This window comes from Vanellus vanellus (genome assembly GCF_965231255.1).
Source record: "Vanellus vanellus genome assembly, chromosome: 1".
NCBI classification, from domain to species: Eukaryota; Metazoa; Chordata; class Aves; order Charadriiformes; family Charadriidae; genus Vanellus; species Vanellus vanellus.
The window spans coordinates 108166202-109200399 of NC_138905.1; the positions used below are offsets into that span (position 1 = coordinate 108166202).

General features: G+C 38.5%; 1 protein-coding gene across 1 annotated transcript; it reads left to right on the forward strand.

Annotated features, from left to right (window-relative positions):
• Positions 1 to 178518: 178518 nt before the first annotated feature.
• On the forward strand, positions 178519 to 722753 carry ROBO1 (roundabout guidance receptor 1; the record flags this gene model as incomplete). The annotated part of the gene is made up of 30 exons (XM_082491545.1): positions 178519 to 178627; positions 334961 to 335044; positions 446322 to 446648; positions 605857 to 606014; positions 634726 to 634846; positions 640483 to 640621; positions 641898 to 642025; positions 659995 to 660119; positions 662080 to 662251; positions 664722 to 664927; positions 666351 to 666432; positions 666600 to 666768; positions 666870 to 667036; positions 670673 to 670794; positions 673214 to 673445; positions 674728 to 674849; positions 678291 to 678462; positions 685637 to 685834; positions 689217 to 689243; positions 691930 to 691972; positions 695676 to 695830; positions 699164 to 699499; positions 701960 to 702067; positions 704325 to 704469; positions 704778 to 705029; positions 708864 to 709273; positions 711015 to 711167; positions 718963 to 719271; positions 721838 to 722037; positions 722637 to 722753. 30 exons carry the CDS (start codon positions 178519 to 178521, stop codon positions 722649 to 722651), a joined length of 4986 nt encoding a protein of 1661 aa, XP_082347671.1. The 3' UTR covers positions 722652 to 722753.
• Positions 722754 to 1034198: the final 311445 nt, after the last annotated feature.

Genomic DNA, 1034198 nt, shown 5'->3' on the forward strand with positions numbered 1-1034198 from the left:
TCTTTAGAGACCATAGAAGCAACGTTGAGCAGAGTAACTGACATATAGCTACAATACTTGTGATTATAACATCTGTGCCACGGACTAGCTTCCATAGACAACCTGGATCATGGCAGCAGTGTGGTTAACTGGGCTTCAACGTGAGCTTCTTACCCAGAGTCCTCATGACTTTGTACTGGGTCTCCAGTCAGCGTTACAGCCCACACCTTATATGAGCAGCTCTGTTGTTAGCCCTGTGAGCTAGATCAAGCCGGATGGATAAGATAGCACATGCAGGACCCTATCTTCTGATGGCTGGATAGCTATATTTTAAATTTTGTGCTGGCCTTGCAGTTCCCTATCCAACCCCCCCTCCCCCCTTTTCCTTTTGCAGTTATAGATAAGATGATACAGGAATACTGCATTCAAAGTTTCTGCACAAACAGCTGTCCGTCACTAGGCATGTCCCCCTGATGAACGCCTTCTGTGGTGGAAGCTACTGCATATGAAGGGTTATCAATGTGGAATCATTAGGAAATGAAAAAAAAATATTTTCATCCTTTTTTCTACATAATTTTATATCTTTTGCCGATATATCTGAATGCAGTATCAAGCCCTCAGCCCTATCAACTTTCAATAATTTTAATCATAGCTGATATGCTTGATAATAGGATAAATAGAATAAAAATTTCTAGATGAGAATCTAGACATATAGGAATATATTTTTAAGCTCTGTTATACCACAAATGCCATAGCACAAGTAATTGAAAGTGACTTAGTGGCCAACATTAAATGATTACCAAGTAGATTGATGTTGTAAAATGCATTATCAGTATGAGTAACAGGTAACTCAATCAAACGCAGAGCACAGGCAGATTTGTTCACCAAAAATATGATACGAAGGTATATATCTCTGTGAAATATGGTGCAGATTTTTACAGTCAAACTAACTCTGTGAAGCAGCTTTAGAAGAGTGGATTTGCTTTGAAGCATTAAAATCGTTAGAGTAAGTCATGAAACTAGTGAAGACTTTTTGTGGTGTTTTCTCTAGAGTAATTCTGAGAAAATTGTTTTCATAAATTATTTCTTTTCCAAAGCTAAAACTGTAACTGTAGGAAATTTAACAAAGCACAGGCTATGAGAAAATTGACCAGGCTCCACTAGGTGAAAAACTAAAAGCTTCTGGTTTACAGGTAACAATTTATGGTAACAACGTCAAGCTCTTTAAAATATTCTGGTTATAATTCATATTTTATGTGCATGGCATAAATACAGTTTTTTAAAAAGATCTGACCCTCAGTGAAATGTAATCAGTCTGACTGGATGCTTGTGGATCTTTGTTTTACCTGTCCCCTGTCAAACCTCTGGAGGTGGTAACGGAGAAGCATTTTTGCCAGTGACTTAAGGTATTTTCAGGGAAGAGCAGCAAAAGCGGGGAAAGGAATTGTGTACCTTTCCACGAACAGTCCTCCAGCTGTTTCTTTGCTGTTCGTGACACTGCATTTTCTTTTACTATGTTGTGTTAAGACTTTTGCTTGAAGAGGAACATTTTCATAATATGAAGTGCTTCCAGTCCCAGCTTTCAGTGGTATACCACATACCATATTAAATCATTTGGGGAGCTACATTCTTCAGAAGATGCCCTGCGGGGGACCGGGGAGTTGCAGGGAGTAGCTGAATGCAACATGAATCCTCGTCTGCAGCAGGAAGAGACTTGGGGAACAGATCAATAAAAGATCCGGCTCCGGATGGGAAGCATGTCCAGGAGAGGGCAGCTGTGGATGCCAGGAGCCAATCCACTATGTCAGGACAGACTGGGAGACAAGCATTTTGGTCAGAAGCTGAGAAGTTGTGGCACAGCTCCTTCTGGTCCCATTTGCTGCACCAGGAAACTTTTCGATGTAGCCCCATGGTGGTATCGGTCTTACTGCACTAGGAGCAGTCTCTTACTCTCCTTCCAGCAGCTCTTCAACACTGTCCTGTCTGACCCCATCTGAAAGATCCCCTGCTAAGAGGTGAGGGGCTGTGCCCTTGGCTTTGGTAACCAATGCCACGTACCAAAGGTGGAAATAACACCTTACAGGCGTGGTGCTCCTGTACGCGCCTGAACCTCCCTGCTAGTGACTTTACAGCATTCAAACCACCAGGAAATAAAGGTGCAAGTGGATACATTTAAGTGGTGTGCTGTGAAAGGCATCATGAACCGTTACACCGTGTCTTGTACTACACTCCTGCATGGATTTTATGCCTAGGTCTTAAAGCAGATTTTGACCAAATGAAATGTCAGAGACTAGATCTAGCTTCAGAACAAGCATTTAATCCATCTGCCTGGTCTTTTACTCCGTAGAAGGTGTCACCTTTGAATTACCAACGCCACCTTCAGAGCTCTTGTGCAAGACAGTTGTTTATGGTTGGCGGTATGTTACTACATCTGCTGCCTGGTTAATGTTAGTACTGCTCAAGATGAGTATGTTTTACTTTTCATGTCTCTAATATTTTTATAGATTATATTAGTGGATAGAGACTGCAGTTTCTGGTAATAAGTCCTATAATTCCACTTTGTAACTCTTCTTCCTCCAACTCCTTTTGTGAACCTGCTGTCAGAAGCTTGGAAGAAAAGCTGAACTGCATTTATTTATCCTCTGTAGGCCAAAGCATGTGGGCTCTACAGCAAATAATCACTGTCTGGCTGACTTTATTGAGGATCCACGTCAATTCATTCTACAAAATATTCTTTTCATGTACTACAAAGTCTTTTCTAGGCATCTGGGACCTAAGTATGGGTGTACTAACACCAGCACTTGAGATAAACCATTAAGAGCTCATCCTGACACGAGAAAATAAACCGCTTGATAGATTCCATATAAAAGCCTCTTGAATCATTGGGAAGTAAGCTCCCAAAAGGGAGGAGAGAATCAAGAAGATCCTACAGTCAAATCTAGAAAATACTGCCTCCACCCAATAAAATCCTTTGCAATAGTCAGATTTATTTGAAAATTAGTCACTTGTATTTACCAACATAATAAACCCCAATAAACCCAACTCCCGTATTTAAAGTAAAGGGAAATGTTTTACATCTTACATGTCCACTTTGGTTATTTTTAGGAAGTTTCTAGAAAACATTGTCTTGCTAAAATAATCACCTATAGGAGTCATAGCTTGGATCTTTTTGCTAATACTCATTAGAATCAGACCCCATAGGGGTATACAGGTAACGCTTGAATACAAAGAGAAGTTGCTATCGTTCCATACCCCAGGACATCGGTTTGCTGTCATCTTTTCATGTACCATACTTCTGTTGCACGGCAAAATGGTTAAATGTCTGTGTTATCTGTAATACAGGATGAATGCAACTCTTCCACAGAAATATGCGACAAGAACTCTGTGTACTGGCATTTGCCAGTGCCTCCAGAACACGATTTCTGTGGGTTTCAGCTGCATACTCTTTTCCTTGCCCCTGCTTATGTGCAGCTGAAGAGGCTGCACTTGAACGTTTAGGCGTTGCCTTTTCTGAGAACCATTCATAACGATTATATGTTCTGCTTGACTGACAGTTTGCGGTAGGGCAATTCATTAAGGTTAATTGAATTCTGAAAGGAGGAAAAAATATATCTTTGGACATGAGTGTGAATTATTGAGAAACAGTGTAATGTACACGCTTATAATTTTCAGAGTGTATAATAAAGAACATACTGATTTTTAAAACAACAAAGATAATTTCACATTTGAAATAACAGAGTTAAAAATCAGTGTGGAATTAAAAATAGCACCTTTTGCTTCCTCATTAGCAATCATGATTGTTTAATCGATAGCGGGCGGGAGAAGTGACACAAAAACCTGCATTGCTGCTGAAGCAGACAGGATATTGACATTTAAACAAATGCTTTAAACATACTGTGCTTACTCTTCTAGTTTTAATATTAAAAGCTGGTGGGGGAGCTTGTCTTATTTTATCATTCATATTAATCTTTCTCACACAGCTAACTTCGGGTGGTTCATTTTTGTTATTTTCTACATGAAAGAGAATCACAGACCTATCAAATCCCCCTTTTCTTTCAAGAGATTGATTGAACCCTCTGCAACATTTGGGACTTGGGAGACATTTCCATTGATCTCGCTTGCTATAAGCATGGGTAATAGCCAGAATAACCCAAAACAAGCAACCTGCCAGGATTTCTTCATCCTAATGATTCATATCTGAAACTTTTCAGCAGCACTGTTGATAGAATTTGTGTCTGCACTGATTTTTGGGGGCGAGAGAGCATCACATTGCACAAAAAGATGAAAACGTAGGTAGTTGAGATATGCCATCTAGCTTTCAGCTGGGTGGTTTGAGCTGTGTTATCGCTGCAGCTCTGGCAGCGTGGAGGTCACCATGGGCTAGCTGTATGGCAGTGGCTTCCCTGGTGGGTTTCTGCTGTGGCTGGGAGCTCGGGCACAGCCTCACCCATGGAAGCTGCTCCGTTTAGCTGAGGATGCTTCAGCAGATGAGGAGGAGCAGCGGGTGGCTGAGTTTCTCTCTACTGGTTCAGATACTTAGTAACAGGCAGCTGGGGGAAACAGCTCTTGCTCATAGAGGTGTTTCACAGTCCGCTCTCTATTCCAGAACGAGCACCTGTATAGCCGGGTACAGGGGTCTGTCCTATCTCTCACCTTCCCTTTCTGCTTGTTCTTCTGCTGCTGCTGCGGAGGTGTACACTGAACTCCTTCACCTGATGAGACTGTGAGTGTCCTTATGGCAAACCATCCTGTCGCAAACCAGGTCCACGAGAGATGTGCTAATTCCTTCAAAAAGTGAAAAAGAAACTGTTGTCAATGGTCCTATCTGTCTCCAACAAGGAGCTACCAGCTGCAAAACCAGAAGCACTTCTGCCAGAACCTCAACAGCAGACGCGGGCAACTTCTTTTTGTATGTGAACACCTGTCCTGTAAATTTGCTTTCAGGTGAGCTCCTTGGGGTAAGCACCTGGGGTAACTTGTGTGCTGAAGCATCTCCTCTCTGAGTCCTGAGTTACTGCAGGTGGGATAGGTAGTAAGCTGCCGAGTTTTGATGCTGCTGAGCATTCTCAAATATCAACATTTGGTACCTTGAGGATATTAATATCAAAAACTCAAGTGTCAATGGACAAGAGACATACAGATTTAGTTGTGCTGATGTTTCAGGAATCTGTTTTTTGATGAAGTACCTTAAGTCCTTTCATGGATTAACCACACTTGGTTTTCCTACACACCGGTGTGATTTTTCATTTGGCTCTAACTTCCTGTTTGTGCTTTTTGACAGAACTTGTGCAAGAACCTGACTTGAAAGTACACGAGTTATCCTGTTGATCAGCGTAGGGCTAATGAGATGTGAAAATTATATAATGTGTAGTTAAGAACATAAAATATTTGCAGGGTAGTCAACTTTCAATGGGATTTGGGAATTACCAGTTTTGTATTTTGGGATTCTCTGTGACTTAATGAAATACTAAGGATGGTGAGATTAACATGTTAGTTCTTACTCCTTTCTTATTTCACAAGAATTATGACTCTTTGACTAATTTTTGTGCTACATTAAGATCCTTGAAAGTTCTAATGGCCTTAGTGAAGGACACACTGACAAAAAGTTATGTTCTGGCTATACAATCTCTGCTAAAGGTATTTGAAGAGGTATCGTTTGTTACAGGGCGCTTTTGGGGTTTAGTGCTTTGGAACCATGTGATTAGTTGAGCATTTTGTCTTTTGTGAAGATGTTGGGGGTATTTTGTCTTTAACATCAATTGAACTAAATATGGCCTTAACCAACTTGACAGAGCCACTAGAATTGGAAGAGCACTTCCTGTTAATTTACGTGAGTAAACAGAGTGTAAACACTTTTGAGTCCCTACTTATAAAATTGCCGTGTTCAACAGAACCCGGACTTTAGCTGAGCACTGGGAAAATAATTAAACAGAAGGAAAACAAAATTAAAGACTTGTAGAATCAGTTTTGTCTTTTTCTTTTAGTCATTTACCTTTTTAAATTTTTCTATGCTACCATTTTTATCATTCTTAATTCTTCAGCTCCTGTGAGGGCAAATTGCTTACTCCGTTCCCTGGGAGATGAACTGAGGGAGGGGGCCTGACCGGTATGCTTGGTGTGAATGCGGACAGTTATTCTTTGCAGTTTCTGTATGCTTTTGTTGTAAAATTTGCTGAAAGGTACCAATGCTCAGATTATAATTCACTCATCTTCCTACGTTATTGGCTGCGAACTGGGCCAACAATAACAAGCTGAAGTCTAGAACGGAGGAGTCTTTTGTGACACGGTTCCCTCCTTCAGCGATGAATTCCAAACTGGCTATAAAAGTATCTCTCCAACCCATTGGCGCCGGCAAAACGGTCTCAGCTCTGGGATATTTTACTTAATTTGTTGCCAATTAACACAAACTTCTAATGACCGAGTTGGGCATTGAGGAGAAAAAGCGAGCATAAACGATTAAGCACTGAAGCAACCGCCTCTCCCCTCACTTCCCCTTTCTCTCCCCCGGCCGGAGCCGGGGCCGGAGCCGGAGCCGGACCCCCCTCCCCTCCTCCCCTCTCCCGGCCCCGCCCGCCGCGGGTCCCGCCCGCTCTCCCGCCCCGGGACCCGGGTGTCCCCGCACCGCCCTCCCCGCGGGCTCCCGGCACCTCTGTGGGAGCAGAGTGCGGACGGAGACTTCTCTCCACCTCCCCCCGCCGCGGGCTGGTGAGCGTGAGTAGCTTTGCTTGGTCTCCTCTCCAGTCGTGGGTTGAGGTGAGCGCCATGGAGTTGTCTCGCTAGGGAGAAGCGTTCCTTGCAGGTGTTCTCGATAGGGGGGGATCGTGATACAAACCCACGACGCCCCATCCGAGCGAGCAAGGAGAAAGACCACCCTCAGAGTCCTCTCAAAACCGCGCTGGCGGGGGCTGAGGTGGCCAAGCCCCCGGGGTTTTCAAGCCTACCAGGACGCGAAGGGGCTAAGTCGTCCCAGCGCGCAGTTAGTCACAGAAATCTCTGTGGTTGCCAACTAATAAATATTTATGGGCGTGTGCTTCTGCCATCCTTACATTTGTTTTAAAACAAAGATCTCCGTGTGAAATTGAAACCTAATGTTTCATCCAGCTTGTTTGCAGTGCGGGAAAAAACCCTGAGATGTGACCTATTAAAATGATGGATTGTATCTACTTAAAGGATGATTATAATTAGCTGAATAAACATCCAGAAAGTAATGAGCTGTAAAGATACTACCATCCAGCTTTTGCATATAGTAACGAAGGTAATGGAAATTATCGGTATGCTGAGTTACCAACCAAAATTATGGCCGTACAGGGTATCCTTAGTGATATAAAATGCAATAAAACACTTGTGATTTGAAGATGCTTCTGTGTAAGTTTGTGATAAGTTAGTCCAACCAATTATGAGTTAAAAATTAGTTATTTTTAAGTTCTTTGTAAGTGTTGTCTACCTTTTACTATGAGTAGTTTGAACTCCATTTCTGACTGCATCAGACATCAAGGTAATCAAATTGAAATTTTCTCATCACAGCGTAATTGAGAAGCAATGCTTACCTTCAATAGAAATAATTTTATTTTGTCTGTAAGTGGTGTTCTTGGATTTAAGGATAACACAGGAGAGAGAAAGATTTAGACTTGTTTTCTGTAAGCCTATGGGGTTTGGTTGTTGTGGTGTAGTCGGTGCAGTAAACAGTACTGCATCCTTCTACAAATGTTGCCCTGTGGATTACCTGTATAGCATGATGACTATGACACTATATTAAATGTAAAAACTATTTACACGTTACTATGAGTGAATAAGTGTATTTGTTATAAGATCTGATTGTTAGGTAGACAAGGCAAGTTTTACACTGTTATTTCTCCCCCTAGTTTTTACTTTGTGGAGTACTTTTTCTTGCATGTTTGTTTTGTTCAGTGGAGTTGTTCAGACATTAAAAATGATACTGTTCAGAATTTACTATCCTTGTATCTCAAAAGAGTTTACAAGTTCACACATGGCATGTGATATGTTTATATTCCTTAGGGAGGAATACATAAAACGGTATTGTATAAGAAATGAAAAGATAAAAAGGGAATCAAGGGCAGACAAATGGGTTTCAAGAAAAAAACTGATTCTGGCATAAATATAACAATTCCTTTTGTTTCAAATCAGGAATCTGGTTTGTCTAAAAACATAAGTTTTACCAATTGACCTAAAAGGGATTTAAATACTGGGCGAGTTGAATAACTAACATGTCGGGGTTTGAATGGTTGTAGCTTGCGACTGTCAATTTATCAATAAAAGATAAATCAATATGACCTTCATCTGGATGAAATTAAGGGTATCACCTAGAGGCTTGCAGATAAGCTGGTGAAATTTAGGTAGACTAGACCCTTTCTGGTTTGGGTCTGAACACGACTAGCAATGGGTGGTAAGGAAAAAAAGTATAGGCGTTGATTTGGAGTTTACTTTTAAACTACCCAAAAGGCAGTGCTTGTACTTGATTCTAGTTGTGTTTATGTGGTGTCAGGCATGACTACCCAAGCTGTGCTTGAATGAGAGACAAATGTCAGGGGCAATACAAGTTAAGGAGTTACCCTCTACCTGCCCACTGTGTCCTGCCGACATGACCATTTCTCAGGCTATGAAGATAATGAAAACTTTTAAAAGAAGTGTCTTTCTAAAGCGGTTTTGAAAAACGGGAAATTCTCCATTTCCAGAACTGCCTCTAGCTTTACAGGTAATCAATATCAGTAACCAATCCCAACTTTTGTCATTCTTAAAACCTAATGTTTTTTAATGCTCTGCCTATCTGTGCCTCTCTCCAGTAGTCCAGTTCTTATCTCCTCTGGGCCAAGAGGCCATCCAGCTCTGGGATCAATTAAGGTCTTTCCTGAATCGCAGCCGTGTATCTCCAGAATAGCGCAGGAAGGTCTGCGGGCTGGACTCCAAAGGGGGAATTTTTTTAGCCCCTGGTTAACCCGGTTCCCCTTCAGCGTACGAGTGGACCCTGGCACTGCAGCGTGCCTTCCTTTTGAACTATCTGTTTAAATTTTAAATTGCTTTCTGGAGCGATCCCCCGGGTGTTGTAGAGAAAACTTTAATCTCATGGCTGTGCTGAGAGGCATGAAGGAGGTCCCGCGGTAGTTCCTTCTGACAGGGAAATAGATGCTGCCTCACAAAACAAGTTTGAATTTTACTCCCAAAGTCTCCAGGCAGTTCCCTCGTAGCTTAGCTAACTGGCACAGACAACGCATTAAAAAGCAACAGAAAACAAATAAACAAATATAAAAAGAACTTGGTAGGAACTGGATTTCTGTTGCTGGCAACAAACTTGTCAGAATCTTAATTTTAAAGCTGCCTAATTATTTCAGACACTAATTTTTAAATCCAAGCTTGAAGGACGTTCACAAAGTGATTTAGTCTTCTCATTGAAAATTTACTGGGATGCCCAGGTTGTCCTGGCTTTCAATCAATAACCGCTCCTTTAATAACATAGTAACCTGTTGACAAGAAACATAGTGGAAATGTCTTTCTCTAAATCAGTCAAAGGGGATAAGCCCAGAGAAGGAACGGAAGCTAAATTCCCCGGATCAATAGCTACTGCGGTGTATCTGTCACCTTCGCCGCGGGCCAGGAAATGCGGTTGAAACAGAAATAGTTATTGACGCATTTCAAATGTTCAGTTACTTGAAGATACTTAGTAAGAGTTTTTAGAGCACCAGATTAGTGGTCCTGGCTTTAATGATGCACTTTGAAACCCGCAATAGATTTTGGATTTTCTCCACCCTCCCCGTGTATATCTATGGACTGATTGCTCCAAAGGAACTAACCGCCTTGCGTAAGACAGCACAGAAAGTCACGGGTGCAGGAGTTTCTCGAGCTGCAAGCAAGTACCCTGAGCACCAGTTTACCCTTCCTCTCTTCTGAGGGAAGAGCCCCGTCCGTCTGAAGCGGCTGAGCACAGGCAGGGTTGTGCTGACTCGGAAATGCAGCAGGGCAGGGGCAGAGACCAGGGGAGAGGACGAAAGAACCTTTTGTTATTGAAGTTACTGTGGTTTAGCTAACTGGGCCGGATTCTCTTTTAACCAGACCTGGGATTTGTGCTGCTCTCGCGCATCGCTGTACGCCCCTCTAACAGCTTTTGACTGGTACAATACTTAAACCAATTAAAATCCATTGGGAGAGGGGTGCTGGGGGGGGAAGACAATAAAAAGTAAAATTGGAAGGTCTGGAAAACTGTAGGTCTTTTCTGTAGAGTAAGAACAATTTTCTCATCTAAAGTAAACAGATCCCACTCACTGTATTTCACGGTGTTACATGAGTAACGCAAACTGAGGATGTCTCTGTGGTATTTGCTGCCTCTCCCCACTCAATGGGAGTGTTTGGAAGAGGTGTTCCACTAGGAAAGGTAGGAAGACAGCAATAGAGTATATTAAAGGTGACCTGCAAATCAATTTGATGTTATTTGACGATACACGCTTAGTGCCCCCAGTAATAACCGTGCTTTCAGCATGTTATTAACCAGCCTCGCCTGGATCACTGCCCTTTATTCACAGATTGACGTCACGTCAACTCTGCCGGACGATGAGGCAAGCTCATAGGTCAGTGTCTCTCATTGAACTGCATAGTTTGGTATAGCATTCGCTTCTAACGGCGTTAAATATCTCTAAAAAGCTTTTTGGAGACAACTGTGCTTCATGGGAAAGAAACTCGGATTTTTATTTTTTTTTCCTGTTTCCGTCTTGAAAAAGATAAATACATGCTCTCTCATGTTTATGGCCTGCTTGACAAGGAGGAGATTAGTAGGAACTTCACTATAGTCATACAAGTGGCAGCCAGGAAGTTATCTTCTTGGGGACTTGCCTGATATTGGGTTGCTTTAGAAAAGAAAGGGGAGAGAGAGCTTTGTGGGAGAAGGGTGAGGCTTTTCAGCACATTAGGATCAAATTAAACTATTCAGAGTGAGCCTGAGAATCTGCTGGGCCAGATACATATGAAAATACATTTCCAAGGAAGAGGGATTATGCAGAGGAAAGCGACAAGATGATCACAGGAACAGGATTTTGAAGCAAAGAAGGAGGTAACCGGACTGTTAACTCCAGAGGGGAGAAAACTCAGAGTCAGCTTTTCACTGAAAGGGTTCTTAAACATTGGAATAGGCTGCCCAGAGAGGTGGTGGATTCACCATCCCTGGAGGTGTTTAAGAAAAGGGTAGATGAGGTGCTTAGGGACAGGGTTTAGAAGTGGTGGTGTTTTTATCAGGGTAGGTTAACGGTTGGACTTGATGATCTTAAAGGTCCCTTCCAACCTCACTAATTCTATGATTCTTGTCATCAGTCTTTGCATTTGTCTACATATGCGAATAAACTCTTCTCCACAGCAACATGGAAGACTCCTCCATCTGCCTAGCGAGTCCTTCCAATGACAGAGTTGGCAAAGCAATAAAATAGATTAGCTGGGGAAACTGTGGGATATCCATGGTACGATGGCCTCAAGAATAGGTTGGGAACACATCTGTCTGGAATGCCATGACGTATATTTGATCAGAGGGCTATACTGGATCATTTCTCAGTGTCTCATCCACTACTTTTTTTTGTGTGTGACTGTGAAGGCTAAAGGAAGGTTGAAGCAGAGGGGGTGCGGGAAAGATTTGGGAAAAAGAACGTCAGAGACAAAAGCATTTTAATTGAAAATGCCACTTTAGATAAAGGTTCTATGGAGAACAGAGAAATGATAGGTTCACAAATGTATCTGCAGTGACTGTAAAATGCCTATACCTAACTGTAAAAACGGTCAATTCAAAGTGTAGATAAATCTATTCACATGCAAGCATAATTGATCCTATAAGATAAAGTACGTAATACGTTAAATTTAGATTTAACCTTGAGAGAAACAAGAATTCTGAGATGCCACTCAAATTATTTTTTGCTTAAATATTTAGAGCCTTCATGTTTCTTTTTTCTGCTGTAAGATGAAAGTGTTGTATTGTTTTAGAAATCTCTGGGACAGTATATCTAGCAAGCGTATTTTTTTTTTTTAAAAGATGGAGTTCCAAAATTTTACTTACAATTTTGCTGTAATTTTTCCATAAGTAAAAATGGTGGTCTTCTGGTTACATCATATAGCTTTCGTAGAAATGAAATTCAGCATCCAAGTGTGACTGCATGTGAGCCCAAACCTATTCTTCTTTCTCCATTTCAGTCTCAAATTCACCCTTCACGAACTGCAATCAGGTGCAATACAGAATCTGTTTGATTATAAAATAGCAGTACTATTTCATAATAGTACTTTAACTTTTACTTTGAAGTCTAAAACAAACAATTACTTGAATTTCCCATTTCCCATCTCAGGGATAGGTCTATTAAATCATTACAACTGGAAATTTAGGCAACCCATGATCTACCTATGGATAGAAAAGAACAAAAAAGCAAACGGAGAAATTTTGCTTAAGATTTCTGAGACAACCTAGTACAGGAATCCATTATTAATCCTTATCATATATCACCTTATGTATTAACAGAGAAAGTGAACTGTATTGGAATTTGCTGTGCCTCGAGCAAAGATTACTTCCACCTTCTTTGAAGGTGAATTGTCTCTCTCTAATCCATCAGAATACGATGCTCTGCGTATCGTATTAGCAAACGTTCTGTCAAAATTGAAGTCTTTATTTGCAAAAGTAATCTTTTAAATCCTAATGCTGGTAAGAACTATAATTTCATGCTTGTATCAGGGTTTTACATCTACATACGCTCCCCCCAAAAATAATAGTCACACTTTTAATAAAATATACACTAGTCCAATAGACACTGATGAGGTGGGCATGGGCAATAGGATCAGCTCTTTATGGAGAAGCAATACATTATTCAGTATAGAAAAATGTTAATACTAATTTGGGTTTTTCAGTTCGGTTGTAAAGTTATATTCAAACCCTTTGTATGGGTATTGAGGTCGAGAAATGCCCATTATGTGTCCTTAAATAGCAATTTTTTACATTTACATGTGCAGGGAATGATTCTTTTGTACAAATTCTGAGTTCCATACATAAAATATGAAACTATTACGAAGATATAGTGGCCAGCTTTACGGAGTTGAATTGCCTTATAATTCTGAAATACAACAAAATGACCTGGGGCATGCTATAAAAACCTTAATTTAGGAAAATGTGTATGTGAAAGTGATTTGATAGCAAATGGTAATTATTTTCTTCCATATTGCTATAGCCAAATTTGTAGGAGATGGATTTTGTTTTTATTTTCAGTACAAAGAGTTTAAAAAAAAATAAAAAGTCAGCTGAAACCTCATCTGCAGAGTCCCAGCCTAAAGCAAGATTTTTACAGTCAAGTTTTAAATCCTTTGATGTATCTGTGTTTGTAATGGAAATGCTAACATAACCTTAGCTGTTACAGGGCAAACAATATTGCAATAATAAATAATGAACAAAGTGGTTTAATAATTTGAAGCAAATCATGTCATGGGCCTGGCAAGATTTTATGACTAAATTATATGGGCAGGAACCTATCAACGGACATGCTGCATAAATACCATAAATAGATGGACTAAGGATGTGTGTTCACGAAGCTGAAACTACGGTTTTCATGATCTAGGAGATAAAATGCTGTAGGAGACAGTAAGAAATTGGGTGGAAGCCTTAGGCAAATCAAAAGACAGAACAAATGATCAATGTCTCAGTTTTTAATCAATGGCTATTATCTCTAGTGCTAATGATCTGTATGGGGCCTCACTAAATCTGCTGGGCTTCTGAATATGGATGTTTTGGTTAATGATCCATTATGTGGCCTGTTGGTAAAACGGCTTTCCTTCTAATTGCAAAACATTATATTTTTTCCCCCTTTTTTTCTTTTCAGTACCGTGTGTAACCTGACTGAATGTTTTCCTCTTTATAGCTTAAGGAACAATGGGAGTTTCCCTGGCACGGTTTGGATCTGGTTCAGTCAGGCTAGCGTCTTCTTTCTGGCAGTCGCTCACGCTCGCTGTGTTCTTCTACAGTGATGCAGCCACTCACAAAGTAGGAAACGGCTGATTAATTTACTCCTCCCTCATCTCTGATAACCAAGAACGAGTTTCTGGAGTTAGAGCTTGAAGGGCATCTGTGTTCCTTCAAAAGATGAAGTGCTTGATCCTTGGTTAACTCTTTTCTTTGGCTTAGTTCAACAACAGCAGAGGATGAGGGCGATGACCGCGGGCGTGCCCTGAGCTACTTGGGTTTTAGAGCTGAGAAGAAGAGTGCCTGCGGTTCGGAGTTGGAGAGCAGGTAGGTTTGGGGAAATAGCCCCAGTTCGGTACAGCTCCTTCTGCCCAGAGCAGGGGAGGGGAGCAAAAGAACCGTGAACCCGTTGCACCAGCCCCGTCTTAGTCAGGAAGGGTCTCTGCTTAGGCAGTTTTCTCAAAAGGGATCGTTAAATGGCAGAAAAAAGACTCTACAGGTGGCAGTTCAGTACTAGGGAGGCTTTGTATAAATAGAAGTCCTGTCTTCATGCTACAGTGGCTGTGTAGCGGGGGTCACAAGAAGTGGTGATAAGGCTGAGATTTTGGAAAGATTGTACTTCTTTCAGGTTTCTCTGAGCTAACACAGTATTTTAGAAGGTGAAGGTTTAAGCAGTCCAAAACTGTGTTTATTTTTGTCTGTGCCGGAATTGGGTTTAAGGTCTTGCGTTGCAGCTGGTGTTCAGAAACACCCCGAAGAAAGAAGCACAGCAGCTTCTTTGCAGATTTTCTTCTGCTTTTGACATACAGGCACAAGCAGGTCATTATGCTAGCGTTAACGCATTCGTTTGGTAGCTAGTTGACACTTCTGCACACCATAGCGACGGCGACAGCGTTGTCAGGCTGCTGCGCAGCCAGAAAGGAGGACGGCAAGAGAGTGATCCAGCTTAGCCTACAAAGCTAGGGGTGAGGTTATGGGGTTGGACTACCTGAAGTCACTTTGTGAAACACACTTCATTGAGGAGTCTTACATCCAGAAAGATCATGAAATTTGTGGCACAATCCACGGATTTGTTTATTGCTTCAATAACGTCTCTCTCCGACTGTAGCCCTTCGGGTAACAAAGCTCTGTTTTAGTGCAAACATTGAGATAGGAAACTGGTTTGTGATCATCTCAATACATGTAGTTTTCTGGCCAAATTAGGTTTTAGAGATCCTAGTTTACTCATTTGTGACAAAAAGAGGCTGTATCGCCTTAATACATAAAAAGAATCATATTATTATTATTAACCTGTCTCCATATTGTTATTATCTCCGTGTTTTAGATATTCTTTGAGAGACTGCCCTTTGTTTTCAAGGCAGTCAAATTAGGACACTCTGATTTGACACCATTTAATATTCCCCTCTTAATTCATCTACTTAGGGAAAAAGCATGGCAGATGTGCTTTGAACTCTGGGGAAGGCTCTGTGAGCCTTTACCGGGGAATTTGCACTCACGCCCTGGCACACGGCAGGAAAGGGGTCTTTTTGCCGGAGCTCTCCTAAAGCCAGTGTACACAAAGCTAAGGGTTCTTCATATAAGAAAATAGACTTTCCCACAATTTCAGGTCTTCATTTGGGGGGGGGGAGAGGGGAAGGGATATAAACATGTGAACGCCAGAACTTATGTATCTTCTCCAAACTTGTCACTCACGTTTAGGCAAGGTAAAGACAGAAATTTATCCTCTAATAAGATTCTGTACACTGCACTGTATATTAACAGTCTGGATTCAACTAAAATTTTCTGTCATTATAGTTTAACTAGCTTTAATGATTTAGGACCCTATTAAATCGGAATACAGTTTTTCTCCTGTCTCAGGTCATAGCAGTTTAAATGTACTAAGTCACGTCCGTTATATATTACAAGGAATGCAAGGATAGCCCCACTTGCAAGGTAATTTCAATAATGGGCTGTTGGTTTTACAATTCATTGCTGAATTTGAAGACATACACCCTCTAGGCCACACTGAAGGACTGCATTGTATCTTTACAGTTCTTTGTTACTAACTGGTTGCTGTTTCTGGTACCCATCATTGGTTTGTACAGCAGTGTTTGACAGCTTCTCTTCTTGTTTCTCTTTTGTGAAGCTCTTGTGTGGTCTAGACCGTGATTAACTTTTTTCTGTGCTCAAAATTACTTGGAATATTACCTTAGGTTATGTATTGTTGTTAGAGATATCTCATTCTGTGCTTTTCAGCGATTAATTCAGGTGAAGTGATTTTACCAAGATCTTTTGCAGGAATTGGCAATCAGATTGCAATTCCTCCACCCCTAAACCTTTCAGAAGCTCCTCTCCCCCAAATTATTTTCAGTAAATGAGATTGTATTATATAGCATATAGAAAATGTGCCACAGTTAACATTTTTCAGAGTGGGAAGAAGGATAAGGTTGTTCTAGGAGAGAAAGAAAAAGGAAAATAAATGCAGAGTTATTAAATTGTCCTTTATATATATATGAAATTTAAGCTTCAAGGCTTCTCCAAGAGAAGATTTAAATAGAAAAAGCACCCCAATCCAAGTTTGCACCTACAGACACTATGTATTACAAGCAATTGATGTCAAGGATTCTGGAAAATCCTTCTTGTGTCTTTTTCTAACACAGGGCAGATGCTTACACTCTTGTCAAGTTTAGTTCCTTAGACCACAGACACTAGACACAGCTCCAGCATGAATTAATGAAAATTAATGTTGAGCATTTTATCCAATGTGCTAGGAAGACATCATATAAACTATTTTTATTTTGATTGGGTTTTTTTCTACTTATTTTCTGTCTCTGAATAACAACTCTACTCCCACCTCCTTAAAAAAAAAAAAAAAAAAAAAAAAAAAAAAGGAAAAAAAATCCTTTTCAGGGATAGAAATCTGCCTGATAGCTGAATTTGACACTTTGAAATGCTGTAATTTCGACAGACGAACAAAGACGGGCATTGGAAATGAGGTGATATTTCCCTGCTCAGACACAGCTTTAAGTAAAGCTTTGGAAGGGGAAGGTTGTTTGTGTGACATACCTCACTGAAACAAGCGATAAGCACTATATTAATACCGAGATGTTTGACTCCCATACTGTAACAGCGTGTCTGTGCAACATATTTCCATTTGAAGTGGCAGGATCTGTTTACGTGTCGCATAAAACACAGTAATATCTCTTTCAAACTTTCAGAATAGCTTATCTGTACATTCTGCAGCATTTGTAAACACCCGAGGATGACAGCCCTGGATCAGGTGCGCAGGGTGTTAGGTATGAGGCTGTAAGTGGGGGAAAAAGAAAAAGGAAGAGTGAGGAAGAGCTGGTTGCATTTGGAGGGGTCGCCGTGTCTCTGAAAGCCTGGCGTGATATTGTTCACCTTCCCGGGAAGGAGAAACCCCGTTAGGTGCTCCATCTGCTTCTCTTCCAACTCTGGCTTTGCAGAGCTCCGAAAGCTCGGCTGAAGGCAGGCGCTGTACAGCACAACAGTCCGTAACTCTCACGATCTGTAACTGCTCTGGTTTTGACCTATCTGCCCCATTGCTCTCTCTGTTCTTCCCACACTCAGCAGTTTCCAATAGTATTTAATTGGGATTTCACACCAGTGAGGTCTGACCTGTTTGATATCAGCTGGTCCTCTGCTGCTGCCCGTCTTTCTTCTGCCTTTGCAGCTCTTCCCTTCTCACCTCTTGCAGTTCACAGAAATCATTGGGGTTTATGTTGTGCTTTTTTCTGTCTTCCTTTGTCTTGGTAAATTCCGGTCTGTAGGAAGGAAAGCGTCCTGAAAGGCTGGAAGGTAGGCTGCAGGCGTTGGAAGGTAGGTAGTGGAACGAAGGACAAAGGAAATTTGAGACTCCTTTTCATCAATAAACAATAATGCCCTTACACTTTTTTTTTTTTATTATTCCTTGAACACTACTCTCTGAAGAATAAATGCAAATTTCCAGATTTGGTTTACCTCAGTAATACATTTATTTCAGAAATAATTTGGGAGGTAGATGGAATGAATATTATTTAATTGCAACCTGTTTGCCACAAGGGAGGAGGAATAGAGAGTTATGACTCGCCAAGATTTTTTTTGGTGTGTTTTGTGTTTTTTTTTTTTTAAGGGTAAGCACTGCAGTCTTTCTTTTTACCTTGTCAATCACATGTAATTAGTACTTTCTGTGCACAGACAGTTTTCACTGTCATGTAGATTGATTGGAAAAAGGCATGTTCTCTAAGGCCTCAGCTCTTCTGATGAATTAAATAGTCTGGCTATTCAAGTTAGTAAGAGCAGGCTTTGACACATGTTACATATGTATACTTTCTGCAGTGTTTGGAAGGCTACTTTGACTTTCATGGGATTTAGTTCCGACTCATAATGCCTGCTATCATAAACATAAGTGATCCCTTATAATAAAACATTTGGCAGTATTTACCATCAGAAATGCCTCTTCGCAGAATATATGCTATTTTCTGCCTCCTGCAGGCTATCACTCTAAATTTGTATTTAATTGGCACCTACCCCTATTGAAACTGGCGTTCCACCTTGTGTGTGGGCTAAGTGCCATGCTGACAGATGGACATCAGTGCTGGTATGCTAGAGCCAGTTTTCACATTGCATATGAGTCTGAGTGGCTCCATTTTCCTTTGCAGATAGTGAATTTGAAAATCTTAAAAGGGCTTTCGTGTTTAAGGTGAAAAGGATGCACCAGTGCTTTCCAACTCCAAGGCTGGAGAGTGGGAAAAAATATTGCAGCAGTATGAAACAGATGTTTAGCTCCGGTTAACCGGGGCTGCTGTTCAGAGGGAGGATTATCTTCCTCTCCATCCTCGATTAGCTCTCCACAGGGCACACTCTGACTTTTTAGTGACATTATTTGCCTGGCTAAGCCAAGTTTCTTGAGGAATACCTCTGCTGAATACCGAAATCTGATCTGTCCTGCATCCCGTATAGGAGTCTGTCTATAACTTCTGCTCAATGGCAGCTTTATAAAGACAGCTTTGGCGAAAGAGCGTCATTCAAATGGCTATTTAACTCCTCAGGGAAGCAGCTATGATGTTAAGAAAAAGAAAAGAAATCGGTAAATATACTGCCTTATTATTCTGCAGCATTTAATGCTCGTTTCAATACTTCCTGTTCAGCGTTTCTTTTCCTTTCTTCAGGCAATTAGCTGCTAAGATATAAACATAATAAAAGCTAAACTATACAAGAGAGGGGTTTTCATCGGTTTTCATCCTTTCGCTAATGCGAGTACAGACTTTAAATCTCAACCTGAATGCTCCTTACAGATTGACAAGGGGTGCATTATTCCAAGTCACTCCGTATTATGTGTGAAGAGTGCCCCAGCTGTGTCACCGCCGAGGTTAAAAGGTGTTAGTGCTTGCATCTTTTAAATGAGCATAGTAAATGAAAGTGAACAATTAAGTAAGAAATTTGGCTTGCTATCTCTGCATGCTGTGTTTTATTGTGGTGTTGCCAGCTTCTCTGAATGAAAATACAAGAGCAAATTAAACAGCTTTATGAACTCGCAGGAGGAGCAGTTGTTCTAGTGGCTTTCATACAAATGTCTAATTAATTCCTGAAGTAACCCAAATTGTTCTTTTGTGATCTGTGAATGGGAATTTGTGAGGAACCTGTGCAGATGAAACTAAGTGAAAGGAGAGCTGGGATTTAATGATTAGCTGGCAGTTTGCGGTTGCTGGGTCCAGAAAATTTTAGTTATCTTTCTCATTAATATTACATTACGAAGTTAATGAAACATTTGGATGAATATGTTATAAGTAATAAGGCATTAATGTTATTTTTCGAGCAGTCAGTTATGCTAATGGGCATCTGTCATTTTTTCGCCAGTGTTTGAGTTATTTGTGAAGATCCTAAAATGAAGGTATGTTGCAAATAATAAAAAAAATTGTCAAAAATCTACATTTGGCTAGTAGCAGTGGACTTAAACTATTTCGTTAACAAAAAGACAATGTTGCTTTAGGAGGAAAGTTCACCACTGTATAACTTTTGCTTCCTTCCTTTAAACGTTTTAGAAAGACTCAGTTTAAAATTCTTGAAAGATGTGTTCTTTTTGTTTCACGCCACACCTGTATGAAATAAAAAATTCCTTCAAAAATGAATATAAAATATTCATTATTCATAGTCAAACACATACCAACTTCAAAGCATGTATTGAAATTACTGAATTATCAAAAAATATTTTTATGGAAATAGCATTCCTATTCACTCTCCTGATGCTACTTTCTTACGCCTCATTAATATCATGGTGTCAAACCAACAACACCTTCACAGCTAATATTAATCCAAACTCTTTTTTTTTTTTTTTTTGTAAGGAAATTTGATACGTATAGTATCAAGCATCTGTATCACAGAAGTGCTGTTCTGTTACACATTGAAACAGCCAAAGTTAACTGATTTAGGTAACAGTTGACAAGGTTGTTCTCTACTACATCGTTTGGAACACAGCACTCCATGAATTATAAGCGTATAGGTCTTTTTGTAGAGAAGGATGGAGTCAAACAATACCAAATACAAATATCAAAGCTTGGCCAGGATATAGCAAAGTGTCTTTTAATGTGCAGGCAGCTATAGGTGTGAAATAACACCTGTTCCTCTCCAGTAAGGACACTGAAAGGAACTGTGTGTTTTCTTGGAGAAGGGAAGAGCTTGCTTTCTTCATCCTCCATTAAATATGTAATACCTTATGATTTCTGCTCTACTGTATTTTTATTTAAACTTGGGAATTCCTTTTTAACTGAGAATTTGCTGAAGGTCCCTTCCAACCCCTATCGTTCTGTGATTCTGCCACTGTCTTCGTTTGGACCGGGCTCCACTGATTAAGCATAACTTATATGTGTGATTTTGTTTACTTAGCGATACCTTTTCCTTTAAAACGTCCGCGTATGCTTGTCCTTACAATAATTTAGCTGAAGATCAAATTAGCTTATCATAGTTTTAAGTCAGTCTGATTTTAACTTGCTGTTTTCATAGTGGACATGTTATTTAACTCACATGTTTCTCAGCTATCCAGTCACACAACATGAACTGGGCTACGTTTCCCTTGATCTGCAAAGCTTTATCCAGCTGACCCATAATATGGAAGCGATTTCTTGTAAAAGCAAATCTCCCCACTTTACTGAAGTTTAAAATACGCCCCTCAACTCTTCGATTCTTGTCAAAAGCTGTAGCAAGGAATTGCTTTTCATTTTCAAAAAGTGCACTCTGGACTAATGACATAAAATAATTACCAGCCATAATGAAAGTAAACAAGAAGTCTTTTTTAAAAAAAGAAAAGGTCTTGGGATCTTTGGGAGATAAAAACTCTTACTTCCGCTGCACGTGTTGAAGTGGAAAAGGTCTTGATCCAGGAGAAACGCCTGAATATTACCAGAATACAATAAAATCCTTAACGGATAAGCTGATTTTATACTGTAATGTGATCTATAGTAGTAATCATTAGTGAACTGATACAGACTGTTGCTGTCAGAAATGACAGGAGCTGGGCAGTACCTTGGTCTGATCAGAAGCAGTGTGCAGGAAGGTGTGTGTTTTCCACTGTACCAGATTATCGCTAGTCAGTTGAATTCATACCTGATACAACTCTGCATCTAATATGTTAAGTAAAGGTAAGCTGTACTACAGCTGTACTTGTAAGTCAAAAATTGCTCATTCTCTGACCTTAAGGTGTTTATAGTCACAGCATGTCATATGAAGGTCAGGATTTCACGTGTGTATGTGTACGATGTATATTAACTTGCATCCCAGTGGAGCATTCAATTTGGTGACAGACTTGCAAACTTACGTGAAAAGAATATGAGAGCTTAACTGGAAGGAGTTACGCCAAGTCTGTAAATTATATTTTAGTACAAGAGCAGACTTCACTTTTGTATACCAAGCAACAACTGAAAGATATTGTATGGCCACCTGCCTGTTGATACAGTGTTCCTCTGAAAAACCTGGAGGAGAAAAAACAGTCTGTGTTTCCCGACTCATGTAAATCTGCTGTTAAACATATGTATGAGTAAGCATATTTTATATTGAGTCATTCCAAGAACTGAAGTTGTTGACAGTATCGGGGACACTTGATGGATTATGATGATGCCTAACTTATTGTATCTGACAGTATGGAAATCTTTCCCAGTTGTAGAAGTGAGTGTCAGAAATATAAAATAATGAAGAGCACTACTTAGCCTACGCTTGTAGGGCATAAGTTCTGCTGTTGCCATATGCCTTCATAAGTCATAGGGCAGCAAATAAGATTGGCATGTGTAAGTCTAAAAAGAGAGTTTGAATCAACTCCCATGTAGATAAAGTAAATAGACATACGCATACAAGTCTATTTTACACATGCAGATAGTGTCTAATAAATGTATATATTTAATAGAGGTAAGAGCTCCTTGTCAGATTGTCACTCTAGCAGCACGTTAAAGTTTCCGAAAGGCCAGAGCAGAGTCGTATGCTTTAATACAGTCAATATTAGTTCAGTCATCCTTTGCCAAGTACAACCATATGTGGTATAACTAATTCCGTGTAACCCCTTCAGCTTTCTGTCACAGTTATTGCTAATGCACTATATTATTTTCCCAGACCCGTGACTTGCCTCTGAGCTCCCACAGGGCTGTAAATGACAGCTCGGTAAAGACGCTTAATGCCTTCCATAGCTGCGTGTCAGCTGTAATGCACTGTTTTGCACCTTTATTCAGTAATGGTGGTGGTGCTCCATAGCAACGTCAGCCTCCCAGCTGTGCGGAGGTCTGCCGTGGGGAGGCCTACTGGGAGCTATTAGGGCCTGTGGAAAATCTCCAGGAAAGATGCAAGGTGCGGCGGGCACAAAGCACGGGCGAGAGGAGCTCTGCTGCTGCGTGTGCCTGAGCACCGTAATCACCGCTAAGCCCTCATGAATATGCTCGAGTGCTGCCGACGGCGTGCCTTTTGACAAACCACTCTTTCCTATTGATTGGAAGCCGAGGACAAATATTAATTTAGAATCTAATCAGAGGTATAGCCCGGAGTCGCTACTGTGCATGACAACTGTGAGATTTGAGGGAAAGATTTCCTTATGCAAATGAAAGTGATAATCTGCATACAAAGGGATTTTGGAGCGAATTTGGACCAACTGTTTCGGAAAACCCCTGCGAGAGGAGAGGCAGCCTACCCCCTTCCACTGCCTTTGAAATCTGCCTTGTCTCATGTACAAATACAGTACTTCTCAAACAAAAAAAAAGGCAAAATTAAGTGAAAATCTCAAATTGGAGTTCTGATTACTCCATAATGACAGGTTGTATAAGATTTTTGAATTAAAGAAACTAACTTCTGTGAATCAAGTCTTAAGACACAGTCAGGCTTGTTGTTCATGACTTGCTGTTCATGAAGCTCAATAGGCTCCTTTGCAAATCTGTGCTTACCATTTCTGAAGATTTTTAAACCTGAACTTAAGTGTAATAGCATGCTTCATAGTAGTTTAAGACTTCAACGTCTGTCACTCAGTTTAAGTATTAACACCAAGAACAGCTTTTAGGCTTTTTTCTTTCCAAATTCAGATTAGCACTGATTAGATGAAAGCAAACTTTTCACAAACAATGTTATGTGGCATTTTGTGACTACACAACTCCGCAACCTGTTGGCTTGTGCTATCCATGGGATTTCTTTTTTTTCCCCCTCAAGTTTTTGTTTTGTACTAGCCAGCCCTGATGTTTGAAATCATATAAAAACCAGGCAAGTGAAAACCCTGCCATAGAAATACTAGGAAAGACATCCACTGTAGAGCAGCCTATAGCCAGCTTTTCGGTGATTGTTGGACTCTGCAGATGAAGACCTGAAAGTGGCTTCTTAATTGTAAATTTGCATTTGTGGTTTTAATTTCTTTCCTTTTCTGTACTTTTTTTTTTCATTTCTTTATGCTAAACTTATTTAATATAGAGGAGTTTGGGGATTTTTCCTCTTCTCCAATTTTATGGTCATTTTAGGTTGTCTCTTATTGCGGCTAAACTGCAACTTACAAGGGATACTGTGAAGAAACAGATGGAAGGCAAAATTACAAATTACTTTTTTTTTTTTAATCTCTAGAATCTCATCTATCTAGAGGGCTATAGCTTGTGATAACAAACACAAGCCAAGTATTTTTGGGAAGAAGTCGTTTCCCATGGGGAAAACCAAAAATAATGTAATCAATATGAGTGCTTTCTTGCTTCCTAGTCTGCAGCTGTGGAGACAGAGTGGCGCAGGGACACCTGCTTTACCATCTCCATTTATAGATCCGAGGCGACATCAATGTAAAGTGCTTCAGCCTTCCTTTTACATTGAAAGCAGCAGGAGGCTGATTAACAAAAACGGACCGTACTGTCCTTTAGAACCACCTGCTAAGGGAATAGACTTCAGATTTGTGTTAGAAGTGGATGAACAATGCGTTTGAAAAGATCCGAAGCGTAGACGTTTCATGCTTCTCATGTGAAGCTTTACAAACTGCCCAGAACGGCATCGTAATGCTTCTGGTTGCACCGAGCAGTACCCCGACGTGCCCATGCTAGCGTGCCAGCTCCTCCCTGCACAACCCATACCATCCTTCAGGCATCAGGAGTCAGCAACTAAAGGTAACTTTTCTGTCTATGAGGAGCACCAAAACAATCCAATTCAATTCGTGGAATCTGACATTTCAAGTACTACGTTCATGAAATGCAAAGGAATTGCTTCTTGTAGTATGCAAACGCCGCAATGGCTAAAATGGATTAAAACATCAAGTAAACAAATTCAGGAAAAGAAAAATCTATACCGAAAATAAGACTAAAGATGCAGGTTTGACCTCAGACTTAGGAACCTCCTGAGCCAGGAACTGCTAGGAGCTGGGCAATCACGCTAGAGAAGCAGCTCTGTGTAGCTGGACTGTTGTTGTCCCTCCTTGTCCTCATTGCCTGATGTGCTGAGGGAGGGTGCTCAGCTGGAGAAACCACTGGTTTGACGCATTCTAGCTGTCTTATGTTTTTCATATAAATTTTTTACTTTAGCTGTTTCTCCCCTCTTATTTTGCAATTACATAGCTGTTGATTGACTACGTGGGCCAATACAGCTTCGAGTATTACCGTTCGTTTGTACGGGAATCGAAACAATCCCCCTGAGCTTGTCATTTCAGCATCTGGTGGCTTTCGCCGTTGCTGTTTATTACCTAGAGGATTTAAAGTTTTAATCTGAGGCAAAGTTTGCTGAGCTGAATTAGTTGTAGAGCACAAGGTTAAATGCTTTGCTGAACTGGTATTCCACTGTCTATATACACATGCAGTTCTTCCTAGCTTGTTAGAGGAATAACTAACAGATTTTAGTATGTAAGCCAATTTTAAAATTCCGGAGCACTGGTAAATTTGCAGGATAATACTCCCTGTTCATGCAAAAGGCCCCGAACAAGGGTTTATCCTCGCTTTTCAGGTATTCTGACTGTTCTCCATTGACTTTGTGTTGTCAAGGGAAAGTTTGCAGGATCAGGGCCGTAGTTCAGCATTTGGCCTGAAGTGTTTAGTGACCTTCTGCACCAGTAGTTTTGTTTGGCAAGGGCTGACATGAATTTTCCTTATCTTGACATGTGCAGATTAAGGTGTTCTTTGCTTCATCACCCATGAGAAGTAGCATCCTGAGCGAAGGATATTGACTCAGCAATTTTAAGGGCATTGGAGGTCTTAGTAGCAACATAAATTTTGCCACCATTTTGTTGGGTAATTTAGCATGCCAGGGTAGGAGAGACAGTAACACGAGACAGATCGAGAGAAGCCTTTTGTTGTGAAATAGTTTACTTCAGCCACTTTGCGGGTTTCTTTGTCTGGATTTGGCTACTATAAAGAATACCGTATAGCATATTACTTCTTTGTATAGGAGTACATGATGAGCAGAAAAGGTTCTTCATCAGATTTGACAAAAACGCCCTAAACCAATCCAAAGTCTTGAAGTTTGAGAACCAAGGGCTTGGAAGCAAGCAGAGTTTGTATGTAACACTGCTTTTATACCCATGGACTTGTAGAGTGGTTATGTTTTTATTTGGGGGGTGGGATAGGGCTAGGAGACTTTTTTTATACTGCTGTTAAATCTTAGCTCTTTTGCCTAAGCTGCTACATAAGAGGTTTTTTTTAAATTATGGGTAGGATTTTGATATGACCTTATCACTCAGCATACGGCAATACAGATGGAGAGTGAAGTCGCAGATGAGTGACAATGAGGAAAAGACTGGGAATGAGCAAAGCCTTCGATATGCAGAGAAAGGAGAAGAAAACAGTCTGGTTTAACAGTTTTCTAATGGACTCCCTTGCAGGCTGCATATCAGAAACGGCTTTCTAGAAGTGCTGAGAAGAACCGTTTTATTTCCTTCCAGTTTCTAATGATACTAAAATGTTAACCAGGTGTCCATAGTGGGAAGGATTCTGCCATTGGGAATTAGTCATCTTCAGGTTAGACTTGCACTGTAGGCTCTAACAGCTTGATCAAATAGCCAGTGGGGAGCAATGACCATCTCCATAAGGTGACCTCCTAAAGAAGATATTTAAGGTGAATTGTGTACCTGAAGGTACACAATTTCTTTATTGGTTAGAGACACTTAACATTAAGGTTAGTTAAAAGCCACTCTTACTTGTGCTCAAAAAAAAAGGAGAAAATGGGGTTTCAAGCTCTGTAACCTTATCTGAAAACTTCATGCCTGTGAAATTATTTTTCCAAGATGCAGGCACTGATACACATTTACATTGTTTTTCTTGTGGGTTTCTTTTTGTTGCTATTTGGTTTTTGTAGGCAGAAAACAACATTTTCAAGAATGAGTAAATGCAGTTGTGAACTTAAATGAATTAATGCTTTTAGGAAGAGGAATCTGGTTCAACAAAAATACTTGTACAAGAAGCATGATGTTTTATTGAAATTAAAGTTTTTACTGAGGATATGCATAGACTGAATTTGAAGTACAAGTTTTTAATATCTCAGCAATCTGAAAAGTTGTTGCTCGAGCTCAGAGATTGGGACTGGGATGTGAAAGATGCAAGAAGTTGTATTTTATTTTCTTATATCCCAAGAACACTTTTTGCGTGCTGTTGAGGGCAGAGAAGATAAACTTTGTCAAAAAGTGGGGTTGATTTATCTCTAACAGACGTTGGAAGTCCAAGAGCTATATGGGGAAAATAAGATTGGTTTTATACCCTGATCAGCTTCGCTTACTAGCCAAGACATGAGAATCCATTCTCAACAATCAGTCAGATACTTTGTATTATTTGTTACTGCCTCCCAAGTGCTATCTGCAAACTCCTTCCTTCACAGCTGCCGGAATGTCCTACTTGCCTCCACCACATTCTGCAATATTTTCAAAGTACAGGATTCTGCAGCTTTGAGTGCATCTCAAATGTAGATGCACTGCCAAATTAACCACATGTAGTCATCTCTAGTGGCACCTACCTGTTCGTTTACTCCAGTTTGTTAGTAAGAATGCTTTCAATGTCAAGCATCTCTCCAAGACATCAGCTTCAGCTTCCCAGTATGCAGCACTGTAATGCTGCAAACCATGTGCTGCCCAATCAGTTTAGGCTGAACTTTTTGTAGAATAAATGAGTACTGGTTGTACCCGTTGCAGAAGATGGCTGTTTCTCTTACTGTGTTAATTCTGTTCCTCATCAGCAGTTCCCATTTTATTTTCTTATTCTGTGTTCTTTCCCTTGTTAGTCTCTTCTTTCCATACTGCTGTATTCCCCGTATGAGATCTCTCTGCATATGAGAGAGTCATCTCATTATTTACCCCAAATAAAAGGCAGTATCTGCATTACTCCTGGGAGATAAAAGTGAGAACTAAACACAGTTCATTTCCTGCTTGTCTTTTGCTTTTTCAAGGGAGTACAAGCTCTGTATCAACCTGACTGCATGAGTAGGACTGCTGCAGGAAGGAGCCAAGTCTCCCACCACCTGTGCAAAGGATGGACCTCAGCTGGGAACTGGCCTTGCAGTGGATCTCGCTGCCTCTGCTCCGATGTGTAGGGCAGGTCAGGCTTCTATCATCTGGAATGAGATTACTGAAGCAACCTATTAGAAGCAGTTTCATTGCAATACAAATCAATTTCTATTCACCGCTTTAGATCATCTTCAATTTATCCTTAATCCCTAACTTACTTTCTGCGCTCTCCACTTTAGTTTGCAGATTGTTTAGTGTACTGAAAAAAGATAAGGTAGCCTGAATGGTGCCAAGAAGAAGCATTACCAAGTTCTGAAAGAGAATCATGAATTGTACAGGAAGGAGGAAAAAAGGGAAGAAAGAGCGGAACTTTATCTTTTTTATTTTTAATGTCATCACGCTGACTCTTGAATACAGCAGCTAATAGCTGTAGTTCACATTGGTTCATACAATATATAGAAAACTGGCAATGAATGTGAAATAAATAAAAGATTGATGGGAAATGTCACCTTAGATTCAATAGGTCAGATTCTCAGCTGGTGTAAAAGGAAGCATTGTAGATTTCTACCTGTTTAAGGTCAGGCCTAATATATTTGCAAACGGCTATTCTATATCGCTGTTTTATACAGCCATATAACTTTCTGTCTGCTTTTTAATCCATTCCAAATTCTTCCTCAATTGATGCACACCTAAAAATCTATTAAAGATCAGCAGTGGAACAATATAAAACCGCCACTGTAACATTATAGATTTAAATTAATTCTTCATATCTAGTTTAAAAAAAAAAGTCAAAAAAAGTATTCCCTTCAGAGCTGTGATTCTACCTTAACTTCGTTTACTCAGGGAAAGTTTGCACAGCACCTTCGTGTTGTCATTCTAGCTAGAAGGCCGCAGGCAGGCCGTGCGATCCATAGGTTTTTGGGGATGGCTCCTTCCATGTTCATTTTAAACAAACGTATGCACCAAGCTGTTAATATTGTTGAAATCAAAATTCCTTTTTTTTTCCTCTGCGCAGCATTATAAGAATAGGAAACTTGTGGATTTTCTACATTCAGATGTGCATGAATCACAAAATACAGGAAGCAGGTAATTGGCCACTTTTCATTAAAAAAATAATAATAAAAAAAAAGAACTTGTGAATTACAGGGCTAAATCTGTCTCCAAGCGACTACGGGTGGAAATAAGACTGCCCCTTATTTTGCTGAATAAACTAAAGACTGTTGTTTAAACGATCTTTAATGCCCTTCTAAATCTTTCCTTTAGTAGCCTTCTGCTATGAATAACGACTCTGACCTTCCTGACTTTTCTCATGGTATGAGGTACTATCCAATATGCACAGAACCAGCAGGAGACTATCCTTAAAGGAGCCCCAGTGAGATGCTTTATTTCCCCCCCCACCCTTTCTTTTTCTTCTCTAGTTTAACGTGGTAACAAGCTCTTTTCTGAAGCATCATTGCTTGTGCCGGTGTAGGATATTCCCCAACTGGAATGCTGGAAATCCTAGAGCAGCGTAATACCCCAAATTACCCGAAGTTTTAAACTGAGTCTCTCTATAATATGTGGTGCACTGCCATTAAAAATGGTTGTTTAAAATCAGTTTGGTTGTCTTACCACATGCAGGTTGCTATTAAGTTTTCAGAAGTGAGTTCTGTGAGTTGTAGCCAGTAATGTAGTAATCAGTACAAACCTCTTATATTTTAGGTTACATTTTGTTAGTGTTAAGTTTTATGTCCTCTGAAGCTAAAAACGTCTCTTGTATTTCATTGCTTTTGAAATGGAATAATAAAATTTTAATCTAAATTTTATATCAGAAATCTCAGCCATTGCTCCAGGGGGTTGAGGGGGATGTGCAGGAGGAGTCTTCACAAGGGCCCTTTCAGAGAAACATTCTTAAGAAAGTGTTTATCAGGGTGCTAAACTGTTAGGATTTCCTTGCTTTGGGTTTTTTTTTTTTGGTTGGTTTGTTTGTTTTGATTTTTTTTTTTTTTTATAAAGGTGACAGTATCTGCGTTCCCATTAGCAAATTCTTTGTGTTGCTGAGATCAGTCTCTGAGACTTTCATTCAGAAGCCAACAGTAGGTCTTCCTTTGTGTAATGTGTCTGTAGCGGGGCAGCTCAAGGCATATCCCAAGCAAAGAGGTTGTTCAGTAATGTCAAATGAATCCCTGGAGCCCTGCTCTCTGTCATATTATTTTCTGCAAATGCTGACACAAATGAAGTGAAGCGTTTATTTATATTCATATACCTATTATTATGGTAATAGAATTGCTATTGTAGTATCAATATGAGAATGTAAATATATGGAGTGTAACTTTATGGTGCTTTTCTATGATTACTTCACCATTTTTTCCCAAAATTGAAATGGAAACTCAGATGGACTTAAGAAATAGTATAACTTGGTTTCTGCACCGGTAAGGAAGGTAACAGTTCAAGAGATTAAAGTAGTTATACCCTAGGTGAGGGGCTGTGCTTAACTGCTTCCTGCATCTATATAAGTGAAATATATCCAGCAATATACGACAAGCTGTGTGACTACAAAGGGATACCTTAGACTGCCAATGTGTTGTGAGGCCGAAAGAGAATACAAGTTTTCTTCATTCCCCAGAGAAAAGTGAGTATCCATTGTGAGCTCCATTTATTGAAGTGCACTATTGCACTCATAAAATGCTTTTTGGTTATGGTTCAAATAGCGCAGAGAGTAATTTAACCCCTAGCTTGCAGAAATATCCAAGCATTTAGAATTCCTGTTTAAATTAAACATTAAAATGTGTAAGGTAGCACCTTCGCTTATAGGGGAAATCAAATTTAATTTGAATCGCCTAGTTGACGGAAAAACATGTCTTGTTTGTGTCTCTCAACTCAGACCCTCTACGGAGCACATATGTATGTATTTATAGATGTAGCTGTGATATGTTGGTTGTGAACTTCTTTTTAATCTTCTTTTAAGAAGTCTGATTATAAAAATAAGAGGCCCCTAACTGGTTCTTCATTTCAGTTGTTGTTTTTGTAAACAACTTTGAGAAAAGTATGTTTGAGAACTTATAACTTACTCTGGTGCTACGATTCTACTGCGAACTGCTGACTCCTATTTTGCTTATCGTGGAGTTAGTTAAGCCAAGTCTTTTCAATATAGCTAACTGCTGTGAATTTTATTTCCCTTTTTACCTTTCCACTTGCCTACTTGTCCATTATGTTAAGAAGGGTGGCATGAAAACAGCTCCGTTTTAGGGCTGCTAAATGCTTGTTATCTTTTCTGTCCTTTCTTAATGATAGTTTATTTTTATGTTTCTTGCTCCTGGATGTTTGGCTGTCATCCACCCTTCATTGCATTGAGGATTAAGTGCTTGCTACCTATTCCTCTTTTATGTTGTTTCTAGTTTTCTGCATCTCTAGTGTATAAATATACGGTCACTTTGACAGTTATCTGTCTTTTGATGGTGCTTGGATTTTGGTTTGGGGTTTTTTTTTTGGTTTTCTTTTTTTTTTTTTTCATTCTCCAGTATATCCTTCTGTGATTTTTATAGTTCTACAGCATTCATTGCCTCAGGGTATGTTCAGTAAAATCCTGCAGGAGTTTAAGTCTTTAAGAGGTATCAGTTTGTTAATAACGTTACAGGACTTGGAAAGCAAGATAAAAAAATATGATATTTATAGGAGGAGGAGTTCATTCACTGTGGCATTTTGGCAGATAGATTGATATACGGTTTCTTTGAACTTAGTGCTTTTCCATCAGGGTGAACTCTATACTTTTTCAATCTCGGCACGAGCAATCTGGGTGCCTGTGGTTCAAGTGTATGTATATATGTACACTTATAAAAACTATAGCATTATGCTTTACATTCTTGTCTGAATTTTGACTTTTAGCCTTCAAATTATTTACAGTCTGTATCTTAGCTGTGTGGTAGAATGTATGTCCTCTTTATTGCCTTTTACATTTTCCATGTTGTAATTAAGTCTCTAGGCAGCCAGCAATTGTTCTGTCCTTGATCATGGGTGTCTGAAAGAGATGCACCAGTCAGGGCTATCTTACTGGATAATCAAGAAAACACATGCTTTTGACCTACAAAAAAGAAAAAAAAAAAAAAAAAGTAGATCTATTTGGTGGGAAGCGAAAGGCTCAGGGGTCTTGTTAATGAGAGAATGAAAGATCATGAGAGAGAGAATATTTCACTCCTAGGTCACCAGTTCAAATGCAGGCTAGCTTAATAGTTAGTGTAAGTTGTTACCATCTGACAGCTGTTCCATAATCCATGAGAAATGGAAAAATCGTCACAATCTAGTGTCTCTGGGATCTAGATCTCTACATGTCGACATCCTACAGACAATCATAATTTACACAGTGATATTAATCACTTCTTTTACCCTTACAGACATTGAAGTGGAATATTACGATACCGAATGTAAAGAACGCTTGAACTTTCCCATTCTTAAAATATTGCCCTGTGGGACAAAGTTGAAGGATATTTGAAAGCCATTGTGAGAAAGGGAGAGGTACCACCTACCTCTGCCATTTGCAGTGCCGAGTTTCATGCATAATTGGTTGAGGACAACAAAGATTCTCAGCATCGGACAACACAGACCTTTTCTTTAAATGAGCTTTACTGGAAGTTTTTAATGAGTAAATAGAGAGTAGTAATTCCAGGCTGTTATTGAAAAACATTTTAAAATTTAAAAATTTGAAAAACAAACGGCATTAATGTGTTTCCTGTGAATTCATAACCCTGAGGTGATGGTACCTATTCCAAGCTGTAGATTCTAAAATTCTTCGGTTACACCGTTGCGTGTACTAATGAAAGTCAAGAAAAACACCTTTAATAGGTGTAGTATTTAAATAAGTGCAGTGATCATAATAACAAATTACTGCTTTTTTACTTTGTAATGCCTAAAATACTAAAATAAATGTGTGCCTATATAATATATATGTATAAATTGAACACAGAAGAATAATTGCGTTGGGATTTATAGGCTTAGATTTTAATAAGCAGAAAATTTTAATACTTATTTGAAGGCACCAAAATTCTTAGGACTTGATTCTGGAAGATTTAAAACAGAAACTGGGAAGATATGTCTAGGATGTAAGTAAGAAAACACTAGTATGCTGCATAATTTATTTTTTTTAATTACTATTTTTATTTTTTCCATCCAATGAAGTACTGCCTAATTATCAAAGTCAAATATTACAGCAAATGGGAAAAGCAAACCAGGGAACGAAATACACGTGTGTCAGAGATGTTACAGTTCTGGTCTATTTTGTCATCTTTGATTTGAAAATATAACATTAAAACTTATTTGGGCAGGATTAGTTTTTAAAATACAAAGTGCAAAATACCCTCATCTGTTCATGTCATCTCTGTCGTTATTTTGCTTACTTGAAGGATTTGGGAACACGAGTGTCTCTGTTCCATTCCTCAAACCACAGCAACCATAGATCTTAAATGGGTTAAGATTTATTTTCAGGCTTCAGATTTGTTTCAAATTAGTCTACTTTTCAGTTTCTTAATGACCCGAGGCCACAAAGCCTCATAATTAGCACTGCCGAGCATCTGTACACCCTTTTGGCTTCAACAGGCCTTGTAAACATCCAGTGCTTGTTAGGTTCAGACTGGCACTCCAGGAGGAGTTTCATTTCCGTCCACATAGATTCATTTTGCTCTTTGGTGCATCTTGTAAAGGCTCATCAGGTTAATGCAAACCCAACCCAGCTGCTAGGAAGAGAGAAACATAATTTTGAAGAGGTTTTGGCTGTCATAAAACATAAATGATGCATAGTGCTGATATATTTGTAAGGGAAGAGAACATCTCCTGTCTCAAATGGTAGAGCACATCTGAGCAGCTGCTCTTTATGTGTAATTAGAAGCCAGATGTGGTAGAAAGCTGGTCATTTAACAGTAGCTAACAACAGACATTAAAAACTTACTTCATTAAAATAAAAAATGCAGCCAGTATATTAACAGAACATGGAAATAAGTGAGCATAAACCAGATTTGATTTGACTGCATTGCCTTTCATTAACCACATTTATAAATTAGCAACTACATTTATATAAGTGTAAACAGCTAAGTCCATTTTGGCATTTTTGTGAACTACTGTCATGAAATATTCATTTCAAAGCAGCATATTTTTCTGAATATAGTAAGAATTTTAGACTCTCTCTGCTCCCCAAAGACCTTTTCTCTGGATTTAAAATGTTTGTTGTTTAGTTAGCTGCTTTTTTTTAGGGACACATGCTTGGAAGATGCTCCCTGTTACTGTCTCTGGATCAGAAGACCAGAGAATTACTTTCCTTAAAAATTTTTGCAGCTTTCAAGGTGAATATACTCAACAAATGTTCAGTGCAGGGGTATATAAGAATTGGTTTCTTACAACTTGTTAGTGTCCCAAGGCTTAGTTGCAAACAGGACCCAAAATTAAAATAGCTGCTGATCAGTAAGTAGAAGAGTCTCCTTTCCACAGACCTTTCTATCTGAAGCCAAGAGACAAAGCTGTCAAACAAAACCCAACATTGAAATTGCTTATATAAAGTGGGTCTTTGTTTTTGCTGCTGCTGAAATTATCAAGATGCAAGCTCAATTCTTTCTGGCGTGATCATATAGTCTGTGAGATACAGCAAACTGATGGAGTTTTACTTATTGTTTACTGTAACTTGAAAACAGCACAAGGTACTGCATGCACGTATAAGTATATAATTTTAAATTTATTCTTTTTTTTTTCCATTTTTATTGCCAGTGCAGCTTTTCTTTTTAGCTCGAACTTGTCAGAGAAAGAAAATAGCTAAAGAATTAATTTCAACCCTTTACTTGCAAAGTGAAGCAGTGTACAGGTACATCAATTCATTTTCAATAGCTACCTGTTTGGGGGTTGGAGAGGTTGTTTCAGGTGTGCTATGTTCCAGTTGGTTTTGCCAAAGAGAAAAATTTTTTGCATGGTTCAAAGTTTTCAGAACTCACACGTGATATACTGAAGACAATAATGTTCCCTTAAGTGATTTCTTCTCTTTATCAGTTGTAAGTCTGATGTAATTTTATACTTCATTCTTACATTTTGCTTAAAAACATTAGTAAGGGATTTATATGGTTCAGCATCATTTGATATATACACAGCCTTGTGTGTATATATATTTATGTACTCACATATAGGAAAAGTTTTGGGTAGAGGCATTAGTTAAACATTCCGGAGATGATAATTATGTGTCATTGACATAATGCAAAGTTGAAGCAGGTGATGACTTTAAAATACTTGTGCATTGAGGATACTAAATAAATCTGATTTTAAATTTTAAGTAACTTTCACTGGAATTATCTACTCTCTTTCTTACTGTTTTCTGGACCATTTTTTCCTTACATTAGAAAACCCTAGAAACTAAGGGCAAGTCTCTTGTTTATTCTCTTTCTGAAAATGTATATCCAAAATGTATGGATATAAGCAGAAATTACATGCTCCCACAAAAGATACATTTTGAGTCCTTTATTTTTAATTAAGTAAGCAAAGCTTCAAATGTAACTTGTTTCCCCACATTGTTATTTTTTTAATATAGACACTCATAAAAGGAGTAGCACAAGGTAGGAAGAGAAAACACTCATGTAAGATTCATGCAAGTCGGTGATTTGCACGGCAAATAGAACAATGGGGTTCCAAAATTTTTTGAAGATGAATAAGAGCTTGGAAAAAATACTGGTTCAATGATAGGCAGCGCGTGCTTTTTGGAATAATATCTGTTTTAATAAAACCAACAGCTGGCATCCACTGTGTACCTAAGATTTCTTGAAGTTTTCATTGTGAAAGACTTAATTACTGTAGTGGTAGATGGTTACAGATTTTGATTTGTGTCTCATTGCAGGTTCTTTGCAGAGTTAAGGATGGTGGGAAAGGTGAATTGGTGGCTGTCACCAGTATAATAATGTTCCTTTGAGAACATTACTTGTCTTTTTCGCTTGGCAAACATGTTCTTTAGAGGTTTTGTTGGGAAATCAAGCATGTTCTTTCAGTTTTTTATTTCTCCTGTTGCAGCTCAGTCATGCTGGCTCCAACTCCAAATTTAACCTCATCACTGCCAAGTACACTTGATTACCCAACAGGTGCCTAGTCCGGCATTCCCTACCTGCAGTTTTGACAGCACAAGTGAGTTGTGGGTTGCCCTGAGCTCCGATGTGTTAATTAACTGGCTGGCTCATGTAGGTGGGATGTTTGGCAGGGAGAACTCCTGCTGCTGGCTGCCCTTCAGTGAGAGCACTAATGGACATCTCTGTTCAGGTGCCCATTTCCACCACGTGGAAATGTAGAAGTTTATCGCTGAGACCCCACCTCTTAAATTTGGTTACAGTTTACAAACACTTTCAACACCTGTTATGGTCTTGGATGCAGAGTGTATGGCATGTGATTGCATAAATCTTGTTTTGAAGGAAACCGGGGAAAAAAAAGGAGTCAGATTTATTCATCTAGGTTTAGGCAACTATTACTGGGGAAAAAAAAAAGTTTCTATTATATATAGATTATATTCACATATTAAGATATATTTTTACTGCCATTTCTGTGTCAGTTAGCGTTTGGTTTAAACAAAAGTGAAAACTACATTCAGATGTATCTGCTTCCATGGGATTTGAGGAGAATTCTGGTTACTTGAAGAAAGATAGGAGAGATACCAGGAAGTTAATCCACATGTACGTGTACGGAATGCCAGCTGCAGAGCCAGGATAGAGAGTTCTTTTGACAAATGCTATGTCTTGTTTTAGAAATATGGAATCCCTTCTTTTTATTTTGCATGTGAAGGTATCGGCACGCAGTTTGAGAAGTGTGTCTAGTACTTTGCAATCAAGTCCAAATGAGCAAAGCAGGCACAGCAGGACAGACTGGAAATTCAGTATTGTGTTATGCCCTCTATATAAACATGTAAGAAAAGTGGACTCTGTACTTTTAAAAATGCCCTTTTCTTTAAGAAATTGCTTGAGACCAAACATGCCTGAGGTGCAGTATGGGACATAGATTTGAACACGTGTATCATAGGTGCGGCATTGCAACGGGTGCTCACCGGTTCAGCCTTGTGTAGTCCCAAACAGAAGCCTGCAAAGATGACGTTATGCAAAATAGTAATGCAGTCTGTGGCTTATAAAGGCTTAGATGGCAAGAACAATGTGAACAGAAGGGAAAATCTGACAACTTTCATGCAAAGAAATGAATGTGGTACTTCTGGTTATCAATGCCATTTGGATTGCCAAAGCTCCTTTTAACAGTACAGAAAAGCCCAAGTGCTGTGGAGTTCATTGGGGTAACACAGCACACAAAGTATTTAAAACAAAATATTACGGCGGAAACTGTGAATAATGAAAGCATATTTGAGAAGAATGTGTATCTATTATGTTGCATTCGAAACTGAATGGGCAAAGGCAGAGACTGCAGTATGCGGTTAAAGCTACCGTCTTGGATATACTGGAAATTGAAAAGCATTTTGTACCTTGAATGGTTGAAGGAAAGGTTTCTAAAAGAGCAGAAATGGCAGTCTGAAAAGAAAAGCTGAAAACAGGAAAAAAAAAATGGTACCGTTTTCACCTGCCTCAATTAAAGCATACAATGAATATTGCATTTCCTGATTGAAATTCAGGCTATTCTTTTTAATAGTTTGAGGCTTAATTTAATGGAGGCATTGGATGGTGTAGATTGGATAGTGCTTCTCTCAATCTCTTTCCCTGCATTCAACTTTTCTTTTGTAATTTATGTACTTACAGATAAAACAAAGATGGGAGTTTATAGCTTGCTATTGATTAAACTCCTTTTCCAGTTGATTTAATTAGGTCCTTTGCTCCTTGAAAATCTGATCTGAAGCTTAGATACGGATACATTGCTTCAGGCATTCAGGCTAAGGTGATGGAAGGAAGCAATGAGCCCGTATGAACGGCTTGGAATGGGGAGCGGTGGGGGAAGCCAGGCAGCAATCAATCAGTGTTGCTTGCCCTTAATAAAAAACGCTCTAGTGCCAAAGTTACTACTGGGAGCAGCGAGATGCAAATGGAGGCATAGATAGCTGTATATATGCAGGCTGATACAGAGGGAGGTTTGGCAAATTCTGTATATATTTCTACTTAGTCCATAAATGTTGAGGGTTGTGGTGTTTTTTTGTTTTTTTTTTTTTTTTTTTTGTGGTGGTGATTTTGGGGTTTTGGTGGTGTTTTGCTGGTTTTTTTGGGTGGGTTTTTTTTGTGTGTGTGTGTTTTGTTTTGTTGGGGTTTTTTGGTTAGGTTTTGGGGTTTTTTTTAGTTAAAAAGGGAAATAAGAGCAGGATGGAAAACCTGCTTTTTACCAAGGCATGATAAATGAGTTTTATGCACAGTTATTCTAAATGGATGCAAGGATATTCCTAGATGTGTGTGACCTATTGACCATCTAGCAAGGGAGCAGTGCTATAAATCAAGATATAGAGGGGAGGGATGCCATCCAGAGGGACTTAGACAGGCTGGAGAGGTGGGCCCAAGCCAACCTCATGCAGTTCAACAAGGCCAAGTGCAAGGTCCTACATCTGGGTCGGGGCAATCCCAAGCACAAGTACAGGCTCGGCGGGGAATGGCTGGAGAGCAGCCCTGAGGAGAAGGACCTGGGGGTGCTGGTTGATGAGAAGCTCAACATGAGCCAGCAGTGTGTGATCGCAGCCCAGAAGGCCAACTGTATCCTGGGCTGCATGAAAAGAAGTGTGGCCAGCAGGTCAAAGGAGGTGACCTCTACTGCCCCTCTACTCTGCTCTCGTGAGACCCCACCTCGAGTACTGCATCCAGCTCTGGAGTCCCCAGCATACGAAGGGGCTCTTCAGCCTGGAGAAGAGAAGGCTCCGGGGAGATCTTATTGCGGCCTTCCAGTACCTAAAGGGGGCCTACAGGAGAGATGGGGAAGGACTTTTTACTAGGGCATGTAGCGACAGGATGAGAGGGAATGGCTTTAAACTGGAAGAGGGCAGGTTCAGATTAAACATTAGGAAGTCTTTCACTTTGAGGGTGGTAAAAGGCACTGGAACAGGTTGCCCAGGGAGGTTGTTGAGGCCCCATCCCTGGAGGTGTTCAAGGCCAGGCTGGACGTGGCCTTGGGCAACCTGGTCTAGTGGGAGGTGTCCCTGCCTATGACAGGGGGGTTGGAACTCGATGATCTTCAAGGTCCTTTCCAACCGAAACAATTCTATGATTCTAAGATCCACTGATATTACAGTAAAAAGAATTAATTTCTATCTGACATAGTTATTTTTAGAAAAGTGACAAGTGATGAGACTGCAGTTAATCTGACTACTGCTTTCTAGCATCTCAGACCCTTTGTGGAGGCTGTCTCTCTCCTGTACTTAAGATATTTGTTTTTCAACTCATTATATTCTAATTCTTTCAGGAGCAAATATGAAACAATATTTATACTTCCTAGCTATTTTCCCATAAGCTAAGTAGCCACAACTCTGTGTATATACAGGCTATAATTCCTAGCTCTAGAATAGGAACTTATTACTGCATATTTAAATGAAGCCAAAATAAGGAAGGCCAAAGTAAAGTTACCATATTTCCTAAAAGCATTCCAAGACGTTTCTTAGCTCAATAGGCTGTGTACTTTCAAATTAACTGTAAGCTATTTCAAATTCCAACTATCCCTATTAAAATGCTGAAATTTATATGATAGGGTATAAATCTAAGCTCCCGTAAGAATTGCATGTACAGTACCAGAACTTCAGGCAGGCTCAGGTGGAGCATTATGAAGTGGTAAAAATGGTCTCAGCAGAATTATGTTTACTAATGCTATAGTGTAGAATGCCTATCGAGGAAAATGATCTTCCTTGATTCAAACGTGGTAAAGTATATGGATATGGTCTTTTTTTTTCTCAGACACTAGAGCTTGAAAGGTGAAAAGTAGCGAATATCTCCTTTTTGGTCAGGTGACAATCAGAGAAGTGGGATTAATAAGATGCAACTTTGGGGAAAAGGGAGATTGTTTTCCCATGTTTTTGTAGTTGCAACATATGCATATAAGATGAAGTATGTATTTGGCAGCTAGTTCAACCTCCTGCTGAAGGCAGGGCTAACTTCAAAGTTCACATTCTTGATGTTTTGTTCTATTTCGTGGATATGAAAATAAAGATCTTGGGTTAATCCTGAGGAAAGTTTTCAGAATTCAGTAGGCAGGAGAGAAAGGTTTGCTTCTTTCTGCTGCCCAGTACTGTATTAGCAAGACTCTACCCATTTTGCCAAAATATGCCATACCCACACAATAAACTGGGGGAGGGCAGAGGAAGGGAGAATAGAGAAGGTCCATCTGCCTCAAACTCTTTCAAGAAAAACATGAGAGGGATGGTTCCAACACTTGTGGATGGGGCAAGTCTTTCTGCGGGGACAGTCAGGTCCATCATGTGGAAAGCATTTAAAATCCTCTCAGAAGATAAATGTTGCATGTAGGTCTTCATTGTATTGCCAAAATACTCCTGTTAAAACAAACCTCAACACCTTCTTTGTTTCCTTTTCAATTCAGGATGTCTAGAACAAGAATAATGTATTTTAGAAGTTGATTCAGTATTTGGCATAGCTTTTGGAAAACACATAGATCTTGTAAGATGCGACCACGTATGTAAATCACCTTTCACTGTTACTGTAGTTTGTATTACAGATCTGTACAGGTCTGATACATGGATCCAGTACACTCCTGACTTCTCTTACTGCCTCTGTGGTTCAGGCTGCATCAATCCCCTTTTGTTCTGGGCATCTGTGCCCTGGATCATCTTCACTCCATGGTACCATATCATGCCCTGGCCCCTGTGTGATATGGCACAAGCATCCCTAGACAAAAACCAATGGTTGTTGAGCAGTTATAGATGTGCAAATGTACTAAAGATGCCTATAGGTGAGTATCTGTGGTATAGGTACCAAGCCACGGATTAATTTGAATGCCACGTGGTGCGAGTGTGACCAGGCAAGCCTAAGCAGAGGTTGCAAAGAACAGTATGCATGTGAGCCACTCTGAGCCAACCGGCATAGGAAATGGGGATTGATCTGAAGCAGCTCAAAAAGACAGTATGGAGATACATACAGCCCATGAAAAATTTGGGAAGACTGCTACAGTTGCAAATCGTCCTGTAACACCAAACTAGGTATCACAGAAACTGAACGCTGCCATGACTTTCCCATAAGAAGATTACCATAAGAAGATGCTTCTTGGAGGCAGTGTTTTGTAGTATCACTTTGGGCTGTATTTCTCCACTTCTAATATGACTGGCTCTTTCCCAGCCCTTATCTCCAGGCAATCATACCCTTTTAGAGGTAGAGTTTCTTTGTATGTCTCCAGGGGTTGCAGTTAGGTTGTTTCCTCCATCATCATCTTTTAAATATGTAAGCAATTAATTGGCTCTAGTTGGGAGTTTCTTGCATTTTCACAAATTTGTTAGCACAGCATCTCTTTGCATGCAAGAGGATAAATGCATTTAATTATGTTGTTTTGACTTGTCTAGAGATACAGCCTTAAACATTCCTTTTCCCTGGTTTTAACCCCTTCTCTGTCTTCAATAACATATGTTTTGAATGTGAAGGCATATTGCATGTCTCCATTTTAAGTCTGACAGCTAGAGATAATGAAATTTAACCAAAATACACATCCAAGAAACGTGCAGAAAAGTCCACACTATTACTCCCACAGACTAGCAGCTGAAGTTTGAGACCCAGTGGAAATAAGCTAGAGTTGTTACTGGCAGTATTTATAGCGTTCTTTGTTATGATACGGTACAAAGTGACTAAGTCATACCCAGGGCTGGGTATCCAGCAGCATTTGTGGGAACGACATTCACTGAAACAAAGGGAGGAATGTGAAGAAAGCCATCTCCAAACTTCTGGACAGACGTAAGAAAGTATGAAGTCTAGAACAAGGAACCATCTCTATGAGTGGGTTCTCAGTAGTGATACTCCCATGTGGAAAAGTGCATTGTCCTCATGGTTACTCCTTCTGCCACGAGACACAAGGAAAACGCATTTTATTGGTCACAAATGCTCTTTCATGAGAAACTAGGACATGACTCTTAGAGTGTTGGTAGTTTCAGTATCCTTTACTGTCTGGGTCTCTTGGTGGCAACTTTTAACAGAAGTGGAGCCTTGAGAGTCGTGGCCAAGATATACTCACCAGAAGACCTGGCAAAGCAGTTCAGGTTGTATGTTGTTACGACCTTAATCCTCAAGTCTCTACTCAGCTCAAATGCTATTTCAGCTAGCAACAATTAAAGGGAGAGGAGTACATGCCGTTATACAAAAGATAATATCAGATGATTAATACATGTGCTGGCCATTTTATTCCATCATTGAAAATGTGCTGAGTTAACACATCTGCCAGAAATTTCTTAGTGCTTCATCCCTAAACATATCTCATGTGACTAATTTTTGGCTCCAGTACTAGAGTTTTTTGTACAGGATGCTTAATAATACATATTGAAAAGGGCAATTCATATTTCTTTGATAACTAGAGCTTTGGATTCAGTGGTTTGTTTTTCTTTAACTACAGGCTGTAGGTAATGCATGATTCAATAAAATTACTTGAGCATTCCCTTCTGAGCACTGATCATGATAGAATAATACAAATGATTGATGTTCACTTCCTTTATGGTAAGCCAAAAAACCTGATCATGGTATCATAAAAAAGAAATAGCATTTTATAGCAGCAATCAAAGTTGAATGAAAGCTAATGAATTAAAGGGGGAAGTTTTAGTACCTCTTTTAAGGAAAAATTCCAAGTATTTTACGGGATGCATTTATATAGGCTTTAATGTAGCGTTCTTTTTATGGAATAGATATGATAGTTTTTGCTGTCACATTTAGTGTTTACCAAAAACATTCTAACAGCAAAAAAAAACACCAAAGCAACAGTGTTTACTAAATAACAGGCTCTGATGTTTTGATTAGAATAATTAAATATTGCTTTATTTTATAGCTGTGAAATGAATATGTAAATGAAAGAACATATGTATTTTCTATTGTCGATAGAAAAGAACTCTGCAATTTTTCTTAAGCAATTCCATTATGTATAAAGCTTACCTGAGAAGGCTGTTGAATAACTCCCCCCTGGGGTTTTGTGTTGTTGTGCTGGGGTCCTTCGCATACGTATACCTTAAAAATCCATCCAGAAAGTAGAGATTTATTATTAAGAACCTCTGACAAGCTAGAGTTGTGATTTAGTCATGATCTAAAGCCATGGTCATATAGGCATTTAGTTTGGCACAAGTGCCAGCAGAGGCAATTCTTCTCTTCCTCTTCCATAGTCATTGCTGCCTACTCTTACTATGTCCTTCATGCTCCCTGTAGCATTTATGAAGCTAAACCGTAAACTGAGTGAAAAACTCATCTGATAAAGTGGCTAACTTGCTGGGTGCCTACAAGAACTATAAACTCACCAGAATTGAGCAAATAGCTAGGTGGATGGTATTTTTTACAGGGAGAGAAACTTTGACGCGTTGAAGACAAAACCTAGTAGTGGTGCTAATTAGGGGCATAGGGAACAGGACAGTTCAGTCCACTGAACAGAGGAGAAATTGCTGTTGTCATTTTGATGTCATGGGTAGTTTGTGTTAATTTGGACTCCAAGGGCAAACATTCCAATTTAAGAAAGCCTCTACACCGCACATTTCCTAGGGAGGCAATTGTCTTGCCCTTCCACTTGCCCTGGGTTGGAAGTGGATGTGCGGTGGCTGAGGGCCGTAGCCCGCTGACCGCTCTTCCCATCACCAGTTGCCGTTTCAGAACGACACAGGCCCAGGTGTTTTTCCCAGTCCATAAATATCCATCTGTTGACATTAAGCACATTAAGTTTAGTTCAGACCAGACTGATGAAGGATCAATAGTTAGTTCACTTTGTTCTTTGAGTCAGTTGTGAACCGCTGTTAGTTCTCTGCTGCCTCAGGGTACACTACATGGTCCACATGCTTTGTCCCTGGCTAGCAATCCAAAAATATTTTTCTCTAGTTCAGCACTTCTCTTTTTGTTCATTTACTCTTGAAAACTTAGATTTCCAATAGTTAATTCAGCAAAATTATACTGTGATATATGAGAGAGGGGCATCCTAGGCAGAAAAAATCAGCAAAGAATGAAACATTATTTATTTATATTTGTGTTGTTGGCTTTAAAATTGTGGTGTCAAGTGTTTGATAATTTTCTACATAGTCTCTGTATGCTGTGCATGAATTATTAGAAGTTATGGTTTTAATACTTAAATTGATAGATGATTTATTGTTCCCAGTGAAGACTTAATCTTATTGTAAGAGACACAAATGACAAAAATTACAATGTAAAATAATTGTAAGAGTGACAATATGAAATCAGATATATTGTTTATCTACACATACATATATATGCTTTATACGAATAGTTACTGGCTTTGTTACTATTGTAGCACTACGCATCTTAAACTTCGCTGGCATTAGTGAACTGCTTCTTCGAGTTAGGTGTACTGTTAAAGAGAAAGTTCACAGAGGGCGTTTTATGCCAAAAGCACGAAATGAAATGAAACTTTAGACATTTATGGGAGAAAGTGGCAAAGTTGTACATAAAATAGATGGTAGCAGAAGAAGTAAAATTTAAAATGCCAAGAGAGAAGAGGAGGCAAGAAAGGACAAAGTTAAGGGATATGAAAAAATTGCTGCATGAAACACAAGAAGGCGGCAGAAGGATTACAAGAGTGGATGAGTGTTCAAAATTGTCCAATTTCCAAGATACTTAGGGGCTGATGTGCCATTGTCAGAGAGAGAAGCTTTTGTAGATGTTCATGTGCCTAATAATAATCTGCATCTTTAGCTGCATGAGTGCTTACAAAAATGACCCATATCCATTTAGAATCCTAAATGGATTCAAGGATCTTTGGTTTTTAGGCTATTTTATGCTTTTGGAATTTTTACCCATTGTGATGAAACCTAAATGGAGATAAAACTAAAAACTGCATTTAGAATGGGCTGAAAGGGAATGGTTGATACGATGTAATGGAGCTTGAGAATAAATGAATCAAAATGAGAACCAAGAGCTTAAGTGAGCGTTTAGCTGTGCAGGCAAAAAGGAACAAAATTATCTTTAATGTGTAGAAGAAGCAGCAGAAAGATTTATTTATGATCTGGATTTGGAAGGCTAAGGAAAGGTGAAACAAAAGTGACATTTTTCTTACAGGATTGAGTGACGGGGGGCTACTGGTGGTGCAGTGCTTGGGTGGGAAGACAAAGAGGTCGATTTTGGCCATGTTAAGCAGATGGCATGCCAGCTAGGTGAGGTATCAGTGAGACAGCTGAGGCAGAAGATTAGGTAGAAGAAGAAAGGTCAGGAGTAGAGAGGTAAATCTGCGATTTGTCAATAAAGCTGCTTATATATTCTGTTTAGTAAATATCTATCAGAATCACAAAACAAAAAAAACCCCAAACCAACCAAACCCCCAAACCAAAAGCCGTTGACAGTGACTAGATATTTTTAATAAAGGGTGAATTTATTGCAGGTTTCATGACTTGAAAACAGATCTGCTACCAGAAGTTCTTCTCATATCTTCTATTATTATAATACGTGGTTTGATTTATGTTTGAATGGAGACAGTGATCCATTAAAATAAATTGCCTGAATGTTTGCCTGATTTTGTATGTGAAAGTTAGTGGTTTAAACTTACAGTTAGAGTGACAGGTTGCACTAAATGGAAGAGCAGGAAAACCATATTGTGTCATTTCTCCTGCACTGTTTTCTTACTTCCCTACTTGTAACACCGTGTTCTGAATCTGCCGTGTCACACTGAGCATACAAGTCAGTTTATTCCATTTCAGATGTTCGGAGAAGACGTATATTTTCTATATGATATACTCTGTATTACGGAAAATTAAAACAGTAAAGCCAAGTATAGAGTAAATAAACTGCTTAAAGAATGTGATGGTGTAGTTGGCTTAATTTATATGTAAATATGAGCAATGTTATTTTAGATTAGTGCAGCAAATTGCTAAAAGAGCAGTCTCATAAATATTGGCTTTTGAAGATCGGCGTTTGAATATTTAAACAGGAAAAGTTTTTTGCAGGGAAATGTGACTTTCTGAATATCACTTGAAAAACAGGGTTGGTTGCTGTTTATTTGTATGTTTGTTTCCTTACCAGGGACTGCTGGTTTTCAAACTGCTTTTCAGGAGCATTGGATTTTCTTATTTTTCACTGTAATCAAACCTGCTGTAACTTCTGTTCATGCACTACATTTTTATTTGTCTTGGTTTTCCTTGCCTGCAGTGGTAGAGCAGCATCTATTACTTTGGAGAATGTCAACAACTTGTCCATCATTAATTATTTTGTATTTGGCTGTGTTTTATCTGTGAGAGTATTTTAAAGCTGATTTTACTGGGGGAGGGGAGCAGAGAGTTATTTTCTGCAGGCATCCGTACGGATGAAATTTTTCCCAGTGTACTGATGAAGATGCTGCCTTCAAAACATATTTTAGAGTGTGTCCCAATGTGTATCTTTGTTGGTCCACTGCTGAGCATATCAGTGTACTTTAGCATGCTCTTTCTCCCTAACTTCAATTTAACTCTCTTGTTTTACCAAAGGCAATTTCAGACAAGAACTTTGTGTGCCAGGAGAGGTAGCGTTCAATTTATGAAAATGAGATTTTGATTTGTCATCTGCTGGTACTTTGGTTCATGGCTCTCAAACTATTTAGTGCTCTGCATAAGCAGAGTCTTTGCGGAACTAGGAGACACATTGAGGAACTGAGAAACCATTTCTCAGGGCAGCATCGCCACAACAAAGAAGGAAAATGTTATTGTAATTGTTACACATGTACTTGGAAGGAACTATTTATAAACAAATGGTATAAACTATTGTGCAAACCCCAGGATAGCTGTAGATTTTGTGCTTACAAACAAATCATCCCATGGTAAGGACTTTAGTAAAGGCTCAGTTACCAAAGTTTGACCAAGTGTTCAGATGCTGGTATCTAAACCGGTATCTGTGAAAGATATTAGTAAAAGTATGCACATGGGGTGACTTAAAAGAAATGGCAAGAGTACCAGGGAATAATTAAAATATTTTGTTTCAGATACCGAAAATCTTGGATTGCTTTGTGGTTATGCAAAGTAAGCTTTATTGGTATTAATTATTAATTTATTAATTACAAACATATATTGTTAGAGGTTTCCATTTTAGTGCTTGCTGTGCAAGGTACAGTCATATGCTGTAAGCACATAAAAGTATGCTAGTGCATACTCATTTCCCTGGGAAAATATTATTAGCTGTTACTCTTTTCCAGTTAAAAAGTTTAGGGGTACATTGTACTCTATAGAGCATGCTCTTTGTTGTACTCAATAAATTTACTTTTTGTCTGCCAATACATACTGGAGATCTCCAAGGTAGATTGAAAACAAATTAAGTATCCATTTTTCGGGAAATGGAGGGAAAGTGGGTTGTGATATGCGTTGGCGCAGATGAGAGCAAGGATTTAAAATAAATTTATTTCCCTCTCACTAACAGGAAAAGAATGGGAGGAGAGTAGCTCTGAATCACTTTAATGCGTGCAAGGAATGTGACTTTGACATGTGTTATGAACCTCTTCATTAATGCTGATTAGTTCATCTGATTATATGATAAATCACACGCTCAAAATGCGAGTAAATTTACTATGCAGCCATATGAGCACCAAATCCACTGCTTTCTTCTTACTGGTTGTAGCACGAGAGTGCTGTGAAGAGCCATCTATGTGAATCCAGGTCTCCTGACTTATCTGGAAGGGAAAGAAGGGAAAGAGGGGGGCCAGAAAGGCAAGGTAATGGAAATATTAGAACAAAACTATTATTTTAAAAAGAGGTAAATGGTGTAAAAGTAGCTTGAAGTCAGTTTTTTACAGTTTTCCTTTCACTAATTTAAGTCAATGTTGCCTTTTTTTGAGTACTAGAAAAGCAATACTGCCTTCCAAAAGTGCCAGTAGCACAAGCCAACACATGCATAATTTTCTCTAAAATATAATTACCATTCTTCATTTCAGTTTCCAGTTCAGAGAGAAAGTATATGATAGTGTTGTCTTGCTCCATTGGCATCTTATTTCTGAGGGTGTAGGGCTTGTTAGAAAATGAATGCTGCTTTATTTCAGGTGTTTCCAAAGAGACAGCTGCTTCAATGAAAGAAAATAAAAACTTTAGACAAAGTCAAAGACAGAAATGTTTCTCTTGAAGCAGTCTTAGCCTTTTTAAAATTATACTGTCACAATGCCGTGCATGGTAGTCACTCCTCTAATACTCCCGGATTGAGAGAACTGTTTAAATGAAATATGCATAAATACAGCTGATTATTAAGTCATGAATACACAATTCCTGTGGATTCAGCCTCTTTTTCTACCCCTACCTAATTATTCATCCATTACAAGTTACTTTGCTCATTAAGATTTACTGCTAGGAAATCAGTTGTCCACATCTATAAATTTCCAACTGTCTGTTTCTGTCCAGCTCAGGAATATTTAAGCTTTAGTCTCTGAAGGTTTAGGAGCTAGCAGTTTAGTTATTTGGTCCACGTTTTCAAATTCCTGCTGATGTGACTGAATTCAGTGATTCAAGATGTTTTATTTTCTTGCCCACCTGAGAGTGATTATACAGCAGTTCCTCTATTAGGAAAGGTCACACCAGTTATGTCAGACACATCCATAACTTCTAAAATATGTTTATAGCTGGTGTCTGTTTTAGCTACAGGGAGCATGATACATGGGTGAGCATCTGATTGTGCATCTGACATGCAGAAAATGCGTGAGGATCCATGCTAGAAACTGGGGAGCTGTCAAAATACCACCAGTTAATCTGAACTTTTAGTGTATTAGATATTCTGACAAAATGAAATCCCGTTTGTTTGAACTGAATGTTTTCTCTCAGGAAAGTTCATTGCATTGATAGGAGAAAATAGGAGTGAAAATTATTGCCAGACTTCGGTCTGCTGTGCTGTTTGGGTAGCTGAAACTCCAGAATTTGTTACTGAGAGACATGTGGGGTTTTTTCTCTTTGCTCTTGTATGTAAATGGTATTTCAAGTTTTGCATCAGAATTTGGATAGCCTTTCTGAGACATAAACCCTTTATTCTCTTTTCCATAACTGTTGTGCTTTCCTGGTCAGGACATTTTTAGGAGCTTTATCCTTTTTATTATTTTTTTTCTACAATAATATTTAGAAACAAAACTTCTTTTTCTAAGAGATGGGATTAATGGTCTGGGAGCATCATCACAAGGGAAGTTTTCCAGCCTCAAATATTCAATCTGTCAATTTAAGTCCTCTGCTACTGTTAGCTCTGTAATGGATAACTTCAGACCTTAAATTATATTCCAGAACTGATGAGATTATTAAATATGTGCTGTAAAGGATTTTCTTAAAAGGAGAAACCAAGGGGGAAGGAGGAGAAAAAAGGGGATGATACTCTTTTTGGGAGTGATCTGCATTTTCAAATTTAAGTTCAGGTTATGAGAGAAACTTCTTTTGCATATTTAGTGATGTTTTTAAATACATTTTGTTTTAGACTTCAATTCCACAGAAATATTAAAAATGAGATTTGCCTCAGATTCTCTTTTCCCTCCTACCTGTAGGAACAAGGAGCCCATCATGCTTCGGGAGGAGCTTGCTGGCGATACCTTAATTTTTCATAGGTTGTTGACAGCACATAGACTAAAAAAATCCCTTTAATAAAGCACACTCGAGAGATTATCAGGGTTTACAGAATAGCACTTTCTTGCATGTAGTCTGTGGTCCCCCCACCCCTATTGGCTATTCTCCTCCTAGGAGGCTGAAACAGAAATAGCAGGGCAAGAAGGACTTGGGTTCTGAAAGATTCATTTCCTGCATCCATTAAACTTTCTCTCTGAAATAAACCCAGATCTCCTTTTTCATTCCCTCCCACGTACTTTAAGGCCCACCACGGCGCTGCCCCGTCTCTCGCTCCCCTGGAGCTGGTGAGGAGTTGTGCCTGGGCCCGTTAGCCAGGCAGGAGAGGTGAGGGCCACGTCCTCCCTGCATTGCCCTTGGGGCTGGGAGCGGAGACATTATGATTTTGTTTTTCCTTTGACCCAAAGATTGACAGCCTCAGGAGCTGTAGAAATGCAATTGCTTAAAATCTTTTGCGTTTCTCTTCACGCTGGACTACTGGCTTACAAGTACTGGCTTACAAGCCAGTGGGAGCAAAATCGACAGGAGACGGCAAAGTTTGCTTTAAGTGCGAAACGTAGCAGAAAGCTACAAACTTTGGTTGCAGCAAGGCTAGGCGGCAATGGTACTCCTCTCACAGGGAGAAACACTTACGCCTGCTGGGATAAGGACAGGACTGGGCTTTCCAGGGGCACAGCCAGTCCCCAATGGCCTCCTGCAATGACTGCCCGGAACTGCAGCTAAATGCCACCGCCTGGTCCAAGGAAGCGGAGGAAAGGGTTGCTATTAACAACCATTACGACCTTATCAGATCAGTCTCAGTTTCAAAGGGATTCTGCCACTCTTCCAGTATCTTCGTGAAAGCTGGCAGCTTCTTCCTTCCCCCCAAGGAGTTAGCATTTCACACAAGTCCATTTAACCAAGAAGCGGACAAGGTTGAAAGTCTTTATATTGTTTAAGCTTCACCTTTACTGGCGACCCTAGAAGGATGAATGAGCTCCAGGGGAGAGCTGAATATTCTTTGAATCCTGATGTAAATTTCTGTCTCTGAGAAGGCTTGTTGGTGGGGCAGGATCAGCAAATCCTTCCTAATTGCTCTCGTTAGCCACACTAATTTTCTTTCCCTCAAAGTTGAATTTCATGAGGAAAAGCATTCTGGCAAGCCTTTTTGCCTCCCGAGGCTGCAGTCCACAGTCCCAAAATGCTTATTGTTTCATAGCTTTGCTGTGGAAAGCATCCCTTGTTTTGCTTTGTGTGCTGAGACTTTGGTTAGTATTCCTTTTTTTAATTTCATGGGGTTTTAAATTTATGAGGGGGCATTTACTGCCTCTGTCTGTCATGATAGACAGAAGCCTAAGAAGCACGGTGGCTAGAGGAACACAGAGCTTTCACCATGCCCTGAAGTCTGGGCTTTTCTTTGCGTTGAGTGACTAGCTCTCAGATCTATTTTTTGCTAAATTGTAGCTGGGGAGAGAATTGATCTGGGAATTTTACTTCCATATTTAAGCATGCTTTCATGACACTGGTTACGCCAAAGCTGTGATCTGAGGTCAAATCTTAATTTTCAGGTGAGCAAAACCCCAGGACTTTTTCCTGCTTTCCTCACCAAATATGCGTGTCTGACTGCTGAAACCTAAGTGCTAGCAGAGCGTCAGCTCTTCTCAGCCAGCTTTAATTCATGCTTATGTGCAAGGTGAATAATGAGGCATGCAGAAATGCTGTCCCTTACTTGCTGAGAATCTGAAAGGAACAGGTTTTAAAACTGTTCTTGACTGTGTTCCACTGCTGTTCCACTCCAGAGTAAAGGCAACCAGCTTAGTTTAAATCTTTGTCCCCACACTGCAGACTCAACAGCCATTGACTCACCTCTCTGCTACGTATATGTAACATTTTTTGTGTCCTTATTTTTAAATTATGTGAGTGGGATTTACAGAAGTGCATATATCCATCCCTATTTCATTGCATTTGCAAAATTCCAATCAATTTGCTCCAATCTGGGAGCAGAGTTAGGTCAGAAATGTGTACTTTTGAGATTACCACCCCAGATCTGTTGCATTTTTCACAAAGCAAACACGTATTTCATAAAGCCTGAGGAATATATAACTTGGTCAATTTAATATTGTTGAAGCATTATCAGTAATCTTCTGCTTCCCATCTGTGATTCTGAACTCTGCATCATTATGTTGATATTTCATGCTCTCCACTCCATTAACATTTAGGGTGTGTCGTAGGGGCCAACACTTCTCCAAGCACAAGGAATTCAGCAAGATTACAGGATTGGCTTTTACAATGAACAATCTAAAAAGACTCGCTGAAATCTGAGATGCTGAATATACCTGTGGGGTTTTTTTGATTGGTGAAGATAAATTAAAAGTGAAGCTACTCTGCATTTTTAGAAAGGATTGCTGGATTACCATTTTTTTCAAGAAGCATGAGATAGAATTTATAAATTATCACCGATATTAAAGGACTTTCTAGTTTGACAGTTAAGGCTATAATTGTCTAAGATCAGGATGCTTTTTTAAGTTTGCAACAAGATTGCAATATAAATTACTGTAAAGCAAATTTATTATTATACAGGATTATATATCAACACGAGACAAGGTTAGACTGAGTAGTGTACAAATGCTTTCTGGAAAAAATTAGTGGGCTTAAGGATTCAAATATTTACCCTTGTGGATTTTGGAATGTAATTGTTCTGTAGTTCCTAGTCCTGTTGTATTTGAAAATTAATATTTTACTTCTCTGGTTAAATATTGGTTCTGTCAACTATTTCAACATTTTATGAATATTTTGTTTTCTCTGGGGAATTTCTGTACATTTTTTTTTTGGCTGAATAAATGAAGTAATTCACAAACCAACTGCTTCTTGCTCTCTATGGCTTTAGGGGACCTTGTCATTCCCTGTAGCCTTTTCTCAGGCCCAGCTGTGTGGCTCTGAAATCACTTGGCTGGTAATTAGGTATTTATCAGATTGTTTCTGAAAAGGGATGAGACAGTTATCTGACACAATTATCTTTGAAAATTGAATCCCTCTTTTCTGGTCCTGCTGAGGACATTCAAAGGTACCGTGAATGTTTAAAGCTAAATGCCTTTGAAAAACCCTTGCTTTTTTAGATCAGGTATAACAGAGGATTCAAAATGCCGTCAAAGGAATGGGTTTTTTTAACCTTACAGGCACTGGATTTTCTTTCTGTCAAATGCTGTTTCTTTTCCATGTGACTCTGTTTGGAAATACTTTTGACAACCACCTCTTTACTTCTTTAAACATCCACTACTTGATAGTGTTTGGACATTGACAGTATTTCTTATGAATCAAGAAATTACTGATTACATGAAGGCATTACTAATGGTATTTTTTTGCCTGTTCAAAAAGTGACGAGTATGCAGTTGTAGAAAAGCAATTTGGAAACATGGTATTTCATATTGGGAAATCTGTAACAGATACAGTACCCAGTTGTATCCAAACACTCCCTTGAAAATCTTGGTACTTGAGATGCGAGTTGTCATATGTTGTTAATATGCCAAAGGGCAAAAAGAGGTAATATATCGGTATTATAAGATACAAGAGAGTTCTTGCTTTATTTAGATCATTCCTTGGTTGTATTTTCAAAAAGCGCAGACTTTTTAACATTTAGCGAGCTTTTAAGATTTGTCTGTTGGAAAACACAGCACTCATTCCACTGTTATTGAATTTGTCATAAAGTTAGATTAGAGTGCAGGCACATCCTTATTATTTTGAAGAGATACCATTGCTTTTAACTAGTTCAAACCTCTTTGAAAGGAACCTATTTGTTTGATCTGAAGATACTTGATTCTTGCGTCACTTACGTGCAAAAGGAGTTTATAGAAATGAAAGGGGAAAGTATCTGATATAATAGGAATAGGGTAACACTTCATTTCTTCTTTCCTGACATTCACAAGTAGGAGTATCCCTAAAAGGAACTTTACTTTTTACTTTTGTAACACTGTGTGCCAGACTTGAGAAACAATGAGAAAATTATTTTATATCATACACGTTGCTTTCTTCTGAGTAGGTAGAGACTAGTATCTGAAGCTTGTCAGTCTTGTAATTTGGGGTCAGAATCATGTTAAAGTTTTGTTTCCTGATTGTTGAATCACAGTCAGAAAAAATAATAAATCTCACTGAAACAAGGCAAAGCATTTAAAAGCAGCCTCATAGATAATCCATTAATTTTGTTATAATTTTTATTCTCATGACTACGTGCAACTTCTTCACGGACACCCTGCCTCAGTCAGTGATCTAGCTACTAACCAAGAATTGCGGGTTTTATCTTCCCCTCCCTGCTTTATACCTAGTTTTGTATGTGGTACCGCATCCAAATCCAGCTCTGAATTAAATTAATTTTCCCATAGAGTTTTCTATAGTGCTGTTACTACAGGATTTGCTTCACACTTGTTTGCTTGCCCTTATTAAGAGATGGTCCCTTATTATGCAAAACAGGAGGCCCAGGTTGATTACAGGGGATGCAATTTTGAAAAATACGAAATTGCATTTTTTTAAGAAAAATACCAAACAACCCCAAACAGCTGTTTCAAAAGTCTTGTGTTTTAGAGTTGCGTGGAGTCACTTGAAGCTCCCGGAAACTATAGTTCTGATCCTTTGGCAGGCTTCTTTAATTGTAGAGAAATTTGGAGTTCTGCGAGTGAGAATTATGCCAGGCAGCCTGGGAAGAATGGGAAGAACAACCCAAAGTGTCATTTTCTTCTAGGTTTGAAGCACAAGTGAATTTTAGTAGATTAGAGATGTCTCTGAAGTTACATTGCCTCTTCTCACACAAGAGCTTGTGCGTGTGCACATGCAGAGAGAGTATCCTCCACTGTAAAGCTTTCAGCTAAGACCTTGAAATCTTTCCATGTCACTCTCTTATATGGCTTCTTGAGAGTGATGATACAAATATCTTCACTTCTCCCCTCTCTTCCCACAGCTTTTAGCTATATCAGCAGTTTCAACAAAAAAGGCTAATTAACAGAATGAAATCACCTTCTGGATTTGAGGAAAGTTTTGTCCAATGAATTCACTGGTGACTATTACCAATTATCTTTGGCCTCTGATTGCTCCCCTGAGAGTGACTGAATATAAAATAGAGAACAAAACCTGCAATACTGCAGGTCTGTGCAAAATAATAGTTTGCAAGTTAGAATTGATTTTTTGCATTCCAAGGGAATAATCAGCCTGAACACAACAAGCACTGTGATGACAGGCAATGGCTTACAACGCTGCATAGCATATTTAAGTGTTAGTCTATCTGTACGTTCTGCTTACCTGTGGGATCATAAGGTTATTCCTAAAAAAAGTCATCACAAACCTCCTCAACTTTCTGTTTTTGACCACGCATTGAGTACTTTTCACAGGATAAGTGATTTTTCTAGTATTCGTATCTTCTTTTTCTTTTTAAATCCATTTTCTTTTAAGCCCTAAAAGATATGCCCAGTGTACTACCTCGATGTGGTCGGCTTCTGCTCCAGGACCATTTGATGCTGCTAGCTCGTCTGGTCACTCTACACTACAGCTCCTGAGCATTTGGTGACTAGTTTGCTGTGAGAGGTAGCCTTCCCTCATTCTGTGCTAGACACTTCATAATACTGCATTTCCTGTAACAGTATATGGATTACTGGTTTTGGTGCTGTGGTTCCCAAACAGTGAAGCAGGATAATCACAGCTCAGGCAGGGAGGAGATCATTTAGTCCAATGCCCTGGGTCAGCCAGGGCAGGTGTCCAGGACTGTCTTATCAGGATTTACATGTAAGGATGCAATCTCCTCATTTATCTGGGCTACCTATTCCACTGTTCAATCACCTTCACAGATGAAAAGAGGGTTTTTTTTATGTTTAAGTGGAATTTCCTGGGCTTCAATTTGTGCCTTTTGCCCTGTCACTGGGCACCATTGACACAAGCCTGGGTCCCTCTTTTTCATTCCCTCCCAGCAGGTGTTTACCCACATGGATCAGATCTCCCAGAGTATTTTCTTCTCCTGACTGAGCAGTCCCAGCCTCTTCCATATGACAGATGCTCCCACCCCTTAATCACCTTTGTGCTCCTTTGCTGAATTCCTCCACTGTCGGTCTTGTTCTGGGGAGCCCAAAACTGGACCCAGTGCTCCAGATGTGGCCTCACCAGTGTTGAGGAGAGGGGAAGGATCACCTCCCTTGACCTGCTGTCGACATTCTTCCCAGAGTAGCCTAGGATACCTTTGGCCTCCTTTGCTGAACGAACACATTAATGACTCAACTTCTTGTCCAGCAGAAGCCACAGGTTCTTCTTGGCAGAGCTGCCTTCCAGCCAGTCGACCTCTTGTGTGTACTGGTGCCTTAGGTTATTCGTCCTCAGTTGCAGGACTTCTGATGTCCTTTTGTTGGAGTTCATGAGATTGTCCAGCCTGAAGAGGTCCTTCTGGATAGTGGCAAAACTGTCTGGTGTCTCAGTCACTTCTCACGGTTTTATGTCATCTGCAGACTGGCTGAGGGTGTACTCAGTCACAATGTCCAGGTCACTAGTAAAGATGTTAAACAGTATTGGACCCAGTAGCAACCCATGGGCTGTATCCCAAAGGACTGGTCTCCAGCTGGACTTTTAACTCTAATAACAATACTTTAAGCCTTGCAGTTCAGCCAGTTTTCAGTCCACTTCACCCTCTGCTTATCTAGCTTGTACTTCATCAGCTTCTTTATGAGGATCTTATGGAAGACAGTGTCAAAGGCCTTCTTAAAGTTGAGATAAACTTCTGGTCTCCCCTTAACTACCAAGCTAGTCATCTCATCATAGAAAGATTTTTGGTTGGTTAAACATGATTTCCTCTTCACAAAACTGTGTTGACTACTCCTGATCGCCTTCTTGTCCTTCAATGCATATGGAGATGGTCTCCAGAATAGGTTCATCCATCACTTTCTCAGGGATCGAGATGAGGCTCACAGGCCTGCTCTTCCCTGGATCCTTCATCCTGAAGATAGGGGTGACATTTGCTTTCTTCTCAGGAACCTCTCCTGATCATCACAACCTTTCAAAGCTAATCAAGAGTGGCCTTGCAGTGATGTTGGCCAGCTCATTCAGTTCTCATGGGTGCATCCTGTCAGGTCCCAGGTCCAGGTAGTTTAAGTACTCCCTCACCTGATCCTCCTCCACTGAGAGCAAGTCTTCCTCAGTCCAGACTTCCCCTCTGGTTTCAGGGGCCTGGGATTCCTGAAGTCTGGTCTTTCCAACAAATACTGAGATAAAAGAAGGCATCAAATACCTCAGCCTTTTCTATGTCTTTTGCCCCCCCAGGTCCCCCACCTCGTTGTCCCTGGTCTTCCTTTTGCTGCTTAGGTACTTGAAGAAGTCCCTCATGTTGCCCTTCACATGCCTTGCCAGAGCGATGTCCAGGAGGACTTTGATTGTCTTAACCCCAGCCCCGCACGCTCGGACGGTGTCTCTATATAGCTCCTGGCACAGCAGGCAGAAAAGGCAGAGAGCAGTAAGCGTTCAGTAACCTACTTTGACTCCTTGAAAGAGACCAAGTCTGGGTGTCAGGCACAGGCAGGAGCCTGCAGAGCACTGTCAGTTTTCTCGAGGGGCCCCAATTCACAGAACAATTGGAAATCACGTTTTACGGTTTATGGGATTGTGTTTGTTGGTTGGTTGGGTTGGTTGTTTTTTTTTGGGGGGGGGGGTTGTTGCTTTCTCTTTATGCTCCTTAACATTCCATTTCATGCTTCATACCTTGCATTGCACATTTATTGAATTATAAATGTATTGCTTCCTTACACGGAAATCATATTCTGTTTCTTACCATCTCACTTATGTACTCCTTCCTGAGGAAAACTTCTTTGTTAAAGTTGTCACTTACTCAAAATTAATCTCAGTTTATATAGCCAGACATATGAAGGAAACATTAGAGATTAGCAGAGCTTCTGGTATAGAGATTGTTTATGAGACTGAGACTGGTGGGAGAAAAGATGTTTCCTTTGCCATAAGTTTGGCTCCTCGCACTGAGCTTTCACGTGTAGGCAGTGTAGTAGAGGTTATTGAGGGTTTGGGCTACAGCTTATGTCACATACCACAGTTTGTCAGGCTGATACTGCTGTTTGGGGTTCTGCCACAGTCTTTCAGTATGAGTGGATGAACATGGACACAGCTCTTTTTTTTTTTTCCTCCTTTGAATTAGACTAGTTGAACTATTGCTACGGTACTGCTTAGGCAGTAAATATACCCTACAGAGAATCAAGTCAGTTAAAATCTAGGTGGGCCTGTTTTACATATGTTTGTTACCTGCCAGCTTAGAAATGTAAATTGGGCACATTCAATCAATTACTATTATTAATTATTTTACTCTTGGTTTTCTCACTGCATTTAAAAAAAAAAAAAAAAAACCAAACCCACAGCTTAAAATAAGTAAAGTATCAAACTTGCATCATAGATGTTAAAACTGACCTAAGAATTGATTCTAATAAAGCACATGTTTTGGAATACTAAAAGTTTAAATAAGGTGAGCTTCATGAATGTCTGCTGAAACTGTCACTGAGAGGACCACAGTCCAGATCCATAGATGCTTTGGTTTAAATAGATTCTATTTTTTTAGCTGCTTTGATCTTAGTAAAGTTGATTTATTTTTGAACAGAAAAGGATCTGGCCAGACTTTTTTCCCCTAGTTCATCAACCCTCTGTCATTCTTGCTCCTAAATGGAAACAGTTGAGACGATGTATGGCAGTGCTTCCTTCTCATCCTCCTGGAACTCCAAATAAATTTAGTTTAACAAAGACAGGATGTTTAAAATAGTAAAGGGAAGTTCTTAATTTCAGTGATATATAACTTTACTGATGATAATGCACAGGAGGAGTAAGTTCAGCAGTAGTCTCAGTCTAAACAGAGATGACCAGATAACTGTGTGCCCTACTAATAAACGTTAGGACTTTATAACAAAAGGATTGAAAGTACAGGAACGTCCATCCAATACCGGGAGGCCTAATAATGCATGACAGGCTTTAAAAATTTTCTGCATTCAAAATGAGTTAACATTTCTTCAAAAGGAAGATTTTGTATTTTTTCTGCTTTCAGTGATATTTTGCCAGTCCACTCCAAAATGGCCTTGACAGCAAATTAAAACTGCCTCATCCTGTAGATAGACAATCTTCTTTAGCATAATATTTAACTAAATGCATAGATTTTACAAAGGGAAGTTATTTTTGCAAGTTAGGATCTTAATTACCTGACCTTTGTGTCCTTTTTTTCTATTCAGCATACTGTCAAAATCTAGTCTTACCAAGATAGTTACTATTTCTGAGAGAAGCAACAATACTAATCAAATATAGGAGGGAAAAAAGAAAAAAGGAAAAGAAATTAAAAGAAAAGAAAACCAGCATTGGTTTTGGTGTTGTCTCAGTGTCTTTGCTTCTGCTACTGAATGGTACACTGGCCATAGTGATAAATAGCACTATACTTGAGAAGTGGAAGAAAATAATTGATTAGACCCTTTCCCTGCATTTACCATAGTGCTTCTTTCCCCTCTGGGTTTGTGCAGTTTAATTTGCCATTGATTCCTTAATGATTATAATGTCATAGAGGAGCCAGTGTTTATCTTCATTGTGCACTCTGGACAACGCATTGGACCTGATTTTTTTTTCTTGCACATTCTGGTGTAGATCTGCAGTCATTTGACACAGAGTTAAGTGAGGTCTCAGGCCACCTGAAGTTTATATGGTGAGTGCATCCTTCTTCTGTCACTGGCAACATCTAATTAGTGCCAGTCCTTATTCTGCAAGATTAGTTTTGTATTTCAGGCACTGAAAGACTCATTGCAGAGAAGGACCAAACACAGAAACGTTTTGTTTGGTTACTATAATCAAGAAATTAAATGCTATAACACTGAGAAATTTGTATATGAACAGAAGTTCTAAATGCATGTGGCAGACACTTCATGGGCTTTTAGTGTGTACTAAGGGAAGCAGTGTTTTAAATTGCCAGCTGAATCCCATTGGTTGTGACACACTTCTGTGGGTTTCTTCCCCTATAGTGTAGTACTTGAATTGCGGACTGTGGCAGTAGACTATGATAAGAAAGATCTTGTTTCTCTTCTGCCGAACTCAACTTCTATCTGAATACCATTTTCCATTCTGATGACATCTCTTTCTACTTTATCTTTGCTGTGATCAGGGCTACTATTTCAGAAGAAAGCACTATGCTCCACATACAGAGAATTTAGCCTGCTATTCAGGTTTATTTTCAAGGAATATCTACAAGAATTGTTCTTAAACTGTAGACTAAAAAGCTTTGCTTTCATATTAAAATTATTTGGTTTCATTAAAACTATTTTCACTGAAAATTTCTGTAAGAATGTTTTTAGTAATACTGAAATAATTTCAGCTTTTAGAATTAAATATTATATTTCAGACAGAAACCACAAGCAGAATTAGAGGGTAGAAAAAGTTTTAACAAACAAGGCAGGCAGTTAACGTGTGAGCTCCCGGTGGAGCTCTGTCACATACAAAGAGGTTAAAAAGAAGTCATAGCCTATCAGTTAAGTAAATGGAAGAGGGGGACATGGAAAAGACAAAACTTTGGATTCATGCATGGGATGCCTTCACAGATAGGCCAAGTGCCACAAAGTATGTTGCTGGGATTCATCTCCCCTCCTGAGCGTTATGGTTGTGGTGGGTTAACTACTGTGGTAGGTTTTGCTAAAGAACAAAATTTGTTGCTGATTAAAGTAGAGTTGAATGGTGAGAAAGAAAGACAAAAACTAAAACATACCTCCACACCCCAATTTTTCCTAGGCTTAACTTCACCCCTTCATCCCCAACTCTGTGCCTCCCCCCCTCCCCCTTTTTTCCCTGGAGTGGTGCAGGGGGTCGGGGAATGGGAGGTTGTGGTCAGTCCATAACAGCTCCCCTCTGCCTCTCCTTCCTCCTCACACTTTTACATTTTCCCCCTGCTCCAGTGTGGTTACTTCCCCCCGGGCTGCAGTCCTTCAGGATATACGTGCTCCTGCTTGGGCTCTCCACAAGCTGTAGCTTCCTTCAGGGCATGTCCACCTGCTGCAGACTGGAGTCCTCCATGGGCTGCAGCATGGATATCTGGGCCAGCGTGGTCCTCTCTGTGGGCTGCAGAGGAATCCTCTCTGGTGCCTGGAGTGCCTCCTCCCCCTCCTCCTGCTCTCACCTTGGTGTTCCCTTTCCTGTTTCTAACCCTTTTTTTCCCCCTTATTCCTCTGCCTATCTGGCATTTTGCCCTTTCTTATACAGACTTTCCCAGAGGCACCATCAGCTTGGCTGACAGGCTCAGCTGTGCCCAGCGGTGGGTCTGCTGGAACCAGCTGTGCCTGGCACCGGGCAGCCCTTGGCTTCTCCTTAGGGAGGTCACCCCGCAGCATCCCCTCTACCAGCAACTTGCCGCATAAACCCAAAACAACTTGGTTCACAAATCAAATTCTGCCGCCAGAAGGATCTTAACTCCTACTGAGATCAGTAGCGGTTGTATCCTGCCTTTGGGTGGGAACACAGACTTATTAAATCTCTGAGTCCTTGAATGTTTTGCCACACGTATTAATGAAATGATTCTTTCACATTGACGTATATTGTATGAGCACCTCACATTGTAACAACAAAGTAAATCCTTAACTGAAAGTGTTAGGTTTTTTTTGGTTTGGTCAACCAAATTGAATGGGCTGCCTCATCAGCTTTGAGTTAGAAACAACATTCAATCCTGTATTTGCAGGCAGAAAGTACAGATGAGGAAACTGTGGGAATCTGAAGCCGATGTGGTAAACAGTTTTATAAAGCAAGCCTGTATTACTGGATGGAGAAAGAGATCGATATTCCAAAGGCCTGAAGTTGCAAATCCTCATTTCACTCTTGGAGTCATATCAAGAATAACATTTAGAGCAGCACGTAGCACATTGGCCATTAATTGCTGTTAACTCTGCCATTAAGAGCTGTCAAGCTGTTTGCAACAGAAGAGCAGTCAAACAAGTGATAGGGGAAATTAAAAGAATGGGAATGGAAAGAACTGGGGTTTTTTTTGTGTGCATTGCAGATGAAGTGAAGAAAATGAAGAAGAGCAGTAGTAGGAAATGGAGTAATTTTATTTCTTGTCGCTAAGATAATAGAAGCGCAGGTATAACGCAACAAGCAAATGTAAAATGCAGCGTATGATTTGAGTCTATTCATATTTAACTTATTCGTGCATTTTTGAACATCCAAAAGTATCAGATGACACTGAATATTCCCACTAACAATGCAACTCTTCTATCTGCAGTCATTAAATATACATTAGGTGTACAGTGGAAAAGTCTCTGGCCCGGCAGACTGAAGAAACCACTGACTGCACCATAGGTTTTTTCACTGTGATGATTCTGTCTGCTGGCATTTAGGTGATGTAGGAGTCATAATCCGAAAAGTACACTTTCTTAACTACAAAGGGAACAAGTACAAGGAGAGAGAGAAATGAGAAGTGCAGTCGTAACTTTATCAAGGTCTAACATAGTTATTTATTTTTGGAATAGAGCTTCATGCGTCAGCCCACTTCATGTTTACAGTTATGTTCAGTGATCTCTAATTGTTGGTTAGGGTCAGGCAATTGTGAGCATCTAGTAACTTGACAGACACTTAAAATAGTGTCTATTTTGTTGTCAAGAACTTGACATGAACCCCAGGTACTATGCAATATATGGAACATTGCAGTCACGCTCATTTCAGTTTGTATTGAGATAAAGGCCCTTATTAAAAAAACAAAACAAAACCAAAAAACCCCGACAAATAAACAAACCAACAAACCCCCCACCCCCGAACACTAAACCCATTTATTTACAGATTGTGTGTATTTAATTAAAGAGATTGTCTAAAAAACGTCTTAGTGTTTTTAGAAACCTATGATCATCTAAAAAGCACAATATGTTTTTTAGAAACCTACAGAGGAAAGGCATTTTGAACAGGTTAGTATGCTGTAAACAAGGCCTGAGGAGTTCTGGCAAAGTCCGTACTAAGCATTAATGTGGTTGAAATGTAAGAAATGAGTGGGATGAGCAGAGATTATTTTTTCAACAGAGGTGATGTTGTGAATACTTTTGAACCTACAGTCGTGGTGGTCAGAAAAATGAGTGTAAAAGTCACACTTTGATCCAAAAGGTTTTCTTCCTTCATAAGATTCCATTTTCCTGCCAGTCAGAAGAAAATTTTCCACCCTTAACACAGGACTCACCAGAAAGTTACCTTAACTGTTCAAGTTATTACTGGGTAAAAATGTCCCTCCCTAATCCTCATTCAGCAAAATACCATGTCACGTGAAGAGGACTAGTGTAAAGTTTTTACCTTGCTTGTATAGAAAGGTGAATAGTGTTCTAGCGTTATTAACTTAGGTGAGTGTTTAAGTATTTCCTTGAACTGGGATGGATTAATCCTACACTGAATTATCTTGCTGAACTGAGAAATTTCTTTAATGACTTGACTTACATGACCAAATAACATGCAGCATTTTAAAATATAGGTGTGCACTGTGAGGCTCCTCATGTTTGCCTTTAAAAAATCTGGTTTGGGGTTGTCTGCTCTGCAAGGATAGTTAATATTCTAGCTGTGGTGCATAACTTCCTAATTGTTAGAAGATTTAACATTACTTTAATAGCTAAAACTGTATTGAAATCAGCATACTTCATAGAGTTACACCGGGAAAAAATATTTCAAAGTGCCTTACATTTATCGCTAATTTGCCTGTTCTTATTTCCATTGTGTATTGCAGGTAACGTTTACCTTAGCGCTGCTGAGCTGGTGTAATGCAAGGAAGGACACATCATGAAATGGAAACACTATCCTTTTTTGGTCATAGTAGCTGTATTCAGCCTTTCAAGATGCCATCAGTTACTGGGTCAGCTCGTTCCAGGTAGGTACCTTTTATATAAACATAAATGTTCGTGGTTTTATGAATCATATTTATGCTGCCCGTGTTGAATATGTGCATGTATATACCTGAAGTTTGCTCTCCATGTATTAATGTGTGTGTGTGTGTGTGTGAAGACATTTATGAGCATACCTGCGTATTTAAAACACAGAATTTAATAAGTGCTCTATTGTCTATGCTGCAATGAGTTGCTTTTTTTGATTGCAAAGGAAAATATAGAAAACGAATGGCCTGAAAATACGAGGAGGTTAAGGTGGCTGTTAAAGTATTCCTTTGATTAGCGGTGTTGGTGGAGGGAAGAAATAGAGAGTGCAGAAAGAGACTTGAATATCAAAGAGAATAGGAAATCTATAGAGAACCTTCCTGAAGAAGAAGGAAAAGAGCAGCAACTGTGAAATAGCTGAAACGCAGTGTTTGCAGTGAAGCCCTAGAGATCAGAGATCGTACTGGTGCTTGTGTATGGCAAGTCTTACTGGTGCAGAGAGGAGTAGTAAGCGTGTCTAAAAATCGCAAGATACCATCTAACATGAAAGAGAAGGTAGTGCTAAAATAGGTAACCTGTATCACTTCAGTGAACAGTGGATTTTTATTGAAGTAAGATACAGGAAACAAAATCTATTTTGCTGTGTTGGGTTTTCTTTTTAGAATAAATCTATGAAAAGAGCTTCTGAGTAATTTTGAATTGTCTTCAATATTTGTTGGGGAAAACCCAAACAAACTTTGTTCAGTACTGCTAATAATGTACAACTTTTCAGTAAAATGTAGGAAAACATAATAGACTTTTTAAAAAGAAAGTGACATGCTGATTTTCAGTGGTTCTTTTTTCTGCTTTGCATTGAAATAATAACGTAGAAGTCTCTACTGGATGGATTTCTAAGTTGAATACATTGAGCATGTAGAATTTTGTGGCTATACAGTTCTTCTCCATATATCTGCAGGTAACTAGTTCAAATACAGACTACTGAATGAAAAGAGAAAGGAAGAGGTTTGTTCCTTCAAGGGTTTGTTCACCTATAATGAATGGTGGTTCATGGAAAGTAAATTAAGGAAATGAATTTATTTTTTATTATTTTTTCTGCCTGGTTTTGTTGGTTTCAAATGTGTTACGCAGAAGATGCAAAAAGACTCCCGAATAAGGGAATATGTAAGTTAAATTATCATTTAAAAAGTTTGACCTCGGACTTCAAACATAATTTCAAAGCAATTTACCTGTCACGAAGACATCTACCACTCTTTTTAAAAGGAATGCCTGCAGATCCAAATGTATTTGCATGATAGCTACCTCCATCCATTTGCGTTGGTTTCAATTTAGTCATAGTTTTGTAGACTCTACTAAAAAGGCTGTTTGCATTGTATTACTTTTCCATCAAATTAGTTTCAGAATAAAATCACAGGTGGCATTTTGATTCTGTCCCTGCTTTGTAATTTTCATCACAGATCTCAGACTTGAACCAAGAGATTACTCTACTTGGCCAGACATCAGCATGCTCAGCCTCGCTGGCAGGGTGCCAGGAGTGTGATTATCACAAAAGATCAAATAAAGCAGGATTATTTTTTTTTTCCTTTAAGCAATTCATCCCATTCATTTTGCTCTTTTCATGTCTTTTCCTTACAAAGGCAGGCCTCTCTTTTAATTTATTTTTTTTTTAATGTACAAAAAGAGAAACCTGTGCAAAATCTCAAACTTCTTCCTTTATTTAATGGGGGGAAAAAAAGAAATAATGCTTCTGTGGCATTCTACTGTATCCATAAAAAATATCACTAAAGCAAAAGGTAACGGCTTTTTCTGAGGATTGCTAAAAGCACTAAGCAGCTAAAACATCTGTGATCACAGTACTACTAAATTATGTTATTTTATTTTATTTTATTTCAATAAACACCATGCTTTCAAAATAAGAGATTCAATTAAATTATTTTAAAATAATGTTATTAGAAACATTTAAAAAATGAAATTGTATGGTTTCAAACTCTCCAATTCCGTCTTATTTAAAAATTGAAAGTTGTTCCACCTTATTGATGACATAGCTTTAATTTTATACAACAAACTATCAGAAAAGTATTAAAGCTTAGTCTCAGAACTGGAATTCTCAACTTCAGTAAAATGTGATGAATTTTAATGGTGGTCTTATAACTTTGAAACATTTATTGTAGTTTTTGCTGAATCTTTTAATATATTCTTATTGAGTCTCACTCTTTTGCATATGGGGTCCACAGGGAAGTACTGTCTCCCCCCTTTATTAAAATCACGGCTGAGCCTTTCATCTCATGTCATTACATCTTACCTCTAATTCACATATAAAATACACTTGCAATTCCACTATGGCTGTCTCCTGAGGCATAAAGTAGCTCTGCCTTGGCACATCTTTATTTAATCAGGGGTTGAACATTATCTGGGAAAGATGTGATTTTTCTTTCCAGTTGCTCTGCATATTTAAAAGCTGGAAAACTTGGTAGTTGATTTTAAAGTGCACTGATCTACGAAAACATGGCATTAACTAATGCTATATTATGTTTAGATGCATACTTTAAGCTATATGTTCTCAGTTAAGCCATTGAAGTCTTTTAAAGTTACTAGTTACTACGTTGTCAAAAAACCATGGAACTATAAATTCCACATGCAGCAACAGACTTTAATAATTTAAACTGAGAAATTTTTTTTTTTTTTTACATCAATAGAAGTGAGTGCAAGCTTTCAGATTTGTGGTCTGTTAATAAAGATAGTAGGAGAATTCCTCATGGCTTTGGTTGGGCTTGGGATCAGGTCCTTTAGCAGCCAGTGTTGTGGAAGTGCCCTCTCTTTGAACTGGAACAGATACCATATATGTGGGATCTTGTCAATCTTTGAGCTTTACAGAGATATCGGGACAAAGAAAGCCTTGTAAAACTATGGAATGACAAATTTTGAATGCTCCCGATAGATTATTAAGAGATTTTTGTAACAGAATTTCCTGTAGATCTTGGGGAGGGAAGGATTAGGAGAAAACCCCTTTTGAATCCAGATTTTTGAGAAATTTTGATAGAACCTTGTAGAACTCTGTGGCCTACAAGGACTGTCTCTCAGTACTTGAGCAAAGGCTGATGTTACACTAGAAAGCCTGATCTATTTCCATCATTTTCAAGTAAAAAAAAGTTTGCTTTTCTGATACCTTTTTTTTTTTATTCTTAAATCTCTGAAGTGCATTGTTTCTCCAGGAAAAAGATTTCTTTTAGGAGATGTAGATATATAACAAAGCATAAGCTATAGAACACATGCATGGTAAAATGTAAATTTGAGAAATATGTTTTGCTAGTGTAAGTATAAAAAAACAACCACAAAAAAAAACCAAAAACAACCACAAAAAAAACCCTCTACGATAATCACAGAAGCTTACTGAAATCCTGAAGAGAACCAGCCCAGGATTTGACCTCTGCTGGGGTAGACAAGAATATTTTAAATTTCCTCTTCCCTAATACTTCTTGGCTAATGAAACACTACAGGAAATACATTCACTATCCTCGCTTGTTTGCCTCTTTCAACAGGAGACAGTTATTATTCATAATGAAACTTTCATAAATCCAAATTGTATTTTTTCACTGCCTCTAACATGCTAAGGTGTAAGCAAGCATTCTTGGAACCTGAAAACTCTTACAGCAGAGCTTTTGTCAAGTTCAGTAACAGAAGTAACTACATTGCTCGGTGTGATATTTAAAAATCACTGTTAAATTTTCAGTACTCAAGACACTGTGATCTGGCTAGCGAAAACAAGATTTGTAGTTTTCCCCTGTCATCTGCTTGTCAAAATACCAAAGTCATTGTCTGAATATGATACTTCGGGTTCATATGTGTGATTGTTAGATTTTGATAAGAAATTCTGTATTCCTCTGGTTTCCCTGCAACCTGTACCTGTACCAAGGTACCTTGAAAAAATCGTTCCTAACACTGAAAGATTTTCATTTGCTGCTTCATAAAGAAGATCAGTGTCTTGTATAATGTAATGTGTACTCATTCATTCTTCAGTACTTTTTAAGTGCCTGCATGAATTTTCAATCAAATATCCAAAATAAATCTCTCAATTATCTGAATAAGGCGTTGAATAGTTCAGGTGAAGAATTTAGCTAGTTTTATGGTTGTGCAGGTTTTTCTGAGAATAATGTTTAAAAAGGCAATGTTCAGCCAAACCCAACAGAACCCATAATTTAGCTGTTGACCGTCTTTTGGCACAGGCTCAGAGGCAAAGATGGTGGGATGCTCAAATTCCATATAAGCGCATGATTGTGAAGCTGTAAAGGAAGACTGAAGCCTCATTGAGCTAAGGAAATTAAGTGGCAGTACTCCCTTAACACATGTCAAGGAGTAGGGAATATGGATTTAAATTCCTTCAATTGGGAGGTATTTGAGGATAGTTTTCACCCTTTCTGAGCAAGTGATCCAACAGCTGAGCTCATATTTAAAAAAGATGGCACTTGTGTGATTATAATTTTGTATTGTTTTAAAGTGAAGTGATGTTCATAACTATTTTCTGATGAGATAGTAAACATTTCAAAGCACCTGAACAGGAAAGCCTAGCTTGTAGGTCACAGGGGAAATAAGGCAAAGGAAAGAAGCCAAAAACCTCAAAACTTAAATAAAGCTCTGCCTTCTCAGGAACAGAGCTTTAAGTCCCAGAGGAATGTTAACTCTAACGATGGGAGGACATGATTTGACAGGGTCAAATTTTTAAATATAGGTCCCCAAATTCCATAAAGTTTCCACTTATTCTTTCGTTGAATCTGAGCCCAACTGAAGATAACCATTAGCTATTTTTGATTAAAGACATACGTATAAACATAAGACTGGAAGTGTTTAGCTCTGATGTAGGAACACTCACAGTATCATGGAAAAAATAGGTTAGAAAGCACATGGAGGTCATTTAGTCTGGTTTGTGCTTTTTTTTTTTTTCCTCAAAAAAGTGCCATCTTCAGAGTTAAATCAGGTTGCACAGAGCTGCGTCCAGCTGCATTCTGAGCGCACCTCCAGTGATGGAAATTTCATAAGCTCTTTGGACCACTCTCAAGGTGAATCTTTACTTCCAATTAGAGCCAGCTGGAACTTTTTGTCTTGCAACTTGTGAGCCTTCCATCTTGTCCTTTCACTATGCATTCCCAAGGAGAGTCTGGCTCTCACTTCTGCAAAACTTTCTTAAGGTAGTTGAAGACTGTAATTAGACCACTACATTAGAATTCTGTATGCTAAACCAAACCATCTTCTTTAGCCACTCGGAGCACCTCGTATGCTCCAGCCCCCTGACTATCTTAGAGGCTCTTCTCTGGACTGTCTCCCATTTTTCTGTTTCTCTCTTGGAGTGAGTGGCCCAAAACTAGATACACTCTTCCATATGCAGACTCATGAATGACAACTGGAGGGAACTAACAACCCCTTGACCTGCTGGTTATGCTCTCACCAAAGCATCACAGTGTGTTGGTATCCTTGCCTGTGTCGAGGGCACACTGCCAGCTCAAATTCCACTTACCAACCAGGACCACAGATTCATCTCTATCATGTTCTTCACTTTCCATCATGTAACTTCTACCATAGAAAGGATCATCTTGGAGGAACTCTTCTGTCGACAAACTGTAGTGGCAAGAAATACCATGTTTTGGTGCATGTTCTCCAATAATTTTGTTTTCACAGGTTTTATGAAGTGTCACTCTTGGCCATAAATTACACTGTGACAAATGCATCTGTAAGTAATGTGTAGCAAGGGATGATGATTTAATATATTGTTTCCAGTTGTAAGTGCTACCAAGTTTGTAGATTGTGGTATTTGAGGTCAAATTCAGAGAGAGTAGACAGACAGTTTAGGCCTTGCTGGGGTCGAGGAATATCTGGAAAGATGTGCTTCTGTCATCCACATCCAATTAACTTGAAGCAGACAGGAAAATAGTCTTCAATTCAGATCTGAAAAAAAAAAACACCCAAGAACCCGAAACCAAACACCACTCACAACTTGGCTAGCCCCTACAAAGAAAAGGCTTTATTTAGACAGCCTAAACAAAATAAAAATAAGAAAAACTGGCATCTGTGCTCTTGTAAAGAGCATGTTTGTGTCCATGTCTAACTGTTCCTTCTCTCCTGTCCCTGCAATGTGCGTAGGCCATGCTGTAACCTCTTGTAGATAGGAAGCAGTACCAACTCAGATAACATACTTTGGCCACTGACTATATTTATGCATGTGTATATGCATTTGTAAGTATGCATAACGACATGCAATTACTGGTTAGTAACTCTTAAGAGTGAAAAGTCATCTTGCCTCATGGAGTATTCAGCTTGCTTTGAAGTGCAGGGTGATATGTCATCCTTGCAAAATATTTAAAAAATATTTTGCACTGACTGGTATTCCTATATCCCAATATTAATGAATTAATGCTAGAACACATTATTGTATGATGCAATATATTTTTTATCAAGGAAATATTATGATGTTTCCATGGTATGAAATTACCATATATAATTTCCATTATGACTGTACAAACCAGATTACTTAATAACACAAGATATAATAATTTCTTGTTATCAGAAAATGGAAACTGCGTAGTAAATCTTGTGTACTCTTTTCAGTTAATTTACTTACTTAATGGTCATGTAATTTATCTAGTCATCCGTCCCTGCCGATAGAAGTAAAAATATATAGCTGTTTTTTTCTTAAGTTGGAATGTTGTGACTAAATTTGTTTTGATTCTATCAGATATACATTGGTTGATTTTTACAGTTTTGTCATTTACCCATCTTTTTTATTTTGAGTGACATGAACGCATTTTCAAAGTACGCAGATTGTTTCAGATTTGTTGGCTTTATGGTGTGACCTTAGGTTTCCCCTGTTGGGCTTTTTTGTGTTTTCTTTTTTTTTCTTCCAACTCCTCTGCCTGCTTGGGAGCATGACAAAGGTTTGTAATTCCTATTAGTAGAACTGTTGTGCCTGGAAAGAGGACATATATGAAAAGAGGAAAAAAAAAAAATCCCGGCACGTGCCTTGCCTTGCAGAGATTGTCACTGTGTACGCTGAGGTCTTAATAAATAAAAAGATTGCCAGCTGTACTTCAATTCACAGCTTCTTTATTAGCCTTTAAAAAGAAATAAATAAAGCATGACGCTTTATTTAATTGTCTGAATAGATGGAGACAAACCGAGAGGCACAGTCAGCTGCAAGAGACTTAATGAAGAAATCCCTATTTTTAATCTAGCTGTAGAAGACACAACTCTTCTGCTTTGATGATGTGGCCTTTGTGATGAACCTGGCTGGCAAACCACATGTGCTGCACCGTCTTCCTAATTAAGTCATCAAAATGCACTGGAGCAAACTGAGTGACTTGCATAGACCAGTATAAGTAATTTTAGTTCCTCTATTGCTTAGTTAATAGAAAGTGGCACTGTTCTAGATTATGACTGATAGAGGTTAGATGCTACAGCTGCTATTATTGTGCCTGCAGGTAGGCACCTTTATAAGCCGTGTCTCTGTGTGTGTAAGAAGGAACACTTCGCTTTGTTTCCCTTTCTTTTCTCTTACTTTTCGAGGATGTAATCCCAGAGGCATTTCCTCCATTTTTTTTCTTTTCCTCTAGAAGCCTCTGCCTGTGATTTTCCTCAAAATATACACACATTCTGTTTGTTTCGGCTGCACTGACAAAGCATTCACCAAAACTGAACTCAAAAGTAAGGTTTTGGAACAGCTGCCCGTGAAAATAAACTAAAATATAAACAAGAAGAAAATATTTCAACAATGACAATAACAATCATATAAAAAATTTGCGTATATATAACGAAGAGGAAATCAGTTTTTCTGATATGAGCTTGATTGGCTACAGCTAACTGTTTTGTAAATGTGTAGACCAGATTCTGAAGCTTTTATTGGTAAAGCTGTTGGTAAATACTAATTTCTTGGTTAACGAATAGTCTTACTTGAAGCTCGAAGCTTTTTAGAGACAAAAATGCACTGATTATGAGAATGGCATAATCAGGTCTTAAGTATAGGCATTATAAACTTAGGCTGAAAATTTTTCCAGTTTATGTACCTCTGAGACACTCGAAAATTGGTAGCAAGGTTACTGTACAGGCATGTGCACACAATAATGTAAGAATTCATTGCTTGGATTCTTCTATGAAGATTGTGTTTCATATGGTTAATGGAGAGATTGGCATAAGTGCTATGTATATATTTGTAGATAATGTAAACAGAATTTTCACCAGAAGTTGTTCTACCTATATTAGAATTAAGAAGAATAAGTGTTTCTTTACATAATTCATTAATTATCCCTAGAACAATCTTAGGGTACAAAAGTAGAGCAGAAAATGACATAGAGTCTCTATTGAATCTAATATTTATTTGGATGATGAATCTGTTAGAGCTTCAAAGCAATTTAATGTCTTCAACATCAATTATAAAACTAATTTCAGTCATATCAGTGAAAGAATGTAACAATTTACAAGGGTGTTTTCACACTTACGACTACTCAGGGGGCTACTGTAGGCATATCTACACTTGCTAATTTATTTACAATGCTGTGAAATAGAGTGTCTAGAGGTGCTTTATTAAATATTTTAATAAGCGTCAAACATATTTGCACAATTTCTATCTTGACAAAGGGTGATTTATATGCGCCTGAATCTGCATATGCAGAGAAAATATCCTTTTGTCAGAGACTGCCACCTTATTTTTGCACAAACTAAACAGGAAATTACTGCCTTTTGTCTAAGCTGAATTTTAAATCAAACTGGAACTGGTGAAAACAAACAAGTCTTATATTTTAAGCTCTTTTTTCTCGATCTTAACTGTTGAGTTAGATTGACAGTAAGTATTTCTACTATATCCATGATGGTGTTATCAGTACAACAATGTGTGACTGACTAGTTGCTGTGTCTTCGTTATTCCGACTTCTTTTTTATAGCATTTTATAAGTGTTTAGAAAAATACTTAATTTTTCTCTATGGTTTAAAATATTACCACCTATTATTTTGATCCAGTGAGAAACTTCTATATGGCCCATATTCAGATGAGTTGATATTTTATATTTAATAGATTAAACAGTATAAGGCTGCAGGTACCATGACTTTCCTTGAATTTCTATTTCTGTTAATACAGCTTAAATATTTTTCCTACATTAATTTAGCTATTGTGTATTAATTGTCAAATTAACATGTCACATATTCTATGTATGCTACTAGTAAATCAGTCGACTCTCCCTCGGTGGTATGAAAACAAAGAAACACCTATCCTTTACAAACAGGTTTTGCTCAAGGCACCGTTACAGGCTACCCTGAAGATAAAAGATCCCTTAAAAGTGCTGCCAAGCACATCTGGTTATCCATTTACTGTTAAGTTTCCATGTTTAGACATTTCTCTAATTACATTTTGGGTGTATTTTTTGTTTGTCCTTTTTTTTTTTTTTTTCTCCCCAACAGTACCCTAAGGGTAAAATTTAATGATATTATTTAGAACTTGTTTTTTAAATCAGATCATAAACGATGGAGGTTTTAAGCTTACTTCATTTTGATATGCAGCTGAGGTGACCTCGAAGGTCACACTTTTAATATATGAAAATAAAAAGGCAGTTAATGGTACGCAACAAAAGGATGCATTTTTTTCTTTCTTTCTCTCTCCTGTCTTTGTGAAATGGATCAATTATGGCCTTCAGGATTTTATTCACTTACAGTACTCCCTACTCACAGTAAGATTAAACAATTTCCAGTTCGCTTTATATCCATCTGGCACTTAAATGTATAGGTGTAAAATTAAGGGTTCTGGTCATGTACAGTACCATTTCAGAAAAACGTGCTTTTTTTTATTTGCTAACAATCACCTAAAAACGTGGCACCGAACTAGCCTAGAATTGATCACTTGCATTTTTTTATATTACTTAATGTCTAAGCATGTCTTCCTTTAATTGTATGTTACACTAAAATTTCTAGGATAGCTTAATGCTTGAAATTTGGCACACATTAGGCATCTTTGCTGATTTGGCATGTAACACGTAAACAAGCATCACAATTTTGAAAGATGCGATACCCACGACCACTTCTATTCAGCAGTTTCCACCGTCTCCATTTGCCACGTGTCTTAAGTACATTTGCTTATGAGTGGTGGCTGATAGGCTGGATTTTGTCTGACTATTAAATCGGGACTAAGCATTGTGCTAATTCAGAATTGGATTTATCAGAGGTTAGAGCCTGTGGATGTTCACAACTACATCTTCCACTGAGGAAGATTGGGAAAGAGTTCACAGATATTTAAGTAAGAGCTAAATCACCTCTTGGTTGTGCATGTTTGGTTGACTCCTTAATCTTTTGTCTCCTTACTTGTACACAGACTCGTTATTTTCCAGTTCCCATTGATTTATTGGTTTATTTGGTTTTATTTCCTACATTTTTCTATTTCATTTCCTTTTATTAGTTTTCTATAACATCTCAGTATTTTATCCTTCCATTTTTATTTGGTTTACGATCTGAAATACCTGTCATTAGCTTTACTATAACTTCAGGTTTACATCAGCCACCTTCACACAAAAAAGCTAACATCTGCTTTTAAATTTCAGCAGGTTGCCTGATTCTGATATAGCACTTACAAGGGGTTTCTGGTTTTAAGTTGGAGCTGTTGCGGGAGTGAAAACTCATTAGGCATTAACTTTTTTTTTTGCATTTGGGTTGAACAAGCTATTTTGTATTGGTCTCACAAGTTAATCATGGCAATCTGACACACAGATGAAAACTGGTGTTTGAATTTGACGGTACTCTGTCCTAAATTTTCAAAATATACAGAAAATTCTGAATTTGAACTAAAACACGTGAAACTTAGGACTGGGAAGAGGACGATGATTACTGCCTAACTTCCTTGTTTATTTTCCGTCCCTTTAAAGCAGACCTTTTTCAAAACTTGTCTGTCCTTGAAAGGGCTTGCTACACAGAGAGGTCAAAATGTTAACTTAAGTTCAGCTCTTTCCAGCATTCACACAACTTACCCGAATTGAGCTCCCTGCTGTCATGGCTAGATTGCTTCTGGGACCTGAGCTACCTTATTTAAAGCTAGCCTGGGACCTTGACTTTACATTGCGGTCTGCTGTTCTTTCACTGTCTGCTGTCTTTATCTCAGTGCTGCTTTTCTTGCGAGACGTCATGGTGTTTTATCCTATTGTAGACATTTTAAAAGCTATAATATAGCTTGCAAATGAAATTGGCTTCTAATTCCTGGGTTTTTTTAGAAATATGCCATTATTAAGGTCTTTTCCTCCTGTGGTTTTTGAAAGACTGTGGGGAGGGTTTTTTAAACATTACAAGAAAAAAGTTGTGCACGCTTTAGCAGGAAAGACTGAATCATCTAGTATTTCAAAGGAATTAAGTACAGCGAGAAAAAGGATGGTCTGAGATCAGTCATAGCTTATGAAGGTATTCAGTCAGTGTCAAGTCTGGCTTTGAGCTCTGGTTCAAAATATTTAACCTTTCTATTACTGCAGAAATTCCAATCAATCTATGTTACAGTCACCTTGCCAGAAATAAGTGAAATCCCTTGGTCAGCATTCGCAGACCAGTCCATTTTGTTAATTCAGAAAGACTGACAGAATGTTCATACTAGAAATAAACCAACTAGTCTATCCTCTTTTCAAAGAAACACTAAATGCATGTGTGAATATATATGGTTATGTAAAAACATGTCTAAAATCCATAAAAGCACATTTTTCCACGTTTTTTGAAACTGAGGTTAGACCTAGAGTTAAACTGCTCCATTCTAGCCCAGTGGTATAACATCCTTATTCTGATAGTTGATGAAATAAGCATTCATGTAAATAACAAAGCATAAGCAAAAATTTAATACTACAGTGCCAAATTAACAAATCCCATTAAAGGGCCACAGAGCACTTGCAGTCACGATTAAAAATTGATAATGAATTGACTCCTGTCAAAGTGAAGAGTTAGGTAATCTGAGTCGTTTTCTACTGAAGCCTTTGTCTTACTTCCTATTTTAATCTTTAATATATGTTTTCATTCAGTCTCATAAGGGTACATCATGTTTCATTCCCCAGCTGTTAAAGACTGGTTTGCAGCTTTTTCTCTGCAGAATTAGAATCATAGAATCATAGAATTGTCTAGGTTTGCTCTATCTTACATTTTTCTACAGAAAGATTTTTATTTTTTTTTTTAGCCTGTTTATGTAAGCAAGTAAAACACGCAGGAGTCGCATGACATTTTTATACTACGGCAATTTTCTTTTAATTTCTTCTTTTCCTGTTCAGTTCAATTCCAACCATACAGCAAAGTTCTCAATCACTTAGAAAGTTTATTTCAATCTTCAGTAGTGATAAAGCAATGAACTTGACTATATGATTGATAGCTCCCATTATTAGGACCTACCTTTTGACTAGTTTAATCATTGGATTGCAATTTTCCATGTTTCCAGGTGAACCAAATTCATATGCTTGCTTAATGTAAGACAAATGGTTCGAGGTGGTTTTTTTTGGTTTTTTTTTTTTTTTCAAGAAAAGGTCAGATAAAAGGACTCTCTTTTGCCCGTAATGAGTACGTGCTTAAGATTTTGGAGCAAGAACTTGAAACTGGCATCTTTTTGTCAGCTCTTTGAAAACTTAACTCAGATGTGTTCCAATTGTATAAGCCAATGAAATCTCATACTCGGCAGCCAATGTTAGATTTAACGTATTGATGGAATTTGCAAAAAAAAATAATCTTTCAATATTCTTAGATTGGAAAGAATGAGCAAGACTTTCCCTGTGATCATTGCTCCTGAGGAACAGGATTTGGACTTCGGTAAAGCGATCAGGAAGATTACCCGATCCTTTGTTCTTTTAGGGTGGTGCCAAATAAATTTCCAGGAGGGAGCTGCTGAACAGCAGAGCCAGACTGATGAAAACAATGTGGGAAAAGAGTCAGAGGATGTTTATATTAAGGAATTAGGAAAATAAAGAGATTCTGCTGTGGAATTTGACCTGATAGGGAAAAGCCAGAGTGGAACAAAGATAGGAAGAAGAAGAAGGAGAACAGAGAGGGATTGGTGTGGAATGGCTGTTGCAGTAAGCACAGCAGTCCTAAGAGCCTGAAAACAAATGTGGGAAGTCTGGGTCTCATCCTTCACTGCCTCGTACTTTTCTCTGTTCGATTGTGTGAAGAGAGCTCTGTCAATGCCTCCTTCCAACTACAAGGTAAAGTAGACAAACTCCCAAACGTAAGGAGTTGCTGTGTTGCCATTCATCTTGGAATGACTCTGGGGACCTACCAGATGCTGTTCAGGAGTTAAGAAGCAACCCTGGACCCCGTACTTTGATTCTGAGACTGGTTCCTCACGATAAAGGGCAGAAGGATGGTTAGCCAAGGAAATACCACACAATAAATTTTAATAAAAGAACGTCAGAGTCATAAAATTAAAGGTTAGGGTTATCAAGAATTCATCACCAGCATTTAAGTTAAGGTAAATGAATTAACATTTTCTGTGTCAGTTGAGTACATTCACACTTATAGCTTGTTTGCTTCATATTATTACCCTGTTCAGCGAGATAGCATTTTGTGCTGGCAGTTCTGTGTCCGTACTGTCAAAACTCCTTTTGCAGGAGTACTGTGTACTGTAAAATTCTGTGCATATACTAGAACTCTTTTTGCACTTATAGTATTGTTTTCTTTTTAACATGATTTAGCTTATCTGATAGTAGTGTATGCCTTCATGTTAATAAATTCAGCCACCCTTCTCTCATTTTTTTTAGTCTTTCTTCAGTAGTCTTGGAATCCATTGACCAATTTTTGGGGGGATGTAACAGAAGAGGAGAATTCAGAGATGTGAAATTTCTATGAGAATTGGGCTACATAGAAAAAGACCTAGACTAGTACCCCCAGACATCTGTTGCCCATCAGTGCATGGTGTAGCTCAGAATGAACCACAGTACATGTTGGGGTTTGGGTATATTCAACTAGGGGGCGTGGAGGGCAGAGAAAGAAGGAAGAAGGGAAAAGAAATGCAGAAGGGTGTCGAGCAATTGGAGGAGAAATGGAGTCACTGCTGAAAGGATTTCGGAGGGTATTTCATAAAGATCTGGAATTATCGTGGTGGGAGAATGTAAGAGAAGAGAGGGCCATGCTTTGTTAGATTTACTGGCTATGAAACAATTTATTTTTCTATAATATCCCCCTGTCTTTGAGTGTGTAGTGCTTCTGGACTGCGGTCAGGCTGATATCGTAAAGAATCGCTGGGTTTATAGTGCCTGTCTTTACTCTGCGGCCACAGAGAGCTGTAGTCCATCCATGCATCTGTCACAGGTTTCTTAAGTGGTGCTGCACAGGAATTTCAAACAAAATGCCAACAGGTGGACATTAATAGTCCACACCTCGTTTCACGAGTTGCCAAATTTGGCTCCCAGGACTGCAATTTCCAGCAGCTCTGAGCATTCACTATTAGAATGAAACATAATTACATTTTTCACCACAAAAGAAGATTATTAATGTGTGAAACATTCTTTTAGAATGAGATTTACCATGTCTCAGTTTATCTGCACAAAATTGGTGGAAACTCTGAGTATTCTGGATGGTAGTTCCCAATTCCTTTCCATCTGTGTAATGGTAGAAAGATTACCTTGCTTAGATGGGGAAAATGATATTTTCTACTTAATGAAGTTCAGATACTTTGAGAGTAGAGTGGTGTGACAATAATACAATAGAGGATTCTCTTAGTATTTTATATTCTAGCATATCTACTGATTCATAGGCCTGATTTGTGTGTGTGTGTTTTGTTTTCTTTACAGGACTTTTGGGAAAAAAAAAAAAACAACCAATAGTTTACCAACAGTTAAGTTTCAGTACTACCCTATGCAGACCTCTGAATGTAACTGTTCAGAAACAGAGCCTAACAGCACTGCAATTTTTATCAACAAACTTAAGAAATACCAAAATATTTGCAAACAAAAGAAAGAATATTTTTTAACAACATCTTGAAACAAGAAATCCTAACTTTCTTTATATATATTTTCCCTCCTTATATTTCCTAGCACAGTGCAAGGTTGCAGCACATTGCCCAGACCTATCAAATAGGCAGATTTTTCATCTCTGTGCTGACACTAAATTTTCTCCATCCATCCAACCAGTTTTATAAATGCAGATATTTAATGTTGTAGATACTTACATCTGAGCTGATCACTTGTGCTCTAAATACTTGATACTCAATAAGGAGAGGTCATTCAGAGTATCGTTGATGTGTCCTAGATGCATTTTGGGGGTTGCCCTCTGTTGTTGCGTGTTCTCTCCCTTTACTAAACAAAAAGGATTTACCTTTGGTCAGATGAATCCCATCCTTGGCGTCTGTTAATTCTCTTTTGACAACTGGGCTGCCTCTAGACTAAACAGTGGATATGCTGTTGTTTATCTTGTGCGTGTTTGTCCTACAATTATCCAAATCAGGGATCAATGCAAAGTGCACTGTAGTTGTCTTGTAGCCCAGGTGTTCCTGTTTTCTTTCCAGGAAAACCAAACCCTAGGGGAAAGGCCCTTGGTGCTTGCCTGAAGTACGGATCGGGCTGAGGATGTACTGCTAGCTCCACTAATTTAGATGTAGCGTAGAAGTCTTTATCAGATTTTAAACGTGAGGGCTTTTCCATTGTCAAGCTGATGAGATGCCTAAGGATAATATATTACAGGAAAAGTACTTTTCCCAACCTACTTTGACAGCAGCTCCAAATTATGCAGAAGGCTTACAGCTCTAGTGCAGAGAGGGGAAATATTTGGGGTTTGCTGGTATTTTCAAAAGTAAGCGAGGCCATGGGAATACGTCATACATTTCATGGCATTGTTTGGACGTTGTGCTGTCAGAAATGTGGAATCTGAAAGCCTTCATGAAGTCTTCAGCATCCTTCCATGTTTTTGGAGGGCACTCTGGAGTAGGCCTGCTGAAAAGCTTGAAGCATGAGTCACAAGTTTTGGCAGCTGGGCCAGAGCATCTTGGGTCTCAGAAGGGGAAAAAGAGTTATGCCTAGAGCTTTAACTCCAGGCACAGTGCCTGAAAACGAGCTGGTCTCAGGAAACATAAAAACTCAACCATGTAAAGCCCAAGGAAATACATTAGGGAGTAGTTATGAGGGTCTGAATTCATTCCAGTTTACATTAAGTGGAGACACCTGAGGTAGGGCCCTGCTGCAGCCAAGGTTAAAGTGGGCTGAATTATTCCTCGGCTGCCTGTGTCTCACCATTGATTAAAGAAGGGACCGATAATGATACCTGGTGAGTGTTGTTACATCAAATGGATCAAGTCCTTTTTGCTCATCTGGATACCGAAGAGCCTTCTTAGCAAATAATCCAGCTACACTCTACAGGCTAATAAGTGCATTATCATTTTCTATTGAGACAGGTAATATATGCTATGTAAGAAATAGTACCAACATTGGGAAGCAGCCTTGACATAACTTGCTCTTGTATGGATACAGTAATTTTTTTCACACATCTCAGATCCCCCAGCTTCTTCAGCTGTCAGGCTTTGTGGTTAATTCTGAATTGCCTTATTCTATTTTTGTCCCACAATGTAAATGTAGGGAAAGAGTGTTTGATTAAATTAAATTTGATTAAATTTTGTGGCTACTTTTCTCCCCTTCTTGGGATTTAAAAAAAAAAAAAAAGGTGCTTAAGGATGTAGTTTAAGGGAACAACATGGGAACCACCAGAGGAATTAATTTATTACCAGGCTTTGCTTTGAATAATAAATAAAACATTGGTTTACAATTTTAAAGACAACAAAATGAAATATTGCAGCTAGGTATTGTGACCAATGCCAATGTTCAGCCTATGCACTGAAAGAGTTTTTCTACCATGTGAATAAACTTTACAATATTACATGTACAGAAGAAAAGAAAAGGAAGAAGTTAAGGTTTTACATAGAATTATTTTACTGACAGTTCCCAAATGTTGAATTTAACTTTATAATTTGTTCTTTAAAAAAAAAAAAAAACACCACCACCACAAACGATGCATAATAACCTAGTTTTGTATAAAGCCAACAAAATATTCACTTTAGTTCTGAGGTTCAAATCAACATTTATTTTGGAAGTGGCTTGGCATTTTATGTTATAAAATACTATAATAATAAAATAATAAATAAGCAATAACAAAAATGCTTATGAGAACTCAACCTTCTTCAGGTTAGTTTGCATACTTTGACTGCTTCTACCAAGACAACGAGCTTGTCCTGAGGGTGTGGTTCCATATATTTTAACAAGTTTTTACCCCACATACTTGTTTCTGCATGAACTTCAATTGTGCCAGCTATTGTGGTCTTGCAGAGTAAACCAGATATGATTAATTTGCACAGCACCCCACAACCAATTGCCTCTTTATAACTAAGGTAGTGGCTTTGGAAGGACAGCCTGGAGAGCAGGGTATGAGAGCTTTTCTCAGAAGCAGCGGTGTTGTAAGGAACTATTTGAACATGGTGTATGTGAGATACAGAGCTTGTTAGAGCTTCCTTGGCAGAGGACAGGTGAACAGAATGCTGCAGAAGGAAGAGTCAACTTTTGCTGTTAGACTATATGCATTTGCAAATCTAATAATTCGGTGGCATTTTTTTTCTTTGTGGCAGTTAGGAAAGGTAATCAGGATCTTTCATTTCAAATGGCATTTTAAATTCTGCTTTGTGGTGCATTTTTTTTAATCACACTAGTGTTCTAAGGTTGTAAAAAATATACTTAAAAATAGGTATTGGGTACTCCTGGTCATATCAAGACTGTTGCTTCAGGGAAGGACTTCAAAAAAAGGTATGAAAAAATAGATTTTATAATAATTAGAAGTAACATAACTAATTTAAAACTGTTTAATTGAACTAATTTAAATTTAGATTGAGAAAGAAAACATTGGAAGTATTTCATTTTGCATGCTACTTGAAATTCAAAATCAATCTATTCATTTCATAAGCATGAAAGTAAACCTTCGTATTCCAAATTTACATGGATATCCCAATTCCCTAATTTGTTGGACATGCTGATAACATTTGCATAATTTTACATATTGGTATTTTACTCCCACAACATTGTTTCAGTTCTTGATACCTTGCTTTTTTAATCTTTCTCCTACACTCCCAACCAAATGTTGAGGTCTCCTCTAAATTACTCGTGATTTCTCACATGAATTATCAAAGGCCTATGATATTTATAAAACCCAGAGTGGTTCACTGAAGTGAAATGGAATTTAGAAATCTAATGTTTTCCTCATTGTTTTTATAAATATTTGGTGTCCTTTGGTGTCTAAAAATATTCAGGGACTTACCCCTGGAATTATTGTGGGACAAACAGAGGTCACAATCCTTTACAATTAATTGCTACTCATGAATCGATATTATCTTCTGATTAATGACTCAACATGTTGATGTGTTTTATTGCTCCAGCATTTTTATATACTTGTGAATTATAGATGTAGTTATCACCCAACTTTGCAAGAGTAGTAAAAATATACATATTATTATTGCTCTGCTTTTGATACTATTTGTTACACAGACTTCTGCACGAATGATTTTATTTCTCTGTTATTAAAAGCCTCTTTAATTTGCGCATACAGGAGTCATTACCCGAGCATGGTTCAGATGTAATCTCCATGTTAGGGCTGTAATTCAGTGTAGTTGTTTGTTGTAGCAGTGAGCATCCGTACCTAAGGATAAGAAATGCCAAATTACTTACTGATTTCTGAATTATATTGCACAATTGAGTCAGCAGATTTTAAACTCTCATTTGAGTAAGGGAGCAATGATGCCAGTTTATCTGCTGATAATGAAAAGAAGGAGGTGGATGGTTTTTACTATAGATAGCCTGCCTTTTTTTATCTCTTAATTGCTTTTTTCTGTAATGGTTTAGGGTTTTGAGTTCTGCTTTTTGGGCACCGAATGCTGCTTCTGCTGAGCCGTTGTTCATGGAGCTGCATAAGACCGAAATATATGCATCTGCAGAAAGTCCCTCAAGTACTATCTAACTTTTTTTATGGTCTGAGTAGATTTTGGAAGAGCAGAGTTTCTGTTCTGTGAAATCGCTTTGTCCGAGTCTTCGATGTAGCATGCATTGGAAGAGCAGATTACTTCTGCTGTGGAGCCCCGCTCTCTGCACTTAGCAGGGACAAAGAGAGCAGAAAATACAGGCATTTGGGGGTTTATTAGTTAGGGGAGAGGAAAATTGCTACAGAAATAGCTGAGAGGTATTTACTACACACATCTGTGAAATTAATTAAAGAAATGCAGTAACAGAGAGGAGAGAGAATAAATGGTGGAAGTCCTACAGCTTGCGTCCTTATAGCAGCATTTGTGGCACACGCTCACTAGCTGTCAAAGCGAAAATTTAGAGGCCAGTGAGCAGCTCCAATATTGAGAGTTAGACCTGTAGCCCAAAGGCGAGAGAAAAGGAGAAAGGAGCCCCAGGAATAATACATTTACTTTCAAAGAGAAAAACGAAGTAAAAAGAATGTTAACTAAAGGATTCAGCTCTGTGTGGTGGCATGTTTGGTGACATGAATTAACCTCCATCGTGCCACTCAGGGAGACTTTTTAGTGCTCACAGTGCAATTTGAATGTCAGACAGCCATTGAGTCTTTCCTAGAAGTCTCTAAAGTCACTGTATCTTTTTAATACTTTTATATCAAAACACATCAGTAGCTCAGGCTGCTACTGTGCATTCAGACAAGTCTGCAAGAAAATGTAAGTAGTCACATATGAAATATTTCTAAATGTGTTCCTCGGGAAACAATTTTCTTAGTGAGTTTATCTGAAATTACTTGAATTCAAAATAATAAGTTGTGCACTGTCTCAATTATTGCAATAATAACAACAAGAGAAGTTTAAAAAAAAAATCTGATAAAGAACTAGGGGGTAATATTTACTGTTGAACCTCAACAGCTGTACCATAAGGCTGTACCAGATCAGTGAATGGATATTACCGTACTTTATGCCTGTAAAAGAAGCCTTATGAATTTTGCACCCGGGTTTGTCATAGAGAAGCTCATCCCACAATCAAAGGGTTATTATTTAGTACAAATAAGTAAATTGAACAGTTACAAGAAAGTTAGATATATTTTCAAAATATTTCCCTATTTATTTCATTTTTTTTTCTCAGATAACAGATTGCAGTGACTGTATAGTACAGTTTCAAATAAATTTTGGAAGAGGGTAGACAATGGTCTGGTAGTTATCTGCCTTGTAGGAAAATATACGTTAGGATGCTTCTACTGTAGACTGCTACAAGATAAAGACTAAGTTTCTTTTTGCTGGGAATTTTGAATTTTAGGGGATATTTTTCTAATTTGAAACCAGTTTTGATAATATTGAACTATGATTACTTTTCTTCATGCAGTTCACAAGCAGTGTAGCAGGAATCCTTGGCAGATTAAGAGAAAGAAGAAGTGGTCGCTGCACATAAATGTATAACAGACAATATTGCCAAGGTACCTGGTCTATGTATTACCACATATTTGTGTTGGTAATGAAACAATATACACACACAGTTTTCTATTTGAAGAATAGATGCTAATTGGAAGAGGGTCCCCAAATATGTGAAATCCTCCATCCGTTATGGTTTAAAATAATACCTTTTATATTATTTTCTCCAAAAGAACCATTTCTTTGCTTCTCCTTAATTTTTAGATCTCTTTTTTTTTTTTCCTTCATGTTCAGTGATGCTACCTTTATATTCCATTTTATTCCATTTTTCTGGTTTATACATTTTGTGTTCTTTGAGGAGCTCTTTGCTTAGAGTAGTCTGTATTTGAAAAATTTGACGCAAGATGTAGGCATTACACAAAACTCATATTGACTATATTAAAAATTGCCTTTCTTTAACCACATAAAATTTGCTTCCGACAAAGAGGTCAGAGAAAAAAGTACATCATTTCTTATTACAGCTCTCTGGTATAATACAAAATGGGTTGATCCACTACACTGGTCAGAGATGCACAAGATCACGGTTCTGATTACTGTGTTCTGATCTGCCCTTCTCAGATCACTGAAAAGATCACTAGTATAGAGGGCAATAGATCTCTTCTAGGACTTTCCACATCTAGAGGATGAATTGTTTTCGAATTAAAATAATTTCATGCTGGGTTAATCTTCTGAAAGTCAGCAATGTGGTAAGGAGGTGTTGGAAGTTTATAAACAAGCAAACCTCTTTTACTCTATCCTACATAATGAATAAATATTCTCCTACCCCTCAAACGACTATATTTTTGAAGGAACTGAATCAGCAATGAGGGAAGACTTATGGGTCAAAAAATGAGTGAAATAAGAATCCCGTGTAAGTACAGCTCTCTGTATACAAAGTCATGCACGTTGAAGTCCGCTGCTGAAAGAGTGCTGTCCGCAATGTAGAGCCTCACTAAATGTGAGATTCCATTTCTCCCCGCCAAGTTCCTATCAGATTATACCAAGGTTGACTTCCAAGATAGCTCAGGGTTTTACAGCATGACTCAACAGAACACTGTTGTGAGATCAAGGTTGCGAACTCTGTTTCCTGAGCTTTTCATATAAATCGCAACTATATAAATTGAAATTTCCTGATAGACTCTGAAACCGAAAGCAAACTTCAGAAAAGAACTCGCTCTAAAGGATACTAAATTATTGGATGAGTGCTTTTCGTTTTTAGAGACTACAGTAATGAAATGAAAGGAGTTGAGGTTGGGGAGTAATTGTATATATCAATGGAGAGAGCGCTCTCTAACCTTGCTTCCTTGTAAATGCAGTGAGGGATAAAGAAGAGACAGGAAAGAATAAAGGAAGGTCTTTTATCTGGACACTTGCCAACCGTGGAGGAAGCACAATGCAGTGAAAAGGTATAAAAAACTGATTCACAAAAAGTAGCAGTGAAGTGCTAGGTAGTAAGAAACTAATATTGATCACAAGCTAAAAGCAGGGAAGACTTGGATAGGGATAGGAGATCTGTAAAAAATGTGGGCAATATACCATCAGTTGCTTTTATATATCTGTTTTTAAAATACTCACAGATACATAATCTATATAGTTGTTTTAAAAATATGTTTTATAGCCAATTTGAGGATTCCGATTGTGTTCCATTATGACTCCTGTTAATACTGTCCTGGCACACAGTTCTCAGTCAGATAACTGATCCCGGTCTGTAAACTACGCTACCTAATTACTTTGGTTAGAGAGAGGGGACAATTGGCATATTTGTGTTATCCATCACACAGCTTAAAAGTCTTATCCTTGTATTCTTTCAGTCCACTGAATCAGTGGAAAGTCACCATATTAAAGGAAATGTCCTTCCAAAATGCATTAATGAATTATTCATGCTGTCTTAGTATTCACATCTTTTCCCCCAGAAGATATCCGAACACCGTAAAATGACAAGACATTTATAGGCAGCCTTTCTGTTCAGGTTAAATCCTATGGAGTTCAATACATGTGTAACATAAATCAGAACACGGTATCCAGTATATGTTTTTGAGGAAATTATAGTTGCATCAGGTATCGTTAAAGTAGAGAGAGCGTGTGTGTGTGTATGTGTGCACACACGTGTGCCAGCACTCCTGGACATCCAAGAGCTAGGTTGTTTTTATTTCAAGGAAACCAGCCTGATGATATAACTAGCCTGTAGACATTGTGGACGGTTACAGGAGTGTAGAATAGTTCTGGTTGGAACAGCCTTGGAAAGTCACTAGTGCAATGCCCTGCTCAAAACAGGGTCAGCCACCAGGTCAGACCAGGTCATTCCTGTCTGTGTCCAGTCAATTCTTGGAAATCCCCAAAGACTGAGTTTGCAGTCTGTCTGGGCAACCTTTTCTAATGCTTGACTGTCCTCATGGGGAGAAACATTTTCCTTGTATCCAGTTTGAACCTCTTTTCTTTCAGTCCATGTCTGTTGTCTCTCATTTTCCCACCACTGTAAAGGGTTTGCCTCCTTCTTAATGGATTGTGATTTTTTTTGTGTACCAGCATGCCAATGTAGGTTCCTCTGCAGTGTCAGAAAAAAATGTTCTGTAGCATTTACAATAGCAAGAAGAATCAATTGAACCTCTACTGATAATTCTTTTTAATGTTTAAACGGCAACTTGCTACATGGCTTATTGAAATATAATTAGTGGTCACACACAGTCTTTCTAAAGTGGGACTGTCATATATCAGAAAGATAGTGATACTTCGTTAGTGAGTAATCCATATTTTTAATAAAAGAAGACATGTACAATATGTTTGGATGCTGGTCATATTGTGAAATACTGAACTGTATCAGTTTGTGATATTTTTTCATTAAAATAAATCAAGCAAACGCAGAATTATTATTCAGCCACCATGACCCACTTTCTTATATTCCTGCTGTGAAATTAATTGGGTGAAGCACTACCTCTTTCGGTTTACCTACTGTGGCCACTCAAACGTACAGGGTGGGGAAAGGCTGATGGGATAGGCTCTTTCATCCGCTCCTTTTAATTCTAGGACTTAAAAGGAGATTTCAAGGGAAAGATGAGAGTACTCACTCATGGATTGAGGCTGTGTCTGTGAATGGAAAAGAAAATTTCTGTTATGGTTTTTCTGCCATGTTGTCAGATGCTTGTACATCGTGTTGCAAATTTTATAGTCATTTGAATGTCTTTTTTTTTAAATATAATCTTCAAATAATTATTTAGGACTCGGTATGGCTATGTTTAATACATATTATGTTGCTAGTGGTTCAATTTCCTGTGACAGTTTATGAACAGAGAAGAAAGTTGGATCTTCATATGAATGTTTGTGCTACATATCTGCATTGTCTGTGTTCTTATTCAGTGTACGTGGTGATTCAGACTCCAGCTTTATGCCTGTATAGTTCGGGAGCAATAAAAGATTGCTAGCAAAATCTGTTTAAGGGATTAGCAAGAAAACAGCCGAGTTGGGGATGTATTCAGGTGTTCAAAATTACTGGTGTGGATAAAGCACCTAGGAAAAATCATAAAATTGCTGGGACGCATAATTTGTGTTTCTCTCTAGAAATGTGAGATGTGTATAAAAGATGTCATATTAGATTATTTGAAATGAACTGTCAAATGCAAGTTAGTTCAGCACTTGGTTTCTAATGACTTGAGTAGTATGCAAAGGATAGTATTATAGTGGAAAAAAGAAAACATTATAAGAAGTACTTCACAGATGACATCCAGTGCCTGTTCATATATATACAGAAATACCTATGATAACTAAGAACCTCAAGTGCTCAATGGGGTGAGAAAAAGCAATAGATTTAATGTGTTTTTGGAAGTATATATTATATTTACTAAAAATAATAATAATAAAAAAGTACTCACATTCAAAGGGAAGTGGAATATTTTGGAATATTTTTTTGTTGTTGTTGTTCTGTGTGGTGGTATTTTTTTAAAGTCACCTCACTAAAAAGGGAAGGTACGTGTCATCCCAGTCCAAGGATAATTTGTATCGGTGGACTGGTATACTATGTAGTATGCTGGTATTGAGTTAACATATAGAGACAGTAAGGTGGATCGTACAGATCTAGAGCTTTACTGACCTCAGAGTGTAAAAGAGAACACTTCAGCTAAAAAGTACCCTTTCGCCTGAGTCTTCTTGCAAGAGAATTGAGGAGGGGAAGGAGAGCAAAACAAAGGAATAAAGAAGGAAGTAGCAGTATAGAACTTTCCACCTTCCCATGAAGCAATTTAATACCTGCAGTACATCTAAGATAATTAAATGGACTACTTTGCAAGAAAGCAAAAGCCCTTGCTTGCTACCTATGTACTTGGTTGCAGGTAGCAATTATTGGCTGGGAAGCCCCAGGTACCTTTATTCTAGTGTTAGAGTCAGTATCTGAACAGGGGAAGAGTAAAGATAATCTCCTTTTTTGTGCACTTACTGTAAATAGATAGCAATAGAAAGTCTCATGACTATCCAAGTAAAAGCCAAAGAGGGGGAAATCGATATTGTAACAGATTAATATTGTCAACATATTATGATGAAAGTTTTGATCATATTGTATATAAGTATTTACATATATTTGAATTTTGCTGCAAAATGATTCAAAATTGTTTCGATAACCACATATTGAAGCTTGAGTTAGTCACATCTAAAGGTGTACAGATGGGATATGATTGGCATTGAGTGCAACTTGTTTTAAGGAGCTGGCAAGGCATTAATGGAGGGAAAGTAAGTATGATCTGCATTGACACAACACATGGCTCTTCACAGAATAAGTATCCCAAATCTTTAACATAATGATGGGTTGCAGCTTGTGCGAGTCATTTTTAGGCTCATGACTTCTGACATGGAGATTTCCTTTGTATGTAACTGATGCATATGAAATGTTTTGGGGTTTTATGTGGGGGGTTGTTGTTTTTATGGTTTGGTTTTTTTTCCCCCGTAGTAGTTATGAGAAAATACTTACAATAAAACCTGCTTATTTGCATTTGAGGGTTGGGTTTGTTATATATCCCTGTGTGAGAAGTACCAACCCTCCTGTCCAGAAGTTACTTATTTCAGCTGTTGTTTTTGTTGTAGAAGGTGTCTGGACAACAGTGTAGAACATTATATGATGGTGTTGAAGAGATTTTTTTGTGCAAAATAATGAAAAAAAGGGGAAGGGAAAGAGCCAAAAAATAAAGGCAGAATTCCAGCCTCCTAGCAGAAACAAGTCAGTCAGGAAACAGAAGGTAGGAACGAAAGGCTGCTCTTGAGAGAGGAGGGAGATCACCAGCAGTCACAAGTGTCTGGGTTGTTCAACATCTGCATTAATACTGAAAAAAAGGGTGTGTACGAGTAGACAGTTTACTGATGACACCAAGTTTTTTGCAGTAATAAAAACAAAAGCTGACTATGATGAAGAAAGATATCATATTAAGTGACTGCAGTAAAATAGCAGATGAAATGCAATCTAGAAAAATTTGAAGTGATGCACATGGGAAATAAACAATTCTAACTTTACATATGTAATGATGGATTCCTAGCTGACTGTTATCACATGGAAATGAGATCTTGGAGTTATGATTCATAGTTCTAGGAAAATGGCAGTTCAGTACTCAATAGCAGTCAAAAAAAGGCAAATCAAATGTTAGGTGTTATTAGGAAAAACATATAGAATAAGGCAAATTAATATGCATATATAAAAATCTCTAGTGTACTAATGTTTTGAATACTGTCTGAAGTTAGTCCTAGTCCTACCATCTCTAAAGCATGTGGTGGCAGTGAAAAAACTGGAGAAAAACAGTGGGTATGACAGAACAGAAAGCCTCACCCATCAGATTAGGACTCTGCAGCTCATGAGAGAGATGGGTAAAGGTAGATAGGATGGAGATTTAGAAACCATGATTGTAAGGGAGAACTGAGTTTGGAATGATTGCCCACTAGCTTTGCAGACTGAAGAACTGGAAACATTCAGTTATGTTTACAGGAGAAAAGTTTCTGAAAAAAATAACCAAAACAAGCAAACCAAAACCTCATCTTGTTCTTCATTTATGTAACATTTAGTTAGCCTGCGGGACTCTTTACCACAAGATGTAATGTCAAAAATTGACTGGAAAAATTAATGGAAGAAGAAGTGCTATTCCATACCAAATTATACTTTTAGCACTGGAAGTCCATGACCTGGTAATTGCTGGATATAGGGAAAACATATTAAGGGGGGAGCACTATACATTTGCCCAGTAACGCGCTCTCTGACTGGCATTCACCAGTGGTTGCTGTTGGAGGCAGGAGCTAGATAGACCTTGGCAGAGCCATTCATATGTAAGATAGGATTTTAGCCAAGACCTGTATAAAACCACCTCCCTATTTATTTATGGTACAGCTATTTCTTTCACCAGCTGCACAGCTAAATGCAAAGTCCTGGGCTTAAACTTGAAAAAGCACCAGTTTTATGATAATGATGATTTTTTTTGTTTTCTGGTACTACGAAGTAATATATATAAAACTTGTCAAAGAGTATGTGTTTACAGTGATATCTCTAAAACACTGGTGCTCCAAATTGCCAGGTCTACCTTTGCGGATTACCTAAATTTTTCTCCTTTTTTCTCTGCCAAATTGAATGCGTAGAAAAACAAAATTCATTAAAACAGTTATTAGAAGCTACATGCTTAAATGTTAGTTCTTCGTATAACCAAGACTCCGAAATAATTTTGTTGCTCTTCAGAAGCACAGCCTTCCTGAATATTTCAGAAATCTGAGGCTTGCTCATGAAGTTGTAAAAGTTTAACCTTTCCAAGACTCACTCTACAGATTCCTTTGAGTTTTCCTTTCCTTGTGTTCACGTTACCCATTCCTATACATATTCTTTTTTGCATTTGTATTAACACATGCACTTGCATTTGATTCTGTTCAACTGAAGTCAATAGATATCTATTTTCAAGGACACTTTTGACTTCAGTCGAAGCAGAAATGAGCCACAAGCAAGAAACACAACAATACGTGCTTTTCAACTTGGCAATCGACTATTTCCTTCATCTGCTACCTGGGCTGTGATTGCTAATGTGGAATCTGCAGGTCTCTAGTTTGCAACTTAATAGTTTAAGAAATCTTCTGAGCTAGCAAAGACTGCTAAGAATAGAATTATAAGGTCAGTACATTTATTTCACATCTATAATTTTCCCTGCCCAAAACTTTTTACAAAAAAACCCCAACTTTCTAATTAACCCATCTCTTCTCTTCCACTATCACTGTTTTCACTTGTGCTGAATTTGTTTTAAGCAAAATTTATTTTATCAATTTAAAAAAAAAATAATTAAGCAATAAGCTTTTTAGATACACCAAGAATATGCCTTAGCAGTTTCACAGTGTGTATAACCAACTGCCTTTGTTGGCCGCTCACTGCTGTTGATTGGCACGTACCTGAACAGTCCTTTACCCAGTGTTATATAGTGTGGTGTATATTGTTATTTCATTCTTTTAATGAAGATCTTAATGTACATCTTTTAATATTACTCTGTTCTTGGAAGATATTTGTGTGTTGAATCCTCACTGGGTGGGCTGAAGCCACGATGGTGGTTCTGCAGGTAATTCCTGCCCAGATGAGATGCTGAATCCAGTGGCCGCAGTGCTTGCGGGGAGGCTGGGAGGACAGTGGGGTGCTTGCACAGATTGGGGGTACCGATCTCTGTCTAGCAAATATTCTTTCATGAAACAAACCTATGTCTTCTTGATCTGCATTGAGGAGTCTCCGGGAGTTGAACTGAACTCTGTGGGCCTCCCAACTGGAGGCAGTTCTGAGCATTTTTGGAAGCGTGGTTCCAAACGAAACTTCAAAGTCAAATACAGAAGGAGCTTCACTTCTTCCACTCTTGGAAGAAAAGAAGATCAAATTTCCATCACCTGAGTTCTATTTACCATAGTATAGATACCTAAAATTTTTATTGGGCAGATACTTTTGCCTGACTTTCATATGTGGAAAATAAGACTGCAGTGTTCTTCCTGACAGGTGTGTTACAAAGATAAACACATAAAGCAGTAGCGAGATAGCTTAGGTACCGTGCTTATCCTGGGCTATGGCTGCGCTATGTTACCCTGAGGTGGGTTCTTCGGGAAAGTCTGGGTAGCACCTTCTTCAAGGAGAAGGAGGAAAAGTAAGCAAGTAGACATTGGCTTTATACATCTGTAAGAAAATGAGTTTATAAGCAAGGCAGAATTTTGTAAACCCACTTACAAAGCTCTTATTTGCTCACTGGCTTGCTGGGACAGCTTGAATTTATTTTTGTTATTTTTAAGAAGTATTTCTTTGATAGACTTCCATATACTGCCTTTTTTCTTTTCAAAAACAGCCTAAAACTCAAGTTAAAATTATTCCTTCCACAAAAGCAAATTAACACAAACCCCTACCAGAGCAACAGGTAGACAAGATAAAAGTGATGTGTTTATATTTGAAGGATATATTTTCCTTCTAATCATTAAATATCAGTGCATCTTGATATATTTCTCACCTTTCTGTCATAAAATCAATGGGAAAGGAACACAAATCAATTTCAGTCTCAGAAAACAAGTTGTCAAGACTTCAGGAATTAGTTTATGTTATCTGCAATGTATTTTAGAAAGAACAACAATGTTTGTGACCCAGTGTTTTGGTTTTTGTCTTTTTAAAAAGGGATATAGTGTCATTCAGAATGTCACATATCATTCAGGAGCAAGTTCTCAGCTGGTATTCTGTGAAAGGCAGTTTTAAAACATCTGGGCATTTTAGGATTTTGTGTGGCTTGTGTTTCATTTAGTTCTTTCAGTTACTTTTTTGGGGGGTTGTGTTATAGAAAAAAGACTTACAAAATATCATATTACATAGTTATTAGTTGCACTACTATCAGATGGTTATATAAGCTAATAATTGCCTGGAGGTTGTAATCCAAAGTCTTCAGAAGTTATTGCAACCTGTTGAGTGCTTAGACCTTTTGTAAAGTTAAGTAGGAATTTCACAGAATCACGGAATCACAGAAGTTTCAGAGTTGGAAGGGACCTCTAGAGATCATCTAGTCCCACTCCCCTGCTAAAGCAGGATTGCCCAGGGCACATTACTCAGGACTGCATCCAGGCGGGTCTTGAAAATCTCCAGGGAAGGGGACTCCACAACCCCCCTGGGCAGCCTGTGCCAGTGCTCTGTCACCCTCACCGTAAAGAAGTTTTTCCGTGTATTTGAACGGAACTTCCTGTGTTCTAACTTGTGCCCATTGCCCCTCGTCCTGTCACTGGGAACCATTGAAAAGAGCCTGGCTCCATCCTCCTTCAACCCCCCCTTTAGATACTTGTACGCCATAATAAGGTCTCCCCTCAGCCTTCTCTTCTCCAGGCTAAAGAGTCCCAGCTCTCTCAGCCTTTCCTCATAAGGGAGATGCTCCAATCCCTCAGACATCTTAGTTGCTCTTCGCTGGACTCGCTCCAGCAGTTCCCTGTCCCTCTTGAACTGGGGAGCCCAAAACTGGACACAGTATTCCAGTTGTGGCCTCACCAGTGCAGAGTAGAGGGGGAGAATGACCTCCCTCGACCTTCTGGCTACACTCTTCCCTATGCAGCCCAGGATTCCATTGGCCTTTTTGGCAACAAGGGCACATTGCTGGGCCATGGATAATTTACTGTCTACCACGACCCCCAGATCCTTCTCCTCAGAGCTACTTCCCAGCAGGTCCGCCCCTAACCTATACTGGTGCTTTGCATTCTTCCTCCCCAGGTGCAGGACCTTGCACTTGGTTTTGTTGAACCTCATTAGGTTCTTCTCTGCCCAGCTCTCCAGCCTGTCCAGGTCACGCTGGATGGCAGCACAGCCCTCTGGGGTGTCAGCCACCCCACCCAGTTTGGTATCATCAGCAAACTTGCTGAGGATACACTCTGTCCCCTCATCCAGGTCATTAATGAATATATTGAACAAAATTGGACCAAGTATTGACCCCTGGGGGACACCACTGGTTACAGGCCTCCAACTAGACTCTGTGCCGCTGATCACAATCCTCTGAGTTCTGTCCCGCAGCCAACTCTCAATCCACCTCACTGTCACCTCAAAGAGCCTTATTGCATTTTGAAGTAAAATGCACAACTCCCCACAACTCTTACCATTATATTAGCATATACTAGCTGCATAACAGCTTCAAGAATGATATTCAGGACTGATAGGAGAATGCTACCCTGAGAAGTAATTTAGTACATTATATTTGAATGGGAGAATGCTCCGAGTTTCTGAAAGTCAAAGCTCAGTTTAGGATTTCACAAATTACATATCCTGAAATGGAGGTACAAAACACTTGTTGCACCTGAAATTGTTGGCCTAATGGTAATACTGGAAATTACACATGTAAGGTTGAGCATATCCTCCTAAATTAGAGATTCTTATGAAAATATTCCTGGCCACCAAAACCTGGCACTTTGCCCTGATGAATACCAGGACCACCCCTACCATGGGTGTTGGCCCAGGCCAGCCAGAAGCCCCGGTGGTCCCCAGGCATGGCTGAGCCAGGCAACAGTCCTTGCGCTTCTCCATCCTTTGGAGAGTAAAACAGTTTGTGCACACAGACGGGGGTTGCACCATGCCAAAGGACATCAGTGGCATGTTTCATTCACTGTTGTAGCTACACAAGAACCATGAATCCTGGAAAGAATCTGTAAATGCTTTTATAAGCGTCTGATTCTTAAAAGAAGAAATCTGAACCTTAGAAATACCTAAACTTCATCAAGAAACTAAACAGTACCATCTGGAGAGCAATGCTACTGTTGGCTACGTAATCTCTTAAAGCTGACACCAGGCATGAACACCAGCTCTGTGCTCCTGTGTATAGGTGCACCATAGATTTCTGGCAGTGTTTTCTGATCAAAGTCATTACCACGTAAGTTTGCTAATCTCCATAGGTGCAAACTACTAATACATAACATCTTTGATTTCTTATTAAAGATGGCATGTAACAGAGTTCTGTGTCTCTCTGTCATCTGCCATATTGTCAACATTGGGATAACCAGGGAAACACATGACAACAGCAAAACTTCCACTGCCTTCTTAAGCAAATTAGTCCTATAATAATAACTAGAGGCAGAAAAACTGTCAAACAATTTTTAATTATGAAACTATTATTTCTCTTTCTTTTGGCATTGCTAAAAAAGAAAAGCTGAGTGGTTTTCTTATTTAAAAAAAAAAAAAAATCAGATAAACACTGTAGATTTCAAATATATTTTATACCGTTTCAGTGTAATTCATTCTAACATGTCAATAATGCTAGTAACTACATTTTTGTTTCATTTTATTGTCTTTTTTTATATTAGAGCAAAACATTAATAAAAGATATTTCAGTGTTAGCATATCAAGCCTATCAATATGATACGTCATGTTAACATATGATGCTGCATCTGATAAAAGTTTTCCTAGAGGCCCTAAAGTAAAAAGGAACTTGTTTATAATGTCTGAACCCTTTTGTTGAAGTGATATTGATGGAAAGGCAAGAGAAGATATTTAGGATGTTCCTCTGGCCTTTGTACCCAGAACTCCCTTTCTGAAAAAGATCTGTACAGCCCTAAAGTCAGGAGAAATAAGCTGCCTTAGAATAGTTAAAACAAAGCTAAGGAACCACATCTTTACTTTTGAAAGGACTGAAATCAGGAAAGACCGGGAAATTGTGTCTAAGTTTTTAATTTAATTAACATTGTTAATTTTTCAGGGGGGAAAATGATGAATTCGTTTTAAACTACAATAAAAATATTTATTTAGAAACAAATCTAATACCTGTGGTGTACTGAAGAAATGTTTCCCCTATTAGTGGCAAGTATTACCAAACACTTCCTTGATGCATAGATAATGTCTCCCAGAGGAAGTATTAGTAAATGCTCATGGGTAAAGCACTTGGTGATGAGATGAGTATTCTTTTCTTGGCCTTTGTGTAGACCGCTTGCGCAGCTTAATACAGTTCATTTAATACTGTGATGTTATTTTCAGTTGCTCTGTGAAGTTAGATAGTCATACTTCCTGAATTGTAGGTATATGTGAGAATAAACATAGTAGTAACTGAAAAAGTCAGATACTACAGTGGTTATATATTTCTGCAGACCTAGAAAAGTTCTTACATATATAACATTAAGAATACACTATATTAAGCTCAGTAAAATGCTCAGTGGAAAACCAGTTTATATAAACGCAGCGACCAAATGACTATTTATTGATGTTCTTCCTTATGCTGCCTTATAGTGACATTTAAACTTAATTTTCCTAAGGAGGAGAAATGGGTCTGTGAATTAGACGAACTCTGATTGATAACTTTGACATATAGTGCAGTACAGAGAGTACAAGGATCAGAAGTTAGCCATATGCTGTAACTTCCAAGTCTATTACAAGTATTTATCTTTGGCCTGCAAAGGGTAAAAAGAAATTGATTTCACACTTATCAATTCGCTGCTTATTTTTCAGCTCAACAGAAAGCTTTTTAATAAGTGAAAGGAAATCAATTGATAGCAGTTGCCTCTCTAGCCTGTTTGGAGATTATCTAACCATGGAAGCTAATCCAAGAAAATAGAACTGGATCTTAAAAATTAGGGCGGTTTGACTTCATGAATTATTCTGACATCATACATTTATTTCATAATAGCTACATACGATAATAGACTAAATTAAGCATGTTCCATGTTCAGGCTCAAAGTCTGCAAAATATGCAGTTAAAGCAAACCAACAAACCTGTAGACTTCAGAAGCTGTATAAGCATACTAGAGAAGAAATAAAATTAGTGACTCCTGGGACTTGATCAAGCTCTGAAAGGAAGAGTAGATATACTCACATAATGTTTAGAGTAAGGGATTGCACAAAAAGGTCTATGGTGGCTTCCCAACGCTTCTGGATCAATGTGTCATTTTGGACAAGTTTGTAATTTTTCTGTGCATAAATTCTTCAGTCTATGTAATGGAGATAAAACATTCCCATTCATATGAACTGTTCATAGACCTGTGACATTTTCTTATTATGATACTAAACAAATTGAGACTAAATATACTGATTTTTTCCAAGAACGTATTTTTCAGAAGTTTAAGACTTTACTTTCAAAAACAGTTATTGAGCTGAATTGTTTTTCATCATAAGTAATGAATCAGTAAGATTTTCATCACATTTTGATATTTGCGTGATTTTCATTCTCATTACAGAGTGTCTGCTGTAACCATTATTCAAATTTCTATTAGTCATCACACATAGTCTGTCTTTTCTATCTGGATTTAGAGTCTACATTCTCTCTTGTTTTATGAGTTGTCTATATACGCATGTTTGCATTTTTATGAATATATATTATGTATACCATGTGGATATGCGTGTAAATATATGTATACAAATTGGGGGTTTTATTTTTAAACACAGATACAAGTATGCATACATTTTAAACTGTCTTCTGTGTTATTTAAGACGTTGAGGTGCGTCATTGAATGAAGCGTTAAGGAATATGGTAAAGGAAAGAAAAAGATGCCATTTTAATCTGATGAGAGGTAATAATATGAATTGATGAAGCGATGTACAAGCAGACTGTGTAGTATCTGTGTCAGAATTATTGAGCTTGAAATCTGATCAAAGATGGGAATTACTGAAAGCTAGTGTTTTAGAAGTGGAAATACTTCTTTGACAAGGCAAGAAAAGACTGCAATAACCTTGACTTAGACGTGGAATCAGAATGATTAGAGTCAGTGCAAATTTCAGACCCGCTCTCTGACAATAAATAAATGGAGGTGTCGTTTCTCATTTCGATCACCTTCAGTAATGACCTTGAATGCATGCAAATGTGAAATTTGCTCAATGGGGACTCTGTGGCAACTCTGCGATTCAACTGTGAAATTATAGTAGCTTGTACTTAAACTGGAATTTCACACCTGCTGAACTAGCAGTCTCTGATTTACCAAAGGAAGGAAAGAAACGTTTTACAAAGCCGTGTTTCCATTTGTTTATTTGAAATCATTTGTTTTTCCTCAGTTATGACTAAATAGGCTCAAAATAATTTTAAAACCAGGCTGGGGGAACCTGAGGTGAAGTGACTGTGGTGAATTTTATTTGAAAGTCATGCTCACTCCATTTTTAAAATGTTTTTCACTCTTGAAATAAATATTTCAGTCTTTGTAGATGCTGTATGAATAAGAACTTCCTGAAACACCAAAAGTGTTCCGGTTTTTAGAAAGGAAAGAACTTCAACACAGAGTACCTGATACGTTAAATCATAGAATGGTTTAGGTTGGAAAGGACCTTGAAGATCATTGAGTACCAACCCCCCTGCCATAGGCAGGGACAAATAAATACATTGAATAGTATTGTTAGACTTACTAAAGCTGAAAATAATAGATGTATACCTGATTTCATAGGTGAGTCTGCTTATTTATTTCTTGACCTTGCTGTAGAGAGAATCATGTTTAGAGTGGAATGGAATATGCATTAATTAAAGAGTGGTACAGTGCCAGTCACATCCTAACCCAAGCACTTTCCAAAGTAATCAATTGAATATCGGCGGCGTAGACCAAACAGTGCTTTCACAGCAGGGAATCTCAAATAGCATTGCATATTACAAAGCATTTTTTTGTGAGGCAGGAATCGACATTTTCTGATTATATACAACCTCTGGAACTGCATCATGACAGTGTTGTTTCCTGTCTTGGCCACCAGCTTGAAAGAATGAGCACTTACATGCAAGTTCTGCTGAACACATTGCCTAGGTCCAGCCCGTGAAGGGTTTTTTCAAGTTAACTATATTAATATGCACACAAAATGCTGAATTATCAAAACTTTAACTGAAAAGTGGAATAATTTGTAATAGTATGCTTATTCTTTTAAAAAAAAAAATAATGTTTAGCTTCTCAGCTTAGTTTGTTGGAGACAGTTTAAGTCATGTGTACGGCTTTCTTCCATATGGATAGTTGTTTCTGGTGAGTAATGTTTTGTGTATTTTCTGCAAACAGATTTTATTGTTCAAATGCTTTTTAATGAAATGAAGAACAACAAATAACAAATGTTTCTATATGTTTTCAAATTATGGCTGTGGAAAAACTATACATGCAGAACAGAATCTCCATTACACCCTTGAATATCTTCCTATATGCAATAGAGTGAAAATGTCTATACTGGGGTTCAGGCAACATCATCTGTGTTTTAGAAGGCACTTTTGTCTAACCTGGTGGTTAGGGCATCTTTCTAATCTTCGGACTTTAGCCCTGTGCCTTTTTAAAAAGACTGAATGGAGAACACATCCAGTCCCTATCTGTTCCTACCACCATTAGTGCTTCAAACATTTGTCACTTCCCTGAGATAAAGTCTCATGTGTTGAAACTACTCAGAGAAGGAACTGAAACACTTGTAGGGACTTTCCTGCTCTAGATATTGAACTGTCATAAAAAGAGAAGACCACCACCACCACAGCCTTCTACTTAATGAATCAGACTCTGAGTCACCAAGCCACTGGATGAAGTCAACCCTTATTTGTTCGCTTTTATTGCAATTGCCAAAGGAAAAAAAACTACAAGTGAAATTTCAATGTGATATTACATTGTATTATCCAATATTATTAGAAGACACAAAAATACATTTTAACACATTCACAATTTCTCAGATTTCCTCAGTTTATATGCCCTAAGAAAGGAATTATACGAACGTATGCCCATTTTCAGCTAGTCCTGCTTGGGCCCATTCTTTCATAGGGTTTCCTCTTAAATGGGAAAAAAAATTCTGGTTTCCATTTTTGTCTTCAACGTTCCAGAGCAATAGCATAGTCTGCTCTCGAGGTTTTTCTATTGCACTTTTTTTTCCTTAATGAGTTAAGCATCTGTTTGCAGGTACTTTTTACATTAAGTGTCTGTCTCTACAGTTAATCAACATACAATTGATACAATTATTTTTACATACCTTGTTCTGTGTGTTTTTTCTTCTTATTGACACTATGTCTAAAAAAGTATCGCCAGCTGGTGATTCAGTGGTGAAGAGATCGTCAGCTATCACATACAGATATGCCGACTCCTAAAGGCAGTGTTTGTTCTCTCAGCTATGTCTTGAATGTAAAACATAATTATCAACATGATTCACTCCCCAGTTTTCAGCAGATGTCTCTACTGATATCCAGAGCCAATACTAGTGGTGTTATCACTATCCCAAAAGGACGACTTTTTTTTTTTTTTTTTTTTTTTTAGGAGATTTCTTCTGTTCTAAAAAGCTGAAGCAAAAGCTAAATGCTGGCAGAGTGGCTGTCTTTAAATTTGATTGAGCCATCACAGAAAAATGTTTTTTTCAATAGTTAGATATGCTTCTAAGAGGCATAAATTATGAAAATAAAGTTGCAAAATGCATCCTCTCTTTTTGCGATTAGAGATTAGAGATCTCTTATTTAGCTTCCTGGAAAATTTTCCAGATCACACTGCATGTAAGAGTGATAGAAACATAAGCATTTGCATTTCACCAAAACCTTTTAGAGTACACTTTGTTTTGACAGATAGAATTTTAATTATTAGTTAAATATGTAATTATTGTTAGGCAAATGTGTTATGTTTCAATGTAGTTACACAGAATCCATAGGCCCTAGTCTAGGAAGTGCCTTAGGCAGATGCTTATCTTTAGACTGATGAGGTCTGTTAACTTTGATCAAACTAAACTTATGCTCTAAGTGGTTTGCTGGATGGGGGCCACAGACTGTAATTGAGTTGAATTTTTATCTTTAATCCCTCATCCATTTGTTAAAATTTTTGATGAATTTTGTTCTTTTACACAGAATTATCTTTGTTTAATGCTACTGGTTTCCTAATGTAATTATCTTCCAGGCTTCATTAATCACGTTTAAAGTACTTTCAGATATTCATGCATAATTTCTGCATGTTAATTTAACTTGGTTATTGGAATTTATTTAATGTCCTTAAATGTCACAGGATACAGGAATTCATGTGCCTCCTGGTTAATAGACTGATCTGATTCTCAAATCTTATAACAGAATCATAGAAAGGTTACAGTTGGAAGGGACCCTAAAGATCATCGAGTTCCAACCCCCCTGCCATGGCCAGGGACACCTTCCACTAGACCAGATTGCTCAAAGCCCCATCCAACCTGGCCTTGAACACTTCCAGGGATGGGGCACCCAGAACTTCTCTGGGCAACCTGTGCCAGTGTCTCTCCACCCTCAGAGTGAAGAATATCTTCCTGATATCTAATCTAATTCTACCCTCTTTCAGTTTAAAACTGTTACCCCTTGTCACATCACTATGCTCCCTGATAAAGGGTTCCTCCCAACCTTTTCTGTAGGCCTCCTTTAAGCACTGGAAAGCTGCTATAAGGTCTCCCTGAAGCCTTCTCTTCTCCGGAGTGAACAACCCCAACTCTCTCAGTCTGTCTTCAGAGGACATGTTCTCCACCCCTCTGATCATCTTTGTGGCCCTTCTCTGGACTCGGTCCAACAGGTTCATGTCCTTCTTATGTTGGGGTCCTCAGAGCTGGATGCAGCACTCCAGCTGGGTTCTCATGCGAGCAGAGTAGAGGGGAAGAATCACCTCCCTTGACCTGCTGGCCACGCTTCTTTTGATGCAGCCCAGGATATGGTTGGCTATTTGGGCTGCAAGCGCACATTGCCGGCTCATGTTGAGCTTCTCATCCACCAACACCCCAAGTTTTTCTCCTCAGGGCTGCTCTCAATCCATTCTCTGCCCAGCCTGTATTTGTGCTTGCGATTGCCCTGACCCAGGTGCAGGACCTTGCACTTGGTCTTGTTGAACTTCATGAGGTTTGCATGGTCCCGCTTCTCTAGCCTCTCCAGTTCTCTCTGGATGGCATCCCTTCCCTCCAGTGTGTCGACCACACCACACAACTTGGTGTCATCAGCAAACCTGCTGAGGGTGCACGCAATCCCACTGTCCATATCACCAACAAAGATCTTAAACTGCACCAGTCCCGCTAACAACCCCTGAGGAACACCCACTGCTCACCACTTGGACATTGACCCATTGACCTCAACCCTTGAGTGTGGCCATCCAGCCAATTCCTTATCCAACAAGTGTGTACACTTATATTTGTATAAGGCTTAACTGTAGTGAATAGGGAGTCACTTTTTGCAATGTTTTGCATTGTATCTGCAGTGTATTTGTTTCCCTCATAAGATAGGTCTACCAAAACCTGTAGTCTAAAAGTTTCCAAAGTAACTGCAAATAGAGGCTGTTCACTTTTTACTGTGAACACCAGTTTGCAATCTATTTCAGAGGTGATATTAGTGAGAAACCAATGAAAATTAGATCAAATAGAAGCTGGCATTTGAAAATGTAATATATGAAACGCTAAAGAATATATTATTTGTGCATATGGTTGGTTTTGTAAGCACAAGGATTTGTTCTTGAAGTGTTTTTCTTCCATTTCCCCTTGTTTGTTTTATAATAATTTTGTTCCTTTCAGTTGGAATGTCAAAGTTTTCAGGCATGGGTTGCATAAGGGAGAGACATATATGCTTGTGCAGTATCGATCATAATGATTCTAATTAATGCCTATGATGCCTGCCTTTAAACAAATAATTATAATCACATAATGAAATTGGATACACTTTACTAGTCTTTGGAGACAAGAACATGCTGACAACTACTGCTGCTTGACGGATGATGATGGAACAGCTTGTTTTGGGCATCATCTCCAAGCATCTGGAGGGAAAGAAGGTTAGCAGAAGTAGTCAACATGGATTCACCAAGGGGAAGTCATGTCTGACTAATCTGATAGCCTTCTGTGGTGTCATGACTGGATGGGTGGATGAGGGGAGGGCAGTGGATGTTTTCTACTTTGACTTCAGCAAGGCTTTCGACACTGTCTCCCATATCATCCTCGTAGGCAAGCTTAGGAAGTTTGGGTTAGATGAATGGACAGTGGGGTGGATAGAACAGTGGCTGACAGATAGAGCTCAAGGGTTGTGATTAGTGACGCAGAGTCTAGTTGGAGGTCTGTAACAAGGGGTGTGCCGCAGGGGTCAGTACTGTGTACAGTCCTATTCAATATATTAATCAATGACCTGGATGAAGGGATAGAGTGTACCATCAGCAAGGCTGCTGATGGCACAAAATTGGGAGGGGTGGCTGATAGGCCGGAAGGCTGTGCCACCATGCAGCGTGACCTGGACAGGCTGGAGAGTTGGGCGGAGAGGAGCCTTATGAAATTCAACAAGGACAAGTGTAGGGTACTGCACCTGGGGAGGAATAACCCCGTGCATCGGTACAGGTTGGGGGTTGACCTCCTGGAGAGCAGCTCTGTGGAAAGGGACCTGGAAGTCCTGGTGGACAACAGGATGACCATGAGCAAGCACAGTGCCCTTGTGGCCAAGAAGGCCAATGGCATCCTGGGATACATCAAGAAGAGTGTGGCCAGTAGGTTGAGGGAGGTCATCCTTCCCCTCTACTCTGCCCTGGTGAGGATGCATCTGGAGAACTGTGTCCAGCTCTGGGCTCCCCAGTTCAAGAAGGACAGAGAACTGCTGGAGAAGGTACAGCGAAGGGCTACAAAGATGATTAGGGGATTGGAGCATTTTTCTTATGAGGAAAGGGTGAGGGACTTGGGTCTTTTTAGTGTGGAGAAGAGAAGATTGAGGGGGGATCTTATAAATGCTTATAAATACTTAAATGGAGAGTGCCAGGGGGATGGGACCAGTCTTTTTTCAGTGGTGCCCAGTGACAGAACAAGAGGTAACGGGTACAAAATTGAACATAGGATAACATGAGGAGGAACTTCTTTACTTTGAGGGTGGCAGAGCACTGGAACAGGCTGCCCAGAGAGGTGGTGGAGTCTCCCACACTAGAGACATTCAAAACATGCCTGGACACCGTCCTGTGCAACCTGCTGTAGATGTCCCTGCTTGGGCAGCGGGGTTGGACTACATTGTCTCCAGAGGTGCCTTCCAACCCCTATCATTCTGTGACTCAAATGTCTCATAATAGGCATTAATCATTCTCCAGTAAGCTAATTGAACATTTTAATTCTTTATGATTGCACATTATTATTTATTACAAATTTACAGTACCCATGGAATTGGTAACAACTGAAAAATTATTAACAATTTTGAGATAACGTACCTTGAAATATATTTTCATTATTTCATATATTTTCTGTTGAAAATTTTCAGAATTTACTTTGAGAATATTTAAACAATTTAATTGTTGTTTTTTACCTCTGTTGCTTTTTATCATATAATATAGTTCTGCTGTTTTCTATCTAACATATTCCTTCTAAATCTTCATTAGTCCTTTTTTTCATCTACCAGTATAGTTGCCTGTGGTCCGTATCCGTGCTGGTTCACACTATTAGAGATTAATGTGATAACTGTAGTTAATGATGAGTGATTAAAAACATCTTTCTAGAAACTGCAAATACACTTCCAAATTGTCCTTTCAATGCTCTTTAAACATTCATTCATTAGGTTCTGCATATTTCATGTGCTTCAGTTAGAGAGAGAGAAACGAGGAGAGAGGGGGGCAAATTCCCTCCTTAGGCTATGTGTTTCTTCATACCCAAAAATATGCCAGGAGGGAAACTGTCAATGGCCCAATGCTCCATAGGTAAAGAAACTTAAGGCTATTGTGAAATTAAGCATAGAGCTCTGCGGATATGGTTTTGGTAGTTTTGAATATTCCCCGTTTCACTAGTTATCTTCAAAAAGCCTCCTTATTTCAATTCTTTTTCTAAGATGACTTAATGGGGAAGCTCTGTAGCATTATAGTAGATGACTACTTCTACTCTGATGACAGTATATTAATTTAATAATTTTTTTAGTACTCTGTTTTCAGGCTTTTTAATTCTAAATATGAAGAGTAGGATTTGACCTATATTATGTTTGTCCACTTATATATAAAACGCCAAAGTAGAAAAGACATTTCCTTGTTGCTTATAGTTCTCTTGAGTTATGACTATGTCTGGGTGAATGGTTCATCCCATCAAATCTGAACCTAGCTAATAAAAACAGGATCGTTTTTGTTCAGCAGATGCTAGTGCCTTGGCATGTATTAGATTCAGACTTAACTCTGCTGAACTGTTCACCTCCTGTTAATCATTAATCAATTTAGTGACAGCTTAAACATATGAGCAACTTTTTTATGACACTTGTATCATGCCTTTAATAGCAGAGATGAAATGTTTTAGTATGATGCTTCCTGGAAAATATGCTGGTCTGTATCTTCTATCTTCCTTTCATTTTATGCATTTAAGGGTATATGGTCAACCCTGAGTAATATGATATTTAACTGTCAGTCCTCATAAGTCAACATTAAAGACACTATATGTCCAGTTTACTGCCAGATAATTTGCTGATGGAGGAAAGCTGTTGTTGGCTATGTGGCCAGAAACTACCAGCAAACTGTATATAGTGAATAAAACCCAAAAACTTGGTTTTGCGTCGTTTTCTGCCGGTTTATGGTGAGGTCATAAATGGATGACCAGCTTTCCAGTTAAAGATCAGTACTCATTTATTAATTACGAAGGTGCAATATTAATTATATGAACTCAGAATTGGGTTCAATTGGTTGACAAATATATATAATTTTGCAGAGCTAAAATATGAAGTTCCTAGTTAGCCCTTTTCCTTGCTGCTAGAAGTTTTTCACTTTTGTGTGTGCATGCGTGTGCACCTGTGTGTGTGAGAGAAAGAGAGTGTGGTGGCAACCACAGCCTTTTATTGCAAGAACTTTGTCAAAGAGCAGTGGAGATGACACTCCAAAGGAAAACATGCACGAGCAGGAGCAATTGGTACAGCTATGGCTTTGTTAATTTTGTATTGAACTTAATATTGCTTTTGTTACTGTAAGATAAAATAAAGATTATGTGAATTGGATGATGTTTTGAATGTTAAAAAAGTAGATCTCAATTTCCAACAGAGCATACACAGCGTTCACTGTAGCTGTAGCTGGGAAATGCTGCAGCCTGGAAGGTCTCCTCATAAAACATTAATTATATTTATAAACAAGATCAGAACATTTTCTCTTCTACATTTTAAATAGAGGAAAAAAAACCTTGTCATTTAGATCTTTTTCATCCACCCAAGCTATCAAGTAAACTCAAGTAAATATTTTGTGTATATTGCAGAGCTAAATTATATTGCATATAGGAAGTATAATAGTTACAATTAAAAATTTATATAATATTTTCAGTGCTTTTCAAATAGTTTTATAGGTCTGTTTGTTATATATAAAACATGTAAACACTGCAACAGAAACACTTTGTTTTCATTTGTTCAGGTTCATCTATACAGTTCATTTTTGACTTAGCTACCCAGGAGTGACAATCCCGAATACACACTCATAAAATGTGTGTGCCAAACCATGTCATCAACTACTCTTTCTGAATACTCATATAAAACCAATAGCTATTATAAGGGATAGAAATGTGACAAATTGAAGGGCTATTGAAACAATCAGTAGTGCTCATTTAATGTTCTTGGTTGTATGGATATAGGCTGAATTTACTGCTTAGCTTTGAAGAGAGCAATTAATTTTCTAATGGTCTTTTCCAGTTTGCTCATTCCAAAAGTACTGAGTGATATAGAAATATTGTTGAACTTAAACTCACATGACTCCAGAAAGGTAAAAGAGATGTTGTTATCCTGATTTTTCCAAACGAAGATCTGAAATGCAGAGAGGATCAGATCAGGAGCTATTTCGTATCTTCCACAGGTGAAACCTTGGACCTAGTTTTTGTAGCTTTTGAAGCATTCAGAGCACAGATCTAATCATCTTCAGTTGCAGCTGTGAGCGCTCGGCGGTTGTGGGATCCGGGTGTTCCATAGCTGCGTGTAGACCTGCATGGGAGCAATGGCAGAGATCACTAGCGAGAGCTCAGCTTTAAATGACTTGGCTGTCACAGCACAAAACAGGGCTCCAACCCACTTCTTTTGGCAAGTTTAACTCCAGAACCGCTCTTACTCCTGTACCTCCTTCACGCTTTCTAGCTCCTGTAACAAGGGAAACGTACCTGACAGAAAACTGTTTCTCTGAATTCATAGTGGTTCAGATTTATCTGTGGATTCTTTGCAGACAATGATTCCAGATTATGTGAACAGCTACCGCCGTGTAAGTAACGACTGTAGTCCTCAAGTTATGTCCAGTTCCCGTGCTTGATTACAGGTGCAAAGGCAAGCTGTAGATGCTAGGATTTCACGAGTTCTGAGGCTTAGCTGTGCAGTGTCAAGTGTGGTGTTTGTTTGTTTGTATTTTCTAAACTTTAAGAACAAGATTTCAGCAGACTCTTAAAAAATGAGGAAGCGTTGAGTTTAAATCTGATTGCTTGATTATGGAGAGCTCAATCAAGAACTTGGCTAAGGAGAAAGCAGAAAATGTTGTCTTTATATGCTTCTTTATAACGATGCAAAGTTCTAAGACAGTGCTATTGTATTTTCACTTACAGAAAAGTTTAATGAGTGTCCTACATATCTTAATATGCTTTCATTTTAGACCCAATGATAATGTCAGTCAGTACAATAATATTCCTCGCTGTTCTAGTAATTTTTGTTAAAAACATGTGAAAACTATTTTTTCTTTTACATATTCATACCTACGTAAAACATACCATTGCCTTTTGTGATAAAAAGGCCCATTATTCGTAGTGCGTTCTTTAGGGTTATCTATACTAGTGCAAAAGAAGTTTTAAGTGTTATGTTTTATAGTCTTTTCATTGGCAAGGAAACAAAAAGTCCCTTTGTAATCCTCATACCTTGAGGATGTGCTCATTACCAAGTCATAGACTTGGCATTATGCTTATCACGCAGATGCTAAGAAAAACCCCCACCCACACAGTCCTTTCAGGAATGCGAAGATTTGCTGTGCGTCCTTGGTACGTTGGATGGATGGGAGTATGCGCACGCTCCTGGCTATTGCCATGCGCACACGCACTCCCAAAACTTTCTGTGTAAAAGCTGTTGTTCATAAAGGAAAGGCTGAGAGAGCTGGGACTCTTTAGCCTGGAGAAGAGAAGGCTGAGGGGAGACCTTATTATGGAGTACAAGTATCTAAAGGGGGGGTTGAAGGAGGATGGAGCCAGGCTCTTGTCAATGGTTCCCAGTGACAGGACGAGGGGCAATGGGCACAAGTTAGAACACAGGAAGTTCCGTTCAAATACACGGAAACACTTCTTTACGGTGAGGGTGACAGAGCACTGGCACAGGCTGCCCAGGGAGGTTGTGGAGTCCCCTTCCCTGGAGATTTTCAAGACCCGCCTGGATGCAGTCCTGAGTAATGTGCTCTGGGCAATACTGCTTTGGCAGGGGAGTTGGACTAGGTGATCTCTAGAGGTCCCTTCCAACTCTGGTGATTCTGTGATTCTGTGGTTCTGTAAAGTTGGGAGATTCACTTGTCTTGCCAGTGACTGATAAAATAACCACAAAACAAGCCAGGCTGGTAAGCAACTAGCTACATGTCAACCTTAGTTACTACTCAGGTGCTGTATTGAGCTCTCACTAATAGTACTTGCACTCTGCATCTCATTTTAAGCTATTTTATATGCATACACACATATATTATGTATAAATAAGTGTATGTATATCTGTTAGTTCAGATAGACAGTGCCATTGGCCTTATTCATTAGTAAAAGTGTTGTCAGACGCTGCATTCTGAAGGTTGTCTGTCTCATTGAAGATACTGACACATCTTGAAAATATGAAAGCACTAATTTGAAGAAATTATTCTAATGTTTATTAGAATAAAATATACAAGTATGTGCAAAGTTATGTAAATATTATAAAATTAGTAACATTTCTTTCTTCAACAAAGGGAAAAAGATATTTGTCTGCTAAAGGAAGCAGCATCTGGTGGTGCCAGTAAGCTAAAAATACTGAACGTCTGAGTTCAGCTCTGAGAGAACAGATTGTCTTTTTTCTGTAATGTATATTGTTTTCATGCTTTGTCTAGGAAATGGTCACTCCTATGATGGTACTATTATTAGCATTTACTTTCACCGGATTTTGGTTAGAAAAAGGTGCGATACATTACTTTCTCCTCTTTTTTAAGTTCATGCTCACAAAAGGAGAAAAGAGGCAAAAGGAAACACATTAAGCAGGGTGTTGCCAAGGCAACAAGGACTTGAGCCCCCCAGGTGAAGTGTGACTGAAACATGTATGATGCCATTGCACAGGGACGTGGTCTACTACACTGAGGAAGTAAAATCAGCTCAATTTAAAAAAAAAAAAAAAAAAAAAAAGAAAAAAAGCAAAAAAGCTCTGTTTTTAATACCTGTGACTGTTAAGGTGGTTCAGTTTCCAACCAAGAGGACCATTCACAGAACAATGAATTTCAGATACACTGGCAAATATTATACTCCTACTCATCTGTCAACAAATACTTAAATTGAGTTTTAAGGTCTTCTAAGAAAGAAGGGAGGTTCCTGTGTTTTGTTTTGGCTTGGGAAAACTATTTAGGGACAAACACTGATACAAATGAGGAAAGAGGAACTGAGAATTCAGGAAATGTGTCTAGACCTTCTGCTTAGGTAATACTTTATGGAACCATTGTTAGAATCAATATGGACTGCCTGAGGGTTCCTGATCTCACCTGAAGCATGGTTGCATCAAAGTTGATCTTTGACTATTTTTTTTTTCTCTTCACTTGGAAACTGTAATAAAAGTTATTGGTAGAAGTAAATAAAGCTGAAAATATCATATACATGCAACACTGTCTCTGGAAAGCTTTAAAAAATCATGACATAGGCTGAGAAAAAATGTCATCTATTTTCCTTTTCAATAATTTGGATTCTTTGAGTTTGGCCTTTATGTTTTCTTCAGTCTCCTCAGACAAATTAATAAATAAAGGTTGAGAGCTTCACAGACTCATGTGACTGCAGAACGTGAGGATTTAAAGCTATAATGAAATGCCATGCAGTATTAACTAACTTCCTGGCTTCATAGTAATGGGCCGGTTTTCTTCTTGCTGTTCACTGAGACAGTTCTCAACTGGACTTTGTTCCATCACAAGAGATCTGGGTCTTGGTGATGGACAAAGCACCTGAGGTGGGAGAGTGAGTAGTGGAATCAGTCTCAAAGTAAAGATTATAAAGATCTAGCCTGAATGCAGCCCTGACCGAGTCTCAGGGAAATGCTAAGACATGCAAAAGAACTGACACGCGCTCTCTCATTTTTAATCTAATTTTATCAAATTAAAAGCACGGAGAGCTAGATTATGAAGATTTTTTTAAACTCTTCATACAGATCAACAAAAATTAATTTAACAGAAATTTTAGTCAAAGTTACAAACACTGTCAAAAAGTAGTTACTTTTTGAAGAACTCCTTCACCAGATTGACTGGACAATGTCTCTCCTGTGATAGAGGTTCCTGGTTTAGAATAATGTTTAAATACTGTGAAAAGGAGCAGAGTTTGAGGAAAGCAAATCTTATCTGCCACAGTGTGTTTTACTTGCAGAGCCGTGCTCGGTGCCCGGTGCTACAGAGTAGCTGCGAGAGTGTAACTTTAATTTTGTTGATAGGTTATTTTGGGCAAGGGAATTTATCTTTCTTCTAGGGAAGAAGGAAAAGAGACAGGAAAAAGTCAAAGCATTATTTTAACAACCATAATTAATGTGTAAGAATTATAAATGGCTTTGGGTTAATTTTAGCATGAAGAAGACTATTCGGTTGTCATTTCCTAGCATCTACTATTATATCCCATTCCAGCATCATTTATTCTAGAGGGGGTTGAGTTTGCTTGGGGAAATTTGATATACAGCCCAATATTCTACCCCAGATGTTTGGTTTTTTTTTTTTTTTATCCTAGGAAATACCATTTGCTGCTAGTGTTTTATGGTGGAGAATACTCAGTGTTGTTGCAGTGGAAAAATGTTCTTTGTTGGTGCTCGTATATGGTTTGGTTTGTTCTCTAGAACAAGCTCTTTCTTTCTTCCATGGCATTTTCTACTGGTCATGTAGATATTTGGTATAAGCAATAATAGTTGCTCAAAAATTTAAAGTTGAATCTCATCAACATTGTGATAATATGCCAATATTAGCTTTTTCCTTTCTAGGAATACATACCTTCCTTATATTAACTAGACTAGATAGAATTTAATTTAAAATAATTACAATTTTCTATTATAAATCAAATCGCTATTTTCTAATTAAAATTACTATTCTTTGGCTATTCTTTGGCAGACTTGGCACAATCCTTTGAATTTTTAAAATTATCATTGTCTCAAAACCTGAAAACTTTCTGCCAAATAGTTTCTGAAAAATCCCTTAAATGAAAGTTATTTAACTTATAAAATTCTACTCTAGTAAGCTGAATGAGACGGCTTTGCAGAAAATAACCAAAATATCAAAATTCTGCCTCTTTCTAGTTCATGTTAAAATACATCCCTGAACACTTGTGATTTCATAAATTTTCATAAATTTTATCATATTTGTTAATTTGCAGGGGGGGATAGCAAAACAGTCATAGAGAAGGATTTTTTCGTAACTGTCATGATCAGAAGCCAAAGATATACACCTGAATTGCACATTTAATCTGTTGCACTGTGATGTTCCTTTCCTCTGAATTATGAAACGCTGGCCAAAACAGGAATTTTTTTGTGTGTTGCATAGTAACTCTTCAATACATTCCTTCTGCGTAGCATACAAAAGGAGACAGGAACGAGAAAATTTGGTGAGTCTGTATAGTGTGCTTCTGTCTAGCGAGTATGCAGATCCCCAAGCCAGGAATGCCTTAAATACCTTTGCCTAAGGTATTCTTATTTTCTGGATACTCTCTACTGCCTTTCCCTGTCTGCCCCAGCTGTCCAGATTAGGAAGTTTTAGGGTTACACTGTGTGTATTGTACATCAAGGATTTCTATAAAACCAGAGTAATTTGTTAGATGCATGAGCCTCAACTCCACGTGGGACTTGAATAAGGCTGGGTGACACTGGGTGCACCAGTTTGGTGTCTTAAGAGTCGTGTTTTCCAGTGGTTCTCAGCTCTGGCTCTTGATGCTGCAAGCTGATGTGACACGGTTTTCTGCTCAGCTGCTTTCCTTGTTCTCTCTTGAGAGTCCAATGAAGGTCCTTGGAAGAGGGGGCTGCAACGGGGTGTGTACAGACTGTTCCTAGAGAGTCGGCATCCCTCCATTCTCTCATCCTCTGAGCAATGAGAGACTACAGAAATGCCGTGGGAAGAGGGCAACCCCATGACTAAACTCTACTTCCACCCTTGGAAACTGAGGAGACAAAGAGAGCAACTATCCTACCTTCCTGCTCTGCTTTGTTCTTAGCTAGCACAAAGGGAATACAGATGCTTTGACCCAAATCAGAGTTGATTGCAATAATCAAGGAGCCGCTCCTACTTCTCAGTTTTATCTAATTATTTGTTTATCCAGCTTCATCCTACATCTTAAAACTGTGTTTTCTGTTTGGTTCACTATTGTACTCATCTGTTAGTATTAAAAACCAGAATACGTTTTCATCTTTCTTAATATTCATCTCTGGGTTTTGCTTTACCAGATAGAATAATCCTGGCTATATGTGATATATACATAAATATACATATGTACACATAAACCTCAGCCTTAGTACCTTTTAATAGGTCTTTCACTAGCAATTAAAAACCAGAAACCACTCTCCACCAAATAAATAAATAAATATAAAAGAAGCACAGGTGGCAGTAAAGCTTGTTTCCGGACTGGTGTAATTGATAATTTGTGGGATTTTTTTTTTTTTTTTTTTTTTTCCTCTGTGAAGCCTGCAAGACAGGCAATTCCTTAGCGTATTGCAGTAGCGTGCAGTACAGATGTAAGGGAAAGCTAGGTGTCACTCAGTAAGGAATCCTATTGGTATGATTGACACATAAAGCAAATTTTTTTGCCATTCTGATGTGTGCTTTCTTGCAGAGGGGTATCTCGGAGACAAACCATTGGAGTAAATACTTTCTGTTGTCATTTGGTGAGAAGATTTTTATTTTAATGAAAGCGATCTGTCTTATGTGCAAATACTAGCCTTTGCTGTTTGATATGCACAGAAATTCAATCAGATGCTTAATTACATCTTAACATGAGTTCCAAACAGCTGGCTAATTCCCTTGTTTCTGATTAAAGAGATTACAAAAATAAAATTTAACATTGGATTTACATACAGCTCTAAAAGGAAACACTTGCCCATAAGTTTTAGTCATTTAGGAAATTCATGTCTGTTCAACGCTAGGGATCAAAGCTTTTAGCATGATGAATTGCAGAGTGACAAGAGATTAAAAAAAAAGAAATAGCAAATGGAATTTGTCAAACGTTCTGCTTGTTGATTATGGCAGGCTTCAGCTTGAAGGTGTGAGTCCACAGACATATACAGGAAGTATTTTGTTTCATACTTCTTTGCGATAACATAGAAATTAAGTTTCTCCGCTTCCCATGAACTCAGAAGATTATTTTTCAAACAGGATTGTTACAAGCATATGCACTAATTTGTTTAAAGTTGATTTATTAACTGTCACAACGTAAGGTAGAATTTAATTTGTTTTCTGTCTAGTTTAATCTGAGTGGTTTATTTTTTAATAATTTTTAAATTGAAAAGTATAGTTATTCTAATGTCAGAGAGTGTTTGACATTTACATATGTCTTCAGCAACAATAATATAAAAATTCTCTGTCACAAAACCAGACAGACCCTTTTTAGTTGTAATTCTTGTATCAATGCATGCACCAGAGGTGAAACCAATCAGAGTAACTGCTAAAAGGGAGGAGAAAATAGATTCCTAAAGCTGCCATTTAGGCCTACTTGAGATTCATTTAAACACATTAAAAGCACTATTGTTATACATAAAGAATTCATGTGAAAAACTTGCTTTAAAATTTAAGTAAGAAATATGTTCATTATGTAGAATTGGAAATCAAGGGAGCTACAGACAGTGATAAGCAGCTAAATGAACTGTATGCGTGACTTACTGACACTGAAGGTTGTGAAGGAATACCTCCTTCTTTTGGCAATATCGACTGAGCATTTGGAGAGGTTATGGGACTATTCACACTTTTAAAAAAATATCAAATAGGACAAATTCAAGTCTGCTAAGAGAACTGGAGTATATAAGGAATGAAAGGCTATTAAAAAGATGCAGTTTTTTCTTATTCAGGGGACTGGAGAGTGACAGATATTGCATCCATATTTTACAGATGTCTGTCGTTGAACCAGGGGACTACTGACCTCCAAACCATATACTTCAGCCTAGTCTATTAGTGAGAGGGAAGAACTGGGAGACCACGACATGACAAGTCTAGGCAGAAAAGTGTGTGTGAAAAAGAAAAGCTCTCCCGTCTTGATCTATTGATGTTTTACAAACACTTTAATAAATGACCATATTAAGAAGATCATAACTGACATTTGGTTTAGACTCTGCCGAGACTTTGAAGAGATCTCTTGCAACACTTACCAAATATACTGAATAGTCATAGGATGCAAGCTGTAAGCATTGTATTGTATTGTGTCAAAAACTGACTTAGATAAGGAAGATGAAAATCGAGAATAAATGATCAGATTTCACTCTCAACCCCCTGTGCCCCCGCACACCCAATAAACAGACATACAAAGTGAACAGAGCTACCTGCTTTAGAGCTTCTGATTTATCCCATGCAAGAACAACGTACCCGGTCAGGCTAAAGAGACAGCTTGGTTTTTATTGCCCAGCAGCTTAGGGAAGAAGAACTGATATAAAATGGTATTTCCCCTCACATGCAGGTTAGGGAATCTCAGATGAAAGATTGTAGTGAATAGTGGTGTTTAATAGTCCTTAAAGGCTTTTTCTTACATTAAGTGATCAAACCACATTGGACTGCATTAATGTCAAGAGTCCACTTCTCTCTGACCGGGTTATTTTTGATATTCCACACGTGAAGTGTTTGATGTTTAATATCAGATTTACTTACTTGACATTATCTGACGTGACATGGGATTTTGATTTAGCAGAGTGATGCAGCAGTGCGTGTAGATCAAAATACAAGTACACTTAACAGCGTATAACAATTGCAGTGCATGGCTGGATCCCAGTGCAATGGCTGGGTGTCCCCAGCCTCTGGGAAGGAGCACACGGGTTCAAACCAGCTCAAGCCCCTTGCTCTCTTCTAAGTTCTGCTTGTAAGTTATTCGCTTTCGGTAGTCTGTGTTGGGCTGAGCCATGTACTAACCTGCATCTTGCCAGCCCGGCTAGCTCAGGAAGACAGATGGTGTAGCCTAAAGGCTCAGCTTTCGTTGCATCAGGAGTGAACAGTCACTCCCCGCATCCCATCACAAGCTTCATGAGCACGAATCCCTTGCCTGTCTCCTCAGCCTTCTTCCACTGCAGGGTTTCATTGATCAGTCACAGTTTCTACTTTCGATGTTCACAAGGTGGTAATGAGGGCTGCAATTTAAGCATGCATCGTATGAAGCAGAATTCATTTTTGTCACTTATTAGGAAATAAATGTTGAAAGGCATGAATCTCAAGAATGGCATGAAGGTTATTTCAAAAGTAATGGCATAAAATAAAATGGTCAAGTGTCAGATTCAAAACCACCTGAAGAGTCTTAGGCTACCTTATCTCTCCTTATACAAACTCTGCTACCTGTCTCCCATCAATTTTGTTGCTCTTTCCTGCATTCTTTCTATTTCTTCCGTATACTACCTTTGATTGTATGTAGTATCCAAGATGTGGGCTCACTGTGGTTTTCTACTGTGGCTTAATAACACTGAAGCACTGGACACAGATGGAGCCCCAGCCACCTGCTGTATTTCGTTCCATTGCCAGTGAGAACTGAGAGAGAAAAACCGAGAGGGGTCCCCAGCAAACTGTTCTGTGCAAAATCCCTTGTTGATGCATGCACTGCTGTAAAACCAGCAAACTGTCACTGTAGGCATGTCATGATACCTTGTTTGGCTTTCTGATGCTCGCGCGCATCGCCTCGGCCTGGCTGAGACCAGAGGCTTTTGTTTCCATTTCACTGTAACACAACCTTTTCCCTTGCAGCTCAGACCACTTAGTACCCTAAAGCTTTAGTGCACTGGAGGAGAGGGGAAAGTGGAAGGCTTTATTGCCTTTATTGGTAAACAAACGAACAAAAAAAAATGGTATAGAAACTAACATAACCTGTCTGCCTATTAATGAGAGAAACCTGCTCCAGGTAATCGTGAATTTTTATGTTTATCGTATCATCAATTAATTGTCTCCTTTCCTCATCTAAAAAGATCATGCTAGTTAATCTTTTCCTGGACAAAACTTGTTAAATACCTCCTCAGTGATCAATAGAAAGAGTGTATAAGCTATTTAAAGATTTATGCAACAGAACGGAGGTTTAGAATTACCAGCGAGAGACCAGGCTGACAGTGAGCTCTCAGTTCCGGCTCTGAGCCATGAAATGCTTCTTGAACTCTGCTGCTGGCCACCAAGGCATGTTCTTATGGGATTTCAGGATAGCATGAACTCTCTAATTAAGTGAGAGTGGGAGGTAGATAGAAAATACACTCTAGAGACTGATGCGGGGTCTGCAGACCATGTAGTGTCTGAAAATGCTGAGAAGGTTAACAGATCTGTGGGACTCTGCTAATCACTCGCATTAGCTTCTTTACAGATTTCATAAGGTCCTATCATATTGGATATACACCTGCATGCATGCTCTAGGAATCCAGTGATTCCTGGCTGAGCTCCAAATTTACCTTGACCCATTCTGCTTGCCCTGCTCTCGTGACTTTGCTACATTTTTTCTCATTGCTTTTACCTCCTTAACTCACCTACCCTCTCCCCTTTTTTCCCCCTCACACGCTATCTTAACTACTTTTTTGGAGGAGCAGCTTGTGCAAGACCAGGAAAAAAGAATTTGGGAGGTTCAGTCAGTATTACACTCTTAAACTTTGGTTCATTTTGGAATCTCTTGCAAGACGAAGAGTAAGAAGTATTATCTTTATAAGTGCAGCATTATAGGCCAACTGTAAAACTTGAGCAAAAGCATATTAGCTTAATGGAAGTGCAGTATTTCAGTAAAGTCAAAGTGTTTTAATATTGAATTGTTCTATTCCATAATAAAGTGCTTGTAATCAGACTGTGAAGCTTGGTATTGCAGCAGAGGTCAAGAATTAGTGGGATTCAGGTAGCAGTTGAACATCGCAGTAGACCCAAGAATATTAGTTGTTCAAAGTCTGAAAACAAGAGCTTTTTTTATCTTTATCTGACTTTTGGCTACTATGATGAATATTTAGTAAGAATGAAGACTGATTTTTGATTCATGATTGTGGTGTATTTCCTTGCAGTCTTCATTTAAAAATGATATTTAACTGGTGCCAGTTCATAGTAAGGGTGTTAACTGTGGTAGGACTCCACGGTCACCATGCAGAATTTGTCTTCGTTGTTTGTTGTTTTTTTCCTGGAATGCTTTCTCTAGCGAAAAGGTTTTGTAATAAAAAAAAGTGATCCAGTAACTACAACCAGTAAGGGAGAAGGATTTCCAAATGTCTTTAAAGCTGCATTTCTTTCTCTCTTTCATTGCTCATTTAGAAAATCATAGAAGCATTTAGGTTGGAAAAGACCTTTAATGTCATCGAGTCCAACCGTAAACCTAGCAAACACAGCATTGTTGGTTTGTTCTGTAGTTTTCGTCCACTACTTGGAATATCTTTTAGCATGTTGCTGTGTATGCTAACTACCATAGTGGATGTTTATTGTTACTAGTATACAACAGCTAATAGTAACTATGTAGTTGTCATTTCTGCTGAAAACTATTTGGGGAAAAAAAAAAAAACACTAATCATAGAGAACCCTGAAAACTTAATTAATACAGTCGTCAACTACATTCCTTATGATAAAGTATTTATCTGAATTATATTATTTTTAAATCTTATTTAAAGCTTTAAATCCAGCTTATTTTAAAGCTGGACCTAAATATGCCGTCCGAAGCACCAGATAAAAATCATTAGAGAGGTTTTTGTGAGGAAAAACATCAGAACAAGTCAGGCCATAGCTGATGTTGTAGTGTAATTATGGTTGCAATAGCATTTCCATTATGAGCCCATTTTTTGCACAATTCTTAAAATAAAAGTCAAACAAGGCCCTGTTTTCATATTTATCCTATCAGAAGTAGGGCACATTGTGCATATATAGGGTTCATTAGTTATTTTTTCAAGTTCCATTAAAACTACATAGGTATATATTTTACATGCGAAGACACATACGCCTCAGGATCAAACTGATCGATCGCTTTGCTGCACTGTCAGCGAAGTTCGCGGTTTATATGTCTGCTCTGCTAGAATTACCCTGTTTTAAAACACTTCATTTTTACTCTTGGCAATTTTGTTTCTGTAAATGAAACTGCTTTCCAATTCTTAGGATTCAGGTGGTGTGTTCTGCATTGTTATGTTTGCATGGTATTAAAAACTTCTTTGTTTTAAAAAAGAAAACATTGTAATTTCCTGGAAGTATCTGAGAATTGGTTAATTGAAGTCGTAAGCGTTTCCTCCGAACCAAGCAACTGCCTGAAAAATCACCCCCAAACCACGTCCAAACAAAGAAATGAAATAAAAGTATTTGAATTTAGCCCATGAAATCCTAGCCCCCTCATAGTCAGCCCCGAAACCGACTTCAAAAGAGCCGCAATGTTACGTGGAGCTTCAGCTCAAACTGACTCTGGGCGTGAGCCTTCTCCAGAGGAAGATGAAGACAAGACTTTGAGCTGGGGGTATGCCTGTGTTTACAAGTGTGGAATCTCTCTCAGTCAATGTGGATATGTTTGTGTGCTTATATTGAGATTACTAGCAATCATGTTGCAATTCCTATGGCCAAAAACGTTCACTGTAATGAGTAAATTAGCTTCAAAAGCGTTCATGCTTTGCGAGGGCAGGCACATTTAGTTATTCTCACAGTCTTCAGTTAAATGGATCAATAGTTTATATTAAAAGCATTTCAATAAAAAATTATGTTTCAATTTATAATTATTTTTGTAGCATGAAATTCATTGAGACGCAAGCTTGTAGAGGCATGCAGCCATCAAATGGGTGAATAAGAAAGAATGACACCATAATTCTTAATATTATGATTGTAAACATGTAAGAAAAGGTTGTATCTTCTTTTGTTCTCTTGGGGAAATTGTACTAGTTTTAGGGAGCACTGTTGTTTGCTCCTTTGTGATCTTTAATGTTTCAGAGATCTGAAGTGGGACCTGGGTAAAGTAAAGACTACAGGCAGACAAACTTTCAAAACTGCTCCACATACATATGGTAACTATCCTGTAATTCAGTTAACTTAGCTGCTTAGAACAATTACATTGATTTTATTTTCATTTTAGAATTACTGCCGTATACCACAGATGCCGCATCATGGCAGTGACACACTGCATTATTTTAGTGGTCTACATATATACTTAGTTTTCAAGACTACGTAAAATTGAAAGGATGAAACCATGTGACCTAATTATACTTAATTGTGGAATTTAGCTTGAAATACAAACTGCTGCATTCATAATCTGTGTCCTCTGAAGGGCATTGTTTAGGCTCCTGTCAGATCAGGGTTACGTGTAGAAGATAGGGAGGCAATTCTCATGCAGCATATCATCACATCTGAGAGCTGACAAGTAGCCAAGCAGGCTGGAATGCTGCCAGCCAGGCTATATTTTATGTCTGCATCATTTATACTGCTTGCTGTGATACACGGTACTATCTTTTAATCTTGTCTCCTATATCTAAAAGAGTTTATTGAGGGGGAAGAAACCGCAGTATTGCTGCTTTAGAGAGCGTGTTTTATTATTACTATAGAGCGTAGATTTTAAAATGCATGAATTTGTAAAGGACTCTTCCCTCCTCCTGCCCCCAAAACACACACAGCAAGCTTACCAAAAAGCTTGGTGAGCACTGTAAAGTCTTAAGTCTGAATGAAGTCGTCACTGCAGTTCTAGCAATTTCTAGCAATTTCTTCACGGGGGCCTCGGGTTGCACTCCCAGATTATCTTTATTCTCTCTCTCCTTTATTATGTTTGGCCTATTTGGTTTCTAGCTCTTCCCTCCGTTAATAGGTTGACTTACAGAATCTTCGGCATTGACCTACCCAATATCAAAGTTTTTATGCTTGCATGAGAACGTATATTTTCCTGCAATCATTTCCATAATAAAAAGTCTATTAGTGCTACTAATTTGGCAATACGTATTTCATGCGATAGCGGAGACAGGCATGAAATGGGAGTGGGTGAATCTGTTTACCCAGCTCAACCTAATCTACCTTCTAGTGATGACCCTTCTGTTTAGGAGGTCATGTAAACTTTCTTAGGTGATGTATACACCGATCCTTTGTGTGTGAATTTCAATGACGTTTTACATTAAGGCTTGAATAAATACCAAAGGGATGTTTTGCCGAGGACTTAGCAGTCTTCAAAACTTTTGAAATTAAATTAGAAAGGGCGAGTAAAATGTCTTGATGTGCAAGAAAGAAAAATACGAAAGATTCAGAAGAGCTGAGAAGAGTTCATAGTATCATGTGGAGTACAGATCTTTCAAGAATATAAAACAGGACTGAAAAGAAACACAACTTTGTACAAAACATATTTCTGAAACTTTCTACCCAGAAGAGATATAAGGAAGATAAGCGTATATAGTTATATGAGAAGTACATTATGTGTATCAATACAAAACCAATAACATATTTGCAAATGATGGAAATTATTAGATATTTATCAAACTAACAATTTCATTTAGAAATATCTCAAAAATAGCCAACCAATTTTATACGGAGGTTAAACTGTCAAATAGCTAAATTTAATACTTTTCAAAGTAATAAACATCTTAGAAATTAAATCACTGTACTCACTTTATCAATCTCCTGAAGCAGGATATATACCGAGAAGTGTAATAGGATGGTTTCAGGTAACAAAAAAAAAAGCTGGGGAAATTAACATTACCGGATTTGGCACGTATTGCGTTTGACTAATGAGTCACTTCCCTGGATTGGGTTTCTAGTCTAGAAGGCAAAGAAAATAAACACATCTAAGTCTGCCTTATTAGCTGCTGTTTGTGAAGTAGTTGATGTATGAGGGGTGTAAATGTTAAGTGCTATTACCACAATAAGTAATCTTGTGATATTTGAATTGCAAGAGAATCTAAGCCTTCGGACTTTTCATCTTAATGAAATCTCGGTGAAGAATATGACATTTTTACTACTGGAATAATTAGGACATGTTTAGGGCTCAAGGGTCAGAAAGAGTATGGATCCATTGACCCAATAGACAGAGATGAGATATTTACCACCTACTTGTCTTGCTCAAGACACAGACTCGAAATTCATGATCACAAAATATGATATAGGTAAAAAGAGTCACCACGCATTTGTATCTCTTAAACACTAATCTAGCCCAAAATCCAATCTAGTGAACTTTGTTCCCTTAGTTTCCATGATGATATTGTCATCTTTTTCATATTCTTATAAACGCACCGCACCGCTCACACCTTTATAAAAGCATTCTACCAAGACATCAGAAATTTTCAAAAACTGTAACTGTTTGCATGGTGCAAAATAATAAAGTAGCAGGTCCTCTTTGATTTTTGTCTTGTATTTTCCTTGGTAATCGTGTGCAGGAAGGATGCAAGAAGGCTTGCAAAGATTTATCTCCTTTAATCATGAGAAAAATCTCTTACATGAAGCTTTTCCATCATTTTCAGAATTCTCTCTAGTTTTCTTTTCCTGCAGGGGCATTCACTGTCACAAGTAGTTGATATAGTCATCAGATAGAAATGGCTTTTTTCTTTCTTTCTTTTTTTCTTTTCTTTTTTGTCTCGGGATTCACTCTTTAAGTATTCCAGAAGTCTGACTTGAATAGTTATTTCCATATTGTTAAAAACATGGTTATACTGCTTCCTAGTGGTGGATGAAAGAATACTTTGTTCTCATTTGGTGAAACTTTCTTTGTGATCATGCATGTGTTGTTTTTTATTCTTTGGCGTTTGATGCAATACCAGAGTATTTAGAGCTTTTCTCTTCTCTGTTGCATGGTTTTATATCGTTGTAGATTGACTTCAGTGAATTTGTCCTACTTGATACCAGTATGTGTATGAGAATATAAAAGCAGAATGCCTTGCTGGTTTCTGGGGGGACCTAACTGAAGGCTACAGCATGCTGTTCACAATCCAAGACAGTGATTAGGCTAGGTAGCAGCTGTAATCTCCCCTGGAGATGGGCAAGCAAAATATTCTTTTCTCTTACCTTGGTAGTGACTTTTCTATGTCGGATAGCGGCACGTGCTTCTAGAAAGAAGAAATATTCTAGGGAGGAAAAGAAAATGTAAGTAACTCAGAATATGTGGAGAGCCGTTAAAAAACAGTTCAGCAGGGAGAACATTTGTCAATGAGAGAGATGATTGTTTCTTGAAGCATTCATTGGGAAAGAAGTGACACTGTGCACGGACCTCCGCAGGAGAACAAAGCTGTGAGTAGTTCCAACACATCAGTGATATCAGCCTGCTAGTACAGATGGAGGGCTGAGACTCAAGAGGTCTGCACGCAGCTCTTGCTTCTGCCATCAATTTCTCGCAAACAGTTGGGGATGTACCACTCAGGACCGAAGTTCAGCACTGGCAAAACGGCAGTGTTAGATGTCCTTCACCCTGCTTTTGCCTGCTTAGGGACAGAGTCAATGCAATTATTGGCTAAATTTTAGTGAAATAAAACTAAATCTTAGTAAAATTATGAAAACAGTAAGATGCTGTTGTAAGGGATTGGTGGGTCTGCACTTCAGAGCAGAACAGCCATGTGCAGTCTGTTTAAACAACACCTGGAGATGGAGGTCCCAGTCCCCAGGTCTGGGAATGCGACTGACCATATCTGTCTGATCTAGATTTCATTTATCTTGTCCGTAGAATAGATACGATAAACGAAATTATTACAGTTCAACTGTAATAATTCTTCCTTATGTCTTTGAAGGGTGCATACTTTGTTTCTCTTTTCAAATGACTTTTTTTCACCTAGAATCCCAAATCCACCCAGAATCAGAGAGAAATTTTAGCAGAATCCACATTTTTCTGTATTTCTTTTTAAGTAGTTCAGATTCTCTAAAATTGCTTTCCACTGTCAGCTCGTTTTCTTCCGAGACTTCATGGCTCATGAACCTATCTACCACTGTAACCCAGTAACCATCTGTAACCATCAACCTAGATGGTAAGAAAGAGAATTGGTAGTATCTCAGAATAGCTGTGATCCCTTCTTACATTTATAAAAAGGGCTGAACTTGTGATTGCATGCCATTCACAATCATATTTTCTTGTTAGATATGCTTATTTGTTGATTCATTGTAGTATGTCAACTGATAAAGTACAACACGCCAAATAAAGATAAAATAGAATCTGTTATTAGTACACAGACTATCTTCTCTATGGTACCCACTGCTGTTAATAGTGGTTATGTATAAGACTCCCCTGTCCATTAAAGTGAAAATATATCCCTTTGTTTTTAGACCGTGATATACCCAAAGTAGTGTTACATAACATTTAGAATTTCACTATTGAAAATGATTTCAGCATAGAGTGCATCAAATTTCAGACATTTGGTTATCAGGGTGCAAAATAACTGAGTGCATACGCCTTTGTGAGGTTTTTATATATTTTCCATAGCCTGCAAAAATCTTGAAACTAGTCTGTACTGAGTGATTTGAGCCAACGACCCACCTATTTTCCTCTCCCAAATTCAACTTTACTTATTTCACCAACATCTACCAGTTATATAGATAGAGAAATGCTGTACCCTTTACTTTCATGATAAAGCCATTCATAGCAATTTCTAATTCACCTAAAAATTGCCAAACCCAAAGCACGCGGATGGTTTCAGATGGCAATCTCTTGCAAACCTTGCTGGGGCTGTTGAGATACAAAGTGAATAAGCCTCCGCTATGTTTTTCGGATCTCTGCAAGAAATTATGTCCCTTAAAGAAGGGATGCCAGAGGAGTCAGCCTGCTGTGTTAGCGTAAACTACTATTGCTCACATGCCCGCCTGCGCAAAACGTAGCGGATATTGCTCTCTGCGGGGCTTTGGGTTTGCCCCCCGCTGGGTTTCGGTGCTGTGTGCCTGCCCCAGCCCCAGCCCCAGCCCCAGCGTTGCGCCTGGGTTTAAGCCGTTGGTTATCGTGAGCAGCACTGGAGAATCTGAGCGTTCGACTTCCCTTGTCAGAGACTAATATACAAAGTTTTCCAGGGGATTTGGGTTTTTATTGCGTTTATTTAGAGGGACTGTTCTAGAAGTTTAATTGGGCCTGAAGTTTTTTTACAAAGCTGAAGGCTGTAGGCAATTTCTGTAACTACCAGTGACAAGGTGTTTCCTTTCAACGTAAACCAGCAAAGCTCCTGTAAGTAACGACCAACATAATTTCTTTCTTTTAAGTCAGAAACAGCTATCGGCTTTCAATGGTAAATTACAGCTGAAGTTATTCTTTCCGTGTTCAGAAAAGAAAAATAAAAATAATACAAACTAACTCATACAGTGACTGATTCTGCTATGCTTAATCAGTTTAAATAATATTTTACTGTCGAAGAGGTCTTATTTAGTTTAATGAAACTAAAAGCTCTTTCTGTTTATGCTCGCTATTAGTGAGGAATGACAAGTTTTTACCCGTGGTTAGAGTATTAACTGTGCTCAGCAGTAATTCTACTTAGTTAGGAACTTGCCCTAATGTGAATGAAAATACACCAAAAAAAATGCAGGAAAGCTGGGAAAAGCTAGCGATTTTGCCAGACTGTCTGACTATTCAGGGACAGCATTATGCAGAGAATTCATTAATGAAGTTTTTTCTTTAAAATTAGCAAATATAAAGTTGTGTTTCTTTAATTAAATTCTGTAGCAATCATTGAAATAATTGATGTAAGTTAACATGTCACTCATCAAAACACACTGAAGCTTAACAAGAGTGTAGAAAAGGCTACCACAGGACCCATCAGTTGTCTGTCTGTCTTGATACCTCGAATCCAAAATTGCCAACAGCAAATACATAGGCAATGTAAGAACAAGGAAAGCCCAGCTCCCTAAAAAACTCCAAGGGAGTGTTTTAGCCCAGGGTGGTATCTTTCACTTTCATAGTCCTTAGCAGAGCAAGGGTTGTCCATTAAATTGTCTAAGTGTTTTTTTGAAATCATGTAAACTTTTAGTATCTTCTCTGTTTTGTGCCAATAAGTACAATGGCTTCTTTGGCTTTTGAGAAAAAGAAAGTACTCCAGAGGATATGCATATGCCATGTGCTGCCACCTACTTTTGCTGCTCTGTGGCTTTTCTGTTATAGCTGGAGCATAGTTCTTCGTATCCTTGAGTAACCTCTTCATAGGTATTACTATTGTTAATACAAACAGCATGCTAGAGAACTGATATATCCAAATAGGAAAGACGACGTTGTGCTCTTTCAAGCTTGAAGGCTCTTGAATTTAGCAGGTGTATACATGTAAGTAAAAACTGTGGGCACCAAAGTGTTCCCAACAGTTTTTGCTTTGGTGATATGTAGTCGGGGTCCTATTTTGGTTCATCTGTGTAATACTCAAACAGAAAACCTACTTGTGGTCATGTTCTTAATCAAATATATAAATTCATTGGTTTTCTTCTTTTTAATGCCAACTGAGTAATCGTGATACAACAGCAACTTGGCAAACTGCTTGAAAGAGACGGGAGTCTGAGGTGAAAAGTGTAGATTTGTTCTCATCGCGTAACAAAGAGCGTAAGGTTTCTGGAACAGCTGGGGGCAATGTGAGATGCTGTGAAATTACCTTCACCATAGTGTTTATGCAGTGCTCTATGTTAGTGAAGAAAAGGGTTGAAAGAAAGCAGTGAGATGGATTCCTGGGTGTATACGTAAAGATGTTGGTACATAAGATGAGGCATAGGAAAGCAGAAAAATGATAGAAAAATTGAGCTATCCAAAGCCTACTTGATTATGAGGGTTTTGGGTCTCCCTTCCCCCCTTGTAATACTTCTACACTCATTTGACTGATTTCAGTTAATATACAGCTAATTAATCCCAGAGAAAGATGGAAGAAATTAATCCCTGATATATATTTGTAGTGTAACATTTTGACATTTATGACTAGGGATGACAAAACACTGTTTACCCCTTGTTCTGTTTTTAACATGTGAGGGGTAGACTTGCACTGCCTAGTTAACCTAAGCAGTATCAAACCCAGACATAAAGGCTTGCATAGCTCAGGTCTGAACAACTATGAAAGGAATTCATGCTTACTATGGCATCCTTTTTTTTTTTTTTTTTTTTTTTTCTTTTCTGAATTTACTCTTGTGCAGTGCCAGGGTATCTGCGAGGAAAAAGGAAACAACCCTGAAGCTTTTGGGGTCCAGTCACCCAATTTTCCTTGTGATCCTTTCTTGGTCGTTTTGGAGTTGGTTCCCATTTCTGGCAGTTGGGGCTGCAGAGGGGGAGCTGGGGAAGGAGGGACTTCAGGTACAACAGACCCCGGGGAACATCAGCAGCAGCATCACTGCTGCAGTGCAACGGCAGCCCAGGGGACAGGGGAGTTGGCGGGCCAGTCATATTCTCACTATTTCTACCAGTTTGGGCTGAAATTACTGATTTATTCCAGTTAAATGTACCACTTTAAGAATGAGGCAAAACTGGAACAAAAGAACAGCCAGTGAGTGGCATATATGGCGTGGGGTTTTTTCCCCTCCCCCCTCTCCCTCTTCTTCTCCCTCCCCTTTTCCCCCCTTCTTTCTCCCTTTCTCATCTTTTATCGGTAGTTTACACGCTTGTATGTTGATTTTTTAGGAGACAATACAATTTCATCCTCCCACAGCAGCAGTCTCCAGCTTCTTCATTCAGCATGAAGCCTGAAATATTCTATCTACGGTCTTACAAGGCTGAAATAATGCGACGTGAATTACATATTTGATTACAAATGGTAGCTATGCTGTTGCCCAAGCCGTTTGCTTTGATTTCAAAATGCAGTTGAGCGAGTCCCGTTGCCGCCTGGACATGCCTGCCCTCCCCGGCAGTGCCAGGAGCAGCTCTGTGTGGGCTGGGAGAGCTCTGAGCAGCTGCTCTGCCTTCCCCGGAGCAGCAGCTCAGCAGCCTTCCCTGACCATTTGTTGCCTTAGTTTGTGACATTTCTGCCTTTTGTTTTCATGTAGTGTATGTTCAGAGACCTCCTAAGGGGCTGTGTAGGAGAGCTCTGCCAAAGCCAGAAACACTGAAGCTTCTGAAGTGTAACTGTAGGCGCATGAAGAAACCTAATATGGCTAGGACAAGGCATAGGATAGGAGATAATATATGTACACATTGCTTTTTTTTTGTGATGGTACCCAACACGTCGAAGGTGTAACAGATGCATCGCTGCTCTTACGCCAAGCCTTTGAAAGGCAGAGTTGCAGCGCAGCCACAGTGAAATGTGCCGTGCCCATCTGAAACACATTGTTAGCACTGTTAGCAGCACATCATGGGCAGCGCTGCTCAAGTGCAGCTGCACATAACTTCGCAGGGAGCCAACACACGCTGTTTTCCGCTTACCCAAAATGTGAGCAGCTCCGCTGAGGTGATGCAGCGGGATTCATCAAAGACATGGCGGGATACAGGAACCTGACGGGGAACAAAATGGGGTCTTCATTGCTTTCAGTGGCGACGCAACTGAGCCGCACCTTGCTTTTATTAATTTGTTTAGGGGCGTTTTTTTGTTGTATTCTTTTATGCATGAAGCTGGTCGGGTGAGCCAGTGTACCTGGTAATCTCTTAATTTCTGTTAACCTCTTAATTCAATTACTATTGTTTATAAAGAGCAATTTCAAATGTTAGAAGAGGGAGTAGAAGAGGTCTTTTTCATCCGTCTGTTCATTTCTGTACTTGCGTGTTTTGTGTCCTGGTATTGTTCCTGTGCGTCTTACTGTTAGATTCCTTGACGAGCCCGAAAAGTAAAAATCCCTTTCTTTGATCTGTCCTCCAGCCTAAACCCTAAATTCTACATTCAATTCTTGGTCGTTCTCAACCTAAAACACGCAGCCCTTTGAGAAGGAGATGTGATTTGGCCACAGGGCGCCGACCCCCTACCGGGGACACCCCGGAGCCACCCAACCGGCCGCGCTGCGGCCACCGGCCCGGGGCTGCCGGGGTCGGGGTCGGGAGCCCCGCCGGAGTGACACCGCGGGCTTCGCGTCCTCCGGGGAAGGAAAACAGCGCGGGTATGCGGAGACAAGTTGCAGAGGAAGAAGGGGTGAAATATTCCAACGGGTGTCTTTGAAACGCTCCAGCCTTTTTTCGGGGGCTCAGCTCCAGCCTTCTGCTGCCATCTAGTGTTTGTCTCAGCTTCAGCACAGCGGTTGGTGAAGTGCATCTTTAGGACCGCAACATTTGAAAACAAGAACGAGCCGGAGAAACAGCATTTGTCGGCGGGAAACAGATGTAACGAGACCGGGGGGAGACTCAATGCAAATGACTTTTTTTTTTTTTTTTTTTTTTTTTGCATTCCAAGTAGAACTCGGCTTGTTGACAGTAAATTAACTGCTTGTCGTCAGGGCTAACATTTTTCACCGGTAGGGCTGTAAAAATTTTTATTACAGTCCCATAATTTGGACTCTCCTTTGTTTAGTTAAGAGCAAATTTATCTTAAGAGCGAATCCAGATGTTCCATAGAGTGTATCTGTTACCATAAATAGTCACCAAGCGCTTTGGATAATTAGCTCTCAGATTGTTTGAGGTTTTTTTTTCAAACTGTTTACTTTTGGCTGTTTCACACTTGTATTAGTGCTGTGTTAGACTTCCAAATAATTAGTTGATTATATGGGCTTTTAGAACTAGAAAATAATTGATTGTATTTCAGATATTACAAGATGGGGTCATCTTTGTCAGACAGATTACTTCTGCCTTGAGATGGTGTGGAAACTTCTTTAACTGGAAATTACAGTACAGCAGTCTTCTGTGTTGATGTCCCTGTTAAACTCTGGAACAAAATAACATAACCATTAAAAACAGTTGTTTATTGTACTCGGTTTACAGCTACTTTCATCTTCTGGTTAGTAAAGTTTCTGGTTAGGAAAGTGTTTCTTACTGATTTCTGTAAATCTTGCACAGCCACTATTTTCCACCAGGAAGTTCTACTTAACTGGCTAGTTGCTTTTCTGTGTTGGGTTTTTTCCAGCTTTTTTGTGTGTGTGTGTGAGTTTCATTTTTTTTGTGTGTTTGGTTTTTGATTTTTTGGGTTTTATTTTTTTGAACAAAATTGTGGTAAATTATAATCAGTAGTGGCATGACTGAGAAAAAAAAAAAAAAACCAAACCAAATATTTTCAGAAAACTGAAGTATGTCAGAGCTCTTGAAGAGCAAGTCTGTATCATTTTGATATTTGTCTGAGGAAAAGGAGGAGACGGGAAGAAGATGAGTGCCTTCACTTTTACAGCAATTATACATTTGGCTATGGCAAAGTGAAGGAAAGGCATTGGCCATATTGGGAGCCAGAATGTGTTTTATCTGGGAAACTAAGTTGTGCAGTGCCTTTCTAGATCTTGAATGGAAGACCATTTGCAGACTGCAAGCATGTCACATTCAAGAAATCATGATGGAACCAGTGATGAACAATAGACCACAAAAATGGAAGTAGTGGGAATAGCCGGGAGTCGTATTATCCCAGCCATACTGAGAGGCGAGGGAATAAAGAGATTTAAATGAAATACAGAGGAAAATTCCAGGTGAGCGAAATACAAAGCTGCGAAAAGAAAATATATAATTTACAACATTTTAAGCTTTACAAGGATCAGATCCATAAAAAGTGAAATCCACTCCATGCCCTTTCACTTTGGTGGAGTTATGCTAATTTGCAATTACTAGAAAACCTTTTTCTTTAGACTTAAATAGTCTCATTTTTTGTTTTGAAATCTGAAATTCTCTCTTCATGTGATGCAATCTTATAAAACTTACAGATGAAGTGGGAATGCATAAAAGAATTCCGTAAAAGGCCTGAACACTGCATTGTTTGATATGCACGATGGATTCTCCATGGTGCCCCTAATTGTCCTTATTCACTTTTAATACTACTTCTGATCAGTTCCTGGGTGTTGTCCTCTAAAAGCATCATCTCATAAAAGAGCTGAAAGGTGATCAAGAAAACATTATTACTGTAGGTTTATTGATAGCTCTGACAAATACATGGTATGTTTTTCCAGTTCTTCTATTAAGCACTGCCCATATTTTCGTGGTTTATCCAGTTTTTCAGGTTTTCTTTTCTTTTTTTATATTCCTCTTGCAGCTTTCTGATTATTTTCTATGTGAAGAGCTAATGGGATGAAATTAAACTGGCTTGAAATACCCTGTCGGTATGTTGAGCAATACAGTATAGCACAGATCTCCAGGAAAAGGATGGTTCAGGAAATTGTACATCGTATCCCTTTTGGTCTTTGTGGTAACTAGAAGAATTAGGGACACAAAGAAATTTGCCTGTCTTTCCCTTTCAAAACAAAAAAAAAAGACATCATTGAAAAGACAGTGTGATCATGAAGTTCTTCCTAACATTTCTCAGCACCTTTAAAATGTCAATAATGATACTTGGTTTTCTTTACGATTTTGAAAAAAAGCAAGCATGTCCTGTTTGTCTACTTTTCTTTTTAATTTTAACATTTTGAATGGTAATTTCATCTTTCTCACACTTTCTTTGTCCAAACATACCACAAGTTTCCATCTTTCCTCTCCTTTGGTACATGGCTCCCTGTCCACAAAGAGCTGCTTCATCTGCAGCCCGAACAGCGTTAGAGCATGCTGCAGCTCTGCCGTAGTTCACCTCTGAACTGTAATCCACAGACTTTCAGGGAGTTTTTTCAGCTTTCTGGAAAATATGATCCTCTCTACTGCTATTTAGACATTGTATACTTATGAAGTAAAAAATCCCACCGCTATGTTTCGCTTTCTGTCACATGCGGCTCATAACTTTACCAGCTAACTTTATGTTTGTAGAATAGGATCTGCGCTCCTCTTTGCGCTATAAAATGTGAAATTTATTTACATTATAAAACATTCCATGTTCAACCTTTTTGGTTTTATTTTCTGGTATGAAGCAACTTATGACCAAAAGAAAAAATCTACTACATAAAAATGCGGGACAGAATGCTCATTGTTGGTGTGTTTACAAGTTATCTAAGAAAATTGCCTACCGCTAGTGCAGAAGGTCCTCATCCCATAAGTCAGGTCTTTGTGAATGTATTCTTGCAACCATTACAGTCAATTGATTTTATCAGGGTTCAGCCATCTAAAAATATCTCGTGCGGTCTGAATTTTATAGTACTCAGCACCCAGTCTTGTATTTATTCCGTCCACAATAACTTCTCAGCATCTACTCATATCTGTATTCGTCACAGATAAATAGGATTATTTGTTTTTAAGTCAAAATCAACACACCTATTCAGAGCTGTCAAGTATGTGTACATTATTTATTCAGTAGTAAAAACTGATGGATAAGTATGCTCAACTGTGTATTGAGATGGCACAACATAGCTCTGTTAGTTTTCTAGTTGGCTGCAGACAATTTTTACATTTCGTGTGGAAATTTGCATCTCAAAAAGAAAAGACGATGTGTTTGCCATGCAGTAATCTCAAATCCTTTGTGGTTGCATTTTTGCATACCTTTTTGCTTTGTCGTTTTGAATCAAAATTTTTAATGTATGTATCTTGATAATTGGCCACATTCACACACAAAAAAAAAGGAAATAAAAAATGATTGCATAATTACCACTAATGGCGAGGAGGAAAAAGACAAAGAAAAAATTTCAATTTCCATCTTACAATAGGCTTGAAGATGTTTTGATATCCATTTTAGTAATGCGAAAATAACAGACTTCTGTGCCCTTCTCCAGAGAAGGGGAATGTTTTCACTGTGAGAGAGAGCAAGTGCCCCTCAATAAGAGCCCACTTCTACCCTTTCTTCAGCATCGTGGTCTAGAGCAAAACACTCGCTGTGTTTAAACAAGCACGCAGTCTATATTTTGCAGGAAACTTTAAGCAAACATGATGTAACTCTAAAGGGGTACAAGATAAAAGAAAGGAGGGAATATTTTACCCTCAGTTCAGAACAACAAAGTGTTTTAACGTAAAGTAACAGACAGAAAAAGGAGCCATGCCAACAAATGAAGCTTGTCTGGCCCAGATTTCTTTCTCCCTCCTCACCCAACACATAAGTCTTCCAGTGACTGCAGACGAAGCAGCATGTAGACTTTTTTTTTGCATATATTCTCTGTCCTCATTGTCCCTTTAGTGCCTTCTGGAACAGATGACATTTGCAGGCATCTATTTATTTTCTGTGCTACATCCGCCTTTCTCCCGTAATGCTCAGAACATGTAAAGAACAACACGAAAAGGATCCTGTCGTCAGCTTGTATTAGCCGATTCCCTCAAAATTAACGTATTATTTACTGCTATGAACTACTGGAGTCACCTCTTAGCGCTAGTAACAGAGGCTTATATTGTTTTTCAAATGTTTGCACCTCAAATTCTGCTGATAATCCTGGAGGGAGAGAAGAGCAACAGCATAAGCTGGAGGTTGTCCATGCTTATTCAGCATGGAACGGACGTGAAAGGGCTGGGAGGGGGAGAGCTGCCCAAGGAGAGGCAGAGGACAAACACACCACTAAAGGGTGCGATGGGAAGGAAAAATGAGAAAAGCAAAAAAAGGAATTGAGGTATGATTTGTTTATTTTTTTTTTCTAATTCTTGGGTAGAAAAGGCTCTTTAGGAAGGTAAAAGATAGGGCACCAGAAATGACTGCTAGGAAATTTATATCAGTACCTTGCCCTATTCTAGTCAGTAGTGAGTAGAGCCTGATTTTCCCCCAGCACGTTCATATTAGAAGACTGTAAATTCAAAGTGTAAATTATTTTATTGCTTTTCAGTCCTTGCAATCATTTCATCATCATATTCCAAACGTAATCGAGGTGTACAATTTTACCTTGCATACTGTACGTACAGGTATGTATGTATGTACCACAACCCCTTGGGCTGCAGCTGTGAAGGGGTTCCTGCTGACAGCTTCACAGGCTCCAGTGCCTCTTTGGCCCATTCAAGCCACTTAAATTTATGCTATTAATTCCAAGTTAAAGTTACAGAACTATATACTGTAAATAAACATAACAGACCACATTGTTTGGCTATTGGTAAAAATATATTTTCTAAATCAATTTACCGTCGTTGGATATTTTTTTTTGCATTCTTCCATGTGGGCAACAAAATCCAATAAGATCTATTTTATTTCTGAAATGAAACAAATACATTTATATAACTGACTCTCCAAAGTCTCAGTAATGCATCTCCTCGGTATCCAATCTTCATTACTCTAAACAGATGAAATTTCATAATTTATAACATCAATATTACTGGCATCTTTTTCAATTGTCAGAAACATTTGTAATGTAATTAAGAAAAAAACCTGTTTTGACAAAATGCATCGCTTACAGACAAAATTTCTGTTTAAAGAGATGTTCTTTATTTTAAAAGCATGAAATTAGCTAAATAATAAAAAAAAACTTGCAACTTGTTTTGCTAGAAATGCTATCACCTTCTTCAGTAAGTCCATGAAGACAAAATGCACTGCTCTATAACAACAGTGTTCTCCTGTTGTTAACAGCATTTTCTGAAATACTAGATCTGCAGATGCATGGATCAGTCAGTAAAGATAAAAAATATATCTTATGCTTCATTAAATATCATAGTTTGTTTGCTGATGTTTCTTTTGATATCATTTGTTCTCTGAAACTCTTCCACTGTCTAGAAGCATTTCACAGATCAGTAATCGGAAATGAGATTTTGACGTTCAACCCTAACTCTGCTGCGAGACGTTACATATTCTATGTGAAGGTCAGGTTAGTGTCGACTCACAGTATCTACTTGGATATGCAGCATACAGAATATTTCTATCTGTCCTGCTTGGGGGATGCTCCGTGCTCCTCTCACCTGGCTGTTGTTGCCTAAAGGACTCGTTTTCTTATTACTGAATCGAGAAGTAATGTATTTCAAGATGCTTCTCTTGAAATACTTGGGCTCTGGTAAACGCAATAAAAATAAGAAGGTTCTGTAAACTTGTCTCTGCTCACCGTGGTTTTGCGGGCAGGTCTTTGCCTATGGTCTGGGTTCCAGTTACCTTGGTGGCTTTGACTGGGAGCCAGCTCCACACAGCCCCCCGAAAGCTGTCCGCCCCTGGCCACAAGGTGAGCAGGCAGCTCCCGGCTCTGCCACCTGCAGGTAACCACTTTTTAAAGACTTAGTTGGAATTTCTATCCTTGAACTGAAACTATTTCTTCATTAAAGGTTTCTTTTCTTCTGCTAAGAGAGAGAGGCAATCTGTTAATTGCAATGCAGAAATCTGAAATTTCACAAGAGGCAATTTTGGAATATGGCGTACTCCTGTGGAATCTGTATTCCGCTGTCTTTTAGTAACTACGCATATCTTACCATAATCCAGATACTTTGACTATATCTTGACTATGGCTGGTACACTTTTAGGAAAAAAGCAGAAACCTGAAGGGTTGTCCTGACTCCCGCCAGCTGCTGTGCCACCCCAGAGGGGCTGCCTGCCAGCTGAATCTCGGCAGGCGCCGGCAGCGATCTGGCATCCTTTGAGCACAGATGCAGCATTCCCCCGTTCCAAAGGCAAGGAGAGGTGGAGTGTGAATAGCAGTTACCACCTACGGATTTTCTGCCGCTCGTAAACAAGTAGCATACGTAAAAATGAATAATAACAAGATGTAAAAGAGTGTTAGTACCTAGGTCAGTTTTTCTTCTCTTTTGCCCGTTGATATGGCAGAATCACTCTCGGAGATCATAGACAAAAAAAAATATTTATAAACTTATGCAAGGGCAAAGTACAAAGATCAAAATGAAATTCAGAGAAATCTCTTGGCAAAATGAAGAAAATGTTTGTATCTGGTTTTTATGAGGTTGTTTCTAAAATACTGTACTGGAACAAACAAATTATTTAAAATGTTTCTTTAAGCTGTGACTTTCTTCTGGGATGGAAAATTTCCTTTTAAATTAAGCACAGCAAATTCTGGAGTAAACCCAGTGGTATTTTTTCCCCTGACTTACTTAGGGCTGGTTTTATGTACCAGCAAGTAGGTTGATTCCCTTCTCCTCCTGTCAGAGCTCTTGTACAGATGGCACTGACAGAAAGCTCCATTCTCTTCTCTATGCTGCTGATTATCATCAACCATGGTGGGCTGAAGCCTTGTATTGGGTGGAGGTAATGGTAATTTGCAGGGAAGGGGAAAGACGGGTGTTACTTGATTTCCTTTCTTATTTCAGAGTCAACTTCTGTGCTTTGCTAAGTATTTTTATCTGACTGTGCACATTCCAGCATCCATGGATGTTCACAGCGTTTCTCAGCTGATGGCAGTGTCTTTTATAACTCACTCCTTCCATGAGTTGTGACTTTGCTCCTAGAAATTGCACAGGTGTCTTGTCTAAGTGATTAAAGCAACTCTTAAAGAACACTATTGATTTAAAACATTTAGGGATTTGGCTCACCCTTTAAAAGCCATCAGTCTAAAAACAAAGGATAGAGGTCTTGAAATAGAGGCATGATGTGAGATACATTTATTTTGAAAATGATGATGGAGAATGTTAAACAGGAATTGGGGAGGTTGCCAAATCCGATTGGGAAGAACATTGTGGGGAAAAGGGAAGGATATTAAAAGGGAGGGAGGGAGGCAGAGTAAAAGCCATACATTTTTCATCATGAGGGATCATTCTAGCAGAGCTGACTCAGGGCTTCTCAACAATGTAGGCAAAAATAAATTTTGCTCTCCCAGCTGCTGTGGAGTAGAGCTTTGACAGAGTGCTGGCTGAAGAGCAAGGATAAATTTTTTAGCTTGATGCGGGCCATGCCTGTAGCCATTAGGTAGGCAAAAGGCAGAAGGGTCGCACCTCCTCCTGTGGGTGGAAAATTGCAAATGGGAGATGCATCCCGCCACCAGTGTCTGCTGCTGTCACTGACCCTAACCTCTCCCTTTTGACTAGCACCTGGGATAATTTTCCAGGACTGTGGCATAGGCTAACAACTCAGCAGAGCCGTGTCTGTTCTTGCCAAGGAGAGAGAGGGAGGGCCCAGGCAAGCTTTCGCTATCCCTTTCAACGCTCTTTTGATGTGAGTGAATAAAATAAATAATACCTTACATAAACGGTGTTGTTGGTTTAGAATTTACATTCTGAGGCTTATGTAAATAACTGTTGAATGATATTGAATCCTGTTGTATTTCACCCCGGACCTCTTCTTTATCATATCGTTCATGTACCTCAGAAGTGGTTGTGCATGGGTTGCCACAAGCTGTGATCGTGGCTTCTGTCACCCATCATGTTCGGTGGATGTGTAAGAGTTAATGGGACAACAATGAAGAACAGAAGATGTAGAAGCTGCAGATAGCCATAAGAAATTATAAAGAAGCTATCAATCCTGTGATTAAAGGGATCTAACTTCCTTTCATTACTGAGCTTTAACGTTAGGCTTATTTTAATCCTTGGCTGTTGCTGCAGGCTAATGCACTAATTCAGAAACCACTAATTTTAATGAGTTTGTGGAGATTTTGGGCCAAATGCTAATATTCCTTACCCTTGTTGTATTCAAGAATCAGGTTTGCTTGAAAATCATTATTCTCATGATTCAGTTTTAGAACAGAAACAGGGTGAAATACTTTAGTATATTGTAGTAACGTCTTCTTCATATACGTCTTGTGCTAAGGTAATTAAAATAGTAGTCAATATAACAAAACATATTAGGTATTGCTCTGCCGAGGTGTTACTGCAAAGAACAGACTAACAAACAAAACATGAGATGCAAAAGTTTTACATTGATTTTAGTTGTAAAGTTGCTAGATATGCACATTCACTACAAAACAAAGTCAGCAGAAGACTGAAGTACTACATAAATCACTAGCTGGAAAGCACAAAGAAAGTCAGTAGGGCTAATGTTGTGGCCTCTTGCCCCTTCCTACCTCCCACGAATTGCATTAAATAAAGATATTTTGTTTGAGTTCTGGATACCAAAAATAAAAATGAATCCACGAGAGAAGACAGTATGTTTTGAACGTTAAATGTTGGGTCGTAGCATCTTTGGATATAATAACTGTGTTTGGGGGAGTTAGATTAAAAAATATTTTTGGGAACAGTCCTGCATTTAATACACACTTTTTAAAGTGCGATAACTCTTGAAGGTAAAATGTTTTAAAGCATATTGATTTCTGGAGGGAAGAAAGAGAAAAGCTATTTTAGAGGCTTTTTAAGGCATCCAGCCTTTGGAAGGTCGATTCAACAAGGAGCTTTTTTTCACCCACCTTTGTATAGGAGTACAGCTGCTAATCTAAATTTATCAGGATATGAAACATTGATCATGACCCATGAAATGTTTTATCCAACTGCAAGTACTTTGTGTACACAGAATGGCTTTTATTTGTTCCTCAAAGGGACTGTTTGCAGACTTTCTTAATAGTCCTTGAGTTGATCATTGTGTTAGTAAAAGGGAATTGCAAGTAACAGTTTGTGTTTCTGCGTTACTCAGTGACAGATAGAAACCAGAAAGCACTTTTGCTTGTTATGTTTGAAAACCTGATTTTCAGAGTAAGAAGGATGCTAAGAGAGTGTTATAGGAGCAAATCAGGTAATGTTTTTATACATTTGATGCAGTCATCACTTCATTGCTTAATCAATTACTAACATAGTCACCAGTGAAAATTTCACAGGCCGCACTAATGTCTGCACTAAGTTGCTGTGGTGAAATTCAGATCTAGTAAGACTGTCATCTTAATTCTTGGTTACAACAGGCCTAATCCTGACTCTTTACTTGCTAAGCATGAACTTAGAATTGCCTCTTTTTTCTTTTCTTTTTCATTCAAGTGCACATAAGCTTTCTAAGCTTTCTCCTTTTCTTCTCATGTAACTCATGAATTTATGAAGCTTTTGTGTGGACAGTCTAGTATTTTCCACCTAAAGCTGTGAGGAAATTAAGGAGATGGCAAGGACGCTGGAGGTTAGGACCCTCTCCCTGTAACTGCAGTATTGAGTATTGACTGCATTTTTCAGTCACATCTTCACCCCTAATTTTCTGCAGATACAACTCTGATTCTCCTCTGCAGAAGTACCCCAAAGACAGGGCAGCCCTGCCAGGAAATTCTAATACCACTAAAGTCATAAAAACTTTGAATGTGTGAGCTATCAGGCTGGTCAAGACCCAAACTGCTGACACTGATTTGCCTGTACCTGGCTTGCAGAGAACCCAGAAGTTATTTTAGACAGCTGCAGAGATTTGACTTAGTTTTCTGTGGACGTGTGTGTATGTGCATCTCTGTATGTGCTGCGTATGAATATTTTTCACTTTTTTTTTCCACATTTCTTTAGTATTTTTCATGGGTAAAATGTTTTGGGTGCACTTATGATTTTCTGCTCTGTATGAATCATTTGTCAGAATCAACTGAAATGTCAAGTACCTTAGCTGCTCCTTCATGACTCTGGATTGTAAACGGCGCCTTTCCAAGATGATTTACCAGATTGATAAGATGAAGGTATAAATGGCTAAGTGGGAAATCAGAAGAAAATATGTTTTGCTATTTGAAATGAGAGCAATTGCCACCCGGATGTTACTAGAGTTACTGGTACTGTATTTATGTCTGCTTTTGAGCAAGACTATAAAAGCAGTCACTTTAATATATGTTTTCATTTATCCTTGGTTTGGATGTTACGATAATTGCTCCTAAAGTTTCATGATCCATACCTTTCTAGCGCGGAGATCAGTTCTGCTACACGATGCTCCTTCATGAATAAAGTTACAGGAGCTAGTCGAAAGGGCAGGGGCTATGTCAGTGCCGCTGTTCTTTGTGAATGCCTGAGCCTAATGCTTTGTGATATATGTAGGTGGTTTGAGGTTTAAAGTCTGGGCATTATTGACCTCAAACCACTAAAGCCTCAATTCACCTAGGTCATCTAACTGTGGTATTGCTTCACATCTCAATCAAGTCAAAGTAAATTGACACTGTTGACAAAAGCGATGGTTGTGTTCTCCCCAGTGCTCTCTGCCAGGCATCCCCTCTGCTTCCCTTGAGCCAGCGTTAGTGTTTGTGAAGCTACATGGGCAGTCAGCTCAAAGAATTGATCAGGCTTGCGCTGATAAACAAACCCAACCAAAAATAAGAAATTACTTTTCAGTCCGAACAGCTTGTCTCGTGTTGGTATAAACCTTACAGAACAGTTTGGTTTCTGTTTTAATAATATTAAGATTACATTTCGTTATACATTTGCTGATAGAAAAGTCATAATGCATTAAAAATTGCAGGTATTACTTGCCTTTAACACAATTCCGTGAAGCAGGGGTAACTGCAGTAAATGAAGTCCAATAAGCATGTACAAGTCTATATTAGAAGGCATATATGTGTGTATACAAACACACGCAAGCACAAAGATACACAGTCTGATACTATAAAAGCACAGAACCAGATTTAAGGGGTATTTTAGATAAAATTCTGAGGTAAAAGTTCAAGAAATACAAGACTCTTCTTAGAAAACTGGGCCAAAAGAGACATGGAATAATCATCTGAAGATGCTAGCAGGTTTTTTGGGGCCTTATCAGTCAACATAACCTCATCTTATAGGATACTCATTAATCATTGCTTCCCTAGTGCAGGAGGAAACCATAGCCAAAAACTGCAGATGGGAGAAAAGAGGGAGTTGTTAGAAAAAAAAAAACAAACAACAAAGCTTGAGGACTTCCATTAATCCAAATATTTATCAATGACATTGTCCACAGTCTCCATAAACAATCCCATATATTGAAAGAATTCAAACATCCTGTAAATTTACTTTTTTTTTTTTTTTTTTTGTGAGACAACCCAGGGATACCAACCAGTTAAACTTCGAAGCCCCTGCTCTTGGATCGATTTCATCCAGGCAAATCAAGTAAAATGTTTAGTTTGTGCCTGCACAAGGAAAAGGGTCATGGGACAGGGTGAGCTGAAATGCGCTAGCTAATCACAACCTCCCTTCAGCCCCTTTTTCTAAACTAAATAAAACCTCAGTGGGTGAAGGATAAAGCAATCACACCAAATCCATCAGATCCTGCAGAGGTATCAGTGACACCTGGCTGTCAGCAGTATCAGAGGCCGTTGATAACATTAACATGGACACCTGACCTTTGTCCACAGCTGATGGAAAGCTTTGATCAAGGGTATAAGTGTTGTACTAAACTGACTCATGTCTGAAATCAAACTGAAATGGTCGAAAAAAACCCAAACCAAACAACAAAAACAACCACTTAGAGGTATCTGAAGTTGCCGTAAATGTAATGCTATGTAAATGTGTTAAATATAACTTATCTTCTGTGAGGAGACATTCTAAAGGAATTAAAATATTCATATTCTTATATTAGCAGATTTTCCCAGGGAAAATTCAGGTACAGTTCAATTTTTAACTCTTTTAAAATATCCTGATAGTGTGTTAAACTGCCTTTGAAGTTCTTGATTCTTCTCTTTAGCTTAATTAAAATCTATTTTCTAGTTCTCTGATGTTTGATTAAATGTTTAATTCAGGCTTTCTGATTTTCTTCTTGGTTCATAAGGAAGGTATTTCTCTCTTAAATACGCATTGAAAAAATGATTAAATTTATTGTTCTTTGAAAGTTACTATTTTAATTACTCCGCATTTAAAGAATGCGAGTGATTTGATAGTGAAATCTGAAGCATCCAAGGGATTTTATTTATGTCATATCTGATACAGGTAGTAGCAGTCATAAGTGAGGTAAGCCTGGGATTTTCAGTAACAAACAGCTAAAAATTCTAAAATACCATTTTGCATAGTTAGAAAAAGTTTTAACTTCGACAGGGATCTAAAATTATATAATTTATTTATTTTTTTTTTAAATGAACAAATGAAACCTTAACTAATGTTCTAAGGCTCTACAATTTGCAGTACGAGCCTGATTTACTGGAGTTAATTACATAGTTTTATTTGTCAAATGTAGCCATTTAAAGAATATACTCAGGGTTTATCATGATAAACTACTCGCATCCTGAATTTAATAAATCACTACATTCCAGACATTAAAATATCACGGCAAAATCTTAAAAATAAATACAAAGTAACTTGTACTTTATCACGGATTCCACAAGAGGGCAACATGTACCAGGCTTTTAACTGCAACGGTATTATTAAAAACCTTTCATTATTCAACAGACTTGGATGAAATTCATTGATTTTGTGTTTAGCATTCGTCTGTATTAATTTGTACTGTTATCTAAACCTTGCACATTGATAGATGTTAATAGAAACCCATCCTTTTTCATATGGTACTGAACATGGGCGTTGTTATGTGTACTTATAATTAATTACAATTAAGGCTTAATATGCATTTCATTTATCACTTGGACTGTCTTAACACAAGCATTCTTGTATTGAAAATGCCTTCATTGCTAACAGAAGCATACAGTGTCTCTCAGAAGGTCACACATTAGCAGACCATATGCTAATATTCGTGTTGGAGTAGGTTAATGGCAATGTTGGGAGGTTTCTTGAAGGAAAAAAAAAAAAAACAAAACAACACCATGTTACACAGCTGAAGGATATAATCTTTGCAGAGTATGTGAAAAACCCAAATTGTAAAGGTGGAAGACTATTCATCTGAATAGTTCTCTTGAATTTGCTTTCTAGGGCAGGAGCCTGCATTTCTTATACACACTGGATAGGACTTTCCTCTGCAAGTAATCAGAGTGAAATCAATTACACTCTTAATAGAATAAGGGTGGTCCAACCTGGTCCAAAACAATTAAATCAGTCCTGTGAGACTCTGACATCCGATCAATGGCATTGGCATAAAACTCGCCGTCTCATGGGTTTCTTGAGACTCACAAAGCTCACATGTAAAAGCTGAGCATTTTTATTTCTCTCCTTTGACAGAATGAGAGAGTTAAACTTCTTGATTTTTTTGTGTGAACATTTTTATATAGTCTAACTTTTATTTTAGAGGATCTGAAACATCAATATTTCAGTGTCAAAATGGGCAGTATTGTTATACAGTATGGTCATAAAAACTCACCAGTATAGTAGAATGCTCAAACCCTGGAAAATAATTTCTTTAATATATGTGAAATACTCATTTTTTACACAATTGTCTCTTCAGCCTGACTGTAAGATGAACAATTTGCTGTAATTTACAGAACGTCTGACACTTTGCATCAGTACTTAGGAACAGAGATAGCCATCATTGCCTTCACAGAGCACTTAAACTGACTCCTCTCTTGTTTATAGTAGTCTCACTGAAATGGGCAAAAGTTTGCTGGAAAAATTAATGCTAGCTATCCAAAGTCTCCAGAAACAGCAGGCAAAGATTACTGCTTTTTATGTTTTATTTTGCTTTGATTAATGCTTAATGGAGCAAAAATAATAAACTATATACTATTCAGTGTGCTCGGTACTCACTGCTTTAAGTCAACCATGAGATAAAACAGCAAATGTATGTGGAGAGTGAATACCCTCACTTAGAAAACACAAGATGCAATGCATGCTCAAGTAAGCCCATATATATTTAAACTGCAGTCACAGAAGTTATTTATGTATGAATTAGCCTGTAGTGAGCTCTATGCTGTCACAACTGATTGACTACTGAAAGCCAAGCCAGATAAAGATTGGCTGGTTTATCTCTCAGCTACACAGCCCTGACTACAATGTAGACCTGATTAACTCTAGCATACCTATTTTGCTGTATTTATCTTTGTTGTCCAAGACTCCTCATGTAATCTTTTTTCTTTTTTCTATTTAAATGGTTACTTTTTTTTTCCCTTTGCTTTCTTCTGGAGTAGCGTGAATGGGAGGATATACGGTTTGCCTCAAGTAGCTAATACCTGTTTTTGCAATCTGCTGGCCCACTCAGCAATTGCCTGGATGTTCAAACTGCATTTCCAGCAAAAGTGGGAGCTCTTCTGTCCTTCGGTCTTCCAGCTGCACCTCAGCTGAATAAAAGACTCCTCTGCTTGAATGTCCTTTCCCATGTGGACAAGTTCTTGATGCTATTGTTTGTCCCATCGCTGCAGATCAATAATTCCTTTAGCAAGAAAAAAAAAAAAAAAATTAAAATCAACAGTATAGTTTGTATTGAAAATATTGCTAACAATCAGTATACGGCCACTATAATTCTAAGTAGTTCTCTGGATCCAGCTCCCTTTCTTTGGTATCATAGCCATCTTTGGCCTTTGTTTCTGTGATAATTATCCTTTGTGCAGTGATGGATTAAGTCAAAATGAGCTTCATTTGTGTTTTCTCACTAAGATGTTCTTCCAGTTTCAAAAGCTGTCCTGTGCTTTTAAAGAAACCAAGACAGCTTTGTTTCCAAGCTGTTACCACTGATAGCCTTGATTGACTCTAAAAATTTTCGGACACTGTATTTGAAGCTGGATGATATAGAAAAACTTTATTAGTTTTTGTTTTTTATTCTTACCTAGGAAGTTTTTGAAGTCAGTACTAGTAAAATTTGAACCATTGATAGAGAAAGTGTTTCTGGTAGTCCCTATAAGATGAAGTTTCGTCTCATTTTTCCACACACAGTTCTTTATATTCCAAATACCATCTTGAATAAGCATGCACTGAAATTAAAAACCCTCTCCCTTTGTTTGACCTTGCAAAAGCTACATGCCCATGAAGCTGCTGGTCTTCTCAGGGAAAGAGCGTGAGGGAAAATGTCTGCTGATATCACTGATGCCATTGATCATATCATGCCGTAAAGTCTTGATTTCATAGTGGGGTGTGTGAGGGGGGGCACGTAGGTGGAGCACTGCTCCTGTATCCTGCAGTATGCCTCCAGTTCTCAGTGCATCATTCTAACCCTTTCAAGGTTATGGATAGCCTGTAATATATATTGCTGCGCTAGGAAAGGATATGATCCTTTTATTTTTCTTATCTGGGGAACCTTTCCTGATGGCAGGTCAAGGGTGTCCCAAGAGTAATGCAATCTCCTCTGGAAATTTCAAAGAGCTTGATGATTATCTGCAATTGACTGAGGACATCTGTGCTGGCATGCTGACACCCTACCTAATTGATTATCCTAGATTCGCGCAGCTCCGTTCAAAACCAGGGCCCCAGCTGAACAGATGCCACGGCTAACACCCCCTCACATTTCATCAAAAAGTTCCACAAGTGGTTTGTTGTCTGTCAGGGTGGGGAATGTGTACATACACTGATTGTATTTTGTTACATTTTCTTTCTGTCGTTGGGAAAAACGTTATATAATGTCAGCCAGAAAACTGGACGCATAACTAATTGGTTAATAATAATACCTGTGCCGGAGCTGTCCTTACCGCTGGCTATGGAGGTAGCAATACTAAAAAGCAACTTCACCTGTAATTCAGAAGGTGTCAAGGGTTTTGAGGGCTGTGCCTGGACAGGTCCCTTGGCTCTTCCCCCATGGAGCTTGTTTCTTCAGTTCTCTGAAAGAACCAAAAAGTTCGGTAAAACCTAACAGTGCATTATCATATCTACGTTTTTCACTGGGATGGACACTGACCTTGACTGCTGTAGGAGTAATTCTCCCTTCTGGTCTCTGCAGTTGACCGTGTGCTCTGATTTTATATAAAGATAAACAGTTTAAGCAAATTCTCATGGCCTCTATTCAGTCTAGTCCCCCTCTATTGCTGACAGATGTTTATCATCACTTCTGCCAGTAGTGAAAATGCCATCAGTCCTTAATATAACATATGGGATACTTTTCAACATATTTTCCACAGCAATCTGTCCAGCAGATGAAAATTAAGTGTGAGCGTGTATTACAGTACATTTCTTAAAGTTTGCAAGTACATAAGTGGGAAGTCCATCGTAATAAATTTTCTATCTTTAATTTCAGTAGCAGGTCACACTTTTATGGAAAGGAACAGCACTTAATCAGTTGTAAGTTTATGATTCCTGCCAAAACAGATGGCGTAGTTATGAACATTACAGAAAATGTCTGTTAAAAGCAAATGAAAAACATGAAGTCAAAAATTGAAACTATTCTTCCCCAACTTACATAACTCACCTTTCATTTTGGTGACCAAACAAAGGACTGATCTGCTTTTGGCTCGACTAAATATCAGCTCTTCATATGAATCTTGGCTGTAACACCTTTCAGGTACTTTCTGTGAAAACACTTGGGCGGACATCCACAGCATAGCAGGAGTTCTTATTTTATACTTCACTGCAGGCTAAATTGAGCTTTACAGCTGATCTTTGCTTAATGTGTTGTGACGTTCTGTCCTGGTTATCAGACCTACGATGTCTTTCAGGTGACACAAAGCCTACCATCTGGGCGAAGTCTTTAGTTGAAGTGGGGTTTTGTGGATTATTTCTGTATTTGCAATCAGGTCATTGCAGTGCAGATAAGTTCATTCACTGAACACAGCTGCTGAGCTCTCTGTACCTCTTTCCACCTGTAGATTGACTGTGTCATTACTTGCTAAAATCCATCCTGCTGGTTCCATTTTAGTAGTACGTAAGAGCTAAAATGAAACAAAGTTTGAATTTCTTTCTTTCCCTCCAGGTAAAATGTGCTCTGAGAAAAGGTCTGCCTGCTTTGCCTGTTTGATAGGTAATAACCTTAGGTTGATCTGCTTTAAAATTAGAAGTTAGTGTACAGAAATGTCCAGAAGAGCAAGAGAAACAGAAGCCTCTTACAACTAGCTTAACATTTCACTGTAATTGAAAATATCTGTTCCATCTAATTTTTCTGCTTTGGAGCAGATTATATTATAGTTTGGCAGACACCGTCTTGAACTTTCTCCTTATTAATATCTTAAGATAATTTGTCTTGCAGCGTGTTTTCTAGAACACTTCCTATGCTAAGCAATGCTCAGTTAATGGTTTAGTTCCACCCATTTATTTCATTTTAGGCCTTTTCATTGATTAGGAAATTTTTTATGTTCAGCAATTACATTTGACATTGGTGTGTGCTGATATAAAGGAGCTCGGAGGAACAAGAATGAAAGTTGCCTTCAAAAGATGGCCACGCGGGAACTTGTGACCTTCTTCAGTTGCATTGTGAGAGAATGGGAAGGAAATTCCCACTTGTAAAACGGAAAATAAAAAGTTAGAGCATGACTTTGTGCTAAGTTACTTTGAAAAATGCAGTAAATACTCTCCTGACCATTTTACTTACTGCTTCTGCTCCAAAATGTCATCCGACCATTCACTTGCATAACTAAAATGTGGGCTTTTTTTTTTTTTTCCCAGAAAACAAACAAGGATTTTTCTACGCTTATAGCATTATATAGTTGCAGCATTTCAGATTACAATAACTTTTTTTCACCTTTGAGTATTTTGAATTTAGTCCTCTACTTGAAGCCTCTATGCTGTGGAAGCATATGGTTTGATAGCAGCTGATGTCCTTATTCCAAAAGCAGGTTGGTGTTATCTCTCAGGTGTTCTTGTGATTTGTTCTGGAAGAGGCAAACAGGCACAACAGATAATTGTATTTCCTTTTCAGTTCTTAATGCATTGAAATGTTTACAGAATTGGCTAAGGACAAGGGATTTCCCTGTAAGCTGTGGGTTTTCCTCCGTTTAGACTCTCCCTACTTCAAGTCCAGGTCAGTGCAAGAATAAATATACTTCCCTTCTCACAGGTGTGTCATAAGTACATTGAAAAAGTGATGTGGTGCTTAGATACTATACTAAGGGGAGCCATGATAGTCAGGAAAATAAGTAAGTCGCATTCTAAGGAGAATTTTAGAGGAAAAGGTAAAGGAATGATCCTAGGAATATCCTCCAGCTTCTTTGTGCTGCTCTTATGCAGCAACACAGGGGCAGATGTAGCTTACCACGTCTGGGTACTCAAAGCAGCCCAGGATGGAAAGGGGCTGCCAGAGGATTCTCATAAATAGGCATTGTCTAAAAGCACAGGGGGAAAAGCTGCGAGCACACGTGCAAAATACACTGTACAGAAGGATGGAAAAGATGGATTTATTTGGTCCGGGCATGCAGATGACTAAAAAGAGACTAAAGGGAGTAGGCTCTTTTACCAGTTTATTTCAGCTGCCTCGTGCAGGGGTTAGGAGACAGCGATCATTATTCAGCCTCCCAAAGGAATTCAGCGCAGTGTAAGAGAGACAAAATGGTATATAATACCATTTTAAATAGTAGAAGATCTACCAGTAACATTTTTTGTTTTGGCTTTTGTCTGCATTGCTATCGTACAAAAAGGGGAGAATCGCAACCTTCATATGAAGTGTAAAAATAGGAATTGTTGCCTACCTTCGCTGCCTGTTCTGAGAAAGGTGAAATAGTTTCTGAGTCTCTGGCAGTTTTGACTCACTGTTAAGAAGCAACCATGGTTTCCTTAACAGAGTCGGTCTGTAAAACCTGAAGCATCCTGCAAGTCTTGGCCTTAAGCAGCAATGTGGAGGAAAGGCACTTTAGTTGCAGTCAATATGTGAGTCAACCTCTGCGTTTTAGGGAAGCTGCCTTCCCTCACCTGTTGACCGGGGACCAGGAAGAGCCATCAGAAGGGGGAGATGCTTTGTAAGGGAGGAGTATGCTACAGAATTTGTCATTCACATTATGAAGAAGTTTTTCATCTGAGGATAAAGCTGGAGAATGTTTCCATTGATATGAAATAGAGATATCAGGTATTGATACTGTCTTTGAAATTACTAAATACAGTGCTTGAGTGTACATAAATGTGCGTACATATTTGACTGAGTTTCCTTTGAATAAGGTGCCGGCATCTAACTAAATGGATAGTCTAGAAAAATTGAAATATTTTTAAAAAATTTAAAAAAATAATCACAGTATGAAAGATTTGATCAGCTATATGTATTAAAATGAGCTTCAAAGTAAACAGTTTTAATTAACGATTGCTAACTGATAATGTTTTGAGCTTTCCTCAAAACCACTGGTCAGTGAAAAAGCCACTTCAGCAATATTGAACAAAGGATTATCCCAGGGTGTACTGTAAATTGCATTAAGATATCAGAAAGAGTTCACCCAAGCAGCAAAGGTTGCTGCATCCTTGACTGTAGTCAGTAAAAAGGAAGCAGTAGCTAAGATTATACTTGAATTTAGTCAGCCTGCAGCAGGAAAAATCCAGTTAGTCATGCATTGATTTGGAATATTTAAGTGCAGCCTGTGTTGGTTTGGTTGAGAAGTAATCCCGATTTAAATGTTAAGCTTCTGAGGGCTAGCTTAATTTAAAGAAGATAAACCTTGGGATTGCAAAAGGTATTTACCAGAAAGAACATGCTCTGTAGTTGAGATACTACTTAGCAGTTTAAAAAGCCAGAGAATTTTGAGCTTCTGAAGGCCACAGAAATGCTGGAGTTCTGTAACACTTTTTTACATATTCTTTTTGTATATATGTATATAAGAGTGCCTGTTCCATTGGACTAATTCAGGCTTTCAGCAGCAGCAATGAAAGCAAGTCTGTCTATGAGCAATGACAGCTTCTGGTCATGGATCTAGCTTATTTTGTGGCATACCTGGAGGAGCTGTGCTGTAGAAGATGTGTAGCTGCCGGATACCACAGCTTGAGAGTCCCTGCCCCAGGCAGCACAGCACTTCTCCGGGACTCGGGTGTGCTCATTTCTATTTTAGCAAGCAAAGTTAGTTTTTCCCTTCGTACTTCCGTTCCTTTTGCTTGTCTTGCTTAACTGTGTATGTGCAATCTTGGCTAGGATGGCTAGACCTTCCTGTAATATGAACACAGAATCACAGAATGCTTGAGGTTGGCAGGGACACCATCCAACCCTCTGCTCAAGCAGGGCCACCTAAAGCAGGCTGCCCAGGACCACGACTAGATGGCTTTTGAGTATCTCCAAGAATGGAGACTCCACAGCCTCTCTGGACAACCTGTGTCAGTGCTCTGTCACCCTCACAGTAAAGCAGTGTTTCCTGATGTTCAGACAACACCTCTAGTATTTCAGTTTGTGCCCTTTGCCCTCCTGTCACTGGGAACCACTGAAAACAGCCTGGCTCTGTCTTGTTTATACCCTCCCTTCAGATACTTGTATACGTTGACGAGATCCCCCCTGAGCCTACTCTTCTCTAGGCTGAACAGTCCCAGCTCTCTCAGACTTGCCTTACAGGAGAGATGCTTCAGTCCTTTCGTCATTTGAGTGGCCCTTTGCTGGACCCTCTCCAGTAGCTCCATCTCTCTGTAGTACTGGGGAGCCCAGAACTGGACCCAGAACTTCAGGTGTGGCCTCACCAATGCTGAGCAGAGGGGAAGGATCACCTCCCTCCGCTTTCTGGCAACACTCCTCCTAATGCAGCCCAGGATGTCATTGTCCTTCTTTGCGTCACTGGCTCACGTTCGACTTGATGTCCATCAGGACCACCAGGTCCTTTTCTGCAAAGCTGAAAAAAAAGCATATAGAACTGTATGTAGGCATTTTGAGTGGACCGTTAGCTGCTATATATTAGTGGAGCTCTGTTGAAGTTGATGGTAAGTCTGTCAAAGCATAATAAAGCCTGTGACGTGCTTGAAACATCTGTGTCCTTTGACCAGAAGTGAAAATCTTTACTTTGTGTATTACTTATACAGTTGTTAAGTGTAAAATATATTTCATTTATAAAAGAAAAAGTTATGGTAATTTGGTTAAAAATAAATTTAAAACCACTTCCGTGTTTTGACATTTTGTAAACAAAACAAGTTGATATTCATTCTGTAAATGAACTTGATTCACAATTCAATTCCATTATGTTTAAAGGAAAAAAAACATTCAAAATATTTCAAAACTCTGTAATATGAAAAGAATCAGCTTGTTTTGAGTTGCAGGAAAAAGAAGGATCATGCCATCTGATATTTTTCTGGCATTGCTGTCATTACCAGCAGGGTGGAAAAAAAGTATTCCTACTGTTCTGTTTAGAAGGACGTTAGTGGGCCATAAGAATCTGGAGACAAATTAAAAGAATATTCTGGAAGTTGACTGCTTTGAAAGGTCCACAGAAAGGGCTAAATTTTGTAACCAAAATAAAAATTTTACTTATATCTATCAAGAACTTTTGTGTTGTTATCGTGGTAGTATTATTCTGTTTCTATATTATATCAGAAAACACATGGTTGAGTTAAGTGATTCTGACCTTTGTATTCCTATTTAATTTGAAATATATGCTACTTTTTTCAAAGAAAGATAAAAATTGGGTGTGACTCATGACCCTTCAGAATGAAACATGCGAGGGAGCACCGTGCTTTAGCTGCATTGGTGCTTTAAATTCCATACCGTGAGATTTCTTTGCAGATTCTGGATGGACACAGCTGAATATTTTTCTTGGAAATCACCTTTTGTGATATACAAATTGCCCTTGCAACGCAGTAAAACATACTCAATACATACAAAATATAGGGGTTATGTATAAAAGCTTACTACTGAGGTGTCATTAATGTAGTCTGTCTTTTTGAATAGAAAGAAATGGACAGAAAGAAGCAAAGCCTTTTTGTGTGTGTGCTTATATGGTCTCATATTTCATAGTACATTCCAGTAGACTTAATGCAATTCAGAATGCCAACCAGATATCATAGAGAAACCATACTGAGACATTAAAATGAACAATAGCAAACATAAACACAAAGTCTCCTTCAGATTCCAATTACAACACACCCATCACTCTCCATTTTTTTCTGTTCACAAGGAACACAGGAAAAATGCTACTCACCAATGAAAGATATGAATTAGTAGCAAGCTATCTACTTCTACCACACACTTTATCTGTGTTCTTGTCCAGCTAGGTTGACAAAAAAAGGAATTAGGGAAAAAGTTGTAGTATATTGTAAATCCATAATTTCATTTGATGTGTAGGAAGTTTTTGCAGAGACACGATATTTTTTCAAGGTAGAAAACTGAGCAGGAAAACAAAACATCTACTATTAATCAAGGGAATATACAGACCATTCTAAGCCAGTCAAGACAGCACGATGTGTTTATTTTGAGAAAATATTGGAAATCCCAACCATAAAGATAGTTTTCTGTGTTAAAATTCCTACGCAGCTCTTTTAAGACTCACTTCTGAAAGACCAGAAAAGAAATATTGAAATAATTATTCAAGCTGGTGCAAGAGTGTTGTACCACAAAATTAGAGACGGTGCCTTGAGATGGGGAACAAGTGTGGAATTGTCAGTTGTGAATGTCCATAATTACAGAAAGTGTTTAAAGATTAGGAAGTCACAAAGTGCACACTGAAAAAGTGTGATAGAAACATTGTAAACACTTCTGTGGTATCAAAAATGACAAAGAGGAGGCTGAAGAAGTTCTTTAATTTGTTTCTACTTTCCATTTAGCTCTTCTCTTATTCATCTCACTCCTCACCTTGTTTTCTTTGTTCCTGTCCTCTATTCTGCTGTTATGTATTAGTGCCTTTCTTTAAATGCCTTCAGTCATCATTTTCTCTTTCCTTTCTCTTTCTTTTCATGTTACTGTTGGTTCTGTGGTTTGATTTATAGATTACATCCTGAATTTTGGAGACAGCTTTCTGCTAAACCTATCATCTCCCAGATGGAAATTATGGCAGTTCTTTTGTGTAAAAGCCTGAAGACCTTTACCTGAGATTTTCTCTCTGCTCCCCACCCCAGAGGGGCAGCTAAAGCAGCTGAGGGCTTTCCATCAGGATCACGTTGGGGCTGTGACAAGGCAGGGGGGGAAGCTAACATACGGGAGGCTGGTGCCAGGGACCGCTCAGGTTTCATCCCAACTTCTCCATTTGAAATTGTTCCTCAAGTAGCCTAAGACCATTGACCTTCCTGTACTGTTTTAAAGCTCTCGATTCAGTATTCACAGAGGGCAGGGAAACCTGAGATACTGTTGTGCATATGGCTGTGTAGGAGAAGAGGTTGCTTCCCTTTCTTCCTCCAAAATTCAAGGGCTGGAAACATCTTCGGCCTGTGATACTTCCTTGCTGTTGTCCTTTACTTTTAGAGGTCTGCTTCTATTTATATTGTATTCAAGTATTGGTAAGAAATCCTAGAATATAAAGCAGAGGATAGCTTTATTATTTCAGATAAAGCTATGGAAGTAAATATCTATTTGTTATGTTACTCTGTATGCCAAGGCTCATTAACAGTTGCTAATTTTGCTCGAGTCTGTGAATGAAATTGAATTGTTGCTTCATAAAGGAGAAATTAACTCTTAGATACGTACTGTATACATCAAATAGTCCAGGAAACTTCCTGACTGCCATTTTGGGAAAAAAAAAAAAAAAAAAGGTTCATCCTGAAGGTACAAAAAACATTTAAGGAAAGGAGAACCGATACTTCAGAAACAAATGCCTGACATGTTTATGAAGGAAATAAAACACGAATAAGATGAAAATGGTATTCAGGTACAAAGTTTTCAAACTAAGCTTTCTCTTCCAAGAAAGGATTTTAAAAAGGAGCAGACTACATAAGGGGAAGAACTCTAGTTAACTACAGAGACCTTGTGAAGCTGATACATTCTTGGTGCAGCAAATAAAACATACTTTCAGATAGAAAGCAGGAAATACGCGTTACAAAATATTAAGCTATTCTATCTTACTTGTGCATTTCACCAACCTGATAAATTTCAGCTTACTTCTTGGTTGATAGATAATAATTGCTTGATTTTTTTTTAACTTTCCTTTCTTATCTGTCTCAAATGGAAGGCAATATATCTGTATTGCCTGAGACAACTGAGCTTGAACCATTTAATCTCTTGCTCCTCACAAAAGCAAAGTTCAGGTGTCAGTCAGTCCCTATCCTGTATGTGAATTTTCTTGCCAAGAAAGCCAGAATGTGAACCGACATGTGAAGAGCGAAGATAATCTGGGGGTTTGGGCCACAGTACAGTCTGGAGTCCCAAGGTAACATGACGTTGCAGATACAGTTCTGCCTTGCTTCTCTCCATAAAGGGGAGGAAGGAAACTGGACTCTCACACCAGGGAAATACGTAACACGTTAAAGGCAAAGGTTCATTCTGAAAGCCTAATGTGAAGAATCAATTCTAATCCATAACTGCTTGTCACAAGTAGCTCTTTCATGCATGAATAATAATATTGAACTCAATGAATACTCAGGTGATTGGTTTCTCCGAGATAGCTAAGTGCTATTTTTTTTCTGCTTTGTGATTCCTGGTCAAGATAGTACACCATGTTGCTAAAGAACACAACAAAAATATTCTAAAAACAATGGATAATAATGGGCCAAAGCTCTGAATATAAAAGAAATAATTGCTCATATATTTATGGTTTACTATGGCTCTTGAGCATCTGCCTAGGTACTGATATTATTACACTACGCTTTTATGCCTATTCCAGCACAAAAAGAGTTAACTGTCCTGACCAGTAAATGGGTTCCTTCATATTTGTAACTTCCTTTGGCTATTCCAGTACTTATTAGGGATGACTGATTTCTATCTATGGCTTGGACTGCTTGCTTCAAAAGCATGTTCTTTTCCTAAGCCAAAAATAATACGACTGCATAGTGATGCTTCTGCTGTCCCAGCATTCGCTAGGACCTAAATCAGAGCGTGACAGAAGTGTGACTGGCATAGCTACTGATACGGCAGTTATGAGAGTACATTTTTCAGAAATGTACCCTGGCCTGCAATGTGTATTGTCATAATTCTCTGCATTAACATTGATTTTAAGTTACAGTCATTTCTTTTATTGCAATGTTCACAGGGAAATAACGTACTAGCTGCTAACATGCTATCTGTCTCCAAGATGCTTGGAGTAGCTTGGGTAGCTGAACCTAATATCAGTATTTCACTGACTTTGTAAATTTTTTCTTTGGGTTTATTTGTGTTTTGTAATGGATTTTTTATTTATTTTTTTTTTTTAGCATTTAAGCTGTAAATCTTGTTTGATGTGTTAGAGGATAAATAACATCTAATGAAACTGATGGGACTGTCCCTTTCAATTACAAAGACAAAGGAATCAATGGGACTCATTTCACACATTAAATGAGCTCGGTATTATTTAACACTACGATGAGGGACAATAATTGATGATAAATTACGAATGAAGTCCTATTGGATTATGCATTACTTCACTCATAGTGGCGAGAAGGATTAATTAAATTGTGTAGGAAGCTGCAATACATGAAGTTTTCTCAACTCTGCCTCAGCTGTCAAACCATATGAAGGGCATGTAAAGCATGCTTTTATTTTTAATTCTTTGAGGGGAGAAAAATCAAATAATGCATTTTATATTTTTCTACACGTGCATTTAGATGAACCATCATCAGTCTTTAATTGTTCATTTCAGCAATGCGAGGAAGAGGAAACATAAAATTTGGAGAGAATTCGTAAGATAGATCTCAGATCCTTAACACAAAACCTACCATTTATGTAAGGCAAGGAGAATTCACTTGAACTATGTACCTTAATTTTTACTGTACACAAAGATATATGCAATTAGTTCATATTCCTCCTCAGTGGACTTTTCTGCACTAGCGCTGTCAATTCTTTTGTAAGAAAGATTTGATAAAGATTCATTCACATTACACTTGCAAAAAATAACCTAAATGAAAGGTGTTTACAGTAACTATTTCTGTAAACCTTTCATCCACCAGACACAAATGGATGCAGTTCAGCAGTAAATTTTTATTTATTTATTTATTTTAATGTATCTGTTTAATTGGCTAAAGCTATGAGGCCTGATAATAATTTCTTAAGGATCCATTGTCATGGTTTAACCCCAGCTGGCAGCTAGGACCACGCAGCCACTCACACGGTTCTCCCCTTTTCCCCCTCAGCAGGACAGGGAGAAGAGGGAGAAAAGGAGAGGAAAGGAAAGAAAGAAAAACCTCATGGGTTGAGGTAAAGGCAGTTAAATAGAACAATAAAAGAAAAAGGAAAATAACAATCAAAATAATGGCTACAACACAAGTAACTCTCACTACCTGGTGGATTGGTTGCCCACCCCATCCTAAAAAGTGATTGCGGATTCCCGCCCCCTGGCCAAGCCCCATTTATATACTGAGCATGATGTCTATGGCATGGATTATTCCACTGGCCATTCCATTGTTCTGTCTGTGCTCCTTCTCAGCTTCGATGGGAAGCTGAAAAAAGTCCTTGAATAGTATAAACATCATCTGGCAACAACTAAAACAATATGCATTATTGACATACCTTTCCTACCAAATCTGAAACACAGTGACCACTAGAAAGAAAATTAACTCTATCTCAGCTGAAACCAGGACATCCATTTACTACTTTTCTGCTTTATTCCAACTGTTAGTCCCCTTCTGCACTCAATAGTTCCTCTTGGTACCCCTTGCCCTGTCAGGTGAGCCCAGTTTCCTCAGCCAGCTAGTTATAAAGCAATAGAGAGACCTCTGTAGCCCAGTCTGGTCTCTGGGAAGTGCTCATTTATAGCTCAGTCAGCCAAGACTGTTCCAACGTGAGTCTGGAGTGATGCTTGGGTTTTTAGCTATTGCTGGGTCTTTAGCCAGTTCTTGTAGGATGATTAGATGTTTCTACCTCTGGGCTGGCTGCTCTATTTCACTAGATGTTTTCTTTGAAAATGTAATTGCCAGAGCCTGTAAAGGAGTCAGCCTTACTGCTGAGTGCCTGTACAATGAGGATCTCCCTTACCCACCGTGGCAGCCTCCACAGCTATTTTGTGACTTCCTGGCTCTTGTACAGGGAGGTAATGCAAGGAATAGGATAATGTATCATAGATAACATCTCTTCTGCAATACAGCACATTGTTGCCTGCTGAATCTGAGGCAGGCTAACCAACATAAAGGAAATGCTCTGACCAATGTAGGTCAATGTAAGAATTCATTTGGAGAAGTTACTGGATTCCCTTTTATTCTATGAATATAATCCTGTGAAATGTAATACCGGTGGGATTACTCGAGGTTTAAAAACAAAAACCCCAAACAAAACCACACACCTTTTCACACGAGCAAAGATTTGCAAGGAGGTCTTCTGTTATGCTGAGAGGTACTCCATTATGTATTTCCTCTTCCCACTAGGATGAAAGATAGAAAGTTAAATATGCAAACAGAAGATGTTTCCTAAGAGATAAAATTATCCCTTTGACTGACCTCGTGAGGTATTTGTGACGTTGGGAAGTAATATTTCAAGGTTTTATGCAACCTGCTTTGCAGTCTGTACTTCCTTTTTTCTTTTAATGTTTCTTATGCAGTGATGACAGTACAGCAAACTGTCAGTCAGGACTAGCTCATGCACATCCTCCTGTCAGTACGTGTGTGGAGCACTGTGGAGATCTAACGGAGCAAGGGAGCAGAAATCAGAAGGCAAAGCCATCCCTGTGTGGCTTTGAAAAGTCACTTAGCCTTTTTAAACAGGAGCTGTCACAAGTGGACTTAGCCACACTCGTTCTCCTTTGTAGTGTCCGGGAAAAGATCTGTGTATGTTAATCAACACTTCCACCTCTTGCACTCTTGTTTCAGGTCTTGAAATTTCCATCAGCTCCTAGCTCATACTAACACCAGAATTTTAAACCTTTTTTTTTCCACGTTTATTTAAAATGAGAGTTTTCAACTCTCTTGTAGACAGTAAGCTTCCAGAGGAATGCTTAAGTATTTTGAGAGAATGCATACTAAAGTCGTAATCAGGAAAACAGAAAACAAATTAGAACACATCTGAACAGTATTTTAAAATCCTGTTATTTGGGAAGTCTTGTTATTTAGTGTTATATTTTTATGGACTATCTATAATGAGTTATTTTTCTTTTGAATGACAAGCAAACATTTAATACAAAAATCGCACAATTGTTTCATAAGAAACATAGAAATTGCTTAGCTTCTGCATACTGTAAAATAATTTTGAAACCTCAAAAGTCCCTGAAAAGAAAAATCAAATTCTATTATCCCACTTAAATTAGAATAAGCTTAAGAAAGGTTAATTGCACTGTTCTGACTCCAGACCATCTATCATCATGATGACAGAACATTTTCTTCAGTTGGTGGGAACAATGATAGGGTGTAACAGTGATGATAAAAATTGAATAGTCCTCACTTTTTCATGTAGATGTATGCACTTGCAAAAATAATGCACTGGGATTACCAAGTTGTGACAACGTAGGAAGTTGTGATTAGAAAAAATGGTGAGAAAGGGCTTGAAACATTCAAGTATACTTCAGTGACATGAAATGCTGAACAAATTGTATTTAATAACCTCCTTTTCAAATTATTTCTAATTAGTGAGACAGTTTGGCAGGTGTGCTTTCCTTTTCATCTTTGAAATTTTACCTTAATTTTTTTGACAGACTAGTCTCATAATGATTACATAAGAAAAGGCAAAGCACCTAGGTCATCTAATCTGCAATTAACTCTGTTAATTTCCTGGAATAATAAAAAAAGATTGATATAAAATGTTATACATTACCTGATTCATCAGAATTATTGTTAAACCTAGGAGCAGAACTTCAAGGCATATTTATTCCGCTAAAGGTACATCACTGAAACATACAACACTTTAAAGTAAAAGTCTTTTCTGATCATATGTTAGCACATACAGTAAGGTGAAAAATCAAATCCAACTCAGTAACGTGTCTTTAGCCTTTGAGAATTTAGTACAAACGAGAGAGATTTATCCTGTAATTATATAACTAAATGTGATCTAAAAAAAAGAAAAGTGAATTTTCTACAGAGAAGTGTTCTTGACTGATGAAGAAGTCCTTTATGATGTGCTTTAACTTCAGTCATTCTGTGTTTGTGGAATCATTTGATGTTGTAATGGTGGAAGCAATGAGAAGAATATTTATCCCAAATTCTGGATGGCCAACATAGCTTGGAGTCCACAATTACAAGTGCAAAATAAATAGCTTAGAAGAAAACCATAATCACACTAAAACTAAATAGAGGCTCTGCTCTTTCTGAATGTCAGCTGCATCTTCTCCTGTATCCTGGGAAAGCAGAGAGGGGGGCCATGCTGCACACGTTTCATTTCTGATGTGCAGTTCTACTCAGCGAATGCAAACCAACAGACCCCTTCTGTTCCTGACGAAATAGCTGCAGGTATCTATCACACAGATGAAGGCACTTTCTCATTCAAGCGTATTTTTAAACCATTTGGAGCCTTTTAGATTTAAACCAACACATTGAATTCTACCAGTTTATTCTTTGGCACTGTGTAGAGCTGTCCAGAGCACTGATGTAATGTCCTCCAGGTGTGAAATCCCATATAATAAGAAGGTCCCAGAATGCTGCATTGGTTAAAGTTTACCTTGAATTTGGTGTGACACCTTGCCTAACATAGCAATCAAATCATCAGGTACTAAGACCATGATTACTCGTGTGGCAAATTTTACGTTGCAGAAAAGTTTCGCCATTTCAGCGAGGGGCAAATCATTAGTAGAGATATATTCAAAAGGAAACCGTGATGCAACTCTGTTTTCTGTTGAAGGCAGCACTAAAAATTCCTGCTGCTTTTGGCAACATCAGTTAAGTTCATATTGAGTGCCTCTGAAAATCCTATTTTAGAGACTTTAGCCACACTGGCCAAAACTTACCAGGTCTGTTCAAACTCACCACTACCAGCAGCTAGTGTTCCCAAGGGCATTTGCAAAGCGTCAGTGTCCCTTAATGTTATGCGTGTGTGTTACTTCTGTGTGTCATGCTGTATCTTTTTGTCTTTATAATCTTCCTGCTCTCTGTCAGAGGAATGAAAGGACTGCAGTTTTTCACTACCGTGTCCTCGTAAATTCTTTGTTAGAATAGCATTACAGTGTAACATTGAGGGCTTTATCAGTCTCTAAGATCCCTTTTAAGTTGTCATCTAGTGGATATCGGAGATTAGATCTTCTAATAGGAACAGCCAAGGCAGGCTGTAAAAGTTACCCTTTCCAATTATTTTCTTCCATTAACTACAAACACTTTTGTCTCCACGACAGTGTTTGAGCCCCAACTCCATTTCTGTTATTCCTAAAGTATTATTTTTCTCAACTCATTTACTTTACACTATTCATTAATCCATGCCCTATATTAACTTACAAACCCTGTAAGAATCAAGCTCACCCAGAAGAAATGAATGGCATCTTTTGCTAGGTATTATTTGTCACTGGGGGAAAAAAAAAACCAACAACAAACTCCTGCCATAAATTGTTGGCTTACGATACCAGGAAACACCTTTAGGAAACACTAGCTGTGGGCATATATTTGGATGATAAAGTAGGGAATGAAAGTAAGCTAACTAAAAAAGACACTGTAAATTTTGAAGTGCCTGTTACTGAGTGACAAGCATGCAGCTATAGATAAGTAAGAGTTTTGTTTTCAGTGCTGAATTCTTTCTAGAGTTCCTCTAGATATTTTTTTCCTTCCAGAAAATTGTTTCAAATAACGAAAGTTTAATGTGTGTTTGTGCAAACAAACATTGCTTTGAAGAGTTGTGTCAAAGTGTGGACTTGTGTGGCGCTCCTGATTTTTTTTCAGTTTGCCATTTACGTATTCATCCAAGGCACAGAAACAATGCCGAGCAAAAATAGTAAATATTTGAAGACACAGCTCAGATTTGGATGCTAAATACCTAAAAATATTTTGTGAACACAAGGAATTCATAAAGCAAAGACGGAGAGCATTTTTTTTTAAGTAACGCTCATAAATGCTACTAGTTTACACAAAATTAACTGGACTTTAAATTGGAAAAATCATTAGCCAAAACCTGCTGTGCACCCACACACATGGGCAGACAGCCATAGAGGAGGTGAGGTGCAAATGTTAAACAAAGGTGCACCTCTACCAGTCTCTCAAAGAATCCCAACAATAGTAACAAAACCCTAGCTGAAGGTCAGGTGAAAAGTATTTATTGCTGCTTGTTCTTTTTTCATTTACTCGGCATTGCTGAATAGAGATTATGGATTCTGACCACAAATTTCAACAAGCGTTTCTATTTTTCCTCCACCTCTGTGTGACACATTTTTTTTATCAGTACTGGAACATATTCTAGTGAGCTTGAAGTACCCTGACAGCTAACAGGCAGGTTGAATAAATTGTTGCTGTGTGCCTGGGGGTCTACATTTCCCTGACTCCTTCTCTTTTCTTTTTTCCCTGTCCCCATTCCTCTCCCTCCCCTTCCCCTCTCCTCCCCTCATTTTCCCGTCCTATCAGCTGTTGCAGAATTCCATTTTTAATGCATTGTGTACAATATGTATAAGACTCTGAGCATGGGAAGGCTTGTCCTCGTAATCATATTTTACCTTTCTCGTAGCACACATCACAATAACAACAATAATATTTTAATATTCATAGCAAGGTATTCTATATGCATGAAATTTGGAGGTCTTCTGCTGTCTACTACTGTATTCTTTTAATATCAAATTCACTTCAGTGTATGTGACGTTAGTAAGCCAGGCAATTGTGCCTTGGCTTTGTTCTGGATTGTCCCTTTGATCACATCATGCTTTAAGGAGTCTATTTGCCAGCAAATAGGAGTTACCCCTCTGACCTTAAAGAAGGATATTGTCCCTTCCCACTGCAGTAATGACTTCTTTTTCCCACATGCCCAGAAGGATGGAGCTTAAGAACTGTATTCCTAGTAGATTATACTGACAGGCAGTAGCTCTCTGATGCATACGTTATAGTTTTGCTGGCTTACAATTGCATTTATTTTTATCTTTGAGTGAATATAATGTTGAGTTTGTGTTTCTCTTTGCTGTGGCATGATATAGTCACAACTTAAAAAGATGTGGATGTGGTCATTAGAAGAATTTCTAATTTATTTCTATTTATCACATCAGGACCTTTCAGAATTTGCCTGGTGTGTCATGTGGCTGGAACTGAATAACTCACTGGCAAAGACCTGGATTCTTGATTACTAGGAGTTTATACCCTTTCTGTAGAGATGGACAGAGGGAAGAGTGAGAGGGAGGATGTCCGTGGCACAGAAATAATTTGAAAGTCAAGAGCTTTTTGTGCAGCATGACTAAGTGCAGACTCAGAAGCCAGGCATAAACTTTCGGTCTGTACTGTCACTTGTTTGCTTTGGCCCAAAGCCTGTGCAAGCGACTTACGAATGTTTATGTGTGTGATACCTGCTGCTGATCTCTTCCCAGGCTTGATGTACCCAGCTTGGGGGAAGGAGAATACCTTCCTGTTAAGGAAGTGTCATTTGTTCTCAAGAGGTTCCTGATCCATGGCCCAAGCGTGCATACGAGCACGGGGATGGTAGGACAACCTGAGCTCAGACCTGAATTTGGCTGATGGAAATGATTGACACTGACTAACCAAAGTGGCCCGTAGAGTTTCCCCCTTGTTGACTTAGAAACCAAAGTCACAACAATCATATGGCAAAACAGTTGCTACCCTCACCTTTCTGTCTTTGTGAAGCTGAATAAACCCATGTCTTAAGCAGCTACTGAGCTGCTCGCAGTACACTTTTATACTGATGCACCGGACTGTAAATTGTGACATCTGTGATCTGATTCATTTTCAGTTTAGGCATAAGGTAGGAGAGATGGATGAAGATCATGGGAAATAAACGGATAAGCTTCCTTGTGGTAACCCATCTTCCCTCATAAATACAATTCTTGGGCTTTTTCTCGTCCAAGGCTGACTAATGACTTGAAAAAGGCACTTCTGCTTTCTATGGACAGATATTAACTAGTTCACTATATCCCTGAGCCATATGTTGTAATGTAATTTCTGGAGAGCACAAAGATTAATTTCAGTGCTAGGTACATTTCCTAATGAACTCTTAGAAAGTACAGTTTTGACATTCCTGACTTCTGTGATGTATCAACTCAAAATCTCATTTGTCTTGACCGAATTTATGGTATGTGGTAATTTGAGAGAGATCATCTCTCTTTTATCAACTGTGCTTTTATCACTTTACTGTCATCTTCACCATTTTATCTTCTGTACCCTGTAAGTTATATTGAAAACAGAAATTTTCTTCTATAAGATAATTATATCTATAGGATATTTCTAAGACTTTTATTTCATTTTTTGGACATTAAGTCAGTTATACAGTAAGCACTTTGTGAGGTCTGAGATATTTTTCAGGACTGATCGTATCAGTTCACTTGAAGTTTCCGCTTTTAATCCACTGAGGACTATCTATGGGCAGATGCATGTGCTTATCATCCACCTTGTTTCTGGAGAAATATTTTTAATTATTTGCTACAAAACATATACTAAAAATATCCATAAGGGGCTGTTATGGTTTGATGAATTCACAACAATTTATTGTCATTTAAACAGTTGTTCCCTCACCCAGTGACCCGTCCCCACCCAGAAAGGGGAATTGGGAAAAACAAGCAAACCCGAGGGATTAAATTTAAACAAATTTAATAGAATAAGACTATTAACATTAATAATACTAAAGAATCAATATGGATCCCAATACCAACATAAAATATACCAGGATTACACTGAGCCAATGCTATCAGTAGGCAGCTGTGCACTCCCAGCAGGGGACAGCAAATGTGGGACACTGCGAGCGCTACGGCTTCAGGAGGAAGGGTAGGCCTCAGGGGTCCAGCACTGGGGCAAGAAGTTCTCAGGATGGCAGCCATTGTAGAAGAGGAAAAACTCCTCAGCAAACTTTCTAATTTATATTGAATGTGACGTTCATGGTATGAAATAGCCCTGTTGGCCAGCTCGGGTCAAGTGCTCGGGTCTCGCTCCTCCTCATCCCTGCACCTGGCGAGCTCAAAATCAGAGACCTTGAAACCCAGGTGCCACAGGTAGCAGTAAAGTAAATATTTTCACAAATTCAGACACTAAAGTCTTCAAAAAAATGCAGTTTCCCTAGCATTAGAAAAAAACTTACTAAAAAGTAAAATGACTGAAAGAGAAATTAGTCCTGTGTCACTCAAACCAGGACAGGAGCATTTTTAATTTATGTATCTGCTAGCTTCGCTGTGGGAACTAGTCCACTTAAATCTCATGTCTTAATAGCATCGTGGATAAGGGTTGAATTTTAGAATTCTTGATGAAACAGAACTTAAACTTCAAAGGAAATATTTAACATAATTCTAATAGGAAAGTGTTTTGTTAGTATATTCTTTATTGTAAACCTCACTAATTTAGAATTAGCATTTGCTTTAGGAACAATGAGGACTGTATCATGTTCTCCTGTATTAAATTAGTTGGAGGAGAAGGATATCGGTAACGAGATCCATGGATGAGATTTCTGCTGGAAAAATTAGTTTAGAAAAAATAGTAAATCAGATTGAAGTTCGAATAAATAATATTGCTTTTAACATTTTATTGGTAAAGAAAGCTAAAGATATTAGATGCCTTATTGTAAGTTACTTCAATATTAAGTTTTCTTTAATTGTTGATGGAACATACAGAAAATTTCAGAAGGATCACCTAGTGAAATATGCCTAAAGATTATATTAAAAAAATTGCATCTTATGTCCGTAACATGCACACTAATAAGAAAAAAGCATTATAGGACTGTCCTATTTAAAGTAAGACAAAACTGCTTCAGCCCATTTAGTAATCTACTGTAATCCTTTCTATAATTTTGCTGCTGTCTATGATTCTTATGGAATGCAGAACATGAACTAATCTAACAAGTAATAAATTATTAAACGTTATAAATTTCATCACACAAGTTTCAAGTGCTTGAGATTCTTTATTGGATCTTTCTAAAATGAGTAGAGATTACACTAACCTCCAGCAGTCTTTATTAAATGAAAACTGGAACAATCTAAAACTTTAAAATAAATTACATTCTCATTTTTACACATTTTTTAAATTTGTCAAAGCAAGCTTATGTTTTTTTCCTTGAGGAAAGAAATATTATATTTTAGAATTTTGATAGCATTATATAATATTTTGATATTAGCACTTCACTATTAGCTGGGATTTTTCTTGCACGCATATTTTCTGGAGTTTATAATTTTTGAGCAGATCAGTGTTTTGCTTCTTGCACCAGTCATCTTATTTACAGGTTTTTTTTGAGACACGGACACTTTTCTCAAAGTCTTTGTCTAAATTCTATATTCATAGCTTTGCACCATCTTAATTGCAGATTCTCTGCTTTCAAAATGTTTGTCTAATATTTTTTAAGCAAGAGAAGACTAGTTGAAGATAAACAGAATTTAATTCAACAGAAAAATAACTTGGATCTGTTTCCATAGTGTTGGAAGTTTGATGTATCTTATTTTGGACCATTCTCTTTGAAGTTCAAATTTTATTATGACTTTATAACTGTCCGATTTCCTTAAGTTAGAGAGAAAGAGGGAGAGAGAGTGAAGAAAAAATCCACCTTGGAATAGTACACATTTTCAAGATGGCCGAATTGTTTTTGACATTGTATGAGGTAGAAACAACTTAAAATACTCCACGTGAGCATTTTGTGATATTTAAATCCTACTGCCTCATCTAAAAGTTTCATTGGAGTTTTATTATGTGCCTGAGAGCCATAAGATATCCTCAAATCTCCTCTGCAGATCTCTGACATCTGGTTTTATTTTTGTGTTTATGGGGCCAGGAGCAGCCCCCATAGCTAATTGAAGACTCACTGCTGTGTTCCCATTCTCCAGAAGGAGGTGGAATACCCAACCTCCGTCGTGTGGCTGCAGCAAAAATGAATAGAATTAGTCCAAAGAGATATTATTCAGCATATATGGTATTCTAGTAAAATTGAAACTGGAGAGATGCATTGTAGAGCACACACAGGTATTAGTGTTAGTCGCAGTAACATACCTCGTTCAATACATACTGAGTATAAGTACCTAATACTTTTACAGTAGTAAAAAGGAAATGTCCAAGCTTTGCAAATGTTATAATTCCTCACTGGTAATTATCCTATTTCATACTTAAGATGAGATTGCAAAATCTGGAATAAAAATAAATTCAGTGTATCGCATTCAATTTTTTAAAGAACAAATAGGCAAGCAAACTATATATACATTTTTCAGAACAAAATGCAGGGTGAGGTCATAGTTTCAGTGATGAAAAACTCCACTCGACTTAAGTTGAAACTTTTGGACTATCATTTTGTACAATATACAATAGAGATATTTTAAAGGCTGCAATAAATATGATGTAGTCTCACTCCTGTCTAGTAAGTAAATTAGATATACCTATGCATTCTGCTTTATTTGTCAAGACCCATGACAAAGCAATTATGCTATAGTTTTGAGTAAATAATACTGCTTTTAGAAGTTTCTTGGTAAATGAAGCTACAAGCATTAGATAGACTATTGTAAATTACTTCAACTTTATATTGTGTTTAATTATAGACTATTATAATTACAGCCCTATAGACTATTTCAGAAACAAGTTCTGGTGTAGAATGTCTAACAGAATTTTATTTAAAAGAGTTCCTATAAAAAGAGTACCAAGAAATTTTACCTTATGGAAGTCAGGCAAATTAACTGCTCAAAAATAAGCTGGTTTTGAGCAGATGAATCTTCAGGTATTTCAATCCTGAAGAGAAAAAAAAATCATGTGATTTTAGCTTTAGTGGTTTTTAACCATTTTGTAAATTAAAAAGAGATGTTCAGACAGGAGTGGCAAGCACACTGCAACTGACCTCACTGGAATGGAGATCACTTTTTTACGTGAGGAACTCAGTTTAGAAATTAATTGTGATACTATATTTTTAGTTTCTTGGATTTCAGGCCTCACATTTCCTATCGTTTTTTTTTGCCAAAGACTATTTGGAATAGTTTATCAGCTTCACAGCTCCCAGCAAAGTCCCTGACAAAAATCTGACCAAAAATATTTTTTTTTCTTTCTACTGATTTTTTTTTCCTTTTCTTTTTTGAGTTTCATTTTTATTCATGGTACTACAACTTTTCTTCATTCTTCATCAATCTTTCTTATCCTTTTTCTTTTCAAATTCTGCTTTATGATTTTCTTGTCTACAGTTCCCTTCCTTGTGCTTGAAGGAATAGCATGTTCTCCTGCTTTTTTTTTTCATAAGGAGTTGGAGAAATTCTTAAAATTCAAAGAAGAATGAAATAAAATCTGGATGTTCTGCTGCCAGAACCAGAAATCTTGCACAGAGTACTATTTCAAGAGTGAAAACTGGGAGGGTAGTTTTGAAGGAACCATCTGCTGGCACAGAAACACAGAATAAAAGATTTGGCTCCTGAAGCTATTCATATGCACTCTAGAAAATTTAAAAACCATTACCTCTCCCGTTCAAGAATAGTGAAAAATTCTGAAATTACTGGAAAAGATTGACTATATCCAAGCGCATATGTTCCTATTTGACAAACCATACCATTTGGCTATATATAAATTAGACTTTTATTCTAATGAGTTGTGGTTTGCCAATAAAAATGAAATATGTGCTACAATTATGAAATGCTGATGCAGAACTTCACAAGTTAATTCCAAGCCAAATACTTTTTCATCAACGTATGGTGGTTCAAGTTCAAAAGCACATGCTTCTACTCCGGAACAAATTTTATCCAGAGGTCTAAATCAATACTTTTGCAAATAGTAATTAATCAATTGTTCTGTGTTGCAGAAGAAAAATATTACCCATGTATCAAAAGAATATTTATAGGTCTGGTGACTCCTCACCTTTGGAATTTGAACTAACAGAGCCAAGTCTGTATTTGATAGCAAAGGATTTAGAAGGTATGCCCTAAGCCTTTCACGTTTCAGCATTGTAGTGTGAAAAAATGTTTCATGTGAAGTATGAGTAATGACCTTCATAATGTCTACAGTCACTTGTCATAGCCTTCATTTCAGCTGGCTACATACTTTGGGTCCAAATGCTCTTAGATTTGGTTAATTGTTTAAATCCAATACCAATGAAAATTGTTTTTTCTTCAAGTTAAAATTCTGTTGTTTAGAATTAATCTGGCTATATTGGTGCCATTTATAATTGCTAGTATTTGCTTTAACAACACTTGATACAGTGACATCTACAGTCTTAACTTTATTAAACCTAACATTAAAAAGTGTTTTAAAAAACAATTTTCAAAACTGATTGCTTTCTAGACTTTCTTTGGTGTTAAATTTATAAAGCCAATATGATGAGTTTGAGTTAGTCATGAAATAAAGTTCAGACATTTCCCTGTAGCTGCAAATTTAATAGACTGTTTCATTACTCTGTTAAGTATTGAGTAAGTTGTCCTTTGGTTATAGTTATAACTCCTGCTGACTTCAAGAAAAATTGAGTTCCTTCTTCCTACTTCTTCTTTCATCTGCTTTGTTTGTTTGTTTGTTTGTTTGGGGGGGGTCCCCTCTTTTTCTTTTATACTATTTTCTAAACTGTGGCGTAGCAAGTTACAGTTCCTAATTCCTGGTCTACATTGCGTTACATAATGAGCACAATAAGCATGGTGATGTATGAAGCAATTACGTACATCTTAGAGCCGTGAATTTAAAATATATCTAATTCAAAACAAATCAAGCAGCAATGCAGATTAAAAATATAAAGTTACTCTAGGGATTTCTGTGTATACACTGCTCAGTTTTGCTGTGTGCTAACACTTTAGATTCAGTAAATGGACCTCACAGAGTGAAACTGCCAACATATGTTGTAAGCAGAGAATTATGTCATGTAGTGTTAAGGCTAATAGGCTAAATTACAGATAAATGGTAATGGATCCACAGGTGGCCTTACAATCCCGCTACGGATTGTAGCAGCTAGTCAGAGGAGAACCTATCACCTTACAAAACAAATTAGGTATTTGCTTCATTTTATTCTCCATCTATTACTTGCTATAAACAAATAGTAAATACATATCCTAATATCTATTGCATATATATATAGGTAAGGGGATATATCACCATGAAAAAGACTTGAACTGCTCCAAAGACAGAATTGCACTGCATCCATTATGTTAAGAGAGGCAAAGAAGAAATTGTCAAAGAACCCCTAAAAAGTTAGAATGAAGGGAACAGGCTTGCTAATGCAACTGAGGACAACTCTTTCTGTAAAAAGATCTTCTAAATGTGTACTCTGATAAACCAATCAACTTTATGTTAAATGAACAAATTATTTAAATAATTTGAATCGGCATAACTGAAATGTGACTTGTCCAAGCTCTCCAGTTACATGTGTGCAATGTGAAGAAGTGGAGAGGGTGGAGAGGAGGACAAAAGGACAAGGAAGATGAAGGAAGGTGAGGGAATGAAAGCAACGGTGAGCAAAGGGAAGAGCTCTGTGCTGTTCTTACAGGGTTCTCTTGCCCCTTTTCCCTCGTTTCCAGATGTCATTGGGATTTATGTGGGATTGAAATTTGCCCTGAGGTTTGTGAACCAAATGCTTTTGATTTCTGTGGAGTTTGTTTACATCAGAGTTAACTGTGGCTTCTCTTTTACTGTTTTTTTTGTGTTTTGTTTTTTTTTTAAAAAGGTTAAATTAATTAATAAAACCCCACAGCATAGCCAAAGCTAATGGTAGGTCTTGGAAGACGATGGGAGAAAAAATGCTTTTAGAAGCAGAGGTTCACTCCAAAACCAATGTGAATGTTAAAGGTATTCCTGTACAGCAAGGCTGATATTCATTTATACAATGTACACTAAGTGTATCTAAAACCCCCAAGAATATCTTAAAGCCAGCCCTCTGGGTTCGTATTAGATATTTTGAGCCAAATTGCAGCAGTCTGCAGTGGAGAAAAGGAAATGCGGAGAGGGATTCAGCCAGGAATGCTATTGCCTGCTTCCAGGGCCCCTCAAAAAAGCATATTCAGGCTTTTTCCAGTAAGAGCTTCCATCAAACCATCGCTGCCAAGTGTCAGCCTGGAGCCTGCACGGGTGCATGCCCATCCCCAAGGACTGCCACTCACACTTTGCCCTTACTCACCTCTTCCATGGCGCTCTTGGTCTTTATTTTTGCTAACATCAAGTCTTCAGTTTGAGAAGACTGTAGTACTTTCTTTGCAAGGCACAGGCAGGCAGTCACACCGCATACTCCTGCAGGCTTTATTTTTACAGCCTACAATTTCCACATAAACTCTGCAGTGCAAATACACTGTATGCAAACCCAGTAAGTTTTAGAGGTTAATTTTTACTCCTCTCAAAACCCTTCCATGTTATAGTACAAAATATGCAAAGATACTTCAATTTTATGCTAATCCTTAATAGTAATATAATTTTTATACTTTAAAATTTCGTCTTTTATCTAGTAAGCTAGCAGTGTTTCTGTGACTGCTAATATTTTTAAAGTCTGACTAAAATGCAAAAATCACAGCAGTTTTGAATTTTTAAAAAATGAAATATTTTACAGATGCTCATAAATTTGAAACTATTGTCTTAACTGGTCTGTCTGGGAAAGTCATGTTAACAGCTTTCATCTTTAAAATAGCTCTGAATGCACCTAGAATAGCTGTCAACAGAGCAGAAATTGTGAAATGTATCAGACAACAGGTCCACATGTAAGTGAGAAGTAAATGTGATAACTTAGCTAACATGGAAAATCAAGTAATCGGGGGAAAAAAAGAAAAAAAAAAAGAAGAGAAGAAAAAGAACAGACTAGACTTACTAATAAGAGAAAAACTAGATTTTCTGTGGGAAGTAACACTTGCAGGCACTGAAACCATTTTAAAGCGTTCAAGTTGAGTTCATTTTCATATGCAAGGATTTATACTGATAACTCTAAAAGGTGATACTCATCATTCCCATCTTGTGAGAAAGTATGATAAACACTCCCTCATCTTCCCTTACTAAAGCTGAGTTTTTTTCATTTTATTTTGATCATGATTACTTTTTTTTGTGTTATTCATCATATATCTACCTTATCTCTAAAAAAAAGCCTGCTGGCAAATTACGTTACTACACAGCTCTGCCTCTCAAAAATTCATCTTTTCCACAGCATAATTTAGCCATGTTTCATCCTGGTATTAGTAAGGAGAATTTGATTACGACAGCCACACTGGTTTTGTTAAAACCACATCTTTCACTTTAATGTACAATTTTTTATCCCCATAACAAACTCTTACCAATAAATGAAAGGTGCTTTTGCATTTTATGGGTGTTTCTTCTTTTTTTTTTTTTTTTCAAAGGAAAATGGTCAGGATTAAATGTCATCAAAATGTGATTTCATAATCTTTAAAACAGTCGCGTGGATGTTTCCAGTTATTTCCTGGTTGTTTCGCATGCACATTTTCGATGATTTCCCAAAATAATGCTTCTCTTTATGATAGATAAAAATGATAGTATGAACCCAAATCCTAAGCGAGCCTTATGGTGGTATGTAAGAAATTTCATCAAAAAATAACAAAAGCTTCTGTGCATTATTTGAGTTATATTGGAAGCAGTTACTGAATACTATGAGAAAAGTATAGATGTTATTATTGAAGTTATTAATTTCAAGTAGCTCATATACTTAAGAATGGTTATTATCCTGTGTCTTAGTTATTCTGTCATCCTAACCAACCAATATATTATACTAGTGATTTTCTAGATTAGAAAGTGTGGAATTTGTTAAAAACACATACTTTTGTCACTGCGCTGACTTCCATTAACACATCCATGTATGTTTGTACCACATGAAACTTAAAGTGAAATGCTGCCCTGAATCAGCTAAGTGTTTTTTAGTTTGATATATATATATATAAAAGCCAGGCACAGTGGCCTCATGTTCTGAGTATGTCTATGTCCCCACCCATAGAAAAACATATATTTTATTTCACCTGAACGTAGAGTTGGCATGAGATTTTAGATAGTAAATTTATCCCCGTGCTCTTTATGACATATCAGTTAGGGGGGAGACTTTTTATTTCCATAGAACTGTTAAGGATACAACATCTTTAATTCCATCAACTCAGGGCTTAAATTAGAGTTTAAGGTAAATGTTTTCATTTAGCTTATTGATTCCATTCCAATTTAGGAGATTACCCTATAGCTCTAATTCACCCAAAGAATCTCACTGGGGAGATTTTCAAAGGCACAAATACAAGTCAGACCACTAACTTCCATTGACTGCTGAAAATTATATTACTGCCTTCTCTCTGGATACATGGAAACCCGCTTCCCATTGTTCTCTTAATAGGAATGAGCATCCATCTTCTCGAGTAGGCTTTGAAAATGTTGATCAAAGCAGAAGAGGCCAGATGCTCACAGTTTGTTATAGTTCTGCTACAGTCAGTGAATTATTTGCACCATTTGGGACACAAGCCATATCATTGCTAAAATGATTATGTTACTTAGTCTCCTAATAAAAAAATTCAACATTAAAGAATTAAGTTTTCCCTGCTAAAATAGAAAAAGAAAAAATGTATTTTTTTAAAAAATATTCATTAACACCAATGCAATTGCCTATTAAAGTTGTCCTTCACATGGGATTTTTTTTTTTATTTGGCTGTGAGATGTTGACCTTCATTCTTGTTCTGAAGATCAGTATGGAAATACTGCAGAAGAAATGTCCTCACCCACTTGGATAAAGATAGTGTAATGCCTTCACTGCATTGCAATTTAGGTTGGAATAGCATTGGCAGATGCAGAAAAAGTGCATCCAGACTCTTATACCTGCTTTTAAACACTTTGTCACAGTTTCTCTTCTCTGCCCATCTGACAAAATAGTTCCCCGTGCTTCTGGTGCCATCCACCCCAGAAAAATTAACTGATTTTGTATGCCAGCGTCATGCCCCATTCAGCATGCACGTGTAGAAAGCAATTTATTTTCTTAAATGAGCAGAATGAATGCCGAGAGTATCTCCATCTTCTGGGATAAATTTCATGGGTTTTTAAATACTTGGTAGGCTGGCTCCAGTTTCTAGCTTTTTGAGCTGAAATGTGCAACAGGGCCAGCGTACGAGGTGTATTGCATTTTTGTCTCATGTCATCTACTCAAAATCAGCTGCTGAGACAACGCCAGCCTCGCCTTGGTTTTTCTCATCATCTGTCACTCACTGGTGTTGGCACAGTTCTCAGCCCAACTACCTTTCCTTCACACCTCTTCCGTGCGGTGTGGCAGTGCTGAGTAGGGGTTGGTTAACTGGAGATACAGAAGAAGGAGGTGAGGAACAATAAGCGGAGGGTATACTGGAAAAAAAGGAGGTAGTACGCTGAGGTGGAGAATGAAGAAGTCAGAGCTAGGTGGAAAGGAAAATAAGATTTCAGCTAAGAGCAATTAACCAAAAGGGAAGAAATTTTAAAAGCATAAAAAATAAAGAAGAAAAATTGGAACAAGCTTTGTCTTTCATCTTGCAATCGTAAAATCTCCAGATCTTCTCTGAATGCTTTCTTGAAACCCAGTGTTATATTTTAATGTGTGAGAAAAAGTAAATATAGAAATGCAAATTAGGCCTGACAGATTAGCCTAACAATCATTTTTTGAAAAACAGAAGGCCGACCACAGTTTAGGAGTTTATTTGAGAGCTGAGTAGGATGGCATATTTTTACATTAAACAATATTCATTTTAGTTTTCTTGTGTTTATTTTTGTCTGCACATAACCTTATAATTCTCCACCACTCAGTAAACACTGCTACGTTTGCCTGAATTAATAGGATAAAGATTACCAGTTTGTTAGAACAGATAATGATAAGCGACTTGCATACATTAAATGTGTCGGGGACATGTTTAATCCATAAGTTTGACGTTAAAAGCACCAACATTGTATTATAAAATTTTACTGTCACCATGATCTGGGAAGCATTCTTGCGGTAGTCTCATACAGCTTCTCAGTTATGCTAACATAAAACACTGGCTATGCTGAAATATCAGTTCACGTAGAACTGTGTAGATCTGTTAGTTGTACAGTCACACATAAAAATCCTAAAAATATCATTATGAGAGGGCACACTATAACTACTTGTTTGGGGTCAAACCAGCAAAAGACCAAGGTGCCATATTGTAGCTGGCATAAGCGTCCTGAGAGCTCTTGAGAGGGACTCAGTTTTTTTTCTGAAATGAAGATTTATTACCAGAGCTAAAAAGGAATATTTAGATGTGATGCTTTTGGGAAAGTCGTCCTTTCTTTACAAAATGGTGTGCTGCGATGCAGAGTCTGCTGGTGCTTTTTGCTTTTAAAGAAGCAGCAAATTTCGACTCCATATTGCATAGAAGCTATTTGTGGCAGTAGAAGGAGAAGGTACAGGAAGGAACTTGACTTGGTAGCCTACAGCAGCATCACTCAGACAAGCTACCTCAGCTGGGGTGGGTGTGCCCTGCTCTTCTGGTCCTTAGCCATTTGGCTAATTTATTTTTTTATAACGGTAAATGCATAAATTCTCCTAGGATGCATGGTATGAAGGATAAGTCAGCTACTGGCAGCTCAAATAGCAGCCTGCAAGAGACGTTTTCTTATGTAGCCAGTTATGGTGCCGCAGATGTCTAGTTTGCTTAGGAAGGCTGATTTTTTTTTTTGCTTGAGTGCAAGTTTGGAGATATCTCATAGGAACTTACTTTTTAACTTACTTATTAACAATAACAACAACCCCCTTTTTCTATTACATGTTTATGGATCAGTTTTTCTTTCATTGACTTCCTGATGAACTTAAAGTGTCTGTTGCAAACAAAGAAAAAGAATTTTGAGTTATGACATAAGAACAAAATACAGTCGTAATTCTTGCTTTTCTCATACTAGTTAGGCCAGCAATGTGGAATTTGTTGTAAAAGACACAGTAGTTGCTGACTTAGCTTTACAGACATTGTCTAATGCCTACTCTTCTGCAGCCAGATGGAAAAAACAAGTCTGGTAATATTCTTTGATCTCTGTATGTGTTTTGTAGTCCCTTTTATACTTGATAGGCTCAGATCCTTGCACTTAAAAAAAAAAAATCTGTGTTACCTTGAGGGCATGAAGATAGATGGCAAATTGATAAGGCACATGGGTAAGAAAAATTACAATTTTTCCCTCAGAAAAGCAGATCATCTGTTTTAAAATTTTCGTTAAGAGAAACTTTATTCCAGGTTAATTGTATACAATAAATGAGTATATATGTAAGGCTTTTTGACCCAAACCAAGATTAGTTTACTCATATGTTACTTCAGTCAAGATTAAATAATATATATCAAAATGGATTTTTTAATTGTGCAACTCTTGCTCTGTTTATGTGTTTGTTAGTTTATTAACAGACCATGTATGCATAGAGTCATGTACATGCACTTAAAGGTTTGTACGTGTGTACACATTTATGCAGAACACATTTGTTTTGCTCTACCATCAAGACCTTAAAAGGTGCTAGCAAAATGTATAATGTTATGGTTGAGAACTTAAATTAAAAAGCGAGGTAATTAAGATACAAACAAACCTGTGCCCTTATAGAAGTGATGACTTTTAAGACAGAGTTGTGCTAGACCATAAAGTCTTTAAGGGAGAGGTAATGTCAATTTATATGTTTATACTGTGCTGAGTGCACTGATGGTATTCAATAAGTAAACAGAAAAAGTAAAGGGTATGGTAGTAGGATGGTAAATTTTGCATATTTCTTTTATTTTATGCATTTGACTGATAAAAAAAAAATAAATATAAGGCATGTTTTGTACTCTCCATGAGCTACCGAAAGTCTCAGGATCCTTTGGTTGTTGTATTTCATTACAAGCAAAACAAACAAACAAAAACCGCTACAAGGCTGATTTGGGAACTTTACCATTTCCCCAAGTTTTCAGGGGTAATAGTGTGTAGCTCTCATCCCGACGCGCACTGCTGAATTATGTGAGCATGCCCTTCGCTTCACAGAATTGCATTGTTTTCGTGGCAAACGTTGCTGCATCTGAGTTGATCTCCCCCGAGTTGTTAGAGTCATAGGGGCTGCAAAATAAAACTCAGGTAATTTTAGCTTTAATGAGTTCTTTAACTTTTGTCCTGTCGTGCCTGAAGGTCTCTGTACGGCTGCCTCGCAGAGGGTCTCTGATAGTCACCAGATTTAGTCTTTCTTCTAAAACGGGAGACTGTTCCAGAAATGCATCAAAGGCGATGTAAGAACTGTTGTGGCAGCGGTTTAAGTACGGCTTGTACTGCAGAAATAGAGACCTGCTTTGTTTTGCAAACTTGATAAAGATGCCTTAAAATCAAGCACCGTAAAGGGCAGCTCATTACCCTCCACGATAAGGCAAGGAGAGAGCAATATATGCCCTTATGTGACCCAGTATATGGCCTTATATGACCCAGTCCTAGTGTGACCTTCAGGAGAGGATGACTCATGAGCCCCTGGCACGGTGGCCAGGCTCTTCCTTGTCAGTCTGTCCTCTCTCAGCACTAAAGCAGCGCGGTGACCTCTGTGAAAAAAAGCTTCACCAGATCATCAATTTCCAACACAATCAGTGGTGGGTTCTTCAGAAGAGGTGACAGAGAGGTCCCTGTGTAAGGAAGTGGCTTTGGCTTTGAGGAGAGTGGAGAAGGACTTCTGTGCAGAAGAGGGCCGACCTCACGGCCTTGCAGGCTGGCAGTGAGAGAGGCTGTACCTTTCATCATGTCTCGGTGAATGAAGTATCCCTGTGCACAAGAGAGCAAAGTTGTTTCAAACCCTTCCTGGAAGGCCGTGCCAAGGTGCTGCAGAGAGCTCTGCTACCCTTTAGAAGAAGGTAAAAATGAAGTCTCTAATGAAGGGAGAGAGAGCTTTTTCTCAAATGCTGCCCTTTATGGATAAAAAGCTCTGTGGAAGAGATCTGATCCAAGGAAAGAACTGTGCGGTAAATTGCTAGTGACTTTTATCTATGACACACTAAAACAGAAATTAAAAGGCTGGGGCATAATGAAAGTTGAGGATAAAAGAAATTAAATATGTCTGAAGATTTTAGAGAATGACATATATTAAAGCAAGATAGAACTAGCATAACACAGACCATAAATTCATTTTGTAAATTTATCTTTTAGTCCTTAACTTCTGACTAAGCTGCAACATATAAGTCAGAAAGGCATCCAGTCTTGGTATAACATCTTCGAGTGGTCCGCTGCATCTCTGAAAAAGTTGTCCACATGGCTAATTCCAGAATTAATTACATTGCTTTTGACTAAGCTTTCAAATTGCTAAGGAACTCACATGAGCAGAAATTATACAGCAGAACCTGAAACTAGTTAACTGAGCTATAAAACACCGAATCACATAGGCACAAGCCACCTTTTATTTGGCTTCACTCTGAATGCTTAATCAGTTCAATTTTACTCGGTCTTACCCCAATTGGGGAAGGCAGTGGAGCCGCATTGCTTCTATGGTAGTAATTGTCCACTGTCCTGCTAACCAGCAACACTGTGCATGAGGCAGTCTGTTAGACAAAGTGATATAAAAGCTTGTTGGGTGATAAGTTTTCCCTGTCTGACTGCATTTTTGGTGTGAATGGAGAAAGAATGGTCACTTAAGAGATGCTGCTCTGGGCACCCCTTCACATCCATCAGAGTATGGGCGGGTTTTCTGAAGACAACAGCTCCTTCTCCTGGGACAGGATAAATGGGTGCAACCTGTGCAAAAATGTCAATGAAGTTTTTGTGTCCACAAAGGTACCCTTTCATAAGTCTTGTAAGATACAAAGCCATCTGGCCTACAGTTCTGAATCTTCCCACACAAAACCGTGTGGCTTGAGAGCTCAGCAGACATCTGCTGAAACACCAATCTGATGCACAGCACAAAGCTCAATGAGGTTTGGGTCTGGGACCAAATAAAGGATAACAAGCCTTAGCTACAAGGCAGGGGGTTCTTCTATGAGGCAGCTCAAGTTTTTTGGCTGGGATTCATTTTGTGTAGCTCGTTCTGGAATTCCAATCTTTCCTTTTTCTTTTTCTTGAAAATCTTTATCTGTGTATTGCTAACTGCGAGATCTCAAAGCCTTTTGGGTTTGGTGCCTAAAACTGCAGCTGTCATTTCAAAAGGCAATTTTTCTGCATTCATAGTAAATGACACCATTCCACAATACTGCTAATGTGCTCCTAAAGGACCACCTTGTATTAACTGAGGTTTTTCCCTGCGCTGTATTTTGGTGCAGTGAATGATTTGGTACATTCAGGTGTCTTACATAACCAGCAACACGATGAGTCATCTTTAGAGAGTGATCTCAGATGGTGAAGGATGTACAGTTAGAATGTGCTTTTAAAAGAAAGCAATCCGAAATTTCTAACCGTTTCTTTTAACGCTGTATTTTACCATAGGAGTTATTTTTGCTTGGGGGCAAAGGCCCCATGGCAGGTATGGGATTGATGCTCCATTGTTCTTTAGCCCACCCATGTGGCTCCTGTAGAATAAAATGACGGCAAAGAAACCAAACCCCTTCATCAGAAACTTCCACTGAGTCGAGGAGATGGTTAGTCTCTCCCTGCCCAGACACAGTGGTGGGTTCATATGTGGAAACCACCCCTTTCGTGGTCATCTGCACAGGGGAAACAGCCACGTGAGGGCTGCTGGGTCAGACTGAAACCAAAGACTGCTTGTAATGTGTAACACGCGGGAGATTTGGCAAATCACCTTTTCTTTATGTCCTCTGCTGCAAATGCCTTACTTTTTCTGCTGAATGTAGTTAGCCCAAACTGAAATAAGAGCACACCTCCCTCCCTAATTTCTCCAGCTGGTCTGATTGATGAAGCAGAGCATTCCTTTTTAAGGACTCGTGGGTAACTACTTTACTAGTCATGGAAAACTTTCTGATACAATATCACTGCTGTCTTCTGAAGTCTGACAACTTTAGGTAAAAAATTGCTCCTGGCCTCTTTTGGAAAGTTATCATTGCTAACATGAGAACATCTAGAGATGAATGGCTTCAGATGGTCACGCTGTAACCGGTCACTGTGGAGTACATCAGTAGCACTAATCATTTTGAGTTCAAATTTCATAAAGAGCAGTGGCTGTGAACACTATAAATTAATAGATGCATTTTTAAAGCAAAAATAGCTTACTTTGTTTCTCCTTTCTTTGCAATTGAAATTGTATGTAGAAACTTATTCTGGTAATTTATTCAGAAACCTCCTGAATTCTGCAGCTCAGTTATAGCCATAGCATCGACGCAACCTCCAATACACAATGGGTGAGGCAGAAGATCAGCTTGTAGAATGTTAATTCATTGCTGTTTATTAAGAAAATAAGTTTCACCATTGTCTAAGTTACAGTTGTAACTATTCCTGAGGCTGATGCTTATGATGCTAAATAAATAGCTGTCTTGCAATTTCTTTTCTTGAATATGAATGTAGTCTTCGTCCAGACTGAAGTCCTCTGTCACCACGAGTGACAAGCGCTCCAGTCTCACGGTAGTGATTTTCAGCTCTCAGGATGAAGCTTTCCTGGACCTCCAAAGGTCGTGTGGAATGATTTCCTAGCTGTGGTGAAAGGGTTAGCAGCTAAGTTTTGTTACGGTTCTTCCTTGAGACTGTTTCTATCACCATGGGGAAATTTTTGATCTAGCTCCCTGGCACTGATAGGCGGGGGGTTAAATAGCTCCCAACGCTGCTGCCCTTAATGCTGCCAGCACCGGCGGCTGCTTGCAGGGGGTGCTGGCTGCCCAGCGGCTGCTGGGCTGGAGGGTGAAGGTTTGTTAGGTAACACAGATTCTAAACATAAATTCTCAGAGCTTCTCGTACTACCGGTAAACTGCTCATTCATGCAAGGTCTGCAGACCCTGGGCTGGAGATAGTGTTGTTCATATTATTTTCCTTAGAAATGGAGACATTTATGCTAAATAAGAGAAAGAGTTATTGAACAGATTAAAAAAAAATATAAAAAAAATTCTTTTTTAAGCCTTCCTTTCTCACCCTAGAGATGTTATTATTCCTCCCTTCCTTTGCCCCGCTTTGTGGGTAGGGGAGGAACCTTTACAAACTGTATTTTTATGCCCATGGATAAATGTAATGAGTTTTGAGTGTCAACATTAAAATGTTCTGTGCCATCAGCTCTGTGCAGCTGCGGTGAAATATGCAAGTGAAGGAGAAAAACCTCCTCCAGTTTCAGCCTGGCTGTGTCCCCTGCTAGGGTGCTGTGGGGAATGTTGATAAACACTGGGAAGGGCTGAGAGGTGGCAGAGGCAGGTGAGGAGCTGGTGGCTTCTGAGGGACCACAGAAAGCTGCCGGTGCGTCTCTTCCGGCGTCTGAGTGCCAGAGGCTCCTGGTTAAGGGAAGCCTTTACGATTCTTCTGTTTTTACATTCCCTGGATAAAGGAAATAAGCGATGCAGTGGAAATACAATTTTTAATAAACGTTTCTAGTAGGAATAATATTTTACATCTCCCTCTGCCTCTGCTGAGTAAGTGCTGTTAGCTCCAATTATTCATTCCTATGGAAAGTCTTCTAATTCATCTTTATCGGTACTCCAGGTAGAGGTGATTTGGTTTTTTTTCTGTTACCTGGCATGGCTGTGCTGTCAGTGCTGCTGCTGCTCGGGCTAGTAGACATACCTGCTGCTGCGGACATCGCGCCTAGAATAAAAGCGGGGTCAAGGTGGAGAGGTGAAAAGAATCGTGAGTAACCCAGGCTTTTCCTTCTCTTCTTCTCGGCTCTCCATTTGAAGAAATGCGATATGCCTCGTTTCGCTCTGTAACTCTTCCTCTCCGGGAGGTTATTCTTTAATAATAGCCCTAAGACCGTATAATTTTAGGTATTTAAATATGCATGCAGAAAGCACGGGCCACACCTTCTGTATGCTCCACACATCTGCAGTACAGCCCTGTGTTCCACGGCAAGCTTTCCCAGCCGCCTGGGCTGATTAACTCCTCTGTTTCCAGAGAGTTGGGAGACTTCCAGGCTACAGGCAGCTGTAGCTTTCCTATTTATAGTCTTACCAGTTTGCTATTTCAAATGTTAGCATTGATAAAGGTAGCAAATTTTACAGGTATACCGGTTGCGTGAAGGAACCTTGTAACCACGGTGATTATCCTGGGTAACTTGATGGATAGGAACGGGTAACTGTGGTTTAAAACCTACAGATTTAGAAAGGGGGATTTAACGCAGCCTTGCAGCTTGTGCAGGGTTTATCCACGCTGCACTTAAAAAGAGAAAAGAGCATTAGTATTAGAAAAGGAAAGTAGATGAGTCATGATAATATTTGGGAGTGAGACTTCCTACTGCATACACAGTTGCTGGACTGAAAGAGCCAGAAGATTATTTCCATTTAAAGGGCAACCCAGTTCTTGCTGAGATTATTCTTTATTCCCGTCCAGCTATATAAATAAGCGTGCCCATGATGGGCAACATACTATTGTCATTATGCCTGTGAATTTTTGCTGTGTGGTCTGTTTTGGAGAAGGAGTATTGAAAATTCAATTGATGTTTTCAGCTTAATGCAGCTAAATGTGATGTGGTTGATTGGAAAATAAAAAAAAAAAAAAAACCAAAAAAAAACCACAAACCAGAACTTGTAGGGGTGGCTGTTGGTATCCTTGGGATGGGTATTATCTTGACAGTCATGTTGTCTGGAAGCCGATCTACAGCTTAAGTAATACTTGTTTTTCCTAAAGTACAAACATACGTATCAATAAGACTGCCATTTCACTTGGTCCCCCAAATCAGCAGCATTAAGGAAAGAGATGCTGGACTGAGTGGAACTGAGAACTGCCTCATCCATTTACCAGTAATTTACATCTGAAAAATACACTGCCCAAACTAGCAGGCTGTTAATGTGTGTTTCAGTGATGCATAAATATAACATCCTATGGCTTATAAATATTTAAGCATATTAATTAATTATGACTAAAAGAGACTTTCAGTTTAATAGATGTGGAAACTGAGGCACAACTCTAATAAGACCTGAAATACGTTGATTGAAATTTTTCCAAGGCATGCTTCTTGCTCAGTAAAAAGGTCTTCTAAAATATGTATCTGTGTATCTTTTCAAGTACTAGCTTTTATGAAAAAAAAAAGCCAGTTCCCAGAGCAAAAATACTGTATTTTCAGTTTTGATTCATTGATTTTCAGGTGTTTGGAAGTTTGTGATTCTGAGTATTTAGTCTGAATTTTTTTCTATGAAGAACTGAAATAGATGGACATACTGATATTAATGTCTCACAAAAGCATTACTGAAGTTAATCAGTTTGGGATGGCATTTAGCCATGATGAGTAAATTGCACAAATATATACGAGTTTAAGAGCACCACATCTTTTGGAAATTGTTTTGCATTTGTAATAGGTCACAATGTCATCTGTAGTTAGCTGTTAGACCTTATGGATTCAAATCACTTGCTTTCTTCTCTCAGGACAGGGGACTCTGAACGAGAACATTAGCAAATTGCTAATATTTGGTTAAAGGAAAATCAAGGTTGTAAATTAGTTTTTAGATAATATTGATACTGTGATACTTAATTGCTTAGAGAGATCAGTTGTGCAATGTGTTAAAAGTTATGGATCTTGAAATTAAGAGAAGCCATTTGGATCAGTCCCTAATGTTCTTTTTATTTAAATATTAGCTATATTCATACCAGGAACAACTGCTGGGTGAGAGAGATTTTACAGGAATGCCATTTGAATTGTATACTGTTTGGCTTTGCTATCTATGATGGAAAAATTTCTCCGGCAGCAGAATGCAGCTATCATGCAGAGCTGGATGCTATGGGAAGTAGCGAGCTCCTTCTTTCCGAGAAAGGAGAAAGCCAAAATGTTCTGTAATTGTAGTTGTTTGATTCTTTGTGGATTTCTGTTAATGTTATATATTTGCCTGTCAATTGACAGAGTACACAAAGGTGTTCTCTTGCTGGGTTATTTTTGCACATCATGGTTAAAAGACTGACAAAAAGTGCTCTAAGAAGGTGTGTGATTATGTAATATATATGTTCATTTAATTGGGTTACACTTAAATTGCATAACCCAAGCCAAAAATATGACTTTAAATGAAAGGGGACATGGCTGGTTTCTGCATCTCTAAACAGGAATTTTCACTAAAGCACTCAGGTGTAGCAGTATAGCAATGCTTTAAAAGTATTTTATATTTACAGTACAGAGAGATTTCAAAATTCTTTTGCTCCAAGTGGTCTTTCACAAGATGGAATAACTATGTGTTTCTTTAAAGTCTCTGTGATGCTTCTCCAAACAAGATCATGGTATATTAAGAGGCCTTATGAGTTGCCCGGAAAAGTTGTCGTGATCCAAGTTCTAGTCATGAATCTCAAGGGCAGGACCAAAGTGGTCCAGCAAGGACCACGGTAAAACTTTATGAGTGGCGTTTGCTTTATCTGAGCTCACACATTCTTGGACAAAGTTTTGTTCTTTACTTTCCCACAGAAGAGTCTTGGAGCTGGGATTTTTGTAGCCTAGTTTCTGCTCCACCACAGCTCAAATGAGTGGAATCAGATTTGGGGAGAGTGGGAAGAAATTACCATTTCTTACAAAGACTACTGCAAAAAAAAGTAGTATGGAAGGAAAATAAGGGGATTTATTCCCATAAGCATCTGTACTTTTCATTATAATGGCACCTTGGGGCCAGGAAGGGGTGGGACACAACAGACATCAACACATATCTTAGAGGTAATATTAAAACATATAAAATGTTTAACTTTATAAAATATATCATTGCTTATTTGCTTACATTATGGTGTTTTCTTCTGGCACGTTATTACTTTTTTCTGTTCACTTCATTTTTAAGAAAGCCAACGATTATTGTTTGAATGCCCCTATTTTACAACTTACATGCTTATGATCGTGGGAAATAAAGAAATCTCATTGTTATTTTGATACTGAAGTGGCAATGTATTATGACTGCCTTACTATCCCTCAGAAAAACTATATCATATGGTAATACCATGGTTATTATTATTTGCTATATACTGCATATAATGCTTACATTGGAGACTGTACATGCATATTTTCAGACATTTGTAACTTTGTATATTTATTGCCGTACTCTATGTAATTTTCTTTGTTGGGAAATTTTTATCAAAATGGTTTGCTTACTCTGTGAAAAAATATGTCTTCTCATAGAGAATAAAATTGTAATTTTCTGGGCAAGTTTTGGATGTCATATAAAGATCAGAATTTAAAGTTGTCACAATGAATTGCTGGAGCAAAAATGTGGTTTTGTAGTTTTGGTAGGAACAGAATTATGAAGTCTTAAGATTTTACAATACGTAAAACTATTCTTTCTATTATTCAATTCATTTTGCATTATAGGCAAAGAGCTTGAGATCAGCATCATTGTCTTATTTACTGTAGTTGTCACTAGGAATGTCAAATGCCATAGTATTCATTTAACTACAGTTGTTATTAGGAATGACACTAATATATCACTAGTAGAGAGCATTGATACCTGTTTGTGGTGATTCTTTGTATGTTGGAAGTTATAAATATACACACACACATGCATGCATACATATGTGTATGTAATATATACATACATACACTTTCTAAAAGTTCCATAACTTTCTCACTTGAGCACTCTGGGATAAAATATACTCTTGGTGAACCTGCGTGATTGTAAAAATTTCCAATAGTTTAGTTGTTTTTTGTGAAGAACTGATTTTAGTGGAATTTTAATATTTTTAACAGAAATTGTGTGCTAGGGAAACATCTGAAGGAGAAGATCTCACAGTAGGACTGAATTGAGAAAGGACTGACTTTTACTTCAAACTTTTACTGCTGAAGTAAGAATATAAACAGCATGCATGCCTCTGTGGGCCGCCAGTATGCATGTATGTGTGCCTTGTTCCTTTGGTGGAACTTTTCGTAGGCAAAAGGATGATCAAGAAGGAAAAACCACACAGTTACAAGATTCAGACTCAGTCTAGAGCAGAATGTTTATGCATTTGTGAATATTGAATTTAATGTTCAAAAACATTTTACAACTTGAACCGATAGAAAAAGAGGGTAAAAAGTAAAGTACTTGTTCGACAATAAAGGTCTCTGAATAGAGGATAGAGCTAATACTGAGGTGGTAAATATAAATATTTTGCATAGTAATGCTAATGTCTTATAAAGCATTTTTATCCGTATTATGGTCTTATTTTATAATTGTTATATCCTTTGTGTCTTGTTCAAAAGTACAGTTTCTGAGTTTTCTACCTAAATTATACGTGACTTAAACATAGAATATGTAGTTCAGGAGAATAAAGGTAGTAAGGTTATCAAGGTTTTCTTAGCAATAAATCTGGCAACTAGAATCCCCCCAAAGTCAACATATATGCGATATTCTTCGGGATTTCAAAACTATCAAGCTATTCATAGACTGTATTGAATTAGGAAATGTAAGAAAGTTTTCAATGTATTTGTTAATCTAAACTATCCATATGTAAATTACTATATAAAAATTATCTTTTTCTAATGGTGATGAGAATTTTAATTTTACATGTAAATATGTATATACATATATAAAATAACAAAAAAATCAGTAAACAATTGTGATAGTTTTCTACTGCCATCTCCCTACAGAAAAAAAACCAACCAAATGAAGCACTCTTTCCTCTTTCCTCTAGACAGTGAATATATTTAATTTTTCAGATTTATTTAGCAGCAGACAATAATTTAAAATTTCAGAAAGTTTTAAAATTCTTGTAATGTGTGGTAAAAAGTAATAGAAATAATTTCCTCTAGTGACTTTCACTATTCACATAAGCTTCCAGTGAATAAGGAATTTCCTTAAAATGATTCTGGTAATCATAGAATCGTAGAATGATAGAATGGTTTAGGTTGGAAGGGACCTTAACGATCAGCTAGTTCCAACCGCCCTGCCATGGAGGGGTTAAATCATAATTTACTTTTTAATTTAAAAATACTTTTCTTTCTTGGTGTCATAGTGGTACCTGAAGCCTATTTAGTATTTCAATGTGACTCAGCTAATGCTGAGTCATCAGTCTAACATTTAATGTAGGTACATACAGAGCTACTTTACCCTGTTAAAAGCTTTAACGATCTGCTCTTAAAAAGCCCATCAGCAACATATTAGTCATTTCTCAGTCCTAATCCAGTATTTTCTATGAAGAGTAAATATGCTGAAATTGCTTAAATATTTTCAGCTAAAAATGTGGTGCTGTTCGTTGGTTAGTGCACCGGTTGTGAATTTATGATGGTATTCCATGCTCATAGTTTTTACCTGTCTTCCATTGATAAAGAAACACTGTCCTAATTCTGTTAATGCAAAATATAGCTGTTTCTTTCCAAGTTTCCTCAGGCTCACTGCAATGTACACAAGCTGAAGCGTGCATTGGGGTTAAATATTGCAAGGTATTCCAGGGTTTATACTTGACTATCAAATAAATATGTCCTTCAAATAGTTTTTGAAAGAAGGAAAAGAAATATAGTATGTGGCTTTATCTGTGTGAATTCATAAAAGGAACACTTTCAGATTTAACAGTAATGCTGCTGCCTCAAATATAAATATGCTTAAATAGAAAAGGATCAAAGGCGATCCTGAAAGAAGTTAGGAGGAATGTCTTACGGCTGAAATGCTTTAAAAAACATCTTTGCTTACAGTTAAGAACATGTTAAGTCTACCTGCTGCTTCCATGAAAAAGTCGTCTCCTACATTGAACCACAGGCTCCATAGGCTAGCACTGCGACTCCAGTACGTACTCATTGATCGTAACTGGGAGGAGGTGGGACGGGATGCCCACCCTACCTGAGACCCCCTGGAGTGGTCTGTCCCTTCCCGGCGCACCCCATGCCTCCGGCAGCACCGGGCAGAGAGGAACATCCTCTGCTGGCACCACAGGCCCGGCCCATGCAGGTCAGGAGCAGAGGCCGTGTGGTGGGTTCACAGACGAGCCCAACCCATGCCCAGCTCTCGCAGAGGCTGGAGGTGAGGGAGTCTCCGGACAGAGGACAGCAAAGGGCAGCTTGCCGCTGCCCGAGCAATTAGTGCAATCCAATGGTGTCGCGTGCGGCAACGGTCCCAGATGTGCTTTCTCCAGAAGGATTTTTAGAACGCAGTGGGCTATAAGGTTTAGGGCAGATGGTTTGCTCTGCAGTCATGCTGTTACCAGGGAGCCGTTAGCCTTAACGCAACACTGCCCAGGCATGTCCCTGGCCACATGCCCGTCTCTCCACGTGGGAGCAACCGCTGGGGTCCCCAGACAAATAGCCGCTGGGAATATGCCATGGACAAGATTTTAATTTCTCTGCCCAGGTGAACTCTCCTGGTTTGATGTAAAAAAGCCTAAGATTGAGTACACCTGCTTTAGATTGCTAAAAATAAGTGTTCTTTTAAAGAAACCAGCAAGTTCCTTATCTTACAGAAAAGAATAAAAATTTGTTCTTCTCAAATGGCTACAGAATCGTCTTTAATGTTCAAATTTGCTCTTTCGTTATAGTATTTAACCCTGACATGTATCAAATAATTTAAATGTGCACGTTTGCCTATTAATATTATCACCTTGCACTACATGCTTCACTGGAAGCTTTAAACAGAACCCCAAACCAAAATAATTTAGTGATCTTTGGTGTCAAAGTGTAACCAGAAAGGTATAATACAGCCTTTCCTAACCTTGAGGCCACTTTCAAAGTACTTTTTTCTGCTTTCAGGTGGTTGTATGTGGTATAAGAAACCTTGTTTCACACAATTCTGTCTTAGAGGATAGCTTTTTATCACAGATATTTTAACATCAAGTAACTCAGTATCTGAAAAGAGCTGTGAACAGAAAAGATAGTTGCCTTTAGATGCTGGAGACTTTTTTTCTCCTTGAGAAGATGTGGCTGATAAGAACCTTAGAAGAATGGTGAAAAGAGAGATTAAGAAAAGGAGAGATTTAAAAAGGGAGAAAAAGAAGAGAGAATTGGGAGCAAACAAAAAAGTGACAGTTAAATAGCTGAAGGCTGAAGGAAAGTAAAGAAAAAGGAAAGAAAGATAAGAAGGAGAAAAGAAGAGAATCTAGAAGGGCATAAAACAAACTACATCTGCTGTTACCATTTAACTAATTTGCAATTTCTCATGCAAACTGCTTAGTCTGCAGTATTAACTTCAGTGTCCCACTCTCATCACACTGTCTGTATGATCTAGGAAATGACCTTTTATGTCGAGAAAGAAATTTACTTAGAACTTTAATTTGTCTAAGTTATGAGTATAAAATGATCTGTTTTATTTTAAAATTGCCTTGGTAAGATTTTACGGTAGAAACTGAAGTGCAATGACATTAATTCATAAGAGCATAAGGATTTCAAGTAATTAAAATTTGGGATATTCGATGCCCCAGAACTTTTGAACTTTAATAAATTTGAATGGAATGGAACTGAATTTCAATGTACAGTGTACCATGTGATAGATAGTCAATGAAGCTGCTGTGAGATTACATCTCTGTAAGACACTCCTCCGTTTCAACAGAGCCCTTAAATGATTTTGAAGTACGTATATGAAGAGAAAAAGGCATAATTTGTCTGCTCCTGTTTGTTCTATTTTTGTGTAAAATTATTTAATTATACATTTTTAGGAACTTTATTTTTCATTTATTATTTCTGAATAACAACAACAACAACAAAAATTGTTCTTTTTGTAAATTAGTGATGTCAAGAGATAAATGTCCTTTTCTCTTTGTGGTCCTTCCTGTGCCATCTGTCAAAGCCAACCTGTGTATATTCTCCTTTGAATATATTTAGCGATAATTTCTTTTTAATCACTCTGTAGTCAAGTCTTAAAACATTATACGTATTTCCTAACACCTACAAGAGTAGCTTTATTTATTTATTTATTTGTAATGCCTTGTTTTAGCTATGGCCTAAGGTTGATGGAAGAGTTAACACCATTCTCTACATGAACTCTACTAAAATCTGCCGCGACTGCATTCCTTTCTTTTTTCTCCCTATCTTAGATAGTCAGGGTCTCCGATAATTCATCTCCTTCGCCCTCTTTTCTGGGTGATATATGTAATCATTAGGCACATGTATCCAAACAGGAACATGAGGACCACCCAGTACCTAGATAAGTAGTTTATGGTGCTCCAAGTCGGCTTTCCTGCCAAGAGTGCTGCTATTAACTCCAAACTTCTAAAACTATGATTAAAAATTCTCAAGATTTAGAAAAGAACAGCAAAGAACCCTCTCGTTCCTTTTAACGGTGATCTTACAGCCTTGTGCTTGCACTCAACTCCTCCATTTTCAGGCTGTTTCCCAACACATGGAAGATTCAAATAGTCGTCGCTTATCTCCAGGGCCTCGAGTTGTAACTGGGAGGCTGTCTTCTGTTCCACTCTTAATGAAGCTGCAAGACTTGGCCAGCTACATCAGACACCGATCTACTACTGAATAGTAGGGGGAAAGCCCCTCTGAATCACAGTACTTTATGTATTCCCTTTTTCTCTTCAAGGAATGCTTTCTTTTTGATTATCTTTCTCCTCCTGTGAATCTGAGATCCCACCGCCAGCTTCCTTTCCCTCAGCCAGCAAAGGGAAAGGAGACAAGGACTCTCAATTCCCCCCTACCCCTCCAGGGAATAGCATCCGGGACTACAGCAACGCTGTATTGCCTGGGCATGTGCTTGGGAGTATCTTTATCCCTTCATCTCATGTTCATTTCACTTCTGCCTTATCCTTGTGCCACCTTCCTTATCACATACTTTTCTGGTGCCCCATTTGTGAGTTTTTTAAGCTTTTTCAAGCTTTTCCAATCTGTTGCGTCTTTTCCAGTACCTTTTGTGAGTGTTGCCAGCCCACGTGGCAGTGATCCCTGGGCAACCAGCTATCCCGCGGAAATGAGTAACCAGGTACTGCTGTGATCAATATCCTAGACTATCCTTGGGATTTGATTTCATACCTCTTGGAGAGCTGGGGACTCAACTAGTATTTCCACCGTCAGAGTTATTTTATGTGGCTCTCCAAAGTACCTTACAGCAAGACGAGGATTTTGGGTTGCAGATTGAAGGATCGGAAAACCTGGCTACCACTGCATAAGTTCAAGTTAGAACACGACAGTATTTCAGGGCTACTTGTATAGGCTGAGAGAGATGTTTTAGCCAAAATAAAATAAAAAAAGTTTCCTTTTAATTTGGATTTTTTTACAAAAGCCTTGATTTTGTATCATGAGTTGCACATACATGGTTCTACAGGAGGCTATTTTGTTTACAGAGATACTGCAGGTGAAGATGCTTGTGCATACCTGTCTCAAAGCTTAAAGAGAGAGCCAGACATAGGAATCCATTGTCACCCTCAAGACTTTCTGAAGTCAAAGTCCTTTATATTTGCTTATAAAGAAGGCTTTATGGGTTTTCTATACCGCATAGTTTTCCAGAAACATGTATAAATTTAGTTGTTAGTTCATTTTATTTTTATTTATTGTAACATAGGTCATAAATATTCTTCTGATGTGCCATTTGTTTGGTTTGTTATTTGTACATCCCTTAAAAATCAAGAGTTGCCTGATTCATCACTGTCCCACTTCAGGTCTGCCCTCCAGTGAAATTATTGCTTTTTGAAGATATGACGCTGGACTACTGATGTTACAAATCTGACTCTCTTGCTACAGATTAAAAAAAAAAAAAATCTGTATGACAATGAACACTCATAGAAATACTTATTTCTATGTGAGGAATTAATGAATGAGGATGCCATGATCAAGTCAAGATAACACGTGAGCATTTTTTAGAAATGAAACTCAGTGTCAACCAGGAGGTATTTCTGTATTGTGAAAGATGTAGGAAAAATAATGGAACAAAATAATAAACATGAAGCCTTCTCTATCTAGAGCACCTCCAGGGTAATATGTAATTTATATTTCCTGGACATTCTTTGGATTTTTGTATTGGGCTATAAAAACACCAAATCAGAGAAGACTCTTCCAAAAGTGGAAGCAGTTGATAATGCTGCATTTCTTTCTTTCATTATTCCAAAATTACAAGAGAGCAAACTCAAGACAACGATTGGTACAAATCCTGAAGAAGATCTTGTAAGCTTGAGTTTATTTTCTAAAAGTGGCTGTTTGTTCAGTGGCCCCATCAGTGACATGATTTACTTGCTTTTTGCAAACACCCATTTAAACTGCGTTTGTTCACAAATGATTAGGGAACGGCTGTTCTTTGTATGATTAGCCATATTTGCATTCTTGCAAGCAATAAATGACAAGTATTTCAACTGTTCTCATTCTCTTTAAAAGTTTGCCATCCAATTAGGCACTAAAACCTACAGTATGTTAGTTCAGGGACTCATCACACACTATTTAAAAAAACTTTATACAAATATGAATGAACGTAGGTTTAGCAATTCATATGCAGAGTTTGTTCTTCACAAGTGTGTTGTCTATATTTATAAAAATCAGGAATACTTCTTAGACAATGAAAGAATGCCTGAGATAATTTATTTGCCATAACTAGTTTTACTTGGTACCGTGGTACAACATCATATGTTTTTCTGTGACACAAAACAACTAAGGCAAAATGCCATGACATGTGATTTGTGCCCCGCAGACTATCAGTGGAATACCAGTGTGTCTTCACTCAAGATTGAATACGATATAAAATGAAAATAAAACAAAACAAAAAATTAGAAAATTCACATACAGCAGAAATAATGAAGCCTATGGATGTGTGTCTCACACTGGATGTTTTTAGTATCTTTAAAGGCACGTGCATATTTGTAATTCCTTCCTCTCCCCTTCTGTCTATTTGTAGCACAACCCCTTATCCTTGGCACCAACTTTTCCTGAAGGAAGGATGCTTGTAGGCTTGCTCTCTCCTATTCAAACTCCTGTTTCCATGCTAAGTGTAAGATCTTAGTGTCTCTGAGACACTCCATGCTGCAGGGCTCGGTAGAAAATTGGGGAAAATAGAACAAAAGCCTTTTCATTTGTGAACCATGTACTTCAGTGGAGGAAGGCACTGACCACACGTAACACACTAAAAGTCTGTATTTGAGTAATTAGTGTGACAATTACAGGAATTACAAAAATCTACAAAAATTAAAAGCTGGACAATACTGTGTAAAATCTTTGTGTGAAAAATCTCTGTGATGACTTGCGCTGAAACTCGTAGCTGTTACAGAAAAATGCGTTTATTTACTCTTCTTTTACATGTGTTCAGAATCAATCAGTTCACTACTCTGAATTACACTGCCTTTCATCAAGGTTTTCCTATGTTTCAGCCTACCCAACGGACCGAATTTTCAGGCTAGGAAATTACCCCTGTGGAATGTTTCCTCTGATATACTGCCGTCCAGAAAATGGACTTGCTTTTGTTCCCTGTATTTTTATTTGCATTTTCTCCTTAACAGGCTTTGCTGGAAGGAGCTACCTTTTAGAGATCTAACTGTCTTTCATCCTTTCATTCTCGCTCTCCCAAAACAGTTCTTGGCTGTTGCCCCTTCATGTTTTGGGGCTACTTGGGGTATCTTTCAGCAGCACGGGGTGAGGAGACGCATGGACACTCTAAGCAGAAAGAGTCAGCGAGGAAGAAATGTTCCCCAATTGCAGACCCTTCTTCTTCTATGTGCTTAATCAGAGCTGAGGAAGCTTCAAGAAGTTACCTAAATCCTTAGTTATGAAACCCGTTTTTCTCAGAGAGTTCTGCAACAGAAACACAATGCACTACAGAAAAGTAAGGTATTTAATGAGAAACAGATGGGGCCTGTGTATTGTTAATGGAGAAAGACTACTGTTTTGTGTAAAGAGAAGCCAACATGTAACATTAGGAATAATAGGTTACAGGACATTGTAACGAGACATTAGTTTTACACTTGGTGTTGCTTAAAATTGCTTAAAATAATGTGGTTTTTTTAACGTACTCAGTCCACTATGCAGTCTGTGTGTATATCTTCATTAAATAGAAAAAACACAAAAGAAAGCAAAAAAATCTAGTAAATATATATTCCAATTTCTTTGTTTGTTTCTAATGCTTTCAATATCATTTTGCAGAACTGCTCTGTTTCTTTCTTAACACCAGTTGTCCCTTTAAAACAATATCCAAAGATAATATTTTTCTCACAATCGATTTCTGGTTGCTTTAACATCTGTTGATGTGATTTATTAATGTTCAGGTACCAATAAAGGTGCTTTTTTTCTTTTTTGTGTGTGTTCAGCAACATAAAAAGAACCTAGCTGCATGTTTCCTTGAAAACAAAGTCTCACTGACTTGGCTTTTCTTTTTTCTTAAAGACCATTGGGAATATTACAGTTTTACATGTCAGCTACTAATGGTTTTATATCCAATATATGATTTAAAAATCACATGGCCCTGAATAGCAGTGTTTGTTTTTTTAGTAAAGCCTGCTTAGTTTCGTATAACACTACGACATTAATGTCTTCTTTTTAATGACTGTAAACATTTTAGTTCGCATTTTATGTGCAGCACCTTTAAGCTTTAATTGGACATCTGATAGTCTGTGTACATAAGCACCTCCCAGATAATGTGGAAATTGTAGACTGAGAAGCAATGATGCTATTGTGCTGGTGGATGCAGACTTTAGCCTGTTTTGTCAGATTGTCTCCCAAGAGTGTCTGCTGTATTTCAGAAACCCTTTTCGTATGAACTGTTGGAGAAATATGAAAATGATGAGGCAGGTGCCAAAGCAAATCTTTGACAGGCACACAGATCCCACACAGATTATAAAGCTCACACCTTTTTTTTTTTTTTTTTATCTTAAATATTAAAATCTTAAACATTGAGTCTGGTAAGGTTACATCTGATTTTTGATATATGTTCAATCTATTATCGTATATTGTAAGTACTATCAGTCTTTCTGCTGCTGTAGATACTTCAGCATATTTTGGGGGATTCGTACCGTAGCTGGAGAACAGCAAGCACTATTGAGTTATTTTCTGACAGTTTCTTTGAGAAGTTCTCCCCCTTTCCCTCTGCAGCTGCAGCACCTTCTGCTCTGTGAAAATGTGTATCATCAGAATGAACCAATTTTCCCTTTCTACTCATTGTCACTACTGAATTTAACTACAGGAATCATCAATGGACACCTAACAGTGCTGCATCAAAAGGTGATTTGAAGAGTTAGGTCATGCTGGTGTTCATCCTTTTGGGATGGTATTTTATCAAAAGCATTTTGTTTCTAAAGTTTCCCCAGCCCGAGAACTATAATCTAGCTACCTTGCAGCAAATGTAGTATCTAAAGACATGAACTGTTCCATTTTCTTCACATCACTACCAGGTGCTATAAGTAGTAGTGCTTCCTGCCTTTACTTCATGGATTAAGTCAACGATAGACAAAGTGCATATAAGAATTTGCAAAAGCCACACAGAAAATTAGTAGTTTCTTGTCATGTAGTTCTAAGCTCATGAGAACATGGTGTTGCTAAAAAAAAAAAAGATATATTGATATGTCAGTGTATAGTGCAAAGTCTATATATGGGTATTCTCTTGTACATGTTTTTGGCTCTAGATATATTTTATGATGGTTACTGACAGTGTTGCCATATGTTATGAGCAGCTAGGGAAATAGGGTCAATCCCGAAATATCTGGGCATGTGTGGTCTTTTGAGGACATCACAGCAGAGGTAGAAAGCAAATGTAGCTCTGGATTAGCTTAAGTATTTCTTTATTGATAAACCTGTGTTGGCACAGATTCCAGTAAAATTTTACATAATCTAGTGCACATATATAGCAACATGTTCTCTCCTGTGGTGTGAGAATGCTTTTCAGTACCTAGTTCTTCTCACAAAGACAGCAACTCGCGACAATGAAGATAAGCAAAAGAATAAAAATTGAAGTTGTAGTTTCCGGACTTAAGCAGCTCAAAAATCTCCAGCAGCTTTTTCATGATTGGGGGAAAATGTGTTTTCTCTGGGCTAGAGCAGAATCAAATGATTTAATGTTTTGTTTGGAGTCCAAGAGACCAGATGTATAAGTCAATTAAGGTAGTAACTAAATAAGGGTGGTATTTCTATAAAGGCTGAATTTAGCCTAGCTATCCCAAAGCTTCTCAGCAGAGAGTTTCCTTTGAAGGATCCAGTAAGGGGAGCCTAGGGAAATTAACCTCATTAGGCTGAAGTTTGCCTTCGGACCACTCAAAGTGCAACCTTTTTGGACAACATGTCTCCGCTATGGGCTTGGGGCCCTCAATAAAACAGAAAATGTCTTAGGTGCCAAGAACATACCTAGGGATACATAAGTCCAAAGCAACCAGGAAAAGGAGTCTCAGCAACAGAGAAAACATGTCATAAAACATGTTTCTTAGGGAACTGAATGCTTACAATTGAATCAATCTCATTGACATGTGAAGTTAAAGATTTCAGTTGCACAATAGCGTACTGAGAAAAAAAAAATATCTGAGTCTCTGTGCTTTTATAAAATACCCAGCTTTACATTTAAGTGATAATACTTACTAAGCAAGAATAAGGTATTACCAAAGAGTAAATCAGGCTTAAGATTAAACACAGCGATCTCCATCACTTATATAGAGAAGGAAGTATTTAAAAGAGTATAAGCTGATAGTAAGTAGTCTGCCAAGCAGAACCTGCTCAGTGGTTGAGTAATTACAAAAAGGGAAGGATTCTTTTGTGACAGAGCTTGAAAACAAATTTATAGTAATTGTAAAGCATGCACAGCAGCATATCTATCCCTCACATATACCAGAAGTGTTTACTCAGCACTTGGATAACTATTACTTTCTCTAGATAAAAGAAGTCAAGAGCTATAAATTAGGTTCCCTTAGTATGATGAAATGAGGCTCTGGAATAAAAAGAGGAGGAAAGAAGCTTCTCATTAGTTAGTTACAGAAGACCTGAGTACATATATTTCAAAATATTCTACGTTAAATGTTGGGATTAAACATCTCCTATTTAAAAAGAATTAGACAAACATACATAAAGTAATAGTAGATCCACATGAAATTTTGGGATGCGACATCAGCCTGTGCAGCTGCCTATGTTTTTCTCGGCAGCTTCCATAGTATACTTGATTTTTAACTATCAGAGCAATCTAGTTGCATGTTATAGCAACCAACTTTTCCTATTATTATAATGGTTTTCACCATTATATCAGCGCGATAGAAAACTGTGTTTTTGTTAGGAGTCAGCAAGGTCAATGTCGCTGTTACCAAACGAAGCACAGATTCCAGATTCTTCTGTGACACGCTTGGTATCACTTAAAGGATTAGCTGGCCTCAGTGGAAGGCAGGATAGGAAGATCTCGTTCAGCAGAGAAGCGTTGCAGCTGCTTTAAGCAATACCTTGTTGCACAACCTTTGGTTCTATTTAGCAAAAGCGCCTCCTTGACATCCCCAGCTTAGCCAGTCTGACCCCAAGTTTACCTGATGTGACGCTTAATTCTACTATTTTCTTGGAGTCCAACTGTTATAGGTACTTACCTGAGTTTTGATCTTCTATAGCTAAAGGAAAACAGAGCCCAAAGGCCCAAGTCCCCTCTATGTATACACAGAGATGGGGAACACAAACAGTGCCAGCTGTGTTCAGCCTGACAGCGTGTCGCTGATTATTTGTAGAGCTCTTGGAAGATTTGTTGTGTTCATACGGGTATGATATTTCAAATAAAAATGTCACCGCCTTGCAGCTGAGTTATACCTATTTCAGAAGGCTAGCGTTCGGATTAAAATTAGAAATTACCAAAAAATGCACATAAGCTGCCAGCTACACTGAATGTGATTTCAGGCTCAAACACTCAAAACGCTACCAATAGAATCCTTGATGAGCACTCTCAGAAAATGCTAGAATTCAGATTAAAAATCCAGTATTTAGCTTGCATTTGCCTTATCCAACTGCCTTTGATCATACAACACTTTTTCTGCTGCCTGCGTATTCATAAAGATGTGTTCACGCTCTTTGCTTGCCACCGTGTTGTTACTACAGTGCTTCAATGCAGCACACAGAGACTCGGGCTGCAGTCCTGAAGTGGGGGAGCATTACAGAATAAGTCATCATTAGATTAATTCTTTTTTTTCATGTACTCTTTTCTCACTCCCTTGTGTCGGTGTCAATGCTTGCCAAAACCTCTGTGACTCGTTCTATCTCAGGTCTGTGGTTTTTAAAGCCTTTTGCATACTTTTTGCACTTCTTTAGGCCTTCATACCTTGTGCTACAGCATCTGCTGTAAGCCTGTGGTACCCCAAATGTTTCTACCTGTTCAGAAAAATGGAAATATCTAACGTAACATTTCACTTGTGCAATGTAATTATCTCTGCAGCCTCACCCAGCACATTCTTAGGATGTAATTTCCAAGTTCTGGGAAAGAAGCATGTTTTGTGTATTTCATGCATAATTTCCATGATTCATACAGTAACAGAACCAGTACCTTCCAGAGGCAGGTGGGCGCAACTACTTACTGGAACATATGTCTATGGCAGATTTTATCTTCCAGACTACACCTGCTCCAGTTATTCGCAGGAAACATACTTGTGTGCTTACTAACACAGAAAAATAGTTCTTTCACTCGAAATGGGTAGAGGCATTTTTGCTTAATTAAAACCAATCACTTTCGTGTGGGATGGCAGCATGGAAAAATATCAGGATGTCAGTGGTGAAAGTTCAAAAAAGTTATTGCTTCTTGGAAAAAAGCCACTAAAAAGGAACAGTTGTTCAGTTTTGCCTCTAGACTGCTACTTTTGTTCTTATCAATAGTATTCATACATTTCTGACAACTAACAAATTTGTTTAAGAGTTAGAAAGTACAGAGATGAGACTGAAAGGAGTATTGTGTAGTATTTAAAGAGAATTTGTTAAGAACTTTAAGATTCTTGGAATAATATACTGTAGAATACAAGGCACATTTCAATAAGATACTTTCATTACTGTGAGAAAGTTTGTTTTTTCTTTTGCCCTCAGCCTTAGTGGTTTAACTTTATAGTAAAATGCTTATATGAAAGAATGAAGAACTTTTTCTAGTCTGAAACTGTAAGTGAGAAAACATTTCAACTTGGACCTGAGCCATTCAAGCTACATAACTGTCAACTATTGTTATTCTGGTGATTTGAAATCAACTCTTCATGCTTCACAGGTGACAAGAAATTTTGCTTAATTTGCGAAATGTGCATGCATAGGTAATGAGTTTGAATTTCAGAAGGATGATCAAAATAATGTAGAAAAGCTCCATTCATGCATTAATTCTTTTAATGTAGTTATTCATGTGTAGTATAAAGTTACAGTATAAATCTCACTTTGTACAGAATATTTATTTAGACAGTTGCGTTTTAACATCTGAGACAAAAAGCCTTCCAGAATCCCGCTGCAGAAAACAGCTCGCTATGTTCTCATCTCATAGGAAATGCAAGTAATATATTTAGTGAGAGGAGTATCGGTAGGTACTGATCTTTCAACCCGTACTTGCACTTTTTATATGAGTTTTGTGTGCAGCAGGATTCATATAATCATCAAGTCCCAAAGCAAGGTGATGGGGAGAGGAACGGTTTGGGAATTTTCATGCTTTGGGGTAGTCAGGTGTCTGTCGTTATGGGTTCCAGGCTTCAAATGACTAGAGATTTTGTGCACACCTATTTATGAAGGCGAATAAAAGACTGCTGTTAAACTGAGTGTTTTGACTCCCCGCTATGAGTTATCTTGAGTCCATCTATGGAGAGAAGTAAGTGTAAGAATACCCTTAGACAGAAGTAATAAACCCCTGCTTGTCATTCTCAAAACTTGCATCTGATTTCAATAACCATTTAATATATTGTCACAGATCTTTCAATTGTTTTTATTGTGAAGAGTTCAACGGGCAAACGTGCAAAGTCAGGTGCCATTTAAAGTAAGGAGAGTAGCTGTCTATCAGAAACATAACCATTTCTGGGCTAGTTCTGCTGCATATGAGATGACAAATGACAGAGTAAATGAAGTCTACTCAAAGCTCCAGAGTAAAAAGAGGCCCCTGCCCCAGCTGGCAGAAATGAGTTTAGTGATGAGATTGATTTGTACCAGCTGTGGATCCAGCCCACCGTTAGAGAAGAGTGGGATCAAAGACAAACAGCCCATGAGCAGACTGGTCTTGCTGAAATCAAGACTTAGGAGTTATGCAGGAGCTGAAGGTACGTGTTACAGAATTATATTTTGGAACACAAGGATATCTTACTTGTGTTATGAAAATATTGTGGATTGCTTGGTGGCTTTCACTGTCAGCTTTCCAGTCTGAGCTTGGTTTGGTCTTGAGCAGGTTTTCTGTTAAGTCCTGTTGACCTAGTGGTGATGTTTAGCTGGTGAAGACTTAGAATCTAGTCTGGCGAGGTTACTGCTGAACTGCCCTGGGAAATGGATGAGAGAATCTCAGGAGGAGCAGACCTTGATATGTGTCCCCTGGGAGGGAGAAGAAAACACTGAGGTGGGAACAGGTTGCCCGAGTGGTTTTCCCTGAGGAAACAGGGATTTACCTGAAGAATAGTGCAGTGGGCTTTGGCCTTGAGTCAATAACTTGAATTGGTATTGGAAGACAAAGCTAAAACAACTTATTAAAATTTTGTTGCCGTTCTTTAATCCTCTTTTTCTGTGTTTTTCAAATTTCTGGCATATCACTAGTTCTGATCTTGGCAATCTAGCATCAAAGCTTTTCTTGCTATGGAGACCAGAATGTCAAAGTGGGTAAACCGATCTCTCTTCCAAAGCTTTCCCCACTGGACTTTAGAGAAGTGGTATCTAACAGAGTTTTGGCTTGTTGCTGAAAAGCAGAGGAACGCCTTTTGATTACAAGGGACTGAAGGGTACTTGAGGTTTTATCTGTCTGAAAGATAAAATTGTGGGCCTGTCAGCTGAATAAGCTACATACAGTTCAGCGAAGAGCAAAGTTGTATCTTGCTGTTAACTATAAGGTGGGTAACTCATAACTGCATTTAACTTAACAGGAACTGCCTAATGTAATGTATGCCTGATTATTTTTTAATGTGCTGTATAAATGCAATTAATAATTGTGCTAAAAGTTCTGAAATGATAACGCATGGTATAGTACGTGGCTAATGTTCTGAAACTATGGGAACAGCAACCCTTACTGTACTGGAAAATCCTCCATTATTCTTCCTACAAAAACATTCTTCAAAGAAGTTCAAGGAAGTAACTTCACAAAATTGCTGTTTCTTCAGGTTTGTTGTTTTCCAGCTAAACGAGGCATGTTGGCAGGTAATTAGTTTGGGCATGAAGTTTCTGTATAAAGATGACTTAGGATCTCTTTAGCAATTACCTTTCCTAAGAGCAGCTTGGGATTAGCTGCTAGTATTTTGTGTGTTGGGGTGTCTTTTTTGTTTTGTTTTTAATGTTAACAGCAGCTGTTAACAAAAAGCATCCTAGCATCTCTCTGAATGGCCATCAGAGTCTTGTGAATCATGAGATTGCCCCTCGTACTTGCTCAGTGACCCAACCTTCATCCTTAAGAAACATACCTTTTGCTCGTGATGATACTGAGTCTACTTCAGTCTTACTTTTGGAATCACTGTTCGGTGGTGTGTTTGGCACAGTTACCACCTGGCTTGCTGGCTTTTTTTCAGTCTGTAGTGGTCTTTTTGCACACAATGTTATGCTTTTGCAGTGCATGCGTTTAGCTAAGGATTTGGGCACTGAAGTTCACGAAATGAAAGTTCAGAAACAGTGCTACTTACCAGCTTGCAAAGTAAATCGCCGTATGCCTACATGGCACAGTGCTCTTGAATTCTGACGTATCTTTAATGCTGTTAGAACCTTATTCCTGGCTATCGGTATGCTTTTACTAGCTTTAATGTATCAACATTCTCTGTTAAGTATTCACACGTATGAAGATTCTCTATAGAAACTAAGTAGTTGGTTTTCTTCCTCTGAGATTAGCTCACCTGTGGGAGCACAGGTTCCTTGGTTTAAAGTAAACTAAAAAAAAGAGACTTACTGTTCATAACACTAGCAAATATTGCTAGCTTATCTACCAGTTTGCCTCAAGTCAAACCGGCAATGAGGGCTGTTTACATATTCTTCATCACGGTGGATACTTTAAGGTCACTTTTGAATGCTACTTTGTCTTTTGAGCCCATTAGCAATGTAATTGACTCTCTCGAAGGGCTTAATTTGGTTGGGGGAGGGAATCTCCTTCCATTGATGACAATTGTCAGCAGCGTTTGCCTTGTTTTACATTTGAAAGCATACCTATTGAAAACGGTCTGTGAAAAATCTCTATGCAAATAATGTGTTTAAAGCTGAGACTGATCGCTTGGCTCTTGCAAATAAACTCTAGGAAGCTGTAAATCAAACATCAAGGCCCAGATCTCTGCCTTAACGTGAATATTACCAAGTTTTTTGTTTTAGTTTTGTGAAATCTTAAACTAAAGAGACCGTCTCTTTCTGAAGCAGATAGCGTCACTGAGCTTAATCAAAGGGGAAACTGAGAGCTGTGAAGATATGGCTATTGTGGAGGTAGATAAGGGCAGAAAGAATTTGAGGACATACCTGAGATGTGGCTTGATGAGGAAAATGCAGCAATGAAAATTGCTAGGTGATTATGGCTTTTAATGCACTTAGAGAAAAACAGGCTAGCCTATCCTCGGATGCTGCTACCTGTGCTATGGCTAGGGTGAATGTGCGTGAAATAGTACCTGATATATTTGAAAATGCTTTAAGAAATGCAATGCAGTTCAACTATAACAAGACTGGGTTTAATTGTCACTTTGTCTGTGAGCAGGGCTCACAGTTAATTTCTATCTATAGTTGCTGCAGAAGCAATTCAGAGAATATAGGCAGCGCTTCTTACAATAACATGATCTTCTGTTGCTTCAGCCTTCTTTCATGAGACTTGATTTTGCTTTCTTTGGTGCTGAATGCGAAGCGAATTCTTGGGGTATTAAAGACCTTTTCTGATGAACTGTGGTGCAGGGCAAGATCCCTGGTCGTTAGTGCTCCCCTTGCACTGTCTGGTTGATACGAGGAGTGGAAATTAAGGATTAGGGTAGGAATGTAGGCACAAAGGATTGCACTTCATCTAGTGCTTTCAGTCATTCTGGCTAAGATTAATACGAGCAAGACGTAGGTCTGGGGCACACAGTCAAGGAGCTACTACTTGCTGGGACCTCCTCCGAATGGCCTGAGCAAGGAGCTGCATGTAAGCTATTGCATCCGGTGAGTATGAGTGGTGCATTCTTGCAGCTGTAACCGAGGAGTTATTTTCGGTGAAATTGGAACAAGCAATACATGCAGTAGTCTCTGAAGAATTAAGTTTTAGCTGTGATAAAGACAAATTACTCTTTTCCTTATGACTGTATTATTACAATAAGATTGTAATGGTGAGCTAAAAAAAAAAGCTTCAGCTAGGCTATAGGTCTTCTTTCTCAATGCATCCCCATTTTCTGCAGTCTGCTATTTCCACCGTGATTAAACTTGACTTGAAGCGAGACTACAATGCTGGCAAACGCTGGAGAACTGTGGAAGTTGGGCTCCCTGCTCCTTAGTGTTATTGCAGAAAGTCAACCGCTAGAACATAAGCTCACCACACTGCAAATTTTTCAGTTTTTCTTTTGTCTTTTTCAGATGGCTGAGTAATTGCCTGTTCTCTTAGTTATAGAGCCTTTTGAATGATTGTTTTGTTACTTGCCTGACATATGCTAAACCTGCTATAAATTAAGTTGTCTACTTTTTTTACCAGGCAAGTGATTCTGCATCAGTCAATAGTTGAACTAATGGAGAAATAGGAGGAGGAATGTGGAACGTTCACTGGGACGTGAACCAAAAACTTGGTCCTGGGATCCGTCAGGGATTGGGTCGGGTTTGGTTTTGTTTGCCCCTGATGATGTTGTGTGGAAGCTGATGCAGCTCAAGTGATAAAGTCATCCCAGATTTCTCTCCATCACTGCTTACTAGATGGAGAGCCAAAGAATCGGCATGAAGGAGCTGCCTTTTCGCAGGTTCCAGCACTACCCTTTGCTTATAGAAGGCAGATTATAGTGCAGAGCTGTTGGCTAAGCCTGGGGAAACTGGGTCAATATACTGTTCTCTGTACGTATGGGTGTCTCTGGCAGGTGTTTTCTTGCATGCATGAAGCTGTCCACTTGGCTTTGGTAAGATGGTTGAACAGCCATGGTAGTTCCTAATGAGAGCAGAGGCTGGATACATCTGAGCTTTTGTATGTCTTCAAGTTGCAATACTAAAACCACTGACTAAATACTGCAAAACTTCCTTTTACATAGATATTATCAAGTCAAGGACTTAATATTCAACGTTTAATCACGCCTATAATGTCCTGTTTGTCTACTAAACAGTTGCATTCTGCAGAAGGCATTGATTAAACTTCATCGTGAAACTATTTCTGTATATTTGCTGTTTCCTTAGCTATGCTTTTTACCAAGCGCGTCATTATCCCTTCCACAACAGAACCTTCTGGAAAGGAGCAAAAGCTTCAGGGGGGAAAGGGGGGAGAGCTTTTGTCATTTTAAATTTCTCACAGATTGCTCAGGGTAGCAAAACAATGAATGTTTCATTATTACCACAATAGATTAAAACATCTGCAATAAATAATGCTGATGGCTATTTGTGATGGCACGAAGTATTGTTTTTGTTCTCTTTTATAAAATTACAGCTCATTAACTGTCATAAAGCAAAGATACCATAAATAAAGCAACTAGTAGTGTTTCATTTCCCAGAAATGTGAAAGCCTGCTGGTTGGGAACTTTGAAAAGTTTGTTTTCACAGCTGGAACAGTCAAGTATTGGAATATGTTGGGGTCTGTCACTTCTGCGGCCAGAGAAATTATGAGGATTCAAACAATTTTGTTTGTCCTCTTCACAAAGCTAATATTGCTCTTATCTCCCTTCTAATCATGAAGTGCTTTTTATTTAGGCCACAAGACACCTGTATTCATCAGCAAGTAAATATATATATATATATATATAAGTACAACAGTAATTATAGGAGGGTGGTTATTTCCATGAAGTAATTGGAAAACTTAGCTTGATTTCCACTATGCTGCTAACCATGGAGTAGTTGCCCAGATATCCCCACGTTGAACCCAATAACTCGTATTTTCGTGGTGTTTCAAGAAAAGGCCTAATCTTAACTGCAAGTTGTTTATAATAATCCAATTGGTCCTTCATCAGAGATCACCTCATCTCACCTGAGATCGCAGCAGTTTTATGCGCTCTCGGTTTTCAAGCTGTGAGAATAGACTTGCGGTGGCTCACTTGCCTCACAGATGTGCAACGGTATAACTTCAGACTCGTTTCCAATTTATTTGTCATAGACAGGCTTCTACAGGGGGAAAAAAAAAAAAGTTCTTTTGAAAAGTAAAATAATTGGAAACATACCTCGTTCTCTCAAGTTCTGAATGATAGTTCAAGTTTCCAGCCCCAGATTTTCTCCTGCGCAGCTCGGTATTTGTGACAGATATAATCATGTGGTAGTTACGGGATAGCTAGGAATTTTTTTCACTGGCCAGGACATGAGCCGGGTTCATGCTGGAGCCGCAACTGCACACATGCTGTGTCTCGTTGTGGGACACTTGAGCCCACAGCTGCAGACTGCACAATAGGAAATCCTCCTCTGGATTTAACGTTTCTCAACATAAAGGCTAAATTTGTATTTTGGCCACAGCCCTATGTATTCTGAAACAACAGAGAGGCGTACAGCACTCTTTGTTCCTGAGGCAATTTAGGGTCAGATTAAAAAAAAACTTGTCTGGCAGTCTGAACCAGAGTACTCAGTTGCCTGCACAGTGTAATCCTCCAGTTCAAGGTCCAGCAGACATCAGGTGACAGGTTTTTTTTAGAGGTTGTGGGGGTTTGGGTTGTTTTTTTTTAGGGGGGGGATGCTTTATTTTTTTTATTTTTTTATTTTTAAAGTGTGAAAGCAGATGCTTTTGTGACCACAAGCAGCTGCATTGTAGAATTCTCTCCTGAAGGAGAGCGTGGAGGCTGGAAACTAGCAGGAACCCAAACAAGTTCTGAAAAATATCTTTAGGCCTGCACAGGAGGAGGAAAAATACCAAACAAAACCTTAGAACATGTAATAAAAAACATACCTCTGGCTTAGTAAGTGCCTGTAGAGCATATCACCACATACAGGATACTGATAATTCAAGGGCAGTATCAGCTCCGTGTTTAAGTGCAAACGCTTTCTTGAACACCTGTCTGAAAGACACCTGGCTCTTTGATCTTATTTACCATCTACTGGTCAATCCTCTTCATAATAGTTACTCTTCTTTTTTGAAACCGTGCCCATGTAGAAAGATTTTTCCAAATTAATTTGGAGTTAAGTCCGTCTTGCTGCTAAAATGTTCAGGTGGGACCGGGAAATTATAGTGGTAGGTTTTTGACAAATAATAAGCCCAAGGTGCCTTTAAAGGTTGAGGAAGCCTATTGGATAGATGGAGACTGTCTGCCCTTGCTTCTGCTAATGATGGTGATAATCCCTTGCAGTTTCACTTCAGGATGTGCTGCTAGAATATTGACCCCATTGTCCCTCCTCTATAGCACTGCTCTGATTTTTGGAAGTGTGGGAAACCTCCTCTTGTGCTCTTTTTAAAATGAGGTGAAGTTCCTGCTTCGCTGCTATCCAAGGCAGAGCTGAGCTAATATCCATGAAATGAACCTTGGTAGGGTTTTGTCAGACTTTTAGGTAAATTAGTAGTACGGCATTTCCTTTCTATGCCAAGTTTTTAAAAATGCATTTCTGGATGAGGAATTCGATACAGATTTCAGAAACAAAAGATTATAATATGCTTTGAAGTAAGTGATTTGACTAGGTATTTCACCTTTAAATTGTGGAGAAGAAAGGCTGGGATAACAGATGAAGGTCTATATTCTCAGCAGCATACAGCTATGTTTCAGAACACCCCAGCCTATTCTATGAAAAGGAATGATACATGTGGAAATCAAAAAGGAAGGTGTCATTTGGTTTGGGTTTGTTTGATTTTTTTTTTTTTTTTCTTTTTTTTTTTTCCCCTCTTTGGTCCTTTGTGATAATTGACATCTTTCAGACGTAGGCACAGATTCTGGCTGGGCTGAGCACATACACTAGCCGTGCTTTTACTGTCTGTTTGTGAGTGTTTATAATACACAAAAAAAAATAATCTGCCTGTTGAAAATATCAGCTGCTCCAAGTGATCATGCATACGTCAGTGCTGTTAAACACCGCTTCAGGCAGCGGTAGTAGCCAGAGACCTGGAAGCAGCGTAGTCCCACTGCAACTGGTCTGAGCAGGGACCTCTCACTGTTTCTAGGTCTCCAGCTATTTGATCAGAATTAGCAAAGACGTTTCTGCACACAGATCAAAAAGACATGGTGCAGTGCAGATGTTCTTTGCTGTTTGAAACTTGGCAAGTAGATTTCAGTGGCTTGAAACTTTTTTGAACGAAAAGAGAATCTCTGTCATTTAGGCAGCATCAGAGACTTGTTAGGAATCTCCAATTTCATAGATAGAAACTGTATACAGTTTCATATCCATACTTACCTAAGTGTGGGAACTGTGGTCGCAAATGCTTAATATCACTGATGAACAACTCTGTATTGCATTAACCTATTCACTGATTTGTAAACCTAAAGACTCCTTTGCTTTAAGTTCCAGAAAGGCTCTGAAATATGGAAGGAAAGTGTCTCCGAGCAATTTATCCTTAATAAAGGGCTTGTCACTGCAGTGCAGAACACGTGGATCTAAGGAGAATTTGTGTGTGCCTGTGCTGGTGTGATACACAATCCCAGTGGACCGTAACTTAATTTACACCCTGAAATGTGCTAGACAACCTGCCCAAATCTGGGAGATCCTGGCACTGAGCCCTCTATCTGTACCTTGTCTCAACTATTCTGGAGTTATTCTATCTTCTTCTATCCTAACGCATAGGAAGGGAGTAATCTCTAAAGGAACACTTGTTCCTACTGAGCAGTCTAAATGACATCTGTGAGCATGACATGCAGACACAGCAGTTCCTGTTTGCTGCAGAATCTGAGCGCTCACAACTAATTGCAGCTGAGGTTGGCTGAGGACATTCAAAACAGAGAGAGTACTTTACATCTTAAGGCTATTAGATTGTTTTTATTCATGCGGCATCCCTGAAAAACATTGCTTTTGTGACACTTGGAAGAAACCTGCAGAGAAATCGTGTGGGATGCAAAAATGCGTGTGTATAGGCATGTTTTTATACATATATGCACACACATATATAATATAGTTATAATACAGCATAGCAGAGACAAGATGCCCACAGACATGGGGCTGAGAAGCTGGTATTACCCAGCTATAAATGGTCATTCCTGTGGCTCCAGCTTACACTTTAGTAACCCCGGGATGCCCTTAGAGCTGAGGCTAATGGACCAACTGTGCATTGTGGATTGTGGGGCTTCTCGGTTGGGGAAGTGTTAAGTCTCTTATGATGACCCCATGTCTGGAACAGTTTGCAGATCAGCTGTGTATGACACGTAAAGGATAGCAGTGATGGGAATACTTCTAATTACTGTCTGCTCAAAAATGCAGAGTAATGAACAAAGCACTCTGAAATGCCAGGAATAACGAATTTTCTCAGTGACCTACAGATGGCAGACCAATATAACAGATGAGCGATATGTTTGAAGCATATTTCCTTGAATATTAGAAACATAGTACACTCTATGAAGGATTTCATGGAGAAAGAAGTTTTAACTGGGTCACTCTAAAATCTAAGCTCTTCGGCAGTTTCTTGCTTTACTTCAGAATATGTTCAAGATCTTTTGCTTTGCGCTACAAATTGTGTTCAAAACTAAATACGAAAGTTCTGAGCTGGAAATATTTTAAGTATTATTGGACTTATCTGAAGATGTTGATAACTAAGCTCAAATTTTCAAAGATGGGCATGTACAGGAGCAGCCATAGATGTGCTTGTATGTATTTTATGTCTTGAAATTACTCCATTTTTTTAATAAGAATGCTGCACTTTTTTCCACTGACATCCTACTTATGTTTTGTGTAAATCTAGGTTGCTTTTTTTTTTCCTATGGAAGACACCAATAAATGAAACTTACAGTTGACTTCTTGCTTTTTATTAAGTGATTTAAAAAATTCTTTAAGAAGCAATTGGTCTGGAAGGGAGGAAGAATTGTAGATACAATAAGGCTTTTGTTTTCTCTTCCTCTTGGGTACTGAGCTTCAGTGGATGATTTGATACTCTTCCGCATCTTTAGCTCATAAAAGCTGTAATTCCAGAAGCAAAAAAAGCAAGGCTTTTGCTTCACTCAGAGAAAAAGAAGTTATTGGGGGGAGTTGCGATTAAGAAAATGGGGGTTTTACCAAGCTTGTTCAGTGAATATCTAACAGAAAAGACATCATAAACTCCATACTCCTTCAAGCATTTTGTATTTATTATATAACATCATTAAAAAGGGGTTGGAAGAGAAAAAGCTGTCATAGGTCGTACCCTTTCCATTTCAATTTTTTTTTTAATGGCTAGAAAGGTAAACTCGCTGTACTTCAGTGTTTTAGTCTTTTTTGGTTTTTATGAATGTAAATTGAAATAGGCATATTTAAAATATTGCGAAGGATGGAAGTGATTACAACCTGCCGCATAAGGCATTACTCAGGAAATTGAAGAACAGGGGCTTAAAAGTAGTCCCCAAACAATGGGCTTAACAGACTCTCACAAAATGCTTCAGCGTTCTTTTTTTTAACTAGAAAATACTCTGTTTCAACCAAGGGACTAGAAAATATTTCGCTATATTTTTGAACTGTTTTCTATTACGGAAATCAAACAAACTGTCATGCTGGATTATTCTTCAGGCAAGGAGAAAGTATGCTGGTTGAAGCCGCACGCAGGTCTGTGGTCTGTGCTCTGCCATACTGTCACAACTAAGCCTGTGCTAACCATCTCCTAATCCGAAAGTGTCGTTCTGGCTGTTAAAAACCCAGGGAAGCAAAAATTCCTAAACCTAATTCTTTTGGGCGATATATATATTGAACAGGCAAAGTAGCGGGAGGGTTGTATATGGTCTCTCTGAGCTGCTCTTGTGCTGAGAAATGATGACAGAGGGGAGTCGTGGTTCGCTCTGGCTGGTCTGCAGTATCTGTCGTGCATACGTTGGAGCGGGAAGAGAATGAATTTCCTAGTTTATTAACTTCCAATGTGACAGGGAAGCGTCTGGTTGCATAATATCCGCTACAAAGATGAAACGCGGAAGAGGCTGCAAAGGTGGCCCCTTGACTTTGCTATATGTCAACGTAAGAGCCTTGCGGTCTCTGTCATAAAGTAGATGCTATTTGAGGAAAACTGTCTTGGAGATCTGCCTGCATCAGAAGTGCAAATAAGAATGCGGAGGGAGGGAGATGGGGAGAATAATGATACAACCTGATATTAGGGATGGAGCATCAACCTGGCACGTACCTGGCTGGTGGTTAAGTTGTTTTTGCCTGCCCTTTTTTTTTTTTTTTTCTTTTTTTTGTACTGGGAATTATATGCACTCAGAGCAAAAGGGGGGGAGATAATCTTGCTTTGAAAATGGCTTCTGTCATGACACTGAGCTTTGTCGTCTCCTGAGGTTTCTCAAACGCCAAGAAGCAAATGAGACTAAGTAATTAAATGTGAAAACTGATCAAATAAGTTCTCCAAGTCTTTGCCAGCTCATGGGAAGGGGCTTCTGAATCAATGCTAAGGTAATGAACTGGCATCATGCAAAATGAACAGCATGCTGAAAAATCATGATCTAATGAGTCTACAGTCTGTGACTTCCAGCCTCAGAACCAGGAATTCAGGTGACTAGAATGGGATTTGTATTTTCTCAGTTTCTCACGCTTTTAGAAGAGACAGGGGTTCTGACCCATTTTCTTTCTTCTTCAGACTGCAGAAACTCCGCTTTCTCTCCCATATGCCAGCATATAGTATTCTTGTAGCAACAACTGTATAGTCCAAGTTACTTTGAAAGGTAATACTTACAATGTGCTTTCCTTATAATATGACCTAGCAGTTACAAAACAGGAGGTTAGTGAAGATTATAGGAACAGCTGTCTGCTTTATGCCACTCCCACGCATTCCCTGAGCCAAATTTTGAGGACCTGACAAAGCAAGGCATATTATAGCCAATAGCTTTTCTTTTTAAAGATCCACGTCTACATAGAGAAGTCAAAATAGATTCAGCAGTAGCGAATCGTATTTCTTTATAGTTTACCCTTGACTAGATTACCATTCCTCTGACATCCCCGGTTTACAAGCAAAAATGTGCTGCTGCTTTTCCCAAGCTGTTCTGGGAGATGTTTCCCTGAGCATCTATACAGGGAGAAAGAGAATCTGAACCAGAATCAATGCTGTTATGTCTCTCCAAAACATTCATTTGCTTAGAGGGCGGAGAACGTGTAAACCAGTTTCCTGTTGTTCTTTGTCTGGTTTTGATTTTTATGTTTGTTTTTTTTTTTTTTTTTTAAATAGTCAGTATAAGCTCTGAGCCTCCAGTTTACTATGTGCATATGGACAGCTGCACCTGCACGGAGCCACGCTGACTTCAGTGAGGCACCATGTAGGCATAGCAATCTGCCCACCCATAAGTTGTAAATCTCAGGATGAGGAATTTAACTTGTTTATTTAGTGTCCATGAAGGAGTAAGGCATTGGAAAGTGCCTGTAGGGTGTCAGCAGGTGCCATGTGCATTTTCCCACACAACCTTGCCAATGCGCAGCATTCCTGACCTGTAACTACTCTCCTTGTGCATATGGCGTTCAAGCTGATGACCATCCGGGACTGTACTGTTTGTATTGAGGTAAGGGCAAAGCAAGTCTTGCTGTGCTAACTCCGGTTTGTAATTAGTATTATACTGCTAAAAGGCAAATGAATGGAATGCAACTTCCAACCTTCATTCTGTTGAAAATGAAATGAGTTGATTTGTGTTGGTATTTTCTTAGTTGTTTTTTTGTTGTTGTTCTCGCTGCAGTTCAGTTCTTGTCTGGATGTGGTGTTCTGGGGACAAGTTGTTCTTTGCAGCAAGAAAACAAGTAAAGACACTGAGATGTAAGCGGAAAGCAGCACTGCTAATGCACCTTGCAAGAAAACACAAGAAACTGCATCCACCTGCTCTAATCAGGCTGTGCAAACATATATGTGTTTTATCCATCTTGTCTAAGAGTCACAAGTCTGGCTTGCTTGGGTACCACCATCAAAGGAGACTGTACCCAAACAGCAGTTGCTTCTGGCCCTGGGCCAGGCCTCACACGTGCAGAAGAAGAATAAATGGCTTCTGCTGCACCTCTTTCCAGTATCAAACTTGCATCAAAAAGTTTGTGATGTTCTTTCTTGCATGCCACTTACCCTCATTCCGCCTTTGGCTATCATCATGCTGTCTTGACTGATGCAATTAGTTCTACTTCAAAATAATTCTTTTTTTTTTTTTTTTAATGTAGAGGTATTATTAAAACAATGATGTGCCATGTAACGTGGGGCCAGATCATTGTTGGAAACTGTTTTATGTAACTGAGTTTCACTATGTTTTCAGGTTTGTCTAGGGTTTGTCTCAGATTTGTTTCATTATTAAATAAGGACTAAAACCTGCTCTCTGTTAATAATCAAGAGTATCAAAGAGAGCTGTATCAAGTTTCCGTGTTTTGAGAAGACTGCAAATAATTATCAGGAGGAGGGTAATTAAATACGTAGTCTCTTGTGTCTTTTTCAACTGAAATTTCAGAAGGAGAGTCTGTTTATCTGAAGATGTGAAGTAGATAAAAGTATCAGTAATGTATATTAAATAGACTCCTGGTATGCAGAGGCATACTTCTTGTCATGAAAGAGTTAACATCTGTGGGAAAGCCTGTGTTGGGTTCTTTAGTTGAACAGACCCAGATTGACCAAAGTGCTTTCAAACACTAACAGATCAAAATTTGTTAGAACATAAACTAGACCATTTATTTAACCGTTTAAATAACACAAATGTTCTAGGTAAGGCAGAATAAAAACCCAAAGGGTTTAACCATGACTGTCTGCCTTCTTGCTGGTCCATGCAGCATGTGTCTGATTTTGGTCTTGGCCCTGCAGTAAGCTGGCTGTGCTCCCTGGTCCAGTGCAAGGCTGGGCATGCTGCGGCCTGCTTCTCTTGGCAGTACTTCAGCCACTTTGTGCAGCAGCCAGCTGCAAGTTGTATTCTGTACTTCTGTCTTATCATAGAATGGTTTAGGTTGGAAGGGACCCTAAAGATCACCTAGTTCCAACCCCCCCACCTAGTGACACCTCCCACTAGACCAGGTTGTTCAAAGCCCCAAAACCTGGCCTTGAACACTTCCAGGGATGGGGCCTCCACAACTTCTCTGGGCAGCCTGTGCCAGTGTCTCATCACCCTCATGGTGAAAACTTTCTTCCTAATATCTAATCTATGTCTAATCAGACTCTTCCAGTTTGAAGGCATTACCCCTCTTCCTACCACTATACGTCCTTCTAAAAGGTCCCTCTCCAGCTTTCTTGTAGGCCCCCTTCAGATACTGGAAGGCTGCTATAAGGTCTCCCTGGAGCCTTCTGTTCTCCAGGCTGAACAACCCCTCAAGCCTGTCTTCAATAGTCACTTTCTGTTATAACCTTTAGGCCCTAAATTCTACTGCATTCTCTTACAGAGAAATTAAAAGAAGCTCTGACAAGTCTTTGGTACTGTAATTTCAAAGAACAGGCTGTGCATGACTATAGTTGAGCAACTCCTTTCGTGCTTCCCAATTATCCTGTAATATGCCTGTGATTTAATTTCCATTGAATGTCAGTAGCAGATTAGTCTCTCTTAAAATGCTGAAGAGGCAAACAAATTACTGCCTTATTATTGAGTAATTTTGAGCAGAACCTAAAGCAAGCAGATCTTGTTCTAAATCAAGGATGTAACCTGGTAGGCAGGTTTATGTGTAAGGAGCTGAGAACTTAAATATTTGTCTTTTCTGCAACTGTGCATCCATCCTTGTCTGAATAAAGAATCATCCTGGTATATGATAGGAGAATAGAAGATCACATATCGTGTGAAGGATTATCATGGTATATGCAGTAAGCGTGTGTTTTTTGGGTGTGTGTTTTTTTTTTTTTTTTTTATACGGGCTTTTTGGGAGTCCTGTTTTGATTTTTACTTTTTCTTCAAAGCTGTTTTGGGTAAGCTCAATTACACCCAACTTGGATGGCTCCAGAGTTTTACCATATGATCCTGAACATCTAAATCACTCTTGAATACCCTGGCTATCTTTTTTCCATTGATTTTTCTGCAGTGGTGTGTTTGGTCATTTGTGTGGTTTTTTGTTTTTGTTTTAGTCAGTACACTGAAGGCTTTGTTAGAACAGTGGAATCTCGGGGCACATAATGATAAACTGTCTTGCTATGTATTTTCCAAAGCGCAAGAGTGAACTCCATTAAAACCAATGGTGACATCTTGAAGGACCATTCCTGCTGTATAACAACTGCCATGAAAGGGTGTATTTCATGGGCATCTGTAAAGCAAACTGTAATAAAATACAGCATTTTTCTTGTTTCTATTTGTCTTTTGCTGGTTTCCTTTGCCAGTGCTCTTATATCTATCTCAGTAATTAAATTCTACTTGAACTTTGTATGATATTGTAAGGTAAAAGAAACAGTTATGATCTTTGCCTAAGTAAAATTCTTTCATATTTTTTTATGATACTGTAAACATCCATTAATGCTTCTTGAGTTCTTTCATTTCTTGTCTGCAGCAAGTAGGACAGATATAATATAGCGTAAGTTCAGATAGTATTTGCTTGGGCATGTCTCTCTTCTCAGGAAAGAGCTGAAAACAGCTGCAAATACATAGAGTGTCTTTCCTTTTCTTCTCTGCAGTTGCCCAGACTAGCAATAGCTCTTTGGCAGTCTTTGAAGACAGAATTCAGTTGCCTAAATGTATATGTCTTTTGTGAATTTAAGTCACCTTAGAGTATCCTTCCTAGTTTCCAACTGCTTTTCCAGATTGTCACTGATGTCCCATAGGTCCTGCCTCATATGTGTCAGCTACACATGGGGTGTCTGGCATACCCTAGGGCAAATGAAATAGCCGGCTGGAGACTAGGAGGAATATCATAAGCCGTCCAAATGTCATCAAGCGCCTGGGTTTAGGCAACTGCATACGATAAAATTAGGCAAGTCTTTGCGTTACAGTTGAACGATATTATGGGATCTGTAATATTCGACTTTTTCTTTGATGTTTTTCTTTCCAAGGGTCATGTGCTTATCAAAGGGATGTTACTAGAGTGATAAGCACAATATCAGATGTAATGTTTCCTTTGCTTAAAATTAGTGCTCTGAGAAAGAGTAGAAACTGTGATCTGAAAAAAAAAAAAAAAAAAAAACCAAAAAAAAAACCAAAACCCAACAAAAACAAAACAAAAAACCCTGCTGAACTCCATAACCCAAAAGAAACCAAGACCTCTTTTATCATAGGGTCAAATCACAATCAGCAGTGGCAGGCTTTGATACTTAAACCACTGAAGCCTTGTTCACAGTCACCTTGCTGCGCTTCAGTTAATAACATTCATACTCTAATTTCTGTACCAGATGGAGGTCGCCTATATACACATATTGGAAAAGATGGCAAAGTGCAATCTCTGCTGCCATCATCCCTCACCGCAATAATTCCAACAGCAAAGAGAGCTAGACTGGGATTTGGGAACCTGTCTCAGAGACCCTATCAGTCCACGGTGACTGGGGATGTATAAAATGAAAAAAGGATTTGGAGGAATAGCTCTGATGGTCTTCCATGTGGTGCTAGCAATGGGGATTTTTGTATGGCAGGACAGTAAATCATGTGTGATTGCATGTTACAATACTGCTTTTCCATTCAAATACTGTGTAATAGGAAGATTATTAATTATATCACAAAATAGGCTTCAATGTGCTCAAATTCCTTGTTCCTAGCACAGAAAGTGATTTGCAAGACTACTGTAGTATATGTTGCACACCACTGCATTTTACATGCAAACTTCGGTAACTACTAACAGAGACCTGAGGTGTCCCGAGTTGTCCTCATACATCACCCTTGACTTTAATCGCTAACTCCATGCTTGCTTTTGTTTCTGGAGTGAAGTTAGGAGTTTGGTATGTTCTTTATGACCCGCAGTGGTGTAGGTCCCGCAGCTCACAACAGGAGGCTGTGCTGCTCGGAGGTTCAGGAGGTCATTCCACTTGAGGCAGTAAGTGCTCTTGCTTAATGGGCTCTAAGGGCAGGATTCATCTTTTTTAAAGCGATTGGAGAGAAGCACTCTGGGAGACAATTAAGGTTGTTTCTCTCCTCTGATTACGGAGGGAACCTAGGAGCACCATCTTCATGAGCTTTTGCAAGGAGCTCTGATTCATGTCTGCAAAAAAAAAAAAAAACCACACCACCTTTTCAGCTTGAATCTCAAGTGAATTAGGCTTTTTTCACATTTGATCTCAAAACATGCAAGATGAGTGAAACACAGTTTTCCCAGTACCTTGCCAGAATTCCTCAGGATTTTTTGCTTTAACTGATTGTTTCCTGTGCTTACAGTTGAGAGGTCTTTGGTATAAGCCTTTGGGTTTAATGATATTTAGTGAACAACTCCATGCCTAGTGCCTTGGCTTTCTGCTTTATGCAATGTTTTTTGTGCCGTTATGAGAGTTCACTTTCCTTCTTTCTGGAAAATAAAGGGACGCTAGCAACTGCAGAAAGCAATGGGTTCCGCAATGCATTTTGTTAATGATTGCTTGCTACAACCGAGTCCAGATGAGGGAAGAGCTTAAACCTAAGACTCCTCTTATGTTTTCTATTAGGAACACATTCATGGTATTTTAAGTAACTTGGCTGCACCTACTAATTTTTAACAAAACAGCTGATTCCGGCATATATCTATCACATATAGAATTAGTTGCTCTTTGGTATAATCAATTAGCCCTTACAGGGGGGAGTTGCTCAATTTGAAGTTATTTGCAAGCAATACCTGTGTAAGGGCTGCTTCTGTGAGGCTGTACACAAAGGGAATTTTTTCTTTTACTTGTGTAAGTTTGTCACATGTTATGTTTCTTCTATTATTAATATATTTTAATAGAAATCTCTTAAAGGAGCTAAGCAGAAAGTTAAAGCAATGCCGGACTGTACTTGTTGAAGCCAAGTTTTCAAGCATAGAAAGTAGGCTTATAGCCAAGAAGAGGTAGCTTAAGACAGCTTCTTGTATTCATCTCCCGAGATGATGAGATATCAGCTCATTAAAATGCCTTGTTTTGCAGGGAAGGATCAGGAAAACTTCTTAGTTACAGGCTGATGCCAAATGACATGGAATGTGTCTGCAGAAAGTGGGCTGTGACTTGGCTTAAGAAAGTACAAGTAGCACAGAGCCCAGCTCATGGCTTGATGTGAATATCTGTTATAGGTTAGGCATTATGCAAAAAAACACTTTGTTTAGCCTATGCACGTGCTGTTGATTTTTACAAAAGAAATAGTACTGTCCTGTGAGGAAATATTCCCAATGTCACTAGAAAAGGCTTATAAGGATGGGAATGCTTTCTGGGGCTATGACTGAGGCCAAAGCTTGGAAGAGAACCTTGAGGCATTCCAAGAATGATTCCCCATTAAGAAACAAGATAGGACATTGTTTTAGGTATCTGTCAGTTTTGAGCACATTAGCTGGTTAACATGTTGGTTGCCCACAGTTGTTCTTCAGGAAGACAGACATGCAAGATGCAAGTCTCCTTCTTTTTATTTAAGCAATTATCTATTGCTTCAAAGGAGATCATGGCCTTTCCGCTTCCCCCAGTAGCAGAGGAACCTCCGAGTTTAGGAGGTTTGTACAGCCAGACACTGAGATCTCTCATTTTCTACAGACCGTTCTTCAAAGCACTTGTCTCCTTTTTTGTAGATCCTAGTACGTATTTATTTGCCTGTGCAGTTTCTAATGTATAGAAAAGTAGCAAAAATAACAGTAGTCATAGCAAGCCCCTGTGTCTTGCCTTTCTTGTGCTTATTCTGTGCTACCTTTCACATTCTTTCCACGTTTTGTGAAGACCAGTAATGAAAGGACCAAGGGCTGAATATTCCTTCTGCTTGCCAAATGTGGATATGCTCCATCTGTATCTCTGGTCATTATCGTGTGTCTGTGATGAAGGCTGTTTTAAACATAAGAGAATGAGATTGTTTAGAAACATTGGCATTGGTTTTATTTTTCTGTATAGGAAATTGGAACATGGAAATATATATAAGATAACTTTGTCTGTAGGAAAGTGTTACTCCAGGATAGAGGTTGTACTAAAACCTAATCAATATGTACATACACCTGTGCACATTTGCTAAAGGAAAAAACAAAAAGTTCTTGTAAAATGCCAAGCGATTATTTGAATCTTAGTAGATATAATTTTTGAAGTCAAAATATGGTTTTGCCTGAAAAAAATCTTCATTGCAAAACTAACTTTGCTTTGGTTTTTTTGCGGAGCAGAATAATTTTTGAAAAAGTACACTGACTCTTATCTTAATGAGTAAGAAAAAAAATACCATCCAGACTAAACCAGCATTAGAAATACTACAGTAAGAACATCCAAAATCATGCATTTGGAAAGAATGTAAATGATACAGGAACAAACAGCTTTCAAGAACAAATTCTTTTTTCTTCTTTCTTTTTTTTTTTCCATTATGAGTAAAACATCCAGAAGACACACTGAGGGGAAAAATAACTTTTAAATAACTTCAGCCTGGGGCTTAATGACAGCCCTAAATAATTGTGCACTGTTGTTTAGATTATACTATCACTGACATTGGAAATACTACCTATAGTGCACATTTGTGGTTTGGTTTTTCCCATGAAACAGATGTGAGGTACTTGTGAGAACAATCAAATGAAATTATTTCATTCCTAATTTTTTTTTTTTTTTTTAAGATTACTTAATGGTGGAAGACTTACTATAATTATTACCTACATATTTAATTTACATTAAATCAGCCTCAGTATGGGGTCAGGACATTAGGAAAAGGAAAATTTTGAGGTTGAGAAGTTAATATTGATTATTTTGTTTTGTTTTGGAAGTACTTCAGCAGATAGAGATGGAATCTCTTGAATTCAATAGTGGAAGAATAGAATACAATTTTCCTTAATTCATTTGTCTATTGGGAAGTGACCTCTGTGAATAAAAATTACTGCTGATCGTAGAGTAATCCCATGTATGCAAGCAGATGCAAGACTTGTGATGTCTGTTTCTGGTTAAAGCATAGGCATGCTTATGTAACTCCTTCAAAGTTTATTAGTGATTGAGGGTTCGTTGTTTCTTGAAGGGAAATTCACTCGTATAAAGTATTTTCAGTCTTCTGGAACTCAATGGCCAAATGTTTGTCCTGGTGCTAGTAAGGAGGATTTGGACCTGGAAGAAATGGTACTTGTTTTACAAAGAAGTTTGAAGGAGGCACCAGGAAGTCAGTAATATTAAGAATCCAAAATGCTAATTAAAAGATTTCGAAACATTATTTATGGATGCTTTAAATATATCATATGGTCTGTGTGCTAGCACTAATTTATCCAGGCTTCTATCCACAGGCAAAACACACTGAAGCTTTCAGATTCTCAGTTTACCTCAAACTTTTCACAGTTGTCCAGGTATTTAGGGATTTAGGAATACAAAATTTTATGACTAACACCTGAATAATTGACAAGAGTTAATATCCTGTATTGAAAAGACATTTCGTTTGAAAACACCTTTAAGAAAATCTGCTTTCAATAAAGCATTTTAAATAAAGAATAGTGCTAATGAACAATGAACTATATGAAGTTTGAAACTCAAATGAAGCAATGTGGTTGTTGTAAGGCATGCTTAACTATGAAGGCCAAGCCTAGGTTCCAGTATAACTTGTTTTTTGTTTATGCCAAGAAAGGAGTGTTGGAGAGTTACAGTTCCAACAACGTCTATGGTGAACAGATTTGCATTTCTAAATCCATGTATTTATTCCTGATGTATGCTGGCATTTCCCTTCTCCGTGTGCCAAGGAGGTAAATGACTCCCTACCCTGTCCGATCTGCAACAAAAGACAAAGTTTCTGGGAGCTCTTGCCCAAACGGAGCTCAGCTTGCACCAAGCTACTGGCCAGAGCCTGTCTCTGCTGCCCAAGATCTGCTGCAGGCCCAGAAGGCACAGACCTCCAGGAAGCTCCACCTCTGAGAAGGCCAAGTGGTGGTTGTTAATGTAGTTTTCTTTTCCTTTGAGAGGGCTAGGTCTAAGTCAAGTTTTCGTGATGCTTTATTTTGGGGGGGAGGAGGAAACTGGTTGGAACCTGGGAAGAAACTGTACCAGCAGAAGCTGAATGCCCATGAGGAGGACTAGAAAAAGGTCAAATGGAAAGGCAAAAAGAAAACCTTGTGAAAAAGATTATGCGCTGTAATGTGAAATCCAAGCATCTCGCACAGCTTTGGGTTTTTTCATGCTTGTTTTAGTTGACTTGTCTCAATACTTGCTCTTGACTTGCACGCCAGACTTCCTGCCTGCTTCTGAAATGCCTGCAGCCCCCAGCGCTCCTCTCCAGGTGCTGGGCAGCTAAGATCTGCTGCCTTCCTGAGGCCCAAATCCCAGGCCCTTCCGTCCTTCCGTCCGTCCTTCCAGCTCGTTTTCATACACCAGCTCTAGCCGTGGGTTTTCGTACAGTCTGGATTGATGTTTGTCCTATCTGGCAAGGATTCGATTGCCGTTTTTAGTAATGACAACCTCAATTTCATTTCACCAAAGTGAAATGATTGCCTTGTCCAGTGTTGGCATTCCCATCCCCACCCCTGCAAAAGAAAAAAATTGTCATTGATAATGAATCATGAAAAGTTTCTGTTCTAAACCACCATGATTACAATAAAATTACAAGAACTGGTTATTCATACCGTGTAAAATAGAAACCCAAAAGTCACTAGGCATGTATTATTGATGATGTTACTCTATGTGAGACGAATGCATAAGTGAATTTTCTCAATGCTCCTTCATTTCTTCAAAGAAATGACTTTATCTGTGCTAGAAGTTGCCAAATTCATCTACAGCCTTTGCACTTATACTCCCAGCAGTTAATCTGAGGACAAGTACGGGTGAAAAGATATATTATCACTTTTTTATTTATTGAAATAAAAATAAAATATAAATAAAACGCAGCTTTCCCATGTGAAATGCTTTCAGTTTTGAAATGTCAGCCAATATTATATGATTATTCCAGTGCAACCAAATATGGGCCAAAATACAATGGTTATCAATTTGAAATATTTTAACTGTTTATGTCTCTTGATACCAATTACTGCCCATTTCTATTGCAAGCTGTTGCTGGGGTACACAAGTAGAAAGATTGCACAAAGGCAAATTACCTTCATTAGGACATTCACAGAAAAGTGAGGAGGTGAAAGTGTCAATATATAAACGTGAGATTTGAATATCTAACTATGATTAACAAGAAGTCAGGAGCATCCAAAGCAAAAAAAAAAAAAAAAAAAAAAAATCTTGTTTTCAACAGCTCTGTTCTGCCTTGAGATTTTTGTATTCATACAGCTGAGTATTGCGTTCTTGTTTTGGGTCCTTTGTTTAAGGAGGCAAGGGTGAGAGAAATGTATCAGTAATGTGTATTCAGGGAAGATTGACCTGCTTGTGGTAAATGGCATCTGCTGTTGAGACACTTCAGACACGATTTTGTTTTGTGTTTTCTTGCAGAAGTCAGTTGGGTACCTTAAAGATCAAACATCTGTACTTAAGTGTGCCTATCTAAACCCACAAGTTCTAACATGATGTTTGCACTTTGATGACACAGCATTGATACATGAGAGGTGAGGAGCGAGGTTTGTGTCAGGCTGAGTGCAGGCCTGCTGGTGCATGTTTAATGGTGAAAATACCAGAGTCTGTATTGGAGCAAGCTGGGAGCTTGTGTATGCTCAGGTGTTATTGCTCAGCTAACAAACAATAAGTCATTAAGCTACAGTGGCTTTGGCTTGTGATCACCTGTTTGTACCCAAGTATAGTAGTTGCTGTTCACGCACGCAACTAAAATTCTCTTCCAGGTTCTCATGCATTTCACAACAGATTACTTTCTCTATTTTTTTTTTTTTTTTTTTCTTTTATCCCCCCAAGCTTTGACAAATGCTGTCTTTCTCTGTTCAGGTGCGACATGTTGATTGTAGTAAAGTTTTGGATGCCCAGTAACAATATAAGCAGCAATAAAAAGGAAAGTTTGAAGTGATAACTTTGAAATCATACCATAGCTAAATATGAGGACATATAGACAATCCAGTTCACATACTATATCCTTAACCTCTCCATATTTCAGTGTTGTCCCTCTGTAGTCAAATGACTGATAGAAATGATTTTGTAATGCGCTGTGGGTTTGTGTTTGGTTTCTTTGTGATTTACCTCTCCCCTTTTCCCCCTTCTCTTCAGACTATGGCTGAAAAAGTGCTGGTTAGTCACTTAAATATGTTCCAACAGTAGCATCGAAATGAACTGCCTTCCAGGTCTGTAAAGCAGGAAGCTGCTGTCAAGCCTGAAACGACATTATTTCTGCTTTTCCTACTTGTGTGTGCTTCCACTCTAACTCTGTTTGTATACAATGCTTTACTACATTTTAAACTACTGGAGCTTCTCTCCATTTCAGTGAAAAAAGAAAAGCTTTAATATGTATCCAGTATCACTCACCAGGCTGTTTCCATCACCTTATTTTTTATTTCTTTTTTTTTCCCCACAAGGCAGGAAACCAGGAGGGATATCCATGCCTTGTAAAAGTTCAAAACTTAATTTTTTTCACTACAGATCTGTTTTGTCATTGCCAAAATTTTACTAGCAGATTCTTCCATTGAGTCAACATAAGGGCTATGAGCGATTCAAAAGATAAAACTGCTTTTATAGACTGCAAATGAATTTAGAGACATTTCTTTATTATATATGGAGAGGAACCCTGGAACTCCTAAAGATTGCCGCTGGTAACAGCGCTGGGCTGAGGCGCTTAGCCCTTGCACCATTTGATGGCACTGATGATGTTGCTCTCCGTTAAGAATTAATCAGCTGTCGGAGCTGCCAGTGGTGGGTCCTGTGAACTCCTACCCCAGTGGAAGTCTGACCCGGAGACTGATGACATACGGCACCTACGACAAAAGCTATTAACTCTTCCATAGAGTGATGGACTTGGGGGTTTTGTATCTGCTCCTGAAGATGACCCGTCGTCTTCCTAGGGCAGTGAGACAGAGACTTGTTCATCTCCTATAAAAAGCCACAGAAATGAATCATAGATAGGTTGTTGCTTTTTTGGTTGGGTTTTCTTTTTGTCTGTTTTTTAATGTGATAACAGGTGGATATCTGCCTGGTATATCTACAAATTAGGAAGAAAGAGGAAGAACAAAAAAAAGGAAGACTTTCACAGTCAAAAGCAGGACTGCTGTCTACAACCATAAGAAAAATATGTGCTCTCCCCCCAGACGCATACCCAGACACCACCACCCACCCACCCCCTATAATAGGAGGAGGGTTAGACCTGTTTCCTACATACCAAAGGAAGTTGTTCCCTCACCTCTGTTGCACTCATCACTTCCTGATTTACTTCTCTGAAATATGAAATATCTATATTTTCATCTTGGCAACTTCTATGTATGGAGATTGAAGCAAGCTCAATAATAAAGAAACAGATGAAAGTGTTAGTAAGGCATTAAAGCATTATACTTGCTTCTAGTATTTGCGTTGCAAAATCTTTAAAAGGGGAATATAAATTGCGTTGTGAATAGTTATTTTTGGAAATGCATTGTATACGTGAAGACTTAGTTACACAAGAGGTAGCTAATTCTGAGAAAATCGTAAAGCTGACATTGTTCCTGGAGGCACAACCGTAGTAGCATAAAAATTGGTAACATTTGCAGCAGTCAGAGTGCGAAAGTGTAAGTAATTGAACATTTTCTCATTTTGCTGTCTTGATCCCCTGTTTTGATGGATTATGTTGTTCAGGAGATGCAGTCGAGAAGTATTGAAATTTTCTGATGTTCTGCAGAGTTGGTGAGACACCTGGAAGTCAAAGGGCTATGCAAAAGTGCTCCATATTAGAACCACTAACACTTGTCACCTCTCTTGAGCTTCATACTGTACTGAGATGCATCTTAATGCATTATAGTACACTAAATATGCTATAGATCCATCTTTTCTAATGTAACACAAATACATATAAGAAAAAAACTTGCTAACTCCTTGTATATCCTTCAATTGATATGTGGATGCTGTTTATCCAGGCATTTTTATGCAGGAGCCCAATAGTGGGGGGGGGGGGGGGGGAGGAGACGTTGTCACTGTGAGAGAGAGATTCATCCTAACAGCCTGTTTCTGCAAATGCTATTAGGTGGAATGTAACATCCAGATGTCGTCTCGTGAGTTTAGCTCATATGCAAAACATTCCGTTAGTAATATGATTCCACAAGAAACCATAAAACAAGAATATAATAAAACTCATCAAGAGATGGTAAAAACTTATTTATTTTTAATTGCTATGATAGGCCCTTCCTATCCTATTGTCAATTGAAAATTCTTTCTTTTTGTGGTTCAGGCCAGAATATGTTCTTGCTGTAGAAACCTAACTAGTATGGTGGCCCTCTAATTGGGTGATCTTGAATAATAGGGAGTTGACTTAGGAGTCATTTTAACAGCATCTTCCAGTTTGACAAATACACTATCCAAATTTTTACCTTCAGCTATATGATACTTTGTCTTTTGGACATGCAAATTTAAAAATGTTAAATTCAAAACATACTCTAAACAGTGCTGTAAAATCTCAGAGGATAATGCATGATAATTGTTGTAAAATCAAGGTTTTATCACCTCTGTCTTGTAACTAGCAGTGTCTCCCTCTTTGATTTTGTGGATATAGTTGATGGCTTAGTATTAGTTGGACTTGGAGGTTTGGCATGGGAGAACACTTCTCATTCTTCCCAAAGCCCTTCATGAGTTGGATTTGGAATTCACCCAGTCCATGAGGCGTGTGCAAAGATCTGTGAAATCTTAAAAAATATGACAATGTTGAAGACAAAGGAACAAATAAAGAAAATGAAAGTTCAGAATATGTCTTTAAGTAAACTGGAAGTCAAGCATAAAGACACAGTTATAGTTTTAGAACTTTTATTACAGCAGACTTTTATTCCTCGTTTGAAGTGGCGTAGTATAATTTATTTTTTTTTCTCCTTGAGGGCTACATTTAGAAAAAGAAAGCAACATACAATAACAACAATCTACGGATGATACCACAGTGATAAACATTTGAGTTAAATTAACAGTATGGAGTAGTTGTATTAACTTTTGATAGTGATGCAGAAATGTACTGTATTGGACTATACTGGTTTACATGTGCTACATTAGAGATTAACTACAATACACATATATACACATATAACAAAAATGTGTTTCAGCTCATGGTTGCCGAGTCAAACAGGCTGACTTTTTATGTGTACTGTGCTGTGTTAGGCCTTTTGAGGAAGAAGGTTTTGAAGTAACGTCTTTTTTTTTTCTTTTCTATTTTTTCTTTTAAGGCTTCCTACTTATGATTTGCGCATCATGTAAAAGAAAGCCAGAGTAAAAATGTAAGACACCGTCTCCTAAAGGTTCCATTAAGTTTCACAATTATAGTTTTGTAGGCTCTTTTTTCCCCACTCAAACACATATCCTTTCCTCTACTCTCATCATCCCCCAAAAAGGAGGAGGAGCCAAAAATGAGGCTATCTTTTTCTCCTTTTGGAGAAGGCAACTGAGTTCTGGTGATGTCGCAACCTTGCAAGATTAGGATTGTGATATTTGACATAATTAACAAAATGCCTGTTTTAGTGCCAGCTGCCAATCCCTGACTTGATGCATGGAAGCAAACACTCCTATGCCCGCCTGCTGTTCTTCATACAACAGAAAATATTTGGTTTTATTTGTATATCTTGGTAAATGGTTACTTAGGCACAGTGTATTTTTGTTATGTAAGGTGCTGTACAAATACTTTAGTAAATGACGAGAAGAAAATTCGTAATGAGGAGGAGACAATTAAGCTTTTGTGCAATTCCTGAAAGATTTACATAGCCTTAAACTACCTTTCCCTGGAATGGTTTGGGTTGAAAGGGACCTTTGAAGGTCATCTAGTCCCTCCCCCGTCCCTCCCCCCCCTTGCAACGAGCAGGGACATTTTGAACTAGACCGGGTTGCTCAGAGCCCCATGCAGCCTGACCTTGAATGTTTCCAGGGTTGGGACATCGTGTGTGTACAGTTCTCAAAGAAGTTATGCCACTCCAGAAGCATGTTTAAAGTGAAGCCGTGTTGCCATGTAGTATGGAGTAGTCATGGGTCTGTAGGGATGGGATCTGCTTTTCCACCTCGGGAAGGCGTGTTTAAGAATTTACTACTTTGTCCAATTAATTTCTACTTTCTGAGAGGAAGAAGTTAGCAGTATTAATAGTTAGAAATGCAGTTAGTAGTTGGCTAAATAGTAAACGTCAGCTTGAATAGTAAGATATGCAGAGAAATGGACTGTTTTAAGAAAAGAAGGTAAAGGAAAAAAAAAACAACCAACTACAAAGACAAAATCCTCAACTATTCCCTTGCTTATTGATGAAGGTCAGACTTATTCAAAGGAAGTACTTCCAGTCTGATGTAATACTGTTATATTGATACAGGGTATAATTAAACAAAACCTTTTGGTGGTGAGTAGAAATAAACGTTTATATAAGGATTAAATCCTGCAATGCTACAAGGCATAATTGTGTATAGTATGGTCAGTCAATCTTTTAGACACATTTCTATTCCCAAATATTAAGAGAGTGAAACAAATTATATTGTCTGCAAGATAAAATTGTTGATCTAATGTTAATTTCCCTGTGTGTTTAATCTCCCATTAAATTTGGATTTACATTTTTATTGGTTTGGAGGTCATTATTTGGGCATGTTGTGGCATTGGTTTTCTAAATTGCAACTTTGTGCTTTCAAGCATAGCCATTTTCATTTGAAAGGGGGTATACTGAAAATGTGCTAAAGAGAGTTAACCGCTATACAATGCTTTCCAAAGCTTTTTCCCAGGACTTAACGGCCACTCCTCTCATTTGACCTGGAGTGAAACAAGTACCTCTCTTATCTAAGTATAGGTCTCCCAAGCGGGAAATCTTATACGGCAAAAGTAATATTCTGTTTTCATTTTCTTTTAGACTCATTGTGATTAAACTTGGACTAAAATCACTTAAACTGTTTGGGTTTACTGGGAAGGGATTGTTGCACATTTTAAGTGAGCATCTGGTACGCATGCAACTGTGCCATATGCAATCCCAGTGTCTTTAGAAGGTGAAAGGCCAGTGTAGTGGTAATTTTGCCCTCTTTGCACCAGATGTTAAAGCTCTGCAATGTCCCTGAGTGACCATTAGATCACGGGCAGCTGGGATTGGTGGTTTATGTTTAATTTATTATCACACTATTAATCTATCTGACTGTCAGAACTCTCTCTTCCTCATCATTTCCAGAAGTCCTTATATTTTAAAGAAAACTTAATTTCCCTTATGATGGATCACTTTTATTTTGGCCGTATATTTACGTGGAAGCTTGGCATCCATTTTTTAGGATAGTACTGAGAGTGGCAATACATAAATCTAACAACCGATTAAGCTTTAAAACCATGCCTGAATGTATTCCATGCAGTATGCTATAGATTAAAACACATCTCCTACAATCACCTTTGTGTTTTAAAAAAAAAAAAAAACCAAAACCATCAACCAACCAAAAAAAAAACCCCAAACAACAAAACAAAATAAACAAAAAAAAACAATGTGCCCAACCCACCAACAACTGCCCTCCGCTGTAGGTATTCTTTTCCGTTTACAAGTATGTTTAGATTTAACTGGTGTGTTTCTTGGACTCTTGACTGCAGTTGGCATGTTTAGGTTTACATCTGTGTTTTTCTGTGGGCAGGGAAGAAAGGGAGAGGGAGTGCTGGGGGAATGGAAGAGATAATGACAGTAATAAGGGAAAGAGGTTTGGAGTTTGCTATTGGTAATTCTTGGAATATTTTAAGCTAACAGTGGGGAGAAATTGACAATACTATTCTAATTTATATTACCATCAAGATGTTTTCTCGCTTCAGTAGTTCATGGACAACTTTAATAGCTTATTGACTTAAATGCTGTGGTCTTGACTTACCTTTAAGGGAACAAAAGGGAAAAAAAATATTTCCATATATTTGATTCCTGTATTTTTTCCCCTGCATGCCTGCATACTGCCGTGCCCAATATTTGTAACGCTTGCTGGGGGAAAACACTTTTTATAATGAATATTTTGTTACATCAAGTGAAGCCTTTAGCAGTGTAACGAACATCTCATTTGGATAAAAGTGATGGTGGAGTCTGCAGGACTAAATTATTCTTTGCTGCTGTCCTAGCTTCTGACACACGTCTACCCCGCTACCCTCCCAATGAGTGCCAAACCTGCAGACCAGCTACTGTAGGAACAGGTGATGAGTGACTGCATGCTCATTGCTGGAAGCCACGCGGTACTATAAATGGATTATGTCCTCAGCAAGTCTCACCCGCTCCTTTAGCCATAAGAAATTCATAGTTCCAAATTCAGTTTTTGCTTTGGATTCGGTGTGAGTGTGCCCAGGGTGCTGCCTTCAAAGACAGTTTTGAAAGCTTTTATTAAAAAAGATCCAGTGCTCTTACCTCTGGCAGACTTCTTTATGGATGTACCTGCTTTTGGGTATTGCCAGCCTTTCTGGGTCAAGAAGATGGAAACTAACCTGTTTCTGTCAGTACCACGGAACAGCTATTTTCACACTGCTGTTCTTGTCCTAATAGGCTTGTGCACTCCTGGTAGGATATGGCACATCAAAAGGTTTTGGAAATGGAGAGAAAACTTACCGGTTCCTTTCAGGACCCTGAATGATTTAAAAGAAAAGCAAAATTAGGCAAGTTTGGGAAGTCCACAGGAGGTAGGATTTCAGTTTTCTCTGTGCTTCTGAAAAGGTAATCCTTTGAATTTAGCACATGCATGGATAACTGATAGCAATCATTAATTTGTCAAAATCTCTCTTTGGTATGTTGAATATATGGTTTGGGGTTTTTTTTTAATACTAATTGAAATCCAGCAACATGCTAACTCCTGCGAGTTGATGTTCTTTAACTACTATTAGATCATGCAGTGCTTGAGCATTGCACTGTCAGCTGAAGGAGTGAATCTAAAACAGTACTGTTGAAATTTCAACATGACCAAAAGCAATGTAAATATATCAACAAAATACTGTACAAGTTCTTCGTTTTTATTATTTCTACTGTATTTTGTTAGTTGATATAAATTCAATAAAATTATTCCCAGTGATTTATAATGCTCACTTTTATTTACACTGTTTATTATAAAAAAAATTAATCTTTCCATGCAAATATTTTTTCTATGATTAAAGGCAATAAGTATTGCATAAAAACTTGGAAAAAGTATTTTGTTTTTCTCCTTTTATGAAACTTCATGTAGTGAGGTCACAGTATCTTAAAACAGTGAGTTACTTAAACGTTTACAGCAGTTCTGAAAAATTGGTGATCTCATTATTTAAAATATATTTGTGTTCATTTGTAGTAAGTTGCATACATGAAATTCTATGATAAATGTTCTATTTCTGCAAACATTGACACACTCTTAATAGAGAGCAGAGATCAAGCAGAAATCTGCACAGATGCACAATGATTCATGTTTATTTGCTGAGACAAAGCCGCAAAGATTACCAGGCCATCCCGTGTGTTTAATACCTAATAAATATTGTGTTTGTGTAATTATTTGCAAAGCAATTTGTAGAGAGTTTAATGATGATCCCTTTAATGCAATCGAGATTAAACTTTTCCCTAAATTACCACTTGCAACTAACTTTTTAGTCAGTGGCCAAACTGTAATTACTGTTTAACATGTCTACAACTCCTGTAGTTTGCCTACTCCTTTGCAGACATACCAGAAAACAGGGTCTCTGCCCGGTAAATCCTCACAGTTGGGTTTGTTCTTATAATCTAACTGTATAGATTCCACTGAAAATAATGGAACTGCTCATGTTACAATAAGTGAAAGATAAATTTGGCTTACTTGAGTGACAGTGTAGTTTTGAATCCTGTTAGAGTATGCACTACTTGTGGTAGAGGAAACTTTAAGCAAAAGTGGATTCATCCTTTGTTAAGGTTTTCATGTGAGCATTACATTTCTCAGGTCTTTAAAGAAAGATGCTCGTCAATTACAGCATATGAAAAAAGAAAATAAAATGAAACTGTAGTTTTAGGTGAGATGTGCCCGGCCTCAAGTCGATTGCAATAGGATGATCTATTTTTCTCTCCTGTGGAAAGAGCAACCAGCAGAGGCAGCAGTCAGAAATTCAGCCGTGGACTGCTCAAGGCTGGTGCTGAGGCTATGGTGCCCGTTTCGCCATCCTGGTTGGGGGAGCTGTGGCTGCCCAGCTGCGATCTGAATTTGACAGAGCTCTGAAGATGGCTGGCTGGGCTTGGCTTTCCAGGACTGGGATGGTAGCAGGGTCCTTGCCCTGTGGAGGTGCTGCCAGTGGGACTGTCCCCGTCATGTTAGTTAGGGTGCTGCAGGAGGACGTGAGCAAACTGCATGGCACCAGGGAAGAGGTAAGAGGGACCACGAGGATATTCACAGGGACCATGTAGAAAGGTATCTGCACAGAAGAGGGGCAGAGGAAGGCTGCTTGATTGAGCTGCAAACAGGGACTGCCATCACGGCAAAAGCTGGAGACTCACGGCGTCCAGCAGCAAGAGGGTTTGATCTGCCTATCTGTGAAGATCAGCACCTGCAGAATAGGTTTGGTGGCCTGGTGGCAAACAAGGAGCTGGGAGCTCCTTCTGGGGGAGTATCACAGGTACTGAGTCTGAACCTCATGCCCACCAGGAGAGGAAGTGCCAAGGGATCGTGGTGTGAGACCCCTGCTGCGGGGGACAGGGTCCCCATCTGCTGACTTGACCTACTGTCCAGGGATGCTTGCTGGTGGCTCAGAGCTGGGATGTCATGGAGGCTGCCAAGGCTCATCTGGCCCTTGGACAGCTTCTCCTGTTTCTCTTCTATGTGGGCATTTGTGGTATCGCTAGGGAGACCTGGAGAGTGTATCAACACCCGCTGTCACACAACCTTCTTCAGAAGAGGCCAAAAGGATGATCTGGGGATCTACAGACCTCACTTCAGCCTCTGGCGAAATCACTGAGTAGAAATTTTGGGCCCATAAAGGCAGTGGTTGGGAACAAATTTATCCAGGGTAAATCATGTCTGACCAACCTGGATATCTTCTGTAATAAAATAACCGGATTTGCAGATGAGGAAAGAGCAGTACATGTCACTTACCTCAATTTTAGCAAAGCTTTCCCCAATGTCTCTCACAATCTTCCTGTGTTCAAGTTAAGTTATTACAGTCTGAGTGGATGGACAATTAGATGAGTAAAATACTGAATGGATGGATTTAGTCAGAAGGGATGGATCAGCAGGAACATGAGGAAGTTCAGCAAGGACAAATGCTAAGCCTTGCACTTAGGAAGAAGAAACCCCTGGCAATAGAACAAGCTGAGGGGCAGCTCTGCAGAAAAGGACCTGCTTCCTGGTGTCAGCAAGCTGAGCATGAGCCAGCAGCCTACCCTGGCAGCAGAGATGGTCAATGGTATCCCCAGCTGTATTTAGAGGAGCACAGCTGGTGGATTGAAGAAGTAGAGGTGGAAGATTGAAGAGAGGTCCTTCCTCTACTCTACTGAGACTCCTAAAATCAGAAAACTTTTTCAATGGACAGTAACAGTGCTTACAGCAAAGAAGTTCTAAGATGAAATTTCAGAAGAGGATGAATTTTTTTTTCAATATTATTAATTAATAATATAAAAAAGAGAGCTAATATCATATACTTGAGTATACCTGGGGTACTATCTGCTATGACACCTGGAACTTCTAAAGACATATTTTTTTCTTCTATTAGAAGCATTTTGCTTCTAATTTTTTGTTCTTTAATAAAATCTAAGTACTGAGATTCTCTGGATATTTTTTTTTTTAGGGCTTTCTATATAATGTAATTTTTAGGTAACTTCTTTAAATTTCAGAAGCAGGAAGGAACAATAGTAGGTTTGGAGTTACGGTTTGAACTAAGGTTATTTGTTTGTTTTATTCCAATTCTTTTTTCTACAGAGATACTATGGTGGTAGTTAATTATACCTCTTCCTTAACTCCTGCTTAAGATTTTCATACTCAAAAAAAACCAACTCAAAAAATTCTGGGAGTTATAGTAACGGAAGCTTTGTTATTGAGCATTTTTCTACTTTCTGCAGCACTTATTGTAATATGTATAAAGGAGAAAAAAAAAAAAGAAACTTTGTATTTTCTTAATTTATTCAGTTTTCTTCATAAAACCAAACTTTTAAATTCATACTTTTCTTAAGTGGAACATTGATAATGAAGCATGCGCTAGTATTTGGGTCTTTTTTTTTTAAACAAAGTAGTCTTACTCTGATATCGTCTCTTATGTTAACTTGGAGGTAGGTATTGATTACCTCCGACTTCTGAAAAATGTCTTGCCAAAATGCTCAGTCATTCTTAAGCTTCGTTTTGAACAATAAGTTTTCTGATATTGTGCTTTTACAAGTAATGTCAACTCCTAACTTTTATAAACCATGGGGAATTCATACTAAATTGACTAAATTTGGATAGATGCAAGTTATAATTGCTGTGATATTAGAATACATTTTAAAACAATCTGTTAGCCCATAGGACTTATCTCTTCATTTGCTAAGAACCAGAGACGTGCACAGTGAGGTTTAAAAACTACAGCTCCGTAGAGACAACCTTCTGTGAGTTGTCCCTTTATTTAAACCAAATTCTGCTTTTTAAGAAGGTCTTGGAAATGCCTTTTTTAGCCAATGTATTTGTAGGCATATTGTACACAATGACAGCTTTTAAGTCTGTATTTATAAGGCTGAGTATGTTTCAGCTTTCCATTGCAATTATAGCCAGTACATGATAATCATTGGGGAATTTAAGAAAGGGGTGTTTGTCGTCAAAGTAGTATAATTTGGATTCAGAATAAATTCTAGCAGCACAATTGGAGTAGTATTTTTTGTAAACTAAGTTTTTGAGTTTTTTTTTTTAAGTGGTACACATAGTTATGAAAGTTAAGTATGGGAATAGGGCTTTTAGCATGGAGTGCTAACTAATTCTTAGGGAATGTCGGTTATAATTGTTGTCTCGGTAAGACAAAAAATCATATTGGTCTTCTAATATCACTCCAAAAGCATGATACAGAAGAGATATCCATTATTATTATTTAGAAGAGGGAAAGGGTATTAAAATGGATGTATCTTTGTATCAGTTGTGTGTTGCAAAAGCTCAAGATTAAATTAAATCATTACGGGTGAAAGGCTTTTATACGTTGTAAGATTATTAAAATATGCTCAAAATACTGCAGTGGAGAAACACCCCCTGAACTGTAATGCTGAGAACATTTACTACCTTTGATGTTACAAACAAAAAACACAAAAAAAAACCAAACCAAAACCAACCAACAGCCACCCCCCCCCCCGCAACAACAACAAACAACTAAAACACCATACCACTTATTTGTGCACCTTTCTGCCAGTCATAGATGACGTGATTTTCTGTTGTCACGTGTCTTCAACTTCAACATATCTGTGAAGGTTTTTTACAAGAATCCTTTATTTTTCCCAAAATATGACTTGATACTATGAATTTTAAGCCTTATTATGCTATAGTTGACCAGCCTGATCTCTTGTGAAATTGTCCATGAAACACTTAAGACTTCTTTTTTTACCTCTTTCCTTTACTTTCCAGAATCTGCCATATTCTGAGGGCCAAGCAAAAATGCTGCATTGAGTCTTAATGTCTCAGGAGAGTCAGGAGGAGCAAAGCACACCCATGCAGTATGATGAAAAAGGCTCAGCAATACCCGCAGCTGCCAAACAGATGAGCAGTTTTTAACGGAGCTAAGATTCACAATGAAATCCGGGCCCAGAACTAATCAGATCTAATTAAGACAGACACGTTATGGTCCAGTACTGTTGACAGGGTCAGGGTTCCTGTAGCTCTAAATGAAGCATGTTATAATTATGATCTAATTGAAAAGCTGGGAGTGATACAGAACCTGGGCACTGCAGGGTCTGAAAGAAAAGTTGCTCTTCAGGTCCCGTTGTGTACCTTATTAGATTGTTAATGCTCAATTAGACAGCTGTGCATTTAAAGAAAAAAAAAGTCTATGTGACAGTTGCACACGGTTCAAAGAAAACCTATATGAATTTTCAGTATCTCTTTGGATTTGATTCATGGAGATCTACTAAATATACAGAAATAAGCCTCTTGTTTGATGTTTGCTTTTCTCATCACAGCTTATCTTGATATACAGCAAAGCAAAGGGCTCTTAGATTATTTTATCACGATGCAAAAATACAGTGGAGGTTCTTCTAAGCGTAGTATGTGCATGCATCAATCTGCAGTATGATATATGAAATTTGGAGGCTGTGTTTTCTAGCTCTCATCTGTCACTATCAAGCAATCAAAGTGCTGTGGAGTGGCTTTTTCATTCTAGAAACCATAGTGCCTTCATTTCTGTTGTAAATATGACTTGACATATGGTCTTATAAATTATCATGTTTTACCACGGATTGTGTCATACACGGTTCTGACTTCCCTTTTTTCTGGTGCAGAATTTATGGATTTGAATTCAATTGTTTCTTTTTATAAGACCATGTCTGCAATGAAAAGCTTTATTGGAAAACAGCTTTTTTGTTTGACCTTGAAAAGTCATTCACACATTCACTAAGTGTGTAGAAAATTGCTGCCATTGTGAAGTAGAGATTTCTGTCTTCATCCAGTGTGCTCTTGCATCTAGCATGCACTTGCATGCATGAATAAGAGAGAGACTTAGCTTAAATCTGCACTGCTTAGCACGTGTTAGAGATGGAGATGGCTGACTTTTATTTTTTTCAATCTACAGGAAATTCCAATATCACAAAATATTTTTGTTCTAGATTTTCAAGATGTTTTTCAAAAACATTCCCAAAGAGTTCTCTTATTCTGCTTTTTGCCCAGATCGAATTTGAAAAGCCTGTGTAAGCTCTGTGAAGCCTTTTCATTCTGCAAAGCAATGTGGCCGTAGTGCTCGTGTGGTAGATTAGCTTTGGCCAACAGCTGAGCACCCACCCAGCTGCTCACTCGCTCCCCCTCCCGAGTGGGACAGGAAGAAAACAGGACGAGAAAGGTCGTGTGTCAAGATAGGCAGGAAGATGGCTCACCAGTTACTGTCACAGGCGAAATAGACTTGACTTTGGGGAAATAAATTAAACCTATTGCTAATTATAAAATAGTCAGATGTTGAGAAACAAAGGCGAAAGCTAAAACGGCTTCCCTCCGCACTGCCCCTCCTTCCCAGGCTCAACATCACTCCTTCACCCCCAACTCATCAGCCCTCTGGCCTGAGCAGCAGGGAGTGGGTTGTGGGGGCCGCCATGGTGGCTGCGGGGCTCAGCCGTGCCCTGCGGTGGGTCGGTTGGAGCCGGCGGGAACCGGCTGTGTCTGGCTCAGGGCAGCCCCCTCCGACAGCCCGGCCTGGGCACCCACACCCCGTACAGATTTTAAAAAGAAACACAAGATGCTCTGACTTGCTTTTCTAGTAGTAGTCAACTCAATACAGAGTTGTACAAACTTAGTGTCAGTTAATGGCGGGTTTGCGAAACTGTCTGTAACTGGACACTTTTTCGCAGGTTGCTGGGAAGGATTTTAGGGGTTCCCCTGTGCGTACCCCACATCTGCCCGCTGGCTTGTGCCTCCCTCAAGTAATCGGCTCAGTCAACTAAATGGCCAGCTAAGTGGCGAAACAAGAAAAACATTCGCCACCTTAATAAAAGCTGAGGCTGCTTCTGCCTTCTACGCGTTTTGAGTGAACGGGGTAAGGCTTTGATCTGCTGCCAGAAGGCTCGCTCTTCCCCATCTTCCGAGGGCTGCAAAGCAGGCTTGCCACCTCACTCAGGGGGGATTAGCCAGCCTGGGAGACGGCAAATAATTAAGTCGAACTGCTCTTGTGCTGATTTAGCAATAGCCATGGCTGCCTGGAGGAAAAGGAAAAAAAAAAAAAAAAGCAAAACCCAAACCACACCATCACACCCCCCACCACACCCCCACCCCCAAACCCAGCATTGCACACACAACTGCATTGATATCATCCATCTTTCTGGAGGCTTTGGTTTGAATTTCAAGGTCTTGAATGCCAGAGAAGATTTGAGTGTGTGTCCAGAGAAAACAAGCGTACAGATATTTATTTTTCTGGCTGCCTGCGTGTGGGTAGTAGGGCCATCCCCACCCCTTGTCCAACAGCAGTAGTCCGAGATGGCTGAAAAGCAGGAGGGAGTTGCGTTAGGAAAGGCAGCTGTTTGGCTTTAGTCAATAAACCCTTTGCTCAGATTTGCCTGGGCTATTCGAGCGGCTCCTGTCAGCTCCGCAGCAGCTACAGGAGGCCGGCAGAGGCAACCTGAGCAAGGCTAGGTGGCTTTTCACATATCTCCTTCCAAGTAGGAGCTATGTCCGGACCTGCAGAACCGGTGCTTGTTTCCATCTGATTAACACTCTGCTAGGCCTTTGGGCCAATCTCATGTATATCTTGTCTTTTTTCATTTTTATTTTTCTTTTTTTAAATTTCTTTCAAGCAATCACAGTAAAGGCACTACAAGCCGAGTCTTTTTGAGTAAAGCCTAACTGTTTGGGGTTTTTTCAGCAGGTGTGAAAAGGTTCCCCAACAGTTGTTATCCCTATGGGTGACCCTTTGTGCTGATGACTCAAGATAAACAGTAAATAAACATACTTAGAATGGAAGGTGCAGCCTTACTTCTCAGTTGTTGCCAAACGATGTTCAATGATTTTTATTCTTAGAAAAGAGCTCCAGGAATTTATTCTTTCCCTTTCCAGTCCTAAAATTATAAATGTCATGCAGTGATCAGATGCATTTTGGTAACTTAACTATTCCAAGAGTATATGGAGAAGGGAACAGATAATGATGGAAGTCAGTGCTGTATAGTAACTGATGGAAAAGAATGGCTTTTAATTGAGAACACTTATTTCTAGAAACAAATAGGACTTTTCACAGGACACTATTTGTAGACTCAACGTTCCTTTTCACAGAATCACAGAATCACAGAATTATCAAAGTTGGAAGGGACCTCTAGAGATCATCTAGTCCAACTCTCCTGCTAAAGCAGGATTGCCCAGAGCACATTACTCAGGACTGCATCCAGGCGGGTCTTGAAAATCTCCAGGGAAGGGGACTCCACAACCTCCCTGGGCAGCCTGTTCCAGTGCTCTGTCACCCTCACCCTAAAGAACTGTTTCCGTGTTTTTGAACGGAACTTCCTGTGTTCTAACTTGTGCCCATTGCCCCTCGTCCTGTCACTTGGAACCAGTGAAAAGAGCCTGGCTCCATCCTCCTTCAGCCCACCCTTTAGATACTTGTACGCCAAAAGGTACAGTGAAAGGTACAGTGAAAAATACACAGGCAGATGTTTCCATGTTCTATTTCAACAATCTCTTATAGAGATCTGCATAGCAGCTTAACTGCTAATTTTAATTTGTATCATAAAGAACATCTTACCTTTTTATAATACATATTTGTTCAGACAATATTCATCTACAGAATTACAGAAATTAAGCTCTCGCCTCTTTTGCACCTCTCCAACTTCCAAAATATTCTGGATTTTGTGCACAAAAACTTCAAAAGAATACATTTAATGTGATTTAAAACTGTATTTTCTCTAACTCTTTTTTTTTCTACAGAACTTAGCATTCTAAAATTATTAACTATTCTATGAATTGCTGCTATTTCCAAACCATTCTATAAAGACAAGAGAGGTTAGGAAAGAGGTTAGAAAAGGTTAAGAAGATACTCTTTGATTCCTCAGCTGAATAGATTTTAAGAGATTTTGCCAGTTACATACATTTTCCTTAAATTAGTTCTTTTTAGTATCTTTGGTATTCTTTTTGAATCAAGTTTCACTGCTCACTTGGGGGGAAAAAAGCTGGATTTTATTTTAAGTGTGGGGTTTTTTGTGTGTGTGGAATGTTTTCTTCATTTTTTTTCTTTTTAATGAGAAATTCGCATTAAAAACACATTTCTTTGTGACTACACCTACACAGATTAAGGCTGCTATGAAACTGACCCTTCCTATTGACACAAAGGTCTGGTCTATCTATCACCTACAGTAATTCCTAATTATTCGGAATGTGTCATGTGTCAAGTCCTGATAAACTTCAACATTAAATTCTTTTCCACATGAGTTATCATCAATATTTCATGTGGGCTGGCAGGACAAAATATTTGCTATTCTGTTTTCCTTCCACTGCACTTTGTTTTGCCTCAGCGAATTACAGTGGGGAAAAAAAGTGAAGGACTTTGGCTGATAACGCCGGACTTCTGAATGTTGGTTCTTCACTGGTGTGTTTTTCTTTTTTGGGGTGGGGGCAGTTGGGCTTTTTTTTTTTTCTTTTTTGGTCGTGATTGGTTTGGTTTGTTTTCTTTAGTTAGAAGTCTGTTTGTGTATGGACTCTATTCCCAGTGTGTCCTGAGCATCTCTTCTCTATTGAGGACACCCACACCAAAAAGAATCACTCTGAAAGCAAGACAGCATGCACAATATCTGATATTAGCTCTGTGGCCGTATAGTGGCTACAAGATTTATGTTTGTTTGAGAGGGAAAGACTGTGAGGAATGCTGAATAGCACTGTATGCAAAAACTACATATCATGTTAAGGATATATGCTGTGTTTATTTCCCTCATAAGCCAGTGCCTGGAATGTTCTTGGACATGCAAGAGGTTATGTTGTTCAGTGTTCTTAGTCCATAGGAGGAGCATGTTGTTTTAGTCAAAACTTAAGACTCTGACAAGCTAATGGAACCATGGAGGGTTCTAATATATTCCACCTTGAAGTTTCTTTCACCAGGGCTTGGTTTCTGTGAAAATGGCATTAATGGTCTTTCAGACCAGGGTCATCCTCCCCCTCTCCCTGTATGTTCCAGGATACTTTCAGTTGGATCCAAGTGGCCCTCATTATGAGGGCATGGTAGAAACAAAAGAAACTATTCTGCTTCCCTGGAAGCAACTGGATTACAACCACATCATAAATATAATGAATTACAGTAGACATAGGATGATAGGTCAGGACAAAGTAGAAATGTTGATGGGTTAGTTATATACGTGCATCTTTCTGTTTCTTTTTGCTCCAGGAAACACTCCTAAGATGTGAAAAATACAGGAAAAAGTGTGGTTAATCATATTTCCTTGGAAGTCAACTCTCGAGTGAAGATGAGTATAGATTTCCAAAACAAGAAATGGAAGGAAAAAAAAAAAAATAAGAGGAGGGAGTTCCCATCTTTCTTGAAGGAAAAAGGGGGCATTGAACTTTGGTTGCACAATTGGATGCTCGCGTGGCTTCCCAGGGGCTTGAGGAAGGCACGTCTTGGGGAAACAACTGTTCTCCAAGCAGAGAGAAGAGAAAGGAGGATAATGTGTCATACAGGCATGTGCTCCACTACCATGGCAGTCTATCTCATCTTAACAAACAAAACATCCCTTATACAAAAGTCTTGTGTAAAAGCTATTACGTTATCTTTTAAAGCAAAGCAGTATAGTGAAGACTTGAAGTGTCTTGTCTAAGCTGAAGAAATTATTTGAAAATCTACCTTCTCAGTACTAACCCTAGCCTTAACTACTAACCCCCCCCGCAAAAATAAAAAAATCATAATCCAAAGATATATTTGTTAAAAAAAACCCATACAAACAACAAAAAAACAAAACCAAATCAGTCATGTTCCTAGTAACTGACATTCCTTGTCACAGATGGAGAACTATTCACAGTTTGAAGGAGAAAACGTTCAATATTCAACTACCTTAAATAATAATCTCTGAAAGCAAGCGCAATGGAAGCACACATACCTGTCAATTTATAATTAAAAAATGCTTGAGTAGTCTAATTGTTAATATTTGTCTATATATGTTTTAAATTTTTATCAGTATTTTGATCTCGGAATTTGCCCTCAATAATTAATAAAAAAGCAAGTATACACTGTTAACTTACTTTTCAGGAGAGTTACAGAGAATGTGTCATGTAGAGTTTATGTGGGGAAAAAAGAGAAAAAGGAGAGAACTTTGTACGGTTGCAGTGTAGTATTACCCAGATAAGGGTGTCACAGTACCTGTTGTACAAGAAATATTTAAGGTATTTTCTTTATTGTGGCCTGAATGTTTGGTGGGGTGGGGTGGGGACGGGATGTGATGGCAGTTTTTGTTTGGTGGGACTTTTTTTTCCCCCTCCCCTTTTCTAATTCTATGTCGGTTCAGCATCTTGATTGTTGCAAAAGTACCTTCAGCTTTGTTAATTTACAGTCCAGAAATCTGTAACCAGTTTCTGGGTACGAATGCCTTACAATGGCATTATCTGCTACACGCAAGGCTTGCTTTCTCTTGTTCTTTTCATTTTGGTAATCCCTCCTTCTGTTTAGCCAGTTCAGTAGTTCAAGTAAAGCTAGAAAAACTGCATGCTGATGGTCTGCTTGACTTTTCCCTAGTGCATCTGGCAACAGGATTCGTCTGCGTGAATATACTTGTAATGGTATGGATCCACTGGCCATGAAATATATGGAGTTTGATATTCCTGTTTCTGATCTGGGTTTGACAAGCATGTTATCAACTTTATGGACTTAAAATTTTAGCACCTCATTGTCCTCTTAAAAATAACTGTTTCCCTCGTCCATCTGTTCTGGAAGCAACAAGAATAAGTAGCAACAGAATTCTGCAATACGATTGTTTATATTCTGCATCATGCAACAGTTGATGAAGTGGTGGAATATTTTGCATAAAACTTGATTTTTTGAGCATTGCCTCTGGAGAAAACAAAGTGCTAGGACACAGAAAAACAAATCCAGTCTTTACTCCTCAGATTTATAGCTATTGAGTTGTTCATGAGCAGAAGCTTGGACTCGTGCTTCCTTAATGAAGAGCTCTAGCATAAGTAATAATTGCTGTACTTTCAGACTAGTTGCTAAAGGGACAATTATTCTACTGCTTACCAAAAAAGTAGATAAATATTCTCTTAACAGATAAAGTACATATAAAGTGTCTATCATTGCTGCTGCCTTGAATGCTTCATCAATGAGAGGATGCCATGTGTGACAGTCAAGGACAAAATGCATTCCCTCAAAGTCAGTGATAACACGAAAGCTAAAAATGAAGTTTCCGGAGAGTTCCTCCATGGATAAAAGTAAGGGAGCCATCTTTGCCTTGGAAACAGCATTGTGACAGCTGTGAGGTGCTTTGACATTTATACAGTTTATATGTAGATAGCAATTTTTATTATTTTTAATTGATGCAGCCAGGAAAAGGAATAAGAACAACTGGTAACTATGGCTTAAGAAATATCCCTTCAAGAGTTTTCAAAATGTTGAAGCCAAAACCCTTTCGTACAAGTTTTAGAGACTGGGAAGCTGACTTCATGGAATTTAGCATGTAATTTCTGGGAAACTAGAAAAAGTAGTATGGCTAGTGAACAGCCACACTGATTTTGTTGTTTGTTTATTTGTATGGGTTTCCTTCCCTCTCCTTTGCTTTGCTGGAAATTCTGAAAGAACGTATGAAAATATTAAAGTAATCTACAAATTATTATGTATTTCAAAATAATGCTATGCTGTACACCATCTGAATCTCCAAGGTATTCATTCTCAGATAACCAAGTAGTTGTGTTGCATCTTGCCACCCTTTTTTGAGGAAAAATTGAGACACTAAGACATTAAGTGACAATAGATTCTTTCCAGCATGTACATTCTATTCCTCACCCTTCTCAGTCAGTGCAGTTAAAAAAAAAAAAAATAAATCCCAATTTCAGTTCTTATTAATAGCTTCTATTGATAGCATTTTTCATATTTTTCATATTCATATTTTATTTTTTGCTTTAGTCCAAATCCCAGTTCCAGTAAGTCCTATTCCACGTTAATTTACCTCTAAACCCTGAAGACTGTAGTAAAGTCTTTAATCTCCTTTAGCACGTTGAGGAGGGACACAATTGGATTGGCAATCATTAATGAAACATCTGTATAAAGTCCTGTATCTTGCTCCCCTGCCCTTTCTTCAGTCCTTTGATATTTGTAGGTTTTCTTATTTCTTTGCCAAAAGCCATCCTTTCCTCTTTCCCTTTTCAGAGCTATTTGCACGAATACCACTGCAGATTAGTCAACTAGGTTTTCAAATTATACTATTCAAGAAAGTATGAGAATTAAATTCAGGTCACCCTGTGCCTGTAACAGTCTCATCTGAAGAGCTGCAGTAGGTGGAGGTATTCAGTCAGTCTTACACATATATTTTCTTTTGGGGGTCTTTGAAGCGTTACACTTTATCAGCACATTGTATGAAGATACTGCTGTTGATGCCTGCTTTTTGGCTTCAGTGGCCATTTCTGTATTAGCCTTTACACGCCCCAATAAAATTGTCTGCCACTTCCAAATTTTACATGTAAAATCTAAGAGCTTTTTGTGGCGTACTTTCCCTGAGTTAAACAATCTGCAGCTTTCTTAAGTGTAGGTTTTACCTGTTCATTTTATGCCTTTTCAAACCTGAAGCTGACGAAATGAAATGAAATCTTGACAACAAAAACCTGGGGGAGGAGGAAGCATTTTTTCTTTTTTTTTTTCTTTTTTTCTTTTTTTTAAACCCTAAGTTGAGCTTGGAGTTTGGCATGTAAAATTCATAAGGAAGTGACTAGTAAGAGTACGTTAGTGCTCTGTCCCTTGAAATGGCTCTAGCTGTTGATTCTCCGTAGTTGCAAACACGTTGACTGTGCCTCTTTCCTCCCCTGACCTCCTATTACGGTGCCTTTCCAACCTAGCCTAGCAAAAGACTCAATGTCACAAAGAGATGTTCCTTAAAAAAAAAAAAAAAATAGTACCGTTTTGTAAGTAACTCTGCCTGTGCTCTGCTACCTCTTGTAACTCAAGCGGCAGAATCTCCGGAGTTGATTATCTACTTAAAGGCTGTCTGTGCCTGTAAGGTAAAACTTAGAGACCTGCCAATTGATGAGATTTTTTGCCAGAGCTTCAGAAGTGATAAATCCTGAATGATAAAAGGTTAACAAATATAAGACATAACCATTGTTGCCTATGCATACCTGAGAAGTGTCTCAGCCGTGCTACTACGTGATCCAGTCGTATTCTGGTCTCAGAGACAACTAGTTATTCCTTTGCCTTGTGACTGCACTAAATATTCAGAGGGATTATTCTTCCCATCTACGGGAAAAACTAACAAATCCTCGAGGAGACATTTCCAACCGCCTTGGCTTTGGTCTCATGAATACTGGCCTTGATCAGTGGACAGTGTAATGTTGTGTGGAGTCCCCCATGAGAGTCCAGTATGTTAAAAAAGCAGATTTCAAATGTTTGACCTGTCAGGCTGAGCAATCAGAACTGGATAAACTGTAATGGCTTCTAAATTTTGGACAATATGAACTCCTTGACAATTGGATGTCTTGGACATATTTCCTATACCTTTTTTTTTTCTATGTAAACTTCATTTTTGCTCACCTCCCTCATGCCCCACGACATCATAATATTTCTTCTTCAACTGAAAGCAACCCAATAATTGTAGCAAACTAATTCTTCAAATAATTGCAAGATAGGGACAGATAACCTCCTCCTTTGAGTAGCTGGAGACTCAAGGCTTCATTTTCTAAGACACAATTACACCGTATATGTTTCAGTGTAGCAAGGTGGTAAATAGATCAGTGTGTTCTGAAATAGATTATTTCATTATTTATTTATTTTTTCACTGCTGAGAGAACTGGTACTTTATTTACAAGTGGTGTTCATTTTTCATGTCATTGTTCCCATGGGAATTAACATAAATCAGACGAGCTCAAATGTTCTAATTTCAGTGTGGGACCGGCAGCTGTTTCCCAGAAGTTCAGACATGCAGGACTCAGTAAGTCACCAGTCAGACAGGCAAAGTCTGCTATATCCAGTTTCATGCCATGATATATTCACACTACATATGCCCATTGTGACTATGATAACAAAAGGATTGTATAGGGCTTCTGAGAAATTATGAGTTTAAGTAAACAGTTATGTAATTGTCCCCCTTGCACTCTGTAAATCATAATTGCATAAAAATGCAATCTGTGAGCAATGAGCTCTTTGGAGGTACGTAGTAGTGAACTGGTGTAAACCCAAGTGACTGGATAGTAGCAAGAGCTAAAACCACTTTTTCTCAGTGTTAAGCATGTCTATAGAAGCAGTTAAACAAGTGCAACATGTGGTTTTCAATCTATACTATCACAGAATCATAGACTACCAGGTTGGAAGGGACATCAACAATCATCTGGTACAACCTTTCTTGGCACAAGCACGGTGTAGACAAGATGGCCCAGCACCCTGTCCAGCCGAATCTTCAGAGTGCCCAGTGTTGGGGAATCCACCACTTCCCTGGGAGATTATTCTAATCTAAACCCCTAAATTATTAGAGCTGCTGGGAAGAGGTAAACAACTTCTGCTTTATTCTTCTGGCCTGTGATGGAACTGCTCTCATGGCATAATCCACAGAAAGAAGAAAAGCCTGCTATACGGGTGTCTTGGGAAGGATGTCTAGATTCTTCTTTGTATCTTCTGGGGGCAGATTTTCCTGGGCTGCCTTTTCTCCACATTAGCTCTGATTTACTGGCCAGTATGTGGAAAGAAAGCAAAGCCAAAAGAAGGAACCTTTATTATGTATTTCACTGATCAAAGGGATTGAGGTGATTTGTTTGATTATTTATTGTGTATGTCATGTGGGAGTGTGCTGCGATCTTCAAAATCGTGGAGAACAGTAAGTTAAGAAGGATCAGTTGTGTGTTGAGTTGAACCTCTCAGTTTTACTCAGTGTCCAGACCTGGAATGAAGTCTCCATTCTTATGAATTCTGTAAGATTTTTGTTTCTGAGACTGGTAAAACTGGGATTTCTCTCTACCTTTATGTTACACTTATGAGAATAGAGAAGGAATAGGTGAGAGAGGGTTGTAAGCATCTCCGTCTTCCAGTTTCACCATCACTTTGATACAGGTGGGATCAGATCCTGGGTTCATATGTGGTAAAGTATATTAATGATAGTATATGTCAAAAATCTACAGCATTCACCTACTGTATTGTAAGCATCATTTGGTCTCGAATATTGACATTTTAAAATATCCTTAATTAACAACATTTAGGAAAATTCAGTATTAGCTTAATGTAATGCGTACATTTGTTTTGCACAAAGTATTTTTGTAAAAATCTCTCCTCAGTCTCTGTTGTGATCACTTTGATTTATTCATAAACTGCTTCGTAAAGAGCTAGTACAATGTGGCTGTGGATATCTGCTGCTTTATTGTGTTTTGTTGAAGACTTCCACTTACAACAGTGAGATTTCTGCTCTCAGATACAGAATGTTTTATGGCAGCTTGTCAGTGGAAGGGACTGCCAGCTTGAAAGTGGCCATCAAATGGCACCACTCTACTGAAGGGCAACATTATGGTTCTGATTTACTGATGTGTGGGTTTCTTTAAAAAAAGAAATACATGTGTCTTGAAAACTGTGTATGAATTCATCATTTATACATACTATATAATTAATTTAGCTATCTAATGACCTGTTCCTCAATGGCATCCAAGTTATTAACATTTTTTTTCTTTAACTATATGCATTACTTATAGGGAGAAAAATCATTTCCAGACTTACTACTTCAATACTAATTGCAATTTACTGGAGATTTACTGCATTAGGCCTGAAGGTTCCATTTGGCTATTTCATTAATATGACTGATCGTTCTTTTACAGAAAGAAAGCATTATCTTACTTTATTTTACTGAATATTTTTCAACGGTCTAGCTGCAGTGGATCTATCTCCTTGAAGTGTATGTTTGTGTAATCATCTCTTTTTTTTTTAATCTTTTTTTCCCTTTCTCTCTTATTTCTTTTATTTCCTATTCCAAAAGCAAAATGAAGCAGGATGAGATTGATTAATGTAAGAATAAGGAGGTTAGGCAGACTGCACTTCTGTTGACTTTTGGCTTTGGCCTAATAGAGATATATTGGGATATTTTAAAATGGCAGGTTGGGTCTAAAGATTAATTTCCTTATACTGTTGCTTAAATCTCTTCCTCCTCCTGGTCACAGAGCACTAGTATAAAACATTTAGTAAACAGGTTTGAATTATGCATTCATGGAAAGTAGGAATTATATAGTTGCTTTCGTATGGGAAAAAAATATGCTTTAAACCATATACTGGGATGCCCAGTGAAAATTTATTATATTGCAAACAAAATTACAATGTGTCATGCTCAGAATGGGAGAAAACATTTCATATCCAGATTATGTTACCGATCTGTTTAAATAAACAGAACCATAGAGAAATTTCTGTAAGAATAGAAAGATTATTTACTTGTCATTCCCTTTAATGCATTTAAATGGTTACTAATGATATTTAATATGTACTTAGTAGTATAGCCTTTATGAGACAATAAAGGTGACTTCATAACAGCAACAAAGGGAGTCCCTCCTCATTAAGCAGTGCTGTGAGCATCTCCAGCTTTGTCAGGTAAAACAGACTTGCACTGCTGGAAAAAAAATCTCATAATTGAAACCCAAACCGATACAGGATGTGGTCAGGTAGATTTTGAAACCTGCCCAGGCTGTTCAGCCCTCATAATCACAAGATTCACTGATCTGTCCCAAATTCTGTCTCTTTGTCAGCATGAAGGCCAATGAAGGAGGATAGAAAATACACCATTGTTTCCTATGCATTTGTTTTCCTTGTCAGGGGGAGGAGAAGAGTCAGCAGTCTGTTCTGAGTATCCTTTTATTAATTAAAGTAAGAAATTAATAACTATGCACCTCAAATTAGGAAAAGGAACTTTTTCTTTTATTCTGAATTGAATCTGTGCATCTTGCTCTCAGGGCCCTGTAGGACTGGGCTTCCTGTAATCCCATAGCAGGCGGTGCTCACTGCCTCTAGCCTGATGGATGATATAAAAAAGTGCCAAGTATCAGTGCCCCTTTTTGTGGCATATGCCTGAGTGGTGCAGTAATAATTGGTTGAATAGTTATAAGAGTATCTTGCCATCCCTGTGTGTTAAACAGCTATGCTCCTGCTTGAAAAGGGGTAAGAGGAACTTCCAAAAAAAAAAAAAAAAAAAAAAAGACAACTGCTGATACGCACTAAAAGATAACGTTAATAATACTTGCAACACCAAGTCAGGCAGAAGGTTGAAGGTCGGGCTCGGGGGGGCAGCTGTGAAGTTCTAAGGGAGCCGGTTCAATAAAGAAAACCACAGTGCTGGGGGCAGGGGAGATTTATTGCCAGACCAGTGGATTCTGCATCTGCTCTCCTTAGTTTCATATGGATCCAAAATTGGAGTTTTGGATTGCTTATCAGCACATGACTTACCCTATTGAGGAACAATTCCCATCTGAACCTGTTCATTCTGTCTTGCATAGGTAGATAATTTATCTTTTTGTAAGGCACAGGCATAGAAAGCACTGCGGGACTGGATATTGTCAGTCTGGATAGTGTGTGTTTGCACCAGAAATGTGCTAAGTTGCTGATCGCGTACTGGGGAATAACTCCTGATGTAGCTGTAGCTAGAGCTGGATTGAGGGAAGGAAGCTAATGTCGCTAAGAAGCTTCCTGCGTGTGTCGTCCATCTGCCCTAGCAACTACTGAGGAAAAAAGAAAGAGCTGTTTCCCTCTTTTCTTACTAGCGATGGCCGGTAAATAGTATGCATCTGAGCACCATTTATGTGATTTTGGGGCTCCTGGCATATTCAGGAGATACCTCCTTGCTGATTATAAATGTAGGTACCTTTTAATTAAAAAATTCCCCAGAATATTAAATATCTATAATTTCTAAATATAATGCTAGGTGAAAGGTAACACATTTTGTGATTTATAGTTGTAGAAATTACTGTATGTTTTAAAAATTAATTTCAAACAGAAAGAAAACTATTAATGCTTATACACACATTTACTTACAAGTTTAGATCTGCTTTTTACACCCCTCCCCCCTATATTTCTCCTGCAACCATTTAAAATAAAAAAGAAACTTTTTTTTCCCATAGTGATTTTTTTTTTTTTAAGAATGCATTTCAATGACACTGCTCAACTGTAATTTTATGTGATAGAAGCAAAAGTTACTACAGTTGAGCACATCCGATACTTGAAAATATGCTTTGAATTAACTTGCCTTGTTTGTTGCTGGGGGTTTTTGCTTCCTTTTCTTTTCAAAGGCACAGTGCTTCTTGAAGATTTCTAAAATTTCTGGGGAATGTGCTCTAAGGATATTTTATTTTTTTTTAAGCATTCCCAGAAGATTGTTTTAAAGATATTTCCCTCCAGGGTTAGCAGGTGTGAGGATGAAATATCCATGCCTTTCTGCAATACCAGGTTTAGAATTTCTTAAGGGAATGAGACTGCAACCAAGATGGTTAATAGTTTGCTAAACCCTTTAAAGCCTGGAAGTTAACAGGAAAAACAGAGGAGCGTCAGTGTGAGATGAAGCCCATTCAGACTCTGGCTTCTCTTTTCTAACTGTAAACTTCGGAAAAGCTCAGATCACGGCATGTTGGGCAGACTCGGTGTTTGGGAAAGGCTGTTCAGCGAAGGAGCCCAACGTTTGCTCTTCAGCCACTCTTCCTTCATTGAGATATGTTTCTACAAAGCCAGGCGAGGTCTGTCCTGCTGTCACTGTGATGGCATTTGATCACTTGGTTGCAAGGACAGCAGCGTGCAGCGAGGAGCCCCGGAGGCTGACCTTCTGCCTTATGGGGTGTTGCAAGTGTTACTGCATCATATCTTTTAGTGCCCGTCAGCAGTTCTGGTACGACTGGATGGACTGTCACTTCAACAGGCAGCTGAAAAAAGTGTGGTTGATTTGTGTTCCTAGTGTAAGTGAAGTAAAAACATGACACTACATGTTTGACCTAATGTTACCTTGTAAATCCAACCCCTCTCTTTTAACTCTTCTCACGTATTATCAGAAAAATGATTACAACATTCAAAAACTACACAACAATCTGAATTCAGATATGTGGGAATGGCTTGATCTGTTTCTGTACAAAATTCTGAATTCTTACAGTGATAGGACTTCCTGACTTGAACACAGCTGTGTTACAGGAAGCTCACTAAATTAAAGGAAAACTCTGCAACTGATATTTCAGCTTTTGGACCAAATATTTCAAGCAATTATCAGGTTTCTTTCTATAGAAAACCAACATTCTGCTTATAATTTTAGAAAGACTGTTTTTCTGAATACTTCAAAATACACCGTTCTGAATTGTCCTTGGTTTTCAAACCAGAGAGCTGTCTAGTGATTGTGTTAATTATCCCAGTAAACAAACTCCCTCTTCTTCCACTTCTGGTGTCTTGGAGATGGCAGCATGGCCAGCTGCCACTATGTGTGGGGATAGTTTCTGTGCTTTGGACACCTGTCAGCAAGAAACTGAAAACCCCACGGAACACAAAACAGCTGCTGTGTGTAATGATTTAATATTAACATACAACAAGGAGCTGGGGCATGTTTCTCTCTTTGTATTGCTCTACAAAATAAATGATGTAGGTAAATCACTTGTGATATCCTCCAGCACCTGATATGCGCTGGCAAGTGTTTAATAAATAAAATGAAGACTACTTTACGAATTCTATGTTATATTAGATTTTAAACCTCTTTTACTATCCGGCATGCTATGGAAGGTAGTTTTTCTCTAGTCCTGCATACTCAAAACCAACTGCCTGTGTTGCAGGACATGCTGTAATGCATGCCCATGTGTGTCAGACTGGAACTGAGCCAGCGTCTTATCCATCAGCATTAAGAGCATGGCAGGAGCTGTTCTGTGTGTGCGTGCAGCTATAGACCAGAATGTTATTGCACAGTGTGTCAGATCCACTTGGTTTTTGTACCATTCTGTTGCAAGTGTTCTTCGAATAATTAAAACCGGTATTTCAAGTCTTGATAGTAAAGCTTTACTAACTTTCCTTGCTTACACAAATTTTGTATACAACTGTCATGCATTTTTCAAGTCTTAGGGCTGTATCCTAGAAGAAGCTGGTCTCACCTGTTTTCTATACTGTTTTATAACTTCTTATACTTTGGATTTTCATATATCATTGGAAGACGGAAGTTGAAAATGCTGAATGATGCTCAGAAATGCAGTGTAATGCAATAATAATTGAAATATATTTTTAATTAAAAATAAGAAGCAGTAATATTATTATCACACAACAGATTATTTTGGTGGTAGTAGAACATTTCATGTGTCACATTTCTTACATTTTCTATGCAGAGGGCGGTGCTTTGCAAAATTATAGGAAATAAGTTCTATGACTCTTGTTCTCAGTGACACTGCACTTCCTTCCCCGTCTGCTTGTCTAGCAAATTTTTGGCCATATCTTTGAGGGTTAAGTCAAGGGTGGAGCATGGCAAGCTAATTCACATCTTGGTTTAAGGCTAGCTTCAACAGTTCAACTTTGGGAACGTTCCAAAATACATCCATTTGTACAGGTTGCCACAGATGATTTAGTGGTTAGGGAGGGTCATGCTTTATTTTGCTTTCTGTTTAATTTAATTTCTGGTTTTATAATTTATAGTGAAGAAAACTAAGAGGTCTGGTTAAAGCCCTTTTATTTTCTTCTGTGCAAATATTGACTAAAATAATTTTAACAATAAATCTAGAATTTAGACTTGACAAAATAAGCTGTGTATTTCTAATCCCTTCAATAAGGGAAGGCCTAGTACTGAAGTGAGGGGGTGGGAAAGAGGAAAGCAACAATGTCAAATAAACTTGGCAGTAGACCAGTTTTGACCTCGCAGGAATGCAAAGTCCAGTGAACTTGATGGTATCTTTCACTGGTGTCTGTGCCATTGTAGGAAAAATCAGTAGATAATATATGTTCCAATAGTCCATACATTTTTTTGTCGAGTTTCTTTGGACTGTGTGAGATGGTCCCGTAAAATACATCCAACTACGGGTTTCACTGCTTTACTTTGTCAAGCACACCATCTAAAAAGCAATTGTTCATGAATTGTTAGTCCTCCTTCCTCTGTTCACTAGCTGGAAACAAAGCATAAGAACTATTAAGCAGTGAATTCATTTATTTTTAGTTAACTGCTTCAATTCAAAAAAGCCATGCTGGAAAACTAGCTTTAAAATGCCCTTGGGACGTTGATTTCTTTACTGCTGGGTTTGGTTTAAAAAAATCGAGCATGGGCTGTATGTTTTGCTGAAATAACGTGGACAATTTAAGTGACTGTGTTGATAAACTGTGCGGGCTCATTCGTAAAGAGAGTTTCTATTTATCTGGTTTTAGAATTTTTGCTTGTATTCCTAGGCATGGCTCCTTAGGGAAGGGAAAGTGTTGACTCCTCAGCGATGCCATTTTTCACATTGAGGAGTTGCACATTTTGAGAAGGATAATAAATGTGCCCAAAGTGACAGAGCTGACATCTAGAAATCGGGAAATGTTTTTGAATAAGCTATTCGCAGGGTACAGCTAGGTTTTCATTTGAATCTATAATACGTTGGTTTTAGACTGAGTCAGTTCTAATTCATTTATATACAGATTATACCTTCCTAAGCTTAATTACTATTCTTTTCCTAATATGTCCCTGAAGAGCAATTACTGAAAAAGAAAAGGAGAATAAAATTTAGTGACAGTAAACTAGGCTTCTCACCGTATATATTCATTTTGGGGATCTGTTTTTTGCTGGTTTTCTTTTTACTCAGCTGAATGAAAGACAGCTCCCATGTCATTATGAATTTAACAGTCAAGCTTTTAAGAGCCATAGAACCAAATTCTTTCCCGTTAATATCTTATTGGCGTAATTAGATATGGATACTGTTGAATTTGACTCATTATTTTTAGTTACAGTAGACTTAGGATACTTTTCAAATCCTAAACATTAAACAGTGTTTTTGATGTAGATGCAATCATTGGTTCTCCTGTGGTTTTTTTGGAAACAATCTGGAGTAGAATTATTAGATTAAATTTTTAATGGTGCATTCATTAAAGCAATTATTTTAAATATCTTCAATTAGTGTAAGTAGCTGTGTGGAATGTACATCTGGTATGTGATTAGTAAATGAAATTAAATTGGGGCTATACTGCATGACTACAGATTTAATCCAAATATTTATGTGATACTATCCAAGCTCCCAAGGCAAAATCAAAGTGGTAAGATTTGACTTCCTGACCAGAGGTAAGGAGAAAGCAAAAATGGTCTTTACCTTAAAGTTGGGTCAGTCAGACTTGAGATATCAGCAGAACACAGGTCCTTTAGGCGGCAAAATAAAAGTAGAAAATGCCTTTATATATATATATGTATATATGTGTGTACATCTATAACCTCAAAGAGCTGGAGCAGAGAATCAGTGCTCTGGTCAGGCTCTAGGCCTTGCTCTCTTTCTGTCCATGACCGACAGTAAGTGGGGTTTCTGAATGAGCTACACCTCTACTGTAAGCGAGAGGAAAGAGAGGTACAAAAAAATCAAGCACAACTATGCAAAGTGTCCCCTCCCCTTCCAGTTCTGCAATTTCTTTCTCCTGACAACAGACTTGAAAATAGCTGGGTTTGAATTTTTTTTTTTTTTTTTCTCGGTATCAAGTAACAGTTTTGTATAGTGCCAATCTATCTTAGCCCCGTGAGCAGAAAGGAGCCATCGCTGTTTCAGGCCTAGCTGGCTGATCAGCAGATTTTTGCCTTCCCTATGTTTTCATTCACTTGGTGCAGTGTCCCCAAAGGTACTTGAAGGTGGTGGTTAGGAGAACTGCTAGAATATCCTCTTGCTAAGGTTCCACTTGTGATAGGAAAGTTCTCAGATAGAAGAGATCATTTGATGCAATTTACTGTCCAAAACAGTTTTCGAAGAAGGATATTACTTTTGTTCAAAAACCTTCTCTTTGGAGTATGAGGTGTCCAAGATTAATTTCCTGCAAAATTATGCACTAAACTGCATTAGTCTAGGTGATTTTTGTAATTGTTTAAACTATAGAAATAGCTGATAAAATAGGTTTAGTCAGGCAATTCAGCATTTTTAAAAGACTGTACTTCTTTTCTTATGAGATTTTATTATTAGCCTAGTAACACTGGGTAATTTTTTTAGTTTAAAATTAGGATTCTCATGCCGTGGAGCTTAGATTGGTAGGCACCCTGGGACACAGCTATTTTAGTGATTGGTGGAGTCCTGAACGGCAGAGTCTTGATGAAAGCTCAAAGGCCAGAGCGTGGTGAGCCTGAGCCTGGGGACAGCATTTGCTTCCCTTGTCCAGAGACAAGATTTGTTGCCTGGCAGCTAAAGGGGTAGGACCCGAGCCTGGCTTTTTAAGGGATGTGGAAATACCTGAGTGTGTGTGTTGAGTGACTGGAAGAGGGAAGACCTGCTCACCCGGACCAGTAAGACACACTCTTCCCCTCAGGGTTTTCAGTTTGGTGCAGGTTCAGAGGGGAGAGAGAAGGCAGTCACAGTTGTGCAAGGATCATATTCCATGTTCACCTCAAATCAGATCAGATTTGAGACACTTAAAGTAATTTTATAGTCTAGTTTCTCAGTATTAGCACATAGCAGGCAATGAAACAGAGCATTTTGTTTAGGTTTGGGATGATTCCATTCCCTCATTCATGAATGTTGCTTATGCTGGAGGGTCCAAAGTTCAAAGCTGTGAACATTGCAGTTGAGAAGGTCCAGCTGATTTCAGAATCAGTGGGGAGGGGTTACTGCAAAGCACATTGGATGAGAACTGGTTATTCACCAATATCTCCTCCTCGTTGCTGTCTCTTCATGTGCTACCTTACAGGCCCACTCACTTCTGAAAATCATCTTCCTTAACTGGACTCTGATAATGCTCTCAAGGTGAAATTAGTGTCAGAATAGTATACCCTTTGTAATTTCCCATCCCATCTTATTTTCAATTTCTGCCTCCCAAAGACAGTCCTATAGCATTATGTTTTTATGGTGTTCAAGAGCTTAGTATAAAATAATTTGACATTACTTAAATGCCAAAATTACTTAGGTCTTTTCAAAAATGCTACCCTATCTTATGCTCACCACAACATAGTTTTGGCGTTAATGGCAGAATTTGGGTTGTTGTGCCTTGGTGTCTGTAGGGAGTAGGACTTGAGCTTTGCATTCTGCAGGGTTCAGCCATTCACCGTGGCTGTAGTATGCTCCGTACAGCTGTGGGGGTGTGGAAGGACGCCTACGGTAGGCTGCTGCTCCCCAGATTTTAGGATAGTCAAGAGTCACATTTGCACACAGTGCTCAAAGAGTGGCCGCCCAAACCGTAAAGGAGCCTGTTTTATTATATGACCATGGAGGTCGCTGAGGGAAATCTTGAGAGAAATTACCCTTTTAGTTGAATAAATTGGCTTTATTTGTGGATCCAGCTCCTTTCAAGCTCCAAGTTTTAAAATACTTGGTGTTTAATGTGGCTAGCCTCACCATTACATTTTAAAGTATCTCAATTGAATATTTAACCAGTAAAAAAGAATGCAGTTTGAAACTATTTACATTTGTATAAAGGCACTTATAATTTGTTGAATTTACGTTGTTGTTTTGTATAACCTGAATGTTGTAAGAAACCACTGTTTTCATATATTAGAAGCTAAATATAATTTATTGAAATAGGCTGCCTTCAGCTATGACAGATGAATTCATGTGACGTAAGTACCTTAAAAAGGAAAATAAAAAAGATGAAAACAGTTGTATAGTTAATAGGAATAAAAATCAATATATAATAAAGGAAGAGGTATGTAGTATAAAAAGCACAAAGTCAGCACAAATCAAGAAAGATGCTGAAAGTCTATGGGTAGCTTTAGTATGTGGAATCAGCAATTCTGTGACAGATAAGTACCTCAGACTGTTCATACAACTCTTATAAGGCATTAAAAAGACACGTTTGCAAAGGACTATGTAAGTCTATGGTATTTTATTAACAAGTTCTAATATTAGACAAACAATGAATAGGTCAGCAGAGAATTCTCCTTACTATATTGGTGAATTTAAGCTTAATTTTCATTTTAGGAAAATGACATTAGGTTAGCAGTGAATAAGGTTAATGTTACCTATGATCACAGATGAGGCTTCTGACTTGCATGTGCTGATGAGATCATCACATGAGATCATGTGATGACACATGACAGAAACATTACTAGCTGCATCTTCCACGAAGGTCAGGCGGGTGTGAGCCACCAGAGGTATGTCACATGAGATCTGACATGAACCCAGAGCAATTGAATCCGAAGGGATACAGCACCGTATCCGTTAGCTCAGGGCAACGTGGCCACCAGGCCCCATGCATGAAGACCAAGGTAGAAAACAGCAGAATTGCTCCTTTGGTCAAAGCTCCTCGTTGAATTTTGACTTTGAGTAAGTTCCCTTGAAGTAAACACTTGGGGTTTTTTTAGGCCCTGGGATTATGTATGCTGTATGGAGAGATCATTGCAGTGCGTAGACTGGAAATGCTGCTCGGTTTGATGTTTTTGCAGGAAGGGAGGAGGTGAAGCTGAACGTGGGAGTTAGCTTAACTGGAAAGCTCCTCTTCCCACAGATAAATGCGTGTTTTAAGTAACAGATTAAGGAACTAAGTGGAGTATCAATGAAACGCAAAGGCAGGATGAAACACTCTGAAGGACAATGACCACTTCCCAGTCTCTAACTCCTCAGTATTTGATGAATCCTCAGCTATTTTCAGCTGTGTAGCTCGGGTTGTTTTTTTTTTCTCTGCAGTTTCTAGGGCTTTCGATCCCAATTGACCTGTCAAATAACCCCCAGATAATTCTTTCTTCCCTGCTAAAATAGCCATCACACCAAAATCATGCTGATTTAGAAAAGCACATCTAACAAAAACTAAATAATAAATTAGGGGGGAAAACACTGAAAAAAATGCTCTAGATCATGAAAGTAACAGATGACAGTATTGTGCAGATAGAGTTCCATAAACAGTGTCCCTAGACAAATAGATCTAGGATTTCGGGAGATGAAGACATGTAATGTGGTATTCCCAAATGAAGGACAGTACAAGAACCTTCTAAAAGTAAAACCATCTTCCATTTAACGTACTAGTCAGTTTAGCCTGACAATAACATTTTTTTCTGTTGATCAATCATCATGCAACTTGTGAGGTTAACTTAAGGTTAACTTAAGAGGTTTTTTTCATGCCTAAAATGAAAAAGAAAAAAGACTTTCCACCTCTTTACAATGCAGTCTCTCAACTCTGTCATGGAAGTCAATCCATTTGACTAATATTGAATGTGGTTCTATTATGATTAATAAAAATTTGTAAAGAAGTATCCACTATCCAAAAGTATAGGAAAAACCTGTATAATAGAGTCTTGTCTTTTTAACTACAGAAATAAAGCTCCTTTTAAAAAGTCTGCTTTGATCAACTTTTAAACTTAGATTAATAATGCCTGTCTTTAAATATAAATAAAGAAAAGCAATTATAATTATTTTATTGTAAACACTTCTCAAAAACAAGGCCCATTAAAAAGATCTGTCTGAAAGTAATGTACAGGAATTATTTCTGGAATTTGAAAAAAATAAATCTGCATCTTTGTATAATCTTTCTACATTTATCATTATACTTTCTTTTTCTTATTACTTGTTTATTATCTCCTAATGCACACCTAGACCTAAACCCATACATTTTAAATTACATCTGAGTACTAGTAGTTGTCACACTTAACGTAAACTTCAGATGAAATATAGTTAAAACCTGAAATGTGCTGAGGCAAATAGGGTGGGAGTAAGTACTTATAAATAAACGATGTTTGAGAACATACTCCATTTGAAACTTTATCTTAATTTCAGGAACACTGCATGCTTCATTCTTTCCATCCACTCTTTGGGACACATCACTTTTATTTGCATCTTGAGTTATGATGGGGAGGCATTATCTTAAAGATTTCTAGAAGCTGTCATTCTGATGCAGTGAATTTGGGACTATAACATTGTTCTGTGCTGGTTTGGGTAAATGGGTACAGCCATTTTAAACTATAAAAGAGATGTTCTTTATACATTGATGTTCTTTTCCCCATGCTGTTTCTGAAATGCAAGCGGAGGTATAGCCAATTTGAAGAAGCTTTCATCACTCTTTCCACATGGCTTTTGGGATATGATAGGTCCCGCTAACTGTGCTTATCAGACCTGTGTGCAGCTGAGAGGAACCCACATGTATGTGCTGTGGGGGTGGGAAGGAAGCCACGAAAACAAAGTCCCCTTCCACTCTCAACCCTGACCAGTCTCTGAACAACCGAGAAGAAAGCCACAGCTGTGGGTCAGTTTCTAATGTTGTTTACAGCAAGGCAAACCAGCAGCTATATAGCCGCAGTAAGAGAGCTATGTAAACTGTAGAGTATGGAAGTAGTCTGCAGTGAACCACAAGTTTGTGACCCTTCAACCACACAGCTTTACACGTCCTTTACGTAGTCCATCACTAAACACACAGGTAGAAATCTATGTAACACACTCACAGTGTCTTTTTCATTACATTTTCAGCTCAGATTTTATATTGTGAATCCTCATAATGAACAGCAGTGTGTTCATTAATGTATCCATCCAATACAATTTAAAGGTGATGTCTATCTTCTGCCTGGGACTGAGGATTTGTGCAGCTCTTTCCTTTTAGAGTACTTGCTCTATTTGCTTTTTATAGCAACAAGTTCCATTTGTGTCTTTACAGACTAAGGTCCATAAGGGAAAAGAATGCAGATTTGGTGTTTGTATCAGGTTGTTTTTATGGTTTTGGTTTGGTTTGTTGGGTTTTTTTTTTTTTTTTTTTGTGTGTCAGTACTTGGCAATTAACAGTGAAGCATTTAAGTAGTTATGAAACATAACAGTTTCAGGAACAAGCGCATCCTTAAGCATGAAGGAACTGTGGCAAGTCAGCTACAGAATGATCCTAAAAGCAATTGTGAACAGAGGTTCATAAGGAAAGACTTTTAAATGATAGAAATAATTATGGCACTTAAATTGCTTTGTGTACTCATTTTGCAGGCATGAAACAAAATCTTCCTCCACAACTGGTGGATTTGTTTTAAATAAGGTGTGTACAAACGTAGCAGCATTTTAGTGTATTAAGAAGAAACAGATTAATACATGTATCTGAAAGTATGCTGGGTTTTTGCTGGTTGGTTTGTGTTTTTTTTAATGGGCTAAAATATTGTGTGCAGGCTTTTTCTTACTATGGTAAAAGCTTTGCAACTTAAATTTTTTATCAAAAATATTTAAATAGAGATTTCAGCAACCTTTTGACTAGCATAATCATATTATCTTTTACTGGATTATTGAAGTATAAAGGAAGATTGATATTGGAGTAATTGAAAAAAAGGATACACAAGCAGTAGAACTTGTTCTAACATTGGATGATAAGAGTCTGCTCTGCCCTGGAATTCTGAATATCATTAAGAAATGCTGAGAATGGAATTTCCAAAGTGCATTTGAAGTAATACAATATTTATGATGATAAAGAACGTACCATTGGCTTCTCACATAATCCCTTGAGGCTCATTGGCTGCATAATTAACATAGATATAAATTAGATTTCAGTAAGATCAGATGATGAATTCACTTTTTTTTTTTAGCAAAAAGATAAAGGCTCTATCAAAAGACAAGTATCAGAAAACTTAGTAACATGACTGCCTCTTTTCTAATTATCTATAAATGGCACACTCTCTTGTGTCAGAGGCAAAAATGGCAGTGGACTAAAGCAGCTTTTGTGTGGTTAAAAGCAGGAGATTGCTGACTGTGTGATAAAGAGCGATAGCTGCAGTCATTGATGAAGAGGTTTGAATATTGCACTGATTGATTGTTTGACCTCGTGAACATGTGGCATCCCATTAGAAACCTTAATCATCAAAGTCAAAAGTCACTAACTTATATGGAATCTAACTTAAAAAGTGGACTTACCAGTTAGTCGTTTGCGCAGTAAGCTTTGTGTACAGCCTACGTATGGTCTTAAAAATTCCTTTTAGGACTGGAATTAGAGGAACCAAATCATCAATATGTCAAGTCATTATGTGTTGCTTTCTCATCTGCGTGACCTGTTATCATGACACCACCATCCCATCAAACATGTTCGTTTGCTGGTGCCACCCAGAAGTGACGCTGGTAGAGCAGGCACAGATTTTAGAGGCAAAACTAGGATACTTTGAAATTAAATACAGTTATTAACCATTGGCTATTTTAGCCTTCTGGCTGCTTTCTCAATATTACTGACAATCATCTTCATTTCCTTAGGGAGGGACCCTGTCCTGGTTGAAATCAGTGGGAATTTCGGCACTGCCTTAAGTATAGTCAGGAGCTCTCTTTCAATGCCTGAAGCCTAAGTGAACATAAGGGAATGAAATCTTGAAATGTTTAGCCTAAAATTTAAGAACGGTGTTCAGCTGTGAGGTCTGAGCCTACTAAATAGTTTCTCGATGAGAAACTTTGAGATGTGTGTCTATTGATTGTCCATATGGAATAATCTCCTTGCAACATAACAGGTATTAAATGAGGTGGTACTTTGTGGCTCATTGAGAAAAAACTCAAATTTTCTGTGGTGTTCAAATCAACCATGGCTGCCTAGAAAGTTTAAAGTTGTTTTTACCTGGTGGAGCCTGAGACAGATGCTTTTCTAAACTTTTATGAACTTTAATGCTGATAAGTGCTGCGTGTGAAATGTGAAAAATGAAAATAAAACCTTACATTTTTATTCTGTAATAAGCAATTATTGACTGCCCTGTCCTTGGCATAGTGTAAAGATTTATTAGCATCAGAAATTAATATTGATCAAAATGAAGATGGTGGGTCAATGAATATTAAATTAAGGTATTTTCATCTTCCCAAGGTTAAACTAAGATTTCACTCTGAATTCTGTCATCAAGATATTGCTTTTGGTTTCAGATATGCTGAAAACGTAATTGCAGATGCAGAACTCTAACTAATTCTAGATGTGCTTTCATATGCAATGTTATGTTTCGTGCAGTTTTAAGACAGATGGAAATGATTATCAAAATCATGCAAGCTGTTTAAAAAAAAAGGGGGGGGGGGGGGGAACATGACTGAAGTTTCACTGTACATAAAAGGTCTTTCTATACTGCTATATCATTTCCTAACCCTGACTGACATATTGGCAGATGCCCTGATGGTGGATTATCTAATCACAATGCGCGCATACAGATTGCTTTTGTGTACCATGGCTCTACAGGCCCTATTACCCTGTATCATCTTCAGGAGACAGGGAAGTCTTTTGCAGAGCTGGGAAGCTGTTAGCTGCCATTGCCTTCACAGGTCATGGTTTCTCCTATTTCTCTCTTCTTAAGGCTGCCTCTGTCTATCTCTATTTCTTCTTCTTCATTTTTTTTTTTTCCTTTTTTCTTTTTAATTCTCTTTAGCCTATTTTGCTACAAATTATAACCAAGAGTGCTATGACTGATCATGGTCCCTGACCTAAATCCTTCGCTTCAGTGTAGATTGACAAAACATCATTCTGAAATGCAGATTATTTTTTTTTTAATTTTTTTTCTAAGATAGTTTGAGTTTTAATTTGAAATAAGTGGTTTGAAGTTTTTGCTGGTATAAAATACCTTCACTGGGATACACACCATGATCTTTTTGCATTGACATTTTGAAGTGCTAGTTGTGCACTTCGGAAAATGCTTTCAAGATTTACCTCTTACGATCTTTTGCTTACAGCTTCTCCATTACTGAATTTTATGACTAAAGATAAGAATAAGGAAATTTTTTGTGTGTCAAAAAATTAAACAAAATCTGCTGCTTAAAATGGTGATCTTGAATGAAAATTCAATTTGGTACTTAGACCTAAGGATGTCTTTAAAGTGTCTTTGCATTGTTATTATGCGAACAAAGAACTATTCTAATTTCTGCTTTCTGAAAACAAGTTATTTCAGCCTTATGATTGACTACAAAGCTAGACAATCAATGATCTGCTGCCAGTCTATGGACCAAGATAGCTATTTAAATATTTCCTATCAAAACTGTGGTGGGGGCACAATAAAATTGTACAATATTCCAAAAAGACAGAACGGGGTGGGGGACGGACCCAAATCACCATGCTGGCAATTAAAATACAGGATTTGTCTCCCACTTCTTCTGTCAATAAAAAGGTGAACAGGTTTTGGTTTTGTTCGTATCTTTCTGTGTCTGTTTCTCTTGTACTTTGTTTTAACTGCCTCGATTTAGAGATGGGACCACCTCTTGCAGTACTCAAAAATGAATAATATTACAAGCAAAGGAAAATTATATCTGTATTTAGGTATGTATTCATTAGAGCAGGTAGCTTCAGACTGAGAGAGAAAGCTGAGAGTCTTAAGATGATCTCCAAAGGCTAATGAATTAGGCTGCTGCCCTACATACCACTTTGCAGTGGGAGCCGCATACACATAAGGGATGAGGGCCACAAGTCGTTGCGAACGTTTCATGGTGGGAATGGGAAATGAAGTATTAGGAGCAGGTATACACCATAGAGAAGTACCAGGTACTTTATAGTATCAGTGATGCCAGTTCCTGTTCTAGTTTCCTTAGATCTGTTACAGCTGATGTGAGCCCTGGGCTGGTAAGAGCAGGGCAAGAGGAGAGGGCTGTTAAGTGGAGTCTGTCCTTTCCCCCCACTTCTCCACTGCTCCTATGGCCCTTCTCCAGACCTCCAGCAACAGCAATAGGACCAGCCCAGTACAAATAGGGAAGGGCAGGAGAAGATGTTGTCACATGACCGGGAAGTTTGTTCCATTTCCTTCTTATACTACATCTTACACATCTGTCTTTTGATCTATGCCTGGCCTGTATTTCCTGAGCAAATAAAAAGGTCACTGACTCCACAAAGGTGCCTTTCTGTGGTCCCTTTTTTAGCATCCCCTGAAGTTAGGTGAGGGAGTAGGCTTTTGCTGGCTGTCACTTGTTTCTTATTTTTCCTGGTGCTCAGGAAACTATTGAAGAAAACTGGGGACAATAAGCAATGCATTGATTCTGCTCCGTTGCAGGCTAAGGCTGTCTGAATTTGTATGTCCCTACAAAATGAAAGGACAGGTAGCCTGGGAAGTATACAGAGAAATTGTCTGAGCCGCTAGGGATAAGGTTAGGAAAGGTAAAACCCATATAGAGGTAAATCTGGCCAGGGGCAACAAGAAAGCCTTCTATAGGTATATCAGTAACAAATGGAAGACTAGGGAAAATGTGGGCTGGCTTACGAAATAAACAGGAGACCTGGTCGCCTGGGACACGGAGAAGGCTGAGATACTCAACGACTTTTTTCCCCTCAGTTTTCACTGGTCAGGGCTCTAACCAGACCAGGTTACAGAAGGCAAAGGCAGGGACCAGAAGAATGAGGTACCGCTGTAAGAGAGGACCAGGTTTGAGACCAGCTGAGGAACATGAAGATGCACAAGTCCATGGGACCTGATGAGATTCATCCGTGGGTCCTGAGGGAACTGGAAGATGAAGTTGCCAGTCCGCTATCCATCATATCTGAGAAGTTGTGGCAGCCCCATGAAGTTCCCAGTGACTGAAAAAGGGGAAACATAACCCCCAGTTTTAAAAAGGGTAAAAAAAAGAAGACCTGGGGAACTACAGGCTGGTCAGTCTCACCTTTGTGCCCGTGAAGATCGTGGAGCAGATCCTCCTGGAAACTCTACTAAGGCACATAGAAAATAAGGAGGTCATTGGTAGCAGCCAATACGGCTTCACTAAGGTGCCCAACACATTTGGTGGCCTTCTATGATAGTGTTACACCATTGGTGGATAAGGGGAGAGCAATTGATGTCATCTACCTTGACTTGTGCAAAGCATTTGACACCATTCTGCGTAACATCCTTGTCTCTAAATTGGAGAGACATAGATTTGATGGATGGACCACTAGGTGGATAAGAACTGGTTGGACGGTTGCACTCAGAGTAGCGGTCAATGGCTCCATGTCCAAGTGGCAAGCAGTGACAAGTGGTGTTCCTCAGGGGCTGGTACTGGGTCTGGTACTATTTAACATCTTTGTTGGTGACATTGGATGTTGGGATTGAGTGCATCGTCAGCAAGTTTGCCAATGAAACCAAGCTCTGTAGAGCGGTTGATATGCTGGAGGGAAGGGAGGCCATCCAGAGGGACCTGGACAGGTTGGAGAGGTAGGCAAACCTCGTGAAATTCAACAAGACCAAGTGCAATGTCCTGCACGTGGGCCAGGGTAATTCCATGCACAAATAGAGGCTGGGCGGATAATGGATTGAGAGCAACCCTGAAGAGAAGGACTTGGGGGTGTTGGTGGATGAGAAGCTCAACATGAACCAGCAATGTGTGCTTGCAGCCCAAAAGGCAAACCATATCCTGGGCTGCATCAAAAGAAGCATGACCAGCAGGTTGAGGGAGGTGATTCTGCCTCTGTATTCCGCTCATGTGACAAAACCTGGGATATTGCGTCCAGTTCTGGAGCCCTCAACATAAGAAGTTCATGGACCTGTTAGAGCAGGTCCAAAGGAGGGCCATGAAGATGTCCAGAGGGCTGGAACATCTCTCCTATGAGGACAGGCTGAGAGAGTTGGGTTTGTTCAGCCTGAAGAAAAGAAGGCTCCAGGGTGATCTTATAGCAGCTTTTCGGTATCTGAAGGGCACCTACAAGAAGGCTGGAGAGGGACTTTTTATAAGGGCATGTAGTGATAGGATGAGGGGTAATGACTTCAAACTGGAAGAGGGTAGATTTAAATTAGATATTAGGAAGAAATTCTTCACTTTAAGGATGGTGAGGCGCTGGAAGAGGTTGTCTAGAGAAGTTGTGGAGGCCTCATCTGTGGAGGCGTTCAAGGCCAGGTTGGATGGGGCTTTGAGCAACCTGGTCTAGGTGTCCTGGCCCACGGCAGGGGGGTCGGAACTAGATGATCTTTAAGGTCCCTTCCAACCCAAACCATTCTATGATTCTGTATCATTCTATGAAATGCACTGATAAATTCTTTTTAAAAATATCTAACTAAATGGTAGTACCTCTCTCTTAACCAAGCACATAATAGGAAGGGGCTATGTGACTGAGCCGCCCTCCTGTTCTTGGACTGATTTTGAATCAGTGAAATTACATGCTGTCACATGTATTAGGTTAATTTAAAACACAATTTTGCCCTTGTAACTTGATGACTTAAGAGATGTATTTTGCTCAGAGTTACTAATTCAATGAGAATTCTCTATTTCAATGTCATGTCTGAAAGCTGAAGTACCAAAACTGAGTGCAAACACATGCTTTTGAGATGATAGATTTGCCTTTAATGCTCAACTTTGTTCTGTCAAGAAAGTCCCTGATTTGTATTCATTTCCTGTTTCCTTTCTTCATTCTGCATTTGAGTAAAATCTTGAAAAGTCCCTTATTCTCACTGACTTACTTATCTTAATTTCTCTTTGATCCTATTTTTTGTTCTTTTTTTCTATTTTAACCTTTTTGTAGCTGTACATGTTGTCTAAAGCTGTTATTCTCTCCAAAAATACTTTCCTTTCCCTAAAGATAATTTCTGTCCTTGAATAAAACTTTCAAAGTAGCTCAAGGCCCATATTCAGAAGATATAATTACTTAGAAGCCTCTTCTCTTTGAGAATCATTGAACTAAATATTAAGCTAATCACTTCAAGTGATTTATGTTCCAAACTCACTTTTGTAATCTTAAAAAAAATTAAAATTTGCCTTCTTTTCATTTATTCCAGTTGTATCTAGTTCTTTCCCTCTCCCCCTTCCCATTTTTTTTTTTTTTTACTGCAGAGTCTTCTGTTTTTTTTTTCATGTCCATTTTCTTCATTTGTCTCTCATTCATTCCCAGGGTTTTTTGTATCTGTATCCTCTGTTTTGTTGGGTTTTTTTGTTTGGTTGCTTTTTTTTAACCAACTGGAATATTCAGCTTTCTCTTTTCCTCCCCCCCCCCCCCCCCCCCCCCCCGCCCCATTACAGTCCCATCACATTTCCTATGTCACTTTTTCCTAATTTTCATCTGGTCTTTTCTTTCAAGTCTATGCAAGAGCAATGGTGGTATCTTAACAAAGCAAAGGAAGAAAACAACTCTGTGTAGCAGTCAAAGCTAGTGTTTTATTCAGCTTCTCATATTATTCTGCTCATGCGACATTGTCTTCATATCCATCTTTCAGCTCATTATTTTTTTTGAAATGCATGCAATACAAATGTCTCTTAAGGGAGAATTTGTGAACCTCAGCAAGGTGACAGCCTCAGAAGAGAAAAATTTAATACCTTCATTAAGCATGGCTACAAGGCAGAGATACTCTTCAGTTTCTAGTAAAGTCCCCAAGCATTTTCCTTCCTAAGTTATTCTTTCTACAAAATGGTGTGAAGTTATGAGTAGTTTTTGCTTTCATGGTAGCCTACTACACTATAAATTTCAGTTTAAGATTTTTAACCTCTCAGTTCCTTCTACAGATTCTTTCTTTAACAACTTTTATAATTGAAAATCTTACTAAGAATTATGCAGTGAAATCTGACACTCCCTAAAATTGCATCAATCTAGAAAGTTTATGATATGAGTATTTCCTGTGGAAAGCAAATGTTTTATCAGTCTAAACCAAAACTTTACAAGGAAATAGTATAAATATGTATTTGGGTAAGAGATTGTTCACCCTGAATTAACTGTCTTTAACTCCAAAAAGAATTTAAAATGAAGCCTATCCATATTTCTTGTTCATATGGCTGTACAGTATGGTATATTAATATATGTTAGTACGAGATACTGATTTCAATTTAAAAAAGAGGTTACACCTCTTAGTATTTTAGAGGTTTATTGGTTCCACCTTGCTATTTCCAGTGGGCACCCATAATTCTTATATTAGCCCAAGGCAGTTAGTAGTTTTGTTAGAAAAGTGATGAAATTGACCTGATTCAGTTGTGAATTGTTAATTATTTGCGGGTGAAAAGTCTGAGTCTGAGAAGCATCCTGGGGAGACTTTGAACATAAAAAGTTACGCATATCCTAGAAAAGGTATGGTCCAATGGAAGAAGTTCTTCAGATGAAGGTTGGGTTTGCCTGGATCCCAGCTGTGAGTCTTTGATCATCTGTTATAGCAGCTGGTTAGTTGGAAAAAGCAAGAATGAAGCTTCTTGGAAATTAACTAAAGTTAAAAGCTGTAAGGATCACTTCCTTGTATGTGTATGCCATTCTGTAGACCTACTAATACTTGATGTTTTAATTAAAATTAATAAATTGCTTTATTACTTCTACCTTAACATTTCTTGGGTCTCAGGGCTGGTTTCAGGTTAACTGATGAGCTAAAGGTATGATATGATGAGTGTTAAAACCAGGGAACTGGACAGTTCTTGTATTCTGGTATCAAGAGCATAAGATGTAAGCCTACATCTGCAGCAGGGCTCCTTCTCATGTGGTTTTAAGAGAGTTTTAAGCTGGTAAGGCAAACCACTGGTGTGGAAGAGGTCTTTCTGGCTTATCAGCTTGCTGTTCAGCACATGATTGCAAAAGCAGGGACAGCCTCCAGATCCTCTTTCAAGGTATGCGTTGGTATGCATTACTACTGAGTTGGATATTGATACTTATTGAGGAGTTAGTTACTTATTTAAGATCTCATCAGTTGCTGAATTGCTAAGATACATTGCTGTATGTCAAAGTTTTATTTCTAAAGCAGTGCCATCAGATAGGATTTTGGTAAGCCTCTTAATATACAACTTTATATGTAGAAATTTAAAAACTGACCTAATAACATTTAATGCAGTGGCAGCTGTTAGAAATCCTGTGTTTGTCACTATTTTAATTTTGCCTCAGAATTAAAGGAGATGCTTATATTTTCCATAAAAAGGAAATGATAAAAAAGAGAGTTAAAAAATGTTACTAAAAAATTTTTTTTAGTTTTTTGAAATACCATTTTCCTTGTATACACATAACATTTTATTTCTTTATGCATCACTACATGAAAGTAGTAGTAATAACACACTTTCACTGCTAACCTGTCAGAATATCACAAAATGTTCTCTTTTATTTTAATTTTAGTACATGTTTGAAATCATTGTGGACAGCTACTGCTAAGTAAAATATCTCTTCTGTTTTTTTCTCCAAAATGTGTCTGGGTCTGAAAACAATTTGACAGAACTTTCTTATGTAGAAAAGTATATACATTTCAACTGTAAACATACCCAGCACGATCAAAAAGAAATGTAAGGTAATACACTTTTAATTGTAAAAAAGGTAAAATGCAGTACAAAATTGTGAAATACTTACTTTCCTAAAGCAAAACCTTAAAATGAAGACATATTTTCCCATGGGAATTTTCTTCAAAAGTAAGCTGTTCTCCTACAACTCTTACGTTAAATGAAACAAATTCCATCCCGCTTCCTTCCTTCCTCTGTCTTTCTCCTTCACCTCCCACAAAAGTCAAGAGCTTCCTAGTAGCTCAGCACATAAAAATGCCTCTAAATCAAATGTCCCAGATGGTAATTAGAAACCCATCTCCTAATAAGAGGGAAAAAAGAAAGAAAGGACTGTGTGGAACTGTGCGTTATAATAGATATCATGGCTATTCTGAACTAGAGAAGAACATTGAATGTAGTTTATCTGTGACATAACTTTATTTCAACTTCTACTCAAAATTCAGAGCTACTTCTCAGATGTTACACATCACAGCAACTGCTCCACAAACTGCATTTCTGTACATGTCAGAGCTGTGGTCCCAGGTTCTCCAAGTGCTGCAGCCGTTCAGTAAGTACAAAGCACTGCAATTACCGTCAGTTTTATTTCTCCTGTATTTAGTTTCCAGAAAAATATCTTTAGGTACTGCCCTCCCTAGCTTCCTCAGAGAGCATACGCACTCTGAAGCCATGGTTCTTTTAACAACATCACAGTTTGCTCATTTCTTCTGTGCTGCGTTCATGGCTATTGGGCATTTACCTGTTTTCTACCTTCAAGGCTCTTCAGGCTAATTATAGCGTATATCCTAGAATCCTTATTCATATGAACAGAACATTATTCACTTAATTTCATTCCTATTTGCAAGACATTTGTTTTGGAATAAAAGTTAGGAATAAAAGTTTCTAGATATACTTAGTCTACCGGTTTTAATTTTTGTGAAAATTAACCTGACAGAAGCTTCCTTCACCATATTGTTATGGTTCTTCCTCAGATCACAGAATGCAATCGGTAATCAGTGATTCATTTAAGTGTTATGAGTGGCTTGAGGGAAAGTTGTGGGGTCCTTTTTGGTTGAGATTTGGCTTTTAAGGGAAGAAACTGAAACGAAACCCCAGAAATCTTAACTTCCAGGATGTAGAATCACCTTGATACTCTTTGGGGTTATTATGAACCTGCAAAGCTTTCATTCTGCAGCCGAATCCAGCATGAAAATTTTTTGCCTGAATAATGAGAGGTATAAGCAATTGCAAGCTGGGCCTCAGGAAAAGAATTGGCTGCAGCGTCACTCAACATTAGCAATGGACATGATCATCTTCACCAACTATTAGAAAAAATAGAAAAAAAGTATCTCTACGTCTCCTAAGTGCAGTCTCACTTGTGCCTTTTGGCAGTGATTTCCATGGTCTCTGCGTGGGGAATAAGTTCTTCTCATTCAACTGTTCTCAGCTTCCTACTTCTCCAGCACTTGGACTATTCTCTTGTTCCTATATTGTGAGCTACAATGAACTGAAAAAGCTCAGGGTTTTTTTTGCCTGTACTGTTTTTCATTGTGGTGTTGTATGACTTCTTTTATTCATCTCTTTGGAAGACGAGCACGCTCTTCATCCTTGGCCCTACTTCTTACTCTAATTCATTTGCTGGACAGTTTTTAAAGAAACAGTTTTAACTACATTTGCTACATACCTATCTGATGTCTTGCCAGTGAAACTAGTTTCACTTTACTTAGAAGCTGAAATTATAGTTGAAAAACAAAATATGCTGCAGAAGTACATGTCTTCTAGTATGAAACTCTTGTTCCAGATCACAGAACCAGATGTTATGGAGATTGTTATTCCATTATAGCACTGAAAGCGTAAACTCACATATACCGCATTGCTATCGCTCAGTCGGGCACTCCAACTTATTCTGCTGACTCTGGTGTGTGATGCCTCCAAAGAGAACTCAGCAGATGAAGAAGTGGCTCTTGTGCTGTGCATACTTCTTTTAGGGATGCAAATATGATTTCATCTAATTTCGTAGGAGGAGGTGCATTTGATGCCTTATTATCTTAATAAAGAAATTTGCAAAAGTGAATTTTGTTTAAAACTGACATTTTGGAATTCTCTGTTTCTGGTGACTTGGTAAAATGTCAGATTATTTTAATCTCTTCTAAAAAGAAATGTTGTTGAAAAAGAAGACTCTGTTTTCTTCTATTCTTTTTTTTTTTTTTCTTCTTCTTCTTCTGAAAGAGGGTAGATTTAGATTATTCCAAAGACATTTATGTGTTATTTGTGTATGGCTCTAGTAGCAGCCTAAGTTCAAAATAGCATCATGTTTACTATCAGAAGAAAATCTGGGGTTTCATTTTGTAAGTCCCACCAGGGTAAAAGGATCTGGTCACGTAAAGATTTCTAGCAGGGCAGCTCATTATGAAATTCAGTGTGTACTCTTGAGTCTACGTATGTGTTGTTAAGAGAAGCTTATTTATTCAGTGAACATAGCCTTTCAGTTAAAATACAGTCTTTATGCCCCATTACTGTTTTTACTTGTATCTGGTGTACAAATTGTGTTCTTTTTTTATCCATTTTGTGCTTTTACCTTTTTCTTGAGGAGCATATCATAAAGCTTACAAAAGATCCAGGGTGGCTTGTGAGCCCTGTAGTACAAAGGACTGAAAGCTTTTCCTTTCTTTCCTTATGGAATTCAGTGTTGAAACTGGGGCATTTAAGTACAGTTGTTGAAAAGCTTCTGTTGTGAGCAGAACTTGAAAAGAAAACAATACCATAGCAAGTGACTTGTTCTTTTATTGCTTCTCCTGGTGCAACCTGCTTTTAGCTGTTTATTTTATGCTGATTAAACAGACTCCTTTCATGAACTTCACTTCCTTAGATACTGTTTCTTCTACAAACATGGCAAGTGCCAAAAATAAAGTCATCTTTTGAGCTTTGTTCAACCTGAAGTTTTGCTAAGCCATTCCTGTGTACTCTGTAAATAATAAATATAACGTGATTCTATTAGCTCAATCATCCTAGCACAGAAGGAGGATATTTGACCAAGTCAAAACCACAGTTGATAATACATCCTGGAGAAAAATAAGCAGCTGGTTAGCGTAAGAAAAAAAATTAAAAAATAATAACTAAAACAAAAGAAAAAAAGATGGCTGCATGCATTTCAGACCACTTTTTTCTATTAGTCCTTTAGATTATCTCCCACCCTTTCCTGACATTCAGAAAATATTTCTAGTTTTTTTCAGGAGAGAGCTTTCTGTCATTCAAGGTGATGTCATTTGCATGTTCCACTATTCAGGATAGCAGAGTACTATGGCATGCGCTACATAGCGCTGGGCAGAAGCCCAGTTTCCCCCAGTGAGAGTTATTTCAGGTCTGACAGGGAAACTTAATTAGCTAGCCATGAGCCGTGTCTTGCAGAGCCACTTGGGCCCTTCTGCGTGACTCTCCTCGATGTGTCAGGCTTACTCGGGGTGGCACCATGCCTTACTGGCTCTGCGCTGATGCAGTACAGGACCACGGTACCAGGCGTCCCCTTGTCCCCCCTGGTGCGAAACTGCTCCCCCGTGCCAAGTTTGGCCAAGCCACGCTCTGGCCACCCGACACCGGGGGCTGAGGTGGCTCCGGAATGGATTCAAGGTGTTTGGTGCCGGTGCTGCCCTTGCAGCCGCCTGCTGCCACAGGCTCATCCTGCGAGCTCAGCTTCCCGTACCAGCTGCCAGACAGAGCTGGGCTCGGAGTGTACGAGGACGACACGAGGCAGGCATGAGCGTCTGAAACCAGAGAGCAGTTGTCTAAAGACCATGTAAATCAGCCCTGGGCCAGAATCAGCTGCCGCTGTAATCAGTAATGAGTGATAAGCGGCCAAGCTATTATATATTCATTCTTATTCAGTATTACCTTGCCTTGTGTACTCCCGCCACCATGGCTGTAGATTTCAGGATAGTATCATTTAGGAAGGAAAATACTGTTATTTAGCGTCTGAATTCCTTTCGGTTCTGGCAAACGTTGAGCACTTTAACGTTGATCTAGCCAATTGTTTAAATACGTGCTGGTCCAGTGGTTCTCCTTTTCCTGCTCATTAGAGACATTCCCAAGTTCAAAATTAAAGAAAACAATAGGGTTCGTTATTTCATTGTTGCCTGTCTCACCCTAACTGTTTAATTTTTAATCATGGGCAGAAAACAACCTACACTGAGCCCTTTTACTCTATATTTTCGCACTACCAAAGACCTGACTTCACATCTTTTTGCAATGAATCAAAGTATGGAAAGTTTTGTTCCGCACTGACTCTTGAACACTTATGCAAGAATAACTATAAGGTTTTGCTCACCTCTTTATTAGATTAGATGTGGATCAATTTGTACTTACCTTTCCAATTCATATCTAACTAATTGCTCTGGGATTTTTACAGCAAAAGTAGAGGTTTATATAAGGACAAATCTAGAGGTTGTTTAGCACTCTTTGTTCTTCAGATCCAAGTTAGTTGTATGTCTATATTAACTAGGCCTGCCAGAAGTCAGGTATTATGTGGTCCAGAAAGACAGCTTAAGGATAGCTCGCCAACTTTGAGTATTTTAAACAAGCTTTTCACACCTTATTTTCCTATTTTATATATTCATAAAATAGACACTCTTAAACTGTGTCTGGATATGAAATTAGTGTGTGCTTCCTGCCATGTTTCTGTTGTTCTTATTGTAATTTTACCTTTATTACTAAATATAACTATTCTATAAAACCCCATGTATTCTAATATATCTATTCAAATCTAGCAGTAATAACAGATCTCTACTTCCCTATTTATACAAGAAAAAATAAAATTAACTCTCCTTCTGGGTAAAGGAGCTCTCGCTATACTGTGGCATCTACAGTTTAACTGATTTCAGCATTTCAAAGCAAATGAGATTTATTTTAGGCTTTTCAGATCTAAATTTTCATAGAATTCCTGTATTTCAATTTCTTCTGTGCTTAAAAAAATAAAACAAAACTGAGTCAACAAGTGATTAAATCAAAGTGAAATTGTCCCCTATAAGAATACATTTCATGTAAAAGAATTTTTGTGCTGGTGTTAGTTAGGCAAACCCCAAACTAGTGTCTATAGGTCAATGTATTCTTGAAGTCGTAATGAAATGCCTCCAACAGAAACTCAAACATGTCTAAGAAGCACTGAACCATTGTTTTATTTATTATCCTGGCTCCATTCTACAGTAAACAAGAGCTGGTCAACTGGTTTGTATTTCCAGTAGTTTTTAGAGCAAGAAATACTGGATCCTTAAAACTGTGTGCAAGGAACTTTGCAAGTAACATCTCTGTCAGATAAGCTGGCTGAAATCAATCGATAGACTGCATAGCTTTACTTTATGTTTAGCCATTCAGTCAAACACAGAGATGTAGTTGAGAAGAAATAAGGTAAGAGTTTGAAAAATGAATAAAATGCTTAGTTGGCTTAATTCTCCTGTCAAGATCAGTAACAGATTTACTTTAGCTTTTACAGAAACAATCCTTAGGATAATCTGGAATTATTTAAAACTAGTAGTACGTTTTATTATCAGGCTTTCTAGGGAAGAATAAATATTACTATTAAGTCGTCAATGGTAATGAATAAAACAGTTAATAAAAAGTTAACTGCATATGTTTTTCTACAGCCCCTTTCTTTATATATTTTCAAAAATGAACTTAGTAGCACAAGTCCTGGCTGAGGGTAAATTGCATTTTGGAAATACCTCGTATTCGCATGAATAAGAAAGTTGGCATGTAACTTGTCATCAGTGCATCACAGTACTTAAAAGCAAACCGCAAGGCTTCTGCCCTCCTTTTTCACTTTCCTTCCGCTCTCTCATCTGCCTCATCACAGTTTTTCTTTGCCTGCCTCTGGCTCATTGGAGAAGCCCAAGGCTGTGTGTGTGGAACAAAGTTTGTCGGTGATGAAGTGTCAGTCCAAGTGGTTATCTAGTACTAGCATTAACAAAAGTGATAAAAGTCTATAAGTCAAGTAGGCTGCAGGAACAGCAACAGTAGAAATAATATGAGAGCGATCCTGTGAAGGCTGGGATGTTTTGGGAATGGAGCCAGGGAGTGAGAAGAAGTCACGGTGCCCAGGGCTGGGGTGTGGCACATCTTAGACATGAGGAGAGGGGCTTTGTGGCTCCCTTGCTTTGATTATTTTGGTCCATCTGTTCAGTCTAACTACTGAGTTGCTATGGGACCAGGGTAAATCACTTCTGTTCCTCATCTGCAAGGTGAGGAATGGCAGCATTTCCCTGATGAGTGAATATATCCCAGATATAAAACATTGTGAAAGAGGCAATCAATATTATTTTGTCTGGGGGTTGAAGATGGAAAGAACGAACTTCTGGAACAGATCTGACGAAGGTTAGCCACAAAGACCAAAATTGGGAGGGGCCTCACTCATTCACAAACCTTTTAACCCTATGATACTTAAAAACAATTCCATAGTTCCATATAAATTCTTTTCCTACTGTTGAAGAAGTCTGCTTGATGATTGAAATGAAATTCATTGAGAATTATTGCTGATATTTTAGATCAAGATGAGCACCACTTGCTGATGCTTTCAACAACACTGGTTGGGAGATGTAGCTTGTTTCAAATTTTGGTACTTCAGCGAAACCTTGGATGACATTGAAAAATTGAAAGTAAAGCTTTAGTTCTGTGATTTTTGTATTTTTCTCTAAATTCTGGAGATCCTTTATTTAATCTGTTCTTAGTGTAAAGCAAAATGTAGTATTGCGATTCTAATTACTATATTTTTCTAGCACTGTACTAAATTATATAAACAGACATGCTCTTATTCTAAAAAGCTCTGAACAGACTGTTGAAGGTTCTCCTCCCATTTTACTTGTCTGATTTATAGCTCGAGTTGGCAGCAATGTCTATAGCTAAAGTTTCTTAACACTTTCTGTTACCATGTCTGTTTTCAATTGCTTATAATTTTGCCAGCTTCAGCTGCTTCCCAGTGTTTTTAGACCTTTTGGCTTGGCCAGTGGTTTTGAGCTTTTATGATACTGGTGAGTTACTTCAGAAGTTTTATGGACCTCATCCTGAGCTGATCTAAATTTGTGTAACTTGAACACTGGGCTTAGCTATACTTTCCTGGATATAATGCTACAGAAAGAAGCCCAGCTGGTTTTATTTATTTTTTAGAGAGTTGTGATGTGAATGAGAATGAGACAGACGGTAAGGAAAATGGGAGGAAGTCAGGCTGGAAACTCTACAGTCATGACATGTAGTAACTTCTTTCTGTTATTCTGCCTTTTCATGTTGCACAAGCATGTGGATTCCATTTGACTGTACCCAGCTCTGCCCTTCATCAGGCTCAAATTTCTCACTGGTGCAAAAGCAAACTTGAGGGGGCTATCCTAAAGGAGGAAAACTTTACTAAGTAACCTAGTGCATATTTCGCTGAATTCCTACACAGAAGAGGTGGTAGAAAGCGTTGCCTCCTTTATTCAAGCAGTCCTGCATTTGTGACCCCCCCAAGATCAAGCTCCCCTGCCTGATGTAGGAGTGGATCCTCTGGGATATCTGAATTTCTGCTACTAAGTGCCAGAACATGATGTCAGTGGCAGGAGGTTCCCCTTTAGCATGGGTGCGGGAGAGCAGCAGCACACTTAGTGACAGATGCACAGTCAGAACAAGTCTCATCCAGCAAAGCGGGTTGCTCCGCTGCCAGTGGCCGCAGTGAAACTGGACGCATCAAGAAGGGTCGCTTGCTTAGTGCCTCAATGGCTATCGCAGGATTTATCTTAATTTTATGAATAGAAATAATTTGAACGATAATTTAAGAAGAAGAATTTTGGGTCCTGCATATATATTGCTAGTTCCTCTCAGATACAACACCTTCTATTTCTATTGAGCTCACCCTTATTTTGAGTACCTGACCCAATTTATAGCTAAACTGGCCACAGTTAAAAATAAAGCCAAGTGTCTTGCACAAAGATGAAGTCTAGCTTTTTCAAGCGCATGAGACTCTTCTGAACCAACATCTTTCTTTTTAACACTGCTTTCCATATTGCCTGTGCCTTTATTAGAATGTTTCATCAAGAAATCAAAAGTTCTGAAAATAAAGGACTTCCACTAAAAGTTTTATGCTCTCCTTCAACATGTTCTTTTTTTCGTCCCGGCAAGTTTTTTTTTTGGAGGAATAAGCCATTCAAGTATCTGACAGAAAGATGAGTGACATCAGGGAGAAAACATTTTAACCAAATCTTTTTTCTTTTCAGTGAAAAATTACTTATGAGGAATATCTTGCTGTATCTTTACAGACTGATCAATCTTAACCTCCTCGGGCTCTCAGTCCTTAGGATGACATATGTTTTGGCTTCTGTGACTCAGTTTCACTATCCAGACATTTGCTTGATAATTAAGCATACACCTTAATATAAGTATGCCCTTACTATTCAGGGTTTTTAAGCCTTTGGTGCAAATATGTGTGTTTGCACTGAATATTACTCGGAGTTGTGTTTAGTTTGGCATTGAAAAGCATTGTGCATTTTTTAAACAATTTTAATGCCCAACACCTATCTTGATTCATTTTCTCTTGTGATTTCAGCTTTTGGACTTTACCCTGTTTTGTAATCACCTTTTTATCTTTTAGTTATCTCAAAACAGTAGTCTTTGTTATTCTGCATCTGTGCTTACTCTATTTCTGGCATTTATGGGTTACAGCAGAGACAAGTCTCTCTGTAGTATACTGTATTTATTTAATTTCCAGTACTTCACTGAAGGTGTCAGTATTTTCAAGGAGACTCCAATGTTGCTGAAAATGTGTCAGTCTTACCTAGTCAATGCTATGGCTAAAATACACATGCAGCAAGTTAAAGAGCACAGTTAATTAAATCCTTAATTAAGGTTCAGTTTACTTATCTGAAGTCTTAGTAGGGCACACGCATTTACAAAATCAATAAAGAAACCCAATTGTTGCATTTTTCTTAAAAAAAGGGCTGGGGCTAGGGGTTGGGAGGGGGACTGAACCAGTCGCTTTTTACTCACGTCAGAAAAATCTGGTTTAGTTTGACCATATTAGAGACATGTTCTGTTGGATTAACTTATTAAGAAAATTGATCTGAAGAAATAAAAAAAGATATGCACAAAACTCCTAAGCAGATTATTTTAGCTTGAGTCCATTCTCAAGTATGGTTCTTTTCATGGTGTCAGCATCGCTGGCCCGGCCTGAACCAGGGGAGATGGTGCCAGAAAGGAGAGGTGGTGTTTGGGTCAGTGCTGCTGCTGCTTCTTGGCAAACTGAGGTCTGAACGTAGCGATCGGGCAGATTTTCCCGCTCATGAAACTGCTGTGCAAAAGGTACTGCCAAAGAGTGAATTTGTTTAGACCAACAAATCAATACTTTGTTATTATCAGTGCATCCAGCTGTTCCCACTCTGCTCCCCAGGAGAGCCTGTACTGGAGTAATCTTGACAAATCGTGTAACTTTGTAGAGGAAAAATGTTCAAATTACCTGAGAGAGAAGCAGAGTTGCTTATCAGCAGGCTCCCTTCTTACTTAGTTTATAACAAGTACGATGCCTGGATCTGAGACTTTCTGGATGTATTTGGGTTTTTACCTGGTTGGATTTTTTGAACAGACCACCTGTCCTTTTTGGTGTTTCAGAGAGTGTCGTCATTTTTCCAAACACTTATCCTGCTTCTCTAACCCTTCATCACAAAGAATTCCGATTCTTTTCTTTGCTTCTTACTATGTGTGAATGCAGAACACCACACCTTTACGTTCAGACAGGCTGAGCTATCAGGACACAAGATGCAGCAGCTTTGTCATCCCTTGACCTCTAGGTGTTGAGGCTTACTTTCAGACTAAATTTCAAAGTTTTGAATGCTATTCTATTTTATTTTTTTTTTCCTGAGAATTAGTTTAAAAAGAACTTCAGAGCACAGTAATGCTCTGCACTCAGCAATGTTCTCATGAGAGCTGAGCGGTACGCAGGCTCCTGCTGCCAGTGTATTCCATTTGCTGGTTCTCAGCTATTGAAATTAGGTGAATTGGGATGTAACTGGACAACAAGGGTGTAGCTGACCATGGGGTTCACTGTCACTGAAAGAGATGGTCCCACGTTGCCCCCCTTTTGCTCTTTATTCTATCCTGATGCTTAGTTGACCCCTTGGTAAACCAAAGCAGCTCAAAAACAGACAGAAAAGTGATAAAGGGGGGAGGGAACTAGGTTTTCTGCTACTGTGGTGAGCCACATCAGCTTGCTGTTAAGTCAGATTAGTACCACAGTTGGTGCAAGAGAGGCACAAAAACGTGTCTGGGAGCAAAAGAGAAAAGAGGTAGAATCAGGAGACAATGAAGGAGTCAGAGGACTGCCCCTCTCCTTAGCATTTTAGGTCGGTTGAGCTGTCTTGCTCTGGATTTTGTAGTCTTTTTATGCCAACACAGTAGTGCAAGGTGGACAGAGTGTGAACCACATTCTGGCCCTTCATATTCTTGAGAAAAGTCTCCCAGAAGGAATAGTATTTGAAGGAGAACGCAAGATGACTTTCTTAATGGACCATGAAGTGCTGACAGGCTGCTTTTAAAACAAACAAAAGCCCAAACCATCCGAAATCCCTACTTGTTTTTGGATTTCAACTCCCCCAACATGTGTAGATGTCATGCATAATATTACATTTTGAGAACGTTTTAGGTCATCAGTCTGTTACGTGCAGGATTAAAAATTTGTCTTAAAAGATATTATGATCTGTCTGGAAGGATGGTGAAAACGTATCCTTCTCATAGTTGTTAATCTCCACATCTGCCCCTCTAGAATGCTTTCATGTGATTTGCCTGTGTTGTTTTTTAAGCTTATGTGACTGATGCTAGATAAAGATTATATAGATCAAATAGGAAAGAAGGGTGATTATTTTACATACAATATAAAATGCAAAAAGCATGCTTTCATCTACCCACTCTTTAAAAAAAAAAAAAAAAGAAAGAAGGAAAAAAGGTGTTAGACCTTACTCAGGGATAATTATCATCTCCTGCACAGTGAGTTATATAAGAAACATTGAACTCATCAATATGAGAATATCCCCCCAAGTTATAAAGTGAAAAAAGTAGAGGGTTGAAGCTGAGAACAAAGGCTTGTCAGACTAAAATGGATACAGCTGTGCGTACAATTTTAATACTGCTCATGAGGAATTACATTAGGACCTCTACAAGAGGAATCATGTGATCACCAAAGTGAACATTTCTGGAATTTAGAAATACAGCAATAGCGGTAGTGTTTTTGTTCAGCGAATTTGAACGCGTCGTCCTTACACTACTACTTCTTGTGTTTTGAACACTGACGCTCAGTTGGCCAGGGCTTTCTGGGAGCCTGATGCCTGAGAGCTGCAGTGGCTGAGGGCATGTTAGAAGGTGCACAGCCACTGCAAGCAACCCTCCCCTAAAACCTCAGAGGCGTGTGGTAGCTATTATTTGATGCAACCAAGGTTTTAAAAGAAAAACTTCTTCATCTCCTACTGGTTTTCCTATGTTTTGATAATATTGAGTGATTTCCTGAGCTACTTCTACAGCAGGAATACTTAGTAATTCAGCACATGTAAAGCACAGGAGGGATTCAGCTTGAGAAAATCACTTGCAAATTCCTGTTAATTTTGCACACAATTAACATTGCGTTGGCCTTTCTTAGTACTGGTCGATATGATTGATGGCTTTCTTTCAGGGCAGTCAATTTAGTTTATTGAGGACTTTTAAACAGTGACTGATAGCTCTGTAAGTCAAAGAAAGAGTAGTTGAAAGGACTGCCAGAAAAAGTACTGATTATAAAATATCATATTTTGAAATTAGAAATTGTACTGAAGAGTTTCATGCAAAAAGTAAATCATTGCATCTTTTGGAGAAAGAATGTATAGCCAGAAAGTTTGAAGTCTTATTGACAACATATTGAGATTTTTTTTTTGTTTGTTTGACATCTATTAGGATATAAATAGCTTTGGTTTTTTATTCTTAACCTGTCAGTTAACATGTTGTACCACTATTCAAAGTAAAGTCAACACATTGCTACATAAAATATAGTCGATACACTTAACTGTCGGAAAACAAAATATGTAAATCCAGAGAACTTTTAGAAAAACATTTACTTTTGTGGGGTGGAAAGTGTATTTAAAAGGGAAAGTGAATAGGAAAAGCCAGATTTCTATGTTTGTGGGATGTAGATTTCCAGCCACCATAGAACCTCCTAAAGGTGTCTCAGTGGCATGAATTTCACCGACAGTCACAGTCTACTCAAGGCAGGAACACACCTTTGGAGATTGCCTGGTTCAACCTCAGGGTCAGCCAGAGCGGGTGGTTCAGGGCTGTGCCCACTTGGCTTTTGATTGTCTCCAGGGATGGAGATGACTACTTCAGGATTTCCTATTATTTACGAAAAATACACTCTGTTCTTGCTACTGGTTGTTGTAAATGTTATTGTGAAGAGCTTAGCTCTCCCCGGGTATTGTAGATTGAATTCAGGTGACAAACTTGACAATGAAGAGTTCTGATTCTGCCTGGGAGCTACACACACACATTCACAAGATTTATGTTCCTTTGTACCTTTTCAAAATTGTACCTAGCTTTTTTCTTTTTTTTTTTTTTTTTGTGGGGATGCAATTTACAAGAGGTTGCGGTCTCTTTAAAGGCAGAATGGACCACTAGAGGGAATGATCCAACTCTTTCTTTCCACTCTGGTCCACTAACTTGGTTCTTACCGATTACCCAGTACCGGACTCAGTACTGTGTGCGCCCATCTTCAGCCACATGAGGTATCTGATCCAGCTAAAAGCAAACTTCTGGGTTTTGGTATTTTTTTTTCTTTTTTGTTTTCTTTGTTTGGTGGGGTTTTTTTGTTTGTTTTGAGGGTTTTGTTGGTTTTTTTTTTTAGGGACTGGGATTAGTTTTCAGATGGATCTGTTGAAAGATTGAAGAGAAGCAGCAGAGGTGCCTTTGGTGGGCTGAAGCTTCTAAAGAAAATTTAGCCCAAAACCAATGGCTAGTAGGCCTTTCTTATTGTGTCCTGAGCCTTTTTTAAATTATATAATTTTGCCCTTTTAACTTGCTAGTCTTGATGTCTTTACAGTAATCTCCCCTGTGAAATAAATATGTAGCTGGATGAACCTGTTTCCTTATTCTTTAGATCCCTTAGGTTTTCATTTTATTTTGTTTTAAATCCTAGGGTTAGTGTTTGTTCCTAGTGGTAGTTCTTTGCACTGGAAACCGAGATGCACAGTTTCTCACAGATAAATTCTGGTTTATCTATGGGGGACCATTTCAGTAACAGGAATCAGCAGTAGCTTGGTTGGTCTGGGCAAAATCATCTGCTATAATCCCCTGATGTAGCTGGTGCCTCTGTGGCAAATGTACTCAATACTTCCTACATGGTCTGCATGTAATTAAAGCGGTTTGGTAGTATTACTGTTCAATTTAAGGTTTCATTTAGGTGACATTATTAAGAATAAGGAGGACTTGATAGTGTTTGTAAAATTATTTTCATATCTTCAGTGAAATTTATTTCATCAACCTTGGTAATATGCTGTTATCATGCAGTAGTAGCTGTTGTAAAGATGTCAACAGTAGTTGCTACTTCTCTCAGGAAGTTAAACAGAACTGTAAGGCATTGTACCATTTCAGTGTGACTTCTTGCAGCCCAGGAGTCAGACGTGGAGATACGTAGGTTCAATTTCTGCTGCAATGGAAATAATCTGTGATTTTAGCGGAGTCAAGCAATCCATAACGATTGATTCTCTGTAAATAAATAAATTGGGGATAACAAAATGGTTCTTACCTCATAGGTTATTAATATTTTACTAAATATGTATTTGAAATTCCGTAGTGTTGAGGGTCATACAAGATATTGGGTCTGGAGGAATATGCTGCTCATAGAAGCATCGTTTGCAGAAAAAGCATGGTGGGTTAACCTTGGCTAAGAACCAAACACCAGCCCAGCTGCTCACTCACTCCCAAAGCTCAACAGGACAGGGGGAGTAAATAGGATGGAAAAGCTTGTGGATCGAGATAAAGACAGAGAGGTCATTTACCAGTTACTATCTCAGGCAAAACAGATTTGACTTGGAGAAAACTAAACTCATGCCAATTGATATAGTGAGAAACAAGGTAGTCAGGGTAGTGAGAGAAAAAAAAAATACCCCAAAATTAAAATACCATCCCCGCCCCCATTTTCCTAGCCTGAACTTCACTCCTGACTCCTCTACCTGCTTCCCCCAAGCAGTGCTGGGGAATGGGGGCTGTGGTCAGTCCATAGCAGCTCTTCTCTGCTGCTCCTTCCTACTCAACGCTTTTCCCCTGCTCCAGCACAGGTCCTTCCCTCAGACTGCAGTCCTTCATGATAAACTTGGGGTTGCACTAGATGACCTTTAAAGGTCCCTTCCAACCCACACTACTCTATGATTCTATGAAACTTGCTCCTGCATGGGGTCTTCACATGCTGCACCTTCCTTCAGGGAACATCCACCTGCTGCAGCCTGAGGTCTGCCATGGGCTGCAGTGTGGATATCTGCTCCAGCATGGTGCCTCCAAGGGCTGCCCCTGCAGGGAACCCTGCTCCTGCACTTGGAGCACCTCCTCCCCCTCCTTCTTCTCCTCCTTTTCTCACCTTGGTGCTCACAGAGCTATTTCTCACACTTTTTTGGTTCCTTTTTTCTTTTTGGCATTTTTTGCCCTTTCTAACACAGGCTTTCCCAGAGGCCCCCTCAGACGTGCCCTGAGGTGGGTTGGCCGGAGCCAGCTGGAACCAGCTGTGTCTGGCTTGGGACAGCCCCACACAGATGCTGCCTGGCCTTCCCCCGACAGCCCCTCGGCACACGCACCAAGCACAAAATGTCATAGAATCATAGATTGGTTTGGGTTGAAAAGGACCTTAAAGATCACCTAGTTCCAACCCCCCTGCCATGGCCAGAGACACCTCCCACTAGACCAGGTTGCTCACGCCCCATCCCGCCTGGCCTCGAACACTTCCGGGGATGGGGCCTTCACAACTTCTCTGGGCAGCCTCTTCCAGTGCCTCATTATCCTCATAGTATTTTTTTTTTCCTAACATCTACTCTAAATCTACCCTCTTCCCGTTAGAAGCCATTCCCCCTCATGCTATCACTGCATGCCCTTGTAAAAAGTCCCCCTCCAGCTTTCTTGTAGGCACCCTTGTAGCGCTGGAAGGCTGCTATAAGGTGTCTCCAGAGTCTTCTCCAGGCTGAACAACAACTCTCTCAGCCTGTCTTCAGAAGAGAGGTGCTCCAGCCCTCTGATCATCTCTGTGGCCCTCCTCTGGACCCACTCTAACAGGTCCATGTCCTTCTGACGTTGAGAGCTCCAGAGCTGGACACAGTACTCCAGGTGGGGTCTCATGAGAGTGAAGTAGAGGGGCAGAATTCCCTCCCCCAACCTGCTGGTCACAGTTCTTTTTATGCAGCCCCGGATGCTGTTGGCTTTCTGAGCTTGGAGCACACATTGCCAGCTCATATTGAGCTTCTCATCAACCAACGCCCCCAGTGCCACTCATTCCATTAAAAATTTTAAAGCATAAAAGCTTGCATAAAAAGGTCATGTTTACCTTTCCACAGATTTTGGGGGGATGAAAGTGTGGAGGTCGACCACCATTTCTATGAAAATGTAGTAAGCAGCGCATAGCAGACAGATAAGTTTGTGGTACTTAGGACATTCCCTTACCTTAATTGACTAAATGTACCAATCATCTTTCTTTCTAAAAGTAATGGTAGCATGTTATTTTGTGTATCAAAAGACAGCTAGCATGCATGCAGCAAATTAAAATATTTTCCTTTCTTTTATTTCCTTCCCTTTCCTTACAAAGCAAATAGTTTTCTGCTGTGTTCAAGATGGGCCGTGTCATTCCCTGAGGCATTTCTTGGCTTGTATTTTTTGTGACGCTTGGGATGGGGACAGTGATGGACTTTGTGGAAATTTTGCAGCAGGCATTTTGGTCATCTGCCTTAGGGCAGGAAAAAGCCTACAGTAATAGTCATATGGTATTTCATATGCACGTTGGATTTCCAAATAGTAAATGTCATTTTTCATCTTATTTGTACCTATTTGAAATAAACATGCAAATCTAATAGTAAACAGAATATATGTCAATTATGTTGGCACTTGTACCTGCTAGCAATAATTTCAAAGACAGGAAGAAGCAGCTACTTGGATATTAGGTAGGCATCAGGAAATGTTATTATTCCCTTTTCTACAATTTTGGCAGAATATATGGCTCATTTGTCAGAGTTCTCGCTTGTCCTTCTTCGCGTGACACTGCATTGCTAAAACAGTTGATCAGTGACCTGTACAAATCAATGGACTTTCTTCTCAATATTTGACAGATAGGTATGGATGAGTTGCATACCACTAGTCGGTTTGTCTGCGTTACTAATGAATATTCTCCACCACAAGACACCAAAGATCAGAGAACAGCAGGCAGCCCAGGGCTGCTTTTCTGTCTTACACCGTCTTTGTGACTGTCTCAACTCTGTCAGACTTGCATGCTAAAAGGAGTGTCAGTGACAGTCTGATAATTTCTAATCTCCCCTGGTACCACTACGTCCGGTGGTTAAGTATATGTGAACAAAGAGAGATGGAGGAGGAAAAAAATTTAACTTCTGAGAAGAATGCTTTGGATTTGGAGGTGTTGCTTCTCTTACCTCTTTCAAATGTACTAATTTATGTAGAAAACTGCTTTATTATATAGGAACCTTCCTGCATTTTGCTGCCGTGTATTGTTTACATGTTCTTGGTATAGTTCGCTGGGATCTAGATATGTCTGTTTTTCCATGAAAATTCAACTGTGGAAGGGTTGCTTGTCCACTTAATTAATCTGCTAGTCCCAAAGCATCAGAGTGTGTTAAGGGCTCCACTTTTAGAAATAGTGTGTATTTATAAATCTGTTTGAATTGGGTGAGAATTTTGGCTTGGGGGACAAAGCTTGTTGGAGATTCTTACATTACTTTATTAGACTAGGTGAGACAGTTGGGAAATACATATTCCTTGGCTCACAGGCACCAAGGTCAGAAACTGCAAACTTCAGGCTAATCACAGAAGAGGAGAGTTGCTTCCAGCTTAACTTAATTCTATTAGCGAATTCAGGAGAAAACTCTTGTTGGTACTTTTTAGAGCAGAGGTGAATGTGAGCAAGTGGAGGCTTGTTAAGGTCATAGAAAATCTTTAACACTTTGTAAATGAAAAGTACTGAGAAAAGTGAAATGCTTTTAAGAGCAAATCTCTTGCTGTCAAGAAGAATAGTTCTGACACCAAAAGAGGTACAAAGGCTGGCTTCCTCCATCACTGAAGACTTATACATTCCCATTCATCCCTGCAGCTTAACTCCCCGCCCATTTTCTACTATATTCCTGTTTAAAGTCACTATGTTACTTGCCCTAGCCTGATATATTCCTTAGTAAACTCTTAAGCCATGCTAAAAACTTTTTATACTTCTATCAACCGTTAAAATCAACAGGTTTTGCAACATACTGATGCTGTTTGATCAAAGAGAAATAATTTAGACTAAAAAGCTAGTGTGAGAAGAAATTATTATTACTAGAGGCTTCTTATGAGTGTTCTTTTATTTATACAGTTCTATAAATATACACATTTTTACAAAGAAAGGAAAAAATATTTCATCAGTTACCATCTAAATTATTAAAAGATGTGATTATTTAAAAAAAAAAGCCAACAAACAAACAAGGTAAAAAAGTGTAGCCTGTTCTAAATGACTAAATCAAACACGTTACAGATGAGTCTTTGCTTTGCCTTTTGGGAGAATTAGGGCAGGGAAAATCAGGCGGCCATAATTTTTTATTTGCTTAGCTTGGTCATTGAAGACATTAGTTTTCTTAGTTGGTTAAATACTATTTCATATATTAGTTGGTTAAATACTATATTCATATATTTTTCGTTATCTTTATAATCGACTTCAAATAGCTGGTGTGAACTAAAAATTTTATGTGTTTATTGATTGGAGATGGGGAGAAATAACAGCAATAAAACTGCATAGTCCAAGAAGAATGAAAAGAAATACTGGAAATTAAAAAGCAGTTGTTGGTGACTCTACACCCTTTTTAAAATGAATTTGACTGAAAATCTACATACAATTAATATGAAATCTTGCAGAGTTAATATGTATACTTTAGGGATGCCTAAGACTTTTGACATAATTATAGAGACCCCAAGGCAAATTTTTTTTTTTTAATAAATACTTTAGCTTCTTAATAGCACAGAACCATTTCTCTAGATCTTCCCAGCTATGTGAGTAAACCAGATTTTCTGGATGATTTTCCTTAAGACCATAGAACCACAGAATGGTTTGGATTGGAGGGACCTTTAAAGATCATCTAGGCTGACCCCCCTTGCAATGAGCACGGATATCTTCAACTGGATCAGATTGCTCAGAGCCTTGTCTAACCTGACCTTGAATGTTTCCAGGGATGGGGCATCTACCACCTCTCTGCACAACCTGTTCCAGTGTTGCACCATGCTCACCGTAAAAAATTTCTTCCTTATATCTAGTCTAAATCTACCCTCCTTTAGATTAAAATCATTACCCCTAGGCCCTACTAAAAAGTCTGTTTCCTTCTTTCTTATAAGCCCCCTTTAATTACTGAAAGGCGACAATAAGGTGTCCCCGGAGGCTTCTCTTCTCCAGGATAAACAACCCCAACTCTCTCAGCCTGCCCTCATAGGAGAGGTGTTCCCTCCCTCTGATCGTTTTTGTAATCCTCCTCTTGACCCGTTCCAGCAGGTCAATGTCTGTTTTGTCCTAAGGACTCCAGAGCCACATGCAGTGCTCCAGGTGGGGTCTCACCAGAGCGGAGTAGAGGGGCAAAGTCCTCTAAAAATTCTCCAATACAGTAATAAAACATACACCAGCTTGGTTGCCAAAAGGAAAAACTTAAGAGCTCAGTAAAGCAGGCCTTCCGTTTGTGAACACACTGCATGAAGAAACAGTTATAGAAAAGAAACTGTCACTTTCCATAAGCAGAAGTTTTATGTGTCATGGCCTTCATTGAAAAAGTTACTCTTTAAAATTATTAAAGCAGATATGCTTCCATATGCTTACTGTAAGTTAAAGAATAGATTTTCTAATACATTTTCTGCCACTAATCCAAAGAAAGCATGTTTTTTACTTCTAAGCACATACAAACTAAAAAGAACGATTAGACACTTGTGTGTATCTGTAGAAAGAAAAGGTAAAAATCCATCCATTTACTTATGTGGGGAGAAAGAGAATTGGTTTTGTTCTAACTTGCAGGCTCTAGGCTATCCAGATGTTAGCATCGAACATATTTGATGTAGTCCAAAAGTAACACAAGCTATTTTTTACAACAAAATAACAGGGTATTTCACACCTTGCTCAATAAAGAATTTTAAAATCTCTTTATTTTTTTAGTTCATTTTTCTATCCATAGTATTAGGGAGACAAAAAAATACAGAACCTCTGTAAGAACCAGAACTAATTCTCATAGTATTAGTGTTGCTCCATCTTTACAGCAATATTAAGTTGCATAAATATGTATCTCGCATCAGGAGAGTTGATGGGAGAGATTGAGGGCAACATGAAATGCAGTCCTGATTCATCACCAGCCAATTTAATGTATAATTTCTTTGATCATCTCCATAAAAACTGGTAGCAGTATATTACCATACACTTACGAGAAAAATGAGCAGCACTGCTCAAAAAAGCCGGGCAATTAATTAAATGATATGCTTGTTCATCTTGCAGGTCAAGCAGTTAATTGTGCCAAGAATTGCTTTGAAATCATGCATGCCTCAACTTAGACCTCTTGCCTCCCGAGAGAATTCCTCAGGTCTTACTGCGTATCACGCTTCCTGTGGATGCCAGTCTAATGCTAGCTAATCCTGTTAGCATGTATAAAGATACAGTGATATCTGGAAATCTGAATCTGTGTTCAGCAGTTCAACACACCAGTGTAGGAGAAAGTTGAAATCTTTGTGGCTTCTTGAACATAAGAGCAAAATGTGATTCATGGTTAAAATTAGTGTCATGCGCTTCGATAATTCATACTTCACAGGGCGGCAGAATAACTGCAAACTAGGATTAAAGATTTTTCAGATACTTTTCCTCCATTTTAGCTGTACACTGAAATTGTGTTTGAATGAATTATGCCGTGTCCCCATATGTATAGGAGTCTACTTTTCCGGTGCAATTTTCCTTTTAGATTTGAGGTTTTCATAGAAATCTCTATCAGAATGACGTGACTGGTAAAGATTGCTTTGAATTTTTAACTTGTTTTATAAGGTGGAAAAAGATTCCTTCAGTTTAAGAATGCTGAATCTTCAGAAAATGTCCAGACAGAGCAAAAGCAGTCTAGTCAATCGTGCCCTGGTCCTTTGTGGGCTTTGGTCCTTCCCTGAAATATAGAAGGTCTAACCATAACCCCAGCCAGTGTAAATACCAGTCATCATTTGTGGCAGTAAAGTAATGCAAAAATCAGGTCCAGTTGAGTTGCAGCGTTCGTTTTGGAGAAGTTCATAGTTGTAGTTATTATTCAGAAAGATTCAAATGGAATTGTAATGTAAGTACTCTGTTGCAAATGTATTAATATTGCTTATTACTTGTAGTTCAGCATATTGTACTCCAAGCTTATGTTTTATTAGTGACTGCATGTGTTTTTTCCTGAAGAACTTCAAGTTGGTTGACACGTATCATTTCAAGATTGAAAATATTGCTATGAGATAAAAACAAGGTTGGTTTTTTCAAAATCTGTTTTTTATAGAAGCACTCTTATCAGAAGATGAGGCTGATTAAAAAATTACTTATCTCTATATATGTCTTTCCTGAGACAATTGCTCAAAATCAGGATTTATAGTTTTGTAAATATTTGTAAGTGATGTCAGAGTTTCCTCAGCTGTGAGGAAACCAATTGGTAAGTATGTGAATCATTAAGAGACCCCAGAACAATGGCAAATGGTCTTGCGCCCGTAACAACAAAACAACTATGTATTAGATGAAGAATGTACAGGCCAAAGTCCATTTTTGGCTACGTCCCAGCTGTTGCAAAGATTTTTCCTCTCTCTTTTCAAAGAAAGAAAAAGATGTTTTTCAATTTCCTGTTAGTATTCCTTCTAGAAACTGAAATCTTTCCTTCTTTGCAGGATCAAAATCTTTTTAGAGATGAAAATGGTGATCATACAAAAAGATCCATCAGGATGAGATCTGCTACAATGACTTCAAATAATGCAATAAAACAAAAATTAATATATTATATACATCTCATTTATAGAAGAATAGAAGGCTTTATTCCCTTTAAGCCTGCTGTGAAAGAAAAAAAAAAAATCCATGCTTTTAAACAAAATTAATCTCATTTAAATAGAATCAACTTTGTTCTTCAATCTGGAAGGAGGACTAAGTCACATTGTTAAAGCAATGGTCTTTAAATAGTGTGAAGGCATAAAAAAAATAAATACAGATGCAGAAATGTCTGTCCCGTAACTGAGTGTTACATAAGGTTTATTTTACCTTCTCTGTAAAAGTGAAAAGTATTTTCTCTGTCTTTGTAATGCTTGTCAACCTCCACATTCACCAGATAGGGAAAGAGGATTGGTTTTCCAAGGATGTTCTGTAGAAAGTGGTTCTTTCTTGGCATCGTGTCTCGCTAATTACTAGTACAATACCACAAACGACTTCAAGGCTTTGTAAGCCCTGTGGTACAGGCTGTGCATGTAGTAACCATTTCTATACAAAGCCTTCAGATTATAAAGGCACAAAATAATGGAAGGAATGGAAAAGGAAGAAACTTAAGAAGAGGCCAAAAAATTCCACTCTTAAAGTGCTGACGTTTACTGACAATGTTACTCGTTGAAGGCCTTCTGTGATAATATTTTAATGAGTTTGTTTATTTCAAAGCTACTCTTATTTAGTGTGTCAGTGAGAACTTCCACTATTCCTTTATATCTTCAAGAAGAAAACTTGAAATTTACAGTTTCACTTTTTTCATGACAAGATCATTTTGTATAAGACATCATAGACCTGATAAGCATCCCCATTTCCTGTATGAGGAAGCTGATGAAGATCATTGGGTATTTACTCCAGGTGACTGTCAGAAAAGATCCCACACCTGACTCTTTTTAGACTTGACATTCACCGACATGCCGATCTTCGGGACCTCTCCAGCCACTTACCCACTCTTCGTAGCTTCTGTAAATGGACATGAAGTCAGTCAAAAGTTCATTGCCTTTGTACAGTTTCTGGCCTTTAGCTATTCTCTCCTCAACTTTTCGTCCCATCTGTCTCGTTAGGTTGGAGAATTTTTGAAACACATGAATATTTCTGAGATCACCTGACATAAGTGATGCTTATGTGTTCCTCAGGAGACACTGATGTATTCTTCACAACAAAGCAGAATAGTGTCCTCAAACCTATACCACTTGTTCTTTGCATTCAATATTTTCAGTTTTCAGGGTTGATTGCTGAAAAGATAGAAAGATGAACTATTCATTAAAAACTGATCTGCTCATTCAGATCCTGAGGTTTTATAGGCTCTCCTTCTATAGCGCATCCCGGGAGTACAAAGTTCCCTCTTTTGGCTCACTCATTTATCGTTGATTCAATGAATTCAGGTTGCTTGTACGCAAGCTTCATCCCTTCCTGACCCATGTGCTTCTAGCCATTTGGTAAGAACAATTGTAAGTCTGAACCATGAAAAACATGTGCTTGATAGCTGCAGTGGTGACTGATACTGTAGGGGGTCTTTTTGTTCTCTAATAAAGTCTATCCTATGCGCGATCAAGGAATTTGTTTGAGAGGAGTCCCAGGCTCCAAGTCAAGAAACCATTTTAAAGTATTTTTAAAATTTTGCTGACTTCACAGCTGCTTAGAATGAAAATAAGTATGCACTTAAAGAGTTAGCTTTACAGGGGTGCTTTCCTGGATTGGGACCTCTGTTGAATCACGGTCCTATTTAGTCTGCGTTTTGAAATTCTTGCTCATTTCTCTTGTGAATACTTTGCTGTCTTACTTGTTATGAATAGAGGTCTTTGTTTTCTGTATCTGGGATTTAGTCTAAATAATGACCTCCAATGAAGTACTTCTGTAAGGTCACAAATGCCTTTCAGAGCCAAGCTAAAGTAAACATCCTAAATAATGATATTTTATTTTTTATGGACCTAATATATCACTGACAAATATTGAAAGTTCCCCGGTAAGGGAATGGCAACTCACCACCTCAGTTTCGTCGACCTGCAGGCTGCTTTTTCTTCTGAAGGGTTTGTTTAATTGCAAAAGACTGAACTCTGAGTACTTACATAGAGCACATATGGCTAATTTAAAGCCATCGAGTTTGGCTCAGAAGGCGGCCGTTAAAATAGGCTGATTCTGTATTGGTGAAAGTCCCTCAGCCGGGCAGCGTAGAGATGTTTCGTTGTGAAGGACTTGCTTCTGATGCAGAATATGGTGGTCCTTAGGTAGTCTCACGCTGAAGTGCCTGAACAGAAGACCTGCTTTTTCCTTTAGGGAAAAAGATAAACTGAAATCCCGAAGTGTGTTATCTGATCCCATTATTAGGGAAGCCTGCAGCTGTTCATATTTTCTCTCCACAGCACGTGTCACTGTGGCAAATGGAAAATATTTTCATCCTCTAGGATTACAGAGCTGCTGAAAAGCCATAAACAAAACATAACTAGAATTGTGCATGTAAGTGACAGTTAATGCGATCTCTTTAGAAGAGGGTAAGGCAGAGAGGAAAAAAATACAGGACAGCATTCATACTTTTGCTTGCAACAATACACTTCAGAGAGAGTTTCAGAGGGAATGATTACTCCTATCGGTGAAAATGTTTTGCTTCCATTGTTCTCAAACTAAACATAAACACATAAACCTGAGAAAAGTACTTTTTATCAAGAGATGTATGTGTGTACGTATGTATGTATTTAAAAGAAAAGCCCCAGTGTGTAAAGTGGGCATCCGTTTAAAGTCATCCATATCAGACAACAGTCACAGCAATGTTAATGCACTTCAATGGTTTTTGTTCCCAGGGTGTCTGACAGGCTTGCAGCCCATATTGATAATGAAGGAGAATGTGTCAATACTCCCACTTTAAGATCTGATTCGGAAGCAAAGTGGTTTTTTCAAGGTCAGATAGAAAGTCTGTGTCTCGATTCTTGATTTCATCGGGCTAAGGCCTTAGTCTTTCCTTGTGAGGAGAAGGTGGCCTTATAATTTTTCTCACTGTCTTTGATGCTTTCCACATTCTATCCCAGCAGTATAGATATGCGTAATGAAAAAGCAATTACTAACAAATAATTTTTGGTTTGTGTGTTGTGGCTGGTTAAAGTGTCTTGAAACAGAATTGGCAGTTCACACCACAGGAACAGGAGAAGAGTAGGGTGGTGCTGTGTATTCAGACTTGGAGGAGAAGACACAGCACATCTTCTGCTTTTCATACTAAAGATGCTGGCAGTGACTATTGAATTTTATCCAAACCACCTCCGGCGTATCTAGAGGTCTCCCATCTCCCTCTTTTCCCCACCATCATGGCACTTACTGGGGTGACATGGTAAAGCAGAAGTGTTTCCCAAACCTCGCCCTTCAGCCACCCTGCTCTCTATCCCACACCTGCAGAGCAGGGCTGCCAGCCGATCCCAGTATTAGAGACTTCCTTTTGTGGGGCATCGTTTCGACACTCCTGCACAACAGTGACACAGGTACTCCTGAATGAACTGCACCACGCATCATTTGAATGGATACTGTGACTGCTGGAAGAATGAATTCTTAATAACTTAAATAGAAGAGTGGTAGTCGCAGCATGTGTGTAGGAGGATCAATTCACTGGGGGCATGTCCTAAATGTAAAAAAGATATAGCAGTGCCAGAAACCACTGATGTAGCTAATTAGAGGTGACCTGATAATCTATTTTCTTCATTTGCAGAGTGTTTGAACAGAGAAAACCAGAGGCATTTAAAAAAAGGGGAGGGAGGGAGGAGGAAGGGCTTCAGAAACCTGCTTTTGGTCTTGGCATCACAGAATCACAGAACACTCAAGAGTTGGAAGGGAACTCTGGAGATCATCTAGTCCAAACCCCATCTATAGCTACTCAGCTCCAGTGGGCAGTTGCCTGTGGGCCGGCCTGGCAGGGCTCTGCTGCTAGCCAGCCCTTCCCAAGGCGGAAGGAGCCATACCAAAGTTCCCAGTTTTGCTGCCGTACATGAAACCGCATGTGGTGTTTGTTACAAGCGCAAATGAACTGAATGCCAAAATGGCAGAATATTATGTCTTTCACAGTAGCGATAAGGCAGTTGACTATGAGTAGGTTCCAAACAGCAAGATCTTTGCAGAAGGCATTACTTGGTGGCTAAGTATGGTCTGCTAATTCACCTCTGTTGTTTTTTCAAGAATTCAGACTAGTGTCTAGAAATAAACCCAGACATCTAGGCACTGAAACAAGAATAATATTTTAGGGTTTAAAAAGTTAATTCTGAAGATATAAACTGTCTACTGTTTAATAATAATAAAAAAAAAAAGTGACATTGTTACTACTTAAAAAATAATCTGATGAAAGTGATTTGGTAACCAGCTGGGACTGAGTGTTCACCTCCTTACCCAGAGTACACAATAAAAATAACAAAAGAAGAAAAAGGACTTAAAATGCTATTTTCCTGTTTAGGTGACAGGAAGGCCACAGTCAGCAGAGTTGGAAATGCATATTTCACATCATGGTCGTCGAAAACATATGACATACTTCTAGCATCAAACCTGCCCATTGCATCAGATCACTTTTTCAAAGACATATTGTTGAACTCATAGCTTTGATTTATGAAGTGTGTTTTGGTGAACTAGAACTATGAATTTGATTTTTCTATTCCATCTTTTTTAATTCCAGCATTTAGAAAGCAAAGTCATACCAGTATAAAATACCTGGGCATCCTTCATGAAGAGATTTTTACTCTAGTGCTTTCCCTTTTCTTTAGGATCAGCTTCTGGGAACGTACTGCAAGGTGAACAGTGATTTTTACAATGTTAATTCTAGGGCATCAGGGGAATATAAATGTGCAGAAACCGGACAAAAGGGGGCATTCATAGCTTTGCAAGCCTGGATCAAGTGAAGAAACAGTTTTGTATTTATAGTTGGGTCTTGGTTAGGATTCTGTTTTATTGCATTTGGCTATCATGCAATTATGAATTTCATTTTCATTTGACTGGTGGCACAAAGTCATGATCTTCCTTCGCACTTTGGCACAGAAGTGCTGTTGGCACATCCGCAGCGCAGAGAGCAAGTGCAAGAACTTGGCACGCTCAGGCCCAGCAATGTTTCCAGCTCCTGTGGTGCATTTGGGACTGGTCGGAAGTGCTAGATTTCACTTGTGGCCCACAATCCCAGAACGATCCCACAGCAGACAAGGATTGCCATTGTGGATATGGACTACACCTTATCCTACTAGTTTGTTCCTCATACTTTCCCCTACTATAAAGCAGATGTGTACTATGTGCTAACTGTATTATGTAGTCAGAAAATCCCCACTGAAAATTCCCAGCTTATTTCTGGCATCTATAACATATCCAGAAGAGGGCAAAATTCAAGGTATAACTTTTGTAATTAACCTGTTTCAAGTGTGTTTTTCTTCTCGGCTTTGGAATACAACTTTGGCAAAATGAGAGGAGTCATAACAATGTGGTTCAGCAAGGAGACAGTTGAAGACTGGGTCCACAGTGACCTCACAATGTCTGATGGAAACAACTGGTTGCGTCTCAAGGCAGTTTGATAATATCATTCCCTAGGGGGGGAAAAACGCTAAGCTTTTTCCTTAGAGTTGTTGATCAGTCTGGAATAGATAGCATGAAAGCATGAAACTTCATGACCGTCATGGCTGCTGGATATTCTCGTGGCTTCAAAGGCCGTGAGATGACCATGTAGGTTGGATATGGGCTACTGTACAATTTGTAATCAAAAAACCCAAAAAATTAAAAAAATCTGTCTTTATAATACCCTTTTCTCTTGCATACTTCTGTCTTGCAGTTTGAGTGCTTTAATTGTACCATCTAAGAGGAATGACACCTGAATGACATATTATTTTGAAGTGTAGGAACACAGGTAATTTTCACAATGGAATGACTGTGTGAATGGTTGACTAGCTTACTAAATTTCTCATTCAGAAGTTAGTATGGAGCTAACATCCATTTTACAAAAGGAACAAATGGCTTGTAGGAGCAGGTGGCTATTCGCAGGAATTGCTCCAGCAGGTCTGAGTTTATAAGGGAAGAATATCTTGTGCTCCGTTTTAGTTATGCCTATACAGTTTCACTACAGATGGCAGTAGCAGTTTCCCTCACAAGGCCTTCTAAAGACTTCACTGATGACCATAAAGCAATTGTTTTATGTCTTCCCCAAGGCACAAAAATCAGAACTGTGCCTAAGGAATTCTGGAATTCCTTTATAGTTGCAAGAACACTGAGGCTGCACCGTTACGTGTTTAAAATACTGCTTTCCTGTAACTCAAGCTTAATTGCAAATTATCATCTGACAGTATATATAGTACATAATGTTTTGGTGCCAAATCTACTAAAATATGATCTTTAAACTTGTTTCATTTCAGTTGTAATCTTTCTGATTTATTATGACAATTATTTCTGTGGCTCAGTTTGGAAAGCTATTGTACTGCATGTCTAGAGACAACAAGAATTAAAACCAAAAAAGTATTTTATGTTATTGTAGTTGATAAGGAAAGATTAAAAAGGACCATTTGAAAAAGGACCTGCCGATTAAAATGTTGCCTTATTAATAAGTTTTTGAAACACTTTGAAACACACATTTGTTGTTTGACCTTTTCAATATTCAAGCCGCTTCTTATATATTTAAAGATTGTTTTAGAAGTTTAAATTTTGTCATTTAGTTTTCAAACCAATGGCCATATGCTTTTGTAATTCTTAAATGCCTTGGTACAGTTTTATACTATGGAGAAACTGAGCAAGGAAAAGATTTAAAAATCAGTCTAGAATGAAAAATTAATGCCAGTTAGGATTGTTGGGGTTGTTTGTTTGTTTGGGTTTTTTTGCAGTACTTGATAGAACCTCGTTGCCTCTTTGAGATCTTTCTCAGTTCCCTCATCTCAGACTGCCCAGTAAGACGGCTGTTGTTGGGATAATTTGTATAGCAGGGATTGTGATTATTTCATGGAAATACATGTACGTATAATTCTTCAGATAATTAATCACATCTATACTGTGTCATATCTGGCACACTTACAAATCCATGACAGATCTGGCCAGATTTTGGATCTCCCTTTGGGAAAATACAACTACTGTATGTCAAATCTTGCCAAATTACTGCATGTAAAATCCCCACTCTTGCTACAGTGGTAATAAGTCATATTCAAATACTTTTTTGCTACCATTTTAATATGAATATTTAGTTAATAAACTAGTTACTTTGTTATTTTAAACTGGACAGTGTCTGCAATTATTGATAGAAACACAAATTTACACATGATAATATTTTAGACCTGCATTTTTAATGAATAAAAGTACATTATTTAGAGGGAATTTAGAGCAGCATAGTTTACAGTTATCTGAAATCAAATGTTTTGTTCTGTATGAACATTGTGGAGAAGAGCTACCTGTGACTGTATAGGTCCCAAGTGATGACTTGATGTCAGTTAATTTCTTTAGTCTGTGGAGTCACAAGTCACCATCAAGATCTGAACATTAAATACGTGAAAACAAACAAACAAACAAACAAACAAACAAAAACCAACAAAAAACCAACAAACTGATTATTTTCTTTAAAATTCAATTTTATTTTACTTATGTGACATGCAAAGGAAAAAAATGCTTTGTAGCTCAGTGACATCCTGATTGTTTGCAAACTACAGCCCATCATCCATAATAGCTCCAGCTTTGGAAGAAAAATCCCTGTACATGGGAAGGGATACATTTCCTTGCATCCCTCTGATACTTTCCAGAACCGAAAACTGTAGCCGACATTAAAGGCATTCTGTGGTGATTTTCTTGTAAATTTGACACCAGTGATAAAAAGCAGTCCTGCAGCAACCACAGTTAACTGCTAAATTTCAGGCGCCAGTGGCATGATGTCGTTCCGTGTCCATGAAATTACCCGTTGTGTGTATTCCCCCCCAAAAAATATTCTTGTGTTCAGTCAGGGTCCCTGTAAGAAAGTGGCCACAACCTGACAGCATCTCAGAAAAATGAAATTAATTGAAGGTGGATGCAATGGTAAAGAATAAAATGCCATATAAGAGTAGTGTAGCATCCAGAAAATTGATATCCTTATTGAAAAGTGAAAAAGAGAAGCCAGTGTAACAACCATTAGAGGAGAGAGCTGATGGGTTTAAACTGAAGCATGTGGAATGTGGGGGACATTTTATTCAGAGTTCTTCTTGGAATCCTTATTCTGAAATAACATATGTAGGCAGTATGTCATTTCCCTTTATATCCGCCACTTCACTAATCCAGGCTGGCAGAAGAAAAAGAAAAAAAGAAGAATGTGCAGGCAAAGCTTGCTACATATAGGAAAAGGGGCTTTTGCATATGGTAAAAATAGGTTTCCTTTGGGCGTCTATTCTGTGTTATCACTACTGATCGGTGAAAATAGTGTTTTCCTAAATATGTGCCATTAGACTGTGACACCTATTTGAGCTGCCGCAAAACCTACCAATCAACATATGAAAGTCTGGACTTCAGCTAAATACCAATTCTAGTCTCAAAATGCTGGTGAAGTGAAAACCAAAGGGGTTTGTCTCTGTTTTAGTGGGGAAGTGCACAGCGTATACGCATACCCTTGTACAAATACAGAATTTGGATCGAGGGTATAACAACAGATGGTTATTGGGAGAAAGGTTTAATAATACTGTGTTCACACCTAATATTTCCACACTAACAGCTGTGCAGGAAAGTTGTGCTACTTTGGGCTTCGTCCTCATGAGATGCATAGAGATCTTCTTGCTTAGGACTGAGAGTTGTCAAAGGTGGACTATGGGGAGCTCGTTTGCACAGGCTCCATAACTTGTAGCTGGAGACCTGGGGATTTTTGGTCTGTGTCAGGACATCTGCAGCAGGTTTACTTTTCATCTGCAAAGTAGCTGGCTTGGTTCACAGCTAGGGCCAGGAGTCTCTCAGGGGCTGCAAGGCTCACAAGGCCACAAAGGTTGTGAAGATTCATCTTTTGCTTTGCCATTGTCATCGTTTTGGACCTGTTGAGCTCCGGCATGGTTATTTTTCTTCTCTCACCTGTACCTCCATGGATGAAATAGAAGAATCTGCTTAATTCAGAGCAGGACTAAATTTGGTGTCCATTGCCTTCTTCGGTACTGACCCCATGATTTGTCCAGTATGAGTCAAAATAGGAACTGTCACAAGGGGCTAAATGATGGCACATTTCATGCTAAGTGGTGGTAAGATGACTCAAGAAAGTTACAGGAATATTACAGAGTCTCATATAGGAAAGGGAGTGCCTCTCTTACACCTTCACGTTAATTATTTTTATGTTGCAGTCACAACTGACTTCCTCACTTGATTTGTAAGGTGTATGCCAATGGAACGTAGCTTTTTAGTTTTTAATTAGCCTCTCTTTGCAGCTTGTGTATGGAAAGATTCATAATACTCCCTGTTTGATGAAAAGTTTTGAGATTATCTTGCATCATCCATTTGTATAAAGTATGTTCTCTGTATTTTTAGCACGTTAGAGTGACTGTAACTTCTTGTGAGTTAATTTCAGTTTAGAGAGAAGGAAAAGTGTTACAGTTTCTATTTCTTTTAGGTCTTTTATGACCTAAACTGTTTTTCATCATGGAACCTCTTGCTAAAACAGTTTTCTGAAAAGAAAATGGTGTTTACAAAGTAAACATTTTTTCTGGCTGCAAGGTTGTTTGCTGTCCAGGAAGCAAACACATTCTAGTTCATTACATATATTTTGAGTGTATGAAAGGAAAATAAGTTTATACATTTTAAACGTGCAGCTCACAGACTTTCCGGCTGGAACCCACTTGGGAGTCATAACACGTTTCCAGGACCTCCCCTAGTGAGACTCCTCAGATATCAGAGCAGTAGTGACTCATCGACCGCAGGAGAGGCAATTGAATTAAAACTTAAATATTTATGTGTCTGACTCACTCAAATTGCAAAACAAATACAGCCCGATTTCTGGGTGAGATATCTGTGTTTCTCAAGAGAAGTTGGAGCTGGTATTTCAAGAGCTGCAATGGCCTGAATTTGGCTGTTGGTCCTTGTTTTCACACCACTTTTTTTTTTTTTTTCTTTTTTTAAAGTGGTTTTCACAGCTTTAGAACTATAGAAGTAGGGCTGTTATAGCTGAGTTCTTAAATATATCTGGAGTACTTGATAGTAGTGACAGAAATGAAATTTGTATCGGATGGGTCAGTACGCTCTTTTGCGCTTGTAACTATTGCTTTTGGAGGTACTGAGGGTCCGAGGTAAAGACGGCTGTAAACATGACTGCATCAGAACACTGTCATCCTCTCATCACTTCCCAGGTACATAAATGACTGTCCGAGAGAAATATAATGAAGAACTGAGCGAAGGAAGCGATGCTGTAACTACTGCTGCCAAGCAGTGTTTTTGTCAAGTCCAGAGACTGACAGTAACAGCCATCGGGTCAAATGTCTCGTTCTCCCCAGCACAGCATCCAGATCTTTGCAAAAAAGTTGAGCTTGAGCCTCTGAATTTGTTTCTGAAGCTGGTCGTGCTAACCAAACGCAGCGCAGATGTCGCTTCCCACACTCCACCGCCCCTTCCCCCCTCAGTCAGGTGCTGGGTCTGAGGCTGTTTCCTTCTTCCAGGTCAGTCTGTTTGGAGAAGGCTATAATATATACCTAATTACCTTACAGCTAAGAAAGCCTTAGCAGACCCTACGTGTTGAAAACTGAGCATGTGCTTGCTGCAGTCATGATTTGAGCCCAACTATTTTATTACACGTTTTTCTGGTCCAAAAATCCCGATTTCCAGCTTGCCTTTGAAAAAGAAGTACAGGTACTTGTCTGTCATCAGCAAGGTATGAGGTATTTCATGAGACCACAAACAAAGCTGTTGTTCTGCAAAGCCAAGCACAGCAAGATATTTTTTTTTTTGCTTTTCTTAAGACGGCTTTCTGAACAACACAAAAGTGCGATCTGAAAATATAACCAAATGGTTCTATTCAACGTTCTTTATTTAAAGAATATCTGATGCGCTACTGCCAATAATTATCAGCTCTTCATGGCCCATAGAAAAAAAATAGACAACTTGTTCCTGTTGTCTTTTTTTTTTTTTTTTTTTTAATGTTCTTATTTAGCCTCTGATCAGAAATATCTTCTGCCATTCCTATTTCTAGGTCTTAAACAAATGTATAGCTTTGGCTTCAAAGATGGCATCAATATGTTCAAGTTTAAATTCTACATGTATAGATGGATTATCCAGATGTAAGTCATAATACTGTCTCATTGGGCTCCTTTTCTGATGCTGAATTGCCCCGCTATGCAATGTGTGTTGTTTATCCTTTTTCTTCTGGTTGCAATAAGGATGATTCCACGTTAGATAAAATCAACTTAAGCTGGATTTTTGGCAAATCTTGTATTCTTTGATCAACTTCAGCTTCACAAACACTTCAAATATCAATGATCAGTCCCATCCCTCGTTGTAGTGGTGACTGCAGCTCGGTACGGCAGAGTTGCTTGTAAAATAAAATTCACGTTTCACAGCAACAGGGGTGTGGCTTTTATAATTGAAAAGAAATTTTAGGATAGCATGGTATTAGATTTTTTTCATCACAGAAGTATTTGCCTAACTTTGAGACAGCTCTTTTTTAATACAGTGGGTAGTCTATTTTCTTGAATTCTGTTGTGCTTGTTGCAGTCTTTGGCTATAACAAAAGCTAGGAAGAGTTCATTCAGTGTTAAACAAAATAAATATACCTTGCTGCTGCCATCTCTGAAGGTCATAAAAATATTACAGATTTGAGGGAGCTTGATCAGTTTACATAAGGGATTACAAAATGTGATTGCCTGTAATACCAAGGGACCATACTCGATGACCTAAGAATTTTCGTCCAGTTTTTAATTATTAAATCCAGTCATAAGAGAGAAAACAAAACCATAATCACTGATGTATTTTATTAGATGCTCAGTACGTAGTCCGCTGCTTAGCCAGTAAATTCTGTGTTGCTGAAGTCCACCAGCTGAATTGCATGAAACTGAGTGAATGACACTGCTGAGCATCGGATGCTGCTGAGAATCGCACTGACCGTTTCACGGATTTGCACTTGCGTATTTGCACACTGTGAGCAGTACATAACGGGTTATGCCAGGAGAACCTAAACTCTAATCCGTGTAAGAAGGTGAAAAAATGCCAAATTTTCCTTTGGGGCTCTGACATCAGTAACCTGAAAGAGCATTCTGTTTGGTCTGCTAAAATTCGCAGGTGAATCAACAACACATTTTAGTCATAGTATCAGAAGCGGCTTATAATGCTAATAAAAAAAAAAATCACTTGAGGGCAGCCTTCCCTGGGCCATTATGTTGGTACGGTTTCTGTTCCATTTCCACGTCATTTCAGCCTGTTAAGAATAAATTGCAAATATTATGGCATCCAGTTGTTCCTGGAGCTGCCTCATTACAACTTCCTTAATAACTCTTTACTGTCTGGCAGGTTTTTCGCTATTTAGGTTAACAATGCTGACAAATTTTACTGTTTTCAGTAAAAAAAAATCTATCCAATTTTTGTTGTAACTGTCCTCTCAAAGGAAAGCATTAACAAGTATTGCCAACTGCCGGTTATTTCTATTTCAGCTTTATATTTGTATCAGCCTCATGTATATCTGATGAAAGCTACATCTGTTGAAAGCAAAATAGAGCAGCAGAAACTGGGGGGTGGGGGGGTGGTGTTACAGGTTTTCTTTAAAGGCCAGAAATATTAAATTAAAATTATCTATTTTTAGCATGCTTTTCAGGAACGTATTCGTGGCTTGAGTGCTTTCAAAGTGATTTAGTAAAGCTTCTAAAGATTGCCTAAAAGGTTTAATTATATTATTTTATGGCCATTTTAATCACATCATTGCTATTCTTTTGGTGAACTGAAAACCTAAGGCATGTGCTGTGAATTACTATATTAAGAATTAATCTGAAGAAATCTCTGGATAAGGAAGAATACATGTAATGTACCACATTTAAAAAGAAGTATAATTTATACACGGTCAGTGAAGAGAAAGGTAAACTATAAGCCCTGTATTTTCTTGGATGACTCATGACAGTAACAACTGTTATCTTTTTGGCTGACTTGGAACGGTGAAAAGATAAGAACTCGTTCTTTGCTGAATATAGGCAGACAAATTGAGCCAAATATTTTGAAACGCCCTACTGATTTTTGTCAGTGAAAACCCCAAAACCCTGGCTTCCCCTGTGTAGAGGTCTAGCACAGTAACCTAGTTTTAGACTTCTAAATGCAGTGGGATTCTTGTCTTCTGTAAAACTGTTTCAAGAAGTTATAATACAAAAGAAAATACCGTGTACTACTAATGTTATCCACACAAACATGTGTTGTGTATAATCCGCCTGGGCTAAACATGCTTGTAGAGTATCACTTAGCATGTTCATTTAACTGACTTTCATTCTTTAGTTCACCTTATTTTTTCTTTAGTTTCATTCTTTAGTTTCATTCTTTAGTTTCATTCTTTAGTTTCATTCTTTAGTTTCATTCTTTAGTTTCAAGTTCATTCTTTTCATTCTTTAGTTTCACCTTATTTTTAGTTCACCTTATTTTTTTGTGAAACCTCTTCTAAGATGTCAAATGATACAAGAGTTTTCGCAGAGAATATTTCTTGTTTCAGGAATACAGATATGATGAAAAAATTACTGGCTTTTGTTGACAGGTTGTTATTCTCTTAAGGAAAATGAAGATTTACAAATGCAGGTGAATGGCAGGAAAAGGAAAAGCAGGCAGTCACAGCAAAGATACAACTTGGGAGCTCATGTAAAAATTTTTTTAAAAAAATCAATTACAGGCAATGGTGGAGATAGAAATAACCTTCCAGGGATCATTGCAGACCAGGCAGAGTTGCTCTAAATCAAAAAGTCTTTCAATGAGTGCAACAAAGGGCTAAGGCAAATATGCCATAGCAAAGAGAGCAGTGGGAATTGTCCGTGACTTTTTACATTACTTTTCTGTCTCTTCTGTATGTGGAGTTTTCTCTATTTTAGAAGTGAAGTACTGAAAGTTTTATTTGAATAAAACCTGTTTTTTCATCCTCTGGTCCACTTTGGGTACTCAGCCTAAGAGAAGGGTGCAGGTATATTCACCCTAAAGATCTGACCCGTTCAACATCCTACCTTACCATGCAAGAAGTGGGAAAAAGCCCAAGTGATGGAACACCACAGCTTCAAGTTTATTGGTTTTTCATCTTTCCACAAAATGAAGTTGTTTGAGTTTCTGTAAGACAGCCCGGCATGTCTACTCAGCAGGGATATTAAAGCAGTTGTCCTGTATTACTTGTTTTGTGTACAGAAGTGAGTTATTTTTTTTCTTTTTTTTTTTTTTAAATGTATTTATTTACTTATCTGTATGTTGTGATTTGGTTCAGGTTGTTAGGGAATTGCAGTGAATTATGAGTGTTCAATTACCTTAGCATGTCACGGTTGATAACACAGCACTTCATGGCGTTTTGGAGAAGAAATATTTTTAGCTTTGTGTGCTACTTTTCTTTTTCCGTTGGTTGATACAGATGTTAGTATTGTTTCAAGAGAGATGAAGGTGCTGGAGAGCAGCTGTGAGTGGTGGGAGCCCATTCCCTAACAAAGGCTCTGAATTTGACACTGGGTTTCAGTGGTACTTCAGCTCCCAAGCTCACGTAGCAAGCTGTGGGAAACGGGCTAACGCTTAGGCACTCAGGTGAAAGGACTGAAGAGGTTTCTGGACAGGAAAGAGCTTATTTAGTGTGAAAGGATCCAGCGGACCATCAGCCTTCCCCAGGCACAGCAGGGGCAGCCCCACAGCCACCTCTTCCGAGCACTGAACGACTCCTAAGCCAGCCAGCTGCCACAAGACTGTCCGCAGCGCAGGCTGACATTTACTGTCAGCAATCACTGCTGCTTGTACATATTTTAGCTCTTTTTTTTTTTTTTTTTTTTCCGTTAAATGAGCCCAATCCAAGATGGATACGGGGTTCCAAAACCCAGCTGGAATCAGCTAGGTTCCAAACTGACTGATTTTTGCAAATGGGCATCCAGTTTCCGAAGAAGCCCAGTGGAAAATCGCTGGCAGAGCTTTCCATCAGAGATGTAATCAGCCACATTAGCGAGACGGCCAGGCAACAGGAAAAGGGACACACTGAAGCGTTTTAGAGGAATGTTGTCGTTAACCTGCACAGTGTGCCTTTGTATGAATGCTGGAGTGCGCTGATCACACACGTCACTTCTTAAACACGCTTCATAGATACCTCACTGCAGATGTGAGACAGAGAAGTTCCCTGCGAGGGGAAACACATTTTAGGTGTACCCTTCTCATCCTCAGCTTATTGCAATATTTAACGTTAGGGGCAAGTCTCGCTTTCAGGATTTCTTCACGCGGAAAGCAGGGAGAGTTGCAGGTGGCTGGGTAGTGAGGAGCGGGCACGCCGCGGCTGGCTCTGGCTGTGCTGAAGTCCCTGTGCCTCAGCTCCCTTTGTTATGCCAAGCTAGGCCCTTCGGGAGGTGAAAGCTGTACACATGATACCTCTGCACGTATAAATATTTTTGGTATAAATAATGGATCCTGGGGCATTTAGTGGTCCCACCAGAAATACGAACCTCCGCTATTGTGATCCTAATCATCGTGTAACTCTCACCTGTGCACAGGCTATTATGTTTGACATCTGCGAAAGTCTGCTTCCTACGTGGGCATACTGCCCTCTCAGTGTAGTGCACTAAATCTTCTCAGCGGGGAAAATAACCTTAACTGATAGAGATAACATAGCCTTGAATCCATAGAGATTTATTATCATCGGTGCAACTAAATATTGAAGTCCTTGTACCAAGAATTAGCTGCGGCATGCACTGATTCTGGCACTCTGTGACCAAATCCTATAGAAGTTCAAAAGTAGAAAATGCGTGCATGTAAACATACAGGTTTCAGTAAACATACCTAGATTCGGTACAGTTGCAGAATAACATCCAGTCCTCAACTGCAGCAATTCCTACTGCTTGCAGAGGAGACCCGAGGAGGTGTGGCAGTCAGTACGCCAGAGCTGCTGATCCATGAGTCACGGGCTAGGATAGCTTTCCTTGAGTCCCATCATCGAGCATCCTCTAGCGCAATCTCCCTCAAAGTTGGAGACAGAAATCCTATGCTGCTTTAGACTTACACTCTGGGCACAAAAAGTTTGCTTGCTACTCTGCAACGTAAATGCCACAGATTTTTTGCTATTTGACTGTCCTGGTTTAGCCCATCTGAATTCAAAAGCAAGAATTTTTATATGGTCCGTGAAGATGGTCAATCCACCTTGCCTTTTGTTTTTTTTTCGTTTTAAGATAATCTTCCTTCAGTGATTCCTGTTCCATTTTGCAGCAGCACAGCCCCAAGAGAAGGAAAGATCTGAGAATTAGTTAATCTGATCAGAAAATAGTCCTTGAAAGAAATTGGTAAATGCATTGTACCCTGTGCCAGGGAATTACTTCAGCTGGAAAGTGCCACGTAAATGTTTTATTTTGGAAATCAATATTTTATAGACTTGCTTCTCGCTGTCGAGATTCACTTAGTTAATGACATATGAACCTATTCTCATAAATGAAATGTTCATCTAAATATTACAGGAAATATGCTTGTAAAGGACTTTAAACTGTCTCACAGGGTACTGTAACGTTTTCCCCTGTGAGCTGCTCCTGTGTATAATACCTAATCTTCCTATCAAAGCAGTCCTGTAACAGAAAGAGTAACCCAAGAATAATTACCTCCTGATTAATCAGCTCATTTGCATGTTTGCCACTCTGGTGCCTGTGGCGATATTATGCTAAACACAGATGGGTTCTCTGATTCTCCTCACATTTAGGTTTTGGTGCAGCTGCACGTGAAACCAGTGGTGGGAATAGTGACACAGATGTAGCTACAGCTAGTCCGGAGAAACCTGAGCAGAGCAGTTTCACCTTTATTGTGTGGAACTGGAATTCCTTAGGGGTTATCTCCTTCCCTGCTCATATTTGGAATTTTTGTACTAATCTTGCCCTTCTACATCACATCCTAAATACGTTTAACATGTGGCAGTGATTTCCACTCCAAGTGTGGTGTTTGGGACTTCTATTAGCAACAGTTGCTGAAGTGTTTGGTGCATCTCTGATGTGCAGCACATTTTGTTTCCGTGTAACTTCTTTTCTTTTTAGTCTTTTGTCCTTAAAAAAAAAAAAAGTTAGTTCATTCTTCTAACCATAAATAGATTATAAGTAGTCTTCCTCCATCTCTAACACTGTCTAATAGGTTGGGTATATTTTAGTTCTCTGAACATCCGGCACAGACAGGAATCTGGGCTTGATAGAACCAGTTATCAGATTTACTACAGCTGGTCCTGTATTTCATCAGTCTCTAGCCACATTATAAAAAGATGCCAGGAAATAATGTTGTGCTCCGTGATTTATCGCTTGCTTACACGGGAACAGACATTTGTATCCTTTTCAACTCTCTCCATCTCTTCTACCCCTCCCTAGATTAACTCGGTTTGTAATTTGATGGTTTTGTTCCAGTACATGTCTGTCAAAAGCAGCCATATTCATCCAGTAGGCTGTAAAAGCAGGTGTTTAATATTATTGTCCAATATAGAGGAATAGCAGCCAGCCTTGATACAGATGTCCACAATTTCGCATGGTTTGAAAAGAGGTTTTGCTAAGTATGCGCACTTTGAATTCACAGGGTATTACAAATTAGGTGGTCCTTTTCCACAAAACAAAGTGTTCATGGAGAGGGAGTGTTGTTTGATTTTGGGGAGGGTTTCCTTAAATATTTCATGTATTTTGCATTATGATTTTAAATGCATTGCAAATACTCCTCAGCTCCTTGAAAGCATTATTCCTATACTATAACCAGGACAAAGCCACTTAGCCTCTCTAAGTAGCAAAGAAAGTTGTGTGGGTGAAGCTGCAGCTCAGCCACGGCGGAAGAAGTTATCTGTGACTAAAGTACAGCGGAGATTTATTTCTAGATTTGTCTTCAAACTAATGAAAAATAAAGATTGCGGAAGAGGTAGGTACTTTAGTTAGAAGAAGCTAGATCTACTGAAAATGAGTAACTTGGAGTAAAAATACAAGGATTTTCACTGGGTAGATATCTGAGGTTCTTTTTAAAATGCACAGAATGAAAGTTGTTGCCTTAAATAAAGTTAGTGGAAAGTTGTGTTATATTAGCCATATGATTGAGGTTCTGAAATAGATAGCATTTTATAAAAATCTGAGAGAAATTAGAAGTGAAAATGTGGAAGGAAGAGGACAATGACATGTGCAGTATGAGTAAAAGCATTGGTAATATCACTCTAGTATTTCCTAGGTTGTTTTTTATTCTGCAGTCTATTAATTTTAATTTTATTTACTTTGGGAGCCACTTAAATCTGTTCCAAAACCATGCCATTTAAATCCTCATGACTTAAATAATTTAACTTTTTAACTGCACTGCCAGATGGTATTAGCAGAATCCTTCGCATTGTCTACAGCGTAGGTGTAAAGAGCTGGCTTTTCTATTTTCTCTAAAACTCTGTCCAGTGCGGGAAATTGAATTTAGAAAGCAGCTTGATTTACTGCAGCAGTGAATTTGCTTCCTGGACCTATTCCCAACGGCTCTGGCTACACTAGCACCAAAAAGTTGCACTTTGGGGTTCCTGGGAGTTAAACTAACTTGTAGTTTATCACTCATTTAAATGTACCGGAAATGAACTTCTAGAATGAAAAATCAGAAAATCGTTGCTAATAATCAGCTCTTCTTAAAGAAAGAGTCAGAATGTCAGCTAGTATCTTCCTGCCTTATCTTCCCTCCCTTTTTCAGAACTTCTTTATAAAAACCCAACTTCTTAAAAACTAAACTTCTTAAAGGTTTAAAGTTTTTCAAAACCCTATTAGTACCGTCCAATAAAAAACTCTAATAGTATCAACTTTATATTGGTTAAGTAATATTATAATACTCAGTCATCTAATACCATTATAGCCTTTTTGAAAATATAATTTCTGTTTATTGCTTTGCAAGAAAGAGCATTGGCAAATACTGGTTTTTGTGAAGTGAATGCATTTCCCTGAGCAGCAAAAGCATTCTCAGCAGAGGTGTTTCTACAGAGTTCTGGAATACGGTGCATAGCGAGGTTGATTTTGTGTATATGCTCATGCCACATTAACAGCATTCGAAGGCAAATGGATCCTTTGGCTCTACAGTGCAAATGATGCGCAGCCCGTGTTTTCAAATGACTGCTTTCATAACATGAGTCTTTATTAGAGAGGAGTTCAGTTCAGCTTTTCTGCTACAGCCACCAGCTGTTCCTCATCAGGAATCATACTGTACCAGGATCTGCTCTTGGACTACTTACCTGATTCGCGTGTAGTTCATGAAAGAGCCATTGGCTTGTATTGACTTTCTGTCGCTATTCATCTGACAGAATTTGAACCGGTAACCTACAGGTGATAGGCAATATATTCCTTAATTCTCTGAGTATTTGTATACTGCCACTACTTGGTCCATATTTTAAGATTTAGAATAAATGAAATTTCAGCATGTTTATAGTTCATAGTTCAATATACAGAAGTGTTCTCTTCCACAGTACAGGTCAGCCTGGGGGTATTTCCCAAATTTCTCTCTTTGAAGATCATTACAGATAACTTTTAGATCACATCTACATGTTTTCATTCTAAAGGCTCAAGGTGGCTTGAGTGGCTTTTTTCTATTCTATATCTGGAAATACTTTAAAAATATGAAAGAGTTTTAAAACCTATACGTCTGTGCTCTGCTGCGCTGACAGATTAACATCCAAGCGTGCAATTCTATAGTATGCTTCTCAGATGACTTTCGGAGCCTCATCAGCATCAGCTGATAAAAATTAACCCGTTCCTTCTAGGCCAGCAGAAGAAGAAGGGTTTTTAACAAAGGCACCTTTCGTGTTCGTTTTGCCCTCTCAAGGATCAGGGGTGGGTTCTTTAGCGTCTCTATTCCTAACAGCAGAGCCAGGCTTGAAGATTTTAGGTCACTGTCACAGAACAGGAATGTAGGTAAAGAAAACTTAAGAAAACCCTGAGTGATTTTGGAAATAACAGACATATAAACTGTAATAAAAATATACTCGAGTACCAATATACCAATTTCTAATGTTCCTTGATGTTTTGTTAAGCCGGTGAGACATCAGTGGTTTGGAACTCTACCTTGGTTTTGTTTTTTTCACTTTGCAGTCTTCAACAAACATTTACATACAGCCTTATTTTCTGTCTAGAAATGCAAAATATAGAACAATTATTTGGAAGAAATTGTTTTAATAATGCAATTTCAATAATACACAACCCTTGTACTTCTTTCTAATGTTAAAAATTGTGAAGACATTTGTTTTCCGCATGTAATAAATGACAGAGCTGTAGCTTTTACTTTCCTGTGCCTCTTCTGCAAGATTTTAGATTGGATTCAGGTATTTTAAGTGGTTTTGTTAGTTTGTTAAAACAAGAAGATAAAAACAAACAGGCAAATGAAAGGGAACAGACTATGTGAAATCTTGAATCATTAACTGAACATTCATTCACTCAAAACTCAAATATTTAGAATTTGTCTTTCCTGCTCTTATCTGAAGGATGAACAATAGGGAGTACCAACAGTAGGGCATCTTCCATAGTATGGACACCTCACACAGTTGTGCTTGACCTGCTTTAGGTTATGTGTATTCTCGCTGGAACGGTTGTAAATATCAAGTAATACACGGTTTAAGAGCTTGTTTACAAGCCTATGAATAAAAAGATTTTTCCTTGCCCTTTAAGTAAGGGCAAGGAAAAAGTTTCTGAGAAAGCACAGACGTTGTTTTATTAAGCAGTATGTTATCTATATGAAGTTCATTCTAGCCACAAGTACTCAAGGAATGGTCCATCAAACAAAAGATCAAGTGAAGCATGGCCATATCGGGTGAAGCACGGGCATCTTAAGTGCTGGCATTTTTCACTCAAGGTGCTGAACTGTGAATGTCTATTTTGAGCTCAGTCCGCCAGTGTCTTACTGTAGGAATAATGATTTTTTTTTTTTTTTTTCATCTGTCTTTAGATGCCACTTAACCTCTTTATTCTACTTAAAAGTACCGCTTGGACATTTCAGTGGTTTGCCTGCCACAAGATGCCTGTGCAGTTTCTGGCCACAGAGCTTTCCATTGGGTACAGGACTGTGAGAAAAAAAAAAAGAAAATGTAGTCTGTGATACCAAATTGATATAGCGAATGATGAATGAAAATAAATTCATATAATTGAAATATATAGTGCAGATTATTCTATTGCTGTTTCACCCGTTAACAGCTGCGTGTGTTTCCGGAATAGAGCCGTACAAGGACAAGAAAAGACTCAAAAAAAAAAAAAAAAAGAAGAGAAAGGATAATCTTCCTTATTATATTTGTTAATAATGAATGTGTGTGTTTGCCTTTTTTAACAATAAGCATAAGAGTGAAAGTGATGTAAAATGGGGATTTCCGTCTTCCTTTATTACTCGCATTTCTGCTATGTCTAATAGACTTATTTCCAACTTATACGAGGAGACTGATACACTTCCATATACAAAATGAGTAACAGACAAAATTGCTCACATACATACGTCTTCAACATAATCACTTACATATCCCGATCCTAGAAATTCCTCATGACGAGATGGTCTCACAACTTGTATTTCTTTTTTTCTGCTGCCACACAAAGTAACGCAAGCTTAATTTTGAGCATGTGAAGCGAATGCCTTCTGATTATTCAGAATGCAGAGTGGAGCTGCTGCCAGGACGCTTATTTTCATAGTGGGGAATTTCAGCGGATGGCTGTCTCGGAGTTGGTTGTATTAGCAGCCATACAAAAGAGGGAGAGGCATGGCATGCATAGGTGGAAGAATCTTGTAAAAGTACCCATGATCTGGTGTTTCAATCTAATTTCTGTTGATTCCTCAAGGAGTGAATGTGGTGGTACTTTCTGTATTTTAGTCGTTATATGAAATTAGAATTTCATAGAAGCAGATATGTATGGTTTGTATAAATGAGATGAGTAATATCACATTAAAATTTGAATCTGTCTTGTTGGATGCAAGTTCTGGACTAGAATTAGCTGCTAGTTTCTTCTCTTTTATATGCTCACATATGAGTATGTTCTTTTATAATGTTGGTGATTCTTTAATAAAGATGTGCCCCAGAAAATTCAGGTGGTTCCTGGAAGCACCAATGCTGATAGATAAGTATCACTACATTCTTCTCCCTCTTCTTTTGGGTGGCGTATCTCACTTCTAGTCACCTGCATTTTGAAATTGTTCCTGGCTTCTCTTTGCACAGCTCTGTTTCAATGGCCCCATGATTCTTCTAATGTAGCTGAATGAAATCACATTTGCACGTGAAGATCTTTTTATCTTTGCCTGTTTTTCTTTCATATGTTTACCTAGGCCTTTAATTCACATTTATTTTGATAAGCACACCCATAATGTTAGATATGTTATAACTGTCCGAGCTCTACAGTGTATGAAATGCAGGCCTCTTTAATTTGGGAGGTTTTTTCATGCATTGTGAGTTTTCTTTACTTTCTAGAAATGAACCTGTACATATATTTTTTCAGGACCATTTTGTTCAAGGCATTCTGCAAAGAGACCTCAAAATATATAGACATCATCATCACCACCATCCTAGAAGGAAGGGTTAGATAAATGCAAACAAAACCGAAATAACTGATGGGTGAAAGTCAGAGTCCCATAACACGTGAGAAAGATTAATATTTCCCCAGTATTTCCGCATTCTCCTTTGCATGATGTCTCTGTATACGTATGGTCTCATACGTATGTGACTTAAAAGCCTAAGTAAGCTTAAGGAAGACCCTCATATGATGTTTTCGTCCTAAATGGGGATAGGAAAGGAAATACAGTAAGACATTTTCCTACATCCCATAATAAAGTTTTCACAGCTGTGCTTCTATTGTTCGCAGACTAAGCATTCCCCGAGGACAAGATCCAAATCCCATTTGAGATTAATGGAAGACTTTGGATCCAGCTCAAAGTCATAGAATAACATGTAATCTTTATCTTAAAATGTGGTAGCTGTTATCTCATCCTTCAAGATAACTTCTCTGCATCAGCATGAGAGGGCAAACGGCAGACAAGTGTAGCAGCAGGAGAGTCCAGCAGATCAAACGCTACCCAGTGTCCTCTCCAGGAAACTGATGAAGCACAGTTACAGGAATTATACATTGCTTCAGGTTATAAAGACACGTGGCTTTGCATTACCCCCTGATTCAGACTTTATATTTGAAAAATAGATCATAATTTACTGTACTAATTTGTAGGAGGTTTACAACAAATTCTAAAATCAGATCCCTAAACTATGCATTTTTTCTGATTTTCAAGCAAAAGTATTTCCATGCTATCACTCTGATTATTTTTTTTCTCAACGGCTTTTGAAACATCACTTAGAGGCAAAAAAAAAAAAACAAGGGGCGGGGGGGGGGGGGGAAGGCCAAACCATCTGATGTACTTTGCCGCCTTTGTTGAACTTCCACTGAGTCATTCTGAGATAAATGGAATTTTCTTCTTCAATCCAAAGCTTAATTATGGTAATTAGCCTGTGCAATTTGTAAAGTTTGGCAGTCAATTCAGCTCCTAATATGCATAAGCCTCTTTCTGTTACAAATTGAGTAGGTTTAATCAGTTTTAAAAAGACAGTGTCTCACTATGTCTGCATGGCACACTCTGAGATTTTCAGATTGGCTGTTATTCCAAACTCTGCTACATCATTAGCAGTTTTGATATTTTTAATATTCATGAAGCTTTCATTTTAGCATTAATCCCCAGCATCTGTGATTATGATGGGTACTTTTGGGATCTGTCTATTGTGTGTCTACTGAGAATGAAAAGCCCAGCAGTTCCTGGCAGTAAATTAACCCTCACAACGCCAGTTGGTGCTGAACTCCTTTTGAAATGTTGCCTTCTGCTATGTTCCTTTCTATTCAGATTTCACACTAAGGTCTGATTCCCTCAGCAGACACAAGCTTCATTTCATCCTGACAGCCATCTGTGACACTAAGAATTTTTCCTTTTTTCATTCAAAGAATGTATCTTTCACTGTGTGCCTTTTTCCCCGCAGACTCAGTATGGTAATCAAATGGGAGAAAAATAGAGTTCAGAATGCAGATTTATATCTTAAGTGAGAAGATGAAGGCATTAAAGAATTTTATTTTTCTCAGATTAAAGGAAAGGAGAAGGATGCATTTCTTTTTTTCTAATATTCATGGTAGAATTTTCTTTAGCGGGAGATTTTTCACTTAACTTCAAAACGTGATCATACAAAGGTCTTTGGCTGTGCAAATGAAGTCTAGTGAATGGAGAACAGACCGTGGGTACTGTTTCCCTCTCTGCCGCTAACTTGTGGCATATAGCAAATTAAGCCTCTGTCCATTTGCTTTCTTTTCTTCTTTAGAACTTTAAGCTTTAGCTTTATTTACAGTGCAGTATCATATCACCTATTTTAGACATGCAATTTCAGCTGCTTATCTCTAGTTGACGAGTACTTAATGAGTGAGGACAGACTCTTCCAGCTGTAGTTGTAGTTCAGGTGCTTTAAATCACTGCGGAGGAGCTTCCGACCATGGAGGGATCCTCAGGGGTGTAGATGGCATCCAAATTAGGATGGCAAGAATAGATAGTGTAAAATATGCGCACTCTTCCTTTTCCTGCTGTGCAAAGCACAAAGACATCAGCATCAGCAGGGCATAAAAGTCCAATACAGAAAACCAACACTATCTAAATCATGTTTTTACACATCGCCATGATTATAGTAAGAAGCCTTCACAGCTTGTCATGCTTTGTGCCAGACGTGGGGCTCAGTTCGTATCCTGAAGATGTTTTGAGCAGTGAGGGCAGCTCTGGATTCCTCTGTAGGCTCTGTGGAAGTCCCTCTAACACGGATTGCCTAGAGATTGAAGTCTCTCTTGGCAAGCATCACCTGCTCCTAATTGCCTTACCGAGCTCCCCTCCCAGGCTCTGCTACCTGATCACAAGCGCAGGGTTGTCAGAGTTTGCTATTTCATCCATTGTTCCAAACCCTCTTTGTCTCAGGCTGCTTAAAGGCAGCAGAGATGAAATTTCCTGCCTGCAGAAATGAAATTTCCATCTTAAAAATGTATACAAGTAGGTGGCTTTTAGCACGTTGTAAATAAAGGTGCGGGATTATTTTGCCTTTATTCGTCAAGCTTTGTCTCCAAGAATGCTTTGCTATTTGCCGAAGCCATATGGGTTTAATTACATAGTTTTGGAGGAAAACATTTGTGGGTAAGTTGCTACCCTCAAAGATAATTGGCCTGTCATTAGGAGCCATGGATTGCCCTAGCTACTAAAGCAACTGCGCTAACTGTAACAGGACTCGCCAGCACGTACTTCCAGCAATACAGGGAGCACAGAAAGAGCCGCATCAGCAGTAAATGCCATGAGAAAGCTAGGCGGGTAGTGTAGGATTAATATCACGGGCCAGAAATGAGCTGCAGAGAGAGAACAAGACTGTGGTGTCTTGATGACGACAAGCCTTTCTGATGTCCTAATGGGACGCTCCTGAATGCTGTTTGTAATGCATTGAAAGTTAATGGGGACCAAAGCTGGGCACACCAGTATGTTCAGCTCCAGGTTTTGTGTCACTGCTTCAAAGCTAGTCCTGATAGCTTCAAAGCTAGTCCCGATAACTTAAAAAAAAAATCCACTGTCACCGACTTTTCCATCCCATCTCTTTCAGTGTTTCTAGCAGTTTTGACAGCAGGAGCAGGCTGGCATTTGGGTGGAAGAGCGTGCATCAGCAGGCGTGCAGTAGATGATACGTCCATAGTCATGTTCTTGCGTCACAGATTTTAGATTCCACCTTCTTCTCGCTTGTTACATCACAGAAGTGGAGAGGGCAGACCTTCCCTTGGCACTGCTTGTTATTATATTCCTCCTATCTGTACAGCCTTTTCAAAACACAGATCTGAACTCAGATCACCTTAATTTTTTAAGCTTGACATATTTATCTAGGTTTCTTAGTTGTTATGCTGTTTATAATATCCTGGGGACAGTTTGTAAGTAGATGCGAATGCAAGAAAGTCCAAAATCTTGTCTCTCCTCTTCAGCTTACTAGTTGCACTGTGTTTTGCATATGCAGTTTCTCTAGTGCTTTCTGGGAAATACTGGATATTTTGCTCATGTTTATGGGCATGCCCAGGCTGCCTGGTGTCTGGCAATACGCAAGTGTACAAAATCTTTGGTCGCTGCCTGGATAACATTTTTTCCCAGCAAACATGCTGGGAAAGCTGCAGAGGTATTTCTTAAGTGCTATTTACCCAACTCCATGCCTTAACCAGGAGGCGTTCTGCACGTTAGCATTATTATCTGTCCTGATGGTGAGCACTGAACTGGCCTCCTTCAAGCAGTACCCGTCTCCCAGCTTGGCTGCTCCCTTCTGCCATGCCACTGCTGTGGTCTGCATGGGGCATGGCTTGTAGCTGGTCTCTTAACAGCAAGAATACTCCACTACTCCCTGCTTCTTCACAAATTAAGTGGTACCTTCTCACTCCTTTGGTAGGATACCTGTTATGAGCTGTGTTCTGCCAGTGTAGACTCAGATTCTGTAGTTATCTGATCCTAAGCATAGCAATCATGAGTGACTTCAAGTACTAAGGATAGAATTTAACAGAGGTTCAGTTTTTATTACGAAAGGAACAAAAGCTTTGCAGTCTAATAAATGAAAGAAAGGTGACAGGGCTGGAATTTGATTTAAGGAAGCAGGACTCTCAAACATAATTCCTTCTGTGTAATTTAATAGCCATTGAGGAAGTACTGGAATCTACAGTATGTGGTCTGTTAATCTAATTAATCTACCCTAAAGGTTAAGTCACACAACCGACAAGTATAAGTGGATTTTGATCAAGTTTTACCGGGCCTATAAAATATCAAATATATGAGGATGTCCAGATTTAGTTGTGTTTGCGTTGGAAATATCTCAACTTTGTAAAGTCACATACTGATATACATGCACACACAGAAGGGCATTTTTATTTAATTCTCTATTTCCAAACATAACATGCTGTGGATTTAAGAATTGTTTTTTCTGATGCTGAATGTCATTGAAAAAGTATGGCAAAAAAAGGGAGGAGAAAACTGCTGTTCTTTGCCAGTAAAGGTGGGGGTTAAAATGAGCTTCAAATTCTAAAGCCTGTTATTTTTCTGAATGTAGAAGTGGCCCCCATTTAGTTCTGTGTCACACTTGGTGCTCTGGTTTGGTGTCCTTGATTTGCATGTACCCTGTCATCCTGAGAAGCACTGAAAGCAAAGACCAGTCTTTCTGTTCTTAGTTTCTCTTCAGCTGCAAACAGATTCCTGTGACAGTGACTCTTCGTGAGAAAGATCAGGCAAAACTAACCTTTTGCCCAGGATTTCATATGAGACTGCTTCACTGTATCTTGCCGTAATCTAAATCCTGGTCTGACCTAAGAGAAAACAAGTCAGGAACTTAACAATACCAGCTCCAGCTACTCAGGTGAACCTGAATCTATGCAAATCCGTAGAGGTTGGTTGGCAGGCTTTCTTCCCCTTTGTTTACTTTCAATCCATATTCTCTGTTTGATCAAACCCCAAATTCTGATTCTCTCTCCGTGGTTTTCAATAGATCTGCTGCCATCCTGAAAACAGCATAGGTATATAACATAGATAGAATATATGTATCAATGCACTTCTCATTGAAGGTTCTCATTCATTGGGCAGTATGTCTGCTACTGTTACCATTACGGTGACAACCCTCAAAGAAACCTACACGTGAAAGAGAAGTTCAGAAGGGGCTACATGCTTTTGGGGATCTCCCAAGTGTTTTTGTTGCCTTCTCCTCCCCCAAAGGTTTTTGTTATCCGTATTTAATTCAAAAAGGCTTTTTTCAATTTGAATTCGAGCTCCCCCGAAGGCAGCGATGGGGAAGCAGGAGGAGCTACTGGTAAGGCCAGTGCTCAGGTTTGTTACAGGGGTCACCTGTGAGTGTGGGTACGTCGGCAGACATGCTCTCCAGGAACCTCTCATATGTATCACCATAGCTGTGTTCATTTCAAAATGCAAATTAATTGCTTACCATAGGAGAAAATTATGTATCGAGGCTCTAGAGAACATAAATATTTAACCATGTTTTTAAATACATTCAAATACGTGTGTATGGAGAGGGGAGGGGTTAGTGGAGGTAATATATTCAAATCAACATGTTCGATATTCTATTGTATAACATATCAACCCTGCAAATTCATACTAATTAGTATTTTGAGCTCTCATGGTGTTACTAAATCATTGGCAGCAGATGAATAAAATGTTTAGAAAACTTTTTTATGATCTTATTGGTGCATTCACCCATATCAATGACCGAAATTTATCTTGCTTTAGCAAATCAACAGATTTCTTTCTTCTGCTAAATGTTTTTGGCAACACAGATGGAGAATGCAGCAGTCAGGGCCCTGCTCAAAGGCGCCAGATAACTGAATGGGTTACTTCCTACATTAAAACCAGCTTGTTGACTTGGCAAAGAGCCCTGGTCAAGTAATACAACCAGTGCTGCTGCCATTTGTTAATTCTGCATAATTAAACACCAATTATACATAGTATTGTTTTCTAGCAGGCTCCTCAGCTGGCTTTTCTTTATTATGATTCTGTGCCAGTTTCCTTCCTTATTGCTAAAAAGGACTTTTTATTTGTTATTGTAATTAGGAGGTTTAAAAGATATCAAATTTTTCTAAAGAGAGAATAGCAAATGATTATGGAAGTTGGCATATCATTTTACAGGAAAGACATTGCATATAATAGGTATTTTGATTTTTCGGAATAATCTGAGGAATCTGCACTGTACTATTATGGGACTCCCCAGCACAAGTCTATTAGTGAATATGCAATAAGAAATGAGCATATTTACAAACCACTTTCAAAGTCTGTCTTAAAAAGACACCGGGAAATTCAAATGTAGAGCCAATACTTCTTTCACAGCACTTTTAACCTCATTCAGCAAGGCATACAGCTGCCGCTGACCACACGCTTACATCCTATTGAAATGAATGTAGCTTAAAGGTGCTTAAATGGAGTATATGTTTCACTGCTGTTTAAGGGATAAACCTAAATATCTTTTCAGTGTTCTGCTGAAGCTGGAACATTTCATGCATCCCATCATACTACTAAGTATTTAGAGACCGTGTAACAAAGGAGGGCATTGGCTGTCTTGGTTATTTAAACTGTGGTGGTGCTGTCAGCGATGCAGCTCTATTAGTAACGCCGATGGAGAAATTTCAAGAAAGGTTTTTGCCTGTGCTGCTGTCTTAAATGGAAACTGTGCTTTATGCTTGTTTAGGGTTTATATCTTTCCCTTAGTACTGATGAAGGTAGTTGTTATATAGACTCAATATTTATTTTTCAGCTACTTAAGTTTACAAAAATAGTCTGGAAAATGGTTTTTTCCCCTTTCTTTATGATTGATTATGTAGTAATATTACCAAAGGGTACCGTACAGCCAAAATAGGTATGGGAACTCTCTAGAGACTCTAAGTGTGTATTATACAACCCATAAACTTTACTGGAGAAATAAAAGAGAAACTTTCAGGCTTGATAGTCATTAGAATTTAAAAGCTCAGGAGGGATGTTAACTGTGTCTATGGCTCTTAATCCATGGACTATTCAGCAGTCACACGTGCATACCGAATCCATATGCATCATCCTCATGAATTTTATTGAGAAATGTTTCTGAGTCAGCAGCTGAAGCTCATTTCTCAACCAAATTTTTTTCTTTTCCTTTTCCCTCCTTGTGACTCTACTCTTGTTATCTATCGTTCCCGTCCTCTGAGTCCACATAAGTATTGGCACCCCAAGTAGAAATGTTTAGTTTTAAGCTTGGCAGTTCTTAGTTCTTCACTTGATAGACTGCAAGTCAACTAAAGTATAGAAACCTTAACCTTCAAAGCCATGAGGTCAGTGGGACTTCCCAGAGCACATAATGGGAAGCACAAAAGTCTTTGCAAGATGAGGCTTTTGGTTCATGTTACAGTTATGTCAATGGAGCCATTTTAAGTTGTAATTGTCAGTAAAGTCATGTGTGACTGCTGAATAGTCCATGGATTAAGAGCCATAGACACAGTTAACATCCCTTCCGAGCTTTTCAATTCTGTTTTGAATCATGTTGTGTTATGCGTGAAACATATATAGTTCAAATTCCATAAACTCAGTAAAACAATTCTACTTTTTCTTACTTGTTTTAATGAATATGTTATTTTGGCATCTTCTTTGGACCTTCTATTGTCATAGCCCTTATTCTTCCTGTCCTAGGCATACGCTTTCATTTTAATTATGCTTTAAATAGAGAAAAATCAGTGACTTCAGGATTGTTTTCAAATATTGTATTTAGATGCAACATCAGGTATGCCTTTGTTGTACAACTACATCAAACACAGCAGAATTTAACTAGTGATACATTATCACCATAGAAAGCTTCTTTTTATTCTGAAAGAAATCTTTTGGAGGACACCAATAAGGAATGAAACAGAGAATCTTAAAGAGAAAGGATAAGTGCAATCGGTGGGAATTACAGTGAAAAAGAGAAAAAAAAAAAATTATTCCTCACTGGCAATTCTTCTAAACAGCTCCAAGCTCTGGGATGTTACTTATTATTGATATTACAATAATGCCCTAAACATGGCAGGTGTTGAATTGTTTACCTGACATGTAGTCAAACCCGTCTCGAGTTTTGAAATGTTAGTTTCTAGTCTAAAGAGCTGGGATTAGACCCCAAATGAATGAAAGCCGTTGAAACACATAGATAATTTCTCTAGTAGTTTATGTCATTGATTCCCATAGCTTTGTTTAAAGAACACTCCCCAGTCATGACGCTAAGATTCTGCTTGAAGCAAAGTACCTGTGTAAATCCTCCTTTGGATTAAGACAAGTGGATAATACGCACATAAAAGTGGGTCACAGCAGCTTAATGGATGCAGCTTGACTTACCTCCACTAAATGCCGATTTTTCTTTATACGCACATGTATTTATTTATAATATATTTATATATACACATTTGTGCATATTGTGATACCCCATTGATAAATTGTAGAATGATGTGATAAGTTGCATTTATAATGCACCTGGGAATGCTCCCCTACAGCCGTTCTATTGAGGCAAATCTCCTGGAGTCACTGCTAATAGTCTTTCCAGGATCAAAGGTTGAAGGTCACCTGGCTAACAAACCATGAAGGTTAGAAACAGGAGCATCAAACCATGAGAAAGGATGGATCCTCAGCTTCGCTTGGGGAAAGCATTAGCCTCAAGCTATGGAAAGTCCCACAACACTAGGCCTTAATAATGTGCAGTTTTATGCCTGGAAAAGCTATTTCAGACTATAGCTGGAGTTTTTTAAGCTAATTATTTTTCTCTGTTTCTCGACTCAAAAAATAATTTAACTCTTCTCCTCCCAGATTTGAAAGAAAGAGAATATCTTGGGGAAAAAAATAATTGGGACATAATTTTGTCATACAACAATGACACATGGAAACTCCATATGGCATTTGTAGATGCCAAGATTTTTTTTGCCTGGACTTCTTTGTCTTGAGAATAACCCAGGCGTGCTGCAGCTAGCCGAGCTTCATGAAGCAAAAATATTTAGACCACATGATTATTTACTCTTTCCAAATTAGACTTTTTGACATATCTTAAAGGTCACTAATTCCTTAAACAACAAAAGAGCAAGCTGTTGCGGCTTCTTCACCCAGACATGATCCCAGAAATCAGTTTGGTGTCAAGGAGAGCTTCATGTAATGGAGATTAAAAAATCACTCATTTTGCAGTTCATTTCATAATACAAATTGGCAGAACCTGAGTCAACAGTCTAGAAAGCTAGAAGCTGCTAATTAGATCTTTGCAAATGTGGGGTTTGCATTCAGTGAGACACTGGGAAGAAGGAAGGTATTTCCAGCTTTTATCACTTCAGGATTGCACTAAGTGGTATTGCAAAATGTCATGTTTAAATGCCCGTAGAGGCTTCTGTAGCAGCACAGAAATCATGGAATGGTTTAGGTCGAAAGGGACTTTAGAGATCACCTAGTTCCAACCCCCCTGCCATGGCCAGGGAGACCTCCCACTAGACCAGGTTGCTCATGTCCCATCCAACCTGGACTTGAACACTTCCACAGATGAGGCATCCACAACTTCTCTGGGCAATTTGTTCCAGTGCCTCACCACCTTCATAGTATTTTTTTTTCCCCTAACAGCTATTCTAAATCTCCACTCTTCCAGTTTGAAGCCATTCCCCCTCGTCCTATCCCTACGTGCCCTTGTAAAAACTCCCCCTCCAGCTTTCTTGTAGGTGCCCTTCAGATACTGGAAAGCTGCTATAAGGTCTCCCTGGAGCCTTCTCCAGGCTGAACAACCCAAACTCTCTCTACCTGTCTTCAGAAGAGAGGTGCTCCAGCCCTCTGATCATCTTTGTGGCCCTCCTCTGGACCCACTCTAACAGGTCCATGTCCCTCTTACGTTGAGGGTTCCAGAGCTGGACACAATATTCCAGGTTTGGTCTCATGAGAGCGGAGTGGAGGGTATAGTATTGACAAATTCTAATTTGTTAAGATGCAATGTATGTATTTGGGAGGCATAGTTACCTTTTGTAGTTTAGGAGTCTCATATTAAGAAAATTGAGTTTATAAGACTAAGTTGTCACTTGATCATTTAAGAGGCTAGCAGTAAGAACATTTTTAATATTTAACATATTAATATTTCTTTTTAAGTCAAAGAATATTCCCATTGTTGCCTCTAAAATGTGAATGTTGTTATGTGAGATAAATCATTATTTTATAGAATATTGAATGCCTGTACACACTTAGCAAAGTGCCAGCTTTCAGCAGTAGTGGTGAATTTAGGCTTAATAAAACTATTTCTTTTACAGGGTGTACCAGTTGACGTTTCTGGAGATGTAATTGCAATGCAAATGCAGCATTCTCTTCAAAGTATAGGATGAGTAAGATAAGAGTTGTACTTACACAATTCTTTAACTTTCAGTGCTCAAGAGGTTAAGTGGTTAAGAAATGTCTTAGATAAACTTATGCTTAATAACTTGTCAAACCCTCTGAGATTATTACTGAAACATTTTTGATAGTGTAATTTATAGTAATAACAAAGACATTAAGACACATTTCAATTTCATATGGGCATGCATATTTTATAATTCAGGAATCTTTCATTCCCATTTTATAAACTGGATAAAGAGATTCTTGGGAATAGATGCGCAGAGGCATATGGCATCCTAGTACCTGTCTGGATTGGAGTGCTCTTGCTCTGATCGTGGTAACCTGGCAAGAAAGTGACAGATTAACATACCTGACTTTGAAAGTTAGCAGCTGAGATGGTTTCCAGGCTGGCAGTCTGTCTTTCAAAACGTCTGTCTCTCCTTAAGATTTCCTTTTCTTTAAGCTGTCTTGATTTCAGGAGCCAAAACATCCTCTAAAATATTTTTTCCTTTGTTTTCTTCCTAAGCAATCAGTCACAAACTGTTTCCTTTAAATAAAATGAACCTTTGTCAGCATGACCTTATTTTCTGCAGCACATACACGACTTTGCCTCAGCAATCAATTTTCTTCCGCATGCATAATTACAAATGGCAATAGGGCTTACATTTTTGCTTTGTTGGGAGAGGGGCTGGGAAGAAGGAAAAGAGAAAAATAGAAGACAGCAATCAAAGTCTGTATTTTATATTTGATTTCATATTAGCCACGCAAACATAAACCCGGATTTTTAAAAAACCTGAATATAACTTTTAAATGTATTTTGCAAAAGTAGACATTAAATATGAATCTTATTCAGAATATTACAGGTTATCTGTTACATCATTTAAACATATTTGGTGGAAGTGACAAATGTGTTTCATGCTTACTAATCCTTTCCTAAGAACTGGAAATGTTCCTTTGTAGGCTAATCAACTAATTATTTATTGGTCTAGAAACATTCATGAAGGCAGAATATGTCCCTATGTGGGCTAATAACATTTTTGGATTGCTTGGTCCCTCAGGCCAGCTAGGCTAAAACTTTGAAACTAGTCAACCTTGTGCTATCAGACAGCAGGCTAAAAGCTCCAAAACACAGACATCATCAGGGTATTGGGACATCATCTGTATCCTCTTCTCCCTGTACTAGCTCCAGTATTACAGGCTTTTAAACATGGAGCTGGAAGCCTTGGTGGTGGAAGCCTGAAGGGAGAAGCTTTCTTCAAAGAACTTGACTCTAACCACAATAGCATCTCAAATCTCCAGCCTTATAATGGAGAGGATAACAGTAACTCCTCTAGCTTGCGGGCTTTTGGGGAAAAATGTATTAGTTCAGATTTGCAGATCATTCAGCAGTGGTATCTGCAAGTTTGTTGGTTTTGAAGAAGTCTGATTTGTAATTAGCGTTTGGTGTCTACATACCTCAAAAAATTTGGACTTCAATTACTATAGGGCAAAGTCACTTAGAAAAAGAAACTATCATTAGAGTGATGTTTGGAATGTGTATTAGCAATAAGGAGAAATCAAACATTGCATAGTTGCTTGTTGACTGAACATCATCTGTTCTCTGCAGTGGGAGGACACTTTGATATGGTTGTGGAATTAATGACTTAGACGTGCCTGGGGAAGCTGTTGTAAGATCAGTCGTGCAGCTTCACTTCTACAATTTCCTGAGTTTCGAGTTTATGTCTTTGTGGCCATAAGACTGCACAGGAGTCATTTTACTTGCAAGAATTCGTGGTGGTGGAATCATCCTGTAACTGCCAAATTTTTTGGTGCTATTGGCTAAAATGATTGGTCACAATGTTGAAGGAACTTGTATCTGGCTGCACTGACTTAATCAAGGTTCAGGCAACAGTTTGTACTGTTTTTAATGCTTAATGCTTGTTCATTAGCACTTTATTTCTACTCTCTGTAGATGCCTGCAAAGCATAAAGACAGTGGAATCGGACTTTCAAGTGATGGCTTTCATCCCCCTAAAGCGATTCCCGAGAATATTTGAGGGATGAAAGCGAAACTGTGCTTTTCATCCTTTCAGACATTCTGCTTTTCTCCTCTCCCTGCCTCCCCCCTCCACGCTATAATTTCATCTCCCCCCTCTCCAGCAGCAGCAGCAGCAGCAGCAGCAGCTGTATCCCGGCTCTGTCGGGCCCCGAGGAAGCTCTCCCGGAGGCGCCGCCGCACCTCCCTGACCTCCGCGGGGCTCCAGCCCCAGCTGCAGCAGTCGGGGGCTCTTCTCAAGCCCAGGTTTTCCCTGCGGCTCAGAACCGCCTGAGACAACGGCTGGGTTTCACCGAGCGTCCTTGCAATGGGAGATCTGGTTCTGTTTTCCTCAGATATCTGTTTTCAGCTTTTCTGGTAATAAAAATACAAAAGAAATCAATTGTTTCCTTAAAAGGAGCCACAGACCGGACCACATGTGCACTCCCTCTCCTTTCTTTTCTCCAAAGAGCTTAAATAAAATCCTAAGATGAACTTACCTACCACCTTACAGTTAGTTCCCTTAGCACAGTGACCTTTCAGCATCTAACAGAAACCTGTTTGGTCACAGTTTTCACAAAGATGCATCTTCAACTTTATTTTGTTTTCTGCTAACTAAACCTGAAATTCTGAAGATCCTGAAGCATTGGAAAAGAAATGCCAGGGGATTTGGGGCTTGATTGGGAAAAAGTTTGCCGTTGAGAAAGAGTCTTTTAAATGAAGAAAATATCAAAAAGATACTTGCAAAGATTAAACTTTCTAAACTTATGAATAATAAAACATTTACGGATCAAATTGCTGTTAGGAATCAAGGACTGATCATCAGTTGAGCTGTTTAGTTGGAAAACCAAACCAAAACCAGTTACACAAGAAAGACATGATAGTTATGTTTGTGAAAGGGCAATCAAAGAAAAAACTGACACTGCTTGCAGTATTTTTAAATGGCATTCTGTGTTGATTGTGTAGTATGTTGTGCTGTATGCTAATTACATACTAGTTCAGTCTGCACTATACCCTTCTTCACAGATTGAAGCCAATTGCACAAAGTGCAGAGCATCCTTCTCCCTGCGGAAGAAAGATTATTTCTATTTCTCTCTTTCATCAACTTTTCTTCAAAACAGACAAACATTAGGGTGGGAGTCATGCTCTGCTCTTTACATTTCAGTGAGAGCAAAAAACCATACTCCGTAAGATGCCCATGAAATCAGATGTCTGCAGAAATGGATTATTTTTCCCTCTTCTCATCTTCAAATACTGTTAGGCTAGGGAAACCATGGTCTCAGGTACCTATTTCATCATTGTTCTCTGAATGATCAGAGGTCCCCTAGCAATCCAGTATTCCTGAGTTTAGCGAAAAGTGGCACATAACATGTATCAGATCCTCAGCTGACATAGTTCTGTTGAAGTCCATTTTAGTTACTAGCAATACACTGCTTCCAGGGATCACCTAGTGCATGTTATGTGATATTTTCCGCTGTGATTATATGAATAGCTCGTGTAATTTCAGTACAGCAAATCTATTGTACAATAATAATTCTTAACTGAAACTTCAAATATTTATCATTGAAATATTTTTCTCTAATATTAATATCTTATGGTTACTTTCACCTTGGTTGGATGATGTATATAAGAATGAACACAAAGGAGAATCAATATAGTCATTAACTGACTCGCCCACAGGATATGATAAATGAGGGGTCATCTTAAATTCAACTAAATTTTCTTTGATACTATATCATCAGAAAAATCTCCATGTGCCTATAGCATTTTTCAAGTGATTTTTTTCTTATGAATGGCCTTTATTTTCAATTATAAGAATCTTTATATTTGTTCAAATTGTGGAATTGGGAGTCAGTCATTCGGATTTATGAAATATGCAATTTTTATTCATGTTACCAATTCAGATTATGAAATGTATACTGATAAAATCAGCTGAGTGGGATGGGGAAGAGCTTAGAAGTGTTTTACTTTGGTCTGATTTTCTACAGAACAGGGTTTCTGTTATCACATAATCTGCATCTGTTGGGTATCCTCCTCTAGTGTCTTCTGAATTCACTTGCTTATCTTAACCAAAATCTTAAATAAAGATGGAAGGAGTCTCAGCTATGTCTGAACCAGTGGACATGAGGTGTAGTTACATTTTTTCTGTATATTAGGACAAGATTTTGCCATATACCAACTTCTGTCTTTTGGTTGCCTTGAGAAAGATACCTGTGGTGGGAGGCTACAAGGAAACCAGGGAAGGTTTTGTCTAGGACTCTGATTGGGATGACTGGGGGGGCAGGACCCTGAGACACACGCAGCCTGAATCTAGTCAAACATAATTATGCTCAAGTTTCAAGCTGATGAGAAAAGCTTAAATAGGAGCTTACCTGGGGAGCCTTCTTAAGCATGAGTGCCAATCAGTGTAAAACCAGTTAACGTTCAGTCAGTGGCTATGGGAGATTTTTTAAATTTATTTATTTCAATTTTTTGTCCAGCTTATCTTTCATCACTAAACATAACTTTTTTTGTGTTGTATGTGTCTGCATTCTTTTCTGAGACTAAATATATTTTCAAAAATATAGCAATTTTCAAAAATATAGCATTTAGAAAAATAAAAATTCTAGGGAAAACATCTTAGATTATTTTGAATTATATTATTTCTAGTGACAAATATTTCTGTTCTTGTTGCTCAGTCCTTTAGAGCTAAGAAAAAGGTCTAAAATGTTTAACCATTTTTGAAGCTTTTGCTGAAGTGCACTTGAAACAGTCTTCATCTCAGATGCAAGCTCTTCATCACTGACTTGTTTAATGCTTCACTTGTATTCAGTTTTAAGTACTGACATACATTTACAGCTTATTTATCTCCAGTGTTATTCTTTCAAGATCATATCACATCTCCTTGGTCACTTTCCAGTTGTAGAACAAAAACAACACAAGTTTCAGTTAAGTTAGATAAACTGTAAAATTTGACTGATGGGAATGATGTGGTAAATTCAGTATTGCTTCTTTTGTTTTAAAGTTTAGGTTTCCTAACTATCTTTTGAGGCTTTTTTTTCTATTTAAAATATGAAATTGATGTCATAAAGGAATACTGTTCTGCTTTGTCTTGTTTTACTTTCTAATCAGTGTTCAATGTCAGATCAGTCTCTAGATGGATATGTTATTTGATCCAATGTGTTAGTTTCTTTTTTCATATCTAGCACCTTCTGGAATTACAGTGTTTTTCCAGGAATTTTCTGTAGTCTGGTCTCCTAAAATGAAAGATGATTAATTGCCCTTAATATGCTAAATATGCTTTTCTTTCTCTGGGTTCTTGTGGTTTTGTTTTGTTTCTGTGTTTCCTTTTCCCATAATCTTTCATACCTATATTCCCAGCAAAGTCAATAAAATAAATTTGAAGTTTGTAAAAATCATAGAAGCATAGAATGGTTTGGGTTGGAAGGGACCTTAAAGATCATTGAGCTCCAACCCCCCTGCCATGACCAGGGACACCTCCCACCAGACCAGGTTGCTCAAAGCCCCATCCAACCTGGCCTTGAACACTTCCAGGGATGTGGCCTCCACAACTTCCCTGGGCAACCTGTTCCAGTGTCTCACCACCCTCAGAGTGAAAAGTTTCTTCCTGATATCGAATCTAAATCTACCCTCTTTCAGCTTAAAACCCTTACCCCTCCTCCTATCACTACACTCCCTGATAAAGAGTCCCTCCCCACCTTTTCTGTAGGCCCCCTTTAGGTACTGGAAGGTTTCTTTAAGGTCTCTCCAGAGCCTTCTCTTCTGCAGGCTGAACAACCCCATCTCTCTCAGCCTTTCTTCAGAGATGAGGTGCTCCATGCCTCAGATCATCTTCATGGCCCTCCTCTAGACCCGCTCTAACAGGTCCGTGTCCTTCTTATGTTGGGGGCCCCAGAGCTGGACGCAGTACTCCAAGTGGCATCTTATGAGAGCAGAGTAGAGAGGTAGAATCACCTCCCTCGACCTGCTGGCCACACTTCTTTTGATGCAGCCCAGGATGCGGTTGGCTTTCTGGGCTGCGATCACACATTGCTGGCTCGTATTGAGCTTCTCATCAACCAACACCCCCAAGTCCTGCTCCTCAGGGCTGCTCTCAATCCATTCTCTGCCCAGCCTGTATTTGTGCTTGGGATTGCCCCGACCCACGCTTAGTACTTTGCATCTGGCCTTACTGAGCTTCATGAGGTTTGCATGGGCCCACCTCTCAAGACTGTCCAGGTCCCTCTGGATGCCATCCCTTCCCTCCAGCATGCTGATTGCAGTACATAGCTTGGTGTCATCGGCAAACTTGCTGAGGGTGAATGTTAACTGTTTTTTTATGAATGAAATATTAAATGTTTTTCCATATTGGTCTGTTGTATGGTAGAAATGTAGTATACTAGTTGAAATAATTTTGAACATACCTAGAAATGTTTAATACCCTAATATGATGAAGTTCCAAGCTAGTAAACTTTTAGACATAGCATGCAGTCTTTTAAATTTAGTAGTAGTAGTGATGTATCACTGAATTGTGAGCCACCAATTGCTATGGACAATTGGTAGGTTATACGTACAGATCTGGTTCCACAGCTCCGCATTTATCAGTGGCTTGATCTTCTGATATACTGTTGTGTGGTAGACTTATATTCTGCTCCGTGTATTTCTTTTTAAAGGTTCATTGCTGTAAGCTAAAGTTTTCAACTTGAGACCTAACCTGATTGTAAGTTTCCCTGCTGACTAGGTAGAAAAAATGTCGGTGAAGGCCATTTGGTTAGCCTCTTGACAAACCCGCTGTGCTCCACTAGCCCATTGCCCACGTGTGGCACCCAGCAAGGGCTGGAGGCTGCTGGCCCTGCAGCCACTGAGCTGGGGCACCCGTGGACTGAGATCTCAGCCATGAACAGTCGGTGAGGGACCTTGAGGACACCAGGGCATGCAGAAGTTTGGAGGGGGCTGCTGGCAGCCACCTTAAGGCTCAAGCCACGTGCTCTTATCAGCAGCCCACGGGAGCATGCAGCACTCAGAGCGAAGCCAGGGCATCATCTTCCCTGTTGGAGTTTCTTTGCTGGATAGCAGTCCTCCCAGCCCGTAGGGATAAAGCATCTACTTCTGACTTTTATCCAGTTTGACACGTTAAAATTTGCTGAGGAACTCTGCTAGAGGCGCTTGAGGGCCCCAACAATATGGAACCAATCACACTAGAAACATATGATATGTATAATGTTGCTTCAGAAGTATTTTTTATTTCCTGCCCAAAGCAGCTGCACTAACACATTTAATGAAGTTAGGACAAACAAACAATCAGGGTTTGCTAAAGATTTTTTTTCTTTTTTTTTGAGCTGTCACTCTTACAGTGTTGTAGTTTAGTTCAGTGATATTAAAGCTGTGACCTAGCCAGCAATGATATACTTGTGAAACTTTATACAAGTAAATCTGACACAATGCATTCTTAGTCAGCTGTGCTTCCATTTTCAATTCATTGCTGTGATGATGAATGAGTGTCTTCCTATGAGAAGCCTAATTTCCTGCTATCTAGCTCTGCGGGTTTTCCGGTTTTGCTTTTTAAGGGTGGTGTAACTATTTCCTGCCATTTGCTATTTAGATCTTGTTCTGTATCTACCAACACATGAACTGAAGTTTCTGATAAGGTTATATCTTAATTGGCAGTTTATCTCAAAGGTCTGGTTGGTTTTTGAACATAGATGTGTGATTTGGTCTGTCTTTCCCATCTTGATAGTTTTATCCATCAAAATTTTGATGTGGCTGCTTTCATTATTTACACTGGCATTGTTCGCATCATATTTGTCTAGTTTAAACCATGCTGTTTTTCACTGTTCATACTATATTTCTTTGGACTCTGTGCTTCCAGTTGCAGCTCTAATTATTTCAGGAGTTCCTGCGGATCTATTGAAGGTCCTATTTTGTTTTAAAATTTGTGCCTCTGGCTAGTAATTCCCATCCTCAATGTACACAATATTACAAATTGACAATATCTAGAGAAATCTGTGGATCCTTGTAAAGCCAAGTACCCCTTGCTGTGTTGTATAATTTCTTATCTGGTATTAATTTTGCAGAGCTGAATTCTGACAAGATAGAAAAGTTATGGATTGTTCTCCTCAGCTATTTCATTTCATCGTAGTTCTATTTCGTCTGGAGTTTGAGTTCATAAACTTGGAGTAATTTTTGACCCCGTGCTTTCTTTTGAGGCTGACATTAATCACACTGAGAAATGAGATTTCCAGCTGGAAGATGCTAAAGACCTACTAGAAACTATTAAATTAACTTACCACTATTTTATGAATCTTTCCCGGTTTAGACTGAGAATTATTAAGTTGATTGGGAAATATGTGTATCTTTCATTATGAGCTAGATAGCAATTGCTAATTCTTTATTTGTGGCTCTTTCTCCTGTTTCCCTGAAGTATTCACAGCTGTGCTAACAGAACCCTGCATAGAGTCAATGGGAGCATTTTGCTGCTTTAACAAGAAAGGACTTCAGCCTAATATCAAATTTTCCGGGGAAATGCTTACATGCTCCATCATTTGTTTTCTTAAGGATATGATTTTGAGTGGCAAGTAGTCAGCTCAGGTAAACAAAGGAAGGAGGAACACCTGTTGTACGGCTTCTCTTCTCTTCAAGGGACAAACTTAAAAACCTCTTTTGTAGAATGTATTTCATTACGCTGCATAAAGGCAGTAACTCTGAAGAAGGGCTTTACAGAAAGAACCTCTGTGATCTAATAATGAAAGACAAAAACTTCCCTGAATTACATACCTCTACTTAGTATGAATTAAAGAAAACATTCTTTCGATTAAAAAAAAAGTTGTGTTGCAAGTGAGAATCATTTGATATCTCTGGGCAATTCACTGTCTCAGAAGGTTAATAGAAAAGGGAATTCTGGATAGACTTGATTTACTACTGCTTTACATGGATAGGTATTTGGGATTTGATAATGCTTGTAGCTTGCTGTAAATTTATTCTTGTAGAGCTGCACTGATTGACATGGTATATTTTTTGACTCTATGTCTTTTTACAAGTCTGTGTGAATATTTGTTTACCTTGCAATTTACCTTTTTATTTCACTTCAAAATTATCCCTCTACATTACTTACTAAATTACTTTTCTGGTAGGCCACAAAGATTTTAATTGCAAACTATGACAGGGTTGAAAACTCTTTTTTAAATCATTGAATTGATTCACAGAATGTAGCATTATCAGGTCTTTGCTTTGTGCAGAGGCAGGTTTAAAAAAAAAGGACTTGGAATTCTTGCGATATCAGAGAGACTTTCTTGCTTACATAGCAGTTTTAATAGGCTTACTTAGTGTGCCCGTGTATTCCCTTGCTGGACAGTGTATTAATGCAAGTATGTCCCCTCTTTCTATAAACAAGCATTGACATACATTGATTTAATATTATTCTCCATGCTGAGCTCTGCAGATATACCAGTAAAATGTAAATGACACAGCTGTGTTGCAGATATATCTTTGACAACTCAGAAGATGACTTTGCATATACAGAAAAGCAAGGGAATGAGAAAGGGCTTGCTCAGCTCTTGAATTGTGTGCGCGCCCTTCAATGTTCCTTTTTATGGTAGTTTTCGTTTCAAATTATGTGACTGCAAAGCTGTTGGGGTTGGCCTGTTGAATTAGTTCCTGAATTTTTATATTTTTTTTTTTTGTCTGTAATAGTCATTAATGAGGGTAATTCATCACCTTTCCTAAGTTCACCACTTAGCTGAATAAAATAAAGGGTAGTTAAGCATGGTGGGTTTCTTGCTGTGCTCCGGTTCTACAGTAAAGAGAAAATGAACCCAGTTCTTTCCTACCATTTTGGGGGCAGCTACTTGTAAAGCAACTGCATAATTCAGCCTCAAAACAACCTTACAGGGCTAGTGATAGAAGCAGCAGGTCCAGGGGTTAATGCCTGGAGGACTGGGTGTAGTCTCATAGAGTTGATTACAACGGTTATGGGTTCATTGAAAGAGGTCCAGTGGAGTTGGAGGGTTGCATGGGAAGCTTGCATAACCAGTTCTTCAACTGTACATGGACCTCATTGCTTTTATTTAAATGTCTTGATAGTAGTTCCCACAGTAATCAGAACTCTCTTGAGAAACATGCAAGTTCACTTGGAAGAAAACAAAATAAGAGAGCCTCTAAGGGACAGGAAATTTCCTAAAGTAAGGTCAAATTCAGAGCTTGCATTAAAAGAAAATACAAAATATTAGCATGAAGAAACCTATGCCAAACACATCTTATGCATACGCCATATTGAACAAAGTCAAGATGACTGGTGAGCACTTTGGAATAAGAAATTTTATTTCTGTATTTTCTGGATAAAGTTTGCTTGTTGCCTTAGAGAATAAAATTCTGTTATAAATCTGCTTGTCCCTCCTTAGCAAATGGCTTCTTGTCCTAATTAATCAAAGTGTCTTACAGAGGCTAGCGATGGGTCTGTTATCTACCCCTGCAACTAAAGCAGCTGGGGCCACCACCTGTTAACTCACTTCCAGCACCATTTAATTAGCCTGAATGGCTGTTACCTTCGGGTTTATCCAGCAGGGAAAGAAATGGGAGCAGATGCAGAACAGGAGAGAACTATAAGGGACAGCCCAAGAAGTGCGAGGAAGAGCTAGGAGAAGTCAAGCTGGGGGCAGGGAGGGGAGTAGAGAGAGGACAATGGACAGATTTGGAAGCATCAAAGTCATACAGTGCATGTTTATGTGCTCTCTGCTGAATACCAAGTTTTGAGAATTTAAGTGTTCATCAGAAATGTCACTGTGAAATTATATTCGTATAATTTCCTGCATGACTGATCCCACATTGGACTTCAGCTTTAGAATTAGAAAGCAAGTGATGTAGATTAAAAAAAAACCCAACAAACAACAAACCCAACAACTCATAGTTATGCTACTCTCTAAAATTTATTGGATCTGTGTTGAAGTTGCTTACACCTATGTTTGCCACCTACTTGCCAAATAAATAAATAAGCTGCAAAGAGGTTGTTTACTAGCAGCATAAATATGCAAAGTGGTTGTTTACTGCTTTTGCATAACTAGAAGTCCTCATTTACTTTTTACTGAGTTAAAGGCTGTTATGAATGAATCATGAAACTGAAGGGAAAAATAACGTGTTTAAATAGCATCCACTACTGAGATTTTGTCAAGATTTCAGTCATGTGCACTCTCCTTTGAAGACAATAAAAAAAAAGATACTCAAACCATTAAATGAAAGCTGTATTCTTCCTTGGTTTAGAAAAACCTGTTCCTAAGGGTTTTTTACACCACAAAGTATTCTGTTCTCATCAGAAAATAGCCTCTTGTGTGCAGTGAATAACATTTCTGTACCTGTGTATAAGTGCACATTTTATTTTTAGAACCACATATTGAGTTCTTAGAACATCCTCATACAGGCTGTTAATAAAAAGCATCCTTATGCTCGTGATTTGCTTGTGCCAGATCCTCAGATTAAAGCCATTATGTGGGAACAAATGCTTGTCTTTTCCCCTTAGCTTAAATCTTGCTTAACTTTTGTGATGAGGCAGCTGAACAGTGTAAACTGTGAATGAACATCTTCTTAATTACTTGTGGAGACTCTCAGCTGAGGAAAATGGTCATAACTCCCTAACGTTATCCAATTTAAACAAGTTAGCTGGCTGAATGTGAACATCTCTAGGAAGTTGCTCTATTAAGACTTATTAAAAATAAGATAACATTTCCTTTCAGCTAATATGAAACATCAGTAAGGATATTCTCTGGATTAATCAGCCATATGCTACATAGACTTGTGATATAGACCTGTAAGCATTTAGGAAGCTGTGATAGTCTGTGATAGTCTGTGATAGCTGTGATAGTCTAAGGGGGGTTTAATTATTCCCAATTCTGCACATAGCTTGAAGTTTTTCCTTCTTGTTCCAGATCTGAAGAATAGGTCCACATTCGTGAAAGCTTGTTTGTATTTTTCTAAATAAACATATAATTTTAGATACTACTTCCCGTTACAAAAGTTAGTTCTCATAGATATATTAATTTAACTTTAACAGTAGTTCTCCCTTAGGTATTATTCTTACTTACCTATACTCTGATAGCACAAATGTTTTGTTATTATGAATAACGAAGTGAAGAGGTATAATTAAATCAAATATCCCTTAAGACATATTATAGTGTATTTCTACTGTAATTCCAACGAAAACCTAGAGTAAATCAAAATACTGAAAAAAAAAAGGCTCCTAGTTTAATTCCTCATCTTAGGTTGTGGTTGCATGCGGTCAGAGTTAGATTTTTTTCTGATGTCTCTTCCTGAATTCCTCTAGATCACTAGAAAGAAATCAATGGGAATTGATCCAATTTGTAGAACACAATTCTAATATTGATAGTAGTTTATATTCATTTGTTTCTCCCTAATCTTTTATTAATGTTCATTTGCAAAATGCTGTTCATGCTGTTTCCTCCCAATTTTGTACCCCCAAGCTGATAACGATAATGGACTTTAGAGAAACAGAACAAGAAATAATGAAGTTACATATTTTGGAATTAAATAAGGCAACAGTTACTATTTTTGTAGTCAGACGTTTTTCAGGAGTTGGCTTTAATTTCAGATAGACTGTGACCTGTGTAAAAACTCAGATACGTGAGATTCCTACAGTAGTAAGAAGTTGTATCTGTTTAGGTCTTTTCAATTTTTCTTTATGTCCTCCAGGAGGATGGGCCAGGGCATCAATACTGAATCATTTGGGGATTTTTAAGGATGCATCGTCAATAAAATGTGTCATACAGATATATCTCCCCAGTACAAAAGAAGCAATAACTGATGGCATCACTTTCTGTTACCGGAGGGGGGGGGGGGGGAAATCACTGGTGACTTCTCGATGAATAGCAGATCTATGGTTATGGTGACTTCTCGATGAATAGCAGATCTATGGTTAAAAGCATGTGTAATATTATTTTTGAGGTTAGGATTGCACAAAGCACTTGAATGTAAGTAGCGGTGAAAATAAATGTGTCTGGTTTGAGGTGTTGTAGGAGCTGAGAGAATGAATAATGGTAAATATTTAGTGTTTGGATTTTCTGATCATTTTGAAGGGTTAAATATATGTAAATTAAAGTATGAGTGGTGTTTAATAGCTCCTGCTGCAGTCTATAAAATGGAGTAACTTAGAGATTTTAGTGGAAATGTCATTGGAAAAGGTTCCCTGCATTTGCATAAATCTTTGGTGCTATCTGACTGCCATTGGACCACCAAAATTGTTCTGAACTTGTATGATTAAGCCAAATCCTCTTGCTGCTTTGAAGGTGTCACCTGTGCTTGGGCTGCACTCACTAAACCTGAAAACATTCCACTAAAAATCTAGACCACTCAGCGCTGGTAAACTTAGCACTCCTATCAAATCAAAATAGATGTTTGTTGAGTGTTTTTTAATGCCTTAAGGTACTTACCCTACTTAATGAATGGCGGCTCTAGAAATGGCTGTGGAAAGAGGGAATGAGATATTTTTCATCATGATGAGGGGTTTGTGTTTTTTATTTTGTTGGGTTTTTTTGGGGGGGGGGAGGGTGGTGGTTTTTTTTTTTCACTTAGTGAATCAACCAATTAGTGCTTAGGCGTTTTTCAAAGTTTAAGTTTTATTTCACTGACAATAGGCTTTTCTGAGGAGCTAGGATATCAGAGACCTTGGTTTAAATTCCTCCTGTCTGATACAGAAATTCAACTAAGATATTCAGCCTTACTGGAAAGTTGTTTTGAGGTACATCTCTCTCTGTCAGTTCTGTGAAACCTCTAGCCCTTGATATTAGTTTGAACTAGATGAGAGCCCTGTTACAGAGTGATTATGGCATTTCTCTGAGGGATAAGACACCAAGTTCAGCCTCTGCTTTGAGTCAGACCGAGCTGTAAATTTTTCATACATCAGGTGAACTGTTCCGGGTTATATAATTTATTCCCTTCACTTTTTTTTGGCACGGTGACTAGTTCAAAAAGTGTAACAATGTAAAATTGTTCATTGTGTTTAGCAAAGCCAAGTGGAAAATTCCCTGATCCTACAGCAAGTCCATCATAAGAAATACATCTTGTCTTAACATTCAGGCCCTTTACCAGCCATTCAACAGAGTGCCTTCATAGCAGTCTCATGATGAAATGTGCTGTTTAAGTCAATAATATTTATTTCTGGTAAGTTTTAAAAGGCGCTTCCAAGCAAAGGCAAAGGTGGATCTTGGGACAGAGCTGAAATTAAATTCAGCCCAGTGCAGGGGGCCACAGCCTGAAACGTAGGACTTGGGTGCAGAGTTACCGTTCAGTGAAATGGGTAGAATTCACCCACAGCAAGAACTGAACTTCAGCGATCGTCATTACTGGAAGTAATTTTCAGCCAGACACAATAATTTAACATTAGTTGAATATCATGTTCTTTATGACCAGGTCAAAAAGTAGCATTTCTCAAAGAATGAGAGAGTGAATTATGTCTATGTGCTTTTGGATTGTAAATAAGAAGTCACTAACAGATACCATGCAAATATCAGTAGTGTTAAAAAGAGACTAATCCCCTCATTTTTGTCGCTGGAGGGACTGAAGCCAAGAATTTCATGCCCAAACGGCTGCAAGTAGCTGTAGCCTAGTTTTTAAAGTTGCTGCTCTCATGCACTGTTGGCTGTATTAAATGCACAGAATTACTGAAATGGAGACTGTCTCTGTTTAAACTCCTAAGCGAGCCTTGCTAAAGGACATTAGCATCAGTTGTTTTGTGGGGTGTTTTGTGGGAGAGGTGGCCCACTGTTGGGAATGCTATGTTTGAGGGGGGAACTTGGGTAAAAAAAGATGCATTTGTTATGCAATTATGTTTTGCACGTGACACCAGACGTTGTGCTGACACGTAGAACTCTCCAGTAGCTTTCAGTGCATCCTCCTCCGTCTTCATCATTTTGAGTAGCGTGTGGTTAAATCTCCTAGAAGGCAATCAATCTTTCAAAATGGTGATCGGCAGGTTCATTGCTTGAAATCTCGGTCTGAGATTTCTGCAGTCGGCTGTAAACATTTGCCCGAAAAAAAGTAGGCACAGCCTCTGCCTCTTAATTTAATAAAAAGTCTCATCCTTCTGTCCTTTACTGCTGTAATTTAAAACTCTGACCCAATCAACCCTTGAATGCAAATAAGTGAGCAATCTGGAGAAGCAGAATGTTGATCCAGTCACTCTACAGCCATTTTCAGAGCAGGTTTTAAAGATGTGCGTGACATTGGCCATTAGTGAGCCAGCGAAGATGAATGGACCAATAAATGAACATATTTCACTTTCTTCATCTGCCAAGATGAAATACCATCTTGGTGTTTGGTTGTTTTTTGTTGTTTGGTCTTTTATTTTCTTAATTTGCACAACAGTATTTTAAAAGGCATGCTATCAATTCTTTAATTGACCTTTTTAAAGAAACATTTTCTCTAATAAGTCCCATTAAGTGGATTGGTCTTGGGGATTTTGGTTTTCTTTTTGTTTTTCTTTTGTAATTCATTAAAAAGATTTCAGTTTATAAGGATGCTGTCTTTATAAGAGTGTTTAAAAAAACAAATGGAAAATATGAAAGTTTGGCATCACATTTTAAAAATTAGGTTGACTGAGATAGTAAAATTAAACATCCAGAAAAAAAATCCACTTATGTTTTTTTCTAGTTTAATTTCACACATAGATGCTTTAGGTGTTTTGTGAAACTTCAGAATGATTTCTAGCAGAATATGCACTTTATTGAGAAAAGGAGTAGTTACTTTCAGTCATTATAGAAGTCTGTGTGTGAAAGAGCAAAATATATCTTTCCTATTCAAGGTCTTTACAATAATTAATAAATTATCTGACACCTGTCAACAGGAAAAAGAAATAAGCAGCCTATTGTTGTGGTAGTGATATTCTTGCAAAGAGATTTGCTTCTTGCAGGTTTTTTTTTAAAACAAAACATGAATGTTTCTTTTCAGTTGTTATCTGTTGGACAGTGTGCTATCAAAAGTAAATTAAAAATAGAATTTAAGTTTAATAAATGGTTTTATATTAAGCTATATAGACGAGAGTAAAAAGATCTAGTGATATTGACAACAAATTCCTTTGGGTTGTGCTGTTCTGTTTTCAGAGCCACTGGGATTTTTATTTTATTTTTTGCTTTGAATTATTTAGTTCATTATTATGAGTTATCTTCACAGTGCTTTGTGGTGTTTTGATCAGCAATTTATCTTGGGGTCTTAAAACACGTGTTCATTTATGTGTTTAGCTGACCAGCTGCCTTCCCTTTTTTTTTTTTTTTTTAATTTTAATGTGACATTAAAATTGAATGTTTCCTTGCAACCATCTTTCAACTCAGAAAATGCTTCTTACTTCTTATGCTGCGGAACTGTTGCCTTTTCATAGAGGGGCTCTACCCCTTTCCCCTGCCCCATCTTCCAGAAGAGGTAGAGCAGCCCCCCTCCCCATGCTCACCAAGACCCTGGCGTGTGTGTCCCCCCCGCCCCCCCGCCTCCTCCCCACAAAGAGGTGAAGTCCCCTGAGTCTGTAATTGCCAGGAGATGAAGCGATGATGGGGAGTGATCACAGTCAATAGCTTTGATTAACAATAAGGTGGAAAATTAGCAATGCTAGCATTCAGCTCCCCTGCCTTCCCGTCCCCATATGCTCACGGCAGCCTGCGCTGGCTGGTTGGCAGGGTGGCCACCGCGCCTGGCGGGCTGCGGAGCCAGACTTGGAGTGGGGCAGGGAGGGACAGCGGGCAGCGTTTTGGGGACCCCGGGCGATGCCCCCGGCCGCTTTTTACTGGGGACCACCACGCAGGCGGGGGAAGGAGGAAGCGTGCCGTGCGCTGGCACTGTGGCTCTTGCTGTCATGTGTGGATTTAATTGTGTCTGGACATGTTGTGATCGAAATGGCAACCACTGTTACTCCTGTGACCCCATCAGCAGCTCTGGTGTTGTTTCCGACAGACTCCGACGACCTAGAGAGGGGAAACGACAGCGGGACACCACTCCCCACCTCTGATAACGGCGACAATTCGCTGGGCTACACAGGTAGAGTGCATCTTTCCAAAATATTCCTGACTGCCTACTTGTGACACTTTCCACCTACATCTGCCATTACCACCTGTACACAGTTTTTTAATCATCTTTGCTAGCTGGCTCTCCTTCACCATCACCCTGGAAGTTCAACGTTGTTAGTGCTGTCGGGAAATATTACTAACTAATTTAACTAACCAAGATGGCTTTCTTTTTGTGTGTTTTACAGTACATTTCAATTATTTAAGTGTTCAAAGTCTTTTCTATTGTTGAAACAACGCATCCATTATTTTCCTTCGAACCGTGTGCGTTAGTGCATGAGGCAATATATCATTTCAGAGCAATGTTTTTGAAGATCAAAGGCAGCGATTTTTCCACGTGTTTATTTTGGGTTTTGTTTTGTTTTGTTTTTCCTTCTGTTGTAAACAAAAGTAAAATATATTGCAGCAGGGCAAAAAAATCCAAGTGAAACTAAAATGCGATTGGGGAAAGCTCAGTTTCATTGGCTTCTGCTGCGCATAAACTAGAGAAACGGGTCTCTAGGCCAAATAAGAAAAGCCACAGATAAGCAGCACCATACGGTGGGTTGCAGCAGTGATCTCTGAGGGACCTGATCCTGCAACTCCGCTGCGCACTGAAATGATACCCAGCTCCAGGAGTCTTTCTGCTGACCACAGCCTGGGCTCAGCTGCAGAGTCCCTGACCACAGGGTTCTCATGAACCACTGGTGATCCAATATAGTCACAGACTCTAGATCTGAATAACCGTCAGGTTGTGAAGGTAAGTATTAACAATTCTGGTAGTAGCAACTTCTGGAAAGGGTAAAATGTATCGAAGGAGGGAGAATGAGTTGGATGTTCAACTTAAGGGTATTCTTCAAATACTTTATCGGTTACTAGTGCTACTGCTGCTCACACTGTGTAAAATTGCATATAGTCGAGTTATTAACAAAAGCGATTGAATCAGATATTCATAAGTAAGACAGTCTTACAGGATACAAGAAGAGGATAGGCAGGTATAAGAGAGAGGGAGTAATTTCTTGTCCATTCATAAAACTTCAGGTCTGTTATACACCACTTACACTGATTACTTTCATTGCCTGCCCCTCGCAATCATCCCTGCATGTGGTTGAAAACCTTGACGCATAATTTTATTCCAGTTTAAGATATTTTTTTTCTAAATAGCTAAAAAAGCAAAGCAATACAAATTTCCCCTCAGTCAAGAAAATAGATGCCACCTTAGAAAAACATGGCATGAACCCAGCTGCATGTGGATTTTTTCGACTTTTCTACCTCCTGAATATTCCAATTAGTCTTTTTTCCAAATTCAGGCCCCCTTCCCCCCCTCCCCCGATTTTGGCACATCTGTGCTCCCTGATGCATATGGGGTCATCATATTGACAAAATGAAAATTAATATAGCTTAAAGAATGCTTTTTTTAACTCACTGTAAGTTAGATATTTGTTTTCAGAAAAACAGGCCTGGGAACGGTGATTGCGGAGTCCTGTGTTTAAGCAGCCACCAGTTTATTTGGGGCCACGAGTCAGACTCTGTTGTTAATACAGTTGCTTGTTTTTCCTAGAGAGGAGCAATCAGTGCCCCTCCAGCCCCCTCACCCCTCCCTGGCCTGGGGCAGGCGCCCAACGGGCAGCTTCCTGCCCCTCCAGCCTCCCATCTGCCCAGGGGGGTGGGAGATGGGGTCCTGCATGCACCCTCCACGAGCCCCCTTAGCCAGGATAGTAGCGGGGGTAAGATTTCAAAGGGGAGACGCCGTCGTCTTTTCCCATGGGCGTCTTTCAGAGATGAGTGGGGACATCCCACGGCGAGCGCACCAGGTGGGTGACAGCAAGTGCCAGGGCTGCTGGTGGTGCCGCTTTGCAGCAGAGACTTTGTCCCCCCTTTCAGGGCAGTATTTAAGGCATATGAGGCAGCGTTTAAGACAGTAGCTCCGCTCTGAGCACGGGGTCATGCAATGACTTCCTAAACAGAGCACAGACCCTTCTGCGTCTGTCCACCCATGAGGATCTGTCACCCGTACCAAGGTGCCCACGTGCATCTGGGAGCCTTGTCCGGGGACAGGTCCCTGCGGGGTGTTGCAGCTGTTTAACCTGTCTCTCAGAGACTAATGGGGTCGTTTGGGAGGACTGACAAAATCAAACCCTGGTCTAGTAGTTCCCCAGAGGCTCTGGATCTGAACTCTAGGCTGTATTTTAATAGGCTTTTTCCAAGCGAACGTGAAAGTCAGGATCAAGTTAGAAGCAACCACAAGCTGAACAAAAATGAAAACCGAGAGGACGGCTGGTTTTGTTTTATTAGAGTTTTTGTGCCTCTATGAATGAGCACTGAGTGAAGGAAAGACCAAGTTTTTAATGTTTAAAGATTTAATGGTCCATTAGTTTTTCTCTTCTATGTAATAGTAATCAGTAGCACTACGTGTGTATACCTTGGTTTATATTGAAAAGCCTTGGAGTATTTATTAAAATTAGTCTGACAGGTTTCTATAGTAATCACTAAGGATTTTTTAAAATAACATTAACTGTAATAAAATCTTATCGGTAAGTTAAATTTTTTTCTAATTTATTTGCCCGTTTATGTGGGCCTAATATGGAGTTCCTGAATTTTATGGAAGAATTCTTATGTCAATTTTTGTTCTTTCTTACCTATATAATTCTATTCTTCAAAAGGAAAACCATTCCAGGAGCTTGTTTGTTCTGAAAATTCTCTGACTCATTCTTAAAATCACTCAGATAAAGTCCAGGATGTTTGGACCCATGGGCAAAAAAGTGCAGCAGTGTACTTTTTAATCCTGTATTTATCCTCAGGTTGTGTCTGAATGGACAAAAACCAAACAAGCTAATAATTGCCGTCATACAGTAGGATCATAAATTTTTACGCATACTAAGAGCAGTGGTACATCTATAAGCACATCTTCCTTCCAGTTCCATATAAGCTTAGCTGCGAAGTAAATAATCAAAGCATTCGCTAATATGGGAAGTTTCAGGGTTAAAGATTATAATTTTTTCCTACATATTTTTCTTTCCATGTATGTTTTTCAAGATTAATATACACAGCTCTTTCTTACTGTTCTTCAGTGGAGGTACATGACTCCTAGGGAGTGTTTCAGTGTGTTCTCCTAAAGTCCACTTTAAACCTGGAGATTTTTGGCTATACCATTAGGTTCTGTTGCTTCCACTGTGGATGTGAGCACTTGCTTTGGGAAGTTACCACCTAACGAACAGGAAACACATCAGTTTCAGGGATGAGAGAGGAGTTGCTAACCTAACCTATTTCAGATAAAGACGGAAGTTGTTGATAAATTTCAAGCTGGTTATTATGGGAAAGTGATGGACTTGTATTTGACTTTTCATGATTCTTAGTATGTACAGGACCAAACTCTAGGGGTCTTATTTCCCTCATTACTATGGTAATGTGGTCTCCAATAGGTTGTTGCGCTTATAGATCATCAGGTTTTTATTATCTAAACAATTATTAGTTATTAACTGTAAGCCCAAACGGAGAGGCTCTATACTCGTATAGACTGAAGATGACCACAATTTGAAAGTATTTATAATGTAAATAAATAGGGGCTGAATAAAAAACAGCAAAGAAAGGAGGAGGTGTAGCTACACCCGTCCAGTCACTGTGGATTGTTCCATATGCATGACACTGATGTTAATCTGAAGGAATTTATAGGAAGGTCTTCTATCATATCTTGAAGTGAGAGAAACGCTAAGAATAAAAGACATCTAAGAGCTGATGTGACCACCTAGGAAGCATATCAAAGATGCTAGACATATCTGGCTTGATTCAGCAAAGGATTTAGGGTTAAAAAAAAAACCTACAACTTTTAAATGTAACTCTGTCAGTTTAAAGAAAGGAGCCAGGAAGATTACCTTGTCTACATCTTCACAAAAGACCAATTCTACTCTGTCAAGGCCAGATTGGAAAATAATTGCATAGTTAAGATGTGTAATAATAAAAATCTAAATTACTGTTTTAACTACGTGCATAAAGAACAGGCCAGATCACAGTGACATTCAATAGGATAAAAGCATATGACTTAGATACTTCATGTTGTATTTAATTTACCCTAAGGAAGACATACAAAGTAGTTTTCTGAAATCCTCTGTAACTATGCCTGTTTCTCCCTACACAGACTTTAAGGGAACTTTAGGTGACTAGCAGTGATGTAGATATCTAAAGACCATTGCAAGCAATCTCACCCCTCCATCAGTTTGGATCTAGGTTCTGAAAGAAGAACCAGGAATGTGCACCGGAGAATATAATGAAATCTTTTCTGATGACCAAGGGAAGTCAGGGGAATGGAAGATGGAATTAAGAGTTCAGTTCTTTGTCAAGTCTAGGCTGCAGACATGTCAGACGAAGAGCATTGTTTGGACAGTTATTTTAGAGTGGAAGCAAACCCTTAGGTTACCCATCGTTATTTTTTTTTTTATTAAATGGAGATAAGTACAGGGACAAACAGAAAAGTAAGGTAAGCAAGGAAAAAGATGTAAGAGAGTTCCCTCTGTTTATCAGAGCAGCAATACGGAAAATCATCCAAATAAGATACTGGAAGAACTCAGGAGATGGAAAATTTGGAAAAGAGGCTCATAGGACAGCCTGAAATAACATCAGGATTTCCAAGAGAAGAGCTTGTGGTTAGTGCAGATGATGTGCTGGATGATGTCCCCTAGTGCCCGAGAAGCTTTGAGAGCTACAACCCTACAGCAGAGAATGAGGAAACCTGAAGATGAGCATAGGATTAAACTGTCTTGACTAAGACTACTAAATGTACTTTTCTGTTTAATATTTACCTGTAAAAGCAGTTTTTCAAGAAAATAGTAAAGTAATTAATATTTGCACATCCGATCTCACATGTGGTTTGCCAGCCTGATTAGTAAAGTAAATGTTCACTCATGGGCTTTTTTTCCCCTCCCCAAAATAGTGCAAGGGCAGTACGCGTCAAGTATGAGCCTCGCTTGTTTTCCACATAATCAATGGCTGCAGAGTAATCTCTAAGATTGCATTGTGTTGTGCTATTGAAGTGTGCACGTGCATTATATTCCAGGAAGTAGCACATTTCCTGTTAAATCAACTGTGACATAAATATCGGGGATCATTTAACAGATCACAGAGTATCGTTTGTGTTACAGAGCCCAGAATGATGGCTTGTTAAATTAACACTATATAGGCAAACGTTTGCAGACAGGGATCACCACTCCTCATTAAATATTCATGCCTCTTTGAAGGAATCTTTCCAAATAAACTTTTTTATTCATAGTTTTCTCAAAAGACCCTTTCAGTATGCAAAGAAATCCTGTGATTCCCACTTGTGACATAAAGTTAGCCTTCGATCGTTTTCCTCTGATTTTAATCATGAAATCATTTAGGTGGTGTTATTTTGTATGACAAGGGATCCCATCCCTTTTTCTCACATTACCTGTCTTTGCTACTACTATGCTGTTACGTGATCAGGAGAATTGTTCCTAGGGGATCACTGCTTGTCCTGTGTCAAATAAGAGAGATTGCCCTTGGTGATCATTTCAAGAAGCAAAAGGGAAATCTCTCTTCATTGCATGGCCATTTCTGAGACATTTCTTCTTCTATTCTAGTAATTTTACATAGGTTATCCTAGGTATTATAGACTGTTTTGAAAAGTGGTAGTTCTAAAAACACATTCAAGAAAACATTTCTAAGACTTCTTTCATATCAAAGGTGGAAGTCTACAGTAATACTTATCATGCAGTATTTTTCTTTTCTAACAGATTCATAGCGGTGGTAAGTGCACGTACAGATTTTCTGGCTGAGAGAAAGAGATGAGAGAAAAAAAGGTTATGATATGCAACAGGGTAATAAATAAGAATGTTGTAAAGAAATGGTTGCTATTTTATTTTACGTTCCTTACAAATTATAATTTTTAGTTTAAGGATTAATTGGAAAGAATGAGTGATCTTGGGAAAAAACACATGAAACAAAAGCAGAGTTTGGCTAATGGGTTGCAAAAAGTGGTGAAAGAAGATGTAGGTTGTAGAATTTGAATATTTTGGGTTGGGAGGAGGCTGTAGAAAACTGTACTTCAGATGTGAAGCAGGAAGATAGCAGTCTGAACAAAACAAAGATCTTGTTTCCATACAAGTATTCCATGTAAGCTATCAGCATGTGTCATATTGTACCAAGTTCATCACGTCCGACAACCTGAAGAGAAAAACAAATACTTGTTTGCACCGCAGAACCAATAAACATCTGACAGAGCCAAATGAATCACTAAATTAGATAGCAGCAACATTAATTTAATTGCAGTTACAGATCCTTATTGCTAGTGGCAATACCCAGTAGATTTCTGCTTGACTTTTACATATCAAGATACACGCAAAGCTAGAAGTTAAGATCTTTTTCATAATCTTTCTCTTTTTTAAAAACTTGCCAAACTGAGCAAGTGTGCTCTTGAGTCACTGGGAGAATGAACACAGAGCCCCATGGTACCAATTTCACAAAGTTACTTCTTAGAGTACATCTGCACTCCAAATCCAGGAACAGATGGATACTGTTATGCTTATTTAAAAAAGAAAAAAAAAAAGAAAGAAAAAAAATCCCCTGCTCTTGTCTATCAGCAATCTTTCTGTTCACCGTGTCAATCTAAACTGCCAGAAAGGCCCTTTCAGTTTTGTGCTTCTCTTTGCAAGCATTCTTCTGATACAGATATTGAGGATTTTTTTTTAATATATAGTAAAATATAAATGTAAATATAACACTAATTGATAGTATTGCCTGTCAACAATAACAATGTTCAGGCAATAATAATTTAATTAAAACATATAGTAGCAATATTGGAGCACAGATACTCCCCCTTACATAAATCTTGCACTGCTGGTTTTTATGAAAAACTTTACAGAAAATATCCTCCTCCTGTTATTGTGTTATACTTCAAGGCAGACCTTTGATTAAATCAGGAAGCAATGGCAAAGTCCCATGTTTCTCAACCAGTTAGTGAGTTTTCTCGTAGCCATCAGACCAATTGAAAAGGTCACACACACAACCCCCTTGAAAAAAGAAAAAAAAAAAGACAGTAAAACATTGTGTGAAGATTTTGTCTAATAAGGACATTAGTAGCAGTATATGCCCCTATATAGCTCAGACACTAGGGCTTGTTCTAAACAACCATATCTCAGGAAGATGAATTTGAGCTAGAGAAGGTGCAGGAAAGGGCTATGGAAAAAATCAGGCAATAGAAAGCTTATTTTGACAGAGGCCTTAATGAAACGGGGATGTGATTGGCATTAGTTGCCAACCATATGTTCATAGAAAGCACATAGAAAAAAATATTTTAGCTACAGATCACATTGACTATACAACTTGAAGAAATATAGTTATTGGTAAATCGCCTATCTTCCAACAGTGCTCAAAATGTGTGCTCATACAACAGAGGATTCTAAACTTTTACTGTTACTACTTGACAGATGAATGAGCAAGCATAAAACGGGCCCTAGTTAATTTAGAAATAGAGAATGTTTTACAGATTCTAGAGCAATTTTTAATACAGGAGTTTGAAATCTCCTTTCTAAAGATTTAAATTTGTGATAGACTGTGGTAGGCGATGCATGCTAGATTTGATTCTCCAGGATGAGCACTTTAATCTTGAGTTCGTGTGTTCCTCATTAATCATGAGACGATTAAAATCAAAACAAAAGGCGTTCTCAGCATATTATACTTTCTCTTTTCCATTTGGACTGTCAAAGACAAGAACCCCCAGAGTTGATGAGAGGCTTTCAGCTGAGGGCCTCCTAGGAAGAGTAAAGACAGAGCAAATTACCCTCAGACACTGCTGTCACTTCAGTGAATTAAGTATGCAAAGCAGTTTGTGAAGACGTTCAGAAGTGCAAATTTCTGCCAGTAGGTCAAAAGTGTATGAATTATCACAGGATGAGAAAGGTAAGAAGAGATCACTTTCCATCTTCATCAGGGTGTGTTATACAAGTTAGTGGGTTTTTTTAGCCAGGCAAATTGTTTTATTTGAAAAAGTAGGAAGTTAGTAATGGATATGGTCTTATTAAATGCCTAGCGGTGAAATGCACTGTATAGATGACAACGTTCATTTATTGTGTCTAAAATAATGCACTTTCTTGAGTACTAGAGGAAAAGAAAATGTTGAAACGTAATTTCTTATCATTCAAATATTAGCATTTTTGATCATTTTTTCATAATAATTACTATATAGGATCATGAATTTACAGGATAATTCAGGCTGGAAGCAACCATTGGGGGTCTCTAGTCTGGCCTCCTGCTCAAGCAGGGTCAGCTGTGGGGTCAGGCCAGGCTGCTCAGGGCTTGACCCATTTGGGTCTTGAAAACTTCCAAGGATGAAGCTGGCGCAGCCTCTCTGGGCAGCCCACTCTACTGCATGCCTGTCCTCATAGGGAAAAAGTTTCTCCTTATATTCAGTCTGAACCTCTTTTGTTTTGACTGCTGCCTGTTGTCTCTCACCTTGCCATAGACCACTGCGAAGAGTGTGTCTCCATCTCCTCAGTGATCTCCCTGTGGGTATGGGCAGGTGGCCATTCAGTTCCCCTACAACTGCCTCTTCCCCAGGCTAACAAGCCCGGTCCCTCAGCCTCCCAGGAGAGTGCTTCAGCCCTGACCATCATGGTGACCGTCTGTTGAACTCATCCCAGTTTATCAATGTCATTCTTGTACTGGGGGCCCCCAGTCTGGATGCAGTACTCCAGATGAGTGCTGAGAAGAGGGGGATAAACCCTTTCCTTGATCTACCACTTCATACAGCCCGGGATGCTGCTGGCGTCCCTGCTGCCAGGGCAGGCCGCTGGCTCATGCTCAGCTTGTTGCTGGCCCAGACCCCCAGGGCCTTTCCAGCAGAGCTTCTCCCCAGCCTGGCAGTCCCCAGCCTGTGTGGATGCAGGTGGTTCATCCTTCCTTCCCTCCCACAGAAGGACTTTGCATTTATGCCTGTTAAATTTCATTAGGTTCCTGTTGGCCTGTTCTTCCAGCCAGTCTGGTTCCCTCCAGGAGGCACCCCTGCCATTGAGCACGTGGACTGGTTCCCCCAGTTTGGTTTTGCCTGCAAATTTGATGAACGTGCCTTCCCTCACCTCCTCTTAAGTCATTGATAAAGATCCTAAGCAGGCCAGTTCCCAGGACAGACGTGGCAGTGCCTCTACCGGTTACTGTCCTCCAGTACCATCACTTTCTGAGATGATGATTCATCAAGTTTTTACCTATCTGGTGGTTCACCCATGCAGAGCATAATGCCCCAGCTTTGATAGAGGAATATTGTGGAAGGCAGTGTTGAACCCAATACATGGGAGTCTAAAAAAACCCAAAGAATCTATCAGGTTGGGCTTTACCATCAAAACTGATCTCTTTTTTTAGCACTGTCTATAACTCTTGTCCCTGAATTGCAGCTTCATAGATCAATGATGAATAAAACAATGAATAAAATAATGAATACAAACAATAACAATGAATAAACAAAATATGTTTATGAATGAATAAATGAATAAAAAAAATAAAATGACAATGAATAAAAAAAGTAAAAATCAACATCTGTCAGAAGATCCAGAATTTATTTTTATCAGATCCTTCTGGAAATACTACCAGAAGTTTGTTTATTTATTTCAGTGCTTTTTGTGTGTGTTTGTGACTTTTTTACGTTACTTATCCATAAACCGTAGCAAGTTGAACCATCACCTACAAGCGTTAAAACACTGTAGAGAGCTTTTTAGAAGGAACTGCATTGATTTTCAATGACCCTTGTATAAGAAAAAGAGACATTTTTCTGTGGTACAATTTACAATTTACTAGACAATATAATATTTATGGGGTTTCTGTCTGATACTTCCTGAAAGGCAGTGAAAAATTACCACTAAAACTCACTGCTGCTTTCGTTATGGCAGAAAATATGAAATTATTTTGCGCTCCTAAATACAGGCAGAACCCTAATTTTATTTTTTTCAAACTATGGATATTATGTAATAATGTCTTCCAAATCTGCACTAGATTTTTGGCTAGATTCTCTGCCTCTTCTTAGACTTCTCCATTTGTTCCCGTCAGATGGTTCTTGTGAGGTAAAACATTTCAGTTCCTAAATTCTCCTGCTCTCTTTTTCTTTTTTCTTCTCTCCCCCCCTTTCCCCTCCCCTCCCCCCGTTTCATGGTTAATTTCTGAATATCAAACAGGAAAAGGGTTGCAGTTTGGCTAAACTCGGAATGGAGTAACCATGTCTTGTTTCTGGGTTAGTGCAAAGCCAAATATAAGATTTTGCTCTTTCTGTTAGGGGTAAGTATTGTCCAAGGGGAACCAAATTGCTTTTTAGTAGATTTAAACTTTTGGATAGCAAAGTATTATTTGCCACATTTCAGTATGATTATTTACTTTTACTCTGATGTGTAATGAGGCCTTTCATCATTTCACATGCAGATTATTTTTATTGAATTTCTTGCTTAAAAACAAATGGATAATGTTGCAGTCTTCACATCAATGGAAATGGTAAACTGACAGCACAAGAAAAAGGAAAAGGAAGGTGAAAGGATCATGAACTTACTGATCAAGTGATTACAAAGTTAATATTCGAGATTTCTTACAAAACTGAAAATGGCAAATTTAGCATAAAAATCAGGAGAGGGAAGGTGCCTGTTACTCTGGAAAAAAATACTGTGCAATGTTCAGGTATTATATAGAGTTTAGAGACCATTTTTAATGAACAGTAAGTACACCACAGGATGCTGAAAATGGCTTGGGGCTTATTTTTTCCTCCAGAATTCTAGTTGTTTAATTATACCTTCCAGACCATTATCAAATGGATAAAATAGAAAGAAAGTTTATTTGGAAAAGATACTGTAGGAATTTGTGGGGATAATGTGAATATTGTTGCAAAATATGCACATAAATTGTTGTCAATATCATTTCCAGTTCTTGACCATACAGTATCATCCGTGGTATAATTGGATTTTTATGCAAAATTTATATGTATAAATATAAATACTTCTACCTCTGGGTTTATTAAGAATTACTTAATAAAATTATATCCATAACGTAATCAAAACAATCAGATAGTATGCAATGAGAAATTAATTAAACCCTCTCTAAAAAAAAAAATAAAAATAGAGCTGATATAAATATCACACTCAACATTTGATTATTTTTTTTCCCTACATTTTGGGGGCTTTGCAAGAATGTATTGAAGATTTGGAAGAAAAACAATAATTCTCCATAATCACAACGTTTCGGTTCCAGACAACCCCTGATGGAAATTCTTCAAAATTCAAGACCTTGTAAGGGTATACAAGCCAGGTAAACAGCATAATCATCCCAAAGGGAAGGCTTTATAATGAAGTGAAGAACTTTCAGAAGAAATGGTTGTTTAGGTAAAGAAGGTGTGCATTTTTCTTAACAAGCAAAGTTACTTGTAACACATTGCTAACAAATGGGCAGTCCTAATCTAGCCTTCACTTCAGCACATCATCATAGCAAGCCATTTTTTAGCCATTTGTCTATTAATAATAGACAATATTGAGCTAAAAGTTCACTAAAGTTTGTAATAACAGGTGGGGGTCTCATCAATGTGTAGCAATACCTAAAGGGACAGTGCAAAAAGGACCGAGCCAGACTCTTTTCAGTCGTGCCCAGTGACAGGATCAGAGGCAATAGGCACAAACTGAAACACAGGAGGTTCCCTCTGAACATCAGAAAACACTTTTTCACTGTGAGGGTGACCGAGCACTGGCACAGATTGCCCAGAGAGGCTGTGTTGTTCCCATTCTTGGAGATGTTCAAAAGCCACCTGGACATGGCCCTGGGCAACCAGCTCTAGGTGGCCCTGCTTGAGCAGGTTGACCTATAGAGGTCCCTATGAACCTCAACCAGTCTGTGACTCTTTAATGAAAGAACTTAAAAAAAAAAAAAAAAGAAGCAGCTTTGTTGATCTTAACCAAACTGAATCAAACTATTTTCTTGGCCAAAAATGTTCCTTGAAAAACTAATACTTATAGGGCATGTAGCTAATACTTGTAATATTTAATACAGGTAAACTAATACTTTACTAGGGCATGTAGCAATAGGATGAGGGGGAATGGCTTTAAACTGGAAGAGGGCAGGTTCAGATTGAACATTAGGAAGAAATTTTTCACTTTGAGGGTGGTAAGGCACTGGCACAGGTTGCCCAGAGAGGTTGTTGAGGCCCCATCCCTGGAGGTGTTCAAGGCCAGGCTGGACGTGGCCTTGGGCAACCTGGCCTAGTGAGAGGTGTCCCTGCCTATGGCAGGGGGGTTGGAACTCGGTGATCTTCAAGGTCCTTTCCAACCTAAACCATTCTATGATTCTATGATAAGTTGTGAGGAACAGCGAGATTATGAGGCTGCCCTTAAACTCCAGAATGCAAAGGTTTTATTTGTGCAGAAGAGGACAAAAAACACCACTGAGGTTAGGAGCTGGTTGCTCTTTCTTCCAGGAGCACAACCTACAGTTGTAGAGCTCTATTGTTACGGACAGAATGTGCTTTTGCCATACAAATGTGTGAGAATATGCTTCTATTGTTTAAGCATTTTATAAACTGATTAATTTATATATAAATAAGTTAATTATAAGCTTATTCATGTGCATACACACAAGTGTGTCAGGCTAGCTTGTCTCTGTGTTTCTGTGCTTGCCAACATGCAGAATATCGATCGAAACCAAGACAGCTACAAATATTATCAAGAGAGTAGGGACTCAGAGGAGAAGAGAGAGGATAAATGATTTTTTTTAAACCCACTTGACTGTAAATATAATACCTAGAAAGAATATATGTGGTGACATGTCTTTCTTAATAGGTCTATAAAAGTTCTCTGAAGAGTGGATGCAGCTAGTTTTAAAATCTGAATCATTAATTCTTTTGTAATACCCAGATGGCATCTTTATGAGTTTTCTACTTATTTGGTTGGAAAATGTCCTTGTATTAAGGTTAATGTCTTTTTGTAGCTGCAGATGCTCTTAAAATCTGTTGTCCAGAAGCTGAACTGAGATAAAGAAAAAGCGTCATGACACATTTATTTTGGCAGCCTGATCAAAGCGGGATGGCTGTATTTAGGCAGACAAGTGTATCAAAGTGATGCAGTTTGAAATGGCTGAGTTAGCGTTCCTAAAACTGTGTCCCTGTGATAGTCTCTGCAATGGTGCTGGCAGGGTAGCGCAGTGTTAAAAAGCGGTGTACGTCCGTCAGGACACAGCTTGAACTGAACATAGTGAGAAATTATGGTTCAGTATGGTATTTTGCTGCCTATATTAATTTCCCTCTAGCCATAACACATCTGTTCATGGTAAGACTGATCCATTGCCCATCTAACTACAGTCCATTTACTTCAGCAAGCAATGGATCCAATAAATACTATTCATGGGAAGATTTCAGAAAATGACTAAAAACTGAGTTAAGGGCGTGAGTCCAACTAGAACAACAGAGGATCCTAAGTAGTCCTTTAGCAGCTCTTGAAATGTAGTTTCCTTCTTTTTTTCTACCAAGACAGTGGAAAGTCCAGTTGTGCAAGGTATAGAGGTATTAATTTTTTTTTTTTTCTTGATTTTTTGCTTGCCTTTTCCAGTAGGGATAAAGAACATACTTTCAAGGACTATGCTAAAGTACTCAAATAATAGAAAAAGTGGATTTAAAATCTGTCATTTATCAGTATGGTGAAAGTTAAATTTGAAGTCTTTCTCCTGCAAGAAAAGTTTTTGTTAAATAAATAGAGAAAATCCTCTTCTGAATTTGCTTTTCAGTATCTCAGAATCAGTGGGTTTTCTTTATACTTTTAGTAGATGAGATCAATGGAATAAAAATTTATTCTGGATTCTTCTGAAACTGCTTGATTACAACATATGCACACAGAGTATGTAGTCAGATCTGGGACTTGGATTATAATGAGCCTTTCTTGTGAAAGAATCTGTAGTTTGGAATAAAGTGGAATATTCCATATAAGTGGAATATTTTTAGATAAGCATTACATAGGAGTCAGTGGGTGAAACACTGCAGATACCCACTGGCCACTTGTCTCTTCTACTCTAATGCAGAAACAGTGGGCAGTTACAAACGCCTAAGTGATTAGCTTGCCGTTTCCCTGCCAAAAGGCTCATTATAAACTATTTAGTATTTCACGCTAAGTCAGTGAACTCGGCTTCTCAGTGCCACTACAAGCAGGCAAGGAAGAAAATAGTATGGACAGAAGGAAGAAGAGAGGCTGGGAATGAAAACGAGAAGGACTGGAACAGTTTGAATATTTCCTGTACTTTTCTGTATTCAGGTAGAAGTCCAATTAGAGAGTTGGTTTTAAGCTACTGGGAGTCAGGACATGACACATATTGTATGCAGTCTTCTGATTTGCAGGTTTTGATGTGTGTTTCTGTAAAGTAACACTGCAGACCTTTTGGTTAAAGAATTTCCTAACCAAAAGGCTAGATTACTGCCCATCCTCAGTTTTCATCCTGAGGCATAAAGGGACATCATCAATTTTCATATTCTCCTGTGTCCCTTTACCCTGTATACTACTCTGGTCATAGAAAAGGTCTTCTCTACACGTCCCCAGTATGTAGAGAAGAAAAGGTGGGAAGGAGTGATGAGCTGACAAAGCATTGGCATTGTTTCCTTCTCCTCCTCAAGCACCTGCTAACACATGTGCACCACCACACCAGGAGCTCTAAGCTGAGAAATAGTATATTTTGGGATAGAGCCCCAGAAATGCTGCAGATAAGTGTGTAAGTCCTGGGCCTCTGCCCTTGCTCTTAACCAAGGGTCTTTGTAAGGGAATGGGGGAGGGCTAGCACGCTGCAGAGTTACCCTCTTGCTTTTCCTGCTGCTGGGCTGTATGGCACCCACTTCTTCTGGCCTTCCCCCGAGGTCACCACCAGCCCTCATCCCTCATTCCTCACTTTTCCCTTCCATGATGGCTCTACTCATCAAACCCAGGTTCAGAAGCAGCTCTGTTGGTAGCAGATACAACCGCAAGGAGAAGAGGACGTGCAGAAAATACACTGCAGAACATGAAGGGGATAGCTGGTCTCAGCTGAAGTGAGGGCTCCCAGAGACCAGCTGCCACTGAGTCACTCACTACCTGTTTCCTGGGCTCTTAGGTCAGTGTGAAGCACACACGGCCCTATAACAAACAGGTTGCCCAGAGAAGTTGTGGAGGCCCCATCCCTGGAGGTGGTCATGGCCAGCTTGGACAAGGCTTTGAGTAATCTGGTCTAGTGGAATGTATCTCTGCCCATGGCAGGGGAGTTGGAACTAGATGATCTTCCAAGGATGACCTTCCAAGCCAAACCATTCTCTGATTCTATGATTCTATAAATCAGACTAATGGATAAGCCACAACTTGACCTGCATGATTAGGTACAGTGCATACCGCCCAAAACAAAGCCCTAATAAACTTTCTATTTAGTCTTTACAGTATATACAGTCTCCAATATTTTAGTAGCATGTGAGCATCTTCCATTCCCGACAGAGTTAAATAACAATTACATTTGAAAAAGCACTGACAATTTCTTGTGTTCTTCCTTCGCACCGTTATTAATAACATCCAACTCTGCTTCCATTCTTGTCTTCACAATTTCATTTATCGATAAACTTCAATATTTTTAAAGCAAACCTGCAAGAGAGTTAAATAGGAAAGTAGTCTTATAAGGTATATTAAAGGCTCCCAGGGTTGCACTGATGACTGTTGATTTCATCTGATGAGACACCAAGGGTGTGAGTTTCCATATGAATGGTTTCTCGCCTTTTCAAGCTCTAAATAGCTTAAGGCTCACTAATTATACTGGTTCTGGGACTACCTTAACAACAGTATGCATCAGAACATATTTTAGATGGTCAGCACAGAAGAACTAGGTCAGAGACCTCTGGGGATTTAATCAAAAGGTTAGCAAACCTAGCAGCACACCTTGAGCACCAACCACTAAGGCTAATGAGACCTCATTTAAATAGTTTTTCAGAGAAGAAGAAGAGATTACCTTCTTTTGGGAAACAAAATCTTATTCTGATGTTTTTATCATACTTCATACAATAGTAAAAACCTCTATTTTATTTTCTTTAGAGATTTTCTTCTTTATTCTGGCAAGGATATTAGATTAATAGACTTACCTAAAATACGATGCCATTAGCACAGCAAACACTACTTTTCTGCGACATTAATGAAAAAAAAAAAATTCTCCATAGCTGATACTTTTTCTTTAAAATGGAGTCTATTAATCTGTCATATTAATATTAGCTACTGCATCAAAACAATAACGTACATTATTTTCTTTTCCAAAACAATGGATTCCTTGATTCAGAGAATAACCTGAGTAAAGACTGAGTAAAGTATATTATCTATGATGCTAACATGATAACATTTGTACTCTTCATTCTCACAGTTGTTATGCGAAAGGACTAACTATTGTTTACCAAAATATAAAAATTTGCAGGAAATAACAATAATGTGTGAAATTAATTTCATTTAGTAAATAAAATCTTTATATATTAAGTATTTATTGGTCTTCATTTTAAAGACCATAAATGGACCTACCACATAAATGTTCTTTAAAATAGTCCCACTGCAGCTGATCCATCAGTGCTTTAGTGCTGAAAGGCCTTTCAGCAAAACCTACGGATGCAAAAAATTAGGCCAGCATGTCTTTAATACTTATATAATCTGAGAATGATTTCTTATATGTGTTTTTTCTAATTCAATGTACCCATGTTCAGCACAAGTACCAAATTTAAATGTACTTTAATTCAACCTCTTCTGACATAAGAAAGAAATGGCAGGGAAACTAGACAGTTAAATACACAATGTTCAAATAAGAAGCCAAAAATGCCACAGAATAAAAGCAGTAGCTTCCTTCACAGACTTTGTGTCATTCTAAAATTGCTTTTATTTGCAAAATATCCTTTCAAGTACAGGCAGGAATCAGAAGGGATTTGAAACAATCAAATTTCCTTTAAAGAATGATCATCTAATGAAAGCCTGGGAATGTAGTCATAAAATAGCAGGTATTAACTGTACCGCTACCCTCCAACTACATTTCACAGCTTTACATTCCCAAAGGTACCTGGTATATGTGTTGCATTCAGTCAATTTCTGATTTATAGATAGAAATTCCTCTTGACTACCAAATCAAGCATAATACTTTTTTGTTCCGTATTGTATGGCTCTCAGTGTGATATGATGGAAAATTCTAATTCACTAAAGAAATTTTACTGTAACACCTGATATATATCAAAAACCTCTCTCAAAAAAACCATTCAGGGTATTCTGAATTTTATGTGTAGCTCTGTATTATTCATTTTCTTAAATGATCCCCCTAGAGATTTTAACTATATTCCAGTGAGTGGAGTATTGAAGGGATTGTATTATTAGCTACCACTTAAAAATAAGAATCCAAGGATTTATCAAGAAAATTCTTGGGGCTTTCTTTTCTTTTTTAGGCAGTTGAAAAAACTAGAACGCTGAATACGGGGATATAACTTTTTACATCTTTGGGGAACCATTATGGTTTGTATGAAATGCCAGTAGATGAAGCATTATTTTGGCAAAAGTTAATTACACAGGATCCAAATCTCATTAAAGACCTCCTTTGGCATGGGTAAATTTAGTTGGACTGGGCCTGTTGATCTTTGCCAAGTCCTGTCTTAAATTATTCCATGCTAAAATGTTTCATGCGTGTTATTAAATGTTGTGGTCCCATTTGTATTGATTATTCTAACCTATAGAGTTACAAATGATTTCACAATTGTTTATGAAGATGTGGTTCAGTTTTGCTTTTGATTACCAGTCCTTCACTCAGTACTGCTCAAAGCAAGGATGAAGCCTTACAAAGGTTTCTATGGATCCATGCCTAGAATTCCATCTAGCTGTGGATCTGACCTCTGCCTAACTCCATACCTCTTCTTCAAATATATTATATAGGGAAACTGGTGGAAATAGGTCTAGTTGGATTTAAATCAGTAGGAATTCTACCGAGATGGATGTGCAAATATAAGACTACCTAGTCTGATTCAAGCGGTGATCATCTCATTTACACTGCAGCTACCAGTTCTCTACACCTCTAAAAACCTCTAAGAGTAGAGAGGAATGGACGCCCAGCAGTCTGTTTAACTGGTATAGTAAACTGTAACATCTTTGTCTTGGATTAAATAAGGCTTCTCGGTCCTAAAATACAAGCTTGTGCTTGGAAAAAGGATATAAATGTGGAAGGCAAATTATAAATACCTAGATAAATAACCCTCATGTAAGATTAATAAGGTTTTAGAGTAGTTAATTTGCACACATCCTCTTTGTTAGAAGACAGGTACATGCGTTATTGGTACAAAACACTAAACAAATGAAGTTGTGGATTAAAACATGTTGAATTTCACAGATGACTGCATTACAGAAATACTTCCCATTGATGAACTGTAAACGTAACAGAAATCAAGGATGTAACAAATATTGTTTCTTCATATGTCAGAGTGAACGGATTTACATTTTGTTTCAGCATTGAAACTGCTACAGTGAATGGAAAAGATCTGGCTATCTGTATTAAAAATATGAGGCATGCTTGTCATAGATAATCACATAAAGCAATAAGACAAATATGTGAAGTTTCCCAAATAACCTTTGTTTGGAACTCAGAGGCTACAAAACTTCATGATATTGCTACCATACATCAGAATGAATCGATACAAACCAAGAATAAGTTTCTCAAGTGAAACAAATATCAGAAGGCATCTTCTGTTCTTACTGACATCAGCAAGCTACCAGCAATCTAATGACATTATATCCTGTTCCACAGCAAGGCATTCAGTAAGAAGCTTTTCGTTCTGTCTCTGGAATACAGTCTCTTGGGTTCCAGCTATATAAGTCTGAGCTCTGCAAGCAATGAACTACCAGGGTTCATAAGAAGGTTGTGCTTCACAATTTAATTCAATCACAGTTGTTTCTATTTTTTCTTGAATTTATGATCTACGTAGTTCTAACTGAATAGGAAAGAGCCTATTATATGCATACTCCTGAAGGAAAACCCTATTTTAAATGACGGTTGCAAATATTGCGTATTGGAGGGTAAATATCATCAAAAATGAAATTATAATATTTATTAAAGGTACATTATATTTTGATAAAAGACAGCTATTTTAGAAAGCACAGTTAAGTAATAGAAACAGAATAAATGCTCAGAAGCATGATATACTAGAAATCATGAGGCCTCCCTAACATTGTTATGCACTTCAGCCTTTACTAGTAAATCTCTGTTGAAAAGCGAGGGAAGAGGGCCAGGAGGTTCTTCTGTACATAATATAAACCATAATAATCAGACATTTTGGAGTCAATAAAATGTTAACACAACACGTTAAGTAGTAAAGAAAAAAGAAGCTAATGCAGTACGTGCTTGAAAAGTAGGATAATACATCAAAATAGTATGAATATTTTGGATTTAAGAGCAAAAGTAGTCTTTATTAGTCTGCACTTCTAAGTGAACAAAGCGTCCGTGATCAACCCTGCTTTTGACATTTGAATGTCAACTAAATTTGACAGAGAAGAGAAAGATATTATTCCTCCAAAAGGTAGGTCCCATTCTGTTTGTACTGCCTGACAAATTAACAGATGTATAGCTGCAGACCGCCTACTGTATGGGTTGACTCTTGGCCAGCCAACATCTCCAAATGGTAACTAGAAGACACAGGAGAGAGCTGAGATATTACGGTGTGCAAGGAAGACTGTGGAAGAATTGATGATACTGCATTACACTGGAACAACGTAGAGATCATGAGAAGAACGAGCACCAAATTGTGGCAATGTCAGTGCTGGGAGAGGAGGCGAGAAACAAATCCTTAGGAAACCAGGTTTCATTGATCTGGCTCTTCAGGAAACCATTTGTTCTCATGCCGTGTGATACAACAGGATTTGGGAAATGCTCTCAGTAAAGTACTGTTTCTCACTGAGAAGTAAGTCTAGCTAAAATACCTCCAGTATATACAACTACTTTGCCAGAGCACAGCAGCCGTTACACAGAAAGCTCTCTCACTTGAAAGCACTAGAGATTCAGTTGTCCACACATGTGCTTTTCATTCAAGCAGAGGGACTATCGCAGAGTTTCCTCCCCTTGTTGACATATTTACAAATCTTGGCAGGCCTACCTAAAAATTTTTGGCTCATTCCACTGGATTCTTCTAGCTGAAGGAGGAAAGGTGGTGATGGGTTTGTCGTTACCGTTACCCTTCTTACCTCTCATGCTCTCTGCAAAATCCGGGAATACTGAAAATCTCTGTTTGAGCGGGTTTTTAAAGCACATCGACTGCAGAGCTGGGTAATGACAGTCTGGAAAATCAAGGTGAGGCAGACACTTCGCTTGTCCAAAGTGAGCATCGTTGCCCTAACATATTGCATACAACACACATGGTCTACCCACAACAGAAACCATCTGTCAGGATGGCTTAGTGCCTGCACACAGCCGATAAGATCTTTGTCCCTACAGTACGGGTGCCAACAACAATAGACTTGCTTTGGGAACCAGCACAACCCTGTAAATAACCACTCATCATGTAGGAAGCCCTTCTCTCTGTTGGCATTGAAGCACGGGTACCACATTTCTGTTGTTAATAGCCGCTAATTAGCGGTAGTCATATTCTGAACCTCATTCGTCAGATTGCATCTTGGCTAAGTGCTCAGCATAATCAGAAATAGAACTGTTAGAAATGAAATAAAATTGTAAGGCCTCTGGAGCAGAAATTGTCCTTTTAAGAGCATCATATTGCAGTTGGCTCAAAGTCAGCTTTTGGGTGTTACTGTAATATAAACTAAACATGTGATTTTCTTTTCTGTGAGAAGAAACCTTTGAATATGAAGTTCAAAACCTATGAAAAATATATTAATAATGAAAAATAGTTGGTTTCAATTTTTATATTGCCTTAGTCTGAGAAGGAGCAAGAGCCAAGAAAGAAAATAAGCCCTGACAGCAGGACCCTAGACTTCAAAGCTTCAGTTCCAGATAAAAGTCCGATGAGAAAAAAAAAAGTCAGTTGCACAGTAGAGAAGCTGCATCCCTCGTACAGACAGAAAATCCTATTATTAAGCACCCTTCTTCAAATGGATGTGGAGAATTGTCAATTAACTGCCTCTGCTAAGCGATAGACAACCTACTTGATTGCCCTGAGTGCATGCCTGTCTTGATGAGTAGCAGTAATGCCGGATTTCTGTGGCAGATCGGCTCCGAGAGCCTCTTTGAAAGTCCCAGCATCACATGCACATAGGCGATCGTCATTTGTAGTCCTATTTGCATTTCAGCACCTCACTTCTCTCTTCATACATCAGAGATGAGGACTAGATGAGCAAGGTCAAAGACAAGGCAGACAGTCTGCAACTTGACTTAAGTAAAAGGGCTTGTTTTACATGAAGGAAATTTTCTGTCTTCTTTCAGTATAAGCACAGAGTTCAGTCATGTTCTCTGTTCTTCACTGTTGATGGTTTTTTTCCCATTTCTTTTTTAATGGTCATGCTTGGGTCCTACTCTCCTCTCTACTGGAGTAAAGCTTATATTCTGAGGGTCTAAAATTCTTAAAACTCTTTCCAAACTCTCTCTTGTAGGAATGTATTTCTCTTTCTGTGTTATTTCTCAGTATAGTAGTGATGGCATCTAAACTGTATTCTAAACTGCATTTTAAAAACTACTTTTGGTCACTAAGATGTCACAGTGAAACATATTTTGCTCGCCATTACTTATTGTTATTGATTTAGATAAAAAAAAATCCACTCTAACTAACCAATTAGTCCACATAATAGTAGAGACCTAACTTGAAGAATGCATTTGAACAATGTAAGAGGCCATGTCTATAGCTCTTCCGTGCTTGTGTAACATTAGAGGCAGTAATGAAATCACATTTTACCTGGTCAATCAGCCTTGCTCCCAAATGCAACAGCAGGAAGAAATAAGTATCACTTCTTTAAAAAGTTCTATATATTCTTCATAGAAACTGACTTGACAGTGTCTCTCTCCCTGTCTCCCTGATTTTTCCAGTTTGCACAAGAGACCAAAGGACATAGAGTGAAAAGTAACATATGCCAGAGAGACAGTGAGCAAGACTGTGCAAGGGTGAAGATCTTGAACAAGTCTATTCCTGTGCTGACATCTGGCATCTGTGCTCCTAGCTGAGACAGCCAGCACGCTTTCAGGCCAGGAGAATCTTAGTTTATAAAGGAACAAATAACTATGAGAAGTACATTACACCATGATCACTTTATAGCAGTCTGGAGTTTCGCTATATGATGAAGTAGCTGTTCAAGTCTGATTCCCATAGGATAAAGGAACTGGAAATCTGGCTCTAACACAAAATGTATTCAATAATGTTATCTCTAATGAGTGGGGAATATGGAGCTTATATAGGTGTTTAGTAAACTCAGGAGTGTATATATCAAAAGCTGGCTTTCCATTCACATGAATCAATTTTAGCAAAGTGGTGAATCATCCTTTGCTGACTTGATTTCCTTTCCATTCAATATTGTAGATAATATGAAGTCAGATAGAAACTTCCTAGTTCATGTCTGGCACATGGAGAGACTTTCATTCTTACAATTAAATCAGCTCTATATTCATCAAACCCTTTTACTGCAAAATAGATCTGGACTTGAAGAACAGAACTAGAATCCTAGAAGCTTGGGCTTTTGGGTGTGCAGTATAGGCATTAGAGTTCAAGTGAAACACTCTATTTGCATGAACTGCAAAATGTCTACAAGCTAAGAGCTGCATAATAAATACATTTAGGGCCATTTGAAAAGAAGGAATGAAATCAGATTCCTATTTAACAGTAGACTCTCCCAAGAGCTCTGAACAGTACTTCATTACTCATTTACAAAAGCAATGAAAACATTAATTGACCTCTTGATTAGTATTTAAATAATAAATACCGCAGTGGATTAATGCACTGGCCTTTTACCTCAAAGACATAGTTTAAAACTGACTTGACAAAAAAATCAATTTAATTACATGATACTAAAATTGCAAGTGCCAATAGGTGAGAGTTTCCATGCACACAAGGCCACACATCACATAATCATGCCAAATTGGAATTTATTCAGTGCTTTCTCTTTTTCTTTTTCTTTTTTTTTTTTTTTTAATGAATGCATGCATGGTGTGTGTTGAAAGAAAGCAGGCTGCCACCTGCCACAGAAATTTCCCACAGAGCAGCTCCCATCCTTGTGAACTAAAATATTTGGTTTAAATGCTAGAAACCTGAAAACTGACACAGTTTCATTATCACATTCATCTAATTAAAACAGATGCATTCTGGAAAGACATGTGAAATGTTTTCTGTAAAGCATATATTTTGTAGAATCACTGCACACATAGATTTGTGGAAAATCAACTCATATTTTGTTTTTTTTTTTTTTTTTTGAAAGATCTTTAAATGCAAACTTGATGTTGGGCAAGTCGATGGAGTCTGGAAGTACTTGTTTATGTGATATTAAATTAGTCAATGCAAGGCTTTCATTATGACTTTGACAGCTGGGAAATATCATAAACTGCTCTTAGTAGGCTTCTACCCAAAGGAGTGGAAATCTCATGAGGTCATCTATTCCTTTGAGTTTTCTTTTACCTTAGTCTGAGTCTGAAACGCTGAAAACAGCTGGCCAAAACAGACCAGGAGAAGAGTCTGTGTCCCCATTTGGGTAGGTCCCAGAAGAAAAATCCTCAGGGCAGGCTTTGACATTTAACATTTCTGACAAATACACCTAGATGTACACTATCTTTTAGGGAAATTAGATCTGAACCCCCATACTGTGACTGTGATCCTATTTTTGGCTTACACGTTAATAAAAAGTAGGTTCCCCCAAACCATTCATTTAATGTGTGGGGTAAATAGTTCTGGTTGTACTGATCTGAGTGTTTCAGTGTAAGTGAGCTTGCTGTAGAATGTAATGGCTAACCCTAAATTTCTGAAAAACATTTGTTAAACTTTGGTTGTTAGATTTTTCCAAAACCAGATTATTTTCGGAACGGACATACTCTGCTTTCATTTATGCATATCTATTTTTGATAAGTACGATTATGCCATTATTCTGTCTGGCTGAAATTTTCTTGCAGCATTGCTTTAAACAAGATTGTTTTCAGCTATTTTTGACAGAAACTATCTGTCTTTGACTTCTTATTGAAAACATGAAAATTTTAGTAAAAAAATGTATTTTGACTGTGTCTAAACTGCTTTTCAATGATACTCCAGTCTATGTAGTTTTTACTCATTTTTATGTTGGAATGATTGGAGCAAATCAGGTCTAAGTGTGCAGTTTAACTACATACACAGATGGAAATTTGTTTTCATAAATGTATTTAGAGAAAAGATTAATTTTAGAATTATACTAGTAAAATAGGGAGATAACAGAGCCAACTAAAACCAATGCAAATACTCTGAATAAAATTCTAAGTGGCTGAAGTTCATCATTAATTTTAGTGTGCACAGTATTTCACCACCCCATTTTTTTTATTTTAATTCAGTAGTTTGTTGCAAGTTTATAATGCTAAATGAAGAATTATTCTGAGAACAGTACCTGTTGCCCAAGAAACTTCATAAAGAGAAAGAATTTAACAAATTATTTGGTGTGAGTAAAGCTGTTATCATAACGGATGAGTAGTAACTAAGATCTACAGAATACCTGTAGACTAATCAAAGTAGTTGCAATAACTTGAAATTGAATTTGTAGCATACTTCTTAGAAATGGGTATAATCCATTATTACTTTTCATTTTGGGTATCTTCAGGGTTAGGGATCGCCAGGCATCACTTGGAATTGAACTGTAATGGCAGGTTGTAGGAAGACGGAGATACATACAAAAGTCACATGTGAAAATTTATTTTTTTATTATTATTATTTTTTCTCATTTTCCGACAACTGGATGTTCAATGCTGTCCACCAAAGGTCACTCCCATTGATGAAATCTATGCAGAACAACAAACATTTTATGAAAAATAGAATTCAAATGGCCTACTTGTTCCTATTTCAAAACAAGTGTGTAAAGTTTGAGTTTGAAGGAATTTCTCTAGCACATGTTTTGTTGTGGGTTTTGTTTGTCTCTGCATACGTTCTGAACTTTTGATTCATATAAAAATGGCAGTAAGATTCTGTTAAAATTCAAGAGCCACCTGACTGTAGCAGGAAGAAATGAAATTACTTCAGCTTGATCAATCTCTGCTAAGTTGCTTTGCAATACCAGCTTTGTGTGATGAACATACAAATTTTTCCTCTTATTAAAAGCTCTGATGAAAAATATAAGCGTTCGATTTTCATGTATTACAACAATGTGGTTCAGGCAGCTGGAAATGTATTGTGGCAAAGAGATAACAAGGTAATTCTCTTTGTAATCTTCATTTTCTCTTCCCCCACTGCTATTCATACTTAGTTGTCTCAAAGATTAGAAACTCTGTAAAACAGAGCTTTGTAAAACACTTAAGACAGCTTTTTACGGCACTATCTCACTACCCTTATGGCACCATTTTATAATGTCCTCTTCACACTTTGAAAGTTTTGCTAAGAATCTTGGACAACTTTGGACTACTGAGAAACCGTGTGGGTTTTTTATCCTGTTTAATACTATAAAATATGCATTCAGAAAAAAGCTTTAATAAGTCCATGGGAGCAATGTATTTTTGTAAGTTGTAGGTCTTTTCATTATTTATTTAAATGTAAACAAAAGAAGGTCTGTTTTGAAAAGACGGATCTCATTGTTTCCCCATGTTGCCTGTTTTGCATAAAGTGCCTTTGGTTGAAAAAGCTGAGTTACTGAATTGTTTATTAAATTTGGTAACCAGCCTACTTTATGCTTCATCACAAATCCTTCCTGGTGCTCTGTATGTCATAGTAATTTGTTCACTGATGAATTCTTCGCTTTGACTTAAAAGACACAATCTAGCCATGAAAGGCACACAAACTACACCTGCTTTATAATAAGATACACTTAAATCTACTCAGGAAAATTACTTACAGCTACAATGTATAAATTAGTGTTGAAAAGCTGTATTTTAATTTTATTCAATTGACACTTCTTAACATTAAGTCTTTAGTCAAGAGGCAGATGCCCTGTAATTTGGGAGGGTGATGGGCAGATTCCACCCTAACAAGTCCAAAAAATCATAGGCGTACCGTAATTGCAAGTTATGTAGGTTCATAGCTATGAATGTCTGAATAATCTTAATTTGTGTATAGGTAAATGGATTTTGTGTTGAAGTTTTGAAAATGTGACTAGTCAGAAAATTTGACAGCTGAAGACCCAGTTCATCAAAGACCAATTAATTCCCATGTACAACTTCAGTCATACAAATAAAATGGATCCATTCAGACACACATACATATCTTGCTTGTTTGGAGAATTTTCTGGGCTTGACTGAAAATGCACCAATAAATTATGTTTAGATGTCAGTCATAGTTGTCTCAGACCCACCGTTTTTTAGAAAACTAGAAAATTACGTCATCAACACCTGCCTAGGTGCTAATTAGATTAAGTTTACTAGATCTTATACTAACAAAACCTACCACTTAAATAATATTAGTCATATTTTTGACAAACTTTGTAAGCCCCTTTTATTTGTTTCAGAACCTATGAGAGTATTAACAATGCAAGTGTTCATTTTTGACAGAGCTGATGAAGCAGAGCTCATCACCTGTAGAAATGTAATCTTCTTTGGAAGTGGTAATCAACACGACACTTTTTAAAAGCAGTATAATGTGTTTTGGCAGCACATAAATGAATAACAGTCGAAAACAATGCTATTCTGTTTGATCTCTTGCCAAACGATTTAGTGTTGTTGCTTAAAAGTCATACAGGTGTTCCTTTTTCTTGTTGTGGGAACAAGACACAGATTGTATTATTAGTGGTTGAGAATTTTCACAGCTTCATATGAAATGTTGTGGGTAGTTAAGAGATTAAAACACAACTACACCTTTATTAAAGGAAAAGAAAATATTTGGGTCAATTGACTTATGGGATAAAAATTGACTTATTGGAAAAATCTCTGTTCTGTTTCCAGAGCTCAGTTCAGAATTGAATGGCAGCAATTTAATTATAAACAGCCTTTATGTCTCACCTAATTCATTCTGTAAATTAGTATGTATTATGAAATCTCTTTATATGGGATAATCTGGTAGGAATGACAGTCTCCATTTTAAAGAGCTAAGAAGAGAAATCCTATGCTGAATTAATTTTGCCATAAATAAAGCAGAGGTTAAAACAGGATAAACAACCCAAAATTCTCAGTGCTGCAGCCTGCATAGCAGCTCTGTGGCAAATACAGTATTCTACATTAGTAACGCCTATCATTTCAAATTGTTTACGAAAGTCTACAGGTAAAATGATAGGGGTTAGTATGTTTATGGTGAGTTTCCTTCATCAGTATTCAATATCTATCTTTTTTTGACAAATCTGTGAACATTCTTACATTGTTATACGGACAATACGGACAAAAAATCCTGAAGAAAAAAAAAATAATTGCTGTTAACCCTTCTCTGGTAAATTAGAAATGCTAAGTATTCAGGCCACTGAAGTCAACAGGGTTTTTCCACTGATTTCAGTGAGCCTAGGATCCCAGTCTTCATTCGAACTGGCAGTTCTGTGTTCAAACAATATAATTATACATCCATAAAATGCTTTAGAAGGTAGATGAGTGGAAAAAATGTCTCCAGTTTAAAAGTTATTTCAGGATGCGAAACAGATAGAAAGCCTGATAATTGTCCTTCTGCGGGCATTCACTCTGCCTGTAACACGTTTTCTGTAGATTAGGATTTTAGAGGCAAACCTACAGGAAGGAAGGAGTCCCATATTGTGCTTTTTCAATGTTTGTTATATCAGAAGGTACTGAAAAAAATGGATGCAGGAGAATGTCAAACAGGCTGTTCTGTGAAGACTGGAAGACTAATAATAAGCTTAGTTTGTTTAGCTTAATTATTAAAAATAAGATCAAGGAGAAATTTGATTACAGGGTGTTACCATCCTCACTAAATGGCCCTTGATGTGGAATGTGGTGGCATGTAGAAGGAACAGTGAATGGCGATTAAAACCAGACATTTGATTGAGAAAGAAGCAACACATTTTAACGTAACGGCCAAGCAAGCACCGAGTTCTTCATCTTTCTGTGTCTTCAAATACTTGAAACACGAGGCCGTGACAGTGCAGTTCATTCAGTGGTGCACTTTATTAAGCACAGGTTGCAGAAAAAGGCATAAAATTGTATAGCGGTTTTACTTTAAGTAACTTAGATTATTTCATGGTCCTCAGGCTTAAAATCCAGGCAGTGTTGCTGTGCTCCTGTTAAGTTTTACCGACCTAGACTGTGCCAGGGTGTTCCCCAGCCAGCCTACACCGGGCTTGTACTTCCCTGCAGAATGCCATGCAAACATACCGCTGAAGAGGCAGGGGTACTCACTGAGGCACCTGTTCCTAAATCTTTACGTTAGTCTCATAGTCTGCTGGTGGTGACAACCGCATCTACCTGAACTGGTCGTACTTGCTCACGCATCTCCTTCAGCTTCCACCTTTGGTGTTCCCTCTCTTTTCCTTGCTTCACCGTGCTGGAGGGTATGGAGGGTACAGCCCCAGTGAGCTGCTGACTCAGCTGCTCCTGCAAACGCTCCTGAATCAGACAGACAGAGACGCGTGAGTCACTGCTTCAGCTCACATCGTTCGTTTTCACTGAACAGGTAAGAGAGCACCTGTATAGGAACCTGACTTCCAGCAGGGAGGTGTTAGGCAGTGACTGGTGGATAAACCTTCTTCAGTTGACACAGCTTCAGCTGAAAGAAGGTTTGTGAATAAGCCCCCAGTGCAAGCCGGGTGAAAACCACTATGTAAGTTAAACTAACTTATTACCCCTCCTAAAGCAAATTATTGGGACTTTTATTCTATCCTCCTTTATCTTGCAGCGGTGTTTGCAGATATTTTGCGCGTTCTGAAGCATGTAAGCTACAGTATAGTACCATATGCAATAATCCAAATAATAATGCAATAATCCAAAATAATGAGACACCTCTGCAAGTCTACAGTGATGTCAATACACCGTATTTATGAATAAATATGTTCAGGATTCAACCGAGTAGAGAACATGCGTGTTTCATGCTTCTGAAAACAGCAGTTCCCAAAGGACAGAAAAAAAAAATATCCGTTCACCATCGTAGCCAGGTAGCACAAAAACTACACATTTTTTCAGCTGTACTTTGGTTATTCTCACCCCAACTTTCCTAACATACTTGGCAAAATGAAAATGCTTGATGAATCATCTATCTGAATGTGAATGTAAATATGCGAATAATATATAGATGCAAAAATTATTTTGCATTGTATATATGCGTGCTAATTTTTCCAGGCTACAACTGTCACCTTTTAGATGGATTAATGATTTAATTTCTCTCCTTGGTATTCTCCTTAAAGCTTGCCTGTTGTACCCTGGAAAACAGTTTCATATGATATAAGAAATTGTCTTTAAGATTTATTTTTTGTTTAAACTTACAGCCAGCTTAGTATTTCTGAATTTTAAGGAAATTCTAAGAAGTTTCTAATTCTGAATCAACAAAATAAAATTTGCAACTGAAAATACAAAAATTATTTCAAAATATATTTTTTTAAATTAGAGCTATTAAGAAACAAGAGCTTATACTTTTAGAAATCAACATGTAGGATACCACTTGAACATCAACTTTCTTGGATCTAAGCAGCACACACATCGACAAAATCTACTGCTAGTCAAATGTATGTTATTGCTTGACTGAGACACAAAAACACAGCCAGAGAGAGATGTCAACTTTTGAAAAATACATCTGCTTACCAATAAGTGAAACCAATTGATATCACATAGCTTTTTTACAGAAAACTTCAGCCGTTTGCCTTCCAGAATGCATCGCCCCTGGTGATAAAACTCCTCTAGTACACTTCAACATAAATTGTGATTTTTCTTTCTCTAGTTAACTCAGTTGCTGTACTTTGCTGAAGAATTTACAATAAAGTACATTGCCCTTCACACAGGTATAAGTTGCTCTGGGGGAAAGAAGGAGGGCAGAACCCTCTGAATGTGGCATCGTTAATGCCCTAATGTTATTAGTGGCACTAACGTTATTAGTGGCAGTATTGCCTGATGCCCAGGACAGGCTGGAGCCACTGCCTTGCACAGGAGCAAGCCGGATTCTTGTACCTCTGAGAGAGAAGGGCAGCCACTGGGTTCCAAAGTCGTTTTGAAGCTGATATTGCCATGGACAAAAGGTGCCATTAATCACCTGATTGACAGTACTTTGAGGCAGTGTGCCTGCCGAGGTTGGAATTTTACACCCTCACATGATGAATTATTTTTTTCTCAGGACAGTGATACTTATTGAAAAAAGCAATGGTCCCTCTACTAAGCATCTTAGAAGGAGGGTAAAATAGATTTGGCCATGTCAGGAGAGGTGTAGTCCACAGTGCAGGGAAGCGTGGCCGTAATCTCTACTGGAACTCATACGAGTGTGAGGAACAAAACGCAGGAAGTCACTAAACAATAGATAGATCTACTAGATTGCTGTATTACTTGTATTTGTGTGATAATATACACATTTCTAATTAAAAATAAATGCTAGCATTAAGACATTAGATATTGAAAATGAAAAACTTTATGTAATGTACACAGGTTGGATGAAATAAAGATCAAAGAAGCATGATACTATTAAAATTAGTTATTTTAAATAGTTGAAAATTTGAAGAAAAACAGCTTAACAGCCCAAACTGTGATGTAAAAACACACAGATGAATACCTTAGATAATAGATTCAGAAGCGGTAATTGCTTGAAAATATTAGAACGTGGCTCCCAAACTGGACTAGCTGCCCATACTTTCTTCTGTAACATTGAATTAAAGGAAACAGTGTATTAAAAAAAAAATGTTTTTCTTCTAAGACAAAATGACTGTTTTATTTTTTGACTTCTGTTAGTGATCAATCCCAGCGGCCAGATCCTGAACTAGATAGGCGGTGTTTGATAAGAATACAGAAACTATTTCCTGTTGGTGGGCAAAGAGATTAGCTTGAAAAATGCCCAAGAAAGAATCCTTCCTTTTTCCAGTTATGGAATTTTATCTTAAGAATTATAGCTACTCTGGGTGCAAGCGGGGCAAGATTCAGACTACCACCTAAAGTATTCGGATGTAACAGGCAAATGCCTATGGAAACTTAAATTTAACTCCTGCAATAATGTTTGTAAAATCTATGAAAAAGAAAGAACTCGTAGCCTTTTACAAGCTGTCACTAAGTAAACTGATTTTGTGCTGACCTATTTGGGGCATTTGCAAAAGAAGTGTCCACACAGTGGTAGAAAATCTTTTATACTATATGCACAATATCGTGAAATCTATTTGAATCATACACATTAGAAGCAACCTGTGTATTTGTATATAGATAGGCATTGTGTGATTGTGTGATACATATATATATATCTTGTGGTTTTGCCCATTTTGTCTAGGTTAGCTAAATATCCCAGTTCTATATCATGTTTTATTCTCTGTTTTCAGTTCCTAGGCATAGACTAACCAGAGTTACTATAACACCATGATCCAACAGAGTCATTATAGTGAGGCCAGTATCACTGCTTTTAGGAGTGGAGGTTATTCTTGCATGAATGTTAGAAAAACATGTAAATACACACAGGGTCCAGGGAGATATTCTGCTCCTAAAAGGCAGTGTTCCAACAACATGGTTATAACTGAATGGTAACAAGGAGCGGAAATCGTAAATTCCAGGACGTGACATTATACACCGTTCTCTGGTTTCTAACACTGTGTCTGCATTGTGTTGTTTTCTTTTTATCCACTGTAGTACACCAAGTTATTAAGACATAATTTCAAGTTCTTACTGCTGTTTTTATGTTCTAAATGCTAAAATGATGGAATTGTTTTCTTTCCTTCAGAGAATTATCTTCTTCTTTTCATGAGGGAGATAATCTAAAATCCATAAATACAGAGTATTTTACATGCTTAAGTATCTCCTGAGCTATCAAATTATAGTATATGCAATAAAATCTAGAGAAGTCAGACAAAAGCAAAAACATCAGTGTGATCCTGTAGCTGTACTTATTGGTATTTATGTATATTTTTCAACTATAAGACACATATAAAACAAAATTGCAAAGTAAAAAGCTAAACATGAGGTCTTAATATGATCTCTAACTCCAATGTAGAAATTTCATGTTTTATACAGAAGACAATTTTGAAGTAACTGAAATCCATAAATTCTATCATACATATGCAAATACCTTGAAAAGGACGTGTAGGTGGATTCTGGTTACTTAAGAATGCCTAAACAGCAACATACCTAAAACCAACAGTTTAGGGGAAAAATAGGATCATGCTGCTATCACCCTTTTTGGATACTGAATGTTTTTTCTGCTTTCTACTGATCTCCCTCTAGTGGAAACCTGTAAGTCTGCATGCGATGAAACCTGAATTTGTCTCCCCAATTTTCATGCAACATAGCTATAACATACGATGCATATGCTACAAACATCTGTTTTCAGTAATCAAGACAAATTCTGTCAGTTCCTTTAGGGAAAAGCAGTGTATGTCGTATACACAGAGGCTGGAATTACAAAGCCTTGAAACTCAAAAGGCCCATTAGAGAATGGCTAGGAATGTAATTTGTTTGCTTGCTAAACCCATTCCTTATGGACTGCAATGTTAATTTTTAAAAGAAATCGTATTAATATACGGGCTAGATATGGGAACAGCGCAGAAGGAGAAAGGAAAAATAGAGAAACAGGTGTTTACAGAGACTTCTTTATCCCTTGTCCTTATGGGGTGAGCAGGCTCTCAAGGGGATAGGAAATAAAGTATGGCCTCACCTCCCCTAATCTCCACACCAGCCTGCGCTCTGTGTTTGGTATGCAGGAGGAGTACATTGCACCCCATAAATCAATGTCTTGCCAAATACGCTCTTTCCCTCACACCCATGTTTTGTGCCTTCAGACAAGTGGAGTTCTCTTATGCAGAATGTCTTCCCGTTCCTGCTGCGGAGTGCTGTTACTCAGCTGCCCCAGGCTTTCCTTGGGTGGCAGCGGATGGTATGACAAGCTGCTCTAAAAGCATGCGCTGGTGATTCACATATGTAAATAACAAAATTACTTGTGCACATATTACATGTGGCACCCTTATACATGGAGAAGCAAATCTGCATTACAGATACCGTGGATAAATACGTAAAAGGCAGGAATAAATACACATGTGCATTCATTCACTCATGTATACCCTCAAATGCAAATTGCCAATCATTTTAAAGAAGATAGAGTAGTTGCAAGATAGCAGGAGGTTGTTCTTCTGGTATCAATAGCATTAATCATATATTTCACTGCAAATATACCATTAAAACATAACTTTGATTAATGATAGCGTCAGTGTATTTAATCAAGTGCAAGCAACGCAGCACTGGTTGGTTATGATTATTTCTCCCCTTGACCTCATCTAGCTGAGGAGGAATGTTAGTGAAATCAGGGGGGTTCCACTGATGCGAACCTGGCATGCAAGGAGACTCCAGGGCCCATCTTTGCCCAGATGACTTCTCAAAATTCAGGAGAAGGAAAAAGAGGAGCAAGTCTGAATCTTTGAACCCACATCAAACATTACAGTGATTAATTAAATCATATCTGTGGATCCCAACTAAAAGCAGCGTCTTCTTGTCCTAAACCTTGCATTTGCATATAGTGAGGAACCATTCCAAAGAGTTTCCAGTTATTGCAGACAAAGCTTAGGGAATGCTTACAGGTGTAAAAAAAGTTACCAATCAATCTGGACACAGACTTCTGACAGACAGCCCTCTGATACACGATCCTATGCCAGGTCTGTATGGTTGGACCGTAGCCCTCGCTTTGGCAGGGTTTTGAGCTCTCTTTCACAGTTGCCTTTTTTGTCAATACAATGGAGCCTCACAGTTCTTGGAGGGTGTGTTACGACTAGCTGCATGTAACCCCTAGTGAACTGACACTAGCAGTACGACAGAAACAAATGGAATGGCTTTGCAAGTGGAAAAGACTAACCTCCAAGTAGAAAATCCCACAAGGGGTAGAGGGAAAGGGAGAAGAAAGATCAGAAAGAAATGATGGGAAGAAGGAGAAGAGATGGAGAAGGACAGGTCAACGTCAGTGCTCATTGCTGCATGTAAAGGAAATGGAGTTGAAAATCATGCACCGATCTATCTGAAAGAAGGGGGAGAGGTCTTTACTTAAAGAGCTTGCAAACCCATGCCCTAGCCCCAAAACCTCATTTCCTTTCACTGTGCTCCATTTGATCTTGCTGATGTATTGACTTTTGTGTGCTTTCCGTAGTTACTTTTTGGCAATTGCCACGGGAAGTGTTCTAGAGAGTTGTGGGCATGGCGTTATGTCAGCGAGCAGGAAGGAACTGGAAGGATTTTACCTGCCTGTGGCAAAGATAACTAAAATTCCTCCTAGGGCACTTTGCCAGGATCCTTCAAAAACACCACTTCAACCACACCTTTAAACTGGGCAGCTTGTGCTATTCACTGTGCCAAACAAAAATTCTCTTGGTTTCTTTTTAGACAGCTTTTGAATCATGGTGAAGCCAAAAAAAAAAAAAGTCTCTAATAAGTGCTATTTTTTCTACTCACCACTAACACAAAAATGCTGTACAGATTGAAGGCAGGGGGATGGGAAGGGAAGAGGGATGAGTGAGGAGGAGTTCCATTGTGCTGAGACCAATTATAGAGGTCTCAGCCCAAAAAAAGACTCTTTCAGAAAGTCACAAACAAATGAAAACAGAAGACTGTGATAAATCGTGGCACAGCTTTAAGAGCATGCATCTCTTGTTCCCCCAATAGCTATAATAATAAGCAAATTGTAATGGGTCATATCCCTCTGAGGACCGTAAATTCTAAATTAAATGAATACTTTGCATCTTCACTGTGTTAGATTGTTTTGCTATTAATGAATATTTTTTTATTAAAAAAAAAAAAACACCTGCAAAAGCATACCACTTTTTAAAATGTATTTGTGTTTCTGATACCCTAATATAGTATTGATAAAACATGATTACAGCTTGGTGTTGGAAACAAAAGAAAGCATGAGCTGGAAATAGGGCTTGTTCTGTTGAGTATGAATTCATCTACCTCCTTCGATTTTGAAATTAACAGCCTCACACCACATTCAGGTTGTTCCTTTGTATTGGCCTCTCGAACATGTTTGTTCAATATGGTTGTCACATGGCATGTCCTTCCCGAGTGTGTTTTCAGAAACCACCACATGGGAAATGCTGTAGAACCTCCACTTTTTCAAGCACAAGAGGGAAAGTAACCAGCTGATAATCATTAGGATGTGGGAGCTGAAGGCATATATGACATAAGTATGTAAGTATAGCTTTCATTAAAAAATGTTTAAATGGCTAACCGGAGTGGATAAATCTGTCCTGAAAATTATTTGGTGATACCTATCAGAAGCGATCACAACATACAAGTTACAATGTGGTGTTTTCTTGACTATATCTCAAGGCAGTTTGGAAGACAGATTATGTCACCACTCCGTTTCTGGTTGCCATTATTCATGCTTCTATTGAATTCCATCTATTTCTGTTCTCATCATTGTTCAAAAATACTGGATTATGCCACCACAGTTGGGAATCAGTAAGGAGAATCATGCCAGTTCTAAAAAAGGACAGCTTTTTGCTCTCACAAAAAGGCTTTGTTAATTAGCGCTACACAAAGAGGGAAATGACAAAACTCCATACTTTTCTATTTAAGTGTTTGTAAAAGTGATTTTGTTTAAATTTCACTGAGTGTAGCAGGAAATGTTAAAGCTGAAAGAGACCAGACAGAACATACTAATGTCCTTTGGGGTGGGAGTGAGAGAGGGGAAGGGCCTGAGGATTATATTTTCTTTACTTATACTCTTTCTTCTCCACTAGAAAACTAAACTTTTAAAGCTTATAAAAAAAAGCAATTTTTCTATAGAGAGCCAGCATAACATCAGCAGTCACAACACCAAACCCCTGTTCACTGCTGATTTGGGGACAAAAGGAACAATTACGGAGTCAGGCCAACACCTATGCAATATGCCTTCTTGCATACATTTGGCTCACTGCTTGAGAGCGCCCTTACACCAGGATACATCTCACCGAACTTCTGGTATTTAATTTGAGGCACCCTATTTTTCTACCCTATGCAGGTAATAGCAAAAGAGAGATTCTTCTAGACCGTAAGTGAAATCTCAAGTGGATTCGTCATTGGCAATAGAAAAACTGCAGGGCGCTTACACTCCTAACTTGGATTCTTCGGTTATATGCCCAAAATTAGGTGGATGAATCTAGATCTTAGCACATCCATACAAGGAATTGGTATTGAGTAGCAAGTATACTTTTAATTCTCATGCTAGTTCACAGTGCATTCATTTCCTCATATAGACAAGCTGTAACTCACAAATGGGACTGTTGTTTATTAGGACAAATTAGTAAGATTTTGCTGCAGCTAATCAAGATAATTTCTGGAAACTGTATTACTCCACTATCAAATAACTCGTGTTCTGTACACAAAAATAACGTGCCTAAAGTGCAAGACCTTAGCTTTTTTCTATAGAAGCAGGGTTGTCTGTGGCAGGGAAATTAAGTTTGTATTTGACTAGTCCTAAGAATACTATTTATTTATTAGTGGAAATGATAATACTTATTTTGGCAACCAATATTGACTAATAAAAGACAGATGTGTGAATGTGGCTATATTTGCATTCATGCAGGGATCTGCAATTTATAGTCACCTAGGGGCTCCCTGTATCCACAGTGAGTCACAGGCATTGGCTCCACGCTCGGCAAAGCCACGGAAGCTTTTCTGTTCGGACTTCAGCTTCAGAGAGGGAAATGTGGATGTAGCTTGTAGTTTTCATATAATTAATTTCGCTTTCTCTGCCTCTTCACTTTTTTGCTCGATTTATGAAAATCCAAAACCAATCTCTTGTGGCCACCTAACTTTGCCTTTTAGGTCAGAAATTATACTGCTAATATAAAGATTAATTTTCTCTGTTGAAGCCAGGAAAATATATTTTTCCCTTAGCCTTTCCTATCCAATGTGCTCTCTCCTCCACAAGGTAACCAAACATTATGTTATATATCAAACCACCGACACAATCTATCTATACCCTCTTGTACTGGAGCTGTCTATATCCTGGTACAACCCAGGATAACTCTACTTTATGCCAAGTTGCCATGTCTCAAGGGGAGTGTTCGGGCAGCCAACAAACATGACCTTGATCCAGCCACATTCACTCTCCTTTCACCAAATATTTACTTCTGCTCCGCTACCCCAGGGTCTGCAAGTACAAGTGACATAAAACCTGCCTTTAGAAATGCCGTGTCACTTGATGATTTCTACACCTATCACATCTTCTGGTGTCTTTTTGCTTCAGATAGGTATAAGCCAACCTGGTGCCATAAGAGCACTTCAAAGCAAATTCGACTGGGTTTGTAGTTCTTCGAGATTTTTATCCCGCATGGTGGCTAAACAATAGGTGTTTCCCACCTGTTCTTCAGGTTTATCCTACAGCTTCTGCATGGATTGAATAACCTACACTTGCCTGCAAAATTTTAGAACAAATTTCATATTTTTCATTAGTCTATTGCATTACATCATGTTTTCGTGTTTTCTCGTTTCTTCAAACACCAACAGACTCCAAATCTCTGGGGGCTTTTTGGTTTTTGGCTTTTGTTTTGTTTTGGTTTGTTTGGTTTTTTTTGTTGTTGTTGTTTGGTTTGGTTTTGTTTTGTTCTGCTTTGTATTGTTCTGTTTTGTTTCAGGTTGTGGTTAATTAAATGCTGGCATCACTACCACCATTGCTATCTTAGCTCTGTATTTTGGAGTCATCCTTGAAAGTAAGTTACATTCCCTAAGAACAGGTTTGGTTCAAAATACCATGGGGAAAAAATGAGAGCAATTGGCTTGGGCTTGAATTGAAGCCACAGTTTCTAGGGAAAATCTAATCTATTACTCTGGCTACTTAAAGGAAACCTTGAATATTGATCCTATAGAACATGGCTTAATTCCCTAGAAATTCTTGACCAAAATTGTTTATTTGATTTTCTAGAGTAGGACTGAGTTACCGGTTTTGTATCAACTTTTGCTTCTCAGTAAATGTTTGTTGCCAAGCAAAACCCTCCTGCCTGTAAAATGCCATGTATAGTTTATCTTTTTGCCAAATACCTAAATTGGTATCCCATGATTCTAGTATAGCTTAGAATGAAATGTTATAGCTGTTTATTCCTGATTTTTTTCCTCCTTAAGCCACGTTACATAATTGAGTTCGTTGACCATCTTGTGCCATCACGTGCAAAGTGAGCAACAATTTACTAAAATGGATTATGAATTTAGCTCATGACATATAGGCGTAAAGCTGGTGTCTCAGCACGAGTTCTCACCTTGCTGGCTAATCTCAGGAGGCACCAGTATATGTTAAAGCAGGTTTGCTTCACAGCAAAGCTTTCCTCATAAAGGTAGTGGTAGACAAATGATTCTAGATAGAGAAAGCCCCAAAGTACTAAAGGCAGACTTAATTTAGTGCTTCCAGATTAACTACCGCATGCATTTCTCATGGATTCAATCTGATCAGCCTGGTTTTGATTTGGTTATATGAGTAAATATCTGTGATTTCTCATGAGACCATAAAGTACATTCATTCACAAAGAGACAACAACATGCTAGTGTGCTTTGAAACACGCAGCTGCATTTTGGGCTTCCCTATGCAAGAGTCCGTTACTTATGGTCCATTTATTATTTGATATGAAGTACTAATATACATACAACGAACATCTGTGCTGCTTTGTCCTACACTACTGCAGCAAAAGCAACTGCAGCTTTTGAACATGTCCTTTGCCCTGAGTGTCTCATTAACACTTCAACCTTAGTTGCACTGTATCTTTTTAATTTTTAATGCCAAAATTCAGAGTGAAGTAGAAAGGAAAAGGAACATGAAGTAGGATAAAAAGAAAACAAAAGGATATTCAGATACCGATATGGATATATACACATGCAGATTTTATATGGTATCTACATACCTAGAGGGAAGGAGAAAACAGTCAAATACAAATGCTCATACAGCCTGTCGTGAGTGCATTGACAAGTGCAGTCATCAGATTGATGAAGAGACAAATATTCACAAAGCCTAAACTGAAAATGATTTATACTTTTTATGTCCACGTAATGTGGTATGTAGCTAATAAAGAAAACGGTTTTGGTTGGACAGTGGAAAGCCCTTGAGTTCATATATTTATCCGTAGGGCTCCTTTAATTACTTCAAGTCGTTCATTCCTCTAAAACGTGTCTCTGATTTTGTTCTGTTGTTTTAGGGTCTATGGCTTTGTGCTTGTACTGTGCATCCATTTTAATATATAGCATCATTGTTACAATTTTGGTTTTCTCAGTTATAGCACAGTTTCATTTGTAATATATAATATACAGCAAAAGGCCCAAGTTACATAAAATAAAACATTAACATTTCCTAAAAATACCCAAACTAGAACATTCCTGAAGTAAAGATTATTGGTTTATTCTACTCTCTTTTCGGGAATTTCACTGACTGCAGGAGTTTATCCCTGAATGCTAAAATATATGTCAACAATTTTGATTTGCATTGGCTACTCATTCTTAGACAAATAATAATTTTAATAATAATTTTAATTTTTTTTTGTGTCAGTCAGTATGTACGCACTCTGTATGTACACCATATAGTAGGAAGGGGGGAAAAGGCCCTGAAAGCCCCACAGTTCATTAAAGATGCATCAGGCTTTATTATTATTCAAAAAAGAGGGAAAAAAAAAGAAAAATGGGTGAAGAGGCCATCCTCTGCAGCGTGATAGAAGCTAGGCTCATATAAAACAAGCCAAAGAATTAGTTCCTTCACCAAGGAATGACATGAAACCCTAGCCACGGTAGCTGTAAAAACAGTTAAAGGTCTTCTTTGTGCTCATTAGCACCACTGTGCTGGTATTCTGTGTTGGCAGCTTTTGGTTCTGCTGAGGCAGTCCTAAAGAAAGTTGTTACCAGCCTATATTCTACAGTTCACAGGCTCTCAAAAAGGACACATTAAAACAGCTAGAATCCCCAGGGCAAGTGGGGAGATTAAGTAGCCCTCTCCCTCGACAGAAGCCCCCGCAGACAAAGCTTGGCATTGTGCATTCAGTACACTATCTCTTTCCAGCACTGAACTTTACCATTGTCCTCCCGGATCCCAGTTTACAAAGTGTTTGGGGGACTTTGCGTAACGGTTCACTGGCACCACCATTGACAGCCATCTGAGTGTGGGAACTTTTTTAAAGGACGTGATGCCCCCAAAATCATTGGCCTATTCTATCAGTCCTTAAGCAGACGCCAGCGGCAGTGTTTTAGTGTGTGTGTGTGTGTGGGGGGGGTTACTCTGGAGTTTTCTCGGACTCTCATCTTTCACGAGAATACAAATTCAGGCAGGCAAAGCAAACATGGATTATTTGTTTCCCAGAAGATCAGGCTTTTGGAGAAGTTTTAACTATTGCACTGTGCTACAGCAGCTACCATCGCAAAGATTCCACAAGGTGCTTTGGAATGCTTCTAGAGTTTTGGGGGGATATTGAAAAGAAACCGTTGGGGAAAAAAAAAAGGCACAGTATTAAAGTGCTGCTGCTGCAGGTATAGCAGCCATGAGAAGGATTCATTATCTACCATCTTTATTTCCATTTGCTTCTGTGCTGAAATTTTTCAAAATTATTTTAATTTTATTTGAACAAAAAATAGTAAGAGAGCTAAGTAAGAGCTAATCTGATCCTAAGGCCCATTCCTTTTGCTATGCTGTTTTTGACTGAAGACTGAAAGAGGACCTGGTATTAGAGAAGCAGCCTTCCAGGAAATACCAAATTTGGAAAGACTACTTCAGCTGATTCTTATATTTCATTTTCATCTTGTTTTATATTCCAAACAGACTTACCAGATTTTTGTTCCAGACTCCACGAATGTTAGCATTCATGCCTGGAATTTGAAAGAGGCTCATTCCAGGCAAAAGCCTGTTTGGAAGCAGAGTAGGTTCTGGCGAGGGACACGAGCTTCCCCCTTCCCCTGACTGCTTTCCTCTTTGCCCCTCAGCCAATCTGAGGAACTCCACTGGTAGCTGAGAGTACAGAGAGAGGAGCCAAGGTAGAGAAATGCAGAAGGTGCAGAGCACGGTTCCTGTAAGGAGAGGTGCACGGTACCGCTGATGGAGCAGGAGGGAATGGGCACTGGCTTGGGGTTCTCTGAGGGAGGTAGAAAATAAAGTAGAAAGGATATGGTGGTAGAAGACCAGGGACAGCATGGAAAGGTTTTGTAGGAAGCTGGAAGTCAATGTTAAAAACCCAAGGTGTGAGATGTCCTGCTCTTCAGTTACCCACACTTGCCTGATACATTCACAGCTGTGCGCTGGTATTATTAGGTCTAAACTGGAGAGAAACTGTGGTTTTGCATGGTTTGTGTTTAGAGTATGGTGGATGGAAAAAGACTGTGTGTTGACAGGCACATTGATTTTTACTATGAAAAACACTGTGATCACAGTGGTGTTAAATGAGATTCATATTTATGACTGAGAAAGGGAGGGGAAAAAAGGAAAGCGGAATAAGATTTTCTGTACTTGATGACTATGAAGACAAATGATGAGATCTCGTATTTTTCTTTGATAACTGATTCCTTGAGATGAGAGAAAAGCAGATATTTGATATACCTGGACTTGAGTATGTATTTTTTCTATCCTACATAAGCAAAAGTTAAAGTATACTGCACAAGATTGAAACTCGTATAAGATCAGTAAATCGAGTAAACAAATATAGGAAAACTATAGGGAAGACTATAGAAATATTGAAGCAGAAGTAAAGTTACAGTGGAATCTTTCAAATACTTGTCTTTGCTCTGCCCTAGATTACTGCTTTTCCTAACCGTCCTTGTACAAGAACATGATGTATGGTAAGATTTGGAGATATCATAAATACAGAAGAATATCAGAACACCGTTTTGGGAAAGCTGTATTGACCATAATGACTAGCAAAACCAAAGTGGGACTGAGTATGTGAAGAACAAGGTCATAAACTAGGAGACTTAGATTATCTATCACAAATTAGAGAATTCATGATTGTGAAACGATAAAGTTAAAACACCTGAGTGTACACATCAATCACAAAATGACAACTGGTAAACACTGACGCAGAAACAAAGTTGAGGGAGAAGGTTTGCTCCCAAAAGCATTCATCAGGAGATATTCACCAGGGAAAGAGAAGGTAATGATGAAACATAAAGATGATGTTGGCATGATGCTAAGAAGGCATAAAGTGGCTATAAATAAACTTAGAAATTAGAAAAAGACATCTATGCATCAGAGGAGTAAAATTCTGGCACAGTCTTCCAATAGATACAGCTGGTGCAAAATCTTACTTAAAATGTAATTCCTTTGCAGTAAACGTAATGTGTGAAATGGGCGTTAATGTTTAGCAAAACAGTTTATCCTCTGAAACGGTGATTTATCAAAATCAAAACATTTCAGGTGAATGAAAAAAAAATCCGTTAAAAAGAGAGAATAAAAAACAAAGTCTTTTAATAACATAAGGATTGAGTGAGGCATTTAAATTTTCCTTTTGTAAACGCTTCTGATGGAACTTACTATGTACTCTAGTAGTAAAGACCAAATTAGAGAATATCCTCTTCAGCAACCAAATACTTCAGGCTTTGCATATCCTTTTTATTGGGTCCCTGAACAGGAAAAAAGTATAGACTTGCAAAGTTCCTTATGAAGCCATGAGTACAATTTCCACGCACCTCTAGTAAATCCTGCTAGAAGCAGCAGGTATGTGGAAGGCGGTTGTGCCAGAAGCAGCCAGAGCAGGGGGACTACTCTCTGGCCTCGGTCCAGCTCGCCACAGACTCCCAAAGGAATAGATGCCGTGGTAGTTGGGAAAAAATAGTACATCGCTATTAAGAGCGTGCGATGCACTGGAGAGCACTACCCGACTGTCTGCTCTGGGGCAGAGCTGACTCAAAGCAGCCATTTTAAGGCAGGTGGTGTTATTGTGGACACAAGGAAAACCACCCCGTGAATGCTTGCTCTAGTATATTCTGAATCAAAGGGTCTGTTATAAGACTCCCCAGGCATCTAGCCATTATGTCCATGGTCTTAGCAAATTTTTAGTCTGCAAATCCTGTGTAAACTCACGACTGCAGGACAATAATAGGAATTCCGTAATTTAGAAATAAACTGTTCTTCGGAGGTTATTGTTTCCTAATGTAACATATTAGTGGTATGGAAAATTAACCTGGTCCTCTTCTGGAGACACTCTGTCTTCTTTTGTACACGTTCCTGTGAGGGTATATTTATTTATAGGCTCATAAATAAAAGCTTAAGCTGGTATTAGTTAGAAAATATGTCACCTCTGATCTTGAAATTAATTGGTTTGTATGGACTGTGTTTAATTTGCATAATTTCCTCAGCATGATGTCTTTACTTTTCTTTCATTTTAAAGGGAAAAAAGTCTTTATTTCAATACTGAATGGAGAGTTTTAAAAAATAAGCCTTCCATTGATTACAGTTTGGGCGTAATGTTTCATCTTGTAGTAAACGGATATATTTCTGTCACGTACTTTGAGACTTGGGATTCAACCAGAGGCTGAAAATATTATTCATAGACATGAATCCTCGTTAAATAAGCGTTACCTTTGCTTTACCCCTTCCGCACTGGGGATGTACAGCAAAATGTACATTCTAGCGAGTCCTTACTTCCCCGTGGCAATTACTGGAGAAAACCTGACCGGAGAGCATGTTTCACCCCACACTAACTCTCTGGCTGGGTTCCCCCACACCAGATGAGAGGTAATCTCAGCTCCCTCCTTACAGCTGCCTAAATCTTTCAGACGCAGCATCCAAGAAAATAACTGCAACCAAACTCCAACAAAATAAGCCATTTGTTGCACTTGCACTATTTCTCAGTAGCCTGCAGCTGGTGCCAAAGCAGTTCTTTTAAGTAATCGATAGTTTCAGACCTCCTATTTTCGGACTTAGCATTTCTGCTTAGCAGTGGCAGTTTTCATTTAAAGTAGCTTTAGATGAACTAATACTCTAAAACCCGAGGTTTAGGAAGCAAAATATATGTAGCCCCAAATTCTCTGCTGCTTTTTATCTCTTCACTTTAAAGTGTATTGACGTGTTCTAGCACTAATAAAAGGGTGCGTATTTTCTTTCCAGGATTCGCTGCAAAATGGTGGTACAAATAACGAGTGAGTGTAATTCTGTTCCACATGGAACTGGCGAGAAGTTATGCAATTGCACACCCATTTCTTTTACAACGAAGCAGAGTGACAGGAGTGGCATTGCTTGTTAGCTAACCGAAACTTTGGGTTTAGCTCTGTTCTTAATATCAGCTACTCTTAAGTCCGTGACAACCACAGTGCATATACACAAGAAATAAGAGGCCGAGAGCTGTTGAACAGCTCTCCTGTGTCTTGTTAGCTCAAGTGTGAAATATTGCTCTCGTTCATTGTTGGAATGGAAGCCATATGACCTGCTGTCATGTGGTCCTTATATGAATGCGCCTTGGTTTACCTGAAGGAATAAAACACGTATTAAACATCTAGTTTTGTACGTAGACTATTAGGCTTGTACGCAAATTGCAATTCAACTTTACGTATGTAGATGATGATGTAAAATTTGATTGGAGTTTAAGAAGGCAAACCGTGATCTCTTAGGTCTAATCCTAGCCCTGAAACTATCCTTTTTTACTGTCCGACACAATGTATTAAGCCACTTTGCAAAAATCTTTCTATTTGTACAACCTACCTGCTTCACTGAGATCGTTAGAAAAGCAGATTAGGAAACTTCAGAAAAGAATGAAGTGAATGAGAAGTATTATCACTGTAATTTTGGAATATGAATAGAAAGTATAAAAGATCAGTGTACCAGAAGAGACAAAAATGACTGATTCCTCTTTTAGCATCACCTCCTGTTAGGTGGAGGGAAAAATGCAAATTTATGCTATCGGCAGTGCAAAGAAAGTGCTCAGCCCCACGTCCCTGCTTCACAGGAAAATCTTTGAAAGGGCTAGGTTAAAAACAGCCAATATGCCATGAATTTTGGATAAATTACATGGACATCAACTAAAATCAGCACACTTGAAGTGAAAAGATTATGCAGGAATACAGCCAAACAGAAATTGGATGGACGTATATAAAAATACACATGCTTTGAATGTCTGGTGTCAGCTCATAGGTGAATAATATTGCTCAGAATGTAGGGATCTGTGGTCAGTCCTGATTTCAGGACAGTTTTTAGAAATCTGTTTTGCAATTTGGTATAAAGACAGTTCAGTTTGCCAAGTTTCGCGTAATCTGACCAGCATGTTAAAATTCAACACAGCAGCAGCAAATCTCAGCATAAAGAAATCGAGAGTGAGCAAATGAAATACTCATTTTACTCGTGCATCTTTTCATGTTGCAGGCCGATCAGAAGTTAGGTTTGGCACTAATTTCTGGGGTTTTGTCCTAGAGAGGTGACAATGAAATCCAAATTTCCCATTCCAATTTTTGTTTTGCTATTGCAAACAAAAATCATGTAACATACACTAATGCCAAAGTAGTATTGCATAAGCTAACGTACAATAGCTGAAAAGCTGCTCCGTGACTTGTCACTGTGCTAGAATACATGCGTGATGCTATGATAAACACTCTACAAAGCACTTGTTAAGACAGCCCTTACCCCTAAGGAATTTACAGCCTGGGAGGCAGGGAGAGATAAGATAAGATGCACCTGGTAACCAAGAAGTGATGCTATTTACATTTTTCTTTTCTGTTTGCTTTCTTTTCCCAGTGTTTCACCCTCTGTTTTATAATGAGGTGCTGGATTGGTTGATGTGACACTTGTGAGTCTCTTGGAAAAATTTGATTGAAGAAGAGTGGTGGCTGGCACTGGGTTTGGGAAATCATATTTTATGAGATAGGCAGCAGAGAGGAAAATATAAAGACAGTGATGACTGGAGACTGTTCTTAAGGCCCAGTCCCTGTCAAACACTGAACATTTTGACTCCTGACAAAGAAAATAAGGAGGGGAGTATTCTTCAGAAAGGGATAAGAACTCCTGTATGCTCAGAGGATGATTTTTCTTTTTCTATTCAGATATTTAATGCATAACCCAGTCCTCCTCTCAACAGTGCAGTCTTTTGATGAACAGGGAGTAACTGTCATAACACTGGAATAAGAACTCAAGTGGTGCTGTTGCTAAAGATTTTCATTTATCTTGATATCATCCAGACTAGATATGAGACCTTGTTTAAGTTCCCAAATGTCATTAGGTTTCTCAGGGTTATTGCTATGCTACTAGACTTGCTGAAGCTATTCTAATCCTTTCCACTTCTCATTAGAGCATTGCTGTCACTTTTTCTCAGCTCCTGCACCTGCCTGTTCCCTGGTTTCCTTCAGTATATGCCGTCCAATCTGTCTTCAGTATTACTTCTCCCATTTCCTCTCCCTCACTTTTACCCTTATCTCCTCCTGGAGATATCATCATGTGAAATTCATGGCCAAGTTTTCTGTTTCCCTTTGCCCACTCCTACTCCCTTCTCTCAGTGAGCACTTTGCATGGCTATGCCTTGCAACATCAGCCAAGTCACACCTTATCTTTTCCAATGTGTTCTTTGCCACTTGCAAAGGTTTTTAGTAGTCTCGACTAGCTTTCCATTCTGCAATTAATTTTGTTGGTGATACTGAAAAACAAGAGGCTTACAATTCACCCGGACCTCTATGTTTTGAGTCAAAAACCGTTTGATTTTGTTATCTGAATCAATTTGGTTCCTGTTGTCCTGCCCCAGTTTAAAACTATCTTTCCCAATGAGAAATGAAAATAATATCTTTGGTTCTTCTGCCTCTCCTGCTGACAGCCTATTCCCATAAGAAAGTGGAATAGGTTTGAATATGTAACATGGGCTACAATCTGGCAATAAATTCTTAACAATTGTAATACGCGAATATGCAGTGATAGTCAAGCAGGAAAGGCTGTGACACCCACCTCAGAAATAGTTACTGTATAGTTTGAGGGTTGTCTGCACAGACTAATAACACCGTGCTTGCTTTTATGTTTGGCTGCTGTAGCATAGTAGGTGGCAATGATTGTGAATCAGGTTGAATGTTATCCAGATGCACTATAGCTGTTAGAGTATAATATTTATGGTAGTTTTGAAATGTTATAGTATCTATAACCAGTCTAAAAACTCTTAAACATGCCCTCAAACATGATTAGCAGTAATTTATCTGAACGGAACATGAACAGATAAGCACCTCAATTGACATAGTTATACTCAAAGCAAGAAAGAATTTGATTAATATAAAGCACCTGTAGTCTTTAAATCATTTTAAAGATGGCATCTGTTTTCTTATGAGATTAAATCTATGTAATATCAGTATTTTACCTCTAGCCTGTGTGTCTAATATTCTCAAACGTAGTATAAATGAAGTGTACAAAGGAATGGATTTGAAAGAAGAAACAGAAAGACAGCAACACATATGTTTTCAGAACAGCATTTTCACCGTTTAGATAAAGAGCTTTGGAAGAATTTATCCATGGCTTTGAAAACAAGCAGTAAGGATGAAACACTTGCTTGGGTGTTAAAACTCAAGAGATGTGAAAACAGAGTAAAACAAGAGGCAACTTTTTGTCATCATCATCATCACACTTCATATGTACTGTACAGAACATAGCAGAACATGGGGAACTCTTCTGGTTTCCATTGAGAATAGCCAGATTTATTACTCTTTTCTTCACCTGCTTATTGTCTGTGTGTAGTATGTTTGGAGAATAAGACTTGATTTTGATGCTGATATTTTACATAGCTTCACTACAATTTCTCTGTCATCTTCACAAATCGCAAAGGAAAATGCATCTTCCAAAACAGGGCAACAGGAGCCAGCCACTTTAAAGCGAGTTTAATTAAGCATTTTGTTCAAAGGTAAAAGGGGGAGTCAAGACCTCTAATACAGACATTAGGATGAGATCTTAATTGCACGGAGAGTTCATTATGGTTTCTTTTTGAAATACAAGAATGGTTAAATGACAAAGGGGACAAAAAGAGAAGCACACACATTGTGTATGCGTAAGACTCAACAGAAGTGCTTTACTATGGCTTGAGCAATTTCCTCTTGTGCTGCAAAACTGCTGGCCAGGGAAATATAACTGTGTTTGTTCCTCCTTGCATAATAGTAGGAGAAATGTAACGGTGTTAAAGGAAACTGCAAAGGGAGTCTATCCCTTTCTTATAGCCACTTCAGTTTTTAATTAATTTACGTATGCAAACAGCTGATTTAGAATTTTCTGTGGAAATAATCAAGGAAACTGCTTGATACAGATGATTCAGTCAGATGACTGATGATTCAGCCAAACCACTCAGCTCTTAGTTAGAAGTTTCACTGCTTCTTCACAGCAAATGCTTTGTCTACAGCAAATACTCTTGACTCACAGACCTGCATTAAATATATCTAAAGCTAGATATTGAAGATGCCTTTGTGTGAACATCTTTTCCAAGCAGAACAAGGTCCTTCACTCAAGCTGACCCCTAGTACTACATGTAAAGATTGAATTTACCTGGCCTAACTTCAGGTGTATGAAAAGTTGTTAGGCCAAGTCTAAACCAATCATGCATGCCTCTCTGCAGTACGAGGGCAGAAACAGGCACTTCCAGAAGGTGATTCATCAGTTCTTTCCAGAAGATGATTCATTAGTTCTGTGATGGGTGTTAAGATCCATCCATCAAAAAATCTCTGGAGTTGCCTATTTCTCTGGGTTGGCTGTAGATGGAATATTTGGGACAGAACTTGCTTTTAGACAGCTGACCTTCTGTGAAACACTATTCCAAATCAGGGACACAGAAGTCATTAGTGCAGAAAAGAAAATGCTCTACAAATTTCCACTTTGGATTTCAGAAAAACTTTTGAAAAACATATAAGTAAAAAGAATGATCTTGGAATTTTCTGATGGAGGTAATGACTGATTTTTGTGCTTGTGGAAAGGAAATCTGGGTTCAACAGAACAGGCTCTCTTTTGAGCCCTGGGTCCACAGAGCTGTACCGTATGCAATGTTGCAAATACATCAGTAAACTCTGGTTGGGACCCAGTGCTGTATTTTCACCCACCAGATGAGGCTGTGAGTTGGAAGAGTATATACAATACTGTCAATACAGACTTTTGCTTAATTCAGTTTCCTCCACTAGATTCTGTACTATCTGCAGAGTCACTAATACAGCATTTCCACCTGCCCGTTTCCAATACATGGAATAGGAAAAAAAAAAAAAAAAAACAAAACCAAGATGGGGGGATCACCTCACTGAGAATAACTCTTACTCTGTATATATTCTGCTAATTCTTGGGAATGGTGATGGCACTTGAAGAATCGTGGCAACTTCTCTATTATTTGTCTGTTTTAGGAAGCAAAATAGATCCTATTTTCGAGAATATAATCCATTTAGAGGGAGTTCTCCCTTGATTTTAGTAGAAGCTGTATTGTAAACCTAACAACACTGAAATTTTTGCTAATATTAAATTTAGGTAATATGGTATAGTTTCATTTCAGACAAACATTTTTTTCCTACTGAATGTGCTGATTCCACAATAACATGTTGTATCCTGGTTTTACTCTTCTCCCCCTGCCATCAAGTCCCACATCAAAGCATTCCAACTTTACTGCAAATTAGCGATTTGAAATAAATGGAATCTCTTATACTAAAATGGGAGAAGATGAGAAATGTTGTCTGGCATATGCCTATTGCCTTGATTTAACTTACAAATTCACAGCCTACTGACAAATGCTTCTTTGTCTGATGGTGTGGCTGTAAGTTGTTTAGTAAGTTGGAGAGTATAAGCACTTTTACGTATAAAGTTTGTTATCGACATTCCTCAACAATGCAAAACTAGGATAATGACATAGAAACACAAACCTTTGTTAATGTTTCACCTTCCAAGAAAATGATTCTTTGTATCCCAGTTTTCAAAATGCTGCACCAGAAAGATCATACAATCTGACCATCCTCAAACGTTATCTGATGTCACTTTATATTTCAAATAGTTCAACTTGACACCCTGTTTGGTTTACCCTTCGCTAAGATGGAGGTTTTACCCTGAAATGACCTCTTTGGCTTTGCAGTGAATTGTTTTCGTAAACAGATGGATCATTTGACTCAAAGAAAAAAACTTAAAATATTCATTTATGTCTGCAAATCATTTCTCTGAATGAGAACAGTAAATTCTAAGTGCCTGAGGCTTCAAACCTTTCAGAAGTTGGAATTCTGCATGAAATTGGGTTGTTAGTGTCTTGCCTTTATTTTATGTGATTTATTCTTTGTACTTGGTGAAGCTGCATACTAGAAAACCTTTAATTACTTATTTCATGGAAACATTTGAGGAGTTGTATTCGTTTCACTTTATTGGCAGCTTTGCTGAGCAGTGTGTGATTGTATTTAGTACAACTGTGTCACATATTTCGTTACAGGATTTGTTTTCCAATCTTACTTGTAATCAACTGAAGACATTACTTCATTGAAAGATATGAAAATTTCCTTAACTTTTATAATTAGGACCATAAGCGTAATCAACTTGTGTTGTAGTCTGTAAACCACAAACTGAAGAGGTGTCAAAGGAGTAACTCATTCCCATTTTGTGGGTATGGACTATCATGATTTGTATCTATGTTCATTTTTTGTCAATAGGATAGAGAAGAATCTGTTGCGAGTTGTCACATGGTTATATTTGCAAACACAAACAAAACTTTTTAAATTAGTTGTACTATATAAAACCTTTAAAGTACTGATGTTCATCTCCTAGATAATATATTGTTTAGTATCAGTTGCATGATTTGTAGCATTTAGGATAGAAAAGACCACTTGATTAACAAGTATAATCTTATAAAAGCCATTTGATTTTTACCCATTTAATCCCTGTACCGGACTCTGTGCTTATATTTGCTTAAGGCTTCCAGAAGAGCACCTTATCTTAATTTGCAGGATCAAGAAATGAAGATTCCACTTCTTCCCTTGACTCTTCAGTACCATATTGTTATAGACTGTTTGTAGTAGTAGTAGTAGTAGTAGTAGTAGTAATAATAATAATAATGATAATAATAATAATTTGTTTGTAAATATCGGTTCCAGAAGGTGGTATCTGATTTCAAAAATAGATATCTATTTCATATGTCCTACTAAACTTGCTACCAGTTTAGCATGAATGCACCCAAAAAGCTATTGATCTGTTACTATTTTTTTTTTCTGTGGGTAAAATACAATGTTCCTAGTTATTCCAGGATGTGACAGAAATAAGACTTTCTCATTACTCCAGAAGTCATGACCTCAAGCCTCATGAGGTAGAATTGTTGTGCTCTTATTTGGACGTGACATTATTTCAGGCAGCAAATGTTTGAAGAATGAGTGGACAGAACATAAGTATTTTGTTGTTATTTTGTGTATGGACCTGGATCCAACTTTATGGTTATGGAATCTCAGTCAGACTTACGGGATTGTCACCTGCGCAGCAATAGAGCATTGAAGAGACAAGGTCTTTTGGTCTTCCTTTCTGCCTGTTGCTGTTAGTGTGTGCTTGATTGCGAGAGGCAGGGAAGATTGCTGTGCCACATAAATAGCTGCCATCCCTGGAACAGCTTAATTTTACTCCTTTGAGGACAGGCTGAGAGAGTTGGGGTTGTTCAGCCTGGAGGAGAGAAGGCTCCAGGGAGACCTTATTGCAGCCTTCCAGTACTTTAAGGGGGCCTACAGGAAAGATGAGGAGGGACTCTTTATCAGGGAGTGTAGTGATGGGACGAGGGGTAATGGTTTTAAACTGGAAGAGGGTAGATTTAGATTAGATATTGGGAAGAAACTCTTTACTCTGAGGCTGAAGAGACACTAGAACAAATTGCCCAGAGAAGTTGTGGAGGTCCCATCCCTGGGAGTGTTCAAGGCCAGGCTGGATGGGGCTTTGAGCAACCTGGTCTAGCGGAAGGTATCCCTGCCCATGGCAGGGGCATTGGAACTAGATGACCTTTAAGGTCCCTTCCAACCCAAACCATTCTATGATTCTATGGTTCTACTCTTTACTGAGACAGCTTTTTCTTTCAGAGCTGAGACCTAAGCTCTATGTAAAGTGTCATGGCAGGCATGGGAGCATTTGGGTGAGGATATTACATGATTGCTATATTTCAATTACATTGTTAAAGTGCTGGAACAATCTATGTGTGTTTCTGTACCACAATTCTATAAATAAGTCCCCTCTTCTTTGTAAGATGGGTTTTTCACTGTGTGCTTACTTTAGTGCCTCCACTATTCAAGTGAGAAACCAGTGTCAAATCAGTAGGTTTTCCTGAATCCAATGGGTAATAAAAGAACATGCTATTTCTTCAAGATGTCTTGTTTTAGCCACCAGACACAATGCTAACCTCTTCAGTAAGAAAAGTTTACATACAATTGGGACTAACGTTACCTATAATATGTTGTTTAATAGAGAAGAGTAAAGATAACACACAATTCAAGAATGTTACTTTGGTAGAATACTTCAGGTAATGTCTTCCAGAGAAGCAATAAAGCAAATTCCACAAAGGCCAGGTATCACATCATTTGACTGATAGGAACACTGATCACTGATCAAACTGTTTCCTGTAGTTAATATGTTAAGTTTAAAACCTAAACCCAAACAAACAAAATAAAACCAACTACAATCCTGATCACAGCAAAGCAGATTTCACAGAGAACTACACTATGCTATTTAAAATTTGTTTCCACTCTTGTCTTCACTGTGGCTTAAATGACCTGGATAATCAGAGAGATGGCAAATCATTAAAATGTTGGGGAAGAAAACAGATGGACTCCAGCTTTTCATACATATCTGAAAAGCGGCAGGCATGCCTCCCACACCTGCTCTCAGGCAGTGGGTTGTCACCTCAAGCTACTGCCAGCTTAGGATGTGGCAGATCCAAGAACCTAAAATCCTCTAAGGATTAGCCTAAATCTACACAACAGTCTTGAGTACTAATGTTTGCTTTTAATGTGTTTATTACCACATCTACATGTAGTCATCATTTGGATCCAATGCCATTCTGTCGCACAGAAGCAGAACACTTTTGCCATCTAAAACGATGTCATGTCAAAACAATAATATGTCACCTATTGTATAACAATTTGTCTCAGGAAAACATTTTAGACTATTCAAACCCATATTTCTGTTGCACTAAAATTGTCCAGTTTTCAATTGTGAAACATACTGTGTGCTCAAACATGGAGGAGACAGGCTGGTTTTGAACAAAAGCAGCTCTCTGGAGAAATGCACGTCCAAACTGTAATCAAGAGAATCCTTCATGTCTCCTGTTAATTGGTGATTTGCCCTGCATATCTGATGGGAAGATTTATGGCTTCAAGCAAAAATCTCTTTCAAGGGATTCTTAATAAAGGTTTAAGGGTGGGATTTTCAAGAATACCAAGGGGAGTTCTTTCAACAGCACTTGAACATCCCCCTCTGCAAAGCACTTTTGAAACTCTCACTCATGTTTCCAAGATGCCAAATTTGGGCCAGGTTTATAATTTTTACTCTGGGCTAAGAGACAACTGAAGGACAAAACCAAGAACACCCTAGACCGTATTTTTCTGAGTATCCACTCTAATTAAGGCAATTTTAACCAAGCCACTATGAAATACATATTCCAAATGCTATTGTACTATAAAAGCCATTACTTGATTAATCTTGCTGCATTGAAGATGTTTGTGTGTTTGATATTCATTCACAGAAAGTATTAACTCTCTGGAAATGGCTAACATCTCACTAAGTTTTCTGTAAGACAGTAGCAAGTTGGGAAGGAAAAAACTTAAGTTGATTTTCCATCTTTCCATCAACTCATGCCATAAAAGCACTGAAGCAGGATTCTTCAGTACATGTCTACTTAACCTTCTATATTGTCATTCCCATTTTCTTAAAAGCTATTCTAAATATTGACCAAGCGTATCATGTAAGTCCTAGTGCATATATTCGGTTCCTTGCTTGAACAGTGGCTTCAGTCTATGGTCACTGTCATGTGTTGGCTGGGTAAAATGTGAGCCAAGGCCTTTGAAATTCCATTTGAAATACTGAAATCTAACATGACCGTTCTGATAAGGTCTTCACAGTCTCAATTTGCTAATGCAGAATTAATTTCTTGCAGGTAAATGGACATCAGTTGATGCTCTTAATAGTATCCTCCTTTAGCCCTGGAATTTGTCACAGAATTTGAGAACTTAGCAAATATTCCTTCTTGAGAAACCTTGAAAGGTCTTGACAACTTTGTAAAAAGTTTATATCAATTTTTTTATTGTTTAAGATGAATTTGGCTGCTTTACGTAAAAGCCTCTTACAGAGTCTCACCAACCTAGGGTACTGGTAGAAGTTCATAGTGGTTTGAGCCCTCAGTCTTTAAAGCATTTTTATACCTCTTTAAATCACCTAAAATGGAAACCTAAAGTGCTTTTACCAACTTAATACCAGCAGAGGGCATTAAAGCATAGTTCGCTAAGAACTAAAAACTTAGTTTTTAGAAACAATCCAGATAAGAACAAAGTACATTGGAGGTTTAAGTACTTTACTGAAAAACATGTAGACTCTTTAATGATCATATTGAACTCACTGAGAGGATTTCCCCATTAAAATAATAAAAATCAGGTTTTTAAAACCTCATTTACTTCTTTAAATCAAAATGCAAATGGTGCAACACAAGTAGTATTGCATACCAAAATGTGTTGCAGAAAGTAAGCACGTGTATTTTCTTAAAAGTTGGGAAGCAAATTTAAAATTTTACAATTAATAATAAAGTTGTTTGTAAAGAGAACCAACTGAATATGTTTGAATGAAGTCTCTCCAACTTTTACACCGCGGAATTGTTTCCCCTACCAGTTAAGAAGAGGTCCCTTTGTAGTGCCACATTTTCACGGCAGTATGTAAAGTTTCAATATCGCAAACCCTCTCAATGCCAAGGCAATCTCCCCTGGCCTGAGGTTGTTACCTCTGTGTGAAACTACCAGTTTTGAATAGACAGAAGTGATAGTTTCCCAGCTCCATCATTAGTAAGCATCATTAAAAAATGTCAGCCAGAGCTGACAAAACAAAACAAATATTAAATAATGCAAAACGATCGGGGATGCTTTTCTGTGTGCAGGTGTAGGTTTAGAATTAGGTTTTTGGCACATAATGTTTGTGTCTTGCTGTTGCTCTTCTACTTACCTACCTAAGAATTAGAACTACAGGGATCGTCTGTGCAAGGGGTAGATCCCAGGTAATATCCTCTGTTGTGATCTGTAAGAACTTCACCTGAGCCTTTCTTTGGTCTGAGTATTTATTTAGTTTGATATTACTAACTGAGCTACCATTCTGGTGCTGTCCCCTGCCAGCATTAAGACGTAAAGAGCAATTTTTCTGTTCTTGTTGCATTCTTTGAGGTTAGCTATGAGATGAGTCCGTGCAGCTCTGACTCTGCCCTCCAGCTAAAAGTAGGATGTTTTTCCAAGAGTGTAGTTGAGGGTAAATGCAGATAAATTGTGTCTACTCGGTAACAACTTGGGAAATACAAAACTTGTCCCTTTATATAAAGGAGAAGGGTGAGTTTTTAACTTCTTATTTGAAAGCAGACTGCTGCATTGTTTAGGCCTCCTCCAGTGCCCAGTGCGTAATTTACTCTTGCATCTTGCCTGTTAAGAGGTGAGAGGAGAGGAAACTGGAAGTTGTATACCGATGTGATCCTCCCTTACAGCGGTCGTACTTTCTATTTGGGAAAAACGCCATTATGGTGTAACAGAAGTGATCCTCTGACCTGCCAGAGGCAGCCGACACTCCGCAACCTCTCCCAAACATATTATTTTTAAACTGTTCTTCTTTTATGCCAGTACAGTTTCTTGAGAGGAGCAGCTGCTGGCTTTAAATTAAATGACAAAATCTCCGGGAAGAAGAGGAGGAACAGGCTGACGGCATGTCTACACAGTCAGGAGCAGATACTTAAGTGCCTGCTCCTCGCACACAGCAAGCCAGGCACACGGAGCCAGCTGCAGTGCAGCAGCCATATAGCCATGTTATTACAGTAATGAGCCTGAGCTAATAAGGCCTGTTGAGACACAACCTGTGTTAGCTCAGGCTTGGCACAACGATAGCATATTTACTCAGCTTCTGGACTGGAGCTGGCTCGTGTCAGGCCGTCTCAGAGAGTGGGAGGAATAGTCGTGTTGCTGGATGCTCCTAACTATGTAGACATACCCTGACAGATTTGTCCTTTGGGAGGTTTTAAGGAGAACACATGCAAGACCAGTTTTCTTTTTAATGAAATATTTAGCTGGGGCCCAAGGCCTTCCCTCTAGTTTGTTTTTCGGTTTGGTGTGTTTTGTTTTTTTTTTTATTTTATTCTGAAGGCAGCCTGACCTTCTTTGAGAAAGGAGATGTATGCAGCATGGGAGCCCGGTACCACTGTTTCCTGCACAAAGCTGGAAGGAACTATTTTAAAATAAAATAGCCTGCTTTATGAATGGGTATACAAGACTCAACGACAGGATCCTCTCCCTCAGCAGCAATCCTTACTTGCCCTGCAGATTTTGTATTTTATCAGTGTCTACTACTGAACTGCACAATATATATATCACCTGGGCACGTCTCACCAGAATCCATTAGGACCTAGACCAACAGTTCTGAGAAAAGAAATATTAAAACGAAACCCCCAAAATAACTACATGTCCCAAAGAGGAGAGAAATGCTTCTAAAGGCCATAAAACACTTATTATCTAGCAGAATAGGATGCTTATGATCAGCAGAACTCTGTTCTCTGTTTTGGGGGTGAGGGATTTAACTAACCTTTTATCCTTTATTTCCTGTCTCAAAAAGTAGGGGTAATTTGGTTTTACTCAAACACTTGAAATACTGCATACATTGAAATACTGCATACTTGAAATGCTGCATACATTTTTGGGTTGGTATTTAAATTAAGTAATATACATCTTCACAGTTCTCTTGAAGTGTGGTTTTGAGAACTTTTCATATGGATAAGGATTGCTGGGGTGTTTATACCTTTTCACCTAGGGTATTTTACAAGGAATTTTAGATTGTCTGTATGTATTCTGCCTACGCAGAAAAGGCTAAGGCTGGGCTAGCCCTTATACACAGAGGAAGGCAGTCCCACTTGTTCGTTAGAGCAGATGCATCACCGCTTCAAGCAGGGTACCAACAGCAAGGCCGGCAAAGCGTACTGCCAATGTAAGGTTTTTGCTGCTGCTTCCAGTAGCGTACTGTGTCTGCTGACAGGTACGTCTGACAGGAGCAAATAAGCATACCATCACAGGGCAAAGACATTCTCCTCTTCCCACGCTGGTCACACAGCACACGCTGCAAAGTTTCAGGGGGTGTAATAAACTGTATGCTATAGGCACTAAAACAGGATATCTCTATCATTTGTAGTTCCATCCTTACTTTTTTCCCTTCCTCCACTCAAGGGCAGAATGTAGTATTAAAACTAATGTAAGCATTTTTTTAATTAAAAGAGGTTAAATATATGGGATCAGATAGTCTTTCATCATGCAATTATAAATTGTATGCTGGTTATTTTAAATTTCAACATGCAATTGAAATTGTACTGGGTGAGCTGGCTTGGGTATCTGCTTTGCATTTGACTGAGTTAATTCACTGCAGGTATTCCGTTCTTAAGTGGCGTCTGCTTTAAATATGTGCAGTAATTCAATCAAAGAAATAAGATGGATAGTTTATGTAATCCTTTTCATCTCCAGATTGCTAAGGTTAACCTTAACTATTCATGAATTATAAAGGCATACAGCAATCTCAAACTAATACATGTAAAAAACCTTTTTTTGATGGCCTGTTGAAAACCATGGAATAGTTCCTTCTTTTAAAATATAATTGATGGAGCCTACAGGCACTGTATATCATTTCTTCCACTTATTTGTAATCTTAAACAAAAGTTTTGTGCAACTTATTTAAAATGGTCGTTAGTGGTAATATTAAACCTTTCCTCTGAGCCAGGAACATAGGTAATTTTCTCTTCAAAATTTTGGACGCATCATTCTTACAGCCCTTTTCAGTGCCAATAGATTCTGTGACATGAATGGGAACCCAAAGGCAGATATTACAGAACAATAACGCTCTGTTGAGGCCGTCACAATTCCTGGAGTAATTAAATAAAGAAAAAAAGAATCCTTTCTCTTTCATTTTGTTGGTTCATTCAATGTCATTTGGATGTTTCTGCTTGTTAGTGCTCTTATAGGCAGTCCAAACAATCCACTAGGTGACACCCTCATACTCTTCCCTATACTCTGTATAGAAACAAGGAGATAGTGAGCACTGAATGGCTCATTTGTTAAACATTTAAAGCAAATACTGAGATTTCAGGGACAGGTCTCTCTTTGTTTAGTGATATCAGAGATAACACTGGTTTTGTAATAAATACTGTGGTGTTTGTATATAAATTACATATTAAGCAGATTAGCATTTTGTCATTAACAAGAACAAAACCACAGAGCAGAAGTTGTACGCAATATTTCCTACAATTATAATAATTTTTAAAAGGCATTTGAGCTAGTCTGCTGAGTAGACTGAATAGAAAATATGCCCTTAGCATTTTTTACTGGGGGAACAGAAGGAATATAGCTTCAGTGATTTTTTTTCCGGTGGGGATGTGCTATAGCGTCTTTGAAACAGAAATGAAAAGCCGCATTCACCCCCAAAATAAAGGAGTATTAAAGGATAAACATCAATGGAATTTTACATGTTTATGCCAGTGGTGAATTTTTCTTGTAGTCCTTTATGTTGATAACAATGCTTTATAAATCCTTTGAAGAAAAGATCTTTTGTCATGCTGTTTTTATACACCTAGCATAATGAGGCTTGAGCTTGGTTAGGGTCTCTATCTACAAATTCAACGTAGCAAATAAAATCTTGTATTTTATTGCTAGTATTCCTTACTCTGTAATGACTATGAGTACTATTCCAAATGTTGTACGTAGTGAAAGGCACTGGAAGTATGAATTCACTAGTGGTATAATTAAGAGTAACATCAAAGAAATAAGAGTTACATCCCAAAATTAATGTAAATAAATGCAAAATTAAGGTGTTAACAATCAAAACCAAGAAAATAATTTATTTGAATAGTAGGTTTAAACAGTAACCAGCTGGGTCAAGAAGAGAGACAGAAATTGACTTATATGGGCATAGAAATCATAACATTTTTGTTTACTCAAAATAATTATCCCAATTAATTATATGGCAACTGTAGGTTTTCAAGCTTTTGCTACCTGTGCACTTTTTATACTCAGGTACACTTTACAGTGCTGCTTCTTCTAACAACTTCACTGTTTAGCTCTAACATAGAAAAATCCATTTTTTACTACTGAAACCTGAAAAAAATTACCAAAATTATATACTGTTCTGCCATCAGGTAAGTTTATTGACTTCAGTTAGGATTCCTACTACTGGTTAGGCCCATAATACACTTAGAGTCAAATATACAAAGAGAGATGTATAATTCCTTTGTATGTTTCCATTTCTTTTCAGCTTACTAATGCTTAAACTTAGAGAAAAAAGTTTTTAATGTTGTTTTTGTTTTGTTTTTGTTTGTTTTTTTTTTTAACACAGTTTACTAAATATTCCAACTGATCACTTCTGCAGTGTCCTAAACAGTCTGGGAAGAAACAGTTTTTGAAACTTGGTTGTATCAGATAGAACAACAGCAGGAATACAACAGACTTTTTAGGTGGCTGCCTTTTTAAAGTGTGTATTACGTTCTGAGGGTAGCATAATGTGATACAGTAATTTAAACATATTTTAGAGTATAGTAGGTACATAAATAACATTGAGGTGATTGAGAGTTGAGAGATTACCTGTGGAAAAAAAAAAACAACCCAAACACAAAGGAGAGGACACAAGGAATCGCATGAGTTACTGTGGGTGAATCTGCAAGTGCATTGGCTGTTTTTGTGGGATTCTTGAATCTATATGGCCGATCGTATGAAAGCAAGACCCAAGCCCAGGGCAGATGTCATGCACATCTTGACAATAACCTGTCAAAACAGTTCTAGTTTGAATAAACTGTACAGACATCTTCGTAATAGTCTAATTGGTAATGCTAACAGTGCACCCTTATCTGAACTAGTTGTCTGTGATGTCAATGGCAGCTTAATTGTAGCATATAGAATAATGTTACTGATGTAGTCATACTCGCTGCCAGCCTCGGAATGCTCAGAACGATAAAACTCGGTGTGCATATGCAGACACCTGCACGTGTGATCATATAATATACACACGCAAGCACATAGGTATTTCTGGCAGCCAGCTCCAGCAGATAACCGGAAGGCTACACAGTAGTTTTAAGATCAGGAAGGTACAAGTCATTTGAAGTTCAATAAGGTTTGTGGAGAGAGAGTGCAGTTGCCCCCATAACACATCCAAGACATCACATGCATATCTCTGCCTTTAGAAAGAAGTGCCCTGGGATCTTTAGGACTTATAGAAATTCAGGTTCTTCTGGGTAACTTGAACTAAGTAATCTCTAAAAGCACATTGTCCCTCCTATCAGAGGCAGCACTGATTTCAGTCACTTCGAGGGAAGAGTGCCATCTGCTGCATCACAACTATCAGTTCTGTAGAACCTTTCTCTTGGAGGTTACCCAAGCAGAGTACTGTGCCTCAACCACAGGCAGCGTGCGTAATTTTGTGCACAGGAGTAGCCCTATTCTCTCAAAAATTACATGTTTGTGTAAGTCTGAAAAATGGCAGGGCGGGGGGAGGAGGGAAATGAGACTTATAAGAAGATAAATACCAAATTAAAAATTCAGTCCTTCCACTGTTGTGCATTCAATACTGTATGGAATTTAAATAAAAAGATTAATGCTGGGAATTAGAGCTAATATTTCACTTTGATGAATGCAGTAGATGTATGTTATTGTACAATCAAATGCATATATTACTGTATTTTTCTGCGGTTTTAAAATTCACTTAAAACCAGCACTTTATGTCACTGGAAATGAGCTATTTTTTTTCTATGCTTTTTGGAGGCAAAATTATCCATTGACATAATTTAGTGTGGAATATAGTGTTTCGACTTTTTTGCCTTCTCCTTTTCAGATGCCACCAAATTTACCTTATCTGACTATTTTTCAGGCATTCATATTTCACATATTCCAGAATTAACACAGCAAGTCCACCTGCATTTTAATACACATAGAAAACTTGCTCCCCAGATTTGAAGAGGTTAAAGCTGTATTTCTTTTCCTAGAAACATTTTCTGACATATATATGTGTGTGTGTCTCATAGATATGTATGTATGTCTCAGTATCAAGGAAAATAAGGATGCTTGAATAGCAATGCATTTTGTAAGAACATCTGCAGAATTAAAGATTATGTCAATTACTTACAAGATATTCTGATGAATTTCTGTAGGCTTACAATTTGAAGAGATTCACTCAGCTGTGCAGCTGTTATATATTATTACAATCTAAATGAATTTAAAAAAAAAGATAATTAGAGCAGTATATATCCACTCCTAGTAATTTTTCTGAAGTAAGAAAACACTGACAGCTAAACATTATGTTATGAAGTATCTGAGAGTACAAATTGAAAAACTCTTTGATGTTCTAGTGCAGTTTCACTGTAGGTACCTAAAGTAAAATGAATCTGAAACTTCTCAAAGGATAAAGATTTCTTTATAGTGATAGAAACAGCCTTAGATGCCTGCTAAAGGCAGGGTAAATGTAGCACAAAAGCTTTAAACTGTTTTACTTATGCTCACCTCATGATCATATGGTAAAGGTCATTCACGGTTCAGAGCTTTAATCCACTGCTGTATTTAAAATACCTCTGCATTTGAAATGCGAAATTAGAAAATTAACATCCAGCATACATAAGACTTCAACACAGCATAAAATTTTACTGGCCCTTTTTTTGAATGACCTAAGGAAAGGAGTGCGTGAATCCAGAAACCTACTGTTTCACTAATGTACGGGAAACAGATTTATCTTGAGTAGAGAAATCACTCTGGGAATTAGCTAAACACTTTGTTTACTTTCTTTCCACATCGTATATACTTGTTTCCAGTCACAAGGTAAATGGATTAATTTATGTTGCTAGATAATACATATGTCATAGTAATGCATTAAAAATTATGTTTTTACAATTAAAGATTACAGGGAATATTGACAGCTTCATATAAAAACAGGGACACATAAAAATGACACATTAAAGTAAATAAATACCTGTCTATATAAAATATATGTCTATGTACATTCACAAAATATGTAAACCCATTTATTCCCTATAGAGTGACATACTTGTAGATTTGTGGTTTTGCTTTCTTAACAGAAGCAATCAATTAAAATATGTAATTTGGTACGTGAGTGAGTCTGTCAAGTATTGATACTACAGAAGGAATAAAAAACACACCTTCAAAATGCTATTGGTGGTGGTGGTGTGTTTTCTTCCAGGAGACTATTTAGTCCAGGCATTAAAAAAAATCCGACTATACAGTAACTGGAACAAGTTATCTAAAGAGTCATTAGAAATGTGTAGTAATGGGATTAAAAAACACTTGCTGGTGGGAGTCTACTTGTATTTGACCCTATCTCAGAACTGGGAGGTGAAATAAATGAACTCTGGAGGCTTATTTTCAGCCCTGCATGTGACTCCTGTTTATTTAATTAAAAAGGCACAATCCCAAACCTAATTATTGAAATCTCAAAGTTCTCACTAGGGTTCAAGGATTATCTAGGACCTCTTCACTGTTTTTACAGTGTGTTTTAATTCTGGAGGTGCTAATACATTTTTCTTTCATAAAGTGCACAATGACGGCATGAGTTCTGACTGAAGAGAAATTGTTGTCTAGGTACAGCTTGAAGAAATCCAGTCACATCCAAAAGTATTCACTGTTACTGATTCCATAGTTATGATTGTTTTCTAAACGTGTTTGAAGTAGAACACTAATTCCTTTTTCTCTCTGAAAACTAATGTTCGATTGGTGTTAAAACACTAGATTATTTTTCTAACTTTTGAGTGTTCTCATGCTCAGTCTATTCTCGTCAATTTTAGTGGAAAACCTTGCCAGTTTGGTTGCTGCTGACAAATACACACAAACCTGGAGCTTCCTTTTCCAATGTAAACCATTTTTGCTTTACATTCTTGAAAATTTGTCTTTACAGATCACACATAGAAGTGGCCTAAAATAGATTCAGTGCAACCCACAGGACCTTCCTGCTGTTGGACTTTTAGGCAGTTTGCCCTACGTCACCCTGAGGGAGGTGAAATGGGGCCAACGTAGTGGCATGCCCGCATGCGGTCGGACTGATGGTGGCTGAAAGCATCCAAACCTATTTGGCTGATAACTATAGGGGCGCACATAAAGTAGGCGCCAGGAAGTAAAGGAAGGTTCTTTCTCTGGAGTGTTATTGTCCCGCTGCAAGAAAAGGCTCGCTCGCAATGGGATTAATATATTCAGCATGTTTCTTGGAAATGAAATTTATTTTTACCTCTCATTCAATCCTCATAACTTAATGAATCAAACCTACGAATAGCTGGAGCTTTGCTGTCAGGTGGTATGTTCTATGTCTGATTTATCGGGCAGCAGTCTTTCCTCCAAGTCCACCTTCCCTTTTCACCTGCAGTGTTAAACCTTCCTGCTCCACCGCTACCTCTGGTGGCAGGAGACAAAGCTAACCCCACCACATGGAGTTGACTGTTAGCGCTGCTCGTATACCTGTGCATAGCATGTGTCGGTGTGCCCAGCCGCTGGAGTGAGGATTTGAGGATGCCTGTGTGGGAGGTTTGGTTCACACCTGGAGCATGGCCAGGCCGCAGGCACTAGGGACCACCCGGCAAACCGCAGTCTCCTCGCTCCACCGGGAATGCCAGGCGATGCTGTACCTGCCCGCCTGCCAGTGCCATTGATTGTTATAGCAGAGGAAAGGAAAACAACCGGGTAAACCTTGAGTGGGAAGGCGGCTGCGGCCCTGCCTTGCCTTAGGCCCGCGCTGGCTGTGCCGTGCTGGCAAGCAGGTGCTGAATGGTGCGGAACCGCCCGGTAACGGTGGGCCGAGCGGTCAGTAACCTCCAGGGAGGGCTCAACACATGTCAGGCCATTTTCCACCTGGGGCTGGGGGTCCCGGACAACCCAGAAGACATGTTTTCTGTTTGTTTCCTTGTTTTCAGCGCGAGGTTCTGCACTTTTCCCCTGACTGATGCTACCCCCGGCTCAGACCGGGATCTCTTCCCCCTGATCAGGGCTCAGACTGGGGCGGCGGGAGTTCTGCTCGATGTCGGGTCACGGTCGGGGGCGGGAGTCGCACCGCGCCTTACCTTCGGTGGCGGCCGGCGGGGGGAGGAGGCGGGAGGCGGTGCCGGCTCCGCGCGGGGCGGAGCGGGACGGGCGGGATCCACCGGGCTGGGCCGGGTCGGGCCGGAGCGGGCGTGCGGGGGCTGTGTAGGTGCGGCTCCTTTAAGGTGTCCTGAGGCGGCACTAGACCTGCCGCGGCGGCGGCAGCAGCAGCAGCGCGGGGTGGAGGAGGAGGAGGCGGAGGCGGCCGGCAGGGGGAAGGAAGGGGAAACCCACGGCAGCCGCCAGCGGCTCGACGTGACACCAGAAAGTTCAGGCGCGGCGGGCTCGGCCCCGCCTGACTCGTGCACCCCTGCCCCGGCGGCGGGGGAAGGCGAGGAGCCGCTCCTCTTTCTCCTCCTTCTCCTCCTCCTGCCGCCGCACCGAGGGCGGGCGGGGAGGGTGGGTGGCTGGGGGCGTTGGCCCGGGGAAGTTTTGCTCGCCCTCTCTCTCTCTCTCTCCCTCCTTTCTTTCTCTCTGTCTTTCTTCGCCCCTCCTGTGCCCTCCTCTGACGCTGGGGAGAGGGCGAGTTGGAGATTCCCGCGTGCAGGGGGCGGCGGCGATGCTGGGCAGGGTGAGGGGCTGCCGCCGGGGCTCCCCTGCCCGCCGCCCCGCCTGACTGCGGCCGGGCTCCGCCGCGGGCCCCCGACGCGCCCGCCTCCTTCCCCCGTGATGGGAGCGGGGGCTGTCGCCGCTCCGCCGCCGCCGCCTTCGCGCTCTGCCCGCCGCTCGCCCGCGCCGGCTGCCCAGTGACTTGGCGGGGCACTTTGCGGAGAGCGCTGCCCTGCCCGCCTCTCGCCTTCGTGGAGGACGGCGGTGGCCGCTCCGTCCCCGTCCGCGTTCCGTTACTGGCTAGTCCCCCGGCACCCAAAACAAAGTCTCGGGCCGGAGCGGCAACTTGTGATCGGGAGGCGGCGGACCGGCTGGGGGAACTCGAGGATCTTTTGTTTTCTCCTGTCGCTTTGGATGGTCCTGGGAAGTGTCAAGGCGCCGCTTGGGGAAGCCCGGGCCGGGAGAAGGGAGGCCGGCCGGAGCTGGCGTGCTGCTGGAGCCCGGCGGATCTGACAGCGCTCTCCCCGCAGGGGGCTCGCCCCGGGAGACCGGCGGGATTAGGAAACCTCGCTGACGTTAAGCTTCTGTGGAATTACAACTGGGGGCTCTCCCGTTTTTCCCCCCGCTCTTCTGGCATGAGACTGCTTGCAGGCGCCACCCGAGGACAATGATCGCGGAGTTTGCTCACTTTTACCTCTTTGGATTGATATGTCTCACCTCAGGTAACCACCGCGCGTCGGCGGGTCAGATGCGAAGCCGCGGCGGTGGCCGCGCTCCCGCCGCCCGCCCCGGTTTGGGGGGGGGGGGGGGGAGGCTATGCCCTCGCTAGCCGGCCTCTCCGCGCCTCCCGCCCCCGCTCCTTTCCTCGGAAACGAAGCTTGATTTCCACCCGGAGGGCGCCCAGACCACGTTTGCCCGGGGCGCCGTGTCGGGAGCCGCCGCTGGCCGTGGCCCCCTCCGCGGGCGGGGGCTGCCCGGGGCTGGGAGCCGGGGGGGGTTCGCGGCAGCGGCTGGGGCCCCGGGGCTGCGGGCGGCGGCGGCGCCCCCTCCCCCGCCATCAGTAGCAGTGGCGGCGGCGGGCTCCTGAGGGTCGTTTGGTGTAACCGCGGCAGGCAACGAGCCCCGGGGGTGAGGGGACGGCGGGAAGCGACTCCGTCCACCGCGGGAGGTGGGCTTGCGCCTTCCGCTGGCCGGGGCTCCCCGCGGCTACCGCGCCAGGGGGAGAGGCCGCAGGTACTGCGCACCCTTCCCCGGGCGGTCCGTTAACGGCCGTTCCCCCCCGCCCAACTGCCGGGGCCGCGGGCCCACGCGTGAGGGGTTAACCCCACGCACCCACCCCGCCCCGCGTGGGGAGCACGGCGGTCGGGGTGGGGGCCGAGGACAGGTTTTGCTTCACCTCTGGCTGTTAAAGCCTATCCACGTGCGGGAATTGCAGCATCCAGCGGGATAAAGGGGAGCGGGGGGGATCGCTGAAGAGATGGGGGGATTAATGGTCACTAGTCACTGTTTGCGCGGCGCTTAGGCGTGTTGGGGCGCCTCATCGTTCCTGTCGGCGAGGGGTAGGGTCGTATTACGCGGGTATTGCGGACAGCAGGTTTGGGTCCGTATAAGCGCCCTCTCAAGCCGCGGTGGTGTCGGGGATCGCGATAAAAGGGCGGCAGGGTACGGTGTCCCCGGCGGGGCGTCCCGTCCCGTCCCGCTGCTGGGCGGCGGGCAGCCCGAGGCAGAGCGCTGGCCGGACCCCTCGGGGGTGGGTGTTCGCGGGGGCCCGGGTCGTCGTGAAGGTGTTTGGCGGGGTTTCGGGTTTGGTTCGGTGGTTGTTTCTGCGTAAGCGTCCTGTTGACGTTAGGAGGCCGGATTTGCCCGGCTGCAGTATTCCTTCCCGTTCTCCACAACGCCTTTTGTCATGCATCAAGCCACGAGTTAAGTTCAGTAGAGCCTTGCGTTATAGTTAAGGTTAGTTTGGGCGCTAACTCGTCTACTCTAATGGATTTTTATAAGTTTGCTGAGGACCCCTTTGAGTCATTAAAGTTATGCTAGCATGAGACACCTGGTCAGTAAATGAATGAATGAAGTTTTTGAAAGACTTAAGTACACTGCCTGAAGCTTTAAGTCTTAATTATGTCACCAAATGCAATAACTTATGTCTGTTTCTAGATTATATCATAAATTTAACTGTTACCTTCTTGCTGTTAGGTATTAGATTTGACTCTTGTGGCTTTGAATATGGAAAGCTTTGCATCTCTCTCTTAAAAGAGAAACCCTGTTCACTTTTGACTGTCAGTCATGCCATCTTTTAATTTGCTTTTCTTTGTGTTGCTTTCTTTATCTAGTGGAAGAAACAATTGGAATGGAAAAGAGCCTTTTCACCAATTTGTAAATCTTTCATGCCGATCATAAGATGGATGTAAGGTTTTTGGGGGTTTTTGTGTTGGTTTTGTTTTTTTTTTCTTTCTTTTCCCCTCAGGATGGGGTGTTCTCTTTAATAATATTGATTCCAGCTGAGTTGTTGGACAGAAAAAAAAAGAAAAAAGGCCATGAATTTTTATGAAGGATTTTTATTTTGCCATGTAAACGAAGTCAGTAACAAAGATAGAGAAAAACACCAGAGAACAACTTTGTTCCGACTCCCTCACCAGAGGGGTTTCTTTTTCCCCCCAGCTAGAGTGTGGTCAAATAGTTGGTCTTCTGTCTGGAACAATGGAGATGCCAGAAACCTTTGGCAGGATGAAGTTTGAGGGCAGATGGCTGCAGTGCAGAAGGAAGGACAGGAGTCATCTACAGCAATTTCCTCACTGAAATCCTTTGAGTTCTGCTGACAGCTGATCTGCTTGCAAGTTGATTGATCCTTTCCTCCCTTTTCCACTGAAGGTTTTCACTTTCCTCACACCCAGTGCTAAATCAATGGTTTGTGTGGCCACGCTCTAAATGGCATGTTAGAAACTTCTACTGAGAGGTGGGAAATAATTGCGGGATGGGGAGGAAGAAAATCTTAATAATAGAAAGCTAAGTGGGTTAGTGTTTGTGAAAACAGTAATTGGTAAACCACTTAGAATTTAAAAACCCTAATTTTTACCCTGGTGTTGCCTCTGTGCAATCCTGTGAAGTACCTTCTTTCATGTAAGCCTGTGGTTAATAAATGTTGAATAAGTTTAAATTTGAATAATTTTGAACATTGGAATATAGCAGCTTTCCTCCCATATTCTCCCAGTGTAATTTCAGTGCTTCTTTGCATAAAGATAAGAATAAAAATTGCTTTAAGGGGTACTTCTCTGGTATCCTTGTTTTCTTCAGTATTTACCTGCATTCTGCACTCTTTTTCCATTTTGAGGCGATCTTTCCTTTACAATCCATAGAATTTTCATCTCTCCACCCCCCAAGAAACAGCAGTGTTAAATTAATACGTTTGGAAAATAAAAGCTTTCCGTTATCTGGGGACTAACATGCAGAATGCTTTTGGTGGGAATAAGAGCATCAAGGTTCTGGTTTTCCACGTGTTCACTGCTCTAGCAATTCTCAAGGCTAAACACGTTAGCTTGATTTTTCTGATACCTCCACAGAAATCTTTATATTTCTACAAGATGTTTCATTGCATAGCTGATTCCCACCTGCTCAACATGTTTTCCTCTTCTCCTGTCCATGATATTCCGTACTAATTATTGAGCAAATGTACCAATCCCATGAAGTACAAGAGGGCTTTTCCTGCTGTATGAAGTAAGCAGTTCTGACAGCAGCGAGGCAGGCGTGGTTTCAAGTCAGTTCTAGCCAGCGGAGGGCAAAATTGTCTCTTGTATTCCTTCATGGGAGAATTATCTTCTGTCGATTAATAGTTTAAGGGGTGTTCATGGAGTATCCCCAAAGTCCCTTCTAGTCCCTACCTATTGGAGTAAATAAATCATCAATTTCTTTGACAGATTTTGTTTGTTTCATAAGTTTGTACTTAAAGAGGGAAGTTTCCCTTTATGAAGTGGTATTAGAGCATTTCAGGAAACATTTCTGCTCTTTTTCTGTATTTGCTGTCTGATAGTAATAAAATAGGAGAGACTTAAAAAATATTACACAGAAATTCAAAGAATTATGAATGTCTAAGTGCATAATCTGTAAAGTAAGCAAGTAGCCTAAGAAAGCGTAAACTCCAGGTGTGTTTCACCTACCCCTGATGCATTGTGTGCTGTTCTAAATAATTTTACTGTAAGGATGTTTAAGAAAGATCCGAGTTAGCTACTTAACATAGAAGCTGGCCATGCTTGCATTATGTTTGAGGACTTCAGACTAGAAAAGAAATAACTACATGCTGTGAAATGGAGACTATTCCATCACAAGTAAGAAATTATTGAAATACCCAGGTGTTTGACTTATCCTTGTGAGTACTGATAGTATCTGTGGAGATCAAACTTGTTGTTTTTTTTTTTCTTTTAATTTGCATAGTGTAGTTTTTGCTACATTTAGACTAGAAAGAGACACTTTTTCATATAGCTTAGCAATAAATTTGGATATCTGTTTAAAACAGAACACTCAAGCTGACTTTTTTGCTCACTGCAGTGGGTGTTGGTTGTCAAATGTTTTCTGTGTCAGGTAGTCCCATACTACTGTCCTGAAGCAACACAGTGTTTTCATTAGCGGGGATCATCCATAATGTTTAAGGTACTGGACTTTGGAGGATTACTTTATACTTTCCATAAGATTTTTATTAGAAAACATGAATTTGTGTGAAGGATTCTTCTGAATCTCCTGCCCAGTGTCTACAGGCTAAAGGTTCTGATTTGATCTGCAAAGATAGATGGACCATTACAAATATTATCAGAAACTAGTGACAACTAGGTAACAACTTTGTTTAATGTCAGATATTAACATGTGATATCCTTGCCAAATGATGTTTTACTATGAAACACTTTGGAAGTGATGGCCAAAGAGGCCCCATTGGTGATCAAAACTAATCTTGTTTTCATAAGAAGTAGAGAGTGAAAATATTTAGACATTCAAGACAGAGAAATCTACTGCTGTACTTAAGAATCTGAGAACCTATCCCCTTGCTCTCAAATAATATTGGTTTTGGTTTGGCACTTAATTTTCTGACATAACTGGAAGAGTTTTGTTTCACAATCCTAAACAAGTGTAATATTTTGTCTCATTAGGGGATAGCTTTGTCTAATTAATTTAATAATATACTGCGGCTAGCAAGTCCAGTCACTTGCTCAGCTTCTACAATTTATTATTTTTGTCATCGTTAAATGCATTGTGTGAGTAACGGTCACTTGGCTTGGTGTCATAGTAGCTGTTTTAGATTCTTCTTTAAATAATTTCTCTTTAGTGAAGATCAGCATTGTCAATGTATAAGTTATTGTTGCGAATTTGTTGGCTTTTTTGTGTTCTGGAATGAATCTTTTTTTAGTTGTTAATATTTTGAGGTTATTTTGTGGTCAATTAGTAGGAACCTTGCTCTTTCCAAGCAAACTGGAGGGCACTTAAGAATTTTATATACTGAGGTCTTGACACATTTTATTTGTGTATTCTGCTATATAATCTCATTCGGTGGTGATAACCTTTCTTAACTCTTCACCTGAGTGCCTCTTCATAAAATTTTAAAGTAAATAGTGAAATAACTGCAGTAGCGATTGAATTGTCTTTTAAGTCCAATAAATTCTGTGAACAGGGGAAATAGAGTATTTTCCTGTTAGTGACTAGAAGCTTGACCAAGATGTGAGAGTAGAGCTACAAAAAAATACTCTTCTTAAGTATCTTGAAAGTTAGAAGTGCTTTTAAGGGCAGATGACTTACGGTTTGTACCTGCTCTTCATACCTTCTTTAGGATTACCTACATAGGTCCTAATACCACTGTTTAGCTATAATAGCATGTTTTACACATACACTGATGCCTCTTGGCCAATTATTGCATCATCCTTAAATCATGACTGAATTGGTGTGGGTAGAAGGGCGTTTTATGTGAAGAAATAAAATGTCCCATGAGAACAAATATTTTGGTCTGCAGACATGGATCATAGATGGAAGCCAGCTACGTTGAATTCGCGCAGTTTTCATTCAGGTGTGCAGAGTACTGTTACACTGTTGTTGTAGAATGTTTTGGGGTTTTGTTTTTTAAAGAGCTAAGTTAATCAGATTACTGAAAGATTTAGGCCACGCACTGGAAGTTAGCTTTCCCTGAAGATGATGGTTAAGCTTTTTTGAAATAAGATGGTGGTGAATTTAATTCTGGATGCCAGAATTTCTTTGTTGACACAATGATTTAATTAGAAAAACTGTGTGTTTACCTGGATTTACCCACAAAAATGATAAGATAGTTCTGGAACATTTGTGAGGAGGTACGAGGGTAGGCCTCTCAGACTAGGAATGTGTATGTTTTAATTGGTGTTAAAACAACACAAAGTTAGCCAGAGGGAGAGATAGGCAAGTATTTATTCTCAGTTAACTTTCCTGGAGTATCCATTTCGGGTATAAGTAGTAGGGAAAATGTCCTATGCTTCAATAAAACAATGAATAGAGGCTTAAGGAAAGTATATTCTATTTCTTTCCATGTCTTTTGAAAATAAAGTGAGGAAACTATTTTTAGTGGGAAAGTGAAGGAATATATGAACAACTAATGAAATTAAATACTGTCAAATATTGAGAGCTATTCTAGGGTTCTCTGAGATGTATTGTAGAAACATAGAATGTTTTAGATTGGAAAGGACCTTAAAGATGATCTAGTTCCAACCCCCCTGCCATGGCCAGGGACACCTCCCACTAGACCAGGTTGCTCATGCCCCATCCAACCTGGCCTTGAACACTTCCTGGGATGGGACCTCCACAACTTCTCTGGGCAATCTGTTCCAGTGTCTCACCACCCTCATAGTAAAGAATTTCTTCCTGATATCTAGTCTAAATCTACCCTCTTTCAGCTTAAAATCCTTATCCCTTGTCCTATTGCTACACTCCCTGATAAAGTGTCCATCACCATCTTTCCTGTAAGCCCCCTTTAGGTATTGGAAGGCTGCTGTAAAGTTTGTGGATATTTTCCATGCCTGTCTTGTTCTGAAGCTTATGAAAGTTTCCGACCAAGACTGATATATGTATGTGTGTGTGTCTGTATATGACTGATTAAAAAAAAAAAAAGATAAATTGACAATAATGTGGTCTGCCACCATTCACAAATCAGTCTTAATTTAGAGCCTACTTGTAGTCTGAGCAGCTGCAGTTAAGGGCAAGATGTGAGTGCTCTGTTCATGGGTGAGAACAGAGAAGTCGTTTCTCCTTTGCAGAGGACAGAATGGTTTATTGAATGGTACATCCTTAAGGTGGCCTTACCAAAAGGAGGTGAACTCTGTGCTGATAATAGGAAACCTTTTGCCTTCCCGTTCTTTAGTGGGAAATAATAATAATTGTGTTTTCCAGAAATAGAAACTTGGAAAATTAGGAATCAGCAGAGAATGTGCTTGTAGATCTAAAGAAAGGACCTACATGTGTTAAAAGTTTAAAAATCATCTTTGTGTATTTGAAAACTGCATTTCAGGTCTGCAAGCTTACTCATAGTTGCTTTCAGTGCTGTTATCCAAAGAATAGAATTTGAGCACTTCTCCATCTTTTTGTGAAATCAGGTCAATGTGTGCACTTTACCTTCTGATGTAGATGTTCAGTACATGCATTTTGATAACAGCAATAGCATTTTTTTTATGTCGTCTTCAACCTCATTTTTAACACTTTTGGCTTTTATCTTAAGGGATTTTTTTTTTTTAACATTAACTCTATACAGCTAATGCATAAAAACATCAGGTTTTTTTTGTAAAGACATCTTAGGCATCCATCTTCTCCGTCAGAATGCTGACATACATGGAATGCTTGTATTAGCATATATACTTTCACAAAATAGTAAATATGTTGCTGAAGATTTCTTCCTTACTTGGCTTTCAAAGAAATTCCATAACAAACTATTGGATTCTGTATCTAAAAAAGAGGAGAATACACGTATCACCAGTCGGCAAACCATAGAGGTAGATTCCACAATGTACTCTCCCATTCACCTCTTGTTTTCTGCTACCAGACTTCACGCCGTGTTGTGGTTTAACCCCAGCCAGCAACTAGGACCATGCAGCCGCTTGCTCACTTTCCCTCTTCCCCCTAATAAGGTAAGGAGAAGGGGGAGAAAAAGGAGGAAAAATCTTGTGGGTTGAGATAAAGACAGTTTAATAGCACAGTAACAGAAGAGAAAATAATGGTAAAAGAATATACAAAATAACGTGAGGCAACGCAGTTCTCTCGCCACCCGCTGATGGGTTGGTTGCCCAGCCTGTCCTGAGCAGCAGTCGCAGACCCCGCCCCCCTCACCAACCCCATTTCTATACTGAGCATAACGTCTATGGTATTGAATACGCCTTTGGCCAGCTTGTCCTGTCTATGCTCCCGCTCAGCTTCTAGGGGAGGCTGAAAAAGTCCTTGACTTAATATAAGCATTGTTTAGCAACAAGTAAAATAGTATTTGTTACCAAAGTTTTTCTCATACTAAATCCGCAACACAGCAGCTAGGCAGAAAATTAATGTTATCCCAGCTGAAACCAGGACACACAGTTAGAGGGGCATAGGGCTTTCTTTAGAATATTAAATGTTTATATTTATTTACGTTTAAGTAAATCACTATAAGTTAAATAGAGCATTTAATTTAAATATAACTTACTATAAATTCAGCTTAGACTAAAATGGCTAGTTGAACATAATATTATTGAAATGGTATGAATATTTTTTTAATCAGAAAACAAGCATATTTTCTGGACTGCTGTAGTCCTGAAGTACATATACTTTCTTTGAAGAAACACATAGTCAGATATGCAAAATTATTCAAGCCGCCCTTTTCTGTTGGCAAGTATTTGCTCAATATGGTGTTGCATTACCTTAAGTATAATGCTAATGTAGTGAATTATTAAAATAATATCGACACCCCTTACTGTAGATTAAAGATCTATAAAGCTGACAAGCCTGTGTTGAGCTCTGGATTTAAAATCTGAATATTTTATTTTCTTCATCTTGCATAGTGAATTAGCAGTTAGGTTGTTTCAAAACTGACCTTATCCATCTTCTCAGACGTGGAGTGCAGGGTATAGCAAGGGGTGATTTCCAGCCAGTGAAATCTGAAGTCATCCATGATAGCCATGTGAGAGAACTGGATAGTCAGTATACTTTTGGTGTTATTCAGTGTTGTAGTTATTGTCTTCTGCTCCTTTAACCGTCTTGTAAATAAATCAGAATTGTGTTTTCTTTAGTACTGTTACACTGTTTCATGGTAGCATTGCATTAAAACTTGCTTGGCTAGCATTTTTGTATGTTCTGAAATTTGCATATCCCAAGGCAAGATATTTATTTTGCATTCTGGGTTAGTTATATTGCCTCTTATCTAATTGCTTAACTGCCTTTACATTGAAGATTAGACATACAAAGCAGTTCATGGTTTTAAATTCATATATAGAAGACTTTAATTTTACTATTTGCTTCTACAGTATCATAATTGACATTAACAGTTTCTCATCTTAGAAATTAGGATATAATATATGGCCAAGGATATAATGCACGCGTAAAGATGTGCACTGGATGAACTTCCTTTTCTTTTGGAAGTTGGTAAAGGGGGAAAGAAATGGGGTTTTGATAGTGACCAGATGGGTATGCTTTAAAGAGTGGCTTGATTTCCAGTAAACACTAAATCTCAGGTTTCTGTAATCCAGGATGTTGTGAGTTGTTGAAGTTGGGAACCTACAGCTGAAATTTGGAACCACTTAAAATTAGTAGTGCCTTTTGAAACTCTTGATTCTAGCATTTAAATTAAATTGTATAAAGTGTTTGACTTATCTTCAGTTGTGAATGTTTATAGAATGCTGTGGGTACTTAGCCCAGTTGAAAATTGAGATTGTGGTGCCAATTAATTGAAAAAAAGTTGTATACCTTAGAATTTGCATGTGCATCTATAGCTCTGTGTGGGGTGAGAAGCTAATCAAAAATGCATGTGAGTATGTGTTCTTTTAGAATCTTCTCAGCTTGTCACTTTTGTAGTACATTTTACTAACATCGTTCAAAATCAGACTTTTCAACCTACACATCTCCTGCTGGCCAAATAAGCCCAAGCACGTAAGCCCAAGATAAGGATAGCAGCCCCCAAATCCGAAAATAGGTTGTGTCTGTATTTATGTGGTGAATGCATAATACAGGGTCATAAAATACAGATTTTTATTTTTTTTTTTTTTATCAAATGTTCAGCAATGTCACTATTCCTTTTTCTTCTTTTTCTTCCGTCAAAACCTCCTGGCACCTGGTATTAAATGCAGCACTTGCTCTAACTTTGTGCTGGGAGACCTCTTGGGTGCTCGGCAGGTTTAGAATTGGGATTTGAAAATTCTGAGTGTTTTCCCCCTCACCTCCCACTCACAAAACTCTGTCAGAGCAACTTTCTGGTTTTGGAATATAGCTGATGCCCTAGGTACAGCAGCTGACAGATACTTCTCAATCAAAGTGTTTCATGGTAGGAGGTGATAAAGGCGGGGGGGGGGAGGGGAGAGAATGTAGTGTGAAGAAACAAGGATAAAAGGAAATGAGGTAAGGGCAGTAACAAATTTAACTTTTTGCTACCCAAACTAGGAGCTCTCACTGGAGAGGGTAGAGTTTGGGACTATGATGCTATTGCAGCAGAACATAGGAGAGAGGATGTATATAATGAACACATTTAACAAAAAGGTGACTGGAATGGAACTTGAACTCTGCCAGTGCTCAGGCATGAAAGTGATTGGCAGGAGGCCTCATGCAAGGAGTAAAATCCTGTCTCCACCAACGTGGAAAATTATGGTTTCAACTGCAAAAGGAGGTAAAGCTTGGAAGGAATTAGCATATCTCTAGCACTGAGAGGCATCTGGAACTGAATGGCTGGGTTAAATCATTCCGTAGTGATTAATGAGACTCGTTGCTTAGGTTATACAGCCCTCAAAAATTAAAGGGAATAATTTAAAACTAGATGCAAAACAGAAAGAAGGAACCATTGCTACTATTTACTTCTTGAATACACAAGGTGGAAGAAAATCTTCCCTACCTGTTGAACAAGGAAAAATCTGTTAAGTGCTGCTGTTAAGTTTATAAACTGAAAAATTAACTTTTGAACAATTGTTCTGAGGATCCTTTTGTGACTTTTAGAATGCGTATGCAGCAGTCGGAGCCTTGAAACAGAAAGGAGTGTGCAGGATGGAATTTTGCTGCCGATGACGACTTTGCTTCTTAATAAACTTCAGAAAATAATTATTTCTATTTTCTCTTTCATTCATGAATGTTAGTCCATGTTGCCTGTAGGGAAACAAAATATTGAAACACATAAAGTAAAACAAGATTAGAGACAGAGTACTTATTTTTACTTTTGTCGAGCATGATTTTGGCAGTTACTGAGCTGAACGGTAATGTAGCTTGGTATCATATCAGGAATAATGTTTGAAATGTTCAAAGGCTGTCATTTCGTAGGCGGATTATAGTACTGATATAAATATACTTCTGTTTACTTCCAAGTTTTTAGTGGAGGGAATAGAGAAACCAGTAAAATGTGTGTTCAAGTGTTAATTTTTTTAGGACTGTAAAAAGAAACAAGGCAGTGGCATCATTTATGATGCTATTGCTTAAAGTGGTTGACCTTTCTGCAGCAAATTCATAGGGGTAGAAAATAAAAGGAAGCTAAAGGAAGCTAGGCCCTTCTAGAATAAGATATTATCCCTCTGGGGTTTATCGCTCCAAATACTAAAATAGAATTCAGCTTTAATCTCTACCAGCTAGGGGCTGAGGTTCCGTAAACTGCATTGCTGAAAAAAAATCTCTGCTTAGAACATTTTTGCCTTCTGGATTGCCAGTTTTCCCACTTGTTTAATGTCTGTCTTTGTGTTTTTTTAATTGTGGGTTTGGTTCTTTTTTTGTGTGTGTGGGGGGGTGGGGTGGGGGGGGTGGGGGGGTGGAGGAGAGCAGGGGGAGAGTCGTGTGTCCAGCACAAAGTGAGGAAATAAGACTTTTTAAAGCTAAATGATTGCTTCTTTCCCATCCATACATTTATGTGGTAGCCATTACCATGATGTGCAATGAGACTATTTAATTCCCTCCCACTCACCCCCCACAAGACTCCATATCAGATTGGGATTTTTTTTCCCTGCCTTGCTGAGACAGCCAAGCTAGGAAGTTTGGCAGATTTAGGTTGACCCAGTGCCTTAACTCTGTGACCAGAAGGAATGAAAGTTATTTATACAGGCAGCTTTTGTTGTTTGTTTTGTTTTTGTTTGGGTTTTTTTTTTTTTTTTTTTTTTCCTCTGACTGTAAGGATTAATGATATTGTGGACATTTGGTTTTGACTGATAACTATGACTGGGGGTGCCTGTGTGGAAAGCACTATTTAAATGTCAGTGAAGTCAGTTGTTATTATTCCAAAAAGATTGTTTTAATGTCCGCACTCAGGTTTTCATGTCTTCAGGATTGATATTTTTGTCTTTGACAGGAATTTAGTTTTATTTTACATCAATTTACAGAACGGCCTTCACGTTTTGTTTGCCTGTTACCTTATTGCAGGAAGGAAAGCAACAACCTCACAGCTAAAAAATCATGGTGACCTACAGTCCAGTAACAATTAGAATTAAACAGAGTTAGTCATTTAACTTGGTCATTTCATCACAATTCCTGTAGGCTTGCAGCTGATCATTTTGAATCTCATAAAATTAAATTTTATTTTACTCACCTTACACAGGTCAAGTAAAAAGCCACATCAAGTTAATGAATCCTTTCTTTGCAATGAACTGAACATGGCATTTGTTTTTGTTCTAGCAGTCATGAAATCGCAGGGTGTTGGCGACAAGTCCATTATTGGCTCTGTGCACTGTGTTTCTGAGGTCTTTTACTCCACCCAACATATTATGTGTTCAGACTTTAACGTACTTGTTAAAACTTGTTTTAAAATGAGGATTCCTTTTTTTTTAAAATGAGTAATAAAGAGAAAATAAAAATAGCTCCCTGTTCTTTATTAGCATAAATGAAGGAGAAACAGCAACTCATTCCTATTGTGGCCTGAGGAAGAAAAACAAATCCTGGATGAATTCTGAGCCCTTTAAAGCTGAGGGAAGTTTAACTATTGATTTCAATTTTTACCTTGTTTTGCAAAGGCTCAAGTTGTGTGTCACTTTTCCACTGTGTGATATTACATAGAAAAGTTTAATAGTGGGGGGAAAAGAGATAATTAATAATGCCACTTCTAAACTTAAAGTGAGGAAAATTTCAAGACTAATCATATTTGGCAATTTAGGATCTGCTTTTGGAATTAATTGCAAGGTTGGATTTATTGCATGTTGTGTTGGTGTCTTTCCTGTAGTAGTCAGTCATTCCCCTGCTTCCTCAGCACCCGTACTGGTTTTGTTTTAGCTTTTCTTGTCTGCTTTGTTAGATTTTGTTTGTTTGCGGGTCTAATAGCTTTTTCAAAGCATTTTTTTGGCTTTGAATTTTCCTGTACCGTATAGTATCCTTTTTTATGTGGCTTTTAGCCAGGGTTGTGAGAGAAGTGTAATACATAAATCTAAGAGGTTGTTTTACATAGTTTTGATTCTATTTATTTATTTATTTATTTATTTTAAGATAGCAAAAATACTCAACTATTTCTGTTGCTCAGGTTTGAAAAGGTTTGAAAATGTGTGGTTCATTCTAGCATGATATTTGAAGGGAGCCATGATATATTATAAACAAAGTGTTAAGGATGGATCACTAGTTTAAAGAAAGAATGGTGCCAGACATTTAAAATTATAACAAGCTCATCAGCTTTTAGAACATGCTATTTCCAAATCTCTACTTAATTTCATCTCCCCCTTCCCCCCCATGTTTTGAATTACAGAAAAAATAAAGCCACTTTCCTCTGTGACTAGTCTTTTTTTCCTCAAAGTACCAGGTGTCTGATCAATAGCAAGTATTTGGAAGCATGAATTTCATCTCTGAGGAGACTTTATTTGCACTTATTTTCAACTTTCATGAGCTACAAGTTATATGTCTTGTTTTGTTTTCCTTTTCAACTGGGCAATGCTAGGTAGAGTTTTGTTATTTCGCTACTGATTTAAGACACAGATACATACATATTTTTCTTCAGGCTTTTAAGGGCTCAAGTTTAAGTGGTAGATCATTATTCTACGCATCAAAAGTGAAGGGTGATTAACTCTGGGTGCATGCAGTGTAATTTTAGAGGCTACAAATGTTGTTACAAGTCAGGTTAAGGTTTAAAGGTGAAAGTTTGGCTGAATGAGTTTTACAGCTTTAAGTTAATGTACGCAAACAAAGAAACTCTTGTTTTCTACCCATTTATGTCTAGTGAGCAAGTAGCTCATGTGCTACAGAAAAGAAAATGTGAAGATTGTGCAGTTTGCCATAAAGTTCAAACTACATTCTTTGTATTTCAATTTAGATGTCCTATTAAATAAACTGAATCTAATACAACTTTTATTTAGTCTGTTCATCTTCTAAATGTAAAGTGAAAGGATAATGGCTTTAAACTTAGTGATAATGATAAACTAAATGATAATGGCTTTAAACTATTATAGCTTAACTTTTAACATTAATGTATTTTTGTACATTTCCTCATACGCCATTAAATAATTTGAAGAACCTGTTGAGGTAAAACCCTAATAAAACTCCCCTAGTGTGTTTAAAGCCTTTCTTCTAGGTAGTTCTAAAGTTGCATTGGTAACTTGGCTTTTCACTCAGTTCTCTGACTTACCATATTACCAAAAATTTAGGTTCAACGGTACGTGGGAAGAGAATGTTGTTTTTTTTTTTTTTTTTTTGAGTGACAGGTAGATTATACAGAAAGGCTGGAATTTCTTTTTAAGATAACACCATGAATCAGGCTGATACAATTTTAAGTAATGAGACAGGTAGGACCTGTCCTTGTCTCCTGTCTGTGCACCACGGACCCTCCACCTTAAAGATTTTTTTAAAGAGCCAAGCAATTTTGCAGCTTTCAGAACTGTACAGAAATTTGGAATTTCTGTGATCGAGTGCATTTACATCAGATAAAAGCTAAATGATGTGGATTTTTATGGGGCTATTTACTAGTGTGAGGAGCTGTTCAGCTGCATCTGAAGGAAGTGATCCAGTCTGATAGCAACTCTGATTGCAAAAGCCAGTGTGTATAAATGGAATAAAACAAAATGGAAGTGATTAACAGGAATAAAAATAAACAGCTTTTGGTCTTGGTAAATGATACCTTTAAAGCACAGCAGCCTTGTCGAACATAATTAAAGTTGTAAAAACTGGGGTAGGGTGAGTAGGCTCTATTCTCTGAGGTCATGATGGAAATACAGAGGTCAGGGTTTTGCACTTAGTCTTATGTAAACAATGTCATGCCCTGGTAAGTATAAGAACTTATTTAACGAGGTTAAGCTAGTTTTAAAAAAAAAAAAAAAAAAAAAGCCCAAAACACAAAGGTGTACTCATTTGATATCAAAATTTGAGTGCAGCCTCTATATTCTCATTTAACCAGTTAATGGGGAAAAGTGAGAAGTACAGACATCTATGCTTGCTTGCTTGGGGATCCCCATTGCTACTGAGGGATTCTGTGATGTCAGACTTTGTATAACATCTCTGTATCTTTCCCAGAGCCTATTCCTTAAAATCTGCAGGGAGACAATTTGTTTTTGCCTCCAGTTCAAAATGAGGCTACTTAGAAGTTTTCTTTCTAGTTATGCCTATTGAATATTATTTTCTTTTGCTGCAGAGCTCATATGCTTATCATTCTTGCACTCTTGAATGGTGCTGTATATCTCTCCAAGTATATTAAAACTTTATTTCCAGTGGTTGTGGGGTTTAGTTGTTTTTTTTCCCTTCGCTAGTGGTTTGGATTATGTATTCAGATCTACATTCACAAATTTTCTTTCTTTCTTCCTGCCTCGTCTCTGACTTTTTTTTTTTTTTTTTTGTGTCGAGCCTCCTTTCATTACAATACATCGCCAGTCGGAAGGAACCACCAGCTCCAGACAGAACACGCCTCTGACTGTTAAAAGAAGGATGGCTGGCAAAACCCATAAGAATTCAATTGAAAACAGAGTTCTGTGACTTAGTTTGGCAAGCACAGGCACCACTCCCTCCCAGATATTTCAAGGGCCATTGCTTAGCCTTTTGCATGCTTTGTCTAGTCACCAGCTGTGAGCTGGCCAGGGCTAGCCAGTTAGAAATTGCTGGTTGTGTAAGTCAGTCACTGCTTTTATCACTGCAGCGTAAGGAGGGCTGCAGGCCCTGGGAGAAGAGGAAGACTGGTGTTTAGCATAACGATTAACTGTGCGGAAGAAACATGCTGCAGTTCCTGGCTCCAACAGTCTTCTTCCTTGGTGTGAAATGCTGCTTTCATGTACGTTAGCTTTAACTGTTGTAAATGAGTGTAGTTCTAGAGGAGTCAATGAGCCGGTGTTAATTGACTTCACTTGAGAATCTGCCCAAGTAGATGAGCAACTGGCAAACTCAAAGGCAAGTGCTTATCCCACAAGAGAAGTTCAAATCAGTTTGGTGTTTTGTGTTTGTTTTCTACTCCCTCTCTTCTGAGGAAGAAGTCAAGGTTCCTACATCTTGATTGTGTTTATTCCAAGTAGAAGTTTATTCACAAAGGAAAAGTTTGTAAGCTGTTGCTGTTTTGGAAATAAAGGGATAATAGGTACTTCAGCTTCTCATTCCAGATCCTCTCTTTACTAATAAAATGAGTGTGATCTGAGCTGGGTTGAAGAATAGGTGAGATCACAGAACTGTCAGCATGACTGACATAATTAGCAGCTGCTAGGTGGAGGAGGCTGAAGATTGCTTTTAGTGGAGACTGCTAGTGCTTGCCCTGCCCCATTCACAGAATGGAGGCATCACGTATCCCACGGTTTTTGGTATGTCTACCAAAAATGAAATAAACACTGTGTTTTGCCCTCAAACAGCTTACTTTGCTGTGTGATAGTTGCTGTTTACCTGAGACACTTAGATAGCAAAAGGAACAGAATATAGATTAGTTACGCCTTTGGTGAGGCTCCTGAGGATGTGTGCTTTGTCCATGCAAAACTACTTCTCCAAAGATGGGCTTGAATCAGTCTGGTCCCTACAGATGCAGATATAAGTTACAGAAGATTGCAAGACTGGTGACACTCAAATTTTTCTGTTGTTCAAAAAATAGTAGCCTTACAGGTCAAATGAAAATTGTGGCCCTTTTAGCAAGCTGGATGACAAAGCTGGTGATTTAAAAAATCATGTCAGAGTAACTAAGCCATTAGAGTTTCCTAATCTAATGTCATCAAGTGATGCTGTCTTAGAGACAGTCTCAGAAAGGAGTCAGATGTTTTTAGTAATGGACTGTGCACTACTTAAAAAAGATGTGGAAATAAGAGGAAAAAAAACCTTATTTCTATAGCATACTACATACATAGCTATTGGAAGAGTGTGCAGTAAATGAGGAAAGAAAATGACAGCTGACTCTCTTGGTTTTGCTGTTGTCCTTAACAATTCATCAGTTCCTAGAGACTCTTAAGACTAGACCTTTCTAATTGATTGTATGATTTGGTTACTTAGATTTACTATTGTTCTAAGTGTTTGCAGAACCGGAGAAATTTTATTTTGTTCAGTTTGAATTGCAGCTTTTTTCTGCCCAGTACTTTGGTTCCTCCTGCAAGTAGATGTATTGAAGTTTCTTACAGGAGGTGCTTTGCATACCAATTACTCTGCATTTACACTAGGTGCAACCATGTAAAATGTTTGCTCTTTAATGTGTACTTCCTATTTTTGAGATCAAATAGCTTCAGAAATAAGGCAGTATTTTACTTTAAAAACATTCATAATTGGGGAAGATGTGCAATAAGCAAAAGAATTACTCTATGCAGAGTGCTACCATGTGTATCAGACCAAGAGTATGTGGAGCTTTGCTCCTTTCCCCCATCCACAGTAATGTCAAATGAAATGTTTAGCCTGGAATATGTTCTGGGTATTTCCAAATGGTATCAAGTATCACCACTTTGTGTTTTTTGTTTTTTTTGTGAACGGTTGATAGTCCCAGGTGGAAGGCGCGGTTGCATCCTGGTTGACTGTGTAAGACTAGTTGCCCTTTGTTGCTGGGGCTAGTAAGAGGATCTTTGAATTGTCAGATGTTTCACCTGCTAGCTGTATGACTTCAGGGGATCTAAAGAAAGATATAGCTGAATACAAAGAAAGATTTGCAATAATTTTTTTTTTTTTTTTTTACCAGATCTGTAATTTGCTTTGTATATGTAAGAAAACTGAGGATCATAGGTGGTTTTGTGTTTTGGGTAACCTAAGCACGGCTTCTCCTCTGAAATTCTCAAGGGTTGCAGACAGAGATGAGTCAGGTCTCTAGCACATTTGTGATGAGCATGCACACCCCAGCACAGGTACCTATTTTGTTCAACATTGCCTTCACTGGATGGGAATTCTCGTGCCTTCTGGACCTTAGCTGGACAGCAGCAGTGGTGCTCCGAAGGTCTGCACTGAGCTGTGTGCCTGCTGATTAGGAAGTAACTTTCTAGGTCCAGGTCAGTGGGGATTTGAAGGCATTTGCATGTCAGCAGCTTGAGAAGCAGTGTTTAACACAGCAAGCATGATAGTAAGGGTGATGGAGATGGAGTGTTAGAGACCTGTAGGTCCTCAGCGACATGTGATCTCCGCTGATTATTCACAAACAAGCCTTGTATGCAGGACTTCCCCAGCAGTTCCTTCCTTCCTGAGTTGCGATTACTTAGCATGGATAGAGAGCTGTGGGAGATTGCAACAGAAAAAGTCTTGGTTTGACTTGGTTGATTGTGTGGTTGCTCTCTCATTTAATGCTTTGCTTAGTTTTTTGTGTGTGGTGTTTTTTTTTTTTTTTTTTTTTTTAAACAGTCTATCCAGACATCTTGCTTGCCCTGCCTTGCTTATAGGGATTTATTTTAATTACAGCCTGAGTTAACTTTTCTTTGAACATGTTAAGGTATGTCTCTAAAATACATATGGATTTTTTTAAAGTCAGATATTATATAACGTACCTGGTATGTTTTGGAATGTGCATAGTTCCGTGGCAACTGTTAAGCAAAATTATGCCTTTACATATATCATAGTGTAGAAAATTATTATTTTTCTCGTAAATTACATGCTGAGTTTTGTTTTTTGGTGTTTTTTTGTTTGGTTGGTTTTTCGTTTGTTTGTTTTTTGTTTTTAATATATGTGAAGTAATACCTTGGAGATAAAGTAGGATCAAAAGCCATTTCTATTTAAGAAGTTAGGTTAAATATTGTCAGTGTTAATACTGCAGTTTTGCTAAAATTTTACCTGGTGAAATGACTTGGCAGTCCTTAAGTCTAATAGCCAATTTCAGGGCAGGTGTGAGAGAAGACTCTTTTCTTCTAAACTTTTTCTGTCATTAAGGGCCAAGTCAGAGTAGTAGAGGCCTATTTGTATCTGGCAGTGAATTAAGCTAAAGGAAACAATGTTTCCACGATTTGGTTGTGAAAAGCGTCAGATGGTGTGCACACACACCTGAAAGATTGCATGTAAAGCTGCTCAGTTTTCATGGGTATGGCTCAGTTCCAGAGGTTAATATATCTGGCTTGTAAGCATATAAACTTAAAAATATTAAGTAAGTGAGCAAAAATTCTGGGAAAAACATGAGAAGTAAATTGGAGTTTCTGAATTGGAACCTGACTAGGGGATCAAAATCTTGAAATGCACAGTTTCCAAAAGAAACTATTTAAACAGCCATTCAGTTCATGTATTCACCACTTCTTGTTAGTGTGTTAATGTGCAGGATATCAGCAGGTCTGTAATGTAAGGTATCCATACATTTTAATTAGCTGGAATCTAGAAACATTAAGCAAGCAGGATTTTTCTTCACTTCTATTTTTCATTGACTGAGTAAAGATGATTTTATGGCTCTCTTTGTTTTGACCTAGTGTAAATGGCCACCTGTTAATGCAACAGCAAAGTCTAATGTAAGGTTCAGGTTGATTTTTGTGTTGTTTTTTTTTGTGGCTGTGGTTGGGGATTTTGTTTTTTGTTTTTAATGGAATTAAGAAATCACTAATTGGGACTCCATGAAACCTACGGAAGAGGATCACAGTACCCAGCCATCAGAAGCAATAGCAGTTTGGGAAGTATTCACTAGTTGAGCTAATTAATGCCTTAGCCTAATGTGTGAGGCTGTTGATACATTGGCCAGTTTTAATTATGTGCATTCAATAAAAAGTAGATGGTACTCAAGCTGTATCTGTTTTTTAAGGAAATGTATCTAGCATGAAGAAAACTGATGGAGCTTCTGAGCAACAAGATTTATTAAAATAGCTACATATTGGCTTTTGAAATAATATTTTACCTTTTTGGGTGTAGTCTTGGAACAAGACTGCAGTCAACAACATAAAGGGAAAATGACAGAGTGTATCCAGTATTATCTTTTCATCATAAGGAAGTGGTTTTAGTCTCTCAGTTGAAGGAATGTTGTGTTAGGGATAAATATTTTATATATCTTTTAACAATGAAGCACTAGTTCCGTTTGGTTTTGTGTGTATGTATGTACATTTGAATCTGTGACTCCTTAGTGTAAAAATAAACAAACTGATATAATTCTCTTTTCTCACTGCATTTATCTCCTATAATAGATTATTGAGAAGTATTGGATATTCACTTCACTTAATACACATCAGCAGGGAAGATTATATGGTACTCTACTGACACTTGATTATTAAAATGTTATAAGTACTCTTCCTGTGATAAGGTTCAGTTACTTCAACATATAGTTGGGAATATGAGTTGGGGTTGTTTGTCCTCGTTAGGAATACTAGCATGACATTAGGTTTACAATAGGCAGAACTATTACTAACAACAAATTACTGATTGTTTTTCATGTATCTGTTTTTGTTACTACCTTATTATTTTGGAATTGTACAGGAAGTGTCACACCTACTTGAAATGTGTTAGTATTGATCATATAACTTTTAGTATAATATTTGTGCTTGACGTCTATAGCATTACATGTTTTCTCAACATAATTAAAAAAAAAGGCATTTTTTAGGAGCAGCAGGAAGAGGAGAATTCTCTAGATTATTTCAGTAACTTTTGTTTTTCTCTTACTGTACTAAGATACCCTTACCACAGTGATAAAATCTTAACTATTTTCATTACATTTTTTCATCTCTTTTCACTTTGAACAGTCTTAAGGAGTAAACCTTGTAAGCAGAGATGATATTAGTTTCTAAAGATAAGCTCTTTCTCTCCTTCCTTGCTTTCTAGGAAATGAAAACAATTTGTCATGGGAATAGACTTCAAAGTCAAGTGTGTAAATTTGATAAATAAAATTATGCAAAAATCATTAAGTACTTGTTAGAACAACCAAGCCAGAGGCTCCATATGGCCAATGGCTTTGTTGCATTCAGATTTCAGTAAGTCTCAGAATTGACAGAGAACTGGATTTGGGAATAGGTAACATGACTGATCTAGTAAAACATGAGTTTTCAGTTCCAACAAAATTCAGGGTAGACGGCTGAAGTTTTATAATATTTTTGAACAGATACATAAATAGACAATTATTGCTTGATTGTCAATTTTAAGTACTTCATAAGTTTTAGCTTTCTCTGTATTGCTTTTTTTTTATCATTGATTTTTTTGATACTTGAATACAGATGCTCATTTCTGGACAGCTTTCTTCACTTGCATTGTCTTGTCTCCAAAGGCTTTTTGTACAAAGGAAACAAATCCTACTGAATTATTTTGGTGTATCCTGACATAAACATATATTGCTCTTAATATATTTAAGTAGCGGAGTTTACTACATAGTAAGGAATGTTTCTTAAAGAAAATATGTAATAAAGTTGTTTACTACTTTGGTGAAACTCTGTTCTAGCTATGGAGCACTGAATTATTATTTATTGGATCATTAAATACCAAACTCGGAGACTATTCTTTGTCCTAAGTAAGGTAAAAGTGTCTATTTCTTCTTTCCAAAATCTTTGTCTTATTCCAGATTCCTGCTCTGGGAGAGGTGAAATGATTAACTTGTTCCAGATCCCAATCTGCCACATTTTATATTCCTGATACCTGGTTACTTAATTTGAAATAGATTCATCCTTGCATAACATATTAATATTAGTCTGTTGTGATCTTTTTTTTTTTTTTTTTTTCCCTAGCACATTCATCCTTCTCATGAATAGCCAATAGTTTTGACAATTTTCAGCAACTCCTTCTAGACAGGCCTTTAATCTAACACTGCCTGTCTCCATCACTACAAAAACAAGTTTAGGCATGCTAGAGGAGGGAGGAATGTTTTCTCTGAGACAATATTCATTCTTAAACATAAAATGGTGTCCTAGAGTGTTATTAAAAATAAGGAAGCTTATATATAATTAGAACAAAAAACCCACATATAATCTTTCATCTGTGTATTTAAACAGCCTGTTATAATTTGGGAAGCTTCAGAGAAGAAACCGTTGTTTATGAAATGTATTTTGTGTTCCATTAGAATAGAAAATGCAATTTTAAAAATATATAATCACAAGCAATTCATTGCCCCTCCCATCCACATTTCTAAGAATTTTTGATTCCTTCTACATCTGTTGTTTGAGACACTAATTGGAACATTGCTATGGTAATGCTACAGTTTCTTTAGGAAATGACACTCTTCCCCCTACATCCACACCCTCTTCTTTTTATCTCCCTACCTTGCTTGAGTCTGCTGTGTGAACGCAAGGCCACATTGCCTCTATTCCTTCTCTTTCCAGAAGCTAAATGCTGGTCCGCAGCCTGAAACTCTGTCAGTGAATTCAAATTTTACGTAACGTACTGGTTACAGAGCAGTGTTGCTCTAACTTTCTGTATAACCAGTATGAAATGCCAGGAGCTCTGTCAGGTTGTGGTACTAGAGTAGAAAGCATCTTATTTTTCAAGTAAAGATAGTTGATTGCAAAGAAAAGTCTGGAATTAAGTTTTATAAGATGAATGATGAAAGTCAGTGTAGTATTTTACAAATTGTTTATAGCACTAGTCTTAATTACAGCATGACAAGTGAATTCCACTATTTTGATTAGGATAGTATGTAACTGCAAAAAAAAAAAATCTATAAATAAGCCATTAAAATTAAGTTTAATGGAAAATACTGTGAAAGGTGACAGTGATTCCACATTATCCATATGGTTCCATCATATCAATCTATGAACCTCTTAAAACAGCCTTTCATGGGGTGATAGTGGCTTGCAGCTTACAGTTTAGGATCCATCCTCAAGGAAAGACCAAAGATAGCCTTATTTTCTAATGACAGTACTGGAAAGAACTTTTGGGGCTTTGTGTCACTGGTATATGGAGAACATATGCTATGCAAAATATAAGTATTGTTTGGTCAGAATTAGATCCTTTAAACAGGCTAAGGCATCACTGGCTTCTTTAATCTGAATGTGACTGCATACTTGCATCGAGGAGTCATTGCCTGTCTTCAAGTGCATCCTATGGATTTCTTCAGAAATACTTTCCCTTCTAGCACAGTAACAAAGAGAGGGGGAAAAGTTATTGAAGATACATTTGCTATGCCATTGGAGGCATGGTTATAACCAATGAATCTTTTATAATTAGAACAGCTACTGTATGACTCGGATTTTGTGCTAGGCAGATGGAATGCTTTGTTGTGGGTAATTAAATTACAATTCTTCTGCTTTTAAGATCTTGACCACTTTCCAAGGAGTTTTCCCATCATATGCATTACCTGTGATAAGACCAACCTTGTCTGTTTGGCTTATGCACTTCTTTTTTTACATGGGCAAAACCCTAGATTATTGGAACTACATGTCTGTCCTATGAGGATAGATGTTTTATGTTAAGCATCTGCCTCCATCTTAGAAGAATAGGATTCAACTATTGCTTCTTTTAGTCACATTTCTTATTGGAGAAATAAAGTAGGGCAGTGGGATATGCTCTGACTTTCTGAATGTTCTAAATATTTCTGAGAATTAAAAGTGAGTCTTTGAGCTCCTTGCCACCGAAAGTGGCTTACTTTAATCAGTGAACCAACAATGAGGAAGAGAATAATCCTAGGAATATGTGGTTTTAACTTATATTTAATTTCTAATAGAATGATACTACTTTACATGTACTTGTTGAAGTTAGCCAGATGCACGCCATTTAATAGCTAATGCATAATTCTGCATAAATACAAAGTTGACTTTGTTCCTAATGCATTTAGCTATTCTATCAAATTCTAGATATCTTTAACCTATCAGGTCCTGTGAAAATACATTGTGTTACAATGATAATACTTTAATTCCAAAATCTTTTGGGGTTCTCCCCCTCCCCGCCCTCACAAGACTTCCTCTCAGTAGAAGCTAACCAAGTTGGTTTCAGGGTTTGCGAAGGGCTCTAAAAGTTCATGTGTTTTCATTTAAGAATGCCTCATTTATATCTGTTGCCATCAAACATTTCTGGAATGTAAATTCAGAGAATTAAACCAGATACATTTAAAATTAAAGCATTTAAGAATTAAGATTCGGCTCCTTAAAATGTTAGATCAGGTTAGGAGGAAGTAGGGACCCTGCGATAGGGGAGGGAGGAGGATGAGCAACCGTGACTTCCAATTTTAAATGGTGCATCAGTGAGAAAATAGCACGAAGTGTTGTCAGTTCTGACAAGAAAGCAAAAGCAAAGAAGGACTTTGACAGGAAAGCCATTAGGTCTGAGCTTTTCACCTGTTAAGGCCAGCTGTCCCATGTGGAGTTTTAAGTCCATTTCTACTACAGTCTGTAAAACTGCAGCAGAAACTGCAAACTCTCAGATATTAACACTAGCTAGTTTTACATGATATGTGGGAAAGTGTGCTGTGTATCGGAAAGTTGAATTAACTTTTTAATGTGCTGCTTTTGTGCTTATATTGAGTTTTTAAATGGCATTTTACATACCCCATCACTATACTGCTGCTGCCAACGTGACTAATAGACGGATCTATTGACACCATCTGTCTAAGGAATCCACAGCCGCTGTTTCGAAGTCTGGTTCAGTTTTCAATAGAAAAGCATTCTTACAGGAGGAAATATTTCTGTGTTCCTCTCTTCTTTCTCTTCTGCTCCCTCTCCTCTCCCTCCCTCACCCTCAGTGGTGAGTCATACTGGAATTTCCCACAACTTCCCTCCCCCCCCCCACTTCCTTTTGCACATCCAGTAAATTTCTCTGTTGATTCTCCAGTATTATGTGATATGTTGGCACATTTTATCACACTATAGAAGCTGTAGGGCAATCTGGACAGAAATAAAACATCAGTAGCTCATTTTGCAGATAATTCTCTTAAATTGTTTTGTTCTTTTGGAAACTATTTGATGTATATAGATAATGTTTTTTAGAAACAAACTGTTGGTGCATTAACCATATTTAATAGCGTGTCTTCTGAAATACTTCTGTTTGGTGATAGAAATACCTATTTATGCAAGGTGGAGTCAAATTGTACTTAATATTTAGAAAATACATTTCTTAAAAGTTATTCTCATTGAGTAGTAGGAGGGTGTTTGGGAGGAGGAATGCATGCACAGGTTGATATGCAGGGTTCCTTCCAGTAGTAACTAACACTGCTCAGTCTTGCCATTTGTGGTTGGCAGAAGCAGCATGATGCTCTAGGTAAATTTTGTTGCAAATGGTGATGATTTAGAGAGACAATTATATACTTTATATTAAAATGTAGACTTCTGTAAAGATGTTCTGAAGCATGGTGGAGTTTTAGCTTGTGGCTCACTGAGCCATTCCCCAACATCCATGAACTGAAAATAGTAACGTCGGTCTCCAGAGCAATAGCGATTGCTTGTGCGTGTTGAAAGTTCTCGCAGGTCAAAGCAAAAGTTATAGTTTGTAAGTGAGGATGTAGTCAAGAGGGGAGAATTTTATCATGAGTTGATATGAGGAGTTTAATTTAAAAAACAAACAAACAAACCAAAATTAAAGCAAGCTAGGTAAAGATCCAAGTTGGACCAACTGTGAGCAATGGCAGTGGGCAGATGGTGCCATTACAGGTGCTAGAGATTCTGGGAAGGAGAGTTAACTCCTCTCAGGTAGTGACTTAAGGTTAGTTCTTTGTAATGGACAAGTTTCTTCTGTTCAGCTGATGTGTTTCTTACTTTAATATTAACCCAAGTTAAACATTACAAAACAATCTGAGTCTTTAAGTTATAAAGGCAATACTAATGTTATAGGTACTTTCTCAATTGAACTGAGCCACCTGACCCGTGTAATTGAATGGTATTTAGAAATCTTAAGTTTATCTGCTAACACATTCTGCAAGACTATACTTAAAATCCAAGTATAACCAGAATTTAGTAGTGCTGTAATCAACAAGAGGGTAGATTTAGAATAGATATTAGGAAAAAAATTTTTGCTGTGAGGGTGGTGAGACACTGGAACAGATTGCCCAGAGAAGTTGTGGAGGCCTCATCCCTGGAAGAGTTCAAGGCCAGGCTGGATGGGGCTTTGAGCAACCTGGTCTGGTGGAAGGTGTCCCTGCCCATGGCAAGGGGGTTGGAAATAGATGATCTTTGAGGTCCCTTCCAACCTAAGCCATTCTATGATTCAATGATTTGTAGTAAATTGTTTGAAAATACCTGCTATTTGTGTCCATTGAGTTTCTTCAGGGAGAAGAGAGAAAGAACCAAACTATAAATCCTTTCTAGGTTTCCTGCACTGATCTTCCTCATGATAATGCTGTAATATCCTGAGATTCTTGTTCTCCTGTCCTGGAGGATCGGGTGACCTGCTATTTCTATAGGAGTTCATGGGTCATTTTGCTAGATTTGAAGAGTGAGGGAAAGTAACTGTACTCTGCTAAATGTACTCATTTATGGCACTAAAATTATGTATTGGTCACAATGATGGGAGCAACATGAGGACATAGTAGGTGTCTTCATAATTTAGTCAGTCAGTTTTTCCAGTTTGTATAAACATACAATTTATTTCAGATGTCTGTTATGAAAAATGTATGGATCACACCTCTCAGGCACTGCTTTTGGTTCTGCAGACCTGTGCAGGTCCTATAACAGTTATGTTGAGAGCATTTGGGGGGAGAAGAGAAAAATTTGGGGTTTTGTTGAAAACATAAAGATTTGGTATAATGAATAAAAATCTATTTCTCAGATAACTTACAAATCTGTAGCATAAAGGACTTGATACATTGCGGGGAAAAAAAATCTGGTTTTGGTTTATAGAAGGGTGTTGGTTTTATTGTTAGTCTCACGTCCAGTTTTTTAGAAGCAGTTACAAGAATATTCTGGCTTTTTAAAAATGGCTTTGCAGTATTCAGTCACCACTTTCGCTGAGACCTTATCACAAGCAAAAGTGATCTAGCAGTGGCTGTGTCAAAGATACTGAAAAGCCTACAATCTCAAACTCTTACTAAAAAGGAACTGAATGTTTGACAATTTAATACATTAAATTAAAAGTGTAATAATAAATAACGTTATCTTCAACGTCATACTACTACTTTAGATGCAATATAGTGTTCAACTTTGTTTAAAATATAACTTAGACTTCTGTCAGTTATAGATTTTTATAAAGTATGCATAATAATTTGTCAAGTTCAACGACATTTTCTTTCATACTTTTAATCTTCATTTATTTCTCCTTCATGAAGTGGTGTTTTCAATATATCTTCATATGGAAGACAGAAAGATCTTGTCTCCTCTGTGCAGCAATTTGTTGATCTTAAAAATAGAAAAGGAGGAGGTACAAACAATATATTATATTTTTTTTTAAAGGATTCCCTGATGTGAATATGTAGCTATTTTTTTTTTTTAGCTGTGGGAAGAAATCTTTCATCTTGAGAATAGTACCTTGTTTTGTAAAATTATAATGCTATCTGATCATATTTTGATTGAAAGCTTAACTTAAAAAGATATTTACTTGGAGGAAGTGGGAAAGCCAGCTTTACTATTTTAACTAACTTATGTTTTATTTTTAAAAAGTTTATCTTTAATGATTTATAGAATTGTGAAGTTGTGTGGATTAATACTTGATTCAGAGTAGTTTCTAGGAGTGTACTGTCTTTTCTACATTAGAAGCAATGCACTATTTACCACTGCAATTTTGTCTACCCCTGCAGAATTTTTTCACCAGTAGTTATTGATAGAGTCGTGTCTCAGTGGAGAGCCAGCATAGTGTAGAGTGAGTGATAGGTATTTATAAGGAAGGGAGCCATTTTAATGGAGGGGGAAAAAAAAAAAAAAAAAAAAAAAAAAAAAACCAAACCAAAAAAAAACCAACCACAAAAAACAATGAAGATTGTACATTAATGGAGGAGAGCAGGTAAATTGTTGCATGGAGAGGGGGAGGGAACTACAATGAGCAATATTCATAAGCGTGCAAGGCTTTAGGCACTTGCATTCACAGCAGTGTTTTGTGGAGATGGCCTCTTTAGCATTATTTGTCTTTTTACTTCCTATCCCCTGCTAATTCATTCTTGTCATCATGAGAGCTTTTAACATGAAAGTAACGATTTTTAGTAATTCATTCTGGGCTTTATGACAGCATTAACAGGAAAATGGGGTTTTTTCCTCCTGAAATATACCAAGAAAGGCTTTTATCAAGGTCAGGGATGATCTTTACTGTGGCTTGATTCTGTGTGTTTGTATGAGTATTCCTTTTGCAATTAATCATTGAGGATATTTACTTAAACTAGGATAAAGGATATTTGGGGGATTTGTTGTTTTACTTCAGAACAGTGGTTAAGCTTGTGTTTTGTTTTAGAGTTATATTTATGGTGATATTATGAGAGAGACTATAGTCTGTGTTGGCCCATCAAACTGACTTCTCATGGAAGAAAATAATGTAGTTAAGGAGTGTAATTACTTAAGAGTAAGAACTGTAATTCTGTATTTTTTTTTTTTTTGTTAAAGGTGGAATTTCAAAGAATTATAAGCTGATATTTATCAAGGTCAAGGAAAGAGAGATCTCTTGTAATTAGTAAATGACGACTAGAAAACTATACTTCTTATCTCAGTTTCCTTTAGCTGGCGTTGCTTAAAGATGAGCACCATTAGGCTTTAAGAAGGAGGGGATGTAGTATTTGAGATACACTATTTACTTAAATACATATGCAGCATCCTCAATGTACAGTTTCCTATTTAATCATTTGCCTTATTGTTTCTAGTCATCGTCACACAATATTTCTTTATCAGAGCTCAGTTGGTGAACCTTGTGTGAATGTTGGTAGACGCTTGCTGAGGTGACCCATTTGATTTGGTGTGTATGCAGGCACACCCTAACATGGGAAGAGTTCTATGGTCAAGGGACTGAAGTAAAAACCCTCCACACTCGAAGTTTTCCAGTTTTCAAATCAGCGTTAAGGATTAGGTACTTGAATACCATTGAAATGCACTGGGACTTAGTGCTTCGTAGAACCTTTTTATTGCCTAAATTTGCAAACTGATGATTTCAAAATAGGCCTGTGAGCACCTTTATTTTTATTTCTCTAGAAAATAGTACTTTTATGTCATTGCAGATGTTCAGACAATGATGAAAATGGCTTTAATTGGTAAGAGCAGACATCTTGAGGGTCTGTTGTATTTTTAATCTTAAGTGCATTTCAAGACCTTTAGAGAGAAGAAACACTTTCTGCAGTGTGTATAATGTGTATAGAATGACAGCTTAAATGTATATTTAGTATATTCAGTTTATGTCATTAGAAAAAAAGACTTAAGTAAATGCTCTGTGGCTTTTTTCTATTTTCAGAGTGCTCTAGTCTCACATGTGGAAAAAAGTCTTTTTGTTTTATTTTTATTTTTAATTATTTTTTGTACCTGATTGAAACCCAGTATTCCCTCTGATATGTTTTTCAAAGTAACTTAGGAACTCCTGTTTGAGTCAGCATTTTATCCTATGCTATCGATTTATCTCCAAGTAAGATGTTCTTCAATTTACATGTTTTTAGTAGCTAAGCATTTGTACAAAAGTTGGTTTCTGTTCGCATAAGTAATACAAGGTCAAAGCTTCAGTAGGTGGGCTTTAACTCAATCCACCATGCCTTTCTTCATCAGTTAACAGATGACTTTCTGGAGAATTACAAGTACAAACATGGAATTTTCTTGTCTCATTGATAATGCTGCATGGTCAATTAAGAACTAATACAGGAACTAGATGAAAAACAGTCCTCTTTAAACAAAGGAAAGGCAGAGGTTTTATTTGTATTCTTAAATGATAGCTATAAGAAGTTTTCAGCATTGGCTCAGACTCTTCTATCTTTTTAAATAGAAATATGTCTTGAGTAGACTTTTATAACATTGTTAATTCATCAGCTTTTTTAATCAAAACCATCTTATTCTTGTTTTTAAAAGTTATATGATGTCCTGCTATTTTGGGAAAGCCTGTTTAATATGCCAAATATCTTTGCACATGAAGGAAAGCTACCTGACAAAGCAGTTGTGAAATCGTAATGTTGACTTGCAAGAACAGTTGTTTGATTACACAGATTACACCTGTTGTTTGAGTATTATTTTGGTTTTTTACTGATAATTAAATGCTGATATATATATTAAAAAAAAAAAAACAAACACAAACCAACAACCAAAAAAACCAAACAACAAAACCCACCAAACATGTTTACTGTTAAGCAGTTAAGCTTTGGGAACCTGTGTTGTCAGCTCAACTATTACTGCTGGGACTTGTGATATCTTCTCACTTCTGGATATTCTGAAAAATGCTTCTTGCTCTTTTTAGAGTCATAGCATTGATAAATGGCACTAAAACCAGCTTGGAGCTGCCATTTGAGATAAGGGGGAAAAAAAAAAGATTTCGATAACTTTGATTAGATTCAACATCTACCATTGATTTCAGGTTAGTATTGAAATAGTACTATGCAGATGTAGTAGATTGGGCTGCTAGCAGTTTCGACGAACGGGTGGATAAATAGCTGCCTCTCTTCTAGAGCTGAAATAAGTTAGGATCCAAAAGGGACTTGGGTACCTGAAGTGGAACCATGACTGGAACTGCCGTTCTGAAACCTCCATTGTCTATTTCTCAGTCACAGGGAAGCTTAAATGCTGCCAGATAAATTCCCCACTCCCTGCCCCAACTTTCTGTGCCCTCCATGCTGACTACTTTTCCTATGTCTTTAGGGCATTCAGTTCACTAACACGTTACGTAACTCTCTGTCTCAGAACTACCAGATCTGGGTTTCATAAACAAGTCACAATCGCTTTTTTCTAAAATTGGTGTTGTAACCACTTTATGCAGGATTGATCAATAGCTCTTGGAGCAGAGACTTGGTCCCAAGACTTCTCTGTCTGCTGGGACTTCTCTAATTGCTGATACAAATGGGCCCCCTTGTCACCTTCCTCACTTTCTTTCCAGAAAAAAATATTCATGTGTGGTTTTGAAAGAAGGGGCATAAACACCCTGAAGACACCTGAAATCTGTGGACTGCTTGTTCCAGGTGGAAGGAGGTGACTAATTTCCCATTACTAAAGTGGCAAGGCATGAAGAAACAAGAAATTTGACTTTGGCTAGGTTAGGCAGTTTCACACCAAGTAGGCTAATTCTATGTCATTTTCTGCTTAGAATGTTAAAAAAAAATATTATTTTATACTGAGTCATTTTGTCTTTCCTCTGCACTCTAGGGGTTATAGGTACCTAATAGAAAATCTCGATTTTTTTTTTTTTTTTTTTTTTTAACTGCAAAGTCCAAGCACTTGGTGTTTCCATATAGTGGTTTTGCTTAGGTATATATCTGGGGAGAACCTTGAGTGGCTTCTTACCACACCACTTGTAAGCTGGAAGAAAAGCATATGACTGAGTGGCACGCAACCTTGGCTGAGGGCTTTGAGCTGTCCTTGAAGCCCAATTCACTTTTTCCTGGTAATAGAACATGAGATTTGGGCTGAAATATTTTAAGACACCTATTTCTTTCCTTCTTCTAAGTCTTGTACACCAGTTTCGTCTTCATTTATTTTTCATTAGATTCTAATTTTCAAAGTTGATGAGTTAACTCAATTGGTCTTTTCATGTGGTAATATTTATCAATGATGATGGTGTGCTCTGTTGAAAGATTTAGGCAGTTGATGCAAATAAAGACTCCCTAGTCTTTCCCCAGTGTTTCCTTTCTAACAGTCTTGAAAGTGACCTATTTACCACTGTTCTTATGAAGAATCAAAAGTGTTGAATCTCTTATGTACCTTGAGTACTTAGAATTAATTTCTGTTTATAAAGTCCTGTAACTATTACAATGTGGTGTTCCTAATGCAGATATGCCAGCTTATAAATACTTGGAGCAATCACAAAATTATAGAATATATTAAGAGTAGAATTCCTAAGTAGAACATAGAGGACTGACAATTTGCAGTATGAACTCTCAAGAAAAGACCCATTCGGTTTTAATAGACCTTTTTTTAGCACTTCTTAGCTTTTGCTTTTAATCAAAACACTGAGGGAGAATTTCCTGTTTAAAGTAAGAATTTAAAATAAGGACAGATTCATTGTCATTAAAGATTCCTTTAAACTGATCCATGTGCCATAATGCCTACTAATTAGTCATATAATGGTATATTAGAGAATAAAAAGATGGAGATTAGGGCTTTACCTGTAGAGAAGGGATAAATGATACATGCTAATCAATTTAAACCCCTAACCATGCGTTTAATTCTCAGCCTTTGCAGAGGGGACCGGTGAGCAGCTGTGAGCCTCAAGGCCTAGTGGTTCTGTCTAATTAGTCCCACTGAAGGCTTTCAGCCTATTCAGGAAGCCTTAATTTAGGTTGAGGGGTTTTGTTTCAAATAGCTGTTTACATAAAGTGGAAAAGTCCATATATTGGTTGCCTTTTAGTGTTTCGAAACTCTGCTGTACTTATATTCATGATACAAAAAGGCAGTTTAGCCTTGAAAACCGTATTGCAAAAAAGCCTGCTTAAAACCTTGGATAGTCCTTTGCAAAGATGAAAACAAACAAAACCTGCAGTTCCTTGTATCTACCTCTCAAGTCATGGTTGATAGCCGAACTTTGCTGTAAGAGAGATGGATGTAGCTACTTGAACAGATAAGTTTCTAGTGAGATTGATGTTACATGTTGGCAGTAAAGGTCCCAGCCTGCTTTTATCCCTCTGGAGGGATTGAGCAAGTTTTGCCTGGAGTAGCCATGGGAGGAGAGGGAGGGAGGGAAGCAGAGGGTGGACGTGATAATTAAAGCTAGTCCACTTTGTAATAAATGAGAGAGAAACATGCAAACTTAGTGAGCGTGTAGCTTCCATGCATAATAGGAAGTATTACCATAATTCTGAGTAGCAGAAGATGAGATACTTATATTCAACAAAGAAACAAATTTAATCTCAAATACAAGTAGCCCTTTTTTCCCCTCAGTATTTCGACATCCTTGTAAAATGCAGTTTAATTTATTGGAAGGAAAACTCTAATAATATAATCATACCTTAGAGTGTTACAGACTTGAGAAAGATAGCTTTCCTTTGCTGAAGAAGCATACTTTAGTTTAATTCTTTGAATCTAGCTGCCCATTTTTATAGGTTGTTGCTGTTCTTTTTCCACTTGTCTCTCTGTACATGGCTATCTTAACTTGTGAAACGAGCCTTGTGTGGAGAAGTAATTTCTTTTATTAGATCTACTGATAAAGTTGCAATAAAGATGGATAATATTTTTGGGTACACACTCCTCTAAGGCTTATTAATTCCTGGCATAACCTATTTTTCTTTATTGTTTGAACTTCTCCCTGTCACAGAGTGATTGCTGGTAGAAATAACAATAATGATGATTCCTTTCCCTTGTTTTCAAATAGCTATTCTCCTTAATAATTTTGAGGCTTCGTCATCATTTGCATTTATATGTGTAAACCATACAAACCTCTGTCTGCTTGCCTGTGGTGGTGGTGTATTATGCATTTTAATCTTCTCAAATCATACAGCTCTATTCCTCTCATTTTCATTCATTTTTTTCATATTTCTTGCACAGCTCTGGAGAACTCTTCTGAGATCTGTTTCTCTACCCTTGCTTGCTGCTTATATAAATCTCTGCTACTTTTGACTCAGGCTTATGGTTATTTAGCACTGTTTCTTCCTCTTACCTCTCTGCTCTCCTTCCTTTTTTCTTTTTTGACCTCTGAATATTGATCTCTGGTTCTCTAGCAGCACTCTAATCCCTTCACCAGAACCCCTTATACTAGTAATTCCAAAAGCTAGTTGTTTAACTAGCTATTAAAAATAATTATAAATTAATTAAAATAATTTAAAAAATATCCAAAATAAAACCACACTCCTGACTCTTGTCTTTTGATCAAATAATTATATTTTTCTAACTTTGTCTCATACTGCTAATAACATTCGTCATTCCTTAAATCTCATCCTCAACAACCATAAGCTACTGCCCTTCTTGAACCTTTTTTTCATTCCAGTATAAGCTTCAGTAGGCAGAATCAACAGCGTTGTTGTTTATCTGTAAAATTCTCACATTTAGCATGCTATGTAAGGTATAAACATTGTCTTCATTAATGTTCTGGATATGTCAGAATTTGCTTTTAAGGTTGAAAACTGACTGAGGTGGGCTGCATTCCTCTAGGGATTTGTTACTAATCCGTTAAAAGGCCATTTCAAATATTTTGTTTTCTGAAAGTATAAATGACTGCATACAATTATCCACAGAATTGTGGTTCAGTACTTTTTCTTGAAGTTAATAACTTGCCTAAAACCGGTGCTATTTAATTTATCTTACTTGAGTGTTCCTATCATATAGGACATCTCAAAAGCTTTGTTTTAAATGTTTAAATACGTTTCAGGCTGCTGAACACTTAGGCTACAGGTTTTCTGAAGAGTTCATTATGAATATTCAGGAAAATAGTTTGCTAGCATTTCTTTTTACCATTTCTGTTATAGGTAAAGTTGACTTGATAGAGTATGCTTTTTCTTTTTCTTCTGTTAGTTTTCTATAGATAGATGTTAAATATAATTTTCATGCTTTGAAGACTGAAGGTAGTGTCTACAGAGTGCTTTGAAACTCAGATTCGTTTTGAAACTATTTATTTTTTTTTTTTAGGTTTTTTGCTTTACTCACGTTGTGTTGTATAAAATGAGAGAGAAACACTAAAAGCCACATTCACTGTATTTTATATATATCTGTGTATATACTATAGAATCTTCTTTTATCACGATGGCATGCTGTTATGTTGAGAAAATTGAGAGGTTAGTTCAGCAATCTTGCAGAGATTGTAAAGTAAAAATGAAAGTCCTTTGTACTTTTCTCAGTTCCATTTATACCCATATGTTTCGTTTGGCAGAGTGTCAAACAGCTAGCTGGAGGAGTGCCTCTCGTAGTAGGTACCATGGTCTGCCTTTCCCTTCACTCTTCCTACGGGTAACATTCAACTTGTTGGCTGAAACATCTCCCCATCCTCGGCTATGAGATCATGAAGAAGTTTCACCAAGCTGCTTGTTTGTGCTTCTCTACTGTGTAAAAGGGTGATGTTTTCTACCACAACCACTTAAACACAGCTCTTGCTTACAGTGAACCAATTCTTCTTCTGTACAGGGTCTTAATTCAGTATTTGGATAACTGAAAAATTTTGCAGTGTGCATTGCTGGAGGAGGAGTACACGGAGCTGAGCAATTTCCTGCGTGGCTTGCTTTCTTGGCATCTTCCAGAGAGCCTTCCTCGTAACATGATTCCGAGCTCGAAGTGTGAGAACTCTGGATGCAAAGGTGTGGGTGATCAAGATGACTTAAGGCTTATGTAAGAGGAAATACACAGGCCTGATTAATGGAACTTCTCCAGGCCCCCTTTTTAGGAAACTTTGTGGTAGCCACTGAATGATACCAAAACCTTCATGGTGGTTGTATTCAAGTTGTACCATTTTCACTGCAACCAGAACTAAAATCCAATTGGGAAGATATAGGAGTGGCAGAGATGCTGGCTGAAATTTTTGATGATTTTTCACTAGATTTTCAGCAGTCGTGTTCTGGGATGGGAACTCAGACCACAGATGACAGTGGAAGTTGTTGACAGTGGAGTTGTTCATCCCTCAGAGAACTCAGAGAAGAAAACTCACTGAGTGGTAGTTTTCTGGACCCATACTGTTGTACATTTAAGGAAGGCTTGGGATGTGCTTTCTATGTGTAACGCAATGTTAGCATTGTGAAGTTATGCTTTATGCAATGGAATAAGTAGAAACAAGTGTGTAAAAAAAAAAAAAAAAAAAAAAAAAAAAAAAAAAAAAAAAAAGGAGGGGGGACATGGGATCTCTGACTTTCAGTTTGAATTTGGAACCAAACAAACCTTTGAAGAAACAAAAAACAAACCCAGTGGACATTTTGACCTGTTGAAGGACAAGAAATTCAAACACAGTCAAAGAGAAAACATTGCAGTCACTCAGAAAAAGATGATTATGATGGCAGTGATCGGTGGAAGTTTATTTAGGTGAAAGTTTGTTTGCTGTTTTGACATATCCTTGTATTGGTGAAAAGTAGCAATAGAAAGATATCTTCAGTCATCATGCAGTGAATGTCATGTCTATTGCTATGCCAAGTAACTCATGCCTTTTTAGTACACAAATGAGCTGAAATATATTTGGAGGAGTATGTGATTAACCTGCATTTATATGGGAAGGTAAAATATTTCACAGGTTCTCTGAAAAGACTGTATTAGTTCTGGCTTATTGCTGCAAACAGAATCCTCTCTCACCGACTCATTGTGATGTCCGTGTCCAGCAGTACGGTCTGATTTGACTAATAGTGTTCTTACAAGTTCAACAGATGTTTAATTTCTGAACCAGTGGGATCACAGTTCCTTTTTCTCCTCCTCTCAGGAGGAGATATTTATTACTTTTCCCTGAGAGCATGGTATCTTTCATGCTTTTCATACTGATTTAGTTAGCTTTATATTTGAACAAAAGTATGTTTTGGAAAGATAATTGGGATACACAACTTTTAAACAAATGGTTGATTTTTTTTTTTTTGGTAGAAAACTGTAAATTATAAAATACTTTAACTTATACTAATCTGTACATCTTATGTAGCTGTAAACAACTGATTGAAAATAGGTTTTTTTGGATTTAAATTTCCATTCTTCCTTATGCAACTAAAATGTGACAGTAGTGTGTTACTGAAGTAACAACTTGTAATTTAAAATGCCTGGCCTTTTTGTAATTGTCCAAACTTAATGTTGTACAAAAAGTCAAATTGGTTTAAATGGAGTGAAAGCAAGCTGTTTTAATTCAAATTTTTATCACATTAAAATAATAATATAAATAAGGAAACTGAACTACTTAATAGTGATTCTTTTTATTCCGTTGTTAATCTTTCCTAAATTATGAGCACTGTGAGTAATTAAATTCAAACTTATCCCTGAGCTGACATAAACCTCCTATTAATACCTAATATTTGGATTCATGAGGGCAGTTTTGATATTTCATTCACCCTTGTACATGAAAAAAATTATGATGATCTGAAAAAGTAGGATTTTGGATAGGTGTTTTGAATCCTTATATTTGTCCTTAAATTTATTTTGGAAACAAGAATAAATGGCAATATCAATTGTATGAGATGTACCAAAATTAGCATAGGCATAAGCCTAGGAATGCTATTTACTGTGGTGTTACAATACCGGCCTTCTGTTGTCGCAGAGTTGAGGGGTGTTGCCTGATACAACTGAGAAGGGAAAACCCTTGCCCTTGTTGGGAATTGCTTTTTCTCTGGCTTCCCAGTAGCCCTGCGGAAATGAGGATCCTTTTTCAGACATTTGAACGTGCAGTTGATCAGTATCAGACTCAATCTCACAGTGAATCTGGAATTGGAAATGAAATAGAAGTTGGTCTTCTGAAGCAGGGTAGGAGGTGGCTTTGAAATGTGTGGAAGAGTGTGGGGGCAACCCATCTGAAATAATATGAAGAGAATGCATTACACTTGTTTTCATGACTAAGGGATCTTTTTTTTTAAAAAAGAACAACCCAAAAGGCAGGTATATCTTTCGGTATATGTGTTTATGAATGAGTATGATCACCTGTAAGGATATTTTCCGTGGTGTGTGTGTTTTTGTTTTTTTTTTTTTTTTTTTTTTTTGGTTTGTCCACACAGATAAAACTTTGGAGTAAAATGGCCTAGTGTGCTATAATCACTCCACAAATAGGTGAAATCTTTGATACTGATTGCAGACAAATGTCAAGGTGAAGCACAATTTTTCTGCATCGGTATGTCTGACATCTCAATTACCAACACAGTATAGATATAAAAATGAAATACAATATATAACATATACAAGATATGTCAACATATTAATATCATAATATTTTATATAATATAGCTATATAATTTTGAATCCTAGGGATTTTCACTAAATTGGAATTTCATTTCGTTCCTTCAGTGCAGCTAAGAGTCCACCTTTGGTTTTGGTGCACTACCATTGTTTTTCTCCAAGTTCTGTTTTCCTGTTCTGAATGGCAAACCAGTGGTTCACAGCCAACGAGATACTCTTCCTGTCTGGATTAAAACATGACTGAGGACAAGGATCAAAGCTGGAGGGGAGGAGGGCCTGACAGTCTCTTCTTCTTTGTTCCCTAATCCTTCACTGCTCAACAGAAAAGCAAGCTCTGGAAATGGCAATTCTTTGGTGACTCACGCCAGCCTCTCTTCCCACACTTTGCCATTTACTGTAGTTGGTTTTTCTTCTCAGGTGTGCCAGTGAAGCTGCTGACAGCAGATCAGAGCTGTCAGGCATTCCTGTGTAGGCAACACCATTTGTCAGGAGAAGAAAAGGGGAGCAGTGAGCTGCTCTGAGCTGTCCCAGATCATCGTACCGTGTCCCAACTTGTCTGTTTAAGCAGTGATCATTTCCAGTATCTTTTCAGCTGTGTTATCCACAGAGTTACACGATTATCATCAAGTCCTACCACTTTAATATTCAAGTATCTGTTTCCCTAGTGGTCCTCCAGTCACTATTTACTTCCATTCTACCTAATATTTACAGCCTTTTGATAATCCTTTGCCACCTCTTTTCCTCTAGCCATCCTTTTTATACTCTTGACTGCCATTCCAGGGTCTGTGCAGCTCTCACAACGTCATGGCCTTCTCTGTGTTCCCCCTGTACCTGCCTGAACCCACTGCTTCACTCATCCTGCAATTTAGTATGATCAACTCCAGGCAGTTTGTCATTGCCAGGTTGTCATATCCAAATCTCCAAAGACAAGCTTGCCTTCAGGTACATCTCGACCATTCTCAGCTGCCTTGTTGTGCTCTTCTTCTCACTATCATCCCAGCACAGGAAATATATCCCAGCATTACTCCAGCCATTTCAAAGACAAAATGAGTAATGAAGTAGGCTTTATTACTGTTGTGTTTGTTTTAGAATATAGTGTGGTTGCTCACTGGATCATAGTCAATTTTGCATTATTAATGAAAATACTCCCGTAATTTCATTAATGTTTTCTTTCGGGGAGAATACTATTTCCAGCTTACTAGTTTGGTGTGGGATATTGTAACTTTTGAGTGAGGTTTGGTTTCAAAAGTCAGTGCTCTACATACCGCTATCTCAGACCATTCCAGTATCCGCTAAAGTCCCATGAGATGGATATCTTGTCAGAAAGCAGAACTAAGGGAAAGAAAAAATAAAACTGAACACTTCTGTACACTGGGAACATTACCTACTGCCTGAGGTTTTATGTAAATGTCATCCTCTTACATAACTCAATATAAATATTATTATTTTACATTTATATTCTAGCTAATTTAATGAATAACCAGGTCAGGACTTATTTATACTAACTGCTGAACAAACCAGTAGCATGTGTTCATGTAACAAAGATTGACTATAAAGCTACGTCTCAAAAATAAATGTTTTTTTCAAGAGCAATTTTAAAGGGTTGTATTTCATTTTGGATTAAGAATCTAAAGCATGACTCTTACTGTTGTCGCTTTCAGCTTCTTTGTTAAAAGTGATTATTTCAGAGAGCTAGTCTCTCTTTGCATCTCCTGGGAAATATATCTTTAGGTATTAAAACAAAGAATCAGTGTTAGTATCTGTGCAATACAGTACCTACCAACTTTTTTTTTTTTTTTCATTCCCACCAAGCAGAGCATTTAAATAACTATAAGATGCTGTACAACTTCACAGAAATCTTTTTGCCTAAAAATTTATGGCTTTTTCTGACCTAATCATATATGTCCAGATTTACTGCAGAATAAGGAACAGAAACAAACCATTTAAAGCAACATAATGAATAAATGTTTTCTATTTTTCTCTCTTGTTTATTTAGCTTATTGCTATAATACTTTGGCTAACTCCTCTTCAGTTGACCAATGTATGAGTATTGTGTAAATTGCGTATCTATTGCTTCCAATGTTTGGGTTACATCTTTCCCTACAAGAGCCAGGCACAAGATCAGTCTGGATTTGAGGCTCCCATTTAATCGCTTGTTTCAGGGAGACAGACAGAAGTGGCTTCAAACTCCAGTCTCTCTGTTGTTATTCTAGTGTTTTTTCCAGCCATAAGTGTACAGAAAATTATTGGTTTCTGACATCTCCTGATAGTGCGGTAGCCATGACAGAAATGTAATTGTAGTTCATGTTGTCGTAGCAACATAAAATACTTTAATGTTATCTTTCTAAGTGGGAAAGATGCTTTGTGGGTGCCTGCAACTTAAGCTGAAAGCCATGGCCTGCAAAATTTCTTTTTATATTTTATAATCAAACTTTGTATTTAAAGTGCAACTTGTTTTACCTGAAAATATCCCTCAGTAACAGAAATAATGAAAAAGAAGATTGATTAATAATTTAATCTCTCATTAGGAACAGGAACTCTAATAGCAGTTAAAGGAGGGAAACAAAAGGATTCCTTGACATCATGGTGTAAACTGAAAAAACTTCTTTTTCAGGGAACATAACAGTGGTTTCATGGTAGGAATTATCAGTTAGTGTTCAGTGCATTTCTTTTTAGTTATATCCTGCTCACCTGTTTTCCATTGCGTTCTTAGAAAAAGAAATGGAGACGTTACTTTTCATTGGGAACATGTAAGGGAATTGCAGATTTTACTGATCAAAAGTGAGAGCCTTGCTTGTCACATTTTATGGGATCTAAGTTATTGGAAAGAACTGGACCTATTCCCAGATCATTATTTGGAACCATTAAACACATCTTAAAATGCATTTCAATAAACCTGTAGTCCTGGGCGGGCATTAATCAGCTGACGTAACAGTGCGGTTACATTCCAACTGTTCATTTTTTTCCTTAGTGTACCAATACTTGCTCACTTGCAGGACCGTAACACCTCTGTTGCCCAACATTTTTGTTCATAAAGGTGGCATCCTTTTAAAGTAGTTATGGAAACATTCACAGTTATGACTGTGCAAAGTAATGGCAGGATTTAGGTAAAAAGTGGAACTTTTTTTTTTTCTAGACTGTATGTTCAATGCTCAGTTGTTAGAGATGAGCAACTGTTGTAAATAAAACCTTGTGTGAAGAACTGCTTCACTGGTTCAATGACCAATGCTATTCTAAAATCAGTGTTTCAGAAATATCAATTAAATGCAGTTTTGGCTCACGTGCTTTATGCCAAAAATAGCATTCAAAAGAGAAATTTCTGTTCTTACAGTTGACTGTTTTGGGAAAATTGAAAGGCATAGGCACACCATTACTGCCTTCATTAATTACTTCATTAATTATTTCATGTCTTTGGTTACGGAGGCAACACTGCAACACATGTAAATGAAATTTCAAAATAGTTGCTTTTTAATACTATTCTTAATATTAAAAAGCTCAGGAAATCAGGTGTTTTATTTAGGCTGAACAAAGGTGGTATACAAAGATTATGACTATTAAAAAAAATAAATGAAGTTAAAAGAAATAAAGTGAATGGGACAGTGATTTCTGCAGATATTCTGTGTCCTATTGTTTTTCCTTGAAAATTATTTCTTGTCTATGAGAACAGGTAAACCCAATAGGTTAGGTTAGCTGGATGTCTTGGGGCAGAAAAGCTGCTTTCAGAAAAATACTTTGATTTTTCCTTTAGTTGTTTTTCCCCTGTAATGTGATGTGACATTGCTTTTCAGTGTGTGCTTGAAATAATATTCAAAGTCTGCTTTCCTCTTAGCTGTGTATGGTTTGGGTCTTTCATGTTCAAAAAGGATGAACTCAAAGTAGAATTTAAGATGATGAAAAGGTGAGCAAATCTTATGGGGGGAAAACCACATGAGTTTAGTTTGTTGATTTCTAACAGCAACAAGAACATAAAATCCAAGAGGGTGGTAAAAAAGGAAAAGGTTGCTATCTGGATGTGAAAGGGATAGAATCCCAAGAAGTGTGTGGAGAGGTCTGAATTAAACGTGCAGCTCAAGCACAGGAAGAATAAGGTATTTACTAATCAGAGATATGTTTAACCTGAGGATTAGAGAAAGGTTTCTAGTCACTAGAGCAAGAGAATTATGGAACATCTTTCCAGTCAACATAAACAAAACCACAAAAAAAATCCCCCCACTTTCTGAAAAGTTTCTGAAAGACGTTAATTTATATGTAGTTGAAGTACTGGGGAATTGGGAAAACCCTTATGTTCTGATGAAGTGTAATTGTTTGCAAGAATCACCTAACTCTGATTTTAAATTTGTTAGCATTTTACTAATAACTTTAATAGCAATTAGGCCAGTCACCCGGATCTTATGTTACAATGTAAAGCATTTCATTACAAGAGTGGAGATCTTCTGCTCTGAAAATCAATGTTAAATGCCATACTTGTGAAATGGAAAAGAAATGGGGCCAGGCGCATGGTGGCGTTTTGGCACTTGGCTAAAGCTTGTCATGCAGCATTTTTATAAGACATAGGATAAATTATTATTTAGAGATGCAGATCTTGGGAAATTGGATTTTCCATATCCATCTGAGCTGAAGGTTAGATTGACTGTAGTTACGGTCTTGATTTTTAATTGTTGTAGGCTGCATGGTTCAAATTTGAGGCACTTTGTTCCAGTAGCACGTAACTTTTTGGTTTCCCCCCAAAGGAGAACAGCACGGTGTTTGTACCTCTGATATCAGCAGCTTTCCATTTAAACACATTCATTTCTATTTTTCAATATGTTATATTTTTATATACTACAAACAGGAAGTTTTAAGGTGTGAATAAAGGCAAATATTGCCTTCTATGAGTTTAGCATTCATCTAGCGTTAGCTTTCTTTGAACCTTCACATCTGTTTATTTCAGTGTTTGAATTCTTGTAAAAATAGTTGTGGCACAGTCCAAGAAACTGGAAACATGATTTCATATAATTGTTCTTTTAAGTAGCAGCATGGAATAATTACTATGGCATACTTTAATTGGTGGCATCCTGTTGACTTTTTATGAAAGACCTGAATTATAATAAAAGCAGAGAACACAAGTTGGTTAGTTCCTATAACCCAATGCTGTCATCTTTAGGTGAAAAAAAAAAAGCAGCTCTGTTGTATATTTACTGGCAGATCCAGTGTGTAATAGGTGTTCCGCTTCTATTTTTTTTTTTTTACCAAATATCCCCTTAGGAAGGATTTTTGACAGGAAAATTACAGGATTGGTGCCCACTGTAAGATTTATGCTGATAATTGAAGCTGCTGCTTCTCAATAAAACGTAAATGCAGCTTAAATAACTAGGCAAAAAGGAAAGAAAGAATTTAAAAAAATAAAAATAAAAGTGTGTAGATATGTAGAGAGATTATAACTTGATTGTCAAGGCCATTATACCCCTCAGGCAGTTGTGACTAAATCTGTGGTTAATGCTCACTATGTGCCAGTCAAGCACTCGTGCAGCTTTTGTCCCTTTCTGCTTCAAGCAATTTTATGAAATTTTCTAGAGAAATGTTACTTTTTATAAAATGCTAGGATTAAAAAAATAATAATTAATGGACATTGCTATCATTTTAAGTTCTCAAATGTTACACAGCAAAAAAAATTAAAAAATATATGAGCATTCCTGGAGTTTCCTGAGGACCTTTTCCCCCCTGAGAATTTTGAGTCTCAGTTTTCAGGAAAGTTTAGAGGTCAGTCTTTAAACTTTCATTCTGTACTGTACTTGAAGTTAGTGTACAGTCACTTGCATGTCAGTATGGGGAAGTGTGCATAGAAAATATCTGAAAATGGTAATTCATTTCTTTGTGGTCTGGGCCAGGCTGACAGAAACAATAGGAGGCTTGTACTATATTGTGTGCTGGTTCACTAGCATAATCTGTGAAAATACAAATGTGATACGTACTAGCATATGTGCAACCTTTGTTTTTTAAAACGATATTAACTGTCTTTAAACATTTTACATTGAGATTGGATTTTTATATTTCTAGAGTTACTTACAACAATTGATTTTGGCTCTCTAATCCTTTGTTTCCGTGCCTTTCCTTGTGAGGTACTTAAGAAATGAGTAAAAGTATAGACAAAACAAGATGTTTTATCCCCATCTAGGCATTTTTACCTTGGAAGGAGAGATCTAAAATTGGTCCCCCCAATTGTGAGGGCAGCATTATTGCATGAGGGGCTTTTCGCATGAGCTTTGTAAAAGTTCAGGATGAGCAGACACAAATGCAGTTTGCAGTGACCGAAATGTGCTCTTAGGGCAAACAGAAGTATATTAGAGGCTTTTGTAGGTACTGCAAAAGAGCAGGGCTGGTTGGCACGATTTTCTTTTCATGTATTTTTAGCTCTCCTCTTACTGCATTTGGGCTGTACCCTATCTCTAGGGGTGTAGCTCAAAGTCGTGCTTTAGAGTGATGTGCAGGGCTGGACTGCACAGTGGTGTAAGCAGCAAAAGGATTCGGGAGTTCCCTGACTTCTGCTTTATCTGCCTATGCTTTAGTTTTCATGTCTTAGGTAGTTGTTGTAGGTAAAAGTAAATGTAAAATATAATTACTTTTTTGCTTTAGGTACTACAAAATCGTGCAATATTGTGAATATTTGAACAGAAATGAGCAAACTAGAGGAAAAAAATATTTCTTATCATTTAGGAATGTAGTCCTAAATACAATACTAATATTATCTTTCCTCAAAGGACTAAAGAGTAGGTTTATTGCTGTTTGAATTATTTGGTATTTAATGATCAGTAGTGTTCATTTAAAAGTGTCGTATTTTACTGCACACAGAATGCAAACGTATTTCAGTGTAGTCAACCAGAGATTTGGGAATGTGTGGTTAAGGCTAGCTGATTAGTGTAACATTTAGCTGGAATTGATTGTCTTGAGGTGAAATGAACTTTACATGAAAGTTCCACATTTTGGAATAGTTTTATTTTAGATATATACAATATATTTATATAAAATACTCATACACACACATATAGTATATATTGAAAACAGAGCTCTGTCTGGGACTCTCTTCTTGTCTCCTTCCCTTTTTCCATAGCGATTTATGGTCTATTAACCTGCAGTGGATAGATCTTGTATTTATTTCTGGTGCTTTACAGCTGTTCAGAAAACATCTTGGCATCAAAAATTTTAATATTCAGAAATTAGTGACCCAAGAGACTAATTTTATACATGGCAAAGTTGTATATCAAGAAAGACAGAAATAAGGAAAATATTAATTCAAAATTAGTTAACAATTCAAAACCTTGAAAGTTTTAGTAGCTGCTTATTACTAATTTGGAGTTCTTGGGCACCCAGTTGGTTGCCATATTATTCTGTGGTGTATAGCTATCCAGACTATTAGAGTTATTTTTTCATGCCAATTAATAGCTTGTGGTTTGAGTTAGTTTGAAATTGAATGCTTTTCTAGAAGAGTACCTTGTTTGCTTTTAACTTTTCTTTTATCCCCAATACTGTTGTCTCGCATTGTATCAGAGTTCTAGACTGGAGACAGTAAAAAATTTTATAATGTAAAAAGTTGCTCTAGTTTTCCCAGACACAAGAGGTGTAAGAAACACTCAGGTACTCCATGTATTTGTACCTCTATGGTACTTCTTAACAAGCGACTAAAAATTGCTGATAGGAAAGCAAAGTAAAATAAATCAACTTTGTGGGTGCTGGATACGTTAGACTTACTCTGCAGGCATTGCGTGAATTAATGGGCTTTCCAAAAAGTCAATTGAGGTTGACTGCGACTTTGTGTTATGAATTAGAGCAGTACAGTTTTGCTGGTAGAGGTGGTCTGATATCTGTAGAGTATCTGTCGGATTAGTTTTTCATAATTCTATATATACATATGCATCTATGTATAAATTTATATACACGAATAGATTAATATAAAAATGGATGTGATTTAGGAACATGGTGGTTGAGTTCACTAATATAGGTTGCCTGTTGAAAAAATGCTTTTGAATTTATTCACTTGGGACAACCTTGCACACAATGAAGTGCATTAAGACTTTTTTTTTTTTTTTTCACTTTAAAGGCTGTTCATAGATGTTCTTAGTAAATCCTATACTACGGGATAATGGTTAAGTAGTTGTATCGCAAAACACAGTGACTGTACCTGGCAGCGATCTCCTAAGTAAGTTTTGTGTTTTTATCTTGCAGGCTCCCGTCTTCGGCAAGAAGATTTCCCACCTCGAATTGTTGAACACCCTTCTGATCTAATTGTTTCCAAAGGAGAACCGGCAACTTTAAACTGTAAAGCTGAAGGAAGGCCGACCCCCACCATCGAGTGGTACAAGGGGGGGGAAAGAGTGGAAACGGACAAGGATGATCCACGCTCCCACCGCATGCTCCTGCCCAGCGGATCTTTATTTTTCTTACGCATAGTCCATGGGCGCAAGAGTAGGCCAGATGAAGGGGTCTATGTGTGTGTGGCAAGGAATTACCTTGGGGAAGCTGTAAGTCATAATGCGTCGCTGGAGGTGGCAAGTAAGTACATTTCCCGCCCCCCCCCCCCCAACCCCCCCCCCCTTGGTAACAGCTGCTTGCTTTGATGTTATTTGAAGATAAAAAAATAAGTGTTAGCTGCCTCTGAGGCATTGACTTAAAAGCGATAAAGGAATTACATGGTTAATTATTACTAATACAGATATAGGAAAATAGAAAAATAGTGAGAAAGAGGTATCATATCACTGTAGAAATTCAGACTTTTTTGCATTCTCATTACTTTTATACTTAGATGCAATTATGATTAAATATTTAAATTCAATTTATAGGTGTTTTCCTCTCCAGATAACCATGCAAAATGCAATGTGTAATAGGAGGCAGGATAGCCAGAATTTGATCTAATAGGGTATGTTTTGAAATTGCTGTTGCACAAAGAAACGCTAGAAAAAAAATAATGGCAGATTTAGAAACATGAAATATTTTTTGTTTCTCTAAAAGAAGCGGCCCACAAATTATCTCTCTATTTCTAAGTATTTGGCCAACGGAAGGAGCAGTCAAGTATGTTCACATCACTTTGTAATGCTTATCTCTTCCTGTATGCCCTTTTAAACTCAACTTATTTTAAAGGAAGAGAGTGTACATTAAAGGGTTTTAAGCATTTAAATGGACGGCCAAGTGTAGGTCAAAAAATATCAATTTTGGGGTACTGAAGTATGAAAGGAAACCTTGTGATTCAAAAGTTAGGTATCTATTTTAAGTTGCTTGCATAGGCTTCCTCGGTAATCTATAGCAATTCATCTGGTGTCATGTTGAAGAGCTACCTCAGAACTGGGTGAGTCGCCCTCTGAAAACACTGATCTCTGTTCACTAAAGAGTTAATGTTGTTAACTGCCTTTGACCAAGCTCCTCGCTTATAGACAAATTAAATAAATGCCACTGTTGATGTATAACTTTAGAAGAAGGGTTGGATTTTCATAAGTTTCACAGCAGGCAAAGGAAATAGACTATAAATTCTTGCATTTACTTGAGCCCTTTGCCTAGTCTTACTCACATTCACAGAAAATCCCGAGGATTTTCATAATTCTTATACCAGAAGGATCTCAAGCATCACATGTAATACAGTAAATACAGATGATTAAGATCTATGACCATGCTGTTTCCTTGTTACCGCTTTTAGTGACAAAAGTAATTAGTGTCTGGCTAGCTGGAAGTATGCTTATCCAGTAAATGTATAACCTGTTTAAATTATCTGCTGATTGGTTACTCCCAAATGTTATATCCAGTATCTTGTAGGTGTAATTTTGAGTGGGTGTAGTGTTTCAGAGATTTTTATTTTTATCTAATCGCTGTTGTGTACTCTATAGCACTACTTGTCGATTCTTAAAATGAGTGTTAATGTTCTGTCCATGCAGCAAAGCAGTGTGGACAATTTCATGTCTATTTTTGGTTTGTGATGTACCTTGAAGTAATGTTGGAAATGTATGTAGTGTTTCTGTGTCTTCCACAATTCTTCAGAACCCAGAAACATGAGGTATACTGCAGTGGTCGGTACACTGTCAATTCGGTTCAACTGGTATATAGTTGCTAAATGTTTGTCACCCTTGCCTCAGATCAGCTTCATGACATTACAGTAGACAGTGTAACTGTGATAGGGTCTGAATGCAAGATATTGATACAGCCACAAATATTTAAGAGCCTCTGCCAACGCTTAAGACAAAAAATAAAAGATGAGTATCTTAAAGGGTTTCAAATGTACCCCACCTAACAATAGTATAGCATTAAATTGTTAATCCAGCTCAAAATTACTCTCATATTGAGGGCTAGTGTCAGAAAATAAACACCAACAACGCTGTAAAGGGACAAAACCTCACTATTTATATTTGGAAATAAGATTTGTAGGTATGAAGGTGTACAGTTTTAATTGTATACCAGGAGATTATAGACAAAGAATTGTAACAGAAAAGGTTATTATTTTAATAGAAAAGCTAGTGATGTGGCAGTGCAAAAGTACCAAAACACTTTAAATAGCACAGAAGAGGTGAGAAACAGGGAAAGAGTTGAAGGCTGGTGGAATAAATTTGCATTAAATTCAAAATCTGTGCATTATATCTGCAACACTATCGTCATAAACTGTAGGTACATTCACAGTGGATTGCTGCAGATCAGCAAACTGTTTTGATTAGGTCCTCAGTACACCTGTTTTGAGCACCACAGCATTTACATTTGTATACTTGTGGTCATAAACAAGTGCTGTTTTAGAAACCCTTATGTTATAGTTTAAACTTTATATGTTTATGGAGTAAAATTGCCTTTATTTGGTTTTCATCTATAAAGCACAGAAGATGGTATAGAGTACTCATTTGATTGTATGCTTTGATGCTGAAAGTTTAACCAAAAATCTTCTGTGAAACATAGAAAGCCAAAGTGTGTTTTGTACTGTAACTACTAGCTCTTGCTGGAAGATGCAGCTCCTGTCTGCACCAGTTTGTTTCATAACGTGATAGGGAATTTATCACAAAATTTTCTTCCATCACCTTTTATGGTAACAACTTCAATTAGATGATGTTCCTTCGCTGTTCAATGGACGTGTAGATTTGACTTCAGATTCAGGTTAATACTAAAAATAAATTTTCATGTCCGTTATTTCTTCGTGGAGATGTTTTTTTAAGCAGTTCCAATGCTCATCATTGAGGTAGTCCACAAAGAATTTGTTGCGTATGTAATAAGGTGGACAAGTTCTTTAAAGACACTGTGCGTAGATTACACAGCTGCAAAGAAAAAAAATGCAGAGGGTTTTCAGATGTACAACAATTTCAGAAATGCAATATATAAAAAGCTGTTTAATCTTCTTAAATACATATATATTTTAAGAACTTTAAAAATAGCTTTAGGTGTGATATCCACAATGGGGGAGAGACTAAAATCATAAAATTGCAGAGGGAGTTTAACCTCTGCTTTGTTCCTTTCTATTCATCAAACTTTCTTTGGTGATTTGAGTGAGGTGTGCATCTCATTTAATCCAAAGGATGCTACATTTTCTTTCAGTGATCTGTATGTCGGTAATGATGGTGTAGTCTTCAATGAATACCATTGAACAAGATCTAAATACCATTTATTATCAGTAAATTTAATTACGTAAGTCTATTTCTTATTCGATCTCAGCCTCTTGTGGCCCTTCCAAAATGTTTGAAGATCCCCTGTGTTGACTTGTGGCATTGGGATTTTGTTATCTTCTCTGCAATGTTATTTTATATACATATAAATATTTTTTCAGCTGTATTTCCTGCAGTTTCTGTGGTTATTTCCTTGAAACCAAAGAAACATTAAAACCAAGGTGCTATTTCTTGCTGGTAAAGAGTGGTATCTTTCTTTAATATACCAAACCAGTACTTGAACCCCCATCGACTGCATTCTGTTTGATTACATTGCAGGGACTGTCACTTTCTCTAATCAAATAGCTAGCCACTTGATATTTCAAGAATTAAAATATCTTAGACACTTCAGAGACTGGTAAAACTATTCAAAGCTACACAGCCCTGTGCAAAGTAGCTCTGTGATTTAATATTACATGAAACTTCCTGTGTAATTTAGATCTGTAAGATCTTCATAAATGGGAAAGATATAAATTTGCATAAATAGGAACTCAACAGAAAGCTGAATTACAAGTCAATTAAATAAGAGAGGTGTAAGTCCTGTTTAATTGGGAGATGATGTTTTTTTCATAGTTGACTGGTTTCATCTTTATTTGAAATACTATTCCCAAAACATTTCTGAAATGGAGTCTCACTGTATGTGTTCAAACTCTGCAGTAGACCGAAGTTTCAGTAGGTAGCCCAGAAAGGGTGTGCGATGGGATAGTCAGATAACAGTCTGTAGTCATCCTTCAGACTTAGTCTGCTGCAAGTCCATTTGCCTCCCTCCTCTTGACTTCCTGAACTCAGCCTTTTGATCACAGGAGACCTACTTAAATTAGCTCCATGTTTTGTTTTTGAGGAATGTAACTGGTTTCGGATTACTGCTTACCAGTGACACATACTCCAGTGCTGAAAGGTCCTAAAGAACGTGAAAAAGGGCATGTCCCTGTCAAAACGAAACTGGCTAATTCTCTCTATAAACGTCAGCTTTTACAGGTGGGAGCACAAAATGGAACCATGCTTAATCTTCAGAGTCAGAGCTGGAGACTATTTTGGCTGTCACATAAACTGTTGGGAACCAAAAGTCATTTTTCACAGTAGAGGAGTAGAAGCAGTTTTGGAAAAGGGCAAAGTTACCCGTTAGCAGACTGGAAGGTGGCTGCAGCTGCTTTGTATGCTTGAATCTTTCAGGATTATCTGGTGAATAGATACACCTGATCAAGATCCAATTCAGTTATTGGTGTGTGATGATTTGATTCAGTCTTTAAGTTTTTCTTTTGTTTTCCTCCAGTTACTCCTTTTTGAGGAAAATTTTTATCTCCTGATCTCGTGGGTGTCTGTCATGTAACGTAGAAATCTACCCATGTCAAAGGGGGCAACAATAGCTGCAGGGGTATATTCATCTTTCTTTCTCTGCTTTAAATTTTTGAGCATATTGAGAAAAATCAAATGCAAATGAATTTGATTATGTTTGATGGTCAGTGGCTTTGTGAGTCTTTATTTCAAATCATGTTTCTCTATGAACTTCTTTCCCATGCGCTATGAAAGTTCTAGGTAACTTTTATCACAGTATTTCTATTTTCTATTGATACATGTATTTGCTTCAAGAGCCATGCTTCGGCAAAAGTATTTATAAAGTACATACACATGCATGTAATATCTAAGCTCAGTAACAGAGTACCTTACAGTAAGCAAGCTGTTGTATATAAAAGTTTGCTCACACTTGTTTTCCATTTACAATGGATAATAATCCAAATACTTTCTACATTAGATCCCAGGAAAGTCCCAATTATAGACTTGCCAAGTTGTGACTTTAAAAACAAGCAAACAAAAAACCTTTCATAGCACAGGACTGATATGAACAGCTCTGTCTGCTCAGTAGTTCTAAAGCAGTAATAGCATTCTCAGAATGAGAAGTTGTATTTCCTTGTGTATTGTTTTCATTGTATGTTCAGTCTATATGGGGTTATGTTAGGGAACATGCTCCCCTGACTGCCATTGTACAGCATCAATGTTTTAAGCCAAGCTGAAATTAATGAACAGATTTGCAGATTTTGTTACCTGAGCTGTTCATATCTTGCTGATAAACAAGTGACTTCATTTGAATGCTTACGTGCATATTTAACAAAGATGAATCTCAATTTTACAAGAATCTCATTAAGCTCATAAGTACATATAAAAAAATTTAGTGAAGCTATACCATTGCTTACTACAAGCAGTGGCATTAACAAAAGTTGCTTGAGGCATGGAAGGCTTAATAGTAGTGCTGTTGCTAATGCTTCTTAAAACCTACCATTTATCAAGGGTAGGTTTACCTTGACTTTTACTATGCAGCTGTAACAAGCATTGAAAGCCTGGATTACTATAAACTGCCTCTGAAGCATATCTTAGCAAAAGATGTAACGTCATTTAGGAGAAATTTCTTTGCAATGAGGTCAGTTACATGCAAATGCGCTACTTTTTGTAATGTAGTTATCTCTGCTTGAGGAAAGCAAGAACAATTATTTTAGCTGCTTTTACAAGTTTGTTTATACTACTTTCCTCTGCTGTTGCAGTTAGTTGAAGAATGTTGGTCAGTGTAGTCCTTTAAGTCTCCTACCTAATTTCTAAAGATGCATAGAGCCTTATTTTTACTCTTTTGGTGTTCTGTTTCCTTTACTAACCAACCCTCTAGTAACCGGGGGGGTAACTCTGTTAAGCATAGTTGTGCTGCATCCCTGAAAGTTTTAGGAAAGTGAACCTTGTACTTTCTTATTTCTTTTTTTTTTTTTTTTTTTTTTTTTCCCTTCATGAAATGAAAACGGTGTTGTCACATATGGAGTTAGACCTAAGGAGAAGATGTAAAGCAGATGCTTCACAAACCTTCCACGTTTTAAAGAAGGCTTACTTTAGTTGTGTTTACTTTCACCTGTAAAAAGGGTGAAAGCAGGGTGGAAGATAAGGAATTTCTTTGTCCCATTAAACCTCTCTAACAAAATAGCAAGGGTTTATACTCATATTTTGTATAAATATTTCTACTCTGTGCACCTTCTTTGAATTCTAATATGAATCACCAAATGAAAAAGGAGATAGGGAAGTGAACAGAAATCCAGCAGTGTAGCAAATGCTTAAATATTACGTCTCTTATGGTAATCATATTTAATTGTGTCAATATTAGTATTAAATTCCTAGTTCAGGGTTAGAAAAATTAGTCTTCCATGAGACTTCCATGGCTGTCCTGACAGCCCTCCATGAATGTCCTATAGCATGGTTGAAAAATGAAATAGTGACACATTTAAAGAATTTCAATCTGAACTCACAGTGTGGTGCAAACAGAAGAGTATATTTCAGGAGATTCCAAATGAAAACAGAGATTTCTCAGGTGATTTCCTCTACTGTGTGGAAATAAGACATAATTTTAGATTGTCTTCAAATTGGACTGTCCTGACGTGAAGGCAATGTATTAAGTCTCTACGTTCATGTTGTTTAGGAACAGAATTTATCTTCATGCAAGCAATCCACACATGGTTCGTGTCAAGTTTCAGAGAAAGTGGCTGAATTACTTTAAGGTGGTTTTATTTGATAAAATTGAGATATATCTGATGTTTCTCACTGAATTAAATTATTTCCTTTTCTTTACCCTCGCCCCTTGGCAAGTCATGATGAGGTTTTAGAAGAGAAATGTATATATATGACCAGGGAATTTGGCATGGTTCTTTGTTGTGTAGCTTTGTCATTGTTGTAACATAATCTTCAGTACATACTAGATGACTGTTCTAGTTCTAAAAATGCTTTGTTGCAGTTTTAAAATTATTTAAAAGGAATAAAAATGGCATAGTCAGCGTAGGTGTCTTATGGTTAAAAACACTTCAAGTTCTTTTGAATTACAAGAAACACTTAACCATCCTGTGAAGAGGATGGTTTCCTCAGAAGCCTCATTAATTATTGTTGGTAAAGTGAAATATGTTGTTCTGAAATTCCTTTTGCAGATGAAGAAAAAGTTACTGCAGAATCTAAAGACCAGTGATGACGTTCTTTGTTTTCCTGTGTTATGCAGAATATGAGCTGCAAAATTCGTTCTCACTTTTCATTAATTTTGTTCGTATTATTAGCTGCAAGTTACACAATACTGTCAAAATTCAAACCACTTAATTTTTATAAATGTTCTGTATTTTAAATTATACTTTATGTGCAGTCAGCGGTGTGTTAAAAGAATCAGGCAAACAACAGGTTACTCCCTTTTTCAGTTGCATGACAACAAACAAAACATTTTGTATAGGTGTCAGCATTTCCATGGCCTCAGAGGAAAAATACTCCCTTTTTAACCAAACCATTGGTTCTTTTCTTCAGAGGAGAGAGGAACTAAGTATACTGTTGGTGGTATATTGTCCTGCCAGGCCATATCAGTTTAGCATTGGGTGAACCTCAGAAGAACAGTTCTGTTTATTTGCTGTCATGATCAGCAGATCTGTATCAGTGACTATGCTTAATAGTGGTATGTATTGGATAATGCTGTTAGATTTTTCTGTGCTTCCAACAGCTGCCTCATTTACTATATTTTCACATTTCTTACTAACAAAGCTTCAAGAATTTTGTTGTTAAAAACTATGCTAAAATTATTTTAATGACTTTATTCCTTTGTATGTTCTTTTACCATTCATAACTCATCAGATCACGGAAAAAATAGCCTCAACTTTTGTTGACCACCTTTCAACATTTCTTATGGTATTTTTGTTTTAGGATGATCTTTTCTCTCTCCATGTTAGGGAGGGCAGCTCCCCTCACTTGTTGGTGGAACATTGCTCCTAGTGCCCTGATCCCACACTGCCACTTCACTAAAAGGGTTATTAACTCAATTTTAACTCATGGTCATTTTGTTTGCTCTGCGTCCTCTTTGCAGTGGGCCAGTAGACACATCCGATGGTGCGCACTGCAGCTTTTGTTTATTGCTTGGTTGTCCTGGTTCCGGCAAGGATGGGGTTAATTTCCCCAAGGAGCCGGCAGGGGAGGCACGTATTCCATCCCACGTGCCCCATGCCCCGCTATAAGAGGCGCTAGCCGGGGAGAGGGGGGCAGTCGCCCCTCGGGGGCGGGCTGCGGCGGTGCGGGTCCGGTCGGTGCGCTGCGCGGCGGTACTGTAATCGCGTTCTTGTATTCCTTTACCCGTGTCTTCTTCCCTTTGTCTGTTCTGTTAAATAACACCATTTCAACCCCCGAGTTTTGCCCTTTTCTGCCGATTTTTCCCACGGCTGTGGGAGTCGAGCGAGCGGCTGCCTGGTTCTTTGTTGCTGCCTGGGGCCAAACCACGACATTGGTAAACATATCAGAAGAAATCGTACTTAGTTATCAATACTTTGATGGTATACAGTAACTCAAACTACATTTCTTCTAGAAGTATTAGTGTATTTAAAATTGTTTCCATTCCATGATGACAGAAGTAATTTCTGTACAAAAAGCACATAAACAAAGTCTGCTTTGGCTTTAAAGGTGTTGCCTCCATGTCAGTTGTTTGAGATCAAATCTGTTACATGCGATCTGAAACAAACACTCCTCACTCCTATAGCGAAGATAGCTAAGATTTAGTTGGTCGCCTGGGGAGTCACTTGGATGAGTGTGTATTCATGCCAAGTCAAAAGCAGGTCTTATTTATTTACTTGATTTTATTTTATATTTTATTGCTTTTTACTTCCACTGTAAGTTCTGGAACTTCTTTCTGAACTTTGTTGGCAGCAGTGAACATGCCACAGTAAATTCTTTGGGAAAAGTGTCTCCCTTCCATTTGTAGGCTGCTGAGGATGATAGGTTTCAAAGTATGCTAGTACTGATGTTCCTGCTAGAAGGAGCTGATTTGCTCCACTCGCATGCTGTCTATAGTACTTCGCAGCAAGATATAATGAAAGCCTGTGTATGACAAACATGTGCTGTTTATGTTGGTTACAATTTTATTTGGCAGATTCTCATAAAAGCTGTGGATGGTTTTTGTTTCAAGTATGCAGTTAGTTTTAAGATACCACAGAAGGTTGTTCTTTCTTTTTTGTGTTTTTCTTCTATTGTTTTGTTCAAAGACTAGGTTTCTTCAGGCAAATGTCCACCCTTGCAGGATCAGTGGGAGAGACAAAAAGAAGAGTTACTTTTTTCTAGTATTGCTTGGTGAAGTTTTGGTGATTCAGTACTCATGAAATAAATGAATAAAATAAGGAATGTGCTTTATCAGAATTGCTGGATGTTCATGCTGTATAGAGGGTTACAACGTTAATTTATGCATTGAGGTATAAAATGATGTGCAGATTTAAAACACAAAACCCAACAGAAAACTAAAACACCGAAGCTTGACTGCAAACGCCATAACTTAAATATATTTCCAACTGACGCAGTTTTGTATGGTAGAACTTCATTTTGTAGTGATTCTGTTCTTAAAGGAACATTGTATGTGTATCATTTAAAATACGACTTGTATGTATGTATGAATATGTAAGAGTAATTTTGAAAGATCTGAAGGTTGTATAGTTTGCAGTTGTAAGGTTAGTGTTTTAGGATGTTGGTTGTTCCATGGAGTTGTTTGGAAGCCCATACTGTTTATGTCTTTCATGCCAGATCTGAAGTGCTAAGATTCAATATATTTTGGAAGTGGACTAAGTGGACTCGGTGTATTTTAGCTAATTATGTACTCAAAGCAGTTCACAGGTCAGTGCTATTGTTAGTGGATAGCAATGATACTGACACAACAAATGAAAGCTTTTTCTAGATGCTGATACACATGAGACACAACTACAGTGAAAACAGCACATAAATAAAAGATTCCTATTCAGTGCAATTATCTACTCCTGCCACGGTCAGGGCAAAATAGTAGACTACATGAGCACTTTGTCTGACCTAAGAAAGCTGTTCTTACATACTTGTGTCTTCCCAGAAACTATGTAGAAAAAAGGAATTTCGATTTCCTTTAGCCAACAGAGTTCTTGATGATACTGTGACTATACTGATTATTCTTAAGCTGATGAGTAATTTAGAATGTTATGGCAACCATGCTGGGATGGATGATCATGCAAATTATGCATTTTGTAGCCTTGCCAGAAATTGAAGTGCAGCTCAGCAAATTCATAAATCAAACAATGCGGTGGCAGTCTTTCTGTGGGATGGTGACTCTGGTAATAGACTATCTGAAACCTCGAACCAAAACTAGAGAACTTGGTTCTTAGAACAAGGTGGAAGCTATGCCTTGCAGATTTAGACTCATTGGTCATTAGTTTCAGAGGAAAAAAAGAAAAAAATGAAGTAAAATTGTTGAGGTTTAAAGGGGTCTTCCTTTCCAAGCATGAGCCTGAGATAGACATGCAAGTCATTTTCCTGAATCTTACCAATATAGTGAATTGATGCCAAAGGTCTCCTTAGTTTTGCTGTTGCTGTTCAGAAGCCTGTGGAAGACAATTCAGACTGTTAACACTAACCAGAAATAACAATAATAAAGGCAGGCATCCTAATTATATGAAGAAGGAAATGGTGTTTGATACCACAGCAGTTTCATTTCAGTCTCTGCTGCATACTCTCCTTCTCCTCCCACAGTGTTAGGTGCCGTGCTGTGTATCGAGCCTGTATGCCCTGTGGACTGTGAAAGATGGAGCCTCAAGCAGAGTTCAGAGGGGGCTCCTTGGTGGAAGTTATCAAATGAATTGGGACTATTGGCTGTCTCCTCTTTTTTATGGTTAGTGAGCTTCCTCTGGTCCAAGGGAGTTTTTATGTGTGGTTTTCAACTAACAGATGTCTAGTTTTTTGTTTTTTTTTTCTCCCCCCCCCCCCCGCAGTTTCTGCTTCAAACTGATCTCCACAACACCACCACCCCCCTCCCCCAATGTCTTCACTGAGATGAAGTGAAGGAGATCGTTCCTATTTTTATTAGTGTCTACGTTTCCTAGATGATAGTATAGGACATAGGCCTGTAGGCAAAAGAATAAAGTCAGGCAAATAAAATGCTGACTAGTAATCCTCATGCATTGGTTGTTCTGATGCTTCTTTCCCCCCAAGTCCTACATTTTAATAGATGTTTTCCTGAAGTATTGAAGGTCTCGCTCCTGAGTTAAATTTGGAGATAAATTTGTATTGTGCTAATACCCTTTTCTGTATGAACTTAGAACCTTTGGCAAATTCTTCATATGAATGAGATTTTATTATTATTATTAGAATCTTCATTCCCCAGTAAACAAAAGTATCTGCTACATTTAAAATTGTGAAGACATTGATTTTCTTTCTTTTTACTGTCAGCACGGTAAAACCTTTCTTAAAAGTCATACTGCTGACAAAGATAGATTTGCATCTTTGTGTCTGTGAGCTGTTTTGATGAGAACTGTCTGACTTCACTTGCATCCTGTATGTAAATTGATTTCAGCTGATTGCTTTGAATTTGAAAGAAATTTAATTTGAAAACTGCCCCGTTCCACTCCCTGCGGTAGTAGATGCTTCTCTATGTCATCTGTTAAGCAGTGCATAGTCAGCATATGGCTGTTCCTCTCCTGTTTAAACTGTTTTCTCCAGAGAAAGAGAAATTCCCTTTAGACCAGACAGACATCTGCTGACTCTCCTACTAGCAAAGCAACTGAAAAGATATCTTTCCTGTGATTAAAAGAAATACGTCTGGAGGCGCTTAGTTTTTGTTCAATTAATCAAAGATTAAACACATGTGGACTCTAAACTGGGCTTCTTTGTGCTTCTATGCTATCATAAGTGTTTGGAGGGGAGCTGTATGCTAGAGCTGGCTTGACTGAAATTTAGTATTTTGCCTATATGCCTGCTATAATTCAGCTCCAAAAGTTCATAATAAAGTGGGAAAAAACAGTAGAAATTATTTTTTTAATTAACTTACAACTTAAAAACCAATTAACAAAAACAAGGGGCAAAAGTGTCAAGTACTGTTTCTAACCTATGTTCTTAAAAAAATAAATAAAATTAGGGATATGGAAGCGTTCTACTTTATACACGGTTACCCTTTTGGTTTCTGTAACCATCTCCAGATGCAAAGGCATTCTTGGTTGCTTTTGTTCCTCAGTTCCTATTAGTAAACGCTTTACTGGCAGCAACTGTTAGTGTTAGAATTCTGGTATTCAGCTCAATGCCTTATCCTTACTCAACAATTACACTACAGACAGAGCATTTAGTAAAAACTTGCAGGTTTTTCTCTGATGTCAAAAAAATAAATAGTTTATTTTCACCTTTGACTATACAGAATATGTAGACTAAAAATGCCACAAGAGTAAGATGGCAATAATTAAGCAGATTCCTTGAATACCATGCTGCTTTTAAATTTTTCATCAGACACTAGCAAGTCTCTCTTGTAGACATCTTTATCTGAAGATAATTTGTTTGGCTCCAGTTTTATTAGTGGAATTAGTTCTTTGGTGTAGTCTGTGGTGAGGTTTTAAAACAGGAAAGGCTCCGCTGATAATGATAAACGAAGATGTTTTGTGAAACTGTGCCGCCTTCTGGACTGCTCTTTCTCATAACTATGGTTTTGGTTTACTAACTGATCAAATTTACTTCAAAATATATGAAAGCTTACCTATGTACCACTTTCTGAATAAGCATAAATTAAAATAGAGTGGAAAGTACTGTCTTATCATAAATAGGCATCAAGCAGCTTTTTTTTGCAAGATGCTTGATATAATAGCAAAATTTTCTTGTAAAGTCAGATTTACTAGACATATATTAATAATTATTAAAGAAATGGACAATGAAATACTCAAAACTGCCACCATGGAATTAGCCAGTAAAATAAAAATTATCAAAATCTCCTCATTGTGTACTTTTTTCACTGTTAATGGGCCGAAGCAGTCCTTTGTTAATAAAAGGTGTAATGGTAGGCATTGCAAATTACTTCATTTTAAAATGCTAACTGAAATATTTGGTTTTCTAAACCAAAAATAGTCACAATATTTTCCAAATCTTAAAAAATTATCATAAAGGCCAGCTATTTTTAGTAAATATTGTCAGTGTACAGATGAAAGAGAATCAATCTATATACTTTGATTCTGGTATCTTAGCATTGCTTCGTGACATTTCCTTTTGCAAGAGTACCCTAAAATATCTGCAGTCCTCTGTTTATTTGTAGGTATTCCAAATCAAGTTCTTGAAAGCATTTTATAAATGTTCAAATGTGCCTGTATGTGGGAAGGAAGGTGGTCTTACTATTGCTGTTCTCTAGACAGAAAAACTGACATAGGAAGAAATTAAATCTTGGTCCTGGAGGGTCACAAAGATGTCTGTCAGCCATGGAGAGACTGGGGACTCGCTCACTGTTACATTTGTTCCTTACAAGACTGCTCTTCATCACACTGTTTTAAGGACTATTTTCAATCTTTCGTAGCTATTTTTGTCACTAATTGCAAATAACTTTGGAAGTCCCTTGAAATGTTCCAAAAATTACCCCTTTTGGGTGGTGCTGAGTTCTCTAACTTGTAATTTTCAATTTTCCTTCTATGGATTTATTCCTCTAGAGCCAGGATTGCTGATTCCCTATGGTTATGGGCCACCATCCCTCCCCACCCCCTGCCAGCTGCTCATGGAGCAGATGAATATATCAAGATGATTGTATATTTAACTCTCTGTTGTCCAGAGAGAGAAAGATACAAAAGAGAAAGCCTAATAATATACAGGTGCTATAGAAGGCACTGGAGAGCCTGGTACAGGAACACTTGTTTTTCTGACTTCAATTTAGTGTATTCCTGCTGGACTCGGGACTGCTCCTGCAGAAGCAGATGAGTGTCATTGATTTTAATTTCACCCACGCTCAGGGAAAGCCTATAAAGTCAAATTCAGTGCCCTTACTTTAATACATAACGGATGCGAAGAAGAGGACTTTGTGCCTGGACCAGGAACATCCAGACCAGCTCTGTGCTCCAGCAGTGTGACCTCCCTTTGGAGTGACTGTAGATCCCATGCAGAAATGGTGCTGCCTTCCTCTACTCTGTTTCTATGGATTCTTGGGGCACTGGTTCACTCCTGATCTACCCTAATTATCGAGTAGATCTAGCAAAGCTGTCTCTTAAAAGCCCGTTACAAGCGGGCATGTGGGCTCGAGAACCTGGTGTCGTTGTCTGAGTCCCTGCAGCAGGAAGAGTTCCCTCCTCTGGTTTAGCCTAGAGTGGGGCAGACCCTGTGAAGGACCCAGCCTCCTACAGCCCAGCTCTGCAGTAGCTGCTTTCCATATAGGCAACTCGCGAAGGTGGGAAAATGCTGGAACAGTAACACTTCCATTTTTAGCCCATCAGCCATCACCCATGCTCTTTTGTTCTTCCCATCCCTGACTTCTCCTCACTCCCTTTTCTTTCTTTCTTGCTCTCCTGTGGGCTAAGGAAATTGTTTAGCACTGTATGTGATGTTCAGTCTTGCTCTAGGCCATCGTGGGAGCCAAATAAAACCATCTTGCGGGGCTGGATTCAGCCTTTAGGCTGTCAATTAGTTTTCCCCCTTCTAGAGGAAGGGTGGCAACTCATGCATATTTCTGCTCTATGTCATGGAATAGATGCAGAGCTTCAAAGTTAAAGAGGGTAGAAAGTGGGAGCAGTAATTAGGAGTCACAGTCCCTGGTTTTGCTCCTTCAGTATGCTGTCATCATTTAAATATTTTGTTACTGGAAAGGAGACAAGAAGTTTAATCTTTTCATGACTTCAGTTATGACAAAAAAGAAACCTGATTTAAACCAGTCTTCATAGAGGATTAGATGAGTGTGAGGACAGCTTGTCCATAGACGAGCAGTGTAAACTAATGGTGAAAAACTGATTTTCTTTTCAAATGATCTGACTAATTTATAGAAAGAGTCGAGTAATGACCATTTCCTCTAAACAGACACATAAAACCGCTAAGGTAATAGATACACATAAGAGTCACAGAAGTAGAATTACATAGCTCAAAATGGATTTACCCAATAATCATTAGTCACACTTGCAGGATTTGCACATAAGACAAATGTTGACAGATAAACAAGCAGTGTTAAAGCTAAGTCTGCTCTCCGTATTTGAACTGAATGGCTTGGCAAGTATATATGCTTGCATTCAAATGCCACATCGTATGTCTAAACACAAAAGGTGTATATTCAGAAATTTAGCATTGTGGGACTATAGTCTGTAAGGTAACGATACTGAAAGGGACCTGGAGTCATGTTGGATATTCTAACAATATTTTTCCAATTTATGCTGGGAATTATGAGTAGGGAGGTGAAGTACAGGTAGATCATTGGCGAGACCATTACTGGAACACTGAGTCCACACACACACATGAAAAAGGACATGGAAATGTGGGAATGGGCACAGAAAACAGTTGCTCAAATGATTCCAAATTTGAAAAGCTTGGTATACGTGAGATGTGTTCAACCTAGTATAGTTTTATTAAGGCAAATGTTAGCAGATGAACTTGAGGCTACAAGTCAACTCATGCTGTAATAGAAGTTCCAATTAGTACTGTATTTACATGAAAGTAGATGCAGGGATTTTGTCTTTAAGAAACTAGACATATGTGTGCTACCTTGACCACAGTTGCGGCATTGAAGAAAGTCTAAACAGTTTTGTGCCTATGGAGTAGATCAGTAGGTAAACAGTGCTAATTCTGCTGCGCTTTGGTTTTCATACTGCTCTGGGAACTTAAAGCAGCACTGGAGTTTATTTCATTACTGTTGTTTATTCTTCAATTAAGAACACAGTAAGGGAAAATAGAGGATAAGAAAGTTAAGTGTGCTATTTGCTGTTCAGACTGTTTTGGCTTCCTAAGTAAGAGTTGTATCTTGAAGAAATACATGGTTATTCATTAGTGAATCCAAGAGAAGTAGGAGAAGGGGCAGATGAGCATTGAAGTTGAAACTTCAGAAGCACAACTTGTCAGGAAACAGTAGTAGCTTTTAATATGCTTTTCTTCCATGGAAAATGTAGACTCCTTGGGTCGTATTTTACTGAAATGAGATATGCGGGTTCAGGTTTTTTATTTTTGTTTGGTTTTGGTGTTTTTTTTTTTTTTAACATTTACTTGAAATACTCCTGTGTTGAAGTGAGCTGATGATATGCAAGACTGGACGAGGCTCTGTGCAGTATCTTTGTACTTAAAGAGGAGAGTAGAAAGTTAGAATTGACCTGTGGTCTACATCTGAAGACATAAGCTATTCACCAGACTTCGGTTACTGTCTCTGCCTGTAATTCATGTCGATAGCATCTTGTAAATCTATAGACCACCAAAAGAGCAGGAATCAGTCGAAAGTAGCTGGTTATGCACTAGCCTTGCTTAGCTGATTTTGTTTAAATGTTTCTTGATGTGTGCACAGTACACAGAAAATAAATATTTTTTTTCCTCAGCCACCTCTTCCTGTGGGCACTCAACTGCATCAGATCTGCCAACTGGACTTGTGTGGGAAAATGAAGCGCTCTGCCCAGAGGCAGAAGATGCCAGGCCCTCAGGGCTCCATGCCTCCTCCTTTTCCTCCCCTCACCCCCTCTTTCTGCGGTCTCTTAAAGTATAGCTATTTTCTGATAATGCTATTTGTTTTACTTGCAGTTTTAGTCCTTAATGAGCCATCCTTTGTCTTCTCTTCTGTATCTCAGGCTTTTGATGCTCTTCGGAGTGTAGAACTGGGACTTCAGCAGTTCTGCAGCCCCAGGGCTTACCCTTGGACACGGACTCCCTGGGCAGGTGCTGCCATGGAGGGTTTGGGGAGGGAACATTCTCACAGGTTTGGCTTGGAAAGGCAGCTGCAGTGCTGGTCTGGAAATATGATGATTACGCACAACAAACCAAAAAAGCTGTTGTTAATGGATCTGTCCAAGCTAGGTAAAATTTTGGCCATCTACTGTTTCCAAAGACTTTTTTTTTTTTTTTTTAACTGCTTTGATGGCCTCTCTGGTATTAGGTAACTTCTTCTATAAAAACAAACGGGGGATTGTTCTCGCCAGTCTGTGATATTGGCCCTAAGTTCAGCATCTTATTATGGCTGAGACTTCAAGCACAGGAAGGTAAATTAAGAGTAATGGTCTCTTTATTCCTGACCTTAATCATCTGAGTTTTTGTCTTTCTCTTTAAATGGTTTTGAGAAATAAAAATTACTTCCCTGCAAGGGTATTACTTTGGCTAAGATGATTTGTTGAGACATGTGGCTTGCTGTGTCTAATGCCTGGTGATTATTTGTGTCTGTTTGTAGTATAGATGTATCAGAGACTCTTCTGGTTGATGAGTAAGAAAGCATATCTGAAATACGTATGCATAGTGGCAATAAATAATCACAGGTAGGCTCTTCAGGTTAGTTTATTCTATAAGCGTTGCTGAAAATCAAACTTTGGAACAAGTTACATCGCTTTTTTTAATTGCAAGGGGAAACAAATCAAGTGAGTGGAACATTAAGGCATGTCAGTGTTCAAATAAATTCAACTGTTTTAAGTAATAAACATTTTAACTTTAGATAACACACCCTGCATTTCTTGTGCTGATCTTCTAAATAAAATGTATACTACCATCTTGGTTTAAAAAATGTTTGTTTAATTAAACAAACGTGTGTATATTATAGATTTCATACATATCTCGAAATAAAAATCCTGCACAAATTTATTCAGGTATCTTGTTCAAAGCTCTACTAATTTAATACACAGAGAAACTCTTACCTTAAAAAATAAAATGCGAAATATATTTTCAACTATTGCATGCAATAAAGATTTTTTATGACACTGCATTTGATTTATTTATCTTAGATTTACTGTATCATCTATAAAGGAAGTAATATGGCTGCTATAAAAAGTTATGGCAGGCTTTGCAGCTGTATTTTTAAAGGCACTGACTGGGAAATGTTACAGGTTTCACCGTCTTGAGGAAGTTCAAGGTGTGCTTGGAAATGGGAGAACTTCTACAACAAGAATCAGGAAGAAGTAGTGCTCTATTTGGGCTAATTAGACGGAAAGTACTCTATCCAAGAGGATTTTATCAAAAGTACATTGGAAAATACTGTATGAAAGCCTTCACCTTTTTATGGATAGAAATGAAATTAATTCTGGCAGATGTTGTGATTTGGTATGGTGGGGAGAAGTAAGCTTTATGGTGATGGGTAGGTAATTGTTCCTTTGTGACAGCAATAAAATATAAGGTAGGATGATTTCTTTTGGTAAATTAGTACACTTTTGTCTACATATTGTTAAGCATGTGATTTCAGTGATGATTAAGGTGGTCAAAATACATGAATGCCTTCTGAGCATGCTTTGCCATTTTGTTTAGAAAAATAGTAGTCACAATAATTTTGGAATAATTCACAGTAAGAGGTTCTTAGTAGAGCATTATTGTTTATCTTGCAGCTTTGTTCTATGGTAAGGATTACTGGTGATGAGAAATAAGACTTATTAGCCGATAATAGTCCCTGCAATACAGTTGTTTTAGAAGTGGTGATAAATATGGTGGTAGCATGTGGAGACCTTAACAGCCTTTCATTCCAGTGAAGGTTAAAGAGATTTTGTAGAACATATTTTTTTAATTAGAATTTTTTTCATAATTATTTGGTGTCTTGTGACTGGAACATCTCTTTCAGACTTATATTCTCTTCTAGGGTTGGGAGATTATTTTGGAAACATTCTCTTTTCTATTTATCAGTGAAATATTCAATTATCTCTTTAGCCATTTATGTACCAGTACCAGCATCTATGTATGTCCTGGGGAAAGTCTGCTTTATGGTGTGATTGTAGGCACCTGAACTTGTTAATTAGTGGAACAGAGGCAAAATCCCTGCAGCTCTAGGTAGATTGTTTGTAATGCATAGGAGGGTATTGGGGGGAGTGTAATATGAAGTCTCCTTTGACTATCATTTAATCACTTAGGTTTATGAAAATTGTAAGGAGGCAGGGAATCTTGCTATTCATCGTATCTGTATTCTAGTTACAGCTGAAGTACAAAAAGGCCATAGTTGAGGACAAAGCTGACTTGTGCAGTCTTTTTTCTGGTACAGATGTGCTCTTCTGTTAGTAAGTGGAGAGAAAGTTCTTTTTAATGGGAAAATGCACGAGCTTTTCAGTTATTTGCTTATTTTCTGGTATGCAGGAACAGAAATACACTGTTCTGTTTGGTGGTTTGGTTTTTGATTTTTTTTTTTTTTTTTTCCCTTTTAGGTAAGGATGGGAAACACTAGTGTGAAAGTTTTCCATTTGTTTTAATAATGTGGAGACTATGTGCCATTTATCCATGGTATCCTCTACACAGCTTTTACTTCAGCCTTGGGCATGCTTCCAGCTTTTAATCTCTATTACTGCTACTATTTTTTATACGTCTTCTGAAGGCCTAGTTATCTTGAGAAACTTGTCTATCCTTAAAGTCACTTTCATTTGCTATTTTTCTTTCTTTACAGACTTTTCTTCGCCAAAATGGGGTTTATCTCTCCATGAAGTGATCTGTATTAAATTAGTCTGTATAAATAGACTAGTACAAAGGCTACAAACTAGGTCTTATTTTAATCTGAAATATTTGCAGAAGAAGTAAAAATAAATGAACTAAGAACAAAGGCTATGTCTACACCAAAGTTCAGTCAAACTGTTGCACGTTTGTTCATAACATACATCATTGGGATAATACTAATTACAGGGGTAGTATTGTATCAGATCTGTGGGCTATTTGTTACACTGGGTGAGCCATAGTGGTTTTCTTTAAGTGGCAGATACACCTGCGGGAAGTGCATCGCTTGGTTATTTAGCTTCCTTACTTGACTTTGGCAAGTTCAGTGTAGTTTTTGATAGCATCAGTCAGCATTTAACAAGCTAAGTAACAGAGATATTTTTCATTTTAGATTGTTAGCAAAAACTTCCTCATTACTTTCCGCTCTGTGTTTTCAGGGTGGTCTGAAGGGCACTGGCCTGCCCTTTTATTTGTGAACCACTGGTACAAATATGAATTCATATAAATAAATTCATACCCCCAATACTTACACTACCTATCACCCATCTTTGTTGTTTTGTTTTTCCCCTCTTTGAAGAAGAATTATATGTGTATGTACAACCTCAATATTCAGCATGCCAAACATTTGCAGACACAGCAGAGTAGTGGAAGTTATGGTGTTTAAAACCTTAGATGTTGTCCTTTAAGTTTTTTCTATAAAGCAGATAGTACCATAAAATAATTTCCATTTGTCCTTTCTGTCTTAAAAAGTGACAAATTCATTCACATTTAAAAATAACATGAAATAGACATTAGAGTGTATTATTACCCATTTTAAAAGTAACAGAACTTGCTTTAGTTTTCAGGACTGTCTGTATCAGCGAAGTCTGTATTGTGTCTTCAGGTTTTATAATAGACAGTATGGAAAGGGTGGAACTGCCCTAAAAGAAAAGGAAAAAAAAAAAAAAAGGAGTTATGTCAGAGAGTACTGAGGTCAGGAAGCCACACTGTATTCCAGACTTGAATGAGCATACTTTGTGACCTTGAACTAGTATAGCTTTTCTACCCTGGTCTCAGTAGAGTATGTATTTAAAGAGACCTATGGCAATATACCTTTGTATAGGAGTTCTGTACAACAAAGGCAGCATTTCATTGGGTGTTTTGAGGAAAAAGTGCCAGCTGAGTCTTTATTGACAAGTATTTGAAGCAGGTTAGCCATTCTGCTAGGGCAGCTTTACTGAGGTTTGCAGATTAACATCATAATGTTGCTTATTGTGGGATTTAAGGAAAATTTAAGTAAAATATTTTCATGACTTTTCAGGCTTCATTCCAAGTAAAATCTTTTCAAAAATTGGTAGAATCAAGAACTAAGTTTCAGAATTAAAGAATAATAGGTGTTTATGTGTGATTTCTATGTATAGTCCGTGTTGTTTTTTTTTTTTAAAGAGATCTGCTAAGTTTTCCACACTGGAATTGGTAACAACTGTGGAAGACAGACAAACACTTTAGTTTCCAGTGAAGTGATTTCTGAAAAGATGAGCTGTGCTGAAACCCAGGTAACTGGAGAAGTTCAACAAAGTCTCTGATATTCTTGTTGTGGGTATAGTTAAGATTTGCCTTTTGAGTGTTTCCTTCTTGTCATTTATTGTTTAATGTTACCTGTTAGATCAAAAGTTTTAGTTCCAATAACTATTAATTAGCAACAAAGAAAATAAGCCTGAAGTAGGAAATGGATTTTATTTGGAAATATTTAGATGGAGAGATTGTAAAAAATAACGCAAACAATTTGTTCTTTATTTGCATAAATAAAACAAGTCTGATCAATGTGCAAAACCAGAGTAGTTGGTTAAAATGAAGAAAAGCATTATTTCCTATGGATAATTTTCAAGCTGCTTTTTAATATTTTCTCCAGAAAAAATACTAAAATATTATTTGGTTACATACACTCATAATAAAAGAGAAAAAAGAACCATACTTACAAACTTCATAATTTTCCTTTAAATTAAAGCCCTGCAAAATTTAGGTTGGAATTGTAAGTCAGTGTAACCCAGTAGAGTACTGATGTAGCAAATTTCTAGAAATGGTATATTTCAATAATGTTTTACTTTCCTGTAATCTGAATGCTTACAATTTACAAGGTAAATGAAAAGGTATCTTGGACTACAAAGGGAAGCATTGTGTTGGTTGCCTCTATTTCCCCCACTGTAACGACACTGAATCATACTAAAATATACAAGATTTCTTGTAAGTGAAATTAGGTTGATAGCAGATGTTAAGGTCCTAAAATTGAAAGATACAGTTGGGTTTTACATTCACTTCCTGAAGATGATGTGATATTAGGGCTTATTAGTTTGAGCAGGAATTTCAAGTTAAGAAGCATGAGAAACTGTTGATATTTAAAGTAATATTTCTCTTTTCTCTTAATTTGCAGTCATTATTTTCCCAGTTCATTTTAGGTAAAAGCGAACTGTAAGAGAACAGAAAACCCAGCAAGACCTAACTTTTTCAGTGTTTTTGAGATGCCTGATGTTCTCAGGAGGAAAATACAGGCTCTTGTGGAAGGGGCTCTTCCTTGATTATACCATTTCAGACTTTTAAGTTCAAAGATACTCCTTGAGGGCATGTCGTTTTTTGTATACAGCCAGCAATGTGTTAGTCCCTTTTAAAAAACACAGCGTAGAATAAAAGTGAAATTAATTAATTATAAATTTTATTTAAAGAGTATTTCAGATATGTTTGGTTTACGTTTGAAATAAGGAAATGCTCTCGCTGAGGCTTTTGCAGAGATTGGTTGTGCAACTACCTAGAGGAGATGATTTGTTAGAGTCTGTGTGAAGTGGCCTTGCATGTTTATTGCCTTTGTGAACATAGTTGAATATTCTGTTGTCTAGTGTGCATGAAGGTCTTCTGCAAGGTTCATTTAATAAGAATAGTACTGGAATTATTAAAGTTTTAATAGAAAATAAACCTAGAAATACTTTTAATAATGTGATTATTTAAAGATATAAATTTAGCAGAGTATTTTTTCTAAAACAGCCTAAGAATCACGGTGGTTGGAAGGTTCCTCTGGAGAACGTCTAGTCTAACCCCCCTCCTAAAAGCCTGTCAGCTTTTAATCATATGGAAAGAGTTCAAAATAATGTCAATGCCAAACTATGTCTGAGTTTATAAGGGAAAGTAATAGATTTCAGGTTGTCATAAATCTGATGCAGTAAAGCATCTCTCTTAGCTGTTGCTTGTAGCTTACTTCGCTACTTTCTTATGTGGGAGGGAAAGCAAGAGATGACTGAGGAAAGTTGATATTGATCCAGTATAGGTCCTTTTAAAGTTGTACTCTCTCAGACTTTTCCTAGTGGATTTTTTTTGTGCACACAGTTGTGTGGGAGAAAAAGAAAATTCCAGTAAATGCAATTACTTTGCCTTTTTTATTAATTAAACAAAAGTCTTTATAAATACATAAGTTTTCGATCAAGAACTTATAATAAATATTTCAAAGAAATAAAATAAAGTATGACAATTTATGAATATATTTTTGTTCTGCCTATGTTATTCTAGGCAACAGGGAAAAAGACTTAAATCAATTTCCTATATGAAGTTTTGCCAAAAAAATGATTTATAATCTTTCCCAGGGTTCCAAATCCTACATATTACAAGGAGAAAAATAGTACTCTTTATCCTGGTCATAACATCTTTAGTTGGCTTATTTTTATTTACTTTATTGTTTTCACATAATGGTATCTGACATGACTGTTATTTTTCTTCTTGTACGTAAGGAAATTATTCAGTGTGAAAATATAAATCAGTGTGTGGATAACTTTCTTCTACTGTCCTTCATGTCCTTCTGTAAAATCAGAATTTATAGGCATAGGTTCTGAGCAAGTCAGGATTTTCACCCTTTTTTTTTTTATACTGACCATAGAATGAAATCCAGTGTTCACAGGATCAAAAGAGCTTACAACATAGCGTAGGAGTAAACATATAGAAACAGGGTAGGAAGATGAATAAACTGCAGGGAGTGGATGTGTTGTACCTTTTAAAAGTGCTGTTGTAGATACTTTCCCAGGCAGAGGCAGCAAGTGCCTGTAGCTGAGTCTCTTTGGATATTTAACTTGAGCTTTGTCCTTAGACTGTTTCCCACTAGACTGCAGTGAGTGGTGCTTGATACCTGAGCTAAGAGTCTGTATTGAGTCATGGATGTTGGCCAAAGCTGTTTACTGCTTGGTTTGAGAGTCGTCCAGAGTTTTAAGTCACCTTACAGTTACAGGTCTTGTGATGCTGTGCTGCAACTCATTTTGTGCATGGCAGGATAAGTGATTCTTTGTGTAGTGTCACAGGGGAAATGGAGCCCTGAAACCATGCAGTTTACTGCTTTACTAAGCACATTGACAGACATCCACCCACGAGTATTTAGGGAGCTGGCGGAAGTGCTCACCAACCCGCTTTCCATCATTTATCAGCAGTCCTGGCTAACAGGCGAGGTCCCGGTTGACTGGAGGTGAGCAAATGTGACGCCCATCCACGAGAAGGGCTGAAAGGAGGATCCCAGGAACAACAGGCCTGTTAGTCTGACCTCAGTGCTGGGGAAGGTTATGGAGCAGATTCATCTGGAACACCATCATGTGGCACATACAGGACAACCAGGTGATCAGGCCTGGCGATTGTGGGTTTATGAAAGGCATGTCCTGCTTAACTAACCTGAGCTCCTTCTATGACAAGTGACCTGGTTAGTGGATGAGGGAAAGGCTGTGGATGTTGTTTACCTGGACTTTAGTAAAGCCTTTGACACCATTTCTCACAGCATTCTCCTGGAGAAACTGCCTGCTTATGGCTTGGATGAGCGTACACTTTGCTGGGTAAAAAAACCGGCAGGCTGGGCCCAGAGAGTGGTGGTGAATGGAGTTAAATCTAGTTGCTGGCTGGTCATGAGTGGTGTTCCTCAGGGCTCAGTACTGGGGCCTGTTCTCTTTAATACCTTTATCAATGATCTGGATGAGGGGATTGAGTGCACCCTCAGTAAGTTTGCAGATGACACCAAGTTGGTGGGAGTGTTGATCTGCTTGAGGGTAGGATGGCTTTACAGAGGGATCTGAACAGGCTGAACCGATGGGCCGAGCCCAATGATATGAGGTTTAACAAGGCCAAGCTCCGGGTCCTGCACTTGGATCACAACAACCCCATGCAGTGCTACAGGCTTGGGGAAGTGTGGCTGGAAAAGCTGGCCAACAGAGAAGGACCTGGGGGTGTTGGTTGACAGCCGGCTGGATATGAGCCAGCAGTGTGTCCAGGTGGCCAATAGCATCCTGGACTGTATCAGAAATACTGTGGCCAGCAGGACTAGGGAAGTGATTGTCCCACTGTACTCGACACTGCTAAGGCTGCACCTCAAATACTGTGTTTAGTTTTGGGCCCCTCACTATAAGAAAGTCATTGAGGTGCTGGAGCGTGTCCAGAGAAGGGCAGTGAAGGTAGTGAGGGGTCTGGAGCACAAGTCTTATGAGGACTAGCTGAGGGATCTGGGGCTGTTTAGCCTGGAGAAAAGGAGGCTGAGGGGAGACCTTATTGCTCTCTACAACTACCTGAAAGGTGGTTGTAGAGAGGTGGGGGTCGGTCACTTCTCCCAAGTAACAAGTGATAGGATGAGCGGAAATGTCCTCAAGTTGCACCAGGGTTGATTTAGATTAGATGTTGGGAATCATTTCTTCACTGTAAGGGTTCTTAAGCATTGGAAAAGGCTGCCCAGAGAAGTGGTGGAGTCCCCATCCATGGAGGTATTTAAAAGACGTGTAGATGTGGTGCCTGGGGACATGATTTAGTGGTGGACTTGGCAGTAGGTTAACGATTGGACTTGATCTTAAAGGTCTTTTCCATCCTAAACGATTCTATGATGCTATGTTAGTCATGAATGAGAAGACACAATAAATGTTAATATGAATGAGTTTGTGTCCATCTAAAATAAATAACCTGAATATAGTTTAGAAGGGTTTGGTTTAGTATTAGTTTTATGTGAGATAACTCAGCCTGGATGTCTGCTCACTGAGTTAAGACTGCAGAGAACCTACCAGGAAGGGACTGGCTCTAGTGTGCTGCTGGTCTGGATTGCTATATCTCAATCACAATGCTGTAGGAACTCAAACCTGCTGTAATCTATATAACAATAGCATAATCTAATAGGTAATTAAATACTTGAAAGATTATATAGGCTTAAAAAGTAACCACAGCAGAAACATACTATTCCTTTTCGGATGCTTACTTTTTCTTTGTAATTTTTCTGAAGAAAAGATTTTTTTCACTTATAAATGCAGAAGAGCATCAAGCACAGGCTCGTTTGGGTGCATGGGGAAAGACATTCCAGTACTGTGGAGCTTACTTCTCCAGATCACAGTTGCTGAAGTACTAGACTGTGTTATTCCAGGCAGATGATTGCTCTCATTACTGTGTGGCTCAAAGTGGGGACTGGGAGGGTAACTTCATCCCTTTCCTCTGTACACGCGACCCCACAGAGGTGGGGAGTTGACTGGGTGTGACACTAACTGCTTTTCTGTCAAATTAGGTCAGATGCAATCTGGTTACAGTTAAAGCTGAGTTAAGAGGTTTTTGTCCCAGCTCTTTGCTTCAGTCCTCCCCTACAGTTATTACAGTCCCACTCAGATGCAGCATAACTGCGTTTGTAGCCACTGTCAAGATAATCTGTTTTGGAAAAAAAACCCAACTGAATTAAATTACGCTATTTAAACTGTACAGCGTTATTTTGACAAAACTAAATCAGGGAAGGGCTATATTCTGGCTGTTGTTTAGCCTACATTTAGGATAATGTATTTAAACATATATTTTTCAGAGACAATAGCTTTTGGTAAAGGAGCATGAATAAGCAGCCAAAGGTGGTAATCTCATCTTGCTGTCAGGGTAGCATGCAGGGCTATAGCGTATTGCTGCCAGACTATAATTTTTTATTTGGTAAAGGTATGAAGAAATCGTATTCCTCCATATTCTGTCATGTTTTTGTGTGTGCAGTATTTGTGCCTATAATTGTTTTTTCTTATTTGAATTTAACCTAGTGATCAACTGAACTTTTAAAATTCCACCTACTGATATTCCTTATTTTAAACCTGATATATTAGCCTTAGATAATGACATCTGCTACAAACTGCTGTTTCTCACCTGGATTACTCAGCTGTGTTCAGTTACTTAAACAAAAGTGTAATCAGACTTAGGCAATAAAATTCTGACTGCATGGAAGATTCATTCCTTCTGAGTGCCTAAACTAAAGATAATTTGTTTATTTATAAGGCCATGTTCCCGAAGGAGAGTTTGAACTGACTGTTAAGAAAACTTAGGCATTTAATGTTGCAGTTTACCCAATAAATTTGTGTTTACAGTATTTACTGTTTAGTATAATATACTCACATCCTACTGCAGGGTTTGGGGTAAAAAATTAGCCTGTTCTATAGGAAATAAACTCTTATGTCTGAAACCTGTGAAATAACATAAAATTTTTAACAGTCAACTTAATCTTTCTGCTGTTTAAAAAAATTCCAATGTGTAAAAAAGAGCTGTAAAAAAGGCTGTAAAAAGTCCTCTTTATTTTTTATCTGTGGGCTTTTTTTGGTCCAATTGAGTATTATAACCATTGTTTAAGGGGATATCGTGGTTAAACTTAGTTGGAATTGCAAAAGGTGACATTTTGAAGTTGAAGCAGAGCTGTATCTTTGACACTGAAGCATTAACTCTGGCACAGGTGGTGGGGGCACGGGCAGGGTGACACTACTGGGGCTGAGAAGTTAACTTGGCAGTTGGTCAGGCAGAGTATTGATAGCTACATGATTAACTTGTATACGATCCTTTTTACATGCAGTTGAATATACTCAGAGGAAACGTATGGTAATTATGTTACATAATTCTGCATATACCTGGAGATAGAATATGAGTAAATAGTGTATCTGAAGTTCAGATACTGCAGTAGATTTACAAGTTTTATTTTAAAATCTAATTTAAGGAATGTATATTTCCCTTACAAAATAGGGAAACACATTTAAGAAGGTAAATTCATTTATATTTAAAGAATCATATCTTCAGAGCATTTGAAGCTTTATTAAAAGCAACATGCGAATCTCAGTTGCTATGTAGATCAGCATAAGAAAAACCTTGACTTGCTTCAGCTGAGAATACAATAAAGTTTATCAGCTTCAGTGAAGTGTAAGCTAATTAAATGACTAGATATTTTAAGGCGATTTGTCAATAATTTATGCATCTCTTGCATGTTTAACTGCACTGGAACATGTTTTAAAATTAAAGGTTCATTTGGCTTAATTTTATGACAATTTTATGTTTTCTAGCCTGGGAATTTCTAACAAGAAATCGTATGTCACTGTTGAAAATCATGTTGTTCTGTAGATTTGGGGGGGAGTTGGGTGCAAATTAATATATATTTTTTTAGTTTTATTTTGCTAACTCAGCAATTTAATATCAAGTAATTGCAGGCAAGGAAGGAATTAAAATATATATTATCAATAAACATGTGGTGACATTTTATTGTTTGAAAAAATGGGAATTTTTAAGTACCGAAAAGGCTAATGGTGGATTTGTGTCATTATTTTAGCAAAAAACCATGGGGATGGGTATGATGTTAAGGTTCTGCTCAACTATCACAAATTTCACACCTGATCTAATAGAGTGAGTTGTGTGAGTGAGTGAGCAGAGCTTTCACAGGGAAGCTGTGGTCCTTCTTTTCAGTGTGACTCTTTCAAGGCTTTGAGTCTTTAGTTTTTTCTAAAACTGAAAGCAGCATAAGTGAATACTTGATTCTCGGTCAAAACCACAGTGCATTGTCCCAGAGCCCTGCAATAACTAGCTATTTAGACCATGATGCAACAGCTTCATACAAAATAATTATTTCAACGTTTTTTACAAACATTTCTTCAAACAAACATCTGAACAGCTGCTAGGGAAAAGTATTTGCAGGGGTTGAGCAAGGCTAGAGAGCACCCCAAATTAAGTTTCAGAAACACTCAAAATTTGAGTTTCTTCATTCCGTTCCCTGTTGATATATTCCTGCCTCCTATTCAGACATCTTTGATATTCCTTGTAAATGATGCAGCTTTTATCCACTAACATCTGGCTGACAGACAGCAGTCAGCTGTATTCCATGCCAGCGATTCTCAAGTGCCTTTTTTTTTTTTGTGTGTGTTCAACACAGAGAATGGCAGAAGAAGAATAATATGAAGAGCCAGAATATTCTAATAACGTTTGCAGCTCCTATGGGATCTAAGGATTCAGGTTGAGTCTCGTTTTTTGGCAGAGCTATGGTTGTGAAGGTGGCAGAGTTATAACGTAGAAGATTTTTTGTTTATTTCTTTATAAAACTCAGATTGTGTTATAAAACTAGTTATTCAGAGCCACATTTCAAACACAAAAACACTCAGTTAACTTGCAAGAATCAGTGTCCAAATCAAAAGAAATTGTTGCTCAGATTCTAGTTTTTTGCTCTTAAAAAAAAAAAAGTGCCAATGATGTATTTGTACCATAAATGGCATGTTCTACTAACATTGTAAAATTTACTGGAAAAGACTTTAGATATCCCCCCCCCCCCCAGCTGTATAGGCTGTGGGAAGATTTTTTCTCTTTTTTTTTTTTTTTTCTGGTTGTTTTTCAAACTACAACAGTATTTATGATCTTGTAACACTACTATTTGGTGCATTGTTTAAAACGTAAGCAGGATTTCTCACAGTATATAAAACAAAGCCCGTTAAGTGCTCTTTCACCAGACTGTAATTTTAAAAAAATCTTCCCTAAAATCTTTTTAATATTCTAGTATTTTTTAAAATTCTTTTCTTCCCTTTCTGCATATGTGTGTGTGTGTGCGTGCACGTGTATGCATATGTGTTTGCTTTCTGTTGTTTGCCTAAAGTAGCGATGCTAACAGCATGCTGTAGATTAAGGCTTGAGGGAGCTAAAGTAAGCGTGAAGTTCAGTCTCTAGCTAAACATCACCACTGGGCTAATCTACGATTTACAATGATCCATCACGAATATTTACAAGTAGGCAGTGCACAGTGCAAAATTAAACAGCATATGGGTACAGTTATTCCTGTTAAAATGACCAGCGTGCCTTGTATTGTGTATGGAAGATAACAGGACAGGTGGTAATCTGTCTTCTCTGAGCGGAGACAGCTGGTATTTTCCTTGGGCTTCAGTGCTGCTTTTCTGTATGGTCTCACCTACCAGCTGATATCTTGCTTGTTAGAACAATACCAAGTATATATTAACCCTTTTATCTATTCCTATGTGATGTCCAAAGGGGGAAGTATCAGACTGCCTGTCCATAAGCATATAATAGTAATAAGATGCATGCAGCTTGTCTTACTGACCTCTTTACATGCATTGCTGTGATGATATTTATCAGTAGATAGTAGATAAAAATCTTAAGAGTTTATAATTTCTGTAGATTTTTTTTTTTTTTTTTTACAGTGTCTGAAGTTCCACACTGGAGGAATGTTTGAGAATTGACCCCTTTTTATTTAATTTAGGAGAATCTGAAAGGTCATATAGAAAAGAAATAAAATTGTTTTGTAACTTCACTTGTATTTATTTCCAGCCATATTGCTTAATATTTGTGCATGTGTAACTTTTCTTTTCTGAACACACTAATTTGGTTCCCAGCACGAGTACAATGGGTTGGCTTCTCTTTTTTTTTTTTTTTTTTTTTTTTTTCCTCCCCTTTAAGAAGAAATTAGGAACAGTTATTGTATTACTCACAGTTGATATTCTCTTATTTACTAATTGTCTAGCTTGTGGGGGAACTGGGTACTGACATTCCATGAAAGGCAGCAGGCGCTGCTTCTGTGGAACGGGCACCGCTTCGGTGGGACTTGGCCTTCTGCTTCTGCGCCCTGGCAAGCAGGAGCTGAACTCGCCCATCTCTACATGTGGCTGTGTTCAGTTAATTGACAAAATTAATCAGCAGTTAGGTTATTCTGTCACACCTGATGGTGTGGTTGGAGCCCCAGACAAGCTCTGGTAGGCGTGTCAAATCTGCTAAGGGAGTGCTGGAATTGCATCAGCTCGAGGACATCAGTTTAGAGAAAAACAGCAGTGTTACTAATTTTTAGTAGGTATTTCCTCATACCTTTTCTCAGTTTGTTTTTTATGTAGAGCAGACAAATGATCTGCTTTGGTCTGTTTCTGTAACTGGTCAGCACACTGCACTTCTGTGAATGTTGGGAGGAAGCCCACTGAATATTTCTGCATTTTTACATTGCAGGGGTCCCCCAAACTATCACCAGTTGTGATGAAAGGGACATGGCAGGGCCCTGAACTTGATTGTGTAATGGTGGGCAAAGGACAGCAGTGTTACAGGACACAACATGGATAGGTCGGGACTGGGGAGGAAGCTGTAGGAATTATCATCACAGAGACGGTCTTTAAAGCCCTATCAGTGAGATCAGCCAACACCAGTCCTGGAGGAAGGAGGGGGAAGAGGAACGTCTACTGAAGGATGAGACAGGGTGGGATGAGAGGGATGCAGGGACTGCAAAGCCTGAGGGAGGCCAGTGTTCAGGCACTTTGGTTTTAGTTGGGGATAACAAAGAATTTCATGTCTTTATCTGAATAGACTAATGAGTGGTGTGGTGGTGGTTGTTTCAGAAACTATGTATGTGCTTGGACTTTTTTTTTTTTTTTTTTGTGAAATTGTAGCCCAGAGAGTCCAAGCAGAGTGCTTGTTGAGGCTAATAAAGATGAGACAGGTAAAAGCAGAAATTCTTCAGAAATCTGATGAATTAATTTTAGAACTAGAAACTTTCATATTAATCAGGAAAGTGATCTCAACTTTGAAGTCTTTACTATCAGCCAAATGAGTTACAAAAGAGTTGAAAAAGGTGTTTTAGTGACCTTATTAGAATTAAATTATTACCTATAAAATCTACAATAGAGGAGATAAAACTAAATTGCTTGGGAAAATCAACAGTTTCGCAAGCAATTTGCCTGGTTAATTGCCATTTGATAGAGTATTTTTCTTTTAAATTAGACGTAGAAGAAGCAACAGATAAAAGAACTACTGAAACTAACCTTCATTGTAGAAGACCATTGTAGATACGGTTCTTCTAAGCAAGCTAAGTTAAAAAGTATCAACGTTGTTTTTAAGCTTAGGAATGGATCACAGATTTTTCAAGTTAACCTTTTGAAGGTATTCCTGAAGAAAGCTTTATATATATATATATTTAACATGAATCAGCATGGAATAAAAAGAATATTAGCAAATGTTATTTTATTGAATAAGTAAAAATATAGGGTTTTTTCATATCAGAAAAGAGAGATTTTTAGGGTTTGAACATGCTCAAATTAGCGTTTCTGCATAAACAGAGTATGTCTTAGGGTTGTTTTACAGTATTACTTTTCAAATTATGAGTTTTTTGAAACCTAAATAGACAGCCAAAGAAATATTTGTCTTTACTAGTAAATATACTGTAGTGATACGCTACGTTAAGTGTTGTACTAAAGCTTTTGGATATAATGTTACACAATCTGTTATCCCATGTGAATGATGCAAAAGTAACCTTTTACTTGTGGATGTCCTGTCCTGTGTAGCACCTGAATATTTAGGCAGCACATAGCCACCCAGGGAGGCATGAGCCAAACTTTGAGGATCTTCTGTTTTAATGGTTTTCACTTGACTTTAATTGGTTCCAGCTTGTTAATCATATGTGTCCTTGGAGAATGGCTTTTTTTTCCTGTCTGATTGCTGCACACAGATCCACAAGTATTTCCTAAACTGTCTGTACGGTTCTGTCCATGTGTTTCTTCACCCATGATCAGCTACAATGATGAAAATTCTTCCCCTTTTTTATTTCTAAAAGTTACTTTAGAAACATCTCATTTTCTGCCTAGGCTTCCAGGATAAACTGATTGATTTTTGTGTTCAATATTTCATGAACCAATGCCTTTAGATACTAATAAAGTTCAGTGCTGCTTGAAAGCTGGGTTTTGGCCTTAAAAGGGAGAGTACAATGAAGGCAGTAGTTCATAGATTAGTCCTTTCTGCTTTGTTAATTACAAAACATCAAGCTTAGAATTTATCTAATGAATCACAACAAACTATAAAAAAAAAAAAAAAAAAAAAAAGAACCCAAACAAAGAACCCCCCAAACAAACAAAAAGAAACCCAAACCAATTTAAACTATTTTAAGGCCACCAGACCTGTCAGCTCTAGTGTGAGGAGTATACTAAGACATTAGAAATAGAAAATTTCTGAAATTGGCTTGGTGTATTGCTTTATTTTCTATCTCCATTTTTAAATGCATCTAATTTTATGATGTCTTGCTTTCATTTGTCTTTTAAAGTAACAGCCTTCCCAAGAAGCCTCAGCCTTCAACCAGTATGGCTTTATTTTCATTGTATAAAATTCACTGCACCTCAGAATCAGAAGAATAATATAAACAGAAGAAATGCAGCCTGACATTCTGGGCTTTTCTCAACAGATTTTTTTTGTTATAGAATTGGTTGATATGCACTGCTGGAAGAGTTACTGTAAGAATGTGTAAAGTCACTTCCATTGTCATTTGAATTCTTATACTTCAGTTGGTCAGTAGGCACAAAATATGACACATATGATTAACAGTATGTATCCACTTAAAGCACAGTCTGTGAAAATTTACTTTGTTGTTAGTCACAAAGGAACATGGCTGTAACTAGAACAACAGTCATATTGGTTCAGGGAGTCACAGAAATATTGATGTTTGTTTTCATAAACAAAATATAAACAATTTTATGCTTGAAATGAGTCAGAAAGGTGGAGGAGAGTTCAAAGGTGGCAAAAGCAGGTTCACTGAAAGGGAGCAGAGTAAATGTAATTTATTTTGAGCTGGTCGCAAGTTAACTCAACTTTTTTTTAATAATAGGAAGTATTATTTATTTGTGTTTCCATAAATACACAAGCTGATCACTGAACCCACTTCAAAACAGTCCAGATGGCCAAGGAGATGGTTTGTGAGGGTGTGATGATACATGGGCAAGAACTTTGACCACTGAACTGCTGAATGTAAAGAAGGTACATTTCCAAATGTTGCTACATTTGGAAGAATCACTTTCTTTTTCTTTTAAAAGAGGAATCTTATCATCTAAATCTAGAGGATTATGATTTATGAATTTGGTGATGAAACATATGCATAAGTCTCTAAAAGATGAGATTTCACATGCTCCTTGTTCAGCATTTACTAGTTTCAGCAAAATTCTTCTGCCCTGAAAGTTTTAGTGAATGGGTAGTCTTGATTCACAAAAGAGCATCAATGTTTAAAGGAAATCATAAGCAGACTTTATATACTGAGCCCAGGAGTGCAATTATTAAAATCTTTTTGTGTGAATCTAGTTCTGAGCCATCTCTTTCTTTTCTGTAGTGAAATGGTCACTAAGGCACAGGGCAGTAAATTACAACGTGGAATTAAGGTTCTTGAAAAATAAGATGTCCTTTTGTGAATCAAATCTTCAATTTTGTATGAGCGACGTGACTATATAGTAATACTTTTCTTCTGAGTCATTTAGCCTTTCTTCTGTCTGGCCATCCTGATGAAAGAGGGTTATATTCCAAAGTAAATAAAATTTGTGATTTGCCTGCAGTAGGGCAAAGCTACAGACTATTTCAAATAAGTTTTATATATGGACTCATCATCTGCGATACCTGACAAATCATTAAGGCTTTCATGAAGTGTCGCGTCAGGGAAATGAAGCCACAGTCAGTGACAAGCTTTATGCTTCTCCTATCCATAACGAGTTACTTAATGTATTCCGTTTTAATTGTTATCTTGGAGTCAATCGTGATCTCACACTACAGCTACTGACAGGAATCATCAGTTATGTGCATGGTGTTTTGCAAAATTGCAAATTCACAATGCATCTCTCTTCAATGGCAGCAATGTTTAGCAGCTCATTAGCTTTTGGGCTATGCCTTCTGGTCAGTAGGTACTGGGAGAGACAGCCAGCCTAGTTGATTTGCAGACGTATATTAGTCAAGATGAGCACTGCAATCTAACTGAAAGGAAACACAATAGAAAGAAACAGCATTTAGAGAAGACTTCCATTAACTGGGAGATTAAAAAGATGATTAGAATGGGATTAAAAAAGAAATAAAGTTGGTTTTTTGCTTAGGAATCTCACAAACAGGCTTTACTGTCAAGTTTGATGGTTTTGATTATAAATTTTAAAATGATTTCATCAATTTATATTTGAGGAAAAATAAGCATACGGCTAGAAACTGCTGCATGCTTTTGTCTAAATGGTGGATGTCATGAAGTAAAATGTAATGTCAGAAATAGGTCCCATGTATAATATTGGAGATACTGTGTAATAATGTCGTGGTTTAGGCCAAATCCACCACTGGGGACCCGAGGGACCCCAGACGGGACTGACCGATGCTCCCCTCTACCCCTCTACAAAGAGAGAGGCAGAGGAGGAAAAAGAGACTTATGACTTTAGAAGGAACTAAACTACTTTAATAAAATATTAATAATAAAATAAAAAGAAATAATAAAATATATACAAAACCGTATCAAGCTCCCGAGATGACAGTCACGTCACCGGCTGGCACTGGGGCAGTCCCAGACTGGACTCAGTGACGGACGGGAACTGGATTGCGGATCTGGATTCAGGGTCGGGATCACAGGCAGACGAACAGAGTCCTCCTCAGACATCGGCCATTGAAGGAAGAGCCCGTGACCCTTTGCTCCCTCAGCTTTTATACTGAGCATGAGGCACATGGGATGGAATACCCTGTTGGTCAGTTTTGGGTCACCTGTCCTGTCTGCTCCTCCCTGCAGGTGGGACCCCACTATGCTTTTCCGCTTCCGACCCTCCAACGTGGCAAATAACAAAGTTGGTTGGCCTTGGGGGTTACAGCAATAAGTATGAGCAAGAGCCTCTCTGCATACCATGCCTGGGCATCAGCTATAAACATTGGTCTTATCACTCTGGGAGAGTGAATACTGTCTGCACAATATGCAGTTAATTTCAGTAGTTAGAAGAGGCCCAGCTAAGAAGCAAAGTTACTGAAAAAAATTGGTTCTGTTTTACCCCAAACCAGGACAAATAAATTGTCTATGGTTACAGTTTTGGAGTTTTTGTTCCGATCCGATGACTTAATATTACTTTGGTGAAGAAGGTGGACTGGAACAGAACTGTAGAGTAATGGAGAGCCACTGCAGACATTTTTCACTATTTAAAGCTGAGTGAGTGAGAAGAGGCTTCAGTAATTCAGACAACTAATAGGATTGGTAGGAATTACTACTGAGGAGCAATAGGATAGTGTAATTGCAAGCTATAGAACAGGTTGTAATGTTGCCACTAAATATGTGTGAAAGCTGCGTTAGTTCAGAAGAGGCAAGGACTGGAGATATTTCTTACCAAGTGTATTGTTGATAATAAAGAGCATGAATGCAAAAGGGGTTCTTGTCAAGAAAACTTTTTTCTTTCTTTTTTAACTTCCTTTTCCTTCTACTTTACCGCAGCTTTTATGCTACCTTACTGAATGTGAAAGGGTAATGCTGGATCAGGCCAAAGGTCCGAACTAGCCTGTATGGGGGGAGGGGAGGTTTAATAAACATCAAGTGTGCTTGGAACACTTTTCCAGCTGCTTATGATGAACAGAAGCTTGTAGCTAGAATTTGTCTGCCTTACTTTTTGGGCTTTTGTATTACTTTGAGGCAATTGAACTGGGCAAAGAGAAACTTCATGAAGTTCAGCCATGGGCAGTGCAAAATCCACCCCCTGGGGAGGAGTAACCTCATATACCAGCCTGTAGGCTGACTGGCTGGGAAGCAGCTCTGCAGAGAAGAACCTGGGGTCCTGATGGACAACAACTTTACCATTACCCAGCAATGCACCTGTTTGGGTAAGACGACCACCAGCCTACTGAACTGTGTTAGGAAGAGTGTTGCCAGCAGGTCAAGCAAGGTGATCCTTCCCCTCTGTTCAGCCCTGGTGAGACATATCTGGAGTGCTGGATCCAGTGCTGGGCTACCCAGTACAGGAAAGATATAAACTTACTGGAATGAGTCGAGCACAGAGCCACAAACATGATTAAAGGACTTGAGCATCTGTCGTATGAAGGAAGGCTGAGAGAGCTGGGACTGTTTAGCCAGAGCAGAGAATGTTCAGGGGGTATCTTAGCCATGTCTTTAGATACCTAGTGGAAACGAATGAATAAGAGGGAACCAAACTCTTCTCAGCAGTGCCTAGTGACAGCAGAAGAGACAATGAGCACAAATTAAAACACACAGAATTCAATCTGAACACAAGAAAGAACTCTTTTTTTGTGAGGGTGGAACAGGTTGCCTGGAGAGGTTGTGAAGTCTCCATTGGGGGAGATAATCAAAACCTGACTGGACATAGGTTGCCTGACCTGTTCTTGGAGTCTGCCAGTGAGAAGTCTGTAGACTCCCCAGGCAGTCATAATGCTTTGGAGTCTTCAGTGTTACAAATATTTTCATAGTCTTTGACTGGCTGTGTCGTTATTGTTGAAATAGCAAGAATTTATTCTTTGTACAGTATTTTGTGGAAATGGAGAGCTCGTGTCTTATTCACAAGAACTTTTTTGTCTACTTGAAGACCATTATTACTTGTTGTAAGTTTGGCTTCCTTTGCCTAAGAAATCCTAACTCTCTTGATCTTTCCTCTTATGTTGAGTTTTTCATACCTGCTAGCCATTCATGTTACACTCCCACGGAGTATTTCTGATGTCTGACTTTTTTTTTTTTTTTTTTTTGAAGAGTGATACCCAAAATTGGACACAGTATTGCAGCAGAAGCATGACTGATGCAAAGTATCTGTGTAGTCTCACAACAGCACTGTATTATTGACTCATCCTCTTATCTCCTACAGATCCAGACTCTTTTACAATTCCAGATTATACAAAGAGTTAGGACACTGTTGGGAAGAAAAGAGTGGATCTCATAGATCTGTAGAGAATAGATCTCTTTTGGTCTGTGAGTTCACAACTTGCTTATTGATGTGTGTCACTAGATAAGGACCATACAAGAAGTTTTCATCAGCAGAGGTTGAATGAGTTCACATTCAATCTAGCTGTTCAGTCTGTTCAGTGAAAAAGCTTAGTTTACTTATATAGTATGATCATTATAGTAGCACAGTTTTCTGAGTTGAGTGTTATTTTTCCTCTGCATTCACTGCAGGTTGCCTGGCATGAATTTGTACCTGTAGCTTCCATCACTGCTGTTGTTGCTTGTGAAGGAGTAGGTTTTGCATTTCATCAGTAGAGTATCTATATACCTAATGAAAAATTAGTCTGTATTAATTAATTCTTCCTGAAGTGTGATTTTTTTATTTTTTATTTTTGGTGTATATGTTGAGAAGCAGCATAAAAATGTTAACCTAATTATTGAAAACACAATCCCACAAATGTTATCCAAGTCATTATTTTTGCTGGAGCAGCATATGAATCTCTGTTCAAAGGGGCCACAGGGAAATATAAAACATTTAAAATAAATTCTTGATAATCTTTTTTGCATGTGATATTTGGGCTTTTATATTATAAAAATGTGTTTTATAGGCAGTCGGCTAGTCACTTACTTAGTTGAGAAAAATCAGGGGACGCTTTGCCTCTAACATCTTTTATGACTTTCTGTGATGTTACATCGTTCCTTTTGGCTGGATAATCATTGTGTTTTTCCAGTAGAGACTAATAAAGCTTCTAAAGCTGCATTTGTTTATAGGCAAGTTAAATATTCTTTTGTTCTATTCAATTTGTCCATTTTAGGTAAGAAGTTGCATTCAAGCCATTAGGCCTGATTTATTGCTCAGTGGCCTATGTGAAATGAATAAGTGAATATTCACTAATTTCTGGTGCCCAGGTGCTAAAGTTGTATATTAAGTGCTGTAGTAATTTACATTAATTGGCAAATTGTCATCAAAGAAACACCAAATATTTAAGCAATAATTTTGCAAAATGTTGAAGCTCATGCTTATGTTACTTTGAAATCAACATTTTTAAGTATGTGAAGCTTACTATGAAGTATGTGTCCAAGTCTTTTGCTTAACAGGATCAAATTGCTAAATTAGAGCATGAAAACTGGCACTGAACCATTTTGCTGAGAAATCTCTCCTTTACAATTATGGTTTAGATGGATTGCATTTTTAATTACACAGAAAAAGAAATCTTGTTCTTTGCTGGCATTATGCTTCTTTTATGGATAAATAAAATGGAAGATACATTAGATTTCACACTAAGTCTCATCTCTTCACATTTATTTAAAAATAATTTTCAGTGATTTTATTCACATAGTGTAGTCAGCGATAGTAATCAGCAAGTATGACATGCTTTTAAAGATAGCTTGTAGCAATTGATGATAGTATCAATGACATAGTGTAAAATGCAATAAAATCTTGAAGCCCTTGATTTACAATGGTATTAGGAAATTATCTCAATGACTGTCACAGCACATTAAAAAGTGTGGGTTTTTTCTGTTTTTTTTTTTTCAGAAGGGCTACCTCTAGCTAACCAATTAAAAAATATATTTTTTTATTGTCGTGTTTTTTAAGGGATAATGAAATGGCATTTGCAATATAGGAAATGATGGATAGATATAGTGACTTAACACTGTTGTTAATCAAGAACTAAACTAAAAAGTAAGCCATAATAAAACCTAGTATCAGTCTATGGATTTCAGAGATAATTCTTATTTTTGCTGCCTTCGCTCTCTGCTAAATTAATTCTTAATATCAGTGTTTAAAACTAGAAATTTCTTCCTGGTTTTTGTCTTCTGAACAGTTGTAATTATTGTTTTCCACAGCTGAGTGAAATAGAAGAACTGATTTTGTGATGAATCAGCTTTTCATAATGTGAATTTTAGGACAGTATGAGAAAATATATGGAGATAGATGTCTCTTTAAAATATGGCTTTGATTCAGTGCAAACCTAGTTATAATTATGCAGATCTCTTAGAAAAACAGTAATGTAAAATCTTAGTAAAAATATTTTGCTCCAGACTGGGTGAGGTTTAAGGTTATCCAATGTGTACTGAAGCCAGCAGAGGATAAGGAAAAGGAAACCAATTATTTGTACTAGTTTTATAAATCTCTCTTTATTGCCTAACATTTTCAAACATGAAATGGATTTATCCTCTGTGGAGACAGTAGTATAAATAATGTCATTCTCTGGCTAGAAATGGCTCTAAAATCCTTTGATCTGAAATAGGGTTGCTTAATTCTAAGTACATCCTGTTCTAGTATGTGCGCTCTAACTAGATTTAAAAAAAAAAATCCAGCTTCAAAAATCCTTGTCGATAAATATGTATTCTTTAGACTAATTTAATAGAACTTGGTACAATTATTGCTGGATTTAATTTCTAATGATTCCTTTTGATGTTTTGGACTTTTTCTGAAAACTAGGTTTATGTTTTCTTCTTGAACTTGGTAAAACTATTACAGAAGATCTTTAAGTGAACGGTTAATTAATAGGAGAAGTGTTCAGTCTAACTCTAGAAAAAAGTCTTTTTTTTTTTTCTGTATTCTGTTTTAAAATGTGGATAAAGAAATCCAACAGCATATTCACCTTCCCTTGGACGTGGCCATTGACTATTGCATTTTTTTGTTTTGCTTCATTAAACCAGTATTTGGGGAAGAGGGCATAATGAGAGCAAGAAAACAAGCATGAAAATGGCCATCACAGAGGGAAAACTGGGCTATCACAGCAGTTATTAGAGCAGACACTTGATGTGGTCTAATTTACCAAAGGTAAATGTGTGAAGAAATGATAGCTCATGTGTCTTCTACGTATCAGAAGACAGAAATCATGCCTGTCAGGCTAACATTTTGTAGATTTAAGTATTTTCTGTGTAAGATTGTTTTCCCCCACCTTAGTGACAATTTTTGTTCACTGTCAATTTTAGAGTATTTTGCCCACCCACTTAAAAAAAAAAGAAAAAAAAAAGTTGATTGGAAGTGGCAGGGTTTTTTTGCAATAAATATTACTGCATTGAAATCACCAGTATTGTGGTATCCTGCTGAATTTTGATTAGTTCCTAGAAGCTGCTCTTTCATAGTTTTGAAAAAGTAACTTCAAATTTCAGTCCTTCAACAAAAGTGGTTTTATCTTTACTGTGATCTTCTCAAAATTTCTTCTTTTTCAAAATATTGTGTTTAAAATGAATCACGACTGCTTTTATGTTCTGATACTGTATGCTACTGCAAGGTTATACTTCAATGAAATGGAGCTGGTTGATTAACTCTCCATGACTTGCAGAGGTGACTGTTGCTTCTTGTGGCTGTCATGTCATCATGAAACTCTGGGTATGAGCTCTTGTCAGATGGAACTTCTGAGTTTCCATGCTGACTTCTACAGAGATGGTGGCCTCTGGGTCATGGAGATCTTGCTGCAATATCCACACTGTGTATTAGTTTTTTCCAGCAGGAATAAACCGAAGATACATCTGTGAAATTACACTTTATTAAATATTGGTTTATATATTAAGCAATTTCCGCTCTAATTATATAACAGTAATTGGAGGGGAGAATATTGCCAGAGAAAGAGAAAATGTAAGACAATAAAGCAGATATTTATGAAGGTCCCTACTTTTGTTTATTTCCATCTTATTTTTTGTTAGATTACATACAAAATACAAACATTTGTTCTGAATTTTCATATAGTAGATTTGTGTGTTTTTTTATAATTTAATCTAATAATATAAATAATTGTTCATAGAATTGCATAACTTAAAAATATCCTCTGCAGATGTGAAAACTGAATGATAATGAAGTAATTTTTCTCTTCATTATGTTTGATGAATAGTATTCTCCCTTGGCTAGCCACTCCTAGGGTTTGGGTTCAGTTGGTATTGCAGGCTACATCTTCAAACTCAGGAACCATCTGCATAAAGCAAGAATAGATGAATAATTGGTGTCGTCTTCTCTCAATGCGGTTTTTCTTTGTGTTTTTTTGTTGGTTTTTTTTATTATTTTGTTTTTTAAAAAGCAGCTGATAGGAAGCGGAAACATTGTCCATCTTCTGGGTCTAAAAAAAAAAAATAAAAATTATTATATGTGAATTCAGAAGTGTTTACAAATAACATGGATGATTCACGGGAATATTCAATAAAGCAGTGCAGTGTTCAGGAGATGCAGCAACCTAATGTTAGTATCACTTTCCATAATTGTTTTTGATGTATTTTAAGAATGATACATTGCCAAAGGCTTGTTTGAGCAATGGTTCTGAAGATAAACTTGAAATTGATATTATTTTTGTAGTCTTCCAACAGCAAATTAGAGACACAAGGGTGCCCCATATCTGTGTTTTGTCTTTTCGTTTAAATTAATTTGAAACACACTCAAACAAAACTAAAAAACCCTTCTCACTTCTTTTGTGGAAGCTGCACCCTAGCTGGACCTTTGGCACATTTAGGACTCTGACTCATGGGAGGTTTGTAAGTGTTATACATTCATGCGCGTGCACTTGCTACTCTTTGTTTACTTTTGAAAGTATGTTTTGAAGCTGACTTAACTGAATAAGTTTAGTGTCCCAACTGAATATTTGTACTGGTTTCAAACTGCTTATGTCAGCTTGGCTTATTTCTGTGTATTTACTGACGTGTGTTAAAATATACAAGTCAGTGGTAGAGCCATTAAAGAGTGTCACCATGTGAAGTTGAACTGATTTATTAAAACAGTCCAACTTTGTATGTGGACCAGACTTCAGTTTCCTTAAGGATATTGTTTGGACGGCGCCCCTGACACTTGTTTCCCTTCCCACTACTCAAATCTGTGCTTGTAGTACCAGGACTGAGAATGAAATAATGAATTCAGATATGTACCTGTCAGGGTGTTTTTGTCCTGAAGTTCAGTTAGGAAAATAAACAAGTCATCCATTCATTAACCAGCAAATTTTTTTTTTTTTTTTTTAATTCTTTTTTTCAGGATACGTATCTGAATTCATTCTATGGATGTTGGAGAACAGGGTACCTTGTCAAAAGGACCTTGCTAGGAATAAAACTAAATATTAATTTAACCATTTTATGAAGGCTTATGTGGTAATACTGATATAATCTCAAGAGCTGCAGCTATGCATAACTGCACTTTCAGAATTCTTGTGGTTAAAATTAAAATTGCCATGTCTTCTGGTTTCTGTGTTTTCCTGGAGCTCTGATCACGTTTCTGTCTATGAAAGCCTAGAAATAATAGCGTTACACTTTTCAAATTCCCACAGGCCTCTCTGCTTGCTTTCAACATGGACTGTTTTTCTTGTGAGCAGGAATTCTTTGCGCTGGCAGGATATGAGGCAAGGCCAGTAGCTACTTTTGTTCTGTTTTTGAAAGATTATTTTTTATGACTTAATTTATTTCTGTGTTTCTTACACATAGAAATATTATGGTAGTCTTGATTTACAGGCAGGGTTAGCAGTCTTCCTATAACTCTTACTCCTCTGAGTAGTATCAGTAAAATCATCTGAATTGTTTTGTGACCAAAGTGTATGCCTGTGGTGAGTGCTTTCGTAATGCTTCTCCCATGACAGCTCAGGTAATAAAGACTAAGTTGCAGCTTTTATGAATTACTGACATTGATTCAAGAACTAATAACAGTTCTGAAACTGAGAGGCTACATCACTGTTCTTTAAAGTGTGAGCATGCTAAACAGACTCCAATAAAAAAACAAAAAAAGCAGAAAAAGAAAAAGAACTGAGATTTCTTTGTCCATCAGGGAGCTAAAGCCATACCTACGTATGTAAAGTACGTACACTGTGACTACCTGTGCTTCTCACAGAGTTCAGTCACAGGACAAACAGTTGTGGCATGGAAAAAAAAAAAAGAATTTCATGCCCATTTAAATGCCTCACTCACTTTTTACTTGCTGAAGTGTTTCATCGGGTCTTTTTAAAGTTTCTATAATACTGAACAACTTTAAGAAAACAACAGATGAATGTGCCTTCCCTTCAAATAATGCTTCTTCCACAAAAATTACATCAGCCCAAATACAAAATAAGCAAGCCAAATAGACAAGATCAGTGTCTGATATAAAGTGGGTCCCATATCCCCTCCCTCTCCTATTTCTAAGTAAGGCTTAGTAACACTGGAAAAAACAACACACATCTCAAACCGTGTCAAAGTTATATTGGTGAAGGCTGTACTGGCCACTTGTCCTTGTGGCCCCTTTAAATTCTGCATTAGTAAATGAAATGTTAAGAGTGATGGCCAATAATGAACCATTCAGATTTCATGAGGACCAATGGTCACACTGATCATTTAAGGTTTTTAATTAAAACCATTGTTAAAGAGACTGTGGGCCGGCTACAGACCTGCAGCAGGAGGGGCTGCCCAGCCTGGGAACTGTCTCACTGCCCTGTTTCTCATTCGAGTCCATGTGGTGGGAATGGTCTGCTTGATCTGAAACTGAGCCAGACCAGGCTGCAAGGCACCAAGGGAATCCCTTAAAACAAGGGGGGGAAAGTCATTTATATCTGTGTATAATAAATTAATTGGCTAAAAACAGTTCAAAGCCAGGTACAGTGGCAGAAACAAGTGTTGTGTTTGAACATAAAGATTTTATGGCATACATGTGAGATCACACCTCAGGTAACAGCACAAAGTGTCCTGTTTATCATCACTGATATGCTAGAGTTCTGAGTCCTCCAGTGTTTATCCTTGACGTATAATCTTTAAAAATTTAGGTATTTGGACTAAAGGTAGTGTGTAATGCTTTGTGGAGGTTTCTTCCTTTGTCCCAAAAAGTTAATTAGATTTGATATTATTTCTGTAAATTTGTTCTCCTGAGTTCTCATTAGCTTCAATAGATTTATTCTGCATATGGGTTCTTGTAGCTTAAATAAAATTTGGATTATTAAGACATGACCATTGATTTGATTTTAGCACAGTATTGTGATTAAAACAAATTCCTTCAATTAAAATGTGTTGTAAGAATATTAGTTGACCCATGAAACGTCGAGCATGACCTAAGTGTATGGATGGTTCAATTCCACTTTTAAAGGACAGCTTACTTGGAGATTTGTAAGGTTTGGAAGAGATCTTTTGTATTATTTGGTAACAATAGATCGCATGTCTTCAAAGATTCCTCTAGGGCATCAACCCTGTTAACCAGACAACTCCACAAATGAATGGGATTTATAGTATCAAGAGATAGGATTAAATTGAAGGAGTTGAAATTGAAATACATACTTAATCCCATTTAGGAATTATAACTAATTTATATTGAGAATTTTCTTTGAAACTGGCTTTTGTAATGAATATAGTTGTTTTTATCTCAAATATTAAGGTTAAAAGTTCACTTTCAGGGTTGTGGTTTTTTGTGGTTTTTTTTTTGTGTTTTTTTTTTTTTTCTTAGCAGTTCCTTAGAAAATGTCATCTGATAAGGTTACTTTTGCATTTCAATAAAATTATTCAAGTAGAATATTCTTGGGAGGCATAATTGTGTAACTAATACTTGGGGATGAAAATTAAATTTTTGGTTCATAGAATATTGAGGTTTTAATTTTTAAATATAATCTGCTCTTCAACAGCTCTCCAATGAAGGGTATCTCAGAGTTTTATTAACAAATTGTTTTGTCACCTTCCAAGTATCTCTAAAACATTAATGTGCATCTAGCTGTAAATGAGAAAAAAAATAGGAGACATTGCAATACTTCACCTCTTTGGACGACAAATTGTATCTTAACTATTTTTTTCTGAAAAATATCTGAGTCTACATGGTTTGCTAGTCTTTTTCCTTCTCATGCTGGAAATGTGCATCGTAACAATCAAGAATTGTACCTCTCTCCTTTAGAGAAGGTCTTTTCAGAACTTCAGTTTGGAGGATCTTGGGCCTTTAGTCCCTACGTTTCCATTTCAGTGTGAGTCACAGTGACAGCACTCAAACTTACCAGTTTTACTGAAATCCTGATTTACAAGAACATGTAGTGATAGGACAAGGGGTAATGGCTTCAAACTGGAAGAGGGGAGGTTTAGATTAGATATCAGAAAGAAATTTTTCACAATGAGGGGAGGGGGGGCACTGGAACAGGTTTCCCAGAGAAGTTGTGGATGCCCCATCCCTGGAAGTTTTCAAGGCCAGGTTGGATGGGGCTTTGAGCAACATGGTCTAGTAGGAGATGTCCCTGCCCTAGTTTGGAACTAGATGATCTTTAAGGTCCCTTCCAACCTAAACAATTCTATGATTCTGTGGTTTGCACTCTTCCTCATCTGCATTACAAAAAAATTATCATTATAACAAATGCTTTTCTCAATAGTCTCAGTGAAGGCCAAGGAGCACCTCGGAGTGTACTACCCTTCAGTTGTAATTGTGGACCCTTGAGTTTAGGTTTACTTCAGTGGCCAAACACAGGGCATATTTGCATGGGTACACAGTGTTTACCTGTTGCGTTCTAGGTTATGGCCTACTAGTTAGAAAAATTAATTTACCTGAATTTATTATTCCCTGTCAAAAGCCATGATGTAACTGTGAGGCAAACACTACCTTCTGTAGGGTTAGTAGGAGCTGTGTATCATCTAACTATGGCTGTTTGAATGGTGAGTACTACTTTTCTAGACTCTTTCTACAGTAAATCAGTAAACAGTGTGTGCTTCCAAAGCTTTAGCCTTGAATTACCTGTCCTGCTCTCTTAATTTCAACAAGCTATGCAACCAGCTAAGGCTAGTAGACTAACTTAACTAGTTAAGTGAGGTAAACATCTTTTTATTTGAAGAACTTAGATAGAATTAGCTTGATTTCCTGTGGCTGGAGCTTTGATTTCTACGTCTTATGAGAGATTTAATAAATTTTATCCTCTGTTGTCCTATTTCATCCTGTAATCTATTTTTGAAAAGGACACTTGTTTTTAAATTGTTCCATAGCTAAGTAAATATTGGATTCTTGGCTCTTTATAATCCTCTTAATTCTTGCCTTTTTTTTCCCCGAGACTGCTGTCACTGGAGTAACTAAGTTCTTTACAGCTGATTTCAAAGTGTGTGTACTTTATATACAATAGGCCTCAGACTTGCTCTGGTTTTATTTTGCATTGCCATCGTTCAAAAATTTGAGTATTTAAATAAATACCATAGTGAATAACTCTATTGAGATTTGCATCAACTGCATATTGACCCAAATAATACTATCTGCATTTTGTCTCATTATAAATCTAATTTGCACATTCAATTATATTTGAGAATCTTACACTCATGTACTTTTCAATTTCTCTTTGAACTAGGTAAATACAATTGTAGTTCATGAATGCTTATGTACAGTACTTTGTAATTTTACTAATGGCTGCCTGAAGCCTGTAATCCTCCTGGAATCACCAATCTTCTTTTCTTCATGTGAGTTTTTCTTGTGAATATGTTGAACATTTTCCAGGCTCATTCCATTTTTTCCCCTGTAGTTCACAGTTAAATTAAATACATTTTTTTTAACCTCAGTGCAGAATATATTCCACCCGCGTGCCTGATTTTGTTCATATGTTTCTTCAAACATGATGCCTTTCTCTGTTTCAGTTCTTCAATGCTTTTACTCTCCTTGATTTCCACGTCATTTGCAAATATAATGATTACAGCCCTGCTTTCTTCCAGGGCTTTATAAGACCTAGATTTGCAGTTCCTTAGGGAGGTAAATTTTTCTAGTTTCTGTAGCTCATGTTTATTATTATTATTTTTTTATTGCTATACCTTGGTTTATGCTTCCCCTGTCAAGCAGGTTAAGGTATTTAAAAGTATATGTGTATGTGTGTATTTATTAAGACTTACTAACAAGTGTGTAACGTAACTATGCGTGGCCAAATTCTAGGAGTACTTTTTCACTTTCTCATATTTAATTTGTGTAATTTTAGAAAATGCCGTAAACTTTAAATTGTTTTTGTCTTTGCAGTTCTGAGTGACGTCCCTTCTTTGGGGAATATGTTAAACATTCAGGTCAATTGAGGTACAATATTACACTAACCAGCCATTGCACTGAAACCTAGTGCACAGACTAATGTTGTGATTGTAGCAGTCTCATTTAATAGACTTGCAGTGCAATGAAAAAAAAAAAAATCTGTGTACTGTGTATTATGTATACTTGTATGTACTTGCAATGTTTTTGCAAGTGTAACTTAGAAATAAAAAGCATGGAGAAGTGGGTTTTTTTTTGATAAAATATCTTGAAAGAGAATTTTTAGATGAGAATGCGTGCATTAGAAATGTTTCTTTAGGCTCTGAAATTTGAAACTGTTGCTTTAGGAAAAGTTTTCAGATTTTTCTAAGACATATTTGTTTGAACTATATAATAGTGTTCCCATAAAACTTTTTGAAAATAAAGGTATTGAGAGGATCAAACCCAGAAACTCAGAGCGCTTTACTTGGATGAAAATGTTGGCTCAGATGATGTAGAATTTGGGAAGATGACTACATTTTTAATTTTAATTTTATTTTAAGGACACCCAGTAGACAGTGAGGCAAATCCAGTTAGTATAGTATTAATAGGTTTAATACTGTGCAGCCAAATACTGCATCTGGTTTTGCAGTGTTCTTTCAACAGCCAACGAAGACACTGAAGACTGTGTGTGTATGTATTGTATTTAAAGCAGAATTGTCAGAGGGGTTGTATCCTTTAATTCAAAATCACAGATGATTGAAGGAAACGTGAAGATTCACTTCTTGAATGGAGATCGCAAACCTAAATTTCCTGGAAATAGCAGACTAAGTGTAATTGTCCACAGGCTGTGCTTATATTTTCTTTGAGTTTTCAGACAGATTAAAAAAAAAAAAAACAAACAACAAAACAAAACAAACAAAAAAAACCCATTTACATACATTGGAGAAATGGCACTTTGCAACATATGTATTTTGGGCTGGTGTCAGAGCTTACTGGTTACACTTTTAAACTTATGACCTCTGGCTATTATCATGGTCTTTGTATTTTGAGTTGCAGTGATTTCCTTTTTGTTCCTGAAACAATTTCTTAATGTTTCTTCTTTGTGCAATGCATGTGTGGTAAGAATTCTACCATGTAATTTCAGTTCTTTTTGTTCACGTTATAGTAATTTGTATCTTACGCAAAAAAAAAACCGCAAGTGTGAGGTGTGCTATAGTCGTATTTTTGCTTTAAAAATAATTTGTACATCTCAAGATAAAATTTAAATATTAACTGCCCTGTAATAAAAGAAATGTGCAATTGTTCATTTCAGCATTTGTCATCGGGAAAAGTAACAAATTAGAATTTTAAATATGTGTATTTTTTTGATCAGAGATATTTTTTTCCCTTCCTCTCTTCTTGAGTAATATTTAAGAGGACTGGACTTGTGGAGAAGATAATACATTATCATATGTACTCTGGGACATAAGCATGTAACTAGAGAAGTGATTTCAGAGATAAATTTGGTTAAAGTTTTAAATAGAAATTCCCTAGTCATAAAAAATGAAAGATGCTATTGAAACTTCTATCCCAGGGTTAAATTAAAAGTGCTTGAACAAGAATTCTAGAACTGTAGTAACATGGAAACTGGTTTTATTTTTCTCTGTTTAAGAACATACAGCTTTAAAACTTGAATAGTCTTCTGGGGGAGGTGTAGATATCTTAATTTATAACCTCGGTTCCAGGCACTTCTAAATGACATTTAGGACATTATGTATACATAATGGCAGTATTCATGACTGTGTGAGCTTTAATTTTCTGGAGTCTCAGCAATTATACAATTCTGCTAATCAAAATGAGGCATTGAGTCCCTTGGGACGCTTTGTAGACATTTGCTGAGGTGATTGCCAACATCGCGTTTCCCCTGCGTGGCAGTTAAATAGAGCTGGTTTGACTATGCCTCCGTACACCCACTGGCACATCCCTCTTCTGCTGCCTGTTGGTGGCAGCTTCCAAAGTACCAACTTGTTTCGTATTGACTGCGTGTTGGGCCCAGTAATAAATCACCAATGAATAGCCAGCTCTGTACTTCTATATTTAAAGCAGTCCTGAACATTGATTGATGTGGCTCTTCAGTGGCAGAACAATGCTCAAGGCACATATGCAGGTCAAAAGCTCTTCTAGTGCAAGAGATAGCTTTGTCCTATGTGCTCCCCACCCTTCCCTTTAAATGATTCCCTTCCTGGGCTGGCCTGGACCTTGGCTAATTGATTACCAGAACTTCAGGCAGGCAGCATCTGGCCTCAACCCGAGGGGGTAATGAGAGCCTTTGGAAAGTCTGGCTCTCGGCTCTAGAGGGGCTGGGGGCATGTGTCCCAGCCGTGGTCCTCGCAGCCACGAGGCCTCTCACTGCTTGGGGCTCCTGGCTGTATTTAAGGCATAATCTAAGGATTTTTCTTGTGTCAAAATGGATGATGAGCTTCAGCTGGCAGATGACTAAATAGCTAAGACTAAATTTAGAGCAAGAAGTTTGGGTTTGGTTTGATTTTTTTTTTTTTTTTTTTTTTTTTGACGGGTTTTACTTTAGGGTTGGGAAAGGGTGTAGAGATAAGGAATGGGGTTATGTGAATTTAGTAGTTCTCTCGCCTCGTGACAACTTACTGTTCCTAACTTAAGATTGTTCATATACTCCTTTGCTTTGAAACAAACCCCTGTGACCAGCATTGGAAAATGGGGTCTTTCCTGCCCTTGGGAGGCACCTCAGTTCGTTAGCCTCAATTAATCTTCTGAGCAATCCTGCACAATTCAGCCAATTAATGGAGCAAAGCCAACACAGAACAGGAGAGTATTGTTACTCTTTTTAAAACTCTTCCATGCTTTCCACTACCTTATTTTTAACTGTCTTCTTATAGAATTTAAATATATGTAAAAATAGCTTTAAAATGGCAGCTCCTCACTGAATGTAAAATGGTTGCTACAAAGTAGGGACTGACTAGTAAAATCAACTACCCTCTAACTTTTTAATTGGCAATATATTTGAGATAAAGAAAACTGTTCTTCAGAATGCTGAGAATTTCAGTATAAAAACTTTTCACCTTACCAGTTAGCAGCTTAAATCCTTCCTCGGCCACTGTGAAATAGTTGTGTGATATGACAGGAGAATAAATAAAGAAAAAGTATCTTTAAGAAAACCCCATATGCTAATTAGAAATGGCTGCAGTCTGAAGTGTAATTTTTCTAAAAAAGTGCATGCGTGTTTGTACTGTAGGTGTACTTATAACATACTTCATGCAGAACTCAAATTGTGTTTATTTTTGCATTCCCATCACATTTATAGGCAAAAATATTTCTGTTGGAATTGGTAACTATAATTATAGATGTAAATACTCTGTGTTTTCTTACTATTTAGTGGCTCGAGTCATATTTTTGTCTTGAGTATACATGAATATTTTTTTAATCTCTACATCCAGAAGGATTAGCAATATCTAGATGCTTTCTTTTCACTAGGACCCAAAGTATCACTGGATCCCAAAGTTCTCATGATTTCAGGGATGTGCTTTCACTCTTTAATTTTTGCTTCTTCCAAGTTCTTCTAACATTAATTTTGAATGCAGAAGAATGCAGCAGCTTCCTCTGTCTGTTCATCTTGTCCCCAAATCCAGGAGTCTTCAATGATCTCTTGTTTGAATATTCAGTAAAAGAAACAATTATTTGTATTTCTTTGCAAGAGTTTCTCATAGATAAGTATTTTTTGTAACAAACAAGACACTGTAAAAATAGTGGGTTTTAATATAGTTTATAACTCTAAACTGATCTCTTTTGTCTTCTTTAGTCTTCAGTGTTCAATCTGCTCTATTGGTAACTTTTTTTTTCCTTTTGGAAACCTCCATGTTTTGTAGGACTGTCTGAATTTCCACTTACAGGTAGTGTTTAGAGTTTTTTTGCTTGTGATATCTTGACTGTGTCTTTAAATCTTCTTCAAAGTAGAGAAAAAGAAAAGCTAAGATCTGACATACCAATATTTGATTGATGTGCCCATTATAAAATTTCATCTTTTGTATTTATCTATCAAAATGTTAGTGTTCTGATTATGTTTTAATGTGAATTTGACATGATGGAATGCTATAATTATGAAATTTTGAAATAACCTGATGGTTCTGTCTGAACTTGTATCTAGTTTCAAAGTGTAAGTCCTGTTTTGTACTTGTAAGTGGTGTTTGACGCAAGAGGTGGAAACATGCTGAATAGATTTTGCTTTGGGTGGTTGGGACTGCAGCTCAAATCTCCTGGCTTTTTGGTATTTTGCAGTTTGTGTCGTTTGGAATCAACTTTCCAAAGAATGTGGATGCTCTTCTGGAGAATTGTTTTGAGAGGGGAAATGATCAGAAAAAGTTTCACTTTATGAAATGGGCTTTTTTTGAATGTGATAAGCTCATGACACTTCCTAAAGAAGTACTTTGAATAGAAACCTAAGTCAATGTTGGAAGAGGCAACGGCAGGTTCCAAAAAAGACCCATTACAATATTTCTTTACTCTCACTTAAGTAGAGAAAGAAGGAGCTGACTTGGAATATCCTAAGCCGCCTCCTGTTGTTAGGATCTGAACCCCTATTACTCCATCCTCCCGTGTGTCCTCTTGCACCTAGCTAATGCTGTCTCCTTGATGTCTGACAACTGTATAGGATATAAGGTTCAGCTTCTTTTGGTTAAACTCTGCCAGAATAAGCCAAAGGACGCTTAGCAAGATTGTGATTGTATTGATGTTGACAAATAGTACAGTGCAACAGGAGTGAAAAGGTTTGGGGTAAGGCCCCAACATCAGCTGCTTATGGCTTTTAGGTCTTCTACTTTAATCTAGGTCTGGTCCAGATGCTTGGCCTGAATGACATTAGCTCCTCTCCAGGACCCTGTGTTGTGCCTTAGCTTCATGTGAAGGCAATCCAGTTGACACACAGCAGGACTGCTACACGATGCAAAGTAAAATACAGTGAGTGGGGATGTTTGGGAGTAATTTCAAAAGTGGACTTATCTAAATTGAAAAACTAATCCATGCACGCAGTTTGAGGCATAGCAGGGGTAACGAATACCTTATGTAGCTGAGTGGTCCTTTCACTGCAGAGGTGACCTAGACAAGGAAATCCATCCTTAGTTTGCAAAATGAAGTCCTAAATTACGTTTTTGTTTGTTTGTTTAATGAATCTTCTCTCCTAATAAATCCCTGATCTAATACCATAGAAGGGATGAAATCTATTAGTAGGGGGACTGGAATGAAGGTTTTCCTATCTATTTCTCTTTCATCATATTCCTCCACTTTCACTGTGATCTTGTTATGAAAGAAAAATAGACAGGGCCTTGAAGAAATCCACTTATCCAAGGTAGTAGTATTTCCCACCCCCCCCCCTTTGTGGACTGTCATGATGCAGGGCTCTTGTGAAACATTCAGGAGATTCCCTTTTATGTGAATATTCTTGTAAGATCTTTATGCATTGCAGCACAAGCTTGGTTTGGTATTCTGTGACTAAAATGGCCAGTTTCACTCTGGTTGAAAATGAACTGTTGATAAAGGAATCCCAAGGCTGTGTCTGAAACTGGATTTTCTGGAAATTAATACATTATAGTACCTCTCCGAGCTCTACATAATTAGCTTTTACCATTTTTGTATGTTCATCAATTTACATTCATTGAAGGATTGCGAAAATTGGATAAGATACAAAGTTAAAGCTTAAACTGATATTTAACAGTGAAAGCATTTTAAAAAAATCATGTAGACGCAGTGGCAGTCACTGGCTGAAGCCAAAAAAAGGATAATTTTGCTCCGTTGCTGATTTCTGCACCCAGCCATAAGCTTCATGCCTCCCCTAATTAACTTCACGCTGGTGAGCAGATTGAGAATGGCTCTAGTCAGCGCTAAAAATGCCTGGAAACATGCTGTTTTACAGCCGTATGCAAAGTTGCTGAATTTTTTTTAAATCACTGCCAAAAGCCACAAGACATAGATGCATATGTTTCATGCTAATCACAAAATAATAAGGTAATTGATATTCAACAATTTAAAACAATAAACAGAGCGCATACTCTAAATCTGGCTGGCTGGTTTTAATTAATGCTGTTGCCCACTGTTTGAGTGGAACCACAAAGGAAGTGGTGGGAACTTGGTTTTGAAAGAGGGGTCTTTCCCAAAATGCTGATAAAGGATTTATGTAACTCTTTATGTGTCCAGGAAGGCAGCTGAAGAACTTTCCTCCTTTCTCTGTTGCTCGCAATAAATTTGAAAAGCAAAAGCAAGGTTTTAGGACGGTTAAACCTTAAGAAGATCTGGGAAGAGTTTTCTTTCTTTCTTTCAGATTAGCTAGTACTTCTTAAGAAACTCACTTCAGGATTTGTCCAGATTGTTTAAGTGATGTTTTAAAATTAATTATACCTGTTCTGAGGGAATATCTGTGAAGGACATTCAGTTGTTTTTGAGACTGCTATTCATCTACATCACAAAGGAGCTAAGGGTAGCAACAGTTGTATACTTGATGGAAAAGTAATAAGAAAATGAATATACTTTACTAGAAGGAAACAGGAAAAAGTGGTCCTGGCATTGGCAGATTAGGCAGAATTAGTATTCAGAATCAGCTCTTAAGCTAAGGGGATTTAATGAGAGGGATTTTAGTTGTAGTAATTCTGTCAGCTGTAGTAGTCAGAGTTCTAGGCTACCGTCAGATGTCAGAGGTTTTTCTGGTGACACTCAGCCTTTCCAGTCATACTGGCAGTTCAACCAGCTAATAAGTGTATAAAATTTGAATGACACATCTTCAATTAAAAGTCATATTTCTAACAGTTACTAAATTTTAACTTTTTTGTTCCAGATAGTAACTTTTGATAAAATTTGATTCCTTTCTCTTTACTGGAAGACCACTAGGAATATCTTGGATTGTTCTGCTGTGTGAAGCATTAGACTGTTGCTCTTGTTAGCTCAGATAGTTTCATTTGGTTGTTTATCTGTGGGTGTTTTTCTGTTTCTTTGTATGTTTGTTTTTAAAGAAAGTGGGAGAGGACAGCCATAGAAGTATGACAAAGAACCTTTCGCTTGTCTTCATTGTCTACCCATCCTCCCCCATGGTAGTGATTGCCTCATAAAACCTAAAATTTTGATGTGTGAAATGATTGTTGCAAAGCCCTGTGATGAATGATTTATTAACTACCGAGTAAATTGATAAGATTCTTTTTCATTGGAATAACAACTGTGATAACATTTTAAAAAAGCTCTATTCGAGGAGGAGCTTAGGTAATTTTCCTCCTGGAAGTGCTTTGGAAAGATAACTTTTGTTCATTTGGCCAGTTTAAGCAATTATGACCAGCAAAAGGCTCAAGGGTCCAGTGTGGGCATGGAAAGTACATTTTCTAAGCTCTCTTGTGTTTTGACAACCTGCATGTGACAATCCAGAAAAATTCCATTGCTCCTTTTTAGTCCTTGCTAACGAGAACGTAATTTTTAAAGATTGCATGGTTTCGGAGATGACTGTCAAAAAAAGATTTTTGTGCCTGTTCTCTCACTCACATTAAATGGAGAATGATGTATCATTTTGCCTAATTGGGGTATTGTTCTGGAGAAACTCTGAAGAAAATTACCTACTTACTGAATTGGAAAATCTCGGCCTGTTTTTTTCCTTCTAGCATGATGAAATGAATTCATTGGTGCAATATACTAGTACAAACTGTTTCCTAAAGGAAACAAATAACTATGAAGAATAGATCTGTCAGTTGCTACTAAATATGTAAGTCCAGATGCAAACTCTTTCAAACCACAGTTTCTGGCTGCCACAAGCTGAACTCTGTGTATTGGGAAAACAATAATGCTATTAAATCTGTTACTTAAGAATTTGCAGCTCACCACTCATGGGGACCTAATACTAAGCAAAACAGGCCTTGAGCCTAGTTCTGCAAGGAAATATTTTGTTTTCTGATGTTTTATAGGTAGAGATATTTTTGCTGTAGAGGCTAATGGAGAAACAACAAAGAAAGTTATAGTATGTGGTATTTTTTTAAATATTCAAGAGGGTTCAAAAAATGACATGACGAATACAGCCTGGAGTCAAACTGAAGTGGCTTTACATGGTCTTTGAGCCTTTCAGACCCTCTGTTGCCTTGGGCTCTGTTACATTACATAGATAGCCTGCTAGGTCCACTGCATGCACCAGTTTTCCCAAGGGTGCAGAGTCTCAGGATCCTCAATACAGCATTGTCAGCTTCTGAAGTAAACATAGCCTTTTTTTTTTTTTTTTAAGTCAAATTTTAAAAGTGGTATTTTAGAAACATGAAGAAAAAGAGATGGGGTACATTATTAAAACTAAGGAACTGATGACTTACTTGAGGCGATCTACAGGGAGAAGTGCTGAAATTCTTCCATGCTTCTGTTGTTGCTCATGAATTTAATTTCCTCTGGCTTTTTTCTACTAAATGCTTGCTAAATTAAGCCTAACTCTTTTTTCTCTTACCAATTTGCCTTTGGGAGAAGGGAAAAGAAAGCGACAGTGTTTTGCTGCTGTGTCCTTTGCTCAAGTCCATGGCTATGGTGAATAACCCAGTGCTGGTGTTTGCCATTCTGCAGCCAACTTCTTGTGTCTGTATCTTCTGGGTGTGCTTGTCACAGTAACAAAATGAAGCAAACCTTACTCACTCTTGCTGCTGCTGCCACAAGGCTTGAGTGTCAGCACTTGACATTGCCATTAGACCCTGGCGATGCCCACTGTGACCATCACAAATGCGGGACTCTTAACAAACAGCGTTGGTGGAGGAATTAGAATCTAGCAGATTCGTTCCAGTTGTAAATAGTTCATTTATCTAGCCCAGAGCTTTTTTAATGCTGTATTTCTGAGAAAATAATGAAGTTGTAAATATCAGGAAACCCAAACTGATAAAGCTTGTAATGAGCAGTTCAGTGAAGATGAGTGTAAAGCCAAAAGTGAAAAGCATGCTTGGCAGAATCAGGAAAAAGAAATAATTAGGTTCCAGCTCACCTTTGGAATATTTTTTTTTCTGTAGAAACTTTAGAAGTTAAAAATAATGACTTCCAACAGATTTCTGAATCATCTGCTGGTTTGAGTTAGTAGATATTTCAATGCCTGTTAAGATACTTTTTTATGTATATAAAGTCCAGAAAATACTGCCTTTAATAATGCTTTATTTACTAGCAAATATGACATTGTTTTTGTATCTGCACCACTGAATATTATTATTTGCCTTTCAATTATGTTGCAGACAGAACTTAGATTTCCATTTCCTCCCACATGTAAGCTCTCAGAGTGTCCCTCAGAGATTTTTGCTCAATGGAAAAGCTAAAAATGCAGGTCAAGGCTGGACAAAAAAATAACAATACTGAGGAGACTGGAAATTTTCTGGAACCCAAAGTACTGTACAAGTTCTATATTGCACTGTTAGATATCGTACAAATACATACTTTCTGTAGGAACTCTGTAACTTGGGTGTAGAAAATTCATGTCTACATAAAGAAAATAAAAGTTGAGTATGAAGCTTTCCATATTTCTTTCTTTCTCTGCTGAACCCAAAGCAGATAAACTTTTTTGTGTTGCCTAGCTTACGATTTTCCACTTGAATACTCCCGCTGGCAGTAATGCTTTTATCAGCATAAGAGGAATGGATGTTGCTGGAGAGAAGTTCCTTCTCACATGCCATACTTACAATTTGAAAGATCACCCTGTGGCTTCCTTAATACATGCATTATTTTTGATCATTTGCAATTAGATATGTAGAGTTCATAATAAGTTCTTGATAGTTCTTTCCTCTGTTGCTGACTCTGGCTGTCCAACTAAAATAATATTTAAAATAATTAAGTTGTATTAGGTTTTAAAAAAAGAAAAGGTATTTCTGTGCTGACTTTTTCAAGTAGCTCTTAAAATTTTCTTGTGGTGTAGATAAGTAAGGTATTTTGACATATGTAATATGGTAGGCAAAGACTGGGGGGAAGCAGTGTAGCAAGTGCTCAGTTTATAGCCGTTCTTTGACTCACCAGGCAGGTAAAGGGAAAAAAAAAAATGAGTTTAGTGCCACCTTGACTCTGTAGCATCTGCAGGCTTTTGGCTTTCAAAAAAGCAAGGAAAACTTCACTTTCCCAATACAGACCAAGACATTTCTTCTAGGTGAGGTATTGAAAATGGAAGCAACTTTGCTATTTTAGATTTTATTGTATGATCATAAAAAAAAAAAAAGAAAACAAAATCAACCATGCAGAAGTTGAACTTCTAAGAATGGCAATCATGTTGAAAGAATTTCTGCTGAAAAAAAGTTATATTCCTTCTAGTTTAGAGCTTTGGGAAAAAGGTTCCATACCCTTGCACTTTATTTGATTTTATTACTGTCACTGGGTAGCTTTATGTCCTTGACTTTAAATGCATATATACGCTAACAATTTCCTCTGTGTAAACATTTGAAGAGCAAACAGCAGTATCTTGTAAAGGCTAAGTGGAGTTTGAGGTGAATACCCTATAGGTAATGTGGACTTGAAAGAGCATTCCAGCAGAGCTCAGGCTTTTCCAAGGCTATCTCCAATGCGCAGTTGTCCTTAGCCTTGCTCAGAATTGTGCCATCAGTATTTTCTTCACATTATTGGAGAAGCAAATAAACCTTGCCTTTACTGGGATTAATTTACTGCAGCCTGAAGCAGCAAATCTCTTCTGGCAACCATTCATAAGCTGAGCAAGCAGCACCCTCACATCTGTTGACAATGTGAGTTCATTGTGGAAGCCAGTATCTGAGAAGATGTTAGTGTCCAGAATAGGAGAGGGAATATTAGTCGCTTACAAGTGAGAGCTCTGCATTTGAACACTTTGAGTCAACTACCCACGTGGTGGAATATGCATAATGATACTTGTTATCTTCTGTTTCTCCAGTATTTATGTTGCTTAGCTGGAAGATCAAAGATCATTTTGGTGGGAGAAGCCTGTCCATTCTGACTTGGTCAATTACTGAGTACTTACTTGATTGAAGTCGTATTTTTTCATTTTAGTGAATTTACTGAAATTTTAATCAAAGCAAATCTTTTCAGGAAAGTTAGTAGAGCCCTCATTTTTCAGAGTTACTTTCAAATCTAGCTTAAGTAATTAAATAAATTATGTTTGTGGATTTGCTTTTCTTCTGGATAGCGAGCTGTATCTTACTAAATCACTTTAAAACATTATTCCTTGTAATCAGTCTTTGGCCCTCCACAGCAGTGCTAGACTAGACAAGGGATAACATTGAAAATCAAAATCGGGTTCAGTGACATAATCATGTTGAATACTTCCTCATTTACTGACTTGAATAATTTCCTTCTGCAGCTTAATTATTGCACAACATTGATCATCATTATTATTAAACATTGCTTTTAAAAGGTACTTGCGCTTTATCTGGGCCCTGGTAAAGACCTGGTTCAGTCTTGGGAATGCTACTGGAAGGTCCTTGAGACTTGGCATTCCCTCCCTGTTTGGTTATCTTGCACAGTGTTGGGATCACAAAAGTCACTTTGACTTTTTGTATGGCATTCTGCTAGCTATAAGATTGGGATATCAATGGGCATTACATTTAATATTCCCATAGTCTGGAAATATATACTTCTCCCACAAAGATAATCTGACTTGGCTTCAAACTGGAAAATGTTTTCAGAATACAAATTTTAGTCAGTGATAGATAAGATGCATACGTCTATTGACTCAAGAAGTAGGCTAGTTGCATAATTGTGATTCATGACCAGTCTCACATTTTGATTTTTCGTTAGTCAAAGTGAACTGTCAGCAGCCACTACAGAAATGGTAAAAAAATGAAATAAAAAAAAAATTATTAAATATGTTAAACAAATAGAACCCATCTGTTTGTGAGCATTCGGTGAGCCAAAGAGAAAAAAATGTTTTGAATACATATTTCTGAGCAAGTTCATTGCTTAGCTCTATAAATTTCTGTCGAATTGTTGAATACGATATAAGCTGTTGAAACTTGTCAGAATTCGTGTTCAAAATACAAAGATCTGATTTTCCTTTAAGGGTTTTGGTTGCATGTTGTTACTAGCATTCATAAATTATCCCATGATTAAGAAAAATGACGTGGGAAACAGAAACAGTTTTAAATTGATGGTGAAGCACGTTAGGTAGTGACTCTGTTTTAATAGAAGATTGCTTTGTACATTTATCACTTTAGTTTCTAAAATTAGGTGGTTCCAAATAGATCTTTGGTTTTTGTATGTAGTCAGACTCTTTTTATATATTCAGTACAGCCTTTACTTATGTTTATACCTCATTTATTTTGTTTAAGAACTACTTATGTGCTTTTATCATTTAGTTTTCTATTGTTGGTGCCAAATCCTGAAAAATTGGTCCCTGTAGTATGCTGCAGCCATTAAATACCAGTTGGTTGCAGAATATCATTTGAACTTATTAAAATGTGATTCATCTGGTGCCAAGTTTATTCACAAGCCTTGTGCTGGGCCAGGCATTATACATCAAGGGAAAAAAAATGCAAACTCCCGTGGGTAGAGTTGGACAACTAAATTCTGTGAGGGTGGTTGACTCCTGTCTACACTGGATCCAGGAGGGTGCTGCTATCCCTTTTCTCCTCTTCACCTAAGTGGCCAAGGGAGCAGGCGCTTGAACATGTGAGCGAGCAGTACTTCTGTGGTCCTAATCCCCTAATTAGACTGTCTTGCACAGATGGTATTTAGATTCCTTTTTGTGTGTGAAGAAAGCATGTGGTAACAATATTCATGAATTTTTATAAGATCAAACATGCTATGTAGGGTTTGCTTGCATATTTCTTAACCTTGTATTTGGGCCAGACCACTGGGTAGAAACAAATGTGAAATTGAACCTAAATACACAATGAAATTCTTACCAAATCATTTTACAGCGTGCAATAAATAAGTAAATGCATTGCACCACACTAGTGGTATTTGTGACAAGGCAACAAGTATTTTCATTATCTTGGTTGTTGACCCCCAAAAGTTAAATTCTGTGAAGTTTACACTCATTCCAGTGTTGTATCCAATCATATATTAAAAAAGGAGCTATGCCCTACTTTTGTTTTGAATAATAAAAGCTGACAAAGACATACTGAATTTTAGTATTTAAAATATATAGTAGGATAATTTTCTATAGCATGATTTAAGCATTTTGGACAAAGGGGTTATATAATATGGATGTCAGAGGGAGATGCATTATTGTAAAGCACTTGTATTGGGAAGTCATTTGCAGATTATTTTTTTTAAACTATCACACAAATATCTCCAATGTTATATACACAAGAAAAAATGCAGACTTGCTTTAAAAATTACTCCGATAATGACAGTTTTGCATTTTCTTTTGCATCATCCACGGAACCAAAAAATAGCGCATAAATGAGACATCATAAAAGCTGAAATTTGCTGTGTTTAAATCTTATATTGAACTTGCCAATGACAGTGACAGTTTATCATTCTGTCTGGTATTTATATGGTGCAATTGAAATCAAATTGCAGCTTTTAAATAGTCCAAGGTGGACTTTCAGTAAATGAAATGGGATTTTTCCACATTCTTTTGATAAAATGCTGATTTATCGTGTTTTGTTACTGTTACCGAACATATTTGAAGTGTTGAAGAGCTTTTCATGAGAACTTCAAAGGAATAAATGAAAGAAAAAAAACAACAAACATGCACATAACATCCAGAGTGCAGAACCAGAAGATAAGGAGAGGTAAAGAAAAGTCAAGACAAAATGGTTATAACAAAACGTTGTGAATTCAATGCTACCAGAATTTGAGAGAATGATATAAATTCTAGTATTTTTTTAACAGCAGAGAGTGGAGATTCTAGGGAACATAGGAGTAATGATGCAGGTAGAGAAAGACAGTAACAGGTTTCCTGTTCTAGGGAAGACAGATGAAAATTATCTCATGTAACAGTGAGGCAGAAAAAACAGTCACGGTGTAAGGGACAGAAAAAAGGGATGTAGACACCAGTCTAATCCCCCTTCCCCCCCCCCCCCCCCCCCCCCCCAAAAAAAAAAAAAAAAAAAGTTACTCTGCTAAAAATAGCTGAATGTTGAAGGCTGGGAAGGGACCTCATGAAAAAGTGTAATACAATGATGTTCTAAACTTTTTAACTCTGCATAGAACTGAAATAATAGCAATGAGAAAACATTACTGGCATCATCTCAGTGCCTGAGAACTAATGGGTGAATTAGCATATATTAAAAACAAATAAATTGCTGTTTAAATGACCAGATTTAGATAGAGTGCTTGTGGGTGCCATTAAATTCTTTATAATCTTAGTAATATATTTTAGAATTATAGGGTCATTTAGGTTGGAAAAGACCCATAAGGTCATTGAGTCCAACCATAAACCTAGCACTCCCAAGTCCACCACTAAACCATGTCCCTAAGTGTCATGTCTACACATCTTTTAAATACCTCTAGGGATGACGACTCAACCACTTCCCTGGGCAGCCTGTTACAATCCTTAAGAACCCTTTCAGTGAAGAACTTTTTTCTAATATCCAGTCTAAACTTCCCCTGCTGCAACTTGAGGCTGTTGTGCCTTCTTTCAGGTAGTTGTAGAGAGCAATAAGGTCTCCCCTCAGCCTCCTTTTCTCCAGGCTAAACAGCCCCAGATCCCTCAGCTAGTCCTCATAAGACTTGTGCTCCAGACCCCTCACTACCTTCACTGCCCTTCTCTGGACACGCTCCAGCACCTCAATGACTTTCTTATAGTGAGGGGCCCAAAACTGAACACAGTATTTGAGGTGCAGCCTTAGCAGTGTTGAGTACAGTGGGACAATCACTTCCCTAGTCCTGCTGGCTACAGTATTTCTGATACAGTCCAGGATGCTATTGGCCACCTGGGCACACTGCTGGCTCATATCCAGCCGGCTGTCGACCAACACCCCCAGGTCCTTCGCCGCCGGGCAGCTTTCCAGCCACTCTTCCCCAAGCCTGTAGTGCTGCATGGGGTTGTTGTGACCCAAGTGCAGGACCCAGCACTTGGCCTTGTTGAATATCATATCATTGGGCTCGGCCCATCGATCCAGCCTGTCCAGATCCCTCTGTAAAGCCATCCTACCCTCAAGCAGATCAACACTCCCACCAACTTGGTGTTGTCTGCAAACTTACTGAGGGTGCACTCAATCCCCTCATCCAGAACATTGATAAAGATATTAAACATTTTACTGGTAAGGGGTGAGTGGCTAAGAAATATTGTTCAACATTTGAAATTTTCTGTGCACAGAAGGAACTCGATGATTCCTTCTGGGGCCTGTTACTGTTCAACATCTTTGTCAGTGACATGGACAGTGGGGTCGAGTGCACCCTCAGCAAGTTTGCCGATGATACCAAGCTGTTTGGCGAGGTAGACACACTGGAGGGGAGGGATGCCATCCAGAGGGACCTGGACAGGCTGGAGAGGTGGGCCCAAGCCAACCTCATGCAGTTCAACAAGGCCAAGTACAAGGTCCTACATCTGGTCGGGGCAATCCCAAGCACAAATACAGGCTCGGCGGGGAATGGCTGGAGAGCAGCTCTGAAGGGAAGGACCTGGGGGTGCTGATTGACGAGAAGCTCAGCATGAGCCAGCAGTGTGCTATCGCAGCCCAAAAGGCCAACCGTATCCCAGGCTGCATCAGAAGAAGTGTGGCCAGCAGGTCAAAGGAGGTGATTCTGCCCCTCTACTCCACTCTCGTGAGACCCCACCTGGAGTACTGCATCCAGCTCTCGAGTTCCCAACATAAGAAGGACATGGACCCGCTGGAGCGTGTCCAGAGGAGAGCCACGAGGGTGATCCAAGGGCTGGAGCACCTCTCCTATGAGGAGAAGCTGAAAGAGTTGAGGCTGTTCATCCTGGAGAAGAGAAGGCTCCGGGGAGATCTTATTGCAGCCTTCCAGTACTTTAAGGGGGCCTACAGGAGAGCTGGGGAAGGACTTTTTACTAAGGCATGTAGTGATAGGACGAGGGGGAATGGCTTTAAAGTGGAAGAGGGCAGGTTCAGATTAAACATTAGGAAGAAATTTTTCACTTTGAGGGTGGTAAGGCACTGGAACAGGTTGCCCAGAGAGGTTGTTGAGGCCCCATGCCTGGAGGTGTTCAAGGCCAGGCTGGACGTGGCCTTGGGCAACTTGGTCTAGTGGGAGGTGTCCCTGCCTATGGCAGGGGGTTGGAACTCGATGATCTTCAAGGCTCTTTCCAAACCCAAACCATTCTATGATTTTATGATTCTGTGTCCTCTTGAGGAGACAGGCTCCCTATGTGTTATTAGAAATAGGTAGCTGATGGTTTCCATCTGAAAGATGATAAATTATGTGTAATGATGTTTCATATTTCAAGTCTTGATATGTGTGCTGTTGCATGTTTGAGAATATTTGATTATGTTTCCAAGTTTCCGGCTCTTCAGTAGAAGAGAAAGTCTAATGTTTGGTTTGTGTTAAGAACTATCAGTTCTTTTAAGAGGTGATTCTGTTCTCCTTACATGAAGTTTATTAAGACATTTTGTATTTGCTTTGATTCGTTTAGTGTCCTGGGTAAAAAAAAAAAAAAAGTATAGGAAGTTGAAGGAAGCTGTTTTTGTTAAACATATAAACCCTGTCTTTCCATATATTTTTCTAAAATGCCTAAGAAAGTGTTGGTGGTTTATGCGCCCCTGATGCAGAGGTGTGGAATACCTTGTTAACCACGGATATTTAAGACGTGGCTGTTGTGACTATATTGTAAACAAACTTGTCATTAGATAACTGTTGGCATTGCCTGTCTTTTGTTCGCTTGCTGCGTACTACCAGAGTTTTTCTCTTGTACTGTAGGCAGCAAGCCTTGCACAAAACTTGTCCTTCAAATTATCTTGTCTCCCAAGGAAATGAGAATGGACAGTGTTTGAAAGCTACACGTTCATTATGAGTGTGTATATCAGTACCATATTTTTCAGCTAGTTGAAGGGTAAGCCTGGGAGAAGGTGCCAACAGGCACAGGAGACATTCTCCACTACTGTTCAGGAAGAATCACAGAGCAGATCTCTTGAATCAGCCTCCCATATCAATCCTGGTAAATGTCTGTCTAATCCGTTTTTAAAGGTCTGCAATGTTGGAGACTCCACTATTTCCCGAGTGTAATCTATTCTGCTGTTATTATTATCTCGCTTCCTAACATCTAACCTGAATTATCCTTGCTGTAATTTAAATGAGTTACTCCTTGTCCGGTCCACTAGGGACACTGAGAATTGTTGTGTTTCTCTTTGCAGCAACCTTTGCATATTTGAAAATTGTTATTGTGGCCTCATATCACTTTTCTCCCAGTTAAAGGTGTGGATCTTGAGACATTAATATCATTTGCATAAATCTTATTTTCATAAGTCTTATGCAGTGATTAAAATAGCAAAAGCAAGAACACATTTTCACATAACTAAAATAAGTAAGATTTTGAAAGAACAACTCTGGTTTGTAATTGCGATCATCTGGCAAGATGTGAGAAACAACGAGCATCTTTTTTGTGGGGTAAAAATGGCCCTGCAGCTCTGTTGGCAGAGGGCCTTTGCTGTTTGCCCTGCCTGTTAGTCCAGCTTTGTTACTCTCCTAGTTCTCTACATTGAGAAAACAGAGTGATTAGCTCATGGTGCCCGTTCACAGTACATGTTGCGTATAAAGCATGCCGACAGTGGTAGAGCCACTGTATTCGTGCCACGGCAGGGGCATGCTGGAGTGGGAGACAGGACATGTCCCACACACTGTTCCTTCCAGCTGCTGAGAAGGAAGGTGAAAGAAGGAAAGGATGAGTCAGATAACAGATGGAGTTACAAACAGAGATTTGGGGTGTTATGTATTAAAACAAAGATGCAAGTGTTCTCCTTAGGCTGATACTTAATGACAACACATGCGGATATCGAGTACCAACTCAAGCAGGTATGTAACGTAGCACTCTTTCACAGTAGGACTATTCAATATCCCTCCAGAATATTATTCTTGTGTAATATATCAGCACTAAAAATATTCCGGGGGAAACTATTTTGTTAAAAAGGTTTTCTTGGTATAGTGAGTTGATGAATGGAACTGCTAAGATTTTCTTAATTCGCTTCCAGGAGACAGACAAGTATTTTGAAGCAGCATAACTGACAACATAGCATAAGCTGTGCCACAGGAAAAGACATGAGACTATACCATAGTCATAGAATCAGTAATCGAGGGGACAAATGCTTATTTTGTATGCCCGGTGTGTTGCACAAAGGTGAATTAATTCGTTTGGGATGTAGTCACACTGGGCAAGAGGAAGATCTCTTCACTGGGTTAGAGGTTAGATTTTGCTGATTCAGAAGCTCGTTGGCAAGCTTTCCACTATTTAGGTGTCTGATTTTTAATCTAAATAACGAACTATCAGGGATGGATGTAAGCATGAAAGGAACCTTGAAACTGATGAACTTTTCAAGCAATTGTTTAGTGATCCCAGTGGTATTGAAATGTTTATACAGTAGCCTGGGAAAAGAAGGAGACCTGGTGCAGGCATACTACGGCAGACAGATCTTCAGTCGATGGACAAAGGAATACCAGCAACCCAGAAATAAGATCTAACAGTTTAGCTAGCCCATCTATTTCTCTTTTGGCAGAAGAGACACAGCAAAATCTGATCTCTCCAGAGGGAGATAATAGTGCAAACGAAACAATAAATCCTTCTGAAAGTCACAGTTACCTCAGTTCTCTTGAAAAAGTGAATAAAATAAATCAGACAGAATCTTACAGGATAACACTCTTTGTCAGGCCATTTCTGCTTTGTAAAGGAAAGAGAACATTCAAATTGGAGAAAATGAGAAGAGGGAACCTATTTTTAATTGAGTCCGATAGTTTAATGCAATGGTTTTATGAGGAATTTGATGTTTAAAGAATTTTTGAAGACTAATGAAATGAGAAAAGGACCACGACTAAATACTTTTCCTTAGTTCTGTATCCTTTTTCCTCCAATACTGAAAGATATTACAGGAAAAATAAAAGTTCAAAGTAAAATTAGATGGCTAAATTATAAAATCATCTACACAGAAAGGAAACCATACTGACTTTTGCTCAGTACTGAGTAAACTAGTAAGAAGAGAAACGTGTTTTCAACCCCATGCAATAGCAAGTAAAGCTACAGGGAAGCTGGTTTTAGAAATAAGAATTACAGAAAGCAGAGTTTGAAAAGTGTATAGCACCAGAAGAAATGTTACTTGGTTTCTGGTGGAAAAATTTTAAAATTGACATTAAATGTGAGAAGAAACAGTTTTTCTGCACACAATTTCTGTAATTCCTTCAGTATTCTTGACATTGAAAATGTTTGAGTTGCAACAGCAGAAGTTGGGACGTAATTCAACAAGTGGAAAGGCCAAGTTTGAAACCACTAAGTAGGTCAGAATTTTATGGAAAGCACCACATGTCTTGGGATTGTATCTTGTAAAGAGGTGATGTTACATACAAATCTTCCCCTGCTCTACAGCAGCGATAGCATAAAAAATATGAGCTTTATGTTCTCAAGGGTGAAGCAAACCCCAAAAGACCAGTCTGCCTTTAAATTAGTAGTCTGTGGTTAATGGTAATGATCCATTATTATGAATTTGCGTCTTTGTGAGCTACTGGCTAGGATCTCCCTTACAAGTGGAGAATCCAAGGTGACTGCTTTGGTGGTGGGGTTTAAGATTGTTTTCCTCAGCATTTCTGTTACCTAATGACAGGGAACTTTCTGCTGATCATGCTGAGTTTAAAATTTTTTATTCAGCATGGTGGCTTTTTGGCATCCTACTCTGAATATGTTTTTACCCTCTTGGTATTGTCTGATGAGAACTGCTGCATTTTGGTGTTAGGGAAAAGAGATTCACCCAGCATTGCAAATGTCTGACTCCCCATAATCCTTGCTTTTGAGATTTTGTTTCAATAATGAATATGGTAGTGGGACTATCAAATGGTATAGAAGGGAAGTGGGAGGGAAAGTGGAAGGTCAAAGTAAGTTAATTTGTTTTCAGTTTTGGAAGTTGTTTGGGGTGGTGGAGTTTTTTTAATTTAACAGGGGAATGTTTGATCATACTTTACTCCCTCACCCTTTTAATAATAGTGTATTTTAAGGAAAAGACATGTTAGTCTCTCCTTAAATTACTTTTTTTTTTTCCCTAATTTTAACATTGTTACCTTTGGTCTTGTGTGATAGCATGAGTCTACGCATATTAGTATTAGTACTTCACCCAGCAAAGAAGATAAAATAATTTTAAATTCAGTATCGGCTGAAGCATGTAGCCTTGTACTAGAATAATGAACAGAAAGTCCTGCATTTAAGGTGAAGAACAGAATGGTCGAATATAAGCAATGATCTTGTGAAGCAAAAATGACTGAAAACGAGAAGGTTTATGAAGGTATCAGACCATCTGGTGAGATTAAGTTTCAAAAAATTATTGTTAAGTAGATAAGGAAGCATTTGTGCCATTGTAGAAAGATTAGGTGAGACCTAATCTGAAAATACTGTATACAGCTTTTGTTCCAGAGACACGAATTGAGACTAAAATGATGCTAAGGAGAGCTACAAGAATGACTGAAAGAATGATGAATCAGGGTTGTAAGAAGAGACTGTAAGAGCAGCTTTACTTGGCTTAGTGAAATTGAGAGCTAAAAAATCGGTACTGTATGAATGGTGTAGAAGAGGAAGGTATTACCTTACTGTTAAAAGACCAGATTTTACCCAAGAACAGATGAATAGAAAATGATCTTAAATAAAACCTGACTAGAACTTTTAAAAGGGGGTTTATTTCTAAGAGATAGGAGGTTTTTTGAAGCAGCTTTTCGGTTGGAGTACTGGAGGCATAAGTGTAACTTTCTAAGACAGATCTCAATAAAGATATTATTCAGTTTATACACTTCGTATTGGAACTAAGGACTCCCTCATTAATTCAGAACATCTGTACTTACCTTTTGTTGTTATGAAGTACACCATACATCTTTGAATAAAATTTAACATGGAACATATTTCAAAAGTAGATTTTTTTTTTAATTACCTAATTTAACTTGTGTTTAATTAAAACATTGACAATAGAAAGCAAAACCTTGTATCCTGAGAGTAGGACGCTTGGTGTTTTTCATTGCATGTGAATGTCATGTACTGGAAAGAGTACTACGCTGTTGCGTTATAACATGCAGTTAACTTTTGTTCCTTGTGTGTGTCTTTGTTCCTAGCGTGGTCTGAACATGGATAATTACAGGTAATGGAAGGCAGCTGTGATGTGCCAAACATACTCTTTTTCCCTTTTATCTTTTCTGTGGGTGGGTGATGTCTATGACTGTCCCTGTCCCTGACTGTGAAAGCTATAGTTAAAGTTGCAACTCAAATTCCATTGTAAATCTCTGATTTTATTCACTTACGGATTTCTTCCATAGACCTTAAGCTCTTTTCTTATTTTTCTTCTGCCGCTTTTGACAATATTGGTATTTTTTCTTTGTCTTGTAGTGGCATACTTTAAAATCTTTGAGTAGTGTGCATCAAGTTCACCAAATACCAGAGTTATTTTACAAGTTTTTTTAAAATGGAGACATTTCATTGTGAAGAAAAAAAAAAAAAAAAAAAGGAATTTCTGTGGCACTGCATAGTCCTTTTTTGCCTATTTTGTTGAGCAACTCTCAGATGTTTATGATGCATGTTGTCAACTAAATAAATCCAGCAATTTCTTTGTGTATGCACTTGAGATAATAGTTGAAGCATTTGTTTCTGCTTTCTGTGCTATATATGTCCCGTCAATCTTTGGCGTCCATCCTTTAAAAAAAACCAAAGAGATTTCAGGGGCCAGGCATTTCTTTTGTTTCATGCTAATGGAAGTCTGGATAACTGTTTGAGTAACCTGGTCACCTCAGTCAGAAAGTTTAGTCACCTCTGTCAAATAAAGAACAAGAAAAATTCTTTTTGCATTGATGGAACTTGTACTAAGAATGTCTTATGTACAGAGCCATCCTGCAGATTCCAGGTGCTTTTAATTTTCTGTGTGTTTGTAAAAAGAAAATGTTCCATTAATCAAAATAGTTACTTATTCTTTCTTAGCAATCTTTAAATTTACCGTGAATGTTTCACAATTATATCCTATGATATTGCAGATGCACCTGAGTCTTAGCTAATCGATTAATAGGCAAAATTAATAGGTACTCTGATAGGAGAGGTTTTACTAAAGTGGATACAAGCCAAAACACACGTATTCTAGACATTAAAACTTCAAAGCAAATTGTTATATACAGGTAAAATTTGAGCTGGTTGTTCCTGCTTGTTGCTGAATATTAAGCATATTTAGTTTAGTATGGTTGCCTAGTTTCTTTTTAACCACCATTTTATATAGTTTAGTTTAAAAGGCTCTTTCTTTATGAATCACTTTTTCTTTTTTTGAAGAGGAGTTTTAATGGTTTTGTCTGTCAGTGTACATATATGCCCCTTGCATATTATTTTACATTTTGAAAAGCATCTGCAGTTAGTTGTGTGCTGATTGTGTTCCTACATGCAGCATTTTGTAGCTGAGATGGTGTTACTCTTCAGAACACTCAGAATAACTTGTTTAAGCTTTCAGTTAGTGCACAGGAAGTGAAATGGAAAAAGTACCTGAGTAATCCTAACCTGTTCCCTCCAAAGTGAGGGAATTTGTACTCAGTTGTTAATGTCAAAATCTAGTTCTGTTGCAACAGTTACCTTGCTGTCTTTAGAAGGAAAAGGTAACCAATTTTTTTTTGCGATAAAGAGAAAAAAATGAGTAAGTTTTAGACAGGAATAGGTTTGGTACTTGGATTTTATTTGGCTGTTTTCAATGGAAAAACTTTCCTTCTCAGACTTACCTGCATCGTTTTTTTTTTGGTTGGCTGGGTTTTTTTTGGTGTTCTGTTTGTTTTTAGTTTGGGGGTTTGTTGTTTTTTTTTTGTTTGTTTGTTTGTTTGTTTGTTTTGTTTTTGTTTTGTTTTTTTTTTAAGGGCTTCCTTTCACAAATTCAGCTAAAGCTTTGGGTTTAATATAGGGAAGCTATTACTTTATCTGACTATCAGGATAGTCTAGTATGAAACAGTGGTAGTGATAAATAGCTTCACTTAGTGCCAAGGCTGTCCAACTCAAAAGAAGTACAGCCTAATTGCAGTATTCTTTACTGGTTTCCCCTTGTGTTTGTATTTACGCTTTTCATCTCACAAGTGCCGTTGTATTTACTGTGGGACTTTGCTTGGTTAATTATATGTCAAAATTGAAACTTCAGAAGGAGAGAGGAGTGGCAGGGAATGCATCTCAGCAGAGAACTTGCTTCAAAAACCTGTCCTTTTGTTATCAATCCTGTTCCACTGAGTATTTTCCAAGGCATAATAGGGAATATTTAATGCAATTGTTTAGTTAAAATTAAACCATTAAATCTCTTTCCTTATCTCTGATTACACTCCTTTGGCTTGGCCTAGAGATATTAGCTGTTGATGTGGTGCTTTCTCTGAGATGACCTGAGTTTCTCCTGCGTATATCCTAATGCTTTGTTTCTTTAGGTTAAAGACTATCTTGTATGAAACCAGACAGCCAGGGGTATATAACTGTTCGTTCCTGAAAAGGAAATGAGCTTATATTGGTGATCATTTAATGAGATGTTCACAGTGCTTAGGGGGTGTGCTTGGGTGACACCCAGCTCCCAGAATATCTTTGACCTGTAGAGCTGGAAATCTAAAAAACACGAGTCTTATAAGGAGACTTATAGAAAAGAATTAACTTAGGTTGGGTTTCTTAAATGAAATAAGTTTTCAAATATCTGCTTTTTTTCTCTAGTACAAGGGTGGAGTACATGCCTAGGAATTAACCTTGCTGAATGCTATGAAAAAAATGGTTTATTTTAGAAAGGCAGTAAATGAACAAAGACACTTGACCTGATGTGCTGAAGCCTTGTGAGCTTGTTTCTTGAGAGCAACATAGAAAGAAACACACAGAGATGGAGAGGACAGCTGATGGATAAAACCAGTGAGAATTGAACTGTTACTGGGACTGTATAAAGGAACAGAATAAAACGCCATCTCAGAGCCCATGCCTTTTGTAGTAGTGATGTGTTTCACCCAAGCTGAAAAAGCAACTTACTTGGATTTTGTCTTGGACATGTGAAGAAAGCAAAACCAGAGCTGAAGCTAGTACTGTAAGCTGACTTTGTCAGCTGCTTTACAAAACAGAACAGAGCTTAAGGAGAGAAAAAGTGCCACATTTTGATCACGTTAACTGGAGCTTTTGGAAAGTCTTCTGGAAAGAGAAAAACCTAGTAGATGGAATTAGAGAGGAAATTTATCTGCAGGACACTTCCCATCTGATTGATAAACAATGTTTAGACACAGAAACAAATCCGTTTTTCAGTCAGGAGTTTGCTATAATGTCACAGCTTAATAGGGTCGTTCTCAGAATAGTCCCATTGTCTGCCAGCGCAGCATGGACTCGGGTGAGATGACAGGAAAAATCTTGGTTCTGTGTACCACAGCAAGACTAAGTCAGATGTTTCCATTCCTGTCTGCTGGAACCAATTTTTTGCATACTTGGCTTTTAGCATTTTAGTAGCGACTTCTAAAGGACCGGTGTCTAATGTGGTGGCTAAGAGGGTGGTCTGGTTTAGTAGCTGCCTGATGCAGTATCTAACTTCCTGACTGGTATCTTTTTAAAGGGAGAGAGAATTGTTTTGTTGAATAGCTCATTGCCGGGAGGATTATGCCACGAGAATTAAGAAAAGAAGAGAAATCTTTGTGAGGTCAGGGCCTTTTGTTAGGGCTGGTGATATGTATGTTAAAATTAGTGGGAAATATTTGTGAGTGTTAACTGTAATAGAAGACACCTGGGCACGTTAAATGCATACCTGGGTATCTAGGTGTATGCTTGTTGATACATAAAACATCAAATGTGTAGAGGCACATGTAGTTATTTTCTTTGTAGGTCAAACATTCATAATAGAAGGGGAAGGGGAAAACAAAGCCAAAACTTTCCTTCTCCTTTCCATCCAAGTGAAAAGGTTACAAACTCTGGGATTTTTGTTTAGCTGTTGTTTTCTCACTTCCTCCCTCCTTCCCTTCCTCAAGGCTACTATTCCCAGCATCACAAGGGCAAGCTTTTGTGGACAGTAGAATTATACAGTTATCACTGGGGGGGGGGAGGATAATTGTAAAACTTTGATTAGAGTATGCAAAGTGGAGAATCAAGACCTTAGATGTTGGATTCTGGTTTGATTTTGTAGCTCCATTAGCTAGTTTGGTTGGTTGGTTTGTATTTATCCCTGTAAATGGAACATTTTTGCTAAATAGATTTCTGAAAGAGTAATCACAGAATTTCTCAAATGCTTTACAAACAAATGTGAACTTTAAAGTGGAAGGCTGGAGTATTTAAAGACACTTAGGGTCCTCCTGGTGTACATGGATATATGTCTTTTGTGAACTCAGAAATTCCTGGGAGGGCACTTAGGTGAATGGTTAATTATCTAAGTTGGACAAAAATACTTCTGAAAGTTGCCAACTAATCAACATTCATGCCCATGTGAATATTTAGGTTCTTGTACCTCTGTTTATAGGGCACTCAGCATCTGACTGGCACTCATCTTGGGCCAAGTAGACAGGCTGTTTCTCATTATTGAACTGTAAAAACTTGCCTAGCAAGGAACTGGATAGTTTGGAAGATGCTATGGTATGAAATAATCCCATGAGAATCTGATGTCTCCTTGTCCTGGCTAATGCTTTGCATTCAACTAGGGGATTCTAGTTTATAAGAGCAAACATCTGGTTTTCTACCTCTACATGTCTCCCATGCTTTCTTCAATTTAATGACTTTTTTTGTGGGAAAAACAACCAAACCAAAAACAAATAAAACAAACCAAATAAGCACTGTTAAAACCCCAAATCCTATATTTATGTAAAATAATGCAGAGAAGATACAGCTCGATGTGCTCATTTTCCAGTATTTTTTGTCTGCTCACTGAGCGTGAGATAGAATTTTCAACTAGCAATTTCAGATAGACTTTCATCTTGCAGAAACCAATTTCTGGCAATTCAGAGTGTATGCAATATTTGGTCGGGCAAGCCAGAGACATTGTATCTTGATTTGATGGCTTGTCACTCTGTTAGTTAGTGAGGTGCGCTGTTTGAGGTTGGAGAATAAAGCATGAACCTAATAAAGAAAAGATCTTTTGTGTGTGGGTATGTGTGTGGCCATGCACCTGTGCATATACTCACAAATTGAGAATAAGTGTTCTGCACCTCTGCTAAATTTATGCCCTTTAAGCTTCCTTGCCAGTTTTTCATTTGGCTCAGCCTGTTCTTTCTGGATTTGTTGGTCTCATCCAAGAGAGAAATGTCTTTCTCTTTTGAAGAATAAAGAAGTTGCCTCAAGTTTTTATTATGTTTTTACTGCTTAGGTTTGTTATAAAAATATACAGGTTACCACAGAGTATTACTGTTTAGGTTGAATAGCATTCATGGCTGAAGAACACAATGTAGTGGTTTGAATTTTGATAATGATATTATAATAATAGAAAATTGATGGTACAGTGTAAAGGCTGCAGGCCCTGAAGTACAATAAAGCTGAGCTTGGTTGCAATTCCAGCATGTGTGCAACTTACTGCAATTGCTTTCTGTCTGACTTGTCATCACCAACTGAAATGAAGAGAAAAATCTCAGCAGTATCGATTCGTATCTGAAGGTTTTCACTTATGCTGAATGTCAGATGAAGGCATTTCATGTTTATTTTACAGTGGGGGGAGAAAACTATAGTATGATTTTGAAAATACATAAATTATATGGAAGACAAAGCACATAATAGTTTGGATCACTCTTCCAGACTATTAATTATCCTGAAACATATATGATTTTTATTTCTTACTAAAATAGCAGAGAATAGTTCTATTGTTTGCTGCAAAATTGGGGTAAGTAAGAGGACACTGAAGCTATCCATGGACCTTTCATGAAAGATATCTCAAAAACGTTGAACTAGATGTTTGTAATTTCCTTTGATACAGTTAAATGATTTTCATTTACTAAAGATAAATCTTGTTTAGTGTCATAGATGATTTTTTTCTTTATTTCTAATGGTTTTCTGTTTTCTGTGGTATTTAATTTTTTTTAAAGGGCTGTTTCAAAAGTACTTCAATTTGGAGGCCAATACAAGTAATATTTACCTTCTATCTTTCTTACTTATTTCAGAGTCATAGTTTGTGCAAATTTGGTTATCAGTGAATTAATAGAATACCATTTACTACAGAGAAAGACCCTATTTTGTCCCCTAAAATTTAAATGCTTGTGTTGATAATATTTAGCACATAAGCACTGAGCATGCACGCTGTTATTTCCACATCATGGGAAGTAATTAGCAACACAAAAGAAACGTGATTACTTTGTAGTTACCGATGATGTTATTTTAAAATTTTGCTCAAAAGGCGTTGCTTCACATAGTGTCAACAATCTTTTTGTGATACATCTTATTTCAATATCATTCTTGATGTTAAGGTAGCAGAATCAAAAGTTTTGCTGAGTAGAGGTGGTACAAATGATAGGTATTCTTTGTTTCAACTGCTTCTAAACGGGATGTGGATATTGGGTGAGACTTAGAAAAAGCTGAAAGTTTATGTATTGTGCTCTGAAATTCCATCATACCACTTTCTGGGACTCACTATAAGATGTTTGGCTAAGATCACAGGTTCAACCACTTGCTTGCGATGCTAGCATTCACCAGACTGTCTCTTACACCCTGGCAATACTTTAGAAAACATCTGCTTGTTAGACAGAAAAGCCAAATATTTCAAGTCTATTACTCTTTTCTAAGCTTTACCCCTTTCATCTAGAGCAAAAGCTATTTTTTCCAGGATTTGGAAAGTACATTCTTTCAAGTCCAAAAAAATATTTTGTGAATTCAAATATTTGAAGAGACATCAGTTTTGTCTCCTGCCAGCTGCCCATCTCAAATGAGCCAGAACAAAACAACTTCCTTTTAGCCAGATCGTTACAAGTTTGCCTTGTTTTTGAACTGGACAGTGTCTTTTATTTTTTTTTTTCCCATAAACAGTCTCGTTTCTGCCTGTGAACATTGCCAAGATGTAACCTCTACTTAATATGGCAAGAGAGAGTTTTTGCACAAATGTATTTTAGTTTTTATCTTGCGTGACATCCTGCCCTTTGTCCTTGGCTTGCTGAAATTATCTTGGTTTCTCCTCCGTTGGTATTTTTCTTTGTCTGTTCGTAGTTCTTGGCATATGTACCTCTTGAGAAGGCAATCTAAAAGGGAATTTTTCACTGCCTCCCATCCAGTAAATCTAAAACTGATTCAATACCTATAATAACTAGAATAATGCCATATGTGATGTATTGCTGGTTTCAAATCTTGTTGTTCGTTCTTTGTGTCTAACTATGGACATAATTGATAAAACGACAGCCTAGGAAATTTGCTTTTTAATAAGAATTCCTTGTGTGCTGTTTTCCTCCAGTTGGCTTCTATTCCTTCACCTCTATTTATACAAATCCAAAACGTCTCACAAGTCTGCAGACAGCGATGGCAACTCTCCTGAGTGAGAGATGTCACAGCCTGCAGCCCTGCAGGAATCTGTCATTGCCATTACCCAGGCAGAGCGGTCATCCTCAGTGAAGGCTGGCATGACGCTCTTCCAAGGGAGCCCTGCAACCCTGGAGGAGAACAATCAGAGTGCCTGGACTTAGTAGCTATTATACTTTTCCCACGGCAAGCCTACTGCAGCAGACTTCCTTTAGGTTAGTATGAGAATCATTGCATATATCATTTCCCTTCTTCAGAGCAGTGAATAACAAATGTTCAGAAGTATTTCATGTTTATTTTTATGCGGGCTTTACTGGAGTGATGCTTTCAAATGCACAAGTGGAGGCTGCACTTACCTGCTTGCTGGTTTTGATAAAAGTTCCCCTTTTGCCTTAGGAGATCTTCCCATGCAACTGGCTACATTCGGTTAGAAAATCTCTGTTTTCATTAAACATTAACAATTAAAATTAAGTTAATATTTTGAACATAGACAATGTGAAGTGTTGAGTAGATAGCTGTGGAAGTCACTATCGTCTTTACAGGCTACTTTCCACATTGCTAGTTTTCTTAAGGTAACTGAATAAAATAATTTAATTACTGTGAATGTGTAACTGTTGCTCAGATGTAGATCTCAAAGGACTTAGTTATTTTTGCTTCTTGCTATTTTCTCACTCCATATAAATCCCAGAAATGCAGAAGATGCTATGGTCATAGAAAGTAGAGAGTACTACTTCCTCTAATACAAGTTGGGACAACTTTATTGGTTTGAAAATAGTTACAAGTTCAAGTTGCAGAGAGAGGATTCTTCAGCAAAAGATCAAAACTCAAGTTCCCCTTCTGGCTTCCAAGCAATGCTTATTCTGTACATTAGAGAGGATATGGCTACCACTCTTTTCTTCTTTTCTTTTCTTCTGGGGCCCAATTTCTACACTTAGGATGAAGGCGGTTCAGCAGAGTCTGCAAGCCTGTTCAATGCAAGTCACAATGTGAGGTATGTAGTGGCAAATCATGTGTTGAAGGCTTTCTTCTTTAACAGCTTTCCTTTTAGATAGCTATTGTGAGTAAATGCAGGCAGTTAGATTCGTTTCAGCAAGATGAGACAATGAGGATTGTGAATTTTTCATAATCCTCCCAGTGTCTGTGGAGGCAAAACAAACCCCAAAGTTCAAGCACATTTTTCCATTTTAAGTTGTATTACTAAAATTTGCTTGGACAAAAGTAATTTAATGAAATCTTGTTCAAAAGGTAACGTGTTTTCCATAATAAAAATGAGAGAGCAGTAATGCATCTTTTAAAGAGGATTGGTTATTTATTGTTAACTCAGTTTAGTGACGCTGTATAATTGTTTCATTCAAATATGCACTTGCTTGATCTTCAGTTGTTGCGCTTCATAAGATACTAGAGTTTGTTTTCCCTCTGGCAAACTGCTAAAGTGTGAGCAATTTTTGGCTTGAAAACCCAATGAAACAATCGTCAAATCTGAGTTCATGAGAAGGTAAGCTACTTACTGGCACACATTGCAAATTATGTTTGCCTTCTCAATCCTTATTTTGAATACTGTGGATTTATTAACTATGCATGTTTGGAAGGATTTTACTTAGTGTGGTATTTTTGCATTCAAGTAGTAGATTAACTGGAAAATGAGACATTAAACATTATTAACATTTAATTTCTGCCAGGTAGAGGCACACTCGAAATAACATTGTACTTCCCATGACAGCAGAAGTGAACCAAAGTAAGGATGATCTGCTGGCTTATGCTTAGAATAGTTTACTGCAGTGAATGGCAGTCTTCCTCTTCAGGACAGAGTTTAGTGGCTCGTAATGAACCTTTGTCTTGATCTTTTCTTTATTCCTCCTTACGAAACCCATATAAACCCTTGGTTGTCATATAAAGGAAACCTGCAGAACTGAATATTAATGCGAATAAGTATTTTATAAAACTTAAAGTGATTATTATCCTTGATTACATTGATCCTGTTACTTTGGCTTTGATAATCGAGGACAACAACCTAAGAAAATAATCCCTTTTATGGTCATTAGTTTTTTGTATTGGATAATCTTTACCATTCGTTTCCCCTTTGTTTGATTGCACTACTAAATCTTTTTTCATTTTAATACAGTAGAGTAGATCAATTTATAATTAAATGTGTTTATTTTTGTAAAATGATGCCACATCTAAAGCTGTGTTAAGAATAGTTTATTTCCTTGCCAGTATGATAAACTTATGGACATGGAATTTCAGTCAAAAAAGTTCAACATTTCACTTCATACTTCCTGTCAGTATAAACTTCTGAACATAATATATCAAATGTACCTTTCAGGTATAAAGAAATATTGCTTAAGAAATAAGTGTATGTAATGCTAGAAACTAAAAGTTTCCATATATCTTTTTAGAGTAATTTATTATTTAAGTATTATTACCATGCCAGGTCTTATTCCCACCAATCACTCGATATTGCCAAATGATACGAATTTAGGAAACAAAATTATTATAATTGTGTGCAGAGAATATATTGCATATAATCCACAGGAGTTGATACTTTCTGAATGTAACAGTATTTGGCTGAGTATTATGAAATATTCATTACTGGAGAACTAAAGAGTCAGCATCTGATTAGAAGGACTCTTAAATCTGAAAATATATTAAAAGCTGTTGAGTGTTTGATCTGTTAGCACTTAGTAGGTCAAAGACGTTCAGGGGTCATTGCACTTCCACAGATAAAGACATCAGAGTAACCAGGGGGGTTGCATAAATAATTATTTCTACAGTAGTCCTGCTGGAGGATTAATAGGTTAGCTTTATCGGTTTTGTTTAACAACTTTTAGGGCAGTCAGATGACTGAACTTCTTCTGCTGTTTATTTAGGTTTGGGGTTGGGGTTTTTTTGCCTTTTTTTTTTTTTTTGGTATGTGTTTTCCCAAGTTACAGTGAGTGAAAGGGATGTTTTGTTCTGTAAATCCTATTATGAACCTTGCCCTTTCTGCTTTCTCTATTTGGAAACATTTTGTGACATTTAATGAGCTTGAGCATTGGATGGAAGAAGATTTAGACTTGTATACATGCTGCTAGGCTTGCAACAGCAATGCAGAATAAAATGAAAGTATGTTGTACTGAAGTAGAGGGTTTGCCACAGGTCTCGCCCAGACCTTCCTAGCAGTCTATGGAGAACATGTGGCTGTTAATGTTTCCTGCCTGGAAGTAGCAGCAAAAAGTCAAGCATCTGTTTTATCACAGTTGCACTCAATCACTCAGTTACATGTATAGCTTGTTGCACAGGAATTGAATTCTGCATATATTCAGTGGGTTTAGAAAAAGCAAGTTGGGCATCTTTCTCTTTTTGAATTGTGTCTTTTTTTCTTTTTTCCCTTTTTCCTTTTTTCTTTTTTTTTTTATTTTGCATCTTTCTGTCTGTCTTTATGAAAAGCAAATACTCTATTCAGAAAGGCAGAAATGGCTTGATGTAATTTGTATGAAATGCCAAATTAGAAAGACAGACAAGCTATTAGTAGGCTGGAACTGTTTACTGATATTTATGGGTTCTCAGATGCCATTTGTTATACCAGAGCAATCACAGCTGAAAGATACGTGCAGGATGTACAGTGTGTAGCATGATGTTGTGCTAGTTCAGCTTTTGCATGTCTGGCAGAAAAACTGCAATGATCTGTTGCCAAAATGCTAACAAGGGCCTATGTGTGTATCTTTTCCACTGAAATATTTTCTGAATCACCAGCGATCCATGTGGCAGGCGATGACTTCAGAATGCTTTGTTCATGCAAAATCCACTAAATCACAGTCTAAATTCCAAAGTCGTATATTCCATCATCCCTCACTGCTCTTTCATCATCTTGGCAAATGTAAATATTGCAACATTTCTTTCTAAGCAGTTCCTGGATGGAGGAGGAGTCCTCCAGTCAATCATGGAGTTTGTCTTGAAATTTCTGCATACATCTGTGGTGGCATGTGATTTGGCTTCTGATATTTTGTGTAAAATCACCAATCTGTAAATGAATGGAACCTTTTAGTAGTGGGATAAATGGCCTTTGCTCATTTTGAATCTTAAAGAACTGTAGGTCTTGCTCAGAGAGAGAGGCCCACTTCATGCTGGTAGGCCAGATGGCTTTTGTAGCAATTCCATTGTACTTCTGTGTAAGATGAAGTCACCTTCAGGTTCAAATATTTATACCATTATGCAAGATTCCCGTGCAACATTATAATCTTATGCAATATGTTTTTACAGAAAATAATTACCAGTAATTCAAGATAGAGCCTAATACCTTGTAGACACATGAGGTGCTTTGCATGCAAAATTGTTAGCTAGCATGGCAGAGTCCACCCTGATGTGTCCTGTGGTGGAGATGTTGTTGAAGACTGGCTGGAGGAGCAGGTTTTTTGAACACTTTTCACTTTTCTATTTCTTTTTATCCTAAAAAGAATAGTATCCCAGTGGGTGAAAATTTTGCCTCATTAGTCCTTGGCAAAACTCCACAAATCAGTTGTATGACTGAGCTGCCTTCTAGGAGAAACTATTGTGAAAGTTAAGCAGAATATATGCACTCCCCTTCTTTTACTTAGGATTTTAACTCTCCTGTTGTGTCTTTCCATCTTGCCTGCTCTCTCATGTATGCGTATAAAAGAAAAGTATGTTGTCAACTGTCATTTGTTTCCTGAACTATTTTTTGCCTGGTTTATTTTTTGCAAGTACGCTCACTGTATGCTGCTGCTGGAATGACAACATATTAACTCTGAGATGATGAACTGCAGGACGGCTCTCTGGCAGTTGTTGCTGTTCTGAACTCTAATGCATTTTCTAGTTGCGGTATGCTTTGATGCTTCAGAAGTCATACGTTTTCTAAATTGACAGATAGAGAATCAAATGTTATGTTTTGATTAGAGATAAGAGTGGTGCTCAAGTCCTTTTGGACAATAGCCATGACATGCTTTAATGAAAGTGCTGTAACTTTCACTTAGCGCTCTTTTCAAATCAGTACAAGCACTTTCCTACATGCAATGTATGCCAGAGAGCTCAGATGCTATTACTCCAAGCTGCAAATTCTAAAAAATTAGAATGTATTACTGTCATGTAGGAGAGTACTCAAATATCTGAGTTATTCTCAACTATGTTCAGTTTGATTTGCATTGGTTTTAAATTTTACAGATTAATCACATTAGTGTGCTTTTTAGGAGGGAAAATACATTACTTCTAATTTATGTGTGATTGTCTCACAGCCAAAGAGAAAATTAGCGTGTGGTCTTTTAACAAGAACAGATAGCTCTTCTGCTTTCTTTTACCTGTCTTCAGTCCCCTGTCCACTGTGAGAAAACAGGTGACATTCTGGTCCCATGGTTTCTTTCGGTGTCTGTTACCTAATTTCTAAACACATTTGCTGTCATTTTCTCTAGGTCTGTTTAGTGGCCATCCTATTTTCTTGGCAAGATTTACTTTCCCTTTCACCCTCCCTGTGTTCCATTGAACCACTCTCCATTTTGCCATGTCTTCCTCCATCCCCATTTTTACTCTTTCCATCTGCAGCTGTTTGCCTCACAGTCTACAAACCTTTCATTAAAAAAAAAAAGAAAATCTGTTTTGCCTTCTCTTTCGCTTAATATGCTCGCAATATCATGAAGACTTTGGTCTTTACTTCTTTCAAACGTGTTTTCTGCTACATGATTATTTATGAAAGGTCTATAATTTAAAATTCCATAGTTTTTGGCTTTTAATACTGTACAAAAATAATCCTTAAGATATAAAATCCCTTAAATAGCTTAGGCTAATGCTACGTATGCTTTTTTGTGAAATTAAAATAGATGGGTTGTGTTATTTTACAAGTCTGAAGGAAAGATGGTTATTTGGCAATAACCATTGCCAAACAATGCAGGTTCTATCTTCTTATCTGGTTGAGTTGTGCAGATAATTATGAGAGATGGTCAGACTTGTTTTGCTCAAATATTCACGTAATGTTTCTCTTACCTTTCAGTGTTTGCTTTAAGTGGTTATTCTAGTATGGTGAAGTTCACCTGTCTGCACCATAGTGCCTCATAGGCTGAGTTTCAGCTGAGGTACAAAATAGTTTGGAAGACATAGAATGTCCACATTCAGTTTTGTTTCAGCTATAATATTTTTAAATATCTACGGTAGTTCTATATGAATGCTAACATTTCTGTTAATTTACACAGAACATTTATGTTAATAACACAAAGTTGTTGTCATCTTACGAATCTTTTAATTAACCACTGGGACTTGTGTACAATCTGTGTTAGTTGCGCGTTATAAATTACTGTGTTTGGCTTGTTAAAGGCAATGTAGAATCATAGAGTCATAGAATGGTTTAGAGTTCGAAAGGACCTTGAAGATCATTGAGTTTCAACCCCCCTGCCGTAGGCAGGGACACCTCCCACTAGACCAAGTTGCCTAAGGCCACGTCCAGCCTGGCCTTGAACACCTCCAGGCATGGGGCCTCAACATCCTCTCTGGGCAACCTGTTCCAGTGCTTTACAACCCTCAAAGTAAAACATTTCTTCCTAACGTTTAATCTGAACCTGCCCTCTTCCACTTTAAAACCATTCCCCCTCGTCCTATCACTACATGCCCTAGTAAAAAGTCCTTCCCCAGCTCTCCTGTAGGCCCCCTTAAAGTACTGGAAGGCTGCAGTAAGATCTCCCCAGAGCCTTCTCTTCTCCAGGATGAACAGCCCCTCCTCATAGGAGAGGTGCTCCAGCCCTCAGATCATCCTCGTGGCTCTCCTCTGGACACGCTCCAGCGGGTCCATGTCCTTCTTATGTTGGGGACTCGAGAGCTGGATGCAGTACTGCAGGTGGGGTCTCATGAGAGTGGAGTAGAGGGGCAGAATCACCTCCTTTGACCTGCTGGCCACACTTCTTCTGATGCAGCCTGGGATACGGTTGGCCTTCTGGGCTGCGATCGCACACTGCTGGCTCATGCTGAGCTTCTCGTCAGTCAGCACCCCCAGGTCCTTCCCTTCAGAGCTGCTCTCCAGCCATTCCCCGCCGAGCCTGTATTTGTGCTTGGGATTGCCCCGACCCAGATGTAGGACCTTGTACTTGGCCTTGTTGAACTGCATGACGTTGGCTTGGGCCCACCACTCCAGCCTGTCCAGGTCCCTCTGGATGGCATCCCTCCCCTCCAGTGTGTCTACCTCGCCAAACATCTTGGTATCATCGACAAACTTGCTGAGGGTGCACTTGACCCCACTGTCCATGTCACCGACAAAGATGTTGAACAGTACAGGTCCCAGTACCGACCCATGAGGAACAGCATTTGTCACTTGTCTCCACTTGGACATCGAGCCGTTGACCGCAATTTTTTGAGTGCAACCGTCCAGCCAGTTCTTTATCCACCGAGTGGTCCATTTGTTGAATCCATGTCTCTTCAATTTAGAGACCAGGATATTTTGTGAGACAGTGTCAAACGCTTTGCACAAGTCCAGGTAAATGACGTCAGTTGGTCTTCCCTTGTCCACTGCCTCTGTAACCCCTTTGTAGAAGGCCACCAAATCTGTCAGGCATGACTTGCCCTTGGTGAAGCCATGCTGGCTGTCACCAGTCACCTCCTTGTTTTCTGTGTGCCTCAGCAGAATTTCCAGGAGGATCTGCTCCATGATCTTGCCAGGCGCAGAGGTGAGACTGACTGGCCTGTAGTTCCCTGGGTCTTCCTTATTTCCCTTTTTGAAAATAAGGGCTATGTTTCCCCTTTTCCAGTCGGCAGGAACCTCACCAGACCGCCATGACTTCTCAAATATGATGGCTAGTGGCTTAGCAACTTGATCTGCCAGTTCCCTCAGGACCCGCAGATGTATCTCATCAGGTCCCATGGACTTGTGCACCTTCAGATTCCTCAGGTGGTCTCGCACTTGATCTTCACCTACAGTGGGCGGTTCTCCATTTTCCTAATCCTCGTCTTTGCATTCTGCGTCATGGGTAGTGCGGCTGCAGTCCTTGCCAGTGAAGACAGGGGCAAAAACGTCATTGAGTACCTCAGCTCTGTCTCTGTCCTGGGTAACCAGCTCTCGTGTTTCCTTCCAGAGTTGCTTAATTTGTGGATCCATGAGATCCAAGATCCTTGGCTATCAGTAGAGAGTACCTGGATGGAAGAAGAGCCTGCCTTTAAATAACAAAGGGGTAAACTTTGTCCTTCAAGAGCTGGCTGTGAGTTTGATTTCCTCCACAGGTTGGAAGAGTTGGCTGCCTTAGCCTTGTGGGCCAGCTGCTGACACTGCTTTGGTTTGTCATTGTATCCAGCGCCTATTTTTTTCAGGCGGAGAAATGGCAATGCATATCTGATTCTTTAACTGGTTTTCTTGTTTGAACTTACAAGATATGTGCCCATTCTGTAAATTTCAGAGTTCACATTAAACCATTGATTATAATTTCTGTATGTAGCCAAAAGCAGACGTGGTTTCCATGTCTAAGTTCTTACCATCTGAAACCAAGAAAAGAAGTGGTAGGCCCTCTAAATATTTTAAATCAAAAACCCACTAAAAATAGTTTACTGAATTTACTTTCACTTACTGTAAAACTGGAATACATTCCATTATAATTTAATTCTATTTCAGAGTTTTAAGTATATATTATAAACTTAAAATACAAATTGTGGCTTCTTTAGAAGGGAATTAAAATGCAACGCTGGAACATGTTTCTAGTGCATAAATCTTTACAGGATCGAGGTCTAAAAATATATACAAATGATGACAGTGATAAATGGTTTTGAAATTGCAGGCAAAATTATGAAATAAGTGTAGGTCTGTGTGATTAAAATGTATTGTTGATTGAAATTAATGATAGCTTTATTATCTTTGTTGAAAGCATGCAGTTTATTTACTTAGACGGTGGTAAACTTTTGGTTGTAAATGAGTGAATAGAAAATGCTCATTTGCAGGTTTTCAATTAATAACTGTAATCATTGTCAGCAGATTGTTGAAATGAAGGCATATAAAATGAGATATAAGACTTAAAATATTTGCATTTTTCAGGGTTAAAGGCAGGACCGGAGTTGTAGTATTGCCATTCATTTTGGTGACTTTTGGATCACTTATAGACATATTCTTCTCTCAGAATTCATTTCCTTTAAAAAAATACATAGGTAGTTCTCTTGTTAGTGTACTGAAAAATATTTACTGTATAATTTACGGCCTTAATGATATTTAAAAAATATTCTTCATAGAACAAAAATGAAAATTACAGTTAAAAAGAAAAGGGAACATTGAGGGCTAATGAATGTGATTTAATTGGAAACTACTGAGTCAGCCAAATACCTTTTGAGTGGAAAACAGCATTTTGATAAAATGATTTTTTAAACCTTCCTTAAAACATGCTAAAACATTTATCTTGAATGTAAATGTGGCGTAGTTCTAAATAAGAACTTGAAATGGCTTCAGGGTGGCTGCAAATTGGTAGGAAGCATTAAACAATTCGACTGCCTCCCAGAAGTGGTGTTTCATCGCTAGCTTCTTGCACCAAATTAAAATATTTCACTGATTTGCAGAAAGGCTGATTTAACCATAGGAATAGGTTTTAGACTCGTTATATATAATGCAGAACATTTGTGACGTAACTAATATTTATAAGAAATGCTTAGTTATGAAAGAAATATGCATGGTTAATGTTGTAGTTTTTGGTGTAGAACTTTATTTCTAAAAAAAAAGTAGTTAAGTATACCAGATGCTAACCAGTAAGATTATCTTGTATTTTGTTCTTTATGTAACTCTATAAGAGAGATGACATTTTTAAATGTCTGGTATTTCAGATGGATTTTGTGTGGCCTGGAAATGGAGTTGAGTGTCCAGATACTTAGAATAACTCCATATTGTAGGCTTTTAAGGGGGGAAAAAAAGAAAAAAGTAAGGGGTATTTAATGAAAAAGTCTGTCTGACATGTAATTATTATAATTCTACCTTTGTCCTAGCATCTGATTTGAAGCTTTTTATTTTTCTGCTTTTAATGCACATATTTGGGGTGCAATGATAAGGTCTATGATTAATTGGATTATCCCATTCACTTGCTTTTGTGATCTGTTTGGGGTTAGCAGATTTTGTATGAACACAAGCAAAAATGCATTAAAGTCAATACCTGTACCACCTTTAGTATTGACTTTAATTCAAATACTTCTCCGTTAGTTTCTTAATCTTCATTCTACATCAGTTTATTAGAGAGACCATTATTTTCATGAATTCTCTTAGAAAAGAAACATTGAGATCATCTACTTGGAGAATAATCTGCTTGGTCTGAATTAAAAAAAAAAAAAAAAAAAGATTTTATAGGGAGATCTTCAAAACATGGTAGGCAAAATTGTGGAGGCTGTAACCTTATGCAAATCCCCAATATCCTTGTCCTACCAATTGTTAGGTTTGGCATCTAGCATTGATCAGATCCTTTTTCAGCACTTCATAGATTTGGTTTTAGCCAGTGTCTTTAGACACTGAGGGTGAGATGAGAAGGAACTTTAAACTTCTTTCCCATGGCAAAGCTTCTTGAGAAATAAAGAAGGAAGACAAAGTTTTGTGTCTGCTACTCATCTCCATCTCCCAGTCCGTGACTTTTTTTTTTTCCCCCCAGATTCAACTTTTTGGTCATTGTTGCCCACAGTAACAACAGATTTTAGGTCATACTTCCCCACAAATAATGGTATTTCCTGGCTTTCTTAATGCTTGGATTTATTTTCAGGCATTTGACTCAGCAGTTGTGTGGCATTGGCATAATTATTTACAGTTTTACTGCTGCCCACAAGTTTCTGTACAAGCAATAGCCAAGCTTGAAGATTTTTCTTAACTTCATAGAAAGAATGCTCACAAATTGCTGTAGTGCTGTAGATGATGGTGGTGTCACAGTTTAATTAATGTCCTGCTGACGTTTACCGAAAAGGAAAGAAGTATTTTAATAATGACTTAAATAGTGCAGGTGATGTCTAAGACCCAAACTTACAAAATTTCAGCAGACTTTTTTTTCTTAACCCAAATAAAGATTTCAAAAACACTCTATCAAGTCGCTGGTAGCCCATGCTTTTATCAGTTGTCTGCTTTTTTATTATTGTGGGGACTTGCAATTAGCACTGTCCCAGCTAAGGTAAGCATCTCATACTGAATTAATGCTGTCAACAGCTTGGGACGCACAAACTAAATGCAGCTGTGCTGTCTGAAAAGTTTGATTCCTAGGGTTATCTCCTCTATGTGGGATGGGTTCTAAAGCATGGCAGCTTTGTCAATACAAATCCTCACTTTATAAAGATAATGACTGTAAATTTTGTTGTGCTGCTTTGTAGCCTGCTAGACCACTTGCTCAGGAAACGACACCACAAGATACAGGAGCGGAGAATTTGAATTTCTTGTGAATCCCAAAGTAATATTGAAAGTTCGTCTAACACTTCTTGAACAAGCACTCAAATCGCAAAGGCCTTATCTGGTAAAGGCAGAAATAGCTGTATATTTTAACTGGAAAAGTATAAAACCATTCAAGATGTCCTGAGTGTTCTCACTTACAAACTCTTAAGTAGAACTGCTCTTTTGTTCTTGATATAAATAGTATGAGCTCTTGTCTGTCTTTTTGCTGATAGTGTCTCATGGATATGTAATTCTGACCTAAAATTCCAATAAAAGTATAATTAATAGGATCTTTTTCTTATAATTGGCTGATATTAATTTCCTAATTCTTACTGGTAATTGATTAATTAAATAGTATCATTTTAGGCTAGTTCTTTTCATTTCATTTAAATTTCAATATGTGGTTTTACCAAATTTTCTGAAGATGTAATTTTTCTAGCATGGTAGACACTAAAAAATGTGAATTTCACTGTCATACACTCTAACCTTATTGTTTTCAGTTATTTTAAGTTTAGGAAGATTAGGTGCTTTATTTTGAAAACTTAGAATTTTGTTGAAAATAATCTAATAATTATGTAATAGATTAATATTAATAGACCTAAGTAAGGATTGAGGAAAGTAATTCTTAGTGTTTTACTTTATATACCAATACTTCCACTGAAGTCATGGAGATTCTGGTTTGGTTTTAAATGCTAAAGTTGTGACAGTCAACTGTTGGATGTCTCCCAAATGTCAGTTCTTAAGAAGGAGGTAGTGTAATTGTCTTGAAGCATTCTTAAGTAAAAATATTACATTTAATGTTCAGTAGCCAAATGGAATTACCTGATGCTACCCTTGATTTTCAGAAGGGATATAAACCCCAAGTAACCGTTCTTTCTGGTGAGGCAGAAAGAACTCAACAGTAATTTTTTTCAAACCTGCTTCACTGCTGGACATTCAAGGAATAGTATTTTAATGCCAAGCATTCAAAGAAATTATTAAGGTCATGACAGGTTAGTATTCTATCCCTCTGAATTCAAAGACTTTGTTTAGATATTTGTTCCTCAACTGAGATCTGCAACTGTGCCTGGATGTAAAATGCAGTGTATGAGACTGAAAAACAATTGTTCTTTTAAAATTGCCACAAATACTTGTGCATCATGATAATGTTCTGTAACGGGTTCCCTGGCTGGCCAGAAATACAAGCGGTGAGAACCAAATCTGGCTACTACCGAAAACTTAGGTTTTAATGAAATACAAAACTAGGGTAGAGTAGGTCTTCCGGGACCAAAGAGCTGTTGGGTGTGATCTGCTCTGTGATCATTTTGTGCTTTGCATGATAGAATTTTGCTAGTTTTTTCTGAAGCCTGGTCTACCTCCAAGCGGAGTTATAGCATGAGCTGTGTGAACTGCACATGGATCCTGTGGGAAATCAAGCTTTCACAGGCATCCCCAGCTTTCACCCTGTCAGGGCCAGGTGTTTTCTGAGTCTCCCCATTTCTGGAGGACCTGTTGTGCTCTGGCTCCTGTGACACTGTGTCTTGCTTCTGGCTGTAGCTGATGCTTCATGATCTCTGCTTAGATGGTTGCCCCATTTGCTATATATAACAGTTGAAATAAATTACACGGTACTTCTTTACAGGCTGCTGGATGTGGTGAATCCACTTCAGTGGAGGTTTTGGGTTTTGCACTCAAGTACCGGCAGTGCTACTCATACTGATACAGAAAGCTTCTAAAGCCTAAAGTGAGAAAGTCTAGAATATGGGAGGCAGTTGCTAGCTAGAAAGAAACATACTTTTGAAGATTAGAAAGAAACTCTAGACCCACAATAGCCAATTGTAGACTCAGGTCCAGAATCCTACTGTAAACTAAATAATATTTACCTCCTATGTCTGCATTTCTCAGGAAGGTTGTGTTGTGGTTTTTTCCTGACTACCTCTTTAAACTTAAAATTGGAGAATGTGTCTGAAAACTCTAAAAGCCATTTATCTGAAATCCATTTTCCAAATATAGCCTAATTAATCCCAGCAAAATTAAAATTAATCACTTCCCACACTGCAGAAACAAAAACTTCAAGCATTTGCACCCGCCATTTGAAAGTAGATAATAATTATTTATCACTAACTTCTCTGTGAAGTTCATTTCTTGAGCATCTGCAATAAAATGTACAAAATCCTTTTGTAGACATGAAGATTCTGCCTTAAAAAAAAAAAAAAAGTTTAATTTAATTGCAGGAAAGGAAAAAAAAAAGGTTAATTTCTATTTATTTTAAAGCCTACTTTATGAAGAAAAAAACATGATTGGATAAATTTCAGACCAGACAGATTTCTTCAGGGTGTTCAATCAAAACATAACTTAAGACTTATGTGTATGGGACATAATTAAACATATGAAGTTTCTTTGTGTTATCACAGTGGTTTATGCTGTATTGTTGCTTGGTGGTTCCTAAATGAGGTTTACTGTGGGGAAGGACTTTTCGTTTATTTACTGTTTTAACTTCTTATCATGAACCAAGAATGATGATTTTGTAAAATTCCATTATCCATCCTCTGACATAAACCAACAATGATCATATGCCAATTAAAAAGCAAATTGTCAGTAAATAGTTCTGGATTTTTGACTGTCTAAATGTATGTTTTCATGCACACTGACATGCAGCTTTTATTTCATATTGATTTCCAGCTGCCTGTGTGGTTTAGCTAACTTAATAGAACCATGACTACTTTGATACAAGTGGTTATTTGCTTTCAGCTTTTTCACTGTTGGGAAAGAAAGAATTCATGAATAAAGTCTTGAAAGATACCTTTTATCATAGCCAGTGATGAGTTTATAAAAGAACATATAAGCATTTAAAACTAATCAGGGATAATTTAAGATAGAAGAAAATTTTGTTAGTTCTTTGGCTGGTGGCAGAAGAATCATCGGCTTCATAAGCTATATTTTCGATGACTGAAGAAAGAAAAAATAGTTTTCTGATAGGTCTGATGCAATATCATTATATCGTCTTTCAAGTACTGTTGAATTTCAATCCTCAAGTTTTTCTGTAATTTAACTTGATAGTTTTCTTCCAGAAAAATTTCCATACCAAAATAATTTCCAGTCTCCTTTAAAAGAAGATTTTAATTTTTTTTTATTAAAAAAGAGCAAAAGCCACATTTGAAATACATTCTTCTTCAGTTGCTGACTGCTGTGGGTTGACCCCAGTAGGCACCCAGCTGCTCACTCAGTCCCCTCAGTGGGATGGGGGAGAGAATTGGAAAAGTAAAAGTGAGACAACTCATGGGCTGAGGTAAAGACAGGTTAATAGGTAAAGCAAAAGCTGCACGCCCAAGCAAAGCAAAATAAGGAATTCACTCACTCCAAGGGTCCCCACTTCCCCCTTCTCCCCCAGCTTTTATTGCTGAGCGTGACATCTTATGGTCTGGGACAGGCCTTTGGTCAGTTGGGGTCAGCTGTCCCAGCTGTGTCCCCTGCCAACCGCTTGCCCACCCCCAGCGCGCTCACTGGTGGGGCAGGGTGAGGAGCAGAAAAGGGCTTGAGGCTGTGCAAGCACTGCTCAGCAATAGCTAAAGCGTCACTGTGTTATCAACACTGCTTCCAGCACAGATCCAAACCGTAGCACCATACCACCTACTGTGAAGTGAATGAACTCCATTCCAGCCCAAACCAGTACACTAACCAAAAACCCAGCACTGCAGAAGGCAGATCCCCAAAGTTGCACTGTTCATGTATGAACACCTAAATTGAACTAGTGTTGTCATCATCATTATTATTATTTTATGTTCAGCAGTTTGCATTGTTCTCAGTTGGGAACTGAAACCTTTTTATAAACTGAGCCTGAAAACTTGAATTTGAGGTTGTGGTTTGGTGCTTTCCTCTGTGCTTTAATAAAGTTATTTTCTGTTGCAGCATCTAGATAATTTCAGTTAAAGTAATATGAATTTCCTATTGGTTAAATAGACTTGAAAACTTTAACAACAACTGTAACCATGCTACCATTTCGTTTTAAAACCAGTACTTGTTTGTAGATAAATTCTGAAATGAGCAGTGTTGTTGAAATTACGTGAATGTAATAAGATGCTTATTTTCTCCATGTTTATGTGTTTTCTCTCCTCCACCCCCCAACTTTTTCATGAAGGTCCCAGAGGGGAATGTACAGTGTCACACAACCATTTGTGAGTTGAGGGCTCGGCAATTACTGAACAGTGATCTTGAAGTTCTCCGTTCCTTTCCTCTTAAGTTATTATTGCTGCTTTTTTTGAAAATATGCTTCATATCACACTTGCCCATGATATCCTCCTAGATCAACATTTAGTTGGGTTTTTTCCTAACATCCTACAACAGCATTCTATAATTATTTCATATGTATGCTGCTGTATAGCAATAAAAAGAAATGTGGGCTTAACATAAACAAATGCTGGTCATTTTAAAAAGAAGAAAATAGTAAGTACTGACTCACAGCAATGGCAATTTCATGCGGAGGTGGTAATTCAGTATGTAACAGAACCCAGTTTCCCTAAAATCAGCCCACTTCAAGTTCCAGAGTAAAAGCCTAGTATTTGATTAATTATTTTGGGGTGGTTGTTTTTTTTTTTTTTTCATTCTATTTAGGGACTGGTTTTGTTAATGTGTTCTTCAAACTAAGACACCAAACATTATCGCTTTCTCAATTGCTATAGTAAGTGTTGAGATCTGAGAGGACCAGCTGTAGCAGCTGTGTTCGCCCTTGAATCTGGAAGCTAAAAAACTTTCATCTCTGTTGCTGTCTCAGCTGCCGGTCTCGGGCTGTGGCCTTCCCATAACTCAAACCAATTTCAAAGCAATGTAAGTAACCTCGTTGGAATGCTTTTGGAAAACCGCAGGAAGATTTTTTTTTGTTTCTTCTTTTTTAAATACTGCCTGTCCATTTTAAATGAATGTTTCCATTTTAAGGTAATCTGTGCTTGGTGTCGGTTATGAACTGACAGGCTCATCCTACAGCCAGGTTAGGAATTTTGTTGCTGTTTTTAAAAAGAGGAAGAAAAATCAGTGATTCCAGCAGGGCACATGGCACATAAAGACTGAGCTTAAAAGGTTTGTTTAAATCTTTTTGATAGTTGCATGTAAGGGTATGACCTTTGAATCAGGTCGCACACAATTGTGTTTCAGACGCAGTTTTACTCTAAAGACAAGATAACATTCCTGAAAGACATACAAATCATTTATAAGTTATGTTGACATGATGGGCAGAAATGCATTAAACAATAGCAAAGCAGTGGGAGGAGAGCTTCTGAGACCTCATGGTAAGACCGTGCACTTACATGGGGGTTACTCGCTTCTTGATGTTTCTGACCTCAGAGAGAACCTCAGACTTTTTAACCTTTCTTGACTGACTCCAGTGAAGTGTAAAATAATAATAGTATGGGACTTTCCAGGAAGGGACAAATTCCTGCTGCTGAGCCTCATCAAAACTGAGAGAAAAGCATTTGTCTTTTCCTCTGAATCCTAAATTTGTGATTGCCAAGGTGACGAAACACAGGAGAAAGCCTCTCTCTCCCCTCTCCCCTGCAGTGTAGTGACAAAGTAGCTTACAGTCTTGCTGATATGAATCTGTCAATGGGCAAGAAGCTGAGTGATAACTAATCAGAATGCTACGTTAGTAGCAAAAAATTGTTGAAACTAATAAAACTTTAATAGATCAAAAGAAATGATCAGACAAGGTACCGCCTTTCTGAATGCATTCACAAAGTAAACACTGGAAACCCCAGTTACAGAATTTGTATTGATAGAAGAACCAGTGATGACTCTCTGAAGGTTATATAATTAAATGGTTTATGGTTTAATTTTATCTAATAATTTGCAGCAATTTACCTCAAGATAGGATCTGCATGAATTAGCTCTGTCTTTTCAGGGTAGACAACGAACATATTTGTCTCACAAAGGACAGTCAGAGCTACTCCAGATTCATTGAGATGCTTTCGTTTTCAAAATAAATGCCGTCTTCTAGCCTAGCCCTGAACTTTCTCCTGTTTAACCTGGCTCAAAGCACTGCTTTGTGATGAGACGACCAAGGTATTACATTAAACTTAACATACATATACGTATGTATTAAGCACTAGCTGGGTGCCAGAAGGGTTTGCAGTGTAAAGACCCAACATCCTTCCAGACAAGTTCAGCTAGTATTGCTGCAGTCATCGCTTCTCCTTGTGTAATTGCAGCCGCATCCCATTGCTAGCGGCTCCTTTCAGATGCATAAAATTTCTCTAAGCGGATAGCAAAAGCATGCTTGAGTGGCAGACTGTCACTGCTGACTTTCACTTTCTGGCTATTGACCCAATTAGTAGTCTCATGGTGAATTCCAAATTAAGTGGTATTTTACAGCACCGGCACAGTGCTAGTAATCACCCTCTTAGGCCAGCAGGGAAAGGCATCATTCTCTTAATTTCTGGTGTCAGGGGAACTTTTAGAGTTTATGGAGGATGATTTCTGTCTCTCCCATTTATGACTGGTAACTGAATGAATTATAGTTTATCATTTCATCTATCTGTTCAGTAGAGGACTAATACAGGGGAAGTATATTTTGGGGCTGTGGAAAACGGAAGAATTTAAGCACGAGGTTTCATTACTATTCTTTGAACCTTCTAAATGATTTGACCTTTATCCATAAAGCGATCGCTGTGGTCAACAAAGGCTAGTATTGATTTACAGCACAGCTAACCTGTCAATTCTAAGCTCAGCCTTTGACCTTTTGTTTTGTTGCTGGAAAAATTACGGTACATGCCTGAGTCATACTGTTTAATACGTTTGTTTCTATATTCAAAAGGCCAAAAGGCTCATTTTCAATAAATCAGCCAGTTTAATAATCTAGGTGGCAGGAGAAAGCAAATTTTCCATAATTAAGAAGTTCAGAAAACGTGACTGCCAAAATTATTTCTCAGAATTAAACACTGCGTTTTTTCAGGAGACAGTAAAAGTGCGTGTTTCACAATGGGTAGCTGCCTTCTGTTATCACATGCATTTTTCTTCCTTCTTGTTTGTCTTTTAACTCACATCTGTACCAAGTGGGAAAAAAAAAAAAGCTATCCTGATTGCTGCATTTTTCATGTTTTAAGCTTCCTCCTTTTTAATCTTGCTCACAAACAGAACAGCACCGAGAGGGTCTGTTTCCTTCCCACTTCTTCATAGATAAAGTGTGTGTTTGCCCTCTTCTTTAGGGCAAGGTATGCCACTTCACAGCAGCTTTAACCTCAAACACATGAAAGATGCATTTTTTTTTTTTTGCCAGGATGTCAGCTGAGGGAGATAGTGTTTACATTGTTCAGTAATATGGCTTGTGTAAGTTAAATGTGCTGACTGACCATTTAATTCTGCAGATGGCTTCTTTTCTTTGGTTTGTCTTTATTTGGTTTGTTTGAAATTGTTTGTAAAAAGCAGTTAATGGAACTAATCTGAGTGAATTATAGACCTTGCCCGTGTGCTTCCGCCCAACCCCCCCCCAAAAAAGTAGCTTTGTAAATTGTTGTTTATTTCTGCAAAGTAGGTTACAGCGTTATCATTGGGGGTGTATGGATATATAGCATTATGCATACCGTAATCGTCACAGTCTCAAAGCTTACTAACTTTTGCATTATTATTTTAGTCTAACGTTCTACGTTCAGTAATTGAAAGTACTGCCATTAAAAGGTGAATAAAATTTCGAGGGAATGCAGAACATTGCTAAATGTCATTTAGAGCAAAATTTAACTTTTGTATTTTGAAGGGAAGAATGTGATTGGGTTTTAGAGAAGACAAAAGCCTTAACTGTTAGGGTTCTGAACTAGGCCGTAGTTTCTCCTTCTGAAACAATAGAAAATGTAACTCTCCCATGTCCCTGCCAGACACCACTTAGAGTTTACATGTGCTTCAAGAAAGCAAAAGAATTGTCTATGGGGAAAAGCTCAGCAAGTTCCCGTTGTTACCCTGGATGTTTTTACATAGTTTACATGGAATAAAATGCTCTTTTGTTTCTTTTATGCTGGATGGCAAACTCTCGTTACATGTCACAGGTAGCTGCTAGTACCTTCAGGTCTCTGAAGCAAAGAATATTATTTTTATTGTACAATGACTGTCATTAATGCAGTGTTATGAATATCTGGGCATCCTGCTTGCCCCCACCCCAGATTACCCATCCATAGATACAGATATCCTTGCAGCTTCATTTTCATCTAGGACTCAGTCTAGGTCTGTATGATAGGGAATTAGATATGCTTGCAGGAACACAGCTGTATCAAAGAGTTTGTCAATACTAACCCCCTTTTAATGATCGTTCGTTTTGAATTCCAAATTCAAATTGATGCTTGGATCTTGTTTCCATGACTACAATTGCAGTTCTCTGAGATTGGTAATATTTGATGCCTATTTATGTCAGCAATTCATGTACTAGAAATATGTAGATAGGTGTAAATTAATATCGTTTTAGATTCTCCTTTATGCAAAGACTGGAACAGAATATCATGACAACCCAATATATAACTAGCAGGCATGATGTTAAAGACAATGTGAGGATACGTAGTTCTGTGCAGTATTAATATACTGAAATGAGTCATATCTAGACTTGGCTGATTTGGTTAGGCAGGCAAACTCCCTTGTTCTACTTACCCCAGGGAAAACAGATGCCAATGCAGAGGAAGAGCTTTAATAATAGCAGTAGATTTGCCATCTGTCACCTTGCTGGACAAATAATCAAGGATTAAAGATTTAACGCCTGAGAGGGATTTTTTTTTTTTTTTTTTAATTTCTGTTCTGGATTTTGTATGTAAATCCCTATGAACACTATAGCGGAGTTTATTGTACTTACATTTTCCTATGGAGAGCAACCTTCAACAATCTTCAGAAATCCCGCCTTTTGTAGGCAGCTTTGGAACACATGTAGTTATCAAGGGGTGCATCATGGAAGAGATATTGTTTGATTCCTTTGCAATTAGATTTGTCCCTCTTCGTTATTTCCCTGGAATGAAAAGAAGGAAGAAATTGAGTGATCATTACTATGTGTTGCTACAGAACATGAGATCTGAAAGCACTATTTCAAGGAGTCTTACCTCCTTAAGTGCAAAGGTACACTTAGAAATAAAAAACAAATACCTCTTCCTGCTCTAGTATTGTATGACCTCTTTGTGTGGTAAGTTTCAGAAGTTTTAACTTGCTGAAAAGTTGTACAATACATTTTGAATGTGGGTATTAAAGATGGTTCTTGCTTTTGGGAGGGGTGCTTGCCCTTCTATCATTTATTAACACTGCAATAAACAGTTGCTGTAGTTTAGTCATTTCAATTGCTAAATAAAGAAAGAAAACAGGAGGAGAAGAAACTGTACACAATGTGTGCTGTATATGATACCACGCACAGTGCAGGTAGGACTATGATGTGAGATAGTAGATGGGTAAAGAAGAAAACAGCCAGAGGGATTGTAAGCTAATAATGAAAGAAGTAAATGGTAAGTGACGATGACAGCCCATCAGCAGCCTGGCAGTTTTTGAGGTCTGTGTAAATATTGCAACAGAAAAAACTTTGATAGAACTGCTTTGTGACTTTGAGACTTTTGTGGGAAGCATTACTGTTACAGGGAGGCTATTTAGAAATCAGAGTTAGTTGCCTGTGGGAAAAAATGGAGTAAAGGAAATATTGATTAAACAGAATACGGATAGAGGGGTAAGATATTAAGGGGCCTGAAAAGTTAAGTTTATCATAGAGAATAGCACTTGAACTGTTGTCATAATAAAACATAAAATGTCTACACATGCACCCTTCCACTGTGTGACTAAACTCACAAGGGGATAAAGAGGGCAGTCGTTCTAAATATCAGAGTCCAGTTGTGAAACAGGTTCTGGGACAGGTTCCAGTCTCAACGAATAATGGGATTGAAATGATTTCATTTTTTCAGTCTCAGTTAAGTACTTTGTTTTTCTGTGTCAGAGACACGATGATATGCCATTGACTCTTTTTGACAGTGTTTAACTAAATTGAGTGTAAAAACTTCAGAAACAATTTTCCTATCGTGTTCTGTGTCTTTATAACATGGAAACCTCCAAGTCATGTGCATAACTTTTTCACTTTCTTTGGAGATATTTGGCACGGAGAAAATGTCATGGCAGTGTAAGAAAGGTTTGCAGAACAGGAACAGTGTCCTTCAAACTGAAAGAAAACATTGATTTGCAATGCTTACAATTTTGATAATATGCTTTTCCCAAGAAAGACAGCACTGGGAGTTCCTTGCAATTCCTTCAGGAGCCTTGAAGAGAAGAGGGTTGCCTGCGTTGCCTTCAGCCTTCTCATAACCCTAACCCTTCAGTCATGACTGTTCCGTCTGGTCACCTGCATAGTCAGCCACGAGGTCGGACTATTCCCTGATACAAAGCTGATCAAATGCTTTTTATTTTCATTCTTTTCCTCTTTGTCTCTGTAACATCAGAATATCTTCAGAGCGAGGCACTGAGCATAAATGAGATGGTCCAAGCACCACCCTTTCTACAATTGCCACAGAGAATGAGGGTTCGCAAACAAGATGGGAAGGGACTTCAAAAAAGGGTTTGCTTTTCCAAACTGTGTGAAATATAAACTACCCAATAAGAGTCTTCTGATCACATTACCTAATCGATTCTTTGATGTTTCTGTGCTTCAGCAGTTCAGTCTCTCCAGTTCTTTGTCTGCGGTAGAAAACTGTTTCTAACAAATGGAAATGTTTTGTCATAGCTGAAGCTAGTGGATTTGTTATTACACTATATAGGTGAAAATTAACAGTACTCATGCAATGTTCACTTGACCTTATACACTACCGATTTTATACCCCAAAAAGGTGATAACTTTGCAGAAGTATCATCCCTTTTCTTTTGTGGCAAAAAGTCCCTTTCTTTGCTTTCAAGGTATTATTTACAAAGTAATTTGCAATTCCTTAAGATTGATGGCAAATTGAGTGAACCAGTATTTTCAGTTGTACAGTTGCATCATCAGATGAATACATTATAATTACAGTCTTAATTTGACTCAGACGAAGCTAATACAAAAATTAGCTATTGTGCATGTTGTTGGCCTCCCCTGATTTTATCAAATAGCTTCGAGAATATTTAGTTCACAAGTGACTAGCTGGTTGCAAATTAGTCAGCATATTACTACTTCCCTTAGAAAGAGCCAGGATTCTTTTTAATAATAATATGTACAGGTTGTCTGTCTTTGAAAACTAGGATTACAGGCCTCAGCTGGGATGTTCATTGAGAGGACAAGTGGACTCCTCTGGAGCTAGTAGCCTCATTTTGCTTAGAATTTTATTTTCTCCTTTTTTTTTTTTTTTTTTTTTTTTTTAATTACTGGGCTTTAAATTTACTGTGTGCAGAAGAATTAAGGAGTGGGATTTTCAAAAGGCTCGGCAGTGGCCTAATCTGTACTCAGTGAAGTTAGTGATAAAACACTCAAAGCTGGATTTGATAGGATTAAGCCGATTTACACCATCTGTGAATCTGGCCCCCATTAACTTCAGTGGTAGCAGATTTAACCAACATTGAGAGCTTTTGAAAACCTCATCCTAATTTGGTAGTAAATACTCTGACTGTATAAACAGTAGATGTTAAAGAGCGGTTAAAAATAAATCAGGTATTTCCAAAGCATCAGTATAAATTTCCCATTTTCCTTTGTACTTACATCTTCTTTTCTGTCTTACAGTTCTAGTATATTGTGTACATGATGATGTGTAGATTTTAATTTTTTATTTTTTTTTACTACTGTTGCTTTATTATATCCAGTCACAGGCAATCTCAACCCACAGGTTTAGAAGCAGGGGTTTTTTCTGTGGAGCCAAAACCACAAATAGATATTTGGGTTTCATGGTGTACACTTGTAGACTTGTTCTTTTGGAAGAGGGGTTGTGGAAAACAGCACAATTTCTCTCTAAAAGACAGGTATAATGTTTGGTTACTTTATTATTATGTCGGCAGTAGGTAGTATCATAGAACCACGCAAAGCTAACTCGCTCGCTTTGTATATACATGCGTCTGCATATTTCTGTGTGTATGAGTGTATATATATTTATATCTGTTAGACATAGCTTAGCTATTTTTATCTTTTTTCCGTGTCCATTTATCTTTATCACTCTACAAACTTTGAATAAGAAAATGCATTTCACAGCAGTACTTAAAGGACAGGTGGTATGTCATAAGAAATTGAGTGAAAGTCATTTTGATTTTTGGAATAGTCCTAATTTCTTCAACTGAGGACTATGATAAACGAGAAAATACTTAATTTCATTGTACTCCTGTAGAAATATTTGCTAAATTCATAAGCAATGTAGTTATTGCCTATTTCACCCTTCATACTCAAATATTTTGTGTTTGGGGTGGTGTAAAGTACATATTTTGAATTATTTCTTAACTCACAAATATTTTGTATTAAATTCAGCAGAGAGGGTTTCCCACAAGTTTGGAGTCGACCACTGCCAGTGCTAAAGCAGTTCAATACAGACAAGGAGCAAAAATAATATTCCAACTCAGCAATTTCAGAGCCTTTTCATTAAGTCAGCATGGCTTTTACGTTTTTGTATCTAGGATTAGAATTTATCTTGAGATATTTGCCACTGACTGGAGGAGTCAAAAGCCACCACCGCCAGATTTATGAAAAATATTATGGTCATTGTTTTGCTTTTATTTGGACCCAACTTATTTGCTCGATAAAGAAGAAAGTACCTTGCTGTAGACAGCTTTCAGAAGACACACGGCATAAACAAAGCCTCCATCAACATTTCAATTCTCAAAGGGGTAATTGAGGAACAAGACTCTGCTTGACTGTAACCAAAGTCAAATGAGTAAAACTACCTTCAGCTCCTTGAACACTTTACTCATTAAGGGACTTGGAAAAAGAGCTCTGTGTTTGCTCAATTGAGAAACAGATCTTTTTATACTTTGAGCAAATTCATGTCTTTTGGTTACTTACTGTAGTCTGTTTTAATCTTGATTTCTTCAGCAAAAGTGTACCGGAATGGTAAAACTGGGAGTTCTTGAAACAGGTTTTTTTCAGATGCTATTGCTCTAAGAGATAAAGTAATTTTACTGCTTTAATCCAAGTTCATTGTATTTTTTAATAATATAAATTTCCAAGTCATTGACACAGCAGACATTCTGCATATTTAAAAATAATTTTTAAAGTTAATTAAAATATAGGATGAGGTCCTGATACAATTTTTTGCATGTAACTAAAAAAAAAAAAAATTAAGCAATGCTATGCCAAAATTGTTTTTAAACTGGTAGTTTTTAATGGGTTGTACAGCAATGTTTTAGTTCAGCAGTTCTATCAAACTATAACTGTAATCGTAAGAGCATATTAATATTACAAGTATTAAACTTGACTGAAATAGCTTTCTCATATTCTTATTTTCTATTGTTAATGTAAGTTGCTTAATTATGGTTAAAATGAAATATAGATTAAGAAAAAAAACCCTTGAATAGCATTTCGTATGTCAGCATGATGAGGCACAGTGCAGCCAGCAATGATTGTATCATATGGCCATAAAATAATCTGTATTCTCATGTAGATGATAGAATTACTGTTTTGGTCACAGTACTGCAGCGATGAGGCATATTCTTGCTTTCAAGACCCAAACTGTCATCTCTGTGGTGTGTTACACTGAGGGCTTGACAGGACTGTTTGATTCAGCATTAGTTTATGGGCATCTCCTGCATAGTTTTTCTGAAAGACAGAGCCTAACATGCAGAAAAGGCAAATAATGCTTTTACTCAAATCTGAGATTCCATTATTATTCAGTCCTTTTGCTATGCGTTGTAAATGTAAGTGAGAATTCAGTCCAAAGGCTTTTGTTAGTAGGCTTTGGAATGGATCTGAAATTAAGCTTCATAACAGGAGATGCCCTTTTGAGGTCCAGTTGTTAATTGATGCTGAAGGTGTCAAACTAATAAGTCAAAACATTCATCTTTAAAAAAACACAATAAAACTGTCCTGATGTATTGCTTTTAATTAGGAGAAATGGAAAACTGGGCTAGGTAGATACGGACTGTTGTATGTATAATTGCGTCAGAAAGGACACAAATTTTCCCTGTCCAGTGCTTTTCTCATTTCATTTGCACATTGAAACTTGGCATCATTTACAGCACATGAATAACACAAAGCAGTTAGATCATTAAACCCAGAATGTTTTTACTGCTCTGTTGGTCTGATGATGTTTTTGAAATGTCAGGAATATCCTGTAGTTATATAATGGTACCTTCCATTTGCCTTAGACTGCGTTGCTCTGCGTGGAGCTGAGCTTACAGCAACAGAGGAAGGGGTTGGGAAAAGGAGTGGATCAGAGGTATTTTCTGCCTCTCCATGGCGGCTGTAGAGAAGCATCATGGGAAGCTTTCCTAACATTGGGGTTGTACATTGGAGGGCTCTGTCCTGATACCTGGAGTTCTTCTGTTAAACCCCCAAATTTACAGGCAGTCCAAGGCAAAAATTCTGTTCAAAGAAGAAAACCTAAGTTCTGATGGTTGCTTCCTGATTCTTTCCCAACATATAGATAGGTATGCACGTAACCCCACTCAATTTCTGTGTACTCTTTGATGCTCAGGGAAGCTATGGGGCTATTGCGATTGATGTATGTTTATGCCGATTTGTGAGCCAACTACTGCCTAAAAGCTTTGATTGCCTTTTTCTTACTGGAAACACTGATTTAGACTCTTCTGGCTCATTTTCACAGAACTTGTAGGAGTGTAATTATCTCGGAGACCTTAGCCTGATCTTAAATTTGGTTGAAAGCGACTGTATTCCACAGTTGTTAGGAGACAGGTAATCTGTCCATATAAGCCTTGCTTCTTTAGGGAAGCTACTTCTGTTTGAAAGCATCACTCACACAACACTGAATCTTTCAAATCTCATTATGTCCTGCAGGTATAATAGGTAGAAGCTGTGTAGGAACTTGTTTTTACAGACAGCATCCTGTAGGGTGGAAATATCCCCTGCAGCAATGGCAATATTTTAAGACTCCAGTATTGAACAGTTCTGCCTTGTATACGTTTTTGTTGTGCCTTTATCACTGAAGTGTCTCCGAGTTACTCATTATGCAAAATTACAGTGTTTTTGTTATCGCTTTTAGCGAAACAATGGTGTAACAAATATTGTATTTGGCTTGATTATTCTTATAAATTGCTTTTTATCACATATTAGTAATAAAGAAGAAAATGTCCAGTGAAAACACATGTTGTGTTTGGATGCAGAAAGGTCTCATTGGAATTGCCCTCAGAATCTAAGCAGGGAGCTATATTTGGCAAGAGCTAGCATCTTCGGGTAACTTGGACTCTGCCATTCACATAAATATTTTTAATTTAGGTGCATTTGTCTAGTCCTGTGTTTTTCCATCATCATACTACTGATGTTTTGGGATTTTGTAATCACGCACGTGCACATAAATGCACATGCACGTCTGAAATGGAAAGATTCATTCACTCTGATAGTGACTAACTGTATGAAGAAAGTCTTTGGAATTCTCATCCCTGCCAGTCTTTAGCGTTACATTTCTCTCTACATAAAACCTGTTAAACCTTTCAATATGGTGATTTTGCAAACTATTGTGAAACCTCTGAAATTAGCATTTAACATCTGTTAACTTGCTGACATATCTCCACGTTCATCCAGAATAAATGAAAAAAAAAAACCTGAGTGAAAAGGAAAAAAAAAAAAAAAAAAAAAGTCTCTTGTCTCCAGATACTATCGTGACAGACAAAACCAAGTTTACTTGGAGTCATTGCAAAGAATTGTGGGATGTAGTGCATGGAAATTGAGATTGCCTCGATCAATGACTCGTTTGTTAAAAACATTTATAGTTTTAGATTATCTTTTTCAGTTTATGATTCAAAGTAAATATAAGACCACTACTTAAAGATAATAGCACAGAAGTCACAGTTTCTGCATTAGACAATGCCAAGGTTTAATTCATTCTATGGCAGCATTTTTGTGATCAAGATTTGTTAGATCATTCTTCTAATCCATACCTCCAGAAAGAACAAGCCTCAAGGGGTCATCCTGTTGTCTTCCTGACGGAAAGTTTGACCTTTTGAAGAATTAAAGTTAAGCAAATCAAAAGCAGAGGTTTTGACACTTGAGAATATCATCATGCATACTTTTGCCTGTGAAAATAATAATTTTGCTCTTCATACTTTGCATGCATGTCAGAGGAGGCATGCTTTGTAATAGGATGCAGGAGTTGTAAGATAACCTTTCTTGATCTGAATGGTTAAAGTCTGCTCCCAAATCTTGCAACAGATAACTATGTCCAAGTAAAACTTCTCAGCAGTGTTTAAGAAACTCAAATGTGTCTGATATATTACTAAGTTACAGGAAAGGAATTTTTACATAAACAGGGACTGTTATCATGTCTCCCTTTCAGTCTTATCCATTCTTTAGAGGAATGTTTCTCTTTTTCCTCTGAGGTTCATCTAGACTTTCTGGTTATCCTGTTCTGTCTCATTTTAACTCTGTAGCGTTAGCTGATGCCTTTTCTGAAGTGTGATGGCAAAGCTAAATCTCCAGCTAAAACCCTGCCAGAGTAACTGATTAAAGTATTTAAGGAGTTTCAGGAGATGACCAACGTTTTTGATTTTATGACAAAGTTGGATTAAATATGGATATATTTAATAAATTCTTTAGTTGAGAGAGCAGTATGGGTAGGGATTTGGGCGAGAGAGATGAAAGGTGCTATTGTTTTTATAAAGCTGTTGGAAATTTCCTGTTTTCGTTGGTCTTCTTTCTGCTATTGGTTTATGATATATTACTTTTCAAATATCTTTTGTTAAGTAGTATGTTCCTAAATACATGTGGTCATATCTGAATAATATAAATAATATCATAGCTGGTAAATACTGCCACCTGTTCATGTCAGAATTTGTGGAGGATTTATGATTACTGGGTCATTTACACATGGGTCCATGAACACGTATATAGGAAAATGCCTTTAGAAATAGAGATTCTTAAACGTTTCCTATTTTCTTCTTGTTTCCTCCATTGCCTACTTCTAGCATTGTTCGCTCTGTGATACAGATTCTGCAGTGCTGTCCTGTAGGTCTTGTACATGTGACGTTGTTAGAAAAGGACACCTGCTGATATCCAAGCCCTTTTTACCCAGTGGAACAATAAAGAGAAGTTTTGTTCCTAAAACTACGGAAACACAATCAAATGAATTCTCGTTATGCCCAGGTTGATGCAAGTTGTAAGATCAGAAGAATGGTGGGAGTGAGGCAGAGTTTCCGGGTAGCTGGGTTTGCTCAGCAGGATGCATCATTTAAACAAGGTGGTAAACTAACTATAAGTAAGCTCATCCCATTGCCTCCTATTGCTTTATTTCATGGCATTCAAAAAGTAGTAAAAGCAAATATCTTTTGTCTTTTAATTAATCAGTCCTTTCCACTGCACCCTGGTTCCTAATGAATACTTAAGCTTTCATAGCAGGGAATGTCTTTAATACAAAGTTAAGATATATCACTGCTCTGTTCCAAAGTGTTTAATTGGACTGTCTGGGTGAGTTAAAATACTGGAGATTAATACAGCATTAAAATACAATGAAATGTGCGTTTCCCAGTCGGTTAAATACAGGCAACTTGGAATTCTTAAGTTAGTATAATTAATCTGTTAGACGTATTGCCTCTGTAATACTCAAGTTATATCATTTCCCAGGAGGATTTTTATGTAAAAAAATATTGCTTTAAAATTTAACTGTAAGTGGTCCCTATAGAAAAATTAGAATGCAGTCTTGTAATGTAAACAATGTAGATTACTGTTGTGTAGGCTTAGTTCAGTCGTCTTTGTATTTCTGCCCGATTCACAAATTAATTGTGAAGCATATGGCACCAAATCACTTTTCTTAAAGTTAGTGGACAAAATTTTCCGAACCGTAGTAATGTTTTCTCCAGGAACTTTTATTTCTATTCACTCGAACCTGTCCACACGAAGTCATTGCTTTGCGACTGCCTTTCTGGAGATTTCATGAGCAGAGTTTTTCCTCTATTTTTTCAGAAATGCAAAATGCTAAACTGTTCTTCAAACTATCAAATTAAAGTATGTAGATTTTAGTGAGAGACATATTTCCATCACCTGACTGTAGTTCAAAATAAGGGTAAAGTAGCCCTTCATAAAGAAGTAAAACTTTATACAACCTATTTAGCTGGTTTGTATTTAGGTATAGCAACAAAAACTCTAGCAACAAAAACTGTAACCCGAACTGTTGACATTCTCCTTGCTACTGATTTTATTCTATTCTTCTCCACTTCCATTCATCTGTTCGTGTACACAATTTAGTAAATAGTCTACACAGACACACTGGAAATAGAACTCTGCAAAGAGGATGAATGACCTGGTTTTTAATCCTCATTACAGTTTAATTTGTTTTATTGGAGATGATTTCTGACCTTGGTTGTTCTGTTGTTTTTTTTTGTAGCCACATATTTAAAACCTTCTGGCATGGGAAACATAATATATATTTTGCTTTATTAATTTATCATAGTGACAAGGAAAAGATGTGTGTACCTTGAACCGTTGGGTCAGTATAAAACTATGTTCCTGGAAATGAAATACTGTAATTAGAATTCCTTGGAGACAGTGTTTTCTTTTTAACTTGATGTTACAAGAGAATGACTTCAAAGAGTTCTGCTACTTCAGCTGATAGTGGAGCAACTCCCTAAGGCGATCTCAGTTAGACAGCTCAGGGATGGTCATTCAGTAGTAGATAAGGGAGTCTGTGAAGTTAATGAGTAATTCTGCCATTTAAAAATGCATTGCATTTTTATTCATTGATGAAAATTTCAGCTTTGACATCTTAGTTAAAAGTTGAGTCGGAATAGGGAAATGGTGTTGGTATTGTAAGAATGATCAGAGGTGATAATGTCATAGCACTGGCAAGTAAGCATTTTAAAATTAAGTGCTTTTCCTTCCAGAGACTCACAGAGGAGAGAAACTTGTTAGATCATCCCATCACCAATGCAGTTACTTCCCAAAGTAGAGTAATTAAGTTAACGTTTAAATTACTTTAACGTTGGTGCATCTTTCACATCACTGGAGGAACTTCCCACAAGCTAATTGCATAGTATTTCATAGTGTGTCATCCCCCCACCCTTTTTTTTTTTTTTTTTTTTTTTTAAAATGTGCTGTGGTTTATTTGGTTCTCTTGCCTTTATGTAGATGAGCCTATTTGGAGAATGACCATATTCCAAAATATCACTTTTGAGCTGCAAAAAGTAACTGTGTCAGCAAGAGTGAGAGACGTTCTCTGTGCGCAGCCTTTAGCCCTTGAGTCTGGTCCACGTGGGTGGAAAGCCTGGCTCGGTACGGGCTGCCGATGCGGGAGAGAGTGCCGGCATGTGAGGTGTTGATAAGCTGCCCAGTGCAGCCAGGCTTTGACTGATGGCGTGTCCACACGGGCTGGCCCAGGGCTGAGGACTTGTACTCACAGTCAATCCTAAACCTTACGTTTTCTCGCTCGAATTCTTTTGTAGACAGCGGGTTCCCTTTCTCTGTGCTCCAGTGTCTATCAAAAAGTTGATATACGAAGCATCAATCAGACACTGGAGCTGAGGAGCAGCAAGAAAAACTCAAAAGGATGGAAAGGATGGCTTTTAGGCTGCAGTGGCTCTCAGCTGAGCACCTGTCGCTGCTGCAGAGGCCGGCAAGCAGCATGGGAAGTTAACCTGGGAGAACAGGTTATCTCGAGCTGTTTGTTTCCAGCGTGCTGCTGTTTACATGGACAAGGTCTCTCCTCTGAGGCAGCCCGCCTTTCCCTGCGAGGCCGGTGTTGCTCATCCCGGCTCCCCATCCTTCTGATAGTGGAACAGGGATGAGCTGCCTGCAGGTGCCAGCCCACTAATGACAGGAACGGGGGTGGAGGGGGAGGGAAGGGTTTTGTAACCCGGCGGGCTTCGGGGCATCTGTTTACACAGCACATAGCGCTGAGTCAGCCCAGAGCCCAGCCTGGCTCATTTCTGGCCTTGCAGCCTCTGGGGGCCTGCAGGCTCCATAGCCAGTGTTTAATAATGTATGCAAGTTCCCAGCTTCAGTTTAAAGTTCAAAGCTCAGGGTGACTATCGGTGTAAATAAGGCCACTAGACTTGTACGGTCTAAACAGACCCTCTCTTTTCTGCCCTTGATACCCAGAGAGAGTTTCCAGGATAGTTCCATTTCATGTTGCCTTAGCGAAGGGCAAAGTTAGTACAGTACATCTGCATGCGTCTGTATAAACCATTCCTCTAAGTCTTTCAGTACGCCTTTTTTTGGTGCTGCCCTTAAATTCTCATGAGTTTGGGACACTTTTGAACTGTTGTGTGGAATGTTCTGTCTGTAACACACCCAGCATTATATATGAAGAGAATATAAAATCTTTATATCATGTCACAGCAACTGTTTTGCATGCATTTCTTTTTTGTTAATGGGAAGGAAAATGCATACCTGCTAGTAGGTATTTCAAGTGGTAAAATTCTCTTGGGCTTTAATGCTAGTATTATTACTCTAAGCTGTTCAACAACTGTAGAATAGTAAGCTGAGATGATGTCTGAATGACACGATAACAAATCAGTTAATTAAGTAACATTTATTCCTATTTAAAAAAATACTGTAAATAATTGTGTTTTTCTAATGCAGTGGCATATTTTCTAGAGCACAGGTACTGCTACCGCTGTTAGAAATGTGTTGTCATACAAGAAAAGTAAATTATGCTCTTCATTTAGAAGAAAGAGACTGCAGTCTGCGTGCATGCATTCTTTCTTTCTTTCTGACCCCCGAGAACACACATTGACTTCAAAATTCACAGAAATCAAATTATGTGCTACTTAGAGTGCCTTTCATCTCAGTATAAATGTAGACCAGGAATGGACCTCCTGTATAACACAAGCCTTAGGATTTCACGCGGTAATTTCAACATCCAACCTGCAATTTGTGGTTGAGCTGGAGCATATCTTTAAGACAGACATCCAATCTTAATTAAAAGATTTAGAATGAGGGAGAATCTACTACATTGCTTGACTGTTGAGTTTTCTCTATATTTTCTGGACTGAATTTGTCCAATTACAACTTTCAGCAGTGGATTTTTTTCTTTGTTTGCCACATTAAAGTATGCTTCTTTTTCTTACTAGAAATATTAATCTTTTTAGATACTTAACTAAGCAGTAGTGGTTTAGGTTTGACACACTGCAAACACAATCAGGATGATGTTAAAAAAATAATTTATAAAGTGCAGTACTTAACTGTGTTTCTTTACATTGTTAATAGCTTGTGGTGCAAAATCAGTGTATTTCCTTATATTTTCCATGCATCATAAATATATAAAAAAGAATATAAATATATGGTTTCCTCTCTCTATATAGATGTTCACCAGAAAAAAACCTATAAACATACAGTATAAATTCAATTTCATAATTTTAAACAATAAGATTCATCTAAGAAAAAAAAAGCTTTTATTTTACAGACTGTGTTGTGTGCTTTTTCGTAATCTTATTTAACCCTGAACTTCTGTATGGTCTTGCAAATCTATTGTGACAACATCTTCCTACTGAGTTTCAGGTAAAGGGCAGGCGATACAAATGTAGAAAACACAGTTTAGTTCAATAGAAGGAATTAGATTTAATATATAACAATTTTGACATATAGCATGACAGGAATTCTCCAAGATGCGATGCCCATGCAAAATTACATTAACCAATCCCTTCAGTATCTGAAAATTATTGTTTATCAAGTATTATGTTCCTTCCACCTATCTTAGAATTACCGATTGGATTTTTTAAACAAATCTAGTTTCTCTTTCATTTTAAAATCTGATCAAAGTTTGCAGGAATTTTCATGTCTGTAGTAGTTACTTTAGAAAAGAAAAACATTTATTCTTTCAATTAAGCTAAACTTGCAATAAAATCTTGTTAATGGCGTTGCTCTGACAAATATGTCCGCAGGCTGTCTTGGCAACAAGAGATGGAGTTGGAGAAATGTATCTCCTGACCCAATTTTCTTAAAGTAATCTTTTGTTTTGTTTTGTTTTGTTTTAAAGTAAACAGTAAGTTTTAGCTTTGCTTCATATTGTGGTAGGAAAAGTGTTGTATTTTAAAATATGCAACTGAAAAACCCTAGAAATTCTTTCAAAATCTCCATTATCATTACTCTGGCTGTAGCATAATCTCTAAGGATTGCCATTTTAATGCTAATTCCAGAAGCAAATGGAGCCAGCTGACATGCACTATCAAGAGAAGAAGGTCAGCATAGCAGCTAGAGACACAGGAAACAGCAGGAGACTGCATTATTACTCATTACATATATTACACTAGACCTTAGGGATTCCTGCTATGACCAGGACATTGTTATGCTTGATACTGTACAAATGCAGCAAGAGCAGTCCATGCCTTGAATGATTTCAAAACACGAGCAAGCAAAATGTCTACATAAATTGTCTTTTTTGTTATTTTTTTCTTTATTTATGCATGCTGAACCAAAACAAACCGACATATACTCAGAAAAATGCAAGAAGTCTTTTGCTGTCCCCTGTGCCTCTGGCTGTGAGTCACATCTTTTACCTTGATGAGCGTCATTACAGGAAGCATGGCGCAATCGATGGCTTATGAATTCCACCTGATGGTATACAGATCTGCATATAATCCTGTAAGCATACCTGCAGTAAAGATCTTCTCAGAGTCCATGTGGTGCATCTGGCTGCATGCTCAGTCAAATGAAATTAGTTAAAGTTGAAATTACTTTATATTGCATTGATTTATTTTTTTAAACACCTCTCCCCTCCCCCTCCCCCCAAATTGTCATTAGCCACAATTGCTGTTTTCATCTGGGGATTCATCGTAATTCAGACCTGTCTGCTATGCACGCTAGGCCTGGCTTTCATAATGTTTAAGACTGGGAAGATCAATAAACCATTTAGTCTCACTGGGACTGTGTATGTCACATCTGTTAAATTTCACCCAGTTATCTGCGTGCTAAGACTGGTAACTTTATATAAATAAAATTATTTTGTAGAACAGCCGAAAAGAGCAGACTAGAACATTAACAATTTTTGAGGTCTATGCAAAATGATTAGTTTGCTAAGATGATCTCAGCAGGTGTGTCATCATGCATGCTGAAAAGGGAGACTTTTTTCCTTCCTCCCTTCCTGTCAAGAAGACCTACACTATACATCCCATCTGATTCTACATGAGGATATCACCATGACTCTCTGTGGGCAAGCAATGCACACAGGCTGGTATCTAAGAACAGTAATTCTTCTGTAGTTGGTGACCAATATGTAAAATTTTAAAGGAATTAAGAGTTTTCCTTTTATTCCTGCTTTCCTTCTCCCAGAAATGGAAAAAATATAATAAAAGGTGAAAACTGAAAGCAGTCAGACCAGAATGCGTGTCGTCACTTTTACATAGTGATCTAGACTTGCTGGGAATCAAATGAAGAATATGATTTCCTTACAGTCCGAAGTTTAGCCTGGAATACTAGGTTCTGTCTTAAGACTTAAAAGGGATGGCTGCCTCTGTCTTGAGCTTTGGGAGCAAAAACTGCTAGGTTGCCTTCTATCACTCTGTAAAAGCATAGCCGGTTCTTCACTTGTACTTGAAATTTCTCTTTGTATACAACCAGTGATTGTTGTATTGCTGCTGCTTTTTGGGTTTTTTTTTGGTTTTTTGGTTTTGGTGTTTTTGTTTTTTTTTTGTCATGGTATTGCATTAGAAACATATGTTATGGCAGTTGTCTGCGAGCACTGCTATATGGCGTGTTTTTCTTGATGTGGTTCTGGAAACAGCATAGCTATTTATTGGCTTAAAAGTTGGTCAAAGCCTACACTGCTGCTGGAGGGAACGGGCTGTTCTTACTTCAGCCACAGCCACACGTTCCCATTCCTCCCTGTGTGTTGGCTCTTGTACCCAAGTTGTAGCATGGTGAATCAAGTTTGCTCATCTGACTAATCTACCATACAAAAAAAACCCCACTCTTGTCTCCATTTGAGTCAGTGAGCTGATCCAAGTCTCCATGAAGAGCGCTACAGCTGCCTTCTGGCCAGAAGTAGAGAAATTTGTAACCCTTTTTCAGTGGTAGTGTAATGTTAGATTAGTTTCACTTGCTCGTGACCAGATTGTCTCCCAGAGCAGCGTTGTGCCAAGTTTAGTCGGGCTCTGGCATGGTGCCATACTGCTGCGGCTATGCTTCTTCCCCGTCCAACAGTAGCTTATTTGGGGGCTTGCAATCTGTATTGTTCTAGTTGTGCTCTATGAAGACCTTCCAAACTTCAGGTTTTATTCTGTTATTACGCAAAGTTGTATTTTAATCTCAAAGGTGTTATTTTCGATTTGTCAGCATAAAATAGATTTTGTTGATTTGGCATTGTTTAACCTGTTAGATTATTCTGTAGCAGTAGCCAAGTTGCTTGAGTTCTTTAATTATTTATGTGTTTACTAATCTCTCTATCGTCTGCATGCTTGCAATAGAGATTTTATGTTTAGATTGTTGTTTCAGAAACAAAAACCCCAACAAGCCAAATGCAAAACCCAAACCAGTTGGAAATAGCAGTGTACTAAGAAGAGGTCCCTGGGGACCTTAAAGCACTTCTGCTCATTCTTTGAGAGCCAAAAAGTCATAAAAGAGAAAACATATAATGCAGGTATTTAATAAAATCAAGTTCAGCTATTAAATTGGAAACGAAAATCTGGGATATCAACACAACACAGACCACTGACACCATCACAAAACAATAACAGGTTGGTTTGCTAGTCCTGCTGGTTGCCGTTATTGATATTTGTAGGCCCTAACTATTTATTGTTAGAACAATGAATTTACTTTACTTGTTTATAGTTTCTAAGGTTTGAGTATTTGGGGTTTTATTGTGTAATAGTATTTCCTTGGCTTGCCTCCTGCTTTTATTTTTCCTGCTTTTATTGTTACTAGTGTAGCTCTTCTAATAATTCAAATTATTTTCAGCTATAAAGGTAAAAAGAAAATGAGAAATTAAGCTGGAAGATTTAAAAATCTTTGTACAGTAGCAAATGTCTAAAAAGACTTACAAGAATCACTCCATTTGTGGCTCAGTTGATTCCATCTTTTTCTTGAGGACTCTCATTCATTTCACAGAAAATCAAATCTTCTATTAAATGTATTGCATTCCACATTTTTCCTAATTACCATTATATATCATAATTAAAACTCAGCATCTGTAAATATGAGTCAGTTATTGAAAAATACTTATTTCCGCTGTTGCTGTAAACAGAGCAATTTTGACAAGTATACTAGCACATGCTGCTTATTAGAGATAATTTAAAATTGAGTGTAATTTTACTCCCAGCCACAGAAGGGTAAAAGCTTGATCTTGAGCTGTACAGCATCAAACAGAGTTGAAGTTGTTTCATGTGCCATCGTTTTGGACATAAAATCTGAAAGAAACAGGTCTTCAAATAACCCATTATAATTGAGAAGTTCTATTACTTCTATATCAGTATTACTTCAGATGCAGTTACTAGAAAATTTAATTTAGCTCCAGCAAATTCTTTAATATATTCCAGCTGACTGACTTTATCAGTGTAAATAGAAAATATGTTCCAGTTTTGTCCGTTTCCTGCAAAATAATCTTATTGGCTTAAAGCCAAGTCAAAACACTCAGAATAGCCTTTTTGACATGCAGCGAGTTTTATAGAGTGGCTCTGGGGTTCCTGGTACCAGAAACACGAGTAAGAGATGGTGGGAGAAAGTTTTGGTTTGCTAGCAGCAAAATCCAAGTAAAACCAAGCAAGCAGAATGAGATAATTTGTATAGACAAAGTCTAACACTTGAAAAAGGAATCGATGATCAGTGTATCTAGTGGAAGTGTCTTTGCACAGTTGAGATGAAGTACTTAGAGACTTACTGCATTATAGGTTTTGGGCCATATTCTTAGCCTAAGCCAACAGAGGGAGCTTCACTGGCTTCAGTTAAGCTGTACGTATGTAAATAAGGTGAGATTTTAGCTTTGTAAATCAAATTAAATAGGAAGTCACTGTCTGTCCGTACCTGTTAGACAGTATACATTTTTGAGTCTCTTATTCATTACACAGATTACAATGCACAAAGGTGTATTGTACATACATATTCTGCCAGCTAAGTAGAAGAGACAAAACGCGATCTGTTAAACAAATCTGCCTTGAATCTTGTCACAACTGAATATGCTAAAAACTCTAGATGAAATCTTAGTTGCTTTTGGGTTTGTCGGATCAACAGAACATGGAATTTTTCCCTATGAAGAACTCTCTTCAGTCTTCCTCCAAATATAGTGCTTAATTCAGTCCTTAATGGACTAACAGAACATTTTTGCAGTCATCAGTTTTACATCTAGTTTAGTTCCAGATTAGGATAGTACAAAGTACCAGATTACAGTAAGAGGAATTAAATTAGCACTGTGAGTTCTCTCCAGGCTTTCTTCCCTGTGAGCACTGAGGTCTTCTTCCATAGTCTCCAAAGCAGAAGAGTTAGAAGGTTCATCTGATGCTTGGTTGTCCTGATTTCCCTAGTCATTGACAACTTGTGTGACTGTGGACACGCTGACTTATCTGTGCTTCAGTTCTCTGTCCGTAGAAAGCATATAAAAGTGTTTTCCTAGCTGTAGTATTATTTTGAAGCCTTCGAGTGCCATGACAAGCAAGATCAGAACAATACAATTTTTAAAACCGCTTTTTAGCATTTCCTTACTTATATCCCATGAAAAAATACTTTGATTTGAACAGATTTCCAAGTCACCCGGTTAGATAAAACCCAGAAGAGTTTAGCTAATTCCCAGTCGTTATGTAGTCCTACCCATTTAAGAGACAAACTACAGTTTTGTTTGCTACTGGCTCTGTGAGATGCTACATCTTTTCAAGCTGAAGAGCCATATTTTTGATGCTCTTCCCAGTCTGTGACTTGCTTACATCTTCCACTGTTATTGACACTGTTGAAGCAAATCTGTGCCTACAGTCTGTGTCCTTAAAAAGGAGTGGTATTGCAGAAAAAAGGATGTGTGAGCGAAACCCCCAGTTTTAAATAAATAACTGTATTTCCCATAGGTAACGTTTCTTTTTTTTTCCATATGATTTCTGTGATTGCTGTTACTGTAAATTGTCCTTAGTTTTGAAGGTTTGCCTTTTAGGGATTAATCAAAGCATAACACTTCAGGCCAGTTTACATACAGATAGTCAGACACAAATATACATAGCATTTTTAAATGCCTGTATATCTTTCAGCATAACCTCTGTGTTTATAAACACATCTGAATCAGAACTGCTGTTCATTTCAGTAACCAATTTTGAGCTTAATGTATATATTTTAAAACCAAACATCTGGTTCTTTTGGAACAGAGTCCTAAAATGTACACAATCCAATGGAACAGAGGATGTTCCTGGGTTTTTGTTGGTTTGTTTGTTTTTTTTTTTTATGTTGAGTTACCCTGAGATACACTTCTTATGCTACTTTCAATTCATAGTGTAGGCTATCTCTTGAAAAAAATTCCTCGTGATATATTCCCCACCTACAGTGGGACATAGATCTAAAGAACCTAAACTTTATATCTGCAGCTGGCAGCAGGTCTCTGTTTATGCGTATGAAGTCCACATAAGTGGGCTTCAACCATCAGCACAGGTGTCTGTCCTTCTTCAGCTCTCAGTGGGAAAGGGGAACTGAATCTTTCATATGAGCACAGAATTCAGAATGCTTGTCCCCTGTGCTCACAGCTTATGTGGCTCCGTTGGGTTACTGTATATACTGTTGTTCAGTAACAAAAGAAAAGATCATAAAGGGTTTTTAGAACATTAGCCTTCATAGCATCAGCTGTACCACAGATCCAAGGGAGTTAGTTTTTTGGCTTTTTTGTCTCTTACATACTGGTTGCTACTATGTTCTATTTGCATGTGTAGTTTCTAGCTGTATATGGCATTCCTTTGGAGTATGCCACTCCTTTGGGATCAAGAGATGTGACTGATCAAAGGTGGTTGTTATTCACAATCAAGCATGTTCTTAGATGAAATTAGATGAGGTAAACAATGTGTAAGACTTGCCTATTCAGTCTGTATCGAACTATATCACAGGCTGCAGATTTGCCTTTCTACAGTATGTGAAAGACAGGTATTTCTTCTAATCAAATGATTTTCCATTCTTCACTTTTGTAGGGATTTGCCTGTTTACCTGTGACTCACTTTGTCACATTGAGGTTAGAGTTTGCAGAATGTTGTCCACAGGAAAAAACATTCAAAACCAGCAGCTAGTGGAAAAAGAAAATCCACTTAGTAATGCTGTTTTTCTCCTCAGTGCATCAGTAAATGGTGTCCCCTTATTTATACAGTTTTTCACACTTTCTATCCTGAAAAGCTCACAAATATAAGATATCAGGAATATGTCAATTTTGTGATCTTAATTTGAACCCATCTTCTTTGGACCTTCATCTGTTCAGCTGTCAGAAGTCTGACACAGACTTGCAGTTGTAGATGGTTTGAACCAACTAAGAAATGGTTCTTTAATTTGGAAAGGAAAGAGAGAAAGATATTCCCTCTAATTATTTAAACATCACCTTTTTTTTTTTTTTTTTCTAAGTTATATGGGTTACTTTTGCATTAACTAGAATTCTAATGGCCCATATCCCAGTACAAAGTCACCTGAGTCTTTTAGGAGTGCCCGAGTACTTGATTATTGCAACTTGTAAAAGATGTGCTTTATTAAAATCCGTTACTTTTTTTTTCCCTGTGGTGTGCGAGTGTTCTGTGTTTTTCAGACATCTTGTCAAGCCTTGCTGTTTCTTATGAGAATGGATGCTTAATGTAGAATCATAGGCATAACTTCTGACGTGGAAAGAAGTCGTTCTAACAAAGGGTTGAATCTTCAGTATTGAAGACATTGAAGTGAAAAGTAGCCTGATTAAAGACAGCAGTATTGAGTTTTTGCCATTAGACTAGAAAGGCTGAATTGTTACTAAAAGCCATGGAGAGGGGACTCTGGAATTTGTGGTGAAAGGAAATTGAAAAGAAACAGAACATTTGGATTCATGTTTCATGAAATAATGTGTGTGACAGAATAGGAAGGCAGTCTGAGGGAAAATTGACATAATTTTTTCCTACAACTGGGAAAGGCCAGATAAATATGTCAGTGTTAACAACTGAACTATTGTATACTTAGAGAAAAAGATTCAGAACAATTTGTAAATATTAATTTGCATTGGCCTCAGAAGAATGTTTTAAAATGTACAAAACCCCATACATTTTCTCTGTAGAATCTTTGTGAGCCTGTACTAATTACAAATCTTTCCTTGGTGTTCTTTAGTTTTATATGAGCCGTTCTTTATTCAGCTTCACTTATCTTAATTATGAAGCTATAAAATTAAAGATTTCCCACTGTATTTTGTTACAACCACATGAGAAATAGAGAAATGCTATAGTATTAAGATTTTCTGATAGGAAATAACATTTGGGAAACAAAAAAAGAAATTATTAGATCCTGAGTGTTAACTAAAAAGACAAAACCCAAACCCAACAAAGACAGAATTGTGGATATTTTTTTTTTCCCCGCAACAAAAGAACAAAGCACATTCTTTAATGATGATGCTGTTCACAGAGTAATGGAGACTACGGGTTACTAAAGTAAGCAGGAACAAAGTCATGCTTTAGTAATTGGAATAAGCTCTCCAAGTAAATCAAATCACTGGAATATAAAATTATTGTGAATAAATGGGCATGGGATAGTCTATATATTAAAAAAACAAACAAACAAACAAACAAACAAACAAACCAAAAAAAAACCCCAACAAAACAACTAATTCTGTTTCAGCAGAAAGCCAAAATTTGGGAAGTGATCACCCAACAGATGTCCTGAAACTTACTTGTGGAGAGTGGCTAGATCCCAGAACCCAAGTGTTCGCAGTAGCAGCTTCAGGATCTTGAATTCTGTATTTCGGCAGTACAAGTGCAAATTAGTCATCATTTCAACCACTCTGTCATTGCTACATGGTAACATCAATATTTCATAATTATTTTTGTGGTAATTATCTGAACTACTGTCCTTTTTTGTGATTATTGAAATGCTTAGTTTTGTATATTGCTTTGAGCCATTTATATCAAACAGATAATTACTGTCTCAAAATGAGAGAAAATGAAGCACTTCCCTGGTATACTTCAGTTCATGGCTTTTATTAGCAGTGTGTTTCAGAGAATTTCTCAAGCATGATGATGACTGTAGGCATATTGACAGCAGTGGAAGATCTCACATGCTGAAGTTGTACAAGTTTTAGATGTCTAGAAACTGGATTTCTGTAAGAAGAAGAAGAATTGAAAAGATAATATATTTGTACGCGTATTGCATAGCCATTCTATAACTTAATCCTTTCACCCGGGTGCTGCTCAAGTCTTTTGACTTTTCTGTAGACCATAGGACATTCTTTTCTTCTTCTCAGCTACTTGTTTTCATCTCTGATTAGAGAAAATGCCTGTAATTCAGATAAAATGAGAGGCACAGAGTTATGTAATTGGTTTAAAATAAACATGTGCAGGTAGGTGGGCAGATATTGGAGCAAGATTTCTTGTTTGTATGTTTTCCCTGGCAGGCAATAGAGACTTCTGTGGATGGAAGACAACCTGGTTCTCTTCCCTGATGTTAGATCCTGGAAAGCTTCTTGCTCTAAAACAGTCTTCTCTGTCTTCTGCTGCTGTTTGCTCCAAGAAATCGTATAGATAAACTCTGTAAATATTTAATTTACCAGCCTCGCAGGTGGCGGGGTGCATTAGTACGGCTTGCATGACATAACGTTGTTTCTGTAGTTAGTTTTATATTGTTGGCCTTGGTGGCTGTAAAGCACAAGTATAAGCCCCTTCCCCGTACACCTATTTTATTGTCAGATCTGAAATCCATTCCTGTGTGACACTTTCCTGCTACTGTTTAGGAGAATGGAAGTACTAAAGCAGTGAAGAATTGAGATTTGAACATTGCTGCAGAGAAAGAGTGACATAAAGGAGAAACAAGAAAGAGGCACAGAAAATGAAAGTAACAGCAGGGATGTATTGCAAAAGTTTTTTAATTGTGTCATTTGTAGAGGAAATTCCATTGGTCAAGTAATTTGCAACCTCAGTCTGAGCACATGATGGAGGCAGTGCTGCTGTTCTTGATGAAAGAGTTTGTGGATACCAGAATCCCTGTCCAGTATGTCCTTGTCATTATGTACAGAGGCAATATGCCTTTTCTCAAGAAGGGAGCAGAAAGGATTATATTATTTTTAATGAACTTTGGGAGCCCTTTATAGAACATTAACAAATGTTTGATGGCTGCAGTGTTCTTATAAACAGGATTTTTTTTTCTTGTTCTTCTTGGGCTTTATTCCGTAAACTGTTGATATTTCCAACCTCCCAGCCAAATTAATGCTCAAGAAGATACATGTGTCTGCAGTCTCCAAAGAGAATTTCCTTTTAAAAGTATGTTAAAATTGCTAGGAGTGTTTCCCGAACAACCTGAAATAGGTCTATGTTGGGCACCGGGTTAACATATGCCAAAGCATATTAATTTGATTACTTTTATTTGTACTTTCAAATCAACTGAAAATAATCAACTGAAAATACATAGTTGAAATGTAATCATTAACAACACACAGACTTTTTTCTCAGGTTGAAGATGACATCACGGGTAGAATCCACAATTATAAGTCACTGAATTATAGAAGAATTGTATGTATGTTGTGAATGGCCATCAAATAACTAGAAACGTTAACATGAAAAATACCTGAAAACCTTGGGAATTTTGTCTGTTCCTTTCTTTTCTTCCTTTTTATGTTAAGGCTTAAGAGAACAGAGTGAATGTTAAGGCTGACGAGAACAGGGTGCAAACTCACTTAAGAAGGACAGCAAAAAACAGTTCTCGGATTGTCCTTAAAAATAGTACTCCCATTGATTCGGCTTGCCAGGCTGCAGAACTCATCAAATAATTTTTGGGCTATCTTTCTTATTAAATAATCTCTGAGTTCATTATTCAAATTGAGACACTCCCTCTTTTTATTTGCTATTGGGATGACTTCTTTACCAAAAATTTTCATCCCAGAAAAAATATTATTGAACTAAAGGGTTTTGTTCACTGTGGTCAGGTGTTCTCATTTGAAAAGCTCTCTCTTGCCAAATCAAGGATCAGCGTGGTAGTATGTCGTGGTAAGAATATGCAAGGAAGGAAAGCCTCAATGCTTTTCAGAGCATTTCATATCCTCGTGTTCACTTGGAACTTACTGGTATCCTCTGTTAACCTTTAGGTTGGCCCCCAGCATTTAGCTTTGCGTAGTCCGTCTTCCACTGCTTTCCATCCACATAAGAACGGTTCTCTTGCAGAATTAAACACATTCATGGGTAGTTGGGAGTGTAGAGTATGTAACAGCAGATACTTCTCAGTTACAGAAATTCTTAGATGAATTTGTTTAAGAAAAAGGTAGCATTCATTTTGAGGGCATTAAAATTGTACTGTGTCATTGGATATAGTTTCTGTAAGTGAAGGCTTACTCTGCGTAATGTCCCGAGTTACGGTGGCCAAGACCAAGGAATCAAATTAGGAGAATGTTCGTTCTATTTTATAGAAGTTCAAAGTTGAGTTCTTTTGCTTTGATTAGTTTTAGAACAGACCGCTACCTTGCTATGCAGAAGTTTGGTACCATATTTCATTACCTCACTTAAAAATGGTACTCTATATCAAATCTATGATTTCAAGAATAAAAGGAAAAATTCAGGCATACATTACTTTAAAAAAAGAGAACTGAAGGGAAGGAAAAGTATTGGACAATGCTGTATGTACTGCTGATTCTTTGTGGGAAGAGGTTTTGTGAGGGAAGTCTCGACTGTGCTAAGTGAAAACAGTGTTGATTAGGAAGAAGTAGATGGCAGTTGATTGGAAGTGGACAGACTGAAAAAAAAATGTCCCAAGCAAGTTAATAGCCTCAGCCACATCTGTTGCTGCTTTTTTATTGGAAATTTTCACATGAAAACCTGGTTTGCAAGCTGGAGTTTGGAATAACTTTTCTTTACATTGGACCCTGACTTCCCTGCAAAAAGCAATTAAAACCACATGTATCACTTTTTTGGATGCAAACTTCCCTTTGTCCCACACAGACCTGGGAGCATTATGAGTAACATAAGAGCTGAATTATGAAAGTAGTTACAGAATAAAGTTACTTTTCCAATGCATTTTACAGAGTAATTTTTTCACCAGATGCATTTGCTTGCACAGGTTTTTTATTTTGTGGGTCTTTTTTTTTTTTTTTTTTTTTTTTTTTTTTTAACAGTGTGGAAATCTTGGTACCATACTTCCCTTTTGGCATTCCTAGGAGCAGTTATTGACCTTAAATGGTTTTAATGTTTTTTAAATGCCAGTCCTAAAACACACATTCGGTTATTTAACACCTACCGAGCGATTAGGCAAATGTGTACTGATTTGTGTGGCTATGAAAACCACACGAGTGGAAGCCAATCACATTGATTGCTCCAGCCAATTATACCGCACATGGTTACCCCATTTTATTCACTCATATGCAGTAAAGCAAGCTGGCAGCTAAGAGTTGTTAGATGATGAAAGCCTCTCTACTTACTAGTCTGCTATCACTGCTGTGAAGGACAAGTCTTGTAACATATTTAATGATCTTTTCAAGAATACAACTCGGAGACAAGAAAAAAATGTTGGCACAATTAGCGTTTGGTTGAGAAGTAGCAGTTCCCGGCCAAATAAAATGTTTTAGATTAAAGTTTGGATTCAGTGATGTATTTTGAAAGGAAAACTGGTGACAAGGCTACAAATATTGTGAAGGGCTGCGGTGTGACAGGCTTGATCTGGAGTGGAAGTTCTGTTTGTCTCTGAAACTTCTGTTCATTTTGAAACTCACATGCCTTAATACCTCAGAAACCAAAACCAACCTATAGTACTAGCTTTAGCCAGATGAAGTGTCAGGGACTTAATATATGGGGTTTGTTTCATTTCAGTGGCGACGCAAAGCTAGGCCTTTGCTAAACAGAATTGCAAAGGACTTAAATTGGTATGCAGATGCAAATGAATTTGGTGTGAGACTTAGCTAAAAGTGAAACACTGCCTCCAGTCCTGGGGATTAATTCCTTCGTCCATTGTCATTTAGACTCCCTCTTCTGCCATAGGGTTCACCATTTTATAAATAGTTCTGTGGGGCTACGATCTCCTTTTCAGCTCATTTGAGCTACAGTATTAGGGAAGAGTACCCCACTCCAAAAGGTCAAGCTTGTTGTTTATTGTCAGTGAAAAGGTTTTTCTTTTTTCTTTTTTTTTTTTTTCTCTCCTTTAACTTCTAAATCCATCCATGCCACCAACTAGCTTTGCTTCTCTCTGAAATGACCAGCAAGAGTACTGTTAAAATTTATGCGGCTTAACCTCTTCTCTGTGAAAATGGCCAGCAAAGCTAATATCCCGAGGCTCTTTCTGAGCCTGCATGCTCTATCCTGGTTAAAATAATGTGTTTTAGTAATGCTTGCCAAAACATGGGTGGGAGAAGGGGAGGGAATTGTACGATCTTAATTTAGAAATAGCATCTCTGGAAAAGTTGATGTTGAGAGTTGTTTAAAATTGTTAAATACGTGTTTTATGCAGGGCTGCAAATACCTGAAAGAAAAATCCACTTAAGATTCTCTTTTTAGCATATTTTCTTAATGCTTTGTGTATGTGGAAGATATTAGGTCTGTGTTATCCATCATTTCTCCGTTATGAAATCTCAGTTCATTAAGTCTTATCTGCAGCCTTTGAATAAAATGCAGTCTTCCTTTTTTTTAGTAACAAGGTAGGTTACTCTTTATCAGCTGTTAGACCTTGCAGATGTTTCCCTTGTAGCCATATATAAAATGGCTGATATGGCATGAATCTCCATGTGACAAATAACCTTCAAATGCCAGAATCCTATTTTAGATTTCACTTCAACTCCTGGACTCTTTCTATATACATCTTTCTATGATATGACAATTCAGGTTACAGAAATGATTGACTAATTAAAAACATAATTTATTCAAAAATAGCTACAGCATTTTAATAAGGTATGCATGCAACTAAGATTGATAGGATATGATCTGTTTTGTTGTAATGCACAAAAAAGGACCAGGCTGTGTAAGGAACTGTAAAGACTTGTTTAGATCTTTGTGGTGGTACTAGTTTCTTCGATATTTAAAAACATAAAACAGCAAGTCGAGCTGATTACATGTACCAGTGCAACCTGTGCTCCACATTGAGAAGAATGGGCTCCTTACACTCTTGAAGTTAGGTGCATGCCGAGTTCCTTGCTACCTCAGGGCTTCTATAGTGGTTTTGTGACTGACGCTAAATCTCAAAGCTAACAGCTATTTGGTGGCACAGGAAAATGATAGTACGGATGCTTTTTGTTCTAAATTATATGGAAGAGCTGCCTTTAAGAATCTGGTTCTGCTTTAGAGGTCTGTCTCTAAGAGCGGCATGCGGGATTTATGTCAGATATCTTGTCTTTACAGCAAATAAATTTCCTTTCCTGACTCCCTTAAGGGTATTTTTCCTCTAGGTTGCATATCCTCATTAGCAGCATAAGTTTCATATAAGAGTTCCTGGCTTCCTTACATTTCATTATGGCTGAGTAGATGCAAATCAGAAGAATGAGACAAGGATTAGGCTATTTTATTGTGCCCATTAGAATCCAAAGTCAGATTCATATCAGTGTTCCATAGCTGCATTGACTTTTGGGGTTAAAAGAAAGAGAGAAAGCATACGCGTGCAAGTGAGTGATTTTTTTCAGTAGATGAAATCTAAAGCGAGCTCCCACCTTTCAAGTACGTTGTGCCATATTTTCTTATCGAACTGCAACCATTTTCTCAGCAAGTGGGTTTGCCTGCGCCATTGAAGTAGGCACCTACATCTGAAAACTTGCTGGAAAAGTGAAGAGAATTTATCCATGTTGGAGCACTACTTGAGAGAAGGAATGAGCCTTGGAGGAATCGTGAATTCCAGACAAAAGGGAACAAAGCTGCTGCTGACCTCTACAACTCATTTTAAAGCTTGGCCTTGTTTAAGATGCTAAGCAGAGTACTGCTAGTTAAAATAAGAGGAAGATGAAGGCAGCTGCTGTGCTGAGACTTGCACCACAGATTGACTCATTGCTGGAAAGGAACTATGAAAAAACTGGTGCCAGAATCAGCTCAGAAAACAGAAGAGCATGCGGAAGGCGGGAGTTGTGAGAAGGCTGTTGAATGTAAGGGTTTGGGAACTTGATCCAAGAAGCACAGCAAAGAAATCTAGAGGACTGCAGAAGGCAAGCTAGCCCAGAGATGTCTGAGCTGTCCATAGAAAAAGGCATCAGGCACCGCAACTATTGGGAAAGCTTCCAGTAGGGAAAAGGACTTTGCCAGAAGCCAGAAAGATTATTTAAAAAAAAAAATAAATTATTAATCTTTTTTCTTTCCAGTGAACTAAGCAGCCAAGCACTGGCAAGCTGATCCAGGATGTGCCAGATCCTGAGGCAGATGCAAAACAAAAATCAGTTGCATTTGCTTTACTTAAAGGATTCACTGAGGAAAGAGAACTTTTCTTTCATTTTAGGTTTTGTTTTAGTTTTGCTTTTTTAAACTGGAAAAAAGTGCCTGTCATTACTTCTTCTTTAGAGAGGGGCTGAAGTAATATTTTGATGCATAAAAGCGTTTGTGTGTGAGTTTTACTGCAGAGAAATATATCATATGAAAATTCTTAATACTTTCTATATGTAAAAGTATACAATAATGAAACCGACTAAAACAATCAGTGGCAATATTTTCTCCTTTTCTTTCAGATAAATTGTAGCAAGTATTGCTAAACTTTTCAGAGGGATAGATCTTGCAAAATTAATGGGATGCTCCTGGCATTGTGATCTGGCTTTGTGTTCTCTATTACATGCAATTGTATATCGGTTTGTATGCTGCAGTGGAGATTGCATTGATCTGACAGCAGTCTCAAGAACTACACCCTGATTCTGAAGAGTCCAAGACACATCTGGGATTACAAAAGCCAACAGATAGTATTTACATATTTTGAGGGGTGAAGTATCTTTCTAAGAAATAATGTGCTTGATGACTGTCAGATCATGTTAAGCTTATTCTTATTTTAAGGCAAGATTGTAGAAACAAAGAAGTTATATTTATTCTAGCAAAGTAAAAGGACAGGCATGTGCTTACAGAATTAGAATTGATATTACAAAAAAGAAAAGTTAACAAGATGTAATTAGAGCATAATTCTAATCCCAAACACTAAACACGATTGGGTGCTAGTAATCTTTCTCAACAGGGAGCACTGATAATATAGCTCTAGCACGCACACTGGAGACCAACTTCTCAGACCAACCCCCTTCCATGATTACTGGCTTCTAATTATATTCCTGATATATCAGATAAGCACTGGCAGCAAATAAGCCTTCAAAATTGATCTGGGTACTCTACTTCTGTCTCTGCAAATTTGGTGACATCATTAATTTTGAGTTCTGTGTGTTGTTGAAAATGCAACTGAGATGTTAGTGGAGTCATCCTAGACGGAGTTAATTTTGATGTTTACATTTCATATCTTCATTTTATGGCTTCATTTGAACTTGCCTCTCCTTCCCCTTCCTAAGTAAACGGAACAGTGACTGCTTACCTTGGAGGTGGCATGCCTTTTATCAGGAAAAGCATTTATTGCATGGATATCTGCGTCAAAGTGCTTTAAATCTCATACAGTGTAAGAAACATTTACTATGCAAATTCTTAATAAGCATCCAATCATCATTGTGCCCCCAGTGTTTGAGAAAGATCAGAATGGGAAAAACTGGTAAAACTGAGAATGGTGGTTCAAACAGGGATGCACACAGGCATTTACAGAGTTGCACTCAGTTTAGGAGGCATTGTCTCAACAACTACTTTACTCATTCATCCAAACGCAGAAAAATACTCCCTGTTCTACCAAATAGAAATTATACCAGCAAAAACACATGGCCCATTTTTCTTTTGAAACGAGCGAAGCAGTGCTTAGAAACTCAGAGTGAGCTGAAAATGCTTCAGTTTAGGTAACTAATCCCGGTTATAGCATCTAGGCTGGTAATCACCAAGTGTGTACTACATTTAATGCTATTTGGTTTCTGAACATTGAGAAGTTACAATATTGTAAGGTATCTGTGCTTCACTCTACATTCTAGGAGTCTTTATTTTCAGTTTATAGCCTGAGGGTATATGACTGCCAGTGCCCTCGATATTGGATGCATATAGCTCTTCATCTCTTTTAATTTTTACCCAGATCTCCCTAGTGGAAGTGGTTGAGTTATACTTGAGTCTTACTCCATACAACGAGAGACTAACTGCTAGATTTGAGAAAGCAGCTGGTGAGGTAGCTGTTAAAATTTTGACTGCTGCATATATTTTTAAATGTTATTATTTCTAGATCCAATATTTCTGTTGGGGTATTTTGTTTTAGGTCTACAAGGGATCAGCCACATAGCTAAAAAAGAACAGCCCAAACTCTCATCTCCTATGAAACTGTCCCTCATTTCAAAGGAGAAGTTGCATTAAGCCTACTACAAAGCCCAGTGAAATTAGAGTGCAGGAAAATAAAAATCTTTATATAAAAAAAAAAAGGGGTTGAACTAGGTTGATCTTTAAAGGCCCCTTCCAACCCAAACCATTCTGTGGTGTTACGAGTTTTTTGTGAATGTCTGATGGTATGGTCAATACAATGCAAAACTGAGTATTTCAAAATGTAATTGTATTTTTAAAATCTTTTTCTGTGTTTGCCATATAAGCTGTTAAGATAACCCTTTTTACCTCTGCAAGCGGTATAAAAGCAGCAACTAATGGTCTGAATCATTCAAACGGTGCATGTTCTGTACAAGAAGCTTTCCTTTAGGAGTACTGAGGAGGAAACATAGCTCCTGTGACCTACTGTAAACTAATAACGTCAAGCCATGTATAAACTATATAACGTCAAGCCATGTATAAACTAATATTTGGAATAGATTCTTTAATACGAGATGTCTTTTGGGGTTGATTAGGGTGCTAGGTTTGGTTTCTTCTTGAGCTTTCTGCAGCACATGGGAGAAGAAATGTGGGGTATAAAAGTTCGGTATGCAGTGGATTTCTGTGGATTAAACGCCTCTTCCATAGTGGAAGAGGGAAGGATGGGGCTGGATTCCGCTGCCCCTCAAGATCTCTCACAGTCCTCTGTTTTTCTGTTACCAGGATAACACATGCTACAGTATAATTTCCGGATGGCTTTTGAAGTTGGAGGTAACAAAGTGTTTGCTAAATGGCTCTCATATTGGTCTAAGAGAGCCCAAACTGGTTTCTGTTGTCAGCAGCAGTGAAAAGCTGATCTCTCTAGTTAGTGCTACAGGGCTATTTTGTCACGGTACTTGTTTCCAAATGGCTCTGGGTTCTATTTCATTGTTATGAAAGTTTTCATATATGCTTTGTCAGTGGTAGATTTTGGGATTCCTCAAGTCTATTCATTTATAGCGTGGAGAAGATATAAAAATGTACTATTTATATAATCGCAGCCAGAGAAAGGGGACGTATGAGCACACCCGCAGAAATTATATAAGTATATTCAGAGAAAGAAATCCTGAGTGTAGATTTAAAAGTCAGAGATGAAGCTTCCATTGACTTCAGTGAGTAAGAATTTCACCCAGAGAAAATAGGAAACATGCCTTACGTGAACTGAAGTCAAGATGTACGTCCTCTGCCTCACAGAAAGTGGATATTTAAAATATTTATGTAAATATTTCAAAGACTTGCCAGTTCAGCTTTGTTAAAGGAACCTGTATGCGTGTTGACCTTATGTTTGTTTGTTTCGTGGAAAACTCATCCAGCTGCTTTTCATAACTGTGTTCACATCTGCTGTTGCTATGTCATTTTTAGCCCGGTTTCCGAAGGAAATGGGGTTTATGCGATTACACTATGTGTGCCTGGGTGTGCGTGCACACGTGCATCCACATGCATGTGAGTGTTTCCCACAACGACAGAATTTTTAACTCACTGGCCGATTTCAGCCAAATCTGAAGGAGTGAGAGAGGGCCCAGTTTCTCAGATACTCTGTTCCTAAAAAATTCCTGAAATATAGGCACCTAGGTAAAAAAGCCAGAAAGTGAGAAAACTTGGAGGAGGTACTGTGCGTGAGTTCACCCTTACGAGACACCAGAGAACAGAGCTGTTGTAGATGATCTAACTAGTGAAAAGCTACACTTTAAGTTGCCGCCTTCTTAGATGCTGGAGTATCAGGTTATGTGATACAAATCTGCAAGGAATCAGGCTTCATTAATTTCACTGTTCACAAAATTGTGTTTTCTAATGAATCAGTTTTTTATTTAAAAAAAATCTGGCCATTTTTCAGTAGTAATAACTGTTTTATAGGAGAGGAAATTTTAGATTTAAGAGAGGAAGAAAGCATGAAGGGTTGGTAGTAATTTTTATTGGCAAGAGCTTTTGATGGTATTGGATGTGAAAGCCATAAGTTACTTCTGCAGTTCATCCTAAGAAAAGGCGAATAAAACCTTTACATTAGACCGAAACACCATGAATTCTCTATGTACCACATAACTTGCATAGAAGAGAAATCAAACTTCATAAAACTCTCTTGAATTATTTCTGAGTTGCATGATAATATTTCTCATCTGTTCCTTTGCTTGACTGAATTCCTCTCATAGAACAAATCCACCTATGCGGAACTGGAAAAGAAAGGAAAATTATAACCAATAAATTGTGAAACCTTTAAAAAATGCCTAATATAGCTTTTCCATGAATTTGTTGTTGAAAAAGGTGATTGATGTGTATAAAGAGATATGTATTAGGCTGGGTGTATACTTATATATAAGCATATATATATATATGCATGCAAATATAGAGAGAGTGAATAACCCAGAGTAGGAACAGGATCTCTCTTATTGGAAAGGGAATTTGTAGCTCACTAAATGCTAAAAAGCCTCTCTTTCTAGCCCTAATGGGCTGTGAAATATTATACTTTAAACCTGTCACTGTTCCAGGACAGAATATTGCTAGTCCTGTGCCTTAGGGAAGAGTAATTTGGAGTGTGTGCATGGGGGTGTTTTGGGGATAAAGAAGTAAGTGGAAATTCCACAATGGAGAGAAAGAAAGGAAATATTTCCTGGTGGAGGTGGCGGTGAGGGGAGGTATTTTTATTTTTAAGAAGTGATTGAAGACGTTCAAATGTTTAAAAGGTAGGAATGTTAGAAATGGCCTTAGGGAAGATGGATTAGTGGGCACAGAAGTAGAGAACAGGTGAGCGGTCAACAGGACATGATGAATTAAACTTACTATACAGTTACAGGCTTTATTACAAGGGTTTTAGATTTATTACATGAATTTGCAATATATTTGTCTTTAAAGCAATAAAAAATAAATGCAGACCCTGTAGGGCAGAGGTGATGCCTTATTTAGGCACACCTTATGTAGGACGCTGTTGGTTCTACCAAGCAAAGTGCTTGAATGTGTTTTGTGATTAAATTTACAAAAGTAACCCTGCCTCAACAAGAGTATGTTTCTCTCTTGATAATTTGTATAACGCTGAGAGAGAGACAGTTTCTATGGGTGCACACAAAAGTTTCTCAGAGGAAGATTTTATGCATGTACTCTGATGTAGAAATATCCTTTTGAAAGCCGAGGGAAAAATCAGTTTAAAACATCATAGTTTAGCTGGAATGCCTCACCATGTAAGCTCAAAATAACTGCAGAGCATCGTTTGAATGTAGTTCAAGTAATGGGAAAGAAAGAATATTAGCAGTTCTGCGTCTCTCATTTACCTGAACATCAGCAAATGGACACTTCATTTGGTATCTTGACATTTCTTTGTTTTTATATGTTTGGCTGGTATATATCCAGGAAGACACAATGCAGTTTCTTTGAACTCTGTCGCTGAACATCTGTAAAAGTTTACTTGGCACATGGTAGCAATTTTAAGCTGTGTGTATGGCAAAGACATGTATGTGTCTCTGTACAGAAGTTAAACTGGTGAATCTACCACGTTTGTCTAAAATGTTTCGTTTATCCAGCTTCTTTTTAAATGATATATCAAGTTAAAAATGTTATGTTGAAAAGATTGCTTTTTTTTGCTAAGCGCACTTTCAAACATAATACTAAAAGAAGGCCCTGCCTTAGCTGTAGTGTTTTGGATTAAGTTTTATATAAGTATATATATCTCCATATATATCATTCACATATGCATACATTTCGTTCACCTTAGACACTGAGAATCAATTTACTTTTATTTATAAGCGTGATCCGCAACCAACCCGTTTCCTGTATAAGTGAGAATGTTTGGCTTGCTAGCACAGCATGAAGGACAATATAAATCGCAGTTTTGCTCTGAATTTAAAACTTGTGACTTTTTTTATTTAAACATAACGTGATCATGATCCTTCTTCCTCCCAGGATCAAATGACAGATGCTTTTCATGAAAATACCAGATACTTTCTTAAAATCTATTTCCTATTTCTGTCCCTGGAATAAAAGCGTTTGCTAAGTGACAGGTGTGTGCTTTGGGACTCAGTTGCTGTTTCAGGGGACTTGACATAAAATCCATAGGCTCTGGGCAGATACAAGGGACTCTTTGTATGGTTGTCTGTAGATTCAGGACCTTTTTCCCCTCATATTTACTCTTGCTTTATTTATTTCAAAATATAGGAAATAGAAATTTTGATTTGTATGTGTAGTATAGAGGACTGTCAGCTGTACTGCAGCCGAGTGCTGTGACGGAGCGCAGGTTACCAGCCTGCAGTTGCTGCTTGGGGTTTGCCTCAATTTATGAGACAGAGGAAGACAGTGGGAATAACTTGGAAGTGGAAAAGGAGACCTGTGAGAGCAACTGATGAAAGGGCACACAGAGGTGACCATGGGCAAGGTCAAAGGGTAGAGCAATGGCAGAGAATAGGGATGAAACCCCTCTACTTAGAGGTTGGATTCGGTGTTTGGCAGTAAATGTTAATTTGGCTTAGGTTGAAGCTTCAGTTCTGAATTTTGTGCCATAAAAAGCTTTTGAATTGTTGATTAAACCGTTAGCAAATCAATTTAGCCTCTTTAAAACCCTCTTTAAAGCCAACCTTTATTGCTACTCTTCAGGCATTTGTTTAGAAATGAAGTTTTAGTCTTTGATATGCTTTACAAACGTATCACCCATTTTGATTGTAACTGGTACTAATTTTTAACTGCATAGCTAATGGTGAAACACAGCACTAAAATGCTTGGTGCTTACAGAAGTTGTTTACATTTTAATGTCAGGTCCATGAATGAATGCAGAGCGTATTGTGTTACATTTCTGTTGATGTTTATAGAAATAGCTGTATTTTGCAATAATCCATTATGCAGATTCGTATTTCATGTTAGAAAATCCGCAAGGACTTTACTGAAAGTTTAGAGATTTGGCTTTTTAATTCCATAGCACAATTATCAGAAAATACTGTGCTTAAACGGAGTGTAAAATGCAGCACTTTTTATACTTCTTCCCTGTAGGGGAGAATACAGTGCAGGTCCTTGATGTCGATGTTCTGAAAGTCCAGTATTTGCATTAGGAAATACTTCATATCTCCTGGTGGGAATAATTAAACTGGATTCCTGCGGTGTGAATAGATGCCGTAGCTTTTATTGTGCTCCATTTTTCCATGTGTAATTGAACAGCTTTGTAGTAAGAGAACAAAGGTTAGATGTGTGCAAGTTTATCTGGATACTAGGCTTCAGTTAGAGGAAACCCCAATTCCTTCTACTTTTTCCCGGTTATCTGAAGCTTGTATGCAAAGGACAAGCTAATTTCCTCCTCCAATACTAAACCAACACTGAGTTCTTTTTCATTTTTAACCACCAGGTTTTGGCCTCAGATCCTAGATATCTGGGAAACATACAGGTAACAAAAGGCATAGTTAAAAAGAACTTCAGGACCATCGCACAATGTACTTACAAAATGAAATTCATGCCAGGTAATATTTGCTTTTTTATGATCATTCAAGCTAATATATGGCACAGCTGAAAATCTCCAGGGAGCAAATGAGCTGTGTCCTTTGCACAAAGAGGTTTAGCAGATGCACTGTTACTTTTAAGGAGATGTTATTATTATATTAGGCTGCAAATGTTTTTGATGTCTCTAAAATATCCTTTGAAGAGCTCCAGCTTCCTGTGCGGTGATATGGTCAGTAGTGCAATGTGGTCCAAGCAGTCTCGTGTTCCAAATCATCTGGCTCTAATACCAGACCTTGCCCAAAAGGCGGGGGTGGGTTTGGTTTTGTGGTGGTGTGAGGTTTTTTGAAGTAAACCTAATGTCATTGGAGGTTGCAATTTCTGCAAATTAAAAACAAGGCTGAACCTTTATCTATTGTTTTGGAAGAGTTTACATTGTCTTTGTTCTGATTCCACACCTAAGAATTTTACCAAAGGCCTGATTTATCTGGCTGTTACAGTGCTTCTGTGTAACACAGTGTGTGAATTTTCTTTATCTTAAACTCAACTGAACTACAGAGAAAATTATGGGAGGCTAGTGGCTGTAAAACTTTTTACCAAACCCGGGTAAAAGGCTGCACAAATGTATGCACCCATGAAAGAATGAATCAGGTTACAACTAGGTGCAGTAACTGAACTTCAGCATTTGCTGCTGCGGAGAGGTTGAATATGTGTCTCCCGGGTCTTACTGGCACCAGTGCGTGCAGACACACTTCATTGCTCACTCCCAAAGCAGCATCGCGCTGCATTTCTGGGGCAGGGTGTGGGGCAGGCGTACCCCTATCCCTGGGGTTGTCCCTGCCTGTGGCCTTCCTGCCGGGCTGCTGGGGACCCTCTCCCCGAGCCCTGCTGGGACAGGGCTGCCCTTGGCCCCAGGGAGGCTGAGCCAGCCCTGAGCCTATGCAGCCTGGCCCCGGCAGGGGAAGGCGCCCCGGAACGCGAACTGCACTTGATGGCTCTACACCCACCAGTCAGAACATCAAGGTAAAAAGATGCCCAGGGAGCAATAAGTGTGTAATTCTGCCAAGTTACTTAGGTGATGAAAGGTGCATCTGAATAGATTGGCTTTTCCCTCCTTCCAGCCGTACTCGGGTCAGGAGATGAGCGCAGACATGAAGGACGTGTTACGGTTGGTTCCTGATCTGAGCCGCCTGTGGGTTTCCATGAAGCCAGGGAAACGAAAATGCTCTTCATGTTCTCCCTTCAAGCAGCAAGACTTTTAAATGCACTGTATTTCATGTTTATGTTTTCGTCGGGTCAGGATTATGTTTCCTATTTTGATTTCAGGTGAGCGACAGTGCTGGTGGCATTATGGTAATGCTTTTGGTAAAAGCCACTAGATGTGGCAATACCCTGAACCCTTCAGTGGTATTTCGTGTGTTTTTCATAGCAAATAGTAACAGAGAATCTTTATTTAGGCTTTCCAAGCATAGCTTTTGAAGGTTTTTGAGAGATATCACTGTTTCCATTCTGCTTGGAAACCAAGGCAGAGAGGTGAGACATGAGTTGTTCAGGGTGTGCCAGAAAAAGCCGAGTCAAACAGTCCGGGTCCTCGGAGTCCCTCGGAGCACAGCCCCTCGCCACCCCAGCGCTGCCACGCTGGAAGCCGGCGGTGAAACCCTTTGTTTGACATGGAGCGCTCCAGGCCCTGAAGGATTTGCACACTAATCCTTTGTGTGACAACACTCGAATCTCAGGCTTACAAACATGGGGGTGATGAGTGTGTTGTAAGTGTTTGGATAGATAAAAATAAAATAAACTGTTAAAATGGCTCCGTTTTTCAACTTGTAAGAAAGTTTCAACAAGACAAGATATTGCCAGTGCTAAGAACAGCTCTGAAAGGATGTCAAGATAGCGCTGCTATCAACATGAGCGTTTGTGGTGATCCTTCAAAAAAAATAGGCTGAGAAACAATTTTTATTCATTCTGTCCCCTTGGGACATGCTGACTAGTGATGACTTGTCTGGCTCAGCTATGTGTGGTCTAATTCACTTTATTTGCCAAGATCAGTCAACACTCATTAGAAGTAAACTTCAGCACTTAGTTCAGATTCAGTAAATAGGTTTATTAGTTTAGGTGAAATACTCTTAAGTCCTCAGCCTCACCCAGATGACACAGTAATCTGGGTGTAACAAGGAGAGAAAATATTCATAAATCCTTCTATTATTTTAGTGTCACTGAAATGGAGTTCAGTTTTATAAATTACCGGTTTGGCTCTTCTTCAATGGGGATTCTGCTGTTAAAGACTCAAGATTCACTCATTTTATGTAGGTGTAAGTTTAATTTTAGTTTGGGAAATTATTCAATCACACGGTTACAACTGTCTAATGCAAACCTAAAAGTAGACTGAGTCTGACTTTTTAATAATCCTCTGTACAAGGATTAATAAAATGAATTAATTTGTAGCATATAGATTATCTATTAGTGATGACAAAGTACTTCAACACACAGCTTTATTGATTGTGTAAAAAACACATTGCACTCATTGCACATATGAATGCGTTTGATCTTAAGCTACACGTTTGTTTCAGAAAGCAGTTTTTAACCACTTTAAAATCATGATAGGCTAACAGCAAAGAAAACACAATGGAGAACAGTTGTCTTTTTTGCGGAGGTGGTTTTGTATAATATTATATAATGCTTGGAAATTTGGTACCATCCACCAGTGTACCCAAATATAAAATCAGAAATAGTTATTCATTGCAACAAATAAAGAATTATATTGCATCTTAAATTTTGAATTTGTTTTATTGGTATAAGTTTGGTGACTGGCATTACATTAACATTTGTTCTTCTCTTCCCCATACTTTTCTTTAAAAAAAGCATCCAACAGTGCCTTGCAATCAGTGAGCTTGTAGCAGCGTTACAGAATCGCAGCCGTGACCCCAGGAGGAATCATGCTAGTTAGCTGAAAAATGTTCTCAGGTGCATTACACAGGAGCTGGCCTGTGCATGAGGCTTTTTAAATTATTTTTAAAAAATCAACAATAAACCACCCAAATAAATCCCATGGTACGCTTGGAAGCAGGTTTTCTTGGAAACAGATTCTTATGTTAGTTCTAGTGTAGCTGTTATGACTTCAAGGCCTCCTCTGAAATCAGAAGGATATGAAGCCACTGTTGGGATCTCAGGAGGTACTGGGACTTCCAGTGGATCACCTGAATTTCTGGAACTGCTGACAGACAGTGAACATGTGCCTATTTGTTTGCATCTGTATATATAAATACATGCTGTGAGATTTAAGCGTATGGAATTGTTGGTTCTTAGTTTGGGGACAATGTGAAAGGGATGGAACGCACCGAGAAAGATTTCTTCAGTTCATGGTCTGAATTGAATCATATCTGTCAAGGTGCAGATTCTGGTAAGATTATAAATTTTTGTCTTGTCACTGAAAATTATCATTATTTAAGCAATTCAAAACCATGAAAACTTACGGAAGAGTATAACGCTTGTGTGTAGTCCAGCACCATGAATATATGGAGCTGTTGTCCTTTTTATTCCTGTCACATCTTGTAGCTATGCCTGAACTTTAATCATATCGGGAAAGACTTTTTACTAGGGCACGTAGAGGATGAGAGGGAATGGCTTTAAACTGGAAGAGAGCAGGTTTAGATTAAACATTAGGAAGGAATTTTTCACTTTGATGGTGGTAAGGCACTGGAACAGGTTGCCCAGAGAGGTCATTGAGGCCCATCTTCGGAGGTGTTCAAGGCCAGGCTGGACGTGGCCTTGGGCAACCTGGTCTAGAGGGAAGTGTCCCTGCCTATGGCAGGGGGGTTGGAACTCGATGATCTTCAAGGTCCCTTCCACCCTAAACCATTCTATGATTCTGTGATTCTATTATTCTATGACTTTAATTCAAGTTAATGTAATTACTTATAACTTTAAAGTACAGCAATAGTTAGAGTATACATTATATCAACAGACCTTTAAGGAGCTTGTTAAAGAATGTAAATTTAATTTGAGCATGCATGAAGTGGTAGCCTAGACCCACGTATGGCAGCAGCCTCATTATCCAATAAAAATCAGTGATGTAAAGTCCTCATATATTTTGTCCCAGGAATCTGACAGCCATTTACTCTGCAGGATTTGATAGTGCGAGAGCAAATGAAAAGATGAGATTCCAATTATGGTACTTTTCATTTAAATTGGCATCTTTTATTAACCTCTTGCTCCCATTAGAACAGGTGAATGGAAATTATCAGATCCATATCACATTAATGATTACAGTGCTTTTTATGTTAGAAACGGACAATAGAAAATCTCACTTGTTCAGTTTCAGTATGATTTAAATCTATTTAATGATTGGTTTGCAGGCTTTCATTACAGAATTTAATGTGGGTATAACAAATACATTGAAGCATCTTGTTAATACCTTCTCAGGTTAACGTATTGATAGTATAGTCAAGGAAAATGTGTCTGTGGCAAAAATAGGACCTTAATCACAGAACGCTATGAATAAGTTGAATTTCTTAACATATGGGCATGGACTTTTGGCAATATGGAGAGGATGGAAGGATTTTCATTAACGTAAAGCCATTTTAGTTTCTGAAGGGCTCAGCGATCTAAATCCTCTCAGTATTTATCTACGGTTCAGTATTTACGTCTAGATCTAGGTCATGTTCTACATCTATCTGAGGTTTTCATAAGGCCTTCATGTTTCTAATGTTTTATGACCTTTAGCTGCATGGTGAGCCCTGCGTTTTTTTAGATGGGAAACTGGGACTAGAGAAAGTAAAGGCATGTTTACACTACAGAGGCAATCGGCCTGGTTGTCTTCCCAGATTTGTACCTACTGACAAATAGGTTTGTTACTTCAGGTGCTGGGTTATGTGGCTTCCCTGTTTTAGACCTGCGGTGGAATCCCTGCATCACTGGTACTACACTGTGGGGATGTACTAACTTGATGGTAGCTACTCTTGCAATCTGTCTGCAGGAGGCAGATAACACCCTGAGCGGCCCATGCAAGGTGTCCAGGATATTTGCAGTGGAACAGGAATGGGATTTAGATGATGCCCTAGTGGACCGATGTACTCAGTGAACAATAATCCTGCATGATCCATTTCTAATGTTGCTGATTTTTGCAGGTTTTCAGACAAAGTCATGAAACAACAATAAATTAACCTGACTGAGTCCCGGTGCTCTCATTTTGGTACTGATAAGTATGTACTTATTGATGAAAATAGTTTTGAAGAACTTCGCATTTCTTGGAAGCACCAAGAGATTAGTCCGTCTTTGTGTCACTGAAGCCTCATGTTAATATTGGTGAATTCCATAGTGTGCACATCCAGCTGTTTCTGTGAACACAGCATCCAAAATACAGGCTGTGTTATAGTATTTTTTGTTATAAGCTACAAGTACTACTTAATAAAGTAAATGCTGACATGTTTGCTAAAGGAAATAATTTTGACAATATCACTGTAAAAAAAGATGATTTTCAAAACCATATGCTTAAAGCAACTGGAAGCCTAAAACTGCGGCATGCTAAATTACTCTGGTAATATGCCTAACTTTTTGCAGAGCACAGAGCTCACAAATAAGCAAAGGATGGAGCTGCCAATACTAGTTTTTTATTGTTTAGATAAATGAAAAGCTTAGTGTTTGAGACATTGTTGAGAAAGACAACATTAAAAGTTTCTCCATGAATCGCAACTGTGTGTGCCACCAGCATATGTACTATGGGTGTTAGTGCTGATTCCCTTTCCTTCTCAGTTTTGTTTGGGAGGCAATTTAAATATTGTTAAGAGGCCATTCCTGAAATATAAGCACCTATTTGTTGAAGTTAGTCAGTGATTCAAGTCAAATCAAGAAATAGTTCACAAAGTTTCTGAAGTTGATACTTTTAGCGGAAAAAGCCATTTTCAACTGTTCTTAGAGAAGTGCAGAGTTCTTTTAGTCATCAACTAAGTCTGTGGGTGTTAGGCCATTACATAGAAATGAAATTATTCTTCTAACTTGTTGACAATTGCATATTCGAGAGATGGTCAGCATTTCAGGCACCTGCCTTGACTGATTGATCCTCGGCATGCTGATTTAGGGAGAAGTGTAGCCCAAAGGATGCTGTGTTTTTGTCTTAGTTGCCCGTGAAGCTGAAATACAACACGAGGCTGAGTCTAACCTGAGGTTATGGGTATGTGCTCTTCAGAGGAAACAAATGGGAACTGACTCTGCTCCAGGCAGGTAACACTATGAAGGGCTAAAAAATAGTGGATTTACTCTTTCCATCTGTAACTCTCAGAAATTATGTATTTGTTATTGTTAAACACTTGTCAGATGTTTTTGATTACTTTATTCTAAATGAGGATAAATAAAACACATACGTGAGCTTGATAGGAAGAACAGTTTCATCCCTGTTCATGGTTAGAGATCATACAGGAATATGCATACATAACAGTGCATATATTATTGTGGAATAATTGCATATTCTGTTCTCTGTCGGTATTCAGAAACCTTAGGGAAAAGCAGTTCCTCTAGTTCTTCTTCTGTCTAACCTAACACTAAGCAGATGGCTTTTGGCATGATTCGTAAAAAGACATCCGAAAAAATATGGTTGACATTTAATTGCAGTTTATTCCATACATGGTTGTTTATTCCCTTTGTGACACATGATATTTACAGTGAATAGCAAAGCAGTGTACATAGGCAGCGTTATGGAATCATCTGAAAGGAATGGTCAGTGGTGCTGTTAGGAACTGGTAATGGAAGGAGTTGTGAAGAGTGCCAACAAGCTTTTGTGCAACAACTACACATCTTGCAAGATACTCAATTGTGAACCATCAAATAGATACTGTATTTCTTTAAAAGTGCTGATAACTTTATTGGTTATTTCCAGTTATTTCTCTTAATCCAGATGCATAAAAATCTGAATTTTGTGAGAAATGAGGCTGAGGGCAGCTGATCCAGTCCCCAACCTCATTGACTTTGAGTCATTCTTCCTTCCCTACTAGTAGGATTAGATGTTACGGAGTCCTCGAGATAGGTGATAGCATCATGCTGTCCTAGTGTGATGTGGATGCCTCTTGATAATCCAGATCTTTTCTCTTAGTTTCTCCTGGCTCCTGGGTACACTGGTGGAAGACCTTCAGCGTGGATACTTCTCAGTGTTGGTAAAGGAAGTAAATTTGGTTTCCACTACTGCCTGTGGAATATTCTCTCAAGTTGACATAAGTTCTGTTCTGACCCCTCCTTTTCTGATATACATTATGCTACCCATTTTGATGGAAACAGCTGCTGTTGCTTATATGAAGGGATTCTGTGGTGTTCTAGCTTCAAACAGCTGCTCTTCTAAGCTCTCCACCACCTTTTCCTTGCTCTGTCTCCTTTTCTTGTTGTGTTTCCCTGTGACATAGAAAGTCTTGATTACTCTGTAGTACCATAACTGAAGACCGGTGCCATTATAAATTGATGCAAAATAATCGCTAGGGCTTGTTTATTTATTTGTTTTTTTCTTTGTATTTGATAATAAGTGGGGCACTTTTGGAAATAACCTAAATGTTAAAAAAAACCCTAAACGAATAGTAAAAAGGCTCAATGGTGGGTTTGGCATAAAATGTAAAATAATTAATTGTAAGAAACAAACAAAAAATCCCACAACTTGGTAGAATCTCACTGAACAAATGTACCATGGAGAACAGCTCCCAAAGGTATACAGAGCAGGGAGTACCTGTGGGGAGGGAAGAACAAGACGGGAGAAGGGCAGAGAGTTGTGAGATTTGGAAAACGGGTTTCATGAGATGTCCTGTCTGTGGGCATGGTTCTGCAACAGCCTGGTGAACACACAGGACATTACTCATGATGAACTACCTTCATCCCCTTAAAGTGCAATTTCTGGTTTCATTGATGGAGACCAGTAAATGTAGCCGCGATACTGATTGCAGGCAAAACTTTTTATCCTGTCAGGCTTTCATCTTTGCATACAAGTGAAAGACATTTTCTCCGGTGTATCTATCCTGCTTTGGAAACCTCTTCAACAACTTAATAAATGTCTTAGTGTGCATTTTTATAGTTTGCAAACATCGGACATTTGTTTTCCACATGCTAATGCTTTATTAATACTTTCTCTCCCTTAAAACCTAATCTTTTCCTGTACCGTCAACAGAAGAATGTAATCTTCTGTTAGAAAAATCTGTTGAAAATTCCCATTGTATTTGTTTATGTGTGTGTAAATCTGTATAAACCAGTGCATTTTAAATAGAAGTCATTACGACACAGGAATTCTTTGTTTTCTTTCATTTTGTTTGGTCAACTGAAAAAGAACATCTGTACCGTCATCCTCACTGCAATTTTCCACCCTGGCAATTACCCACATGAGCAAAGATCATGTGCTATTTTAGAAAGCAGGATATAATTGTGCAGGGTTTCTGTTAATCTGGGTAATTTAGTGGAAAAACTCTGATTAGACTAAGCTTGCCAAAAGGTAGTAAGGGACACATTAGATGGCTTACCTGTAATTTAGATTTCTTTTAAGCTAGGGTACAAATTGATGTTTTTGTGTACATAAAAAGACATTAGAAAAAGATGTATTATTCATAGGTACTGCTTCCTAATGGAAGCTAAAACTTTTGTAATGCATAATGCATTCTCACTAAAGCAAATATGTCCAATATTTATTAAACGTCAAATATATTTAGATATTAAAAAATTAGTTGAATTTTTGCTTCATTTAGTAATATATTTTAAAAATACATTCAGCATTGTGAGTTGTTTTGAAAATGCATTATCTGGTTAGCAATTGAATAAAATATTTATCTGACATGCTGACATAAAGATGCAAAATCATTGTAGTATAATTCTTTTTATAGAGGTCATAAAGTGAGGTCAAACTCAAATTCCCATTCATTCATAGCCACAGAACAAGGTTACTAGAAGGTCACCTCTTCTGAATAAATAGAGCAGCAGTTACAGTAGAAAACAATGAAAGCTGCTCAGTTGAATCTTTAGCTTTAAGTGTTTATTCTTTGTGCAACTGAAGAGAATTACAGCAATTGTGGAATCATATTATTTTGTGCATTGCAAGCTAGAGTAAAGAAACTAATCCAAGTATCATTACAATCACTGTGAGGATTAGGGCTTGGAAGGGTACTGGTAGGGCCTGATCCATCCCTTTAGGTTCTCTGTCTTTCGTTTTCCAAGACCTTTGAGACAAGTATGTCTGAAACATCAGTTGGAAAACTTGTCGTTTGTGAAACTGGAGATGCTCCTGCCATCAAAAGGTCTGAATCCACTTTCGAAAATCTTGTAGTTTGCTGTGCTGTAGGTGCCATTCAGCTGTTATCAACTGATTGGGGGAATGGGCCTGTCCTGACTTCGGTGAAACTTTTAAGTGCAAGCATATAAAGACTCTGAAGAGGGTTGGAAAATGAGCCATTAGACAAAATCAAGCACAGGTGCAATCAGGAATAATAACTGGAGAGCAAAAGAAGTACAAAAGAACACCACAGCACACAAACCTCTCCTTCCTCTTCGCTGGTGCTCTCCTGCAGGGGTTTAAGACAAATCTGACTTTCGAGGGCTGTTCCATTTCTCTGTCGGAATTTACTTGTCCCCCAAATTCCTCTTTTTGCATGATTCGAGCAAAAATGCTTCTCCCAGAAGGTGAAGATAGAAGACAGAAAGGGCTTGAAGTAAACACCATAGTTTGCTCGCTCACCCTCAGTGCGCACCAGGTCATGTTTTCAGCAGTGCTAAGTTGCTCTGTCCATCTGTCTGTCTTTCCCTCAGCCTTCCTCTGGGTTGAATGCTACCTGTGCTCAGAAGGTTTTTTGTTTTCTTTTTCTCGGTAGTGATAGTTTGAGTGATAGGTTTTCTTATTTTGGACCACGTGCTTCTTCTCCTAGTAAATTATATAGTTAGTCATGTTGTACTATATGACCTTTGACTACCTCAGCATTTTAGTGTTTTACCATTCCTACTGCAGTTACTCTATACTGCGATAAAAGACTACAGGTCACAAAAAGTCAAGAGTAGTGTGCCGTGCTTACTTCGATAAATTTGTGTCTGAAAATTCTCCTGACATTACGCAATTCATAATTCAATATAGGAAGCACGTCTGTTGTGGACCCTGACTTTTGGGAGTCTTTTATTCCCTTTCTTCTCCAATACCGTTGTCTATTGTTATAAAAATGCTCAGGGACCTAATTTTCAGAGATGCTGCTCAGCCGGAGCTTCAGTAGTTCAGTGATTAATAGGTCTGAAAATCAGGTTCTCTGTGTGCATTCTGTTGAGCATTGGCCTTCTGTAAAAGACGTGATGATGTCTTCTCAGCCAATCTTGCAGAAGTGCCTAAGAAACAGATTTTGCTGAATTAGTGAACTGTTCAAAATCCAGTATGATTTCTATCACCTAAAGATGGATTTCTGTCATGTATATGTTTCTTGCTGGGTCACTTTATTCCTGCAGTGACAAACCTTTTGTTTTCCCACTTTTAAGGAAAGCTTTCATTTTATAGCTGCTGAGTGGGGCACCAGTGTTTCCACTGCACTCTTCCTAATGACATTTAGGTCTTTTCCCTGACTACCATCATTTAATTTACTACTAGTATGTATACATGCATGAATAGTTCAGATTTCATTTCCTAGATAGTAATTTGCACTTCAGGCATTTAATTTCATTTGCTGTTGTGCTGTATGTTTTATAGTTTCTGACTGGCTTTTCCCTCAACAAAAAGCTGCCAGCATGAAATAATTGGTATGGGAAAAGGCTGCACACATGGATTATGTATAAAGGGACTTAATTGATTAGCTTTGCAAAAGATCCAAGCTTTGCTTGATGTACATTTGCCCCAGTTCAGTCAATGATACCAGATTTTTATGGATGGCTCAGCACATCACAAAAATGCCTTCTATTTTCTCATGAGAGTGCATGCTCAGCCTTCTGGGGTACGGAGCTGCTAAACCCTGCTTTGTAATTCTTGAAATATAGGGTAAAACCTGAAAGTTTTGTGAGCTTTGCTTTTGGGTGTTTGGTTTTGGGTTTTTTTATACCAAAGGTACTGTCTTTTCTGTTAATCTCTGTGCATTTTTTGTTACAAGACAGTTGAATGTTGAATTGAATTAGAACTGCTGTAGGGTTGCATAACAGCACTGCTTTAACTTTTCAATATAGCCTTTTCTGTATGTATTTTATTATATAATATTAAACGTTCACTTTGCATTGTATGAAAAATTTAGATGACAACCTAATATGGTAATTTGTCAGTAACAGAGTAAAGGAAAGTAAAAAGTGGCTTGCGTGGTTAATAAAAATTATGAAGACACTTCTAAAATGATTGTTTCAAAGGGAAAGTGCTGCAGAACATTTCTGCCAAAGGTTTTTGCATCAAAGAAAGAAGTATTTTTTCAGTTTAGACTTGTCAAATGTTTCACATAGTACCTTTTTTTTTTTTTTTTCCCCTTTGTCCTTCGGCCCAATGCTTGAGAAGAGAGTTATGAATGTAAATAAATACAAATCGATAGGAACACTGTTTTATTATTTCACTGGGAATTTCTGTACAATTTGAGAGCAATTTGCTACAAGTTGAGCAGACGATTAAGTTTAACCTTGATCTTAAGCCAGCTAGGTTGGCTTACGTTCTATCAGCAAGGGATTTAAATTTACTCGGACACATTTTAATTGGCATTTATGCAACATGTACTCACAGATGCCGAATTCATTGAGAAATCCTGAGTGCCATCTGTTTAACTCTATTTCCTCTCTATTAATGTATAATAAAATAAGGCCAGATCCTTCTGGCTTGCTAATATATTTATCTTTCAGAATACAATATTTTAATTACCATATCAATAATGTGTTATTTTGTGCTAGATATTAATTTCTGCGGTATTAGAAGTAACCTTATTTTCTTTGGTCTTTTCATAGCCGTTTCCTCAAAAACATTTAAATCAAAGATTTCAGGCCTAACTTTCACTTCTGACATAATATATCTGTAGAAATATTGGATGTTTGTTTCAGTGTTTGCTGCACATGACTGCTACTAATAATGACTCACATGGAAAAATAGTCACTAAGTAACATTCGGCCCATTTCTGAAGAATTTGGCTGCCTTTAAAGACATGATTGATTGTTATTGATTGATTATGTTGCCTAAGGTAAACGTGCATAAATTCTAGACACATTTTATTTTATGATAAACAACTCATGCACATGCAGGTACACTATATTTAGTTGGAAACATGACGAACAACAGCTATTTTGATGGAGTATGTGGACGGTATGGGAATATAGATATAAATGTAGAGAAGCATTCAGTTTACCAATTTCCAACCTCCTCATGAGCTACACATAAAAAAATAAAAATCCTTGACCGCATTTCATAAGTGGACAAAGCTGCTGTGAAACCCTGGTATCTCACGTGGAGCTGGATCTTCTTATTGCATACCGGGCCTTAGTGACTTTGGGTTCAACTGTTGCGTTCTGAATAAGTTTTTGCATGGGCCCTGGTGTATAATCACAGGTGACATGAAGCAGTGCTGAATGTAACTAATGTAATTGTACCTCCCCACTCTTACGTAAGAAAGTAATAGAGAAAGCAGTTCCCATTCTGTAAAAATGATGATTGTTAGTGTTATTCAAGGTTTTGGGGTTTTTTTTTTGTTGTTGTGCTTTGGTTTTGTTTTCATTTTTGGTTTGGTTTGGTTTTTACCTGAATGCACACTTGTACTTCGACAACATTGAAGACCTTTTGCCCACTTTTGACATTGATAGGGAGAACTGACAGGTCTCTCACTGACTGAAGAAGACTTGTAAGCATATCTTAAACTCATTGTTGCTCCAGAAACATTGGGACATGCTTAAACACTTTTCTAACTTGGATTCCAGTACTTCTCTTTTATTTTTTGTATTGATGGAAATCAGGGAACTGGTTTAAGGTATGAATTTTCATGGTGAGGAGTAGAAGGTTCCTCTTTTTTCCTTTAAAGCTTCTAGTTATCTCCAAATTAGTCACCTTCTGTTTACGTTATTACAGTAGAAGCTGTTCAATGTAGTAAGAGTTTTCCAAAATACTGTTTAGGTCATACCTCTACTTGAGCACATGCCATTCTCTTTGTATTTTTTTAGCACTGTTATTGCTGCATAAGAATGAAAATTGCAATGTGTGAACTCCACTCATTTTAGAAGATCCCAGTCTAGTAATACTGTTATATTTTTAAGTACATACACATATATCACTGCTAAAAAGGACTAAAGTAAATTACTATGGTAAATTCCTGTGATGTAGAAAATAATTTCCTAGAGTTGAGAGGTTTTGAAAAGATGACGTAATCTAACAGGGAAAAACTTGCTTTTTGGTTCTTCAGTGTTGGACTTCTGAAAATGTTATCAATAGGCTTTTAAAACCAAAAAACTTAATTTGTAAATGGATAAACAGTGTCAAATATGACTATTTCAGGTCAAATAATCAACAAGTGGCTCACTTTTTGCCATGGAATTGTAAAAGAAGTTTAGGATATGTGGCTTGGGTTTCTAGGTAGGTAGACAGTCTTAAATATGAACACTTAATGAAAAAGATAACATTTCTACTTGTTTTTTGATGAAATTTTGTTATTAGTTTCTCTGTTCCATTTCCCTATTTTTTCTGCTTTATCTTAAATCAGCTTGTAGAGTAATTTGCGCTTGTATTATAGGAAAATGTAAAACTTGCAGAGGGTAAGGAGATTTGAATGTAAAATAAATAGTGCGTACAGTGAGTTAATATCATGAAAGATATATAGTAAATACAACCGTGAAATCACGTACCTTCTTCATATCTGCGTTCTTTTTTTTCCTCTCTCTGTTTCTCTCTTTTTTCTTCTCTTCTCCCAAGGCTTTCTTTGCAGGATAACCTGGCTGATACTTGAATGTAATTGTTAAGGTTATAAAGATAATTTGTGAAATTTTCCTGGTTTACCTGTGCAAGATATTCACCTTTGACAGTGCGTTTGCAGTGCTGTCTTTGTGTAAAGCTTGTTACAACAGTGCCTCAGCTTTCATCATTTCTCTATGGCGGGCTATATTGAAATAATAGTAATTCCCTTGCATACTATGCAATTAGCCTTGCTAGATGATATTGGATCTAGAGATTCAGTTTCAAAGGAAAGGTTAAGACACCATGAATATCTTTTTCCTTTGAAGTATGCTGTTGAGACTTCATCTGGGGACGAAAGGGTATGGGCTTCTAGAGCAGTGGGGGCTAAAAGAAGAATGCCCATCTCAAACGCGGGCAAATCAGATTGTTTCCATGTCTCTGCAAATAATGCCCTATAAAACACTGAAACTTCAAAGAGCTGAGGAGTTAATCAGATACACGTTGATGGATGTAGCAGGTTTAGTGTCCAATCACACCAGAGGAAAAAAAAACCAATCCCTTCTGAAAAAAAGATCATATAAAATATATGTGCATGTAATAGGATTTCCTTGATATTTATTTCTTTACTTGTTACCAGCACTGCTAAGCTAAGTGTATTCCCCCTTGGAAAGTATCTTTTTAATTATCCATCTGTTTTTCCCTTACCTTTTATTATTCTGTCTGAATCGGTGGTTCTGTGTGCTTCAAATGGTATGTAGATTAATTTCTGTTCTGGAAGTCTTAAATTATTTATACCATTTGGGAATAATGTGCATTTCCATTGTTTACAGCTCTGGTGTTTCTGATTATGGAGCATCAGTCCTGTTTGGCTGAGAGTGTCCTCTGTTGATTAACTCTCTAGATAGTTTGATAATGGCCTATATCCAAATGATGTATATACAAATCCCAGTTGTTTCCATGAACCTTGACAGAATTTAGTGAAGTATTTGTTAATGGTTTTTTAGATTAATATGTATAGAGTTACCACTTTGCTCTTTAAAAATTTTCCTCGGAGGGATCAGATAGTTTTGTCTGTTGTACAGTTTTACATGCTCAAATAACAAAGGCTACCTAGGCATTATTCAGACAGACTTATAGTGAAAACAAAAATTTGACACAAAAACAGCAATAAATGCTACTGGCACTGCATCCTTCTGTTTACTGGTAAGAGCACTCACTTTTTTTTACCTTCTTAGTATTACATTCTTAAGGGTTCGCATTTTAGATCAGATGCGTCGATTCAATGGATTTGTTCATATATAATACTATTATTTGTGTGGCTTTAGTAAGGACACAACAGATATACTCCTTCCCCCCAACAAATTCAAAATATGCAAATATATTGTAACATTTAGTTGTAGTGCACGTGTATTGCCTTGTTTTTGGTACTACATAATACACTCTACATATTTCAGTTCTGAGACGAGTATCTCATTGCTGTAAAGCAAAGAAGAAACATAGCACAGAAAACCAAGTACTTAAATGCACTTTTCAGTTTGTATAAACATTGGGAGTGTCTACTGTTTAAAAGCATTTTCTACATGAAGTAACTAGTGCCTCAGCCTGAAAGTTCAGGAAAGCTTCTGAGTAATCACTTGTCATGAAAGATGTCAATCAATTTCATTCAAACATGCAAGCAACAACAAAGCGCTTTCTTTAGCAAAGAGAATTTATCTCTTTTTTAGATTCTCATATATAAATGAACGTGGTGACTTGGAGGACTCTTATTTGCTGTTTTGTATTTTCTTGTTTCCTGACGAGATAAGGCTTTCTCTTAGCCCTCTTGCTCCTGGTTGGTTTCGTAATCACTGGCCAAAATCTAATAAATGGATACATACACTGAAAGAAAACCTGTAATATGAACTTAAAACTTATCTATCCATTTTGCCCTCCTGGGCGGGCAACCAGTGTGTAAATATTGACAGTATGCATGCAGCTCCACTTATCCCGCTGTAATTTAGTGCACATGTGGGAGGAAAGGCATGGTGGTTTTGAAAGAACTGGTGAACAGGCCATGGTGTGGTAGCTAAAAGAAATGGGGAGAGGAAAAGATAAGATTGTTATAGTGAATATTAATAAGGATGTTTTATGATATTAGATGTTCTTAGTTTGGCTATATCTACATTATGTCTACAGCAAATAGTTGCAAATAGCACAACCCAACAGAAGGGTATTTATAAATGGAAACAGTTGGCCTAAGAAACAGTGTCTATACTGTGCGTGTTTCATGAGTACTCCAGTTTGATCTGTTGCCTGGACATTCATTGGAACCCGGTGTTCATCTTCTGGTCTAGTTCCACTCCCCACCCCCCCAAATAATCAATTTTTGCATTCCAGGCCCCATCCAAGATACAAACCAAAGCAAGGTTAGTGGAGAAGATTTGGAGATTTCCTTCACAGTGCCGTCCCGATTCAAACTCAAATACTGACATAAACACATCCATAAAGGAACTTCCGTTTTGCTTTTGAGTTTGGCTTTTGCTCTGTTTAGAAGCAAACTGAAGAGAAGCAAGAGAAGCCAAAATTAATTTTTCATTTCTTTTATTATACCTTGTATATTTACTAGAGGCCCACATAAATATGCAAACCACAAACCTACTAAATTAACTGCAATTCTGACGTGCCTGGTACAGCTTCTTTGCACTAACTAAGTAGGGTAGAAATACAGAAGTTGGAATTCTTCCTGGTAGTAGACTGCCGAAGCCAATGTTGTTTTTCACTAAAGACATCAATAGTCATGAGTAACAGTAAGTAACCTCCACAGTTCTATTCACCAGTAAGTTTTAAAGCGGCTAACAATGAAAAGTAAACAGCATCAAACCAGTTGGAGTTTTTGTTTATGAGAAAGTCCTATAACAGCAAAAATGTATTCTCACAGTAGATCGGAAAAACAAGTGTAAGGATCTTGGCAATCCAGGTAGCATTTTGGGGTTGTTTTTTTCCCCTTAACTCAGTTGTTTCCGAGTGAATTATTAGAAGAAGACAGTAGCTTTTATCTTGCAAATTCACTGGCTTCTCAGCATCCTGTTTACCAAAAATAGTCGCAATGTATTTGCTTTTTAAAACTGTCCTGAAAATGTATGACTTTCATTTTTATGCCTCTATTGACAATCTAGATCAAGTCTCATAATGTTTTCAAGCTTACTTTTTGTGCGTAAACATGCAGTAAAGAATGAGTCCACTGAACTGACTTGGAAAATTTAATTATATTCAGGGTTCATAGAGAAATAAAAGAATCCCATTCTCACACAACGACACATTTGCTTTTTGTCTCTATAACAGTTCTTAATGGAAATCTAAGAGTCTTGTGGTTTACCAGGAAATTAACCTCTATGGGCTGTGTAGGACTGACAGGAATTGAATTAACAGAGTTGGTAGCTCTTTGTAGAGTGTATTATGGCACCCCCCAGTTCAGGTTCATAATGACAAGGGAAATCAGGCATAGGTTCTTCTGAAACGTAATGGTACCCCAGCTCGTATGGAGTCAGGAAAAAGCGTGGTCTCTTGAATTTTGTCCGAACTTAAGTTTCATCATTAGGAGTTAGAAATAGCAGAAACAAGGGAAAAAAGCCAACAGTCAGTAACTAAGATTACATGTTACAATTTCTGTACCGCCGTTGTTTCCTGGGAAGTTTTTAAGGAGTTGCACTGGACTGCAGTTTCTCACAGGGTGTAAAACAAAGGTGGAAGCAATGTTTCCACCAAATGCACTCACTGCCTGGATCCTTTTAGACTTTCACAGCCATTTCCGTTACACTGGTTTGTTTTGTCTTGGGTGCATTTATAAGTTCCTATTTCAAACAGACTAAGCTAGTGTTACAGTCATCCACTTTCCTTTTCCTTGGTGGTGAGTGCAGACGCGTTGTCTTGCATGCCGCGAAGTCCCTACCAGCCCGTGGTGCCTCACAGCGTTGCAAAGTTGGACAGCGGTGGATGCCAGCATCTCTTTTGTAGCTGTTATTAAAGATGCTATCTTTAGCCGCAACAGGGAAGTTACGCAACTTAATGTTCTGTGTGTATTAAAATATTAATGAAAACACAGGGTTGAAAACAATGAATGTGACCCAATATAAAAGGAAGCGTTTAATCAAAATTAAAATCTTCAGTAATGAAATCTGGCTGGCTTTATGCGCATTTGTGTTCATGCTGAGCATCGCCCTCTGTTTCCTTTTGTTAATTCTGATTCAGACTTCTGGCTGGTGTTTTACCACATGGGGTGATCCAAAACTTCATGCGCTCCTTCCTGCCAGCAATAAGGCAGACTCTGCTAACAGGCAACGTTTCTCTGATTTTTACTCAGTAGCACTTATTGCACATTAAATACTAACATATTGATCCATTGGCACGTTGCCTTTGAATATCTCATAGGGACTGAAGCCAGAATAAGAGTCCAAATGCAGAAGTACTTTTCTGCATGATGTTATTGTCTTTCCCATATACGATGGCCTATTCATTTCCAGGAGCTGCAATTCAGAGTTCCAGCTTGGTGAATTTGGTAATGTCCATTTGTTTACAAAACCATTTTTCATTGTTGTAGCTATTAACTTTGCTACTTTTTGTAATGCTCTAGGTAGAATCTTATAATACTTGAGCCTTTGGATGGTTGTCTGAATGAAGAGCTATCATTGTAAATCATGAAGACGTCTGTCTAGAGATTTTTCAACTTCTGAGCAATAAAAAGTTTAAGTATATGATATCGCACTGTGCTTATTTATACTGAGAAAGTGGAATGGTTCATATGTTAGAATACTCCTGAAATACAGCAAACATTTGCCTGTACCGTTTGGGATGTAACTCAAAGGAGTTAATTGAATTAGATGAAGGCTATATTTCTCTGTGACCTCTGTATAAGGCTGGCTGCCATTTTTCCCTGAGGTGATTTCCTGGAATTTTATCTGAAACCAGAAAAAGTAATTTGAAAAGTATATGATATTTGGCATAAACATAATTTTGAAAAAGTATACCCTTTCTACTGTGTCAATTTACATCTTGATCATTTTAGGAGGAAAAGAAACAAGATAGCGTTACCGTAAGAGTGATATATTCATGCCCTTGGACATGCAGAGTATAACTAAGGAAACCTCCACTATCTAACTAAGGTATAGCCTGCTGTATAGCAGTTCGGACAGGTGAGAAACGATGGTGGAGTTTTGTGGTCTGTAGTTCCTTTCAACAGAATAAAATTGTGTATAATAACAACAGAACAATAGAACAGAATAAAAGTGTATGTAACAGTTCTGCAACGTTTCTGAGCAATGTGGCTTTGCTATAGTGTCTGCTGCCAACAAATGCTGTTCTTTGCTCTGCTGTTATTTGGAATTAGCCACTCAGCCGTATGAAGTGGCTGCTTGTTGCACCTTTTGGCTGATGTTTCAGGCTTGACCTCAGATGTAACGGTGGAATATCATTCTCCAGAATATTAAAGGAGAAGTGACTTAGCTGTTTGAGTGTGATAATGATACTGTATACTCTCTGATATTAAAATGTCATATTTTTCAAGCACTTGAACAGCATAATGGGGATTTTTGTATGGAAATAGGGTCCTTTCAAAAAAGCGTTTATTGTAGTGGTACAGTTATAACAGGCTAAAATTTGAATGCTAAGCACTAGGACGTGGCTAAAATTGTTACTGTGAGGCAGAACCTTAGTGCATATGCAGATTTAGGGCTGTGCTGCAGAAAGATCATTATCACAGGCAAGTGAATCTTTATTTCTTTAAAAATGTCTCCTCTGATAAGTTTCTGGCTTCTTCCGAGCGTAAGAATGATTATAAGCAGTTGTACAAGCATCAGCCGTTTAAGTCTTGCCTGTAGTACAGAAACAGTGCTGCCACAGTTTCATTGGCAAATCTGTGGAATAGTTGTATCTCCTCTTTTAATAACACAAGTTAAGACAAATAATGTTCCTTCAGGTTTGGCCTAGGAAGGGATTTTCCAACTTAGAAACTATGGGGAAGAGAGTCACTTTTTCAAATATCAAGCCAGAGTAGCTTGCTACTTGGCAGCAACACCTTTTTAATCAATTGCAATCTGGCTCCATTTGCCAGTGCCATATATGCCAGCCTTAAGCTCTCATTGCAAACTGGCTAAATATTTGCTTCTGTCCTTGCTACCTGTATTCCTTCCTTTATTTTTCTCCTCGGAATCCTGAGTTACAGGACACTGAACATTTCTGGGTTCGTTCATGTCTTCTTTCTTAAAAGGGAAAGTCATTCTGCTGGTGAAATAAGGTTTGGTAAGTAGCTAAGGGAAACACTGACATTTTGGTGAAATGTCGTCTCATCTTTTCTCTTTCACTGTTTGGTCTTTATAGCTCTTTTGTCATTTCAGTTACCTCTTTATGCTTTGATTTGGAGGGCCAAGACAAGGTCTTGCTGCAGCATCTTAATCTGATTCTTTTTCTCTATTATAATCTGCTTTGAAGGCAGGCTAGTGCAGCTAACAGTTCATTGCAAACTGGACATCAGGACCTTTGCTTAGAATGTACTGAAAAAAACCTTTATTTACAGAACACACCCAAATCCTTGGATTTAAAGATGCAAACCCTTCTTTGCCTAGGGAAAACTAATTTGTGATCTCCCAAAGACACAGTTCTTCTGTGAACTGTGTCTAAACCCCCTTGATTTGTGTCCGTAAGTTTGGAAATTCGCTGTGGTAGTCACGCTAAAAATATTGTCTGTAATGAAGCATGATTCAAATAACCCCAAAACTCTAAAATGAAATGTACAATAAAATAATAATAACAGTAATAAAAAAGAAAATAACTGTAAAGATTTAGGACAAGTCAAGGTTAACTGTCTCTGCAGTCTGTATAAATGAATCCACTCTTCCAGGAGGTAAATTCTGACGTACAGGTAGTAAATGCCTTGTCCTATACCATAATACGTGGAAGATGTTGAGAGGGATCGTGTTTTGTACACAGTCAATCACCTCAATAATTAGGTCCATTCTCGTGATCTATTTTCAATTTTCAGTCAACCTAAGGGACACTCTCAGAGTCGCATGCCTGAGGCATCACAGATTCTTCAGGGTTTAATTAGGACTCCCAGTGCTGCAGCGTGCTGCTCCCTTAGGCCTGTCAGTTACTCTTCTCACAGGAGTTAAAATTACTCTTTATATGACTTACCACGTTTGGGCATTTAATTGATTCCCAATTCATCGTCTAATTCATTTACACTTCTCTCTCCACACATGGAAATACTGTTATGGGATGACAGCTTTGTTGCCCAGTAAGATTCCTGGCAATACTTAGAGCCCAAATCTTCAACTAGTGAAATAAAATCAGACTGATTGGAAGTGGTTTCCATAAACTTATGTAATTATCATCAGTAACTTTCAGCCAATGGTTTTTATAGCAGTCTTTTTTGGAACCTGCTCCTTAAGCTTGTGTTTCTTTCTATTAACAATTGTAAGTTTCTTCATGACTGAATGAAAAAATAATGGATGACAATAAATATTATTTTAACTTCTTTATATGAACGCAGTATGTTTATTGCCAAATGTCTCAACATTTAATTGCTTTTGCAGCGCAGCGTATTGCTTGGTTCAAGCATATCGCTTGTATTTGTCATCAGCACCTTTTAAAAGATGTGATCCAGTAGGAGCAGCCCTCCTTCCTTTCTTTCTACGTTAATGGCTTAGAAGCACGCGGGTGTTATATTTGCTAACATGTATTGCTTAATTTAAAAAGGAATGACACTTTTTTTCCAGAGAAGGTAACTATTGACCTTCAGTAGATAATAAGATCCCACTTTGGTGCTGCTGTATAAAAAAGCAATCAATCAAATACATCACTCTTTAGAGAGAATACATTTTAAAACAACTTAAAAGTTACAGTAATTGAGGCAGGACATTTTGTTAACACGATGATCTAATTTCACTGCTGCTATTTCATACATCGGACTGCACCTTCTGATCAAGCTGCTTTGCAAGGAGCAGTCTCTTATAGCTGGAAACCTATTCAATGCGAATGATTAGACTGTGTCATCAGGGTAGTCCTGTGTCATAGGAGGGCTGGCTCTGTGAGAGAGTTAAACTGTTCGGCCACGTGTCCGGCGTTCCATAGGTCTGAAGCTCAGAGAAGGCTGAAAGTAGGTTAGAGATCTAGATACTGAACTGATGGGCATCTGATGAAATTAGTTGCTACCTGTTGGAGGCTCTGTAAAAGTGTAGACTTGTTTTGAAATGTGCAATACCATATTGCTGGACTCGGTCACTGCATAGAATTATTTCCTGTATTACATGAGTGATCTTGTTAGATGATCACAACAGTAATTTCTAACTATTTATAGCCCTACTCCTTCTGTTCCATTTTAATGACTATGTACTGTAGTTAATGCCAGTGTTAACCCATTTTTAACATCTTCAGAAAGGAAAGGAAATAATTTTTTTCAGGTAACCAGTTTTTGCTTTAACTTCACATGACCACATGAAAATTTTTAGGGGGTTGTCTTCAGAAAAGAATATTTCTAATTTGTAAAAGATCAAGGTTTTGGTCAAACCGGGTAACATTCTTAAAGAGTTTAATAAGGTCTAAAATACATTTTGGTAACACACATACTGTCTTAACTCTGATCATGTGTGCATTTTTTATTCTTTTTGAACTGAAGTAGGTGCCATAACACTTCCCTATTAGTGGCATGCGTGTATTAAAAATGATATTCTGACATCTGTATAAATTTCATGCCAGCAAAGTCTTTAAAGTATAGTTCTGGCTGATGCTTGTAATTAAAATTAAGCACCTGTTTTGAAGTACTGTTCCAACTGACAAACGTCTTACAGTATATTTTAATGCCAAAAATGTCTGCTGTGTGTCTGTAAGTTTGAATTACTACAAGTTCAGTAGGTAGTCGGGGAAAGGGATCATTGCTGGTCCTAAATTGCAGGAACTGTTCTGCTTTTGAATAACAGCCCAATCCTGACTAAGAAATATTTAGTTTCTCTTTGATTATGGTTTCATGGCACTGGAACGTTTATAAAACCTCCTGAATCCCATTCTTCATTTTCCTAATCTTAAAGGATTTTACATCAAGTGTTCATTGGGGGAAGGAAAGAGAAACATTGAAACACTTCTTATAAATGTACAGGATCAAAATAATAGAAATGGTGAGTATTAAATTAAATTTTGTTACATGAGGTTTTTGTAAGAAAATTAGTCAAAAGCAGGGCAGTGGAATTGCTCAGATTTAGCACGTAGTTTGATGTTAGCACATTTTTGTTTGCCAGGAGGAAACTTGCTTGTTAGTTGAGGTCTGGTTGTTTTATAAAGCAATGTCAGGAATGAGCATTTCTTCAATTTATTTCACCTTTCTGCATTTTTGAGGTGTGTGCTAGAATACAAGGGAATGTTTAAATTATCTTCATGCAGAAAGAGTTGAAAATGTCGGGAGCTCTTTGGTTGTCTTAATTGTGTGACACTTTGGCTCACTGATCTCTTTCCAACAAGTAGCCTTGCAAAATAGTGTGTTTTGTCCAGGGCAATGCTGGAAAGTGAGCAGGAAGCAAGTCTTGATGATCTCTTTTAGAAGAACTGAAATGGATTAAGGTTGCCTTCATCTGATTATGAAACTGCACCCCAAACATCTTCATTTCCCTCTCTTCCTCTGTTCACTGGGTGACCATGGCTGAAATATCTTGGTTGATTAGGCATCCTGGGTATATTTTGGTGCACTGCTTTGAACTGATCTAACAGGAAGTGTCTAGCCAGTCTGACTAGAATAGACCTGTAATCAGAATTTCAGGAGTTTTTCTTATTTCCAGTTCTTAAACGATACCACCTGTTAAAGCATGATATCCACAATAGATGATGGTAATTAGTGTGTTCCTTACAAATTCATTCTTTTCACTTATCGACTAAAGCTTTCTGGTTGTTTTCTTTTTTGTGTGTGTGTGTGTTTTGCTTTGGTCTGCTTTATTGTTTTTGAACTAGATCACAGTTATTTAATGATAAACTCTAACAATAATCTTTCTTAAATATCTGCAGTGTGTATATGCTAAAAAAAAAACCCTGCCTACCTACCTCCTCTTTCACCCAGTAATGACTCCTTACTCTTTTTCATAGTAGCCAAGAAATAACATAAGAAAAAAAAAAACACAGGGTGCTACATTTTGAAAAGCACTGCTTAGGGTTTACACAAAAAATACTGTTGTTCAAGTTGTTCTTGAACCTGATTATTCAGCAAGCATAACGTAGAAGTGATTTAAGCACAACCACAGGAGTTCACAGTTCACACAGCAAGATCATGGAGTTATCCTAGCTGTGCAATGACACTAATTACAATCATTATTCATTGTATTTTATAAAATACTAGACTAGAGTAAGATGTTAGAAAATCTTACCCACAGTATGTCAGAAATGGGGGGGAGGGTGTGTCTATGAAGATTCTACACAGAATTTGTTAAATAAAAAGAAAAAAAGGCAAGCATAAGCACATGCTGTACTGGATTACAAAGTATACTTCTAATATATCTTCAAAAGGAAATGTATTCTCAATTTACAGCAAGCCTTGACTATGAAAGACAGAAAAGAAAAAAATGATTTTTTTTCAGTAAGGGAAGAAAATTTAAAATTTATAACTTCATGCAAGATTGCCAGGGCCTGAGGCAAAAAACAGAGCATGTATCTACTTTACAGCTGCAAAAATAATTACATGACGACTATCTGTGGAGTAATCTCTAATGGATTACATTTTGTTAGCATTTCATTATGTAATGCTAGAGCCAAAATAATTCATAGTAAATGGAAAAAAAATACTTGTTTTGATGTATCTATGGCCTGGACCTTTGATGTCCTCCTAAGGCATTCTATTAAGCATTGGTTAATTTGTGAAAGGTCTTGGTTTACAGACAAGGTACTGTTCTTGTAAAGCTGATATAAGACTAAGGAGTGTAGAAACTACTGAAGTAATTTGTTTTTATTATGCAAGTACTGGACTTCTTTGTTGCTTCAAAGGTGCTAAAAGCCATCTGAGGTGCTATCTGATAGGCTTTCCTCTTAGATTTACGAGGTCTTTCAGACTTGAAAAGCAGTTGCGGTTTATTACGATCACTTCACTTGATTTTTATTTTTTTTAAACTTAAGGGCATTTCTTTTTATATATCTCTTACCTTGATGCAAGTGATACAATCTTCAGCAGTAATAAGAGGCTTCTTACTCATGGTCAAAACTCCCCTTTTATTGTGTTGCAATAGAACTGTGGTGTAGCAAATAAACTCTTCTGCACTTTCATGTGTTGTTGGCACTGGGAACTGGGTATATGGGGGTTTCTTAGTAACTTGGTGCAACTTCTGTTTCTTCTTTCATGTTCTATCTTTCGGAGAAGTAAAAAAAAAAAAAAAAAAAAAAGTAATAATATAACCAGTGGCTCCAAACCAGATCAAATTTCTTTTAAAGTAAAGAGAAAAAAATTTTTGACTTCAGCAGAAACAGCGTCAGCCTAGCCACTTACACTACATGATTTACTGTATCTGGACGGCTTGAGGGCTACTTGGGAACACAAGAATTTGCATCTGGTTATTAATGCCATATTCAGTATAAACAGATTAAGTACGTATAAGGTTTTCAGTGTGTGTGAGTAGTATTTTAACAGTCCCATAACCAAAATAATTTGATTTATCCAATTTTGATGCATCAGTACTTAGGGGAATGTAGTAAGGAAGCTGTAGAAGGAAGCTGTAAGAGAATGCAGGTTAATCTTAATAAAGTTTTCTTGAAAGCAGAAGGGAAGCTAAAGGATTGGTCTTTTGACTTACCTTTCTGAATAAGTAAAAATTACTTAATTACCCTTTCTGAAAACATTATTTCCTCTAGATGTAACCTGGATTAATTTTATAGCAGAAAACATTTTCAATTTTCCCTAGTCCATAGAAGGAAAATATCCATGTGCTTTGCCTTTTAGAGAGAAATTCTTTGTCCTTAGATGGAGCGTGTTTTCTCAGGTTTTTGTACACCAAGCAATAGGTGCATGGTTGGTTGTTGTTGGTTTTTTGTTGTTTTGGTTTTTTTTAAATAAACTTTCTAGACTAGGTCTGTTCATCCAAGAGAACATGTTCATCCAATAGCATCTCATTGTTGTAGCCTAGATGACCTCCAGAGGTCCCTTCCAACCTAAATTATTCTATAATTACACGGAATCACGGAGTTTTCAGAGTTGGAAGGGACCTCTAGAGATCATCTAGTCCAACTCCCCTGCTAAAGCAGGATTGCCCAGAGCACATTCCTCAGGACTGCATCCAGGCGGGTCTCCAGGGAAGGGGACTCCACAACCCCCCTGGGCAGCCTGTGCCAGTGCTCTGTCACCCTCACCGTAAAGAAGTTTTTCTGTGTATTTGAACGGAACTTCCTGTGTTCTAACTTGTGCCCATTGCCCCTCGTCCTGTCACTGGGAACCATTGACAAGAGCCTGGCTCCAAATTTCTTCGCTAAGTCCTGTCATTCTCATGTATTAGTTTGTATTGTTAAAGTATAGAGGCCTTTTATCCTTCATTATGCCCTTTTATTGCATTAGTATCTCCTGATTCCAGGGCATCCAGAAACATCAATAAATAAACTGAAATATTTGAACTGCGAGTGCTTCAGTATGGAAAGGGATTGGTAAATTCAGATGATCTGCATGGTGAGATCTGCAATATATTTCAGTCTGTTGGCACTCAGATGTTCCTGTTTACTTTCAGAAATTATTGTTTTTAGAACGGTAGTAAAAGATTCTGTATTTGTTGCTTGTGATTCCTACCTGCAGTTCTGTATCAATCTGGAACTTTCCCTGTTGTGTATTATGTTATAATGAGCCAAGCTGGACACATAGGCCTATGACTGTAGCTACTGAATGACAGGGTGTCAGAATGTAAGATAGATGTACTTTAGAATTGAAAATAGAAGATAGTCCTACTGATTATTGACAGGGCTATTTGCCAATAATCCTCCAAAACAAAGAACTACAAGTCATTTTTGCTTCCTCCCTTCATTTTAGATTAGCATTGCAGAAAGTAGGTGTGAGAAAGGTATATATGTGTATCCCGAAGCAGATGATCCTTTTGCCCTCAGACCATTTCAAAAGGTCTTAATGGTATGAAGGACCTTACCGAGAGGAATGGTTTGGTGGCAGCGCTGTACCTGCCAATCTGTAAGCACGCCCACATTCCTTAACATCTCACAATAAATCACACCTCACTTTGAAGCGGCATTAACAACCAAGCCACTATTCAGTAGTGAATGTCCATATATCTGTGGTCCATGGCTTGGAGTATATATTTTTTACTGCAGATTCTTGGCACTATTTACTGTTGACATAAGATTGTTGCAGGTAGCAAGAGTGACAGATAGCTTTGTCAAAATCCTATGAGTCCTTTGGTTGTAATGTACTTTTCCATTACCATATCCTTTGTTCAGTGTGGATGGAGTAACGGCAGTGGAGAGGACTAGAATGTTATATTTGTTATCATTTGAGTTATTTATTTTTAGATTAAACCTAATGCCACTTACTTGGCAAGACTTAGGAATGCCATTATTCTGTTAAACTGTGCCTCTGTGTAGTGGTCTGCTGAGCACAGTACAATGTCTCTCCTCTTCCAAAAAGAAAAATAATCACACAGCTATTGATAAAATGCCTAGTGGGTGATTGGAGGGAACTAGAATTTCCTAGGTCTGGGCTTGGCCAAACGATGAGAAAGAACAAATTCTAGTAATGAAGTCGCAATAAAAATGTTTCTTTCTATGAAAAGGTAGTAAACTTGACTTCTTCCAAAAGAAGGATGTGGTCCTGGCTCACGCTAAGGGATGACTCCCAGAGATCAGGAGTTGGTTTGGGTTTGTTTTTGTTTTTTTTTTCTTGAAAAAGACACAAACCAAATTGCAAAGATGAGTTTGGCTAAGGCTGCACAAATGTTTGGCGTCTGATAATGTCATCAAAGAACTGGGAAGTTCGGTTAGTTTGTTCATTTTTGCCGTAAAGTCAGGGATGGGTACAATTCATATGGCCAGTGGCCAATCTTTAACCAGAAACCTTTGAATTACTGGCAGGCTGACCTTGTGTCTCAGAAAAGAGAGGCAGAAAGCAATCTCTGCCATGCTTCTACCTGAGCAGAAGACATTGTGCCTTCTTCAGCTGTGATAGGAATCCTGTGTTCACATGCTAGAAAAACAGTGCCAATATTGCTAGTGAGAAAGCTCTTTGGTGCGGACAGTCCTATGTCTCTCAGCATTTCACCTCTGTCAGTTTTAGTCACTTGGCTTGTATTTTGGAAGTTAAATATGAGTTGTACATGAGTTTTCTGTCTTACTATGTGGAAGTACCAGAGACTATCCATAGATACCAAATGAAATTTTTTAACTGAATTGTAAATTAATATAAAGTATGACAACAGGGACCATTAAAGGCCAAAACAAAACACTGTGCTGTGCTATTGGTGTATTGTTGGGTAATTTTTTACTTAATTTTCTTTCTTCTTTCAGTTCTACGGGATGACTTCAGACAAAATCCATCAGATGTAATGGTAGCAGTCGGTGAACCTGCAGTGATGGAATGTCAGCCCCCAAGAGGTCACCCAGAACCGACTATATCATGGAAAAAAGATGGGACCCCTCTAGATGACAAAGATGAGAGAATTACAGTAAGTATAAAAAGTTTTTCAAACAATGCAAAAATCAGCTAATCTAAACTTAGTAGTCTTTTGAGCACGTGGGCATTCAGCCATGCTGTACTTTCTAGGATCTGACCTTTGCTTGCCTTGGAGGCAAGGCTAGTTTGCATTTAGCTTGGAATGCGTCCTCTAGTCTGGTACTACTTCATTGCAGGGTATGCATTTGTTTGTTAAAGAGGATCATGCAAAACCTATGTTCTTCTCTTCCTCAGAGGAATTAGAAGCTTGTGGAAATGAAATTCATTATATTTGTCACTGTCCTATAATTTTCTTGCCTTTTATCCACCTACAAGTTTCTGCAACCTATAATATCTGCCTTCTTTGGTTGGAAGGGGGAACTACTAGGTCTAGGTGAGACCTTCTTTTGTAATTCTGTTGAAAAGAATCCATGCAGAGCTGTGCATTGTATGAGAAATGATAAGAAGGTTTTTGGGATATAGTCACATTTCTTTAGAGAGATGATGGCTTATCCTGTCCTCTCCAATTAAGCTGTTTTCTTGTTAGAGGTGTTGTCATACTCATTTGTATCTGTAGCTTGCTGAATGCAGTGCACAATTATTCACGAGTATGGATAAAGCAGCTTCTCAAATCAGAAAACTATCCTTTTGATTTTTGACATGTGAAACAATAAGCTAGTGAGCCTACATGGCTTGAAGAAATGGCAATGAAAAATGAGCTCAAAATCATTTATATGCTGCCAACATGGTGATACAAAACATCTTTCCATATGGTGGGAAACGGTATCATCTGAAAGCTCATGGCATATAGGATCTTGTTGGTACTGGGAGGATTACAAGCATAAAACAAGATCAGAGGCACATACAGTTTATATACCTCAATCATATGCTGAAATTAGCAACATTTTTAACGTAAGAACACTTAAACCTCAGCAACCTAAGTAAAACATTACCATTTTTGTTTGAGATTTAAATTGTGTGCAGTTCCATTTGTTTTTTTACAAACAAGACAAAGCTCAGGCATTCTGTAGTTGTGGCATATGCATACATTTAAATTTTTAAGTACCCTACCAAACCTATACTGATTGCTGGCTATTAACTCAATTCGTCCAATCGTACTTGCTAAGAACTTGCAATTTCCTTTTCAAATCTCCTTCCCACTGTGACAAGTCAATTGACCTGAGATAAAGAGAAGATTCCAGTGCTACTGTTCTTTTCAGGAAATGCTTTCTAGACTTGCATTTTCTATTGCTATAGTTTATTCTCTTGAAGGATTTTCAGGTGTTGCCTATTAAGTACATTTCTTTCGTTATACATGAAAACTGCTCTTCTCCCAGCTGCCAGAACAAAGACATACCCAGAACAAAAACAACTATCATTGACTGGCAGTGCCACCTGTATTTATTGAAATTGTGCTTGCGTGGAATAAAGACTCTTAGTTTGGTTTTCTTTTCTGGTGATTGTATCAAATACTCACCTACATAGTATTCTTTCATCATGACATCTGGTGGAGTTATCTTGCGTTATCAGTCTCTGCTTCCAAAAACAAACAAATTAAAATGAGTTTTGATGTAGGTGTAGATATCTGCTTGTTTCACGTGCCCAAATGAGTGTTTGTTTTCAGAGGTGTAAATTAACAGTGCTGCGATAGCTTGCTCAACTGCATTCATTTACGTCATATTTACCTGGCATTGTCTTAAGCAGCACTATTAGTATCATGGCTGCTTTCTCACACAGGCAGGAGACTGAAGCTACATTGTAATGCAGATTTGCATCTACTTACAGCTGTAGCAGGATCTTGCCAAGTGGATAAATATGCGTTCAGATGTACGCTTAACAGCTTTGCAGTAACCATCTGTATCATCTTGCTAGTGGCTGGGAGGTGAGGGGAGAGTGGGACCTGGAATGGACAACATGCTAAGGGACAGATGGGCAAAAAGTATTCATTTTGAAACCTGACTTAAAATTATTCCATTTCTGTGAACTTTTCTCCTTTAGGTCATTTCCATTTCAGTCTAGCAACAGGAGCATAAAGAATTAAAAGAGTACAACAGCTGAAATAAGGATGAAGGGGTTTAAGTGATAGATTTCACTTTTACATGAAATCAACTTTTTTTTTAAGAAAATTGTTTTTCATTTATGTCCCTTTATTTGACATGAACACCTACATTCATCTGATGCAAAATTTTCATTGACTCAGTGGTACTAAATTTCAGGTAATACAATTTAGAGATGTTACCTGCCTCTTTTTAATCCATGAAATTACCAGATCAGGAAATGTCAAACTATATGTGTTGGTCTTCAATATATATGTAATACCAGTGGGCATTTAATTAATGAAAATAGTTTAGTGGCTCCACTTCTAAAGCATTTCCACTTGATTTCATTCTTAAAGGCTTGTTGATCTTCAACTCTGCCATTTTAAGAGTTCTGTAAGTGTCCAAGGCTGTTTAAAGCATTTCGTATTAATGCTTTCCTTTCTGACAAGAGGTTGAAAATAAATATTGAGATTGTACTTTTTTTGGAGTAAGGGATGATGCTTGACACCTCTTTTTTTGATTCATATCTACGCTTAATTCAAAAAGATGCTATGCTCATGAAGCAAACATTTTTAATACATTGAAGCTTTTTTTCTCATCTGCCATGACAATGTTGATCTTTGAGTCAGCAGAACTGGGCTTTACAGACTGAGTATTAAGAGTGCTGGAGAAACAGAGGCGGTAGCTTGGTTCCTGACAGAGAGTTTGATGCAAGCGATGTGGCTAAACAGCAGTTAAATAAGATCCAAGTTAAGGCACAACTTCCTCTGGAATGCAATAAAAAGAAAATATTATTTTGTCCTGCTAGGGTTAAGGAAATCGATATGTTTATGTAGGTGAGATAATAAAAATCAAAGTAGTCTTTGCATATTTTTGGTCCATTTGTAGGGCAAATTAATGTGCTTTGAAGAGGAATAAATGTATATATCTTTCAGATTATAGACAGTAATGAACAGAACAAATAAGAAATGAAAGTAAGGGTATGGGCACAGCTATCTGTGATGAGGATTATAGAAACAGACATTTTCTTTGAATACAGCTCTCCCAGGGTTGCTCAATTTTAGCACAAGTCAGACTCAGTTTAGGCTCTTCAGTGTACACATGTCCACTGGGTGCATCTGATGAAGAATCATTATCAAAACATTTTTTTCTTTCTGCTCTTGAGTCTGATGTCTATAAACACTTTTCTCAGTGTATTGGAGCTAAACATGATTTTTCTCATGTGTATTCTTTACACGGCAGTATGAAAGCATGTACTTGATGTGGCTAATCCCTCTCTGTATATTTATTACAAATGAAGTGGGAATGACAGTCTTGCATGTGAAGCAAATGCTTATCTTTAACTTAATTTGTTGAATTGAAAAGCAATTATCATGAGGCCAGAGCAGAACTAGTGCGATTCTCTGCTCATCTAATCTTTCTCCTGGGATTACTGCGAAATTAAGAATCCCTTCTATAATATGTATAGCTGAAAAGGAGTGCTTCAGTGCAGTCCAGTATATCGCTCCAATTTCTCACTGCGAACAGTGTAAAAATAAAGTGTATTTTTCCAATTTCTGAAATGTTCCATGTGCACTAGGAGAGGCTGTGCATCTCTTCTCTTGGAGCTGGAACGCGGTGGAGAAAGAAGATGCTGGGCCCTGTCTGTGAGAGAGCAAGAAGGGAGCTCACCGGGGTGGGGAAGTCCCTCCATCTGTTTCCAGCCCTTAGTGATGTTTATGCCTTTGGAATCGCTGTCTAGCCAGGGGAAGTTCATAGACCCACAAACTGCTTGGAGCAAGCATCTAGGCCAGGACTCCAGGCTTCTAGGTGTCCTCACCAGGAACAGGCCTGCTGCCAGCCTCATCAGTCTCGCCACCTCCTTTGCATGGCAGCCCAGTGTCATTAGGTTGTTTCAGGCACTTACCTTGGCACCGAAAGCTATGCCTTTGCATTCCCTCGGGCTGAGGAGGAAGTACAGTCAGTCTCCTAGTTTCTGCTGACTGCTATAATCACTGGGCTCAGTCTTTCCAAATGTATTTTGTCTAGATAGAGTTGGCAGGAGCATCAATGGCTGCCGGTACCATTAGCAGTGTCTTGCTTGGGCACTCACAGCAAGTGCAGTGAATACTGGTTGCTTGTAAGCCTGTGAATACCTCCAGGATGCCTCCATTCACTTCTCAGCCATCTTCCTGTTGTACCCCAGAACCTCCCACTAATTTTCAAATGATGTCCCCACTGCCTTCGTGCTACACACCGCTTCAATGAAATCCTCACCTCATTCCCCATCCATTTCCTCCATCTCACACCCTGCCCTTGGTTCCACCCAGCCTTTTTCTCCCACCTGTCTAGCCCCACTCTACCATCTGATTAGTGCTAACTGCTTGTGTGGAGGTAACTATTTGGAAGCTCAGATAAACAAAACCTCCTGCTGTACGCTGTAATGTAAAGGCACTCTTCCTTTGGCTTTGCTGTTGATGTAAATGGCTGGTGTGCTGTGATTTGTAATGAATGCCGTGTTGTCTGTCTGCATTAGGTTTACTCAAAGCTTCCCTTAAGGGACTGTGTTGCTGCTCCGTCTTCTTTGTGAATCCTAAATGCAATTGCCTGTATATAAGATCCTGACATCAGTAATCTAACCAAGATGGTGGGGCCTTTGAGCATATCTTTAGGCAAAAACTGGCAATAATTACAGACTCTCAGGAGTGCAAAGCATTCAAAGATTTTGTGGATCTCCCATCTAGACAGGGCAGCCTTCATGTGCTTTTGAATTTCTCTCTCAATTTGTCTCATATTTTAGGGGCAATGCCTGCATAATTAACTAAGTCTCAATAAAATCAAGATGCAATCAGAGAGCCTGTAATTATCAATACTTTCCCAGTGGGAGAATATATACATATCTTGCATAAGCTCTGGAGCAAGTTGGTGTTTGAGCCGTGTTTGGAGGTCAGGATTTCAGACCTTCTTCCGTTCCTGCCCCAGAACCAGTAGTAGCCCATCTTTCAGAAAGCTTCCTAATTGTTCATAAGAAGTCATGGTGTAGGTGGTAGAAGAAAAAAGCTATGCATGCTGAACATGACATTTTAATAGGTAAAATCTCTTACATATACATGAAAAAGGATGCTGGTACCTAAAAAAAAGAAATCCTTTGTAATTGAATACAAAAAGCAAAGCCTTTGCATTGAAACTTTGGTGCAGCACTATGATTGCAATTTCCCCCTCTTTCCTATTAACTCTTATCTATCATTTATCCTGAATCATCCTCATTTGATTTTTAAAAGAAAAAGCTTGAGAAGCCATTTATCTTTCCTTGTTCAAGTTTCTTAGCTTTTAAGATCAAAGTTACAGGATGAATAATGCATACAGGTTTTCATTCCTTTTTGGTGTGTCTGTCTTGTGACATCAACAGTTTCGAATGACTTATGCTCCTATTTTAGATAAGTTGTAACTTGAATTCTTGATTCCTGTTTCCTTTCCGGGACCTTAAATAGTACATCACAAATACGAAGCATTTATTGTGTCTCCCACAATGCTATTTTTACACCAGTGAGTGATGAAAATGTTTTCTACAAAATGTAAAAACAAAGCCTCTGATCTTCTGTTGTGACAGGAAAACGCCCTTAAAGGTACCATCCAGAGGAAGATGTTTTATTTTTTTGCCCCTAATTTTTTGTTAATGAATTGTCAAAGAGAACTTGGTTCATTCTTGGTTCATTCATTGTGAATGGTGGAGACGATTCACAGCTTCGTTGTGCTTTGGCAAGTTTAAAACTACATAGGTGATCCCAATTTTGATCTCGGTGATAACAAGAAAGAAAAAAAGAAATGGAAGGGATTACTATGCCTATCAGATAAAAAGGAAAAGAGAAAGAGTTGTTTGTATTGGAGGGAATAGTGGAAAAAGCAGAAATTAATTCCCTATTTAGGAAAGGGACCTTTCCTTCCAAAGTTAAATTGCAGTGGGAAAGTTTGCAGAGGGGAGGTGAATCAAGAAAAAGAAAACAAAAAATGATTGAATTTGTTGCTGTGTGCTGTGCAGGAGTAACAGTCTTAACCCTTTAAAACTGTGATGCTCCTGACACAAACCATACTGTTAAATTGCCACTCCAAATTAATTGAAGATGTTTATCCTTATTTCTTTCTTCTCAATTTGTCTTTTTTTTTTCCTAGATTCCTCTCTTATTTTTTATCAATTTATTAATCTTTAATCTCTTAACATCTTAATCTCCCCAAATTATGTATTTTACATACACAGCAAAAGAATGTGTATTCCTGTAGAAGATGTAACACTAATGGTAACATAGTCTGTCTTATGGAGAGCTGCATGAAAGATCACGGCCGGGGTATACAGCACACAAAGCAGTGGGGGTGAGGGGAAGGAGGGGAACAAGTACCTACAGTTCAGGGTTTTATTTCATTTTAATTGTTTTTCTTTTTTGGGGCAGATTAAAGGGCAAGCAGCAATTTCCTATATGCCCCAGGAGGGTTAGAATGAGAAGTGTATTTTTTCTTCTGATTCCCAATATATATTTGTTGCCCCCCAGCAACTTCCTTTCTTCACAGCCCTTTTTCTTCATTCTGTCTCTTTTTCACACTCCCTGAGAGGATTGGCTTCACATTCTACCTCTCTTTTTCCTTTGTGTGCTGATCCCTACAATGGTGGCTTCCTCAAGGATCAAGAGTAGTTTTTGTTAGTGATTTATATTTCTTCTGGTAGTAATATTGCTTCCTCTGGTGATACAACTGGAGCTGCTGTGATTTAACTTGGCACCCCAAGGGGAAAAAAATGTAAAAGATTGTGAAAAATAATTTGGAACCACACAGCTGTCCCAGAGGATAGTGAGAATGGCTCTAAATCCTTCTGTTTCTTGCTCTTAGTTTTTGAAAAATGTGACATTGTTTTTCTGTGTTCACACTTAAAGCTCTGTTTCAAGGTTTCTGTTGCTTCTGCTGGAGTCTCTCTTCTGTCCAGATTTCACAAATTATTCAAAATGTGTCTTCTGAATCATCTCCCTGGTTTTGTGGCATGTGCTTCTGTTGTCTACTGCATTATCATCACAGCACCTTTCCTATCTTCCTCCTCAATTCTTTCTGTGTGCCTGCCTTTTCCCCTGCTGTGCCTAAACCACTCGAGTTTCCACATCTGCACAACCACTCTTGCTGTGTTAAGACAAAGAGTTCTCAGGTTATCTTCTGCTATGCTGCTACTTCCCATGTCATTTTTTTATTATCACAGGCATGTCTGAGCTCTTTTCAGTGGTAGGTTAATCTTTGATTAGCATTTGTCACATTATTGTGTACGATGTTTGTGGGTTTTTTGGCGGAGCCCTAAAAAACATTACTTTCTACAGAGGACCCTGCTCATCTTGGAAGGCTGTAAAAAATCTGACTAATAGCCTGGGCCAACAAAAAGAAGAGAAAATATCATACATGCTTTTATTTTTGTATTCATTTTCCTCTTTCTCTTCTTCCATCCTACTTGGAGTCTTACCATACTCGCATAATTTTTCAGATTCAGCTCTTTGAGATGGAACTCATCTCTAACATCCACGAGTAGTTTCCCACACTGAACCACAGGTGTTAATAGTGACAGCTTGTATTCCTACAAGCACTGAAGTAAACGTGGGTTGAAAATCCTAACCTATTACAAGATTGTCTCCTCGCAGCTTTTTCCGGGTTTGCCATTTTAAAGAGCATAGCTATGCAGACTTTGTCAGGCAGATGTGAGCTCATTCAGTTCACTCTTTGAATCGACCAGAAGCCATATGGCAGCGGTTAATGTGGCGCCGAGCCTGAGCTAATAAGCCCTGCTGAGAGACAGGCTAGATCACTCCGGCACGGTATTGTACTAATATGGCCACACAGCTTCTGTTGCACTGAGGATAAGGGCAAAATGAGCTTGCGTTGGGTTGAAGTCTCCACATGGCTAACCAAAGCAAATGGCCTGAAAAGACCCGTGTGGACATTCCCTTCCTTCTCTATAGCTCATACAGTCAACAGCCCTGAATATTTCTTTGGGGGACAAGATGCTTTCTCCATTAGTGAGATGTTTGTTGCAAGTAAATGGTGAGGAAAATCCTGTTAGCCAGTTAGTCTGAAGTGTTTGAGTCATGCTCAATGCCCGGCATTGTTCTAATTGGTTTAAATAGCTCATTATTAACCCTGACTCTTCTATGCAAGGTTGCTGTATAAAGTGTAGGACAGAGTAAACCATTCATTGTCTCACACTTGATGTGATGTGTCTTTTCGGTAGACATCTCCAAAGGATAATATTGGTCTGTGGAATTAGCAGAAAGGGAAGGAGCATCATGAGGCAGGGCAAAAGGGTGGCGCAATGTCAAACACTGGTGGACTGGGGAGGACATCAGGTTCTGTAGGCTTGTGCTGGCTATCACAGAGACTATGTTTTGAATTTAGGACCAAACTGACCTCCCATGTTGCCAAGGGCATGCCTGGTAATAGTGTAGCCTACTGTGTGAGGTTGAGATTGATACACTGTGTTCACAGTAACCGAAAGTACAGGAATTAAAGTTCATCATAATGTAGTGTTAGATTAAAAGACTTGTTAAGATCATTTAATTGCTGGCATTTTAAACCAAGTTCTTGCTGATCATACTGTCCCTATAGCTAAAACTGTCCATTCCTTCTATTTTTTCTCACAAGTTTCAAAAATGTTGCTTTGCATTAGTGGTGCACATTGCTTTGGCTATTTTGTCTTCTTGACACTTAAAATGTTAGTCATTAGACATGCATAACTATGGTTTCTCGGTATTGTTTCACCCAGGAGTAGTGAGAAGTATTCCTTTAATGTGAACTCAGTGTGTGTTTTTTTAAGCTCAACTTCATTTTACACTGTAGCCTTCCAGTACCTAAAGGGGGCCTACAGGAGAGCTGGGGAAGGACTTTTTACTAGGGTGTGTAGTGATAGGACAAGGGGGAATGGTTTTAAATTGGAAGAGGGCAGGTTCAGATTAAACATTAGGAAGAAGTGTTTCACTTTGAGAGTGGTAAGGCACTGGAACAGGTTGCCCAGAGAGGTTGTTGAGGCCCCACCCCTGGAGGTGTTCAAGGCCAGGCTGGACGTGGCCTTGGGCAACCTGGTCTAGTGAGAGGTGTCCCTGCCTATGGCAGGGGGGTTGGAACTCAATGATCTTCAAGGTCCTTTCCAACTCTAAACCATTCTATGATTCTATGATTTCTACTTTTAAATATATAAGTAAAGTGAAGCAGAATGAGGTTCTTTTGCAGATAACTCTGTGGACTTAAAGGAATTTGAAAACTCCTCATTGAGTCAAAATTCTCCACGGATTTCTTTTGTCCCTAGTCATGAACTGATGACCTAGATAGTAAAAGAAAATAAATGCTTGAAGCAAATAGAGTATGTGTTAGATATCTGAGTTTTGAGACTTCCAGAGACCTAGACATTAGACTGTCAGGATTTTCTTGTTAAAATGGCTTATTGAGAGTTTTGAACCGCTGGGACCATCTGAATTTATAGAAATGGAGTCTGGGAAGCTTCTCCGTAAAAAAATAATAAAAAAACAGGTGCTTGTTATCTCAGACTAGGTTACTTGAGCTATCCAGAGCATGTAGGTCTTTATGATTTGAATGGTTAGGAGCAAAGGTGATTTATTATGCTGAGAAAGTAAATTCTTTGTTTTGTTTGGCTGACAGTCTAGTTGTTGGGGTTTCTTGGGGTGGGTAAGGGAGATGAAGAAAGGATGTGGGAGGGAAATTATTTCTTCGTTCATTTTATTCTCTTAATGAAAAAGAAACATTTTTGTTTGGTTAGGTTTTTTAAGCAGTCAGGAAAGGAGCCTTTGCTTATATTACACCCAATAAAGATGGGTTTAGAAAGTTAATTCTTCTCCTCCCCTCCCTTCATCAGCTGTATGGAAATACTACATGTAGAGTGTGGACATCCTTCTCTAAGTTAAAAATTCATTTCTGGAGACACTGTTCTCCCCAGCTCCTTAGGGACTGCTGTGCTGTGCGCCTTCTTCAATTCCTCATCACGAGCAGAAACAATGAGAAGTAAAGTAATATTTGAAGAATCAGACTTTTAAAGCCTTTTATGAATCTGACACAGCGAACATTAGGAGTCACACTGGGAAGCATGCATGCTGTGTACAGGCAGAAAACACGTTCATAGTAGAGTTGAGTCCGTGGACATGGGACTTAGGATCCCTACGGATCAAATATGCAAAAAAAGCACTAGATTTTTTTTGCGTTCCAAGGTTCTTTCATGCAGACTCCTGGAGCTGTGAGCTTTTTACTTTATTTTTTACTGTATTTACATTTACTTTATACTTGTATACAGAGATATTTCCATTAGTAAAGCATGAAAGACCTTTTAACACACAAATAACCTACAGAAATCAATGTATTATTTGTGGCAAGCCTGTATCAGTGGAGTGAAGCAATGCAGCTCCTCACTGTGTTCACTGTTTTCCAAACACTGAATCCCATATAAGGGGGAGGGAAAGAAAAAAAAGAAGTACATTTTTGTTCTTGCAAGTCTCTAGTGGACCTTATAAATTTGATTGTTCTTGGCATTTTTGATATTCCTAGTCGCTTGCACACTGCAGCAGCCACATGTTGTCACTTAAAATCTAAATATCGGATAACTGCTAACTGAGCCTTTATTGTGTATCATGCTTTTTTTAGGAATTAGTTTTGTAAAGTAAAAATGACAGTAACTCTAAAAGCATGTTTAATAAAACCTCAACAATCTGTGTGCTGAGTTTGCACATATTATGTTCTCATAATCAAAAGAAAAATGTAGAATAAAAATAGTAGAGAAGAACAGTGCCCATTTTTTGGAGCTTTGAACAGATGTAAGTGATTAGAGCTTCTTGTTTGCTTTGCTTTGATTTTTTGGTCTACTTTTTGAAAGTTCTGTCAACTTCATTTTTGCTTATTTCACTTTGTTTGGATAGTTTTGCCTTACTGAGTTTCCTGTGATGCTTCTGGTTATATGAAAAGTCTAGTCCAAATCACAGCACTTCAAAAATAATAATTTTTCAGTTCTTGGGTTTCCTCAACCCAACAGAGTACTTCTCTCTCTCCAGGTAATAATATACTCACAATTACTTACTGCCAAGTTCAGATATTCACCACATGCAGTAGTGTGGGACTAACATACGCATTGCAGGGTGTTATTCCAGACTCCTGTGTAATATTATGCAGGACCAAGTCTGCCTTCTTATGGTTGCCCTCCTTAAAAGGGAAAGAAAAAAAGCCCACTTTCTCTCCTTATCTAGCTGTAGGACAATTCTTGCTAATACTCATGCTTTACTGAACAATTAATTGATTTTTTTTTTTTTTCCTCCTGAAAAATCATTATCTAACAAGAATCTATTTGGCACGTGGTCACATAAAGATTGTTCTTTTATTTAACGTGGGAGTGTGGGTGGTTAGTTAGACTTGGATCTAATTATACTAATTTTCTTCTAACACAACAGCTTTGCTTTTGCCTCTCTTTTTGCTGCTGTTGTCAGTTGTCCACTTGCCTCTGCTAGGCCTCCTGGTTCTGGCTGCGTGGGGGAGAATAAATTACACAGAGATAAAAGGGGGGAAAGTGAGTAAGTTCTTCCCCCTATAAGTTTAAGATAGAACAAAAATGGGCAAACCTTCCAGGGGAACAATGCTGTTAAAAAAGGGAAACTTGAGAAAGTGAAATGCTTTCCTGGTGTATGGTTGAAATATTTTTAGTTCTGCATGGAATATATTTAGTTTTGAAACTAGCTGTAGAGATGTATGCTTAAGTAACTGTGCCTTCCCTCACAAAACGTGAAGTTTGGTTCCTTGAACAAAATTATTATGACTCACGATCTCTTAACTGTAACTTTGTGTATTTTGCATGATTGGTTTTCCAAGTGGCTATGCCATTCAGAATGCCAAGGTTTGGAAAGCGAGAGGTGCTGACATGATGGCTTGGGCTTCCCTCCACCACAGCCCGCATTTCAGACTCTACAGATCTTGCTCTTCCCATTCATCTGAAAAGATTTGTCTTTTAGGACTACTTTGAACTCTGGTGTTCAGTTTGAGCATTTCTCTTGGACTAAGACCTGATGCAAATCAAGTAGAAAAAAAATTGCTTGTTCAGGGTAAAGTGTTACCACAGAAGCTGCAGGTATCCCATTGAAGCTATTTTATGGTCAATGGTAGGTATTCCAGACTCCAGGAATGAGTGGTTCTGCTCTCTGGCAGACCTGGACACTGAATAGAATTAAAGATAAGCTGTTTTTACCAGGAGACTGTACAGTCGTTGCAAAACAATTTTTTAAAACTGAGCTGCAAAACATTTTCCTACGGAGAAAATTATTGTACAGTAAAGGAAAGATTGCCTTGAGATAGAAAGTCTGCAAGCTATGCGAAGCAGATTGCTGGCCTGCTGCAATCTTCCTGTGTGATTTTGGGCAAGCCTTGAAGTTGTTCAGTACTTCTTATTCAGCATGTCATGAGTCGTGGGACTGAATTCATTCCTACATGTAAAGCAGCCTGACACTATTGCAACAAAGCTTTGTTACGCCACTTTGCCGAAGTGCAAAGTGTTATTACATCCTAAATCATGAATAGGCTCTTTTTTGTAGGCAAAACAGTACAGTAATATTCTAACTTACATGCTCAGGCCATGCTCCACTCAAGGTGTTTGTGATTGTATAATACTTGCAGGATGTAGCAATACTTCAAGATTTTCTTTTTTTTTGCAAGAAAACATCGCTTTACCATTCAAGTTATATGCTGAAGTGTCAAAGTGGTTTTGAATTATTGTCCCTTATATTCAAGGATCTCAAAAGTTTTTTTAGTAAACTAGGAATGTCTTTATAGTAGGTACTTTGCATAATTATAACTCCTGGAAAATTTTCAGTCACAATGACTATGGTTAGTATGTTCCACAAACATATACTTTGCACACATTCTGAACTCTCAGTTTGAAATTCTGGCACTACTGAAATCAGTGTATTACAATTGTCTTCACTGAGGCTAATATTTCACCCTTTCCAAGAAAGTATATAGTATAATTTCTAACAAGGGAAAAGCCCCTTTTTGAAGTGCTTAATGAGTTGACATTCTTCATCTTTTTGTTTCTGTTGTTGTTACTGCTTCACTTTTTGTTGTTAGTGGCTTGTTTGTCATTAAGTTACTTTCCTTTTGCCAGCTGGAGTTTTATTGGACATACTCCATATTCATTCTCATTTTTGTCCTAATGAGACTTTCTATTAAGAAGATTTCCATGTTATGTGTCTTGCCGGTATCTTTTGCGTTTGTCATTCTTAAATATTAGGAATTACCTAACTGGGGGTGATAGCTGTTACTCTACTTTTATCATCCAAAATCAAAGGCTTTGGTGGTATAATCTATGATTCTATGATTCTATAAGAGGTCATTTATTGTATCTGTTATTCTTGAAGCTAGCAAATTTAGGTAGTTGTAATAGGTTTTTCAGTAGGAGGAGAAACCTTAATTTGAGCAATCTGGACATTTTAAGAAGGACATGGGAAAATAACTTTTAAAAGTCACAAAATTAAGAGTAGCTGGAGCAACCAGAGTAAAATAAGCCTGTGAGCCTGCTTTGCTAATTATGTCCAATTCAAAAATAGAACCTTTGGAAATATTCGCCTTCAGGATTTCAGCTGGTACGAACTGTGTTCTCCCTATGTTAACCATCTTAACAAAGGCCATTTCTTCTACTGTTATGACTATAAAGTTCAAGAAAAAGGCAGTTCTTATTCTTCGTAACATACAGGTTTCTTAGACTGCAGTGTCAGTTTTACTATGCTGCCCTGTCAATGAGTCTCAAATTCACCTTGAAGGATCACCCCCAGGGATGCCAGCTGAACCTTTGACCCTTCTGTTCTGACTGTCTCCAAGGTTAACACATCATTACATCTTGTGATGTTCAGGATACCTGTTCATTTGGAGCCTTTATCAACCTATACTGTTTCAGACAACTTAAACAGAAGCCTCAGTCTCTCATTGCTTTTTCATAGGAGTATGTTTTGATGATTTTTGAGAATTTCTTCCTAATTTTGTGTTAAAGTAGATGTGAAATTTTAAAGCTTACAGCTTTATCTCTGTAGTTTTTGTCCTAAATTTTTAAAAAAACCAACCATATGACTATAAGCAAAAATAAAAAGATGAGGAAAAATTTTTTGGCAGATTCATACCTGAACTGTTGATTACAATACTACATAGCTACACAGTGAAGAAAAGTGTGTGGTGACAGACAAAAGGACATCATGAAGTACTGTCTTTGTGGGATAAGTTCTAGCTACTGAAAGGTTAAGGACACTTTGTTTATTTGGAATTGACTTACCAAGGTACCATGTTGGATAATTGGCGCACTATAATTAAAATGGGTTTTGGTTTGCTAACCCAGAAAATTATATTTGCACTACTGTTCTTGTCTGTGGGACTGATATCTAGCCAGGGGAAGTCTTTTATAAAAGAAGTCTGTTGACACGGATTTTCCAAATATGTATAAAAATACTGGCTTAATTTGTTTTACCCTATAAATGTGCTCTTAGCAGATTTTATATTTTTTTTCCAAGATTGTCCTCTGATAAAACACACGGGCCATTTGATTGGCCACATTTACTTCTGGATGCTGTTAATGGCCATCAGTTCTGTGTTCATGAAACAATAAAAGGAACAGACACCAAAATAGGATGTATTCTCCCTCCTACATTGTTTCAAATGAATTCCACATATTCTCGTTGGAGAATTGACACTAGCTAATGTTGAAATGCTTTATAAGGTAAAGATGACCTATTTATTCAGGTGCAGTGGAGAATACCAATGCAAATTTTGTTTCTGCTGATGGAGGAGATTACTTTTAATCCCAAGCAGCACATAGTCTGCTAGGTTTTACCTTTGTATTCTTTCCTCCTTACTTTCTACAAAATGCAGTCTTTAAAATAGGTCTACAGGCATTACACCTAGGTACCTGTCTGCAGCATTCAGACTATAGGCGAAGTTATTCTATGTCCACTTTACATTCAGTTAAGAGACTTGAGATATTGATGGAACAGTATTGTATCCTTTTCTGTCCTCTCTATAAACACTTTGAACACAATCTTTTAGGTAGCAAGCCTTAAATCACTTACTCCTTTCAGTTAGATTTATGACATTTTCCTTCTTTTAGACTTGTCTGGAGACTTATAATAGTCAGTAGTAACAGGTGTGATCCAATGTTTTTTTCCCTTTGCAAGTGTTTGAACATTAGTTGAAAATGACACAAAGGAGCTTTCTGAAACCATTTAACCACATGATCATACAGAAGAAGAAACAATACTTCAAACCACTCTAATATCTTCGTGCCTAGCTGACTAATTTAGCATCTAACATTTCTTTCCGGTGGAATCCTATATGTATACCTTCTTCCAAATTCCCATTTAATGAGCTTCTGGTCTTCCACTCCTCAAGGAAGTGTTCATCTCATTAAATCCCTCTTCCTGCTTTGGTTTTCTCCTCCTCTTACGTGTCAGGACCAGAGTTGCTGCTTTGGGCTACAAATATGCCAGGCTCAGCAGAGAACCTGTCCTCCACTTCAAGGTGAATTTCTCCTAAGCATTTGTTGAAAAGTTACTACTAGGATCATAAGCTCATACCTTTGTGGTGTATTTCCAGGCAATCCCACTACGAAATTAGCTTGCTGTGTGAGCAGAATAAGCCTAGATCAAAATCTAACACATTATTAAAGGCAACTCTAAATACAGCACATATAGTATTTTAATATTGTATGCGTAGAATGGCCTGAATATCAGATTGTTCTTTGCATGGATGTTTGAAAGTGTCAGTAATAATATCTATAGTACAGCATTTATTCTTTAGTTCTTAGAAGTACTGAACAAAATTTTGGATGTAATAGGATTTTCCAGAATTTCTGTGTTCAGAAGTCTAAGAATATTTAAGCTTTTTTGCGAAAAACAGTAGAAATTCATATTATATGCTACCAAACATTTCTTGCCAAAATTTAGGTCTCGAGAAAATATGTAGCATTTAATTGCAATTCACTGAAAGCGGATCTCATCAAAGGACAAAACTTCTTAAGATTTTATGGCACTTCTGCCAAATGTGTAGGATCACATGGAATTATTTGAAAGGTGAAGAGAATCATCAGAACGCTTTTTTTCTCTATATATCAAACATTCTCTAAAATTACGACTTTTCTGGTCATGTCTGACTTCCATTTCCAGTAGAGTTTGGCTTTCTTTTTTCTTCAAAAAAATCAACAATATTGCTGTCTTATAAAAAGTGTTTATGAAGTACATGAAGTATAACCCCCAATAGTATAAGGTGAAGTACAATGCACAGTTGATGAAGTCTTAGTTCAGCTGACTATTTTGGTTTTGTGCTTATCATACTATTTTAGGGATTTTAGAGCTTTTTCCCTTAATTTCTGAATGTTTATTTGGGGTTTGAAAAATAAGTTACTAGTCTCCCATTAAAATGAATTTGCAAGTATCATTTCATTACCTTTTCTGGACATAAAAGTGAAACCAGTGGATCAATGTTGGAACAAACATGTCCTCCAAGATAAACAATTGTGAACTTAACTGAACAGAATTTTCAGTAAGGGTATACCTTGGTGCAGACATCAGGGTACTGATATGACCTACTGAAATTTGTTTACATATTGCAGTAGTGGTTGATCCGGTTAATGTTTGTTTATATTGGAAATGGAGGCAAGAAAGCTAAGGAAGCTTATTGATAAGGTCTTTTGTTTGCATAGATACTATCAAGACAGTCCTTTAAATACTGTCTTCCGTGCCTGTTCACATACATCAACTTTCCCCAGCATTCTTTACTGTATGTGTTTTTGCATCATTTTCCTTATCTTTCCTTGAGGTGCATCAGCATGGGAAGGAAGTCAGAAAAGGAAAAATTTGCAGTAGCGGGAACAACACAGAGAAAAGCCAGTCATAAATATTTTTATGTATTTGGGGCACTGATTGGAGTCATAAAGTGTCTCAGGACTGGTGAGTTCAGACCTTGGTGGGACTTCAGCTGAGGGCAGCCCTTACTCGTCCCATTTGTTAAATGGTACCCGATCAGTCAGGATGGCACTCAGTGTATTGCATGCCATGGGCTACAGGCAGCATCCTGCATTCAGGACCAGATTTTGAAAGTGGAATTGCAAACTTGACTACCTAGACATGTCAATACGTGCATCTGATAGTCAGAAGTGTTGACTGCCCCTTACCTTACCCAACAGCCAAGGACTCCTAACTTTAGCTGTCTGCTTTTGAAAAATTTGTTCAGAATGAGCCAAATGCTAAAGTGTATCTTCTTTTCTGTTTGTTGTGCTAAGTAGCTGGCAAAGAAACAGTAATGTCTTTAAAATTTAGTTAAGTGTTTACTTTAGACTTCAGAACATTTGGGTTTGTATCTGTTTTGGAAGCATAGTGTGGCTGTTTCTGTGTTTTTAGGGAGGAATGTTTACTATGGGAATACAATTGCAGTTTTTAACTCCCTGTTGCTGTCATAAAAAAGGTAATTCATACCAAAGAAACTGAAATCTGATCAGGTAACATTTTCAGTTTTATGTAAAGATCACTTCCTGTTCATTATGTGTTTTTACGCTGTTCATACAGGAAGCATCAAAGCTTCTTATTTATGTTAAGATAGTACTAGTTTCAAAAAAGGCATGGACACAGCTGCAAGAGAAACTGGGAAAATGAAAGTGCTGAGTAATTTCAATTTCTCTGTCATTTTTACAAGCCCATTCCACCAATAGTGAAGTGCCATAAACAGGAGACACTGATTTCCATACAGAACTTGGTCAGCTAGATCGTAGTGTAGTTTGCTTTGTAAACACAAATTGAAGAAGTGCAACAAGAAAAGCTTCTATACGTATGTCAGGGACAAAAGGAAGACTAAGGAAAATGTGGGCCCACTCAGGAAGGAAACAGGAGACCTGGTCACCCAGGACATGGACAATGCTGAGGTACTAAATGACTTTTTTGCCTCGGTCTTCACCGGCAACGGTTCTCACCGCCCAAGTTGCAGAAGGCAAAGGCAGGGACTGGGAGAATGAGGAAGTGCCCACTGTAGAAGACCAGGTTCGAGACCAGCTGAGGAACCTGAAGGTGCACAAGTCTGTGGGACCTGATGAGATTCATTCACGGGTCCTGAGGGAACTGGAAGATGAAGTCGCCAATCCACTATCTATCATATCTGAGAAGTTGTGGCAGTCTGGTGAAGTTCCCGCTGACTGGAAAAGGGGAAACATAACCTGCATTTTTTAAAAAGGGAAAAAAGGAAGACTCGGGTAACTACAGGCTGGTCAGTCTCACCTCTGTGCCCAGCAAGAGCACGGAGCAGATGCTCCTGGAAACTATGCAAAGGCACATGGAAATAAGGTTATTGGTGACAACCAGCATGGCTTCATTAAGGGCAAATCATGCCTGACAAATTTGGTGGCCTTCTACAATGGTGTTACAGAATTGGTGGCTGAGAGAAGAGCAACTCATGTCACCTACCTGGACTTGTGCAAAGCATTGGACATCCTTGTCTCTAAATTAGAGAGACATGGATTTGACAGGTGGACCACTTGGTGGATAAAGAATTGGCTGAATAGCCGCACTTAGAGAGTTGCAGCCAACAGCTCGATGCCCAAGTGGCGAGCAGCAAAGAGTGGTGTTCCTCGGGAGTCAGTACCGGGACCGGTACTATTTAACATCTTTGTTGGCAACATAGATGTCGAGATTGAGTGCACCCTCAGCAAGTTTGCCAACGACACGAAGCTGTGTGGAGCAGTCAACATGCTGGAGGGAAGGGATGCCATCCAGAGGGACCTGGACAGTCTTGAGAGGTGGGCCCATGCAAACCTCAAGTTCAGAAAGGCCAAGTGCAAGGTGCTGCACGTGGGTCAGGGCAATGCCAAGCACAAATACAGGCTGGGCAGAAAATGGATTGAGAGCAGCCCTGAGGAGAAGACCTGGGGGTGTCAGTTGATGAGAAGCTCAACATGAGTTGGCAATGTGCCCTCTCAGCCCAGAAAGCCAACCATGTCCTGGGCTGCATCAAAAGAAGTGTGGCCAGCAGGTCAAGGGAGATGATTCTGCCTCTCTATTCTGCTCTCATAAGGTGCCACCTGAAGTACTGCATCCAGCTCTGGGGACCCCAACATAAGAAGGACATGGACCTGTTGGAGCAAGTCCAGAGGAGGGCCACAAAGAAGATCAGAGGGCTGGAGCGTCACTCCTATGAGGACAGGCTGAGAGAGTTGGGGTTGTTCAGCCTGGAGAAGAGAAGGCTCCAGGGAGACCTTATAGCGGCCATCCAGCACCTTTCCTTCCCACAGAAAAGATGGGGAGAGTCTCTTTATCAGGGAGTGTAGTGATAGGACGAGGAGTAATGGTTTTAAACTGAAAGCGGGTAGATTTAGATTAGATATCAGGAAGGAATTCTTTACTGTGAGGGTGGTGAGACACTGGCACAGGCTGCCCAGAGAAACTGTGGATGCCCCATTCCTGGAAGTGTTCAAAGCCAGATTGGATGGGGCTTTGAGCAACCTGGTCTAGTGGGAGGTGTCCCTGCCCATGGCAGGGGGGTTGGAACTAGGTGATCTTTAAGGTCCCTTCCAACTCTAACCGTTCTGATTCTATGATTCTATGAAAAAGTTGAGCAGCTGATATTTCCAGCATCCAGAACAGTTTCTCTCCCTTTCCAGCCATGTTTTTTTTTTTTTCTCCACCTTTTCCATCGGTGCAGTTTACAATACCCTTTTAACAAGAAAAAATCGTGCCAGGAGTTTAAACCCACCGTGGCATCTGAGAGGAATAGCAAGAAACTGCTGCAAAGGAAGCAATTATCCCAGCAGGGCTCCAGAGCCCCTCTGAATAGCCTTGGCAGCCCCCGACAGCGAGCAGACAAGGGAAGGGTAGAGGCACCATTCTTTGGGCTTCAGTCTCTTCCTTCTCCTTGGCTATTCACACTGTAACCACTTCCATTTACACACTGAGCAATAAGCGGTTCGCTGCTCTGAAGGCAAGGGCTGAGTGGGAAGAGCAGAACTGGTAGGCAGCCTGTTCCTGCTGGCACTGGAGCCTTATTTCTCAGTGGTGAGCCTAGCAGTAGCCCACAAACAACTCTCAGAGGGTATCATAGTTAACGGATGGCGATGGGAAACATGTGAGCATCAGGGAGCAATGATCCCAGTAAATGTAGAGAATGGGAACACTGTATGCTTTGTTCTGCTTGACTGCAACCTGTGCTGGCTTATTTTAAGAGTAGGAGAAACTCCAAGTAGCTCCTGGCTTCACTGTCCATTGCTAAAGATGAGCTTATATTGTGTAGTCCCCTGTGGCAACAGAGGGCAGAACATTTGTGAACAGACTGGGACCTGCAGGTCACTCACTGCCTGTTGAGCCTTTCTGGAGGATCTAAAATTGAGCGCAAAAATGAAAATAATGACACAGGGCTGCTGTGTGGGCTGGGGAAATTGGAGGATTTGATCTTTACCTTTCTGTGTATACATTCTCCTCCTTATTCTTTTTAAGTTTAAATTTTAGCATCTTCCAAGTAGGGACCTTATCGATAGCTGTAATGTCTAGCCCAGTGGCTTTTCAGCGTTCCTTCAATTAAAATGAAAGTTAGAGTCAGATTTGCTTGTGTTTGCCTATGGTTGCAGGTTTTTACTTCAGTTGTGTAACACAAAGGTTGTGTGCAGACCACAAAAAATACAAGGAAATCTGTGATTTATGATTTGTACGTGCTGCAGGCACAAGAGCTGCAGTGATTGCTGATGGAAGAGTGAAATGTGGCAGATTAATATATGACTTCTGTGTTTAACTGGTCATGAAAAATGAACAATGTGGTGCATGTGTTCCTTTTTTTGGAAGTGTTAAACAAATGATGTGAAAGATTTAATGTTTTCACAACTCTGTATGTCCAGCGTAGTCTTAGTATAAAAGTTAGAGTTGTACTAAGCTTAGACTCAGAGACAAATGCAATAGAAACTTAAGCCAGGTTTGTGGGCTTTTTTTGCGGCATGATCTCATTTCTATGACATCTTGGTCAAAAGTCGGAGAATCAGCAGTTTTTTGGTATTTATGTTAGAAAACATTTTATATTTTTTCAAGGTTACATTTTGCAAAATATTTGTGTATCTGTAGTGCTTAGTTGGTAGTGCCAATACTTCTTTGGCAGTAAACCCGATTGTAAAATTTCAAAAGAAAATGTTTTGAATGAGAAGTCAAATCCATCTCAAAATTTAAAACTGTCAAAATATGGACTTGGAAATATATGAAAGAATTGACTGCATTTTCGCCACCTGTGACAAATTGTATTTGCTTAGTTTGGTTCTCAGTTTGTATTCTATGCCATAAAGGGCTCAGGTTTACCCCCAGAGGAAGAGAGAAATGCCTTCTTCCCTTGGGAAGCTGCTGTGCCAGCTCCAGGGAGGAAAGCTTTCACAGGCAATCGAGTGCAGGAAGTGCAACGGTCACGGGAAGGATCTGGGAGCCCGTAATTCGTATCCCCTTCAGTGAGGAGCCAGCAGTGGACAGCCGGTCTCAGAGGTGATATGCCTTCTCGTCGAGGCAAGAAAAATTTTGAGCAATTTTGTTTTATTTCTATTCTCCCTTCTCTGACTGTGGTGATTTTGTTGTTGTTTCACAGTTGTTCTTTTAAGTCTAGAAGAACCTTGGTTTTGCATATTAAAGGCCTTTCAGTTTCTTATGGGAGCTCATCATAGAAGATGACCTATGAACGTCTACTTCAAAGCTCTTGATAACTTGAGTCCTGTCAGAACAGTTCCCTTTAGAAGACCCTATATCAGGATCTTGAAAAATCCCACATTTTGGCACGATGGCTGTGACAGGTCTGTGCTCTGAGAAAGGTCTTTCATCAGATTACAAGTCTTAGAGAAGTTTTATCTACCAATGCTTCTAAGCTTTGAAGTTGAAAGGTAGGACTCTGCTGTTGGAGACTCGTGCTCTGCACAGCTCTTCTTTCCTTAGGGGAAAGTAGGAAATTTCTTATTGATGAAATACACCCCATGATGTCGAGTTGTCTTAAATCCATGTCATTGTCCTGCCAACATTAACTTCAGGCTTAGAAAAGTAAGACACTGTTGGTCAATACCTACAATGACAGTTAGGAACTGAAATCCCTTTGAAATCAGCAGGAGAGTCTGTACGCCTCCGAAACGGCATGGTGGTGGTACTCCTTCCCCCTCGGTGACGTGTGCAGGGTTTAGGAGTACTCTGCAGCATGCAAAGTGACTGCAGAGTCTGGTTTGGTCGTGTAAATGATCCCTTGTGGTCCCTGGAGAGCTGCCCTGAAACCGTCCTTGGCTTTATTCTTGGTGACTTTTTGACACAGCCCGGCAGAGTGGCCTTGTGTCTGTCTTTTGCAGTGTAGGCACTCTCAGTGGCTAAATTCCTCTGTAGATTTGAGCTATGTTGTTTCTTTTATGGTTACCAGGTAGGATTTTTTTATATGTTTTAAAATTTGTGGTTTATTAGGATTATTTTTCCATATGATATTTGTGATACTTTAGGTGACATAATTAAAAACTGAGAGATTTTCTGTGGCAAATTAACCCCAGCTGGTCTGGGACTTTATCCGTGGAAGAGTGTAAATAACACAGTGGTGGTGATGCTTAAAAGAAAATTCCTGTGTAACAGATACTTCAAATCATCTGACTTGCTTCAGGGGAGAGAAATGAAGACATACCAGACACTGAGTTCAGTTCAAGTTCACTTTTATTTCTGATTTCAATCACTGATTGCAGTGAAAGCTATATATGCACCAGTGCATCCAGGGGAGATTCATGCATGAGGTTAAATTTACATTTTTGCAGAAATATTCTAGTTGTCATTGCATACGTGTTGTTCCTACATTGGACTTTGTGCGTTGCAGAAAGATTGGTTAGTTCCATATACTTTTTACTGACCCATAGGATGTGCTTATGTGTTGCCCGTTAGTTAAGTTTAGAGTTTAGTGTGTTTTCTGTACTCAGTAATAGCATTGTGAAAAACAATTTCTAAGACAAGTGTTTGCCACCTTTGCCACCTTTTGGGTTTTTTTTTTTTCTTTTTTAGATCTTGGTAGAGCAGATTTAAGGCCATAAAGGTAGTTGTAACATGCTTTTGTTGTAAGAGGAATTTAATCTTGGTTTATAATAAGAAAGGAAGTATTACATAGTAAATGTTTTGTATTGTAGCTGTGAAAACATTTCAGAAAAGTATTTTACTGGTTCAAATATTTTCATATAAACATAGCTGTCTGTTCAGAAATTAGTTCTGATTAATGTGAGCCAGTACAGCCTATTTTGAATTATATCTTCCTTTGTGATTAACAAAAGCCAAATGTTTGTGGAAACTAAGTTAGGGATTGTTACAATTTTAAACTTCTGAAAATTGTATATGCTGAGGTATGTTTTTTTTTTTCCTTTTCTGAAGTTGATTTATGACATACTGCATATATCTTGGCTGTTTCCATGATCTTGTTAGTTGGGTGAAGTATCAAACACATATGGTAATTCTGATATTCGGTGTCTTGTGATAATGCCAAGGGCTGAATAACCCTCAGCTGCCTCTGAAGTCACAATTGGACACAGATAACCCTTAAGCCTTTGTAGATATCCATCTTCTTGTAGATACAGTATTAATAACGAGGCCATAAAAGAGGGGAAGGCAGTCTCATGGGTGGATTTGAATCTGATTCTGATGTATCGTGGCCGGATTGGCAGGAGTGCCAGAAGCAGTAGCTTGAATCTATTGCCATTTTGTCTACCTTAAATGCTCTTTCTTTTCAAGTAAAACTATCTTCCTATGCATTTTGCACTAGCCTTCATAGACTCTACCTTCAGGCCTGTCATCATTGCAAGACTGTTTTGTTGGTCTGAATGGTAGGGGGGAACAACTGACTTGCACTTTGTCATGACAGATGTACAGCACAGGGAGACCACTTGAAAGAATATTTTAAACTTCTTTCAAATAGATTTTTTTGTGTGTTTGATCTGGAGGTAGCAGCATGTACCTTCCTGGGGTTTCAGAGAATAGAACCAAAAGCAGGACAGACTCCTCTGTTGGAACTTTGAAGTTGAACAAGAACAAACTTTAATCATTGTTGAAGGCCTATTCCAAACGTGTTGATGTCTAGTGTCTGCTATTTAAGCATGCTATAATAGGTAGGGAAGAACATGTGGGATTCACCAGGCTTGGAACAAGATACACATTTTAAAATAAAAATGTAAGGTAGGTATTCATTTATACTTTTTTTATTCAACTTCATTAAAACTGCAAAATTGTCTTCTATTGCTGACATTCCATGCCTTACAGCCTATGCTGTAATTATAGCATAATATGGATATACTAATCTGCTTTGGGATGCTAGACCGCATAGAGGGAAGTGAGCAAACTCTGTGCTTAGTAAGTAAGAAATAAAAACTCCATTTTACTTGTATCTACCATTGGTGACACTATTAATTACAGTTGCCTGTACTTGCCTTGTTCTTTAACTGTTTTATTGTCATTTATAATGAGACAGTAAACTTTTAAAGAAAAGACCATGTCTGACTGGTTAATATCGCGTGCCTGTCATATTTCATTTAAATGAAATATATTATGTATGCTGTACTGTAGAAGACTTAAATATGTGAAATTTGTGACATTACATATGCAAAAAGCCTGGCTATACAGAGTTCAGTATTTCACTCTGCAATCTAAACTTCATTTTCTTATGGATTTAAGTTTGCTTGAGAATTATTTTGCAACAGAGCAGATTTCATATATTAAATAGAATGAAATTAGGAGCTACAAGGAAGTTAAAAAAATGCTAGTCACCTTTATATTTGGACTTTCCAAGCATTTCTCTCATGGCTTCGTTCTTTCTCGTATTTCATAGCCCATTTCTGTGAAAAGTAAATTAATCACCCACATATAAAAAAATATTTCTTAACACAGACAGATGGGTAGGAATTTATACGTGCAGAAATTAACACACACACAACATGCATAGATATATAAAATATGGTTGTAGAATAATTATATATGTGTACAGCTATAGTGAATACTTGGTGGTATGTTGTAGAACCCTTGGGTAAGTTTTTATGGATTTGATTTATTGGCTGACCGAGTTGATTCATTATTTGTATATGATTTTTTGCTGCTGGGTGGCCATAATTTACAATTCTGGACCTAGTTAACTCTGTGGGTGACTAGAGTTTTCTGTATGAACATCTCCAACTGTTGTTTAAAGAAATAAATGAAGTGGACTTGCTTGAATGAACAATTTACTCATGAGGAGCAAAATGTGGTCAGGCAGGCAGGTCATAGAAAATAGCTTTCAATAAGTCTTTGTAAGTCACCATGCTATCATATATTCTCTTACTGTACATACAACAATCCATACGTGTTACAGGCAACTGAAGATCATCTGTGAACCGCTGATCACAATCTTTTTCTCTCATCAGTATTTAGTGCTATTCTTGAATCCTTTACTTGCACAGCCCTGATAAATTTGCTGGTAGGCACAGAACAGAACAAAATCCTGAAGGGGCGTGAAAAGTCAAGAAGTGCCTTGGCATCATTTCCATGTAAATGAAACATGATACTTACTTCCATCTTTTCAAAATTGGACTTAAAGCTTGGCAGTTAGCAAAGCAATTCTTTTCCCATGATATGTAGTATCTACCAGAGTAGTGTAGTAAAACTGTTTGCTATATCTTGTTTACTAGGAAAAAAAGACTTTGTGTTCAAGATGGTAACAACTCTTCCGGAGGTTTGGGATGAAATGTTACACTGCCTGTCACTTTTTCAAACCATTATATCATTTCCTACTATAAAGTCCAGCTGGCATATTCTGGGACAGGGGCACAAATATGAGAAGAGCCAAAGTACTCAAACTAAAACGCCTTAACTGTTAAGCATCCACAGACTATGAATAGTTCTGATTTGCAGGATTTCAGATACTGCTGCCAAAGGTGATTTTGCTGTTTACTGCTTTAAATACTGGATATGAACTTACAGTACTGGACTTATTGTCTTAGTAAGTTCATAACCAGTGAAACGTAGCAGTGATTCTTTATGTGGTCCTACAAAAACTCACATGCATGTATTTCATTGTGTACTTTGTTACTTAAAGCCATTGGTCTACAGTCCATAGGTATTTCTAGGATTTCCTATTTAGAGAAAAAGTGGCAAAGGTTGCACATAGAGAACGTAAATGTGTCATAGCTACAGATTTGATTTGCAATGTCTTGTTAATAAATAGAAGGACTTGATCAATCTTAGTGAGATGGGAGGTACCTGATTGTTAAAATTTAATGGAAAACTTCGGTAGTGACCCAACAGCAGTAGTACACTTTCTTCTAGCCATCTGTGAATGCTCTAGTTGCAGACGTACGTAATTCCACATGCACTTGTGGTACATTTTATTGTCGCTGTGTAATTCATCACAATTTAAAGTGGCGTAGCCATCATGGTAGCTAAAGTTTTAAAGCCTTCTTCTGTTTTAAGGAAAACAAAAACAAACAAACAAACAAACAAACAAAACAAACAAAAAAGATCAACAAAGGCAAACCCCTAGGAAAAATAAAACAAACTAATTCAGAATTCCACCTTAGAAGCACAGCTTCCTACAGTAGGCATGTCACGTCTTTAGAAGTCTGCCTCAGCGTCCATGAGGGGATGTTTCCTCTGCCTCTCCTTCCTCATGTAAACCTCAAATAACTTGGAAGAAAAGCAGCTTTCAATGATTTTTTAGTTGTTCAAATGTTTCTGCTTTAATGCTTCTCTCCATCTATGCTGTGAAGAGAGTCTTGCAGTGATTCCTAGAAGACATCCCTAGGATAGTTCTTGCTGGAGGTTACAAACTGTGCAAAATACACAGTTGGATCATATTGTAATGGGTTTGAATGGAATTTTCTTAAGTGCTAAAATCACAGAGGAGCACAAATGCTACTGAATGTCAGTAGGACTTAAGCTCTTAAGACGTATGAAAATCACTGCTTTCAGTTTACATGGGTTTGAAATCATCAGCTGAGTTGGTAAATTCTTGTGATATGTGAATACATTTCTTTGTTAAATCCAGTGCATTCACTATTGATACACGTGCAAAGGATATATTTCTGCATATGTACCTGGATATACAAATACTCCAAAACGCATGTCGAAATCTTTCTAAAATTGTTTTTTAAAATCCTTTGCATAGATTAATTGGAAATAAATAGCTTTCTGTGATTTAGGGAAATGTAAAACAGGAGTAAATATAGATAGACTTCTAGATATATCTTACATTCTCTTCTCATGCTTACCAGTTCAGGCAGTCAACAATATAAAAATGCACACAGATTCTTGAAAAATGTGTATTTGCAGGTCACCTTTATTTTTTCATTCTTCATGCCTCAAATCCCCATTGAAATTTCACCATTACTAGATTTCTGGATGATAAAGGACATATCTCTTCTGTTCTCAAACGAGTGCCAAAGGCAACAGAATGAAATTTGTATGCAACACTATCTACGCTACATGTGCATGTTCATTTATCTCAATAACTGACTGTCATCTTTGTGTGCGTACATCTTACAATGATAATAAGAGCCTAACGCTGCTCAAGATGTCAAATTTTCAGGGATAGATTTCTAGCTGCAGGCAACTTGAGCAAAATACCTCATATTGAGAACACTCTCCCCCTTGTCACTGACCACATCAGACCCTTTCATGTAGCTTCATATGTGGCTTTTATTTATTGTGCACTTCCACCCATGCCTTGAACTGCAGTGGTTTTCATATGTGATTGGACTCACAAGCATACGTTAACTTAAAAATGCATTTAATGTAGAAAAGTAATGTTTTTGTGTATTAAAGTAAACATGGTATATATTCAGTTGCCTACACAAATTTTGCTGCATTTTGGTGAACTTTGAAACTTGTTCAACCATTTTTGCAGTCAAATGGGAGAATAAATACATTTAAAAGGAGATCATATATTTTCATATGCATATATTTTTATATAAAACAATAAGATTTGGAATCACAAAGGGGAAGTATGCTTTCTAATTTTGGGGTTATTTGGATTCCACTATCTTCTGAAAACTGAATTCAGAATTTAGAGCAGAATGTTATTCATTTCCCAGTAAGGATTTAATTGCTTCTGCCCAGCTGCTTATCAGCCTTTAAAATTGCTTATTTAAAGGTAAAGAAATGAAAAATAAAAAAAAACAAAACTTCCTAACTTCCTTAAGAAATGAATCCAAAACAAACACAAAAATCATGCATAATAGTGAGCATGACCAACAGTAGGATAACATACATATATTTCTTGTCAAGAAAAAGTAATTGCAGCACTTGATGTGAAAATGGGATTTGTGTCTAGGGCTCGTTTTTGCTCTCCACTTGATTATATCAAACTGCACTAGTACATAGGAAGGAATTGCAGTCCTTTTGGCCAACAAGCATTAAACAGGCTGTTGAACAGCCAGTATTACATTACGCAGAATGGAAAAAAGAGTAATAGGAGTCCAAATCGGAGTGATTTTAAAATACTGATGTAAAACTAAGAGGCAAGCTTTTTACATAAAAGAAGGATATTAAGTTAAAAGTAACTTTTTTCCACTTTTCTGTATGATTTGGAAAATCACTGATTTGTTTCATTGTCTGTAACAAAACCTTTTTCAAGTTAATACATATTATTAAATTGCTAGTTCATATTAAAGTATTTTTTATTATCCTTGATTTGTCCTAGATCAGAGGAGGAAAGCTTATGATCACATACACAAGAAAGAATGATGCTGGCAAATATGTTTGTGTTGGAACAAATATGGTTGGGGAACGTGAAAGTGAAGTTGCGGAGCTCACTGTTTTAGGTAAGAACTTCTCCTTTAAGACTACGTTAATGAAAATGTCCAACTTTTGTTTTTGCTAGTAAGCCTTTTATTAAGGATCATTCTCATCTATTTCCTTTTCAGTGCTTATCACAGAATCACAGAATAGTCAGGGTTGGAAGGGACCTCTGGAGATCATCTAGTCCACCCCCCCTGCCAGAGCAGGGTCACCTACAACAGGTTGCACAGGACAGCGTCTAGGCGGGTTTTGAACGTCTCCAGAGTTGGAGACTCCACAACCTCTCTGGGCAGCCTGTTCCAGTGCTCCACTACCCTCAAAGTGAAGAAGTTCCTCCTCATGTTAAGATGCAACTTCCTATGTTCAAGCTTGTGCCCATTACCCCTCGTCCTATCAATGGGCACCACTGAAAAAAGACTCCTCCCATCCCTCTGGCATCCTCCCTTTAAGTATTTGAAAGCATTAATAAGATCCCCCCTCATTCTTCTTTTCTCTAGACTAAAGAGACCCAAGTTCCTCAGCCTTTCCTCATATGAAAGATGTTCTAATCCCCTAATCATCTTTGTAGCCCTTTGCTGGACCCTCTCCAGCAGATCCCTGTCTTTCTTGAACTGTGGAGCCCAGAACTGGATGCAGTACTCCAGATGCGACCTCACCAGGGCAGAGTAGAGAGGGAGGATGACCTCCCTCGACCTGCTGGCCACACTCTTTTTGATGCACCCCAGGATGCCATTGGCCCTCTTGGCCGCCAGGGCACATTGCTGACTTATGGTCATCCTGTTGTCCACCAGGACTCCCAGGTCCCTTTCCACAGAGCTGCTCTCCAGGACGTCAGCCCCCAACCTGTACTGATGCGTGCGGTTATTCCTCCCCAGATGCAGTACCCTACATTTACCCTTGTTGAATTTCATTAGGTTCCTCCCTGCCCAACTCTCCAGCCTGTCCAGGTCACGCTGTAAAGCAGCACAGCCTTCTGGCGTGTCAGCCACTCCTCCCAGTTTAGTGTCATCAGCAAACTTGCTGATGGTACACTCTATCCCTTCATTCAGATCATCAATGAATATATTGAACAGGACTGGACCCAGTACTGACCCTTGAGGGACACCACTTGTTACTGACCTCCAACTAGACTCTGCACCACTAACCACAACCCTCTGAGCTCTATCTGTCAGCCAGTTCTCAATCCACCCCACTGTCCATTCATCTAGCCCGCACTTCCTAAGCTTGCATGTGAGGATGATGTGGGAGACAGTGTCAAAAGCCTTGCCAAAGTCAAGGTAGACAACATCCACTGCCCTCCCCTCATCCACCCATCTAGTCACTTCATCATAGAATGTTATCAGATTAGTCAGACACGACTTCCCCTTAGTGAATCCATGATGACTACTTCTGATAACCTTCTTTTCATCCAGGTGCTTTGAGATGATACCCAGCACAAGCTGTTCCATCATCTTTCCAGGGATGGAGGTGAGGCTGACTGGCCTGTAGTTTCCCGGGTCACCCTTCTTGCCCTTTTTGAAGACTGGAGTGACATTAGCTATCCTCCAGTCCTCAGGAACCTCACCTGTCCTCCAGGACCTTTCAAAGATGATGGAGAGCGGCCCAGCCATGACTTCCCCCAGCTCCCTCAGCACTCGAGGGTGCATCCCCTCAGGCCCCATGGATTTGTGGATATCCAGTTTATCTAACTGATCTCTAACTTGCTCCTCATCAACCAAAGGAAAATCTTGCTCCCTCCAGACTTTCTCTGTTACCTGCAAAGTCTGGGTTTCCCGAGGACTGGCCCGAACAGTGAAGACAGAAGCGAAGAATGCATTTAGCAACTCCGCCTTCTCTGCATCATCTGTCACCACAGCACCTGTCTCATTCAACAGCGGGCCCACATTTTCCCTAGTTTTCCTTTTGTCTCCTATATACTTAAAGAAACCCTTCCTGTTGGTCTTGACATCCCTCGCCAGGTTCAATTCCAAGGCTTATGTTGAAAATGTTTTTGTCATGGTTGTATTCTAGCAAATGAGTGGCAGTTAATGCTTTTGCAATCTGCCTTAGACCATTTTTGCTATTCGAAGACACTTCCTTACTTAGTTCTTGAACTGAAAATAATCCCAGTGTCCACTGACTGAATCAGCATTGTAAAATAATAGCAAAACAAAAAAATAACATCACTAAGAAGCAGAGGCTCAATTTTTCCCTCTCATTGAAGAAAATCAGAATTAGTCTAAATTTTTATTCTAAATAATTATCCTTTCATTTATAGTTGTGTCTACTGAGTGTTGTAAAGATACAACAGGTCTGCTTGTTCAAGTGATCCTAATGATAGTTCCTCTGAGCATCAAAAAATATGTTTTCATTTACGATAACTGAGCTTAGCTGAAAATTGCGTTTTTTGTTGCTATTGAAGAAAAGAAGCTGTAAATCCAAGAGCAATCTTAGAATTCCTTCAGCATAGGGGAATTGCCTTATGATCACTGTAGATGTAGTTTTGGTAATTTTCATTCAAAAAGTGTCCCATGTTACTTTAAAGTAAAGGAGGCTTGAGATAACTGTTTCTGCAGAAAGAATAGATATTTTATCATCACAGAATGAGAATATCCAAGCCATGGTTCATAACGCACTGGTTTCCATCATAGTGCTGCTACAATAGTCCTGGATCTTGTTTGGGGTTAGGGTTTTTTTTTTTTGTTTGTGGGTTGGGTTTTTATTATTATTATTATTATTATTATTATTATTATTATTATTATTATTATTATTATTATTATTTAATTCAGGTTTAAGATCTGTCTTGTCAGTCTTTGGCACTTTTATCTGTGTTTGCTACTTTTTAGAGTTAGGACTCAGGCAACTTGAAGTCCTTTTCAGAGCTTTATTTGAAGGAGGGTTTTCAGTAATAAAATGGGATTGTATGTCATCTTTCACCATCTTAAAGTTGTGGAAACTGAATATCCAGCAACATACGTGTAACTTTTTAGAAGCTAAGGAAGACTTCCTATGATCCACTATACTGTTTTGGGTTTTTTTAAATGTATAGACACCTTTGAAGCACTTTGGGAGGAAGTTTATTGCCAAATAGACTTTCAGAACTTCCAAGCAAAATCTAGAATTGAAAGAAAGTTGTAGCTACATGAGTGAAGTCCTGGCACTGGGCTCCTAGTTAACTGTACCAGTTAATTGCTCATCACTGGTCTACTACTAAACAGGGAATCACGATATGGACTGTTAGGTAATCCAGGCTGGTAAATGTTGCTCTTGCTGAACACCTGTAAGAGGGATGCATTGCAGAGAGAGGTCTGTCTTTCCCCTTTTTCTTCATCTTGTTTTCCCTTCAAACATATTTCTGATTTTCAGCCTGTGAAAACCAGTGAGGTTTTCTTTTCAAACAGGACAGTAAAGCTTTGAATACGCTATCAATCTGTGTCTAGAAATCTTTAATATACCTTATTCTTTCAACTCAGGCCTTAGATATGTGTGAAAAGGCATGAGAAACATGCTGACTTCATATATTAAAATCTTTCAACATAAATCTTCTGTTTATAGCTTTTGGTTATTTACAAGTTGAATTGTGCTTTTAGGTCTTTGCTTTAGATCAGAGGGAGGATTGCATGCCAGAAATGGTAACGTTAGAAAGTTTCAAAGTGATCCTTGCTAAGTTTTCCTTGTATTTACCAAATAATTCTGTGACAAAGATAGATATTTAAATCAGTGATGATTTCCCTTATCCGTTTATGCGTTTGAATAAGAGTGTTATGAATGGGCAGACAAAAGCTCTTGGACTATTACTGTTCCTTTAGGAAACTGATCTAGAGAACAATGTACCTCTTGTGGGTTTTGCTGTTGTACAGCAGTCCTGGCCTTACCAGATCAGTCCTTTTCCTCTCACGTAATTAAGTTGAATATTCTTCCCCAAACTATTCTTACTCTGACGTTTAATCCAGAATGTTCTTTTCTTGCATTCAGATCGTGTTTTTACTGCACCTTCAAGAAAGGGGCCGGGGCAGGGGAGAATGTCTATATTTGAATGTTTTTAATTCACACCTAGATTCATGTCTGTAGGTCTCTGTCTTATTTCTCGCTTCTTGTATATGAACCCAGGCTAGAACTGACAGCTTAGAGATCAACTTGCTATTTCATTTAACATTATTTGTCTAGAATTGCAAGCAAAGGTAAGTTTTCTGCACCACAAGCGTCTGGACGTCCTTGAGAAGAAAGCAAGCTCTTTTTATAGGGTTTTGTTAAGTTCACATTTCCACTTCAATCCTTTTTGAACCATTCAGTAAGGTTTTATAATACTGAATCTCTGTGTCGTTATCTGCAAAGACAAAGTAATATTCGGAACCACCTTTTTCAAACACAGATGTGGGACACTAAGAATATGGGATTGTCTCCTTATCCTTCTGTCTGGTGCTTTTGTACTCCTGTGAGAAATTTGTGGCATATTTTGGGGTATTTACACTTCCTGCTTGCGCCAATGGCTTCAGACTCTTCCGGTTCCAGGGAGATGATATTTATATCTTTAATACATACAAGTCAAAACATGCAACTGCCTTCTCAACTCCCTCAGAGCTTTCACAGGTTTATAGGCAAAAAGTTCATCTGCCTGAGGCAAAGGAACCTGCCAAGCACTCTCCTGTTAAACCTTCCCTGTTCTTCTATGGATATCCCGTTGTCACCTGGTCCTGCCTTTCTAGGTGGATAATCCTTCCTGGAGTATCCCAGGAATTGTTAAAAACATCTTTCCTCCTTGTGTGTGTGCAAACCTCACTGCGCTCCAGCCTGGTGTGGAACCACGAAGCTATGAATAGCCTAGCACCATAAAGCTTTGAACCCTGTTACAGGTAGAAAAGTGTGTCAATCCCTCCTCTGAAATTTCCAGTTAGTAGCAGGGTTGCCAAAATAGCACAGCCTGTACTGAGATTTTGTTTCAGAAAGCTGGAGTATGCAGCAGTGAATCTGAATCTGGTGAGCCAAGACTTGGGTCATCCATGTCCTACAACGTAAGTCAGGGATAACAGCAGTTTTTATGAACAAAAATTATAGATGGGACATTGTGGGGGTTTTTGGCTTGCTTTATTTTATGTGTGCTATTGAAAGAAAATGTCGCCTTTCTAATGTAGCATTGGAAATGATGGCATCAGACACTAGTTGCTGCTCACACCTGCAAGCAACCTCATAGAACTACTCTGCTGGGCCTTACTTAACCTTCAAATTTAGAGGCACCATTGAGTCAAACCTTCCAGTGAGACAACGTTTGGTTTGTGCCTTCTGTCTTTTTGAAGCAGTGCAGCAGATGAGTAGTATTTGTCTAGGTCCTTGCAGCATCCTATCTGAGGATCAATTTGTGTTTAGATTTTCTGTGTAGGTTGTGTTTTCCTTTAGCTATATTAGCTGTGATGATGATACATAAGAGGTAAGGAAGTCTGTGCTTGGATCCTGAACCACTGCTGAGAGTGTCTGCCTCCCGTGCTGAGGATCACAGCACTGACCACCTGCAAGGCTATGGATCTTCTGCCTGGGGCTGGAAGCCAGAGGAGCGTCAGCAGAGGCACCTCCATCAGATTCGTAACCCAGCTTCCCTTGCTCTAATAGCCACACTTCTGGGAAAATCTCATTTTGGGCACAGAACTGCTGGACTAATCCCTTTTTTTACTTCCTTTCCTTTTAGAGAGACCATCTTTTGTGAAGAGACCGAGTAATTTGGCTGTAACTGTGGATGATAGTGCGGAGTTCAAGTGTGAGGCAAGAGGTGACCCAGTCCCTACAGTAAGATGGAGGAAAGATGATGGGGAATTACCAAAAGCAAGGTGCAGTGCATGGAGTTACCTTTATTATGACATCTGGCTTGGTATATGATGTAGCCATTCAACATTTGACAGCTAGCATTTCTTTTTCTTGAACATAGAAGGTCTTGCTTGATCTAATGAGACATTTCTAATTACCATTGAGCTCTATTTAAAGTTCTAATTTATATTGAAACTTAAGAACAGCTTGTTATCAAGCTTCTGTTGTGACAACGTATGACAAATACAACAATAAATAACTAAGTTCAGTCAGTAATATCTGATACAGATTAATTCTTCACCTGAAGAGTCTTTTGTAAATAGTAAAAGTTTTGGAGAATGTATAACAAACAGTAAATTAGATTACAACTTCAAGAAGTATATATTGGAATTGCATCTGATATAAAAAGTAGTCTGGTAATATGGAAAGCTGCCAAAGTAATACATATTTTTATTACTAAGTTTCCAATTAACTTTTTTTTTAATGTCATTGCTCTAATTCAGACCAAAAAGTAAAACACCATATTAAAAAGAGATACATTTTGTGATAGACAGATAAATAATTTATTTATTTACTGTGAAATCCCAATTATGAGTTAAAAACCTGTTAGAGGAAGGATTAAAAGAAGAAACCCTGTAACAGTTGGCTTCATCTATCCAAATCCTGCTTCCTATTAATCTAGTCTATAGCTTTAATAAAAAATAGAGCATTTTTAGAGAAAAATCTACTTCCCAGAAAGAGAAACGTGTTGGCTGTGTTATACAAAGAAGAGAAAAAAGGTGATGAAAGGAGCCAAAATGGTAAAAGGCCACATTCTTTTTAAAAAAATTATTGAATGAATTGTGATTTATATTGACTTTCAAGCAATTCTTATCTTCTTGGTAACAATATTTTCTTTTCAACCGTATTAAAAAAATCCTTCATTCAGATGGAAAAATTATAGGGATAATAATAACTATTATTACATTTACTTGTTAAAAAGAGTTCTAACAATTGAAATATTCTGCATTAGAGCTTTACAATTGTATTATGCCAGCGAAATTCTAGTGATGTCAGTAAAACTGACTCATGTTGCAAAAGAAATCAGAATAAGATTTTCAAATATTTAGATATATTTTGCTTTTAAAACTTTTTTTTTTCATTATCAATTTATAAGCATTTCTACATATTTTTATTTCTAAGGGAAAAGTAGGAAAAAAAAAATATTAGAAAGCAAACCCACCATATGTTTAACCTTTACAGAAATTCTACAAAGTTCTGTTATTCTCATTCATTGTTTATTACCATGTGTATTTAAAGATATGAAATCCGTGATGACCATACCTTGAAAATCCGGAAAGTTATGGCAGGAGACATGGGCTCATATACTTGTGTTGCAGAAAATATGGTTGGAAAAGCTGAAGCATCAGCAACTCTAACAGTTCAAGGTAAGAAAGTTTCTTTGCATGGTAATCCAATCTAGCATAAGGTTGTTTTTTTTCACACAGCAACTTCATAGAGTTGCTAAACACAGACTAGTTGAGTCTATGCACAACTATTAGAGTTGTAAGTTATGCAGGAACTCTGTGCTGTGTTGTAAAAAAAAAAAAGTGAAAGTATAAATTTGGTTTGAGTTGTATTCTGAAGAAATTGAAACACTTCACATGTAGTATGATTTTTAAGCAGCCTTTACGGTACTGGGATGGAGAACTGAATATGTTTTGAACTTCAGTGTGATCAGAATCATGTCACTTGCAATCTTTGTATCTGAAACCGTAACAGAAAGAAAACCAGCGCTACCAAACTACATTGGTTTAACTTGACAAGAAAGAGTTATGAGTTCAAGTATCTGCCCATTTTTTTCAATTAAATATAGTAGAGGAGCAGTGAATGATAAATCTGTTTGTGTATCTTTTAATATGCTAACCCAGACCACTGGAATTCCTGCTGCTTTTTCATTATAAAAGCATATCATAGCACTACTGTTTCTTTGTAGGATAAAAATTTGGTGGAACTCGGTGAACTAATATGTATAAAAATCCTTCATTGCCTTTATATACACAGTCCAGATGTTCACTATTCAGATAATCCCTCTCTTCCTTTCCTGGCTAGCAGACAGGCAATGATGTCATCCTGATGTTTTTTTCTAAGCACTGATGGTCCTTCTGTCCTTTTCTCTGTTCAGTGGGAATTAGTCATTATGGAGTTCTGGGGAAATATAGGCTTAAAAATATTTTATTTGGTAACAGGTCTCTATTTTGACACATTTACTGTAACAGGAAAGGTCTTGTCCTTAACCTGCTCTCCTTTTTTCACCAGAAACATTTGGTGTCCCTGACATCTGTACCAGTTAGGAAAATAGGGATTCTTTTGTTGAAGCTCTCATAAACCCAAGAATTTTAACATGTTCTGTTTTGTAAGTCACCATGATGTTAATACACCAAAACTGATACCTTATGTTTGCGAAATAACCAGCTCTTATGTTCAGTGTTTTAGAATAAAAGATTAATGCATTAACAATAAGCACAGTTTATTCAAAAGAAGAGACTGAATTCTTTTTTTAAATGGCAATTTGTTCTGAAGATCACGTCTCATATCAACTGGTAATCTTGTAAAATGTTAGTATTGAGAAAATTTGCTTTATGACTGGTTGAGCAGTTACATTTCTGGAAATAAGTTATTGGTAGCCCTAATCCTTTGTAGTCAACAATAGGAAAATGTGTTTTTGTAACCCCGTTTAGGTTAACAGTGCTACTTAGTTACAGAATGACATAAGTATGTAGATGTTAGAGATCTAGAGTAACATCTTTTGAATTTTGATAGCAAAATGGGACTTTTAAGGAATATGATCATAACCTAAGTCTTAATTCAGCAAGATACTTTTTTTTTTGAGTACTTATATTACACAGTAGATACTTGCATTGTAACAGCTTTGCTCTGCGGATATTGTTACGGGATAATTTGTTTCTCAGTGTGAATGGATTACCTCCTGAGCCATTTGTCTGCACTAATGTCTTCATAGAAGGGACTGATGTGAGAAACGGTAATGTGTAAGGCCAATTTGTAGTTGGTAATGTAGTAAATCATGATCAAAATCCATTTATTAGAGTATCAAGGAGGCCTAGTTTTATGGGAAGAAAAATAAAAAGACTCCTAGAAGATATGCGTTTTCCATTAAGATTTTTTCACATTTTCCCTTCTTTTGCCTCCTCCTCTTCTTCCCTCCTCTTCCCTTGTTTAAAACACTTCCCCCCCACCCCCCCCACCCCCCCCACCCCCCAAAGGGTCAGCTGTTTGGCTGTACTGCATCTAGAGAGGTAGCTTTGATCTTCTTGTTTCAGTGCTAAGATGATGCTGATCTGACTGTTTGGGGACACACAGATCTTTGAGGAGAATTATTTTTTTCATGAGTAGTATTTTTTTCCGGGTTATTTAAGGAGTGTAAATCACAATTTTTTTCTGCACTTTTGGTAATTGTCAGGTTTAACAAATGTGTGTTCTGCTATGCCAAATAGAGTTATTCCAGTTACTTATTTGTAAACAGAGAGCTACGTTGCAAATCATGACCTCAGAAGTTACAGCTACCACTGTGCAGACTTGTTAAATCCAGCAAAGGACAAAGAGGACTTTATGCTTGGGTTTGGGTTTGTTTGGGTTTTGTTGAGGTTTTTTTTTGGGGGGGGGAGGGAAGAAGTGGGGCGGTGTTTTTGTTTGTTTGCCCCTCAGTATCTCAGCAATAGTCTGTGCCAGACTATATGCCAAAGAAAGAGTATGAGAGTTGTTAATGTAACCCCAGAAGGTGTGTGTCCGTGTTTGGAAAAGGACAGTCATCATCTGTCAAGTGTCCGTAGAGTGAGTCTGCTGCGAACATGGCAGGCAGCAGAGAGGGCTGTAGGCCGGGCTCAGGCCTTAGGGGACACTGCTCAGGCCTTAGGGGTGGTAGCACTGCAAAGAAGAGGACATGTCCTCTTCTATACTTGTCATTTTTCAGGTCTCAAGCACTGTGATTGACCTGTGTATGTTCTACACTCTACAGGGTTATCTAGGGTGTTAAAAGGGGGAGCGTGCGGCAGTGGCGCTAATTGAGATACCTAGGTGTCAGGGATGTGTTGGTGAAACGTGGCGAATAGCTAACCTGATGTCTCAGCAGAGAGCTGCCCTGGATCCGGCCGTGTTACTACCTCCAGGTCAGCTCTGACCCTGCTTGATCTAGCAGATGTTGGAGTGCACAGTGCCTGCCCTGCAGCACTCCCCATCTCAGGAAAACTGCACAGCGCTGCCTCTGAGCAAAGCGAATGAGCCCGACCCGTGTCCATGGACTAGGAAGTGTCAACTCAGATAGTTCAACTATATATAATAGGATGCTAACTGTAGAAAACACAAAAGAGGGGAGGGACTATCAAGTCCATTTTAACGTTCTTCCTGCTCGTGGCACCAGCATCACAGATTCTGATTATTGGCATCGCTATTTTCCTTCATTTTACAGACTCTTAACTTTGGGGATTATAAGTGTTTCCTACATGAAGTACAGATGCTGTATTTTTATTGCAATTTCAGTCATATTCTTAAACCAAATTTGGAGCTCTGTATTGACATAAAAGTTTGAGCACTTCACTTAATCAGTCTTTTACTATTGCAGCTTAAAAGCATTTCAATCCGTGAAACTGTTTGTCAAGTTATCTTATTTTCTGCTTGGAAAATTAAACAGTTAAGAAAATGTAATCCTGCTGTTGTTTGCATTTTCGTAAAATTAGAGTGTCTCAGTCCACTGTTTTCATTTTGCAGCAATGTGTAGTGCATATGTAAGGCATCCAGAGACATTGCTAAATACATGTGGAAGCATTTCATTCGGGAGATGATTAATTATTAAATAAATACCTCAGTCAATACAAAGTGCCAGGAAGCAGCCCAGAGTACAATACATTATATTTTATCAATACATTATATTTTGCCAAGCAGATTATGTCTTCAGAAAAGAGAAATGATGGCCAAAAGTGCATCTCTGGAACTGGTAGATTTCTCTTTCGCTGGATATATTTATTGTGTATGTATTTAATATATATATGCAAGATGCTTTTCATGTTTTCATGGAGATTTCTATTATGTGATTTGCTTAGCTTTATGCCTTGAAACAGAACTGTAGAAATTATAATATTTTATATTTCTTTATTGTACATATAACTGAAGCCCATGTTCCTAAGACACACAAATTTAACAAAAATGCATGCCTCAGAGCTTCAGTTCTAAAAGAGAATTAGTTTTACTATTAATGCAAGTAGAAGTAGGGCTTCTTCAGGAATCTGCAAATTTCACATTTAATCATAAAAATGCTTTTAAGTAAATCTAAAACCCAAAGGTTTTGCATATTTTCCCCTACTTTGCCCCCTAGTTGTTACTCAGCAGGAGCTAAAAGAGAAACAGGTCAAGTAGGTCAGTTAACTTGAGGACTTCACAATAATAATACCAACATTGTGGTTGTTGGTCGGTCACGAGCAGTTTGGTAGCAAACAACAATCCTCAGACTTGGAGTTCTTCTTAACTCTTCTTCCTCAAGCAGTGGCTCTGGAGGAGCTCGCAATACTTGTTACACTGCCCTGCCTAATATGCACCTAAACATGCAGCAGCAGTGACTGAACCGTAAAATGTAAGTCTTGCCAATCAAAGACACTAAACGTATTCAGTGTTATCAGTTTGGCAGGAAAAAAGAAGAATTCCTATGGAAATTGCTCTGGCCAATTCATATTTTACAGCAGTGATCTTTGATATCAAGGTTTTTTAGCTTATGATGTCATTAATTTTAGGGTTAACAGAGCTTGTCTGCAAGATCGATAGCGAGCAAAACTTTTGATAAGTGACTTCTGGCTGTGATTTTGCTGTACTAGTCAACTGACAAGGAATTCTAATCTGAAAAGGTGGCACATGCTTCAGGTCTGGAATTTCCACCTCCTTTCACCCCCTTTTTCTGCAAAGTAGCTTTAAGGCACACAGTACAAGACATCTATTTGATAAGGCTTCTGGGTAGGGCTGCGAATACCACCTGGAATGAAAAGGAATAGGATTTGCTCTTTTATCTGTGAGATACCACGTAAGTGTTTCCACTGTGTCAGGCTGCTGGTACACTTTATAAATTGGCTGTAAATGTAACTGCTTTATAGGGGTCTGAGCTACCTACATTAAAATAACAAAGACAAAATTCAGATTTTTATGGGATTACAGAAATGCCATTGAGGTATATGGTAGTTATTATGTGTCACAGTAAACGCCTCACAGTATCATGAGTGAATTTAACTACTTGAATTTTAAAACTAGGATTTGAATTTAAATCTGAATTCGTCTACCTGGTGTCTCCTTAGGTCAGTATTTCTCCTTTTGAAAGAACTAATCTAGGCCATATTCTATCTTCAGTCCCCATGAAAGAGGAAGGAAGAATGATTGTCCTATGAACTTCAGGATTTTTTTAATTAATGAACTTTTGGCAGGATGAATTAGGGAAACCATCTCTTGTGATTTGTATAGCTTAAAGATACAGCCCATTCCCCCTTAATGACTGCTGTAAACTATGACAGCACTTCAGATTTCTATCAAGGATCTGAGGAGTTTGTCTGCCACCTATTTCTGGTGAAAGAATATAAATCTTAAAAGTTAATCAGAAGGAACTGAGGAGACTATCTGAAGAAGATATTAGTGCCCTGAAGGTGCTTGTTCTACTGATGCAAGCTATGAACATTGATTCCTGAGGCATTTCTAAAATACAGGTAAAAGAAGGAATCAGTAAATATTTCAGCAACATTTAAAAAAAAAAAAGGTGATTTATACTTGCTTCAAATCCATTTAACGTATTTTAATGAATAACTCCTCCTTTAGTTTTTAAGTTTTTTAATGGAGTTTTATTTTGTTACATAGAGTCTCACAACAGTGATAGCAATTGCTTACAGGGAAATAGCACTTAAAAACTTTTGAGATTCCTTCCTGCAATTTAGTAATTTGAAACAAGGACTTGAGACAGATGTTTCTGAGCAAGTAGAACAGGAGTCCAAATAATTTGGGGGAAATGTTACTACAAAACTAATTTGAAGCTAAAGGCTTTCTCCTGCTGAAGGGGTTTTATTTACTGTAAAGTTCTTAAAAATTCTACCTTTTTAGTCACTCACTGCAGAGAATTGAAGAAAGTAGATTTGTGTAGCATGCTTCAGCACTCAATTAAAAAGTAGCAAAGAAAATCTGAGGACTGTTTTCTATGCCTGCAATTTCTTAAATCCCATGGCTATGGAAAAATCAATTGGTTTTGTATAAGGCTTCACTATTGCAGAATTTATTTTCTGACTGCTGTTCTAACAATAACATTTCAATAATTCTGTCTTCGGAATTGACAAAGTAGAATTTTACTACAAGTTGTTGGGCTTGCAGATTTTGGGGTTTATGTATAAAATGAAATAGAGTGCAAGGAATGCTAGTTTTCATTGGCTGTTCATTAAACAGTACTTCCGCTATATGTTTGTTCTGAAATAAACGTAGGCTTTATTAAATTATACTAAACATCTATTAAAAGGTAATACACACTTCATTTTTGCCTCGTTTATAGCCTGTAAGTAATTTTCATAAGGACTATACAGTGATTATAGTGCACTCTCTTATTTTTGTTAGTTTACATGCATCATTAAAATCAATCATCTCTGAATTGGTTCTTGACAAAAAAAGTGCTGACTTAAAATAACAGTGCATTCAAACATTACTTTGATAAGCCGTTTTGAGTACCGTTTGTTACTCTGAATTATGATTTGTTTGAACACTAAAATGTTTTATTGTTAGGTGCTGAAAAACACTCAAGAACTGGTAATAAAGCATCTTGCAGTCTTTATACGTGAACTAGATCACCTAGTAGGCTCAGTATCAGAATCTTCCAGTGCAAGAAAAATACAGCTTCTTCAGATTAAACTAAATATCAAGTATGCTCACATCATTTCTGCAGGAGGTACCTGCCTGCTCCTCTTGTCCCTATGACCACACATTCATTCCCAAAGTTTGGGGTAATTTTTTTTGTTTCCATTTAAGTGTGGTGTAGGATGAGAGAACTGAGAAACAAAAACCCAAAGCTGTCTGAATGGACATCAGGTTGCTTGTTGTGTTCTCATAAACGTCCTGTGCTCTCTAGACACAGTATTGCAGGGGATTCTGTTCTCCTTGCATCCTTCAATGATATGATGAGAGCCCACTTAGGGCTTGCATCTCCTCAAATTAAACAGCCACTCTCTCTTTTGACACAGTTACGGTAACACATAGGTACTCGGGTCTCAGTACAGAGGAAGAAGTCACCTGAGAGTATTGCTGTGGTCCAGTCTTCCACCAGCAAGATCTGAAGGCCTTTTCTGTACCTCTTCCTTCAGAGTTTGTGGATGCTCGGATCTTGTCAGTTTTTTTTCCTATATAGGTATAAAAACTAACTAGGTATTAGGTATAACTAACCTAACTAAAGACTAAACCTCAAAACACGTTCGTTAATATCCCTAGACCATCGTAACTGCAGCAATGCCTTTGTTTCAGACTACCAGCAATTTTTGATAGCATTATCGTCTTGTGGCAGACGTGAGCCACTGTTTCACTGTCTGGACATCAGGTTGAGTGTCTCTGAATGTTTTATTTTATTTTATTTTATTTTTGCGCATTATGTTTATTTCCTTAAGCAACTTGTTCCCTTTTCTACCTCCATCACAGTAAAAATTCCCAGTAGCTGCTGGATAATTCCATCTTATATAGAATTCTTATATCTTGTATTTTTTGCTACCTATACTTAAAATTCATTAATATGTCATGGTTACCTTCCTGTTAATATTAGTAAAAGTAAGTTCAGGTATTAGTGTCCCATATGTAGTCTTGGGTTGTCTCTACGTGGGCGGTGTGGTGTCTTCATAAAAAGAAGTCCAGCTTTGTTTTTAAATAGTATGTGTTTCAGTTGATAGTAGTCCTTACTGAGTATTGCATGCCCAAAATAACAATTTTTAATGATCAAAAGTTACTGCACTGTAGAGATTTTCTGTCCTTCCATTTTTAGTGTGTGTTTGGTATCCATTGATCATGGGGCTTTGGCCACTTTTCACAAATAGCTTTGACTTATTATAAGACAGTTGCTATGGATTTCAAGTACTTATTTCCAAGAATAAAACTGTGCTATCATAAACAGCTGGGAAAAAAATCCCACTCCATTTCCTTTTCAGCTCTACTGTCTTTTACTGTAAGTCAAAAAATGCTGTAGGAAGCTCCCAAGAATTCTTCAAATAGTATCCAGCTATCATAATCTTTTTGTAGCTTATTTAAAATTCATCTATCTTTTTTCACTCTTTTAAAAGGCTTTAGTATAAATATTTGTAGCCATGACTACTTAGATTGTAGCAGTACCCGAAATTACCTCAGTCTTTTTAAATACAGGGGAAGACAACTCTTCTCCGAAAAGAGAAGCCTGGGAAACAAGACTCCACAGTTTACTGCATTACTCTAGTTTTTAAATAGATGGAATTAAACTTGTCCTAAGTGTGCTCTCTAAATTGCATTTGGTTTATAGGATGGTTTAGAAGGACCCAGAGCAAGGAAAGGGGAGGGGAGACAAGGAGAGAAACTTCTGGAAGACCTGAAATCCCTCTGTCTGTCTTGTAGCCCCCATATTTCAGATTTCTCTTGTCACCTCAAGGCAGTGACTACAGGATTTATAAACATTTTAAACTGCGTAGTACATGCATTAACCTGAGAAGTGCTCCCTTTTAAAACAGCACTGCAAAGTCTATTTCCACATCTTTTATTTTTATCGTAGAAATCTTCATTGACTCCTGCAGAAGGGGAGTTTATGAACTTTCTTATTTTGTAGCTAGTAACAGCAAAATCAGTTGCAAATCAAAAAAAAATCTCATGTGAGTACATTTTACACACTGTTCTCTTCCCACAAATTTTTGCAGTAGGTTCCTCCCACACACACATATGCAAACACACACACACTTGTGCAGCCCTTTTCATCTTGACTTTTTAAATGTTTTAAAGGGAAGATTCAGTACCCTGCTGTGAAGCAGACGTTAAGATAATGTAGTTCCGTGACTGAGACACAGCTGAGATAGAGCCAGATTTTACTGCCCAGCCCCATCAATTAGAGTTGAAGAGGGAAACACCTCTCAGCCTAAATTAAATCTCAAAATGGCAGAAATCGATAAGGAGTCAATGGCATTTAATAGCTCTTGAAAGCAGAATAGCACCCAAGCAGGAGGTTTGGTTAATGCACAGATCTTGGGCTGTTTACCAGCAGAGGGCGGAGTTTAAGCCACCAAAGAGAGTAGAGAAGGTTGGTGACATTTTAATGCCAGTAATGAAACCAACAAACCATTGAAACAAATTGCTTGTTCCTGCCACCACAGAGCTGAGAACAGATACCTTCCTGTTTGCTGCAGGAGGGAGAATCGTTGATTTTGAATCCATGGCGCTTTAAATTGATCTCTAAAATTGGTTCTGGAGTTGATGATGTTGAACTGCCATGCCACGTGTGTTGTGATGTACGTGTTTAGGTACGTGTTCTAAAGCCATATCCTCGCCTGTGTCTCTCCCTGGTATGTGTACCAGCTCTAAATGCACTTACATTTTCAAGGCTTTGTTTGTGCTGTCAGCACCAAGAAGCGACACTTGCTTTCTTTTGTCGTCACACCCCTTTCTCCCAGAGCACGTTAGCTCTCCTGAGTACACACGGGCACCTGCCCTTTTTCTCTGGGTACCAAGTCAAGAGGCATAAGCCAAACCCAGCATGCCAGGCATGTGCCCTGTGCTGAAAATGAGAGAATGTATTCTGCCCTGCATGGTCAGAATGAGTGTCATGGTGATGTGGCTACCAGGTTTCCAGACCACAGCTGTCTCGTGGCTGCTGGCTCGGAGCGCAGAGAGGTAAGTGCAGCGTGAGAAGCGCGGCTGGCAGCCCACCGGTACCCGAAGGGTGGCGCTTTCCTGTAGGGCACAGACTCTAGCCAGCCTGTTTCTAAGTTACTGCCTAGCACATCTGCGCTATTCAGACAGAAGAGGGAATGTGGATCAATTGTAAACAAAACATAAATATATACAAATAAAAAATAAAAACTCTTTGGGAAGTACGTTGAGGAACACAGCAGCTAATTGGGACTGTGAATTTCCCCTTTTTAACCGCTCTGCGCGTGAACCTGAAACGTTGTTACATGTTTCTAGGTTTCCACTACTTCTAAAGGCGATCTTACTAGCAGACCTATTTTTCCTAATACTCAGTCAACTGCTTGGTTTCGTAATTTCATTCTCTTACTTACAGTACCATTATAGAAAGAATTAATCCATTTCTTTTCCAATCAGTTAGATTTCTATCTTCTTGCCTTTGGTAACTTTGAAGTTACTGTAGTCACTTGTTTCTTTGAACTTTAGAAGTGCTTATCTGACACATCAGCAGCAATCCAAACCAGAATTTTTCCAGTCATCATAAAAGTAATAAACCACGATCACACCCTTGCTGGGGGTTCGGAATTGCAAGTCATCACTTTTGATTTGAAACATCAAAAATCTCGTGTAAACGTTTTGCCTCAGCTATATGGCTGTGGCATTCTTGGCGCCAGACTGTTAGAACTTTGTTCAGAAGTTTGTACTGCAGTGTATCACACTTCGTGCTCTGGGACTACATACTGCGAAAGCATTCATGGTGAGTAAGGGTGTCCCAGTCTGGTCTTGCATGAATGTGAATTTTAGCAGAAATTCTGGGAAAATATGAATTATTTATATATGTAGCTAGACCTCAAGAAGTGACAGGTGAAAATAGAGACACCAATGAGGGTGAAAAGCGATATACCCCAATTCTATTGAAAAGTACCTGGTGTTATTTTCCCATGTTTTCACAAGTTGAAGGCAGGAGACAGCTGAAAGGCAACATTTCTATTTTTTCAGAACAAGAGATTTTGGCCTTTGTTTATTTCTCAGTAGAAAGTGATAATTTCCACAAATGACTGCAGAGAGATGTGCATATCAAGGATATTGGGTGTTTCAGATTGCTTTGATAAGAACAAATAGCCTACAAATCACTAGATAGGAAATGAAACATGGCACATTGTCTTAAACTATCTCCCTTAATAATAGTTTTTGCGAAATACCAACGTAAATGTCTGGTAGGCATTCAGTGGTCCTTGTTCAGATACTTCAAGGTAAAAAGTAGTTAATTAGATTTCAGAGTTAGCAGGCTTACCAATGAAAAATATTTATCAACAGAAGAGGTTGGCAGCTTTTTAGCTGAATTTTTGTTTAGAATTAGAGGAGGAATTGGAAAATGTTCAGAATTTCTTTATGTTTTTTTTTAAGGAGCGAACAGTCAGAGTTTGACCAGTTTGCTAAATGCACTCAGACTGTCACGTTTCCTCTGCATGTACCTCTAGTACCCAAATTTTCTGTACCCACTTATTTCAGACAGAGGTTATAAACAGCGGATTTCTCACCCACTCATTTCACATCGAGATTATAAACAGCTGAGTTTCAGCCATTGTGTTGAACTGCAATGCTCTGTGACAGATAGCGTAGCTGTCTCTATACTACCCGTGTTGCTAGCTCTGGAGTTTCTCCTTTCTCACTGTTTAGTCTCTCCCTGGCCAACCACATCAGAAATGCCTGCTCCCAAGCTCCGCTGTCTCTTCCAGCACATATGCTCATACTCGCATCCCATCTCCTGCCAGTTTGTTTCTACAGGCGCATTCAACCTCTGATATTTTGCACTTGAACTGGGATTAATGGATCACAAAATTAATTGAAAGCAATCTAAACTTCATTGTGACTGCCATTTCCTAGATTAGTCATATGGCCAAGGATTTATAGAGAAGCTAAAGATTGTATATGAGCTTGATTGTTGTATGTCATTATTGGCCTGAAGATTGGGATTGTTTCATTTCTCTGGTGTAGAATTATACTTTCTTGCTTCCTTTGTAATAGCCTCTATGGGTGTCAAGCAGTCCTTGATGACGTGAAGATTTTTATTTAAATAATCAAAAATGAAACACATACAGCTTAAATTGAAAGTATTCAGCTTGTGTCAGATGAATAACAAGATATCTTCTGAGCACCTGGAAGGTATTCGTAAATGGTAATATTCAGAACAATAATTGAGTATTTAACATGCAGAACAAAATCCTGTTTAGTAATTAAGTACCACCTTGTATCTTAGGATCTCAAAAGCACCTTATTAGTGTAAATGAATGAAAATTTTTATAATTTTACTCTCTTTGATATAGATAATTATTACCACAGCTTTTAAAAAGGGGGTACTTGAAGTTTATAGCTTGTCCAATATCAGACTAAGAAATAGACACAACCCTATAACACTTAATTCAAAATATGTGGAAACCAATGCGTTATAGAGAAACACTAGATCAACATTTGCATTCACCTTTGTGAGAAGGATTACCAAACGTGTTACGTAGAGACGTAAGCATTACACACAGTATGTTGAGATCTCATATGTACATGTGAGGAAGGGCTGAGAGAATGGTGCTTGCACAGCTTGGAGCAGAGGTGGCTTTTGGGGGTGGCATTACAGCAGCCCCCAATAGCTACAAGGAGGTTGTCAGGAGCCAGGCTCATCGCAGTGGTGCATGGTGGGAGGACAAGAGACAATTGATTTAAATTAAAACAAGGGAGATCAAGGCTGGGTATGAGGAGAAATTTCTTCACTGGGTGGGCAGTCAAGCAGTGGAGCAGGTTGCCCTGAGAGGCTGTGCATCCTCAGTCCTTGGAAGTTTTCAAGACCCAACTGGATCAAGTCCTGTGCAACCTGGTCTAACCCCGTAGCTGACCCTGCTTGAGCAGGAGGTTGGACTAGAGACCTCCGAGGTTTCTTCCAACCCGATTATCCTGTGACCCTACAATGCTACATCTGTCAAATACAATAGTTGCTCCATTAACATCTGGCAGCTATACTAGCATGTAGTTTAAGTCCTAAAACTGCAAATTCCTACTCTTGCGAGTGGATTTAATGATACCAATAGTCCCAGTGAGGTTGATAGGATTGCTGGCAAGAATAAGGCATTAAAGGATCATTTCACCAGTCTGGAAACCACTTTTCTTTTGTTTTTTGTTCAATGACTGGACACGTCTTCCCTGAAAAACCTCACATGTCATGAAAATTATTTGGAAGGCAAAAATATTATTCCTTTGGTATTTGTGGTTTTACATGCTAACTTCCTGTCTTTACAAACAGGTTATTCCCCCTAATTGCCATGTGAAAAGCCATGATTAACACAAGGAAAATTAATTTACTTCATAATTGAAAGTGCTGTCAAATAAAATGTGCCATAATAGAGGAAAAACTGTTTACTTCTCAGTTTTAGTAACAATCAATAGGATGTAAATCAAACTAAGAAAGTGGTCTTTGTTGTAGTTGTTGCTATTATTGTTGTTTCTTTAAACCACGTAATGTCCCTCTGACAGAACTGTTTAAATTTTTCTATGAAATATCACCCTTTGCCCTTGCCACAGATTTGCAACCAGTGTGATGCCCTGTTTCTACAGGGGTTTATTTTCATGTATCAGTATCCCCTCTGTTTTTACAGGTGGGCAAAAAAAAAAGGCATTTTCTTGACAGGGTTATTTTTGACCTACAATATCAAAAGTGTCTGGTAAAAAGAAAAGTGGAAATTCAGCACTTACAAGTTAATTTAATTTGTAGAAATGTAACTGAGCAACCAAGACATATTTCTATCTCTTATAAACTTTCAAGTGAGCTTTCAGTAGAGGGCTTATGCAGCTTTGCATTGCTACGAAGAAGGCTGAGCTTTTCTCTTTTTGGCACTACTCGAGTAATGGAAAATTGGTAATTTAGAGTTATTTCCTGTGTGCAAGAATTGCATCCCATTAAGTTGCTTATCAGGCTTTTTCATGTAGAATATGAGTTGTGTTTTATGGAGAAGCATTTCTAATTCCAGAGCAGGTCAGACTGTAATTGCAAGTTTAGTAGAGAGCTTTTCAGTGAAAAAGGAGTGGTTACTGGGTAAAATACTTACACATGATCAAGAGTAGCTAGGAGCTGAGTCTTGGGGACGATCATATTTCTCTCAGGAATTCTTGTGTATCATTTCTTGGCCACTCCTCTCTGCAAATCATAGACTTGCAGATAATATGAGCAGAATAATGCGTGCTGATTTTCTCTTTGACAAATACTGAACCCACAAACTTAAAGAAGGCTAATGTACATCCAGAATACCTCCTTAAAATTGAAACAAATCTTTGAAAAATGGTAATTTCAACTTCCTCTGTTTGGGATTATTTCCTAAAAAAAAAAAAAAAGTATCTAATTAAACCCCAAATTCTCTATATGATCTGGTTTTGGCACATTCAGTTGCATCTTCTTGGCTTTAACATGATCCAAATTCCAATATTATATCTGATTCTCTTTCTGCTTCATTTTCATAATACACCTGGAGTCCTCTGTATTTATTTGAACAGTAAGCCAGTATTCCACACGCCTAATGAATGTTGGCAGACTGGATATTATTAGTTTCCTCCCTGTGTTTTATCAGAGAATGGTGTACTGCAGGTGCTTACCTACTCGATATGAAAGCGTACCCTGCTGAACAATAGTTGTTTTACTCTCAATATAAAGCGATAAGACCGAAGTGTTGAAGGGCTTGGTATTTGTAACATGTATTAAAAAAAAATATGTGGTTTTAGACTTTTACTGTAATTATCTTACACCAACTACCCTTTTTTGATTGACTTTTTTTGTCAGTATCAGTTTATATTTTCAAAATGCATGATTTTTACATTTTTTTTTTCAGTCTCATCTTTCAATTAGTGATATGTGGTTGAAATGCTTTCTAACATGTCTGTCTTTTATAAGCAAAATAAGCCTGCCAGGATCTGTGCCATTTCAAAGTTTATGCAAATTTTCAACTATGGCTGAAAGATAATTTAATATTAGGTAATTTATCACTGAGAATTTCTGTTGAAAAAGATTTTGACATGAATCTCTGGTTTTGAATATTTTAGTGAAATTGAGGTGGGGGAGAAAAGCGTTAAGAATCGTTTGAAATTAATTTTAATTGTGGTTTAGTTTGCATTTGCAGTTTAATTGTGAGCATTATGACCTTGATAACAGCGATCTTATACTAAAGAGATTGGTGTGTGGGCTAAATGCCTCAGCATATTATTAATTTTTTAATAAACTCCCCTTTGTAATAGTGACTAGCCTCAGAAAAGTATTTTTCATCTGTAGATGTTTGGATGCTTTAGAAGTGGCGTAAATGTCACTGTTCTGTTTCGGCAATGTTATAGATTGATATTTACTAGAGATTTCAAGTTAATTTTACCATGGAAAGCTCTTGATGCAAAGAAATAATAATAACATGAAAAAAAATTTTACTCAAGGTTAGACGACAGTTCATTGGAAAGGCTTGCAGTAGAACCCAGGTTGTCTGATCATTACTTCAGTCTGTTACCCATTTTCCTCTACAGCCTGCTTTCGCTATTTGACAGAGACTTGTGCTTTAAAATCAAACAAAAAATATGTGGTTCAACATTCTAAACCTATTTTTCATATATCAGAATATATATGTGCTTTCTAAGGTCTTTACCAAGGGTCCTTTTTATTTATTTATTTTTTAATTTTGCTTTATTCTTTGCTTTGTTTCATGTCTATTCAATTTTATTTATTCCATGTTTTCTTTTTGTTTTGTTTTTGTTTTTAGTTGTGTCTGGTAAGTTGAAATTTTATTGGCCATCTTCTAGTCATCGTATCACTGTGACGGGAACTTCTCCTCCCCTTCCCATCCATCCCCTTCCATCTCCTTCAACCAGTCAGCTCCCATCCTTTACTTGTTATTGACAAGACACATCGCACAGAATAAATTCTGCATGAAGTATGGGTAACTTAATGGCAAAGAGAAAGGTAATGGGTTGCTAACTTTCTGTCTGTTTTTACATGATGTATCGAGTCAAATCCTAATGTCTTCTTTCTTCAGTGACTGAATTAGTTGAACTTCAGTATAAAAAAAACATTTTTGTTTTAAAGGTCTCAAAGATAGAAGTTGTTATTTCCTTAAATGGATTATTATTTCAGCATCTTTTACAGTATAGATATCACATACCACACATGTGATCCAAGGGATGAAAGCAACCTGAAGTTAAAAAAAAGAAGGAGTGAAAATGCTTCCAATACAGTGAACATTGAATGGAATATAATGACAAAGTTTCATTTAACTGTGTTTTAATTCTTCTGACATTGAAGCTAATAGGGTTTTGATTATTTACCTTAATGGCAATAGATTTAGAATAATACATATATGCAAAATATGCATATATACATAGAATGATATACATACAAAATACATATTTAGAATAATATCCAGAGAAACTTATACCTATTTACAGCTTATAAATTCTCCACGGTTACCTGAAAGACAGAGTTTCCCTCATTTTTTGTGTTCAGTAGTCCCTGAATGGTCATCTTCAGGTACGAGAATCGCAAGCATTCAGCTATTTCTCCAGTTCTCCGAACCATTTTCATCTCTTTATAGCTGTACCCATTCTCAAGTTCAACAAAACCAGAAACCTTAGGAATCCTATGCACTAGCACAGGATTTAGAAACCCTCCGTTCCATTTTGTGTGGCAATGTGTCACAGACTAGTACAGAACCAGCCAAGCCCTAAATTTAACTATATGCTAAATTTATTCTTGTTATTTACAATCCAACAGCATGACAAAGGTGCTTCACCCTCATCTCCATTTTCCCCATCATACCTTACAACCCTGTGGCAAACCCCCAACAGTTTCACCTTCTGTTCTAAATTAAACATGCTGTCATGTCAAAGTCTTCCCATGTCTTCTTCCAAGGTATTGATTGAACATTTCAAAGCTAAATGTTTTGAAGTCTGCTAATTACTGTAGGTCAATCTCACCTTCACTTTGGGTAGTTTCTTATCTAAAGAAATTCTAGGAAAGGTGGCATTTGCATCCAAACGTTAATAATAATATGTTGGGCTTTAAAAATTCCTCCCAAAGCAGACACATCATAGGAAGAGTATATTCTAATATGAACTTAATAGGGAGCAGAGACACAAAGCATGAGGAACAGATAACTGAAAGTATTGGCCCACAGGAACACTGAAAGCAATTTTTTTAGAAAGGACTTTGAGTGTTACTGAAGTCGTTCTGGATAAAGCCACAATTACTTGATGTTTATAGAACATATTGAGTGATATCTTTAAATTATATGATTCACACGCTTTTTAAAGCAAAATACTGTAAATACAGAAATGTTTGAAAGGGGAAAAAAAAAAAACCATACCAAAAACATTTGAGTTATTAAAGCCAGATTCAAAACATACCCTTTATTCCCAACCCAAAGAAGAGGGAGAGCATAATTAGTTTTGGACAGATGATCAGAAGGAATTGAAAATGAATAAGTAAATGGACTTTCATTTAATGCTCATTTTTCAAGAAGTGAGAGTTAACAGTCTATAAAACAAGCTAGTTTTTTTTTTTTTCTGTGCTCACCCCATCAAGATATCTAATGCTGTCATCTATGCTGATCTTTTTTAATGTGACTGACATGATTTTTTGACATTCTATTTACTACTGGGTGAAGGGGCTGTTGAAGTCTGTATAAATCAAACAGTTTGGACAATGCTGGCAGTATTTATAATGTTAGGCTGAGCAGATGTTTCAAATTTGCCTTCATTTGCATATATATTTTGTTTGAACATGCCCTTGCCTGTGTAAATGAGGAAGACATTTAGCTCCGCTGTTCCTTTAAATTCATTCCTCTTCAACAATTGGACTGAAGATTTTAAATGGTTATAATTTGTTCAATAATATTTCTGGAGCTTTTGACTTCAGATTTTTGTGAGACCCCGACTACATCAAAAGTCTCTTATATAAGCAATTAAGGGCTTTTTCTCTCCTCAGCTTTCCTAAATCAAAGATGATGACTTTTGTGCATGTGAGCCTGAATTCATAGTTAACAGTGTTTCTTACAGCCCTTGATAAAGTGTGGTTTGTGGGCCGTTGTCCTTTAAAGATTTCTTCGTTCTGACTTGTAGCTGTACTCTTCCTTTAAAAACCAAATTATAACAAATTTGTTCGTATTGGTGACCGTTGCTCTGCAAGTTGTCTCATTAAGTTAGTGTGACTTACTTCTTTGTGTAAGTGGTCAGCAATAAAAGCACATGATCCACAGAGTTTTAATTGGGAGGTCCAGCAACAGTAAAGATGATCTGAGTGATGCTGAAGCTGCGGCTGTTAGAGACTGATGCGTCTTTGTGCTGCCTCTCCTTATTAAAGAAACGTAACTATTCTGTTTTACACCATTTAAAGTCAGTAGGCAAACTGTGCTTTCAAATAGCCTTACTTTGGTGTTATGATAGTCGTGTGATTTATTTTTTTTCGCTATTTTCCTTTCAGAGCCTCCACAGTTTGTTGTAAAGCCTCGAGATCAGGTAGCTGCACTGGGGAGAACAGTGACTTTCCAGTGTGAAGCTACTGGAAACCCTCAACCAGCCATCTTCTGGCGGAGAGAGGGAAGCCAGGTAAAATAGCCTTTCTGTCCCTTCTTCCTGGCAGTTTCTTGAAGAGATGATGTCACATGAGAGAAAAATATTTTAGTTATTGTTTTAAAGATAAGGAAAATTGGTCTAGAACTTGGAGATGCTGGATATTTCTTCTCTGCTTCTAAGTCACGTGCATGCTAGGAGATGCCAGCCTTACTAGAAAGGATATCTATGTTTTGCTCAATCTCCCATTTTATCCATGAATGTAAAAATAAATCTATGAAACAACTAGAAAGATTCCATGTTTCACTACTATGAAAATCTTTTTCACCTAACAGGGAGAACTTTTAAGAGATGACTAATGCTGAAGTCTGTTGAACTCCCAAACACTCCCAAGCTTTCAGAAAGTTTGGCTCTGGGTTTATGGTGCAGCCATTAGTTTGCCATGTGTTTGTGTGTGTCTGGCAAACGAAATGACTTGCTGTATTGATCTGCATCACTGCATGGGTAGGGCTCTAGTTTGCGGCTAAGGAGATCTACTTTCCCATTCAGTCAGTTGGCTGACAGGTCATAACTGAATAGGTTACTTTTTCTCCCGGCTTCCTTATTTGAATGGGAGGGAAAAATATTTTCAGCTTCTTTGTAAAGGATCTTGAAAGCCAGTGGGTGAAACACAATATAGCACAGCAAGAGAATCACAGTTTTCTCTCAGAGTCATCTTTTGAAGGAGGGATGTGACACAAAGTATTCTTTATTGGAAGGAAAGAAGGAATATGGGATTCTGGTTTTCCTGTGAATGAAGGAATGAATGGCGCAACAGCATATGACAGGGTTCTTTGTGTTACAGAACAATAGGCGAGAGAAATTGAGAGCGCTTAGAGATTGGTTTCTTTACTCCGTTTGCAACATTTCTGCCTAAATACCTAGCTACAACTAGACTGCTAACCAAATGTAGATGATAATCTTCAATGGTGGAAGTATACCAGTATACTTGTATTTTATATATATTGTATTATCTAAGTATAGCAGTATTTTGTATGACTTGTATTTTTATTTTTAATTTTTGCCAAGTGCTGTCTAGTACGTAATTCTTCTGGCTCATTTTTGACTCTGCTGAGTGGTGACCGTTTGTGATGTTTGAGGTAACTGGAGGAGGAGGTCAATGAGTAGGGTTTGCTAATACTGAAGTAGAGGATGTTGTGTCCCATTCCTTTGGATGATTTTTGGAAATGCAAAATGTAGTTAGGCAAGAAAGAGAGATAAAAAATAGCTTCTGTGACATTCACGTATTCTCATTCACGGATTGTTCAGCCAGAGGTAGAAATTCGGAATCAGTATTTAGTGTAAAGGACTTGTATTACTTTGATTGTAGTTCCGATTTTTGACCACTGTTGGTAAATACTATGTGCTTCATACCAAAAATATCTAAGTAGAAACTGGTATAGGATTTCATCATTCTGTATTATAAGACTCATTATAGAACACAAAACACTATGATTAGAGAGACCTAAACAGCATCTCTGTTTAAAAAACTGCTCCATTCTTAGGAAGGCAAAAGTTAAAATACAAATAAGGAAACCAACATCTGCATTTAAATGAAATAAATAGAATGCCCTGGAGTAAGTTCTAAAAATGGATGTTAAAGCAAATTACTTAGGTTCACCACAGTTACTTGGATCATTATGGTATCTGTACATATCACATCTTTGCTAGTGTCTGTTAAACTTTGTGTAAAGACCAACATTGACCATAGAGGGTGTCGGAGCAATGCCAAAAGACTCACACAATTACATGTACATATCTGCACCTATTTTATCACAAAATACCCTATAAAAACTATTCCCATTGTGGTATGGACATGCTTAAGATATGAAGAGCAGAATGTTTTATGTATAATGTAAAAAGATGAATTTGTTTAGATGTATTGATGTTAAGATTATTGACGTTTGAATGTATTTAATGCTTTTTTTCCCCATTTTCTTTCCTACACATCTTGTAGAATCTGCTTTTCTCATACCAGCCCCCTCAGTCATCCAGCCGATTTTCAGTTTCCCAGACAGGAGACCTCACTATCACCAATGTCCAGAGATCTGACGTTGGGTACTATATCTGCCAGACTTTAAATGTTGCAGGAAGTATCATAACAAAAGCCTACTTGGAAGTTACTGATGGTAATGATCCATTTTTTTTTAAATTTCCAAGTTTTTACTTTTATTTGAAGAAAGCAGTGGGATGCTATGACACTACTTTGAAATCTGCTTTGTATAAATGCGGATTGCACGTGTCTTTGAACATAAAAATCCTGGTTTGGCCATTTCTGTCAGGGGTTTAAAATTTTGGATATTGTCTAATGCTATATTTCTATTTTGTATTTAGTAAGTATAGTGCAGTTTACGGATTTTTGTCAGATCTGTTAATTTATCTGGCTCTTCTTTTAGGTCCCCCCACTAACATCTCCATTTACCAGCTATTTCCCTGTTTTTTAATATTGCAGTATAGCAAGGAAAAAAGCTGAACCTGTATGGAAGTCAGTAGAATAACATACAAATGAATATTATTATACGTACCTTTTTAGGAGCAGTTGAGAAAAAAAATTAAGATGAAAAAGCTACAGGGAGCGTGACTGCAAGTAGTAATATATGCTGATGTGAGGCCAATGTCCAATTATGAGAAATACTTCATATTTTTAATAGCAAAGATAGGCAAGAAAAATAACAATCTTAGCAACTGTAGAAAAAGAAGATAAGTGGACTCTGTGGAGAGACTTTGAGGGGAGGGAAGCTGTTGTCTGAGAAGAGTTTCCGTAAACTAGGCCTTTGCCCTATAGAAAACATAGAAATCATGTAGAACTAGAAACATGCAGTGAACGTGGAGAATGAAATTGTTTATTTACACCCACCGTATTGAGATTGCTTGGAAGTATGGGACTGCATCCTTTCTGGTTTCTCAGAAGTGGTAAGCCACATTTCCTAATCCACTTCTATTCATTTTTCACTGGGGGGAAGGCCATGGCAAGGTGAGAAATAAAACTGAAAAAGAAAATTAAGAAAATCGAGAGTTTTTCTGTCAATGTCCTATGCTATCTGAACTTGAAAAAAATCAATTTAATTTAAATATATTTGCTTTACTATGACTATACGCTCTGCATTGATCTAACGGTTACTTGTTTTGTATAATGGCTTGTGACAATATTTTTTTGGTACTTTTATAAAAGTGAAGGCCCTGGTATTTCTGAAGGTAATAGAAGTTGCCATCAACTTCAGTGGTGCTTAAATTAGGCATGGATTTCAGTGGAATTAGATTTCTGCTGTAGAGCACAGATCGGTCAGCCTCTTACCATTGACAACTGCAAAGCTCTTTACAAACTCGTCAAATACAAACTGTAAGTGAGCTTATTTTGACTGTCTCTGCAGAGAAAGGTGCTAATGGCCTCGCAGTGCATTGCAGTTCATTGCAACAGGTTGGGACAAGAACTAAGGGATAAATTAAGCAGTTGAAAACACAGGGTGTCATTTGAACATGCAAATGAAATTTCAGGAGTTGGAAATTCACCAAAAAAAGCAGTACTAACACCCTGTCTGTTGTTATGAAAAGTAATTCAGAAATATCTGATGTTCACAAATTATCAGAACTTCAGGTTTATATTTCAGCTACCAAACCAGTTTTTAAATTACGTGAGCCCCCATAGCACTACTGAACACATTCACGTCATTTAAAGTTGTGGCTATTTTCAGATCATCAGTCCATGTCATGTTGGATGGCACAGGTAGAGGAAGTCACTGAAACACAATAAGATAGCTTTTACCTCTATTTTTGATTATCTGTTGGATAATGGGAAAAAAAACCCACGTAGACAATCATTATTTTTTCTGTGAATGCTGAGAGTGCTTTATACCTTTCTGTGCAGTTATTACATAACCCATCGATAACTTTTAATTTTTGTTGTGTGAAAGATGCATTACAGTTGATGCAAACACACCGTGGGATTCTCTTTGCGACTTTGAAGTTATATTAACAGATTAAGTCACCATAGAACTAAAAGTCAGAAACTAGTAGAAAAATATTTCTTGAAATTTTTTAATATGGTGCTATTCATTAGCTTTGTGTTTACGTTACCCTACTGCTAGGCATCTCCCAATTAGGAAACAGCACCAAGATGAGTTGATGGTACACAATAAAATTTTTTGAAGAAGTACATATTTGCCAGGTTATTCTCTGTTTGTCGACCTCCTTTTTCTCTGTCTTTGAATGCTGAAAGTATGAATTCTGTTGTAGAGGCCTGCTACATGGTAGAAGCGAACAAGGTGAAATCTGTGCCTTGACAAAGAATTTGGGAAGTCCTTTCTCATTGTATTATCACTTTATAAAGACTTTGGAATTAGAGAATACCTAGCAGATGGCACTATGTAATATGTAATGCTTCTTTACTTTCTGAAAATACCGTGTTGTGTATTATTTTAAAATTCTGTAGTTCTGCATCGTTATAATGCACCCTGCCCTGAATAATGCATGCCTCCAACTTTAATTACTTGTTTAATTACCTTTAGTTGGTTTCAAAGCCTCAAGCAACTGCTGTTGCTTAGATGATTAGAAAATTGCTTCCAGTTGCAGAAATCTCTTTCCTGTTGTTTCTTCTGGCAGTGATTGCAGATCGACCTCCCCCTGTCATTCGACAGGGTCCTGTGAATCAGACTGTAGCTGTAGATGGTACTTTAGTACTGAACTGCGTGGCCACAGGCACTTTAATGCCCACTATTCTCTGGAAAAAGGATGGGATCCTTGTTTCTACCCAGGACTCTCGCATCAAGCAGTTGGAAACAGGAGCATTACAGATCCGATATGCCAAGGTAGTTTGAACTGGCAAACGGGTTTTCTTGTTGTTTGTTTCACTTTGTTTCTTCACCTCCGGGCACATTTGATGAAGTAAATCCTACATTTAGAATTAATGAAAAGTTAAATAAATGTATTAAAATATTTGATACTTCATGCTTTCAGATAGTTCATTTTTTATGCTTAACACCTTGGCTTATTCTGCCTAGGGCACATTACTTCAGATTTCATAAGGAAAAATGCTTTTAAGAGGTATTAATTAAGGGAATTATTTGGTGCTTGAAACATGAAGGGAAAATCAAAACTTGTATTTCAGTAAGACGAATCCTTAAATTATTTGGGCTTTAGCACTAATAGATTAAAATGATCTAATTATTTCAAATGTTTATAAAGAAAACCTGTGTTTAGCATGCTGCAGTAATAGAGCCATGTACACAGCTTTTTTCAAAACAGTTTTTAAATTTTAAACATATTCACTCAACAGTGTAAATATAGCTTAAAATGGCTAACCACCTGTCAAATACCTGACTTCCTTGGGGAATTATAGCAAGTACCTGGTCAGTATTGCTGGTTGTGTCTCACACGCTGTAAAATGTTTTAAAATGTTGTTAATTTTTGTCATGCTGGCTGTTCTGTGCTATCTTTTCTGTGGTTTGAAATATAGTATTTTATTTTTTTTAATTAGGCTGAATACATCACTTTACTATGTTTCCTGGAGTTGCCCTGTTACCAATTACAAGTTGCACTGGCTTAGAGTTTGAAACTCTGGTTTTTGGGTGCTTCCGTACAGCTCATCTGCTGAGGCTGGGACCTTAGGAGGATAGCATTTCTTTTTGGGGAAAAAAAGAAACTCTTTTGAAATGTGATTAAGTCACATATGGACAAATAATCCAACATTCAGAACTGGATGAGAATAGCATATGGAGATTTTGGGTTTGCTGTAGAGTGAAATTTATACTAACACGGGAATCCCATAGGTACAAGGCCCTGTGCAATATTTAACCTTTGTTTTAAGGATGACATGCTCTCCAGTGCTGCAGTCCAGACGAATCCCTGGGCATTATTTAGGCAGAAGGTTGACAGTTGCTTGGGGTTTTGTTACCTGAGTTTCTTCTCAATGTATTTGTTAGGACCTCTGTAGAGTAAGGAATAAATGCTAGAAGTATTGGCTTTCAGTTTGTTCATTATAGAATAGGTAACATTAAATTAGAATGTGCAGCTTTTCCAATTCTTTAATGAATGCTCAGAAATAAGTATCCATTTTCATTTTGCAGCACAAGAAATCATAATTTCTAATGGAAGAAGTTTCTGGTTCGAAGTTTTTGTAGCCTAATAACGTTTATCCATATTCATGGGGGAACATAGAGAGCTGTAATTGCTTTTCTAGCCCACTGAGTGCCTGATTGTTTCAAATATTTATTCTTCTCTTTCCCCACTCAGCTGGGCGACACTGGTCGGTACACCTGCATTGCTTCAACCCCAAGCGGCGAAGCTACATGGAGTGCATACATAGAGGTCCAAGGTAAATCAATTAGGGTTTCTCTGGGTGGAGAAAATGCATAAAGGAAAATCAGAAATAGAAACGAAGACGTTATCTGACTCTGTCATAAACTGCCAGTGCAGATGTGAACAGCATTTAGCTTACAGCTGCTTCCTGTCTATACTCAGCGTTTCTCTCTCCTTTGTTAGAGTTTGGAGTCCCGGTGCAGCCACCAAGACCCACTGACCCAAACTTGATTCCTAGCGCTCCATCAAAACCCGAGGTTACAGATGTCAGCAGAAATACAGTAACATTGTCATGGCAACCTAATTTGAATTCAGGTGCAACACCAACCTCTTACATTATTGAGGCCTTCAGGTATATGAGTCTCGTGTGATCTTGCCTGTACTTACGCTTATATATAATATGTTGTTAAAGAAGCACGTGCTAACCTGCTGTTGTGTGTGTTTTATCCTTAGCCATGCATCTGGTAGCAGCTGGCAGACTGTAGCTGAAAATGTGAAAACAGAGAGTTTTGCAGTTAAAGGGCTAAAACCTAATGCAATTTATCTGTTCCTTGTGAGGGCAGCTAATGCATATGGACTAAGTGACCCAAGCCAAATATCTGATCCAGTGAAAACTCAAGGTAAGTTTTTGATACTGAACATTTTAGGCGTCCACAGTGGCTGTCACAAGTTGACTGAGCAATACCAGATGGAGGAATTCTGGTAGCTTTAGACTGACTGTCTTGATTATAATATATACTAGATAGGAAACTGTGTTTAAACTTGCATTTCTTTATAACATAGACTCTGAAAAGCTGCTTAGGCAGCATATTGCATTGCCGAAGGGAACCCTAGTATCTCGTATTCAAAGATAGTTATATCTTGCAGAATACCTCTTGTTAGCAACAGAAGTAATCTCTGATTTTTTAAGTTATCACACAAATCCTCGAGTTCCATGGAAATGTTGTTAGTATGTCCAGTGAATCAAGAGGCTTAAGACTGAGACAGAGAGAGAAACAGCACATAATCTAAGTTGGTTTCTGCTGCATTAGGAAAGAGAGAAGTTCAGAATTTGAAGGAATCAGGCATCATGAGCCAGTAAAGAACAGGTTTTTCCAAGATATTAAAAGTATTTCAATAGTAAAACTATAGAAAGTAAAATAGTACAGAAGAGAGACAATACTTACAGGTAGCCAAGTGGAAGAAAAGGATGAGTAGTAGTGGACGAAAGAGTCATCCACTGACTCCAGCTATGGCTGAAGTCCAGCTATGGACCGAAACTGGCTGTGTAAAATTTAAAATCACTTTGTGTCCACTGTAGAAAATAAATGACACTTATGGTGGTTTACAGGGAATAATGCTTTGCAATTTTGCAGTCTGTATTGTTCCAGTGGAAACACTTAGATTCCTAAGAAGGGGAAAATTGGACATATTATTTTTCAAAGTAAAAATGATAGAGATCATCTTTCTTCTTCTGCTTTTCCTGCTTACTAGAGAAACTGACCCATTGACTTATTAGGAGTGCCTGTGTTGTATTTTTGTTTCTTTGTTTACATAAGTAAGTACATGTTTGTTTTTTCCATAAAGGAAACAAAGCATTTTCCTTTGGTGACTTCTCATTTTTTCTGAAGTTGCTCTGAAAGCAAGTCTTTCTCATCTGCCCTGGGGAGGGAACAATTTCACATTGCTGTCCTTTGTTATTATGCGTTTCTCTTGATGGGTGACAATTTCAATGGATATATACAGACAGCAGAGTCACGGCCACATGGAAAACAGGGATTGCACGGTTTCTTAAGTCTGTTACCAAGGAGAGATTTAGTAACCTTGTAGTGATTTCTGTATTCCTGAGAATAGGGCAGTACGTGTTGTTATGCAGGCAGGCTGCAATGTTCTGCACAAGTCAGTTTTTCATGCAGTGTAGTTTCATTCCTGGAGATGAGATGAGGTATCAGGTCTGAATGTCCCAAGTGAGCTGATCGCTGACCTCTCTCTGATAAAGAGCGAACGAGGTAGAGCGTTCAGTTCGCTCAACAGAACTGAATGGTTTATAATTTCATGGAAAAGCTTCACTGTCCTCTGGGCACCTAGTAGAGCTGAAGACCTGAGAACCACACAAAGCCCGAGTGAAAATAACAAATAAAATTTTCATCAATAGTAAGACATGTAATCAAGTGTCAAGTTATTTAAAGCAGTTCCAGTCTTCTTCCAATACTGTTTCAGTTTTGTGTAAGTTGTGGTCTAGCTAAGTAAGTTCAAAAATTTCACAGTTCACTTTTGTCTAGAGGGTGTTATAGTCTTGTCCTATATGCATGTCCAGACCAGGAACCTAACCTGCCTTTATCTTTACACTTTACCAACATTAACACCAACATGCTTAGGTGTTCTCACTGACAGTCCCTCTCTCAGAAGCTTCGAGCCGAAACAAGAAAACACATGTATCATTGTATAGCGCAGATGTGCAAGTGGCTGCGCCTATTAATAGTTTGATTCATATTGTTGATGACTCATCTTTTATGACTAGCAGAGGCAGAACTAATTATTCCACTGACTTTCCTGTTACATTCTAAGCAGGGTGATATTTAGGCAACTCTCCAAACAGAAGCTTCTATGTTTAATGCTTTCACATTTTCTGGGGAGGGAAATACTCTGATAAATGGACTGTTTGGCAGAACATACTACACGTGGATACACCAGTGGTTCAGTAGAGGGTTTTTTAGTTTTGTTGTTTCATTGTTATCAGTGTTCCTTGCTAAGAATCCAGATTTGTCACCCACTGACTGCAAGCTAACCTCAGTTAGCTTCTTTAACTTTGAAGAAAACCCATCTTCTTGTAAATACATTGAGGAAGCTATATGATAAAAATTCAAAGTATCATAGGCTTTGTATTCCCAAATAGGAGCTGTATTTCTGGAAAGAAACTTGTGCTCATGCCTTGTCCTAATGCAGTCCTACAATGTTGGGATTTTTATTTAGACAAGACTAAAAGCTGGTAAACTGAGAGTGTGACCACCATGCAAAAAGCAGGATTTACAGCTGTTGCACTTGCATTTCATGAGTGTCTTCTATATCAGCATCAACTGTGCTATCCAAACTTCAGCTTTCAAGATAATCTACACACTTACAGTGACTTATTACAGTAGTTGTAGTGGTATATAAATATATATGCAATTTCCGTGTACTCTCTCTTTTGCACTTCTTTTAAGCAGACAGGTATGGCAATTTCCAAGGTCTTCACTGAACAGAACCCTTGAAGATTTTCTGATCTTGCTTTGTTACTAGAGTCGGTCAGGCAGGGAAGTAGTAGGCTAGAGCAAAGTTTATGTAGTGCATTACTCTGTATCTGGAATTAGATGAATAAAAAAAAAAAAAAAAGAGAAAGAAAGAAATCACTATAGGTACTTTTCATGAATTTCCCAGTCTGTAATTTTTAGCCATAGTCAGCATGGTATTTGTTTAAAATTAAGTGATCAAAGAGAGATCTATGAAATCAATACGGAAACTATGTTACTCTGCTGTCCGTAGTACCTGTATATTTTAGACACCCTATTAGTGATTGCCCTATAAGATTTTATACATGTCTGACAGTCATTCCATTTCAGTTAAAGATGGTTTTCAAGGGCTCTGCACACAGAATATACGTATTTCCATTGTACCATTGCATATTTTGAGAGGAATTTGTCCCTTCATGCGTATGAACAATTCTTTTAGCTATAAAATAGACCAAATGTCAGAAGAGCCAGACAGCATTCAGCTGTGCTCTGCCTCCTCTTTACAGCAGTCACTTGCCATCAGAGAAGCTGCAGCCACATGACATAATTTTTCTTTTCTTCAGTTGTTACATTTATTTTGTATGTAAAAACAGTAAGTTTGCCCATGGATTTATCTGAACATACATCTGCTCTTGCCGTTCTTTATAGGTTTCCTCATCTCTTGGAATTTGCAATGGGTAATAGAATGTTTTCTCCTCCCAGCAGGAAAGAATGAAGAGATGCTGCTGTAGTCTTTTGCCAAAGACTGGTTTTTCTTTTTATGCAGTATTTCCCTCGTGTTTCTCTCTGTCGAAGAAAGTGCAGTGCATCAATTTGGTACTACCTAAGCATTGGTGATTTGCTCAGGAAAATACTTCATGTAGTTTTTTCTTACATAATTGGGAAGTACTTAGGGTAAACTTTATTGGTGATAGCATTGTATACTTTATGATATGTTCATTTGTATTTACATATACTTATCTTAACAATCATATATACTTGTGATAATGGAATCTTAAATTATTACAGATGTTCCACCAACAAGTCAAGGTGTGGATCACAAGCAGGTCCAGAGAGAACTAGGTGATGTGGTACTACATCTGCACAACCCTACTATCCTTTCTTCCTCCTCAATTGAAGTCCATTGGACTGTAAGTATCAAACTGTCATGGAGGTGGTTATACATACTGCTGAATTGTACTGTTTGGCTGCAGTGGAGTCACACGTTAAGAAACTGTGTGGTTTGTATGCTTGCAAATGTTTTTCTCTGAAATGAGTGCTAGTTGGCTTTGCTTTCCTATTTCATTAAATTTTGTCCCATTTTCACCATTTTATGACTCCATAGAGAGTGTTGTTTACAATATGGTGAGATTTTCAGATAACTTCTCTGGAAGCTAAAGGATTGATCAAAGCTTTCTTAAGTCATATCATTTGAAGCTTTTGCACTGCTTTCAGTAGGAAGTGTGTCAGTCCCCTAATGAGGTAACATGGGTACTTCCCTGTCTGTCAGTTACCAGTGGAGAGAAAAGCTGCATAATTCTGTTTGAAAGTGTTACCTCTATCCTACGTATATACTGAGAAACACACCCAAACCCATATAGCCTCATCTGAACCTATCCTTTCCTATGGTGCTATGAGTACACATGGTACAGGGAGAAGAGACAAAAAAGGGAGATGGTTTTCAGATGTTGTGTTGATGGTGCTCTGCTGGGAGGAAGCAGGAAGTTGGCCACGTGGAGGATACAGCAGAGGAAATGAGAGAGTGAGGAGAAAATTCTGTAGGAGTCCTGATCAAGGGGAGTGGGAACATACATGAAAAAGATTCCAGTAGGCTTACAAGGTTGAGGCCTCAGTGAGACAAAGGGTTAGAAATGGCTTACTGTGGGAGACATTGGGTGGTTAAGAGGTAGAAATGAAGAGAAAGAACAACATGGGAAACTGCAAATACCAAGCAGTGACATTAGAAAATGTAATTCAAAGAAGAGCAGTTTTAAAATAGAACACGGAATGAAGAAGAAATGGGGGATAATTGTCCTGGCTGCAGGAATAAATCCAAAGGGAGTGAGCTTGGAGCTATTTTAGGACTTCCATCTGAGTATGTCAGTATATTGGCAGGGACAGTGTAGGAGAGCACAGAGTGTAGCCCCTGTCTTGCCATGGCAGAACATTTTGAAGAGGAACAAAAGGCATTTTGACTTTGTAGAACAGCCCTAGCCCAATGGAGTCCTGGTCCATGACCGGGGCTCTTCAGTGCTGCAAGAGAACAAATAATACCTGCTGTGTTGCTTGGTAATTACACTGTCACCTGCAGTATGGCCACCTGCGGCAGGCAATCTCCTGTTTTAACTAATAACGTTAAAACATCTTTGAGGTTCCTAGCGTGATTTTGTTTGACCTTTACTTACAGAACAACCTTTTCCAGACAGGCAGTTTTTGTCAGTCTCTTGGGTGGCCTGTGGCTTCTCTGCAATTTCAAAAATAAGCATTACCTCAGTTTCAGCTAACACACGCATTCTTTATGTGATTAGTAAAAATGAAGTGTGTTGCTTTTTGGAGTAAAATTGCAAGCAAAGACTATATGAGATTTTTGAAGATACGGAAAATCTGATGCACTTTTTTTTTGTTGTTGTTGTTATTGGCCTTTCTTATTTATCAGAAATTGAAACCGGTAGTTAAAAGATAGTGGATGCTCCACAAGAGATCACTTCTATAAGATAGCTTTCTGTTTCAGCTATAGCCGAACACATTGAGTCCCACCCTCGTTTACATTAAGATCTCTATAAAATTATCCCAGTCTAAAAAGTAGTTGGGAACACTAAGTATCATTTTGATCTGCTTTTCCAAGTCTTCTGTGTTACCATACTGAGTTTTATGAGCCTCTTCAGAGCCCTCTCAAAACAGCCCTTTCCCTCCAGCAGAGGAGCCTCCCCCTGAAAGGGTGGACATGGAGGAGGTGCTTGGACAAACCTGCCCTCTGACAGGGCCCAGCCTAGTCAAGGTGATGGAGATGGTGCCGGCTGGCTGCCCTTTCCATTCACTTTCTCCAGAAGGAAGCAGGCAGGAAGTAGCACTCATTTCATGGATTTTGGGAGGTTTCCACACCTCAGGAGAGTTGGCAGGCTCTCTCTTTCATCTCAGTATTCATCACCCTGAGTTGTGGACCTGTAGGTCCCCTGTCCTTGCCCTCCCCCCTTTCCCTATGGCCCCCCTCTGCTGCCGGCCAGATTTGGGTGGGCAGAAGTCTGGCCTGTGCTGAGCTCCGTCGCTCCATGGGTGCAAAGGCTGTTCATTTCATGGAGCTGGGACATATTATACAACGCCGTGATGCCCCTGTAATGCCTTCATAAATCCACAGAAACCAGCACAGTTCTACCAGCATCAAACAGATTAATGCACTTGTGAATCAGGCCCGTAATTTGCTGTAATGCAAGGAGCCTTTATCTGCTTTGGCAGTGTTGTTTACTTTGAATAAAATGAATGGATAGTCCAAGGACCGTGCATAGTGTCACAGATGTCATTCCTGGTTCATATTTGTTACAGGATGTGTTGTGTGTTCTGCTGTCTTGCCAGGTGGACCAGCAATCCCAGTATATTCAAGGATATAAAATTCTGTACCGGCCTACGCCAGCATCCTATGGAGAGTCAGAGTGGTTAATCTTTGAAGTGAGGACTCCAACCAAAAACAGCGTTATCATTCCCGAGCTGAAGAAAGGTGTAAACTACGAAATCAAGGCCCGCCCTTTTTTTAATGAGTTCCAGGGAGCAGATAGTGAAGTGAAATTTGCAAAGACCCTGGAAGAAGGCAAGTAGGAGCCAGACTGTCTTCATCTTTCCTTTTTGAAGTAGTAGTCTGGCCTGCTTTCCTCTGATATATTCATTATTTGATTTTGTTTGAAGTGCATGCTGTTTGAGAACAGCAATCTGCAGCAGAGGAGGCTGTGTTGGCCTGATCATTATGTGAATTGTTTGGTGACACAGAAGTAAATATTCAGAACCACACGCGAGAGACGGAGAGAGAGGGATGTGCAAGGATCCCCTCCAACACACAATGGGAAATGCGCTTTTTATCTTCACTGCAGTGTGCACTTCTCCCTGCTGAGTTCATGGTCTGGTCACAAGTGACTTGTGTCAGATTCAAGCACTTGCTAATCACTATCTTGAGTAGATAGCAGACACCACAGAAATCATCAAAGCACTGTATAGCTAAGGGAATGGAAACCACGTTTTTAGAAGGCTTTTATATCTGGATCAATCAATAACAGAAAATGAAAAGATGAATGAGGGCAACAGATATTGTGAACTAAATTATGTATTTCTATCTTATACATGTGCTAAAAAAAAGGAGGTTCATGAAGCTCTTTCTTTTGTTGCTGCTCAGGCATAATGAGTATGCAAGATGGCCAGTGCCTCTGAATAGGGATTTTGGTACCTCTGTTGGTATGTGCAGCCTTTCCCCTTCTCTCTTCCCTCCCCAGTATAAATGCTGTATAGCTCTGGTTTATTGCTGTAAGTGGTTTGAGAGGTGAGAGGTGTGCTTAACTGCATTCATCCTAAGCTTCACCTGAGCATCCAGTTTTTATAAAGAGTATTAAAAATGCAAACCAGGAATTATCATTATGAATGTGTTAATATTAACACATTCTGTCCTGATTTTAAGAAGTTTTGTATTACTCATTATTATTTACACACGAGAGAAAATGAGATTTAGCAGTCTATTGGAGTCAATTTATAGACTGTATTTTTCAAAACTCTTGCTCCTGGGTGAGATGATTTGAGACCAATAAGGAATTCAGTGCTCGGGACTGTGACATTCAGGTAATGGGTATCTGAGTTTGGAGAGTCTGGCGACAAGTGTGACTTTTCCTCTCCTGCACAGCGAGACTGCAGCAGAAGTCAGGAGCCTGGTTGCAGGTTCACATCATTTTCCTTCTGTATCATTTTATCTTCTGGGCCAGAACTGCCCTCAATGAAGGGTGGGGCATAAAAGAATGTATTGGTGAGGCCCAGAAATCATCGTCCTCTTAAAAGCTCACTTCTGCATGTGACGAGCTTTAACCGTTCAATCCTTCTTTCCAAACAAACAGCTCCTAGTGCTCCACCTCAGAGTGTTTCAGTAACCAAGAACGATGGGAACGGGACGGCAATTGTGGTCACCTGGCAGCCGCCCCCCGAGGACAACCAGAACGGGATGGTTCAAGAATATAAGGTACTGCTGGCGTGCCTTGATCCCCCGGCAGAGAGGGGGGTATTGGCCAGGTAGTGACAGGTTAGGTTGTTCGTAGATGCTTGGCTCCATCTACTGGTTAGTCAGAGCAAAAGAACTAGAAAATCATTTCTTTGAATCAAAACTCCCTATTTAGTAATTCTGTTTAGATGGTAGAAGGCAATTAAAACAGCCTCCATAAATCAAAGCAAAGGGTCAACACTCTTAATTAAAACAACTGCTTTCTTGCATTCATTATAACTTGAGAAATGCATGCACAAGCAGGGAGGGAACCATACCTGTTTGGGAACCGTTTTGTGACTCAAAAAGATTGGTCAAGGTAGTAAATATAAACAGGCTTAATGAGTTGAAAAGCTCAGGGATAATAATTAACAGTGTTAAGATCTAAGGAAATTGTGCGTAACTGGATAGTTAAAACAAATGGAAAACTTTAAAGAATGTGCTTGTATAATAATAAATGTATTTAGAGTATAGAAATTTTTCATTTTTTTCACACAAACACAGTTCTCATTATGCTATTTAATTTTTAACAAACTGGAAGTACACTATAAAATATTTATTATTTAATGTTCATTTAGCAGCATACACTGTATTTATTTTCAGTTCAAATTGTTTTGCGATAATTTACACAGCAAATAAATGAAGCTTATTTTTTCCTAAGCAATCTACAGACATTTTAAATGTCTAGTTGTGGATATCAAGTAAGCTTTAGAGCCATGGAGAGGCAGGATCTTTGATTTCAGTCTCCTGCAAATGTGCGTTATTGAGAAAATTTTTCAAATGAGAATGTCTTGACTATTTTTCAGGTTACAACACTGTGCTATAGACATATTCCTAGGCATCAAAACTTATTCTTTTTTTTTTTTTTTCCTCAGTAGAAATGGGAAAGGGAAGAGATCACTAAGCTTCATGGTCAATTTACAATAATAAAATGCCTTTCAGAACCTGGTGAACTGGTGAAAAATCAGTTCATGGCTTAGTTTCAGATACATAATGTAATTGGAAAAAAATACTTGCAAAGTTATTTTATTTAAAGACAGGCCTTGAGCTGAAGAAGTGGAATTATTTCCACCAAGAAGCTGCATCACAGGAATGTTAAGGTTGTAAGGACAAACCAGTAAAAGTCAGGAAATTCTTATTTCTCAGTGGTTATAATACCTAACAGACCTCTTGGCATTCAGAGGTAATAGGCTATCAGGTGTAGGAGCAAGCATCTTGTAGTGCTTGTGTAGCACTAGATGGCACACTGGCACATTTCACATCTACATTTACTGTGTGGATGCCATTATTTTCCTTTGTGCTTTTTACTATGGACGGAAAACAGACAAAATTAATATATATGTAATTCCTGTTTAAGTTGCTATATGTAATTAATATTTTAGTCTAAAAAATAAATAAATGCAGAACCAGTGATTTAAGATGAACTAATAACAAAAAAATAATCAAATAGAAGTCTTGTAAAATTTTCTCTTTGTTTTTCTAGCTCCTATGTCATCTTCCCCCCAAAAAGGTATGCATGTGTGGGGGAGTTCTTTTTTTTTTCCTCAGCAACTCGGATCTAAGGCAAGAGTGTACCTACTTCAATTAAAGGATAGAATAAATGGGAAGGAAGATACCATCTTAACTGAAGAAGTGTCAGTAGCACACGCAAAAAGCCAGAAATTCAAATCCCAGCAGAAGTAATTTCCTTCTTCCCTAGTATGAAGTTAGAAATTCTTTTGTTGAACTAATTCTTTCTTCACTTATGTGTCTGTTATAGTGTGAATTCCTCCTTTCATAACATTCTAAAAGTTAATTTTCACTTGTCTATTTAGGTATACGATTAAATATAGTATGACAAGTATTGAACAACATGATGTTTAACTTAACGTTCTTGGGTTTTTTAATTTCTCCATGTATTTGAGCACCTAAGAATAAAACATTTTTATTAATTAGTAGCGCTTAGTTACAAATACATAATAACTTGTTTTTATTGTTTGCACATACACCATAGTACAAGGTGGCAGTAAGAATTTCTGTTGAAATTATGTAAGTCAAAATGTAGATTTACATCTTTTGTTCCTCACTTTGTTGAGTTTTTATTTACATAAGAGCATTTTCATGCACCATCCTTAAGGATTTAAGAGCAATATTACTAATAATTATAGTAGTTCTAATGACTGAAAGAGTCTCTGCTTAGTATCAGAATATAAAAAGGAGATTATCTTCTCTTCGTGTGCTCTGACCTGCTCTGCAGCAACAGTTATGTATATGCTGTGTTGGGATTCTATTTCAAAGGAGCTTAAAATACGTTTCGGAGCCTCACAGTGTCTTCGGAGCCTCCTTGGCATCCAGAGAAGTAAAAAGGGCCTTACAATGTCCTGAAGGTGAAATAAAATTTCCAGTGTCCAGGCGGAATTGCACAAGGGATTAAGAGCAGCTATCTGGGTGCTACATCTTTTTGGAGCCCTTTATCTGTTAAGAAGCAAACTTCCCTGAAAACAGCAGCATTTCTGAACCTGTGCGGATTGTACACAGGAGGGAAGATTTTACTTTTGACGTAATGCATTGAATTTAACTAATTTAACTTGCTGGATAAATATTTATTGTAGAACAATACATTTGTGGAAAAAAAATAAAAAGGAAATCAACACAGCTTCATCATTTTTTTTGCAGATCTAGATTAGATACTATTTCACCTTTAATAGCAGTTGGGGGTTCAGCCATGCTCTTAAAAGCATTTGCCATATCAACGGTGCAGGCCTAAAGAGATAAAAATATCTCATTGTATTGTTTCTCCCAATCATTTAATATCACTAATGTAATTTATGAAGTAGTGAATTGAAGTCATTAGACCTGTGTCCCGATCTCAACCAAAAAATGAAATCTGATATCATGCTCTTGTCTTTCAATAGAAGATGACATACTACTCAATCCTTGCCTCTCGCTGCCATTTTTTTAGAGGGGAAAAAAAAAAGAAGATAACGTTTGCGGTCTAGCATGACATCGATTCTCTTGTGACATCATGTGATGAAAGACTTGCCCTTGCACTTGAGTGAAGAAAGCCTTGCTTGACGAATGATTCCTGAACAAGAGAATTGCAAATTCATTTAACTGAATGCTCTTTGTAGTTTATGTGAACGATTCTTGGCTTATTTGTTCTGTGTTACTGATGCTTTTAGTTTTATTAGCACTGATGTCACTGGTTGAACTGTAAATTAATTACAATAAACCCATCAAATAATTTTAGTAGTTGGAGCAAGAAGTACCTTTTCAGTATTCATACAGTGCCTAGGACAGCAATCCACGACTGCAGATGTTACAGAAGTGACAAACTCTAAATTTCTTTATCCAGCAGAAAGGAATGTGTCATCCTTCCTTCTACTTATCCTTTGGTGTTGAATTTTGAATGTTTATACAGACCATGCTCTTACTTCCCTGCAGGTTTGGTGTCTTGGCAATGAAAGTCGATACCATATAAACAAGACGGTAGATGGTTCCACCTTCTCTGTAGTCATCCCCTCCCTAGTTCCTGGTATTCGATATAGTGTGGAAGTGGCAGCAAGTACTGGGGCAGGACCTGGGGTGAAAAGTGATCCCCAGTTTATCCAATTAGGTAAGCCTGCTGGTAATCCTACCTATTGGTTTCAATGATTTTTGTTTGTTTGCTTTTGTCTTTTATGGCACTAGAAGTACTTTCAAGACAAGTGAAATAGATAGTGTTACTTGATCTCTGGAATTGCAGGATTTGGCACTTCTGGTTTTAAACTTGCCTTAGAACTGCATTTGAAAGATGGGATTATATCAACACAGTTTTTTTTTAATCTGCCAGTTTAGCAGTGCTTTTTAGTTACTGATTTTTTCAAAGTGAATTTTCACGCTTAAGACTGGTGTAATAAAACATGTAGGGGAGAATGAATCCCTAAGTGTTGGCTCACTTTAGTTTAGGGATGTAACTTGTGATCAGATTTTATCTTTCATTCTTGAAGTAAAAAACCAAGAGCATGCTAAAATTAGGCACAATAAATATGAAATATTTGTGAAGCTAGTAAATAACCTGAGTACAGGAAAAAGAGGTACGCAGATCATTTACAATAATCTTGACCTCCTAACTTCATTTACAGCAAACATCTCTCTGTCATAACTGCAGATCAGGGGCTCCTGGATGTCTGTGGGAGAACTGCATCTTTGCTGCTGTTGGTTAGCTAAAGGTTATTTAAAGTCGCTTTGGGTATACTTATATGCTGCTTTACCGGTATGCCTGTATCAAAATACTTTATCGTTACAGTATATAATTGTGAAAGCGAACTCAGCATGTTGCTTTGGACTTTATGTCCCATCTATCGCTGTGTCATTAGTAGATCTTCCTTGTTATTTAACTTTTTACATTTAAAAATCTATAATTACTGCATGTGAAAACAAGACTGAACGACTAATACATTCTCTGGAAAATTACATGTACATTTCCTTGGCTATTAAGATGAAGGTCAACTTTAACTTATTTAACTTATACAGGCATATGATTCCCAATTACATTAATAGAGATTTTATGACAAAATTACACACAGCTTATATGATACTCCATTAATATGTGCAAAACCCCATAGTTACTTGTTGGCTTGTTCTTTCCTACAGCCAGGTTCCATTCACAGCTTTCTACAGCCAGCTTTCCAGTCAAAGTCGAGTTTGTTCTATGTGGTTTAGATTTTGAAAATTTTAAATTAGTGAGGCTTATAAGTGTAAAATAATGGGGTAACCTGGATGTTCAAAGCCAAGGACTTCATAACCACTTTTTTTTTTTTTTTTCTCTGATGATAAGTAAATGCTAAATGAAGGTGAACTTTATAATGGAGCTTAATCACTTTGGGGGTTTGATAAGTGGAAAAAGAGACAAATAAGATTGTCAGGGTAAGAATTTTGCATGTTTCTGGGTTCCTGGCCTTTACTGACACTATGTTAGATAGCACAAAGCAATCGCACACCTCAGAGGCTGTTCAAATGTGCAAGTCTGGTAGGATCCATATATTTCCTTGTGGTTGAGGTTTGCTTTTGTAGTCTGTGCTGCTTGGTTCCAATTAAGTGGCATGGCCAGGTCTAGATATACTGTAGCTAAAATCCCATAATTTGGATGTTATATGGCAAAGATTTGGAGGAGTCTTGTGGCGGTCCATGCTACTAGAAGCAGCACAAAAAAATACCTAGACAGTGCTGCAGTCCTTTTGGCAACTGCACGAGGCTGCTGAAAATTAGTACTTAAATTTAAGAGGAGTACCCTTTAGTAGCACAGATCAACCTACAGACATCAAGGCAGAAGAATGGTTGAAGTTCTCCTACAGCCCCCGCAAGGAATCACGTTCTTAGTTCTTGGATGTGCTCCCAGCATGGGAGTGGAGCAGACACTGGAGTTTTCTGGTAGCTCTTCTGAAGAAAGAAAATTAATTTGATGATGTCATCAATTGGCACTTTTCACCAGCAATAAATTACATGGTTACAAAGAGAGGGAAGGGAGGCCAGCGAGGGGGAGGAAAGAGGACTAAGGATGCTACTTTTAGAAGGTTTCTACATTTCTGTCACTGATCCCAACTATTCCTTCAGAAAATCTTTTTCTGATATCTGAAATAATACAATCCTTACTTTTTTTCTAATTAATTAAGAATTCCGTGTGTGAAAACAGGATATACTATGTGATTTAGATAGTCACTTAATTGTTTTTTTTAAAGAAATTTTCATTAAAATCTCTATCACCTTATAACATGTTTTTCTTACAAAAATGTGAGACTAGGTTGTGGCTGGCTCTGGAGCATCCAAAGAAGAGGGTTTTTTCCCCAGTGTAGCCTACTGTCTTGCACAGCAACCTCCTATTTGTCTGTGTGCTGTGCAGTGCGCGCCTGGGTTTGTGACTGTGAGAAATGCCTGGGCAGAGTCCCAGCCGGGTGTGTGACAGGAGGAAACTTCACCTGTTGGAGGCCGCCTTCCAGAACAAGAGGGGAGGACAGGAGACGTTGGATTCTCTGAGAGCTGAGGCATGCAATCGCAGTCCCATGCATCAGCTGAGCTGTGATAACTGACCTTGTGCACGCACTTAACCTGTTACAAAGACAGGTACAAATTGTAAGCTCAAAGCTCTTTCATTTTCCGTGTCTCAGCTGACATGAAGCAGCTCGCTGAGCTGCGCTACCCTAGACTTCCCGTGCCACCAGGGACAAGCCAACAATATACTTGCTTCTTATTCAAAAATCACCTTTCGGTGTTTAAAATCATGAGATTAACTGAAAAATCATATGTCTTCTTAGAACGATCTCCTTGGGGCTTCTGAATTTTCCTCTTGGCTTTTGACCTTTCAAAGCTTTCTGTGGAATTCCAAGGGCTGGAAAACCATTTGTTTGTTTATTTTAAAAGAAGAGTTGATATTTTACATAAAGACTGCAAGAGCTTTGGTGTTAAGGAAAAAAAAAATAGTATTTCATAAGAGCTCACCACAGCTCACTGTATCGTGCTTATAATACTGTGCTGTGGAGAAAAAAAATCATAGAATTTTGTTAGAACTTTTTTTCTTGTCATGACGTGTAACTTCAGGACATAGGTTACAAAAATGTTCCATACAGAAAGCTGAGAATTATCACAGCAAATCATTTTTTGCTGATCTCTAGCCTAACTTTTGTACAGTGATGGTATATTAGCTAGCTTGGCAGTATTGCCTATGCCTGTTGGCAAATAAGTAGTGAAATTGGAACATATTGCAACATATTTTGTTCAGGTTACCAGCTCTGAGAAGCCCCACAAATGCAATTAATGTTACTCGGAAACACATAATTGGTATGTATAGTTGGTACATAGTTATTTATTAAGAGATATCTGCAGAATTATTTTAAATGTTGAGTGCATTACTCAACCAGTGGATGTCTCAGGTGTACAAACCACGAAGTCTCGTTGAATCTTTGTTATTCTAATTGCTTCATTTAGGAGATGTGATTTGTGAACTAGCTAGGATGCCTGCAAACATATTATTCTGTCAGCCCTTCAAGTACTTCTAGTGTGATAGTTGTGAGGGTATTTTTTTGATATTTTTGTCTTGTAGCCTGCAAACGACTCAACAGAAGCAATCATTTTTTAACTCTCACAGCAAACCCTTCCAAATCAGTTCAGTGCTGTCTCCTCAAACTGTACGTTATAAAATTGAAGTGCAAAACTGATATCTCTCCAGTTTTGGAAACGTGTATAACTACAAAGGAGATAAAGGACATGGACAGGGGATAGATTTAGATTCGATATTAGGAAGAAATTCTTCACTTTAAGGATGGTGAGGCACTGGAAGAGGTTGTCCAGAGAAATTGTGGAGGCCCCATCCCTGAAGTGTTCAAGGCTGGGCTGGATGGGGCTTTGAGCAACCTGGTCTAGTGGAAGTTGTTCCTGCCCAATGCAGGGGGGTTGGAACTATATGTTCTTTAAGGTCCCTTCCAACCTAAACCATTCTGTGATTCTAAGGTTGCCTGCACACCTGTGAACCTGGAATTTCCTGTCTTTTTTGAATCTTTGGCATTCCAATCATAATTGTACATTAATCTTTTATTTAACACTTAGCAACTTAAATGTTAGGTTTTACATTATTATCACTTATATGAATATTTAACTTTAGAGAATTACAGGTCCTAATTCTTGATGTAAATTGTACTCAGTTTTCATTGGAGTTTGAAACTTGGGAGCTTCAAGACAGTCAAATAGGGCAGCTTGTGAGCAATAGCCATAGCAACGTTATCTGTGATGCGAAAGAAGGCTCTTATCTTGGGGTAGAAGAAGAAGGGGTGAGTCACTGTGATAATATGCTGGTTTCAGGGAGTTGTGGGATCAGCCTGCTCCAACAACTCTGAGGCATTTTCAAGTACATTAAATGTTGCGGCTGCTACTCTGGCAGTGAGATGCGCTTTGCCGTAGAATGTTTATGTTCACTTATTATTTTGGCAAGTCTCCCCGAGGAGTGCAAGCAGGAACAGGAATGTTGATTATGAACTGTTTATATCTCAGTCAAAGCTTCCAGAAATTTCCTGGGATAAAGAAAAGATACTTTTCTTTAGTTAAAGAGCTTTTTTCCTGACTGATTGTTGAGGATCTCATAGGACTATTATGGAGAGGGAAGATGCCCTTCTCAAAGAAAAACTTCCAAGATAACATTCCTGGAAATTTTTTAGAAATTAGGGGTTCACTAGATTTTACTCCCTTTGCTTTATGTTTAGCTTACTTTCTATTTTTTAATTATAACAGGAGCAGGACATGGGTCAAATGTGGCCTATTGAAAGCCCTTTTATCATCTTTTCTATGATGCTGTTTGTATGACACACATGCGTTTTTCTCTTCACCGTGTGTGTAAATATATACCAGCTTATTTAATGTAATGGCTCTAACAGTCCACCCATGTACAATGTGCCATAGGCCTAGTTTCTTAAAAGCAAATATATTGTTATGTTGTTCTTATGCTTGCAGTGGCTAGCAAAATAATACCCTAAAATTATTCTTAATTAAAAATTAGAACAATAAATGTTCAAAGAGATTCTTCAGTATTTTGTAATCTTCAGACATGCATTGACTGAGCAATGCAAAATGTTTGCATAATATAAAAGTACTGTCTTTGTCTATGGCTGAATTGTTGACACGTTTAAAAAACATTTTTATTTGGCTTTTGAGTTTGTGATTATTCCCCCCCCCCCTAGATTTATTGTTTTAAATATATATATTTAAAGGGTTAGAGAAAAAATATTTATCAGTCTTCTAAATATATTCAGGACCATAGGTTCTCTGGAAGTCTGTTGTTCTATCCCATTAAGATGTACAAGGTAGTGTAGCTGTTTAAAAATACAGAAATAGAAGGCTTACTCATTTTGAAAAGAGACCGCTGATGCAAGTTTTCATATCTGAATATGGCCTCAGCTGCAAAGAAACAAAAGATGAGATAGAGAGTGACAGATTTAATTCATTGGTCACAGTATACTTTATATGTTTAAGCCCATCTGGCCACTTGTGTGGAACTTCACTTGGCTGTCTCCATAAAATCTGAAGCAACCCATCTTAACCTTGCACAAATAGGCATGAAATCTATAAACCCAGCAGACGCAAAGGGTGTATTAGTAAGAAAAGAATGAGTTTGCCTGGTGAACTTTCAGACTGGGCAGTGCACTTAGGATCACAGAAGATAAAGGGACCTGAAATATGAAATAAAATTTCCAATAAGGTAGCAGTCAAAGGCGGTGGTGATTCCTCGGCAAAATAGGTATTTGACACTGATGTCACAAAAACTGTAATCTGGAATTCTTCACTGGAGAAGCTGTTATTAATTTAACCATTTCCCATTCGAAAAGGTATCCTTTTCCAGAGGAGGTTTGTTATTTACTGTGAGTCCATCTCCTGTTTGTATTGCAGTTTCTTACATTTTATTTAGGCTTATTTTGGAATAATGCAAGACGTCATCAGAAAAATAAAAACCAAATCTATTCACTGCTTAGTTTGTAGGGAAAAGGTATTGTTTTTTTAAGTAAATAGGTTTTCATTTCTTATATAGTTTATATTAATAGAATTAATAACAGCACCTTTCTCCTTAAAACACTAATCTCTCATTCTTAATCTGATGTCACTACCCAAAGTAAAAAGCAACTAGCTGTTGGATTTACACAAGGGTAAAAATGGGTCTTTCAAAGACTAAGCTGTGGAATGTGTAAAGCAATATCCGCTCTGAGTAAAGGTTTTGAATTCTTGCCCTCACCCTGTGCAGTAATGAAATTTCCAGTAAGTGCTCACTGTAGTGGTTAAAAAATCAGGAAGGCAGTATTTTGTCTTTGAGTTGCTTCATTTCAGTTAGAAAGCATTGGTCACTAACTGAATATTCTTACTGCTGTTCTTAGAAGGTTCTTGCAAAAGTTCAGTACAGAAAGAGCAGAAAACGCTGATTCTTACAGGTGATTTCTCTATTAAAAAAAAAAAAAGTGCATGGAAAACTACATGTTCTTTATTTTGATGTAGGATATTTACGGATAAACTGTTCTTGAAAAAGGGCTGCTTGTTCAGAAATAATGAGACTGCTTTACTATTTTTGCCAATTCACAACTCATTTTTTAGTTACCCTTTAGCTTTTTCAACTATGTCAAGAGGGCATGATTCGTTATTTTGTAATTTTACCTCTTTACGTCTTTTTAAGTATTCAGTCTTTGTTGATTGAGGTCCAAGTGAGAGACTGCAAAGAGTACGTTAGACGTTAGATAAGTAATCTGTCAGGAACTGCTAAATTAAAATGTATCCCTCAATACCAACGTCATGTGAATGTACTTGGAATTTTTAATTCTTCTGTGATTATCAGTTATGAGAGCGGATGTTTGGATAGCTGACTTCTACCCATTCGCAGAGCTCAAAGAACAGACTACGCATTCTTCATACTTGAGCTTTCTTTTAGTTGCTGTGTTCTTTGCTGACTTTCTGAATAATTTTCTGAAGCTGGTGTTGCTTTGCTAAAATAAAAATAAAATTAAAAAAAAAAATAGCAGTCCCCAAATTTGAAATTTATGTGCCTAGCTTTCTATTTGTTTGCTTAGTGGCCTGATTTTAGCAAGTTTTGAAAACAAACAAAAGTCAGTGAAGTTGGAGGTACCTCTCTTGTATGGAAAACAAACCATTTCTATCTATACCTGTAAAAAGATTTTGAAGAGGAGTCTTGAAAACCTGGACTATGGTTATGTCAGTTCTTTTCATCCTGCCTTTTACTGTTGCTCATTCAAATTAATTGGCTATTTGGGGTGTCTTTTTTTCAGATTCTCATGGAAACCCTGTGTCTTCAGAAGATCAAGTCAGTTTAGCCCAGCAGATTTCTGATGTAGTAAAGCAGCCTGCCTTTATTGCTGGAATTGGTGCAGCCTGTTGGATTATCCTTATGGTCTTCAGCATCTGGTTATATCGCCACAGGAAGAAGCGAAATGGACTCACTAGTACTTACGCTGGTATCAGAAAAGGTGCCGTATTATATATTTCAGTTCACTGGCTGCTGTATGCCTGTTTGCTGGCTATTTGCTTTACCATCAGTCTCTTGTCCTTCTAAGGCTCAATGCAGGAATTATCATATTACTGCAATATTTTCAGGAAGTGTGGATCAGGAGCCAATGCAGAAAGCAGCGATATTTACATAATGTGTTAAACCTGGCTTTAAAGCGTAAGCCTTTAGCAAAGTACCTAGACTAGCTTTCCATAAAGATACTCCTACAAATGAGAAATGTTGAGATGGATTTAAGGCTGGCAGCTTCCAATACGTCCTTGCTACCTGACACTGTACCGTCTGAAAAGGAGCCAAGCAGATGGTAGTTCATTGTCCCTCCTGTTCAGTCCTTTGCTTGCTGCTAAGACTACTAACTGTGGTGTACATTACAGTAACCCTTTTGGTGCGTGTACTTGAATTTCCTTGTGTTCGGGGGAATGTGGTGAAGTGGCTGTTTGCAAAAGCACAACAGTCAATACTACTTTCCAAGACTCTCTCATAAATGCCGTTGTGAGACCTCTCGTTGGGACTGAATTCTGGGGCTATCACACCTTGCATCTGCACTTGGTTAGAATGGCATCAGTGGGAATAACTTAAAGCACTCTTCATTTTCATGTTATTGATGCCTTTTATATCAGATTGTCAGTGGGCAAGCAGTGCTTTACAGTATACTCTGTGACAAACAAAATTAGAATCTCTACCCGGGAGATCTTCTGGAATTAAAACCTGATTTCTCCTGATTCAGTAATCTTTTGATTAAGCCCCAAAGTTAAAGCTATATTCAATAAACCTACAGAACCTTACATCTCAAAGCCGTAGACTGAGAACCGTAAATTCTGGAATTAATCAGAAAATGGGAGATCCTGCTTTTGAAGGAATAGAGGAAGATTTTTTGATATTTAGCAATCAAAACATAGGCCTAGGCTTCAAAGGTGCACGCATCTTAATGTGTGAAAGGTGTCATGATATTACGTTCTTCAGTCACGTCAAGAATGAATGTGTGAAGGGCAAGACAGATAGGCAACTATAACACAAATGTTTTTAAACAGTAGCAGTGTGTTGGTATGAAAAAGAAGCAGTGCTAAAAATAGCAACCGAGTGAGTGGAAACATGGAAATAGTTCTGGAGTGTTGTAGAGTTTGGGTGTCCTCCATGCTATTAAGGAATCAATGCTCACGGTAGACTTTGCACAGTGGTTGTTGCCACAGAAATTGGGGATGACTTGCACCTTTGATGTTGTTGTGCTAGGATGTCATAGATAAGGCAGACCGTGACATACTGCTGCATTGGCCTGCGCTGTTTTGTTTTACTAATAGCATGCTGCCATACTACCTTTCTACAGTTCTATCAAACTAACATCACTATGCTTTCAGCAGTACCTATGATTAAGCAAAAGGCATGCAATTTGTCCTTAAAAATGGTTACTTTAATGACATCAGCTATTGTTCAAAACAGCTGTGTTTTTCAATATCTGTAAAAATATCTTTTGTGTAATTCGGTGGGGATTTTAATGAAAATATATCGAAAAGTAAGTCTGGGTCTCCATTATCAAGTATTCTTCAAGAAAAAAAGCCATCTTTAGTGAAATATACATTGCAAAGTAGTTTGTCACTCTGCAGTGCATCAAGTCATCACTGCACGCCCAAACTTCCTTCACTCTTGCATTTATTTATTTATTTTATATTTAGCTTCAGGCCTGACATCTGTTAAAAATACTTCACTACTCCCACACATACATATTGTACTAGCACTCTTACACACTCAGAAGAGTTTATTAATAGAAGCTCTAAGAATTAAGTTGTTCTTTCTTGAGGTAGCGATAAAGATTTCATTTAGTTGAACCTCTGTTCATCTATTCCTCAGATCCTTAATAAACTAAACTAGGTTTAGTGTTTAGCTCACAGAAGAGTAATGAGACAGTAGTTCATGATTTTTTTTCATGTCCTTGTGATTGCAAATTAATTTTGAGACATTTGATTCTCTTTTGAATAGCTGTGGTTTAAATGCACCTTCTATTTTAATGAGAGCTTGTTACGATGATTCTGTATTTTTGAATGTAGCTAAATTAAACTTGACTGTGTGAAAAGGCCTAGCTCAAAGAAAATACAGTGGAATTCCCGAGATAAAGAGCCATGCTGCAAATGAAGCCTGAAGTGGGCAAATGCTCAGAGGATTTTGGGTTTTTTGCTTGATGTCATATCCCTGGAAAGAAATTTGCTTGGTAAAAGGGGGGAAATATTACAGCATATCCTAAATTATAAGAACAAAACACTCTGGACTCCCCCCAAACATCAGAGTTATTATAAAAATTAGATTAAGGAATTGTTCTCTTAGCCAGAACCTTTTCTTTCTGTGCCAGGTTTGCTGATCAAACTCTGTCTCGAGGCTACTTTTAGTGAATATGTTATTGTTTCTCTTACATTTCTCTTTTCCGTCATTAGATGGAAAAGGGCAATGTTAGCCTTTTTCTGCCCATCAGTGATAGAAAAACTATACTGTCTTGTCAACAGGAGGGGGAGCGTGTGCTAATAGGAAGAGCAGATGCTAGTGCTGCGTATTTGGATTAGAGACCCTATTGATCCAAAGAGGATTTATGGTAGCTGTGAGAGTGAAGATTGTCAAGCAATGTCATTGTTCCGTTGTTAACCTTTCCCTCCTAAAGCCAAAGGTTGAAAGGTAGAAAGGTGTTACGTCTAGGGAGATCTTTCATGGGCTTTTTTGTGATTATTTAAGAAAGAAGGATAACTCGGTTTAACAGTCTCGTCTGTGAAAACAAAAATTAATTGCTATGGTAGATTTTAGTGCCTTTATTATAGTAAGAGTTGGTGCCATTCTTGATTCAGAGACAGTAAAACAGCAGTTCCCTTTGTTCCTTTGTATGATTATTATTTCCTTACTGAATACTTAAGTGTGCCTATTAGCTCAGCGTAATGAGCATTTACTTAGTGAACTGCAGATAAGATTCAATAGGACCTTGATAAGGCTTTGTTAAGGAATTTTGTCATTCTGCATTCTAAAATGATTAACAGTGTGGGGGTTTTGTTTGCGCTAGGATTTTCAGAAAAACTTAAAATACCAAACTGAGGGGTATTTGAAAGGCTAAACCACAGTCCAATCCCCTCAGGAACACAACTGAATATCAAGCTTTTTTTTTTTTTTTTTTCAGAATAGTACCTGCAGAGACAAGCTTCTTCCTGAATCGCAAATTTAATTTTATTTCTGTATCAATGTGACTGAACTACTGGGTTAGATATATTCATTTGTTTTATGTTCAGCTGTCTGCTAGATTTATACTAATGTGGTATGTTTCCCTTTCTCTCTTCAGCTTAATAACCAGTTTGTATTTTGTTTTGATTTTTCAGTCCCGTCTTTTACCTTCACACCAACAGGTATATATTTGCACTTTTCCCCCCTTCTTTGTTACTTTAGCATGTGTTTGTGGTACTGTTTCTCTTTTTCTGACATAACCAGCCCAGCTGTTCTGAAGGGTTTTTTTAAACAATTTCATTAATGACAGGTATCATTATTTTGTTCTCTAAGCAGTGTATATTTGCTTTGTAGCTGATGCTTTTTTCCATTTGTGTGCACCATTTTGTAGCATACCATTTGATGCGAGCATGCCATTTCATAGCATGATTCTATCAGTTTGTACAACCTGGGCTCTCTTCTTGCACATTGCGATGGAGTAGTGTGGCCTTCCACATCTAGAGATGCAAAAGGTGCTTCTGATGGAGGAGGAATGACTTAGCAGAGCCCAGATGCTGACTTGAAAGGGATTCAGTGGGATTATAGTTGGTGAAACATTGCTTCTTTTCTTTCCTCTGAATCTGCATTAATCCAGTGACCTACGAGTTGTCTGCTTTAGAAGATACAGAAAATCAAAGTGTTACAGCAGTTAGATTTCTTTGCTTGCTGCCTTAAACTGGATTTGTGCTATGAAATTTTAAAATATTTATCCTGTTCTACACAAACAGAGGTGCATTTCAAATTCAGGGTGGGTTTAAAATCATCTTCTATTTCTTTTTCCTTGGAAATATACAAAGCATGGCATAACGTGAGCCGTAGCCCACCAAAGTCCACGAGAGCCTTTCCATTCTGTAGAGCTGGCCTTCAGTCGGTCCCGCAGTCTGGCAGCTCAGCGGCTCTTCCTCTACAGTAGATACAGTTAAACACATTCAGTAGCCACCAGTATAGTGCATGCATTACTGTTAGCTACAGCCTGAGTGAGCGGAAAGGTTGGTTTTTCCTCCTTTGTTCTAAATCCGTTATTTTCACAAGAGGTCTGTGAGACTTGACGGACATGTATACCCAGGCAGGGTAAAAGCCACCTACCCCCTCCTCTGCGCAGTTACGTTATAGCAGGGCGTATTCGTTCAAAATCAGCACTGTACTAATTTGGCCGCTGGGCAGCAGCTGAGTTATATTTTTCCAAGCTGGACCGCAGGCGAAGCAATCTCAGGTCTCCATTTATCCACACAGACCTAATCATAATGGGTTAGATGCTTATCCACGTGCTTTTAATCACATTGAATAGTATCTTGTTTCAGAAGTCATCCTGTTATGTTCAGTGGAGTTGCTTGCTGTTCGGCATGAGTCAGAGTAGCCCTTAGTGTTTCTGAAGTCCTTTGAGATCCATGGTGGAGAGTAATTCAAACTATTATTATTTTGCTGTTACTTTAATTGGCTTAACAGAGGGCTTCTATTGCAGTCACCATTGTAGCACGCTACTGAAATTCTGCAGAGGTTGGTAGGTTAGCTAACATATTTTCTCAGTTGGATTCTTAACATTAAAAGAAAATATCAGGGCTCCGTGAGATATGTCAGAGCTGCAAAATAAATAGCACTGAGATTTTTAAAGATGCAATTGGAAAAAAGACAAAGTATGTAAAACATTTAAAGGAAAAAAATAAAAATCCTTTTTCAATCCAGGATCCCAGTCATTAGTTCCATTGACTTTAAATGGAACCAGACCCTCTTCTTTAGTATTTCCTATAGTAAAAGATTTACCTGTAGCAATGCATCCTACATTTTAATCCTGTTATTGTAATCACTGCCAGCATTTATCTCTCGCTTGCAGACTCCCAGTTTGGAGTTTTTCTAAAGAGCAGAATTTGGCTGCTTTTTTTCAACACATTACTAGTTGGAAAATGCAGAATCCATCAGCATTTGCAGGAGGCAATCTCTTTAACCCTTTGCCAAACCCAGTTCAAACCTGCAGAATTTGTAGCACTGTTTCTTCTTGGATGTTTGCATCCTAAAAACTGACTTTTCGACCGTGATGATGCTTGTGAAGGATATGCAATCCATGCCAACAAATGCACGCATGTGGACATCCACTTTGTTGATGTGTAATGCTTCTGAAATGCTAGCAAAATTGTTCCTTCTAATTTGGGAAGTATTCTTTCTGCCAAACATCTATTGCCAAGATTTATAAGTTTAAATTTTTAGATTTAAAAGTATCATTAATAAATCCAATTGTAAGATGTTATAAAATGTGAAGCTTCTGTGGACTTTTAGAGTGTGCCTGTTCCATAATATAGTGCAGTAACATTCAGAAAGAGCATGTGTTTTTGCAGTAGGTTCAGCTGTAATGAGCCATTGTTTACACAGAAGTAAAGTCTGTTATAGAATCATGATACCTCTTTAATCTTACCAAAATAATAAGGTAGAGCAAAGCTTTAACATCCAGCCATTCATGAAATAAATATATGACCTAAATTCTTCCACAGAGTAACTCCACTGAAGTCAGCAGAGTTATGTTAAGGATAAGTTCAACCTGATGTATGGCTTCCTGCTTTCTTAAGCGATACGCGTGTTTGTGTGTGTTTTTTCAGAACAAAACGGAAATATAAAACTTTGTTGGCGCTAAGACTAGCAGTTATCAAGCAACACAAGTATTATGTATAAACCTGCACTTAAAGGAATAGCTTGCAGAATGTGACTCAGAATTAATGTGTAAACAATGCACGTTTTATTGTCTTAGCTAAAATGAAACAAAGGCAAATTTAATACTGCGATTTAGGAGTCTTTTATGATTTTTAAATTATTTCCTTTTCTTATCTTTAACTATTTCAGTAACGTATCAGAGAGGAGGCGAGGCCGTAAGCAGTGGAGGCAGGTAATTATGTGCTTTGTTTTTAAAGCTATAAATCATGTGCAACTACATTTAAGGATGCTAGTGCAATTGTCCTTGTAAGCGGTAGCAGAATAACCACTTGAAACTATATGTTTTAATTTATTATATTAATTTATACATTTTGGCCGTATATTTTTCTGTTTAGGAGGAGGATATGTGGTTTGAATTTTTAGGTTGATTTCCAAAGAATAAGTCATAATATTTTCAGCTTTGTTAACCTGTAAAAACTGCATCTCAAAAAACGAGCAGCAGAGGGAGCACTTTAACTTCAAAATAAAGACCTGGCTTACGAGCTGATTAAGGGAGTAAAAGTAATTAAGTCGTGGCATTTATGAAGATTAAGAAATATAGATGGTTCACAAATACTACAAAGAAAGAAAACATTTATTGGAAAAAATTGCTGAAGACATAAACGGCTTATAAGGTGACTTTTAAGAAAAAAATCTTGCTGTGAATGCAAAACAGTTAAAGCATTGCTTGCAAGAGATGGGATGCTGAAGGAGAGGAAAACAGGTAGGTTTAAAATGTAAAGCCCCCCTTTTTGAGAACCTAGCCCATTCCTGATTGAGGATTTAACTAAAACATGTTTACTGGGTTTACGCTTAATGAATGGCAGTGGACAAAACAGTAATTTACATTTCCTGTGTAGAGGTGGAGTTTTCTTCAGGAGGCAAAAAACAGTTTTAGCACAAAGGCAGGTCACAGCAGTGTCACTTTAGTAGCAAACCTTATTTTTTTTTTCCTAGGTCACATTCAAGTATACCTTTTTATAAGCATCTCAGTTGAAGGTTTGGCATGATGCTGAAATAAAGTCTAAAATCTCAGCAAGCAGCTGGGCAATAAATTCCTGTATCAATTCCTGTTTCACAAGTGGCATCTTGTGATTCCTGATTTGCAAGATCGTACAAACATTTGGGAATGGTGAAGATTAGGCATAAAATTAAGCATTCCCACTCTACTTGAATGCTGTGCAGAGGCGAGGCAACTCTACTGCTGCTGCTGAACCTGGCATGTTAAGAGCAATTTCGGATATCTCTGTCCAGCACTGTATGCTGCTGTGTTGTCGTAGCCATAAAACCATGGAGTAAAACCTCTAGAACAGTTACCATGTGATTTTTTGAATGGACAAATCTGTAAATCACTGGGTTGCTGCCTTCACCCCAGGATAGCGAGAAAATAAGAGTGAACAGGGATGAACCGTCTCTTTCTCTGACGTGGTAGTTCAAAAAGATACGCAGTTAACATCCTTTGTGTTCTTTATGCCACTGTGCTTTCTCGCTCTTCCCATAGCACAAGCTAGACAAAGCACACTCACATAGACTCAGAGGACAGAAATGAACCCAGAAGTGTCTGCATCGTATACAGTCATTTTGGTACTGCTAGTGAAGCAGCATCATTTTTTACTATCCTAGTTTTAAGGATCAGTGCCACAGCCTAGCAGTATAATTGATTCAAGGTGCTAAGATCTATGCTTCTTTTGTTCATTTGCATATATAGCATTTACGATGTACTGTATTTTGTAGAATATGAAACATATATCTGCTATATATTAAAAAAAAAATGTTATTTTTACATATGAAATCTTTACTCTGATTTCCAAACTTAAGGTTTTCACTTTCTTAAATTATATTTGCAATGTTTTGGAGAGGTTTAGCATTTTTGCCAAGTGCAGTTATGTGAGCATGTTAAAACATTATTCAGAATTCAGAATGTCACAGTGATACATTTCAATATAATCCCCACTTCTATGATGCTGAAAAAATACCCATTTCTGTGGCAATCGCTTTTCTAGACAGGATTCAAGTAGTGGTAATTGTGGTGGATTGACTCCAGCCAGCAGCTAGGCACCCCCACAGCCACTTGCTCAGTGCACCCCTGCTCCAGACCCAGTACGGTAATTCAAGGGTTCAAGGAATTTGCTGCAAAGGTTAAAGATTTTTGGAAATTACAATCTCCGATCATCATCAGTTTATGGAGCTGTAGTGCAAACATCTCATGCCTACAGTTCCACCTAAATGGCTCCAATTAGTACAGTTTTCATCTACTTCTAATATCTCACACCCCGTTCCTTGCATGACAGCAGGTGTGAATGCAAAATAGATTTTTAGAAGCAAAGGATCTTTAACTCTCTATCCAAAAATCCAGTACACAGGTCTTGAAAGTGCTGAAGTATTCTGGAAGGCTTTGTCGCCTCCAAATGCCTTGAGGTGTACTTTCATTATAAAAGAGCAGAATGGTAGGGAAAAAAAAACAGGGTATTTCAAATCAACTGGCCTGCTCGCAGGACTACATAGCTGTACATTTATTTCAGATTCACAGAAAATACTTGTTTAGTGTATGTGTATTGGCTGGTGTGTTAGTCTGACAGTAAGTCAAGCCTCATCACCTCCTATGTTAAATTGTCAGATGACATATGCAGTACAGAAAGATATATACACATATATGTATACATCTCTTAAATGTCATTCTAAGACTATGACTTAAGGCTGTGGCACTGACAGACTATATCCTCCACAACCAGCTGCATGCAGTTTGTATTCTCAACTTGCAGTTTAAGAGGATTAGCATATTTTATTTTTGAAGAGCATCATATCTAATATTATAGAGACTAGTTTCTGCACTATTTCAAATGGAAAGTTGCCTGTTAAATCCTGTGATGAAAGGGACTGTGTTTTGGGGGGTTTTTATATATGGCAGTGGCTAACATTATCTATTTTTAAAAGCACCTTAATTATAAAAGGCAATTTTAAGTTGTTAGGAGATGCTACTTATATGGGACATGCAACATGCTGTTGCATTGTTAGTGTGAAAACTGAAGAGGAGCCAAAGATTCTACAAAACATTCATCAGAACATTTTTCACACTCACTGGAAAAATTCAGCAACTTGGAAACGAAGGAATGCTATTCTTTCTGCTGATGGCAGGACTACTTTATTCCAAATGCAGCCAATGTGTAGCATTGATATCTGGATATTTTTAAAGGTGTTGAGTGTTCCCAGTTGCTTCAGACTTGCTTAGGAGCTGCTGCTGGTCCACCCACATAAAGATTGAGTGGCTTACTCATTAACAAAGATGTATCGCACTCAGTACGCTTAGTGAGATCCAAATACTCCCAAGTGACAGAGGTTTCTGTAATCTGCTGTTCCCTTTGATCCATTACAGTAGTACTATCACCAAGACTTTGGGAGTGTTCACATCTAAACTTGGCTCTTATTTCCACATATCCATCTCACTTCCATGTGTGAATTTTTGGTTTGTTTGACTTGTCAATTTCCCTTTTTTTATCTTGCTTTCTTTATGAAAGGGAGAAGGAGCAGAAAAATAAAAATACAACCTTCCTAGAAAAAACAAACAAACAAACAAACAAAAAACAAAACAAAACAACAAACAACCCACCGACCAAAACCGAAGTGAGTGTTAAAGGTTGCACACCGGTGCATGTGTGTAGTTCAGCAAACTGAACTGATGCTGTCTTTGGCTGTTCACTTCAGAGTGTTATAGCAAGGGACAGGTTATATAGGAGACTAGAAGCCATTAAATAATTGAATCAAGCAGTATTTTCCAGTGCTCCAGCCTTTAAATATGTGATGTTATTTTGTAATATCTGACCTTTTGAGAAGAATATAGTTGCAATGTGCAAATGCTTTTGTTGAATTTTTGAAGTGACGAAGCTTTGTTTTTAAAGGCCAGGACTCCTAAACATCAGTGAACCGGCCACTCAGCCATGGCTAGCAGATACTTGGCCTAACACAGGGAACAATCACAATGACTGCTCCATCAACTGCTGCACCTCTGGCAACGGAAACAGTGATAGCAACCTTACGACGTACAGTCGACCAGGTTAGATACGTTTCTACCTTGCTAAGGAATCTTCTTTACAGAATATATACTTCTAATACTTGAGAGCGTGTACAGGTTTGTTTGAAGTTTTATTTCCAATGCATTTAGACTTAATACAGTTTCTCCTCCACATCATGATTATGCTTTTGGTCCCTTTTTTGATCCCCTTTTTCGGTCCACTTTGGATAATTACAGCAAGCTGTAGGCTGAAGGACCCCCTGCAAAGTTCAGTGTTGACAAAAGTCATACTGAACTGCTATGTTTCAGCATCTGAAAAGGAGCAGATAAGGTCATTTTTAGGTTGTTCCGTACATCCTTGTTGCTTGGATGGGGAAGGAGAAGTAGCAAAATGACACTAGTGAGATTTTCCTTCTGGTTTGTGTGTGATGGGAAGCAAGAAATAAAACATTGCTACAGTACATGCAAGACAAGTCAGTCTACTTTGGCACATTCAAAACCTGCCTTTGAGTGCCATTCTGTACAAAATTGGATAGCCGATTTTCTGTTTAGGGTGTGTGGATAAAAAAGTGAACTTCACACTCTGAAAGCAATTATGAGATGTTGGGTTAAGTGGTAGTTCCAGGAGCTTGGGCAGGACTCGAAGTGCTCTTGCAGGAAAACTCATGAGTTCCATGCGAAGACAGTTGGAGAAATGTATCTGGAAGCGCTAACTGTTGCACATTTTGTTTTAAACGGACCTTAGGTTCCTTTGTTTTAACCAGGTTTGTGTTACTGGTGATGAATGAAAATGAGTCTTTTCCACTACCAGCATCTCTAGGTGATTTTTGCTAGCAGCATTTCCCAGCATTCACCTGTAGTGAAGTTGCATAAGTGCAAAACAGCATTACCTCCTGTAATTAATGTGAAACCAGCCCTAATGTGATGGTGGTAATTCATCTCCTGCAGTATGCTGTCTGACAGTGACCAGTGCCAGGTGCTTCAGAGGAAGGTGGGAGATTTTAACATTAGAGACTTGTGTCTCACCCTGCCCGAGGATATCACATCCACAAATACCTATGTAAAAAAATTCCCCATACAGAGATGCTTTATTGTGGCAAGTACAGACATACCAAGGTCTAGTAACTGAAACCTAACAAATTCAGAAAAGGAAGCAAGTGCACATTTTTCAGGGTTATACACTATTATAACATCTCATCATGAGATGCAGTGGATTCTTTCTCAGTTTAGCTGTTCTATTAAGCTTGGTTGTGTTGCAAAGCGATTCCTTCCTTTCAAGCAGAGTTTATGAGCTTGAGGGCCAGACAGGATGTTCATAGTGGTCTCTTCTGTCCTGGAAAATCTGGCAAATATTCTTAATTATGTCAGCTTGGGCTTGGCTTATGCTCTGAAGCAGCAGAGTTGGATATTCCCTGTATAGCTGTGAACATGCTAAGTAACTGTGCATTTTTAATTTCAAGTATAGTACTGTCTTCCAAGTCTTCCCAAGAATGGGAATGGGTTGTTCTAAAAGTAGATGCTATAAAAAATCTAACAGAATAAATCTTGTTATATAGGTAAACCAGTTTTCTTTAAGTACTTTGTATGAGGAATTCTAATGTGTTTATGTAAAAAAAATGTACCTACTGCATATACTGTATAGATTTTATTGCCCTACACAAAAATTATATGTAGCTGAAAATAGAAGGTGGTAAAAATATATAAGTGACTCTGCAAGGATATCATAGCATAGCATGAGGTATTAGGAATGAGGAATATGCTGGATATATAATTGTCCAATATAATACAATAGACTTGGAAAGGAGGAAAGACTAGCATGGTTTCAGTAGGTGAGAGAAAAAGCAGAAATGAAAACATTTACAAAGTAGAAATCAAGAAGTTGAAGACTGTGAAGCAATAAATAAGATCTTACATAAGAAAGAAAAATATATCAAACAATAAAACCTTGAAAAACCACCAGCTGGGGGGCCATGAAATGTGCAATGATAAGCTGTATGTGGCATGTTCCGATACTGTTCCTTAATCACTGAAGGTGTTGATCAGTGGTTTCCTTCCTCAAGTAGTTTATTTCTCTTTTTCAGGAAATATTTCTCAAAAAAGGTGTATGCATTAGGGAATATTTTTGAAATTGAACATCCTCTATATTTAGTAGTTATTTCGTTTGGTATAACGGTCAAATCCTGAATTCTGTACTTAGCTTTACCTGGCACCCTCTCCAGTAAACTAATTGTGAGCAGGGGTAATGGACCTCAGGTTTTAAATCAAACTCATTAGCATGAATACCACATCTTTTAAAAGAGGAAAACTATATTCCTGGTGATTGTTATGTAGTTATCGATGCATTAATCAGCTGGCAAGTGAGAATTTTTGCTTAATGATCATTGAATGCTGGTTTCAGTAAGCCTTCTAACTGCCGACCCACAAACTGTGTTACTCCATTCAGTATTCTTCCAGTGGACTGGATATGGAGAGGAAAAAAAGTATGTGGAGCTTCTGTCATGTAGAGGCAAGAGAATGCGGAAAGGCAGACACGCTGCTTCACACATTAGTGGCCGGAGCACCAGTACATGTCTGATTTACTGTATGCAATAAGTGGTGATCTCACGATACACTAATTATTAGAAGAATGAATTCTTGCTGTCTATGTGATAGATACTTAACACACAGGACAATGGTATTACTGTGGTATTACTTATTTTGCAATATCCAAAGCGACTAATAATTAGCAAAAATTCCAGAGTGCTTTCCTGTCTTTTTGTTTCAAACCAAATTATGATATTGTACAAGGAAACAATGATCAAATAAAGTCTTGCTACTGGGTACAGAGTTACCTTTTGTACTGTTTCTCTTTAATTCTGTTGTGTGTAATAATTTTTCAGTCTGTTTTATGAAAATCTGTTGTATCTCTGTTTCTTATCGCAACTACAAAAGAGTCTAAATGCTGTTCATTCTATATTGACATGAGGTGACCGTCACGTTTAGTTATTCCCATTATTAGCCTTTGGTTGATTTTTTTTTTCCTGTGAATGCAAATTATTTTAATCACAGTTGTGGATTAGATACCTATAGTGCTTTGAGAATAATGTCTAAAAACATAAATGTTTATACGGCCACTGTAGAAAAAGCCCGTCAAGGTAAGTCATTGCAGATAGAATTCAGAAGGTCTGCATTTACAGTGAATCAAAACAGTGAACACTACTTTTGAAGCAGTACCTTATAAGGTATATGATAAATTATTTAGTTAATTACAGTATCTCTGCTTCATGGATGCAAGCCATATAGTTATGCACTAAAAAATTTTTAAAGGGAATTTCATTGAAAGTATAGTGTAAGCGAACAGAATGACCTTTTCTTTTTTCTTTCCTCTGTGGTTAGCCGATTGTATAGCAAATTACAACAATCAGCTGGACAACAAGCAAACAAACCTGATGTTGCCTGAGTCAACTGTATATGGTGACGTGGACCTCAGCAACAAAATCAATGAGATGAAAACCTTCAATAGTCCCAATCTAAAGGACGGAAGATTTGTCAGCCAGCCTGGGCAGCCCACTCCTTATGCCACCACTCAGCTCATCCAGTCAAATATCAGCAATAATGTTAACAATGGCAGCGGGGATACGAATGAGAAACACTGGAAACCCTCTGTTCAGCAAAAGCAAGAGGTTGCACCCATACAGTACAACATTATGGAGCAAAACAAATTAAACAAAGGTGAAGAGCTTTTAGCTTGTTTCTCCTCTTTAGGCATCAGAGGAGTTTTGACCTTCTGGTGCTGGGAGTCTAAAGCTTTCAGGTTCAGCAATTACAGACTTCTGTGGTGCTTTTAGACTTCTGCCTCTTTAGATTTAGAAATCCGCAGTTAGCAGTGTCAGAAAGTTAATTAGCACCACAATAACCTTCAGATATTGAATTTATTATAAAAAATAACAAGCTGTATCTTTAGAAAAGAGTTAAATAAAATACATTTCCTATGGATTTGAGATTAATTTAAATTTAATAGCAGTTAAGGGATTGGTTAGGACAGAGGCCAGATATTTTATTCATAAGCCAGCTGCATGGTAGTCACATTATACTCTACCTTAAATTTTAAATAGGTCAACCCACTCTTCCCAGTCGTGGATGGAGACTAATTAAATCTACATGTTCGTGTAAACGAATGAAATTTTGCATATCAAACTCTGTAAAATTGTATTGTGTTGTACACCGGGGACACAATGGAGCGATCCAATTCATTTTAGACTTGTTCCTAGCAAGCCTTCGATTCACATGTTGAGAGGCAATGCTACCACACACAGTTTTGGAAACTAAATTCCTTTGTTACCCTGACTGAGGTCTGTAGATCCAGAAGCTAAAAATAAATTGATTTCAGTGTTAACGGGAAACATCAGAATGTACTTTTGTGGCCTTGAGGGCATGTTTCTTTAATATAATGTGTGGGAGTTGGAAGAAATAGGTATGTGATTTCTTGCTAGTCCTCCAGGCTACCATGCAACCTCTTTTAATAACCTGATTTGCAAAACAGTATCCCTAGGAACTGGACCCATTCTAACTTGGAACTTTTTGCATGGATTGTTGTAACTCAAGTGATCGCACAGTACTAAGTTATCCAGTAAAAAGATACGTTTTATTACAGGAATGTTGATTTCTCTACTGGACCCATCTACTCACAGAGGAGTTCAAAGGGCAATATAAAATATGACACCTTCCCTTGACATAAACGTGTCAAAAGAAAATTCAATTTTTGTAGCTCCTTACTAGAGGGTGAAAGCTGTATTTTTTTGTAATTATGTTTTCTTTCATGAACTGTGTATTACATATCTGTTTTGGAATTAATACATGTTCGGTTTTTATGCCCTGGAAGATACTGCATCTTTCAAACTGTGTATATTACAGCTGCATATTCTCTAGCATATTGTAGTGTGGAAAGGCCCCCTTAAAGCATTGTCTGCTGACAGTCATATATACATATTTCAGAGTGTTGATTTATTGTTTATCCTCTGTGTAAACATATGTGGTATGTAGGGCTTCAGCGTGGTCTCTGGAATGCAACTAGGCTGAGAAACTATTACAGAATACACTCTGGTGTGGAATTTATCATTTTGCTCTTTTTCCCGTGCTTACATTATCACAAACATTTCTGCAGCAGATGGGGACTGATTCTTAGTTTTGTTTATTTTTGTTTTGATTTGCTATTTTATGAGTCGATATTCTGATCTTGGTTTTCTCATTTCCTAAGTCAAAACCATCTTGCTGATGATTATACCTATAGCTTTTGTGATGGGAAATAACCATTTTGATGAGTTACATGCTGTGCTTCATTGTCACTACTTTATGTCCAGTGGTTCTGTTTATGACGCACTTTTATTTGCTTATGAAGAGTAACGCAGCTGCTTTCTGTTCTCTGTAAATTATTATTCCTTTTTGGCATGAGAGTACTGTTTTGTCAGATTAGTATTTTACTTCTGATAAAGTTTTACAGATCTGGTTGCCAAATCTAGATTTAAAAGTAACATATGTATAGCAAGTGCTCTGGAACTGGAGAAGGAAGTTACGGTAATAGCCATTAGCAAAAAAAAGGCCCTGCCTGTAGCTAGAACCTGCATGACCCAATATAAATAGAAATCTTCTTGGAGCCAGCAGGAATTAAACAAAGACCTCTTCTGTTGTAAACCAAATTCAGTAGAGCTGCATTGTTGCTCCAACGGAGCCCTTGTAATACAGGGCTGACTCCTACATGGGTTTGTCACCTTTGAAATACACAAAATAGCTACCACAGGCCACCGGCTGCCCTGCATGTGTAAATTAAGCAGCTACCATGGAAGATCAATCAAGGTGACAGTCTATTCCTATGCAAAATGCTCACACAGGTCATGTATATATCTATTGAGACTTAATTGTTACAGAGACACCGAAACAACCCTATGCATAGGACTTCATTTTACTTCATTTTTGCTGTGGAGCTGCTAAGTTCCCATGATTTCCATTAAACTTACAATTAGAGACAAAGTGAAAACAAAACATGATTATGGGATGATTTTCCTTTCAAAGAAAAAAAAAAAAAGAATTTATTCCTCGCTATTTTCAGGAGATCTTCCTTTGTGTTATAAAGCATGTATATAAAAGTAAATGTGTTTCTGAAGGGTAGCATTAACTGTACTATTAAACTTGCAGATTACCGGGTAAACGACAACATTGCTCCAACTATTCCGTACAACCAGTCATATGACCAGAATACAGGTGGATCCTACAACAGTTCGGACAGAGGCAGTAGTACATCTGGTGAGTATCCACAGTGTTTACGAAACCTTAGGTTTTTTGGTGTTTGGACACTCTAGCAGTAGTTAGCACTAGGTACTGGACTCACAGAAGGGATGACGGGGAGGGACCCTCTGACAATAATGCAGCACAGGGATGTTACACTGCATAAAAACTGGCACAATAGGTGCCTGTATTTCTGTTGCATCTTCGTGGTTGCTTAGTGCCATCTAAATGTCAATTACTTAATTGGTTGTCCAAAATTGTGAAAGTCATGAAGTCAATTAGAAGTTGAAGTCCTTTGTAAAAATCTTGAAATAAGACAGCTTTTTGTGCTTGAGAATGCTGACCAGGGCACTGAAATTGCACTCTGGAACCACAGAATATGGTTTAATTCAAAAGTTACTGCTGCTCATATTGGTATAACTTGTTCACTTTCTGCTTTGATTTCTGTAGAGGTGTATGAAGTGTTCAGAGCTTAAACCAGAAACTACGCATAGGCTTTACTGTAAGTCTGATACTTAGCCTATGTTTATTTACATTGAGCCAGTTATAAAATGAGTTACGGTCACAATCACCATCTCCCTGGATTTTACATCTACTAAGCAAGAATACGTTTTCTGTTTTCACCTTTTGTTCTGCTGTTGCCTTAATCCTAACTTTCACTCCATTTTAACCGAGGTGACCAAGGCACAGCAGAAGCATAAGCATGTAGGTGAGCCTGCTGTGCCTTTGGGTGACCTGCATTCTCAGTGGCTGGGGTAAGATAAGCACAGCTCCCAGTTCTCCCGGCTGCTCAGGGATGTTCGTCTGGGAGCCAGCCTTGTGCCCATTCCCACATCTACAACATAGGGATGTGGTGCTGAGCCTGTGCTCAAAGATGTTAAGACCTGAAATTCAGCATGAAACATCTCAGGGGTATGAACCCATCCAAATTAAAAATGAGAAGGTGGTATTCTGCACGCTGACACCTATTATGGTTATTCATAACGCTAAAATTTTATAGTCCTATACCAAGGACTCCAGCAGAAATGAAGCAAGGTGACCGGAGTAATAAATTAATTGTGCTGAACCTAGTATATATCATGGTGCTTAGGGCAGAGAATGCAGATGATGGTCGCCTTGGGATAGTTAGGGTCTTGCTTGACGTGCTGAGATACCAGAAAAATAGTTGTACATAGCTAAAGCATATTTGTGTCTGGCAGCTAATGTGGTACAATAATAAGCAGAACTACTGTCCATAAGAATGGAAAATCTGAGACAGCAGTAGTGAGAAAAATGAGCTTCCTAAATCTCACTGCAACATATTTAACCAAGTGTATAAGGCTCAACTATGGTAATATAAAGCCATGCCTCAGTCGAAGAGAGAAGTGTGAAGGATTCTAAAACTTTCTCAAAAATACGGTGACTTTATCTACAATTAAAGAAGTAACAATAACAAAGAAGGATAAAAATGTGTACCGAGGAACAATGGTCGAGTCAGTTCTGATCATAGCCACGTCCAGCTGTAAAATTCAAGACCACCTGAATAATTGGTCTTATTCAAAGTTATTGGAACTGTTGAAGCTGCATTGTTCTATTATGAGCTATAATTTCCCGGTAATAGTAGTTGAAAACATTTGTGCCATACCTCATCGATCTTCTTTCTTCTTTTTTCTGTTTTTTTTTAGTTCTTCTAGCAATTATTTTCAACTGCACCTGCCATTTAGACTAAAACTAGTAATTTCATTGTGCCTAAAACGTTTCAGTGGACAAGTACAAATTACATATATTCAGTGACTTAATGCAACAGTGGAACTTTAATAGATCATATCTGTATCATATTGTATTTTAGGTTCCAGCAATTAAATAGTATAAAGGCACTTTAGAAAATATGTCTACAGCTCATTTGTTTTAGATGATAATCTATAATGTAATTAATAGAAATAGGAAGCTCGCTCTTAATGACATTGCTTGTAAAATTCATTTATGGTTTTATCGCATTTTGGCTATTTATTAACAATTAAAGTTTTGTATCCCATGTGCTTTTTCCATGCTATGTAAAGTTTGTGGTTAAATTTAATTGCTTAAAAATGTGGAGTAATCCTACAAAGAAGCTACGATTACAAATTGGTGTAAAAAAGAGGAATGCCAGTTTATTCCGACTCAGCACAACAGTAGATTCCCAGAGAATTCAAGAGGATCTGGGCGGGACTACAGGGGTTTTTTTGTTTGTTTTTCAAAGCGTAGCAGTAAGGAGAAGCTTAAAAGCATTACAATAGGTATCACTTTTTACTCATAGGGAGTCAAGGGCACAAGAAGGGTGCTCGGACCCCAAAGGCTCCCAAGCAAGCTGGCATGAACTGGGCAGATCTTCTTCCACCCCCTCCAGCACATCCACCTCCCCATAGCAATAGTGAAGATTACAATCTTTCAGTGGATGAAAGGTAAGAAAGAGGAATGCATCATCTGTTTCTCACTTTAATCACTAGTTAATAGAACTGTAATTTGCCCCACAAGCTGGCAGTGAGACCTTCCTTCAGTATGGTTCTGGTGGTCCTCAGCTAGCTGTAGTGTGGCTATTTGGAGGGATCGCTTACTGACAGTGGTGTACGTGCACTGAATACATCCTTACTAAGCTGTTTTCAAGAGCACGTTTAACAACGATTTTTTTCTGGGCTATTTATACTGTATCAGATATGCTAATTACACAGTAAAAATTTAAGTCCTTATTTTCTTAAAAAATTAATTTTAGCTATGACCAAGAAATTCCTTGTCCTGTCCCACCTGCAAGGATGTATCTGCAGCAGGATGAGCTAGAGGAAGAGGAAGAAGATGAGCGAGGTCCTACTCCACCTGTCCGAGGAGCAGCTTCCTCTCCAGCCGCTGTCTCCTATAGTCATCAGTCAACTGCCACTCTCACCCCCTCTCCCCAGGAAGAACTCCAGCCCATGTTACAGGACTGTCAGGAGGATCTGGGACACATACAACACCAACCTGACCGGAGGTGTGTCAATGCAAATGTAGCGACAGAAATACGACAAAAGTCATCCTGGCCCCACTGAAAATTCCTGTTGAATTCAGTGAGGCCAAGATTTTCCCCATGATATTTATTCTGTTAATATTTGACTTCTAATCCAGGATGCTAGAACTATTTGTAAGCTAAGAAATAGGTAATTAAGTTACTTTATTTTTATACCATGGAAAGAAATGCAGTATATCACTTTACGGTACGTACGATGCTGACACAAGTTAAATTCACAGTCATCAGGATATTAAAGTGGTATCGTTAACACAGCTTACCATATAATTACAGTTCCATTGTTTCCAATAGATTTACTGCATTATTACCATAAAATAGCATGCATTATTTCACAGTAACTGTGCAATTAACTTGTCACCAATATGTATGAATATATATAAATATATAATTTATATAACCTATAGATTTTCCTCTTCTCATAAATCCTAATACATGCATGCAAAATCCTAATACATTGCATGCAAAATTTTCTTAACATTTCCACCTATCCTTATTTAAAGGAACGACCACCATTAATAAAGATAGATATTTGTTACAGGGAAATTTTGTTTCCTCTCTGAGTTGCTTTTAGTACAAACTATTTTGCATATACACTCTCACAGCTTCTCTTCCATAAAACAGTGAATTCTGAATGAGGCTTTTTATGTATGATGCTTACTTGTCTTGCCTTTTTGTTAAGAAGGCACAGCTTTTCCATCCCAAATTATATTTCTTTATTACTTTTTTTCCTCCAGTGGTTTGCACATATTGCCTATTACCACAAATACACAAACTCACCTGCAATATTCCAGTCATACTTTCTATTTTCAGTGAAACGCAGACCTATTATGATGAAATGAATTTGATCTTGACAAGCAGACTGTAGAACGTTGATTTTTATTAATATAGCTTACTGGACTTTTATGGATGTATTTTCCTGAATTTTTTTTTGAAAAGTTAGTTCATTTTTATGTTTCCCTTTTTAAAGTAAGAGTAGTTGTTAAATCTTTTTTTCTGAAGGGCCTATATCTGCATTTGCTTTTGCTTCCCACTTCTACTTGGTCTGCCTTGTTTTGTTTTCTTTGTTCTTTATGGTAGCACTTCTTGTACTGTGTATCTTTTTCTCTTCGTCTATCTTCCTGAGTCTTTACAATGATTCTTTTTATTAGTGGGTGGCTAATAATAGTTTCCTGTAATTTCCATTGGCCCTGGTATGTCAAGGCACAGAAGTGTTAATTTTAATCACCTACATTTTCTGGGGTTTTTAGAGGTTAAACTAGCTGGACACTGATGGAAAAGGGAAATGCCAAGTGAGCAATGTGTTGTGACTTTCCAGAACCTTAGCTACCATGTTCTGGAGAGTGGGAGATGCATACTGATGTACAGAATAGAGTAGCAGATGTATGCAAACATGCATAACCCGCCAGCAACTGCCTGGAAAGTAGAAAGTTTGCTCAAAACAAAGACTCACGGCTAGTCACCACAAATGTGATGAAAAGGAGTGGCAGAAGTATCTGGAAGGATGTTCCAATTTAAACCCCTAGGGCATACACCTTGCTTATTGAGGGGACTGAAAAAATAAAATGTGTATTTATTTTGTTCTTCCTACAATGGTCAAGTCTAGCTTTGCTGAGATTCTTAGGATTGATAGTGATTACAATTGTCTTTTTTATCTTACTTTTGCAGACATTGTTTCTTTTCTTTTTGCTACATCCATCTCATCGGTTAAAAAACATTCACAGAATTCTATTTACGTGATTTGTAAGGCTTGGCTGACTACCTTTTCCATCTAACAGCGTTAATATGATCCATGGTATTGCTATACAGGAGTTGGATGTACTGTGCTTAACAGCTGTAGCCCATTCTGGAACGGGGTTTTCTCTTTTGAATATGGTGTGACAATACTTTCCAATTAAGGATGCATTTCGAATAGTGCTTCTCTGCATTGTTTTGGGGACATTGTAAATGATGAGGGGTTTTAGTGAAAATAATGTCTAAAATATTATTTATCATACTTTTTATTAGCTTTACTTGTAGTTCTGCTGAATATTATCTCAGTTTCTGATCAGAACCAGACATCTAGAATGAGATTCTGGTGGTGATGGTGTACTGTCATATTTCCGTGTTTGGTCAGCTTGCTATAAGTATAGCAAAATGAAATAGAAATCTGTGCTCTGGAAGAGTGAACAAGCAGAGAAAAAACTGAAGATTTAGTGAGATAGCAGATGATGTCAATGGTAAAGCGAGAGCTGAGACAGGAGACAATGTCACTGTTAAAGCGAGAACCACTGCATCAGATAGAGTGAACGAAGTATTGTTAGTTCTGTATGCCCATGAACCAGCTGCTCTCAATTAGCTTAGCCTTGAAGGCTGGCTGACCAGCTATATTTTCAAGAACCGTAGCATATTTTGTAACCAGTTGCCTGTCTCCTAATACCAAAACCTAGAGAATATGAAGGCTCGCAAATCCATTACAAGGATGGTTGTTACAAGAGCTTTAAATAAAGGCACTAAAACTTTATTGGGCAAGGTCTCTAGTCAAAGGCAGGTAGAGGTTGCCATGTGGCCATGGCTTCTGGGATTTGAGGAGAAGGGGGGTTATTAAATGATTATTGGGTATATATCCCTAACTGACCTTTGCTTCGTTCCATTCAGTGTTTAATACAGCAAGTGGAAAACAGTGGCTAGACGATGTAGTCCAGGGAGGTTCCAGTTTGCTCTTGCCACGAAGTATTAGGTTTTTCCTTGCTAAATTTTCCTTTCAAAATTAGTAAATATCCCCATTTATTAAAATAAAAAAAACTGTGTCCTCCCCAAAAGAAAAGATTTAGTTTATGAAAGGTACCATTTGTCAATGAGATAATAAGAGGGGAAAATTGACAAAGGAAAATTAGTTTGGAAATTTTTATAAAGCAGGCTGCAGTAGAAATTCCTGGTACGCAAAGCCAAAAGTGCAGCCATTGCTGCAGAAAGTATTTTTTCCTCTCAGACAAATGGTAATTAAAGAGCACGCGTGTGGCCCTGTAGAGAAAAACTGTTGGCAATGTAACTAGCTGGGACTTCTGAGTGAAGTATTAACTAAACAGAGCGTTGGTCTAATGATATCTGATACTTTGCCTCTTTAAACTGGAGACGCCATTATGATGATTTAAGCTCAAAATAAATTAACCCATACATCTATGTGCATTTTGGTATACTTAAGACGTAGAACTAATGTCACAGTCGAGAATTCGTTCTTTATATTATCACCTAGACCAAATTAAAAAATAATGAACTTACAATATCTCTTCTCATATCTTTCTGAATCACTGGGGTGGATGGAAGGAAGATGGTTTTGGAGCAATCTGTTCGGATAGAGGCATCTATTGACATTGGTTGCTTCAAGCTTCTAGAGCAATATACAGACACTTCTTTTGCTCGTACTGTCAAGGGTGCACAAATAATTTTTTTAAATAGTTGTGTGAACTGTAACCACCTCTTTGCCTAGCTGTACATGTGCTGGTTTAGGAAAAATGAACAGCTTTATAAAAAATAAGCCAATTTGCATTAAAATTGGTGAGAAAGGAACCGTATTAAAAAATCCTATTTCTTTGTGGTAGACTCCAAACTACATAGCTGTCAGTCAGTTCTGATTTACAGCAAAAATAAAAACTAAAAAAAAAACAACCCATAACCAACCATAAGCCCTTCAGATATGAATTCTGTTGATTTCAAAAGGAAAGTCAACCTTGTTGGGAAATAAATATTTTCATCAATATGTTATTTTCTCGGACTACGTTATGTGACTTCAACTCTTTTTACCTTTGTATTTTTATGCAGACGTCAACCTGTGAGTCCTCCACCCCCTCCAAGGCCTATCTCCCCACCGCATACCTATGGATATATCTCAGGGCCCTTGGTCTCTGATATGGATACTGACGCACCAGAGGAGGAGGAGGATGAGGCAGATATAGAGGTTGCCAAGATGCAGAACAGAAGGCTCCTTTTGCGTGGCCTTGAGCAGACACCTGCCTCCAGCGTTGGGGATTTGGAGAGCTCTGTGACAGGGTCCATGATCAATGGCTGGGGTTCAGCCTCCGAAGAAGATAACATCTCAAGCGGGCGGTCTAGCGTTAGCTCTTCAGATGGATCATTTTTTACCGATGCAGATTTTGCACAGGCTGTTGCAGCAGCTGCAGAATACGCTGGCCTCAAAGTAGCCAGACGCCAAATGCAGGATGCAGCAGGAGGTGAGTTTGTCCTCCGTTTGATGGGAGAAGAAAAAAAAAAAAAATCACCATTGTGAAATACGTTTATCTGCAACTTCTTCCTGGATTATTTTTGTTCTTACAACATTTAGAAATTCAGGAGAGGGGGTTAATTTAGACTACTGGAAGAATCAGAAAAGGAGTTTTGGTGAAACAGTTAAAAAAAAAATTGCTGCTCTATATTGTTTTTCATGAGTAGTTCCTAGTTTTTTAGACTCATTGATTATTGCCAAACCTCAACCCTGCTGGTGGATTTCCACCCAAAGCTGAATGAGGAAAAAAAAGAATTAAGGAATTGTATCCTTTTTCTAGTATAAGATTCCCAGTGTTTTCAGTCACTCTTCATGAGAGATTTAATCCCTCTGTATTGAAACGCCAAATAAATAGTAAACCTTTAAAGTCATATTCCCCTGGATTTGCATTTATTTGTTTTCCATTTTATATTTTGTTGTTGCCCTTTGGAGAATGCTGTTCAAGCTGTAACTGCTGTATTATTGAGATGAACTGGGTTTGTGTTGGTTTGATAATTTGACAGCTGTTATTAGTTGCGGTTTAGAATATAGATTATGAATATGCAGCATGGCCTTACGCATATTTTTCTTACTTCTTTTTTTTCTCCTGAATCACCACCGGACATATGAAATACAATATTTGTAATATTTAGTGTTTATCGGTTTACCTGATCAGTAACTAGGCCCAGTGGATATTGTTGTAGTTCAGCTAAGAGATAAGAATACCACCGTGTGGGATACAGGTTTTAAGCAGATCCGTGAATGTTTTGCCAATCAATCCTATTAAACTGCCAAACCTGGAGAAGAGGTACTCTATCACAATTGTGTCCACCCTGACTCCACAGATTTGCAACCTTCCTCCCATTTCTGATATCCTCTCCCAGTTAACAGTCCTTTGTTTCATTTCAACACAGCTGTTCATCATGAAGAGTGAGAGGGGAGGTAATTTAGTAATTCTGGATGAAATCCTGGCCGATTGAAGTAGGTGGCAAAACTCCCATTCGTACCCACAGGGCCAGGATTTTATCCATTTTATCCATATATGTTCATATAAATATGTGTGTGTGAACTTGTATATTTAGAAAAGGCCTTTTTACATCCTGTTCCTATTACAGGTAAATAATTTTACAACAGTCATGTTCATGCCATGCAGTGATTTTTATGTATTTATATTACCCGTACCTGACTACACATCCTAAAAACGTGACACTTCTTATCTGCAAATAAGCTGTGATAAAATGCCAGTCATACATCCCTGATACATTCCTGGTAATTCACTCAAAGCGGCGTAGGGGGCACCTGTACCTGAGACCTGCTAGTGACTTGCTTACGGCGTGGGTGACCTCATGCTGCCCAAGTTGGGGGGGGTGAAAACCCCTTTGAAAGTGAACTGGTTTGTTGTTTCTGGAAGGCCTGTGCCTGACTGCCGATGGCGTTGGGTTTCCTGGGGCAGGAGGTACAACCTACCAACCAGTTGGATCCTTTCTGCGCAACTAAGGCAGCCTGCCTACTGATAGGATAGCAAACGCTTCGATTTGGTTACGGCTCACTCAAAAACTGATTACAGGAAGGATGAGAGTTTTATTACTGTTCCAACAGTGTATTTTCAGGTTTTGTATAGCTCGGTCGTTCTGATGTGAAAACAGAGAAAGTATGAAACAACTTATTTTAGATAAGAAAAATAATAGCTGTTGTTCTGTAACAATTTCTAGGCCGTAGACATTTTCATGCATCACACTGCCCTAGACCCACCAGCCCCGTGTCTACCGACAGCAACATGAGTGCTGTTGTAATACAGAAGGTCCGACCTGCCAAAAAGCAAAAACACCAGCCAGGACATCTGCGCAGAGAAGTCTACACAGATGGTGAGTCCACTGAAATGGGTGAAAACATCAGTGAACCTTTCTAAATATGCATTCAGTGCGTGTGTGTGAAATTTTTCCACAGAGATAACATTATGTTTCAGAATTCAGTGATTTGTGTTTCCTGTTGCTAAACACGCTGAACAGATTAATCATTTTAAATGCCAGAGTTCCTTAATACTGTACATTGATGCTTCCACTCCACAGCCTTGCACCTGTTTTCTGTAGTGTCCTAATCGGCTAATTACTGTCATTATTTAAGAGCCCAGATAGCATAAATAGTACAGTCATTGAGAATAATGTGTGGTTAGGATTAAAGTCTTCGTTCACGTGATTGACTATTAAACCTTGAGAGTGTGTATTTTCCTGCAAAAAACAGTTTGCCGTTCAAATGGTGGGCAGCACAAATCAATGAATTTTAATCCTGACCACAGCATTGTTGCAAGCGGTTACTTTGTGAGTAAAAGCAAAATCTAATCATCTTCTTTCGTGCCTTCACACACAATATCAACTCTTGCTGAAAAGGTAGTGCTTGTATTCTCTTGGGATTGTAGGAGGATAATGCAAACATTGTGATGTTGTCTAGAGAGAGCCTTTAATGAAAATGCCTCAGGTGGTGCAGCTTTTATTAAAGCACTACCTTCCAGTTTTATAAAACAACCCACGAGCTTTGTTGGAAATTCATGTACGATAAATTCTCCAAGACTTAACCCGTCTTGTCAAGTTTGCTAAATTTGCTAACAGATGAGAGGAAAGAAAGGCATCGTTCCCCACCTCCTGATTCTCCGCAACAACAATCTGATTAGGACTTTCATTACCAGTTTGAAATTTTTCAAAGAGGGGCATCATTTGCCATTATCATATGAAAGCCTAATATTATAGATCCTTATCCAAGGTTACAAGAAGGGAGTTTTGAGCCACTTCTCCCTATGATTCCTGCCACTTGACGAAAAAATTTAATACAAAGCTCACAGCACGACGAGCAGAAGTAATTTAGCAATGAGTGGTTGTCCGTGCTATTATCTGTACTTTATTCTGAGTATTTTCTCTCACTAGCATCTATCTGATATTAGGCTGCATTAAATACTGGCATGACACAGTGCACCTGGGCCTCTTGGCTTATGCCCAGGCCCCTTCTGTCAGTGAAACTGAGCCGTTGGAATATTATATGATTTCAAGAGGTTATTACAGTGGTTTTGTGCATGTTTGCTTCTGTGAAAGGACAACACAAGGTGTAAATCCCAAAACTGTACCAGAAACGTTACGTTTATGAGACCCTTGCAATGGCATTTTGCAAGATTTTATGGATATTTTAACAGCTTTTATTCTCTTGAAGAGAACGCTCTTAACTGAATAATTGGCTGAGCATCAAACCTTGATACAAACACAACAGCTAGCACGTCAGTTATGAAATCTGAACAGGAGTTTTATGTGGTCATTTCCTTCTAACACGGGAATAAATAAGAGGTGGGTCAGTATTTGATGACAGGTTTTTGTGGAAGTAATTATACAAAGTTAAAACATAGAGCATTGTGGTTAGATATTGCAATAGATTTGACAATCATGATCAATATTTGTTTTGTGTTATATAGCACCTGCTTACTTCAGCATATTTTCTAATTAGGTAAGAATTTCCGCTAACCTGTTTAGTGTGCAATACAATATGGTCATTCAGGGAACAGCAAAATATGGCTTTAATTTCTGCAGAGCTAATAAAACCCAGTTCAAAGGTTGAAGGGCTTGTTTGGTTTTGATTCTTTTATTAATTTTTTTTTCTCCTCAATCCATTTACATAAGCATATTTCGAACCTTACTGAAGATTCTAAGCATTCATTTTAATAACCACATCTAGTATATTTTCCCTTTAGAACACATCTAGTATATTTTCCCTTTAGAATCTCTATAAGGAAAACAATTAGAAGATGTTATTTTAAGTGCAGAAAAGTGATATGGAGACATGAATGAAATATGAAAGCACAATTGACCTTTCCCAGAGATACTTCGTTTTTTTCTATTGGCTTGATGTCACACTGTTTTATAAAGGAATGCCTGATACAAAGATTTTTTTTTTTTTTTTTTTTTTTTTCCTCATAGTGGGTGAACACACATGTGTTTGTAGTACAGCAAAGCAGATATTCTGAATTTAATCGTTTATTGGTGGCTAGAAGCGTTGAATAAATACTAAAGGGAGAAAAATACATTGCATCATTACTTTCTCAGCCTTTTGAATGGAATTTACTTTCACATATAAAGAATTTTCTACTGTTTCCAAATTATCTGAATTAGTATTTGCTAGCAGTTTCATGAAATGCCACTGTCATGAAGAATTTATGTGATTGGGTGACAGAAAGGATATATAAATAAATTCTTTGCATGAATGGTTGAAAATCCCAAGAGTATGATCAGCAGCAATATATGTAAGTCTTAAAATTCTGTATTTTTTTCTTTACACAGCAAGATTTGTGAAAGAGATCGGTATTTCTGAAAGCGTGTTTGTCACTAATGTAGCAGTAAAAGGTCTACTACTGCCCTTTTTTAAATAGAGTGCTCTCTGATCTACTCTGCGTTGTATAAGTAGTAACAATCTTGTATTTTCTGCTAGCATTAGTTCAAATCGGCTTCTACTTTATGTGGAATGGGATTTCAGCTCAGTTGTTTCTTTCGTTGACAGTCATCCAGGCAGTGAAATGTTCTCCATATTTGTTGCTAAAAATCTTTGCTCAGTAGGTGGTAGGGATTAAAATGTATGAATTTTTAATTGCTCTTCATCTAGCCTTTTAGAGAGTTAACTACTAAGAGTGCATTACAAGAACCAACTAACAGATGTATCCTCCTTCTCAACCTTGCCTGACCTACTTACATATTTAATTTAAGAAACCGAATTTTAAAAGAATATTTTTCCTTTCTAAGATTATATATATGAAAGTCTCTTCTGAACTGTCTTGAATTGATTTATTCATATCTACAAGCCCTCAGAATTGTAAGCATTTAGATAAAAAGGATAAAATTACTTTGCTATTGCTTCAATTCAGTAGGTCTTTCAATAGAAATTATACCATTGAGAGTTAACACGAGATTTTTAATCCTGATTTGTTTTTAAATCTCTGAGTGACAAAGGAGAAAATACTAACATTTTCCAACTAACTGGTTGAGACTGTAACTGAGTTGTTTAGCTGTGTTATCAATGACGTGAGGTTACGGCAGCTGAATTTCTTACAAAAGGCAACATGAATATCTGTCAAATATTTCCCCTAATTTTCACTTTGAAGTGTTAAGTTGTTATGCATGCCGGCATCATTTGTACTTTTGTCTCCCTCTGCCTGTGCAGTACAAAAAAAAAAAAAAATCTATTCTGCACAAATTTCAAGCAAGGTAAAAAATAAGTAGGAATTCATTTCTTACGTCTGCTAAAAACCAGCTTGTTATCAAATGATAACAATTTTCAGATACCTGCTCTCTTTGCAGACCTTGCTTCTGATCCCATTGTGAGATATTTTGTAAATGTTGATTTTGTTACTGAGGGAGTTTTTGTGGAGTGAAAATTGTTTTGATAAAAGCATTATGTATATGTACACACAAGCAAAAAAAACCCTACAAACCAATACATCGTATTGGGTTTTGCTGTATCTATTTATTCATCCAATTATTATATACAGTTTGAGCCATGTTCCTTGAAAGATAAACCATGAAAATAACTTCAGTGCATGAATAATAGTAGCTGAGGTTATTATGTATCTAGGAATCTTAAATGATCTTAAAGCTTTACTAAGTCAGGAACAATCTTGAGTTTTGCATGCCTGCATAAACATGCAATAGAAGAAAATTCACCCTGTATCTTGTCCAATATTACATCAAATCTATAAATCTGCTGTGTTCTTCAGGGTATGACAGTAGAAATCTACAACCCTATAGAGCTCAAAAGAGAGAGTTGCCTAATAAGGCCTACTTCCTTCATTTGTCACTACTTACAGTTCATCATTTTGTACTTATTTGTGGTCCCTCCACTTCAGTGCCAAGCTAATTTAGCAGATTATTTTTCCCCACTGGTGTTTTGCTTATCCCATAATTCCTGTATATGTTCTCATTTAGAAAATTATCATCGCTCCTCTCAAAAGGCAGATATGGAAGGTTTCCCCTGTAGACCATGCTATGAAATGGCATCCATTAATTGTTTTAGTTCCGTGGGACGCAGTACAACAGTAATACGTAGACATGAATGAAACATGGGAGCACAGCTGACCTTTAACAAATACGTCTTAGTTCTTTATATTGGTTTGATGTTGCTTTGCAATTTATTTTTTTTTCCTTACAATGGAAGCTTCCATTTTCCTTTTAATAAGAAGTGTGCCAGTTTGTACTAGAGGAGGCAGATTGAATCTGGATTTTCTCTGTGATCTGAGCTGTTAAAATAAATACCACAGGGGTGTAATAGTGTTGACCCCTGAAAAGTTGCTTTTTTTTCCTCTCTAAAGGAGTCTTCTCAGTAAGGAGTACTGTGTTGTAATGAAGATTTTTATAGTTTCCCTGCAGGTTGCAAAAATGTTCTTGAAAGAGAATATCACTTTTCTTTTAGTTATTACTGTACCATAGAGCTACTGCCGTTTTGTGAAACTTTTTATATCAATGCATCTTTCCTTTCCATTGTCAAGACTTAACACCACTTTGTTCATTGTCCTGTGTAGCTGGATAGGATTCTTGAATAAAGTAGTTTTTTCCAAGTTGTATTTTATAGGTTACAGGAAAGATGTTGTTCCTTCCCTTTGGTGTTCAGCCAATGCATTGCTGTGCCACAACTGTGGGAGACTGGCTCCAAGGGTGACTGAAAAGGCTTGGTATCAAATACCTACACTCCCTTTACATCAGCAGGCTCATAAGAAGGGCTATTCAGTGCTCTGATAATTTAATAGAGACAGTGAGTGGGGAATGTGAGACACAAGGTATTGCATGAACAACTGCGGTTCCAGAAGCCTACACTTCTGAGTTTGACTATCTTCATCCACTTCTGATTCAGCGTGTCCTTTTCTGAGAGAAGACATGCGAGAAGGCTGTTTTCCAGAGAAAGGAAAATACTGGTTGAAGCTCCTCAAGCTACTGAAGAGTTTATCTTATTTTTTAAATCTTGACCAAGTTCTATAATCACTAAAAGTATTGCGCAAAAGGTGGGAACATTACCATCTCCAGCATTGCTTTTGAAGAACATTTATTGTGCTTGATAAGCTTTGGGCTGGATATGACATAGTCTGATGCACTGGGCCTTCAGGGAACATATCGCATGCTATTCTCGGGTCTTCACACAATTTTTCACCTAGATGTTGAATTGTAAGAGGTTACACACTTCTTTAGACCAATATTTTTTGGAGCAGGTATGGACACTTAGGCTCACACGGCTATGGAGCCCTGTGATCCAAAAAACCACAATTGTAGGCACATACTGAATTTAGGCACCTACAGGGCTGGGTCGCATAGTAAAAGTGGGTTTGTTTGCTCTTTGGTGGCTAGAGCTCACAGGGCATTTTTAGATGCATAGAGGAGGTAGTCTGAATGCTTCTATGATGTGTAGAATTACAGATTTTCATTGCTAAGGTTGTGTATTGGACAGAGGTTAGCACCGTAAATCATGTTTAAAGCATTATGGATAACAAAGGAATGCAACAAAACTGATTCTGTGCTTTCTTGCCAAAATCTGTTGTATTTCGTTTCTTATTGAATCAGAAGCTGCCTCTTCATTTTACAGCTTTAGTTCCTTCAGTTAAACAAGTCCAGTCCATTGTCCACAGATCTGTCTTTGTTCTTACTAGACTATAGTCTAATAAATCCCACTCCATAAATAAAATTATTTTGATTCAGCCACTTCTAGCTAAGTTACATTAATGACAGTGCTTTTTCGTAAAAGACAACGGCAAATGGTGGGTGTTAAGTAGATGCTTAAAGTGTCAGTATTCAATTGTTTACCTTTAGCTACTCTCCAAAACAGATGTTCCCCAAACTGCTAGTTTGAAAAACAAACTACCCTACACAACTTGCAAGGAATATAAGGCCAGTTGTCCAACTTGTTCTTAGCTAAAAAGACTAGAAGGAAGGAAGTTTCTGTGTTTCTTGTTAAATGGATTTGGCCCCTTATTCAAGTCATAAATAATAACAAGGAGAAGTTTTCTTGGTTACTTGGTTGGGGTTTTGTGGGATTTTTTTCTCTCTCTCTCTCTTTTTTTTTTTTTTTTTATTTTATTTTATTTACCAAGACAGCGGAGTTAATGCTGCAAGAATGATGTTACAGATCTCATTTACCTGATGTGTGTCCAACCTTAGGAAATGAGCTTCACATCTCTCTTCCTCATCATCCCAGTCTAGACAACTGATAAAGTTGCCATTCTTATTTAAAACAGGTCAAGGGCAATTCCAAGTTATGTCACCAGTTTATCGTGGAGGATGGTGCCCAGTAAACCTGCACAGAGCACTGAATTCTGCATTGCTACACCTTTCCACAGGGCTAGATCAAGTCATTTGTGCTTTGTGTCACTGGAAAGCCTCTCAAAAATATCTGGCATTTGCCATATCTGAAATTATGTGTATGCCTGTTTTTTTCTTTTTCAGGAGTACTGCCTTTATTCTTGGCCCAGTTTAGTTCATTTTCAGTTGAAATGTTCTCTTGAATAGTCTGTGAATTATCTGTATATATAGTGATGGTGTTTGAAAAACACAGCTGCTCCAAGATTTTTGTGGAAGTAGAAAGAATGAATGCACACTATTATAAAATGCTGAAGTAACTTTTTTTTAATAGTGCTGTTATTTATTTTTTTTTTAGCAATCTCACTTGAGAATATTAACCTCAAACATATTTCACAGCTCACTTTTTTAACTTTTTCTCTTACATGTATGTGGTTTGTTCCTACATCTTTGTTGTGAACCGCTTTTCTATTGTCGCTTCCTTGTTTTGACTTTTACATTTTTTTCTTTCACGTTTTATATTCCACAGAGCACTATTGTATCCTGATGAATAGTTTACACAGTCTAGTTTTAAGTCTTAGTGCAGGAATAGAAAAATTTAATTAAGTAAAACATATGTGTGCCTCATAAATACTATTTAAAAATATACAGAATTTTAGAACCCCTTAAGCTGTGCTAACTCACAGCGACAAATTCATAAATCTTGTGTGTCTTTTTTGCTGTTTTTGTTGTTCCTGAGAGCTTGTTATGGCTTTGATGAAGTGTGGAGTTTTTTTAGGTCTCGGGAGACACGCACAGACTTCAGGGATACGTATGTTAGATTAACCTACTATTTTGAAAGAAGAATGCAATAATTAATGTAGATTATCCTTACATGTATCAGCAGTCCGTCTGATATACTTTCTTACACCCCAGCCAATTTGCTTTAACACTCAACTCACTGAAGACCTATAGCACAAGCTTCTATGTTGTTGAGTGGACTTAGCAAAAATGATAAATATCAGCAAAGATACGTTAATGTCTTTAAGTCTGTGTAGATGTCTGTAACCGATGTATTAATATCCAGGTGTCTGAAGTTTCTGACAGCTTTTTGTAATGATTTTTAAGAAAATGTGATTTGAAAAGGCAGTGAAAGGTCTTTACTTCGCATTTTTAAAGCTCAAGCTTTGGAAAGATACCCATCAGCAGTTGGAACAGTAACATCATACTTTTTGAGGTGGAGAGAGAAGGGCAGAGGGAGGGCTTAAAGTAAATAGAGCATCTGTTTCTTCAGTGGAAGTTAAATATTATTTCTTAATTTCATTAGTGTATGGTATGATGTCATTGTAATTATTATTCTTTTTCAACTTTGTAGACTTGCCACCCCCTCCTGTGCCACCTCCAGCTATAAAATCACCAACCGCCCAGTCCAAATCACAGCTGGAGGTGCGGCCCGTCATGTTGCCAAAACTTGCTTCTATAGAAGCGAGGACAGACAGATCTGCGGAAAGGAAAGGAGCGAGCTACAAGGGGAGGGACGGGGTGGATGGGCGACAGCATTCAGATGTGCGGACAAATTCGGGAGAGCGGAGAGAATCACAGGAACAGCAAAGCGAAGGGAAACTGCGAGGAAATAAAGCACCAAAACGAGAAGGCACACCAGCAAAAACTCATCTTCTTCAAGGTTATTTTGCATGCTTTCAGTTTAATGAGTTATTGTGTGTTGATCACAGGGAAGAGACAGCTCTTTCCAGGTCTCCCACACGATGGTGCGTGTGAAGCTAGGTCGGCCAAATTGTCACTACTTTTTTTAATTATAGGTGCTAATACAGGTCACGTTGCAGGTTCTTATTAGGGTAAAATGGAAACAGAAGCTTATGAAAAACATAAATTTTGTATCTTGCTTTCCTTATGCAGCCGTCATGTGTTAAAGCTAACACTGAGGGAGCCCAAACAGAAATACTCTTTGAGAGCTGTAAGGATCAGTGTCCTTGCCCCTACCATATGTTTATAGTCTAGTTATGTCTAATCTATCTAATTATAATCTAATTGACAAAGGAACCGAGTGAAGTCAGATAGTAGATCTGTAACTCTGATATTTAGCCTTTTCTACCAAAGTATTGGCTCTTGGCCCTTTTTGTCTATTCATAATCATTGTCCTGTTTAAATAATAAGAAAGCCATAGTAGTAATGCAGTAGTTACAAATACTAACTGACATCGCGTTATATGAATCAGACCTGATCGATTTAATCTCTTGTTTATGAAAGTTGGTAAGATTACTACTTACTAATTAATGGAACATAATTAATGGAATTTGCAAGTGTTCATTAAGGCTTTAAACACAAATTCATACAAATGACTGTGTCGTGATCTAGGCCGAACCAGCCACCAGGTGAGTGACACATATGAAATCACCGCTGCAACACGTTCAGGAATACCAACAACAAAATCATGATGTTAAGAAAGTGACAATCCTTATCGTCATAGCCCGGAAGGTTTCCATCATTTTGTTGGTGTCACTTTAGTATAAGCATCAAAGGGCGAAGTAAACTTTCCCCAGGTAAAACCAAAAGTGTTATTAGTAACAGAATCCATCACGTGATGCCCAAGATATGCAGTCAGAGCTGTTATACAGCTAATCATATTATACATCTCAATTGTGCACCACACCAAAAGTGCACGTTTAAACCGTCACATAAAAACACAAAGAGTAAATAAACTATGCGATGCATTTGGCAGGTTAAGCAGAGTTGACTCAATTAAGTGGAAACAAAGCTCTCTAAAGGCACAATATAACATTTTGTTTAAGAACGACATGATGTGAGCTGTCTGTTCTAATCTCTGAGCAAGCTGGAATTCAAACTATTCAGGCAATCTATCACAGCTCTGGTCAAGTCCCACTCGTGCCCCACGTTGGGTGCCAATAAATCTGTCGTGGTTTGGGCCAAACTGGCCATCGGGTGAGCCACAGATGGTCCCCCCTATCTCACTTCAAAGACAGAGGCAGAGGAGGGAAAAAGGGATTTATGAGTTTAGAAGGATCTAAACTGCTTTAATGAAACATTAATAATAAAATAAAAAGGAAATAATGAAATATATACAAAACCGTATCAAGCTCCCAGGCTGACAATCATGACACCGGCTGGCGCTGGGGCAGTCCCAGGCTGGACTCAGTGATGGACAGGAACTGGATTCCGGATCTGCATTCAGGATCAGGATCAAAGGCAGATGAACAGAGAGAGTCTTCCTCAGACGTTGGCCATTGACAAAAAGAGAGCTGACCCTTTTATCCCTCAGCTTTTATACTGAGCATGAGGCAGATGGGATGGAATACCCTGTGGGTCAGTTTTGGGTCACCTGTCCTGTCCGCTCCTCCCCACAGGTGGGACCCCTCTACACTTTTCCGCTTCCAACCCTCCAACAGGGCACATAACAAAGCTGCCCTTGGCTGTTATAGCACTAAGTATAAGCATAAACCCTTCTGCATACCGTGCCTGGGCAACAGCTAGAGACATAGGTCTTATCATTCTGAGAGAGAACAGCATCTGCATAATGTGCTGTTAATTTCAGTAGTCAGAAGAGGCCTAGCCAGAAAGTAAAGTTACTGAACAAAATTGGTCCTGTTTTACCTCAAACCAGGACAGCCTCGTCCCTTCTTCGTATAGGTATCCAGGGTCAATATCAGGGGTGATTGGACAGTAAGTTGGTTTAATGGGCACATTAGTAAGAGATTGGTACTGAATACAGCGGATTACTATAGAGAAAAGTTATTAGAAGTTTACCCGAAGAGGATGGGGCTGAAATTTTAAAGCATGCCCACTAATTTTGTTTCAAACTCAATTTGAGAAATGCAGGGTCTAATATTTAGATGCAGTGAGCTGCTTGCAGGTATCATGTATGTGTTGTCATTTCCTCCTATTCAGTCATATTGAAAATATACTACAAGGGTTATTTTTTTCTTCATTTTCCTGTAGAACGTAGAGCAGTGATCATAAATTGAAATGAAGTGGACAGTAATCATGAATTAGTTTTTTCTGTGGTGAATGTTACCACGTCAATACTATAAATTTCCTCGAGAAAGCTTCTATAATGCTATTATGGAAACAGTGTATTTCATATTCCTGTCAGGCATCACTTTAAACCTACTGAGGATCGTAAAAAGTAAAATAAATCAACTGCATGCAGAAATTTTAGGATCACAGTATGTCTGGGCTTGTAAACATAACAGCGTATATATTTAATTCTACAGAGGACATCCTGCCATATTCTAGACCAACGTTTCCAACATCAAATAATCCCAGAGACCCCAGCTCCTCCAGCTCTATGTCGTCAAGAGGATCAGGAGGTAGACAGAGGGCAGATCAAGCAAATATAGCCCGAAGGAATGTTGCGGAAATGCAAGTACTGGGAACCTATGAACAAGGAGAAGAGGAAGAAGAAGAGATGGAGGTAACTGTAGTTGTACTACTGAAGATGACTAGAATAAGGCTATTTTCTGTGCTTAGACAGATGCCAAGAAAAGAAAGTTTTGAACCACAAATATTTCTCTTCAGAAATAATTAGTACGTTTGTCTATTGATGTTATGTGCAATCCAAGAAAAGAAACTTAAAGAATGTGTCAAAACCATAAAAAACAAGTAGTATGTAGCATAGTTTAACTGTCACCACACTAAAACCTTTGGAACAGAATTTACAGAAATGCAATATTTAAACGTGCACTTTATCCAGAATCTTCCAAAGGTGAAAATAAAGTGTTAGAACATCTAAGAACACCTTGATATTGCCTTTCACATTTTTTGAAAGTTTATTGGTTTAGATTTTATTAGATATTAAGGCATGAACTATTCTTCTTTTTTTTCTACCTAATATTAATTCAATTTAAATCCTGATTGTAGAAAGGGTGTCCAACATGCAGTCACGTTGCTGCGCGTAATTAAAAGTAGCAATTATTATTTAAAGGTAACAAATCTCTAAGAAGTATGTGAAACAACCTTTAAATAATAAAATCTAACATGTAATCATTTGTTTGTTTGTTTGTTTTAATACAGGAAACGGAAAGCTGAAGACGACATGTACTGTAACAGGCTTTTAAAATCTAATCAGAAAAAAAAAATCACTTAAGATGCCTCAAGTCTGATGATGTTTGACGCCAGAAATAATGTTCAGTGCAATCAGAGTGTACAATTTTTCATTTTTCTTCATGCCATCTGAATGCTAGTTTTTATTTTACTCTTTCTTTGTAAACCCTCCTTATTAGGAACAGCCCTTGCCTATTCCGTAACGCTAAGTGCATCACCTTCGCTGCCCAAGAAGGCAGGTAAGCTGCTCTTCGTGGTACTTGGGCCGGCTGCTGCTTCAGGACTAGAACAGAAGGGGATTGCAGAGCCTGGGACCCCGAGGTTTCTCCCCAGCGAGGCGGTGCTTAGTGCACCGCCGGTACACCAGTGAGCCAATCGATAACATTGCAAGTAATACAGCACTGATTAAAAAGAGCCCCTAAGTGAACATCGCGCAGAACATTCTTTTATTCTAGGGGTTTCGCTGTAGTCTGCAGTTAGTGCAAATGGTATCTTGCAATTCCACTACAGACTGCGTGTCTTGTTTTCTGCCAGTCTCTTGCTAACCTTTTGCAGATGATACAGTTTTACAAATGCAAGTAAAATTAATTTGGGATGAGGTGGCTCTTATTGTAAATATGTACTCATTTTAACCCCCCTGTGGTACTTTGATTTGTCTTTCCATTTTCATCATTAAGTACATTCTTATTAAAAATGTCCTTTGGGATAGGCAGGAGGTAAGCCGATGTGATTGCTATTTGCCTAATCATGGCATGAGCAAGTTTATCTGAAACTTTTTCTAATTTTCAGCTTCAACAATGCTTCTGAAAATAAGCAGGAAAATCAATGGACATTTTTAATATTGATTGGGTAATATCATTAACTGTTACTGGCCCAAATCTCAGACCTCTACTTGTGTCCATTCACCTTAAAAAAGAAGTGCCACTTAAAGAAATTTTGTTTGATCTTGGCGATGAATTTTTTTTGTAATGCACTGCTTATCTTTTTTTTTTTTTTTTTGGTTTTAAAAGCACAATCACTAAACTTTGTTTGTAAACCATTGTAACTATTAACCTTTTTTTTTGTCTTATTGAAAATGTTAAGCATTTGTTTGGGATATTTTTCATCTTTTTGTTAATGCTCTATGTTTGTATTTGGAATATTTGAATGATGACAGACGGTAAAGTAACAAACATAAATGTGGGCCATAATCAAAACACTTCTCACTTCTCCTGGACTTACAGAAAATTATCAATTTTGCTGTGGCCTCTCTCAACATTGGATTATCATTAAAGCTGAAATAGAGGCATTAGTTGCATTGAATTTGCCAAATGATGTCCTCTGTCTGTAGATTTTATGATCTTTTTTGTAATTATAAAATTTCTTTGTCATTGGTGCTAATGGAAAAATGTGTGTTTGTTTATTGAAAGCTATCAGGACTAGCCCCAATGAAAAAAAAAAAAAAAGAAGAAAAAAAAAAAGTGTTTTGGTGTTTACCGAGGACTGAAATTTTTCATTTAGCTAATTTTTAAAGAAAGGTTCCATAGAAAGGGTGTGCAGTACTAAAGGAACAATCCATGTGATTAATGTTTTCATTATGTTCATGTAAGAAACCTCATATTTTAGCCATAATTTTGCATACTGAGGATCCAATAATCAGAAAAGTAATTTTTGTCACATTATTTATTAAAAATGTTCTCAAATACATTCTCTTTTTGTGTAGTTTCTTGTGTTCCCTGAAACATAATTTTAGGGCCAATTCTGATCTTACTTCTGTTGATAAGAGTCAGAATCTGTTCCACTGAAATCATGCAGTTACGGTAGCGTGGGCAAAGTGGGAGAGCTGTATGCAGCCTAAGATTTTACATAATTACAATTGATTGCCTTAAAGATCTGATTTCTGGATGCTTCATGAGCTGTGATAACGAAAATGTCTCTTAGTCTGCCAATTTCCAGAGAGAGCTGATGAAGAAAATCTGTACCAACAAAAGCATTCACCTCAGGGGTGATACGCATTTGTTACAAAGGAAATAAGATGCAAATATGTAAAGGGAATTAATATTATGAGTTGTATGTTTGTTGGGACCTGCAGAAATACAAGTTTTCTTATCTGCCTGCTGTCGCCCTGCACTGTAGCCATTCTGTGGTCGGTAGAGTCCTGCTGTGAATCACAATCAAGTAGGTGATGGTCCCTTTTCCGCTCTTGCATTTTCCTAACCCTGTATTCTTACTGATCACCCCGTTCTTGCCCTTCTCTACCCTACACCCATCATCCCAATTAAAATAAAAAAAAAAAAAAGAGAAAAAATATAGCCATAACATTCCATAAAAAAAAAAAAAACACTATATCTTTTATTCAACAAAACCTTTTTCCTCCTTGGTTTTTTGACTGCCGTACTTCTTCTTTCCCAAGAACTTTAAGCAGCCCGGAACCAGATCCTAAGGTGCTGCAGCGTACTACAGCACCAAGTATCTCTCCACAGAAGAGTGCTCGAGCCTTGACCACTTAATCAGGCGTAAGCCTCAAGTATAATTTTTTTTCATAATTGTAGCATTGAAGTAGGTATTAAGATAGTAGAATAAGTTAAATATGTTAGCTTTCTATGTTGCTTGGGGGAAATTGGGTGTCTTCAGCCCTCATGGCTGAGTTCAGACTGGTTTGTTTTAGAGCCACCAACATAATCCAGACAGGAGCCTGTAGACCAGACTGTGCCACAGGAGACATCCATCTGGCCCGCACCTTTCCTTCGGAGAAGGCAGGAAACATTGATTTGATGGGCACAGACTGCTTCAGCAGCTGATGATTGTCTTTCCTGGCGCTGGGAACGGCCTCATGGTTTGGGACCAAGCCATTGCCATAGCAGGGTGTGGGGAACAAGGTGGAGCTTGAGGCAGAGTCCCTGAGCGCGTCAGCCACTTGGCATTAAAGCTTAAGCCGCTGCCAAAGGTGTAGTGGTGCATCACAAAACTGGGATCTAGTTGTAGCTGTAGTGCGTAGGCCCCTGTAAGGTCTATCTGTCCAGAAACACGGGTGCTGCATGCCTGAAATAACAGGTAGTCGCTTCATTCTTCACTGGCATGGTGACATACTGGAAACCACACATCGGATCCCCAGCTGACGTCTGTGTCCCTCTGCGCAGCTTCACTAGAAGTCAGACTCCAGCTGAAGTTCTGACCTCAAACAGTGGTAAGTGGGAAGTCTTGCCCGAAGAGTTTTTTTTTATTAAGAGTTACTACAAATTTGTGTGATGGTTGGTGGTGTTCCCTAAGAAGCTATTCGGATTGCTTTGTTGATTGCATTCAGTTGTGAGTAGCAGTATCTTGAGACAGTGCATCACAGAGTTGTCAAAGAGTTCTTGTACCCGCACTGAGTCCTCAGTGCTTTGTGGTCTTAACAAAAACACTGTAATGGAGATAAAGTATACAACAGCTCGGTCTTAAAATTCTAACTGCTGTTAATCAGTATTGATACACACTTGACTAGGTCTTTGGCATTCAGGTACAGTAAAACTAGGTCATTTACGCATTGCCACTTTACCTAAAGAATTACTCAGTGATTGGAAAGCCTACACAACAGAAGAAAATAGTGTGCAGAAGTTTTGATTACACTGTATCCTTGAAGAAAACAAATATTATACTAGAAAATCCATAGCATTTGTGTGCTGAATTAATATAATGGATGTAGAAATTTGATTTTTCTTGTAGTTTGTTCTGTGAAATCCTGTATGAGTTACTGTTAGACTTGACTTTACTCAAAGTAAAATAATATTTGTTGGGATACTATGAAAGATGTCTAAAGAAAATCAGAATTATAATATTTTGAAAAATGCCTTGCACGTGTTTTAGCATTATATATCAGTTTATTTTCCAGAGAGTACTTCTTTTGAAGCATAAATGATGAAGTGGTTTTATTTTAGGGTGATACAGATATACCCTAGATCTGTGTTTGCAAAAATTTTATATGAGTAGATTAGCTGTAACTGATCATGAAACCTAAGCAATGTAATTTGCTTCAACTCCTGCAAATACATATGAGCTGTCTACCATGTTACTTCCTATGTTCCAGAACCAAGTATTTGTTAAAATACCAACCTAGTTAATTTGTTGCTTTAATTAGCGTGTAAATTTTACATAATATGTTGCTTTTAACATTTTCTACTTCAGTTTTCCATAATCTATTCTCTTCCTTGAATAAACTTAAGGGAGAAAGAACTTCATGGGAAAAATGTAGGATCTGCCTAACATAACGTCTATTCTTCAATATGCTTCAAAAGCTGATCTCCAGCCTCTGTATTCACAACTCCTAAAAGATTCTTTTACTGTCAGCAACAGAACCATCTATTAAAAACTAAAAGTGCTATATTCCTTAAATGAAGCTTTCAAATTAATTATCTACTTACAAGTGGAGAAAATGCTTTTTGTACATGGTTTTTGCTTATGTTACAGGTGAAAATTCTTTGCAAATGGAAGTCCTACTGCTAATGTATAAGAGAACCACCAAAATATGTTTAGTGTGTATACAGGAAGATACAGGTATCTACAAATGCAGATTTATGTGTGTGAACAGTTTTGTATTTGCTGAGATTAAGGTTGGTAAGTTGGGAACCGAGAGTCTGTTCCAAACACTTAGCTGAAAGGCGAACGTTTTTATGGATGTTTGACGTTTACCCACACATGAGTAACTCCCAGTGTTGCCACGGACATCATCCTCACTGGGCATGTCCTTCAACATCTTCATTTTGTATTGAACTAACTGATAATTTCAGAATTCAAATCACAAGATGAATCTTTAAAATTGACACCAACTGTGGATCTCAGTGTGAACTGTTTACTCGGATCTGATTTTCTTTGTGTTTTTTTCATTGTATATGATGATTTTTCTGTTGCCTATAAATATGTTCTTCACAAAAGCCAATGCACTATTGTGCTGTCTATGACTGAAATATTTGAAGATTAGGAACAGTATTTCTTAAACTTCCTTTCTTTTTATCAAGCCACTGAATTGTGGATCACAGAAACAGTCAAAGATTTCAGATGACACTGTGGAAATGAGGATCCCTTTACATTTTATGTCTGTATTGAGGATGGGAAAAAAATCTATCCTATTCACAAGGAGGAAAAGGAAGTGGTGAAACTGAAATCCGGTCTCTATGAAAGCCATAAACCAGGAAGGCAGGCTGGAGAAGGGGAGTCAAGGGATATAAAGAGAAAAAAAACTCAAGGACCTGAGGAACCCAAGTCTCATTGAAACTAATGGCAAAAATCCTGTTGAATTAAACTGTCCTGGAAGTGAATTACCACCTTATGGCCTGGGAAACAGCAGCCATCACAGTGCAACGAACACTGGAAGAAGGGTGAAATCCTTGCTGCATGCTTGTTTTGTTCTGTGTCCTTGCTAAATATACACCAAATGGGCTCATTTTAAGCTGCCAGAAGAGGAAAGTGGAGGTTTAATTCACCGTGGCATTCAGCTTTCTCGTCGCATGAGATGATGAGGATGGGACCTGCTCAGCTGTAGTCTTTGTATCTGGCATAAAGTGGAGCCAATTGCTTTGCAGATTTTTTTTGGAGCATGACAATCAAAACCATGGTGATAAAAATGGTGTTTATTGAATTCTTTTTCAGGCATAAGATCATTTTAGCAAGAATAATATCAGGAAATATAGAATAAAACTACTTAGTATTGACTTTCATTCTGTGGCTTTGCATGAGTCTTCAAGCACAGGTGTAGTTCAAAGTCAGAAGCGAGGAGTAACAGTAAAGGAGCCCTTATGGGCTTTGCTGCATAGGAGGACAAAAGCAAAACAAAGCAAAAAAAAAACCCAACCCCTCAACACCCCCTCTTTCAGCACATGATAACTAACAGGGTATTCCTTAAGCATTTGGATAGCATGAAAATAATGGCCAAGAACCTTTGTTTCTGCATTGTTAATTGTCACAGAATCAAAGGCTTCATTATATTCCTGAATGAGATGTTTGCATAAGAAATTGCACTCTACTGGGCTGAGTACAGTGTGATGCAGTTTCTCATACCTAGTAAAAGCCAAAAAAAGTGGTGCTGAGGGCCAGGTCCTGCCACAATCATCTCAGCAGCATGCCAAGTCCGTACCCCACTGATCAATCACCTTACTAATGCCAAATAAAATGGAAATAGAATGTTAGTTTACATGCCATCATTATCAGATATTACAAAGGTGGCAGCATTTGATGGCTTAGACAGCTTAAAATTCAAAAGTCATCATAATGCTGAAGTCTTTATTTCTTGGATACTGGTACCTGAAATAATTTTACAAATAGTATAACAGTGCAAAGTGCTAATGGAGTCTGGTCTTATAGGAAACAGAATCTGTTTAGGCAGGTATGAACAATGCATGAGTGCCAAATGTTTTTTTATACATATATATATATATGGCTTTATATATCTTCTGTTCCTTGAGCTAACCTCATTCTTATGTGATGCATTTGGGAGGGACATGGATATTTTTATGCTGCTGCTACTGTAGGGTGAATGCTTCAGAAGGACTCCACAAGCGTCATCCTCAGCTTCCTGTGTACAAGGTGTAAAGGAAAGGAATTTACATTTATCAACCTAAAATTTTCTGCCCTCCTATGCTTGCATTACAGCAATTTTTTCACTTGCGTTTTGCCTTTTTTCCTACAAAACCTGTTTCATAGAATGTACAGGATGAAGACTGACTGCCTAGTTTGCTAAAACCCTTTCTGTTTGTTGAGCACGTCCGTCCATTTGGTGAGCATTTCGCAAATGCTGCTTTTCAGGGAGAATTTTTAATTTGTCCACTAAAACTCTGCACAGTGTTAGGAAAGCAAAACCACATCTTCCTTGGGAACCTAATCCTTGAGAGCTTGTTTTGGCTGGCTATAATAGAGGCAGGCAGTAAATCCAGTGTGTACGCTACTAACAATCTATCCTGCATATGTAGCCGTTCATAGTATTAGAATCTCTCATGTAGGTACCCTCATCACATTTCAGTGAGACAGGCGGCGTTTTCGTTCCCAGCTGTACAAAAATACAAGCTGAAACTTATACTCTCAGAGCACTTATGAGAATTTATCAAAATCACAAAGAAAGGCTGGCACAGCGCTGATGTTCGGTTTCTGAAGTCTTGCACTGTTTCCCTTCTTTCCACATGAATAAATGCCACAAATAGAAGCTCAGCTTACTGATGCTCTGGGAATGCAGCATCTTACACAGTTCTTGCTTACATCCACTTGTGCTCATGTGCTTCTCCTCTACCTTTTACAAGGTTTTTTCCACTGTGCTCCAAGGAGGTAGTGAGGTGGGGCACCAACAAGAACCTAAATGAGGGGGGGGGGGGGAGGAGTAGGGAGGGCTGAAGAAGCTGTTGTTTCCAGAATATTAGTCTCAGACCATGAAAGACATCAGTGTCAAACCCTAAAACGTTTGGTCCTCCTGGCACCTTGATCTGCAATGAGCCAGTTGAGCGCACAAGTGCTCGGAAAAGAGTTGGCCAGAAATGTTACATGTCCTGGGAAAAAAAAAGTCAAAAAGAGGGGTGAAGAGGGGGTTTGCAAATGTGCTTTAATGTTTTTTTGTGGTTTGTTTTGAGGTTTTTTTGCCCTGAAAGAAGAACAAGTAAACACTGCTATGTTCCTACCATATTGTGTATGAAAACTTAGGAAAACAAATAACAGGTGATATTTCCTATGGAGATTGCCAATTTTGGCTATCACAGTAATCATTATAAAACTTGAAAATGAGAAATTTCAGCTACACCCATTTTTACGCAGCTGAGAGGCTAATAAGGCTGTGCCAAGAAGATACCAACCAGGATGTCTGAGGTCCATTTTAAAACGTAGGAAGACATCCTTGAAAGAATATTCTCACTAAAATAACAAACTGGAGCTCAGCTGTATTTCCTGCAGTAGGGAGGTGCTACAGACACTTAACTTTTGCAGCAGATATGCCTCAGAACAGTCTGAATCCCTGTGGCAATTAGAATTAAGATACAGTGGGATTAATTTAATGTCTGTCAAGCACTCTGAATATGAGCATTTCTGTATAAGCCGTAAGTAGTAGCAGCACTTCTGTCAGTTTTGCTCTGCGATCACAGTCAAGATGGTTTCTCAATAGCTTTTGGAGAGCTTTTATTTAGTTAGTTAACCAGTCCACTGAAGTGTAATAAATCTATACTACAAAAAAAGGGAAAACGAAAAATAGATTTTATGTGGATTCTTTTTTTGTTCCATGCTCACTGCTTATAGGCTTGCTTTCTTGGATGCATGCACACTGTCACTATGCTTTGACATCACGCCCACACTGGGGAAATGCAGATTCCAAGTGCCAGGAAAACGCGTATGTACTCATTTCTGTTCCTTTACACTTCTTGTTGAGGGCAAACTATAGAGGATGTTAGTCCAGCTAACAATAGGAACATTCTGTTACGATCAGTGATATACCGACAAAGTTCCTGACGAAGTGAATGATTTAACAAATTCATCAAGTTCTAAAGAAATTAATTCAAACATTACCATCAATTTATAGAAAGGATCAAAGGAAAACTGAGAGGAAAAATATAAATGGTACTTTACTTAAGTATTTTCTGGTCGCAATACTTCAACAATCAGAAGCACACAGGTCTTCATTGATTCTGATTATTGTCATCAAACTGATTTTGTGGCGGTGAAAGATGGTACGTTAAAAAAAATCACAGAAATGCTGAAACTAATGTTGAAAAATGTTTGTATTAAGTGGTTAGGAATCTCATTCAATGCATCCAGAGAAGCCTCATGTGACAGCATGCTGATTTATGAAGAACATTGAAGAAAAATTCTAATATTTCTTCAGGCTTTATAATAGGCAGCAAAGTTTTTTTATCACTATCCATTTCCTTACCAGCTGCTTAGAAATTTCAATTTTCTACTAACCTTAGACCATCACTTTTGTAGTTGAGCAAGATATAGCAAGTTTTCTTTTTTCCCCTCCTGTAACCTGCAAATAGCAGAAATCTAAATTTTAAACAATGTTAAATTCTCAGATAATCTTCATTACAGCTGCCATAACATAGTCTAGATTATGGCCTCGCAAAACATTACGATGGTCCTTCCAGCCTGTCTCGGTCTCTGTCAGTTCAGGTGGCGGGGGGTCCTCTGGACAAGGGCTCTCTCTTACTATGTCCGTATGTGTGTAGCACTGCAGGGCGGTTGAGTCTAGTGTTGCTGCCGTAATGTAAATAATACAATATAATTAGTATTAAAACGTAAGGCCTAATGATATTCTCAGACTATCAGCAGAGCCCCTTGAGGATCAATTTGGGGACAACCTTATTTAATATTTTCATTAAAGTACTTGGCACGAAAGCAGGAGTCCGATAATGAAATGTGCTGATCACGAAAGTGGTGAGCAATTGTCGGTATGGAGGAGGAGTGGGTCACCTTCAGGACTGGAGTAACAGAAACGGGATGAAATTAAGTAGTTCACTATGCAAGGTCATGCATTTAGGAATTGATAAAAATGCCTATTATATGCTGGAAATTCATCAGTTGTAAAGAACTGTGAGGAAGAAAAGGGCCCGCATGTATTTGTTGATCCCAGGAAGTTTTATAAGGTCCCAATGAGGTGATGACACTAAAAACAAAGCAAAAGAAATGCAAACCTGAGATATCTCATAAATTATATTTCCAGTAGAAAGAGGTGGAAATGCAGATGTCATTGTCTCAGCACTTATAAAAACACAAATGGGATGCTTTGTCCAATTCTAGTTGTTTGTGGAGCTGATGTTGTGGTGAAATTTATAGAAAATTGGAGGTATCTACACTCTCCAATCAGATATGCTCCTTGTAAACTGAAGGGTTGTGGTAAAGAGATTTTCATTCATGTCATAGAGCAGCTTTTTGATAGGAACTACTACAGACACATGGAAAAACAGCTGTTTGCCATGTTTATATGTGAAAAATCCAGAATAATTTCTATTTGGTCTCACTGTAATTGGTGTAAAATTCCAGTGAAATCTCACTCTTCTGTAGCACCCTTTTGACAGCTGGACTCGTCAGAAAAGTCACGAAAGAACAAGATGCAGCTTTTCCCCTGACAGTGGCTTCTGAAACCCTGCTTCTGACACAGGCTGAAATGACTATCATCACATTCACTTTCAGAGCAAGGCATTAAGGTTAATACTTAAGTCAGACTTTTCCATCTAAACCTCAATCTAAAGATAGAGAAAACTGAAGAGTTATCTTAGTGGTTTTGGAGAAATGGCAGAGTACCAATGGCTTGAGATAACCTACGGTGGTCAACTCGGTTTCACTATTCAGACAATTAAATGGATAGATAGAAAATAATGAACTTCATTCCTGTAATAACTTATCTTTTGGAGATGGATCCAAAGTTGAATGTTTCACCCTAACTTGAATCTGAACTAGAGTTATATTAATCTGTTGGCAAAGATGACAGCCGAGACCGTCTGAATGCCTGAGATAGCTCAGAGAAAAAATGTAAGGAAGGGAAAATGAGAATAAGAGAAGGGAGAAGATGAGCCCTCCAAAAGTAAAGGTAAAAAAAACCCTACTCAATGACATGGTCCAGAGGACAACTCTGAGATTATGGAAGTCACCAGGAAGCTGGGGAAAATAAATACCCTGTAACCAGAAGGTAGATTTTATGAGGTGCAAAGGAGCAAGAGTGCAGTGGGACCCGTACCAGCATGGCATCGGGGAAGAAGTTCGAGTTACCAGAAACTAGGATGCTCACAAGGTTGTGCAGATCATCTCCGGGCCCAAGGAAGGCTCTGCTGAGCCTGGTGGTAATTCTCTGGTGCCGCATTACGACGAGCAGGACCTCTCGCTCATTAAGTGCCGTACATGAACTTGAGAGCAGAAACCAAGTTCCCTCACATGTTAGTTTAATGCAGTTAATCGAGGCAACTCAGCTCCTCCTGCAATTTTGTCAACCCGGTGCTTTTTTTATAGGGTGTTACACATTGCTTTGATTCCTTTCTGTGTGACTGCAGCAGTGATTCAATGTCCTGAGAGCACATCTTTTTCACCCAAGGTGCTAAGTGTGAAAACAAAAGAAATAATGTTCAAATATGCTTAAATTATTCAGAAGCCTAGAATTTAGTCCCTGAGCACATTTTACTGCACTAAAATATTTTAAGCCCCTTCACGTGATGGTCGTGCAATTTTTAATACCTCAATGTAATTAGAGAAAATCTCTTCCCCAAATATTTCAGTGTAACAATGTTGCTACTTGTGTAGCTAAATCTCACACAGAAAGGGCAAGGAGATTTACAATAGTTTATAATGTTTTTATTGATATTGAAGTATCTTACAGTGACATGATACTTAAATGCCAATACAATTGTAATCACAGTCGTTTGTAGAGCAGTAAATCAACCACTCTAAACTGAATATCCATTCTGTGGCAAAAAATAAGTGTAGTTTGCATTTAAGTGTTTTTGAAAATTATATTCACCACCAAAATATCTTTATGTATTTTCCTGACTGTCACGATCTCTCCTATGGCTTTTGACAGTGATGTTCTACACCGGAGCATGGAAGCTGTAGCGTGACTTTTCTGATTGGAGTCTACCTACGAACACACTGAGGCACCCCCCCGTAGGCGTTACTTCTCTGCATCCACCTCCTGAAATTGCCTTTCGTATCCAGCTTGTATCAGTGAAAGGGAATTGCACCCCAAAGGCTCTGGAGCAGATCTTTGGAAAAAGTACTTCTCATAGCAAGTCTTGAAGTAATTGCCTCTCAGCAGCCTGAGCGCAGTGCCTGGTTTGGCAGTCTGACCTTAAACTCTAACCTCTAGGTTTTTATTATCATTATTGTCATATCTGCTCCTCTGTCATTAAGAGACTTTCCAGTTTCACTTTATTCAGCTGGGAGCTTTAAACCCTCTGGCCCATAATTTCCTCTTCTTTTCTTGGCATTTCTTCTCCTCAGTCCTTTCATGAAGCTTGTCTGCTGAGTGACATGCCCTCTGTGAAACATAAGCCATAATTACTCTAGGATTGCTCATACTTGGCATAAATAGTGTACTTGCAAGTATGTAGCTTATAGCAACACGTGTCACATTTAATTAAATTGCAAAGCCACATCTTATGTTGTCCTTCAGGAGAAAGAAAAAAGCGAGAGAGAAGGCAAACTTGTCTAAAAGAATTTTTCATTCCAGCTGCTGTGTTTCGGCAACAACCTTGCGTAAACCGGGCATATGCATGCATGGATGACACAGACCTCTCTCTTTTTTTAATCGCCTGGGTTAAATCCATGCTTTACAGGTGTGGACAGTCATACCTTCCTCTTTTTTGTTGTTGTGATCTGTACCCCACGGGTGAGAGTCTTCTGAGCCGACCGTAGCTGTCTACACCTGAGCTGCGTCCATGTCCTGGCTCCTTGTATGGGAGAGGAAACGGCACCTTCCTGGTGTGACTCACTTCATCTGAAGATACGTACCTAAACCAGGTGAGATAAATCATGCTCTCGCACTGCCTCTTTCTCTTAATTGATGGTCTATGGCAGGAGCCCAGGAAGACCAGCTCAGGTTTAAGTATCTGTGCTGTTGTCTAAACTTGTGTGAGATTAATTCCATCCCTGCCATCTTTACTTAAAAAAAAGTCACAGCGTTAAGATGCAAACCTTATTTTTACAACTGAAACAACCATTCGCATTACATGGCAAAACACTTATGTTTGAGCGTCTCAAGTAGTTCCTTCAAAAGAACTCATAATTTTACTTTTTTTTTTTTTTTTTTGAGCTGCTTATATTGCCTTCATTCTTCTTAGGATAATAAGAATGGCTGTTGTTGTAGAAAAAGGCAACAGAAGCATTAGGTTACCAAAAGGTGGAAGTTTTAGGTAGCTGTGCTTCTTCGAAGGCAATTTTCTCTTGGAAAATGCTGAAATGAGTTATTTTGAATTTCTCATTTTTATCAATTCTGTTTTGTCACTACGTGTTAACATAGCAAAACCAAAACTATTGATTTGAAAGGTTTCAACATTCTCTGTATTATTAGGGTTTTTTTTTAAATCCTGTCAGTGAAAATTTTTGAAACACTAACCTTTGGTTCTTATAGGGAATGAAAACAAACTCAAAAAGAATTCTGTTTTCTGTCTAGCTGTGGATTTCTTCAGATGCTGAAGCTTAAAAATGCTGGCTTAGGAAAGTCTACAATTTCAACCAAACCCTTCTGGCTTTATACAAATGCAAATGTGATCGAAATCTTGATCTTGGTTGGAAGCCTCCAAGCAGTTTTCATTCAAATTCTTGGTCTGCTGAGCTTCCAGACTAATGATGTGAAGGCTGCTCGGATCCAAAGCGCTGTCTTTCAGGCTACCCTTCAAATGGAACTGGACCCTAATATGTAGTAATGCAGAAAGGACAACAGGGAGACAGACAGTTTTAACAGCAAGCCTGTAGAAGTTTGGTATGTTTATTTCTGATGAAAAGTACTATGGCAGGTAGCTTTTATAGTTTCTTTATTTGGAGTTCAAATTTTAAGGTATTTTTTTATTTTCTCCTGGAAATTCTTAAGTATGACTTTGTTAAAAGTCAATGTGAACTTGGCAATTATAAGACATATGTTTATTAATAGTATATAGCACTTTCTGATCTAGACCATAACTTTTAAAATATTTTTTAATGCTTAGAGTATGCTTTCATTAAGAGCTAGAAAATTAGATTCTAATGCTACTAAATTTGAATCACGTTCATAAATAATTTTGGCCCATTTCTTACTGTCGCATCAAACTAATTATGTAAGAGCAGTTCATGAAGAGGTCATCAAAGATATGTAAAAATTGGAGCAGACTCTTGTAGGACAATGCAAATACTATGGTATTTTAAGCACACATTTCTCCCAACTTTTCAATGAACATGACCAAACCATTCATAATATTTTACTCTTCTGTTCTAAAAAGCATTGGCTGAAATTCTTTAAATCTTATGAATATATACAAATCTGGTCTATAAACCTATAAAATGGTATCCATAACAGTTTAGTCCTCGCTATTTTTAAGCAATCCCAACCTTTGTTATAAGTCAGACTTTTCAAGTGTTTTTTTTCTTGGCGCTGTTTTCGTGTCTGAGTCCTGTAATTCACGTCTCACTAATTCCTTATCATACCTGACAGTTGAAGGATTAGTGGGTGCTTTTTTTCGTACAGTTTTAATATAGCTAATTTAAAGAGGCATTTGACACGGAATATGGAAAGAAGTATTTCATTGTTCAGCAGAACACGTTTTCATTACAGCTGCATCTGGCTGTGGTAGTTGACCTTTACTTGAATGTAAAAACTAATGCTTTGTCTAAACTAAAACATAGATGATTTCCCTGCAAATTACCAGTAGAGGTCTTTGATAAATAGTCACAGCACTTTAACGCAAAACGGCTTTGAACATCATGACAATAGGAAAGTAAAATATTTGTTAATGTATTTCAATAGTGCATGGGCATTTCATTTTAATTCTTGTTGGCAGATCTGGTGTGCGGATTCTCTAAAAAATAGTAATTCAATAGTATTTACAGATCTACTGACAATCATTAAGCACTTTTACAGATGCTTTATTTATTTATTTTTAAAACATCTCCTGTCATGACCATATCAGCAAAATGCATTGACATAATATCTGTAGCTGGAAGCTGCACCAGCAGGAAAGGAGCTGACTTGAAAAAAAAATCTTCCCTGAAGCTTTCTTGAGAGATATATATATATATATAACAACTAGTGTTCGGCACTTAATAGGTTTTCTTTGCTACTTGGATACTTATTACACCTTTCTTTCAAAAATATTCTGCTTTCTTTTTTTTAATTATTTTTATTTTTTTTTTCTGGCACTGATTTTTTTGTCTAGGTTGGTTATATTTTTATTGATATTGTCACTACTCATCATTGTGATTAATTTATTATTTACATGTCATCTAAAGGGTACAGAGATTGTAATTTTTTTATAGTGTGCAGTGAATATTGCTTTGGTGTTTTCTGCTCTGCGTGGAAAGCTCACATTTTCTCTCTCTCTCACTCTACCCTGTGATCCTTGAGTCATCAGTCCAAGTTCTACAACTGGATACCAGTACTCTAATTGTGTACAACTTATCTCAATAGTTTCCTATGTTGAAGCCATAAAAACTAATGGAAAATCTGCCGTAACGTTTACCAGTAGAGTAATTCTGACTGAAGAGTTCTCATTTTGGATCCACATAACACACAGAAGTACTCCTCTTCTCCCCTCACGCCTTCATAATAGTACCTTGCACTGCAATCACAGCAAGGATTTACAATGATGATTCTGTTTGACAGAAACAAGCCACGGAACAGGCATTAGGAGAGTAAGAAACACTCTGTAGTTCCCAATTCCAGTCACAGCATGGCAAACACTCAGCCTGTGCAAACCACGTAATATTGATATCAGTATTACAATAATCCTTTTGAGTCAGATACGTAACTAAATCACAAGTAATCTCTTATTGCTAAGCTTACTCAAAGTCACTCGGATTTATACCCAGTGACGAATAAATATTGTGTGTTAACCTCAAGTTATGAAAGCAGAACAAGCTTGTAGCTTCTCTACCACTCTTTGATCCTTGACTTTTTTTTGGTCCTGCCTACGTCTGTCTTTGTCTACAAAACTCTTGGTGTTGGGGACTCTGCTGCTCAGATGTTTGATTGCTTCAGTATGGGACCACCCTGAGGCTCGAGTTACTGGAGCTAATAGCATTGTCTCATAGGTCTAGAAAAGTATTCCCCTCACAAACGATTTTAAACAATTAGACCTGTTATCCTGCGTACCTTCTCACTTGTATTAATCACCTAGCATAGATACCAAAGCAGTCTTAAAAGAGAATCCTCTGCTTAGTTTCAGCAGAATTTAGCTCCTGTGGATTATCGCTGATTACTAGCAATAGTGATTACTGTTCCATTTCGACATTTTGATATTTTGACTTGGTTTTATTAATTTAGTGATTAAGGAAACAAAGTTATTTTATCCTTAATGAATGCTTGAAGAATGCTTACGTAGCTTTTACTTTCCAGGCTTATGGCACTTCTGTATTAACATAAGCAGGTTTTTATAGCCTATTCGCTGTTATGAAGCTAAAATATAACCTAATAACATTAATAAAGATTGTTTAAAAAGAAATGAATTAGGGCATTTTAAAATACCAAATTATATCTAGCTGTTCTGTGAAAGCACGATACCCTCAATCAATCACAGAAGATAAAACCAAAGTAAAATCAAAGTTAATTATATCTTTTTAAGTCTGTGGAATTTAAGCCAAATTCATCTCTGGTAATACTCAGTAGGAGATTCCAGGTGGAAATGGTGGTGAAGGCTTAGCTACATAAAATAAAGAAAATAGGAACATTATTTATTGGATTTTTTAATGAAAATTCTATTTACTGCACTGTTAAATAATTATAAAATGGGCATGAGCTACTGTGTAATCTGATTGTCTGGAAGCCTTACAAACCATGAGTAATCAACGCCATTCATGACACTGAACTCGCTTGCAGTGAATAGGGTTGATTACATTTACAGCCCAGAACGTCATCGTCACTGCTTAGTTAGCTATATAATTGTTTCTAGCTAACATTTTCTGATAGCAATGGGGTGCGGTAGTACAAGACTTGTGTGTTGTTGACCTAAGCCTGGTTGTACTGGTGGTACTTGGCTTCTGTTCTGAGGTTAACAGGGTAGGCATGAATGAATGCCACGGAGCATGTATCCCGTTGCTTAATTATCATGTCAGAAAGATGGGGATTGCTGTATGGGGGGATTTAGCTGTGCGAGGTCCCATTAAAGTCACTAAGCATCGTGTGGCTGAATCCCCTTTATATAATTTCAAATATTTACCCCACGGCAAGCAATTGAGTCTGATGATATGGATGTACCGACTTGTGTTCTCTCAATCTTTCTGTCTGCTAGGCCAGTTCTATGTTTTCTGTGCCACAGTATCATTTGAAGTGGTTGAAATGACTATATTATTAGCAGAACAATGGCACTGTCATAATTTTCATTATGGATTCTGCCTTTCAAGTTTCATGACTCAGCTGCAAAAATTTGCTCCAGGCGCACGTTTGGTGTATTGTACAAAATATGATCCAGAAATAATTTTATTTATTTTTATTTGTTCTGCAGAAAAGCTGAGCTGGGCGTTTTCCTTAGGTGGATAAGCATCCATCTCATGGGTGGTGATCAAGAAAGAGGGGGTTTGTATATCTTCTCACTTTTTCCAACTTACCTGCAACTTAGGCACAAGTGCGAGTTAAACCACTATAAGCTAATTTCCAGAAAACTGAATGAACTGGAGGGATGTCCACAATATTTTGTACCTCGGTTCCTTTTTTGAACTCCTCCTAGGGAAAGATCCGTTACAGACTTCGACTTGCAAAATGTTGCTGTGCCCTTGAATGTTTTAGCAGCACAATCAAAGAATCTTTTTGCACACACGGTGGTAATTTCTTCTCAGGTGAAAGGAGGGCATGTGAATGTATCCCACACCGAGCTAAAAAAAAGAAGAGAAAGGAAGAAAAAGAGAGCAAGAAAGAGAAAGGGAGAAGGGAAGACAGAAGAGGAAACGGAGCAACTTCTCTGTCAGTAAAGTTTGAAGATGTCACTGCAATGTAATGGAGAAAGCAAGATCTGATCTGGTTAGCAGAGACCCTGTCACCTCAGGATTCTTCACTTAGGAGGCAATTACAGAAAAGTTCCCAATGGGACAGTTTGCCTCCATGGCCTTGTTGCCCTCCAGCCCTGCTCGCCCTGGCCCAGCCCCCCGGCCCTGCCGCAAGGGACAAGTGGGGCAACCTCGCTACTACGGCAGCAAACTGCAGGGGCAGGTTGGATTGTAGCATCTGCTCTCCACTGCTTCCTCTGCTCCTGAGCTAAGACAGAAGCTATGCTTGCCACTTCCAAAGAAAAAAAAAAGGGGGTTCAGCCCCTTTTCTTGTAGGGAAGAGTCTTCCTTATCTCCTTCTATGCAGACTAATGCAGGCTGTGACTAATTGATAATCACTGCAGGCTGAGACACACAGATGTGCATTTAGCACAGGAACAAGAGGATAGGGCTGAAGATCTGCTTATGACTTTGTTTAATGGTCCGATCTTTTATCCTGGTGATTTCGTTTTAAGAAGTATGTATATTATGGAGCCAGTGAGGACTGGACAGACTGCAAGCTGTGAAACAAGGCTCAGTTCTTTTACTTTAAAGCATCAGCGTCTATTGCTGAACCTTTAAAGGCAGAGCAGTTTTCCCTGTTATTTCTAGAAGTCACACATTACTCAGGCTGCTAAGCCACTGTAAGTATATGTATGAGCGTATTTTTGTCACAGCTTTAAATTTGTTTACTCTTATTTGTCAGAACTTTTCACTGTCTTAATGTCATTGCTGGTAGCATATTAACACTAACTGCCTTGTAGCTGAATTTTTCAGCTTCCATGCTGAGCAGCATCAGTTCTGCTTTCAGGCAAAGCTTTTCCACAGTGATTGACGGGAATGGATGGCAAGGGAAGTTCCAACTCAGTGCTGTAGGAGACATTAAAGTGGTCACGCTGATTATTATTTTGGATTAATAATAATGCAAAGGTTTGTGTTTCATTGCTGCGCTGATGGGTGGGCTTTGGGGAGCTATCACCACACTGAAATCCCTGAGCGGTACTGCCCTGCATCGAGAGCTGAAAGATGTTTCCTTCCTCTGAGGGACAGAGAAGATAAGGGAGTTGAAAATGTTTATGTGGCTCGTTATCCAAAAGAGAAATTAATGTTTTGTAATAGCTAAAAAAGTCCCCATAAGAACTGGAAGCTTAGCGCAAATTTGTGTAGCAGGGAAAATTTAAGGAGTTTTGCCTGTTTGTGGTTTTTTTTTTTTTTAAGACAGAACAGCTAGATGCTTTAAATCCCAGACACTGAGCTCTAGCTCTCTGGGGCTTTTTTTCCATATTTGCAGTAAATAATGAAGTCTAAAGTATCATGGGGGTACAAACCCCAACAAATCAGAATAGTACAGCATGAGATCTGCACTGTGGTTTTGAAGTGATGGTGTCATCAAAAGAGATCTGTCTCTTCCCAAGTGCTTTTGATCAAAATGTTAATCTTCCAAATCATGCATTTGACTGCGTAGTACTTAAAAGTAAGATTGTGATGGGCAATAATCTATCACATTTAGGCATACCTAAAAAAAAGGGAAGAAAACTGTTTTACCTTTAAAGATCATTATCTCTAGATGTTCCCAAGTCAAGGAAAAGCCATGAGCGTCTTTTTTTTTTTTTTTTTTTTTTTCTTTTGGTGTAGCTCAAGGAAAAACTTTGTTGGCAGAGGTAGTACTTGAACAAAAGATACAGTCAGTAATATGTTGTTAGCCTGCAGGAAGAAGGCCATCTCGGTTGTGCCATTCTTTCTCAGACTAACCCAAGAAAAGCATGCATACAAAATATTATTTGACCATGAAGAAAACATATGAGCTCTGCTTTAGCTATCATTGAGTCAGAAATATTCTATACCTTTTTTTCATATGGAAAACAAACAAACAACAGATCTGGCAAATATGAAATCTAACCCTCCTGTGACCACAGACATTCTTAAAAATTACAGTCAAATGTTATTGCCCCCATGCGATACAGAACAGAGATACTGTAGACTTAATGACCCATAACCGTATACTTATTTCACAGATATGTAGTTTGTAGCGCTGTGTTTGGCTGGAGAGATCTCATCTGAATAATGACTGCACAGTCATTTCTGCCAAACTGCAGTGCTTCTGCATCTCCGCTGTCTCTGGCTCTTCCATGCGAGCACGATCCCTCTGGTACCACCTCCTTGCTGATGTGCCCACCCCACCATCGCTCCTCCGTGCTCTAACACATCCATCATCATGCCTGCCCACTTCTTTTGCAGATACTTAATTTTGGAAGAGTAGTAGTATGCTATAGCTGTATAATGAAAAGGAGGGCACTTAACCTGTCCTCACAAAAATGATAAAGCAATGTATTGAATAAACAGGCATCTGGAAATTCTCAGAGCAGAGATGAGGTTAAAAATCCTGAAACAGGTTTGTTGCCAGGATATGGCTGGGGAAATTTGGTGGCGGTAGAAAGTCAGAGCCACATTAATATTCAATAAGCAATGCAGACATGAAAGAAAGAATAATATTTTCAGTAGCCACTTAAAAGTTTGGCTCTTAGCAAGTTTTCAGTCCAAAATGCAGCACTCCCTGATAAGCAGAGGAGGATGCTGAATAGTTAGGGGCTCAGATGCAGTTTGGGGAATATAAAAAATAAGGACTGCTGGAGACTGCCATCCCTTTTACCTACCCTAGAGCTCCAGCATCATTCTCCCAGGATTGCCTTTGGGTCACGGAAGCACGTTGTTTGTCTTCTAAAGAAACACGGAGCTTACAAAGATGTCCCCATTATGAAAGGGAGAAGTTATTTTATGTCCTGCCTGGGAAAAAATGGCTTACCTGAGCTCTGACATTGTGACAGCTAGCTGTCTGGGAGCTGGAATTTTAGCTTTATTTCTTCCATTAATCGAGCAACAGCTACCCGCAGACTCATTTCACCTTTGGGTTGCACTTGTTTGTAAGCTATTTATTTCACTGACTTTTTGTCCTCCCCCTGCTTTCTCTCCCCTTTGCACTGCAGTTTGCTACCGTTGGCTTCTGGGCCACAGAAAATATCCGTGTCAAAAGAGTAAATTGGTAGTCTCAGCTATTACTCTGAGTCCCACTTAAGAAGATGATGCAGGTTTCCTTGGTCGATGAACTGAAAAGAACCTAAAGTCGAGGAGATATGCTGCCAGAAGAAAAATAAACACACACATAACTGAGCGGAGTAACAATGAAAGATGAAATAATAGCTGTAAGGCTGGAAACCTAATCCGTTTCCGGAAAACGTTGAATTTTCAGTCATCACTATGTTGCTAACAACAACTTTCAGTGCGGGTTGCTAAGAGAAAGGTTTTTGGGACACTGTATGAGTATGTTGTAACTGGCATAAGGAAGCCCTGCTAGAAGAGGTATTGAAAGGAACCTAGCTTTATTCTTCTCCCTCTGCTCTCCTCACTCTTTCATGTATTTCACTTTTTCCATTTTCTTTTCCATCATGCTGTGCTCTTCCTCCTTACTTTTCTTGCCAATCCTCATTATAGTCCACCATTTTGTCCTTATTATGAGCCTGGTAAATCCTTTTTACACATAAAATCATACTCAATACAAATTATTCTGAATTAGAGAAGCAGCTACTGGGCTTTTATGAATCATTTAGATCCCAGACCCACCAGGTGCCAACCAACTTTTTCTCTTAATTATCTCAGTGGAGGTGAGGGTGCTTAACAGCTCACAGATTTAACAATAGCTGCGGTGGTATCCCAAAGAACATGCGAGGAGGCGTTTCCACTCAAGAGCTAAACGTTTTCTTGTCTTTATCTGCATTGTCAACACAATAAGCTATGCACGTGTTTACATATATATCCGTGTATAAAGAAACTGAAAAAAAAAGCAGCACAACGTGTAGAAGGTAAGCCTCCAGATTGGAACAGTATCCTTGTACTGTTGTTGGTCAGGAATATTTTCCTGCCTGTGAGTGAAAGGACTGATTTGTGACTTGGACCCCATCCCAGTGGATCAGCACACGCATGATAAATCCTGGTATGTCCTTTGGGGCGTTTATAGGATCACGGACTTTCCCGCTGCGCCAAGCTGGCCACCGTTGCATGACAAATCATGAAACTCCAACTGTGAAAATTAGGGACTCAGTCAAACTGTCAATCCAGTCCTGAAAAACAACTGCTGGTAGAACTAACCTTGACAAAAATTTGTTCTAAATGTGGTAATACTTGTAATCCACAATAGATGGATTTCAGTGGCAAGACACTCACTAAACCACTCCTAGTGTCACAATATACTACTCCTATCCGTGTCTGGAAAACACCCGTACTCAGTAGACACTGTGTGTGATGTGATGCTCACATTTCTTGACAATTCTTGACTTTTGAGTTCAAAGAAACCTCCAGTTAGTGGTAGAATGAACACTGTTATTATGCTGAACTGAATGTACCATTTTTGTAATTGAAGCCCTACAAGAGTCCATGTTCTGTTTGAAATTCAACTTCAATTTACATATCATAGTTAATTTTCATGCTCTGTGAAGTTCTTATTAGTATTTGTCCTTTCTTACAGCTAAATTTATTTTAAATATATTCCAGATTTGCCAGGAGTTCAGTTTTAATAAATACATTTATTTTTAAGAATATGGAGTGCAATTGTACACATATGCTTTTCTACTAATAGGTATATAGATGAAGAACCATCTTTTAAACAAATAAAAGGAAATGGAATAGCTATAACATAACAATGTATAACCTAAAGGAATTCTCTTTTGGAGCTTCTAATACCTGGAGTCTCCTTTTAATATATCAGTGAGCAACACCAGGTTTGAGATTTTACATTCACTACACTTAGCTAACCAATATCTTTTTTGAATCAAAAGGAACTTTTATTTTACAAGAAAATTTAACAAAGCTTTTAATCTTTTTTAATTTGATGGATTTTTATGTAAGGCTGAAGTAAAAAAGTACAATTTAATCTTCTGCTTTATACTTTCTTCATTTCTCTTTTTTAATCTTTTTTCTACTTCTTTCTTATTCATAGCACTAAAAGGAAGTAAGAAAATGAAAGACAAAACAATGTTTCAGTAATATAATGGAAATTTTATACCTATTGAAAGCATTTTCAGAACTGCAATGATTTTTTTATGCTTATTTATGTTCTTGACTCATCCCTCTTCCGGAGTTACAATCTATTTCGATGGTACTTTTTTGTCATTTCAGACACGATTTACCATGTTTATTGAATGCTCAGATTTTTCTTTCTTGATTTTTTTTTTGCTTATTCTGAGAGAAGTTGATATATTATCGTGTTTCCAGCAAATATATGGAAGTTATTAACAGTAGTCTGAAGGAATGAAAACTTCATTTGTTCTGAAGAGCAAAATGGTCAGTGAAACACAAGTCATGACTAAGATCGTAATGTGACATCTTGTAAGACAGGCTATAACAAGGAGGTCTCTCTAGCCACACTGCCCTACTCTGCTGAGGTATGTCAGAGCTGGATGGAGACAGTGAAGAGAGAAGTCAGCTTTGAAAGACATAACTTTGGAGTTGGACAAACTTCAGCCTTCAGTCATAAATTCTTTCAGAGCAAAGAAAAAGAGAGTACTAAATTGCATTATCATATGAAATTATCGCATTATTGTATTATTACAATATAGCATAAGATATTACATTAGAGAAACCGCTGGTGAGTAACTAACAGACATCAATTGACTTTGGATTGTTCAAGGGTTCAGACCTAGACGACAAGAAAAAGAACAAGGTTTGTCACAGATGAGGAGTATGTGGCAATGGATGAAAGCTCCTACTATAGTCCTGTTTGGAAGCAATGTGAAAATTATACAAACCTGTGGACAGTTCATAGTAGGTAGTCTTACTGCTAAGCCATTCTAAAGATTTTTGCATTTGCTCGCTATGATTTTAGTGATAAAACCATGTGAAAATATTATGGCTGTGAAAAAAATTTAACGCCCTTGAAGAAATATTTGTTTAGGAACCTCTCCTACATTTTATCAGGCCCTTCATCGGTGGAATGGGACAGCTGGGACCATGCCTAGTCCATGTTTAATCTGTAATTATTACCTCCAATCTTTAGTCCATCTGGCAGGTTTTGTTTGTTATACATCAGGTGGTGGTTTGAATTATGAATACATATGTAGAAAAAGGCCAAAGGCTGACAAAATATCTGTGACTAAATTGCATTTTCTACTGAAGATAATTGTTTGGTTAGATTTTTCTCTCCTTTAAGTACTTAAAATGTTATGATTATGGAAACATCCTTCAGTCTTGCAATGTTTTAATTTTATAATGTCTTTTATAACCTTTTCATTCTCAAAATATAACTGACTACAATAAAGTAAAAACAGGTACGAGGCTACTAGAAATGAAACTGCCACAGCATTTGTCATGTCAGAAAGCGTTCTTCATTAGCACTTGGGGATATGAGGGAAAAGGGAAGAAAACAAAGCTGGCTCCGTAAAAGGTCTTAACGTCCTCTTAAGTATTATTCTACACAGAGCCATGTTCATATTAACGTTGATGTTGACCAGCATTCATTAGGGCATGACTTTAAAGCACTACGTAACAGAAAACGAAAAGAGAATAGTCCCCAGATTGTGACAAAGATTTTCTCTTGGGAGGACTCGCCCGAAAAGAATGGAAGTCTGGCAGTCCTGGAGAAGCTGGTGCAGGTTTGACGTCTGATGCGTGCACAGGCTTGGTGCTAGGAGTATTTCTGTAGTACTGCAGCAATGGCAGCTGCGCAGGCAAGTGTTTTAAGCAAGCCTGAGTCACTGGGATCTTTAATTCTTCTCTCACAACCATACAAAGCATCTTCTGGCCTTGATTATTTTAACTCATTGGTCTCTGACAAAGAAATAGTGGAGACCGTCCCCTTCAGATGCAACTGTGGTTGTGTAACAGCAGGGGACACCGTTTGAATACACACATAAGTCTAGCTTTGGGGTTTATGTCATACTCAACTCTGGGACCGGTTTCCAGTGCTCTCATAAAGCCAAGCATCTCCTCCTGCAATTTCTCCAACAATGGGTCAGTGCTGGTGGCAGCAGGCAGTGAGCAGTAGTACTGAATAACACAGATGGCGGTACATCTGACAGTGTGGATTATTCTACAATAAAAAAATGGTTTGTCATTTTTATGCTCGATATCATGAGGCCACCTGTATTCAGTCTGCTCCCGGGCAATAGGAAGTGATGGGAAATGTATGTTGTGCTGAGTGTTGCACATCTATATACTCTATGTGTATGTGTACAGAGACATATGTACATAGACACATGTAAGTGTATGTGTACGTAGACATGTATACAGAGGCATGTGATGAAAAAGTATAACCTTTTTTTTCCCATGGACAGCAAAAAAATTTGAATTCTGATATTTTGAGAAACATTTGACCATATTTACTGGTTCTTAAAAGGACTTCATTTTTTAAATAGTGTCATTTTCTGAGAAAAAGACTTCTTTCTCTATGCTGTCAGGGAGTGGGTACTTGTTTAATTGTTGTGGTAAAAAATAAGGAATTGTTCAGTATCCCACAGGATAAGAGAAATGCAAAGTAGCTTGCAGCCATCAGCATGTTTGAATCCAGTTTCCAGGCTAAGTTCTCCTGACAGCCACAACTCACAGAATCACAGAATCACAGAATTATCAGAGTTGGAAGGGACCTCTAGAGATCATCTAGTCCAACTCTCCTGCTAAAGCAGGATTGCCCAGAGCACATTGCTCAGGACTGCATCCAGGCGGGTCTTGAAAATCTCCAGGGAAGGGGAGACTCACCTAAGAAGCACCAGTCCTGTCACTGATACTGGTCCCCCACTCTTACTCAGGTCTCTCCTCTATGAGAGAGGTTCATGGGAATGGCATGCTACTTTCTCTGATAGTTTCTGTCAAGAAAGATTTTGCCCCTGTGGATTTAGATATTTTTGCATCACATTAGTCTGTCAAAAAGGACTGGAGTCTGATGATGTGTGATGTGATACTATGAGAAAAGTCATGATTTCAAAGAAAAGCTTCTTGTTTGGCCATAAAATAATACTAAGTAGATATTATTTTCTTAACGAAAGGGAAAATATCAAAAGATGAATGAGCAACAATCCAGAAAGAAGAAACACCACAAACAAAACACCAGTCATTTGGGGTCAGGTGCTCAGCTGCTGCTGTGGCTGGACTACAAGTAAAAGGCAAATGCAAGGTAGGTCTGCCAATCTCTCTTCAAGAAAAAAATACGTACAAATAATAGGAATTTTGTCCCCCAAACCCAAAGCTTTTCTGGAGGACAACCTAGAACATTTGCATTTTACACAGGATCTGCAGGGTAAGACTGACCTCGCACCCATTGTGCCCTTGCAAAGAGGGTCATCTTTGCTCAGTCCAGAAACATTCTCTAGATTTCTTAAGTACAGAAACCCTCCACACTTTAACACCCGGGTCCCTAGGGAGACTTTCATCTCTGTCTTTTGAGGGTCTGGATGTGTACCTGCTGTTGCTTCTTCTTTAATATTTCTCAGTCTCTGTCCCATAGCGTGGACCCTGCGGCTGACGTTCCTCCTTTCTCCTCCCTGAGAGCCCACTTTGAGGAGACAGAAATCCTCGCAGCTGCACAGGTGCCACATGCACACACAGGTAAGGAGCCACCCACGGGCTGGAGTACCACAAACCACAGCCTGCCTTTTGGCCAAACACGAGGTACCCTCCCAGGGGTCTACCAGCAGCGAATAAAGCTGGCGCTTCTCGCGCTAGAGCTGTAATACGAGACAGCGATGACCCCAGTGCAAACATTTTGATCTATTTTAGGTCTGGAGACACTGATTTGTGCTTTTTATACTGGTAAACAATTTTGCATATCCTAAGAAGGGTAACAAGACTGTAGAGCTTTGTTTTTTTCAGAGCTTTATCTGTTTTCCTGGAAAGAAAAGAACTTCTCTGACCCAAGTGGTATAAATAAAACCTGAAAATCAAATGAGGGCCAAAACCATTTTAGTTTACAACTGTTTCTTAAGATTATGAGGATTTCACTGTGCCATGGCTTGGTCTTTAACCATTTATCTGACTGAGTATAAAATGACAGCTACAGGCTTCTCTAATTCATGCGTTTCTGAAAATTCAATAGCAGGAAATCGATAGAGAGAAACAAGTACACAAATTAAGATTCAGCACACAAGCCTTTACTTGTGTATTGAACTCGGGAAGGGTGATAGTCACCTGTAGGAATTACTAGATCTGTAGGACGACGTCACTGCTTCTTTCACCTTGCACTTCACAGGAATGGAGTGTTGTCCTCTTCACCCCACTCCCTAGAAACCCCCCCAAGGGAAATGCCTTTCAGACCTTAAAAAAACTGCTCTTAATATTTCAGTAGAAAAAATATATATACAAAAGGCATTGACAACTACAACAACTGGAGCAAGATCTGTTTTTCCTAAGAAAGTAAGAGAAGTCCTGGAATGGGATCATGTCTAGGATGTTCGCAAGGTAAAGAATTCAGGAGAGCAGATGTTAAAAAATAAGAAAAGAAATCCCCACACCCTGGAAATTTTAATGAGTCTCAAGAAAAGTGACCTGTATGGTCCTCTGATGGACTAACTTTGGTTAGTAGTTTTCCATTAGGTTAAATAACATTTACTGAAGGTGACTTTATATCAGGCCTCGAATCTGTTTTTCCTGTATGAATACGGCCATAAGGTCATTTTTTATTTTGAGAGCCAATGAGAGAACCTTTCATATTAATATGAAAAGGGAACAATTATATTAAATGAAATAAGTTTTATCTCTCAAAACACGGTGTTTTGTTAAATCCCTGTGAATCAATGCAGTCACAAGATAAAACAATTCAAATGGAGTAGGTTTAGTGCTACCTTGAGTCCAGGCGGTACAGGAATCCATTGCAGATAATTTTAAATGTTAAGTGAAAAACTAAAAGACACTCAGACAACATGCAAAAATTAATTGCGTACCCACTGAAGATGACACTGAAACTAAGGTAGAGGTTAAACAGAATGTCCCATTTTACTTATTGTAACTTAGATCAGACTGACTTCTGTTTTGAAGTATAAAACCATTCCTGTCTCAGAAGACTGGATTTCTTTATTTCCTAGAAAAGCTGTTTAATGATATACCTAGTCAGCTGTCCTTTGTCTTTCTCCACTTCCTCTTCTTCAGCTTACACTTTCAAACAGCATTTCAGAAAATTCTTGTACATGTTACTAGCATAAAAGACAGTAAATTACTTTATATGCCACAGTGTTAGTGGAAGGCACAAATACTTTGCCTGCTGCCAGTTATTTTGCCCATACAGTGCCAGCCATTCTAGTTTTGCCTGTCTTTATTAGTTTGACATTTTTGCCCTATTCTGTGTTTGTTGAGTGTGAGACCAGTAGTTGTATGTTAATTGCAAAAATGTTTGAACTGCAGCAGAAACGATCTTCAGGTGCAGATATGAAGCAACATGAAGAATGTTGCCTTCCACATTAGAAATAATCATGAACAATGAACATCTACAGGGTCAGGGGACCACGGACGAGTTACTAAAATGTCTAATGACAGGCAAGATAATCAGAGGGCTCAGTGTATTCTTTGTAGATTTTATAAAACTATTTTTACCAGCTTAGGCCATTGGCAGCGCATCTGTGCGAGGCTTTCATTTGAAAGTCGTGTTACAGGAATCAAAAGTGATAGAGACTGATAAGCATTTGCAGTAATTTTTTTCAATAATGATTCTCTGTCTAGAAGAAGAGGTTTGAGTAGGTATTAGTAAAAGATTTGAAAGCTCCCGTAAGACCTGGCTCAATCACTGTCAAAAGCACTTGGAGTCCTTCTTTTAGTCTTGCAAAGGTGAGACTTTGATTTGGTTTCAAACTATTCAGCTGAGGTATGGTTTACTGTATTTGAAATCTGTTATAGTATATATGGGCGTGACCAAACCTCAATAAAAAGCAAATATTGGTTTGATATAGTGTCTAGATAATTGGACAGAATGAAAGTCCTTTTTTTAAGGTTATTTCATTAGTAAAAGAGAATACACAATATTTAAAAAACAGTTACAACTGCATTTAGTATTTCTTTTTTCCTGGACCCAGAATCACAGTATAGAGTTCTTTCAAAATAAGAGTTTAAGTTTTAATGTCTGAGTTGGACTAATTTCTCTGAAGTGAGTACTATTTCCCTTTATTGAAATGATTTGTCTTACATTTATAACGATATACATTGGGACTACAATGGGATATAGCCTTATGTGTACAGACTTCATTGTGGTCAAAAATGAGAGTTCAGCTTCCCTGGATATAAATGAGTACCTAGTCTTTGAACTGGCCTGATCTCCTTCTATGACAAGATTACCAGAATATTGGACGAGGGAAAGGCTGTTGATATTGTATACCTGGACTTTCAAAAAGCATTCGATACTGTCCCCCATACAATTCTCGTGGAAAAACTGGCTTCGCACAGCCTGGATGAGCATACGATCCGCTGGATCAAGCACTGGATGACTGGAAGGTCCCAAAGAGTGGTGCTCAATGGATTTAAATCCAGCTGGCGGCCAGTCACAAATGGTGTGCCTCAGGGCTCAGTGTTGGAACCATTTCTGTTCAACGTCTTTATTGATGATCTTGATAAGGACATAGGGTGTATCATCAGCAAGTTTGCAGATGACACCAAGTTATGCAGGAGTGTTGATTCCCAGGAGGATAGGGAAGCTCTACAGAGAGACTTAGATAGACTGGATCACTGGGCCAACATCACTGGTATGAGTTTCAACAAGGGCAAGTGCCAGGTCCTGCACTTGGGCCACAATAACCCCATGCAGCGCTACAGGCTTGGGGAGGTGTGGCTGGAAAGCTGCCTGGCAGAAAGTGACCCGGGGGTTCTAATTGACAAGCGGCTGAATATGAACCGGCAGTGTGCCCAGGTGGCCAAGAAAGCCAACGGCATCCTGGCTTGTATTAGAAATAGCGTGGGCAGCAGAAGTAGGGAGGTGATTGTGCCCCTGTACTCAGCTCTGGTGAGGCCACACCTTGAGTATTGTGTCCAGTTTTGGGCACCTCAATACAAGAGAGATATCGAGGTGCTGGAGCGAGTGCAGAGGAGGGCGACGAAGCTGGTGAAGGGCCTAGCAGACGAATCATATGAAGAGCGGTTGAAGGAGCTGGGACTGTTTAGTTTGAGGAGGAGGAGGCTGAGGGGAGACCTCATCACTCTCTAGAACTATTTGAAAGGACACTGCAGAGAGGTTGGTGCTGGTCTCTTCTCACAGGTAATTAATGACAGAACAAGAGGGAATGGCTTCAAGCTCCAACAGGGTAGATTTAGACTGAACTAATGAAAGAATTTTTCACAGAAAGGGTGGTTGGGCATTGGAATAGACTGCCCAGGGAGGTGGTTGAGTCACCATCCCTGGATGTGATTAAGAGACGTTTAGATGTGGTGTTGGGGGATATGGTGTAGGGGAGAACTTTGTAGAGTAGGGTAGATGGTTGGACTCGATGATCCCAAGGGTCTCTTCCAACCTAGACAATTCTATGATTCTATGAGTGTCAGTGTGTTAGTTGTAGTAGACCAGGGAGCAGTATGGGCTACCCTTCCTGTAGTTTACCTGGTCTGTGTACTTAACTCCACACTTTTTCTCTACCTGTACCCATGCCCAAGCTGGTTAGTTCAGATTACCTTGGAGATTGCTGAAGAAATTCCTACGGTGTCTTTAATTGTTATGTAATATTTCTCTTTTTGAATATAAACCCACTAAAAGTCTTCTAGTCAAAAGAAGCTTAAGTGCTCATTGTGTCTTCAGATATGGGCCAGTGTCTCTTTCCTCTCACCAAATAGACTGAAACCCATTGGGCTAACCCAGTCAAAACTGAACAGGGCTCATAGTTTTGAGAGTTACTAATGCTGCAGAGCTGTTTGAAAATTCAAGGCTGGGTGGAGAAGAGAAACTCTGTAATATCCTTGACTGAAAAAAAAATACTACAGCATGAGCTCATACCGTACCAGACACCAGAGAATCCACACAGGAGATGTTCATTTAAGCGGTCTCACTCACAGGGAAAAGCTTGCATTGGAGTTTACATCATCCTAGACGTGAAAGTCGATAAAACTCAATCCAAGGAAACCAAGCCTCATTAGTTCTACTTTTTTTTTTTCCAGAAAAGAAATCTTGGGTCAGGGTTTCCGGCTACATTATTCTCTGAAAATAGTGGTTAATAATATATGAGATGGTAAAATAATAGTGGAAGTAGCATAAGTACCACAATTACAATAAATTAAAAACATTATGGTGTGTTTTTCTAAATGTTTTTTAGGATATGTTTTATGTAACCCTGTATTGTAAGGCCATATCTAGCTTATGTTTAAATCTAAAGCTTTAATCCTGTCTGTGGTTAGCTTTAAAACATCATGGACTAAATCTCCAAATCTTCTTATCTTCAAAATTATGTCAGCAGCTATGACAAAATGGCATCTGTTGTGTAGCTGTAACAAGAATACCTCATTACTTGAAACTCGGTTCATTCCCAATACGGTGCCATGTCTGGTTCCCACATAACAGATGCAGTGATTCCTCTGCTGAATGTATATGTTTCAGCTGACAACCATACTTAGCAACTGGTTAATAATTAGTATTTTCTTCTTCTATTCCAGTGAAAAATGTCAAGATTTTGTAGATTTTCATTGGTCAGGGGAACGTGAGACCATTTTCCAAGAGTAGGGCGGGGCAACACATTTTTTTTTCCGATTTCCAGAATTTGAAGGTTGGAGAACGGCACAGCAAAACCGCTTGCTATCTCTCCTCTCCATTCATTGTGTGCATTTAGTCTGTCAGAAACGCTCTGCTGCTGCAGTTAATGCTGAGCAGAGATTGATTGCGGGCTGTTGTTCCACAAGACACGGCTGAGGCAAATTAATAGCTCGTTGCTACTGAAAGGGGGTGGGGGTCTTCCCACCTTTCCTCTTCCCCTTGGTAATCCTGGCCCTGGGCTCTTGCTCCTTACCTCATATGGGGAATTAACCCCGTGGTTTCCTCAGACCCTCGGCTTGTCTTTCCTAAGGGGCTAAAGGGTGGCAAGAAAACCCCAGGACAGGCCCTTGCCCTCATGGGAGCAATATGCTTTTGATGAGCTAAGCTGTCCCTGGAGCTGCCCCCCCCCATTCATAATAGCACATTTGGCCAATAGTCCCTCTGAATCAGGGGGACGGATGTGTTTTGCTTTATGCAGGGCCTGGCTGCTCGCTGCTGTGTAATGTAATGCTCCAAACAGCACAGCAGCTCCAGCGGTTCAGCTCTCCAGCAAAGACTTTCTATAGGTACAGCTTCCCACACCTGCTTGCTGCAGCCAAACATAGTGATGCTAACCAGTAACAACAAAAGGGTAGTGAGACTTCACAGACATGTTCCCCTCTGTAAACCGATAACGTTCTTGTAGCCTCTGAGGTGCCACGCGTTGCTTCACAGACATACATGTTTCTCCATGGACTCCAGCAGTGCCATTTTACTGGTCTCTTGAAGCCCTGAGGCCGAGCAGTGTCAGTCTGTTGTGCCTGACAGAATGGCAGGAGCATCACCTCTGGTCTTCCCCACTATGTGCTGCTGTGGAAAGGGATATTTGCTTTTTCCAAGCATGCCTGTGAGACTGCAACAGCAATCTGTGGGTCTCTGGCACTAATTCTCAGGTGCGACTGCTGTCCGTGGCCTTAGGACTACTCACTGTCTTTTTGGGGAAATTAATGGGAGCTTCCGCTCCTCCAAATCACAGTGAGAGTTCTGTGTTGTACATCTGGAAGTCTCCAGTGCCTTTCACCTAAGTGCAAATATTCTTGTTTTCTGATTTCTGTCAAACCAGATGTTATCAGCTTGCAATCTCTATTTCACTGGTCCCAGACTGTAATCTAGCACTCTTAAATATGGAGAAAGGTCTGGCTTTAGAGAGTTTTTCCATGTTTCCTATTTAGATTTTCAGCAGAATATGTCAAAATATGTAATTTTCTGAAAATTGCATAGTCATACCCACTATTTCAGGCATAGTGGGTAGCAAAAATAACTGTTGAACTGAAGTATTATCTAGTAAGGCTATCTGAAGGAAGTGAGTCTAAGTAGTCTAGAACAAGGACATACTTTCTTACATCCAATATAAAAATGTCAACGACTACCTGCTAATTTTTTCTAACAAAAGAGCTCCATTCATGATTTTTTTTTTTGCTATAAAATATCTTTTGAATATTTGAGATTAATATAGAACCCTGTGGTCTTCTATTTATTGTTTTCTTTTGTTTCGGTTCCTAATAGACTCCAGATTTTCTTTGAGACCTCTTTATTTCCAATGCCTTACAATCATCTGACTTACCCTCTTCAGGAGAATTCATGACATACTTCATGGTCTCATCCTTTGTGCTACCTAGGACATTCCTGCCATTAGAGGTGTCAGGAGAAAAATCAGTATCAGTTATCTGCCTTTGGCTATTTATTTAAACTTAGTGAAGAAGTCTTTTATATATGTATATACTTTATTTTATTAAAAAATATTTTAGTGATCATGGAAGGTACTGAGTCTCTTGACCCTTTTCTTTGCTTTCTGTTTCTTGGAGCTTCAAGAACAAGAAGAATTTGTCCATTGACTGTAGGACTTGTAGTTCTTCATATCCCTTCAATCATTTGTTGAGGTGTTTTCTGTGCTTTTTCAATGACTTCTGCAATGGCTTTATTGCACCTTGCAAATTCTGGTGGATCAAGGACTGTCATGTTCCTAACCCAGAGAAGTCTCTTTTCTCCTTTGACATTATTCTGAGCTTTATCTTTTCTCATTTCCAATTGGGAACGTCATGCATACTCTGCCTTAATGGTCATGAACTCTGCCCTTGGTATATTTTAACAAATTCTTGCTCTGTTGAAAAAATTAATGCAGCTCTTTCTTCTCACTAAGGGTGGGATATTGCCTTGGCATGTTCATTTTGCAGCAGCATGTGCAATCTTTTGCAGAGTCCAGCTTTGTAGAGCGTATGAATTTTTTTTCTCAGATGTCTCTTCTTGTAGCATTTTGGATAATGACTTATTTGATTTCTGAGAACTTTCTGTCAACTGTACCTGATTGATTCAGGCAGAACAACTTCCTGCTCTGTCAAGTTGGACCTTCCCTTTGGAAAAAAATCCAGTTTTATTCCAGATTCAGTCTGGTTTCTTGTTCCTCTTTACTTTTTCCCAGTTGTGAAATGTTTTTTTTTCAGATATTCAGACATTCACGTGCTTTTAAACAGAGCACAACACGGTGAGAGAAAAAAAACTACAAAACCAAAAAACAACTCACTTTGCTTTATACTGAGTAAGTCTCATTTATTTGTAATTGATTTTCATACTTAGTCTCTTTTGCCTGCATTAACTAGAAAACTTTTAAGAAAATTCAAGTATATCAGGAGATTGATGGTGTTACCAGAAATAATATCACTCATACCTGAGTTAAGAGCCAATGCAACTTGAATAAAATCCTGTTAACAGCAAAGCTGTACAGAATTTTATGGGTTGAAAAGTTTTTCATGAAGATAAAGAATAAGACACTTGGGGGATGAAACATAACAAATCGTTAGAAAAGGTAATTTTGTAGCCAGTTGCTCAGGAGTCTTTGGAGTGGGCAGTGTCAATCATTATATAGTTGCGAAGAGCTGGTGAGAGATTTTTTTTCAGGAAAATGTCACCACAGAGAGAGAGTATTTGCTGCCCTGCAACAAAGCGTGAATCACCCAATGCCCTGCAACAAAGCGTGAATCACCCAATCTTCCAAAGTATTATAGCATCATTTTACAAACTTTATAATTACTCTGTATTACAAAGAAAAAAAAAAAGCATTAAAATGACTTCTATAAGTAAGTAAAAATTTTAATATTATAGTTTACAGATACCCGAATGCTTTCTTTATGCATAACATACCCTCACTGTTCCTACCAGTGACTTCCAAAATAAATCATTCAGTAATTTCCAAATGTTGTGGTAATCTAGGTATTGTTACACAACTAATAAAATTGCATCATGCAGTTCAAATAGCTAAATTTTGGTATCCTGTAACTGCAGTGATATTTCTTATTCATTTTCTATTTGTTGGTATGTACAACAGATAGTTTCTCTTTCCTCCTGGATGTGGACTGAAGCACATAAATACATGTAAAACAGCAGCTCAGTAGGAAAAGCTCTGCCTAAATTAAAGGTATAAAGGGAGGATTTCACACAAATAGTTGTTTTTATTGAGGGTACTCTTTTTCCTTGAATAGTCTATTAATTCTGAAGGCCATTTGGGTTGGAATTCTTAATCTGAATTATGTTGTTATTCATGGCCTCATTTTGTGTCTTTTCATCATCTTCTTTGTCTGATGGCTATTTTATATAGGGCTTTTAAGAACAGGATGGAAACAAAAGAATGTGTTTACTTTATCCATTGTTATGGCCTGATTCCACTATACTTACCCTCAGTGAGGCGTGCATTAGATTTCAAGTGTCCCATTCATCCCAGGGAAACTAATTGCAGAGCAAAATAGACCAAATGTGAATGAGGATTCAAAGAATCCAGTTTGCAGTAATTATTGAAGCAAATAAAAACATTTTGTTTTGGTGACTTCTCCTTTAGTTCATGATGACTAGATGTGAGTCCTGGGGAGAAGGGGGGGGGGGGGAGGGGGGGGGCAGGGGCACTATGCAGTTTAATAAAAAGGATGACCACTGCATACCAGAAAAGATGTGATTTGGCAAAAAAGCTGAGTTGATCAGAGAGGATGAGGTCTTAAGGCACTGGAGCGGAGATTCCTTCATGTGCTAAATACAGCCTAAAGTATTGTCTCTGTTCAGTAACTGGAAATATTTGCATAGTGGAAATACTTGAAATAATATTTATTTTGCTTTTCATGAAGGTATATATAGAAAAATCTGGTAAGTTTGAAGTTTCCCTCTAGAAATTCTTCAGCAGCTTAGTTTTTTGTCCAATAAGCTTAGTTTTTTGTCCAATAAGTTTTTAGACAGAGATAAAGAACATCTTTTACTAAAATTTCTAGTACAGTTAACAGAGGAGGTAAACTCTTTTGCACACCTTTTAGGTTTGAAATAGAAACAGCAAACTTCAAACATAGGCTGAGTTTAATTAGCTGAATCTCAGTTAGACCATGCGACAAAAAGTATTTGGTTGGTTGGAAGTAGAGGGAATGTTACTGTGGAAGAAAGGGATAGTTCATACCTCCTAGAACCTGAAGGGATTAGTAGGAGTGCAAGTGAGCATGAGACTGAGAAAGTTTTAAAACTAGTAACTGTATGGGCTATGACATTTTTGGTATTCAGTAGATTTACAAACTTTAGTTCCCAAGCTCATGTCTGGAAATGTTTTAGACATTTCTCTTGAGAATCAGGGTTGAGAGATCACTGATAGAGTGGTTGCATTGTGGGAAATACTCCCATGTGAGACACTGGGGCTTTCTGTCCCTTAATCATCACCCAGAAATCAAAAATTTGAGTGTGTTACCACCTTGGCAAAGACTTTTGGTGCATTGGGAAATGCAGCTGTCGGACATCGGGATCCTGATGGCTCTATTTTGGGGATATTTATGATGATGAATTTAAAGGTGTGTCAGCAAGTTTGCCAAAATGTAAGGTCTGGAATTATTCAGCAAATGTCACATGGTGACATCCTCCTCCTATACACAAACACAGTGAGACCCATGAAGAGCTTGCAGTCTAAATGGCTGAAGTAGGCAAAAGTCTGCGCTAGTATAACTCAGTTTTCTTCTTCCCTCTTGGGTAAAATACAGCCTGTGCAGTGTAAGACCGGGCACGGAAATAAAAGCTGCCTCTGAACAAGGCGGCAGGTCGGTGTGGCATACTTTCTGTCTTCTGCAGACACAGAACAGCCACTTTGTAATGTAGTAATTACTCAAGGGTGGCACTACATGACGTGGCTGTGCTGCATCCAGAACCTTGGCTAAACTTTCTTTAGTTATAGGGTGTTGCTGAACAGTGCTCCCTGCTCTTAATTTACAGTTGTTGCACTCAGCCCGCACCTCCTACAAGGGAGCTCTTTGTCTTGGTAGGACTGGTGGCCACTTTTCAATGAAATCCTTGAGCAAAGCACTCCTCTAACAAGAAGTAATCAGCCCAAGAGAAAGTCACATCCGCATCTGATGTAAAATGGATTATCTCCATCTGGTTTGGACTCTCCCCTGGTATTTTGTGTCTGACTTCTATTATCTGTGTCTGATTTAGAGAATAAACACCCTAGGGCAGTGTTTGCACAATACCACATGCCATGACAGCAGTCAATAAATTATAAGAGAAGGGGATCACACAGGATTGTTCCCACCTTCACATTGCTGATCCCACAACCCACGTATCCCAAGAAGTGCAGAGGGCCTGCGTTTTCTGAGGGGGATGCTGTTCTACACTGGAACAGATTTCTCTTTAAACTAGTATATTCCTGCTAAGGGGCACTAAAACATATCCGTTCATAATTTAATGAGGGTTTGTGGGGGTATTTTTGGCTAGTTATTCACTCCTTAATAATTCAAATCTGTTCCAGATGTTAAGACACCTTGGACAGTTGTAGACAGTCAAACAATAAGCGCCCTGCCTAAGCAATTCCCTCACCCTGCCTCAAACCTAAATGACTTCAAAATGACTCTTTCTCTCCTTCTTGATCTCTTTTTTTCCCTCCACTTACCACCCACCTTTGCATTTGTTACACTCCCTTTTATGTGTTTCTTGGGCCCCAAAACTAAAGCTTCTCATGCAGTTTTTCCTCTTCTTGGGAGACACAGAAGCATAGCCGCAAATATCAACAAACACCCCCTTCAATATTTGAAAATCCTTAGGCATGACTGTAACTCAAAAGAAACCCTTAATTGGGTAGGATATGCTCTTAATTTTATCTTATTCAAGCTATCTTGCAGAAGCCCGAATTTTACATTTTTTACATTTTTATTGTTCTTCCGTAGGCACCAATGAAATACAAAATACTGTTGGTTTGAAAGGCAGTGTTTACATTGAAAAGACGGAATGCACAAAGTCAGTGGAGGTTCTGTCCTATATAGTCATTTTAACCTTTTTTCCAACTCACTCCTTGGGTTTTATGGTGTCCTGCATTGTTTTATTCCATTTTGCTTACAAGCATAAAATAAATATAGTAAGAAAATCTGATTTTCCTCACCACTCTCCCCCCCCCCCAATAGAAAAAAAAAATAATCTATCTGTGTGGATATTTTAAACATTTGCAAATTATTAAGCATGATGTCTAACGGGCTATGCTTCTTATCTGAACTGTATAGATTCCCTTAAATCACAAGTTAAAATCTCAGCATTACTGAAATATGTGTTCTCTGCTTTTCAGAAGCATTTGGATTGAATGTCTTTCTACTTACTCTGCAGTTCCCATTAAAGTTAACAGGCATATTTCTTTCTGCTTCCGTTGGAATCGACTTGATACACATGTGGGATCCTTTGATAACCTCTTAAAAAGACACCCTTCTGCTTTACATGCACTTTAGAGCTTTAATGATCTCACGATGCTTCTTTGTGTCTCCGTGGCCAAAATGTTATCTAATACTTCTTGTAAATAATACAAGATAGCTTTTTACTCTGGAAGCGACCTCTGTAGCATGTGCTAACAGTCTATTTGAATATACCTTGCCCACAGGGTGTTTTGCTGGAGTCAGGGGAAAGCATCAGGAAACAAAGCAGAACTGCCATTCCCTTGCTTTTCCGCAGCTCAGAAACAACTGTAATTATTCAGCTACTGGGCAAGACAAAACCTGCGAGAGGGAAAGGTGAAAGAAGGAAGGGCTAGTACCGTTATCTTTGCTTTCCAGTTCATCGGTCCAAAGACATACAGGAGCAAGTCATTTCTCCTGGGGAGCCTCTGAACAATCCCTATTGCGATGGAGAATTTTTATATCATCTGCTTCAAAGGCCGCTGTAAACATACCACGATGAATTGTAATGTGTCTGGGTGTATATTTGTTCTTACTTCTATTTTTAGATGCTGTATTTAAATCTTTGAGTCCTTAGTTCACATTATATGCTAACCAGTTTCTTTGGGTAAATATTCCATAAAAAGCATGAAATGGAGCTTTGGATTCCTTTTTATAGCAACGTTTTAGGTCCATAGGAAGTGTTAAACAACTGTTGAAATACAGCCTTATGTGCAGAGCTGTCTGATCTCAAGGTATTCAAAGGAGTGGGCTGCAAGGCTTTAAAGTCCCAGCATGCCTGTGCACATCACACGCTTCAGCAAGGCTTTCTCTTGTGGACATTAGGACTTCTGCCATCTGTAAATGGCTTGAGCAGGGTGGTTTTGGCAGCGGGACATGGGGTGGGCTTGGCTGTTCTCCCTCTGGCTTTGGCCTCCAGCCCTGTACCCCTTCGGCAGCCCTTGGAGGGCAGCCCTGCGCCCTCCACTTCGGCCATCAAGCAGCAGTTTTGCACAGCAACGCAAAATGCAATAGAGCCAGGGTAAGGAAAAAAGATCCTCCTTCCCTCCCTGAACATCTACAGGCATGTCCCTGTGGTGGGATCCAGGTGGAAGAGGGCTTTCACCCTCCCTCCGCACTTTTGAGCCTCCTTCTGCTCCCACCCCATCATTGGCTGATGGTGACAGTGGTTAAGCCATGTCATTGGGATCTGCTGAGTAAATAAGGGGTACTCTGTATCATGGAGCTGGTGGCTGTTTTATAACTGTTGGGAATGGAACAGATTGCTTTTGTAAATTAAAGAAAACATGGGTGATAGGCTTAATTCAGATCTGGAGTTTAACAGAGGAGACTAGAAAGGGTGATACCTGTTGTGCGTCCCTTTGCATGTGTGCCACTCAAGGGGCACTAAACACGTGCACGTGGCTTTGGATTCCTGCAGTTCTCGAGCTATGTTTGATGTCAGCAGGAAGCATGAAAATCTAGAGTAACTTATCATCTGCATGTGTAACATCAGAAAGCAGAGGAGTGAGCTTCCCTTCGTTTCTCCAAATATAGATTCTATTCTGTTCCTTCTTGCCAGATCATTTACATCTATCTTTTTTTTCCCATTTTCTGTGTTTCTGGTAGTGTGTCTGAAAGAATTGAACCAACTGAATGCTGAGGCTACTAGCTCACAATGTCACTCAAAATCATCCTCTCTCTCTAACCTGTACAAAGCTAGCGTGACTATTACTGCATTTAGGACAAATAAAATTATTAAAAATGTGTTCACCATTTCTGATACTTACAGCAATCCCAGTAATAACTATGTTTTAATAATTGGCAAATTCTGGTTTTGGGGGTTTTTTTGGTAGATACTTGCATATTTAGGCACTATATTACAATGAATATTCATTTTGGTTGCATTGCACTTCCCCATCAATGACAAAGAGAGATTAACTAAAACAATATTTTATTTCCTACTTTAATGGTGAGTACATAGCATTAATTATATTATTAATCCAACTAGAAAGTCTTGTACAAAGCTATTTCAAGCCATTAGTTGCCCTGTTGTAATTGATGGATTACTGCATTACCATTTAATTTAGTATTGTTTTCAAGGCATTACATTCAGTTTCATTCAAGTTAATTGTACAGCCAAATAAGGAAAGAACTTGCTTCATGAACATAAGTGATGTGAGGATGGATTCTTCCTGATTTCAGATATATAATGGGATGTGATCCATATAGCAATTCTGTACAAAGCCCTGCAGTTAGCATTACCTTGCAATTTATGGAAACAAGAAATGAGGGAATGGACCAGAAGATTGCATGGCATTTGGATTCAGCATTGTGATAGTCTTCTCTGCAAATGGAAATTAACATCAATTATTCAAATCTAGTTATGCTTTCAACCCTCTTAATTGCAACGTGTTTTCCATTCAGTGATCAAGCCCAATTCCCTAAACATAATAGCAATTATAACTGTGCATCCAGAGGAAAATATACTCTCTTTGGCCCAATTTTCAGCTCTGATATGACCTCTTTATGCTGCTTTTTACACAGAGGGATTGTTAAGCTGAAGCAACTGTTCTTTTTGCATAGACCATATCCCCGGGCTGTTGAAAAACATGGACTACAATCTTCTTCACTGCCTCAACATTAAAACAGGGAAAACGTAACGGGTGGGATTCAGCTGCCTAGCCAAAACTGTGTGGGCCACTTTAGACAGATTCCCATAGGTACCCGAGACACCTTCACAAGGCTACCAAATTTGGTGTAGGACTTGGGGAAGATCTGTGGCAGCTGGAGGCAAGGCTGGAGGCGATACTCTAGGGTACCTAAAATAGCACAGTGGTTAGTTCCCTGAATTACCTTGGGTTTGCCTGACAACTGGGACAACTATTCTGGGCTATGCAAGGCTAAATGTAAATTATATTATTCTTGAAGCTGAAAATTCCTTCACGCACTGGATTGCATAAGGGCATAATGAAGCTTCTTTCTCCTTAGTGTAATTCCTATTTTTTATTAGCGTAACTTCAGGGAACTCCTGTCCATCTTCTAACTTTTCCAGGGCAGAAGTGATGGTTCTATTGCATTCTTTGACTGTTTAATTTGTAAGGTTTTCAGGATTTGAAAATACTGCATCCTTTCCTGAAAATAAACAATAATGCATAGTGTGTGTCTCAAATTACAGTCAGACCTTTACTGAGTGGACAATAAACACCAAGGCTTAATATGAAGTCCCAGTCCTCTGGTTAACCACAACAAGAACCTGGTCCAAATGTGCCATGGCTCCTTCCCAGCCACCTTCCCTGATTGTGTTTCTGTAACGTGAGAGCAGAAAGACTGGGGAGCAGCTGGTGATAAGTTTAGCATAGAGAAGGTGTGTTGTCTGATACTCACGGACAATTCCAGGTCTCCCATTCAACAGTTGCATGAGACATTGAAAACCAACGGCGTCTACTGACAGAGAAGAAAACATTAACTTTTTTGAATCAAGTGGTTAGTTGAAATGGGTGTCCTGTGGATTATATTTATTAGAAATGGAAACAGTTGATGAAGTCAGGTAATTCCTTGCTGCATTCTCCTTTGATTAAAAAAAAAAAAAAAAATTCTTTTCTTGCTGCCGTTTCCATTTCCTGACGTGATGTTTCAGATTCATCCTAAAACAAACTCTTTCAGTCATAACTATTTGGTTAGATTTTAGCGAACTGATTGGCCTGCACTTGGGCAGTGACTCCTGCTTCAACTCTCTCTGGCAGAGAAATTTTGTTTATAAATTTGTTCTGAATGAAGGTGGGTTGCTTTTTCAACCATCTTCAACTAAATTTAACTCCCCAGTAAAAGAGTGCAGAGGTATGAACAGTCAACGGCAGGGATGGGCTTCAATCTGAGAAGGAAACCTCTGGGTTGTGTGTGTTTAGGTAGGACATTTTGCTGGCTACAGAGTTTTACCCTTCTAAAATGGAAAGGCTGCTGCTTAAATGTACCACATGTTGGAACAAGGATCAGTCTTATCTCCAATAGCAATCTGTAGAGATTGGGAAAGCTGCCATGGTTGATGCCACTTTTTCCTTGTTTTCAAAGATAGTCCTTCACTTCCAGAGGATTAGCCCAAGATCTATGCAACACCTCCTGCAACGTAAGCTTCATTTTGAGAGATTAGGCAGGATTTCACTTGTGCCCAGAGGGTTTCTGTTTTGTTTCTCTGCAGAGGCATGATTTTCAAGCTTTGAAAGAACTGGAAATGCTGCTTGACAGAAGGAGGCTTGAATCCCATGCTAACACTTATGCGGAGTCCGCTCCTTTTATGAAAGACTGCTGTTCATGTATACTGAAAGCTTTGTTTTGTATTGCTCTACAGACACATATGGTAAGTTATTCTATTTATTATAATTGGAGTCTAGATTTAAGGACGGACCTAGTGAGATTTTAGTTTATCTCTTCTTATAACTTACCACGGAGTATATACATATGTTTTATTTCTGGTGGAGTGCATTACTGGTATCTGGACTCTGATCCACAAGAAATGAGATGCATTAACTGCAATAATCAGACTGTTGTCCTGAAACCCATTCAGTACAGTATGATCTGCTCATTCTAATAGGTGCCTTTTTAGTCATTATTACTTTAGAACGAATCTCTCTTTCAAGGAAAAAAGAAGAGACGGAAATAACTGAAACACAGAGAAATTACTCTCATGGTGATAACACAGGGAAACATTTGCCGTGGGCATTGGTTGGAGTAGTTGTCATATATTTATGTCATGATATAATGGCATACTGTAGGCTATTCTTGTATGCGTTCTCATGCCGTGCTCATTTGTCACTTGTCTGTGTAAATTCAACATCTTCCTCTTCTAGGGGAGTTTATATATTTCCTTGCAGTTGACTGTAAACAAATTGCAAGTGCGGCTTGGCAGGTGACAGATAGATCCAGTTGGGTAGGTAAGGCTGGTGCAGTCTCAGTGCAATATGAAAAATTTACACATTTGAGAAATTCCAGGCTGCTGCTTTCTAGTGTAAAATTTGGGATATGACAGCAGATGTCAGATTTAAAAAGGAGAAGAATGAGATTCTGTGGGGGATTGAACTAGTTCGTTTTATTCTTAGGGAAAAAAAAAAACGTCCAGACGCTTAGCTGGCTTGCTGCTGTAATTGGTTGCTTTATGCACACTGTGTCAAATGAGGCCATACGTGGGGATCGTGTTGCTACACTCTGCTAAGGCAGGGTTTGGGTTTTGATTTTCAGCATACAACAGCCTCTGAGCCTCACGCGGCAGTCAGGCAAAGGCCTCCACCGCGTACGACTGGACCGAGGTGCTCGGATCCTTCCCAGCTTCAGGGTGGCTGCGCACGCGCTCTGCCGTAGAGCTCACTGCAGCCCCGGGGCCTCAGCGTATCTCTGCCTTGGATGATGGAAAACTTTAATAACATGTACGAAATTAATTTGGACCTTCTCCTAACGCAATTCTTTGAAGTCACTGGAAAGCACTGAGGACTTTTTGGCATGCCAGCCCTTTATTTCTGTGTATTCAGCTATTATACCTATTGATTTCAGTTCATGTGAGTCGCTGTTGTTTCCATAAGCACCTCTTTTAATATGTAAAAGCCATATGTATTTGTTACTTCTTGGTGAGCAGCCTCTCGCCTCTCAGTTGTGGAGAAAGGTGCTGTACAAAAAGAATGAATCGGTAGCGGAGCTCTTTGTGCCTTGCTAAGATAAGATGCTAGCCATATGGCTCCAGTGCTGGGCACTGAGAAAGCAGCTGAGAGCTGCGAGGTTTTGGGGGCTGTTGTTTGTTTGTGGTTTGGTTTGGTTTTATTAGGCACTTCTTTTAATTATTTCTTTATTCCGCTGCTCACTTAGAGGCAAGACCTTGGGGTTCTGCGTATAATTGTGCTAGCCTTTATTCGGAAGAGATCACATTGTAGTCTATAAGAGTGTAGGAAAGGTTCCTGGGGTCGTCAAGGGCAGCCGCAGCCTGCCTTGTGTTATCTAATGACATTCATAGAGGTACTGAACTCCCTTTTCAGTTAGGCTCCTTGTGCTGCCTCTTACTCCTACCAAAAATTTGCTTAAAAACTTAATTCCTCTGGAAATCTTCTCATTTTCTGTACAAGCTTATTCCTAGCCATGTTTTCCTCCTCTTTGTTCTTGTGCCAAAAGATACACTGCCTTTTAGTGTAAACAGCTTTTCTTTTGCGTGTTTATCCCTCTCTTCCCCTAACACACACACGCACGTTTGCAAAATATACATATCTTCTTACACGAGCAGTAATTTTTTCTCTAAACTGAACAAAGGAAGCCCTTTTAGTCCTCATGTTAACCTGGACACCCTTCCTTCTTTCTGTTCCAGTTTGAAGCTGTCTTCCTTGACTATACGTGGTTGGAACTGCACAAAATATCCCTCTAATATTCTCAATAAATTGTCGTCAAGATTTTATACAATAGAGTTAATATTGCATCTCCCTATGGAAATATTTGGTTTGCATTGTTGTACGATCATATTAGCTTTTTTAAAATAAAAAATGCACCAATGGTTTATGTTCATCCTGCTTATACATTTCATCAATTCATCTAGTTTATGCAGCTAATACATCCATATTTTCTTCACAGTCATTTAGAGCCACTGATCACTCGCAGTAAATTATAAAACAAGGTGAATAGAATAATAGAAAAATATGTAATCCGGCACATAATAGCATATAGAACTGGAGGCTCTAGCGCCTGGCCCCAGCAATTTTTTCCCCCAAAGGCAAAGTATGCAGGAAAGGTCTCTTCCAGCTGCTTTTTGAAAATGCAAATTGTAACTCAGGTTAACAGGTTAACCATTTTGAACACTATTGTATAGTTGACATGAACCAACCCAATTCTTACTTCATTAGTTGAAAAAAGAGTTAATAACTGCATTGTATATAACTTTGAAATGATGATGCAGGTCAAAACAAAGGGCATTTTCATCAGTGATCACTCTGCGTCAGCGTTTCAGTGTAAATATTCAGGAATATTTGTGTTATAGGATGAAAAGACATTAGAGATTTACTTATTGTAAATGATGTTATTGTATTGGAATCTATCCGTTCTTCCTAATAACATCTGTTTAGTCCAATAATGTGTGTAATTGTCATTTTTATGACTAACTTACATCTTGAATTTACTTTCTATTTTAACCTTTACCAAATAATTTCCATAAACTTAAAAGGGTACAGCTCATTTGCTCAATAGTCACACCAAGCTCTGTATTAATTTTGTCCCCTTTGTTTATATTAAGTCTGTTAAAATAGGTTTTCATTATGATTTTGAATTATTGTAAATACGGTCCATTGTAACCCTCCATATTTGTATATTATTCTAGGAAAGCATTCTTAGCATGAAAAAAAAATACATAGCCAAAAATATTGTAAAATCCTCAATCCCTTTTTATCATTCTCTGCCTATAAATTTGAAAACTCTGCCAATCAGCATTGTTTAATGTGCTGACCATTTCTTTTGGTGAGAAAGCGCATATCTGTGTGCATATATCTAGATAAATAAGGGTAGCTACCCAAAGGACTTGCTATGGATACATTATTTATTATGAGTTACTGATGATCTTATAGCTCATGAGTGACAGAGCAAAACAGAATGACGAGGTATTATGAAAGCTCATCAATAACTTGAAGCAATAAATAATGTATTTGTCGTCTGCCAATTTAATATATTTTTTATGCATTAGTATTTTTTTTCTATGTATTTAATAATTATTTTGGAATGAGATAGGGAATTGCATGATCTAGATTCAAGGAAGTGTTTAAAAAATCTCATTTTATTCTTTGGCATACCTTTGTTTTTGTTTAAATTATACAGAGACATACTAGAGATGAGCAACTATTCTCAATGAATAATTTAGTTGAATTTAACCTCCTTTTCTACTACTGGAATATTCAAACAATAGGCCACAACTTATTCTGATTCATATGTTATTAAAATTTTATTTGACAGATGTCTTTTTGAGTTTTTATTTTATGTCTTGACAGCGATTATTTGGAAATGGAACTATATGTACTCTAATTCTGCTGAAATACATGGGATGCTCTTTATCTCATCCTTGATTAAGTACAATTGGCCTCGTGAATCCCATGATACTCTTTGCCCTGGCTGCATGAAAACAAAAGCAATTTTTATGTGATCACTTTATGCAGAGACTTAAAGGTCAGTTTCTGCTAATTCTCATGCATATAACTTCGAAGTTGCTTTCAAGGACTATATTGGTCAACTGTGAAAAGCTACTGCAGATACAGAATGAAATAACTTTCTCTAAAATGTCAAACATTTTTTGCAGGTTTTTAACTAAGTTCACCATTGAAACTTCACGTTTTACATCATTTTCTCTACTCCATGCGGTGTGATCTGCCTTTTCCTGGTGCTCACCTGCCCAGTCCTGAAACCATGATCTTCCAGTAGCTGCTTTTTTCCCTATGGAGTGAAGGTGAAACTAAATATTATAGGTGAGTCACGAAACAATTTAGGTGCTACGGTACCTCATCTGCTCTTATTTCTCTGGTGTTTTCTATAAAGACAGACCATTAAATTAATATATTGGAGTGAAAGTATAGTCCACAGATCTCTGTCAAACAGAAATTTATAGGCCCAGAGGCATTCCACCTAATCCCAGACACATAACTGAGGATTGTATGCGAAGCTCAAGAGGTGAGCCACATTGTAGCCACCAGTTTTGGCTCCCTTTTCAGTCAGTACAGTGAGAGACAGGAACCACGCAAGGACAATTCGGATTACAAATGCTCTGGATTGCTCTCTAGATCACCTTGCTTGCTCTCATTGCTGATCTCAATGAGAGACCAGGAGGCCAAAGACAGATTTTATCTAACTGAAATGTAGAGGACACCAATGAAATACATGGGATTTGCAGACAATGACCAATTTTATCTTAAAGCAGTGCAATGTTAAGGTGGCTAGGTCCAGGGGAAACTTGTACATTACAGATACCTGAATTTAGGTTAAATGAATCTTGGCTTACGTTAGATACCTAAATACAGTGAGGTAATCTGCATCACAGGCTTTTTAAATGGAGCAGAATACGTGTGTATGGATAGTAACAATAAGGACTCAATTCTGCCTGGAGAAGCAAAATTCCTATTGCCTCGCTGGGAACAGCTCCACTACTCACCTGGCTTCTGCTTATTAAGGTTTTCATTACACGTTACGGGTTAGATTTATTCCTGATCTGAAGTCCAGGACGAATTTCTGCTTTGATTTTTTAGTCAAAACCCCAGAACAAAGCTTTGAAGGGAAATAAAATGGGCCCGTGCTGACTCCCTGGTTAGGGGCGTATCCTCTTGACACATGGTGGTTCCCAGGCTGTCTTGATAAACCCCTGCAGCATTGGGGCATTTGTTCACCATTAATAAGAAGTAATACAATTGATCTCATAAAAGTGATGTTGGGCATATGCCCCTTTTCCACCGATTCCCAGAAGTGCCTTGAGAAGATATATTTTTGGGAATGTTGGTGACAGGCAGCCTAATAATGTCATTTTATTTTCTGACAGAACAGCTTTTGGGAAATCTGAGAGAGAGGCTCCCAGCTAGCATAATTTGCCATCTTTCCCTTGGATTGCCACTGTTTTATTGCAGCGCGAGAATCTGGCCTGTGACTGTTGTTCCACTCTGACTGTTGCGATTCCTGTGTGCCCCATATATCCCTATTTTATTAAACCAAGCTGAGAAGGAGGGGTGCGTTTCCTTTGTGCCGCTCCAGAAATACAAAACAACTTAATTGGCCAGAGCAGGCAGGTTTACAGCTGCTTTATGTTGACAAAAGGCACAGAGGAGCCAGAAGGTACTACTGAAACAGGGTCTGTACCTGATAGTGGCAAGATGTATAAAGGAGTGTATGAATCGTAAATACGTTTAGATTTGACAATAAGTCTTTTCATGGCCCTTTTCTACAGCTGGATTCTATTTCAATGCTCTTATTCACTGGGAAAAAAAAAAAAAGTCTTTGGGGAAAAGCTCTGTTCTGAATTGATGTTAGGGTTCTGCTCTCTGCTGTGTGGTGCAGACTGCTCCCCCTCCATTGCCAAAAGAGCTGGGAAGTCAGACAGTGTGCATTAAAAGCCTGGTCAATGTGTTTTTGAGTCGTAGTAACATGATGGTCAATCCTGACAGTAGGTTGATGCAGCTGAAAGATGCTGCTTTGAAGAGCCTAAAGTACTCGCTGACACTAAGAGCTCCCACCAGAAGCCCTGCTGTCTTTAAGGACTTTTTCCTTGGAGGAAGCCCTCTTAATTAGGCTTTGCTCCACTTCTCAGACATTACATTTCAAAATACTGAATATAAGTACTCTGAGACTCAGAGGTGCATATGCCACTATGATATTTTCTTTATTCATAGCACTGCTGAAACCCAAACAATAAAAAAATGATAGCAGCAAATATAACTAGTTGGGTTATGGGAAGAACTTTCTGATCAGTCATAATTTATTTCTCATGACTCTATTTATCTGATATTCCCTCCCTCTACTCCCTCCGCCTAACCCTCAAAAGAAAAAGGGTGAAAGAGGGAGGACAGAAGGGAGTTCACAAGCAAATGAACCTCTGCATCTTAAAAAGATTGCAGTTACTGAGGTTAAAAATCACTTTAGTCCTCAAATAACAAGGAGGATGCATCTGCCGTCAGCAGCAGTGGGGTTAACAAAAATATGTTCTTCTGTATCTAGCTTATTTTATAGATCTCTGTGCTTTTTCAGAATTTCTGTAATGAGCATGTTGTGCCTGTCAGGGGTTGGTTTCCTCAGTGAAACCTTCACAGTCACTTTCATCCGCAAAGTCTCAAACTTCTTGTCAAAACCTATAATTACCTCCCAGAGTCAAATCTGCCATTAATCACCTCAGAAAGATTTTTGCTAAGCCTTATCACTCAGAGTGCTAAAAATGAGTAGGGACCTCCTGTATCTGTGCCACCTCTCTGGACTGTGTTGTCCTGTTCTGGGAAAATTGAGAATTAACTAAAATAAGCTTTGCTGAAATAACAAGGTTTTCAAACGATAATACTGTATAATGTGAAGGTAATCCAGATGTCTTTCTTCCTCTTTTACTCCTTCAATTTCTTTCATCAAAGGTAGACACGCACCTTCCATCCTTTGCTACAGTACGGCTGTAACAATTAGAGGGGGCATAATGTGTGAAATATTTTTCCCAGTGTCCATATTTTGCAGTAAAGTCCTAGTCAAAAGGCTAAAAAGATTTTTTTTCCTGTTCAGTTATAAAAAATCAAGATAAAAGCTGTTATAAATGTTAAATATTCTAGGGAGGGAAAGGAACTTATTTAGGAAAAAGGAGAAAATATATCTTTAATCAGAAGTGATTCTTTTTTTTTTTCTTTTACTTTTCTTCCCTGTTCTTTTTCATCTCCATTTTTTCCCTTTTTTCACTTATGAAAAAAATCCATGGGAGAAAAAGAAGGGAGAAATATTGATTGTTAAAATAAGCCCGCAAAGCCTCCAGAAAATGACAAGTTTTTTTTCTTTTAAGAAAAAAAACAGTATATATATTTTCTCACAAACGTCAGGTGAGCTGGATATTAACATCAAAATAAATACACAGCATTTTAATGAATATAAAAGCAGAGGAACACCTCCTTCCTCATATCTTTAGCCCTGATGTGTACATTGAATTAAAATCACTGTGAAACTGGGAGTTTCAAGGACAGTAGCACTTTGGTATTATAAGTATTCATCTACTTGACGCGGATAATTTGCCAGCATAGATGAAAGAACAATGTGGACAATTAATGCCGTTTTCAGGGCATCCGCAGACTGAGAGCTCCATGGTCATGTCTACACCATGATCATCGCATGAACAAAGGCCAGTGTTAAAAAGAAGGGGTCCTGATGACTCTCCCTCACCACCTAGCATTTTTCTCAGCACCTGGCAAATTTATTTCTTTTAACTAGGACAGATTAAAGGCAAAATTCAGTCTTTTTTTTTTTTAGTCTGCTTTTTCTTTTTTACTTTGTTTTCTTTTTTTTTTTTTTTTTGGAAGAAGTGAACTAAGCTCCATGCAAGATGTTTATATTTAAGACATTTATCAGTCTTTTTTCAGTATATTTGAGACTAGTGTCAGACTATTTTTAGCATTCTGGTTGGTGAAACCGAAATAAAGTGAAAAGGTGTGGTGGAGGAGCAGTGGTAAAGCATGGATGATCAAGCTCTGGAATAGGAAAAAAAGGCAACCTATCCAGCTATCCTCTTGTGCTCCTCTCCAGGCACTGTGCCATCAAGAGAAGAGCTGAGTTCAATGTAAAGACACCAAACTGGTTTTGTTGGGTCATTGTAAACAAGTTTGGGTTCAAAGAAGCAAGTGGACACGTTTCTGGGTCTGCTCAGTTTGTACCAGTGCTGGTCTGGCATCTTCATAGTCCTGGGCAGCTACGAGCCTCAGTTGTGCCCTGCGTAGCTGGACACTAGGCTCAGGAGAATATGCTTTGGGCAAAGAGCTAGTTCCTCAAGGGCCTCAACTTTAAATCTTTCCCTAGGTTTTCTGTACTCTAATTTAAGCCATCACAGAGGAATGCAGTGGTAACCCATACATTCATCCTGCCCTTCCTGGGATTTCCCAAGTAGTGGGTGCCCAATGCTGAAATTCTCCGAGTATATTTCTAAGCCATTCTTTTCCCACAGGACACATGGGAATTTTAAAGCTTTAAAAGCTCAGGTGGTGCCATCAATTTGGAACGTCTGCATCCTGATGTGACTGATCAGACAGTTCCCTGAAATTCAGAACTCCTCTGAAGCTATATTTCCAAATCCATTGCTATCACTGGATTCTAAGAAGACAGTATTTGAAAAAGATTTGAAAAAACTCCTTCACTGTCCAAGTGGCTAAAGGTTTTTTAGGCATTTGTAGGTAACTCGGAGGAAGGGGATGCATGCAGCAAAGGAAGAAAAGAAGGGGATTATGTCACAAACCAAGGTGAACACTACGAAATTTCTGTTAGAACAGAGCTAACTGATATGTGTTTGGATAACCATTTAAGTAAGAAGTGTAAGGCTAATTGGAAAATGATTATTCAGCACAGGCCAAATGTTAGCAAGATAATGAGAAGGTTGATTAGTGAGTTGAGAGAAATTAGAAGGATGAACCTGCTGCAGTTTGTTGTGATTCCTGAAATGAATATCACATGGGAAATATGCAACTGGAAATATTTTAGAAATTCGTGTGTAGAATTGTATCTGCAAAAATGAAAGGGAGTATAAAATAATTATGTCTGAAAATAATTTGCTGATGGTAGGAGAAGTGAAAAAAGAAAAAGAGCTTTCATTGACGGAAGAATCATGGATATACTCAGGGATCAGAGGGAACATAATTCCAACCATTTCTACCAACCTCCGAAATCTGTCTCATTCTGTGTTGAATCCTGTACAAACACCCTTGATTTTGCACAGGCTCTTCATCCTACATATCCAGGTAACATCCCTGCAATTCCAACTCTCTGCACTCTTCCACTGCCTGAGATGGTTCTCAGTTACTGCCTTATTTCAGTGACTGGGATATTTTTCTTATCGTTGATGTTTCTCTCGCCGTATCCCAACTCTCTCACTAGTGTATTGCTACTACCCTGAGTGCTGCACCCCCATTTTTCAATGACTCTGGGATCTAAAATCTAATCAAACTCTTTTCTGATCTCTGTTCCTCTGTCTGTCTGATCTATCAAGACCCATTTTCCACATGAAAGAGTAAACAGATATCCATTTCTACCAACAACATCTGTACTGACAGCAAGAGAGAATCATGAGCCTGTGACTACAAACCCTGTAACTCAACTAAGGAAGTTAGGCAGACTTTAGCATGGCTATTAAATTCTGAAGCAGTTATTCAAATTCTTTTCTGTTACATGTATGTATCTTGCCAGTATTTCTCTGTGCACTTATGTTTTTATATTTTGTGTACTTTTTATATGTTCATAATTTTATAAGTAGGATACATTTTAAAATAATTTTGCAGAGAAATATCTTACGATATGAAGAATACAGAATGTGCCAAAGGGTTAAGTAAATTAAAGCAGTAGGTAAGTGAACTTATTAGGCAGAATGTTGATTTGTGAAAAGAAATATTATGGCTGACACAGAAATCTGTATAGAAATTGGAGCCATAAAATGGTAAGTTGATTCTAGAATGCCACAAAGAGAGTTTACATCTCCAGGGTAGTTAAAATAAAATAACACAGAATCAGCAAATGTTTTTATACATTGGAGAATCCTATAACAAGGCAGGATATTTGATCCTGGCAGAGTTTTAATTACTCAGATGTTGCTTTGGATGCCACTCAATACAAAAATGAAGAGGAGGAACACATTTTGAGAGGTATTTCAGGATTGCTTTCTTCCACGGCTTATTGAAGCATTCAGATGGTTAGAGGCTATTTTGGACCAAGTCCTAGAAAATATACCAAGTATGATTAATAGGACTGAAGCAAAGAAACACCCAGGACATTACAATATCATTAGTTCAAAATATTCTTGGGGGCTGGTGGAAGCAAAGTGAACATTCTGGACTACAGGAAAGCTGACTTTGAGAAAACATTAAATGTCCTAACAGGTTTTGGTTAGTATTTTATTGGTCAAGATTTTATTATGCAGAGGGAAGCTAGTGGAGACTCTAGGAAGTGTTTTAGAAACAGTTGGTGATGCAATTAAAATCCATCCTGGTTCAGTCTAGAGGGAAAACAAGGCAACAGATGCAAGTTTGTTTAAGTGACAATGTAAAAATAATTATAAACAGAAGGCTTCTTTAAAAATATATAGAAAAAGTAGTGAGGGGTGGATAGGGAAATCTCTAAAATTGAGCTTAAGCAAGTCAAGAACATAATTAGCAGTACCGAATGTCAAATTGTAAAGGGTATTTCAACTAACAAAGGATTCTACAGCTGTATTTACAGTAAGTGAAAAATAAAATGGGAAAGTGATCTACTTAAAAGGGAGATTGGGTCAGCAAATAAAGTCTAATAAAATAACAGATTTTGAGAAGAGACGGGAGATGGCAAGCTGTTAGGGGCAAGAATTACATTTCCTAATTAAACCTATTATCAACAGTTAACATTGCATTTAACACATTCAGAGTTCTGCACTGCAGGGGAGTAATCTTAGCTCCATTTTACAGACAGGGAAGCAGAGGCAGAGATGACCTAAGGCTGGTGCAGAGCGATTGGTAGCACTGGTGAAATTAAAGGTCTTTTTGATTGACAGTTTTCTGCCTCTCTGGTCCCATGCTTATTGGATTGCGAAATCTGATTATAGGCAGGGGAAGATAACAAAATAACTCAGCAAAGCGAAAGAACAGGACGCAAATTAATTCTCCTGTTTTACAAACCTTTACACACTGGCACACACCTTTCACAGCTGTGGTGAAGCCAGCCACGGTGCAGGTTTCCACCTAACTGGAAGTAGCTTGCAGGAAGGCACCTGGGGTTCCTGTAGGAACTGGGAACATGTAGAATAGTTTGGGATACCTGAGGAGGCGAGGACGTGGTCGTACTCAGTAGGTGAGAGACCACATGCATGTTTGTGTCATAGAGACCTCAACCTGTATGCCTAAACTGCAAGCAGGCTTCCTTCCCTCCTTCCTTCCATTTGTCCTTCCATCCTTCTTTCCATGCTTTTACTACTGGCTGGCTTGTCTAGTCCAAGAAAAAAAAAAATATGGACCATGACTTGTAAAACATATGCATGACAAAATTATAAATGTTTCCACCAGTTTCAAAAAGACCACTCTTCTAGTTGAAGTTGAGAACAAGTTTATGTTCTTAAAGGATTCAGGGCCATTTTCGTCATGATGTAGACCTGATCATAAAGGAAAATGTCTAGTATCTTGAGGAAAGAAATACTAGAAGGCAAATAATTCATAGCTATGAGAGTTCAAGAAAATGAAGACAGAAACAAATGAAGTCTTCGGGAAATTACTTTCCAAGTTCCTTGATGAGAGCACTAGAAACTTGCAAACATAATGTCATTAGTCTGAGATAGGTCTGTGACATCAATTATGGAAAAATATTAGCAAAAATGTGTAGGGTCATTGATAGAACTTGCTGTAGTACTTAATTTCTTTAGAGACAAGTAACACAGATTTATGAGAGTCTGGTATTGCTTAATTCAATTGTTATTTTCCCCCCCAGTTTTTATTATGTAGTATTGTCTGCATTCAGTATAGAAGGAATTGACATAATTTTATTTTTTAATATACACCATTTTCACCCTTGACAGTGACTAATTTCATGAAGGAGTTATCTTGGTGAAGGAGGCAAAGATATTCATATCCTTTTCCTTTGAAGACTGAGCCTGTTCCCACCATTTAATGAGGTGATGCTTCTAGAAGTATGGTTTGGGCTTGCCCCTTCCTCTGTTCTGGTTGTGGCAGAGAGTCAAGGTGAGCTGCTTCTCCTGTGGGGTTCTGCATGGCTAGAGCTCATCTCCTCATGTCAGATGCTGCTGAAACATGTTGCTCCTGGCTTTGACATATTGCACATGACTTTTGAGAGCGGGACTCAAGCTTGTGGGTCAATTATTTTTCATCAAAGGTAGTGCTACTTTTTTGTGTGATGATTTCATGGTTTTCAAATTGCCCAAATAGTTTCTAGAAAATATCAGGCAAAAGGTTACTTGTGAAGGCGCACACTCCTGGACAGAAACCAACCAAATGGAAGTATTCAAACAAGTATGTCAAAATCATTCAGATTTTGAGACAAATTTTGCTTTTAATCAGCTTTACAATGTATTGATATTTTCCAGTTCTTTTCTTTCCTTCTCTTCAGTAAATTCCGTAAAAGCCTGATTATATGGCTTGCACTGGACTTGGGAAGGGGGGTGGATTTCTCTGTCCATCAAATACCAGAGTGGTACTGAGGTTTCAGAAGAGTTTTGCCTTCACCAGCACTCTCACAAGGTTGTAAAGTACTGAACGTATAGCTGTTCAACACGTCTAGACGTTTCTTCGCCCAGGACCGCTACCCATGCAATGGTAATCTTGGAGCTAAGTGACTGTTGCGGGATTACTCTTTCAGTTAGAAGGCAAATTCGTCTATAAATATTCTCTGCAGTGCCTGGAAAGTCAGACTTGGCTATTAACAAGTTATCTGTTATTAATATAAATATCTTATTCTTTATTCATTCTACCTGATACCGTGTGGCTCTTTTATATGCAGCATTGGGTTTTGTGCCTGAGAAAGCAATGGGTTTCAGGAACACACAAACAAAATATCAAGGCAATTCTGGACATAAAGGTGATGAGTCAGCCAGTGATTTCACTTGCAAGAGTGATCCATTAGTGTTTGAGCCTGGCTTTGCTCCTGAAGACTGCACCGAACCTGTGGAGGTTCTTATTCCACTTGCTTTGCCAGTTATATGTCCTGTCCAGAGCTTTCTCCAGCTGTTTGCACACACTGACTCCTACTTTCTATAGTATATGGCTCACAGAGGGTACAAAAGCCCTTTAATGATGATAAGCAGCTACCATGGGCTTCATGACCCGCTTAGACACTGCACCTCACCCTGTCAAATTACACCTAGTGTCAGTCAAGTCTCTTGCTAAAATGCTTAAGTAGTTGTGGTTTAGTCATGAATATGAATTATTGACTTACACACACTGAACAAACAGGATTTTTGAATCTAATAAAAAAGCAAGTACAGAATCTCTCTGACAGATATGAAAATGCTTATGATACTCAACTAGTTGTATTGCTGTGCAGCGTCTGTAGCTTGAACCCCACCTAATAGCATCTTCAGGTTTCGTTAGTATGGGCTATGTCTTCTTCCATTTGACTGATGAACAGTGGTCAGTCGTAACATGGGTCATTCTAGCACAGTTTACTACTGGCAGCGTGTCAGTAAACAAAGCAAATTTTAAGGTATGGTTTGCAATAGGATCAGAAGCTATCTGCTGGTCCAAACAGATGAAAATATCATCTGACTTATTGAGTTAGAACACCAAAATTAGTACTTTTTTTTATTAGCACCTAGAAAATTTGCAACATTTTTGTCTTCAGAAAACTCCATAATAGTGGATACAGCCTTGATATCCCCTTTTCCCCTCAGTTTCTGAGGCTGCCACAAGTAGACTATAGTGCAGGCTTGTGTGTAAGAGGAAATAGATGACAAACAAATAACAGCTATAGGAAACTGAAGACACAAGTGACAAAAAAGGGGTTTTATTGTTTAACGGTCCTTGAGTTTCTGACAGCATGTAATGGCACAGGAGAAGACAAGCAGGCTGTAGAGGCATCTCCATAGGGAAATTGGAATTGAAATGCTATTGTTTGCTCTACGAGCTACTGGCCAGGCTTCAGCTAGTTCGCCGTATTTGGTTTCAGCGACCTTTTCAAACGAAGAGTAGTGCCCTGCTGAAGGTACAGAGCACGACATCAAGAATAATTCAAAGTGATGGGAAGAAGATGTTCTTTATGGTATATAATAAATAACAGAACTATCCCTGGGTGGCTATATTGTGGATAGTTATATTTATGATCCAGCAGAAGTCCCTGACATGTATGTTTGTGGGGCACTTCTTAGGAGGAAGCAATTTTCTAACTAAATGGAAATTACTCTTACTGGAAAAGACTGAAGGAAAAATATAAATGAAGCTTCCTTTTTTTATTCCTCATTAGATAAAGCATGTCAGAGCTGAACATTGCTAAGCTGGTCTTCTAAAAAGAGATTCATAAGTTGTAAGCTCCTGAGCCAGGAAGGTCCTTAAACACACTGTTTAACTTGAAGCACGTGAATTACATTTTGAATTCAGTAGGTTTACTTGAAGTTGTATATTTACATAAGTGCATGGCTGGATTGGGACCAAAGCCCTGCGGGGAAGGATTTGTAACTTTCTGTTGTTGATATTACTGCAATGCAAATAGTAAATAGTAGCAATTATTGTGCTGTTTCACGGTCATTATTAAAATAAAATTTTATGTAGTTTGTTGGCTACTTTGGTTAAAGAGTATCTTTCGGGTGATATGGATTATATAGATTTGCCTCGTTCCTTCAAGGTTCTGCAACAATGTTAATAAAACATTTGCTTGCAGTTTCTTTTATTTTGGTCTTAAGGAGTGTCTTGTACATAGCAATTACTTAGTGGGACAACTAAAGGAAGAGACATCTAACAGTAAAAATTAGCAATGGGAAGGACAAACTAAGACATTTAAAAATAACTGGTAGCTGCTACCTCAAGAGTTAGGGTTCTATAGGATTGGGGGTTTGCCCCCCTGTAAATGGCATTGCCTCACATAACATACCTCTTCTATGCAGAGCTGCATGTCGGCATGAGACATCCAACTAAAATTTGCTATCTGACACTTGAAATTAAAAATAATAATAAAAAAAACTCTAGTAAGTAAAAGGCTGTCTGATTTCTAACACAGAAAAAGGTGCTCATGTAACAAATGACGTATTAATAGTGTTTCATGTGCCCAGGACTGATTAGCCATGCAGTGCCTGCTCCATACAACTGGTCTGACTTAGACAGGCTAACCTACAAGAAGGGCACTCCTGGGCCCCATATGACATTTGCTGCTCATATGCACGCAGTCTGCGTCAATTCAGAACCGTGCTCGTAGCCGGACTTCTGCATCTCAGAATCGGTTCACACAAATATGATGATTACCTGCCTAGGGTATTGTGTGAGCTACGCTCTTTCAATGAAATTAATAAAAAAGTGACTAGCCAAAGGGGTGTATTGAATGGTAAAATCTACAAGTTAACTCATGGTGTTTTCATAGTAAACCCATTAAAGCTATGCCCTGCAATTACTTACCAACAGTTCAGTGCTTATTTTGTTTCCTTGGGGAATGGCTTAGTGTAAAAAGCAGCAACATATTTGACAATAACTAATTATTGTCAATTAATAAAACAATTGGCAATTAAATCAAACAAAGTAACAATTTTGCACGGCTGATCCTTCATATGCCAGAGTGGTGCAAGCAGTCTTTCCATCTTATGTGCCCCATGGTTAAGATAGTCAATTACAGCAGCAGACATTTTTTGGAAAATGAAATGTTATTTGATTGGGTGAAAATTTGGCATCTGTACTTATCTAAATATAACACATAAGAAGGCTCTCCAAGTAGCTTGCAAATGGAAGGGAAGCAAATTTTTCTCAGGACTGAGCACCTGGAAAAAAATATTGAGGTGGGAACCGTGAGATAAAATTGTGAGCTGCTGACAGCCTTAAAAATTGCCCTAATTGAGAATGAGACTGTGAGGCACATCTAACTGTTGCTAGGACCTTGAAAGGACTGGCACTCAATCTTCTAATTCCATATTATGGAGCAAACCTGCAGTGTTTGTGACCTTGCAAAATCAGTTTGAGCCCAGCTGACTTTTAAAGCCTTAAATCAAGATCCCGCCAGAATGAGATGATTCTTGTAAGAATGATAACCCACAGATAAGGCAAAATGAAATCTAGTTGGCTCTTGAAATGACTTGGACAAACTCTGGCAATGGAAATGTCAATCACATGGCCTTCTGCCAAGGTTAAATCTCAACTTCCCTGTGATTCAACAGTCTGGACACCTTGGCAATTGTTTCCAACACAAATACCACAGAAAAGCAAGAAATTTCTGTTAACAGCTGGTGTGAGGTGACTTGAAATAGGCTTTTTAGCTTTGCTTGGGAAGTTAGTGTTAGAAAAAAAGGAGAAAGCGATCGTTTTGGACAGTAACTGGTCTCCAGACATATGGACCCAAAATGCTTCTCTGCTTGCTCATATATTTGAAACGCAGAGCTAAGTCAGAGGGCTGTATCTCCCAGCTGAAACCAGGGGACTGATAAATGCTTTAAAGTGAACCTGTTCATTCAGGGTTCCGGGTGAATTGTCTTTTTCAAATCCTTACCATAAATTCAAAATTTCACATTTCCCCCACCGACTTTTTGTTCCATATTTCCTCATTGCTCTTAAATTAGACATGCCAATTTTTAAAATGTGGAAACATGAGAACTTCCGCTGATTTGCAAGGAATCTATATTAATAAACTACCATCGCTGTTCACCCCAGGTCAATACAGTGCCCTAGTATTTCTAGAACAATGACATCCATCACTTGTTTCTAAGTGTGAGGCAATGACATGTTTTCTTCCTCATGTTCCTGGCCAGAGCTGGAATGCTTTAACGAAAAGCACCTTTCTCTTAAATGGAATGAAATTACAGTGCAGAAAAAGTTTCTGGCTGGACTCCAAACTTAATTTCATTGAAGCGTGGCATTGTCTTTCATTACAAGTAAAAGCAGAGAGGAACCTAGGACTCATTCCAACTCCATGGCACCTAGTTTCAAATCACTTATTTATCTTTATGAGGTAAGAAGGGTAGGTACTAGAAGTAAGCAATATGTTTATTAGGAACTTTTAAGTTCCTATTCCAGAGGTGGATTTGATATTAGATATATTTTCACACTTAGTGGGGAATAAAGTTTCCACAGCAAGGAAAATTGTCAACACAGGTGGTCCAGGTTTACGTTATCTTCCCTTGCAGCTCTTTACAGAGCTGATTACATGTACCGTAATACCCTGTAATTCCTAAGCTCGGAGAGGTTCGTTAGTTCCTAACAAGGGTTTTTGCTTTCACCATCCAGGCTCCTCTCAGCACTGCAGATCTGGATTCCCCACCATACCCCACTCTTCTGTCTCTTCCCGGCCACTCCTAGCACTTCTCTACCATACACTTTTCAATCTTTACAATACTCACACAAACAGAGTGCTTAAATTATTTGAGCCTTTCAGCTGGCCAGCGTGGATCTTTATCGTTCCCTCCCATACCTCAGCCAGGCATGTCACATATGCAACACCTTCCTAGAAATACGCTTCTCTCCCATTTCCTTCCTCCCCTGTAATTTCATGCTGATGCCCTGTAGAGTATATTTCCCAGGGAATGCTTTTAAACCTTTTGCTGCTCTGCTTCCACTTCTTTGCTAAATCTGTTCTAAGCAGATCAAATCTGATAGATATCTGATGCTATAGAAGGAACTCTGCTGGAGTTTTCTGAGAGGCAGAATGTAGTGCAGATCTGTACGAAAATAGAAAATCTGGAAGGCAGTTTTGCTGGGTTCGAAATCATTTTGTCTGTAATGTCTTTTTAAGTATCTGTTCAAAGAATTCTTTTGGGCCATTTGATCTGGGATGAGAAGTAACAGACAGTATGGATCAGTGAATTTGTTCTCTTTAGGGATGCTTGATTGAGAACTCCACAAAACACTATGCTTTGTTTTTCCAGGTACCTATACATTGTTGTGTTTGATGTTTCTCTGTCATTCATAGCAGAAGGTGAGTTTCTAATTTGTTTTCGAGGATTTGGAATATGTGCTGTGCTTTATGGAATAAAGAACGACTGCAAAGATTATTGATATGCCTCAAAACTGAGCCTTTCAGTTTTGAGAATAATACATCCACCACTGTCATGGCATCACAGTAAAATCTACTTTAGAAGGTTATTTTTTTTTATTTTGTAGCCGTTGTGCAGACCATTGTTCCAGTTGAGATGTATTTGAAAAACCCACAAAATGCATAAAAAATGAAGAAAAAAGACCCTAAACCAGATTCAAGTGTACGTCACAGATAGGAAAAAGCACCCGATTTGCTCAAAAGGTGGGTGAATCCTAGGAGAAAAAAACCACATTAGCGAAGTTTTATGAAACTAAACCTTCTCATCCTTGGAAGAACTGTATACTTATATCTGTGCTAGTAAACTGAATGTGAACAGGAGGGCTTCTGGACATGGATGCCAACTTTCAGAGAATGATCTGAGTCAGCTGCATGCAAGCTGCCTAGCAATACCAGCTCTGGAAGGACCTACTTCCTCAGTTGTACCCGAGAACTTCTTGGAAGAGAATAAGGGGGATATTGACAACAGGTGAGCTGGGTCTTCTAACAATATAACAGTATTAAACACCATATTCTAGTTCCCAAGGAGTGCTTTGTTTTGCTATATGCATATATATGTCCCCTCTGGTTCTAAATGGCAAAGAAAGCCACTGCTTTTCTTCACCTGCCACTAAAATATCAGAACTTCTCTCTTTACAAAGGAGAACATTCTCCTCACTAAAATAGGACCTCTAGCTTTTGACAAAAGTAATTTTCTATATCAGATTTAAAGATAAATAAGCTGACCATAAAATGAGTATGCATTAACATCTTGCCCGAATTCCTCATAGAAATTATACAAGATTGGAATGAATCTCCCACAGCTTTTATGGAGAAAAAGCAAGTTTCAAAGTGGTATTTTCAGTGTTTGCTTCCTTATCTGTTCTCAGATACTGTATGGAATATTTGTGCTGAATTATGCTGGTTATTATTTCCTGCTTTAGACGATGGCACTGAGTTAGATCAGGATGGCCACCTTGCAAGTCGTGAGTTGCATGCAGCTTATGAACTGCTCAAGTGCAACTTCTTCAATTGCTGTGCTTCAGTTAAGCCCTCTCAGAGATCATCTGTTTGGTCTCTGAAGAATGGAGGATGTGTTAAATGGCCCTCAACGATATGTTTTTGGTAAGAAGTTCAGATGGCTAGAAGGGTTGTCTGTCTCTGATTGAGTCATAAGTTGTCTTTGCAAGGAGAAAAGGTACACAAAAAACTTTCCGTCTTTCCCTTGCACAACAATACGAGACACCGGCATGATGGCTGGCATTGTACACTGTCTCTGCAACTCCCTTCAGGGATTAAAATATTGACAACTGGATAGGAGATGCAAACAGCAAACACAATCTCCAAAGCGTTACTTAACTTTGTTCTACATATAGGTGCTCTATATTTTCATACGGACTGGGTTTTCTGTGTGAAAAAATACACTTCTAAAAACATAGAATTAAATTCTTAATATTACATTTTGACTGACTGTTTTGTGGCCTTTCTGGATTAATTCTGATCTGCTTAGTGAAAATATGATTGCAAGAGTTAGTGAAATGTATCATTTTTCAAACACCAGCTATTTCAGTAAATTAAAAATATTGATCATATGTCAGTTTAAAAAAAGAAGAACAAAAAATAGAAATGAACATGACCAGTTTCAAATGCTTTGAACTAAAAAAAGAAAAGATATTTATTCTTTAGCACTAGTTCTAAATACTCAAAGCAATGAAACACTTATCAAAACCCCTGGGAATATTCTCTGTAGCTAAATCAATCTTATTCTCAAGTGTTTTCCTGAAATTCTGTGTAAATTATCATTTTCTTAATATCATTCTATAACTACTACGTCTTCAGTCCTCCTTTGAAGTATTTGTCATGAAGCCTTAGATATAACCATTACTAGTTGTTTTTTTTTTTTTTTAAATGATAAAAAACATGCTCCAGGCAAATCTAGTCTTTCATTAGAGTCTGGTTAATGTTGCCTCTGTTGGCTTTGGATTAGATCCTAAAAGGCAAACTGTAGATTGAGTGAGTAAGTGGAGACAAGGAGCAAAATTCTGTACAAAAATACAATTTATCATCTTTTATTTCTGAAAATTTGGAGAGAAATTATTTGTAAGGTCCTGGGCCACAGTTCTCAGATAAAGCACTGACTAACGCTCAAGCAGTGGACAGCAGTAAAATACTGTGAACATTTATCAATTACATTGAAGCTGTTTTATTAAAAAACAGGTAAATCTGTGTTCTGATGGAGTCTTAAATCTGACTAATGTTTCAAGTTTCATGCTATAAGTTTCAAATATTTTTAAGATTGCCTTCTATACATATTGTTCCAAGCTCAAAATATTTTGCATCCAGCATGGGAGTAATCCAATATTAGATCTCATCATGAGAAAGAATCATTTATCTTGAAGTGTCAAGTACATCATAAAAAAAAGTCTCAGAGTTCAGGAAGCCAAGTCACAGTGGTTATCCCATTGAAAATGAGCTCCCAGTAGAAATTACGGCCAAAAAAAGGCCTACAGGATTGTATAGGGCAGAAACGTGGGAAACTGCTGAGGAGTATAGATTTTCTATCACCAAGAATACACATTTCTGGAATGCTCAAGTTGAGAGTTCACTCCTGAAGAAAATAGTTAAATACTGACAAAGATTCAAATAAGAATAAAAAAATGATTAAAGAAAATGGATTGTTTTGAGAAGGTCCACATGATCTGTTTAGTTTAGCAAACAGACATTTAACCTCATCTCCATTTTTTAGTGAGGAACAAAAATTTGGTAAAGAACTCTTCAATCTAACTGAAAAGAGCTGAACAAGTCCCATGACTGGAAGCTATAAAGAAACAACTGGAGATTCAATTTGAATATGGATGTCAATTTGTCACTTGGATTACTGCGTATTTTTTGTCAGTCCCTAACAATTTCTATCAGGAATTTAAGGGACATAACTTTGTTCACATTTGGCTATTCAACTGAAAGTAGAAATCAATACAGTCCACTGTATAGATTTGCAGATAGATGTGATCCCAGATCCTTAATTAGAAAGCTTTAAACATCTAATACTGAGCACAATTTGTGTGGTTACCATATTTTAAAATAACAGTAAAGTAGAAAAGAGAATGGAAAAGAGAAACTCAATGTGCTCTCCTATCCAGCTTTTTTAATGTGATCTTTATCCTGGTAGGGCAATTTTTTGCCTTTCAAATTTTCATAAGAGTGGGTTGTGGTATTTTTAAAACTTCATCTCTCTGTCTCTCTCTCCATGCCCCTCTCCTTTTTTTTGTTTGGTTTTTTTTTCCTTCTTTTTTTAAACCACAAAAATTATTAACTACTTATTTGTGCTCAGCAGTCTCAGCAGAAAAATGTGCCTTTAGCATTTTGCAGAATGATTGCAACAAAAGTGTTCAAGGGAATGTGAGTAAATAATGACAGTCCACAGGCACAAGTGATGCTATGTTTAAGCTTCAAACGCTGGAGTGTATCACTCTGATAACGAAGACATATAGAAATATTGTTATATATAGAGAGAGATATACTGTGATGCACTTACAGTTTTCAAATGTATCTCAGCTACTTCAGGAAATCAAAATGTAGTAGTTGCTCAAAAGAAGAATGAAAAGTCTCCATACCATTCATATTGCATATGAAGCAAATGCCATTATGAAAACTTCATTAATATGTAAATTGCAAGATTTTGATTAGCACTTGCAGACCCCTTTTGTTAAGAAAAGAGACAGAAGGAGCTAACCAGATTGCAATAATTTACATAATAACTCAGTGGTGGCAATGCCACCAAGAAGAGAACCTAAGGAAGGCTATAACATCTTTTTTAAGAGCTTAACACAGTATTAAAACATATTGGACAAAAAGAAGGAAAATATTTTTCTTTAAACTGACAAAGCCTTTCAGGGAGTAGTGGGAAATATTAAAGATGTGCTGGAGCTTATTTTAAAATAATAGGATATACATTTTCTTGACAAAGAAGTACAAATACTTTGGGTCATTATACAGTGGTCTGAAGCCAAATGAAGTATAGCTTTTGAAACTTGGTTTTATTATGTGTTTCTCTACAATGGTTTTGCAATGTGCCAGACCCCATCCTTTTGGAAAGCAATGAAAATTTGTCCATTGAATTCAATAGCCTCAAGATTTATTTCTGTGCTCTTAGTTTTCAAACCAGAATATGTCAGTAGGACATGTAAATCACTCAGGTGATCAAATCACAGCAGCATAACTGTACAAGGTGGCATTTGAATTTCTAAATTCTGATGTATGCATCCAGATATACCCTGTTCTGGCGAGAACTATCAGTGGGATTTATAGGTATACTACATTTTGAGTTGCTTGAGCAATATAAGAAAGCTAGTATGTTATGGGTTTGCCTATTACTTACACTTCAAATATTCAGAGCAATAAGTTAATGAAGTTCCTCTTTAAGTATCAGCATTTTACTTCTTCTATCACTGGTCAATTAAAAGATGTTTCGATATTTGGACTCCCTAAAAGGAGCTCAATAGCAGTTGTGTTTGCTCGGCTCTTTGGGCCCCTGACTGTCAAGAGACAGTGGAGCACCTACAGCTTTTTTAGCGGTAACCCAGAAGATGGCTAGTAACAGAAGAAAAAGAAAGAAAATAGTGGGGATTCTGAGGACTTTCATATACTTGCCAAAGTTCAGAGACCTTAGGGCAAAACAGGAAAAAGAAAAGAAAAGAAGATATTTGAAAAGCAAAGTTCAACAGCTCTGCTTGGTGCTACTTGAAAGTACTTTACAGACATCATACTAGATTTATCAGAAAAAATAACTGTGATCTTGTAAAATTAGTGAGCTAGGTGGCATATTCTGTTTGTAACAGTTCCATAGGGATTTTTTTTCCCAGCTGATTTCTATAGAAAGGGCTTCATTATGATGTAACCAAAGCAAATATTGGTCTAAGAGTTAAGAATAACAATACAGCTTTTTGCCATTAAAAAGGTATTCTGTTACATTGGGAAGAGTTTCTATGAAGCAGTGTGCCCACAGGGAACTTCAGAATAGGAACGGATGAACCTGCAGAGATTTTTTTTATTTGGCTTTGTTAAAACTTTAAAACATTTATAGAGATTTTTAATGTTTTAGAGCCCATTGTAAAAAGCATGTAACTTTTGTCAAACTTTTTAAACGTATTCAGGATACCATTAAAAAAAATACCCCAAATAACTGGTCATCCTTATAGGGAGGACTGGGCTTTCAGCTGGTGATAATCAGCCTTGCTCCATTGAATTCAGTAACCTTACACTGACCGTCTGGCATTGCAGGCATCTGCAGGAAGGAGTCTATCACAAAAGCATCAGTCCAGCTCCAACTAATGAAACATCTTTTGAGTTGATGGGGTAAGACTGATTTGCAACAGATAAGTATCTGGCATATAGGATGCATGTGAGTTGGTACGTATGAAGAAATTACTTAAAAAAATCGTAAATGGAACTTCTAGGTATTATTGACCTTTTAAGATCAGTAAATTTTGACCTGTGTATCATTAGTGTTTGTGATATGAACTCCTAACCAGATTAGTAGACTCTTTTCAATAGATAACCCTATCACTTTTTGGTTTTTAAGTGCTTTAACAAGCATGTAGCATTTTTAGCCCCCTTAACAGTTACGAGCTGTTGTATAATAAACAAGTCTTGATAATTGGCATTTGATCAATGTGTTTACAGAAAACATGGCACCAAGTCCCCTATTGTATCTCCTTGAAAGCAACAACTCCTAGAAAGATGAACGGCTGAGGCCAAGCAGTAGTTGGTGACACAGCGAGGCTGGTACCCTCCCCTCCTAGGCGGGAGGTGACCAAACCTTTTAGCTGTCTGGCCCAGAGTCTCTGGTTTGCGTGAATTGTGCTTCGTGCAGGCTCAGAAGGGAAAACATGACATTTCAGTTATCTTTCTCTTTCTTCTTTCAGGACCTGCCAGGTGCCAGTTAAATCTTTGCCACAAAACATTTATCCTCAAGCTTGTCTATTTTATGACCGGCAACCCATAGCTGCTGGGGCCATTCCAGTATCAAGAGACCAGGAACTCCAACATGCAGGACACCAAACAATATCTTCTTTACAGCTGCATTCATGTTGGCAAAGTGGATGTTTTAGGAGCTATTATGCTACTGTACGTGCAAAGGGGTAAGACTCTAATGAGGGACCGGGATGAATCAGACTTGCTAATCAGGTCTGTTGTCCAGATTGCCAGAGCTGCTGCTTCATGATAGCATAAACAGTTCTGCGAGCCATTATGTGTGTGTAACAGAAGTGGCTGGGATTGTGTTAGCATTTTCTTTGTAATAAGGCTAGAACGGTTTGAAGCAAATTGCAGATCATCCTGCCTTCCCAGGCATCACAGGTTAAACCAAAACACATTTGGTTCACAGGGTTAGTCTGGCGTGTGCAAACTTGAATCCTTCCAAGGGAAACTAAGCTGAAAGTTCTCCTCCTGCTATGCACCAAATGTTCTCCAACCCTCGTGGAGGACACAAGAGTGAACACAATGACCGGTTCACAAGAGCACAAGGGCATCCTGTGCATGCCAAGCATGCACGTGCCACTTGAGGTTTTACAAACCCATGAGAGCTCTTGCAATGTTCAGAAGAGCTCCTTTACGGTATGCTAAGATCCATAAGACATATACTCTTTCACATTTGCAGTCAGTCGTACAACCTTCTCTTTTTTCAAGATCCTCTCCCTTCTTTAACTGCTTTATCTTCAGCTGCTGAACTCTTTTTGTATTCTAACACCATTTTAAAGAATTATAGCTCCTTTCTTCCTGCTCTCTGTGGAAATGAACGTATCTCCCTTTATTCTCACACAGGTTCCAGAAATGTGCTCCAGTGACACCAACATCAGCCTGTGCCCTGAAGGGCCAAAAATTTTTCTGATGGCAGGATAACATGTTTCATAATTAGCAATCCAAACAATCTACTAACCTCCGACCCTGGAAACATTCAAAACCCGCCTGGATGCCATCCTGTGCAACGTGCTCTAGGTGGACCTGCTCTGGCAGGGGGGTTGGACTACATGATCTCCAGAGATCCCTTCCAACCCCTATCATTCTGTGATTCTGTGACTGCAATCACGCACACAATGACCAGCAAAGTGATATATTACATTCAAGAAGATGAAGTCCCTTTTATTGAAGACGTGGGACAACAATCTCCCTTTGGAAGTGGCAACATAACTGTGTCTCTATTACAGAGACTTCATACAGGTGGTCAGGTGAAAAAAAACAGCTGGGCCAGTCAGTCTGTTGAGTGTCCCCACTCCAGGTCTTGTATTCACAATGTGGGATACCCTGAAAGGCAGCACTGTCTCTGGAGCTGATTCAGGTCCCTATTCCTGAGCCGCACAGAAGATGTCTACAAAGGAGTATCTGGAGACTCCCTGTCATGGCCTACATCAGGACCCCCTCTGCTCCAAAATTAATCAAGGGCAAGAGCACTAGTTTTGTATTCAAGTTTATAGAGGGTGTGTAAGGGAGAGTAGATGGGGTGAAAAGGGAAAACTAAGGCATTTGCTGGAGTTAGGATATTGGCCACAGAGCTGCACTAAGGTGAATAAATGTCACCCTCACAGTCTGACTGTGAGGGTTGTCATGACTTTGTTTGAAAACCTCTTTGCACACTATTCAGCTCCTGTCTGTTAGAGACCAGGGTGATGGGGTCTTGCAGAGCCATGGCTGCTGTCTTGAATGCAAGTTCAGGCTTCCAAGATTTTGTCTGGTGAAGGAGAATTAGCAATGCCAGATCACAGCTAAGGGCCTCTGCTCTATACTTCCACAGCTGAAAGTGCTGCACCTGTGATAGTTGTCTCTGATCTAGACAACATTACAGTCATTGTCTCAGCTCAGAACTTTGGGTTAGCTAGTGACAAAGTGGTTGCTGTGGTTAGCTGTAATTTAACATGTCTTATTTTGTAGGAGCACCCCTGTCTGCTCACTTCCTGTATTGTCCCACAGTAGCAGAAGCAAGATTTCATTTGCCCTTACAAAGCCTTTGTTTGGATATTGAACAAACTCAGAGTAAGACAGGAGACTGGGAAGAAGGCACCAGAAATGAGCAGGAAGAGAAATAAGGCTTGTGGCTGCATGTGAGACTTTAAAGGCAATCATGGGGGGGTAGTGACATGTTCAATCTTCCGCATGAAACAGGCAAGAAAACCATACAAGGCTTTCTAGACTTTCTTATATAGAGACCTGCATCAAGAAAGCCAAGATTTTGGGATTGCTTTACTGTGAGCATCCTGTTTGTGTGGATTTTTGGCCTATTCGAACTGCCTAGTCTGGCATGAAGTACACCCCAAACCATACATGTTGCAGATGTAAGGGTGTCATCACTTACCGGTCTATTAATCTGCACCTCTTCCACCAAACTGCTCAAACTTGGCATTAAGTGACTTGTTTTCAGGTCCTTCCCTTTAGGGATCTTTTAGGGACCCCTGGCTAGTCCCAGAGGACGGCACATGAAATGATCACAGACTCACACCTATCACACAGCTTTCTGTATCTCACCCACAGGCCCCTCTGGACCATCGTATATTCAGTGCACAAAATTTTCCTGTTCCATGCTTTTCACTCATCCGTGATAATTTTCATGATGGACCTTCAAGTGGGATGCTTTCAGTTTTGCAGTTTTGAGTGGCACCGCTCTAAAACTCTCAGCAGCAAGCTGAGCTGATACATCCTCCTGTAAGTAACCATGAAGGCTCTTGCAGTTATGAATGCCTCTTCCTTCCCCCTGCACGCTCCTAGTTCTGGGATGGTTTGAAGCATAAGCCTCCTGGCCCTGTCTAGCGTTCTTTGATCTTGAGATGTTTTAGCTATTTTAAGGTATTTTAATAATTGATACTCTGCAGTGTGCCAGAGATGACAGTCTTTTTTGCATTTGTGTTCTGATAACGTGACACTTCAGGTTGTGCCTGCGGCAGGGCGTGCCAAGAGGTAGCGGGAGGATCCAAGACCCGTTAGCATCATAGGACAGGGCTCTGCAGCAGGAGAAAACCCCAGTGCAGACCTGTCTATACCGTCCATCTGAGCAGTGCCTGGCCTGATCTAGCCGTGTCGCCATGCCTGGGTTGTAGCTGGTGAGAGGAACCTCTCTGTTTTTCTCCAGAAGGGATCCCGCAGGCGTGCAGTGAGGGTGGTCACAGCAACAAGGCACTGAAATGAAACAAAGAGTAATCTGAATTGACAGTGGAAGTTCAACCAACGTGTCTACTAGCTGTGACCCATGGGAATTTATTTGAGACATGCAGATGGTGCAAATGCAGTGAGAATAAGAGTAAGTTAAATGTGCTTAGTCGGCTCTTAATTTCTAATTTCATGTACCTCTATACAATTATTTTACTAAGAAAATTCATTGTGATCTCAGAAATGAATGTCCTGAATTTCAGCCAGCTTTATTTTCTGTTATTGAAACATTCCATTAATTCCCTTTCTCCTCCTCATCCCGCAATACCGATATGTTTACAACAAGCCAGGTATAATGAGAGGGTCTTAATTGTTTCTCTTTCAATGTAAGAAATTATTCTCGGTCCTTTATTTTTATTGTGAAACTTGGAAAAGCCTATCTATATTAATTGTAGGGTTGTTCTATATATAAATATAATGCTGATTATGCTGTTGAAATATTATTTTCAGCATCTCAAACAGTCATTGTACCATTCAGTCTTTTCAAATGAGGAGCAGTGCTCATGTAAAAGCAAATTGTGGTGAACAACACTCAGAAAACATTAATGTATGTGAAGCAACTTACAGCAATAACTGTGGCCTTGGACACTCAGACAATCATTCACTTGGACTACAAAGCAATCATTTTGTCCAAGAAGAGAGAAAAATAGGTTGGAGCAACAATTTGTTCCTAAAAAATTGGAATCAGTTAATCAATTTACAGTAACTATCTGATTTATTTGTGTAATAACATGAGTGACAATTTACAGCCTTTTCCAATAAATCTCAAACCCATGATTTGCTGCAGCCATAAGCCATTTACTTTATAAAGATGACCTTTAATCTCTCTGATGATTGATTAATCAGTATATCATAAATAGAGTCGTGAGAGGTGAAGAAAGATTTGCTTGATGATGACCAATCTTCTGTTCCTAAAGAGCTCTGCAGGTGTGTCCAGCACACAGAGAGCTTCATTAAGGACAACAGAGTGAAAGTGGTACTTGGTGCAGCAGTGAGAGAAGATGAAAACAACAGGATTGCTTAATATTTGTTCATTCAAAAAAGCCATGGTGGACAAAAATAATACTCCAGTAGTAAAGAGTTAGCCTGTTCCTTTACAACACGTCCTAAATAAGAGGGAGATGGGTGGTTAACCCCTGGACAGAAGAGAGAATGAGCTGTGGCTGTGATTTCCGCATCCTCTGAGCCTTCCCCACTCTGGGGTGCTGAATAGGTAATTTAGCCCACTTAGTAAACACTGTTTTCAGCTGTTCTATCTAATGACTGGAGAGAGAGAGAGAGATTACTGGAGCTTCTCCCACTTGTCTTTTTCTCCACTTCTGCTCCCTAGCCATGCACCTGGAAGAGTGAATAGCAGGTAAGTATTGCTTATCCTCCTGACTGTTCAGCTAAGTCTGCAGGATCATCCCCCTCTCTCTGGAGATGTGTTTTCATGACATGGCTTCAGCTGATGTAATTGCTTGTCATCTCTGAAATGGGATTTCCCCCTCCCTCACATGCTGCTCTCCCCTGTCAGGCTCCGGCTCTGGCTCCGGCTCCTGCTGTTTCTCTTGAGCATGGTGTAGCACTCAGGTGAGCTTGCAGTAACTGTTTCTAAAAGAAAGAGAGGGAAATACTTTGGGGATTGCGGGGGGGGGAAGTCACTTTGGTTTTTTTTCACTCAAGTAGCAACAATTTATGTACCTAACAATTGGGTGAATGTCAGAGCCAGTACAAGGAGAGTGTGGGGGCATGGGGTGGTAAGAGTCCTTTCCATGGAGGTGAGCATTTAGTTGGCTCAGTTACAGGTTTGAAACTATATCCAAAGAGCCTCTAAAATGCTGTTACTGGAGACCCTTTGCTCCCCGGTTGCATTGTCCTTGCCTACCCTGTGCCCATGGTCACACGGTCAGCTGTGTCGGCATGCTGACATGGGTGCCCATGGCCAACCCTTGCCCTGACACAGAGAAGGCAGGAAGGAGCAAAAGGCTCTGGAGAGGTGTGTGATTGTTTTATGGACTTAAGCTTGAATAAAAAGTGCAAGTGGCTTGTCCAAAGACTTTGACCCTTTTAATTGTGGTGTTTGTTTTTTTTTTGTCACAAGTGAGTTGCTCACTTCCAAACTTTCTATTATAGATGTATTCATAAAGTACTACTAAAATTAAATGAAAGCACCTACCACCTGGTTTTCACTTTATTTGTAGAGCTGCAAACGACTGTACCAGAAGTGATATAGTAAGGAACCAGGACCATAGTGTATTAAAATGCTATTCGTGAGTGATACCTGAGGGAAGCCTGGCGATAGCTGCGGAGATCATCTGTGATATTATATCAGGGCACTCTCCCATTCCTGGATTGCAATTTCTTCATCTGTATGAGCCATGCAAGTGGCAGATTTGGTAATTCTTTTACTCCTTAGGCACTGTCTGTACCTGAATAGTCTCTAGAAACAGTATCGTAGTAAGTTCTCCTAGAAAGGAGGGGGTAAGAGTGGAAGCTACTGATTTGGGAAAGGGGACAATCAGAGTAAGGGCTCGTGACCTGAGGGCACGCAGGGCACCGAGGGGCAGTAAAACCCAAACCATGACCTGACCCATGCTTCCCTCTCTTTCAAAACCTCCAGCAGGCCATTTAAACCTCTGCAACATCACACCAGCAGCAAATCTGTGGAGTGTCTGATCATTTTTCTTCACAAGCTTGCGATATTTCTGCTACTCAGCTTTCAAATGGGGCAGGTTGATTTTCATGGCACAGTCTTCCCAGATTCTGCCGACTTTACAGAAACTTATTCAGTAGCATTTGAGTCTCTGGTGAATGGTTCTCTGCAGCTTTATTCATGCATGTCCTAGCAAGCAGTTCTACTTAGGGATTCACTGGATTGGGTGCTCTGTTAGAGGCTAGATGAAGTGACAGTGTCCTTTCTCTACTCATGATTTCCACAGGCACTTCAAATCTGGTTATTTCACTGATATATATATTACCCAGGAGAATTATAAGTATCTCTCACAGAGTTTTGGATTAAAAAGGAATGCAGAACTTCGGCTAAAAGTCACAGTTTGTCTGTTTTGAATAGTGATGTTCTATTTATTTTCAAAAAATATCCTCTACAATGGCTGTGTACCATTTTGCGATTTACATGTGCTAGACAACTGAATTTGATTTGAAAAAACCTGAGTCTCAAGCTTTGGGCTGACGAAGTCCAATATCTGAATTCCAGGAACGCAAGCAGGGCTGGCCTGAAATACAGTGATTTTTGCAACTCCACCTCCTCTCCAGCAGAGCGTATGTTTCCACCATATAATTAACTCTGGATTTCTCCTCATTTAGTCTGTATTTTTAGTGAAAAGAAATAATATTATTGTCAGTCCCATCAAACAGACACCACCATAGGCTCAACAATGCAATGGAGCAAAGCATTAAGAGACGACAGAATTGCTTTATTTTGAGGCTTAGGAGGAGGAGGGAATCATCAAGTCATTGGGATTTTTTAATGCATATATTAAGTTGGCTGGCAGAACATTTCAACAGGGATGCCAAGCCAGCCAAAAGGCCTAGTCCATAACCTCTAATCTTATGGAGCTGAACTCTATTATTTGCCATTAAAATTAGATGTTACTGAGTTGTAACAGATGTCTTCAGCAGACACACTTTTATTATTGAAGAAGTTTAGGTAAATGGAAACTGAGCCCCAAATTTTATTTTATAGATTATGGGACTGCTGAGCTTTGTGGTTGAAGCTGGCATTTTAAACATGAATTTTAAAAGCTTTTAGAAACCACACGCTAATTGATGTCTCAGCAGAACTGCTGAATCAAAATAAGAACACAGGCTGCCATGAAAAAAAAAAACAAAAAACAGTTGCAACAACCAGTTACCCAACACACTGGCTCATTTTTTGCACAATGACTGACACTATTTAGTGGGTCCATGTTGTGCATCTCCATGGAATTATTTTAATTAACTGTTTTGAAGAAGCAAGAAAGGGGGTAAGAGGAATATCTTCTCAAAGACCTTTAATAAAACCCATCTGGAAGAGGCATGATGGGATATAAAACATCTTTATGAATATGTACCAGCACAGGTGTTTGAATAAAAACAAGAGGGATTAAGACAATCTCTGTATTTGTAACAGTTCAACAAAAAAAAGTCAGAAACCACAGGAAAACTTGTTTTGACAAAGCCGTTTAAGCTAGGATATTGCACTAGTGTGAAACTGCCCTATTCAACTTGAAACGTCTAATATAAATCTGAATATATTAATCTTCTGCAGCAAGTGGGTATGCTTCCATGTGCCTCTAGCACTGGATTAGAGACCCTGGCTTCAAGAGCGCAGTGATATTCTTTTTCCAATTTAACAATACTATTGAAAGGCACTAGACAGTAAAATGAACCTAATCATTTCAATAATATTCCTCTCTCCCTGAAGGTACAAGGGGAATAGACACTTAGATATATGGATCATGTTTGCTTTATGAACTTTTCAGGAAAGGATTTGCTGTTTCTCCCTATTTGCCTTAGGGCATGCTATTTCAATGACGGTAGAGGTAAAGGCATAATTAAAGAAAAAGGGTCTTTTTGATGTTCTGCTTTCTGAGTGTGCTTCAGTGTGATAGCAATGGTAGTGAGAAATGTGGACTTCACGAGCCCTGAATGCTGTTGAAAATCAACTTTTTAATTCTTTTAGAATTATTTCTGTTGCCTTCATAACCGATTTTAAATTACAAGACAGAGTGTAAAATATGATGCTGTATACGGCACATAGTCCTCTCAGTAGTATTTAAAAATAGAGTCAAATAATAAAACTTTCATAAATGGGAAAAATATCTTGGTTTTACTTTCAAAAACCTGCTACCATGGAGGTCAAAAAATAAGTTAGTGAGGTCATTTGTGAAGTAAATAAACATGAACGAGGATGGGAACATTGCCCTAGGGAAGGATTTCTATCTTTTCTTCTGCAATATCCTGGACCAATCAAGGAGGCAGTCACTGCATGTGAACCTCTTATGTTACTCTGGCAGTGTAATTAAAATCATCGTTTTGCACCTTGACACAATTAATTGTTGTTTTTAATTGCCATGGTGGATAGAACAGAAGAAGAATGCATTTTCCATCCTCAGTTATCTTCACTAAGCAAGCACTTTATGCAGAAGGATATGCCACTTCTGTACTGCTTTGGAAAAACAGTATCTGCTGTTTTTAAACTTAAAAGAGTTTCTGACTTGGAAGAGGTTGTAAAGGATGTGTTTGTCAGGGAGCATATTTCAGTGTGCTTAAAATGGCTTTAGGAAACATTTATTCTCCGAACAGTTTATGAGCGATGGCTTTGTAAATACATATTAGATGTAATCTGCCTTATTTCTCCGTGTCTTGTACATGGTACCATACATTCGCTGCCGGTGTTTTTAAATAGACTTGACCCATAAATCAATGACCTGAAGAAATCATGGCTTGAAGAATGTATTCCCAAAAGCTTCTATGTTTTATTCAGGCTTTATTAGTTATCATAAAAGATTTTTGTCTCTCCGTATGAAATGGCACATTCATTAAAGACTGAGGTTTAATTTATGGTAACATTGTATTATTTTCTCCAATAGCAGGAAATAACTTTGCAAGTGTTTTATGCAGTACATGCATTTTGTGGCTGGGTAGAAAGTGGGACAAGGCAAACGCATTGCCTTAATTTTTGGATACAAGGGGAGATACAGACTGTGTCCTTCCTTTCCCATCTGGAGCGGGAAGACAGAAGGGAACTGGGAGCAGTGCTGCCCTTGTGGAGGGCATCGGCAATTGAAAACTTGCACTCTCTCAGCTATAATCTCTTTAATTTCTCTGGGAGCTGTATATTGAAGAGTGTCTGGCATAAAGAAGTTGAAGTTAGATTACGCAGAATGAAGGAGACCTTTGTCAAAGCCTTTGGCTACAAGCAATTGATGATGTCTTCTGAAAAATTAGTAGCTGGGTAGGCAAGAGACAGCTTCAGGACACGTCTCCCTGTTGGTGGCCAAAGTCCTCACCTTGGCTTTTCTGCACTGGTTCTTGGTGTCCAAGAGCGAAAATAGAGTGGAGACCCATCAGTTCAGATCTGCCCAGAGGTAGCACTCCCCTTCCTCTGCTGCTGCATCCACTTCTGCCTTATCTAAGAGGGAGTGATGAAGAAAGAGCAATATAGATAATAAAAAATAACGTAGAGGTGTAGCTAACCAATGAAGTAAGTGCATCTTGGGGTCCAAAGGACTGAACTGTGATTCGAGACGGCGGGGAACTGTGGCAATGAAAGAGGGCAGGTAGGTGGCTAAGGAAAGGAGCTCAGGGGTGGCAGAGGCTTGTTGGAGCTGTGTGGGAGGATACAGAAGCAGGTGATGATGTCTTCCAAATCCTAAAGCTGAAAATGAGAAAACTATCTCCTTTTTCCCAGTCAGTCTCAGTTCTTCCCCTTCTCAAACAAGCCTTCAGTGATTTCTGCTTTCTCCTGTGATAAAGAAATGAATGTGTTGCTAAAGCACTTCATTAAGTTTGAAGATCGTAGGGAATGAGAAGGGTGCATGGCTTATGAGAAAGTTGTTTCTGCTGTGGCCTGAGTGGACCCAAGAAATACCAGACCCCTTGCTCTTCCTCTGTCACTACTGTGCAACATGCAGCTTGGCTCAAAAGGCTTCATCTCTACACGGACCGAGCTGCCGTCGGCCAGGTGCTTCTTTCTCTATGGGCTTGGGTATTGAGATGCTCCTTTCCTTCTCAGATTAATTCTGCATCTGATCATGATTTGCTTTCACCGGGTTTAGGTCAAGGCCTTCTTAATGCTTAAATCCAGATTCATTCAATAGCCTAAACTTACAGCATATTAATTGAGGAAAAAAATTGGTTATTAAAGTAGACACTAGATATCTTTCTGGGACGGGACGGGACGGGACCCAGAGGGCTATTGTCATTGTGCAGAAGATATTATTTGTACTTAAATAGCCTAATTTCTTTAGAATATTAGTATTTTTTTTAATTGAATTTTCTTAATTTCATTTTTTAAAAGAGTAGTTTTAATTGTGAGGTTAATCATAAATAACTTAAAAACACTGGACAGGCACCGCATACACCGAGATATTTAAAACCCCTGTTTTGATTAACCATTTAAAATTAAATAACAGCACTCGTTTTTGCCATCAGATGAAGTATGGTCTTTACATACAATTATTTCTGCAGTCATATAATTAGTAGTTCAACAGTGCACGTATACAAAGAGGGAGAGTTAAAGTTGAACATACAGCCCTAAATTTGTCTTTTCCTGACTTTTCAGTCCTTGACTTAGCAACCCGAATGCTGGTCTTTTAAGGTAAGTTTCATGGGGAATATGCTTAAATTTTCTGTTTCATGACCTAGTTCCTTTGTTCTGAAGATTCAGTGCCGAGGTAAACTGTCAAAGCCCTGACAGCTGGCACCACAACAGAAATACTGGCATTTTTTAAGCTTATCTCATAGATTAACTCCTCAAAGTGCTTGCACATTTGAATGGCAGACCCTTCCAGGTTCCACTTCATCACAGTCAACTCTTTGACTTTCACTGAGCAGAGATTGCTCAGAGTTCATTTGTTCTCTGTCACGTTTTTCAATACATGAAGCGAAATTTCTAGCCAGTTCTTTCTGGAAACGTGTTTTTCCTGGCTAGAAATTGTAAGAATTGTAGCCCTGGCTACTGTGGCATCCTGGGTAGGAACTGTAGCAGAACAACTGAAGGTTTCAGTAGCTCTGAAGCCTGCTTCTGTAGGTTTAACATGAATTGCTTTAAGACAACTGTTGAATTGTTTTTTTCATACCAGGGCTAAAGGGAAGGAAGCAAAATCTTGGCTGTGCAATATTTGTTATGTATGCAATTATGAAGTGCAGGTCACATCCTCAACTGCTGTATGTTGTCATAGCCTATGAAATCAGAAGACCAATGGCAACTTCTGTTAGCTGAGCATCTAGCCTATGGTGCAAAGTCGTTAATGAATTGTGTTGTGTAACATCAAACTAGTGTTAGTAAGGGAAAGCTTACATTGTCTGCACACCTTGCCAAACATACAAATGATACATTATTTGCTCAAGTGCTGCTTTCTTTTTAGGAAGTAAAAAAATGGTAACAGTTCGACTCGCCTCCAAAACTGAGCAATTTGGGTGTGATGAGGTGCAAAGATGAAAAGTGAACAACGTATTCCTAAAAACTGAACAATAAGAGCTCCTGCCTTGGCAAAGGTTGGGTATCATGGTAAATGTGCATTTTGGTGTAATACACTGATATGTGATTTCTTTCTTTGAACTGTATAAGTTACCTTATTACTGAACTAGAGAAATAGCGCTTTCATCTTTTTACTTTTTAATTTTCCCTTTTGTCCACCAGCTTTCCTCTTACCCTTTCAACCCAGCTAATGCTCTAACCAGGAATGAATACATTACTCTGCTGAAATTTGAACAGAAGGCTAATTCCTAATCAAAATAGGCACTAATTTCTTTCAGTGCAAATTATCATCATTCATTGCAAATTTGCTCTCCTTGAGCTATGCCAACATGTTGTATGAATTTCAGCACTTGGAGCCACTTTCTTATATACATCAAATCAAATAAGATACTACTGGCTTTTTATTATTTCTGCTACATATTTTCATGAAAAAAATAGCCTCAAAGACTTACTAAATAAATATTGCTTCTGCTACTCTTATGATGAAAATAATGTGTAAGCTTTGTTGGGTTCTTACACCAATAACAGATTATTCCATAAAAAGAAAGAAAATTCACCTGAAAATGCAGAGAAACTAAATAACATGACACATTGTTTATCTCTTTCTTGCTGAAACAGATCATCCATAGGGAATACAGAGTTTTCAGGAAAAAGATACTACTGAAGTATCAGTGGAGATCTTTATTCCTATACCCAATGGGTATTATTTTACAAGCGTTGCAGAGATGGCATTTGATATTACGAAAAAGACATACCTATCAGCCATCCTGGGAAACTGGGCCTCCCAGTTGGTGACCTTATCTATTTTACATGGCTTTTGTGGTCTTCTAGGTCTCATCACATGTATACCTACACATATACTATGTCTTCAAACACGTCTTCCCAGATACAATTGTGTTTTATAGCACCATCTGTTCAAAGGATGGATTTCATAGACTTATAATAATGCCATCAGGCAAATAGCTTTGCAAATTGCAAATATGGTTAAAATATACACAAAAGGTACAAACATTAAACACAGCAATTATGCATTTTTTTCAGTCTTGAAAAGTGTATGTGTCTGGATACAATTACTTTTTGCTGTTGCTGAGGTGTAGTGCATTTCTGTATGCAAATAGGATCTGGAACATTTTGTTAATCATGGATTTTATTCTTTTGTTTGCTGGTTTCTCATGCAAGATAGAAATCTCTAGTCCAATATAGTGTTCCTTACATGTGGAAAACTGATTATAGTATAAATGAAATAACTGAAAATATAAAATGTGTGAAATCTAATTGACTGCAGCCAAAGTGTCTGCTCCAAATAGTCTGACATTGGGGCTGTTTTAGTCATGAGACTTACTTTTTAGGAGGAAGAAACTGCAAAAAGGGGGGAATCATATAGGCCAGCAGTCGAAAATGACTTGGAGGGAGATACAGAAAACTGCACTGCTGTCCTCCTTCACTTAGTATGTTAAAATAATAAAATATTTTCCACTAGGATGTTCATATAATGCCTTTGATTTGTTTGCTATTCAGTCCTGGTTTTGGAAAGCTCCCAAACAAAGTATATAACATGTATACAGATACCTGAAAATCTGGGAAGTTATCTTCATTGTAAAACAAGAGGGTGGTGGGATATTTCTTAAATCCAACCATGGATCCCCAATCACAAAAGAGCCAGGCTGTATTCCACTTGGCAATAAAATTATCTTAAATGCTATAATTAAAAACAAGAGTTACTTTCATTAAATACTGAACCCCCATTGTGCCGATTATCTTCATAATGCTTTGCATAATGCTTGTGAATCTGTAATGTTTAAAGGTACAAGATGAAACACCCTATAAAGACAGTAAGGGACAAAACCACACCAACCCTTAAAACATTAATTGATTTTTTCCTTTTGTTGTGTTATTTGGCTTCCATCAAGTGAGGTTGAACAGCTGAACACTTACTTTTGCATGTGAATACATATATGACCCTGTGATCAATTGTGATGACTAGTGAAACTTGGATATCAAACAAGTGAACTCTGTTGCTATGTATAGGAATTAAGCTGCTATATATAAGGGCTATAATCAGCTATTAAATCTAACACTGTTTCCTGGGCCAAGCACTGAGAGAAGGACTTAGTGTCAGCATGCTGTATTTTTTGATGAGGGCATCACTCACAGTGGACAGTTGCAACGTGGTCTCTGGAGCCGGCCGTAGTCGTTCAGGCCACAAGCTGCAGCTGTCTCCTGCTGTTTCCTCTGAACGAGAACTGCCTTGTGTCAGGTGGGCAAGGACAGAGTAAAAATGCAGTCCCTCCCATAGGCCTTACACTCTCAGACAAGTGATAAAAGGGATGCCAGGAAATCTCATTGACAACCTATTCTGTTGTGTCAGAATAGCAGCAGCCAAGGTGTTCATTGGCATCATGACACACGTCTATTTTGGGGGTGGTGGTGTGCATCTAAAGAGCCATGAGATGGCTTTGTGGTGTTTTACAGAGAGCTCCTCTGAAGAACAAGGAACCACACAGCAGAGACCATAAAGATGTTTGGTCTTCCAGGTCTTCCAACCTGAACTAAAAGTGAGTGTCATAATCTGACTAGAAACGAGATAAATTTTCAATACTAGTATATAAATGCTAGACAAGGTAGGAATGGAATTAGAAAAACTCAGATTTTGATGCGATATAGGAGAATCAGTGATGTAATGGATAGGCATGGCTATGAGCTTCCTAGATAACTGATAGGAAACTCCTGGCTATATGTTCACCAATAATAAGGGTGAATATTTACTACCTGAGGGGAACAGAAGCTTTTCACAAAGTGATTTTCCCATGTTACAGCCACAGAGAAATTTTACAGGAAGAGGAAATTGGAGATTTATTGTATTTTTTCTGATTTAGTAATGCTTTTTTTGAGGTTTTTTTCTGCCTATATTTAAGGCTTCTTGCTGCGGACTTGGGTGGAGAGACTACAGCACCTTTTTTTTTTTTTTAAGCTGAAACAAAATGCTATGTTAGATTCATATCTATGCAGTAGTTACATATCCAGCAGATCAAGCTTTCTTCACTGAGGAATTTCTTAATTCGTGGTCTTATTGTAATGGCTTTAATTCCTTCTTCTTGCATGATACAAGAATATGGCCAGGCATAAGGATTTGAGCCCAGGACACAAAGCACACAGCTGGTCCTTGGATGAAGGGAAAACTCCTCTGGTATATTAGTGGCTTGACTAAGAGAAGCCTTTGGATGCCAAGTGAATTTACAGCAGCTTTAAGCCACTCTGCTTTGTGCTGTCAGCAGCATTTGTGCCAGTAGGTTCCCCACACTGGGATGTTACCAAAAATTTCCCTGCTTACCGTCAAGCTCGTGCCACCAAGCCACCATAAGATACTCCAAGTATCACGCTTACAGTGAGTGGTTAGGAAGGTACCAGCAGATAAAGAACCCTTTAGGAAAGAACAGCGGTTTCACCAGTGTAACAATCCTATAAGGAGTGTTGAGACTCCCATTTGGTGTTTCGTGCTACATCTTACACAGGCCCAAAACAGCAAAGGGAGAGGTGACCATAGCTAGAACTTGTTCAGAAAACAGTAAGCAGGAAAGACAACCTTAGGATGATCCAAGAGGAACAATATTGTGAAACTGAGCAAAAATAATATTTAGGTGATAAAGATATTTGCAGCAGTGAGCTGGAAGTGACCACTGTAAGAAATGCCGCGGTAGCATCGATCACCGTGGCACCCAGTGAGCTGCAGATTTTGTTCCTATCACAAATAAGAGTGGGAGGGAGGCCTCCGAGGCGGGCAATGGAAAGCTGTAACCTGACTCACAGCTGTCACGTCTGTGACCAGGGCTGCCAACGTGCTGTCAGCTCTCATGTCAGATAAGACGAGCTCCCTTCCCCTGGCTCGCTCTCTAGTTTCTGCTGCTAGTAGGCCCATGGCCAGCTTGTGTTCCAGTGACTTGCAGGATAAATCTTCCTATCATCCCTACCATTGCCTTGCACTCTCCAGTCATTTCTTATTTTTAGGCATATGCGCTTTTGGCTAATCTGTGCTGCCTAAAGCACGAGCCCTTTGTGTTCTTTTTAACTGTAATCAAAAGGAGCCTGAACCCAGAAGATGCCAAAAGACATCAGTTTCCCTTTTAGGCAGTGTAAGCTGAGTGTGGTCATCGCCTCCAAAGATGCTTAACACACTTCTAAGAAGGGGTCTGAGTACCTATTTATCCAAGTCCAGTGCTCACAGGGCAAAAGGCTGCATTTCATTTTTATTGATGAGTAATATTGTATTTCAAAATGAATTTTTTCCAGCAACAGTGAATTTTGAGACCGCAAGGAGTGCACTTCATTCCAGAATCAAGTTTGCTATGTTGACTAGTTCAGGCAAACTCCACAGAATCGCAGGCAGCCTAAACCAGTCTCATCAGCTGAATCCACTAAAAGTTAAGGAAACCATTGTAGGGGCCTTTTTCTGTAGAACGACTCTGATATTTTATCATTTTTTTTTTAATAGCATCTTCCATACATCCTCTCCCTTGGCTTTGTTTGCTTTTACTAGATAACAGCAGCAACATTAACCCAGAGTTTTCAATGTTTTGTGGCATACTAAGGTTTAATTTCATTTACAGGAAAAAAAGATAATTTAATAATTTGCATATGGTAACCTATGTGTTGTACCTGTTGGCAATGGCTACACTCCATACACACAGCTATGAGAGCAGAGGTGTTTGTGTGCGTCTGTATATGTATGCATGAAGAAGTCCATGAATACCAGCACCCATAGTTCACGTACAGAATATTTTGCAAGTGTGAGTGTATTTGTACAAATATCTGTGTGTATTTCTCATTGTGATATGTTAATAATAGCTTTAGAATAGCAGCACTGCAAGTGCCTGGTACTAGGATATGATACTGTGTTGAATTATCTATGTTGCAAGTACAGAAATGCAGTGTTGAAGCATGCCAAAATATCTTCAACATGGAACCTCATTTTGCTTCTCTGAGTATCTAAATAAATTATGAAAAATATAAAATACAATTCATGGAGTACATAAGAGAAGTGCCTACAAAGCATGGCAGATCTCAAGGAAATGTTGATGTTTTTAGTACTGTCATCCATCACCATAATGAGTGCCAAAACTCCTTTGAAAATTAGCTGTCTGTGATTAGGCAGGTTTCAGAGTGCAGGTTGTTTCTGTATCTGATTCTGAAATATATTAATATGAATGTTATGCTAATTTGTCTACTTTTGACCTAGAGCTTATCTCAAAGATTCAAGAGGATATTGCCTCATTAACTAGCTCACTCGCAAAGTAAAACTACCTTCACCTTCTCACTTCATTAGATGGAATTGTTACTTTTCTTCTTTTGGGGAAGAGTGAATAAACAAGAGTCCTTCAAGATATGTTGCTTATTTCAACCTCAAGTATAGTTGTCTCGTGCATACATAATAGAGGTATTAAAATTAGTATTCAGCTCTAATTCTCTCCAGTCTAACTGATAGTGTTTTGATGAGTTTTGGAGTTTCTGTTCTGTTTGGGAATTTTAGAGATAGGTAAGGCAGACAGACAGCAGCTTGGTTTTCATAAGCTTAGTTGACCTTGCAGGACACAGAAGCATAAAATGTTTATTGTGAAACTGAATGAATGTTCCTAACAGGCAAAGAGCATGCATAAAGGAACCGAAAAATGCAGACACCTTTATAAATACCCTAGTCTGACCAGGAATACATTTATAACATTTCTGCAGGACAAAATCGTCCCTCTCAAAATGTATGATAAGTCACATTTATTTTTAATATTGCAATTTTTATTTCTGCATTTTCCTGACATTGCAGAGAGGACATTTTCCCCCTGCAATCAATCAGAAAATTTAGCTGGATTATTTTAAAATCTTCTCTCCTACCTGCCCTCACCTGTAGCTTGGGGCATGTTTATTGGAGAGGGATGAAAAGCGGAATTTGTACCCATACTCTGATCTAATTTTGCCTAAAATTGGGTTATGTGGAATCCAGTCATTCTCATTTGAACCTTTCATTTTTCTTATTCAAAACCTAAAATAAATACTAGAGGAATATAAAATCTTTTACGTATCCTTACTGTCTCTTTCTAACTCTTCTCCGAGTCTTACATTTGGATGCAAATTTAATTTAAAACAAATGACACAGAAGGCTCTTTCAGCATTTTACCACTACCATTAAAAATAAGGTGTGCAGGCAACTTCTCTAGAACACATCTTTTTGGCCCCACTGTAGGTCTGTTCAACTATTGCATAACCAGACCAGTTCCTTTCTTTGATTTCTGGCCTATCCAATATCCTCAGTGATCCCTTAGTCTTTCTCAAGGGATCTCTCTCTGGCATTGGGAACGCACCCTAATTTTGATTTACTTCTGTCAGCACACGTGAGAATGCGGGGACTCTAAGTGCAGCCCTGGTCCCTAAATTCCGGAATGATTGCTTACATAATTTGATTTAGCCCAATGAATAGCCCAAAGAAGACTAAAATTATTCCTTCTGCTTAGCTGAGATACACCACCTGGCTGAAATATGTCCCTGACCTCTTCCTCTGATGTGTAATATGGAGGCTAGCAGCCCTTATAACTGTTATCCTACCTAGTGTAACTGCAAAGGCTGTACTACTTCACGTGTTTCAAGAAGTTTGGTGTGCCTTTTTTTTTCCCTTTTAATCTTAGCAAAACACCTCCATGCAATCTCCTTAAGGTAATGTTGCATCTCTCTGCTCCAGTCCCAGAAAATAGGGCTTTATTTTTTCCTTCCTGCAGCAGTGCAGCTAACACGAGTGGTTTGAGTAGAAATAAGTCATAGACTCCTGCACCTGCCTTCAACCGGGGGATGATCTCAAGTTACAGAAATGTTCTACTGCTACCTGGGGAGAGTGGGACCTTGCTGCCGGTCAACTCATTCCTCTATGGAGGGATGGTTCTGGAAAGGTTCAGGAGCAAACCTCTGTGGAAGAGTTTAAATGCATTTGGGTATGTCCATGTATTTGTTTGAGCCAGTGGCTCAAACACTTGCTGTTTCCAGTCCTGTAGTACTCAAACATCCTGGGGATGTTTTGGATCAGAAATGTGCCTCATCCCCAGTAGTAACACAAATTTCCAGTCAATACTTTAAAGATTGCATGTTGTCCTGAGATTACTCATGAATAATTCAGCCACTGGGAAATCTGTGTAGGCACACCTGAGCGAAAGTGTGTTGCCCTGCTTTACCCTGAGGGCAAATGTAGACCTATGTAAAGCTACTGTATAGAAAGACTAATATCTAATTCGGAAAAACTTGGCCTTTATTCTATGAAGGGGCCTTGGTAGCGTAGCAAAGTAAATGGTTGAAGGTCATTGTATGAATGATAAATATCATGCCGTATAGATAACAGCAGAACCCCCTGATGGAACTGGAACAGTGCTTATCTATGCACACTACAATGTTGTTTATACTTGGGATAAAAACTAAATTACTTGTATATCCTCTTGGCTATCCCTTCCTTCATATGCTCACATATTTCTCATGGCTTTTATGGCACAGAACAACAATGCTAAGAGATAAGAGTATATAAATCTTATTTGGGCCACTGGAGAGAGAAAGTATTTGCATAATTATTTTTGTTACTATGTGTTAAGATAATGTAAAGCAGAAATGCAAATACCTTCACAAATTAATAATTTCTTAAGAAAAACAACCAACCAGCAAACCCAAAACAAAACACAGTCAGCAGGCAGCATAAAAGCCAAGGCTCAGTCCTGGCTTGGCAGCAGTCAGTTAGTGTTTCAGTCTTGGATATTAAGTTGGAATCTGCCAGTGCAGCCAGGGGTAATATTTCCGAAGAAGTCAGTCAGATGTCAGCTTCAGCTTCTTAAAATTGCTGTATGTCCTACTGAGAATGATGGTACAAATCCGATTCTCTCTTTCATTATTTACAGTTCACAAAAATTTGTTCTGTTTTAATGATTTGTCTGCTATATAATATTTGTGTTGCCGTATTCTGGAATCCAAATTTTTGAACAACACATCAATTAATTAGATGTTATTTTCAGGAGATCGGGAGAGGCAGAGGTGGTGATTGGTGGAGGGCGTCACTAGTGTTTCTCTTAGCAAAGTAACAATGCCTGGTATTTGTTATCGTCCTATTTCTTCTTGGTGCTTTGCAATATGTTCTAAGGAGCAGACGTTATTTACTATAGAAACTTAAATGCCTTTATTGACAAATAGCAGGAGACAGACCCTCAGGAGAGTGGCTTCATTAGCATGCAGCTTATACTATTTTTCAAGAGTATGTTTGAGTCTTTACACTTTTTTTGGAACACTAAAATGTTGATAGTAAATGACAGTGGGAATAAGTGCAGCTGGCAGGATAAAACCGATGGTTTAAAAAGCCTCAATCTGTTTTCTTGATCTGTTTTCACCAAGTGTGATATAGTCTTAAAAGCTATACGTTTTAAAAGATGGATGCAGTATTTATAGTAGTGATTTTTATATTTCCTTTTGCCAAGGAAGGGCAAAGAACTTAATTTATATCACACAGTTTACAAGCAAGGTATCACAAAGTCCTTTTCCAAAGAACTGCTACTGGGTGAGGACAGACGCTGTGTGAAAGCGTCTGCAGTGGTAACTGCTTCATTGCAAATCGTCAGCTTCATTTTTAGAGCCCCATTTTGTGCAGACTTTTTATAGGTGCAAAAATGTCAGAGGAGAAGGAAGATGGGAAGAGCACCAGAAGTGTTTTCCTCCACTTGTGTGGACAGTTACAGCCTCTGTGCTCAGTGAGGAGCAGGAATCGCTTCCATGTTTTCCCTTGGGGTGAGCCCCACCGGCCATGGACAGCCTCAGCGCTCCAAGGTCTGCGCTGCACAGCACCTCCGTGGCACATCTGCTTTCCTCAGGCAGAATTAATCCCCCCCATCAGAGTGCCGAAAGGGTTACAGCAGAGGGGCTGGGCCCACAAGCTAACTAACAGTGGCTAACTCTGTAACACCGCATTCGCGCATCTATCGCACCATTTGTTTTCTCCCTACCTTTGTGTCATTGAGGACCCCCTGGACCCTCTCTTCCCTGTCAAGGAGAGCTGATAAAGAGGTGTAAATTACTGTTATGGCCCTTTCTGGCTGTGCAAAATTACACGGGGAAGTGTTAAAATCTGTTTTGCACGAGGAGCTAATAATCCCCCGTTAATGGGACCTGTGGACTACTACCTGTAAGCAGTTGCTTTAATATCTTCCAGACCAGTTCCTGCCCTCTCTCTGACAGCCAGATCAAAGCAAAGTCCTCCTTGCGGTCTCTTCCAATGGATCTGCATTAAATGAGAGAAGATATCACCCCCCAGCTACTCACCTTGTCTCTCCTTATTCGTTCCCAATCTAGTTTCCTTCTTTCTGGGTGCTGTTTAGTACCCTCTCGCTCCTGTTCCTCATGTCATCAGAGCTGGTCGCTTTCCTCTCTTCAGTCAGTTTATTACAACTACCTGAATCTATAAATCTCCTAAAGCCATTTATGTCAAAATAGGCATCTAATCTCTGCATTAGTCTAAGATCCGAGCAATGCAAAGAGATCAAATAGGGATAGAATTGATGTCATTTTGGAACACTGTTACGTATTTATTCTTAAGAGAAACATATGATATGTGTTTTGTGCCTTTCTACACATAGGGGAAAAGGATCCTAGAGTACACCATCATATAGTGACTTTGTTCAATACCTTATTTTGAAAAGATGATCATAAAGAAGAAATATACCTAGAAGACTGCTGATTCAAACCAAAATTTTATGAGTATTAAGAAGAATCAGAAGCGACTGAAATGAAGTAGAGTTGAAGCTAGATAGTGCAGTAAAAATTAGGTCACAGCTTTTTTTAGAGGAAAAGAGTATTTGCTACTAGGTTCTATTTTCTGAACATCTTGAGCAAATAACAGTGAGGACAATTTGGAAGGAAGACTGAGTACTTTCAAGGATGATTTCACACTGGAGATAAGCTGGACTAGCAACCTAAGGACACCGGCCTTCTCACAGTATTTTTTAATTGTTTAACTTAAGGTTTAGTAGTAAATGCTGAACAATTGAAAAAATAAATGAAAACTGTCATGGAGACCTTTGAAAGTGCTTGCTGAAAGGAATTGCTTGGTTTTGTACAAAATGAGAACAATGTATTTGCTTGCAATCGTGTATTCAGGCTACTCTAAGCTATGATTATAAAGCTAAGCTTGAAATCCCCTACGTGAGTTAAGTAATATTCCCATTTTGCTTACAGAGGAATAGAAAACATGATGCACAGCTTTAATTGCATACAATGGTAAATTAATTTGCATTTTTAGGACAGGAAAACGTAACAGAATTTTCTCTTGGTGTCAGGAGGATGACAGTAAAAAAGATAGGATCCTGTTTACTTCTTTTCTAGGTTATAGGCTATGAGGTAACATGTTATTATATTAAAAGTTTACACCATCAGAGGTCTGACACGCTACTTGTGAAAGTTAATGAACGACTGGCCACTGAGTTTTGGATTATCCATTAAATCTGTGAGAATCATACCATTACTGCTAATACTGAATCTGGCAATTTTGAAAAGCAAGTAACTTGCTATTTTAGTATTATTGATTAAAATTATAATAAATTATATAACAAGACCTCTAGATACACCTACAGTTAAAAAATAAAGGCTGATTGGCACGCAGCCTTAGTATGGGATTTAATAGATGGTATTAAACTCTGTAGCATTTCTTTGATTATCTTTATGTATCTGTTCCATTTTATGTCTATTTTTAATCCTTGGAGCAGTCAATGAGTTGTGAGAACACGTCAGCTCCAGTATAGGTTTACAGATACAAGGGAAGGAATGGTTACAGTGACAGTTGTCTCACTCATATTTTATCAGTCTAACATATTGAAGTTGGGACACAGTCACACTTATTGATATTGTAACAGTAAGATGTACCAGCTACATTAATATATTTAGCTTAAGATACTTTTGCTCTTATTGATATTCTGTCAGTATAATATAATGAGAGAGAAAGTGATTGTGTCTTAATTTTGAGTTTTCCAGAGGACAGTGATTCTGTTCGATACCGAAGATTCCTGAGCTTTGAACAGTTGTTATAATTTTGTATGGAATTTAACATTTTGACCATTTGAAAGAAATACAAAATTGTGTTGAAATGTCTCTCTTTTTATGCGAAGAAAAACAAGTTCCATTCTATTTTGGATGACATTTCTGGTACATAGTTTGTCCACTTCCATGTGAACACACTTGCCCTGTCTTTATGATAAAGACAAAAATTTCATTGCCCCAAACAGTGTTTCCTCAGAACAACAACAACAAATAATAATTCTTGGAAAAGAGATAACATAACTTGATGACTGGTTTCAAACTACTGACTAGTTTCAAACTAACTTTTATCTGTTAATGGCTAAATATGTTCCTCTACTTGCTATTCTGCTTTAATTCAACTTACTAATTGTCCAGCAATTTAGACTTCCTGGGTTCTTGCTTAAGAAACAAACTAAAAACAAGTAACAAAGTTCTTTACCGCAGTGTGACTCTCTGTATTGTGTATACATTTGTGTCAGGTAGGCATGACTTGTATTTTTTACATTTTTAGGTTCTCACAGGGCAGGTAGTTAAATGGTAGCTTTTTGCTTTACAGCAGAGGATAAACTGATAAAATATAAATGCATTTATTTAGATGTTACCATCCTCTTCTGTTACTGATTTGTAATGTTCCATCTGCTCATAATGTATTTGTTTACAGCAAGTTTTTCTGTTCATCTTTAACCTATTAGTGGGTTTTAAGAATTTTTGGCATGTGAGTAGTTAATCCAGAGGTCTTATGGCCTCAGCTGGAACATTGGAGTGTCTCTGCAGCCTAGAGATGATTTCCAGACATTTCATTAGTTTCTCACATACTGAAGTGGAAAAAAATCTTTCTTTGTGGCCAGTCATGAGAATATCTTTGACATCAACTACTTTCTGAGTACGCAAGGACAAATTAATATGGATAATGATGAATATCAAGTGTTGTTCAGGGACTGGCACCCTGCCTCATCAACACATCTGCCAAGATCAGACTTCTTAATATTAAGAGAAACCGTCTATTTATAGAGTACAGAGATCTCAGGGTTTCTGTTGGCAAATCTTTTCATTCTGAGATGAATGAACACAAATGAATAGAGAGCATTGGAAACCCAGAACTGTTGTGCTTCTGGTTGTGCATATGTTACATCTTAGATGTTCGTGGGGAATGACATTTGATGTAGCTACTCAAATCAGTGCAAATGAGAGAAGGCCCTTTTGTGCATGGATACAGCTTTTTATGCTGTCCTTAGGGTACGAATTCCATATCTTTTCTTTCACTTTTTGACTACAAGGAATTCCAAGCCTCTTCTACATTCGTTCATCAGCGTGGCCCAGATGACTCCGCTATCTCAAAGTCTGTCTTTTCGAAATGGAAATCCATAGTTTATTAATCTTAGTTTAAATTGAATTCACTCATGATCACCCCATTCAAGGTTATTTCCTGCAATCAGCTCTTCTTTTCTGTCCTTGCCACTTACCAAAACCTCATCTAAAAATAGCATAAAATCATCTCTTGCTGACTCAGTAGGTATTTGGTGAATAAATCTGTTTACTATAATATCCTGAAATAGCTGCACCTTGTAATTGTATGTTGCATTAATTATTCAGTCTGTATTAGTTACCCTTTTTTCTTTTACTTTCACATTTTACTTTCTAGTGCATATAACATTTGATATTTGTGTTATAATTAAGCTTGCATTTTTTAATTTTCACAGTATCACAGTATGCTAGGGATTGGAAGGGACCTCAAAAGATCATCTAGTCCAATCCCCCTGTCGGAGCAGGAACACCTAGATGAGGTTGCACAGGAAGGCGTCCAGGCGAGTTTTGAATGTCTCCAGAGAAGGAGACTCCACAACCTCCCTGGGCAGCCTGTTCCAGTGCTCTGTCACCCTCACTGAGAAGAAGTTTCTTCTCAAATTTAAGTGGAACCTCTTGTGTTCCAGCTTGAATCTATTACCCCTTGTCCTATCATTGATTGCTACTGAGAAGAGCCTGGCTCCATCCTCATGACATTCCCCCTTTATATATTTATAAACGCTAATAAGATCACCCCTCAGTCTCCTCTTCTCCAAACTAAAGAGACCCAGCTCCCTCAGTCTTTCCTCATAAGGGAGATGCTCCACTCCCTTAATCGTCTTAGTTGCCCTACGCTGGACTCTCTCCAGCAGCTCTCTGTCCTTCTTGAACTTTTGTGTTTTTCTTGAAAATTATATGTTAAACCCAAGGTTTGATTGCCGATGCTTATTGGTGATTGCAATGTCTGGGCGGTTTTATGCTTTCTTCCCTGCAACAACTTTGGAGACCCAGAACTTCCTCTCCAGGAGTATACAGTTGTTACTGTATTGTCCAGAAACTATAACCGTGAAATAGGTATCCTAAAAACTCAGAATCAGACAAGCACAGCAAAAAACCAATGTTTAATAACCTTAAGCAATTAAAACTAAATACTACAAAGCTTGATTATAGTCCTGTTTCTTTAGTATCTGCTTTCCCATCTTATACCTGTATTTCACTTTGCTGCTTCGTTTACACCATACATTACTTCACAAACAGCTCAGGTGTTTCTCGCTGTACATACCAATTTCTGTCTTCCAGCTCATTGATGTTCCTTTACTCATTGCTGAATCTCTATTTACTTGTTATTTTTCTTTTGTATACTAAAGCCACATGAAGATTTGCCTGAATTTTTTCTAATCTCCTGCCACTACTACTTTGTTTCTTTTTGTCATTTAAACCTCATTAAATGCTATTTAGTCAGATAATTTATTTTTTATTTGTTGCTCGGCATTTGTGCAAAGGTGCATTTGGTGGCATTTCAGATGGAGACACGGACTCTTGGGACATGCATTTTTTAATGAGCAGCCTGTATGAATATACTGTAAGCACATATTAGAAATAAATCACTCGAATGCGTTTAGAACTCAATCTTATAATGATTATTTTTTTTCCTCCAGGCACCTTCCCTTTTTTTCAGTCAGACTAACTTTACAATCACTCTGTCACTCAGAGTACCTAGTGTTAAATTATTGCATTTTCTTCCTGAACAGTTAAGGCTAGAGCTTCGTTCGGTGTTTGGAATGAAGAACATTTTCATGAGGATGTTTCCTTTATATTCAATTGTGGCCAGCACTGAGATAAACTAAGTGGGGCATATCTTCTGCAACGTAAGACCTCAGAAAGCAATGTACAGGTAAATAGTACAAAGGAAAATAATTTTAAGTTCAAACAGTCATGCTTTAATGTACCAGTCCTCCACAAAATCCTTTTCTTTTCTTTTCTATTTTTTTTTTTTTTACCAACCTCAAATGCAACACTGAAGGCTGCTTAGGTCTATCAGCTCAGTTCACGCTGGCATATTCTATTGTGCGCAGAACAAGTAGAAGGAAATTACCTGTGAATTCTTGTTTCTTTGCTGTTTGGTTTTTGGTGCTTTTTTTTAATGAAGGAGTAAAACTATGAAAAAAAAACAATGGTTTTTCGATTTTTAAATTGATATTGAAAAGTATGTGGCACAAGGTATTTTTTGTCTATGGCCTCAAGTACTGAAAAAAAAATGCATCACCTTAAAAATACATGTTATTTTTAGAAACAATGTATTTGGGATTCTCTTTATGACTGCTGCCTACGAGGCTCTTCCGTTCCAATGCGAGGTTTACAAGACACTTTTAAAAGAATATGAATGTAAATTCTAAGATATTTATTAATATTTATGCTATTGTGGCCTGAGTTATGAATTCTGAATAGTTAATATTTTCAGTCCTGGAGGTAGTCAGGGGTATAAATTTATTTATAATATTGTAGATTTCAGAAAATGGACTATGGAAATATGAGGAAAAATAACTGAAAACATTGTGGAGAGCATGCAGGAGCATATACTTCAGTTCTTAAGAGAACAGAGTCCATGTGATTCTGTTTTGTGATTTTTACCTTTTCCATTAGGTTAGACAGTTTTCTAGACAGCATTGTTAGAGTAGTAGTAGCCCAAGGCAGTTGGTTCAAGATAAGACATCATAAAATCTGGAAAATATAAAGAGAAAAATGACTGAGGAATTTAAATCGCAAAGATTTCTTGGTAGCTGTAGCTGTACTTGTTCAAAGTAATGTAGTCACATGTAATATGTGAGCAGGGAGTCCAGACAGAACATTCAAACAACAAGGCTGAATATTTACTTTGTGCTCTGTGTTAAGGACAAATGAGTTCTCTGCTGTCAGCTTGTCTTGTGTTGTTGTGAAATCAGATCAGTGCCCAGTATTCCCAACATGCCTAGATACAGAACAATTTTCAAACACACACATTTTATTCTTTATTTTTCTTTTTCTGTTTATTAGTTGATTAATCTGGGACAGGAGATAATGTAAAAGAGATATAAGCCAGCATCATGGCATGAAGTTCCCAAATATTTGAACACAAAAGACATTTATACCTGGACAAAAAATAATTCTTCTCTTCTTACTAAATGTAATAATTTATCAATCTGTTCATCCAACCACCCCCACCCCCACTTAAAGCCCTTTAAATCCATTATGCAGTCATTTGTATAAGCACACAGTATCTATAAATTATTAATAGCAATTAATACATGTTATTGTTATGAATACATACATGTGCACATATGAATACATAATCTATGCATACCCATTTTATGGGTAATAATCCATAAAATTGTTTTGCAGTATTCCAAGCCTAATTTTGGTAAGTCCTTTGTTAATGCAATGCTACTGTACAAAACCCAGAGAAATTAGGAACTGAAAATTACGGAAAAGTAATGGGACATATAGCCTAATAAAAATGGCCTTCATCCATAAACAGATCTTTTTCCTGGATCTCCTTGTTCAATGTTATGTATGTGTATATATTTTTACTGTAATAAGCACCACTCATGTGACTTCATTCTATAATGTTCATATGTCCATAAACATGAATATATTAAAAAAAATGTAACTCTATAAAATGTTTTCACTGTTCACTGATTGTATGCCTAACGTTACCATAGCTTTTCATTTTGAGAGCTGACACTATGCTTCTAATCCTGGGGAAGCAGCCCCAGGATCTTCCATTAGCTAAAATGGATGAAAATGAAAAAAAGACCCACATAGATATAGATTGATTTTCAGAATTGTTGCTGTATAAACCTGTTGGGTTCCTTCGCCTTAAATTCTGGAGTATCTTTCCAAAACAGTTTTGTGAACCTATACTTTCTGGTAAAGATTGTCATGCTAGCTCAACTATCTTATTAGGTGCCAGAAAATCTACACTGGAAGCGTGAAAGCCCCAAGGAAAAGAGAAACCTAACTGATAGGGAAAATTCAGAAGTAAGACATAAAGACACAGGAAGCTGAGTTTCTTAAGTTTTGCTGCTCAAAAAACTACTTATTTTTCTTGTTTTCAGATTTAAAGACATATGAGTGAGCTGTCAGAGTAACATGGAAGAGATATAATGAACCATGAACGGTGCTGTCTGATTTACTCAAGTACCTGAGCTCTCCAGTGCTTCCAAGCAACCAAAGCCTCCGAACAAAACAAGTTTCTTTTGTTCTTTTGTTTTTGACTTAACTAAGAAAATATGACTTCACTTTCAGTTGTACTGAACAGAATAAAACAATGAACAGTGAACCTTTCTGTTTTAAAGCTTACATACTTGCCTACAGTATTAATCTAAACACATGGATATTTAAGGTCATATTATACTGGATGTGGAGCTATGTCTTCTACACCCTTATTGAAACAGGTTGGTTCGGTCCCCATTTCTTAAAATATAACTACCATGGGTGGATGTGGATGTGTGTAGAATAAGAAGAAAATGTATGACGGTTTGGCTGTATTAGGGCAGCCAATGCGTGGATTGTTGCTTTGAAATCTTTTTAGCTAGCCTTTCAGAAAAAAAAGCAATTCTAGTCCCAAACTCTTGAATAATTCTGCACAGGCTGTTTACTTTAGATTGTTTTGAAAATTAGGCTACGTTATGAGTGTTTATACATGTGTTTTATTTCTACCTTATTTATTGCCCCACTTGCTTGCAATTGCAGGATGGTGTGTGCATAGTTTTCACCTGTGACTTTTACAAGTCACTGTTGGTCCATGGACCATAGGCAGAAGAACACCACTTAGGGTGGCCCAGTGAAGTTTTACAGTGGTGAATGATAATATATAGAAGTCAGAAACTGAAATCAGAAACCTGCTAACAGCAACTTATTAAAATATGTTCGCATTTCCTTTGGTGTGACATGCGCATACAGAAAGCCACCAGAAGTTTAATTTAAGTTAAGAAACAGTGATTTTTTTCTATAGTTAATAGCTCACAGCAAATATATTAATTCACTCAGTTTTCCTTTGAATTCAAGTAAACGTTAAACACATATAGCAACTTGGAACAAGATGCTTCAATGCTTGACTGTATGCTGTATGAACAACTTCCTCCTTTTCACTGTTTTGAACCTGTTACCTCCCAAGTTCATTTGATGTCCCCCTGTAAGACAGTAAGCAATCAGTCATTGTTAATCCAGTCCAAGAGCCACTGTGGTAATGCTCTTGCTTGTTCTTGGCTTTAAAAAAAAAAACAATTTCCTTCTCTTTTGTAATGGGTAACTATTCATGCTAATATATTCTATCTTTTTCTCTCTCAACCTCCGCATTATTTATGACTCCTATGAGTGGAGTATTGGCATGGAAGGCTACAGGCTCTTCAGGAGAGAGAGACAACAGAAACGAGGAGGCAGGGTTGCTTTATATGTTAACAAGCAGCTGGAATGCATGGAGCTCAGCCTAGGGATGGATAAAGAGCCAACGGAGAGCCTATGGGTCAGGATTAAAGGGAAATTGGGAGTAGGGGACATTACAGTAGGGGTCTGCTACAGGTCACCCGACCAAGAAGACCGAGTAGATGAAGCCCTCTATAGACAGATAGGGGCGGCATTACATTCACAGACCCTGGTTCTCAGGGGTGATTTCAACCACCCCAACATCTGTTGGAAGGGTAATACAGCCAGGCATAGACAATCCAGGAGGTTCTTGGATTGCATTGACGACAACTTCCTGCTCAAGAGGTAGAGGAGCCAACGAGGAGAGGAACCATGCTGGATCTTGTTCTTACCAACAAGGAGGGGCTGGTAGACAGTGTCAAACACAAGGGTAGCCTGGGCTGTAGTTACCATGAAATGGTAGAGTTCGAGATCCTCAAGGCAGCAAGGAAGGTGTGCAGCAGGCCAACCACCCTGGACTTTGGGAGAGATGACTTTGGCTTCTTGAAGAATCTGCTTGGTATGGTGCCATGGGATGAAGCGCTGGAGGGAAGAGGGGCCCAAGAAAGTTGCTTAATATTCAAGGACCACCTCCTCCAAGCTCAGGAGCAATGCATCCCTACAAAGAGGAAGGCAGGCAGAAAAGCCAGGAGGCCTGCATGGATGAACAAGGAACTCCTGGACAAAAGCAAAAAGGAGGCCTATAAGGAGTGGAAACAGGGGTGGGTAGCCTGGGAGGTACAAAGAGGAATCGTTCGAGCAGCCAGGGATTGGGTTAGACAAGCTAAAGCCCAGATAGAACTAAATCTGGCCAGGGACATTAAGGCAAACAAAAAATCCTTCTTTAAGTATGTCAGCAAGAAAAGAAAGAGTAGGGAAACTGTGGGCCCTCTCTGGAAGGAAACGCAAGAACTGGTTACCCGGGACAGAGACAGAGCTGAGGTACTCTGACTTTTTTGCCTCAGTCTTCACTGGCAAGGACTGCAGCCACACTGCCCATGACACAGAATGCAAAGGCGAGGATTGGGAAAATGCAGAACCGCCCACTGTAGGTGAAGATCAAGTGCGAGACCACCTGAGGAATCTGAAGGTGCACAAGTCCATGAGACCTGATGAGATACATCTGCGGGTCCTGAGGGAACTGGCAGATCAAGTTGCTAAGCCACTAGCCATCATATTTGAGAAGTCATGGCGGTCTGGTGAGGTTCCTGCCGACTGGAAAGGAGGAAACATAACCTCTATTTTCAAAAAGGGAAATAAGGAAGACCCAGGGAACTACAGGCCAGTCTCACCTCTGTGCCTGGCAAGATCATGGAGTAGATCCTCCTGGAAACTCTGCTGAGACACATAGAAAACAAGGAGGTGACTGATGACAGCCAGCATGGCTTCACCAAGGGCAAGTCATGCCTGACAAATTTGGTGGCCTTCTACAAAGGGGTTACAGAGGCAGTGGACAAGGGAAGACCAACTGATGTCATTTACCTGGACTTGTGCAAAGCGTTTGACACTGTCCCACATGATATCCTGGTCTCTAAATTGAAGAGACATGGATTCGACAAATGGACCACTCGGTGGATAAAGAACTGGCTGGACAGTCGCACTCAAAGAGTTGCGGTCAACAGCTCGATGTCCAAGTAGAGACAAGTGACTAGTGGCGTTCCTCAGGGGTCAGTATTGGGACCTGTACTGTTCAACATCTTTGTCGGCAACATGGACAGTGGGGTCGAGTGCACCCTCAGCAAGTTTGTCGATGACACCAAGATGTTTGGCGAGGTAGACATGCTGGAGAGGAGGGATGCCATCCAGAGGGACCTGGACAGGCTGGAGAGGTGGGCCCAAGCCAACCTCATGCAGTTCAACAAGGCCAAGTGCAAGGTCCTACATCTGGGTCGGGGCAATCCCAAGCACAAATACAGGCTTGGCGGGGAGTGGCTGGAGAGCAGCGCTGAGGAGAAGGACCTGGGGGTGCTGGTTGACGAGAAGCTCAGCATGAGCCAGCAGTGTGCGATCGCAGCCCAGAAGGCCAACTGTATCCTGGGCTGCATCTGAAGTGTGGCCAGCAGGTCAAAGGAGGTGATTCTGCCCCTCTACTCCACTCTCGTGAGACCCCACCTGGAGTACTGCATCCAGCTCTGGAGTCCCCAACATAAGAAGGACATGGACCTGCTGGAGCATGTCCAGAGGAGAGCCACGAGGATGATCTGAGGGCTGGAGCACCTCTCCTATGAGGAGAGGCTGAAAGAGTTGGGGCTGTTCAGCCTGGAGAAGTGAAGGCTCTGGGGAGATCTTATTGTGGCCTTCCAGTACCTAAAGGGAACCTACAGGAGAGCGGGGGAAGGACTTTTTACTAGGGCATGTAGCGATAGGACAAGGGGGAATGGCTTTAAACTCGAAGAGGGCAGGTTCAGATTAAACATTAGGAAGAAGTTTTTCACTTTAAGGATAGTAAGGCACTGGAACAGGTTGCCCAGAGAGGTTGTTGAGGCCCCATCCCTGGAGGTGTTCAAGGCCAGGCTGGACGTGGCCTTGGGCAACCTGGTCTAGAGGGAAGTGTCCCTGCCTATGGCAGGGGGGTTGGAACTCGATGATCTTCAAGGTCCTTTCCAACCTAAACCATTCTATGATTCTATGATTATTTAGTCCTGCTCTGAGCAAGGTTCTATGATACAAAAAATAGGTTGACTTCTAAACTCTTTTGTTGCTATGTTTTGATCAGCAGCTCACTTTTTCTATGTTAAAGCAAACCAGTATGTTATCGTGCACTGGTAATATATACATACTTACATGCATATATACATGCGTAAAAGCATACATGTTTCTGTAGGGGATCTGTCTACAACAGGCTAAACAGGCTGTGTCTACATTCGCTTTTTTGGGTTGGAAGAGCGGTGTGGTTTTGAAGCAAATATCCTAATTATCCTAATTGTCTCCTTATACTGCCTATTGGTTCAGTTTTCAGAAAGGGCTCACATACAATTTTATGAGTGTTTATTCAAGTTCCTTGGTAATTGTATAATTTTAAGAAATATCCGGTTTTTTTTACAGCTCATTGGAAATTATAATGTGTTCTTACATACTATCTCATGTAGTAGGTTACACTTACAGTAATCTTGCAGCATGATTTTTCCATTGTCTGTTTTGTTTCAAATGTTACTTCTCTCAGTTGTAGGACCTTGTAAGTTTGCTGCTTTGAAGACTAGCAGGCATGTGTGTAGAGAATTTTTCTTTTTTAGAAAAAAATTACTACAGAAATCTAAATTGATGGAGTATTGTGTTATCAGTGAAAAAATATTCAACAAGATCTAACAGGAATACATTGAAATCTCATAGGGATAAAAGATATGCCTTTTATTGATTCCCTTTACTGTATCTTTTTTATTGGATCTGGAAGTGTAACTGACTACTGACGTCAAAAAGTAAAGTACAAGCTTGAGATAGTTGCACTGAGTTGCAACTTACTCCCTAGCTATAAAAGCAAAATTCTGCATCAACTGGTCATTTTGCCAGTCATGCTTTCTTAAAAAATTATTTTGCCCATAGATAGTGTCATAGGTCACTGATTTATTTCTACTAGTGATTTTCACCATGATAATGCATGAGTGCCTAACCTATTTACTGCTGAAACTATAGGCCTGAAACGTTCCAACGCTGTCAATGAAATGTTTGTAGGAGGCAGTTTGTCATTAGTGACCGCTTTAAAGTGGCCACGTTCATTCCAGCTGAACTTTGTGTGCCTTTTGGTTATAATGCTTGTTTGTTTGACAAAAGAATTTTATCTGCCCCTTTGGAAGTTGTTTAAATGTGTTCTGCTGTTTTGTGGATCGTCCTCATTTGCAAATATGCTCAAGACACAGTGTAGGTTCAAGGACTGTTCATTCATTAACCTCTGTTTAGAGATTTGGAAAATAAATTCATGTGGATTCTTCTAGAACTGACTGCAGATTTCTGCTGATGCTCTTGTATACAATAATCCTGAGAAAAGGAAAATGTTTACTGTATTGCAGTGTAAAAAAACCAAAAACAACCAAAAACCAAAAAAACCCAACTTTTGAGTTTTTTGTAAAAAAGTTCAATTTCCTCTGGATTTCCAGGGTAGGGATTCAGCTTTTCCATACGTAGTGTTAATATATAATACATACTTCCCACAATAGGGAAGAGGCAGAAAAATATTACTGCATTGTCTTTTTAAACCTTCTCTTTTCAGTAGCATTGTGCAGTTTTCACACTTGCACAATATAATTTTTTCTTCAGTGCTTAACACTTAATCCCTCTAATGTGTTCAGCTATCCCTGATTTTGTGTAAGCACAACATAAATCTATCATAAATCAGTGTATTTGTACAGAAAATAAATAATACTGCTTTATCCTTCATGAAAGGTAAGGACAACACAAAGCAACAATAGTTAAAAGATGTATGTTCTTTCAACACATACTTTGCTGTGACTTCATTAAATGCAGGGAGTATTACAAGGAAAATAAGACGAACTTATTATCAAGATTTTTAACAAAATCCTCAGAAGATATGAAACAACAAATGATGAAATTGAAATCCAGTAAGTGAGCATTTGACTTATGAATTAGCTATTGTAAGTTGAAATACTGAATACATTAAATAAGAACTACTCTAGTCAGGAACGTAAAATTCCAGGAGGAGGCTTAGACATCTGACAGTTTAAAGTATGAGCCATAAATCTTTAAATCTTTATGTCCACTTCACGTGATGAACAAACTGTAGGGCTGGAGCCTGTTCCTAGTCTGTCTGTTCTTGGGGAGTGGGGTTACTAGCATTTTTATTGAAATTCACAGTGGTTTCTTAAGTACCTTTGTTCCCACTGAAATAGCCATTCCACCCCCAGCACGCACACCCCCAGCATGCACACCCCCAGGGACCCTCCCAGCCTCCCATGTCTGCCCTTCCACTTTCAGGCCAACACCTTGCCCATTTGTAGAGAAGGCTGGTGGAGCGTGTCAGGAAACACTGGAAGCCAAACCTCTGCTTTTTTTTTTTTTTTTTTTTTTTTTTTTTCCCAATTTTAAGGGGCATGTTTCAGCTGCTACCATCACTGGAACGTTATGGACACATTTTTGTGATCAGCTGTTAGTTCAAGATTGAACCTTAAATATTTCTACAAATGTGACCCATTCACTTTCTGTGACCAGTTAAGAGCAGGGAAGTGGAAGAAGCCTACGAGCGTGGAGGGAGGGACAAGGGGGAGGGAGAAAGTGGGAAACAGGTTTGTATAGGAGAAGGGATATATTCCTCTTATGTTCCTCAAACAGTGATGGCTCAAAACTCGAATGTACTTTACTGGTGGTTTTGTAGCAAAATTAATATGAACAGGACACCAGTCGACAGAATGGAGGAAATCTTCAGCTTGAGGAGCTGCTGGTTGGTAGTGCTACAGTGGTCCTTCAGTGAAGGATGGTGCACTTCTGCAGGGTGGCCTTGCAAAGCCATAGCAGACCTGTCACCTTGCATTTCAGGTAGTTTTCCCTAGCAAATGGCAGCAAACCACGCAATGTTGGTTTTGGAAGTACTGTGCTGCAGCTGCTGAAGACGTTCCTGTCAGTCTTTAAGAGGCATTTGGACAATGCCCTTAATAACATGCTTTATCTTTTGGTCAGCCCTGAAGTGGTCAGTCAGTTGGACTAGATGACCATTGTAGGACCCTTCTGACTGAAAATACTCCATTCCATTCCATTCCATTCCATTCCATTCCATTCCATTCCATTCCATTCCATTCCAAGATGTGTCTATGTTGGAGAAGGAAATGATGGCATTCAAGCCACCTCAGCATACCAGATATTCGTGAGGCCACCAAGTGAGGGGGTCATTGGTCAAAAATGTACCTGTTGTTGATTTTGCCAGGTCTAGAGTAGGTGAGTGCCTGCTTGCCTGCCATCACCAAATCTGCCCATTGCGGTGGGGATGCTGTGGCTGCTGGGACAGCTTCACCCACTGTCAAAGGTTTACATGACAGAGAACACAGCTTTCACCTGTGAAGAAAACAGTAGGGGCAGCAATAGTGAGGGACACACGGCAGTACAGAGATGGTGGTTGAAGGGGCAAGTGGCCACTCCAGGCTGCTGTAGGGAGAGCGCTGGTGAAGTCTGGCCATGATGGGGGTGCAAGAGAGGCATGAGTTTTGAAAGGGCAGGTCTTTGGGACACGTCTGGTGACACAAAGCTCTTCTGCTCTTCCTGGCTGGGGCCACCCTGTGCTGCCTGGCCCAGGAACTGAAGAATGCTTCGGAGAGGTACCAAGAGATGAGTGGATGTAACCTAATGCTTCAGTGAACATTCTGGCTCTGCCCTGGGGTTGGAGTGGAGAATTGGGCTTAATGTTTAGCATCTGCTAAAACATTTTAAACCAAATGAATGAGTGAGATCAAATTTATAAGCCGTCCTTTCTACTGGAATAAGTTTCTGCATTTTGTTTTCTTGCATTTGAAGAAGGAAGCCCTGAGGGTAAAAATATAAACTTCAGAATTATGCAGAGTTTAATAGTCACAATAATAGTGCTTTTTCCTGAAGGATCTGAAATAGATAGATGCATTTAACTTCCCAGAAAATAATTGCATATTTCAATTATACAATAAACACCCGTTTTTATTTAGCTCATGCTATATTTTTCCTTGACTTTTTAAATGTAAACAGCTGCACAGAGGAAAGGATTTGTAGGAAATGCAGTTTAGTTCTGAAAACTTGAAGAATAGCAAATGACTGATTATTGGAGCAGATTATCCTGTGCTGAAAAATAGAAATCCCATCAAAACTATTTACTAGCAGAAGAAAGTGTTGGCTTTTTTAGGATTTTAACTTTCTATTAGAAGTGCAGGCTTTGGCTGTATTTAATACTTTGGCTTTCTACGAGAAAAGGTTGAACATTTTATTTAAAGTTTGCTGTCTCTTGCTCTTCTGTTTGCAATAAAGTTTCACTAATGAGCGACAATGTTTTCCATCCAGATCTACTAATGAGTCTTTCCTGGAATTCTTCAATGTGAACTCATGTAGTGACTGAAAATAAGTCCTTCAGAAACATATCTCATAAAGCGTTACTTACATCAAGACTATCCCCAAAGGGAAAGTAAATAAGTGGCTATGTTTCATCTTAACGCTAGCAATGTATCAGTATTAGATTACTGGATGTGGTAAAACTGAGACTGAGTAAGACTAAATGAATGGCTGATGTCAACATTAAAACAAAAGTATGGCTTCATGAATTGAAGGTGTTGGTCAGAAGCCGCTGAGCTGTAGCATAGTAGATTGGCTTGCAAAAAAATGGGATAGTTGGGATTTCATTCTTTAGTCTCTAGCCCTGGAGAGTAATTTTCAAATACTCTTATTTTCGGTGCAAGAGTATCTATTCCTAGTTTTAAAAAATAATATCACCTTTTCTTTGTCTCCTACCAAAAACCTTTAAGCTTAATTACAGCCTAGGTAATTTAAACAAACAGAAGATGTGGCTATTTTCATTTTCCTTTATGGCCCTATGAGACGTATACGCATTGAATGAATCAAAAGCCCTGCAAATAAACTACAAATTTTAATAAACTGATATTCAATTTACTATCTTTTAAAAAATGTCTCGTTACTCAACTGGATAGTGCAGTTTTTCCCATGGTTTTTAAAAAAGATTAATCAGATTGTTTCCTGTATTGAATATGTTCTTAACTGGTTGCTATGACAATCCTCTTCCATTTTCTTCCTTGTAGGCTTATCTCTTTTTGATTCTATAGCATGAGTTTGCCAAGGTAAGAAGTAAGAAGTTGCTCTTTTTTTTTATACTTCAAGGGGTTTATATTTTGAAAAAAGTGTTACAGCCAAAGCCTTAGATTTCCAGTGTGTCTGTCCTTATTCTGCCTTTTAAGATTTACAAATGAAATATGCAGGATTTTAGCCTTTACAAAAGACACAAGCACTAATTTTTCACTTAAGAGAAATGAAACGTTCTTGTTGTCATGAATCAAACTTCTGATGACTGAAAATTATTTCTTTAAGAACTTATTGTAGAAAACACCACATGTACAAAGCCCAGAGTGCCTATGCAGGGTGGTTTAAGTGGCTGTTTTATACAGCTGCCCAGCAGGAGTTTCAGTGGTGTGATTATGCAGAGAATCTCACAGAAATCTATTTTTAAAAAGTGCTTGACGAAAAGAACGATGTAGCTGGACAGAAGAATAAAACCTGGTTTTACTCTTTGTTAAGCCAGATTTACTTGTTCCTTGTTCTCAAATGGTGAAAGTGTGGATACTCTAAAATTTGAATTGAAGTTTAAATTTCATTTCTCTGAAAGTTCTTGAAACAATTTACCTAAATCGTTTTGTTAGCAAAATGCCTTTAACAGGTTTAGGGATCATCTTCTTAAGTGTTGGAAGGATGTGGTTCTGGGAAGAGGTTGCTTGAGGCTTTTAAGTGAAGGGGTAAAATCATAGTCTGTTCTTTCTTGTGTAAGTAGGGAAGGTGTGCTGTCAGATTGACAATTCTGAAGAAAGAAAGAAAAATATTTTTAACAATTCCCCCATCCTTTCTGTTTATAAATCTCAGCTGTGCATTTGTATCATTCTTCTCTTCTGCTCTTCTTACATTTCACGTGGTCTTTTAAATCAGAATAAGCCACCTGTTCTTTGTTCTGAAATACTTCTTTACTGTTTTTACTTATGATCTTTACCTTAGCTTCCTTAACGTCTTCACCTTCAGATCCAACTTCTTCCTGCAGAAAGCCAAGACATATTGAAAAAGGAAGTAAACGAAACATCATTAAACAGGTAATACAAATGAGTTGGAAAGTATGTCTACTAAACTAAAGTTTTGTTACGCTTGAATTTATCTTAAATGCTACCCTTGACCTCTGTAACTACTGATTAATTTGCTACCTTTTCTCAAGAATGGTTATTTTCTTGAACTCATTTTTGTAATGTGCCTGGGAAAGTTTTAGGATAAGAACATAAGGGTGGTCACACTGGATAATACTAAAGATTCAGTGAAGTAGCACCTGACAGATGTGGATCGAAGAGTATAATAATGGCACTGCATACAAAATTTCCTCTCAAAGTCCAAAAGTTTTTGGTGTGATTTAACCCCTAGGAGGCATCTGAATTTTCAGCATTCACATCTTTCTTCTCCAGGAAGTTCCACAGCTTAACGGTGAGATGATCCCTTGCTTTGTATTTTGCACTCAACAGCTGCTAACTTTCCTATTTCTTATATGGGAAGATATAATAATTCCTTCATCATTCTATTTATGCCACTCATGATTTTATTGATCTCTATTGTATCTCCTATTATTTTCAACTTTTTAAGATCAGGAGTCCTATCTGATTAAATCAATTCATACCTTTCACATCCTTGCTGTCCCTGCCTGAACGTTTATCACTTCCATGTTAGTTTTTCCAAGTTGCAGAAGATCAGACCTGTACTCAATTTCTAGTTATGGACGTATTACAGGTTAATACAGCGGTGTAACAGTTTTGCTTTCTTTTCTGTTTGGGCTTTTTCACCCATCACCAAGCATCCAGTTTAGAACTGCTGTCCCTCCAAGATCTCGTTCTGGAATAGGAATTGTCATCTTAGAGTTGATCACTTCATATATCAAGCTACGATTATTTTTGTACAACACTTTACATTGAACTATCTTGAATTTCAACTGCTGTTATCATTAGCTGCTGTCTCCTTTGATAGGCCCTTTGACAGTGGTTCACTCAGCCATAATCTGTACCACAATCCTTAATAAATTGGTATCATCAGCAAATTTTGCCATACCCTTTTCCAGATCACTTATGAATATGCTGAAAAGCAAAAGGACTTTTCCTTTGCTATGAAAACTTCCCATTTACCATTACCAATTTTTTTTCCTTTCTTTTAACCAATTATTTATCTATAGAAAGTCTTTCATTTCATGACTGCACATTTTCCTTAAGAGCTTATGGTGAGAGCTTTTCTGAAATTCATCAAGATCAACATTAACAAGGCTTCTTTTATCTAGCTGCCTTTCACTCCTTTAAAAAAATCTAACAATCTTTGAGCCCAGACTTATGCTTCAAAGGGTGTCTTGATTTTTCTTTTCCTGTTTGTGCAGCAGTTCATCAGTTTTTTGATAATGCTTCAACTCATTTTCCAGGTAGGTCTGTCAATTTACAGTTCCATGGATGTCAGATCCCCAAAACCTTTAAACTATTGATTAGGTATTTGGGCATCTCCCATCCATCACATGTGAATGCAGAGAAGCTATACACCACAAGTAGTAGGCAAGGTATTTTATTTTAATTTTTAATTTATTCACTCCACAACCTCTTCTATCTGCACTTTGACTTGATTCAGATCCTCTGCTAAGAAAGACTAGAGTGAGATCCAAATTCCAAAACAAGCAAACAAACAAAAATAATTTAATCTTCCTGCTTTCATCTTATATTTCACTAGTTCTGGCCCCCAGATGTTCTTCACAGATTTCTTGCTCTGATACTTTTCAGAAAAGGATCTATCGTCTTTGTGATGATATAGAGGAACTAATGATTTAATTGCTCTTAAAGCAGCATATGCTTAATATCTTTATCTCAATTCTTTCTTATAAGGAGTCTTTTAACAACTGTTCTATTTGTCTGACATAAAAAGGAAGATATGACTTGCAGATATTTGGGAGACAATACACATTAATGCAACACCAGAACGGAAAATGTTTCTGCATGTTCCTATAGCACTACTAGTTAAGCTGTAGGTGGATGAATTGGGAGTGTGAGCAATGGTGCAGGTCTTTCTCAGATATGTTGAAGAAAGTTGAGTCACAGATATTTCATTTTGTGTTCAAATTGTTCTTCACATTGTGTTTTTCAGACTGGACACTTGTTCCCAGACATTTGGTAAACCCAAAAGAAACTTTGATTCCCTACTCTCAGCTGGCGGAAGAATAAATCATGTTTATTTTCAGGTTTGGATCATCGTTTGAATTACAAATCTTACAAGTCCTAAAGCAGTGTCTTACCCATTTTCCTACCTAATCATAACCTGCAGAGCCCCTTTGGATGGTACAATTTGCTCTTTTTTTAAGTTGCTCCTTTCCTACCTTCCCAGGCTGGATGATACCCATGAGGTAGCTACCGTAGGGCACAAGAGCGAGATAACCAATGAACCAATGAGCCATGCACGTTTCTGTGAACACAAGTCATTTTGACATGCTGGAGACTGTATCATAGAATCACATAATCATGGAACGGCTTGGGTTGGAAGGAACGTCTAAAGATCATCCAGCCAACCCCCCTGCACAACTCTCTTGACAGTTCTGGCACAGGAACAGTAGATTTAAGTTTATTATTGACACTGTGCTATATAGATAAGCAAAGCACACTCTATTTTATGAATACAGTTTCTGCCTGTATCATACCACTGTCCTGTTTTTCTCTGCTTCAAAGAAAGGCTAGATTTTCTCACAGCCGCTTTCTGTGATTCAAAGGCTCAGATTTTAGAAACTGTTTTATTTTTCCTTTGCTGTAGTTAAATTACATAAATTGACACCTTTCAGAATCTATTTCTCCTATTTAAGAGTCCTCTGTGGTAGTTCTTTGTTTCTTGTGTGAGCATTATCCCAGATTTACTGTAGACATCGTAACAAAGGGCAGGCAGCTGTAGCTGTGCTTTTCTAATGTCAAACAATCTCTGTCAGCATGCTTGTTCTTCCTGTACAGATTATTTTTGTTTGTGTTTGGTTCTCTGTTCATAGCGGAGCCAGAAGGGATATAACACTAGCACACCTGCAACGTCTAAACCCTTACGTAGTTGAGCTTCTCAACATGCCTGTAGAAAACCCAAACATGCAAATCCCATATTGGATGGCTAACACAAATAAGGTTTGTTTCCACAGAGCAGTTTTGAGCAATTCTAAGTATTCCTGTCATGTTGCATTTTACATAACATTGCCATTATACGTGGAATACATTTAGACATCTCAGAGGTGAACATAATGGATGTCATGATGAGGAATTAGAAACTGTTAGGAATGCTTGCTGGCCCTAGTGAGATCAGAAATACAAAGAATCAATTAATAGCTCTGCCAGTCAGTCTATCTCAGATCTCAGTAAGGGAGACAAAGCATTTTTGTCAAGGTAACAATCACATCTCCAGGCTGACCTGATAAAAATGCTGTTTACACATTTCTTCTTAAATGAACTGTATATCTTACATTCTTGCTTTCTCATTCCTTTCCCTAACTGAATTAAAAAAAAAATATCAAAATTCCTTCTAAAGCAAAGTTTCCCCAGCCTGCACCTGGCTCCTGGAGTGGTAGTGGGTTTATACCTTTGCTCAGGCTCAGGCTTCTCCTGAGATCTGAGGGTAAGTGGGAAGAAGGGGTAGGACTCCTGCTTTTCTAAAATTTGCTTTGCTAAATTTGGAGTTCTCATGATTTGTGAATCACAGCTCTTTAAATAGATGGAAATTATGCTTGCAGGAGAGTTAGCAGCTCCCGCTCCTGCTGTGCTTGCAGGCGAGTGGGATCACAGAACTGGGAGCTAACTTCCCGCAGAGCCAAGTCAGCAGCCAGAAGGCAGCAAGACCCCATTTTTGTGGGGAAAATGGGACCCTTGCCCCTGCAGGAGGCAGGAATTTTAGCTGAGTGTTGAGTTCACCAGGAACTGAGAAACAGAAGCAGCCACTTTTCACAGAGAGGACAGTCTGCTGTGCAGCAGGGTGGTGACAGCTGGCTCCCTGGAGAGGCCTTTCCAAAGCACCTATAAGATTGCAACTATCCCAGTATTCCCCAAATGAGCAGTGGCACTGTGATGTCAAAAAAACTCAACCCAAACCCTAGAAAAGGTATCACATTCCTGCTCATTGCGGAGCCTACCCACACAATAGCTTCCTAGATACACGTGCTCTATAGCCTGCTTCATGTATTTTTTTTTGCTTAAAAAACATGGCAAGTTAATGTTAAACTGTTCAACAAAGTCAAGTGATGCAAGAGATTTACATTTCCAAAGTAAATTGTGACTTTTTTATACATATAGGGACCTCCTCAAAGCATTCAAGACAGATTTTCAAAGAAGTTAGGTCTGTATGTGGATATTCGAGTGACTATGCTATCCTCCCTCACTTCCTTTAGCCATGCATAAATGTTTCCACAGCTGAAAGGCATCTGGAAGTGATATCCAGAAGCCTTCCGACATCTGTGTTACTACCTCTCTCTGCTCTGATTTAGGTACAGAGTCCTTCCAAATCGTGGTTTCTCAGCAGGGCAAGGTAGGTCTGCAAGTCTTTCCATGATATCAAAAGCTGTGAGTACTAAAAACTAAGCTGTGAAGGAGAAACTCTTCACAGGATGGATGATTTACATTTTTTTGTGTAATCTGGTACACTGAATTGAATGGAACCCGAAATGATGCCCTTATGAATCATACCATGACAGTGGTTCCTCCAGTTACTGGCAGGTGTGGTGCTATGATGGTGCAGTGACTGGGCTGGCCACTTCCTAATGCCGCAGGAATTCTGTCCAGAGACTTTTGCGTCACAGGTCAGTAAAATTTGTGCAATAGTATATAATTTTGGAATTAAGCAGGAAGGTAAATTTAGCTTTAAGCTGGAAAAAAAGAAATCCTACTGACTTGAGTATATAGTTTTTTCAGTGGGATTTAAAAAAAACTAGGTCAGTATGCTTTGTAAATAATGGTTCAGTTCCTCTAGAGAACATTTCATAGAGGTTTTTAGGTACTTTATCAACTTTTCAACATTGTATGTAAATTATCATTGTTATCACTCAAAAGAATACATAAACAGTCGTGGTAATCAATAACAAAACTCATTTTAATTCCCATTCTTTGACAAATGCACGCTTGCTAGTGTAGGAAAAGGAAAGATTTATTTTAATCTTGTTTGTTGGCTTTCAAATAATTACCCTGATAACATTTGAAGGTGACTTGCACAGCTATTAGATTTTGATTTTGTATATGCTTTTGGTGGTTACTCTTGTGGATCTGTGTAAAAGCATCAATAGGTATTCTTCAGCATTTTACTGAAAAATTTTTCCTGCTCTTTACTGTAGGTAAGAAAGATTGACCTAAATAGTTCCTTCATAGGAGACTGTAGAATATGGGACATGCAGCACCCATTGCAGCATTTCTTGGGTATTCTGAATTGAATCAAATAAGCCATTAAGCCCTCAAAAAGCAGAATAATTGGAGATGCTTTCAGCCCAAATAACTAAAATGAAAATCAACTCTAATGACGTGATCAAATGTGTTGCCAAAAACATCATAATAACAAATTGTTTTGCTTTGAATGCCATGTTTTACTGCAAAATACTTTCACTTAGAATATTCCAGTGATGCGTCACCTAGATTCCACCTTAAAGCTTTCATTTTATCTTTCTCTATGTAGGTTATAAAGTGAACAGCATTCGGATCAGAAGTCTCATTGTGCATATTAATCTGAGGGGGATTTTTTCGCTGTTCATATGCGGGTTTTGAGACAATGATTTAAAAAGGCTGATGGGATTTTTGGTATGTCCTCTAAGAATAGTTAGTATAATTGCCATGAATTTGGCCAGATGTAGCAAAATAATGTTTCAGGCAAAGAACTAAGTGCAAAGCTTTTTACACAATAATTTTCTGGGTAAGGTTCAACAAAATGAAAACTCATCAGAAACCCTGCTGGGATTCCATCAGCAAGCATTTATTTGCAGTTGCTGGTACACCTGCTTACACAGTAATAATACACCAGTGAGTTAAGTCACTATGCCAATGCAAATTAGCTTTATTTTGAATCAAACAGTAGATTTTAAAACATATGATGAGTAAAAAAAAACCTGAAATGCCCATAGATGCATGCAGGAAACTGATGGGACAAAAAAAATAACAGCACATTTATTCTGGCCTTTTTGATTGCTGCACTTCTGTATGCTGATATATCCCATAAGAGTACCTAGTCTATTTATAGTATGTATCTGGAACATATGCTTTTCTCCTCTGCTATAACTAGATTTTCTTTAGCCAGAGTCTTGCCATCTGCAATATTTGTTGGTTTTTTTTTTTCAAAGATGATCCAGTATTTCAATCTGGCGAGACATTTTTCAAAGTGGTCTTACTGTCTATTTGTTTAATATGATCTCTCCTTACCCCCAGATGGACTTTGGTTTTCGTAAGAGCAGTTCATCCTGTATGTGCTTGTTTTTGGTGATGTGAACACTAATCTTAAAAAGGGATCTAACATTATGCAATGGATTTCTCAGTGCCACAGACTGATTTCTGGTGTTTGAACCCTAACTTCTCTTTTTAAGAAAAAAAAAAACAAACAACCAAAAAACAAACCAACCGTTTTCAGACAATAAAAACCTTACTTTGCGTGCTGGGATTATCAAGGTATCGTGAGAGAATCAGGTGACCAAAACTCACTGAAATCTAACCTCTCTTAGTCCTTTGAAAATCTCAGCCATTGCCAGCAGGCACGCAGTGATCACAGTGATGAGGTGTGGGATTTTGAACCTGAACAGAATAGTAAGAATTTGGATGTCGAGCCGTGTAACAACAATAGAGATCTAAATTTCATCCTGTCTTTCAATCTTCGGCGTATTACAAATTTATTCAAACATTCTCTTCCCTTAAGTGCTTTTCCTTTGTTTCCAGAAGCTAAGCACAGATCTACCCTGGATTCTGCCAGCACAGCTATTTCAGTCGGGAGTGTGAAGGCAAAGCTGTGGTGACAGAAGAGCAAGCAAGACACTTGTTCTGGCACTGAGGCCCCTGGCATCTTGTGTGAGCACATACAGAGGGTAACAAATGCTCACAAAGCAGCAAGCTTGTGCGTAGCTCGCTCTTTTTTTGCAGAGAGAGGTGGTTGCTGGTGCATTAGCAGGAGCCCTTCATGCATCTGCATGAGTCTGCATGGTAAAATAACACAGCTCCCCCATAAATCCTGGATTCTGGAGCCCCAGTTGTCTGCCCTACAGATACTAGTTCACTCCAGATTTCCCCCGAATGAAATATGAAAGTTCCCTCCTAGGCAAAATCCAGGGTGGTTCTGGTGGTGGATTAAATCACTGTCTGTAAGTACTTCTTTACCAGGTAATACGGAGGAGACTATGTCAGATTTGGCCCTCTCTTCTCTTCACAATCCTCCAATACCATTCCTGCACACTGTAAACTCAAGTATTTCATGTTTTCTCATGAAAGTATCCTGCATTACTTATTAAAAAATCAAAACAAAACAAAACCCCCCAAAACCCACAAAAACCCACAAAAACCAACCAACAAAAACCCCAAACTAAAACCCCCAAAACCCATCCTCCCCTCCCCCCAACAAAACAAAAACAAAACCAGATCAACAAAAGATCCCGGGCTGACCTTTCTTGATCAGGAGTCTGGACTAGATGATCTCAAGAGGTTCCTTTCAACCTCAGCCATTCTTTGATTCTGCGCCATGCGCTCTGCACCTAAATACAAAGCTGTGCGCGTCAGGACAGTAATACCAAAACTGCTGTTCTATCCACTCTGGAATATTTTTGCTATTGATGGCAGAACTAGTGTGGGTTAGGCACAGGACGAATTCAAAGGTAACGTAAGCGTTGGATGTGGAGTGACACCAACTCTCTTTGACTTCAGGAGATGTGTGGAGACATCCACCTCCCATTTTCTTTTGTGGTGATATCCAAGCTATGACAGCTTGTCACTATTCATTTCTACTTTTTAAAGGTAAGGTTTTCAGATGCCAAGGATGTTGTTAACTTGTGTACTGCTCTTTCAGTCCTACTAGGAAACTGCTGTTGGCCTCAGTGCTGATTGTTCACGTGAAAAGATGCCAGACCTGGCCTTTTAACTATACTCAAAATTTGCCCACAGATAAATGATTTGCCCGTAGCTAAATAAACAGAAGGGCTTGCAGTATATGTTCAGGCAGCCTTCGATGTGCCACAGAGCTGTCTGTTTCATCAGGAAACCCAATGAACCACTGGAGAATTTGTGTCTTGAACCAATCTCATTTCTTGCTGTTTTAGGAGAGTTCTTGATTCCATGGGAAAAATCAGTGTCATTGCCTCGTGACGACTATGCGCTGGGAACAGATTTGTCTTGCACAAGTGGAGCTATAATCTTCCCTTATTTGGCAGACTAATGTAATGCTTTTTGCTGTACATCAAGCTACTGAATACCAAGCAACAGACCCATTGTAGTTTCACTTGGAGTCAGCAAGTTGGATCCCACATTAAATCTGGCAAACCAGCAGAATCATATTTAAGAAGCTGGAAATCTTGTTGCTGGGTCAAATTCTTCAAAAGAAGCTGCATGCTTGGCTTTCATCTAGCTGTTCCCCCAAGAACATTATTCAAGCAACAGGAATATTTTTAGCTTAGAAGATACATGATCATAAACATTATGACAGTAAGAAGCAAACATTATTAAAAAATGTCTTTGACTGTAGTGGTGGTCCCCAAATTAATATTTCCAGGCTGCTTTGTTTCTTATGGAAGGTATGCATGCACCATAGAACATGTGTCCATAAAAGGTGTGCTCCTGAGAGTCTCTCTGATTGTGGCTCCTTCATGCTGTTTCAAGATACCTGTTCAGCAAAGCCACTGTATGATTTCTTTCCTCATTCTTGCACATTATTGGACATATTTTCAGTATTTACTAAACCCCTATTGTCATAACTGGTAAACAGTAATTCTCTTCTGAGTAAAACATTTATATTCAGCTCATTACAATAGATTAGTTTGACAAAGATCTAAATTCATCTGCTTTCATTGTATTTGGGAATGTGAGCTATAGAAATTCATCACAACTCACATGCTGCTTTTCTGCTAATGAATAGCCCTAAGGACAAGATAGCCGGTGAGATTAGCATCTGGATTTGAACTTTTTGTCGGTTTTCACCAGGTGTTATGAAATAGTCAGCTTGGTAAAAAGCAAAAAAATTATCTTTTTCACATTCATTGATCAAATATAAGTGGAGCAGTTCATCCCAACATTGTTCCCAAAGAGTAGGTGTGACAAGAAAACTACTACCACAGCTGGAAAGCCAAAGACAGCATGGACGAAGGTCAAGTGACTCCCTCCCTGGTAAGAAACAAAGAAAATGGGCAAATCTGTATGGAAATCCTGCATCTCCGCTGATGAGAGGAGTACTTTGTTGCAGATGATCAGCTGATCTGCTTCTGTTTTATGGTTAAACCCTTTACACAAGTCTGGTAACACTAACAAGGAAATTTACAGGTGTGTTTAGTTTAAGCTTGGTTACATTTCCAATAGCTGTGTTTGTTATCAAAGAAGTGTGAGGTTCCCATCTTGATGTGAAATACTTGGCTAGAACCAAGGCTTGCAAAAAAAAACCAAACCCTACCAGATGGAATTTTTCTTGAGTATATTCATCAAAATAAGAGCTACCTGTGGTGGGTTTTTTTTTTTGTTTGTTAGTTTTCCTGCAGTGTTACACTGGTATGGCCAACGTTTGAGACGTAGGGTGAAATCAAGCCAGGGCCTCTGTCATCTGGATGCATGGGAACAAACCCTTCTCCCACTGAAAGCCTACTAATTCCAGGGTGGGGACTTGTCAACTGGCAGGACTGTAAATTCATCAGGTCCAAAAATGAGAATTATGGGAAGGATGAAGGCCATAGGTTCATGAGCTGAAGGGCTTCAAGGAGTAGTAAAGCTGCAACCAGCGTAAACTCAAGTGTCTTATCACTTCAGGGAAACTAGAAGTGAAATTAGTTTGATCTAAAAATCAGGTGCACCTTGTTGTTAGAATATCTAGGGTTACGGTCACATTAAACAGCCAGACACAAATTATTTCCAATCCGGAACACATATTTTCATGCTACTGAGCTAGATCTTGGCAATAATGATTGAGGAATAGTTTTTGATTTCTAGATTTGAACTAAAAAGCTCTGTATATTTGAAATACTAGGTGTTTTCCTGATGGTTTCTCTGTTTAGTGTTCTTTCAAAGAAATTAAATGGTTACGTCTGCACAGAAAATTGCTTGCCTGGAAGAGAATTCAAGGTATGTGTCTTAATGTGGTGATGAACATATGTAAAAGTCTGGTGTATCCACCTGAAAAGGAGTGTGCCTCTACTATGGTAATATTGAATGTTTTAATTAGCCCACGAGCTAGCTGATGCTAATAGTTCATTTTTAGAATCTCATAGGCAATGAAATAGTAAAAAAAGCAAACTGTCATCCAATTTTACTGTACATATTCTGCTTATAAATGCCTTTTACACGTGATGCTTCCAAATGATTTAGTGAGAAGGAGTCCCTGCTACATTTTACCCTTCGGACAAAGTTGTCCTTCCTCCACAAAAGATTATGTAGCTTGCCTTAATTTAAAAGCCCCTGCTTAGTTTTGATATTTTTTTTTTCTCTAGGCAAAGAAGAAATAAAAATTTGCTTTGCTGAAATGCTTCCTTTGTGTGTGTGTGTATAAGTGCAACAGTGAAAGTAGCAAAAATATCAACAGGATGACAGAAAATAGCTGACATTCAAACTTCTTTTTGCTTTTCTCTGAGATGTTGCAGGTCTATTCAAAGCAGGAATATTGGAAACATATTTTTACAGTGACTAAATTTAACAACACAATCCAGAGGAAAACAACCCCTAGGTGATCTGCTTTTTATAAAATACATAAATAGTTTTTGAGAATTAGTTGTAGAAACAATATGTCTTATTCCTCTGTTTTCTTTAATAACATTGTGGTCCTGAGGGATGACAAGAAAAAATAGTTTCATTTACTGGGGCTTGAATTTTAGTGGTTTTAAATCTATAATTTTGTGACAGAATGGCACAGCACTATTTTCTATTTGCAATTTATGTCCAAGACAACAAGAAAAAGTCTAGCAGCATTGTTGATACAATACATCTTTCCATGGTTGTTTGCGCTTTGCTGTTCATTCTCGATACTTTCCTCCCATAAATGATAGATACTGTAACATTTACATATTGAAATCTGTAGTAATGTTTTCCTGAGTAAGTGATCAAATCTCTGCTCTGGAATAAAAACCTCTGGATCTATATTTTGCTAGTGGCTGCAGATACAAATCTCATCACCCCATACAAACACTACAAAGCAACTAATCCGGTATAAAGAGCTTACAAGACAAGCACTTCCTGCAAGAAACAGTGTTTTAATTCTCATTTGCTTCAGAAAGGCAAGCTCAGGTTCTGTAAAGTAGTAATTTGAACGTATCACTAGCATTTCTACATAAACCTATTGTACGTCCAAATGCAATGTTTAGGTATGGCAGAACATCTTTAATGTATTATTTTTGTTAATTTTATTTCATAAGTCACAAAAGCATTTAGCCTGGGAGGAGGGGGAAGGTGGTACAAAGCTATTTATTTGTTATACCATGCTGTATGGAAGTTAGCTTGTCCTTACTCGGTAAACGGCAGCTACAAAGGCAAGTGATGTCACACTTGGAAACTTTGAAAGAGCAATGGGATCAGAGTGGGATCCTGTAAACCACGAATAAAAATTTGAATGAACTCTTCTGCCACAGCTTAATTTGCAGTTTTTTAATTTCTCATTGTATTTTAGCATTTGGGAATCCTTTTGTGCTACACACTATTCGAACACTGAAAAATAGGCAGCTAATGCTTATAATATGGAATTCATATTCCATTACTTTTTTGTGTGTGTGTCAAATAACCAGGTACTATTTTTTTTAGTGCTTTAGTAAGCATTCAACATAAGCCTGTATACAGGATATTGTATTGTTTATAGCTATAACGCTATTAGATTTTAGTGAAATATTGGCTACAAGTAAGGGGTGGAGGGAACATCATTTGATATATATATCCCAGGAATCACTTTTTATGGTTTTATATATAAAGAATCCAAGAGAACCACAGCATAACCTCCACAAAGAAAACTCTTATTGTTATGTTTCATCATTGAGAAATGTTTATGGGTCCCATAAGATTTCACGCAGATGTTTAAATAATTTGTGTAACCTTTTGGTCATGTAATTTATTTGATTTATCTGAAATGATTGTAGACAAGAAATTTCATCAGCTCTGCTTTGTTTGAGAGTTCTCTCATAAAGCAACAGAAAGAAAGTAGTTTTCAAGTTATGTTAGACTTAAAATTGTTGTGAGCAGCCCCCCACAATAGCTGGACAAATTGTGGGTTTTCTCCCAGTTTCATCCATACTATTTGCTTGTCCTCGATGCTTGGTATAATTTGATCAGAAAAGACAGAACAAAGATTTACCTGCAAAAAAGCACTTATTTTCTCTTTACAGTGGAGCAAATTTGCAACAACACCTGCATGGATGCACAAGGAGGTCACAGGGAGATTCCTTTGGGAGCCCCCGTGTTGTAGACAGGCACAGATACATCCGTGTGCTCTCTCAAGTATGAGGACCGTGTCTCAGCTTAGCTTTTTGCATATAAAGTTCACAGGTAAGCAAGCCTTTTTGCTTTATGTTAAAATTAAATGCACCAGCGTTAATATCCAGCTGTGTTACGGTTTAAGTAATATCAATAGTACCACATGCTATGTACTAACCAAGCATGGCTTTAGTTAGCAAACTTTTGTATGCAGCCCTGTAAAAAAATATTCTGAAATGTTTCCCGTCTCTGTGCTTACACTCGAAGAGTCTGGTTATATCTTGGATGCAGCATCGGCCACTGTACCTCCTACAGGTGTATGTGCTTCTCTGTCGGTGCGCATGTTGAAAGCATTAAACAGTGAAACTACACAGGCACAAACGATGGAGGCTGGCAAAACCTAATCTTGTCTGTCCTCAACCAGCCCCTCAGGTGAGGTTTTTAGGATGTATTTACTTCTGTGGGAGAACAGAAGGCACTGATTAAAGGAATGCTTAGTACTAATGAGAGGGTTTAAACAAGTTAGAGGGGTGTCTTGCAAACAGCAGACCTAAGCTGCGTCCCTTCTTGTGAAGCCATCAAGGGAGTTTGCACAGCGTATAGCTTAGCTTTTGAGTTCAAAGGAGCACATACGAACCAGGGGTGGTCCTATTTACAGTTTCTTCAGAATTTCAAAAAAAAAAATCTAAGAAAAATGAGGACATTGTTGAAATAAAAGAATTTGGATATGATTATTTTAAAAACCTGGTACAAAGCAGAAGCATTCCCAGTGAAGTCAGACGAGTTTTGATATAAAATAAGTGTGAAGGAGACTGAAGGCAGAACTGTCAAATTAGTTCACTTTATTCTCATAATGATAAAAGCTCATGACTGCTCATTATGCTTTGAAGAAAGACATTCCTAGTGAATTTATTAGTGAAAAGCAGGTGCTTTAATTTGTTATCTTTCCTATGCAAACATTTTTTGTTGAAATTCCTTGAGGACTCACAACCGAGGATTCATTCTGGTAATAACATACTAATGTACCTGGCAATAATGATCGCTCTGGACTGTTCAGAGGTTATGAGGATTAACAGGAGAAATTCTTCAAAAGATGCAAACACAGTTTAGTTACAGTAAATCAAACTCCTTTGTGTCTTTTAAGATGAATCATTGCTAATAGGAGGAGAATCTTAGATGGTTGCACTAAACTTGGATATTGCTTTTAGGTTTGTGTCAACCCATAATCATATTTTTTGCCTTGGAAACCTATTGAGCTGGGTTCTTTTGTGCTGTTTCTATTTCCTCCCCATCCTGATGAAAGACTAGCAGTCTGTTGTGGATGGAAATACTTCACATGGTTGAGATTTAGCAATGATTCAAAATTTATTAGTGGTTTGAGGCAGATCAAGAGGTTGAATTTTAGCAGAACCTAATCATTAATTGATTTCAAGGTTTACAAAGTAATTTAAGAAAATAACTGAACAGCGACTTAATTACAGATTTGAAGATGGCAAGATTCACACTAACTTACTATAAGGTATCTCAAATCAATATATGTACACGTAAGCAAAAGCAAAAGTAATACATATGTATATATAAGCAAAGCATATAAGTGCGTGTGCGCGCACACGTGCACAGAGTTCTCCAATTGCTAGGATCAGGAATTTCTTAATAGCGGGTGACTCTAATGAGATGAAAGGTCCCGCTTTTGAGTCCTACTCATGCATGGGTGGACAGAAGCACATCCACATTCATAAAGCTAATATGTATATCACAAACATATGGGTGGAGAGATGGATGGAAGAGAGGTTAGCCTATAGTCAAAATTTCCATTTCTCTAACTTAAGGTAGATACTCACGATACATCGGTGTTCCTCAATGGCTGGTAGTTGAGGCTCGAGAAGCATTCTTTCACCCTTGCCTCAAGGTGTCAGCCTGAGTGGCATCCCAACTCAGGTGAGATACTGGCCACAGCCTGCTTCAATCTGGAAGAGCTCAAAGGGTCTTTACTAGAATCGCTACTTATAGGACCTGAGATAATTGACTTTCAAGTACTTTTCCACTCCAGCCCAGCTTAGACAATGGAATATTCCAGTACTTTCCACTGGTTATGCAAGTCCAGGACTTGCTAGGGCTTGGGGTCCTGGTACCAGCCTCACTGTAGCCACAATCTCTGTATTGTCAGGAGTAATTGATTATAGTTATTATTTTTCAAATGGTAGGAGCCATGGGGACCAGATACACTGAAGGGCTGCCGTAGTGTTCTATTCTGTTGCTCTCCACCTTTTCTTTCTTTCATGTTAGACCATTATGTATCGTCTGGTCCATTGTATTATTATGTGGCCCAGGTGGGGAGGAAATGGCGCCAAGTACTGAGAGGCCTAAGGGGAGGGGGGGTTGCACCACCACACAGTCTTCCTTTGTTGGCTCCACATATAATAGAGAATTCCTATTCTGATGTAGGACAAAGAAGTAGTGAAAACTGTTCTACAGACAGGGCACTTTAATTCTGCAGTGATGCTGTAGGAGGGAATAACTCTTGGGGCCATGAACAGCTAGTAAAAATAGAGTAAATCTTGATAACCTTTACTTGTGATTGGCCAGTGCAAAATACCATATAGTTTCATTCATAGTATTTAGGAGAGAAAAGTAAACCAATTACTTCACATGAGTTGTCCTTAGAGGAGGACAGCAGGTTGCTGTCCCTTGGTCAGCTCAGCTTTATCTTCTTCTTATCTGAATTGCCTGTACAGATCTCTTGAAAGTGAAGCCTGGTAGCTAAAGTATGAGTTCAAACTTGATTCATCTTTGGTACATCTGTTTCGTGGTTAAGTGTTTTGATGAGTGGGAACGCGAAATGTTAACACCTTGTAAGATGATTTGCTATGTGAGAAAACTGCACTTCACAGCAAGATAAATAGCAACCCATCCAACTTCACAACCGCCAAAGAAGTCTCCCAGTAGCCTGGGGAACAGAGAGGGTAGGTTGTTCTTGAACTTCAGCCTTCCTACAAATAATGCAGAAGAGCTGATGATTTGTCACAATGTCTATGGGTTACCAAAAGCTTCATTCATGGCCAAAAAGCCTTTGAGACCGAAGTAGTTATAGTTATCTCTTAGAAGCACCTGTCAAAGACATTGAAGTCTGTTTATCCCTTACTACATTTTAGGAACATCTTGAATTGTCATATTCCACCTGTTCTCACAACCACAATGCTTTTCACTAATCAAAAAACATCAGATTTGTAGCCTCCAGGCACCATCAAGGTGTCAAACAAAATTTGATTTTTACCTCTTTATATTCCTCTGAAGTGCAGATGACTCTGACTTGGCAGCAGTATTCCACACAGAAGCAAAGTCTCAGGGTTTCTAGGTAGAGTTTCTAGGTAGAGTTTCTAGGTAGAATAAATGATCCTCAGCAAAGAGTTTGTACAATACATCTGGACGTAACCGTAACACTAATGAAGCCAGAAAAATTACACTTTGCAATCACAATGTGTGTTTTATTTGAGAAGGCAAGGACATACAAAACGTATTTAGTATAACAAAGAACAGCTACATTTGGAATAGAATAACATTTTTGAATGTGATTGCGTTTTGATAATATAATATATCCTTTAAAGTAATACAGTTCAAGCTCGTGTTCAGCTGTCTGTAAATTTTATTTTAAAAAGTCAGTGAAGCCTCAGCCTCAATGACATTAATAAACCACTTGACTAAGCCAAGAATTGTCATCGAATCAGACAGGGGATCTCTTCTGACAGTCTGTAGGAAGTACCTAGGCTATGATCCAAGACACAGTCTTTAACTTCTAGAAGTCTAGAAGAAGTCAAAGGCAAGGTATTGCCTCCATATTCGTTGACTACAGCTATTTCACTGTAATTAGATGTGCACAAAATTTTCTGCATTTAAGGCTTTTGACAACATTTGTTATTAAAGACTGTTTTGATGAAAATGAGCGTTGTTGAATGTTTTATGCTTTCTACCTACTTAATAGCTCTCAGAAAACCTGCATTTTGAAATCCTGAAAATCCCCTGCAGTTCCCTGTCCATCACTGGTATGTTGTTAAAAAATAATATCTGATAATAATGTATATACCTTACAGTTAATCTTACTATTGCATGTATTCCAAATCATTAATTATACCTTTTTCTTGGCATCTAATTTCTGGAGGCTAAAATTTCATGGGAAGGTTTATTATCAGCATGTTGCTTTTGTTCTCTTTGTTTGATGTTTATTGGTGCCCTTTTCTGCCTCCTTTACGAGAAACACTAGAGGAGGCATTTTGCTTCAGTTACTGGTTCATTTTTGAGCCACCTAAAAGTTTAGTCGATACAGAAGAAAAAGAAATTTCTTCAAATAGCTTAATTGATAGTATGAATGCAGCTCAATGACCCTTATTCCTGTCCCTAGTATTTTGTCTAAACATGTATTTTTGGCTATGTGAAGCAATTGAATTTCTACTTTCCTCAGAGTTTTCCAGTATGAAGTGTCTCGATGTTAATGATAGAGCACTACAGGAATCTTTCTTCCAGAAAGTGTATCCCTCAAACAGCTTTGAATCATACATTTTAATCTTTCTGGGTTCAGGTGGTCAGCAGGCTATCTATTTCAGCCCCCACGTTTCATTATCTGAACATTTAGAGTAGTGCTGGAAAAAGATAGACCCCCAATGAATCTTATGAAAATATTGCAGTGTTCAAATACATTATACTATTGGTATTAACAAGATGAAAAATTAGACAGTACAAAGCATTCTATGACATTTTTCAATTCAGAAAAAGAAGCTTTCTTCAGAACGTATCTAAAGGAAAATATGACAGCAGGGAAATAGATCTGAAGAGGGATTTTTTTAAGCTCGTGAACCAAAGAATGGTGGTAAAGAATGTAGAGTCTGGATTAAAATATGTTAGTGAAATAGCTTCACATTTCATATAAACAGAAGAAAGGTCTGCATCAAGGTTGCCAAACAATATGTTTTCATATGGAGATGGTCTCGTAAATGAAAGTCCAGCATGTTACAGAAGTGCAAAAGTATGAAAGAACAATTGAAGTATTTCTATTTATGAAAGCAACTAGCGTTTCACTTTCTTTAAAAAAGGCTGAAGCCCCCTTTACCAGGAGGGATCATACTGCAACAAAGAAAAAAAATTGACAGAGAACTCAAGTCAGAAAATGGGACTGTGGGCTATAAAAGGAAATGGCTTCAGTTTAGCATGGTGCATATAATACAAAGCTGAGGAAAATAAGTACAGTAAGTACAAATTTAATACGATTAATAATGAGCGTCTGGATATTTGTGTTACATAGCAGTACTGGGGAAGACGGTGCACAGTTTCTTTCTGCCAGTGGGGGCAGAGTGGCTCTGCCGCCCCGTATTGGACACGGGGCCACTGCTGAAGCTATGAGACCTTTCCCATCTTAGCCTCAGGGGAGTGGTAAGGGGAACAAACCCAGTTCTTTAGCACGTGATTTGTCTTTGTAGGCAGCCATTAAATCCTGCTGTTAAAGGCAACTGCTGGAACAAGAAGGCAAAATCTTAGCATATTAACAAAGCAGCCACGGTTTCAAAGGCAATAAGAAATAGCACCAAGTCCTGGGTCACCAGCCTTCTTGTATTCTTCTTACATAGTCACCTATATGACAAAGCATGATGAAAGTGTTTTCTTGTGGATTGCTCTGCGATGCAAACTTTTTTCTAATTTGACTAGTTACAGATGTGGTTCTTCACAATGCTTCTCTACCAGTGAAAGCCTTCCCGTTGAAGCTGCTGTGGCATACTTTGAGAAACACGTGCAAGTCATACTAACAGAAGTTCACTATTGTCAACAGGAGTTGTAACTGGAGCATAACATTCTGTTGGTATATCTGTAACAGTAAATCATACCTAACTTCAAACAATGAGGAGACTTCAACTAACCAGCATTCATTCTTATACTAAATATATTTTGAAAGTTTTCCAAAAACCTTAAAGAATTCAGGAGACAAAAGTATACCTTTTACTGTTTCAAAACGGTTTAGCCAAATTTGTAAATGCTACCTTTCTAGCTATATGTCTCGGTATTAAAAACTCTACTGCTATTATCTAAAAAGATACCAGCACTGTAGAATAGCCAATAGTTCTCCAGTTACGCATGGGGAGAACAGCTTACTTACTGCAATCCATTCTCCATTTCCATTTCTTGTCTGTATCTTCTGTCACTGCTACATACTTTAGGAGAAAAAGAAAAGGCAAAGATAAACAGCACAGATGTTACCATAAAGAAGCCTTACACAAAACTCAGGCCTCCAATTTCACTGTGCATATGTAGGTACTCTTTTCTTGAATGGTACAATGAAGAAAATAATTCTTATCAATAATGCAGAAGTAACAGAACTTGATAAGTAGGGGAATATTTTATGATATGTTAACAGGACTGATTCAGCCAATGAACTGTACCAAACTGTACAGTTGCTCATATTTTAATATCCTTGGGGAGAGTTTTACCAAAATAACTTTATTGAGCCCACTGATTTACTATGAGATTAGATTAGCGCAATAGTCCTCTGCAGATAAGTTATCACAAGTCCTTTGCACTTTACAGTGTACTAGCAAGTACACACACTCATACACCCCCAACAGTTGACTGGGGGAGAGACTGGACGAAAAGAACCACTATTGACATTAGAAATTGGAAATCTTTTTTTTCTGACTACCTGCTATTGAACGGTAATGTGACAATCCCAGCTATTCATGTTTAAGTACTAGCTGAACAACCAGTAGCCCCAATGCTATGCTGAATTGGGAGTAAAATGGGAGTGGCTTTGATCAACATAAGTAATATTTTGGCATATATTTTGTCATGCTTCATACAGTCATAGTATTTATCCTACTTGTAACCTTCACTGGTGAGAAACCTAAAAAAAACCATATACACTAAGCACTCTTTATGAAGGACACATCAGTACGTGTTCCTGTGTATCAAGAACTACATCAAAGCTTCTGCCCAGCAACTTAGGTCATAACAAAAGGTGGCATCAAAGCTAAAGAAAGGTACAGTAGACAACCCATTTCAGACCCAGCTGGAGTGGCGGAAGACTGTACTGCCCTTTTGCCAGCGGGCAGTTCTCAACAAAGGACAGCCCATGGACCGCAGCTTGTGAGCACTTTTTATTCCATCAGAGTGTAAAGATAAGGAGCTAAGTGTCCATGGCTGTGGTAGGGTGAAATGTCTGGCAGCACTGCTACCCTTGTGCCCTCTCCCAGCCCCATTTGCTGTGCCCTGCCTGCAAACAGAGGAGGTGGGCAGTGACTAACAGTCCAAATCATGTGTTTTAGAAGTAGGGAGTCAGAAGACAGGGTGATAAATTTGCCCTCTTCCTGGGATGGAGAAAACAAATTTCTCTTGTAAAAGAGATTGTTGTTGTTTTTGTTGGAGAAAGAAGCCTGTTTCTCTAACACAGAAACTCTTAGAGAAACAGGCTTGGAAATGGTGAAGAAGGAAACTGACTGTTTTCCTTCTTACCTTCTGGTTCTGGGGAAATAATTCTTCATGTCCATTCTTTTTTTAAAACAGCTAAACTAAAGACATTGCACCTAAGAAATAACCGTTATTATATGTAATCCTTCTCAGCAGTTATAGGGTCATGAATGGAGGATTTAGATTGCTTAAAGAACCACTTTCAAAAATATTAGCAAAAGTTGTTTTATCAAAATATAATGTAAAACTGTGACTTAACAAAACTCGATGGTGAGGTTCACTCTAGTACTGTACCGCACAATCATTTGACCAAGACAAAAATCAAAGCTACCAAGGCAAAAAACTTAGTGTATTATAATTAAAGATTATGTACGATATCAGTCAGTTACAGAAGGTGAAAGGTCTCTCTGCCTTTAGGAGCAACCTTGAGAGGTGTCCTATCTCAAGGGGAGCTCACTGCCATGCAGCCAGGGAGAGCTCAAAGAAGGCTCACTTAGGCTGTCATATTTATGTAATAAAGAGGTTGGCTCATAGTCAAATTACATGCAATGTGAAAGGTATGTGTGAGACTCCTGGTACCCAGAACATTCTTTGTTTCTTGATAAATGAGGCTTGGAAAAGCCACCCACTATTCATGTGTTAATCGCATGAGCGGTGTTCCAAGCTCATACACATCAGTGCTCACAGTGTCACTCTGCTCCTTTGGGGGTTTTCTGAGAACAGATTGGAACTAGAGAAGGTCTGGGCCCAGTTACAGCTCAGGCCTTTACCTCCTTTGAAGCCTGTACCGAACTACGGCTAGTTTGGTTAAGGGGTCGAGTGCATCCATCACAGATTAGAATTCAATTGATTGAGCCAAAGGACAGAAGTATCATTAGGATGGGACATCATTTTCCTTCTGGATACTATATTCAGACCCAAATGTACGGCATGAAATACTATAAACTCAAAGGAAGCTGGTGGAAAGGTAGAACACATTGGGCTTTGTTATATCTTCTCAAACATTGTAACAGAAGGAAGGGATAAAAGACTTTGAACACTGGTATTATATAAAATAAATGCTTTATATGTCAGGTATAAGGTTGTAACAAAAAAATGTTTAGGTTTAGTTAACTTGGTAAAAAATCTTTATTTTGATTTATTCACAGACACTTTCCAATCCCTCTGTTAACAATGAGCCTATAGTATTAATAGGACACTACCCAATGTGTCTTTTTCTTTATAACAGTGGAAAAGAATACTAAAGTATTTGAAAAAAAAAAAATGAACTTAAGCTTTGAGTGTTTTATCTGGCTCTGCTCCAAACCAAACAGAGCACAGGGAGGGCAGTTACTGTGGAGTGCTGAGAATAACTGTCAGGTTTAGAGTTCTGAATGGTCTTTGTTCACCTCTTAAAAGAAATGGTGGAGAGAGGTTATATAGGGTATATAGGATATATTTATACGTTACATATGCACATACATTGCCGGTTGTTTCAGAAAGACATTAAAAAGAGAGAAAAGCAGAAGGTGATATTATCTTATTTTCCACTTAATGTTTTCTAAGTTTAGTCAGTATTTTATTTTGAGATGCTGTGATACAAATTGGTGGTCATATGTTGTTGAATTCCCCACCTGTTCCAATTATTTCTGTGCGGAGTTGATTGTGAAGCTGTTGCATAAAAAACCACGAAGCAACATCTGTGGCTTCTGGAATGGAAGAAGAATTTCTATCTTACCACAATGCTCATATTTACTGTATCACTAAAGTTAAAATTTCTGTGTTAACGTTGTTACAGATTCTGAGGCAGAAACAGGTTAGCGGGCTTTAAATGAAGGTTGCCTACAAGGAGAATGGGATGACAGCTTTACACCACTTATCGCTTTTTATGATTTTTCTACTTAACCACAGAGATCCCACCATGGGATCCACCGTTGTTCTTCTGAAGTGGACTCTAGTCTTATACCCTGTGTTGTTTGTTTTTTTTTTGTCATTTACCTTGGTGGTGTCAGTTAAGGGGTAATATACTGCAGTTAGTAAAACGGAGTTGTGCTAGTGTATCAACCTGCGTGTAATACATTGCTGTTTCTGCTGAATAAAATGTATGTCTTTTGCTCTCTTTTTTAATGGCTTGTCCATTAAAATGGCCTTAATATTCTTCACAGGTCTGATTTGAGATAGTTTTAAAAATCTAAATACTGGAAAGTGTATTCCCTCCTTGATCTGCTATAATGGAAGTTGTGCCTAGGGATGAGAGCACAATAGATCTTCCCGTGTCTGAGTGAGATTACTTCTTTCGAGTTTCAGAAAGGTAATTTATCTTAAAAAATGATGTTGTTTAAAACCACTTTGTTTGTTTCTTAAATGCAATAAACCGGAGATGACAGCTGCATAGAAGTAACCAGAATATTAGAAAAACACTCAGGTACTTGCAAAATTATTTCTGGGAATGTTAGAATATGGGATTTACAGCCTTATGGTACATGCAAAAAGAAAATCTTAGAGCTGTAAAGTAAGCCAGGCACACAGAGCTTCTCTCTATTTTCAAGTGTTTATTTCCTGTGTCCTGCTAACATCTGGCAAAGAAATAAATTCTTAAGATGGAAATGCAGTACCAAGGCTTAATTTTTCAGAGTCAATGTAGTTTAAATGCCTTGCTTTAAATGCATTGCAATGAACAGCAAGAAAACATAAAAATTAAGTAACTAGTTACTGGGATGGATCTGCTCCCATGCATTCTCTGCAATAAAGTATCAAGCTTAGAAGCCATCTTTTAGTGTGGCAGCTTATCTCTCCCTAGGAGGAATTAATGTGTTTTTTTTTTTTAATGTCTTAGAAGTATTCAGAGGCCTACCTTTTTGTAATTTACTTTTTTTATTTGCTTATACTTAACAAACATTCATTTTTCACAAGACTACCTGTTTGCATCCCTGAATGTGGAACTTTCTATCCCAGCAGCAGTAGAGCTTCTGAAAGGATGAATTGTAAAAGAGAGATGTCACAAAGGACATCTTAAGATATCTGAAATAACTGATTCAGTTAAAATACTGATTCTTAAACTATCAGTTGTTACTGCCTACTACTCTGAGAAGAAAACAGATTTTCTTTATTGATAGAAATCCAATTGGCTACAGCTCTCAGTAGCATGGGGTGCACACCAGTAGCTGTCCTGAATAAGATGTGGTGCAGCTGCATCAAACAGTAAGCAGACCAAATTTTACTGTTAAATAGGCAAAATATGTCCTGCGGTGGAAGAATTAGTCCCACGTCAGTAAACCATTGGTACATATCAGTTCTGCCTTCATTATAAGATATTCTGTGGTAAATGAGTGGTTTTTCATCAAGTGTGTTCTAAGATTATCTACAAACCAAAATAGAAAGCTCTTTCCTTCCCCAGTTGCCTACTTCCAAGAAAAGTATTCAGCATAACTGTTTAGTATAGTTCCCTCACAATACAAGATTATTGTACATGTTTTTTCTACCTACAGTGTTAAGTTCCAGTTTCAGTTATGTTGGCCTCTCCAATTTTCAATACTTATTTTTGATATTATTGTTATTCAATAACCTGTAGGGTGCAGTTAGTTTTATTCTCCAGGTACCTTATCTCTAGTCATTCCCCAGCCTAACCACTCTACATAAACCTTTTTTCAAACCACTTCCCCTGAACTGTAAAAATATCGTTTATAATAACAGCAGGGGGAGAACATAAGGCCTATCATTGTATAAATCATTTCAACCATGACAGGGGAAATATTTTCAAAAGGAAGACATGTCAATAACTGAATATATTTTGAAAAAAATATTTCTTATACGAAGCTTTTAAAGACTGAAGGCTGAAGTTGAGGGGGCAACGTTCCTGCGCTCCCATTTACCAGCTAGTATAGAATAGGTCTTATTTCACATGCATGAAATCTACTGTATATTCACCATGCAATCACTTTGCTTGGAAAAAATCAAGAGGCAGATTCCAGCCTTGCTGAAATAAGCGGCACAGAGCCCTCTCTGCATGTGTGCATCTTGCCTCCGTAAGCCTAGCCACTGCTTATGCATGTATGTCTTTTGTAACTACAAAACTGAGACATCAGACGGAAGCTGACGTTTTCCTTTTACAGAAGTCTGTGCAAATGCTAAGGCCCATGGTACAGTACTTCCGAAGCAGGTGGTACAAGGATGGCAGTAGGAGCACATCCCAAAGGCATTTCTGCAGCGTGGAATTACTCAGTCAACCTGCTGGAGGTTTCTAAAGGAAAGACGGGGATATTCTGTTTTGGACAGCTATTGCCATGGATTCCTATTTTTCGGGTTTGTTCCGTTCCGTTTTAAGCATTTATCAATATGGTCTGTATCATTTACTTATTTGATGGGTTTGATAAAACAGACTAAATTTTTCCAGCCATCTTAGCACCATTTTTCTACTAAAAAAATGCGCAGAGAATGATGAATTACACCTCTTTCTTCTACCCTATCTCTCTGCTAATTTCTTAGTCTCCTTTGAGAGTAGCGAGTGATTACTATATCGCTGACTTCTGGGTTTAAATTCACAGTTTCAAAGTGATTCTGCTAACTCTCATGTTTTTCTCCAGCTGTAGTTATTTCCAGATCTGTAGGTAGCTCTGTTTGCTAAATGCAATGCAATCAAGTGCAACTTACATTACACTGTACTAAAATAAACTTTTCTTGTCAGAAGCCTATTTATTAATAACACTTCACTATGAACTGCATTTACAGCTAAGTGTTGCAGCCATTTCCTGTGCAATAACAAAAAACTACTACCACTTTTTTAATTTGATAATGTTTTATCATCTACAGTAGAAGAATTACAAATCTAGGCGGTAAAACCCTAAGCCATATATTTTCCAACATAATACTGGTATACTTTTGCCTGGAGGATACATAATAGCTTTAATTACACCCATTGTTTACTAAGGAAACAGCAGCATGATACTTAAAAAAACCCTTCGCCTTATAGTTAAAGGACAAAGTTCACGAAGTTGATGAAGGAGTCTCTGCATGCAGGTGTGAAACTTCAGTGCAGCTATTGCTCTGTTTTTACAGCTGTTGATCTTTCACGCCTCTCAAGCAGACCATGCTGCGCAGAAATTGGTACGTAGAAAATAACTGGGCCCAGTGATCAGGTATCACTAGCCTCATAATTCTTCTGCAGTATTTCAGGGTAGTGTTTACGTTTTCTTGCTATTTATTGTAAATGAGGTACAAAAGGAAAGAAATTGGTCTGATCATTTCAGTTGAAAATGAGTTTTGACGCCTGCTCTGTATACGGTTGTGGTGGTTTTCTTTTCCTTTTAATTTTGCTTGTTATTATTCCAGTTGTGTAATTTTTATTACTAAGGCGATGAAATTCGGGCAATGATCTGGGAATATTTTACTCAAATCTTGATAAGGACACCTGAAAATTTCAGAGAAGACACGTCTCTAAAATAATTAATTCCCAGCCTTTACATAGCCCTGATGAATACTGTGACAGTGCTAAAGAATAAGATATTAACAGCTCAGTTGCCTGTTTGGTAGAGACTTTTCTCATTAAAATAGTTCATTACATTGTTTAGCAGTGCTTTTAAAGCTAAATATAGAATCTACAAGGCACCAAAAGATATTTTCAACAGAAATAATGGTGTTTGATAAGTTAAAAGGGACTAGAAAGAGAATCAAGTGGGGAACCAGATTGTTTTTATACATGACATTGTGCAGAAGGAAGCAAAAGTCGAGACCAGACTTTCAACCCAGACTGAAAGTGCAACTGCAGGAAAGGGAGCGTGGCCCAAAAGTGGTCATGAAAGTTCCAGCTGCTGTCATGTATGGGCTCTTGGCGAGAGCGGATCCACAGCTGGCCCAGACCCTGCGAGGCAACTTCCATCATGCAGGGTAGGAGCCGGGCTGAATCCTAGTCTGGGAATTAAAGTTGTTTCTCTAGAAGCTGAGACTCCTTTCTGCTCCTTTCTACTGGCTCTAGTCATGCAAAAGTCATTGCAGAAATAATGGAGAGGTGGGTTGTTTTTTTTTTTTTTTTCTGTAATATATTACTAATAATAAGCTGCAGTTCATAAGAAAGCATAGTAGTGTCTCCGGTGTAAATGATTATCAGGCAACTAGGTGCATTCTAAAATTAGACCCTAATGCTCCCAGACCTGATCTCTCTCTCCAGTTTTGGGATGTTATAAAGATAATTCATAGATGTCGTAATTTTCACAGAGGGACATAGTACACAGATGGACATTATTACTCTGAACTATCCAGAAAATTTAGGCTTATAGATCACATTAAAAATGCAGTTTTTAGTGAATCATATGGAAAATGTTCCTTGAATCTATCTTTCTCTTATACAATTGAATCAAATGAATAATTTACATAGTTCAAGGTTTATGTTATTTCTTGTCCATTTTATTTTAAAGCAAGAATTATTATTTCTTAGGATACCTTTAAAAAAAAAAAAAAACAACAAAAAACCAACAAAACAGAAAGGATGGAATTTACCTACCATTTCCAACAAAGAAAAGGCTGGGTTTGATGCTTTTACTGTTATTCACGCCATAATAATTTATGTGACTTTCTAAATTATGCAGTCTTGCATATGGAAGCATCTCTACCCTAGGGGTGGTGGGCTGGTAGCTGAGGTTGAAATAAAATTAAAATCTTTTTCTCTTTCCATAATGCACAGTATTCATGCTTCATAAAACTGTGCTGTTTGACACTTCTCCAGATAGATGCAGCCTCCTGATGATGTGTCATGCTTCATTATGTTAGCAAGTTCTGCTCCTTAGAGTTAATCAAACGGCCAGTGGAATTTTCTCACATCTTTTTCATATGTGCCTTACGCAAGGCATTTTATATCTCTCTGAAACTGCTCTTAAGAGCGATTCAATAAATGATGAAGAGTGTGCTGAGGTCAAAAGTGTGGGACGCACCAAGGGGGTGGCCTAGTCCTCCAGTTGTTTACACAGGTGCTCTGCTAGTGCAATCCTGTTGTCCTTGGGGAACTTGTGTCTGCCTTGGGACTAGGCTGATTTTCAGTTTTGCCACCAAATGAGAACTCCCCAACTGATCTCCGCAACTGTGGCCTACGCAGAAGGAATTGTACAAATGCAGTTCCAGAGCAGAAGTAGTAACATGGTAGAAAAAAGGACAGAGAAGTAGTAGAATTAGGTATGTGCTTATAAAGGAATAATATGTTATAGCTCTACGGCCGTAGCAATGTATTAAAACACTGATACACATTATTTTTGTGCTTCAGAGCATCACAAGCTCCCAATGAGAAAGTTGGGGTTATTCGTGTCTCTGATGTTTGTGCATCTACTTTCCTTATTCCACTCCGTATTTACAACACGTGTTTTTCTCCGAGTTAATGCTGGAACCAAACCCCAGCTTTAATCAGACCTAGAATATCTCCTAATGTATTTTTACGTGCAGAAGGTCAGCTTCTGTTCTTCTGAAGGTTAAGAGGCTCTTCATTCAGTATGAGTGAAATTTAACTCATCCCAGAAATCCCATCAGACTTATGCTCTCCATTTTTTCCTAAGGTAAATGTGACACTTTTTCAGAAGTGATGAGGTCATCTGTACTCTGGCATCACTCTTTCTGCTTTCCTCTTCCTGCAGAAACTGCCAGCAGAAGTACCATTGCTGGGTGAGAGGAACCATTCTTCTATGTAGCACCTGTGGATGCTGTGTAGGGCAGGAAAAACTTCATTTGCACCAAAGAATGCCAGAATATCAACCTATCTCAAACTCATTTGCATTTTCCTGTAAACCCAATGCATGCAAATTTCCTTTCGGAAACACACTAGTTTATTTATGCTAATTCTCATCTCTTTCAATTTTTTTTTTTTTTTTTTTAATGGGAAGTCTTTTGTATTTACATTCTCTGAGCATATGAGTTAAATCCTCAGTTCTAGTGGGCTAATAAGCATAGCTGAGTCCTGGTCAACTACTAGCTCAGACTGAGACTGAAAATCTTAATAGCAACAAGTACTCGGAGAGAGTTTACCAATATCTGTACTGTTGCGAGCCACTCAGTCTCACAGCCCTGCCCCAAGCATCATCCGAATGTTGGTTGTTGCAAGGTGCCTTGAAGTTCAGCAAACATTAGAAATTACTTTTCTAGCACTCTCAAAAATAGAAATGTACTTTTCCTCTAAAAGGGAGCTACAATGTGTTTTGATTTTTTTGTTCCCTTTTCTTATAACAGCCAAAACAACCACATACAAAAGCACACTGAAAGTCAAAAAGTTTGTTGTTTCTGCTTCATCATCACCGACTTATGTCAAACAGCAGAGCTCTGGATCTAGCATTTGTCCAGAACCAGCAGAGGGAGCACAAAACACTGTTTGTTTGTTTGTTTTCTTTTAATTTCTCGGTGATGGTGTGGTTGACTTAAAAATGACAATCACAAAACCCAGAGGTTATTAGAACCCATAGAGCATCATCAAGTTGTATATTTTTCTAGCTGTCTGCTTAGAACTGATGGTATCTCTCATCTCCCAGAAAATCACACACAACTTCCAGGTATTGCTTGTTTTCTTCAGAAAATCTAATTTGTTTGTGATGGGTTTCACTTTAAATTATTTTTTCAGCCACATCTTTTGATCACCACCTAAATGTCAAAATAAGCGGTAAAACAGTTAGGAATATGTAACATTTTCTACTTCAAAATAGACTCCCTTGGCTGATGTAATTCTGGAGCAAGTTAGCATCGTGATCTTGTCAGTTCAGTTTTTATATCTTTTCTGTGTTATACAGCTGTGTGTGTGTTCTGCAGTTCTTGAAATATCTTCTTCCAGCTTCACTGCCTGAGGCCACAAGTGTGCAGTGCAGTTCTGTCTCCCGAAGAATGTCAAACATAATGAAGAAATGAACTTGCAAAAGAGCTGATTTTTGTATGCCTTCCTGCCTGATTCTACCGCCTGCTCTTTTTGCTTTCCCCAGTTCTCCGAGGTTTTATTTTCTGCTTTTGGAACTGTATCCAAAGCTTCCTCAGAATGAATTGCTTTTAAAAAGCTTCCTCATAATGAGGCTTGTCAGACAAATGAATGGAGCATTGCTGAACTCTCACAATGTGGCACAGGCTGACTCAACCTTTCGATGCTCGCTCTCAGAATTAGCATTCTTGTCTAACAATGGTTTTTGCCCCTTCTCTTTCTGCTACTGAAGCTTGTGACCTGATATATTCAAGAAATCTCACTCACAGAAATGAATGAAAAGTGTAAGGATTAAAGTGAAGGTTAACCTCACAGAATAGGAGAACTTTAGAGTCGGGTTGTCTTCCTTATCCATTGGACCTAAGTATTGTAGTAGAAGCAGAAGAGTGAGTGATCTTGCATTCAGTGCCAAAGGTGAAGGCGGCTTTCTTCACAAGGGGCAAAGCCTGCCTGCTTTAAGAGTAACTTCAATGAAACTACTCTCACGGCTGAAGGCAAACAGGGTTGAGCCGCAGATGCATGCTCTTCTGCTTTACCAAGGAGGACAGAAGAAGTGCTCAACATCTATTGAACACCTTTTGCCCCTTTTTTAGACCTCTGAACAGCCTAACCGTGAAGGAGAAAAGATGCGAGATGCCTGTTTTGAACTGGTGGGTGCTGGAAGACTACAGCCTTTCTGCCAATTTGATGAAGACAGTAGGAGTAAATAGAAGAAAAGAGGGCAGCCCCGCTGCCTGGAGTCCTGAGAACTGAACAGTTCTCACCGGAGATCACACTCGAATTACTGGTGCTGAGCAGCCCTGGGGGTTGTGTCTGCTTGTCCCTGCCCCAGACTGCAGCAATCTTACAAGTTCTGGAGAGATTTTGAGGACAGCCTTCTTCCTAAAGGGGACAGGGTGCAGAAGAAATAAGAGTGAGAATTTATCTGAAATCCTGAATTTCCTTTCTGCATGTAATTTTAACCCTGTGAAGAGAGGAAAGAGAGACAAAGAGAAGACGGGAGAGATAAGAGGGGAGGGAAGGGAAGGCAAGGGGAAGGGGAAAGGGAAGAAAAAGGGGAAGGGAAAGAACACCAAGACTCCAGCTCAACATTTACTACTGAAATGTCCAGTGGAATGGAAACTCAAATAACTTTTCTTTTTTTAAATAGTCACAATGACTTTTTATTTCAACATTTAGAAATGATGTATGACTCCTCATGCTGCTCTGGCAAACTTGCCATTAGGCTTTCAGCCAGCTATCATGAGTGCTGGAAAAGCCAAGTTGTCCCAGCTCAGCTGAGAGTGTCTCTGATGTGTTATATGGTATGCATGGCATCCTCTACAATCAGACTGTAAAAATCAGAGGACTACAGAAGTTCTTTTCATGTATTGGCTTCTTGTGCTTAATATTTTTGCAAAAGCAAGCAGTCCAGAAGCATTGTGTAAGGTGGACAACATCACATTTCTTCCATGAAGTTTTAATCCCAGTTTGCCCTGGTGACCTTGCATAACCTTCGAAAACCCCCATTGCTTCACTGATTAAGCTGATGGACTGACAGTTTTCTGCTTTCTATGCAAAAGATGCATAACACCTTGCTTGATTACAGATAAAATTGCACAGAATTATTAGCATTATGCAGTAGAAATCATGAAAGTTCAATTTATGATCAGCTGGCTCCCAATCTACTGTACTTTATTAAAGCAAGAGAATATTTTGGGGAAGAAAAATAGGAAACAGAAGCAGGGTAGCTGATGATCCCATATTCAATTTCACTTGAGACAGGAACAAAGCATGCAAAATTTAGCCCAGAGTTATTGATGTTCTTGGGGTTATAAACTATACTGAAAACCAAAAGCTATAAAGGAAATTATTAGACAACCTTAATTAAACCATCACTACCAGCTCTCCACATAATAAACACACTTCATCTAAGTAAAAGAAAATGATGAATAAACATTTGAAATAAAGGGAAGATTTTACAACTTAGTCCTGGGGCCCCCATGGGCAGAGTCTTGCCCCCCTCCCCAGGTCCCCACAGCCCCATTTCAGCCAGTGGTGGTGGATAATCATGAAGCCACTGAATTTGGAGAGGATGTACATACCCACCCTGTCACACAGAGGAAAGACGAAAGCAGAACACCCGTTACACCTAAGTTAGCCCTAGATGAGGAAAGAGAAGGGCAAGTGGCAGGAGGAGGCAAACAAGAGGCCAAGCAGGGAGGGGAGCTGACCTGACACCCCTTGTTTGGGAGGGAGTCAAGACTGGCTGCAGAGGTGAGCAGGACCCCAACCGGGAGCACCCGACAGGTACAGCCTTAGACAGGTCCTGGCTAGCTAAAGCAGAGGTCAGGCTGAACAAATCTGATTAACTTCTCTTAGGAAGTGACAATGACAGCTGACAGGAGCACCGCATAATCTCCTTGGACTTCAAGAAGTCTTTTGCTGTGGTAGTGCTTCAAAAGCTAGGTTTTAAAACTGGTGTTCCTGGCAGGATTTTAGTAGCTAAATCAGCAATCAGAGTGAAGGAAGCAGATTAAAAGCTCATTTGGGTTTGGTGCTAATCACCTTGACAGTGACCCTTTAAAATAAAAAGCGTTTTAAATATAGACGTTATACTGCTCGCGACTGTGAGTACTGCCTGTACTTATCCAAGCAAAGAAGGCTGACTTCAGTCAGAAAGATGAGCTTGATAGCTTTCTTTAATTAATTCTTAATAAAAGAAAAATAAAGCAGATGAAAGAAGCCAGCTCAAGAACTTAGAAGAAGTAAGCCAAGAATTTCATACTTATGGTCTGGGTCTTGTAAGTACAAGCATCAGAGTAAATTTATTTCCACGTGAGAAAATCAATGGTGTTTGTCATTGTAATTAAAACCGTACTTAAAAGTTTAACTATTTTCATTAGGAGATGTTTTGCCTGCTTGTTTCAGTAAGAGTTATACCACTGCCGGCAGACAGGGAAAGTCTCAGGCTGCACGTAAGCTGTAAAGGCACAGCGGCATTACTTATTCTCTTGTCGGGGTGTAAGCTGCCTAAGCACATCCTGCCATCAGGGCAGCGCCTTGCAGATGTTTTCATAGAATGATCAAGTCGCTGAAACGTCAGTGGGAAGGGACCACCGAAGGTCTTTTAGCCGAAACTCCAGCTGAAAGCAGGACTGTTGCCGCTGCTAGGTAAGGTCAGGTCTGGCTTGGTCTAGCTGGGCTGTGAAAAACTGGTTTGAAGATTTGACAGCCTTTCTAGGCAACGTGCTCCAGTGCTGCCACTGGGGGTTTTTTTAGTGCTTTACCTATAGTGCTTGATGAACAGGGATCCCTGAACACTAATTCAAAGAGGGGAAACCCTTATAAATAAACACACCTATCTTCTATTGTTTCCTACCTCGGGAGTGTGTTGAGGCTGGATTGTCAGCACTGAGTACAATTTGTTGCCTTTTGTTGATTTCATCCAGTCTATTAATGTTGTTTAAACCTTTTTTTTTTTTTTATTTAATTATTACAGTGCATTGTCCTGGGGCTATTTGAGGTTGAAAAACAAGACTTTAATGATAAAATACAGAAACAAAGACAGGCTACTCTTGTCAGTGTCAGCAAATAAATAGCATTAATCTGTCTTCATTACTGCCATGCATGGTGTAACACAAAAGTCCGCCAGGTGTGAAGAGGTATAACATCTTTTAACCACTCTACGAGTGCTAAGAATTAAGCTGAAACTTAAGCTGCAAAATTTTCTTTGATCAGCAAACAATAGTGACAGTCATTTTGTCTTCAGAAGCTTTTTGACATCTTTCTGTTAGGATACTGAGAGAGTGCAGAATTGTGTGACCTGACCTGTCATCACCAGTTCTTGATGGGAGGTGCCTCACTCCCATTTGTGCCTTTGGAAACTCTGCCTTGTTTGTACGCTGTACTGGGATGTGTATTCCAGCTGGAGTTGTATCTTTTTCCTGCTTTAGTGTTTAAAAATATGAAGTTTTAATTAGCACATGGTTAAGTTTCAGAGTGCTTTAGAATATGTCATATCCTTAAAGGCTTTCAGCAAATGGATGTTTGGTTGCCCCCTCCCCACCTAGAAAATGAGTTACCCAAGCAATCTGCGCTAAATGTTTTTGAGAATAAGGCTTGGGCACAGACAGCTAGATTGTGTGGCAGTGTAAATCAGAACTGTGCAATTCACTTCAGTGATTTACATTATCTGAAGATCTGGACTATTAATTATTGGAAGCCTACCTTTTTAAAAGCAATTTTTTAGTCACTTTGACATCTAACCATCTGGCTTCAGTTTCCCTCGGTATGCACTTTCAGGCACGAATACTAGGAAGCTTTGTTTAAATATGCAGATTACCAAGGCAGCATGTAAGAGATGGTGAAATATACAGCTTTGATTGCACGGTTTATTTCTTTGCAAAGTTGTCTTGGTTAAACTTCACATACCAGCCAGTAATGGATTTGATTTGCTGGGGTCTTTAGTGTGGCTTTGTACTACTGTTCAAAAATTTAACCGATGGGATAAGAAAACAAATGCCCTGGCTGGTGTCAGCATCTGCCACAGCAGCTGGTCACCCTGCAGTGGCAACAGGAGATGTTTTTTAGGGAGTCCTTGTGAGCCTGGCCACTTTTGGTAGTCTATTCCTCTGGTACATCTCACACATAGGTATGATGTGTTTTGGAAAGAGTAATGGCTATGGCAGCACAATCCACACAAAGTGTATTTTATGGCCTGCGCTCAACTCTCTTGTTGGGGAGGTTTTTGTACCCATTTTTCACCAGTTTCCATGCCTTCCTATATGTGTTTGTGGTGGGATTTCCTCTCTCTCCCTGAGTGTGCTCACAGATCGCCTCTCTGTCACTGCTGGGTCCCTTATTCCCAGCCCGGAGGCTTAGCCCACTTTGGCTCCACCACTCCATCTGAGAAGGAGGCCAAATCAGCATCCTCACCCTGCAGAGCTGATATAGACCAGAGTAGTACCACCAAGTCAAACAGGCAGAAGCTGTAGGCTGGGCTATGAACCACAGAGGTCTAGGCTACCTCTAACAGGCTGCTCACCAGGAACAGCAAAGCTCCTCAGTCCCAGCCTGAGATTCATAGCATGCTCTTTCATATAGCTCCTATATGTGGACTGTAATTTTCTTTACCATCACAAAACAGTCTCATCTATAAAGTATGATCAAGTGTTTGAACAGAGAGTTCTGTTCCTCTGAGGAATATGATTTTGCCCAGCACAATATTTCCTGAGGCAGCAGAGTTATTGACTGCAATACTATATGTTGCTGCAAAATGGAAGCCTCTGGAAAATAGCCTTTAATTGTCATCCTGTTTTGTCATTATTGTATCTGCAGGTGTGAATTTAGAAGGGAGTGCAGGATACAGAAGCACCTCGAAGAGCTTCGGACTGGTTCACTACTTTTTCCTTCTGCTGAGATTTCTCCATTCATCAGATGTAGAGACAGCCTGTGGTCCTGGCCAGGGGTATGTGTTCCTGCACCTTTGCAGTCCCAGACCACTGCCTCCTCCTGTCTCCCTCCACCCCCAAAGCAGTAGTGTACTCTTGTCATCTGATATCCCCTGTAGGAGAAAATGCCCTGGCGTTTCTCTGCTACCCCAGATGCAAGGATGTCACCACTCCTGTTGATAAAGCCTGAAGGTAACTCATTTATCTTGATTAGGAGTTGAAGGATGGTGTGTATATGCTGCTAATAAAAAAAAAAACAAACCAAACCAAACCAAAAAAACTCAGCCCAACCAAACCCCCAAAAATTACCTGGAAAGGTTTTTTAATAATGTCAATTTTGTAACATTTGTGACATCTCAGTCAGACATAACTATTTTGTCAGAGGTAATGTATGTAAGTGGTTAATTTTAAGTTCCTTAAGACCTTTCTTAGAAAACTAATTTCCTATTAGTTTTCCTAATTTCCTATTAGAAAATTCCACTAATTTTTCACTCTTCCCACTTTATAGTGGGTATTGAGTTTCAGTAGCTTAGAGTCTTATATATGTGCTATTAATTCACAAGAGACGTATATTTGTGTGAAGAAAAACAGCTTAGATCCCACTAAGACCCCCTTCACCCCAAACCTGCGGCAGCATTGAGAATTCTCTGGTCTTTATGTGTGCAGCTGAATTTCCCAGCTCAGTGTGTGCATCTAACAAAACCCATCATCAGCCAATTGGAAGTCTGATTTTCGAGGACCATTGAACACTGAACATTCCCAGTGAGCTGCAATTACAGAAACAATTGTGCTAAATAACTTTGGACTGATGGTGTGTGAACATCAGCCCTCCCAACTTCCACTTTCTTATTTCTATTGGAGTCTGACAGTGCACAGGGTTACAGTAGGAATATTTTAGGGAGCATCGATGTGCTTCGGAAATTCTGGCATTTCTTCATCTGCCTGTGAGTTATGCCTGTGTTTTATGACTCCATAAGCTGAATAGCCTCGTATTTGCAGTTGTATTTAGTGTTGAGAAAAAAAAGGGCAGGGTATATTTTACTGAAGGTGAAGCATCTTCAACTCCCCTCACATAATTCCAATTCCACTTTCAGTCATAGCGGCGTAAGTCAGGAGGCGGCAGCAGGTTTCATATGTTTCCATAGTGTTGGACATATGTCGAAAGTATGAGGCAGTTTGCCTAAGACAAATACTAGACTGCATCAGAAAACCTACCTTTGTTTATTAACCTTGTGAACCGCTCGTTTTGCATTTTTATTTGGCACAGTAGAAAGTGTTAATATATATATTACGGTGAGACTGAAGGACTCGGGCCCCCTTAGGAGTCCTACAAAGCACGTGAACGACGTTAACGTTTCAGTCTGAGACTGGTGAATTGATACCTGTTGCCAGCGCATGGGTGGTGCACTCCCCCGTCACGCTGAGCCCCAGCGTCAGCAGAGCGCTCGAGGTCACGCAGCCCTGTTATTAGGAGTCAAGAGTCTGCCTCTACGGATTTTATACAGGTCTAGTTCTCTGCTCTGCCAGCTCTCTCCATCAAATGCCACACACTGATCATGGCAGAAATGTTTCACATTCGATGACTTTTCAAATGCATGTGAAATGGTTCAGCGGTCTCACTTAAATTGACGGATGAGCCGATACACGGTACAGCATGTCTGTCCTTGCTGGCTGCACATGAGTGAGATCGAAAATCTGCGTAGTTGGGCTAGAGGCTTGGTTGTCTTGCCACACTCACAGCTAACCCACCGCGGGCTGCCTACCCGAGTGAAAATACAGTGCGAACGTTGCCTAACCTCTGCAGGCAGCCAAATGATCTCCGGTTGAGAACTGCAAATCTGTTACCTGCGGGGAGCACAGAACAGACTTAAAACATTTGCTACGTAATATGAATATTAAGTGTAATAATTTAAAACAGCTATAGAAACATAAGGTAATCCACTAACTTTAACAGGTATTCCTCCAATCCTATTCAAGCGGAGGTGGAAATGCGGGCTAAATTGTGTAAACCAAACCTCCACAAAGTAGTACATAAATGGTGATGTATCGTGACAAGGTAGTTAACAAAGTGGAAGGACGAACATCTGTCTCCTGCATATGGGTTGGCAGGTACAGGGAATACTTGAAGTACATGAAGGCTTACAGAGAAACTTGCAGCCTACTGCCCGTGTAAAACCTCTCCCCACTCCTATTCCTAAAACTGGACTTTTTCCATTGTTATTCTAAAAGGATGAACCGACTGAGAAGGAAACGGTAGTTTCTTCTATGCCTCTCTGGCAGTACAGGTTATTTATATTCTGATCACAGAATGGAAATGAATATGATTTAAAGTTAAGATGTCTAGAAGTAAGGATTGGAAGGTCCATAGGGAAAAGAGTGAAGGAATGTAAAAAGGGAAGCTGTCATTCTAATAAGAAATATTTAGTTAATAAATAAATATATTACATGTGGATGTGTTTTACAGTCAATTATTAAAAGACCTAAAACCAATATGTGACAAAGAGGCACTCCATGTTATTTGTTTTATTTTGGTTTTCCACCTCTGATACTACAGAAAAAAATGCTTATCAAAAAAAAAAAAGAGAGAGAGAGAGATATTTTAACAAATTGCTGTCAAATTTGCCTGGAATGGTAACCAGATATTTCACTAGAAAACAAAGAAGAACATCTTCCTGCCCTTTTAACATTAATGTTAATATTAATTCTGCATTTCATATCTGCATACAGCAGAAGCAAGCTCCTGGCGAGTCAAGGATTACATTTAAAATTAACACTTGTGAGGCCTCTGAGGGAAGAGATGGTAAACTTAATGGAATGGTAATTTACTTTTTTGGGCTGATTTTTTTTTTTCTCATGCTTGAGTGTTATTGCAGCCTTTAAAAAACTCACGAGAAAGATTTGCAATTAGAGATCTCAACTCAGAACAAATAATTTAAGCAATATCCACAAGTGCTATATGATTTTACAACAGATAATAACTTTGTACCCTTTGTCACACTTCCACTGTCCTCTTCTCTTAAGTTCTCAGGCACAACATGAGGCAGGTGAGGAGATTTTCTTAGCGCCATGAACACAGGAAAATTCTTTCCGGCAATAAGCTATTCAGCGCTTCTGCTTTAGTTCATCTTCAGTTCACACTAGAACAACGGTAAGGTAAGCTTTGTGAAAGACTTTCAACTTCTGCTCACTATACATACAGTTTCAAAAGTTTATTGTTCTTAAAGGGATGGGATGAGAGTAGTTGAGTGTGGTAAAAAAATCTAAAGTTTTTCTAAATATAAGTAGCTTAGGCTATGAAATGCAATAACCTTTTAAAACCTTCCCTTCCTCTCCTCATATATAGAATTACAGCCACGTAGGGCCAAACAGAGCCACATATGACTGGGCACAGAATTTCCACTGCTATGCTATAGGTTAAACCATGGAGGATGCATAGTGCTGTTTGGTAAAACTACTGCAATGTTTCCAGAGGAGGATTATCCCAGCAGCCTGATTCTGTGTGATAATAGATGCCTGTGAAGAACAATGGGAGTTTGAGCGGTACAAACCTATTTGTTTTCAAGTGGGTCATAGACGGATTTTTTTTTTTTTTTGATGGTAGAAGAGCACAGGAATATGGACCATCTAGGCACTAGTTGCTACGGTAACCATAAAATCACATTCTCCAAAACCTTTCTATTTAATTATATACATCACTGACTATCAAGTGGAGTAAATTTCATTTTTTCTTTAAAACTCCAGAGTGCAAAGGAAAAAAAGGCATGTTCATTGCAGTTTTAACCTTTCCTTTGTCACTTATATTCTTGGGAAGAGAATTTTTTCCTTTTTACAGGCATTTTTTGCTGATGTTCCATCCAGTTTTATTGACATAGTAAATTATTATATTGGGCTGTAGTGGTACACTGTTAAGGGTTAAAGGTTTGTCATTGTTTCTGTGTATTTATAGCCTAATTCTCCAGACTTCTCCTTGATATACATGATTTGTTCCCAACCCGCATGCTATTGGCGTTGTATTTCAACTTTGGAAATACCTGCATTGTGCTGAAATCTATGCCTACTTGAAGACTACATGAAAAACACCACTTGTAGACAGAAAACTTTATATATTGCCATTGAAAACAAAGCCAAGGTACTAAAATCAAAACTAAGATTGTACGATGGCTCAGATGTACTTTCTGAACTGCTTTCATGTACCAAGATGATTTAGGTGAATGGACATTAATAACCAGAAGAATCTGTACTCAGATCATTCAGATAACTCTTCTGTTCCTTAGCTACTTTCTTTGCAAAATGGCAATAATTATAGCTAACTTTGATATCTAGTGAAAAAAGTGCAAAATGTTATTAGATTTATTTTATTTTCCCTACTTCCATAACTTTTATGATGCATCCTTTTTTATGTTAGTAGAACAGATACATATGTGACTGGATTGGGCACAAAAATCATAATTTTCTCGCTTTTTTACAATATTTGTAGTATGTAAATTTAAATTTTTTTCTTTTTCCTCTTTAAATATTGTTCTTTGAAATATGTTGATTTAAAAAAAGTAATGAGAAGTGATCTGCATATAGGTATCATACATTCATGGTCATATAATTTTTTCTCCATTATTCTGATACTGCATTGTCACACCTTACCAAAATGAATATTTTCATATAAAACCGAATCTTTTTGTATTACAAAAAATATCCAAGTGCCACACGAGTTTGTTATATGAAATTAAACTGCACATACTGTTGCTGGAGTTTTTCCAGACATGAGGTCATATGTTAATAATTAAGTTTATTAGCTACAGGAATATTGCTATTGCAATCAAAATTGCCCATTGCTGTTTTGGAAACTAAATCATAGAATTGAGAGATGTGTTAAGATTATAAAGGCAATCTCTCTGAAATCAATATACAGAATCCCAAAACAGCAGCCAGGTAATAAATAAAAATAGTGTTTGAGCTTTACAGAGTGACTTACACCTAACCTGACATGAGATAATATTTTTAAGCCTAATTCATAATATTATTTGTATTGGACAAAGTAATTCAGTATGAACATAACGAAAAAAAAATCAGGTCAGGAAATTTAAATCTACAGTGGTGGTAATGTAACAAGAAAACTTTATCAAAATTAGTGCCTATAAGTTAATTGTGGCCAGAAATTAGCCTATTGCTGTTATTAACTATTTGGCTTTCTAATGAAAAAGTAAATTATATTAAAAATTATTAAGTGCTCTGAAATGTATGCTTGTACTATTTCGTAAGCATTCTAAATCTTAATAGCACTGAAAATCTCAAATTAGCATCATTGCTTTGGGTGTGAGGCACCAAATATTTTCATATTAAAAAAGGAATTCCTCCAAGAGGGGAAAAACCCAGAAAAGCCCTACTGTCTGCCTGAGTAAAGAGCCTAGCCATCCTGACGAAAACCAAAGTCCTAGCATACTCCTAGAAGGGTGAATCCCAGACTTTGGTTCGGGTTCATGAATTCGTGACAGACAGACAGATGATTCTAAGCAGTCCTCAGTCCAGCATCATGCTTTGAGTTACAGATGCCAATTATAGCAGTTTCACTACAGTAGCATCACAAGTGGGATGATCTTCAATTTTCATTTTCTCATCCTACTTCCAGACCAGGGGATTCTTGACTAATTTGGGAAGATGCTTTCTCTGTATGTATGGACTTTATAGTATTATTATCTCCTAAAATGGCTCAACAGCTTGGTGGAGGCGTATCTTCTTACCTTTTGGAAACACCAGAGCATTACACTTGTGCATCCTTCAAGTGTTGCCAGTTTGTTGCATCCAGGTTACAGAGTAAGTTGCATTAATTCCCGCCTATTTGCTACACTCAAAATCTTATTGCAGTGAAAATAAGTACATGCTATACACAAACAGGGATTTTATTGTCATAGTAATTTAAGTCTTAACAGATTGGTCAAAGAATAACCATTAATCTGCTTACAATGATATTAACACTTATGATTCAAATTATATACAGTTAAGATTAATATACATAGTCTAGTGTCTCCATGTTTCTCTGGTATTACTGTCATCCTTCCACTGTGTTTCTGAGTCCTAAGGATCGGGCCTTGGTTCAGGGCAGGGGAGAAGGGTTACGGCCAGTTGTCAGCATCGTGGTCCTTTTTTGGCAGAAATGCGATGTCGATGTACGTGTTTCCTTCCTCCTCACTTTTGGGTCTGTCTGGAGTCCTTTTATAGGTTTTAGAATATGATCTGTGCCCTGCTGATTCTTCGTTGGTCCTCATTTCCACATTACTGTGTATAGTACATTTAACTTATGTTAGGTACGCGTTCATTGTTTTCTTCGATATCCTTAAAACTATCTTTACCCTGCTCACTTGGTTACACAGCTTTAAAAACCATTACCTGACCATTGGTGACACGTTTATAGCCCTGGGGCCCCTGGTGTCACCCTGTGCCCATAGTTTCAACACCCCTGCTATCACCTCATGCAAGTGCTCCTCTACTTTTCATTTTAATCTGGTCATAAATAGTTCATACAATTGTTCACAAGCTAAAGCAAAATAACAGTCACTGGATTATTAGATAACTGTTGTTACAGGTGAACAAGACTAAATATGGCTCCAGCTAGGCTGAAACAAGTCCAGACAGAGCCTGATAGGTGTTGAGTTCTGTGTTATTAGCTTAGCACAAAGCCCGTTACAAGCAACACCATGCTTACAGGGCAACAAGGCTACAAACAAGCATAATCACAAAACCCTCATGTTAAGGATCCATGCAAGTATGAATGAAGTACCTACTTGCTGGTTAGCCGTGAAATATCTATAATACCGGAGTCAGAACCAAATATCCTGTTTACTTACAGTTTTGCAGGGGTGGAACAGAGTTATAGAGAAGTAGAATAACAAAAGACATTGCTCTGACCACACTTAACAAGAATCATCTTAAATACTCCAGTTTCTCAGGCTGCTTGGTTGGTTTCTGTGAGCTATCCCCAGGCAGGCACACTGGAGAGAGCTCTTAGATCTGAATGTTTTCTACTTGAACTGCTAATGCTGGTTAGAGAAGCTATTTGGAACAGTTTCTTCTTTGGCCCACAATCAAAGGACCTGTTTTTTTCTCTCTTACTTGTTTACCTACTCATAATTTTGTGAGAGGACTGAGACATTATACGGTGCCAAGAGGATTATGTAATCGCTTTCTCCCATCCTCCCGAAGTTTACTTGATTAACATATTTATTGCATATCTTAATTAGTAGATTCCTCGCTTTAGGCTTCAGGCTGCTTTTTCCCGCTTACAGCCTTCCTCGAATGCAATGATTTCATTTTAAGAATACCATAACATGGGAAATTCTCATGGTTTTAAATATTTGGTTTGTTACAACTTTGTATATAGAATACCATAATAACACATTTAAAATAATTTGAGAATTTGCTTCCAAAAAGGAAAAGCTTCTTCCTTTACACTCTGTTAGATTTCAGGAAACTCATTTATATGGGAAAAAAATAAAAATAAAAATTGGTTGTTGTTAACGTGAAGGATGTAGAAACAGCTTTTGTCATTGGAAGAATATGGTGACATATTCTTGCAAATGTAAAGAAAAACAAAGGTCAGTATTGATCCCTTTCTATCTCAAGAGTTGGAAAAGTAAGTATTTCTTTGTGTGGGTCACTTGAGGAATTGATCCAGAAAGCGACATCATATCAATTCCAAATCTGCAGAAAGCACAGCCGGGAAGAGCGATTCCTCTTCTTTTTATCCAATAGTTCAGTGATTATAGAAATCTTCTGTAAAATGATATTGCAGTTACTTCAACATGTTTTCTACACTGGATGGAATTTGCTGATCACCATATTGCAGCATATTCCAGCATATTCTGATTCAGGGCTCTTGCGATCTGTCTTGCTGGATCCTTTGTGCTTTTTATAAAAAAATTAATTATCTTTGATGGAGCAAACACTCAAATCCTACCCTGACAACAGTGCTATCAGCATGTTAGTTGTCATTCTTGCATTGTATGTTTCTTCTTCCCACAAATATTTCATGATTTGGAGGACAGGGGAACAGGTTCAAAAGGATGCTACCAGATATTTGAGGTGACTAGATTAGGTTGGCCCCTGGCACCTGGTGACTCCTGGACACTCTGTCCCTGGTGAGATTCCCCGTGGTGGGGAGAGACACCTCATGCCTAATATGTGGTTGCAAATTCCATCAGGTAACAGGTTGATTACAAGTTGTCCAGTGCAATGCAGTTCTTGTGGGTCAAGCCTAATGCTACAAGCAGCTTGTTAAGGCAATGAACAGCTGTTGTTTCTGTTCCTTTTTTGTGTGTGTACAGAAAATACACAGGATAGTTTGAGCCTGTGCTGTTTGTTGCAGTGAAAAAGTCTTTTTCATGTGTTTTCCCTTTCTAAGGTATAACTTAAGCAGCATCATTTACTTGCTCTGGAGGTAGGCAGCAAAATTATGTGCTGGGATCTGTAGGTGTGTGTGAGAGAAACCCCTCATCTCTCTTGTTTCTTTCTGGACTACAAATCAGGCAGCAACAAATATAATTTATCCCCAAATCACATTAAGAGTAACTTCTCATATCGTTACGCCTTTAAAGGAGCTCTGAGCTTGGCACATATCTGGGCCTCTGCATATCTCTTATCCTAGGAACAATTTCTCCTTTGCTAAACTTGCTGGCTTGTTTTACACAAAAACGATCCCACAGGATGGAATGAGGTCAAACGTTGCATTGGCCAAAATACGAGGTGATGAGTATAATTGGTTTTTTATTTATTATGTGACTTGGCATTATGATATCTGAATTATCTACACAGGCCTACACAAGCCTTATAAGAAAATGAGCCTGCTAGCTGGATTTTGTGCCTGGAATTAATCATCCATATATTGCTTCCTTTCTCCTCTCCTCTCCTCTCCTCTCCTCTCCTCTCCTCTCCTCTCCTCTCCTCTCCTCTCCTCTCCTCTCCTCTCCTCTCCCCTCCTCTTCTCTCCTCTCTTCTCCTCCCTTCTTTCCCACAGGATCCTATTTTGTGTGCTTTGTGCCAGGCCAGTTTAAATAGCCAGGTCTGTGTGGATGTTTGTAGTTGACTGTAGGGTGAAACACACGGGGCTGAAGGCATTATCCGGTTCAGCTGTCCCTTAGCCTCTGTGCAAGGAAGCTTGTAACACCAGGCTATCCTTCCAGAGCCTAATTCCGGTGTTTTCCAGCTAATTCAGCGGAATTACACTGATATCGTTCCCAAAAGAACACCTCCATGTTGAAGGCAAGGAGTGGGCTTGCAATTCACCAAAGGTTTTAATTTTTAATTGGATTTCTGCATCTATTTTACCTAAATGGTGGCAGTCTTATTTTCCCCTTTGGGATATGCTAGTGGTGAGCCCAGTTGCCAATCAGATCCTTTGGTCTCTGTTTTCACTGTCCTAGGTTGTCAGAATTGGGATTCTGGTCCTACAGATAGCTCTATGAATTGTACTATTTCCATTTATTTGAATGAATCCCTGCTAGCCAGTCTAGATACCTTCAATATGTGGCATGTGAAGTGCCTTTCCATGCAAAACCAGAGGGAAGAATATAATGACTAAGAATCCTTAAATATTTCCATAAGTTACAATTTACTTTGTTAGCTAATTTCACAGATCGTGATAGTTTCAGGAGAGGAAATATTTGAAGTCTCTTTTCCTGGGAAGCCTGGGAATCAAACACGTTGCATTTAATACTAATTTTGGATCATGAAAAGTGAACAATTCCTTTGTGTATGTATTTTCTTGCATGAGCTCAGAAACACACGTTCAATAAATTTTGCAGAAGAATTATGTTGGGAAATAATATATTCACAGGATTAATAATACCAAATATTAGTTCCATATAGAAAACCTGTGATATTTAATTGTTTGATTAAATCTCTTTTATTTGCATGTAGTTTGTGAGAACACTGTGACTTGCAAAACCCATTTGGCTACTCAGAGTAAATCTGGCTCTTCAGATTGCTTAAATATTCAGTATTCACAGTATATCTACTACTTTTTCTGAATTCCTTGATTTGACACATGTCATTTGTGAGTCCGCTTTGTAAATAATAATATTGTACACATAATAATATTCTAAAAGTAGTGATGCAGCTACAGTCCTGTGAAAATGCGTCATACTAACAGCATTAATCCCTTTCTCCTCAGAGGAATAGTATTGCTGATAAAGCGGGCTATCAACCCAGTTATGAGTGTAAAACATGTCTCTGTCTACAAGCCCTCACTGTCAAAATTCTGATGAGAACATTTGGGTTTCTAAAATGGTTCCAAATTCAAGAAATATAATTGTTCAATATAGTATGAAGCTGTTCTGAACTAGGAAATGGGAAAAGTGTTTCAACAAGTATCCTTGCTCGTGGTTTCAAAAGATGTTATTCCCAGAAAATTTGTTCATTAGATCTTCCTATAAAGTAAGTACAAATGAGTGCAACCAGAAGAAATCAGTCTAGAATGTGTTTCTTTTTCTTTACCCTGATTTTTTTATTGCTTTTAGCTCTTTTCTCAGCTCCATTGGAAATACATGGCGTTACTTAAAAGCCTGCATGTTTCCTGTTCTTTTGTTTTGTTAACAATGTGTACAGTGATTTAATGTAATTTACAGAATTGTGCAATGAATAAACAGTGACTTTACAATATTATCCTAATAAGTAATGAAAATAGCCATCAAAAAAGAAAAGAAAATTAAGCTATTTGTAAAAGATGTTGCTAAGGCTGTAGAAGAGCCCCTGACTATGCAGTAAACTAGTACTTCCCTTGAAAATTTCCCATCTCTCTAAAAGAAAGCTGTTATTCTTACATAAAAAGAGAAAATACAATTATTTATATTTACAAAAATGTCTGCTACTGAAGTATTTTTTATGTCAGTCATCACTAGGTAATTGCTTTCCACTTAATAATGGTATTGCCTTGAGTCTTTTGGCCTCGTATGATTGTATTCAACAGCTTTGGAAGTGGAAAAAAGAAATATAGAATTTGACAATTCAAATAACTAACAGTGAGAACACATATATACAGATATTTGTGTGTGCATTTATAGATACACATACAAATGCATATATTTTTATAGCTTGTTTGCATGGGGCTCGTGAAGCTCCATTAAATGACCATTGGCTATATGATATTTAGGTGGTTTAAATACAAGATAACAACCGACTCCAACAAAAACAAAGAATTCAGTACCATTCTCTTATTCTGTACCATTTTATGCTGGGGGCGGGGGAAGACCATTTTCCACTGATGTTATGCACACTGAAGAACTTCTTATGGAGTCCCGGGGTTTAATTATAATTATTCACAATATAAGGTCACACTCAATGGGAACAGAATTTGCCCTGATTTTAACCAAAAATAGAAGTCCCGTTTTTCAGTACAGTTCCTTATCGACTTCAGTGAAAAACTGCGGTTAAAAAAATGGCACCCTATCGCCCTATACTATTTCTCGCATACAGTTCAACTTCCGAAACCTATAGAGCTCTGGTTCTTCGTAAATATCGACTTATTTGAAATTATTAAAAGTCCAGTGTGGAAATGTGTGCCTTATTATTAATTTGAGCCAGCTTTTTCTATTAACTCATGAACTGCATATTAAAATATAATGGATCTCCAAGTTTATCAAATTAGAAAGGAAGCCACTGGGAATCTAGCCCATAACAACTTAAACACAGATTATACTGCAGCCTCTGCAGACACCCACAGCACTTGAAGCTGAAAGAAGTTTTCTAATGCACTGCACAATTTTAGTCCCAACAGATAGGCTAAAAATAAAACTGCTGAAATATCTTACTACCTCCCACAAAGTGTTGCAGACATTTCAGCAGTAGGGCTCAGGGTAAAGGCATTCAGGCCTGATCCCGAACCCTGGGATGACAATGAGATTTTACATATTACTTCGATTACACTTTATGCTTGAAAGTATGTGGGAATACCAGTACAGCTCATCAGCATTTTTTACTGGAAAAGGACAAGGAAGACATAGAAGGAAGGGAGATAGGGAGAAGTATGATTAATTCTGAAACTGTCTCTAAAAATCATTACTGAAAGACTGAGTAAAATTATGATTTTTAAAAGCAGAGAACAATGACTGAATATCTTTTTTCTTCTCTTATTTCAGAAAAATATAATATAAAGCAAACAAGTCCATTTAACGTCATGTGAAATTGAACCAACCATGCCATTTCACATTTTTTATTATTAGAAATATCAGAATCATGAACTCCAAGAAGTCTGGATAAAGGATTTTTGGGCACAGGACAGAGAGAAGATGGAGTGACTGAGAACTCATTTATCCTACAACAATGTATAATGCAATTTTTTAGTGAAAGAACTCGGGTAGTTTTGAATCTGTGGATGTGCTGGTTTTGGCTGGCATAGCTGTTCTAGTGCTGCACGCTGCGCTGTCGGTGCCCGGAGCTCATTCACCTCTTTTGACAGAGTTCATTTCCTTCAAAGTCGCTAGTGTGGGGCTATGTTTTGGATTTCTGCTGAAAACAATGTTGATAATACAGGCATGTTTTAGTTATTGCTGAGCAGTGCTTATGCAGAGTCGAGGCCTTTTCTGCTTCTCACACCACCCTGCCAATGAGTGGGCTGGGGGTGCTCAAGAGGTTGGGACGGGACACAGCTGGGACAGCTGGCCCCAACGGACCAAAGGGATATTCCATACCATGTGACGTCATGCTCAGCAACAAAAAACTGGGGGAAGAAAAAGGAAGGAGGAAAGTTCAGAGTTACGGCCTTTGTATTTGGACTGGGCTAACCAGGAGGGAAAGTGAGTGAAGGGGAAAAAGCTGAATTTGACACATCTTCCAGACTAATAAGATAAATATTTAGTGCACAAGTTTATGAGGTGTACTGAGGTTGAGGCCTGATCAGCTCATTGTTTTTTTTGGTGAGAACTAGATCCAAGAAAGAGTGTATGTATCAAAAAGTTAGTTTCTTCAGGAAGGAAGGAAGAACACTTCCTCATCTTTATTTTAAATTTGTTCTTGCATAAGTGAAAAATTCTTTGATTAAGAGAAAGAGGAGAAAATAACACCAGGTTTATCAGAGCAGTGAAAAAGGCAAGGGGAACCTTGTCTGTTTAACTTAACAGCATTCTTCTGGAAGAAGGGGGACATCTTTTCTGTTTGTCTTTTAGCCCTTTGGGCTTGTCCATTGGCACTCTTTGATCCCCAGTACCACCATAGCTCTAGGAAAGCTCTGGCGAACACATTCAGGTGGTCTGAAAAATTAAATAACCAACAAGATTACAAATCAATAGAAAAAGGAAGACTAGGGAAAATGTAGGCCCACTGGTGAATGAGACAGGTGCCCTAGTGGTGGAGGACGCAGAGAAGGCAGAGTTACTGAATGCCTTCTTTTCTTCGGTCTTCACTGCTAAAGCTGTCCCTCATGAATCCCACACTCTGAAGGCAAAGGGGGAGGTCTGGAGAGTGGAAGATTTTCCCTCAGTTGAGGAGGACCGTGTCAGAGACCACTTGGCCAAGCTGGACATTCACAAGTCTATGGGCCCTGATGGCATGCATCCGCGAGTGCTGAGAGAGCTGGCGGATGTTATTGCTAGACCACTCTCCATCGTCTTTGAACGGTCATGGAGAACAGGAGAGGTGCCTGAGGACTGGAGGAAGGCCGACATCACTCCAATCTTCAAAAAAGGCAAGAAGGAGGACCCAGGGAACTACAGACCGGTTAGTCTAACCTCTGTCCCTGGGAAGGTATTGGAGCGACTCATTCTGGATGTCATCTCCAAACACGTTGAGGAACAGGAAGTTATTGGAAGTGGTCAACATGGATTTACCAAGGGTAAATCGTGCTTGACCAATCTGATAGCTTTCTATGATGTTATAACTGGTTGGCTGGATGAGGGGAAAGTCGTGGATGTCATCTACCTTGACTTTAGCAAGGCTTTTGACACTGTCTCCCATGACATCCTCATTAGGAAGCTGAGGAAGTATGGGCTAGATGAGGTGACAGTGAGGTGGATTGAGAGTTGGCTGCGGGACAGAACTCAGAGGGTTGTGATCAGCGGCACAGAGTCTAGTTGGAGGCCTGTAACCAGTGGGGTCCCCCAGGGGTCAATACTTGGTCCTATTTTGTTTAATATATTCATTAATGACCTGGATGAGGGGACAGAGTGTATCCTCAGCAAGTTTGCTGATGATACCAAACTGGGTGGGGTGGCTGACACCCCAGAGGGCTGTGCTGCCATCCAGCGTGACCTGGACAGGCTGGAGAGCTGGGCAGAGAAGAACCTAATGAGGTTCAACAAAACCAAGTGCAAGGTCCTGCACCTGGGGAGGAAGAATGCTAGGCACCAGTACAGGTTAGGGGCTGACCTGCTGGGAAGTAGCTTGGAGGAGAAGGATCTGGGGGTTGTGGTAGACAGTAAATTATCCATGGCCCAGCAATGTGCCCTTGTCGCCAAAAAGGCCAATGGAATCCTGGGCTGCATAGGGAAGAGTGTGGCCAGTAGGTCGAGGGAGGTCATTCTCCCCCTCTACTCGGCACTGGTGAGGCCACAACTGGAATACTGTGTCCAGTTTTGGGCTCCCCAGTTCAAGAGGGACAGGGAACTGCTGGAGCGAGTCCAGCGAAGAGCAACTAAGATGATTAAGGGCTTGGAGCATCTGCCTTATGAGGAAAGGCTGAGAGAGCTGGGACTCTTTAGCCTGGAGAAGAGAAGGCTGAGGGGAGACCTTATTATGGCGTACAAGTATCTAAAGGGTGGGTTGAAGGAGGATGGAGCCAGGCTCTTTTCAATGGTTCCAAGTGACAGGACGAGGGGCAATGGGCACAAGTTAGAACACAGGAAGTTCCGTTCAAATACACGGAAACAGTTCTTTACGGTGAGGGTGCCAGAGCACTGGCACAGGCTGCCCAGGGAGGTTGTGGAGTCCCCTTCCCTGGAGATTTTCAAGACCCGCCTGGATGCAGTCCTGAGTAATGTGCTCTGGGCAATCCTGCTTTAGCAGGAGAGTTGGACTAGATGATCTCTAGAGGTCCCTTCCAACTCAGATAATTCTGTGATTCTGTGATTCTGTGAAATGCTGATAATTCTTGGCATTTTGAGTAGTTCACTTAAAAGCAAATTTTCTTAACTATTATTTGATAATAACAGTAGATTATTAGGTGCTACTACATCTGATCAAGTGTATCACAATATGTTTCCAGTCCTTAGTGAACCATATTAGAAAAATAGGCATGGTAATAACGTCAGAAATTAGGACATGTCTGTCCCTGAAAACATAGGTTTCCTTGGGGTAGACTAGCAAACTTCTCTGAGTTCACTGATCTTAACAGTTAAAAAATAATAGCAATAGGCTGAATGTCTTAATCCCGCTTTTTAAACTTGCTATTTAACTAACCTTTTTCCAAGCATTTTACTCAGTTAACCCACTACTTTTTCCACTTTCAAACTTTAAGCGAAAGAGAAAGCTCCCCACATAAATTACATCATCTGGAAGCTGTCTTCTAATATTCAGCCTTTGCTGTGGTATTTCCCTGAAAAGGGTTGTCACCTACACTGTAAATCCTCTTTACTCCAAATCACTAAGTTCACCGAATGCACATAACTCCAATTAACTGAAGCCTGCTGGCTCAAAAGCAATTTGGTCTTTCATTAATTACTCAGGTAAACACAGGAAAAGCTCTTTTAGTTTGCCTGAATTCACAGAACAAACAAACTCCCCCCGTCTTTGATGATCCAAGACAATCTTGTCTTTTGATGCTTATCACTTAGTTGTTCAATAAAATGTAATTAAAAACAAAGACAACAACATCCCCCTATCAGGAACCCTGAGTTACAGTTAATTGTCAAGCTTTCAAACTTAGCCTCACAGTGCAAAGCTTATTGCGCTTTGGGTCACAAGACTATTTGTTTAATCTCTTTCCTTGCGGATTGACTCTCCTGAGTCTCCATGGGATTTCTGGAGGTGAAATTCAGTTACAGCTACTTGAGGGTTTTTCTCACTTGGTTTTGTGTAGGATATATGCAAAATCGAAGAGATTATGCACGTTTTTATTCAAAGGCATAAATCAGCTCTTCTAGAAATCCAGAACCATTTATGATGTTTAGCAAGCCATTTGTTCAATTCATTCTGCCTTTCAAGATGGGAAAAAAAACCCTGCTAAACTGTTACTATTTATCTTAATTTAAGGTTAATTTGAATTTCAAACAGAAGAAGAGGAGGGGTGGAGGCCATTAGAAAGTATATAAGTACAAAAATCCAAGCAAACCCAATCTAGTAAATGTAAAACCAGTGGAGGTAACTGAAGTATCCAGTATGAGCATGCCAAGGAGCCACTCTGAAACTACTAAGGGCTTCAGAAACTAAGCTGAGCAGTGATATGGGCATGCAAGAAGTAATTATAAAAATTAATGGACTGTTATTCATCTAGGTTTTTTTAATGCTAATGAACAAATCGGTCTTGCATGTGAGCGTACCACATCTGTTTGTGCCTACATACACAGAGAAACACATCCACATGTCATGCAAGCTGGCTTGATTGCACTTTGCAGGACATATTTGTATACATTTTATCACCGTTTCTGTAAACAGCAGTTTCTTTCAGTATGTTCCGTGCTCTCTGCCTGGGTCTTAATGGAAGTGTTAATTAGAAGCGCAGTAGGAAAACAATTTGTGCCTCTAAACATGTCTCGTGTATGGAGTTTGAGTAATGAGAAAAAACAGGCCAGAACATTTGTATGAACAGATACTAATTACCGTTTCTGAATCTAACGTGCTCATGATTATTGCCAAAAGTACAGTACAGAGCTACGAAAAAGACAGATGACAAGAGATTTTAGATAGTCGAAAAAAAAAAGGACCAAAGTCCCCAATTTCCATAAAAGTAATTTTACATGTTTAGCTGAAGTTAGAAAGGTTTTCATAAAAACTCCTTCTGTAGTGTCTTTAATTTGCTTCATGTTCAGTACCTACTAAATTCTCTATACACTTACCTTGATGAAAATCTTAGAAATCTATGGCAATATTTTACCTGTTCATAACTACTCTGCCTCAAATGTAGCTTGCATGTATTGAAGTGTATCCTTCCACTGTGGAAAATCAGGTTCATAAGCACTCAGGAAAAATTTCTGCCCTGTCCTATATTCCTGGAATTAACTGAGAGTTTATCAGGAAAGAGAGGGTGATAATAGGATGGACTTTTGTATGATTAGCTAGAGAACTTACATTGACATGTTTATAGTGATAGATAACTAACTCTATAAACCAAAAAGTGCTTAAGCCTGATAATAAATTTAGTGAATAACAATATCGGCATCCCAGAAGTAAGGGGAAAAAGGAACAATAAGGAAGATGTAAAAGGGAAATACTGATAATATAAATGGCAAAAAAATAAAGGACGGTAGGGAATAAAATACACTAACACTGCATGTGGCTTCTTATTGCTTGCAAAATGGTAGAACAAATACCAAGGCTAATGAAGAGTATAGTTTGATTATTTACCACCTGGTTTCATTTATTTTTTTACTGAGTTCATCGTACTTCATATATCGCACACAGATGGAGTGGAACACTAAGTATATAATTTTCTGCTGCTTAAGTACACTATTCAATATAAATTGAAAACTTTCAGCTTGCTTTAACTTTCCGTACAGCCAGACAAAGTGATCAGTGGTTCAGTCATCCAGGAGTATGGTGGGTTCCTTCAGAACTGTATTTTCTGTTTAGTTGCCTGGTGCCTGTAAGCTGCTTTTATGGCGAGGGGTGATACGGGCATTGCTCTCTTTCCCTCAGAGGTGTAGTCGAATACATGATTTTTCTTACAGCTAGGAGTAATACAGATTGCCCTTGATTTTTGTTGTGATCCTTACTGTATTTTATAAGGTATAGTAGGCATCATCAGAAAGCTCTAGCTAAAAGTGAAATGAAATTTAAAAGACGGATGCAGTTTTTGTACATATATACATGTACATATACATATGCATATATAATGAAGAATGCACACTAAAGTATTGTCAATAAGTCTACCTACAACTCTTTTCTGCTTAGGTATAGGGGTTATATTTTTCAAATTTTCTCACTGTCCTGTTAATATGGAAGTCAGTAGTGAGACCGTTGGCCAGATTTGGATTACTGAAATATCTTTTAAGGCCCCACTAAGGACCCTGTTATCTTGCTTGCAAGGAAACTAGATGGATGTAAAACTTGAAAATTGCATATGGAATTCACAATAGGTCCTTGAAGGGCAAGACAAATTAGGCTTACTGAAATACTTGATTTCATAAAAAATCTTCAAAGGGAGGTCTGGTCCAGACAATACTTTGAAAAAACGGAGGGTAATAAAGGTGGCATTTCAGGGTTAAAGCCTGAAAAAAACAGAGCAATCCTTGCTTGGAGCTGCATTTAATGTCATTTACTCCTGTCAATGGTACAGTTTGCCAGTTTGGGAGAATTCACATACCCTACTATGCATAAGTGCTCAGGGTTTTTAAAGCGTCCTCTTTCATTTTCCAATGGAGATGAAAGATAGCAAGCAGATGACAGAAGTAGGTGGACACTGTCAACAGTAGGTTCTGAAAAACAGCTATCAAGCTGTGTGGGTTGAAGAAAGAAAGACAGAAGATGGGTGAAAGAAAAAGGAAGATGAGAAGGTTAAATGGAAGAAAAGGTGAGAAAAAAGGGTAAACGCAGAAGAATAAGCAGGATGTGAAATGTTGAATGCCAGAGTCACCAACAACAATTTGTGTCATCTCCATTGGCCAGTCTTTTCAGTTTCTGGCCCCGTGTTTTGGGTCTTTCATATAAAAATGTAAATTTTTTGTGAATTTTTAAAATGCAAAAATTCATCTCACCCACTGTAGGCATTGATAAGATAGACTGCTACACCAGCACCTGTCACTTGTGTTTCCCCTCTAGTCAGTGAAGAGAAGTGGGCATTTTTAAGGCATGATTCATCTGACCTATTTTAGGCATTTACATTAGCACGAGACAAATTGTGCCATGGAAGTGCTTGCTTTTCTCCATTGCCTGGACCTTTCTCGCATTACTAATTCACGTACAAGCAGCTACAATAGATCAGATTACTTAGCTCTTTTGTACCTTTGCATTTAAACAGTCTGGCGGCTTGTAATAGTTGCTTGTGAGTAGCTGAGGGTTTTGGCTCACTGTCAACATTGCTTAAAATTGGTAAAGTCCCAAGTTATTTTTTGTTCTTCCATTTTCTGAGCAAAACGAAAGGCTAAAAATAAAGATGTGTTTCAGGTACACCAAAATGTTTTACACATTCTAAAGCAACTCTCTTGGGTTTAACTTTTATCGACTCTAAAATATTTTTATGCCACCTCTAAAATATATAAAAATTAAATCTTTTTAAAATTGAAGAGACATTCCATTGCCTTGTGAAATGTTATCTTTGTTCTCTGAAACTGGCAAATTTGACCTTATTTTGGCAGGGCTTGAAAAGCATTTTTGGCTAGTAAAAGATTTGAAAAAAATGTTTGACCAGCTCTGATGGCCGGATTAATAGTGCTTTTTTTCCAAGCTTGATCCCCTTTTGAAAAAACTCGTAGTTATATGTCTGTGAAACGACTGCTTGCCCTTGCCGTGGGTCGTGCCCAAGTACCGTACAGCAGGTTGCCTGTGCAATAGGTGGCAGCCAGGCAGGGGGCTGCAGAATGCGGCTGTCCTCTGTACAAAGTCCAGAGGCCTGCTAGGCGGGTTTCTAATTGCACATTGGCAGCTGTAGTAAAGGACAGGAGAACTGTGAAGAGGACTGGAGTGTTCAGTGTTTGGAAGAAGCTGTAAGATTCAGTGAGTTAATTTGAAGCCGCAATGAACCTCTCCGTCCAACCGTCTTCTGTACATTGTAGTATGGTTTGGACTGTTGCTGGGGTATGTAACACCCGTTGCTGTTGCTAAGAAAGAGAGACAGCCTATAAATCCTTCCCTTAGATGAGAGAAATGCTGTATTAGCAGGAGCACGAGTAGCGGGGCAATGGCAGTGGGCTGGGGAACAGGCGGGAGCTGTGGCACCACAGCGGGAATCCCCACGTGTGGTCCGACTACACAGCAAGGAGAAAACACATTCAGCGCTAAACCAGACAGAAAGAGGCACTAGTGAAGAGCCTTATGATGTAGTTTAGACAAAGATAAATACATATAAGTGGGTTGTCCCCACTAACAGCTGCCTGCTCTGAAAAACTAAGCGTCTTTTTATTTTCCACTTGTCAATATGCTGACATATGCTGAGGTATTTTTATTTTTCTAATCCTTACATGCTTTGAGGAATCACCTCTCTTTCTACTCTTTGCAAACAGGACTAGGAAGTCATATTTTTGTCTATAACTGTATCTGCCAGGTAAATACCATAATGACTCATTCTTTGTGTTAAGACTTGGGCTTTCCCAGTGTTGCTAGCACTCAAGTGTTATTAGCATAATGTATTTTTAGTGAACTCTGTCAGCGGAGCACTGTATGGCTAATCAAGCACTCATTGGGGATAAATGGTAGACTTAATATTCTTATCAGGCTACTGGAGCTTAGAAGTTACCGACCCTTGTTCCACTTATATCAAAGCCACTTACAATGCTACCAGCTTGCAGCAAATTCATTTTCTGTTCATGTCTGATTGCCTATGATGGTGCCTAGAAACAGAAAACAGAAAACGGGAAATGGGAAGGAATGAAGGCCCCTGTTGTCTGAGGCCTTAATGCGATTGCAAGATATTGATCATATTGGATGCTTCAACCTAATCCTCACAGTTTCACAGGCTTTGCAAAAAATGTTTCTCATAAGCACATTTTCAATTATATTTGAACCTTAGTGATTCAGAAACGCTCTTCTTTAAAAGGATCTATTTAATATTGGTAGCAGTGCCAATTCAACCAGAGATTTTATTAATTTTTTCTAGTGTTTAATGTTGTCTGTTGTCCCTATGAAATCTAGACAGTCTAGGTCAAGGTGATGCCATCAGTCAAACCCACGAGCTTCTTCCCTCTAGCGCTCTGCCTTTTCCCTAGGAAAGACCAGGACTGATTGCAGGGGCTGTGACATCTGTCCAAGCACCAAAATTCCTCCTTGTGGCACTTGCTGTGTCCTGCCACTTTTTCCCATTTCTGTCAGTTTCCCCATTCCTGCCACAGTTTCCCCATTTCTGCTGCACCTCTGGGTTCATGGGCCCGGCAGCAGGACAGAAGGAGTCCTTCAGCCCTTCCATGTCAGTGGCACTAGCAGCATGACTTCACATTTATTGATCTATGTGTTGGGCAGTAGGCATGAGATTCAGTTTTCCACTGAGAAGAGGAACCACAGCCAAAGGCAAACCAAATACTTTTTTTTTTGAATACTGAAGGAAGGAACTTTGCAGGCTGATGCATACACAGAGATCCTTAAAAAAAAACCACAAACCTTGAGGCAGCCATTAAATATAGTATAGAAATGGGAAAAAGAAGTGTCTCACTTATTCTGTAATTTTGTTTTTATATTTCTTGGGACAAAAGGAACCATAGTTTTCTGCTCTTCTGAGATTTTAGGCCAACTGGATGTTGTTCAGGATTCTTCTGTGGTAGGTCCAGAAAATCTGCTGCCTTCCCGGATTGGATCTGTGTGTGTGCATGTGTGTGCCTGAGTCCCTGTTCCTTTTTGGTCATGAACATATGTGTACCTGTGAGCACATGTGCATGTGCCTCCATGCATGTCTATCTGCATCTATGACTGTGTGCATCTGCACATGTGTGTGCATATATCTCTGTGTTTTTTTTCCCAAAACACTCTGTCCCTGTAGCTACTTGTGCTGGATAACAGCACCTTCTGTTGAAATACTGATAATGTCTGCTAATGTCTTGTTGCCTACTCTCCATAATATGATTCACCTGTGTTTGAAAATATTTCTTTAAGGTTTTCTATGCTTCAGTGAAATTTAAACCTATATATTTTGCAGAGGAAAACGTTCTATCAGCAAATAGTTTCAAAATGTACCATGAAGAGGATTTTTTCATGAGACATTTCTATAATCAGTTAATTGGTCAGCAGGTGACTTATGGTAGTTAACATGCTTCTTAAAGGCTAGAGGACACCGCGCCTATTTTTGCTGCTGACTTTGGATGTTACTGCTTTGCCCTAAGCAAATCTAATATTAAAAGACTGGTAAATCTTCAAATATGGATTGTGTTACTGGTGAACGTAAGTTTGACTCTTCTACAGTAAAGTCATTCCTTTGAAAGATGGAAGCAGTGTAGAGGTGGTTGTCCTGCTAGCTTTTATCCAGCATTATTGGCTGCCACTGGTTATTCAGTAATCAAGTAAATGTCCTAGTGCAGTATAGCTCAACCTGCTTCAGGAGAAGCCTTGAAGGTTTCTGAGATTAAATAAGAATGAAAAGGTAAGTCTTGGAGACAAAATAATCCCCTCCCTTTCTCTCCCCTCCCCTCCTGAGATGCATAAGAAAAATGTATTCATAGTATAGGTTTAAAAGTAATTGTCTGAGGAAGTTAAAAAATATTTAGAACAAGTAGGGTGTTGTTTAGCTATTATCTTTCATTAGTGATAATCTTTTGGAAGCAGTAATATTTCTCACAGAAACAACTTTTCCTCTTATTGATTATGTGACATTGGGGGAACAAAGACAATAATTTCTTACAGTTGTATCATGCTTTTCATCCAAATGATTTCTTAGCTTTTCACCAGTTATATATCATATGGTGGTACAAACATCTACAAAAACAGATGCCTAAGCTAAAGGACAGAAATATACACAAAGATTTATACCTCCTTTTCAAAAGGCCACAGCTTTGTATGTGTTATCTAAGCATCTGTGGCTCTTGTTGACTGGGATGGGAACAGCTGCCGTCCTTGGGAAAGCAGTGGAGTTCTGCGTACATGTAAAAAAAATTGCTCTCCAGTCCTGACTGAAATCCTGTGCCTGCTTAAAAGAGTCACAAAAAACTCATTAAATAGATTGAAAAAAATATGCTTAGTATGTTGGGTTTTGTAGAGCGTTTGGCCTAGAAGTGGGTGTGGTCTGTTGGTTACCCTTGCAGGAGGGGTAATGGTCTGTGCCTGTGGAGGGGAATTCCTCCAGAAAGACGGGTACCAGCAGGAACAGCCTCCACCTTCTCTACACACTTTGGCAGGAGATACTATTCCACCTCCACATCTTGAGCTGCAATTCCGCCCCTCAGGGATCAACTGTATCTGCAGCTATGTTGGGATTTCTTATCTTCAAAGCACTGCAACATCCTAAATTTATTTCCAGATGTAAACCCTTTCGCTTAGTCACATCTTCCCAAGCATATTTGCCAGAGGTTTATTGTTCCCTTTTGTGGCAGCTGAAGCATTCAGAATTTATCTAGAAGTAATTATCTTTCATCTTTAAAGCATTCACTATAAGTATATTTCCAAATCTTTCTCACCTTTCTCCCTAGAAGTGTGTTGGATTACACTTTTTACTCACTCTTTCCTTTCCAGATGGCATTAAAAAAAAAATAATTCTCGACATTCCAAATGTAAAAGAAATAAAATATAAAGCAACTCAGTTTTGTTGTCATTTTTGGTATACAACAGCTTTTCTCTAAAGACTGCATATGATGATTTAACAATACAGTTGGCAGATTCAGTAAGTAGCTGCTTGGGCTAAGGAGCCTTTCTTCATTTTCAAGGATTTCCATTTGTTTCTCATTAGCATGTATCATTGCTGTACAAATATTTAGAGGAAGATATCCTGCAATTCCCACGCAAGAAATTTGTTATTTCATCATAAGTATGTGAAAACAGGACAACCAAGCCACCTGAACAGATACATTAAGACTTTCCTTGTTATCCTCTAACCCATAGTTGTCTTCTCAGGAAAACAATGTTGTTTTACAGGTTGTATACAGAGAAATATCTTTCAAAATGGATGTCATCTTCCATTGTCAATAATACAACTGGAGTTATCAACTGGCTTTCAGGAGGTTATTTTAGAAGGACATCCATTTCTGCTGTTTTCATTAGATCACCGGGAGAGAGCCTTTGGGATTCTTTCCTGCAGGAGAGGCTATGCAGCCACTTCTCCTGACTGGTGAACTTCTAGCTATTAAAAATGATGGCAAAAAATGATTATTTCAATAAGGGTCACAATTCAGGAAGATAACAGAATTTGGGCTGAAATAGTTTCACGTGAAGTAACGTGGCAACAGAAAGCAAAGGGAAGTTGTTATTTGGGCATATGTTTGTTCATACATGCACATTTGTGCATTGTGGAACACAGACAAAGCAACAGGAAGGTTAAAGCAAGTGTATAACAGGAGAATAAAGGTCAAGATTTGGTAATGTACATTTGTTTGTGCCTTCCATGGAAAAAAAAAAAGGGTAATTTTGTTGTTGTTGTTTTTAATAGGACCCCTTTAAGACATTAAGCATTTTATATTTTTAATGCTAATAATGTTTTGAATAATAAAACAACACAAGCATTGCAAGCTCACTATGCAACTTAAACTACACTAAATCTTTGGTGTACAGTATGTGACAATTTTGGTTTAGAGACTAGATTTTAATGAACGTGTTTACCTGTAAATCCTCAGAAAATTAATTCTTCCTTCAAAATGAGTGGAAATTTGGTAGGAGAGAGGCTTTATGTCTTTTGTATGATAAAGGGATTGTATTCCAGCTTTAACTGACATATAAAGCTTCAGCTGGTCCTTCCACAATGCATGCCCTGAATTCTGTTTGATGTGTATATCAATGTCCTCCAAATGCCACAAGCTAAGAAAAACACTGTTAACTGCAAGTTTTTGAAATTGTCTAATGCTGACTGACTGATTAAAGGAAGCTTGTCTGTATGCTGCTATCATTTATGCCATTTAAAACTTAGCTCCTTTTTCACTCGCTGTTTTCAATGCTATTATCCACCCACCCTGTTTGACTGGGAAAGGATCAACATGAGAAATTCCGTCCATGGCAGATGGGTGGTGTTGGTTTTTTTTCAATATTATTATGAATATCAAGAAGATCTGGAAATGGTGGATTTTATTTGTGATTCTAAGGATGATGGATATGGCTTATTTGGTATATCCAGTATATGTTAATTCTTGCTGGTTTTGGTCAGACTTTATATTCTGTAAATGGAAAATTTAAATAGCAACAAAGCATTTAAACTGAAAGTAAAGAATGATAAAGAACTGAGTTGTAATCAAATGGAATATTAGGCAGAATTTAAGGCCACCATGACCGCAACGGAATTTTTGCTCACTGTCTCACCAAAAAGACAAAGCCTCCACCAGCATAATGTATGCCCCAAACCACCAGTCTGATGCATTTTTTTAAGGCATGAGTTAATGAAAATAATTCCACCTTCTGAGTCTCCATAGTAGGGCTGGTCTAAGCTGCGAAGCTTTGATATGAAGTGGAAAATACTCATTTCTATATGGAAAGAAAAGGTTGTAAATAAGCATTTAAGTGTATATTTTTAAGTAGTAGAAACGAGGATGATTGGGACCTTTCCACTTAATAGAAAATCAGAGGTTTTGGCACTTTTCAGGATGTGAAGTTGAAATGTGCATTTGTTGCAAATATTGCCCCTTTCTCAAACATCAGACTAGGCTTCAACTGCTGCTATGTCTTGCACCTTCTAGAAGCCATCCCTCCAAGTACAACCTTGCTAACTGGATGAAACATGACAAAAGTCAGCCTGATTAACACATTTAAAATATTATCACAGTGTGCATGAAACATCACAGTATTTAGAGAATCACAGCATCACATGGGCAAAAGCTCAGTGGAAGTCTGTGGCTGTGGTCTTTAAGGGTGGACCTCCACAGACCGAGGGACTTGTTCATGTTAGATCTCAGCAGCTGGTAGTTTTTGTTTAGGTATTAAACGCTGTCACTTTTCACGTAACAAAGAGAAAATATCCTTACATAAAATGTCTGTTAGGCGTAAAGGGTAGGAGGGCCCAATTCTTTGACAGCTGTTTAATAATGCTGAAATCAAATTCCGGAATGTTTTGGTGAGCTCAAGTAACTGAATTGCTTAAGATTCAAGATTCACATCTGGTATTTTACTGGTATTTTTAGAGAAGAAATAATTTAGCCCAGCATGTATTTACAACTCCAGTGTGTTGTAGCATTCATCACAAACAACAAGGTTGTACATACTTCCTCTTACCACAGATTGTTTGTTTGTTTTCTGAAATCACCATCAATAATATGTTAAACCATACAGCCCAGATATTTGGCTTTTAGAATAAACGCATCTTTTCTACCTCAGTGACATAAAGAGTACTTGGAGAAAGCTACAGATCAAAAAAAAAATTATGAAGATCATTATGAAATAACAGCAGGCCTCCAAAGACTTATTGCTGTATGAAGTTAATTACAACCTCCACAACAGCCCTTCACTGAAGGAAGTTCGTTTTAATCTTACCTTCTGAGAACTTTTCATGTACTCAAACAGATGAACTTCTAAAGGAAAAGGCGTGAGATGAGGTTAACAAGAGAGCGAGTGAAAGTGGGCCGTGAATGGGTCTGTATGTTAGAAGGTTAGTCGCAATACGGAAAATGTTAAAAAGCTGCCTAAAGTCCAAAGAAAAGTCTCTTTTGCTCTGTGCAACTGCTGAAAACCACACTAAAGCTGCAAACTTGATATGCAGCAACAGTAGAATGCATTCTCTAAACATATGAAAGGCACTGGGCTGAAACTGGACAAAGCCTTTCACAAGTCTCACCTTTCAGTTTATTCTCAAGGGGATTGCTGTTTCAGAAGCTGAAAGATACTTTTCCGTACTAAAAAGGCCTTTTTTAACTAGTGCCTTAGTTTATTGTTGACTCATTCAAGTGGCACCCAATAGAGCAACTGAATTTTATTTGGAAACCCACTTAGGGCTTAACAGTTTTGGCAGTATAACTTTCCTCTGGCTTTGGGAGATTTTTCTACAGCTTTTTACCATGTAAATGTGCCCACTGAGTGATTCAGTTAGAAATTTCCATGAGAATACACCCTGACAGCAAGAGCCATAGCTCTGCCCCAGCATACACTTTCACACAGGATGGGCTGAAAAGCTTTCTGGGAATCGCTAAGCATGCAAACCCATTACTTAAATCTTTTCCTCTCTGCATTAAATTTTCAAGGTGAGCGTATGTTCCTAAGTATACCTTTCTGTTTCAGCCACTGGTGGTTTGAAACCATTTTCCCACTGATATCATCTTGATTGATACACATTTAGAGCTTTTCCCACATAGAACTTTAATGACATTTTCTCTGCTGCTCTCACTTTTCATACTTTGTTCTTAAACCGTAGGAAGTCTGTGGTTTTATTGCCTCCAAGATACCAGTCTTTCTATCATTTCTGTGCACGTCTGAAAAGTTTCTTTTACGCTACTTGGTATTTTAGTAGATACCTGCTTCTTCTAGTTGGTTATTTTTGCTGTGTTTTCAAGATGCTAAACGCTACTTAGATCCTATGTAGTTTTTAAAGGTGGTTGCAGTGCCACTTCTTGACATCTGGTATCCTAGTTTTATCTTCCTGCATACAGCTATACGAGTAAAGTTTTCATAGGTGAGAATTTTGGAGATTGACTCCTTTGGGAACTGGCAGCTGAGGTTATTATTATGTGAGGAGGGATGGGGAGCTGGAAGAACCGACAGACTAAACCAATAGAGCAGTGTTGAATACAGAGGACAAAACTGAACATTTTAATTGAGGTCAGAAGGGATTGCCTGGAAAGGGATAGAGAAATTTGTTTTGAAACCAACCGATTAAGAAAAGGAGAAGTGGCTTTGTTAAGGGTCCTTTGGATAGTAAATTTGGAGTTTGGGCTAGCAGATGTTCTTCTGGGGGAAACTGAAGGCTTTATTTAGCATTTCATAACTAGGAGGAAATAAGTGACTGGACAGCAACTTATTGGCTATGGTACGTAAACTTACAGAGAAACAAAATCTTTTTGGTTTTGCACTGGGATGATATGCCAACTGAAAAGAATCAGCATAAACTTGAGAGCATGGTATTTCAGGTAGTCTTTACGTGAATCTAAATAAGGCAAGCAAATATATCTGTTTTGTTGATTAGTTCCATTTTACTATTTGTTCTTCTGGAAAGTTTTACTTTGTCTGCCACTTCTGATGGTTTTCCTGCTGTTTTATTTCCTGCCAGCACCACTTAGATGAAATACAGCAAGGTGTGGCCTGTATTTACAGAACTTGGCTACTTGTGCAATTCTGTGCATGCATATATCCTTAAAAGTACATCAAAAGCTGCTGCCTAGCTTACTTGAGGCTGTGACATTAATGGTAGCAGTCTATAATGTCTAGAATGCCAAAGAACTCTTTGCAATGTGAGAAGGAGGGGACCTGCTACAACATATTCCTTTCAATACCATTCGGGCATAACCCAAAGGTGGATGGCTGTTATTGGAAGATCAGCATTTAGAGGTGTTTGGTTTAGGTGTTTCTCTTCTCAGCCAATTTTGCACATCCTTCATGCAGATCTTAAAGCGTTTTCAGCCATGCGTGAATATTCTCTTTCTTACTGTTGCTGAAATCACTGCAGCAATGTTCAACAGGGTAATGCTTTCCTGAAAGTAACTTGGGATATTTTGATTTAACCTTGTAGGACTCACAGTTTAAATCCTCTATGCATGAATTTCAAACTTTCACTCCAAGGTCTGAGTATGTTCAGTCTGAATGCTTCTTCAGTCCTTTACAGAAGTGAAATTAGCGTTTGGATGCGAGTAAAGAAACTAAACTTCATATGTATTTCAGATGTGTTTGGATCCTTTTTTTTTTTTAATTATGTTTTTTGTTAATGTCCACTTCTTACCACACCAACTTCCAATTCCCATTTGCTACCTCACCTACCTTAGATAATGTTTCCACAGGAAAACATAATTAGTAGATAAGTGACACGTATACTGATCAAGGTATCTGTTGCAATTTGTTGTCATGGCAACAGTAAGGCCAGAAAACTTTCACAGAATCACAGAATCACAGAATCATCAGAGTTGGAAGGGACCTCTAAAGATCATCTAGTCCCACTCCCCTGCTAAAGCAGGATTGCCCAGAGCACATTACTCAGGACTGCATCCAGGCGGGTCTTGAAAATCTCCAGGGAAGGGGACTCCACAACCTCCCTGGGCAGCCTGTGCCAGTGCTCTGTCACCCTCACCGTAAAGAACTGTTTCCGTGTATTTGAACGGAACTTCCTGTGTTCTAACTTGTGCCCATTGCCCCTCGTCCTGTCACTTGGAACCATTGAAAAGAGCCTGGCTCCATCCTCCTTCAACCCACCCTTTAGATACTTGTACGCCATAATAAGGTCTCCCCTCAGCCTTCTCTTCTCCAGGCTAAAGAGTCCCAGCTCTCTCAGCCTTTCCTCTTAAGGCAGATGCTCCAAGCCCTTAATCATCTTAGTTGCTCTTCGCTGGACTCGCTCCAGCAGTTCCCTGTCCCTCTTGAACTGGGGAGCCCAAAACTGGACACAGTATTCCAGTTGTGGCCTCACCAGTGCAGAGTAGAGGGGGAGAATGACCTCCCTCGACCTACTGGCCACACTCTTCCCTATGCAGCCCAGGATTCCATTGGCCTTTTTGGCGACAAGGGCACATTGCTGGGCCATGGATAATTTACTGTCTACCACGACCCCCAGATCCTTCTCCTCCAAGCTGCTTCCCAGCAGGTCCGCCCCTAACCTGTATTGGTGCCTAGCATTCTTCCTCCCCAGGTGCAGGACCTTGCACTTGGTTTTGTTGAACCTCATTAGGTTCTTCTCTGCCCAGCTCTCCAGTCTGTCCAGGTCACGCTGGATGGCAGCACGGCCCTCTGGGGTGTCAGCCACCCCACCCAGTTTGGTATCATCAGCGAACTTGCTGAAGATACACTCTGTCCCCTCATCCAGGTCATTAATGAATATATTGAACAAAATTGGACCAAGTATTGACCCCTGGGGGACACCACTGGTTACAGGCCTCCAACTAGACTCTGTGCCGCTGATCACAACCCTCTGAGTCCTGTCCCGCAGCCAACTCTCAATCCACCTCACTGTCACCTCATCTAGCCCATACTTCCTCAGCTTCCTAATGAGGATGTCATGGGAGACAGTGTCAAAAGCCTTGCTAAAGTCAAGGTAGATGACATCCACAACTTTCCCCTCATCCAGCCAACCAGTTATAACATCATAGAAAGCTATCAGATTGGTCAAGCATGATTTACCCTTGGTAAATCCATGTTGACTACTTCCAATAACTTCCTGTTCCTCGACGTGTTTGGAGATGACATCCAGAATGAGTCTCTCCAATACCTTCCCAGGGACAGAGGTTAGACTAACCAGTCTGTAGTTCCCTGGGTCCTCCTTCTTGCCTTTTTTGAAGATTGGAGTGATGTCAGCCTTCCTCCAGTCCTCAGGCACCTCTCCTGTTCTCCATGACCGTTCAAAGACGATGGAGAGTGGTCTAGCAATAACATCCGCCAGCTCTCTCAGCACTCGCGGATGCATGCCATCAGGGCCCATGGACTTGTGAATGTCCAGCTTGGCCAAGTGGTCTCTGACACGGTCCTCCTCAACTGAGGGAAAATCTTCCTCTCTCCAGACCTTCCCCTTTGCCTTCAGAGTGTGGGATTCATGAGGGACAGCTTTAGCAGTGAAGACCGAAGAAAAGAAGGCATTCAGTAACTCTGCCTTCTCTGGGTCCTCCACCACTAGGGCACCTGTCTCATTCACCAGTGGGCCTACATTTTCCCTAGTCTTCCTTTTTCTATTGATATATTCAAAGAACCTTTTCTTATTGTCTTTAACTGCAGTGGCCAAGCTGAGTTCTGACTGAGCTTTTGCCCTTCTCATTTTCCCCCTACATAGCTTTGTTATATCTTGATAGTCCTCGTAAGTTGCCAGCCCCCTTTTCCAGAGAATGTAAACTTTCCTTTTTTTTCTGAGGTCCAGCCAAAGTTCTCTATTTAGCCAGGCTGGTCGTCTTCCCCATCTGCTCTTTTTTCAAGACAAGGGGATGGCCTTCTCCTGCGCTTTTAAGAGCACCTGCTTGAAGTATGCCCAGCCTTCCTGGGCACCTTTGCTCTTCAAAACTGCCTCCCAAGGGACACTCTCGACCATGCTCCTAAACAGGCTAAAGTCTGCCCTTCGGAAATCCAAGGTGGCAGTTCTGCTGGCTCCCCGCCTTACGTGATCAAGAATTGAAAATTCTACCATTTCGTGATCACTCTGCCCAAGGCGACCTCCAACCTTTACATCCCCCACAAGACCTTCTCTGTTAACAAACAGTAGGTCCAGTAGTGCACTTCCCCTAGTTGGTTCCTTCACCAGCTGTGTTAGGAAGTTGTCTTCCACACACTCCAGGAACCTCCATGACTGTTCCCTCTCTGCTGAATTGTATTTCCAGCAGACGTCTGGGAAGTTGAAGTCCCCCACAAGAACAAGGGCAGATGATCGTGAGACCTCTGCCAGCTGCTTATAGAATACTTCATCGGCTTCTACATCCTGATTAGGAGGTCTATAACAAACTCCCATCACGATGTCTGCCTTATTGGCCTTCCCCTTAATTCTTATCCATACACACTCAGTGTTGTCATCCACACTGTTAAGTTCCAGACATTCAAAACTGCCCCTAACATAGAGGGCCACCCCACCACCTCTCCTTCCTCGCCTATCCTTTTTGAAGAGTTGGTAGCCATCAATTACAGCACTCCACTTGTGTATGTCCTCCCACCACGTTTCTGTGATGGCAACTTTGTGAGACAAGAATAGATATTTCATAGAGATTTTGAGAGTGGCCACAGATGCATCCCATGACATTGTATATTTGCTTTGCTTTATTTTATTTTTTTTTATGAGGTGAAAAAAATCCTGTGCTTCCAGGCACAAACCATAGAAGACAGATTGGAGGAAGCTTTGTCTAAGTCTAGTCATTCTGTTGCTGAGCTCTTGGCCTCAGGAACTGGCCAATGTTAGAGAGAGGTTCCCTGGGACCCAGTCCAAGGGGGACCACTCATTTAGCTATTACTTTGCTATTTTGAATATTAGTTGTACAGCTAAGGAGAAAGACCCTCATTTATGTTTTCTTCCAAAACTAAAAAAATGAGAAAATATGAGATAATTTCTTCTGGACAACTATTTTACAATAGTTGCTGCCAAACCACACAACTAATAAATAACAAAAGGAAACAAAACATCCTGATAATGAAAAGCTATTCTACAAAATGTCATCAAAATGATACTTAAGCAATGATAAATTTTGTAGTAATATGTCCAAAGACATAAATTGTGCTTTCAACATCTACACATTAGTATGAAATTCTCATTTCCATTGTGGGTTTAGTATTCTGATTGCTGTCACTTCCATTTGATTGTTGTTGTTTTGTAAAAAAAAATCCCTAGTCTTTAATTAGTAAAGTGTCAGTAGGGCTTTACTAGGTTGATGGTTGGATTCGATGATCTTAAAGGTCCCTTTTAACCTAGACGATTCTGTGATTCTATGCTTCTACTATCTAACTCATTAACAAAAGTATTAGCTAACATGAAAGTGAAACATTCTTCTCTAATGAGCATATTGGCAATGAACAATTTGTTGCTTTTCTTTTTGATAACAGAAGCTAGATTTCTGTGCATTGACTCCAGTAGGATGTTGATGGTATTGCTATGACAAGATAAATTCAAAAGAAATTAAAGAAACCTTAAATGGAAAAGAATTTTACTGGTTTGGCTTTGAAGTTGCGTACTCCTACCCTTTGTGGATTTTCCAATCATTCTCTTTGCAACATTTTTTTGTTTAATACTGTCCATAGGTGGTTAATCAGTTCTCCTTCCTGCCCTCTACATTCTCTTCCAATGAACTTTTGGCTTCAAACCAAGCCTCACCTCCAGTAGTAAATAACCCATTTCTGTCTAATTGCCTAGGGGTACACTGGGTTTTTTTTTTTTTCCTTTCTCTTCTGTCCAAAGTACCCTAAAGAAAAAAATTTAGTCCCTCCTCTCATTGATGCCCATGGCAGCACATTCCTGCCTCTGTGATCTTCAGTCCAGGAAAAGAAGCCTGATTTGTTGCCTTTCTTCAGAGTATCAAACTGTTTAGTAGGAAGTGATATTTCTGATTTTCTGTTGCACCAAGCCAATATATTTTGCATAATCATAATTTACACTGAGCAGATCCTATATTAGAAAACCAAAATCAGAATGTCTTTTTCCCAATTTCTAGGGGACAGTAAATTTTTAATATCCCAGGTAAAGTTTAAAAGGAATAATGTTGTACACCGTAAGAGATATTTTTGCTAATTACAATTAAATTCATAGTTACTCAATGGTTTGTGAAAAATTATAGAACCACAGTAAATTCATTAAGTAGACCTACTAGGTTAGTAAGTCGTAAGAATAAGTGTAATTCTTAGCTATATATTCTAGGGTGCTGTTCCAGTTATACTCTATGAAAAATAAAATACTACAATTAAGTAAAACTCTGTTGAGAGCGCTTTGTGAAATGTTGGTATGCTAAAGAGTATTATGTTTGTTCTTTGTTTTACAGTTTGTGTACAGTTTCCTGAGTGTGGTGGATCTGCCACTGTACAGGAGGGTGGAAGAGGAAGAAGGTACGGGGAACTTGGTATGTACATGAACGGAGTTGGTTGCAGCTGAGGATCATATTCACAAAAGAGCGCAAAGAGGGTTTATAATGGGGCTTATAAAGCAAAGAGAACACTTGGAAGAGAACAAAGTTATATTCAGATCCTCTTGGAGGAAGTAGCAGGTGGACCTGCTTTTTGTATGCCTTTTCCATCTTTCATGTCCTTTCTACTTCAGTAATATCTGGAGACCTTCAGATTAAATTGCAGCCTCATTCTGCTCCAGATGAGCTTTCCCTTGTAAATTCTGCCCCTGCAAAGCAGAGTGTATGCCCAGGCTGCTTGGAGACACAAACCCTAGTGATTTTAACGGAGCTGCTAGCCTAATGACACAGGTCTCAGGCATTGTACCTGTGAACTAAAAAGGGGAGAGAAAGGACTGGGGATGAAGAATAGCAAAAGGGAGGTAAAATAGCTTGCCTATATCATGCAGGCTATGTTTTCATTGCTATTTTAAAAGAACAGCACAAGTAAATGCAAAAGTAACAGCAACTCCTTCAGACATACCCGAGCTATCTTCAAGCTAGTAAGCTTAAACAGCGATAACTTTGCCTGTTTCCTTCATATTTCTTTAATATAAGAACAAAGGACCTCTTCTTGGCCTTTCATAGTAAGTAGTCTAGTGCAAGCTGATGGCTATTATATGATTCAAATAATATTTATTTGTCTGGGACAGCAATTATAAGAGATCATCGTATCTTCAAGTATAACTTTATCTGACCTCCAACAGCTTTTGGCAAAAGCAGCAGAATCTGTAAAGACAGATTCCGCACCAGAAAGAGAATAAACAAACGGAACAGTACCAGTACACTGTGGTTCATATAACCATGGCATCTTATCGTATTTCCATCAAAACTAAAAGAGCTAAAAAGGAAAAAAGCCAAGGAGAAACAACTCTTATGAAAAATAAGAGGAGCAATAAAAAAGCAGGCTGATGAAATGAAGCATTCTTTAAAATAAACTACAACGCACATTTATACAGAGGGCAGGAGAGATGTGACACACAGGCTTTTAAGAAACAGCCAAGGAATTACAAATGTGCAATATTTTGCCCTGAATAAATTAATTTGTCAGGAGCTTGAGGAGTTCTTGGGTTCGGTGGTTGGGTTGTTTTTTTTGGAAAGAAGGTTGTTTTTGCAGAATACACTATGTGTGCATAACAAGTCATCTAAATCAATGTTATACATTGTCTTTAGGCAATTATTTTCTCCACTGTTTGTCAAAGGTAAGAAGTAAATTCCAAGCAGTTTTGAACTGTTATTTTGTTGTAATTACCCTTCCCTTTTAAAAAGATACTGTGATTTATGATGTAAAATGAGTGCTTCAGGGTTACTTTCTGGCATTCATTATGTCAAAGAGAGAAACAATTAAAACCCAGGTACATAAGAGACTGGTAGATGCAAGAGTGTGCAGCGCAGCCTGAAATTAGTTTGAACACTGAAGATTTATAAACACACTTTGTGTACTTGATGGTAGCGTTAGATCTAGTGACTGCCACCTGAGTACAATGTACACCTATACTAAAACTTAACCTTTGCCAACATTGTACAAAGTGTCTTGTAACAGACTCCATGTTTGTAAGTGTGTCTCTGTGTGTGTGTGCGCGCGCGCGTCTGTGTGTACATGCACACGTGTGGGTGTGTTCTGCACTCTGCCAGGGAGCAAGGTATCAAATTTGTAGGATGCAAGAGGGTTAATGGTGCACTACAAAGTGAGGCTCAGGGGGGAACAACATTAATATCGTTGTCCAGAGATGTGAAAAAATGCACAGCAATGAGAGATAACTTGAAAGTAGTAATTGAATCTGTTCTTAGGGTTATGTTTTCCGAGTTTCTCTGTTTGAAAGGAACTAGCTGTGTGATTTCCATTAGTATCCCTGAAGACTTTTTATAGCTTCTGCATTACAGCTACTGTAAATCCCATTGGAAATGCTGTAACCATACCTGTCATCAACATCCTAGCTTATAATATCCATACCAGTTTGCTTTTCCCACTTGACCCACCTTTCCTCTCGTTCCTGATACATGACACCGCTGTCCAGGTGCAGTCTCACGAAAATAAGGGAGGCCATAACTTCCTTTCATCGCCTTTACTTGAATGTTAGAATATTCTCCAATTTGGAGTTTAGGGGCACGAAATCATCCGTATGACAGTAATCTTTATAAAAAAAAATAATCATGCTTTACTTCAGAAAGAGAAAAACAAAATGTTTTGTACAGAGGTAAGAACAATGGAATAGTTTGGAAACTATTTTTTTTCTGAAGTACTTGACAGATTACGAATGTGAGGGCATATTCACAAGGATTAGTTTTAGTCATTAAGAGGCTGACACCTCTAACTTGCAAGAGACCTTCCAGGGACAGGTCAGAATAAATAAAAGCAAGCCTTATTTTGACTCAAAGGAAGATCCTCTCTCTCCCTTGCACTCTCACTGTCTTTGTATTGCCATTGAATACAGAGCTATCTTAGGGAGCTCTTGCCTCCGAAATCATAATTAGTTGTTGAAGATGACCTTGCTTCAAGTGGTGGAGTAGGACCCGGTGACTTCTAAATCTTAACCTTGCAACCTGAATTATTCTATTATTCTGTTTGGATCTAACTTCACTGAGAGTACGGATTGCGATGTTCTTATTGATGATACTCTCCCATCTGTTAAGAAGCACGTTTTTGCATTATGCCCAGCCTTATATACTTACGCAATTTAGTAGAGAAAATTTCTGTTTAAATATGTCAGTCAGAAATAACACAATAGTTTTCCTCTCGCAAGTATACTGAAGATGTTTTGGATAAGTCAGAGAGCAGTCAAAAGAAAATACAAGTGCATTTCATACATGATCACGATTCCCTTCTCCATACAAGTCATCACTGAAATAATTTTGCACGTCTGTATGTCTTATCATTATTTTTTTCATTGGTACAGTCGGTAGCCTGCACACTTCTGTACACTTGAATCCATTGCTAATCAGTATATATTCAGTGATTATACAAGCTGCTTTTCATAAACTCCAGGACAGCTTTGAGAGCTGATGATCCAGTAGTCCCTAAATGTTTTGGTTCATTATGATGTCAGTTGTCCTGTTATAGCTTGTGGGATCAGTGTGTTCTGTGCTTGTCTAAACTGGGCTCCTTTTTGTCCAAATTTTAATATTCTCATATTTTCCTTATTTAGAAAAGCATCAACAGTACAGTGATCCCAGAAGTCATGCTGGTCCATAATGCACTCGATACTTTAAGCTCAAAGAAGGATATTATTTTATTAATATTAATAAATTTTGGGCATATTTTTGTCTTAGCTTTTTAGCACGTTGGATACAAAAAAAAAGGTGCTGGATCCAATTATATCAGTCTTTCACAATGGTCATATATGATTTTCAACTGCTGTTCAAAGCACTGAGGGCAGGCAAAATAACTCACTTCCTCCACTTCATTTAATATTTGTTTGATTGATTTTCTTATTCGGATCTTTGGTTAAGAGATCCTTTGTTTCATGTAGATAGACTTGCAGAATAAAGAGATTACTTATTTTATAATTCAGGTCTGTTATATGTCAGATTTTTTCTGCATTATGTGACCAAGAATTTGATGAGACTAGACTGCCATTCATAGGGTAGCACAGCTATTCTTTCTATTGTTGGAACCTGTCACATGCAATTTATGTGTTTGCAATTAATATTTGTGCTAGATCTCAACCAGAAGGTATAAGGCAATATACCAATAAAAGGCAGTGACTTTTGACATTACATCAGTTCTAAAACTTCCCCTCTTCTTATGCTATTTAAACATAAATGACCAGGCTCATTTTACAAATATTTTGTTGAGCACATTCTGTATGGGATTATCAGCGATACAGCTGGATGACATGCAGATGGCTAGTAAGCCCTATTACCCTGTTCTTTACTCTCTATTGAAGTTGTAATATTTTTTAAAATTATTTTTTATTTTTTTAAATGATCCTCCAATATTGTCAGTCCCTATGGAATGTGGCCAGGTGTCTGTATTAGTTCTATTTTTGTTCATATTCCTCTCTTGCCCAATGCCTGCTTTGAGCAACAATTAATGGGTTTACAAATAAATTCTTCATTCAAGAGACAATGTCTTGGTGTAAATTTTCTTTTCTGCACCACTTCATCCTTGTGTGTATCTGTCTCCAATGCAGCCAACACCTCAGAAATCCTTTATCTTTCCATATTTTTTTTCTGAATGAAGATAGGTTTTGCTTTATGTTGTTCCACCATACTCTTTTCATAGCCTATTTCACTTAGATTTCAGCTTGAGGCTTTGTGTTTCTCCTGAGATCTTGCCTTGTGCCATGGATCATAAACGTCCATCTTGATATGGACACTAGCTTCTGATTGAGAATGTCTTTCCGCAGATTCAAATCTCTTTGTTTAATGTATGGTTCAAGAAAACAAATTATAAACAATTCTAACAACTACTCTTAATCCCATTTTCTTTGGTAAGAAATGCATCTCGTCTTTCATGCACATAATTGAATTCTAAACTATACCACCTTACACCACTAAAAAATTTCAGAGGAAGATAGTCCCTGGAGTCCCCTCCTAATAAAAATTTCTTTCAACTAAAGAATTATTAATCAAAGCTCAGAGAGTGTGAAACTGTGGAAGCCCCTAGCACTGAAAGACAGAGGTTGGTTTTAATTATTTGGAAATTATTTTAATTTTTTCATGGGTGGAGATATAGATGATAATTCAAGTAGAAAATGAAAGTTGAAATTCAGCCATGTTTATGCAACAATGAAAACTTGGCTTGGGTGCTATTTTCCAATCCAAAAATATGTATACATACACACCTGTCTACACAAATGAGATTTCCCTCCCAGTCTGTGTGTGCATGAGTCCTATATGCAGATCTTTCCCTCACTTTTCTTAGCAGATAAGCAGTTGCTGTTCAGGCTGGTAATGTTTTATTGCATATCACAAATGGGAGCTGAAAATAAAATTGTGAATGTGCCATTCACTGAAATAATATTTACTTTGTCAATTTGAATAACACCTGCACTTGCTGCTTCATTCTTTCTACCAGTGTTTGACCTCCATTTTCTCTCCTATCTCTACTGATTATGAGTTATTATTTAAGCTCTAAACACAAAAGTCTATTACGGTTTTTGACCTTGGTCATTCATGTATCTTCTATATCAAGGTTTTGCACTTACCTGTCCTCTCATAAATTAAACTGGATTTCATATTTATCAGGTAGTCAGAAATATAGCTACAGCTCAACCGGCTCTTGACTTTTGGCAGACATTAAATAATCCATAACGAAAAAGGCAAACTATTTACACAAAAGACACTATAAAATATGTTTAAATTATACAAGTTGTCTGTTTTTCCACCTTTGCCTTTTGAATACCTTCCTAAGAATTTGATGCAGATTCTCTTGTACTAAGAAGATGTGGCACTTATACAGAAGCATTGTTCTAGTAAAAATATAGAATAGCCAGGTAAACCTCAGAACTCAGGATCAGGTCTATGCTATTGGAAGTAAGTTTTCCTGCTGTTATTATTGCTGGACTTGGAAGTGCATCTCCAAAGAGCAGACATAAGCCTTTGAGTTATGTCAAAAAACGTAGCGCTTGTACCAACTGTAGTCTAGATTCTCACAGAGCTATATGGCGGGAGGGCAAATAGAAAGACAGAACAGTTCAGGAAAGTTTTGGAAACTTCTCTTTGAGGATGAAGTGTATGGACATTTAGAAATGTTCTCAAAGAGAGTATGAACTCCTCTTGAGAAAGACTTGGGGAGATGGCTGCTGCTGTGGGAGAGGCATCAGAAGAAAGATGAGGTCTTGTCGTGGTTTAGGCCAAAATCCACTACTGGGGATCTGAGGGACCCCAGATGGGACCGACAGATGCTCCCCTCTACCCCTCTTCAAAGAGAGAGGCAGAGGAGGAAAAAGAGTTTAGAAGGAACTAAACTACTTTAATAAAATATTAATAATGAAATAAAAAGAAATAATGAAATATATACAAAACCGTATCAAGCTCCCGAAATGACAATCACGTCACCGGCTGGCACTGGGGCAGTCCCAGGCTGGACTCAGTGATGGAAGGGAACTGGATTCCGGATCTGGATTCAGGATTGGGATCACAGACAGACGAACAGAGTCCTCATCAGACGTCGGCCATTGAAGGAAGAGAGAGTCACCCTTTGATCCCTCAGCTTTTATACTGAGCATGAGGCAGATGGGATGGAATACCCTGTGGGTCAGTTTTGGGTCACCTGTCCTGTCCGCTCCTCCCTGCAGGTGGGACCCCACTATGCTTTTCCGCTTCCGACCCTCCAACGGGGCAAATAACAAAGTTGGTTGGCCTTGGGGGTTATAGCACTAAGTATAAGCAGGAGCCTCTCTGCATACCATGCCTGGGCATCAGCTATGAACAATTGGTCTTTTCACTCTGAGAGAGTGAACACTGTCTGCACAATATGCAGTTAATTTCAGTTGTTAGAAGAGGCCCAGCTAAGAAGCGAAGTTACTGAACAAAATTGGTTCTGTTTTACCTCAAACCAGGACATTCCACCCCTTATTCCATACCATTTGCATCTTGCTCAGATTACTATTACTTTTATATATCAAATTTACACACACATAGATATATATATATGATATGGATACATGCAGGTCACTTATCTACGGTTTACGTTTATATACAAAAGTTGAAGTCCATTTAGTTCATGATTGCAGGATCTCATCTCAGGGCAGGAAAGATGGTACGAAATTCATTCTGGTTTGTGCCCATGGGTAGCATGTTCATCTTGAAGAGCTTGCTGGACGCCACTTGATGAAGCTAGCTCAGGTTTCATCACCACTATGTTATCCTGAAAAACACTTATTGAACACTGTTAGTATTATGTAGTGATCAGCATCATACAGCTCAGGATTGAGTATTCTCACCAAGGGTTAAATTCCCTTGAGGTACACATTGAACTTCTCCATCCTTCAGCATCACCCACCAAGTACATCCAGGTCCTTGGGCAAAAACAGTCCCACGAATGGGTTTGCTTTTGCCTGAAGCAGAAAAAACCCAAACAGTTTTCCCTAACAAATTCCTTTCATGCACCACAGGGACTTTATCCCCTTCTACTGTATGTAAAAAGTCTGACTGAGCAGGACCAGCTTGATTGATGGATCCTACTAGCCAGGTAGCTTGCTCTAAATGCTTGTCCCAATTTTTAAAGGTTCCACCCCCTATTGCTTTTAGGGTGGTTTTTAAAAGTCCATTGTATCGCTCAATCTTCTCAGAAGCTGGTGCACGATAGGGGATATGATATATCCACTCAATGCCATGTTCTTTTGCCCAATTACTTATAAGATTGTTTTTAAAATGAGTCCCATTGTCTGACTCAATTCTTTCTGGAGTGCCATGTCGCCACAAGACTTGCTTTTCAAGGCCCAGGATGGTATTCCGTGCAGTGGCATGAGGTACGGCATAGGTTTCCAACCATCCGGTGTTTGCTTTCACCATTGTAAGCACATAACGCTTACCCTGGCGAGTTTGAGGGAGTGTGATGTAATCAACTTGCCAAGCTTCCCCATATTTATATTTCAGCCATCGTCCCCCATACCACAAAGGTTTTAACCGTTTAGCTTGCTTGATTTCGGCGCATGTTTCACAGTCGTGGATAACCTGCGCAATAGCGTCCATGGTTAAATCCACCCCTCGGTCACAGGCCCATTTATAAGTTGCTTCCCTTCCTTGATGACCTGAAGTGTCATGGGCCCACTGAGCTAAGAATAATTCACCTTTATGTTCCCAGTCCAAGTCTGTCTGGAAAATTTTAGCAGCCTGATCTGCTTGCTGATTGTTTTGATGTTCCTCGGTGGCCCGACTCATGGGTACGTGGGCATCTACATGACGTACCTTTACAACTAAGTTCGCTAGCCGGTCAGCAATGTCTTGCCACAGTTCAGCAGCCCAGATGGGTTTACCTCTGTGCTGCCAGTCTCTTTGCTTTCACTGCTTTAACCACCCCCACAGAGCATTTGCCCCCATCCATGAGTCAGTATAGAGATAGAGTATTGGCCACTTTTCTCATTCAGCAACATCTAATGCCAGCTGGATGGCTTTTACCTCTGCAAATTGACTCGATTCACCTTGTCCTTCAGCAGCTTCCACGACTCGTTGTGTAGGACTCCACACAGCAGCTTTCCACCTTCGAAGTTTTCCTACAATACGACAAGACCCATCAGTAAACAAGGCATACTGTTTCTCATTATCGGAGAGTTCATTATATAGTGGAGCTTCCTCAGGACGTATCACCACCTCCTCTGGTGACATCCCAAAGTCTTTGTCTTCGGGCCAATTTGTGATCACTTCTACGATACCTGGACGATCTGGGTTTCCTATTCGAGCTTGCTGCGTGATTAAGGCCACCCACTTACTCCAGGGAGCATCGGTGGCATGATGAGTAGAAGGAACTTTACCCTTGAACGTCCAGCCCAGTACTGGTAATTGAGGCACCAGGAGGAGCTGTGCCTCAGTACCAATTACTTCTGAAGCAGCTCTAACTCCCTTATATGCTGCCAAGATTTCTTTCTCAGTTGAAGTATAGTTGGCCTCGGAGCCTTTATATCCTCGACTCCAGAATCCTAGGGGTCGACCTCGAGTCTCCCCTGGTGCTTTCTGCCAGAGGTTCCAGGTAGGGCCATTGTCCCGGCTGCGGTGTAGAGCACATTTCTAATGTCCTGTCCAGTTCAGACTGGTCCAAGGGCTACTGCATGCACAATCTCTTGTTTACTTTGCTCAAAGGCTTGTCGTTGCTCAGGGCCCCACATAAACTCATTTTTCTTTCGAGTCACTTCATAGAGAGGTTTCACAATCTGGCTATAACCTGGAATATGCATTCTCCAGAAACCCACAACACCTAAAAAGGCTTGTGTTTCCTTTTTGTTAGTAGGTGGGGACACAGATGTTATTCTGTTAATCATATCCATTGGGATCTGGTGACGGCCATCTTGCCACTTAATTCCCAAAAACTGGATTTCTTTTGCAGGTCCCTTGACCTTACCTCTTTTAATGGCAAAACCTGCTTTCAGAAGAATCTTAATTATTTTCCTACCTTTGTGGAAAACTTCTTCTGCTGAATTACCCCACACAATGATGTCATCGATGTATTGTAGGTGTTCTGGAGCTCCACCATTCTCCAGTGCAGTCTGGATCAGTCCATGGAGGAGGAGAGGGACAACCGAATTTATTGGACTGTGTGGATTTGATGGCCTGGCACATTAGAGCCACAAAAGTATAAAGCCCTGGTGGACACTGGTGCACAGTGTACCCTATTGCCATCGAATCATAAAGGGGCAGAAACTGTCACCATTTCCAGAGTGACAGGTGGATCTCAAGAACTGACTGTATTAGAGGCTGAAGTGAGCCTAACTGGGAATAAATGGAAGAAACACCCCATTGTTACTGGTCCAGATGCTCCGTGCATCCTTGGCATAGACTACCTCAAGAGAGGGTATTTTAAAGACCCAAAAGGGTATCGATGGGCTTTTGGTATAGCAGCTGTAGAGACTGAGGATGTTACACAGCTGTCTACCTTACCCGGTCTTTCAGATGACCCTTCTGTTGTGAGACTGCTGAGGGTTGAAGATCAGCAGGTGCCAATTGTTACTGCCACAGTGCATCGACGACAGTATCGCACCAACCGAGACTCCCTGATTCCCATCCATAACCTGATTCGCCGGCTAGAGAGCCAAGGAGTGATCAGCAAAACTCACTCACCCTTTAACAGCCCTATATGGCCAGTGCGAAAGTCTGATGGGGACTGGAGATTAACAGTAGACTATCGTGGCCTGAATGAAGTCACACCACCACTGAGCGCTGCTGTGCCAGACATGCTACAACTTCACTATGAACTGGAGTCAAAGGCAGACCAAAGGCATGCTACAACTGACATTGCTAATGCCTTTTTCTCTATTCCTTTAGCAGCAGAGTACAGGCCACAGTTTGCTTTCACCTGGAGGGGTGTCCAGTACACCTGGAACCGACTGCCCCAGGGGTGGAAACACAGCCCTACTGTTTGTAGTGGCTAAGAAGCGAAGTTACTAAACAAAATCGGTTCTGTTTTACCTCAAACCAGGACAGGTCTACAGAGGAAACTTCAGACATATAAACCCAGACATTTTCAGACAGGTCAGTATTCAACGTGTCTGTGCTCTCTCCTCCAGGTATGCAGTGGTTTGGACGTTAGGATACCAGCCTGGCCACTGGTTTGGGGTCACCCAGGCAGAGGAAGCTGTGAGTCCTCTCCCATTCTGTCACAGAGTATGTGAGGGGCCCAATGAACAAAAATCCTTCACCTCCCTCTCCTTCCTGCCTTCCAGCCCCTGAAGTGGGAGAGAAGCATCCAATTAATATTAAGTAATGAGATCTGGAAATTGGCTTTGGTCCCAAACAAAATTTTGGTATCAGGTTTATAGAAATAGTTTCACTGCTTGGTATATGAAGGAAGTTTGTATTGTTGGTAGTTTCTCAGGACGGCAGACAGGTGTTCTGCTGTACCTGCAATGTGCAAGTAATCTACTCATAAAGGTTTATCTCTGAAAAATTGCCCATCCTCTTCTTGAAGTTCCCAAGAACAGGTTTGTAATGTTCATGGGAATGATTGAAAGCCACCTTTTGAGCATGCTAATGTGATTTCATACATTAAATTGTCTCTTAATAGCAGTAAAATTGTGTTTTCTGTCATCCAGGGTTTATACATTTGCTTTAATAATTATAAGAGCAGGCCATTTTCTAGATAATTGCAAACATTGGCAATTCACATTTAAGTTTATGCATAAGGATATTATAGGTACTGTAAATTTTATGCTTTATGAAAGATGCAGGATTAGTCTGATATGTATCTTTTATGCACAGCCATTGATTGATGTGCCAGGGAGTAATAAATTTTGTCTGAAGAGTTTCACTGCAATCTGATTCCCATTCATTTGCATATGACTTCATTTTCTGAGCGGTGTTAAGAGTGTAACTATTTCTCTGTAGCATTAAACTGACCTAAACCTGACATTAATTCTGGGAGGTGACAGAGCAGAGGTACATAAGCGCCTCTGACAGTACGGAGAAGACCCAGGCGTATCTGCACACAGTGCAACAGATTTTGTATATAATACAACACCCTCCAAAGAACAAGGCATAATCCGGGGATTCTAAAATTAGGGGGTACTTTTAATTTTAATCTCCAAATGCTGATGTTTTTTTCAGCTGTAACAAGGTGTTATGGTAGGGTTTATGAAGTGCTCAGATGCAAGAGTAACGATCAATTCAGAAAAATCCACATGGCAATTAATATTTCTGATTTCAGATAAGGATTGGACAGAGTGCAGTAAATAAATCCTAGAGACATGGACTGGGCAATAATGACAAAAGAGATATGGAATAGTTGCTCATTATGTGAACACTATAACAAACAGAACCTGAACACTATAACAAACAGAACCCATAGGGAAAAAAAAAGAAAAATGTGATCACACAATTAAGACTGTCATATAATTTATGCCAAAATACCTAAAATTTTCACCAGAAGTTTTAATATTATTTTATAACTTTTAGACATTTTATCCTGCAACCTTGATAATGGTTTAAAATGGTTTTTATTGCAACTTTTCCATGGTTTAGGGAAAAAAGAAACCCAAAACACTTCGCAAAAACATCTTTCAGACACCTAGTTTTAGGTCAGTTTAACTAGGCTGCCTCCTGTAGTCAACAGAGGGATAGAGGTAATGAAAAAGAGAATCCTCCAGAAAATAATTCACAGCATTTGTACTAGGCCTAGGGTATTTTAGCAGCTAAAATCTCATGCATCTCTACTGAGTGTGTTCAAACTGTACATTAGAAGGCTTATTCATGTCAGCACATTTTCTCTTCACTGGAAACAGCTCTCCTGGATATCTGCCATGTCCCAAAGTATTTATGAATACACAGAACCTCCAGAGAGGATAGCAATAATATAATAACACATTATGTATTAAAACAATAATATGTAGATTATTATCTGAGTTATGAAAAAGTTGGTATAAAAAGCAATGGAAACTAAATCACTTTAATAACATGAGGGTCCTTATAACCTACTAATAGCTCATCCTGCAAATATTGCCTTTAACAAATATAAGAGTGACAAATGACTAAATTGTCATTTGAATACCAGTATCCCTTAAAGCAGGTCCACATCTTTGCAGAGAGGCTACTAAAACTAAAATCTGCTTTGTAATTCTGTGTCTGGAGTGTCAGTGATCAATAAGCACAAGGACCATGCCTATGAAGTCCACTTCTAAAGCCGTGACGTACAGAATTTACATAGAAGAGTGTCCATTTAAATGAACGAAATGGCTCTATAACCTAAATCTTCAAATCTGGATCACGTTTTCAAAGGTAAATATCCTGTCACATATTTCTAATGGTCACTATTGTAAAGGGGACTACATGCTAATCTAAGCAACTGTATACTCAGTTGTGTGTGACAGCAAGTTTCCCACTGTACTACTCTCCCATCTCCTTATTTAACTGCTGTGAGTTTTCAAGGTATCTCATTTAACCACAACCTGCTTTGAGCCAGAGCTGGCTTTCTAACTACTGGCAGGTAGTTAGAATACTAAATATATTCCCTACTTTCACTTGTTGATGTTTTCTTCTTTTCTTTCTTTTTCCCCCCAGTCCTTACATATAATGTTCTTAAAACTTGGAAAATTCAGTTGTCAGATTTAAGTATGAAAGTCTGAAAATAAGGCCTCTGTTCATGCTTATTGAATGTTATCAGGCTATGACTGGGCAGGGTTTGGGCAATTACTTTAATTTCAGTTTAAGGATCAATTCATTTTTCTCTATTCTCATGACGACCAGGAAGTTAGTTCATCTTAATGCAGTAGTTTTATGTAACGAAACTACCTTAAATTATCTGAAATAACTATTCATGCTCGCCCCACTGCAATTTCATTTGTAACATCATTTCCTTCTGTCCAGACAGCTGCTGAATGTGTAGCTCATCCTCTTTGCTAGTTTATTTCTGATCTGTAACAAGCAGCCACCCTTCACCTTGCTAGACTGTGCACTGATTTACACATATCCATGACTCTCCAGTTCTGAATGAGAGATAACAATGTTTAGCAGCAAATACCGTTCTCCCTCCCTTGTCTTTCCCAAAAACATTGTGGCCAGTGATGTTTTGTTTTGTTTTTTTCACATTTCAAACATACAACCCTTCTCACTGGCTTTCAGCATAGCAAGTTAAGACTAGATTACCTCTCTGTAAGGAGAATTTCCAGTTCTTCGTGCTTATTACCTAGATGGTTAGCACCAATGAATAAGCAATTTATTTTCTTGTTCTTTTCCACGTCTATACAATTCATATGTATCACCTTGAGTCTGACACATATTTGTCTTCCCTCCTGCCGGCATTGTTAGTAGATGATGTTTAAGAATAAAAACAAGAACTGTAAGAGAGAAACAATCAAGTACAACTTGTACTAACAAAGCATAAATTACAGCAAGAATGGATCATGTGATTACTGCAGTGAATCTGGAGGATAAAGCTATAAGAATAAATCCTTTGTTGCATTTTTTTTTCCAGGTCCATATTTTACTTGCAGACTGAAAAACAGCAAAGAAATACAGTGGCTGTCTATTTACCAGTTTCATGAGAGGACTTTCTACAACTCAAGTTCCTTAGGCTCATGGTTGCCCGGCGTATCAGTGCTACATGATTAGTGACACTATTGCCACTATAAATGTACTACACAGGGTCCCTCATATAGTAAAATCTGGCCCAAGGTTCAGAAACCACTGATCCTTTTTTTTTTTTTCTTGTTGGAGAAATAAGTTACAGGCAGGATACCATGTAATTTGTTTAGACTGCCCCTGCTTGTTGCTCAAGTAGTTTCCCCTCACTGGAAAGCGATTATGACTACAGTGTCGGAATGGGCAAGGAGGCAGCGCCTCCTCTAGTGCCAGGTGAGAAAGGACCTGAAGATGCAAGGAAACATCAGGAAGATGGAGGAACTCAGAAAGAAAAAAAAAAAAAAAAAAAAAAAAAAAAGAGCTGGTATAATTTTCCAGACCAGAAAAAGGTTCATTTAACATACTGCTTATAAACAGGATGTTACTTTATTACAGAAATACATGCTTGAAAGGTGAGTAGGAAAGTGTTCTCTCCAGTTCACACCTAGGGCAGAGAAAGGTGACAATAGTTGTCAGAGATCATACAGTGTGTGTGACAGAAGAAGGAGTCTTGCTTTTCTTTGATAGACTATCCCAAGCTGTTAAGAAAAGTGAATCCCAGGAATTCAGTCATCTGATGGAAGAGTATACCAGAAATCCTTACTTTAAACTAGATAACACAGCTCAAATGTCACACGTTGAATACTTGCAGTGAAGTGCTCGGAAATGAGATGTAGACCAGAATTGTTAATAGGAATTATTCAGCAAGTATATTTATGAGAATCATAAATAACTCACAAACAGGGAGGAGGGAGTGAAATTAACCAAATCAGCAATTCATTATGAATTATTCACTCACTCTTAAAGGAAAATAACAAGGACCAGGGTCTCCTCCTGTCTTAACCATAAGGTGAAGTGTGGTCAATCAGCACAGACAGCCTGGGGGACACGAGGTATAACAAGATCAGACCCCTGTCAGAGAGCTATTCCAGCTTGGCTTCCTTGTGTGGGACATACAGAAATACCCAGGGGGAGGAAGGAAGCAAAAAGGGAAAGGTGAAAACAAGCAAACAAACAAATAAAACTCAAATTCAGACTAAAACCCCTGGAATTATTGTCAAAGATTAAGCAGTTTTCTATTGAGAATTTTTTTTTCCTGACATTTTAGCTCAGTGTTCTTTCATTTCATGAACTCCAGAAGGGAATGCTCAGCTTGATTAGGGTCTATATACTAATAAGGCTCTTACCTTTTAGACAGCTGGGACAAAGTTCCTTCAAAATAAATGCTGCAAAAGGAGATGATGTTTGCTGTTTATCTACTGGCAACTCTTACAAATGTGATGGCAAACTTTTTCTAATATCCAGTCTATGTACATTATCTTTGCCTAATAGTTCTCAGCCTATATGTAAAAAATTGCCTTACACACTTTTTCCTGTAGAGCTAAGTTCATGTCTCAAGCCAGTTGATTTGGATGTTAGCACTGTACCCTCTACATTGTCCCACTCACTGGAGACCTATGATCTTGAGGCTCAAGCAAGCTACCAAGTAATAAAGCAGTCTATTGCCCATGCCAAGATGATTTAAAAAAAAAATAAATATTGGAAGTTGATGGGGAACATATTTTTTTTTTTCTTTTTCTCATTCTCCCCTTACATCAACATAATTAAAAATATTTTCTTCAGTTACAGCCAGTTTCTGAAGGGGACTCCATCTTAATCTAGTCAGCAAGAGGTTCCACCTTTTTCCCTGCTAATTTTCATCAAATTTTACCTTTACAGCTAAAAGTATGTCCCATATTTTTAATTTTCAGTTTCAGCATTTAATCATCCATTCTTTCTATACTTCTTTTTTCCCCAGTAGATTAAAGAATCCTTTGTTCCCTGGTGTTTTTTCCCTATGCATGTGGTTATAAACCATTATCAAATCACCTTTCAATCTTCCTTTTTATAACCTTAACAAAATGAGTGCTTTAAATTTCTCACTGTAAGTCATTAAGTTGCCAGCCATTAAATCATATTTACGACTCTTTTTAGCACCCTCACCAACATCCTTTAAAAATATGGAGACCAGAACAGCACAGAGTATTGCAATAACAATCACACAGAGGTAAGCTCACCTCCCTCTACTCCTGTGTTTATATACCCATGGATGGCATTAAACCTTTTCCCACAGCACCACATAAAGGTTTTTGGCATCATATATCTACTGTGACCCCTAAATTCCTTTCAGAGTCACTGCTTTCCAAGACAAACTACCCCATTCTCTAGGCTTAACTTGTATTCCTTATTTCTCAGTCTGTTATCTGGCATTTGGTGAGACAGAACGAAACACGTTTTGATTGAAGGGTACCCATTTGCCAAGTAGAGTAGCTCCTGCAATCATCTTTTTTTTTTCCATGCCATCAGTCCCCATCTTTTCTGCAAGCTTATCAGAAGTGATTTTGCGTTCACTTCAATGTAGTTGATGGAATTTTTTTCAAAGTTTGCTGCTAAAAGCTTTCTCAGATCCCAGGCAATACAAGCAGGGAGAGGTTGGCACCACAGGCTGGGAGCAGGCTTTGCTTCAGTCATATGCAAGGTATCTTCTCACGAATGCCTCCAAACACACCCCCCAAATATGTCTCTGCTTTCCACACAGCTAAATGATGAAAGACAGAACAATACTGCTGGAGGAAAAGAGGCATAGAGAAATCAGTGGGCTTGCTCATAGTCATGCTTAAAAGTGAGGAATGAGATTCCCATTTGTATGTCTTATTATTTGTACTCCTAGCCTAACCAGCCATAGCATATCTAGAATTTTTGCCTCTTTCTCCATGTATTTTCCTGTCTCCTTAGAAAAAAAAAAAAAAAAAAAAAAAAAAAAAAAAAAAAAAAAAAAAAAAAATCAAACAAGAAAAAAAGTGCTATTCCTTTGTTCATCTGGCTGTCTTTCTAAAGGGGGTATGCTACCTGAATCAGAACTTACATCAGTAGGAGTTGTATGCTGAGATTCAGGAAGCTGCTTTCAGTAGACTAAACAAGCAACTATAGTATCTCCTTCTGACTTTAAAAGAATTCTTTCTGTTGCCTTTAGGAAGAATTTGGGTGCATTTGCTAGCAGCCGCTTTCTGATAGATGTGGAGTTTTTTTGTGCACTTAAGTTCTGTTGTCAACAGCAAAATGGGCGGGCTTGAATTAAAGGCTGTCAGGAGGTGGGTGGATGTTCAAGTGTTGCTTGCACCAGTGTTAGCAGTGTCTTCGTAGAAAAAGAGAGTGAGTGTAAAGGTTGTGAGAAGAAACATCTGACTTGGAGCCAGGTCTGCTGGGAGATTTATGGACAAAAAGGAGAAAAATTCCTGGGGAGGATCAGTCATTCAAGGCCAGGAAAGAGGTAGGCTAACCGCTGAGGAGAGGTCCTGGAGAAAGAAAGGCAGAACTGACTAAATGATGGTGCAGATATCCCAAAGGCATTAGAGTGCCAGGCTCAGAAACAAAGAAGTTGTGATTAGAGTTGGTCCTTATGGCTTCCCCCTCCAGTCTAGACTTCATTAAAACTGCAGGAACTGATTCAGCGTGTGGAAGTTGAGGTCGCACAATAAGTTTGTTTCCTAAGTGATAAGCGGTTTCCACCACTGCTTACTCATTTAGCTTCTTTCTTGCTCTCCCTTTCCACACACACTTTGTAGCCTCCTAGACTTTTTCTTCAAGACCTTTATTACATCTCACTATTCTTATCTCTCAGACTTCTTGTCCCACCATCACTAATCTTACAGGCCCATGCTCTTCTCCTATTACACCCTAAGAACCACAGTCCTTTCCACTGAAGGCTGCCATTCCAGTCTCTGTCTCACCATGCTTTTCCCTGGGATCCTTCTTCTCATATGACTGCTAGACTTTATCTACCCTGTATTTGAATCTGGGAGGTTTCTTATTACACCCCCCTTGAGTCCTGAGTCCTTTGTAGGATGTCACCCAGAGCACTACAGCGACAGACTCTGGGTTTTTGGTGCAGCTGCTGGACCAGGCATGGCCTGAAGCATCTTAGAAGACAATTGCAGGGAAAGTCATTCTCAACCCTGGTTGGAGCATCGCCAGTGCAGATGGTATCTTTTGGGAGTATAAAACTGTTAAAATATTTAACGCATTACTAACAAGCATGTGTAAACCGTGATTTCCCAAAGGTGTAACTAGTTTGAGTAGATTTTTACAGGGGCAAAAGGCAGACCTGACAAACACCACCCTATGTATCTAATTTCAAATTCCAGTTCCAAATCATGAGAATGCTAGGGTTTTCCAAATAATATATTTTCTTTTTTTTTCTTTTTTTTAAATAAGGCTTTAGAAAATCACTGCTTTACATCATGCTGAAAAGGTAAGAAGTTTCTTAACAGAATAAGGGAAAAAAAAAAAAAAAAGAATAAAAATCAGTTTGTCTAACCTGATGTGACTTTGCTGTAACAATTTTGAAATAAGGCAGAAAAAAGCTATAATTTCAGGATAAAATGAGTCACATCATTTATTCTGTGTAGCCTTCAATGTATCTAGGTATTTGAAATTATCCAGGGAACCAGAATTAACACACTTGGCTGCTGAGGAAAAAAGAACACAACACACAAATCAATGGTAGTTTCAATCACGCCTCTGAATGCTGACAAATAATGGCTCCATGGTATCCTCCCTAACCCAGTGACGCAACATTGTTCCAGTACTAACTCAGAGGGTCACTGATTCAATCAACTTCCTGCTGCAAATAGGCCTTTCTGAGAGCTCTTCCACTCAAGCATTGACAACTCCAAGGCCTGTTTAGTTTTTGATACATGATTTTAACTTTCAGATTTTTATCTATATCATGTAGCACTTCTCTGTTTAACGGACACTGGGTTTTGTTCACTTGGATTTATCATTGTTCCATAACTATGTTTTAACTGCATTTATAATCCAGTAAATCATATCTTCTGCGAACACAATCAATATTGATCTAGAACTCAATTTTTTAAAAATTTGCTTTCTGATAGTATTGTACGAAAAACTTTACACATGCAATTTAGTATGTATTACGAAAGGATGAACTATCAAGCCTGATATTTCTTCTGTTGAATAGATAATTTTTCATTTTCTTCTCTAAAATTATTATAACTATAAACAAAATCTGTATTACAAATGAGTATTAGAGAATTAGTTGTGGATACCATTCTTTCTGCAGTTATTGCATTGTTTCCCTCTCAACCTATTCAGGCAGAGTATTTACTGATAGTTTTCTTTCTAACTATTTAGTGGGTTGATTTACCTGTTCTGATTTCCGCTTTGAATCTTTATGAAGTGATGCCTGAATTTCACTGTATGGCAAGTGATACGACACATACTCTAAGAAATCCCAAGCCTAGATCTTTGCATCAGACTAGCTATGGAAAAAGCAATAAATCCAGACTAAATATATTGATTTCAAAGGGTGTATTCTGAGCTGGCAGACTTACATGAGAAAACAGTGTTTGGCCTATTGATTTCTACAAACTATTTGTATTTGTCTATGGGGTCATTACACCACGTTTGTAGTTTGAAATAAAGTTTCTCAAGGTTGAGTTTACAGCAAGTTATAAATCATTAGAGTTTAGGAAGTCCCCCAAGTACCAAGTTAACACTGAAATGACCATTTAAGAAATGCTAGACAGGGAAATAGGAGAAATCTGGCGCATTTTCTAATTTGAAGTCCACTTCATTAAGTAAAGAGCCCGAGAGCAATTAGGAAAATCAAAGGTGTAGCTTGGTCTATGGTATGGTCTATCAAAGATACATGGTAGACCACTTACCTGAATTTTTAAAAGTAGGTTGTGCCCATGGATGTGGAGAAAGATATTTCTGGGGTAAAGGACATTCTCCAAATCATCACCTTGCAGAGAGCAGTTGCTAAGATGATCCGCTTACTGTGTTGTTTGCCAAAAGAAAATTTAAGTCAAATACAGCTTTAATCATGGCAAAATATATAGATATTCTCCTATAACTAAGAAGTACTTAAATTGATATATTTTCTGTAACTAAATGTTAATTCTACACTGACAGAAGAGTATAAGCAGACTACCTGAGGTCTTTTTTTAAATTTCTGTGACAAACTTGTTCTGAGGGTCCAAATTCTCAGTATTCAGTTACAATTTTGATTTTCCTTGAAGTGCAGTATACATGCAACATAATCCCCCATCATTTTATTTTGATGGGCAAACACCCAGTGGCAAAGCAGAAACATGCTTTCTGAAACAAAGTTTGGAAAGTAATAAAAAAAGGATACTGAAAAAGGAATAACAATGGCTATATCTTCTTATCAAAATTCCATGAATCAGAACTTCAACCTTGAGCTTGCAGCAAGAGTTTCTAAAGTTTGTTTCTCCTGAGATTTAGCTGCATCCCATTTCCTCTATGGCTAGAGAAGACTAGTCTCCGAGTGTCTGAAGGCTAGCTGGTTTTTCTCCGTTGCAATTCCCAGAAAGTGAGGCCATAAAAGGTCATAATTCAACACCTTCTATCAGTATTTCCTGACATGTTCTAAGATGCACCTGGCTGCTCTTGGACCATTCCAGCTTTTAACAACAGAGTTCCTTGGACTCATACTCTTTTCCTGTTTTTTTTTCTTTGAAATATTAAGGCTCAGGACTCTCACCATCTCTATGATAATTTAGGATCCCCTATAGACAAAATTAACTTCTAGGTTTTTCCTGTCAAGTTTGACTCTCCAGCAACTCTGTGCAGCTGGGGTGGTGAGAAGTTGCCAGACTGCAGGAAATAATTATAGTAAATTTTTGCAAAAATGCAAATATGCAAACCAAATCTAATTAAAATAGAAAAAAGATCATAGTAATTGACCTTTATAGAACTCATACAGTTATAGACTTCAAATGGGTAAATAAGTACAACCAGGTGATGAGACAGTATGCATAACACCATGGCAATCCTCTCTTTCTGCATCTCATTTTCATTCTGCTCAAGCACAGGACAGAATTTGTGCTTCAGAAGTCTTTACACAGAATTAAAGCCTGAGAACCTAGTAGTAAGTGTCTCAGGGATTTTTGCCATATTTTTTTTTTTTGAGCAGATAAAGGAGGAAAATAACACCTCAATTCTTTGCATACAGTTGCAAACGATCCTGAGCCAATCCAAGCTTCCTTCAACTCCAATTTCTTCTTTCACCTATCAAATAAGGCCATTAAATAACCTCTGCCTTTGCCCAGGTCATTGCGCTTCCTTCCTTGTTGGAGCTTTGCACACATACTTCAGCTCACTAATCCAGCAGAAATCAATCCACATCCTATTCCAGTTGTTTAGTGAGGTAAACAGTGGTCCATAAGTGGCAAAAGATAACTGGCAGGACTCCACAGCCTCAGGGGGAAGTAGAAAAGGACCTCTACCTTTTGTTGGCAGCCAATGGTGAGATCAGATCTCCGTGATCATGTGAGTTTGCCCAAAGAACGCAAAGCCTTTTTCACAAACTTACCATAGAAAGAGCTCCACAGCCCAGCACCTTTGCTTTTCAGCTAAAAATTGTGTGGTCGTTTTAGCAAGAATATAGCAGTGCTCTAGCAACAACCTGGGTCTAGCAAATCAACTATCCATTTTTTGACCTCTGGAGATCCCTATCTTTTGTTCTGTGTGGTTTGGCCTCAACCAGCAACAAAGAACCACGCAGCCACTCTCTGGACTCCCACAGCCGTGGGAGAAATCGGCAGGAAAAGGCAAAATTCGTGGGTTGAAATAGTGTAATTTAACAGAACAGCCAAAGAGAAGAAGAAAGAAAAAAAAAAAACAGCGATAGAGAAATATAAAAACACAATTACAGTACCGCAGCACACAGACCCAACCCACACAACCACAGCCCACCCCCACGTGGCAACTGCCCCCCTCTCCCCGGCTCGCACCTCTTATAGCGGGGCATGGGTCACGTGGGATGGAATACCTGCCTCCCCTGCCGGCTCCTTGGGGAAATTAACCCCATCTTTGCCGGAACCAGGACATGTTCTTAGAATCAATTGGGTCAACTAAGAATCTGTAAGGCCTAACATCAGCAGAAACGATCCTGCTTACCCTATAGTAAGGATAGAAACCCAGCGCAGCTAGTTAATACCAAAATGTGAGTTACAGGATGTGATGCTTCAACACGGGATGATTGCTTCCTCATATCTCTACCTCTTAAGGCATAAAGGTAGCGCAGACAGTATCCTGTGAAGAACTTTTCAGTAAAGAAGTGAAAGGTTTCAGTGAGATAAAATGCTGGCCTGAAAGAGGAATACTTTAAATACCAGACTAATGAGTGGTAAAATCGCAGGATTACATGACACAGACTTTAGCTAACAGAGTTATTTAGTAGAGAGAAAAAAAAAAAGAAGAAAAACAAAAGAAAAAACTCAAATGTTATGGCTTGGCTGAAAAGAGCGTACTGAATTAACTTTTATATTAGTTCATCTGTCTTTGCAAGTGGTATTTGGTAGTTAAGTAAATGGCGAAAGAGCCAAAATCTACAAGTAAAACGTTAGAAAATAATGAGAGGGGGAACAAAGCTGTTAAAAATCAACTTAGCTGGTTACAGATGAAGATTTGTTTGCATCAGCAGAGGACTGCCCTGAGCAAAGAATACAAAATATGGAAGTATAAAACCTTAAATGAGATAACAGGCAAGGAAGCAATATACCATTCATTATTACATTAGTGTGTGGCAAAAAAGTACGTATATTTAAATATTAGCATTGCATAACTGAATCCTTGCTAGAGATTTGGAGTGATATATATTGTAAAGGTCTTGTGGACTAACACAATTCAGGAGTCTTAAGGATCCTTTCTGAAGTCCTGGCTGGATTTGCAGGCCTTTATTTAAAGTCAAAACCAGGTGAGTTTCTTCTGAACCATCTGTTTATACATATGGTCTATGGTCTCCTGTTTTTTTGTAGAAAAAAGAACCCCGTTATTTAAAAGAAACTGTTGTCCCAAAGTGGGGTCATTTACTCAGTGTGCAAGACGTCGATATACACAATTCCATCTCTCTTTTTTTCCTCCTTGCTTAAAGAATTTAACTAATAGAAAGTTTGTCTTATTTATATCAACAAACAATAAACCTGACCACAGAGGTGGATCTTACACTTGACTTTTGTGAATTGTTTTTTTCTGAATAGTCAGCAAAGCACTATGATAAGTTTCTGCAGCCTGATTCATGGCATGCAAATACTGGGAATTCCTGATTATTTAATTGCAGATAAAATAATGTTTTGCCATTTTTCTCTAGGAAAGCAAGCACCAACACAGAAATGCAATATGCTTTTAATTTGATAAGAGGTCTAGTACTACAACTTTTTTTGTTTGTTCTCATGGAGCTCTGAGCTTTCCCAGATCTACCTTGTACCACAAAATTGCCTGATGTTCTTCATCAGCTTTTAAAAACAGAATTGTTACAAATGAGAGCTTACAGTGGTGGCCCTGGTTTATTTTATGCAATGCCGCCACATAATAATTGTATTACAGAACTTTGGCAGCATTTCACAGCTGTACTAAGTCATGCTAATGGGTGGTATCCAGTTGCTAATGTTGAAAACTGCTGCTACACAGAAGCTGAATGAATAGTTTTGCTCACTAGCAAACCTCACTCATTTTTGCTCACTCATTCCTTTCTTTTTTTAAAGAGAAGACTCACATTATCCAATTTGTATGTCTGATGAAAAGTTTCATTAAATGGTGGATAAAGCAGTATGGAATGAAATCTGAGTGCTCACAAAGAAAAAAAAACAAAACAAAACAAAACAGAAATTTTCCATATACTTCTTTTTTTTTCTAACCAAGAGACCAGAAAGAAGAGCCTCTTAAGTTAAAAATTTAAAGTAGTTTCAGGTTTATTTGATACCTCTCATCCTCTACCAAATTTTCTTAATCTTCCAAGCCAGCTTCCCACGCGCTTATATAAAGCTCAGCTGAGGCCAGAGTGGTTAAGGTGAGGTTTAATGAAGAGCTCAGGCACTTTGGGAAATGGAAATTATACAGTCCTATAACCAATAGGTTATAGGGTCCAGGGTGATCCAACGTACAATTAATGCCAAGTGTGCATGTGGATGTCCTTCCTCCTGCTGACTCCAGAGCAGCCCCTGCCTCACCTCCCTGCAAGTGCCTCTTCTCCCCTCCTTTCCTACAAGGGTGCTCCATCCTTTCCCCATGCGCAGAAACCCAGACATTTACCTGCCCACGTGGTGCAAACAGCTGCTCCTCTTGGCTACTTGCACACCTCCAAACATCTGTCCAAGTGGGCGATCCACCTCCCCACGCAGTGGCAGCAACCTGCTTCACTCCACTTCCTCATCAGTGACTATCTATTTTGCTTGTCCTTGGGCCAGCAGATGCTCATGCTTCCCAGCTGCACCCAGCATGGAGCCTATCTGCACGTGCTGCGGTGAGCACAGGGGAAGCTCTGCATCTATACTTCTTCTTGTCTCATAGAAGGCAATGGCTGAGTGGAGCAACTTGTGGACTGCTTTTGACCTATGGGTGTCCTTCCTTGTCCTTCACTAACAGCTATGCGGGTGACACCATCACCATTTCAAACTGCAAGTGTCTCTTAGTTGCAGCATGCTGAGCAGGCTCCAGATGTGAACCTGGCATGGACTTCTCAGGAAACACAAATAGCACTGCTAGATTCTGTCTCTGAAAGGAGATCTGGGCTCATCAAGAAGCTCAAGTGAGTCAAAATGGTCTGCATCTGTGCATGAAGCTGATGAAATATCAGACACTGAGAGGATTTTAAGCTTACAAATGCCACCATGATATGCACATGTATGGCTCTGGAAGAAAGCAACAGACACAGAAGAATTGACTTGTGTGCAAGTCTCATTGTGATGGTTCAGCTTGTTTTATGGGACCAGATTACCTGATAGTAATTGAAAAAAAAACCAAAAACCAACCAAACAAACAAACAAAAAAAACCCCAGACCTGAGGAAACCAGAAATATTTTAAAATAATTTAAAATCACACCCAATGTTATTAGTCTATGGCAAACCTAATAGTGTAAGTGCTTGCTTTCTGTCTTCATTTTTCCAAAGCTGTCCCTTTCTAAACTCAAAGAGTCAGGAAACCTCTGGTGCATTTCCAGGTCTGAAACCCACATGGCAAATACTTTTCAGAGCATTTTTCATGGTAGGCTACAGGCAAGTCTGAGAGGGCCTAACTTGTCACACAGAAGCCTTGCTATCTTTCATGGCTTTGTGTCAAACGCAGCTCATTTAATGTGGCACAGGCAGGAGAACAGTGAGCATAATATTGCTTCTTGAAAGAGCTTCCTGTAGAGCTTATTGCTTCCTAAGGTGCGTGAGTCTTCTGTCAAGGAATCAGGGAACTAAAAGATGAAACATGGGGTACAGTCTTTGTCTCAAGCAGTAACTATGATTATTATTGGATTAAATAAGTCCTTGGGATAGGAATGGAAATCCAAGTACTTTCTCTTTCCATGAGAATATTTAAAGCTTCATGATGGATAAGAAATAAAATCATCATTGGACTCAGTGGCCAGTTCCTGGAATATCCTGCTTTAGCACACTAGATTTTGTAGCTCCTGTTTTGCGAAGAAAAGTAATTTGCCTGAGAATTACCTTTGAAATATTCAGCTTTACGTTGCCATAGCCTGTTTGTAAAACTACCTGTAGCATTAACAAGCCTATGCAAAGTCCCATGCTTCACTCAGTCTTACAGCATTTTATTTACAGTGTAGGAAAGACATGGGAGTAAACAGGCATTTGCTGTTTTAATAAAACAAAATATCCAAGCACAATAAGTGTTATATGAAGCAGATGACACCATACAGCTACATAGTATAATGAAAAAGAAATCTATATGACTGCAATCAAAGTGAAATCATCATTCACTTGTAATTATAAAATGAGTAAAAACTACTTCTTGGTCTATAGTCTACAGATCAGGACCAGGCTGAGAAAGTAAAACTCATACGCCTAAGACTTTCAGTGAAGAAATAATAAAGAGTACACAAAAATAAGAACTTTTAACACATCAGAATATTCTCAAGGTTAAATTAAAATATAGTTCACCTTTCAGCATTGTACAAAAGACACTGTTAAAATAAATGGTACTAATTTAGTGTGAGGGTAAAATGGCCTGATTGACAGCTGTGGGAAATTTTATTCAGAAAACAGTGCTAGAGAGGCAAATTTCCGTACATTGTCATCACCAATTTGCCTTACCTAGAAAGAGCTATCATAGGGGTAATTACTGTGTCAAGCCTACTTGTATTTTTTATCTTTTTTTGGTCTTGTGGCTTCTGTCTCGCTAGGTTTAGATTGATACTGTCGAGCTCATCGCACTTAGTCCAGCAAGCAGATATCATATCACAGTGGTGGCGACACTTTGAGGCATGTGACAGACCCTAGACCAAATACCTGTGTGTTTGTCGCTTTGCAGGTGCATCTGTTTGTGCACCAGCGAGACGTAGCACAGTAGACAGCAAAGCAGCTGGTGCTGTCAGCCATGCCCATGTCTGTGCCCATGTCCGTGCCCGTATCCATACCTGTGCCCATGCCCATGCCTGTGCACGTGCCTGTGTCTATGCCCATGTCCATGCCTGTGCCCATACCAGTACCCTGCCCATGACCTACCGATGCCTGCTGGTGCTCAGCCCAGCTCAGCCCAACTCCAGAGCTGTGCCTGGGGTTGGGACGGGCCAGGGGTGCCCTGTGGCCTCCCTTGGAGCGAGGAACCTTTTTTGTGCACTCTGAGCCTGCGCCACAGTGTGAACCATGGCACAGTAAATTGGGGTGATCACTAAATTTGCTTCCAAAAAAGCACACTCCTGTCTGAAGCTAGAAGGCTGGCTGCAATGGCTCCTCAACTTCAGCTACAGATTTAATTGGCTGAAATAAACTGCAGGTGCAAAAATAAATAGAAGCCAATTTTGAAGAACTGGCCCAGATGTAAGCTTTGATTTAAATATTTTATTTGTATTCGTATTGGGTGCAGGTGTCAAGGGGTGGCCTCTGTGTGGAGTGGCCGAGACTGCCCCAAGCCAGACACAGCTGGTTCCAGCCGGCTCCAACCGACCCACCGCAGGGCACGGCTGAGCCCCGCAGACAAGATGGCGGCACCACGGAGTAAATGTATGTAAGAAGGGGCAGAAAGTGCCAGATGGAGACAGGAGGAGAGAACAAAAAGAGAGAGAAACAGGAGAGGCAAGGTTAGAGGAGGAAGAGCAGAAGGTGCTCCCTGGCATGGGACCAGGTGACCACTGCAGCCTACGGAGGACACAATGTCATAGCACATGGCTATTCCCAAAGGAGCTGCCAGCATGGAGACTACGCGCTGGAGCAGGGAAAAGATGTGAGAAGGAGGGAGCAGCAGAGAGAAACTGCTGCATGCTGACTGTGACCCCCCCGGTATCCCCTGCACCGCTCAGGTGGGGGAGAGGAGTCTGGAGAGAAGGAATGAAGCTGACCCTGGGGAAAGGAGAAGTGTTGTTTTAATATTTGTCTTTTTGTTTACCACTACCTATATAAGTGATTAAATATTCATTTTAACTGTCAATAAATTGAGTTGCTTTTCCCCAGTTTGAGTCTGTTTTGGCCACAATGGTAATTTATAAATGAGCTCCCTGTCCTTAACACGGGAGCTTTCTTGTTCTTATACTTCCTGTTTTCTCCCTCCATCCTGGGGGATGAGGGGAAGTGAGCAGCTGGGTGGGAGTTTGGCTATTAGCCAAGGATAACCCATCACAGATTTTTTTTTTAAATGAAAATTGCTTTTAAATATCTGTTTTTCTTTTGTTGTTGATTTCACTTTGGGGCATTTGCAAAAATTCAAATAATTCCAGCTGCAAGAAGACTACTCTTAGCTTGGGAAATTTTGCATTTGAATAAAAACATTCCCCCAAAAAATTGAACCTTAAGGATAAAAGAGAAACTTCTTCAAAGACAACAAGCAAAATTAAGTCATTGAGAATGTTTTGTTAAGCTTTGGATGAGCCCCTTGGGGAAATATCTAAGCAGAACTTGTGATCCCTCCATGTTCTCCACAGGTTAAAAGAAAATTTAGAATTGAAGTTAATACTCTATGAACGTAAAATCAATACAAACTAGGAATAACACAGCAGTGAAAAAGTGATTTTAATTCAAAACAGAAAGCAGAATGCATCCCTGGTCATTTTAAATTTAGAAAAATTAATTAACTTTGACACAACTACAAGTGAGCTGGCTCATTGCACGTCTTTCAAAGTCCAAGACAATCATCCTAACAATCATGCTTAGTATAATTGGAGCAAATGGAGAAATACATTTGAAAATCTCAGAATCAAAATCGATATAATTGACCAGAAAGGGGGGAACAGCTTTGTTACTCCCTTATGCAGCCAATGAAACACTCTATTTTCATGAGACTATCCCAGAGAGGTTTAAATTTAAAATTATAAAGAACGTGTTCAGCAGCCTGCAGGAAATGAGAAGGAATCCCATTCAATTCCTGGAGTTCTCACTGCAGATAGACTTTTTGATGATAGACTTTGAAAAAATAAGGTTCTTGTCCCACTGAGACATTAACTGATCTCAATTACCTTAAACCTAATCAGTGTTAAGGATGCTGAAAGTTAATAGTGTCTGATGGAGTACCATGGCTTACCTATATTTTCCTGGTACTTGAAAAAAGTGCTTTTGCAATTTCTTTATAGGAAAGATTAATCTTGTAAAAATTCATGCCAGGCTGAGGAATGGAAATACAGGACGAAGACACATGAAGAGCTTTGACAGTCATGTAGTGAGTTTAAGTCTAGAAGTCTAGAAGAAAACTATTTCAAAACATTAATTTATTTTTTTCTCAGCATATCACCAAGCTTGTTTGCAAATCCTACTTGCGCATTTCTATATAAACTATATTTCCATCTTTTTTTTTTTAATCAGTTTTTGCTTTCATTTTTAGTAGCTCATATTAATCACTTCTGGTTTGAGCATAATCCTTGTGCTCAAACTAAAATTACTGATGTTAACTTCTGAGCTGGGCTCCTTAATGTCGTTTTTGTCATCAAGTGTATTGGTTTCTCTGATAAAAATGTTATGCTACTTTTTTGACACTGAATAAGCCAAAAACTCAAAATGAAAATCAAAGTTGGCTAATAGCACAGCCACAAAATTCTGTAATATGAATATCCTTTGGTTCTTTTCATATGAGCTGTCCATCAATATTCAGTTATTCAGTGTCTTTCCACTTGTTTCTGTTTCTGTTAGAAGGCAACATTAATTACAATAATCCCATTTCTTTGAAACAAATTTCATTTTACAAAAATGTACTAAAAAACATTGTTTTTTGAACACATCAGAAATCTCACAACAGCTGACTTTTTTTTTCTTGTTTTTGTTTTTGTTTTGTTTTGTTTTGTTTTCCCAGGGGTAGGTTTTCATCAGCACAATATCCAGCGATATTTTTTTCTTGGCTTTATTCTGCAAGTGATCCTCTGACTGTAGCTGTCTGCATCTGCTATGTTTCTTCTGTGTCTCTGCACACACAGATACCAATTGAAAATAGAATTGCTTCTTATGTTTATCATGACTGAAGGATAGCCTGTATGTCCACAAGCTCAACGAGATTTTATCCAGCTGTCAGACTAACAGAGAAAACAAATGAAATTGAAACAAAATTCAGTGCAGTTTAAAAATCTGCTGGGGTGGCTGGATAGTGGACTCAGGCACATGGTTACCTTGTGGGGGGACGGAGAAACCTAGAATTCTGCAGCATTGCTTTCTAGTGCATTTCAAGGAAAAGGGTGGGAAAGCCATTACTTAACTCATTGATTTCAATGGCTATTTTGTCTGTGTGGAGAATAAGAACAGGCGCAAGCATAATTTTCCCCCAGATTCTAGGTATTAATGAAATTAGGACAAAGTTTATGAACAAAGCCATTGAAATAGATACATTGATCAGAAATTGAGGCACTTGAGTCTTTTCTATCTGCAATGGATACGGGGACAAATTCTGAAGGCTTTATTCAGTACTTAGCTGAACCAATGAAAGCCACGAAATGCTTTTCCTTTCTGGATAAGGAAAGGAAGCAAAGCAAAAACCTGTATAAAAGGATATCACCTCCTGCAAGTTAGCACAGCTGGTAACGTACAGGTGTTCAGGTGTGCACAGAAGCAAAAAGATGGATTATGTAGAGAACAACTTTGTGGAGAGGTTTACATCTAGCACCGATATTTCTTAGAACTGAAAACTAAAAAAAACTTAATTTGCTTCCCCAGATGCATCCCCAATCTCATTAGGCTTCCAGTTTTCTTCATACTGAAAGATTACAGTGGGGACCCCTCCTTCCCTTCCCTTCCCTTCCCTTCCCTTCCCTTCCCTTCCCTTCCCTTCCCTTCCCTTCCCTTCCCTTCCCTTCCCTTCCCTTCCCTTCCCTTCCCTTCCCTTCCCTTCCCTTCCCTTCCCTTCCCTTCCCTTCCCTTCCCTTCCCTTCCCTTCCCTTCCCTTCCCTTCCCTTCCCTTCCCTTCCCTTCCCTTCCCTTCCCTTCCCTTCCCTTCCCTTCCCTTCCCTTCCCTTCCCTTCCCTTCCCTTCCCTTCCCTTCCCTTCCCTTCCCTTCCCTCCCCTTCCCTCCCCTTCCCTCCCCTTCCCTCCCCTTCCCTTCCCGTGAAACACTTTTATTTTCCATGTCATCTAAAAAAGAAGAAATCATATTTGCTCCTGCAAGATTACTTGACCAGTTTCACCATTTAATCCTTCTGCCCAAGTATGCAGCAGTATCATACACTTTCTTGAACTTTGTTCAAATTCAGAAAGCTCCTTAAAGACTAGAAAAAAAACTAGTATGGATACAAGGAGCTAAAGCTTAAAATAGAATATCTGAAATGGAGGTCTGCTAAATCAGTGGTCTTTCCTGAGTTATTAACCTGAGTCCAGGAAGCAAATTCAGAAAGATTTGAAATGCTGAGTACAAGAGATGAATGCCTGAAATATACTCAGCTGCCGAAACTTTTCAAAGTATAATCTACAGAGTAATTCAGTACATACCAAATGTCCCTAATGGTAGTGATGACATTTTAATCTTTGGCAAAATTCAGGAACTACACAGGCAAACTCTTGTGATATTTGACTGTCTGACAACTATTAATCTAACATTTCACAATGCCAACTGAAATTGAATGAAGTAATGCTATAATTCCCCCCCCCCCCAAAAAAAAAAAGCTATAGAGACAGACCTAAAAAATGACAACAAACAAAACCACAAAGCTTAGCATTTATATTGCAAAATCACTTTACATACAGCCCAATATTCTGTGGAAAAGTTACCTTAACACTACTTCTCATCTGACGAGATTAGGTGGAGCCTCCTTACTGGAAGCCAGGAAAATCACCAAGGTGTGATTTCCTTTCTTAAATATGTCTTCTCACTGACCTTACCCCAAGGCTGAACCTGCTAGAGACTTCCATTCATGATCACTTGTACGTTTTACCAGATTTTTTCCCACTGACTACAGGCTATAAATTACTGTCTGCCTCCTGGTTCAGTCTAAGTAAAATATCATGTGTGAACAGCGATGGCTAATGATAACCAGATGTCTGGATCTCAAACTATGACATCTTTCTTAAGACAATGTTTGAATACCGACTGCCTCTAACATCATCTCCCTCTGTAACCTTGGGCAAGTCGGTTATGGCAAAAAAAAACCACCCAAAACCACACCTCCACACGCCGCCCTCCCCCCTGTCGCCCCCCCGCCCCCCCCAGCCCCCACATTATTTTTTTTCTGTCCAGCTTAGGCTATCTAGAGTTTGAATTTTCAAAACTTCTTAAGCCCTCACAGAAGCTAGAGCAAAAAGTAAATCTTCAATATGTTTTAAAATCAGTCCATAAACACTTGAAGTTGGTGGTAGACCATCTTAGGTGTAAAAATGAATTGTTGAAGAGCAACACAGGAAGAAAGCCAGGATGTACATGAAGAACCTTCTGCTGAGGTGCTCCAAAAATCAAGCTACACACTTTAAGCTGATTCTATCCCTTTCTTACAGAAAATACAGAAGGAAACTGGGCATATGGGTAAAGAGTAGCTCACACATCCTGGAGATATGTGGTCTTCAAGGACTGCGTAGATGGATAGACCTGAGACCCTACAGAAATGTTTACTTTATCAGGTAAACATGGAGTTGTTCACCTGAATGAATCAGGCAGACTCAAAAGTTAATGTTTTTCTATAAACTGTTTTAAATTATTCTCTTTGGAAATAGTTCCCAGGAAAAGAAAATGGTTCTTATATACAGAGAAAAGTATAGCTTTTTCCACCAAAGAAGGGAAAAAACCTGTTTTCAAGTAACAGGTGCGTTTGTGCTGCACAGGAACAACTACATAAGTCAGTCTTACCACTGTTCCCTCTGCCAACTTCAAGATAGATGTTTCATGGTAGAAAGCTGGCCAGTCTAGGATCTGAGTCAAACGTTGTCCTATACATATGTAGAGGTAACTAAGTGAAGTAAGATGTGATTCTGTATGCTAGCTGTTTATGATGGATAGTGTGTGCCACTAAAATCAATATAGTATTTCCATGGCTTTTTTTCCCTTTCCTTTTTGTCCCCAACTTTTTAAATGAACACAAACATCTCTGAATGCGTAGGTGAACTTAAAAATTGTTTGCCACAAAACAAAAAAAATCTACGGAAAGCCTTAAGCCTTTAACTCTGATCTTGATTCCAAGAAATAACTGGCATCATTATCCATTCCATTTTATTGTGAAAGAGCAACCATATCTGATACTGTCACTCATAATACGTCTCACACCTGTGAGAATGCTATTAACTGAAAAGACAAGGCTGCCATTTGTGCATAGCAAAGGACCACCGGTAATGCCTGCCTGTTTTATTTTGGTTTACACATATAAAGTGTTTCTGTACTCCTTAATAAAAGTAATTCTGTCCTGTTTAGATATTTCTAATCATGGAACCATAATGTTACCAGTTCAATTCATGCTTAATGATTATACTAGATGCTATTTCATAACCGGTCTGACGTTTTTATTTTGGTGTAAAATCCTAATATGATCCTTCTCAATATACGTGTTGACAATATTATTTATAGTTAAATTAAAATTCTTAATAGTAGAAAGCCAGTGAGCATATCAAAGCTTACTGTTAATAGTTGCACAGCCTGCTAGAATGATGGTCTATTATGTATGTTCATCAAGCAATGTAAAAATGTCATCATTGGGAAGCTCTTTCCCAGACAATTAATTAATTAATTAATTACTATCAGATTGTTATTGAACATCTTTTATAGTGTCATGTGTAACAGAAACAGGTTATTATTAATATAATTTAATTAAAAAGTGACACCCACAGTGAAACTAATAATTTACGAGGACTTAGTAAATAAAAAAGATCACCCAGGAAGAATAAAAGTCCATTGAGAGTTACTCAGGTTTGGCTATTTTCCCCAAACACCGAGTCTCACTGGGAAGGATTTGTATGTTTCTCTCCAGCCAGTGAAATCTATAATAAAGAAAAAAAGAAGACTGACAAATCAACAAGACCAGAATGTAAACCTTTGCAAATAAACCATCCCATTCCCAGTCATAGCAAGGTTCAGAAAGCTGAGCTGGTGTCCTCTCAGGTGCCTGCAACATGCCAGTATTTTTTGCAAGGTGCTAAACGCCCTCTGTATTGAAAGACAAGGATTATAAAGGATGTTCAAAACTGCAAGGAACGGTACTTAGACCACCATTACAAAAAGAGTGTAAGTTTGAAGGACTGGTAGTTCCAGAATAAGATCCATGGTACACCTTTCCTCTGCTGAAAGAAGCAATTTCTATTTGAAGTAAATCATAAATTGATCTGTCATTCAGTTAAAGCAGTACAGAAAGCACCAAACTGTATGATAAAACACCTAAGAAGGGAGGTGATCATCAGAATACAATGGACTCTGCCAAACTCCAGTGTACTGCGTTTGATCCCACAATTTTTACATGTGTATTGTGATCGACCATATCCTAACAGAAAGGGTGTGGCTTGCAGTTTACCATGGGCTTGATGCCAAGCTGGTGGGCAAGTTGTGTGACCAACGTTAGTGTCTAGGCTAACAGCCAACTCCTTGACTGGGATGTTCTGGGCAATAACAGTCTAATCAACAACCTGCTTAACACTCCTGTTGATTAAGAAAGTTAAATTCACTAGGTTCCTTATCTTTCAGATTATTATTCCAATGCCCACTTCATATAGAAAACAGGAATAGATGGAGAGAAACCTAATACACTCATGCCAAAGGACATGATAGAGACCAAATGGATTCCTTCAGAATAAGAGTTCAAAATAGTTCCTGAAAACAAAGTAGTCCAATTGAGTCTATATATAGATTTGTAGCTGTGACCTCTAGATGTGAATTTCTAAGCTTTTATTTTAGATTTAACATTCTTTTAAGGGTAGAACATGCTGGACATGTTTCAGTCAAAAATAAGCAAAATGTTGGTAGCTGGTAGTCAAAAAGAGAAGTGAATAAACCCAACAGAAAATTAAAAATAAATAACAGTGACTGGAAAACATACAGGATTATAGCTTAAGTATGTGTATTCCTCCAGCATGAGGTGATCAGGGAACTGTGTATAGCCCAGAATAACAGGTTTCTGTCCTGCTAGCAAGTTACTTTCAGATTAAATAAAATTTCCATACAATTCTGATGTAATTTTTGTTTCATCTGATTCACAACGTTCTCCTGGATGAGATAAAGGTAAAACTATGCTCTATGGAGAAGGAATAAAAAACTGGTAATCATTACTCTGCTGGTGTTTGTTCTTAAGCAGGAGGAGCTAACAGAAAGGTTATTCACGCTGAGGTCATATGCTTCAGTACAGGCAAGAGAAAACAGATTTTACTTCCAGTGGTAGCCAGTGCCTCCCGTTGGAAATTTGTATTGATACAGGTCTTATAATAATACCTTATGGAAAACAAAGTCCAGTTTCATGGGAAGTTGAACAGTTACAATCACTTAGTTTTTTTACAGAGCTTTTACCGATCAGCTGAGTGAAAAACATTACGACAAATAGTCGAACAATATTTGCCACTGCGTTTTCTGTTACAGAATAGACAATTTTAAGCCTAACTCTCAGTTGCATAGGAACTCTACATAAAGCCACTATTTTGTAAATGGCTCTATGCACAGAAATGCACATGCAGCCTATCAGTTACAAATTATTTTATTGGAACTACAGAACTGATCAAAAAAAGGCTCTTCATTCTCATATCCTCACGGATGTCTCTCAGACATTTTTAAAAGAGAAGTTCATATAGGGCTACAAGAACTGTCTCCATGAAACCAAATAAAAAGCTTCTCAGGATTTCATCCAGTGTGGAGACTTCACGAAACCTGAACACAATTAAAATAACACGAGTAGTTTTAAACATGTCAAGTGATTAGTTGTTTTAGAAGAATTTTGACAGACTTTCAAAAAGATGCAGACTTGCCCTAGTGCCTGCTTTTTCTTCCACAGTGAAGAAATTTCCAACTAATCTCTTTATATAGAGACCATCCAGAAATTGCTTCATATCAGTTATGTTCCCCTTGTCTGTTAAGTGCAAACAAATACCCAGATCTGTTAGTCTCCTGTGATTTCAGTTGTGTTCTTTGAAATGATGTGCCAACATTGTGAGTGACATATCTACCCTCTGGTAATTTGTCATTGATAGATTATTCTTTAATTAAAATTTCAAGATGGATTTTCTTGTACTCAGGAAAAGCTGGCTTTACAGTTTTTATCTGGAGGCATAAGGTAACAGTGCAGATCTATACTTAGATGTCATTTATCAGAAAGATAAATAAATACATATTTTTATACATTGCAGTTATATAAATATTTCTGAGTAACTTGTTATACATATAGAGAAACGTTGTAACCCCCAAATTTAAACACTTTTCTGGACTAAAAATACTGATGCAAATCAATATATGTTTCAGGAGACTTGTGTTGATATATTTCTGTTCAGCATACTGCTATCTGATCCCATGACTTGTAATGTTAATAGCAAAATCAATCAAATGCCACAAAAGTGAATGGAAAGACTGCTGTGACCAAATTTGAAAATAGAATTAAGAACCACAAAACTAATTAACACTGCATAACCTTGAGACCACTCGAACTCCACAATGGCTGTAGTTTTTTATTTTGAGAGAGACTCATGAAAGTATTTTCAGAGTATGACAGGGTCAAGCTCATCTCAAAATGAGATGGCAGACGCACTTGTTTAAAAGATGGATGTAGCAGGAAATGGAAGACCATGATTTACACCTGTCTAGCATACAAAAATTCAAACTCATCTCTCTCAAAACACTGCACTTACCACCAGGTTATCGGCTCTATATATTTTCATTCATTTATTTTGCAATCATGCCACCGTTCAGGAAAGAATTCATGACAAAATCGTTCAGAAACCAAACAAGCACAAGACATTGCAAGTCTGTAGCTGCCAGTTTACCTCACAGAAATGTCACACTGGAAATCTGTGCAGGGGTCTGCGCACGAGCCATGAAGTCTTTGAGTGCCTCTCATAAGCTTAGCAAGGTCTATGTTAAAGGTCATTAGGAGCAATGGGAGCAAAACTGCTGTAATTTTGATGGGATCAAGAAGCCTTTTGTTAGTCCCAGTGACTTCTGATTGCGTGTGGAATACTGAGACGCCAGCGTCCTTTACTGAATCCAGCACTTAATTCCAGCAGCGAGCAGGTCTGTCTCAAAAACAACCTATTGGCTGGGGCATATTTTGTTGTCGCTGACATGTCTTGGAATAGTCTTAGTCGATGTAAGATATCCAAACTGTGCGTACAGTATCATGATACTAGATATATAATCTGAATACGTCACATTACTGATCAGAGGTAACTTCTTTTTTTTTGGTCATAAAACTAATCTTCAATAAGTGGTTTATAAAAGGAACCAAACAGACAGTGCCCCCAAAAAACCCAACACCCCAAACAAATAAACAAACAAAAACAAAACAAAGAGAAGTGATACAGATTTTTTCCAAATCAGGGGCCAGGTGACCTAAAAACCAAGAACATTTGACTTTTTTGAGTTCTGTATTTGCCTAGCCATCACAGCCAAGCATTTCTTAACAAAGGAACATTTTTTGCAGTGAATTCATTTCCTAGAAGCAGCCAGTTTCCTTTCTGGCTTGTTGTTTTTGTTTTTTTTTTTCCCCTTGCCTGATGCAAGGTGAAGAGTTGGGAGTGAAAGAGCTGACAGATTTTCTCTTCACAGACAGGTGTGATTTAGGGGTATTATTTCTGTTTTCAGTATATTGTGAATCACACAGGTTTGGAGCGCAAGGGTTGTACAAAATGTAATGAGTTAAATCCTTAATAAATATTTACATCACTAGTGCAAAACTAAATAAACTATAGGTCCAGAGTACTGTAACCTTTCATAAAAAAATGTAAACTCGCCCCCACAGGACATGTCAGCTTCTCATACATCATATGAAATCCAACACAAACATTCAAGGAGCAGTAGTATGCTTTGCAGCATTTATTAAACTTGCTCCTTTATCCTCTATCCTCCCTCCTTATAAGTCTTCTAAGAATGTATTATGTGGCAAAAGATTATTGGGTTTGTGTTGGCTTTTTTAATAAAAGAGTCACAAAATATGTGCCGTGGAGACATGAGAAAATTACATAGTCATTAGGAGAGAGTATGGAAGTTATAATGCAACACAGCATAATTGCTGTGCAAGTTACCTTCCCTTACTGATTTCTGTCAAAATCCTAATTCATATCTTGTTTCTTTCCAGCTTCCTTCTGCAATTTTATGCTGCATAGAAAAGGTTTCATTTGTCACTGGTTAATAAATAACTAGAGGTTAATAAATAACTATAACATGCTAGTAGTTATCAACAAGTGATTATTAACAGCTTATTGATGTTTAGATTCCATAATAATGAACTATTTATTAAAACATGTATTAATTTTTCCTTGACCTTATATATAAACTCTGATTTATAAATAAGCCTCAAGAAATGACCTATTTCCATTTATGAGGTAGTCTTAACTCGAAGGTGTTTATGATTTCCAGAATGCTGCAACCTTGCTCATTCTATTTTGGATATCAGAAATATATTAAACCCATATTCTTTTCTATTTGCTGCCTGGCTTCCTCTGTCTGCTCACACTTCTGTTTTTCACCATCCTTTTCTGAACATTCATTGTGCTTCACTTCAGCCAAGGACCGTGGTTTAATTTATACTGGCCACCTCATCCAGAAGTCATTCCATTCTGGTGAGACAATATCTCTTTGCTGGAGACTGGGGGGGGAGGGGAAGAAAAAAAGAAGAAAATTAAAAATGTGTTTTAGATTATTGGACTGTTGCCAGCGGCACAAAATAGCCTATAACCTGGTCTAGTAGCAGTCTGAAAACAGTAGGCTTCAAGCATAGTTTTAACATAAGAAAACTGCCTGAACACAAATTTATATTAATAAAACATACATGATCGTGCTCAAGATGTTTTAAATCTTTTGCTTTAACCAGCGAACAGCAATGCCTAAGTTATCCGTTCCTTCATGAAATGTATAATGGTGCTCTTTTAAGACATGCTGCATTGTAATTACTGCTTTGCTACTGCAGTGTACTTCAGGGAATTGTAACTCACAGAACAAAGGTATCTTGCTTTTAGTTGCTGAACAGGCAATTAGCTTGCCCCAAAATGGCATGTTCATATCCCAGCAGCCCCATGAAACAAGAAAAAAAGTCTATACATCATATCCTGAGCTCTTTTCTGTTTCATAGAGTCTGAGGTTCCTTTCACACGTACTGCTGATCTGCGTTTGTCAGTGAAAAATTGGAATAACAAAGCAACATTCCACTCTGGCTTGTCACTTGTCATATCTTTTCCACCAAAGGAAATTTGCACTGATCAGCTGTAGCAATTTAGGAATACTCAGAACACAGGCTGTCTCCTCTTTCCTATCTTTTGCAAGGAAAGTGCTGGCTTTGACAGTTTGGGGGGGAGCTTCCTCCATGAGCAATGCTCTTGCAAGGGTTCCCTGCAAAACACCACTTTAGTTGACTGTTACCTCCAAGAAAAAACAACATTACAGATTTGTCACCCACGAATGAAGTTGAAACGTAGAAATTAAAAAGAACCTTTATTCTGGCAAAGGAAATGGTTAAATTTAGGGGGAAAACGTTACAAAAATAAAAATAGTTAAAAAAAAAAACAACAAACCCAAGAATCAATCACCTTTTCTTGCTGTCTCCTGAGATTTCTTGACAGTTTGTTTTGGCAGGGAATAAAGTCCTCTCCACCTGACTCCTACCTTTTAGAACTGACCTCTAAAACGGACACGGGAAGCTGGCAGCATAGCCCTATTCACCCCATCTGCATTGCCTCAGGGAGCATCTATGTATTCTTTTTCCTTTTGCCTATGCTAAAACTTCCCTTCCTATTTTTCCATAAGTCTTATCCTTTTCTTCACCTTTTCATGACATGCAAGTTTTAGATTTATATTAAATATGTCAGTTACTAATGATCCTTCCTTGTTCTTCAGGACTGGTATCTAAGACACATAATACAGTTGCAGTGAATGGGATCCTTCATCTTTGTTTAGGATTTGCAGTCCCATGGCATTCCTCAGTTTCACATACTTCATAGTTTAAATGGCCTTCCCACCGAGTTCAGTGTTTTCAGAACTCTTACTGTGGAAGGAATAGGATAGTCCCATATATAAGTGGCCTTAGGCTTATTCTGACTTGCCTACACTGTGGACAAGAATTCCTATGAATTAGGGTCAGCTTTAGCTCATTGACCTCAAGCAGAGCTTTGACCACAGCTATATCCATGCAGTTTTTTGCTACAAAACCAGAAAAGCTCTGCTGTGGAACACTTCAGAGGTCTTAAATAAGTATTCATCTTGATATAAGAATTTTTTTACAGTGAGAATCACTAGAACAACTTCCCCAGAGATGTGATGGAGTTCCCATCACTGGAGTTTTTCAAGATGTGTTTGGACAGAGTGCTAGATAATCTCATTGCGGCTCCCTTTCCCAAGAAAGGTTGGAACAGAGGATCTTTTGAGGTCCCTTCCAACCTGTGCTGGTCTAGGAAACGGCCTCAAGTTGTGCCAGGGGTGGTTTAGGATGGATATTAGGAAAAAAAATTCTTTACAGGGAGGTTTATCAAACATTGGAACAGGCTGCCCAGGGAAGTGGTTGAATCATCATCCCTGGAGGTATTTAAAAGATGGGTAGACGTAGTGCTGAGGGACATGGTTCAGTGGTAACTTGGCAGTGTTAGGTTAACGGTGGGACTCAATGATCTTAAAGGTCCCTTCCAACATACACAATTCTATGATTATATGATTCTATGAACAACAGGTCTCTTTGAGGTTGAAAAGAGAAAGGAGTTAATGGGTTTGCTTTCTGGTTTGGTACATCTTCAGCTGTACACTAGAGGATGAAATATATATAGCTATTATATTACACACATTGGCCAAACAGAATATTAAAGTGCTCATTCTCACAGAATAGTCATCTTGACCATGTTTATATTTAAAAAGAATTGTTCAGTCCCACAGCTAACCTTTTTTGGTTCAACAGGTTAGCAGTAATTCCCCTTTTATTATACTAATGACATTTAACTATTTAATTTTTATTTGTTCCTCCTTTTGGTCTTTAATATTTTGTCTGGGAAATTCTTGCACACATGTTTGAATTTTAAGGCCAGTTTTATCCATTGTGTCTCATATTTACTCAATTAGGCTACAACACATTACAATAGAATAGCTGTTTTTCTCACTTTCTACAAAGCCAGGTGCGTATAACACATCATTCCCCATCAGTGACACATGCCTAACTGAAGCAATTCCCAGAATAGCCCTACATATTCAAAACGGCATAATTACTCAACTAAAAAAAAAAAAAAACAAACCAAGAAGCAGTTTTTGAAATCAGCTTCCTGAATTAACAGAAAAGAAAGATTTACTTTATATCAGTTATTCAAGGGATTTTTTTTCAGGGGAAAATTGTGATTCTTTCTAACAAAAATAGTTTTGCCACATTGACAGAAATTTACTATGCGTGGCTATTTCAGTGTGTTGCCACAGAGGCTCAGATGACAGCAGGCAATTGCAATTGCCGTCAAGAAAGCAGCAACTCCTTTTAGACTCTCTGCAAAGTGCTGATGTGTCCACAGACTCAGCGAACAAACAACTTGCTTTCTGTACAGCTGAAGCAAGCTGTGTCAACAAGACAGAATTTGAATTATTACATGCTGCTGTTACATCTATAGAAGCAGAAGAAGGGAGTACATGATTATGGCATAGAGCTTGTGGTTAGGGAGGGAGTAATAGTAGCTCTTCAACATTAGTTGTTGATGGAAAACAGCTGCTTCCTTCCCCATCCCCATGAAACAGGCACTTGGGAAATGTCCCCTCATGGTGTCTCTCTGAACTGGGTCATTCCTCTCCTTGGAATTCTCATGTAATATTTGGATCCATTGAGAAATCATTAAAAATTCAGAATGGAAAGCAGGTAAGAAATCTGGGAAGACTGTATTTCTACATCACCTCTGAAATGTGGCACATAGCCTCTAACAGTATTAAAAGCGATGCCAGCCTCTGTTGCTACAGCAGGGAGCACAAACAGTCCTTTATTCTTCCCTGGGGCAGAAGTGGGGGAAATCCAGATTCCTGCACTGGTTACATCAGAACCCACTACACCCGAAGCTGATACTATTAATCTTCAATTGCAAAACATCAAGCTCAGAGGTTAACTAGCCCCACATAATAAGTGGGAGGTGAACGCTACACAAGTTGAGGGGAAATTTATTTCCTACTGATTATAAATATCCCTTTTTTCCCAGGCACGTGCTTTCTTTTCAGGCCTAAATTTCGTTCATGCTCTTCAACATAAACCACACAATGTATCACTATGCAAAAAATGTAAAGAATGTGATGCAAAGGAGTGATGGTTTTGCTTAGCCACCATGTTTTCAAACTTTGTTACCAGCACATTTAATCTACCATACAACAAAGAATCCAGGTTGTGAAAGAATGATTGAAAGAGAATAAGGATATTAGAGGAGAGGCAATTTTTCATTTTGAATCCAAATTTAGCCAAAAGGGTGGCAGGATTGATTTCATGGTCTCATGAAACAGCACTCATGAAGGAAGAAATGTGGGTCTTTCGTTTAAAGAATGTCTGATTTTGGGAAGCATGAATACAGGAATGGTTCCCCAGACTGTGTTTTAATCCTTCAGAGTCTGAAGGGAGATATGTTTGTATATATAAATTATATATGAACATACACATGTATATAGAGATTCTTACAGATAGGAACATTACCGAGTCTTACAGATAAGCATGCAAAGAGATAACAAGCCTTTCTTTTATGTTCCTTAATGATATACATACAGGAATTTTTTTTTTGTATTGTGTGAGTTTATATGTAATTAGTAGATAAGTGAGGTGAGGGAGATAAGAGTTTTATTTCAAGGTGCCTTTATTTTATGCGTGTAGAATGTACCAGTGTTAAAATGCCTCTATATAATAGAGCATTTTATTCACATTGTGTGTATGTCAGATTGGTTACTATAATTGTGTTCAAGTCTCAAAGCAGCTTGGTTTAAAACATTTAAGGACTGTAGTAAAATAAAGCAGGAAAGCAAATCTTAAAGTTTCCCTACATAATAGTGGACAATATGATAAACCATCTCTTCACAGCTAGAGCATCCAGCCATTATGCTTCATAAATCCAAATCTGTACTACTCACATTTATTTACAATATTTTTGGAGAAATCTGGCACCCGACCAGAAATACAGTTTAAAAAGCAATAAATGTCATAGAAAAAAATCCCCTCTGTCATCAAGTGATAAAAGGAGGAGTTTGCTAAATATGTGGTGATGAATTAAAATATTACGACTAAGACAGAGCCTATACATAATCTTGGAAGAGAAATTCTGGAGATGAAGAGATACTGTAGTACAAGTTAGCTATTCTGTAAATAAGAAAATAACACACTACAATGAGCCACCTGCTTGCTCTTAATGTAGACAATTGGAAATTCTTGTACTGTGTATATTTATTTACTTAAAAATATATTTTTTCTTTCATTTAAGTGTTTAGGATTATTAATTAAAATGTCTAAGGAAGATATAAAAGGGGAATGGCTTTGAAATAGCAGATTCTGACTCTTATTCTATTTCTTGGTCTATGACAAATCAATTTAAAGAAACTGATTTGGCTTCCCTCATCTGCAGAATGTGATAGCAAAGCCACAAAATTATTCCCCTAAATACACACTCATCACTCTTGATTCAATGGGACTATTTTTCACTACTATTGTTCACTAAAGTCTAAATCCATAATAGTGTTTTGGGGGCAAACCCCCAGGAAAACTGCCAAAGCTCAAACCTGGGATTGCAAAAATTCCTAATGTCTGTTCCTGAAGAATTGCTAGTCCAAAAGTGACTAAGCGACTAACTGCATAGACTACTTGCATCCCAGCATAATAAGGTTTGATGATGCGTGGCAGTGAGTGCTGGAGCTGCCTCTCAAACTCTCCCTGTCTTTCAAATGGGCTGCAACATACTGTCCTCTCCTCTTAAGGTATTCTGCATACCCATAAACTTTGGCTTAGTTGATCACTCAAATTTTAAAGCATTGATCAGTCAAAGCCTTCCAGGATCCATAAATATGGAATTTCTCTGCCTGTATTGCCTGGAGGGACCAATTCAGTATATCAATGCATACGCTCAGGATCAGAATCTAGTGTCTTTATCCACACACTTTTGCCCAGCAGCACAGCAACAGAGCATTTATCCATACCTAGGACGTTTGGATTAAGTTTTCTCCATCCAGATATTTGAATAGCTTTTTAACATTTGAATACATCTTGTACTCTTCCAGTCTAGAAAATAGAGGGAAGGGAGTGGAAAAAAATAGGAATTGATGGGTCTTCCTGTTGGACTGAAAAAAATCAGTTAGGCTTCTGTTCCTCTTTGCCACAGACCCTACTGAAGGTTGGGTGGGGGTCTGTGGCACAAAAGTGTCAACGTGCCATTACTACAGTTATTCCAGTCAGGGGTCATCAAACTATCCTTGCCATGGACCTGCTGTGATGAGTTTCTCTCCTGACAGGGTTGCAAGAGGTGGAGAGGATCCAAGCAATCACTGCTTCTCTTCAGTTATTTTCTTGGTAATCTACATATTAACACCCCACTCAAGTCCTTACCCCTCTCTACTTGGAGTTTGGGAGTAATATTCTTTACCCCGATTACCTTGAGTGCATCCATAGCAACAGATGGTCTCTCATCCTTGGACAGACGAAGCTGAGGCAACACAACTAAATAATAACAGAGGTGCCCTGGATTGTTACAAGCATAGTATGTTAACCCATCATTTTTGCCTACATAAAACCCAGGCTGAGCGCCTTGTCTTTGAAAGCTAAGGGGAAAAAAACACAGGACCTCCTCCTGAACACGCCGAGCAACCTCAAGCAACATGGCTGTCAGATTGTACAAGCCTCATTTTCTGACATGGACTGATTCAGGAGATTGCACGTGAGGTTGTTCCCCTGCTGAAATTGGTTTAGTGTGCATGAAATAATTGATTCTTCACAGGACACAATAGGAGATCATTAGGAAAGTGCAGTGTAATGGTGAAGAAGTAGCCAAGACGGATATTCCAATGTGTACAAAAACAGACTAGCAAACACTCGAAGGAATGCTTTAAGGCCCAATATGTTAGACAGACATTTGATGATGGTAAAACATGCCTTCCTGTATTTCCTGCATTCAGAATGAATGCTTTTATGGTTAGAACGATGGAAAACCACCTCCTCCCTCTGTGATTTATCAGGAAGGGCTGGGTTTAGACACCTACCATAGATGGATCACAAGGCAGAGTCCCGAGCCTGCAATGAAGCTCCAAAACCCCAGAGAAGGAGCAAGTACAGGACATAGCCCTCTCTGCTGCACTTCCCATTTGCAAACTTATTAGGATGTCTGATGGGAGTCACATCCGTTGGTGCTTGATTTGCCACACACATATTTCAGGACTGCACGGGCAGCCTAGGAACAGAAGTCAGATCTGTGAATTCCCCTGTATTAACAAAACTACACAGCACTGAGGCCATATTGCTGAACATTTCAGTGCCTAAGCTTCCCTGTGGCTTCAGCCCTGTGCCACATACAAGGCCAATGATGGAATTATGCAGGACACAAAAATCATTAGATTTCTTGCCTGTTATAAGATGGCAGGAGTGTGAATACTTACAGCTGCATGCCTAATATTATTGCGTCCTATGAATAGAGGACTTACTGCCCTAAGTGCCTACAAAATCATGAATATTTTCCAATTATTTTCTTATATAAACAGTTTCTGCTGCTGTCACAAGGATATTATTCATGGACAAAGGGAAAAAAATCTGTGCCGTAATGAATGGAGAACTGGCATTCATAAGCTCTCACACTCCATTAAGATGAAAGCTACACTGAAAAAATATACACCCCACAAGATAACACAAATGCCCATAGCCAACGGGATCAAAAATCTGACAGCTTTTACACTGCCATTTCTGATACCATAGACAATGCTGCTTTGACAGGCATTGTCAAAGCCCTGTCCCATGGTAAGGGCAATAGGACGAGGAACTGGTACTTTGAATGCTCAGACATGAAAAAGCCATTTCATTTCCCTAGAGGTATTGCAGAAAGTCATTAAAGAACACTGGTTTCTTTAGCACAATGGAGCCCTGAAGGATAATCCAAAAAGCAGACATGGGTTTGGAAAAATATCCTAGATGCCATAATTTCTTCAAGGTACCAGTCAGAAGGTTACTTGAAAAGTCAAAATGGAAAATTACAGCTTTTACCTTACGAAATGATTTAACACCTCTAGTGTTGATGGGAATAGGGTTAGGTGGACAGAGGAAGGTATTAAACTCACACCTAAAATATATAAGTAAATCTTTAAAAGAAAAGATTATGTAAAAATGTGGGTGTAAAATATTACTTTTATAGATTTTTTTTTCCAGTATCTAAATACCAAAAGAATGTAGCCTTCTATAAATAAGGAAGTAACATTCAAACAGTAGGAAAAAAATTAATTTATGGATTTATGACTGTTGATGTTTATTCTTTTTTTCTTTCAACAGATCATTAGCTTATAATACAACACATTTTTGAGTCTGCCTTGGTCTACACAAATATGAAGCCCATGGGAATAAATGAAAAAAGTTCTTTCAGACTGTGGCAGGCAATTGTCTTTCCTTTCTTCATTTCCTTCCTTTTCCAAAAAAACTGTGGCAGATGCCATTATTCCCCCTCTTTTCCAGCAATGTAATAGAAAGTCCAGCCACGAGTGAATGTGAGGGAAATGGCTAGTGACACCAGTGAGTTGCTACACCTTCAAATAAAAGCATCGCGGAGTTGGTTATCGGAGCATGCTAAATATTGAAGTAGCACCACTGAAAGACACTTATGCATTGCTAAGGACGTCTTTAAAGATAAAAACTCTGTTCTGATCCTTCCTTATTCACATGTATAGCAAAAGTTTCTTCCATTAGGAAAAATTCTATCAAACTTTACTATGATATATTTAAATATAAAAATTTTGATGATGTTATCAAGAATCTTCAGGATATATTCCAAATAAACAAACAAAACAAAACAAAACAAAAAACTTAAACAACCTGTCTTTAAAAGTACAGAAATATATATACACATATAGATACTCGTGTATGCTGAAGGTTTTCCAGTCATGGAAGTGTAGCCAAGATGATTATTTTTTTAACTCCACTTACTTGGTATCAGTTATGTATACTTTCAATGTTGTCTTCACAGAGGAAGATTTGGGTTTGTTTGCTTCTTTAAATTGAAAAATCCATTTCTATTTTCCTCCTGGGAAAGATGGCTGGAGAGCATTAATCTTTGAGCAGAGACAAATTATAGGAGAAATAATAAAAACAAACAAAATAGTAAATGGTATAGAGTGTACATCAAGGACTCCTTTTCACCTCTTCTCCTTTGTCATAGAGAAGGGGCAGCTAATGAAAATGAGATTGAATTGAAATAGTGAAAATATCGGTATGGTTAGAAGAGATGACTAGACCTTTTCCTATACAGCTCCTTATTGCAGGTTTTCTTCCCCATTCTCTGAAGCAATTGGCTTTAGACATTTTTCCATACAGGACATCAGGCTCTGGAAACCACTTGGTTTGCACAAACTTTTGCTTTTCTGTTGGTCTGCTCTAAACCAATTAATGGAAGGGTGGTTTCTATGAAACTACACATACAAAATTTTCTCCTAAACATACTTCACTATTTCCTCTGCTCCCCTGAGTAGACCTACGTTCTTTTAGGCAACTCCTATGGCACAGTTTATGTAATGCATTAAGATAATTTAAAATGCACGGATAAAGTCACACTTAGCTATTATCAGACTCTCAATACATTTTGTCAGCTCTTTGGCAGAACTTGAAAAAATATTAAATTACTAGGATAAAGATTCTGTTTTGTGTGGTCTGAAGATCAATGGCAAATAAAAAAAAAGACATAGACTATGCCTGTGCTGTCATTGTAATTTAATGTATTGCTAACATCTGCTTCTTTATATGACTAGGCACACTCACAATTTTGTTCTTTATTACCAAAATTTTCAGTCCTTTATATGAACTATGTGTTGCTGTCACATTTAATAAAGACATCCTGTATAAAGCAGCTCTCACACATGTAAGTTTAATGCTCTCAGCTTCAATTCCTTTCTATGAAGGGCTATGAACCCACTTCTCTCACCTTCCAGGTGAAGGTTTGAATCAGTATACCACAGGCGTATGTGAGAGCAGATGCTCTCCTGCCCTCCTATTGTGATTGCTCCACTTTAATATTAAATATAATATTATCATTCCATATTCAGTAGACCAGAAAGAGAGGGTGAAAAATAAAGACACATGACCATACAGGTTAGCTGTTAGGGTACTTTTACCTAGAAAAAAAGCAACTTTCCATTACTGTACCTCCTACAACGGATACTGAAATTTAAAATGCTTAAACTTTTACTGGCATTTCAAGAACTTAGACTTCTTAGACAAACACTCTTATAAAAAGGCATGGGAAGTATGCTTACAGGCATTCCTCTCTGGTCCATACCATATGGAACTGTTTCAACAGGAAGGATGACGACTGAAGAGTATTGTAAAGACCAAAGGTTACAGTACTAAGTGGAGGAATTAAGTAAAACTGTCCACAAGACCACCAGGAAGAAGGGAGAAATTCAGACCTCTAAACCTCTTACTAGTGGAAGTGTATGCTAATGGGTAATCCATAGAGGAAGTGATGGTAAGAATAGGAGGCTATTTCTTTTTTCTTGCTTTGCACAAACACAATCTAGAAGCATCTGCTAAGGATGCGTCTCAACAGGTGAGAAAAGTGAGGACTGCTCAGTGTCTCAATTTTAGCAGGCTTTAAATTAAGCTAAACACAGTCTCATAGTATTCAGACAGTTACATGTCTTAGAGACCTTAGTAGTAGAAACCCGAGACACTTAGTCACCCTTTGAGGTTAGGGATGCATCGAAGTTGGAGTCGTTTGACTATCTAAACTTTACATTAGGGATATCTAGTGATAGTTCTGAGCATTAAGATGACCAAGGGCATGCTGGCAAAGACATAAAATGCTGTGCCTTTGTGACCACGTGTCAAGCTGAGCCAGCACAATGCTGTGGACCCACAGATGCAGCACTGCCCCAGGCTCTTGGTCCCACTTCCCAGAGGGTGTGTCAATGCCAGCTGTGTTGCAATGGCACAGTTACACAGCTCCCAGATTGGTGTCAGCTCAAGCTCTACCACAGAGGACATCAAAGGGCCTGGAGAGGTTTTAAGGATCTAGCCCAAGTGACAAGAACAAAGATATTTGTCATGATATTTCATGCTGAAACTGCAGGTGGGATAAAAAGCCACTCTGATCACCTCTGCCATCCCAAAAGCTTAAAAGCAGTTAAAAATCTGAATAGAAACCCTAATTATGAATTCAGATCACAAGAAATAATTGCATAAAAAAAAAAAAATCCTTGTGTTGTCTTCCAGCTGGTCTGTTTACTTCTCCACAAAATGCCTTGCGTTATGTCAGTCAACTTGTGACTAAGCTCTCCAGAATCAACCAAACACAAGCTGTTTCCTTGATTTTGAGTCAGTTGATGTGAAGTCAACCACCAGCCTTTCAAAGGCTTCTTTACTAACCTCTTTAGCCTGTTTTTAGCCTTAACTTGTGTACAAAACAAGTGATCGGCATAGCAACAAATTCCTTAAGTAATGGAGAAGTAGCACCATACATTTAATTTACATCTAGACAATAGCAATACTGTTAGTTTGTGAATGACAGCATAACAAAGAGGGGCATATACAGGTTAATTAGTAATAAAGTTGAACTATTAAAGTGGATCTCAGTTAATTCATAGGTTTTCGGAGTATTTTAGGCTAGATGGATTCTTGCCAAGGCTCCAAGCTTGTGAAACAGTGATTCATGGCTAATAAGGGCAAATGCCCTAGAGATACGAATATTTGTTACCCCAACATGCTGACCTTTTCCCAAAGAGGCAGAAATTTAATTATCTCCTTTGAAAAGCACAATTATAGAAAAAGTCAAAACCTGATTTATATTCAGTTTCTGCATTTTTCACAGATAAATAAGTAAGGAGAAAGAGAAACTGAAGGAACGTTTCCAATAACCAGAACCAAAATTAGTACATGTGTGCGCATGTATTTTGGAGGGCTGGAGATTTCTTCTCCTGCTACCCATGTAAATTTTGCCAACTCTTTCAATTTTGGCTCACTTTAGCTCATAGGCCGTATAACACAAGACACTCTTTACAACAAAGTCAAAACTCAGAAAGCTGTCTCGTCTCTCTCTCTCTGTGTATGTCTCAGCTGTGGTTGGCATTATTCTCTTCACTGGCAAGGTAACTGGGCAGAGGGGTCAGCGACGTGGCCCAGGTGACAGAGGCAAGCATGTAGCTGCCAGTCCCAGGTTCACCACCAGCAGATACCACCACATTGCCACACTCGCAGTTCTTGCAGGAGCTGTTGCTTTAACTTTGGGTGTGAATGCCAAACAATAAGTGGTTATGGTCAGGGGTTAAAAAGTTAAATTTTGTAAATCTTTTTGCAAAGACATATTTTTCATCTGGTTATCTATAGGTGGAATTATCTGCATTAATTTTGTTTCTTGCACTAAGACTTGTCCAACGGCTAAAATTATGACACTGTGTAAATGTGCTGACTGAGTCAGCAATTGTCCATGGTTAAGGCATCTACATTAAAAAATAACAAAAAAGCCTTCTTAATTATAAATGGAAAACAAGCTGAATGCAGATTAGCTGACACATTTTCATCAAGTACACTTCTTTAAGAGTGATCTGAGCTCTGATCTGCTATACTCACACATGATCTCTTGGGAATGTATCTCCTGTAAGATCATATCTTAATTTGCTCGGGTAGTATTTTTAGCAATTTGATGTCTTCCTCCCCCCTTTCCCACCAATGAAATAAATCATATTGTGGTCATTAAGTAAACCCATTCATCCAGTTCCATTTGCTATAATTCTGCCTGCTACCGTGTAGCCTAGGGCTATTGATCAAGCATAGCATTCCCATCCAAGAGTGTGCATGTGAGCATGTGTTTAATTAGAAACTTAATTTATTGCAATGACAGCATGGAAACTTTTAAACACAGGAATTCTTAGCCCTATTTCCAGCTCTTAAAAACATAGGTGCCTTCTTTGATTGCAGACAGCTTATTTCATTTATACAAAAAACATTTCTATAATTAAAATAAATTATTAAAAATTAATTTTATATGAAAGATTTTCATTCAGCTATTTTTCAGACGTTTTCACTGAGAGCTTTTGAGCTTTAAAGAGGTAGAAACAAAGTTATTTAAACCAATGTATGCCTCTGCAATGTTACAGAATCACAGACTCACAGGGGCTGGAGGGCACCTCCAACCCCCTGCTCAGATCAGGGTCACCTACAGGAGGTTGCCCGGGACCATGTCCACTTGACTTCTTAATATCTTTGAGGATGGAGACTCCATAGCCTCTATGGGCAACCTGTGCCAGAGCTCAGCCACCCTCATCATAATAAAATGTTTTCTTATGGTTAAGTGGGATTTCCTGTATGTCAACTTGTGCTCATTGCCTCTTGACCCATCACTGGCCACTACTAAGAAGAGTTTGCCTGTCTTCTTTACTTCCCCTGTCAGGTATTTATATACGTTGATAAGTGTTAAAAGCCTTGCTGATGTAAAGAGAAACAACATCCACCACTCCTCTTTGTCCACTGAGCCTATCATTTCATCATAAAAGTCTCTCAGGTCAGTCAGGCATGATTTCACCTTCATAAATCCATGCTGACTGCTCCCAACCACCTTCCTTTACTTCACGTTTAGAAATGGTTTCCCAGAGACTGAAGTGAGGCCAAATGGCCTGTAGTTCCCTAGATCCTCCTTCTTGAAGATAGAGGTAATATTTGCTTTCTTCTAGTCCTCAGAAGCCACCTTTGATCACCGCAACCTTTCACAAATAATGGAGACAGGCCTTGGAGTGATGTGGACCAGATCCCTCAGCACCTCATGGCTGCATCCTGTCAGGTCTCAGGGACTTGTGTTTGTCCAGGTTGTTCAAATGTTCCCTCACCAGGTCCTCCTTCACCAAGAGTAAGTTTACCTCACTCCACACTTCCCCTTGGGTCTCAAGGGCCTGGGATTCCTGATGTCAAATGTTACCTTAAAGACTGAGGTGAAGAAGGCATTGAGCACCTCGACATTTTCCGTATCTCCTGTTGGCGGGTCCCTTGCTCCGTTTCACCAGAAGCCCCACATTACCTGGTCTTCTGGTGCTCAAATATCTGTAGACACCCTTTTCGTTCTCTTCACATCCCTTGCCAGATCCAGCTCTCGGTGGGGTTGTCTTTCCTAACCCCATCTCTGCACACCTGGACAGTGTCTCTATATTCATCCCAGGTTACCTGCCCCCGCTTCCATGCATTGTACACTTTTTATGTTTGAGTTTAATCAAGAGCTCCTGGTTCACCCATCCAGGACTCCTGCCAACTTTGCAAGCATGAAGGGGGCCAAAGGGACAGCGTGCCTAGCTGGCATCATGATTTCAGAGCAGGATCATTTTGTCACTTCCTGTCTGAAGCACCGAAGGCTGTTTACTTTGGGCTCTCCAAGATACATAACTGTTTTTTTTCCCCACAGGAAACCACCTCCTAGAGGCTGTGAAGCCCAACACTCAGCAAGCCTGTTGTGGTGACCTCTCCTCTGAGGACACACAGCAGCAGGCTCCTAAGTTCCTGACGGTGGTTGCCGTCCCTCCCTGATGGCTATGGCCTGGCTGGCCACAGGCTGAGCTGCAAGGAATGACTGTGCTAGCGAGCGGTCCCCACCTCACCTACCTGTGTGGGAGGGAGATGGGTCCAGGGCACAGTCTCGGGTCTCTGCCTGAGGTGCAGTGCAGATATGAATGGGACGACATAGTAAGCAAAAGCACAAGTGAAGCAAACAAATGTGATAAAAGATGCTGTAAAGGTGGCTTGAATAATTCTGTCACTGGCTTGTCATTGGGGTACTAAAACCTTAGAAAATTCATATTCAAGGAATGTGGAATTTTCCTCATTGCTTGGTCATAACACAGCAATCCCAAGATATATTGCACAGCTAAAACTTAGATTACAAAAGGCAAATTGAGTTTCCATCATTTTCATATGGATTATCAGAATTAAACTGCATGATAAACCACCTCCCGTTCTTTCCTTCAAATGAGACTTTTCTCCAGCTCTCCCTCATTCACTTCAGATTGTGCAGTCTTTATTCATTGGCTGTATTTCTGAGTTATTTCCTCCTAAAAATACCATTTTTTCCTAATATTTGTGTGCAGAATATGACCATGCTTACTGCCAGAACAGAAACAGCTCACTCTTCTCTTGCAAAGCTTCAGCTGATATGCTTTTCCTAAAATGAAAGGAGAAATTGTGGTAGGTATGCTTTGATTTGAGCCTTACCAAGACATGTCTGCCAAGATGCTAGCACAATTATCCAATATAGTACACACTCTTCTGATTTATTATTCTATTTATTTGTTTATTTCCAACATAGACAGTGTTGCACTAATACTTCATTTCCAGTAACCATAACGTGCTGTCCAAGAAGTTGGCAAAGAAAAAAACACAGATAACTTTAAGATTCGTCCTCTTCCCAAGCAATACACCCCTGGCCACAGCAGCTAGAGAACAGAGAACAAGGGCTTATGCTCCTGTCAGGAATATCCTTGAACTTAATGATTTACCCTATTTGGGAAATAACTAGGAATTGTACCAATTCATCCACATGCTAAGTTTTGTCTCTGGACACTGCATCTTATTATACTTTGTGCTGCTTCAAATAAGAAAAGAAAAAAGGCAAAAAAGGAGTCTGACTTTTAAAAATTTTCTGTTTTGTGCCACTCTAAGAAAAAAAAAATCACTCTTGCAAAACATTGCCACCCACTGAAATATGAAGATATCCTTCTTTAGACACAGAAAGACAGTTTTCTACTACTAAACAGATTATGTCTGATACCCCTCTACTAGTTTGATGTTCAATATTTCCTTAAATGTATTGCAACTGCCGAGTTGTGAGTTTTTTTAAGAAAGTATTGGAAAATACATATATTTTCAATGTTTTCTCTCTTGTGTTTGTTACCACCAATAATTGGATAAACTTCTCCTCCCCTTTTGGGAGAGGAAGCTTTCTTTACCACAAAAAAATAATTGTTTTGTGGTTTTCATCTCCAGATGTCTAAGAACCTCTATGCAAAGAGGTGCATAGAAGTGCATATCCCCTCACTGGGATAGACACAGTAGAGTCCTGCTCCAAGAGTACTGTGATAATTCAAAGAATCAGTCCTTTCCTATGGTAGTTTAGTATTATAAGGAAGACAGTAAGTCAAAAGCAATGTTGTAATGAAGTGGTTACCAGGAACGGGGCTCTAGGTTCTTGGAAAGGAAAAGGTTAAATTTCCCTTACAATTGCTATTTTCTTACTCATTTTACTTATTTTTCTTGCCTCATCCTCCACCTGCAGGGGGTGGCTCCATCACAGGGATATTTCTCCAGTAGTCATCCCTCCAGGGCAGGCAAAACCAACGTATTTTTTCTGTTTTATTCTTCAAATGTTTTTTTCTACATTTCCTCTGTTTCTTCCAATGACACTATATCTGTGCCAAAGTTTTTGACTCCATGTGACTTTTCTGTTGTTACTTGCAATTAACTTAAGAATTATCACTCATCCAGAGGTTTTAAATAAATTATATTTCAGATTTTACTTTGCAGCATATCCTCCCAATCTTTTTGCAAATTATTCTTTTTTTTTTTGTCCTCAGAGTTCTTTGCTCATAAACACTGCCAATCTATTTTACTTAATACATTTCTGATTGTATTAAATTGGACAATTTACATGTTAATACACCTGTATTTGTATCCAAAATCCATCCCTAATGATTGTGGTACTTACCATATCCATTTTACTTAATAACATTCAGTCTGAAGTTTTTCCTTGCTGTGTTGCCTGTAACACATACTGATATAGAAATGAGTTCTACATAAAACTCTAGTCCTCCTTATTAATGGCTGAATAAATTATACAAATTAAAATTCCCTAGATATCACTGCAGTTACTAATCTAATGCTCTCAGCTATCTCTGAGTGTGCTTCCCTACCCTGAACCACAGGTGGTAAACACTTTTTCCTTCTCACTCAATACTTCAATTTAAACTGACTCCATATTTCCACATTCCCCTTCATTTTTAATAATCCTCATCACAAGTTGAAAAGAGTTATTAACTCACAGTGCCACCTTCCCCTACTTCCCCTTACCAAATATTCTGATGCAGAGAGTACCCTCCAGATTCCTAACCTAATCACAGACACCACAAACTACACAAATAAGAATTGACCGGGGTCTACCCAAAGTTTTGTAAATAGTATTAATAACATAAAAAGCAAGTCTTATAACTACTGTCAATAGAAAGACTATAGAGACCTTGTATAGACTTTATGTGCTGGTTTGTTGTTATTAGTAGAGCCTAGGAAGTTCAGAAATCAATCTGTAGCCAATAGTGTTAAGCACTAGAGAAAACGTTACCTTGCTCACGCAGCAACTCTGCAAAGCTGTTGCGACAGCATTATTAACACCATCCTTCAATATCTACTTTTTGGTTTCTGCGAAAAGCCATATATCTGCCTCACACCATTCAGTTACAAGCCTAGATAAATGTTTAAATAGAACTTTCATGAAAAAAATTAGCTTTTCTTTGAATTTTATATAAAGGACAAAGTACCCCCCCCATCCCCCAATATTATTCTATGAACTGATTTAAGATCAACATTTCAAAGCTGTTGTTGTTTTAATAAAGAACTGGACGGCCAGCCTTGTCTTTCTCCTCGGACATCATCAAATAGCCTTTCCAGAACCAAAAGGGCAAAGATTTCAGGCTTCAGAAGGTGAGCTTCTCATTCTTCTAAGCCTCTATTTAAAACCCCCAATCTCTGTGGCAGATTCATTGTTATAAGCATAATAGAGTGAATATAAAACTGAATAAAAATATCAGCAAGCTGCAGCAGTGTTGGAGACTGATTTCCTTTGCCTGATTTGCACTTGCTCATCAAAATTGCTTTTGCTGCTTCCCCTCTCTCTGCTGCGCAGCTGCATTGCCCCACTGCTTTTCCTCATATCCTTGGCAGGATGGACTGTGTGAATGGGGGGCAACCCGCTGCCGAATACTTGTTCATACATAGCTATGGGCAAGTTATTCAGACTTTTCACGGGTTCAAATGTTGACAGAAAACAGAACGGGAGCGGACACAGGGGAACAGCGTGCAAACACAAACTTCCTTTTTTAGGAGGCCAGGCTAAAAAGTAGGAAAGTGAATTATCCCTGCCCAATCCACATGTCGTTGTGTGCCTCGGAGGGAACACAATGCCCATGAAGTCAATTTTTCACATTCCTTCTCAAAATTTAGTGGTGTCAAAGAAAATCATTGGTATGTTCTGATTACTTGCCTGCCAGTGAGAGTACTTCCTTACTACTTCCCTCATAGGTGATAGGCCAGAAATCTCTATTTCTTGATACTAAGGACTTAACTATATGACCAATCTTCATGTGTGTGGCCAATACTAATGCCCCTTAAACTACAGATAATGAAAAAGAAGTATCAAAATCAGACATTTCTTCTCATCATTCATGGAAAATATATTTTCTTTTTCTGCCAAATACCAGAAGAGTGTTCTGGACCATGAACTTTAAAACGAAGCTAGATTTCTGCCTGTCTGAGGACAACTTGGAACTTCAGGATGCACAAATGGAAAATGAGTATCTGGAGAAGAGGACTTCTCAGGCTTATGCTGCACATAGTCTAATTTGAAGTAACACAACCTGCCTAGCTGCCTAACAGGACTATACTAGAAATATAGATGGCTATCCTAAAAATAATTATACACAGAAAAGCATGTATAGAAAAGTCTATCATCTGTTACAGAGGCTGTTCCCTCCCCCAAGCTGCATGTTTAAAATTTAAAATCTACACATCAATGAAATTTATCTGCAAGGTATATGTGCTCAGCTGTGCAACTCAGCAGCGGGCAATGAATCCAGAACACCAGATAAATTAGTGTGAGAAAATACTTTTTCTCATCTATTTAGCCAGTCCTGTAGTATTCAGAAGGTCAGACGTTTGTACAGCTATAAAACGGCGTTTAGCTGAAAGTCAGCACTCCCTCTTCACACAGGTTTCTCAGACTCACCTCAACAGCTGCCCTTCCATGCTATCCAGCGTGCCACACGAATGCTTTGCAGAGCAAGTGGTCTCACAGCATAACTTGTTTGCCTTGATTTATCAGTGGGAGGCAGAAGAGCTGCGCTTCTTGCTCTAGGTGAATATATACAAGTTTACATTTCATATCAGTAAGAAAGGCATTTGAAGGCCTGTAAAAAAAAAGTTTCCCTCAGTCTAATATTGCACTGACTGGCATAAGAATGGGATTCTTCCTCTCAGCCTATCCTCTCTTAAACTATTACAAGGAAAAATGCACAAAGATGTCTTGCATTTCTTCCAGAACAATTTAACACACCCCCCCCTTCTTTTTCTCCTTTTTTCTGTGGCAGAGTACATACTTGACAAAAAGCTCTCAACTATAATTTCTTCTTTTCCCTCATACTACTTCACCATTTCTTTCAAGGCTTTATTTGGGAAGCAAGTAAATCTTTTTTATTTATTTCATTTTAAGGACAGTGAAGCCTAGAAATGTGATCAGTGTAATGAACTGGGAAAAGAATACAAAAACACTTTCTGTACCCTATATTCATTATCAGTCCCTGGCTGCCTTTCATTTTTTCCATGTCCTTACCTCTTCTTTAGCATCTTTTCTGTTTTGGTTGGGTTTTTTTTGGTTTTGCTTTTTTTTTTTTTCTTTTTTTCTGGCCCTTTGTCTCCTCTTTTTGCAAACTTAAAGTACACCAGTGTTTCAAATGATAAATCAAATCCCTCTTTATTCTGTTTTCCCCTCTAAAATTCATCCAACTGATGTACACTCATGATGTTATAATATTTTCTGAACTACAATTTCTTTACTTTGATTCATTTTAAAGCCATAAAGATCTGATTTTGAAGTGCTTTCTGCAGCCACAAGACTTAGAAACTTTTGTTCTTCCTAAAATAAATGCTGAAATTTTATCACAGTCATAGGCCTTCGACTCATTAAAACTTTAAGAGAAACAAAACTGTTGCAAAACTCATAGTAGAACAGAGTGAGCAGCACAGCTGTTCCTCCTATCCATCTTCTATGTGCTAAAAGGGAGACAAGAAAAAAAGGGGAAACAACCACAACAGAAAAGCACAGCTTGAAGAAATGGGCCAAATAGGTCCTATTCTCTTGTAGTGATACGTTAGAAGCATCCCTCCTGTGAAACAACTGTCTAGCATGTACATGGCCCTTGGGTGACAACACATTTTCCTTCTAGAAGACAATTGATTCGGATTAATATATACATGGTATATTTTGTGTCTGTGCTCAGAACAAATGTACACGCACATATTTATGTACTATCATTGTTTCATTGTGTGAAAAACATATTGTTTGAACTTATTTGAATTACCAGTATTAATAAATCATATCATGAAATGCATTTGATACACCACTTCTGTCAGTAAGCCATGGGAGAAAAGTTAAAAAAAATTGCTTCATGCATATGTTTTGGGGACATTTTGTTCTTGCTCCTCATTGTCTCAATTTTTTTGACTCCAGCCAGAAACTCAGCAAATGAGGGCTGACTTCTTTAGCACCCTCCAAATGTGTTGAAATGAGTTTAGTCACAGCCCACACAGAATGCTATTTCTATTTACTGCAGTCCAAATCTGCTCTACAAGTAAGGATCATGGATCAAAGATCAGCCAGCAGGCAGCAGATATTTTATTTTCAAATCTTGCTTGTGGAAGAAGACAAAAAATTTGTCATTTAGCAGCCTTTACAGGAAATACATGTAAGCATCATGCAAGTGGGTTTTAAGTGAAATACATATAAAGATCATAAAAGGGGTTCAATCAAACAGCAGGATATATTAATCATAAAAATGTGACAACAGATCTTGACACGATGTGACTGTCCAGCTGTTATAAAGCTTGTTTTGCGGGATATTGTTTCAATTTGAGTCCACGTTAACTGTTTGCTTTTAGATTATACTATTAAAAAATACTATTTCCCTTAAATAGGGTAACTAAAATGCTTTAAAGACATGTTTATGACATATCTGATGACATAATAAAGTTCTTCTGGTTCCTATAAATATTCTTAAAGGGGTGTTTTCTGCAGGTTTTTCTTTTTCCACACGAGGTCACATACTGATGTATGATGCCATTAGTAGGCCATCTTTAGCCCAGTTTCTCCACCAGATGCATATATTTTTAATGATTCTTTCCTTGTCAGAATAAGTGAGATTTTACTGGTTGCTATACTGAAAGTGGCAGGCAGATGATAAAGTGCTCCATGGATCTGTCCTTCCATTCATCAATTTCTTGCGGGTGTACAGTTTTGTTTTTAAACACTATAATTCTGTGTCAGATGAGATGTATATAGGCTTAGGGGGTCTATTCAATAAGCCATCAATTCTGTAGGTGGCTCTTAATATTACTATAAATTTGGGGTGCCTTCGTGATTTCAGCTTTACATAGTGCTTTATTTTTTTCGCATTCATCTAGAAGCTCATGGTCATAACTAGAAAAACAAATCAAAACAAACAAACAAACAAACAAACAAACAAAAAAAAAAACAGGAGCAGAAGGGCAGGCTATTTTTTCTCTGCAATAAAGTTTGTATTATTCTCTCCGATCCTACACATGCACAGTGTACAACCCCTGCTTAAGCTCTCAGCCTTTGTGTCCCACTTGCTTTCTGTCTCTTTATCCTAATTGGGTCAGAGTAAATGTTATATTCCCCTGTGACTGCCAGAGAGGAAAGCATTTTTGAGGCAAGAAAAAAGGAGAAGGAAAGGGGGAATGAAGAAAGAGTAGAGACCAGATGGAGTTTTCCTGGATCCTCAGGGACTTGCCCAATTTGAGAACAGCCAGTTTAGAAACAACCTTACAATTCTTCTAAAAAGGCGCAAGTTCAGCATCAAGTACTAGTTCAGATCTTTTTGTAAGACCCCTATATGTTTACTTATTCTTCTATGCATTTGTTGTTATAAGGATGTGATTAACTGCAAGGTGTAACAGATGATTGTATTGGAACAGCAAAAATGTAGACACCCATTTAAACTTCAGCTCCCTGTCATGACAGATGGCTTTATACATTTGCTCATCTCTTCTGTCTTCAGGCTGGATTCTCTCTCTAACATATGACTACAGCTCACAACTAATTGCGTTAATGGGTTGGATCCGTTTCTATACTGCCCAATACACTTGTGAAACAGAAGCAGTATAGCTATGTTAACACAGAGCTCTGCTAAGGTGAAAGTCTTTAAGCCAAGTAGTTATTTTATTAAGGACTAACATAAAGACATCAGAAATAGAAAATCTATCACTTATACATGTGGTTTATTGCACTTGTTAATCACTTTTGCATCAAAACTCTGTTATTTCTCATGTGAATTGGTGCAGCTATAGTTTGCACATACTGGGTCTGGTTTTTCTCCATTATATTACAGAGCAATTAGTATCTAGACATTTTTCCCCCGGGAGAGATTATCAATATAATCAAAGTAATCTCTCAGCCTGCTTTTCCACAAATTAAACAAGTTGTGTTTATACGTCTCTCTTAAAATACATGGCATTTTTACTTAGTGCTTAGCTTTCTTTTGTCTCCTTTCTCTATATCTTCTCCAGGTTTTTAATATCTTGGTCCTATTGGACCAAACCTGTAGTAGATGGAGTCAAGCTAATATTCTTCAGCTACGGAGGTAAAACTCACTCTTTTCCTATGCTTGTAGCTCCTTGTGCTGCCAATACCACCTTAACCACTTCTTGCCACTGCACAGCTTTGGGACCTCGTGCTGAGCCCCATTGCAAATCCTGCCCCTTCTGAATTGCTGGCCACTAAGAAGCAGTTCTAAAACGAAGAGTGTATACTTCAAGTCAATATTTTAGCACTATCGAGCACCTCTCAAAAAACTTTTAGCTGAAATAAAAATATCTTTTTGTTTGATCTAATTCCCTGATTTATCTCATGCAAACTTTCTACATCATTAATACAATTAATGGACATTCAAAGTGGCAAGACAAATTTTAAAAAAGGGAACGGATTAGAGAGTCTGTACAGAGTGAGTGATTTATAGGCCCAGATATTTTTCAGTAATGTCACTGCTAAAATGCTTTTAGGTTAAAATTGAAATATATTGGACAAAACATTAATTTAATGAAAATTTAGTGTAGAAGCTGGATTTTACACGAGCCCAGATTCAGGAAATTTGTCTTCTGGTACCAAACTGAAGTGCCTAAAGTAGGAGTGCTCTTGTTCTGCTCATGGAAAAACAGACTGCTCAGAAATTCAGCCCACCTAAAATCCCAGTTTGTACCTGGCATCTCCTATGGTTAAACTTATATCATCGAAAACATCTCTACTGCAAGATTGTTGGTCCCCATGTGCAGCGGTAGAGAGAGAACCATGCCTGCGCCACGATGGACCATGTCTACCTTGGGTAAAAGGTCCATGTCCACACTGAACAGGATTATTATCCCTTATATGGTTTAATTAAAATGCTTTGGGTGCAGCATGAGGATGCAAAAGAATAGGTAAGGATGAAAAGGCTGCAGGAATTGCGTTGGAAGTGTACAAAGAGCTGAGGGAGGCCAACCTGTTGCAGTTGCATCCATATGGTACAGGGGTGGTTCTAGGACTATTTCCCAGAGTTGCATCACATTTTCCTCTCAAAAGGAATTAGCTGATTTGCTGTGAAAGACAGCTCAGCAGTGAACCGCCTTACATTGTACATAATAAGGAGAAAAGGAGACAGGACTTAAATCAGGGTCTAAGTTATCCAAGTGTAGATTTAAAGGATTAATCTTCTAGGCATCCTAGGGAATATATACCGTGCTTGTGCTTTAAAAAAAACAAATAGTAAAAGGATTAAAGAGCACATCTGAACACTGGTCCCCTGATCTCTACATACTTAATAATTATCTCATTCCCGTAGTTTGCTTTGGCCCTTACCAGCAGACTGCCTACATCAAGCCTGCCGTATTCTTGAGGACTCTAAACATTCAGTGTCTCTTGCTTTCAGACATAAGGATTCGACTCTGGTCCTTTTTTAAATTTAACAAGAAAGGTATATTTCGTTTAGTCTGGGTGAATTAAATCCTATGGATTTCATACTGATAATAAAATTACTTCGGTTCTTACAGTGATATTTAGTATGGACCATGGGTATATGAAAAACATTCTGTTTTCTTTTGTTGTACAGATTTCTGCAGTGAAGCAGCACTTAATGAAAAAACAATAAACTTGTTCTCTTAAATTATTTGATAAAGCAAATTATTGCATTTACAGTCACAGTATATGACTATACTCTTTGTAAAATTTCTTAGTGCATGTCACGTCTCAGAATAACTGTTATAAGCCCATCATTAGCTCATCATGTGGATAAAAGTGAAAATACACTTTTTTTTTTTTGGCATGATGAGTCAAAAAGGTCATCTTGCTGCCAGCAAAGACCAGTTTATTGAAATATGTGGGTAAACATATTTTAATCAAAATTTTATCATTGAAGATCCTGCCTTCTCTTAGCTAAATCCTGATACATGTAGATGTCTTACTGGGAGACAAAGGCAAAATACAATGTATGCATATTTTAATTCACCTAAAATATCTCTGCTTGCTTTTTCCTGTGGAAAAAGTGGATAACCACAACTGGGTATGGAAGACAATTGAAATCTGTATAGACTAGTCTCTCCATTGTAATTCAAAAATCAATTACATTACAACAGTATGTAGTTAAATGTAACTAAAAGATTTTTCGGACAGACAACTAAGTTTCCATGAAAGCCATTGAGGTTCAGGCTTCTAAGAGCCTAACTCACTTTTGAAAAATTAAGTTCTTAAAAATCACATAGGTACTTTTGGAAAATAGAGCCAAAATAAATGTTCTCATGTTCTAGAACGACTCTTCGTAAACTGCAGCGTGAGAAACAGCATACTTTTTCCTGATATATTACAGAATAAGAATAATTAACGAAATAAAGGAACAAGCCATAGCCATCTGTTGCAACGCACATAAAGTATGAAACATCTATATGATATAGTGAGATGCTGGGATTATCTGTCTAATTGTTTAACACAGAGATACACTGCACCCATTAAATACAGAAATTGTGTAATAATAATCCAGTAGGGAGAGCTAGAGTGTAATACTTTTGCCAAGCACTTTTAATGGCAAAGATTCAGACTGCATAATCAATTAGAGAAGACGTTGCTGTTATGATTTGCATTTATGAGGGACCTCTCCAAAATGCCTAAACTTTCTTATTTACCTTTTGGCTTGCATTGATTGCTTCAAGGAAAGAAACCAAACTTTCCTTCCTTCAACATGAATCTGCTAACTCCCAAGCCGCTTACTTTGCAGCTGCCTTCAGAGACGCACAGCCATGCCCTTCCACAGCTGGTTGTCCACCCTGTCCTGAAACCGTCTTGTATCACAACCCGAAGACTATGACACTCTGGATTCAATGCACTCTCCAGAACAGTGACAACAAACTGTTAGTTAAGTCAGTACCCTTTGGTATGCAGTACCCATCCCATTTTTCTAACTTTGAACTTTGCAATAAAATTTTAATTTCGTCCAACCGCTGCGCATCCATTGCTTGGATACAGTTGTAAATCAGTCTTAATCGTTATGTTTCTACGTGATTTCATGTCAGCAAAGTGTATAGATTTGCAGCTTCCAATAAATAGAATGTTATTTGAAATTTGATGAAACCAAGATATATTGTATAAAAACATTCTAGTTCATTATTTGCCCTTATTTGGGTGGATTTTACGTCCTTCTGCATTTTATATAGTTATAACGATTACAGCTCTATACGAGGTAGATAGATAGATAGATGGAAAGATAGATACCTGTAGAATGGATAAGACTGTACAGGTCAGGATTCTCCAACCCAGGGAAGTGCCTGCAGGTGCTTGATGTTGGTATTCCCCTTCCTGCTTTCCTCCCTCTCCACGTGATTTAAAATCTGTAATGTGTTAACAGATCTTCCAAATCTTTTCAACCCTTTTTGCATAGTCATCTAAGAAATATGGCCCAGTTATAGCTATAAGACCTGCTTCATGAAGAAATATATTTTCCTCGAGTTCTTGCAAGTGCCAGTTGGAACCAGTTACAGTGTAGAGCAGAAATTCATGTGCAGAACTGCGTTACAGAGCGCTGAGAGGCAGAACACAAGCACTACACAAAGGAAATCTCTGACAAATGCCTTGGCTCTGAGTGATTGCTGAGCAGCCCGCGCTAATAACAGCAGGAAAATTACTGAGTAGAGAATGAAGCAATTAAAAGCTGTACTGGGTTTGGCACATTCCTGAGACACAGAGGGCAGCTGAAGAAATTTAATAATGCTGCAGTCTACATTTGTCAACACTAAAAATATCCACTCACAAAATTTATTTCTGTCTAATAATAGCCAGTTCTAAAGCACCCAGATATTATCAGATTTTTGTGCATAAAATTGTAGCGTAGAAATATGGTAAGTAATGAACATCATGTAATAGATATCCAGAAAGCAGAGTGATGTTTATCCAAAAAGCATATTTATCTAGGGAGTTACTCAGAAGGTAAAGAAAGAATAGAGTGGTCTGTTAACTCTTGGAAAAAACGATCAATGGTCAGAGATCCAATCTCACAACGCTGAGTTGTGTTAGACAAGTGTTTAGTGTGATAGAAGGAAAATATTAAAGGGGAATTTGAGAAATGAGGATCTAATTTAACATGCCCTCTACCTGAAATATTTTGACAGTAATAAAAACTACACTGTCCATAGGTACCATCAATCTTTCTACCACATTATTGTCTTTCTACAAGAAAAATAGCCAAATCCTCTGCTAATAAAAGAATGTTGTACGTGCTAAATAAAATCAAAATTTCAAAATAGCTTTTGCATTAAAGATGCATTTTTTCCAGGCAGAAATACGTGCAATGTACAGTGACACACAGATGCATCTGAGCGCTATTAGTCTTGATGGGAGGGGTAGAAATGGTGCTCGAGTAACAAAGCACTTGCCAGATAGCAACATGAAAGTGGACACCGGTTCATATTTTTCACTATAAAATAACAAAATAGAACCAGTATAACAGGCGCTGTCCCTGCTAACCTTTCGTTTGGGAGAAAAACGAAAAAAGCACGTCTGCGCCATCGGAAACTGATGTCAGAGTCATTTGGGGCTAAATAACAACAGAAGAGATGAAACACTCGCTGTAATTTGTGATTCCGAGAGCTGCTATTACTTTGGGAAGGCTGCGCTATCATGTGCGATGGGGAGAGATGGCAACTGCAGCTGTGCTGTCATAACAAGGTTAACCCCGCAGTCACGGGAAGCTGTCAATCTAAATGGAGACGTATTGTGGAGGACCAGCCTCGACTTTCCCTGCCTCCCTGGGGGAGGGAGACTGGGGGAGCTGAGTCACTCATCTTGCCCGAGAAGCTCTCGGCAACACAACTGCCACCACAGGCTGAGCTCATGTCCATTTGGCTTGATAAAATTGTAACTAGTGGATTTATCGTTTCGCAGCAGCGCCGCTGAAGTTTTCATTGAATTGAAGGACGTGGTGTTTCATAGAATGGTTAGAGTTGGAAGGTACCTTAAAGATCATATTTTAGAGGACAGCAACACATTAACACAAGAGGATTATGCTTGTTAATTGATGTTACCAGTACCTTTGACTCGAAAATGAAGGTGTCAGGATCTGGATGTTGAGCTGGCTCTGTAAGGAGACTGTTGAAACTGGGGCTTGTGCTATGGCACAGCAGCTCATGGGTGAGAAGTTGCTCAGTGCTATGTAAAAGAGATTACTTGGGATTGAAGAACACCTAAACAGCTGAGGGTCTTTGGCCCCCGGAGGACTGTGGTTGTGATGGGGCTTGGCATGCCCCCAGCTGCCTCCTGTCCTTCCCTTCATGTCGGTAACACCCAAGTGCAAGGTGATGAACATCCCCTCCTCTCTCTCTCTCTCTCTTTCTCTTTCTCTCTTTCTCTCTCTCTCTGTGTCTCTCTCTCTCTGATATTTGTCTTAGCACCTTTCATCCAAAATGAAAAATATACCTTTGCTGATGTTTCTTTGGAAATTATGCAGCTTCAAGAGATCACATAGGAAATCAGACCGGCCTTAACTTGTAATGAAAACTGGTTAAAATTTATGCTGTTCTTCATTTTTATTATTTATTACAGTCCCTGCCCGAGTATATTGATTTTGTGCCAACCTCTGTTCTTGTCACAGTTTTTGTCACACAAATGAGGTTCAAGAAATGTAATGCCTATATTTTATGAAATACAGTCCTATGCCATTTCAGGATGACCTTTTCAGTATTCTGCATTCTGATGGGTTGGCTGTTTCTGAGGCAGGGGCTTATTTCCATCTATGCCTTATGCCCTCAACACTTATGTTTTAAAAGTAATTTAAACACAGGTTGATACATCAATTTCTTTTGTTTGTACCAGCATGCAGAGTTTATAATCTCCTTTCTGGAAAATCTGTGAACTCTGGACAAACCACTCTTCACTGTACGTGCCTCCATGCAGCCTCTGTGTAGAAATGAAGTTTTAATTTCCGTATTAATTTTAGTATTAGAATATGTTAAACTGATGGGACAGTTCTGCTTTCATTTCCAAGCAATTCCAAATGTAGGTTTGAAACAGCATTATGAAGCACAGTAGTGAAACAGCAGTTTACCCAAATCAATAGCCCTCAGCTATAAGTGTCTCAACAAGAAAGGAGCAGAGGCCACAAAACCAGACATACAGACTTACAGAGTCATCATAGTGTGACCGTAGGGTGGTTGAACATACACAAGATGCAGAGAAGAACATAGCTAACTAGGTCCTACAGTGGCAGGGTGAGTCTTTACAGTGTCTGCATGTCAGGTATCTCTTGTGGGCAGCATCATAACTGCAAAGTATGAACACCATAAATATCAATTTCTGCTAATTCTTATTAACTTTTCCAGCAGTAGCATAAGAAAAAAGCACAGCAAAACTGTCTTTAAAATCATGCCTTATTCTCGGGTTTTTCCCTTCACACTCAGCATGGTAAGATTCCCTTGCAGTCTTTGTGAAGGCATCTGTTCCAGTTAATCACCCCCTATCATACAGATTACAGGAGCTGCTGACTCTTGATTTCTCTTTTGACAACTTTAGCATGTGTCATTTTCCCCCTCACACATTATTTCATTTTTGAACTGAATATTTTAGAATACACAACATAAGACTGAAATTATGTTTCCTGATAGGATAATCCAATGGGTAGGATATTTGACCAGAATTCAGGAAGCTGAGAATTGTTGTTGGTCCCTACTATGGCTCTGGTAATGCTCTGAGCCTCTGAGCCCACGTTCTGAGCCTCTGCTCACCTGGCGGCACTTTTCATCCATCTATTTAGACGAGTGGTTCCCAGAAGCACAAGCTCAGAGGGAGCTGACAGCAAGCCAGATCTCAACACCGCAGTGCATGTGTAGTGACTATGACTCATCTGTGACAGATCATCCAGTTTTGGTGTGCACTGTGGAGACAATTTGTGTCTGCACAGTAAATCCAGCACATCCAGAATGTATCTGACTTGCTACTCACGCTTTTGTCACCTGTGTAGCTTGTGCAGAAGTTCTGACACATCCGGAACACATCAGACTCATAGTACATGCACACTTTTTGTGTGCATTTATTTCTGCCTGGAAAATATAGGAGCTGTGAGAGTCTCAAGGATGTGCAATGGAAAAGCAAACCTGACAGATTTTTACCATCTGAAGTCCAATGAGTCTCTGCTACGTGTACACAGGGTAGGCAGCTTGGACATAGCAGAGTATTTATTGCTGCAAAACACAGGGACCCCTGAACTTTTCAAAAAACAAACCAAACCAAACCAAAACATTTTACCTGGGGGAAGGGGGCTAGTTTTTTCCTAGCCTTGTTCAGAAGGAGAGCTGTGTAGTGTTAACTAATATAGAGCAACTGGGGGGCTGTATCATCCACCAGCAAGTACAAATCAGATCAGCGTTCTTCACTGCTCAGGTGGGTTTCCTTTGTGCAGTGGCATGCTGTGCCACCGCTGCTTTGTTTTGAACATCAGCAGCCTGCTGCTTCTTCTGGGGAGCCGCTGCCTCGCACCCAGGTAACATCAAGGCAAGCAGGGACCCCCCCAGAAGTCTTCCAGGCACTGCAAAGCAGGCCAGCTTGAGCTGATCCACACTATATCACTCTTGAAAGAGACAGAAAATCTCTGCTGAGCCTGAATTCATCCCACTGTACCTCGCTTTTGCAGCACAGGATGTTACAGAATAGTCTCTTCATTGTTTACGGAAAATTTACTTTGGATAACGTATTTTGGGGATAACATAAGAGACAAAACAGTCAAACCGAGTGGGCATTTACACCTCGTACATCCTCATGCTGAAATTATTAAACAGCCTACACGGCAGTTCAGCCAGCTAAAAGGCCTTCCTGCCCTGCCTGCACTGCTTCTTGGAAGAATTAATTAAGTCAGAGGGAAAAAAAGCACTCTTCTCCAGCAAACAGGCAAACTTTTAAATAGCATGTACTTTAGACCCTGAGTACGTAGTTAGAGCTCTGAGCAGTTAGTTATCTTCACACATTTCAAAGCAATTACTGTCAAAAATGCAAGAAAACATGAGCGAAAAATGAAAGCGTAAATATGTGTGAGGCAAAACCTTTCCTGCAGAGAACAGGAACCCAGAAAAGCTTCTAGATCAAACAGTTTAAGGAAATACATTACCATTTTGGATTCATAAGGGTTTCCTTAGGAGGATTTAACACCTTCTTCTTCAGAAAAAGTTCATCTTAAAAGCTGTCACTTGTCATCCACAATGCCCTGGAGGTTTAGAAGAGGTCTAGACAGAGTTGCAAGTCAGAATTTTATTCAACATTTCCAAGTCGGTCTCATAAAATTCAGGCAAACTTAAATTAACGTTTAGGAAAGATTTGTTGAAAAACATTACTGAGCTGTATAAATAATGTCAGCCAAACAGCAGGAGAAGGGTGTGGGAAGGGGAAAGAATATAATAAATGCAAGCAAGGAGCTATGTAAGTAACAGTGCACAGTTACCCTGTTGTCATCAACGTGGGTACTAACAATAGCAACCATTTTCAGGAAGGGATATGTTGTAGCTATGGTAAAACAGTAACACTTTGCTGACGTAAACACATCAATGCTGGTTTGCCCCAGCTGAGTACCTGGCTCTTGAGCCCTCTTCAGATCTGCCGGTGCAGGGAAAATAACAGCCAGGCAGTGCTGGACATCATACCAGTCAAAAACAAATAGAAATTACTGTCTGCAAATTGCACAACATGCTTTAACTACTTGAGCCAATATGAATATTTACACTTTCCCCGTGAAGATGTCAAGGCATGGGCTTGTAAACCTAGAAACACATGGTCTGAGCTCAGCTGTAAGACTGTAGGGTCCCGCGGGCAGCAGCTAGGACCAATACACCCAAGTCTTGTTGACCTCTTCACCTTGGGAAGTAGAGGCTATCACACCATCCAGAGGGTGAGAGGGGCCAGGCCAGGCAGAGCTCACCAAAGCTGTGAGGTGGATGTGTGAAACAAAAGGTGCCACACAGCCAAGATTTTCAAACCCTAGCATGCAGTGAATTGGCTGATGGCACATTGTCTGATTTGTTGTTCTTATGCCCAGCTGCCAAATCACATTAAAAAGAGCTAAAGCACATTAAACATCTCCTAATATGAAGTTGCCTTGAAACAATGGCTGGAGTTATCCCAGAGATGCTATACGAATGTGGGAATTGTTCCATGAGGTCCTGATGAGTCCACAAAACAATTTCGCTTTTAAACTGTTAAAGCCAGCTGTGGGAAAGGCAAAATAGGCAGATGCTTAGGCCAGTAAAACTACTCTTGAGAAGCGTAATGCCATGTCACCTACAGCCAGGTGGGCAGCAGCAGCTGAAGGACAGAGGATCCATGCTTGCAGGGAGGCAACCCATTGATGCAGCTGGATCACTGCCTCCAGGGTTCCTCCCTTGTCCCATAGCAGAGAGCAGCATCAGGACTCAGTCTCTGAGCCTCTCTCTTTCCTACGTGTTCTTCCCTTCATCCCAGATCAGCTTTTTCTGTACTTTTCTCCAGCAGCCCAATGCCTATCTTTGACCTGTAAGAAAAATCAGTTTCTGTTCACTCCTGCGAGTTTTTGGCTGCTTTAAACTAGCGCTGAAATTTTGTTCTCCATATTGAAGACACCTGCTAGATGGAAAGAGGCAAAGACATATCTCCAGTACCATGTTGTTCATTTGTTTCGTTTGTATTTAAGCTAAAATAATCTAACCTGGAATTCTTCCCTCCAGGCTGTTCTTTTTTGTTCCTGTGAATCAAGGACATTAAAATCTAACCTCAGCTTCCCATATTTATATAAGGGCATATAAGGCCAAGTGTAGGATGCTGCACCTGGGGAGGAATAACCCCATGCAGCAGTACAGGTTGGGGGCTGACCTGCTGGAGAGCAGCTCTGTAGAAAGAGACCTGGGAGTCCTGGTGGACAACAGGATGACCATGAGCCAGCAATGTGCCCTTGTGGCCAAGAAGGCCAATGGCATCCTGGGGTACATCAAGAAGAGTGTGGCCAGCAGGTCAAGGGAGGTCATCCTCCCCCTCTACTTTGCCTTGGTGAGGCCGCACCTGGAGTACTGTGTCCAGTTCTGGGCTCCCCAGCTCAAGAAGGACAGGGAACTGCTGGAGAGGGTGCAGCATAGGGCTACCAAGATGATTAGGGGACTGGAACACCTCTCTTCTGAAGAAAGACTGAGGGAATTGGGTCTCTTTAGTCTGGAAAAAAGACGGTTGAGGGGGGACCTGATCCATGCTTATAAATACTTAAAGGGTGGGTGCCAGGAGGATGGGGCCAGGCTCTTTTCGGTGCTGCCCAGTGACACAACAAGAGGTAACGGGCACAAACTTGAGTATAGGAAGTTCCACCTAAACATAAGGAGGAACTTCTTTACCTTGAGGGTGGTAGAGCACTAGAACAGGCTGCCCAGGGAGGTGGTGGAGTCTCCATCTCTGGAAACATTCAAAACCCGCCTGGACGCTGTCCTGTGCAACCTGCTCTGGCAGGGGTGTTGGACTACATGATCTCCAGAGGTCCCTTCCAACCCTATGATTCTATGATTCTATGATTCTATGATATTTAAAATGGGAAAGTAAGTGCCTACCTTGCTGGGGGCAGGAGAAGTGAAATGGAGCCATACAAAGATGGAAGAATTAAAGATTATGATGCACCAGGAGCTATATCAGTGGGGTTCCTGAAAGCAGCAGAGATCAAAAGAAAGTTTTATATGATCTAAACACACCTATATGTTTTTGGAGAAAAAATGACATAAGAAAGTCTACTGTTATATTCTCCCTGTCTAGACATTAAATCCAACAGAGAAGCACAATGTGTTCATTTACCCAAACACTTCCTCATAAAACCAGTCCCACTCACTCAGTTATTCTAGCTGAACATTATCAGAGGGTGCTTTCCTATTTTGTATAGCTTAAAAAGTTGATTTTATAGCCTGGATTCTTCAGAAAATGGATGCAAACAAAAAATTTCTGTCAATACAGGAGTCTTGTCAGAATTTCATGTAAGTAAAATATGCAATTATGGATCAGTGGCAGATCTAAAATAGATAAACAGAATATTTTACATACTTTAAATATTTGGAGATATGAAGTGTTCCTCTTTTTTCTTTTTCAGCACTTTGGCAAGATTGTCCCTTTATCTGCCTTCCCATTGGCCCAGGTTTCAGACAGGCGATGTGAAGACAGCATAGAGTTACTCATTCCTTAAAAACCTCTTTTTAGATATGAATAAAAAAAAAAGAAGAAAAAGAAAAAGGAGAAGAAAAAGGAGAAGAAAAAGAAAAAGAAAAAGAAAAAGAAAAAGAAAAAGAAAAAGAAAAAGAAAAAGAAAAAGAAAAAGAAAAAGAAAAAGAAAAAGAAAAAGAAAAAGAAAAAGAAAAAGAAAAAGAAAAAGAAAAAGAAAAAGAAAAAGAAAAAGAAAAAGAAAAAGGAAAAGGAAAAGAAAAAGAAAAAGAAAAAGAAAAAGAAAAAGAAAAAGAAAAAGAAAAAGAAAAAGAAAAAGAAAAAGAAAAAGAAAAAGAAAAAGGAAAAGAAAAAGAAAAAGAAAAAGAAAAAGAAAAAGAAGAAGAAAAAGAAGAAGAGGAAAAAGAAGAAGAAAAGAAGAAAAAGAAAAAGAAAAAGAAAAAGAAAAAGAAAGAAAAAGAAAAAGAAAAAGAAAAAGAAAAAGAAAAAGAAAAAGAAAAAGAAAAAGAAAAAGAAAAAGAAAAAGAAAAAGAAAAAGAAAAAGAAAAAGAAAAAGAAAAAGAAAAAGAAAAAGAAAAAGAAAAAGAAAGAAAAAGAAAAAGAAAAAGAAAAAGAAAAAGAAAAAGAAAAAGAAAAAGAAAAAGAAAAAGAAAAAGAAAAAGAAAAAGAAAAAGAAAAAAGGTATTTGAGCATTTCACACAATAACATGACTTCAGGAGCTGAGACTTAAAGGGGAAAATGTGCATCACAGGACAACCTAAGATTAAGAACATGAGAACACAAAGAACATAAATCCAGTCCAGAAAGAGAAATAGAGTACTGAGTATGGAACTGAAACAATGAGGTAACAATAATTTTTTAAAAAGTGTGAAAAACAAAGAAATAAAGCTAAATATCTCATGTCTTCCAAATTTTTGTTCTCCCAAGCAAAGCATTGTCCAGAATAAAAGGACTATGATGATGTTCCCTCTGTTTTGAAAGTGATTATCCGATAGGGATCAGTATTTTACTCTTCTTTATATTTTTAAAACTTTTTTCCTTCTGCATGTGGCTTTCAAATGAAGTACATTAGAATTGCTAATAACACGCCTTACTTAGCTAAGAATATGTTAGGTCAGCTCAGCAAGAGAATGAGTCCAAGAACAGCAGAGCTGGAACAGAAATAGATGTAATTATTCCGTTTTCAGTACAAAGTATATTTGCAAGATACTGCAAAGAAATGAATATGCAAGACAAACACATTGTGAGGAGAAAAACCACCCTCATTAGGTAAAGAAAGGAAATAAAGAGCCAGTAATCCCTGTAAAGCAACAAATTTCATCTCTGACATCAAGGAACAGGGTGAGGAAATGGAAATATCTACCTTTGACAAATGAAGAGGAAATGTGATGACTAGTGAATCCAACGAATGACATAAACTGTGTTTCATGGCAGCTTACACTACCCAAATCCAGTCCAGAATAGCAGTAAACCACTCTGATGATTGTTCAGTGGGGTGTGTGAAATGGTTTTAAGGATTTCTGTCCAGAACTTACACCCATGAATTCATGTTACCAAAAATAAATTTTAAATAATTTGGTTCAAAGTAAATATTTTTGGCTACAAGTCATCTGATATATATGAATTGATGGCATATAGTTTGGTCTACCATATGTATATGTACAATAAACACACATTGATGGCCACTGTGTGAAATTCTTGGTCATTTTACATTATAACCCCACACGTACTCGCCATCTCTCTGATAGTAGACACCACACTGCATCTAGGCTAACACTTAACACAGAGGGTTCCTCTCCTATCTCATTTTACCAGCTTTTCTTTCATTAATCAGCAACAGACATAACATTCACCACAAAATTAGATGTACTTAGTTGTATTAAACAGGGAAATACTCTATCCTTACACATGGCCTTGGAACTATAAGCATTAGAGAGGCACCAGGTCTTATTCTGTGGGTCTGAGTATATTTATAGCATTCCTTGGCTGAAGCAAATATGGCTCATTGTGGTCTGTCAACCAGGGTGAATTTGAGAAAAGGTGTAATATGTCACTGCAAGTAAAAAGGGATTTCCCCACCTAAAGATCCTAGTCTCATAGTGGTATTTAAAAAAAAAAAATAAATAAAATACATTGTACACGCGATTTTTCTTCATCCTCTAGCAAAACAGAAATTAATGCCAATTTCATGGTACTGTTGATTCGATAAGCTGTACAGAGCCCCAGAGAATAGCACTTCCTACGACAAAGAAAGTAAATTTTCAGGTAAATATGATGGCACTTAGCACTTAGTGTTAATCAGATGCACAGGTGATTCCTTCCATATTATGCCAAAGCTTCTGCATGGAGGTGTGATTGCCTCGTAGCCCCCCAGGGCCCAGTTCCTCAGCTTCATCCCACAACAAAACAGACTTTAAGGGACGGAGGAGTTGATTTTTGGTCGAGCCTTTGCCAGATGGATCTAAGCTTTAAATCACTTCTGATGGCAGGGCAGCTCCTTGTAGTGTCTCTCCCGAAAGGGGCAGCTGAAAGTTGGTGGTCTTACTAAACAGTGCTCTGAGCATATTTTGAAATTGATATTCTGAGTAAGCTTGCCAAATGCAGAGCAAATTCATTTTACTTTGAAACACTAGAAAGGATCTTTCATTGTTCTCTGATTCAATGGTGCCATTAAAACTTGTCAGTTAATTATCAAAGAGATTATATGAGCATCTTTGATTGTTTCACTAACTATAACGACAAAGCTTGCTCATATTTATTTTTACACACAATTTCCATGACAAGACTATGAAAAACAAGGCGCTTTATCATTAAACCACTGTTTCATTATTCCTTTGTTCAGTCATTTCAGATATGCCCTGAACGTCAAGAGGCAATCTGAAGCGTAACTTAGATATCAAGCCTAGTGTGGCATTGCGAGAAGTAAAAATCCGTACCTTAATACCCAAATCTTGCAGTGCTCTCTGTAGTTTAGCTCTTGAACCCTTATAAGCAACTAAATTGATATAAACTTGAAGCTTAATTTGAATTGGAAAAATGTCTTCAAGGCCTTGAAAAATTTTGAAGGGTAAAAAGTATTTTTCAGGTCTACTGGCAGAGAGATGACAAGGTGGGGAGGGGGACGCGTAGCCTGGGAAGACAGCCTGACGTGCTGTTTTTAACATAAGCCCTCATCTCAGCCTGCAGCATTAAGTCAGGTTATGGGTTCGGCAGAAGACAGGAGTACACTTAAGTATTTGATTTTCTCATGAAGGTTCCTGGGGTCAACCTCAGGGAAACAGTCACTGGTAGCCCTCCTATAGCCTACCACAGGTGGCCAGAAGTTTAAAGTGAAGACCAGAGATATCACAAGACTCCAGAAGTAAGAGACACTCAGCAACACTGAGGAGTGAAAATTAAGTCTAATCATCTCCTTTGTTTTCAGTCATCCTAGTTGGACAGGATACACTGCTGAGAGTTTGGGCTCTGGTTTAGTTTATGAGTTAGATTTAAGACTTAATTTTAGGTGCCAAAATATGACTTAGTTTGAGGGCAAAGTTTCAGGTTTTAATAATTTGTAGTCTTTAAAATTAAAACCAGGAGCCTCATTTGGATCTTATTTTATCTGAATAAGAAGAGGAGCTTGCCTGTAACAGTAAATTGGACTCAACACCTATACAGCATTATTTTATGCTTTAACGGACATTTATTTCAGTGAAGTCTGCATCTGCATTACATTAAATTTGAAAGGAAAGCCACAAATGAAACTCAAATTCAGATCCAAGCAACAGTCGACTCGGCTATGGAGTTGCTAACTGCATTTGTATTGATTAAATTTACATTCTGGAAATAATGAAACTACTTCTGCTGCATTTACCTTATCATGATCCCAAGCAAGGCAGAAAGATTATGTAAAAGGAAACAGTAATATAAAATAGCCGGATCAAGCAGAGAAAAAAAAGGCCACAACCCAAACAAAAAACCTCTTACTCTTTTCCTCTCTGGCCCCCCAAAGCTACATAATTTACTCCCAGTCCATAAGGTCCTTAGTTCCAGTGATTGGGATGATGGATGGCTCTACTTCAGCTGCAGCAAGCGAAGATACAGCAATGTATCACTCCGCAGGAAAAACAATAGAGCAAAGGAAGCAGCAGGACAATGCGGTGGGCAGAAGAGCCAGGGGAATTCTCTGCTGGTGGCAAAGTAGACAGCCCCACTCTGGAGTTTTGTACAAAGCAGTATGTTGGGTTTGCACTCATTGTAGCCGTGCTTATGTGAAACATGATACAGAGGGGGTGCCCAGCAAATGAAGAAGGGGGAAGATCTTTTCCGCTTGAGTACAGGAGCAGAGGCTATTGTAGATGTGCCATGGCCTTATTTCTGACAACATACTTAATTGTAAATGTTCGAAAGAGTTGGGTAAATTCATGGTTAATCCCTGTGAAAGCTAAGTGACTCTGCAGTTTACCTGTGAAAACTGCTATTGCCTAAATCATTCTACAGCAATCAGTTAAAACATTTATGTTTTAATATAAGTCCGCGTTCAAACTCAAATCCAATTAATCAAGAATTGCTCTGCAAAAACTGTCATAGTTATTACAATAAACTCAGCAACAAATGTAGTAAAAAGGGGATGCTACTATTAAATATTACACTGTTTTCCACAAGAAGCAAAAGCACTGTTCCTTGGCAAAGACAAGTGCTGGCCTGAGGAAATTCTGAAGGCTTAGGGGAAATGCTTCAAACAAACAAGACACATCCAAAAAATATTCATTATTTATGTATGCTTTCGGCACATAATGTAGTAATAGTGTACTAATTACAACTTGTAATTTGGACGATTTAGACAGAACACAAGGAGAGAAATATAAACCACAAACAAATAGATTTACATAACTCACATCACAAAAGTTCAAGGGCACTTTCTAATGCCTACAGGAAGTAGAAAACTTTGAAGATCTTTGCTTTGAATTAAATGCTGCAATAGGACAGGTTTTCCAATTTTTACAGAAAAATGGGTTCATCATCCAGACAAAGTCATATGAAGCTCTAAAGATTTGTCATTACCAAGCAGGTTAATACTGCTTACTACTCAAGCTTTCACTTACCTTCCATTGTAAACCTATCTGAGTAGCATGTAATTTTGCTGAACTTTAAACAATAAAGTTGAGAGGTTTTTTGCCATTCTAGTTGAATTATTTCAGAAAACACCTCTACCATTTCTACAACAAGGCCAAGGAAATAAATAGATAATATTTCATCCACCTGAAAAACTCAGTGACCATTCTTTGAAAAGCAACGATACCTGAGTTTGTTTAGAGCAGTTTTATGAAATCTGGAAAGGGGGGCCACTGATTATTGGATTTCTTGTTCACTTTTCTTCTACAATTCAACAACAGTTTACAAAAATCAAAAACATTTGCAAATGTAAACACGATTCCGGTTAACTAAAATATCAGGGAACTCAAGCCTTGCAGAGCAGGGAGGAAGCTCTTAGCCTAGAGGACTGCACCTGATCTGGGAACACATCAAAAGCCTTTCTGTAAACCCGTTGCAGTGGAGAGGAAGAGAGTCTCGCCTTTAAGGTGGAGAGGAATATGATGTGCAGGATGTGGATGCCCTGCCTGGGCATGCCTCCCACTGCACCAGGCAAACAATTGGTGGGGATTAGCTGGACGTTTCTTCTTGGAGGCAGGGCTGATTGACAGGATGATGAGCCCTACAGTTGCAACTGAATCAATGTTTTACTTGCGTTAACATCCAAAATAGCAGTAAGTACTCTGAAAAGCCAGCTGTGCATCTGAAGTTGAGCCCCAAAGTGAGTGTCCACTTTAAACTTTTACCTCTGTGAGCCAGCTCTCAACATCCCTTAGTCGCTGCACAGGGAAGATGCATTCATTAATGTCTTTAAAGCACTGAAGTACTAGAATGGTGATATGAGAGGAAAGTCCATCAGGAATGAATAATCCTGGCTTTGGAACTGAGTTTTAACAGACTGTGGTTAGGTAAAGCCTATGACCTTGTATTGACCATAGAAGAGGAAACAAAATATTGAATCAGTAAGGGAGTGCTGCTAATTCTGTACACTGAATAAAGAAAAGTTCCTATGGACATACTCTACATGTTCACATAATTGCAGATTAGTATATTATTAAATACACAGAACAGTGAACAAGACCCAATCTTGATTTTTATGTTTCCTGACTTCTGAATAATGGATTTTACAAGTTTATTAATATTATTCTTTCTTATGCTTTTGTATATGTTTAAGATAAATGTTCATATTCAACATGAATATTCAGAATTCCAGAGAAATACATTTTCTGCAAAATTGAAATCTGTCTTCCAGTTGGAACCTACTCATCTCACATTTTCTTTAATCCCCAAATCAGAATATTATTTTAGTTGAAATTATCTGAAATAGTTCTTTTAAAATCTATTTATAAAACCCTTTATTACGCTTCCTTTCCAGTGAATTGGCAAGTCTTCTGTAAAAAAACTCAAGATCACTTCTGGTAAGTATGAAGATATATGTTAGAAAAACATTACTAAGGTTGTAAAATCAAGCATTCAAGACAAAAATTTGAAGGATTTGCCTTTAACCAATGTCTCAGCCCCTCCCCCTACCATCTATTTGCCATACTCGAATAGGATAGTAGTCTGAGAAGTCATTCTCTGCAGTGGATTGGACTGCCTGTAAGACTACAAATCTTCCAGCAAAGACTGTGCCCATGTTTTGACTGCCATGTGCAAACCTGGTCATGTCATTTCGAAGTACACGTTTTAGTATGAGACAAGTACAGGGAAGAGGGAGAAAGGATGATCATCATACTTTCTTTTCTATGGGGGAATTTAAATCAGCTATAACTCTCCAGTTTAGAAATGAGAGAAATGAAAGAGCATGCATAATATAATATAATATAAAATAAATATAATACAATAATAAAATATAATCAAATAATGGCTACAAAACCATAAATGTCATGGAGAAAGTAAAGAAGAGAACATTCACTGTTCATAGTAGGAGATTGAGAGGGCACTCAGTGAAAGAAAGTACTACTCATACTATAATTAAATGATGGAACTCATTGCAGTAGCATTTTTTTAATCTGCATTGTATATAAACGAGTAAAGAAGAGATGAGATAAAATCATGAAGGAAAGGTCCATGAATATCTATGAAACACAGTGATGTAATTGAGACTTCTGGGTCAGGAAATCACAAACTACAGTTTACTTGCAGACTAATGACAGATTACAGAATTTGGAGACTATACTGAAGAAACATTACCCCACATTTCCCCTGTTTCTTAAGCTCTTTCCCAAAGCGCTCATAATTTGCCCCTGTCAGAGGCCGGATACTGGGTTGGAGATACCTTTGGTCTGCTCCTAACTGCCGTATTTACTATGTCATAATCCTGGGAAAAAGCTTTCATTTTAATGTGCTATCGGTTGAGCTGGCTTCTGAATGAGATACAGAATATACTTACTTGTATTTTATAATAACATTTCCCCTAAGTGAGAAAAAAATAACTGCCACATTCATCAACATGTCAGGTTGGTTTTTTGGTTGCTTGGTTGGTTTTTTTGCAATATGCAGTATTTCCATGTCATACATGAAAGACTATAGATTTTTCTACATTGCCAAAAATCTCACTTTCCTTGTCCTATGAAAGGATTAGCCGCTACAGAGTTAAGGACTAAAACCTTTTGAACATGAGTCATGTATACGTTACTAGGTGACTAGAGGAGGTCATCTTGGCTCCAGCCTGTCTTCCTGTCATTTTCCAATTTATTGACAGGTTTTCGTGAAATAGGTTTGATCAAATGTGTTGTGGAGCCAAGTGGGATCAGAGAGTCCTCTGAAGTGTCCTTGGAGTCAGACGCCCTGACTCCTGCTCATGTTGCTGTCGGGCACCTGCCGCATCCGACAGCTGCATGCAGACACCTAGCTGGTAAAGCCCCCAGCAAGAAACCGTCCAGGCTCTTGCTCTCTTTTTCTAGGTTTTATTTTTATTCCACCAAACAGTTAATGTAAAAGCTTAATTCGAGCAACTCCTCTTCTAAAGAGCTTTGACATTGGGCAGCACTCTACATGCTCTTGAATCCCACATTAGGCTTAATGTGCTCTGAGAGGTGGCGTGCATCTGACATGACTCCAGAAGAAAAGCGGGGAAGAAAAGAGCTGATCGAAGTCATTAGCGGGATTTTGAATCTAGCAGAAATGAAAGTCTCACACTCTCCAACTGTTCTCAGCTGTCACTGTGATTATTAACTTCATGATAACAATAAGGTTGTAAGCAAATTTGTAGCTCAGCTGGGGAAAAGATTGGAATAGACTACATTTTTTTCTCTCTCATTAAACGCTTCAAATACAACTGAGAGGAATTTTAATATTTAAAAAGGGAGGTTCAGAAGCTATTTACTTCTGGGCAGCTTATTCTAACAGCATCTCAGCTTATTTTTGCTCCCATGCATCTCTAATAAGTAAATATATGCTCATGGTTAACTCTAGAAATCTTTGCTATTTAATGAATATGGAATTAACTTAAGTCTTTAAAGCATTTCCCCTTAAAGCTTCTCTCCTCTTCTCCAACCTGGCCTCATTTTTCTTCTCATCCCGGAATTGCTAAGACAGACAAAGTCCTTCATTGATATTCATCATAAAAACATAAGATTTCCCCCTTTTCAGAAGACGTGCCACTACTTATTTGGCTGAAAACCATCACCATGTGTCAGGCTATTCAACTCAACAGGAACCTATTATGGCTGAAGGTCATGCTGTTGTTTTACTGTATGCCACTGTTGTTTAAGCTGTACCACAGAAATCCTCCATTTTTCCAGCATGAGTGGGCAGTTTTGTGAGCTGAGAAAGGATAAGGATAAGGACGCATCACTTCAAGAAGGGACCCATTCCCTTGTCAGTGAAAGCATGCTGGCTGAGTGATACCAGTGAGACTAAAAGGCTGATGCAAGCAGGAAAGAAGGGTTCAAGAAACCAAGGGGTGGAGGCTCGTTAGAATTAACCGAGCCACTCATTGTCTTGAGCCAACATATATAGTGAAGTGGAGAAAACAAACAAACAAAAATATATAACAACTGCAAAATTATTAGCTTAAAATCTATTGATAATTATCGACTGAATGGCTTTGTTTCACTAACGAAATTATTTTACTTATTAAGGCTAGAAGTACTTTCAATAAGGCCTCATTGAACTTAGTAAGCATAAGAATAGTTTATTTTATTTTTCTTTTTTCAAAACAATAACAAGTGAGGGAAGAGAAGAAATATTCTGACTGCCTTTAATAAGGCCAATATTATATTCAGAATAGTCCCTTAACTGTCCTTAGATAGTATGGTCACTATTTCAAAATCCCACTCAATAGTTTAGGAAGAAATGCCTTTACAATTGCTAATTGAACATTAATAGCAGTTAAGGTTTAGTGGAAGACTATCACACCATTTTCAACCATATTTCTTCCTTGTATATCATACACATTTTCTCCAACATTTGGCTAGGCAGGTGGCCAGCAGGCACTGTCAAGATAATTTATGTCTCTTGTTTATTTGAATAATTAAAATAACAACAACACTGGAACCCTGCAAGTTTTGCACACCCCCATCTTATACAACACTTTCCTGTTCCTTCTACTCATGTTCTCCCACAGAAGAAATCCCGTGCATAAGAAGGAGGCTCCTAATGAATCATTAAGGCCCGAGGCGGCAGATCTTTGTGAAAGCAACAAATTTCTGTCCTGCTAACCAACGAGAGAAGAAAGCTCCCATAAGATTTTATAAGCCCACCTCCTGCTCTGTTTATCACAAGTGTTCCCACCCACCTCAGCATTGCCTCCTTCTCCAGGGAGCTCAGTGGCCACCCAGCTTCACCCAGCTCAGCTGCTCTTGGGTTGCAGGTGGCATTTGGCGACCGACTGTGACTGCGTAGGTGGTATGTGTAAGCAGCTCTAATTTTCCTATTTCTGAAGGACAGAGGATCCAATCCAAAAACTGTGATCTTGAATTTTAACCAAGAACAGGAAAGCAATTGAAAGCAATGGGTTCTGAATCTCCCTTCAACTCTCATCCTGTCCTGGCTTCTCTGCGGCTGCATTCGCTCACATGTGATTGCCTCTGATGCCCGCAAGATCCCGCCTAAAAGAGAAAGAGCTAAACCATAGCAATTACATTGTAGCAACTGATTGTGGTCTGGATTGATTCCTGTGAATGGCTAAATCCAAAGCATTCTACTTATTTTGGGCAAAATACTTGGGCTAAGCCACATAACATCACCGACCATAGGACAGCCAGAGTAATTTACAACAGTACTAAACTGTTGACTTGTCTCTACATATTTTCTTTGTCATTACCTTTCTTTTCTAGACAACCCATATTTTCCCCTTGTTTCAGGAGATTTTTCTGAGATGCACATGGTACATGGCTACCTCCCTACACTGTAACAATGCTGCTGGCCTTGTGATGCAACACAGCTGCATTTTATGGGTGGGTTTTTTATAGCCCTTCTGCACGTTTTCAAAAACTGTCAGGTGATTTTAAAAGATGAGAAAATAAAGTGATCTAACTCAAGGCCCTTTTTTTTTTTTTTTAACGTCTGCATAGTAATTGGGAGCCCCAACTCCTGTACTCACAAGACAGGGTCAAAGTCTGAAACAATATAAATTGCTTTGCTGATGAGCACATTAGCTAAGAGAAGTCTGTTTTCCTGCTAGACAGAATTAGTTTGTGCCAGTATGGGGGAACAGAACCATTGCTATATTAACCGTCAACACTGGTGGGTGGCATATTAATCCTGGTAATATTTTTTATCTTCTCAGCTGAGTAACATCCAGGAATCCAAGTTGCAAGGTAGCAAGTTCCTTTAGTTAGTAAAAAATTTTAGATTATCATGTTCACAGAGTTCCTTCTGGTATGTTTCTTTCCTCAATGTACATGTCTTGCTATGAATTAAAAAAAAAAAAAACAAAAAAAACCACAACACAATAAATAGATTAATGTTAATGTGATGCTTGCAACATCCCAGCTTGTTCCCTTCCTTCAGTAGAAAATAAAGGACATACGAAGCGGGGTTATAATTTATGGAGTATTATCAGTCACTCAATTTCAAGAGTCAGAATATTCTGGTTATGTTATCTGCTAATTCATCACATAACTGAATGTTTTTCTGTTTTTAAAAGGCAAAATTTTGAAACTATACATATATTTCTTTGGGAAAGTCCAGAGCAAAATCAGATGTCAGACATACATAAATGAGATGCTAAAATATGGTAAGCATATCTGACAGTTCAAAATACATTATTTCTTTGCTGCCTGTCTCAGTGAACTTCTGAAAGAGAAAATGATATTACCTGCTTTATTGTAAATTGTATTGTGAGACAGAAGATTTTTCTTCTATAGCCCTGGTAATCTAAAAACATTGTCCTTAGTTTGGGATGTTTCTTGACTTGAACTCTACTTCTTTCAACACATCAATCCAGCAACAAAAAGCTTTTCTTTTGCAAGGCTTCTCTGTTTTCAGAAGAATGTCTGCCTTCGTGTTGGAAACCCTGACACCATCTCTGTAAGTTTACAACTGAGTATAACAGTCTTCATGTTAAACTGACCTTTGTTTTAAGAAAATATATTTATTAAATTTCTCAGCTAGATTTGCCATCTGAAAAAAAAAAAACGCAAAACAAACAAAAAAAAAAAAGAAAGGAGGACTGAGAAGCACTCAGTTCAGACAACTGGAATGACATTTTTGTAAGTATTTCTATTTTTGGTATTCTGCCTATAACTCTGCAAAACCTATCCTTTTCAAAATGCCATTTGTTATTAACTCTTACAGCTATTATTTTAAAATTATTAAAAACCTACTTATTCCCTTACAAAGATAATGGAATTCAGTGTTATTTACATAAATATGAATGTATACATTCATATCTATTGATATATCTATACAAATTTTTAAAGGGAAAATGCCTCTAATTTCAGTATAAATACCCTTTAAAATGTACAAGAGGAATTTAAAAATACATATGATTACAAAAAAAAAAACACTTAAAATTAACATTTCAAGGAAATCAATGATTTTAAAACTGCGATGCTGCCATGGTAATCTATTTGATTGAGACAGAGAATTTATTGCAAAAGGAAGCAACCTTATAGTTTTGCTAGAAGTAGCCCAGACAGTCTGTGTCAGTTCAGGACCCCGTTTGGCTATTTCCTTTTAGTAAAGCAACAGTTACAAGGACAAGAGGCTAAGGCTCAGTGCATTGGAGACGGTAGGTATATTGCCATTTCCCTGGCATTGCTTTAGGGCACGCAGAGGGGTTCCCACGAGCCCCACACCACGGAGCTTTTTCCGCCGGCAGGCACCAGAGCATGTGCGTTTTGCTGATGCTGCAGCTCCAAATGGAGCATACCACAGGTGATGTTCATTACAGAGGCTATGGGGATATAAAGGAGAGCACGGGTTATTGCTGATGGTGGAGTGCCAAAGGTTAGTGAAAAGCTGGATTGTCTGCTGGACCAGGGTAGATAAGAACACAAAAGGGCACAGGAACGGATTTGAATACAGCCACTTATCAGTGTGCCTTTTAAACTACATTATGCTGCATATAATGGTGTGCTGTTAGCACTAGAATTAGGAATCTCCTTTTATGAGTGTACTAATTTATTAACATCAATTTGTGTCACCATTTTAGCAGCTCCTCTACTTTTCCCTGAGCCAAGAAGTAAGACACCAAGTCAGCTAAATTCAGACTGAATTCAAGCGGCTCTAGTTCTTTTCAAACAACTATTGCAATCTGCTGATATAGCTCTCTGATGGCCACTGTATTGTTTCCCCCACAATAAAAGCAAAGAAGCACATATAAACCAAAGAAGTTTATGATTTGGAATAAATTGTAGCTTTATTATTCTTTATTACTGGAAACCAGCCAATTATTATGCAAAAGAATAAAAAAGGATCATTTATATATCGTACTGTTAAATTTTATATAGAGTGATATGATAAAATGGCCAACTGGGACTGTGGGTGGGGAATGGGAGGAATGCTAGATTTTATTTATGTTATGTTTATTGTTAGCTATGTTTATCCTTTTTTGTCAGTTAAAGGAACATTAAATAGAATTATCTTGGATTTATGGTAAGTAATAAAGCAGGATTTTTTTCCATGAATGCTCAATTAGATTAAAGTATACATTCACAAGTGCAAAGTATGCACCTATTTATGATTTCTTTCCTGAGGCCATCTTCACATTCCTCTCCTGAGTCTGCAAGAATTTGGAAGACTTTGGACAAAACAGTGCACGTGTTTACTGTAACACATGAGCGAGCATATTGCAAGACTGGTAGGACTGAAACACGGAGTTTGGGGATTGTGAAAGAGAATGGAAAGGTGCAAAAAATGTCAGCACCAGACCTAAAAAAACCCACCAAGTGGGGATTTCTGGCAAGAAGTAATGTAAATAATTATTATTTCGAAAGGGCACTAGCACTGCATGGTATTTGTGGAGGAAGAAAGAAAAAGCCCTTGTTTAACCTTTGTGCTGCCATGATTCACCTGTGCCTAAAAGAAGGCAAAGCCTAGAAAGCCTCGGTAGAAGGCACCTGATGTCTGGCTGCATATCACTCTGGCATAGACCCTGACATTTTGCTCAGACAGGGATCTGTCATCTAAAGCCAGGGGAAAGATTTACGTCTCTCTTCCTGGCACATGATATCCTTCAAAACTCTTTTAAAATGTGAAGATACCATTTCAAACCACACCTGGTGTTCTTTTTCCTTACTTTACGGTTGTGTCCTTTTTAAGACAACACTGTTGTGAAACAAGGGAAAAGCAAGCAGGATTAAGTTCTATGTTTTTCAAAAAGGTTATGTCTGCAGTTCAAGGTTTGGGAATTTAGTCTTTGCTGTTGTGTATGCTCATATACAAGATAAAGGAAAAAAAAGACGAGTGGTTTGAATTAGTTCATCTCAAAACATTCTGTAAGGCTTGTTACATATAATATACTGGCTCACTCTATTAGATGCCATTTTTTGATTAGCTGATAAAATCTCTAGCCAGTGCTAGCATGAAAAAAAACAAAGGTTCAGATTCATTAAGATCATTTTGTGCTGCCTGTCATGCTGCCTTCAACATAATTTGAGACTGGGCTTAACTTGTTGTGCAAGGACTTCCCCATGCGACAGGTTTCTCAGGTAGTACTATGATACTTTTCAGCTCCAGCACAGAGATGCTGCCTAAAAGGAGTTATAGCTGGGAAACTGCCAGACCTCCCGGGACATAAGCAAGATGGGTAATTGATAACGCCGTGGTTAAGAACTCTGAAAACCTGCTGTTTCTCCTCATTTCTCTCTACTCCACAGCTGAACATCATCTATGCTATACTAACAGGATCATATTATTACAAGATATACTTCCAAACAGACCCAGGTTCTTACTGACAAACAAGTGCAGACTTTGAGGATTCAGCTTTGGTTTTATGCCAGCAAATTGTAAAGGCACAAACTGCTCTGCACTATTATTCCTGAATTCTGCATGCCTGTTTTGTCCTTCATATGTGTCTTACAGGGAGATGCAATCAAGTAGCTATTGTTCAAAATTTTATCATTCGTAACTTAAATAACTGAAACAGTAGTGGAAGTTTTAAAAATCATCTTGCTTGCTCACTTTGGTGAAAATTCTCTGAATATGCCCGTTGCTGAAGAATTTCCTAGTTCATATTTATCACAGAGGGCGAAAGTTATGCTTTTATTATAGCCTAGGACATAAGTCATTGCAAAAAAAAAAAAAAAAAATCATTTCAGGGAGATTTTATTTGCCTAGTATGGAAAAGTAATACTTATTAGATTCACAAGTGCTACAGATTTATATTATTAGCTATGAATTACCCAGTGGCCTAGCTTTCATTTTTTATCAGTGCAGAAATATCTTTGCAGCTTGTGAGACAAGGAACATTGTAGTCTTCAAATATCATTCAGAGCCAAGGAGACTGACAGAAGTCTTGACACCAGCCAAATGCAAAGTACTCAGACACATCCAATATCAGAAACTGCTCTGCACGTCACACAACAATAACTCGTTCCAACAGTTTTTGCATATTGAAGGTACATAATCCTCCAAAGTGTCTTTCTCCAACTGGACATAAAAACTACTGAAAAAGAGATAGGGAATCCCAGCGAAAATTAAAGCTGTAGCAAACCAAGATCCATTTCTCTCTGAAGTGCCTAACCCCTGCTCTGGGTGTCCTCTCAGCAAACACCACCAGGGCTGTCGACAGCGGCAGGTGCTTTACTTCTCCCTCCCTCCCTCCCTCCCTCCCTCCCCCCCAGGATGCGGGGCTGTGCAACTCGAGGGCAGAGAGACTCATGCTGAAGCAGCCAACTTTGTTACAGAGCTTATGCACCGTAACGCACACGTAACCGGTAATCAGTAATGCCGATTCAAAGCGTCTGCAGGGTCCTTCGCTCTTCTCTCCTGCTTCTCAATACCAGCAGTTACGGTACTGGGGGATGACACTGGGGGTCACAGCAGGCTATTTTAGGCATCTGTATCATTTGGTTGAGAGACGGGCACCTCTCTATATCGACTGTAAAGAAAACAAAGAGGAAATACATAGGAAACCTAGGTTCTTAATATTGATGTGACCTGTGAATTGTGTAAAGCCCACGCCTCAAAGAGCTTAATACTCCTGGTGCAAAATGCACTCCTTCCCCAGAGCGATAGGACCTGCTGGCTTCCCAGAAGAGCTCAGCAGTTCTGCTATTGAGAAAAGAGAAAGTTAGAGAGTGGAAAAAAGGTGGAAAAGTTATTCAGCAAGTGGCGTAATGGCTAGTCAATAAACAAGCCCTCTCTCCCTCGGCAGTGATTAGGCTCTCTGTTAGCAAAGACTTGCAGTAACAATGCATTTCCCAAAGAACAATAACCTGCATAAAACTTATTTGTAGCTCAGGCGGTTTAACTAGAAATCTAAGCCATCGGCAAATCCTCTTTTAAGTTTTAATTTAATTTTATCTTCTCCTCAGGGCATGGAGTATGCACAGGAAAAAAATTGTTATTATATTTTTCATGAGAGTGAAAAAAAAAATATTTTTGGTGGGACTGATGGAGATGTGGAGCAGTGCAGAGGCGGGAGCTTGGGGGGAGCACAGTACTGCAGACGCCTTCAGGTGAACCCTTGAGAGAAACTGACTTTTCGGCTGATGGCACCAGAGATTGTGGATGGATGGAGACAGATCATGAAAGCCAGATATCAAAAGAGAGATCACAGCAAGCTATTAAAATGTACATTTATATTGCTAAATATTTTTAGGGTTGCTGAATTGAGACAGCTAGCAAACAGCACATCATGGAGAACATTGATTGAAAAGCTCACTGGGTTGGGAAAGAATTTTTCATTTCATAAGTCATTTGCTGTAACCATTCCAAAAAGTCAGCAGATTTTTAAAATTAATGAGTCGCTCTGTGATGAAGTCTGGCTTGATGGCCACTTCCTTCCCTGGGTTTTCTCTAGAGAACTGAACCTCATCCTTTTGTGCCGTTAGAATTTTTTGGTCAGTAATGCTAATTCATTTGGCATGTTTACAGCATGAGAAATTATCTTATCCTGTTTATAAAATCCCATACAGACACAATGCTTTACACAGATTTTAAGTCCAACTCCAAAGAGCTTTTTCTAAGGAGCTGATAACTATGTGTTGAATAATCAACAGAGCAGAAGGATTGTCATTAGAAGGGGCTATAAACAGCAACAGCTACAATTTTTTCACTTGTGGAGATCTGGAAGTATACTATTTTTTAAATTAATACAGTGTTGTTATTTTTATTTATTTATTTCCTGCTATAAAGTCTTCAAACAAAGGAAAGAAATTCCCTGGCCATATTCCACTTCTGGAGAGGAAAACAGGCACCAGACAAAAAAATCAACATGTCTGTTACTCAGATCAGACGTTTTCATTGTTTTCCATTGATCACTCTCCCATAACAGTTTAAATTTCACAATAAGATACTGCAATATAAGTACAAGTCAAGACAAAGCTACTTCAACGAATACCTGCCATGTCTTTGACCTTGTATAGATATAAACAAAAATCTTTTGTTAGTATACTGCCAAACATTAATTGATTTTGGCAAATTTTAGCAATCTAGACATGCCTTTTCTCATACATAATATGAATATTTGTTTCAAAGTGACAGCTAACAGGACAATCTCAGTAAGCGACTTGCTCATTGCAGATAAGAAATGTTGCATGAGCATAAGCCTTCCGTTTGTTAAAAGTAAGATCCTGAAAAACTTCCAGAACATAACATGTGAAGGTCTGAAAGTCTAACAAATAATAATTAACACCTAACATTTGTCAGGATATTGGGAATCATCTAGCTACTAATATTCTACTGGGAACCAGCAAGGGTTGTAAGATCCAACCTGCCACCTGCAACCTGATTTGTTGTCCTGTAAAAGCTATTTTCTCTCTGTTGCCTGTAAAAGAAGTCCAGATGACAACACTGTGGATAATGTAAGTCAGATGGAATAAATGCCATCCCTGTTCTCTCGTGCATCAGATGCAATCTCCGTCATACTGCGTTGTCACTGAAATGACTGCTGTCTATAGCCTCACGAGTGCTGAAAATTTAGTTTTCCTCGTGCTCAGTATTACATCACATTAACAATAATAATGAATATTCTGACATCCTGGTACTGTTGGTCTTGCCTTTTCCTTCTTTTACTTAAAGCACTAGGAAAAATAGTGCAGTGATTTGATCAACTAATTTGCATATGCAATTTGCTTTGCAAATTATCTCACTATTCCAGAGCTTTAACTAGTCTGGACCACGATCCTGTAACAGTCACAGCAACTGTTTTGTTTTGTCAAATGAATGAGCTTTTTTCAATTCCTATTTTTGTTTCTCTTACTGAAACAAATGTAATTGTGAGGAAGATAAATTTCCATGACAATCATTCAGAGTTGTTTTTAAATTCCTAATGGTTTAATATAAGTTTTAATTTCTAAGATTTATTCTGGGTGAAAATTAAATGTAAACAGAAATAGCATCTTTTAAGACAAATTAATTCAGAAATGTTTCATTCACAAAAAATAATTCTTCCCAATCCTTTTTGTCAACAGTCCCTTTCGCATTTTCACATCGCACAATGCGGAATTGTTGTAGATTTTGGCCAAACGGTATCCTCAGGGGCGGTGCACACGAAACAGTTGCATGTAGCCTATTGTAAGTTGCCTTGCAGCCGTGTTTTTCTGGTTCATCTCATCTCAGCGTAGGTACTCCTCTTCCCTCAGTTCAGACGTCTCATTCATGCTGCCTCTGTGAGCTGCCCGAGTGCCCAGGCTACTCTCATTCCTTGGCAGCGAACGAGACGGAGGACAGGCAAAGCTGTAGGGGAAAAAAAAAAAATAATCTGCATGAATGTAGGAAGAAAGCGATACTGCTATGTACGGAGAGGCCTGTATCAGCCTTTGTGTCCAGGAGTGCTCCGCTCTCCCAGCAACCCATGGTCCTTCCTCAAGCGCCCGATGCTTTTCAGATCCTAACACCTTTCTTCCCCTACACTTTCTCAGAGACCTCTGAGGTGCCTATGGCTCACACTTGCTCTCGGTTTTCATACCTTCCAGTGCTATTTCAAAATCTTGTGACTTTTTTACTGACATCTTTAACTTTAAGGGGGAAATTGCCCCCCTCCCTGATGCTCGTGTAAGTTCTCATCATCACAAATCTCACCACAAAATGGATCAGATGGAAACACATTGTATTTCTGTAGTACTGTAAACATATGCGGTGTTCTGACCAAGATCCTGTTCCTCCTCGTTTCAGGGACTACCCGCAGTTTCCTCCTCCTCCTCTATCATATGTAGGACCCCCAGGGCACGCCACCTTCTACTGTTGCCCCTACATCAGGTTCTTTGGGAGTCACTGACATCTTTTTTGGCAGCAGGAACACACTCCGACAAACATCACCCAATGCTGAAACCTGCAGCACAAGGCAATGCGACACGACACTTTCTCTTTTCCTTTCATGACGCTTGTCCCTCTACAGCAGAGCCCCCTCCTCCTCCCATTTTGCTCTGGCTACCCCAGACCTCAGACCGCATACGGAATTTTGCATCAGGGAAGGGCATTGCAACAGAGGGAAAGATGTGACCAGTGGCCCAGCATTGCCTGATCCTTCTCTTCTCCTCGTGATTCTGTGTCAGCCTCTCCTCCCAGTCCAGCTACCTTCCCTACCCCCCCAGGTGCAGGTGTCTGTGCCAGGCACCCTCCCCCCAGACCCCCTCTCCCCTCTCTGGGCTGTCTTTTATATGTAAAGCAGCTTCCCACACACTGCGCCCTAAGTTGCCTCTCTCATTTTTCCCCCTAACAGGCTGTCTCCACCCCGCCTCTCAAAGTCTAATCTCCTACGCTTTGTCTGGGCATAGACTGTAAACTCTTCATATACGATGATGTCGCTGTCACGTATTTGCTCAGTTCTGTATGGCATTGCTTTATAAAGGACCAAAATCATTGCTTTACCTTCAGAACTATTAGTCTATTCAGGTACTGATTCAGATGCCATTTAAATGACAATTGGGTTCAGAGAATATGGCTTCCAAGTATTTTAATTTGACTAGGAATCAATCCTTCCTAATTACTTTTACAAATAATTCTTATTTTCCAGCTGGAAATAGAGATAAGGTTGTGTGTATATATATTTTGCTCTGAGATTGAAAAAAAAAAAGGTTTAATAATTGTGTATCTGATAAATTGGACAAAAGAGAGATGACAACTTTTAAAGAATTTAAAAGCAGATCTGATTCTGGTAATAATCCCTATATAAAAGCACTAATCACATTAGAAGAAATTAATCTATAAAGAGTAAAGGGAATCAAATGCGTGTCAGAGCAAGGGAGAAGTTTTATAATTTGGGAGATAGATAAGTGATTAACCCAGTGAGATGACTGGGTTGAAAAAAAAAAAATCAGAAAAAACTCTAAATTCACAGCAAGTGTTCAAAAAATAAAGATGATCTTTTCTCACTATTTTGCAATAAAGACATACACACGGTTGGTTTAAAGGTATTGGTGAGAGAGTCCATAATATGATAAAACCAGGAAATTGAAATAAATTTTATTTTAAAATCTTTATGTCTATATTACTTAAAAGCCAGTCATTTGAAAAATTGTAAGAAACATTAAAGTATCATAGTGCGTGTTCAAGTTCTTTTACCCTGCATGCTCCCAAATGTGATATTAAATAGCCCTGTGGAGCAGCTATATAAGGAATAACAAATACAAATGTATTAAATTTTAACCACCTACAAGAGCTAAGCCAACTATTTCTATTTTTCCAGGTCTATGCTGGACAAAGAGGGAAGAGCTATGCTGTCACACAAGGAACAGCTGTGGTGTGTGTAACAGAGGAAGGAATGGGACAGGGAGTGGCTGCAACGGTATGTATCATAGAGAAATGCTGTCTCTGAGGGTTTCTTTCTATTGACCCCCCAAAAAATTAGTCTTTAAAGGAATAATAAGCTATAATAAATCTGTGCAAGACGTTTCTTTTGATTTTATTCACTCTGAAATATAAACAGATAAAATGTTGTAGAAGTGCATAGACATATGGAGAGAAATTAAGGTGACTTGCGCTCATTTCTTCCTTTTGATGAACAAATTTGTTGAAATTACTCCTGGAACTACAGGAAAAAAGGTTCCTATGTATCATGCACAACAACTTGTTATAGCCTGGAACAGAGATGACATCCAGTGCTCACCTGACACTAAGGTGGATATCCTTTTTCATGGCTGACAAAGCGCACAGGTAAATCATCTGCGTAAAAAGCTCTGTCCCTGTTGCAACAGTCTGCTTAAATATACCATAAATATAGGTCCAAAAAGGAGACACCGGCTATGATCTTGACCTTCTGACCCCAGTGACAGTAAGAAGAAATGGTGCTGTTTTCACATCTTCTATCCTCTACAAATCACTTCATTGCCAGTCTTTTGCCTGGCTCGCTGAAGGCAGTCAGAGTAGCCTAATGCAGTCCCAGTGCTTCACTGGCTAACGCGGTGACAGAACTAAATAAGCCACGTTTGCGGAGAAGAGAGAAGCAAGATGCTCTATTCTGTATTTGTACCGTGAGCTGACCAAGCAAGCATAGGGAAGGACACCATAAAGCTGCTCCGAACTGCAGATCCCTTCCACACATAACTGTTACACCGTGTCAGACTTTTGAGACGTTTGCTTCTCCTTTACTCCTGCTGAGAATAGAAATTGGCTTAAAGTAACTTTTGCTAGGGTTTAAATTAAATGCATCTATTTAAAATTCCATGTCAAATGGGGCAGCTAAAATAAGAAAAATCGGAATAAATAAAAGTTAACATTTGTACTGCCAATGCAAATACACTTTTTCTTTTGAACAGTTCAACCATACAGCCTAGCAAAACGCTTCCCAAACCTTGTTGAAATGAACAGGACATAAGTACATATGCCTAAAGTTAGGTATTTGTTGGCTAATATTTACCTAGGTTCAGGTAACTCTTAGGTTTTGCCCAATAGCTCAGCATATAACGTACGCATGACACAAAATGAATCTTGAGTTCTTTAATAGCTAAGCATCTAGTCCAAGTTATTTCATTTACGTTAAAACTGTGGGATCTTTTCAGATGCATACACCAGCCATTTCCAGAGGCAGTTAGAATAAGATCCAGGTGCCCATCAATAACCTTCCCTATACTAGTTTCGACTGGAGGTTATTTACACACACCAGAGAGAGTAAGAGGGGCATTCTGCAGTCAGGACAGTAAAACCTCAAGGCACACCTCATAGCCCAGCATGCCCGACAGTGTCTGCCCCTCAAATTAGATTCAGCTGTAGACACCTATTCCACATACATGTCCCTGTCTGTCTCCATCAGTGACAGATAACAACTTCAATCACGATGGTTTTGCCCAATGCATCTCATTCACTGTGTGGGAGAAGGGATTTGTAGTGCTGGTTTAAGGAATAAAAGATCTGGAAATCTTATACACTTTAGACATAAGGGCATGTTTATTTTAAATTTGGAAACTACATCATGTTGAACTACAATATCTCTGTGTTATTGGTGATTACGTGAAGGGACATAGGAGCCAAACTTAGACTGTTGGTTTTTTTTTTGTTAAACATATCCTGACACTGTGCAAAAATTGAAGTTAAGACAGACAACCATACAAATATTCCTACATCTACAACATTTTGTATTTAATATGTAAAGATATGTTCAGGCAGATTTGCATTTCAGTTATTTTGTTATACGGTAGATATGTTTGCTTACAGATTCTGCACTATTCAGTAAAGCAACAAAAGCAAAAATTAGTTCATCAAGTCAGTCACTGAATGAAAGTGTGAGCTTGTAATTTCATTTTTTCTTTTTTCCCCAGCTGGTTTCAGCACACTGAGACAGTTTCACATGTTCTTTGGCCTCCTAAAATGGCTTCAGTATAACCTGACACAGATAATTTCAGTCTAACAATAAAGGAAATCAAAATCCGTAATGCAGAATCATTCAGAGCTGCTGGGATTTTAAAATCCCATGCCCTTTAAGGAACTTTCAAAATAAATGAAATGTTTTATTAATTCTAAGAGCTTAATGTACAGAACTAATAAAGGTGTACTCCATCCGTCATAAAAATCTTTGTCTTCTCCCATAATGCATTAATTTCTTTATACAGACAGATTGCATGGCTATGTTTGTACGACACTTTTCTTCCACTCAGATCAATTCTAAGACCTCTGAACTAAAGAAAATCATCTTTCTAAATGGAATACTAATTTTAGCTAAGCTGCTTTTGAAGACTATGCTCTTTTTAAAAAAGCCAAAGCTCCATACAAAAGGTAGGGAGAAGAGGGAGAGTGTAGCTGATGAAATGCAAATGAGGCTTTTCTCAGACAGCTGGCTGCTTTGGGATGACATGTGTGATGAATGGCTCTTAAAACATGAGCAGGCATCAAGCTCCAATTCAGTGTCAGACTGGCAAAAACAGCAGCATTACTGGATGCTTCCTTTAATTAATGCAACACTTCTGCATTAGTCCGGACACTGCCGATAAATGGGAAAGAACTGATATCAGTGGTAATATCAGAAATCTTTCAACCTTGAAGCTGGGATGCATTAGCCAAAAGCTGCGGTATCGTAAAAGGTTTAATTGTATTTGTAATGTACCAGTGCACCATGACAAAAATGGGAGATAGTGCAGGCAGGACAGAGTAAGCCGGTGATAAATGAGTGTGAGTGAGCGATTATAAAGCAAGGAGGAGTGTGAAAACAGACAATAGACAGCAAAGGGGAAGGGGGCAGGGATGGGAGTTATGATAGCAACAGCTACTCTAATGTGAAAAGTAGGTAATGAGAGAAACCTGGTTACAGTTTTGAGCTGGGCTACAAGCACAAAGCAGTTTAACATAAATCTTTCCTCTTAAATAGGTTTCATTGACGAAAGTGAGATTTACCACTGCACCTACTCCTAGCAGGACTTCATGAGGAAGGCTTTGCTAGCCAGTTATCTACTACAAAGCATCACAACTCACTAAATCAAACACACAGCACAAGGTTTTCTATTAATTACGTACCAAAGTAACAGGATACACATACTGTTCATCCATTGTGCTTAAAATTATATTTTTCCACTACAACATAGCATAAAACTCCCATGCAATTTTTATGCTGTCACATAGTTGCCAAGTACCAGTAACAGCAATAACAGTCTTCTCGAGATTGTTTTCAAATAAAGACTAATCTTCCACTGAAAGTGTAAGAACCTATCACATGGAAAGGCTAGAAAGCATTCATGTACAAAGTATTCATGCTTTGTGATTGCCATCAGTTGCAAACATTTCTGAAGAATCCATCTTCCTAGCATGTAGGCTAAGGCACATAATTAAGATTAACAACAAGTTCTGGTGAGGTTCTTGAAAATGGCCTATGCTTAGTGTTTCTGAGAAAGGTGAAGTATTCCCGTAATGTACTCAAAGTGATTTGCTGTTTCTTGATGACACCTTTATTCATGTGGTGGCCTTTTGAAACCATTCCAGTTGTTCTCTCCCTTTTTTGTGCACACATGAAAAGTATTTACTGTGTGCACTGAGTATTGACCGTGTAGTTTCAAAACTGTTTTTTTTCCTCTTTTTAATTAAACTTTGTTCTATGAAGCAAAAATAAAGTATCTCTTGCTTTTTAAGATGAATACCAAGATGAATTATTGTCAATGCTTATTTTCATACGTGGGGAGAGACAACGGAGAAAGCCTAACACATTTTCAGGCATCAAAACCAGATGTTGGAAATATAAAATAAGATACACAGAGCACTGTATTGATCACAGAATATGAAAAAACATTACACCTATATTAGAACACAGGTGACAGACAGTTTATCAGTTAGGAAAGTACCTGCAGTTAAGAGCATGTATACCTATCTATCTATGTGTATATATATGGATATGCTTCCCTGAATTGAGGCTAAAGACATCAAAACACCCTCTTGAACTTTCTTTTTCAATTATAGCATGCTTTCTTAAGCATAAAGGGCTGTAGAAAAAAAATCAAAATACAGATATTTAAGTGGCTTTTTCACTAAATTTCTAAATAGTTTTTCTTGTTAAAATATTTCTGTATTAAAATTACTATGCATGGATATGTTTTGATACTAATAGAAATGTCTGAACAGAAAGCAAGCTAGGCAGTGCTATGGTATAAGAGGTTTCCCCAGGAGAGAAGGGGAATAGCAAATTAACATTTTTTTTTCTTGCTTTATACACCATTTTTGTTAAATCTTTTAAGTCTGGTTTTAAATTCTGTGTCTTTTGGGTAAAACCACAGCTACCATGGTTGCAAAATACCTATGTAGCTCCAGAAAGCTAGCTGGAAACCAGCTTAGTATCAATTAACAGAGCAGTTGAATAGGGAAGAGGGTCAAAGGGGCTGGGATCAAAATCATTTTTTTGCTAAGAAATATCCAAAAAAGTAAAAAAACAAACCAAACCAAAATCAACCAAACAACCAAAAAAACCCAAAAAACAAACAAAAAAAAACCCAAACCCAAACAAACCCATAGACATCATCATAAATTAACAGATTTTACAGAGACAAAGAAGCCATATTTTCAGACTAATAAATTGGCATAGAACTGACAGTGGTGCTAATGTTTACCTTGTGAGTGTTTATTTCTAAGGCACGGTAGCTATCTCAACAAGCTTACAAGCCTTGATGCAAAGTGTCCTATTGCATCAGGAGCTTTCACAGTGAGGTAGGGAAGGCATCAGTCTACTTGGCTTCACAGTTTTTGCAGGAGAAAACCCATTATAATACATTGAATGAATTTCAGTGTTTCTGGAATGTTGACAGTAGACATGAAACAGGTGAATTATAAAGGCGGTCATGACCTAGCTTGTCTCAAAGTTAGCAGTCAGTACTTACTGTAATGTACATCTATTCACATGCCTCATTTTCATTCTTAACTCCCCAAGTTCCTGTAATATAGTTTAGCTCCTATATTATTTACAAAGTGCTTTACCACAGGATAATGAGCCCATGATCCTACCGTTCACTTCAGCCTACCGTCATGAAGACCATTTACTGTCCCTTTCCCTCCCTCACTCGTCTAATATTTAACGTACAGGACAAAGCATTCATTTCCACTAAATGAGAGATGCCATCAGAAGTGAAGGCTTCATGCTCAACCAGGATCGGATAATGATATGCTTACTCATGCTTACCACATTAGGAAGTTTTAATAGGACTACGTGAGGATCAGGTGCTAATCGTTGGAACAGCATCAGATTGCAGTCCACGATTTGGCTCACTCCTTCTGCAGTGCAGCTATTTAGCACTGATGACTGAATTCTGTCCATCTCTGAAAAGTCAGGAAGACAAAATAAGAATAGGAACAGAATTTAAAAGGTCCTTAACTGTATGGTTGCATGGCCAGAGGAAAGCCATCAGGTAATTGTCCCTGCACTCAGTGGTGGCTGGGGCACTGGCTGTGCAGATAGCTCCTAACAATCCCCCATTGTGCTCCTCTCTCACGGGGTTTTACTTGAACAGCATTTTCCACTAATGGATGCTGGTCATGAACAAACAGCTATAAATCACTTTGGCCAAGTTAACCCAAAGACATGTGCCAAATTCTAGTGTCAAACTGTCTAACGTGCATTTCCTAATAAATAGAAATATTTTTTAGCAGAAAACAAACAACCAGCAACACGGGTTAGGATGAAATCATCCAAGCGCAAGGACAGACCCAGATGGCTCTGGATTTCCCGGTAGAGCCCAGAGCTCCAGCGAGCTGTTGCAGTGAGCCCAGCCCCAAGGAGTATGGAGGGATACACACCCTTGCTGTTCTCCTAAAAAAGGCATAGGAGCGTCATCAAGTACAAAAACTCTGATGAAAGAGAAATATCCTGAAGATGAAGTGTTTACAGCAAAGATTTTGATGTAACAATTCCATGCAGAAACAACATATACATAATATGCATGTTTTATGTAATAAATATTTTTAAGACTGTGCTTTCATCGTTGATCAATGCTCCTAGTTCCCTGAGATCTCACGGTAAGATGTAAAGATTATATTTATAACCCAGCTAGATGACCTATAATGTTCAATACTGTCAAGAGGCCAGGAGTCCAGCTTAAGAAAGTTTCTAAGAATGTGGAATCTGGTAACTGTGAGCTGAAATTATTTTGGGGAAGAGAAGTTTCGAAGAAAATTTCAAAGATTATTATAATAGCAGATGCTTGAAAACACACTTTCCCATGATTTTAATAATTATAAGACAGACACCCAGTCAAGGAGCTTGCCCTGTTTACCTTGCATCGCTGACTAGCACAAGATAAAAAGCAAAAGGAATGTGGTGATTTTTTAGTTCACAACAGTTTTGGGGTTTTATATATTTTATATTTTAGACACAACAGATTTTGAAATCATTATAAATGGAGCCCGCATTTGGGTGGATAATGACACATATAGCAAGCCACATTTCTTTTCAGTGGGAGCTTCGTTATGAAACTTTTCCATGGAGTAATAGACACACTAGAAACCTTTTCAGCAAAAAGGAGGCAGAGGAAAGTATAACTGAATACCTAAAACTCCTTTAAGCAGGAATATAGTGTTTGATAAATCCTTTGGAGCAGATGGTCTTCTAGCTGATTTAAGAGATATGAGGTCCCTGGGAGCAATTGTTCCTGGAACATCAACAACTAATTCCCATTCTTCACATGTTCCAAATTCTGCATTCTCTGGAATGCTGCTAATTGTTTTACTTTGGCTCTGTTCTCAAGAGAAACCTAAATAATTTTATTTCACTACCAAAGTTTGTTTATAACCATTGGAACAACTGAATTTTGCATCAGAAACTACATTTTCTATGTTCTACTCATTGACCATTTTGCATGCTTGGGTAATCACATCAAAATTATTTTGAAGGAAATCAGAGAAATACACCATGGTTGAATCACCTGTATAATGCACAGATGATTTCATGCTACCCCCTCCTTCCCAGGTGAAATTAGTCAGAGAAGATATGAGGTGTGTGCTGCAAAAGGTGATGTGAGTCAGAGTGCAGAATAGAAACCGAAAGGCCTGGTGCTTGGCCTGTGGCTAGTCAATTCACTTCTTTATAGACATTTTTATTTAGATCGTAAGCTCTTTTTGGACAAGGTATACCTTGTGCCATGTGTTCATACAGTGCTTTCCACAGTGCTGTCCTTGAAACAGATCTCTGGATGTTATTGAAATGCAAATAAAAAAGATGAAACACACCATGAGTGATAATGTTATCATGGTTTATCATTGTTTTCTTTTTCTGCATGGCCTGAAAATGTCCTGTATTAAGATTTGGACATAAAACCCCTCCACACTTTAGTGAGAAGGCAGCACAAAAAAGAATCAACCCTTTTTACTACGGGAATAGATTAATCAAAGTCAAAGAGCTGTGGAAATCAAGATTCAAATAGATGTTTCTTTTGTTTTGAGCAGTTACCCTAATCCCTCCTGAGCAGAGAAGAGGCACGAACCAACAGGCAATCAAATACAATACAGATAGTTTACTTGGCTTAGTTAGCAAAATGCCTTTAGCCTTCTTACTATCAAGATTGCTGTTGTTATTTTTCTTTTACAAGCCTATTTTGACAAGACATTACCTGACAGGCAGCACTTGCAGAAAAATAGTAAATTTATAAATCATCTTTAACATGATAGTTTCACACCTTGCTTGGCATAAAACACATAGTGTTATCATAATACTATTCCATCCATTTTAAGATTAATCCATCTGCATTGTACATTACTGTGTTATATGCATCATTACACTGTAACTGTAAAAAGGAAAATTAAGGTGTGATAAGACCTAAACATCTTCATAATAATTTCAAGTTTGTGGATATGTAAGATGCAATTGTCAATTACATCACACATTCAGCTTAAATAATAGCCCACATTAGGAAAACAACAAACATTGATTGTACCTGCTTTCCAATTTTTCTTTTGTTTTTGCCTCAGTTTTTTTTGGCTAAGTCCCTTTCCAGTTACAGTTGATTGGAACCAAGTGAAAAAAATCAGCATTTTTCTGCATTGTTTTCTCCCAGGATTTTTGGCATCCCAAAATGTCAGGGTCAAAGAAATGCACAAACTCAGAAGAGGAAATCAGTTACTCAGTTGAGATGATCTGCCAATGCACAGTGAGTTTTCTAAAGAACAGAATGGTTAAACATTGGTCAACTTTTAGCAAATGCCTTTTTCATTGCAAGACTGAATTACATTTTTTTCTTCAATTAAAAGAGAAGCACTACTCCAAAATGAAATCCTATTTCCTTTGATTCCTTATACAAATAATTAATCGTTCAGGAAAAGTTTGGCCTCTGATTGTTTTATATGTTATAATATCTGACAGGTGGCTTAGACTGAGAAAATCCTGGTGAAGAAGCTCACTCTATCCTCCAAAGGCTCCAAAACATTCGGCAGCCCTCAACTGTTCATCCATTTCTTCTTCGCTCAGGGGTGAAGCTGTAGTGGTTGTAGTAGATGCACTGCTGGGGTACACCTAACTGAATTAACTCCTTAGCTCAGTTATTCTGACCATCTAGTAAGATGGATGAATGTTATATATCACCTCACCACCATCAATAGTTCACCCCATTAGAGCAGAGCAGAAAAATATAGACAAATGATTTATTCATCAACAAAGAACAGGTTCAGCTGACCTGAAAAAGCGTCGCAAAACTGGGTCAAATCCATCAAAAGGTTTCTGCTGAATTTCTGAATTTCACACACACCCCCACACACACTCACCCCTGCCTGTAAAAAACAGAAGGCCTGGGACTCACCTTTTGTTAGTACTGTGGTTGAGACAATCATGGAGGAAATGGGGGGGACCAAAGTTCATTTTGCTCTTCTGCTTGGACCCATATCTGCTGATCCTGGCAGGCCCAATCCACCAGGCTTCATGGTCTCTCACAATACCCCCTGCTACAGCTGTACTACATGGTGTGAGGTAATGACATATTTATTGGGGCCCAGAGGAATGAAAATAACTCTCTCAGCAATGATGAGTGACCCCAGGGATGGCATTGTTGAAATGGCAGGGCCCCAAGCCTGGAGTCAACAAACTTGGGTTTCCCACTTCTTAACTACCTCAGCTCCAGGCTGACAAAGCTTCCTACAGCTTTGTCACAGCACCTATATCCATCTCTTTAATTCTGCTGGTTAGCTTTAATTAAAAATTCCCCAAATAGGGCTGAAATATTTGCTCTGAGACAACAGAAAGGGTTTGATTTATCCAGAAAATGTTAAGGAAGAGAACTGAAAGAGACAAAGTTCACATCGATAAGAAAAAAACAAGTGTCTCTCTTCAAAATGTTCACATTGCATGTCAGCAGACAAAAGAGTACATCATCGGTACTCTCCTGTCCCTTACTGACTTGTTGTAATGAATAAGAGGGCAGGTGGCCCCCTTAAAGAAAAGCACCGAGAACACTTCCCATGCACCCTTATTCCCTTGAACGCCAGGTAGATTGGATTCTGATTCAAACTAATTTGTTCACTGGTAATGAGCTGTGATACCATCACCTAAATATAGAAATAAGTATTCAGTGAAGATTTTAATAAATGCAGGAGTGGAAAAGAGTGTCCCTTACCTAGCCATAGCCCTTTTGCAAAACTAGAGATCTAATAATGGAAGTTGTTTCTTCTAATGCTTCTAATGAGATAATATTAATAGCTTTCAATCAAATTAACTGCCCGATGCTGAATATCCACTAACTCAGTTTCCACGCTCATTTTTGTTCTTCTTTTTTCAGTAGGACATCTGGTGCGTTGACACTTTAAGGACTGTATTCCTGAAATAAGGCTAACAAATGCTATTTAGATTGTCATTGCTAAAAAGCGGTAAATTCTCAGAAGTTTTTCACAGGGCAAGAAAGGACTTCAGTTATTTTGACCAAGTATTAAAAGTCTACAAAATGCTGTCCAATTGGAAGATTCTGCCAGTCGTTTCCCAAAAGTATGGAAATTGTTCTCTGTGCTATAAAAATAACTGTAAATGTTCACTGTCTTTCTGTTCCAATGAACTTTTTTGCAAACTGTTCCTAACCTCTACAGTATCATTTGGAAACAGTCACGAATTTGGGCAAGTCTGACTGTGTAGGCTGTAAGAGATTGGAAGTGAGACATGAGAAGTTATGTCAATGGTGCTAGGCTAAAGATAATGAAGAAAGACAAAATAAAGATAAATGAATTATGGTTCACAGCTCATCTTTTTCTTCAGCTGTGTCCCAAATCAGAAGTTCATCCCAAATCCACGTGTCACTAAAGGCCAGTATTTGAAGTTTATGGGGTTCGCAGTATTATGAACACGGCAAAAATTTTACCAGGTATTTGTGTGCTTTTCTGAGTAAGAATGGACAGAAGTATGTCATCTACTGTTTGGAAACACTTTGTGAACTTCTTGTCTAAGTCTTTAAACTGGCATGTCATTCTGTTTCTTGCAGTTCTAAAACTTAATATCCTGACAAAACAGCTCATTTCTTTTCTTCATCTATGTGAAGAAGTTTGCCCTGTAATACCTTCTGACATTTTTTATTTACGCTTTCTCCCTTTCAATTTGATGTTCGTTATTAACTTAACATGAACTGTAAATCAAATTATTTCTTATATGCTTTTACTCAGAAGCTTTAAACCAGCATCAGTGTCTTATTATGATAGCCACTTATGAAGAGGTGGACAGCTGTACGAACTGTTTTCCCAAAACAGTTCACCGATTTATGATATGTTTAAGAGAAAGCAAGGAGAACAAAAGGACTACAACTGGAATAGCAATGTTAACTATGCAGCTGACTCAGCCAGTTAGTCCCAATTTGATCGGCTTTGTTCTCCCGCCTTGTTATCCACCAAATCCTATTCCCTCTACTCTCCAAATATTTCAGCACATTTCCTTCTTGATCCCCGTTTTACAGAAGGAAAGCAAACAAACAAACAAACAAACAAAACCCTACCAAACATCTGGATAGTCTTCTGTATAGATTTAAAAATCTAGGTAATTTATAATTCCCTAGTAAGGCTGGGAAAACCATACTCAGCAAAACGTGATTTTCTCAGTGAAGAACGACTTATTCGATTAACATAAAAAGGTGGTAACAATAAAACCTTATGGTTTTATACCATTTCCACTGAAGAAACTGAAGTCCAGAATGTATGAGCTTGAAAAACAGTGGTATTTATCTTTTCATAAACCCGTCATATTTATAATCTCAAGATAATTTTATATTCTTCAATTTGTTATAAGCCTTAATTTTTTAAGTCAATTTTTGACAGAATTGAGCTGGTTTCAAGAGGAGAAAATTCCTCAGCAAGACTTTTTCCCTAGTTTTTAACTCACAATGAGGCTTTTCCCTGGCTGAAGAGACTTTATATTGGAACAAAAACAAGCTCCGCACAGTCTTCAAGGCATTCACACTGTCACCTAGACTGTGGCAATTGCATTCTGTTCCTAAACTTGTGTGTCAACAGACCCTGTTGTGTAATATTGTACAAGTTTGTATTTCCATCTATATAGGCCTTGATTCTGCAATCAGATCCATTTGGACAAAAGCCCTTTGTCTGCGGAGAATACTCATGATTTCGAAGTATGGCCATCTGTTCTGAGATTTTAAAACTAAGGCTGCATGACAATAATTGTTTTTTCTCACAATAGAAATGCTTATTGCTTATTGTACATTGCTACTGTAGACGTTGTGGCTGAGTAGAGTTTTTATTTTGTACAAAAAAGTATGGGGCAAGAGACTTGTTACACTGTCAGTTTGAAAACAAAAGTTGCAGATAGTTGAAGAGTGCGAAAGCCCCGTACCAAGAAACCACTGATCACATCTGGTTGTGTTGTAATTACCTACCCAGCAGAAGCAGACATATATGTCAAAAGGTTTACGTTATTTCTTGTTCAAACAATTATCTTCCGTTCCATATACATACACATATGCCCTGTTTCTGGTTTCTTTTGGGTTTTTTTGGACAGCTGCACGGTGAATTAAGACACATCTAGTGTATGGACATCATGCAGCTGTAGCGTTGCATAATCTCCTTCTCCAAGGTGGTATTAATAATCATTAGTCTGTTGTATTGAATAACAAAAGAAAATCCATAAAGGATTAATCAGAGAAATTAAGTTTGGCGTTGATTTCTGAGTAAATTGTAATCTATATTGAAAATGCTTCATCCAAAGAAAATTGGCTTTTTTTTTTTTTTACATGAAGTGAGAAACTGAATGACCATGAACAATAAGAATATTCTCCAGCTTCATCACCAAATGGTTCTCTTCTGGTCAAGATGAAGGTCTTTATCAGTCAAGCTCTCTGAAGCTCCAGTGTGCATCTGTCTGCACGCTGTGCATAGCACTAAAAGGGAAGAGGAAGCTTGCACATGTAAGTGGATTTCTCATTACCCACCCAAGAGCGTTTTAGCTTTTTTTTGTAGCTGTGCTAAATGAGCAAGGGCTGCAAGAGGAACATACCTTATTGCTTAAAGCAAAAATGTGTCCAATTTTGCATCTGCAAGCACCTCCGTTTTCATAACCAAACAAAATAAGGATGGAGCTCATCATTTGTAGAATCTATTACTACAGACAAAGATTCAGACTTACTGTAAGCAAAGGAATGAGGGTTTTTTCCACATTACTTTCAACTGACTGAGCAGCAGAGTCTCTTGGTTCAGCTCATGTAGAGAGAAATCATTTTGAAACATAGCATGGGAGTTTTCAAAAACAACGTAGGTCACAGAGGCGAAGCTAGGAAGAATTATTCTAAGTGCTGCCATTCAGCTGAAAAGATCTTGGCAAATTAGTACTAAAATGATGGGATAATTCTTCTTTTTTTTTTTTTCAGATTTCAAAACCTATGTTGGAAAAACAGGCACTGATTCACAAGGGCGTGTCAGTAGATTCGATTTTTTATCATTTGATTTAGTCCATTCTAATCAACAAAGCACTACAGCATATGGCTGATTTGAAGGTTTTGCTCAACTCAGCTAGAAGCAACAGAACATACCTCACGCGTAAGGATGTTAGTGAGGAGAGATGGACCTAAGCGTGCACTAAAATGACCTTACTGAATCAGGGTGTGGACAATTTGATCTGCACAGGCGTGCCTCAGTAAGCATGAAATCTGCCTGATATCAATGAGGTTTTCTATGAGTGGACTGCGAAATTAGAGGTTCATTTAGTAGGTGGACAAAAATGTACAGTTTTATGCAGCTTTTAGATAACAGAAAAAAACAGCAGAGCACAACAGACATAAAACCTGTGTCCTTTATGCAGTTAAATATATATTTTTAAATATTGCATATAAATGCAAGCAGTGTTACATCCGCTGGCAGAAATGTGGTTATTAAAGCCATCCACCAATAGAACTTAAGGAAAGTTAGGTGATGAATTGCAAGCGGCTGCATCTTTACTGCACAGTCAGGATTTTATAATAAGCCTGTAGGTAATGTTTCTTTGCATAATTTTATTTCTCAGCTAAAAAAGAAAGTCTTTCTTGGGAAAACCTCGAAAAATATGTACTAAAGACAAGGTCCCATGGGGAATTAAAAGAGATTTAGGCATCTGAAGTATCAATTAGATGCCTAATTTAGGTCCTCAAAACCCGCACCTAGCCCTAATAGCACTGCAAAACCACGCAACCCAACAGAGGAACCCTCTAAGTGACTCAAGATGAGGGAGCAGTGTGCCACCTTAACCATTTGGCCTGATGGTCGGGACATACACACATGCTTAAACATAAATTCTGTAAACATAAAATCTGACAGACATCAGAGCAGCTCCCGCAAAAGGTAATGAGCATGTGAAACCTCAGCCTAGTCTGGCTGCCCCCGCAGAGCGCTAATTAGGGCACTCTCATGGGAGGTTTGGGTTCAAATCCTCTCAGATAAAGGATGCTGAGCAGCATCCTGAGTGTCCTTATCAGCCAGTGAATGCACAAAAAGAGCACCCACACCAGTGTTTCACGGTATAGTCCTAATCCCGCAGTGATTTTAAAAAAAAGAGACTTTCACCCATTCTCTAGGGGATATTTCAAGGATATGAAGGGGAAGGAAAGGCTGCGTATTAACTATGTCCTATCCAAATGCAAGTATTTCCTATTAACTTCTGTAGGTCCTGCATTTTTACAGCACCCAAAGTTCCTCACAAACAATATATGGTGAATATGAACTGCTTTGATATTCTGCAAGACTCTTCCATATTTAACTATGATAACGCTGTAATCTTCTTTGTATAGCTGAATTTTTCCCCAAATATTTCTAAATTGTTCCTTTGGCCACATTTCAGGCAAACTGAATACGTCCAGAGAGTCAACAAAGTATCACAGTGTTTCAGTCTGTTTAAATATTTTAAAATGTACATTACAAAATAATTGTTCAGGGCCATGTTAACACTGAAATTATTATGTATAGAGAGAGCTTTTATTTTCCAAGTGGTATTTATGTGAAAATGTTAAGTGTCGGAGAGAAAATAAAAAGCAGATAGATGCAGCAAGTGAAACATATTATGATATTCACTATGCCAGGCACTCTTTTGGCGGGTCAATTTGTGCAGCTCCAGGAAGGGCACAAATGTTCTCTGTCCACACTGTGCAGTAGGTGTCGCTCCATGGCAAACCCTGCGGTCCTCATTCCTGGATGAGGCTCTGATGGCCAGCTCCTGGGTGTGTGCCAAGAGGAAACCTACAAGTGCAGCTCCCCCCTTCATGTCCAGATTCGTTTCAGAAGGGAATATTTTTTTTGTTCTGTCCTGGTTCCGGCAAGGATGGGGTTAATTTCCAAGGAGCCGGCAGGGGAGGCATGTATTCCATACCACGTGACCCATGCCCCGCTATAAAAGGAGCTAGCCGGGGCGGGGGAGTCAGTCGCCACTCGGGGGCGGCTCGCGGCGGTGCGGTCCGGTCGGTGCGCTTCGCGGCGGTACTGTAATCGCGTTCTTGTATTCCTTTACCGGTGTTATTGTTTTTCTTTCTTTCTTTTCCCCTTTGTCTGTTCTGCTAAATTATAATATTTCAACCCACGAGTTTTGCCCTTTTCTGCTGATTTTTCCCACGGCTGTGGGAGTCGTGCGAGCGGCTGCGTGGTTCTCTGTTGCTGGCTGAGGCCAAACCACGACAGTCCTTTTTGGCGCCCAACGTGGGGCTCGAAGGGTTGTAATAACAACAGATCTGACCAGAGCTTGTTAAAACGGATTTCTTATATGTATTTCTCCTATTAGTTAAATAGTAGCCGGTTACAATGTTGCTTCGTTTGTTTACATGGCTGTGTTATGTAAATTCTTATATGCTGTATGTACTCCCTGTGATGCTGTTTGTTATCTCGGGGAGAGGGATCAGGACTATCATTTTGCTGTCCTGTGCAATATCAGCTTATGATATGGTAACATCACTATTCAAGTGGCTTTGTTGGGGTTTCTATGTAGTATTGCTGTCCTGTCCATACCTTGGTTCCCGTCTCTCAGAAGTTATCAATAATCACACCCAATCTATGGGAGAAACAGGGGGAGATACTTTCCCCAGCTCTTTTGCCTCCTTTTTCTCCTTTGGGCCAGGTGTAACACCTCTTGAGAATTTTGAATATCCTTGGGATGCTCAAACCAGCGTGTTCCTATTGCTATGTCTCCTGAATGTTTTTCAAGTCTTTTTTAGGGTAAAAAAGCTGTTTAAGACTACCACTCAGAAATCTGTCCCAAGGCCAGATAGTCAGGGGTGGCATGGGATGTGGGAGAACATGGGCAGATATCTAGAGAACTTCTCACCTCCAATGGTTTGGGACTTCACCCTTGAACAACTACAGGACCCTGATAAAGTAATAGAATATTTCAAAGGAAAATGCTGTGGCTATTCCAGAGAGGCACAACTTATGGCACTGTGTTGGGCCCTGGCCAGTATCTACCAAACACTGCTCAGTACTATGCAGGACCCTCAGGGGAAAGCCAGACCAGCAGACAAGGAGGCTACTCCAACCCCGGTGGCAGACAAGGAGCCTACTCCAACTCCAGTGGCAGGCACTATGCCTACTCCAACTCCGGTGGCAGACAATGAGGCTACTCTAACTCCAGTGGCAGGCACTGTGGCTACTCAAACCCTGGTGACAGGCAATGCAGCCACTCAAACCCCAGTGGCAGGCACTGCAGCTGAACCGGACAACCAACCTGTGCCAGTATCAGTTGCTCCTATACAGAAGAAGAAATACACCAAGAAATCAGTTCGCATAGTAAAGGATGATGATGAACCAGGGCCATCAAAGGAACAGGAGGAAGAGACAGAACCAGAGGTAATAACCCGATCCCTATCCCTGAGTGAGCTGCGAGATATGCGAAAAGATTTCAGTCGACTTCCTGGTGAGCACATTGTCACCTGGCTGCTCCGATGCTGGGATAACGGGGCCAGTAGCTTGGAATTAGAGGGCAGGGAAGCTAAGCAGCTGGGATCCTTGTCTAGGGAGGCAGGCATTGACAAGGCAATTGGGAAAAAGACACAAGCCCTCAGCCTCTGGAGACGACTCCTGGCAGGTGTAAGGGAAAGGTATCCTTTCAGTGAAGATGTTGTATGTCGTCCAAGCAAGTGGACCACCATGGAAAAAGGTATCCAGTACCTAAGGGAATTAGCCGTACGAGAGATGATTTACTTTGACCCAGATAATGCGCAGTTACCTACAGATCCTGATGAAGTCCAGTGCACAAGGCCCATATGGCGGAAGTTTGTACGGAGCGCACCATCATCATATGCCAACTCCTTGGCAGTGATGGAATGGAGAGGTGAAGAGGGACCAACGGTGGATGAGGTGGCTGGACGACTCCGTCAATATGAAGAAAGCCTATCTTCCCCCCTCGTTTCAGCTGTGGAGAAACTGTCCCAGAAGGTCCAGCAACTTGAAGAGAGTATGTCCTACTCCCCACCTGTACAGGCCAGCATCTCAGCTATTAGGAGCAGGCGTTTCCCTACTCAAGAGGAAGAGTACAGGGGGTACACACAACGAGGCACCCTGTGGTTTTACCTGCGTGACCACGGAGAGGACATGAGGAGGTGGGATGGACAACCTACCTCAGCACTACGGACACGGGTACGTGAGCTGCAAGGAAGAACAAACACAAAAGGGGATCCCTCCAGAAAAAGTGCAGCTCCTGTTTCCAGCAGACAGTTCCCCAGACAGAATGGAAGGCCTGATCTAACCTCCGATCCTCTTGAAGGGACTTCCAAATCATTTTTGCAACAGGTAAGTAACGTATACTATGATCAGGATTAGAGGGGCCCTGCCTCCAGCCAGGTGGGGGAAAGGGACAACCGGGTTTATTGGACTGTGTGGATTCGATGGCCTGGCACATCTGAGCCACAGGAGTATAAGGCTCTGGTGGACACTGGTGCACAATGCACCTTAATACCATCAAATTACAGAGGAGCAGAACCCATTTGTATTTCTGGAGTAACAGGGGGATCACAAGAGTTGACTGTACTGGAAGCTGAAGTAAGCCTAACTGGAAATGAGTGGCAAAAGCATCCCATTGTGACTGGCCCAGAGGCTCCATGCATCCTTGGCATAGACTATCTCAGGAGAGGATACTTTAAGGACCCAAAAGGATACCGGTGGGCTTTTGGCATAGCTGCCTTGGAGACGGAAGAAATTGAACAGTTATCCACCTTGCCTGGTCTCTCAGAGGACCCCTCTGTGGTAGGGTTGTTGAGGGTCAAAGAACAACAGGTGCCGATTGCTACCACAACGGTGCATCGACGGCAATATCGTACTAACCGAGACTCTGTGATTCCCATCCATAAGTTGATTCGTCAACTAGAAACTCAAGGAGTGATTAGCAAGACTCGCTCACCCTTTAATAGTCCCATATGGCCAGTGCGAAAATCTAATGGAGAGTGGAGGCTAACAGTGGATTATCGTGGCCTGAATGAAGTCACACCACTGCTGAGCGCTGCTGTGCCAGACATGCTAGAGCTTCAATACGAACTGGAGTCGAAGGCAGCCAAGTGGTATGCAACGATTGATATCGCCAATGCATTCTTCTCAATCCCTTTGGCGGCAGAGTGCAGGCCACAGTTTGCTTTCACTTGGAAGGGCATCCAGTACACCTGGAATCGACTGCCCCAGGGGTGGAAACACAGCCCCACCATTTGTCATGGACTAATCCAGACCACACTGGAACAGGGTGAAGCTCCAGAACATTTGCAGTACATTGATGACATCATTGTATGGGGCGACACAGCAGAAGAAGTTTTTGAGAAAGGGAATAAAATAGTTCAAATCCTTCTGAAAGCTGGCTTTGCCATAAAACGGAGTAAGGTTAAGGGACCTGCACAGGAGATCCAATTTTTAGGAATAAAGTGGCAAGATGGACGCCGTCAGATCCCAATGGATGTGATCAACAAAATAGCAGCTATGTCCCCACCGACTAGTAAAAAGGAAACACAAGCTTTCTTAGGTGTTATGGGTTTTTGGAGGATGCATATTCCAAATTACAGTCTGATTGTGAGCCCTCTATATCAAGTGACGCGGAAAAAGAATGATTTTAAGTGGGGTCCTGAGCAACGACAAGCTTTCGAACAAATTAAGCAGGAAATAGTTCATGCAGTAGCGCTGGGGCCAGTCAGGGCAGGACAAGACGTTAAAAATGTGCTCTACACTGCAGCCGGGGAGAATGGCCCTACCTGGAGCCTCTGGCAAAAAGCACCAGGGGAGACTCGAGGTCGACCCCTGGGGTTCTGGAGTCGGGGATACAGAGGATCCGAAGCCCGCTATACCCCAACAGAAAAGGAGATATTGGCAGCATACGAGGGGGTTCGAGCTGCTTCGGAGGTGGTTGGCACTGAAGCACAGCTCCTCTTAGCACCTCGACTGCCAGTGCTGGGCTGGATGTTCAAAGAAAGGGTCCCTGCCACACATCATGCAACTGATGCTACGTGGAGTAAGTGGATTGCACTGATCACCCAGCGAACTCGAATGGGAAACCCCAGTCGTCCAGGCATACTGGAAGTGATCATGGACTGGCCAGAAGGCAAAGATTTCGGAATATCACCAGAGGAAGAGGTGACGCGTGCAGAAGAGGCCCCACCGTATAATGAACTGCCAGAAAATGAGAAGAAACATGCCCTGTTCACTGATGGGTCCTGCCGAATTGTGGGAAAGCATCGAAAGTGGAAGGCTGCTGTGTGGAGTCCGACACGACGAGTTGCAGAAGCCACCGAAGGACAAGGTGAGTCGAGTCAGTTTGCAGAGGTAAAAGCCATCCAGCTGGCTTTGGACATTGCTGAGCGAGAGAAATGGCCGGTACTTTACCTCTATACTGATTCATGGATGGTGGCAAATGCTCTGTGGGGGTGGTTACAGCAGTGGAAGCAGAACAACTGGCAGCGCAGAGGTAAGCCCATCTGGGCTGCTGAACTGTGGCAAGATATAGCTGCCCGGATTGAGAATCTGGTTGTGAAAGTACGTCATGTAGATGCCCACATCCCCAAGAATCGGGCCACTGAGGAACATCAAAACAACCAGCAGGTAGATCAGGCTGCTAAAATTGAAGTGGCTGAGGTGGATCTGGACTGGCAACGTAAGGGTGAACTATTCATAGCTCGGTGGGCCCACGATGCCTCAGGCCATCAAGGAAGAGATGCAACATATAGATGGGCTCGTGACCGAGGGGTGGACTTGACCATGGACACTATTGCACAGGTTATCCACGAATGTGAAACGTGTGCTGCCATTAAGCAAGCCAAGCGGTTAAAGCCTCTTTGGTACGGAGGACGATGGCTAAAATATAAATATGGGGAGGCCTGGCAGATTGATTATATCACACTCCCACAAACTCGCCAAGGCAAGCGCCACGTGCTCACAATGGTGGAAGCAACCACTGGATGGCTGGAAACATACCCTGTGCCCCATGCCACCGCCCGTAACACTGTCCTGGGCCTTGAAAAGCAAATCCTATGGCGACATGGCACCCCAGAAAGAATTGAGTCGGACAACGGGACTCACTTCCGAAACAGCCTCATAGACACCTGGGCCAAAGAGCATGGCATTGAGTGGGTATATCACATTCCTTATCACGCACCAGCCTCGGGTAAGATAGAACGATATAATGGACTGCTAAAGACTACCCTGAGAGCCATGGGGGGTGGGACCTTCAAACATTGGGATACTCATTTAGCAAAAGCCACCTGGTTAGTTAACACTAGGGGATCTGCCAATCGAGCTGGCCCTGCCCAATCAAAACTTCCACGTACAGTAGAAGGGGATAAAGTCCCTGTAGTGCATATGAAGAATATGTTAGGAAAGACAGTCTGGGTTAGCCCTGCCTCAGGCAAAGGCAAACCCATCCGTGGGATTGCTTTTGCACAAGGACCCGGGTGCACTTGGTGGGTGATGCGAGAGGATGGGGAGGTCCGATGTGTACCTTATGGGGATTTGATTTTGGGTGAGAATAGCCAGTGAATAATTTTATGATGTAATAAAAACTGATCTCAGTATCTGGCGCCTAGCAATTTTCCTTGAGATCGACATCTTCAACCTGTGGACCGTGGGTATGGACTGTATTGCATTCCCCAGTCACGAGCTTCAAATACAGCACCCACCAGTTCAGCACTACACATCATCTTATGTGCCCTGAGAGACTGTTCTCACTGCTGGAGCCTACCGTCATGGACTACGTGAGCTTAATGGACATTTTTAAGGGATGGCTCATAGACTATGGGAACTGAAAGATCTGGGCATGACATAGATGGTATGGAATAAGGGGTGGATAATGTCCTGGTTCCGGCAAGGATGGGGTTAATTTCCAAGGAGCCGGCAGGGGAGGCATGTATTCCATACCACGTGACCCATGCCCCGCTATAAAAGGAGCTAGCCGGGGCGGGGGAGTCAGTCGCCACTCGGGGGCGGCTCGCGGCGGTGCGGTCCGGTCGGTGCGCTTCGCGGCGGTACTGTAATCGCGTTCTTGTATTCCTTTACCGGTGTTATTGTTTTTCTTTCTTTCTTTTCCCCTTTGTCTGTTCTGCTAAATTATAATATTTCAACCCACGAGTTTTGCCCTTTTCTGCTGATTTTTCCCACGGCTGTGGGAGTCGTGCGAGCGGCTGCCTGGTTCTCTGTTGCTGGCTGAGGCCAAACCACGACATGTTCCAATAGTTGATATTGCCTGTTTATCACAAAGCCAGGATAAAGGCACAGATCAGACTTGCTCTTTCTTCTAGACATACAGCACCATTGAGTACCCTTTCATCATTCAGTTATTAATTTCATCTAGATTTATATTTTTATTTGCACATGTTGCTGTACAGTCTCACCAAAATGGAGACTAGTTACAGAAAAGCATTTTCTCCTGTAGCTGTAGGGGAAACTGTTGCTATGCAAGTAGCATCCAAAGCAGCCCATTAGTCTTCAAGGTATCACTGAAACCCAATTAAGGATATGATGGGAATAGGTAGTTAAGGAAGTGTTCCAGGAGCTTTCTGCAGCATTACAATTGCTCTATATGTTGGTGACAAAGTTTGCTTGACCATTAATCCTAAATGCTATAAGACTATTTTTAAATACTCACAAAGGAACTCTTAAGCGTTTTTAAATTGTGCCTTACTCAGGTGGTAAAGGATGCTGCCTTTGCCTTTGGACTTAAGCTCTTTGGCTGGTAAAATAAAGAGGATATGCAAGTATCGCAGAGGTAGATAGGAAAATTCATTACTGAGTTAATTGCTAATTAGTTACAGAAACCCAGCAGCATTTGGGCTCCTCTTTCTGAAAGTGACTCTGAACAAAAAGTCTTTATCCCATTTATCAGTGTTTCAGACGGGCGCCGCGTCCCACCACATACCAGCAGAAGGGTTGGCTCTGCCCACCTCCTGCCACACGCTCCTGGCCAGGACCTTTCAGCAGGCCAGCAGGGGTTCATGTCCTCGTAGACATGAGGCACTCTACGGGCATTGTGCCCCAGCTGCCACTAGGCAGCCCCTGCCTGTTCCTAAAATGTGAACATCTTGAGAAAATACCTTTGGGCCCCAGGAAAGACACTGTTCTCTTAAGCTACTTCTGCAGCCTCCTCTCTCTCTCCTAGTGACTGAAATCACCTCGTCCCCTTCCAGAAGGGGCAGCAAGCACCACCACTGGCAGAGCAGTGGTTCACACGTGCCCAGCCTGGAAGGATGCCGTCTCCAGGCAGCCAAGTGGGCCTACTTCATTGCTGCGATGCTCAAGAAGATGCCCAAGAAAATGTACCTGACTGTCTAGCAACAGACCAATTTGACCATCAGCAACTGGTTTTGCAGGGGCAATATCCTTTCAGCAGATATTCAGGTCTGAGTTTAATACAAGTAGTAACTCATTCAAAGTTTTGTTTTCTCAGTCATTTGTTGATATGAATAACACCAATCCCGTCTGCCTCCCGCTACACCACTGCATTTTACCCCTGTGTGAACTCAGTTAAATGATGTACCTGATGTGGTAGGCACACCAGTTGCCACCAGCTTCATGTTTCCGTGCCCTCCTCCATCAGACAGCAGCACGAGGACTCCACAGTGCAGACACTACAAAAGAACACATGGAATATGCTAAACCATGGGTATGTTTGGACTCTTACATAGCCATTCACCGCATTTACATTAATCAAGCTGCATAAGGGGAAATTCCAGTTTCCAGTAAGTCAACAAAAATTAGATCAGATGCAAAAGACCAGAAGAAATACATTGCATGTTTTCAGACTTTTAGGATAGTTGCATATTCTATTTTTTTCACTTTTATGTCATTCCTTATCTCTGCAGTCAAACTAAAGAAGACTATTTTGTTGACAAAACAGTTTCTACGTCTGTGCTAATAGACTAAGCTCTTCTTTCCTTCTCTTCCAGGTGGTTGCTTCGGTTTCATGCGGTGCAGCGTGCTGCCGTTCTATTTGTCTAACAGTGCAGCTTCAAAATGCCTAATGCTTTCAGTGTGTTAGTCAATTCTTTCTTTGTTTCACCATACATACAGATACATTGCCAAGGAAATGGAAATTTAAACAAGTCAGAGAATTTCTGAAATATAGATGACATAAAAGCCACTTGCTAAAGTAAATCATACCCTGGCAACTTAATGTCTTGCAGTAATGAGAAAATTCAAAGTTATTCCTAGTGACAATTGATCATACTACTAGAGCCTTCAAGGGAAACACGAGATAAAATGGAAAAGAGTGTGATGTCCATTAGTAGAGAAAACACCTCTGAAAACGAATATAGAAAATGCTACCCTAAATAAATTGATTGATCCATTTAATAGGATAAACCCAAGTCATATTTGATCTTAAAATTATATTGTTGTCATGGTTTGGGCCAGACTGGCCACTGAGGCAAAACAACAGATGGTCTCCCCCACCTCACTCTGAGGAGAGGGGGGAGAGAGAGAAAGAGACTTATGAGTTTAGAAGGAACTAAACTACTTTAATGAAAGAATAATAATAAAATAAAAAGAAAATAATGAAATATATACAAAACTGTATCAAGCTCCCAGGGTGATGATCACGTCACTGGCTGGTGCTGGGGAAGTCCCAGACTGGACTCAGCAATGGACGGGAGTTGGACTCTGGATCTGTATTCAGGAATGCATGGATTGGGATTGAAGGCAGATGAATAGAGAGTCCTTCTCAGACACCGGCATTGAAGAGCGCTGACCCTTTGATCCCTCAGCTTTTATACTGAGCATGATGCAGATGGGATGGAATACCCTGTTGGTCAGTTTTGGGTCACCTGTCCTGTCTGGTCCTCCCCACAGGTGGGACCCCTCTACGCTTTTCTGCTTCCAGCCCTCCGATGGGGCACATAACAAAGTTATCTGCCCCTGGGTGTTATAGCAATAAGTATAAGCAGGAGCCTCTCTGCATACCATGCCTGGGCATCAGCTATAGACACCGGTCTTATCACTCTGAGAGCAAACAGAGTCTGCACAATATGCAGTTAATTTCAGTACCTGGAAGAGGCTTAGCTAAAATTACAAAACAGAAAATTGGTTCTGTTTTACCTCAAACCAAGACAGTTGTTTATGATACTTGGGACTTCTGAAAACATTAACTTAAAACCAAAAACATCCAGTCTATTCCCCTCCTTTGCTTGCAAACAGATCTCTTCTCGGTTATGCCAACAGGAAAGAAAAATGATGTAGAATACAGCCACAAACAAAAGAAAAACTTTGCACTCCACAGTGTTCTGGCTGCTGAAGACAAAAGAAAGGTGTCATGAATGAAGAAATAAATCACCAGCTGAATTATTTTCTGCATATACTTTTCATGCACCACACATTTTTCATCTGAAAGCCCTATGGTGTCTTTAATAGTGTTGTTAACATCGTTCTTTTAAATAAGATTTTCAGACTCACACTGCTCTTCCCTAAAGCGCAGCAACTGAGGAAGATGAGCAGCATGAAAGGAAGCAAAACTAAACTGCTTTGGGGTTCCACTAATTCCTACCACTAAAGAAAAATTAGTATGGAGGCATAATGCTTGTTTGATGCCAAACAAGACTTCTTTCTCTTGCTGAATGAGGTTGCTTGTGACTGCACCAGGTGGCATCCGACCCCACTGTCCTGGCAGGATGTCAGAGCACCAAAACAGGCAGGAATAGCTTTGATCATGGGAATGGGTTAAGTGCACATGTGGTGAACATACACAGATTGTTCATTCAGGTTCATGCTCCAAGTTCATGTCACATAACCTGCATTATATGTGGATAACATAATTTAATGTTTACATCATGGAGAGGAGAGGAGAGGAGAGGAGAGGAGAGGAGAGGAGAGGAGAGGAGAGGAGAGGAGAGGAGAGGAGAGGAGAAGAGAGGATACAAAAGTAAGCAGACAAAAGGATGAGCACAAATACTTAAAAAAACCCTCTGAACTATAGCTAAATCCCACCCTGGCCATTTTGTGGAAATCAGTGAATATTGTACTTACTGTTGCGGGGCAGGGGGGGAAGAAGACAAAAACATGTGGGTCAGATGGTGCGTCAGAAATAGGTCTCCAGTTAGGAGTCACTGGAAACCACACCTCAGCAGCTACCAAACCCCATGGAGGCAGCACCTCTACCAGCCACCTGTATCCCTCACCCCAGTTATGGCCCACCATGTTGCTGCACTTCTCTGGCTGTTGAAAAGAGTTTGGTTTCTACTCCTCCTAGCAGCTCTAGCTCTTGCATTCCCATTGCAGTGCTATGGCAGGGATAGAGACTAATGAAATGTTTCACAGGGGATTAAATGCATAACTGACATTTGTTATCGTTGTCATATTTCCCTGTGGCACTCTCCAGTCAGGGCCTGGGGCCACTGTGGTATAATCTGAATAGGCATAAAGGAAAAGTTGGCCATGGACCGTTTGTCAGAAATACAGTTTTGATTAAGACTATTCAATACTTAAATCTTATTTAGAGGCAGGAGAATTAGGTTTCAACCAGAAAGTCTTGCAAAGTTAAAAACAGAGAGTTCCCACAGTAAAACTGAAATATCCTCATGTGCATGAATGTCCCACAGCAAGACAGCAGAGCAGGAAAACTTATATTTAAACTTATTTTGTAAGAAGGAATGTCTTTTCATGAAACAGATTATATGAAGAGCAAACCCAAAGACCTGTAATGATTTATTTTATCTGTAGAACTCTTAATGCAGAATCTTAGACCCCTTGATTCAGTAAATCATATATATTAATTGAAACTTTTTCAGTGTTTTCCTAAATTTTCTTTACATTCTCTTCATATATTTGTGCTTTATTCTTCACAATCTGTAATCTCTCTTTTACTGAGATTACAGGAAATGAAGTTCCAATTTTGTGCTTTGTGGCATTCACTCTGTTAAGTATAAAAATGCCTGTGCCATAAGAAATCTATCATTGTTATACTTCACCAAGAGAGAAAACATTAAAACAGGAAAGTCTTTCATCTGAAGCTGCCCCGAAACTGTAAAGTTTGTATCACAATTTTGAACTGCAGCCTAATTTCCCTAAACATTATGACTAACTAAGTCAGGCATCATTTCTAACACATTGTGATTTGGAGATGGATCATGAGATGCAATAGTGGCAGCCATGGACCACTCTTTGTGTGTGTGTGTGTGTGGTGTGTGCATTGTGTGTTTGCGTGTATGTTGGTGAAAGGGAGCTACCTGAATCATGCTTATCTTCCTCTTCAGTGAGCCGTGGTATATGCATCACTGTGCAGGGTGACATACCACACCAGCGAGTGCAATTATGCTTTTGGAGGAAAAGAAGCCCGGTTGCTCCTGTGGGCCTCAGCATGCATTGCGAACATTCAGCAGGGTCATTCAGTCGTGCTTGGGTGGTTCACCCACGCTGAAGGCCATCCTATTGTTTTCCTCTCCATTATAGCTAGCATGCCTGCCCTTTTGACTACAGACCTTAGAGTAACTCTTCCATCTGGTAAGCCACAAAAATAGAATCCGGTTTTCTAAGCTCTGATTCACTGGAGCAATTTTCACTCTTGCAGATCTTCCCACTGAAACCATCAGATCTATGTTTATGACTGAAGGTCACCAAAAGATTGAGGCAACTGGGTTCTTTTAATATCTGACCTTTTAGAAGGCAGTCAGAACACTGTGAGATCACTGCTAAAATAATGTTTGCAAGGGAACTACCGCATGTAGCGGGGAGTAACAAAACCAGTGAAGGAGCTAAACATACAGAAGGGAAGACAAAAGCAAGTGTCTCCTAAGGCACAATTAAAACTACACAAAGGCAGACGACAGTGCCTTGAACTTGTGTCCTTGCTAATCAAGTGCATTCTAAGTGATATAATTGGCTGGCTGCAAATCAGAAAACAGCAGATAGTAGCTGCCAAGGTTTGTTGTTTTAATGGAAAAACACTGCAAAGATATTTCAAATGGTGGCACGCTGTAGAGTCTCCTTTTGTAAAGAGTTACTTTGTGAACATCTTGCAAAAGATAGCACACATTTCAGCTTTGAGTCAGAATACTGGGAGAAATGCCAGGCTAGCCCAAACTGGTTTGGTTACCTACATCACTTCCAGCAGATGTTTTATCAGTGTAGATACTGCTAACACGCATATAAAGGATGGGACATGATTAGAATAAATTAGTAAACAGGAAAATGGCCCATTCCATAAATATACACACAAAACTACATTAAAAAGATATGTTCAAAGGACATTTCTAGGACTGCTAACCATATTACTAAACTGCTCTTTAAAATGAGTTCACTGTACCCTTCCAAACATCTCCAGTGTATCACCTGCTTTGTCTCCTCGGTGGCTTCCAAAAACCTGAAGCTAACTCATTACCTAAGAACAGTTTCTGTAAGTTCCTTTTTCTGGTGGGTGCTTGCCCCATTCTCTGCCTTCCTCCTCCCCCTCTCTGCATGTGGACATCACAGCCTCATGTTCCTTTTGTCTGTCCTGGTTCCTCCACTGGTTCCTTCTTGTGGAAAACTCAGCACTCGGTACTTCTTCAGAAGCCTGTTTAGCTTGTCCACCCTGGCAGCAGCTGAGGCAGCCAGCATACCCCATCCCCCGAGGAAAGGCAAGCAGATGAGGCTAGTCCTTCTGCCCCTGCTAGCCTCAGTGGCAGGCAGCATCTAACTAGGGACAGCCTTTATGATGCTCTCTTGAAGGACCTAAGAGAAGATCAGGTGTGTCTACTGCAGGCAATATTTTCAATCTTTTTAGAAGATATATGCAGACAAACCTTTCAAGGAAAAAAAAATAAAAAGGATGTTTTTTGAGCAGGTTAAAAAAAGAAGCATTGATGACGATGTTACCTTCAGTTGGCATTCACACTGTTGAAGGTATAGGTGGTCAGATTTCATTTTTTGTAGTGGGCCCCCTTTTCTGTGCCCTCTTTTCTTGAAATAGCATAACTATTTTGCTATACGCCCCATCATCCATTGTCACTTGCGTTCCACTACGAACTCACAGCACACCTGTACTACAGGATTAACTGACTTAGCTGGCAAAGCAGTTGTCATTCTGGCCCATAAAAAAGGCAGACACGAACTGCTGAGAATAACTGTGAGGACCCAGATGGGGTTAAATTTAGATGTAATCATTCCTCACCTCCAAAAGACCGTAGCAGTTCTTTCAGGGAGACTCTGGCAAAGGGCTATGGGGAAGCTCTGCAGTGGGAAAGAGGTTCTCCTTCCCCACTGCCCTTATGGTGTCTTTGGTGCCTCCCAGGGGTGAGCAAGGCTGCTGCAGGTCATCTGGTGCGGCAGCAGGACCAGTTTTGTAGATGGCTTCTTCTCAGTTATTTGACAGGTTGCCAAAATTTCCCTAAGGAATTCAAGCAAAATAAGTTGAAATGAAGTGCTATAAATATATAACGGAATAGAGTTTTATCAAGTGAAGACAGGGCATTTTGTATAGCCAAGGGGCTTTTTTCCTCCCAGATTTCAAAGGTCTCCTGCGAACAGAAGCAGTAGCAAGCTGCTTAAAAGGTTATACGCATTTAAAGTGTAGGCTTAGGGAACTTCGCTATAGGAGTCATTTCTGGCTCCCACTAAGATTCTAAATATATCATTCTTTGTGTGTGGATTTTACATACATTTTTGTTAAAAGAAAGGTCATACTGTGAATTTGTTGGATTTTTACATTTCTGGATGTAGTGGATTCCAGAGATGTAAATTCTTCTTTCAAAGTACTACCGACTATCCCAAATTTTTTGCCTGAAGGATCATCATCCATGGCTGTTTCCAGCTGATAGCTACAGATCAGTGCTGTTTGAACATCATTTGATCTACTGAGATGGTACTAAGTGAATACAGTTGATGGTTTTGTGGAGTTCTAGTTGTCTGCTCCAGTTGAAAGCTAGTTGTCTGCTTCACTGGAGATATAAGCTGAAACAGCTGATCAAGAATGAGATCTTATTTGAATAGTTAAACACTGTCTTCATCTGAGCATTAACTAATTTGCATGGCAAAATTCCAATTTAACATCTATCACTTAAATGACAGCTTGTGAAACAGTAGTTCAGCATTCTTCACTTGCAGTGTTAGATTTCTATTCAAATCAGGAGAGGAAACATATGTGGAGTGTGTGTGTGTTGGGGACAGGCATTGTAAAACACACACAGAACACGTACTTAGCACCAAAAGCATTAGATATAAAATATAGAATATAAATATGGAAATTACTCTGTTCCATTTAAAAAAAAAAAAAAAACAAACCAAACAAAACTAAAAAGACACAACTGTTTGAATCGAACAGAAACAATAAGCAATGTGTTAAAATCCTCTCTTAATCCATAGGACCAGAGGCATTTGGAAAATCTAAATTAGTTTCCTTAAGTATAATGGCAGCATCCCACTGAGTTGTTCCTTAGAAACTACAAACATGCCAAAAAAAAAAAAGGGATCCACCCATTTTCCTTGAATGCAAAAATAATTGTGCTTGTTGCTTGCTTTGGGGTAGCTTAAGCACCCAGCAACAAAGTTGTTATTCCTGGGTAAAACCCAGATTTAGATCTAATCCAAAATCTGTCATTACGTGTTACTCCGTGGATGTTACCCAGGTGTATAGGGCCCAGGAATTTGATGAGCTCTTCTATCTGAAAATATTATCTGTTTGGGGGGTATCTGCATCCATTACAAAGTCAGCATGTTTTAAGTCTGTAAACTGACAGCTTAAAATAGGAGCAATTTTGGGAAGCGGGAGCAACTGCGACTGAAGCACTGTTGCATTTGGACTATTAATGCAGAGCTGCTGGACCCTCCTTTGAGGCTCGCTCACAACCAGAAGGTTAACGCAGCCTCCTGTCTGCCAACACCAGTTTAGAAAAAGACATATTTTGACTTCAGGGAGGTTTTAAATTGTTATTTTTGCAGTAGGGATAATCTAAATACATTGCTACTATGTTCCATTTCAAGGTTAAGCAATACAAACAAATTCCTTCTGAAACAAATACACATCCTCATCACTGTCCCAAGTACTTCTGCTCCCTCATACATCCCACGGCTGCCATGATGTACCTCAGTTTTGTGCTATAAAGACGTTCATGTTGCAGCACTGCTCTCACTTTGTTTCAGACATTTTAAACTCAAGAAGAAGCCTGCAGAAAATAATTAGGTTTCAGGACACAACCACTTCGTGTTGCTTGATCCTGAGGACAGGGAATTACTGGTCCTGGATGCAGTTACCAGTGCTGATGTGCCCCATCCACATCCCCGGTACAACCCTCTGGCACACTTTGTATACTAGGGTAGTATATCCCCTCTTTTGTATACAAGTCACAAGTATGTGCCTTCCAAGAGGCCTTTTTCTTTTAGAAATAAATGCAGCCTTTCCCCAAACCAGATCCTAAGCATTAGAGCAAGACCTCTTTGGTCACCCTCATAGATGATCCTTCAGCACTACCAGGTGCTCAGCATCCTGCAGGAGGTGGAAACAAAACCACTGGGATTTTGGAAAAGTCAAACAGATTTGAAAACCCTGGCTCCCATTTCCACATAAGAAACCAGACAGCTGACTTCTATATCCCAGTGCCCGCTCTGCGAAGAACCACAGGTTTCCTCCAACACGCTCTGTGCGGCAGCCCCGCCACATACTGCCATGGTCGTGGGGATCTTTCCCCCCCAGACTTGGTCCTGGCCTGAGCACAGTGCCCCGGTGGTTCTTGCTCCAGGACGACAGCTTAGCTGTGCAATGCTAAGCCAGCTCCTCCTGCCTTACAGCCCTCAGAGATGGTGAAAAAAGCTTCTCCTGCTGCTGCTTCTAGTTCAGTCTGGCCCAACGGTCTAGTGTGGCACACCTCCCGTGGCTGCCAATAAAGTGTGCGCAATCAGCAACCGTGGTCCTTGGAGGCCTGCGGCATGGGGTGGGCAGTGGGAGCTCGGGGGTAAGGTGGCTCCTTCCTCTGGTCTTCAGCTCCCAGAGGGAGCCTGGACCTGGTCTTTAAACTCTCAAATGCAGGTTTTTTTAAAACTGTACCAGGTATAAATAACAGAGGATGGGTGCAACTGATGCCTTTAATTATGTTTCTTAAATGCCAGTGACATATACTGGTGAAATGGTGCTGTTTGTACTGCCATACAGGAGTGCTGTAGAAACTTGTTGCCATGTTTGTACGTGCTAAGGTAACACTAATCTTTTAAAAAGGGGGTGAAATGGCTTTTTGACCATTTTCATAAAGACTCAAATACATGATTTTATAAAACTCACCTCAGAACAAAAACCTAACCTGGAATTATGGACGTGTGTCACAAATCCAAGTTATGTTTTGCCAAACACCATGGGGTGATCAACTTTTTCCCACTTCTTACGTGAAATGCTGAATTTGGCATTGTATTTATTTTGATGTGTGAACCCTTCCCACCCCATTCACACAGGTAGATCTGTGTGCAAGAGGAACTGTGCAAGTATCTCATGCCAGAACTACTGCAGTAGGAAAATTCTGCCGTGTATGTGTGCGTGCCAGAATGTGTCTGCTTCCAGTAAGACATATATTAAAAAAAATTAAAAACATGTGTGGGAAAAATCAGTTCTTTAAGTCTGTGGTCACATTTAGGTCTTTTCATTCTTGCGAGACACATTTGGAGAGGAAATTAAAAAACCAAAACCACATACACACAGAAGAGGGAAAAATGAGTTTAGATGTAAACATATGACCCTCAAAGAGCCGACGGAAAAAACTGTACCATCCCCATATGTGCCTCTGTGAATTTAACCATTACTTACGATTAAACAAGTAATCACAAAAACACACAAAAAGTGTGCCCTGTTGAGATGCTCTTAATGCACCAGGAAGATGCTTGCGTTCTGTAGGCTGTTTGCTTACAAAGAGAAACTGCTGGCTCTTCGGGCTTTTCCCAGAGGAGACGGGCATTTTGCCAGTGTTTCATTTTCGAGTGCCATTGTTCACCTAGGGCTTTAGCAAAAAAGCTTTTGCTTATTTATTACTAATCCTAGCCTAAGTAATGATCATTTTTAATCCTTTTACATTTTAAAACAAATTTCTCAGACAATGACACCAAACACAATGTCCCCCAAAGCTCTGGCATTTATTTTTTCATTGAATAGATAATTCTATAATTCACACACCCATGGAATTGCTTTATTGGTTCATGAAACCTGCTTTTGCGAGCTTTCGTTTGAAAAAATATAGATCTCACTCAGGTTGTGAGGACCCTTTTCAATATGCTTTCGTTAGTTATAGTCTTGAGAACACAGTAACAGAGAGGAACGGTGTTTATTGCTAACTTTATCCATCTCCTGTGAGTCTTTGTAAAATGCTGGTGTATTCATATATTATATTATTCAGACTTGAAATGTATTAGACAGAATGAATATTTTTTTTTAACGAGTAATACAACTATTTTAGTAAGGTAGTAAGGTAGGGTAATGTCACATCTTCTTTATCATCATGATTTCATATAAATTCATGCTACAATCTTGACTGAAATCAGTTTGAGAGACCCGATGTAATCCTTCTTCTCAAGATCAGTGTAATTTGGTGCAATTGTCTGTGCTTGGTCATGAGATGCTCAAAACCAAACAAGCATGGATGCCGGAGTTCATTTTACACATTATAAACAACCCCTGATCCCTCCATTTTGATGGTTAATGTTCTATTATCGGTAAGTGGTGCTGTGAATATCAGCTGGCCACTTCTGTAACTTCACCAGCCTTGTACACGATGCTGCCAGTTTGTAATCTACGCTATGAAACAATTTACCTGTCGTTTCACTAGTTTGATGTCAACAGAAACCATTTGCCAGGCAATTTGCAATACACACGTATGAAGAGTTGTTGGGACTTTTCAGAAGGGATGGAATGAGATAATTGGTGCAACAGCTAATACCAGCAACAAATCCATCTAGTCTTCAACTTCAGCTAGAACAGCTCTCTAGAAAACAAATGGACAAAGAATCCCTCTACCTACTTACATATAAAGTTTTAGCAGATTATTTAAATAATTCATGGAAAAGATTTCCCTGTGAAATATCTACGTTTCTAACTAACTCTGTCAGAGGACAAGAGCACCCTAGAGACTGTCAGTGCATTTTTGTGGTTCCATTCTATGCAGAAAACATAATCTCGTGCTGGAAAAGAGAAAATGAGAGTATGGCAACTCTATACTGAGATTTATTTTTTTAATCTTTGCACCAGGAAGGAAGCTTACCTTTCAGCATCCAACCAATGAAATTCAAAAGATTAAACATTTCCATAACTTACAGAAATCGACACAAAAACCACAGAATCAGGAAGGGGAAGCATTGGGGGGGGGGGGGGGGGAAGAAAGATCTGGCACATGGGACAAAGAGAAGGAGATCCAAACAGTTTCCTTGTTTCCAAACCCCCGACTTCCTCCCAGACCCCCCAAAAGCCAATAACTTCTTCCCCTCCTTGTTCGACAGGCTTACCCTGGCTGCCTCTCTGCAGGCAGCAAGAGGAAAGGAAGAAGCTGCTTTGAGGTATTTCCACCATATCCAGATGTACAGACAGAGGCAAAAGACACCAGAGAAGTTGAAGGGGACCTGCAGAAGCCGCTTTTTTCCAGGCAAACCACTGCAACTCTGCAAATCCTCGGAAGGGAGTAGGATTAAAACAAAACCAAACCAAATCCTGGCATTTGTTGTCTCAGTGTCACACAGGACAGAGAGAAGCTCAGACTGGCTTTCCCCCTCCCCAGGAGAGGCAAATGAGCAGTCAGTATATAGGAGCACACCCAAAGCCCTGTAGGTTTCCCCCATAAGACCTCCACTCCCTGTGTGGCCCTGCTCAGTCATGGTACTTTCAGGGATCTGACGACTATCATGTGGTCACCAGCCAAAATAAAAGCTGTGCCCCAAAATGAGGATGCTGACTCTCAAAAAAAAAAAAGTCAGGAGATGAGAACACCACTTTCAGCTGCACTTGAAACCACCTGGATTAAAATACGGTCCTAATCTGCTCTTCTTTACAGTTAAACCAGTAGACTAAACCATACTGGTAAGGTATATTATCTTTGTAAAAATTCACTTCCTTTTCAATTACATTTAATTTCCAGTTCATCTTTCCCTTATATTTATTTCACAAACAAGCCATTGTGTTATTAATGATTCAGAGTTCCCCAAATCCATATGTTTTATGGATTTTACGTCAAAGTGGACTCATAATAATTTAATGAGGAAAAAGAACAATATTTTACTGTACTCACATCTTACACTACGCAGCCAATAGGCCTCTAAGCAGTTCTAAATCTTTCTGTAAGAGCACCATGGAGATTATAAAAAAGAAGTAGGCATTGCCAGCTTCCTTTGCTCCCCACCCCTCAAAAGGATTGATGTTTTCCTGCAAGATCTTCTTAAAGAGTTAGTATATTCATAGAAAATTGTTAATTCCTCTCTGACGGTTATACACTTACATACAAGTGTAGAAAATCCTTTAACGTTTTGTAACAAGCAGAAATCAGGTACATGATAAAACAGGGCTATCAGTCACTTTAGCAGTCAAGTGAATATGATTCTACTCATTTTTCTGGAGACATCTAGTTTGGCATATGCACACTCTGAGATTTAGCTATTCATGTAATAGAATGACATATTTAAAAAGTAGTGAATTTCACATTAGCAATGCAGATGCAGGAAAGAATGATCTTGGAAAATTAGAGGGTGGAAAGACTGGTGCTGGAGTAGCATGAGAGTTGGAAAGCCAAAGACAAAGCAGAGAAAAAGGGCATTAGAGAGAAGGCAGAACAGGAAAAGCAGAAAGACATGTTAGAAAAAAGAAGGAAAAACTGAGACAGAAGACTGGAAGATGGAATAAAGAATCTGAGGAAAAGCTAAAGTGAAAAGACAAAGATTAGCAGCTAATAGAAACATTAAAGTGTTCAGATAGCAGCATTTCATTGGCAGTAATTAACAAGAAATGTATTATTGTGTACAAAGTTGATGCCATTTTTTCACAGAATAACTTACTGGGGCCATTGTCCCCCCGCTCTTCCAGTTGTGCCAATCACTTGCTGGTAGATTAAGATACCGAAATGCCTGTTTATACCATTCAGTTTAAGCTCTATTATACACACACAGGCACATGCACAGAAAAGTGCTTCAATGACTGCTTATGAGATAAGGAATTTGTATAAAGCAAAGGGTAACACTGGGGAGGGGGAGAGGAGGGATAAGGGGAAAATCTCTGAGAAAAAAAGGAGACACATTCAAGAGACATCAGTCTTGAAATTAGAAGCTCATTAATTCTCAGCCTAATTTCAGTCTCTGTGGAGATTTACCATATGTGACAGCTACTCAGCCTTGGAGTCCGATTAGAACTGTTTTCCAACTACTAGTCTAAATTACCACCGGAAAGCCTCATCATTTTCAGCAAAGTTTGATGTACTGGTTACCCTTTAACAGCGACGTTTTGTGCAATAAATTGTAACTGGCTTGCTATTTTTCTCATTTCACTGCTGACAGATGAGCCCGATTATCATCCTAGATCCACCTTGTCCGTGCTCATTTGGACAACAAAGATAGCAACTGAACTGAAAGAAAATTCCAGGAAAAGTAATTGAAGACAAATTAAAAATTTCAATAGATTTTCCTGGAAATTTGCCCACAAAGCATATTGTTTACATATCCACCTCCATCCAGAAGTTTGAAAGCATATCCCAGGATGCCTACTGTTAATGTTTTAGCCCTACCCTGGCCAGGCTCCTCACAAAGCTCCCGGATGCTCTAGGCCAAGACCAATTTGTCAATGCCAGATTGTATGATGATTTATGACTGTAGCCAAGTGAGGATGCCGCCTACGTTCTGTCTTTCCCTAACTAGCTGTATTGAACTGAAGCCATTCCAAATCACTGGCTGGCTATGTGGATGCAGGCTCAGAGAGGCCGAAGTTGTTGTTTTGAATTTCTAGATATAATCAACATCAATAACTTTTGCAGTTGAAGGAAAATTTTTGGAAGAGAAAATACGAAACCGTTCAAAGCTGCATCACACTTCAGTAAACATAACACGTCACAGAGGGAAGCCAGGCTTGCCTAGGAGATGTGAAAAACCTTCTCAAAGTTGAAATTTTATTTGGCCAGTTTTTTTCACGTCACACAAGGTACCAAAGGAAGGAACATTTGGACACATACCCAAGATAACCTTGTAAAGGTGCAACAGCTATATTAACATGTAATAGGATCAGCTCCTGTCTGGCAGTGAATTAATGTCTCTATGAAACTGTTTCTCTGAAGGAAAGTTTAATGTGTTTTTTTTCTGAATAAGAAATGTCTTTCTGGAGAACTGTGAAGATTGACAGAAGTTCTATAAAGAGAAAAAGGAAATATATATTCTTTTAGCAGCATTGGCCAATTGTTTTTGTTGGGTGTTTTTTTTTCCCAATGCAGCCATCCGGGAGTGTTTATCAGCAGGGTTATCTGGTAATTGGCTACACCTCAAGTAAGATGAACTTGAGTCTATTGCAGGGGGAAGTAGGAGGCAAAAGAAAGAAGAGGAACAGAGACAAAAAAATATGTTATTAGTGTTCCCTCAATATCACAGAATCCACTAGCAGGTCGAAGTTGTAATAATTTCATTTCAGAATAATAAAATCAATGCTGAAGAATGATGAAACAACAGCTACCATGGCTGCTTCAGGTGTTATGATACTGTTATAGCACAATAGCCTTATTATTCGCTGTAGTTCTTCCTAGCATGTCTTGACCACCTGTGACAAGTGTTTCTGAATCTGTGCACAGTCAAAACCTCAAATTAAATCTGACAAACACAGAAAGTGTTTTCAGCTTACTTGTGCTCCCTTTGCAGTTGCTCATTATGGAGTGACCTATTCTTTCTGTGTCCTACACGACTCACATCCCTGTAGATTGTGTTTATTGAAAGCTGATAGTTACAAGCACTGACATTTGCCAGGTTTTATATACCAGGGAATTAAAATAAGAAGAATCTGACAAACGAAGACATTGTAAATAAGATGAGAGACCCGTACTAAACCTGTACACTGTAAGACTGCAGAAGAAAATTAAGTTACTCTACTTTCAGAGGCTCTTTGTGGTGCTCAATTCCCTTTGTATGAGTGCTATTAGAAGTGCAAGCACATAACCGCAGATATAATGTCAAAGTCATTCACATTATAACAAGGTTTCAGATGCTCCATAATGAAGACTTCATCAGAGAGTGAAAATTATTGGCTCCCCTGTTGATGACTTTTACAAAAATCTTAAAAGTAGAAAGATTGCCAGCTGGATTAATCTTCCTGTGCACAGTCATTTATGAAGCTTTGAAATTTTAACCATTGGCAACAATGCTACAGTTGAAAAAACTCCAAGAATATCAGTTCGATGACAAACAATGGTCTGCTAAATGGAGACGTGCTGTCCTGACAGCTCTGCTATATGGTATGATATGTGCCAGCAAAAGCAGAGAAGACATTTTGTAGCATCATAAAACTGCTTCCAAAAATGAGCACCCTGCAGCTATTAGAAACTGCGTGAGAATCACCAAATGTCAGCCTCATGCTCAATAACATTCAATTTAATAAATGGATTTAAGAAAGTGAGGAGCATAAGATGTTTCAGAGCACCCTTAAGACTACCATGATAATAGTGAGTGCTTGAGAAAAAAAAAAAAAGCAACTGTTCACCATTAAAAAAGGGGAGAATTTTGTGTCTCGTTTTTGTTTCCTGGGACCAATTAAGAGCATTCTGTCATTATCATTGTCAGCACTAGGAACAGTGTACGAACGATAAACAATTTACTGACACATCCTAATATTGATGGTCAGAGGCCTGCACTGAGGACATACCCACATTATTCTGGCAGTTAATGTTCTTTTTTTCTGAAATTTAGTTTTTGAAGACAGCTACTTACATTTATTCAAATCTAAAGTAAAAAACAGACAGTGGGCAAAAGGAGTATCTCTGTGTACCTGATGCACAATGTGCTACAGGACTGGCTGGAAAAAAACAGAGGTACTCTTTTTTGTCCTGAAAACTGTTGCTGAAATACTGTATGTCTTCTTATTCTCCACTCCCTTTCCTTTTCTTCTCCTTGCCCTCAACTCCTGTGGCTGCTCCAGCTCTGAGTGTGACCGGTGAGGTGAGAGGTGCCAGGGATGTCAGCAGGCACAAAGACATCCCTGCACCAAACATTTCCTGGCTTACGCCAAACAGACCCCAAAGCAGAGGAAACCCCAAGTGCTCACTTAAAGATACTGAGATGACCTGGCTTTTGCTAACATTTTTGGGTTGGTTTTTTTTGCAACAGTGCTGCTACTTCTAGAAAGGCACGTAAAATTTACTTGTCCCACAGACATCCATATATTGGTCCAAGCAGGAGTTTCTGATGAGAACAACTCAGTTTCAAAGTGAAGTTGCTTCACCCAGATGGCTCTACAGAGAATATTACAAAATGCTGTAACTTTGTGATCTAATTAATGTAAAAAAAAAAAAAAAGTAGCTGCACAAGTACTGAAAGGTTTTACACTCAGCTAAAGTACAAAGGCACTTACCAGATCTCAGAGGTCTAGTACTTTCACCATTAGTTTCTAATTAACTAATTGACATGAATTTCTATGAAAATCATGCCTCCTAAATCCCTCAGTGAAACCAGAAGCGTAACATATCAGCAATCAAAAGCTGAAATTGGTATCTGTTCTTTTTCATGGGCCTGCACAAGACAGTGAAGAATACAAAAATATGGAAAGAGTTCTTCTTTGAATATTCTGTGATAAGTGCTTGCAAACACACTCGGGATTTGGGTAACTCCCAAAAGATCCAAAAGCACATATGGACTATAATAGAAGGACATTCAAAGCCCCATGCTCAGAAACAGGTTTTTATGTCCACAAACATTCATGTGCAGAAAATAAGAATGTGTTTGAATGTCCCACGGCCGTAAGGTACACACAATAGAAAGGCAGTCTTTTGATGGGCAAAAATCTGCTACTACACCGCAGAGATTACCCCGGAAACTAATACTTTATCTTGTCTAAAGAAAAGGCTAAAGCCTTACCACAGCTTTCACCAGACCCAAGACATCTCAGGCTGTCACTATTTAAAGTTACTTACTATTTCAGATGTTTTAAGCTGCTACTAATACATGCACATTGAGTCAGAGAATCACATATGGCACAGTAGACACGGGGTGTGACACACGGCCTTGATCCTTCTGCAACTGTGATCATCCACCCCGAGTTTCTCAGGCTTGGCGTACAGGGCTGAAACACTCAAATCACGACTCATCAGTGGCTCTCCCTTACTCACAAAAGCTCTAAAGGCACCCAATGACCTAGTTTAAACTTAAACCTCATATTCCACGTAGATCAAGCATAAAAGTGAACTTGTATACATCGCTAAGTGTGACGCACCTAAGACAGCTTTCTGGGTAAAGAAGTACAAAAATAGAAAAGCCTAACAACAAGGTAGAAAATATGTAGATGAAGCGTATGCCTCGTGGGAAAAAAGACAAGCAGAAAGAAAGGGTTGGGTAGGCTGAAGCTTGTTTGAAGCCTGTGACACCACAGTAAATGCAAAAGGATTGTTTACCAGTAGATGCAATTCACTGGGAGACTTGGGGGACCGGGGAAGGAATGGCAGAGAGAGATTTGTTTTAAATACAAACTGGATCAGGTGCCTGTGATTTTAAGACTGGGAGGGGGGAGACAGGTGTGCAGTAGCTCAGGAGAAGAAAGTGTTTCAGACAATTGGTGATTAATTGTGCTCTGCTATGCCACATCTCTTTCTATTAAACCTTAGATAGCCAAATCTGTTTCCTAATTGTTTTTGTGTTTCTCAGTCTTCCTTTTATCTTGCATAGGAGTAGGCAATTTCTATGCCATCAATATCTCATTAAGGGGCCTGGGATGTGAAATGCCCTGTTTTGGTTTTAATTTTGTTTTCCAGGCTTTTTGCTACATTTTATGACATGGCATTTTTTGTTTGCTTGTTGCAGTCCATTTATTCTCTGGCATTCCCTTTCTCCAGGTTATAGCTTTATTTGTTTCTTTGCCTGTTGGCACTCGAGGTCTATGTAAATTATTGTTACATGCTTCACCATCACTACCTATTGCTCTTCATTTCCTCTAATGACATTCTCATCTGAATGCTACTGCCTGCTCAGGTTGTCCATGTGTAGAAAACAACTTCAATTCATCTGTGAAGTCTTTTTTTTTTCTCTTTCCAATTGCAGTTTGCCTCAGACTTGTATTCATGAGGTAAGGAATACAGCTGCATGCTTTCTGCCTCGGGCAAAATCCTGCTGCCACTAGTGCAAGCAGCAGCTTAGAGGAAAAAGGAAGGGCATTCACACAAATAGCTAATCAAAGGGTTTTTAATGATACTCATTAGGAAAGAAATTCATTAACAAGCCAGCACAAGAACATTCCCTGAAGGGAGACTGATGTTATTGGTCACATCAAAGTTCCCACCTGACTAACACCTTTATTGCTGTTCATAGTAAGGCCAAGTTAGCAACAAAATCAGTCGCATTCAGTTCCTGCTAAGGAAAAAGTCAGCAAAGCATGGTCATTGAAATTGGATCAATTCTATTTTGCTAATAAGAATGGCTTTTCAGCTTTTCACAGGGATGTGTAGTTCAGCCCCCACCACCGATGCTCTTGAATTCCTACACTTCTGCATTTCTTACCCTTTGTTCTCTCTCCTCCCCTTTCTCGCTACTTTTATTTTGATACCTCTGGCTATGTCTGAATTGGTGGCCATGGTAGCGGTGCGCACACGCTCTCTGTGCCCCAGCCCCATGGCACCGCACACCTCACACGGATGGACGCCAGTGCCCTTTTTCGAGCAGAAGTCCGCAGAAGGCAACCTCATTGCAAGGTGCAGCGGGGAGCCACAATAAGCTGTCGGCACATCGTTCACCCGGACAAGGCACCAAGCCAGGTACACCAGAGCTCACACCTACTACCTGCAGCCTCTGAGCATCACAGGCATTTCCAACCTGCAGGCGTATAGCTGCCTTTTTTTATGCTCGTACCATTACTTACCTATAAAAGAGACTGTATTTTTCTGCCAACTCATTCCTAGAGATTAGTATTGGTATCTTGGGATGCTCATTTGCTCTGTAAAAATTAGTTTTTTAAATAGACTGAACTAGAAATCTCACTTTTATTGCACTGCCCTGATACAGTAGAGCTCAGTTATTAGAACAAATTGGAGCAAGCCGCCTCCTGGTTGTTATACCCACATAATTGCTACAGGCTGATACATGAAACCATGCTTCACTCTTATGCTTAGAGGCAAGATCTCCATTTTGCAAGGACAGAGCAAGTTCTATTATGCGTTTTACTGCCAAAGGAGGTCAATTAAGTTTAATTGGTTCTAATTAGCACTTGCTCAAGCTGTTATATTCTTTACCTGCATCGGAGTGGCTCTCCAAGTGCTGCACAATGGATTCCTGCTTTTGAACACAAACGAGAATTACTAATGGCATCCTTGAAGGCAAAAGATGCGCTGATCAGCATAAATGGGAAACAAATATCAGCACAAAATAGTAGCAGGCCTTTTTAGAAAAAAAACCACCAACATTGCATCCCCATTTGGCTTTGATCAATTGAACTGAATGCAACTGTGCACCTTGTTGTTGAAAGTTATAACATGGAAAGTACACAAATGTAATTATTCTCTACCATAACTTCTGAAAGATAAGTACTGGAGAATGAGGGGGGGAGGGCGTGGAGGGAGAGCGTAGCAGCTCTGAAAAAAATAAATAGATCATTTCAATGGTAGCTAAAAGAAAATACCAAGAAAAGGAAAAAAAAATAAATCCCCAAACATGTACACCTGAAATGCTTTGTTCTCTAGGATTTTTGAGGATTATTTTAAAAGGTTTGTACTTAAGTGACAGGTTCGGTTTTTTGTTTGTTTGTTTGTTTGTTTTTCCCCATTTTGCTGCAGAGACAGGAGCAACCTCACTTGCCTAAATGTCAGCAAAAGAAATTTCAGTTATAGAATCATAGAATGGTTTAGGTTCAAAGGGACCTCAGGATGATGACCAGTCCTCAGGACGTGGTGAGAAACCAGCATCAAACTCAGGACGGTCTATGACAAACAATGAGTCCCATGCCGGGGGAGGTGCTGCAATGCTGAGGTGCACTCTAGGAACTTACTTTCTGCTGGGGTCTTCCTTGATGTAGATACATAGATAAATAAAAGCAGGCTAGAGAACGATCTAGTCCTCACAGCAACACTAGATCTCAGAGCTAGCTCTCCCCGAATCCCCAGTCCGCATTCACAGCACGTAGGCATGGCCCTACATCTCCTCTGGCTCCCATGAGATGTTTCTAAGTTGTGCCTGCTATTTTGGGTGGAGGAGTGGTTGGCAGGGCAAGAGGCCAGTCTGAAACGGAAGCAGGGAACGAGCTATAAACAGCAGAGCAGATGTTTGGGACTGCTGCTCTACTGTGGTCCCTGGTCTCCTCTTAACTTACAGGGCATATATCCAGCCACTCAATGCACGCAGATCCTTACGTGCCCCCCAGCACCACCACACCTCTTCTTCTCTTGCACCCCGCCAGGCCAGGCACCCCAGATCCAGGGAGCAGCAGCAGCACTAAGTACACAGACATAGCAGGACAGCACTGAGACAAGGACTGGAGAGGGCGGTCCCAAAACTGAGACTCGCCTGACTCGGTGGTCCCAATGTGAATTGCCACAATGCCTAACTCATCGGAGACCTTCCCTGCCTTGAAAAACTCCATCCTCGGTGAAGCGCCCTGCCTCCAGAGACGTGGTGCCTGACAAGGTGCCTAGCAAAGGGATCCACTGACACCCGCTGAGCCTGAAGCCATGTGTGCTTCCCAGCTGGAGACTGCTGGGGTGCAACCAACCGGGGCTGGGGGCTCCTACACCCTGACCATGCTCCAGTCCCACCGGCTTGGATTAACCACACATTTAAAATGAAGTGCCAGATTTAGTGTCCCGAGGATCTAGGCCTCCTATGGACTTTTGGCACTTTATTTTGGTATGGAAAACAAAAGCAATGTAGCTTTTACGTATTATCAATGGTTCAGAATTACATGTGAAACTGTAGTGGACTTGGCTGGTTCTAAGGTAGTGTATGTGTTCCTTTTTTAGTATTACTATTACTCTTTGCCATCTTTCCTGTTCCTTGAATGTACCTCCTAAATGAATTGTCCGTTGCCCACATGGTTTTCAAAAATAATTTATTTTTAGCTAATGTGTTCCAGATAGCTGGAACACGAAGATATGTTAAAAAATAAAAATGTAATTAAAAAATCCTCCCCTCAGCAAACAAGTTCCCCCCGATCTTTACAATAGAAGGCCAGCTTTTTTCCTTCTAGTTCCCCTGCTAAATTTGCACAAGGCCATTAATCATAAAATAACCCAAACTGCATAAATCGTAGAAAAGACAAAGGAACTGCCTGTATTTTTATTTAAAAAAAAAAAGTTCCTGCCAGAATCTCCCCCAACCCAATTACCTTTCCTCTCTCAGTTGTGAGGACTCTTTTTCTGCCTTAGTGCACATCTTTGCTCCTGGCTGGCGATATATGGGCTGAGGCAAGCTTAAACCAGCATATCATTGTTTCAAACAGTCATGTCTACCTTTTGCACTGATATATAGTTAAATCAATATACTTAAAACACTCCATGCTCCATTTCTCTTGTGCTTCTCCCAAGGAACGGTGTTGTTTCAGGTGACAAAACCAAAGTTATTCAAAAGGTTTACTGACTTGGATAAGGACTTGAGAAATAATAACTAACAAAAAAGAAATAGCTGTTGTTTGCATGACTGAGATGGCTGCCCATACAGCAATACACCACTGAAGCACATGTAACAATTTATTATTTGGTCCTTCAGCCCTCCTGCATTTAAAACTAAGCATATATTCAATTCAGTGATTGAGAAAAATTGACCTAGCACCTATCTATACGTTCTGGGGATATTCTGCACTGGATCTCCACCAGTGCAAAACCCCAAGTCCAAGGGTTCAGACCCACTGAACACAGGTTTTACAGGCCCACTACTCTATGGGCTTTAAGCAAAGCAAGCTGTGTGCTTGCGGTCCTTACTGTACATTGAGACAGTATGTCCACAAATGGAGGACGTATCACTAGAATAGCTGTATCAGTGTAATTACAGTGGTACAACTATTCCCAATACAGACAGGACCTGAAACGGAAATCCCTATGACAGGCAATGCTTACCACTGGCCTGTTTATAAGACAGCTCTCAGCTTAGTTCAAAAACCAGTGTATAAAATGTTCCTTGTTACCTGTAAGTGGACAGTGATGATTATAGCTCAGTCTATGTTATTATTGCCTGATTTTCCCAGTTTGGGTTTTCACATATTGACTCCTTACTCAAGGTCTTTTAACGTAGATTTGAAATGTGAATATGTTTTATTTTTTCCCCAGTAAATATACAATACACACTTCAACAGTACTATTAACCAACTTCTTATGCCAATTAAACTTTGCTGCACTAACAATACCAATGAAACACATTAAGAGGTCATACTTTTTCGTGAACAAACTGTAGCCAATAAACAGTTTTTTTAAAAAAACAAATTAAAAAACAATTCTAAGTGCTGCCACAACATCCCTTTTCTTTAAACACGTTATTCACAATAAATGTTTTCAATTTTTTTTAAAAAAAAGAAGAATACTTCTTTTAAAATAGTAAATTAAATGGCATTTTAAAAAATATGTACTGTGGTTCATTGGAAGTACACCGTATAGAAAAGAGAGAGAGAAAAAAAAAAGAAGAGACATCACCTGTAAGATAATGGAGACACTTTGCGATACACAACAACATCTTATGTAATATTGTAAGCAAATTATTAATGAACAAAAATTTACAGAAGCAGATGGACAAGTTAGTGAATATCATGGTACTGCACAGCTTTAATACTGACACACATTTACTTTCCAGTGGAAGAGATAAAACACATATTTGAAAGTAATTGGGATGGCTTTATCAAAGTCTAATGACACTGAATTTTGAATAGAATATAGTGAGTAAGGTGTTCCACCAAAGCTCAGCACAAGCTTTCGAATTAAAAGGAAAAAAAATCTACTGGTGACTGAGTTAAACATTTTCCAGAAAATTAAATTTGAATTGATAATAACAAAATAAAAAATGTACGTATGTAAATATGATGCCTTCTTTATCTTGCTTGAACATTTTTGCACATTTTAAAGTAAAGGTTTTAGCTATCGTGGTTTAACAAGCAGGAAAATTACATATATTCATTGGTTGCATATATAAATAAATGCATATGGTTTTTTCCCAACTTTTTTGGTTTGTAACCTGCTAAATAACAGTCTTGACCTTAAGGAAGTTAACTAGCTTTTTTTTTTTTTTAATATTCAATAGTGCTGAGTTATAGTTGACGGCTGTAGTGTTTTATCTTATCATGGAACAAGTTAATGAAATGAAAAGCAACACATATTTAGCATCGAAATTTACTTTTCTAAAATTCTGCCATTACTAAAAGTGTTCGTAATACTGGTGAGCTCCAAGGCAATATATAAAACAACATAGACTGGTTATACGAAAAGGGTATTCAAATGGAAACTTGTGTTCATGGTCAGATAACTAACAGAAATAAGCTGTAGGATGCAAGATTTAAATTAAGCATCAAATGAGTGGGCAATCCACATACAATACTCTACGAAAAGTTTGACAATTTTCTCACTGAGATTTGAGAGGTACAGAAGATTTGGACAAAGTCATGAAAACTAATGAAGAGACAGGATGCTGTCATTAATGTCCACTTACAGAGTTTGGTTTATTCAAAAAGTGTATAAACATGCGTTATTTCCTCATCATAGTAGGGTTTGAAGCCACTCACTAAAATACAGGTGAAAGATTTTCTTTGCTTATATCCAACTTTTTGGATGCATTGTATTGCCAGAAATGTACTTAATGCAAGCCGAAAATAATTTGACCTCTGCTTTCCTTTCAAACACTACACATTTTACTACAAATTTAGTGGATCCAGCTTCAGCTCTTGCAGACTTCACGTAAAAGAACACAAAGGTTTGTTTAGACTGCATCAAAACAATTAACGTCATGAATTTCAGTGGTGCAGCTCTATCCTCTATTGTACTGTACATGTATTGGAAAGGTGAAATAAGATACTCTGACATTTAAATTTTTTGGAAGCATGAGTATGTCTTAATAATAAATTGAATCCTTAACTACTTACTAGGTATTCCTTGAGTTTATATTGTTTGTTTCTCCTGGGAAATCTTTGTCTTATATTTTGGGTTGGAGAAATTAATGTTAATAATTCTCTTAAAACTGCAATATAAAAACAGCTTTAGTGAAACACCTTAAGTTCCTTTGTTTCTAGCAAGGTTTGTTTTTCTTCCCCTTTACTTAGTGGCATGGGATGGCTAAAAACAGATACTAAGGGCATCGTTCTAGTGAAAGGGTCTAGGCCATCTCATGCTATCTTTAGTTTTCATATTCACTCTTTAATCTCACAATTCCAACTTCTGACCCCTTCTTAAATAGGAAGAGCAACTATGTTGCTTGCTTTTAAAAGATTTAAATCTGTCTCTAATGTCTTCACTGACATCAGTTTTGCCTGTCACTTTCTCATTTCTACACCCCAATGGAAAACCACCTAACATACTCCTTTACATCCAGCATTACCCAAAGTAGCTTACAGTACGTAAACCTTCTTCACACATTCAGTCTCTTTTTTTCTTCATGTCATGAGGAGTAGAGTTTTGTGCTTATCACCAAATAAAATTGCAGTGCAAACTTTAAACATAAAAGTTACACAATTAAAAGTTAATATATGGCACCACAGCCTATTAATTCACATATAGTACAACAGACCAATAAAAACAGACATGAATATGAACATAGCTAAAAAGAAGGTGAGCTTGCATAGCAATGCAACAAAAGAAATTATATACAGAAGGAAATCCTTTTCATCCTGGAGGGTGATTTTTTTTCTTTCTTTTCTATATACTCCTGACAAGGAATAGTTTAAGGTGGATGGTGTATTAAAGAGAAGAACACAAGTAAAGTATCTGTGGGATATGTGTGGCTGTGTGTCTTTACATTGCATTTACAGTTCTTTTAATAGTACATAAATAAAGAAAATGTTCATTGCACTGTTTAGTGTCATCACTTCCATGAGTTCAGACCTGATGGTCCATCAGAGCAGCTTGCAATGTGTCTTCTCAACTACTCTATAGAGAGAACAAAGAGAGAGAAAGAGGTTGTAATAAGGACAAAACCAACAAACAAAGCCTATGGTGATATTCCTGCAGCACAGGATGAATATTCAATAGGTTGGGAGAAGAGTGTTAATTGCTTCTATGTTGAAAAGCCATGGATGCTAAAATACAGCACTTACCAACACCGTATCTGAGATAGCACTTCAGGGTTCGTGGATCACCATTAGCTCTCTTACAAGCTACTGGGCAGTAACTGTTGGGAGGTATTGAGGGTTTGACTGCAGCAAATAGGAGGCAGACATGCCAACAGCTACGTCGCTTTTACTGTGAAACGTACCAGCATGCCTGAGCTAGCTGGGGTGTTGGGGTACTACTTCAAACAACAGAGTCAAAACTTTTGGCATCTAGTACTACCATCACGTACACGGCATTAACATGGGTTTATACAAGGTTTAACAGATATTGAGTGATAACAGAAAAAAGTTTGGAAGATAATCCCCCTGGCCTGGGAAGCTGAGGAAAGAGTTGGGATGTACAACTGAAAAACTGGGCTA